The sequence below is a fragment of the Prionailurus viverrinus genome, chromosome B3, assembly GCF_022837055.1.
Source record: "Prionailurus viverrinus isolate Anna chromosome B3, UM_Priviv_1.0, whole genome shotgun sequence".
NCBI lineage: Eukaryota > Metazoa > Chordata > Mammalia > Carnivora > Felidae > Prionailurus > Prionailurus viverrinus.
The window spans coordinates 22,607,114-23,760,546 of NC_062566.1; the positions used below are offsets into that span (position 1 = coordinate 22,607,114).

At 39.3% G+C, this 1,153,433-nt stretch overlaps 5 protein-coding genes, 1 non-coding gene and 4 pseudogenes across 17 annotated transcripts; 6 read left to right on the forward strand and 4 right to left on the reverse strand.

Annotated features, from left to right (window-relative positions):
* Positions 1–1,724: 1,724 nt before the first annotated feature.
* Positions 1,725–493,761, reverse strand: OCA2 (OCA2 melanosomal transmembrane protein). The gene is made up of 23 exons (XM_047864593.1): positions 493,514–493,761; positions 421,335–421,433; positions 418,162–418,350; positions 411,162–411,219; positions 409,062–409,134; positions 400,529–400,689; positions 398,044–398,126; positions 396,619–396,772; positions 351,600–351,671; positions 349,634–349,699; positions 347,180–347,236; positions 345,962–346,086; positions 342,725–342,863; positions 334,605–334,737; positions 312,168–312,315; positions 310,155–310,212; positions 307,521–307,629; positions 257,053–257,180; positions 211,892–211,951; positions 211,173–211,277; positions 178,897–178,990; positions 165,832–165,925; positions 1,725–2,203 (listed from the first exon to the last, which is right to left on the reverse strand). Exons 1-23 carry the CDS (start codon positions 493,759–493,761, stop codon positions 2,119–2,121), a joined length of 2,538 nt encoding a protein of 845 aa, XP_047720549.1. The 3' UTR covers positions 1,725–2,118.
* On the forward strand, positions 146,436–146,542 carry LOC125169157 (U6 spliceosomal RNA). Its single transcript, XR_007153489.1, has one exon. It is a non-coding gene; the product is annotated as a U6 spliceosomal RNA (small nuclear RNA).
* On the forward strand, positions 365,220–367,699 carry LOC125169018 (aryl hydrocarbon receptor nuclear translocator-like; annotated as a pseudogene).
* On the forward strand, positions 412,680–413,791 carry LOC125169019 (high mobility group protein B1-like; annotated as a pseudogene).
* A 38,409-nt stretch (positions 493,762–532,170) lies between the features above and the next one.
* HERC2 (HECT and RLD domain containing E3 ubiquitin protein ligase 2) lies at positions 532,171–816,649 on the reverse strand. Of its 5 annotated transcripts, XM_047861967.1 has the most exons (94): positions 816,545–816,632; positions 816,312–816,351; positions 815,794–815,896; positions 804,080–804,194; positions 780,636–780,773; positions 750,346–750,565; positions 746,393–746,493; positions 745,727–745,883; positions 743,790–743,900; positions 742,841–743,012; positions 740,732–740,905; positions 738,959–739,147; positions 738,200–738,351; positions 736,026–736,183; positions 735,823–735,936; positions 728,529–728,780; positions 723,345–723,538; positions 717,353–717,553; positions 711,821–712,049; positions 711,600–711,724; positions 707,241–707,419; positions 700,529–700,713; positions 699,181–699,336; positions 698,104–698,289; positions 685,782–685,952; positions 685,290–685,393; positions 683,840–683,990; positions 681,483–681,697; positions 680,879–681,011; positions 680,652–680,779; positions 680,367–680,562; positions 677,841–677,974; positions 677,117–677,290; positions 676,902–677,038; positions 676,393–676,544; positions 675,255–675,446; positions 657,231–657,418; positions 655,945–656,137; positions 654,346–654,528; positions 651,976–652,157; positions 651,265–651,412; positions 650,990–651,186; positions 650,526–650,756; positions 649,520–649,658; positions 647,835–647,978; positions 644,653–644,795; positions 633,134–633,401; positions 632,852–632,988; positions 632,267–632,365; positions 629,733–629,901; positions 629,507–629,632; positions 625,645–625,753; positions 625,390–625,529; positions 617,148–617,338; positions 616,116–616,221; positions 615,935–616,026; positions 612,390–612,565; positions 604,306–604,417; positions 602,791–602,872; positions 602,544–602,687; positions 600,967–601,057; positions 600,490–600,667; positions 600,222–600,303; positions 599,967–600,138; positions 599,062–599,206; positions 598,119–598,344; positions 591,441–591,612; positions 590,380–590,569; positions 589,698–589,838; positions 585,206–585,397; positions 582,033–582,186; positions 569,563–569,670; positions 568,633–568,764; positions 568,036–568,194; positions 567,832–567,950; positions 566,888–567,013; positions 564,955–565,110; positions 564,442–564,557; positions 564,144–564,342; positions 559,802–560,016; positions 554,335–554,512; positions 553,554–553,715; positions 550,883–550,974; positions 550,539–550,678; positions 545,971–546,158; positions 545,250–545,447; positions 542,381–542,464; positions 538,085–538,226; positions 537,726–537,920; positions 536,725–536,837; positions 535,922–536,112; positions 534,906–535,011; positions 534,307–534,519; positions 532,171–533,209 (listed from the first exon to the last, which is right to left on the reverse strand). In XM_047861967.1, exons 3-94 carry the CDS (start codon positions 815,863–815,865, stop codon positions 532,937–532,939), a joined length of 14,514 nt encoding a protein of 4,837 aa, XP_047717923.1. In that variant the 5' UTR covers positions 815,866–815,896; positions 816,312–816,351; positions 816,545–816,632; the 3' UTR covers positions 532,171–532,936. The 5 variants fall into 5 exon arrangements, with proteins under 5 accessions (XP_047717923.1, XP_047717925.1, XP_047717922.1 ...); XM_047861969.1 differs by lacking the exon at positions 816,312–816,351 and having other exon boundaries at positions 654,346–654,525; positions 816,545–816,649; XM_047861966.1 differs by lacking the exon at positions 816,312–816,351 and having other exon boundaries at positions 816,545–816,649.
* A 34,456-nt stretch (positions 816,650–851,105) lies between these two features.
* On the forward strand, positions 851,106–945,054 carry NIPA1 (NIPA magnesium transporter 1). Its single transcript, XM_047862847.1, has 5 exons — positions 851,106–851,268; positions 889,864–889,911; positions 890,887–890,977; positions 936,317–936,477; positions 939,297–945,054. Exons 1-5 carry the CDS (start codon positions 851,106–851,108, stop codon positions 939,806–939,808), a joined length of 975 nt encoding a protein of 324 aa, XP_047718803.1. The 3' UTR covers positions 939,809–945,054.
* On the reverse strand, positions 916,455–917,054 carry LOC125167433 (teratocarcinoma-derived growth factor 1-like; annotated as a pseudogene).
* A 5,788-nt stretch (positions 945,055–950,842) lies between the features above and the next one.
* Positions 950,843–977,697, forward strand: NIPA2 (NIPA magnesium transporter 2). Of its 6 annotated transcripts, none has more exons than XM_047862841.1 (7): positions 950,843–951,102; positions 951,857–951,993; positions 960,227–960,454; positions 961,765–961,821; positions 970,932–971,022; positions 972,410–972,570; positions 976,200–977,697. In XM_047862841.1, exons 3-7 carry the CDS (start codon positions 960,316–960,318, stop codon positions 976,832–976,834), a joined length of 1,083 nt encoding a protein of 360 aa, XP_047718797.1. In that variant the 5' UTR covers positions 950,843–951,102; positions 951,857–951,993; positions 960,227–960,315; the 3' UTR covers positions 976,835–977,697. The 6 variants fall into 6 exon arrangements, with proteins under 6 accessions (XP_047718797.1, XP_047718796.1, XP_047718798.1 ...); XM_047862840.1 differs by having other exon boundaries at positions 950,843–951,067; XM_047862842.1 differs by having other exon boundaries at positions 950,843–951,053.
* Positions 977,698–990,991: 13,294 nt separating this feature from the next.
* Positions 990,992–1,124,555, reverse strand: CYFIP1 (cytoplasmic FMR1 interacting protein 1). 3 transcript variants are annotated; one of them, XM_047863282.1, is made up of 31 exons: positions 1,124,423–1,124,555; positions 1,077,458–1,077,580; positions 1,077,293–1,077,382; positions 1,075,607–1,075,684; positions 1,075,253–1,075,354; positions 1,074,190–1,074,371; positions 1,070,964–1,071,060; positions 1,070,724–1,070,852; positions 1,069,068–1,069,172; positions 1,066,394–1,066,482; positions 1,063,151–1,063,268; positions 1,058,062–1,058,184; positions 1,056,817–1,056,942; positions 1,048,885–1,049,051; positions 1,047,705–1,047,852; positions 1,046,317–1,046,470; positions 1,044,704–1,044,860; positions 1,043,449–1,043,545; positions 1,041,241–1,041,317; positions 1,041,034–1,041,142; positions 1,039,899–1,040,018; positions 1,037,696–1,037,895; positions 1,030,666–1,030,753; positions 1,019,098–1,019,241; positions 1,015,937–1,016,027; positions 1,014,694–1,014,824; positions 1,000,035–1,000,107; positions 999,383–999,477; positions 994,744–994,982; positions 994,118–994,265; positions 990,992–991,807 (listed from the first exon to the last, which is right to left on the reverse strand). In XM_047863282.1, the coding sequence occupies exons 2-31, from the start codon at positions 1,077,572–1,077,574 to the stop codon at positions 991,643–991,645; spliced, it is 3,759 nt and encodes a 1,252-aa protein (XP_047719238.1). In that variant the 5' UTR covers positions 1,077,575–1,077,580; positions 1,124,423–1,124,555; the 3' UTR covers positions 990,992–991,642. The 3 variants fall into 3 exon arrangements, with proteins under 3 accessions (XP_047719238.1, XP_047719235.1, XP_047719237.1); XM_047863279.1 differs by having other exon boundaries at positions 1,066,394–1,066,485; XM_047863281.1 differs by lacking the exon at positions 1,124,423–1,124,555 and adding an exon at positions 1,087,876–1,088,000 and having other exon boundaries at positions 1,066,394–1,066,485.
* A 9,533-nt stretch (positions 1,124,556–1,134,088) lies between these two features.
* LOC125168026 (glyceraldehyde-3-phosphate dehydrogenase-like) lies at positions 1,134,089–1,143,332 on the forward strand (annotated as a pseudogene).
* Positions 1,143,333–1,153,433: the final 10,101 nt, after the last annotated feature.

Below are 1,153,433 nucleotides of genomic sequence, written 5' to 3' on the forward strand. Positions count from 1 at the left end.
TGAGTTACCCAATTTGAGCACCCATGTGTTTCCAGCCAGGACTCTGACTGCTGTACTAGGGAAATACAATAAATGAACCAGGAAGCATTGAGTGCCCATTTGATGCTTGTGATCTCTATTTTAGGTAAAACCAGTAATCTTAACTGATTAATTACCTCAGCACTATTAGACACAGGGCCAGAAAAGGCAGAGGAGTGGCAGTTTATTTAAGAGCAGTTTTTAATTTAAGAGCAGAAGTAGAAAACTGAGCTAGGAGGGAACTGATGTGGGAAGTTAGAAAGGGGGAGAGGCTGATGCACTGAAAGCATCAATGGGGGGATATGTTTGGGTGGTGATCTGGAGCAGGTGACAAGAAGTGTCAGGGAGAGATATGTGAGATAAATAATTCAAGAGGCAGTTACCAGGGACCAAGTTCAGATGTAATGAAGCTTGAATGCCCAATAAGGAATTCTGAGAAGGTGAGGGAGTAAGGTGAAGAGGAAGAAATGAGTCAGGAGACAAAGGTATTTAAGAATGAGAAGGAGTGACTGAGGACTGAGGGTGGCATCAATGAGGAGAGGTGGGAGGTGGAGAGATGGATGCTGTGGCATCATGGGGGAGTAGATGCTGAAGGAGCAGAGAAGAGCCAGGAGTCAGAAGCAGCAGCTGGGCTCAAGGAAGTCACCACCACCACCACCAGGCATGGAAGTATGCAGGAGAAGAGAAGACAGTGACTTTTGGTGAAAGAATTTGGGGCCATCTAGGTGTCAGTAAGGCAATGTGGAAAGGGACCAAGAGCTAGAAGAGCTGTCAGGTCTCTTTCCCTGGAAAGTCAGGAGTGGAAGCTCCTCTGGAGCACTTAGGCAGGTGCCACACAGCATTTTCTGTGACAAAGATCAGATTTTAAAACAAACTGGGGCTTCATGTCACCTTTGCTGTCAAAGAATTAAAAGATGGCTTATGAATCCAAAGGGCATATTCTGAGAAACTCTCTCATGGAGGACACAGGTTGCCATTTAAAAATTGTAGATTCCAAACTGTAGAAAGGGTACATTCATTCTGAGGATGTGAGGGACAGAAATGCAACTATAAAGGTCTCTTACTTTCCAGTACTTAGTGCCCTGGGGATCTTAAGCCTTTTGAAATCAGACACTTCATACAACTACCACTTCTGAGAATCCCCAGTAAACATCTTCATCTCAAGCAATCAGATGCAGTAGACAAAAACTGAAGGAGAGATCAGTTGTCTGGGGTTTAGCCATGGTATTGCCTAAGCAGAGCATATGAGACCTCAGCTGAAGCATGCTGCCCTCTCTTGCTCTTTGTTATCACTAGCCTTGTCTCACATGTAACACTCCCCCCCACCCCCCACACACAAAAGCATTCCAGCATTTAATAAACATTGACTGAACCACTGGTGTCCTGTGGAGTGTGCACAGCTGGGTGTATTAACCACAGTTTTGTTATAATCGATGGAAATAGCTTGAACCACCTTCAAAACTCAAGTTTATTATTCTAGGCTGTTAAATTGTAAAATATTATTTTAAAAGCACTTATGACCATCTTACAAGTCAAATTTCTACACTTGTAATTGATGACTTAAAAACTCCAGAGAAAAAAATAAATGGATAAAATATAATTTTATATTATGTAAACTGCTAAAAAGCTAGGAGACTAATTAATTCTAAACCTTTTGTCAAGTTACAGTTTATTTTTTTAATACATAAAATGTTTCCTTACAAACTGTTTTCCTTTTCCCAGAAAGAGTACAGAGATGCAGACTATTTTAACATGGAAAATGATTACATAAAAAAACTCTTGATGACCTCAGGAAACTGAAAGTTAAACAGTACAAGCCACTTGGGGTCGAATATTGCATTTGTGTCTTTTCTTACAGAGCATAGCAAGACTTGTTTTGAAATATACATATTTTCTTGTACTGGAATCTTTAGTAAGTTATCTTGTATTTCCCATGATTTTCTAGCATTCACCTGAATGAGTGTGGATGCCAAAGATTTCCACTCCAGAGCACCCCCATGATGAGCACCTTTTCTTCTCCCAAGAGTGGTCTTGAGGCAGTTTTCTACTGATGTTAGTGATGGATCAAGTTTCCCTTAGTCTTCAAACGATGTATATCTGTTAATTCCATCCCATCACGACATGAGCAACAAGGAGGTAACACATCCCAACTGTGCAGGAGACAACCATCATTGGGAAGCCCAACCTAAAACATGAAGAGAAGTGGATTGTGGTGTCTGGTGTCTGGCAAGTAATGTGAGTTCTAAATTAATTATTACATATGTCATTACATCATTATACTTGTCATGACTTAGGAGGTTTGTGTATCCACAAAGTCAATTACTTCTTATTTCTAGAAATTGAAAAGTTGGTTTTAACCTAGATGATATGGATGCATGCCTACATTAGATATCTCCCAATGTATGACATTTTATTGAGAAATACTTACAATTTTTACAAATTTTAATTGACATTTTATAGCCTCAATTTAATCATCTACAACATTAGAGTGTTGGTCTTGATAATGACACTTAACAACTGTCAGTGTCATATAACTGGACCATTTTTTAAGTCTCTGCATCATCTTCCAATTGTCCTTCTGAGAAAACTGATTTCCTAGAAATGTCATATTCCTATAGACCCCTGAAGTTCCTAACACTTAATAGTGAAGAGAGCTTTAGAGGTAGGATTAGAAAATAACCTCTTGTCTCTAGGAAGGGAAGAGGAAAGAATGGAATTTCTTCTGTATTCAGTGAAGTGCAGGAGGTATAGGTATGCACAAATACAAAAGAAGTCATGAGAAGATGAAAGTTTCCCTCATTATATTCTTCCCACGATGTACTTGTGTTCCCACAAATTCCTATCCCAGCTAAAAAAATCACAATTGATTCCCATTTCACATTTGGAATTCATGCTTTGAAGCCATTACTTCGTGCTGCATTGCCATTGAGGGAAGTCACTGCAAAGACTAAAATTTTTGTCCCAAAAGGCTTAAAAATTCACTGGGAAGAGCCTAGTATGTTATAATGATAATGATTATAACATTCTTCCTTCCCCTGGCTGTGGGCATGGGGAGTGGCTACTCAGAGTCACAGTAAGGCTCTTTCTATGAAGCTATAATTTAAACACAGAAACTACAACCACAAGTGAAATAGCTCCTTAAATTCTAGACCAGAATTAGACATTTCAGTAAGGTGGTAGGTTCTATTCTAGGCACATTTCTTTTACAAAATGAAAAACTGAAACAACAGATTTCAGTAAAATAATCTAAATTTGAGATTAGTAAACTTTGTTGTTTTTTTTAATAGCTGAATATGTTAGCAATAGGTCAGTCCTAATAATTGAATTCTGGAAAAATGCACCCAGGAATAGTGTCTGTTCAACTCCAGGTGTCACAGACATCATCACAAGCGTTCACACAAATGCAAAACTTTTCCTTACACTGTGACAGATTGTATGGAATTGAGTCAGTGTCAAGTAAGATGCTGAATACTTCAACCTGGGTGATATGACACCTGACTGTGTTTCAGAAGAAAGTATGCTTTCCCAAAGGATGGAGTCCACAAAAAGAAGACCTTACTCTTGGGGAGTCCAAGCCCAAAGGAATTTCCTTGTAGATGGTTCTGCTGTGCTCCCAACATCGTAGATGGTTACTGGTGTCTCAGAGATGGCAACAATCCTGAGAAGGAGTATCATCTAGGGATTGATGCAAGCATTCAGACACCATCAAAAAAAAATTGTTCATGTAGTGTCTAGACACTGTGGAAATCCTCATAAAGTTTACCTCATCAACTTTTCATATCACCTTTTGAGATTGATATCATCACATCCACTGTGCAGATGGGGTTCGGAAAAGGAAGCAGACTTATCCAGGTTACTTGGCTAATCTCCTTTGGTGTGGACAGACATTCAAACCCCCTCAGTCTAACTCTAGAGTGCATGCTTTTAATCACTATACATTCTGCTTCCCTGTGGGTACAGGTAAACCATACAATGACAACATACAACTCAGAAATAAGTGACTTATTCACATCTACTATATGCTAAGGGCCTGATGTTGAGAATGCAGAAGTTGAAATTTCCCAAACACAATAAGGCAGGTCATACATATTATCCCTATTTCATAGAAGAAACTGAAGCTTAAATATATTAAGGAATTTGACAAAGTATGCCACCACTAAGATGCAGATGATGTTTTGGCATATTTTTCTGGCTTCAAAATCCACACGCATTCCCACCACAACACATTAGTTAAGGGTTCTGTTCTTATCCAGCTGCATGATCCTGGGAAAGTATTAAACATCTCCGTGACTGAATTTGTTCATCTTTAAAATGGAAGTAATAATAATACCTACTTACTAAGGTTGTTATGAGGATTATGCGTTCACCCCTATAAATCCCTTAGACAAGCATCTGGTCACATAATGAGCCACCAGAGCAAAGACTGACAAGAGACCCCTTAGTGTTCATTTAACATGACAGTGAATCTCAGACAAGATGTCCAGGACTACAAGAGAGACCTTTTAATATTCACTGAGCCTCGGGAGAATGGATCAACCTAAGCCTATCCTAATACCACCTACAGTCTCCTAACATCACAACATACAAACTCCAGCCTAACCAGTGGGAAGAGAGAGAGAGAGAGAAACAAAAGCAGAAACAGACAGAGATAGAGACAGAAAGAGAGGGATAAAAAGGGAAAGGGGGAAGGGAGGGAGGTAAAGAGAGGAGGCAGGGAGGGAGAAACAAAAAAAAGAGAAGGGAATTATATCAGATATCAGTTCTAATAAATTAGATTCAAGCTTCATCATCTGCTAGTTGGATTATAACATGCCAACAAAAAATAATACAAAGATATTTGCATGTACCATAAGATCCTTGAACCCATAAATGTGTATACAGTAAGGATTCTATGAATGAAAAATGTGCTTTTACAGTCCAAAGAGAATTGACCTAGGTAAATCAGTATTTTTTATAGATCAAGAAACAAGAAACTACAGCCCCCAGGCCAATACTAGCCCACTGACTGTTCTTGTAAATAAAGTTTGATTGTAACACATTCTCTCCCATTCATTTACTTATCATAAAATGGATGTTCTACCATCTAGGGTAGCTGAGGCTGCCACATCAAAGTACTGTTGAGTAGTTGCAACAGAGACCATGTGGCCCATGAAGCCTGAAAGATTTATATCTGACCCTTACAAAAAAAAATGTTTGACACTCCTTATCATAGAAAAAGACATTAAGTCCTGGGAAGGCGAAGAAACTTGTCATCTTCTTGTCAGCTCACTCAAAATGCAAGGTAATCCCAGACCACAAGCCAATAGAAATATACTGTGAGCCACTATGTAATTTCAAATTTCTAGTACCATGTATTTAAAAAAAAGTAAAAAAAAAGTGAAATTAAATTTAATAATATATTATTGAATCCAACATACCCAAAATATTATTTTAACATATAATCAACATAAAATTGAATAGTTTACATTAATTTTTATGCTAAATCTTTGAAATCCAGTGTGGGTTTTCCATTCACAGAACACCTTAATTTGACTTGCCACATTTCAAGGCTTAAATGTGCCAAACTGACTAGGGGTTGTGTGGTCCAATGCAGCTCTAGGTGGCTCACAATATCTGGATGAAAACATTTGAAAAGGCAGGTTTATGACCTTGAGTAGATGCAGGGGATTCTGGCTCTACATGGATCTTTCACAGAGGATATGCAAGAGTGAAGCATTTGCAGGAAAAAAAGAGGTTGAGACAGACTGGCAGGGGCTCTGCAACTATCTGTGTACATCTCCACCAGGCTAGCAAGCTCATCAGGGTGGCCTTTTCTTGTACATTTTGGAAGTCACACATACAGACAAAGAATTCTCTAATGTTAGAGTCAAGACAAATGATGAAGCTATTCATTGGCATTTGATGGCACTGACAGCAGTAGCTACACACCTGAGTATATGATGGGTAAAGACAAGGATGGGGCAGCTCTGTTGAAACTGCTAAAGTTGGCATCTTCCTTCTTGGGGTGAGTCCCTGTTGCTTTTTCCTGTGGGAGTACCGTTAGTTTGGTTGGTGTTTTAATGCTTCACTCCCTGTCCAGGCAAGAGTCCACTGAAAGGAGATTTATTTGAAGTGAGGGCACTAATGACTTCCTGTCACTGCCAGCCATTCTCTGAGTATACACATTTATGCTCCAAATTTACCAAGAGCAGTTCCACTTCCCAGAAGATACGTCTGTCTTCCTCCCCAAGCCTCTCAGAAAAGCAGTACCTTCTCCAAAAGGCTTAGGAAAAGCATATTTGTTCAAAACATAGCATCACATTATGTTTTCATTTCCCTCTGAGATTATTTTCAATCCATTCTGGCTCCAAACATCACATTCTGTTACAGAAGACAAAAACACTTGAATGTCAAAGCACAAATCCAGGGGTTTCGGGAGAAGATGGTGGCGTAGGAGGACGATGGGCTCACTGCGCATCCTGCTGATCACTTAGATTCCACCTACACCTGCCTAAATAACCCAGAAAACCACCAGAAGACTAGCAGAATGGAGTCTCCAGAGCCAAGCGCAGACGAGAGGCCCACGGAAGAGGGTAAGAAGGGCGGAGAGGCGGTGCGCGCTGCAAAGACTGGCAGGAGGGAGCCGGAGTGGAGGAGCAGCCTGCCGGCCAAGCAGAGCCCCCGAGTCTGGCTTGCAAAAGTGGAGGGGCCAGATGGAGTGTGTTCCAACAGCAAGCGTGACTTAGCATCTGGGAGGTCATAAGTTAACAGCTCTGCTCAGAAAGCGGGAAGGCTGGAGGACAAAGGGAGGGAGAGTTGCTGAGCCCTGGGATGACAGAGCTCAGTTAGGCGGGGAACAAAGGTGCTAGCCAGTGCCATCTCCCTCACCCATCCCCCAGCCAAAATCCCAAAGGGAACCAGTTCCCACCAGGGAACTTGTTTGCTCCTCACAAACACCCAACGCTGTGCTTCTGCGGAGCCACCCCTCCGGGAGTGGGTCTGACTCACTTCCACTGCCACAGGGCCCCTCCTGAAGTGGATCACCTAATGAGAAGTGAGCTAAGCCTGCCCCTCCTGCCCCCATGCACCTTGCCTACCCACCCCAGCTAATACGCCAGATCCCCAGCACCACAAGCCTGGCAGTGTGCAAGTACCCCAGACAGGCCATGCCACCCCACAGTGAAGAGAAGGCACACACCAATCTGACTGTGGCCCCAGCGGTGGGCTGGGGGCAGACATCAGGTCTGACTGCGGCCCCACCCACCAACTCCAGGTATACACCACAGCACAGGGGAAGTGCCCTGCAGGTCCGCACCACTCCAGGGACTACCCAAAGGACCAAACGGAAGATTCCCCTCAAAAGAATCACCAGGAAATAACAACAGCTAATGAACTGATCAAAAAGGATTTAAATAATATACCAGAAAGTGAATTTAGAATAATAGTCATAAAATTAATCACTGGGCTTGAAAACAGTATAGAGGACAGCAGAGAATCTCTTGCTACAGAGATCAAGGGACTAAGGGACAGTCAGGAGGAGCTGAAAAACGCTTTAAACAACATGCAAAATAAAATGGAAATGACCATGGCTCGGATTGAAGAGGCAGAGGAGAGAATAGGTGAACTAGAAGATAAAACTATGGGAAAAGAGGAAGCTGAGAAAAAGAGAGATAAAAAAATCCAGGAGTATGAGGGGAAAATTAGAGCACTAAGTGATACACTTAGAGAAGGAAGGAGAAGGAAGAGAGACAGAAAGGTGCCGAAGGTATACTTGAAGAAATAATAGCTGAGAACTTCCCTGAACTGGGGAAGGAAAAAGGCATTGAAATCCAAGAGGCACAGAGAACTCCCTTCTGACGTAACTTGAATCGATCTTCTGCACGATATATCATAGTGAAACTGGCAAAATACAAGGATAAAGAGAAAATCATGAAAGCAGCAAGGGATAAACGTGCCCTAACATATAAAGGGAGACCTATAAGACTCGTGACCGATCTCTCTTTTGAAATTTGGCAGGCCAGAAAGGATTGGCACGAGATCTTCAATGTGATGAACAGAAAAAATATGCAGCCGAGAATCCTTTATCCAGCAAGTCTGTCATTTAGAATAGAAGAAGAGATAAAGGTCTTCCCAAACAAACAAAATCTGAAGGAGTTTGTCACCACTAAACCTGCCCTACAAGAGATCCTAAGGGGGATCCTGTGAGACAAAGTACCAGAGAAATCACTACAAGCATAAAACATACAGACATCACATGACTCTAAACCCGTATCTTTCTATAATAACACTGAATTGATGGATTCAATGCAACAACCAAAAGACATAGGGTATCAGAATGGATAAAAAAACAAGACCCATCTATTTTCTGTCTACAAGAGACTCATTTTAGATCTGAGGACACCTTTAGATTGAGAGTGAGGGGATGGAGAATTATTTAGCATGCTACTGGAAGCCAAAAGACAGCTGGAGTAGCCATACTTATATCAGAAAAAAATAGACTTTAAATTAAAGTCTGTAACAAGAGATGAAGAAGGGTATTATATAATAATTACAGATTCTATCCATCAGGAAAAGCTAACAATTATAAATGTCTATGCACCGAATACCGGAGCCCCTAAATATATAAAACAATTACTCATAAACATAAGCAACCTTACTGATAAGAATGTGGTAATTGCAGGGGACTATAACACTCCACTTACAGAAATGGATAGATCATCTAGACACACAGTCAATAAAGAAACAAGGGCCCTGAATGATACATTGGATCAGATGGACTTGACAGACATATTTGGAACTCTGCATCCCAAAGCAACAGAATATACTTTCTTCTCGAGTGCACATGGAAGATTCTCCAAGATAGATCATATACTGGGTCACAAAACAGCCCTTCATAAGTATACAAGAGCTGAAATTATACCATGCATACTTTCAGACCACAATGCTATGAAGCTTGAAATCAACCACAGGAAAAAGTCTGGAAAACCTCCAAAAGCATGGAGGTTAAAGAACACTCTCCTAAGATTGAATGGCTCAACCAGGCAATTAGGGATGAAATTAAAAAATATATGGAAACAAACAAAAATGAAAATACAACAATCCAAACGCTTAGGAATGCAGGGAAGGCAGTCCTGAGAGGAAAATACATCGCAATCGAGGCCTATCTCAAGAAACAAGAAAAATTCCAAATACAAACTCTAAGAGCACACCTAAAGGAAATAGAAGCAGAACAGCAAAGGCAGCCTAAACCCAGCAGAAGAAGAGAAATAATAAAGATCAGAGCAGAAATAAACAATATAGAATCTAAAAAAAACTGTGGAGCAGATCAACAAAACCAAGAGTTGGTTTTTTGAAAAAATAAACAAAATTGACAAATCTCTAGCCAGGCTTCTCAAAAAGAAAAGGGAGATGACCCAAATAGATAAAATCATGAATGAAAATGGAATTATTACAATCAATCCCTCATAGATACAAACAACTATCAGGGAATACTATGAAAAATTATATGCCATCAAATTGGACAACCTAGAAGAAATGGACAAATTCCTGAACACCCACACTCTTCTAAAACTTAATCAGAAGGAAATAGAAAGTTTGAACAGACCCACAACCAGCGAAGAAATTGAATCGGTTATCAAAAATCTCCCAACAAATAAGAGTCCAGGACCAGATGGCTTCCCAGGGGAGTTCTACCAGACGTTTAAAGCAGAGATAATACCTATCCTTCTCAAGCTATTCCAAGAAATAGAAAGGGAAGGAAAACTTCCAGACTCCTTCTATGAAGCCAGTATTACTTTGATTCCTAAACCAGACAGAGACCCAGTAAAAAAAGAGAACTACAGGCCAATATCCCTGATGAGTATGGATGCAAGAATTCTCAACAAGATAATAGCAAATCGAATTCAACAGCATATAAAAAGAATTATTCACCATGATCAAGTGGGATTCATTCCTGGGATGCAGGGCTGGTTCAACATTCCCAAATCAATCGACATGATACATCACATTGATAAAAGAAAAGAAAAGAACCATATGATCCTGTCAATCGATGCAGAAAAAGCATTTGACAAAATTCAGCATCCTTTCTTAATAAAAAGCCTCGAGAAAGTCGGGATAGAAGGAATATACTTAAACATCATAAAAGCCATTTATGAAAAGCCCACAGCTAACATTATCCTCAATGGGGAAAAACTGAGAGCTTTTTCCCTGAGATCAGGAACATGACAGGGATGCCCACTCTCACCGCTGTTGTTTAACATAGAGTTGGAAGTTCTAGCATCAGCAATCAGACAACAAAAGGAAATCAAAGGCATCAAAATTGGCAAAGATGAAGTCAAGCTTCCACTTTTTGCAGATGACATGATACTATACATAAAAAACCTTATAGACTCCACCAAAAGTCTGCTAGAACTGATACATGAATTCAGCAAAGTCACAGGATACAAAATCCATGTACAGAAATCAGTTGCATTCTTATACACTAACAATGAAGCAACAGAAAGACAAATAAAGAAACTGATACCATTCACAATTGCACCAAGAATCATAAAATACCTAGGAATAAATCTAACCAAAGATGTAAAAGATCTGTATGCTGAAAACTATAGAAAGCTTATGAAGGTAATTGAAGAAGATATAAAGAAATGGAAAGACATTCCCTGCTCATGGATTGGAAGAATAAATATTGTCAAAATGTCAATACTACCCAAAGCTATCTACACATTCAATGCAATCCCAATCAAAATTGCACCAGCATTCTTCTTGAAACTAGAACAAGCAATCCTAAAATTCATATGGAACCACAAAAGTCCCCGAATAGCCAAAGGAATTTTGAAGAAGAAGACCAAAGCAGGAGGCATCACAATCCCAGACTTTAGCCTCTACTACAAAGCTGTCATCATCAAGACAGCATGGTATTGGCACAAAAACAGACACATAGACCAATGGAATAGAATAGAAACCCCAGAACTAGACCCACAAACGTATGGCCAACTCATCTTTGACAAAGCAGGAAAGAACATCCAATGGAAAAAAGACAGCCTCTTTAACAAATGGTGCTGGGAGAACTGGACAGCAACATGCAGAAGGTTGAAACTAGACCACTTTCTCACACCATTCACAAAAATAAACTCAAAATGGATAAAGGACCTGAATGTGAGACAGGAAACCATCAAAACCCTAGAGGAGAAAGCAGGAAAAGACCTCTCTGACCTCAGCCGTAGCAATCTCTTACTCGACACATCCCCAAAGGCAAGGGAATTAAAAGCAAAAGTGAATTACTGGGACCTTATGAAGATAAAAAGCTTCTGCACAGCAAAGGAAACAACCAACAAAACTAAAAGGCAACCAACGGAATGGGAAAAGATATTTGTAAATGACATATCGGACAAAGGGCTAGTATCCAAAATCTATAAAGAGCTCACCAAACTCCACACCCGGAAAACAAATAACCCAGTGAATAAATGGGCAGAAAACATGAATAGACACTTCTCTAAAGAAGACATCCGGATGGCCAACAGGCACATGAAAAGATGCTCAACGTCGCTCCTTATCAGGGAAATACAAATCAAAACCACACTCAGATATCACCTCACGCCAGTCAGAGTGGCCAAAATGAACAAATCAGGAGACTATAGATGCTGGCGAGGATGTGGAGAAATGGGAACCCTCTTGCATTGTTGGTGGGAATGCAAACTGGTGCAGCCACTCTGGAAAACAGTGTGGAGGTTCCTCAAAAAATTAAAAATAGACCTACCTTATGACCCAGCAATAGCACTGTTAGGAATTTACCCAAGGGATACAGGAGTACTGATGCATAGGGGCATTTGTACCCCAATGTTTATAGCAGCACTCTCAACAATAGCCAAATTATGGAAAGAGCCTAAATTTCCATCAACTGATGAATTCATAAAGAATTTGTGGTTTATATACACAATGGAGTACTACAGGGCAACGAGAAAGAATGAAATATGGCCCTTTGTAGCAACGTGGATGGAACTGGAGAATGTTATGCTAAGTGAAATAAGCCATACAGAGAAAGACAGATACCATATGTTTTCACTCTTATGTGGATCCTGAGAAACTTAACAGAAACCCATGGGGGAGGGGAAGGAAAAAAAAAGAGGTTAGAGTGGGAGAGAGCCAAAGCATAAGAGACTCTTAAAAACTGAGAACAAACTGAGGGTTGATGGGGGGTGGGAGGGAGGGGAGAGTGGGTGATGGGTATTGAGGAGGGCACCTTTTGGGATGAGCACTGGGTGTTGTATGGAAACCAATTTGACAATAAATGTCATATATTGAAAAAAAACATTCCACTGTCCTCTGGAGTGCATTGTTTCTAATAAAAAATAAAATAAAATAAAATAAAATAAAATAAAATAAAATAAAATAAAATGAAATAAAATAATTTGTTAGGTTGCAAAAAAAAAAAAGCACAAATCAAGATGCAAAATGTCAGATGGAGGCCCAGACAAACGCTGCATTTGATGTATTCAGTTTTAGGTTAAAAACGCAACTGTGATGACACACAGTACTCCAAGGAACCAAAACTTCCAGATTTCTGGGAAACAAGCTGCCCCAGAACTATGCAATTTCCAATGGAGGTCAGGCATTGCACTGAGAGCAAAGCTCCACACACTGAAGTGACCTGGTTTTCAAAAGGAAATGTTTGCTAATGAAGTCTCCTACTTGGGTTTTAGGCTGAAACCATTCTTCCTTTTTATTTTTCCTTTCCAAAAGCCTTTATAACACACCATGACTATAGGTCTTAATCAAAAGACATTTTTCTGTTTCCTTTCTACAAAGGTAATGAATGTTTCTCAGCAGAATGGCTTCTGTTTCTACAGAACTGGGAGCTTATCACGTGGGTACACAGCTGGCTCCACTTTCTGTAGACCATGGGTACCTTGAGAGCCATGGTCTTCAGCCCCTTAACCTGTCTTCAGCTAACTCAGGACCCAAGGACAGGAATTTCTTTCTCATCCTCAGCCCTCATTTTAAATTTGAACAGCTGCATGCCTCATCTCCTGGATCTCTCCAGGTGACAACTAGCTAATTCTCTTCATGAAGAAAGGCTGAAGGAGCTTCCTGCATCTTATAAATAAAGACCCATCATTGTATTTCCCAGAGAGAGAGGAGTTCATGGAGGGGTAGAAAGTGATGATCTGGAGGGAGAGCTACAGAAGAAAGAAGGCACATCCAAGGAAGGAGGAGGTCTCCTGGTGTCTTCAGAGTCCTCCCCATCACATTGCATTGGTGACTATCTGCCAGCAGTACAGTTCACATGGCTAAAGACTAGACAGGATGACAGAGGAACATTATAGGAATCATGGCAAGGAACAAAGCATTAAAGTGAAGAGGCAAAGCTTGGGAAGGAAAAGCCATACAAGGATGAAATTCTAATAGTTTGGTTTTTTCCCCCATCAGAATAGATTTTTTTGGGTGGTTTCTTTTTCATGCGTTCAAGCTTATGACATGTATCTACCATCTTTATAGCAAGCAAAAGAGAAAGAATTTGAGAAAATTATGTCTTGGCCTTTCTCCTCCTGAGAAAAGGCATTTTTGTTGCATACTTTGTGCCCACCTCTGCCATCTTCTTCTGTCTCTTGACCAGCATCAGTACTATTTGGCCATCTGTGGAGTTAGAACTCTCATCACTACCACCATGAGATCTGCAGTCAGCCAGCCTCTCACTTCCATGTTGGGAAGTCGCTTTACCAGCTGAGAATCTCCACTGAACATAAATAGAAAGTCAGACAACCTCCCAGACACCTGGCACCATGTGAAGACACTCTATTATGCTCTGTCCAATACCTATGTTAAGTTTCCTGGCTCCTTCTCCCATATTTAGAATGTAACCTTCTTTCTGATTTTTATTAATTTCAGTATACTTAACATAGAGTGTTAAATTAGTTTTAGGCATACAATATAGTGATTCAACAATCCCATATATTACTCAGTATTTTTTAATATGAAATTTATTGTCAAATTGGTTTCCATACAACACCCAGTGTTCATCCCAAGAGGTACCCTCCTCAATGCCCATCACCCACTCTCCCCACCACCCCCATCAACCCTCAGTTTATTCTCAGATTTTAAGAGTCTCTTATGATTTGGCTCTCTCCCTGTCTCTTTTTTTTCCTTCCCCTCCTTCTGTTAAGTTTCTCAGGATCCACATAAGAGTGAAAACATATGGTATCTGTCTTTCTCTGTATGAATTATTTCACTTAGCATAACACTCTCCAGTTCCATCCACGTTGCTACAAAAGGCCATATTTCATTCTTTCTCATTGTCACATAGTATTCCACTGTGTATATAAACCACAAATTCTTTATCCATTCATCAGTTGATGGACATTTAGGCTCTTCCCGTAATTTGGCTATTGTTGAAAGTGCTGCTATAAACATTGGGGTACAAGTGCCCCTATGCATCAGCACGCCTGTATCCTTTGGGTAAATTCCTAGCAGTGCTATTTCTGGGTCATAGAGTAGATCTATTTTTAATTTTCTGAAGAACCTCCACACTATTTTCCAGAGACGCTGCACCAGTTTGCATTCCCACCAACAATGCAAGAGGGTTCCCATTTCTCCACAACCTCGCCAGCATCTATAGTCTCTTGATTTGTTTATCTTAGCCATTCTGACTGGTGTGAGGTGGTATCTGAGTGTGGTTTTGATTTGTATTTCCCTGATGAGGAGCAACGTTGAGTATCTTTTCATGTGCCTGTTGGCCATCCGGATGTCTTCTTTAGAGAAGGGTCTATTCATGTTTTCTGCCCATTTATTCACTGGATTATTTGTTTTCCGGGTGTGGAGTTTGGTGAGCTCTTTATAGATTTTGGATACTAGCCCTTTGTCTGATATGTCATTTGAAAATATCTTTCCCCATTCCATCGGTTGCCTTTTAGTTGTGCTGATATTACTGAGTATTCTTCAAGACAAGTGTACTCTTAATCCCCTTCACCTATTTCAAATATCTCCCCTGTGTGTAACCATCAGCTTATTCTCTACATGGTTAAGAGTCTGGTTTTTCATTTGTATCTCTCTCTCTCTCTCTCTCTCTCTCTCTCATTTTTTCCCTTTGTTCATTTTTTCTGTTTCTCAAATTCCACATGAGTGAAATCATATGGTATTTGTCTTTCTCTGACTGGCTTATTTCACTTAGGATTATACTCTCTAGTCCATCCATGTCATTGCAAAAGGCAAGATTTCATTCTTTTTTATGGCTAAATAATATTCTATTATATATATATATATATATATATATATATATATAATTTATATATTATATCTTTATCCATTTATCTATTGATGGACACTTGGGATGCTTCCATAATGTAGCAAATGTAAATGATGTACAATAAACAGGGGTGCATGCATCCCTTCTGACTTTTTAAAGAATGTCACATTTATCTAGGTGAAATGGCAGCAACATTCCTCATCTCCACACAGAAGCCTTTATGTTTACCTTTCTTTTTTCCCTCTTTTGAGTGTTGGACTCACACTCTGGACTACATCTCTCTGGCTCTCCTCTAAGAAGTTTCTCTACCAAGTGCCCTATTCTCCCCTATCTTTAATGCCTCCTATTTACTGGCATCTTCTGGCCTATACACCCTGAAATTCTTCCTTTATTACAATTAATTGATCCTCTCTTAAATTACTTAATATCATTTATATTGAACTCTTTGTTGTCTAATATGTGGGCGATATAAAGAGAAATAACAGGCACTCCTTGCCTACAAGTAGCCCACAGTGAAAGGGAAAAACAGAAGATCAAATTTGTAAAACAATATAGTTAGTACTATCTAGAGGCCCCTACTCAGGATTCTGAAGGCAAGCACCAAAAGCAAGAAGCTCTTTCATTGGTGGTGCCCAACTGGGGTGGGGGGGCATGAGGGGCTGAGCAGAGCAGAGGAGGTTTGTAAGAAAAATGACTTTTGAGTTTCGTGTTCAACAGAAAATAGGAATTTAATAGGCAAAGAAGAGGAGAATGGGCATGAAAATTTCAAAGAGAGCATCTATTTGGTTCCACTGATTCTTAAAATAACTTTGATTATTTATATTTTTCCAGAAAAACATTTATTTTAGAAAAATTCTTTTTCATGTAATATTCTAATGTAACTTTAATACTTGCCTCTGTAGTTTTATTCCCTTTGTATTTATTTTTTAATGTTTTTATTTATTTTTGAGGGAGAGACATATTACTAGTGAGGGGTGGGCAGAGAGAGAGGGAGGCACAGAATCCAAAGCAGGCTCCAGGCTCCAAGCTGTCAGCACAGAGCCTGGCACAGGGCTCGAACTCACAAACTGTGAAATCATGACCTAAGCTGAAGGACACTCAACCAGCTGAGCCACCCAGGTGCCCTTTTTATTCCCTTTTAACACATAATTTTTACTTTTATTCTTTTTCTTTGTTGATGACAAAGTTTTATCTATAATATGAAAAATGTTGGGGTGCCTGGGTGGGTTTGACTGTTAAGTGTCCAACTCTTGATTTGGCTCAGGTCATGATCTCACAGTCATGAGATTGAGTGCCCCCCCACCCCCTTCAGAATTCACACTATGGAGTGTTTACAAAAAAATTTTTTTGACAAAAAAATCACCTCTTGACTTATCAATTCTACCATTTACAGTCTTGTTTGCATGTGTGTGTGTGTGTTTGGTTTTGTTTGTTTCTATTTAAATTCCAGTTAGTTGATATACAGTGAAATATTAGTTCCAGGTATAGATTTTAGTGATTCAACTCTTACATAAAATACCCGGTGCTCATCACAAATGTACTCCTTAATCCCCATCACCTATTTAACCCATCCCCCTACCCAAATCCACTCTGATAGCCATCAGTTTGTTCTCTATAGTTAAGAGTCTGTTTTTTGGTTTTCCTCTCTCTCTTTCTCTCCCCTATGATTTTTTTGTTTCTTAAATTCTGTATATGGGTGAAATCGTGGTATTTATCTTTCTCTAACTTATTTCACTTAGTATAATACTCTATAGCTTCATCCATGTCGTTGCATATGGCAAGTATTTATTCTTTTTGATGGCTGAATAATATTCCATTGTGTATATATACCACTTCTTCTTTACCCATTCATTAGTCAGTGGGCATTTGGACTCTTTCCATAACTTGACTATTGTTGATAATGCTGCTATAAATATTGGGGTGCACATGTTCTTTAAATCAGTTTTTTTTATTCTTTGGGTAAGTACCTAGTAGTGCAATTGCTGGATGGTAGGATAGTTAAATTTTTAATTTTTTGAGGAAATTCTATATTGTTTTCTAGAGTGGCTACACCAGTTTGCATTCCCACCAACAGTGCACAAGTGTTCCCCTTTCTCCACATTCTCACCAACACCTGTTGTTTACAGTATTGTTAATTTTAGCCATTCTGACAAGTGTAAGGTGATATCTCATTGTAATTTTAATTTGTACTTCCCTGATTATGAGTGATGTTGAGCTTTTTTTCATGTGTCTTTTGTCCATCTGTATGTCTTATTTGGAAAAATGTCTGTTCATGTTTTCTGAACATTTTTTTAATAAAGAGAGTTTTTTTAATGTTTATTTATTTTTGAGAGAGAAAGAGAGAGAGAGAGAGAGAGAGAGAGAATGAATGTGGAAGAAGCAGAGAGAGAGGGAGACACAGAATCTGAAGCAGGCTCCAGGTTCCAAGCTGTCAGCACAAATCTAGACATGGGGCTCAAACTCATGAACTATGATATGACCTGAACTGAAGTTGGAAGCTTAACTGACTGAGCCACCCAGGTGCCCCCCTTCTGCCAATTTTCAAACTGGATTATTTGTTTTTTTGGGTTTTGAGTTTTATAAGTTCTTTATATATTTTGGTGACTAACCCTTTATCATATGTCACTTGCAATTATCTTCTCTTATTCCATTTTTAGTCTTCTAATTCAGTAAGTTTGGTTTCCGTTGCTTGTTTTTTTCCTCCTTCTTTCTTGTTTTATTTCATTTGTGTATTACTTTTCCTCAATTGAAATTAATTAAAATAACCAAGGCTAGATTTGACTCCCATGTACGTCCCCAAGGCCTGCCCTGAACTTTACCATGTTACCTTCTTCTTTGGAGCCAAATCAGCTGCTGGTAAGTCATAGAAAGCAGGGCCCAAGCAAAATCTGGTAGTGTGACTTGAATTTGCTGCATACCTCAACAAATACCCACCTCCCTTAGGCTAATCTTCCTATCAAATAATATTTTCTGCAAAGAAATTTAAAATATAGTAAATAAAGCAATGACCAAGGTATAGTACTTTATGCTCTTGAAAATGCTCTTGAAATAGTGTATATTAATTATCAATGTTTTGAGGTCTTCTTTGGGAAAATGGCAGCATAGGAGGACGCTGGGCTCACTGCATCCTGCTGATCACTTATATTCCACCCACACCTACCTAAATAACCCAAAAAACCACCAGAAGACTAGCAGAACAGGCTTTCTGGAGCCAAGCATAGATAAGATGCCCACAGAAGAGGGTAGGAAGGGCAGAGAGGCAGTGTGCGCTACATGGACTGGCGGGAGGGAGCCGGCCTGGCAGAGGGGCAGCCTGCCCGGCAAAGCAGAGCCCCCAAAGTCTGGATTGCAAAACCAGAGGGGCCAGACTGCGTGAGTTCTGACAGCCAGTGGGACTTAACATCTGGAATGTTATAAGTCAACAGCTCTGCTTGGAGAGCAGGAGGGCAAGAGGACAACGGGAGGGAAAAGTGTTGAACCCTAGAAGACAAAGTTCAGCGAGGAACAAAGGCACTGGACTGCGCCAACTCTCTCACCCATCACCCAGCTGAAATCCCAAAGGGAACCAGTTTCTATCACCAAACTTGCTTGCACCACGCAAACACCCAACGCTGTGCTTCTGTGGATCCATCCCTCTGAAGGGTCTGCCTACCTCGTTCCTGGTGCTGCAGGACCCCTCCCACAGGGGACCACTGACAATGGCAAAGTGAGCTAAGCCTGCCCCTCCTGCCCCTGTGCACCTTGCAGATAGACCCTGGCTAATATGCCAGATCCCATAGAAGCAGCACCACAAACATGCCAGTGTGCAAGTAGCCCAGACAGGGGCTATGCCACTCCACAGTGAGTCCTGAACCTGGGAGAGGGGAAGATAAGGTACACACCAGTCTGACTGTGGCCCCAGCAGTGGGCTGGGGGCAGACATCGGGTCTGACTGCCACCCCGCCCACCAACACAAGTTATTCCAGACAGCACAGGGGAAGTGTCCTGCAGTTCTGCGCCACTCCAGGGACTATCCAAAATGACGAAATGGAAGAATTCTTCTCAAAAGAAACTCCAGGAAGTAGCAACAGCTAACAAATTGATCAAAAATGACTTAAGCAATATAATAGAACATGAATTTAAAATAATAGTCATAAAATTAATCACTGGGCTTGAAAAAAATATAGAGGACAGCAGAGCATCTATTGCTACAGAGATCAAGGGACTAAGAAACAGGAGGAGCTAAAAAATGCTATAAATGAGATGCAAAATAAAATAGAGGTGACCACAGCTCGGATTGAAGAGGCAGAGGAGAGAATAAGTGAATTAGAAGATAAAATTATGGAAAAACAGGAAGCTGAGAAAAAGAGAGATAAAAAAATCCAGGACTATGAGGGGGGAATTAGAGAACTAAGTGATGGAATGAAATGGAACAATATCCATATAATAGGGATTCCAGAGGAGGAAGAGAGAGAGAAAGGGGCTGAAGGTGTGTTTGAACAAATTGTAGCTGAGAACTTCCCTGATCTGGGGAAAGAAAAATGCATTGAAATCCAAAAGGCACAGAAAACTCCCTTCAGACGTAACTTGAAATGATCTTCTGCACGAGTATCATAGTGAAACTGGCAAAATGCAAGGATAAAGAGAAAATTCTGAAAGCAGCTAGGGATAAACGTGCTCTAACATATAAAGGGACACCGATAAGGCTAGTGACAGATCTATCTACTGAAACTTGTCAGGCCAGGAAGGAATGGCAGGAAATCTTCAATGTGATGAACAGGAAAAATATGCAGCCGAGAATCCTTTATCCAAGTCTGTCATTTAGAATAGAAGAGGAGATAAAGGTCTTCCCAAACAAACAAAAACTGAAGGAATTCGTCACCACTAAACCAGCCCTATGAGACATCCTAAGGGGGATTCTGTCAGTGAAATGTTTCAAGGACCACAAAGTACCAGAGACATCACTACAAGCATGAAACCTACAGACATCGCAATGACTCTAAACCCATATCTTTCAATAATAACACTGAATGTAAATGAACTAAATGCTCCAACAAAAAGACATAGGGTATCAGAATGGATAAAAAAACAAGACCCATCTAATTGCTGTCTACAAGAGACTCATTTTAGACCTAAAGACACCTTCAGATTGAAAGTGGAGAACTATCTATCATGCTACTGGAAGTCAAAAGAAAGCTGGAGTAGCCATACTTATATCAGACAAACTAGACTTTAAATTAAAGGCTGTAACAAGAAATGAAGAAGGGAAATATATCATAATTACAGGGCCCATCCATCAGGAAAAGCTAACAATTATAAATGTCTATGTGCCGAATGCGGGAGCCGCCAAATATATAAAACAATTAATCACAAACATAAGCAACCTTATTGATAAGAAGGTGGTAATTGCAGGAGACTTTAATACTCCACTTACAACAATGGATAGATCATCTAGACACAGGCTCAATCAAGAAACAAGGGCCCTGAATGATACATTGGATCAGAAGGACTTGACAGATATACTTAGAACCCTGCATCCCAAAGCAATAGAATATACCTTCTTCTCTAGTACACATGGAACATTCTCCAAAATAGATCACATATTGGGTCACAAAACAGCCCTTCATATATATAAAAGAATTGAGATCATACCATGCATATTTTCAGATCACAAGGCTATAAAGCTTGAAATTAACCACAGGAAAAGCCTGGAAAACCTCTGAAACCATGGCGGTTAAAGAACAGCCTAATAAAGAATGAATGGGTCAACCAGGCAATTAGGGAAGAAATTAAAAAATATATGCAAACAAATGAAAATGAAAATACAACAATCCAAATGGTTTGGAATGCAGGGAAGGCAGTAGAGGAAAATACATTGCAATCCAGCCTGTCTCAAGAAACAAAAAAAAATCCCAAATACAAAATCTAATAGCACACCTTAAGGAAATAGAAGCAGAACAGCAAAGATACCCCAAACCCAGCAGAAGAAGAAAAATAATAAAGATAGGAGCAGAAATAAACAATATAGAATCTAAAAAATTGTAGAGTAGATCAATTAAACCAATACTTTTTTTTGAAAAAAATAAACAAAATTGATAAACTTCTAGCTAGGCTTTTCAAAAAGAAAAGGGAGATGACCCAAATAGATAAAATCATGAATGAAAATGGAATTATTACATCCAATCCCTCAGAAATACAAGCAATTATCAGGGAATACTATGAAAAATTATATGCCAACAAACTGGACAACCTGGAAGAAATGGACACATTCCTAAGCACCCACACACTTCCAAAACTCAAACAGGAAGAAATAGAAAACTTGAACAGACCCATAACCAGCGAATAAATTGAATCAGTTATCAAAAATCTCCAACAAATAAGAGTGCAGGACCAGACGGCTTCCCAGCGGAGTTCTACCAGACATTTAAAGCAGAGATAATACCTATCCTTCTCAAGCTATTACAAAATATAGATAGGGAAGGAAAATTTCCAGACTCATTCTATGAAGCCAGTATTACTTTGATTCCTAAACCAGACAGATATCCAGCAAAAAAAGAGAACTACAGGCCAATATCCCTGATGAGTATGGATGCAAAAATTCTCAACAAGATACTAGCAAGTCGAATTCAACAGCATATAAAAAGAATGATTCACCATGATCAAGTGGGATTCCTTCCTGGGATGCAGGGCTGATTCAACATTCCCAAATCAATCGACATGATACATCACATTGATAAAAGAAAAGAAGAAAACCATATGATCCTGTCAATCGATGCAGAAAAAGCATTTGACAAAATTCAGCATCCTTTCTTAATAAAAAGCCTCGAGAAAGTCGGGATAGAAGGAATATACTTCAACATCATAGAAGCCATTTATGAAAAGCCCACAGCTAACATCATCCTCAATGGGGAAAAACTGAGAGCTTTTTCCCTGAGATCAGGAACACGACATGGATGTCCACTCTCACCACTGTTGTTTAACATAGTGTTGAAATTGTTAGCATCAGCAATTAAACAACAAAAGGAAACCAAAGGCATCAAAATTGGCAATGATGAAGTCAAGCTTTCACTTTTTGCAGATGACATGACATATACATGGAAAACTTGATAGACTCCACCAAAAGTCTTCTAGAACTGATACATGAATTCAGCAAAGTCACTGTGTACAGAATCCATGTACAGAAATTGGTTGCATTTTTATAAACCAATAATGACGCAACAGAAAGACAAATAAAGAAACTGATCCCATTCACAATTGCACTAAGAAGTATAAAATACCTCGGAATAAACCTAACCAAAGATGTAAAAGATCTGTATGCTGAAAACTATAGAAAGATTATGAAGGAAATTTAAGAAGCTACAAGGAAATGGAAACACATTCGTGCTCATGGATTGGAAGAATAAATATTGTTAAAATGTCAATACTACCCGAAGCTGTCTACACATTCAATGCAATCCCAATCAAAATTGCACCAGCATTCTTCTCAAAGCTATAACATGCAATCCTAAAATTTGTATGGAACCACAACTGACCCTGATTAGCCAAAGTAATTTTGAAGAAGACCAAATTAGGAGGCATCAGAATCCCAGACTTTAGCCTCTACTACAAAGCTGTCATCATCAAGACAGCATGGTATTGGCACAAAAACAGACACATAGACCAATGGAATAGAATAGAAACCCCAGAATTAGACCCACAAAAGTATGGCCAACTAATCCTTGACAAAGCAGGAAAGAACATCAGTGGAAAAAAGACAGTCTCTTTAACAAATGGTGCTGGGAGAACTGGACAGCAACATGCAGAAGAATGAAAATAGACAACTTTCTTACACCATTCACAAAAATAAACTCAAAATGGGTAAAGGACCTAAATGTGAGACAGGAAACCATCAAAACCCTAGAGGAGAAAGCAGGAAAAAACCTCTCTGACCTCAGCCGCAGCAACTTCTTACTTGACACATCCCCAAAGGCAAAGGAATTAAAAGCAAAAATGAACTATTGGGACCTCATGAAGATAACAAGCTTCTGCACAGCAAAGGAAACAATCAACAAAACTAAAAGGCAACCAACGGAATGGGAAAAGATATTTGCAATGACATATCAGACAAAGGGCTAGTATCCAAAATCTATAAAGAGCTCACCAAACTCCACACCCAAAAAACAAATAATCCAGTGAAGAAATGGGCAGAAAACATGAAGAGACATTTCTCTAAAGAAGACATCCGGATGGCCAACAGGCACATGAGAAGATGCTCAATGTCTCTCCTCATCAGGAAAATACAAATCAAAACCACACTCAGATACCACCTCACACCAGTCAGAATGGCTAAAATGAACAAATAAGGAGACTAAAGATGCTGGCGAGGATGTGGAGAAATGGGAACCCTCTTGCATTGTTGGTGGGAATGCAAACTGGTGCAGCCACTCTGGAAAACAGTGTGGAGGTTCATCAAAACGTTAAAAATAGAACTACACTATGACCCAGCAATAACACTGCTAAGAATTTACCCAAGGAATACAGGCGTGCTGATGCATAGGGGCACTTGTACCCCAATGTTTATAGCAGCACTTTCAACAATAGCCAAATTATGGAAAGAGCCTAAATGTCCGTCAACTGATGAATGGATAAAGTTGTGGTTTGTATACACAATGGAATTCTAGTTGGCAATGAGAAAGAATGAAATATGACCTTTTGTTGCAATGTGGATGGAACTGGAGAATGTTATGCTAAGTGAAATAATTCATACAGAGAAAGACGGATACCATATGTTTTCACTCTTATGTGGATCCTGAGAAACTTAACAGAAGACCACCAGGGAGGGGAAGAAAAAAAAAAGATGTTAGAGAGGGAGGGAGCCAAAACATAAGAGACTTTTAAAAACTGATAACAAACTGAGGGTTTAAGGGGGGTGGGAGGGAGGGGAGGGTGGGTGATGCGTATTGAGGAGGGCATCTGTTGGGATGAATACTGGGTGTTATGGAAACCAATTTGACAATAAATTTCATATTTAAAAAAATTATCAATGTTTTGTTACTACTACCAAAAATTCTATTAATACAATTACTCTTTATCAATATTATTATTATTATTATATTACTTCTTTTGATTTATCTTTTGTAAAATGGATCACCTTTTTCCTCTTATTTTAATTTACAATGCAATGCAAATATTTCATTGTGGTCAGAGATTATGGTTTGTAAGCATTCAGTTATTAAATCTTTGAGGTTGTTTTCATGGCTTAAAATACAATACATTTTTGTAGCTGTTTTATGGACACTTGAAAAGGAAGCATATTTTCCGTAGAAAATAAAGAGAACCATATACCTAATATTTCATTTCTTAGAAATGGATAGTATCACCTGAAAGTCTTACATTACCAATGAATTTTATGTTAATTTCTTCTTTTATTTCTGACTGAAGTTATTTTGTACATTTTGATGCTATAATTTTTGGCAGGTAAAACCTATTATATGACTCTATCCCACTGAAATTTTAAACAAGACTTGTATATTTTACGTTACACATGTTTCTATCTTTATTATCTTTTCAATTGTATTAGCCAGGCTTCCTTTATTCAGCTTTATTTTTATCTTTTCTATATTACCCTGATCTCTGTTTTTAAAGCAGAAGCCAGCTACAATATGATTTTATTCTCTATTTTTGATTCTTCACTTTTTTGAGAGAGAGAGAGAGAGAGAGAGAGAATGCATGAGTGAGTGTAGGGACAGAGGGAGACAGATAATCTTAAGTAGGCCCCATGCTCAGTGGAGAGCACATGGGGCTCAATATCACAACCATGAGATCATGACCTAATCAAGAGTCAAATGCTTAACAGATAGAGCCACCCAGGCACCCCTTGATTCTTCACTTTTAATGCTATATTTGGCTTTCTTTATATAATGTTGGTTTATGTTTCATGTTTTTAAATTTGTGTTTCCTTTCTTTTTTTATTATACTTTTCTGTATATAAATTTTGTTGATTTGTCTTTAGCAATATGCTGATTTAAAAATTAAATTCCAGGGTGCCTGGGTGGCTCAGTCAGTTAAGCTGACTCTTGATTTCAGCTCCAGTCATGATCTCACATTTCGTGGTGAGATCAAGCCCTGCCTGGGGTTCCATGTTGTCTGGAGCCTGCTCAAGATTCTCTCTCTCTCCCTCTCTTTCTGCCCCTCCACCACTCATTCTCTCTCCCTCTCTCTCTCTCAAAATAAACTTTAAAAAAAATTAAAAATTAAATTCCACTCATAATTACTTTTAAGTGTTTAATAATATAAAGATAAGTCCATATACCTTAAATAAAAAAGATAAATTAACCACTATCCTTTGACCCTCCTATGCAAGACAAAGAAAATTGAAAGTTCTAAAATCTTTCAATAACACCTCAACACATTCTGTTGTCTTCATTAATTCAATATGGGATTATATATTAAGGTTATATTTCTTAAATTCTTACTACTTATAATGTATATTTTCTGTTTAGATACATTTTAGTTATGTAATTCAGTTTGATTTAATAGTCTATTTATAAACATTAATTATCTTATTTCTATAAGTGTGTGTTTAATTTATCTTAATATTTATTATTAATCACTTTCTTACCACAAATTGCATAACTTAAGTGCTTCTTTATGGAATACATATTTCAATAATCACTTTCAGTAAATGTTAGCAGTGGTGTTGTTCCTGAATTGTGACTCACCTAATACACTGATGATGATGAAAAGGAGGAGGGCAATCTGACAATTATAACAGCAGATGATATCCATGAGTGATAACATATCAGGCATCAAGATTTATATGCATTAGCTCAGCTAATTCTCACAAAATACTGAGGTAGGTAGTACTATTCTCTACTTGTAAAGATAACAAGACTAAGGCACAGAGAGGTTAAGTAACTACCCAAGATCACACAGATGGTTAGGAACAGAGACACAGAAAGGTTTCTGTAACTTCAGTGGATAGATGGAACTTGATTGGACTTGATATTAAAACCCTTGGATCATAGCCATTTCATATCCAAACTTTGTTATGGGGCATTTAGTAATAGGAGTTGGAGGTCTCTTAATTTTGTTTCTATTTTTGTGCATAAGTTTCTTGTGTTCTTGTAGAAATATTATCTTTCTTTTTTTTCTGAGAGAGAGAGAGACAGAGAGAGAGAGAGAGAGAACGTGTGTGTGCGTGTTGGGGAAGGTCAGAGGGAGAGACAGAAAATTTTAAGCAGGCTCCATGCTGTTCACAAAGCCCTACACAGGGCTCAATCATAAGATCATGACCTGAGCCAAAATCAAGAGTCAGATGCTTAACTGATTGAGCCACGCAGGTGCTCCAAAGTGTTATCTTTCTTTATCCTGGTTATTAAAATTACTGACAGGCTGTGTCATAGTTAATTTTATCTGAGACATCGTGAGCATATTTTGATGTACATTCCAAAATCAGTTTCTGTGTGTGTGTGTGTGTGTGTTTTAATATCCAGGTATATTTTCTTCAATTATGTTTTGATTGTTGCTACCGTTTCCTTACTTTTTAATTTAATCACATTTATCTAAGCAAAGTCCCCCAAGAGCTTGTTTTCAATAAACATTGTAGGTTGTGATTTGATATTCATATACATTACACAATGGTCACCACAATAAGTCTAGTTACCATCTGTTCACTATACAAAGTTGCTATAATTCCCAATGCTATACATTATATTCTAGTGTCTTAATTTATTTTATAAGTAGGAGATTATACATCTTAATTCACTTCACCTAGTTTATTCATCCCCCCATGCCCCTCCGCTCTGGCAACCATCCATTTGTTCTCTATATCCATGAGTCTGTTTGTGCTTTGTTTTCTTTTTATATTCCACATATAAGTGAAATAATATAGTTTTTGTCTTTGTCTGACTTACTTCACTTAACATAATGACCTCTAGGTCCATCCATGTTGGTGCAAATGGCAATATTTCATTCTTTTTAATGGCTGAGTAATACTCCATGGAATATTTTATATATATAATATTTAATATAATATTGATATGATATATAATAATATATAAATAATATAATAATCATATCTCACATCTTCTTTATCCATTCATCTATCAACAGACATTTAGGCTGCTTCCATATCTTGACTATTTTAAATAATGCTGTGATGAATATAAGCATGCATAGGTCTTTTTGAATTAATGTTTTCATTGAGTTCAGATAAATAGCCAGAAGTGGAATTGCTAGATTATATGGTAGTTCTATTCATAATTTTTGGAGGAAACTTCATACTTTTCCCCAGTGACTGAAACATACTTCATACTTTTCCACAGTAGCTGCAACAAATTACATTCCCACCAACAGTGCACATCCTCACTGACACTGTTTCTTGCTTTTTTGATACCATCCTGACAGGTGTGAATTGATATCTCACTTTGGTTTTGATTTGCATTTCCCTGATAATTAGTGATGTTAAGCATCTTTTCATTTGTTAGCCATCTTTATGTCTTCACTGAAAAAATGTCTATTCAGGTCCTCAGCCAATTTTTTTAATCAGATTGTTTTATGTTGAGTTGTATGAATTCTTTTCATACTTTGGATGTTAACACCTTATTGGATAAATCATTTGTGAATATCTTCTCACATTCCCTAGATTGAGTTTTCATTTTGTTGATGGTTTCCTTCACTGTGCAAAAGCTTTTAGTTTGGTTTAGTCATATTTATTTATTTATTTTTCCTTGGTTGAGAAGACAGATCCAAAAAATATTGCTGAGATTGATATCCATTTTCTTACTATGTTTTCTTCTAGAAGTTTTGTGGCTTCAGGTCTTACATTTAAGTCTTTAATTAATTTTGAAGTTTTTTTAAGTAAATGGTATAAGAAAGGGTTTCATTATTTTGTATGTAGTTGTCCAGTTTTCCATGCACCATTTATTGAAAACACTGTCTTTCCCCCATTGTATATTTTTGCCTCCTTTGTTTTACGTTAACTGACCATATAAATGTTGTTTTATTTCTGGGCTATCTATTCTGTTCCATATATCTATGTGTCTGTTTTTGTGCCAGTACAACACCATTTTGAGGACTATAGCTTTGTAGTATAGTTTGAAATCCAGGAGTGTGATACCTTCAGCTTTGTTCTTTCTCAAAATTGCTTTGGATATTTGGGGTCTTTTGTGGTTCCATTCAAATTTTAGGGCTTTTTTTCTTTTTTTTCTTTCAGTAGAATTTTAGCCCAAACCCTAATAGGTTAAAACAAGTCAAACAACCACTCTACACAGATAAAATCTTCACAAAGGTCAACTGAAGTAATCCAGAACTAAAACTGAATCATGCAGATTTTCAATGAAGTCACGTAGCACAAACGAAAGTCAATTATTTACATACTAGGCAAGCCTTCTAAGAAATGTACCCCAAGAAACATTAACATTTTTCTGTGTGCCAGCCTGACAATTTGCACATTTTTTCAGATAATTTAACATTTTTAATAGAATGTGATCTGTACCATGTGGTAATGCTTTGGTAGTATTCATTTAGGATTGCTCATCCTAAAACTTGAAATTTCCCCAGAGGAGCTTTGATTCTTCTTTAGAAGTTTCAATATGGATTAAAATCTTTATCAAATATCAATATGGAGGGTGGTGACACAGGATGCAACATATATAGTAAAGTTACCTCTCTGTATATTTAGAAATTACTTCTTCAAGGTATTTGCACTGGAGAGCTTAGTCTGTTCTGCTTAATATTCAGTAGTACAGGTTTGAATCATCAGAACCTTGGTAAGACCTTGTTATTTCAAAATTAACAACTACCTCTAGGGGCAAGTCCATGTTACTGATTTATGACAAATTTATTGTCATGAAGGAAAACAAGTATAGCCAGCCATCTTAAAATGCCCCAACCACTGCTTCTCAATATAGAAAGACCAAAACTACATACATTTATCATACAACAAATCCCATTTCTGTCCCTTGATATTCCCCTTGTTTCATTCATTAGAAGGGGATTTAAAAAAAAGACTTAAAGAGCACTTTACAGCAACATTAATCTTTCCTATGAAATACTCGGCATCTTAAATATTATGTACACTTTTTTTTCTTTTAGTAAGCTAGACACTGGCTTCAGATTTTGTGGAACTGGAGGACAAATAACAATCCATACAAAACTATTCTAGAAATTGTCTTTTGGCAGAATAGCAGTTATCCAAGTTAAAAAGAAGAGGGTTTTGTTGCTTTCTTTTCTTTCCAAAATTTAAATCCTTTTTTGTTCCCCTTATACCTAAACCCCAATAACCACTCCTGAATGGAGATGGGCAAAGGCTCTGGCCTCTGCTCCTCCAGCTTATCAGGAGCTGCTTTCTTATTGCTGCAGCAAGACTTGAATAGATGTGTGTCAATGAGGACTTGCCCAAAACGGCCTTTATGGATAACCCCACAACATATTTTCTGTCTTTTCTAGTATGTGAGGTCTAAAAAGGAAAAAAAAACTGGCATTTGTTAAAGCCAGAGGCCATCTCTGTATCTGAGCTATCACCTGACTGGGTACTATAACAAGGAGAGTGAGCTGGGAAGGCACTTGAGGTGGTACTGTGAGCATCAGAATTGTAACATTTAAATTCCTTCTGTGGTTTACTGACCTGGGTGCTTTTTATCCTTTTCCAGATAGAGTTTTCACTTTCTTTGGTTTCAATGTGGTGTTTAGATTGGGTCCTGCCCTTGCATCTACTAGGATTCCAGGTTTGTTTGTTTGTTTGTTTGTTTTTATTTTGATCCTGCTGGCAATTTCTTCCATCTTTTCACAAGCAAGACAAAGGCATTACAGATGTGTCCTGAAGGAGGCTCATGTAACCCAAAACAATGCTGGAAGTCCTTTTCATAGCATTTACTGTCAGTGAATGAAGAACTAGAGGACTTAGCTCTGCAAATACTGCAGTCCTCTCTCTACTTTGGTACATCGTTGGCTTGTGAAAGCCATATATCTTTTCTTCTGGGCAATAGTCTTTTTTAAAAAAGTACACAAGATACTGGAAGCATCCTAAATGTCCATGGATTCTTAGACTGGTTGAAGTATGATGTCTTCATACTACAGAATACTGTTTCAGCCATTAAAAAGAATGCAGTTATATGTAAATGATGAATCGCTGGGTTCTACTCCTGAAACCAATACTACACGGTATGTTAACTAACTTGAATATAAATAAATAAATTTTAAAAAAAGAATGCAATAGATCTGTGACATGTGCAGCATGGGAAATATCCAAAATATCTTGTTCTTCCAAAAGCAGCCATTCCACATGCAATAATATTCCCAAGGTGTGGAGTGCATGCCAAGCCAACTCCCCCACTTCCAATCGCTCCCTCCTCCACAATTACCTTGTCTAGGGGGTTATTTTATCTAATATTGTGAGAAAAGCCATTGGTATTTTGATAGATCTACTGAATCTATAGATCTCTTTGGGTAGGACGGACATTTTTAACAGTATTAGTTCTTCTAATCCATGACCACAGTATATCTTTCCATTTATTTGTGTCATGTTCAATTTCTTTCATCAATGTCTTATACTTTTCAAAGTACAGGTCTTACCTACTTGGTTAATTTTATTCCAAGATATTTTATTTTTTGATGCAATTATTAATGGAGTTGTCTCTTAATTTCTCTTTCTGACAGTGCGTTATTAGTATATAGAAATACAACAGATTTCTGTGTATTGATTTTGTATCCTACAAATTTATTGATTTATTTTCTAGTTCTAAAACTTCTTTGGTAGAAACTGTAGGATTTTTTTACACATAACATCATGTTATCTTCAAATAGTAACAGTTTTACTTCTTCCTTACCAAGTTGTATGCCTTTATTTTCCTTGCCTAGTTACTGTGGCAAGAACTTCCAGTGTGATGTTGAATAAAGACGCTGAAGAGTGGGCATCCTTATCGTGTTTGTGATCTAAGAGGAAAAGTTTTAAGCCCTTCTCCATTCAACATGTTAGCTGTCAGTTTGTCATATATGGCCTTTATTATGTTGAGATACATTCCCTATACAACCACTTGGTTGATAGTTTTTATTATAAATGTATGTTGAATTTGGTCACATGCTTTTTCTGCATCTATTGAGATGATTATATGATTTTTATCCTTCATTTTGTTTATCCCTCATTTTGTTACTATGGTGTGTCATGTTGATTTGTGGATACTGAACCATCTTTGTATCCTTAGAATAAATTCCACTTGACCATTGTGAATGATTCTTTTAATCTCACATTTTGTTGAGGATTTCATCAGGGATATTGGTCAGTAATTTTCTTTTTTGGTAGCGTCTTTGTCTGGTTTAGGTATCAGGGTAATTTTTATCTCATAGAATGAGTCTAGAAGAATTCCTTCCCTTCCAATTTTTTGAAATCGTTGGAAAAGGATGTATGAACTCTTTAAATGTTTGGTATAATTTGCCTGTGAAGCCAACTGATCCTAGACTTTTGTTGAGAGTTTTATTATTGATTCAATTTCATTACAAGTAATCTTTTCAGATTTTCTATTTCTTTATGATTCAAAGAAATCACAGGAAGGCTATATGTTTCTAGAATCTGTCTATGTCTTCTAGGTTGTCCAATTTGTTGATGTATTCTATTTCATAGTAGTCTCTTGTAATCTCTTGTATTTAGGTGGTAGAAATTGTAACTTCTCTTTAACTTCTGAATTTACCACTTTGGTCTCTCTTTTCTTGATGAGTCCAGCTAAATAAAGGTTTATCATTTTTCAAAGAAAATGCTCTTTTCAAAGAACCAGCTCTTAGTTTCATTGATCTTTTCTACTGGTTTTTAATTCTCTATTTCATTTATTTCTGCTCTGATCTTTATTATTTCCTGTCTTCTACTAATTTGGGGCTTTCTTTGTTCTTTTTCTAGTTCCTATAGGTGGAAAGTTAGATTATTTATTTGGTGTTTTTCTTATGTCTTGATGTAGACTTATATCATTATAAATTTCCCTCATAGAACTGCTTTTACTGCATCCCTAAGACTTTGGAATATTGTGTTTTCATTTTCATTTGTCTCTAGGTATTATTTGAGTTCCAGTTTTATTTCTTCATTGATCCATTGGTTCTTTAGTAGCATGTCGCTATAGTCTACTTGTGTTTGTGTTTTTTCACTTTTCTTCTTATAATTGATTTCTAGTTTCATAGAAAAGTTGCTTAATAATATTATTTTATTTTTCTTAAATTTATCGATACTTGTGTTGTGGCCTAACACTTGATACATCCTGGAAAATGTTCCATGTGCACTTGCAAAGAACTTGTATTCTGCTATTTTTTGGATGGAATGTTCTCTATATATGTATTAACTCCATCGGACCCATCTAATATGTCATTCAAAGCAACTGATTTCTTATTAGTTTTCTGTTTTGATGATTTATCCATTTATGTAAATGGAGTACTAAAGGCCCCTATTAGTATTATATCCCTATCAAATTCTCCTTTTGTGTCTATTAATATTTGCTTTATATTTTAAGTTTGATCCTATTTTGGGTGCATAATTATTTACAAGTGTTCTATCTTCTAGTTGGATTGAACCACTTATCATTATGTAATGCCCTTCTTTGTCTCCTGTTGCAGCCTTTGTTTTAAAGTCTATTTTTTCTGATATAAGTATTGCTACCTCAGCTTTCTTTTCATTTATACTTGCATGGAATATCTTTCTATCCCCTCACTTTCAGACTGTGTTTGTCTTATTTCTGAAGTGAGTCTTTTGTAGGTGGCATATATATGGGTCTTTTTTTTTAATCCATTCAGAAATCCTATGTATTTTGATTGGAGAATTTAGTCCACTTACATTTAAAATAATTATTGATAGTTACGCACTTTTTGCCATTTTGTTAATTGTTTTCTGGTGGCTTTTGTGGCTCTCTTCTATGCACCATTCTTCTTTCTCTCTCTCTTCCCTATGATATGATGACTTTCTTTAGTGTTAAGTTTGTATTCTTTTCTGTTTATTTTTTGGGTATCTATTATACGTGTTTGCTTTGTGGTTATCATGAGCTTCATATATAATAACTTATGTATTTGGCAGTATATTTTTAGTTGGTGATTATTTAAGTTCAAATGAATTCTAAAAGTACCATAGTTTTACTTCCCCCCACATTTTGTTTTTATGTCATATTTTACATTTTTTTTTAATTTGTGTATTCCTTAATCAATTATTATAGATGTAGTTGATTTTACTACTTTTTTTCTTCTAACAAAATACTAGTTTTATAAGCTTTTATAAAAGTGTATTTGTTTATTTTGAGAGAGAGAGAGAAAAAGTGGGGGAGAAGGAGGGAGAGGGAGAGAGAGAATCCCAAGCAGGTTCCACACTGTCAGTGCAGAGCCTGACGTGAGGCTTGAACTCATGAACCATGAGATCATGACCTGAACTAAAACCAAGAGTCAGATACTTAGCCAACTGAGCCATCCAGATGCCCCTAGTTGTATAATTGTTTAATTCACTACCTCTAGTATATGTTTGCCTTTAACAGTACAGCACAAAATCATACATTTTCTTATTTCTATTTATGCCCTTTCTTTTTCTGCTTAAAGAAATCCCCTCAATATTTCTTGTAAATCTAGGTTAGTGGTGGTGAACTCCTTTGATTTTTGATTATCTGGGAAACTCTTTATCTCCCCTACAACTCTGAATGGGTAGAGTATTCCTGCTTGTAAGTTTTTTTTTTCCTTTCAGCACTTAGAAAATATGTCATTCCCTTTTCGCCTGTAAAACTTTTACTGAAAAATTAGCTCACCGTCTTAAGTGGTTCCTTTACATGTAACTAATTGTTTTTCTCTTGCTGTTTTTAACATTCTTTCTTTATGTTTAATTTTTGCAATTTTAATTATAATGTGTTTGGATTTCTTTGGGTACATCTTGTTCGTGACTCTGTGCTTCCTTGATATGGCTGACTCTTTCCTTCCCCAGGTTAGGTAAGTTTTCAGCTATTATTTCTTCAAATAAGTTTTTCTGTCCCTTTTACTCTCTCTTCTCTATCTGGGATCCCTATAATATGAATGATAGTCCATGACTGTTGCAGGTATACTAGTGGGCAGGGCTGGTCCCTGGCACAGTTGGTTGTAAGGCTCAGAAGCACATGTAGTGGGCATGTTGGTGGGTGGATTTATCTTCCTGTAAGCTATGAGGCCCTACTGAGGTACAGTGTTGTGTGGGGCTCCCATGGGTTCTGTCTCTTGACATGAGCAGTCTAGAGGCATGACTCCAATATGGATCCCTCTAGTGCTGAGATCAGCATAGCAGAACACATTAGGAAAAAGTGTCTGCTGTCAGTGTCATAGTCCCTGGGGTGAGGCCAAGCTGCTTCCTGCTTCTCTGGCAGGTGCTCCAATAAGTAGGTCCCCTTCACCTATGGTCTATGCACATTTCCATCTGGTGTCTTTATGCTGGTTTCTGGGTCAAGTGTGTTTGCATGTGAGCCTTTTAAGGCTGGGTTTTCCTTTCCCCACAGCTCTGTAGTTTTTCTGGATGTACTCTCTGTTGGTTTTCAAAGACAGGTATTTTGGGGACTCATCTCTCCTATGCAGGATCTAAGGGATGGGGTGCCTGATGTGTAGTTCATATCTTGCTCCTTGGGAAAGAAATTCATACTTTTGATATCTTTCCTGACCATGGAGTGCTCCTTAGTAAGACCAGATTTCTGCCTCTTCTACATGCTTCAGTGCTGTCCCTTGTTGTTTCTAGGTGCCCTTCAGAGGGAATTCTTCCAAATGTAGTTGGAGGTTTGTTGTGTCTATGGGAGAAAGTAAGTTCAGGATCTTTCTATGCCACTTCTATATGTTTGTTTTTCCTTTGAATTTATTAATAAGGAACTGAGCTTTATAATTAATAAGGTCAAGGTATTCTTAATGGTATCAATTTCTGTATCCAGGAATCGATACCTTGACCTTATGCTAACATGGAAGCTGACCTGCACTTGCTCTTTGGTTCACACAGGCAGGGTTAATTCCCTCCACATATGCAATATGTCAGCTTGAAAGTGGCCTGAAAGTCTCACAGTCAGGACCTTTTCTCTTCTTCACCTTCCACAGTTCCTTTGTTGAAGCTCTCCTTTTATTACATTCTCTCCTTTCTTATAATTTCAGGGGCTCTGCTGTCCTAGTTGCCCCAGTTCTTGGATGACTTCTCTATGTCATTGATTTCTTCACTAAAATATATGTCATCATCTATTAAAATACTAAACTATATATATTAATAATAAATTTAAATTTATTAAAATATATTTTTCAATAGTTATCTTTAAACTTTATTTTTTTTCTGTTCTTCATCCCTTAGAAACCTATATTGTTTCTCATACGGTTTTAATCTACCTCCTGAAGGTGGATTCCATTATGGCCCACAGTGATAGGCTCCATCCACACACTGTCTGGCATCACCTCTGGATGGTCCTTTGAAGTCAGTATGTCTATATTAATTTTCTAGGGCTTCCAAAACATAGTACCAAACTGGATAGCATAAACACCAGAAAATTATCCTCTCACAGTTCTAGAGGCTGGAAGTCAAGGTGTTGACAAAATTGGTTTCTTCTCCCTCCTTGCCTTCTTCTCCCTGTGTCCTCACATAGTCATCTCTGTGTATGTTCTGTATTCTAATCTCCTCTTTTTAGAAGGATGCAATTCATAGTAGATTATGGTCCACTTTAATGACCTCATGTTAACTTCATTGCCACTTTAAAGATCTTATATCCAAATATAGTCACGTTCTAAGGTTAAAGCTTCAATATATGAGCCAGTGGCCAGTGGCAGAAAATAACAATGGGTGTTATGTCAGTCTGTAACAATGTCTAGCACCAAAGCCCTCAGGCCTATCTTGAACCAGGGATATCTCCTTGTTTTTCTGCTTGGGCATGACTCTTGTTCCAGTATTTAATTTTAACTTTTGAAGTTATATTTTCTACCTAGCCTTTTTAATCTATTATGGAATCTTAATTTTTTAAAAATTGTTTACTGTTTATTTATATTTTGAGACAGGGAGAGACAGAGCTCAAGTGGGGGAGAGGCAGAGAGAGAGGGAGACACAGAATCTGAAGCAGGTTCCAGGATCTGGGCTGCCAGCACAGAGCCCAAGACAGGGCTTGAACTCATCCACCATGAGATCATGACCTGAGCTGAAGTTGGTTGGGTGCTTAACCGATTGAGCCACCCAGGTGCCCCTGAAATCCTAAATTTCTATTTCTATAAATATTTTATATCATTTTCCATTAAAAAACTTTATCTTCTATAACTATGGTTTTGGCCCATATTTCTGCTTACTTAGGCAATTTCATTGAAGTTTTAATGGTGTTTTCATCATCTGCCTTTTTCTTGTAGCCCAATCTACACATTGCTCCTCCCTTCCCTCCCTTCTATCTTCTCACTCTCCTTTCTTCTCCCTCCATTACACCCTCCCTGTGATAGTTATTGAGACTTTTCTGCACTGTGCTAAGTGACAATATTAATAAATTTTCCTCTGCTTCCTAACCCTCAAAGGCAACATAGGACTTATTGAATTAAGGAAACTATATAGCCTATGTCTTCTCCAATTATGCATTCCAAAGTAATCATCACTGTGCCTTTATATGACTAGTCCTTACCATCTTGTGTGGGCTACTCTCTCCCCAGAGCAGGGTGGGCCCAGGAGCAGGCTGATGGACATTTATCACCTGAGAGACATGTGCAGGTTACATGAGAGCAACTGAGATTCTCACTCCTATAGTTCCTTGGGGAAGGAGATATTCCCCCAAGTTGACCTCCAAAGATGTCTTATCAAACCTGCACTGAGAGTAAGCTCTGCACCACCTCTATCTGCTGAGGGCAGAGTCCCCAGCACACAGCTCCAAGCTGAGGGCTACACTGGTACCCACTTGCTCTGAGACAATTGTTGCAAGCAAACTCAGGGATGCAGGCCACCTCAACTGTTTTAAAACCTGTTTATTTAATCCACTATCATGCAGCATAGCTCAGGAAGCATACTAGACTTTTCTAGACAAAACAAATGCCCCAGTCTCTGAGTTCCTCCAAATCTTGGAGGACACAGGTGAAGTTTTCTCAAAAGATATCTCAATGGGGTCTATACTAGTAGCAGCAGGGAGCAGGTCCATATGCATGTGTGTCAGGGAGGAGGGTGTGCAAACCCCAGGAGAGCCCTTGTCCCTACCATGCCAGCCTTTCACCTCTCTTCCAAGGGAGCCTCATTCATGGACCACCTATCATGGGTGTGTGCCCAGCCTTTCTTCCACATGCCTGACTGGCCAAGGTTGTTGCTGGTGTTGTCCTTGACATGGTAAGTCCTATGCACATAGCTATAGTACCCCCTTCAAAAAGTGGGGTCCTTGTTCCTGACTTAGCTAAGTTCTAGGATCAAGGGAGAATTTAGAGAAGAATAGTCCTACTTAACACTCTGAAAACACTTCATACATGATAAATGCACAGAAGAGCTGGAGCACCAGAATCAAAGTGTTAGCAGGGGTTATTCTTAAGCATGGAAAGAGGTAACCAGCACTAACTGGAAAATACAGTGATCTTTGTTGCCCTTTCTCAGAGATGAAGAATCCAGAATAAGGAATGCAGAGAAGCTCTTTTTAACAAACCTATGATAAAACAAATTCCATATGATTTTGAGGCTTATAAAAATTGACTTTTCAAACTTACTGAAATGGAGGTAAATTAACCTGATAAAGTGTTCAAAATAATGAATCATAAAGATGCTGACTGAGCTTGAGAGAAGAATGGATGAACAAGATGAGAATTTCAATAAAGAGATAGAAAATATAAGAGAGTATTAAATAGAAGTAAAGCTGAAGAATAAACCAACTGCACTGAACAATAAAGTAGAAGGTCCAACAGCAGACTAGATGGAGCAGAAGAAAGGATCAGTAAACCTTAAAACAGGGCAGTGGAACTCACCCAATCAGAATGGTAAGGAAAAAAGAATGAAAAAAAAATCAAGATAGCTTAAGAAACTTATGAGAAAACATCATGCAGACCACCATTAACATTATAAGGCACCCAGAAAGAGGAGAGAAGGCATAAACCTTATTTGAAGAAATAATGGCTGAAACTTCCTTGCCTGGGGAAGGAAACAGACATGAAGATCCAGAAAGCCCAGAAAGTACCAGATAAGATGAACCCAAAGAGAACCACACCAAGAAACATTATAAAGTGTCAAAAGTTAAGGACAAGGACACAATCTTAAAAGCATCAAAGGAAAAACAACTTGTTCCATACAATAAAACCACCATAAGACTATAAGCATATTTTTCAGCATAAATTTTGCAGGCCAGAAGGCAGTGTCACAAAAACGCTAAAAGAAAGAAACTTCCAATGAAGAATACTCAACCCAGCAAAGCTGCCTTTCATAATTGAAGGAGATAACATTTCCCAGGTAAACACAAGCTAAAGAAGTTCATCACTGGGCCAGCCATAAGGAAATGTGACTTCTTTATGCTGTAATGAAAGCTATAATGAAGTGCTATTAATCTGTATCAGGAAAACATATAAAAGTATAAATCTCACTGGTAAAGGTAAGTATATAGTAAAATTCAGAATAATATAAGGTAAAGGTGGTGGGGTAATCACTTATAAAGCTAGTATGAAGGTTAGAAGACAAAGTAGTAAAAATAATTGTAGCTACAATAATCTCTTAATGGATGTACATTTTAAAAAGATGTAAATTGTGACATCCAAAACATAAAGCATGGCTGGGTGGACTAAAAGTGTAGAGCTTTAGAATGCATTTGAACTTAAGTTGTTACCGACTTAAAATAGACTGTTGCAAATATAGGTTGTTTTATGTAGGCTTCATGGTGGCTACAAAGCAAAAAAAGAAAAAAGAAAAAAAAAGCTATAGCAGATATACAAAAGATAAAGAGAAAAGAACCTAAACATATCACTAAGGAAAATAATCAAATCACAAAATAAAACAGCAATAGAAAAATAAAGGAAGAAAGGAATTACAAAACAACTAGAAATCAAGTAGAAATTGGCAATAAGTATATCCCTATCAATAATAATATTGATATATTATTAAATAATGTTAAAATAATAATTATTTTAAATGTAAATAAACTAGCAGTGCCTGGGTGACACAGTTGGTTAAGCATCTGATTCTTGATTTCAGCTCAGGTCATGATCTTGTAGTTCATGAGTTCAAGCCCCACGTCAGACTCTGCACTAATAGTGCAGAACCTGCTTGAAATTCTCTGTCTCCCTCTTTCTGTCTCTCTGCCCCTCCCCTGCTCACTCTCTCTCTCTCTCTCAAAATAAATAAATAAACATTAAAATATGTAAATGAACTAAATGCTCCAATCAAAAGGCAGAGTAGCTGAATGGACCAAAAAATAAGACCTATATATATTCTGCCTATAAGAGACTCACCTCAGATGTAAGAACACACATAAAATGAAAGTGGAGAGATGGAAAAAGATGTTTGGTGCAAATGAAAACCACAAGAAAGCTGGAGTAGCTATGCTCATATCATAACAAAGTAGACTTTAAGACAAAGAATATAATAAGATACAAAGAAGGGAATTATATAATGATAAAGGTATCAATCTAACAAGATGTGGTATATATATACAATGGAGTATTACTCAACAATCAAAAAAAGAATGAAATCTTTCCATTTGCAACTATGTGGATGGAACTAGAGAGTATTATGCTAAGCAAAATTAGTCAGTCAGAGGACCCAACATAGAAGCACCTAAGCATATAAAGCAAATATTAAATGACTTAAAGGGAGGAATAGACCATAATAAAATAACAGTAGGGGACTTGAATGTCCCATTTTCATCAATGGATAGATTACCCAGACAGAAAATTAACAAGGAAACACTGGCCTTAAAGGACATGTTACACCTTAAGATTGACTTAGAGATATACAGAATATTCCATTCAAATGCAACAGAATATACATTCTTCTAAAGCACACATGGAACATTCTGTGGGATAGATCACATATTATTCCACAAAACAAATCTTAATGACTTTAAGAAGACTGAAACCACATCAAGCATCTCTTCTGACTACAATGATGCGAAACTAGAAATCAATTAAAAAATAAAGCTAGAAAAATCACAAATACATGAAGATTAAACAACATCCTATGAAACAACCAATGGGTCAAAGAAGAAATCAAAAGAGAAATTTAAAAAAACCTTAAGACCAATGAAAATGTAAATAGAATATACCAAAACTTATGGGATACAACAAAAGCAATTCTAAGAGGGAGTTTCATAGTAATAATTGCCATACATTAAGAAAAAGAAAGATTTCAAATAAACAATCTAACTTTACACCTCAAGATACTAGAAAAAGAAGGGGCATCTGGCTAACTCATTCCATAGAGCATACAACTTCTGATCTCAGGGTTGTGAGTTCAAGCTCCACACTGTGAGTTCAAGCTCCACACTGGGAGCAAGTCAAGCTTACAGAAGAAGAAGGAGAAGGACAAGAGAGAATAGAAGGAGGAGAAAGAGGAGGAGAAAGAGGGAGAAGGAGGAGGAGAATAAGAAGGAGAGGGAGGAGGAGGAGGAGAAGGAGAGAAAGAAGGAGAGGGAGGAGGAGGAAGAGGAGAAGAAGAAGGAGAAGGATGAGAAGAATGAGGAGGAGAAGGAAGAGAGGGAGGGGGAGGAGGAGGATAGGGAAGAGGAGAAGAAGGAGTGGGAAGAGGAAGAGGAGAAAGAGGGGAAGAGGAGAGGAGGGGAGGAGGAGAAGAAGGAGGAGGAGAAGGAGGATGGGAAGGATAGGGAGAAGGAGGAGAGGAAGGAGGGGGAGAAGGAGGAGGAGGAAAGGGAAGAGGAGAAGAAGGATAGCAGGGAGGGAGGGGAGGAAGGGGAGGAGAAGGAGGAGAAGAAGGAGGGGGAGGAGGAGTAGGAGAAGGAGAAGGAGAAATTAAACTCAGAGTTAGCAGGAGGAAGGAAATAACAAAGATCATAACAGCAATAAATGAAATAGATACCAGAAAAAAAATAGAAAAAAAAACAATGAAACTAAAAGCTGGTTTTTTAAAGATAAAAGAAATCGACAAAACTTTAGGTAGACTCACTAATAAAAAAGAGAGAAGACTCAAATAAATAAAACCAGAAATGAAAGAGGATACATAATAACTGATAATACAGAAATACAGAGGCTCATCAGAGACTAGGAAGAACAATTATATGTCAACAGACTAGACAACTTAGAAGAAATGGATAAATTTTCAGAAACATATAACCTAGGAAGACTCAATCATGAAGAAATATAAAATCAGAACAGACCAGTAATGAGTAAGAAGATTGAAACAGTAATCAAAACTCCCAAAAAACAAAAGCCTAAGATCAGATGGCTTCACTGGAGAGTCTACCATTTAAAGAAGAGTTAATACCAATCCTTCTCAAACTCGATAGAAAGAAAGAAAGAAAGAAAGAAAGAAAGAAAAGAAAAGAAACACTTCTAACTCATTTTACAAGGCTAGCATTACCCTGATATTAAAGCCAGACAAGGACACCAAAGAAAAGAAAATTACAGGCTAAAATTTCTGATGAATATAGATGTAAAGTTCTTCAACAAAATATTAGCAAACTGAATTTAAAAATACATTAAAAGGATCATACACCATGATCAAGTGGGATTTAGTCCACAGATGCAAGAATGGCTCAACATCCATTAGCACATTAGTGCTATATCATATTAACAAGGATAAAAATCATACGATCATCTCAATAGATGGAGAAAAAGCATTTGATCAAATTTAACATACATTTATAATAAAAAAAATTCTCAAGCAAGTGGGTATAGAGGGAACATACTTCAACATAATGAATGCCATATATGACAAACCCACAGATACCATACTCAATGGTGAAAAACTGAAAAGTTTTTCTCTAAGATCAGAAACAAGACAAAGATGTCCTTTCTCTCTCCTTTTATTCAATATGGTTCTGAAAGTCGTAGCCAGAGCCATTAAGCAAGTAGAAATAAAAGGCACCCAAATTGGGAAGAAAGAAGTAAAACTGTCACTATTTGCAGATTACATAATATTATATACATAAAACCCCAAAGATTCCACCAAAAATACAAGCAATCTGTTAGAATAAATTAATTCAGTAAATTTGCAGGATACAAAGTCAATAGATAAAAACTGATTGCATTTCTATTCACTAAAAACAAACAGAAAGAGAAATAAAAATGTCTAGAAAAATGACTAGAAGAAAATGACTCAATACATGCCTCATTCACATTTGCATCAAAGAAATAAATACCTAGGAGTAAATTTAACCAAGGAAAGGAATGACTTGTACACTGAAAACTATAAGACATTGATGAAAGAAACTGAGAAAGACACAAATAAAAGGGAAGATAGTCTGTGCTCATGGATTAGAAGAATTAGTATTATTAAAATACCATACTACGAAAGCAATATACAGATTCAATGCAATCCCTATCAAAATTTCAATGGCATATTTCACAGAAATAGAACTAACAATCCTGAGATTTGTATGCAACCACAAAAGACCCCAAATATTCAAAAGCAATTTTGATAAAGAAGAATAAAACTGCATTGATCACACTTCCTGATCAAATTATATTACAAAGTGATAGTAATCAAAACAGTATTGGCATAAAAACAGACACAGAGGGCAATGAAACAGAATAGAGAGCCCAGAAATAAACCCATGTATATGTGGCCAATTAGTTTACTACCAAGGAACCAAGAATATACAATGGGGAAAGGAAAGTCTCTTCAAAAAATGGTATTGGAAAACTGTACAGCCAAATGCAAAAGAACAAACCTGTACTACATTCTTACACCATGCACAAAAAATAACTATAAATGAATTAAAGACTTGAACATATGAACCACAAAACTTCTAGAAGAAAACAGACAATAATCTCCTTGACAGTGGCCTTGGGTGTCTTTGTGAATTTGACAACAAAAGCAAAAATGAACAAGTGAGACTATATCAACCTAAGAAGCTTCTGCACAGCAAAGGAAAGCATGAACAAAATGAAAAGGCAACCTAACAAATGTGAGAAAATATTTGCAAATTATATATCTGATGAGATTAATATCAAAAATACATTAAAAACTTACACAACTCAAAGCAAATAAATACATTTTAAAAAGCAGAGGATCTGAACAGATACTTTCTCAAAGAAGACATACAGATGGCCAACGGATACAGGAAAATGTTGTGGGTGTTAACATCATTAATTATTGGGGAAATACAAATCAAAACCACAATAAGATATCACCTCATTCCTATCAGAATGGCTATTATCAAAAAGACAAGAGATAACTAGTGTTGGAGAGGATGTGGAGAAAAGGGAACTCTTATACACTGTTGGTGGAAATGTAAGTTGGTGCAGCCACTATGGAAAAGATTATGGAGGTTCCTAAAAAAATTATAAATAGAACTTCTATACAATTCAACAATTTCACTTTTGGGTGTTTATCCAAAGTAAATGAAGACATTAACTTGAGATTTATGTACCTCTATGTTCATTGCAGCTTTATTTCAATAGCCAAGATACAAAAAAACCAAGTGTCCATCCATGGATGAATGGATAAAGAAAGTGTGTGTGTGTGTGTGTGTGTGCCTTCACAACAGAATACTACTTAGCCATTAAAAAATAAAAATAATATCTTACCATTTGTGACATGAGTAGAACTTGAGGGCATTACACTAAGTGAAATGTCAGACAAAAAGGTAAATATGATCTTTGATCATAGGATCAAACTATGGTCTCACTTACATGTGGAATCTTAAAAAAAAATTTCACAGATACAGAGAACAGATTCCTGTTTACCAGAGCCAGGAGTGGGGGTGGGTAAAATGAGTTGAACAGGTCAAAAGATACAAACTTCCAGTTATAAAACAAATGAGTCATTAGATATAATGTAAAGTATGGTGGCTATGGTTAAAATACTATGTTGTGTGTTTGAATGTTGTTAATAGAATAATCTTAACAGTTCTTATCACAAGAATTTGTAACCATGTGTGGTAACAGATGTTAAGTAGACTTATTGTGGTGACCATTTCACCACATATACAAGTCTCATATCATTATGTTGTAAAACTGAAAGTAATATGATGTTATATGTCAATTATAACTCAATAAAATAAATGTTTTTAAGTGGACTTTCAAAGTAGAATATCAGGTAAGGAAAAACTTTAAGCATAATTAATCTTTATTAAGTTGACCCCGTTTTAGGAATTCAGATTTCAGTTTTAAAAAAATTCAAGCATACCAAGATTATAGAGGCATTGGAGATACATAATGTCATCAGTTAATGTCAGTTTTTAACATCAACCTTTTGCTGAAACTGAAACCCCTAAAGTCAATTAGGCATTTTAAAATCCAAATGGCTTTTCTTTATAGCTTTACAACACTGTGTTCAGTAGAGATCTTGCCAGGTAGTACAAATTTTTCTGCATTCTGAACTAACACATATGCACCAGAAGAATGCAACCATAAAAAGAATTGGGGGAAAAAAGGAAGAAAGACCCATGTGAGAGGCTTTGTTTTTCAAGAGGCATCCTGTGAGGATTTGGGCTGATTTCATATTAAATCAGTCACCATGTGCACCTTTCCTACAGCACTCTGCACAAAAGGAGAGCCCTAGCATATCTATTTTCAGAATTACAATGTTCTGCTTATATCTTTTTAAAATTGTATATCATGTAGAAAAAAAGATCTCACATCAGAAGTCATGGTGTGACACAAAAAGAGAAAACCTGCTGGAAATTTCCCAGGGTTCTCACCAAGACACTCTCACACAGCAAGCAGCAAGTAAACACTGGGGAAGACGAAAGCTAGAACAAGTCCAGAGGGAGAGCCTGCCCCCACCTGGGAAAGGCTGGTCACAGAGACTGAACTCAGAGTGCAGCAAAAGGGGATTCAAGAGTTTCTATGTTAATAGAAAGCTCTAAATTCAGCTCCTTGCAGGAAGAGAAAGGAAAGAAAACATGTAAGAATTTCACTTAAGTATTATATCCCAAGCAATGTTTTATGAGCTTTTTATGCTTCTTTAATTTTTATGAAAACCTGGATATTGTTGGATATCCATGGATCCAAGTATCCATGCTTACTTGATAGAGAAAAAAGAAAAAGACTGAGGCTCAAATAGATTACAGAGATAGAAAGAAAGCAGAGACAGAAATCAACTAGAACTAGGGTGCCTAGGTGGCTCAGTCGGTTAAGCATCTAACTTTGGCTCAGGTCATGTTCTCACTGTCCATAAGTCTGAACCCTGTGTCAGGCTCTGTGACAAAAGCTCAGGGCCTGGAGCCCACTTTGGATTCTGTGTTTCCCTCTCTCTCTGCCCCTTCCCCACTTGCACCCTGTCTCTCTCTCTCTCAAAAATAAAATAAAAACATAAAAACAATTTTTTAATTAAAAAAAATAAATCAACTAGAACTGTTATACCCTAAAGCTTTGGAAGTTTCCTTCAATACTTAAAGTGTCATAAAGTGATTCAGAAAGCATTAAGGTAGAATTAGAGAGACCATGGCTGAAAGCAGAGTCCTTATCTTAAAAGGACTTAAAAATGTTTCTGACTGCCTTCTCTACCCCAATTACATTCAAGGAAGTCCTATATCACAATGACCAGGCTCTCCATTCCCTGAAAAACAGGAGAAGGTGAACTGTGGCCTCTGCAATCCTTTCTTCCATCCCCCTCCCCACTTCCTGGTGCCCAAGCACAAGCCAGTCTGTTCTGGATGGTGAGCTTCCCCCAGAGGCTGCCACTGTTATGCCCCTTGTCTCCAAGCCACAGTTAGCTGCCTAAGCATCTTGTTCTGGATAGTGGGCTCTGGTTTCCTGCTAGGGAACTCTGTTACACATCAGAATAGCACATGCTACCTATGCAGCCTGTAAAAGGTCCCTGTGCAGGAGCTCCAAGACCCTCAGAGAGAGGTACCATATCTGACTACCCTGCTTCCAACATGGGTTCATTGGCATGTCTCCAAATGTTATTCAAAATGAAATTCCAGGGTCAAATACATTAGAGAAATTCTGGATAAAAAATAACATAGGTTACTGAAGTAATTAACTACAGGGTTCCTTGGAATTTGATATTCCAATGTGCACTGTCATTCTCCAAGGGTTTAATGTATTATGCAGTGTTTCCAAAATGACTTTACCTGGAAACCCTCTTTCTTGAGTTAATTCAAATGAGCAGTGTTCTGTGGGATATCCTTTAAAGAGAAATGGGGAGAATCAAAGTTGTAGTACTAAGAATTAGGTAACTATCAAGAACAAAAATCTATTTTAGCTACTTCAGGTACAAAACAATGAAAGACTAAGATGCCATGGTTCATATATATGTCTTCATACAAAAGTATGAGGAAAAGTACTTAGGCTCTAGTCTAATCTAGAATTATTCTATTGGGGGGGGCAACATTGCAGAGAAGTAGGGAGATCCATACTTCCCGTGTCTCTCAAAGAAGTGCTGAAGCCAAAGAACTTTGAACTCCAAGAGTCTGGGAGGAAAAGAGACTGAATCTAACAGGAAGAAAATTGGACAAATTGAGAGATAATAGGTGGGTGATTCCGAACTGGGGGAAATAAAATGGGCCACATAGGCACATAGAGGAGGGACCCCCTTCTGCAGAGAGACAAAGGGAAGAGAAAGAGCGGCTGGGGAAGTCTAGGACTGTATCTGGACAAGAGAAAAACCTCAGACTGGGACTGAGAGGGATCCCATCTCTAACTGTAGGGCTTCCTTTGGACTGGGGCTGGCTCCCTGTTTGAGCATCTGGGGAGGAGGGAAGCCAGACTTGGGTTCGGTGGTAGATCAGGGGCACAGTCCACCATAGGAGAAAGCAGTCCCCTTCCTGGAGTGCTGTGGGAAAGGACAAAGCCTGCCTGCGACCGCCACCCTGAGGCTCTGCAGCGAGGTCAGAGGCACAGTCTGCAGCAAGAAAAGGCAGTCCTCCCTGAAGTACTGTGACACAGACAAACCCAGCCAGGACCACATATCCGGTCGCACAGAGAGGTGCTTCCCGGTGCCAGAGCACACAGAGTGGGACATTGAATCTTAGCCAAGTGTAGGGTCAGGGAAGTTGGTGGAGTGAGAAGGACCACCTCATCTGTACACGCGGCACAGTGAGGACAACTCAAACGGAGTCCACCAGGTTTGTGGAGAAGAGACTGGGGGGATCCCGATTCCCCCCACCCACCACTAAGGTGGGGCTTCAGGACTCTGTCCGAGGGGCCCACAGTGGAGGCAGGACCAGCCTACACCAATCCATGCCCCTCCACACCAGATAACTGTGTATCTACTGGAGCTGGACAGACCCTGTGGAACCAGATAGACAGCTCCTACAGACAAGCGCCACAGCATTGGTGTTTCTTTACATTCCTTTCTCTGTCTGGGTAACTTTATATTCGTTCCTTTTTTCCCACCCCTTTCCTGGTTTTCTTTTCTCTCTCTCTGGATTAACCCTTTTTGTCTCTCTGCCTAATCAATGTTTCTTTTTTCTTTTTCCTTTCGTCTGTTATTTCTCTCTGTATATGTGCTTTTCCATCAGCACTGCCTCCACACTGTTCTTTACTTATACCCTGTGTTTCTGGTTTTTTGCTTTTGGATTCTTTTTAGATTTGTGTTTTTGTTTATTTGTTTGTTTGTTTGTTTTATTTGCTTGTGTGGTTTTCTCTCCTGTTTGTCTATCTGTTTATTTTCCTTTCCATGGCTAATTCAAGGAACAAATCAAGTCACACCTGGTGGAGCATCCGAAACATCACAATGGAAATAAAATTAATTAATTAAATAACAGGGAAATAAAATAATTAGGGAAATAAAATAGTAGGGAAACAAAATAATTAAAGTCACAACAACAGAAAACAGGTAACTATTTCAACAATAACACCTCCTGAAGAGCCAGGCCCTGGACAGTGTATGACCCCACTTTAATATAACAGTGCTCACAGGTGGAGAGCACACAACAAGCTTTTAAAATTCATAAGGGACAGAACACTTACCAAAATTATGAAACTGAAGAATTCTCCACAAAAGAAATTCCAGGAAGAAGTGACAGCTAAATAATTCATCAAAACAGACTTAAGCAATTTAACTAAACAAGAATTTAGAATAATAGTCATAAAATTAATTGCTGGGCTTGAAAAAAGCATAGGGGACAGCAGAGAATCTACTGCTACAGGGATCAAGGGACTAAAACATAGTCATGATGAATTAAAAAATGCTATAAATGAGGTGTAAAATAAAATGGAGGTGGTCACAGTGCAGACTGAAGAGGAAGAGGGGAGAATAGGTGAATTAGAAGGTAAAATTATGGAAAAAGAAAAGCTGAGAAAAAGAGATTTAAAAAATCCAGGATCAGGAAGGGAGAATTAGAGAACTAAGTGATTCAATCAAATGGAACAATAACTGTATCATAGGAATTCCAGAAGAAGAAGAGAGAGAGAAAGGGGATGAAGGTATACTTGAACAAATCATAGCTGAGAACTTCCCTGATCTGGGGAAGGAAACAGGCATTGAAATCCAGGAGGCCCAGAGAACTCCCTTTAGATATAACTTGAATCTATCTTCTGCACAACATATCATAGTGAAACTGGCAAAATACAAGGATAAAGAGAGAATTCTGAAAGCAGCTAGGGATAAACGGGCCTTAACATACAAAGGTAGACAAATAAGGGCAGTAGCAGACCTCTCTACAGAAACTTGGCAGGCCAGAAAGGAATGGCAGGAAATTGTCGATGTGATGAACAGGAAAAATATGCAGCCAAGAATCCTTTATCCAGAAAGCCTGTCGTTCAAAATAGAAAGAGAGATACAGGTTTTCCCAAACAAACAAAAACTGAAGGAATTCATCACCACTAAACCAGCCCTACAAGACATCCTAAGGGGGACTCTGTGAATGAAATGTTGTAAGGTCCACAAAGTACCAGAGACATCACTACAAGCATGAAACCTACAGACATCACAATGACTCTAAACCCATATCTTTCAATAATAACACTAAATGTAAGTGGACTAAATGCTCCAATCAAAAGACATAGGGTATCAGAATGGACAAAAAAAAACAAGACCTATCTATTTTCTGTCTACAGGAGACTCATTTTAGATCTGAGGACACCTTCAAATTGAAAGTGAGGGGAGGGAGAACTATCTATCATACTACTGGAAGTGAAGGGAAAGCTGGAGTAGCCATACTTATATCAGACAAACTAGATTTTAAATTAAAGTTTGTAACAAGAGATGAAGAAGGGCATTATATCATAATTACAGAGTCCATCCATCAGGAAGAGCTAACAATTATAAATGTCTATGCACAGAATTTGGAAGCACCCAAATATATAAAACAATTAATCACAAACATAAGCAACCTTATTGATAAGAATGTGGTGATTGCAGGGGATTTTAATACTCCACTTACAACAATGGATAGATCATCTAGACAGAGAATCAGTAAAGAAACAATGGCCCTGAAGGATACATTGGACCAGATGGACTTGACAGATATATTTAGAACTCTGCATCCCAAAGCAACAGAATATACTTTCTTCTCAAGTGTACATGGAACTTTCTCCAAGATAGATCACATACTGGGTCACAAAACAGCCCTAAATAAATGTAAAAGAATTGAGATCATACCATGCATATTTTCAGATCACAATGCTATGAACCTTGAAGTCAACCACAGGAAAGGTACTGGAAAACCTCCAAAAGCATGGAGGTTAAAGCACATCCTACTAAAGAATGAATGGGTCAACCAGTAATTAGGGGAGAAATTTAAAGATATACGGAAACAAATGAAAATGAAAATACAACAATCCAAACCCTTTGAGATGCAGCAAAGGCAGTCCTAAGAGGAAAATACATTGCAATTCAGGGTTATCTCAAGAAACAAGAAAAATTCCAAATATAAAATCTAACAGCACACCTAAACGAACTAGAAGCTTAACAACAAAGACTCCCCAAAGCCAGCAGAAGAGAAATAATAAAGATCAGAGCAGAAATAAACAATATAGAATCAAAAAAATAGTAGAGCATATCAATAAAACCAAGAGTTGGTTTTTTGAAAAGATAAACAAAATTGACAAACCTGTAGCCAGGCTTCTCAAAAAGAAAAGTGGCAGGACCCAAATAGATAAAATCACAAATGAAAATGGGTTTATTACAACCGATCCCTTTAGAAATACAAGCAATTATCAGGGAATACTATGAAAAATTATATGCCAGAAAACTGGAAAACCTGGAAGAAATGGACAAATTCCTAAACACCCACACACTACCGAAACTCAAACAGGAAGAATAGAAACTTTGAACAGACACATGAAGTGGAGAAATTGAATCAGTTATCAAAAATCTCCCAAGAAATAAGAGTCCTGAACCATATGGCTTCCCTGGGGAAATCTACTAGCCATTTAAAGCAGAGTTAATTCCTATCCTGTTCAAGCTATTCCAAAAAATAGAAAGGGAAGGAAAACTACTGGACTCATTCTATGAAGTCAGCATTACCTTGATTTCCAAACCATAGAGACCTAGCAAAAAAAAAGAGAACTACAAGCCAATGTCCCTGATGAATATGGATGCAAAAATTCTCAACAAGATACCAGCAAATAGAATTCAATAGCATATAAAAAGAATTATTCACCATGATCAAGTGGGATTCATTTCTGGGATGCAGGGCTGGTTCAACATTCACAAATCAATCAATGTGATACATCACATTAATAAAAGAAAAGATAAGAACCATATGATCCTGTCAATCGATGCAGAAAAAGCATTTGACAAAACACAAGATTCTTTCTTAACAAAAACCCTCAGGAAAGTTGCGATATAAGGAACATACTTAAACATCATAAAAGCCATTTATGAAAAGCCCACAGCTAATATCATCCTCAGTGGGGAAAAACTCAGATCTTTCCCCCTGAGATCAAGGACACCACAGGGATGTCCATTCTCACCACTTTTGTTTAACATAGTGTTGGAAGTCCTAGCATCATCAATAAGACAACAAAAGGAAATAAAAGGCATCAAAATTGGCAAAGATGAAGTCAAACTTTCATTTTTCACAGACTTCACAATACTCTACATGGAAAACCCAAAAGACTCCACAAAAAGTCTGCTAGACTGATACATGAATTCAGCAAAGTCGTAGGGTACAAAATTAATGTACAGAAATCAGTTGCAATAATTAAACAACATAAATAGAAATAAAGAAACTGATCCCATTCACAATTGCACCAAGAAGCATAAAATACCTAGGAATAAACCTAACCAAAGATGTAAAAGATCTGTATGCTGAAAACTATAGAAAGCTTATGAAGGAAACTGAAGAAGATACAAAGAAATGGAAAAACATTCCATGCTCATGGATTGGAAGAATAAATATTGTCAAAATGTCAATACTACCCAAAGCAATCTACACATTCAATGCAATCCCATTCAAAATTTCACCAGCATTCTTCTCGAAGCTAGAACAAGCAATCCTAAAATTTGTATGGAACCACAAAAGACCTCGAATAGCCAAAGTAATATTGAAGAAGAAGACTAAAGAGGGAGGCATCACAATTCCCAGTAGCCTCTACTACAAAGCTGTAATCATGAAGACAGTATGGTATTGACACAAAAACAGACACATAGACCAATGGAATAGAATAGAGACTCCAGGGTTGGACCCACAAAAGTATAGCCAACTAATCTTTGACAAAGCAGGAAAGAGCATCCAATTGAAAAAAAGTCTCTTTAGCAAATAGTGCTGGGAGAACTGGATAGCAACATGCAGAAAAATGAAACTAGACCACTTTCTTACACCATACACAAAAATAAACTCAAAATGGATTAAGGACCTGAATGTGAGAAGGAAACCATCAAAATCCTAAAGGAGACAGCAGGAAAAAACCACTTTGACCTCAGCTGCAGCAATTTCTTATGTGAAAAATCTCCTAAGGCAAGGGAATTGAAAGCAAAAAGAACTATTGGGACCTCATCAAGATAAAAATCTTCTGCACTGCAAAGGAAACAATAAACTAGAAGGCAACCTATGGAATGGGAGAAGATATTTGCAAATGACATCTCACATAAAGGGCTAGTATCCAAAGTCTATAAAGTACTCACCAAACTCCACACAGGATAAAAACAAATAATCCAGAGAAGAAATGGGCAGAGACATGAATAGACACTTCTCTAAAGAAGACATCCAGATGGCCAACAGACACATGAAAAGATGCTCAAAGTCACTCCTCATCAAGGAAACACAAATCAAAACCACACTGACATACCACTCACACCGGTCAGAGTGGCTAAAATGAACAACTTAAAAAACAACAGATGCTGGCGAGGATGTGGAGAAAAGAGAACACTCTTGCACTGTTGGTGGGAATGTAAACTGGTGCAGCCACTCTGGAAAATAGCGTGAAGTGTCCTCAAAAAGTTAAAAATATAACTACTCTATGACCCAGAAATAACACTGCTAGGAATTTACCCAAGGGATACAGGAGTGCTGATGCATAGGGGCACATGTACTCCAATGTTTATAGCAGCACTTTCAACAATAGCCAAATTATGGAAATAACTTAAATGTCCATCAACTGACAAATGGATAAAGATGTGGTTTATATATACAATGGAATACTACTTGGCAATGAGAAAGGATGAAATCTGGCCATTTGCAGCAACGTGGATGGAACTGGAGAGTATTATACTAAGTGAAATAAGTCAGGCCATAGAAAGACACATATGTTTTCAGTCATATGTGGAGCCTGAGAAACCTAACAGAAGACCATGGGGGAGGGGAAGGGGAAAAAATTACAGAGAGGGAGGGAGGAAAACCATAAGAGTCTCTTAAATACTGAGAACAAACTGAGGGTTGATGGTGTTGGGGGAGAGGGGAAAGAGGGTGATGAGCATTGAGGAGGGCACCTGTTGGGATAAGCACTGGGTATTGTATGGAAACCAATTTTACAATAAATTATATTTAAAAAATAATAATAAATTTAAAAATAATAATTTAGAATTATTCTGACATTGTATCAAAGTACTTTCTCTACACCATTTTAAGGTGAGTGTCTCCTCTCATAAATTTCACTCAAAAAATACCAGATTGTGGCCATCATACACATAACCATCATTTTGTCAATGCTCTAATCTCAAATTGAACATTTACAGGATTCTAGTGTTAGCTGCCTCATAAAGCATTCCATCCTGAGCTCTGATAAAATTCTTCCCTTTCATTGAGTCAAAAATCTCACTTGTACTCAGAGGTCCCATTTCTATTCCTTGTAGCAATATGGAAATATTTCTCTCAGCATCTACCAAGCCCCTTTCATAGTCTCTTTTCCAGCACTTACCATTCAACTCATTCTCAGATGAAAATATTTTAAATCCTTGACCATTCTTATTCTGTGGATGAGGGCTAGTTTTCAGTGTGCCTCCTACCTCAGATATTTAAAATAAACTGTCCCCAAACTACCTATGTAGAGCATCCACCACAGAGAGCTTTCTTTACTACTATTTTGTCACTCTAAGTTTACAATATTTTTTAAGTAGGCCCAACACCCAACGTGGGACTCAAACTCACAACCCCAAGAAAAAGAGTCAGATGCTCTACCAACTGAGCCACCCAAGCACTCCTATAATATCTTTTTTCTTTCATTTTGCCATTACTTAATACTTGCTTCCTGAGATCTTCAAAACTCAAGAGATTTAAACAGTGATCCTTAAGTCCATTCATTTATTTCGTGTAGCCTATCATCTTTAATAACTGCTTCATACTTCTTATATATCATATCAGAGATTAATACAATTTGTAAAACCTTAAAAATAACTTATTGATATCAAAATTATAATAAATTTCTAAAATTACTAAATTAAAAAATAACTTCGGAGGTAATTTTGTCTAAAACTTCATTTTACACATGAAAAAACCTACCAAAGCCTGAGTAGTAAAGGGATTTGCTGTAGTCTATTCTTATAATATATGCCTTTGAGCATTTACCTAATGTGCCAAACACTATTCTCTGTGCTAGAGATATACTACAGGAAAAAAAGTCTCTGTTCTATTATGACTTACATTACATTTGACAAAGAACTGAGAATTGAACCCATTCTTTCTCTTGCTCAGTCTTTCTGTCTCTCTCCTCTCTTTTTTAATATCAAGATAGCTCTATAAAATTTTCATATATATAATGTCCAAGACTAATGAAAGAAAATTTATATTTTAATTAAAGCTGAATTATTTCCAACAGGTCAAAAATACAAAGTTTACTATTCCTTTTTCCTCAGCCTTCCAAGTAACCCATTTTATGGTCATATAACCCTTGCCTTCAGGGTTTGTTAAGAATTATGATCTAATTAGGAAATGCCACTTCATCTGCAAGGATGAGCCACCTTCCACAGACTGCAGGCAAAAATACCACTCCCTGGCAGATAGCTGTGTTCGGGCACACTTTCCTCACAGGAGGGTGAGTTAGGGCCACAATTGGAAAGTCTTTGCCTGGCACTGATGAGGCAATTACAATGAGATGAAATAGAAGAAAAAAAGATAGTTTGATCTTCCTTATTACATACTTTGTAACAAAATATAGTTGGCTAAAGAAGAAAAAAATGTGGGAAGTATCCAATAGAACATAACTATGGGTATTTTCTAATGCAAGTTGAAAAGCAATCTATCACAAATTTAGCTATCAGCGACACACTACAACTTTTGTGTTTTGTTAGCAAAATTGAAAACCACAAAAAATATACCCATACATAAAAGCTGACATTTCTAAGAATAATAAATTATTTTTTTTAATTTACATCCAAGTTAGCATATAGTGCAATAATGATTTCAGGAGTAGATTCCAGTGATTCATCTCATATGTATAATACCCAGTGTTCATCCCAAGTGTCTTCCTTAATGCCCCTTACCCATTTAACACATCCCCCCTCCCACAACAACTCCAGTGACCCTGTTAGTTCTCTGTATTTAATAGTCTCTTAGGTTTTGTCCACCTCCTTGTTTTTATATTATTTTTGCTTCCCTTTCTTATGTTCATTCGTTTTGTATCTTAAATTCCACATATGAGTGAAATCATATGATATTTGTCTTTCTCTGACTAATTTTGCTTAGCATAATACCCTCTAGTTCTATCCATGTAGTTGCAAATGGCAGTTTCATTCTTTTTGATTGCCAAGTAATACTCCATTGTGTGTGTGTGTGTGTGTGTGTGTGTGTGTGTGTCACTTCTTTATTCATTCATTGGACAATGGACATTTGGGCTCTTTCCATATTTTGGCTATTGTCAATAGCATTGCTATAAACATGGGGGTGAATGTGTCCCTTCAAAACAGCATACCTGTATCCCTTGGATAAATGCCTAGTAGTGCAATTGCTGGGTCGTAGGATAGCTCTATTTTTAACTTTTCAGGTACCTCCATACTCTTTTCCAGAGTGGCTGCACCAGTTTGCATTCCCACCAGCAGTGCAAAAGAGATCCTCTTTCTCTGCATCCTTGCCCATATCTGTTCTTGCCTGAGTTGTTAACTTTAGCCATTCTGACTGGCGTGAGGTGGTATCTCATTGTGGTTTTAATTTGTATTTCCCTGACGATGAGTGATGTTGACCATTTTTTCGTGTTTCTGTTAGCCATCTGGATGTCTTCTTTGGAAAATTGTCTCTTCATGTCTTTTGCCCACTTTTTCACTGGATTATTTGTTTTTTGAGTGTTGAGTTTGATAAGTTCTTTATAGATTTGGGATACTAACCCTTTATCTGATATGTCATTTGCAAATATCTTCTCCCATTCCATTGGTTGCCTTTTAGTTTTGCCGATTTTTTCCTTTGCAGAAGCTTTTTATTTTGATGAGGTCCCAATAGTTCATTTTTGCTTTTGTTTCCCTTGCCTCCAGAGATGTGTTGAGTAAGAATTTGCTGCAGCCGAGGTTAAAGAAGTTTTTACCTGCTTAGTTTGTAGAATTTTTATGGCTTCCTGTCCTACATTTAGGTCTTTCATCCATTTTGAATTTATTTTTGTGTATGGTGTAAGAAAACGGTCCAGTTTCATTTTTCTGCATGTCACTGTCCAGTCTTCCCAATACCATTTGCTGAAGAGACTGTCTTTATCCATTAGATAGTCTTTCCTGAACTGTCAAAGAATAGTTGGCCATATGTTTGTGGCTCCATTTCTGGGTTGTCTATTCTGTTCCATTGATCTGAGTGTCTGTTTTTGTGCCAGTACCATACTGTCTTGATGATTACAGCTTTATAATCCTTCTTTAAGTCTCGAATTGTGATGTTTCCAGCTTTGTTTTTCATTTTCAGGGTTGCTTTGCCTATTCAGGGTCTTTCTCGTTCCATACAAATTTTAGGATTGTTTTCTAGCTCTGTGAAGAATGCTGGTGTTATTTTGAGAGGGATTGCATTGAATATGTAGATAGCTTTGGGTAGTATCGATATTTTAACAATATTTGTTCTTCCAATCCAGGAGTATGGAATAATTTTCTTTTTCTTGTCATTCTTCTTCAGTTTCTTTCATAAGCTTTCTATACTTTCAGTGTATAGATTTTCAACTCTTTGGTTAGGTTTATTCCTAGGTATTTTATGCATTTTGGTGTAATTATAAATGGGATTGATTCCTTGATTTCTCTTTTTGTTGATTCACTATTGGTGTATAGGAATGCAACAGATCTTTGTGCATTGATTTTTTATCCTGCGATTTTGCTGAATTCATGAATCAGTTATAGCGGTGTTTTGGTGGAATCTTTTGGGTTTTCCATATATAGTGTTGCGTTATCTGCATAGAGTGAAAGTTTGACTTCCTCCTTGAGGACGTGGATGCCTTTTATTCCTTTGTGTTGTCTGATTGCTGAGGTGATGACTTCCAATACTATGTTGAATAACAGTGGCGAGAAAGGACATCCCCGTCTTGTTCCTGACCTTAGTGGGAAAGCTCTCAGTTTTTCCCAACTGAGGATGATATTAGTAGTGGATCTTTCATATATGGCTTTTATGATCTTGAGGTATGATCCTTCTATCCCTACTTTCTTGAGGGTTTTTATCAAAAAAGAATGCTGTATTTTGTCAAATGCTTTCTCTGCATCTGTTGAGAGGATCATGTGGTTCTTGTCCTGTCTTTTACTGATGTGATGTATCACATTGATTTTTTTGCAGATATTGAAGCAGCCCTGCATCCCAAGCATAAGTCCCACTTGGTCGTGGTGAATAGTTCTTTTAAAGTATTGTTGAATCTGTTTGGCTAGAACATTGTTGAGGATTTTTGCATCCATGTTCATCATGGAAATTGGTCTATAGTTCTCCTTTTTAGTGGGGTCTTTGGTTTTGGAATCAAGGTAATGCTGGCTTCATCTAATGAGTTTGGAAGTTTTCATTCCATTTCTTTTCTCTTTTTTTTGGAACAATTTCAAAGAAATAGGTGTTAATTCTACTTTAAATGTTTGGTAGAATTCTGCTGGAAAGCCATCTGGCCCTACTCTTTTTTTGGGAGATTTTTGGGAGATTTTTTGATTACTACTTCTTTACTGATTGTGGGTCTGTTCAAATTTTCTATTTCTTCTTGTTTCAGTTTTGGTAGTTTATATTTGTCTAGGAATTTGTCAATTTCTTCTGGATTGCCCAATTTATTGGCATTTAATTGGTCATAATATTCTCTTATTATTATTTGTATTTCTGTTGTGTTGGTTGTGATCTTCCATCTTTTATTCTTGATTTATTTATTTGGGTCCTTTCCTTTCTCTCTTTCATCAAACTGGCTAGGGGTTTATCAATTTTGTTAATTCTTTCAAAGAACCAGCTCCTGGTTTTATTGATCTGTTCTACTGAGTTTTTTTGTTTGTTTAATTGTTTGTTTTGGTTTTGATAGTATTGATTTCTGCTCTAATCTTTATTATTACCCATATTCTGCTGGTTTAGGTTTTATTTGCTGTTCTTTTTCCAGCTCTTTAAGGTGTAAGTTTAGGTTGTGTATCTGAGACCTTTCTTCCTTCTTTAGGAAGGCCTGGATTGCTACAGACTTCCTTCTTATGACAGCCTTTGCTGCATCCCAGAGGTTTTGGGCTGTGATGTTATCATTTTCTTTGGCTTCCATATACTTTTTAATTTCCTCTTTAACTCCTTGGTTATCCCATTAATTCTTTAGTAGGATGTTATTTAATCTCCAAGTATGTGTTGTCTTTCCAAATTTTTTGTTGTGGTTGATTTCAAGTTTCATAGCATTATGGTCTGAAAATATGCATGGTATGATTTCATACTTTTTGTACTTGTTGAGGGCTGATTTGTGGCCCAGTAAGTGATCTATTCTGGAGAATGTTCCATGTGCACTTGAGAAGTATGTGTATTCTGCTGCTTTAGGATGAAATGTTCTGAATATATCGGTTAAGTCCATCTGGCCCAGTGTGTCATTCAGAGCCATTGTTTCCTTGTTGGTTTTCTGTTTCAATGATCTGTCTATTGCTCTAAGTGGGGTGTTGAAGTCCCCTACTATTATGGTAATATTATCAATGAGTTTCTGTATGTTTGTGATTAACTGATATATATTTTGGTGCTATCATGCTTGGAGCATAAATGTTTACAATTGTTACATCTTCTTGGTGGATAGACCTCTTAATTATGGTATAATGTGCTTCTTCATCTCTTATTACAGTCTTTGCTTTATAATCTAGATTGTCTGTTATAAGTATGCCTACTCCTGCTTTCCTTTGGCGACCGTTAGCATGAAAGATTGTTCTCCATCTCATTACTTTCAAACTGAAGGTGTCTTTAGGTCTAAAATGAGTCTCTTCCTCAGCCGAAGCAATTTCTTACTTGACACATCTCCAAAGGCAAGGGAATTAAAAGCAAAAATTAGCTATTTGGACCTCACGAAGATAAAAAGCTTCTACACAGCAAAGGAAACAATCAACAAAACTAAAAGGCAACCAACGGAATGGGAAAAGATATTTACAAATGACATATTGCATTAAGGGCTAGTATCCAAAATCTATAAAGAACTCACCAAACTCCACACCCAAAAAACAAATAATCTAGTGAAGAAATTGACAGAATACATGAATAGACACTTCTCTAAAGAAGACATCCGGATGGCCAACAGGCACATGAAAAGATGCTCAATGTAACTCCTCATCAGGGAAACACAAATCAAAACCACACTGAGATATTACCTTACGCCAGTCTGAATGGCTGAAATGAACAAACCAGGAGACTATAGATGCTGGAGAGGATGTGGAGAAATGGGAACCCTCTTGCACTGTTGGTGGGAATGCAAACTGGTGCAGCCGCTCTGGAAAACAGTGTGGAGGTTCCTCAAAAAGTTAAAAATAAATCTACCCTATCACCCAGCAATAGCACTGCTAGAAATTCACCCAAGGTATACAGGAGTGCTGATGCACAGGGGCACTTGTACCCCAATGTCTATAGCAGCACTTTCAACAATAGCTAAATTATGGAAAGAGCCTAAATGTCCATCAACTGATGAATGGATAAAGAAATTGTGGTTTATATACACAATCGGCACAATTGGAAATCAGAAAGAATGAAATATGGCCTTTTGTAGCCACGTGGATGGAACTGGAGAGTGTTATGCTAAGTGAAATAAGTCATACAGAGAAAGACAGATACCATATGTTTCACTCTTATGTGGATCCTGAGAAAACAGAAGACCATGAGGGAGGGAAAGGAAAAAAAATGTTGGAGAGGGAGGGAGCCAAACCATAAGAGACTCTTAAAATCTGAGAATAAACTGAGGGTTGATGGGGGGTTGGAGGGAGGGGTGGATGGGTGATGGTCATTAAAGAGGGCACCTGTTGGGCTGAGCACTAGGTGTTGTATGGAAACCAATTTGACAATAAATTTCATATTAATAAAATTTTTTTAAATAAAAAAATAAAATGGGTCTCTTGTAAACAGCATATAAATGGATCTTGTTTTCTTATCCATTCTGTTACCCTATGTCTTTTGATTGGAGTGTTTAGTCCATTGACATTTAGAGCGAGTACTGAAAGATATGAATTTATTGTCATGTTGTCTATAGAGTTGGCAGTTTCTGGTTGTGTTCTCTGGTGCTTTCTAGTCTTTGTTAATTTTGGTATTTTTGTTTGCTTTTTTTCCTGTCTTTTCTCCCCTCAGGGAGTCCTCCTTAAAATTTCTTGCAGGGCCAGTTTAGTGGTCACAATCTCCTTTAGTTTTTGTCTAGGAAAGTTTTTATCTCTCATTCTATTTTTAATGACAGCCTTGCTGCATAAAGAATTCTTGGCTGCATATTTTTTATGAGTCAGCACAGAGAATATATCCTGCCACTCCCTTATTGCCTGATGAGTTTCTGTGGATAGGACTGCTGTGAACCCTATCTGCCTTCCCTTGTATGGTAAAGACTTTTTTCCCTTGCTGTTTTCATGATTCTTTCCTTGCCTGAGTATTTTGTGAATTTGACTATGGTAATCCTTGTGATGGTTGGTTTTTGTTTAGTCTAATGGGAATCCTCTGTGCTTCCTGGATTTTGATATCTGTGTCTTTCTCCAGGTTTGGAAAGTTTTCCATTATGACTTGCTCATATAAGCCTTCTTCCCCTTTTTCTCTTCATCTTCTGGAACCCCTATGGTTTGGATGTTATTCCTTTTTAATGAGTCACTAAGTTCCTTAATTCTTATATTGTGCTCTTTGCCTTAGTTTCCCTATTTTTTTCTGCTTCATTGTTCTCCATAAGTTTGTCCTTTATGTCTCTGATTAACTTCTCTGCTTCATCCACCCTTGCCACTGTGGCATCCATTTGAGATTGCATTTGAGTTACAACATCTTTCATTTTGTCCTGACTAGATTTTACTTCTTTTATCTCCAGATAAAGGGATTCTATGCTTTTTTCAACCCCAGCTAGTATTCTTATTATTTTGATTCTAAATTTTGTTTCAGTCATCTTGCTTGTATCTGTTCTGTACCTGGCTGTCATTTCTTCCTGTTCTTTCTTTTTGGGTGAACTCCTTCATTTTGTCATTTTGAAGGAAGAAAACTAACAAAATTTTAAAAATTAAACTTAAAAATAACACAAAAATCAAATAAAGGATGCTAGATCCTAGGTGTGTTTTGGTCTGGTTGTTGAAAGAAGCTTCATACAATAGAGAAAAAGGGAAAGAAAAGAAAAGAAAAGAAAAGGAAAGGAAAAAATTTTTTGAAAATTTAAAAACTGAATACAACAAAATAAAAATGAAATGATGAAAGTAAAATAGAATTTTTCAAATTTACAAAAGAGTTAAAAATATAGTAGAAAAACTTAAAGGAAAATAAAAATAATTTTTTTCTCTTTCTGTATTCAAGAATAAGAAAAGAAAAACAAGAACTTGATAGATGGACCAGTGAACAGAAGGAAATATGATTGAAATTACATCCAGTTTCCTCTAGGAATCAAGCTATGAAGCATTTTGTAGTCCATAAACTAAGCAGGCAGAGAGTCATGTGGTGTTCCTCTAGAGTGCGGTTGGCCCAGTTGGGCGGGGCTTGGTGTAATGGCTCTGTTCTCCTCTAGATGGTGCTGCTTAGTTTACTGGGGTGGACCATTGTGGTGAGTGTAGGCAAGGATGTGTATGCACAGGAGGGGTGAAAATGGTGTCACCAAGCTACCTGGTCTCTAGTATCAAAACCCTGTGCTCTTCCTGACCATAATCAAGCACCCCTCCTAGTCTCCAGCTTCTGTCCACTCCTCGCTTCTACGCTGTCTGAGACCAAGCTGTCAGACTGCCAGGTGGTACCTCCCTTCTGAGTTTCATCTCAGATGGGGTTGTTATTACAAACCCCTCACTTCTGAGGTCCCTGTGGCTTTGACCTGCTCGGACTCTCTGGGGGAGTGTCTCCCCAAGCAATGGTCAGGTTCTTGGCTGCCCCCAGGAATGTTCACATGACCATACTGCTGCAGATGGCCAGAGACTGCAGCCAAGTGCCATCCCACCCAAGAAAAAGTTTGCCAAATCGTGCAGCAGCAGCATTTCAGGGATTATGATATATCACACCACACATCTGGCCCCAGGCTTCACCCTTAAAGTCCTTGTTCCACACCAGCAAATGTGGCTGTTATCTGGGAGCCACTGGGAACTTTGCCTGTGGGGAGGCTTCACAGCCTCTATCAAATGTCCTCTTAGCAGAGGAACCACCTTACCTGATGTTGCCCAAGGATCCTGAGGACTTTGCTGTCTGCTGCTGGGGATTCACCCTCCCCACCAGAGCTCCATCAGGTACTGAGCTGGGGAGTTTCAAACTCTGCATTCACTCTGTTTATAGAGTCTTAATAGAATTTAAACCCACTCCTTTCTCCTTTCTCCCTTTTTTGTTCTGTCCCTTGTGTCTTTTTCCATCTCTAGCTACTTTCAAGGGGTGGGTGCTTTTCCTGTACCCTCCAACCTATCTCCATCTTCTCTGCAAGCAAAAACAGCTCCCTACCCTCTGTGTCTTCTCTCGCCTCCAGTTCACCTTTCCATACCACATACCTATCAATTTATATGGTTCAAGTTGTGCAGATTGTTGTGTTAATCCTCAAATCAATTTTCTAAGTGTGAAAGATTTGGTGTTTGGTGTTGTTCTAACTGCATTTCAGGGAATAGAGAGGCAAAAAAATCTTCCATGCTGTTCTGCCATCTTGGCCCCTCCTCCAAGAATAACCAATTCTTTACACATATTTTGATTGTTGTATTGGTAGCTAGCCATTCCATACAATGTGTAAATAAAATCTCTCACAAACTGATTTGCAGATGCTGTGCTAAAGCATCATGACTTAGAATGGGGACTCAAAAATGGTTGAGCCTGGTAGTATTCATGGCACCTAACTGTGCATCTTTCTTCTCTCCTCACTTCATCATGCCCTTTTCTCCCTGTTTCCCCTGAGAGTGCCACTGAGTGCCCATCTTTGAAAGCTATTATTGTTTATTTAATAACATAAATCAAAAGCCTACTATCCCCATAGGGATTCTAAAGCAAATAAGACCAATTTTGTCTTCAGTATGTCATAAATTTGTAAAGAATACAGATCCATAGAAAACTACTATAACACAAGTTAATGTGTGAAATTATTCTTTTTTTTAAGTGTATTTATTTATTTTGAGAGGTAAAGAGCATGTGCACATGTATGCAAGTGGGGGAGGGACAGAGAAAGAGAATTCCAAGCAGGCTCTGCACTATTAGTGCAGAGCCTGACATGGGGCTCAATCTCACAAACCACTAGATCATGACCTCGAGCTGAAATCATGAGTCAAACACTCAACTGACTGAGCCATCCAGGTACCCCCATATGTGAAATTATTCTTAACTGGTTCTGACTAAGCCTCGTTCATTAAATAACTTTTCAGAGTTTTATTATGCTGGGCTCTGGACTATATTTATAGGAATGCAGGAAAATGTACACAGTGTTCTAGGTAGTATGAGACACAGCTAATCACGTCTTAAATGGGACCAGTTAGATTACATACCCTGCTATGATGACCTATGAATATTTTATTAAGAAGGTGTTCAAACTGGACCTTAATGATAAACTGTTACTGGAACTCAGGGATGATCTGGGTGAGCATCCCAGGTGAGAAGCACAGTGTGAACATGGGACCCAAAGCATAAAAGCCAAAGTCATTCTGGAAAATACATGTGAAGGTGAATTACTGGAATGTTATAAAGACAGGATTTGGTCAGTTTTTTAATTTTTTTCCCCACACTTCATACTTTGACTTAATGAATATATCAAAGTGACTCCCATCCTGGTAAGTTAATTCCATGCAAGACTTCAATTAGAAAAAAGCAAAAAGAGCATCATTCCCAATCTTGTAGCAAAAAAGATCCAGACAAACTGAAAATCAAAATCTTCTTAAAACCACCATAGAGCTGAGTTATTGGAGCAACTAACCTGAAATCTAAGGAAAGGCAGGTACCTGTAAGGAGAAATTGAGTGTGATTACTTGTAGACCCAGGCCAGCCACTATCACAAACAGCTTAACCAACATCTTTTTTAAAAAATGGCAAAATAAGAATGTGAAATAACAAGAGAATATAGAATTCTTAGGGACTTCAGATTAAAAAAAAAAGTCTCTATACTCATCTGCAGCTTCTTCACCATGGACCTCATTGAGTGCTCACAGAAAAGACTGGCCAGGTCCTGAGAAAGCATCCCTTGTGGTCCTGACCTGGTGGATGTGTCAGCACATGCTGCTGGAAGAAATGACACCAGGCTTGAATCTTTCTCCATGATCTCCTTATGTACCAAAGCCTAGAATTTCTGGGTGAAAGGCAACAAATACCATACTCCAGAGCACTGAGAAAAACCCATTTCAGCCAGGGGAAACAAACAAGACATAAAGCCATAAGCCCAGAAGGTTAGTCAAGAACAGTGAATAGATTGAAGCACAGCTTGGGAGGGGCATGAATCTAAAAGACCACACAGTCAAGACCTAGGGACACAGTGCCTACTTGAGAAAAAAAACTTAATGCAAATAACAAAGAAAACCCCCACCACACCTCTACCAGGTGAACAAGTGCTGAGCTACAAATAATAGTATTATATTTTAAGAGCCTGGAGAGACACTCTCTGTACTTCAACACAAAGGAAAGACTTAAAAATGAGGATGGAGAAGACATTGAGAAAAACCTTTTGACAAATATTTTCCCTCCTTAAACACAAGATAACACTAGAGGATTGAAGATTATGTATGGGACACTGAAAGTGATCAAGCAACAGCAAGACACACACCAAGTCAACTCCTGACTAGAGTGAATCAAATATCCACATGAAAGGCCTAACAGAAGGAAAGGTGCATTCATTTCCAGGCATAAATTAATATTTGCCTTATTTTCTGTCATCCACCTTTCAACAAAAAATTTGAGACATATGAATAAGCTAGAATAAAGACAACACACTCTCAAGAGGTAATACAATTAATGAAGCCAGACTCAGGCATGACAATTTCAGATTAGAAATTTTAAATAACTGACATTAATATGTTCAACAGCCTAATGGAAAATGCGAATAACATACAAAATCAATGGGTAATTTTAGCAGAGAGATGGAAATTATGAGAAAGAATCCAATGCAAATGCTAGAAATGAAAAAACATGTTAACAAAAATGAAATGCTGCTTCACGAGCAGACTTGACAATTTGAGAAAGTAATTAGTGAATCTGAAGACAGATCAATAAAAATTATCCAAACTGAAACATGAAGAGAAAAAAGAAGAGAAAAAAAAATAACAAGGCATCCAAGAATTGACAATATCAATTCATCTAATGTGTATAACTAGAATCCTAGAAGTAGGAAAAGAAAAAAAAATGGGCAGAAAAAATTAGTTTCCAAGGATATTCTCAAACTAATGATATCAAACCATAAATCTAAAAGCAAGAAACAAACAAACAAAACAAAACACCATGCTTTATAAATGCTAAAAAACAAACTAACCAAAATCAAACCTTAGATATATCATATTCAAATTACTGAAAACCAAAGAAGGAGAAATTGTTTAAGGTAGCCAGAGAAAACAACCATATTTTATACAGAAAGAGAAAACAAACAAACAAATTATGGCAGAAGTATTGGCAGACTCTGCAAGCTAGAAGATGATGGGGAGGCATCTTTAGAGTGCTGGAAAGAAAAACATGTAAACATAAAATTCTATATCCAGAAAAAAAAATACTTCAAAAATAAGGGAGACCCAGAAATTCTTCAACTAGGTTTATACACAAGAGAATTAAAAACAGGTATTCAAACAATCCCATGTATGTTTAAACATGATCACAGCAGCACTATTCACAGTAGAAAAAAGTAGAAACAGCCCAATGTCCAACAATACATGAATGGTATACCTACATAACAGAATGCCATTCCACCATTAAAAAAAAAGAGTGGAGCAGAACAAAATGGTGGACTAGGAAGCTCCTGGCCCTTGTTCCCCCTAAATATTTAGAAACACTAAATAAACTAGAAACTAATCAAAATAACTTATAGGAGTTTTGGAAATCAGTCAAAGATCTATAGCAATAAAGCAACCCACCAATCAAGAAAAAGCGACATTCAAAACAGTAATTTCAGGGCGTTTTTACTCACACTTGCCCCACACCCTCCCTGGTGTCACACATTTTGGAAGAAGCCATGGACTGATCCCCAGATCACTTCCATGAACCTGAGAGAGTAGAGAGGACCAAACTTGCAATGTTCTAATATTTCTGGCAGCTGCCTGTGGGATCAGTCTCTGTAACACCTGCCTTGAAATTCAAACAGTTAAGAATGGCACAGCTTGGGCCTCAGGCTTCTGAAAACTGCAGGAAATAGCTGCTTAGCTCCTGAAAGCCACAGGGGACTACAGAATCTAAAGACATAGGTTAAGAGATCACTGATAGAAAAATACAATTGAACAGCTAAGGATGCAAGAAAAAACAGGAGTGACACTCTTAGGGAATTAAAACATTTGTAAGTAGAATTTGGTGGGGGGTGGGGGTGGGGAATTTCCCAAAAGCGTATGCAGACCCAGGGTAGATGCATGCCCAGCAAAGGCCTTAGAAGACAGTAAGCCTTCAAATCAGGCTGATTAGTAAAGGTCTTTCCCTGCATGGAGCCAGTCAACAAAGACTGGAAGAGGTAGTTGTCTTTTCAATGCTCAATTTTCAATTTTCAGATCATAAGATATACAAAGAAACAGAATCCAGAAATAAACCCTCAAATATACAAATGATTTCAGTAAAAGTGCCAAGACCATTGAGTGAGAAAAGGAAAATCTTTTAATAACATGGTTTTGAGAAAACTGTATATTCACATGCAAAAGAATAAGGTTATACCTTTACACCATATGCTAAAATTAACTGAAAATGAATCAAAGACCTAAACATAAGAACTAATAATATAAGCCTATTAGAAGAAAATATTGGGAATACATTGGACTTGGCAATAATTTCTTGGATATCATACCAAAAGCACAGGCAAAATGATTAAAATCGAAATAGAATATATATATATATATATATATATATATATCAGACAATCAAAATATAAAATGTGCATCAAATGACATAATGAATAAAGTGAAAAGACAACGTGTGGAAATGGAAAAATATTTGTAAATCATATATCTGATAAGAGGTTAATAACCAAAATATATAAATATCCCTATAGCTCAACAAGAAAAAGATAAATACCCCTCCTAAAATATGGGCAAAGGACTTGAGTGAACACTTGGTCCAAGAAGATATACAAATGGCCAATGAGCACATGAAAAGAAACTACTCAATATCACTAATCATTAGGGAAGTGCAAATCAAAACGAGATACCACTTTACACTCATCATATACAACTGTCTTACATTTAAAAAAGGAAGAAGTATTGGAGAGGATGTAGAAAAATTGGAACACTTGTACACTACTAGAGGAAATGTAATAATGTACAGTCACTATAGAAAAAAAATGGCAGTTCCTCAAAAACTAAATATAGGACTACCAAATGATCCAGCAATTCTACGTCTGAATATGTACTCAAAGGACTTGAAAGCATGGACTTGAACAGGTATTTGTACACCAATATTTACAGCAGCAGTATTCATAATAGCAAAAAGATAGAAGCAACCCAAGTGCCCATACATAGATGAATAGATAAATAAATTGTATATATACATAAAATGGAATATCATTCTGCAATAAAAAAAGAAACGAAGTACTGATACATGCTACAATGTGGATGAACCTCAAACACATTATGCTAAGTGAAAGAAGCCAGACACAAAAGATCATATATTATATGACCCTGTTCATAGGAAATATCTAGAATAGGTAAGTCTATAGAGATAGAATGCAAATTAGTGGTTGCCAGGGGTTTGGACAACCAGCAAATGGGGAGCAAATGCTTAATGGGAATGAATTTTTATTTGGGGATGATGGAAATATTTTGGAATTAGATAGAGGTGGTACTTGTGCAACATCATGAATATACTTAAAGTTACTGAATTGTACACTTAAAATGGTGAACTTTTATTTCACTTTGACTTGAAAAATAATTTTATGCTTGAAAACTATTAAAACAGACAAATAAGAACATTATATAATGCTAAAAGATCAACTAACCAGAGATAGAACAATTATAAATATATATGCACTTAACAGCAGAGCACCCTAATACATGAAGCAAACATTGACAGAATTAAAGGGAGAAATAAAAAGTAACATAATAATAGTAGGATATTTCAATATACCACTTTCAATAATAGATCAACCAGACAGAAGAGTAATAAGGAAACAGAGGACTTGAACAACACTACAGACCAATTGTACCAAACAGACATATAAACACTTTGCCCAACAATAGCAGGATACATATCATTCTCAATTGCACATGGAACATTCTCCAAGGGAGATCACATGTTAAGGCACAACACAAGTCTTAAAAAATTTAAGACGACAGAGTATTATACCAAAGATTTTTTTTGTGATTGCAATAGAATGAAATTAGACATCAACAGCAAAAAGAAAACTAGATAATTCACAAGTATGTGAAAATTAAACAGCATACTCTGAACAACCAACAGGTTAAAGAAGAAATCACAGGGAAAATAAAGAAAATATGCTGAGACATTTTTAATCAAATTATTTGGGGTTTTTTTTGGTATTGAATTTAATAGTTCTTTATATATTTTTTATATTAACCCCTAATCAGATACATCATTCATTTGCAAATATCTCTCATTCAGTAAATTGGCTTTTTGTTTTGTTGATTACTTCCTTCACTATGCAGAAGCTTTTTATTTTGATGTAGTTTCTTCAACAAATGGTACTTGGAAAACTAGATATCTATATGCAAAAGAATGAATTTGGACCCTTCTTTCACACATATACAAAAACTAACTCAAATAACTTCTAGAAAAAGCAGGGCAAAACTTCATGACATTTGGTTTTGCAATGACTTCTTGACACCAAAAGCACAAGCAACAAAAGCAAAACTGGACAAATGGACTACATCAAATTTAAAGAGCTCTGTATGGCAAAAAAAATAAAATAAAAATAAAAACTAAAAACAAATAAACAAACAAGAAAACAATCCAGAGAGTGAAAATGGAACCTACAGAATACAAAATATTTTCAATGACCTAAAAGACAATTTTCCAAAGAAATATACAAATGGCCAACAAGCATATGAAAAGATGCCTAGCATCACTAATAATCACAGAAATGCAAATCAAACTCACAATGAGATAATCACCTCACACCAGTTAGGATGATGGCTATCAAAAAATAAATAACAGCAAAATAATAAGTGTTGGCAAGGATGTGAGGAAATTAGAACCTTTGTGCACTGTAGGTGGGAATGTAAAATGAACAGTGCATCTACTATGTTAAACAGTATGAAGATTCCTCAAAATATACATAGGAGCTTATCAAAGCCTACTCTGGCTATCATATTCCCTGGATCACTTATTAAGTGTATAGATAGTCTGCCTTTTCATTTGATTTTTGACAAAAGTGCCAAAGCAGCTTACTCAGCAGTAAGTGCCAAAGAAGCAAAATATAATGGTCTTTCCAATAAGTGATGCTGTATATGTTAACAAAAATAATTATTTAGTTATTCTTCATACCACACACAAAAATAAGCTCAAAATGGATCATATACCTAAAGGTAAAATGTATAACTTATTGAAGGAAATCTAAGAGAAAAAACCTGTGACCTTGTGCTAAAACAGAGATTTCTTAGATAGAACACAAAGAGCATGACCCACAAAAGAGTAAATTCATCAGTTGGACTTTATCAGAATTTAAAACTTTTGTCTGAGAAACATACTATTACAAAAATGGAAACACAGAAAATTTTGCAAATCACATGTGTGACAAAGAACTTGAACCTTAAGAATATAAAAACCTCTCAAAACCTAACAAGAAGAAAATAATCCAATTTTTAAAAGGCAAAAGTATCTTGATACTTCACCAAAGGACATAAACAGATAGAAACATGTTCAAAATCATTAGTCATTAGTGAAATGTAAATTAAAATCACCTACCACTACACACATGTTAGAATGACTAAAAATAAAATTTAACTGCAACTCTCATACATTAATGGTGAAATTCAAAATGATACAGCAACTCCATAAACTTAAACATACACAAATCACATGGCCATGCAATTCTATTAGTAAGTATTTTTCCAAGAGAAATAAAAACATATATCCACACAAAGACCCCTGGGCAAACTGTGATATATCCATATAATAGAATACTCCTCAGCAGTAAACAGACATTAACTACTGATAAGTGCAAGAACATGATTGAATCTCAAAAGCATTATGTTAAGTGAAGGATCTACATTCCATTTTTATGAGATTCTGAAAAAAGTGAAAGTATAGGGGTAATCTCACTAAAGAATATATATAGATAGCAAATAAATATATAAAAAGATGCTCCACATCATATGTCATCAGGCAAGTGCAAATTAAAACAAAACTGACATACCTCTACACATCTGTTATACTAAAATCCAAAACACTGATGATACCAAATGCTGGTGAGGGTGTGGAGCAACAGAAACTCTCACTCATTGCTGGTGACAATGCAAAATGGTGCAGCTACATTGAAAGTTTAACAATTCTTTTCTTTCCATTAAAAAAATAATTTATTGTCAAGTTAGCTAATATACAGTGTATGCAGTGTAGTCTTGGCTTTGGGAGTAGTTTCCCCTAATTCATCACTTACATACAAAACCTAGTGCTCATCCCAACAAGTGTCCTCCTCAATGCCAATCTCCCATTTCCCCCACCCTATCCCCTACTCCCATCAACCCTTAGTTTGTTCTCTGTATTTAAGAGTATCTTATAGTTTGACCTCCTTCTGTGTTTGTAACTTATTTTTCCTTCCCTTCCCCTATGGTTTTCTGTTAAGTTTCTCAAGTTCCACATATAAGTGAAAACATATGATATCTGTCTTTTTCTGACTGACTTATTTCACTTCTTAAAAAGCCAAACATACTGTTACCATATGATCTAGCCATTGTACTCCTTGGTATTTACCCAAAGCAACTGAAAACTTACATCCACAGAAAAATGTGCACATGAATGCTTATAGCAGTTTTATTCATACTTGCCAAAATTTGGAAGATGTCTCTCAGTAGGTGAATGGATAAACAAACTGTGGTACATCCAGACAATGCAATATTATTCAGTGTTAAAAAGAAATGAGCTATCAAGCCATGAAAAGACTCAGAGAAAGTCAAATGCATATTACTAAGTGAAAAAAAAGCCAAACTGAAAAGGCTGCATACTGAGTGATTCCAACTACAGCACATTCTGGGAAGGGAAAAACCAAGATGGCAGTAAAAAGATCAATAGTTGCCAGGGATTGGGATGGGACAAAGGTCAGAGGATATTTAGGGCAGTGAAGATACTATGTATGATACTATAATGATGGATATGTATCATAAAACTTTGTCTAAACTCACACAATGTACAATATCAAGAGTGACCCTTAAGGTAGACTAGGGACTTTGGGTGACACATTAATCAATAATGATGTGTCAATGTAGGTTCATCTGTTATAACAAATATACCACTCTAATGGGGGATGTCGATAATAGAGGAGGTTACGCCTGAGTGGGGACAGGTAAGAAATCTCTACACCTTCCTCTCAGTTTCGATGTGAACCTAAAACAGTAAAAACACCACCACCACCACCACCAACAACAACAACAACAACCTGTTAGAAATGATACATGAATTCAACAAAGTCACAAGATATAAAATCAATGTACAGAAAGTGGTTGAATTTCCATACACTAATAATGAAACAACAGAAAGAGATATCAAGGAATTGATCCCATTTACAACTGCACCAAAAAACATAAAATACCTAGGAATAAACCTAACCAAAGAGGTAAATGATCTTTATGCTGAAAACTACAGAAAGCTTATGAAAGAAACTGAAGACACAAAGAAATGGAGAAACATTCCATGGTCATGGATTGGAAGAACAAATATTGTTAAAATGTCTATACTACCCAAATCAATCTACACATTCAGTCCCTATCAAAATAACTCCAGGGGCATCTGGGTGGCTCAGTCGGTTGAGCATCCAACTTCAGCTCATGTCATGATCTTTCAGTCTGTGAGTTCGAGCCCCATGTCGGGCTCTGTGCTGACAGTTCAGAGCCTGGAACCTGCTTTGGATTTTGTGTCTCCCTCTCTCTCTGCCCCTCTCCCACTCATGTTCTGTTTCTCTCTGTCTGTCAAAAATAAATAACCATTAAAAAAATAATAACTCTGGTGTCTTCACAGAGCTAGAACAAACAATCCTAAAACTTGTATGGAACCATGAATGACCCCAAATAACCAAAGCAATGAAAAAGAAAACCAAAGTGGGAGACACCACAATCCCAAACGTTAATCTGTATTATAAGTGGTAATCACCAAGATAGTATGTATTGGCACAAAAACAGACACATAGAGCAGTGGAATAGAGAACCCAGAAATAGATCCACAAACATATGACCAACTTATCTTCAACAAAGTGGGAAACAGTATTCAATGGAAAAAAGACAATTTCTTGAGCAAATGGCGTTGGGAGAATTGAACAGCAACATGCAGAAGAATGACTCTGGACCACTTTATTACACTATACACAAAAACAAATTGAAAATGGATGAGAGACCTAAATATGAGACAGGAAACCATCATAATCCTACAGGAGAAAACAGGCAGCAACCTCTTTGACCTAGGCTGCAGCAAATTCTTACTTGACATGTCTCCAGAGGCAAGGGAAATAAAAGAAAAAATTAAATATTGGGACCTCGTCAAGATAAAAAGCTTCTGCACAGGAAAGGAAACAATCAACAAAACTAAAAGGCAACTAATCAAATAAGAATATATTTGCAAATGACACCTCGGATAAAGAGTCTCCAAAATCTATAAAGAACTTATCAACCTCAAGACCCAAAAAAACATAATCCAGTGAAGATATGGGCAGAAGAAATGAATAGATACTTTTCCAAAGAAGACATCCAGATGGCCAACAGACACATGAAAGATGCTCAACATCACTCATCAGGGAAATACAAATCAAAATCACAATGAGATACCACCTCACCCATGTCAACTCAGGAAACAACAGATGTTGGCAAGGATGTGGAGTAAGGGGAACCCTTTTGCACTGTTGGGAATGCAAACTGGAGCAGCCACTCTGGAAAACAGTATGGAGTGTCTTCAAAAAGTTAAAAATTGAATTACCCTACCATCCAGCAATTGCATTACTAGGAATTTATCCAAAGGATACAAAAATGTTGACTCAAAAGGGCACATGCATCCCAATGTTTATAGCAGTACTATAACCAATAGCCAAATTATGTAAACAGCCCAAATGTCCATCAACTGATGAATGGATTAAGAAGATGTGGGGGATTTTGGGAAGATGGTGGCATAGGAGGATGTTGGGCGCACTGCACGTCCTGCTGATCACTTAGATTCCACCTACACCTGCCTAAATAACCCAGAAAAACTCCAGAAGACTAGCAGAATGGAGTCTCTGGAGCCAAGCGCAGACAACAGGCCCACGGAAGAGGGGCCCCTCCTGAAGTGGATCACCTAAGGAGAAGCGAGCTAAGCCTGCCCCTCCTGCCCCCATGCACCTTGCTTACCCACCCCAGCTAATACGCCAGATCCCCAGCACCACAAGCCTGACAGAGTGCAAGTACCCCAGATGGGCCACACCACCCCACAGTGAATCCCGCCCCTAGGAGAGGGGAAGAGAAGGCACACACCAGTCTGACTGTGGCCCCAGCGGTGGGCTGGGGGTAGACATCAGGTCTGACTGCGGCCCCACCCACCAACTCCAGTTATACACCACAGCACAGGGGAAGTGCCCTGCAGGTCCGCAGCACTCCAGGGACTATCCAAAATGACCAAACGGAAGAATTCCCCTCAAAAGAATCTCCAGGAAATAACAACAGCTAATGAACTGATCAAAAAGGATTTAAATAATATAACAGAAAGTGAATTTAGAATAATAGTCATAAAATTAATCGCTGGGCTTGAAAACAGTATAGAGGACAGCAGAGAATCTCTTGCTACAGAGATAAAGGGACTAAGGAACAGTCAGGAGGAGCTGAAAAATGCTTTAAACGACCTGCAAAATAAAATGGAAACGACCACAGTTCGGATTGAAGAGGCAGAGGAGAGAATAGGTGAACTAGAAGATAAAGTTATGGAAAAAGAGGAACCTGAGAAAGAGAGATTAAAAAATCCAAAGTATGAGGGGAAAATTAGAGAACTAAGTGACACACTAAAAAGAAATAATATATGCATAATTGGTATCCCAGAGGAGGAAGAGAGACGGAAAGGTGCTGAAGGTATACTTGAAGAAATAATAGCTGAGAACTTCCCTAAAATGGGGAAGGAAAAAGGCATTGAAATCCAAGAGGCACAGAGAACTCCCTTCAGATGTAACTTGAATTGATCTTCTGCACAACATATCATAGTGAAACTGGCAAAATACAAGGATAAAGAGAAAATCCTGAAGGCAGCAAGGGATAAACATGCCCTAACATATAAAGGGAGACCTATAAGACTCGTGACTGATCTCTCTTTTGAAACTTGGCAGGCCAGAAAGGCATGGCAGGAGATCTTCAATGTGATGAACAGGAAAAATATGCAGCCGAGAATCCTTTATCCAACAAGTCTGTTATTCAGAATAGAAGGAGATATAAAGGTCTTCCCAACAAAAACTGAAGGAATTCGTCACCACTACACCAGCCCTACAAGAGATCCTAAGGGGGATCGTGTGAGACAAAGTACCAGAGACATTGCTACAAGCATAAAACATACAGACATCACAATGACTCTAAACCCGGATCTTTCTATAATAACACTGAATGTAAATGAACTAAATGCACCAACCAAAAGACATAGGGTATCAGAATGGATAAAAAAACAAGAACCATCTATTTGCTGTCTACAAGAGACTCATTTTAGACCTGAGGACACCGTTAGATTGAGAGTGAGGGGATGGAGAACTATTTATCATGCTACTGGAAGCCAAAAGAAAGCTGGAGTAGCCATACTTATATCAGACAAACTAGACTTTAAATTAAAGAGATGAAGAAGGGCATTATATAATAATTACAGGGTCTATCCATCAGGAAGAGCTAACAGTTATAAATGTCTATGCGCTGAATACGGGAGCCCTCAAATATATAAAACAATTACTCATAAACATAAACAACCTTACTGATAAGAATGTGGTAATTGCAGGGGACTTTAACACTCCACTAACAGAAATGGATAGATCATCTAAACACATGGTCAATAAAGAAACAAAGGCCCTGAATGATACATTGGATCAGATGGACTTGACAGATATATTTAGAACTCTGCATCCCAAAGCAACAGAATATACTTTCTTCTCGAGTGCACATGGAACATTCTCCAAGATAGATCATATACTGGGTCACAAAACAGCCCTTCATAAGTTTACAAGAATTGAAATTATACCATGCATACTTTCAGACCAAAATGCTATGAAGCTTGAAATCGACCACAGGAAAAAGTCTGGAAAACCTCCAAAAGCATGGAGGTTAAAGAACACTCTACTAAAGAATGAGTGGGTCAACCAGGCAATTAGAGAAGAAATCAAAAAATATATGGAAACAAACGAAAATGAAAATACAACACTCCAAATGCTTTGGGATGCAGCGAAGGCAGTCCTGAGAGGAAAATACATCACAATCCAGGCCTATCTCAAGAAACAAGAAAAATCCCAAATACAAAATCTAACAGCACACCTAAAGGAACTAGAAGCAGAACAGCAAAGGCAGCCTAAGCCCAGCAGAAGAGAAATAATAAAGATCAGAGCAGAAATAAACAATATAGAAACTAAAAAATCTGTAGAGCAGTTCAATGAAACCAAGAGTTGGTTTTATGAAAAAACAAACAAAATTGACAAACCTCTAGCCAGGCTTCTCAAAAAGAAAAGGGAGATGACACAAATAGATAAAATCATGAATGAAAATGGAATTATTACAACCAATCCCTCAGAGATACAAACAATTATCAGAGAATACTATGAAAAATTATATGCCAACATATTGGACATCGTGGAAGAAATGGACAAATTCCTAAACACCCACACTCTTCCAAAACTCAATCAGGAAAAATAGAAAGCTTGAACAGACCCATAACCAGTCTAGAAATTGAATCGGTTATCAAAAATCTCCCAACAAATAAGAGTCCAGGACCAGATGGCTTCCCAGGGGAGTTCTACCAGACGTTTAAAGCAGAAATAATACCTATCCTTCTCAAGCTATTCCAAGAAATAGAAAGGGAAGGAAAACTTCCAGACTCATTCTATGAAGCCAGTATTACTTTGATTCCTAAACCAGACAGAGACCCAGTAAAAAAAGAGAACTACAGGCCAATATCCCTGATGAATATGGATGCAAAAATTCTCAACAAGATACTAGCAAATAGAATTCAACAGCATATAAAAAGAATTATTCACCATGATCAAGTGGGATTCATTCCTGGGATGCAGGGCTGGTTCAACATTCACAAATCAATCAACGTGATACATCACATTAATAAAAGAAAAGAACCATATGATCCTGTCAATCGATGCAGAAAAGGCCTTTGATAAAATTCAGCACCCTTTCTTAATAAAAACCCTTGAGAAAGTCGGTTTAGAAGGAACATCCCTAAACATCATAAAAGCCATTTATGAAAAGCCCACAGCTAACATCATCCTCAACGGGGAAAAACTGAGAGCTTTTTCCCTGAGATCAGGAACACGACAGGGATGCCCACTCTCACCGCTGCTGTTTCACATAGTGTTGGAAGTTCTAGCATCAGCAATCAGACAACAAAAGGAAATCAAAGGCATCAAAATTGGCAAAGATGAAGTCAAGCTTTCACTTTTTGCAGATGACATGATACTATACATGGAAAATCCGATAGACTCCACCAAAAGTCTGCTAGAACTGATACATGAATTCAGCAAAGTCGCAGGATACAAAATCAATTTACAGAAATCAGTTGCATTCTTATACACTAACAATGAAGCGACAGAAAGACAAATAAAGAAACTGATCCCATTCACAATTGCACCAAGAAGCATAAAATACCTAGGAATAAACCTAACCAAACATGTAAATGATCTGTATGCTGAAAACTATGGAAAGTTTATGAAGGAAATTGAAAAAGATATAAAGAAATGGAAAGACATTCCCTGCTCATGGATTGGAAGAATAAATATTGTCAAAATGTCAATACTACCCAAAGCTATCTACACATTCAATGCAATCCCAATCAAAATTGCACCAGCATTCTTCTCGAAACTAGAACAAGCAATCCTAAAATTCATATGGAACCACAAAAGGCCCCGAATAGCCAAAGGAATTTTGAAGAAGAAGACCAAAGCAGGAGGCATCACAATCCCAGAATTTAGCCTCTACTACAAAGCTGTCATCATCAAGACAGCATGGTATTGGCAGAAAAACAGACACATAGACCAATGGAATAGAATAGAAACCCCAGAACTAGACCCACAAACGTATGGCCAACTCATCTTTGACAAAGCAGGAAAGAACATCCAATGGAAAAATGACAGTCTCTTTAACAAATGGTGCTGGGAGAACTGGACAGCAACATGCAGAAGGTTGAAACTAGACCACTTTCTCACACCATTCACAAAAATAAACTCAAAATGGATAAAGGACCTGAATGTGAGACAGGAAACCATCAAAACCCTAGAGTAGAAAGCAAGAAAAAGACCTCTCTGACCTCAGCCGTAGCAATCCCTTATTTGACGCATCCCCAAAGACAAGGGAATTAAAAGCAAAAATGAACTATTGGGACCTCATCAAGATAAAAAGCTTCTGCACAGCAAAGGAAACAACCAAAAACTGAAAAGGCAACCAACAGAATGGGAAAAGATATTTGCAAATGACATATCGGACAAAGGGCTAGTATCCAAAATCTATAAAGAGCTCACCAAATTCCACACCCAAAAAACAAATAACCCAGTGAAGAAATGGGCAGAAAACATGAATAGGCACTTCTCTAAAGAAGACATCCGGATGGCCAACAGGCACATGAAAAGATGCTCAATGTCGCTCCTTATCAGGGAAATACAAATCAAAACCACACTCAGATATCACCTCACGCCAGTCAGAGTGGTCAAAATGAACAAATCAGGAGACTATAGATGCTGGGGAGGATGTGGAGAACTGGGAACCCTCTTGCACTGTTGGTGGGAATGCAAATTGGTGCAGCCGCTATGGAAAGCAGTGTGGAGGTTCCTCAGAAAATTAAAAATAGACCTACCCTATGACCCAGCAGTAGCACTGCTAGGAATTTACCCAAGGGATACAGGAGTACTGATGTATAGGGGCACTTGTACCGCAATGTTTATAGCAGCACTCTCAACAATAGCCAAATTATGGAAAGAGCCTAAATGTCCATCAACTGATGAATGGATAAAGAAATTGTGGTTTTATACACAATGGAGTACTACAAGGCAATGAGAAAGAACAAAATATGGCCCTTTGTAGCAACGTGGATGGAACTGGAGAGTGTGATGCTAAGTGAGATAAGCCATACAGAGAAAGACAGATACCATATGGTTTCACTCTTATGTGGATCCTGAGAAACTTAACAGAAAACCATGGGGGAGGGGAAGGAAAAAAAAAGAGGTTAGAGTGGGAGAGAGCCAAAGCATAAGAGACTCTTAAAAACTGAGAACAAACTGAGGGTTGATGGGGGGTGGGAGGGAGGAGAGGGTGGGTGATGGGTATTGAGGAGGACACCTTTTGGGATGAGCACTGGGTGTTGTATGGAAACCAATTTGACAATAAATTTCATATATTGAAAAAAAAAGAAGATGTGGTATGTATATGTGTGTGTGTACACACACACACACACACACACACACACAGGAATACTACTTGGCAATGAGAAAGGAAATCTTGGCATTTTGCAACAATGTGGATGAAACTGGAGGGTATATGCTAAGCAAAATAAGTCAGTCAGAGAAAAACATGTATCATATGATTTCAGTCATATGTGGAATTTGAGAAACTAACAGAAGATCATAAGGGAAGGGAAGAAAAAATAAGATAAAAACAGAGAGGATGGCAAACCATAAGAGACTCTTAAATACAGAGAACAAACTGAGAGTTGCTGGAGTGGGGGTGGGTAGGGGGATGGATTAAATAGGTGACGGGCATCAAGGAGGGCACTTTTCAGGATGAGTACTGGGTGTCATGTGTAAGGGATGAATCAATGGGTTCTACTTCTGAAGCCAAAACTTCACTATGTGTTAACTAACTTGAAAATAAATATAAAAAACAATTAATACATAAATAAAATATTTAAAATAAAAATTTTTAAAGCCTCTAAACTAGACAAACAGACAAAAAACCCAAAGCCAAACAAACAAACAAAAAACCCAAAAACCCCAAAATAAGCTAAAACACTACAGGGACAGAAATCAGATGAGTTCTTACCAGGAGTGAGGAGAAGGAATTAAACATAAAGCAGTACCCAGAAACTTCTGGGAGAAATATTCTGTCTCAGTTGAGATGGTGGTTACATGACTGTATATATTGTCCAAACCCATTGAAATACACACCCAGAAAGAGTGAAATTTACCGTATGAAATTATACCCTAATTACTCTCATTTTTTTTTAATGAATTGAGATATGGAGTCCTTGTTACTAGACCCTCAAGTTACATGCAACCTGTTCCCAGACATGCCTGTAGAAAATTTAGTTCACATAAAAACATGTACATGAGTGTTCAGTACAGTTTTATTCCTCTTCATCCAAAATTTAAAAAAGGAAAAATGACTTTCAAGTGGTGAATAAACAACCTGCTGATCACCCATCAACGGAATTATCCACATAAATACAAACGAACAAACTATTGATACATGCAACATAGATGAAACTCAAGTGCATTCTGGTAAATGAATGAAGCAGAGTCAAAGGCTTAACAAGGTACAGAGATTTCCAAAATACCTCTTGCTCTCATTCATGCTTAGTCTTCCCCATTATTCTACTTATATGACATTCTGGTAAAGGCAAAACTTCAGGATAGAGACTAAATCAGAAGTTGTCAGGGGTTAGTGGTGGGGGAAGGGGTTATTTATAAAGGATCAGCATAAAGGAATTTTTTTTCCTGGTGATAGAATTGATCTGTTTCTTGATTGTGGTGCTAGATATCTGACAATATATTCCTAAAAATTCTTGGAACTCTACACCACAAGACTGAATTTTACTACATGTATATTGAAATATAAATTAAAATTTTTAATCTCTATGTAAAATTTGTAGAAAATGGATTCCCTGTAATTTTCATCAATTTCTTAGAATATGTATTTTGTTAGGGTCTCTGAATGCTATATCTTTGACATTTGTTTTCACTTTTGTAGGTTTTATTCTTATGAATTTCAATATTGAGTAAGATTCTCTAAGAAATATGAAAAATTTACATTCTAAAGTAAAGATTCTCCCATCCTTGGCAGAGCTCATTCAGGACCTAGAGGATGTGCTATTAGAGGTGGGTGGGAGTAGGGTTCTTATTTCGGCAGAACTTTTTAGCAGCCCCAACCTCTTAAGGCAAAGCTTCAAGAAGGTAACTGTGGGGCCTCTGCTTCATCTATGTCTGCCTAGCCTGGGGGATAGATCAGGAGCATATTATCCGATATCACTGGTAAAATGTAGAATAGTCACCAAGTTTGCATTACTGAATCTGCAATTCTCACTGTATTCTGTATCTATAGTTAAATGACGTTTTCATTATTCAATATTTTGCGATTGCTGAATACTTGGAACAGAGTTCAAATTACTTAATTTGTGATTTTTTCACTTAAATCTTTGACTCTTGAGACAGCCTTCTTTTTAGGAATAATTTCATTTTAAAAGCCTTCAAAAACAATACTATAATTGTACTCTTGTGTTCTTCTTTTGGAGTGGTTCTACTACAACCTGCACAACATTTTGTGGTAAACAACATGTCCACCATGTTGCAGAAGAGAAAAGAGCATGTGGTGACTGCTGAAGCTGGAGACTGAGCTCAGAGGCCCTGATATCAGGGTTCTCTTCATCTTGCCAAGATGACTTCAGTGCAAATATCTTCACATCTTAGAGAAAACTGGCCCACTATAAAGTTCTTTACTTCTCTATATAGGAAATGGGTCATTAACATGGAGACTGCCTAGGAATAAACTCTCTAAGTGTTGCTATCAGATAACCATGCTGATAAAACAGAAACCGAACATTTTCTGATGCTTGCTACATCTGCAAGTTAAAGTTTGCAAATAAATTTGAATACAAAGGAAAGAAGATATCTGCACTGAAGGAAAGAAAAGACGTGAAAATCCAAGAGTAGGTAAATTCAACAGGGAAGATATAGACGGTCAATCAGGAGATGGCCTCAGAAAGGGACTTTGAGCAGGGTATGAGGAATAACACAGGTTTATTTTAGACAACACAGAAAGGAGAAAGTTAGGAGTACCTCTGTATCTACATTTTTTCCCCAAAGGAGCAAACACCTACAAATGTTCCATGATGATGTGGAGTAAACTTTCTAATCTGAAAGTTTCTTGAGACCACTATGTCCCCTTTCCCTGTTGCTGTGCTATCATTCCATGTGACAGGGAGAGAGGATGACCCACATAAGCCCTGGGGTTGTACTGTGTCATCTTCTCATCTTCTCATTAGCTGAGGGTGAAAGTATACATGCTTAGTTCTTAATCTAGTCACCATGCTCTCAATGTTCATTATAGAGGCACAGAGCCAAATGTTGATAAGTAAGCACAATATACAGCCACACCTTCTGAGGGGTTGAAGTATAGGAGAGACTCACAGGAAATGTAAAGGAGGAATATATTTCAGTCAACTAATGTTTATCATGCACAGAAGTGGACCAGGCATTATGACATTTCAATGAACCACAGAAGAAGCCTCACTGTTGGTCTCCTTGTCCAATCTACCTTTCCTTTTCTGCTCCATCCTTTATGTAGCAGTGGATATCCAATTGAGATAAAACGTGTCAAGGAAAAGCCTAGTTAGGGTCATGGTCCATGGCAGGGCTATGCTTCTGAACTCAGTGGATTGTATTATTAACATTACAGCCTCAGAAAAAGCAACAGAAAGACTTGGCTTAAACTCCCAGAAATACATATAATATTGTACAACACACATCTATCCCCAAATAATGAGTTTGTCCCCAAACACACATCTGTCCTAAATAGAAAGGAGCCAGGTGAAAGTATCACCCAGTGTGTGCTTAGTACTTGTAATGGAATTTGGTTTTCTAGCAGAGCTGGCAAGGCCATGGGTGAGTGAGCTGAAGAGGCACCCTCAGTCTGGGGCTCCTACACACCTTCTGTGTCCATTTGCTTTCACTGGTTTGGTGGGGTGGAGAGTTCCTAGTAAAAGAATTCAGAAGTGGCCATAAAGGCTGGAGGTTATTCAGATACAAGCATATCAGGTGGATCTGGAGGATTCATCAGGAGCCAAATAAAGGAAAGGTTACTGGGAGTCAGGACTCTGACAGTTTCCTAGAGAAATTCCTCCCCAGGGAAGAAAGATCCTTATTAGGTCAGATCTTCAAAGAACCTGAATCTAGGAAGAGGAAAAACAGCTACATGTGCTGAAAGCTCAAAGATCTCATACACCCCTTTACACAGCAACCCTGCATTAAGACCCTTCTGAAAACCAGAGAGAAGCCAGTTGCCTGATCACCTTTTGGAGGCATGGCCAGGTGCCATCCTGAGTCCCACGGTGGACCACAGGCATCATGGGTGGGCAGGAGCCACTGCTGTGATGACAGCCTGCCTCAACATAGCTCCTGGGCAATTACCAAATCATAGAGCCCTAGAACAGAAGCTGAGGGTGCTGTGGGGGTGCCAGCTAATTCTCTCTGGGGCACATCCATCCTGCCCTACTCCTTCTTTACTACCTTAAATTCCTACAGAAGCTTAAACTTCTGTTACCTCCAATCTTTTTTTAATGTTTTAATTTATTTTTGAGAGAGACACAGAGTATGAGTGGGGGAGAGCCAGAGAGAGAGGGAGACACAGAATTTGAAGTAGGCTCCAGGCTCTGAGCTCTCAGCACAGAGACCTACACAGGGCTCGAATGCACGAACTGTGAGATCATGACCTGAGCAGAAGTCGGACACTTAACCAACTGAGCCACCCAGGCTCCAATCTTATGACATACAAACTGACTTATTTTATATTGGATATCATGGTCTCCAAACTACATTCTTCTTATGGAAAACCATCCACTTTGGAGAGCAGCTGGTTTAGAGACTATGTCTAGTGGTGTCTGGAAACCCCTTACTATGCTGACAACTAGATAGCTCGACCCAAAACACACACTGCCACTTTAGATTTGATGTTTGTGCACATCAACTTAACAGACAGGCTACATTTTTCTTTTAGTATTAATGAAAGTGGAGATAAATGGACAATACCTTCCATCACTGCATGCGAGTGTCAGCAGGTGCTGACTGACACCTCCATCAGCTCCCAGGAAAACACTCTTGCTCACAAACCAGTCTCTGCTGGCCAGCATTGGCCCACACTCTGGATCCTCCAGGCCTGCTACATTGGGACATCTGAATCCCACACCGAATAGCCTAACAGCCACTGCCACATTACATAGGATCCACAGAAAGTACTGTAGTTACACCCCACCCAGTCCCAAGTACCCATTTTGTGTTGAGAGGGAATCACATGTGGCTTTTTGTAGAGCAGTTTTACTCTAAACAGGCATTCTTTATGATCCAGGTACATTGAGAGCACCTTATCTTTTGTAGGTTAAGAAAACAATTTAGAATTCCATGCCGATTCAAGAATGAGGCTACTGCTGCCATGTTTAAATACCAAAAATATGGACAGAATATGGGCAATTCTTTGTCTGAAGTATTGATTTAGTAGCTTTACCCACCCTGTCCTGGAGATGGTGGGTTCCATGCCGACTTCAACGTACACAAAGGTTTGTCAAGGTCAGCTTCCCCTCAACCCTCACTGCAAAAGGCTGCATCCTCTGTCCTGCTGCTCATTTCTAAGCTGTTTTCTAAAGTTTCCACTGCCCCCTGGAGGAGCACAGCACCCTGTGACTGCAACATCAAAGGAGGTGCAGCAAGAGTCATGAGGCCACCACGATTTCCAGACATTTAGCTTTGTTGCATCTTTATAATTTTTTAATGTTTTATTTATTTTTGAGAGAGAGAGCATAACGAGGGAGGGGCAGAGCAAGAGGGGGACAGGATCTGAAGCAGGCTTTGTGCTGACAACAGCAAGCCCGATGTGGGGCTACAACTTGAAGCCATGAAATCATAACCTGAGCCAAAGTGGGAGACTCAACCAACTGAGCCACTCAGGAACCCCAGCTTTTTTGCATCTTAACATACGGATTGGGGGGTGCATCTGGGTGGCTCAGTCAGTTAAGTGTCCGACTTCAGCTCAGGTCACAATCTAAGGGTTCAGTTTGTGAGTTCGAGCCCCATGTTGGACTCTGTGCTGCCAGGTCAGAGCCTGGAGCCTGCTTTGGGTTCTGTGTCTCCCTCCCTCTCTGCCCATCCCCCACTCATGCCCTGTCTCTCTCTCTCTCTCTCTCAAAAATAAATAAACATTAAAAATTTTAACATACAGTTTGAAGGTTAAGCCTGAAAGAATGAAAGTTCTACAAAGGATTTTTACAGCAAGTAAATGTGTGGTAGGGAGATTTAATATCTAAACGAAGGGATCCAGGTTTCCATTCCAACTTAGGTAAAAGATGAGATTGATGCATATCAGTACCTGATACGAAGCCTGGAGAAAAGTAGGCACTCAAAAAATGGTAGATGTTTATAATATTAGAAATTATATTAGAAGTAATATAGCACTGCATTCTAAAATGACAAAGCATGATTTTTAGTGCATAAGAATTTATACACCAAGATTTTCAAGGGAGAAAAATTTCTCCTTATATACTAAGTGTGCTGGTAAAAATAAATGGTGTTAATACTCCCACCATGACTAATTTCAAGCACAAAAATGTGACACCATTAAACATGGAGCCAGTGAGTGATCACTGCAGCACACTGTTATATAACATTTCTACCACACAGATAAAACAAATGTAAATAACCTCAAGGGCATACATAATGGAAAAATGTAGCAAACTAATTAGGAAGAGATGCATTTTGAATATTTATTACTTTTGTTTTAATATACTTAATTGTAAGTTTACATAACTTAATTTTTAATAACAACTACATTTAACAACTGGGTGGCAAAAATCCTGAAAATTTAGCAATCAGCTCTTGCAAGCCAGCTCTTGCACACACATTAGGGCCAGGGTATCCAAGCTTCTGTGTTCCTCCAGAAAATTCCATAAACACGAGTTTAAAAGATTTGGGTAGTTCTGTCTGCTGGTGTTTGCACACGTCAGACATGTAAGTGTCAGATTAGAACCCTCTGCTCCACCATGTGGAAGGCAACACAGTTCATTTGCCCAAGAGGTGTGTGAGGAAACCACATTCAGGTTGGAGGAAACTATATGTAAATATTGCAGGAACAGTGAGTTCTGGAGCTGAAAATTTAGAGGTGAACTTTTACACACATTCTGTTCAGACAACACCTTCAAATGAGTTGGAGATATATCAATAAACAGCAGGAGTATAGCGATGAACACCCTTGACATTAATACTCCTGTTAGTCTTAAACCTAAGGAACCATGACTTAAGAAATTTCCCGTAAATAAATGTGTGCAAATGCTGAACAGTGCATCCATTACCATTATCACCCTGACTGTTACATAAAAGGAAGTGTGCTATAGAGCCAAGAACTTAAAAGGAAAGTATACGCAGGCACACATTTAAATATATATCCTCCAAGTGATGGTGTAGAAAATGCATTTATAAATAATATGCTCTTAAGACCATTCTTGTTGAAATGCCTACATCCTTCTTAAATGCCAATTTTGCCTTGAAGTTCCATATAAAAGGCCATATTTTGGAAGATCAATGAAAACATATATGTATTTTTTGTCCTCAGCACAAAGATAATATCTACTTTAGTAGTTTTGTCCTTTTAATTGCTAGTTCTTTTCAGATTATATAGCTTGAAAACAACTTTTTCATGCAGTTCATATATCATATTGAGAAAGAGAGCAGACCAGACCAGACCATTTCTATGGCATTGGGAAGCAGATGGGAAATATTTCACAGGGAGTTGATTTCTAGCTTTTTAATCATTGAGGTACTTCATTTCATTTTATTCTGTGGGTGACTTCACTTTAACCTAATGCAACATAATGTCACTGCCTATTGGATACCTGGTGCCTAGAAAAACCTTCATTTTGGTTAAAATTAGTTTAAATTAAGCACATTTCTATCACCTCAGACTGCTGTACTCCACATAGCACCAAGCCATTATCTGACATGGTATTTTATGTAATTTGCAGAGATGTTGGCATTGTTCAGAATGGACTGACTGGCCTTTAACAACAGTGTTTTGGACAAATTCTTGTGTCTTTATTTTTGGCTGAATTTTCGAAGAATTTGAAGTCATCCATATAGCATTAGCGCTCTCCTGTCTCAATGAATGATATTGCTGCTGACCCAGTTTCTCAAGCCACACTCAGGAGTCTCCTTGAACACTTTCTTTTTCCCCCTTCCTTGCCCACATCATTAATTCTTCACAAGCTAGTTGGCTCCTTATCTCTCATTATTGCTGTATCTCAGCTAATGCTACACTCCAGACCAGTCCCATCTCTTCAACAACTATCTCTCTGCTTCCCTCATGGCCTTCAAGATCTTTAAAACTTTGAAACTGGTCATGTCTCCCAGATCTGAGAGCAGGTGGTCACTGGAGGCAGAACTCCACCTGGAAGCACTATCTCACTGTTGGACTCTCCACAAGGCTCCAAAGCTGCATTCTCTGATAGCTGGTCTTGGCAGCAGCATCTCCATACACAACACTGTATTAGAAGAGGAACCTCACGAATGACAAGGTTATAGCCTTTGGAAATGTTTCACTTGTAAAACTTGTAACTGTAGAATGTACTTCCATTCACTTGAATTTTCCTATTTAAGAAAAATAAATCGATACTTGCCCTAGGCAATGTTTTTTGTACCTTCTCCAGTATCTTGAGTTCTTTAGTCTTTACTGCTTGTACACTAACCTTAGCCTGATTATACACTGACAGATAGGACAAAGATGCTCTGTGCCATCAATAGTTCCACAGGATCATGAGCTCTTCTGATGCACACATCTGTTCTCTGGGTTGAGGAATGGGCAACATTAGTTGTCATACTTATTGGAACACCACCAAGTCCTGAACATCCATGCTGATTATTTTCCACTAAGACATGTGCTTCCAAAATGTCTATGGGAAGAGGCAGAGTATGGAAAAAAAGAGCTTGGACTTGGGGCAGAGAAATCTGTGAAGAACCCAGCCCTACCACTTGCCTCTGAAAGGCCTTGAGCAAGTTCCCATCCACTGTGAGTACCAGAACCCTCATAGGACAATGGGCCATCGTGATGCCTGGGAATTTATGGAAATAGCACATGCTGGGCACTTACCATAGTGCCAGGTAGAGCAGGTCCTCATGAGTGTCAGTGTCCCCCAATATTTTTAATAAGGCTCAAAGCATTCATGTGAAAAGCATCATCATCAAGAGCATTCTTTTCAACTATTGAAAACATTTCCTAGTCCCATTTTGGAAGCAACTAGTAGTACCAAACTGTATGAAAAATTCCTCAGGAATCAAAGGCCAGGCAAGGCAGGCCTGCATCCCCATGCTTCTGTTTCTCAGTGAAGGTTTCCCATCTCTCTCTGTTTCTGCATGGCCTATATAATTTCAAGTCTTAGGGCCAGAGTGCTGGGCCCAGTGGCCCCACTGGTCAGAGCCCAAGGCCTGGACCACACAGCTTATCCTCTTGGGGTGTTTTCCTCCAGGGGATGGGAATGATTCTCCCACTTTAACAAGGAGGAGTAATGGGGAAAATCCATTTCATACTTAATAATTATTAGCTATATTATTATTTCTCTTAAATCATTCAACAAATATTTACTGAGACCCAGCTGTGTGCCAAACACCGTATGCCTCTTCTTTTTATCTCTTCACACTACCATGATGTAGAACAGCTTTGATATAAAGGGATGACTCTAAAGATGGAATTTCAGCCTTTAGTCAGTTCACATGGGTCAATAGCAATTCATAGCCATGGAATTTGGACATTAGAAGTCTCAAGATTCCCCTGAAATCATCCTGTCTCCTAGCTGGGCACCTAGGTTCTATTCTAGTGCATGAGTGTTATGTGCATTAAGAAACTCAAACCAGGCAGAGAAACCATTCACATTTATTAAGAATATTCTCACCCTTTGGAAGGAGTAAAATATAAATGCTCTGAATGATTAAGCTTTGGTTTAAGTTTCTAAAACAAAAATGAAATGGTATAAGTTTCATTTGTTATGTTTAATTTGTGAGTGGGTAATAATATTTAGAATAAGATTAATCTTCAGTGGAAAAAAATGATTTTCAGAATAAGAGGTAACCAGCCTCACTACACAGAACTGGTAAAAAGCAGTTGAAGAATGCAATGGAGGGACAGCAGTGACAGACTGAGGAATGATTAGAAAACAAGGGCACTCCTAGGAGTAGCCCAGATGTCGACTCGGGGGCCCTCAGTGGACAGACATGGTTCCCAAACTGGCTACCCTACGGTCCTTACTGACTCTCTGGTCCAGGCCTGACTGCAATGGCACTCTGCAGAGAGGCCAGCCAGGTGAGCTACCTGCCTGTGAGTTTCCCTGAGGATGGCAGCCTACTGCAGGACAGGAGGGCATGTTAGCCCTTCATGTTGCAGGAGGTTATGATTCTGAGAAGAAAATTCAGAAGTTTGAGATGTCCTCAGTGAGGGAGGAAAGACTGTAATTTCTTTTCAAGTTATAGAAGTCCTTCTGACCCTCTCTTACTGATTCAAAGAAAAAAATCTTTTGGCATCAAAATAAACACACAAAAAGCACCAGGCACATTTAAAATGACACTTCATTAATCACTACACAAATAGTACATTTGGGTCTGGATGTCAATTCCAACATTTAAAATAACATGATGGTTACAGGATTTTGTACTCTTCTTTAAAATTTATAAACCTTTGGATTTACAAAGCATTTAACAAAGTTAGGCCAGTAAGTACTGAGTCACAGTATAGCTGTGTTACAGCTTGATTTGAAAAAAAAGGGGAGGGGGCGCCTGGGTGGCCCAGTCGGTTAAGCATCCGACTTCAGCCAGGTCACGATCTCGCGGTCCCGGTCCGTGAGTTCGAGCCCCGCGTTGGGCTCTGGGCTGATGGCTCAGAGCCTGGAGCCTGTTTCCCATTCTGTGTCTCCCTCTCTCTCTGCCCCTCCCCCGTTCATGCTCTGTCTCTCTCTGTCCCAAAAATAAATAAACGTTGAAAAAAAAATTAAAAAAAAATAATAAAAAGAAAAAAAAGAAAAAAAAGGGGAGGGGGCTGCAACTTTAAAGAATTCCATTTAGAATATGGTTTTCTTGAGAAGAACCCAGATGGGCTTTTAGATAAAGAGAAAGACCAGCTGCATACATTGTCAAATCTGCATAACAATTGGATCTTAAGAAAACCAAACAATGTTTTTCATTGAACGAGAGAGTTCTTAGTAAGCAGCTTTAAAAAACATGACTATTTCTCATTATTCTACAAAGTGGAAGCCATTTTCTTTTCAGTTGTCAGAGAAACTCTATGGGTAAAGTAAAGGGGTGACAACAGCTTGTGCATTTACAGAGAAGGACCAGACTTAGCTAAAATCTGGAGCAGCCCTTGGGGCTTAGTGGACAGCATTCACTCCTTCACTCAATGCATATTAAACACCCACTGCAAGCAAGTACTGTGCCAGCCCTGGGCACCTAACAGCAAGCACTTCAGGACCCTGTTCTCTGTGGCCTTTTACTCTGGTTGGGGGAGAGAGACAACAGACAAATACATATGCACTCCATGAGGTGTTAAGTGTTATGGATAAAAATAGGGCAGAGAAGGTGTGGGAGCTCCCATTGTGGTTTTGAGTGGTAAATGGCCTCTCTGCTAAGGTGACATTGAGCACAAAACTGAAAAAAACTGAGGAGTCAGTCATGTGCCTGAATGGTGGACAAAAGTCCCAGAGAAAGGTAATGGTACAAAGACCTGGGGCAGCCATGGGCTTAGAATGTTCAAAACACAGTAAAAAGACTTGATTGAGAAAGGGGAGAATGGTACAATATATGGTCAGACAGGAGGGGCCAGAGCACATGAGACCTCACAGATCCATATAAGGGGATACAAAGTATATTTATCTGACCACATGAAATTAAATTAGATATCAATGACAGAAAAATCCTTAGAAGATGACTAAATAGTTAATAACTAAATAACTTGTGTAGTAAAGAAGAAATAAAAAGAGAAATAGAAAATACTGTACTCTGAACTGAATGAAAACAAAAACACAATATATCAGAATGTGTAGGACATTAAAGCAGTCCTAAGGAAATTTATAGCACTAAAACACTTAAATTAGAAAAGTTTCAAATCAATGACTACAGCTTCTACATTAAGAAACTAGAAGGGGCACCTGGCTCAGACAGTTTAGCATCCAACTCTTGGTTTCAGCTCAGGTCATGGGATCAAGCCCCACATGAGGCTCCACAATGAGCATGGAGTCTGCTTAAAATTCTGTCTCTCTCTTTCTCTCTCTCTCCCTCTGCACCTCTCCCCTGCTGCTGTGCTCTTTCTCTCTCTAAAAAAAAAAGAAAAAAGTAAAAGGAAGGAAGGAAGAAATAAAGAAACTAGAAAAATATGAAAAAAAAGTAAGACAAACTTGGCAGAAGAAAAAACAATAAAGATTAACACAAATTAGTGAACTAGAAGATGGAAAAAACAGTAATCAGTAAAATCAAAAGCAATTTCTTTCAAAATATCAATAAAATTGTTAAACTCCTAGCCAAAACTAATCAGGAAAAAAAGAGAGAAGACAGAAATTATCAGTGTCTTGAAGGACAGAGTGACAACACTACAGATTCTACAGGTATTAAAAGGATAATAAGAAAATAATATAAACTATTTTATGTAAATCAATATGACAATAGACAAAATGAACAAATTCCTTGAAGATAAAAATTATGAAAATTCACTCAAGAAGAAAAAGGTAAAACAAATAGCTCTGGTTCTATTAAAGAAATTGAAATCACAGTAAAAATTATTCCCATAAGGAAAATCCCGACCCAGATGGCTTTATTGGTAAGTTATATCAAACATATAAGAATGAAATCATAGTAATTTTACACAAACTGTTTCAAAAAATTGAATAAAAGGCAATACTTCCCTACTTATACAATGAGACCAGAATTACCCAGATACAAAAACCAGACAAAAACATTAAAAGAAAGCCACAAACAATATACTTTATAAACAGAGATATAAAATTTCTTAACAATTTTGAAAATCTAATCTAAAAATATATTCAAAGGAAAATACATCATGACCAAGTGGAATTTATCCAGGAATGTAAGAATAGTTTAACATTTGAAAACCAACCAGTATAATTCACTATATTAACAAACTTAAAATATGTATTTAATCATCTTAATCGACACAGAAGAAGCATTTGAAAAATTCAACGTCCCTTCTTAATAAAACCTCTCAGCAAACCAAAGTAGAAGGTAAATTCCTCAAACTGACAAACAGCTTCTAAACACACACACACACACACACACACACACACACACAGCCAACATCATACTTGATGAAATTCTAAGTGATTCCCTGTTAATATCAGGAAAAATACAAGATATCCTCTCCCACAACAGCTCTTCAGCATTTTACTGGAAATTATAGTCAATGTAATCAGCCAACAAAAAAAAAAGGGGGGGGGGAAGGAGTACAGATTGGGGAAAAAAGGAACTAAAATTGTGTTTATTTGCAGACTACATGATTATCTACATAATAAATTTGATGGAATCTACAAAAAGGCTACTAGAACTGATAAATACGTTTAGCAAGGCTGTAGGATCTGAGTCCAATATACTTAACTCTACTATATTTCTATATAATAGTAATAAACAGGAATTAAAATTTAAAGAAACATTTATAATAACATCAAAAATATGAAATACTTACAGGGCACCTGGGTGGCTCAGACTTCAGCTCAGGTCATGATCTCATGGTTCATAAGTTCGAGCTCCACATTGGGCTCTGTGCTGACAGCTCAGAGCCTGGAGCCTGCTTCAGATTCTGTGTCTCCCTCTCTCTCTGACTCTCCCCCATGGTCTCTCTCTCTCTCTCTCTCTCTCAAAAATAAACATTAAAAAAATGAAATACTTAGCAATAAACCTGAAAAAAGATACAAAACACTTGTACACTGAAATCTATACAATATTTATGAAAGCAATAAAAGGGACTAAATAAATGGAAAGATATATCTTGGCCAAGGTTGGAAGAACTAATAGTGTTAAGAAGTCAATTCTCTCAAAACCGTTCTACTGATTCAAAGCAATCACAATAAATGTCTCAGGCTTTTTGTAGAAGTTGACAAACTGATTCTAAAATTCATATGGAAATTCAAATAATGTAGAATAGTCAAAATAATGCTGAAAAATAACAACAAAGATGGAGATATAACACTACCTGCTTTCAATACTCATGATGAATCTATAGTAATCAAGACAATAGGGCACTGGTGTAAAGACAGACAAATCAGAGTTCAGACATAAACTCTCAAATATATGCACAACTGAATTTTGAAAAAATCACAAAGGAAATGCAGTGGGAAAGGATGCTTTTTCAACAAATGCTACTGGAATAATTGCATATCCATATGCAAAACAAACATAAATGAATAAACTTGGATCCATACCTCACAGCATACTCAAAAATTAACTCAAAATGGATCAAAGACATAAATGTAAAACATAAAGCTGTTAAATGTATAAAAGAAAACACAGGAGACAATCTTTGTGACCCTAATTAAGTAAAGACTTCTTAGATACAATACCAAGAGCATAATCCATAATATATAGTTAATTAAAATTTAAAACCTCGAAATTTGAAACCTCTCCTCTTCAAAAGGCACTCTTAGAATGAACAGACAAGGCACAAGTGGGAGAAAATATTTGCAAAGTGTATATCTCATAAAGAACTTGTGTCTAGACTATATAAAGAGCTCTGAAAATTCAGTAATATTAAGACAAAAAGCACACACAAAAATTTGCTAAATATTTGAACAGACACGTTTCAAAGAGGAAATGCAAATGGAAAATAGGCACATGAAAAGATGTCCAACACGATCAGTCAATAGAATGGTGCAAGTTAAAACCATAATGAGAATTTATAATCCAGCAATTCCACTTCTGGGTATATATCCAAAAGAGCTGAAAGTAGAGACTAGAACAGATATTTGTACACCCATGTTCATAATAGCATCACTCATAATAGCCAAAATTGGAAACAACCCATAGTGTCCATTGATGGATGAGTGGATAAGCAAAATGTAATATATAAATACAATGGAACTAAAAGGCAACTGACAGAATGGGAGAAGATATTTGCAAATGACATATCAGAGAAAGGGTTAGTATCCCAAATATATAAAGAACTTATCAAATTCAACACCCAAAAAACAAATATTCCAGTGAAGAAAGGGGCAAAAGACATGAATAGACACTTCTCCAAAGAAGATATCCAGATGGCCAACCGACACATGAAAAAAGTCTCAACGTCACTCATTATCAGGGAAATACAAATCAAAACCACAATGAGATATCACCTGACACCTGTCAGAATGGCTAATATTAACAACTCAGGCAACAACAGACGTTGGCAAAGATTTGGAGAAAGAGAATCTATTTTGCATTGTTGGTGGGAATGCAAGCTGGTGCAGCCACTCTGGAAAACAATAGGGAGGTTCCTCAAAAAACTAAAAATAGAACTGCCCTATGACCCAGCAACTGCACTACTAGGTATTTATCCACGGGATACAGGTGTGCTGTTTTGAAGGGACACATGCACCCCCCATGTTTATAGCAGCACTCAACAATAGCCAAAGTATGGAAAGAGCCCAAATGTCTATCGATGGATGAATGGATAAAGAATATGTGGTGTATATATATATATATATATATATATATATATACACACACACAATGGAGTATTACTCGGCAGTCAAAAAGAATGAAATCTTGCCATTTGCAACTATGTGGATGGAACTGGAGGGTATTATGCTAAGTGAAATTAGTCAGAGAAAAACAAAAATCATATGACTTCACTCAGGACTTTAAGAGACAAAACAGATGAACATAAGGGAAGGGAAACAAAAATAATAAAAAACAGGGAGGGGGACAAAACAGAAGAGATTCATAAATATGGAGAACAAACTGAGGGTTACTGGAAGGGTTGTGGGAGAGGGGAATGGGATAAATGGGTAAGTAGACTCCTTAATAGGAGTCTACTCCTGAAATCATTGTTGCACTATATGCTAACTAATTTGGATGTAAATTTTTAAAAAATAAAAAATAAAGTTAAAAATATTTTAAATAAATAAATAAATACAATGGAATATCATTCAACGTTAAAAAGGAAGGAAATTATGACACATGCTACAATACAGATTAACCTTGAGGACATTTTATATCATTGTCATAAAATGACAATCACAAAATGACAAATGTTATATGATTCCGCTTTTATGAGGTACCTAGAGTAGTCGAATCAATAGAGATAGAAAGTAGAGTGATAGTTGCCTGAGGTTGGGAGAGGGGAAAGAGGAGTTGGTGTTTAAGGAGTACAGAGTTTCAGTTTTGCAAGATGAAAGGAGTTCAGAAGATGGATGAGAGTGATGGTTGAAAAAAAATGTGAATGTACTTAATACCACTGAACTGTACAATTAAAAATGGTTAAACTGGTAAATTTTATGTTATGTGTACTTTATTGCAATTAAACACACACACACACACAAGCATTTATACCCACTCAATGACAGTAATAAAGAAGATAGGAAATAATGCATGTTGGTATGTGGAAAAGTGGAAATTCTCATACACTGCTGGTGGGAACTCAAAATGATAAGATCATTTTGGGAAACAGTGTGGTGATTACTTAACATCTCAAAAACATACCTACCATATGTTCCAATCATTCCACTCTTAGGTATTTACCCAAAAGACAGGTAAGTCCATACAAAATCTTGTATCTGAATATTCTTAGCAGCTTTATTTGTAATAGCCATATACAGGAAATAACCCAGATGTTCAAGAAATGAAAAAACAAACTGTGGAAAACCCTTACAATGGGATACTACTCAACAATTAAAGGGAATGAAGCATTGATCCACACAACGTATGTGAATCTCAAAAAAAAAAAATGTGCTTGGTGTAAGAAACAAGACAAGCTAATAATACACACTGGATAATTCCATTTATATAAAACTAGAAAGTGCAGGGAAGCCTGGGTGGCTCAGTCGCTTAAGCATCTGATTCTTGGTTTTGGTTCAGGTCATGATCTCATGGTTCATAAGTTCAAGCCCTGCATCAGGCTCTGTGATGACAGTGCAGAGCCTGCTTGGGATTCTCAAACATACCTACCATATGTTCCAATCATTCCACTCTTAGGTATTTACCCAAAAGACAGGTAAGTCCATACAAAATCTTGTATCTGAATATTCTTAGCAGCTTTATTTGTAATAGCCATATACAGGAAATAACCCAGATGTTCAAGAAATGAAAAAACAAACTGTGGAAAACCCTTACAATGGGATACTACTCAACAATTAAAGGGAATGAAGCATTGATCCACACAACGTATGTGAATCTCAAAAAAAAAAATGTGCTTGGTGTAAGAAACAAGACAAGCTAATAATACACACTGGATAATTCCATTTATATAAAACTAGAAAGTGCAGGGAAGCCTGGGTGGCTCAGTCGCTTAAGCATCTGATTCTTGGTTTTGGTTCAGGTCATGATCTCATGGTTCATAAGTTCAAGCCCTGCATCAGGCTCTGTGATGACAGTGCAGAGCCTGCTTGGGATTCTCTCTCTTCCTCTCTCTCTGCCCCCCTCCACTTGTTCTCTCTGTCTCTCTCTCTCTCTCAAAATAAATAAGTAAACTTTAAAAATAAAATAAAACTAGAAAGTGCAAACTAATCTTTAGTGACAGAACACATATTAGAAGTTCATTGGGTACGGGAGGAGGCAGGGGCAAGAAGAAGTGTCTGGGGGTAGTATGATGAGTATATTAACTATACTGGATTATGGGAAGTTTCACAGGTATATATATATATATATATATATATACACATATATATGTCAAAACTTATGTTTTATACTATAAACATTTGCAGTTTATTGTATATTAATCATACCTCAATAAAGATATTTTTAAAAAGTAAAAAGAGGGGCGCCTGGGTGGCGCAGTCGGTTGAGCGTCCGACTTCAGCCAGGTCACGATCTCGCAGTCTGGGAGTTCGAGCCCTGCGTCAGGCTCTGGGCTGATGGCTCGGAGCCTGGAGCCTGTTTCCGATTCTGTGTCTCCCTCTCTCTCTGCCCCTCCCCCGTTCATGCTCTGTCTCTCTCTGTCCCAAATATAAATAAACGTTGAAAAACAAATAAAAAAAATAAAAAGTAAAAAGAGACTATAGCAGAATATAGCAAAATGTTAAAAAAAACAAAAAAGTTTTTCTTATTCAGTCTTTATTTATTTTTTTAATGAAATTTATTGACAAATTGGTTTCCATACAACACCCAGTGCTCATCCCAAAAGGTGCCCTCCTCAATACCCATCACCCACCCTCTCCTCACTCCCACCCCCCATCAACCCTCAGTTTGTTCTCAGTTTTTAACAGTCTCTTATGCTTTGGCTCTCTCCTATTCTAACCTCTTTTTTTTTTTTCCTTCCCCTCCCCCATGGGTTCTTGTTAAGTTTCTCAGGATCCACATAAGAGTGAAACCATGTGGTATCTGTCTTTCTCTGTATGGCTTATTTCACTTAGCATCACACTCTCCAGTTCCATCCATGTTGCTACAAAAGGCCATATTTCATGTTTTCTCATTGCCACGTAATATTCCATTGTGTATATAAACCACAATTTCTTTATCCATTCATCAGTTGATGGACATTTAGGCTCTTTCCATAATTTGGCTATTGTTGAGAGTGCTGCTATGAACACTGGGGTACAAGTGGCCCTATGCATCAGTACTCCTGTATCCCTTGGATAAATTCCTAGCAGTGCTATTGCTGGGTCATAGGGTAGGTCTATTTTTAATTTTCTGAGGAACCTCGACACTGCTTTCCAGAGCGGCTGCACCAATTTGCATTCCCACCAACAGTGCAAGAGGGTTCCCGTTTCTCCACATCCTGTCCAGCATCTATAGTCTCCTGATTTGTTCATTTTGGCCACTCTGACTGGCGTGAGGTGATACCTGAGTGTGGTTTTGATTTGTATTTCCCTGATAAGGAGCGACGCTGAACATCTTTTCATGTGCCTGTTGGCCATCCGGATGTCTTCTTTAGAGAAGTGTCTATTCATGTTTTCTGCCCATTTCTTCACTGGGTTATTTGTTTTTCGGGTGTGGAGTTTGGTGAGCTCTGTATAGATTTTGGATACTAGCCCTTTGTCCGATATGTCATTTGCGAATATCTTTTCCCATTCCGTTGGTTGCCTTTTAGTTTTGTTGGTTGTTTCCTTTGCTGTGCAGAAGCTTTTTATCTTCATAAGGTCCCAGTAATTCACTTTTGCTTTTAATTCCCTTGCCTTTGGGGATGTGTCGAGTAAGAGATTGCTACGGCTGAGGTCAGAGAGGTCTTTTCCTGCTTTCTCCTCTAAGGTTTTGATGGTTTCCTGTCTCACATTTAGGTCCTTTATCCATTTTGAGTTTATTTTTGTGAATGGTGTGAAAAAGTGGTCTAGTTTCAACCTTCTGCATGTTGCTGTCCAGTTCTCCCAGCACCATTTGTTAAAGAGGCTGTCTTTTTTCCATTGGATGTTCTTTCCTGCTTTGTCAAAGATGAGTTGGCCATACGTTTGTGGGTCTAGTTCTGGGGTTTCTATTCTATTCCATTGGTCTATGTGTCTGTTTTTCTGACAATACCATGCTGTCTTGATGATGACAGCTTTGTAGTAGAGGCTAAAGTCTAGGATTGTGATGCCTCCTGCTTTGGTCTTCTTCTTCAAAATTCCTTTGGCTATTCGGGGACTTTTGTGGTTCCATATGAATTTTAGGATTGCTTGTTCTAGTTTCGAGAAGAATGCTGCTGCAATTTTGATTGGGATTGCATTGAATGTGTAGATAGCTTTGGGTAGGATTGACATTTTGACAATATTTATTTTTCCAATCCATGAGCAGGGAATGTCTTTCCATTTCTTTAAATCTTCTTCAATTTCCTTCATAAGCTTTCTATAGTTTTCAGCATACAGATCCTTTACATCTTTGGTTAGATTTATTCCTAGGTATTTTATGCTTCTTGGTGCAATTGTGAATGGGATCAGTTTTATTTGTCTTTCTGTTGCTTCATTGTTAGTGTATAAGAATGCAACTGATTTCTGTACATTGATTTTGTATCCTGCAACTTTGCTGAATTCATGTATCTGTTCTAGCAGACTTTTGGTGGAGTCTATCGGATTTTCCATGTATAATATCATGTCATCTGCAAAAAGCGAAAGCTTGACTTCATCTTTGCCAATTTTGATGCCTTTGATTTCCTTTTGTTGTCTGATTGCTGATGCTAGAACTTCCAGCACTATGTTAAACAGCAGCGATGAGAGTGGGCATCCCTGTCGTGTTCCTGATCTCAGGGAAAAAGCTCTCAGTTTTTCCCCGTTGAGGATGATGTTAGCTGTGAGCTTTTCATAAATGGCTTTTATTATCTTTAAGTATGTTCCCTCTATCCCGACTTTCTCAAGGGTTTTTATTAAGAAAGGGTGCTGGATTTTGTCGAAGGCCTTTTCTGCATCCATTGACAGGATCATATGGTTCTTCTCTCTTTTTTTGTTAATGTGATGTATCACGTTGATTGATTTGCGAATGTTGAACCAGCCCTGCATCCCAGGAATGAATCCCACTTGATCATGGTGAATAATTCTTTTTATATGCCGTTGAATTCGATTTGCTAGTATCTTATTGAGAATTTTTGCATCCATATTCATCAGGGATATTGGCCTGTCGTTCTCTTTTTTTACTGGGTCTCTGTCTGGTTTAGGAATCAAAGTAATACTGGCTTCATAGAACGAGTCTGGAAGTTTTCCTTCCCTTTCTATTTCTTGGAATAGCTTGAGAAGGATAGGTATTATCTCTGCTTTAAACGTCTGGTAGAACTCCCCTGGGAAGCCATCTGGTCCTGGACTCTTATTTGTTGGGAGATTTTTGATAACAGATTCAATTTCTTTGCTGGTTATGGGTCTGTTCAAGCTTTCTATGTCCTCCTGATTGAGTTTTGGAAGAGTGTGGGTGTTCAGGAATTTGTCCATTTCTTCCAGGTTGTCCAATTTGTTGGCATATAAGTTTTCATAGTATTCCCTGATAATTGTTTGTATCTCTGAGGGATTGGTTGTAATAATCCCATTTTCATTCATGATTTTATCTATTTGGGCCATCTCCCTTTTCTTTTTGAGAAGCCTGGCTAGAGGTTTGTCAATTTTGTTTATTTTTTCAAAAAACCAACTCTTGGTTTTGTTGATCTGCTCTACAGTTTTTTTAGATTCTATATTGTTTATTTCTGCTCTGATCTTTATTATTTCTCTTCTTCTGCTGGGTTTAGGCTGCCTTTGCTGTTCTGCTTCTAGTTCCTTTAGGTGTGCTGTTAGATTTTGTATTTGGGATTTTTCTTGTTTCTTGAGACAGGCCCGGATGGCAATGTATTTTCCTCTCAGGACTGCCTTTGCCGCGTCCCAAAGCATTTGGATTGTTGTATTTTCATTTTCGTTTGTTTCCATATATTTTTAAATTTCTTCTCTAATTGCCTGGTTGACCCACTCATTCGTTAGTAGGGTGTTCTTTAACCTCCATGCTTTTGGAGGTTTTCCAGACTTTTTTCTGTGGTTGATTTCAAGCTTCATAGCATTGTGGTCTGAAAGTAAGCATGGTATAATTTGAATTCTTGTAAACTTATGAAGGGCTGTCTTGTGACCCAGTATATGATCTATCTTGGAGAATGTTCCATGTGCACTCGAGAAGAAAGTATATTCTGTTGCTTTGGGATGCAGAGTTCTAAATATATCTGTCAAGTCCATCTGATCCAATGTATCATTCAGGGCCCTTGTTTCTTTATTGACCGTGTGTCTAGATGATCTATCCATTTCTGTAAGTGGGGTGTTAAAGTCCCCTGCAATTACCACATTCTTATCAGTAAGGTTGCTTATGTTTATGAGTAATTGTTTTATATATTTAGGGGCTCCGGTGTTCGGTGCATAGACATTTATAATTGTTAGCTCTTCCTGATGGATAGACCCTGTAACTATTATATAATGTCCTTCTTCATCTCTTGTTACAGCCTTTAATTTAAAGTCTAGTTTGTCTGATATAAGTATGGCTCCTCCAGCTTTCTTTTGGCTTCCAGTCGCATGATAAATAGTTCTCCATCCCCTCACTCTCAATCTAAAGGTGTCCTCAGGTCTAAAGTGAGTCTCTTGTAGACAGCAAATAGATGGGTCTTGTTTTTTTATCCATTCTGATACCCTATGTCTTTTGGTTGGTGCATTTAATCCATTTACATTCAGTGTTATTATAGAAAGATATGGGTTTAGAGTCATTGTGATGTCTGTATGTTTTATGCTTGTAGTGATGTCTCTGGGACTTTGTCTCACAGGGTCCCCCTTAGGATCTCTTGTAGGGCTGGTTTAGTGGTGACAAATTCCTTCAGTTTTTGTTTGTTTGGGAAGACCTTTATCTCTCCTTCTATTCTAAATGACAGACTTGCTGGATAAAGGATTCTCGGCTGCATATTTTTTCTGTCTAGCACCCTGAAAATCTCGTGCCAATTCTTTCTGGCCTGCCAAGTTTCAAAAGAGAGATCAGTCACGAGTCTTATAGGTCTCCCTTTATATGTGAGGGCACGTTTACCCCTTGCTGCTTTCAGAATTTTCTCTTTATCCTTGTATTTTGCCAGTTTCACTATGATATGTCGTGCAGAAGATTGATTCAAGTTACGTCTGAAGGGAGTTCTCTGTGCCTCTTGGCTTTCAATGCCTTTTTCCTTCCCCAGTTCAGGGAAGTTCTCAGCTATTATTTCTTCAAGTACCCCTTCAGCACCTTTCTCTCTCTCTTCCTCCTCTGGGATACCAATTATGCGTATATTATTTCTTTTTAGTGTATCACTTAGTTCTCTAATTTTCCCCTCATACTCCTGGATTTTTTTATCTCTCTTTTTCTCAGCTTCCTCTTTTTCCATAACTTTATCTTCTAGTTCACCTATTCTCTCCTCTGCCTCTTCAAGCCGAGCTGTGGTGGTTTCCATTTTGTTATGCATTTCGTTTAAAGCATTTTTCAGCTCCTCGTGACTGTTCCTTAGTCCCTTGATCTCTGTAGCAAGAGATTCTCTGCTGTCCTGTATACTATTTTCAAGCCCAGAGATTAATTTTATGACTATTATTCTAAATTCACTTTCTGTTATATTATTTAAATCCTTTTTGATCAGCTCATTAGCTGTTGTTATTTCCTGGAGATTCTTCTGAGGGGAATTCTTCCGCTTGGTCATTTTGGATAGTCCCTGGCATGGTGAGGACCTGCAGGGCACTTCCCCTGTGCTGTGGTGTATAACTGGAGTTGGTGGGCGGGGCCACAGTCAGACCTGATGTCTGCCCCCAGCCCACCGCTGGGGCCACAGTCAGACTGGTGTGTGCCTTCTCTTCCCCTCTCCTAGGGTCGGGATTCACTGTGGGGTGGTGTGGCTCGTCTGGGCTACTTGCACCCTGCCAGGCTTGTGATGCTGGGGATCTGGCGTGTTAGCTGGGGTGGGTAGGCAAGGTGCACGGGGGCAGGAGGGGCAGGCTTAGATCACTTCTCCTTAGGTGATCCACTTCAGGAAGGGCCCTGTGACAGTGGGAGGGAGTCAGATCCACTGCCAGAGGTTTGGCTCTGCAGAAGCGCAGAGTTGGGTGTTTGCGCGGAGCGAGCAAGTTCCCTGGCAGGAACCGGTTCTCTTTGGGATTTTGGCTGGGGGATGGGCGGGGGAGATGGCGCTGGCGAGCGCCTTTGTTCCCCACCAAACTGAGCTCTGTTGTCAGGGGGCTCAGCAGCTCTCCCTCCCTTTGTCCTCCAGCCTTCCCGCTTTCCGAGCAGAGCTGTTAACTTATGACCTCCCAGACGCTAAGTCGCGCTTGTTGTGGGAACACAGTCCGTCAGGCCCCTCCACTTTTGCAAGCCAGACTCGGGGGTTCGGCTTGGCCGGCGAGCCGCCCCTCCGCCCCGGCTCCCTCCCGCCAGTCCGTGGAGCGCGCACCGCCTCGCCGCCCTTCCTACCCTCTTCCGTGGGCCTCTCGTCTGCGTTTGGCTCCAGCGACTCTGTTCTGCTAATCCTCTGGCAGTTTTCTGGGTTATTTAGGCAGGTGTAGATGGAATCTAAGTGATCAGCAGGACGTGCGGTGAGCCCAGCGTCCTCCTAAGCCGCCATCTTGCCGAGACCTCCTCTTATTCAGTCTTTAAAAAAATTCACTAACAAACTCACAGATACAATTTTCACCCAGAAATTGTTCAAAGAATGGTAAATTGTCACCCTCTATCTTTGTCTACCATAAAGAGTTTAGAAAATTGAACATTGATATTTTTCTCACTGATTGTGAATTTTAGCCCCAAACTACACTTAAGCAACATTTACACACAAGAATGAAAAATTAACCATATCAGACTCCTTGTACTTAAATTGTCTTCTTGAAACTTAAAGGAAAAAAGTCACCCAGTTTGACTTTGTGAAACAGAAAGCCAGCATGGCCCAATTTCATGTGGATGGAAATAGCATCATTTCTTGGGAATATAAAAAAGGAATTGCCTACAGCACTTTCAAATAGAATGTTCTTTTTTATTTTTATTATTTACACTGCAGTTTTATTTCCTGAGGGGTTTGACAAAAATAGAATTATAAAATTCTAGCACCACAAAGGACTTCAAAAACCATCTGGTTCAACCTCTTCTTTATCAGGTGAGTAAACTGAAGCCCAGGGAAGATGGGAAGATGCCTGGGGAAGATGCCAGGGAGGAGGCCAGAAATGGGGGCCTTGGGGCTGCACTCCTCCTTCCCTTGGCTGAGAAAGACAACAAAATCACCAGTGGCCTTGGAATCACCAGCGTCCTGGAGCCCAACACCCCAATCATCAATGTAGAGCTAGTAGTTTCTCAAGCGAGTCACTCTTTCCTCTCCGCCTTTCCTTCCTTCCTTCCTTCCTTCCTTCCTTCCATCAATATTTACTTAGCATCCAGGGTATATAAAGCCCTGTGTTAGGCTCTCCTCCCACCATAATTATGACCCAAAAATTCACTGAGTTTGTATTCTAGCAAGACACACAGACATTAAACAACTCTCTGCACAATTAGTTATTTAACTTCACCTGCCATCAATGCAGTGAAGAAGCACCTGTCAGGAAGCCCTATGTTAGGAGTGTGGTCTAGATTGAGAAGAATTAGCAGAGCAGATATTTTAGAGTGGGGAGGGTGGGCCTGGGCTGAGGAGATGCCTGAGAAAGGTGAGGGCAGGAGCTCCACCTGGGAAGTATCAGCACCAGGGCACAGGTACATGAGGAGTGGCTGTGTCCACACAGGGCTAGGACAGGCTACCTACTTAGACATGACACTTAATGCAATGCAAAGTCATTTTGAAAATATTGTGTATACAGCGAGTAGAGGGAAGCAAGAATAGACTAGCAATTACTTCCACCAGTAAGGTAAAAACAGAGAAGCTATAAAGAAGACATGAGAGAAGTGGATGGGTGTTCTAGATACTTCACAGACAGAACCAGTAGGCAGTTGGCTACACCATGTGGGAGCCCAGTACAAAGTGAAAATACAGGACCCCTGGTTCAAAAATTACTAACAATTTCAAGATAGCTAAGAGCAGAGCACTGAACCTTGATCAGAGCCCTGGGAGATCTGAGATGTGGATGACACTGGCAGCATGTCCAGGGAGCTGCCCTGCCCAGGATTTGGCCATTGACTGCACATGAGAAAGGAGAGAAAGAAGGATGACACCAAGGTCCGGGGATCTTCCTCTGAATGGCAGAACTGGGCTGGAGTGGGCTGCTCAGCAGATGCTCTGGACCAGACTGGGAGCAGAGCCCAGGTCATCCACATGGAGGTGTGGAATAAGTAGGAAGTTGCCTGGTGACTATCTGGTTAGAGGGGATTCCTGTCTCCAACATCCAGATGGAACAGAAACCACAGGAGTGCACAGATGACCCAGAAGAGAGCAACAGAGAAGCAGCCCAAAGATATTTTTGGGTGGCCAGATGCAATGGTTCACCAGAGGCAAGTGAGATTGAGGTCCCAGAGGACCAGGAAGTCAGAGGGGTTCCAGAGCCTCTAGCATCATCTCTCCATGCCTGCGTCTTAGGCTGAATGGCAGAGCCTCATCCTCAAAGGGAAATTACAATGGAAGTTTTCTGAGACAGTGAGAAAATGGTTAAAAAAAAAAAAGAAACACGCTTAATAAGATGCCCAGTTTTATGTGCTGCCTGGCTAAAGTGGCATGGTGGTGTTCTGACTGCTCACATAGCTGGCAGGCTTTTTGACATCCTGATCTCCTGTTGGCCCTCCTTGGGGTGGGGATGATACAGCTGAGAACTGAGAGTAAAGGGCTCATTTCCAGTTTTTGTCTCCAAATTGAAGTTTTATAAAATCCTAGACTTCCACCAAAAAAAGGCTACAATTTCTAACAGACAAAAGACTTTGGTTTCAGTTTGTGCCTTGTTTGAAGTTTCCAAAGCTTAGGAGATTGAAAGAACATGACGCTTATATAATGATTCACAGATGTGTAAAGTGTGCACAAGTCATAAAACCTGGTTTTCCCACCCAGAAAGATAAAGTACTCTGAGGCAAGTAGGCCAAGTTTGAAGAGAAATCAGGGAGTCAAACGTGAATGGATCCACCTCCTTGGGCCATACCCTGTTGGAGAAGGGTCAGGACAGGATTTACCCTAGCAGTTTGGAAAGTCTGGGGGTGGTTAAGAGGCCAGATTCTTGCCAACTTTCCTTATCTCTTTCCCATAGGAAATAAGGTGTTTGCTACAAAAAAAAAAAAAAGTTTTCACTCCAGTGGTGGCCCATACTTTGGAGAAGACTTCTGGCAAGCTTAATAAAAGTTGGTAGGTAGCAAACAAGGTGTGTGTCACCAAGTCTGTCTGTTTCACCAGCCTCTTCACACTGTGCTTCCATCTATGTTCCTGCCCTCATCCAGAATGGCCCCAGCTATACCTGAAAATCATCCCTGATACTCATCCAGGCCTCAAACCCCACATCTGACACATATACAAATCCCCTCAGCTCTACCAGGAATGTATGTCCCACGTCATGCCCAGCCCATGCCTTCCCCAGTCCAAACCACCAGCACCCCTCTAGACAACTGGAATCACCCTAACTGGCTCTGGCTGCCACTCTGTCATCTGCAGCAGCCAAACTGATACTAGCAAATGAAAATCTAATCATACCACACCCTGCCTACACCCTTCTGATGGTTTCATGTAACACAGAAATGACATCTAAGTTCCTGACAGGGTCTTTAAGGCTATGTCTTGCCTGAGGTGACCCCCAGCCATCTATGATTCAGGGTTTTTCCACTGAGGGCTCCTTCACCAAGTTCCTGCTCCCCACTGTCTGATGACTTACCCTTATGTCTCTCAGAGCAAAGAGCATCTCAGAGAGTCTTTGCTGACCAATTCCTCAAAAGAAGCCCCACCTCAACCTTCACCTTGTACTTCCAAGCACCTCATTTTGTAACTTATTTTTCTCAATGTCACTTGTCACTACTTGGAAAGGTAGATGACTATGCACATACTTGTACATATATGTGCAAGCATACATATGAATTCATGCAGTGATAAATGCTGTCAATGCACATGCAGTGAGGAATAAGAAAACAGAGCCCTTCCCTCAGGGAACTCACAGACCAGCCTCCTGTGGACAGCAAATACTTCCCAGTACAAAGAGAAACTTGCTTCATGTCCTAGCACCCAGTTTATGTAACCATTTTAAAGGAACATTTGAAAAACTCTGCTCTAGAGTACTTCAGTAAGTTGGAGGCCATGAGTGATTTTCTTTCCTGAGAATTAATTTTTTTATATGAGAGATTATTGTTAAAGTCTATTTTCTTCAGGAAAATGAGAAAGACCAAGCAATAAATCCAAGCCCTGCCACTGATTTCAATGAAAGTCTCCAATCCATAGTACCCCTTCAGTCAAAAGAGTAGATTTAGACCTTGTCTTCCCAATAAAGGGAAGTGTGAGCTACCTGGGGATGAGATGAAGGAGGCTCCTCTGATGATGGAGGTAATAAGAAAGCAAAAGCAATTGTTTTTCTTAACTCACTTAGGTAATTGTTTCATGCCTGTCTGCTCTCTGCTGTGAAGACACTGTGAAAACAGTGGATACACAAGGCAAAGGGAATGGAATTCAATCACCCAGTCTTTTGCTCCAGTAGATATTCCTTTCTCCTCACTCCACATGGGGGTTAATGCAGAATCAGGCTTCACAAACAGAGGGATATAGTATAAAACAAGGGAGAAAATGGTTTCTTTCTGCTCTGGCAAGCCCACACTTTATAGAAGAAATGGAAGAACTCACACTGGCTCAGATAGAATGGGCAAGAATGTGACTATCACCAAAGGATTTTAGGTGGAGAAGGGAAAGCTCTGTGAGAACAGGCTATATGCTATCAGCTAATTGTTTGTGTCTCCCCAAATTCATACATTAAGTCATAACCGCCAATGTGAAGGTATTTGGGATGTGATTATGTCACAAAGGTAGGGGACCTAATGGATGAGATTAGTGCCCTTATAAAGGAGACCGCAGAGTATTCTCTTGCTCTCTCTTCACCATGTGAGGACACATTGAGAAGTCAGTAGGCTGAGACTTGAAAGAGAACCTGACCATGTTGGCACCCTAATCTCAGACTTGCAGCCTCCAGAACCATGAGAAATAAATGTCTGTTGTTCATAAGCCACCCAGTCTATGGTACTTTGTTATAGTAGTCTGAACTGACCAAGACACTGATCAGGGGAAGAAGTTAAAACCACCTTATCTTTGGGCTGAGAATATTGTGCTAGGACTAATGGGGTAGAGAGAAGGGGAGAAGACCACCATCGGCAGAATCCACTTACTCATGAATAAGGATTGTCCAACTGTATAACCAAACACCAAGTGGACATTCTTAGGAGTTGGAAGACACAAGAAATTGGGAAACAATGCATATTTCTGAGGGAGGGTTGGAGAATGATATGTACATTTCAGTACAGCACTGACGCTATATGACTCAGGTTTCTGGCCTGAATATTTAGGAAAATATACCAGATTGACAGAAAGGGGGAGGACGTGCCTGAAGGGAGGAGAGGGGATAAGGTGTGTATTCTGGTAAACAGGGCATCAAGGAGGATGGGCCTTAGAAAATTGGGTCTGGAGTCAGACCGAAAACTGGAGGTGGGATTGGTGGGAAGTCATAGGTGAGAAATTCACATGGAGTGTTATTCCAAACCCAGAATGTCCTATGCATCTGTCATGTCCCAGGATAATGGATATCCTGCTCCTGCCTCAGTATCTTCTAGATCTTTACTTTCCTGGACTGAATGGATCCCCTTCACCTCAGTGCTCTTGTCTCTCCAACTAGTTCTCACTGTAACCTCTGAGGGAAAAATCAGGTGTCTTCCATGCCATTTGCTTTCTCCAACCTCCTCTGGGATCCCCAACCTCACAGCTCCATCCTCTTTGCTCTCTTTCTGCCTCAACATAAACCTACTCTTGCCCATGCAGGCCTTTACTCATATCCTCCAATTTCTTATATTTCTTCAATTTCTTATCATTTCTATTTTGGATAATGCTGAATCTCACTGTTCTGAAATGTTTCACTCACTTTGAGAAGAATGACATTTTCCCCCGTCTCCTTGTTGCTCCCCATTCCAATAGAACTATTATAGTTCAAACAGTTATCAATTTTTGGAGCTTAGGAAACTCAGATATATTGGTTTTTTTAATTTATAAGTCAATCAAGAGAATAAAATGGCTTAGTGTTGTTTCAGGGTCTTATAAATACTGTGATGAAAGCTCATCTTTTCTCTGGATATAGGGAAATATGACTTTGTGTCTGGGGTGGACAGCACCCATGTCACTTGAGCAAGAGGATGATGTAGCTTTGTCATTATGATCAAGTCACAAGAACCATGTTGGTTACCTCACCTATAAAATGAAGCTAATAAGACCTGGCCATTTAGGTGACAGACATAGTGACCAAATAAGAAAGGGCACCAAATGCCAACCCCACACCAGGTGCAGGAGGCCTCAGCAGATGTAATCCCCTTGCTGCTGTACTGACCTTGTGGCCAAAGGTTTGAACAATGATTAAACAGGTCATGGATTGCTTCATTTTTACTTCAAACCACTTTATAAAAATGATCTTGGGTCACCTGAGTGGCTCAGTCCGTTAAGCGTCAGACTTTGGCTCAGGTCATGATCTCATGGTTTGTGAGTTCAAGCTCTGTGCTGACAGCTTGAAGCCTAGAGCCTCCTTCAGGTTCTTTGTGTCTCTCTATATCTCTCTTCTGTTCATTCTCTGTCTCTGTCTCTCTCAAAAATAAACATTTTTTAAATTTTTTTCAATATATGAAGTTTATTGTCAAATTGGTTTCCATACAACACCCAGTGCTCATCCCAAAAGGTGCCCTCCTCAATACCCATCACCCACTCTCCCCTCCCTCCCACCCCCATCAACCCTCAGTTTGTTCTCAGTTTTTAAGAGTCTCTTATACTTTGGCTCTCTTCCACTCTAACCTCTCTTTTTTTTTTCCTTCCCCTCCCCCATGGGTTCCTGTTAAGTTTCTCAGGATTCACATAAGAGTGAAACCATATGGTATCTGTCTTTCTCTGTATGGCTTATTTCACTTAGCATCATACTCTCCAGTTCCATCCATGTTGGTACAAAGGGCCATATTTCATTCTTTCTCATTGTCACGTAGTACTCCATTGTGTATATAAACCACAATTTCTTTATCCATTCATCAGTTGATGGACATTTAGGCTCTTTCCATAATTTGGCTATTGTTGAGAGTGCTGCTATAAACATTGGGGTACAAGCGCCCCTATGCATCAGTACTCCTATATCCCTTGGGTAAATTCCTAGCAGTGTTATTGCTGGGTCATAGGGTAGGTCTATTTTTAATTTTTTGAGGAACCTCCACACTGTTTTCCAGAGTGACTGCACCAATTTGCATTCCAACAGATAATCCAGTGAAGAAATGGGCAGAAAACATGAATAGACACTTCTCTAAAGAAGACATCCAGATGGCCAACAGGGACATGAAAAGATGCTCAACGTCACTCCTCATCAGGGAAACAAACATTTTTAAAAAATGATCTCAAAGTTGGATTTTGTCATTCCATAAATAATTCCAAAAATAATTTTCACAAAAAGTTGAACATTTTTATTAACTGATATTGCATGTATAATGAAGTTGATGACTCAACCATGAGATAGTTATTGGAGTGAAGACCCACCATAAATCATGTGAATTCTTGGATGAAAGTCTTCATTTATCAAAATCCATTACAACCTTCTGCCCATGGAAACACCCAAATTCATTTTACCAACCACATGTACAATAATATAATGTAGACTTTAAGTATTCAGTTACTATTCAATTATAAAATTATAAGGGTTTTCCAAAAGAAAAATTCTTGAGAGAAAATATTTTCCTCTGTTGAGTTCCCAGCAAAGAGAGGAGAATTCCAGCTATTATGTAATGTGAAGGTAGGAATATGCCCTATTTTCCCCTCATCAGTCTCAAACTTATCACCATATAATGTGACAGAGTGGTGGCACTTTTGGCTGGAAAGAAGTTCATGACAGGCTTTGGTACTGATAGGAAGAAGAATAAAACTTTTTAAAAACTCTTTCATTAAAAAAACATTAATTAAAGACAACTGTATGATAAATTGCATTTTTTCCCATGGCAGTGCCATTTTAGTGAAGTAACTATTCATTTCCTAGGTCAGGATATAAAACTGTCAGGTTGGTTTCTCTTTCTAAAGAACCCCCAAAAAAGATCCAATTCCAATAGCAACAAAAGCATAAACCCTCTCTTGCTTAGAAGAAGGAAGAAATGTATGATGTAAAGAATTTTCTAGGTATACATCATCCCCATGATAGAATATGTCTCTCCTACATTGGGGTATAAATCCCAGCCAAGAGCCAGGGAGGCATGAGAGTCAGCAGAGTGGGACAAGCCACCTCGTTCATGCCCATGGCACTGTGAGGGCAGCCTGAACAGAGTGGTTTGGGACACTGGTCCATGAAGGAGAGACTGGGGTGTCACCATTTTTCTCCCCATCACCAAGATGGGGCCTCAGGGAACTGACAGTGGGTCCACTGCAGATCCCAGACCCACCTACACCAAATCATATCCCTCTGCACCTGGTAACTGCATATCTACTGGAGCAGTATTGAGGCTGATAAACCAGACAGTGCCTCCCCCAGACCAGCACTGCCACAAGTTTCAAGGCACCCAGTGGATTTTCATTTTCTGATTTAAATCTTAGACAATTCTTATTTTATATATATATTTTTTTCTCTTAATTTTCTCATTTCTTTTCTCCTCTAGCCTGGTTATTCTGGTTGTTAGTTTGTTTAAAAAGACATATTTAATCTATTCTCTTTATACCTGTTCTATATCTCCTTCTTTATTTTCCCCCCTCTGGCTCTTTGGATTAAGGCATAGAGTTTCTATGCCTGGTCAATTTTCTTTTCTTTTCTTTTTCCCTGCCCTATATCATACCTCTCTTTGCAAGAGATAAAGCCTTTCCATCAAAAATGATACCATTCAATTGTTTGCTGCAGCTGGTGGGTTTTTTTTTCTGTTTTTGTTTGTTTGTTTGTTTGTTTGTTTTCTTTTCCAGGGCTACTTCAGCAAACAAAACTAAGCACACCTGGTGAAGTATCCAAAACATAACTATGAGTAGGGAGCTAAAGCAACAGTCAAAACAACAAAGAGCAAGTAACAGTCTCCAAAAAACACCTCCTGAAGATCCAGGCCCTGGACAGTGTATGATCCCACTTTAATAAGGTAGTGCTCCCAGGTGAAGGACACATAACAAGCACATAAGGAACAGCACATAACAAGCACATAAGGAACAGAAAACTAGCCAAAATGATGAAACAGAAGAATTCTCCAAAAAACAAATTCTAGGAAGAAATGACAGCTAAAGAATTGATCAGATCTAAACAATAAAACTGAAAGAGAATTTAAAATAAGAGTCATAAGATTAATCACTGGGCTTGAAAAAAACATAGAAGAGAGCAGAGACTCTATGCTGCAGAGATCAAGAACTAAAAAAAATGGACATGATGAATTTTTAAAATGCTGTAAATGAGGTGCAAAATACACTAGAGGTGGGTGGTGACAGTGAGGATTGAAAAGGCAAAGGGAAGAATAAGTGAAATATAAGATAAAATTATGGGAAAAGATGAAGCCGAGAAAAAGAAAGATAAAAAATTTCTGGACTATGACAGGAGAATTAGAGAACTAAGTGATTCAATGAAACGGAATAATATCCATATCAAAGGAGTTCCAGAGGAAGAAGGGAGGGCAGGGGACAAAAGGTGTACTTGAAAAAAATCATAGCTGAGAATTCCCCAATCTGAGAAGTAAACAGAAATTGAAATCCAGGAGAACACCCTTCAGATGTAACATGAATCCATCTTCTGCATGACATATCATAGTGAAACTGGCAAACTACAAGAATAAAGAGAATTCTGAAAGCAGTTAGGGATAAGCAGGCTTTAATCTACAAAGGTACACACATAAGGGTAGAAGCGGACATATCTGCTGAAACTTGGCAGGCCAGAAGGAGTGGCAGGAAATTTTCAATGTGATGAATAGGAAAAATATGCAGCCAAGAATTCTTTATCCAACAAGCCTGTCATTCAGAATATAAGGAGAGATAAAGGTTTTCCCAAACAAACAAAAACTAAAGGAATTCATCGCCACTAAACTAGCCCTACAGGTGTGTGTGTGGGGGGGGGGGGGACTGTGACTATTGCAAAGACCACACAGGACAAGAGACATCACTACAACCATGAAACCTACAGATAACACAATGACTCTAAACTTATATTTTTAAATAATAACACTGAATGTAAATGGACTAAATGCTCCAGTCAAAACACATAGGGTACCTGAATGGATAAAAAAACAAGACCCATCTATTGGCTGTGTACAAGACACCAATTTCAAACCTGAGGACACTTTCAGATTGAAAGTGAGGGGATGGAAAACCATCTATCATGCTACTGGACATCAAAAGAAAGCTGCAATAGCCATACTTATATCAGAAAAACTAGATTTTAAACTAAAGGCTGTTAACAAGAAATGAAGAAGGGCTTTATATCATAACTACAGGGTCTATCCATCAAGAAGAGTTAACAATTATAAATGTTTATGCACCCAATTTGACAGAACCCAAATATATAAAACAATGACAAACCTAAGCAATCTTGTTGGTAAGAATGTGGCAATTGCAAGGAACTTTAATACTCCACTTATAACAATGGACAGATCATACAGACAGAAAACCAATCAATAAATAATAAATAATAATAAGCAAAAAAACAAACAAACAATGGTCCTGAATGATACACTGGACCAGATAGACGTGACAGGTATATTTAGAACTTTTCATCCAAAAGCAGCAGAATAGAAATTCTTCTCAAGTGCACATGGAACATTCTCCAAGATAGATCGTATATTGGGTCACAAAACAGTCCTCAATAAATACAAAATAATTCAGATCATACCATGCAAACGTTCAAACACAATGCTATGAAACTTGAAATCAACCACAGGAAAAAGTCTGGAAAACCTCCAAAAGCATGGAGGTTAAAGAATATCCTACTAAAGAATGAATAGGTCGACCAGGCAATTAAAGAAGAAATTAAAAATTATATGTAAACAAATGAAAATGAAAACACAACAGTCCAAACCCTTTGGGATGCAGCAAAGGCAGTCCTAAGAGGAAAATACACTGCAATCCAGGCCTATCTCAAGAAACAAGAAAAACCCCAAATACAAAATCTAACAGCACACGTAAAGGAACTAGAAGCAGAACAACAAAGAGACCCCAAGGTCAGCAGAAGAAGAGAAATAATAAAGATCAGAGCAGAAAGAAACAAAACAGAATTCAAAAAAAAAAAAAACAAGTACAAAAAATCAATGAAACTAAGAGTTGTTTTTTTGAAAAAATTTTTAAAAAGTTGATAAACCCCTAGCCAGACTTCTCAAAGAAAAGAGAGAGGACCCAAATAGATAAAATCATGAATGAAAATAGATTTATTACGACCAATCCCTCAGAAATACAAGCAATTATCAGAGAACACTGTGAAAAATTATTTGTCAAAAAAAATGATAACTGGAAGAAATGAACAAACTCCTAGACACCCACACACTATCAAAATTCCAACAGAAAGAAATCAAAAATTTAAACAGACCCATAGCTAGTGAAAAATTGAATCAGTTATCAAAAATCTCTCAACAAATAAGAGTACTGGGCCAGATGGATTCCGAAGGAAATTCTACCAGACATCTAAAGCAGAGTTAATACCTATCCTTTTTAAGCTGTTCCAAAAAATAGAAATGGAAGGAAAACTTCCATACTCATTCTATGAAGCCAGCATTACCTTGATTCCCAAACCATACCTAGACCCTACAAAAAAAGGAGAATTTCAGGCCAATATACCTGATGAACATGGAAACAAAAATTCTCAACAAGATACCAGCAAATAGAATTCAACAGCCTTTACAAAGAACTATTCATCATGATCAAGTGGATTCATTCCTGGGCTGCAATATTCACGAATCAATCAATGTGATACTTCACATTAATAACAGAAAGGATAAGGACCATATGATCCTGTCAATAGATGCAGAAAAAGCATTTGACAAAATACAACATACTTTCTTATTAAAAACCCTCAAGAAAGTTGGGATCAAAGGAACGTACCTAAACATCATAAGAGCCATTTATGAAAAGCCCACAGCTAATATCTTCCTCAATGGAGAAAAACTGAGAGCTTTCCCCCCAAGATCAGGAACACGACAGGGATGTCCATTCTCACCACTGCTTTTAACATACTGTTGGAAGTCCTAGCATCAGCAAGTAGACAACAAAACAAAATAAAGTCACCAAAAATGGCAAAGAAGAAGTCAAACTTTCACTTTTCACAGATGACACAATACTCAACATGGAAAACCAAAAAGACTCCACCAAAAGACTCCTAGGACTGATACATGAATTCAGCAAAGTTGCAGGGCACAAAATCAATGTACTGAAATCAGTTGCATTTTTATACACCAATAATGAAGGAACGGAAAGAGAAATAAAAAGAAACTGATCCCATTCACAATTGCACCAAGAAGCATAAAATACCTAGGAATAAACCTAACCAAAGATGTAAAAGACCGCTATGATGAAAACTATAGAAAGCTTATGAACAAAATTGAAGGAGACACAAAGAAATGGAAAAACACTCCATGCTCATTAAAAGAATAAATATTGTTAAAATGACAATACTATCCAGAGCAATCTACACATTAAATGCAATCCCAATCAAAATTGCACCAGCATTCTTCTCAAAGCTGGAACAAACAATCCTAAAATGTGTATGGAACCACAAAAGACCCCAAATAGCCAAAGTAATATTGAAAAAGAAAACCAAAGCAGGAGGCATCACAATCTCAGAGTTTAACCTCTACTACAAAGCTGTAATCATTAAGACAGTATGGTATTGGCACAAACACACACACATAGACCAATAGAACAGAATAGCAACCCCAGAATTTGACCCACAAATGTATGGCCAACTAATATTTGACAAAGCAGGAAAGAGCATCCAATGGAAAAAAGACAGTCTGTTTAGCAAATTGTGCTGGGAGAACTGGACAGCAACATGCAGAAGGTTGAAGCTAGACCACTTTCTTACCCCATACACAAAAATAAACTCAAAATGGGTAAAGGACCTGAATGTGAGACAGGAAACCATCAAAACCCTAGAGGAGAAAGCAGGAAAAAACCTCTTTGACCTCAGCCACAGCAATTTCTTACTTGGCACATCTCCAAAGGCAAGGGAATTAAAAGCAAAAATGAACTATTAGGACCTCATGAAGATAAAAAGCTTCTGCACTGAAAAGGAAACAATCAACAAAACTAAAAGGCAACCAACAGAATGGGAGGAGATATTTGCAAATGATATCTCGGATAAAGGGCTAGTATCCAAAATCTACAAAGAACTCACCAAACTCCATACCAGAAAAAAACAAATAATCCAGTGAAGAAATGGGCAGAAGACATGAATAGACACTTTTCCAAAGAAGACATCCAGATGGGCAACAGACACATGAAAAGATGCTCAACGTCACTCCTCATCAGGGAAATACAAATCAAAACCACACTGAGATCCTATGTCACACTGGTCAGAGTGGCTAAAATGAACAACAACAGATGCTGGAGGAGATGCTAGGTGCTAGATGCTAGGAGATGCTAGGATGCTCAGGAAACAACAGATGCTGGAGAAGATGTGGAGAGAAGGGAACACTCTTGCATTGTTGGTGGGAATGCAAGCTGGTGTAGCCCCTCTGGAAAACAGTGTGGAAGTTCCTCAAAAAATTAAAAACATAGCTACCCTATGACACAGCAATAGCACTACCAGGAATTTGTCCAAAGATACAGCAACGCTGATTCATAGGAGCACATGTACCCCAATGTTTATCGCAGCACTTTCAACAATAGCCAAATTATGGAAAGAGCTTAAATATTCACCAACTGATGAATGGGTGAAGAAGATAGATTTATATATACAATGGAATACTACTGGCAATGAGAAAGAATGAAAACCTGCCTTTTTCAGCAACATGGATGGAACTGGAAGGTATTATGCTGAGTGAAATAAGCCAGTCAGAGAAAGACATATAGCATATGTCTTCACTCATATGTGGATCTTGAGAAACTGAACAGAAGACCATGGGGGAAGGGAAGGGGAAAAAATAGTTACAAACAGAGAGAAGGGAGGAAAATCATAAGAGACTCTTAAATACAGAGAACAATCTGAGGGTTGATGGAGGGGTGGGGGAGAGGGGAAAATGGCTGATGGGCGTTGAGGAGAGTACTTGTTGGGATGAGCACTGGGTGTGTATGTAAGGGATGAACCATGGGATTCTACCCCAAAAACTAAGAGCACACTTCACACATTGTATGTTACCCTATTTGACAAAAATTATATTAAAAACTAAAATTAAAAAATGTATAGTAACATATCCATAGGCAGAAGATAGAGATAAGAAAAAATTAAAATACTAATAATGTTTATTGCCTTGAAATGAAGAAGAAAAATAATCTGTCTCTCCTACTGTGACTTTATAACTGTAATTGTCTAGTTAACTAGAGGTAAAACACGCAAGGCCATCCCTGTTTGCATTTACTTTGCTAAGACTCTCATTAATACATGCCTCGTAGTCACCCCGGCCCTTCTTCAACTGCTTCTTTTTTTTTTTTTTATGAAATTTATTGACAAATTGGTTTCCATACAACACCCAGTGCTCATCCCAAAGGGTTCCCTCCTCAATACCCATCACCCACCCTCTCCTCCCTCCCACCCCCTATCAACCCTCAGTTTGTTCTCAGTTTTTAAGTCTCTTATGCTTTGGCTCTCTCCCATTCTAACCTCTTTTTTTTTTTCCTTCCCCTCCCCCATGGGTTCCTGTGAAGTTTCTCAGGATCCACATAAGAGTGAAACCATATGGTATCTGTCTTTCTCTGTATGGCTTATTTCACTTAGCATCACACTCTCCAGTTCCATCCACGTTGCTACAAAAGGCCATATTTCATTTTTTCTCATTGCCACGTAATATTCCATTGTGTATATAAACCACAATTTCTTTATCCATTCATCAGTTGATGGACATTTAGGCTCTTTCCATAATTTGGCTATTGTTGAGAGTGCTGCTATGAACATTGGGGTACAAGTGGCCCTATGCATCAGTGCTCCTGTATCCCTTGGATAAATTCCTAGCAGTGCTATTGCTGGGTCATAGGGTAGGTCTATTTTTAATTTTCTGAGGAACCTCGACACTGCTTTCCAGAGCGGCTGCACCAATTTGCATTCCCACCAACAGTGCAAGAGGGTTCCCGTTTCTCCACATCCTCTCCAGCATCTATAGTCTCCTGATTTGTTCATTTTGGCCACTCTGACTGGCGTGAGGTGATACCTGAGTGTGGTTTTGATTTGTATTTCCCTGATAAGGAGCGACGCTCAACTGCTTCTTATCATAAAACTACTTCTCTCCAAAACACCTTTTTCTCACATGCCCACTACAGATGCTCAGAGGCTCCCTACCCAGTCCCAGTCAGGGTTTCCAAGCCAGTGGTCTGGCCCCAAACATAACATGTATATGAACAAATAGGCTCTGAGGGGTCAGCAGTGGGGACTGCTGAGAACACAAATGTTTCTCAGAACGTGGGAACAAAGAGAAGGGACTGGCATTGCATCAGGAATGTGATAGCAGAGGACAGAGTCTGCCCAGCTCTCTCCTGCAAGAAGTGTGGGGCCAGCACCTTTCCAGGGTCCCAGCCAAATGGAAAGGGCCTCTCTCCTCCCCTGATCCCTCATTGCACCTTCAATATTCAGCAGGGGTCAACCCACTCCCATTGGCTTCTTTACCTGCCTTCCCATAGCCTCTACACAAACACTTACATGCACAAACAAAGGAGAGAGAGTGCTTCAGTCAGGCTCAAGTGACATAGAAATGGGATAAAATGTCCTTAGTCTTCCAGGTCCCAACAAATCTATATTGTAAGTATGGAAATAAAATAACAGAAATCATCAGATATGCAAGATAGTTGAGCTCATTAAAGGGAACCATTTCATTTTCATTCAAAGCTTTTCCACTAGGAGGATCTAACTATCAGATCAGTAAGATTTGCAATTATAGTGGTGCATAATAGTACACTGAACTTCATGATGTAGAAGAAAGAGACTTTTCACACATATTTCATGCTCAAAAGTCTGGAAATAACAAATCCTGGGCATCTTCAGAAAGCCCTGATAAAAAAATGATGAAGAAACCTCTTAAACCAGAGGTGAGGAAACAACAGTATTTGCATCTTTTAAAATCTATAGATAAAAGATGAACATAGGAGAAAATCAGTTTACTTTGAAAAGACAAAAAAAATTTTAAAGCAAAAAGGACGTAAGAAAAATCTTATCAGTGGAGAAGAATGGGATATTAAATAAGCATGAAAAAAGTGAATAAGACTGCAGAATATAATATATAAATGTATGGCAATAAAGAATGATTAAGAAATGTCTAAGACATATAATAATACCTATTGACAAAAGACAGAAGAAGCTGATGTAGAATATTTGACATATTTAGTATAGTAACACAATTAGTAAAATGTTGACAATTATCCATTGCCAATAGGACAAGGAAAAGCTGAAACACTAAAACAGATATTATTACTTTTAAAACATTAGTTAAGTTTGGTTCAATCCATCTTTAGGATCATTGTGTTATTATATTAAGTACAGATGTGTTCGTATTAAAACAAAAATGTGGAAGCAGCTGTGTGGTTCAGTCGGTTAAGCAGCTGACTCTGGATTTTGGTTCAGGTCATGATATCAGGGCTCTTGGGATCAAGCCCTGCAGCACTGAGCCAGCTTGGGATACTCTCTCTTCTCTTTCTACCCCTCCCCTACTCTCACGCATTCTCTCTCTCTCTCTCTCTCTCTCTCTCAAAATAAATAAGCTTTTTAAAAAGTGTGGATTTGCCCCACGGATAAATAAGGAAAGGGTTGTGGCCATCAAAGGAAGTGTCCAAGATGCCCACCTGGAGCAGGGCTTTTCTTGTGCCTTCTGATCACTGACATGGCAGGGAGAGATAGGAAAGACTGACCTCCAGCCAGCAATCCAAGTAAAGTATCACAGAAAAAATACTGAAATATTTGAGTAGATAATTTTAACTAAATGAATGGGGGAAAACTCTTTCAACTTGCTCAAATGCCTCAGCCCATAGTGAAATCTGTGAGCACTGTAGCTAGGAGACTCATCTACAGCAGGACTCTCCTGGCATGCATCAGGAACAAGGGACACAGCTCATAGAAAAGTCTTCATGATGTCTGTGCTCAGACAATACATGTACAACAGGAAATAAACTTCCCCAAAGCAGTGCTTAACTTAAGAGATTAGGTTAAGCAAGGAGATACCATTTTTTATATATTAAATTGGCAAAGATAAAAAGCGTACAGAATTGGTAAACGTTTACAGTAAAAGCATCCCCATACTTGTGGGATGAGGTAAATTAGTAGAACTTATTGAGAGAGCAATTTGGCAACACCCAGCAAATTATTAATAACTGAGAGTACTTACCCAGCACTTCAACTCATAAGATTGCATTCTAGAGACATGTACATGTCCCAAAGGCATCTATAACAGGCTACCAAAATCTGGAAAAACATGTCCACCAACACACAGCAGGCAAAGTAAAGAATGAGCTATCACATAATAGAATACAAAACAACATTTAAGAGCAGAAGAGTTATAGAATTCTAATGGGGACTGTCCTTTAAGTTTTCTTGTGAAGTTAAAAAAAATGAACAAATAAGATGCTGAAGAATAGTGTATACAGAATGCTATCATTTTAATCTTTTGAAAGGAATATATATGCAAAATGTACATATACACACATGTATATGCAAACACATATGTGTTTATGTGTCCATATACACTCATGTTTGCATAGTATGTACACTGGGAGTGAGGTCCCAGCCACGTTGGAAAGTTTGGCAAGGAAAAGCACCATTGGCCAGCTCTACTCTGCCTTTTTCTCCAAGTCCCCTAAATTTATTCCTCCCCTTCTGTTTGGTTCAAGAATAGTGATGCCTTCAAGCTCTGAATTCTTCCTTGTAAATATTTCTTGTAATAAATTCTCCTCAAATTCCCCACTTGAGGTGCCATCTGTTTCTTTCTTGGACATAAACTGTAGAAACAGGAGGCTTCTCTTTGCAAAATCTGCTGATGGTAACCTCTGAATGACATCAAAGCATGCCTACCCACCCTTCATGGAGGCTGTCAGAAAACACAGGCACAAGACTCTGGGGTTAGACACAAAGGACTTGCTACTCATGGCTCAGCAAGCAGTCTGAGCATTAGCCTGTCTACAGCCAGATCCCAGAGCTTCAGTTTCTACTGGGCAACTCAAAAGGGTCAGGCAACACTTGCACATGCACTGAGCCATGTCAGAAGAGGTATTCAGAGCATAGGGAACTCAAATCTATTATAGGGGACAGTGAGTATCCCTGCCTTTTTCTCCAAATGGAGAACACTCTGTATTTCAAGGCTAGTTGTTGTACCAAGATCCTTGTAAAGGTAGTCTGTACCAAGCTTCCACAACAGTAATCAACAGAGTGTATCCATCACCCAGCAGAGTTCAGACCTTCTGCCCCCAGTCTCTTCTCAGGTGAGGCTCTCACTTAGAAAGCCTTTCCCTTTTTTCACTATTATGTAACCATAGTTATTTTCCAAGCCCCTCCCAAAGTCAAACCTGTGAGTTCAGGCCACAGAGCTTCCACCAGGCTCACCATTCCTAGTGTCTCAGTCCCCTGATGATTAATTTCAAACCTATGTTAACCTGTCTATATTTTTAGCTTTCTTTGCTTGTGTATATGACACTCATCCAAGGTGTAAGCATCAAGAAAGAAGGGTCTATATGTGAATTTGGGAGATCTTTGTAAGTAGGGCACTGAACTTTTACATCCTTGATATAAGATACATATATGTATGTATACATATGAATAATTGATATTTTAACTCTGATAATTCCTAGGAACCTACCTGCTAATAAAATGACATATTAGGAAATATGATTCAGAAGTCACATTTCTAAAACCTAAAAACTATACATCTAATTTCTTAAGGAAGACTAAAAACATCAATTCAATATTTAATGAGACACCTACTATACTAAACATTAAAATATTTTTTAAATATGGTCTCCTCCCCCAAGAAGTTTACAATATAACAAGGGAAAAGTCATGTAAAAGAAGGTAAAATGTGATTAATGCCATAAAAGAGTTGTCATTCTCAACAAACTAAGAAAACCCAGAGAACCTTGGATACTTCTGAACATGGCAGTGACATAAGCAGATGTTTAAGTCTGACATAACAAGAGGTTGCTTTAGAGGTTACATTCATGTAACTGAATGTAAGTCTGCTGAAGACCAGGGAGAAAGCTGGTGTGAGGCAGCTCTTCACTGGTCACTTGCATTTCTGAATGTCTTATAAGCAGAATGGACTGTCTTTGGTACAGACTACCAGATAAGGATCAATCAGGTTAAATGAGGTTATAAGGGTGGGGCTCTAATCCAACAGGCCTGGTTCCTTGAAAGAAGAAAGACACCAGACACTCTCTCTCTCTTCCATGTGAGGACACAGCAAAAAGGAGGCCATCTGTAAGCCCTCCTGGTAAGAGAGCCCTCACCAGGAACTGAATTAACTGGTACCTTGGTCTTGAACTTCCCAGCCTCTAGAACTGTGAAACACAAATTTTGTTGTTTAAGCCAGCTACTCTATGGTATTTTGTTATAGCAGCCCAAGCTAAATAATATAATTGAGAAAAAAATATTTTTAAAATCTTTTCACATTTAGGCCATTTATTTCAGAAAGGTTTTTAACATTTCGTGAAAAAGTACAAAATAATAACATTAACATTAATATTCCTGTCTGTATATGAAAATTAATGTATGAGACTGTGATCCTTTAAGTTGATCATTCTACCTAACATGGAGGTCTTAGGTAAATTATAGCAAACATCCCATTGATAATATTAATGTTACTGACATAACCAAGATTCATAGCCAAGAAGGATAAGATAATTATTGGATCATGCTTCTCTTTAATTCTAAAATCTCATCTTTTAGTCTAAACAACTTATTCCTTATGCCCTGATCTCAGGTGATGACAAAACATAGATTCCCACCCTATAAATGACAAAAGTTAAGCATATTTTTAAATCAAGTTTCACAAAATTGTACAACCACTGTGGAAGACAGTTTTGCAAATTTTTACAAAGCTAAATGTAGTTTCATGATACAACTCAGCAATCATGCTCCTAAGTCTTTATTCAACTGATTTGAAAACTCATGCCCACAAAAAAAGCTGCATAATATAAATCTGCACATTTATAGCAGGTTATTTATAATTTATTCATAATTTCCAATAACTGGAAGCCAATTAAATGCCCTTCAGTGGGTGAATGGATGAACAATCCCTGTATATCCATACAGTGAGATAAAGTGATGCAGTGAAACAAGCTATCCAATTAGCTATCAAGCTAAGAAAAGACATGCATAAATCTTAAGTGCATACTGTTAAGTTGAGGGAAAACAGTCTGTCTTAAAAGGCTACAAACTATATGATTACATTTATATGACATTCCAAAAAGGCAAAGGTATAGAAATAGTATAAAGATCAGTGACTGCCTAGGATTGTGGGCGAGGGAAGGATAAACTAAACAGAGAAGCACAGGGATTTTTTTTATATGGTAAAATGGCACAAAAAATGAACCTTGATGTATGTAAATTTCCAAAAATCATTTACGATGTCAGGGGATCCTAGACTGTGACAAAATAATCTAATCGCACTATAAATGTATGAAACAGCCACACTGGCAGGTGGAGGGTTGCTGATCTAAATAACTAGAAATGAGTGTAGTTTATAAAACTAAAGGGAAAAGGAATTATACAAAAGCACTGGACTCTAGTAGATAAAGCTGTTGCCCATGGGGATACAGGTGAAGAAGTCTGATATTGCCATACATGTGTCCTGGAATTGAAAAATTAAGTAGCTAGATGGCAGATGGTGAGAGTTAAGGCTCATGGTGGAGTGAGAGGTTACAGATAAGCAAGCAGTAGGGCTAGAGTTAGCCATACGTTAATGAATTAGAGTTGGAGACATCAATGTGAACTCCTGTTTAGCTTAATACAGAAACAGACGGTTGTAAAGGCACCTGAGTGGTTCATTTGGTTAAGCGTTTGAGTCTTGATATGATCAAGTCATGATCTCGCAATTCATGAGACTGAGCTCTGTGTTGAGGTCCATGTTGACAGTTCGGAGCCTGCTCAGGATTCTCTCTCTCTCTCTGCCCCTCCCCTGCTTGCATGTGCACATGTGCACACACACACACACACACACACGCACTCTCTCTCTCTCTCTCGCTCTCTCTCAAAATAAATAAAAAGAAACATATGGTTGCATTAGAAATAGTTATAGACCTGTGTGTGTGTATATATATATAGAGAGAGATAGATAGATAGATAGATAGATATAGATTAGTATACATGCCTATATTTCCATGTTCTATCTGCTGAGAGGATCTAGAATCAATGACATCCCAGTATCAATGAAACCACTGAAGGCTCAGATCTCATTTTCTAATACCATTCTCCAATTTAAAAAAATCAAAATAGGTGCCCCTGGGTGGTACAGTCTGTTAAGCCGACTCTTGATCTCGGCTCATGTCATGGTCTCATGGTTCATGAGTTCAAGCCCCGCATCTGGCTCTGCACTGATATTGCAGATCCTGCTTGGGATTCTGTCTCTACTTCTCTCTGACCCTCCCCCACCTTTGCTTTCTCTCTTTTTCTCAGAATAAATAAATAAACTTAAAAAAATCAAAATAAAAAATAATAAAATAAAATAAAATAAAATAAAATAAAATAAAATCAGGGCTCATTGAAGAAATGGCTGATACTAGGACTGGAGCAGGATATACAAGATGACCCTGTGGCATATTGTAATGCTAGAAAATGAGGAAGAGCTCAAAGACACACACAATAAAACACAATGTTGGGATATGCCAGTGGGACACAGGAGCTAACAGAAAGAGCTCCCAGTGGCCAAAGCTGGAATAACCTGAGTAAAAAATAAAGTAATATTGCATCATCAAAGTATAAAATAAATATCCATGAGTCCATACTTATAAGAATAAAATGACTGAATAAGTGAATAATTCAGAGTGAATAAATAAATCTATGTAGAAGAATTCAGAATATGTTCTATAGATACTCCACCCTGTTCTTAATTTGTACTGTAACTCCACACCCTGTAAGTGTGGTCTGTATACAATAACTTTCTTCCAAAGAGGACAGTATGGGGATGGGGGAGGAACTTTGCAGTGGAGAAACTTGACACTCATTAACTACTTCAGCCCAGGGATCAAGTTAACATCAATGGTTGTAAGTCATGTTGATAGTGCATATCCTTGACATGAGGTGATGAAAATAACACTTTAAAGCTGTGGTCTTTCTCCACAAAACCCATAATCCCTGTATAGGCATGAGAATAATGTCAGATGAATCCAAGTTTCAGTTTTATCCTGCAAAATATCTGACCAACATACATCAAAAGTGCCATGGGCACTGAAAACAAGGAAACTCAAAATCTATCACAGCCACAAAGAGACTTAAGAGATAGGCTGATTGCAAGTATTGTGGTCTCCTGGATGGGATCCTGGAACAGAAAAAGACACTAGGGAAAAAATAAGGATATCTAAATAAAATGTGGACTGTAATTTTTTTAACTCAATTTCCTTTTTATTCAAAAATGGCCTCAAGTAAGGTCCATTAACTGAAAAAGTAAATAGATTGGATATATAAACTATACACAGAAGAATAATTTCTCAGTATTCTGGTTATTCTTCATTGTTACAGACTTTAAGTAGCAACATGCCTTTGGGATTAACTATCTACTAAAACATTTCAAGACACTCTAACATAAGTAATCAAAGTTGTATGGATATTTTGTCCTGGATTGCTGGGTCAGACAGCAAAAGAGAGAAATACAAGCTGACTTATAGGTAAATGCAGACTCTCTCCTCCTGCCAGAAAGAAAACAATAATCTCAAAACAATGTCTCAAATGATTTGTCTTTGATACTCCATAATTTTTTTAAATGCAAAATTCCTTTCAAATTCTATGCCATCCAAAACTCACAACAACATGGGAGAAGCAGTGGTTTATATTTACTTGTTTTGGGGGGTTTTGTGTGTGTGTGTGTGTGTTGGTTTTTTTTTTTTGGAGAATTTATGTACATTCTTGAGATGGCTATTTATTTTAACAAAGGTAAGCACGACTAATTAGTTCATTTTCTAGTAATGCTGCTACTGTCCCTGAAACATTAATTCAAGATAGTTGCACAAGGCAAGAGAGAAATTTAACTGACAATATTCAATTGGAACTACACACATTCTCTCTCTCACATGTAAACACAGGCACATAAATGGACATGAATACACACACATACACATGAGCATATGTTCAGGCAAACACATGGATGGATACATGCAAGAACACTTATGCACACACTCACACACAGTTGTACATGTGTGCACATCAAATCACAATGCAGTTCATGCATGTGTATACATACATACATGCACACCTACATATCTATACATGTGCATGCATACATGTGGGCCACAGGTATGTGTTTGTGATGTTTGTGCATGTGTACACACATGTGAAGAAATGCACACAGGCTCACATACATACATGCAATCACCCACACATGTACACACACAAATACCATAAAAGCACATTTACAAATGCACATATATAAACTCACATGCATACATACACATTTGTTTATGTATTCTCATGCACACTATACACACATAAGCAGACATGCACACTCTCATGCATATTTACACAGGTTTACAAACACATGCATACAAGTAGCCCCCACACACACACACATATTTGCAGCCCAGTATTTCCTGTATCTTAACAAAACCTATTTGCATATTTTGAAGTACTGTGGATCTGGCGACTTAACTCTCCACTATAGTGTGAAAGTAGCCATAGACAATATATCACTGAATGAGCATCTCTGTGTTCCAATAAAACTTTAGTTAAAAATAGGTGACCAGACCATGGTCCATCAATAGAGTATAAATGCAAAAGTAAGTATACATATATATAAATGGGATTATTACAAACTGAGCATGCACTGTCATAAAATATGACATTACTAGCACCCAAAGTCTCTTAATAATTTCCTCTAGTTATCTCACTCCCCAAGAGGAATCACTATTCTATTTTCTAACAGCGCAAATTAATTTTTCTCTTATTTGTACTTTATGTAACTGAAATGACATACACTCTTTCCTGTCTGACTTCTTTCACTCAAAATCATGTTTCTGAGATTCTTCAATATTGTTACACATTATATACCTAATTTGTACTGCTAGTATTACCATTCTAGTATGTTTTTAAATGGAAATAAAGTTGTGTTTCTGTTAGGAATATACCTAGGAGTGGGACTGAGAGTTTATAGGGTATGCAAATGCTCACCTTTAGTGGATACTATCAAGGTGCTTCCAAAGTAATGGCAGCAATCTACATTTCCACTAGCAGTGACTGTACATGAATTCCAGTTGCTTCATATCTTCACCAACATTTGCTACTTTTTGTCTTTTTCAATTTAGTCATTTAGATGAGTATGTGATAATATGGCAGTATGGTTTGTATTTGAATTTCCTGTATGACTAATGAGTTTCAGAATCATTTAATATGATTATTGGCTACTGGATATCTTCTTCCAGTGAAATGTCACTCAAATGTTTTGCCAATTTTTCTATTGGACTATGTGTATGGAGATTATGATTGAGTTTTAGGAGCTCTTTATATATTCTTAATACAAATTCTTTCTTGGATGTAAATATGTTCTCCCACTTTTTAGGTTGCTTTTCATTTCACTTTCTTAATAGTAAATTTTGATGATCAAAAGGTCTTCAATAGAGTTTGATTTCTCTTCTTTTTTCTTTTATGGTTAGTGTCTTTTGGGTCCTGTTTATTAAATGTACTATTGTAAGTTCACTAATATTTTTTGAATGTTTCCCTTTAAAAGATTTACATTGTGCCTTTCACATTTAGATCTGAAATACATATGGAAATGATTTTTGTGTATAATGTGGCTAGGAGTCAAGGTACATTTACTTTCCATATAGATAATCAATTGACAAAGCACCATCTATTGTAAATAAAGTCATTTCATTACTAAACTGCCATATAAACTTTGTGGTAAATCAAAGAATGATAATCAAGTTGGGTTTCTTCCCAGGCTTTCTATTCTTTTCCACTTAATGCCACTGAACTGTTTTTCTGTCTTTGCATCGATACCACACTGTTCTCTTTATTAGAGCTTATAATAGTTCTTGATATCTACTAGTATTGCTCAAGCATTGTTTTACTTATATGTTAATTCAAAAAAAGGAAGGAGAGGGGGAAGAGAGAGAGAGCAGAAACAAGGAGGAAGGGAGGCAGGAACACTGGCTGTAGATCTAATTGAATTAGTCATATACTGATAATATTGATGAATTTATTTGCTATTATAATGAATTACTTATTTTTCCTCAAAATAATAAATCTATCAGGGGCACCTGGGTGGCGCAGTCGGTTAAGCGTCCGACTTCAGCCAGGTCACGATCTTGCGGTCTGTGAGTTCAAGCCCCGCGTCGGGCTCTGGGCTGATGGCTCAGAGCCTGAAGCCTGTTTCCGATTCTGTGTCTCCCTCTCTCTCTGCCCCTCCCCCGTTCATGCTCTGTCTCTCTGTCCCCAAAATAAATAAACGTTGAAAAAAAAATTAAAAAAAAAATAATAAATCTATCAGAGATAAAAATTAATTAAGTCCATGTTTACCTACTGCTGAACAATGAGTCAACCCAGGGAAAATCTAACCATATAGCTAAAGATAAAAAAAAATTAACTAGAATTTTTTCACTTTTTAGTCAATTATCTTAGCATTTTGTGGATAACATCTCTATTATAACCACAGTTAATTTTTAAATGATTAATAAATTATTCAATTAAAAAATGAATGAACTGAAAAAACTTTTATTCAATTATAGAGTTAGCACTTTTTCTCCACCTATACACAAATCATCCCTAAATTCTATATTAGTTCATAATACTGCTAGTTATCTTTGAAACTTTTAATTAGTTCTATTGTTACAATGAAAATAAAATGTAATGTTGACTTATTTCCTAATCAAGATGCTCACTTAAAAAAGCATTTTGAGGCAACAAAATGATTCACACTGCAATATTAGACAGCCTGAAGTGTATATGAATTTGAATTAAATGGGATAATGAAACTCATCAATAGCTTTACGCTATAAATAGGAACCCAGGCACATTTCTTAAACCCATAAACTCAAATGGTAATCTGGCTGCTCCAGTATCAAAATAATCTTGAAACCACTTTTAAAAATGTGTTTGTACTTTTATTTGTTTTTATCCTTAAGATGCTGTAAAGTATGCAGTCTTCAATGTGATGCACAAAATAAAAGAAATTATTATCATGACATTGAGTTTAGGTTAGCACATAAAAATATGCTGATGTAAAATGAGGAAATAATTTAAATAGAATGATACACACTTATGTAAAATTAAATTGTCAAAACCTTAGTTTTTCTTGAATAAATAAAATTTCAGTATAAAATCTAGATTGTTAAAAGATCAGTTATTTGTTGGTTGGCAATTTCAGGTCTAAATATTATAACAATGAAGTGTCAAATACCTAGTCAACTCTCTCTTTGTATATAAAGTAAGCTATTGTCTGACTTTCCACTTGAAATACTTTAATTTTTGAAGCAAAAGTGTTAGATTGAATGGACCAAATAATTTCTCCTCTATAATTATCTGTACATCCAAATCTCATAAAAAATAACACAAACATGATGAGCTACAACTTCACACCTTTTAGGATGGCTATTATCAAAAACACAGTAAATAACAAGTGTTGGTGAGGATGTGGAGAAATTAAAACCCTTGTACATTGCTGGTAGGAATGTAAAATGGTGTGGCCACTGTGGAAAATAGTATGGCAATTTCCCAAAAAATTAAACATAGAATTACCATATGATACAATAATTCTATTTCTGGATATACACCCAAAAGAAGGTAAAGCAGAGACTAGGTCACACATATGTACACCCACGTTCACAGAAGCATTGTCCACAATAGCCAAAAAGTAGAAGCCACCCAAATGTCCATTGACGACTGAATAGATAAACAAAACATTAAATATTCACACAATGGAGTATTATTCAGCCTTAAAAAGAATGATAATTCTGATACATGCAACAGTGTGACTGAACCTTGAGGACATTATGCTAAGTGAAAGAAGCCAGACACAAAAGAACAAATACCGTATGAATGCACTCAAATGAGGTACCTAGAAGGGTCCAATTCAAAGAGACAGAAAGTAGAATGATGGTTGCCAGGGATAGAGGATAGGTGAGAAAGAGGAGTTATTATTTAACAGATACAATTTTAGTTTGACATCATAAAAATGGAAATGATGGTAGTAATGTTTGCACAATATGAATACACTTAATGTCACTTAATGTCACTCAGCTCACACTTAAAAACGCTTAAGATGGTAAATTTTATGATATATATATATATTTTGCCACAATAAAAAAGCAAATACACACACACACACACACACACACACCCCAATCAGAGGTAATCTCTGAAAGTATTGTTACTAACTCAAATATTTGAGACCCAAGCTGTCTCAAGTAGTTATGTGTCAGAGGTCCCCCAGACCACTTTTACGTTCAATGATTCACTAGGAGGACTCAGCATATAGTCATACTCAGGGCTACTATTTATTATGGAAAAACAAAATCAGCACGCTTCCAAGAGTCCGCTTTCAGTTGAGTCCCACAGAGCACACTTAATTCCCCCTGCAAAGAGTTGTGACAATATAAGTGAAGTGCTGTCTACCAGGGAAGCTCACTAGAGACTTAGCACCCAGAGTTTTCACTGAGGGAGTCACTTAGGCACCTCCACCTGACATGCATCCAAGTTTCAGAACCCTGGAAGGAAGCAGGTGTCAGCAGAGACCACATTGCTCAAACAGTTCAGGGACAGCAAGGCCTCTTGTCAGGGAATGATGAGAGCCCTCCCAAAACCCAGATTCCTAGAGGCCAGGTGATGGAAACCTTGCAACCAGGCCTTTCTAAGGACAGCAATAGGTTTTGTTCTATTAGCTCTTTTCTGCATGTAGCACACTCACCTAAAAAGCTACACAATTTTTCTAAAGACAACTTCACATATGAGTCAAGGTCTGTGCCATAATTGAGTTTTGCAAGAGGGTAATTCTCATAGCCTCTCTGTTGAGGTGGGAGCTCAGTGGACTATCAAAAGTATATCTGGTCATCTCACCTACATGTGGCATTAATCACAAGTGACATGCACAAAAAGTGAAGATAACAATTATTCTCTATATTCATGAGTGGCCCTTTTGGAGACAAATTAAGAATTTAAGAATTTGGGGGGCACCTGGGTGGCTCAGTCGGTTGGGCATCCGACTTCGGCTCAGGTCGTGATCTCACGGTTCATGGGTTCAAGCCCTGTGTTGGGCTCTGTTCTGACAGCTCAGAGCCTGGAGCCTGCTTCAGATTCTGTGTCTCCCTCTCTCTCTGTCCCTCCCCTGCTAGCACTCTCTCTCTGTCTCTCAAAACTGAACAAACATTAAAAATAATTTAAAAAAAGAATTTAAGAATTTTAATTAAGATCTAATCTGTGTCTTAAACAATCAGCAATAATTACATTGTCATTACATGACATAATCATCATTACATTAGACAAAATTGAAAACTGACTCTAGATGATTCTCCTAATTAAGAAATGACTGCTTGGTGACTTGATTCCTTGAAGAAGGCTAACATCCCTGCCCACCTGACCAGCACTGAAGAGGGCAGCCCCCACAGCACCAGCTGTGGGCATCTTCTTCCTTCCCCATACTTGCCTGAGGCCCAGGCCATTGTGTGTCTACTCTTCCCTGAGAACACATGTTAGGAGGCAAATGTAAATTCAGTTTCCATGTTGAAGGGTTTCCTCCTTCATGGGACAGGCTACTTCTACTCTGTGCTGTAAGAGACAACAGTTGTCAGCCCCAGGGGCTTCTTGGGGAGTATGAGCCTGCACCTGCTTCAAGGCTGAGTAGCAGTGAGGAGGCAGGGAAGAAGTCAAGATGTAGCAGTGGGTGGGGAGGGAACTCTACGCAGACAGGCAGATGAGTGTATGGGCACCTGAGGTGTCCCCAGGGGAAATGGAGGCAGAATGATGGAGTGGGCCACAGGCTTCTGTGGGCACAGGCTGCAGTGACAGAGCCCAGAGGGCCCAAGGGAATTCAGGCAGAGGAGGGTGGCTGCCGAGGCACTTTACAGAGATGGCCCTGGCTAGGACAGCAGAATATGAGCACCCATTTATACTCTAGCCATACAATGTGACAACTGAATGTGTATAATAGATTTGCCTTCTAAATTCTATTATATCTGGAGGGGCCAACATGGCAGAGAAATAAGGGGATCTGAAGCTCCCTCATCTCACAAACAAAGCAGTGTTGAAGCTAAAGGACTTTGAACTCCAAGAGTCCAGAAGGAAAAGAGACAGTCATGCTTCCAGAGACCCACCAGGACAGACTGATGGGCCATAGGTTCATGACTGCAAACTGGGAGAGACAAAATGAATGGAGGGGAGGGATCTCCTTCTGTGGAGAAATAAAGGGAAGAAAAGGAGAGGCTGGGGAAGCATAGGACTATATCTGGAAAAGAAAGAAACCACAGACCAGCAGGGAGAAAGATCCAATCTCTAACTGAGGGGCTTTCTCCAGACCAGGTATGGCTGCACAGATTGTGCACCTGGGGAGGAGGGGAGCCAGCCATGGGTTTGGTGGCTAGGTCAGGGGTGCATTATGCAGTACAAGAAAGTGATTGATCCCCTCCCTGGAGTGCTGTGGGATAGGACAAATCCCACCTGCACCTGCCAGCCTGGGACAGCATATCTGGCAGCATGGAGTGGCACTTCCCCAGTACTGGGGCACACGGAGCAGGAGTTTGAATCCCAGCCAAGTGCCAGGGCACAGGAGTCAGTAGAGTAGGACAAACCACCTTGTTTGCATCTACAGCACAGTGAGCATGGCTCGAACAAAGTGGTTTGGGACAGCTGATCGGTGGAGGAGAGACTGGGGTGTTGCCCATTTTTCTCCCCATCACCAACAAGGGGGGACTTCAGCAAATGACAGTGGGACCCACAGGCGAGGCGGTACCCACCTACACCAAACCACACCCCTCCGCTCCTGGTAATTGCCTATCTACTGGAGTGGGATTGACGCTGATGAACCAGATGGCCCCTCCTCCAGACCAGCACCATTGCATTGCCTGATTTAATTCTCAGGACAGTTTTTTTATATAGATATATACTTCCTTCCTTTTCTCCTTATCTCTTCCCTCCTTTAGTCTTGTTACTCTGGTTGTTGGTTTGTTTAGGCAGACATATTTAATCCATTCTCTTGATACATATTTCACACTTCCTTCTTTATTCTCCCTTCTCTCTCTGGATTAAGCCATACAATGTCTCTGTCTGGAAAACATTATTTTCTTTTTCATTTTCCCTGCCTCCTATTTTATTTTCCTTTCTTTCTCTCTCTGTATTAAGCCCATAGTTGTTCTGATCAATTTTTATTCTTTTTCCCTGCCCCTGTCATTTCCCTCTTTGAATGGGATAAGGCCTCTTTCATCAGCACCATCTCCACCTGTTGTTTACTTGTAGCTGGTGTTTCTGGGTTTTTTTTGTTCGTTTTTGTGTTTGTGTGTGTATGTGTGTGTGTGTGTGTGTGTTTGAGCGTCTTTGTTTTCTGTTTGTTATTTGTTTGCTTGCTTGTTTGTTTGTTTTCCTTTCCAAGGCTACTTCAACCAACAAATGAAAACACACCTAGTGGAGGGCTCAAAAATCACCACATGTAGGTAGATAAGGTAACCAAAGTCAAAACAACAGAGAGCAAGTAACATTCTCCAAAAAACACCTCCTGAAGAGCCAGGCCCTGGACGGTATATGAACCTTCTTTAATATAGTAGTATTCACGGGTGCAGGACAAACAACAACTTCAAAACACATAAGGGACAGAAAACTAGCCAAAATGACAAAACAGAAGAATTCCCCACAAAAGATATTCAGGAAGAAATTACAACTAAAGAATTGCTAAAAACAGATATAAATAATATAACTGAACAAGAATTTAGGATAATAGTTATAAGATTAATTGCTGGACTTGAAAAAAGCATAGACAACAGCAGAGAATCTATTGCTACAGAGATCAAGGAATGAAAAATAGTCATGATGAATTTAAAAATGCTGTAAATGAGGTACAAAGTACACTAGAGGCGATGACAGCCAGAATTGAAGAGGCAGAGGAGAGAATAGGTGAAATAGAAGATAAAATTATGAAAAAAGAAGAAGCTGAGAAAAAAAAAGATTAAAAAAATTCTGTACCATGAGGGGAGAATTAGAAACTAAGTGATTCATTCAGTATATCAGAGAAGTTCCAGAAGAAGAATAAAGGGGCAGAAGGTGTATTTGAACAAATCATAGCTGAAACTTCCCCAATCTGAGACGGAATCAGACATTGAAATCCAGGAGGCACAGAGAACTCCCTTCAGACATAACTTGAATTGATCTTCTGGATGACATATCATAGTGAAACTGGCAAAATACGAAGATAAAGAGAATTCTGAAAGCAGCTAAGGATAAACAGGACTTAACCCACAAGATAGACACATAAGGGTAGTAGCAGACCTATCTACTGAAACTTGGAAGGCCAGAAAGGAGTGGCAGGAAATTTTCAATGTGATGAATAGGAAAAATATGCAGCCAAGAATCCTTTATCCAACAAGCCTGTCATTCAGAATAGAAGGAGAGATAAAGGTTTTCCCAAACAAACAAAAAATGAAGGAATTCATCACCACTAAACCAGCCCTACAGGGCTGTGTGAGTATCACAAAGAGGGACCCTGTGAGTATTGCAAAACCACAAAGGACCAGAGACATCACTGCAAGCATGAAACCTACAGATAACACAATGACTATAAACCCATATCTTTCAATAATAACACTGAATGTAAATGGACTAAATGCTCCAATCAAAAGATATAAGCCATCTGAATGGATAAGAAAAACAAGACCCATCTATTTGCTGTGTACAAGAGACCCATTTTAAACCTGAGGAGACCTTCAGATTGAAAGTGAGGGGATGGAGAACCATCTATCATGCTACTGAAAGTCAAAAGAAAGCTGGAGTAGCCATACTTGTATCAGAAAAACTAGATTTTTTTAATGTTTATTCATTTTTGATAGAGATACACAGAGCATGAGCTGGGGAGGGGCAGAGAGAAAAAGAGTCACAGAATCCGAAGCAGGCTCCAGGCTCTGAGCTGTCAGCACAGAGCCAAATATGGGACTTGAACTTGTGAACCATGAGATTATAACCTGAGCCGAAGTCAGATGCTTAACTGACTGAGCCACCCAGGCACCCCCAGAAAAACTAGAGTTTAAACTAAAGGCTGTTAAGAAGAAATGAAGGGCATTATATCATAATTATGGGGCCTATCCATCATGAAGAGCTAACAATTATAAATATTTATACACCGAATTAGAGAGCACCCAAATATGTAAAACAATCACAAACCTAAGCAATCTTATTGGTAAGAATGTGGTAATTGCAGGGAACTTTAATATTCCACTTATCGCAATGGAAAGATCATCAGTAAAGAAACACAGAATCAGTAAAGAAACAATGGCCCTGAATGATACACTGGAACAGATGGACTTGACAGATATATTTAGAACTTTTCATCCAAAAGCAGCAGAATAGAAATTCTTCTCAAGTGCACATAGAACATTCTCTAAGATAGATCATATATTGGGTCACAAAACAGTCCTCAATAAATACTAAATAATTCAGATCATACCATGCAAACGTTCAGAACACAATTTTATGAAACTTGAAATCAAACATAGGAAAAAGTGTAGAAAATCTCCAAAAGCATGGAGGTTAAAGAATATCCTACTGAAGAATGAATAGGTTAACCAGTCAATTAAAGAAGAAATTAAAACTTATATGGAAACCAATGAAAATGAAAATACAACAGTCCAAAACCTTTGGAATGCAGCAAAGGCAGTCCTAAGAGGAAAATACATTGCAATCCTGGCCTATCTCAAGAAACAAGAAAAATCCCAAATACAAAATCTAACAGCACACATAAAGTAACTAGAAGCAGAGCAACAAAGAAACCCCAAGGCCAGCAGAAGAAGAGAAATAAAAAAGATCAGAGCAGAAATAAACAATATAGAATTTTAAAAAACGTAGAAAAGATCAATGAAATTAAGAGTTGGTTTTTTGAAAAAATAAAATTGATAAACCCTAGCCAGACTTCTCAAAAATAAGACCCAAATAGATAAAATCACAAATGAAAATGGATTTATCACAACAAATCCCTCAGAAATACAAGCAATTATAAGAGAATACTGTGAAAAATTTTATGTCAAAAAACAGGACAACCTGGAAGAAATGGAAAAATTCCTAAACACTCAGACACTGCCAAAACTCAAACAAGAAGAAATATAAATTTTGAACAGACCCATAGCTAGTGAAAAATTGAATCAGTTATCAAAAATCTCCCAACAAGTAAGAGTACTGGGCCATATGGTTTCCCAAGGAAATTCTACAAGACATTTAAAGCAGAGTTAATACCTATCCTTTTCAAGCTGTTCCAAAAAATAGAAATGGAAGAAATACTTCCATAGTTATTCTATGAAGCCAAGATTACCCTGATTCCTAAGACGGACAGAAACCCCACAAAAAAAAGGAGAATTACAGGCCACTATCCCTGATGAACATAGATGCAAAAATTCTCAACAAGATACTAGTAAATAGAATTTAACAGCATATAAAAGGAATTATTCACCATGATCAGGTGGGGTTCATTCCTAGGCTTCAGGGCTGGTTCAATATTCACAAATTAATCAGTGTGATACATCACATTAATAAAATAAAGGATAAGAACCATATGATCCTGTCAATAGATATAGAAAAAACATTTAACAAAATACAATATCCTTTCTTAATAAAAACCCTCAAGACAGTCAGGATAGAGGGAACATACTTAAACATCACAAAAGCCACTTATGAAAAGCCCACAGCTAATATCTTCCTCAATGGGGAAAAACTGAGAGCTTTCCTCCTGAGATCACGAACATGAGGGATGTCCACTTTGACCACTGCTGTTTAACATACTGTTGGAAGTCATAGTCTCAGCAATCAGACAACAAAATAAAATCAAAGGCATCAAAATTGGCAAAGAAGAAGTCAAACTTTCACTTTTTACAGATGACATGATACTCTACATGGAGAACCCAAAAGACTCTAGGACTGATACATGAATTCAGTAAATTTGCTGGGTACAAAATCAATGTACAAAAATTGGTTGCATTTTTTTGCATCAATAATGAATCAACAGAAAGAGAAATAAAGAAACTTATCCCATTTACAATTGCACCAGGAACCATAAAATACCTTGGAATAAACCTAGCCAAAGATGTAAAAGATCTGTATGCTCAAAACTATAGAAACCTTATGAAGAAAATTGAAAAAGATACAAAGAAATGGAAAAACATTCCATGCTCATGGACTGGAAGGATAAAAATTGCTAAAATGTCAATACTACCCAAAGCAATCTACACATTATATCCAGTCCCAATTAAAATTGCACCAGCATTCTTCTCAACGCTAGAACAAACAATTCTAAAAATTGTATGGAACCACAAAAGACCCCGAATAGCCAAAGTAATATTGAATGAGAAAACCAAAGCAGGAGGCATCACAATCCAAGGCGTTAGCCTCTACTACAAAGCTGTAATCATCAAGACAACATGGTATTGGCACAGAAACAGACAGATCAATGGAATAGAATAGCGACCCCAGAATTGGACCCACAAATGTATGGCCAACTAATATTTGACAAAGCAGGAAAGAGCATACAATGGAAAAAAATACAGTGTCTTTAGCAAATGGTGCTGGGAGAACTGGATAGCAACATGCAGAGAATGAAACTAGACCACTTTCTCATACCATACACAAAAATAAACTCAAAATGGGTGAAAGACCTAAATGTGAGACAGGAAATCATCAAAATCCGAGAGGAGAAAGCAGGCAACAACTTCTTTGACCTCAGCCACAGCAATTTCTTGCTCAATACATCTCCAAAGGCAAGGGAATTAAAAGCAAAAATGAACTAGTAGGACCCCATGAAGATAAAAAGCTTCTGCACTGCAAAAGAAACAATCAACAAAACTAAAAGGCAACTGACAGAATGGGAGAAGATACTTGCAAATGACATCTCAGATAAAAAGCTAGTATCCAAAATCTATAAAGAGCTCACCAAACTCCATACCCAGAAACAAATAACCCAGTGAAGAAATGGGCAGAATACATGAGTGACACTTTTCCGAAGAAGACATGAGATGGCCAACAGACAAATGAAAACATGCTCAGCATCACTCATCATCAGGGAAATACAAATCAAAGCCATACTGAGATACCACCTCACACCAGTCAGAGTGACTAAATGAACAGCTCAGGAAACAACAGATGCTGGTGAGGATGTGGAGAAACGGAAACCCTCTTGCACTGTTCGTGGGAATGCAAACTGGTGAAGCCCCTCTGGAAAACAGTGTGGAAGTTCCCCAAAAAATAAAAAATAGAGGGGCGCCTGGGTGGGTCAGTTGGTTGGGTAGCCTACTACAGCTCAGGTCATGATCTCGCGGTCTGTGAGTTTGAGCCCTGCATTGGGCTCTGTCTTGATAACTCAGAACCTGGAGCCTGCTTCTGATTCTGTGTCCCCCTCTCTTTCTGCCCTTTCCCTGCTTTCTCTCTCTCAAAATAATAAACGGTAAAAAAAATTTAAATTAAAAATAGAGCCAGCCTATGGCTCAGCAATAGCAATACTAGGAATTTACCCAAGTGATACAGGAGTGCCGATGCATAGGGGCATGTGTGCCCCAATGTTTATAACAGTGCTTTCAACAATAGCTAAATTATGGAAACAGCCTAACTGTCCATCAACTGATGAATGGATAAAGAAGATGTGGTTTATATACACAATGGAATACTACTTGGCAATGAGAAAGAATAAAATCATGCCATTTGCACCCACATGGATGGAATTGGAAGGTATTATGCTGAGTGAAATAAGTCAGTCAGAGAAGGACATATATCATATGTTTTCACTCATATGTGTATCTTGAGAAACTGAACAGTAGACCATGGGGGAAGGGAAGGGGAAAAAATAGTTACAGAGAGGGAAGGAGGCAAACCACAAGAGACTATTAAATACAGAGAAAAAACTAAGGGTGCATGGGGGAGTGAGGGAGAGGGAAAATGGGTGATGAGCACTGAGGAGGGCACTTGTTGGGACGAGGATTGGGTGCTGGATGTAAGCCTTTTGACAATAAATTATATTCATAAAAAATAAAATAAATAAATTATAATATATCTAAGGAAATAAAATTATTTTCTGCCTCTGAATCCTAGACAACAACTAGGTAGGAAAGCTAAGATTATTGTAGAGGAAGCCAGTTGTGACAGAGAATGGACACATAATCTGCAAAACTCATCATCTGGAGAATATTTTTTTTATATAGGCCTGTAAGAATTTGTGCCAATGTCCACCATAGATGTCAAGCAGTTACCTGCCCTTTATACTGCTTCTCAACTGGTGAGTCACAGTTCTCTGGAAGAAAGTAGAAAGTGTCTCCCCAAAAAAGCATTCTGGTTTCATAAGGTATGTCATAGGACCAGGTAGTTTTCTGAGTGTTCTTACCTAAACTAAAGAGTGATTATATTCCATGCTTGCAATAGCATGCTGAGACAGGAGTAGATCATAGTCTCGTTTTGCAAATGAGGAACTATAGCACAGATAAGTCAAGGAACCTCATCATTCACACAGAGTAGTAAATAGTAGGATAAGAGTTCAAGCCCAGGGACAAGGCTCTCAGCTATTAGACTGTGCCTCAGATAATTAGACTGTGCCTCAGTCTAAGCATGAAGTGGGGTAGTTAAGAGGGTAGTAGGGTATCCCATAGGTCAGGATGCATCTGACACTCAGTGCAGCCTGAAACATGGGCCTGAATACCATTGGGTGCTCCCTCTGCCTCTCCTCTCAGCCTCTCTCTGCACATTTCATTCTTCCTTTCTCAGCACATGAGAATACATGCATGACAAGCTCCTGCATTCATGCCTCTTCTGTGGCTCTCAGACTCAGGCCCAACATCACATTCCCAGGAAAGGAACTCAGGCCCAAATCCCCCCTCACCAGTTAAATGATGTCACCTTGCAAGTGGGGTTGGCTTGGACAGTTTCCAAGCTGGTGGAAGACAACTCTGTCAAGATGTATCCTGAGATATAAGTGGCCTAACACCTTGGGACATTCTGCATAGTTTAGTGTCCCCTTAAAGACTCACAAGACATATTAGCATATTAAGAGCTGAGACATTTTGCAGTAAGAATTTGCTTTGTTTACCCACATGAGTCCAAATCTCATTTCAACACAAACACTCACTTTGTGACCCTTCTGTTAACATCTTAGAGAATTCAGTATGATTCTCATTAGGAAGCCCTGTATGCGTGAGCTTCCCTGACAAGATTTCCGTGTCTTTTAGGAGAGAGGCCTACTGCATGTTGTTGGACAATCATACAGAACCCAACCAGCACAGCATAGTAAGGGGCCTCTCACAAATGTTTATCAGTATATTAGACTCAGCTCCATCTCTTTGGACATGGAAAAATATAATAAGACAATAAGCCCAGCACATCTGACAATTACACAAACCTAGAAATTTAAAGTAGCCAGCAATGAAGAAATAGGACAATGCTGAAGGAGCTGACCAGCCAAGAACTAGAAAATCAAAGTATGATTTAAATTTAAAAAAAAGAAAATTAAATCACAAGAGATCTTGTAATTAATTCTCAAAAGTTGTTATTGAGCTACATTTTGGAAGGAAGATCCTAATACTCAGGCAAATGTGAGTTTACTAGAGAAAAATGGAAATTCAGGAGGATACCACCTTCCAAAGAATGCTGACAGAGCTGGGGACTGTGATTAGTATACTAGTCAAATCCGACCTGGGTAGTAGTTGTACTACTTAATACTTAGTTTATTCCTTATGATTTAAGAAAAAAAAAAAACAAATTGAGAAAAACACAAAGGAAACCATTAAGATGCTGTAAATTTGTTCATAATACACAGCTGATTGGAAGGTAGAAAGAAAACCATTTAAATTCTGAAAAGGGAGAATAGTTTATTTTAAATTTTGTAGAAAACTCACAAAATACTTAAAAACTGTGGAAGAGATAAATATAGAGAAACTTAAAATATGTATAATCATTTTGTTTTAATCAAGAGAAAAGTAAATAATCTTTTTAAAAATGTAAATTCAGATTTCTGAAATTTGTTGTCCATTCATTCACTTTTTTGCCTTTTACACACTGATAGACTTTTCACAATCTTTTCTTTTCTTTTTTTTATTTTTGAGAGACAGAGCATGAGTGTTGAAGGAGAAGAGAGAGGGGGGACACAGAATCAGGAGGAGGCTCCAGGCTCTGAGCTGTCAGTACACAGCCAGGCGCGGGGCTCGGTCCCACAAGCCGTGAGATCATGACCTGAGCCAAAGTCGGAAGCTTAACCAACTAAGCCACCCAGGTTCCCCCAATCTTTTTTATATAGAGAAACAAAAACACTTGAAAGTGCGGTTGGTTGCTAGATAAGATGGTCTTATCTTAGTGCACAGGGCACTAAGGATTTATTGCCAATCGTTTAACTATAAAATAGACTTTGCTGGACTTGTGACTTGAACTTGATTTTTTTTCTTATGACTTTCATACTGCTGTGTGCAAGCAATGGGTAGAAACTTAAGCTGCATGTAGATAAAGTGAGGTTATAGCCAATGATAAATTCCAAACCTGGACTAACATCAGGGTCACTTCTGCACCCATCCCCTATCTCACTCTATGTCCACTCCTACTCCCTTCATGACCTTTCTCCACAGGCCAAGCACTGAAGTCCATCCTCCTGTGAAGGGCCACACCCTCAGCTAGCTGTCTCTGTTGGGGACTTCCATACCAACGTACCCAATGGGTTCTCTTCACTGGTCCTGAGGTACCTTCACACAGCCATTTTGGCCTGGCCTCTCCAAAAGCAGGCTCTCCCAGGGGCAGGACTTCACACCCTATGCATTTCTCACTTTTTTTACTTCAAGCTTCACAGACCATCTCAGAGCCAGAGGGAGGAATTTATAGAGAAAGGAAATTTCTGCATAAAACATTCAGCTATTTCTAGTAAGTTCTAGAAGTACTGCCAAGTATAGCTGGAAACTTGTATGGCCCAAATAATCACAGGTTGGAAAAATCACAGTGCTTTGAAGCTGAATGTAACATCACAAACCCCATGTTATCAAAAATATCCACCAAGATAGTAGAAAATAAGGCGATGATTTATCTGGAACAAACTGCTATTCCATGTCTGGAAAGATGGTTGCTTAGAATAAACTCATCATAAGCAGGAGAAGTTGGGAGTGCTTGGAAAGTTCTCTCTGAGGTTGCATACTTTAGGAAGGAGACATGCTTTAGGGTTCTCTGTAGCATTGGGTAATAGCAAAGAACCCCAATTGCTGGGGTTCTGCCACCCATTGAGGGTGCTAGAAGATCCTCTAAGATAGAGAAATTAGAGAAGGACTACTGGTCCGCTTTCTGAGTGTTATTCTGAAGACAAATCTGTCCTACTGACAGGATTACTAATGAAACACAGAGCTCGGCAATGCCCAAGAGAAAGAGCAGCTTACATCTGGGGAGGCAGCAATCTAGGGAGAACAATCAAGGTGGCATGTAAACAGGCAACTCCCACTGACTTAAAGTGAAGGAAGAGTAAGACAGATATGGAACAAAGGGGTCATTAGATAAATAAATTTATTAGATAAATAAATACATATATCAGGACAAATGAAAGATATTTTTTGGAATGCAAGGAATTAGAGGACATATCTGAGTACCTGGTTACCGCTTCTCACCTAGAACTTGGAGTACCAGATGCTCACTTCCCAAACTCCGTTGCAGCTAAAACAGAGTACATGGCCTAGGCCAAAGAAGACCTGTTCAAGGGGCTGGTCACAGCATTAACAGCAGCAGCAACATGGAGTGTCCAGGGGCAGATGGAATATGTGAACTACAGATATGGCCAACTTTGCCTTTGTACCTGTACCTATATCCTCAGCATCATCCCTATTGAAAGCAGGGAGCCAACTTCAATGGTAGCATCTTCTATTAGCATCCCTGATCTATAGATAATAGGCACTAAAAACACTTGCTTATCACATCCCCACTCAGCTTTCCATGTTGACTTGTGTAGAAGATAGATAGTTCCCAAAAGCAGTATGAGTATCTGAACCAGCTCTGTGCTGACAAGCTGGGCTCAGATCCTGGAGCCTCCTTCAGATTCTGTGTCTCCACTCTCTCTGTCCCTCCCCTGCTTGCTCTCTCTCTCTGTCTCTCTGTCTCTCTCTCTGTCTCTCTCTCTCTCTCAAAAACAAAAAACAAAAGACATAAGCATAACAAATAGATATTTGTCAATAAATCTTATACATGTGCAGGAAAAAAAGCTTTTGTGGGTGGGGCAGTCAGCATGAACAGTACCAGTGACTATACTTTACTTCCCTTCATTTTAAGAAGGCAGCACAACATTCGATATAGGGCATGTGGATTTGAAGGAAATATACACCATTTTGGGGTGGCTATGCTTACATACTTCTCATATGGCCCAAAAGGCTATCTCTGAGTTGGATAGTAGAGAGTCAGAACTTTTTTTAATCATATGAAACTAATTTGCACAACTATGTACAACTACATTTGAAAACATGGATGGAAATATAATTTAACAGAACTAAGGAAGAGATTGAAAGTCTAAGAGACTAATTTCCAAAGAAGATATGAGAAAATAAACTGTAAAACAGATACCTTCTCCCCCAAAATAGAAGTCTCAGGTCCAAATAATTTCATAGGGAAAATTGTACCAAATCTTTGAAAAACAGATAAGCCCAATGCAATTTAAATTGTCCCAGAGAATAACTAAAGAAAGAAAACTCTCAATATTATGAAATACAAGATTGACTCCAAAATCTGACAGAATATACAATAAATACTACATGTTGGGGTACCCGGCTGGCTTAGTTGGGAAAGCTTCTGACTCTTGATCTTAGGGTTTTGAGTTCAAGACCCAAATTGGGTGTGTAGCGTACTTAAACAAACAAACAATTTTTTTAAAAAGACTACATGTTAACTCAGTTATTAATGTCCATATAAAATTCCCACATAAAATATTAGCAGATTGAATCCAGATCACATTAAAAAATATACTATGACCAAATGATAAAGATATCCACTAACATCATTGCTATTTTAACCTTATACTAGAGCTATAAACCGATGCAATTAGAGGGAAGAAAAAAAGCAAAATATAAAAACTGGAAATAATAGGTGAAATTATCATTTAATGGTGATATGTGCTCCTAATATTTTATAATTTAATAAAATATTAGCATATAATATTAATAATAAAAAATCAATAGCTGTAAAATATGAAAACTGCAATCAGAAGATATAATGGAAAATACAATTCCACTTACAATTGATATTAGATGAGCAAATATACTATGGAATAAACATCATGACTGTGTAAATCAGATGTGGAAAAATTTTAAATATAAATTATAATTGAACAACAAAATGTTCTTTTAAAAGAAGAACTTGATATTAAAAAGATGTCAATTATCTGAAAGTTAATTCAAGCATTATTATAATCCTAATCAAATTAATAATTGTTTTTATTTTACTTATATTTATTTATTTATTTATTTATTCATTCATTTATTTATTTATTTGTTTATTTGTTTACTGATAGAGAAAAGTGCCTGCGAGTGCAAGTAGGGAAGAGGTAGAGGAAGAGGGAGGGAGAATCTTAAGTAGGCTCCATGTTCAGTGTGGAACTTGATTCCAGGCTTGAACTCACAACCAAGAGATCATGACCTGAGCCAGAATCAAGAGTCAGATGCTTAACTGACTGAGCCACCCAGGTGCTTCAAGGTTTTTTTTTAATTAATCTAAAGGAGCAATTCTATAACTCATCTGAAAAGACAAATAAGAATAGCCAGAAAAAAACATTGAAATGGAAAAGTATAAAGGGATATTTGCCCTGCCATATAGTAAAACATTCTATAAAGTCTCAACAAAGTAAACCTTGTGGTAATGCCACACTGAACTCATAAAACACAGTTGGATGTCCACAATATACCCCAAACCCCACAGGAGTTTTTTTCATCATAAAGGTGGTACATTAAAACAGTGAGGTGAAGATCAACATTTTAGTAAAGAATTTGGGGAGACCTGGGTACCCACCTTGCAAAAGATGAGTTAGATCTATTTCTCACACCATATACAAGAATTAATTCCAAATAGATCAATAACTTAAATATATAAAATGCAATCACAAACATCTTGAAGGAAACTAAGGGAAAATTGCTTTATAACATTAGAGTAGACAGGCCTTTTAAATTATGATTTAAAACAAAAGAGGTGCCTAGGTGGCTCAGTCACTTGAGTGTCTGACTCTTGATTTTGGCTCAGGTCATGATCCCAGGGTTGTGGGATCAAGCCCCACATCAGCCCTCAGCATCACATCAATGCTGAGCATGGAACCTGGTTAAGATTCTCCCTCCCTCTACTCCTCCCCCCGACTTTGCTCATGTTCTCTCTCTCTCAAAAAAAAAAAAAAAAAAAAAAAAATATATATATATATATATATATATATATAATAAAACACAAAAAGACTGATGAATTTAACAGAATAAAGAAACGTAAATGACTTTGCATGACAAATTTAAAAAGAGGAGGTGGTGATGGTAGGCAAAAGGCAAAAGAAAACTAGGAAAAGTATTTTTTTTAATTTTTTTTTTCAACGTTTATTTATTTTTGGGACAGAGAGAGACAGAGCATGAACGGGCGAGGGGCAGAGAGGGAGGGAGACACAGAAATGGAAACAGGCTCCAGGCTCTGAGCCATCAGCCCAGAGCCTGACGCGGGGCTCGAACTCACGGACCGCGAGATCGTGACCTGGCTGAAGTCGGACGCTTAACCGACTGCACCACCCAGGCGCCCCAGGAAAAGTATTTTTAACTCAAATCACAAAAGATTCATCTGACAGCACAGAGCCTGCTTGGAATTCTCTCTCCATCTCTCTCTGCCCCTATTCCACTCGTGTTCATTCACTCTCTCTCTCAAAATAAACTTAAAAAAAATACAAACTTCTAAGAAGTTTCATTAAAGAAAGAATACATATACATACATATATACATACATACATACATACATACATATACATATATATGTATAATGTCAGACTATTTTAAAATTATATGGGGTGTGTATTTCCACAGATAAGGAAGATATGACCATAAATTTAAAGACAGTAAAGAATTTAAAGTTATTTCCTAGCAAAATGTAAGACATCAGATCCAAATGGATTTACCATTTCATTTGTAAAAAGCTCCTTGCTTCATTTGATGAAACTAGAATAACTATAAAAACCTAATATAGTAAAAAAGAAAAGTTGTGACCATATTTACTTATGAACATAGATCTAAAAATTCTGATAAAAATCATTCAAAAGGAAAGGGAATATACCAAATAAGACTTATTCCAAAAATATAAGAATTACCTGATATTAGAAAATCTGAAATACGATTCATTACATAATGAATTAATGGGGAAAAATCATATAATTATATCAACAGATGCACAAAAAGTATATAATGAAATGCAGTGATAATTGACAAAAAAGTACAATATAACTAAAAACTACTTACAAACTAGCAAAAACCAGCAGTATATTTAACAGTAACATGCACAATTACCATTAAAAGCAGGAAAATAAGAATATTTGCAGTAACTACTATTTGGCACACTGTTTTGGAGATTCTGATACATAAAATATGAACAGAATGTTCTTTTTAAAAAGGTATAAATTCTGAGAAAGAAAGGAAAATTCTATTTACAGGTGATATAATTATGTTCCTAAGAAAATACAAGAAAATTTAATTTTTAAAAAACATGAGAGAATCATACTTGCTTCAGCAGTACATATACTAAAATTGTAATGCTATAGAGAAGATTAGCATGGCCACTGTGCAATGATGACATGCAGATTCATGAAGTGTTCCATATTTTATATAAATAAATAACATGAGAGAATCAAAAATATCAGCCGAATTCAAGATAAACAAAAAGCCATTAATCAGTTTTTCCAAGGCTGTGAATCAAGAGTAAAGAAAGACATAAATTAAAACAACTGAATTTACAACAGCTAAACAAAAGAATAAAACATCTAGGAAAAAGTCGAAAAGGTCCAAAATCTATATATGAAGAAAGAGTAAAACCTTATTAAAGCAAGATAGAATATCTTATTAAAATGAGAGGTGAATAAACAGAAATAAATCAAATTTCTAAAAGTAAAGATGTTCTTCAATTTTAATATAAATAACAGAAGTTACTTTGAAAAGTAAGTGATTCAGAATGAACAATTATTTTCAAAGTAGTAAGTTGTCTTACAATATTGTTAAATTATTTTTTGCACTTTTAAATCATTATACTATACTATTTTAAATATCATACTGTATGGGCAGCTTTATGATTTATATATATAAATATATAAAAATATATATAATTATATTAAATATATAAAATGTATTTAATATATAATTATATTAAATATATAAAATATATTTAATATATATAATATAATATAATATTATATATATATATATATATATATATATATATATCTCTATATATATATATATCTCTAGGACTGTCTGTCAGATCACCAAACTGGCAGTGGATCCAAATAAAGATTGGAACTTATTATATCAAAGGGTAGCATTGTGCCTCCATGGGAAAAGAAAGCTTGTTTATGGTAGAGTGCTCAGGGAAGTGGGCTGGCTCAAAGTGGAGGGTTTGCCCTTTTGGTAAGGTCAGGAAACACCAATTGAGAGCTGTGTTTCTGTAAGATTCTTTGAGGGAATGTTGAGAGTAAAAGCATCAGCAGTGTCAGTGCCTGGGGAGTTTGATGCTGAGAGGCAGACAGGGACTTCTCCAGTGTCCTCCTCATCCGCCACACACACATGGTGGATGCCTATTGTTTTGACTCTCCAAACAGCATCCACCCCCCTTTTCTGGGAGGCATACCTGTTCCCCCATGGTGAATGTATCACCTGGTGACTGGCCTCGACAAGAGGCCTGGATACACACTAAAACAGCTGGGACTAAGTGTCAAAGCCCCGGTCCAAGAGTGGCACCTAACCTAATTTAGACACCATTTAGAGCCCTTCGCTGGGAATTTTTAAAAGGATGCTAGAGGGAGCCTATTTCAGTTCATCTCTGCAGCTGTGGGTGGCCATTCCCTAAGAGCCCCACACTGAATGAGGCAGTGGTGAAAGATGGGGAGAGCAAGGTCTGGCTCCTATTGTCTCTGAAGCTCAAGACACTGCCCATCCAGAGTTGGTAGATTGCTGTTCCATTCTCCCTCTTGCCCAGGCTAATTTGATACAGGCTTCTGTTACCCACAACCAAGAATCCTGACTAAGAGTGCATCCTGTATTCTTTCTTCTCCTTCTCCTATATCATCCAGGGCTAATGTCAAATGTCTGCTCCCCAGGTTATTGCAACTCCTCCCCCCACCCCCCACGCTGCCCAAGTTACATGGCTTCTCTCCATCATTAAGCCCTGCTGATTCCATCTCCAAACTGTAGCTCGTTTTCCTCACCTGCTCTTCCCAAGGTGAATCCCTTGCCTCAGACCTCAGCCTCTAACTGGTCTCTGCTGCTACTCTTGACTCCTCCAATCTGCTCACTACACTGCACTGAAAGTGGTCTTTTCAAAATAAAAATAACATCACATTGTTTTCCTGCTTAAAGCCCTTCTGTGTGTTCCCATCACACCTGAAATAAACCCAGTCTCTCTCCATTGAGTTTATGAGGTGAAGTATGCAGCCTCTTTCAGGACTCCCCCAAAGCCTCCTGCACCAGAGTGATAGTAGTTGCTTTGTTTCCTGAGAGACTATACACAATTTGCCTCCTTGGGACTATTTCCTATCTCAGAAAATCAATATTTTTAGCATAGTAGCATTTGTTCACATTGTGGATAATTCATGTAGTATATTGTGTGTATTGCTCTTACTTGTGTGTATTGCTCTTCACCTGGCCAGACTCCAAGCTCAGCAGGACCATTGTCTGTCTGGTTTACCTATGCACTACTTGAGCTTACTTCTTGATAGTGACAAATATGTGTTGACAGAGCAGATGAACATAAATGAATGTTATTTACACAATGAATATTCATTAAACATTCGTTAAATATAAATATATAATTAAAATTCATTAAATTTAGTTGTTCATAAATGTATCATTTTGTAAGTAAAGAATGTAAATCTTTGTTAATGTAAATATCTAAATTCATAACTAAAAGTTTTTATTTCAGGGGCACCTCGGTGGCTCCGTCGGTTGAGCGTCCAACTTCGGCTCAGGTCATGAACTCACGGTTCGTGAGTTCAAGCCCCTCATCAGGCTCTGTGCTGACAGCTGGGGGCCTGGAGCCTGCTTCAGATTCCATATCTCCCTCTCTCTGCCCCTCCCCTTCTCATGCTTGTCTCTCTCTCTCTCCCTCTGTCCTTCCAAAATAAATAAATATTTTTTAAAAAGTTTTCATTTCATTACTTTTCAAAATAGCATATTCCAAGGGGGAAAGTTTAGACCAAGCTCCCTTTTCTTCAAAAATTTAACAATAGCCAAATTATGGAAAGAATCCAAATGTCCATCAACTGATGAATGGATAAAGAAGATGTGATATGTATATACATATATATATATATATATATATATATTTATGAAATACTACCTAGCAATTTAGAAGAATGAAATCTTGCCATTTGAAACATTGATGGAACTACATGGTATTATGCTAAGCTAAATAAGTCAGTCAGAGAAAGATAGATATCATATAATTTCACTCATATGTGGAATTTGAGAAACTCAACAGATAAACATAGGGGAAGGAAAGGAAAAATAAGATAAAAACAGAGAGGGAGGCAAACCATAAGAGATTCTTAAATACAGAGAATAAACTGAGGGTTGCTTGAGGGGATGGGTTATATGGGTAATGGGCATTAAGGAGGGCACTTTTTGGGATGAGCACTGGGTGTCATATGTAAGCCAAGACTACATTGTATGTTAACTAACTTGAATATATATTTTTTAAAAGCCAATAAACATGCTGTCTGCCATGAAAGATACATGAGGAATAGACAGCATTTCTGCCATCCATAAGCACTGAACTGCATTCCATTGTTGTTTCCAGGAAGTTACCAGATGTGCTTTTTGTTTGTGGAGACTGTAGAATATGACTAAAGCTGTCTTGGGACTAATCTGACCTCCACCTCACCATTTTCTACTCTACAAAGGCATTTACTTCTTCATCCTTTTAAGTCTATTAAGTCTCTTATGCCTTTTTTAGTCATTTTAAATTATCTTAATTTGCTCATTACTTCTGAATTCCGTAATGGTTGGAATTAAGAATTCTCTGCCATTCAGTCAATAATACATTGAAAACAATTTGCATAAAAACAATCACTTAGCAATGAGAAAGAATGAAATATGGCCTTTTGTAGCAACGTGGATGGAACTGGAGAGTGTTATGCTAAGTGAAATAAGTCATACAGAGAAAGACAGATACCATATATTTTCACTCTTATGTGGATCCTGAGAAACTTAACAGATCCATGGGGGAGGGGAAGAAAAAAAAAAGGTAAGAGAGGGAGAGAGCCAAAGCATAAGAGACTCTTAAAAACTGAGAACAGGGGCGCCTGGGTGGCTCAGTCGGTTGAGCTGCCGACTTCGGCTCAGGTCACGATCTCGCGGTCCGTGAGTTTGAGCCCTGCGTCGGGCTCTGTGCTGACAGCCTGGAGCCTGTTTCGGATTCTGTGTCTCCCTCTCTCTGACCCTCCCCGTTCATGCTCTGTCTCTCTCTGTCTCAAAAATAAATAAACGTTAAAAAATATTTTTTAAAAAAAACTGAGAACTGAGGGTTGATGGGGGGAGGGAGGGGAGGGTGGGTGATGGGTATAGAGGAGGGCACCTTTTGGTATGAGCACTGGGTGTTGTATGGAAAACAATCTGACAATAAATTTCACATTAAAAAATTATAAATAAATAAATAAATAAATACGATCACTTAGGCTACAAATGGTCCCACTGAATTTCTTTCCAGTTGTAGGAAACTTGATCAATGCAAAGACATAGGGAAATTTCCCATTAGACAACTTCATGATATTATCTTTTATATTTTAGAGAATAAAATGTTATATTTTAGAGAATAAAATGTTAGCATATAAAGAAATACTGATAGTGAATGGCTTTCTCAGCACACATTTCATCCCTGCTTTGGTGGATGGTCTCTATACAAAGCTGCGTTGTCCTCTGTGAACACCTAGTTGATGTACCATCACACACAGCAGGAACATTCCATGCCGTTTTCCTAGTGGTGAACAGTTAGAAAGATATTAGGTGTCTGTCCCCAGTTCCTGTCATACAGCTCCTAAATATCTTGGAATTCCATGACGGATAAAGGTGATAAGAGTGTCTTGGTTCTAATGAGGCATCTTATGGTAGGCATCTGGATAGTTTCAGGATGGTAACCAGTCACCAGAAAGACTAAGCCTTGATTAGAAACTTGGAAATTTCAGCCCCACTCTCCAGCCTTCAGGGAGAGGAGAGGGGCTGGATACTGAGTCAATCACCAATGGCCACAATCATGTCCACATAATAAAACTCCTATAAAACCCCCTAAACAACAGGGTCCTGGGAATTACTGGGTTGGTAAACACATCTACATACTAGGAGGATGACATACCCCTACTCCACAGGAAGAGAAGCACCTGTACTGGGGGACTCTTCAAGAGTTTTCCCTATGTACCTCTTCATTTGGCTATTCATTTGTACCCTTTAAAATAAACTGGCAATATAATTAAAGTGTTTCTTGAGTTCTGTGAGCTTTTGTAGCAAATTATTAAACCTGAAAAGGGGGGTTATGGAAACTTCCAACTTTGTAGAAGTGTGGGTAGCCTGGGGACCTGATACTTGCAACTGGCATCTGAAGTGGGGCAGCCTTGTGGATTGAGCCCTTAAACCTGCAAGTATGTGCTAACTCTAGATAGTTAGAATTGAATTGAATTATAGGATACACAGATGGTGTCAGAGAGTTGGAGAATTGATTGATGTGAGGACATAAAACATTTCCTGGTGATGGCAGAATTTTGCTGAAACAGCTTCTCTACCTGTCTTCCATAGCAACCAGTGGCTGCTGACAAGGAGTACAGCCACAGGAGAGACAAAGTATTTCACAGTACATTGTTGTGACAAATACTATCTCCTATATAACTTGGCCATGAGTTCCAGAGTGTGACCCATGCAATAAGCCAAAGTGGACAACACATTGTCACAAAATCTAGGAAGTTCAAATGAAGAAATGCCTGGCTCTTGAAAACCATCTTCAATAAAAACTTGGGCCTTCTAGATATAATGGAACACAGAAAATAAGGACCAATTTTGATCAAATCACTCACCTGATTAAGACAACTACATCAGTATGAGTTCTTGAAAAAGATCATAAAATGGTGACATTTCCTTGGGTCTCTGTATAACTAAGGACTCTTATAGTTACAAGTGACATAAAGTCCAATACAGAATGGTTAAGCAGAAGGCGAGTTATGAGATGATGTGAGCTACAAGTCTGGGGGTAGATAAAATGACCTGGCACCTTGTATTTTCCAAATTTGGATGCACCAATATGGTCTATCCCTCATGCTCTTCTTACCATGTGACATGGCTACTCTTCTATTTGGAGGTTCCTTCCTCTGAATTTGGGAGAGCCTGTGACATAGAGTTACAGACTGATGCCTAGGATGCCTCAGTCAATTCAACCTCTAAGTCTTTGAATCTCCACAGCCCAGCCATAAGACAAGTAAGTAAGCAAGCCTCACATGATTCTAGTCTCCAGCCTTTGAGTAGCCCTTCATGATTCTGAGTGGAACAGAAACAAACTGGTTCTTTCAAGTCCTGCAAAGATAGTACAATTAAAGAACAAAATAATTATTGCTGCTTCTTGAAGCCACTACATTTTGGTGTAACTTGTTATGCAGCCACAATAACAGGGATAGAGATAACAAGGATATCAAGATCCTTTCCCGGACTCTGGTTCCTCTAGGTTTAGAGCCCAGATTCAGGCTTCTTAGTAATGTCATACAACATCTTCAGGCTTTCTATATTACCCTTGTCTAGTGGAAGGAACTTTACGTCTCCAACAACTCAACAGTTTTTGGTGCTGGTCAAAAACTGTACCATCTTTCCTTTGAGTTATGTGCCATCCTTCAATTGTTCCTTAATTGCCTTGGGTCCCTCCCCCCATTCTGGGACATACCTTCCTGGAAAGTGCATTAGTGAGGAAAGGGGGATTACTCCAAATCAAAACAGGGTAATTGTTTCCATTAAAATGGAAAACAAAATCAATAAATACTTAGTAGAACATTCTTTGCATTACCTCTCATGGCATCCTCTGGCTGGGTATCTTGGGCTATTATGGCTCTCTTGGCCTTTTTGGAACTCTTTTACCTTCAAAAGTCTCAAATAGCTCTCCAGTGCTCTAAGCCTGCCCAACTCCTTCCCCCTTATAGTAGCAATGCTCAGGATTACTGCTTAGAAGTGTTCAAGAATATGCTAATCTACACAACTGGTTTAACTCTAAGGCTGAAGATTTTATGTCTCAGTGTAAACCAACAGAAGGTGTTCCTTATGTTTGAATAAGGGCAGGAGAATGAGGGGTGGGTGGGTTTGAGTATTCCTTCAGACACAAAACAGGCCTGTCTCCTCAGGGAAATCTGAGGACCGCTTCTGCTCTAACTAGGAAACAGTTACATGAAAATAACCCTTTCTTTCTTAAAAAACTTAGTGTATGGATGAGACTAACTTGTAATTTATATTCAGAAAATATTGATCTGATGTTCATGATTTTAACTCTCACAAGGAAAGAAATGATTTGACTTCTGGTTCAGTGAGTTTATAGCAGCACAATTAACATAGAGATGAACCTAAAAAAATATATTATGTTAGATCAGTTTTGACATTTGAGAAAATATAAGTGTCCACCAGTATATCCTTCAAAAAAGATCTAGAATGAACACTTCATAAAATCTAGTGGCCAAAGAACTTTATCTTAATTTAATGTTAATCAATGTTTGTGATCTTTCTGAGTCATACTGAACAAAGGCAAGACATTTTCAAATGTTGCTTTTAGAATACTAGTTTCTAAATAGTTTATTTTCTGGATATGTTTTCTCTTTAATTTAATTTACCAAATTGTTGGGGCACCTGGGTGGCTCAGTCGGTTAAGCGGACGACTTCGGCTCAGGTCATGATCTTGCGGTCCTTGAGTTCGAGTCCCACGTCAGGCTCTGTGCTGACAGCTCAGAGCCTGGAGCCTGTTTCAGATTCTGTGTCTCCCTCTTTCTGACCCTCCCCCATTATGCTCTCTCTGTCTCTCTCTGTCTCAAAAATAAATAAACGTTAAAAAAATTTTTAATTTACCAACTTGTTCATTTTTTTAAAGCCTCACAAGAGTTAGCTGTGTTCCAATAAATCTCAAAAGGAAACAAAAGAGCAAATGATAAAAACTATGTGGAGGTTAATTTACACAATAAAATTCATCTTGTTTTGTCTCTAAATTTAAAGAAATGGTAAAAATCTGCATCATTAATTGATGAAACAACTTTTATTTGACCCATGTGTCAAATAGCCCTATGTGACCCATGTGTCAAATGAAGGAATGCCCTGTAAAGTATGTTTTATGAAGGGTACCCCATGGAGGTGTGTCCCATGGAGGAGAATACCATGAAAACTATTTTCCTGTTCAGTGAGAGAATTCAACATGAGAATAATCTTCATTTAAAAAATAATCCACTCCAAAGAGAACAAGATAAAATTCTATTGTATCCCTACAGTCATCACAAAAGATCACAAGGGATAAATGAGTAATACCACTATTACTTCAGAAGGAGGGCAGAACTTCTGGCGGCCAAGGTGATGACAGCCACCAAAATCCAAAGCTCTCCACACAGCTCACAATAAGCTCTACAGATCAGTAAGAAGTACAAATAAAACCACATAGATACCACACCTTCAACATAACTAACTAGAAGACAGAGAGCACCATAAACTTTACATTACTTGTCAGCAAAGAAATAAACACCAATTCCCAGCATAACTGTCTCTCAAGCCCCTGCCCCAGGTCTTTACAAATTGCTAAAGGAATCAGAAAACTTCATGAAAAAGAAAAAAGGGAATTAAGTTTATAAGGATGAGTGAATAACAACAGCTATAAAAAGTAAGTCCAAGCTAAGTGTTAAAATGCTGAAAAATAATCCTGCTCAATCAGAGCAGAGACAATGGAGAAAGGATGCAAACATGCACAGAATAACAGGCAGTAGCCTTGACACATATCCTTTCTGGGAGAGAAGAAAGCAGAAAGGAAGGCAGGAATGCTCATTGGAGTTTGGGATGAGAAGGGAAAGGCAGCAAGAGGAGGAAATAATCTTATAAGACAAAAAGAACCAAAAATTGATAGATATTCCCTCACCTACAAAAAATAAATAAAATAAAATCATCTTTAAAAAACTGCAGTCTATGGCACTGACCACAGAGTGTGCTCTAGACTAGGAATCTTCAAATTCCTTTGACACCAAAGGCCAAACCCATCCATGAAAGCACGTGGATAAAAGCAGATTTCACCTACGCAAGGCTTTCATAAGAAAACAACAGAACATGAGAATCTAAATACTGAAACTGATAAAGATTTCTCTAAAAGGCTAAATATGAACTAGAAAATAAAACTGCATTAGATTCTATATGGAACCATATATCTTGAATAAGCACATGGAAATATGAAGAAAAAAAACAGCAACAAAAAGAACACCTTAAACCACAAACCCAAATGATAAAAACATAAATAGACAAAAACATGAAGAAATAAAATGATAAATCAAAAGACCAAATCATATCAGAAACAAAGATTAAATTATAAGGAATATAATTTAAAATATATAGTCATATATTATTATTATATTATAATTATAAGGAATATAATTTAGAATATATAGAAAAATATAGTCAAATGAAAAATTAGTAAGAGACATTGAAGAAAGAAGAAAGTAAACAAGGGTGTAAAAATAAATTAAGTTAATAACATCAGTCCAAGGGAAAGTGATTGAAATAGAAGACAAGCCAAGAAGATCCAAAATGAACAGACTCATGAAACAATGTATATTAACAGTTAAAAATGATCCAAGAAACCTTTCTGAAGCTAAAAAAAAAAAATGAAAAGGGAAGGAAAAAAATTGAGTCTACAAGTCTACAAGACAAGTCTACTAGAAGGGCACATTAAATACCTGAGAAAAATTGACACAACAATCAACTCCAGGGCATATCTCTGTAAAAATATTAAACTTCAAAGATAAATTAAAGGCACTCAGGCCTCAGCTCCTCACATGCTGCACTTGCAGCCCAGATTCCATACATTGGTGAGTCCTGGCAACAAGTGCCATCCGCTAGCTGAGGCAGCAACCTGAGGGGTTGCTGCAAGCACTGAGATCCCAGACTTATCTTTCATCCTGTTTTCCCAGAAGAGAAGGGGAAATTCCAGTAAAAAGTGACATGGCCAACTTACTGAGCTGGTCAGTACAGAAGCAAAGCTGGGAGGAGGAGTTCCTGACTGCCCACCTAGTGCTTTTCCTTCCAGCCACATTTCCTTTTCTCCACTGGAGTAAAAATAAAAATGCTTAGACTGAAAAATTGTACTATATCTCATCAAATCAAAGACTGTAAAACACTTATTTCATCTGCCATTAAGAATGAAAAATTTAGGAAAGGCTGAAAAGAAGATGGAGTAGGAAGATGCTAACCTCACCTCCTCCCATGGATAGAACTAGATATCACTCACACCGGTCAGAAAACCACCCAAAGACTGGCAGAACAAACCCTACAACAAAATATATAGAAAAGGCCACACTGAACAGGATTGGAAGGGCAGAGATGTGGTGGGAAGCCAAATGGACTGCAGGCCTTTCACCAGAGGGAGGACGCCCTGGGTGCGGACAAGGGAGAGATGCAGACTATCACACTGGGAAACCTGCATGGGGAAGATGAATCCCCATAACATTTGGCTTTGAAAAAAAGAGGGACTGAGTTTCATGACTTCTTACAACCAGTGGGACTCAAAATCTGGAATTTTAAAAATCAGCAAGCTGGACTCTGGAAGAGTCTAGATGGCATTAAGAAATTAAGTCCCTGCCATTAAACAGATAGTACAACAAAGAGCCCACAGAGATACAGCACTGAAGCATCAGTTTTAAAAAACACCTGGGGCATATGGGAGGGAGAGTTATTTACTCATTTCATAACTTATCCTGGAGAATCAGAGACCATTAGGAGAAACTCCTCCAGGAGAAAAATGCCATTTCCCTACCCCTTCAGCATAAACACAGGCCACCTGTGGGAACCAGTGCAGCACAAACATTCACTAACTAACTTGCTTACACCCCCCTCCCCATGCTTTAGCAAATCTGCCCCCGCCAGCCTCAATCCTGGCACTATGGGTCCCCTCCCCAAGGGGATCAGGCAAACCTTGCTAAAACTGCATGCTCTGCCCCTGCACATGTGACCTACCCCCTCCAAACTGGTAGGCTTTGGTCCCAGTGGCAGCAGCGGTAGCAGTTCTCCTCTCACAGAGGACCAGCAGGTAAACCTTGCTAACACTGCACACAACACGTGTGTGGATCTTCCCCCCCTCTAATAAACTCTTGCCTGGAGCCCATCCAAAGAAGTGCCACAAACCTAGCACTGTGCAAGCAGCCCCAACAGTGGCCAGAACCACTCCAAAGTAATGTCTGCCCCAGGGAAAGGGAAAGATAAACACACATAAGTCAGACTGCAGCCCCAGCAGTGTGGTGGGGGCAGACAGCTGGTCTTAATCCAGGCTCTGCCCACCAACAAAAACTTCTTGGGACAACATAGGAAAGGCACCAAGCAGTTTGGTGCTACTACATCTCTGGTGAACACGTGGGCTGACTCAACTTAAGCCCAAGGTGACCCCAGACTGGCTCATTAACACCACAGGAACCAAACACTGCCCACAACAGGCAAAAAGAGTAACTGAAGACAACAAGACTGAAGGAAAAAGCAGCTCAGTCACAACAGAAGGATGCACACAACACACATAGGAGATATCCCTGAAGCACCACGTTCCAGGAAACAGGGGACATTGCACTGCAGGTCACTACAGGACCTCTTCTTCATAAGGACAGCACTTTCAAGAGCAGGAGACATAGCTGACTTTCCTAACACAGAGAAAAAGACTCAAAGAGACAAAATGAGGAGACAAAGGAATATGTCTTAAATGAAATAACACAACAAAATCACTGCAAAAGACCTAAGAGAAATGGAAATAAGTAATATGCGTGATAGAGAAATTAAAATATTGATCATAAAGATATACACATAGGACTTGGAAAGCATGAAGACACCATTGAGACCTTAACAAAGAGATAAAAAGGAACCAGACATGAAGAACATAATGAATGAAATTAAAAATATACTAGATGTAATAAATAGCAGACTAAATGAAGCAGAATAACAAATCAGTGACCTGAAGGAAAGAGAATGGAAAGCAATCAAGCTGAGCAGGTGAAAGGGAAAAAAGTTGTGCAAAATGAGAATAGACTTAAAGAACTCAGCTACACCATCAGGAATAATAACATTTTTATTGCAGGGATCCCAGAGGATAAGAAAAAGAAAAGAGAGAAGACAATTTATTGGAAGAAATATTCACCAAAAACTTCCTGAATCTGGGGAAGGAAACAGAAATGCAGATCCAGGAGGCACAGAGAGCCCTCAACAAAATCAACCCAAGGAAGTCCACACCAAGACATATAGTAGGTAAAATGGCAAAAAGTAGTGATAAAGAGACAATTTTAAAAGCAGCAGGAGCAAAGAGAACAGATCACTACAAGGGAAACCCCACAAGGCAGTCAGCAGATTTCTCAGCAGAAAGTTTGCAGGCCGGAAGGAAGTGGCATGATATATTGAAATACTGAAAGGAAAAAATCTACCATAAATAATATTCTGTCCAGCAAGGCTATCATTCCTAGTAGATGGAGGATAAAGAGTTGCCCAGGCAAACAAAAGTTAAAGGAGTTCATGACCACTAAACCGGCCCTACAAGAAATTTTAAAAGGGACTGTTTGAGTTGAAAGGAAAGACCATAAGTAAGAGTAACAAAAGTAGAAAGCATCAAAGCAGGAAAATAAGTATATCTGTATAAAGCAGTGAAAGGACTCACAAAATGTGACACCATATACCTAAAATGTGCCAGGGTGATGAATAAAGAATGGCTTCAAACTTAAGCAACCATCAACTTAATATGGACTGCTATATGCAGAAGATATTATATACAAACCTAATAGTAACCACAAATCAAAAACCAGTAATAGATATGCCAAACATAAATACAGGGGAATCCAAGTATATCACTAAAGAAAGCCAACTTATTGTAAGAGAAGAGGATACGGAAAGAAAGGAACAGAGAAGAACTACAAAAACAGCAATAAAACAAGTAACAAAATTGCAATAAGTACATATCTATCAATAATTACCTTGAATGTAAATGGACTAAATGCTCCAATCAAAGACATAGGGTGATGGAAAAAATAAAAAAAGCAAGACCCATCTATATGCCTACAAGAGACTCATTTCAGACCTAAAGATACCTGCAGATTGAAAGTAAGGGGGTGGAGAAACATTTATCATGAAAATGGAAAACAAAGGAAAGTCAGAGTACCAATATTTATATTAGGCAAAATTAGACTTTAAAACAAAGACTGTAACAAGAGATAAAGAAGGACACTACATAATAATAAAGGATACAATCTAACAAGAAGATACAACAATTCTAAATATTTAGGCGCCCAAAATGAAAGTACCCAAATACATAAAGTAGTCAATAACAAATATAAAGGAAGTAATTGATAGTTATACAGTAAAAGTAAGGAACTTTAACACCTCACTTACATCAATGGATAAATCATCCACACAGAAAGTCAACAAGGAAATGGTAACTTTGAAAGACACATTGAGCCAGATGGATTTAACAGATATGTTCAGAACATTCCATCCTAAAACAGAAGAATACACATTCTTTTCAAGTGCACATTGAACATTATCCAGAATAGATAACATATATTAGGCCACAAAACAAGTCTCAACAAATTCAAAATGATCAAAGTCATACCATGCATCTTCTCTGATCACAATGCTTTGAGACTACAAATAAACCACAAGAAAATATATGAAAAGAGCACATATACATTGAGGTTAAATAACATGCTACTAAACAATGAATGGGTCAAAGAAGAAGCAAAGAGTAAATTTAAAAAATACATTGAGACAAATAAAAATGAAAATACAACAGTCCAAAATCTGTGGCATGCAGCAAAAGTAGGGGATTCTAAGAGGGTTCTGTGATGGTGGTTTATAGTCATACGGGGTTACCTCAAGAAGCAAGAAAATCTCAAGCAACCTAACATTACACCTAAAGGAGCTAGAAAAAAAAATCCTAAATCAGTAGAAAGAAGGAGACTATAATAAAGATTATAGTAGAAATAAATAAAACTAAAAATACAATAGAACAGATCAATGAAATCAGGAGCTGGTCATGAAAAAGATCAACAAAATTGATAAGTCAGGCTCATAAAAGAGATAAGGAGGGGAGGGAGGGAATGAGAGAGAGAGAGGGGGCTCAAATAAACAAAATCAGAAATGAAAGAAGAGAAATAACAACCAACACTACAGAAATACAAAGGACTGTAAGAGAATATTATGAAAAATTATACACCAACAAAATGGACAGCCTAGAAGAAATGGATAAATTCCTACAAACATATGACCTCCCAAAACTAAATCAGGAGGAAATAGAAATTTTGAACAGACCAATCACCAGCAATGAAATTAAGTCAGCAATCAAAAAACTCCCAAGAAACAGAAGTCCAGAACCAGAGATCTTCAAGATGAATTCTATCAAACATTTAAAGAAGTTAATACCTATTCTTCTCAAGCTATTCCAAAAAAAATAGAAGAGGAAGGAAAACTTCAAAATTCATTCTATGAAGCCAGCATTCCCCTGGTACCAAAAGCAGATAAAGACACTAGGAAGAAAGAGAACTATGGACTAATTTCTCTGATGAACATAAATGCAAAAAATCCTCAACAAAATATTAGGAAACTGAATCCAACAATACATGAAAAAAAATCATTCACGACAATTAAGTGGGAATTCTTCCTGGGTTGCCAGGGTGGTTCAATATTCTCATATCAATGTGATAAACCACATTAATAAAAGAAAGGATAAGAAACATATGGTCCTTTCAATAGATGCAGAAAAAGCATTTGACAAAGTACAACATCCATTCATGGAAAAAATCCTCAACAAAGTAGGTTTAGAGGGAACATACCTCAACATAATAAGGCCATACATAGAAAACCCAAGGTGAACATCATCTTCAATGGGGGAAAAACTGAGAGGTTTCCTCCTAAGTCAGGAACAAGACAAGGATGACCACTCTTACCACTTTTATTCAACATATTACTGGAAGTCCTAGTCACATCACTCAGACAAGAAAAAGTAATAGAAATCATTCAAATTGGTAGGAAAGAAGTAAAACTTTCACTATTTACAAATGACACAATACTCTAAATAGAAAACCATATAGACTGTACCAAAAAAACTGCTAGGATTGATAAATTCAGTGAAGTTACAGGATAAAAAATCGATGTATAGAAATCTGTTGCATTTCTATACATTAATAGGCTGCAGAAAGAGAAATTAAAGAAATAATCCCATTTATAATTGCACCAAAAAAATAAAAATACCAAGGAATGAACTTAACCAAGAGGTGAAAGACCTGTACTCTGAACACTATAAAACACTGATGAAAGAAATTGAAGAGGACACAAACAATTGGAAAGATATTCCATGCTCATGGATTGAAAGAACGTGTATTGCTAAAATGTCCATACTACCCAAAGCAATCTACAGATTTAATGCAACCCCTATCAAAATACCAAAAGTTTTAACAGCACTAGAGTAAACCAAAAAACACTAGAACAAACCAAAAAATTTAAATGGAACCACAAAAGACCCTGAACAGTCAAAGCAATCTTGAAAACAAACAAACAAACAAAGCTGGAAGTAACACACTTTCAAATTTCAAGTTGTAGTACAAAGCTGTAGTATCAAAAACAGTATGGTAACAGCAAAAAATAGATACAAAGATCAATGAAATATAATATAAAGTCAATACTATAAAGCTCCTTCAACAAAGGAGGCAAGAATATGCAATGGGGGAAAAGACAGTCTCTTGAACAATTGTTGTTGGGAAAACTGGACAGCTACATGAAAAAGAATGAAACTGAACCACTTTTTTATGCCATACACAAAAATAAACTCAAAATGTGTTTAGTCATAGATGTGAGAACTGAAAATAAAAATCCTACAAGAGAGCACAGGCAGTAATCTCTCTGACATTGGCCATAAGAACTTATTTCTACATATGTCTCCTAAGGCAAGGGAAGCAAAAGCAAACTATTGAGACTACATCAAAATAAAGTTTCTACACAGCAAAGGAAACAATCAACAAAACTAAAAGACAACCTACTGAGTGGCAAATGACTTATCCAGTGAAGCATTAGTATCCAAAATATATAAATAACTTGTAAACTCAATACTCCAAAAATTAACAATCCAATTAAAAAATGGGCAGAAGACATAAATAGACATTTTTCCAAAGAAAACATACAGATGGCCAACAGACACATGAAAAGATGCTCAACATTATCAGGGAAATGCAAATCAAAACCACAATGAGATATCACCTCACACTTATCCGAATAGCTAAAATTAAAAAATATAAGAAAAAATAACCACAAGAAACAAGTGTTTATGAGGATGTGGAGAATAGGGAACCTTTGTGCACTGTTGATGGGAATGAAAACTGGTGTAGTCACTGTGCAAGTCAGTATGCAGTTTCCTCAAAAAATTAAAAAATAGAACTAGCATACGATCTGGTAATGATACTACAGAGTATTTACCCAAATAATATGAGAACACTAATTCAAAAGGATATATGCACCCCAATGTTTATTGCAGCACTATTTACAATAGCCATAGTATGGAAGCAGCCCAAATGTCCATGGATAGATGAATGGATAAACAGTATGTGTTATATATATACAATGAAGTATTATTCAGCCATAAAAAAGAATGAAATCTTGCTATTTGCAACAACATGAATGGATATAGGAAGTATAATTCTTAGCAAAATAAGTCAGTCAGAGAAAGACAAATACATTTGATTTCACTCATATGTGGAATTTAAGAAATAAATGAACAAAGGGGGTAAAAAGAGACAAATCAAGAAACTATAGAGAACTAACTAATGGTTTAAGAGGGAAGGTGGGGGAGGGGAGGGGTGAAATAGGTGATGAGGTTAATGAGTGCACTTGTCATGATGAGCAGAGAGTGATGTAAGGAAGTGTTGAATCACTATATTGTATATCTGAAATCAATATAACAGTATATGTTAACTATAATGGAATTAAACAGAAAAACTTAATTAAAAAAACATTCACTTAGCCAGCAATTGTATGTCAAGAAGTTTATTTTCAACTAGCAATAATGAAACAAATTTTTATCTGTGAAGATATTCAACACAGCATTAATTATGATAACAAAGAATAGGAAGCAACCTATATGCCCAACAAAAGTAAAATAGTGATATATCCACATGTTGTAGGTATAAACATATCCTATTTTGAAAGAATAACTAATGACCTAATAAGATGTTCCAATATATGTTGAAAAATGAAAGGTAAGGCACAATGAGATTAAAATTTTTTTAACAAATATCTATGTATCAAGAGAGGAGGAGAAAATGGAAGAAAACACAAAATTTTGATTAGTTGTTATTTCTGGGTAGCAAAATTATGAGTTACTTTTATATTTTATTCCTTTACCTTTACATTTCCCTTTGGATATATATTCATATAGTCATTAAAAATGGGATTTTTTATTAAGAAAAATTTATATTTATTTATTTTGATAAAGAGAGACAGGGCACAAGTGGGGAGGGACAGAGAGAGAGGGAGACATAGAATCTGAAGCAGGCTCCAGGCTCAGAGCTGTCAGCACAGAGCCCGACGTAGGGCTCAAACTCACAAACCTCAAGATCATGAGCTGAGCCAAAGTCGGATGCTTAACTGCCTGAGCCACCTAGGCACCCCCCCAAAATAGTAATTTTTTTAATAAAGTGGGAAGTCAACATTTTGCACTGTGTATCATAGGTAGCCACCTTTTGTGAAAGAAATTTTGAAATTAGGTAGATAAAAGTCCATTTAATACATTTGTAACTTCAAACCAAGAATTTTATGCAAATATGGGCTGAACAATTAGATGACCATTTATGAGAAAACTGCTCTGATTTCTGAGCAGCAAGGACCTGACAAGAAGAATGATCAGAGGTGGAACCAGACAGAAATAAGATGTGGCTCTTGAACATTACTAACCAGAGAGATATTTTTTCTCCATCTAAGAAGGTGGATGCCATTGTTAAGACCACTAGCTAAAGAGGTTTTGGAAGAGAAACTGACAGTCTTGCCCTTGTCTTTCTGAGGCTCCCAAGCTACTAAATATTATCCTAGCTTTCACCACTGTAACTCTGCACACAAGGGGCACATATTGGAAAGTTCAGTGTGCAATACATCACCTGCTGGAGCTAAACCCTGGGCTCTATGCATGATCTGAGTGGCTGCACACCAACCTTTTAGTCAAGCAGATGTCCTTATTATTATTTCAAAATTACACTGGATAAAATATCAGACCAGGGTGTACTGTTGCCCTAAAAATCCTTTAATCTTTTATGATATTAATACCAGCCCTCTCAAGCCTACTTGTGAGACCAACCAGTGTTGTTAAATGGCCATGAGAGTCCCTATATTGATTCCAGCCATGGTTGTCAGCAGGTAGAGGGCCAAGGTATCACATGCCTGGCTCACAAAGGAGACCAGGGACATTTGAATGACAGCCTTGTTTAAGTGATAGGATTATTTCTTTTATGCTTAGCAGAGGAAGATGAACTTTAACAGGAAGATGGTGGTCAAGTGATAAGTTTCTGATCCCATCTCTTAGTAGTGGGGGCAACAATGTTCCAGAGTCCTCCTGAGAGTAGAGCACATTCGGTATCCCCACAGCTCATTGTCCAGCCTCGTCCCTCCATCCCATGCCCAAGTCTTCCAGGAGTTTTGATTAACTAATTTTAGTGTCTGAGTAAAACTGTCAAGAATTACTAGTCACTCAAACAGAAATGGCCAGTATAAGTCTGCCAAAAGTCAGCATTATGCACAGAAATTGATGTTGGTTCTTACCAAGGTATGACAGTGGAGTTTTATCCCAGGCCCAGCCCAGCCAAGTAGTGCCCTGTAGAAGCCCAAGGTCACAGTCTCCATAGGCTTCAGGTCACTCTGCCTCTCAGGCAGAGCTACGGTTTCAAATCTTAAGCAGGGCTGGTTCTGAGAACCTTCACTGTGCATACATGAGCTGTGAGCTTACAATCCAAGAACGTCAACAGAAATCTTGTTCAACACCAAATGTCAGTTCATTTTAGCAGCACCATTTTTTGGAGCTGCCAGTGGCAATTCTGCCCATTCACCTACTTTCAAAGTTCAGTGATGCCATATGAAAACAGGCATGCAGGGAGTTAGGACTCCAGCATGGGCCCTGCTCCTTTGGAGCAGCTTTTCCTTTGTAGGAGCAAGCATTGGCTGTTTTTCCTCACCCAGGGCTTCATCTCTGTGCTGCCCTCCTGATAGGTGTCCACACAAGAATGCATGTTGCCAGGCTGCCTCTGTCTGCAATATTCCTGGGTCCTTTCAAGTACAAGATTTTTCACTGGGCAATCTGGTAGGAGATCTACAGATTCTCATTATGCAGCCCATCATTGATAGTCAACACACAATTCCCAGTTGGAATTTTCAAGAGAACAACATAAAATAGCCAGGAATCCCACAACCATTTACTGACCCCTAGAGTCAATCTTATTCAGAATACCTGAATCATGCTCTGGGTTATGAAGCTAATCTCAGCAATAAATTTTTAATGTGTGTTTTCTTTTAGCTAAGCTCACCTAACACTAACATCTCTCTAATTGCTAAAAACATGTTTATCCTAGTGCTTAACAGTACATATTGCTATTTTTTTTAATTAAGTGAGCTTCGGGATCAAATAAACAGAAATTTAAAATGAGCTTTAAAGTACCTGAAAAATTCCATGAAAGAGAATCCATATCCATGCTGTTCAGCAATTCCTGCACAAACTACATTTGACGATGCTCCAATCAGTGTCCCATTACCTGGAATCAAAATTTTTAAAGTAAAATAAAATTTCAGTTTATCTTAGTAGTATGTTTCTATTACCTTTTGTTCTGCAATATTCAGATCATCTCACAGGCTTTGATTTGATGATTACTTTACAGGTACTATCAAAGTGATTGCTTTGCAAATATCTGCAGAAAACAAACAAAACACTGACAACCAGAAAATAAGTTTACTGCTTATAAATACTGAAATTTATTTACAGATAGGACTATGACAGTTCTATGTGTTAAGGAGAATTGGCAAATCACTGTGGGACGTGGTGGCATTTATTTACATTTTAAAGGAAAATGTAAGACAGGCTAACAACTCTAGGAGAGAACAGGTGTCTTCAGAGCAGTAGAATGAGATCTCAGATAAGAACCACCCTCCTAAATCCAAGAGGCACAGACAACTCCCTTCAGACATAACTTGAATCAATCTTCTGCACAACATATCATAGTGAAACTGGCAAAATACAAGGATAAAGAGAAAATTCTGAAAGCAGCTAGGGATAAACGTGCTCTACATATAAAGGGGGACTGATAAGACTCATGATGGATCTCTCTACTGAAACTTGGCAGGCCAGAAAGGAATGGCAGGAAATCTTCAACGTGATGAACAGAAAAAATATGCAGCCGAGAATCCTTTATCTAGCAAGTCTGTCATTCAGAATAGAAGGAGATATAAAGATCTTCCCAAACAAACAAAAACTGAAGGAATTCGTCACCACTAAACCAGCCCTAAAAGAGATCTTAAGGGGGATCCTGTGAGACAAAGTACCAGAGACATCGCTACAAGCATGAAACCTACAGACATCACAATGACTCGAAACCCATATCTTTCAATAATAACATTGAAGGTAAATGGACTAAATGCTCCAACCAAAAGACATAGGGTAACAGAATGGATAAAAAAAACAAGACACATCTATTTGCTGTCTACAAGAGACTCATTTTAGACCTGAGGACACCTTCAGATTGAAAGTGAGGGGATGCAGAACTATCTATCATGCTACTGGAAGTCAAAAGAAAGCTGGAGTAGCCATACTTATATCAGACAAACTAGACTTTAAATTAAAGTCTGTAACAAGAGATGAAGAAGGGCATTATATAATAATTACATGGTCTATCCATCAAGAAGAGCTAACAATTATAAATGTCTATGTGCTGAATATGTGAGCCCCCAAATATATAAAACAATTAATCACAAACATAAGCAACCTTACTGATAAGAATGTGGTAATTGCAGGGGAATTTACACTCCACTTACAGAAATGGATAGATCATCTAGACACATGGTCAATAAAGAAACAAGGGCCCTGAATGATACATTGGATCAGATGGACTTGACAGATATATTTAGAACTCTGCATCCCAAAGCAAAAGAATATACTTTCTTCTTGAGTACACATGGAACATTCTCCAAAATAGATCACATACTGGGTCACAAAACATCCATTAATAGGTATAAAAGACTTGAGATCATACCATGCACACTTTCAGAACACAATGCTATGAAACTTGAAATCAACCACAGGAAAAAGTCTGGAAAACCTCCAAAAGCATGGAGGTTAAAGAACACCCTACTAGAGAATGAATGGGTCAATCAGGCAATTAGAGAAGAAATTTTAAAATATAAGGAAACAAACGAAAATGAAAATACAACAATCGAAACACTTTGGGATGCAGCAAAGGCAGTCCTGAGAGGAAAATACATTGTAATCCAGGCCTATCTCAAAAAACAAGAAAAATCCCAAATACAAACTCTAAGAGCACACCTAATGGAAATAGAAGAAGAGCAGCAAAGGCAGCCTAAGCCCAGCAGAAGAAGAGAAATAATAAAGATCAGCGCAGAAATAAACAATATAGATTCTAAAAAAAGGTAGAGCAGATCAATGAAACCACGAGTTGTTTTTTTTTTTAAATAAACAAAATTGATAAACCTCTAGCCAGGCTTCTCAAAAAGAAAAGGGAGAGGACCCAAATAGATAAAATCATGAATGAAAATGGAATTGTTACAACCAATCCCTCAGAAATACAAGCAATTATCAGGGAATACAAGGAAAAATTATATGCCAACACACTGGACAACCTGGAAGAAATGGACAAATTCCTAAACACCCACACATGTCCAAAACTCAATCAGGAGGAAATAGAAAGCTTGAACAGACCAATAACCAGCGAAGAAATTGAATCGGTTGTCAAAAATCTCCCAACAAATAACAGTCCAGGACCAAATGGCTTCCCTGGGGAATTCTACCAGACATTGAAAGCGGAGATAATACCTATCCTTCTCAAGCTAGTCCAAAAAATAGACAGGGAAGCAAAACTTCCAGACTCATTCTATGAAGCCAGTTACTGTGATTCCTAAACCAGACAGAGACCCAGTAAAAAAAGAGAACCACAGGCCGATGTCCTTGATGAATATGCATGCAAAAATTCTCAATAAGATACTAGCAAATCGAATTCAACAGCTGATAAAATGAATTATTCACCATGATCAAGTGGGATTCATTCCTGGGATGCAGGGCTGGTTCAACATTCACAAATCAATCAACGTGATAATTCACATTAATAAAAGAAAAGATAAGAACCATATGATCCTGTCAATAGATGCAGAAAAAGCATTTGACAAAATTCAGGATCCTTTCTTAATAAAAACCCTTGAGAAAGTCGAGATAGACGGAACATACTTAAACATCATAAAAGCCATTTATGAAAAGCCCACAGCTAACATCATCTTCAATGGGGAAAAACTGAGAGCTTTTTCCCTGAGATCAGGAACACGACAGGGATGTCCACTCTCACCGCTGCTGTTTCACATAGTGTTGGAAGTTCTAGCATCAGCAATCAGACAACAAAAGGAAATCAAAGGCATCAAAATTGGCAAAGATGAAGTCAAGCTTTCGCTTTTTGCAGATGACATGCTATTATACATGGAAAATCCGATAGACTCCACCAAAAGTGTGCTAGAAGTGATACATGAATTCAGCAAAGTTGCAGGATACAAAATCAAAGTACAGAAATCAGTTGCATTCTTATACACTAACAATGAAGCAACAGAAAGACAAATAAAGAAACTGATCCCATTCACAATTGCACCAAGAAGCATAAAATACCTAGGAATAAACCTAACCAAACATGTAAAAGATCTGTATGCTGAAAACTATAGAAAGCTTATGAAGGAAATTGAAGAAGACATAAAGAAATGAAAAAACATTCCGTGCTCATGGATCAGAAGAATAAATATTGTTAAAATGTCAATACTACCCAAAGCAATCTACACATTCAATGCAATCCCAATCAAAATTGCACCAGCATTCTTCTTGAAGCTAGAACAAGCAATCCTAAAATTCATATGGAACCACAAAAGGCCCCGGATAGCCAAAGTAATTTTGAAGAAGACCAAAGCAGGAAGCATCACAATCCCAGACTTCAGCCTCTACTACAAAGCTGTAATCATCAAGACAGCATGGTATTGGCACAAAAACAGACACATAGACCAATGGAATAGAATAGAAACCCCAGAACTAGACCCACAAACGTATGGCCAACTCATCTTTGACAAAGCAGGAAAGAACATCCAATGGAAAAAAGACAGTCTCTTTAACAAACGGTGCTGGAAGAACTGGAGAGCAACATGCAGAAGGTTGAAACTAGACCACTTTCTCACACCATTCACAAAAATAAACTCAAAATGGATAAAGGACCTAAATGTGAGACAGGAAACCATCAAAACCCTAGAGGAGAAAGCAGGAAAAGACCTCTCTGACCTCAATCGTAGCAATTTCTTACTTGACACATCCCCAAAGGCAAGGGAATTAAAAGCAAAAATGAACTACTGGGACCTTATGAAGATAAAAAAAGCTTCCGCACTGAAAAGGAAACAATCAACAAAACTAAAGGCAACCAACGGAATGGGAAAAGATATTTGCAAATGACATATCAGACAAAGGGCTAGTATCCAAAATCTATAAAGAGCTCACCAAACTCCACACCCGAAAAACAAATAACCCAGTGAAGAAATGGGCAGAAAACATGAATAGACACTTCTCTAAAGAAGACATCCGGATGGCCATCAGGCACATGAAAAGATGCTCAACATCGCTCCTCATCAGGGAAATACAAATCAAAATCACACTCAGATATCACCTCACGCCAGTCAGAGTGGCCAAAATGAACAAATCAGGAGACTATAGATGCTGGAGAGGATGTGGAGAAACGGGAACCCTCTTGCACTGTTGGTGGGAATGCAAATTGGTGCAGCCACTCTGGAAAACAGTGTGGAGGTTCCTCAAAAAACTAAAAATAGACCTAACCTATGACCCAGTAGTAGCACTGCTAGGAATTTACCCAAGGGATATAGGAGTACTGATGCATAGGGGCGCTTGTACCCCAATGTTTATAGCAGCACTCTCAACAATAGCCAAATTATGGAAAGAGCCTAAATGTCCATCAACTGATGAACGGATAAAGAAATTGTGGTTTATATACACAATGGAGTACTACGTGGAAATTAGAAAGAATGAAATATGGCCCTTTGTAGCAACGTGGATGGAACTGGAGAGTGTGATGCTAAGTGAAATAAGCCATACAGAGAAAGACAGATACCATATGTTTTCACTCTTATGTGGATCCTGAGAAACTTAACAGAAACCCATGGGGGAGGGGAAGGAAAAAAAAAGAGGTTAGAGTGGGAGAGAGCCAAAGCATAAGAGACTCTTAAAAACTGAGAACAAACTGAGGGTTGATGGGGGTGGGAGGGAGGGGAGGGTGGGTGATGGGTATTGAGGAGGGCACCTTTTGGGATGAGCACTGGGTGTTGTATGGAAACCAATTTGACAATAAACTTCATATATTGAAATTAATTAATTAATTAATTAATTAAATCAAATAGAGATCAAGAGACAAAAAAAAAGAAAGAAAGAAAGAAAAAGAAAAAAAAGAACCACCTTCCTTAGCATTCCAGGCCCAGACACCCAACAGAAAATCCTGACTGTCTGTTGATGGAAGGATGGATGCAAACAAGTGGGACAATTAAATGCCTCTCTGGGTGAGCCTTTCTGATGGTGTACAAGATCTGTGTGGAGTCATAACCTACACACGCATACATACTGGTTAGGTCATGGAGAAGGATGTGGCCCAAGACGAGCCCCCCTTCATCACTACTGATTCAGGGAACAGTGAATTTGTTTGATGAAATTGATCAGCATCTTTTAACCCCTAATCTCAGAGGTCAGGGCTCAAGAATAGGCACATTACCCAGGCTCAGCCAGTTTTGTTCAGTTCTAACATTTGTGCATAAGCCACCAAGGAAAAGGCTGTGTTTCCTAAGGACTAGTGAAATTTGAGACACAAATCTGGAACTGCCTACTGCCTGTTGACACAAGGGAGCAGACTCTCTGAGACTTGACAACATAAGTAACAGCAGAGCAGGAGAAGGAGAACCAAGGGTTGAGTCTTGGCTGCAAAAGTTGAGCCCCTAAGTGCTCTCTTTTCTGAGAATCCAGTAACATATAATCTCTGCATTTTCCAGAGTGCTGAGTATGGAAAGAAGTACAGAATAAATAACCTCAGAGCAATGTGGCCTTCTGGATTTTTCCACTAGAGGAGGCGCACAGCCTGGGGCTCATTCTCCACAAGAGGCACTTGCAGATGAGGTGTCAGTGCAAATGACACTCAGCTGAATGCACATTCCTCCTCCCTCCTTCCTTGCAGTCCTATCCTCTCATTGAAACACACATACAGGCAACAAAACCACCTGTCAAACATGCAGCCTAGACTGCTTGTGCAAAGGCTAGTGAAGGCAAGCTCAAGCTTCATCTCACTCTCTCTGTTTTTCCTTTATAGACAACTTAGAAGGTTTTTTTTTCAGTGAAAACCTTTGACATCCATTTATATGCTTGCTCAAAAGATGAAGACTTTGGATCTTAAGAACACAATAAAATCCTTCAGGGTCTCCCCAGCACCCTGAAACCACCAAGCTCAAGCCTTGTGATGGCAAGGCCTCCTTGAGATTAGCCCCACTCTGCTTGTGGTCACTGTGTTTCTGATATCCCATTTTTGTGACAGCCCACTGGTTTCTCAGTGCATTCAGAATATATAGCACTACCAAGAGTAACAGGAAGGGCAGTGGTGGCTCTGCACATGACAGAGAAGGGCATTGCAGACTGACACCAGTCTGCTCTGCACAGAACAGACTTAGGGTGGTGACAGAGGAAGCAGGGAGCCTGGTTGGGGGACATGCCAGGCTACGGGTGATACTGGCTTGATCCAGGTGGTGTGGGAGGCAGACCAATGCTCCCCACACCCACTGCAAGGAAGCCCATGCCTTAATCCTCAGGACCTGTGGTTATGTCATCATGTTACCCTGTATGGCAAAGGTGACTTTGCAGAAGTAATTCAGGTTATGGACCCTAAGAAAGGGTGACTATCTAGGACCCTAGATTCTCTAGGTGGACCCATTGAATCACATGAGCCCTTAAAAACAGAAAATTTTCTCCAGCTGAAAGCAGAAAAGAAGCCTCAAAGGGAGGTCAGAGATATTCCAGGGGCTCAGAGAGAACCCGAGGAGGGGTGGGGGTGGTAGAATAAATGGGGTGGGTAGAGTCAGAGAGATCACAGTGGGGTCAGAAGGATCCCAGGCAAGATCTGAAAGGGGAGGGAGGTATTCCCACCATGAGCAGGATTCCACACATTGTTGCTAACTCTGAGATTTGGGCCCAAGTTCCAGAATGAAGAGGCCTTCTGGAGCTAAGGGCAGCCCAGCTTACAACCAGCAAGGGATGGGGACTCAGTCTTAGAGCTGCAAGGAACTGGATCCTGGCAACAATCTGAGTGAGCTCAGAAGCAGACCCATCCCAGAGCTACCAGAAGGGAGCACAGCCTGCAGACACCTTAATCTTGGCTTCATGAGACTCTAAGCAGAGATCCATCTGAGCCACCCTTACCTGGAAGATAAGAAATATGAGATAATAAATCCCCTAAGTTTTTCTGTGTGTTACAGTAGTGATAGAAAGCTCATTCAGGTGATTCCAGGATTCCAGGACCACTCTGAAGACCTCTTGTGTTTCAGACATCTGTTAGAACTGAGTCTATTTCCATGTCAATTCTGACATCTGTCTCTACTCCTCTCCCTGATTTCCATTAGCTTCTTGCTAATTTCCCAATCCTAGACAGCTCTCCCTTCCATCCCAGTAGGCCACTCTCTGTGGAAAAATCAGCTCATACCCTCTTGGGGCTCATGGAGTACATGTTCTTGGGGAGACAGGACAGACATACCACGTAGGAGATGCATAGCAGGCATGAGATCACAGAGGCCGAGAGAAATGTTCAGAGGGCCAAGTCCACCAGGCCGTGGCCAGATAGTAGTGCTGCCCTGAAGAAGAGGAGATTTAGGAGGCAGCAAGGAGAATGAGAAGGAAGAACCAGCTTCAACAAGACCTGGATGTGGGGTGAGTTGTACTGGAGAAGTATTTGAGAGGGACAAGACCAGATGTCTTCTCAGTGTCTACTCAGGATCAAAAGCATTTTAAAGGCTTGGAGTCTCATCTTCATCATGATCTCTGAGGTTCCCAGTGTCCCCATGAAGAAACAGGCACAGAAAAGCAACATGCTGAAATGTCGGGGCTGACAAGTGAAAAGCCCAGGACTAGAACCAGCTGTTTTGACTCCAGAGAAGGATCAGAGAAGGCAAGATTCAGTCTGCATGACCTATACCCGAGGCCTGTCTGTAGAAAGTCATGCAAAGCATCTGAAGGTCTTGAGCAGGTGGTGAAATACAAATTCCACATCAATTATGGCTTTAGACAGCCTCCTCTTGGTGTGTCACCCTGACATATCCCATCATCCTGACAGCCAGCTGGCTCCTGCTCTGGGTGAGGAGACCCACCAATGAGATTCCACACCCTGGCAAGCCATCCTGTCCTGCAAATGTTTCCATGTCTACCAAGGTTGTCCCCACAGGGAAGCCCATGATCCTCAGAAGACCCTGCCTACCAGTCTCTATTGCAGGGCACACACCTCAGTGCCAGGACGGTACCTGCCCTGCCATTCCCAAACACTGCTACTCCAGGACTTAACATGGAGAGCTCTGCTTCTGGATTTTATGGAGCTTAAACACGTGATCCAGGGGCACATTCAGCAACCTGTGTGAGCTCCAAAACTAAAAAGCAATACTTTTCTTCTCTCCTGTTAGGGATTCATAATTGAAAAAATACCCCTTTTTTCCAGTTAAGATGCATTCCCTAGATCAATAGCATCTCATCATACTGGAGTTGGTATGAATTCCTCAACTGCAATGTGCCACTTGCCAAAAAAATGAAAGTCCCTCATGTTGCCAAGGTGCACTGGCTCAGTAGGTAAATTTGTTCCTGAACAATTCCAGATTCAGGGAATGGAAGGGAAGGGAAAGGACAGCAGCTTGGTCTTCTGGCTGCATGACAACTTGGGCAGGAAGAGGAGGGCTGGGTGGGGACAGAGAGGTAAAGTGAAGAGCCCCATGACTCAAACTCTTTCCTTAGAGGGAAGATGAGACAGAGAAATGAGCAAGGGCTGGGCTGATTTCTCTCATGTATAGCAGTTGCTCAGCTTTTGTACATTTCACTCCTATCCACATTTTTAGGAATGTAGCACGGATGGCACAATGGGGATTGCTATTCCCCAAAAGCCCTTTTTGCACTGGGATATGTCTTCACACCCTGGCCTCATTCCCCCAGACCTGCCTTTCAGTCATCCCTTTGCATTCAGCCTCCTTAATGCCTTGTAAACTGGAAGGTGGTGCATTAATTTATTAAATTTCTTTTAAGAATGCTTTCAACTATGGGTAACAGAAAACCTAGCTAACACTGGTTTACATACAAAGGGAAATAATCTCCTCCCTTGTAACAAGAAGGCTTGGGGCAGAGGTCTGGAGAATCAGTTCAGTGTCTCTTAAGTAATGTCAGAGGCAGGTCTTCATAATTCTCTTGGCCTCTCCCTCCCATCACAGATGGTTTTATGGTTGTTATATCTAAGGTTGGAAGCATGAAGAGGAACTGATACCAACACATTTTTATCAGAAGTGCAAAATCTATGTCAACAGGCTCCAAAACAGGTTTCCCTCATGTCTTATTGGTCATCAAAATGAGACAAGCAGAGTAGACGAGCTACCAGAGCAACTATTACAGTAGAGGGACACAACAGAGAAGAGCGTGGGAGCAGTGTTGGGTCAGCCAGACCATAGGTCCTGCACAAACATTGGAAATAGAGTATATCAGTGGGCATAGTGGAAAGAATGCTAGATTTGGTTCTGAAGACCTCCATCGAAATCCAAATCTGCTAAGCTGTATAACCATGAGTAGTCACTGACCAGCTCTGTTATATTGATTAAAATGGTTTGGGTTGTAAGGAAAGGAAGATGCAAAACAGGAAGGTGTTGGTAATATAGGTGTTATGACAGGGAGTCAAAAGTGGAGCAAGTCAGGACTCATTGTTTGTTTCAGAGCTCAGTTGCATTGTCCAGGACCAGTTATCTCCACCTGTATGCTCTGCCACTCATCAACACTGTCTTGGCCCCACACTCAGGCTGGAAATGACTCCAGGTATCTCATTACCACATGACAGGGGACAGTATCCAGAGAAAGAAGTAGGACCAGTCTCTTGCCTAAGGTTTGTTCTCAGGATCAGGGAAATCATTACCAGGATCCCCTCTATACCCACAGAATAACTCCCTCATGTCTCCTTGACTCAAATGTCTTTGACACAGAGCAAGAATCCATCTGGCTGTCTCTGACTCACATTACTGGGTAAGAAATGTAGGGGAGACATGTGAATAAAATGAGGACAGTCACCACTTTTCCTGGGCATCTCATAGGATAGTTGGGGTTCACATAAGGTTAAGAATGTGAGGATACTATTCAGATGCCAATGGTTGTTGCAGCAATTTAATAAGATGCTAAAAAACTTTTGATGGTATTCCATGTATGGCATGGGTTCCATGTGGTAGAGAGAAAGAGGTCCTAGGTGTCACTACTGTGGATTCCAAGTTCTTAGATTTAGTAGTTGTATGACATTGGGCAAATTTCTAAGCCTCTTTGAGTTCTAAAATTTCACAAAGATGGCATTTGTATGTATACACTCATGTAATGCTTTTACTCTGGAAAATTTGCTTCTATTATTTCTTGGATAAATTCCTTCTTTCATTTCATTCTGTCCTTCCTGAGATTTTTTAGAAGTTAAATGTGGGATTTCCCATAATGAACTTTTATGTGTATTATTTTTCTTCTGTAATTTATTCTTTGACTTTTGCCTCTAGAATCTGGGCTATTTGTTGGATTTTCTTTCTGTCAGCCTACCTATGTTTATTTTGCTTAGTAATTATGGATTTAATCAATTTTTCCTCTGGCTTTTCCCTTTTTTTATTCTTGTAATTGAGGTTTTATTTTGAGGTAATTTTACCTTCATATGAAGTTGTAAGGAATAATATAAAGAGATCCCATGTACCATTTACCAGTTTTCCTCAATGGTAATAGAATTCAAAACCATAGTACTATGTCACAATCAGAATACTGACATTGATACACTCAATATACAGAAAATTTTCATCAACACAATGATCTCTCCTGTTACCCTTTTATAGCCATACCCACTTCCTTCCACCTTGCCCTGTACTTAACTCCTCACCACCACTAATCTATAACTTTAGATTCTTCATTCTATAACTTTATAATTTCAAGAATATCATATAAATGGAAACACGGAGTCTGTAACCTTTGAGATTTACTGTTTTCACTCTACATAATTCCCTGAAGATTCATCAAGGTTGCCATGTATGTCAATATTTAATTTCTTTTTATTGTTGAGTAGCATTCCATGGTAGGGATGTAACACAGTTTATTGAAGTACATCTGGTTTGTTTCTACTTTTTAGGTATCACAAACAAAGCTTCCATAAACTTCCATAAACTTCCAAGCTATAAATGTAGCTTCCTACATTTATATGTAGGTTTTGGGTGAATATACATTTTCATTTCTCTAGAATAAATGTCCAGGAGTGCAATTGCTGGGTTTTATGATAGTTTCAAGGTTCAGTTTTTTTAAGACATTGCCAAACTATTCTCCAGAGAGATGGTACCATTATATAGCCCCAATGATAATGTATAAGTGTTAAAGTTTCCCCACATACTTGTCAATATTTGGTGTTGTTACTATTTTTTATTTTATCCATTCTTATATAGGTATGTGATAATATCTTATTATAGTTTTAATTTACATTTCTCTAATGGCTGATAACATTACACATCCTTAAAAATAGTAAAAAATGTCAATTGTATGCCGTATACATTTTTCCACATTTTTCAAAAAAGTAATTCCAAACCCTGAGTCAATTAGAGAGGGCCCCTGACAGAGTAAGTGTAGAGTTAACACTCAGTACAACTGGGTATCTGCAATCGAGGAACAAGTATCATTCAATGACTAGAGCTACTAGGGTACAAAGATTCCAAGGCTTAATATATTTATGATTCATTACAGCTGTGTTCCTGCTTTAAGAGGGAGCTCATTCAACAAATGTTTATTGATATTTTAGGTTAATAGCCATATAAATGGTCCATGTTAAATTCTGTCCTTGATAATCCCATCCACATTCCTTCTACACGTTCTGGGGAATCAGCACTACCTAGAGTCTTCTCACTGCTTGAGACCTAGCTCAAAACTTTCTTCTCTGGAGAACCTTTTCTGACTTTCTCTCTAGTCTGTCTGTCTGTCTGTCTCTCTCTCTCTCCTCTCTCTCTCTCTCTCTCTCTCTCTCTCTCTCTTTCTCTCTCTCTCACTCTCTCTCTCTCTGATGCTCCCTCAGCACTCTATGCATGCTGCCATTAGAAGACATATCTGTTTAAGGTGTTACCTTAGCTTAGGTGACCATCTCCCCAGTCAAGAGCACAGTGTCAGGTTATAGCAGAGGCTCAGGAAGGTTTCATGAACAAATGCCCACAGAAAGGACACATTTCCAGGTTACTCTGGTTCTGTTTCTATCACTGATGTTAAATGTAGCTGTGAACACAATTATTGCTTTTCCTGGGGTTAATGCTTAAATGGGGGCATTTTAACAGGTGTGTAGTCTCATAAGAACTTGAGATCTCAGCTGCTGAATTAGGTGAATTGGCTGTCTCCAGAAATCACAGCACCTCATTGAATAACATTAATCCCCCTTTGTAAACAAAGAGATAAAATAAATTGAAAGTTATTGATTTAATAGTCACAGATCAATCAAAGAACAAAGCACACTGGATTATCTAAGCATGCTTGGATAAGAGAATAAAAAGTTAAAATGTATCTTGTGTGTTTATATAAGATTCTTCAAAATCCTCTTTTGTTCCCAAAGGTGATTAGGCCTCCTAAATACGAGAAGGACTCTAATACAGCTCCCTCAAAAGATTATCAAAGCCCTTCTGTTTGCTTATCAGAGGTCAGTCTCTACTGACACTTTCTCTAATTCACCTTTCAATTTCTCCAAAGGACAATACCCCTTTCCAAAAAAGAAAAATCTTTAATCTTTCTTCTTACTCTTAGGTTAGAGTCTCTAGTTCTTTGCTTACCCACTCATCACTTCTTCCCTAACCCCTTACAGAGGGAATAAGACTGCAACTGAAGATGACTTCTGATTCAAAATGTTTCTAAATATAAACCACATCTGTGTGGGTACAGTGTGGATGCAGCATGGGAGCACATTTACTTTGAGATGTCAATAATTATTGTCCTCAGGTTGCCAAGTAGGAATGTCAGGAGAAGTTCTGCAGAGAGTAGGAAGTGACAGGCCTTGTAGAGAAACAAAACAGTTCTAGAATTGGCTCAAAGCTGAAGATGGGTTTCCACTCTGTAAATCATCCAGACTCTCCTTAATATACTTTCAATTTGGCATGTACTAACCATCACTTCACACTCACTACAGCATTAGCAACCCCTTCCCTCCATGCATCAGTACGCCCTTACCTCCCAGGCAGGCTCCAAGGGCCAGGGCATACATGAGTGGTGGTGCAGGCAGGCTGACCTCGGGGTCTTGGCTGAGGTTCAGAAGTACAGGAATCTGTAGAGGAAAAGAACACTAAAATCATATCCATGGAAGCCCAGAAAAGCTTCCCATAGTGTGACTGACTTGCAAGATCCAAAGCATTTTTTTTCACAAACTATAAGAAGCATCAGATGTTCAAAAGGAAACCAAAGTAAACTTCAGAATCCACAAAACCTTGAGTTTGAGCCCACTGGTATGTTTTTGTTTACACCTATATGACCAGCTAACTGGTCCTCTTTTTCCTCAGCTACCCTGACTACTGTTGTGGATCTTAAATGGGGTACCATCCTATAGAACCTCCTACAGTGGCTGGGACCATAACTATAACCATCTAACTAGCATTTCTTAGCCCTGCAGTGGACCAAGTCCTATACTAACCCCATGCACATATAATTTTATTTAATCCTCAAACATCCTTCTGGTGTATTTGTTATTCCTTCAATTGATAGATGAGGAAATCAAGGCATGGAGAGACCCATATCTTATAAGTGGCCAAACTGGAACCTGAACACAGTTCTCTGATTCCAAACTGGTAAAGTTGTGCTAAACCACTTCACACCAGTGCCCTCTGGGCAGTATTCCCAATCCTGTTTATGTTAATTATATGATAACAGTTATCATAATCAACAATCAGAAAGTAGAATTCTCTAGTCAATCATGCACATTTTGACAAAGATAAATTTCACATTATTGTAATCAAAGAAACATGTAGTAGTTGTAAAGTTTCTGTAACGAATTTGTGTCCCAACAGCATGCCCTCTTGTGGCTCTTGTTGCTAATGTAGGAGAAGGAACTGGGAGTAGGGGGTGAGGTGGAATGTAGCCATGAGGTCTGCTTCCAGTTCACTTAGGGGGAATGTCTATGATGTCACTGCTAGGCATCTAAAGGCAGCCCACGAGATGTTACGGAGGGACCCTTGGACCTGTTGCCTCAGAGCAGTTGCCTTGTGTAAATGTCTTTAAAGAGTTGGAGGAGGAGGGTTCCATTGGTAAACCATTGAAAAAGCATTTCCCAAAGTCAGAAGCAGAAAGTTGAAACCAATGTGGAGACATATAAGTGACATGTGATTTCATCACAGTAGAGAATCAGGGGACGGCAGAACCATGCTCTGGTAGATAACAGGTCACCTGATATCATAAAAAGTAATGCCTCATTGTTTATCTAGGAAGAGTGGATCACTCCCTTGTCTTTATCCCTGCAGTGGGACTTCATGTGTATGCTTCTGCAGTGGCCCCCAGGGGGCAGATGGATCTACTTCCCCACCCCAACTGACACTGGGCTTGGCGCATGGCTTGCTTTACCAAAGATAGGTAAGTGGTCTAGAAAGAAGCATCTCACATTACTGCAAGCCTCTCCAGAGCTTCGGGTTCAGCCATGAGAAGAGCATGCATTAGGAAGTGCTACTGATCTATGGACTCGCCAGAAGGAAGACACATTTAGGGGGCCCCATGAGCCCCAGCAGAGCACTGACCAGAAGGCTGTAGTCAACCTGCAGACCTATTCACCTACTGTATACACTCCTCTCTGCTAGACTACTGCATACACTCCTACTGCACATGTTGCTCTGCCAGCCCTGCATATAGCTCTCCAGATTTGCCTTGTAGGTCTGAGAAATAGCACTTAGTGTTTGTTGGATCACAAGGGGCATTTTGAAAAGCTCACTTTTTCATTTTCAGTAGCCCCAAATATTTACTGGAAGAGAAATGAGTAACATCCTGGGAAATCTATCTGATGCAGAAACAGAAACTCCTGACACAGGGGGCCCCTGAGCAGTCTTCACAGCATGTTTCACTCTTTGATTTTGTTGTCTCATAATGAACCCAAATGTTACAGATGCAGTCTCTAACTTGAAGTTTTGGTTCTTTGGAGAAGCAAGCAAAGGGCAGCTTCTCACAGCACTTGGGCATCTCTCCTCTGGAACCTTCCCTTACTTTCCCAAAGTGACTGATTTTTTTATGACACATTATGCCCATAGCTTACTCCCATCATTACATATAACACACATCTTCTTCCTCCACCAGGTTGGGACCATATTCTCTTGTCCATATTCATTTCTGCCTTTTTTTCAGACATTTAAATTTTATTCTTTATTTTTTAAAACTTACATCCAAATTAGTTAGCAAATAGTGAAACAATGATTTCAGGAGTAGATTCCTTGATGCCCCTTACCCATTTAGCCCGTACCCCCTCCCACAACCCCTCCAGCAACCCTCAGTTTGTTCTCCATATTTATGAGTCTTTTTTGTTTTGTCCCCCTCCCTATTTTTATATTATTTTTGTTTCCCTTCCCTTATGTTCATATGTTTTGTCTCTTAAAGTCCTCATATGAGTGAAATCATATGATTTTTGTCTTTCTCTGACTGACTTCTTTCACTTAGCATAATAATACCCTCCAGTTCCATCCATGTAGTTGCAAATGGCAAGATTTCATTCCTTTTGATTTCTGAGTAATACCCGATTGTGTATATATACCACATCTTCTTTATCCATTCATCCATCGATGGACATTTGGGCTCTTTCCATACTTTGGCTATTGTTGATAGTGCTGCTATAAACATGGGGATGCATGTGTCCCTTTGAAACAGCACTCCTGTATCCCGTGGATAAATGCCTAGTAGTGCAATTGCTGGGTCGTAGTGTAGCTCTATTTTTCATTTTTTGAGGAAACTGCATACTGTTTTCCAGAGTGGCTGCACCAGCTTGCATTCCCACCAACAATGCAAAAGAGATCCTCTTTCTCTGAATCCTCGCCAACATCTGTTGTTGCCCGAGTTGTAAATGTTAGCCATTCTGACAGGTGTTAGGTGGTATCTCATTGTGGTTTTGATTTGTATTTCCCTGATGAGGAGTGATGTTGAACATTTTTTCATGTGTCGGTTGGCCATCTGGATGTCTTCTTTGGAGAAGTGTCTATTCATGTATTTTGCCCATTTCTTCACTGGATTATTTGTTTTTGGGTGTTGAGTTTCATAAGGTCTTTGTAGATTTTGGATACTAACCCTTTATCTGATATGTCATTTGCAAATATCTTTTCCCATTCCCTTGGTTGCCTTTTAGTTTTGCTGATTATTTCCTTCATTGTGCAGAAGCTTTTTATTTTGATGAGGTCCCAGTAGTTCATTTTTGCTTTTGTTTCCCTTGCCTCTGGAGACATGTTGAATAAGAAGTTGCTGTGGCCAAGATCAAAGAGGTTTTTGCGTGCTTTCTCCTCGAGGATTTTGTTGGCTTCCTGTCTCACATTAGGGTCTTTCATCCACTTTGAGTTTATTTTTGTGTATGGTGTAAGAAAGTGGTCCAGGTTCATTCTTCTGCATGTCGTTGTCCAGTTTTCCCAGCACCACTTGCAGAAGAGACTGTCTTTATTCCATTGGATATTCTTTCCTGCTTTGTCGAAGATTAGTTGCCCATGCGTTTGTGGGTCCATTTCTGGGTTTTCTATTCTGTTCCATTGATCTGAGTGTCTGTTCTTGTGCCAGTACCATACTGTCTTGATGATTACAGCTTTGTAGTATATAGCTTGAATTCTGGGATTGTGATGCCTCCTGCTTTGGTTTTCTTTTTCAAGATTGCTTTGGCTATTCAGGGTCTTTTCTGGTTCCTTAGAAATTTTAGGATTATTTGTTCTAGCTCTGTGAAGAATGCTGGTGTTATTTGATAGGGATCGTGTTAAATATGTAGATTGCTTTGGGTAGTATCAACATTTTAACAATATTTGTTCTTCCTATCCAGGAGCATGGAATCTTTTTCCATTTTTTCGTGTCTTCTTCAATTTATTTCATAAGCTTTCTATAGTTTTCAGTGTATAGATTTTTCACCTCTTTGGTTAGATTTATTCCTAGGTATTTTATGATTTTTGGTGCAATTGTAAATGGGATCGATTCCTTGATTTCTCTTTCTGTCACTTCATCATTGATGTATAGGAATGCAACTGATTTCTGTGCATTGATTTTATATCCTGAAAACTTTGCTGAATTCATGAATCAGTTTTTTGGTGGAATCTTTTGGGTTTTCCATATAGAGTATCATGTCATCAGCAAAGAGTGAAAGCTTGACCTCCTTCTGGCTGATTTGGATGCCTTTTATTTCTTTGTGTTGTCTGATTGTAGAGGCTAAGACTTCCAATACTATGTTTAATAATAGTGGCAAGAGTAGACATCACTGTCTTCTTCCTGACCTTAGAAAAACTGAAAGTTTTCCCCCATTGAGGATGATATTAGCTTTGGGTTGCTCGTATCTGGCTTGTATGATCTTGAGGTAGATCCTTCTATCCGTACTTTCTTGAGGGTTTTTATCAAGAAAAGATGCTGTAGCTTCTCAAATGCTTTTTTCGCATCTATTGAGAGGATCATATGGTTCTTGTCCTTTCTTTTATTGATGTGATGAATCACATTAATTGTTTTGTGGATATTGAACCAACCCTGCATCCCAGGTATAAATCCCACTTGGTCGTGGTGAATAATTTTTTTTAATGTATTGTTGGATCCGGTTGGCTAATATCTTGTGCAGGATTTTTGCATCCATGTTAATCAGGGAAATTGGTCTATAGTTCTCCTTTTTAGTGGGGTCTCTCTCTGGTTTTGGAAACAGGGTAATGCTGGATTCATAGAAAGAGTTTGGAAGTTTTCCTTCCATTTCTATTTTTTGGAACAGCTTCAAGAGAATAGGTGTTAAGTCTTCCTTAAATGTTTGGTAGAATTCCTCTGGAAAGCCATCTGGCCCTGGACTCTTGTTTTTTGGCAGCTTTTTGATTACTAATTCAATTTCCTTACTTGTTTTGGGTCTGCTCAAATTTTCTATTTCTTCATGTTTCAGTTTTGATAGAGTATATGTTTCTAGGAATTTGTTCATTTCTTCCAGATTGCCCATTTTGTTGGCATATATGATCATAATATTCTCTTATAATTGTTTTTATATCTGTTGTGTTGGTTGTGATTTCTCTTCTTTCATTCTTGATTTTACTTATTTGGGTCCTTTCCTTTTTCTTCTTGATCAAACTGGCTAGTGGGTTATCAACAATTGTTAATTCTTTCAAAGAACCAGCTTCTGTTTTCATTGATCTGTTCTACTGTTTTTTGGTTTCAATAGCATTAATTTCTGCTCTAATCTTTATTATTTCCTGTCTTCTGCTGGTTTGGAGTTTTATTTGGTGTTCTTTTTCCAGCTCTTTAAGGCGTAAGTTTAGGTTATGTATCTGAGATCTTTCTTCCTTCTTAGGAAGGCCTGGATTGCTATACACTTTGCTCTTATGACCGCCTTTGCTGCATCCCAGAGGTTTTGGGTTGTGGTGCTATCATTTTCATTGACTTCCATACACTTTTTAATTTCTTCTTTAACTGCTTGGTTAGCCCATTCATTCTTAGTAGGATGTTCTTCAGTCTCCATATATTTGTTACCTTTCCAAATTTTTTCTTGTGGTTGATTTCAAGTTTCATAGCATTATGGTCTGAAAATATGCACGGTATGATCTCGATCTTTTTGTACTTACTTAAGGCTGATTTGTGGACACCATCACTTCTAATTTCACTTTCTATCACTCTTTCTTTGCCCACTTAGCTCCAATCACACTGGCCTCCTTAGCTTTCCTTGGACACATCAAGCAAGCTTCTGCTTCTGAGTCTTTCTACTTTCTATTCCTTCTGCCAGAGACTCTTCACACAGATCATTAGGAGCTTGGTCTTGCTTCCTCACTTATATTCTTAAAATATTACCTTCTCCATAATAAATTGATTGCCAGCCATCTCCTTTTTACTTATTTTTTTCCCATAGCACTTAATACCTAACATTGTGTTATGTTACTTGTTTTGAACTGGTTAGTTGTTTAGTGTTTAATTTTAAATAAATGTACATGTTCATATAGTTTAAAGTGCTAAGTCAGTCTAGAATTCTTATTTAAAAACAGCACTTTTATATAACCTTAATTTCCTCTTTTTCTCATGGAAAAACTTTTTCATCATTTGATGCTTTCTAATTTTATTTTTTGTCTTCTGAGTGGTACTGTCTGTGTTTCTGCTCCTTCTCTGGCTGCGTCCTCTTTTGCCTGAGTTCTAGCGTCTTTCTATTTGTTTCCTCTTTGGAGAGGCAATGGCTTCCTTAAATTGACACATTTGGGTGCCGGATTTCATAAGGGATATCAGTCTATAGTTTTCTTGTAGTGTTTTTACCTGGTTTTAGTAATGCTGACTTCATAGAATAAGTAAGTATTGCATTCTCTTCAGGTTTGGGGATAGTTTGAGAAGGACTGGTGTTAATTTTTCTTTAAAAGTTTTTAATTTAAATCATAAAGCATTTATTAAATGTTTCACATGTTTTGTAAAACTCACCAGTTTGGAAGTGTTCCCTCCTTTTTAATATTTTGGAAGGCTTTGAGAAAGATTGACATTAATCATTCTTGACATTTTTGGTAGAATTCACCGGGGAAGCTATCTGGTATTGGGTTTTTATTTTTTGGAAGATTTTTCATTACTGATCCTATTTCCATACTAGTTATGGTTCTATTCAAGTTTTCTGTTTCTTTGTGATTCAGTCTTGGTAGCTTGCATGTTTCTAGGAATTTGTCCATATCTTCTCAGTTGCCTAATGTGTTGTAATATAACTGTTTGTAGTAGTCTCTTATGATCCTATGTACTTCTGTGGTATCAGTTGTAATGTTTCCTTTTTTGTTCCTGAGTCTTCTTTTTCTCTTAGTCTAGCTACAGATTTGTTAATTTTATTTATCTTTTCAAAAAACTAGCTCTTAGTTTCATTGATGTATTCTATTGCTTTTCTAGTCTATTTTTTTTATTTCTGCTCTAATCTTTTGTTATTCCCTCCTTTCTGCTAACTTTGGGCTTAGTTTGTTCTTTTAGTTCCTTGATGTGTAATGTTAGATTACTTATTTAAACTTATTTTTTCCTAATGTGGGCATTTATTGCTGTAAATTTCCCTCTTGGAACTGCTTTTTCTATCTCATAGGTTTTAGTATGCTATGTTTCCATTTGTGTCAAGATGCTTATTTCCCTTTTGATTTCTTCTTTGACTTATTGGTTCTTCAGGGGCATGTAGTTTCATTCCACATATTTGTGAATTTTTCAGCTTTTTGTTTGTTATTGTTTTTAGTTTTATACTACTGTGACTGGAAAAGATGTCTGATATGATATCAATCTTCTTAATTTGTTAAGACTTGTTTTGTGACTTAATGTATGACCTGCCTAGAGAACGTTCGATTAGTGTTTGAGAAAAATGTGCATTTTGCTATTGAATGGAATGTTCTGTATACGTGTGTTAGGCACATTTGTTCTAAATTATAGTTCAGATCCAATATTTCCTTTTTGATGCTCTGTCTGAATGATCTTTCCATTTTTGAAAGTGGGGTCGTGAAGTCCACTATTAATACTATATTGTTGTCTAATTCTACCTTCACACCTGTTAATACTTGCTTAATATATTTATGTACTCTGATGTAGGGTGCACATATATTTACAATTGTTATAATCTCTTGTTGAATCAACTCCTTTAGCATTATATAACGACCTTCGTGTGTCTTTACAGTTTTGATTTAAGGTATATTTTGTCTGATACAAATATAACTACGCCTGCTCTCTTTGGTTTGCATTTGTATGGAGTATATTTTCCCATCACTTTGTTTTGATGTATGTCCTTGATGTTGAAGTGAGTCTCTTGTGGCAGCATATAGTTGGTCTTTTTTTTAAATCCATTTAGCCACTGTGGGTCTTTTGATTGGGGAATTTAGTCCATTTACATTTAAAGTAATTATTGATAGGGGTGCCTAGGTAGCTCAGTTGGTTGAGCATCTGCTTGTTGACTTTGGCTTAGGTCATGATTTCATGGTTTGTGACTTTGAGTCCCATGTCAGCCTCCATGCTGAAGGTACAGAGCCTGCTTAAGATTCTCTCTCTCCTCTCTCTGCCTCTCCCTCAAAAATAAATAAATAAAATTTTAAAAATAAAGTAATTATTGAAATTGAATGACTTAATTTTGCCATCTTGTTAATTGTTTTCTCATTATTTTGTAGTTCCTTTTTCTCTCCCTTGTTGTCTGACTTTGTAAATTGATGGTTTTCTATAGTGTTCCGCCTTCATTCTCTTCTCTTTATCATATGTATATCTACTATGATATCTGCTATATGGTTTTTGTATTGTGGTTACCCTAAGGCTTTCATAAACATCTTATAGTCACAATAATCTATTTTAAGCTCATAACAACTTAGCTTCAATTGCATATAAAAAGTCTATGCTTTTGCTCTTTCTTTCTTTCTTTCTTTCTTTCAAAAGGGCACAAGTGAGTGAGGGGCAGAGAGAAAGAGAGAGAGAGAGAGAGAGAGAGAGAGAGAGAGAGAGAGAAGTGGGGCTCATCCTAGGCAGGGCTCATGTTTTACTAGAAGCGGGGTTTGTTTTCACCTAAAGCGGGTCTTGAGCTAACCCAAGGCAGGGCTCATGCTCACCTGATGTGGGACTCAAGCTCATGAACAGTGAGATCATGACCGGAGCCAAAGTCAGATGCTTAATGACTGAGCCACCCAGGTAGACCCTATTTTATGTTTTTGATGTCACAGTATACATCTTTTAATCTTGTGTATCCATTAACATATTGTTGTAGGTATATTTATTTTTAGTACTTTACCTTTTAACCTTTATACTAGAGTTAAGTGTTTCACATTCCACCATTATAGTATTAGAGTATTCTGAATTTGACTGTATACTTACATTTACCAGTCAGTTGTATACTTTAATTTGTATTTGTGTTATTAATAAGTATGTATGTTTTCATTTTAGCTTGAAGAACTTTGTTTAGCATTTCTCACAAGGCAAGTCTAATGGTGATGAATGTCTTTAGCATCTGTTTGTCTAGGGAAGTCTTTATTTTTCCTTAGTTTCTGAAGGACTGCTTTGCTGGGTAAAATATTCTTGGTTGGCAGTCTTTTTCCTTCAACACTTTGAATATTCTCTTGTGGACTACAAGGTTTCTGCTGAGAAATCCACTCATCACCTTATGGGTGTTCCTTTGTATGAGAGGAATTATTTTCTCCTGCTCATTTTACAATTCTTTGTCTTAATTTTAGGTACTTTAATAATACTGTGTCTAGAGAAGGGTTTTTTATTTCTTTGGTAGAGTCATGTTTTCCTGATTCTTCATGATCCCTCTAGTCTTGAATAAATAGTCACCTCTTCCAGATTTAATGGACTGACTTATGTAAGGAAAGACCTTTACCTTTAGGTGAGGGCATGCTGGAGTGTGTTGTGACCTAGGTAGAGTGGTTGAGGGTATGGAGTGTTGGGAAAATGTGACAGCTCTGTTCTGGGGTATATGGTAATGTTAGCTCAGCCTGCTGAAGTCCACAGCATTGACACTGTGTGGTCCTTGGTGACTGTCATGGGTGGTCCACAGAGGCTACAAAGGCTGTTGTGATCCCCAGGAGTGCTTCCAGGTTCTGTGGTTAGGGGCCAGAGTTAGCAGAAGTGGTGGTCAGAGCTGATGATGAGCACATAATTCATTGCAGGGGGAAGCTGCAAGTGCCTTCTGGTGGTAAGGACCATTTGCAAATATACACATAGTTGTGGGGGCCAGGAGAAGCATCAAGGGGTAGGGCCAAACGAGGTTACACTGCAGCTGCAGAGGCTCTGGTTGTCTGTGTGTACTACCATAGCTACTTGTTCTTGCCACAGGTGCATGATGGGAGGCTAGTTTTAGGAGATAGGCTAGGGGCATGCAGGTGTACAGCTGGAAGGGCTACCTGCAGGTGAGCCCAGTGGTGCAGACCACTGACAGGAGATAAGGCCAAATGTAGGCCCACAAGTTAGTATGGGGGCCTTGGCTACTGGTATGCACTCCTGTGACTACAGGATCTTGCCATGTGTGTGCATGTGGCAGTAGAAGTCAGTGACACATATCAGGCCAGCAATACGTGAGTAGACAGTTGGAGGGGCTAGCCCTGAGCATATGCACAGGGGTGGGAGTCAGCTGTAGGGGTCTAGGCTTGTGTCTTGCACTTGCACAGTTGCAGCAGCCTGGGCTGGCTACTGATGCAGGTCCTGGGCTATGGGTGGGGCTAGCAGAGAGGAAGTGAGGAGGGATTCAGGTGGCTGGTGTCAGGGAACACAAATACCTGTGGGGAACACAAATACCTGTGGTAAATCTTCAGGGGTCTGTGACAACCATTCTGGCCATTAGTGTCTTCAGGGGTCAAAGCTACCAGAGTCCTCTGCAGATCAGGTCACTATGAACTGCAGTCTGCCTTTCTGTGTAGCCGATACTGGTGGGTCCTGCTTTTCTTCCTTGTTCATAGCCATCTCTGTATGTCTCAGGTTTGCCAGGTTTCTGGGTGGGGTGAAATTCAAGTGGGTACTTTGTGTGGTGCCCTGAAAGGCTGGGTAAGTATGTTGCTCAATACACTTTCTTTCCTGGTGTGGGGACCTCATTCTAGCTAAGAAGTTACCTCTTGGAACTGAGCAGTGCTGGCTTGGCCAATGGATGACACAGGTAAAATTAAACTTTTTCCTTATCTTTCGTGTGGTTTACTCAGGTTTTCTCAGGTTCCACTAACATTTCTTAAGTGGACCATAGTCTCATCTCAGAGCTGCTTTTGTTTGTGGATTGCTGTCTAATTGTTCATCTTTGAAAGGATACAGAGGCTGGGTCTTATAGTCCACCATCTTGACAATGTGACTTTGATTATCTCTTTTATGAGATGAATTTTTCCTCTCTTGATGCTTCAAGTATTTTCTTTTTGTCTTTTGGATTTGATCATTTGACTATAAGCTGTCTTAGTGTAGGTCTCCTTGAGTTATCCTGCTAGTAGTTCATGGAGTTCCTTGGACATGTATATTCATGTATTTCCTCAGATTTGGAAAGTTTTTGGACAGTATTTCTTCAAATATTTTCTCTGCCTCTTTTTTTCTATCTTCTTCTGGGGCTCCTATAATACATATATTGCTATGTTTGATGGTTCTTACAGTTTCTTTTTTTTTTTCTGAAATTTATTGACAAATTGGTTTCCATACAACACCCAGTGCTCATCCCAAAAGGTGCCCTCCTCAATACCCATCACCCACCCTCTCCTCTCTCCCACCCCCCATCAACCCTCAGTTTGTTCTCAGTTTTTAACAGTCTCTTATGCTTTGGCTCTCTCCCATTCTAACCTCTTTTTTTTTTTCCTTCCCCTCCCCCATGGGTTCCTGTTAAGTTTTTCAGGATCCACATAAGAGTGAAACCATATGGTATCTGTCTTTCTCTGTATGGCTTATTTCACTTAGCATCACACTCTCCAGTTCCATCCACGTTGCTACAAAAGGCCATATTTCATTTTTTCTCATTGCCACGTAATATTCCATTGTGTATATAAACCACAATTTCTTTATCCATTCATCAGTTGATGGACATTTAGGCTCTTTCCATAATTTGGCTATTGTTGACAGTGCTGCTATGAACATTGGGGTACAAGTGGCCCTATGCATCAGTGCTCCTGTATCCCTTGGATAAATTCCTAGCAGTGCTATTGCTGGGTCATAGGGTAGGTCTATTTTTAATTTTCTGAGGAACCTCCACACTGCTTTCCAGAGCAGCTGCACCAATTTGCATTCCCACCAACAGTGCAAGAGGGTTCCCGTTTCTCCACATCCTCTCCAGCATCTATAGTCTCCTGATTTGTTCATTTTGGCCACTCTGACTGGCGTGAGGTGATACCTGAGTGTGGTTTTGATTTGTATTTCCCTGATAAGGAGCGACGCTGAACATCTTTTCATGTGCCTGTTGGCCATCTGGATGTCTTCTTTAGAGAAGTGTCTATTCATGTTTTCTGCCCATTTCTTCACTGGGTTGTTTGTTTTTTGGGTGTGGAGTTTGGTGAGCTCTTTATAGATTTTGGATACTAGCCCTTTCTCTGATATGTCATTTGCGAATATCTTTTCCCATTCCGTTGGTTGCCTTTTAGTTTTGTTGGTTGTTTCCTTTGCTGTGCAGAAGCTTTTTATCTTCATAAGGTCCCAGTAATTCACTTTTGCTTTTAATTCCCTTGCCTTTGGGGATGTGTCGAGTAAGAGATTGCTACGGCTGAGGTCAGAGAGGTCTTTTCCTGCTTTCTCCTCTAAGGTTTTGATGGTTTCCTGTCTCACATTTAGGTCCTTTATCCATTTTGAGTTTATTTTTGTGAATGGTGTGAGAAAGTGGTCTAGTTTCAACCTTCTGCATGCTGCTGTCCAGTTCTCCCAGCACCATTTGTTAAAGAGGCTGTCTTTTTTCCATTGGATGTTCTTTCCTGCTTTGTCAAAGATGAGTTGGCCATACGTTTGTGGGTCTAGTTCTGGGGTTTCTATTCTATTCCATTGGTCTATGTGTCTGTTTTTCTGCCAATACCATGCTGTCTTGATGATGACAGCTTTGTAGTAGAGGCTAAAGTCTGGGATTGTGATGCCTCCTGCTTTGGTCTTCTTCTTCAAAATTCCTTTGGCTATTCGGGGACTTTTGTGGTTCCATATGAATTTTAGGATTGCTTGTTCTAGTTTCGAGAAGAATGCTGGTGCAATTTTGATTGGGATTGCATTGAATGTGTAGATAGCTTTGGGTAGTATTGACATTTTGACAATATTTATTTTTCCAATCCATGAGCAGGGAATGTCTTTCCATTTCTTTAAATCTTCTTCAATTTCCTTCATAAGCTTTCTATAGTTTTCAGCATACAGATCCTTTACATCTTTGGTTAGATTTATTCCTAGGTATTTTATGCTTCTTGGTCCAATTGTGAATGGGATCAGTTTCTTTATTTGTCTTTCTGTTGCTTCATTGTTAGTGTATAAGAATGCAACTGATTTCTGTACATTGATTTTGTATCCTGCAACTTTGCTGAATTCCTGTATCAGTTCTAGCAGACTTTTGGTGGAGTCTATCGGATTTTCCATGTATAATATCATGTCATCTGCAAAAAGCGAAAGCTTGACTTCATCTTTGCCAATTTTGATGCCTTTGATTTCCTTTTGTTGTCTGATTGCTGATGCTAGAACTTCCAGCACTATGTTAAACAGCAGCGGTGAGAGTGGGCATCCTTGTCGTGTTCCTGATCTCAGGGAAAAAGCTTTCAGTTTTTCCCCGTTGAGGATGATGTTAGCTGTGGGCTTTTCATAAATGGCTTTTATGATCTTTAAGTATGTTCCTTCTATCCCGACTTTCTCAAGGGTTTTTATTAAGAAAGGGTGCTGGATTTTGTGGAAGGCCTTTTCTGCATCGATTGACAGGATCATATGGTTCTTCTCTCTTTTTTTGTTAATGTGATGTATCACGTTGATTGATTTGCGAATGTTGAACCAGCCCTGCATCCCAGGAATGAATCCCACTTGATCATGGTGAATAATTCTTTTTATATGCCGTTGAATTCGATTTGCTAGTATCTTGTTGAGAATTTTTGCATCCATATTCATCAGGGATATTGGCCTGTAGTTTTTTTTTACTGGGTCTCTGTCTGGTTTAGGAATCAAAGTAATACTGGCTTCATAGAATGAGTCTGGAAGTTTTCCTTCCCTTTCTATTTCTTGGAATAGCTTGAGAAGGATAGGTATTATCTCTGCTTTAAACGTCTGGTAGAACTCCCCTGGGAAGCCATCTTGTCCTGGACTCTTATTTGTTGGGAGATTTTTGATAACAGATTCAATGTCTTCGCTGGTTATGGGTCTGTTCAAGCTTTCTATTTCCTCCTGACTGAGTTTTGGAAGAGTGTGGGTGTTCAGGAATTTGTCCATTTCTTCCAGGTTGTCCAATTTGTTGGCATATAAGTTTTCATAGTATTCCCTGATAATTGTTTGTATCTCTGAGGGATTGGTTGTAATAATTCCATTTTCATTCATGATTTTATCTATTTGGGTCCTCTCCCTTTTCTTTTTGAGAAGCCTGGCTAGAGGTTTGTCAATTTTGTTTATTTTTTCAAAAAACCAACTCTTGGTTTCGTTGATCTGCTCTACAGTTTTTTTAGTTTCTATATTGTTTATTTCTGCTCTGATCTTTATTATTTCTCTTCTTCTGCTGGGCTTAGGCTGCCTTTGCTGTTCTGCTTCTAGTTCCTTTAGGTGTGCTGTTAGATTTTGTATTTGGGATTTTTCTTGTTTCTTGAGATAGGCCTGGATTGCAATGTATTTTCCTCTCAGGACTGCCTTTGCTGCGTCCCAAAGCGTTTGGATTGTTGTATTTTCATTTTCGTTTGTTTCCATATATTTTTTAATTTCTTCTCTAATTGCCTGGTTGACCCACTCATTCGTTAGTAGGGTGTTCTTTAACCTCCATGCTTTTGGAGGTTTTCCAGACTTTTTTCTGTGGTTGATTTCAAGCTTCATAGCATTGTGGTCTGAAAGTATGCATGGTATAATTTCAATTCTTGTAAACTTATGAAGGGCTGTTTTGTGACCCAGTATATGATCTATCTTGGAGAATGTTCCATGTGCACTCGAGAAGAAAGTATATTCTGTTGCTTTGGGATGCAGAGTTCTAAATATATCTGTCAAGTCCATCTGATCCAATGTCTCATTCAGGGCCCTTGTTTCTTTATTGACCGTGTGTCTAGATGATCTATCCATTTCTGTAAGTGGGGTGTTAAAGTCCCCTGCAATTACCACATTCTTATCAATAAGGTTGCTTATGTTTATGAGTAATTGTTTTATATATTTGGGGGCTCCGGTATTCGGTGCATAGACATTTATAATTGTTAGCTCTTCCTGATGTATAGACCCTGTAACTATTATATAATGTCCTTCTTCATCTCTTGTTACAGCCTTTAATTTAAAGTCTAGTTTGTCTGATATAAGTATGGCTACTCCAGCTTTCTTTTGGCTTCCAGTCGCATGATAGTTCTCCATCCCCTCACTCTCAATCTGAAGGTGTCCTCAGGTCTAAAATGAGTCTCTTGTAGAGGGCAAATAGATGGGTCTTGTTTTTTTATCCATTCTGATACCCTATGTCTTTTGGTTGGCGCATTTAATCCATTTACATTCAGTGTTATTATAGAAAGATACGGGTTTAGAGTCATTGTGATGTCTGTATGTTTTATGCTTATAGTGATGTCTCTGGGCCTTTGTCTCACAGGGTCCCCCTTAGGATCTCTTGTAGGGCTGGTTTAGTGGTGACAAATTCCTTCAGTTTTTGTTTGTTTGGGAAGACCTTTATCTCTCCTTCTATTCTAAATGACAGACTTGCTGGATAAAGGATTCTCGGCTGCATATTTTTTCTGTCTAGCACCCTGAAAATCTCGTGCCAATTCTTTCTGGCCTGCCAAGTTTCAAAAGAGAGATCAGTCACGAGTCTTATAGGTCTCCCTTTATATGTGAGGGCACGTTTACCCCTTGCTGCTTTCAGAATTTTCTCTTTATCCTTGTATTTTGCCAGTTTCACTATGATATGTCGTGCAGAAGATCGATTCAAGTTACGTCTGAAGGGACTTCTCTGTGCCTCTTGGATTTCAATGCCTTTTTCCTTCCCCAGTTCAGGGAAGTTCTCAGCTATTATTTCTTCAAGTACCCCTTCAGCCCCTTTCCCTCTCTCTTCCTCCTCTGGGATACCAATTATGCGTATATTATTTCTTTTTAGTGTATCACTTAATTCTCTAATTTTCCCCTCATACTCCTGGATTTTTTTATCTCTCTTTTTCTCAGCTTCCTCTTTTTCCATAACTTTATCTTCTAGTTCACCTATTCTCTCCTCTGCCTCTTCAAGCCGAGCTGTGGTGGTTTCCATTTTGTTATGCATTTCGTTTAAAGCGTTTTTCAGCTCCTCGTGACTGTTCCTTAGTCCCTTGATCTCTGTAGCAAGAGATTCTCTGCTGTCCTGTATACTGTTTTCAAGCCCAGCGATTAATTTTATGACTATTATTCTAAATTCACTTTCTGTTATATTATTTAAATCCTTTTTGATCAGCTCATTAGCTGTTGTTATTTCCTGGAGATTCTTCTGAGGGGAGTTCTTCCGCTTGGTCATTTTGGATAGTCCCTGGGGTGGTGAGGACCTGCAGGGCACTTCCCCTGTGCTGTGGTGTATAACTGGAGTTGGTGGGCGGGGCCACAGTCAGACCTGATGTCTGCCCCCAGCCCACCGCTGGGGCCACAGTCAGACTGGTGTGTGCCTTCTCTTCCCCTCTCCTAGGGGTGGGATTCACTGTGGGGCGGTGTGGCTCATCTGGGCTACTTGCACCCTGCCAGGCTTGTGATGCTGGGGATCTGGCTTATTAGCTGGGGTGGGTAGGCAAGGTGCTCGGGGGCAGGAGGGGCAGGCTTAGATCGCTTCTCCTTAGGTGATCCACTTCAGGAGGGGCCCTGTGTCAGCGGGAGGGAGTCAGATCCGCTGCCGGAGGTTTGGCTCCGCAGAAGCGCAGAGTTGGGTGTTTGTGCAGAGTGAGCAAGTTCCCTGGCAGGAACCGGTTCCCTTTGGGATTTCGGCTGGGGGATGGGCGGGGGAGATGGCGCTGGCGAGCGCCTTTGTTCCCCACCAAACTGAGCTCTGTTGTCAGGGGGCTCAGCAGCTCTCCCTCCCTTTGTCCTCCAGCCTTCCCGCTTTCCGAGCAGAGCTGTTAACTTATGACCTCCCAGACGCTAAGTCGCGCTTGCTGTCGGAACACAGTCCGCCCGGCCCCTCTGCTTTTGCAAGCCAGACTCGGGGGCTCTGCTTGGCCGGTGAGCCGCCCCTCCGCCCCGGCTCCCTCCTGCCAGTCCGTGGAGCGCGCACCGCCTCGCCGCCCTTCCTACCCTCTTCCGTGGGCCTCTCGTCTGCGTTTGGCTCCGGCGACTCTGTTCTGCTAATCCTCTGGCGGTTTTCTGGGTTATTTAGGCAGGTGTAGATGGAATCTAAGTGATCAGCAGGACGTGCGGTGAGCCCAGCGTCTTCCTAAGCCGCCATCTTGCCGCAACACGGTTCTTACAGTTTCATAGGCTCTCTTAATTTTTTTTCCTTCACTTTTCCTTCTTCTCCTCAGATTTGATAATTTTGAATGTCTTACCTTCAAGTTTGCTGACCCTTTCTTCTGCATGCTCAAATATGCTGTGAGTTCTTATGAGTTTTTATTTCAGTTATGGTAGTTTTCAGCTCCAGAATGTCTACTTCATTCCTTTTTATAATTTCATTTTTTAATAACTTTTATCTATTGATATTCTTATTTTATTTCTGCAACATTTTCTTGATTTCTTTTTGTCCTTTGCCTATGATTTCCTTTTGTTCATTGAACACGTTTAAGACAGGTGATTTAACATCTTTGACTAATAATTCTAATGTCTGGGTTTCTATCATTGTTTTTAATTTCTTCAGCTGTGAATGGGCCATATTTTCCTATTTATTTGTATGTTTTATAAGTTTTTTTGTTAAGAACTGGGAGTTTTGAGTATTATGTTGTAATAGCCCAGGAGATTTAACTCCCCCACTCCTCAGGGATTATTAAATGTCACTTATTGAGAAACTAGAACCATTAATTTCTGACTTTTCCAATATTTTTTTGCACAGTGTGCATTTCTTATTGTGTGTGGCCATTGATGTTTCTCTTCTATTATCTCTATGGTAAACCACTATTTTGAAAAACATTTTCTTAAGTGTTTTGCTCCCAAAAGTGTGGGGGAAACAAGTAGTTTCATTAAATCTGGAAACTGCCTCATCCCTCAGGGATTAAAACAGTGGCCAGCCTCTGTGCTAACCCCTTAGTGATCAAACACAGTGATCAGTAATCAACACACACACCAAATTTTTTGGAGGACAGGATCCACCTTGTCCACCTTGCTAGCAGGAATTTGCACTATAAAGGTAGATTGCTACCTCCATTGTTATCTGCCACAGGGATGGGAGAATGGAGAATAGTAACCAGTATAAAAAAAGCCAAAATTAATCAACCTCTTTATTAATCTCTTCCTTGGCTCCTGCAAGTGTTTTTCCACACTCCATATTTCCAAAATAGTTACAAGAATACTTCAGGGACATTTGTGGGTCTGATTCCAGACAACACAATAAAACAAATATTGCAATACAGTGTATCAATTGCCTTTTTGATTTTTCAGTGAATATAAAAGTTATATTTACACTATACTGTAGTCTATTAATTGTGCAATAGCCTTATACCTAGAAAATAATGCACATATCTTAATTTAAAAATTCTTTGTTGCTGATAATAATGCTAACCAGCATCTGAGCTTTCATCAAGTTATAATCTTGCTGGTGGAGGAAATTACCTCCATGTTGATGGCTGCTGACTGTTCAGGGTGGTAGTTGCTGAAGATTGGGGGTTGTTGTGGCAATTTTTTAAAACAAGAAAACAATGAAGCTTGCCACATCAATTGACTCTTTTCATGAATAATTTCTCTGTAGCATGTGATGTTCTTTGATAACATTTTACCCACACTAGAACTTCTTTCAAAATTTGAGTCAGTCCTCTCAAACCCTACTGCTCTTTTAACAACTAAGTTTATGTAATATTCTACATCCTTTGTTATCATTTCAGCAGTCTTCACAACCTTTTCACCAGGAGTAGATTCCATCTCGGGAAACCATTTTGTTTGCTCATCTATAAGAAGCAACTCCTCATCAGTTAAATTTTTATCATGAGATTGCAACAATTCAGTCACATCTTCAGGTTCCACTTCTAGTTCTCTTGATATTTCCACTACATCTGCAGTTACTTCCTCCTCTGATGTCTTGAACCTCTCAAAGTCATCCATGAGGGTTGGAATCAACTTCTTCCAAACTCCTGTTCATGTTAATATTTTGACCTCTTCCCACAAAACATGAATGTTCTCATTGGCATCTAGAATGGGGAATCCTTTCCATAATGTTTTCAATTGACTTTGCCCAGAGCCATCAGAGTGATCACTATCTGTGGAAGTTATAGTCTTAGAAAAACGTTTTTCTTAAATAGTAAGACTTGAGAGTTAAAATTATTTCTTGACCCATGGGTTGCAGAATGGATGTTAGCTAGTAGGCATAAAAACAATAATCTCATTGTAAATCTCCATCAGAGCTTTTGTGTGACCAGGTACATTATCAATGAGCAATAATATTTTGAAAAAAATCTTTTTTTTCCCCTAGCAGTAGGTCTTAACAGTGGGCTTAAAATATTCACTAAACCATTTTGAAAACAAATGCAGGGGCGCCTGGGTGGCTTGGTCGGTTAAGTGTCTGACTTCGGCTCAGGTCATGATCTCATGGTCCATGAGTTCGAGCCCCGCGTTGGGCTCTGTGCTGACAGCTCAGAGCCTGGAGCCTGTTTTGGATTCTGCGTCTCCCTCTCTCTCTTCCCCTCCCCTGTTCATGCTCTGTCTCTCTCTGTCTCAAAAATAAATAAATAAATAAATAAATAAATAAATAAATAGAAAGAAAACAAATGCACTGTCAGCAAGACTGCAATTCCATTTATAAAGCACAGGCAGATTAGATTTAGCATAATTCTGAAGGGCCTTAGGATTTTTCAAATAGTAAATGAACATTGGCTTCAACTTAAAGTTACCAGCTGTATTAGACCCTAGCAGGAGAGTCAGCCTCTTTGAAACTTCGAAGCTAGGCATTGACTTCTCCTCTCTAGCTAGGAAACTGCTAGATGGCATCTTCTTCCAATAGAAGGCTGTTTTGTCTACACTGAAAATGTATTATTTAGTATAGTAGTCACCTTCATTAATTATCTGAGCTAGATCTCCTGGATAACCTGTTGTGGCTTCTACATCAGCACATACTGTTTCACCTTGTACTTTCATGTTATGAAGACAGCTTCTTTACCTTAAGCCACATGAACCAACCTCTGCTAGCTTCAAACTTTTTTTCTGCAACTTCTTCACCTCTTTCAGCCTTCATAGAATTGAAGAGAGTCAGGGTCTTGCTTTGGATTAGACTTTATCTTAAGGGAATGTTGTTACTGGTTTGATCTATCCAGATGATTCAAACTTTCTCCATATCACCAATAAGGCTGTTTCACTTTCTTATCATTTTTGTGTTCACTGGAGTAGCACTTTTAATTTTATTCAAAAATTTTTCCTTTTCATTCATAGCTTGGCTGTTCAGTGCAAGAAGCCTAGATTTTAGCCTATCTTGGCTTTTGCCATACCTTCCTCACTAAGTTATAATTTCTAGCTTTTTGTTTAAAGTGAGAGATGTGAAATTCTTCCTTTCACTTTAACACTTAGAGACCACTGTGGTGTTATTATATGAACTAATTTCAATATTGTTATGTCTCAAATAATAGGAAGGCCTGAGGAAAGGGAGAGAGATGGGGGAATAGCTGGTCAGTGGAGCGATCAGAACACACACAACATTTATCAATTAATTGTACTATCTTATATAGGCGTGATTTGTGGTGTCCCAAAGAAATTACAATAGTAACATCAAAGATCACTGATCAAAGATTACCATAACAATAATAATAATAATGAAAAAGTTTGAAATATTGTAAAAATTACCAAAATGTAACACAGAGACCCAAAGTGAACAAATGCTGTTGGAGAAATGGCATGCCAATTGACTTGCTCCATTCAGGGTTGCCACAGACCTTAAATTTGTAAAAACTGCAATATCTATGAAGCACCATAAAACGAAGTGCAATAAAGAAGGTATGTATGATTGAATTGCATTTCTCCAAAAGATAGGTTAAAGTCCTTATCCCAAGTTCCTGAAATTGTGAATTTATTTGGACATAGGGTCTGTATACAGATCTTAAGTTAAAATTAGTTCATTAGGATGAGCCCTAATCCAATATGACTTGTGTTATAATAAAAGTGGGAATGTGGACATAGAAGCAGATATGCAAAGAAGGAAGAACATGTAAAGATACACAAAGCATAGTTAGCTCTGTCACTGGAGTGAGGCACCTATGAGCAAGAATTGTTGGCAATTACCAGAAACTAGATGAAGCAGCAAAGGATGGTCCTCTAGAGTTGTCAGGGAAAGCATGGCCTACTAACATGATTTCAGACTTCTAGTTTTCACCACTTTGAGACAATGTACTTCTGTTCTTTCGAGCTACTTGGTTATGATAGCCCTAGAAACTGTATGCAGTTAATTCAGATAGTTGCCAACAGTTCAGTAATTATTTAGGTGGAAGGATGGATTTCTGGAGCTACCTACTCTGCCATCTTCTATGACATCCTTATTTATTATTAAAATTTTTCTCTCTCTCTGCTTACTCTCATGTAAACTCGATGAGGGCAGGGAACTTTGTCTCTTATATTAACTGCTATGTGGACGTAGCATTAATAGAGTGCTGCAGCCACAGGTCATTTGTGAATAATTATTAAATGTTTTCAGACACAAATGACATAACCAGTAAGGAAATCGAATTAGTAATCAAAAAGCTGCCAAAAAACAAGAGTCCAGGGCCAGATGGCTTTCCAGAGGAATTCTACCAAACATTTAAGGAAGACTTAACACCTATTCTCTTGAAGCTGTTCCAAAAAATAGAAATGGAAGGAAAACTTCCAAACTCTTTCTATGAATCCAGCATTACCCTGTTTCCAAAACCAGAGAGAGACCCCACTAAAAAGGAGAACTATAGACCAATTTCCCTGATTAACATGGATGCAAAAATCCTGCACAAGATATTAGCCAACCGGATCCAACAATACATTAAAAAAAATTATTCACCACGACCAAGTGGGATTTATACCTGGGATGCAGGGTTGGTTCAATATCCACAAAACAATTAATGTGATTCATCACATCAATAAAAGAAAGGACAAGAACCATATGATCCTCTCAATAGATGCGAAAAAAGCATTTGAGAAGCTACAGCATCTTTTCTTGATAAAAACCCTCAAGAAAGTACGGATAGAAGGATCTACCTCAAGATCATACAAGCCAGATACGAGCAACCCAAAGCTAATATCATCCTCAATGGGGGAAAACTTTCAGTTTTTCTAAGGTCAGGAAGAAGACAGTGATGTCTACTCTTGCCACTATTATTAAACATAGTATTGGAAGTCTTAGCCTCTACAATCAGACAACACAAAGAAATAAAAGGCATCCAAATCAGCCAGAAGGAGGTCAAGCTTTCACTCTTTGCTGATGACATGATACTCTATATGGAAAACCCAAAAGATTCCACCAAAAAACTGATTCATGAATTCAGCAAAGTTTTCAGGATATAAAATCAATGCACAGAAATCAGTTGCATTCCTATACATCAATGATGAAGTGACAGAAAGAGAAATCAAGGAATCGATCCCATTTACAATTGCACCAAAAATCATAAAATACCTAGGAATAAATCTAACCAAAGAGGTGAAAAATCTATACACTGAAAACTATAGAAAGCTTATGAAATAAATTGAAGAAGACACGAAAAAATGGAAAAAGATTCCATGCTCCTGGATAGGAAGAACAAATATTGTTAAAATGTTGATACTACCCAAAGCAATCTACATATTTAACACGATCCCTATCAAATAACACCAGCATTCTTCACAGAGCTAGAACAAATAATCCTAAAATTTCTAAGGAACCAGAAAAGACCCTGAATAGCCAAAGCAATCTTGAAAAAGAAAACCAAAGCAGGAGGCATCACAATCCCAGAATTCAAGCTATATACTACAAAGCTGTAATCATCAAGACAGTATGGTACTGGCACAAGAACAGACACTCAGATCAATGGAACAGAATAGAAAACCCAGAAATGGACCCACAAACGCATGGGCAACTAATCTTCGACAAAGCAGGAAAGAATATCCAATGGAATAAAGACAGTCTCTTCTGCAAGTGGTGCTGGGAAAACTGGACAACGACATGCAGAAGAATGAACCTGGACCACTTTCTTACACCATACACAAAAATAAACTCAAAGTGGATGAAAGACCCTAATGTGAGACAGGAAGCCAACAAAATCCTCGAGGAGAAAGCACGCAAAAACCTCTTTGATCTTGGCCACAGCAACTTCTTATTCAACATGTCTCCAGAGGCAAGGGAAACAAAAGCAAAAATGAACTACTGGGACCTCATCAAAATAAAAAGCTTCTGCACAATGAAGGAAATAATCAGCAAAACTAAAAGGCAACCAAGGGAATGGGAAAAGATATTTGCAAATGACATATCAGATAAAGGGTTAGTATCCAAAATCTACAAAGACCTTATGAAACTCAACACCCAAAAAACAAATAATCCAGTGAAGAAATGGGCAAAATACATGAATAGACACTTCTCCAAAGAAGACATCCAGATGGCCAACCGACACATGAAAAAATGTTCAACATCACTCCTCATCAGGGAAATACAAATCAAAACCACAATGAGATACCACCTAACACCTGTCAGAATGGCTAACATTTACAACTCGGGCAACAACAGATGTTGGCGAGGATTCAGAGAAAGAGGATCTCTTTTGCATTGTTGGTGGGAATGCAAGCTGGTGCAGCCACTCTGGAAAACAGTATGCAGTTTCCTCAAAAAATGAAAAATAGAGCTACACTACGACCCAGCAATTGCACTACTAGGCATTTATCCACGGGATACAGGAGTGCTGTTTCAAAGGGACACATGCATCCCCATGTTTATAGCAGCACTATCAACAATAGCCAAAGTATGGAAAGAGCCCAAATGTCCATCGATGGATGAATGGATAAAGAAGATGTGGTATATATACACAATCGGGTATTACTCAGAAATCAAAAGGAATGAAATCTTGCCATTTGCAACTACATGGATGGAACTGGAGGGTATTATTATGCTAAGTGAAAGAAGTCAGTCAGAGAAAGACAAAAATCATATGATTTCACTCATATGAGGACTTTAAGAGACAAAACATATGAACATAAGGGAAGGGAAACAAAAATAATATAAAAATAGGGAGGGGGACAAAACAAAAAAGACTCATAAATATGGAGAACAAACTGAGGGTTGCTGGAGGGGTTGTGGGAGGGGGTACGGGCTAAATGGGTAAGGGGCATTAAGGAATCTACTGAAATCATTGCTTCACTATATACTAATTTGGATGTAAATTTTAAAAAATAAAAAATAGAGTTAAATAAAAAAAAGGAAGTAATGGTGTCCAAGTGGGTAAGGTATGCATGCAGGCACTGCAAGACTCTGAGTTGTGCTGAGCAAAGTGGGGATACTCAGTGGAGAATGGATGTTTGGGTCTGAGCAAGAGTGGAAACAGAACAGTTTGGAGGTAACTGCAATATACAGGTGGGAAATGTTGGCTAGGATTTGGGGGCAATGGTAAAGATTATGGAAACTGGCTGTATTTAGAAGTTCTGAAGGTCATCTGGCTGTGGGGTATAAGAAGAAGCAATGGATCAAGCTGGTTCTAAAATTTGGGACTCTGAGCATATGAAATTTTTATGGAAGTGAGAAAGATTGGGGAAGGATGTAATCAGAGTTTCTTTTGGGACATGTTAAGTTTGAGATACCTATTTTATCTCAGTGGAGAGGTGAGTAGGGCAACTGGATATGGGAGAAGCCCAGGAGCAGGTGGATGCAGGTGGAATTTAGAACATGAGCTTGGATGATACCACTAGCAAAGAGTCTAGAGAGTGAAGTGACCAGAACATCTTCCAGTGTTTAGGGGCTGGAAGATGAAGAGGGCCTGCAGAATGAGACCAAGGAAGAGTGGCTGTATGGATATGAGGAGAATTTTGAGGAGTCAAACAGGGAAAGAACCCAAGTAGGAGAGAGGTTACCTCTATCATGTGCTGCTGACAGTCCAGGTTAGAAGAGAACCAGGAACATCACTGGATTCTCACAAGGGTGGATACCATGAGATCATGCGGTGGAGTCAAGAGAAAAATGAAGAGGGGCTACAGCAAGATGAGTATGGCAAGGAAAGACCTTGCTTTCAAAGAGTTTGGCTTTTAAAGGAAGCAGAGAAAAGGGAAGGGAGCCACGGAGATATGTGGCTCACTGAGGGTCTTCATGAGAGGAGAGATAGCAGCATGTTAGATCCTGATAAGAACTATGTAGGGGAAAGTGAAAAATAAATTATGCAGGAGAGAACTTTGGCTGTGGCACCAGGTGGAGGGACTGGCCTCCACTGAGTGAGAATGTCCCCCATACAACTGGAAGGAAGGTAGGATGCACTAGGCAGCCACAGTGGTCATTGTTCATGAAAGCTCTCACATCACTGCTTATATCTCATCACAAAAGGAAAGCTAGGTCATCAACTGTGAGAAAGGAAAGAAAGGGTGCTTGAGGCTCAAAGAGAGATGAGAGGTGTGCAGGAGTCATCAAGAATCATGGGAAGATGAGGCCCAGGACGAAGCTGTGTGGAAGGCAGCACTGAGGGTCCATGATGGAAGGGCTGTGGCTGGGAGACAAGTCAGCAATCCTTGCTGCTCTGTTTCATTGTCTGTGCATGTGGATGGGGAGGCAGGGGGCAGGATTAACCTGGCGGTGGGTGTTGCTTGCCAAAGGAAGACTGTGAAGCCTAATAGTGGCAAGGGAGCTGAGGATTAATACACAAAGATAATCATAATAATAGTTATGAAAGGTAGGTGTTTAAGGAGGAAAGGGAGAATGTAAAGCAGTGTGGGTCATCAGGAAGGGCTATTGACTTGGGTCATAAAGTTATCAGCAACAATAAACTCTAGGGCAAGGTCCAGGACTGGGTTACATTTCTCTTTGGGGGTACACGAAGATTTTAAAGGAGCTAAAACAGATGGGTAGTATTAAGGGACTCAATTTCCAGATCTTTCATACATCATCAAAGTGAGCTGCTTCCTCCGCCCTAAGAAATGGATGTCCTAGTGCCCATGGGAAGAGACTAAGGAGGGTGGCTCCTGGATCATAGCCCCGAGGATGTTGAAAATCATGCAAGTGTTGGGAAAGGCTCTGTTTGCACTGATCCCAATTGAGCCCCAAGAAATCCCCAACAAAGGAGGAAGACAGGTGACGATGAATTGCTGCCTACCTCAGGGCCCATGGAGATACTTGCCAGGGCCACACACTGCCGGCATACCAAGCCCAGACCCTCTGTGTTCCCCTAACATCACTAGTTTGGCTTTGGGTCTGTACAAAACAACTTCTCTTCTTGATATTGTTACAGGGTCATCATACCACAGATGTCACCTCATCCCATGAAACGTTACTTGCATCAGCTCAGCATACAGCACTGTACAAGAGGACCAGCTGAGTGTCCACCCCTGGGCTGGTCACCTCAGCTATGGTCCCAAGGAATTCTGAAAAAAAATGTGACTGGTTCATACATTTAAGTTAATATGTAAAATTGCTCATCCTAAATTAAAATAGTTCCTAAGAATGTAATTGCTAGCATATGTTAACATTCTTAAAAGCGTTCCATCATTCCTTTAAATCATACATTTAGAATTAAATACTGTAATATCAATTTACCTAAAAATACATATAAAACTCCTTTTCAAATATCTTAGCAGGAGGACACATACTTTGCTGCCTGGCCTCTAACCCCTACAATGGGCATCTGATCCACGACCCTAGAAAGGATGGTTTCTGAGTGCAGGAGAATTAACAATTAAAGGGAGACTGGCTTGGCTATTCCTTATAGCAATGAAAGAGACACATGGAAGATACTCAGAAGAGGGCTGAGATGGCCCATGTAGGCAACAACAGAAAGCAGCAGTGGTTCTTAGGGCAAGGGTTGCCCTGGGCATGAGGCAAGGCCAAAGGGGCAGATACAGCACTTTCAGGTGGATAGCTGTCCTAAGATGACCCTGTAGCATTATCAGACAGTGAGCATCAAAAGGATGTTCTGTTCTGTGAAAGGGAATGTAAACAGAAGATGCCAGCAGGGTCAGTTTTGAAATTTGAATTTATTGTCACCATTTGAGAGCTGAAAGTTTTTCATAGAAAAATAGTGATACCTGGTTTTTGTTGTTATTGTTGTTGTTATTGTTGCTGTTTGGAAAAATCAGATAAGTGCACACACCATGCCTACTTCCCTGCAGGGGGAAGATGCATCACAGCTGTACAGGTATTTCCCTATCTCTGGCCCAGCACACCTGCCCTCTCTCTAAATCCACAATTCCTGCACTTCCTACACCCACCACCCTGCTCTCCCTGGGCTCAGAACACCTGCTCTCCCTCTACTCTACCACATCTAACCTCCCTGTACCTACCACCTGCCTTCCTTAAACCCACCACTACTGGGGTCAATGTGCACTTACCCCCAGCTAGCACTCTTGATGGTTGTCATTTTGCTGCTGATGTCTACCAAATGTCTCCAGGTGAGACATTTAAGTTTGGACACTTAATCTAGAGACTTGTCCCCGTCTCTTATACACAGGGGAGTGCTCCAGCCTCTGAGGAATTGCCCACTCTTTCCTTTTATGTGGGATTTAATGAGTGCCTCAGGCAAATACTAGGGTTAGCTTGCATCTTCACAGGGGATCCTGAGAATGGAGAGGGTGGGATTGTAGTTCTTCACTGGCAGGCATATTTGTAGTGGTAGGGAAATACTGCAGATGGGGCGCTGGCCCAGACCAGCACATCTCCAATGCATATGTGCAGGCAGTCACCCATCACCTAGTCCAGGTAAAGGTTCTGACTTGGCAGGTCTGGGTAGCCAATGCATACACTTGTACAAGCTCCAAGGCTGCTGACACCCAGACCCCACCTGAGATGGAGGGGCTGCATATTGTCAATGCAATGCATCTCTTTTCTTCTTCTTGGAACTCCTATCATTATCATTCTAGGGTTCCTGGGTCTCACCCAAATCTCTTACCTTTTTTCATGATTCTGCTCTTTTGTACTTTTGCTCTGTACTTTTAGTTAGCTCTTTCATTTGGTTTCAAACCCACTAACTCAGGCCTAACGCTGACTTTTTTTTCAATTCATTATTCAGTATTTTTTTAAGTTATGGGTTTTAGTTTCAGAAAGTACTTTTTATTCAATGCTTAAAATCTCCTGAATTGTACTTACAACTTATTGTTTATTTTCTTATGTCTCTCGGACATGCTGTGATGAATCTTGTCTGAGGCTGTTGGTCCTCCAAATGTGCTACTTGTTTTTTGTGGAGTGCCACAGAGCTAGAATCCGGCAAAGTGGCTAGTCCTCACACCTATGGAAGGTGACAGACCCTCAGCCTGGGCACTGCAGGGCCCTTCTGAGGCCACCAGAGGGGGGCGGGGGCCTCCCAAAGAGGTTGTGCACTGTCCCCAAGGGGCTGACTTGCAACCTGACAGCCTGCCAGTACCAGAGTGATCAAACTGCAGGAGCTCTCCCAACCTAATGGGGGAAACAGCATCTCTTTGCTGCTGTCATTTCTATTTTCTCTGACCTAATGCTTTCTCAGCTTGCACAATGATGGATCTGGGATTCAAGCCCAGACTCACCTTCTCTAGAACCTTAACTGTTAATTCCTACAAATGCTCATGTTATTAAACCTAACTACAATCTGCTAGACCAGGTTCAACCCTCCACATTATTTTGATCCTGGAAAAGGAAAAGGATGAATGAAAACAAAAATGAGATCATGTAGACAGAAAAGCAAATGTGAAATGCTTCTGACTTCTACCACCCTGAAAGAGCATTTTTCTTTGTCAGGGGTTACAGCAGTCTGTCCTCTGCCCAAGCACCTCCTGCAGGGCAAGTGGCAAGGAGAAGACTACAAAGACCTAGAAGAAGAAGATACATGAGAACAAGCCAGCCTTGAAAAACTGACTACCACACCAAGGCTGCAAGGTAATACAGATAATGATGAGTATCCAAGAAGTCAGAGAAAACACACAAAATCATGTGCATAAATTACCATTCTTTGAATTCAACATCCAAGACAAGAATAATCACATTTTAACTTGCAAATTGCCTGAGAATTCTTCCTGTTCAAGCAAATGAGGCTGAAAAGATAAGGTTTAAATGGAGAAAGTCTGTCAGGGAATTCTCAGTCATTAGCAATGTATTGCAAGTACATTTACTGGGGACACCTAAGAAAGCTGCCCACAAAAGCAGGTCTGGGCTCATGTGTGCTCCCACAGCTCCTTGTTAATTGCAGACAGGAAGCTGAAGGAAGGTGAGATGGGCGGACGGATGTTAATAGGATTACCCTGAATGGAAATATTTTTTAAGACAGGAAAACAGGGGCGCCTGGGTGGCTCAGTCGGTTAAGCGACCGACTTCAGCTCAGGTCATGATCTCACAGTCCATGATTTCAAGCCCTGCGTTGGGCTCTGTGCTGATAGCTCAGAGCCTAGAGCCTGCTTCAGATTCTGTGTCTCCCTCTCTCTCTGACCGTCCCTCATTCATGCTCTGTCTCTCTCTGTCTCAAAAATAAATAAACATTAAAAAAAATTTTTTTAATTAAAAAAAAGACAGGAAGACACATACCATATGATTTCTTTTTTATTTTTTTTATTTTTTTAATGTTTATTTAGTTTTAAGACAGAGAGAGAGAGAGAGAGAGAGAGAGAGAATGGGGGAAGAGCAGATAGAGAGGAAGACACAGAACCCAAAGCAGGCTCCAGACTCTGAGCTGTCAGCACCGAGCCCAACGCAGGGCTCAAACTCAGAACTGTGACATCATGACCTGAGCCAAAGTCGATGCCCAACCAACTGAACCACCCAGGTGCCCCCATATGATTTCACTCAAAAGTGGAATCTAAAAAACAACAACAAATGAATAAACAAACAAAAAGCAGAACCAGACACATAAATACAGAGAACAAACTGATGGTTGCCCAAGGAGACTGGGGTAGGTATTTGGGCAAAACAGGTAGAGGGGAAAGGGAGATCCTCGCTTTCAGTTATGGCATGAATAAATCACAGGAATAAAAGGCACACCATAAAGAATAGTCAATGATATAATAATAGTGATGTATCAGGACAAATGGTAGTTACACTTGTGAATACAGTATAATGTGTAAACTTGTCAAATTGCTATGTTGTACATATGAAACTAATGTAACATTGTCAACTTTAAAAATTCAAATTTAAATTTATATTCAAATTTAAAAAACAAACACTTAGGGGAACCTGAGTGGTTCAGTTGGTTAAACGTCTGACTTAGGCTCAGGTCATGATCTCACTGCTCATGTTTGAGCCCCGCTTTGAGTTTTGTGCTGACAGCTCAGAGCCTGGAGCCTGTTTCAGATTCTGTCTTAGTTTCTCTCTGCCCCTCCAGCCCCCTCTCTCAAATATAAATGAACATTTAAAAAAACACTTAAAGTGATGAGCACTGAGCAATGTTGTTGAATCATTATATTGTAGAAACTGGTATAAACACTGTATAAACTAATATAATTAATATGGCTGTATATTAATTATACTTCAATTAAAAAATAAAAATTAAAGACAAAACAAAAAGGAAATATTTCCAAACCAGTTGATAGAGACCCCCAGGACCTCCCACAGCCTCAGCCCTTTGGACCCTGTTATGCCCCAAGCAACTGAGTAATTAACAATGGCATGTTGGATAAGAGGAGAGAGGGGGCTTCAAGCTTCCTGTTTCAGAGGCTCCTTGTCTGTTCTGATTGCACTAAACAAAGCTGGAATGTCAATATTAAATTGAATTAATTTAATGTTAATTTTTTTTAATTTTTTTAATGTTTATTTATTTTTGAGAGAGAGAAAGAGAGACAGAGGATGAGCAGGGGAGGGGCAGAGAGAGAAAGAGAGAGGGAGACACAGAATCTGAAGCAGGCTCCAGGCTCTGAGCTGTTAGCACAGAGCCTGACATGGGGCTTGAACCCACAAACTGTGAGATCATGACCTGCACCAAAGTCTGGCACTTAACTGACTGAGCCACTCAGGTACCCCAATGTTAAATATTTTTTAATAGTGTTACCATTAAAGAGGTGCCAGGGTGGCTCCGTCAGTTAAGCATGCAACTTTAGCTCAGGTCATGATCTCATGGTTCGTGAGTTCAAGCCCCACATCTTGAACAGCACAGAACCTGGCAGCACAGAGCCTACTTTGGATCTCTCTCTCTCTCTCTCTCTCTCTCTCTCTCTCTCTCTGTCTCTCTCTCTCTCTCAAAAAGTAAACATTAAAAAATAGTGTTCCCATTAAAGATAAGCAAAAGTCAAAATCAAGGGGAGAGCCCAAGGAATAAGGAAAATTTAAAAGAGCAAATCTAATCCCAAAAAAGTTCTGGGGTGCTCTTCTAAAACCCAGCTGTGCACATGCTGGAATTTTAACTGAAGCCTTGTCCAGCCAAATTAGAGAGATAAGCCCATCTATGATCTAGTTCTTTCAACTTCGGACACTGTGAGACACATTCTGGAGAGAAGACACCACTCAGGAAGAGATGGGCTTTGCTGTGTCCCAAACTAGGGCATTCAACATCTGTACAACTTCTCTAACTCAGGACTTCATGAAAAAATAATAACAGTCATAGCATTAGCTCAGAATTACCAAACCCAGACCATGGAAGAATAATATAGCTATGTAACTAGAGAGTCAACCTGCAGACACTGATTCCTGCAGGCAATGAGTGAGGGACATAGAGTGCCAGGTCAGCCTAAGGTCTTGTGAGAGAGAGAAGCACTACCTTTCTCCTCACTGACAGGCTCTCTTCTCTAATTCCTTGGGTCTCAAGTGTTTCCCAGTGTGATATAAGGTGGTGGAATGTAATGGGAGCCCCCTTGCAAAGGCTGTTGGAAGGGGGATGGGTGGGCCCTCAAGGTCACAAGAACAGAGAAAATTACCCTGTCCAGAGTCCAACCATGAGGAGTGTTCACACCTGGGACTTCTGGTAATTGTGACAGGACCCCAGTTTCTTGTATGCAAGCCCCCATTCCTTCCTTTACTTTGTCATACCAGGGATTCACAGCTCTGCCATATACCAATCAGTGATGTCAGAAAACACAGCAAGAACAGGGCTCATCAGCCTTGTAAAAGACCTTTAATGTGTATCCCAATCTCAGCTGCAGTCAGGGCCACATAGAGAACTCAAAATTCTGCCCAAGCCAAGCACCAGAAGCCACACTGGCCAGTGTCTGCATTCACAAGGAATAAAGGATGATTGCCTTCAACCAGTCTATCTTTGGTGTCTTACAATTTTCTTTCAAAGAACAAATAAATAAATAGACTGTCTTTTCCATGAAGTGTGGCAGCTCTCAGTTGGGCTAACCCTGAAACAACTAGTTAATGATGCACTTCCCACTGCAGCTGCAGGCCCACGGATTCCAGCTTGTAGCGTGGACTCAGTATCTCTGGCCCAGCTGGCCCTAAGCTTTGCCACATCTTTCCTCCATAGCTACGAGTGCAGCAAACAGACATGGTTCATTCTCTGCTTCTTCTTGAAGGAAAGGTGAGCCCAGATTGTGTCCAGGCAAGTTGGGTCCATATCACATGGAAGAGCAGTGCAACTCACCATTGTAGCGGTAAATGGGATGTTGTCAATCAAGGATGATGCAATGGCTGAGACCCAGACCACCAGGATGATGGCAGTTGTGAGGCGCCGATCCTCTGGGACCATCTGGAAGGAAGCAGATAATAGCAGTGCTATATATCACAGTTGCCATTGATAAATCACACACACTGAGGATCTGATGGTAGGACATATGAGACTCAGAAGAGACCACAAGGCTGCCAGCCCTTCCTCTCACACAGAAGACAAAGGCAGACCCAGGTGTGCAAACAGGACCAGTATGGGCTTTCCTTGCTATTATCAGGAGCCTCTGCTGGGTCTACAAGAAACTAAGGAGAATGATTCCCAGCCACACCCAAGCCAACCAGTACCTAGGGAAGGGAGCAGGGTGGCTCCATTCTCAGTGGCAGCATATATTAGTTATACTGACCTGAGCTCCTGGCAGAGGACTGGAGCTGTGCATTTTTATTCACTTACTAAGACTGGTTTCTCAATTGTTCTCCTTCTTAGACAGATTTTAACTAAAGGCTCATAGCAAAATTGCAGGCCTCTATAATTATACATTCTTTGGAGAAAGTCTCCCTTCATCTCTAGGCTGCACAGGACAAAAAGGATTCTCTGCTATACTTGTTACATAGTCTGTGACCTATTCTTACCAGATTTTTTTTACAAAATCAAAGTAACAGAGGCTGTGACACATTCTATTATAATATTTAATGTACCTTTATTAGTAAAGCAGTCTGTTCTCCAACATATTCTATTAAGTGGAGATGTGCCAGTGCCTAGAAGAAATGGATATATGATGAAAATCAGTTTAAAACTAAGAATATATGCAAATTTTTTAAATATGCCTTTAAAATGAAAACAAGTGAACATAAGGCAGGTCCTAGCTCTCATTTCTTATAAAGGATTATACTCAAATACACAGTCTATAAATAATTTACTATCAGATACGCGCACTGATGATTCACTGAGAAGAATGCACCATACCACAGGCAGGAATTTTCATTGATTTGTGTTACTGTCCATATTAAATTTAAATTTGAATGGAATGGCATCTTTTTAGTATCAGTGTATAGGAGCACTGTTCAATTGTACACAATGAAATGCTGCTCATATAGAAGGTCTTTCAAGTAAGTTACATTTCAAATTTCTTTTTGAAGTTCAACATCACAGAAGAATCAAAGAAAATGCATGGTTTTTATAACTGTCAAAGAAAGGAAGAATAGATATATTTAACTGAAGCATGTAACTATTTTCTCAGTACTAGACAGATTGAGAAAATTGAGTCCAAGCAGGAAAGATTAGACGAAGGAGACGTAAGCTCAGGAGGCGTTCTGCTCAGGCTGTTGCCTTCACCACAGCCAGGGAAGGGATGTTCTGCTGACCACAATGGATCCCATACAGGAAGCACTTGTAAGGAACGAGATGTGGGTGTGACACAGCTGCCTTGCACTTCTCAAATGTGGCTTTTTCACTGTGATGTCACCATGCTGAATGACTATGAATATTGAAAACATCAGCTTGACCATGTTTAAATGCAAGTTTACAACTTCCCCATCCATATGTAGAGTTGTTTGTTAGCCTTCCTTTTAAAGTTGTGGAACCCAAGTGTTGGGTTTTCAATCACAATTTTAAGATAAGTGTGCTATTAAATCAACTAAATCATAAGGATAAATCTATTTAGATAAATCTGTTCATAAATCTAGTCAGCATTGTTGACATTAGGCACCAAATAATTCCTTGTCATAGGGCTGTACTGTGCATTGTGGAATGTTTACCATCCCTGGATTCCACTCCCCAATATGACAACCAAAACTGTCTCCATGCAGTGCCAGTGTTGTCACAAAATCACCCCCTGATAAGAATCACTGATTTATAATAATCCATAAATAAAACATTTTTTAATTTGAAAAACACAGTTAAATGTAGTCACATCCTTTATTTCATTCTATACTACTAACTAAAGGAAAAGTCAGAGGTCTAAACCAGATTAAAACTTCTTGCTAGATATCAAGTACAGATGGTTATTTATGTGTGTATACAGACATACACACACACATACATACACATACACAGTATTATGTGTACACCTTGATGTGTGCCTATAAACAACTATCTATTTATATATTTAGTGTCATATAATTATCCCAAATATCAAGGTCCATGGTATAGAGTGTAAGACAACATAAAGGGAAATCTTCAAAATACTTAAACATTATATCTAATAACTCAGTTAAAAGTAACTGATCTCTTGGCACAAAAACAGACACATAGACCAATGGAATAGAATAGAAACCCCAGAACTAGACCCACAAACGTATGGCCAACTCATCTTTGACAAAGCAGGAAAGAACATCCAATGGAAAAAAGACAGCCTCTTTAACAAATGGTGCTGGGAGAACTGGACAGCAACATGCAGAAGGTTGAAACTAGACCACTTTCTCACACCATTCACAAAAATAAACTCAAAATGGATAAAGGACCTAAATGTGAGACAGGAAACCATCAAAACCTTAGAGGAGAAAGCAGGAAAAGACCTCTCTGACCTCAGCCGTAGCAATCTCTTACTCGACACATCCCCAAAGGCAAGGGAATTAAAAGCAAAAGTGAATTACTGGGACCTTATGAAGATAAAAAGCTTCTGCACAGCAAAGGAAACAACCAACAAAACTAAAAGGCAACCAACGGAATGGGAAAGGATATTCGCAAATGACATATCGGACAAAGGGCTAGTATCCAAAATCTATAAAGAGCTCACCAAACTCCACACCCGAAAAACAAATAACCCAGTGAAGAAATGGGCAGAAAACATGAATAGACACTTCTCTAAAGAAGACATCCGGATGGCCAACAGGCACATGAAAAGATGTTCAGCATCGCTCCTTATCAGAGAAATACAAATCAAAACCACACTCAGGTATCACCTCACGCCAGTCAGAGTGGCCAAAATGAACAAATCAGGAGACTATAGATGCTGGAGAGGATGTGGAGAAACGGGAACCCTCTTGCACTGTTGGTGGGAATGCAAATTGGTGCAGCTGCTCTGGAAAGCAGTGTGGAGGTTCCTCAGAAAATTAAAAATAGACCTACCCTATGACCCAGCAATAGCACTGCTAGGAATTTATCCAAGGGATATAGGAGTACTGATGCATAGGGCCACTTGTACCCCAATGTTCATAGCAGCACTCTCAACAATAGCCAAATTATGGAAAGAGCCTAAATGTCCATCAACTGATGAATGGATAAAGAAATCGTGGTTTATATACACAATGGAATATTACGTGGCAATGAGAAAAAATGAAATATGGCCTTTTGTAGCAACGTGGATGGAACTGGAGAGTGTGATGCTAAGTGAAATAAGCCATACAGAGAAAGACAGATACCATATGGTTTCACTCTTATGTGGATCCTGAGAAACTTCACAGGAACCCATGGGGGAGGGGAAGGAAAAAAAAAAAAGAGGTTAGAATGGGAGAGAGCCAAAGCATAAGAGACTGTTAAAAACTGAGAACAAACTGAGGGTTGATGGGGGGTGGGAGGGAGGAGAGGGTGGGTGATGGGTATTGAGGAGGGCACCTTTTGGGATGAGCACTGGGTGTTGTATGGAAACCAATTTGTCAATAAATTTCATAAAAAAATAAAATAAAATAAAATAAAATAAAATACCCATTTAAAAAAACACAAAAAACAAAAAACAAAGTAACTTATCTCTTAATTGAAAAAATAAAGTCAAAATACAAATATCTAATAATAACTTTATAAATGGCAAATTAAATAAATATGTAATACTTAACTCTACCAAGCCCTTCAGACTGGATAATATATAGTGTTCTATTTTCAATTCACTGGCCTTTTCTTTGGTCATATTCATTCTTTTACTGAACCCAAAACTTTTTTTTAATGAAGTATTATATTTTTAAATTCTGACCTTTGTATTTGCTTCTATTTTATAATTTCTGTTACTCTTCTAATGATTCCTATCTTTTCATTCATTTCAAATTCATTTTTCTTTACCTCATTAAGCATGTTGTAATAGCTACTTCAAATTCTTTGGTCATTTCAACATCTGGATCATGTCTGGATTAAAATCTATTTATTGCCTTTTTCCCTGAGAATTTATTGCATTTTCCTCATTCTTTGTATTTTGAGTCCTTTAGCATCATCTCCTGTATATTGTCAAAGATAAGATATGCTGGGGCGCCTGGGTGGCGCAGTCGGTTAAACGTCCGACTTCAGCCAGGTCACGATCTCGCGGTCCGCGAGTTCGAGCCCCGCGTCGTCGGGCTCTGGGCTGATGGCTCAGAGCCTGGAGCCTGTTTCCAATTCTGTGTCTCCCTCTCTCTCTGCCCCCCCCCCCGTTCATGCTCTGTCTCTCTCTGTCCCAAAAATAAATAAACGTTGAAAAAAAATTAAAAAAAAAAAGATAAGATATGCAGATTCTGGGTCCTGCTATAATCTTCTGGACACCGTCCTTTTCTTTCTTGCCTTTTTTCTTTTCTGTTAGAAGTTAGGTTCAGAACACAATTTCTGTCTCACCTTCCAGGGGTAGTGGTTCAAATTCATATTTTCCATGATAATTTTGGTCTCTCTCACATATGCAGAGTTCAGCACTTGGAGACTCATGGAGATGGTTCAAGTTTCAGCTGAGTTCTTTAAACCTTGCTATGTTGATTTGTGCCTGTCCAGCATATATGTCATTGAAGAGTTAGAGACTTGTATGAATGGTTGTAATCTCAGATAGTCCTCTAGGCCTACACTAGGCTGGTTTGGGTCTGTATCACACATGCATTGTTCAGAACTGTACATGTTCATGCATGGAATTGGGGGTGTGGAATTCCCTGACTCTCTCTTCTGAGATTCCCTCATTCCCAGCCCACAGGTACTACTTTCCCTGGCTCCTCTGGGTGGAAAGATTAGGATAGTATGGCTAGGAATTTATGCCACCATGCCATGCCATGACTAAGGCCTTCCTGTCCTGGAGGGAAATCTAGGAGGCAGAAAAATAGGAAAATCACCCCAAGGGGGTCACTTTTCCAAGTATTAACTCCCTTCCACAATTCACCTGGTTTTGTTTATTGTTCAGAGTCCATCAATACTTGGCTTTTATATTTTTTCCAGAGTTTCAGTTGTAATCAGAGAGAGGAATAACCTTTAATAGGTTTGTACTCCCAAAGAACTAGAATACAATATTCTTTCTTATTATGTAACTCAGTTAAAATACTCTTCCTTCAGCTAACTTTTAGATTTAAAAATAGATTAAATGTGCTATTTCTCCTCTGCCAAATCCTCTCCAATTGATCTACATACCCATTATACCCTGGGACCTGGGCAGGGGCATAGCTAGACCCTGTGTCCACCCTGGAGCCCACTGCTGAGCTAGGAAGGACAGCATGAGTCACACAGCAACTCTGAATAAAGTGATAAGGATGCAAATCAACCTGAAACCTGCCAGAATTTGAAAGGAAATGTTTGAAAGTCCCATGATCATCAATTGTACCAAGGTGGAAGCACAAGTCTGTCAATATTCAAGAGGTCAAATAGAAAACCATGTGCTCTTTGGAGTCCTTTTCTCAGATGCCCTCTGATCTACCTTTCCCTGCTGGTTTTCCCATTTCATGATATCTCATCTTATTTTAAAATCATCTCCATCAAAATCTAACCTCATCAAAAAAAAGAAAAACAAACACCCTAAATTTGGAAACCTGTAAAATATATTTGAAAGTTCTGATATGTTTAACAGCTGACACATTCAGCTATTTTCACAAACATTTGGAATACATTAAATGGGAATTATTTTAACTGAACTTAAATTACAGCACTATTTTTAGAGAATGTCATAGCTAGGTTAGAAACAGATTACTGAAACCGAGAAAGAGCTCATTATAAATCCTTTTTGCTACAAATATCCAAAAATGAAAATGCCTGTATGTCCATTTTCCCCAGAATTATGTATGTATCCTCCAAGTGAGCTCACTAACAATTTTATTTATAAGATAGCACTTCTTTATAGACTCAGCTATAAGAGAAAGCACCACTTAAATGACCCTCCTGTTCAGGTGCCTAGCAGTAAAGCTAGGTGACCACTCTCATTATCTAAAAATAAACTTCTTCTGGGGAGCCTGGGTGGCTTAGTTAAGCATCTGACTCTTGATTTCAGCTTAGGTCATGATCTCATGGTTTGTGAGATCAAGCCCTACATAAGGCCCATGCCATTAGCATGGAGCCTGCTTAGAATTCTCTCTCCCCCTTTCTCTGCCCTTCTCCTGCTCGTTCTCTCTTTCTCCACTCTTCCCCTTACCTGCTCATATGTGCTCTCTCTCACAAAATAAATAAACATTTAAAAGTAAATAAATAAACAAACTTCTTATGTTGTTCCCTCACACTGGAATTAAAGATCCATTAAAGGCATTTATAATTTAAAAACTAATCTTATTTTTATATTCCATGGAAAAGACATATTAAAAGAGACTTGAATAATTATTGAAAAACACTAAATTAAAGGAATAAGATTAAATAAAAAAATTTTATTGAGTGTTTTAGGTAGTAATAGTGTTGTGTTTTCTTGTGTTTTCATTTGCTTAGTTTTATTTTTTAAGGGGGTGGTTTCTATATTTGTATTTTTCCCCAAGGCAAGAAGAATGAGCCATTGGTATTTTTGTTTTTTTTTTTTTTAATTTTTTTTCTTTAATGTTTATTTATTTTGGGGACAGAGAGAGACAGAGCATGAATGGGGGAGGGGCAGAGAGAGAGGGAGACACGGAATCGGAAGCAGGCTCCAGGCTCTGAGCCATCAGCCCAGAGCCTGATGCGGGGCTCTAACTCACGGACCGCGAGATCGTGACCCGAGCTGAAGTCGGACGCTTAACCGACTGAGCCACCCAGGCGCCTCAGCCATTGGTATTTTTGAACTTGTAATCTGAATATATTGGTAGTCACTCTCTGCCCCTTAGGTGTAAGCAACTGTGCTCTCTGCCAGCACCCCTCAAAATTAATTTTTCCAGTGAATGAAAATTCTTTTACTCATTCACATTACTTCTCATTTGATCTTAACATTTCTTAAGGCAGTTGAGAATATAAGGAACATATGATTTTTTTTAATTCTAAATTTATTTATTTAAATTCAAGCTAGTTGATATACAGTGTAGTATTGGTTTCAGGAGAAGGATCCAGTGATTTATCACTTACATATAACACCTAGTGCTCATCCCAACAAGTGCCCTCCTTAATGCCCATCATCCATTTAGCCCATCCCCCCACCCACCTCCCCTCCAGAAACTCCTACTTTGTTCTCTGTATTTAAGAGTCTCTTATGGTTTTCCTCCTTCTCTGTTTTTAAGGAATGTATGACTTTTATGTTATAAACTTCAGGGTTTATAAATAAAGGTAATTTATTTCAAAAAGTAGCTTATATACAAGAAAATGATGGATAGCCAAGGAGAACTTGGAATGCCTTGCAGTGAAGACTGATTTGGAACTTGGCATGAGTTATTAACTATTAACATAAAATTATTACATTAAACCTACAAATTAGAGCTTTTTTCCCACTTATTATTAGCACTATTATTATTTTCAGTGACAGAGTCTTGGCATAGCTAAAGATGTCCCATTGACAAAGACACAAATAAATGTAGATGCATGCGAAGACTTTCCAAACATCCTGTACATCCAAAGAAGGAAACGGACACAAAGCATAAATGTGCTTGCAAGGATAACTCATTGCTTAGGAACCAGGAAATCACCAAAGCTTTCTAATATGGCCTACAAATAGCAAATATTTTCTCTTTCTTCTCATTTTAAGATTCCAATAAAAATAGCCTCACAAGAAGCTTTCTTAGATGAATCCATCTGAGAACCACTCCACATAGCATAGCATAGCACCTGTGACAATTACTGTGAATGACTGTTATATCTACAGACATGTGGTTTGATTTATAAACATAAGTATTTTATAAATGCAAAATCCTCATAAAGCAATATTCCACATTGCCTAGTCTCATTCATTCCATTATTGGTTTGACAAATATTTATTGAGTGCTTGATATGTGCCAAGCACTCTTAGGCAGCTAGCAGCCTGCTTAGGAGGAGCACCCAGGTAGAAGTGACAAGTACAAATACACATTCACCTAACAAAAAGGCGATTGGGTCTGGGTTTAGTGAACAAGTGAATGTATGATGGAAAATAACGTGTAAGTGGCAGCTACAGCCTGACCATTCATGTTTAATAAGCTGTGGTGAGGCTCTGGATTATATTCCAAGTGCAACCAGGACAAAACACTGCTATGAAAACACCAAATATTATTGTTTTTGACAAACATTCTAAGAAAATGAATAGTGTTTGCAGCAGTACAGAAGGGTATATCCTGCTCAAAAGTGTTCCCAGAAAGATCCAAGAAGCACTTGAAGGCTAACTTTTCAATACCACAGGGCAAAAGTGGAAACAGTGTCTCCTTCAAGATTCTCAAACTAAAACCTACCACCTGAGAAGTCAATAAACCTACTTAATGTCTCTCAAATCCCTAAAACATCCACTTCTTGTTTTATTCTTATGATTATAAACATAGGTTTAATTATTTCTTTTTAATGTTTAAGCCAACAACTAAGAGAATACAAATATTGTCTATAGCTTCAAAACACTTGATAAAATAGATACAAAGAAATTTTAACAATATACTTCATCAATAGATGGGAAAAGGAAATACCAAGGAAATATAACAAATATCAAATACAGGACATAACAGTGAGTAGTTTAAAATTAGATCCAAATGTATGTTCTTTACTGGAAACCGACTAAAAACAAAATGACAGAGATTAAAAATAAATAAATGAGCAATTTCAGGAGACTTCCATACCAAACAGAATGATATTCTTCCTACCTGGTCATCTACTTTTTTCTAACTGCTCATCTCTATTAAGCACAACTATAAATCATGGAAATAAATCAAGAGACAACCAAAGGAGAATTCTTACAGGTGGTAATAGGAAAGCAAACTGCTTTGCTTTCAGGACAGGAAGAATGATCAGCACTAGGGTATCAGGACATGACAGGAAGAACAATCAGCACCAGGTTATCATCCATCTCCCAGAACCAACATTCTTTGACCCTCCCCCCTCAACATAGCAAGAAAAGGGAGTCAAGCGGGCTTGTTCCTCCCCTGGGTGGAACGGGATCCCTCTGACAATACCAGGTGATTATGGTTCCCCTGGCAAGGAAGATCAATAGAGCCTGCCAACAAAGGTGGCCAGGGAAGTTGTTCCTCCCCTGCTGAGAAATACCTGGTAGGCATGCAGATCCTGCAGAAAGATGCCACTACAACACAGACCGGGGATCTCAGTCCACTTTGATACCAGGCCTGAGACCCTCTTCCCTGCTAATAAATATCTAGGATAGCTATGGGACACTGGTAGAAGTATCCTATCACACTGCATGGCTCAAGAAATGTTCTGAGGCTCCCACAGGAAGGGGGATCCCATTATAATGAACACCCACTTGGGAGACCTCTTCATTCCTCTAGGCCCGAGATTCCTCTTCCCCAACAAAGAGAAACCCAGGCAGCCCAACCTGGGCAAATCCCTTCCACCCTCTCAGGCAACACCAGCAGGGACGAGGGGGAACCCCACTGCACCAAATAAATAGATCAAAGTAGCACTACAAGGTTTCTGAAAATTAAACTGTCATTGGAACCATAGACCACAGGCCAGAACCTGAGGGCTAAACTTAAAACAGGATGACTGCCTGCCGAAATAAAAGATTTAGGGTTGACTCAGAGTACCCTAAGATAATGGATACAATACCCAAGATACCCAAAATTTAGTTGTCGTATCAGAAACAAACAAATAAACATAGCTTGAATGACAAAGGACAATCAGTTGATCCCAACACGGAGATAAATCAGATGTTGGATTATCTAAAAAGGATTTTAAAGCAGTCAGTATATAATGTCCCAATAATCAATTACAAACTCTTTTGATTTTTTTTTTAATAGAAAACCAGAATGAAGAAATAGAGGGTTTTTTTTAAGGGACCAAATGGAAATTATAAAACTAAAAAAAAAAATACAGTAACATAAATATTTTTAAAAATTCTTAGTATGGGCTCAAGATAAAGTGGAGATGACAGAGGAAAGATTCAGGGAGTTCTAATATTCACGTCATTGGAGTGCAAGGAGAGAATGAGCATAGAGTGGAAAAGGTACTTTATGAAATAATGCTGAAATTTCCCAAAATTTGGCAAAGAGATCCACACCAAGACACATCATAAACTTCTAAAAACTAAAGACAAAAAAATACTGAAAGCACCCAGACAATTCTATATATTACCTATAAGGGAACATCAATTTTAATGGTAGAAAATTTTCAAGGGATTAAAGAAAATAACTGCCAATTATACATTCTATATCCAGTGAAACTATCCTTCAGGAATGAAAAGGAAATAGTGACACTTTCAAAGAGAAAAACTAAAAGAATTTACTAGACCTACCCTTAAATACTGCCTAAAAGAAGCTTTTCAAACACAAAGCAAATTATTTAAAAAATTACTCTGTGGTATCAGGAAAGAAAGAAAGCAACATAAAGAGTAGAAATATATGCGCATACAATAGACTACACTTTTCCTCATGAGTTTTATAAATCACATTTTATAATTAAAACAAAAATTATAATATTATCTGATACTCAAGATAATGATATTTAAACACGTGCAGTAGGTTAAAGGAATCTCAATGGAAATGAGGTTTTCACACTTTATTCAAAACGGTAAATGATAATACCAGCAAATTCCAATAAGTCACAAATGTATATTGAAATCCTCACAACAACCACTACAAAAACTATACAAAGAGATATACTCAAATATATTATAAATAAATCAAGATATAACCCAAAACAGTTTAAGGAAGTCAAAGAAAGAGAAACACAAAAACTAGAAACAGAAAATAAATAATCTAAGTGGCAGTTTTAAGTCTTGATTTAAGTAGATTTTAAAAATAACCCAACCACATACTACTTGCAAGAAACTCATTTCTAAGTAAATAAGATGGGAATATTTAAAGAATGACAGGAAAAGATATATCTCACACAAAAATTTAAGTAATTATATTAATAGCAACTAGACTTAAGAACAAAGAAAACTAGTAGAGACCAAGAAGTTCATTAAATAATGATAAATGTATCACTGCACTGGAAAGACATGGCAATCCTAAATGTGTACACAGATAACAATAAAACAGCAACAACAACAAAAAAAAAACTGGTAGAGCTAAAAGAAAAAAAAATAGACAAGTCCATGTGTATAGTTGGGAATTCAACAACCCCCTCTCTGCATATTATAGAACTATTAGATATAAAAACCATTGAAGGTATAGAAAAACTGAACAACACTAGACCAAAAAGATTTTATTCATATATATAGAACATTCCACCCAATAATATAAGACGTCTTTTTTTTTTCAAGTTCTCATAGAAGATTTGCCATGAGACTATATTCTAGGTCATAAAACAAATTTCAACAAATGTAAGAGAATGGAAATTATTCAGAGTATGTTCTCTAACCATCATGATGGAATAAAATAGAAATCAGTAACAGAAAGACAATAGAAAAATCTCTAAAACATATGAAGACTAAAGAACACACTTCTAAATAATTCATGGGTCAATCAAGAAGCCTCAAAGTTTAAAATACATAGAGACAAATGGTAATAAAAACACCACATATGAAAATACATAGGATACTGTGAAAGTAGAACTGAGAGGAAATCTTATAGCATTAAATGTTAACATTGGAAAGGAGGAAAACTTTAAAATAAATAATCTAAATTCCTACTCCAGAAAAACTAGCAAAAAGGAGCAAAAGACAGGCAATTGAAGCAGAAAGGAGGAAATAATAAAGATCAGAGCAAAAATCAATAAAATTTAATAGGAACACAACATAGAAAAACAATAGTAGGAGGGGGAAGTCTTTCTTCAGGAAAAAATCAATAAAATTGACAAACTTAAAACAAGACTGACAAATATATAAATAAATATATACAAATCACCTATATCAGGAGATAAATATAGAGTTTTGCTACAGATATTACACCCATTTAAAAAATAGTAAATGAATACTATCAACAACTTTACGTCCACAAATTCAATAACAAAGAAGAAATGAACCAATTCCTCATGAAACACAAAATATCAAAACTTAACTTAGATACAATATATAATCTTAATATCTCTTTAACCTTTAAAAAAGTCAACTTCATAATTTAAAATCTCAAAAAAAAAAAATCTCCAAGCTCAGATGGCTTCACTGGAGAATTCCACCACACCATAAGTCTTCTTAAGGAAGACTTAGCACCAATTCTATACAAGCTTTTCCAGAAAATAAAATAAGAAGAGAGCCTTGGGGCAGCTGGGCTCAGTCGATTAAACGTTAGATTTCAGCTCAGGTCATAAGCTAATGGTTCATGAGTTTAAGCTCCGCATTGGGCTCTGTGCTGACAGCTCAGAGCCTGGATCCAGCTTCAGATTCTGTGTCTCCCTCCCTCTCTGCCTTTCCCCCACTGGTGCTCTGTCTCTCTCTCTCTCAAAAGTAAATAAACATTAAAAAAAAAAAAGAGGAAAGCCTTCCCAACTCATTTTATGAAGCCCAAATGAGACAAAGATAGTATAAAAAATAAAACTACATATCAATGTATGTCATAAACTTAGACACAAAAATCCTCAACAAAATGTTGCCAAACTGAATTCACAAATGTGTGAAAAATTATACACCATAACTGAGTAGGATTTCTTCCAAGTATGCAAGACTGGTTTAAAATTTGAAAATATATCTAAAATCTAAAATGTAATCGTATTAATAAGTTAAGAAAAATCATATGATTTTCCTCTGAAGCCTCTAGAAGTAAAACCCTGAGTTTATACTTCCTCTGAAAACTCTTGCCGACACTGAGTTCAGACTTCTGGTGTCCACAACTGCAAGAGAATCAATCACTGCTCTTTAGCTTGTGATTAGCTTGAAAATCAATACAGATAAAAATTTCCTAAATAAATGAAAAAAAAAAAAAAAAAAAAAAAAAAAAAAAAAAAAAAAGGGGCGCCTGGGTGGCGCAGTCGGTTAAGCGTCCGACTTCAGCCAGGTCACGATCTCGCGGCCCGTGAGTTCGAGCCCCGCGTCACGCTCTGGGCTGATGGCTCAGAGCCTGGAGCCTGTTTCCGATTCTGTGTCTCCCTCTCTCTCTGCCCCTCCCCCGTTCATGCTCTGTCTCTCTCTGTCCCAAAAATAAATAAATGAAAAAAAAAAAAAAAAAAAAAAATTTCCCCTCCCTTCCTGCAAGGCTTCAACCAGCCCCATTATTTATTGACTACAGAATTTTCTCTCCAACGTTGGTTTCTCACCCAGTTCCTTTGATAAGTAACTCCTATTACAGCAAATGAAGAGTGTTATACCAGAATCCATTACTCAGGTACACTGGTCGTCTACTCAAGGTTTAGCTGCACTACCCTCTGCAACCCCAAACTCTGCAAAGTTGGGGTGACACCCTACATCATGCAGTATATGCTTTAAACAAATGAACAATATATATGTCCCTATATCCTGCATACCCACTAGAAAGCATGAGTGCAAGAACCAAAGGGTAGAGATGGGAGGGACCCTCTTGCTATCATACTCCATAACCTAGTCAATGAGTTCATTGTCTCTATAATATTGAGCTTAGCCAATGTAACTAACAGGGAGCATAATGAAGGTGCTGTTATGTTGGAAGTGGAGAGCGTCCCATGACCTTTTGGGCTCCTCATATTCTATAAGCATTAAGCAGACAAGAGTAGTCCCTCTACTATCCAGGATGACCAATCCCGATTATCAGAGGGAGCTGGGTTTCTGTTCCTTCATAGAGAACTGTCCAGAGGAGAACCGTCCAGAAATGGGGCATTCACCTACATGCTTCCTTGCATTCTGTCAATCCTAATCCATGGACACCCAGGCACTCCAGTGAAGACATGACCACCAAGGACTCAGATCCTATTGGAATGAAGGTTTGGGTCACCTCCAACAATGAATAAAATCCACGTAGCTGAAATGGTGGCAGGGTAAGGCAAAGATGTTTGAAAAGGAAGTTGATTAACAATCCAGACTTCAGGTTAGCTATAGAAGCTGGGACTGAAGCAGATATGTGTTATGGTATTTCACTGCTTCTTCTTCCACTCCTGCCCTTTATTCTCCATTGCCATATATGAAGAGCACTAGAGTAGCTAAAAATTAGGTTTCGGGTATAATTGAATCAACATTACACTCCATACTACACAGATGATGGGCTATTATGCAACTCTTGTATTGGGGTTGCGTGATTTTCTCCTGGAGTAGGATAAAAATAACAGGCACAAGTGGAGGATTGAACTGTGACAGCCCACATTTGCCCCCATCCTGCTTTCAGCCTTTTCCTTGGCTCTGTGCTCCTGGAAGCTGTGTGGCTCTGTGCTCCTAGAAGCTGTACTCAGTCAATCTCTCCTATCTTCTGGTGTTGTGTGGGTCTGGATAATGGAACACACTGGCAGAATTTGACAGGTGGGAGGAACAGGGTGAGGGTATTTAATCTCCTGGCTCTTCCTGGCCCACTGCAATCTGCTATAATCCAGGGTTCAGCAGTCCTCTCCAGAGCTGCAGCTCCCAGCTCTCCCCTTCCCCCTTTGGGCCATACAGTCATGACTTTTTTTCTTATCCAGTGCAGAACTTCAACACACCTGTTCTTTTCCCAAACCCTTGACCTTCAAGTACATAGTTTCGTGCTGAGACCCTGCCTAGTAAGAGGAGTCAAAGAGTCACCCAGTCCTCAAAAATGCTCTTTACAGAGCTGTTTCAGGCGGGAAAAAAAAAGTAGAAATAATCAAAATACCAACTTAACGGGGAATCTGAGTATAGTCTAGTCATACATTGTAACATTGTATATTCTTTAAATGATATAGCAATACATTTACCTTGTAAAGAGTTTAGAAGAAGGTTATACAAGAATATGTATAATTGCAATATGGGACTTTTTAAGTTATGCATAAAATGATTCTAAATTTAGGAGTGCCTGGGTGGCTCAGTCTGTTGAGCGTCCAAATTCGGCTCAGGTCATGATCTCACAGTTGGTGGGTTCAAGTCCCGCATCAGGCTCTGTGCTGACCACTTGCTCAGAGCCTGAAGCGTGCTTCGGATTCTGTGTCTCCTCTCTCTGCCCCTCCCCCACTCATACTTTGTCTCACTCTGTTTCTCAAAAATAAATAAATGTAAAAAAAATTTTTTTAATGATTCTCTATTTTTAAATGATTCTAATTTTGTTTTAAAACTAAACATAGATAAAATAGGCTATATATAGTAAAATACTGATGGTTCTCAATGGTGCTTAAGGCGTAGGTATTTTTTCTTTTTATCTAAATTTTCTAATTTTAATAAGTTTGAGCAGTACCCTTTTTGATAAAGTTAAAATTATGAAATTTGAGTTAAAAAAAACTACTGAGTGTTTTAAACACTTAAGGAAAGCATTTTCATAATCATATTTTTTGTTCTATGTATAGAAGTTAAGGCCCTAGCAAAGATGATTCCCCAAGAGAATCAAACACAGCAGGTAGATGAGGAAATAGGGAAAGTTTTATCTTGCTTGGCTGGGATTTCAACAGGCCACATACATGCTACTGTGAGAACAACATGTACAACTGAAAGTTAATAAATAATTTTTAAAAAATGAACAAGTAAACCTATATATTCAACATTAAGTAATCTTCTCAGGAGGTTTTAAAAGTTGCATTTTTCATTTTGAAATCATTTTAATGGCAATAATCTTAAAGTAATGTAAAATAGTTCACTGTCCACATAAGTATCTCATAATTTAACAAGATGCAAAAGAAAATCATAATTAGAGCATACATTTACAATCTATGTTACTTAACTGTCAACAATGTCTAAAACCAAATTTTAGTACACTTAATTCCTTCTGCAAACCCATGGTTGATAGCATACAGAAATTATTATAGGAGAAAGGAAAGCAATATAAGGCTAAGTAATTAAATTTTAAAAATCCAATCATTTATTTGGCAGAGAAACTCAGCTATAATGGATTGGGTCTATGACACACATATGTCTTGCTAACAGCAAAAATCAATAACCACTGCCTGATAGGATTTGGACCTTTGAAGATAAGGTCCTCTTGCAGGCTCACTAGAACTCAACTCCAAGTTTACATTCTGGGGTGATGACAAGTCCCTCTACTGGCTGCACCATTGAAAGGAGAGGGAGGCTAAGGAGAAACCATTTGGGCCCCACTCAATGCTGCAAAGAAAGTCTACTGCCTTGGCACCTTGTTTATACAGAGGAATACCAATCTAGCATTTGGCCAAGAGAAGAAGAGGAGTGCCCACAGAAAGCAGGGAGGTGGAAGGAACACTCACCTAGAGCTCAGCCAAGTGTGGGACAGCTTGGACACTGCATTTAGACCAAAGTCAGCACCACAACCACCAGACTCACCAGACTAGACAATACTTCAGATTTGGAGCAGTGGGAAGAATAGAATACTAGGACATGTTTCCCTCACCCAAAGGAAACTGGGGACTTGCTAAGTTAAGTTGGCTTTGGGACCAGAAAAGTTGTGCTCTGTAAACAGTCCCCTAAGAGAAGCTGCAGATGGTGGTACAGGTTCCTCCCAAATGAACATGCAAATCCTGGATATAAAACCCAGTGCAGTAGCAGAATGTGGCTGTTTAGTCCACTCAAACCTTCTACCTTGGAGTGGCACTGGCAGCCTCGTGGGGCTGAGGACACAAGACTTACAGTGAGTTCTGCCCAATGACTGAGGGGTATAGGAGGGGCAGGAATCTGTCTGGAGCTGCCCACTGAGAGCCACTGTGCCTGGAGGGGTCCCAGGGAGTGCTATTTGATGTGTCTGGTATCTAAATTTTATTCATAAAATGAAAAGATTCAATTAAGCTCTATGTTCCCTGCAATGGAAATTCTATGATCTGTGAGACCCAGTAGAGTCCTGGCAACACAGATGCACAACTTTGGTAGGCATGAGAACCCCTCTGAGTTCTTCAAGCTATATAACATTGGCAAACTTTGAAATCATGAAATAAAAATTCTTTTACTATTCTTTGACAAATAGGGACTTCCAAGGAAAATCAAAATAGATCAAATGCCTTCTTTTTATGAAGCTTAGATGATTTCATAACTCTAGGAACATTAAAATGCATCTATGACTTGATTTATGTAACAAATTAGCATACTTGGTATATTACACTTAAATGGAGCTTATTGAGGCCATAATTATAAATTGACTAAATTTACTTTTTTAAAAATTTTTTTAATGTTTATTTTATTTGTTGAGGCATAGAGAGGCAGAGCATGGATGGAAGAGGGTCAGAGAGAGAGGGAGACACAGAATCTGAAACAGGCTCCAGGCTCTGACCTGTCAGCACAGAGCCCGACGCAGGGCTCGAACTCACGGACCGCGAGATCATGACCTGAGCCGAAGTCGGACCCTCAACCGACTGAGCCACCCAGGCGCCCCTAAATTTACTTTTTTAATGCATTTCTTTTCCCTAAATTGAAGTATAAATTGCTGAGTTTAAGAAATCTAGTTCTTAGTTTGCCTCAGTGACATCAAAAATATCTAAGAAAAATCTGTGAACAGAAGAAACCACCAAGCTTAGAGTAAATCTTTCACTCCTCAAACATCCCTATGCACATACCGTGTCTGGGCTCCAAGGGCACATGGGCACACTCCTGGCATTTACCATCCATCCCTGTGGAGTCAGACCTCACACAAACAATAACTGGTATAAAGAGCCATCAAGAAAGTAGACTATGAATTTGGTGATTGAGGAAGGACCTGGAGAAGTGACCTTAAGCTGAAGTACAGGAAGGGCATCCTGTCAGTAGGAAAAGCCAGGATCCTGTGGGTAAGGTCTTAACACAGCAGTGTGGTGGACACACTGAGCAGGCACTGAGGCATCAAATCAGAATGTTTCTAGGTTGAATGTTTTTTGCCAGGCCAAGCTGACACACACACTCATACACATTCATTTTCAAAAAAGTCAGTTCCTCCCTTTGGAAGTCAGCCATCCTTGCTCCCTATAAACTGTGTACCTCCCACCACCTATCACAGACAGCCTCTTTCCCAGTGAATAGAACATCAAAGGCCTAGGAGGTGGATCACATACTGGGAGCAGTTGTCTCTTTCTGAGATATTAAACTATGGGCTGGGCTTCTCCAGACCATCCTGGGAAGAACGTGCTTGGAAATAAAGCTGAGCAGAGTCCCGGCATTGGGGGGAAGGACAATGCCACAGTCCTGGCAATATCTTTTGATCCCTTGATCCAATTGTACCTGGAGTTAGCATCCATCCATTAGACTTCCCAAGAGTTTCTGACATTTATTACTGAGTCTACTCAACAAGTGCAATAATTCCCTAGTCCCTGAAACATCACTGCTTCTTTGTAAGTGTATTTAATTTAAGTAACTTTTTCTAAGGACATTATCATTACTACCTTATGATTTCATCCCAGCATCCTTTATTCTTGTTTCTTGAAGGCAGCAGAAGTTATATGAGTAGCCATAGGTAAATATGCATAGTCGGTCTCTTCTTCTACCTATTGCAAAGATTACAGCCTAGACAACGATTTATGTTCCAAGAATGATATAAGCCCAAGCTGACACCATACCCAATACCCAGTGCTTTAAATGTGCTTAACCAACATAAGTGAGACATATCCCCTGAACCTAGGAGGGGCCCTAAAATGGGAGGCAACCACCTTGGATGACCAGAGAAGAGAAAGCCCTCTCCCTCAGGACTGGATGCTGCCCAAATGCACAATAAATTTCTACTAATTACTACTTTGGTGATTATTGGTTTTAGTTCTGCTATTTCTTAACTTTTCATAGGCCCTAATTTTCCTGAGATTCTGAGTCTTTGTGGGGGATACCTTCCTCCTACAGCCACATCAGGTAACAGCAGGTGTCAAGGTCATTGTGCATGTTCCCATAAGTCAATATCCACCTACCGGAACCCCAGGATACCAAGCACAGGGCCCACTGATGGAGAACAGGCAGGTGAGGCAAAGGCTCTGCCCACCAGGCAGGTGTGATCTTTCAGGGAGATACCAGGAAGTCAGAAATGGAGCACTGCTATGTGCCTGGAGCCTTGGGATCAGAGAGGAGGGATACTTCACTATATTGGAATTTAAAAGGTTGGGAAGACTTCCCAAAAGAGATACTTCAGATGTCCTTGAAATATGGAAAAACTTCACAATGCAGAGTCTGGAATTCATCTAAGACCTAGACGGTGATTTCAGAGGACTCTGTTGTGGATATCAGTGGGGACAAGGACAAGCTCCAGAAAATAATAGAATACATCAGTGAGACCCTTACCACAGATATAAATAGTTTAAAAAGAATAAATCAGAGATGGAGAGGGCAATAAATGAGATTGGAAACAGGCTTGATGCAATGAACATCAGACTGCAAGAAGCAGAGGAATTAATAATTAACCAGGAAGACAAAGTAATGGAGATTAATGAAGCTTAACAAAAGAGAGAACAAAGAATATGCAACATGAGAATAGACTTAGGGAACTCAATGATGCCATGAAACCTAATAATATTCATACTGTAGGAGTCCCAGAGAAAAAGAGAGAAAAGGGAGCAGAAAATTTATTTGAGGAAATCATAGCTAAAAATTTCCCTCATCTGGGAAACAAAACAGACATTCAGATCCAGAAGGCACAGAAAACACCCCAAAAAATTAATAAAAGCAAGCCAACACTAAGACACATTGTAATTAAATTTTCAAAATATAGTGATAAAGAAAAAAATCAGAAAAGCAGCAAGACAAAAGAAGTCCTTAAATTACAAGGGAAAACCATAATGCTACTTGGAGATTTCTCAAGAGAAATTTGGCAACCCATGTGGCATTATATATTCCATGTTCTTAATGGGAAAAATTTACACCAAGGAATACTCTGCCTAGTAAGGCTATCATTCAGAATACAAGGAGAGAGTTTTCCAGCCAAACAAAAACTAAAGGATTTTGTGACCACTGAATCAGCCCTGCAATAAATATTAAAGGGAATACTTTCAGTGGAAAGAAGACACCAAAAGTGACAAAGGAAAGAAAGTAACAGAGAAAACCTCCAGAAACGATGACAAAACAAGTAATGAAATGGCAATAAATACATATATATTGGGGCGCCTGGGTGGCTCAGTAGGTTGAGCGTCCGACTTCGGCTCAGGTCACGATCTCAATGTCTGTGAGTTCGAGCCCCGCGTCGGGCTCTGTGCTGACTGCTCAGAACCTGGAGCCTGTTTCAGATTCTGTGTCTCCCTCTCTCTCTCTGACTCTCCCCCGTTCATGCTCTGTCTCTCCCTGTCTCAAAAATAAATAAAACGTTAAAAAAAATTTAAATACATATATATCAATAATCACTTTGAATATAAATGGTCTAAGTGCTCCAATAAAAAATACATACGGTGTCAAAATGGACAAAAAATAAGACCTATCAATATGCTGCCTAAAAGAGACACATTTTAGACCTAAAGACACCTGCAGATTGAAAGTGAGGAGATGGAGAAATATTTTTCATGCAAATGGACATCAAAAGTAAGCCAGAGCAGCAATACAAATATTGGACTAACTAGATTTTCAACCAAAGACTGTAAAAAGAGAAAAAAAAAAGACAAAGAAGGGCACTATATATTCATAAATGGGATAATCCAAAAGAAGATATAACAATCCCAAAAATATTTATGCACCCAACATGAAGGAACCCAAATATATAAAACAATAAGTAAAAACAAAAAGGAATTAATTTATATTTATGCAATAATAGCAGAGTACCTTAACATTCCACTTACATCAATGAACAGATAGCCTAAACAGAAACTAAACAAGGAAATAATGACTTTGAATGACATACTGGACCAGATAGATTTAACAAATATATTCCAAACACTCCATCCTAAAACAGCAGAATACATATTCTTTTCAAGTGCACATGGAACATTCTCCAAAATAGATCACATATTAGGTCACAAATCAGGCCTCAAAAAAAGACAAAAAGATGGAAGTCATACCGTGCATCATTTCTAAACAAAACATTATGAAACTAGAAGTAAATCACAAGAAAAAAAATTGGAAACAGTACAAATACAGGGAGGTTAAATAACATGCTACTAAGCAATAAATGGGTCAATCAGGAAATTAAAGAAATTTTTAAAAATACCTAAAAACGTGAAAATGAAAACACAAAGGTCCAAAACCTTTGGAATGCAGCAAAAGCACTCCTTAGAGGGAAATATATAGCAATACAGGCCTACCTCAAAAAGAAAGAAAAATCTTACATATAAAACCTAACCTTAGGAGCCAAAGGAGATAAAACACCACAATGAATAAAGCATAAAGCCAGAAGAAGGAAGGAAATAATGAAGATGACAGCAGAAATAAATAATATAGAAACTAAAAAACAACAGAACAGATCGAGGAAACCAGGAGCTGGTACTTTGAAAAATTAATAACATTGATAAGCATCTAGGCAGATGTATCAAAAAGAAAAGAGAAAGAGACTACTTAAATAAAATCACAGGGGTGCCTGGGTGGCTCAGTCGATTGAGCATCCAACTTCAGCTCAGGTCATGATCTCGTGGTCCATGAGTTCAAGCCCCGCATCGGGCTCTGTGCTGACAGCTCAGAGCCTAGAGTCTTCTTCAAATTCTGTGTCTCCCTCTCTCTGCCCCTCCCCCACTCATGCTCTGTCTCTCTCTCTGTCTCTCTCTGTCAAAAATAAATAAACTTAAAAAAATAAAATAAATAAAATCACAAAAGAGAGAGCAGAAATAACAACCAACACCACAGAAATACAATTACAGGAGAATACTGTGAAAATCTATATACCAACAAATTGTACAACCTGGAAGAAAAGGATCAATTTCTAGAAACATATAAACTACCAAAAACAAAGCAGGAAGAAATAGAAAAATGGAATAAGTCGATAACCTGAAAAGAATGTGAATCAGTTATATAAATAATCGCCCAACAAACAAAAGTCCAGGACCAAATGGCTTTACTAGGGAACTCTACAAAAATTTAAACAAGACATTATACCTATTCTTCTCAAACTATTCCAAGAAATAGAAAAGGTAAGGAAATTTTCAAATTCATTCAATGAGGCCGGCATTACCCTGATGCAAAAATCAGATAAAGACACCACTAAAAAAGAGAAACTACAGGCCAAATCCCTGATAAACATAGATGTAAGAATTCTCAATAAAATACTAACCAACAGAATCCAACAATACATTACAAAAATCGCTCACCACAATCAAGAGAGATGTATTCCTGGGTTGCAAGGTCATTCAATATTCACAAATCAATCAATGTGATACACCACATTAATAAAAGAAAGCATAAGAATTATACAATCTTGTCAATAGATGCAGAAAAAATAATTTGACAAAATACAGAATCCATTGTTGATAAACACCCTCAAAAAAATAGCAATAGATGGAACATAATTCAATCATAATGGCCAGATATAAAAAAACCCACAGCTAATATTATCCTCAATGGGAAAAAACTGAGAGCCTTTCCACTATGGTCAGGAACAAGACAAGGATGCCCAGTTTCACCATTACTATTTAACACAGTACTGGAAGTCTTAGCTTCAGCAATCAGAAAAAAGAAAGTGTATACAAATGGGCAAGGAAGAACTCAAACTTTCACTATTTGCAGATGATATGATACATTATGTAGAAAACCCAAAAGACTCCACTAAAAAATCACTAGAACTAATACATAACTTCATCAAAGTCATGGGATATAAAATCAACATGCAGAAATCTGTTGCATTTCTATACACCAATAATAGAGCAGCAGAAAAAGAAAGAAATCAATCCCACTTACAGTTGCAACAAAAATAATATGATACCTAGGAATAAACCTAATGAAAGAGGTAAAATATCTGTACTCTGAAAACTATAGAATACTTGTGAAAGAAATTAAAGATGACACAAAGAAATGAAACAGCATTCCATGTTCATGGATTGGAAGAACAAACATTGTTCAAATGTCTATACTACCCAAAGCAATCTACACATTCCCTTTCAAAACACCACCAGTATTCTTTTCAGACCCATACCAAACAATCCTAAAATTTGTATGGAACCACCAAAGACTCTGAATAGCCAAAGCAATCCTGAAAAAGAAAAAAAAAACTGAAGGTGTCACGATTCTGGATTTCAAGTTATATTACAAAGCTCTAGTCGTCAAGACAGTATGGTACTGGCACAAAAACAGACACATAAGTCAATGGGACTGAATAAAAAACCCATAAATTGACCTAGAAAAATACAGTCAACTCATCATCAACAAAGGAGGAAAGAATATCCAATGGAAAAAAGATAGTCTCTTCAGCAAGTGGTGTTGAGAAAAGTGGACTGCAACATGTAGAAGAATGAACCTGGACCACTTTCTTACACCATGCACAAAAATAAATTCAAGATGGATGAAAGACCTAAATATGAGACAGGAAATCCTTCCAGAGAAAACAGGCAGTAACATCTTTGACCTCAACTGGAGCAACTTCTTACTAGACACATCACTGAGGGCAAGGAAAATGAAAGCAAACATGAACTACTAGGACTTCATCTAGATTAAAAGCTTCTGTACAGTGAAGGAAACAATCAACAAAACTAAAAGGCAACCTACAGAGTGGAAGAAGATATTTTCAAGTGACAAATAAGATAAAGGATTAGTATCAAAAATCTATAAAGTACTTATCAAACTCAAAACTCAATGACATGGATGGAACTAAGAGTATAATGCTAAGTAAAAGAAGTCTGTCAGAGAAAGACAAATACCATATGGTATCATTCATATGTGTAATTTAAGAAACAAAACAAACAAGCAAAAAGAAAAACATAAGAAAAAGAGAGACAAAGCAAGAAACAGACTCTTCATTTTAGAGAAAGTGATGGTTACCAGAGGGGAGGTGGATACGGGGATGGGTGAAATAGGTGATGGGGATTAAGGCATGCATTTGTCCTGATGAGCACAAGGAGATGTATAAAAGTGTTGAATCACTATATTGCATACCTGAAACTAATATAACACTGCATGTTAACTAACCAGAATTGAAATAAAAACTTAAATAAATGCCAAGTAAAAAAAATGATAGGAGAAAGCAATTTACGAGTATTAACTATGAGATGAAATGGATATTCAGTATTTTAAATATATGAGCTTATTGGTTCTTATTATTTTTTAATGTTTATTTATTTTTGAGAGAGACAGAGCACAAACAGGGGAGAGGCAGAGAGGGAGACACAGAATCCAAAGAAGGCTCCAGGCTCTGAGCTGTCAGCCCAGAGCCTGACGTGGGGCTAGAACTCACAAACTGTGAGATCATAAACTGAGCCAAAGTCGGATACTCAACTGACTGAGCCACCCTGGCTCCCTGCTTATTGGCTTTTCATAAGCAACATTCCAAGATTAATATTAATAAACCAATTCTAAAGATAAAGAAATTGAGACTAAGAGGTATTGAGTACCTTGCCTAAAATTTCATGAGGAAGCAGCAAGCTACGATCTGACCATGGATCTCTCTGATGTTAAAATCTCTCTTAAATATTATGCTAATGTCTTAAAACTAGCAATCTGAATTGTAAGAGTCACCCCTAGTCTTGAGTTTGGTACATAGACCTCCCTTAGTACACCCACTGGTGTGCTTTCATGGCCCTGTAGCCCTATGGCCCTGTCTTTCATGACATGAGAGAAAGATTCTAATCCATACACTTCCCCAACACTCCAGAGATGAGATGTAGCTGCATTGAGGTTCTGGCTTAGTCTAATAAAGTTGTTTAGACTGATCCTTGAGAGGAGGAACAAAGTGAAGCCCTGTTGAGTAAGAATGAATAGGAGAAAAATGGAAAGGGTAACTGAGTTTTCACTCATATGTGGATCTTGAGAAACTTAACAAAAGACCATGGCGGAAGAGAAGGGAAAAATAAGTTATAAGCAGAGAGGGAGGGAGGCAAACCATAAGAAACTCTTATGTGCTGGGAAAGAGGTGCATATGAACTAGCGCTGTTAAGGTTATACTTGGAGATTTGGTTGATCCTAAACTCCCCACACTTTAGATGACTCGAGTTGAAAAATCACTGAACTTACTGAAAAAAAAAAATCACAATTTTTACAGTGATTTGAACAAAATTTGAAATGCAATTAAGGTGGATCTGAGTGTCTCAGTCAGTTAAGCACCCAACTCTTAATTTCAGCTCAGGCCATAATCTCACAGTTCATGAAATCGAGCTCTGCATTGGGCTCTGCACTGACAGTGCAGAGCCTGCTTGAGAGTCTCTCTCTTTCTCTCTCTCTCTCTCTCTCTCTCTCTCTCTCTCTCTCTCTGTTCTTATCATGCTCTCACACACACTCTCTCTCTCAAAATAAATGAAAAAACTATTTTAAAATGCAGTAATAAAAATCTCAGTCCCCTGCTGACTTTCAAGATCAATGAAATGGTGTCAGGAAGATATAAGTAATTATGGTAAACATATCTGCTGAAGACTCAAGTGAAAATATGGAGGTAGAATGCTAAGGCAAGGATGCATCCCTTGGCTATAGTCAAAACCCTTCCTGTTGGATTCTGAACCAAAATTCTCTGTTGCATTAATGCCTAAACCAATATTTATTTCAGAATTCTCTTTATTAGAAAGCACCAAACTTTCTGGGATGGTTTTGTTGACATTAATTTCATGCACAAATTAATTCTCTATTTGTTTTTTCTAAGTGAAAACATATTATATCCCCATAGTTGCCAGAATTTTTTTTAAATCATGGAAGTAAATTTTATAAAATTATATTCTGACTTATTAAGATTATTATATAATCAATGTCTCATGAATTTGAATGATTGGGACACAGATCCCAAAAACTACTAGACAAATTTTTCCAATGCAGTACTCACATGCAAAAAATATTTGATTTTTCTCACTAGGATAATGCTGCAGAATGAATATAATGAGAAGAAATGGATATAATTGCCTTCCCCAGTATCAAGGTAATTAACAATATATCAGTTTTGTTCCCCTATTTGTCCAGAGAAAAACAAGAGGCAATTAGAAGGAATCAAGTAAGCTATAAAAATACATAAGAAAAAAATGAAAGGAGTATACAGTCCAAAATATCCAAGAAGATAAATATCATATAGCTCTTTTCAAAGAACCATTATTTCACTGACACCCACAATTACATGAATAGATGAAAGACATCAGGTAGCAAGAAAACCCAGGCATGGTCCCAATAGATGCAGCACAAGACGTAGGCCAGGAGAGGGGTGGTTCCCATCAGTTCCTAGAATGTATGCTGAGGATTTTACCAACTTAAGAGTGCCTTAGGTTATAATTATTACTGTGGACTCTAAGAAGTAATAAGAAAAGAAAATAAACACTAGGACATATTACCCAGCTAATGTACATAAACATACACACAGAAAAAAAAATACTTGAAACATCATTGCATTTGTGAAACATTCCAGGTCAATTTTAAAGACCATGCTAATTGGTTTTACTTTGCTTTAGACCATTCTGTTGTGTTAGAGTGAGATAAATAAACATTGAAATACCAGTCAAGGGAAACTCAGCTGCTAATGTATTCGTGTTGTTTCAGAATTATTACTAACTTTGGAAATCATTAATTATTGACCTCAGAAGGACAATAAATAAATAAATAAATAAACAAACAAACAAACTACCAACTAACTAACTAAAAAACAAACAAAGAAACAAGTAAAAAGGAATGTGGGGAAGTTTAATTTGGGGATGACCAGATAAGGAGCTCTGCAGGCCTACTTCCCAAGAGAACAACAAAAAGTGGTATAAAAAATTTTTAATGAAAGTCTCTGGAAATTGTCCTAAAGGCATGCAACCAGTGAAGACATATTTATTCAATAAAATCTTCATGAGAATAACAAGAACCAGTAGCACATCAAATATAACGCATTCCCCACCCTGGACTCAGCATAATGGAGACTCTGGGTATGTTCAAGAAGATATTGCTCTCTCTCCCTAACTCACAGCGAAAAACAACCATATCTCCCTAGGAGAAGCAAGCTACCAGCATTCCTTCCTCCTATCTCCATGTTGCAGAGCCTAATAACAGAAGAGTTTGGATAAGAAATTAGATCTCTTCCTGCACCAACACACCAAACAGAGTACTGAAGTACTACATAATGTGCGTCAAAAGAAGCATACTGGAAGCATGACTCTCCTCATGGACCCTGTGCAGGGTATAAGTTACAAACCAGAAAGGCAAGCCTAGAAGACCTGAGACTACCACCCCCACTCAGTGCCCTGATCATAAAGCAGAAGAATCAGTTCAAGAGAAACAGGCCACTCCCTGCCCCTAGGTATTCATCAGTGACTCAGACATCTTGGGCAGGAGGATAGTCAGGTCATAAGAAAAGAGTTCTGAAATTCTACCCAAATAATTTTATTTTATTTAAATCAGAGTGTGATGGGGATTAGAAAAGGAAGATGGCAACATAGGAGGATGCTGGGCTCACCTCAACCTGCTGATGGCTTAGGTTCCACCCACATCTGCCTAAATAACACAGAAAACTGCTGGAAGACTAGCAGAATGGACTCTCTGGAGCAAAGCATAGACAAGACGCCCATGGAAGAGGGTAGGAAGGGCAGAGAGGCTGTGCATGCTACACGGACTGCTCTGAGGGAGCCAGGGCGGTGGAGGGGCAGCCCACCCTGCAAGGCAGAGCCCACTCAGTCTGGCTTGCAAAAGCAGAGGAGCCAGATTCTGTGACTTCTGACAGCCAGCGGGAATTAATACCTGGAATGTTAAAACTCAACAGCTCTGCTCTCAGAGAGCTGGGAGGGTGAGAGGATGCCAGGAGGGAGAGTTGTTGAGCTCCAGACAGACAAAGTTTGGTGGGGGAACAAAGGCACTGGCAAGCGCCATTTCCCTCTCCCATCCGCCAGCCAAAATTCCAAAGGGACCCAGTTCCAGGCACCGACCTTGCTTGCACCGCCCAAACACCCAAAACTGTACTTCTTTGGATCCATCCCTCTGACTGGCCTCCCTCCCCCCTGGCTGCAGGGTACTTCCCTGTGCACCTTGTGGATCCACTGCTGCTAATATGCCCTTGGCCAGATCACATCATAGCAGCACCACAAACCTGGCATTGTGCAAGTAGCTCAGACAGAAGTCACAACAATCCACAGTGAGTCCTGCTGTGGGGGAGAAGAAAAAATAAGGTACACACCAGTCTGACTGTGGCCCCAGCGGTGGGCTGGGGGCAGACATTGGGTCTGACTGTGGCCCCACCACCAACACAAGTTTCTCTGGACAACACAGGGGAAGTGCCCTGCAGTTTGGAGGTAGCACAGGGACTAGCCAAAATGACGAAATAGAAGCATTCTCCTCAAAAGAAACTCCAGGACATAGTGACAGCTAATGAATTGATCAAAACCAATTTCAGCAATATAATGGAACAAAAATTGAGAATAATAGTCATAAAATTAACCGTTGGGCTTGAAAAGAGCATAGAGGACAGCAGATAATCTATTGCTACAGAGCTCAAGGGACTAAAAAATAGTAATGAGGAACTAAAAAATGCTATAAATGAGATGCAAAATAAAATGCAGGCAGCCACAGCAGAGATTGAAGAGGCAGAGGAGAGAATAGGTGAATTAGAAGATAAAATTATGGAAAAGGAGGAAACTGAGAAAAAGAGAGATAAAAAAAAATCCAGGAGTATGGGGGGAGAAATAGGGAACTAAGTGATGCAATCGAATGGAACAATACCCCCATCACAGGAATTCCAGAGGAGAGGACAGAGAGAAAGGGGCTGAAGGTGTACTTGAACAAATCATAGCTGAGAACTTTCCTCATTTGGGGAAGGAAAGTAGGCATTGAATCCAAGAGGCACAGACAACTCCCCTCAGACGTAACTTGAATTGATCTTCTGCATGACATATCATAGTGAAACTGGCAAAAAACAAAGATAAAGAGAGAATTATGAAAGCAGCTAGAGATAAACAGGCCCTAATTTACAAAAGTAGGCATATAAAGGTAGTAGCCGACCTATCTACTGAAATTTGGCAGGCCAGACAGGAATGGCAGGATATATTCAATGTGATGACAGAAAAAATATGCAGCCAAGAATCCTGTATCCACCAAGTCTGTCATTCAGAATAGGAGAGATAAAGGTTTTCCCAAACAAACAAAAACTGAAAGAATTCATCACCACTAAACCAGCCCTACAAGCAATCCTCAGGGGGACTCTGTGAATGAAATGTTGCAAGGACCACAAAGTACCAGAGACATCACTACGAGCATGAAACCTGCAGACATCACAATGACTCTAAACCCACATCTTTCAAGAATAACCCCAAATGTAAGTGGACTAAATGCTCCAACCAAAAGACATAGGGTATCAGAATGTATAAAAAAACAAGATTCATCTATTTTCTTCCTACAAGAGACTCAATTTTAAACATGAGGACACCTTCAGATTGAAAGTGAGGGGATGGAGAACTATCTATGATGCTACTGTCAAAAGAAAGCTGGAGTAGCCATACTTGAATCAGACAAACTAGACTGTAAATTAAAGGCTATAACAAGAGATGGAGAAGGATATTATATAAAATTAACAGGATCTACCCATCAGGAATAGCTAACAAATATAAATGTCTATGCACTGAATACAGAAGCCCCCAAATATATAAAACAATTATTCACAAGCATAAGCAACCTTATTGATAAGAATGTGGTAATTGCAGGGACTTTAATACTCCACTTACAACAATGGATAGATCATCGAGACACAGGATAATTCAAGAAACAAGGGGCCTGAATGATACATTGGACCAGATGGACTTGACAGATATATTTAGAACTCTGCATCCCAAAAGAACAGAATGTACTTTCTTCTCGAGTACACATGGAACATCCCCCAAGATAGATAACATACTGGGTCACAAAACATCCATTAATAGGTATAAAAGACTTGAGATCATACCATGCACATTTTCAGAACACAATGCTATGAAACTTGAAATCAACTACAGGAAAAAGTCTGGAAAACCTCCAAAAGCATGGAGGTTAAAGAACACCCTACTAAAGAATGAATGGGTCAACCAGGCAATTAGAGAAGAAATTTAAAAAATATATGGAAACAAATGAAAATGAAAATACAACAATCCAAACGCTTTGGGATCCAGCAAAGGCAGTACTGAGAGGAATCATACATTGAAATCCAGGCCTATCTCAAGAAATAAGAGAAATCCCAAATACAAAATGTTAACAGCACACACCTCAAGGAAATAGAAGCTGAAGAGCAAAGACACCCAAACCCAGCAGAAGAAGAGAAAAAATAAAGATCAAAGCAGAATTAAACAATGTAGAATCTAAAAAAAACTGTAGAGCAGATCAATGAAACCAAGAGTTGTTTTTTTTTTTTAATAAACAAAATTGATAAACCTCTAGCCAGACTTCTCACAAAGAAAAGGGAGAGGACCCAAATAGATAAAATCATGAATGAAAATGGAATTATTACAACCAATCCCTCAAAAATACAAGCAATTATCAGGGAATACAATGAAAAATCATATGCCAACAAACTGGACAACCTGGAAGAAATGGACAAATTCCTAAATACCCACACACTTCCAAAACTCAATCAGGAGGAAATAGAAAGCTTCAACAAACCCATAACCAGCGAAGAAATTGAATCAGTTGTCAAAAATCTCTCAACAAATAAGAGTCCAGGACCAGATGGCTTCCCTGGGGAATTCTACCAGACATTGAAAGCAGAGTTAATACCTACCCGTCTCAAGCTGTTCCAAAAAGAGAAAGGGAAGGAAAACCTCCAGACTCATTCTATGAAGCCAGCATTACTTTGATTCTTAAACTAGACAGAGACCCAGTAAAAGAAGACAACTACAGGCCAATATCCCTGATGAACATGGATGCAAAAATTCTCAACAAGATACTAGCAAATTGAAGTCAACAGCTTATAAAAAGAATTACTCACCATGATCAAGTGGGATTCATTCCTGGGATGCAGGGCTGGTTCAACATTCACAAATCAATCAACGTGATAATTCACATTAATAAAAGAAAAGATAAGAACCATATGATCCTGTCAATGCAGAAAAAGCATTTGACAAAATTCAGCATCCTTTCTTAATAAAAACCCTTGAGAAAGTCGGGATAGAAGGAACATCCTTAAACATCATAAAAGCCATTTATGAAAAACCCACAGCTAACATCATCCTCAATGGGGAAAAACTGAGAGCCTTCCCCCTGAGATCAAGAACATGACAGGGATGTCCACTCTCACCGCTGTTGTTTAACAGTGTTGGAAGTGATAGCATCAGCAATCAGACAACAAAAGGAAATCAAAGGCATCAAAATTCGCAATGATGAAGTCAAGCTTTCGCTTTTTGCAGATGACATGATATTATACATGGCAAACCGGACAGACTCCACCAAAAGTGTGCTAGAAGTGATACATGAATTCAGCAAAGTCGCAAGATACAAAATCAATGTACAGAAATCATTTGCATTCATCTACACTAATAATGAAGCAACAGAAAGACAAATAAAGAAACTGATCCCATTCGCAATTGCACCAAGAAGCATAAAATACCTAGGAATAAACCTAACCAAAGATGTAAAAGATCTGTAGGCTGAAAACTATAGAAGGCTTATGAAGGAAATTGAAGAAGCTACAAAGAAGTGGAAAAACATTCCGTGCTCATGGATTGGAAGAATAAATATTGCTAAAATGTCAATACTACCCAAAGCTATCTACACATTCAATGAAATCCCAATCAAAATTGCACCAGCATTCTTCTCAAAGCTAGAACAAGCAATCCTAAAATTTGTAGGGAACTACCAAAGACCCCAAATAGCCAAAGTAATTTTGAAGAAGAAGACCAAAGCAGGAGGCATCACAATCCCAGACTGTAGCCTCTACTACAAAGCTGCAGTCATCAAGACAACATGGTATTGGCACAAAAACAGACACATAGACCAATGGGATAGAACAAAAACCCCAGAATTAGACCCACAAAAATATGGCCAACTAATCTTTGACAAAGCAAGAAAGAACACCCAATGGAAAACAGTCTCTTTAACATTGGGTACTGGCTTTAACCTCTTTAACAGCAACATGCAGAAGAATGAAACTAGACCACTTTCTTACACCATTCACAAAAATAAACTCAAAATGGGTAAAGGATCTTAATGTGAGACAGGAAACCATCAAAACACTAGAGGAGAAAGCAGGAAAAAAAACCTCTCTGACCTCAGCCGTAGCAATTTCTTACTTGACACATCCCCAAAGGCAAGGGAATTAAAAGCAAAAATGAACTACTGGGACCTCATGAAGATAAAAAGCTTCTGCACAGCAAAGGAAACAATCAACAAAACTAAAAGGCAACCGATGGAATGGGAAAAGATATTTGCAAATGACATATCAGACAAAGGGCTAGTATCCAAAATCTATAAAGAGCTCACCAAACTCCACACCCAAAAAAGAAATAACCCAGTGAAGAAATGGGCAGAAAACATGAATAGACACTTCTCTAAAGAAGACACCCATATGGCCAACAGGCACATGAAAAGATGCTCAACGTCGCTCCTCATCAGAGAAATACAAATCAAAACCACAATGAGATATCATCTCGTGACAGTCAGAGTGGCCAAAATGAACAAATCAGGAGACTATAGATGCTGGCGAGGATGTGGAGAAAAGGGAACCCTCTTGCACTGTTGGTGGGAATGCAAACTGGTGCAGCCACTCTGGGAAACAGTGTGGAGGTTCCTCAAAAATTACAAATAGACCTACCCTATGACCCAGCAATAGCCCTGCTAGGAATTTACCCAAGGGATATAGGAGTGCTGATGCATAAGGACACTTGTACCCCAATGTCTATAGCAGCACTTTCAACAATAGCCAAATTACAGAAAGAGCCTAAATGTCTACCAACTGATGAATGGATAAAGAAATTGTGGTTTATATACACAATGGAATACTATTTGGCAATGAAAAAGAATGAAATCTGGCCTTTTGTAGCAACATGGATGGGACTGGAGAGTGTTATGCTAAGTGAAATAAGTCATACAGAGAACGACAGATACCATATGTTTTCACTCTTATGTGGATCCTGAGAAACTTACCAGAAGACCATGGGGGAGGGAAAGGGGTAAAAAAAAGGGAGGGAGCCAAAACATAAGAGACTCTTAAAAACTAAGAATAAACTGAGGGCTGATGGGGGGTGGGAAGGAGGGGAAATTGGCTGATGGGCATTGAAAAGGGCACCTGTTGGGATGAGCACTGGGTGTTATATGGAAACCAATTTGACTATAAATTTCATATTAAAAATAAATAAGTAAAAAATAAAACAGTGTAGTGAAGTTCAAGCTTCAGAGTTCTCTCAAAAACAATAAAGACATGATGGTAAGCAATTAAGAGGAGGCTGAAAACTCCATGAGAGTAACAAAACTAACTAGGCCACCTAGTTCACCAGAGGGAACTAGAGAAAGAGACAGTTAAGAAGAAGCCTATTACAGTCAGAAAAAAACAAACAAGAAACACAAAAAAACATTCTCAAAACTACCTCTTCAAAGGGAAGTAAATGTAACTGGATTATTCTAACTCAGGAATTGTCAGAAATTTATGACACAGGAATTGTCAAAAATAATAGAGCAATTATTTGAGAATTAGTGAAGCCTAACAGCTATATGTGGTATCAACAAACGCCTTAACAAGATCAGGAAAACAGACAAAAAGAGACATATGAAAAGTAATGTAAAATTTAAAAATTATACATAAATACTAACTTCTCAATATTTTTTTTAAAAATTTTTTTTTCAACGTTTATTTATTTTTGGGACAGAGAGAGACAGAGCATGAACGGGGGAGGGGCAGAGAGAGAGGGAGACACAGAATCGGAAACAGGCTCCAGGCTCTGAGCCATCAGCCCAGAGCCTGACGCGGGGCTCGAACTCACGGACCGCGAGATCGTGACCTGGCTGAAGTCGGACGCTTAACCGACTGCGCCACCCAGGCGCCCCCTAACTTCTCAATATTTACACTAAATATGAATGGAATAAACACATCAATTAAAAGGTGGGTTTGGGCCGAATGAATTTTTATTAAAAATATGTTCCAACTATATGATATATACAAGCAATTCAACTTAGATTCTAAGATCCAAATACAGTGAAATTAAAAGGATTGAAAAAGATATTCCATACAAACAATAATAAAAAAATGCTGATATACTATGCTAATATCAGACAAAATTGACTTTAAGATAAAAATTGTTTCTAAATACAAGGAAGAATATTTATAGTGGCTTAATATAAACAGAATTAGCAACAACCTTCCAGGGAAATTAATTAGTATCCAGAGTTGCTAAAATATATTATCTAAATTTTTCATTTTCCAACAACAAAGACAGGAAAGTATAATCCATACTTTATTGGGGAAAATAGTCAATACAAATTGTAAGAGGGGGCACAGGTGTTGGATTCAGAAAATACTTTAAAACAAATTTGAAATATGTTCAGAGAGCTAAAGGAAATCATGTTTAAAATTATGAAAATAATGCCTTAAGTAGAGAATCATAAAAAGATAAAAGTTATTTTTAAGAGAATACAATGGAAATTCTGGAATTGAAAATCATGAGTGAAATGAAAAATTGACCAGAGGACTCAACAAATTTAAGATGACATAAAAAGACTCAATGAATACTTAAGTTTATCAATAGAAATTATTGCTTTATAGAGCAGGAAAAAAATAATGAGGAAATGTGAAAAAATGAAGAACTTTAGGATACCATTAAGCAAACAAACATTACTATTATAGGAGTCCCAGAAAGAGAAGAAAATAATACAACTTAAAGAGGAAAAAGGAGGAATAATAATGTAATTGAAGGAATAGTAGTCAAAACTATTCAAATTATCAAAATTGATTTTTTTTAATAATCTACAGACCTGAAAAGCCAAAAAAACCAAAAAACTCATAAGTACAATAAACACCAGGAGATCCACACCTAGATGCATCACATCAAACTACTGAAAGTCAAAGACAAAATCTCAAAAGCTTCAATAGAAATATGAATCAATATGTGTAGAAGAAAAACAGTATGATTGACAGCTGACTTCCCATAAGAATTAATGGAGACCAGAGGGCAGTAGGATGACAGACTTGAAGTGTTGAAAGAAAAAAACAACTAGAAACCAAGAATCATATATTGATCCAGCAAAACCATTCTTTGAAAATGAAGGCAAAGTACAGGCATTCACATACAAAGATCAAGAGAATACACTGCCAGCTGACCTGCTTTACGAGATACATTAAAGGAATTTCTTTGGGCTGACACCAAAAGGCAACTTAAATCCATGCAAAGGAATAAAGAGCTATTGAAAAAGGTCTTATATATATATATATAAATGACATACATATATATATATATGACTATGAATATATTTTTATTTTCTTCATTTTATTTAAAATGCATTGCATAAAACAATAATGATAAAACTATGTTAGTCATATAACATACTTATAAATATATGCAAGAATAAAAACATAAAGAAGGGAGGAGAAATTGGAGCCATATTAGAGGAAGATTTATATATTTTACTAGAAGTAAGTTACTATTTATCCAAAGTAGACTGTAATAAATTAAGATCCATAGTTTAACTCCTACTGTAACCAATAAGAAAATAATTCAAGGGACACCTGGGTGGTTCAGTAGGTTAAACATCTTACTCTTGGTTCAGGTCATTATTTCACAGTTCATGAGTTCAAACCCCATGTTGGGCTCTGTGGTGACAGTGTGGAGTCTGCTTGGGATTCTCTCTCTCCCTCTCTCTCTGCCCTTCCCTTACTCACATCCTCTCTCAAAATAAATATAATCTTTAAAAAGAAAATTCAAAAATTCGGTGTAAAGAAAGAAACAAAGAAGAGAATGTAAATGGTACAGAAGAAAATATTTATTTACCCAAAGAAAGAAGCAAAGCAGAAGAGAGAATAAAAAATAAACATGACAGCAAAAACAAATAGCAAAATGGAAGACATAAACTCAAGTGTAATTTTATTACATGTGAATGGATTAAACATTTCCATCAAAAGAAAAATCATCAAACTTTATTTTCTTTAAGTGAAAGTCCATTTGAACAGTAAACAAAAGAGGGCTAAAGTGGCTATATCAATATCAGTCAAAACAGAATCTAGCACAAAAATATTACTAAAGAAAATGAAGGACACATAATAATGACAAAAACTCAATTAGTTTGGATGACATAATTATAAAACATATGTGCCTAACAACAGATTTTCAAAATACAAAGCAAAATGAACACATTTGAAAGAAAAAGTACACAATTCAAAAATAGTGAAGACTTCCATATCTAATTCTCAAAAGTTGACAGAACCACTACACAGAATATCTGTGATATGTAGACTTAAATTTGTTCACAAGGAAGACATAGCTGGCATTTATAGTACACTCCACCAAACAACAGGAAAGAACACAAACTTTTCAAGCACAAGTGGAATATTCTCCAGGAAAGACCAAATTTTATTGAGACCAAACAATAAAATTTTATTGAGACCAAACAATAAAATTAAGAGGACTGAAATGATGGAAAGCAAAACTTAATTAAATTAAAGATAAAAAACTAAGGAAATATGGGCAATCCTCAAATATTTGGAACTTAAAAAACATACTTCTAAATAATCTATGATTCAAAAAAGAAATTACAAGGAAAATTAGAAAATATTTTGTACTAAATGAAAATGAAATAAATACATGTACTTTAAGGAATTCAGAGGAGTGGTGCTTGGGAAAATGTATAGTTTGAAGAAAGACTTCAAGTCAATAACCAAAGGTTCCTCCTTAAAAACGTAGGAGGGAAAAGAGAACACTAAGTCAAGAGCAAGTATAAGAAATAAAATAATGAAGGTTAGAAATCAATGAAATACAAAACAAAAACTATGGACTGATTCAATGAAGTTAAAATTTGTTCTTCTTTTAAAAAGATCAACAAAATTGTGCAAATTTACCTATATTGATCAAGAAAAAGAGAGAGATAAATCACCAAAATCAGAAATGAAAGCGGGTCATCACTAATGCCATTACAGAAACAAAAAGTATTATAAGGAAATATTATAAACTTATGCCAGAAATAAACAATTTAAATGAAATAGACAAATTTATAAAAGACAAAAATTACTAAAATTTATGAAAGAAGAGAACATCTGAATGACCAAAGAAACTGAATTAGTAAAACAAACACAAAAATTTCCCACAAATTAAATTCCAGACCCAGGTGGCTCACTGAAAACCTCAACTGAATATTAAAGCCAATCCTTTACAATTACAATCCTATTATTATTATTATTATTATTATTATTAAAGACCAATATTTCTCATACAATCTGAACTCAACAATTTATTATACACCATGACCAAGTGAGATTTATTCTAGGAATTTAGAGTAGATTTAGCATCTGAAAATCCATTAATGTAGTATACCATATTAATAGATTCAAATTAATAGACCCAAGAATAAAAATCACATGGTCATCTCAGTAGATACAGAAAAACATTTTTCAAAATCCAATATATATTTCTGATAAAAATTCACAAGAAACTTGAGATATATTGGAACTTTCTCAACCTGATAAAAAGATTCTATTAAAAAAAAAAACTACAACAAACATTGCGCATAATAGTGAAAAACTGAATGTGTTTCCCCTAAGCTCAGGAACAAGATATGGAGGTCAATGTTCACTATTTCTATTCAACTGAACTGGAAGTTCTAGCCAACAAGACAAGAGGGAAAAAAAGAGAAGAAAAAAATGGGGAAAGGAGGGAGGGAGAGAAAATGAGCTAGTTAGAGGCATTTAGATCAGAAATGGAAGAAATTTAAATGTCTTTATTCACAAATGACATGACAGAAAATTCTAAGGAATCCAAAAATAACTACTAGACTAATAAATGAGCTCAGCAAGGTCACAGGATATATCAATATGAAAAATTAATTGTATTTCTATATAATGGCAATGTACATTCAGAATCAAACCATATTTGATGAAAGATTAATATACAGAATATACAAAGGACAATTATGACTCATGACAATGATGACTCAACAACAAAAAAATCCCAAGTGAAAAGAGTTGAATAGAAATCCATGAACATATACAAATGGCTAATAACATGATGTTGAATATCACAATGAGGTACCACTTCACATCTACTAGAATGTCTATAATCAAAAAGAAAGGCAGGGGCTTCTGGGAAGATGGTGGCATAGAAGGACGCTGGGCTCACCGCGTGTCCTGCTGATCACTTAGATTCCACCCACACCTGCCTAAATAGCCAGAAAATCGCCATAAGACTAGCAGAACAGATTCTCCGAAGCCAAGCATAGACAAGAGGCCCACGGAAGAGGGTAGGAAGGGTGGAGAGGTGGTGCGCACTACACGGACTGGCGCGAGGCAGCCAGGGCAGAAGGGCAGCCCGCCGACAAAGCAGAGGCCCCGAGTCTGGCTTGCAAAAGCAGAGGGGCGAGATGGAGTGTGTTCTGACAGCAAGCAGGACTTAACATCTGGAAGGTTATAAGTTAACAGCTCTGCTCGGGGAACAGGAGGGCTGGAGGACAACAGGAGGGAGAGTTGTTGAGCCCCAGACAACAGAGTGCAGCTTGGCGGGGAACAAAGGTGCTCGCCAGCACCATCTCTCTCGCCCACCCCACAGCCAAAATCCAAAAGGGAACCAGTTCCTGTCAGGAAACTTGCTTGTACCTTGCAAATACCCAACGCTGTGCTGCTGCGGATCCATCCCTCCAGTGGGTCTGACTCACTCCCGGTGCTGCAGGGCCCCTCCCGAAGCGGATCTCCAAAGGAAAAGCGAGCTGAGTCTGCCCCTCCCACCCCTGTGCACCTTGCAAATCCACCCCAGCTAATACGCCAGAACGTTAGCACCACAAGACTGGAAGTGTGCAAGTAGCCCAGAAGGGCCATGCCACCTCACAGTGAATCCCACCCCTAGGAGAGGGGAAGAGAAGGTACACACCAGTCTGACTGTAGACCCAGCGGTGGGCTGGGGGCAGACATCAGGTCTGACTGCCGCCCTGCCCACCAAGGCAAGTTACTCAAGACAGCACAGGGGAAGTGCCCTGCAGTTCTGCACCACTCCAGGGACTATCCAAAATGATGAAACGGAAGAATTCCCTTCAAAAAAACCTCCAGGAAATAACAATAGCTAACGAACTGATCAAAAATATTTTAACAATATAACAGAGAGTGAATTTAGAATAATAGTAATAAAATTAATCGCTGGGCTTGAAAACAGTATAAAGGACAGCAGAGAATCTCTTGCTACAGAGATCAAGGGACTAAGGAACAGCCAGGAGGAGCTAAAAAATGCTATTAATGAGCTGCAAAATAAAATGGAGATGACCACAGCTCGAATTGAAAAGGCAGAGGAGAGAATAGGTGAACTAGAAGATAAAATTATGGAAAGGAAGAAGCTGAGAAAAAGAGAGATAAAAAAATTCAGGAGTATGAGGGGAAAATTAGAGAACTAAGTGATGCACTAAAGAGAAATAATCTACGCATAATTGGTATCCCAGAGGAGGAAGAGAGAGGGAAAGGTGTTGAAGGTGTACTTGAAGAAATCATAGCTGAGAACTTCCCAGATCTGAGAAGGAAAAAGGAATTGAAATCCAAGAGGCACAGAGAACTCCCTTCAGACACAACTTGAATCGATCTTCTGCATGACATATCATAGTGAAACTGGCACAATACAAGGATAAAGAGAAAATTCTGAAAGCAGATAGGGAAAAACGTGCTCTAATATATAAAGGGAGACCCATAGGACTCGTGACGGATCTCTCTACTGAAACTTGGCAGGCCAAAAAAGAATGGCAGGAAATCTTCAATGTGATGAACATAAAAAAATATGCAGCTGAGAATCCTTTATCCAGCAAGTCTGTCATTTAGAATAGAAGGAGAGATAAAGGTCTTCCCAAACAAACAAAAACTGAAGGAATTCATCACCACTAAACCAGCCTTACAAGAGATCCTAAGGGGGATCCGTGAGACAAAGTACCAGAGACATCGCTACAAGCATGAAACCTATAGACATCACAATGACTCTAAACCCATATCTTTCTATAATAACACTGAAGGTAAATGGACTAAATGCTCCAACCAAAAGACATAGGGTATCAGAATGGATAAAAAAACAAGACCCATCTATTTGCCCTCTACAAGAGACTCATTTTACACCTGAGGACACTTTCAGGTTGAAAGTGAGGGGATGGAGAACTATTTATCATGCTACTGGAAGCCAAAAGAAATCTGGAGTAGCCATACTTATATCAGACAAACTAGACTTTAAATTAAAGGCTGTAACAAGAGATAAAGAAGGGCATTATATAATAATTACAGGGTCTATCCATCAGGAAGAACTAACGATTATAAATGTCTATGCGCCGAATACGGGAGCCCCCAAATATATAAAACAATTACAAACATAAGCAACCTTATTGACAAGAATGTGGTAATTGCAGGGGACTTTAACACCCCACTTACAACAATGGATAGATCATCTAGACACATGGTCAATAAAGAAACAAGGGCCCTGAATGATACATTGGATCAGATGGACTTGACAGATATATTTAGAACTCTGCATCCCAAAGCAACAGAATATGTTTTTCTCAAGTGCAAATGGAACATTCTCCAAGATAGATCACATACTGACTGGGTCACAAAACAGCCCTTCATAAGTATAAAAGAATTGAGATCATACCATGCATACTTTCAGACCACAATGTTATAAAGCTTGAAATCAACCACAGGAAAAAGTCTGGAAAACATCCAAAAGCATGGAGGTTAAAGAACACCCTACTAAAGAATGAACGAATGAATCAACCAGGCAATTAGAGAAGAAATTAAAACATATGGAAACAAATGAAAATGAAAATACGACATTCCAGATGCTTTGGGATGCAGCAAAGGCAGGACTGAGAGGAAAATACATTGCAATCCAGCCTATCTCAAGAAACAAGAAAAATCCCAAATACAAAATGTTAACAGGACACCTAAAGGAAATAGAAGCAGAGGAGCAAAGACACCCTAAACCCAGCAGAATAAGAGAAATAATAAAGATCAGAGCAGAAATAAACAATATAGAATCTAAAAAAAACTGTAGAGCAGATCAATGAAACCAAGAGTTGTTTTTTTGAAAAAATAAACAAAATTGATAAACCTCTAGCCAGGCTTCTTACAAAGAAAAGGGAGAGGGCCCAAATAGATAAAATCATGAATTAAAATGGAATTATTACAAACAATCCCTCAGAAATACAAGCAGTTATCAGGGAATATATGAAAAAATATATGCCAACACACTGGACAACCTGGAAGAAATGGACAAATTCCTAAACACCCACACACTTCCAAAACTCAATCAGGAGGAAATAGAAAGTTTGAACAGACCCATAACCAGTGAAGAAATTGCATCAGTTATCAAAAATCTCCCAACAAATAACAGTCCAGGACCAGATGGCTTCCCTGGGGAATTCTACCAGACATTGAAAGCAGAGATGACACCTATCCTTCTCAAGCTATTCCAAAAAATAGAAAGGGAAGGAAAACGTCCAGACTCATTCTATGAAGCAAGCGTTACTCTGATTCCTAAACCAGACAGAGACCCAGTAAAAAAAGAGAACAACAGGCCAATATCCCTGATGAATATGGATGCAAAATTTCTCAATAAGATACTAGCAAATTGAATTCAACAGCTTATAAAAAGAATTATTCACCATGATCAAGTGGGATTCCTTCCTGGGATGCAGGGCTGGTTCAACGTTTGCAAATCAATCAACATGATAGATCACATTAATAAAAGAAAAGATAAGAACCATATGATCCTGTCAATCGATGCAGAAAAAGCATTTGTCAAAATTCAGCATCCTTTCTTAATAAAAACCCTTGAGAAAGTCGGGATAGAAGGAACATCCTTAAACATCATAAAAGCCACTTATGAAAAACCCACAGCTAACATCATCCTCAATGGGGAAAAACTGACAGCTTTCCCCCTGAGATCAGGAACACGACAGGGATGTCCACTCTCACCACTGCTGTTTAACATAGTGTTGGAAGTGATAGCATCAGCAATCAGACAACAAAAGGAAATCAAAGGCATCAAAATTGGCAAAGATGAAGTCAAGCTTTCACTTTTTGCAGATGACATGATATTATACATGGAAAACTGGACAGACTCCACCAAAAGTGTGCTAGAAGTGATACATGAATTCAGCAAAGTCGCAAGATACAAAATCAATGTACAGAAATCATTTGCATTCATCTACACTAATAATGAAGCAACAGAAAGACAAATAAAGAAACTGATCCCATTTACAATTGCACCAAGAATCATAAAATAACTCGGAATAAACCTAACCAAAGATGTAAAAGATCTGCAGGCTGAAAACTATAGAAAGCTTATGAAGGAAATTGAAGAAGACATAAAAAAATGAAAAAACATCCCATGCTAATGGATTGGAAGAATAAATATTGTTAAGATGTCAATACTACCCAAAGCTATCTACACATTCAATGAAATCCCAATCAAAATTGCACCAGCATTCTTCTTGAAGCTAGAACAAGCAATCCTAAAATTCATATGGAACCACAAAAGGCCCCGAATAGCCAAAGGAATTTTGAAGAAGACCAAAGCAGGAAGCATCGCAATCCTAGACTGTAGCCTCTACTACAAAGCCGCAGTCATCCAGACAACGTGGTATTGGCACAAAAACAGACACACAGACCAATGGAATAGAACCCCCAGAATTGGACCCACAAAAGTATCGCCAACTAATCTTTGACGAAGCAGGAAAGAACATCCAATGGAAAAAAGACAGTCTCTTTAACAAATGGTGCTGGGAGAACTGGACAGCAACATGCAGAAGGTTGAAACTAGACCACTTTCTCACACCATTCACAAAAATAAACTCAAAATGGGTAAAGGACCTGAATGTGAGACAGGAAACCATCAAAACACTAGAGGAGAAAGCAGGAAAATACCTCTCTGACCTCAGCCACAGCAATTTCTTACTTGACACATCCCCAAAGGCAAGGGAATTAAAAGCAAAAATGAACTATTGGGACCTCATGAAGATAAAAAAGCTTCTGCACAGCAAAGGAAACAACCAACAAAACTAAAAGGCAACCAACGGAATGGGAAAAGATATTTACAAATGACATATCAGACAAAGGGCTAGTATCCAAAATCTATAAAGAGCTCACCAAACTCCACACCCAAAAAAGAAATAACCCAGTGAAGAAATGGGCAGAAAACATGAATAGACACTTCTCTAAAGAAGACATCCGGATGGCCAACAGGCACATGAAAAGATGCTCAACGTCGCTCCTCATCAGAGAAATACAAATCAAAACCACAATGAGATATCATCTCGTGACAGTCAGAGTGGCCAAAATGAACAAATCAGGAGACTATAGATGCTGGACAGGATGTGGAGAAACGGGAACCCTCTTGCACTGTTGGTGGGAATGCAAACTGGTGCAGCCACTCTGGAAAACAGTGTGGAGGTTCCTCAAAAAATTAAAAATAGACCTAACCTATGACCCAGCAGTAGCACTGCTAGGAATTTACCCAAGGGATACAGGAATACTGATGCATAGGGGCACTTTTACCCCAATGTTTATAGCAGCACTCTCAACAATAGCCAAATTGTGGAAAAAGACTAAATGTCCATCAACTGATGAATGGATAAAGAAATTGTGGTTTATATACACAATGGAGTACTATGTGGCAATGAGAAAGAATGAAATATGGCCCTTTGTAGCAATGTGGATGGAACTGGAGAGTGTGATGCTAAGTGAAATAATTCATACAGAGAAAGACATATACCATATGTTTTCACTCTTACGTGGATCCTGAGAAACTTAACAGAAACCCATGGGGGAGGGGAAGGAAAAAAAATGAGGATAGAGTGGGACAGAGCCAAAGCATAAGAGACTGTTAAAAACTGAGAAAAAACTGAGGGTTGGTGGGGTGGTGGGAGAGAGGGTAGGGTAGGTGATGGGCATTGAAGAGGGCATCTTTTGGGATGAACACTGGGTGTTGTACGGAAACCAATTTGACAATAAATTTCATATATTTAAAAAAAAAAGAAAGGCAAAGTGTGATAGTGAGATTGTAGAGAAACTGGAATACTATTACACTGCCAGTGAGAATGTAAAATGGTACAGTCACTGTGAAAAGCATTTTTACAGTTTCTTAAGAAGCTAAACTTATGATAAAACCTAGCATATATCTCAAAGACATGAAAATATATTCCACATGAAGTTACACACAAATTTACACAAATGTTTATGACAGTAATATTCATAATGTTCAAAATTTGAAAGAATACAAATATTCATCAAATGGTATCCACAAAGTAGAATGCTATTCAGCAATAAAACAAATGAGCTAAAATACATACAAAGACATGGATGAACAAACATTATTATCATTATTCTAATTAAAGAAAACAGACAGAAAAAACTATGATTTTTCCTTTATATGATTCTTTGGGATGAAATGTATAGGAAAGGCAAATCAATAGACAGAAAAAAATAGTGATTGCCTAAATCTGGAGTCAAGAGCTAGAATTAATCGTAAATGGACATGTGGGATCTTTTTTGGATGATGGAAATGTTCTAAACTTATTAAAAATCATTAAATTGTAAACTTATCATGTGAATATTATGATATGTAAATTATACCCCAATAAAGTTGTTTTTAAAATTCCATTGTTTACTACATCAACAAAATGAAGTATAAAATATGGAAAAATATGCCCAAAACCCAGATGAGATAGCAACTTATACCTGGAGTAAACATGTAATTGGGGCAGAGACTTTCAAAGTCCAATCATGAAAACAGTAACCAGAATTTTCCCCTCCATATTCTATGTGTTCAGTGTGGAAATAACACCCTGAAAAAAAAAGCTGAATGTTTTGAGTGTGAAACTGAGGATTTAGAATATAATTCACAACCCCCCACAGACTTGGAGGGACTGAGTCACTTGATTATATCTACACAACCCATTAGGAGCAAAGATTTAGATTACAAAACTTCAAAGGCCCTGTCTTAAAGACAAATGGTGGGGGGAGTATCAAAGTTTTATTACACAGAATAATAAAACCAAATGGGTCTACCATCAGTAAGTTAATTAATGTGAGATATTTGGTGTGCTTGAGATATCCTTTAGGGAGTAGTATTTTTCTATTTCAGCAAACCTTGTATTTGAGAAGGACACAAGTCCATAAATCAAGTCTGAAGATTGAATAATAATGTGAATAATTTTTTGAATACATTTCATAACAACTATTACCAAAATAATATTCACTCTTTTTATGTAGTCTTTTCCATGATAACATAGAATATTTAGTTAAACATTACACAAAATGAAATAGATCATCAAGATAATATCACCCTGTCAATTTTCTGTAACAAGTCACTCAGCTGTAAACACAACTTAGAGCAAATTCTACTTTATGGAAAATGAAATTAGAGCAAGTTTATAAATCACAAAGATAATTTTTAAAAACAACAACCAAATAAACAATTTATCAGAAAATATTTAGATGGCTGAAATAAAACCTGGTTTAACTTAAAATAGTCTATTATAACTTCCATCATTTCCCCCATGTTAAATAAGTGGAAAGACTATAGACTTAGGCTTTTTTCATTCGTACAATAAAGTATGAAACATAAAAGTCAGATAAAGGATTACTTTGCAAGAATTCTAAAGTCTTACCTCCATTAGAACAAAAAGTGCTGCAAAGAACAGAAGAGTTGCCCATTCCACTCGGTGTAGAATTATCTCAAAATCATGGATATCAGCTAAAATTAGCAACCAGATGGCACCCATAATAGCAATCCACCCTGGAAAACAAATAAGTGGACATATCGACATAGATGTAATTCAAATGCTAACACACTAAGATTTTATCTTCTGATCATTTTCTTTAATGAAGAAAATTTATATTCTGCAAACTAAACATATTTGAAATGTACAATTTAGGGGCGCCTGGGTGGCTCAGTGGGTTAGTCGTCCGACTTCGGCTCAGGTCACGATCTCACGGTCCGTGAGTTCAAGCCCCGCGTCAGGCTCTGGGCTGATGGCTCAGAGCCTGGAGCCTGCTTCTGATTCTGTGTCTTCCTCTCTCTCTGCCCCTCCCCCATTCATGCTCTGTCTCTCTCTGTCCCAAAAATAAATAAACGTTAAAAAAAATTAAAAAAAAATAAATAAAATGTACAATTTATATTTTGGCTAATATATGTACCCATAAAACCAATAATCAAGATAATGAACATATTCACTATCCCTAGCATTTTACTAATGTCCATGTTCTTGTGTCCCCTCTATCTCCCCCTGTTACCCTACTCTATGCCCAGGAATACATCTTTTCTTTCAATATAGATTAGTTTACATTTTCTATATTTTCTATAAATGTAATCATACAGCATACATTCTTTTGTCTGATTGCTTCCATTTCAGCAGAACTATTTTAAGATTCTTCAGGATTGGTGTGTGGCTCAATAGCTCATTATTTTGTATTATTTAGTAGTATGCTATAGCATGGCCATGCCACAGTGTACATATCTATTCACTGTTGGTGGGATGTTTGGATTGCTTCCATTATTTGACTATTACAAATGAATGTGCTATTAACTTTCATATACAATTATCTGTATGTACATATGTTTTCAGTTCCCTTGGGAAAATACCTAGGAATGGACTAGTTGATCACATGATAGATTAATATTATAGGATGTTTGTGTTTCACGAAACTATGAAACTGTTTTCCAAAATGGCTGTAACATTTTACACCACCAACAGTATATGAGAATTCCATTTCCTTCACATTTCAACACTGGGTCAGCCTTTTTTAATTTTAGACATTCCAATGAGTATGAAGGATATTTATTTTAGCTTCAAGTTGCATTTCTCTAATGACTAATGATGAACTTTTTTCTCATGTAGCTATTTGCCATCCATAGATCTTCTTTTGTGAAGTTTATGTTAAAATAGTCTGCACATATTTTAATGAGTAGAGCAAATAAAACCCAAAATAAGTAGAAGAAAATTAAGAATAAGGACTGGAGCAGGAATAATTGAAATAGAAAATAGAAAAATATTAGAGAAAATCAATGCCACAAAAAGTTGGCTCTTAGAGAAAATCAAGAAGACTGATAAACCTTAGCCAATCTGAATAAGATAAAACATGAGAAGACAAAATTTGCCAATATCAAGAATAAGGACAATGACATGTCTATAAATTCTGTAGACATAAAAAGAGTACTAGTTTTCTATACCTGCCATAACAAATTGCCATAAGCGTAGTGGCTTAAAATAAAACCTACTTCTAATATCACAGTGTTCATATATCAGAAGTATAGTGGGCTCAGCTACATTTCTCACTAGAGCCTCATCAAGACAAAATCAAGGTGTTGGCAGGGCTGAATTCCTTTCTGGAGGCTCTAGGAGAGAATCTGTTTTTTTATTCTTTCAAGTTGCCGACATTCAATCCCTTACAGCCTTGAGACTGAGGCCCTGGAGCATCTGGGTGGTGCAGTGGTTTAAGTGTCCAACTTTGGCTCAGTTCATGATCTCACAGCTCTTGAGTTCAAGCCCTGCATCGGGCTCTGTGCTGACAGCTCAGAGCCTGGAGCCTGCTTCAGATTCTGTGTCTCCTTCTCTGTCTGCCCCTCCCCAACTTGTGCTGTCTCTCTATGTCTCTCAAAAAATAAATACATGCAAAAAAATTATAAAAAACTAAAAATTAAAAAAAAAGACTGAGGTCCCAATTTCCTTGCTGTTGTCATCCAAGAGTTGTTCTTAGCTTCTAGAGGCCATTCAAACTTCCTGGCTCATGACCACGCCCCCCCAACTTCATCTATCATCAAAGCCAGCAATGGTAGGTAAAGTCCCTCTCAAACTTCAAAATGACTCTTCTGTCTTCACTCCTACTTTTAAGGGCCCATGTGATTACACCAGGCCCATCTACATAATCCAGGAAAATCTTCTGAACTGAAAGTGAGGAGATGGAGAAACATTTGTCATGCCAATGGATGTCAAAAGACAGCGAAAGTAACAATACCTATTTCAAACAAACTAGATTTTAAACCAAAGACTGTAACATGAGAGGAAGAAGGGCACTATAATAAAAGGAACTATCCAATAAGAAGGTCTAACAATTATAAATATTTGTGCCCCCAACTTTATAGAAAACAAATATATAAAACTAATAACAAACATAAAGGAACTTATTAAAAGTAATACAATAATAGTAAGGAATTTTAAAACCTTTCCTACATAAATGGACAGATTATCTAGGCAGAAAATCAACAAGGAAACAATGGCTATGAATGACACACTGGACCAGATAGACTTAACAGATATATCCAGGACATTTCATCCTAAAGCAGCAGGATACACATTTTTTTCAAGTGCACATGGGACATGGGACGTTCTCCAAAATATACCATATACTAGGACACACATCAGGCCTCAATAAGTACAAAAATACTCATGTCATATCATGCATATTTTCTGACCATGATGCTGTGAAACTTAAAGTCAACCACAAGAAAAAATTTGGAAAGACTACAAATACATGGAGGTTAAACAAAATGCTACTAACGAATGAATTGGTCAACAAGAAAATTAAAGAAGAAATAAAAATACGCCTGGAAACAAATTAAAATGAAAACACTATGGTCCAAAACCACTTGGGATGCAGCAAAAGAGATCATAAGAGATAACTATATAGCAATACAGGCTGTATCAAGAATCGAGAAAAATCTCAAATAAACAACTTACATTATACCTAAAGGAACTAGAAAAACAACAAACAAAGCCTAAAGCCAGCAGAAGAAGGCAAATAATAAAAATTAGAACAGAAATAAATGATATAGAAATGAAAAAGATAATAGAACAAATCAATGAAACCAGGAGCTGGTTCTCTGGAAAAAGTTAAGACAAATCCCTAGCAAGACTTATCAAAAGAAAAAAATAGAAAGGACCCAAATGAATAAAATCACAAATAGGAGAGGAGAAATAACAACCAACACCACAGAAATACAAATAACTATAAGAGAATATCATGAAAAAATATATGGCAACAAATTGTACAACCTGGAAGAAATGGATTAATTTCTAGAAACATGTGAACCATCAAAACTAAAACAAGAATAAATAGAAAACTTAAACAGACCAATAACCAGGAAATAAATTGAATCAGTAATCAAAAACCTCCCAACAAACAAATGTCCAGGACCAGATGGCTTCATAGGGATGTCCTATTCTACCAAACAGTTAAAGAAGACTTAATACCTATTATTCTCAAACTATTTCAAAAAATATAAATGGAAGGAAATTTTCCACTCATTCTATGGGTCCATCATTACCCTGATTCCAAAACCAGATGAAGACTCCACTAAAAAAGAGAACTATGGGCCAATATCCCTGAGGAACATGGATGTGAAAATTCTCAACACAATACTAGCAAACCAAATCCAACAGCACATTAAAAGAACCATTCACTACAATCAAGTGGGATTTATTCCTGGGCTGCAAGAGTGATTCAACATTCACAAATCAATCAATGTGATACATCATATTAATAAAAGAAAGTATAAGAACCATATGATCCTCTCAACAGATGCAGAAATAGCAAAGTACAACATCCATTCATAATAAAAACCCTCAACAAAGTAGGGTTAGAGGGAACATCCCTCAACATAATAAAGGTCATATGTGAAAAATCCATTTAGCAAAGTACAACATCCATTCATAATAAAAACCCTCAACAAAGTAGGGTTAGAGGGAACATCCCTCAACATAATAAAGGTCATATGTGAAAAATCCACAGCTAATATCTTCAATGGGGAAAAACTGAGAGCTTTACCTCTACAGTGAAGAAAATGACAGGGATGTCTACTCTCACATTTAACATAGTAGTGGAAGTCCTAGCCATAGCAATCAGAAAATAAAAAGAAATAAAAGGCATCCAAATTATCAAGGAAGAAGTCAAACTTTCACTATTTGTGGATATGATATTCTATACAGAAAACCCAAAAGACTCCACCAAAATATTTCTAGAACTGCTACGTGAATTCAGTAAAGTTGCAGTATACAAATCAATGTATAGAAATCTCTTCCATTTCTATACACCAATTATGAAAGCATCAGAGAGAGAAATCAAGAATCAATCCCATTTACAACTGCACCAAAAACATAGATACCTAGGAATAAACTTAAATAAGAGGTGAAAGACCTGTACTCTGAAAAGTATAAAACACTGAAGAACGAAATTAAAGATGACACAAAGAAATTAAAAAATTTCATGCTCTTGGATTGGAAGAACAAATATTTTTTAAATGCCTATACTACCTAAAGCAATCTACACATTTAATGCAATCCCTATCAAAATACCACCAGCATTTTTTACAGAGCTAGAACAAACAATCCTAAAATTTTTATGAAATTCAAAAGATCCCAAATAGCTGAAGCAATCTTGAAAAAGAAAATCAAAGCTGGAGGTATCACAATTCTGGACATCAAGTTATATTACAAAGCTGTAGTGATCAAAACAGTATGGTACTGACACAAAAACAGGCACATAGATTGATAGAACAAAACAGAAAACCCAACTATAATTAGGGATGAAAAACAGAAAATAACAAGCGTTGGAGAAGATGTGGAAAATCGAGACTCTCATACATTGTTGGTGGGAAAAAAATGATATAACTGCTGTGGAAAACAAATTAGTGGTTCCTCAAAAAGCTAAACATAGAACAACCATATGACCCAGCAATTCCACTCCCAGGCATATACCCAAAAGAACTGAAATTAGGAACTCAAACAGATACCTTTGTACCACGGTAATATTATTCACAACAGCAAAAAAGTAGAAACAACCCAAGTATCTATCAACAGATGAATGGGTAAGCAAAATGTGGTATATATACAGAAAATGTAATATTATTCAGTCACAAAAAGAAATGAAGTTCTGATACATGCTATGATGTGGATGAATCATGAAAACATTATTTTCATTGAAATAAGCCAGACACAAAAGGACAAATATTGTATGATTCCACTTATATGCAATATCTAGAATAGGTAATTTACCTAAATTTGGAATTTACCTAAATTCATAGAGATGGAAGGTAGATCATAGGTTACCAGGGGCTGAGGATACAGGGGAAGAGAATGAGGAATTAGTGTTTAATTTAATTCTATTAGGGTGATGAAAGTTTTTAGAAATAATTGTGGTAATGGTTATACAACACAGTGAATGTAATTAATATCACTGAATTATGCACTTTAAAATGTATAAAGTGACAAATTTTATGTGATATATTTTAACACAATAAAAATAACAGAAGAAAGATACATTGGGAAATGCATTGTAATTTAGCATTCATGAAGTAGACCAGAAGGCCTTATATAGGATGCAGAGGTATTGGAACCTCATTTGTAGACAGAGGGAAATCACTGAAGTTTTTGTAAGTGAAGGAGCTGGAGTGGCCTAATTTTTCCATGTGTATAGCTATCTTTGCCTGACTAGATTCCATTACCTTTCTCTGAATTCTTCATAGCACCTACCACAGTTCTTTTTTTTAAGAATGTATTGGTTTTTAAAATTAAAAAAATTTTTTTAATTTTACCAGTTTTGTAATTTGTTTCAGGAGGAGAATTTAGTGGTCCATCACTTACATATAACACCCAATGCACATCACAAGTGTCCTCCTTAATACCCAACACCCATTTAACCCATCCCACCACTACACCCCCTCCAGCTACCCTCAATGAGCACCTACCACAGTTCTAAAGACAATTATTGTTTACCTGTTCCATCATTTATGATGGCTGATTCTTTGATTGCTCTCTTAAAGATAAGATTTATTTAAATTCCCAGTAAAAAAAATTTCAGCAGTTGCACTTTCCCTGGATAACGTTTTTCTACAACCAGAAATGGCATCGCATTGCTTGCTCTGCCATATGGCAGTAAGAATATCTGAGTCAGTAAAAATACAAGTTATTGTTCCTGATCCTAAGAGAAACTTCAGTCAGGAAAGAAGATGGAAGCTCAACTAGGACTCTCTACATAGTTCTATTTTCACTTAACAATTTGTAGAGGCTTGAATTTTCCTCCAGCCCAAACTCCTGTCATAGCACTCATCAATCCAACTTCAGAACAGGTTCTATATTCACAGAGCCTTGCTGTGTCATAAAAATTCCCTGAAATAACCTCTAATTGAATGAGGTCTCACCTTGTCCCAGCAAAGCCTCAATTTCTCCCTTAATTTTAATCATATTGTCTGCGGAGCCAGCAGCACTAATCAAACTGCCTGTTCACAAGCATATCTGCGTGGTAATGCCTGGTTACTTTACTGAGGAGTTAAAGTGGCACCTCCTAACAGGTTTCCCTGGGTCACTATTAGAAACATTCCATTCTGTTCTCACTCAGCACTGGCTCCTCAGTGATAGCCAGCAAGCGATAAGTGATGAAGTGGTGGGTTCTTTTATAATGTGCTGGAAGAAAGAGCCAGAGATGAGAACATCACAATTTCAGGCTTTACATTCTATTACAAATACTAACAATGTGACATTGAGACTCTTCTAAAAATTAAAAATTCAGTTGACTGAAGATGGATAAGACTAAAAAGCAAAATTACCTAAGCTCTATTTATCTTATGGAGCTTCTATCCAACACCTTCCATGAATAAGCATTAATCTCTCACCAAGTGCTTTACCATTCCTCAAAATGAAACCTCTGATGAGGGGCTCTGTACTTTCTCATTCAAATCCCCCAACAGAGCCAAGTTTCAAAGCAGAACAAAGAACTAATGGGACTTTTCCCTCCAATTCCTAAGGCCCTGGTCAGAAAGATTCAAAGGAAAGTAGAACAAGGTTTCCACCACTCATTAAGCAAGCGTCCTTGACATAGGCATGTGCTGGTCACCTCACAGCAAACTAGCCTGTGGGAAAAACAAAAACTAAAACAAAAAGCTCAGGCTCCCAAAGATTAATGGGTTTTCTTCAGCCTGCTGGGGACAAAACCAGGATTCAATCCCCATTCCGTGAGAACTGCTTTCCATTCTACCTAGTTGGATTCATCTCATGTGCTCAGTCTTTAGAAGGAATGCTTTCACTACTTATAAATAAGCCTTGTAATTCCACTTATTAAACCTCTCCCCAAAAGGTGGCTTGTTTCATGTACTCAGAAATGTAACTCAATTTTGTTCTATCTGAAACCTTGCAATCTTTTATAAAGAACATATTGTCCATACAGAAGTGCTGATTCCTAGGGCCACATGTATCCCAATGTTTACAGCAGCACTTTCAACAATAGCCCAGTTATGGAAAGAGCCCAAATGTCCATCAACTGATGAATGGATAAAGAAGATGTGATTTATATATACAATGGAACACTACTTGGCAATGAGAAATAATGAAATCCTGACATTTGCAGTAATGTGGATGGAACTGGAGGGTGTTACGTGAAATAAGTCAGTCAGAGAAAGACAGATATCATATGTTTTCACTTATATGTGGAACTTGAGAAACTTAACAGAAGACCATGGGGAAAGGGAAGGGGAAAAAATAGTTTCAAACAGAGAGGGATGCAAACCATATGAGACTCTTAAATACAAAGAACAAACTGAGGGTTGATGGGTGTGGGGAGGAATGGGTGATGGGCATTGAGGATGGCACTTGTTGGGATGAGCACTGGGTGTTGTATGTAAGAGATGAATTACAGGAATCTACCCCCCAAACCAAAAGCACACTGTATACACTGTATGTTAGCTAATTTGACAATAAATTTTATATGAAAGAAAGAAAGAAAGAAAGAAAGAAAGAAACATAAAGAATATAAAATAAAAAAACATATTGTCTATGTTCCTTGCTCTGAACATTTTTCAAGAGCCTCTGATCAAAAGCAATACTGTTCTGATAAATCTATTACTTATAGTTAACATGAACTAACCTATATGTCTTAAGCCACACAGGATGCATCTCTAGAGAATATCTCAACAGTTATATGCCTCATAACCGCCCTTCAAACCAGGAAACCTCACAAAAGGACTCTGTGTACTGGATACAGTAAAAGCCACTCTGCCTGCCCTGCTTTGGTGAGGTATCTCATGTTTATTGGCCATGAACTACCTAAAATAGGCCACAAGAGATTTATCATAAATAATCAAGGCCTTTTGGGTTCAAAGAAACACTGTGGTTGTCTGTGGAGTAGTTTTAGACCTACTACTGATCCTGTCCTGAGTCTCCAGGGTGAAAACCCAATGCCTTCTCCTGGGGAGCTCATAGTTAACAGTTGGGTGAGAAGGTGGGACAAGCAGCATGGTATGAGTTGGATTACAAAGTTATAGAAACCTGAGTCACCAAGAGGTTAAGTTCTATTAACTATGCATAGGGCAACTGCCTGGGACCAAAAGGAGAGGGTAGCTCACTACTTGAAACTAATATATAGCCTGCATAGGTTTCCTCTCATGAGAAAAGTTCTCTTCTTTCTAGCTTCCCTTCAAAATCAAGGAAAAGCAAGACCATTTTTCATCAACCTACATTTTCCTGAGCTGCTTAGCAATCAGCCTAAACTGTTTTTTCACATCACACTCAATTGTGTACCAGGCCTTGTTTCTAAGATCTCTGTCCATATTAAGTGATTCAGTCCTCACAACAATCTCAGGGGTTAGGGGTACTTAGGCACAGCAGGTAACCACAGGCATCAAGTATTGGAGCTGTGTTTAAAGCCAGGGTGATCTGGCTCCAGATCTGCCCTCTCCCTACTCAATCCAGGGAAGTGGCTGTAAACAACCCAAGGTTCTTTCTGTGGCTGTGAAATCAAAGCTCAGAGTGAAGCTAATGACTTCTTTTCAACACCTGAAAGCTTCCATGTGACTTCTAATCAGGCTTAGGAAATACCATGATTGCATCAAGTCAATAGTTTAAACGAGCTGAAGTTGGGAAGAATAAAGGTGATTGAAATATAAGTGATTCTAGTTCTAAGCATTTTGATTCAAACAAAGTTTCCACCAATATTGACAGGTGAAAGTAGATCCAGGAAACCTTGCTGAGCTGCTCTTTCCTATCCATGGTCCACCGTCCCAACCAACTCTCTGCCCCAGAAGCTGACTTGTGTGGACCACATAAAAATTTTCTCATGTCCAGGATTCTAGCTGGCCTTTGCCAAAGGAGAGCCCCATAGGAGATAGCATTGGGGTGAGAGAGGATTCCACATATTCATTACTTTGGATCCCTCCCTACAGGGTCTTTCCACTAAAGGTCTCACAGCTGTTCTCAAGGTGGCCTTGTCATCACATCTTTCTAGTTACTAGGAATCTCCATCGTCTCTTCCTTTCTCTCTCTCTTTCACTTTCTTCCCACATCCCCCATCTCTCTCTCTTTGTCTCTCTCTCTCTCTCTCTCTCTGTGCCTCTCTGACTATCTCTCTGTCTCTGTTTGTCTCTCTTTTCCCCTCTCTGTGCCTATCTCTCTGTCTCTATTTGTCTCTCTTTTCCTCTCTCTCTCTCTCTCTCACGTGCGTGCACACACGCACACACACACACACACACACACACACTAGCTCTAGGACACCACACTACCCTTTGTGGATCCTTCCACATTGCCCACACCTTGGTAAATACCCGCATTATTAAATCCTCCAAATTAACAAGTTGGAGTAGACCATCTATTTTCTGGCAGGACCCTGACTGATACAGTGCATGCATCTATTAAACCATTTTATAAACATTTTAATTGAACTATAGCATACATGCAGAAAAAATACATTGATTTTAAATAAAAAATGTAGCTCAATTACAAAAGAAATACATGCATGTAACCTCCCAGGGCAAGAAACAGAACATTATCAATATTCCAAACCCCATTTAGATTTCCTCTATTCCTACACTCTCCCTTTCACTCCCTGACTCCTAGCACCATAGACTAGATTTGCCTGTTCCTGAATTTTTTATACATAGAATCATGTAGTATGTACTCTTTTCTATAAAACTTTTCTTTTGCTAAACATGTCTGTGAGTTTCAGCCATGTGGTTACAATTGCAGTAATATATTTATTTTTATTTCTTTTTTTAATGTTTATTTATTTTGATACAGAAAGACTGAGCACATGCGAGTGAGCAGAGGAGGGGAAGAAAGAGGAGGACAGAGAAAATCCTAAGCAGGCTCCACACTATCAGTGCCTGATGCAAGGCTTGATCTCACCAACCTTGATATCATGACCTGAGCCAAAATCAAGAGTTGGTTGCTTAGCTAACTGAGCTACCCAAGGCACCTCAGATTTATTTCTATTTTTAATAGTATTACCCTGTATGATTATCCCACAATTTAGTTATCTATTCTAGGATTGACAGATATGTGAATTGCATCTAGCTTGAGGCTATTATAAATAATGGTGTTATGAGCGTTTTCATATGTTTTTTGGTGTGCATATGTACCCATTTCTGTCAGTAATATAACTAAGAACAAACTTTACGGGCAACAAACTTTAAAGAACAAACTTTAGTAGATGCTGCCAAACTCTTTGTACAAATTTACAATCTTATCAGCAATATATGACATTTCTTGTTGCTCTACATTCTCTCAACACTTGCTAATGTCAATCTTTAAAATTTTAGCCACTTATGTGTGTATATATAATGGTATCTTTTTGTGGTTTAAAATCATATTTTACTGATGACTTATGAGAAAAAGCACCTTTTCATATGCTTTTGGTAATTTCAATCATTTCAATATATCCTCTTGTCTGTTCAGGATTCTTGTCCATTTTTCTATTGAGTGTCCTATCATTCTCTTACAAGTTTATAGGTATTCTTTATATATTCTACATACAATTTCCAAATGTAATGGAAAATATTTTTGCACATATTTTTTCTCTCTATGATATCTTTCTCACTAATTTCTCAAAAGAAATGGAAGTTTCTATTTTTAAGGTAATAGAGGTTATCAACCTTTAGTACTTCCTATATTCTCTTCAAGAAGCTGAGCTGCAAGGGAGGAGCCAAGATGGTGGAACAGTATGGAAGTTTTTTGTGTGTCTTCAGTCCATGAAATACAGTAAGACCAACATTAGAGCATCCTTCACACTTAGAAAACTGATCTGAGGATTAACACAACAATCTGCACAACCTGAACCACAGAATTCAGCATGTACGTGGACTGGAGAGGTGAAATTGGGGAAAGAGAAGACGCGGAGGGCAGGAAGCCTCTTTTGCATGAGGAGAGAGGATGGAGACGGTGGGGGAGCAGGGAAAATGGGAAAAGTACCCCTCCCCAAAAGCAGCTGGAGAGAAAGTGGAAAATTGGAAACAGCCACAGGGACTGAACTAAAAAGGGAGAAAGGAGAAAGGAGAAAGGAGAGGGTTTAAATTCCATTAAGACTGTAAACAGGGGAGCACAGACTCTAAAATTCTGCAGTTCGATACCTGGTGGTGCTCTGGTGGGAAGAGTGAATCCCCAGGACCAGAGTGGGGTCTAGGAGGTTCTTGGGCCACACAGGGAGAAGCGTTCCATTGCTGGAAGGACATTTGGTGGAGGCTGTGAGGCCACCTGGGCCCAGCAGACCCAGAGAGAATGGCCCTGAGAGAACGGCCACATTTGCTGGTGCTGGAACAAGGTCGTTAAGGGTGAAGCCTGGTGCCAGATGTGTGTTGTGATTTTACATAATCCCTGAGGTGTTGCTGCTACACTGACTCATGAACTTTTTCTAGGGAGGGCTGGCACCTGGCTGCAGTCTCTGGGCATCAGCAGCAACATGGTCCTGCAAGAGTTCCTGGTGTGGCCAGCACCCACCAATTGCTTGGTGAGACCCTTCACAAAGGGAAAGAGCGGGTAGAAGCCACAGTCCCTCAGAAGTGGGGGGCTGGGGAAGGTAGCCACATCTGAGACAAAACTTGAGAGGAAGGTGTTTCCTGGGGCTTGGTCATGGACAGTGTGGAAGTGGGGAGTGGGCAGAAGCCTAAGATGAATGACAGGTGCATGATTACTGACCGAGGAGAACAGAGTTCCAATACTAGAGACTGGGAAGCTGGGTGACACCATTTTCACCATGCCTGCACATGTGCATACAAACATACCAGCGCCACAACAATCCACCCCAGTAGGCTAACAGCACAATCTAGTGGAGAATGGAGCTATTACACTAAGCCCCACCCAAATGGGTCAACCTCACTTTTCAGGAACACAAGCCTTACTGCCTGCTTAGTTTATGGACTATAAAGCTCTTCATAGTTTGACTTCTAGGGGAAAAAAAAAGTAATTTCAGTTGTATTTCAGTCTTTAGCCAGTCCAACTATGCAATTTTCTTTCTTTCCTTTTTTTCCTTTCTCTTTTTCATTTCTTTTCTTTTTCTTCAAAACAGAAAGAGAAAAAATTCATTTTTATTTTCAATTTTTATTAAATATATTTTTAATTTTTTTCTACTAAATTTTTTACTGTTGTGTAATTTTTTTCAAATTCTATTTTACTTCCATCACTTCATTTTAGTCTACTTCAGTCTATTCATTTTGCAAATTTTCAAATTATTTCCTTTTTTTAATTTTTCCCCTTTTTTCTCTAATAAAACCACTTTCAAAACCCAGACCAAAGCACACCTAGGATATAGCATTATTTATTTGATTGTTTTGTGTGTGTGTTTGTTTTTAATTTTTTAATTTTAATATTTTTTCAATTTTAATTTTTTTATTTTAACTTTTTCTACCTCGTTAATTCTTTTTCTCCCTTAAAATGATGAAAAGAAGGAATTCACCCCAAGAGAAAGATTAGGAAGAAATGACAGCCAGGGAAGTAACCAACACAGACACAAGCAAAATGTCTGAACCAGAATTTAGAATCACTATAATAAGAATAATAGCTGGAGTCTAAAATAGATTAGAATTGCTTTCTGTGGACATAAAAGAGGTAAAAACTAGTCAGGATGAAATAAAAAATGCTATAACTGAGCTGCAATCTCGAATGGGTGCCGCGGCGGCAAGGATGGATGAAGCAGAACAGAGAGTCAGCGATATAGAAGACAAATATATGGAGAATAATGAAGCAGAAAAAAAGAGGGAGATTAAGACAAAAGAGCGTGATTTAAGAATTAGAGAAATGAGTAACTCCTTAAAAAGGAACATTAGAATCATAGGGGTCCCAGAAGAGGTAGAGAGAGAAATAGGGGTAGAAGGGTTATGTGAGCAAATCATAGCAGAAAACTTTCCTAACCTGGGGAAAGATACAGACATCAAAATCCAGGAAGTACAGAGGAACCCCATTAGATTAAAAAAAAATTGACCATAACAAGGCACATCATACTCAAATTCACAAAATACTCAGGCAAGGAGAGAATCATAAAAGCAGCAAGGGAAAAAAAGTCCCTAACCTACAAGGGAACACAAATCAGGTTTGCAACAGACCTATCCACAGAAACTTGGCAGGCCAGAAAGGAGTGGCAGGATATATTCAATGTGCTGAATCAGAAAAATATGCAGCCAAGAATTCTTTATCCAACAAGGCTGTCGTTCAAAATAGAAGGATATAAAAAGTTTCCCAGACAAACAAAAATCAAAGGATTGGGGACCACTAAACCAACCCTACAAGAAATTTTAAGGGGGACTCTCTGAGGGAAGAAAGATGAAAAAACTACATACATACATACATACATACACACATACATAAATAAATACCAAAAGCAACAAAACTTAGAAAGGACCAGAGAACACCATTAGAAACTCCAACTGTACAAGCAACATAATGGCAATAAATTAGTATCTTCCAGTACTCACTCTAAACATCAATAGACTCAATGCTCCAATCAAAAGACATAAGGTAACAGAATGGATAAGAAAACAAGATCCATCTATATGCTGTTTACAAGAGACCCACTTTAGACCTAGAGACACCTTCAGATTGAAAGTATGGGGATGGAGAACCATCTATCATGCTAATGGTAAACCAAAGAAAGCCGGAGTAGCCATACTTATATCAGAAAGACTAGACTTTAAAATAAAGACTGTATCAAGAGATGCAGAAGGGCATTATATCATAATCAAGGGGTCTATCCACCAAGAAGACCTAATAATTATAAACATTTATGAGCCAAATGTGGGAACACCCAAGTATATAAATCAATTAATCACAAACAAAAAGAAACTCATTGATAGTAATACCATAATACTAGGAGACTTCAACACCCCACTCACAGGAATGGACAGATCATCTAATCAAAAAATTAACAAGGAAACAATGGCTTTCAATGACACATTGGACCAGATGGACTTAAGATATATTCAGAACATTTCATCCTAAAGCAGCAGAATATACATTCTTCTCCAGTGCACATAGAACATTCCCTAGAATAGACCACATACTGGGACACAAATCAGCCCTCAGCAAGTACAAAAAGATCGAAATCATACCATGCATATATGTTCAGACCACAACGCTATGAAACTTGAAACCAAACACAAGAAAAAATTTGGAAAGGTAACAAATACTTGGAGACTGAAGAACATCCTACTAAAGAATAAATGGACCAACCAAGAAGTTAAACAGGAAACTACAAGATTATGGAAGCCAGTGAAAATGACATACCACAACCCAAAACTTCTGGGATACAGCAAAGGTGGTCATAAAAGGGAAGTATATAGCCATCCAGGCCTTCCTAAAGAAGGAAGAAAAATCTCAGGTACACAACCTAACCTTACACCTTAAAGAGCTGCTGGAAAAAGAAAAGCAAATAAAACCCCAAACCAGCAGAAGACAGGAAATAATAAAGTTTAGAGCAGAAATTAATGCTATCAAAACCAAACAAACAAACAAACAAACAAAAAAAACCAGTAGAACAGATCAATGAAACCAGAAGCTGGTTCTATGAAAGAATTAACAAAATTGATAAACCACTAGCCAGTTTTACCAAAAAGAAAAAGGAAAGGACCCAAATAAATAAAATCAAGAATGAAGGAAGAGAGATCACAACCAACACAGCAGAAATAAAAACAATAATAAGAAAATATTATGAACAACTATATGCCAATAAAATGGGCAATCTGGAAGAAATGGACAAATTCCTAGAAATATACACACTACTAAACCTGAAACAGAAGAAAAAGAAAATTTCAACAGACCCATAACCAATAAAGGAATCGAATTAGTAATCAAAAATCTCCCCAAAAACAAGAGTCCAGGGCCAGATGGCTTTCCAGGGGAATTCTACTAAACATTTAAGGAAGAGTTAACACCTATTCTCCTGAAGTTGTTCCAAAAAATAGAAATGAAGCCAGCTTACCTTGATTCCAAAACCAGACAGAGACGCCACTAAAAAAGAGAACTACAGACCAATTTCCATGATGAACATGGATGCAAAAATCCTCTACAAGACATTAGCCAACCGGATCAAACAATACCTTAAAAAAATTATTCACCACGACCAAGTGGGGATCTATACCTGGGATGCAGGGCTGGTTCAATATACACAAAACAATCAATGTGTTTCATCACATCTATAAAAGAAAGGACATGAACCACATGACCCTCTCAATAATTGCAGAGAAAGCATTTGAGAAACTACAGCATCCTTTCTTGATAAAAACCCTCAAGAAGGTAGGGATAGAAGGATCATACTCAAGATCATAAAAGCCATATATGAATGACCCAACGCTAATATCATTCTCAATGGGAAAAAACTGAGAGTTTCCCCCTAAGGTCAGGAACAAGACAGGGGTGTCTACTCTCGCCACTGTTATTCAACATAGTATTGGAAGTCTTAGCCTCTGCAATTAGAAAACACAAAGAAATAAAAGGCATTCAAATTGGCCAGGAGGAAGTCAAACTTTCACTCTTCACAGATGACATGATACTCTAAATGGAAAACCCAAAAGATTCCACCAAGATAGTGTGAGAACTGATTCATGAATTCAGCAAAGTTGCAGGATATAAAATCAATGCACAGAAATCGGTTGCATTCCTATACACCAACAATGAAGTGACATAAAGAGAAATCAAGGAATCGGTCCCATTTACAATTGCACCAAAAACCATAAAATACCTAGGAATAAATCTAACCAAAGGGGTGAAAAATCTATACACTGAAAACTACAGAAAACTCCTGAAGGAGATTGAAGAGGAAACAAAAAATGGGAAAATATTCCATGCTCCTGGATTGAGAACAAATACTGTTAAAATGTTGATACTACCCAAAGCAATCTGCATATTCAATGCAATCCTGATAAAATAACACCAGCATTCTTCACAGAGCTAGAACAAATAATCCTAAAATTTGTATGGAACCAGAAAAGACCTTGAACTTGAAAAATAAAACCAAAGCAGGGGGCATCAAAATCCCACACTTCAAGCTGTAATCATCAAGACAGTATGGTACTGGCACAAGAACAGACACTCAGATCAATGGAACAGAATAGAGAACCCAGTAATGGACCCACAAACATATGGCGAACTAATCTTTGACAAAGCAGGAAAAAATATCCCATAGAATAAAGACAGTCTCTTCTGCAAGTGGTGCTGGGAAAACTTGACAGCGACATGCAGAAGACTGAACCTGGACAATTTCTTACACCATCCACAAAAATAAACTCAAAATGGATGAAAGACCTAAATGTAAGACAGAAAGCCATCAAAATTCTTGAGGAGAAAACAGGCAAAATCTCTTTGATCTTGGCCGCAGCAACTTCTTACTCAACAAGTCTCTGGAGGCAAGGGAAACAAAAGCAAAATGAACTATTGGGACCTCATCAAAATAAAATGCTTCTGCACAGCAAAGGAAACAGTCAACAAAACTAAAAGACTACCAATGGAATTGGAAAATATATTTGTAAATGACATATAAGATAAAGGGTTAGTATCCAAAATCTATAAAGATCTTATCACACTCAACATCCAAAAAACAAAGAATCCAGTGAAGAAATGGGGAAAAGACATGAATAGACACTTCTCCAAAGAAAACATCCTGATGGCCAACCAACACATGAAAAATGCTTAACATCACTCATCATCAGGCAAATACAAATCAAAACCACAATGAGATACCACCTAACACCTGTCAGAATGGCTAACACTAATAACTCAGGAAACAATAGATGTTGGCGAGGATACAGAGAAAGAGGATCTCTTTTGCGCCGCTGGTGGGAATGCAAACTGGTGCAGCCACTCTGGAAAACAGTATGGAGTTTCCTCAAAAAATTAAAAATAGAACTACCCTATGACCCAGCAATTGCACTACTAGGTATTTTTCCAAGGGATACAGGTATGTTGTTTCGAGGGACACATGCACCCCCATGTTTATAGCAGCACTATCAACAATAGCCAAAGTATGGAAAGAGCCCAAATGTCCATCGATGGATGAATGGATAAAGAAAATGTAGCATATTAGAGTTGCGGCAAGATGGCGGCTTAGGAGGACGCTGGGCTCACCGCACGTCCTGCTGATCACTTAGATTCCATCTACACCTGCCTAAATAACCCAGAAAACCGCCAGAGGATTAGCAGAACGGAGTCGCCGGAGCCAAACGCAGACGAGAGGCCCACGGAAGAGGGTAGGAAGGGCGGCGAGGCGGTGCGCGCTCCACGGACTGGCAGGAGGGAGCCGGGGCGGAGGGGCGGCTCGCTGGCCAAGCAGAGCCCCCGAGTCTGGCTTGCAAAAGCGGAGGGGCCTGACGGACTGTGTTCCCACAACAAGCGCGACTTAGCGTCTGGGAGGTCATAAGTTACCAGCTCTGCTCGGAAAGCGGGAAGGCTGGATGACAAAGGGAGGGAGAGCTGCTGAGCCCCCTGACAACAGAGCTCAGTTTGGTGGGGAACAAAGGCGCTCGCCAGCGCCATCTCCCCCGCCCATCCCCCAGCCGAAATCCCAAAGGGAACTGGTTCCTGCCGGGGAACTTGCTCGCTCCGCTCCGTGCAAACACCCAACTCTGCGCTTCTGCGGAGCCAAACCTCCGGCAGCGGATCTGACTCCCTCCCACTGACACAGGGCCCCTCCTGAAGTGGATCACCTAAGGAGAAGCGATCTAAGCCTGCCCCTCCTGCCCCCGAGCACCTTGCCTACCCACCCAGCTAATACGCCAGATCCCCAGCATCACAAGCCTGGCAGGGTGCAAGTAGCCCAGACGAGCCTCACCACCCCACAGTGAATCCTGCCCCTAGGAGAGGGGAAGAGAAGGCACACACCAGTCTGACTGTGGCCCCAGTGGTGGGCTGGGGGCAGACATCAGGTCTGACTGCGGCCCCGCCCACCAACTCCAGTTATACACCACAGCACAGGGGAAGTGCCCTGCAGGTCCTCACCACGCCAGGGACTATCCAAAATGACCAAGCGGAAGAATTCCCCTCAGAAGAATCTCCAGGAAATAACAACAGCTAATGAGCTGATCAAAAAGGACTTAAATAACATAACAGAAAGTGAATTTAGAATAATAGTCATAAAATTAATCGCTGGGCTTGAAAACAGTATACAGGACAGCAGAGAATCTCTTGCTACAGAGATCAAGGGACTAAGGAACAGTCACGAGGAGCTGAAAAACGCTTTAAACGAAATGCATAACAAAATGGAAACCACCACAGCTCGGCTTGAAGAGGCAGAGGAGAGAATAGGTGAACTAGAAGATAAAGTTATGGAAAAAGAGGAAGCTGAGAAAAAGAGAGATAAAAAAATCCAGGAGTATGAGGGGAAAATTAGAGAACTAAGTGATACACTAAAAAGAAATAATATACGCATCATTGGTATCCCAGAGGAGGAAGAGAGAGGGAAAGGGGCTGAAGGGGTACTTGAAGAAATAATAGCTGAGAACTTCCCTGAACTGGGGAAGGAAAAAGGCATTGAAATCCAAGAGGCACAGAGAAGTCCCTTCAGACGTAACTTGAATCGATCTTCTGCACGACATATCATAGTGAAACTGGCAAAATACAAGGATAAAGAGAAAATTCTGAAAGCAGCAAGGGGTAAACGTGCCCTCACATATAAAGGGAGACCTATAAGACTCGTGACTGATCTCTCTTTTGAAACTTGGCAGGCCAGAAAGAATTGGCACGAGATTTTCAGGGTGCTAGACAGAAAAAATATGCAGCCGAGAATCCTTTATCCAGCAAGTCTGTCATTTAGAATAGAAGGAGAGATAAAGGTCTTCCCAAACAAACAAAAACTGAAGGAATTTGTCACCACTAAACCAGCCCTACAAGAGATCCTAAGGGGGACCCTGTGAGACAAAGGCCCAGAGACATCACTATAAGCATAAAACATACAGACATTCACAATGACTCTAAACCCGTATCTTTCTATAATAACACTGAATGTAAATGGATTAAATGCGCCAACCAAAAGACATAGGGTATCAGAGTGGATAAAAAAACAAGACCCATCTATTTGCCCTCTACAAGAGACTCATTTTAGACCTGAGGACACCTTCAGATTGAGAGTGAGGGGATGGAGAACTATTTATCATGCGACTGGAAGCCAAAAGAAAGCTGGAGTAGCCATACTTATATCAGACAAACTAGACTTTAAATTAAAGGCTGTAACAAGAGATGAAGAAGGACATTATATAATAGTTACAGGGTCTATCCATCAGGAAGAGCTAACAATTATAAATGTCTATGCACCGAATACCGGAGCCCCCAAATATATAAAACAATTACTCATAAACATAAGCAACCTTATTGATAAGAATGTGGTAATTGCAGGGGACTTTAACACCCCACTTACAGAAATGGATAGATCATCTAGACACACGGTCAATAAAGAAACAAGGGCCCTGAATGAGACATTGGATCAGATGGACTTGACAGATATATTTAGAACTCTGCATCCCAAAGCAACAGAATATACTTTCTTCTCGAGTGCACATGGAACATTCTCCAAGATAGATCATATACTGGGTCACAAAACAGCCCTTCATAAGTTTACAAGAATTGAAATTATACCATGCTTACTTTCAGACCACAATGCTATGAAGCTTGAAATCAACCACAGAAAAAAGTCTGGAAAACCTCCAAAAGCGTGGAGGTTAAAGAACACCCTACTAACGAATGAGTGGGTCAACCAGACAATTAGAGAAGAAATTAAAAAATATATGGAAACAAATGAAAATGAAAATACAACAATCCAAACGCTTTGGGACGCAGCAAAGGCAGTCCTGAGAGGAAAATACATTGCAATCCAGGCCTATCTCAAGAAACAAGAAAAATCCCAAATACAAAATCTAACAGCACACCTAAAGGAACTAGAAGCAGAACAGCAAAGGCAGCCTAAGCCAAGCAGAAGAAGAGAAATAATAAAGATCAGAGCAGAAATAAACAATATAGAAACTAAAAAAACTGTAGAGCAGATCAACGAAACCAAGAGTTGGTTTTTTGAAAAAATAAACAAAATTGACAAACCTCTAGCCAGGCTTCTCAAAAAGAAAAGGGAGATGACCCAAATAGATAAAATCATGAATGAAAATGGAATTATTACAACCAATCCCTCAGAGATACAAACAATTATCAGGGAATACTATGAAAAATTATATGCCAACAAATTGGACAACCTGGAAGAAATGGACAAATTCCTGAACAACCACACTCTTCCAAAACTCAATCAGGAGGAAATAGAAAGCTTGAACAGACCCATAACCAGTCTAGAAATTGAATCGGTTATCAAAAATCTCCCAACAAATAAGAGTCCAGGACCAGATGGCTTCCCAGGGGAGTTCTACCAGACGTTTAAAGCAGAGATAATACCTATCCTTCTCAAGCTATTCCAAGAAATAGAAAGGGAAGGAAAACTTCCAGACTCATTCTATGAAGCCAGTATTACTTTGATTCCTAAACCAGACAGAGACCCAGTAAAAAAAGAGAACTACAGGCCAATATCCCTGATGAATATGGATGCAAAAATTCTCAATAAGGTACTAGCAAATCGAATTCAACGGCATATAAAAAGAATTATTCACCATGATCAAGTGGGATTCATTCCTGGGATGCAGGGCTGGTTCAACATTCGCAAATCAATCAACGTGATACATCACATTAACAAAAAAAAAGAGAAGAACCATATGATCCTGTCAATCGATGCAGAAAAGGCCTTCGACAAAATCCAGCACCCTTTCTTAATAAAAACCCTTGAGAAAGTCGGGATAGAAGGAACATACTTAAAGATCATAAAAGCCATTTATGAAAAGCCCACAGCTAACATCATCCTCAATGGGGAAAAACTGAGAGCTTTTTCCCTGAGATCAGGAACACGACAAGGATGCCCACTCTCACCGCTGCTGTTTAACATAGGGCTGGAAGTGATAGCATCAGCAATCAGACAACAAAAGGAAATCAAAGGCATCAAAATTGGCAAAGATGAAGTCAAGCTTTCGCTTTTTGCAGATGACATGATATTATACATGGAAAATCCGATAGACTCCACCAAAAGTCTGCTAGAACTGATACAGGAATTCAGCAAAGTCACAGGATACAAAATCCATGTACAGAAATCAGTTGCATTCTTATACACTAACAATGAAGCAACAGAAAGACAAATAAAGAAACTGATCCCATTCACAATTGCACCAAGAAGCATAAAATACCTAGGAATAAATCTAACCAAAGATGTAAAGGATCTGTATGCTGAAAATTATAGAAAGCTTATGAAGGAAATTGAAGAAGATTTAAAGAAATGGAAAGACATTCCCTGCTCATGGATTGGAAAAATAAATATTGCCAAAATGTCAATACTACCCAAAGCTATCTACACATTCAATGCAATCCCAATCAAAATTGCACCAGCATTCTTCTCGAAACCAGAACAAGCAATCCTAAAATTCATATGGAACCACAAAAGGCCCTGAATAGCCAAAGGAATTTTGAAGAAGAAGACCAAAGCAGGAGGCATCACAATCCCAGACTTCAGCCTCTACTACAAAGCTGTCATCATCAAGACAGCATGGTATTGGCACCAAAACAGTCACATAGACCAATGGAATAGAATAGAAACCCCAGAACTAGACCCACAAACGTATGGCCAACTCATCTTTGACAAAGCAGGAAAGAACATCCAATGGAAAAAAGACAGCCTCTTTAACAAATGGTGCTGGGAGAACTGGACAGCAACATGCAGAAGGTTGAAACTAGACCACTTTCTCACACCATTCACAAAAATAAACTCAAAATGGATAAAGGACCTAAATGTGAGACAGGAAACCATCAAAACCTTAGAGGAGAAAGCAGGAAAAGACCTCTCTGACCTCAGCCGTAGCAATCTCTTACTCGACACATCCCCAAAGGCAAGGGAATTAAAAGCAAAAGTGAATTACTGGGACCTTATGAAGATAAAAAGCTTCTGCACAGCAAAGGAAACAACCAACAAAACTAAAAGGCAACCAACGGAATGGGAAAAGATATTCGCAAATGTATCAGACAAAGGGCTAGTATCCAAAATCTATAAAGAGCTCAGCAAACTCCACACCCAAAAAACAAATAACCCAGTGAAGAAATGGGCAGAAAACATGAATAGACACTTCTCTAAAGAAGACATCCGGATGGCCAACAGGCACATGAAAAGATGTTCAGCGTCGCTCCTTAGGGAAATACAAATCAAAACCACACTCAGGTATCACCTCACGCCAGTCAGAGTGGCCAAAATGAACAAATCAGGAGACTATAGATGCTGGAGAGGATGTGGAGAAACGGGAACCCTCTTGCACTGTTGGTGGGAATGCAAATTGGTGCAGCCGCTCTGGAAAGCAGTGTGGAGGTTCCTCAGAAAATTAAAAATAGACCTACCCTATGACCCAGCAATAGCACTGCTAGGAATTTATCCAAGGGATACAGGAGCACTGATGCATAGGGCCACTTGTACCCCAATGTTCATAGCAGCACTCTCAACAATAGCCAAATTATGGAAAGAGCCTAAATGTCCATCAACTGATGAATGGATAAAGAAATTGTGGTTTATATACACAATGGAATATTACGTGGCAATGAGAAAAAATGAAATATGGCCTTTTGTAGCAACGTGGATGGAACTGGAGAGTGTGATGCTAAGTGAAATAAGCCATACAGAGAAAGACAGATACCATATGGTTTCACTCTTATGTGGATCCTGAGAAACTTCACAGGAACCCATGGGGGAGGGGAAGGAAAAAAAAAAAAAGAGGTTAGAATGGGAGAGAGCCAAAGCATAAGAGACTTAAAAACTGAGAACAAACTGAGGGTTGATGAGGGGTGGGAGGGAGGAGAGGGTGGGTGATGGGTATTGAGGAGGGCACCTTTTGGGATGAGCACTGGGTGTTGTATGGAAACCAATTTGTCAATAAATTTCACACACACAAAAAAAAATAAGAATACACTGTATACTTCTAGGAGTGCCTGACTGGCTCAGTTGGTAGAGCATGTGACTCCTGATCTTGAGGTTGTGAATTCAAGCCTCATGTTGGGTGTAGAGATTACTTAAAAATAAAATCTCAAAAAACAAAAAAAAACAAAAAACAAAAAAAAAACAAAAAAAAAAAAGAAAATGTAGCATATTTATACAATGGAGTATTACTTGGCAATCAAAAAGAATGAAATCTTGCCCTTTGCAACTATGTGGTTGGAACTAGAGGGTATTAGGCTAAGCAAAATTAGTCAGAGAAGGGGCGCCTGGGTGGCTCAGCCAGTTAAGCGTCCAACTTCAGCTCAGGTCATGATCTCATGGTTCGTGGGTTCAAGCGCCACATCAGGCTCTGTGCTGACAGCTCGGAGACTGAAGGCTGCTTCGGATTCTGTGTCTCCCTCTCTCTCTGCCCCTCCCCTGCTTGACTCTGTTTGTCTTCTCTCTCTCAAAAATAAAAACATCAAAGAATTTTTTAAAAATTTAGTCCGAGAAAGACAAATATCATATGACTTCACTCATATGAGGACTTTAAGAGACAAAACAGATGAACATAAGGGAAGGAAAGCAAAAATAATATAAAATCAAGGAGGGGGACAAAACATAAGAGACTCTTATATATGGAGAACAAACAGAGGGTTACTGGAGGGGTTGTGGGAGAGGAGATGGGCTAAATGGGTAAGGGGCATTAAGGAATCCACTCCTGAAATCATTGTTGCACTATATGATAACTAACTTGAATGTAAATTTTAAAAAATAAATTAAAAATAAAGAAACAAATAAGTAAATAAAATAAAAACCAACTTCCCCATAATCACAATGAAAACCAGCATCCTAGCAGCCACTGAAGAGAAAGAATAGGATTTGAGTTTCCCAAAAGCCACATCCCAGAGAACTGTCACTATTTGACCTGTCTAGAAGTTCCTTGAAAACTCCCACTCCTTTAAGGTAGGACCTGAAAGATCACTTTCAGGACTACATGACCTAGAAGCACACTCACTGGTTACAGTTTTTCCCCCCAGGGTTAGGTTAAACATAATCAGTGGCAACTATTTAACATATCAGCTGTTTGTGGCAGCAATAACAATTGGGGCTTTGAAGCTGACCAAAAAATCTTAAAAGAAAAGCTGGAGTATAAGATTCCCGTAAGAGATTTTGAAAAGCTCTCATATGTTCCTGGGAATCTAGCTGCATTCATAGGATTGTGTATGTGCCCAAGAAAGACATGAGAAGGACCTAATCTCTCACTTCTGGGTGGCCCTAAGGCCTCATAGAAGCAGGAAGTGAAGGCATTGGAAAAGTTTTAAATTGCATGTTGGAACATTGAAGGCATGCCCAAACACACAGAGCCTCCTGGCAAATGCAGGGGAATGATTGGTTTAAAGCATATAAGGAAGTCTCTATCCAATCATTACCTTCCTACTACCAGGCACAGACTTCAGTGGTCACACGTGACAAAAAATACAGACTTTACAGAAGTAGTTCAGGAAATTTACTAAACGAACAAACAGCAACAACAACAAATGCTGAGAAGGGAAAATCTGATATCCAGAGCTGCCATATTATGTTATTTGAAATGTCCACTTTTCAACAATTACAAAGGAAACAGAAAAGAAAGTTAACAACACATACAAAGAAACAAGATAATATGGCTTATACACAGGGGAAAAGAGGTAGTCAATAGAAACTGTCCTTGAGGGGTGCCTGGGTGGCTCAGTTGGTTAAGTATCCAACTTGGGTTCAGGTCATGATCTCATAGTTCGTGAGTTCAAGCACTGCATCAGGCTCTCTGCTGATAGCTCAGAACCTGGATCATGCTTCCGATTCTGTGTCTCCCTCTCTCTCTGCCCCTCCCCTGTCTCTCTGCCCCTCAAGTTCTGTCTCTCTTTCAAAAATAAACATTTAAAAATTTTTAATAAAAAAAGAAACTATCCTTGAGATGAAATACAAATCAAAACCACAATGAGATACCACCTCACACCTGTCAGAATGGCTAACACTAACAACTCAGGAAACAACAGACATTGGTGAGGATGTGAAGAAAGAGAAACCCTTTTGCACTGCTGGTGGAAATGCAAACTGGTGCAGCACCTCTGGAAAACAGTATGGAGGTTCCTCAAAAAAATTAAAAATAGAACTACCCTACAACCCAGCAATTGTACTGCTAGCTACTTATCCAAAGGATACAAAAAATGCTGATTCGAAGGGGCACATGCACCCCAATGTTTATAGCAGCACTATAGACAATAGTCAAAGTATGGAAAGAGCCCAAATGTCCATCGTCTGATGAATGGATAAAAAAGATGCGATATGCACACACACACACACACACACACACACACACACACACACTAAAATATTACTCAGCGATCAAAAAGAATGAAATCTTGCCATTTGCAACAATGTGGATGAAACTAGAGTGTAGTATACTAAGCAAAATAAAAAATAAGTCAGTAAGATAAAGATAAATATTATATGATTTCACTCATATGTGGAATTTAGGAAACAAAAGAGATGAACACAGGGGAAGGGAAGCAAAAGTAAGATAAAAATAGTAAGGGAGACAAACCATAAGAGACTCTTAAATACAGAGAACAAATTGAGGGTTGGGGGTGGGGTGTTGGGTCAGGGGATGGACTAAATAGGTGATGAGCATTAAGAAGGGCACTTGATGGGATGAGCACTGGGTGTTATTCCTGAAGTCATTTTTACACTATATGTTAACTAACTTAGATTTAAATTAAGAAAGAAAGAAGGAAAGGAAGAAAGAAGGAAAGTGTCTTTGAGAGAGCCCAGACATTGGACTTACCTGACAAAGCCTTTAAATCAGTTATTTAAAATATATTCAGTGAACTAAAGTATGAGAACATCATCTCACCAAATAATTTTTAAAAGAAAGAGATACACAAAGAAGAAATAATTAAAATTTTATATTTTAAAAGTACAATAACTAAAATCTTTAAATGTATTACAGGGACTTAACAGCATATTTGAGCTGGAAGAAGAATGAACAAACTTCAAAATAGGTCATTTGAGATTATCTGGTCTCAGTAACAGAAAGAAAAAAAGAAAAAAGAAAAATGAAAAAATAAATAAATAGAGCCTCGGAAATCTGCAGGATACCATAAAGTGTACCAACATACACATAAAGGGGGTCCCCAAGGAGAAGAAAATGGGAAGGAAGCAAAAAGAGTATTTGAAAAATACAGGAGAGGGGCGCCTGGGTGGCGCAGTCGGTTAAGCGTCCGACTTTGGCCAGGTCACGATCTCGCGGTCCGTGGGTTCGAGCCCCGCGTCAGGCTCTGGGCTGATGGCTCAGAGCCTGGAGCCTGTTTCCGATTCTGTGTGTCTCTCTCTCTCTGCCCCTCCCCCGTTCATACTCTGTCTCTCTCTGTCCCAAAAATAAATAAACGTTGAAAAAAAATTAAAAAAAAAAAGAAAAATACAGGAGAAAAATGTCCCAAATGTAATGAAAACATCTAAAAAGTTCAACGAAATCGTATAGAATAAATTCAAAGAAATCCACACCTAGACCTATCAAAATCAAATAAAGCTGGAGTGGCTATTAGTACCACTAAAAACAGACTTTAACACAAAAAACCATTATAATGATTAAAAGGTCATTTTTTCCCAAGAAGACCTAACAATTATAAATATATATGCACCTAACAACAGAGGCACAAATACATGAAGTGAAACTGACAGAATTGAAAGGAACACTACACAATTCACCAAGAATAGTTTGAGAGTTTAGTACCCCCTTTTCAATAATGGATAAGCCAGAGAGAAGATCAACAAAGAAACAGAAGACTTGAACAACACTGTGAAACAACTAGACCTAATAGACATCTACAGAATGCTCCACTGAACAACAGAATACACATTTTTCTTAGATGATTATGGAAAACTCCTTAGAGTAGATCACATATTAGTCCATAAAACAAGTCTAAATAAATGTAAAAGGATTTTACATGTAAAATAATAAATGCAAAAGGAAATCATGCTAAGTATGGTCTCTGACCACAATTAAAATTCAATAACTAAAAAAAATTGGGGAAATAACACATATATGTGGAAATTGAACAAGACAATCTTTATTTTTTTATTGGAAAGGAATATGAGCAGTATTCAGGAAGCAAGCGACCTGGGGAGAAAGCGGACTCTTGTACAAAAGCTAACTCAGATTTCTGCCTGGCCCAGAGATTTTTTTTTCTTTTTGTTTTTCTAACTTTTTATTATTACTTTTTAGAGAGAGAGGGAAATAACAGAGGAGATGCACAGAGGGGGGGAGAGAGAGAGAATCTTAAGCAGGCTCCACACCCAGTGCAGAGCCTGACACAGGGCTCAATCCCACGACCCTGGGATCATGACCTGAGCCAAAATCAAGAGTCAGATGCTCAACAAATTGAGCCACCTAGGCACCCATAAGTTTTTATTTTAATTCCAGTTAGTTAACATACAGTGTTATATTAGTTTCAGGTGTGCAATGTAATTCAACACTTCTATACATCATTCCATCACCCTGTGCTCATCACTACAAACTCACTCCTTAATCTCCATCACCCATTTAGCCCATCCCCACCCACTTCCCCTCCATTAACCATCAGTTTGTTCTATATAATTAAGAGTCTGTTCCTTGATTTACCCTCTCTCTCTCTCTCTCTCTCTCTCTCCCTCCCATTTGTTTGTTTTCTTTCTTAAATTCAATTTATGAGTGAAATCATATAATTGTCTTTCTCTGACTTATTTCACTTAGCACTATACTCTCTACCTACAGCCAATGTTGTTGCAAAAGGCAAGATTTCATTCTGTTTTATGGCTGAATGATATACCATTGTATGTATCTGTGGGGGGGGAGGGAGTGTGGGTGTGCACGTACTCATGTGTATCATATGCCACTTCTTTATACATTCATCAATCAATGGACACTGGGCTGCTTCCATATCCTGCCTACTGTATATAATGCTGCTTATAAACATGGAGGTGAATGTATCCCTATGAATTAGTGTTCTTGTATTCTTTGGGTAAATATTCAGTAGTTCAATTTCTGGATTATATGGTAGTTCTATTTTTAACTTCCTGAGGAAACTCCATACTGATTTCCAGAGTAGCTGTACCACTTTGCATTCCCACCAAGAGTGCAAGAAGGTTCCTTTTTCCCCATGTCCTCACCAACACCTGTTGTTTCTTGTGCTTTTTATTTTAGCCATTCTGACATGTGTGAGGTGACATATCATTGTGGTTTTGATTTGCATTTCCCTGATGATTAGTGATAATGAACATCTTTTCATGTGTCTGTTGGCCATCTGTATGTCTTCTTTGGATAAGTGCCTGTTCATGTCCTCTGCCCATTTTTTAACTGGATTATTTGTTTTTGGCATATTGAATATTATAAGTTCTTCACATGCATTGGATACTAATCCTTTATGAAGTATGTCATTTGCAAATATCTTCTCCAATTCCATAGGTTGCTTTTTAGATTTGTTGATTGTTTCCTTTGATATGCAGAGGTTTTTATTTTGACATAACCTGAATACTTTACTATTCCTTTTGTTTCCCTTGCCTCAGGAGACATATCTAATAAGAAGTTGCTAAAACTAATGTCAAAGAAGTTACTGTCTGTGTTCTTTTCTAGGATTTTTATGGTTTCTGGTCTCACATTTAGGTCTTTAATCCATTGTGAATTTATTTTTGTGTATGGTGTAATAAAGTGGTACAGTTTCATTTTTTTGCATGTTGCTATCCAGTTTTCCCAACATCATTTGTTGAATAGATTGTCTTTCTCCCATTGGATATTCTTCTGTGCCTTCTCAAAGATTAATTAGCCATATAACTGTGGCTTTATTTCTAAGTTCTCTGCTATGTTCTATTGATCTATGCTCTATTTTTGTGCCAGTATCATAGTGTTTTAATCAGTACAGCTATACAATATAACTTTAAGTCTAGATCTGTGATATCTCCAGCTTTGCTTTTCTTTTTCAAGATTGCTTTGGCTATTGTAGGTCTTTTGTGATTCCTCACAAATTTTAGGATTCTTTGTTCTAGCTCTGTAAAAAATGCTGGTGGTATTTTGATATGGATTGCATTAAATCTATATATTTCTTTGGGTAGTATAGAAATTGTAACAACATTTGTTCTTCCAATCCATGTGCACAAACATCTTTCTGTTCCTTTCATCAGTGTTTTATCCTTTTCAGAGTACAGGTCTTTCACCTCTTTGGTCAGGTTTATTCCTAGTTATCTTATTTTTGGTGCAATTGTAAATGGGATAATTTTCTTAATTTCTCTTTCTGTTGTTTAATTATTAGCATATGTAAATACAGTAGACTTCTGTATATTGATTTTGTATCCTGCAACTTTACTGAATTTGTCAGGTCTAGCATTTTTTGGTGGAGTCTTTTGGGTTTTCTATAAACAGTATGATGTCATCTGCACATAGTGAAAGTTTTACTTTTCCTTATTGATTTGCATACCTTTTATTTCTTTCTGTTGTCTGATTGCTGTAGTCAGGACTCGTAATACTATGTTGAGTAAAAGTGGTGAGAATAGACAACTTTTCTTGTTCCTGATCACAGAGAAGATCTCAGTTTTTCCCCATGAAGGACTATGCTAACTGTGGATGTTTCATATATGGCCTTTATTATGTTGAGGTATGTTCCTTCTAACCCTACTTTGTTGAGGGTTTTTATAATCAATGGATGTTGTACTTTGTCAAATGCCTTCTCTGTGTCTATTGAAATTATCATATGGTTCTTTTCCTTTCTCATATCGAGGTGATGTATCACAATGATTGATTTGCGAATATTCAACCACACTTGCAACTCAGGAATAAATTCCACTTGATCATGGTGAATGATTTTTTTAAATATATTATTAAATTTGATTTGCTAGAATTTGGTTAGAGTTTTTTTGCATCTATGTTCATCAGGGATATTGGCATGTATTTCTCATTTTTAGTGGTGTCTTTATCTAGTTTTGGTACCAGGTTAATGCTGGCCTCATAGAAAGAATTTGAAATTTTTCCTTCCTTTTCTATTTTTTGGAATAGTTTAAGAAGAATAAGTATTAACTTCTTTAAATGTGTGGTAGAACTCACATGTAAAACCATCTGGCCCTGGACTTTCATTTATTGGGAGTTTTTGATTACTGACTCAATTTCCTTGCTGGTTATTGGTCTGTTCAAATTTTCTATTTCTTCCTGTTTCAGCTGTGGTAGTTTATATGTTTTAGGAATGTATACATTTCTTTAAGGCTAATTTGTTTACATATTGCTTTTCATAATATTCTCTTATGATTGTATTTCTGTGGTGTTGATAGTTTTTCTCTCTCATTTGTGATCTTATTTATTTGAGTCCTTTCTATTTTTTTTCTTGGTAAGTCTGGCTAGAGGTTTATCATTTTATTTGATATTTTTGAAGAACCAGATCCTGGTTGTATTGATCTGTTCTATTGTCTTTTTACTTTCTATATCATTTATTTCTGCTCTAATCTAATTTCCTTCTATCCACTGAATTTAGGTTTTGTTTGTTGTTCTTCTGGCTCTCTTAGGTGCAAGGTTAGATTATTTGATATTTTTCTTACTTATTGGTGTATACCAGTATTGCTGTAAATTTCCCTCTTAGAACCACTTTTGCTGTATCCCAGAGGTTTTGGACTGTTCTGTTTTCATTTTCATTTGTTTCCATGTACTTTTTTTTTCTTTTATTTACTGGTTCACTCATTAATTATTTAGTAGTATGGTATTTAACCTCCAGGTATTTGTGGTTTTTCCAGATAATTTTCTTGTGGTTGACTTCAAGTTTCATAGTGTTGTGGTCAGAAAAGATGCATGGTATTGTGAATTTGTTAAGGTTTGTTTCTTGGGCTAATATGTGATATATTCTAGAGAATGTTTCATGTGCACTTGAAAATAATATATACTCTACTTTTTTAGGATGGAATGTTCTGAAAATATCTGTTAAATCCATCTACTCCAGTGTGTCATTCAAAGCCATTGTTTTCTGGTTAATTTTCTGCTTGGATGATCTGTCCATTGATATAAGTAGGGTGTTAGGTCCTTACTATTATTGTATTACTATCAGTAAGTTCCTTTATATTTGTTATTAATTGTTTCTGTATATTTGGGTACTCCCAAGTTGGAGGCATAAATATTTAAAATTGTTATATCTTCTTCTTGGATTTTACCTTTTATTATTATATAGTGTCCTCCTTTGTCTCTGTTACAGCTTTTGTTTTAAAATCTACTCTGTCACGGGGCGCCTGGGTGGCACAGTCGGTTAAGTGTCTGGCTTCAACCAGGTCACGATCTCGCGGTCCGTGAGTTCGAGCCCCGCGTCAGGCTCTGGGCTGATGGCTCAGAGCCTGGAGCCTGTTTCCGATTCTGTGTCTCCCTCTCTCTCTCTGCCCCTCCCCCGTTCATGCTCTGTCTCTCTCTGTCCCAAAAATAAATAAATGTTAAAATCTACTCTGTCTGATATTAGTATTGCTACTCTGGCTTTCTTTTCACATCCATTTGCATGATAAATGTTTCTCTATCCTCTCACTTTCAAGCTGCGGGTGTCTTTGGGTCTAAAATGGTCTCTTGTAGGCAGCATATAGATGGATCTTGTTGGTCTTTTTCATCCATTTTGTCACCCTGTGTCTTTTGATTGGAACATTTAGTCCATTTACATTCAAAGTAATTATTGATAGATACATACTTAGTGCCATTTTATTACTTGTTTTGTGATTGTATCTGAAGAGTCTGTTTCTTTCTTGTCTTTCTTTTTTTCATGGTTTGCTGATTTTATTTAGTGATATATTGGATTTCTTTCTCCTTATTCTTCCATATTTATTAGTGACTTTTGATTTGTGCTTACCATTAGGTTTGCATATAACATTTTCTGCAAATAACAATGTATATTATGTTGATGGTCATTTAAGTTTGAACCAAATCCTTTCCCCTCTCTTCACATTTTAGGTATATTTTATTATATTCTATATTCTTTTCTATAAGTTCCTTGACTTATTTTTTACAGAAATATTCATGTGTACTGCTTTTGTGTTTCCTACCTCAATACTCTTATGGTCTCTCCTTTCCACACAAAGTGTCCCCTTTAAATATTTCTTGCAGAACTGGTTTAGTGGTCATGAACTCCTTTGGGTTTTTTTTGTCTCGGAAACTCCTTATCTTTCCTTCTATTCTGAATGATAGCCTTGCTGAATAGAGTATTACTGGCTGTAAATTTTTCCCATTCAACGCTTTGAATATATCATGCCACTCCCTTCTGGCTTGCAATGTTTCTGTTGAAAAAATCTCCTGCTAGTGTTATCAGTTTTCATCTGTATGTTAATGACTTCTTTTGTCCTGCTGCTTTTAAGATTTTTTTCTTTGCCATTATATTTTGCCAATTTAATTACAATATGTCTTGGTGTGGATCTGCTTTTTTAAATTTTGTTGGGGGTTCTCTTTGCCTCCTGCATCTGGGTATCTGTTTCCTTCCCCCAATGGGGGGGGGGGGTTGTCAACTATTATTTCTTCAAATACATTTTCTGCCCCATTTTCTGTCTCCTCTTCTTCTGGGACTCCTATAATACAAATGTCATTACATTTGAGGGAGTCACTTAATTCTCCTTCTATTCTCCTTTTGCGTAATTCTTATCTCTCTCTTCTGTTCCACTGACTTCTTTCCATTACTGTAGTCTTCTTGGTCATTAAATCGTTCCTCTGCTTCTTCCAGCTGGCCATTCCATTCCATCAAGTGAGTTTCTCATTTTGTTTATTATGCCATTTCTCTCTGCTATGTTATTCCTTATCTCTGTGTTAAGGGTCTCACTGATGTCTTCCATTTTTTTCTCACACCCAAGGAGTATCTTTATTATAATTGCTTTAAGTTCTCTATCATGCATGTTACTTAGATCTGTGGCCATGGCCTTGTCCTGTTCTTTTATTTCAGATAAACTCTATATCCTCATTTTGTCTGCCTCTGGGTTAAGGTCAGCTGTGTCTCTTCTGCTCTTGAAAATAGTAACTTTATAAAGAAGAAATCCTGGAGCCCCTGCAGCATGGTGTTCCCTGTTCACCAGAACCTGGCACTTCAGGAAAGTATCCTATGCGTGTTGCTTACCTCCTGCTATTGTGTCTAGAGTCATTTTTCCTTTCAGTGCAGTCATCTGCACTGACTCTCTGACTGTTGTGGGCTGTGCTTGCTCTCTGTGGTGTTAGTGGGACCCAGGCAGGCCAGCTCTAAGGGGGCAGCAGTATTAGCAAAATTCTCACTAGTCCACTAGTCCTATGCTATATCCCTCAAAGCACTATGACAGCTAAGGTATGCATGACAGGGCTGCTGGAGACTGGCACAGCCAGACCTAGCATGTGAAGGTGGCTGGGGTATGTGGTTGGGCATAGTATGGTGGCTGGGCAGGGGCAGCCATGCACCTGGCTGCTGGGTGTACCACACATATGTGGCTGAGCATGGTGTGCTGTGGTTGCTGGGGGCACTCAGCTGGGTGCTACAGGTAAGGTAGCCTTGGCATAGCATGAAATGGTGGCTGGGAGTACATGCCTGAGTGTGATATGCAAGGTGGTCGGAGGCACACAGCTAGGTGCAGTGTAGGGACAGTGGTGGACTGCACAGTGCCCTGCAGCAGCTGTGCACTGAGTGTCTGATCAGAAAGCATGTGCAGCTTTAACAAAACTTGCTCTGACCCAGAGCCAAAGCTAGCAGGCCTGGAATGGGCCAGTCCTCAGGTGAACTTGGGCACATGCTACATGGCTAATGGGTTAGGTAGCAAGGGTCTATACAGCCCTGCCTTTCACGGGCAACTCTGTGCTTGTGCTAGGGGGGTAGGGGAGGAAAATGGCACCTGCTAGTTCCCTCATTTTCAGAGAAGCCCCTAAACATGCTCCAAATTAGTAGGACAAGATCTGCCTCCTGTTTGCTCCCATCATTGTGTGAACTGCTATTTTTATGCTGCCTCTCCACACAAGTTGCAGTCTCTTTAAGGGCAGCAATCCAGCTATCACTCACCCAAGGCTCACTCAGTGCTGACTCAGCAGACTTTTAAAGCTCCAGGCTCCAAGTACCACTGGTTTTATAAATTCACAGAAATCAGCCTCTCTGGTTTTTAAACCAAATGTTATGGGGATTAATCTTCCCTGAGTGAACAACACACTCTTTAAACCAATGGGTCAAAGAAGAAATCAAAATGAAATTAGACAATACTTGAGATGAATGGAAACGGAAACACATAACAATAAATTTGGAATGCAGCAAAGTAGTACTAACAGGGAAATTTACAGTTGTAAACACCTTCATTCAAAAAAAGGAAAGATCTCAGGTGGATAATCTAATCTTTCATGGTAAGAACTAAAAAAAAAAAAAAAAAGCAGCAAACTAAACCTAAAGCAAGCAGAGGAAAGGAAATAATAAAGATGAGAATGGATATAATGAAACAAATAACAGAAAAAATAATAGAAAAAAACAACCAAAGTTGATTCTCAAAAAAGAGCAATAAAATTGATAAACCTTTAGCTAAACTGACCAAGAAAAGTAGGGACATTACTACTGACTTTACTGAATTTAAAAAGATTATAACATATAGGTAAACCTCATTTTATTGCATTTTACTTGATTGAATTTCTTTGATACTGCATTTTTTACAAATTGAAGGTTTGTGGAAACCCTGCATCGAGCAAGACTATCAGCACCATTTTTCCAACAGTATTTTCTCACTTCAGGTCTCTGTGTCACACCTTGGTAATTCTCACAATATTTCAAGCTTTTACATTAATGTTTATTATATTTGTTATAGTAATCTGTGATCAATGATTGTGACCTGCTGAAAGCTCAAATGATGGTGGCATTTTTTAGTAATATTTTTAAATTAAAGTATGTATACTTTTTTTAGACATAATGCTATTGCACACTTAATAGACTACAGCGTAGTATAAACATAATTTTCCATGCACTGGGAAACCAAAAAATGCATTTGACTTGCTTTATTATGATATTTGATTTATTGCAGTGATTTGGAACTGAACTTACAATATCTATAAGATATGCTTGTAATCCTTTGAAAAAAATCTTAATTAGATAACCTAAAACTGTCAAATTCCTAAAAAGACACAAACTACTGAAACTGACTGAAGAAATAAAAATCTGAATATATCTATTTGACTAAAGAGTTGAATTTTTCATTATAAGATAAAAAAAATCCTAGGGATATAATACACAATATGAAGGCTATAGCTAACACTGCTGTATGATATATACAAAAATTGTTAGAAGACTAAATTCTAAGAGTTCTCATCACAAGGAGGAAATTTTTCTTCCTTTATTAAACTTTTCTTCTTTCTTTTGTTTTTATTGTATCTATAAGAGAAAATAAATATTATCTGAACCTACTGTGGTAATCTTTTCACAATACATGTAAGTCAAACCATCATGCTGTATGCCCTAAACTTATACAGCAATGTGTCAATTATTTCTCAATAAAACTGAGGGAAAAGGTTTTTAAAAAAAAAAACAACAACAAAAGAAAGATTGTACTAGTAATTAAACCACTTCCTATATAGAAAAGACAACTCCTCATAACATACATAAAAATAATGGATCTTCCTAACTGGAAGAAATAAAATTATAAAACACTAAAAGAAAGCAGAGGTACATATCTTCATGACCTTGGATTAGGCAATGGTTTGTTAGATATAACCCTAAAAGCACAAGGAAAAAAAGAAACAAACAGATAAATTGGACTTCATCACAATAAAAACCTTTTGTGTTTCAAAGGACACCATCAAGAAAAGCAAAAAGAAAATCCACAGAATACAAGAAAATGTTTACTAATCACATATCTGATGAGAGACTAGTATCTGGACTATATGAAGAACTTTATAGTTCAACAAGACAAATAAGCCAGTTTAAAAAATAGGTAAAGTGTAGTGTATACCATTCTTAGGTATACATCCAAGAGAACTTAAAACATATGTCCACACAAAAACTCATATACAAATGTTCATAGGATCATTATTCATACAACCAAAAATTGGAAAAAACAAAATGTCCATCAGTCAATTAACAGATAAATTATGGTACAGCTTAGAAAATGGAATATTATTCAGCCATATATAAAATGTAATGAAGTATTAAAACATGCTGCCACATGGATGAATCTTTAAATCATTATGCTAAGACACAAAAGACCACATGTTGAATAATTCCATTTATACAAGATGTCCAGAATAGGCAAGTCCATACAGTCAGAAAGTAGGATTATCAGTTGCCAGGGATTGGAGGGAGGTGTAGGGTGCAATGTGAGGAGAAATGGTGACTGCTAATCGGTGTGAGGTTATCTGAGGGTAAGGAAAATGTCCTGGAATTTGATAGTGGCAGTGGTTGTACAACTTTGTGAATATATTAAAAAACACTGAATTATACACAAAGATGAAATTTATGGTAGTGATTTCCATATCTTAATTTAAAAAATCTAAGCCATTCTCTCTCTCTCCCTCTTCTTACCTCCTTCTTTTTCCTCCTCCTCTTCCTCTCTCTCTCTCTCTCTCTCTCTCTCTCATGATTTCATTTCTTCAGTGTAATGGAGAATGTAGTAATTTTACCCATGTTGAGATTAATAAGGAAAATAGGTGCTTTACTCTGATTTTTAAAAGCTAAGACTTATTTGTTCTATTTATCATCATTCCACATTATCACATTGATAATTAGTTTCATTTAAGATGAATACTTGATAAAAACTAGGAAGGATCTATCTAGGGACTTAAATGTTTTTATTATCAGGTTGACACAAAATGCATGTAACAATTTCCACTCATAGTGATGGATCAGGTTTCCTAAATTTCTCAGCCACTGGAGCTTTCCTCACTGTCTTCTCCATTTGTTTTCCCCCTTCTCCCACCTTACTGTGTCTGAGCCCAAACCATCCTTCCAACCCAGATGAGTGCCACAATTCACTTAGGTCTACTTTGAAGCCATAGGAAGAAAAAGCCTTTCTTTGAGGCAGCAGAGTCCTGAGAAGACCCTCAAAACTAGATTATCTCAGCCCTCACTGACAAGGTAACCATGTGACTTACTTAAAGCTTCAATTCCTCATATGTCACTCACAGGCATCACAGCATGATGCCATGAAACACTCAAATCTTTTGACTAACCCCAAGACCCAGATATACTGTCCCCTCAACAGGGGACACTAAACTAATACACTGGTATCCTTGTTATAATGTAAAATTTCACATTACCAGTCTAAGTTTATGGTTTGATAACATGTCGGCTAGTAGACAACCTGGTCAAATCCTCTCAGCCATAAAAAGAACAGATCCATCCTATGGACTCCTGAGTTTCTCAGCTCACTTAGAACAATGACATTTCTTAACCACCTGCTCAACATGAAGGTGCTGCTGAACTATTTCTTGCGACGCAATCATCCAGTTGCCAGGCATATACTATGGGTCACCGCGGGGCAACTGTTACCACTTTTGATTGGAATTTCTACAAGGATCACTTTCTTCCTTGTATTTGCTCAACTTGTTCCATCTGGATGAAATTTTTAATCTCATCCCCAACCTTTGGGATCATACTCTTTTGTCAAAGTCCGTGGCAAATGCTGCCTCCTCCAAGAGGCATTTCCCCTGCCTTTTCAATTGGATGTGATCTCTTCCACCTCTTCCTCTTCTTCCTCCTGTTCCTCCTCTTCCTCCTCCTTTTCTTCCATTTCCTTACCCCCTCCTACTTCTAGCTCTCTTTCATTTTGACATTGATAGCAGTTCATCTGTACCTTGATTATGGAAGTAATCATATTTGGCTTTATAACTTTGTAAACTTGCCTGCCTTTGCATCAGACTATAAGAGCTCTAAAGATCTGTGTCTAAATTAGCTGTGGAGTCCTCATTCCACCTCATGTAAATCAGTATAGACCCATCTCCCCTCCAGAATGAGAGACCAATGAGAGCAGTGACTTAGTATTTATGTTCACCACCTTATACCCAGCCCCTAAACCACTACCTGCATTTGTTGTACAAATGCCATAATGCATGACTTAATTAATACATGAATGATATAATTGAAATGAATTACTTCCTAGAAATCAGAGTACCTGGGAAACATATTAGGAAGTTTTGGAGATGTCTGTCCAGTTCACAATGACTCCATCCTTCCTCTAAGCACTATACCTCCAGCCACTCCAGTATAAAACATGTGGCCCCTGTCCTCTTGGTCATAATCTCTAGGTTAGAAAAGGAAGCTAAGCGAACCTGGGCCAATCAAACTCTTCATCAGGGAATCTGGAAATCAAAATAGCCTTTTCTCTCTGTGTTTCTGTAAGTGAGATTCTATAAATCAGATCATCTCTATTCTGCTGTGAACAGAAAAAAGATAAGAAAATGTTGTATGGAGAAGCATGAGGCTGTGAGTAGAGAATGAAGGGAGTGTGGAAAACAGGAACATGCCCTTTGTCAGGATGTCTTTCTTTTTCCTGAGTCTGCCCCCTGCCCAGGACCCATCATCCCCTGCAGTCTGCCAGTGAACTCAGTATGATTCTAATAATCCTTTATTTTGCTTAAGACTGAACAAGTAAGTTGCTTTATTGGTAGCTAAAAATACTTAAACAAAGACAATAAAATTGCTCAACAATAGGACACCAAGGGTCAGTGAGAACACTGGCAATTTCAAAATCATAATCAGGGAAATAATTATAGAAAAATTTCCAGAACTGAAACCTAATCAAACATATTGTGAGAGAGCTTAGGGAGACATCCTGAACTAATCATCAAAGGAGACCTAGAAAACTGCTAATGAAGTTATAAATTTTAAGTCCAAAGACAACATTTTGAAGCTGGCTCACTGACTCTTATAGTTTCCTCATCAATTACCACAATTATGAAGTCCTAAAGTTCAGAAGAGCAAAAATTTTTATTGTAAGTTTTATGCCAAAATTTAATAAAATCTGAGTTGAACTGAAATGAGGCAATTTGTGGTCTTAATTTATCCCACCTTGTATAAATATTCATGTTTCACTCCAGAAATACCAATTCTTAGATGACAAGGTACTGGCCCTGAATCTCTTGGGGGTGTTACATTATATATAATTAAGTATGTGCACTGAATTATATTTGTAACATACAAAGATATCAGAATTTTGAAACATATCTTGTACCAAGAATTTCCTGTAGGGACTGTAGACCTGTGTGTAACAAATGAGCAGACTAGAGTTAATTCTAGCATATGTTGTGAGATAAAGATCCTTGCACTTAGGGGAACTATCTATTTGCCAGATGCACATAAAAGGACAGGTACCTTTTCTTTCTTCATTATTGTAGCACTTCTTGCACCCTTGGGATACTCAAAGCTCTCCTGTCTCTCACTTGAAGCCTGTGGCAGTAGCCAGCTCTATGTGGATGTGCCCTCATACAGATGCACCCTGATTTAGTCTGTTTTGAACCCATGCACCTACTTCTCAACTGTCGCTTTTCTGTTGCTTGACCTTTGTGCATGTACCAGCTGTAAACATTTGCAAGATGGCATTCAATGGGGAGGAACCTGGACCAATGGGTTATGGGACCCAATAGGTAAATGCCCCCACTCTCCCACACAACCCCACAGACAGACCTGAGACATATTTCATACTTTTCCTCAGACAATCCCGAGATACAGCAACCAGTGGCCCACATTGGTAGACAGATGATGATGCAGCCTTGTTTGGGCTCACTCTCTTCACAACTCTGCTTCCATGTTTCCACAGTGTAGTGTTTTTCACATTTGCCTGACATTACTCTGTTTCCCTATCCTTCACTTCTCTTCCCAGGAATCATACTCCCCAGTGAAAATCTCACACACAACCCTTTGCTCCAGGCTTTGCTCTTTACAGAATCCAAGTTAAGTCAGCCACATTTAAATTCTTAAAATAATTATGTTGGAATCTATACTAATCAATAAGAAGTTTGTTCATACATTATGTAATCCTATATTTTATATCCATTAATGTGTCAGGCATTTATACAAGGCACTGAGGAGAGAAAAATTTAGCAGACATGGACCACGCCCTTGGGTCTAGCTTGGGCAAAGAGGATAACCTGGGGCCGGAGACACAAACAAATGATTAGAATAACATGTGAGTTATAGATCTAAGGCTTCTACAAGGCATTGTGGAACTCCAGGGGAGGGAGTATAACCATGTCAAACACTAGAGGATGTGGAAAAGTTGGAAATCCCATGTACTGCTGTGAGAGCACAAAGTGCTATAGCCAATCTAGAAAATGGTGCAGCAGTTTCTTTTAAAGCTGAATATACACTCACAATATGACCCAGCAGTCCCACACTTAGGTAATTTACCCAAGAGAAGTGAAAACTTAAGTGGACACAAGGTCATGTACATAAATATGTGGAGTAGTCTACTCACAATCACCACAATCACCAAAAACTGGAAATAATCCAAATGTCCTTCAATGGGTGAATGGATAAACAAACTATATCCATACCATGGAAGACTAGTCAGCAACAAAAAGAATGAACTACTGTACACACAGCAACTTGGATCAATTTGAAAGGCTTTATGCTGTGTGAGAGAAACAAATCTCAAAGGTTGCATATACTCTGACTACATATGTATGACATTCTCCAAAAGACAAAACTATAGTGATAGGAAACAGATCAGGAGTTGCTGGGATTAAGACAGGTGGTGACTACAAAAGGGTAACTTTGAAGTATTTTGGGGTGATGAAACTGTTCTGTATTCCAATTGTAGTGGTGGTTACATAAATATGCATCTTTGTTAAAATTCATAAAACTTCGTATCAAAAGGAAAAATCAGTCTTTCTTTGTGATAACTTAAAAAATAAAATGAGGGGCACGTGGATGGCTCAGTTGCTTAAGCATCCAACTTGATTTCAGCTTAGCTCATGGTCTCAATGGTTCCATGAGATCAAGCCCCGCATTGGGCTATGTGCTGACAGAACCAGCTTGGGATTCTCTCTCCACCTCTCTCTCTCTCTCTCTCTCTGCCCCCCCTTCTGTCTCTCTTTCTATCTCAAAATAATTAAATAAAAACTTTTTAAAAATTAAAATTAAAATAAAAAAATAAAATGAGAGTCAATGTTGTGTTTAGGATATGATGTTTAAATGAAGGAATATGTTATATGATGCTGTTTTATTACATGGCATGATCTGATATATGATACCACACTTTAATTATGTGATGTCACATCGTACACAGTGATATATGACACCACTTTATCAAATGACATCACACTGTTTTATATGATGTTTTTCATGATGCACATTGTGTGATATGACATCACTTCATGTTATATGACATAATATTTTATACTCAACTTACACAGCACATCACATTCAAAACAGTAATTCACTAAAAATAAATGGTCCCATCTCTACTGGCTGAAGCCCTGGGAAGGTCATGTATCAATTTTGCTCCTGTTCCCATGAGGGGAGTTACTCTAATTCTAAGGATACTGTACTCCATTTAAAATATACGCTAATCGAAATTTTCTCCTAGTCAACCTAAGTCTTCTATCGTGATGAATGCAAATATAGGAGTTATGTATTCCAGGATCCCCAGATAAAATCATTTGTTCAATCCTAACAAAACACAAGACTTAAAAGCAAAAAAGAAGCCCCTCAATCATAGATACAACAACCACACAAAAAGAGATGTGACATCTTAGTAAAAAGTATGGACTTCTCAGGCTAAAAGGTTTCATGGTAATCAAGATTTTTAAGTCCATACAGTTAAAGATGTGACTTTAAACTTTAAAAATATTGTTATTTATACAATGATCACTACCAAATGCTAACAAAATTGTATGCAAACTCCCATATATTTTTTAGTCTTTCAAATGCATGCTGTGTTCTTTTAAAGTATGATCCCAAGTAAAATTAGAAAAAATATTCTATAAACACCAAAGAATTAAAAAAAATTAAAAAAAAAACAAACACCCAAGAATTATTTAATGGAACTCCTCTGCCCACAAACACCAGTCTAATTGTATTTGCTTAATTGCCAGTGATGACCATCTCTTAATGTTAAAATTATATTATGTATGCAGTATAATTCAAAATAACTACATTACAACAATAATTTCTAAATGTAATACACCAAATACAATTAAAATTCATGACATTTTTACAAGTATAGCTTTGGCATTCTTCATTATTACATCAGGATTCTATGTGGATTGACTCTCAGGTGTGGACAAAGAACACTTGTCAACTTGGAACTTAGCCCAGGCTGCCTGGCAAATTGGTTTTGAAATTATTTAAGGAAATAAATTCTCAGAGGCTGTAAACACATGATATAAAGTTGAACATCCAGTCAAAAGCATGTACATCATGTTCTATGTGTAAGACTCTAGCAATGTGTCTTTCTACACATGACAGAAAAGGGAAATTAAGTTATAATCTAAAGATTTCTAGTGGTAGCCTAGAAGCAAAGGAGCAATGCCATGGTGTGAATAACTGAAGCTTGCTCACATTATCCAACCAATTTACAAAGTTAGAGGCTTTACTTTCTACAGAAGTTATCTTCTTCAAATGTTGCAGTAAATAAAATTTTTATGAAAAGATATTTAAAATATCTTAACAGAGCTTAATTTGAAGGAAATCCATAAATAAAGTTTTTGGTTAAAGAATACATTCCTTGATAGGACTTCAAATTTATCTTTCCCATAAATCTATAATTCATTTGAAGTACATTTTGCTTTTTGGTTTTTTTAAATATGAAATTTATTGTCAAATGGTTTCCATATAACACCCAGTATTCATCCCAATAGGTGCCCTCCTCAATACCCATCACCCCCCTCCCTCCCACACCCCATCAACCCTCAGTTTTTCCTCAGTTTTTTAATTTTTTTTTCAACGTTTATTTATTTTTGGGACAGAGAGAGACAGAGCATGAACGGGGGAGGGGCAGAGAGAGAGGGAGACACAGAATCGGAAACAGGCTCCAGGCTCCGAGCCATTAGCCCAGAGCCCGACGCGGGGCTCGAACTCACGGACCGCGAGATCATGACCTGGCTGAAGTCGGACGCTTAACCGACTGCACCACCCAGGCGCCCCTGTCCTCAGTTTTTAAGAGTCTCTTTGGCTCCCTCCCTCCTTAACCTTTTTTTTTTTCGTCCCCTCCCCCATGGTCTTCTGGTAAGTTTCTCAGGATCCACATAAAAGTGAAAACATATGTATCTGTTTTCTCTCTATGACTTATTTCACTTAGCATAACACTCTCCAGTTCCATCCACGTTGCTACAAAAGGTCAGATTTCATTCTTTCTCATTGCCAAGTAGTATTCCATTGTGTATATAAACCACAAATTCTTTATCCATTCATCAGTTGATGGACATTTAGGCGCTTTCCATAATTTGGCTATTATTGAAAGTGCTACTATAAACATTGGGGTACAAGTGCCCCTATGCTTCAGCATGCCTGTATCCCTTGGGTAAATTCCTAGCAGTGCTACTGCTGGGTCATAGGGTAGATCTATTTTTAATTTTTTGAGGAACCTCCACACTGTTTTCCAGAGTGGCTGCACCAGTTTGCATTCCCACCAACAGTGCAAGAGCGTTCCCGTTTCTCCACATCCTCGCCAGCATCTATAGTCTCCTGATTTGTTCATTTTAGCCACTCTGACTGGCATGAGGTGGTATCTGAGTGTGGTTTTGATTTGCATTTCCCTGATGAGGAGTGACATTGAGCATTTTTTCATGTGCATGTTTTCATTAGAGAAGTGTCTATTCATGTTTTCTGCCCATTTCTTCACTGGATTATTTGTTTTTCAGATGTGGATTTGGTGAGTTCTTTTTATGGATTTTGGATACTAGCCCTTTGTCTGATATGTCATTTGCAAATATCTTTTCCCATTCCATTGGTCGCCTTTTAGCTTTCTTGATTGTTTCCTTTGCAGTGCAGAAGATTTTTATCTTCATGAGGTCCCAATAGTTCATTTTTGCTTTTAATTCCCTTGCCTTTGGGGATGTGTCAAGTAAGAAATTCCTACTGCTGAGGTCAGAGAGCTCTTTTTGTGCTTTCTCCTCTAGGGTTTTGATGGTTTCCTGTCTCACATTCAAGTCCTTTACCCATTTTGAGTTTATTTTTGTGAATGGTGTAAGAAAGTAGTCTAGTTTCATCCTTTGGCATGTTGCTGTCCAGTTCTGCCAGTACCATTTGTTAGAGACTGTTATCTTTTCCATTGGATGTTATTTTCTGCTTTGTCAAAGATTAATTGGCCATACTTTTGTGGGTCCAATTCTTGGGTTTCTATTCTATTCCATTGGTCTATGTGTCTGTTTTTGTGCCAATACCATGATGTCTTGATGACTGCAGCTTTGTAGTAGAGGCTACAGTCTGGGATTGTGATGCCTCCCGCTTTGGTCTTCTTCAAAATTACTTTGGCTATTCGGGGGTCTTTTCTGGTTCCATACAAATTTTAGGATTGCTTGTTCTAGCTTCGAGAAGAATGCTGGTGCAATTTTGATTGGGATTGCATTGAACGTGTAGATAGCTTCGGGTAATATTGACATTTTAACAATATTTATTCTTCCAATCCATGAGCACGGAATGTTTTTCCATTTCTTTATACCTTCTTCAATTACCTTCATAAGCTTTCTATAGTTTTCAGCATACAGATGTTTTACATCTTTGGTTAGGTTTATTCCTAGGTATTTTATGATTCTTGGTGCAATTGTAAATGGGATCAGTTTCTTTATTTGTCTTTCTGTTGCTTCATTATTAGTGTATGAAAATGCAACTGATTTCTGTACATTGATTTTGTATCCTGCAACTTTGCTGAATTCCTGTATCAGTTCTAGCAGACTTTTGGTGGAGTCTATCGGATGTTCCATGTATAATATCATGCCATCTGCAAAAAGCGAAAGCTTGACTTCATCTTTGCCAATTTTGATGCCTTTGATTTCCTTTTGTTGTCTGATTGCTGATGCTAGAACTTCCAACACTATGTTAAACAACAGCGGTGAGAGTGGACATCCCTGTCGTGTTCCTGATCTCAGGGAAAAAGCGCTCAGTTTTTCCCCATTGAGGATAATGTTAGCTGTAGGCTTTTCATAAATGGCTTTATGATGTTTAAGTATGTTCCTTCTATCCCGACTTTCTCAAGGGTTTTTATTAAGAAAGGTGCTGAATTTTGTCAAATGCTTTTTCTGCATCGATTGACAGGATCAAATGGTTCTTATCTTTTCTTTTATTAATGTGAATTATCACGTTGATTGATTTGTGAATGTTGAACCAGCCCTGCATGCCAGGAATGAATCCCACTTGATCATGGTGAATAATTCTTTTTATAAGCTGTTGAATTCGATTTGTTAGTATCTTATTGAGAATTTTTGCATCCATATTCATCAGGGACATTGACCTGTAGTTCTCTTTTTTACTGGGTCTCTGTCTGGTTTAGGAATCAAAGTAACTCTGGCTTCATAGAATGAGTCTGGAAGTTTTGCTTCCTTTTCTATTTTTTTGGAATAGCTTGAGAAGGATAGGTATTATCTCTGCTTTCAATGTCTGGTAGAATTCCCCAGGGAAGCCATTTGGTCCTGGACTGTTATTTGTTGGGAGATTTTTGACAACTGATTCAATTTCTTCACTGGTTATTGGTCTGTTCAAGCTTTCTATTTCCTCCTGATTGAGTTTTGGAAGTGTGTGGGTGTTTAGGAATTTGTCCATTTCTTCCAGGTTGTCCAGTGTGTTGGCATATAATTTTTCCTTGTATTCCCTGATAATTGCTTGTCTTTCTGAGGGATTGGTTGTAACAATTCCTTTTCATTCATGATTTTATCTATTTGGGTCCTCTCCCTTTTCTTTTTGAGAAGCCTGGCTAGAGGTTTATCAATTTTGTTTATTAAAAAAAAAAAACTCTCGGTTTCATTGATCTGCTCTACCGTTTTTTTAGATTCTATATTGTTTATTTCTGCGCTGATCTTTATTATTTCTCTTCTTCTGCTGGGTTTAGGCTGTCTTTGCTGTTCTGCTTCTATTTCCTTTAGGTGTGCTCTTAGAGTTTGTATTTGGGATTTTTCTTGTTTCTTGAGATAGGCCTGGATTGCAATGTATCTTCCTCTCAGGACTGCTATTGCTGCATCCCAAAGCATTTGGATTGTTGTATTTTCATTTTCATTTGTTTCCATATTTTTTTAAAATTTCTTCTCTGATTGCCTGGTTGAGCCATTCATTCTTTAGTAGGGTGTTCTTTAACCTCCATGCTTTTGGAGGTTTTCCAGATTTTTCCTGTGGTTGATTTCAAGCTTCATAGCATTGTGGTCTGAAAGTGTGCATGGTATGATCTCAATATTTTTATACTTATGAAGGGCTGTTTTATGACCCAGTCAGTATGTGATCTTTCTTGGAGAATGTTCCACGTGCACTTGAGAAGAAAGTATATTCTGTTGCTTTGGGATGCAGAGTTCTAAATATATCTGTCAAGTCCATCTGATCCAATGTATCATTCAGGGCCCTTGTTTCTTTATTTATCCTGTGACTAAATGATCTATCCATTACTGTAAGTGGAGTATTAAAGTCCCCTGCAGGGGCGCCTGGGTGGCGCAGTCGGTTAAGCGTCCGACTTCAGCCAGGTCATGATCTCGTGGTCCGTGAGTTAGAGCCCCGCGTCGGGCTCTGGGCTGATGGCTCAGAGCCTGGAGCCTGTTTCTGATTCTGTGTCTCCCTCTCTCTCTGCCCCTCCCTCGTTCATGCTCTGTCTCTCTCTGTCCCAAAAATAAATAAACGTTGAAAAAAAAATTAAAAAAAAAAAAAAGTCCCCTGGAATTACCACATTCTTATCAATAAGTTTGATTATGTTTGTGATTGTTTTATATATTTGGGGGCTCCCGTATTTGGTACATAGATATTTATAATTGTTAGCTGTTCTTAATGAATAGACCCTGTAATTATTATATAATGCCCTTCTTCATCCCTTGTTAAAGCCTTTAATTTAAAGTCTAGTTTGTCTGATATAAGTATAGCTACTCCAGATTTCTTTTGACTTCCAGTAGCATGATAGATAGTTCTCCACTTTCAATCTGAAGGTGTCTTCAGGTCTAAAATGAGTCTCTTGTAGACAGCAAATAGATGGGTCTTGTTTTTTATCCATTCTGATACCCTGTGTGTTTTGATTGGAGCATTTAGTCCATTTACATTCAGTGTTATTATAGAAAGTTATGGGTTTAGAGTCATTGTGATATCTGCAGATTTCATGCTTGTAGTGATGCCTGTGGTACTTTGTGGTCCTTGCAACATTTCACTCAGAGAATCCCCCCTAGGATGTCTTGTAGGGCTGGTTTAGTGGTGATGAATTCCTTCAATTGTTGTTTGTTTGGGAAGACCTTTATCTCTCCTTCTATTCTAAATGACAGACTTGCTGCATAAAGGATTTTCGGCTGCATATTTTTCCTGTTCATCACATTGAAGCTTTCCTGCCATTCCTTTCTGGCCTGCCAAGTTTCAGTAGATAGGTCTGCCACTAGTCTTTTCAGTCTCCCTTTATATTTTAGAGCATGTTTATCCTTAGCTGCTTTCAGAATTTTCTCTTTATCCTTGTATTTTGCCAGTTTCCCTATGATATGTCGTGCAGAAGATTATTTCAGGTTATGTCTGAAGGGAGTTCTCTGTGCCTCTTGGATTTCAATGCCTTTTTCCTTCCCCAGATCAGGAGAGTTCTCAGCCATGATTTGTTCAAGTACACTAAGGGGCTTAAGAGCCCCTTTCTCTCTCTCTTCCTCTTCTGGAATTCCTATTATATGGATATTGTTGCATTTGATTGCACCACTTGGTTCCCTAATTCTCCCCCTCATACTCCTGGATTTTTTTATCTCTTTTTCTCAGCTTCCTCTTTTTCCATAATTTTATCTTCTAATTCACTTATTTTCTCCTCTGTCTCTTCAATCCGAGCTGTGGTCTCCTCCATTTTATTTTGCACCTCATTTATATTATTTTTTATGACACTATTTCTTAGTCCCTTGATCTCTGTAGCAAGAGATTCTCTGCTGTTCTATACCCTTTTTAAGTCCAGCGATTAATATTATGACTATTATTCTAAATTCTTGTTCCGTTATATTGCTTAAATCATTTTTGATCCATTTTTTAGCTGTCGCTACTTCCTGGAGTTTCTTTTGAGGAGAATTCTTCCATTTCATCATTGTGGATAGTCCCTGGTGTGGCACAAAACTGCAGGGTACTTCCCCTGTGCTGTCTGGAGTAACTTGTGTTGGTCGGTGGGGCCATAGTCACACCTGATGTCTGTCCCCAGCCCACTGCTGGGCCACAGTCAGACTGGTGTGTACCTTAACATCCCCTCTCTTAGGGGCAGGACTCACTGTGGAGTGGTGTGGCCCCTGTCTGGGCCTCTTGCACACTGCCAGCCTTGTGGTGTTGCTTTGAGGGGATCTGGCATATTAGCTGGGGTGGATCCACAAGGTGCACAGGGGTGGGAGGGGGAGGATCAGCTCGCTTTGCCTTTGGTGGTTCCCTGTGGGAGGGGCCCTGCAGCACCAGGAGAGAGGCCGACCCGTGCCCATTCGGTGAACAGGTTCCCTTTGGGTTTTTGGCTGGGGGAAGGGAGAGGGAGATGGCACTGGCTCACACCTTTGTTCCCCATTGAGCTGAGCTCTGTCTTCCAGGGTTCAACACCTCTCCCTCCCGGTGTCCTCTTGCCCTCCCACTCTCCAAGCAGAGCTGTTGACTTATAACATTCCAGATTTAAGTCCCTCTGGCTGTCAGAATTCACGCAGTCCAGACCCTCCACTTTTGCAAGCCAGACTTGGGGATTCCACCTTGCTGGGTGGGCTGCCCCTCCACCACCCCATCTCCCTCTTGTCAGTCCATGTAGCGCACACCACCTCTCTACCCTTCCTACCCTCTTCCGTGGGCCTCTTGTCTATGCTTGGCTCCATAGATCCATTCTGCTAGTCTTCTGGCAGTGTTCTGGGTTATTTAGGCAGGTGTGGGTGGAATCTAAGTGATCAGCAGGACAAGGTGAGCCCAGTGTCCTCCTATGCCACCTTCTTCTAAAGTTCCCTACCATGAAGTACATTTTTGAAGTGGTTTGGGTTTTGTTTTGTTTTGTTTTAATTAATAGCAACAATAGAGAGAACTGTTAAATCAGTAAAAAAAAAAAAAAAACCTAAGGAATGTGGAAAATATTGATGAAGAGTGGAAAGATGCCAGAGTTAACAAGATATCTGGTGAGCTCAATTTTCAAGACAGTCATATCTCAAGTGGGAACAGGCACTACAACTTTGACACAGGGCTTGAGAAATGGAAAGGGAGAGCCACAGCACTGTGAAAGCAAGCAACATATGGGAAAGGGTGGGAGAACAGGTTCTGCTGTGTGGGGAAAACGGAGGCACCATAGGGAACAGGGGGTTGTATAGACCTTTTACACTCCTCTGGCCCTTTCAGTGCTCATCTAATCCTCATGTCAAGTTGCACAAACTGTAGGACTCTGACCTTGTTGATGTGACCTCCCATCTCTTCTAAAGTGCTTCTCAAGCAACAGTTTAAAGATCTGGTTATCAAGTATGAGAAAGATGATAATATCTACTCCATATTTCTTCTAATGTTAAACCCTGGAGGGGCCGAGGACCCATGCACTAAGACACTAGGGGCTGGAGAGGAATCTCTCTCTCTTTCTCTCCCTCTTCCTCTCCCTCTCCCTCTCCCTCTCCCTTTCTTCCAGAAAACAAAAGGAACGGTAGTGGATAAAGGTTTCCTTTTTTCTATCAAAGATGGCCACCCTCCATCTCACCCTCATGACCAATGTCTGGGAACAAGCTTTGAAATCTTCCCTTCCAGACTGTGATAGCAATTGCAAAGCCTATAGACAAAAGGTAACAAAAAATTAGACTCACCAAGATCAAGATGAACACCAGGAACAAATGAATTGAGAAAGAACATGAAGATAACAAATCCCAACACCATCAGGCATTTGGTGAGCAGAATCCTGTCTGATATCCTGTGCTGTAAGAGAGAAAAACACAACTCATTTACTAGGTACAATCTTCTGTTTCCTGCAATGTGTCCATCATCCTACATGACTTGAATCACTACAACTTTCTCCTTAAGATGAAAAATACAACATCTTGAACTTCAAAGAAGATGATAAGGTGATGCATTATAAAGAAAACTACAGATTTGGAATTACAGCATTCAAAACCTTTATTAAAAAATAAACACAATAAAGTTAAAGCATAGGACAATCATTTTATAAAACACCTGACTAAATAGCTTATCAATATGATGCAGAAAGTGCTCCCAGATACACCACAAGAATTAGGTTAGACGTTGGCAAAACCACTGGGGAAACAACATGTAACTTCCAAGGACCTGGCCACACATTTCCACAGGTGCTACATGCTCACATCCTTTTAATGCAACTTTCCTCCTATTACACAAATCCCTGTTCATGGTGGCACTGAGGTTAACATATTAATGCAGTATATGACTCCTGCTGAAGGCTCCTACTATATCCTTTCATGTTCACAGGGACTCTGGAAGACACTTGGCAGTCTCATAGCCATCAAGATGACATCATTGGTAGCCTGTGGAGTCACTCAGGGGTGACGGGAGGTGCCAGAAAACTCTATAGTACCTTCATTAACCTTAAATGGTTAATGAAAGTACTATACCTCCTTTAAGTGGGCCTGAGTCAGAGAGTAAGATGGGGTGAGGTCCCCAGAGGGTGCTGTGCCCCAAAAGCCACACCTGTGTGGAGTTGGGGAAAGGGGAGAGATCCAGGAAAACTGGCACAGATGAGCCCTGGGTCATCATGCCCTACCCATACAGGCCCCTATGTGAATCATGCTCTACCATGTGAACTGACAACTATGCCATGTCCTTTCCTAAGTATGGTCCTTCCAGCACATCTGTCTATGTATATCTAGAATTAGATAGATATAGACATGGATGTGTATATATGGATAGAAAGGGAGAGACGGTGACAGATACTTATGGGTATACATATGGATAGAGATAGAAGTACAGAAATATGGTACAGGTATAGGTATAGAGATACGGAGATAGATGTGTGTATAGGTATAGATTTTCTCTCTGGATTTCTCTACTCATACAGTTAAAGCTGCTGTCATAAAAACTGCAAGCATATTCTTACATGTTACACTGGCTCTGTCTGCAGTCCCTAGCCCCCTGCTCACGAATCATGTGGGCCACCTCCTGATTATCTCTTCCTTCCCCACCCACTGCCAAAGCTTGTGGCTCAACTGGCCCCTACTCATCTTCTCCTTCCCACTTCCAAAGAAGGCCAGTTTGGTTATATGAGTCTATGATGGTGAATTAGGAGGAAAAGGGCATGGCCCCTCACTTGTTGTAAGGGGAGGCACTATAAACCCTCCATGCAGCCATGTTAATCATAGAACGTAGGTATTACCATGGGCAGTTCTAGGATTGGGAATGGAGGGAGCAGGAAGATCAAAGAACATTCCAGCATCACTTTGCTGGTGTAAGCGGAAATGATCCAAAATGTATTCCTATCTGTTATTTTTAGTGTCTGTCAAATTTTCTCCTTTTGCCTTTCTGGAGCTATCACAGTAAGAACTCTTTCATTTAATACAAGCTCCTTGTTTTTCCCTTCCACCTCTCTTCAATCCTCATCCACCTCGTACACAGAGAGATACACAATCTTTTCCCTAATTCACAGCCAGAACTACATGGTCTAGCAAAGCAAGCAGGATCTGCATAAACCTGGGCCCGGAAAACTGTCATAGCCACACCCTCCTTTCCTAACCCCAACCATCTCAGTGGTGCAGAGATTGGGAAGAGAGACCCAAAGGACACATTACCCATCAGGACCACCATACCTAAATTTCTTTATAAAGGGACAAAATGTTCCTATCATAATAAGAAAGTGGGTAATCAATCTCTTCCTAGGAAAGAAACTACCTGGATTTGAAATTTCACAAAGATATAAATGTCTCCCAGCAGATCTGGAGCAGAGTTTTCTCAGCTAGGAGAGGGGCACCGTGTTCTCAGATAGGCTAAAAAAAAGGTCTGTTAAAGCAGGAAAATTAGCAACAGAACTCAAAAGCTACAGCCCACTAGAAGTCAGAGCCATATGAGAGAATGTACACCACACACTCCATCTTTGTCCCTAAAGCTGTTCCATCTCACACTGAATGCTTCATCTGTTTCTGCCTCAATCTCCTCATCCACACAATGGGAACCATAAGACCTGCCTTTTAGGATCAGGAAGAGCTGCAAGAACCTCAGGCACCCAGCCAACTTTCTCCGCAGCTGCATTAACTATAGAAAGGGCCACTCTATCTCAAAGGGTATTTAAAATTTTTAACTTTTCCATTTCAGGACAAAATAGGCCTATCATGCCTGGAAAATGATTTTTCCCATTTATTCCTAGAAATAACTCATGTCTTGTGTACAACTATAGGAATAAAAAGAGAAATTACTTTCAGTCTTAATTTTTGTGAAGCAAGAGGTGATTCAGAAATCCCTGAGAGAATAAACCACGGTACCTTTTTCTGGAGTTCCTGGATATTGGTCTCCCAATTTTTATCTTCCTGTGAGATTTGTCTAAAAGAGAAAAAGGCAGTCTCATTATTTTCCTGGAGCTACTGAGCAGTGAGATCAGCAAGGCAGCAGTCAGCGCATGTTTAGCATGGACCTTTGGCCTAGATACCAGGCACTAAGTGATGCCTGATTTGGCCACATACTGGGCACACCTAGTCATTGAAGGTGACCAGTGAACTTGGGTTTATGGATTGGAAAATATATTTCTGTATTTCCGAAGAAAAGTAATACAGGAAATGAATTGAATGTTAAGGAAGCAAGTGTGCAAGCATGTGTATGTGTGAGCATGAGCACAAGGAATGTCAGAAGAATACTGACCAAAATGTGAATGAGGGGGATGACAGTAAGATACTTTTGTTTTTCTCTTTTTACTTTCTATTTTCCTATACTTTTTTTCAAAATGAAGTTATTTTATATTGACAACCAAACTTATTAAAGGAAAAAACATTAAAGAAATTCCACTTGCTTTAGTGGTGATTTTTATCAATGGAAATCAATTTTAAAGAACTTATGTGTGCTTCTCTCTCCTCTGGTCATGGGAACATCTGATCTGATTCAGTCACCCTCATTTGTTCCAACATGCCTTTCCCTTTTAACCTTTCCTAACAGTCCACAGTTTCTGCTTTATTTTCTTCCCTACTAACCAGGAAAAAGAGCTATACTGTGGAGAATTTAGTTTTATGAGCACTTATATGCCACAAGTATCAAAAGAGGCTGACTACACAGCCAGAACAGACCCTAAAGGAAATCACAGCAGACGCAGGCAAATCCTGGAGACAATGTTTTAAAATAATACATACAAACAAAATCTGCAGAGCCAGCATCTTTCTTTACAAAGTTTCTCCTTTTAAGATCTATGCCTGTGGTGGAAGCTGGTCCTCAGCCTGCAATTCAGGGCCCTCCTGGAGCCTCAGGACACGAGGTCCTGCTTCCCAAGCACCACCTGGTGGAGGTTGGTCCTAGGCTAGGATGGAGCTGAGACAGCACTTTGCTGGAGAGAGTAAAATTCCACACATTCCCTGTAGCCTTCCCCCTGCCCCCACTAAAATAACAGGCTTCAAGACCATACTGGATGACCCTCAAGGGTCAGCACAGTCACCACACCCAGATCCTGTCATCAGCCCAGGAATACAGGGCTGCTTTCAGCAAACTGCAACATGTAAGATCATTCACACTACATTCACAGGGATTTGCATTTCCTTGCCTTGACAGACCCCTCATTCTAGCCCAGCTCCCAGCTCTGTGGCAGTAATGATTCAATGTCTCTGAAGGGTAGATATGCTCCTGCTTCTTCTATCAGCTCTCCTAAATTGAAGACAGGTTGGAACTCAGCTCCTCATCAGAGTTGGAGGAAAAATTCATCCCTTCATTTTTACATATCAGCTTTGATTAAAAGCAAATGACAGGAAATGAATTGAGTAGGACTTAAGTACTTTGAGGTCCCTGAAAATCAACTACTGGGAGAGTATTTTGTTAATTTCTTTGTTATATTAATTGTTTTTGATTCTTGTTATAGAACAAGTGTTATGTGTGAAGGTGTGACAGGCAGTGCTTGAGTGTGCATTCAATCCCCAGTGTCACTCTTTCCTAGCTGTAGAACCCTGAACAAGTTGCTCAAATTCTCTGAGCCTCAGTTATCTCATCCTTAAACTGGGGCTGGTACCAGAACATATTCTAAGTGAGATCTAAGTGAGGCTAGACAAAATAATGTGCCACAAGAGACTTACACAGCTTCATTGGCATGAAGCTAGTGTTACTATTTTGTAGTACCATGAAGTACTCTGAAAAAGCATCATTTTAACTTACTTGACTTGTACATTGTATGACATTTAGACACCATGGGTGGGGGGTGGTAGTAAATAGGTTATTGATACAATTCAACCATTGAGCACAACTGGTAAAATTGAGAGCCACTGCTATAAACCAAGAGTAGCCCAAGCAGGGTCCTGGCTTGGTACCTGTGAAAGTTATGCAGCCTTCGGGCCAGCAGGTGCTCCAGTGCCTGCACCTTCCCCAGGAGCAGGCCCCGAACCGCTGTTTCCTCTCGGCTGGCTGGGCTGATGCGCTGCGCAGTCAGGCGCCAGACGTGGATCTCGTGCTTTAGTTCTGCAGGAAAGAAAAGCCAACGCTTGAGTGTCCCACCACTCAGACATCAGCAGGCACCTACTCCTCACAACCTTCCAAGACTATGAAACATATACCTGATGATACACAAATAACCAAGAACCAAACCAAAGCAGTGACTTAGCATTCGTGTTATTGTAATAGAACCAGGAGACAAAGCCCACATTAAAAAATTGCCATGGATGCAAAGTTATGTGATTTTGGTGAGAAATAAATTCTTGAATATACATATCAATGCTATCACCCAACAAACTTTTCCCCTCCCAGGGAATTATTTCTTACAGCCAGGAGTTTGGATCTCTCAGCCAAAATCCAGACACTGCCTAATCATTGAAGTAGATCTAGTGAACATGGAAGATACAAGTGTAGTTCTCAGCAGGAAGGCATCTGATAAGAGCAGGAGGTAGTGAATTCCCTGCCTCCTGACCAGGCCTCCAAGCTGAGCTTGCATCTGTGAAAGAACACAGGTGAGAGAAACTTAGACAAACTTATGTAATGCTCAAATTAATAGAATGAGGCAAATTTTACTCATCATTTCAGACATCTTCTGGTATAGAAAAGAGAAATGAATTGTCAATTCATTGGCTCCTAAAATATCAAAATCTTTTATGAAAATTTATACTTAACCTCTATTTTACAGTTAAAGGTGCTACAGAAATTTCTCCAAATATCCACCAAAAAATATAAGGAATAACAGTATTTTCATCAATCACCTCTTATGTGCAATGTAGTATACCTCATATCACAAGAATTCAAGATGAAAAAGACAGAACCCTTTGAAGCAGGACTAGAGCACTTGACAACTAGCTCAGAGCAGAGGCAAGGCAGGCCCATTATCTAAATACTGAGAAGTAGCATGTACTTGTGGTTTAGTGACTAGGAAAACACCACTGTTTAAGCCCCCTCTATTCAGTACACAAGAGTTGATTACCTACTATGTGACAGAGCTATTGCAAATTGCATCAAGATTCAGAAAAGAGAAGTAGGAGAGAATAGGGGCACTAAAACTATTTCAGTTAACACACGCTTTTCTCTAAAGACCTAGCCTTACAAAGATGACAACTCTTTGGAACTAAGCTGTGTAATGTGTTTTCATTCAGTTCATATTGACACTTTGTAGTTTGCCAAAATAAAAAATAAATAAACTTGGGTATAATTCAAAATCTTCTTCAGAGAAACATATCTGTAATTTCCTTTCAGAGAGCCTCACATCTCATTAAACAACCTATGAGGTTATGATAACATTAAAAGGAGGAACAGGAGGAGGAGGAGAAACTCGAATAAACTAGACTTCTGAACGACTGAGCACAAAAATATCACACAGGGACAGGAAAGGAGAGATGAGGTCATGCAGAGGCTTCAGTGAAGGTGTTTCATCCAATGGTGTGAACCACATTACACAGAAGATATCATTCAAAGCCCATCCATAAAGTACAGAGACTTTCCAGCCTGTCTTTCAAGGCATAGGTGATGGTCACTTTCCCAAGTGGATCAACTTTAAAGAGCAAAACAAGAGCATGGCTAGTCTCTGAGGCTAGTCCATGCAATGAAGGCTGGGAGGTCTCTCCCCATCGATGTGTGGAGAAGCAGAGCCTGGGAGTCACTGCTGCATCCGTGGAACTGGCCTTCCAGGTCCCCAGGGCTCCTTTCTGCAGGTGTCCTTTCCAGACGCAGCCTCAGCCCCTTTGTGTACACCTAGAGCCTAGCTGCCTTCCAATGTATCAAATCAAACAGGAGGAACTATTCTCCCCAGATAATCCCCATGCATGAATCCTTAGGTAGTGTACTTTTGTTTTCATCATTTTGGAATGAAATACTTCATCACTTATCAGGGAATTTAGTTGAGAGATTTTGCCCGGGGAAAGGAAGCTCACTGCCTGTACCCAGAACCCAAGTGCATTTGCTACTGAGTTCTCAGGCTTCCTCCACACCTCTTCTGCCATCTCCACACCCTCTCTTCTCTGCTAAGCTCTAAGACTATGGTTTCAATGGGCTACTTGAAATTGCCCTCTGCATCTTGTGCTGTCAGGTTCACAGGTAAACATTCCATCTTCCCTCCACAAAACTCTCTCCTCTCACTTTCTTAGTTTTTATATGACATCATTCATCTTCCAGGTATGTGAGCATGAAATGTCATTTTGGTCTTATCAGTGCCATTCTTCACTATTTCTACAATGACATTATTGAGCATGTCAGATACCATGCTAGATGCTAAAGGATAAAAATTAATAAGTTACAGGATTGGTCTCCAACAAGTTAGAAAGAGATATAAGATATGTCATAAGTAAACATGAACTAGGGCAGTACTGGGCCACAAAAACAGTTAAGGATATACTGGTATAATTCTTACAGGGTCCACTTGTTCCTGTCTCAGGTCATCAGTTTGTCCAGACCTCATCTCCTCACACTTACTGACTCTGATTCTTCCCAGTAACCTCTAACTGGAGTCACTTCCTACCAATCCACCCACGGTTAGTCATAAAACACTGCTTATTCTATCTATTTTATAGATAGATATATATAGACAGATACAGTTATAGAGACAGATATATAGAAAGAAGACACTTTATCTATCTTTATATTTACCTATCTTCTAGGAAGATAAATCTATCTAGGCTGATCTATCTAGAAAGATAGGGTAGCAGATATGCAGACAGACAGATAGATTCCTTCTTTCAAATTGGTTTACCATGGCTTGCAGAATAAAGCCAAAGGTCTACAGGAAAGACTCTAGATCCTCAAATGGCAAGTGCTTTTGTGAGCTCTGACCTGCTATATAAGCTCTTACCTTTTCCACACTGGCCCCTGACCAGGAGATATCATCAGATGTCTAATCTCCACCTCTCTGATTACCTCCTGTCCCTATCTTCCTGAGCTTTTCAACCAACCTCTTATAGCATTACTTGGGGTTACCATATACATGGTACAAAAAGGTGAAGACATTCCCATGTGGGATGTGCTCTCTCACAGGATCTGGGGACTGCCAGAATGCCTAGAGGAGGGTCATCCAGCTCCAAGTGATGAGTTTCAGGGGAAGATGCCAAGGCCAGGAGTTGAGAAATGGAATTATACTACTGTAATTTTCTTATAGTTTCTTATAGTTTATGTTAAGCAGTATCACTTGAAGTTAGTAGTATAACTATCACTAAATTCACAAAACACAACTATAGCCAAAAATGTAACAGCAAAAAGAAAAGATAAAATGAAATATTTTTAAATATTCAATCAATTCAAAATAAATCATAAAATGAAGGGGAAAGGATAAAGAAGAGAAGGCACAAATAGAAAATAACATGATGATATACTTTAATCATATTATTAATCATGTTAAATATAACCTAAACGTACCAATTAAAAGAGAGATTATCAGGAATTGGATTAAAAAATCAAGACCCAACTGTTAGCCACTTCCAAGAAATTCACTTTAAATATAGAGATAAAAGAATGGAAAAGATATACTACCCTACAACCAGCCAAGAGAAATCTGGAATTGCTACATTAACAACAAAATAGATGTCAGAGCAAGAATATGAATATAGATATGGAAGGTCACTTTATAACGATAAAGGTGCTAAACCTTCAAGAGGAAATAATCCCAAATGTTATGTACCCTAATAACAGAATTTTGAAATATATAAAGCAAAAATCATAACTGTAAAGAGAAATAGACAAATCCACAATCATAATTAGAGATTTCTATTTTCATCTCTCAGTAATTTATTGAATAAATGGATAGAAAATCAGCAAGAATAGGGGCACCTGTGTAGCTCACTTGGTTAAATGTCTGACTTTGGCTCCATTCATGATCTCACGGTTCATGAGTTCAAGTCCCAGGTCGGGCTCTGTGCTGACAGCTCAGAGTCTGGAGCCTGCTTTGGATTCTGTGTCTCCCTCTCTCTCTGTTCCTACCCCACTCACACTCTGTCTCTGTCTCTGTCCCTTTCTCTCTCTCTCTCTCTCTCTCTCTCTCTCTCTCTCAAAAATAAATAAAGGTTTAAAATACTTTAAAAAATAAAATCAGCAAGAATATAGACTTGAACAATTTTATCAGCCAACTTGACCTAATTGACCATATTGACAAAATTTCACCCAACAACAGCAGAATACATACTCTCTTCTGGTACATACAGAATATCTACAAGGCTAGACATTCTAGCCATAAAACCATCTTAATAATTTAAAAAGATTCAAGTTTTACCAAGTATATTCTCTGGTCACTCTTTTTTTTTTTAATTTTTTTTTCAACGTTTATTTATTTTTGGGACAGAGAGAGACAGAGCATGAACGGGGGAGGGGCAGAGAGAGAGGGAGACACAGAATTGGAAACAGGCTCAAGGCTCCGAGCCATCAGCCCAGAGCCTGACGCGGGGCTCGAACTCCCGGACCGCGAGATCATGACCTGGCTGAAGTCGGACGCTTAACCGACTGCGCCACCCAGGCGCCCCATGGTCACTCTTAAATTAAATTAGGTAATTGGAAATTCTCCAAATATGTGGTAAATAAGCACTTCTAAAATATCCAAGGATCAAATAAATCAAAAGGGAAATTAGAAAGTAATTTGAACTGGATGGAAATGAAACAAAACATACAAAAATTGGTAGGAGGTCACTAAAGTAGTACCTGGAAGGAAAGTTAGAGCACTGAACACCTATATTAGAAAAGAAGATATATATAAAATTAATAACTTCAACCTCTACTTTAAGAAACTAGAAAAAGAAGAGTAAATAATCTCAGAGTAAGAAGATAATAAATATCAGAGTATAAATCATTAAAAGAGAAAGATTTAGTGAAAAATCTATATAATCAGAACCTAGTTCCTGAGATCAATAAAATTAATAAAACTCTAACCAGACCCATCAGAGAAAAGCAGAGATAGGAGAGGATTTAAGATTGTGGCTCAATAGGGGGACCCTATGCTTGCCTTATCCTCAAAAAGCTAGACAGATATAAAATCATTCCAAACACCCAAGAAGTCAATCTGAATCCTGAGAGAATAAACTGTAGAACTAGAGTGAGAAAAGAAACCACATTGTGGAAGGTGGTAGGTGCAGAGACATGATTCTGGGGAGAAAAGAATCATGGGTGCTCTGAAGGGGAGGGAGCCTTGATCTTGGAGACAGAATAGAGGCAGATAAACAGAGAGAAAGCAGCACACAGGGGACTTCACAACAGAAACACTTCCCCAAAACCACTGCCTGGGAAAACGGGAACAGCTGATTATCACAAGTTTTTACAAGCAGCAGAGCTCAAAGTGTGAAGTTTTAGAAGTCCATGCCACTGCCAGATGGAGCCTGGCAGGCATAGCAGTTCTCCTGTTGGAAAGGAAGGCAGAGGCCTAGGAGCAGACAGTGGGGTCTGAGGATCCCCTGGGTCACACTAGGAAAGACAATTCCCCTTCTTGGAATGCATTTGGGAGAGGTGGCACAGCCTCTCAGGGGACAAAAGAGTTGGAGGGTGCCAACATGCTGCCTCATTCATTAGCATAGGAACAGAGACATCTGCTGAGGGCAGCAAGCCTTGGTGCCTTGTTTTTTGCTGCACTTTATCATAAATTCTGAGCCTCTGTGCGATCCTGCAACTGCTTTTCTGGGACAAGCCAGAACCAGCTGCAGCTTGGCAAGACCCTCCCCCAGAGGATCAGCATGGATCCATGCTGTACAAGTTCCCTAAAATTTGGACTTTTGAAAAACAGCCACATGTCTGAGATAAAACACAGGAGTACTGTGCCACCTGGCAGGCAGACAGCTTGGGCACAGACAAGGTGAAGGCAGGGCTCTAATGGAAGCCAAGGACACAAAAAGGGAGACTGCTCGCTTTTCTGTGAGGGCTTCTAGAACAGTGGGAGCAGATTCCCTGCTCCAGGATGAAAGTGTGGGGCAAAGCCATTTTTCCCAATCTGTCAGCACTAACAGACTTCAGTGAGCAACACAGTACCCCCAGTGGAGGCTGGAGCTGCTTACACCAAGCCCCACCCCACTACACCCTGCAGGTGCATCTTTACTAGGGCAAGTCAGCCTGTGAACCAGCACAGCAGGCCCTTCACCTAGAAGACCGACACAAAACCCTCACACACACCAAGTCTACTGATTGTAGAATGCTGCAAAGTTTCAGCTCTAGTGGAAATAGGATCAGGTTTATTTTGACAAGCAGACAAAAGCACACCTAGTTAAAACACCACACACCTAACAAAGTCAAACATGCCTAGACCCCTGCACCCCTCCACCAGCTGCAAGCAAGAAGAAACTCTTCAGAGAACTGACTGGAGGGGAAAAGCATCCTAAACATAACAGCAGAGTGCAAACTTTGAAACACTTCCTGAAGCACCAGGCCTTGGATGGTATAAGACCTCTTTTTAAAATAGCTATTACTCTCAGGAGCAGAAAATATAACAGGCTTTCCTAACACACACACACACACACACACACACACAGAGTGACCTAGAAAAACTGACAAGACAGAGGAATTCACTGCAAAAGAAAGAACAAGAACAGGTCGCAGCCAAGGATCTAATCAAAACAGATATAAGTAATATGCCTGAACCAGAATTTAAAACAACAATCACAAAGATACTAGCTGGGCCTGAGAAAAGCATAGAAGACACTAAACAATCCTTTATTACAGAGATAAAAGATCTCAGGCTAAAATTTTTAAAAATGCTATAACTGAAATGCAAAACCAACTGACTATAATGACAAGGAAGGATGATGCAAAAGAATGAAATAGTGATATAGAAGAGAAAAATATGAAAAATAATGAAGCTGAAAAAAAAAGGAAAGAAAGGTATTGGATCATGAATGTAGACTTAGAGAACTCAGTGACTCTAGAAAGCATAATAACATTCATATCATAGGAGTCCCAGAAGAAAAAGAGAAAAGAGGCAGAAGGTTTACTTGAGTAATTTATAGCTGAACACTTCCCTAATCTGGGGAAGGACTTAGATATCTAAATCCTGGAGGCACAGAGAACTCCTATCAAATTAAACAAAAGCCAGCCAAAGCCAAAATATATCATAGGACAATTTGCAAAACACAGAGACAAGAAAAGAATCCAGAAAGCAGCAAGGAAAAAGAAACCCCTCACCTACAAGAAAAGAAAATTCAGGTTAGCAGTAGATCTGTCCACAGAAACCTGGCAGGCCAGAAGAGAGTGGCAGGATATATTCAACATGCTGAATGGGAAAAATATGCAGCCAGAAATACTTTATCCAGCAAGGCTGTCATTCAGAATAGAAGGAAAGATCAAAGTTCCCCAGACAAACAAAAAATTAAAGGAGTTTGTGACCACCAAACCCGCTCTGCAAAAAATATTAAAGTGGACTCCTTGAGTGGGAAAGAAAGACCAAAAGCAACAAAGACTAGAAAGGAACGGAGAAAATCACCAGAAACACTAATCTTACAGGCAATACAATGGCACTAAATTCTTCTCTATCATTATTACTGTGAATGTAGATGCACTAAATGTTCGAATAAAAACAAATAGTGTATCAGAATGGGTTAAAAAAATAAGACACATGTATATGCTGCTTACAGGAGATTCATTCTAGACCTAAAGACACCTGCGGATTGAAAGTGAGGGGATAGAGAATCATCTATCATGCTAATAGACATTAAAAGAAAGCCAGAGTAGCTATACTTATATCAGACAATCTAGATAAAAAAATTTTTAATGTTTATTAATTTTTGAGAGAGAGAGACAGAGTGTGATTGGGGGAGGGGCAGAGAGAGAGGGAGACACAGAATCTGAAGTAGGCTCCAGGCTCTGAGTTGTCAGCACAGAGCCCAACACGGGGCTCGAATCCATGAGCTGTGAGATCATGACCTAAGCCAAAGTCAACCACCAAACTGACTGAGCCACCCTGGCACCCCCAGACAATCTAGATTTTGAAATAAAGACTGTAACCACAGATCAGCGAGGGCATTATATCTAATTAAGGGGTCCATCCATCAAGCAGATCTAACAATTGTAAATATTTATGCACCCAATTTGAAAGCACTCAAATATATATTCAGTTAATAACAAACAAAGAAATTCATTGATAATAACATAATAGTAGGGAACTTAACACCCCACTTATACCAATGGACAGGTCATCTAAGCAGAAAATAAACAAGGAAATAATGGCTTTGAATGACACACTCTACTAGATGGACTTCATAGATATATTCAGAACACTTCATCCTAAAGCAGCAGAATACACATCTTTCTCGAGTGCACATGGAACATTCTCCAGAATATATTACATACTTGATCACAAATCAGCCCTTAACAAATACAAAAACATTGAGAATGTAGCAAGCATCTTTTCTGACCACAACACTATAAAACTTTAAATCAACCACAAGAAAAAATTTGGAAAGCCCTCAAATACATGGAAGTTAAAGAACATTCTACCAAAAATGAATGGGTTAACCAAGAAATTAAAGAGCAAGTAAAAAAATATATGGAAGCCAATGAAAATGAAAACACAACAGTCCAAAACCTTTGGGATGTAGCAAACCTCAAGAAGCAAAAAAGTCTCAAATACACAACCTAACCTTACACCTAAAGGAGATAGAAAGGGAACAGCAAATAAAGTCTAAAGTCAACATAAGAAGGGAAATAATAAAGATTAAAGCAGAAATAAACAATATAGAAACAAACAAAAAAAACAGTAGAACAAATCAACAAAACTAAGAGCTGGTTCTTTGAAAGAATCAACAAAATTGATAAATTGATAAACTCCTAGCCATATTTACCAAAAGAAAGAGAGAGGAACCAAATAGATAAAATCACAAATGAGAGAAGAGATCACAACCAACACTACAGAAATACAAACAATTATAAGAGAATACTATAAAAAAATATATGCCTACAAACTGGGCAATCTGGAAGAAATGAACAAATTTCTGGAAACATAAAAACTATTAAAAATAAAACAGAAAAAAATAGAAAATTTGAACAGACTCATAACCAGCAAAGTAATTGAAACAGTAATCAAAAACCTCCCAACAAACAAAAGTCCAGGGCCAGAGAGCTTCCAAGGGTAATTCTACCAGACATTTAAAGAAGAGTTTATACCTATTCTTCTCAAACTGTTATAAAAACAGAAATTGAGGGAAAACTTCCAAACCCATTCTACAAGGCCAGAATTACCTTGACTCCAAAATCAAGGACCCCACTAAAAACGAGATTTACAGACCAGTATGCCTGATAAACACATATGAAAAAATTCTCAACAAGATTCTAGCAAATCAAATCCAATAGTATATTAAAATAATTATTCACCATGACCTAGTGGGATTTATTCCTGGACTTCAGGGATGGTTTAATATTTGTAAATTAATCAATGTGATGCACCACATTAATACAGAAAAGGATAAGAACCATATGATCCTCTCAGTAGATGCAAAAAAAGCATTTGACAAAATACAGCATCCATTCTTGAAAAAAAAAAAAACCTCAACACGGTAGGGATAGAGGGAACATACCTTAACATCATAAAAGCTATATACCGAAGACCTGAAATTAATATCATCCTTAATGGGGAAAAACTGAGAGCTTTTCCTCTACAGTTAGGAACAAGACAGGAATGTCCATGCTCACCACTGTTATTCAACACAGTACTGGAAGTTCTAGCCTTAGCAATCAGACAACAAAAATAAATAAAAGGCATCCAAATTAGCAAGGAAGAACTCAAACTTTCACTATTTGCAGTTGATATAATACTCTACACAGGAAACCTAAAAGACTCTACCAAAAAACGGTGATACACAAATGCTGGAGGGTCACAGGATATAAAATCAATGTAAAGAAATATGTTGCATTTCTATACATCAATGAATCAGTAGAAAGAGAAATAAAAGAATTTACCCCATTTACAATTGCACCAAAACCCATAAGATACCTAGGAATGTGGCGCCTGGGTGGCTCAGTCAGTTAAGCATCCAACACTTGATTTTGGCTCAGGTCATGATCTCATGGGAATGAGATTGAGTCCCACATCAGGCTCTGTGCTAGACATGGAGCCTGCTTAGGATTCTCTCTTCCTCTCCCTCTGCTCTTCATCCACTCTCACACTCAAAAAAAAAAAAAAAAAACCTAGGAATAAATCTAACCAAAGAGGTAAAAGATCTATACTCGAAAAATATAGAATGCCTATGAAAGAAATTGAAGAGGACATAAGAAATGGAAAAACATTCCAGGATCATGGATTGGAAAAACAAATATTGTTAAAATGTCTATATTACCCAAAGCAATCTACATAGCCAATGCAATCGTTATCCAAATACTACCAGTTTTTCAAAGAGCTAGAATAAACAATCCTAAAATTTGTAAGGAACCACAATGACTCTGAATGGCCAAAATAATCTCTAAAAAAAAAAACAATCCTTAAAAAAATGGAACAGAATAGAAAGCCCAGAAATGGACCCACAACTATATGGTCAATTCATCTTCGACAAAGCAGGAAGGAGCATCCAATGGAAAAACAGTCTCTTCAACAAATGGTGTCAGGAAAACTGGACAGAAACATGCAGAATAATGAACCTGAATCACTTTCTTACACCATACACAAAAATAAATTCAAAATGGATGAAAGACCTAAATGTGAGATAGGAAACCATCACACTCCTACAGGAGAAAACATGCAGCAATGTCTTTGACCTCAGCCAGAGCAACTTCTTACTAGATCAATCTCCAGAGGCATTAAAAACAAAATAAAAAATGAACTATTTTGGGACACCTGGGTGGCTCAGTCAGTTAACTTCTGCTCAGGTCATGATCTCATGGTTTGTGAGTTTGAGCCCTGCATTGGGGTCTGTGCTGACAGCTCAGCCTGGAGCCTGTTTCAGATTCTGTGTCTCCCTGTCTCTGCCCCTTACCTGCTCACAATCTGTCTCTCAGTCTCAAAAATAAATAAACATTACAAATTTTTTTAAATGAGCTATTGGGACTTCACTAAGATAACCTTCTTCACAGCAAAGGAAACAATCAACACAACTAAAACAACGTATGGAATGAGAGAAGATAATTGCAAATGACATATCTGATAAAGGGTTTGTATCCAAAATCTATAAAGAACTTATCAAATTCAACACCCCAAAAAATAAATAATTCAGTTAATAAATGGGTCAAAGACATGAACAGGTATTTTTCCAAAGACATCCAGATGACTAAGAGACACATGAAAAGATGCTCAGCATCACTCATCATCAGGGAAATACAAATCAAAACCATGATGAGATACCACCTCACACCTGTATGAATGGCTAAAATTAACATCACAGGAAATAACAGATGTTAGCAAGGATGCAGAGAAAGGGGAACCCTCTTACATTGTCAGTGGGGAATGCAAACTGGTGCAGCCTTCTAGAAAACACTATGGGCATTCTTCAAAAAGTTAAAAATAGAACTGCCCTACCACTCAGCAATTAAACTACTAGGTATTTACCCAAAGGATACTAAAATATGATTCGAAGGAATACATGCACCCTGATGTTTATAGCAGCATTATCAACAAGAGCCAAAGTATGGAAAGAGCCTAAATATCCATCAATGGATAAATGGATAAAGATGTGTTATACATAGGGGCACCTGGTTGGCTCAGTCAGTTGAGCATCCGACTTTGGCTTAGGTCATGATCTCACATCTTGTGAGTTCAAGCCCCACATTGGAATCTGTGTTGACAGCTCAGAGCCTGGAGCCTGCTTTGGATTCTGTCTCTATCTCTCTCTTCCCCTCCCCTGCTTATGCTCTGTCTTTCTCTATCTCTCTCAAATATAAATAAACATTAAAAAAATTTTTTTAAAGATGTGGTATATATATTGTGTATACACAATAGAATATTATATATGTGTATTGTATATGCGTATATATTATAAATGTGTAATATTATATATGTGTATATATACACAATAGAATATTACTCAGCCATCAAAAAGAATGATTATATATGTAATATTTTATATATTTATATATTATATATATTAAGTATATATGTAATATTATATATGTGTATATATACCAATAGAATATTATTCAGCCATCAAAAAGAATGAAATATTATATATAATATTATGTGTATATTATATGTATGTATATATTATACATGTATAAATACATGTATATACTATATACTACATATATACATGTGTATATACTATATACTATGTGTATATATATATATATATATATATATATATATATATGAAATCTTGTCATTTGCAAATGTATTATGCTAAACAAAATAAGTCAGTCAGAAAGACAAATACCATATGATTTCACTGATATGTGGAATTTAAGAAACAAAACAGATGAACATATGGGAAGGGAAAAAAGAAAGGAAGAAAGAGGGAAGCAAACCATAAGAGACTCTTAACTATAGAGAACAAACTGAAGGTTAATGGAGGGAGGTGGGTGGGCAATGGGCTTAATGGGTGATAGGTATTAAGGAGGGCACTTGTTGTGATGAGCCCTGGTTGTTATATGTAAGTGATAAATCACTAAATAGATAACTGTAATAGCCAGCTTTGTATCTAATCAGGAATTTGAATGTTTAGCTAAACCCCCAACACACACAAATCCAGGCCTGTAAATACCCTACCAAACATTTAAGGGAACAGTGTTAGCAATTCTATATCATCTCCTTCAAAAAAGTTGAAGAGGAGTGTATACTTCTGTACTCATCCTATGAGTACAGCAAAAAAAAAAAAAGACATTACAAGAAAGTAAACTGTACATCAATTTCCATAATGTACACAGACACAAACATTCTATACAAAATATTAACAAGAAGCCATTTGAGCTGATATCTGGTGAACAGGAGGGCAGATTGTGCTGGCTATTTGTGCATTTTACCAAGTAAGTCATGTTGTTTTCCAATCTGGGCACTTGTCAGACTGATACATCCTGGCCCCTGTGACTGGTGGGGCCTGGTGACAATCAGGATGACAAAATATGAACAGAGGCATCCTGTATCAGTCAATAAAGGGTAGAACAAGTGGTTCTGCTTTGATGACCAAAAGCTCAGGGCTTTGAGAACTGATGACAAGTAGGGTACTACCAGCCTTCAGTAGTAATGAAGTGAAAGGGAGCGGGGCGGGGGGGACAGGGCTTTGCAATTCATTTAGATTTTGGAGTTACTTCTTTACTTCAGCATAACCAAGCCTGTTCTGACAAATGCTCTGAATGCCGTCACAGACCTGCTGAACCCAAATCTCTACAATAGGGCTTGGGAATCTGTAGTAATAACAAGCATTCTAAGGGTACCTTGGTGTCTCAGTCAGTTAAGCGTCCAACTGTTGGTTTTATCTCAGGTCATGGTCTCACAGTTCATGAGATGAAGCCCTGCATTGGGCTCTGCACTGATACCCTGCTTGGGATTCTCTCTCTCCTCTCTCTCTGTCCCTCCCAACTCTCAAAAATAAATAAATAAACTGAAAAAATAAGCATTCTAAAATTGGAGAGCCCTATGCCCCATGGTGGCCCCAGAGCATTTGCTCTGACACTGCATAGCTCACTCTGTGCTGATTTACATATTGTCATGACATTGACATGGGGCTTTAGCATCACGCAGATCCCAATTATCCCCCACCCCTTCCCTCAAAGCTTTTCTTAACCCCTTACTCAGGAAGAGTGGAAGAGTTGATTATACAGATCTGTTTCCTATACTTCTAAATCCATGTATCCTAAGTTCATGTCAAGATAGTTTTCTCCAGAAGAGCTTACTAACAGCACCGAATTCCTGGGGGTGGGCCTGGTAATCTAAATATATAACAATTGTTCTCAGGTCATTCTGATCATCAGGATGGTTGGGAGAAATCTAGCATAACTGAATAAGATAACTGTCTGACTCTCCATTGAGGTACAGCTGTGCCCACACACTCATCCATTGGGATCACAGTTTCCTTAGCTCTCTCTTGGTGCAATCCTTTCCATCAGAAAACTAAAATTAATATCAAATTATCTCATTTTACATATACTAGTTGATGATAAAACATTCTAAACATCTCTAACTGGTCATTATATATTGAACTGTGTTTCCCCCAAAACCCACGTGTTGAAGTGTTAATCCCCAATACCTTAGAATGTGACCTTATTTGAAAATAGTGTTATTGCAGGTGTAATTAATTAAGGTGAGGTCATTAGTGTGGCCAAAAATCTAAGATGACTGGTATCCTTATTAATGGGGAAATATGGATATAGACACACACAGGGAGAATGCCACAGGAACGTGAATCTGGCCATCTAAAAGCCAAGGGGAGAGGCCTGGAACACATCCTTACTCAGAACCAACCAACCTTATAGGCACATTGATTTTGGACTTCCAGCCTCCAGAACTGTGAGGAAATAAGCCATCCTTTAGCTTACTAAATCGTCTTAGCATCTGTGGAAATAAATCATCTGTTGTTTAAGCCACTTGTCTATGGTACTTTGTTACATCAGTCCTAGAAAAACAATACATTGGTCAATGGCAAAAGTTGATCAAGGTATCCTAGTGCCAGAAATATCTTTTTTTTAAAGCCAATTTTGATTAATTTTTTTCAAAACAGGAAAGGAATGGGATCATATGTAGTTGTCCTCTCCATTATAAAGCTGTAAGAGGACAGAAGGATCTGGGATTCTTTTTTCTTAATAAAGGCACATGCCCTGCTCTGTAGACCACAAGAGATGAGGCATTATCAATGCTATCAAGAAAATACAGTCCTTGGAGCCAACATGGCAGAACAGCATGGAAGTTTTTTGTGTGTCTCACATCCATGAAATACAGCCACCAACGCTAAACCATTTTGCACACCTATAAAACTGATCAGAGGATTAACACAACAATCTACACAAGCTGAACCACACAATTCAGCAGAAAGAGAAAAAATTCATTTTTATTTTCAATTTCTATTAAAAATACTTTTCTTTATTTTTTTTACTATATTTTTTATTTTTGTGTAAATTTTTTCAAATTCTATTTTCTTCCATCATTTTATTTTAGTATTCTTCAGAGTATTCACTTTTTCAAATTTTCAAATGATTTCCTTTTTCGTTTTTGTCTTTTTTGTTTCTTTTCTTTTTCTTGAATACAGAAAGAGAAAGAAATCATTTTTATTTTTAATTTGTATTAAAAATATTTTTCTTTAATTTTTCTCTGCTCTATTTATTTTTGTGTAAATTTTTTTCATATTCTGTTTTACTCCCATCATTTCAATTTAGTCTACTTCAGTGTATTCATTTTTTCAAATTTTCAAACAATTTCCTTTTTTTTTCTTTTTCCCCCTTTTTTTCTCTAATCTATCAAGCCACTTTCAACATCCAGAACAAAACACACCTATCATCTAGCATCATTTATTCGATTTTTGTGTGTGTGTGTGTTTATTTTGTTAATTTTAATATTTTTTATTTTAATATTTTTATTTTAATTTTCTCTACCTCATTAATTCCTTTTCTCCCTTAAAAATGATGAAACTAAAGAATTCATACCAAAAGAAAGAGCAGGAAGAAACGACAGGGAATTAACCAACACAGATATAAGCAAGATGTCGGAACCAGAATTTAGAATCACGATAATAAGAAGGCTAGCTGGACTCGAAAATAGATTAGAATCCCTGTATGCAGAGATGAAAGAAGTAAAAACTAGTCAGGATGAAATAAAAAATGCTACAACTGAGCTGCAATCACAGATGGATGCCATGACGGCAAGGATGGATAAGGCAGAACAGAGAATCAGCAATATAGAGGAAAAACTTACAGAGAATAATGAAGCAAGAAAAAAAGAGGGAGATTATCGCAAAAGAGCATGATTTAAGAATTAGAGAAATCTGGGGCACCTGGGTGGCTCAATTGGCTAACCATTTGACTTCAGCACAGGTCATGATCTCACAGTTTGTGGGTTCAAGCCACGTGTCAGGCTCTGTGCTGACAGTTCAGAGCCTGGACCCTGCTTTGGATTCTCTGTCTCCCTCTCTCTCTGCTCCTCCCCCACTCACATTCTGTTTCTCTCTCTCAAAAATAAATATTTAAAAATTTGAAAAAAAGAATTAGAGAAATCAGTGACTCATTAAAAAGGAGCAATATCAGAATCATAGGGGTCCCAGAAGAAGAGACATAAATAGGGTAGAAGGGTTATGTGAGCAAATCATAGCAGAAAACTTTCCTAACCTGGGGAAAGACACAGACATCAAAATCCAGGAAGCACAGAGGACTCCCACTACATTCAACAAAAACCAACCAAAAACAAAAACCAACAAGGCATATCGTACTCAAATTCACAAAATACTCAGGCAAGAAGAGAATCATAAAATCAGCAAGGGGGAAAAAAAGTCCCTAACCTACAAGGGAACACAAATCAGGTTTGCAACAGACCTATCCACAGAAACTTGGCAGGCCAGAAAGGAGTGGCAGGATATATTCAATGTGCTGAATCAGAAAAATATGCAGCCAAGAATTCTTTATCCAGCAAGGCTGTTGTTCAAAATAGAAGGAGAGATAAAAAGTTTCCCAGACAAAACAAAATTAAAGGATTTTGGGACCACTAAACCAACCCTGCAAGAAATTTTAAGGGGGACTCTCTGAGGGAAGAAAAGATGAAAAAATACATACATATATACATACATACATACATACACACATACATAAATAAATACCAAAAGCAACAAAACTTACAAAGGACCAGGGAACATCACCAGAAACTCCAACTGTACAAGCAACATAATGGCAATAAATTCGTATCTTTCAGTACTCACTCTAAACAGCAATGGACTCAATGCTCCAATCAAAAGACATTGGGTAACAGAATGGAAAAGAAAACAGGATCCACCTATATGCTGTTTACAAGAGACACTTTAGGCCTAGAGACACCTTCAGATTGAAAGTACAGGGATGAAGAACCATCTATCATGCTAATGGCCAACAAAAGAAAGAGTAGCCATACTTACATCACAAAGTCTAGACTTTAAAATAAAGACTGTATCAAGAGATGCAGAAGGGCATTATATCATAATTAAGAGGTCTATCCACCAAGAAGACCTAACAATTGTAAACATTTATGTGACAAATGTGGGAGTACCCAAATATATAAATCAATTAATCACAAACATAAAGAAACTCATCGACGGTAACACCATAATAGTAGGAGACTTCAACACACCACTCACAGCAATGGACAGATCATCTAATCAAAAAATCAACAAGGAAACAATGGCTTTGAATGACACACTGGACCAGATGGACTTAACAGATATATTTAGAACATTTCATCCTAAAGCAGCAAAATATACATTCTTCTCTAGTGCACATGGAATGTTCTCCAGAAAGATCACACACTGGGACACAAATCAGCCCTCAGCAAGTACAAAAAGATCGAGATCATACCATGCATATGTTCAGACCACAATGCTATGAAACTTGAAACCAACCACAAGAAAAAATTTGGAATGGTAACAAATATTTGGAGACGAAACAACATCCTACTAAAGAATGAATGGGCTAACCAAGAAGTTAAAGAGGAAATTAAAAAGCATATGGGAACCAAAGAAAATGATAACACCACAACCCAAAACCTCTGGGACGCAGCAAAGACGGTCATAAGAGGAAAGTATATAGTAATCCAGGCCTTCCTAAAGAAGGAAGAAAGATCTCAGATACACAACCTAGCCTTACGCCTTAAAGAGCTGGAAAAAGAACAGCAAATAAAACCCAAGATCAGCAGAAGACAGGAAATAATAAAGATTAGAGCAGAAATTAATGCTATGGAAACAAAACAAACAGTAGGACAGATCAATGACCAAACGCTGGTTCTTTGAGAGAATAAAAAAATTAATAAACCACTAGCCAGTTTGATCAAAAAGAAAAAGGAAAGGACCTAAATAAATAAAATCAAGAATGAAAGAGGAGAGATCACAACCAACACAGAAGAAATTAAAAACAAGAAAAGGATAATAATAGAGCAATTATATGCCAACAAAATGGACAATCTGGAAGAAATGGACAAATTCCTAGAAATGTATACACTACCAAAACTTAAACAGGAAGAAATAGAAAATTTGTACAGACACATAACCAGTAAGGAAGTCAAATTAGTAATCAAAAATCTCCCAAAAAACAAGAGTTCATGGCCAGATGGCTTTCCAGGGGAATTCCACCAAACATTTAAGGAAGAGTTAACACCTATTCTCCTGAAGCTGTTCCAAAAAATAGAAATGGAAGGAAAACTTCCAAACTCTTTCTATGAAGCCAGCATTACCTTGATTCTAAAACCAGACAGAGACCCGACTAAATAGGAGAATTATAGACCAATTTCCCCAATGAATATGCATGCAAAAATCCTCTACAACATATTAGCCAACCGGATACAACAATACCTTCAAAAAATTATTCACCATGACCAAGTGGGATTTATACCTGGGATGCAGGGCTGGTTTAATATCCACAAAACAATTAAGGTGATTCATCACATCAATAAAAGAAAGGACAAGAACCATATGATCCTCTCAATAGATGCATAAAAAGCATTTGACAAAATACACTACCGTTTCTTGATTAAAAACCCTCAAGAAAGTATCGATAGAAGATCATAAAAGCCACATACAAATGACTCAACGCTAATGTCATCCTCTATAGGGAAAAACTGAGAGTTTCCCACTAAGGTCAGGAACAAGACAGGGATATCCACTCTCTCCATGGTTATTCAACATAGTACTGGAAGTCTTAGCCTCTGCAATTAGACAACACAAAGAAATAAAAGGCATCCAAATCGGCCAGGAGGAGGTCAAACTTTCAGTCTTCGCAGAAGACATGATACTCTATATGGAAAACCCAAAAGATTCTACCAAAAAACTGCTAGAACTGATTCATGAATTCAACAAAGCTGCAAGATATAAAATCAATGCACAGAAATCAGTTGCATTCCTATTCACCGACAATGAAGCAACAGAAAGAGAAATCAAGGAATCGATGCCATTTACCATTGCACCAAAACCCATAAAATACCTAGGAATAAATCTAACCAAAGAGGTGAAAAATCTATATACTGAAAACTATAGAAAGCTTATGAAAGAAATAGAAGAAGACACAAAGAATGGAAAAAGATTCCATGCTCCTGGATATGAAGGACAAATATTGTTAAAATGGCAAAGTAGCCAAGAAATCTACATGTTCAATGCAATCCCTATCAAAATAACACCAGCATTCTTTAAAGAGATAGAACAAATAATCCTAAAATTTGTATGGAACCAGAAAAGACCCCAAATAGCCAAAGCAATCTTGAAAAAGAAAACCAAAGCAGGAGGCATCACAATCCCAGAATTCAAGCTACACTACAAAGCTCTAATCATCAAGACATTATGGTACTGGCACAAGAACAGACACTCAGATCAATGGAACAAAATAGAGAACCCAGAAATGGAACCACAAATGTATGGCCAACTGATCTTTGACAAAGCAGGAAAGAATATGCAGTGGAATAAAGACAGTCTCTTCTGCAAGTGGTGCTGGGAAAACTGGACAGTGACATACAGAAGAATGAACCTGGACCATTTCTTACACCATACACAAAAATAAACTCAAAATGGATGAAAAACCTAAATGTAATACAGGAAGCCATCAAAACCCTTGAGGAGAAAGCAGGCAAAAACCTCTTTGATCTTGGCCGCAGCAAGTTCTTATTCAACACATCTCCAGAGGCAAGGGAAACAAAAGCAAAAATGAACTACTGGGACCTCACCAAAATAAAAATCTGCACAGCGAAGGAAACAATCAGCAAAACTCAAAGGCAGCCTACAGAATGGGAGAAGATATTTGCAAACGACATATCAGATAAAGGGTTAGTATCCAAAATCTATAAACAACTTACCAACTCAACACCCAAAAACCAAAGAACCCTGCAAAGAAATGGGCAAAATACATGAATAGTCACTTCTCCAAGGAAGACTTCCAGATGGCCAACCAACACATGAAAAAAAATGTTCAACATCACTCCTCATCAGGGAAATACAAATCAAAACCACAATGAGATACCACCTGACACCTGTTAGAATGGCTAACATTAACAACTCGGGCAACAATAGATGTTGGCAAGGATGCGGAGAAAGAGGATCTCTTTTGCATTGCTGGTGGGAATGCAAGCTGGTGCAGCCACTCCAGAAAACAGTATGAAGGTTCCTCAAAAACCTAAAACTTGAACTACCCTACGACCCTGCAATTGCACTACTAGGTATTTTTTCAAGGGATACAGGTGTGCTGTTTCAAAGGGACACATGCACCCCAATATTTATAGCAGCACTATCAACAACAGCCAAAGTATGGAAAGAGCCCAAATGTCCATTGATGGATAAATGGATAAATAAGATGTGGTATATATACACAATGGAGTATTACTCAGTAATCAAAAGGAATGAAATCTTGCCATTTGCAGCTACGTGGATGGAACTAGAGGGTATTATGCTAAGAGAAATTCATAAAAGAAAGACAAATATCAGATGATTTCACTCATATGAGGACTTTAAGAGACAAAATAGATGAACATAAGGGAAGGGAAACAAAAATAATATAAAAACAGGGAGGGGACAAAACAGAAGAGACTCTTAAATATAGAGAACAAACTGAGGGTTACTGGAGGGGTTGTAGGAGGCAGGACGGGCTAAATGGGTAAGGTAAATGGGTAAGGGGCACTAAGGAATCTACTCCTGAAATCGTTGATTTGGATGCAAATTTTTAAAAATAAAATTTAAATTTAAAAAAAAGGATTACATAAAAAGGACAGTTCTATTTAGCCCCCAACACCTGTGTTTGCACCCCCCTTATCTCCAGTCCCCCATCCTAGGCTCACCCCCTATAGTTCAGGTCCTGTTGGGTGGGGCCTATGCCAATCCTAGTGCCCCATGAGCATCTGAAGCACAGGAAATGTTCCCACTTGTCCTGCACTTACATCATCTTCAGTTGGAGTTAGGCGGAGGATCCACCCAGAATTTCTTACTGCTTGGTCATGTTTAAAGTACCATTTCTACATCCACAAGGACACTCCAATGTTTTGTGCATTTGGTCAATAAGCATTTCTTAAAATAGACATTTCTGTGTATCATTCCATTTCTCTGGAAGAGGTGGATGACTACATTTTACTAAGAACAAGATTGTTTTATATGGATGACTCTTGAGAGGGTATTTAAGATAATGTTTTCCAAACTAGAACAAAAATTGTCAAATTCTGAATACAAAAGTCATGAATGAAAGAAAGGCAAATCTGCCAAATACAGTCACATCTGATGAGCAGGAGGGCTGGTAACAAAACCTATAGATCCTTACCTATTCATACAAAAATGGTATTTTGTTATCTTACTAAAGATAAAACCTGAAGTCCTGTACAACACAAGGACAGAGTAATAACAGGATGAGAGAGGTAAATATACAATCTATGAGCTCTGTGACGACACCACACCATCTGAAACTACAGAGAAAGAAATGCACCTTTGTTAATGTACTCCTGTCACCCAGATGTGCTCTGCTACCCAGGCAACCTGCACAATGTCCTATATTGGTCTGGCTGAGGAGAGGATGGCTATTTCCCAAATAATCTCTTGCTTCTAACATATCCTCATCAGTAATGTTCTCAATAAAACATTTACCAAAATTTTAGGTGAGAAAAATGCAAAGCCATAAGATGGTCATGAGCCCTCTTCCTGCTGCCTGGTGCCTCGCCGATACATTCTTGACTGACATGGTACATCGTCCTCTGTGTTGGATTATGTTGTCACTTTTGTAATCACATTTTTTAAAATTTTTTTAACGTTTATTTATTTTTGAGGCAGAGAGAGACAGAGCATGAACGGGGGAGGGGCAGAGAGAGAGGGAGACACAGAATCGGAAGCAGGCTCCAGGCTCTGAGCCATCAGCCCAGAGCCTGATGTGGGGCTTGAACTCACGGACCGCGAGATCATGACCTGAGCTGAAGTCAGACGCTTAACCGACTGAGCCACCCAGGCGCCCCTGTAATCACATTTAATCACAAAGTATGACATATTTGAACACTAAAGTCTCTATACTATGCTACTTATGTTGTATACACGTGGTCTAATGATGTCATGGAATGCAAACTAGAAACAGAAGCCATTGCTTCCCACATTTCACTCTACAGAAAACTAAAGAGGTCCATGGATTTAAAGCCCCTGAAAGCACAGTGCATACCAGGAGGCAGATGGGAACATATCTCAGTATGTAAGAAAACTCCTGCCTTTCTGTGGCAATTTCTTCTGGAAAAAGATAATATTATAATAGTAAACTCTAAGGCTGTATGAGGAGGTGTTCATACTCACCAACAATCTCACTGGGCTCCCTGTTATAAAGCTTTTTGTTCCAGAAAAGGAGTCTGAGGAGTGGAAAGGAGAACAGTAGAATGAGGCAAATCCCAACGAACATGTGTGCAGTAAATCCTGCGAAGTCCAGGCCCTAGAAATAGAAAAGAGGAAATGAAATGACAGATAGGACTTTCCCCTGAAATAACAGATAGCACAGCTCCCTCTTCAGGGATCACCCCCCACATGAGGGATCCAGGGAGGTCATAACACCGAGACCCAGCAGGGATAGGCACATCAGTATGGTGGATGTTAGCACAAGGGCCACAAAGTCCAGCACAACACCCAAGGAAGAACAGGTACTCTTCTTTACAATATTGAAAATGCTTAAGGTTTGTTTCTTTCATACTGATAAACCAATTCAAACCCGAAAAACAATCAACCTTAGGAGAAAACAAAAACAGGCTATCACAGACACTCTTAATCTTAACTGGGTCTACCTTCACCACACAGGACTGACACATTCTCCCAGGACAAATAAAGACTGACAGGGGCAAAACATAAAACTATGTGGCAATATTTGCCCATTTCAAGATAAACTTGGGTTTTTTTTAATATTTCATTTAAATCCCTGGTATCTATGTGAAAGAGCATCCTTGGCTGGAGAGCACAGCCCTCTATAGGGAGACCAGTGGCCATCAGGACTGAGGTGGTTCAGAGTGTCCCTACTGTCCACAAGGGGTCCAGGAAAGAACTTCTCCAACTCTTCACACTTCCTTTGCCTGTCTGCAGAACTATCTGCCATGGTCAGCTGCTGAGGATATCTCTCTTTGGGGATAAAATCTCCACTCGGTTAATCTGTCAAGGAACAAGTCAGCAGCATCATTGGCTGGTTTTGTCTTTCTTTTACTCAGTGCTTATACCTCAACGGTATGGTGAAGGTGATCCCTGAGCCCCCAGCATGACAGATAAAGTTGTTGTCCCCATGAAGTTGTCCATGAGAACCAACTTCTCACTGGTGAGAACTCTAGGTTTTATCTGCAGTGTCTATGGACCACTGGTGCCACAAAGGAGGTTAGAAGCCCAGTGACAAAGCGCAGGTATGGGGGGCTACTCCAGGGCAGGAAGGACCACAGTAGTGTGGCAGATATATGTGCTCACACAGAATGTGGGCAAGTCTCTCCACCCCGGGGTGGGGGGGTACACTCAGGGGGCTAGAGGGGCAAGTCCCAGAGAATGTAAGTGAGTACCTTGAGAGACAGTGCCCAAGACAGGGGTCAGAAAGACCACCTTCAAAAGGTCTGCATTAGGAGGAGAAATATTTACTATATTGTTGCTTATTAAAATTTATTTGTCCTTTTCACTTCTAGAAAATATCTAAAACCACTTCTAAATTTACTAAAGGTATATTATAACTAGAAGCCATTATCGATAAGGTTGTGTCAGAGTTTAGGCTTGACACTTGTACAATAATCTGAAGTTCTTAATCTCTTACAGTTAGTTATCTGCACGTTCAGTAGTTACCCGGGAAAACAGCATTATGAACGATAGACGGAGCTGTATGAATTCATTCATACATAGACAGCAAGAAACATACAAAAGAGGTGGGACTCAAAGAATGTTTTTAATGGCCATATAAGATTTCACCATTTTTCTGGTAGTTCTTCAATAAGGATATTACCTTGGACTTGGTGTTCATCTATAGAACTCATGCCCCAAACATCTAGTTTTAAAAAGTCCACAAAACTTTCAGGGACACCTCAAAATCTTTTAATGTCTTCTAAAATTAAAAGCAAAAAGCGCTTCTGGAGGGGAGGTGGGCAGGGAGATGGGTTAAATGAATGATGGGTATTGATGAGGGCACTCATTGTGATGAGCACTGGGTGTTGTTTCTAAGTGATGAATCACTAAATTCTACTCCTGAAACTAATATTACACTGTATGTTAGCAAACTGGAATTTAAATAAAAACTGGGAAAAAAGCAAAAGAAGAACTTTTGAGTCAAAGAAAATGGCCTAAAATAATATATGAATATATTTGTCTTTATACCAACACAGTCATAGAATATAATTAATATTTTTTGAAGGAAGGTGACTACTAAGGCAGAGGTATTTGTATCCTGAGTAATTCTGGGTCCTTTTTTTTAACATATTAACTATAAATTTTTTGTCCTGTTAGAAACTATGGGGAAATTGAAAAAAAAAAGTGAGGGGTGGATTAAAGAAAGAAAAAGACTAAGGGGGTCCTAGGAGGCCTTCATAACAAAACAATACAACTTTCAGCGGAAGTATTTGGTTGCTACCAGAGTTGTAATGGGTGGATTTATCAAGTAAGAACAATGCAGAGTGGGAAAATCGCAGCTGAAAAATTTAAGAATAATACAGGCAGATGAAATATATCACGGGATGCAAATATTTTCACTAAGCTTATTAGGTGCATGTATCTGGCCCTACCTGCTGCTTTATGTGCCTCTGTAATTTCCTACACTCTTCTCCTTAATGTTCTCAGTAACAAAACCACCCACTATTACACTTCCATCAATACAATGCTTAAATGCAGCCCTGTCTTGCAAGGTGCTGGTTTTATTTTGTCCCCTTTAGTCTTGTTTTGTACTGTTTTGGTTTGGGATCCACTTAGCTATGTTCTTATTAATTTTCCACAAAGTCCTCATTTGACAGTGGAAGTGGTCAAAATTTGAGGCATGTAAAACTATGAAAAAAGGATCCCCCTCAGAATCATATTAGAACATCCATGGCTTCATAAACTATATATATTCAAAGGGGCTATATGTATCATCTGGCAGAGTAACTCTTGGCCCACCAATATCATTTTCTAGGGGTCATGCTTTCAGGCTAACTCTGGAACAAAGTCAAAACAGTCAATTGGGTTGGAGAATGGCTTAGCTGAATTTGCTGTATGTTTTCATAAATATCATAGTGTAATTTTAAGATTGAATCATATCTGGATACTCAATAAGTAGAAGACCCCAGCTCTATAGAGTGGGTGTGATGACAGGAGGGATCTGGTGTGGTACATCCTTAATATGAGGATACATGGAGTATGTGGAGCAGAGGTCATGATATACATGGATCTGAGGAAGGTAGAAACCTCTGGAAAAGGCATAGAAATGGGTCATCCCAACACACAGAAGACAAAGCAGACCATAGAGGGCATGAGGTCTACTACAGAATGTTGACCCAAGAGGAAAGATTGTAAAAAAAAAAAAAAAAATTTAAAAAAATGCAGAACTCCAAGGCCCACAGATATTGGAGAGCCATGTGGAATCAGAAAACCCACAAAGGAAACTAAGAGGCAGTGATAGGAAAGGCAGAGCAGGAAACAGCAGAGAATGACAGCATCAAAGTTGTCAGCTGATGGAGTGGAAGAAAATGGTGGTGGAAGAGCAGCAAAAGAACACCCCAGCATGCATACTGCATGGTGTGAAAGCCCTGAGGAATGTCCCAGTGTACACTTCTCTGGGACACCATGGAGAAAGCCTTCCTCTGACCTATGAGATGTCATTCAGAAGCACAGGGGACATGGCTCCCCTAAACAAATTTTTCAACTGTTATTTAAAAGATAGTTAAACAGTTGTGTTCAATACTGATAAGTCTCCCTAGAACAAGCATAAAGGAGTAAATGTAACAAGCAAAGGATTACATCCCTGTTAGTCCACTGGGAGATGAAGGAACAAGGCATTATTGAAAGTCCTACTACAGTGTAGAAGGACCCTGGAAGTTTTCCCCACCTACCTGTTCAGTACTGGAAATCCCACAAACAAAGAACCATCCTAAGAGATCTGGGAGGAGTGAACAGGGTATAGAAGGGTATGTTGGAAGAACTTTCTTCATAACTCCCTGTAACTTCTTCCTAATCCTCAGGAATGTGGAAGAATTTTCTTATGTGACTTCTTTTACTGTTCCAAAGTCCAGTACTGTTTTTTATAACTCCTCTGAATTACATATGGAGTATTAACTTTATTCATTACTATTTTAAAAATTAATTTCAAAATTAATTTTTATTTTATAATCTTTTTTCTTCCTAGTTCAGTTCATAAACAACCAAATAATGCAGAATAAACGTGCACACAAATGTGTGGCTGTGCTATGAGGCTATAATGAGGTTTAATAAATTAATCTCTGCTGAAGACACTATCCCTGGAGCAATAAGTTCATTTGTGTCTCTATACAAATAAGTATTCTCTTATCTCTGAGCTACTATAAAATAAATTAAAACCACACTTGGTTATCTACAAGAGAACATTCATTAGATACCTTTCCTATGATACACAGTTTAACCCAAAAATTCAAGTCATTAAGTAGAAGACAAGGAACTCCATCTTCCATAAAACAAGGATAGCCCTAAAGCCATTTCCCCAGAGGATGTCACTTGGGCACAAAGCTGTGTGAGAAGCCTAGGCTCAGCCTCAATGCAGAGAGGGTGCTCACCTCCACGGCCCTCTGTGAATTTTTATGAAAACCTGACATTTCTCACTTACTGTCATATTTAAACTCTGGATATTTATAACAGCATGCCAGCATGTCATGGAGGAATGTGGAACTAGTATAACAGACTGTCCCTTCAGCCTTCTATATGACTTGGTAGAGGCCCAGGACTCAGAGCCCATCTAGGGTCACATTCTACTGTTTAGTTCAGAGCATTCAGATTTAGGACTCTAAAAGAAGGCTTAAAATGATGCAGAGTTAACTCAGTTTGTGCCAAGAAAGACATCATGCTCAGGATTTTACATTAATACTAACGTGATGCTCGCCAGGGACAGCTAAGCTGTTGCATTAATTCATTAATATGTTGTCATAAGAAGAAGAAAAAAGGAGAGACAAATAAAAGAAACTGAAAGCCAAGTTCTAAAAACAATCTAATGAAATGGAGTAGCCATACTCTTACTTGAACTATTTCTATACCTATTTTACTATAGTTTTCTATTTGAACTTTTAAGGCTTTAGCTTTTACATTTATGTCTGTGATCCACTTATGAGTTAGTTTTTAGGTAAACTGGGAAGTGTGGATTGATGTTCATTTTTCTTGCATATGAATGTCCAATTTGTTCCAGAACCATTTGTGAAAAAAAAAAACCAAAACAATTCTTTCTCCACTGAACTGGCTTTCCACCTTTGTTTGTTAAAAATCATTTGTTCATCTATGTGGAGGTCTATATCCAGACTCTACTTTGTCCCATTTACCTATTTACTTTTAGTGATGCTAATACCACACTGTCTTGACTATTGTAGCTTTATAATAAATCTTGGAATTAGGTAGCACTAGCCCTCCCAATTTGTTCTTCCCATTAAGAGTTATTTTTGGACATTCTGGACACTTGAGTTTCCAAATAAATTTTAGAATCAATCTGTCAATTTCTACCAAAAACAACAAACCTGCTATGGTTTTGATAGGGATTGTATAAATCTGTAGATCAATCTGGGAAGGATTGATATGTTAACAATATTGGGTCTTCTGATCCACCAACAAAGTATCTCTTTCCATTTAATTAGATCTTTAATTACTCTATAATATTTTATAGTTTTCAGTATACAGGTGTTGCATATGTTTGGTCAGATTTACCCTAAAGTATTTTATATATCAATGCTAATTTCCAATTGTATACTGCTAGAATATAGAAAACCACTAATTTTTCTATATTGATCTTTTATTGCACACTTGTCAAATTTATTATTTCTAGAAGCTTTTTTACAGATTCTTTCAGACTGTCTACATGGACAGTCGTGTCATCTGTAAGTAAAGACTTTCAATTCTTCCTTTCTGATATGGATGGTTTGTATTTCTTTTCTTATCTTATTGTATCAGCTAGAGCCCCCACTAAAATGTTACATTGAAGTGGTGAGAATGGACATCTTTGTCGTGTTTCTGATCTAAGGAAGAGGCATTCACATCTAAGTATTATGCTATCTGTAGTGTTTTCAGAAATGCTCCTTATTGGACTTATAAAGTTCTCTTATTTTCTAGTTTATTGAGAGATTTTTAAGCAGTAATGGATGTTGGATTTTGCCAAATATTTTTCCGCATCTCAATAGATGAACTTTATTACTTAGTTTGTTATTATTTTAGTTTTTATATGAACTTTATCATTTAGTTTGTTAGTAAATTACACTGATTGGTTTTTCAAATATCATACCAATCTTCCATTCCTAGGATAAATTCTACTTGGTTATGATATATTATCCATTTTACATATTATTAAATTGGATATGATAATTTTTTTAAAATTATGTTTAAAAATTAAAAATCAAAAATCTATGTTCATAAAACATTTGTTAATACTTTTCTTATATTGGTTTTGTTCCCTTTAGGTGTCAGGGTCTCGTAGAATGAGTTGGAAAGTATTCTCTCCTCTTTAATTTACTGTGAAGCTTTATGTAGAATTGGTATTATAGCATTATCTCTTCCTTAAGTATTTGGAGAATTCACCAAAAAAGACATCTTAACCTTGGTCTCTCCAGACTCTCAGTTCTGTCTCCTGAACTCGGGCAGTCTGATGAGCTCCACATGGGTTTTTCCCTCTCTGTACTGCATCCTGGAAACTCTCTCAAGGCAGTGAACTGGGGCAATGATTGGGTTCACCTCATTTGCTTCCCAATTCTCAAAAAACACTGTAATTTTTTTGTCTGATGCCCTGTATCTTGATTACCATTATCTGGTTTTGCTTTGCTTGGGGTTTTGTTTTTTGAATTTTCATTAATTTTCTTTTTGGATATCTCAAGCTTCAGGGTAAATCCCTGTTACTCTATCTTGGCAGAGCAGAAGCTGTGTATCTTTTTTCATCCATGTGTATCTACATACAAACATTCTGGGAAACTAGATGCACCAAATCATTAAGAGGATTTATCTCTGAATGGTGAGATTATGACAATTTTTAAAACTTGTGTGTATGATATACATTTTCTACAATAAATGTATTACTGCAAAATAAAAATAAAACAGCATCTTTCTCTAAAAATAGTTCTGTTCAGGGGCACCTGGGTGGTTAAGTGATCAATTTCAGCTCAGGGCATGATCTCATGGTCCATGAGTTCAAGGCCTGAATCAGGGTGTATGCTGACAGCTCAGAGCCTGGAGCCTGCTTCAGATTCTGTGTCTCCCTCTCTCTTTGCCCTTCCCCCACTCATGCTCTGTCTCTCTCAAAAATGAACAAATGTTTTTAAAAAATTAAAAATACTTCTCTTCAAGGTGTATGATGCCTATCTTGGGTGATAGGTGCCCCTAGAACAGATCACAAGGCTCTGCCACCTTCTGATGTGTTCTGGGATAACATGATACTGGGCATACTGCTCAGTTCACACAGGAAGCCTGGTGAAGTATTGCCAGTTGGTTTCCCAGGGTAACTAGGGAGCATTAAAGTTTAGACAAAGCACCTAAGTCATACCCTGGATCTCAATACCTTAGAACTATGCTCAAAGGCTTAAATATTTTTATAGAAGACAGCACAAACACACACAAATATACTGGCACACTTCATAGACACACACATAAACATATCATCTAAAATAAATGATACCAATTTGGAAACATTTTTGCTGACACTTCACAGAAGAGCTACTGAGAAAATTCTAATGACCAAAGAATGATAAATGAAACCTATATAATTTCAAACTCTTTAAGATGTATAAAATACTGTTTTCACTCTCTAATACTTTAGCATACAAAGAAATTGTATGTTAATATTTATAAGAGCTTTCCAAAAATTCCTAAAGACCTTCATTTTATGGCCCTTTAAAAAATGTTTAAGTTCTTCATCAGTGAATTCATCCACCACAATTGAAAATGTGAGGGACAGATTATTTTATTTTTAACATTAGTTGGAAGAAACCTCAGTTCCCATTAATATAATGCAAACATCATCTCCTACACCTAAGTACATCATGTTATCCATCCTTTTCTTAATAATTTATCAGAATTGAAATGAATCAATTCAAACCACTTCACTCTACACTGGAGGATCAGTCACCTAATCTCCCCTCTCAAGATAACCAATAACACTTAATATGAAGAAGTGATATAGAAGAGCTTAATTTCTAATAAAGTCTTCCACATTGGGTAGAATGCCAAATGGGCAGGTAAGTTGGGACCTATATTTATTGAAAGCAACCCTATTACACTGTACATACCATCTTCCTCAACTCCTGGTTGGAAACAATAATGACGTTTGGTGGGTCCCCAATGGCAGTGGCAGCTCCTCCAATATTTGTGAAGATCACTTCTGCAATCAGGACTTGTCTTGGATCAAGGTTGAGCACCTCACACAATCTGTCACAAATGGAGGAAAATAAAAGTAGCCATGCTCTTCAATTGTACAATCTAAATATTTTTAATTCACTTGTTTGTATAAGGGAGGCACACTACACACACACACACACACACACACACACACACACACACACACACACACCTATAAGAAGTGCAATGCTGGAGGATGAACAAAGACAATGTTTACAGAGCTACAGTTGACCCTCAGAATTGCATTTCTTTGAAATTCAATCAACCAACCACCCACCTGTGGTTGGTTTCACATCAGTGTGAAAATGTACCCTCATCAACCCCCCACAGATCTGGAGGGAGCAGAGTCCCTCCACCAGACCCTTCTGAGTCAGGGGTGGGGCAGAGCAGACAGCACCACAACTCAGTAGCTCACACCAAGCCTACCAACGTAATTCATTACCCACCTTCCCTTTCTCAGATGCTATCTTCTTGCCCCTCCCTTCTAAATACTATCCATAGACTTCTTCCTTAGAGAAGGAGCACACACTCTACAGCTGTGGTTCCCTATCTTGACTGCACATAAGATTTGTCTGGGAACCTTTGAAAGTCCTGCTGCTCGGCCCATGACAGACTAATCCCTGGAAGTGGGCCTGGGCAGCAGAAGTCTACAGGCTCCCAATGTGGATACAACAAGCCCGAAGTTGAAAAATGTTGGGATTCCTGGGTGGCTCAGTCAGTTAAGTCTCTGACTCTTGATTTTGGCTCAGGTCATGATCTCTCACAGTCACAAGATGGAGCCCTGCTCCACTGAGTGTGAAGCCCACTTGAGATTCTGTCCCTCCCTCTCCCTCTGCCCCTCCCTCACTTGTGTGCTCTCTCACACATGCTCTCTCTCTCAAAAAAATTAGAAAGAGAGAAAGAAAGGAAGGAAGGAAGGAAGGAAGGAAGGAAGAAAGAAAGAAAGAAAGAAAGAAAGAAAGAAAGATGTTGCTCTAAAGAAGGTTTGGGAAACACATCATGTCCCACCACGCCTGCCAATCCATACTGTCTACTTCCATATAGAAACCGGGCCTTGGGTTACCAGGCTGCTGCACTCAAGGGTCCTTCCCTTCATCTCCCAGGTCAGAGAGAAACTAACAGTACATCTGAAGGGGATCAGCCTACAGAGCCATGTGGAAACTGAAGAGGGAATGGTGTCTGGGGATGAATGAATGAATGAATGAATGAATGAATCCAAGAATGAATCGAAAAACAGGATTTGACCCCAATCAGCAGCAGCAGTAGCGCTCAGCTGAGGAAGTTTCCAGGATATGCCTCAAGCAAGAAAATAATTAGTGTACGTTAATCAACAATGGCAGAGCAAGCACAGAGATGGCATCCTATCTAAATGGACCAAGCTGTTTACCGGTGAAGACTATGCTCCTCCAGACAAAGGCAGAAGAACATGATTAAGCTTATAAAATCATGAAGAATATGGTAATATATATAGTGAATATGAATACACTAACACTTAAATCTTGAAAGCTGTAACTTTTAGACTAAGAATTGCTACTCACAGAAAATTACAAAGCTGGTTTCTGTAGTAGTAAGGATATAAACAAATCCCAGCAAGGCTGAGAAAACCCTCAGCTTTCTAGACTGTCCAGGAATGCCAGGAATATGGGTACCCCATGGAAGCCTGCTCTCATTGGAACTGTCATCAGAGAGCACAATGATATTCTGGGACCTGGTGCATAGGTGATAGTATGGCTTTTAAACCAGTGACAGCAGCAGAGTCACCTTGGTTGAGGGGGGTGAAGGTGCCCTGCCTCTTGCCCTTGAGATATCCTAGAGGCAGAGTTTGGTGTCTGCCATTAGTAGCGCATGTTACAGTTTACAGCACCCTTGAGCCACATTTGTTCCAGCCTTCATTTGCCCTCAGGAGAACCCCACATACTAGGAAGTGCCACACACCCCTACACAGGAAGGCTAAATCCCTGTCTGCATGTGGGGCATGACAATGCAGCCAAGCTTGCAGGAGCTTGGGAAAGAGACCAACTCTCAACAGCCAACTCTCAACACTGCAGACTGCACTTGTGGGGACGCTGCCTGTTCTCTGCTCTTCTCCACCCTCATTTCTCCTCCCCTTATCCTCCACTCCAATTCGCTCCACCTCTGAGAGACACCATTCTTCAAATTCCAAAGGCATCACCTAGATTTACTCCTGAGCCTTGGAAGTAGCCCCTTTTTGGTCACACCAGCAAAGGGAACATGGGTACTAGATTAAGCAACCAGAACACACTTGAACTTGCTGTGTCTCATGCCTCATGTCTAAGAGGGTCTCCTATCTAACAGAATCCTTAAAACACTAGCTTAGGTTAGTCCTTTTGATGCTACCACCCAGATCAGTGGAGCTGAGGTGACTTGTCTGGCACCCTTCACTACCTACCTTGCTCCCATGAACACTCAGGGAGTATGTGTTTCCCTACGACCAAGTACCAGGACATGGTGGGTCCAAGCACGGAAGGGCCATGATATGCTGGGGAACTATCTTCAAAGTAAATAACATAAAGTCTAGATAAAAGTATAGTTCCATGGCCTTACAAGTGGCCTACATAATGACCAGGCCTGAAGCTCAAGTTTCAAGAGATTCAAGACAAATGGCGTCTGATGTTCAATAAATGTCTAATTAATGAAATGTCTAATTTAAAGAAACGAAATGGAATCAAATTGAATTTCTCTTTCCCAAAGTTACCCTGCAGAGCCTTGCCAGGCCAGGTCCCATAACCCTCCAAGCCTGAGGAGAGCAAGATGGCTGCTCCAACTTCCCCAGCACCTGGATACATATCCCTGACCATCTGGCAGGAGCTTCCACACTCCTCTGCTTCACCTGTGACCATCTCAATGGATAAGAACTCCTGGAACCCATCTTCCCCACACCCCTGGACAGCAAAGCCTACGTCTGGTGACTTCCATGTGTATTTCTATGGCCGCCACTGCTCCCGCCATAGCCATGGCCACAAGGAAAAGCCATAGCCATAGCCATGAGCACTGAGCACCACAGTCCTGGAGGATGCACGCGCTGGACCAAGGCACACCAGCAAAGGGAACATGGGGACTAGATTGAGCAACCAGAACACACCACCATACAGGACCACTCTACATACCTTATCGTCACAGGAGTAAAAAGCAGCAATGTGGTGACATTGTCTAGGAAGGCAGACAGGACAGCGGCAATGAGACACAACATGATGATCATGGCCCACACTCTTCCCCTAGAGAGCTGGTATGTCTGAGATGTACACACACAGAAAGGAACAAGCCAGGATCAGTGGGGTTGAAGAATAGATGTGACTTTTCATTACAGATTATAAGAGCCAGTGATCCAAATAGCCACAACATGGTGGGTTAAAACTTAGACCAATGAGTTCCTAAATTTGCTAAGATGAGGAAGTGATGGCCTGTACCTGGACATTCTGAATCCACCATGATTTACCCTCCTTCCCTCTGATTCTCCTTCTTCACAGTGCCCTTTGATGGTTCACTGGTCACAAGGTGATTGCCCTCTATCCCTTTAACATTATCCAGTATCTTACAATCTCCTTTTGGTTAGACAGCCTGGGCTATGACCCTCAAGCCTGCTGATTGTTGGTTATCTAAGGGACTTAGATCTTAAGGATTTTCAGTACCAAGACATTGAGAGGAAGAGACCAGATATTTGAAGATGCAAGATGGTACACAAAGACGGCAAAAATTCTGTCATTCAGAGAATGACAAAGCAAAGGGCTTTGATGAGTAAATAGTCTTTTAGAAGAACTTTCCAGTTCAAAAAAGAAAATCAAGCACAACACTAGCCTTTGCATTAGCAAAATATGGTAAGATCTCCTCTCACCAACCCTGAGTCATAGCACCAGTGCAGAGTCTGGCCGTCAGAACTTGCTGGCGGATTTCCCAGGATTTCAGTTATAAAAGTGAATGTTTATATGTTCAATAATTAGAAAGTCATCACTGAAATTATTTCAACACAAAGTAAAGTAATCAGAAGCTGATGACTTGAAATATTTAGATGCTCTAAAATGCAAAACAATTTTTGATATGAAGCTCTCAACTTGCCAATTTAACTAATGCTACACAAACATTCAACCCAAATACTCTTTTCCTTGATCTCCTTCAGTTTATTGAGAAGATCAAAGTGTTGCTCAGAGCCACCTAACTTAGGACAGCAATTGTACCCAGACTTACACCCATAATTTTGTAAAGGAAGATGGAATTTTAAAATATTTGCTTTAAGTGGTAGCTTTATTGACTGAATATGTAATGGTAAATAACAGTGAATTAATACATAAATATTAATACATAAATATTAAATCCCACATCAAACCTACCTTTACAGCACAATAATCAAAAAATCCAGTTTCTGAAAATATGGCTACTAAGATCATCTGTGGGGCAAACAGAAAAAGGAGACAAGAGGAATCTTTTAGAAGTGTAACATCCTGAAAGGACATCAGAGTGATCAGTTACAAGGCCTCTGCATGAAAGCTACCACTTCATCAAGCTTCATGCTTTTTTGCTGAGTGTAGTCCACTTAGTAACTTCTTGAATAGAGCCTCTTGCTATAAGGCTTGCACCTCTATTTTTGTCCAGGTAAATTATCATTCCACCTAATCTTCACAAAAGTCATCAGGTGTTACCATTACTCTCTGTTTTATAGATGAGGAAACCACAGGGCAGAGATGGGAGATGACTTGCTCACAGACACAAAGCTAGAAGCAGGAAGGTAAATGAGCCAGAATGTGGCCTTCTGCACCTAAATGTCGACACAAGCAACAATTAAATATTTTAAGATTTTTAAACTGAGTTAAATTTTGTTTCCTAAAATAATGGGACAGATTTTCATCACCAATTTGACCAAGAGACACAAATAAGATCAGTTACATTGAAATGATTATTCTCTGGGTTCACAGAACCCAAAGAAGATTCTGGAAGATTCTTTATTCCACCTCCTATGATGGCAATATACCATTTGTTGAATTTAGAGAGAAAAGCTACAGGTTCAAGTACTAATCCTTCCATTTAGAAGTAGTTTAACCTTATGCAAAAAAATTATTCAATCCTCTGTACTTTAGTTTCCTCACCTAACCTCTGAATGTTTTATTCCTTGTTAAGGCTGTTGTGAAAATTCGATAAAATTATGTAAATTAAAGTACTTAGAAAACAGTAGGCCCAATATTATCTTTCAAATATTCAGTACAAAACAAAAATTTCCAAAAGTCAGTTTAGACTCAATACAAATATCTACCTTGTCTATAATGACCATCGATGTTCATCCTAATCCAAATGGCCACCTGTTACTGTCTGTAGAATGTGGTGTTTCACTCACCAATAGAAACTTCACATGAACTGAATGGGTAGGTCCTATGTGGTCTTCCATCATTGTGGGGAAGCTGATCCACACATTTACTGCCAAAACTACCCAAAAGAGACTTAAATTCAGGGACCAGGGTTAAGTGGCCCCATGGGGTGGCTAACTGCCATGAAATAAAGAGGAAAAGGCAGGAACCTGGATACATAAACTATCTTTGCACCTCCAAAGTTCCAGAATCATAGGAGCTTGCTGAATGGTTTCAACTGAGAAAAAAAAAATTAAACCATGTGTTATGGGCTCAATTGTGCCACTTTCCTCCACAAATTCCTATGTTGAAATCCTAACCCCAGTACCTCAGGATAAGTTAAAGTGAGGCCTTAATCTAATATGACTGGTATCCTTATAAGAAGAGGAGATAAGCACACAGACACACACAGAGGGAAGATTATGTGAAGATACAGGGAGAAGATGATCATCTACAAGTCACGCAGAGAGGCATCAAAAGGAACAAGCACTGCTGACTTGGTCTCAGAAATCTGGCCTGCAGAAGTATGAGGAAATAAATTTCTGTTGTTGAAGGCACCAGTCTGTAGTACTTTATTATGGCAGAGCCAGCAAACTAATATATCATTCATTTAAGTTTTTTTTAACCTCTTTTATGAGACATCTGGTATGTCTTCCTTCTTCCTTCCAAATGCCCAGACTCTACTACATACTTTTCAAGACCAACAAGAATATGAACTTCTCTATAAAGGCTGAGTTCAGAGCACTGACCTGTCTCCTTACACTGCACTCAGAGAGGAAGCAGCTAGTTTGGGTCACATTGAAGCCTAGAGTAGCATGGCCCTCTCTTATGACTATCAGGGGGGATAAAATATTAGCAAGGAAAATGAAGATACATAATAATCTGCTTTACACAGAGTGGATCTTTTGTCCAGAAATGGAAAACCCTCCTTCAGACCACTTAGCCATTGTAGGGTCTGTTCAAGAACATGTGAGGCATTCCTACTGATATTCAGGATCTTATCAAATTTCACTTATTCTAGTTAAATTGGTTTATGACACACAAACTATTACTTAGGTTCAATTTCTTTCATTTTCCATGTATTTAATTACAGGTGTTTTTCCAATCACCAAAACTTATATGGTTCACTTATTTGGGATAATCCATTGTATATTTTAAGGGAAGCAACTCAAAAATGTTACAAAGTTATCTAAACAACAATATTATTTAACTATCAGACAGGACTAAGACTGCAATTCTCCAGCTAACTAACCAGAGCACCAATCATTTCATTCCTCCACAGGAGAAATTGGCTAGGCCTGCGCTAACACTTCTTAATCAAGCCCTAATTGTCAAGCAGTACAATGTCTTTAATATAATGAAGTATTATCAGCAGTGGCAGCAAAAGAGAAGGCCCCAGATTACAGCAGGCTTGGAGCCCTGTCCCACTGAGAGGATTGTAATTACCATGCCAAATAGCAGGGCCAAGGTCTCAAAATCAATCCACTCCACCACATGAGTCAGGCTGGGTCTCTGCAATCAAAGTACAAATTTCCCAATTAGTTTGAGGCATCATCCTTCTGGTGATAGCTGTAAAAAATGTGCCACTCTTTATAGCAAGCCCACTCATTTGACCACAGTCAAAAATCATACTATCCACTTGCTTTTAAAATTAGAGTATAACATCAATGAAAACGACTCGTGACCCAAGACATTATAATGTCAAGCTTATACATTTAGTAACAAGAAAAGCAAATTTCCTAAACCCTGTCCCTAGCAACTCCAACTCCAGAACTGCAACCTGAAATGCAGGACTGACCCTTGAGATCAGTGAAGTTCCCACATGCCTTCCTTGGTATTGGAGCATGAGGCCAGGATGGCAATAACTGAAAGATACACTTGTCCTACTCACCAGTTGTTCATCCACTCTCACTTCATCTTCTAACAACCCTGCAGAGTAGGGAAGGATGGGGTCATGGGGAATTGGGAGCACAGAGTATGAAGTGAGGGCACTTTGAGAGTCTCATTGTTGGGAAAGGACTGCATGGTGGCCCAAGGAGCTACCCGCAGCACAAGATGTGTGCCGCATTAATGTTTTCTAAAACAAAATAGCTACTACTATATTACTCCTCAACAGTTAATAAAAATAACAGTGGTTTATGTATAAGTTTTAGCATTCTGGGACATTTTACCCTTAGGGTTAGTATTTTTTTATGCCAACTCTAGCCAAAATGAATGAATGAATGAGTGAATGAATGAATGAATAACAACATAGCCCCACATAGTTTTTTAAACCAGTTATTATTCTTTGGCTAACTAAATGGCCTTTAGTAGTACTTTGAAGAAAAAATCCTTTAAATTCTATAGATTTATTTTTTTCTTTTCAAATTTCTATTTAAATTCGAGTTAGTTAACATACAGTGTAACATTGGTTTCAGGAGCAGAACCCAGTGATTCATCACTTACATACAACCCTCAGTGCCTATCCCAAAAGGTGCCCTCCTTAATGCCCATCACTCAACTATCCCCCACCTACCTGGTTCCATCAACTCTCAGTTTATTCTCTATTGTTAAGAGTCTCTTATGGTTTGTCCTCCCCCCTTTTTTTTCCACTTCCCCCATATGTTCATCTGTTTTGTTTCTTAAATTCCACATATGAATGAAATCATATGGCATTTGTCTTTATCTGACATTTATTTTGCTGTTGCTGGGAATGCAAACTGGTGCAGCCACTCTGTAAAACAGTATGGAGGTTCCTCAAAAAGTTAAAAATAGAACTAACTACCCTATAACCCAGCAATTGCACTACTAGGTATTTACCCAAAGGATACAAAAATATGGAGTTGTTTTCAAATCCAGCTCTGTGTGCTGCCACCTTCTTCAGTTCCAGCACTGTTCCTTCAACAATGGCAGGCCTCTATCTCCAGTGGACACTTGGGCTCTCTTGCTTTTGCTTCTCTACATTCACTCCTATGTTCCTGCCAGACAGGCCACATGCAGACCCTGATGTGGTGCCATCACCCCCAAATATGCATCTCCAGGGACCTCCTGATGACTGCAAGACAGAACTCCAACCTCACCATTTCTCACCTCTCTGCTCCAGGAAGGATGGCCCCCTCTAGTTCCCAAGGGCTGACAGCACCCAGAGCCAAATCTAACCACTCAGCTACACAGCCCTGAGCAACTGCATAGCGATGAGCCTTTCCTCAGCTAAAATGCAAAATAAGAAATGTGTGTGAAAGTCAAATGAAAAACAGTCATCAATGTTGATGAGGTTTGTTGGTTCATGCCTCCAGCATGGTTCCTGAGGAAGAAATGTGGAAATAGCATATAAAAGAATGAAAATCACTAGCTAATGCCTAATTGTTGGACTATCTTTGAATCTTATATTCTATACAGTGGTAAGCCATTGACTCAAAATGTTACAACTTACGTCTCCAATCACAGCCAGCGCTGCTAATGCTGCAAGGGAACCCAACATGGCTGCCAGTGTTCTGTGAACAATCTGTAAAGGAACATAGGAAATTATTGCATTCCAGTCCAAAAAGCCTATATTGCTATTAGCATCCATCAATGTTATTTCTATATGCCATTTTATACCATATCTATTAAAAATACATATAAATCATGGGTCCTTTTATTTCAGAATCTGGAAACCCCAAATACACACACAAACACCACCAGTCTGCCTTCTAATGAAAGCTAATTTCATTTCCTGAATAATTAGATGACCCAGGAATAGAAGCAGAAGGCTAACGTATATTCTATAAGGAAGCCTGCAGTAAATTGTCATTAATTATTTACCATATAATCCTGAGGAAAGTAGACCATTAGTTCTACAACATATATCAATTCTTCCCAATTAATGACACTGTTATTAAACCAAAGGTACATAATCAAATGCTTAATCTAATTGATGTTTCAGTGTTACCACTGAATCATGAAAGTATGTTTTCTATTTAATTATAATTCAAATGGACATGGAATTTCTGAGACAAAATATCTTCATAGAAAGGCAAGGATGCAGAGAAATTGGAACCCTCAAACACTGATGGTCGGAGGGGTGCCTGGGTGGCACAGTCAGTTAAGCATCCAACTTCAGCTCGGGTCATGATCTTGCAGTCTGTGGGTTCGAGTCCCACGTCCAGCTCCATACTGACAGCTCAGATCCTGGAGCCTGCTTTAGATTCTGTCTTCCTCTCTCTCTGCCGCTCCCCCGCTCATGTTCTGTCTTCCTCTCTCTCAAAAATAAACAAGCATTAAAAAATATAAAATAAAATATTGCTGGTGGGAATATAAAATGGTGCAGCCCTCATGAAAAAGTTTGGAAGTTTCTTAAAAAGTTAAATAATAAATTACCATATGACCAGAAATTCCTTTCTTAGGAATCTACCCAAGAGAAATGAAAATATATGTCCTATTAAATTAATTAAATGAGGCCATTAAATACAGAAGTGGTTCTAATGCCTTAGCAGCCTACATAAGCAAACCAAAATCTAAGCCTATAATAAATGCCTCAAGACTAAAAGATCAAAATCTATAGGGCATCTGGTGGCTCAGTTGATTAGCATCTGACTCTTGATTTCTGCTCAGATCATGATCTCACAGTTTATGAGATTGAGCCCTGTGTTGCTGGACTCTGCCATGTCAGCGCAGAGCCTGCTTGGAATTCTCTCTCTCCTCTTTCTCTGCCCCACCCCACCCCATGCCTCTCTCTCTCTCTCCAAATAAATAAACATTGAAAAAAAAAGAAATCAAAATCTAAGAACAACTGATCATAAACAGCTAACTAGGCTTCCCAAATAAGGCAGATGCTTCAGCTATAGCCAATCAAATCATTTTTTTACTTTGCTTTCCCCTTTTCTCTGTAAAAGTCTTTCCCATAGCTCCTGTTGATAGAGCACTTCAAAACACTTCCAGTTTGGCACTGCCCAATTCTAACTGATTTTTGGTCAAATAAACTCTTAAAAATGTACTATACCTCAGTTTATCTTTTTAACGCTTCACATAAAGCATAAATGTTCATAGCAACATTATTCAAAATAGGCAAAAAACTGGAAACATTCCAAATGTCTATCCATGATGAGTGGATAAACAAAATGTAGTATATGCTACAACATGGAGCTAATGATACATGCTATATTATGAATGAACCCAAAATGCATTATGCAAAGTGAAAAAGTGAAACACAAAAGACTACATTGTGTCATTCCATTTATATGAACTGTCCAGAAAAGGTTAATTTAGAGATACAGAAAGATCAGGGTTGCCTGTGGCTGGAGGTAACAGTAAGGACTGACTCCAAATGGGCCCTAGGGATCTTTACGGGATAAATTAATATTCTAAAATTGTATCATGATATTTCCATTTTTTGTGTCTTCTTCAATTTCTTTCATAAGCTTTCTAGGTTTTCAGCGTATAGATTTTTCACTTCTCCTGGATACGAAGAAAAAATATTGCTAAAATGTTGATACTACCCAAAGCAATCTACATATTCAATGCAATCCCTATCAAAATAACACCAGCATTCTTTAAAGAGATAGAACAAATAATCCTAAAATTTGTATGGAACCAGAAAAGACCACAAATAACCAAAGCAATCTTGAAAAAGAAAACCAAAGCAGGAGGCATCACAATCCCAGAATTCAAGCTATACTACAAAGCTGTAATCATCAAGACAGTATGGTACTGGCATAAGAACAGACACTCAGATCAATGGAACAGAATAGAGAACCCAGAAAGGGACCCACAAATGTATGGCCAACTGATCTTTGACAAAGCAGGAAAGAATATCCAATGGAATAAAGACAGTCTTTTCAGCAAGTGGTGCTGGGAAAACTGGACAGTGACATGCAGGAGAATGAACCTGGACCAGTTTCTTATACCATGGAAAATGGATGAAAGATCTCAGTGTAAGACAGGAAGCCATCAAAATCCTTGAGGAGAAAGCAGGCAAAAACCTCTTTGATCTTGGCCGCAACAACTTCTTACTCAACACGTCTCTGGAGGCAAGGGAAACAAAAGCAAAAATGAACTACTGGGACCTCATCAAAATAAAAAGCTTCTGCACAGCAAAGGAAACAATCAGCAAAACGAAAAAGCAACCAAGGGAATGGGAAAAGATATTTGCAAATGACATATCAGATAAAGGGTTAGTATCCAAAATCTATAAAGAACTTATCAAATTCAACACCCAAAAAAACAAAGAACCCTGTGAAGAAATGGGCAAAAGACATGAATAGACACTTCTCCAAAGAAGACATCCAGATGGCCAACCAACACATGAAAAAATGCTCAATACCACTTCTCATCAGGGAAATACAAATCAAAACCACAATGAGATACCACCTGACACTGTCAGAATGGCTAACATTAACAACTCGGGCAACAACAGATGTTGGCAAGGATGCAGAGAAAGAGGATCTCTTTTGCATTGGTGGTGGGAATGCAAGCTGGTGCAGCCACTCTGGAAACAGTACGGAGGTTCCTCAAAAAATTAAAAATAGAGCTACCCTACGACCCAGCAATTGCACTACTAGGCATTTATCCAAGGGATACAGGTATGTTGTTTTGAAGGGACACTGCACCCCCGTGTTTATAGCAGCACTCTCAACAATAGCCAAAGTATGGAAAGAGCCCAAATGTCCATCGATGGATGAATGGATAAAGAAAATGTGGTATATGTATACAATGGAGTATTACTCGGCAATCAGAATGAAATCTTGCCATTTGCAACTACGTGGATGGAACTGGAGGCTATTATGCTAAGTGAAATTAGTCAGAGAAAGACAAAAATCATCTGACTTCACTCATATGAGGACTTTAAGAGACAAAAGAGATGAAAATAAGGGAAGGGAAATAAAAATAATATAAAAACAGGGAGTGGGACAAAACAGAAGAGACTCATAAATATGGACAAAAAACAGGGTTACTGGAGGGGTTGTGGGAAGGGGGATGGGCTAAATGGGGAAGGGGCACTAAGGAATCTACTCCTGAAATCACTGTTGCACTATATGCTAACTAATTTGGATGTAAATTATAAAAATAAAAAGTTAAATTAAAAAAATAAAATTGTACCATGCTAATGGTTGATGCTATGGTCTAAATGATTGTGTCCTCCCAAAATTCATATACCTGAAGTGATAGTATTAGAGGGTGGGCTTTTGGGAGGTCATGAGGTCATGAGGGTGGAATCCTCAGAATGGGATTAGTGCCTTTATAAAAGAGGATACAGAGAGATCTCTTGACCCTTCCATCACATGATGATACAATGAGAAGTCTGAAACCTAAAAGAGGGCCCTCATCTGATCAGGCTGGCACTTGCACTTCCAGCCTCCAAATCTGTGAAATAAATGCCTGTCATTTATAAGCCACCCAGTTTGTTGCATTTTGTTATAGCATCCCTAAGAAACTGAGAAGTGAGGATGCTGCTATAATACCTAAAAATATGGAAGCAGCTTTGGAACTAGGTAATGGGTGGAGTGGAAGACTCTGAAGAGGCACACTAGGAAAAGCCTTAATTGCTGTGAATAGACCATTAAAAACAATTCTGGCAAGGGCTCAGAAGTAGGAGAGTCATCTGAAGAGAAGTCTCAGTCTTCAGAGAGAATACCTAAGTAGTTGAGAATAAAATGTTGGTGGAACTATTTATGGTAAAGGCCATTCTGAGGAAGTCTCAGACAGAATGAGGAACATGTTATTGGAAAATGAAGAAAAGGAAATTCTTGTTATAAACTGGCCAAGGACTTAGTTGAATTGTGTTTGTATCCTAGTTGTGAGAGGTAGAACCTGTAAGGGATGAAATTGGCTAACTGGTTGATGAGTCTTCTAAGCAAAGGGTTGCAGGAGCAGCTTTGAGTAAAATGGAGAAGTGAGAAGTGACTTAAAAATGGAACAGTTAATTAAAAAGGAAGCCAAACTTTAAAATGTGGGATTCTCAGCCTATCCAAACTAAAAGAAATGGAAAGCTTCAAGAGAATACACAAAGCATATGGCCAAATTTCATAAAGACATCAGTTTGGATCTGACATCACAATGGGAAGCTAGGAGTTATTCATCAAGACAGTGGGGAGATTAGTCAGCCATCTAAACAAAAGCCAAAACCTACTGTCCAACACAGTAGAAGAATAGCCCAGAAGACATTTCAGAAATCATCAGGGCTGCCCCTCCCATTCTAGGCCCAGAGTGCAAGAGCCTGCATGACAGAAATATTTCAAAGGGCAAGCCAGTGCTACTTGACACCACTTTGCAATGTGGGCTCCAGTGCACCTGGTATGCCCAGCAAAGCACAGTGGGTATGAATATCTTCACCTTGATTTTGAAGGATAGATCACCTGGAGCCTCAGGCTTTGGACCCAGTCATGGGACATGGCAGGCCCTTCTTCCCTCAGCACAGATGGATACTCAGGGCCCAGGACATGGCAGAGAGCCCCTCTGCCCACCCACCAGGGACTCTTGAAGTAAAAACCACCCCATCCCCTCACATGACCCCTTGAGGAGGCCAGTGCCTCCAAAATGTGAGCAAGCGTTTCCTATTCATGTAACAGTCAAGGCACAATGTCAAGGCAGTGACAGACAACTGTGCTCAGGGAATGGCCAGGAAACTAAAGCCAGAAGTGCCCCTCACAGAGTTCATAATCCACCTGTGGAGGAAAGAAACACAGCCATGGGTCTGTACCTCAGAACAAGTTGGAGGGAGAAAAAAGGGCAGGCAGATGTTTCTCCCACAGAGTCCTGAAGGGGCTTTAGGGCTAGAAACAATGAGACTTCCCAGCACACCTAGGAGAATGGTTAAAATAAAAAGTAGAAACAACACCAAATACTAGTGAAGATGCAGAGACTGGCTCATTCACACATTGCTGGTGGGAATGTAAAATGGTCCAAAAACCTAAACGTGCAACTACCCTACTACACACCAATTCCATCCTGGGCATTTTATTCCAGAGAAATGAGAACCTGTGTTCACACAAAATCAGTACATGAATAATCATCACAGCTTTATTTGTAACTGCCCCAAACTGGAAATAACCCAGATGTCCTTAAAGAGTTGAGTGGTTAAACAAACCATGGAACATCTACATTATGGAATCCTACTCAGCAATGAAAAGGTATAAACCACTGATACATGCAACAACCTGGATGAACCTCCAACAGAATTACACTGAGTACCCATTCTAAAATGTCACTCAATGTATGACTCAATTTGGACATTCTTGAAACGATAAAATTATAGAAATGGTGGGAAGATTAGTAATTGTCAGTAAGAAGGGGGGTATAAGAAATGGAAGGAATTGGGTGTGGGTACAAAAGGAAAACATAAGGCATCCTTGTGGGGATGGAAATGTTCTGTATCCTCAATGTGGCAATGTTAATGTCCTGGTTGTGATATTCTACTACAGTTTTGTAAAGAGGAGCCAAATATGTCAGACCCAAAATATGCCATTTTGGCATATTGATTATTTTGAATCAAAGTTACTTAATAAACAGCTGTTGCAAGAAAGATACTCTGAACCTTTTGTTGATCCCCTTAAAAGAAAAAATAAATCTCATATATGAAAGGTACTTTTCCTGTACTAGGATAGAAGCCATCCTCATCAGGAATTTAGGGCTGAAAAGGCTATGTAAACAAGACTTGTTACTTCACTAATTTACTATCCAAGTAGTAGACAAATCCCTTTGTCTTGTCAATTCTTCACAAAATTATTATTTTCTTGTCTAAAAGGTATAAAAGCTGCCTTATTTGGCCATATCTTTGAGTCTCATGTTTTTATGGGGCTCCTACATGTACAAAATTAGTTTGTTTTCTCCTATTAATCTATCTTCTGTCAACTTAATTATCAAACCACCTGCACAATGACATAGTGATATAATGACTAATTAAAAAAATATCTTTTGTCACTCAGATGACCAACATTTATTTCCCAGCTATATCTAGTCTTCATCTACAGTTCTTAAAAACATTTCAGACCTATGAAAGTCAAACTGGATTAAGGAGTGCACTTATGTTGATGAGCACCAGGTGTTCAATGGATGAGCTGAATCACTAAATTGTACACCTGAAACTAATATTACACTGTATGTTAAGTAACCAGAATTTAAATAAAAACTTAAAATAAAAAAGGAGTGCATTTGTTGTGATGAGCACCAGGTGTTGTATGGAAGTGTTGAATCACTATATTGTACACCTGAAATTAATATTACTCTGTATGTTAACTAACTGGAATTTAAACAAAAAAAATTAAATGGGAAGGAAGGAAAAAGGAAGGAAGGAAGGAAGGGAGGGAGGAAGGGAGGGAGGGAGGGAGGGAGGGATGAAATGGGTGTTGTGTCATTAATGAAGGTGACTTTTGGACCCCATCCAAGGGCAGTGGCTGGTTGCCAGGAGGACCAACCATGTGATTAGAGAATTAAAACTGTTAGCCCCACTCCCCAACCTCTAGAGAGGGGCTGAATCAGCCAATGGCCAATGACTTATTTAATCATGACTATGTAATGAAGCCTCGATAAAAACACAAAATGATAGCTTTTTGGTCCTTGTTTTCAGAGATCTTCCATGCTTGGGGAACCAAAACACTTCCACATGCCACCAAGCTGGGCCCCATGCTCCATAAGAACAGAAACTCTTTTGTTGGGTACCTTGCCCAATGTATCTCTTCACATTCTTTAATAAGCTAATAAAAATAAGTGTTTCCCTGAAATCTGTGAGCCACTCTAGCAAGTTAATCAAACCTAAGGAGGAGGTTTTTGGAATCTCTAATTTGTTGCAAGTTGGTCAGAAGCCAGGGGCTTATGACTGGTTTCTGAAGTTGGGGTTGGGCATGGAACACTTAACCTGTGGAATCTGATGTGCTAGCACTGAGTAGATACTGTCATAAATTGAGTTAAGTTCTCAGACACCCTGCTGGTATCTGAGAATTGCCTGATGCTAGGGGGAGACCATTTTGGAATTGGCTCTGGGAAACTTTAGGGTTCCCAGACCAGACAAAGCACATAGGCGGGAAGAAGGGAAATTTTTCCCACCCCCACAATTTGCAAAACATTACCCTTGAGAGAAAGTGGATAAAGAGTGCAGGAAATCACTGTATTTCTTTGTTTCAACTATATGTGAATATGTAGTTATGTCAAAATTAAAACTTTAATTTTAAAAAGTCATTGCTTTTCTCCTCCAAGTCATTGCAAAATTTAAATCGAGGATAGAACTTAGGATCCTATTCAGCATAGCACTTACAGTAAAAAAATAAATCAAGAATAAGAATATTTGGGGTCAAATCTGATGACCCCAAAGACCCTTCTCATTCCAGAATTCCATGGCAATATCTTCCTAAATCTGGAACGTTGAAATTAATGCCATCAAAATATAAGGAGCATTCACACGATGCTCATTTTAATTGAAAAATAGCACAGCAACAACAGTGCATTCACTGGTCACTGCTCCTGGCATTGAGGACTCAGTAAATACAGAGACTGGTATGCCCTGTCCCTGTAAACAAGAAATGAGTATTTAGTAAACAGAGTGATTGAGGTCCTGGGACAGAGAGGCCTGAAGGTATGACACAGTCAGAACACAAGACACCCAGAGAAAGAGGAAGATTCAGGCCTGAATAGGCGTCCAGGGCCAAAAGGCAACCCCTTTTGCAGTGTCAGAGGCAGAAGGAAAGGAGAGGATGTGCCAGCAGTCAGGGCCAGGCAATTGGGTCATGCTCAGGAGGGATCTGGGTTTAATCTCATCATTTTTCATTTAAAACAAACCAACTACTTGCCCAAAAAATGCACATCTTTTTTTTTTTTTTTTTTGCTTTGTATGTGTGTATGAGAAAGAGTAAAGAACAGCAAGAACGAATTAAAGGAAAATGTTGCAGATCAACAAACTTCAAAACAGCATGGAGCCTTAAGTAAGTTCTAAGCAGCCTATTTGGGTGTATGTTAATTTCCCTGACTCTTGTTTAATATAATGAGGCAGGTTGCCAAGATGCAAAGTTCTTTTCCTTCTCACTACCATTCCAAGGCAGGTTTCATTTGTCTTGTTTTTTTCTAGTTTTGGGAAAAGCAATACATAGAACATTTTTCTAATTGGTCAAAAATGGTTTTTAATGCACTTGACTTTAAAATCACTGAAATCTTCATGAAAGATAATAAATTAAAGCACTGTACATAATTTCATGAAGTCTGCACCTAAATGCATTCTGCTCAGAGATTGCAAATCACTTAGAAACAGCTCTCACAAGCAAGAATATATCTCTATATTTTGTCTGTTATGTGTGATGTATTACAGAAATCTAAAATTAAGCTCAAAATCCACATTGAAATGCAAGTTTTCTCAACAGTGCTCACAGAGATCACTTTTACATGATGCAATGCCTTTTTAACTATTATTTTTACAAATAATACAGGCAAAGTTGTTTCAAAATGTTTATAAACTATTCTGGGCAATGTAGGTTCCAACCACCTTGACAGGTGTCATGCCAATCACAGAACCTCTGTTAATGTGGGTAACCACTTTCAATGTCTTATGAAGTAGATTGCATGGGTGATGATAAAGTTCTACTTTAATTGCATTCCTTATGATATAGTTAAGGGCTTAAATCAATTATATTCAGTTATTCCAGTTATTTTGTTACATAAAAAAATACTACATATTCTGCTATTATGACAATGCAGCCTTACACTAATGCAAGAAGGAAGAAAAGAGGAAGAAGAATGAGAAGAAAAAGATAAGAGAGAGGGAGCAAAGAATAGAGAGAGACACACACAGAAAGTGAACACTATCAAATGACCCAGGTTTTCATTAGAACCAGTGCCTTGGAATCTAAACATTATCCTCACTTTGAATCAGTGTTCTCTGCCTTCAGCCTAACCCTATCCTCAGACTGACTACATTGGGCTTGAATGATCCTTAGGCACTTGGCACCAAAGCCACAACCTCTCACCCTACATGCCACCACCGGGCTCCCTTCTCACTAGCAGCACTTTCAGCCATTTCTCTACTGAGTCTCACATGACATGGAAAATGGATGCAATGTTAAGTGTGTTCCAAAGATCCTGAGTTCCTTGATGTGTTGATAATCCTAGCTCAACATAAAACCCTGTGACACAATAGGCATGGAAAATGCTGGTTAAACATACATACACATATACCTTTCTGCAATGTTTCCAAAACCTAATTGCTACTGGGCTTTCCCTCTCAAGAGGCAACCAGAAAGAACAGGCAAAAGAACATGTACCCTGGGGGTGGCTGCAGGTTATCTGGGAGCCAATGTCTAGTCCTGCTAGTCCACTGAGGCCACACAAGCAGGCATGTATTCCGTATAGAAGTTGTTTGTGTGATTTGTCATGCATTTCTGCCCAGAGCCACACATACACAATCATGGAGGGCTTAGTTGGTTTGTACTCCATATCTTGCCTTAGGATCAGAACTGGCCCTTCTGTTCCTGATGCCAAGAGGGATTAACATGCATCACCTCCTTGAGCCAGACCAGGCTGACCCCCTGGAATGGATCAGGGAGGGAAGAGAAATATGCAGATGTATAGACTCCAAAGATTGTGAGATATGATAAGAGAAACAGAGAAAAGTGTCCTAGCCCCAGCTCCCTTGGGTATGCACTAAGGCAAACTTAATGACTAACCATAAACAACACATGGGTAGTATACATATTGCCTTGGCAGGAATAGTTAGTTGGAAGTCTCACCTGAGGGGAGGATGCTCCACCCAGCACCCTCAATCAAGACTCCACCTGGGCTGTTCTTTGAGGGGCTTCCCCAGACAGAAGGTTGGATGTTGTGAGTACCCAATTTGATGTATGAGCCTTCTTTGCTCTTCTCTGTACTTCTCTCCCTCTTTATGTTTACCATAATTGTTTAATTCCTTATATTTGCTTTCCCTTATTATTAATAAGGTTTTCCTCCATGAAACCAAAAGTGTGCCTATCTAGAATTACTATTATTCAGAACAGAATAACAAATGCCAATCTGAGCAGAGCTTCAGAGGTTCTGTGCAGGCAACAGTCCTGTCATCAGATCCCAGCAGAGCAGAAAGCAACAGGCTAAGTCACTGGGATGTTTGGATGGCTGTGGACATAGAAAATGCTGACTAATTTGGAAATTGGCCCCAAAGTATGACACTCCAGATACAAAAACCTAAAACCTAAAATAGGTAGCAAGGCTTTATAGACTGGGCAGTAGTCCATAAAAAATACTAATATACAAGGTGAGGGAAAATCGCAACTCAACTGATATGATAGAAAATATTTAATAAGAGGGTCACCAAACAAGAAGCCAAAAATGTACCTAATGAGCTTGGAGGTTTGGACACAGGGGTGAGGCAGATACTAAAACATAGAAGCTGTGAGGGGAGAAATGAATTCTGGACATGGGACTGTGAGGTGAGATGAAGATTCTGGAACATGAGGCTGTGAGGTTAGAGGTGAATGTTGGAATATAGAGGCCTGGGAGGTGAGAGGTGAATGCTGGAACAAAGGCTGTTAGGTGAGAGGTGGATGCTGGAACATGGGGCTGTGAGGTGAGGAGTGGACACTGGAACACAGGGCTGTGAGGTGAGAGGTGGATGCTGGAACACTGGGCTGTGAGGCGAGAAACAGATGCTAGAACAGGGGCTGGTCAGGTGAGAGGTAGAAGCTGGAACATGGAGCTGTGAGGTGAGAAATGGAAGCTGGAACAGAGGGCTATGAGGTGAGAGGGAATACTGGTATAGGACGCTGTGTGGTGAGATGTGAATGCTAGAACAGGGACTGGCAGATGTGAGGTGGATCCTGTAACAGGGGGTTGTGAGGTAAGAGGTAGATGCCAGAACATGCGGGCTTGAGGTGTGAGGTGGATGCTGGAATGGGAGGCTATTAGTTGATGCCACCTGTGCAGGTTCCCTGTAAGCCTGTGTGCTTCCTCACAGTGCCCTCCCAGGGTGAGAAGTGGGTTGTATGGCATCCCCATCTTACACTGGCTCATAGTGTGAATGAGAGGCAGAGAATTCCTACTCAAAGGTTGTAGCTTTGGACCAGGATTGGACCAGGAGGCTGAATAGGGTGACAGCTTTAGTGCATCTTGTAGGGAGGTTGTATATTGGGTGCAGAGGCAACCATTGTGACCAGTGGATGGACTGGGGTGGATTGTGTTATATGCTCCCAAACATCACCTGACCCCAGGCCCTCACCCTGCTTTGGAAGATAGCATGTGAGCAGATGAAGCAATCTACTGTGCCCTAGTACCCTGCCTCCAATGCCCACTTTTTTTTTTTTGCCCTTATGTGTATTTTGTCAGTCCTGGCTGTTTGTTCTTGCTGATATTTTACCATTACTGGTTTTTATATGATATATTCCCTTTGAAAGGCCCCTCATGTACTGTGTGACCTAAGGAGAATGCATATGAACAAATCATATATTTTCCTTCTCGGTATTACCCACATAATACTGAGTTAATTTTCTGGCATGACTTATGTTACACAAAATTATAGATCCTGGAGCTTAAAGGTGTCATCTGCAGCAGTCCTCAATCATACAAAACATATCCAGTCACCAATTGATCCTCTGTTGCCTAGGAGGACAGATTAGGTTTCTCCTCAAAAAGGAAAATAAGAATAATTGTGTCACTGAATTTTCAGGGCTAAGTTCATAAGGTACAAATTCCTATTGCATACTACAAACATTTCTGCTAAGAAACTACAGAAGCTTAGCTACCACAGTAAAAGAAATATGCCAGGTGTTAACTCTTCTGGCTTTGGAGAATCACAATAGGTGGCTACAATTCCACAGATCCATTTAGGGAATTAGGATGTTACCAAACATTATTTTTTCATGTGACTATATCCTAAAAATTGAAATAGAGTTTAGAAAAACATGTTGTTTGAAGTTTCCCACAACTTCCTTTTAACATTCTTCCAAAATGACTGCTCTATGGTCACATATCATCAAATGGAAATTATTTTCACCACAGGATGAAAATACCACATTAGGTATGTCTGTTTCCTTCCAAATGAAATAAAAACAGGACTCAAAAAGATATTCACACCCACATGTTCATTGTAGCATTATTCACAATAGCCAAAATATTGAAACAACCTAATTGTGCATCAATGGATAAAGAAGATATGGTGTGTGTGTGTGTGTGTGTGCGTGTGCGCGCAATGGAATATTATCCAGCCATGAGAAAAAGGAAATCCTGCTATTTGTGACAATAGGATGGACCTTGAGGGCATTATGCTAATGAAATAAGTCAGATGGAGAAAGGCAAATTACTGTATGAACTTACCTATATGTAGAATCTAAAATAGCCAAACATAGAAACAGAGCAAAATGGTGGTTACCAGGGACGGGGGGGAGGTGGGGGGCGGGCAATTGGGGAGATGTTTGAGGGTACAAACTTGCAACCAGAGGGCAAGTAAGTTCTGGAGATCTAATTAATGTACAGCATAGTGATTATAGTCAACAGTACTGTATCATAAACTTCAAAGTTGCTAAGAGACTAGATTTAATTATTCTCACCACATAAAAGAATTGATAATTATGTAACTGTGATAGAAATGTTGGTTAAACTACAGTGGTAATCATACTGCAATATACAAATGTACAAGTCAAGATGTTGTACCCTTTAAATTTACACGATGTTATGTGTCAAGTTAGAAATTTTTAGAAATCTGTGCATTCCAGACCTCCAGTGCTCTAAAAGTGGCAGGCAGGCAGGCAGACAGGAAGGAAGGAGAAAGGAAGAAATGAGGAAAAGAGGGAAGGGTTCTGTATAATACCAAAAGAGAATCTTTTAAATAACACATTGTCGATCTTGGATTCCGTGGTAGCGAGGGTGGCTGTAGGGTACCGCGTTTGGGGAGTGGCTCTCCCCTCCCCCTTCCCCCAGTCCCATGGTGGTGGCTCCTCCCACTGGGGGGGGGTATGCGTAGGTAGTGGCATGTTCAGCCAAGGCAGCCGCTGCTGCTAACCCCAACTTCACAACCAGTGCAGAGCCCAACGTGGGGCTTGAACTCACAGCTGTGAGATCAAGACCTGAGCTGAGATCAAGAGTCGGATGCTTAACCAACTGAGCTACCCAGAAATGACATCAGATGTACCATCACTGGGTCCAGCCATTGCCTCAGGAAACCCTGGGGCTGGGATTCAAGGTGGAGGAGCCATTGTCCACAGGGCTATTAAGTGATGACCAGGGTTGGATTTTGATGATGATGGAGAAGGTAAATTTTTGAGGTGTGATGATGATCAGATGTCTGATGATAAGAAGTGACTTGCCAGGTTGGATGATGAGCAGAGCTCTGCAGATAAAGAGAGACTCACCAGGAAAAATCACAGTGAAATTGAACAGGGGCAACGGAACAAGATGACAGCCTACATCACAGAACTGTCGTAGTGCCCTGGCTCAAAAACCAGACAAGCTAACCATCTTACCCATGGCAGTCTCTCACATGAATTCCTTGTGAGGAACTGGGAATACATCCACTGATGGCACCTACAAGCCTTCGTTTCTCACTGATCAGGAACTCAAACCTTTGGTCTTGGAGGCAGCAGATGGCTTTCTGTTTATTGTCTCATGTGAGATAGGTCGGGTAGTTTACATCTCTGACTCAGTGACCCCTGTTTTGAACCAGTCTGAATGGTTTGGTAGCACACCCTATGATCAGGTGCATCCAGATGATGTGGACAAACTTCATGATCAGCTTTCCACTTCAGAAAATGACCTGACAGGGCGTATCCTTCCAGACCTGAAGACTGGAACAGTGAAAAAGGAAAGCCAACAGTCTTCCATGAAGATGTGTATGGGCTCAAGGAGATCATTTATTTGCCGTAGAAGGTGCAGCAATAGCTCTGTGGACCCAGTCTCCATGAATAGACTGAGCTTTGTGAGGAACAGATGCAGGAATGGACTTGGCTCTGTGAAGAATGGGGAACCTCATTTTGTGGTGGTCCACTGCACAGGCTATATCAAGGCCTGGCCCCCAGCAGGTGTCTCCCTCCAAGATGATGATCCAGAGGCTGGCCAGGGGAGCAAATTTTGCCTAGTGGCCATTGGCAGACTACAGGTAACCAGTTCTCCCAACTGTACAGACATGAGTAACATTTGTCAACCAACAGAGTTCATCTCACGGCACAACATTGAGGGGATATTCACTTTTGTGGAACACAGCTGTGTGGCTACTGTTGGCTACCAACCACAGGAACTCTTAGGAAAGAATATTGTAGAATTCTCTCATCCTGAAGACCAACAGCTTCTAAGAGACAGCTTGTAACAAGTGGTGAAGTTAAAAGGCCAAGTGCTGTCTGTCATGTTCCGGTTCTGGTCTAAGAACCGGGAATGGCTCTGGATGAGAACCAGCTCCTTTACTTTCCAGAACACTTACTCAGATGAAATTGAGTACATCATCTGTACCAACACCAATGTGAATAACTCCAGCCATCAACCAAGGCCTACACTGTCCAACACAATCCAGAGACCACAGGTAGGTCCCATGGCTAATTTACCCTTAGAGATGGGCTCAGGGCAGTTGGCATCCAGGAAGCATCAACAGCAAACAGAATTGGATGTGGTATCAGGAAGCAATGGACTGGCTGGCTACAATCATTCCCAGGTTTCTGCTCAGCCTGTAACAACCACAGGGCCAGAACACAGCAAGCCCCTTGAGAAGTCAGATGGTCTGTTTGCCAAGGATAGAGATCCAAGATTTTCAGAAATCTACTCCAACATCAGTGCAGATCAGAGTAAAGGCATCTCCTCCAGCACTGTCCCTGCCATCCAACAGCTATTCTCACAGGACAACACATTCCCTCCTACCCCCACCCCCGGCCGGCAGAGAATTTCAGAAATAGTGGTCTGGCCTCTCCTGTAACCATCGTCCAGCCATCAGCTTCTGCAGGGCAGATGTTGGCCCAGATTTCCCACCACTCCAACTCACCCCAAGGAGCCCCAACTTGGACCCTAGCACCCGCCCAGACTTCTCTGCCCAGCAGGTGGCTACTCAGGCTACAGCCAAGACTCGTTCTTCCCAGTTTGGTATGGGAAGCTTTCAGACTGCGTCCTCCTTCAGCCCCATGTCCCTCCCTGGTGCTTCAACTGCGTCACCTGGTGCTGCTGCCTCCCCTAGTCTCACCAATCATGGATCCAACTTTGCTCCTGAGACTGGACAGACTACAGGACAATTCCAGACACAGACAGCAGAGGGTGTAAGTCTGGCCACAGGAACAGGGCCAGCAGCCTCATCATCGCTCAAGTTCTAGAGAGCAACAGCTATCAGCATGGCAACCTGGCCCGCCTGAGGTCTTCCAGGAGATGCTGTCCATGCTGGAAGACCAGAGCAACAGCTACAACAACGAAGAATTTCCTGACCTAACTATGTTTCCCTCCTTTTCAGAATAGAACTATTGGGGTGAGGATAAGGGGTGGGGGAGGAAAGCCACGGTTTGTTTTTAAAAAGCAAATGTTTCTGTAAAGAAAATAAAAGTCCCTCTCCCATCATTTCCCTCACCCCTAATGTGTACCCCTTCCCCTTCTGGCCTTCCCTTGCCCTCCTGCCTCTGAGAAGAAATGGGGTGAATCCTGAAGGCTTTGGGGATCTTTGAAAAACTGAGGCTGGGTGAAGTTAAGAATGCCTTTCCTTACACCTCCTGACCAGAGATTTCTGCAGAAATGATTTTTGCTAGGGTCAATAGGCAGGTTAGAGAAACTAACATCCATTCATCCACTATTTGCCTTGGATACTGTGGCTTGTTTTGGGAAAGAAATTGTGAATAAGGTTGGGGAGAGGAGAAATGTCCTCCTATTTGAAGATCATGAAACATGGTAGGTTACATATACCTGTATGGCTTTAGGAAGTGAGCATAGGCTCTTTCTGCTGCCTAGTGAGTGAGGAAGTGAGAGAGGGAGAAGGAAAGAGTGTGTGTGTGTGTGTGTGTGTGTGTGTGTGTGTGTGTGTGTGTACGTGCATGCACATGTGTGTTTCTCTATCTTTTTCTCCCTATTAGGGAGTTATGCAGAATTTGTCTCAGATTTTATCTTTGTTTTTCCATGTAATTTTCAGAGTCCTAAGGAGTTAAATCTTCTATGTATTTTCCACTTAGTATTGCATCCAAAGAGTATTTAAACAAACATCTTTGCTGCACTTACATCTATCCCCAGCCAATATGCAACTCTAAGCAGATATATAAAGTCTTTTGGTATGGCTTGTCTCTCATCCAACATATTTAGTAGTAAAGCTGGGTCATTCCTGCTTTTGGTGCTCTCACCTTATAGAGAATATCTGCAAACATTACAGATGTTTAGGGTGTGAAGATAACCCCCTTTTAAAACCCCATACTTGGCCATACTTGCTGCATTTTTCTGTGAGAATCACAGATGATGTGTGTTCTGTACAGGTTATTTCTGCATGGAAACTCAACTTCTTGGATTAGCAGTCCCAGGGAAATCTTCACTGCTGGAGTTTAAACCAAGTCTTGCAAAGTAGCCTCCTTCATCCCATTCCCAGTTCAGTCTGACTAGAAACTGAGACTTGGGTCTGTTTTGGACCTATAGTTCTTCCTCTTGCTCCCTCCAATCTTAAGATTGGATTTTGCTTTATGATACAAGGGTATGAATCCATGTGATAGATGGGGCCTGGACTCCCATTCTAACAGGGTCACAGAGTTAACTATAGCCATATAAATGCAGATACAGGTTATTACTCTCTCTCTGTACATTTCTCAGGTAACAGTCATGTGTAGCAGCCATTTTTTTTAATTGGCTCAGGCCAGTATCTTAAGTGCAAGACTGAATTAATAAGGAGAAGACATATTAAACGTAGCCATAGGAGACTGAGGGGCATAGATGGCCTTAGAGAGGCTGAGAGAACATCATTACTGGGTTTCTCTCCCTTTTGTCTCCAGTCTGGTGCCAGGTAGTGGAGGTGAAAAGGAGATTTTTTTTTATTCTATGTGCACACATACTGTATACATATATATTTATATCACAGTTTAAGAATCCAAAAAGTTGAGCTTCCAATGGAATCCTTGTTTTTAATAATTGTTTTTAAATGTGATCAGGACTATAATATTGTACAGTTATTATAGGGCTTTTGGGGAAGGAGAGGGGAGGGAGACGAGGCTCTGGGGGTTTTGTTTCTGATTTTCCTTCAGGGTTTTATTTTTTTTTCTTGTTGGCCATTTCTGTACTGCTGGCATCTGTGCTGAGCTTTACAGTGACAAAAATAATGACATGTAGCAAAGATTTTAAAACAAAATATTTGTTTTCCATTTGTAAAAAAAAAAATAACACATTGTCAACAAATAAAATAACTTTCAAGAACAATGAAACTGTACTGTACTATCAAGAGACTTGCCCAAGCTAGACCATAGAAGCAAAACAGATGGGAGAAAGAAATATCCCACTGCTCCCATCACTCTCCCTGTCCCCAGTTGATGTGCCCTGATGCCACCTGCCCCTTGTGGTTCCCATCCCTCCCCAGTGCTAGATCAGGTCCACACCCTGGGAGGTCTCAAGTGGTAAAGGAAAGGATATAAGCCTATCCCTGTCCTCAGTGTGATGTGCCCTTGCTGAGGGGGCATGGCAGTGCCTCCTGCACCCTGATCCTGAGCCCCACCTCCTAAAGGAGATCATGTGGGGAGACATGCAAACTGAAGCTCAGGCCAGGACTTGGGTGTGGACACTCCCCTGTGGTCAGAACTTGTCTGCTTCTAATCCTGAGGGCACCCAGGCCTCCAGGGAATCAATTCTCCAAACTGCCAGGTGTGGGCAATAGGTCAGACTCTCCACTCCTGCCTCAGAGCAGCCCAATTGTGGTGCCAGAGGTAATCCAGTGACATGAAGACAAAGTAGCACTGGGATCTATCTTATGCATACATTCAACACATATTCAGTTTCATATTCATGCACATGCACACACACAATCACACTCACACTAACAAGCACACACAGACACACACAATCTTGCACTCACACATCCACTGAGTTTTACACTCACACACATCTATAATCTTGCACACTCATGCAGCATCAACCATCTCACACTTGCACACACACATTCTACACCCTCCTCACACTCTGACTCACACACACACACACACACACACACACACACACACTTGCCCCAAATGTCCTCCCAATTGATGCCTCCAGCTCATTGCAGCCAGGTCTTTTGATTAATCATAAAACTGGGAGAAAAGGCAAGCCCCCACCTATCAACTTCTGATTTCTTCTTGCATATACACAAGGGCAATCAGCTCCTTGCACCACCCACATGTTTGAGATGAGGCAGCTAAGCTGAGGCCCCGATTCTCAGTTATATAATGAAGCTCAGCAACCATGTGGCAACCTTTGATACTTCCACTCTCCCTCCTAAGAGGATGTAGGTGGTCATGGAAGAAGATGAGTTCAGTCCTGCCTTTCCCACTTACCACAGCTGAGATCTGTATCAAGTTGTCTTCTGCATGGTTTCTCCAGCTATAAAACAGGAATGTAACACCTCCCTCATGGGAACCTCCTATGTTAGTTACCTAGGGCTGCTGTCACAAAGTAGGTGGCTTAAAAAAGCACAGACTTATACTTTGATAAGTCAGAAACTCAACATACAGTCAGCAGGACAGCATTCCTTCTGAGGGCTCTAGGAAGAATCCATCTCCTCAGCTCTTCCAGTTTCTAGAGGCTATCCATATTCCAGAACCAATGCCCATCTTTTCAATTCTCAAAGCTATCAACAGTGGATAAAAAGTAATCACATCACCTTTCTATGACCCTTATTCCATAATTATGTCTCCTACCCACAGCTGGGAAAGGTTCTCCACTTTCAAGGAATTGGGCCCACCTGGATAATCCAATATACTCTCCCAAGGCCCTTAACTTAATCACATCTGCAAATTTCTTCTGCCTTATAAGGTCATATATTCACAGGTTCTGGACTACCACATGTTTTTGGAATTAAATAATATAACATTTGCAAACACAAAGCTGGACCATGGTATGCCATAACAGACATTTGTTCACTCTTTGTCTAGCTTTTGCAATTCTGGCTTCAGACATTTCCCTGCTCCTTGACAAGTGATGCAGCCTAGGTAGAAGCAAGGGTTGAGCCCTACTTCACCTTTACCAGTTCAGGGACTTTTAGCAAGCAATTTAACTTCCCTGAGCTTCAATTTACTCACCTATAAAGTGGGTATAATAATAAAGCCCATTTCATGAGATTATGGTGGAGGTCCTATTAACACAGAATTTTCAGAGCTGTGCTTGCCTTTTCACACATTAGCTCTGCTAGGTACCAATAGCATCACTATTTTCTTTGAAGTTAAAGCTCTCAGGTCCCACTGTGGCCCTTCTTTATGCACTATCATCCTTCCCACCCCCTGCCCACACACGCATACCTCTTAACTTGATCTAGCTTCAAAACAGATAATTCAGTTCACAGACTGCATGTCCAGGAACAGTCAAGGGCATGGGTAACAACCTTCAGGAGTGCTGAGACACTTCCTTCAAGACAAATCTACAAAATACCGGATATTTTTCTAATGAATTGCTTTGAAAACCCTTGAAATATCAAGTTGTGATCTTATCAGAAGAAATGTAGACAGCATGGCCAAGTATAGTTAGAAGATTCATGCTCCATCCAACTCTTTCAATTACAAAAGTGTATTTGAAATTCAGCATATTTTTCTGTTAAGTAAAGGAATTGTATTACATAATCCACCAGCTCTCTTGCAGTTCTGAAGTCTCTGACTTCAAAGAAGAAAAAGAAAGGCATCTCTGGAACAAGGTAATGGAGCCTGCTAGACAAAGTCTGCCAGATGCTACTAGAAGCAATATGTTCTGTGAATCACAATAGTAACATCTCAGCAATAAGAAAAGACTTGCAGACAAAGGGAAATGAATTAGGGGGCAGAGCCATTAGCCACAGCTATAATTTAAATTTCAGCCTTGCAAAATACAATAACAAAAATTAGGAAGGCTTGACTTGGAGGCTTCCACTGGAAAATGGCACTGGGGTATGTACATTGCATTGTGAAATATAGCATCTCACCTCTCTCCAAATGCACCTCCCATTTCTGGAGATTAAAGTAGAGGCCCCCTGGAAGACTAGAGGTGTTCTCTATTCATCTATTTTGAATTTCATTTCACAGTTAATTTTTAAACCAAATGCTTTATGAGCTTCTAAATTAAAGGACCCAGGGCAATGACACATGATCTCACACAAAGGCTACATCATTTTGCTTCAATTAGATAAAGTGAGTGAAAATGAAAGAAAAACCTCCTTGTTTCCAACAGAAAGGAACCCGTGGTGGCAATTCTTCCTAAAACATAATTCCAGATATTAAATGGGGGGCACATAGGGGAAAAGTATTATTTCCTTTATATTGTGAAATATTTGTCATTAAGACGGTGTCACACTGTTTCAATATGATTTCATATAGTATAAGGGCACAGAAGCCTTCACTGTGATAATGGAATTTTTAGAATGCTGCATTGGGAAATCTCCAGAAACCCTATTAAATATGCAAAGTTCAAGAATTAGAAAGATTGATCCAATTTTGTTCTTTGGAGCTTTACCAAGAACTACTTTACAAGGATGAGAAATACAACCCCAAATCTTCAGTTAAGAAAGTGCCAAACAGGATTATCTATAGGACAAGAAGTTTAAATAACCTAGAGAACTTCCTGAAATTATTTCATCTCATGAAGCTATTAAAAGGCCAAAGGGAACCCTGATGCTTCATTGCCAGACAGTCATTCACTCATGGGTCAGAGGTGGATGGTACTCCCACTCCCAAGAGCCAGGTTAGACTAGACACAGAGTAGGACCTCAGTACCTGGTCAAATATCTAAAGACACTCTGGGAACATTCTTGTTTCATAAATATTTATTGAGCACTTACTCTGTGCCAGGTTCTGTATGAGGCACCAGGAATCAGTACAGAACAAAATTGCAGATAACACACAACTCACATAATGAATGAACTAGATGGCACAATAGAAAGTGCAAAGTATGACACAGCTACAGTAGAGCAGGCCAAGAGGGGTCAAGGAGGGCATAATGCATAAGGAGAGTAGCTGGCAGCAGCAGAGAGGGAGGGCAGATGAGAAGATCTGCAGGTCACCCCAAGACCCACTCTCTCTTAGTGAGGAGGGGTGCAGATGGCAACAGCAGGACCCATCAGACCCCTAAGGTTCTGGGAAAACAGCTCTACCCCAGACTTAAATAACTTCTCAGTCCTCACCTAAGGCAAATTCTACCCCTAGAGAGGACTCCTACAGTAGATCCTAGGAATGCCACAATGTTGACTCTGCTTTTAGAAAACCCACAGGTCTAAGTATGCATCCAGATCTTCCCCTCATAATGTGGGAATGCTCCCAGGGGATTCTGGAAGCACAGGAGTTTCAGAACCACAAGGTCAAGCATACTATTTTCCTAAAACTTCTGCAACATCCTCCACCTTCTATATCAAATTACAAACACAAAAAAACAGCAGTATTTCAGTTTCACAAGTTATTGCTTGGCCTAAGTATAAACAATTTCTATTTGCAAGTAGCATTAGTGTTATAAAACAGTGGGAAAATCATATTACATTAAGCCATTGGAATATTCAACAAAATGGACCATAAACCTAGGGCATAAAAAATTTTTCAACAAATATTAAAGAACTGAAGTCATACAGAATAAGTTCTCTGACCTTAAGTAAATCAAACTATAATTCAGTAACAGAAAACAACAGGAAAATCTCTAAAAATCTGGAAATTAAAGAACATACTTTTAACTAATCTATGGGTCAAAGAGGGAGCTTCAAAGTAAGATTTAAAAGATAGAACTAGCGCTCTCCCCGGTATCTCACTGCTGCGTCAGTGCAGTTAGGCATCAGCAAATTAAGGAGAGGAGAGAGGAGGCCCCTGCTCTTGGACACCCGCAGGAACTTACTCTAGCTCCAGACACACCATAAACACTTTCATCTAACGGAAGATAAGCTGTGAAATCGGATTTCTTAACCACAAGACACTTGTGTAAAAACTGCATTCCATGCCAGGCCTGAAATGTTCCAAAGCTCAGTTCGCTATCAGCATCCCAGGTGGTGCAATTAATAAAGAGCTAGCGTGGGGCCACTGGCACAAACAAGGCAGCTCCTTAGAACCTGAACTTCCTATTTGTTCCATTTCTTGGGTAGATAACACCTGTTAATTACTCTGGAGGTTTTGTTAGAACATTCTATCTGGTCTCGCTGGATCAAGCTCTCCTCTCCAGATCGCCCTATATGGGGAACTGAAAATAATCCTCATTTCAATGGAATTATTTTGGCAAGGAGAGAGGGAAGATGGTGGCGTAGGAGGACGCTGGGCTCACTGTGCCTCCTGCTGATCACTTAGATTCCACCCACACCTGCCTAATAACCCAGAAAACCGCCAGAGGATTAGCAGAACGGAGTCTCCGGAGCCAAGCGCAGACGAGAGGCACACGGAAGAGGGTAGGAAGGACGGCGAGGTGGGTTCGCGCTCCACGGACTGGCGGGAGGGAGCCAGGGCGGAGGGGTGGCTCACCGGCCAAGCAGAGCCCCTGAGTCTGGATGACAAAAAGCAGAGGGGCCTGACGGACTGTGTTCCGACAGCAAGCGCGACTTAGCGTCTGGGAGGTCATAAGTTAACAGCTCTGCTCAGAAAGCAGGAAGGCTGGAGGACAAAGGGAGGGAGAGCTGCTGAGCCCCCGGACGACAGAGCTCAGTTTGGTGGGGAACAAAGGCACTTGCCAGCGCCATCTCCCCCGCCCATCCCCCAGCCAAAATCCCAAAGGGAATCAGTTCCTGCCAGGGAACTTGCTCGCTCCGTGCAAACACCCAACTCTGTGCTCCGCGCAAACACCCAACTATGTGCTTCTTCGGAGCCAAACCTCCAGCAGCGGATCTGACTCCCTCCCGCTGCCACAGGGCCCCTCCTGAAGTGGATCACCAAAGGAGAAGCGAGCTAAGCCTGCCCCTCCTGCCCCCGTGCACCTTGCCTACCCACCCCAGCTAATACGCCAGATCCCCAGCATCACAAGCCTGGCAGTGTGCAAGTAGCCCAGATGGGCCACGCCACCCACAGTGAATCCCGCCCCTAGGAGAGGGGAAGAGAAGGCACACACCAGTCTGACTGTGGCCCCAGCGGTGGGCTGGGGGCAGACATCAGGTCTGACTGCGGCCCCACCCACCAACTCCAGTTATACACCACAGCACAGGAGAAGTGCCCTGCAGGTCCTCACCACGCCAGGGACTATCCAAAATGACCAAACAGAAGAATTCCCCTCAGAAGAATCTACAGGAAATAACAACAGCTAATGAACTGATCAAAAAGGATTTAAATAATATAACAGAAAGTGAATTTAGAATAATAGTCATAAAAATAATCGCTGGGCTTGAAAACAGTATAGAGAACAGCAGAGAATCTCTTGCTACAGAGATCAAGGGACTAAGAAACAGTCACGAGGAGCTGAAAAGCGCTTTAAACGAAATGCAAAACAAAATGGAAATGACGACAGCTTGGATTGAAGAGGCAGAGGAGAGAATAGGTGAACTAGAAGATAAAGTTATTGAAAAAGAGGAAGCTGAGAGAAAGATAAAAATATCCAGGAGTATGAGGGGAAAATTAGAGAACTAAGTGATACACTAAAAAGAAATAATATACGCATAATCGGTATCCCAGAGGAGGAAGAGAGAGGGAAAGGTGCTGAAGGGGTACTTGAAGAAATTAGGGCTGAGAACTTCCCTGAACTGGGGAAGGAAAAAGGCATTGAAATCCAAGAAGCACAGAGAATTCCCTTCAGACGTAACTTGAATCGATTTTCTGCACGACATATCATAGTGAAACTGGCAAAATACAAGGATAAAGAGAAAATTGTGAAAGCAGCAAGGGATAAACGTGCCCTCACATATAAAGGGAGACCTATAAGACTCGTGACTGATCTCTCTTTTGAAACTTGGCAGGCCAGAAAGAATTGGCACGAGATCTTCAGTGTGCTAAACAGAAAAAATATGCAGCCAAGAATCCTTTATCCAGCAAGTCTGTCATTTAGAATAGAAGGAGAGATAAAGGTCTTCCCAAACAAACAAAAACTGAAGGAATTTGTCACCACTAAAACAGCCCTACAAGAGATCCTAAGGGGGACCCTGTGAGACAAAGTCCCAGAGACATCACTATAAGCATAAAACATACAGACATCACAATGACTCTAAACCCGTATCTTTCTATAATAACACTGAATGCAAATGGATTAAATGCGCCAACCAAAACACATAGGGCATCAGAATGGATAAAAAAAACAAGACCCATCTATTTGCTGTCTACAAGAGACTCATTTTAGACCTGAGGACACCTTTAGATTGAGAGTGAGGGGATGGAGAACTATTTATCATGCGACTGGAAGCCAAAAGGAAGCTGGAGTAGCCACACTTATATCAGACAAACTAGACTTTAAATTTAAGGCTGTAACAAGAGATGAAGAAGGGCATTATATAATAATTACAGGGTCTATCCATCAAAAAGAGCTAACAATTATAAATGTCTATGCACCGAATACCGGAGCCCCCAAATATATAAAACAATTACTCATAAACATAAGCAACCTTATTGATAAGAATGTGGTAATTGCAGGGGACTTTAACACCCCACTTACAGAAATGGATAGATCATCTAGACACACGGTCAATAAAGAAACAAGGGCCCTGAATGAGACATTGGATCAGATGGACTTGACAGATATATTTAGAACTCTGCATCCCAAAGCAACAGAATATACTTTCTTCTCGAGTGCACATGGAACATTCTCCAAGATAGATCATATACTGGGTCACAAAACAGCCCTTCATAAGTTTACAAGAATTGAAATGATACCATGCATACTTTCAGACCACAATGCTATGAAGCTTGAAATCAACCACAGAAAAAAGTCTGGAAAACCTCCAAAAGCGTGGAGGTTAAAGGACTCCCAACTAACAAATGAGTGGGTCAACCAGGCAATTAGAGAAGAAATTAAAAAATATATGGAAACAAACGAAAATGAAAATACAACAATCCAAACGCTTTGGGATGCAGTGAAGGCAGTCCTGACAGGAAAATACATTGCAATCCAGGCCTATCTCAAGAAACAAGAAAAATCCCAAATACAAAAATCTAACAGCACACCTAAAGGAAATAGAAGCAGAACAGCAAAGGCAGCCTAAACCCAGCAGAAGAAGAGAAATATTAAAGATCAGAGCAGAAATAAACAATATAGAATCTAAAAAAACTGTGGAGCAGATCAACGAAACCAAGAGTTGGTTTTTGAAAAAATAAACAAAATTGACAAACCTCTAGCCAGGCTTCTCAAAAAGAAAAGGGAGAGGACCCAAATAGATAAAATCATGAATGAAAATGGAATTATTACAACCAATCCCTCAGAAATACAAACAATTATCAGGGAATACTATGAAAAATTATATGCCAACAAATTGGACAACCTGGAAGAAATGGACAAATTCCTGAACACCCACACTCTTCCAAAACTCAATCAGGAGGAAATAGAAAGCTTGAACAGACCCATAACCAGCGAAGAAATTGAATCTGTTATCAAAGATCTCCCAACAAATAAGAGTCCAGGACCAGATGGCTTCCCAGGGGAGTTCTACCAGACGTTTAAAGCAGAGATAATACCTATCCTTCTCAAGCTATTCCAAGAAATAGAAAGGGAAGGAAAACTTCCAGACTCATTCTATGAAGCCAGTATTACTTTGATTCCTAAACCAGACAGAGACCCAGTAAAAAAAGAGAACTACAGGCCAATATCCCTGATGAATATGGATGCAAAAATTCTCAATAAGATACTAGCAAATCGAATTCAACGGCATATAAAAAGAATTATTCACCATGATCAAGTGGGATTCATTCCTGGGATGCAGGGCTGGTTCAACATTCACAAATCAATCAACGTGATACATCACATTAACAAAAAAAAAAAAAGATAAGAACCATATGATCCTGTCAATCGATGCAGAAAAGGCCTTTGACAAAATCCAGCACCGTTTCTTAATAAAAACCCTTGAGAAAGTCGGGATAGAAGGAACATACTTAAAGATCATAAAAGCCATTTATGAAAAGCCCACAGCTAACATCATCCTCAATGGGGAAAAACTGAGAGCTTTTTCCCTGAGATCAGGAACACGACAGGGATGCCCACTCTCATCGCTGCTGTTTAACATAGTGCTGGAAGTTCTAGCATCAGCAATCAGACAACAAAAGGAAATCAAAGGCATCAAAATTGGCAAAGATGAAGTCAAGCTTTCGCTTTTTGCAGATGACATGATATTATACATGGAAAATCCGATAGACTCCACCAAAAGTCTGCTAGAACTGATACAGGAATTCAGCAAAGTTGCAGGATACAAAATCAATGTACAGAAATCAGTTGCATTCTTATACACTAACAATGAAGCAACAGAAAGACAAATAAAGAAACTGATCCCATTCACAATTGCACCAAGAAGCATAAAATACCTAGGAATAAATCTAACCAAAGATGTAAAGGATCTGTATGCTGAAAACTATAGAAAACTTATGAAGGTAATTGAATAAGATATAAAGAAATGGAAAGACATTCCCTGCTCATGGATTGGAAGAATAAATATTGTCAAAATGTCAATACTACCCAAAGCTATCTACACATTCAATGCAATCCCAATCAAAATTGCACCAGCATTCTTCTCGAAACTAGAACAAGCAATCCTAAAATTCATATGGAACCACAAAAGGCCCCAAATACCCAAAGTAATTTTGAAGAAGACCAAAGCAGGAGGCATCACAGTCCCAGACTTTAGCCTCTACTACAAAGCTGTCATCATCAAGACAGCATGGTATTGGCACAAAAACAGACACATAGACCAATGGAATAGAATAGAAACCCCAGAACTAGACCCACAAACATATGGCCAACTCATCTTTGACAAAGCAGGAAAGAACATCCAATGGAAAAAAGACAGTCTCTTTAACAAATGGTGCTGGGAGAACTGGACAGCAACATGCAGAAGGATGAAACTAGACCACTTTCTCACACCATTCACAAAAATAAACTCAAAATGGATAAAGGACCTGAATGTGAGACAGGAAACCATCAAAACCTTAGAGGAGAAAGCAGGAAAAGACCTCTCTGACCTCAGCCGTAGCAATCTCTTACTCGACACATCCCCAAAGGCAAGGGAATTAAAAGCAAAAGTGAATTACTGGGACCTTATGAAGATAAAAAGCTTCTGCACAGCAAAGGAAACAACCAACAAAACTAAAAGGCAACCAACAGAATGGGAAAAGACATTTGCAAATGACATATCGGACAAAGGGCTAGTATCCAAAATCTATAAAGAGCTCACCAAACTCCACACCCGAAAAACAAATAATCCAGTGAAGAAATGGGCAGAAAACATGAATAGACACTTCTCTAAAGAAGACATCCGGATGGCCAACAGGCACATGAAAAGATGCTCAACGTCGCTCCTTATCAGGGAAATACAAATCAAAACCACACTCAGATATCACCTCACGCCAGTCACAGTGGCCAAAATGAACAAATCAGGAGACTATAGATGGTGGAGAGGATGTGGAGAAATGGGAACCCTCTTGCACTGTTGGTGGGAATGCAAATTGGTGCAGCCGCTCTGGAAAGCAGTGTGGAGGTTCCTCAGAAAATTAAAAATAGACCTACCCTATGACCCAGCAATAGCACTGCTAGGAATTTATCCAAGGGATACAGGAGTACTGATGCATAGGGGCACTTGTACCCCAATGTTCATAGCAGCACTCTCAACAATAGCCAAATTATGGAAAGAGCCTAAATGTCCATCAACTGATGAATGGATAAAGAAATTGTGGTTTATATACACAATGGAATACTACATGGCAATGAGAAAAAATGAAATATCGCCTTTTGTAGCAACGTGGATGGAACTGGAGAGTGTGATGCTAAGTGAAATAAGCCATACAGAGAAAGACAGATAACTTATGGTTTCACTCTTATGTGGATCCTGAGAAACTTAACAGAAACCCATGGGGGAGGGGAAGGAAAAAAAAAAGAGGTTAGAGTTGGAGAGAGCCAAAGCATAAGAGACTGTTAAAAACTGAGAACAAACTGAGGGTTGATGTGGGTGGGAGGGTGGGGAGGGTGGGTGATGGGTATTGAGGAGGGCACCTTTTGGGATGAGCACTGGGTGTTGTATGGAAACCAATTTGACAATAAATTTCATATATTAAAAAAAAAAAGAACTAGATGAAATTGAAAATACAACTTATCAGAATGTAGGATGCAGCTAAAGAAGTGCTAAGAGGGAGAAGGAGGAGCCAAGATGGCGGAAGAGCTGGAAGTTTTTTGTGTGTCTCAAGTCCATCAAATGTAGCCAGACCAATACTAAACCACTGCACACCTAGAAAACTGATTGAAGTATTAACACAACAATCTGCACAACCTGAACCACAGAATTCAGCAGGTACATGGTGTGGAGAGGTGAACTTGGGGAGCAAGAAGCCATGGGAAGGGAGGTACTTTTGCGGGTAGAGAGAAGATAGATATGGGGGGTGGGAAGAATATGGGAAAGCACCCCTCCCCAAAAGCAACTGGAGAGAAAGTGGAAAATTAGAAACAGCCAAAGGGTCTAAACTAAAAAGGGAGAGAGGAGAAAGGAGAAAGGAGAGGGTTTAAATTCCATTAAGACTATAAACAAGGAGAGTGCAAAGTCTGAAACTCCACAACTCAATACCTGGAGGTGCTCTGGTAGGAAGGGTGAATCCCCAAGAAAAGAGTGGAGTCCGGGAGCTTCTTGGGCCACACAGGGAAAAGTGGTTCCACTGCTGGAAGGACATTTGGTAGAGACTGCTGAAGCCACCTGGTCCCAGCAGACCCCAGAAAATGGCCACATTTGCTGGTGCTGGAACAAGGTCATTAAATTTGGAGGCTGGTGCCAGATGTGTGTTGTGATTTTCCATAATCCCTGAAACTCTGCTGCTACACTATCTCACAAACGTTTTCTGGGGTGGGCTGACACCTGGCTGCAGTCTCGGGGTACCAAAAGCAGCATGGTCCAGCAAGCATTCCTGGGTACAGCCGACATTCAGCCATTGACCATTTGGCCATTGCTCTGTGAGACCCTTCTGCAGAGGGGCAGAATGGGTTAAAGCCACAGTCCTTCAGAAGTAAGGGGCCAGGGAAAACAGCCACATCTGAGACAAAACTCAGGAGAGAGGTACTGACTGGGGCCTGGCCACAGACAGTGAAATACTATAGCATGGACGAAAGCTGAAGAGAGATGATGGGTGTGTGATGCTGATCAGGGAGGATACTAGAGACTGGGTAGCTGGGTGACGCCATTTTCACTGCTCCCACACATGCACATACCAACCTACAAGCGCCACAACTCTCCACCCTAGTATGTAAGCAGCGCCATCTAGTGGAGAATGGAGCTGTTATACTGAGCCCCACCCAAGTGGGCCAATCTCCCTTTCAAGAACACAGGTCTCACCACCTAATTAGTTTATGGGCTATAAAGCACATCATAGTCTGACTTCTAGGAAAATGAAGTAATTTCAGTCATATTTCAATCCGTTAGCATGTCCATCTATTCAATTTTTTTCCTCTTTTTTACTTCTTTTTCTTGAATACAGAAACAGAAAAAAATTCATATTTATTTTCAATTTTATTAAAAATATTTTTCTTTAATTTTTTACTATATTTTTCACTTTTGTGTAAATGTTCTCAAATTCTAATTTACTTCCATCATTTTATTTTAGTCTACTTCAGGGTATTCATTTTTTCAAATTCTCAAATGATTTCCTTTTTACCCCCCTTTTTTTTCTCTAATCTGTCAAACCACTTTCAACGCCCAGACCAAAACACACCTAGGATCTAGCATCATTTATTCGATTTTGTGTCTGTGTATTTTTAATTTTAATATTTTTTAAATTTTAATTATCTTTAATCTTAATTTTTCTACCTCATTAATTCCTTTTCTCCCTTCAAAATGACAAAACGAAGGACTTTACCCCAAAAGAAAACACAAAGAAATGACGGCCAGTGACTTAATCAACACAGATACAACCAAGATGTCTGAACCAGGATTTAGAATCACGATAATAAGAATACTAGCTGGAGTCAAAAAGAGATTAGAATCCCTTTCTGAAGAGATAAAAGAAGTAAAAACTAGTCATAATAAAATTAAAAATGCCCTACCTGAGCTGCAATCACAGATGAATGCTGCAGCAGCAAGGATGGATGAGACAGAACACAGAATCAGCAATATAGAGGACAAACTTATAGAGAAAAATGAAGCAGAAAAAAAGAGGGAGATTAAGACAAAAGAGCACGATTTAAGAATTAGAGAAATAAGTGACTCATTAAAAAGGAACAACATCAGAATCATAGGGATCCCAGAAGAGGAAGAGACAGAAATAAGGGTAGAAGGGTTATGTGAGCAAATCATAGCAGAAAACTTTCCTAACCTGGGGAAAGACACAGACATCAAAATCCAGGAAGCACAGAGGAACCCCATTAGATTCAACAAAAACTGACCATCAACAAGGCATATCATAGTCTAATTCACAAAATACTCAGGCAAGGAGAGAATCATAAAAGCAGCAAGGGAAAAAAAGTCCCTAACCTACAAGGGAACACAAATCAGGTTTGCAACAGACCTATCCACAGAAACTTGGCAGGCCAGAAAGGAGTGGCAGGATACATTCAATGTGCTGAATCAGAAAAATTTGCAGCCAAGAATTCTTTATCCAGCAAGGCTGTCATTCAAAATAGAAGGAGAGATAAAAAGTTTCCCAAACAAAACAAAAATTAAAGGAGTTTAGGACCAATAAACCAACCCTGCAAGAAATTTTAAGGGGATTCTCTGAGGGGAGAAAAGATGAAAAAATACATACATACATACATACATACATACATACATACATAAATACCAAAAGCAACAAAACTTAGAAAAGACCAGAGAACACCATCAGAAACTCCAACTGTACAAGCAACATAATGGCAACAAATTCGTATCTTTCAGTACTCGCTCTAAACATCAATAGACTCAATGCTCCAATCAAAAGACATAGGGTAACAGAATGGATAAGAAAACAAGATCCATCTATATGCTGTTTACAAGAGACCCACTTTAGACCTAAATACACCTTCAGATTGAAAGTACAGGGATGGAGAACCATCTATCATGCTAATGGTCAACAAAAGAAAGCCAGAGTAGCCATATATATCAGAAAATCTAGACTTTAAAATAAAGACTTTATCAAGAGATGCAGAAGGGCATTATATCATAATCAAGGGGTCTATCCACCAAGAAGACCTAACAATTGTAAACATTTATGTGCCAAATGTGGGAATACCCAAATATATAAATAAATTATCATAAACATAAAGAAACTCATCGACAGTAACACCATAATAGTAGGAGACTTCAACACACCACTCAAAGCAATGGACAGATCATCTACTCAAAAAATCAACAAGGAATCAATGGCTTTGAATGACACACTGGACCAGATGAACTTAACAGATATATTCAGAACATTTCATCCTAAAGCAGCAAAATATACATTCTTCTCCAGTGCACATGGAATGTTCTCCAGAAAGATCACACACTGGGACACAAATCAGCCCTCAGCAAGTACAAAAAGATCGAGATCATACCGTGCATATGTTCAGACCACAATGCTATGAAACTTGAAACCAACCACAATAAAAAATTTGGAATGGTAACAAATGTTTGGAGATGAAACAACATCCTACAAAAAAATGAATGGGGAAGTAAAAGAGGAAACCAAGAAGTAAAAGAGGAAATTAAAAAATATATGGAAGCCAATGAAAATGATAACACCACAACCCAAAACCTCTAGGATACAGCAAAGGCAGTCACAAGAGGAAAGTATATAGCAATCCAGGCCTTCCTAAAGAAGGAAGAAAGATCTCAGATACACAACGTAACCTTACGCCTTAAAGAGCTGGAAAAAGAACAGCAAGTAAAACACAAAACCAGCAGAATACAGGAAATAATAAAGATTAGAGCAGAAACTAATGCTATCAAAACCAAAAAAAAACCCAAAAACCCAGTAGAACAAATCAATGAAACCAGAAGCTGGTTCTATGAAAGAATTAACAAAATTGATAAACCACTAGCCAGTTTGATCAAAAAGAAAAAGGAAAGGACCTAAATAAATAAAAACAAGATGAAAGAGGAGAGATCACACCCAACACAGCAGAAATAAAAACAGGAAAATATTATGAGCAACTATATGCCAATAAAATGGGCAATCTGGAAGAAATGGACAAATTCCTAGAAATATATACACTACCAAAACTGAAACAGGAAGAAATAGAAAATTTGAACAGACCCATAACCAGTAAGGAAATCGAATTAGTAATCAAAAATCTCTCAAAAAACAAGAGTTCATTGCCAGATGGCTTTCCAGGGGAATTGTACCAAACATTTAAGGAAGAGTTAGCACCTATTCTCCTGAAGCTGTTCCAAAAAATAGAAACGGAAGGAAAACTTCCAAAGTCTTTATATGAAGCCAGCATTACCTTGACTCCAAAACCAGACAGAGACCCCACTAAAAAGGAGAACTATAGACAAATTTCCCTGATGAACATGCATGCAAAAACCCTCCACAAGATATTAGCCAAATGGATCCAACAATACATTTAAAAAAATTATTTACCACGACCAAGTGAGATTTATACCTGGGATGCAGGGCTGGATCAATATCCACAAAACAATTAATGTGATTAATCACATCAATAAAAGAAAGGACAAGAACCATATGATCCTCTCAACAGACACAGAGAAAACATTTGACAAAATGCACCATCCTTTCTTGATAAAAACCCTCAAGAAAGTAGGGATAGAAGGATCATACCTCAAGATAGTAAGAGTCATATATGAACGACCCAACACTAATATCATCCTCAGTGGGGAAAAACTGAGACCTTTCCCCCTAAGGTCAGGAACAAGACAGGGATGTCCATCTTGCCACTGTTATTCAACATAGTATTGGAAGTCTTAGCCTCTGCAATCAGACAACACAAAGAAATAAAAGGCATCCAAATCGGCCAGGAGGAGGTCAAACTTTCACTCTTCGCAGATGACATGATACTCTATATGGAAAACCCAAAAGATTCCACAAAAAAACTGCTAGAATTGATTCATGAATTTAGCAAAGTTGCAAGATATAAAATCAATGCACAAAATCGGTTGCATTCCTATACACCAACAATGAAGTGACAAAAAGATAAATCAAGGAATCAATCTCATCTACAGTTGTACAAAAAACCATAAAATACCTAGGAATAAATCTAACCAAAGAGGTGAAAAATCTGTACATTGAAAACTATAGAAAGCTTATGAAAGATATTGAATAAGACACAAAAAATGGAAAAAGATTCCATGCTCCTGGATAGGAAGAAGAAATATTGTTAAAATGTCGATACTACCCAAAGCAATCTACATACTCAAAGCAACCCCTATCAAAATAACACCAGCATTATTATTAACCCCTATCAAAATAACATCTAGCATTCTTCAAAGAGCTAGAACAAATAATCCTAAAATTTGTATGGAACCAGAAAAGACCCAGAATAGCCAAAGCAATCTTGAAAAAGAAAACCAAAGCAGGAGGCATCACAATCCCGGACTTCAAGCTATACTACAAAGCTTTAATCATCAAGGTAGTATGGTACTGGCACAAGAACAGACACTCAGATCAATGGAACAGAATACAGAACCCAGAAATGGACCCACAAACGTATGACCAACTAATCTTTGAAAAAGAAGGAAAGAATATCCAATGGAATAAAAACAGTCTCTTCAGCAGGTGGTGCTGGGAAAACTGGACAGCGACATGCAGAAGAATGAACCTGGACCACTTTCTTACACCAGACACAAAAATAAACTCAAAATGGATGAAAGACCTCAACGTAAGACAGGAAGCCATCAAAATCCTCGAGAAGAAAGCAGGCAGAAACCTCTTTGATCTTGGCCACAGCAACTTCTTACTCAACACGTCTCTGGAGGCTAGGAAAACAAAAGCAAAAATGAACTACTGGGACCTCATCAAAATAAAAAGCTTCTGCACAGCGAAGGAAACAATCAGCAAAACGAAAAAGCAACTGACAGAATGGGAGAAGATATTTGCAAACGACATATCAGATAAAGGGTTAGTATCCAAAATCTATAAAGAACTTATCAAATTCAACACCCAAAAAACAAAGAACCCTGTGAAGAAATGGGCAAAAGACATGAATAGACACTTCTCCAAAGAAGACATCCAGATGGCCAACTGACACCTGAAAAAATGTTCAACATCACTCCTCATCAGGGAAATACAAATCAAAACCACAATGAGATACCACCTGACACCTGTCAGAATGGCTAACATTAACAACTCGGGCAACAACAGATGTTGCCAAGGATGCAGAGAAAGAGGATCTCTTTTGCATTGCTGGTGGGAATGCAAGCTGGTACAGCCACTCTGGAAAACAGTATGGAGGTTCCTCAAAAAATTAAAAATAGAGCTACCCTATAACCCAGAAATTGCAATACTAGGCATTTGTCCAAGGGACACAGGTATGCTGTTTTGAAGGGACACATTCATCCCCATGTTTATAGCAGCACTATCAATAATAGCCAAAGTGTGGAAAGAGCCCAAATGTCCATCGATGGATGAACGGATAAGGAAAATGTGGTGTGTATATATATATATATATATATATATATATATATATATATATATACACACACACACACACACACACACACACACACACACACACACACAATGGAGTATTACTCACCAATCAAAAAGAATTAAATCTTGCCATTTGCAACTACATGGATGGAACTGGAGGCTATTATGCTAAGTAAAATTAGTCAGTCAGAGAAAGACAAAAATCATATGACTTCACTCATATGAGGACTTTAAGAGACAAAACAGATGAACATAAGGGAAGGGAAACAAAAATAATATAAAAACAGGGAGTGGGACAAAACAGAAGAGACTCATAAATATGGACAACAAACTGAGGGCTACTGGAGGGGTTGTGGGAGAGGGGGAGGTGCTAAATGGGTAAGGGGCATTAAGGAATCTACTCCTGAAATCATTGTTGCACTATATGCTAACTAATTTGGATGCAAATTTAAAAAAATGAAAAACAGAATTTAATAAAAAAAAGAAAAATAACTCAATATTAAAAAACTAAAAAAATTAAAATAAGTTGTAAGATATTAAGATTTAAAAAAAAGAAGTGCTAAGAGCAAAAGTGATACAAAAAAAAGTTACACCAACATATACATTAGAAAAGAAAGATTTGTTCGAGATATGCAAGGCTGGTCCAAAATTCTAGAATAAATCAGTGTACTCTTCCATATCAAACAGCTAATGAAGGAAATCAACTGACACAAAAGGACACTGCAAAAATTCCATACCCAATTATGGTAAAAACTCTCAGTATCCCAAGAAAAGAAAAGAATTTACTCAATCTTTTAAACAGCATCTACAATATCTAAACATAACATCATACTTAATGGTGAAAGACAGAATGCTTTCCCTTTAAGATCAGAAACAGATAAGGATATCCACTGTCACCACTCTTGTTTTCACCACTGCAATAAAGCATGAAAATTAAAGGCATATAGACTTGAAAAAATAAATAAATAATAGTGTTCTTATTGCAAATGGTATGATTATATATATAGAAAATCCCAGAGAACCTACAAAAAAACTTCCAAGAACTAATAAGTAAAAATATTGTTAGTGTTATTATTAACAATAAAGTAACAGGTTACAAGATCAACATACAAAAATCACATGCACTTGTATATACAGACAATGAAAAAATGGAAACTAAAATAAAAACACAATACCATAACAATTGCCCCAAAAATAGAGGAAACACTTAGGTATAAATTTACCAAAATATGTACACAATCTTTGTGATGAAAAATTATGAAATAAATCAAATACCTAAATAAATGAAGAGGCATATAACATTCATGGACTGGAAGTTCTTTCTAAAATATATATGGAAAGACAAAGACCATAGAATGGACAGTAAAATTCTGAAAAATAAAAGTGGAATGAATCACTCATCTCAGTGTCAGGATTTATGATATATCTGAAGTACGTAAGATATCGTGGTACTGGTGGAAGAATACACACATAGATCAATGAAACACAATAGAGAACTAAGAAATATATCCACACAATATGTCCAATTAATTTTTAACAAATGATCAAAAGCAATTCGAATGGGTTAGGCTTTTCAATAAATGGTGCTGGAGGTCCATAAGTTTAAATAATGCTCCATAGATTAAAAAGTTAGTCTCTCCCTAAACTTCACACTTTAAACAAAGGTGAACACAAAATGGATCATAGACTCAAATGTAAAAGTAAGACGACATAAAGTTCAGGAAAAAACATAGGAAAAGATCTTTGGGACCTAGGTGTAGGTTCTTTAACTTGACACCAACAGCACAATCTACGAAAGAAAACATTTATAAACTGAACTAAGAGAAAACATTTGCAAACTACACAACCAACAAAGTCCTTATGTCTAGAATAAAGTACATATAAAACAACATAAAACATCATTAATTTTTTAAAAATATTTTTAAGTATTCATAGAATCTTTATTTATGTAGTCCAATGATGAAAAAAATCATTTTAGCCTTTCAGAGGATAAATGCTTAAACACACTATTCCATCCATATCACAGAATGTTATTCAGTAATAAAAAAGAAATAAAATAGTGATTATGCAACACTTTGGATGAACCTCAAGGAAATCATGCTGACTGAAAAAAAAGCCAAGCTCAAAAGGACACACTCTACATTATTACACTACAAAGCATTGGTGAAGTAACTTAATAATAGAGAGGGAGACCAAATTAGTAGTTACCAGGCCTAAGAGATAATGAAGAAGGAGATGGGTGTGGCTATACAGAGCTATCACAGGGAGCTTGTGGTGATGGTACAGTTTAAGTATCCTTATTGTAGTTGTACTTACACAAAGCTATATATATAATTGTATACAGTCACACATGCAAACACATACATACACACACACACACAAAGTGTATGTATAACCACTGAAATCTGTTTCTAGAAATTTGTCCATTTCTTCCAGATAGCACAATTTGTTGGCATATAATTGCTCAAAATATTCTCTTATTATTGTGTGTATTTCTGCACACAGAGGTTGGTATCTCTCCTCTTTCATTTGTGATTTTGTGTCTTTTCTTTCTTCTTTTTGATCAATCTGACTAGTGGCTTATCAATTTTTTTAATTCTTTCAACAAGCCAGCTCCTGGGGCACCTGGGTGGCTCAGCCAGTTACGCCTCTAAATTCGGCTCATGTTGGGGCACCTGGGTGGCTCAGTCAGTTGGGCGTCCGACTTCGGCTCAGGTCACAATCTCACGGTCCATGAGTTCGAGCCCCGCGTCTGGCTCTGTGCTGACTGCTCAGAGCCTGGAGCCTGTTTCAGATTCTGTGTCTCCCTCTCTCTCTCTGACCCTCCCCCATTCATGCTCTGTCTCTCTCTGTCTCAAAAATAAATAAACGTTAAAAAAAAATTAAAAAAAAATAAATTCGGCTCATGTCATGATCTCAAGGTTTGTGGGTTTGAGCCCCGCATCAGGCTTTGTGCTGACAGCTCAGAGCCTGGAGCCTGCTTCAGATTCTGTGTCTCCCTCTCTCTCTCTCTGCCCCTCCCTAGCTCATGCTTTGTCTCCCTCTCTCTCTCAAAAATAAACATTTTTTTAAAAAGCCAGCTCCTACTTTCGTTGATGTGTTCTACTGCTTTTTTATTTTGATATCATTGATTTCCCTTCCAATCTTTATTATTTTCCTTCTTCTGCTGGTTTGGGGTTGTATTTGCTGTTCTTTTTCCAGATCCTTTAGGTGTCAGGTTAGCATGCATATTTGAGACATTTCTTCCTTCTTTAGGAAGGCCTGGATTTATATATACTTCCCTCTTATGACCACTCTTGCTGCATCCCAGAGGTTTTGGACTGTCATGTTGTCATTTTCATTGGCTTCCATGTACTTTTTAATTTCCTGTTTAATTTCTCGGTTAACCCATTCATTCTTTAGTAGGATGCTCTTTAATATCCAAGTATTCATTGTATTTCCAAATCTTTTCTTATGGTTGATTTCAAGTTTTATAGCATTGTGATCTGAAAATATGCATGGTACAATCTTGATCTTTTTGTACTTGTTAAGAGCTGATTTGTGACCCAGTATGTGATCTGTTTTTGAGAATGTTCCATATGCACCCAAGAGGAATTTCCATTCTGCAGCTTTAGGGTGAAATGTTCTGAATATATCTGTTAGGTCATCCAATCCAGTGTGTCATTCAAAGCCATTGCTTCCTTGTTGATTTTCTGCTTAGATAACCTGTCCATTGTTGTAAGTGGAGTGTTAAAGTCTCCTACCATTATGTTATTATTATCAATGAATTTCTTTATGTTTGTGATTAATTGATTTATATATTTGGGTTCTTTCAAGTTGGGGGCATAAATATTTACAATTGTTAGATCTTCTTGGTATACCCCTTAATTATGATAGAATGCCCTTCATCTCTTGTTACAGTCTTTGTTTTAAAATCTAGCTTGTCTGATATAAGTATGGCTAATTTGGCTTTACCTTGACATCCATTAGCATAAGATTGTTCTCCATGCCCTCCTTTCAATCTTCAGGTGTCTTTAGGTCTAGAATGAGTCTCTTGTAGGCAGCATATGGATGTGTCTTATTTTTTTATCCATCTGACACCCTATGTCTTTTCATTGGAGCATTTAGTCCATTTACATTTAGAGTGATTATTGAAAGATATGAATTTAGTGCCATAGTGTGGCCTGTAGAGTTGGTGGTGTTTCTGGGTGATGCTCTCTGATCCTTTCTAGTCTTCGTTGCTTTTGGTCTTGTTTTGTCTTGCCTTGTTTTGTTTTGTTTTGTTTTGTTTTGTTTTTCTCCATGAACCTGACCTGTCTTCCCCTTTAGGTTAAGGACAGTTTTTCCCTTCCTCCTTTCATAATTCTTTGTCTGTGTATTTTGTGAATTTGACTATGATATACCTTGGTGATGGTCAGTTTTTGTTGAACCTAATGGGAGTTCTCTGTGCTTATTGGATTTTGATGTCTGTGTCCTTCCCAGATCAGGAAAGTTTTCAGCTATAATTTGTTCACATAAACCTTCTGCCCCTTTCCCTCTCTCTATTTTCTGGGACTTCTATGATTCAAATGTTATTCATCTTTAATAAGTCATTGAGTTCTCTAAGTCTTGTATCATGACCTTTTGCCTTTATTTCCCTCTTTTTTTTCTGCTTCATTATTTTCCATACTTTTATCCCCTATATTACTTATTTTCTGCTCTGCTTCATTCATCCTTGCTGTCATGGCATCCATTTGAGATTGCATCTTGGATACAGCATTTTTAATTTTGGCCTAAGTAAATTTTAGTTCTTTTGTCTCCACAGAAAGGGATTCTCTGGTGTCTTCTATGCTTTTTCAACCCTAGCTAGGATTCTTAAAATTGTGGTTTTAAATTCTAATTCAGACATTTTACTCACATCTGTGTTGATTAAATCGATTATTTATTTCTATTCTTTCTTTTGGGGTGAATTTCTCTGTCTTGTCATTTTGGAGAAAGAAAAACAGTAAAATAAAAAATTAAAATTAAAAAATCAAAGCCAAAAAAAGATTCAAGTAAAGAAAGATAGATCTTAGGTGTGTTTCAACCTGCTTGTTGAAAAAAGCTTGACAGAATAGAGAAAAAAGAGAAAGGAAGGGGAAAAGTTTAATTTTTTAATTTTAAATAATAAAATAGAGTAAAATAAAATAAAGAAAATAAAATAGAATATTTTTAATTTACAAAACAAAAAACAATAAAAAAAGAATTTGCTCTTTCTGTATCCAAGAAATACAAAGAAAAGAAAGAAAAAAATGAAAACAATTTAAGCAAAAACAGAAGTAAAGAAAACGAACAAATAAATGAACCAGCAAGCAGAAGGAAACCTGACTGAAGTTACAACCAGTTTCCCCTCGAACTGAAACTTTGAAACATACTAGTCTGTAGACTAAGCAGGTGGGAAGGATTTGTTTTGATCTTCTGGGGGATGTGCCTGGAGGGTGCAGGTGTGTGGGGCTTGGTGTAATGGCTCCATTCTCCACTTGGTGGCACTGATTAGCTTACTGGGGTGGATCCCTGTATGTGCCAGAGGTGAAAATGGCTTCACCCAGCTCCCTAGTCTTTGGCACAGGAACTTTGCACTTCCCTGACCTATGATCAAGCACCCCTCCCTTGTCTCAGGTCTCCATCCACTCCCTGCCTCTACCTTGTCCATGTCTAAGCTGTCCACCTGCCAGGTAGTGCCTCCCTCCAGAGTTTTGTCTCAGATGAGGCTGTTTCAAAACTCCACACTTCAGAGACCCACACTAATTCTCTGGGGGTGGGTCTCACAGAGCAATGGCTGGTTGCCAGCTTGTTCTAGAAAACATTCCAGTGATCGTGCAGCAGGAGAGGCTCAGAGTTTATGGAAAAACAACACACAGCTGGTGCCAGGATTTTACCACACTCTGGCATCTTTGTCTCAATATCAGCAAACATGGCTGCTCTCCAGGGTCCATGAGGACTTTTGCCCACAGGGAGGCTGTATGTCCTCTACCAAATTGCACTCCAAGCAGGAGAACAGCTTCTCACCATGTGGCACACAGACCCCTCAGACCACACTGCCTGATCCTAGGGATTCACCCTACTTCCTCACCAGAGCACTCCCAGGCTCTGAGCTTCAGAACTTCAGACTCTGCACTCCATTGTTTATAGAATCCTGGTGGTATTGAAACACTCTCTGTTCTCTCAAATTTTGGGGTTTTGGGGAACAGATTTCTTGTCCAGTCCCCTGCAAGTGTTTTAATTCTTTCTCTCTCTCTCTTCCTTTCCAGGTACTTTCAGGGGTGAGTGCTTTTCTTGCACAATCCCAATGTGCTGCAATCATCCCTTTTCTCTTTCTCTTTCTGTCCTTTCTTTGTGAAAACAGCTCCCTACCCTCCATGGTTTTGCAGCTTTTCTCTCCCCCAATTCACCTCTCCATACCATATACCTGCCAAATTCTGTGGCTCAAATTATGCAGATTTTTTCATTAATCCTCAGGTCAGTTTCTTAGGTGTTCAAAGTGCTTTGATGCTGATCTAGCTGCATTTCAGGGGCAAGACAAGCTCAGAGTCTCCATACTTCTCTGCCACTTCTATAACCACTGAATCTGAATAAGCTCTATGGATTGTACCAATGTCAATTTCTTGGTCTTGATATTATTAAACCATAGTCATATAACACATTAATATTGAGGGAGGCTGGGGAAGTATAGATTGGACTTCCCTGTACATTTCTTTGCAATGCCCTGTGAATCTTTAATTATTTCAAAACAATAACAAAAAAGGTTTTTGATAGATAATGTGGCTGGTATATTATAATATGGAGCAGGAGAGGAGTGAGGCCTTATACTGAGGGGCAGCAGTTCACCTGACTGACTTATAAAGGGTGCCCTTAATGAGCCTTTCATTGAACTAATATATCTATTTTCTTCTAACCTCCTCACTTTTTGTTTCTGCCAGGGTAAAAGCCATGTTGAATTGGCCTCTTTACAGGACTTTTATTACTTCAACATGGCTGTTGGGAGGGAGGGAAAAGCATTTTCTGAATGGCTATTAATAACAGCCATTAATTAATGAAAGATTAATAAATATTTATAATTGTGTAATTTTGAAAGGTTGTAGAATTATACACACAAAAAAGTCAAATTCTAGAATAAAAAGAAGTCTTCTCAAAAATAAATTGGCATTAAACTGTATTTTTTAATTACTAATGACTGTAACTGATTAAAGTACATTGAATTTATTAAACCCATAAGTTCAAAATGATACTCAGTAAATGGGAGACAGACAAAAAATAAATTCAGTGGACACCACTGGAAGTTGCTAAGGCAACAAATCATTATTATGAAAATTGATAATTAAGGAAAAATAATTTATCTTGTGTTTCTGGCATTAAGTGTGTTTCACGTTAATGAAATTGGGTGGGAGAAAGTTCTTCAGTACAGAATGTGTCATTTATAAATGCAGATAGAATGACAGAATTAGAAAATTCATTGCAAATGCTAATGGTCCCTGGTGAATATTAAAACTATTAGGAGCAAAGGTCACAGGGAACTTGATAAACACTGGGCCAGGCTGCCACCACCTAAACTCACTAAGCAATCTCAGCATCCCTGCAAGAGGGACATCTAGACATTATACTTCTCCTTGGTGCAAGTCAAACTCCTAGAACACCTGTGAAGCAAAAGTGCCCCAAAATAAAACCTGAAGGCTTCAGATATAAATTGTAGTCCATAGGAAATAAAAGGAATAGAATAAGAATCCCATGAGGGGTCTATTAGCCCAATCCAGGATGCAAGATGTTCTACAGAACCACAGAAAAATATTTTTGAACTAGATGGTGGTACAGTAAAGAGCTAACCTGGAAGGCCTAAGGTTGCCATCATTAGAAGAGCCTTTAGAAGAGCCTGCTCTAGGGTTGGCCCTTGGCTGGAATCTGGTTACTTGGCTTTTGGAATATTCCTTATGATAGAAAGTGATAATGTTGTTATATAGGCTTAGAACATTGCATTCTGCTGTACTAGCATGTCTAAATTATTTTTATAAAATGTGATTTATGGTTAACACCTGCTTTCTTTCTGGGAGGCTAGGACTTTGGTGGGCTCAGGGAGCCTACATGACAAGCCTTCATCAATACCCTGGAGCTCTGAGTCTCAAGCAGGCTGCCCTGGGCATAAATGCCACTGCTGAAGGAAGGAGCATGTTCTATGTGGCCACTTCTGGGAAAGGAGACCTTTCAGAACCCTGCTTCTGGACTCATCCAGACTTCCTGATGAGGCTTCTTCCATTGCTGGTCATGATAATAAACCACAGCCCAGACAGGGCAGAGCTGCCTGTGAGTCTGTGAGCCCTTCTAGAAAAATCACAGTGTTTGGGTGACCAAGGGAACCCTGAAACATGATGATATTGGTTTAAAAAAAAGAAGAGAAAAATAATGGAGAGAATAGAGCTACTCTGGAATAAAGAAGACATAAGAGATATAACAACTAATGAGTGGACCTTGTTGGACAATTTGGGCTCAACTTACTGAGCCAACATTCCTCACCAGGCACACTAGACAACCACAGGCAAACTTCTGGAACTTTCCTGGCCATTTCTCCTGCAGGCCATTTTCTTGACAACTCCAAGGTATTTCTCATACCTATCCTACACTAAAGAAGAAATGCTTCTTTAGAAGTACATTCTCTACTGACCTTCCAGGCTCAACCTACTGGAGCCAAGATTCTCATCAATGTGTTGCAGTAAGTCTGGTTTCACAATTAAATTAACAATGTACCAGCCCACCCAGGCAGTGTCTGCACTTTGCTTCATGCTATTAAAGGTAGGGCCATGCTTAGCTCCCCCAAAACACATAATTTATAAGACATAAGATCATTTGTAAAAAGGCTCATACACTGAATTGATAAGCATAACAGATAATAATCCTTCCCCCCCATATAGCCCAAGGTCTCTCAAGTCTCTATAACATTCATATTCCTATGAAACAAATAGGGTACAGTCTAATGTACATCTCAGAGAGTTTCCACATTTGCCCCTTCAGGGTCACATTGCAAGTGAGCAGCAGAATGAGAGTAAGAAAATCATGCACATATTCAGTTTTCTCAGGTAAATTTTTGCTGGTACCTGATGCAGCTCATCTTGCATGTGTCAGTTGCCAACATTCAGCAAATATTCCAGTACAGATCAACTTTCTACATAGAATGGTGGAATCTTCCTTTTTAGGAAAGATGCCATGGCAGTTTGATTAGGAAGCAGAACTGAGTGAGGGGCACCTGGGTGATGCAGTCAGTTAAGTGTCTCTTGATTTCAGCTCAGGTCATGATCTCGTGGTTTGTGAGTTCAAGCCCCAAGTTGGGCTCCACACTGTCAGTGTGGAGCCCATTTGGGATTCTCTCTCTCCCTCTCTCTCTCTCTGCCCCTTGTGCGCTCTCTCTCTCTCTCTCTCTCTCTCTCTCTCAAAATAAATAAATAAACTTAAAAAAAAGAAACAGCAGAACTGAGGGACACCTGGTAGATCAGTTAGTTAAGCATCCCACCCTTGATTTCAGCTCAGGTCATGATCTAATTGTTTGTGAGATCGAGCCCCATGTCAGGCCCTCTCTATGCTAACAGCACAGAGTCTGCTTGGGATTCTCTCTCTCCCTCTCACTCTGCCCCACCCCTGCTCATGCTCTCTCTCAAAATAAAAAAAGAAACTTTTAAAAAGGAGAACTTAGCCCATCCAAACCATCCACACGTTGAAAGACACTTACTTGTGAGCCCAAATAAATCTGAGAGCTGACATGAAAGTTACCTCAAATATAATCAGCATATAGACCCCAGCAAGGATGACCACAGCAATGATCACTTGTGCTTCTATGCTTGCACGGAGATACTGATGAGCCATCAGAAGAGGAACAGCCTGGGTCTGCTGGACAGAGGCTCGAATGCTGATAGAAACAGTATCTCTGTAGAATGAAGCAAAGATATTACCATTAGTAAAGGAAACCAGACCCTATGTCAACAATTAGTGCTTGTTTCCTTGGTGTCCTTCCCAACACAAGTTATCTATGGCGATAATGAGAGCCCAAATTAATCTCAGAGTGATTTAGCCCAATTCCTGACCTGGAAGACAAGGAGCTCTGAGGGTATATATGAGTAGTGGGAGATGCAGACACAGCCTCCCTGTGGTCAGATCCATCTAATGTAGATCCCTCAGCCTCCACCTGGCAGCATCTGCTTCATGGCAGGTGCCACCCCAACAATTAACAAGGAGCAGGAACTTTCACATTGGTTCTAGCCATTTAAAATTAAAATTCTCTTTCTCTTTATCACACACTGACTGCTTTACCTGCTAACAAATAGCAAAGCCAACCATTCTCACATGACAGTGATTTGGAAAAGGGCCACATGTAACCTGAGAATATATAGATGGGTTGTCACAGATGATGGGGGAAAGTACCTGGAATAATAAGCATCCAAATAATTAACAGTATGTGGCATCGTGAAACTAAAGCATTTTTCTAAAAGTTCGGTCAGCAACTGTTGTGAGCCAAACTGTGTCCTCCCAAAATATAGATGTTGATACCCTAACCCTCAATACTTCATAATATGACTATATTTGGAGACGGAGTCTCTGTAGGAGTAATTAAGTTAAAATAAGGTCACGAGTGTGGTCCCTAATCCAGTATGACTGGTATCCTTATAAGAAGGGATAGGGACAGACACAAACACAGAAAAGACCATGTGAAAACACAGGAAGTAGAAGGCATTGTCAAACCAAGGAGAGGGGCCTCTGAAAAGACAAACTCTGCTGAACCCTTGAGGAAATAAATTTCTACTTTTTAATTTAAGCAGTCTGTGGTATTTGTTATGACAGGACTAGCACACTCCTACAGACATAATATGGAGTGGCATTAAAGAAAAAGAGAAAGAATCCAAAAATTTCCTGGAATTCTCCATTGTAGAGCTTCATAATATTAATGACTATAAAATCAACTATAAAATACCATTTGCTTCAAAATGGACCCTGAAATCAATCCTCATTTCCTGACACTTGTGGTTATGATGCCCTCCTACATCCCTCATGTTCACAGTCTCCCCAGTTAGAGCATCCCATCCAAGTCATATAATTGATCTGGCTATTCGTGCCAAAAATTTGAGTCTCACAGGTCAAACTTTTTAAGTGAGCATGTCTCAGAAGACCTTCCCTCAAGATCTTTGATCACCTGAGACCCACCTGCTCAGTATCTCAAAGGTCCTGCTCACCACCAAGCGCTCACTTCTTCTCGGATTTAAAAATACAGTCCAATTCTGAGTGACCTGTAAAAGTTGAAATGTAATATCACAGTAAGGCTTTGAACCATCACCTGGGATTCAGTGTTATTCAGTGTACGTGTTTGTTTATAATAAGGAGAAAAAGAGGAACAGCAAGGACTTTTTACACAACTCCCAAATCCCTGACACTAGAGCATATCCAAGTTGTATGGAACTGGAAATTTCTACCTTATGAAGGGCTTTAAGAAAAAAGAATACAAAAGTACACACATAGAATTAGTATAAAAGATACAAAGGTATAGATGTCAAAATGATTTATTATGAGCAAAATAAATCACTGCACTTTATGGGAGACTTGGAATCTTCTGAGCCCTCTGAGGCAACTCATGAAAATGCTTACTTACAACTGCCTCCTGCTTGCAAACTAGAGACAAGTCTCCACACCCATGTCACAGGAGCACATGAGAGGCAGGATCCAAGGATGAAGCTCCTTTGCTGTGGGCAAATCCACCCCACATCTTCCTGTCCCAAGCAGGGTAGTGGAGGAACCAGCTGAGGGGAGCCAGGTATGAGCAGAGAGTGGGGGCTGGCTGGGGCAGCTGAGGGGCCAGGGAAACTTCAGTGGGAGGACGGGAGTCTTGCTGCCCAAAAATCATGAAGTAAATGAAAATAGGAACTCTGAAATTAGTCAAAGCATGAATGAGAGTTCATATGTTCTCTTAAAACACTTCAATATTTGGAAAGAGTATATCAGAAAAAGCCTAGTAGTAAAGGACTTTTGTGTTCCTCGTGTTTCTGAGCTGGATTTTTATGCTGGCACTGGAGCAGAGAAGCTCAGTACAGCCCCATGGGCAGGCAGTTATGTCAGCAGGCTGCAAAGGGTCACATCTTCTTCCACACAAGACTCACAGACAGAGCAGACAGATGTGTGCCCACCTTGTCTTTACTGAGAAGCCGTTGCCATCAGGCTGTGCATTGCACACAAGGAAGCCAAGTTTATGTCCTAAGACCACGACCAAGGCAACACTTTTAGAACACTGGTGCTGCATAGACCACCACCCATGAAACTGCAGCTTAATTAATAATGATGCCTTTGGGGCGCCTGGGTGGCGCAGTCGGTTAAGCGTCCGACTTCAGCCAGGTCATGATCTCGCGGTCCGGGAGTTCGAGCCCTGCGTCAGGCTCTGGGCTGATGGCTCAGAGCCTGGAGCCTGTTTCCGATTCTGTGTCTCCCTCTCTCTCTGCCCCTCCCCCGTTCATGCTCTGTCTCTTTCTGTCCCCAAAATAAATAAACGTTGAAAAAAAAAATTAAAAAAAAAAAATAATGATGCCTTTGCTCTGTGGACCCTGCTCTGCATGGCAGGAAAATAAGAGGGTGCAGTAACCCATCAGACACTCTGTTTTGGATGACACAGCATTGTGCAACAGCAGGGTTTCCTTCTCTGGATTATAATAGGAAAAACCCATGAACTTCATACACAAGTCACCATAATAATCCCAGGGAGTTATCAGGACTTGGGATATAGGTCAGGATGCCCAGAGACGGGCCAGGCCTTGTCTGGGCTCTGGGCCATGGTGACAACACCACTGCTGACCTTCCTTGTCTTCAAAGTATGGGAGCTAAAGATGGTCTAGGAGACACTAAGTACAAGAGCCTATTGCTTTAGAAGCAGAAGGTTTAGAAATTATGCAAGTCTTAACTACTTGGTTAAGTGTCCACAAACCCAAAGGAACTGTGGTGTACCTTCTATACCATGAGGTAAGGCCCAAGTTTAATTGTGATTTAACAACAGAAAACTACGTTCAAATATATATTTCCCTAAATTGTCCAATAAAATCATCTGAATAAAAAACTCACAAGCCTGATTTTACTGAAATTGCAAGAGTTTTATAATTATCTTAGACAAAAGGAGAAAAAATAATTGCAAAGACAAAGCAAAAGACAGGGCTTGCCTAAGAATGGTGTCATCAAAAAGAATGAAATCTTGCCATTTGCAACTATGTGGATGGAACTGGAGACGATTATGCTAAGTGAAATTAGTCAGAGAAAGACAAAAATCATATGACTTTACTCATATGAGGACTTTAAGAAACAAAACAGATGAACATAAGGGAAGGGAAACAAAAATAATATAAAAACAGGGAGGGGGACAAAACAGAAGAGGCTCATAAGTATGGAGAACAAACTGAGGGTTACTGGAGGGGTTGTGGGAGGGGGGATGAGCTAAATGGGTAAGGGGCATTAAGGAATCTACTCCTGAAATCATTGTTTCACTATATGTCAACTAATTTGGATGTAAATTTTAAAAAATAAAAAATAAAATTACAAAAAAAAGAATGGTGTCATTGCCTTATGGCTTCCCATCAAATCCACTCAAAAGGAAATCAATTTATGAAGAGATGAAATGAGTTTTATCAATTCCTTTTAAGTAAAGTATAAGTGTAACCTGCTGTGGCCGCCGCCGCCTGGAGCCTGGAACATCGGCCTGGGTCACCTCCACCACAACATGTTCTTCTCTTCCAGTATGACTTGGGCCACTGGCCACCAGGGCCCCTTCCAGGTCCACCTGGAGCAGTGTGGAGTCCACATGGCTGGTGAGGTTTGAAGCTGAGGCAAAGTCAAGGTGAACCACAAAGCATGGAAGAGAGGGCTAAAGTGCCCCCACCACCCACTCAGTGAGTACCCTCCTCAGAAGGTGCACACAGAAATGCATATCCAGGATGTTTCCTCCAACTGTACTGCAGCCATTGACCACTCCTTATCTCCTCAGCACCTCACTCCTGACATACACATTGGCTTTATATTGTGTTTTGCCCTGCAGAAATTGCATTTCTGATTGTGTATGTTTCAGGTCCTCTGGTTTAACCTCTAAGTGGTGGTGTCTCCCCATTCTACCCTTATCTCTGCTTCTGCTTTTGCAGCCAGCATAAAACTCCTGCCCAAGTTCCTGGACCCATGGTGAGCCAGTATACAGGATGGCTGCATGACTGAACAGATACACAGATCAACATCCATGCCCAAATCCTCAGGTGCCAGGTCTCTATTTGTACAATGAGAAATCACAAAGAGAACTTAAAATAAGAATTCTGAAGTCAGCTAAATAAGTGAGAGGAGAGAAATTCCCTCAAAGTGTGTTAAGGGGTCTTGATCAGGGAATAATTATCAGGAAAAGAGGCTTTTTCCCCACACAAAATATAATTCCCATGGTACTTACTCCCCACTGCAGGCTCGTCCCTTAGCACTTACATCCTGCATTTGGGTGTTGCACAAACATAGGGGTCTGTGCAACTCAGCCCTTCCCTCTCTGTTCTGGGCCAACTCTTGCCTCTGCTGCAAGGTCCTGGGGGACATGACATGGATTTTACAAAGAGGCTGGCCCAGTCATTTTCATCCAGAAGAAAAAATTGTTGTAGGTGGAAAAATGAATCTCAAAATAATCTATGTTTTGTATAAGGCCTCAAAAGTCTTAGCAGCAGCTCACTAGTTGTAGGACGATTCAGAAACCCTAAGAGAAACAGGTGGTTTATGGAAGAGACTTAGGAAAAAGGTAGAACTTCACTGTTGCCACAGTGTATACAGGATTTGCATTGAGTGTTGAGTGCCAGTGAATGGTTAATCCTTTTTTATTATCCATTTCCTCCAGCAAAATATACTAGTTTAAAAAAATTATTATACAAACATCCTGGTAAAGAAAGCGCTTTATCAGCACTGTTGTCTATAAGACAGCCCAGAATGTGCAGCTGTCCCCAGCACTTGGCTGGAAAGCCTCTCCACATACCTATGCTGCTACTTGGGTTCCATCAAGGACAAATGGAAACAGAAGTCACACATGAGGCAGGATGTACCAACAAAAGGTCCAAAGAGACACTGATGCTTCTGCCATGCCAAAATTACTCCTGTCCTCGTCTTTCCCCTGATCAAACACAAGATACAGGGTGGGGAGAAATATTTTAGTTCAGAAAGGATTCTAGAGACCTTGCAGAAACCCAGGAGAATGAACAGCACCACCTAGAGGCTAACATTGGAAAATCAGTGGCTTCTCCCTCAGATTTAAGGAATGTTTGTGGAGCATCTATTGCATACCAAGAAATAAATGAATAAAAACCTGGGGGTTAAGGGGCATCTCATGACCTCTTGAGGAGACAACCATATAACAAATCACCCTGTTATTAACTAATCACATGGAGCGCACACAAAACCACATAGACACAGGACCACATTTACTTCCACCCTTTCTTTCCTCTGTCTTTCTACATGCCCACCATGTACTTAGGATTCAAAGCCCACTGAGATGCTCTGGCGTCATCTGTGACTTCCAGATCACAGAAAACAGGAGCCTCTAATCAAGCCTCATCCCTGCAGGCAGCTTTGATCCTTGACTTGCAGACATATTGAACTATCTGCCATTCTCCTAACACATAGTACCCTGCCTTTGCTTCAAATGCCTTCTCCAAATATGAAGAACTTCTGCCATCTTTTGAGATCTCACTCAAGCTCTCCACTCCTCTCTTAAAATCGTTGCTTGTCATCTACGACTCCAGTGGATCCTCTGTAGACTTGACTCATGCCATATTGCAGTTTGTTTAAGATTTTTCTTCCCAACTGGTCTCGCTCCTCAAGAAAAGTATCTGCATCTTATTCATTTCTCTACTTCTCTGGAGACTAATTTAGTTCTCACCACATTAGACGCCCCCCAAAATACTTATTTTACCAATAAATATTTGTTTACAGCATCATCCTTGAAGTCCTCCAAACATAGACCAGAGTCCCTGCTGGGGGCGGGCAATAGAGAAGTCAGAGAGAAATTGCATCCTTCCTCTGACTGCATCAAAGAAGTCTCCTGCCTTTCCCATTACCCAAATCAAAGCCATTTTTCATGACCTAACTTGACATGTCTTCCACGAACCTTCTTCCTACTCTGTGAGCCCCCTAGACCTCCCTCCACTGAGTTCCTGGTTAAGCATCTTCCTGTTGTTCTCTGAGTGTGACCATTGACTCTGCACTGGTTGTCCAAGTGTGGACAACTGTCCTAGAGGTGTATGTATGGTGGGGAGAAAGACACATAAAACACTTCTGAACAACAGGTAATGTGCTGTTGCTGGACATGGAACAAATCCACAACAGCCTGAAGAGAGGCCTTCATTTCTGCCTAAACTGTAGAGTCCCCTTGGATTTACCCTTAAGTTTGCTACAGTGCCTATCAAATGCCAGGCTCATTAACACTGGCCAGGACTTCCTCCTTGACCAAACTTGAGTCGGGCTCCTCTGAGCCCTCTTCTTGATTAGTCCTCAACTTTGGCCTGGTGAGCCCAGTTTATTGAGAATCCCTTCTCTCCTCATACACAACCAAGTTCCCCTTGGTAATTTTCCATCCTCACCCTCATCCTACTGTAGATTCCTAGCGTGCCCTGTTGTATTTGGAGTTGAGTTCAATCTCCACCCCCCCGCCATTGCCAATAGTCTTAAATAAAGTCTTTCTTACTGTTTAACTTATGCAATTTTTCTTTGACACAACTTTTGCTTAGTTGAACTGAGGTAAGAAAGTGGGGACCCTTTGGACCCATCTTCATGATGAAAATGGGAGCAATGTCATTTGATAAAGTATGAAACTTTTAAGATTGATCAATTCAATAAAAATAAATCTATCTAGTGCCAATGTATTTTCTCCAGTGTTTGGGACCAAATGGATGAATGATTGCCCTTAATTTCTAGACTGGTATTGACCAATCAAATTCTATGTGGTGATAGGAATGTTTTATATCTATGCTGCCTGATATGGTAGCCACAAATCACATTTGACTATTATGCATTTGAAATATGGCTGGTGTGAATGAGGTAGTGAAACTTTAATGTTATTTACTTCATTAACATAAATTTAAATTTAAAGAGCCACTAGTGGCTAGTGGCTAGTGGTTACCATATTGGAGAACATAATTATGAGGTAGTATAAGGAGCTTAGGATGTAAGAGAGGAAGAACAGGAGGGGACAAAATCCTTTAATGTGTATAGTGTTTCCTTTATGTACTTTGGGAGCCCAGATCTACTATGAAGGGTGTGATGGAAAATGGACCATATGTCAAGAAACAAAGAAAAATAATAGAAGGGAGGAGGGAGAGAAGAAAAGGAGGAAGGCCAGTGAACAAGCCTAATTAAGCTGCTTATATTTAACCTGGCTTGCTGACCATTATTCACCTAATGACCTGGGAGCCTTGAACATGTCTCCCCCATAATAAGCACAGAGAACAACTCAGGGAAAAAGAACCTCAGGTGCCTGCAATCACAGTCATTTCCTGTTTCACAAAGCTTCTAAAATAACCCCTACAATTACTGAGGTGACAAAGCCTGATTGTTACAAAGAAAACCTCATAGGAGAAAAGGTAGCTTTGTTATTCTCCAGTTAATGCATACGGGAGCTTTCTCCAAGATCACTTCCCACTAAAACACACACCCCTAGTGTCTGTCATCCAGGCCTCTTACTCAGCTCGGTCCATCCAGGGGTTTGGCCAGAAGTCAACAAGGAAGAACAATGGGGTTCTTCACTAATGAGAACAACAATGAGAACACCACTACTGACTTTCAAAACCAGGCCAGAATCACTGCCTGCCTCAGACCTGCACATTAACACCCCTTTGCTGAGAATCACCTTCAAAGGTCCAAACTCTGGTGCACAAGCTAGCTTTTCCCCAGTCTGCCCCCACCTTTTGTAGATACCATCAGCAGTTGGCTCTCTGGGGACATTTGAGGGAGACCTATGACCTCTGATCTCTCCTTTCACAACCCCCCTCAGGAAGTTCTCAGCCTAGGGTCCTTGAAGAAGGTCTGTGAGCTTCCAGAAACATATGGGAAATCTATTATGTTTTCTGAGGAACCCACAAGAAGCTTAAATCAGCCTTAATTAGGGTTAATGATTGACAGAGTGAGTCTCTTTTTGACCAAACTTTAGTCATGCACCTTTGAACTCTCTTCTCTAAGACTAAGCCGTGACTTTGGGGTTTCTGTGTTTATCTCTGCATTGTCCAGTTTTAGCAAGAATCCTGGGAGGTTAATTTAGTCAGAATCTGCATTCCCCATATCTGATCACACTCAATATCTGATCAGGTTCCTCATGCCCCACCATCCTTAATTGATGCCTGATCACTCTGGCCGGCCTACAGCAAGAATCCAGTGAGGTCAGCTTGGCCAGAGTCTCCTCTCACCCCTGATGCTTCCTCTTGGTAGTTTTTCATCCACTGCCCCCCACCCTGTTCCTTAGTTTTAAAGTCCCAGTTTTCAAGTTCAATCCCTCTCCCACACTGCAGTGGTCTCTACAACTATCACTAGGTTTCTGAATAAAGTCTGACTTGCCATCCTTCACAAATGTCACTAAACATATAAGAGCCACTCTGCAGCATCCCTACCATCTCACACAGCTCTCTCTACCCCTTCCACTTCTCTTCTGTCTTCACCCAAATATACACACTGCTCAGAGAACAGGAGAGAGACCTCCCCAGTTGCCCTTGCTGCCAGGAGAAACCATTTTTGCCTGCCAGCCACCAGGATGGGCCTAGGCTCATTCAAGTCCCAGGAAAGGCCTAGTGTACTTGGGCTGCTTTGGAAGGAAGACTGTGCACAATGCTGTAGAATAAAAGTGACAAGGTACATTTCTTGGTGGGATGAATATAGGACTCTTATTTGTTATTATCTGATTTTATCCTGTTATATCCTTACTTATGCTTACTTATGATTTCTACTAACTGCTAAGGTTCATACAGGAGTTGCCACAGTACAGTAATAACCCAGATTCTCCAAAATATTTCCCTATGCCTATCTGGTTGTCACTGAAGTCTGTTTCTGGACAGTATCCAGCCCTTCACTCCAAGCTCTTGGGTCAGCCTGGGCAGCAGGTTATGATCACCTACAGTGAAGTCCCATGAAGGGAAGGCAGCATCTATCTTATAGGGACATCATGAAGCCAGGCCTCCACACCTTTCTTTGAGAAGGCTCCAGGAGGAGCTGAGGAAAGCAGAAGGATATCTTAGTTTTGTTTAATGGAGATGATATAGAGGTAAGACATATGAATGAAAAACAAAGCTCATAAAAATCACAGAGTTTTCCAATTCTCTCACAGGGATATACATCTTTACCTAAAACTCAGACACATTTTTAAAGTGGTGAAGCAAACATCAAGACTTTAGCAAGCCTTAGATGGACAACAGAGCTACCCTGTCCTGAGAGCAGGTACAGATGAGTGCTCTCATTTATTAAAGGGCAGGGATGCACCATGCACTGCTCACCAGAGCCATCTCATGAGCCCACCTGAAGGCCTTAAGTGCCAGGTCTTTCTATAATGTTGCTGATACCCTGTGGGTGAAGAGTGGCTCAGCTGAGTGAGAGGATATTCTGGGGAACTCCCCAGAAGAACTAGAAGAAACAATAATATATGATAGCTTTTGGTGACTGCAAGGAAAATTATCCAATTTCCTAAAATTTCAGTGCACCCAGCTTATCAATTGAAGATACTAGAGAAAAAAATCTTTCCATGTAGCTCTATGCATGATTTAATTCCTTTTAAAAGGTAATAATCAGAAAATAAAAGGTAATTATCATAAATACTTGAAATGGACACATCTGCCTCCTCTTCTCCCTCCTCCTCCACCACCCTCCTCCTCCACCTGCTTCTTCTTCCTCCCCACTCCTTTCTCCTCCTTACCCTCTTCTCCTCCTTTGTTTGCTTTCCAAGATGTCCCTTCCTCAGGACCTACCACTAACCCTACTACTCTAAGCAGGACTGGGAACTTTAGGGGATTTCATGCTTCAATATCCTAATCCCAATGTCCATTCTAAGAGAGGGTGTGGGCTCTGGACTTCCAGTTTCATTTGGGATACATAAAGAGCTAGAAACACACCAATCCCACTCTCACAACCAGAAAACAGGGAACAAATGTTAAGTTAATGACTTATTCTATCAAGAATGAGGCTGCATCACAACACCTAACTTGAAATCTAGAGTAAGGCAGGTGAATGCGGGGAAGAACAGGGCCACAGGGCCAAGCATTGCTTCCCCGAGACAGGTGCTACCACCACATACAGAAGCAGGCAAGATTAAATCAGAAAATTTTTAAACAGCTCAAGGTCAAGTGTGGGCTAGCGTGAGACTTGGGAGGCCCTGGGAGCCACAAAATAGGGGTGTTAGCATCTTCTTGTACAGTTTTGCTCCAGGGACCCTAGCAGGTACTCACAGGGAAGATATGGAGAGATTGAGAAGACTGGTGGAGAAACCTTAATTTCCTGGGGAAGCACATCAAATCTGGTAGCCTAAGGGCACAATGTAACCCCAGCAGCCAGTAGTGGCAGGAAAGAGGGGAAAGTAACTCTACCCCTCGCAGAGGAGTAGGAACAGTGCACAGCCTAGCAGACAGCTGGACAGAAGCCAAGCAATTCCAAGTGTCTGGGATATTAGAGGTTACCATGGCAACCACACACTGCAACATAGCCGAACTCTGACTACATTTACACAGAACCCCAGCTAAAGCCCACAGTGTTATGGATTGAATGCTATGTCCCCCTGCCAAATTCATATGTTGAAGCCTTGACCCCCAGTGTAGCTATGTCTAGAGATGGGGCCTCTAAGGAAGTAACTGAGGTTCAGTGAAGTCATACAGTGGGGCCCTGATATGAAAGGATTGTGTCCTTATAAGAACAGCCACCAGAGAATGCTCTTTCTCTCCACATACACATGCACATACACACACACACACACACACACACACACACACACACACACTGAGGAAAGACCCTGTAGGACATAGGAGGAAGGCAGCCATCTGCCAGCCAGAAAGAGAGCCCTCACCAGAAATCAAATTGGTCAGCACCTTGACTTTGGACGTCCAGCCTCCAGAACTGTGAATGATAAATGTCTGTTACCCCCAGGCTGTGGTATTTTGTTAGGGCAGTCCAAGTTGACTAAAACACTCAATATCTATTATCCTATACAACACATCTGGCTTTTATTGACAAACTATGAGGCCTACAAAAAGACACGAGAGAACTTGATTTGAAGAAACCAAGCAGTCATCAAGCCCAGATGACACAGCCAAAGAAAAGAACCAATGAATTTAAAGAAAGGCCAGTAGAGGGGCACCTGTGTGGCTCAGTCAGTTGAGAGTCTGACTCCTGATTTCAGCTCAGATCATGATCTCACAGCCATGAGATCGAGCCCTGCATGGGGCTCCATGCTGAGTGTGGAGCTTGCTTAAGATTATCTCTCTCCCTCCGCCCCTCCCCTGCTCACACACTCTCTCTAAAAAAATTAAAAAGAAAAGAAAGAAGAGAAAAGAAAAGAAGAGGAAAGGAAAGGAAAGAAAAGAAAAGAAAAGAAAAGAAAAGAAAAGAAAAGAAAAAAGAAAAGAAAAATATAGGTCATTAGAAACCACCTAAGCTGAAATGCAAAAGGAAATGGGTAGGGGTACAAATCAGAGTATCCAAGAGCCCAGGGGAGCCAGGCCCTAACTGGAATGTGCCAGTTGGCTATCATCATCACCCCAGGAGGAACCTCACCACCAGCTATCCATCACAGTCTCACTAGTGCTTCTCTTGTCTTCTGTTCTGGCCTCATGTTTCATCACATGTCCTGCAGTAAGGGGTGCCTTGGTGGCTCAGTCAGTTAAGCAGCAGACTCTTGATTTTGGCTCCGGTCATGGTCTCACGGTTCATGAGATCGAGCCCCACATCAGGCTCCATGCTGACAGTGCACAGAGCCTGCTTCTGATTCTCCCTCTCTCTCTCTCTTTGCCTCTCCCCAGTATATGCGTGCTCTCTCTCAAAAATAAATAAGTGAACTTTAAAAGAAATTTTTTTAATGTCCTAGAGGAACACAATACTCATGAGAGGAACAGTGATCACCTATGCTGTGACCTTCAGTAACAGTTGTAATAGTTCTCTGGTGTCTCTGTGAATCTCAACCATGGACAACTATCCTTTGCAGTCTACAGACTGGATACAGTAGCTTTGCAGGGGTGACACAGCCAACAACTGCCAGAACTTTCCTTGATCTGGATACAGGCTGAATAAAATCTGTAACAATCAGAAACATTTAATGATAGATTTATAGCAGAAAAACAATAGGATTTAAATAATTTTGATAAAATTTGAAAATATGGGAATGATAATGGTGTTGACTGATGTATCCAATATTCACCAGCTCACTCTAAATAGTTTTTCTTAGATATTAAAATATAAAATTCTGATTCACTATATTATTCTCCACTATAATGGATCTTAACTATTGATATTTGTTGATTTTAAGGATTAACCACCCAGCCACAAAATTAAATCATCAGAGGTAGGTAAACGTGGTTTTCCCATACTGGAGGAAAGGGAACACAACCCATGTGATGGTTAAAGTATGTTTTGTGGAATTCGCAGAGCAGCTTATACCTGATCAGAAAGTACATTGAAGTGATCATAAGATGATTGTTACAGAAGTTCAAAACAAATTCCTCAAATCACCAAAACTTTATCTCCCAGAAGAAGGCTTAAGACTAAACAACATGCTCAGGTAATACCTCCGGAAATCAGTGGGGGAATTGGCCCACCCTTCCTTCTCCTTGAAAATCCCAGTCCCCACCCCACCACCAGCCTTGTTAAACAGCTGGAGCTTCAGAACCACACATTTATGTGAATAGGAAGTAAAGAGGTTAAACTGGTAGCCAAAAAAGTAAGCTCATGAAATTTTCAGAGTTCAATGTAATTGTTTCTTATTTCATGCATAGACTTCCTTTCTCTGGGCCACTGCTCCCCTCCCTATGGGTTTTTAAAGGGTTGCAGGTATTCAATTCAATTCAGCCAGTATTGACTTCATGCACCACCCTTGCTGCTCAAGATGCAACATTGCTCTCTATATGTCACACTTAGAAGAGGAGACTCTTCTCATGCACAATCTTGCACACATACACAGAGCCCCAATATTCATGTCCACAGATACAGATAATGAAAAATAAGTATTCACAGCCACATTTGGTCATGTGAAGTTTCCAGTCATGTAGCGTTCAGCATGAGCCATAACCACAGGCTGCCTACATAGAAGAGCCATGGCCACACACATCTTGGAATCTACATTGCACAGTCATGAAAACACCATTCACACACCCCATCCTTGCTCACAATCTCACATGCTGTCACAGCAGCATGCACCAACCACCCACTGGGGTCTTCAGCAATGGTGCACACAAACTATCTTATGTCAATGCTGAAAATTGATACACCCCCAGAATTAAGACCCCAAGCACAGATACAATCTTAAAATGATCACAGACCACAAATGACCCACATGTCCCACACAGGCATTCAGACACACAAACACACAGCCAGACACAGAGGACCTCACACCCACATATGCACACACAGCCAGGCATGTACACACACATGTGTACACATACAGATATGCACACCTGGCCACAAAGAATCTTACACTCATTTGGCAAAAAAATTTGAGCACCTGCAATGTGATTCCAGCGAGGACTACATCAGGATATAAACCACACAAATGCAGCAAGACACCTGACTCTTCCTGTCAGAGGGCATACTCAGGTCACCCCCAGAAACATGGCTCTGCAGTCCTCCCTTAGAATGCATGGGCAAGTGGAATTGGAGAAGCATCCAAGAAAAGGGCAAACAGGGAGCTTCATTCCCTCCCAAACAGGGCAGCCCAGTTAGATGGAGGCCTAGAGCACCATCTCAAAGGGACACTAAACATTCTTGGGGCCACCCATGATGCTGGACAAAACAAATAGTTTTATTGCATGTGGTTGAAAACAGAACTGGCAAGCCACTTTGAGGTGGAAAGTTAGACCCAGGGAGTAAGCTAACTGCTTCTATAAAGCAAAGCCAAGTCCCCAGGTCTTCTGTTGTGTCACATGTGGATCACAGCAGTTGAGCATTGCTAAGGGGATGCCTCCCTCACCAACCTCAGCCCACCATCCCACATGCCCTCAGTATCTCCTCCAAAAAAAGTGTGAGCGCCATATCTCAGGTGCCTTGCTACCCAGCCCATGGCACCCCATGGCTCTGCTGACCCATCAGCAGAGCTCTGTGGTACTCACAGAGCACACCACCACAAAGACAAACAGGCTTGCAACTTTCAGCCACCGTATACAGCACCTGTAAGAGAAAAAGTAGGCCCCAAGTCACACCAACAGCAGTCCTATTTGCATCTGTCTAGTCTGCCAAACCTCAGACACCTTTATGAAGCTTTGGGTAATATCAATCTCAAAGCACATGTTAGAAATTCTTTCCATAACATGGTATGAAGGAAAACACTGCTGACCTGTAAATGCATGGCATCATAAAAAGCAGCTTGGTGAAAGTTACAGAGGAGGGCAAAGTTAACGTTGAGTATTTGCATATGTTTCTTGCTGGAGATGCTAAAATTCAAATTTGGAGGATCTTCACTAGCATTTTTAAAGGCTGAGTTTCCTGGACACAAGCTTTATCTGGGCTATCAGGCTTGTATTTATCAATTATATTCCCCTAAGTTTTCTGGAAAGTAGGAATGTGGATTTGATCAAAAAACACACTGACTAAGATGTAACCAAACAATTCAAAAAAGAAATTGCAGTGCTGTTACTGGTTGTACCAACAGAGTCTTTTAAGAATTTATAATTTAACAATTATAATTTAACAATCAGGCCATGCTGTTGGCCCCCTCTGAGGTCTCCTGACAGTGTCCTGACACAGTCATCATTATTATATATTTCTTACCTGTGGTTCTCGGGGTCTAGGTGAATCTGAGTCTCCCCAAGCCTTTAGAGTCCTTTGAGTTCCACCTCTGCTCATATCATATCCCCAGGCCCACTGAATCTCATCTTCTAATGACACTATCACTGCCCAGCCCTGAGGTGTGCTCTCCCACTGGCCGGCCCTCAAGAGCAGGCTCTGGGGTGTTTGTACTCTGTCTCTGTTTGTGGAAGGGCGTTGGTACATGGTCTGTGCTTGACACATGTTTGTAGAATGCAGAAAGTCATGTTGAAACATCTTTTTCAATACCTTTCTGATATTTTCAGATATCAGAATGGCTAAGTCTTGTTTTGCATTCTCTTAGATTTAATTAATTTAATGAATAATCATTTCACACTTCCAAAATCTGATTCAACAACTCCCTTTTAAATGGAAATCAAAGCCGGAGATATCACAATCCCAGATTTCAAGATATACTACAAAGCTATAGTAATCAAAACAGCATGGTACTGGCACAAAAACAGATCAATGGAACAGAATGGAGACTCCAGAAATAAACCCACACTTTCATGGTCAATTAATCTATGACAACTAAGCAAGAATATACCATAAGGAAAAAACAGTCTTTTCAATAAATGGTTCTGGAAAACTGGACAGCTACATGGAAAAGAATGAAACTGGACTACTCTCTGACATTATACACAAAAATAAGCTCAAAATGGATTAAAGATCTAAATGTGAAACCTGAAACACTAAAACCCTAGGAGAGAATATAGGCAGTCATTTCTTTCACACTGGCAATAGCAACAGTTTTCTAGATGTGTCTCTTAAGGCAAGTGAAACAGAAGCAAAAATAAACTACTGGGGATAGAGACAGTGCCAGGGCAAGTGAGAGCCAGATGGGCACTGGGTGACTCTGTGGCTTGCTGAGGAAAATAATTAAACATGGGCAAAGGAGATCCTAAGGAGCCGAGAAGCAAAATGTCATCACATGTATTCTTTGTGCAAACTTGATGAGAGGAGCACAAGAAGAAAAACCCAGATGTTTCAGTCAACTTCTCAGAATTTTCTAAGAAGTGCTCAGAGAGGTGGAAGACCATGCCTGATAAAGATAAAGGAAAGTTTGAAGACATGGCAAAGGTGGACAAGGCCCGTTATGAAAAAGAAATGAAAACTTAATCCCCCCTAAAGGGGAAACAAGAAAGAAGTTCAAGAACCCCAATGCACCCAAGAGGCCTCCTTCGGCCTTTTTCTTGTTTTGTTCTGAGTATCACCCAAAAATCAAAGGAGAACATCCTGGCCTATCCATTGGTGATGTTGCAAAGAAACTGGGAGACATGTGGAATTAACACCACTGCAGAAGACAAGCAGCCTTATGAAAAGAAGGCTGCGAGGGGCGCCTGGGTGGCGCAGTCGGTTAAGCGTCCGGCTTCAGCCAGGTCACGATCTCGCGGTCCGGGAGTTCGAGCCCCGCGTCGGGCTCTGAGCTGATGGCTCAGAGCCTGGAGCCTGTTTCTGATTCTGTGTCTCCCTCTCTCTCTGCCCCTCCCCTGTTCATGCTCTGTCTCTCTCTGTCCCAAAAATAAATAAACGTTGAAAAAAAAAATTTTTATAAAAAAATAAAAATAAAAAAAAAAGAAGGCTGCGAAGCTGAAGGAAAAATATGAAAAGGATATTGCTGCATACTGAGCTAAAGGAAATCCTGATACAGCAAAAAAGGGAGTCATCAAGGCTGAAAAAAGCAAGAAAAAGAAGGAAGAGGAGGAGGACAAAGAAGATGAGGAGGAGGAAGAGGAGGAAGATGAAGAAGATGAAGATGAAGAAGATAATGATGATGAATAAGTTGGTTCTAGCACAGTTTTTTCTTTCTTGTCTATAAAGAATTTAAACCCCCTGTATACAACTCACTCCTTTTAAAGAAAAAAATTGAAATGTAAGGCTGTGTAGGATTTTTTTTAATCTGTAGAGTGTCTTTTTTTGTATAGTTAACACACTACCTAATGTGTCTTTAGATAGCCCTGTCCTGGTGGTATTTTCAATAGCCACTAACCTTGTCTGGTACAGTATGGGGGTTGTAAATTGGCATGGAAATGTAAAGCAGGTTCTTGTTTGTGCACAGCACAAATTAGTTATATATGGGAATGGTATTTTTTTCATCTTCAGTTGTCTCTGATGCAGCTTAGTTGTTATGTTAACTGAATACCACTCTGTAGTTGCAAAAAAAAAAGTTGCAGCTGTTTTGTTGACATTCTGAATGCTTCTAAATAAATATAATTTTTTTATTAGTATTGTTGTCCTTTTCATACGTCTGAAACTTTTCTTCTTGAGGGGAAGTTAGTCTTTTGCTTTTGCCCATTTTGGATCACATGGGTTATTACAGTGTTTATCTTTTCATATAGTTAGCTGATAAAAAGTTTTGTCTACACCCTGCATACTCATGATGAGGGTAATAAAGTTGAATTGACATAGTTTTCATCCATAACTGAAACTCCAGTCTTGATCAGTTGATACAGATTTCACATAGCCCAGTCACATATATAAAGTGAAGAGTAATCAGTCTATTCACAGCGTGGGATTAGTAGAATCAAACATTTTGAAAGTCTGTCCTTGAAGGACTAAGAGAAAAGTATGTTCTAATCTTTACATGAGGACTCTACATTCTTTAACACCCATTACCATGTAATGGCAGTTATATTTGCAGTTCCCACATTAAAGAAGACCTGAGAATGTATCCCCAAAAAGTGTGAGCTTAAAATACAAGACTGCCATATTAAATCTTTTGTTGACATTAGTCCCAGAAAAGGCTCTGGAAAAAAAAAGTGCTGGCTGTAAATGTCTTCTCCTATTTATCTAAATATGGATTTCTTAGGAAACTTGACTCTCCATTAAAGGTATTTTTAATTAATTGGACCAACTTCTAAAATGTATACCACACTTAAAATCTGGTATATTTTCCTATATTGTAGTTTGCTCCTTTATATAAATCAAATAGGCCTGAGGGAAGAAGACATTTAAAACTTTGTATTTCAGTAGGAGCTATTGGATTTGAATTTGATTTTTCTTTACGAAACCCAAACTCATTCATTAGAGTCATGTTTATCCACTTAGCAGTTTAGGGAACAATTTGGCAATTTTGTGGTTTTTGAGATTATAGTTCTCTTAAAGTGCCAGTGTTTTAAAATAGCATTCTTGTAATTGTACACAATTTTGTGATGGAGTGATGTTTTGTTATATAGTTTTGACTTGGATACTTTCCATTTGCATTTGTTTATGTAATTTCAGTAGGAATACTGAATATCTGAGTCCTGGATGACACTAATAAACTAATAATTGCAGAGGTTTTTAAAAAATCTAAAAAAATTAAAAATAAACTACTGGGACTACATCAAACTAAAAAGCTTCTGCACAGTGAAGGAAACCACCAACAAAACAGAAAGCAACATACTGAAAGGGAAAAAACCTTAGCAAATGATATATCTGATAAGGGGTTAATATCCAAAATATAGGAAGAACTTATATAACTCAACACACACATATGCGCGTGCACACACACACACACACACACACACACACAAACATACACACACACACACACACACACACACACACACAAATCCAATTAAAAAATGGACAGAGGACCTAAATAGACATTTCTCCAAAGAAGACATACAGATGGCCAACATATTCATGAAAAGGTTCTCAGTATCACTAAATCACTAATCATCAGGGAATTACAAATCAAAACCACTTTAAGATATCGAAGAAGATATCACTATATACCTGTCAGAATGGCAAAAATGAAAAAGACAAGAAATAAAAAGGTGTTGATAAGGATGTGGAGAAAAATGAACCCTCATGCACTATTGGTGGAAATGTAAATTAGTGCAGCCATTGTGGAAAACAGTACAGAGATTCCTCAAAAAAATTAAAAATAGAAATACCATATGATCCAATAATTCCACTGCTGGGTGTTTACCCAAAGAAAACAAAAACATTAATTCAAAAATATATATGCACCCTTATGTTTATTGTAGCATTATTTACAATAGCCAAGATATGGAAGCAGCCCAAGTGTCCTTCAATAAATGAAAGGATATAAAATATGTGGTGCATGTGTATGTGTATTTATATTTATATTTACATAGAATAGAATATTACTTAGCCATAAAAAAGGAAAAGATCTTGCCATCAGTGACAACATGGATGGACCTAGAAGATATTATGCTAAGTGAAATTAGTCAAAAAGAGAAAGACAAATACCATTTGATTTTACTCACATATGAAATCTAAAAAACAAAACAAATGAATAAACAAAAAGCAGACTCAGACCTATAAATACAGATGGTTGCCAGAGAGGAGGGAGGTTGAGGGATGGGCAAAAGGGGTGAAGGGGAGGAGGAAATACAGTCTTCCAGTTATAGAATGAACAAAACACAGGAATAAAAAAAGTACAGCATAGTACTGAATATAGTCAGTGGTATTTTAAGAGTGTTGCATGGTGACAGATGGTAGCTACACTTATGTTGAGAGTAGGATGACATAGACAGTTAATGAAACACTGTTCTGTATATCTAAAAATAAAATATTATATGTCAACTATACTCAAATTTAAAAAATAGTAATAAATGTGAATCAAAATGATAGTTTTTTAAAGAAAGAGGCATTATTCTAAAAACATTTTTCTACATAACTGACATATACAGCAGAGTTGACAAACCAAAATATGTTTTCAAAGTTTCTTTAATGATCATACATGGTACTTTTTAGACCTGTTAAAAAGAATAGCACTAAAATTTTTAGTTCAGTGGCAAGCTCAATGAAACTATTCTATGAATCCTAGAATATAGAGCAATTACAGAAAGTAAAGTTTAATTTTTCCATGGTACAGGACAGTTGAAGAACCTGGCATCCTCTGGAGCTGTGAACCAACCAGTTGAGGAAGGATGTCAGGGCTTACTGTCCTGGTAGCCCATGGGACCAGATCCCTATTCACACACTTTCACACTATTCACATAATTTCATAGCAGATTCTATGGCCAAATATTTATCATATCTATGCAGACAGCTGAGACCAGTCATCATGAAAAAAGCTATACATGGCTGGGGAGCATGCTGGGAAATGATATCTTCATAGTCAAGCACAAATGGGGAATGTGGGGTAACATCCCTGCATACCCACCTCAGCTTACAAGTTGCATGACCCTGGGCAAAATCCTTAACCTCCATGAAGTCCCTTTCTTCATCTATCTCTCAAGATTGCTAGGAATATCAATAGAATAATTGACAGTGGGCCTCTCTGGGAACAGTCAAGTGTACTTTGGGCATACAGATAAGTACACTTGTAATCAGCCCTTCAAATAGCTTCAGAAAAGACAGTTCCCCTAATGTAGACAAATAATAACACTAGTGTCTGATATCTACATAGTGTCTTCTCACCTATCAGTGAGGTTTCCCACAGACCATCTTAGCAGAAGCCCACACAGGCTTCTGCTGTAGTGAGGGAGACTCAAGGTGAAAAGGAGACAGTTGCACAGAGGTATCTGACTCTGCTGGTCCCTCAGCTACGTCAGAACATATCTGGAATGAGAACCTGATTACCAGGGTCCCCAAGCCTTATTCTGTCCCTGGAGATGCCACTTTCAAACATGTTGGTCTCAATATGAACTTTCCTTTAAATAAATGTACCTATGGAAGCCCAGAAAACAAAGCAGGGAGAGTAAAGGTGCTCCAGCAATAGATGGCCAGCTTGCATAGTCCTCTACAATGCTCTCAGCCCTCCCACATATATGCATGCCTAAGACCTCCTACACATGCATGAGCACAGCCTTTCCACCACTACTACCACCAACCCCTTTCCTCACATGTGCGCAGTCTCAGGCTCCCAACTCACACCCAGCCCAACAACACAGTTTCCTGAAAGATGCACCCAACCTTTTTAATAACATGCTTTATCACTAACTTCAAGGGATCATATCATCTTCTAAAACACCATGAAGACTGCTGAAGTGAACTGATTCCATCTGCAAACGTCAAGGTCATGAAGACCCCTGAATCACAAACAGGAAGGAGTGTAGGATGTTAGTCATTTAGGTTTGTAATTGGGCTGTCTTATAGCCTCCCAGATCCATGCCAATTAGCAGTGTCACCTTACATATCTTCCAGGAACTGGAGAAAAGGTTAAAAATCTTCCAGGAAAAGTGCAGCCTGGCCAAATATGAAAACCCTTCCTCCTCATCTTCATTCTGTCACTTGGGAAGGATGTAGTGAGGGTGAGACACCCCCCCCACCACAGTTCAGTCCCAGACAAATGGGATGCTCTGTACAACCATCACCCTGTTCCAGTGCTAGCACTTAAAGTCTCCCTACCTCAGTTTCAAAAGACGGGACCTGATGTGAGCACTGTCCAGAAGCTCCCCTTTCTCTTGGGAGGCAGATCCAGAGGAACCAGCCAAGTCTTTGCTCAGCAGAGATCCTCCATCCCACTCAGCTGAGCTGTTCCCCCAAGATTCTTCAGCAGTGATAAACTCTGGATGGCAAATAGGCATGCCCCATGACCTGGAAAGCAAGACTTTGTAGTTATTTTCACAGAAATAGTAGCATCTCCAAAACAAGATTTCATTTCAGTGGTGAGTGTGAAATGTGGAATTAATTCTAGTTTTTAAAAGGACCACAGACATTTTAGTGCTGTCCAACTAGTAGAAATATGTCTTTCTTGACATCATAGGACACTTATCTTAAGGAAAATCATTTGGGGTAACTCAAGTCTTCAAAATGAATTGTGGACTTCCAAGAAACATCAGTTTGTTCTGAATTTGGAACTTTACAATAAAGCTATTTCTGTCTCAGACCAGCTCCAGCTCATTTTGGTAATTGCTTTCTCTTTGATTATGTTGCAATTCTCAATACCTAGTTGTTATACTTGTCCTATTGCAGAGTGAGTGGTGTAAACCTTTCCTCTTCTATATAGTTATCTTTCTATAATAGAGCTATAGGGAAGATGATCTACCTGGCTTTTCCACCCAGCCTGTACATGAGCATGAGCAGGAGTGGAGAACATTAGTGTTGCACTAGATGATCCCAAGGATGGAACCTATATCTAGAAGGATGATTCAAGAGGAATCACAAACTTTTCTCAAAATTACATGTAGACATATCCATTGACTTTTAGTTGAATCTTTGGGCTTCTGAACAACCTGCTCAGTACAGATGTACTTGAGTCTAATGAGGTTGCATCAAAGCCCAGTGTTTTCATGTATTGCTTGGAATACTCATTGGATCACAATATTGACATAAAAGGCCATGAACTTAGAAACAAATGATGGCTCTCAAGCCCAGCTAGCTCTACAGGACATTGTGATTCTCCTGAATACCCATAATTGCCTTCAAACTGGTTCACAACAAGAAAAAAAGTAGTCTTATTCATACTGAGAAGCCCAAAGATGCAAATTAGGCTGTGTGAAACCAATATGTAACAATAATAAATGATGCTGACAGTGCTACAAACTAATCAATACTGAAAACATACAGTTTGTGACCAGGAAATACTCATGTGTAAGGAATAATATCACAACACCCCCACCCCCAGCTGGTGAACAAATACAACTGTAACCAAAATTGGAACTAAGGAAACTTCTTTTAGAAGCGGCAACAGGGCAGCTAACGTCAGTATTTCTAGAACAATGCTGTGCAATAGAACTTTCTATGGTGGATAGGAGTGTTCTCTGCCCTATCCAGTATAGTAGTCACACGTGTTCATTGGTCACTGAAAGTATGTAACTGAAGAACTGAATTTTTTATTTTATTTAATTTTAATTAATTTGACTTTGAATAACACCTTGATGTGTGGTAACTATGCTGGTCAGTGCAGATGCAGAGCATGCCTTGACCCTTGTACCATCAGCTGCACATACCTGCCTTCAAACCCCTGAAAAAAAGGGGAAAAAACCTGACTCATGTTATGCTCCTCTGAAGTGGTTTTGTGACATGAGGCACAGCTTGGCATCCCAGAGCATGTTTCTGCACTCCATATGCCCAGTACAAATGCTGCACATTATGCTTTTCCAATGAAACATGGGTTATAAAATAATGTTAATGGTTTACCAAGTAATTCAAAGGAAAACATTAAGGGAATCAATGTATGAAGTGTTTGTTTTCAAAGTTATTTATTAGGAGAAATGGAGAAAAAATAAGTTATCTTCCTGGTTTCAGGGACTGTGCTGGACACTGGGATGTAAGATGAAGACACAGGCTGGTAGGCATAACCATGGAACATATGGGCATATTCTGAAGTATAGGCATAAATGTGGTGTTGAGAGCTCAGAAGAGGCATTAACCCTTGAGGGAGTTGGTGGGGAGATGGGGGGGACCAATGTTTCATAAAAGAGGTGACATTTGAGCCCCTTTGAAGTTGAATGAGACTGCCCTGGAGAGCCAGAAGGGGAGGAGGATCCTCTAGTCAAAGGGCTCAGTGGGAACCTTTTAGAGAGACACAGCTTGTCATCAGGAATCTTCTGGAGGAAGCCAGATTGTCTCTGAACTTGGAGGTGATAAATCTACATTCCTACACCCTATCTAAATGGGGTGAGTCTTTGGCAAGTGAGACCAGGAATCCACATGGTATACAAGTACCCAAAAGAATTTTTATTTACTCTGTAAAATATGAAGCCCCACCCCCATGCAGACAGGCTGCAGATAAGGCTGGAGAGAGGGTGGGCAGCTCCTCAGAGTCTGGGAGGGAGATGAGTGCAAGTAACACAGCAGCCTGCCTGCTGATGCAAATGCATGGGGTCAGAGGGCAGGAAAGGAAGGGCCCATGACAATGCCACTAAGTTTGTAATGTATAGGGAATCATGGGATACTGAGCAGGTGGTTTGGGCTTCCAAAAGTTGTCCACAAAAGGAAGAAGAGATGAGCTTGGATACCTAGGCCAGGGCCCTTCATTCTAGGGGACAGAGTAAGTTATCCTCCAGATCAGCTCTGCTCAGAGATTTCAGAACCATCATGGTTTGTCCCCAGTAGGACCTTCAAACTTGAAGGAAGTAGAGTTTTCTCTTACATCATACATTTTTAACCTCATTGCTATTGTCATTTGAGCCAGGTAATTCTTGTTGTGGGGAAGTGTTCTGTGTATTGTAGGATGTTTAGCAGCATCCCTGGCCTTTACCCTTAAACGTCAATAGTACCCCTTCCCCAGCTGTGACAACAAAAGACATATCTCTGGACAGTATCTTCTTCACCCCCAGTTGACAGCCCTGGCCTGGTAAGATGGCCCATGAGAGCTGTGTACATCATGAATGTGCACATGTATTATTTAATCATTACAGGGTTATGCTCATGGTTATTTGGAAATTCATAAGCCACACAATACAACTACTAGAATCATGAATATTTACTACATTGAACTGACAAAGACCTGGCAGAGACCAAACAACATGTCAGACAAAAATTCATACCTTAGGAAGAAATTTTCTAGCATAAGTGACAAGGGAAATGCTCAGAGATTTCTTAATTTTAGAAGAAGAGAGTGGGGGAAAACTCACCCTTTCTCTTGTGAGGAATTTCCCAGCAAAGGGGTATTTTCTGTAAAGCAGGGGTCTTTTGACCTGGAGTTGGAGAACTGAGGTAAAGAAGAGTGAGACCTGAAAGACATAGTGAAGGAAAAGGCATCACCAATACAAAGACAATGGTAATTGGGGGCTACCTCCAAGAACATGCCTGTAATTCAGTAATCATACAGAAGTTATACCTGAATTGTAAAAAGCAGGAGTTTTAGGAGACACAATTAGAAACAACTCTTCTCCCCAGCATAAACCAGGTTGGAAATGCAAAGCAGAAACTCACATAGAAAACCAGATGCTGTGGGATTGATACTTTTAGGCGTACTTTAGCATTAACAGTAGATTCCAGCCACCTTTGCCATCCCATACAGAGCTTTTCATGGAGAAAACCATTCAGAGTCTGATGGGCCTTTCTATACTTAGAAAATTCTACTTCCTAAGATCACACATTTTAAATATCTTAATGGCTTCCCATAAAATTCCAAGAAGCAGAAGTCAGGGCCCATGGGGTCAAAATGAAATGATAAAATGGCAGGGAGGGGTCTCTCAGGGTTATGCAAGCCACAAATGAAGCAAAGCAAAGGTTCACACTGTGTGAGACCCCCTTCCACTGTTCTGGCCTATACTAGAGGAAAAGCCACCATAAACTTATCCAAATAGGAGCTTTTGATATGGAAAGAATTGCACAGGCACAACAGAGCCCACAAGCTGCAGAAATAATTTTCATTCCTAACTGTTGGTAATATGTCATTTTACACACTAGTGCATTTTCTTTCCTAAAGGAAACACAGAGAGCTGCTGTGGATGCCATGAAACACTCACCCAGGGAAATAATAGTACTTCAGATCATAAATGCAAAACAAAACCAAGAAAAATATTTCCACCCCCTTTCTCCCTCTCATTCAAGCATGCACTTGTGATACAGACAATAAGACTCAGTCTCTTGGATAAATAAGACCAAGGCCCCAAGCTGTGTCTAACAATACCTACCACTCCATGCCAAAGTCAGGAAAGGAGTCTGTCTTGGGCCACCAAGTGTTGTCTGAATGCCACTTCTGGGCAGCCCTGAGCACTTTTAATGGGAAACACAGATGACTGAGGACTCTGTCTGCAGGGGCTTTAACAGCCAGGGAGAAGAGCATGGCAGAGAACAAGGTATAGAATAGATGCCCCAACTAGCAGAGGAAATAAACAAGATAAAAGATTAATTCCATTTGAGGGATTTAATTAGTGCCCTTTAGCTATTCAAACTGGGTTACACTATTAGTTGGGCTTTTAAAATTTTCATGTCTCATAACTGTAAAAGAATAGGGCCTCAGGTACATTTACAGAAATGCTTCAATGAGTCAACTAATATCCAGTGTTTTCTGTTACTCTCTGGGGTGGTTTGTTACATAGCACTTCTGGGAGAGGTGACCATTACAATGACCTCACTCACACTATTTAACCACTCTGAGCTTCCATTTTCTCAGATGTATAATGCGGATAAAAGAAAAAAAACTCACTAAATAAGCCACACTAAATTAGGACACATAAATGGAAAGCATGGGGCTTAGCTATTGATTCAATGATTTCTATTACACTTAGCCTCTTATGAATGGCTGCCATGTCATTTCCATCTTGTTTTATCCGGTACCTTAAGTGGCACCCAGTTCAATGGAAGTACCTAAATACTTAATAATGAATTACTTAAATCCCATTAGTTGTGGCTTATTTGCATGAGATGGCTTTTTGACTCCGTGAAACAGTTTTCTAAAGCATTAAATCAGTAATGAGCTCAGAATCACCACTGACCCTCTGAAGAGCAGAGAATGCTCAAAAGGGTGATGTGCTATTGCTCCTTGGAAAGTACTACCCACAGGCTCTCAGCACAGCTCACAGTAGAACCACAGTGTGCAATGCTGAGAATTCACCTTGTGGCCATGAAGGAAGAAAATCAAAGTAGGGAAAAGTCAGAAATATATTTGTATTTTCTCTGGTTGGCACATCTGGCTGATTTCATTATTTAACATTTCTAGTGCACTTTGTGTACACATAGTATCTTATAATTGTAGTTAAACATACAGAGAGTAGTTTCTAGGCTTTTGATTATTGAGTTATGATTCTAAAGAGCCAAAAATAAAATGTTTCACTAGTAAATTTCCCATAAATATTTCAGTATATTTCAGAAATTTAAAACTTAATTTCACACTGTCGACACATTATTTTCCATTGTTCCAAGTAAATTTCTTTTTGCAAAGAGGGGAAGCACAGAGAGGCCTTCAGACCCTGTTATTGCAAAGGACCCCTGACCTGCTGTCCTGGAGGATAGAAAACTCACAAACCACACATAAAAAAGATTCAGGATTTCCCAAGAAACACAAATTCCAGGGTCATTTTGGCTTAATTAAGGTAGAAAATATTGATGAAATATTGATGAAATATTCCTGACCTTTTCTCCTTCTGATAAAAGAAATCTCACTGACATTTTTATGACTTCACATCTAAACCAGGGTGCTTTTAAAATTCACAAAATTCAACAGTATCCATTTTCCCTAGTGACTCAACAACTGTGGATATAAATTTGCAAAATTCATATATGCTTGTAAATTTAAGTGGCCAATACTTATTTAAATAACTTAGAAACTAAAGAAGAGGATAACAGATAAAATGAGTGTATACAGTTCTGTAATTCAGAGATGCCAGTTGTGAACATTTAAAGACTCTTAACTATAGAGAACAAACTGATGGTTACAAGAGGTGGGGGAGGGGGTGGGTGAACTAGGTTATGGGGATTGAGGAGTGCACCTTTTGTAAGGAGTACCAGATGATGTGTGGAAGTGTTGAATCACTATCATATACCTGTAACTAATATTACACTGTATGTTAACTATACTGGAATTTATTTTTTTAAGTTTGTTTTTATTTATTTTGAGAGAGATCGAGAGCAAGCAGGGGAGGAACAGAGAGAGAGGGAGACAGAATCCCAAGCAGGCTCCACACCATCAGCGCAGAGCCTGATGTGGGGCTCAAACTCACAAACCATGAGATCATGACCTGAGCCAAAATTAAGAGTCAGACACTTAACTGACTGAGCTACCAGGCGCCCCAACAATACTGGAATTTAAATAAAAACTTTAAAAAATTAAAAATAAAAAACTTCCTTTCAGTTTTTTGCTACATATACATGAATATTTTTAAAGTCAGCTTCAAATATGCATGTGTTCAGACATATATTCAAATATATAAATTGCTTTGTCCTCTCTTCTAATTGTTTAACTTAGCTATGTCACTAGCATTTCTGTTATTAAATATTCTTCTGTAATGTGATTTAAATGTTGGCATCATATTCTATCACATGGATCACCACATAAGGTTTAACGTGATGGAAATGTTGGAAATTTAGGGAATTTCTACTTTTTTACTAATATAAGTAACAAGCATTATGAGAGTCCTAGTAGATTTTAGTGTGTGCCTCCAAAAGTTCCTAGAAGTGGAGTCACTGGGTCAAGAAGAGTCTTGGTGCCTATGGTCCATAGAGAGCCTGCCCCCTTTACTATGCCTTCCAGTTATAGAAGGGAACAAATCCCTGTCCCCAAAGCCCTGGGTATTAGCCACATTTTAGATCCTTAAGCAGTAAATTTTAAACAGCCAGAATTAATTCAGGTCCACCATTGTCAAGAAACCTTGCTGCATTATTGTTAAGATCTATTTGTGCCAACCTACAAGATGGACAGTGTTGGTAATACGTTCTAGCCCTCCTCCATCTATAATAGTTTCCATAGGCCCAGACACCCTAGTTCTTTATAGATCCAAACATTTGGCATTCCTACAGTGCTTATGTCATTTTATTGAGAAAAAAGTATTGAAGAATGTTAAAAATATTGAGGGCCTGATATATTAACACTTCTGAGAAGAGTCACACTTCTAAAGGCCAGACAAGAGACAATGATTAGTACAAAGGACACACTGGAGAGGTAATGGTTTGGTTATCAGTGGTAGAGGAAGAGGTTTTCTCTCAGTCTTTCACAAGCCCTATATCATGTAGACATCATCAATGCAGGCACAGAAGCTAGCTCTACCTGACAGGGAACCCAGAGCCAGTAACAAGGAATACAAAATTCTGCTACTGCCTTCATCTATCTCTCCCTCTCTTTCTGACTCTTGTTTCTGTCCTGTTTTCATCCTGGATTCACTGGTCCAAACTACATTTCAAGAAGGTAAAAAGCAAATGAGCAGGCTGGGAAAAGCTGGGTTTGCCACAAAAGTGATCACACAGAAAACAGACAAGTGTGTTCATTGACAAAAAGCAGACCTGAGGAAGGAAAGTGAGCAGGGAAGCTGCCACGTACTCATGTGCCATTTTTCAGAAGGGTTGGGAGGATTCAATAATTCCTCACCTAAATATAGTCAGAGCTTCAGAGAGTCTATCATTGTTCTGCCCAAACAGGGCCAGGCTGCTAAGTTTAATTAACGGCAGAAAGGAGAGCCTATAGCCCAGGCTGCTCAAAAGCAATGTTTGTAATCAGCTGTGAATGAAGAAGCAGGAAACATGAGAGCAGTTTCCCACTTCTTCAGCCTAACACTCCACTAGTTATTTTCTGCAGGATTTAAAAAATAAGTTCATAAAAATAATTATAAATCTATGTTACTAGGTACACGATGTATAAAAATGTAATTTGTGATATCAATAACAAACAGGGGCATAACTATATAGAAGTAGAGTTTTTGTATGTAGTTAAGTTGGTATCAATTAAAATTAGGTTGTTACAATTTTAGAACATCATATCTAGTTGTCATGGTAAGCAGAAAGAAAATATTATTAAAATATACACCCAAAACATGAGAATGGAATCAAAACATGTCACTATAAAAAAACAACTAAACACAAAGTAAGGCAGTAATGAGGGAAATAAGACATAAAAAGCTATAATGCATACAGAAAACATAAAACAAAAGGCCAAAAGTAATTCTTCTTGTATGAGTGATCCTTAAATATCAACATATTAAACTCATTAATCAAAAGGCATAGGCTGGCAGAGGGATAAAAACAAAACAAAAAACATGATTCAACTATATGCTGTCAATAACAATTACAAATAATATGCACCAAACATCAATCTCCAAAAGATATGAGGAAAACACTGACATAATTGAATGGATAGATATCTCTACAATAATGGTTAGAGACTTCAATGTCCCACTCTTAATGATGGTTAGAAATCAAATAAAAGATACATATAGTACTGGAGGCCTTATACAACACTATAAACAAATTGAACCTAAAATACATACACAGAACACTCTACCCAAAACAGAAGAATTACACATTTTTCTCAAGTGCACGTGGAACATTCTCTGAGATAGACGATATATTATGCCATAAAATAAGTTTTAATAAATTTTAAAACATTGAGATCATACAAAGTATCTTTTCCAATCACAATGGAATTCACTAGAAACTAATAACAAAAAGGAAAAATAAAAATGCACAAATAGGGGCGCCTGGGTGGCGCAGTCGGTTAAGCGCCCGACTTCGGCCAGGTCACGATCTTGCAGTCCGTGGGTTCGAGCCCCGCGTCAGGCTCTGGGCTGATGGCTCAGAGCCTGGAGCCAGTTTCCGATTCTGTGTCTCCCTCTCTCTCTGCCCCTCCCCCGTTCATGCTCTGTCACTCTCTGTCCCAAAAATAAAATAAAGGCTGAAAAAAAAAAAAATTTTAAAATAAAAAAAAAAAAAATGCACAAATATGTGGAAATTAAACAAAACAACCAACCAATGGCTCAAAGAAGAATTCAGAAGATAAATTAGAAAATCTCTGCTGTGAGCTGAATTGTGTCTCCCCTTCACAATAAAAAAAAAAAACTCATATGTTGAAGCCCTAACCCCCAATACCTTAAAATATGATTATTTTTGGAGATATCTTTAGTAGGCAATTTAGTTAAATGAGGCCATTTGGGTGGATCCTAATCCAGTTTGACTGGTGTCCTTATAAGAAGAGGACATTTGACACACAGAGAGACACCAAAGGTGCATGTGCACTAAAGGACAACAGTGTGAAGAGGTAGTAGGAAGGCAGCCATCTGCAAGCCAAGGAGAAAGGCATCAGAGATAACTAACCCTGCCAGCACCTTGATCTTGGACTTACAGCCTCCAGAACTATGAGAAAATAAATTTCTGTTGTTTAAAGCATCCCATGTGTGCCATTTTGTTATGGTAGCCCTAGCAAACTAATATAATTGGAGACAAATGCCCTGAGACAAATGACAATGAAAACACAATATATGAAATTTATGGGATGAACCAAAAGCAGTACTAAAAGGGAAATTTATAGCTGTAAATGTTTATATTTAAACAAAAGAAAGACCTCAAATCAACAACCTAACTTTACACCTTAACAAACTAGGAAAAGAAGAAAAATTAAACCCAAAAGCTAACAGAAGTAAGAAAACAAAGATTCGAGAGGTGACTAATAAAATAGAGATGAGAAACACAATAGAGAAAAGCAATTAAACCAAAAGTTGTTTCTTTACAAAGATCAATAAAGTTTACACATCTTTAGCTAGATTGACTAAGAAAAAGGAGAGAAACTCAAATTACTAAAATAAGAATTGAAAGCAGGAACATTACTACCAATTTTACAGAAATAAAAAGGATCACAAGAGTATACCATGAATGACTGTGTGCTAACAAATTGGATTATGCAGATAAAATGGGCAAATTCCTAGCTATACACAACCTACTAACACTAGAAGTGAAGAAAAATAAAATCTGAATAGACCACAACTATTAAAGAAATTGAATCAGTAATCAAAAACCTCACAACAAAAAAAGGCCTGAACCAGATTGCTTTGCTGATGCACTCTACCATATGTTTAAAGAAGAATTAACACTAATCCTTCTCAAACTCTTTAAGAAAACTGAAGAGGAGGGAATGCTCATTCAATGAGGTCAGTATTACCTTAACACTAAAGATACTACAAGAGCAGAAAACTATAGACCAATATCCCTGACAAGTACTGATGCAAAAAAAATCTTCAACAAAACACTAGCAAGTCAGTTCATCAGCTTATGTTTTAGAGACTTTTTGTTTATTTATTTATTTTGAGAGACAAAGAGCATGTGCATACAGGGGAGGGGCAGAGAAAAATTCTACACTGACAGTGCAGAGCCGAATGTAGGGCTCAATCTCACGAACCACGAGATCATGACCTGAGCCAAAACCTGAGCCAAAACACTTAACTGACTGAGCCACCCAGGTGCCCCAGATCAGCATCATATTAAGAAGTTTTACACTATGATCAAGTGGAATTTATCCCTGGAATTCAAAGATGGTTCAAAACATGGAAATCCATGAAACACACCACATTAACACTGAAGGTAAAAAACACACAATCATCTATTAATGCAGAAAGGTATATGAAAAAGTTCAACACACTTTCATGATAAAAATATTTAGCAATTAAGAATAAAAGGAAACTGCAACGTAATAAAGGCCATATGAAAAACTCACAGCTAACATCATAATCAATAGTGAAAGACTGAAGGCTTTTCCTTTAAGATGAAGAACAATTTGAGGATATCTGTTTTGCTACTTCTACTCAATATAGTATTGGAGATGGGAGGAGTTAAGATGGAGGAGAAGTAGAGGAACTCTGGGCTTCCCTCATCCCTCAAACACAGCTGTATTAGGATCAGATTACTTGGAACACCCAGGAAATCCATCTGCAGGATGGCAGAAGGATCTCCACAGTTGGAGGGAGAGACCTTAGCAAGTGAGAGGTGCATGGATGTGAATTAGGGAGAGAAAAATGGTGGTACCATGGAGAGGAGAAAACCCTTTCTGTGGAGAGACAAAAGGGAGAGAAAGAGAGAGGGGTTGAGATAGTGCAGCATTGAGTTAGCACAAGAGGAAAACCTCTCTGGGGAGTGAGAAGTACTAAATATTCCCATTCTTTTTTTTTTTTTTTTTTTGCAAACATCTTTTGGAGCTCAAATACTGAGGTTTTGGAAGTGCACAACTTTCTCCAGAGTGGAGCTGTGGCATGTGCTCCTAGGGAGGACAGAGCTGGCCTCAGAGTGCATAGGGTGGTGTAGAGATCTCCGGAGTATACTGGGAGAGAATAGTCCCCTTCCTGGAGTACTTTTGGAAAAGGGTTTATTGCCTCCCCAAGGTCAAAAGACCCTGTAGGTTCTAGTCAAAGACCTTTCATCAGCATGGTGGAGTGGCTCTATGTTGGAGAAGGGGAATGGATACATGTGGTGCTGAGTACTTTAAGACTCTGGGTTTTGAATCCCATATGTGCACTAAAGAAAAAACACAGGAGAGTTATGGAGCAGGGCAAGTTGACTTCCCTCCCTATTCTGTGAGGGCTTCCTGAACAGCAGGAGTTGAGATCACCAACTGGGAATGAGAGACTGAGGTGGTGCCATCCCCCCCCCCAACACCAACACATTGGGACTTCAGAGAACAACACAGTGGCCCCCAGTGGAGGCAGGACCCACTTACAACAAGCCCTGCCCCTCTGTGCCTGGTAACTGCTTATTTACTGGGGCAAGATTGACTCCGAGCCAAAGCAGCCAGTCTCTCCTCCAGAAGATGAGCACAGTCAGCATCCCCCAGACACGAACAGAAAATTCTTTTTTTCCCTTTTGCCTCCTTCTTCTTTTTTTCTTTTGTAATCAGGCTCATAGTTTCTTATTTGTTTTTTATCGCTTCCTTTTCTCTTTTTTTTTTTAGATCAGGCTTTTTTATTCCTTTCATTTTCCTTCTTCTGCTTTTTTTCCTTTTTTTCCCTTTTTTTTTTTTTTTTTGGAATCAGCCTTATAGTTTTTTGATTCTCTGTTTTTCTGTTCCCTTTCCTATTCCCTTTTTATGTAATCAGGCTTCCCCCCACCACTTTTTTCTAGGGTTACTTCAATAAACAAGTGTAAACACACTGGTTAAAGGTCCAAACACTCCACTACTGCAAGGAAGGAAAAGCTCTGCAGAGGATTCACCAGTGAGAAATAGCAGCCAAATGCAACAACAGAGTATACACAGCATACATCAGAAACACTTTCTAAAGTGCCAGGCTGTGGACAGTGTATGACCCCTTTTTAATATAGAAGTACTCTCAGGTGCATGAAACATAACAAGCTTTTAAAACACACACACAAAAAACAGAAACTTAGCCCAAATGACAAGACATATGAATTCTCCCCAAAAGAAAGATCAAGAAGAAATCATAGCCAGGAACTTGCCCAAAATAGATATAAGCAAATCTGAACAAGAATTTAGAACAACAGTCATAAGTCTCCTAGTTGGGCTTGAAAAAGAAGAGGACACCAGAGAAACCCTTGCTGCTGAGATCAAAGACCTACGAACTAGTCAGGATGAATTAAAAAATTAAAAATGCTATAACTGAGATGCAAAATAAACTGTATACAGTGACAGAAAGGACTGAAGAAGCATAGGAAAGGGGCACCCAGGAGGCTCAGGCGATTAAGCATCTCACTTAGGCTCAAGTCATGATCTCACAGCTCATGAGTTCAAGCTCCACATGGGGCTCTGTGCTGACAGGTCAGAGCCTAGAGGCTGCTTCAGATTCTGTGTCTCTGCTTTCTTTGTCCCTCCCCTGCTAATTCTCTCACTCTCTCTCAAAAGTAGATAAAACCATTTTAAGTTTTTTTTAAAAAGAAAAAGAAGCCAAGGAGAGAACAGGTGAAATATAAGATAAAATTATGGAAAATAATGAAGTTGAAAAAAGAGGGAAAGGAAATTACTAGAGCACAAGAGAAGACTTGGAGGACTAAGTTATTCCATGAAACAAAACAATATCCGTATCATAGGAGTTCCAGAAGAAGAAGAGTGAGAAAAAGGGCCAAAAGGTTTATTTGAACAAAGTATAGCTGAGAACATCCCTAATTTTGGGAAGGAAACAAGCATCCAAGTCCGAGAGGCACAGAGAACTCCCTTCAAAATCAACAGAAACAGGTAACACCATGACATATCATAGTGAACCTTGCAAAATACAAAGATTAAACGAGAATTATGAAAGCAGGTAGGGACAAAAGGCCCTTAATCTACAAGAGTAAACACATAAGGGTAGTAGGAGACCTGTCCACTTAAAATTGGCAGGACAGAAGAGAGTGACAGAAAATATTCAATATGCTGAACAGGAAAAATATGCAGCCAGGAATTCTTTATTTAGCAAGGATGTAATTCAAAAGAGAAGGAGAGAGACTTTTCCAGACAAACAAAAACTAAAGGACTTCATGACCACTAAGTGAGCCCTGCAAGAAATATTAAGGGGGAATCTCTGAGTGGAGGAAAAAGAGGGACAAAGCAGCAAAGACTACAAAAGACCAGAGAACATCACCAGAAACACTTACTGTACATGTAACACAGTGGCACTAAATGTAAGTGGACTAAATGCTTCAATCAAAAGACACAGGGTATCAGAATGGGTAAAAAACCAAGACCCATCTATATTCTGCCCACAAGAGACTCATTTGAGACTTAAGGACACCTGCACATTGAGAACCATCTTATCATGCTAATGGATATCAAAAGAAAGACGGAATAGCCATACTTACGCCAGACAAGCTAGATTTTAAAATAAAGACTGTAGCAAGAGATGAAGAAGGGCATTATGTCATAATTAAGGGGTTTATCATCAACAAAAGCTAACAATTGTAAATATTATGCCCCCAACTTGAAGAACCTAAATATATAAACCAATTCATCACAAACACAAACTCATCAATAATAATACCATAATACTAAGAGACTTTAAAATCAGTAAGGAAACAATGGCTTTGAATGACACACTGGGCTGGATGGATTTAACAGATATATTCAAAGCACTTCATCCTAAAGCAGAATACACATTCTTCTCAAGTGCACATGGAACATTCTCCAGAATAGATAACATACTGGGTTACAGATCAACACTCAACAGGTACAAACATATTGATATCATACCATGCATATGTTCATATCACAACACTATGAAACAAAATCAACCACAAGACAAATGAAAGCCCTCAAATACATGGAGATTAAAGAACACCCTACTAAGAAATGAATGGGTTAACCAGGAAAATAAAGAAGAAATTTAAAAATACATGGAAGCAAATGAAAATGAAAACATAACAGTCCAAACACTTTGGGATGCAGCAAAGGCAGCCCTAAAAGGAAAGCACATTTGCAATTTAGGCCTATATAAAGAAGCAAGACAGGTGCCAAATACACAACCTAACCTTACACCTAAAGGAGCTAGAAAAGTAGCAACAAATAAAGCCCAGACCCAGAATACATAGGTAAATAATAAAGATTCAAACAGAAATAAGCATATAGAAACAAACCAAAAAAAACCCAGCAGAACAGATCAATAAAACTAAAAGTTGGCTTTTTGAAAGAATAAACAAAATTGATAAACCACTACCTAGATTTCTCAAAAAGAGAGAGGACACAAAGAGACAAAATCACAAATGAAAGAGATCACAACAAACACCACCAAAATACAAACAATTAAAGAGGATACTGTGAAAAATTATATGCCAACAAACTGGGCAATCTGGAAGAAATTGACAAATTCCTAGAAACACACTACCAAAACTCAAACAGGAAAAAATAAAAGAATTGAACAGGTCCGTAACCATAGCAAAGAAATTGAATCAGTTATCAAAAATCTCCCAACAAATAAGAGTCCTGGGCAGATGGCTTCCCAGGGGAATTCTACCAAACATTTAGAGAAAAGTTAATGCCTATTCTTCTCAAACTGTTCCAAAAAATAGAAATGGGAGGAAAGTTTCCAAACTCATTATATGAAGCCAGCATTACCTTGATTCAAAAACCAGAAAAAGACCCCACTGAAAAGAAGATTATAGGTCAATATGCTTGTTGAACATGGATACAAAAATTCTCAACAAGATACTAGAAAACCAAATTCAACAGTATATTAAAAGAATTATTCACCATGACCAAGTGGGATTCACACCTTGGCTTAGAAGTAGCTTAATATTCACAAATCAATCAACGTAATACACCACATTAGTAGAAGAAAGAATAAGAACTACACGATCCTATCAATATATGCAGAAAAAGCATTTGATAAAATACAGCATCCTTTCTTGATAAAAACCCTCAAGAAAGTAGGGATATAAGAAACATGCCTTAACATCACAAAAGCCATATATGAAAGGCCTACAGATAATATCATTCTCAATTGGGAACAACTGAGAGGTTTCCCCTATTTTTTTAAATTGTTTATGCTTACTTATTTTGAGAGAGAGAAAGAGTGTGAGCAGGGGAGGAGCCGAAATAGAGGGAGGCACAGAATCCAAAGCAGGTTCGAGGCTGTGAGTTGTCAGCACAAAGCCCAAAGCGGGGCTCAAACTTATGAACTGTGAGATCATGACCTGAGCTAAAATTGGATGTTCAACTGACTGAGCCAGCCAGGTGCTGAGGTTTCCCCTTTTTTAAAAAAATGTTTATTTACTTTTCAGAGAGAAAGAGAGAGAGAAACGCAACTGGGAGAGGGGTAGAGAGAGAGGGAGAGAATCCCAAGCAGGCTCCACGCTGTCAGCACAGAGCCCAACACGGGTCTTGAACTCACCAACCGTGACATCATGACCTCAGCTGAAATCAAGAGTTGGTTACTTAACTGACTGAGCCACCCAGGGACTCTGAGAGCTTTCCAGTTAAGGTCAGGAACATGACAAGGATGTCCACTCTCACCACTTTTGTTCGACATAGTACCAGAAGTCCTAGCCTCAGCAATCAGACAACAAAAACAAATAAAAGGGATCTAAATCAACAAGGAAGAAGTCAAGTTTTCACTCTTTTCAGATGACATGATAGTCTACATGGAAAACCTGAAAGAGTCCAACAAAAAATTGCTAGAACTGATACATAAATTCAGCAAAGTTGCAGGATATAAAAATCAATGTACAGTAATCAGTTGCATTGCTATACACCAATAATGAAGCAGCAGAAAAAGATATCAAGGAATTGATCCCATTTATAATTGCACCAAACACCATAAGATACCCAGGAATAAATTAACAGAAGAGGTGAAATATCTACACACTGAAAATTATAGAAAGCTTATGACAGAAAGAAAGAAGATACAAAGAAATATAAAAACATCCCAGGCTCACTGATTAAAAGAACAAATATTGTTAAAATGTCAATCATACCCAAAGCAATCTACATGTCCAATGCAATCCCTATCAAAATAACACTAGCATACTTCACAGAGCTAGAACAAAAAATCCTAAAATTTGTATGAAACCATAAAAGACCCCAAATAGCCAAAGTAGTGCTGAAACAGAAAATCAAAGGGGCACCTGGCTGGCTCAGTCAGTTAAGCGTTCGACTTCAGCTCAGGTCATGATCACACAGTTTGTGGGTTCGAGCCCTGTGTTGGGCTCTGTGCTGACAGCTCAGAGCCTGGAGCCTGCTTTGGATTCTAAGTCTCCCTCTCTCTCTGCCCCTACCCTGCTCACTCTCTGTCTCTCTCTCTCTGTCTCTCTCTCTGTCTCTCTCTCAAAAATAAATAAACATTAAAAAAGAAAAGAAAAGAAAAAGAAAACCAAAGCTGAAGGCATCACAATTCTGGACTTTAAGCTGTATTACATAGCTGTAATCATCAAGACAGTATGGTACTCACACAAAAACAGACACGTAGATCAATGGAATAGACTAGAGAACCCAGAAAGGAACACACATATGTATGGCCAGCTAATATTTGACAAAGCAGGAAAGCATATCCAATGGGAAAAAAAAGATAGTGTCTTCAGCAAATAGTGCTGGGAAAACTGGACAGCAACATGCAGAAGAATGAACCTGGATCACTTTCTTAGACCATATATAAAAATAAACTGAGGGGCACCTGGGTGGCTCAGTTGGTTAAGCATCCGACTTCGGCTCAGGTCACGATCTCACTGTCCATGAGTTTGAGCCCCGCGTTGGGCTCTGTGCTGACTGCTCAGAGCCTGGAGCCTGTTTCAGATTCTGTGTCTCCCTCTCTCTCTGACCCTCCCCCATTCATGCTCTGTCTCTCTCTGTCTCAAAAATAAACATTAAAAAAAATTTTTTTAATAAAAATAAATTGAAAATTGATAAAAGACTTAAACGTGAGACAGGAAACCATCAAAATTATATAGGAGAAAACAGGCAGAAACCTCTCTGACCTCAGCCACAGCAATTTCTGAAGTTCGATTCTGAAGACAAGGGAAATAAAAGCAACAATGAACTACTGGCACCTCATCAAGATAAAAAGCTTCTACACAGTGAAGGAAACAATCAACAAAACTAAAGGCAACTGACAGAATAGTATGAGATATTTGCAATTGACATATCAGAAAAAGGGCTAGTGTCAAAATCTATAAACAACGTACCAAACTCAACACCCAAAAAACAAATAAGCCAGTGAGGAAGTGGCAGAAGACATGAATAGACACTTTTCCAAAGAAGACATCCAGATGGCCAACAGACACATGAAAAGATGCTCAACATCACTCATCATCAGGGAAACATAAATCAAAACCACAATGAGATACCACTTACTCCTGTCGGAGTGGCTAAAATTAGCAACTCAGGAAACAAAAGATGTTGGCTGAAATGCAGAGAAAGGGGAACGCTCTTGCACTGTTGGTGGGAATGCAAACTGATGTAGCCATTCTGGAAAACAGTATGGAGGCTCCCCAAAAAATTTAAAATAGTACTACCCTACAACCCAGCCATTGCACTACTAGCTATTTATCCAAAGGATACAAAAATGCTGATTTTAAAGGGCACATGCATCCCAATATTTATAGCAGCTCTATCAACAATAGCCAAACTAGGGAAAGTGTCCAAATATCTATCGACTGATGAATGGATAAAGAAGAGGTGGTATATATTTATACAACGGAATACTATTTGGTGTTCAAAAAGAATGAAATCTTGCCACTTGCAACAACATGGATGTAACTAGAGTGTATTATGCTAAGTGAAATAACTGAGTCAGGAAAAGGAAAATATCATATGATTTCACTCATATGTGGAATTTAAGAAATACAACAGATAAAAACATAGGGGGAGGGAAGGAAAATGAGATAAAAATAGAGAGGAAGGCAAACCATAATAAACTCTCAAATACAAAGAACAAATTGAGGGTTGTTGGAATGGAGGTGGTGGGGGGATGGGCTAAAAGAGTGATGGGAATTAAGGAGGGCACTTGTTGGGATGAGCACTTGGTGTTATATGTAAGCGATGAATCACTGGGTTCTACTCCTCAAACAAATACTACCCTTTATTATTTAAATAAAAAATTAAATATATACCTATATATCTATATATAATTTTTACTTAGATTTATAGGAACAACTTTAGGATTTACTTGAACATAAAATCAATCATATTGATTGGTTCATATTGATTAAGGTTCAATTTGAATTACTTCCCATAAAGAAAAGAGTTTAAGTAGCTAGTGACCTAGTAGTGTAATTTTTGAAGTTTACAGTTCAGGTTTTTAATTCAAAAAGATGGGCTTAGAGCAGTCAGGTGGTGATTGGGCCCAGTGAGGCATATGAAGTAGACATATCAGTAATAAGGCCAAATATGCATGCCTGTCCTTAGCCAGCTTGCTGTAGAAGCTGGTGATTGCTCAGTATACGTCCCCCCAAAAAATCACAATACAAAAGATTGGTGTCCATTTTTTCCAGGGCTACCACAAAGGTAGTAAGCTAGAAGTGTCGGTCCTTAGGCTAAGTAATACTGCAGATGTAAAAGATGCAATCCTTTCTTTTAAAGCAGATGATTAGAATGGGAAGACCTCCTGTATGGAAAAATCACTGCACTGTAATAAACAAGTTTAAAAACTCTCAACCAAATAAGCAATAAAATCAGTATTGGAAAGATTATTTTCAATCAGAAAAAAACCTGTGGGAGGAAATCAGACCAACATTCACTCCAATTAGTTGGAAAACCCAGAAAATTATTAACTTTGGATAAGCTTATGACAGGGCTGGTTATTGAAGAGATAAATCATTTCTATTGCACAAAAAAATCCCACAAAAGTATACTCATCCCAAAACAAACCAGATAGACTTATGTGTTTTCAAGGAAGATGATAGAATACTTTCCACGTTAATGAAAGATATATGGGCCCTGAGCAAAAAGCTAGATTTTTCTATACTCATTCTCTCCCAGACAGACAAATGAATGCATGAGTCCAAGGGTGAAAAACATTCAGCACTGTTAATAGGAATACAGATGAGTTGAAAGTGCCTTAGTATATTATTGTATGAAACCTAAGATCATTATTATTCTGATGGGGTACACAGCTCTCTGGAAGACCATTTTACACTTTTTTGTTAATATTTTTCATACCGTGTATGTGTGTATATACCACGTGCTCAGCAGTGATATCCCATTAAGAAACAGGAAGTCTAATTTTAAATAGAATATTTATTTTTAAATAAAATATTCAAGTGGGCATGGGCTGATGGCAGATTCAGTCTCTATCTCATGTTCCTAGATAGACCCTGCTGGTGACACATTTGGGGGTTTCTAAGCTCTTCTTAGAAACATGCCTGGATAGAGGAGATACTTTTCCTGGTGGTCTGGAGAAGACACATGAATTGGAGACACCACAGAAAATGACGAATGTTGTGAAATTTCTCTGTAAACCACAATTCTCTCCCCTGTATATGATATGCATTTGAATAAGTCCAGGCTTTGAGGGTTCTGTCAGTTAATGACAAAGGGTCCTGAAATCTCCAACTACGGTTTTGGGTTTGTCTATTTCTTCTTGTGTTCTATCACTTTTTTTCATTTTATTGTTTTTAATTTACATCCAAATTAGTTAGCATATATATAGTGAACAATGATTTCAGGAGTAGATTCCTTAATGCCCCTTACCCATTTACCCATCTCCCCTCCCACAACCCCTCCAGTAACCCTGTTTGTTCTCCATATTTAAGAGTCTCTTATGTTTTGTCCCCCTCCCTGTTTTTATATTATTTTTGTTTCCCTTCCCTTATGTTCATCTGTTTTGTCTCTTAAAGTCCTCATATGAGTGAAGTCATATGATTTTTGTCTTTCTCTGACTAATTTCGTTTAGCATAATACCCTTCAGTTCCATCCACGTAGTTGCAAATGGCAAGATTTCATTCTTTTTTGATTGCCGAGTAATACTCCATTGTGTGTGTGTGTGTGTGTGTGTGTGTGTGTGTGTGTGTGTATCACATCTTCTTTATCCATTCATCCATCGATGGACATTTGAGCTCTTTCCATACTTTGGCTATTGTGATAGTGCTTCTATAAACATTGGGGTGCATGTGTCCCTTCAAAACAGCATACCTGTATCCCTTGGATAAATACCTAGTAGTGGAATTGCTGGGTCGTAGGGTAGTTCTATTTTTAATTTTTTTGAGGAAACTCCATACTGTTTTCCAGAGTGGCTGCACCACTGTTGCATTCCCACCAACAATGCAAAGGAGATCCTCTTCTCCGCATCCTCGCCAACATCTGTTGTTGCCTGAGTTGTTAATGTTAGCCGTTCTGACACGTGTAAGGCGGTATGTCATTGTGGTTTTGATTTGTATTTCCCTGATGATGAGTGATGTAGAGCATCTTTTCATGTGTCGGTTAGCCATCTGGATGTCTTCTTTGGAGAAGTGTCTATTCATGTATTTTGCTGATTTCTTCACTGGGTTCTCTGGTTTTTGGGTGTTGAGTTTGATAGGTTCTTCATAGATTTTGGATACTAACCCTTTATCTGATATGTCGTTTGCAAATATCTTCTCCCATTCTGTCGGTTGCTTTGTAGTTTTGCTGATTGTTTCCTTCGCTGTGCAGAAGGTTTTTATTTTGATGAGGTCCCAGTAGTTCATTTTTGCTTCTGTTTTCCTTGCCTCCAGAGACGTGTTGAGTAAGAAGTTGCTGTGGCCAAGATCAAAGAGGTTTCTGCCTGCTTTCTTCTCGAGGATTTTGATGGCTTCCTGTCTTACATTGAGGTCTTTCATCCATTTTGAGTTTATTTTTGTGTCTGGTGTAAGAAAGTGGTCCAGGTTCATTCTTCTGCATGTCGCTGTCCAGTTTTCCCAGCACCACCTGCTGAAGAGACTGTTTTTATTCCATTGGATATTCTTTCCTTCTTTTTCAAAGATTAGTTGGTCATACGTTTGTGGGTCCATTTCTGGATTCTCTATTCTGTTCCATTGATCTGAGTGTCTGTTCTTGTGCCAGTACCATACTATCTTGATGATTACAGCTTTGTAGTATAGCTTGAAGTCCGGGATTGTGACGCCTCCTGCTTTGGTTTTCTTTTTCAAGATTGCTTTGGCTATTCTGGGTCTTTCCTGGTTCCATACAAATTTTAGGATTAGTTGTTAGAACAAATAATCTGTGAAGAATGCTGGTGTCATATTGATAGAGATTGCATTGAATATGTAGATTGCTTTGGGAAGTATCGACATTTTGACAATATTTGTTCTTCCTATCCAGGAGCATGGAATCTTTTTCCATTGTTTTTTTTTTTTTTTTTGCATCTTCTTCAATTTCTTTCATAAGCTTTCTATAGTTTTCAATGTATAGATTTTTCACCTCTTTGGTTAGATTTATTCCTAGGTATTTTATGGGTTTTGGTGCAATTGTAAATGGCATCGATTCCTTGATTTCTCTTTCTGTTGTTTCATTGTCGGTGAATAGGAATGCAACCGATTTCTGTGCATTGATTTTGTATCCTGCAACTTTGATGAATTCATGAATCAGTTCTAGCAGTTTTTTGGTGGAATCTTTTGGGTTTTCCATATAGAGTATCATGTCATCTGCGAAGAGTGAAAGTTTGACCTCCTCCTGGCCGATTTGGATGCCTTTTATTTCTTTGTGTTGTCTAATTGCAGAGGCTAAGACTTCCAGTACTATGTTGAATAACAGTGGTGAGAGTGGACATCCCTGTCTTGTTCCTGACCTTAGGGGGAAAACTCTCAGTTTTTCCCCACTGAGGATGATATTAGCGTTGGGTCATTTTTATGCGGCTTTTATGATCTTGAGGTACGATCCTTCTATCCCTACTTTCTTGAGGGTTTTTAATCAAGAAAGGATGGTGTATTTTGTCAAATGCTTTTTCTGCATCTATTGAGAGGATCATATGGCTCTTGTCCTTTCTTTTATTAATGTGATGAATCACCTTAATTGTTTTGTGGATATTGAACCAGCCCTGCATCCCAGGTTTAAATCCCACTTGGTCGTGGTGAATAATTTTTTGAAGGTATTGTTGTATCCGGTTGGCTAATATGTTGTAGAGGATTTTTGCATGCATATTCATTGGGGAAATTGGTCTATAATTCTCCTATTTAGTCGGGTCTCTGTCTGGTTTTAGAATCGGGGTAATGCTGGCTTCATAGAAAGAGTTTGGAAGTTTTCCTTCCATTTCTACTTTTTGGAACAGCTTCACGAGAATAGGTGTTAACTCTTCCTTAAATGTTTGATAGAATTCCCCTGGAAGGCCATCTGGCTCTGGACTCTTGTTTTTTGGCAGATTTTTGATTACTAATTCAATTTCTTTACTGGTTATGGGTCTGTTCAAATTTTCTATTTCTTCCTTGGTTTCAGTTTTGGTAGTGTATATGTTTCTGGAATTTGTCCATTTTTTTCCAGATTGCCCATTTTATTGGCATATAATTGCTTATAATGTTCTCTTATTGTTGTTTTTATTTCTTCTGTGTTGGTTGTGGTCTCTCCTCTTTCATTCTTGATTTTATTTATTTAGGTCCTTTCCTTTTTCTTTTTGATAAAACTGGCTAGTGGTTTATCAATTTTGTTATTCTTTCAAAGAACCAGCTTCTGGTTTCATTGATCTGTTCTACTGTTTGTTTTGTTTCGATAGCATTAATTTCTGCTCTAATCTTTATTATTTCCTGTCTTCTGCTGGTTTTGTGTTTTATTTGCTGTTCTTTTTCCAGCTCTTTAAGGCGTAAGGTTACGTTGTGTATCTGAGATCTTCCTTCCTTCTTTAGGAAGGCCTGGATTACTATATACTTTCCTCTTATGACCGCCTTTGCTGTGTCCCAGAGGTTTTGGGTTGTGGTGTTATCATTTTCATTGGCTTCCATATATTTTTTAATTTCCTCTTTTACTATCACTTTTTGCTTCATGTATTTTTCAGATCTTCTTAAGTTCATGAACTGACCCCTTTATGACATGGCCATTTTAGTCCTAACAATATTCTTTGCTCTATAATCCACTTGTTCTGATATTAATGTATCCACCCCACTCTTCCTGTGTCCATTTTAGCATTGTACGTCTTTTTCAATCTTTTTACTTTTCATCTATCTTTGCTTAAAGTGAATTCCTTTATACATAAGGTATTAATTCAGTCCATTCACATATAACGTGATTATTGATCTATTTAGGTTTACATCTACCAACTTGCTACTTATTTTCTATTTGTCTATCTGTTCCTTACTCCCTCTTTCCTCTTTTTCTGCCTTATTTTGCAGTGAGTGAGTATTTTGTATGATTCTATTTTATCCCCTTTGTGACTGGCTTATCAGCTACAATATTTTGTTAGTTTAGTTGTTGCTTTGGGGTTTACAGTATACATCTTTAGCTTAAAATCTAACTTAAAATTATATTATACTTGTTCCTATATAACATACAATAGTAATATATACATATATACATACATATACATGTATGTAACTGTATACATCTATAGTGCACAATGGCACACTTAAAATAATGTGTATCTATTTCTCTCTTCCCAACATTTGTGCTATTACTGTAATATTTTGCATGTTATAAAACCCATACTACATTTTTATTATTTTTATTTTAATTATCAATTATCTTTGAAAGACAATAAGAAGAAATGTGTATATTGACTAAGGCCATTTGCATTCCTGGTACTCTTCATTCTTTTAGGTGGATCCATTTTATTCCAAGAGAGTTGGAGCTCACCCTCCCTCTGCCCTTGCTGTACCTTGCACTCACCTCTGTTGTGTCATTTATTGCATACTTTGCAGCTACTTATTTATATATCTACCCCTTAAACTATATCATGAGCTCAACTCCCAGCACAGCACCTGGCAATAGCAAGCTTAAGATGTAAGGATGAGATTAACTAACAGTTCACATGATTAAGGCCAGGGAAAGCCATCAATTCCATGGGGTGAGAGAAGCTAGCATGTATTAGCATCTCCCATACATCAGACACAATAGATCGGACTCTGCCATGGCTGTGTCCCTACCCAGGAGAGAGAGCTATAGCACAGCTCTGCTCACACTTCAAATCAACATGCCTAAAAATGAATTCGTGTTATCCTAAAATTCATCTGCTCAAGAGTTCCCTCTTGTAACCCTCTTTTTAAGCTTTGGTGTCCTGGAATTATCAGGTGTGTAGACCTGGAACAATTCCAAGGGTGTTAGATTCCCCCTCCCAAGTTTGCCAAAACATCCTCCTCCTGCCATTCTCATTTCATTTTCTCCTTCCATGGCTTACAGCAGTGGTTTCCAATGTAAGCATACAATCAAATCATCTGGGAGTCTGCTTCAAGACAATTTCCCAGGAACCTATCCTATAGATTCTGATTCAGAGAAGTGTATGGCTCAGGAAGCTATATGTTTACAACACCTAAGGAATTTTTAAATAGTACCACACTGTGAGAAACACTGGCATAGAAGATGAATCTTAGACTCTCCAGCCTGGTATCAGCATCTGTTCACAGCATCAACCTTGGATCTTTCCAACTTCGTCTCCTTTTAGCTTTAGCTGACTGCAGGAAATAATACATCTAGGCTACTGTCCCCCAGTGGTTATGTCTTCCTATCATCTTTCATCTTAAGCCCAAGTTCTCTGGAAGAAGGGTGAAAAACACTCAGAAAACTAGGTATAGAAGATAAATTCTTCAATATGATAAAGGTAACTTGTGGAAAACACACAGCTAACATATATTCAATGGTGAAAGACTGAAAGCTTTCCTGCTAATATCAGAAACAAATAAAGAATGTCCGCTTTCACCACTGTTATTCAACATTGTACTGGAAGTTCTAGCCAGAGCAATTAGGCAAGAATTAAAAGCATCCAAACTGGAAAGGAGGAAGTACAACTATCCCCATTTGCAAACATGATCTCATGATCCTATATATAGAAAATCCAAAAATTTTTTCAAGAAAGCTACTATAAAAAATGAATCAAGCAAATTGCAGGTACAATATCAACATAAAAATCTGTTATATTTCTCTACACCAGCAATGAACAGTTTGAAAAGCAAATTAAGATGATTCCATTTATAATATCATCCAAAAGAATAAAATATTTAGCCAAAATTTAACCAAGAAGCTGCAATATCTGTATGCTGAAAACTAGAAAACATTGCTGAAAGAGATTAAAGAAGAGTTAAATAAATGGAAAGATATCCCACGTTCATGGATAGAAATAATTAATAATGTTAAAATGTCAATGCCACCTAAAGCAATATACATATTCAATGCAATCTCTATCAAAATTCTGTTGGTCATTTTTGCAGAAATTGTAAAAGCCAATTCTCAAATTCATATGTGACTTTAAGGGGCCCCAAGTAATCAAAACATCCTGAGAAAGAACAAGGTTTCATCACTCACATTTCCTGATTTCAAAACTTGCTACAAAGGTACAGTAATCTGAACAGTGTGACACTGTCATAAGGATAGACATATAAACTAGTGGGAAAAAATTAAGAGTCCAGAAATAAACCCATACATTTATTGCCAGTTGACGTCTGACAACAGTGCCAAGACTACTGAGTAGAGAATGAACAGTCTCTTCAACAAATGGAGCTGGGACAACTAGATTCCCTAGTTGGCAAAAGAATAAAGTTGAATCCTTAACACCTTAGAAAATAATTAACTCAAAATTGATCATTTATTTAAAACATAAAACCATAAAATTCTTAGAAAAAAATCGAAGCAAATCTGTATGACCTCGGATTTGGCAATGGATTCTGAGATATGACACCAAAGGCATGAACAACAGAAAAAAATAAACACAGATAACTGGACTTCATCAAAATTAAATTCTATGTCAGCTATATCTCAATACACCTTAAAAAAAATAAGCTAAAAAATGAAAATCACTTTGTCCAAGAAAGTGAGAAGACAACCTATTAAATGGGATAGTTTAGAAATCATACATATCTGATAAGGGTTTAATACCCAGAATATATAAAGAACTCCTACAATTCAACAACAAAAGATAATCCAATTTTTAAATTGGTAAAGGACTTGAATGGACATTTCTCCAAAGAAGATAGAAGCACAGGAAAAGATTCTCAACATCATTAGAGAAATGCAAATCAAAACCACTATATCACTTCACACCCATTAGGACGGCTAGAATCAAAAGAACAGAAAATAACCAACACTGGGAGGTGATGGAGAAATTGAAGCCCAAATACACTGCAAGTGGTACTATAAAGTGTGGGAATATTTGTGAAAAGTATTTTGGTGGGTCTTCAAAAAGTCAAACATAGAGTTACCATATAGTTATGGTAACCATAAAGTTACCATTTGCTGGTCATATAACCCAGCAAATTCCACTGGTGGGATATCCAAAATAACTGAAAACAGGGATGTAAGCAGATAGTTGTATGTCAACATTCATTGCAGCAGTTCATTATTCACAATAGCCAAAATGTGGAAAGAACCCAAGTGTCCATCAATAGATGAATGGATAAACAAAATTCATATATTCAGTATATTCATACAATGGAATATTAATTACCCATAAAAAGGAATGAAATTCTAATACAGCTACAACATGAATATATATATATATATGCAGCATATATAGCATATACATGTAGCATACATATATATGTGTGTGTATATATGTATATGTGTGTATATATATACATATGTATGTGTGTATATATACACATATATATGTATATGTGTGTGTATAGATAGATAGATAGATAGATAGATGCATACATACATACATACATTCTGGGTAAATAATCCAGACACAAAAGGACAAATATTGCATGATTTCACTAATATGAAATATCTAGACTAGGTAAATTTGTTAGAGACAGAAGGTAGATTAGAAATTACTGGGGGCTGGGAAGGGGGAAAGGAGAGTTACTCCTTACCAGATACAGAGCTCCTGTGTAGAGTGATGAAAAAAGTCTTAGAATTAGATACTGATGATGGTTTCACAATATTAGGAATATAATTAGTACCACTGAATTGTATACTTTAAGATGGTTAAAATGTCAACTTTTATGTTATATATTATACCACAAGGAAAGCAATTTCAAAAACTAGTTTAGAAGTCATAACTTATATAAGCTGGCATTTTTATACCCATCTCATAGATAAGCAGAGGACAAAGAGGTTAAGTAGCTCGCATAAAACTGAGTAGCTAAAAAGGGGTGAGCCTGAAAAATAAAGCAATGTGCTAAGAACTAAGATCCACACTCAACACACAAATATGTTGTAGATATCTGCAATGTAAATAAACATCTTGGTCAGGAGCAGACCCTTGGGAAGTAAGAGCTCCTCTCCGGCAGTGCTGGAGGTGGAATGCAACTGGTGCTCGCCCTGATCCTGACCTCGTCTAGTCCCATCAAGCTCCATCCCTCTCCTATTCCACCCCCATATCCAGCCCCATCTCTGCCACATCCCACCACATCTAGACAGGACAGGTCCTCATTGGTGTCAATCCTGCAGAGCCTAGGCTGGTGCAGGTGCAGCCCTACACATGGCATGGTGACCCGGGCTCTGCCAGGCTCATACCCACAGAGGAAAGGACCTGATGTGGGGGGGGGGGGCACAATCAGCCAGGGCCTCTCCCAAAAGGGTCAATGTCCCCAGGAGGCACCTACCACTTGAGGCAGGACAGTGTGTGGTCTGTGGTCCTGTGCAGGGTTTTCTCAGAAGGGATGTGAGGTGACCAAGCAGGTCTCACAAACAAAGTCATGGTGGCACCGACATCCAGAGGAAAGGAAGAACAGCTTAGATATCCTAGCTCCCTGTCTGCCAGCACAATCACTTTTCAGTATGCTAATCTTTCTAGGCAAGCATCAAATGTGGTTGAAAAATCTGCAAAATCATTTGCCCATCCTTTTATTTGTTTTTTTGGCTCTAGGAAGAAGGCTGCACCTGGATCTTATCCTATTCTTAATCGATGAAGGTGGTCTCAGAAACAAATGTGTTCTGGGACCTTCCCAGGGGGCAGGAGGCCAAGCCCCAGAATAGCCTCTGAAGGATGGACAGACAAGTTGGGGCTCTTTAAGCATGTGATGGTGGAGGGCAGGCAGGGTCTGCTCATATGAGGATTGTGTGGTTTCTGTCAGCTCTGGTGCACACGTCCCCAGGTGTGACCCACATTACCTTTCCCACAATCATGTACCCTCTAGCAGGCCATTCTTCAGAATGTTCCAGAATGCACTTGGTGAAGAAAAGCCAGAATTTTGTATATGTAACTACCTCTCTACTTCGTTGAGATGGAGAGAAACCTCTAACCTAATGCAGGTCACTGCCCAGTAGCCCACCGGCATGGGTACTGCTCTCAGCAACCAGATCTCAAATGCTGGCCCAGATGATGAGTGATCCTGCCCATTTACACTCTGCTCCTCACTGCAAGCCCTGAGATTATGCTTCCTGCAGCACAGTTCCTACAAAGCAGTCTCCTGCCCAGCTCAGCGTCACCCTTCCTGTACTTCACTAAATTTCTTCTTTGAACTCAGGCACCAAAACCCTCCTTGTGAACCCAGAGCCTAAGTTTGCTACATGCTTATAAAACCACAGATATCAGAGATACTGTGGATTATACAACAGATGGACCCAATTAACTCCCCAACTAATGTGATTGGGGAAGGAAATAGCGCATTAGACACTTGTAAACTAACAACTCACACAGCTGTGTTCTAATTACAGTACATTCACATAGAAAAATAATTAGGCCTTTGCTGATAGGCTGTTCATGACCCTTTGAAACTTGGAATCACACAGTGCCCAACTTCAGTCTAACTATGAGCACTATTGGCCTTGGGGCTAATTGACCAAATTTTAATTTGCCAGCTAAAGATGGCAATCAGTAAGAGTTGATTGGAGAACATGAAAATAAAACCATAAACCCCCAAAATAATTCCACCCCATCATGGAGTATATACTTCATAAACTATGAATACGTGTAAGGCAAATAATAATACTATAAAATGCCATAATACTATTTCTCCATTTTTCACAGATGTCTAATGCCTCAAATCAAGAAAGCTCACAAGCATAGACAAAATTCCAATATGAGAAATGTTAATTTTTTGGAATTATGTATTTCATAATAGACTATAGCTCCTCTGTAGGAGGAGTACTATAGGAATACCAACTATAGGAGTACTAACCCAGCACTGCTTTAGAAAGGGTGAAAATGGAAAGTGAATTGGCTGACCCATCCCCTAATCAAGCAGGTAAGACTCAGTCATAAACAAGCATAACACAAAGTAAAAATTGTGAAAAAGCATACAGAGGTATGATAGAGGACTGCCCACAGGAGTTGCTAGGTGAAGCTTCACACAAAGAATTCAAAGTTCGTCTTCAATATAGAGTCAAATTTTAACATGTAGGTAGGAATGAAAATTTTAAATGGAACTCCATTTTCAAAAATCATATCCAAAGGTAATTCTAATATAGCCTAAATTAACATGCATATGAAAGTATATTAATGTCATAAAATCACCAAGGAGTGCTGGTTTGAGAGGCTTGTAGCCACAGCTGCTTCATTATCAGAATGCCTGCTATTATCACTGGTATCATTCATCCTTGTGGTAAGGAGTGTCCTCATCTTGTAAGGAAGTCACAGGCAGTACCCACATGGGTGAGCCAGGGAAAGCCTGCCATGGCTTCCAGCTCACCTTCACAATCCTGGGAAGGAGAATGCCTTGGGAGATGTGGGAGGTCAGAGATATAAGAAAGTACTGGCAGTACTTCAGCAGCCTGACCTAGAGGAAGGCAAGCTTCTTTCATCCCCAAGTAGTCTAACACAATGCTCTCCCAGCCCAAGTGCCAGAAATTAGACCCCTCAAAATACCCTAGCTATTTCCAGGTATTTCTCATGGAGGCCATTGACAGGATATGGGGTAGTCACTGACTAGGAGGTAGTCACTCTGCTGGACAGAGCTGCTTTGCTCAGGGCTGTTATAGCTACCTCCCTTCAAGCTCCCAAAATAAGTCTGGGCTCTTGTTAGTGAGGTCTCCAGAGTCCAAACACATCACCTGCAGCCCATGATGATCCCCCCAAGAAAGAGGGGTCCCCCTCAGGACATGATCATACTCAAAGCTCTTGCAATGAGCCAGGCCCATCCTGAGCCCTTTGCTTGTGTCTCATAATGCTTATGGTAACCACCACTGTTACATCCACCTTGAAATAAGGAGAGGGAGTCTGAGATATGGTGTAAACAGCAGCCTTGGATTTGATCCCAGATTGTAGGGTACTGAGGTCTGTTCTCAATGATCCCTCAGACAAGCAGACCATTCCTGGTCCATCCTCTTCTAAACTCCCAATGGTCCAGGCTAATAGAAATAACTTGTTCATGTGTGCATATATATAAATAACTGTATATATATATATATATATATATATATATATATATATATACACACACACACACACACACACATATATGTATATATATACATATATATGTATAAATATGTATATACATGCATGTGTGAGTGTGTATGTGTGTAAATATGTATATAGGTGTATGTATTTTACATGTGTAAATGTGCATGTATATACTGCATATAAATGTGTATATATGTGAGTATATGTATGTAAATGTGTATTATGCATGTATATGTGTAAATGTATATGTGTATATATAAATGTGTTCATGTGTGTATATATCTACATGTATAAAATGTATATATGTATATGTATACATGTATAAATATGTATCTGTATATGGATGCATGCAAGTGAATGTGTCTATATGTGTATACATGTGTATGTATGCAGACATCCCTGTGTATATGGTGGCCCTCCAAAGGCGGCTACCGTGGTCCCTGGGGGCTGAGCAGCATATCTGTGGCCAAGAAGGGAATGTGCCCCTCTGTGTTTTCTGATGCCTATAGCACCTCCCGCACCCATTTTGATTGACCCGAACTCTCATGACAGAACTAAGGACATGCACTGACCCTCAGAGAAGATTCTTGCCCATATCCTGTCAATGGCCAAATGGCTACTGATCCATGACAGACTCCCAGTGTGCCTCAAAGATACCACAGGCCTCACTTCTCATCCCAGGACTGCTGGGATGGCCTGAGGGTGGGTAGAGCATCAGGGGCACTTGACTAGTGGGCAATCTGTCACTGGGACCTGTACTCTACCTGAACTCATGTCCCTCCACAGCCTTATACATGTGGGTCATTCCTGGTGGAAAGTGAACTAACCCCTGGTTTATGGGATTGTCATCCACCATGACATTTTCCTAAGAGGAGGATAGCTTCTATCACAAACAAAGCATGCATCCTATCATGAGAACATCTCTCATCAACACCCAATACAAACTCTGAGTAAAGTCAGGACAGTGGTTTTCAGGTGGGAGCTTGAGAGAGGACACTACCAGACCACCAAACCACTCACGTTCAGCCTGCCTGCATCACCCAGTACTGTCCCCATAAGGAATGCAAGACTGAAAGAGCCCTTCAAGGTACTCTCTGCTTTCTCAGCACCTCTCAGACTGTCACACGCCCAGGTTCTGCAGAAATCTGTAGACTGCCTGCTCTAAGCTCAAAATAAATGGAGGACAGGACAGAGGAAGTGTGGCTGCCCCAGCATGGCTGTCTGTCCCATGGTAGTGGGGGACACCTCCCTCCTATCCCAGTTCTTGGTTCCACCTCACTCCCTACTTCACCTAGATGGAGTCGAGGGTGTGAAGGCAGTCCAAACCCCTCCTCCTTGAGTGAAATACCAGAAGGAAAAACAGCTCCAACTCCCCAGGACCTTCTTGCTGGAGGTTGGGGCAGTCAGCAGCCTGCACAGGGCCATGATCTCAGACTTCCAGCCTCCAGAACTGTAAGAAATAAACATCTGATGTTTAGGCCATCCAGCCTGTGGAATTTTGCTATAGCAACGCAATCTAACTAAAATAGAGGCTAAGATTAGGGTCACATTGCCAAGAGGCCAGCAAGGCAGTGAAGGCCTCATGATCACAGTCATGCTGAACTATGACAATGAAGCTCTGCTACTTGGTGGCTCTACAGTCGATCAGTGTCTGCCCTGGCTCTAGGCCCAGATGTGGAGCCCTCAAGACACTCAGTTTCATAGTTACAGACATCCCAACACAAAATTACATAAAAATTTATTCAGAGATACTTTTTCTATTACTTATGTTATTATTCTTTCTGCTTAAATCTGAATTTTATTTTGGCGTAGGACTGAATAACTTTTTATTTCTCTTCAAATGTGTATCCACTTTCAGGGCACCTGGGTGGCTCAGTCAATTGAGCGTTCAACTTCAGCTCAGGGAATGGTCTCACAGTTTGTGGGTTCAAGCCCCACGTTGGGCTCTGTGCTAACAGCTCAGAGCCTAGAGTCTGTTTCAGATTCTGTGTCTCCCTCTCTCTCTACCCTTCCCCCACTCATACTCTGTCTCTGTCTCTCAAAAATGAATAAACATTAGAAATATATATATTAATAAAAAATGTGTGTCCACTTTCATAACATGAATGATCCATACTTTATACAATCACATGAAATATTAGGTCTATCAAATTAATTTTCACAACTTCTCCTTGTTCGTTCTTTTTTTGTGTATTTCTCTTCACATGTTTTTCCAGATGTCTTGCCTTGCACTTGGATTTTTTTCACATTTTTATCTGGATAAAAAGTTTTTATCAGGTTGTAAAATGATTGTGTTGAGACTTTTTTCAGTATTGCTTTTATTTTTTCATTCATGTCAGCATGATTGACATCCTAACTGCTCAGTCCTTCTCCTGAGAACCACCAACTGCAGAAGTTCAGAAGTTTCTAAAGCTTCCTAAAGTCTCTTTCAGTCTGCCTTTTGTGTAGGTCTTGACTAGTCACAGGAAGTTCATTCCTACACAGTTCATTTGGAGTAGTATCCTGAATAGGAATATTCCTGTATGTTTCCCAAGTGTGCATTATGGAGATACTGTTCCTCCAAAGGCTTCCTCCACTCATAGTCAGAAGTCTGGAAACAAGGCCTCAGAGGCTGGGAGCAGGAGCACAGTGTGTGCCTGGAGAGTATCCACAGAATCCAAGGCATGGGAAATCCAGCACCACCAAGAAGCACTATCCCAGAGCACTTAGTCCTGCACAGTCCTTCCTCTCCCTTGAAATCCCATTTAGCATTTTACTTCCCGAATCTGGGTTTCCTAAATTATACCCAGAACACCAACAAGGTGCTTGCTGCTGTATAAAGACTAGGGTACTTGACCAACAATAAATTCAAAGATGGCTAGTGCCTCACTCTGAGCCAGGCATGGGGAGAGGATGGGGGTGCTGTAGCCTCCTGCTATCTGCATGCCACAGGTGCTCATGTGAGCTTGGCCAGTCCAATGTCCTCTTGGACTCCCTTCTCTCATGAGAAGTGATCAATTCAGACAAGGTGGTCACTGCACTTCTATAATGGAAGAGCCTGTGGAAATACATGATTTGTGCCTTTATTGCTTTTTTGAACACACTTCCTCTGTTACAAAGTGAATGACTGATGGTACAATGGAACACATGTTGCAAAAAGATAGGATTTGGACACAAAAAGTCTGATATATAAGAATTTCAAACAGGGAAGGTATTTAGACTTTTATTTTACCAATACTTTGAAAAAGAAGTCATTTTGAAACTACTCAATTCTTTAGTGCTCATAGCTCTCATTATTTTTAATCCACACGAACACCTACAGGCGATACAATCCAATGCTTGTGGAAACCATCTCTTAAAGGCAACAATTCAACTCCATGGAACTTAAAGACATTGCCTTATTACACTGCCTTGGCCCTCAACATAACAACAACCCTTCTCTGTGGTGTCCTCCATTGAGAAGCTTGCCCCATCTTTGTCAGGACCCACTTGGCAGCTTGTCCCTCCCAAGACATCCTAGATACCAGTGGGCCCCTCTTGCTGCCCAACTATCATCATCACTGAGTGTGCTCTCAGCACATACAAAGACCCCATGGATAACACTTCCTGCACTTTCAGAATACTTCAGAGTACATTGTGCTGCCTGACAGTGGCCTTGCTGTACACTCCACCCCCCAAAACAACTGGCTCAGAAATACATATACACATCTCTTCTATTCAAACATTTATCAAGCATTTACTATGCCAAGTGAGTGGAGGGGCAGAGATGAATAAGACATGGCCCCTGCTATGAGAGAGAGGAGACCTTCCCTGGAGTATAAATGATCTGACAACAAGACAGAGGGTATGAATGGCCACTGCCATAAGAGCATAGGTAAGAAAGAAAACCATCATCCCAAGAGAGTAGTGGAATTTGTTCTCAAGAAACTCAGAAGTAAAGTCAGAGGGGAAAGTAAATTGTCCAACAAAATGACCCCTCCCCAGATGAATCTAGCTGGCATCTCCAGGGTGGGTCTTGAGCCACAAATCTATAAATATCTGCCATACATGGAGAGGCAATGTGCCTCATTCTGGGTTGACAGGGGGTAAGGGGTATCATGTGGGGCCCTACCCAGAGCTGGGGGTGCTGCAGCAAAATGCCTGACCCACAAAAGTCACACCTGATGCCCTTTACTGGACCAGCAGACATTTTCCTGGGGACTTACAAGGGCCAGAAGAACAGGGAAATCCTGATCCTCTAAGCTTGAGGGTCTTCCCAATGGTGAAAAAGTGATATTGTGGAAATGTGGTTCACATGTGTATCCATTTGTAAGCCAAACACAAACTTGCATTGTTAAGAGGTTTACCCTGTCTCTCCATTGATGAAAGGCAGAACTCCAGAGCTCATCCACCACAGCCCACCAGGATGGGTTAGAAACCAGGGACCAAGTCTGGCTAGCTGCTGTCCTCACCTCTTTTGCATTTGTATTTCTTTTGAAAAACTTCCTTCTTCTGTGGTAAAATCTTTATGACCTGTTTTCTGAGCTTACTCTGTTTTATTTGTCTCTTACACAGAGAAGAGCAGTGATGCTGGGATGGGGTTGCTTCCTCTGCATCTTCAGGCAGTGCTCTCCAAAGACACAGGAAGTACCCACAAGAGGCAAACTGGCCTCCATAACCCCACCCCTACAAGCTGTCCCCAGGTCTGGCACACTTATGCCTCTGCATTGTTCTGGGTCTGGACTCACGTTACCCCTTAGAGAGCAAACTGAGTATTTGTTCAGTGAAACAAGGCCAACTGCAGGGCTTTTCCCTGCATAGAAGGCCCATAGTGGTTGCCCTGGTTAAATAAAGCTATGCCAATTCTCTCTCTTTTTTTTAAAGATCAGTGCTTGCAATTTTATTTTGGTTGCTCTTATGGATATATAGTAATAATCCTGGTGATCCAAATACTGCTGTCAAAAGCACACAGAAAAAAAAATTAAAAGGTTGAAGTTTAAAAACTGCTCCTTACCATGAAATTTTGAAGCCAACTTTTTTTAATTGGTTTGTCTTTTCCAGACAAGATTTAATGAGGCTTGCAAGGCTATTGAAAACTATAATAAGACTGCAAATTTAAAACTGAATATTATTCAGGCCTTAAAAAGGAAGGAAATTCTGCAATGCTACAATATAGATGAAGTTTGAGAAATCATGCCAAGTGAAATAAGCCAATCACAAAAGACAAATACCATATTATTCCACTTATATATTGTATCTAGGGGAATTAAATTCACAGAGATAGAAAATAGAATGGTAGTTGCCAGTGACTGAGGGGAAAAGGGAATAGGGAGTTGTTTAGTGGGTACAGAGTTTCAGTTTCACAAGATAAAAAGACGATAGTGGTGATGGCTATATAACAATGTGAATGCATTTAATACTACACACTTAAAAATGGTTACAGTGATAAATCTTCTGTTATGGGTACTCCCTTCCTTGCTTTTATTCCTGCTCTTGTGTTTTAAATTCACCAATAAAGAGAGAATCCATATAACCCTAAACACCCTACCCTTGACCCTAGCAAAGGCAGAGCCCCAGGTCCACACTTCCTCCCTCTCTGTCTACCTACAACCTTGCTTTTTGGCTCCAGGCATGCAGCATACCCTCCAGGATTTGTAAGGAATAAACCTTGCTTTTTCAAAGTTCCCCGAAGATTGTTGCAGAGGTATGTCTTTCAAGACCAGTCTCAATACTGGCTGCAGTCAGGGAAATGTCTGTGGGGGCTGCCACAAGTAATATGGAGCCATGTGAGTGCCTCAAGACAGTCTGACACAAAGCAGCATACTAACACAAGAAAAAAGAGGAAAAAACTTTTAAAAATGGGAACAAGTATAATAAAGGTAGAGATATAAGATGAGGACACCTTAAAAACAAGAATGAGGGATGCCAAAGCTTGGCATGCAGGTCACCTGTTGGGACCTAGCTCTCCCACCCCAGGATTCCCCCTGACCTTACTTGAGACTGCATGCCCCCTGGTGGTCCTGGTGAGCAGGTGCATCTCCAGCCTTGCACACCCAGCTCCCAACTATGGCCACTCAATCTACAGAAAGTCCACATCTCTCCCAGACCTACCTTAAACCTGAGTTCCCAGCACAGCTCTTCCTCATTCTGCACAGCCTCACACCCTGAAACTTTTCTGCCATAATTCAGAAGCGTCCCTCCAGGGGCACCTGGGTGGCTTAGTCAGTTAAGCATCAGACTCTTGATTTGAGCTCAGGTCATGATCTCATAGTTCATGGGATTGAGCCCCACATTGGGCCCTGCACTGATACATGGAGCCTTCTTGGGATTCTCTCTCTCCCTCTCTGCCCCTCCCCCTTCTCACTCTCTCTCTGTAATAATACATAAAATAAATAAAGATTAAAAAAAGAAAAGAGGTATCCCTCCAGTTACCCCAGAAGGTCCTCCTGGCACAGGATCCTCAGAGTCTCACCCCTGGCTCATAATTTCCATGGCCTTGGTCCCTAGAGGTGTGGGTAAGATCAGATGCTGCTGGCATCTCTCTATTCATGCCCTGCCCTAGGTGGCTGTGTTTTTCCCCTTGGGACCTCCAACAAACCCCAAGAGTGAATGGGATTTCAAAGCCTTTTACAATTGAATTACTATTCAACAAATAGTACAGCAATAGGCAACAAACTTGTATATTTAGGAGCTTCAGGCATGCTCTCTAAATCCACCCCTGCCAGTACCCAAAAGTGTTAGGGAGTGCTCAGCCAGGAAGGTGAGGAGCCAATAGCTCCTCTCTCCTGTGAGGCCAGTAAAATATGCCCTTGGGAAGCTGAACAGGACCCAGGTGAGGCCCAGGATAAAGGAGTCCACCCAATATGCAAGCCCACCCTCTGCAGTCCCCCCAGAATCACAGCTGAGGAACAGGCTTTTCCACCTGCCCTTATTGCTTAGTGTGGTCTAGCTGAGTCCTGAGGGTTGATGGCCAGGGGCATGAACAAGTTCACCAGCCTTTACATAGAGTCCAGGCTCAGGCAGGTACCAGAGCCTCAGGAAGGCTCCCAAGGGCCATGTGTATGAGAGGCTTGGTGAGGAGGAGTTGAGTACCCAGCCAGGACACAGGCACTCAGGACAGTGGGGAAGTGTGGTCACCCTCTAACAAGAAGGAAAAGTCCTGGATTCACCCCTTAGGAGCAACATCAAACACACAAGCCCAGGACAAAAGGGGCACAGTTTTTTGACTGCCCAAGTGATGTGGACACAGAGCACCAGTTCCCACCATTGACAGGACTCAGGCAGAGCATGCAACACTTCAGAAGTGAATGAAGCTTAGAGATGACCTATACCCCATGGGCAGGTGAAACAGAGTGGCAAAGGTGAGGGAGATGAAGGGCCCTACCACTGGACCCTTGGCCATGATGAGAGGAGAAAGCACAGCAATGCCACTCACTGCACAATGGACAGTGTATTCCTTGAAAACAGGGGAACAGTTCAGAGTCAAACATTCTTAGAGAGACCAGAAAGGAGGACACTGACCTCTATGCCCCCAAAATGGCAATGAATAGCACCCCTCTTACAGGCCAGTGGGACTAGAAGAGGTAATAAATGTCATATGCCAAAGCCTAGCCTAGCCCGGGCAGGTGTTCAGCAGAGTCTGGCCTGTGGTAACAAACCCCTGAGGGACCAGCATCTGAGGACAACTCTATGGGTACTGGATGAAAAGGCACATTCCTATAGGGTGAAGATAAAACGCCATGATGGCTGCCCTCCACCAGGAAAGGGGAACATGCAGGATGTTAGAAGATCACATATCTGTACAAAATGCACCTCCTTGTTTAGAAGTTGAAAAAACTGACCTCTCTGAAGATGTGTGAAAGGCTACATGAAAGGTCCATTTGAGCCCAGGTTCCTTTCTGTTCCCACAGAGTGCAGGAGAGCAGAGGTGAAAGGCTGGTCCCCAGGGAACCCCAAGGACACTGTTTCCAGGGTGACAAGGGCCACATAGAACTAGGGCAGTAGAGAGACACAGTCAATCTGCATTTGGAGAATATTCAGGCAGCTCCAGGGACGGTGGGATCATGTCCAGAAGCCTTTTTTATAGGTCAGGTCAGGAACCAAGTGACATTTCTCAGTGGAAGACCTCCTGACCCAGGAGTCATTTCCTGCTTATACACTAGAAATGATGCTAAAACCATTAACTTGACTCCTTAAGTTAACAGAAAAGTACAAAATTGAATTGTCCAAATTTACACAGCCTTAATTTCTGTGAGTAGAGACAGGAGCAAGCTTAAAGGCCAGCACTGGTTTCCATCCTCTACTGATGGCATTTCCCCTCACAAACCTCCACTAAAGCCACTCAGCAAATCACAGCCAGGGAGCAGCAATCTTGCTATTCTTGTTGCCATCACAGACATCCCTGGGTACTTCACACCATGATCCCCACATGTGTAATTGATAGCACAAAAAAAGACAGGTCAAGTCCAGATAGCCCCTGGGTGATGGGGCAGCCCTGCCACAGAGAGGAGGGTGGGAGCTGTGGTTGATAAGCTCAGAGTTGGAGGTGTAACCCCAACTCTTCAGAGTCCAACCCCTCAATAGAGTCAGAGAAATGACAAGATTCACCAGATTCATCCACAGAATCAGAAGACACTTTTGTGCACATAACTGAGACACAGAGTTGAGAGTGTTCAAGAGTGGCGGTCCAAATTCACTCTCTGCAATAGGAGGTAGGGCCATTTACTAGAAGAGAGGAAGACTGGAAAAAGTGGGGAAGTTGTAGGATAGCTTCCATGGGCCATAAAATTGAGAGTACAGAATCAACTCATGAAAAAAGGGTTCCTCCTAGAAACTCTGTGAGGTGGAAGCTTGCAAGGGTAAGGACTTTGTAGTGGCCATTCAGACTTTGTAATGGCCATTCTCTGCCAGTGCACTCAGTACCCTGAGAGCCAGAGTGGGAGAACCAAAGCTTAGATACAGCTGGGTGAGAAGGCACAAGGTGCCAAGAGAGACAAAGTGACACAGTCCCTGGAAACATGCTGGAAGAGGAGAAAAACACACCCTGGGGGCTAGTAGGAAGAAGCAGTGTGTGCATGAGAGAAGGCTGAGAAACTTAATGAGCTCAAGGAAATGTTGGGAATAAAGGATAAGAAAGCCAGAAGGACAAGATATAAAACTGCTCTGGGGCAGACATGGGCAAAGACAGTCATGAATGTGAGCCAGTGACATTGAATGTAGAGAAAGTGCAAGGAGGTTGAGGGAACTTCAGAGTTGGAATTGCTCATGAAAGAGTGCCTTATGAGAATGACTATTAATGGAGAAAAAAGGAAAACAAAGACTCGAGTGTCAAAATCCTCACAGGTATGCAGTGAGTGAGCAGAACACCAATGATGCCAGCAAAGAAGATGCTAATGAGCACTTAGATAATCCAGTACCACCATAGTAAAGTTAATTCAAACAAGAAACATCAAAAGACACTAAAACTATTGAGTAAAACTATTGAGTAAAAAACTATTGACTAAAAAAACTACTGAGTAAAAAACTCAATTTTTGAGTAAAACTATTGAGTAAAAAACTATTAGTTTTTTTAAACTAAAAACTATTGAGTAAAAAAACTAAAACTATTGAGTAAAAAAAAATCAGATGAGGAATGAGATATTGACATTTCCACAAAATATTAATTACAGAAGAGAAAAGAGCAACTTCACAGTGGGGAAGACTAGTGAACATCACCTTAACTAAGTGATCAAAGTGTACAGCAAAAGTAATGGGACAAAATGAAATCAAGCACCACCTAACAGGATGAAATGAAAAGGGCACAGCATTGCTTCTCTGATGTGGCTGCTAAAAATGCATAACCTGAATCAAATCAGAAGGACATATCAGGAAAATGAAAATGAGGGAACCTTTTATAAAATAACTATACCCTAATCTTCAAAAGGTTCAACATCCTGAAAGTCAAGAGGAGATTCAAAAAAGTGTCCCAGACTGAAGGAGATTTAAAAAAATCACAATAAAATGCAATATGTGCTTCTGAATTGGGTTCTTTGCTATAAATGAATATCACTATTCCTAAAGATGGCAAAACTTGACTGGAGTTTTTAGATGAAGAGTATATGGGAGTTTCTCAAAGTACACTGTAACTTTTCTATAAGATTATTTCAAAATAAAATAATAATTTGTGAAAGTCTAGAAATAAGCCTAAAGTGAGCAAAATAATAAGCTAAAACTACTGATCAATCTAAATAACTAATGAGATTGAATGATATTCTACATAAAACTATGTGAAAAGGAGACTAATTTTTAAAGACTTCCCAATGTTTTTTGATTCCCAGTAATAGTCTTTTGCAGATTATCCATCATATTGACCCAAAGGAGGAAAGGGCAAACACCAGCTGAGAAGGAAGATTATTTGAGCATTGTTGGAATAGCCACCATATCACTTCCACGTGTAATTAATTAACTCATGTTCTATAAGTTGGCCCCTAGTGCCTTTTTATAAATGGAAGAATGGGATGCTAGTTTAGTAGTTGCTCAGTCTCCTATTTTAAACAGACTATTTTTAATGCATACATTAATTCAATTGAAGTTTTAAATTCCTGATCAGGACGGTTGCTCCCCTTCCAAGAAATGCCATGCACACACAATTGCACATCCCATGATGGAAAGGTTATGGGAACAATCACAGACAGACATGCCCCTCATCACAACTGTGCTGCTTCCACCAAGCCCTAAGGACATTATGGAAGCTTCTACCACTGTCATTGTTATCTCTCCTTCAAAATCCTTATATTTTGTCTCTGTCAGACTCCCCAGGAGTGCTGGCAAGTGGGAGTTGTAGGTCCTCAGCATGTCTGCCCAGAATTGAAGACCAGGGATCTGTCATAGACCACTGATGTGGGCACTTCCTCAAGCAATGCTGACATACCCCTCAGTGGAGCACTGCAAGCAGTGATGTGCCCAGCCAGACCAGCACTTCCCTGCCAGCCTCACAAAGATATCACCCTGATATTGTTGATTTTTTTTTAATCCTAGCTTGAAATACAAAAGTGAGCCATGACTGGCTTGTTCTAAGACAAATCCAAACTTCCTGTACCCTTGCAGGTACAGAAATGTACTTCCACTTAGTATCTCAGAAATAATATCTTTATGAGATTTTCTTTCAAATAAAATCAATAGGATGTAACAGCTGGAATGGCAGAATAAGAACCAGTAAAACTTTTCTCCACAAAAGCAATAAAAACACAGAAAAAAATTGCCAGAGTAATACTTTCGGGGGGGGGGGGCTAAATATTTTTTCTCTTTTTTTAGCATAATTGACACGCACTATTATATTAGCTTCAGGTGTACAACATTAGTGATTCAGCAAGCTTATACATTATGCTATGTTCATCACAAGCATAGTACCATCTGTTACCATATAATGCTATGACAATATCACTGACTATATTTCTTATGCTGTGCCTTTTATTCCCATGACTTATTCATTCCATAACTAGAAGCCTGTAATTCCCACTGTACCCATTTTTCCCTTCCTCCACTCCCTTCCCCTCTGGCAACTATCAGTTTGTAACAGGTATGACTCTGCTTTTTGTTTGTTTATTCATTTGTTGTTTTTTTAGATTCCATATATGAATGAAATTATATAAGATTTCTCTTGCTCAGTCTAATTTATTTCACATAGCATAATACCCTCTAGGCCCATCCATGTTGTCATAAATGACATAATCTCAATTTTTGGAGGGATATGAGTGTGTGTGTGTGTGTGTGTGTGTGTGTATACACATTCTTTCTTGTGGATGTATATATATGTATATATGGATGTGTATATATAGAAAGATGTGTATAGAGATATAGACATAGAGATACGTGTATAGAGATATAGATAGATGTGTATAGAGATATAGATATATAGATATAGATATATAGATATAGATATATAGATATATAGATATAGATATATAGATATATAGATATAGATATATAGATATAGATATATAGATATAGATATAGATATAGATATATAGATATAGATAGATATAGACATCTTCCTTATCCATTCACCTATCAATGGACATTTAGATTGCTTCCATATATTGGCTATTGCAAATAATGTTGCAATACACATAGGGATACATATATATTTTTCAATTAGTATTTCTGTTTTCTTTGAGTAAATACCCAGTAGTGGAATTATGGAACCATATGATATTTCTATTTTTAATTTTCTGAGGAATCTCCATACTGTTTTTGACAGTTGTTCCCACCAACAGTGTACAAGGGTTTCTTTCTCTCACATCCTCCCCAAATGTGGGGGATAGGCTTAGGAATCCCCCGGGCTTACACCAATGGGTTAACAAGGCATAAAGAAATACAAAACCATAGAATGCTCACACTTGAGTTTGGGTAAACCAGATTGGCACTCCAAGAATATGGGCATGCAAAGGCACCCCAAGAATAGGGAGGTGAAAAGGCACCAGGAATAGGGAGGCTCAAAGACACACCAAAATAGAAAGGGGGTGCAGAGCCCCCAGAAGAGAGAGGGAGGGGCAAAGGCCCAAAATAGAAATGGGCACAAAGGCTCCCAATACAAAGGTATATGAGGTAAACAAGACTAGGCATGCAGGGCAAAAATGCCCCCAATTTACTACTATAGCAGAAAAGCTGCTTTGACAGAAGAAAAGGGCCAAGTTAAGTAAATTGGTGAATTGGACTATAGAGCGCTTCGCAAAGCAGCCAGAGTGGAGATGGTTAACAAAAGAAAAGATGCCTTATTAACCCTGAGGTTATTTCCCCTATCTGTCTCATCCCCTAGGCTAGCTAAGATAAACAGAGGTGCTGCCTCATGTCCGCAATAAACAACCTCCTCCCGACTGCCCAGTTCCCGGATTTTGTTTTGTATTAACCCAAACCCCTAATCCCGAATATCTTCAAGACCCCCTTTCCCTCATATCCACAGTTAATGTTCACAGATTCATTGTCTCTTTGTGCACATCCATCACCATGTTTGTAAGTGTTCTGATCCTAATAAAAATGGGGCAAGGACCTTTATTCAGGGTTCTTGTCTTTCCCTGGACATTAGCCATCTCTCGTTTTTCATCCTGCATCCTGCTGTCTTGCTACACAAGAGAGAAGTTTAGACCCAGAGTCTACAACACCCAACACTTGCTATTTAGTGTCTTTTTGATAGCCATCCTGACAGGTTTCAGGTGATATCTCATTGTGGTTTTGATTTGCATTTCCCTGATGATTAGTGATGTTGAGCATACTTTCATGTGTCTATTGGCGATCTGTATGTCTTCTCTGGGAAAATGTCTACTTAGGTCCTCTGCCCATTTTTTAGTTGAGTTGTTTGCAGTTTTTTGGTGTTGAGTTTCATAAGTTCTTTATATATTTTGGATATTAACTCCTTATGGATATATCATTTGCAAATATCTTCTCTCATTCAGTAGGTTGCTTTTTTTGTTATTGATAATTTGGCAGAGTTCTAGAGTTGGCTCTTTTATATGCTAGTTGTATTGTGGATTTTGAAAAGTTCCAACACATTTTGGGAATCCAGAAGCCACATGCATGTGCATAGTCTGGGCCTGGGCTTCCAGGGCTAAGCACAGGCTCAGGAAATACCTGAGAAGGCCCTAATGTGTCATGTCTGGCTGACCTTGAGACTTTGCACAAGCAAGAAGTGAAGAATAAGGCAGAGTGCCTGACTGAATGTTAAAGGTTTATCCCAACATGCACATATAGCCCCTTGGCAAAAAGGGAGACTTAGGAGTTCTAGACATTTAAGAATATCTCTATTAAGCACCTGGGTGGCTCAGTCGGTTAAGCATCCAACTTTGGCATAGGTCATGAGCTCACGTTTCATGAGTTCAAAACTTGCTTTGGGTGAGCTCAGGTCCTGCTTCAGGTGAGCATGAGCCCTGCTCTGGGCTCCATTCTCTCAATCTCTCTCTCTCCCTCCCTCTCTCTCTGTCTCTCCCAACATCTCTCCCTCTCTCTCTACACCTTGTGGGATTTTCTCTCTCTCTCTCTCTCTCTCTCTCTCTCTCTCTCTCTCTCTCTATGCTTCTCTCTCTCACTTGCTCTCTCTCTAAATATATAAAATAAAATTTAAAAAAATATTTGCCATCAAATCACTATGCTAAGATAATTCCATGGCAACACACAGTAAATAATACAGACTTAACAAAATTCACTCAGGAAAGTCACTAAAGAACAGCAACAACAACAAACCATAGGAAAGGGGAAGAATTTCTCCCTTAGGAAAGGACCTTAGGAAGAAACTGATTTCCAGAGTTTCCACTCTATATCATTTAAAACTTCCAATTTCAACAAAAACTTATGAGACATACAAAGGCATGTATGGCCCATACACAAGGAGCATGGTTAATAGGCACCCTCCCTGAAGAAGGTCACACATTGGACTTCCTAAACAAAAACTTTAAATCAGTGATTTTAAACATGTTTAAAAAACCAAAGGAACCCATATTTAAAGAACTATATGCAAGCATGAGACTAGTGTCTGATAAAATAGAGAATATCAGTAAAGAAAAAGTATTAAAAAGAACAAATAGAAGTTCTTGTAAACTTTTCACTTGTAAAGTACAAGTGAAATAAAAATTTCAATATGGTGGCTCAACAGTATGTTCAGAAATAAAGCCCGTCAACTAATAATTCCATGGACTGTAAAATGACTCTTCAAAATAAAGGAGAGAGGAAAATGGAAACCTGGGAAGTTCTAAGCCCTCTTTCCCTCACAGAAACTGAAAGAAGGAAGGAAGGAAGGAAGGAAGGAAGGAAGGAAGGAAGGAAGAAGAGAAGGAGGAGGAGAGAGGAAAGAAGGAAGGAAGGACCAGAAATTTTTTGAACCAACTTTGTAGGAGCTCTGGAAAACAGTCAAAGGTTTACAGCAATCAACCAAAAGCCCAAACATTAACAAGCCATCTTCAAAAGGGTAGGAAAGTTTGGAGGCATTTCACATGCCTTTGACCCACACACTCCCTGATGTGGAAGTTATCTGACTCTTGAACAGGTGGAAGTCTGGTTCTCAGTTCATCCCAACCTTTTAAAGTAGAAAAGGCAAAAAAGACTTCATTTGAAATGTATTGAGCATCTCTATCCTAAGCTGTCTGGGGGCTACGTGAAAGATTCCTACATGATGAAATGTCATTATCTCTGTTTCACATAACTTAGTGCAGGTGGGAAAATCAGCAGTCATCTGCTAACAAAACCTTCAAGGTGGACTACAAACCCACAAACATCTTGGGCAAGATATTATAGGTGGAGATATACAATAGATCATCTAAGGCCATAAAAGAAACTGGGGTATGAATCTTTGAGAAATTAGGACATTCAAAAGCAGCCATGAATACAAGGGAATCTAAAAGGCCACACACATACCCAGGCCAGACAAATGACCAGAAAATTCCTGAGAAAAACTTAAACTTTACCTCAAGTTGATCCCTAACTCAGAGGAAGTCTAGCTCAGTGGAAAGAAAGAGAAGGACTGAAGATTGAATCCAATCACCAACTGTCAATGATTTAATCAATGGTGCCTACATAATGGTGCCATTTAAAACATAATATCTGTTTTAAAAAAAATGGGGGGGAGGAGCTAAGATGGTAGAACAGCATGAAGTTTTTTGTGTGTCTCATGTCCATGAAATACAGCCAGACCAACACTAAACCATCCTGCACACCTAGAAAACTGATCTGAAGATTAACACAACAATCTGCACAACCTGAACCACAGAAATCAGCAGGTACATGGCACAGAGAGGTGAACTGGGGGAAAGAGAAGCCATGGAGGGCAGGGAGCCACTTTTGCATGCAGAGAGAGGACAGAGATGGGGAGGGGAGAATATGGGAAAAGCACTTCCCACCAAATGCAGCCGGAGAAAAAGTGGAAAAGTGGAAATAGCCACAAGACTGAACTAAAAAGGGAGAAAGGAGAAAGGAGAGGGTTTAAATACCATTCAGACTATGAACAGGGGAAGCTCAGAGTCTGAAACTCCACAGCTCAATACCTGGCAGTCCTCTGGTGGAAGGGCAAATCCCCAGGAGCAGAGTGGAGTCCGGGTTCTTCAGACCACATGGGGAGAGGCAGTTCCCCTCCTAGAAGGACACCTGATAGAGGCTGTGTGGGTCCTCCAAAGGCAAGGCCCCAGTGGACCTGGGAGAACAACCACATTCGCTGGTGCTGGAACAATGTCATTAGGGTGAAGCCTGGTGCCAGATGTGTGCTGTGATTTTCCATAATAACTGAAAGGCTGCTGCTACACTATCTCATGAACTTTTTCTGGGGCGGGCTGGCAACTGGCCACAGTCTCTGGGCATCAGCAGCAACCCAGTCCCACAAACGTTCCTGGGGATGACCAGCACCTGGCCATTGCTCGGTGAGACCCTTCTGCAGAAGGGCAGAACCAGTCAAAGCCACAGTCCATCAGAAGTAAGGGGTCGGGAGAAACAACTGCATCTGAGACAAAACTCAGGAGAAAGGTGCTATCTGGGACTTGGTCACAGACTGTGTAAAAGCAGGGAGTGGATGGAAGCTGAAGATAAAGGACAGGTGCATGATTGCTGACCACGGAGAACAGATACTAGAGACTGAGTAGCTGGGTGACGCCATTTTCACTGCTCCCACGCATGCACATATGCACCTACAAGCACCACAACAATCCACCCCAGTAAGATAAGCAGTGCCATCTAGTGGAGAACAGAGCCATTACACTAAGCCCCACCTAACTGGGCCAACCTCACTCTTCAGGAGCACAAGTCTCTCCACCTACTTAGTTTATGGACTATAAAAGAGATTCAGCGGCACCTGGGTGGCGCAGTCGGTTAAGCATCCGACTTCAGCCAGGTCACGATCTCGCGGTCCGTGAGTTCGAGCCCCACGTCGGGCTCTGGGCTGATGGCTCAGAGCCTGGAGCCTGTTTCTGATTCTGTGTCTCCCTCTCTCTCTGCCCCTCCCCCGTTCATGCTCTGTCTCTCTGTCCCCAAAATAAATAAACGTTGAAAAAAAAAAAGAGATTCATAGTTTGACTTCTAGGGGAAAACGAAGTAATTTTAATCGTATTTCAGTCTGTTTCCTGGTCCATCTATTCAATTTCTTTTTTTGTTTCTTTTTTCTACTTTCTCTTTTTCGTTTCTTTTCTTTTCCTTGAATAAAGAGAAAAAAATCATTTTTATTTTCAATTTTTTTAATGTTTTCTTTAATATTTTCTACAATATTTTTCACTTTTGTGTAAATTTTTTCGAATTCTATTTTAATTACATAATTTCACTTTAGTCTACATCAGTGTATTCTTTTTTTCAAATTGTCAACTAATTTCCTTCTTTTTCTTTCACCTTTTTTCACTAATCTGTCAAGCCCCTTTCAACACCCAGACCAAAACACACCTAGAATCTAGCATCATTTATTCGATTTTATGTGTGTTTGTTTGTAATTTTTTTAATTTTAATATTTTTTCATTTTATTTTTTTAAATTTTTTTTACCCCATTAATTCCTTTTCTCCCTTCAAAATGACAAAATGAAGGAATTCACCCTAAAATAAAGAACAGAAAGAAATGACCATCAGGGACTCAACAAACACAGATACAAGCAAGTTGTCTGAACCAGAATTTAGAATCACGATAACAAGAATGCTAGCTGGAGTCAAAATAGATTAAAATCCCTTTCTGCAGACATAAAAGAAGTAAAAGCTAGTCAGGATGACATAAAAATGCTGTAACTGAGATGCAATATAGAATGGATGCCACAGCAGCAAGGATAGATAAGGCAGAACAGATAATCAGTGATATAGAGGACAAACTTATGGAGAATAATGCAGAAAAAAAGAGGGTGATTAAGGCAAAATAGAACAATTTAAGAATTAGAGAAATCAGTGACTCATTAAAAAGGAACAACATCAGAACCATAGGTGTCCCAGAAAAGGTAGAAAGAAGTGGGGATAGAAGGGTTACAGGAGCAAATCATACCAGAAAACTTCCCTAACCTGGGTAAAACACAGACACCAAATCCAGGAAGCACAGAGGACTCCCATTATATTCAAGAAAAACCGACCATCAACAAGGCATATCATACTCATATTCACAAAATACTCAGGCAAGGAGAGAATCTTGGAAGAAGCAAGGGAAAAAAAGTCCTTAACCTACAAGGGAAGACAGATAAGGTTTGCAGCAGGCATATCCACAGAAACTTGGCAGCCCAGAAAGGAGTGGCAGGATACATTCAATGTGCTGAAGTGGAAAAATATGCAGCCAAGAATTCTGTATCCAACAAGGCTGTCATTCAAAATAGAAGGAGAGATAAAAAGTTTCCCAGACAAACAAAAATTAAAGGAGTGTGTGACCACTAAACCAGCCCTGCAAGAAATTTTAAGGGGGACTCTCTGAGAGGAGAAAAGATGAAAAAATACATACATATATACATACATACACACACACATACATAAATAGCAAAAGCAACAAAACTTAGAAAGGACCAGAGAACACCACCAGAAACTTCAACTGTACAAGCAACATAATGGCAATAAATTTGTATCTTTCAGTACTCACTCTAAACATCAATAGACTCAATGCTCCAATCAAAAGACATAGGATAACAGAATGGATAAGAAAACAAGATCCATCTATATGCTATTTACAAGATACCAACTTTAGACCTAAAGACACCTTCAGATTGAAAGTACAGGGATGGAGAACCATCTACCATGTTAATGGTAAACAAAAGAAAGCCAGAGTAGCCATACTTACATCACAAAGTCTAGACTTTAAAATAAAGACTGTATCACGAGATGCAGAAGGGCATTATATCATAATTAAGTGGTCTATCCACCAAGAAGACCTAACAATTTGTAAACACTTAAGCACCAAATGTGAAAGCACCAAAAGGTATAAATCAATTAATCACAACATAAAGAATCTCATTGATAGTAAAACTATAATAGTAGGGAACTTCAAACATCCCACTCACAGCAATGGACAGATCATCTAGTCAAAAAATCAACAAGGAAACAATGGATTTGAATGATACACTGGACCAGATGGACTTAACAGATATATTCAGAATATTTCATCCCAAAGCACCAGAATATACATTCTTTTTCAGTGCACATGGAACATTCTCTAGAACAGACCAAATACCGGCACACAAATCAGCGCTCAACAAATACAAAAAGATTGAGATCATACCATGCGTATTTTCAGACTACAAGGCTATGAAACTCAAAACCAACCACAAGAAAAAATTTGAAACAGTAACAAATACTTGGAGATGAAACAACATCCTACTAAAGAATGAATGGGCAAACCAAGAAGTTAAAGAGGAAATTAAAAAGTTCATGGAAGCCAATGAAAATGATAACACCACAACCCAAAACCTCTGGGACACAGCAAAGGCGGTCATAAGAGGAAAGTATATAGTAATCCAGGCCTTCCTAAAGAAGGAAGGAAGATCTCAGATACACAACGTAACCTTACGCCTTAAAGAGCTGGAAAAAGAACAGCAAATAAAACACAAAACCAGCAGAAGACAGGAAATAATAAAGATTAGAGCAGAAATTAATGCTATCGAAACAAAACAAACAGTAGAACAGATCAATGAAACCAGAAGCTGGTTCTTTGAAAGAATAACAAAATTGATAAACCACTAGCCAGTTTTATCAAAAAGAAAAAGGAAAGGACCTAAATAAATAAAATCAAGAATGAAAGAGGAGAGACCACAACCAACACAGAAGAAATAAAAACAACAATAAGAGAACATTATAAGCAATTATATGCCAATAAAATGGGCAATCTGGAAAAAAATGGACAAATTCCAGAAACATATACACTACCAAAACTGAAACCAAGGAAGAAATAGAAAATTTGAACAGACCCATAACCAGTAAAGAAATTGAATTAGTAATCAAAAATCTGCCAAAAAACAAGAGTCCAGAGCCAGATGGCCTTCCAGGGGAATTCTATCAAACATCTAAGGAAGAGTTAACACCTATTCTCGTGAAGCTGTTCCAAAAAGTAGAAATGGAAGGAAAACTTCCAAACTCTTTCTATGAAGCCAGCATTACCCCGATTCTAAAACCAGACAGAGACCCGACTAAATAGGAGAATTATAGACCAATTTCCCCAATGAATATGCATGCAAAAATCCTCTACAACATATTAGCCAACCGGATACAACAATACCTTCAAAAAATTATTCACCACGACCAAGTGGGATTTAAACCTGGGATGCAGGGCTGGTTCAATATCCACAAAACAATTAAGGTGATTCATCACATTAATAAAAGAAAGGACAAGAGCCATATGATCCTCTCAATAGATGCAGAAAAAGCATTTGACAAAATACACCATCCTTTCTTGATTAAAAACCCTCAAGAAAGTAGGGATAGAAGGATCGTACCTCAAGATCATAAAAGCCGCATAAAAATGACCCAACGCTAATATCATCCTCAGTGGGGAAAAACTGAGAGTTTTCCCCCTAAGGTCAGGAACAAGACAGGGATGTCCACTCTCACCACTGTTATTCAACATAGTACTGGAAGTCTTAGCCTCTGCAATTAGACAACACAAAGAAATAAAAGGCATCCAAATCGGCCAGGAGGAGGTCAAACTTTCACTCTTCGCAGATGACATGATACTCTATATGGAAAACCCAAAAGATTCCACCAAAAAACTGCTAGAACTGATTCATGAATTCATCAAAGTTGCAGGATACAAAATCAATGCACAGAAATCGGTTGCATTCCTATTCACCGACAATGAAACAACAGAAAGAGAAATCAAGGAATCGATGCCATTTACAATTGCACCAAAACCCATAAAATACCTAGGAATAAATCTAACCAAAGAGGTGAAAAATCTATACATTGAAAACTATAGAAAGCTTATGAAAGAAATTGAAGAAGATGCAAAAAAAAAAAAAAACAATGGAAAAAGATTCCATGCTCCTGGATAGGAAGAACAAATATTGTCAGAATGTCGATACTTCCCAAAGCAATCTACATATTCAATGCAATCTCTATCAATATGACACCAGCATTCTTCACAGATTATTTGTTCTAACAACTAATCCTAAAATTTGTATGGAACCAGGAAAGACCCAGAATAGCCAAAGCAATCTTGAAAAAGAAAACCAAAGCAGGAGGCGTCACAATCCCGGACTTCAAGCTATACTACAAAGCTGTAATCATCAAGATAGTATGGTACTGGCACAAGAACAGACACTCAGATCAATGGAACAGAATAGAGAATCCAGAAATGGACCCACAAACGTATGACCAACTAATCTTTGAAAAAGAAGGAAAGAATATCCAATGGAATAAAAACAGTCTCTTCAGCAGGTGGTGCTGGGAAAACTGGACAGCGACATGCAGAAGAATGAACCTGGACCACTTTCTTACACCAGACACAAAAATAAACTCAAAATGGATGAAAGACCTCAATGTAAGACAGGAAGCCATCAAAATCCTCGAGAAGAAAGCAGGCAGAAACCTCTTTGATCTTGGCCACAGCAACTTCTTACTCAACACGTCTCTGGAGGCAAGGAAAACAGAAGCAAAAATGAACTACTGGGACCTCATCAAAATAAAAACCTTCTGCACAGCGAAGGAAACAATCAGCAAAACTACAAAGCAACCGACAGAATGGGAGAAGATATTTGCAAACGACATATCAGATAAAGGGTTAGTATCCAAAATCTATGAAGAACCTATCAAACTCAACACCCAAAAACCAGAGAACCCAGTGAAGAAATCAGCAAAATACATGAATAGACACTTCTCCAAAGAAGACATCCAGATGGCTAACCGACACATGAAAAGATGCTCTACATCACTCATCATCAGGGAAATACAAATCAAAACCACAATGACATACCGCCTTACACGTGTCAGAACGGCTAACATTAACAACTCAGGCAACAACAGATGTTGGCGAGGATGCGGAGAAGAGGATCTCCTTTGCATTGTTGGTGGGAATGCAACAGTGGTGCAGCCACTCTGGAAAACAGTATGGAGTTTCCTCAAAAAATTAAAAATAGAACTACCCTACGACCCAGCAATTCCACTACTAGGTATTTATCCAAGGGATACAGGTATGCTGTTTTGAAGGGACACATGCACCCCAATGTTTATAGCAGCACTATCAGCAACAGTCAAAGTATGGGAAGAGCCTAAAATGTCCAATGATGGATGAATGGATAAAGAAGATGTGGTATATATATACAATGGAGTATTACTCGGCAATCAAAAAGAATGAAATCTTGCCATTTGCAACTACATGGATGGAACTAGAGGGTATTTTGCTAAGCGAAATTAGCCAGAGAAAGACAAATATCATATGACTCCACTCATATGAGGACTTTAAGACACAGAACAGATGAACATAAATCAAGGGAAGCAAAAATAATATTAAAAAAAGGAGGGGGACAAAACATTAGAGACTCTTAAATATAGAGGACAGAGGGTTACTGGAGGGGTTGTGGGAGGGGAGATGGGCTAAATGGATAAGGGGCATTAAGGAATCTACTCCTGAAATCATTGTTCACTACATGCTAACTAATCAGATGTAAATTAAAAAACTAAAATTTAAAAAAATTTCTAAAAGACGGATTGGGAGAACTTCCGAGTTGGTAAATGCATCAAGATACTGGGAAATTGGTGCATGTGGAAAGAGCATGGAAACACTATGCCACCCCTAACCCCACATCTTGCTTCATCCATATCTTCCACTCAGCCTTTCCTGAGTTGCATCCTTTACAGTAAACCAGTAAGCATAAGTAAAGTCTGTTCCTAAGTTCTAGGAGTCATTCTCGCAAATTATCAAGCCTAAGGAGGGGGTCATGAGAACCCACAATTAATAGCCAATCAGATAGAAGTGCAGGATACCTAGTACTTACAATTGGCATCTAAAGTGGGGACAGTTTTGTGGAACTGAGCCCTTAACTTGTGGGATCTAACACTAACTCCAGGTAGATAGTATCATAATTCAATTGAGTTGTTAGACTCAGTTAGCCCAGTTGGTGTTTGCAGAGAATCAGAGAATTGATTGGTGTCAGAAAGAAAAAAAATCTTTCATTTGGTGTCGGCAGTGTTATGAGTAAAATAGTGCACTTAATACCATTTCAAATTAAATTGTTATAGGGGTTCCTGGGTGGCTCAGTTTGTTAAGTGTCCAATTCCTGATTTTGGATCAGGTCATTATCTCACAGTTTGTGGGTTTGAACTCTACATCAGGCTCTGTGCTGGCAGTGTGGAGCCTGATTGGGATATTCTCTCTCCCTCTCTCTGCCCCACCCTCACTTACACTCTCTCTTTCAAAACATAAATAAATACAATTTTAAAAATTAGATTGTTATAACTGGAGGATGTTAGGCATAATTCTGATGGAACCACAAAGAAAATATCTACAAAAAAATGGAAATGAAAAGGAAATCAAAATGTATCACTATATAAAAATCAATTAAACACAGAAAAAGCAGTAATGGAGAAAATAAGGGACAAAAATATTACATAAGATATACAGAAAACAAATAGCAAATTGGCTGATATCTTTCCTTATCTGTAAAAAAGGCAGAGTCTGACAGAATAAATTAAAAAACAAGAACCAACTATATGCTATATACAAGGGACTCACTTTAGATCTAAACACACAAGTATGTTGAAAATAAAAAGGTAGAAAATAATATTCCATGAAAACAGTAACCAAAAGAGAACTAGGATGGCTATATTAATATCAGACAAAATAAGGGGAGAGGAGTTAAGATGGTGGAGTAGTAGGGGAACTTTATGATTGCCTTGTCCTTAAAACACAGCTATATTAATATCAAATCCTTCTGAACACCAAAGAAATTAATCAGAGAACTGAAAGAACAAACCACACAGCTATAAGGAGAAAATAGGCCACATCATGGAAGGTAGGAGCTGCAGAGATGTGATTTGGAGGAAAAAAGAATCACAGGTGCTGTGAAGTGGAAGAAGCCCTGATCAGAGAGAAAGAGAGAGAATAAAAAGAAGGAGGAGGAAGAGGAGGAGGATGACGATGACGATGACGACTATGAGAGGAGGAGGAGAAGGAAGAGAGGAAGAGAGAGAGAGAAGGAGGGAGAGAGAGAGAAAGCAGCATGCAGAAAATTGCATTCCCCAAAACCATTAACTAAGAAAATGAGAGGGGCTGATTATTGCAAGTTTTTACAAAGAGTGGAGCTCAAAGTCTGAAGCTTAAAAAGTGTGCACCATCACAGGGGTCCATCCTGGCAGGTGTAGTGGTGGAGAAGGAAACAGAGGCCCATGAGTGGACAGTGTACTTGTGGGATCCCCTGTGATATGCTGGGAGAGACAGTTCCCCTTCTTGGGAGTGCATTTGGGAGAGGTAGCATTACCTTTCAGGGGACAAAAGAACCTAGAGTAACCACTGAGCACCCCCATTCATTACTATAGTAGCAAAGGAACCTGTTAAGGACAGATAACCCAGACACAGGTTTTTTGCTGTGCTTTACCATAAACTACAAGCCACTGTGCAGTCGTATGGCTGCTTTCTGGACAAACTGACAGCATCCAGAGCATGGCGAGACCCTTTCCCAGAAGACCAGTGCAGGTCTATGTTTAGCCTGGTCCCTAAAACTTGGAGTTTTAAAACCCAGCTGTACACCTAAGGTAAAACACAGGACTACTGCACTGTCAGGCAGGCACATGGCACAGACACAGACTGGGTGATGGCAGGGACCTGACAGAAGCCTGGGACATGAGAAGGAAGATTGCTCATCTGGAGGGCTTCCTGAACAGCAGGGGGGTGGGGGGCGAACATCCCCCTCCTGGGAAGAGAGTGGCCCAATGCTATTTTTTACCCCACCCATTACCAAGGACAGACTTCAGCAAGTAGCAAAGGACCCACGGTTTAGGTTTGAGTCACAACAAGCCCTGCCCTCATGTGTTCTGCAGGTATATCTTTATTAGTGCAAGTGTACCTGAGGGCCAGAGAAGCAGCAGGTCCCTTCTCCAGAAGACCAACACAAACCACACACACACACACACACACACACACACAAACACACACACCCACACACACACACCAGGTCTACTGATTGTAGAGTGCTGCAAAGCTTCAGTTATAATGAAAATAGGATGAGGCTTATTTTAACAAGCAGACCAAAGCACACCTAGTTAAAACTCACCACATTCTGGACAAAGTCCAAACACTCCCTGCTATAGGTAAGGAGAAACTCTGCAAGGGACTGACCTGAGGAAATAGCAGCCAAAACACAATGATATAATGAACATATCATACACCAGAAACACTTTGCATAGCTCCAAGCTCTGGACGGTATAAGACCTCTTTTTAATATAGCCATTACTCTCAGGAGAAGGAAATATAACAGACTTGCCTAACACAAACACAAAAAATAGAGTGGCCTGGACAAAATGACAAGAAGACGAATTCATCCCAAAAGAGAGAACAAAAAGAGATCATGGCCAGGGATCTAATTAAAGCAGATATAAGTAATATGCCTTAACCATAATTTAAAAACAACAATGATAAGGATACTAACTGGGCTGAGAAAAGCATAGAAGATACTAGAGAATCACCTACTTTAAAGATAAAAGAACTAAAACCTAGTCAGTCTGCAATTTAAAAATGCTATAATGGAGATGCAAAACTGACTGTGTGCAATGACAAGGATGGATAAAGCAGAGGAACAAATCAGTGATAGAGAGGATAAAATTATGGGAATGAATGAAGCTGAAAAGAAGAGGGAAAGAAAAATATTGGATCACAAATGTAGACTTAAAGAAATCAAAGACTCATAAAGCATAATAACTTTCATATCTAAAAGTCCCAGGAGAAGAGAGGCAAACGGGGAAGAATGTTTGTTTGAGCAAATTATAACTAAAACCTTCCCTAATCTGGGGGAAATCCAGGAGGTACAGAGAACTCCAATCAAAATCAACAAAAGCAGGCTAGCCTAACCAAGACGTATTGTAGTAAAATTTGCAAATTACACAGATAAGAATCCTGAGAGCAGCAAGGGAAAATAAATACTTAATCTACAAGGAAGGATAAATCAAGTTATCAGCAGATCTGTCCACAGAAACCTGGCAGGCCAGAGGGGAGTGGCAGGATATACCACAAAGCAACAAAGACTAGAAAGGAAGAGAGAAAATCTCCAGAAACAATGACTTTATAGGTAATGTGATGGCACTAAATTCATATCTTTCAATAATCATTCTAAATGTAAATGGACTAAATGCCCCAATCAAAAGACATAGGGTATCAGAATGGATTAAAAAAAAAAAAAGACACATATATATGCTGCCTACAAGAGACTCATTTTAGACCTAAAGACACTGGCAGATTGAAAGTGAGGGGTTGGACAACAATCTCTCATGCTAATGGACATCAAAAGAAAGTTGGAGTACCCATATTTATATCAGACAAACTAGATTTTAAACCAAAGACTGTAACAAGAGATGAAGAAGGGCACTATATCATAATTAAGGGGTCTATCCATGAATTTACAATAGCAATTGTAAATGTTTATGCCCCCAACTGGAAGCACCCAAATATATAAACCAATTAATACAGAAACTCATTGATAACAATAATATTGGGAGACTTTAATACCTCAATTATAGCAATTGACAGATTATTTAAGCAGAAAATCAACAAGTAAACAATGGCTTGGAATGACACACTGGACCAGATGGACTTAACAGATATATTCAGAACATTTCATCCTAAAGCAGCAGAATACACATTCTTTCTGAGTGCACATGGAACACTCCCCCAAAATAGATCACATACTTGGTCACGAATCAGCCCTCAACAAGTACAATAAGGTTGAATTCACACTATACATATTTTCACATCACAATACTATGAACTTGAAGTTAACCATAAGAAAAAATTTGGAAATAGCAGGAATAAATGGTGGTTCATTCTACTTAAGAATGAATGGGTTAACCAGGAAATTAAAGAATAAATTTTAAAAATACATGAAAGCAAATGAAAATGAAAACATGACAGTCCAAAACTTTTGGATGCAGCAAAAATGGTCATAAGAGGGAAGTATATAACAAGAAGAAAGGTCTCAAATACATAGCCTAATTTTACACCTAACTTAGAAATGAAACAGCAAATAAAGCCTAAGCCAGCAAAAGAAGGGAAATAATAAAGACTAGAGCAGAAATAATGATATATTTTTTTAAAAAACAGTAAAACAGATCAATAAAACTAGGAGCTGCTTCTTTGAAAGAATTACTAAATTTGAAAATCCCTAGCCAGACTTATCAAAAACAAAAGAAAAAGGACCAAATAGATAAAATCATGAATAAAGAGGAAAGACCACAATCAATACCACAGAAATACAAACATTCATAAGAGAATATTATGAAAAATTTTAAGCTTACAAATTGGGCAATCTGGAAGAAAAGAATAAATTCCTAGAAACTCACAAACTACCAGAACTGAAATAGGAAGAAATAGAAAATCTGAATAGACCCATAACCAGCAAAGAAATTGAATCAGTAATCAAAAATCTCCCAACAGGGGCGCCTGGGTGGCGCAGTCGGTTAAGCATCCAACTTCAGCCAGGTCACGATCTCGCGGTCCGTGAGTTCGAGCCCCGCGTCGGGCTCTGGGCTGATGGCTCAGAGCCTGGAGCCTGTTTCCGATTCTGTGTCTCCCTCTCTCTCTGCCCCTCCCCAGTTCATGCTCTGTCTCTCTCTGTCCCAAAAATAAAAATAAACGTTGAAAAAAAAAAATCTCCCAACAAACAAAAGTCCAGGACCAGATGACTTCTCAAAGGAATTCTACGAGACGTTTAAAGAAGAATTAATGCCTACTCTTTTCAAACTGTTCCAAAAAATAGAAATTGAAAGGGCGCCTGGAAAGCTCAGTCGGTTGAGCATCAGACTTCGGCTCAGGTCATGATCTCACAGTTGGTGGGTTCGAGCCTTCCATCAGGCTCTGTGCTGACAGCTCAGAACCTGGAGCCTATTTTGGATTCTGTGTCTCCCTCTCTCTCTGTCCCTCCCCTGCTCACCCTCTCTCTCTCTCAAAAGTAAACATTAAAAATTTTTTAATAAAAAAATAGCAATTAAAAGAAAAGGTCAAAACTCCTTCTACAAGACCAGCATTACCTTGATTCCAAAACCAGACAAAGACCCCACTAAACAGGAGAATTACAGACAAATATCTCTGATGAACCTGGATGCATAAATTCTCAGCAAGATACTAGTAAATTGAACCCAACAGTACATTAAAAGAATTAACACAATCAAGTGGGGATTTTTCCTGGGCTGCAAGAGTGGTTGAATATTTGCAAATTAATCAACATGATACACCACATTAATAAAGAATAAGAACCAAATGATCCTTTCAATAGATGCAAAAAAAGCATTTGAAAAAATACAGCATCCATTCTTGATTTAAAAAAAAAAAATCCTCAAGAAAGTAGAGACAGAGGGAACATACCTCAACATCCTAAAGGCCATATACAAAAGACCCACAGCTAATTTCATCCTCGATTGGGAAAAGCTGTGAGCTTTTCCTCTATGGTCAGTAAGAACACAAGGATGTCAACTCTCAACCCTGTTATTTAATATACTACTGGAGGTCGTAGCCTCAGCAATCAGACAACAAAAAAAAATCAAAGACAATAATATTGACAAGGAAGAAGTCAAACTCACTATTTGCAGATAACATGATACTATATGTAGAAAACCTGAAAGACTTCATCAAAAAGTGCTAGAAATGATACATGAATTCAGCAAAGTCATAGTATATAAAATCACACAGAAATCTGTTGAATTTCTATACACCAGTAATGAAGCAGCAGAAAAAGGAATAAATACCATTTACAATTATACCAAAAATCTTAAGATACCTAGAAATAAACTTAACCAAAGAGGTAAAAGATCTGTACTCTTAAAACTTTAGAACATTTACGAAAGAAATTGAAGAAGATACAAAGAAATGGGAAAACATTCCATGCTCATAGAATAAAAGAACAAACATTGTGAAAGTGTTTATACTATTCAAAGGAATCTACACATTTAATGCAATTTCTATCAAAATATGAACAGCATTTTTCACAGAGCTAGAATAAATAATCCTAAAATTTGTATGGAACCACAAAAGACCCTGAATAACCAAAGCAATCCTGAAAAACAAAAAGCAAAGCTGGAGGCATCACAAATTCCAAGCTACAAGCTATATTACAAAGCTGTAGTCATCAAGACAGTATGGTACTGGCACAAGAACAGACACATAGATCAATGAAACAGAACAGAAAATACAGAAATGGATCCACATCTATATGGTCAAATAATTTTCAACAAAGTAAGATAGAATATCCAATGGAAAAAAAAGACAGTCTCTTCAACAAATGGTATGGGAAAAACTGGACAACGACATGCAGAAGAATGAAACTGGACCACTTTCTTACATCACATAGTAAAATAAGTTCAAAAAGGTGAAACATCTAAATGTGAGACAAAGACTACCATAATCCTAGAGAAGAATACAGGCAGCAACTTCTTTGACCTTGGCCACAGCAACTTCTTACCAGACACGTTGCCAGAGGTAAGGGAAACAAAAGCAAACATGAACTATTGAGACCTCATCAAGATAATCTTCTTTTTTTTTTAATTTTTTATTTTTGAGAGAGAGACAGGGACAGAGTGTGAGTGGGGGAGGTGCAGAAGGGAGACACAGAATCCGAAGCAGGCTCTGAGCTGTCAGCACAGAGCCCGAAAGGGCTCAAACTCACAGACTGTGAGATCATGACCTGAGCTGAGGTTGGCCACTTAACTGACTGAGCCACCCAGGCACCTGAAGATAATCTTCTGCATAGCAAAGGAAACAATCAACACAACTAAAAGGCAACCTATAGAATGGGAGAAGATATTTACAAGTGGCATATTGGATAAAGGGTTAGTATCAAAAATCTATAAAGAACTTATCAAACTCAACACCTGAAAAACAAATAATCCAGTTAAGAAATGGGAAGAATACATGGATAGATATTTTTCCAAAGAAGACATACAGATGGCTAAGAGACACATGAAAAGATGCTCAACATCACTCATCATCAGGGAATTACAAATCAGAAACACAATGAGATACCACCTCACACCTGTCAAAATGGCTAAAATTAATAACTCAGGAAACAACAGATGTCAGCAAGATTGCAGAGAAAGGGGAACACTTTCACTGTTGGTAAGAATGCAAATTGATGAAGCCACTCTGGAAAACAGTATGGAGTTTCCTCAAAAAGTTAAAAATAGAGCAATTGCACTACTAGGTATTTACCCAAAGGATACAGAATACTGACTTGAAGGGGTACGTGTACCCCAATGTTTACAGTAGCCTTATCGACAATGCCAAACTATGGACAGAGCCCAAATGTCCATCAACTGATGAATGGATACAGATCTGTATCCACATATATCTGTATATACATATCCATTTATATGCATGTATATGTGTGTGTGTATACACACACACACACACACACACACACACACAATGGAATATTACTCATCCATCAAAAAGAATAAAATCTTGCCATTTGCAACGATGTGAATGGAGCTAGAGTGTATTTTACTAAGTGAAATAAGCCAGTCAGATAAAGCCAAATATCTTATAATTTCATTCATATGTGGACTTTAAGAAACAAAACAGATGAATGTAGAGGAAAGTGAAAAAAAGGAGAGACAGTGAAGCAAACCATAGAGATCCTCAACATAGAGAACTGAGGGTTGATGGAAGGAGGTGCATGGGGGATGGGCAAAATGGGGGATGGGAATTAAGGAGACTACTTGTTATGATGAGCACTGGGTGTAAGTGATGAATCACTAAATTCTACTCCTGAAATCAATATTATACTATATGTTAATTAGCTACAATTTAAATAAATTTTGAAAAAGCAAAATTTTTACATTTAATTTTATATTAGTTTTTCCAAAGACTGTATTTCTACTTGTGTGTGATCACTAACATCTGTATTCCTTCAGTTCATGTTGAGTTAATGTTTTGACAAAGATATCCTTGAATGCCAGGAATTTAAGAAAACAAGCCAAAAAAGAAAAGAAAAAGAAAGAAAAAAATACACATATAAAAAACGCAAACACTTTTCTCAGTCTTTACGGATTGACTCTGTTCTGGGGTATTCCATCAACATTTAGTTAGTCTTCCACCAGAACAAGGGCTATGCTTGAGGTGAAAGTTGAGGGTCTTCTCCAGTCTTTTCTGGCCATGGATCTTGCCCTTACCATATATAGCTTTCTAAATTGCCCCTACAAATGGGTATTGTTTATTATCCTACTTTTCCAAAGAATCTCCCCAAGTTTTGCACCTGGGGCTTAGGCACTCTGTGATACATCTCAACAAGTAATTTCTGTCCCTGATATCTGCAATTTGTTAAATCCCCTTACAGTGTTTCAAGCAACACCCACCACTTTTACTATCTGTTCCAGGTTAGGCAAAAGAGAGATGAGAGTCTCCTTCAGCTGGCCCTCAAATAGGTTAGAAGAGACACACACAATAATTTACAAGTAAGGTCTGCTCTTCTCTGTCTGTAACCAAGGGTCAGGTTTTAAAATTGGTCTGTCATGGCTAATACTGCCAACCATTATTGGGAAGGAGCAGGGCAAGGGCAAGTAAAAATGCCACAAAACTTTCCTACCACTTTCAAATTGCCTTTTACTTGGTTCAGCATTTGCTTGGTAGCTTTAATTATTTTTTACTGATTTCTAGAGTTCTGACAATGTTTGTTCTGAGCATTTCTGCTTATTTTTCCATGTCTATGTGGGGAACAAGAGGTAGAAACTTCCGACTCTGCCATTTTACTGATATTATTCTTCTGAAGCAAGTTTCAAAATTTAGAAGAAAAAGTCCCATGAATTCATTTTCTTTTTCAAGATCATTTTTCCTATTTTGGATTCTTTACCTTTCCATGTAAATTTTAGAATCAGCTCAATAATTTCTGCTCCCCCCCCCCAAAAAAAAAAAAAAAACTCCTGAGATTGTTTTAGGGATTGTGCTAAATCTATAGATCTAGGAAAAATTATCATCTTAACAACACTGGTTTCCAATCACAGTGAACACTGAATGTCTTTCCATTTATCTAAATCTCCTTTAATTTCTCTCAGCAAAATTATTCAATGTTCATTTATAAGAGTCTTGCACTCCTTTTGTTAAATATAATCCTAAGGATTTTATTCTTTTTAAAGTTTTTGTGAATGGAAATGTTTTAATTTTATTTTCAGATTATTCATTACTCATGTATACAAAGACAATTGATTTTTATGTTGATTTGTAGAACTGTGTTTATTCACAGACACGATTATCTATTTATAAAATCCAAACAAAAATTTGCAAACAAAAATATTACTCGAATTAATAAGTGAGTTTAGGAAGGATAAAAGATCAATGCACAAAATGAACTATGTTTTATATATTTACAATGAACAAATGTAAATTAATGTTGAAAACACCATTTTAAAAATATCAAAAATGAGCTATTTATAGATAAATTTAACAAAATATGTCCAGGACCTGCTCACTAAAAACTATAAAACATTACTGAGATAAATTATATAAGAACAAAATAAATGAGAGATATACTAAGTTCCTGGATCAGAAAACTCAATATTAAAATATCAATCCCCCCTAAATTCATATGGGTTCAGTGAAGCTCCAATCAACATGCCAGCAGAATTTTTTTTAATTGACATATTGATGATAGAATTATATGAAAAGGCTAATGGCATAGAATAGCCAAAACAATTTTGAGATTTCATTTCAGAAAATGGCTTTCTATAAAGCCACAGGATACAATAAAAGGTGTTATGAAAGACATGATAGTCACATTATCTATACCCTGCGTTGTTTCACAAAGATTTTAATAGTTTTAAGAAAACACTTACTAACCAGTTTGTACACAGGTGGTACAACTGATTTGAGAAACTGCCCCTAGACTTGCTGGAAGTCAAAGGACAAAAGGGGTGCAACACTCTGCAAACATCTGCCTGCTTCCCTTCTATTAAGAATTAACAGAAAATGAACAGGTTGCAAGAGGACTGTTCTCAGAGAGTTAAAAAATATGAAATCCCAAATTACCTTTTCAACACAATATTAAGCAATGTATTTGTAACTTATCATAGCATTCTTTAGTTTCATTCTCTTCACAAACCTATAACAGTTAATAAGTTTTCAATTCTCTGAGGTAAAGAGATGGTTTGTGTTTTTTTTGTTTGTTTGTTTGTTTGTTTGCATATCCAGTGATTTCCATCCTGCCTTACCTATATTAGGTTTGAAAGACCTCTGTGTTTTATTACCCACATGAACACATCTCTTCATTTTATACTTATTCTCATGAAACAAGAATTGCAAAATGTAATGAAGCCCTTGAATAACCTTTAAAAAGAGATGCATCTGGGGCAACCAGTCAACACCAGCACATCCCTGCCCAGGAAGAGCATGCTGTTTGAGGAACTCACCTAAGTGCACAAGTGAGGATGGACTACACCCTCCATACTTACACCAAGCTGATCCTTGTCCTAAAGGCTCACACCACAGGAGGACTAGCCAACAGCCATTCTCCTGGGTCTTTTGTGAGCTGCCCCTATAGGTTTCCTAGTTGCTGTTGCTCCCTCTCCTAGAAGCTCTACAGGGGAAGTTATGGCTCATGAGTGCTCATCTCTACCATCCCTGGGACCTGTCCTCATCTATGGCTGTTGTCTCCTGGCTTCCACCTACTCTCACCTCCCTTACCCTAAATCTATGGACCATCCCTGCATCCCTGAGGTCTGGCCCTTTGCCCTGATGAAGAGGTCCCCAGACTATCTCCATAGACACTTCCTTCTGTTTGTCCCCCTGTTGAGGAGGGTAGAAATTTCTGGGCTCTATCCTTACCATGTGGGGACAGAAGGGTTGAGAGAGCTGCACAGAGGCCTTTTGTCCCCCAAGTTTTCTCCAATCCTCAGGCAGCTGCTGGTACATTCCTGAGCCCTCAGCACACCCTCCTCATGCTCTCCATCCTACTGTACCTGGAATCAGGTCCCAAGGGACAAGACCTCCTGCCTGTGAAGCCCATAATGGGTGTCTCCAGATTGCCTCCTGGTACACTGAAGGTAAAAGAATTTGTAAAAATACTCTCCTAGTTGTGCAGACTGTTACCCACTTCAATGTCTTACTCTGTAAATTAAAAGCTCATTAGCTTTTCATCCCCTTTACATACTGGCTGGAACCATCCTAATGCCCCAACCAGCTGATACATGTACCCCTGGGTCCCTTCCAGTGCTTTTGACCAGTCTCTTCCTAAATGAGTTTTGTCTGTTACTGGCCTCTTTCATTCTCAGCCCTTGTCATTTCTTACTTATCCTGACTTTCAAGATTATAAGTATTAATACTCAGTTTATTGAACAGCTGAACTTACATGCATAAAGCGAAGTGCCTCCATTTTCTTTCCTGTCACAGCCTCTAAATAAGTTACAGGCACACCTTGTTTTATTGTGCTTCCTTTTACTGGGCATTGCAAATATTGCATTATTTACAGATTGAAAATTTGTGGCAACCCTGTGAGGAGAAGGTCTATTGGTACCATTTTCCCAACAGTGTTTGCTCACTTCATGTCTTCCACATTATGGTAATTCTTGCAATATTTAAATTTTTTCCTTTTAAAAAATGCTTGTTTATTTTGACAGTGAGAGAAAGCAAGCTGGAGGAGGGGCAGAGAGAGGAGAGAGAATCCCAAGCAGTCTCCACGCTATCAGCAAGGAGCCTGACATGGGGCTAGATCCCACAAACCATGGATCAGGACTTGACCCAAAATCAGGAACAGGACACTCAACTGACTGAGCCACCCAGGTGTCCCTGCAATATTTCAAATTTTCCACTACTATGATATTTGTTATGGTGATTTGTAATTGGCTATTAGAACTTGTAAAAGCTCAGATGATGGTAAGCATTTTTAAAAATTTATTCTCAAGTTAGTTAACATTCAGTGTAGTCTGCTATTTTTGATTCTTTGAGGAACCTCCACACTGTTTTCCAGAGTGGCTGCACCACACTGCATTCCCACCAGCAGTGCATGAGGGTTACCCTTTCTCCACATCCTCTCCAACATCTCTTGTTTCCTGAGTTGTTAATTTTAGCCACTCTGACTGGTGTGAGGCGGTATCTCAGTGTGGTTTTTATTTGTGTTTCCTTGATGATGAGCGATGTTGAGCATCTTTTCATGTGTCTGTTGGCCATCTGGATGTCTTCTTTGGAAAAGTGTCTATTCGTCTTCTGCCAACTTCCTCACTGGATTATTTGTTTTTCAGGTGTTGAGTTTGGTAAGTTCTTTATAGATTTTTGGTACTAACACTTTTTCCTATATGTCAATTGCAAATATCTTCTCCTATTCCATCAGTTGACTTTGAGTTTTGTTGATTGTTTCCTTCACTGTTAAGAAGTTTTTTTTTTATCTTTATGAGGTCCCAATAGTTCATTTTTACTTTTATTTCCCTTGCCTTCAGAGACATGTCAAGTAAGAAGTTGCTGCAGCCAAGGTCAAAGAGGTTGCTGCCTGTTTTCTCCTGTAGGATTTTGATGGTTTCCTGTCTCACATTTAGGTCTTTCATCCATTTTCAATTTGTTTTTGTGTATGGTGTAAGAAAGTAGTTCCAGTTTCATTCTTCTGCATGTTGCTGTCCAGTTTTCCAAGCACCATTTGCTAAAGAGATTATCTTTTTACCATTGGATACTCTTTCCTGCTTTATTGAAGACTAGTTGGTCATACATTTGTAGGTCCATTTCTGGGTTCTCTATTCTATTCCACACAGATACATAGATTCCATTCCAATAGATCCACAGATCTATTCCATTGATCTATGTGTCTGTTTTTGTGCCAATACCATACTGTCTTGATGATTCCATCTTTGTAATAAAGGCTAAAGCCTGGGATAGTGATGCATCCAGCTTTGGTTTTTGTTTTCAACATTACTTTGGCTATTTGGGGTATTTTGTGTTTCCATACAAATTTTAGGATTGTTCTAGCTCTATGAAGAATGCTGGTGTTATTTTCATAGGGATTGCATTGAGTGTGTAGATTGCTTTGGGTAGTATCAACATTTTAACAATATTTGTTCTTCCAATCTAAGAGCATGGACTGTTTTTCCTTTTCTTTGCGTCTTCTTCAATTTCTTTCACAAGATTTCTATAGTCTCCAGTGTACAGATATTTTACATCTTTGGTTAGGTTTATTCCTAGGTACTTTATGGTTTTTTGATGCAATTGTAAACGGATCAATTCCCTGATATCTCTTTCTGTTGCTTCACTATTGGTGTATATAAATGCAACTGATTTCTGTAGATTGATTTTATATCCTACACCTGTACTGAATTCTTGTATCAGCTCTAGCAGTTTTTTGGTGGAGCCTTTTGGGTTTTCCATGCAGAGTATCATGTCATCTGTGAAGAGTGACAGTTTGACTTCTTCTTTGCCAATTTGGATGCCTTTTATTTTGTTTTGTTGTCTGATTGTTGAGGCTAGGACTTCCAACACTATGTTAAATAACAGTGGTGAGAGTGGACTCCCTGTTATGTTTCTGATCTAGAGAAAGCTCTCAGGTTTTCCTCATTGAGGATGATATCAATGGTGGGCCTTTAATATATGGCTTTTATGATATTAAGGTATATTCCTTCTATACCAACTTTCTTGAGGGTTTTTATTAAGAATTCATTCTTGGATACCGTATTCTGTCAAATGCTTTTTCTTTTTTTAGTGTTTATTTATTCTTGAGAGACAGAAAGCATGAGTGGGGATGGGACCAGAGACAGAAGGGGACAGAGGATCCAAAGCTGGCTCCACACTGGCAGTGGTGACTCTGATACAGGGCTCCAACTCACGATCCATGATATCATGACCTGAAGTTGGACGTTCAACCAGCTGAGCCACTCAGGCACCCCTCAAATGCTTTTTCTGCATCTATTGACAGGATCATATGGTTCTTATTCCTTCTTCTATTAATGTGATCTATAATGTTGGTTGATTTGTGAATATTGAACCAGTCCTGCAGCCCAGGAAAGAATCCCACTTGATCATAGTGAATAATTCTTTTAATGTACTGTTTAATTCGATTTGCTAGTATCTTGTTTAGAATTTCTGCCCAATTCCATCAGAGATATTGGGCTTTTATTATCCTTTTTAGTGGGGTCTTGTCTGGTTTTGGAATCAAGGTAATTCTCGCTTCATAGAATGAGTCTTGAAGCTTTCCTTCCATTTCCACTTTCTGGAACAGCTTGAGAAGAATAGGTATTAACTCTGCTTTAAATGTCTGGTAGAATTCAATCTGGTCCAGGAATCTTATTTTGGGGGACAATTTTTGATTACCAATTCAATTTCTTCACTGGTTATGAGTCTGTTCAAATGTTCAATTTCTTTCTGTTTGAGGTTTGATGGTGTGTGACTATCTAGGAATTTGTCTGTTCTTCAATATTGTCCAGTTTTTTTGGCATATAATTTTTCATAGTATTCTATCATAATTGTTTGTATTTCTGTGGCATTGTTTGTGATCTCTCCTATTTCATTCATGACTTTACCTATTTGGGTCCTTTACTTTTCTTTTGGAAAAGTCTGGCTAGGGGTGTGCCTGGGTGACTCACTCAGTTAAGCATCCAACTTTGGCTCAGGTCATGATCTCATGGTTCATGGGTTTAAGCCCTGCATTGGGCTCTCTGCTGATAGATCAGATCCTGGAGCCTGCTTCAGATTCTGTGTCTCTCTCTCTCTGCTCTCGCTGTCTCTCTCTGTTTCTCAAAAATAAATAAACATTAAATTGTTTTTAATTAAAAAAAGTCTGGCTAGGGGTTTATCAATTTTGTTTATTCTTTCCATAAAACAACTCTTAGATTCATTGATCTGTTGTACTAATTTTTTTATTATATACTGTTTATTTCTGCTCTAATCTTTGTTATGTGTCTTATTCTACTGACTTTGGGGTTTCTTTGCTGCTGACTTTCTAGCTCCTTTAGGTGGAAGATTAGGTTGTGTATTCGGGACATTTCTTGCCTCTTGAGATAGGCCTCAGTTGCAATGTATTTTCCTCTTAGGACTGCCTTTGTTGCAGCCCAAAGGGTTTGGACTGTTGTTTTTTCATTTTCATTTGTCTCTATATATTTTTAAATTTCTTCTTTAATTTCCTGGTTGACCCATTCATTCTTTAGTAGGATGTTCTTTAACATCTGTGTATTTTGGGGCTTGTCAAATTTTTTCTTGTGGTTGATTTCAAGTTTCATAGCATTGTGACTGATAATATGCATGGTATGATCTCAAGCTTTTTATATTTGTTGAGGATTGTTTTGTGAACCAGTATGTGATCTATGTTGGAGAATGTTCCATGTGCACTCACAAAGAGTATGTATTCTGCTGATTTAGGATGAAAAGTCTGAATATATCTGTTACATTCCTCTGGTCCAATGTGTCATTCAGAGCTATTGTTTCCTTATTGATTTTGTGCCTAGACAATATGTCCATTGTGAAAGTAGAGTATTAAAATCCCCTACAATTACAGTATTATTATCTATGCATTTGTTTATATTTATGATTAATTGATTTATAAACTTGTGTGTTCCACATTGGGAGCACAAACATTTACAATTGTTAGCTCTTTATGATGGGTAGACTCCTTACTTATGATATAATTCCCTTCTTCATCTCTTATTACAGTCTTTGTTTTAAAATCTAGTTTGTCGGCTTTAGCCTCTACTACAAAGCTGTAATCATCATTGACACAAAAACAAATACATTAATCAATGAAATAGAATAGAGAACCCAGAATTGGACCCACAAATATATGGCCAAGTAATCTTCAATAAAGCAGGAAAGAGTATCCAATGGGAAAAAGACAATCTCTTTAGCAAATGGTGCTTGGAAAACTGGACAGCAACATGCAGAAGGATGAAACTGGACCACTTTCTTATACAATACATAAAAATAAATTGAAAGTAGATGAAAGACCTAAATGTGAGACAGGAAACCATCAAAATCCTACAGGAGAAAACAGGCAACAACCTCTTTGAACTCAGACACAGCAATTTCTTGCTCAACATGTCTCCAAGGCAAAGGAATTAAAAGCAAAAATGAACTATTGGGACATCATCAACATAAAAAAGCTTCTTCACAGTAAAGGAAACAATCAACAAAACTAAAGGCAACTGATAGAATGGGAAAAGATATTTGCAAATGACATACTGGATAAAGAGTTAGTATCCAAAATCTATAAGGAATTTACCAAACTCAACACCCGAAAAACAAATAATCCAGTGAAGAAATGGGAAGACATGAATAGACAGACACTTTTCCAAAGAAGACATCTAGATGACCAACAGACACATGAAAAGATGCTCAACATCATTCATCATCAGGGAAATACAAATCAAAACCACACTGAGATACCACCTCACACTGGTCAGAGTGGCTAAAATTAATAACTCAGGAAACAACAGATGCTGGGGAGGATGTGGAGAAACAGGAAACCTCTTGCACTGTTGGAGGGAATGCAAACTGGTGCAGCTGCTCTGGAAAGCAGTGTGCAGGTTCCTCAAAAAAATTAAAAATAGAACTACCCTATAAACCAGCAACAGCACTACTAGGAATTTATCCAAAGGATACAGGAGTGCTGATTCATAGGGGCACATGTGCCCCAATGCTTATAGCAGTGTTATCAACAACAGCTAAATTATGGAAAAAGCCTAAATGTCCATCAACTGATGAATGGATAAAGAATATATGGTATATATATATATATATATATATATATACACAATGGAATACTATTTGGCAATGAGAAAGAATGAAATCCTTCCATATGCAGCAACGTGGATGGAACTGGAGCATATTATGCTAAGTGAAATAAGTCAGTCAAAGAAAAACAGATATGATATATTTTCACTCATATGTGGAACTTGAGAAATTTAACAGAAGACCATGGGGGAAGGGAAGGATAAAAAATAGTTACAAACAGAGAGGGAGGGATGCAAACCATAAGAGATTCTTAAATACAGAGAACAAACTGAGGTTTGATGGCGGGAGATGGAAAAATGAGTGATGGGCATTGAGGAGAAGACTTCTTGGGATGAGTGCTAGGTGTTGTATGTAAGCGATGAATCACAGAAATCTACCCCCAAAAACAAAAGCACACTGTATACACTGTACATTAGCTAATTTGTCAATAAATTACATTTAAAAAATAGTAATAAATAAATAAATAAATAAATAAATAAATAAATAAATAAAACCTAGTTTGTCTAATATAAGTATGGCTACTCCAGCTTTCTTTTGACATCCAGTAGCATGATAGATGGGTCTCACTTTCAATCTGCAGGTGTCCTTAGGTCTCAAATGAGTCTCTTGTAGGCAGAATATAGATGGATTTTGTTTTTTTTCAATCCATTCTGATACTCCATGTCTTTTTATTGGGACATTTAGTCCACTTACATTCAGAGTGATGATTGAAAGATATGGATTTATTGCCATTGTATTATCTGTAAGTTTCATATTTTGGTGATGTCTCTGGTCCTTTGTAGTCTTTGCTGCTACTTCCCATTCAGAGTCCTCCTTAGGATTTTCTGCAGGGCTGGTTTAGTGGTCATGAACTCCTTTAGTTTTTGTCTGGAAAAGCCTTTATCTCTCCTTTTATTCTGGACAGACTTTCTGGATAAAGGATTCTTGGCTGAATATTTTTCCTATTCAGCACATTGAATATTTCCAGCCACTTCCTTCTGACCTGCCAAGTTTCAGTGGACAGGTCTGCTACTAACATTATGTGTCTACCCTTGTAGTAGACACATAAAGTACACAAAAAAACCTTTTGTGTCTAGCTGTTTTCAGAACTCTCCTTCAAATCTTTGTATTTTGTAAGTTTCACTATGATATGTCATGGCGTTGACCTGGTTTGTTAGTTTGAAGGGAGTTCTCTGTGCCTCTTGAATTTGTATGCCTGTTTCCTTCCCCAGATTAGGGAAGTTCTCAGCTATACTTTGCTCAAAAAAACCTTCTGCCCCTTTTTCTCACTCTTCTTCTCCTGAGACTCCTATGATTTGGATATTTTTTAGTTTCTTGGAATCACTTAATTCTCCTAGTCTCCCCTCATGTTCTAGTAATTTCCTTTCCTTCTTTTTTTCAGCTTAATTTTTTTTCTGTAAGTTTATCTTCTACTTAACCTATTCTCTCCTCCACTTCTTCCATCTTCGCAGTCACTGTTTATCATTTGTTTTGCATCTCAGTTATAGCATTTTTAAATTTATCCTGACTAGTTCCTAGGTCTTTGGTGTCTGCAGAAAGGTTTTCTCTGGTGTCTTGTGTGCTTTTTTCAAGCCCAGCTAGTAGTCTTATGACTGTTATTCTAAATTGTTGTCAGATATATTGTTTATATCTGTTTTGAGCAAATCTCTGGCTGTCATTTCTTCCTGAATTTTCTTTTGAGAAGAGTTCTTCTGTTTCATTATTTTGGCTAGGTTTCTGTCTTTTACATGTTTTAATAGCTTGTTATATGTCCCATACCTGCAAGTACTACTATATTAAGTAGGGGTCATACACTATCCAGGGCCTGGCACTTCAGGAATTTTTTGGTGTGTTGCATACACTCTATTGTGGCATTTTGGCTGCTCTATCCCACTGGTCAGTCCTCTTCAAAGCTCCTCCTTTCTTGTAGTGGTGGAGTGTTTGGACCTTCAACCAGTTGTGCTTTGATTTGTTCATTGAAGTAGCCCTATAAAAAAAGGAAAGGGGGGGGAGCCTGATCCCACACAAAGAGAAAAATGAAAAGGGAGAAAAGAAGACTAAGCAGAGAGTATAAGTCTTAATCCAGAGAGAGAGAAAATAAAATAAAGAAAAAGAAGATATTGGAAAGGTGTAAAAAGAGTAAAAATGCCTGACTAAACAGCAAAAAAAGCAGAAAAAAATTATATATATATATACATATATATATATATATATATATATATATATATATGAATTGACCAAAAACAAATCAGAAACTATGAGCCTGATTCCAAAAGAAAAAAAAGAAGAAGATAGAGAGAATAGAAGAACAGACAAACCAACAGACAGAGAGACAAACAGACAAAAACAAAGAACAGTTGTCTGGTTGTGCCTTGGACCAGTGGCTATGCTGACCTGGAGGAGAGGTTGGCTGCGTTGGCTCAGTCAGTCTAGCTCCAGTAGAAAAGCAGTTGCCAGGCATGGAGGAGCGGGGTTTGGTGTAAGCCCACCTCCACTGGGGGACTGCTGTGCTGCTTCCCTGAGGTCCCTCCATGTTGGTGTTTGGGAGAAAAATGGCCAACACTCCAAACTCTCTCCCAACCGGGGGTCTCAAACCCTGCTATTTAGGCAGCCATCACAGAATAGCACAGTTAGCTTGCCCTGCTCCACAGTTCTCCTGCGCCTTCTAGCCATTCGACTGGGATTCAAACCCTGATGTCTTAAACGGTCCTGCACTGTGGGGACCCTGTCCAGCTGTAGGGCCCCTCAGCCCTGCTGATAAAAGGCCTTTGGCTGCCACCAAAGGGTCTTTTGTCCCGGGGAGGCAATAAATCCTCTTCCCACAGTACTGGAAGAAAGGGACTATTCTCTCCCAGTGAGCCCCTGAGATTGCTACAGCACCCTGGGCTGGCTCCTTCTCCCGCCAGGCGTGCACACACAGCCGGCTCCAGTCCAGAGAAAGTCGGGCACTTTCATACCTCTAAGTTTCAGCTCCTAAGGCTGTTTGCAAAATGGAAACCAGCACTCTCCATATTTCTCATTCCCCAGTCCATGGTCTGGAGAGGTTTTCCTCTAATGCTAAGTAGATACTGAATCCCTCTCTCTTTCTCTCCCTTTTGTCTGTTCACAAAAGGGGTTCCCTCCCCACCTTGCCTATGCCATTTTATCTCCCCCAATTCATATACACATACCTCAATCCCTCCAATGTCTCCCTCCACCTGCAGAGATCCTTCTGCCACTCCGCAGGTTGATTTCTGGGTGTTCCAAGTGATCTGACCTCAATACAGCCGTGTTTGAGGGACAAGGGAAATCCAGGTTCCCCTACTTCTCAGCCATCTTTGATGGTTACCATTTTTAAGCAATAAAGTATTTGTTAATTAAGATATACACATTGTTTTTGTAGACATAATACTATTGCACACTTTATTAGACTACAGTATAGTGTAGTCATAACTTTTATTTTCACTGTGATACAAAAAACTCATTTGAGTTGCTTTATTGAGATATCTGCTTTCTTGTGGTGGTCTGGAACCTAATCAGAAAATCTCTGAGATATGGTTGTATATAGATTTGTCCTTTTACTCTGACTCAGGTGGAGCCCATAGCTCTCTCCTATATCCAGGTGTAAATCTACATACAGTCAATCGAGGATGTGAGAAAGCCAGCCTCACACCCAGCCTCAGCCAACCTGAGGCAGTGGGTGGTGGTGGAGGGGCCCTTCTCCTTTGCCTGCTCCTAGCTGCCTGCACAGTTGGGGTAGTGGAGTGTGGCTTGGAGCCATGGCCACTGATTTTATCTCTCTAGGGCCTCCCAGGTAAGGAGCTGCCCCACCCCCACAGTTCCAGGTGTGGGACACAAACAGGAAATGGCCTCCTCTAGCCCTTTACAAAATAAAGCTGGCCCTCACAGATGGGAGCTGCCCACCCACCCCAGCCCAGTGGGAAGCTCTCCCATGGGCTAGGTAGCCCTGTGCGCATGCCTTGCCAAGTGGACCCAGCCCCACCATACCTGCAGCCCTTTACTGGTTCAGGTGGGCCAGGCACCGACAATCCCCTACTCAGCTCCAGAGGCACACTCATGGGCAGGTACCTCTCCCCATCCCCACACACCTACTGTGCCAACGTTCTATATTCACAGGAACACAGCAGCGGAGCAGCTTGAGCCAAAGATGCTGATGACAGCAAACTCCCAAGCATCAAAGCAGATGCCATGCAGAGCTAGGACCTGAGAAGGCAGTCTCAGACAAGTGGCAGGGCTATATACCACACTTGTATGTATTTCTGTGATCTTTGCCTTTTTCAACATTAGACCACTGGTACTGCATGGGTTCTGGCTAAGCAACTGCCCCAAGCAGGACTTCTTGCCTGTAGGGACCAGGATACCCAGATCTGCAGGGTAACCAGTATGTCCCTACATGGGTATGAATAGACACTTATAGCACACTTTTATACCTATTTATTATTTTACTTTGGTAAATATTTAAGGATTTATCAAAAGTTTTTTTAATGTAAATCAAGATTTTTCTAACGTGAAAAACAATATTGAAATGATTCACTTGACATTTATAGGAATAAAGCATATTTCAAGATACATATATATAAGCATATAAGGATACAGGATGTGCTTTTTAAAATCATGGAATACTTTTAACGCCTTAAAATAATATAATAAATTCCAAGTTCATGCTAAAAACTCTTTTCTATTTTTATAATCTTTTGGAGTTATGTTAGCTACATTTTAGAAAGAGCATTCATTTGAAACAGGCCAGGAAAGTGATCTAATGATAGAAAGATTCTTGCATTCCTTGTATAATATCTGAAAATTTCCCACAAAAAATAGGGGAACTACACTCATAAAACACAATATTTGTGACTTCCACATTTACCAGATAAAACTATTATAAACTCACCTCTGCTCTGTGAGGAATGAACCAAAATCCTGGTCCACAGAAGCCAAGCAGCTCTGCCCAGTTGCCCTGCTGGAGTAGGGGGATGTGGGGTCTACCCTGTTGACTCCCTGCAGTAGCCTGCGGTTGCTGGTGGCAGGTACCGCCAGCCCTGGCCTTCCCAGGCCAGCACACATAGGAGCAGATGACTGATGTAGCTCCATCTCCAACACACCAGAGGTCAGCCCACCATCTTTGTTCTCTAGATGCATGTTCCGTTGTCACTCTTCTCACCAGGTCAGCCAGAAAGAAACCACTGTTGATGAAAAGCAAACTGGAAATATTGTTTGCACTTTGGGGAATCCATATGGAATCCATGCAGTCTCTCTCTGAAGCATTTAAGTTGTAATATGTGGGCAGTATGAAATGCTATTCAACTAAAATGCTCTATAAGGATATTGATTGATATGGGGGAAAATTAAGGATACAGAAAAAACATTGATAAACTATGATATTTTTCTTGATATAAATATATACATAGCATTTTCATAGAACAGAAGGCCAAAAAGACTCAGCCTCTGAAACATGAGTACCTGTGGATGGTGGGTGCTTTCTCCTTTGTTCCTGTCTATGCTATGGTTTTATGGGTTTTGCATCTAACAAATTAATACCTTTGTAATGAGAAAATAATACCTACTATGAAAATGAAAACTGCTTATTGAAAGTAAAATTAAAAGGTTATGATGTCCTATTCTTGGATTATATTTCTAACCATTACAATTTTATTCTTTTACATTTGCTAGCATCCCATAACCCCAGCAATAACCTTTGATTTGCAGCAGAATGGTTTGCTTTCAATGGTTGCTTTGAACCCAACACTCGTTGTGAGCTTTGGTTGAGCAGGATTTGCAACACTGAGAAGCAATGTACATGACTATGGGTTCAATGGGTACAATACATGGATTCACCACTCCTTGTGACTCACTCATCAGTAAGAAGAAGGTGGAGTGTTGGTAGAATATGTCTGTATCAAAAAGTAAAGTAAATACATTTACATTAGTTTAGTGCAATGCTTCCATTGTCTGGTAAGAACAAAGTCCACATGCATGTATGAACTGCAAAATACAAACTGTACAACTTTCCTGATTCCACCTACAAGTTAAATGCTCTCATATTTGCATTTAAAATTATACTTCAAAATAAAGATCAGGGATGACATTCATGCTAATAATTTAGATTTTTAACGTTTCCTTCCTTAGAATAATGACATTTTAAAATACTGTGACAAGTCAAGAAAAAGAGTGTGGAAGAAAGGAAAAAGCTTTACATTTTAATACTCTTAACATCACACTTTTCCTGTTTTTTGAAAAAGGAGCCCTACATTTTCATTTGCATGGGGCTCCAGAAATTATGTAGTTTGGAAAGGTATCCTCCTTGCTCTCCACTGCAAACTTCTCCCATCCCTAAAGTATTCCAGCTGCTTTAGAACATGTCATTGGAATGCCCCACCAACCCCTTACTGAAACAACTGATATCTTCCTGGTCATATCTCTTCATTCTTTGAAGATCTGAATCATAGCTTGTGGTCTTGTTTTACCTTTGTCATATTTTGGTTTCAACATCTACAGAGATGATGCTTCCCACCCCCTGGACTCTCAGTTATGTGATTACCTCAATGGCAGGGAGCTTCTCTGCTTCTTCATCAGCCAAACACCCCCTGTCCCCACTCCTCTTCCCAGCAAACCCTCTCCTCCTACTTGCCCCAACTCATTCTGTCAAGCTCACCTGATGTGTGAGTTTTCTATTGCTGCATAACAAATTAATACAAAATTGGTAAGCTTAAAACAACACATGTTTATAAGCTCAGGGTTTCTGTGGGTCAGGTGTTGGGGCAGGCTTAGCTGGGTCATTTTCTAAGGATCTCAAGGTGTCATCAGGCTTTTTTTCTTATCTAGAGGCTCAACGAGGGAAAAATCTGCTTCCAAGATGACTCAATGTTGGCAGAATTCACTTCCTGGTCCTATAGGACTGGAGCTCTGGCTTCTTGCTAGCTGTGGACTAGAGACCACACACTAAGCTCTCAGAAGCCACCCTCACCTTCTACAGGTTCCTGCAGTTCCTTACCATGTGGACTCCTCCAACATGTCTGCTCACTTCATCAAGCAACCATGAGTCTCCAGAGTGAATCCACTGGCAAGGCAAAATTTTACATAATGTAACACAACAACAGGAGCGACATCCCATCAACTGCCTTTGCCATATCCTACTGGTTGGAAGCCAGGCACAAGGCCTACCTTTAACTCAGGGGAGGGAATCACACAAGGACATGACCACCAGGCAGTAGGGATCATGGGGGCTACCCTGGGGTCTGTCTGCCACCCATGGCAAAACCCCCAACATTGGCTTTCCTTCCCTGTGCCAGCATCTAAGCAGCTGAATGTAGCCATAGAGAACCCTCTGTGGTCCTGACAGTTTTACATGACTTCTGTGTGCAGTGTTCCCACTGGGTCCTAAAACTGCCCAACAATTTTAACACATCACCCAAGGCAATTTTCATTCCTGTTCTCCTCCATCTCCCTCCTTAAAATCCCATACACCCTCCCTCCTTTTCAACCTCAGCTGCTGCCTTTGCCTCTTCCTTCCTTCACTGACTGAATCAACCAGGGTCCAAGAAGGAAATAGAAGCTGAAGACCTAACCATGGAAACTGGTTACACAAGAGGTGGACATGCTGTGACACTCACCAAAGGCTAGCAATTAGCAACAGTGGGGAAATTTCCACCCCACCATAGCTGAGGAGCAGAGGAAGAAGGTGAGTGCAGAAACCATGGTGGGCCTTTCTGAAAGAAGGTGGAGTGCCAGAAGAGATGCCTCCCAAAGCAGAGTGGAGTGGTAAGAAGTACCAGCTTACCTCTCCCCATCCCTCAATCTCCCAGAAGAGCTTCCTATTGGCCAAACTCAGCAGGAAGATGCTGACCTGGGAGCCCAAGCAGGAGCCAGACACTGAGATTCAAAGCAGAGAACAGTGAAGGTGATGAATGTCTCCGACAGCAAAAGTCCCAGAATTGGCACACTGACAAAACTAGTAGGAATGAGAATAAAATGTCCAGCCTCCCAAGTACACAACAGTTTGCAACCCTACTGGGTACACTGGAGCCCACCCCCTCTCACCTACTCAGTTGTATTGTTGCAATTCTCTTCTCGTGAAGAATTCAGGCCAGCATGGAAACATACTGTGATATCTGCCAACACTATAAAGATACATCTCAGGACTACTGCTCCCAGGAAGACAGAGTAGACCTACTTTTCCCTCTTTCTCTTGATAAATACAATGAAAAACCTGACTTTTTGTATAAAGCAACCATAAGAAGACTCTGAAAGGTAGAGAGAAGAAAGAAAACTGGTTAGGGACCCAAGAAATGACAGAGCAGTGAGGCCCCTGAATTTTTATTTTGCCTCATATATCCCAGAAAGGGTGCTGAAGAAGTTGGCAACCTGGAAAGACCAACAAGCACAGACCAAAAAAGTCCCAAGAAAAGCATGGTTTTTTTTTAAACATTTATTCATTTTTGAGAGACACAGAGAGAGAGACACAGCATGAGCAGGAAAGGGGCAGAGAGAGGGAGACACAGAATCCGAAGCAGGCTCCAGGCTCTGAGCTGTCAGCAGAGCCCGATGTGGGGCTCAAACTCACGAACTATGAGATCATGACCTGATGCCAAAGTCGGACGCTCAACAGACTGAGCCACCCAGGCTCCCCTAAAGCCTACTTTTTCTAACCAAAGGAGTAGTTAAGGTGCAGCTTAGCAGGACAGAAAACTTTTAGGCAATAACTGCTTTACTGGAGCCAAACACTGCAAACCCATATCCACCCAAGACAGCAAAGCCCAAGTGGGGAGTCTAAACCTCCACCCTCCCCAAGCTGAAATAAAGGACCCAGGCCCCCATCCCTATTGGTGTCAGAGAAGACTTATGGGGATCTGGGATGTTCACCTCTACTGGGTGCTAGGTAGTCCCACCTGCTCCCTACACACCTCTCAACCCCTGTGTAGGCAGAAACCACACACTGGGAGCCTAAACTTCACCCCTCCCTGCAATAAAAAGAACCCCTCCCCATCTTTGCTAAGATGTCAGAGGAGGCCAAGAGGAAAGTCAAGACTTTAACCACTGCTTGGCAGTAATGAGGGCACCCCCAATGGTGTCACTAGAAGCCACATAAGAAGTAATATGGTGCTTTACCCCCTTCCAGCCAGGATGGTATCAGCAGAGGCCCAGTGGGGAGCCAGAGCCCCATCCTCACCCAGAAATAGAGAATCCTTCCTCATCCAGATGTAAACTGAAGCCAAGTGAAGAACTTGAACATCTAACCCCATCTGGAAGCAATGGCACAGTACCAGGCCTTTCTGCTGGTGTGGTGTCAGAGGAAGTCAGCTAAAAGAAACTTTAAATAGGAATACAGAGTTTCATAATACCCAAAATGTTCAATGAAACTCAAAAGATTTTAATTAAAAAAAAATCAACTGTCACAGTGATAACCAGGAAAACCTCAACTTGAAAAAAATAGAAGAAAACAATTAAAAGATATTAGAATTATCTGACTGAAATTTTTAAAGCAGCCAAAATAAAAACTCTTCAACAAGCAATAACAGACACTTGAAGCAAATGGGGGGAAAAGAGAAAATCCCACATAGAAACAGTCTCAGAAAAGAAGAGCCAAATAGAAGTGAAAAAAAAAAACAATAGCAAAATTAACACTCAAAGATGAGCTTAACAACAAAATGGAGGGGGGTGGTGAGAAAAGAACTGATGAACTGGAAGACAGAACAACAGAAATACAATCTGATAGTTTTTAAAAAATTAACAGAATCTCAGAAACATGTGGGACAATAATAAGATATTTAACATTCATGTAATCAGAATCCCAGAAGCAGAGAAAGACTGTGTAGATGAAAAATCATTTAAAGAAATAAGGGCTGAAAACTCCCCAAATTTGGCAAAACACATAAACCTTACAGATCCAAGACACTTAACGATATTAAAAAATGATAAATTCAAAGAAATCCACATCAAGACATAAAATAGACAAACTTCTGAAGACTAAAGAAAGACAAAGAAAAAATCTTGAAACCAGTAGCAAATGACAATATACCTAGACAGTAAAAACAATTCAAATGACAGAAGAACTGGAATATTTTTTCAAGTAATGAAAAAATAAAAACTATTAACCTAGAATCTTCTATCCAGTGAAAATATCCTTCAAGAATGAAGATGAAATCAGACCTTCTTAGATGGACAAAACTAAAAGAACTATCCTAAAAGAATGGCTAAGGGAAGTTATTGAAACATAAAAGGACAGCTAAAGGAAGGAATTCTGGAGCATCAGGAAGGTAAAAAAGAAAAAATGGAAACAAGAAATGGGTAAATATAACATTTTCCTCTCCTCTTGGATCTTCTAAATTATGTTTTATTTTGAAGCAAAAATTGTAACACTCTTTGATGTAGTTATAAATCTATGTAGAGGAAATATTTAAGACAAATTTATCACAAATGGAGGAAGTAAAGGATATAGAGAGGGGTAAGGTTTTTCTAAATTTAACTCAAACTGATAAAATGATAACACTATGACAAGTATTGTATATATAATTTTACACCTAGAGAAACGACTTGAAAAAGCTACAAAAGAGATATATTCAAAAATACAGGAGATAAATCAAAATGGAATTACAAAATAAGACAATTAACCCACATTCCTAACGTTAAACTTCCATTGAATACAAATGGTATAAATATAATTAAAATACAGAGACTGGTAGAGTGGATTATAAAACATGATTCAGCTATATACAGTCTACAAAAAAATTACTTCAAAAATAATAATATAAGTAGGCTAAAATGTGAAAGAATGGAAAAAGATATTCAAGCATTAATCCAAAGAAAGCACAACTGGCTGTATTGATATAAAATAGACTTCAAAAAAATCATTAGGTACAAAGAGAGACATTATATAAGAGTCAATTTACTAAAAAGACATAGAAATCTTAAATATGTATGTACCAAACAACAGAACTGCAAAATATGTGTTGCAAAAAACTAATGGAACTGAAAGAAGAAAGACACATGTACAGTTCTATAGTTGGAAATTTCCTTTCCCTCTCAGCAATTAATAGAACAACCACACAGAAAATCAGCAAGGATATAGACGCAATGAATAACACCATCAACCAATAGGATCTAATTGACACATATGGAATACTCCACCCAACAACAGCAGAACATACTTTTTAAGTGCCCATAGAACATATACCAAGATATACTACACCTTGTACCATAAAACAAACCTCAGAAAATTTATTTTTTTAATATGATTTATTGCCAAATTGGATAACATACAGTGTGTACAGTGTGCTCTTGGTTTTGGGGGTAGATTCCCATGATTCATTGCTTACATACAACACCCAGTGCTCATGCCAACAAGTGCCCTTCTCAATGCCCATCAGCCATTTTCCCCTCTCCCCCCACCATCAACATGCAGTTTGTTCTCTGTATTTAAGAGTCTCTTACGGTTTGCCTCCCTCCCTCTTTGTTTTTCCCCTTCCCTTCCCCCATGGTCTTATGTTAAGTTTCTCGAGTTCCACATATGAGTGAACACATATAATATCTGTCTTTCTCTGACTGACTTATTTCACTTAGCATAATACCCTCCAATTCCATCCACGTGGCTGCAAATGGCAGGATTTCATTCTTCCTCATTGACAAGTAGTATTCCATTGTATATATTAACCACATCTTCTTTACCCATTCATCAGTTGATGGACATTTAGGTTTTTTCCATAATTTGGTTATTGTTGATAGCGCTGCTGTAAACATTGGGGTACATGTGCCCCTATGAATCAGCACTCCTGTATCCTTTGGATAAATTCCTAGTAGTTCTATTGCTGGGTCATAGGGTAGCTCTATTTTTAATTTTTTGAGGAACCTCCACACTATTTTCAGAGTGGTTGCACCAGTTTGCATTCCCGCCAACAGTGCAATTGTTCTTTTTAGCCACTCTGACCAGTGTGAGGTGGTATCTCAGTGTGGTTTTGATTTGTATTTCCCTGATGATAAGTGACATTGAGCATCTTTTCATGTGTCTGTTGGCCATCTGGATGTCTTCTTTGGAAAAGTGTCTATTCATGTCTTCTGCCCATTTCTTCACTGGATTATTTGTTTTTGGGTATTGACTTCGGTAAATTCCTTACAGATTTTGGATACTAATCCTTTATCTAATATGTCATTTGCAAATATCTTTTCCCATTCTATCAGTTGCCTTTTAGTTTTGTTTATTGTTTCCTTTGTAGTGCAGAAGTTTTTATCTTCATGAAGTCCCAATAGTTCATTTCTGCTTTTAATTCCCTTGCCTTTGGAGATGTGTCAAGCAAGAATTGCTGCGGCTGAGGTCAAATATGTTGTTGCCTGTTTTCTCCTCTAGAGTTTTGATGTTTTCCTGTCTCACATTTAGGTCTTTCATCCATTTTGAGTTTATTTTTGTGTATGGTGTAAGAAAGTGGTCTAGTTTAATTCTTCTGCATGTTGCTCTCCAGTTCACCCAGCACCAATGCTAAACAGACTGTCTTTTTACCACTGGATACTCTTTGCTGCTTTGTCAAAGATTAGTTGGCTATACATTTATGGGTCCAATTCTGGGTTCTCTATTCTATTTCATTGGTGTATGTGTCTGTGTTTGTGCCAATATCATACTGTCTTGATGATTACATCTTTGTAATACAGGCTAAAGCCCAGTACTGTGATGCCTCCCACTTTAGTTTTCTTTTTCAATATTACTTTGGTTATTCAGGGTCTTTTGTGGTTCCATATAAATTTTGGGATTGTTTGTTCTAGCTTTGAGAAGAACGCCTGTGCAATTTTATTGGAATTGCATTGAATGTGTAGATAGCTTTGGGTAGTATTGACATTTTAACAATATTTATTCTTCCAATCCATGAGCATGGAATGTTTTTCCGTTTCTTTGTCTTCTTCAATTTCCTTCATAAGTTTTCTATAGTTTTCAGCATACAGATCTTTTACATCTTTGGTTAGATTTATTCCTAGGTATTTTATGTTCTTGGTGCAATTGTAAATGGGATAAGTTCCTTGATTTCTCTTTCAGGTGCTTCATTATTAGTGTAGAGAAATGCAACCGATTTCTGTACATTGATATTGTACCCTGAGACTTTGCTGAATTCATGTATCAGTTCTAGTAGCCTTTTGGCCTTCCATGTAGTGTATCGTGTTGTCTGTGAAAAGTGAAAGTTTGACATCTTCTTTGCCAATTTTGATGCCTTTTATTTCATTTTGTTGTCTAATTGCTGATGCTAGGACTTCCAACACTATGTTAAACAACAGTTGTGAGAGTGGACATCCCTGTCATGTTCCTGATCTCAGGGGGAAAGCTCTCAGTTTTTCCCCATTGAGGATGATATTAGCTGTGGGCTTTTATGATGTTTAGGTATGTTCCTTCTATCCAGAATTTCTTGAGGGTTTTATTAAGAAAGGATGCTGTGGGGTACCTGGGTGGCTCAGTCGGTTAAGCGTCTGACTTCGGCTCAGGTCATGATATCGTGGTTTGTGGGTTTGGGCCCCGCATCAGCCTCTGTGCTGACAGCTCAGAGCCTGGGGCCTGCTTCAGATTCTGTGTCTCCCTCTCTCTTTGCCCTTCCCCCACTCACACTCTATGTCTCTGAAAAATAAATGTTAAAAAAAGTTGAAAAGAAAGGGTGCTGTATTTTGTCAAATTCTTTTTCTGCATCTATTGACAGGATCATATTGTACTTACCCTTTCTTTTATCAATGTGATGTATCACATTGATTGATTTGTGAATACTGAACCAGCCCTGCAGCCCAGAAATGAATCCCATTTGATTATGGTGGATAATTCTCCTTATATGCTGTTGAATTCAATTTGTAAGTATCTTGTTGAGAACTTTTGCATCCATGTTCATCAGGGACAGTGGCCTGTAACTCTCCTTTTTTGTGGGGTCTCTGTCTGGTTTTGGAATCAAGGTAATGCTGGCTTCATAGAATGAGCCAAAGCTTTCCTTCCATTTCAATTTTTTGGAACATCTTCAGATGGATAATTATTAACTTTGCTGTAAATGTCTGGTAGAATTCCCTTGGGAAGCCATCTGGCCCAGGACTCTTATTTGCTGGGAAATTGTTGATAACTGATTCAATCTCTTCACTAGTTATGGGTCTGTTCAAATTTTCTATTTCTTCCCGTTTGAGTTTCGGCAATGTGTGGGTGTCTAGGAATTTGTCCATTTCTTCCAGATTGTCCAGTTTGTTGACATATAATTTTTCATAGTATTCTCTGATAACTGTATTTCTGAGGGATTGGTTGTGTTAAGTCCATTTTCATTCATGATTTTATCTATTTGTGTTCTCTCTCTTTTCTTTTTGAGAAGTCTGGCTAGGGGTTTATCAATTTTGTTTATTTTTTCAAAAAACAAGCTCTTAGTTTCATTGATCTGTTCTATGGTTTTTTTGGATTCTATATTGTTTATTTCTGCTCTTTATTATTTCTCTTCTTCTGCTGGCCTTGGGGTGTCTTTGCTGTTCTGCTCCTAGTTCCTTTAAGTGTGCTGTTAGATTTTGTATTTGGGATTTTTCTTATTTCTTCAGATAGGCCCGGATTGCAATGTATTTTCCTCTTAGGACTGCCTTTGCTCCACCCCAAAGGTTTTTGACTGTTGTATTTTCATTTCCATTTTTTTCCATATATTTTTTGAATCTCTTCTTTAATTGCCTGGTTGACTGTTCATTCCTTAGTAGGATGTTCTTTAACCTCCATGCATGTGGAGGTTTTCCAAACTTTTTCCTGTTGTTGATTTGAAGTTTCATAGCATTGTGATCTAAAAATGTGCATGGTATGATCACAATTCTTTTATATTTATTGAGGGCTGTTTTGTGACCCAGTATGTGATCTATCTTGGAGAATATTCCATGTGCACTTGAGAAGAATGTGTATTCTGCTGCTTTAGGGTGAAAAGTTCTGAATATATCTGTCAAGTCCATCTGGTTCAGTGTGTCATTCAGAATCATTGTTTCTTTATTGATTTTCTGCCTAGATGATCTTTCCATTGTTATAAGTATAGTATTAAAATCCCTGCAATTACCACATTCTTACCAATAAGATTGCTTAGGTTTGTGATTGTTTTATATATTGGGGTTCCTCTGAATTGGGTGCATAAACATTTATAATTGTTAGCTCTTCTTGATGAATAGACCCATAATTATGATATAATGCCCTTTATCTCTGTTACAACTTTTAGTTTAAAATCTAGTTTTTCTGATATAAGTATGGCTACTCTAGCTTTCTTTTGACTTACAAGCATCATGACAGATGATTTTCCATCCCCTCACTTTCTATCTAAAAGTGTCCTCAGGTCTAAAATGGGTCTTTCATAGACAGCAAATAGATGGGTCTTGTTTTTTTATCCATTCTTATAACCTATGTCTTTTGATAGGAGCATTTAGTCCACTTACATTCAGTGTTATTATTCAAAGATATGGATTTAGAGTCATTGTGTTATCCTGTTGGTTTCATGCTTGCTTGTAGTGGTGTCTCTGGTACTTTTTGATCTTTGCAACATTCCAGTCACAGAGCCCCCCCTTAGGGTCTGGTTTAGTGGTGATGAACTCCTTCAGTTCTTGTTTGTCTGGGAAAACCTTTATCTCTCCTTCTATTCTGAATGACAGTGTTGCTTGATAAAGGATTCCTGGCTACATATTTTTCCTATTCAGCACATTGAGTATTTCCTGCCACTCCCTTCTGGCCTGCCAAGTTTCAGTAGATACGTCTGCTACTACCTTTATGTATCTACCCTTGTAGGTTAAGGCCTGTTTGTCCCTAGCTGCTTTCAGAATTCTCTCTTTATCTTTCTATTTTGCCAGTTTCACTATGATATGTCATGCAGAAGATCAATTCAAGTTACCGCTGAAGGGAGTTCTCTGTGCCTCCTGGATTTCAATGTCTGTTTCCTTCCCTAAACTGGGGAAGTTCTTGGCTATGATTTGTTCAAGTACACTTTCCGCCCCTTTCTCTCTTCTTCTGGAACTCCTATGATAACAGATATTATGTTTCATTGAATCACTTAGTTATCTAATTCTCCCCTTGTGGTGTATAATTTTTTTCTCTCTCTCAGCTTTCTCAGTATCATCTTTTTCCATAATTTTATTTTCTACTTCACTTTTTCTCTCCTCTGCCTCTTCAATCCTCACTGTCACTATGTCTAGTTTATTTTACACCTCATTTACAGCATTTTTATTCATCATAACTATTTTTTAGTTCCTTGATCTCTGCAGCAATAGATTCTCTGCTGTCTTCTATCCTTTTTTCAAGCCTAGTAATTAATTTTATGACTATCATTCTAAATTATTGTTCAGTTAGATTGTTTATGTCTGTTTTCATCAATTCTTTAGTTGTCATTTCTTCCTGGAATTTCTTTTGAGGAGAATTCTTCTGTTTCATCATTTTGGCTAGTTTTCTGTCCCTTATGTGTTTTAAAAGCTTGTTATGTGTCCTGCACCTGTGAGCACTACTATATTAAAGAGGGGTCATATACTGTCCAGGGCCTGGCCCTTCAGGAGGTGCTTTTTTGGAGTGTGTTCCTTGCTCTCTGTTGTTGTGACTTTGGTTGCTTTATCTCCCTCCCCATAGTGATGTTTTGGACCCTCCATCAGGTGTGCTTTGATTTGTTCATTGAAGTAGCCCTAGAAAAGAAAACAAACAAAACAAAAAACAACAAAAAACAAAAAACAACAAAAAACAAATAAACAAAAAACAAACAAGCAAAAAACAAAAACAAAAAACAAAACAACCAAAAATACCAGCTACAACAAACCAATTGGGGGGGGGGGGGGAGTTGAAATAAAAGAAAATTGACCAAGCAGATAAACTATATGGCTTAATCCAGAGAGGGGAGGGGAATAAATAAGGAGATATAGAACAGGTATAAAGAGAATAGATTAAATATGTCTGCTTAAACAAACCAACAACCAGAATAACCAGACTAGAGGGAAGAAATAAGGATAAAAGGAAGAAAAAAACATATATATACTATGACTTTTCCAAGAATTAAATAAAAAAATGCAAAACTGCTGGGTGCCTTGGAACTGGTGGCAGTGCTGGTCTGGAGGAGGGGCTGTCTGGTTCATCAGCATCAATACTGCTTCAGTAGATATGCAGTTACCTGGCATGGAGGGGCATGGTTTGGTGTGCACCAGTCCTACCTCCACTGTGGGCCCACTGTCCGTTCCCTGAAGCCCCACCTTGTTGGTGATAGGGAGAAAAATGGCAACACCCATGGACTGGGTGTCCCAGACCACTCTGTTCAGGCCGTCCTCACAGTGCCACAGGTGCAAATGAAGCAGTTTGTCCCACTCCACCAACTGCTGTGCCTCCCTGGCTCTTGGCTGGGATTTAAACCCCAATGTCTTAAAGGGTCCCCCTGTGTACCCCAGTTTCGGGGAAGTGCCACTCCATCCATCAATGTATGGCCTCTGGCTGGTGGGTGCAGGCAGTCTTTGTCCCTTGAACAGTTATATTCCTTCTTCCTACAGCACTCCAGGGAGGGTATTGCTTTCTCCCACTGTGGACTGCACCTCTGAACTAGTTACTGAACCAGGGGCTGGCTCCCCTCCTCCCCAGGTGCACAAACGGAGCAGAGAAAGCCCCACAGTTAGCAACTGGCTCTTTCTCCGTCCCACTCTGTGGTTTTTCTCTTGTCCAGATATTGTCCTTCCACAGCCTCTATTTCTCTTCCCTTTGTCTCTCTGCAAAGGAGGAATCCCTCCCATCAGTGCCTATGCCATCCATTTTATCTCTCCCAGTTCACAATCATGCACCTATGGCCTGCCAGGTTGTCCCTGTGGGTCCCTGGAGACATCTCTGTCACTCTGCAGCCTGGACTCTTGGAATTCAGAGTCCTTTGGCCTCCACATTGCTGTGTTTGAGGGATGAGGTAAATTCAGATCCCCCTACTTCTCTGCCATGTTGGATCTCTCAACCCAAACCTCAGAAAATTTAAAAGAATTGAAAACACACAGTGTGTTCTGTAGCCGTGATCAAATCAGAGATTAATAACAGAAAGACAAGCAGAAAATCTGCATACCTGAAAATTAAACAACACACTTCTAAATAACCCAGAAGTCAAAGAGGAAGTTTCAAGGGAAATCAAAATTGTACTGAACTAAACAAAATTAAAATATAACATTTCAAAATCTGTGGAATAAAGCTAAGCAGTGATGAGAGGGAAGTTTACAGCATTAAATGTTCATTCTAGAAAGAAGAAAAGGTCTCAAATCAATAATCTAAACTCTCATCAAATTAACTAATTCTCATCTTAGTAACCTAGAAAAAGAAGAGCAAAATAAACCAAAGAAAGCAGAAGTAAGAAAATAATAAATATAAGAGTAAAAATCAATGAACTAGAAAACAGAAAAACAACAGAGAAAATAAATGAAACAAAGAACCTGTTCTTTTAAAACATCAATAGAGGGGTGTCTGGGTGGCTCAGTTGGTTAAGCATCCGACTTCAGCTCAGGTCATGATCTCATAGTCTGTGAGTTCAAGCCCTGCATCAGGCTCTGTGCTGACAGCTCAGAGCCTGAAGACTGCTTCAGATTCTGTGTCTCCCTCTCTCTCTGCCTCTCTCCCATGTGCATTTTCTCTCTCTCTCTCTCTCTCTCAAAAATAAACATTAAAAAATTTTTAAACATCCATAGAATTGACAAACACCTCTACTATGACTGACAAAGAAAAAAAGAATAGAAATTACCAATGTCTGGAATTAAATGGGGAACATCACTACAGACATTACAGACATGAAAAGGACAATAATGGAACATTATGAACAACTCTGCACACATAAATTTGGCATCTTAGATGAAAGGGACCAATTTATCAAAAAGCACAAATGAGTACAATTCACCCAATATAAAATAGATAATTTGAATAATCCTACAACTACTAAGTAGATTGATTTTGAATTTTTGAATTCCCAAAATACAAATCTCTAGGCCCAGATGATTTCACTGCAAACTTCTAACAAACATTCAAAGAAGAATAACACCAATTCTACCCAATCTCTTCTAGAAAATAGAAGATGAGGTTGGGAATAGGGAAGAGTTCCCAATTAATTTTATGAAGTTACTGTTGCCCTTATACCAAAATCATACAGATGCAAGAAGATGAGGTACACTTCCCAATTAATTTTATGAGGTTAGTGTTATCCTTATACCAAAATCAGAGGCAGTATCAGAAAGAAAAGAAAAGAAAAGAAAAGAAAAGAAAAGAAAAGAAAAGAAAGAAGCAAAGAAGGAAAGAAAGAAAGAGGAAGGAAGGAAGGAAGGAAGGAAGGAAGGAAGGAACAAACAAACAGTGAGAGAGGGTGGGAGGGGAGGGAAGGAAGGAGGGAAGGAAGGAAGGAGAAAGAAAGAAAGAAAGAAAGAAAGAAAGAAAGAAAGAAAGAAGAGAAAGGAGGGAGAGAGGGAGGGAGAAGAGAGGGAGGGAGGGAGTGAATGTGGCACAAAAATAATTAAATATTAGCAAAGGAAATTCAACAATATATAATATACACCATGACCAAGTAGAATTTATTCCAGAGATGCAAAACTAGTTAAGGATTCACAAATTGATCAATGTTAACTATACACTTACCATATGAATCAATAATTCTACTTCTAGGTAGATAACCAAGAGAAATGGGGCACATGCCCACAAAAAAACATGTACATGTTTATAGGAGCATTATTCATAACCCTCAAAAAGTAAAAACAACCCAAATGTCCATTATTAATGAATAAATAAAATGTGGTATATCCATATGATAGAATACTATTCAACAATGAAAATGAATAATATACTGATCATACTATGACATGGATGAACTTTTAAAACACGTTAAGTGAAAGAAGCCAGTCACAAAAGAGCACATATTGCCTCATTCCATTTATACATGAAGTCTTCTGAATAGACAAACCTACCAAGACAGAAAGTAGATTAGTGGTTGCCATTAGGAGAGGAGTGAAAGATACAAGGAAAATGAGGACTGACCATACATATGGGGCTTTATTTTGGGTTAGTGAAAGTGCCCCAAAATAGATTGTGGCTATCACCATCCAATTCAGTGGATATAGTGAAAATCACTGAATTGTACCTTTTAAATGGACATATTATATGATAACTATATATCAATAAAGCTAATAAAAACATCAATCAATATAATCTACCATGTTAACAGGCAAAAGAAGAAAAACCATATCAATTGCTATAATCGTATCAATTTGACAAAATTCAATACCCATTCATGCTAAAAATTTGAAGAAAACTGGAATAGTGGGGAACTTCCTCAACTTGATAAAGAATATCTACAAAAAACCTATAGTTAACAACATACTTAATACAAAGAAACTTGAAGATTTCCTGCTATGATCAAGAACAAGGCAAGGATTTCCACTCTTATCACTGATATTCAATATAGTACAAGAATATCTAGCCAGTGCAATAGGGCAAAAAAAAGGGGGGAGGAGGGGTTGGTAGAGAGAGTAGAAAGGAAGAAATAAAACTGCCCCAATTTGCAGACGATATGATTTTCTACATAATAAAATTCCAAGTAATCGACAAAAATATCCTCATGGAACTAAGTGAGTTCATCAAGGTCACAGGATACAAGATAATATTTTAAAAATCTATACTTCCACATACTATCAATGAACATGTTGACACCAAAATTGAAAATACAATTTACAGTTGCTAAAAAATTAAATATTTAGATGTACATCCAAAAAGACATGTACTGACTCATATGCTAGAAACCATAAAACACTGATGAAAGGAATCAAACTAAATAAATTAAAAGATAAATTATGTTTATGGATTGGAAGACTCAACATAGTAAACATGTCAATTCTCTCCAAATTTATATACAGATTTAATGCAATTCCTATCAAATTCCAGAAAGATATTTTATAGATATAAAATTCAAAATATCATATGGGAAGACAAATAATCTAGAATACCTAATGTAATTTGGGGGAAAAAAAAGATTAAAATGGGAGGAACCAATCTATCAAAATGCAAGACTTACACTATACAGTTACTGTTACTCTTAGTTACAGTAACTAAGAGTGTGTGGTGTGAGCAGACTCATACATACATACATGGATCAACAGAACAGAACAGAGGACCTCGATATAGACTCATGAAAATATGCCCAGTTGATTCTGACAAAGGTGCAAAGGCAATTTAACATAAGAAAGACAACCTGTTCAACAAATTGTGCTGGGGCAACTGGATATCCATGGGCAAAAGAAAAAGAACCTTTAGTTTATTTCCCATAACTTATATAAAAGTTAACTCAAAACACAACACACACTGGGGCACCTGGGTGGCTCAGTCAGTTAAGTGTCCAACTTCAGCTCAGGTCATGATTTCGCAGTCCATGGGTTCGAGCCCTGCATCGGGCTCTGTGCTGACAGCTCAGAGCCTAGAGCCTGCTTCAGATTCTCTCTCTCTCTCTCTCTCTCTCAAAAATAAATAAACATTAAAAAATTTTTTAAAAACGCAACACACATTTAAATGTAAAACGTAAAACTATAAAAGTTTTACAAATAAACATAGGGGAAAATCTTTAGATATAGGGCTAGGCAAAAACAAAAACAAAACAAACAAAAAAACAACCTTAAACTTGACACCAAAACACGATCCATAAAAAGAAAAAAAATGATAAATTGGACTTAACCAATATTATAATTTTTTTCTCTGTGAAAGACTGTTAGGAGGATGAAAAGACAAACCACAAACTTGGAGAAAATACTTGCCAATCACATATCCAGGAAAGGATATGAATACATAAAGAACTCTCAGGAAGAGAAGATGGTGGCAGAGTAGGAGGATCCTAGGCTCAGCTCAGCTCATGAATACAACTAGATAACCATTAAATCATCCTAAATACCTCAGAAATGAACCTGACTTCTCCATAACTACACTCCAAAACTAAAGGTAGAGAACAGGCCATATCGAAGAAGGTGGGAAGTGCAGAGACACAGTTTGAGAGAGAAATGGATCATGGTTGCTGCAGTGGGGAGGGAGCCATGGTCCCAGAGAAGGGCAAAGACAGATTAAAGCACAAGGGAGTCCACACAAGGAAGACAAATTGCCAAAGCAACTGGCTTGGAAAGCAAGAGGAGCCAAATTTTGTGAGTTCTTCCAACCAGCAGGGCTTAAAGCCTTGAGCTTTAAAGGTCAGAAGCTTTGGCTCAGGGAATGCCTGAAGAGCATTGAGGCTGCTCTTGGAGAGAGGGCAGGGGAAATAGCATGTGGACCTACAGTGTGGAAACAGCGATCTGAAAACACCTGGGGCCCACAGAAGGGAGGTCATTTGCTCATCTCAGAGCATATCCCAGAGAGGCAGCATTCACCGACAGATTCCTCTAGGAACAAAGGAACTAGCAGTTGCCATTCTCCGCCCCCCCCCTCCCCATCTCTCAGCATAAACACAGGGCTACCTGCAGAAACCAGTGCAGTACTGACACTAGGCTATCTAACTTGCTTCACCAGCACCTGTCCCCCAGGCTATGGTGGAACCTCCCTTCCTAGTCATGCTTACCCCAGTCCCAGTGAAGTAGCCTCCTCCCCCAGAAGACCAACCAAAACCCCTGCCCACACCACATTTCCCAGCCTGGGAGTTTTGTGGGGCCTTGGTTTCAGCAGTGCTGGCAACAGGTCTCATTTCTTTTCTTTCTTTCTTTCTTTCTTTCTTTCTTTCTTTCTTTTTCTTTCTTTTTAATGTTTATTTATTTTTGACAGAGAGAGACCACAAGCAAGGGAGAGGCAGAGAGAGAGGGAGACACAGAATCTGAAGCAAGGTCCAGGCTCTGAGCTGTCAGCACAAAGCCCGATGCGGGGCTCAAACCCACAAACCGTGAGATCATGACCTGAGCCAAGTCAGATGCTTAACTGACTGAGCCACCCAGGTGCCCCTCAACAGGTCTCATTTCAAAAGCAGACCAGCACACGCCTAATTAAAACTCAGCATATTCAGGCCAGGGACAAAACACTGCCCATAACAGGCAAAATGAGCCTCTGCAGATGACTGGCCTAAAGGATAAAGTGGCCAGGAAACAACAGCAGAGTTCATGCAGCACATATTGGAGATACTCCCAGAAGCAACAGGCCCTGGGAACAGGTGACACTATACTGCAAGGGCACTACAGGACCTCTTCTTCATAAGGCCATTACCCTCAAGAACAGAGACAGAGATGACTTTCCTAACTAAGAGAAACAGGCACAGAGACTTAAACAAAATGAGAAAACAGAGGAATTTGAAAAAATGAAACATGACAGGGCCATAGTCAGAGATCTAAGCAAAACAGATATAAGTAATATGCCTCATAAAGAATTAAAGGACTGATCATAAAGCTACTTGTTGACCTTGAGAAAAAAGTGGAAGACATCAGTAAAACCTTTAACACAGAGATAAGGAATAGTACAGTAGAGATGAATAGTTCAATAAACAAAATGAGAGACATGCTGGATGGAATGAACACCAGGCTGGAAGTGAGAGACTAAGAGAAAAATTACCAGGTGTACTCACAGCTGCAAAGAAAAGGCCTCCCCACCCCCCCACCCCCCCCACCCCCCCACCCCCCCCACCCCCCCACCCCCCCCCACCCCTGCCCCCACCCCCACCCCCGCCCCCGCCCCCACCCCCACCCCTGCCCCCGCCATTCCCGAAACCAGCCAGGGCGTGCCCCGTTGTGGTCTGACCTAAAGGCGGGAACCAATCAAGTTCTGCTGAGTTGTTTGAAAAAAAGGCGGGAACCAATCAAGTTCTGGTGAGTGTTCAAATTTAAATATCAACCAATAACAGCTCTGTAACCTCGAAAAATCCCTAACTTGTTTGTGCCTGTCTATAACAGAAGCTGTAAGATCCTCGCTAGGGGCCTCTTAGCGTCACCGGCAACGAGTGCGCGGAGGACCCGGTTAGAACCTGCAATAAACGACCCTTGCCGCTTGGCTTTGACTCTGGACTCTGGTGGTTTGTTTTTGGGGAGTCTCTCGAATCGGGGCATATCAGAAGAAGCAGAAAAAATGAATTAATGACCTAGAAGACAGAGTAATAGAAAGTAATCAGGCTGAACAAATGAAAAACAAATGGCAATAGACTTAGGGAACTCAGTGACTCCGTTTGAACTCAGTATCATACATAACATTCATATTATAAGAGTCCCAGAAGAAGATGAGAGAGAAAGGGGGCAGAAAATTATTTTTTATTATTGAAATTTATTTGAAGAAATAATAGCTGAAAATTTCCCTTAGCTGGGTAAGGAAACAGATACCCACATCCAGAAGGCACAGAGAACCCCCAACAAAATCAACAAAAGCAGATCCACAAAAACATTTTGCAATGGCAAAATGTAGTGATAAAGAAAAATATTTAAAAGCAGCAAGACAAAAGAAGACAGTTCTATACCCCATATGGCAATGAGTGGACTTTTCAGCAGAAACTTTGCAAGCCAGAAGGAATGACATGATATATTCAAAACGCTGAGTGGGAAAAATATGCAGCCAATCGAACCAGAGATGAAGAGTTTCCCAAACAAAAACTAAAGGAGTTCATGACCACTAAACTGGCCCTGAAAGAAATATTAAAGGGGACTCTTTGAGTGGAAAGGGAAAACCAAAAGTAACAATATGAAAGTAGCAAACACAAAAACAAAAAACAAAAAATGAATATTTCTGTTAAAAAACTGGTCAAGGAACTCACAAAATAAAAGGAGGTGAAATATGACACCATATACCTAAAACATGGGAAGGAGAGGAGTAAAGAAATGGGTTCAAACTTAAGTGAAATCAACTTAATATAGACTGCCATATGCATAATATCTTATATATGAACCTAATGATAATCATAAATCAAAAAACACTAATAGATATGCAAAGAATAAAGAAAAAGAAATTCAAATATATCATTAATGAAAACCAGGAAACCATAAAAGAAACAAGAAAGGATCATTAAAAAACTTCACAAATAAGCACAAAACAAGTAAGAAAATGGCAATAAATACATATCCAGGAATAATCACTTTATTTTTTTTAGTTTTTTTTTAAACTTTTTTAACATTTATTCATTTTTGAGAGACAGAGAGACAAAGCATAAGCAGGAGAGGAGCAGAGAGAGAGGGAGACACAGAATCCGAAGCAGGCTCCAGGCTCCGAGCTGTTGGCACAGAGCCCAACATGGGGCTTGAACCCATGAACCATGAGATCATGACCTGAGCCGAAGTCGGACGCTCAACCGACTGAGCCACCCAGGTGCCCCCAGGAATAATCACTTTAAATGTAAGTGGACTAAACACTCTAATCAAAAGACATAAGGTGACAGGGGTGCCTGGGTGGCTAGTTGGGTAAGCATCTGACTGTTGATTTCAGATCAGATCATGATTTCATGGTTCGTGGGTTTGAGCCCCACATCGGGCTCTGCACGGACAGTGCAGACTGCTTGGGATTCTCCCTCTCTCCCTCTCTTGGTCCCTCTTCCCCCACCTCTCTCTCTCTCAAAATAAATAAATAAACTTTAAAAAAAAGACATAGAGTGACAGAATGGATAAAAATACAAGACTTATCTATATGCTGCCTACAAAAGAATCATTTTAGACCTAAAGACACCTGCAGATTAAAAGTGAGGGGATGAAGAAACTTTCATTATGCAAATAGATGTAAAAAGAAAGCCAGATTTAAAAACAAAAACAAAAGAAAAAGAAAGCCAGATTAGCAATACTTACATCAGACAAAATATTTAAAATAAAGACTATAAAAACAAAGAAGGACACCATATAGTAATACAATAATAGTAGGAGACTTTAACACCGCACTTACATCAATGAACAGATCATCTGAAGATAAAATCAACAAGAAAACAATGGCTCTGAATGACACACTGGAGAAGATGGGTTTAACAGATATATTCAGAACATTCCATCCTAAAACAGCGGAATATACATTCTTTTCAAGTGCACATGAAACATTCTCCAGAATAGATCACATATTAGGCCACAAAACAAGCCTAAACAAATACAAGAAGACTGAAGTCATACCATGCACCTTTTCTGACCACAGTGCTATGAAACTAGAAGTCAACCACAAGAAAAAACCTGAAAAGACCACAAATACATGGAATTTAAATAACATGGGTTAACTAAGAAATCAAAGAAGAAATCAAAAAGTAAACAGAAAAAAATAAAAACACAACAGTCCAAAACCTCTGGGATGCAGCAAAAGCAGTTCTAAAAAGGGAAGTTTATAGTAATACAGGGCACCTCAAGAAGCAAGAATAATCTCAAATAAACAACCTAAGCTTATACCTAAAGAAGCTAGAGAAAGAACTTGTTTGCTAAACCCAAAAACAGCAGAAAGAAGGACATAATAAAGATCAGAGCAGAAATAAATGATACAGAAACTAAAAAAAAATTTTTTTGAACAAATAAATGAAACCAGGAGATGGTTCTTTCAAAAGCTAAAGAAAATTCATAAACTTCTAGCCAGACTCATCAAAAAACAGAAGGACACAAATAAATAAAATTACAAATGAAATAGGAGAAATAAAAACCAACACCACAGAAATACAATTGTAAGGGAATGTTATTAAAAACCATATGCCAAAAAATTAGACAATCTAGAAAAAATGGATAAATTCCTACAAACATATTACCCACCAAACCTGAAACAGGAAGAAATAGAAAATTTGAATAGACCAATTACCAGCAAGGAGACTGAATCAGTAATCAAAAAACTCCCAACAAATTCCAGACCCAGACAGCTTCACAGGTGAACTCTACTAAACATTAAAAGAACAGTTAACACTTATTCTTCTCAAACTATTCCAAAATATAGAAGAGGAAAGAAAACTAAACACAGAAATAAATTCAAAATGGATGAAAGACCTAAACATAAGATAAAATCCTAGAGAAGAAAACAGGCAACAACCTCTTTGACCTTGGCCACAGCAACTTCTTACTAGATATGTCTCCAGAGGCAAGGGAAATAAAAGTGAAAATAAACTATATCAAAATAAAAAGCCTCTGCACAGCAAAGGAAACAATCAACAAAACCAAAAGGCAATCTACAGAATTGGAACTTTGCAAAAGACATATATGATAAAGGGTTAGTATTCAAAGTGTATTAATAATTTATAAAACTGAACACCCAAAAACAAATTATCCAATTTAAAATAGGCAGAAGACATGAGCAGAAATTTCTCCAAAGAAGACATACAGACAGCCAACAGACACATGAAAAGATGCTCAACATCACTCACTATCAGGGAAACACAAATCAAAACTAAAATAAGATGTCACCTCACACCTGTCATAATGGTTAAAATCAATAACATAAGAAACAGCAAGAGTTGGTGAGGCTGTGGACAAAGGAGAACCCTCTTGCATGTTGGTGGGAATGCAAACTGAAAACTCCACTCTGGAAAACAGCATGGAGTTTCCTCAAAAAGTTAAAAATACAATAAACCTATGATCCAGGGATCACATTACTTGTTATTTAACAAAACAAATACAAAAACACTAATGCAAAGGAATACATGAACTCTGATGTTTATAGCAGTATTATTTAAAATAGACAAATTATAGCCCAAGTGATGAATGGATAGATGAATGGATAAAGAAAAAATAGTATATATACAACAGAATGTTATTCAACCATTAAAAAGAATGAAATTTTCCCTTTGCAACAACATGGATGGAGCTAGAGAGTATATGCTAAGTGAAATAAGTCAGTCAGAGAAAGACAAATACTATGATTTCACTCATATGTAGAATTTAAGAAACAAAACAAGGGAACAAAGGGGGGGGGGAATGAGGGACAGAAACAAACCAAGAAACAGAATCTTAACTATTGAGAACAAACTGATGGTTACCAGAAGGGAGAGGCGTGAGGGATGGGTGAAACAGGTGATGGAGATTAAGGAGTGCACTTGTCCCGATGAGCACTGGGTGATGTATGGAATTGTTGAATCACTGTATTGTACATCTGAAACTAATATAACACTATATGTTAACTATACTGGTATTTTTAAAAAATATTTCTAAATAATAATAATAACAATAAAGAATTCTCAAAACTCAACAGAAAGGAAAATTAAAAATTAAAAAATATCAAGTAAGTGCAGACATTAAGAGTCACTTCACTTAGGAGGATATACAGATAGTACATGAGCACATGAGAAAATGTTCAACATCATTAGCCATTAGGGAAATGCAAACTAAAACTATGATATATCACTACACACCTATGAGAATAGCTAAGATGAACAAAATAGAGACAACAGCAAATGCTGGCAGAGGATGCAGAGACCCCTCATACACTTCTGGTGGGAATATAAAACTGCACAGACCCTCTAGAAAGCAGTTTGACAGTTTCTTAAAAAACCACCATACAACCTAGCGATTGCCCTCCTGGACGTTTATCCCAGCAGATAAATGAAACTTATATATTCACACAAAAACCTGTACATGAATGCTCACAGCAGCTCTATCCATAATAATCCAAAACTGGAAACAACCCAAATGTCTGTCCACGGATGAGTGGTTAACCAAATTGTGGTACATCTATACCATGGAATCCTACTCATCAGTAGAAAGGCACAACTAGTGATATATACAACAACTAGCATGAAACTACAGTGAAAGTAATGAGTTAAAAAAAAAACAAAAGCAAATCCCAAAAGGTTATACATTGTATGATTCTGTATGTTTGGCATTCTTGAAATAACAAAGTTATAGAGATGGAGAACAGATTAGTGGTTGCCACGTGTAAAGCAAGTGATACAGGCAAAAGGGATGTGGGTGTGGTTATAAAAGGGCTACATGAGGAGTCCTCACAATAATGGAATATCTGTATCTTGACTGTGTCAATGTGAATATTCTGGTTGTGATATTGTATCATAATTTTGCAAGATGTTACCATTGGATGAAAATGGGTAAAAGGTACATGTAAATCTATAATTACCTCAAAATAAAAACTTTAATCTCTCTGTCTTCACAGAGGTTTCTAGCCACTGCCCAATTTCTCTCCTGTCCTTTAGAGCAAACTTCTCAAGACCACTGTATTCATTTCTCCTTTCTTTCCTGAACCCACTTCAACCAACCTCATGTCCCCCCAACCTGATGGAAAACAATCTAGTCAGGGTTACCTCCAATAACATCCAAGCTCTGGCCCTTTCTCAGATTCTCAGCAGCCTTCCCTTTTAGTCTCAGGGTTAACTGAGGCTCTTGCTCTTCCTCATTCTCCTTTGCTGGCTCTTTCCACTATTCCCAGCCTTCACCTGAGGCCTGCCCTCCCTAGGAGATCTTAGTCTCAGCTTTAAACACTGGCCATTCTCTAGAGAGGTCTATCTCTTGACCCAACTAGCTCTCTGCTGAGTCTCCCACCCACACCTTCCTCTGTACCCTGGCTCAGCAACTGCCCAGTGCCTCTGCTCTTGTTCAGCTCACTTTCTGGATACCTTCTGGGATCACAAAGGCTTCTGCTCACCCAGAGGTCCCTCTCTTTCTCTTACGTTTCTCATCCAGGTCTTCTAAACACATCCCAAACCCTCCTGCTTGCACCTGGTCATAAATTTTCATTTAGATGGCTGGAGCATTCCAGTCCTACAGACTGTCCTCTGGGAGGGACCCCAACACCTTAGCCCATGGCCCACTCTCAATTTCCCAACACCTTCCAACTCCCCAGCTCACAATCTGTACTATGAGGACCCCAACCCCCAATTCCACTATCCATCCTCTAGGAATGCCCACCTCCACTATCTCAACCCACAGCCCATCCTCTGAGGGGGCCCTCCCAACATGCTAGCCCATGGACTAACCTCTGGAAAAACCCTCTCCAGCACCCTAGCCTGTGGCTGCTCTTCTCTTGAACCCACAGTTTCAGCCTAGCCTCTCCCCATATGCCTGACATGCAAAGAGATGTCTGGGACTCACCCCTTAAGACTCCACAGAGAAGGGCCCACCCTGAGCACTGAGCTAAGCTCAGACTACAATAGACATCTGCAGTCAATAGGGGAAGAGCTACACCCCTGAGCCCCTGGGTGCAGCTGTGTCCTGAGCAGGGGTAGAGGACACAGCAGGCTCCTGCTGGGGTGGGAGAGCTACTACGTGAGGTCTGAGTGGTAACAGAGGGGCTATGGCCCTCTGCCAGACAGCCCTCCACCATGGCTGAGCCCAGGCCTTTCCTTCTAAGCAAGATTCATACGAAATTGACCAAACTGCCACCAACTTCTGTAAAAAAGTAGATACTGTGGCTGACATTTCAAACCCCATGGAATGTTCCTATCTTCACACCTGGATCTTGCAGCTCCTGGGTCTGCCCTCTGGCTCTGCTCCCTTCCCCAGCAGCCTTGTAGCAGTACTTCCCCATCCCTCCAGGTCCTACAAGGACCCTGCCCACCTAGGCCCTCCTCCTGTTGGGGTGTCCTGCCACAGACTTGACACTCTGCCCACGCCTTGCCTGGAGACATAGCTGAAATTCACCAACCCTGCTTCAGGTTGTGCTATTTGGCCTTGCTGCTCCTCCCACAGATGTGCCTGTGATGTGGTGGAGGGGCTCATTGGGAGGATAGCTCTGGGTCAAGAGTGGCTGGAGGCCAAGGCTCAGTGCACAGGGGCAGGGCATAGGACACAGGTTCCAATACCTGCCAATGTTGAGGAGAGAACAGAATTCTGCCTTTGGGCCTTTCTCAACTTGGTCCAGCAGTTGTTGTTGGTTGCTGGGCCTGAGACGATGATCAGACAATTGAGATGTAAGAAAGGCGGGGATCTGCGGAGCTGTGTTCCCAGATGCTAGAGCCAGGCCAGGGCACCCCCAATGGCTCTTAATAGAACTTGGCTGGGCTTTTGTGGGCATGGCAGGGTTTGTTGGCATTTATGGAGCACAGCTCAAGTTTGGTGCAAATGGCCTGACAGAGCATGAGGGGCAGGAAGCAACAGGAGAACAGGGGTCCCAGGAACCTGCCCTCCGTGCACCCCAGTCCAACAACTATCTTTTTGACACCCTGTGCACCTCCCGTTCTGAGGATCTGGTGCCTTCCCCTGCACAGGCATGCCAATTAAACTAATTAAATTACTGAAGGACGATCCTCATGTTGGTTTTACAGTAAATCAGTAGCAGCAATATACATCATTTGGAATATAGTACCTTTGTGAATTTTAAGAACACTTTTCTTCAAGTTCTTTAATCACTTGACATAATACAATAATGAAAAAAGAAAAAGAAAAAAGTATACTGGCTGCTGTGAAAACTTTGTTATTGAAAATAACCCGCTCAGCCGCTAATCTCCTCTTGTGCAAGGTCCTAAAAAAACACTTGAATCTTCCAATGTTCCTTTCCATGGTAAGCACTACTGAGGCCCAAAGCTCCGCAGTCAGTGTGGAGCTGTCCACATGGCTGTGTCTCCAGGGGTGTGTGGCTGCCTCTGAAGGGTAAATGCTGTATTTGCATTTGCTTGGCTGAGGCCTCCAGGTGTGACTGTAGGAGGATCTGCGTCCATAGGGGCGTGGCTGTCTGTGGGGACGAGGCTGGGGCAGTTTGAGCCCAGTGCACCTTTCTAATTGATGAAGCCTGGAAAGAGGCACAGCCCCTAGGGCGAGGAGGCTGGTGCAGGCCAGCTCCCCGGTCAGACTACTTCTCAGTCCACTCTGAGAAAAGGCAGATATGTCTGTGGTGGGTAGCGCAGAGTGGCATGTTGCCTCCACCCGCACAACAGGCTAGGGCACAAGAGTCTGACCCTGTATCTCTTCAGATGGGGTTTGCAACATGTGAATTTGGGTAGAAGTTTCTAGAACATTCAACCCAACAGGATAGTTTGTAATCGCTTTTATGCTCTCCCCGTGCTGTGCCCAGGGAAGGTTAGGGTTAGGTAACTAGTGGGCACGCTTCTGAGTGCCTCCAGGAGCAGCGCTATCCCCGCTGCAGTCTGGAACTGGGCCGCTGTGCTCAGCCTCCTGCCCTTGCCTGCCTGCCTGGGCAGGACACCCTCTCACGCCAGGCCTTGCCACCAGCCCCCAGGCGAAGGAGTATCCATCTCTTCTACCTGCACTCCAGGCTCTTTCGCTTATTCCTGCGGCGCTGTGTTGTTGACTTTTCGCGCATCCTGCAAACAAGTTTGAAACTGTCCTTTGCCCGTCAAAAAAAAAAAAAAAAAAAAAAAAGAGAGAGAGAGAGAGACCCGTGCTGGGGCGAGTCCTCGCTCCCTTCTCTCTCAGAGCGCACCTCCTGCTGCACAGGGCACAGCAGGTTGGGGCGCGGCCAGAGCACAGACCTCATCGCAGAGTGAGTGGCCTCACAGGCCACCAAGTCAGGCCCCACCTCACGAGGGCCTGGGCCACTAGGATAGTGCCCCGTGTGTGGGCAACTGGCCGAGAGGAGACTGCTTTCAAGCACAGGAAAGTGCTTCTGTGAAGTGGTAGGGCTGCCCCCAGGAGCTAACCAGAGACACCTGGTGTGTGGGGTCTCTTCTCCTATTTTCCAATATATAGGAAAGATTGAAAACTCCCCGAAAGGCTCTCCCCTTCCTGTGTACACAGGCCGCCTCTTCTGGGCCTCCAGCCTCTAGGTTGTCCTCCCCCTTTTCGGGCCTTTCATGTTTCCATTGTAAGCCACATCCTCCCCACCCTATCCCCACCATTCCCCAACTAACCCCAGAGTTAAAAGGCCCTACTCCTCTCCCTCTCCCAAAAGGCTTAGATCTCACTAGTGGACAGGCAATGCTCCCAAGCTCCCCTCTGCAGCCTAGATCACTGTGTGCAGCTGCCTTCTTGTCTCCCCTGATGTCCAGCATCCTTCTAGATGCACCCATCACAAACCCAGAGCCTGAGAACTGTCCTCACCCTGTAGACCCTTTACCTATGAAGTGTCCCCTACCACTGCCCTGGTTGTGCAGCTACCTCTCAGTGGGCAAGACTCAGTTACCTACCACCCAACCACAGTGATCTTTCCAAAATACACATCAGACTACGTGTCCTCTGGCTTAAAACCTTTCCCAGGTGTCCCAGGTGTGGGTACTGCTAAATCTCCAGACAGGGCTTTTCTTTCCTCTGTAATTCCTGATGTTCCTCAGACCTCAGCTAACTTCAAAGGGGCCATGACCTTTTTCAAGAATAAAAACAGTATCAGTATTTGCTTTTCATCAGTATAATAAAACTTATGTTCCTAAATCACTTGCACTTTACATCTGATATGAACAACTGCACTCAAATGTTTGTAAACTAAATTGCAATAACAAGCAGTTTTTGTTCAGTCCTTCATGGTTTACCTAGAGCTTTCACCTCTGTTGTTTTTAATGAGATTTAATCTTCATTAGCAATTATGTGAGTTGGTAGCACCAGAAGCAGTGAAGCTCCCAGCCCCCACAAGTCCTACTCCAAGGACCTGGATAGCAGGCACTGCCCCAGATGCCTGGACAGCAGACTCCATGCCAACCCCTATAAGCAAATTCAGGAACTGTATTTCCTAGGTGGTTTAGGTAACAGTGGACTGCCTTGTATTCAAGAGATAATTGCTCACAACTGACAACAGCCTCCTGTTTGCTTTCCCTCAGAATCACTGCATATTGTGGAGTTGTCACATCCCCGAAGTGATCAAAGGATCACCTGCGGAACTTCAGGAGCAGCCAGTTCTGTGGTGGAAGGCTAGGCACCTGGCCGAGGCAGGCCTGGGTCTGTAACCCCAAGAATATCCACACAGGGAAGCTTGTGCTTACTATCCATATCCTTGGAATGAGCTAGCGACATCCAATCCATTTATTCCGCTGTGTGTGGTCAGAGTGAAAAGAAGAGGCTCTGGGGGATTTAATGCTTTCCCCTACCCCCACCCCACCCCACCCCCCCCCCCCCCCCGCCGGCGCATTCCACAGAAACGCCTGACTAGCGCTCACGTGTGTGAAGCCAGCAGAGGGAGCAGATGCCGCCCTGCAGTTCAAGCAGAACATTCGCTGTCTGAACACGTCCAAACGCCCCTCAGTATCCCCATGGGCCACCCCGGGGTGAGGGGCCCGGTTTGTCCTGGGAACTTGCCTCTCAGTGAGCGGCTCCCGTTAAATCTAGAAAATGCCTGGTGTGGTAATGAGCGCCCTGTGCTCACACCAGCTACTCATTTTCACCTCCATAAAGCAACGACTCAACACAGGCTTTTTAAAACCCTACCTGCTTCCCAGAACAGACAGGTTAGCTCCTCACGTCCTCTCTCCCCACTGGCCTGACGACTTGATCTTTCTCCAAAAGTGAAGTTGTAAGATACAAACTGATAGCTCCCGAACAGTGAGTGTGGAGCTAAGGAAAACTCTGCTGGGACTGGATGCGGGCGTGGGCACCGCGGGGGCGGGGCGAGCCCTCCTCCGCACCTCCCGGTCTGGCCACTCCCACAGACGGCACCTCTGGAAGACTCCCCCAGACCCAGGGCAGCCTGCCACGGAGAGGATGAGAGGGCTCCCTCGCCCCAAGAGCTATGGAAGACCCATCGGGAATGGAGGGGGAAAAAATGCAGAAAATGTAGAAGGCCGGACCCTCTCTGAAAGCGGACAGTCTGCTTGCTGTGCCTATCCCAGGGTCTAGTTTATAGAAGGTAGCCAAGTACTTGTAACAGGTTTTTTTCCTGTGAACGAGATTTGGGAAAAACATAAACTGAGTGCATATTTTGCTTCCTTTTTTTTCTCCTGCATTTTAAGAGTTCTCAGCTAGAACTGATAAACCTGACCAGATTCCTCTTATTTTCTCATTGCCTGTTCCCCCTCAAGCCTTGGGCTGTGGTCAATGTTACATTTGTAGAAGGCTCACCCTTTCTCCCATACAACACACACAAAGAAACATAAACAGAGACACACCAACTCATGCATGATGCATCAGACATACAAATAGAACACACAGGCACATAAAGCTAAACACAGATACAGATAAGTATACACATGGCCACCAGCCCACCACACAAACACTACACACACATAGACACATAAACTACATACTGACACAAACACACAAGGAAATACAGGCACACATATAGACACACGCACATACAGAACACAAACTACAAAGACACACACACAGAGACACACATATCACAAGCATACACTATACACACATTAACCACACACAGAAACAGGGACACACACAGAAATACAGAAATATAAATAGACACACAGAGAGCCACATAACTACACACACCAACACCCATGCACAGACACACTCAAGACACATAGAGCCACGCACAAACACATAAACTACACAGACACAGACACCCAGGCCTGCAGTGGGCCAGGCAGCTCGAGTGGGATCTTAGCCCCACTTCACCCCACCCCAAGCACTGCCCAAGGATTGGCAGGAAGTTAGAGGCTCTTGGGTCCTCCACCATGTAACAGGCAAAACCCAAAAGTTCTCTTTCTGGAAAATGTCTCTTTAAACCTCTCTGGGAGAATTGTTTCTTCATGGAGTCTGGCTATGCTAGGTATTTGGGAGGCACAGACTTTATAACAAGCATGTTGCATAGGACATAGTGTGGTCAGACTACCCAGGAGCAGACACCAGGGATCCAAAGAGCCTCTGGGTCTCCTAGAGCATGGTGGGCACTGTCACACTGCAGTCCCCAAGCTGGCCACAACCACCAGAGAGCCCAAGTTCTCTACAGTAAGGTCCAGTACGGCATTTCAGACACTTCAGATCATATCACTGCACACGTTGGGTGTGGACACAGTTCATATATGCTGTGCCTGGTGACTCCATCCACATGGGGCAGGGCACTACAGAGCCTGTGAACACAGCAGAAATGCTGGCTCATCCATGCTCATCCCTGAGCCTGCACATTCTCCTCCAATGCCTCAAGAAACACCAATACAGGATAGAAAGTATCAAGGGGGGGAGCCCAGAGCATGAATGTGCAGGCACTCTGAATGTTTGGAAGGTTCTGGGTTGTTCCCACCCTTACAGAATGGTATCCACACCCGAGGAACCTTGATGTGCAGGCCAGTAGGTCCAAAGGAGGATCATGAAGCATTAGGAGGACAACCATGGCCAAACACATGGTGCCTAGTGCCTGTGTTACTAATGTCCACCTGCTGACTCTAAGCCTGGAGAGCAGGGCTGACTGCATGCTTCCTTCTCACTCCCTCATCATAAGCCCCTAATGTCTGTGGTGGGATCAACTACCCCTGCTCCAGGAGTGGGTGCATGTGGCCTAAATTATGGAGGAAATCCCACCCCTGATAGAGATTGGCATCTACATGTCCCATCCCACATGGCAACAAAGCCCCCACAGTACAGGTTTCCACACTGGAACAGGAGTCAAGCTTTCTATCTCTGGGCTCCTCAGTTATTGCCAGCCCATCCTCTTGGTTGTTGAAGCCAGGTCCAATTCAGTGTTCCTTTCAGGCAGTTAAGAATGAGGATTGGATGCAGATAATGTTACTGGAAACCTGCAGCATAATTCATGGTGCCAGTGCTGTACCGTGCAGAGGTTCTGATTTCTTCAGTCAGAAGTGATTGGGGACAATGTCAGAAATGATGTGATTCCTGAGCTGGGCAAGAAGATTTCACCAAGGGAAATTCCAAAATAGGGACTTTCTAAATATTCTTAGCAAAGAGCAGTATCATTGGAATCTGACTTGCTATTTTCAAGTATACACAGTACTTGAGGGGCGCCTGGGTGACTCAGTCAGTTAAGTGTCCGACTTTGGCTCAGGGCATGATCTCAGGGGTTGTGAGTTCGAGCCCCGCATTAGACTCTGTGCTGACAGCTCAGAGCCTGGATCCTGCTTCAGATTATGTCTCCATCTCTCTCTGCCCCTCCCCTGCTTGCACATGCTCTCTCTCTCTCTCTTTAAAATAAATAAAAATTTTAAAAAATAGTATGCAGTACTTGAATGTATAAATTCTGATATACCTGTAATAAAATCCCTTTGCTTACATTATATAAGTAGTGGTGAGTTTTATATGGATGTGCAGATGTACATATTTTCTGCCTTTGTGGGTGATCCAGTGAAGTGCCCCTGGCTTCTCACCCTCAACAGATAGGTGTGACTCAGAGTGATCTCCATCCCAGTCCTCCAGCCCCACTTCACATGGAAACCTGTCTGCAACTCCCCTTTGGAAATCCCACCTTCTCTCAGGGGTCCCTGTGACCACCCACTGTGCAGGCCTCTCTGGCCACCAGCCTTTGCCTGCTCTGACTGCATAGGCTACACATCCTGTTTCTCCACTGCTGCCCACAGGTAGTTCAATTTTCCCAGCCTGTGCACTGACTCCTAAAAGATGTAGGAGAGAGGGGACACTGGAAAGACAGCCAGGGCAATTTCCTTTTCTGTCTCTTAGCCCAGCCCAGAGAGTGACCTGAGAAAGAAGAAAAATCAAATGCAGACTCACATGGGTTCTCTTTATCTACTGCTGTGTAACAAACCACCCCAAGTTTAGTGGTAAAAAATAGCAACCATTTATCATGCTCCCAGATGCCATGGGTCTTGGAACTCAGAAAGGCACAGTGGAAATAGTTCATCTGGGCTCCAGTACAGTCAAGGTGGCACAAAGGCAGGAAGCAACTTGAGACTGGGGAATGGAAGCATCTGGAGGTGCCCTCACTCACTTCTGTTGTGAAACTGCCTGCCCTGCCATGTGGCTTCTGCCCTGACTCTTGGACTTGCTCACAGCATGGTGGCTGGGGCCTAAGGGACGGGAATTGGAAGCTGCCAGTTCCTTCAGCCTTGAACCCTGGACTGGCCAGTGTCACTTCCATCAAACTCCATTGGTAAAGCAGTCATGAGGCCAGATTCAAGGAAAAGGACACAGTCTCCAGTTCTTGATGGGAAAAATGTCAAAGAACATTAGAGCCATGTTTAAATTGCCACAGACTGCATCCTAGCCAAGGATGTAGCAAGGAAACAATGAAGTCATGATGCAAGCAATGGGAGGAATCTTGGGATTCAAGTCTGTACTTTATTCTTTTACTTAGAGGCATGGCGGGGGGGTGGGGGGGGATAAGTGGGGGAGGGGAAGAGAGAGGGAGAGAGACAATCCCAAGCAGGGTCCACACTATCAGCTCAGAGCCTGGCATTGGGGCTTAATCTCATAAACCAGGAGATCATGACCTGAGTCAAAATCAAGAGCTAATTGACCGAACCACTCAGGAACCCCTTCAAGTCTGCACTTTAAAGGCATTTTAATATGTAATGAGCTGTAGAGCAACCGGAACTCTCACTGCTGGTGGGAATGCAAAATGGCACAGCCACTTTGGAAAGCAATCTGGCAGCTTCTTACAAAACTAAACATACTCTTACCAGATGATCCAGCAGTTGCATTCCTTGCTACTTACCCAAGGGAGTTCAAAACTTACATTTACACAGAAACCTGCACACAGATATTTACAGCAGCTTTATTCATAGTTGTCAAAACTTAGAAGCAACCAAGATGTTCTTCAGTGGATGAATGCATAAATAAACTGGTACATTCAGACAATGGAATATTATTCAGCACTAAAAAGAAAGGAGCTATCAAGCCATGAAAAAACATGAAGGAATCTTAAATTCATTGCTAAGTGAAAGACACCAATCTAAAAAGATTCTACTCTGGAAAAGACAAAACTATGGAGACAATGAAAAGATCAGGGGTTTGGGGGAGGGAGAGATAAGTAAGTAGACAGAGCACAAAAGATCTTTCTATGTGATACCGCAATGGTAAATTCATTGGTTGCAACAAATGTACCACTCTGGTGGGGGCAATGCATGTGTGAGAATAAGGGGTATATGGGAAATCTCTGCACCTTCTGCTCAATTTTGCTTTAAATATAAAATTGCTCTAATAAAAGTCTATTTTATAATGTAATGATCTAGAGGAAAATTCATTGTGCAGATCCCATTGTATACAGGGGAAAAAAACCTTTGAAAAGTGGCTGGGATGAGGCTCACCAGGTAGAGCTCCCTGCAGCAGAGAAGGGCCTGCTCCTCACACCTGCTCACCCATGAGGACGGTGTCCTTGAGACTCACTGCCAGCAGTAGGTCTAGCCTACTCCAGCCCTGGTGAGGCAGAAAGGAAATGCCCAGAGTCCTGCATTTGTGCCCTCTTCACTAGGACCAATGTGTCAACTACAGGTTTTTCTGTACCCTGCACTGAGACTGGGATGTTACTGCTTTGAGAAATAATGGTCCCTCCCTCTAAGGGCCTCTTTCCATCCAAGCCAACTAAAGGAGGAGTGATAGTAAGGGGCCCTGGGCATGGGTGCCTCCACTGGGCATGCACATACACAACAGGGTGCAAAGCTGAGGCTGAGGTAACAGCAATGACACAAAAAGAATTTTGTAAGGACAAGAGAGACACCAAATGCCTGTGACCACCATGACATGCCAACAAGAGCAAGTGCAGGAGGCCAGGGACTATTCTCAGCCTGATGGCAGCATTTATAGTATGTGGCATGTGTTGCATACAGTAGAGCTCACCTATCCACAGGCCAAAAGACCGCACAGTATAGCAGGGTTGGTAGAACCAGTTCTCAAATCTCCTGTGCTCCCTGCATGTCCCTGAACTCAGCAGACAGACGGCTCAGGGACTCACCTCATGCAGCCTGCACCCAGGACAGAGTGGTACCACAGGAACATTACCTGTGCCTCCTGAGAGCAATGTTAGACTGCCCAGCCAGTGTGGGGTGGTGGGGTAACCAGGTAACCCTGGACACTGCCATGGCCACGTTAGTCTCAGATGCGCCCCTCAAGGAGTAGAAGTCCCATGGTCATGGACTCCCTTTTTGATTCACAAAGAGGCAGAGGTTCACTGTAGGCAGCCCTGTGGTTGGAAGGACCTAGGGCTAGTACAGGGCAGGAGTGGGTAACCCTCATGGCCTATTCCTGCAGTCTTGGGCATGAGCCCTGGCCAGCCTGCCTGGCACCCTTGAGCTCTGACAGAACAGAGCCTAGGCTCCCAGGGCAGATGGACCCACAAAAGGAGCTGTATCCCCAGCCCATCCACACCCAAGATTCACGATACATGGCCTTCTTATTAAGCCCATTGGGATTTCCAAGAGACATACCCTATCAGAGACACTTGCTATAAAGTATTTACCTACAAAAAAAGGAGTGATTAATCAGCTGTGTCAGTGCTAAAGCCTGAGTTGTACTGAGACTGAGAGATAGGAAGGATCAGAAGACCCTAATCCACAGAGGAGACTGAAACCCCAGGGGTGTCACACTCCATGTTCCCTAGTTGCTCCAGCCATCAGACCCAGCCTGGAGAAGGCCTCAACCCTAGTGCCTGGTACATATGTGAACAGCTAGCATATGAAAGACCAGGCTAGGTCACCTATACCTCAGACTTCTCCCTTCTCTTCCACTGTTCCCAAAAGAAAGTATCTGGCTAGTTTTGCAAGTCAAGACAATTCACATGTACATGGACTTAGGAAGCTCTCTCTGGTATGCCGATTTCTAGTCAACCCAGATGTTTCTAACAACCTCAGAAACCAGTGGTCACCCTGATGCTGGACAGTAGTATTCTATGCTGGTGAAAATTAATCACCTTCCTTAGCGTTCATTGTTGAACACCTGTCAGCCAGGTACTGTCTCTACGTTCTCTAGCGTTCAAACAGCCACTAGTGCAAGGGCTGCCATTTATAGATGGTAAGATGTGTCTTCCAGAAGTGGACCTATCAGACTTGGGCCCAGTGTCCAGCAACAACACAGAGCCAGCAGCCACTTCTGAGGTCATAGATCAAGTGGCAGAGCAGAGGCTACCCACTCCACACCACCCTGCACTGCTCTTCACTCAGGCCTGGTCCCAGCGCTGGGACATGCTAAAGGAAACTGATCCCAGCTCCTGGAGCTTGTACTTGGGCTTTAAAAGATGGGGTGTACCAAGTGAAAAACTGCAGAGTAAGGCAGCTGGTCATGTGGCTGTGTGGAGGGTACATAAGTTCAAACAAAGGCACAAGAGGCTGACAGCCCCTTGAGCAAGCACTAGGGAAGGGAAGGCTATCAGGCCCTGGGGGACAATACTGGAGATGCTCTATGCTTAGAAAACCAAAAAGAATTTGTCACGGATTTTAAGGGTGAAAATTACTGTCAGGCATCATATTAAGTTTTTATAAATCTAAGCAGATGTAGCTTCATATGCATTGTAAATGCACATCCATTACCATTTCTATTGGTAGAAAAACAAACATGATGTATCACACCAACTTAATGCCTCAGAAAGGATTAATCCACAATTCAAAATGTTGATGGAATCTGCCAATAAAATTAAGTAGTCTTTATCAGTGACTGAGGATTTTCACTCCTAGCATGGATGGGTCTGTCTTTCCTACAGTTTATCCTTCCATAGGTTCTGCTGTACTAATTTCAGTCTGCCAAAATGAATTATAACTTTATGGGACACTTGTGTCGCTCAGTCGGTGGAGTGTCCGGCTCTTGATCTCAAGGTTTATGGGTTTGAGCCCTGCATCAGGCGCTGTGCTGACAGTGCACAGTCTGCCTGGGATTCTCTCTCTCTGCCTCTCCCCTGAACATTTGCACGTGCACACACACTCACATTCTCTCTCACAAAATTATTTATTTATTTTAGTGTTTATCATTAAAAAAATGAACTATAACTTTAGGCTTCATAAATAAGAGAAAGAGATTAAATTGAAGAGGATCTGTAACTGTCTTAGAGATTTGTCTTGGACAAAAATGAAACTCTTCCTAAAAAAATCAAAGTCCCTATTTTTTTTTTTTTAGTGGAATAGTACAAAAATAGGAAATAGATAATCCTCCACTATTTCCTAAGTTAAAGAAAAAGAGCTCATAACAAGTAGGTCTTAAACAAGTGCTTCTGAACAGTGCAAACCCAGCAAAGACAAAGCCAGTGTGATAGAAGGTATGGCTACCCAATCTGTTTGCACATCTCTGGACCACACTTCTGGTCATGACTTTGCAGTTCCCTCCTCTGCAGCAGTTTGACTCAGAACCCTTTTTCATTCACTAATTTTTATCCAGGTTCTATCTATCAATTGTTACCATGTTGGCAATTAAAACTAAAAAGTTTTAAAATATTCATTCATTTTAAAAGAAAACAAACCCGGAACTGGAGAGTGTTATGCTAAGTGAAATAAGCCATACAGAGAAAGATACCATATGTTTTAATTCTTATGTGGATCCTGAGAAATTTAACAGAAACCCATGGGGGAGGGGAAGGGAAAAAAAAAAAAGAGGTTAGAGTGGGAGAGAGCCAAAGCATAATAGACTCTTAAAAACTGAGAACTGAGGGTTGATGGAGGGTGGGAGGGAGGGGAGGATGGGTGATGGGTATTGAGGAGGGCACCTTTTGGGATGAGCACTGGGTGTTGTATGGAAACCAATTTGACAATAAATTTCACATATTGAAAAAAAAAACCCACTACTTATTAACATGAATACTATTCTGAAAAATTATTTTCCAAAACTACAAAATTTAGTGGGACGAATGGTATTAAACATGTTAATCTGTTTTACTATCTGGCTTATGAGAAGATACCTGGAATCCCATTTCTGCTTCTGCCATCCATATATTATAATATAGTTTCGGTTGAAGGATATAAAGAAAATTTGGCCTCATGCAGATATATAGCTGGAAAAGGGAAGACCTCCTGGGACACCATGAAAGGGAACCCAAGGGATCCTCAAACAAGACTTTTCTGAGAACTGCTATTCTACAGGCAAAAGACATTTGTCAGCCCACTGGTTTTGGGTTTGGCCACATAGTTGGTTGGCTTTGGCCCACAGAATGTGGGTGGAGGTGAAAGTTCAGTTCTGAGCATAGGCCTCACCTGTTCTCACTTGTTCTCTTGCCCTGGACAGTCACAAAGATCTGTGAAGCAGAGCCCTACCTTACCTGTTGTCTAGAGCCATTCAGCCAAGACTAGCCAACCCAGATGCATGAGAGAAATAAATGCTGCATCTTGTATGCCACTGACTTTGGGGGTAGTTTGTTAAGCAGCAAAAGCTGACTGACAACAAAAGGGTTGGTGATTTAAAAAATACCTTGCAGATTATGGAGATTTTGAGCTGAGTTAAAAATAAAAGACTAATCTGGGCATTCATCAATTTGATCATGGATAAATTCCTGGAAAAACTTCCTCTTTGGATTTTCTAATGCAAAATGTTGTATCCCAGAATAAAGAAATCATCTCCCAACACACAATACCTCCTTTTGCCTACATCTAGTTTACCTCAAGTTCTAGTGCACCAGACCCGTCGGCCAACTTTCATACCCTATTCTGTCCTTCCCTTTGCAGGGAACCTGCCATACACACAACCCTAGACCAAGCACCTCAAATAGTACCCCATGGCTGGCTAGACCAGAAACACACCCCTGACCCCAGGCAGATGGGAATGGGAACCAGGACAGGTGGGGTGCAGGACAGGGGAATGGATCCTGAAGGCTCCTGGTCCCCAGCTCCCAATGCCAGCCACTCCTCTTGAAACTTTCCTTTCTCCTAATACCCATTCCTCCTTTATCATCAGAGTGACTTTGGTTTTTGTAAGCAAAAAAGTCTAACCTAGATTGGAATGGCTTTAACTAATGCTATATCAAAGACTACTTTTTGGTTGTAGCACACCACCAAGTGCTAGTCTAACCAGGTAAGAAAGTTCAGCTTATAATTTTGTGACAGATGTTTTATTCATAGGGAATTAAAATTTAGGGATATACAAGACACAAACATTATATATAGTATACCTTCTATCATAGATACTGCTCACAGAAAGGCCTCAATTCAAGTTACATACCGCATATGCTAAAATGTGCACCTGGGGAGAAGAGGGAGATCAATGGCCTTTTTATTTTGGTTTTGATTTAAATAATCTCTGGATGCATTCAAGTAATACTGATCATTTAATGTTCAAAAAACTTTTAATAAACAAATTCAGGGTAATATTAATTGAAGTATTTATAATACGATTTAATCATTACACAGTATTTCCAATGTACAATCAAGACAACGCACAACACTTGAAAAGAAAAAAAAAGAAAAAAAAGAAAAAAACACAGTCTATTGCACCCACAAGTAAAAAGGCTTTTTATTCATTTTTGGGATGCTGCAATTCAGTATTTATATAACATTTACACACTGTAGTAAACACAGAAGTCCTACATGTAATGCAGCATTATGGGTGAGAAGACCCTTTTAAGTCTCAAAAATAAATGTTAGTGTCCACATAGTGCCCCTCGTGCAAGGGCTGATTTCCCAATCATTATTCCATTCATTGTTCAATCACCAGCGATCAGTCTCCCTGCCCACCCCCATGCATTTTAGAGACCTAATATTTCTCATCAAATACATTATACCTCCAGCACTCTAAACTGTAGTGCTCTGCCTTCTTGCTCAGTCTCTTGGTGTCTTGCGATGAATGGCATTTCTCTATCTCAGTGTCCTGTTAAATAATCCTGTGTAGAGTCTGAAGCAAATGAATCCACATCCTCGTTCTCCGAGTCGTCACTACTGTCATCGGCAGCCGGCTCTCCCGTAAGGGCTATGCGAGCGTAATCATCTGTGTCTATTGATTTGCAAAAGTGGATGGCATATTTCAGCTTCTCCTCCAGCACCTGCTTACAGGAATACCTAGGCAACTTCAGCAAAAAGAAGCAGGTGTAGGACTCAGGAAGGAAGTGGTCAGGAGGGTTGTATTTATCCAATACCTATTGATGAAAAAATGTTAAATAATCAGAGATGGTGTGCAAGGACAGATAAAACTGCAAATGTATTTTATTATGTTCATTAGATTCTTGACTCTCACAAAAATCATAACATTTTTGGCTAAGAGTAACAAAATATCAGAAAACATATACTCTATAGTCAATTTTAGAAATTAAAAGGAACAGCTCAATAATTCCTAGGACTTATGGTCAAAAATAGCAATTGGTTACTGTGAGGACTACTTTTGACAAATCAGTGCTGTAAAAAGGGCCTGGCACAAGGCAGGCAGAAGGCACGTCCTCAGCACCCACTTACATGGGGAATTCTCCTTGAACCATTAGCCCCCTTTCAATTACTACAGATATGATATTATGAAGCCAGCAAGACATGTGGATGAAATCCAGTAATTACCCACCTTAGGAGAGAAAAACTACATGTGTTCTCAAAGATCTCCAACTATTTTTGCAACCCTGGCCAGAGACTGGAGTCAGGCTATGCTCAGGAAGGAACCCATCCCCAAATCCTTCCAAGCATGCAGAGAGAATAGACCCTCCACCCCAATCTGCCCTCTGAGGAAGCTCCCCACTCCCATGGTATTGCTACCTGGAAAGTCATACTCAGTGCCTCAGGATGGAGGAGGGAGAGAGAGGGCAGCTGAGTCCCCATGACCTGGAAGATAAATGGAGCCTATTTCCGGCCATCAGATCACCGAGTTAGAAATCAAAGCAAAACTCCTTCTCTCAGTCTGATGGTGCTCTTATTTTTCTCAGTAAGAAACATTACTTAATTTACCTAATTCAAGCAGAGAATCAGACATATGCTTTAAATGACATGTGTGCTCAAAATCTCAAATATGCTAACATAATAGCAGTATCTTCTTGTGGTGGCCAGATAAATTTTCCAGAAGTAGAAAGTGAGACCTAAATCCTGTAGTCATAAAATTCTGAGTGATCAAATCAAAGAAGTTTGGTGTGCTTTTCATTATTGTTCCCAGGAAGAAAGAAAAACCATATGAGAGTCCCATTTCTAATCTGCTGTACAATCGTGTGCAAGGAGCATACCCCCACAGCTGACACCACAAGATGTGGAGGAACCGCACCTGGATGACAAAGTCTCTGCCCCGGAAGTCTGCGATGGTCCTGGGCAGTCTCGTCCGGCCCCACACAAAGCGAAGGAAGAGGGAACGCTCTGTGTTGGAGAAGGACTCCATCACCTCCCAGAACCACTGGATCAGGGATGCAGAAGGCTCAATCCCTTTGTATGTTGCCACCGACTTTAAAAGATGCAGAGGGATATCTGGGCTGCCACACACCTGCAGAAGGACACACTGTCAGGGATGGTTGACACTTTTGACTCTTCACTTCAGTACAGAGTCAATCATTCTTTCTTTCTACCAAGGCTCGTTTGGGGCAGGATGGGTGTGAGAGCTGGAGGCTGGGAGGATAGGTCCTGTGTGTTCAGATGGATGTGCACTTGACCCTGTGCTCCACCCTGGTGTGGGGTGATAGCTGCGAGGGAGGGAAAGAGGCAGGCAGGGAATACCAGCTTCCTGAACATGTTTTCACTTCATTCAACAGGCATGAGCTACTTCAGATGTAAATTATAGGCAAGATTTAATCAAGACATTAACTAGTGGCACTGATTTGGTGGCTCAATATGCAAAAGGCAGTTCCAGGGCAGTAGCACTTAGGGGCATACCATTGTCTCCAATTCATATCCAGTGAACAGAGAAAGAAGGGGGACAGGCACAACTCGGGCCATTCCCTCCCGAACAGCAGCCACCTGCTCATCAAATTCATGGAGTCTGAAAGAGAAAAATCACTTTGCATTTCTATCTTTGGTAATACAGATCTTGTCCTGCTTATACCAAGACTTACCACACAGATGACCAAGGTGTGCATCTTATAGAAATGGCATCACATTCTGAGTGCAGCTACACTGGCACATAGAAGATAATTTTAAAAACTACCTACAGCTTCCAAGACACAATTCTTAATATTTATTGCACACCCAGGAAGGAGCCAGAATTAGATATGGATAATCAGAGAACCAGGCTCCAGAGCACCAACAGTAAGAACCCTCTGGAAGCAGATACTGTGGCCCTCATGACTGGTGAGTTAGGGCACAAGGCAGAAATGAACACAGAGAGACAGCACAGCACAGTTGCCAGGACCACTCACAAGCAGAACTCAGAAAGTAAAGTCCACCCAATATGCAGTCTCACCACAACACCTGGCCAGGTGCTTCTGGAGAATGAGGTCCCCAAGGACCACACTGTATGGACTTGTAATGTCAGGTGGAAGCAGCAATGGGCAAAAGCTATATGGGGAGGGCAGGTGTTGCGGACCTGCCACACAGCAACCATGCTGGTGTTATGGCCAGGCAGGGGCCAGGCACAGTCCTGCCCAGGAGTGTTGACAGATCACACAGATGGGCACCCAAAGGCCCTGTGATCTCTGTTCGGACAGCTCCCAAAACAGGGCAATTCTATCCACCTTGGTATTCTAGTCAGAGCCAGGAATCTCAGGCAATAATGAATACTCGGACTCGGATTACAAAACAAGTTTTGATGACTACAGATCAGCAGCAGTTGGAACCAAGTCCATTAGCATTTTACTGTATGATATTTCTGAAAAATGCAGCCATCCAAGCAAACCATTTTCTATTTTTGCTATTTACTGAATCAAAACAATGGAGGATAGATGACCACACACCTGTAGTTTATTGCCAGCCGAACATACTCTGCACGGTTGTCCAGGGTGATGTGTGTGTACTTGGAGCTCAGTTGGATGTCCTGACCACTTGCACTTGGCACAGTGAAGGGCAGGCTCATGGCCTCAAACTCCTCTGAGGTGGCTTCATTGTCACGGATGTACATCAGCCCAGGGATAAAATCTTTATCAACCTTTTAAGGGAAAAAAGGGAGCCGACATGTTAAGTCTGGGTCTTTCCTACACCTCTGACTGTAGTTCACACCTGAGACACTCAGCCACAAGGGGGCCTCAGTCTGCACTGGGCATACCTCAAGCTGTTGGTGCACTGTACACACCAGGAAATAACAGAGACCAGCAGTGAGAAAGTACTTCACCCAGGGAGCTGAGGAAAGAACTTGTAATTCAAGGAAGTCCTTAAAATTAACAGCTAAGAGAGCAACAGCCACTGGATGGAGATGAAGCTCACCCTACAGTCATGGTACCAAGGGAAGGATGGCCAATGGGAGGATGCTGGCTGTGGTTGGTCAGTCATGTTTCCCCCACTGAAAGCCAGAGCCACCACCCAGACACTCACAAGCTCCCCTCCTCCACAGGAAAAATGGTGAACATTATTATCTGACAAGATTTCAAGTTGCAAAGCACCACAAAACAGATGGTCTACCAAGTTATGGCAGCAAACTGGCCTCATATCCATAGACCTTCTTTGCTACCAGAAGGTAGTCTGCAGCCTGAGGCACCCCCTGTACTCTGTATCAGGTACACAAAGTGTCATATTTCCCCATCCCCACCTTCCTGGTGGTTACCTCGCTGAGGTCTGCAATGGTGAGGCTCATCCCAGCCAGCTGCTTCCAAACAGGCTCAGCCAGGTTGAGGCTCAAGGGACTCCCAGTCCGGATAGCAATGCCTAGTAACACACCTGCTCATTCAAAGCACAAGTGACAGTAGATACTTGAAATCAATGATGAAACAGCTAGTTCAATCAACAACACAGTAGAGACTAGCTCTACACTGGGGCCTCACTGCCTTCTAAACCAGTGCTACCCAAATTCATGGAGACTTAGGTCCATCCCTTTTTTTTTTTTTAATGTTTGTTTATTTTTGAGAAAGAAAAAGAGAGAGAGAGAGGCAAAGAGAGAAGGGAACAGAGGATCTGAAGCAGGCTCTGTGCTGACAGCAGCAAGCCCGATGTGGGACTCAAACTCATGAACCATGAGATCATGACCTCAGCCAAAGTTAGACACTCAACCAAATGAGCTACCCAGGCACCCCAAGTTAGGTCCATTCTTAAAACATTTTGTCCTATTCTAAATTCATTACTTCCTTTGTTCCTTTTATTCCTATGGGAGAGTTTCTAATTCTCCTCCTCTTTCCACCAACGGATATAAACCACACAGAGGCCAATCCCCGTTCCTTTGATGACAAAACAAAAGCTGCAGTTTCTCAAGGAAGGTAGGTGCAATGGCTGGAGAAGTACAGGCAGCAACAGGAGCACTCAGCACAAATACTTAATGCAACAGGAGGAAGGGACTGGCCAACCACCAAAATCCCCTCAGATCTGATTCCAAGTTTCAGATACATTTAAACTACAGAAATATGAAATTTCAGATCTTCTGAGTGCCAAAGACACTTTCTGCCCCTCAGCACCCAGCAAATGATGGCTGGGTTCTGCATGTCCCTGCAGGTACACATCAAAAAAGCTAAGACCGAATACAGTACTCAAAATATCTGTGATTCCCAAGACACAGTAGATATTAAGCTAACTAAGGCACACACAGTCACACGATGCCTGTGTGAGTAGGCTCACCCAGAAAGCGGAACATGTTGGTGTGCACGGGCGCCCTAGCAGCCGGGCTGAACAGGTAGCAGTCACGGTTGGCACCTGACTCATCTCTACCATTGGGCGTCACAATCAGAAGGGGGGTGAGTCCATTCTGCAGTTCTTCACAGATCTCAGCTATGGACTCACTGTAGCCACCACCACAGTCATCCACAGATTCACCTTGAAAGAAAAGAGAATCAGTAATTCATAGTCACCCCAGCAAACCCCACAGGGTGCAGCCAGCTGGCCTTCTCAGCTCTCCTTGTAATGCCCATTGCACTAATGCCTGTGTTCAGACTGACAACCCTCAGGACCACAGGTCTGCAGTGCATGCAAGTTCTTACCCACAAACTTGACTTTCCAGACACGGTGGGGGAGGAGGAGGCTGTCAGGACTAAACGAGCTCATCTTAGCACACATCTGCCCAAAGACAGACTTGGTCCCATCGGGGCCTGCTAGGCCACCTTTACTCCTTGAACGTTTGACCTACAGAGGAGAAAGAAACAAATATGAAACAGCTGCAGCAGCAGAAAGGACACAGCTTCTATCCTCCACAGCCAACCAGCCCTGGGCAATAATGAGCCCTATAGCCACTTACCCCTCCTGTTACCCTTTTTTTTTCCTCTTCCTTGGTCACCAGAGTAGAAGTCCAGCCAGCACTCTGCTGCCAGACCTAAAGAGCTGTCATGAATGGAGTCCACAGCCAGCAGCACTCAGATGCTGCTGTGATCACCCAACAAAACAAAGCAAAGTCCACAAAACACTTCTGTACAAGGTGGAAGAGCTTCTAAACTAAGCCATACCTCATTTCTCTATGATTCTCCCTCCTCCCCCCAAGATGGACCTCATGTCTCTTCCTGCACACAAACCCTCTGAGGACCTCAAAGACTGGTTTCACACTCCTTTCCCCTCACTCGACACCACATGTTTACCTGCTCAGGCCTCATGCACAGGATGCCTGCTGGACAGCTGTGCCAATAGAAGCTCTGCTATAATCATGGGAGGCATGGCCTCTGGTCACCCAAATGCCTGCAGCACATTGCCACAGCCCAGCACCCTCAGGACTGGTGGTGTCTAAGTAAACATTCCTTCAAGAAATCACAAACCTCATTGGTCATTCACACAGAGTGGTGGCACCTGGTGTGGTTAGTAACTACAATCTGATTCATCCACACATTTCATTAACTTAACTATGGCCAACCACTTTACCGCTCTGCTTTGGCCTCCATGAATAAGACGCCAGGAGCTCCAAAAGCAGCTCTCCTTAGCAGACTATCAGCACTACGAACCCAAACCTGGAGCCACTATCTCAGCCAGAACAGAACCCTGCTCCCCTCCCTTACTCACCTGCACATATCCTACTCCAACCCTTGGGTCACTGCATTTCCCCCAATCACTTTTCCTATCTTTATTTCTCATCCTAATCTAAGATTTTCTTTTTTTTTTAAATTTTTTTAATGTTTATTTATTTTTGATACAGAGGGAGACAGAGCGTGAGTGGGGGAGGGGCACAGAGAGAGGGAGACACAGAATCTGAAACAGGCTCCAGGCTCTGAGCTGTCAGCACAGAGCCCGATGCAGGGCTAGAACCCACAAACCATGAGATCATGACCTGAGCCAAAGTCGGACGCTTAACCGACTGAGCCACCCAGGTGCCCCTAATCTAAGATTTTCAAACAGATCAGACCAAGAGCCCTTAAGGCCCTCACCTGGTATGGACTCAGTAACCCTATAGCTTTGCTGGCTATGCTGTGCTTCAGAATCACCTGAGAAGCTCAGTCTGAAATAATTGCAAAATGAAAAGTTAAGGAAAAAATGATCTTGAAAATGCACTTTTCTGTTGCCTCCTCCAGCTAAACTCTTACAATCCTTAACTTCTTAATGAGTTCTAAGGTGAGTTTAAATAGCTAATTCTTGGAGCACCTGGGTGGCTCAGTCGGTTAGGTGTCCAACTTCAGCTCGGGTCATGATCTCACGGTTTGTGAGTTTGAGCCCCGCGTCAGCTCTGTGCTGACAGCTCAGAGCCTTGGAGCCTGCTTCGGATTCTATGTCTCCCTCTCTCTCTGCCCCTCCCCCACTCATGCTCTGTCTCCCTCCATCTCTCAAAAATGAACAAACGTTAAAAAATTTTTTTTAAATAAATAGCTAATTCTCGCACACAAATAACTATAAACAAGACTTATAAATAACGACAATAATGATAACAGACTCCTAAGGAATGAAATTTTCTGTGTGCCACACATTTGGCTCTATGTTCACAGATGTGATTTTATTTAAACCTCACAGCAGTTCTTTAAGGTACCCAAATCCCTGATGGAAACTGCACTAAAGAAAAGAAGAGGGGTGTGTCTGTTCATAAGGAACAAGCCACAGACCCAGCTCCCATTGTGAATGTCACATCACCTCCATTTATAATACCAGTTAACAGAGGCAGATGCTTTTGGCTCCTCTGAAGGAAATGGCTATGATAAGATAGCTAGGACTCTGCATGGATGCACCTGTGTACCAGTGGCTACTTCTGGACAGTAGAAATATAGGTCATTTTAACTGCCTTTAATCTGAATTTTCTAAATTTTCAGAAATGAGTATGCATTAATTCTGTAATAAATTTTAAATTAAAAATTTTTATGCATGCTGATTTTCAGATTCTGTTATAAAACTAAATCAAATTCAAACAAAGAAAACCCTCCAGGAACACGCCTATGTTTTAGTGTCTCCAGAACACTTTGCACAGACAGTATGAGAATATCTACAGTGGCATCCCCATGGGAGGAGGCTGATGCCAGGAGCATCCTGTGGCCACAGGATGGTTGATACCACCTTTCTGGATCAACTGGTATCTTGAGTTCAACTTGGATTCATGGAATACCTCCCACTCTCATCCTGTACTCTATTTTTGATCAGAAGAACAATTCTATGTCTATCTTTGTGGAAGATCTTTCCAGCTTCAGGATGGAAGTATGAACTCTGAATTGAAAAAGATCTGGCTCTGGTACCAGAAGGCCACTGGGTATAACTGGAGTAACCATGGCATGCTGCATTGAAAGTTGTTTATGTGTCTTTTAAAAATGCTAATATTAATTTGCCCTTTATCCATTCTGTTTTTTTCAAACATGTACTGAACATTTTCATAACACAAGGCATTGTGCTAGAATATAAAGACTAGAAGGAAAGAGGCATCCAAACATGATGAGTGCAAAATCTGAGGTAAGGGAAAGACAGAAAAGGCACACCTAACTTGGGTTCCAGGTGAGCAAGTTTCAATGATGCCAAAAGCCCCAGATTTAACCACCTGTATCAGGTCACTGACCCTGATCAGGCACCTATATGTGGCTAGGGCATGCATATGATCTAGGAATGCCCAACAATCTGTTAGGTGAGCTTTCCTCACTTATGAACTTTAGTGTTTAAGACCTAATAATGTAGAGCAAACCAAAATGATCCTCCAAGGTGCAGAAATAAAACCTTTTTCATGAACCTAATTAAACAGCCCATTTGTTTGTAGAGTAGGCTGACTGACCTAGAGCTTAGCATTAAACAGTCTGACGTCAGTGAAGGGACCGCATCCATCAGTGTGGTCACATGTGTTCTCCAACAAACGATAAGAGTTTGTGTCTTAATTCAAAATGCCCCCAAGTACAACTCTGGAGAAATGTCTAGTCATATAACCAACACCAGGGTAGAAATCATGTGTTAATATAAAGGAACAAAGAATTTGTTCTTCATAACTCTCTGTTTCTGTTCCAAGAGGTGGGGCCCAATTCATTTGCATGTTAAATGTCAAGTACCACACAATATCATAATCAGTACTGGAGCTCCTCTGGTTTCCAGTTAATTTTTTAAATTGTAAGCTTATCTATACTTGGCAGCAATATTAATTCAGAGATGGTCTACTTTTCATTTATTCATTACTAGAGAACAGTATTAGTGATTCTGGTCTATTAAGTGGGCAAAGAAAGCTATCAGAGCCAGGAAGGGTGTGAGGCTGTTGGGAATGGGAACTGTCCCCACATACAATTTGATGCATGGAGGGCCCCTGACCTAACCTCCTTCTCAGAACCTAACCCAAGGAGGGCAACTGAAGATACACTTGTAGTTGGGGCTGTGACGAGTAGCACAGCTGTATTCCAGAAAAGTGGGCATGGTTTTCTAGCCTCCTGCACAGAAAAACCAAGAGAACATGGGGTAGCTGGTCAGCAAAAATAATCCCACACTCCCACTGTATTGCAAGGAGAGGTGCTTACAATGTTTTCAGGGGGAAAAAAATAGCAAGTTACAAAAGAGAGGCACCCAGTTTCAGTTATAACAAACATACAAACACACCTCCAACTGTCAGCAGTAATTATCGCCATGTGGTGGAAATATGAGTCATTTTTACTTTTCCCTCTTTGCTTATCTGTATGCATGCTTCTGGATTATCTGAAATAAATCTTTCTTACTTCTGTTACAAACAAAACAATTTACATTCCCAACTAAAAGGCTCAGCAGCACAGGACACCATAGACAGGTAATACCTTGCTCTCTAAGGCAAGGGCACAAGAGAAAGTTTGCTGTTCCCCCAGGCTGTGGAGCCCCAACTCCCAACCACAAAACCATCTTATCTGAGAAGTGTCAGACTCAGAACAATTTCCACTTGTTACCTGAATTCGGTTCAACTCTACCACGGGCCCATGCTGGCGATCTCGCACCATAGTTGCTTGTACTACTTTACGGAAAGCTGCCTCCTAAAATATGACAGATAGACAAAATTTAGAATCCGACACAGGAAATATTATTATCCATAGATAAATCATGTCATAGTTTTGTTTTAAATATTCTCTCCTAAAAGTCAAATTTTCTTAAGAACAGTAACTACAAACTCTTCTTTTTCAAATTGTGAGGTGGTGCCAGAGGCACAGCCTATGCAGAGGCCCACCTGTGCTCTCTGCCCCCCATCTGGAGGCAAGAGAAGCCCACCATGCTCTGGGCAGAGAGTGGGGAGGGCCAGAGTCTGGCACATATCTTCTCTGACTTGGGACTCAGGCCAGGCCCTGAGAATTAACTAGAAAAGCCAAGGTCTCCCAGACAGACCACAAGTCCACTCGCAGCAGGACTGACATTAAACACTATGCCTCAGTGTCACTGTTGTGACAAAACCACAAACCAGCAGCAGGGCCAGGGAGTCCTGTATGTTGATCCAGGGTTGGGGTGAGAATGGGAGACCAGTGAAGGAGGAAACATATAGGTACCATACACTGACAGAAACCTGAATACTGGGGCCCAATGACACCCACGTACAGGTAGGCCTGCCATACTCATATGGACCAGGGCACCGGTAGCACCAGTGAGGACAGGGGTAGGGAAGCAGACTCAAGAGACACAAACGAGACAGGATCGATGGGAGTCCCAGGTCTTTGCCAAGTGGATAACTCTGCCGTTGTCCAGAGATAGCATGGTTGGGGGAGCACAAGGTACCTACAAGAGTATCCAGGGGCACCTGGGTGGCGCAGTCGGTTAAGCGTCCGACTTCAGCCAGGTCACGATCTCGCGGTCTGTGAGTTCGAGCCCCGCGTCAGGCTCTGGACTGATGGCTCAGAGCCTGGAGCTTGTTTCCGATTCTGTGTCTCCCTCTCTCTCTGCCCCTCCCCCATTCATGCTCTGTCTCTCTCTGTCCCAAAAATAAATAAATGTTGAAAAAAAAAATTAAAAAAAAAAAAAAAAAAAAAAAGAGTATCCAGGTCCCTCTCCCAGGTCAGAACTCCAACCTCTGAAAGCAGGAAGGGCAAGAGCCCTAAGCAGCCCAAGGATGAGGCCTCAGAGGTAGAGAAAGTCAAGTAAGGGTGTCATAGAGGCAACCAGCCCACAGAGACAGACCCATCACACCTCACAGCGGTCCACCCATTACCAAAAAGGGACTTTCACAGGGCACCCTACGCCACACAGGGGCTCGCATAGGTGCACCTATCACCATGCACCCTTGTACAACACCTACCAGCTACTTTTGTCCTCCATCCCACCTGACTGCTCTGCCCAGAGCCAAGGACAGCTCCTCCTCCACAGGAACATGCATTTCCCTTCTCTGAATGGCCTGATCCAGCAGGGGTCTCCTATGATGCTCTCTCTTCTGTGCTCTGAATTGCATACTGGTAATAATGTTCCATGGTCACCACCAACACCCATTTCCCAAATTTTCCAGCAGATGTGATCCTTTCTCACCCAGGACCAAAACAGAGGCTGATTACACATTCTCTGCCACTGAAGTTGCCTGCCAGACTCCTTCAGTGCTCCTGCTGTCCTGCCCCTGTGCTCACAGCCTGCAGAACACTCATGCAATCCATGTGGGATCCATCCTGCCTCTCACTTGGTTGTCTCCCTATGAGGAAAGGATTTTTCTTAGCTGCCTATTATCATCTCCACTCTGACAGATTTTTAAAAAATGGTAAAAGGGATCAATTTGCTACTTTTTATTATTAAAAAATGGTTGAAGTTAAGTTTCTTATCAATGTTAACTGCATACAACTTTTTCCTCTTCCCCATCATCAGAGAGATCTTACCATTACTACAATCTTTATCAATGTCCACTTGTCTCTAAGCCACACGTGAAAATAAAATGTGTGGACCAGTCCCCTCCAGCTAAGTGCAAACAAAGCCATTCTTAAAAAAGAATAAATCTGTTTGGATAGGACTCCAAATAATCCAGATTTTATTATTAAAAAAAAAAAGGGAACGTAATCTTTGATAACAAAATAAGTCACAAAATAGGTCTCAGAATCATAGACTTTTCAAAATTAGGAGTTCTCAATCTGACCTCTATGCTTTTTTCTACACAAATATTACCCCTACCACACAATGGTTCTTTTAGAACATCCTGCCAACCTACTTGCCAGAAACGATGATGTCCAGTAATGGGAAACTCTTAACTCCTGAATCAGGCATCCTATTTCTAAAAAGCTCAAATTATTACGAATGTCAATGGGTCAAAATATGTCCAGTGATTTTTAGATGCCCTCCTTCATGATTCTATTCACAGCCTGTTAAATTATCCTTTGACTAGGAATCTCTACATACCCTAATATTGAATTTCTATCTAAATGATGTATAATATCTGGCACCCTCTGCTGGACATCCCTGGGGAAGAAATTATCTCATTTATCCTTCCTGCTGCCAGTGGAGATTTGCCATAATGCCTCATGGCTAGGTAAGCAGAGAACATGGGCAAGAACGAGGCTTAGTTTTGCAAACCACCCCACCCCTTAAAGGGGGGAGGTAGGAAGCAGAGATTACAACAGGGAAATAACGCACCACACTATTAATTTTTAATGTAAGCTCCAAAAGAGAAGAAATTTTTGTCTGCTTTTCACTGATATATTCTAAGCACCCAGAACAGAGCCTGGCATATAGCAGGTACTCAACAATGAGTCCCTGCGGAATACACTGTATTCTGTCTACTCCCAGTTTGGGAATTTTTGTTGGATTAAATTTTACTGAAAATACCAGTTTTGCCTATAGCAAAGATTGCTACAAGAGTACCTTTCCCTGGGATATCAGAATTCCTCGTAGAGTGTCAAACCCCACAGAAGGCCCATGTCCAGTTTCATCAAGAGAGCCCTCCAGGTCGAACATGGGGATACAGGGGCAGAAGAGCTCTGAGATGTGATGCAGAAGCAGCAGTCGGTTCCGCAGTGCTATTATGGGGATTTCCTGCAAGTGATTGTATTCCATGGGAACCTGAAATGTTGAAACTACATTAAATCAACTTAGGTGTCAAATGCACAGATAAGTCACAGTTTGTAGATGAATTCTGAAAAAGTTTGGTTTGGTTTTTTTTTGTTTTTTTTTCTTTTCAAAAACAAGGAATCCCTGAGACTTCTGAGTCTGATGTGAAAAACTTCATTGGTTTTAGAATAATATTCTGGCCAGTTTGACTGCTTGAGCCAAGTAATGTGAACCAAGGAAAATGCTAAAAATTAGTCTATAGAAATACATTTACTAAGGAAAGTGTGCAGCCTGTACTATCAGAATGGTTTTGTACAGTTTATAAGATTTAGAATGAAGGTGACACATGGATATGTGGACAATGTTGGTTAATGTGAATATTAACCTGAATTATTTTCAGTGGAACACCTGTGTAAATATACAATGGAAAATGAAATGTGAGTGTGGCTTACTTACATGCATAATTCAATATACAGATAGTAACTCTGTCACTACTTGTACACCTCCTAGCCCACCCAGCCCAACCAGTACGAACCTGGGCAGGCAGCTTCCCAGCACTGGCAGGCTTGCTGGTTGACCAGGCAAGGGTGTGTGCTGAGCCGCAGGCCACCCGGTTGACCTTCTTACCCTGAAGGGCAGCTACCAACCGAGGCCTCTGGATAGCATTTGTGGTTCCATCTCCCAGTTGTCCCTCATCATTGTCGCCCCACGTATAAACTTCACCTAAATGAAGTGGATTTAGAACAAGAACTTGTATACTAGGACCAGTGAATGCACAACCTCTACCATCTTCCCATCACAATCATCTCCCCCTTCAAATGGTGCTGGTGGTCAGCTGTCTGAATGTCAACTTCATGTGTGACCTAGATGTCTCTAATTGCAACATCCAAAGAGGGAGCACGCTTCTCAGAACTCTTGAGAGCCCCTGCTGGCCAACATGCCTTTTCTAAGAGGCACAAGACTCTGGTCTTAAAAATACAATAGCATTTGTTCACAGGAGTAAGCACATAACTGTAACAGTTCTTTATCAGAACAAGTAATAGTAAAACAGATGGTAATATCCTTAACTGCCCAAATTAATTTTTTATGTTAAATGGAGAGAAAAAAATCAGTTTTTTTTAAAAAACACAACCTGTTTTTATTTATTTATTTTTTTTTCAACGTTTATTTATTTTTGGGACAGAGAGAGACAGAGCATGAACAGGGGAGGGGCAGAGAGAGAGGGAGACACAGAATCAGAAACAGGCTCCAGGCTCTGAGCCATCAGCCCAGAGCCTGACGCAGGGCTCGAACTCACGGACCGTGAGATCGTGACCTGGCTGAAGTCGGACGCTTAACCGACTGCGCCACCCAGGCGCCCCGAAACCCAATCTGTTTTTAAAGGAACACATAGTTCTTCCTATAGTTTTTCATATCCCAAACATGAGATTCATCATAATGAGAATCATATTTTTCAGTGTACCATACTAGATCCCAACCATGAAACACCACCAGAAAACTATTCCTAGGGTAAGGTCACTTGGTGACTAAAATAGAAATGAGGTTAGTTTTCTAGAGATTAGCCTTGGCATATTCCACAAAGATTCCGAAGAGAGCCATGCAGCCATAAGCAGCACTCTGTAAAGTGCAGTGCCTACATGATCAACGGCAGTGTGCTTGCTGGCCCATTCCCACCCTAGACAATTCAGTCCTAAAGCCACTGGGTCAGTGTTACAGCACAAGTAAGGAGAGGAGGACTTCTCTGCAGAGGTACAACTGGATGCAGAGAATCAGAATCCATACATGACAAAAACTTCCATACAGGGGGTCGCTCAGTGTGGGGAGTTGGCCCAAGCAGAGTGGCCCATGTGTGGGGGTGGCCCAGAATGGGCAGTCACAGCCCGAGTCAGGTAAGGATCCTTGCAGGGGAGAGAGCAAAGGTAATGATGGGGCACTGGTCACATTCAGGCAGAGTGAGTGGATCCTTATATTAGAGATAATGAAATCCAGACTTCTCACCAAAAGAGAAAGGAGTTGTAAGTGTGGAAAGAAAACTAGAATGAATCACCCTGTGGTATAGAACTAGAATCTGGGCTCCTGGTGTGAATGTGTAGAATTTGTATATATATATACAAAAATAAACATAGATGTGGGGCGCCTGGGTGGCGCAGTCGGTTAAGCATCCGACTTCAGCCAGGTCACGATCTCGCGGTCCGTGAGTTCGAGCCCCGCGTCGGGCTCTGGGCTGATGGCTCAGAGCCTGGAGCCTGTTTCTGATTCTGTGTCTCCCTCTCTCTCTGCCCCTCCCCCGTTCATGCTCTGTCTCTCTCTGTCCCAAAAATAAATAAACGTTGAAAAAAAAAATTAAAAAAAAAAAAAAAGAAACATAGATGCAAATTTGTATATTATTTACATATATATATAATGAGCACATCACATCCTTGGCCATTGTTCTCCTTTTAGTTACCATATTAACCTCTCTAGTGTGTTGTAGACTATCAAGGATTTTAATCTTTTTTTTAATGTTTATTTATTTTTGAGCCAGAGAGAGCAATGAGCAATGAGCACATCTATCGACCTGATCTTGTCTTCTAAACACCATTGTCCTCTAAAGACACCAAGACTCCTTGTGGAAATGGTCAATGCTAGGCTTGGGCCTTGGAGGGTCAAGAAGATAGGGTGTCTTATTGTGCCAGAAAGCAAGGAAGTACCCAGTGAATGATGGGCACACATCAGGAAATAAAGGGGCGCCTGGGTGGCTCAGTCGGTTAAGCGTCTGACTTCGGCTCAGGTCATGATCTCACAGTCTGTGAGTTCGAGCCCCGCTTCAGGCTCTGTGCTGACACCTCAGAGCCTGGAGCCTGTTTCAGATTCTGTGTCTCCCTCTCCCCTGTTCATGCTCTCTGTCTGTCTCAAAAATAAATAAATGTTAAAAAAAATTAAAAAAAAAAAAGGAAATAAAGCTAGCCTAACAGGGCCAATTTCAGCATCAAAATTATTAACAGTAACAGATTATGTACAATCCAATGAATAAATTAGGAAACCATGAGTCCCACATAGATATAAATTAAAAACAAATATCAAATATTTGATGAAAATAAAATATACAATGAGAAAAGGGATATTTAAATAGCTTCAAATACCCTCCCAAATACTTACTAGTTACAAAAGATATTCAGAATGGAAAATCCTAGCAGCCACCACCTTAATCAAGTTAACACCACTGGGACAAAGAGAAACTATATGACACCTGATGAATTTAGAATGAATTAAGAACACAGACTGAATTAAGATCACAGATGTGCAACCTGAATCTACTGAGGAGATACCTGACAAACTCAAATTGAGGGATGTTCTACAAAATAAACAGCCTGTAATCTTTAAATGTGTCACAGTCCAAAAAGCTCAGGAAGACTGAAGAAGTGTCAAAGAATCACACTCAGGGACAACTGAGGATTGTCTCAGAGAAGATGAGACATTAAAATGACAGCTAAGTATAACCCGTGCTATAACATGAATGGGAGTGAAGATTAGGTGGAGTAATAACCAGTGTGAATTTCCCAAATGAACAGCCATGTTGGGATTGTTTAGTAGTGTTCCTATTTGTAAAATATACACTCAAATGTTCAGGGTGATGGAGCATCAGGGCAGCACCTCTCAAACGGATCAAAAAAAAAAAAAAGTTCTTTGTACTGCACTTCCAACTATTCTCTAAGTGTGTGATTTGCTTCAAAAATTTAAAGAATTAAAGCAAATAAAAAAATGTATTGTAAGTTCTTGGTTAAGAACTATAATGCCAGTCCCATGATAAGCCATAAAAATTGCTTATTCATATAGGAAACTTTTCCATCAATAAAACAATTAAAGGGCACATGTTCATATAATTTATCAAAGGCTTTAAAAGGAGACAAAACTGGGGGGAAATGGCTCTTTTAATGAAAGATGATACACTAGTTTTCTATTACTGCCATAACAAATTACCACAACTTACTGGCTTAAACAGTTCTTTCAGTTCTGTAGGTCAGAAGACCAACAGGAGTCTGACTAGGCTAAAGTCTAGATATCAGCAGGCTCATCCTTTCCGGATGCTCTAGGGGAGAGCTCATTGCCTTGTTTATGCAGACTGTTGGAAGAATTCAGTTCTTGGGAAGACCAAGGTCTTGTTTCCTTGTGGGCTATCAGCTGATGGCTGATCCCAGCTTCCCAAGGCCACCAATATTCCCCGGTCCCTTTCCTCCATCTTCAAAGCCAACAATGGTGGATCAAGATTCTCTCACACTTTGAAAACTCTCTCCTGCCTCTTCTCTGTCACATCTGACTGACTCTTTGGCCTCCTTTTCTGTTGTGAAGGGTCTATTTAATTACACTAGCCCATCAAATAATCTAGAATAACTTCAATATTGTAAAGTCAGCTAATGATCAACCTTAATTCTATCTACAAAGTCCCTTTTACCATTGTACTGGGGTCCCCAAGACCACCTTCAGGTTTGCTGATTCATTGGGTGAACGCCCAGGCCTCAGCATATAGTCATACTCAGCTATGATTACAGTGAAAAAACATGAAATAAAATCAGCAAAGGGAAAAGGCACATGGGTGAAGTCCAGAGAAAACCAGATGCAAGCTTCCAAGGACCCTATGCCAGTGGAGTTACACAGCACAAGTTTAATTCCTCTAGCAAAGAGTTGTGACAACACATGCAAAGTGCCTTCTACCAGGGAAGCTCATTAGAGCCCCTAGTTTTCACTAGGGCTGTCACATGGGCACCTCCACCTGGCACATACCCATGTTCCAGGAAACAGGTTTCAGCAGAGACCACATTGTGCAGTTTTAGGCAAAGCAAGGCCTCTTATCAATTAGGGAAGGGAGAGAGCCCTCCCCAAATTCGTTTCCCAGCGGCCAGCTGAGGCTCACCTTGTAAGCAGCCCTTCCTAAGGACAACAGTATCAGGTATGCTCTGGTTGCTCTTTTCTGCACAGCCATGAAATTTAACATATTCAGAGGTGTTAACACCAGGCCCTGCTCACCACAGAAATTCTCAGATAATATATATGCATATATTATCCCTGACCAGACTTCTTAGATTTAAAGGCCTCTGTGCTGCAACACCGGGCCTCCCCACTTACCGTCCTCAGTGCAGCACACACAATGCAGGGAGCCAGTGGCAATGGCAATGACTTTCTTCCCCTGCAACCCCTGAACCTGCCGAGGTCTTCTAACATGGTCGTCAGATCCATGGCCCAGCCTGTGATAGTCACCTTTGCCCCTGCACAAAATGAAACATCAAATTATGAGTGTAAGACCCTGTCATTTACCACCCCGTCCCACCCTCCTGGCATAAGCACCATATTTCAGGACACAAATCACAGCCTGCTATAGAAGTTACATCTCAGTCTATGAGATGTCAGTTAATATAACTTCAAATTAACAAACTGGTTTTGTGAGATTAAACAAACAGAATCTTGCATACCATGTATAAACAGCGCCAGATTTGGTAAGGGCAACAGAAAACTGGGATCCACATTCTACTTTAACCACTCCAAGGCCTGTAAGAGAATCAATCTGGAAGGGAAAAAGGTTCAATCAGACTGAATCAAGGTTTTTTCTGACTGCTGTAACCACACAGAGACTGAACTAAATCTAATAAAGAACTCTGAAAATCCTTACTCAGGTCAAATATTTCACACAACTTAAAGTCCTACTCCACTTAACCAAGTAAGTATTCTCAGGAGGATGCCTGACTCTAAAGGCACACCTGCTGACACTAGACCACGAGCCCATGCTATTGCACAATGACACTCAGCATGTGTCACTAAAAATGGACATGTCACAGTTGAAGTTCTACGATCATTTTCCCCCAGAATCTATTCTCCCAACTCTATTTCTCTTTCTGGTGTGGCAGCCCCATTCTCCAGTAAGCCCTGCAATGCTCCTCTGCCCTCCAACCCTCTCAGACCCCACAGGCCCCCAAGAAAGGAGCAGCAAAAAGGGGGAGAAGGATTGGCCAAGAGGACCAGGTTGTGGCCTTTAGAACTTATCCATCTATCCAGGTTAATCAAATCAAACATGACCTTGGTCAAGCTAGTATGAGAAGTCATTTCCACCTGTGTACATCGGGGGTCCAGGCCCTTCACAACCAACACCCAGAAGTTTCACTGGGGCTCACTAACCTAGTCATCACTTTTTCTCACCCAGCAAGCTATGCTCCTTGTTACCTGTGACTGTTCTCAGACTTAAGTTCTCATATCTGATTTTTTTAAAAAAAAATTTTAATGTTTATTTTTGAGAGACAGAGAGAGATCAAATGTGAGCAGGGGAGGGAAAGAAAGAGGGAGAGAGGCACAGAATCCCAAGCAGGCTCCAGGCTCTGAGCTGTCAGCACAGAGCCCGATGTGGGGCTTGAACCCACAAACCACGAGATCATGACCTGAGCTGAGTCAGATGTTCGTTCAACTGAGCCACCCAGGCACCCCTGATTTTTTAACGTTTATTCATTTTTCAGAGACAGAGAGAGACAGAGTGTGAGCAGGGGAGGGGCAGAAAGAGATAGGGAGACACAGAATCCAAAGCAGGCTCTAGGCTCTGAGCTGTCAGCACAGAGCCTGACATGGGGCTTGAACTCAAGAACTGCGAGATCATGTCCTGAACTGAAACCAGATGCTCAATCAACCAAGCCACTCAGGCGCCCCTCATATTTGATTTTAAATTTAAATTAATTAAAAACAATTCTCTCCGTTCTCTCCTCACCCTCACCTCTGTCACAATCATATCAAGTAATAACTTCCATTCCCCCAATGCTCAACATCCTAATCCCTGAAGGTGCAAAGCCTGTGTCTAAAGCTTTCCTAAGCATAAGAAAGTCTACAACACACAATTTTTTCATAAATTTGGAAACCTTAAGTAACTTGTAATGTGGTTAAAATACTGTATACCTGCAAGAGAAAAGGAATAAGAAATGATAAGAATGAAGAGGAAGCACTGAGCTTCTGGTTCTCCAGCAATGCTCACCAGCATGCAGGGATGTCTCCAGGAACATCTCCACCAGGCTTTGGCTCTAAGCACTGCCTTCCAAAACCACTCTCTGCAGTAATGGAAATGTTCTGTGTCCACATTGCCCAATATGGAAGTCACCAGACACATGCTCACACTGAGCACATGAAATGCGGCCAGTATGAGCAAGGAAGTGAATTTTAATTGAGTTACATTTAAACTTAAAAAGCCATGTGTGGCCAACAGCTCCTATACTGGGCTGCACAGCTCTGGGAAGAAAAGCTATGCAGTTTTGGCCAGGCTCTTGTTCCATCTGAGGGGGCCCTAGTAGAATGCTGCCCCCCTCCCCCACAGAGCTGCCTGTGCACTGTGAGGGTCTCTACTCCTCACATGCAGTCCCAGATCCCCAACAAGACCAAACACCAAGCAGAGAACAATTTCTAGTTTTCTTTCACAGCACACACACTCCCAAATCCACAGCAAAGCACCTCAGCTAAATGGCTCCATCATGTTCATGCACTGTAGGCAGCACAGCAGTCAGCACATGATCTAAACACATCAATGAATTTAATCTCTGCCAACTACCCATTCACAAGGGCAAGAGAGTCTCACAAAGTTAAGAAATTGCTCAGAGTCATGCAGATCACATGGAGAAAAGCAATCTGACCCCCAACCCAGGCCTACAGTCTCTTCTCTTAGTGTGTCACAGGATGTCTATTTAACACAGCTTCTGGCTAAGCCAGCTGCAACCCTTTCAGCAAGTACTATTACAATCATAGCTACAGAACTCTGAATTGAAAAGACCGTGAACAATTTGTTATCCCTTTCTTCAAACAGGTCTATATACTACATAAAACCACAGGTTGTGCTAACTTACATAAATTTCCCAAGACAGCACAAATAGCACTTAATATATCTTAATACCTTTGGGCCTTTCACTTTTTACTCAACTACCCATTATATTTTCTGCAAAGAAGGTAAAGATGAGGTTAAAAGACTCCTAAGAAGCATGCAGAGGGGGATGGGGTGGTAAGCCTAGGAGGGCCTGGGGTGGGGAGGGGCGGGCTCTAAGAGCTCCACAAAGACGTGGAACCCTCAAGTCCCAGGTAATCGGGAAAGGTGCCTTTCTCCCACTGTGCAGACACAAATACCTTCATGGGTACTTTACAGCCATCACTGCCTCCTCTGCCAAGCTTGCCGTAGTCCCCATCCCCCCAGGACCAGACAGTGTCATCATCAGTGAGACAGAGGGTCTGGGCATCTCCACTACCACAGGCAACATCAACCACGTGGTGGCCCTGCAGTGCTTCCACCTTCAAAAAAAAGAAATCAAGATTATGCAATCACAGCAGAAAGAAGGTTTACCTAAGGAAAGGCTTTAAAATACTGTGATGCTCTTGGGTTGGGAGAGTGGGGGCGGTACTGTTTTAAGCCTTTACAAAGAATGTGTAATTTTAATAATCATATAAGATAAGACCAAAAACACCTTCATCAGTTTGAACCAAATCAATCTAAATGATGGGAGGCAGGTTATCAGTGTCTCTAGTGAGCCAGTCCTACCACACCAGGAAGTCTTATTCACTGCCTCACCCAAAATACAGTGGGCCTTCTAGAAGCCAAAGCATTTAGCTAGATGCCAGGTAATATTTATTTATATATATTTATATGTGTAAAATATAAATAAAATAATAAAAGGAGATTTCAAATACTATTCTGTTTAAATGACACATGGAATATAAACCTCCTTGTAAATAATGAGGCTAAGACCATCAACTCTAAAACTAAAAAGAAACCATAACAGGAAATACTTTTGACTTTTAAAAATCAAAATGGCATAATGACAATGAGAAGCTGCCTCCCCACCACCTTCAAAAGTGAGGGTGTGAGGAGACACCCCAGGCCTCTGAGCACCTTCTCAAGGCGCCTTCTCACCAGCTTTGGCTTTAACTGATCCTCACTGTCGCTGTGCCCCAGGCGGCCATACCGGCCTTTGCCCCATGTGTAGAGGTCCCCTGCTGCGGTGACACAGGCACTGTGGGCTCCACCGGCAGCAACATCAACCACTTCAATTCCTCTCAGAGACTCAATGACGCGAGGGCGGTCACATGGACTGCAAAAAAGGTCACCAAATATAACTGAAATAGTTTTATTCTTAAATATTTTAAAAGTATTAAATATTAGGCTTTTGGTTTGTTATATACTTATTCAATGTACACTTCTCAAATGAATTGTTTTTTATGTTTATTTTTTATTTTTAAATTTACATCCAACTTAGCATATAGTGCAATGATTTCAGGAATAGATTTCAGTGACTCATCCCCTATGTGTAACACCCAGTGTTCATCCCAACAAGTGTCTTCCTTAAGGCCCCTTACCCATTTAGCCCATCTTCCCACCCACAACCCCTCCAGCAACCCTCAGTTTGCTCTCTATATTTAAGAGTCGCTTATGTTTTGTCCCCCTCCCTGTATTTATATTATTTTTGTTTCCCTTCCCTCACGTTCATCTGTTTTGTATCTTAAATTCCACATGAGTGAAGTCATATGATATGTCTTCCTCTAATTTCACTTACCATAATACACTCTAGTCCCACTCATGCTGTTGCAAATGGCAAGATTTCATTCTTTTTGATTGTCAAATAATACTCCATTATATATATATATATATATATATATATATCTTATGTATATATATATATATACACCTTATCATATATGTGTATCATACATACATATGTATATATATCTTATCATTATATCTTATCATTACTATATATATATATATATATATATATAATAGAGTATGTGTATGTATGTGTGTGTGTGTATACACACATACATATCTCACATCTTCTTTATCCATTCAGGACATTTGGGCTCTTTCTACACTTTGGTTATTGTCATAAAATCAATTGTTAATTAAGAAGAATCATTCAGACCTGAACTCAAAATATTATAATTTCCTAAATGTTTTCCTTTATACCAGTTGCCCTAATGCCACTAAGCAGGAGACTTGCTAAATCAGAGGCCAGGAGACTAGTGCCCAAATGTGGGCCAAGTCTGGCCCATGGCCTGTTTTTGAAAAGCCAATGAGCCTAGAGTGAATTTTACATTTTTAAAGGTTGTTAAAAAAAAAAAAAAAAAAGGAAAGAAGCATATATTACAAAGACTAAAATATGTAGGCTACCTGGCTCTTTACCAAAACAATTCATCCACCCTTGCTATAAATCAACATTTCATTTATAGAGTTTTATCATATGAATGTCAACTAGCCTACAATGTGCCAAGCACTGACAATAAGTTTGTTTTCTTCTTACTGAGTTTTGAAAGCTCTTTATAATAATTTTGAAAGTAAGACCTAAGCCAGATGTATGATTGCAAATAATGCTTTCACAGTCTGTAGCATGTCTTTTCAAACACCTGGAGTTCACATTTTTATGAAGTCCAATTTATCCTATTTTTATTTACTGGATCATGCTTTTGGAGTTCTTTCTAAAACTCCTTGTCTGACCTAAAGTCACAAAGGTTTTCTCTCATGTTTTCTTCTGTAAGCTTTTGGACTTAGGTTTCACATTTATGACTATGATTCATTTTGAGTTAATTTTGGATACAGTGCAAGTCAAAAAGTTCACTGCTTGCTATATGGTTATCCAATTGTTCAAGACCATTTGTTGAAAAAGCTCTGTTCTCCAATAAACTGCACTTTTGTAAATTGTGCATTGGAAGTTATAAGGCAGAAATCAAACTTCATTTTTCCACACTCATTATTCAGTATTTGTGGTACATTTTGAGACTCCATTCTGTTCCACTAATACATTTCTCTCTCTTTACAACAGTACTACACTGTTTTGATTACTGTAGCTTTAAAATCAGGCTTGAAATAAGGTAGCGTCTTCCAACTTTGCTCCTGATTTTCAAAGTTGCTTTGATTATTCTAGGTGCTCTGTATTTCTCTATGAATTTTACAATCAGCTTGTCAATTTCTACAGAAATTTTGTTTGAGAAGGGGTTGAATCTATAGGTTAATTTGAGGAAAACTAATAAATCAACAATATTGAGTCTTTTAATCCATGAACACAGTATACTCATTCATTGATTTTTAAGTCTTCTAAAATCTTCCCTAGCAATATTTTATAGTTTTCTCTAAGTCATCCATGGTTTTTTTTTTTTTGGTCAAATTTATCCCTTACTATTTCAATGGGGGGGGGTGGTAATATAAATGGTATTTTTAAATTTCAATTTCTGATTACATTTGCATAGTATAAAGACAAACAATTGCTTTTTATTTATTGATCTATCCTGCAACCCTGCTAACCTCACTTATTGATTCTAGTAGCTTTTTCGTAGGTACCATAGATTTTCTATATAAGCAATTATACTACGTGTAAAGAAGCAGCTTTAATTCTCTTTCCCTTTTGAATGCCTTTTATATCTTTATACTGCTGAACTTCACTTGACAATCTTGAAGTACAATGCTGAATCTTGATAGCAGATGTCCTTGGTCTTGGTTCCTATAGTTAGGGGAAGTTCAGTATGTCATATTAAGTCACTATTAGCTCTATATTTAACAGAGATGCCCTTTATCAAGTTACAGAAGTTCTCTTTTATTCCTAGATCTAATTTGGACATTTTTCAGCCATCATTTCTCAAAATCCCCTATCCTCCTCTCCTTTGGTGACTTTACTTATATAATAGGCCACTTGAGGCTGTTGTCCACAATTCACTGATGTGATATTCATTTTATATGTTTGTGTGTTTCATTTGTTTCAGTTTCTATTGTTACGTCATCAAGCTCACTGATCTTTTCCTCTACTATGTTTAATCTATATTAAACACATGCACTGTATTCTTCATCCCAGACTTTGATTAGGGCATTTAAAATACCTTTCAATCTCTAACATGCTTAAGTTTTCCCTCAAGTTTCTTAAAGATATAGGCATGTGGTTAAAATACTGTTTTAATATTTTTATCTAGTAATTCTACTACTTATGTCATTTCTGGGTCAGTTTTAATTGAATGATTTTTCTCTTTATATGGGCTATATTTTCCTACTCTTTTGCATGCCTGATAAATTTTTTACAGCTTTGAGATATAATTGACATAAAACATTGTATAAATTTAAGGTGTACAATATGATGAGTTGATACATATATACTGCAAAACGATTACCACAATAAGGTTAACACAGCCATCATCTCACATAATAATTTTTGTGTGGTGTGAACACTGAAGATCTACTCCCTCTGAGCAGCTTTCAAGGATACAATAAAGTATTAACTACAGTCACCATGCTGTACATTATGTCCCCAGAATTTATTCATCTTATAACTGGAAGTTAGTACCCTTTGTCGACATCTCCCAATCCCCCAATCCCCAGCCCCTGGAAACCACCAGTCTACTCTAATTCTAGGAGTTCAGTTTTTTTAGATTCCAAATATAAGTGAAATCATAGTGTTTTGTCTTTCTCTGACTGATTTCACTTAGCATAATGTCCTCTAGGTTAATCCAAATTGTTACAAATGCCATGATTTCTTTTTCTATGGCTGAATAATATTCTAACACACACCACCACCACTACCCCACCCCACCCCACATCTTCTTCACCCATTCACCTGTGGATGAACATTTAGGTTGTTTCCACGTCTTGGCTATTGTGAACAATGCCACACTGAACATGGGAGTATAGATCCTTTCAAGAAAATTATTTCATTTTCATCAGATATACACCCAGAAGAGGGACTGCTGGATCACATGGTAGTTCTATTTTTTACTTTTTTCTATGTTTTCCTATAGTGGCTGCATAATTTATATGCAGTGTATAAAGTTTCCCTTTTCTCCACAACCTCAGCAGCACTTATATCTTGTCTTTTTAATAAAAGCCATTCTAACAGGTGTAAGGTAATATCTCACGGCTTTGATTTGCATTTCCCTGAAAATCAGTAATGCTAAGCAACTTTTCATGTACCTGTGGGTCATCTGTATGTCTTCTCTGGAAAAATGTCTATTCAGGTTCTTTGCCCATTCGTTAATTGGGTTTTTTTTTTTTTATTATTTGCTACTGAGTTATACAAGTTCCTTACACATTTTCGACATTAATCCCTTACCAGTTATATGGTTTGCAAATATTTTCTGTTATTCTATAGGCTGCCTTTTATTTTGTTGATTGTTTCACTTGCTGTACAGAAGCTTTTTAGTTTAATGTAGTCCCACTTTATTTTTGCTTCTGGTGCTTGTGCTTTTAGTGTCATATCCAAAATAACATTGCAAAGACCAAGGTCAAGGAGCTTTCTCCCTATGTTTTCTTAGAGGACTCTTATAGTTTCAGAACTTATATTTAGGTTTTTAATCCATTTTGAGTTAATTTTTGTAAGTGGTATAATTCAAGGATCTAATTTCATTCTTTTGCATTTGAATATCCAATTTTCCCAATACTATTTATTGAAGAGACACATGCCTGGTAATGTCTGAATGGATATAGAACATTGTGACGTTTATCTTGCTGAGCGCTTGATATGTCTGTATTGATAAAGATATTCCTGAGCTTATGGTTCCTTGTGAACAATTTAATCCTTTCAGGTTTTGCTTTTAAGCATTATTGATGGGATCAGAGCAACAGTCTACCTTTAATTTTTTTTACCCACTTTTGTGCAACATCATTCTTAGTCCTCTAACCAATGTTCTGGGAATTATCAGGTTTTGGAAGCAAGCTGTATTGTCTGCCCTCTGTGAGCTCTGTGGACCATTCCTTCTAGTCCTTTTGGGTGGTTTGTTCCTTGGCCTCTGAGTTCCTTGGCCACTGACACATGTGACTGTCAGTATTCACCTCTGTAGATCACTGTATGTAACTTTACTACCTGTTATCCATTGTCTTTAGGGCAGCTGTTTCATATATTTAGTCTGGTACTTTAAGTTATTTCAGAGATGAAGGTCTTTGTTACTCCAACTGGGCAGGTAATTCCCATTAATTTTTAAAAACTAGAAAGTTTGGTTACTTTGTTTAAAAAATATTGTCATTTGTGTGTCCCCTTACCCTCACTCCTTCCATTTCCTCTGTATTTACAGCTTTAGTATCACACATGTTACCAAAATGCCAACTGTTGATTCAGTGAATTACTCGGGATCGGAGGAAGAAAACTTGGGGAGAAGGACTAAGAGAAACTCAATGTACTTAGTACTTAAAAATCGAAAATTCAGAATTGATTTTCCCCTCAAATAGAAGGGTAGTGGAGGCAAGCCCACATATTGGAACATGAACTTATTTCTGCCAAATAAGTCATTAACATTTAACTTGAGTAGATTATTATAAATGTTGTCCTGAAAAACAAAGTGCCAATATGTTATACAAGAGATAAAAGAAACAAGGAAAGCATAACATCAAAAATAATGTTTTCACATAATACCTTCTGTTGCCATGCCCCAACTTCCCATCTTCTGCCTCACCCCAAGAGTAAACTTCTCCTTCTGAAGAGAGGGCAAGACAGTGTTTTCCTCCTGAGTTCACAGCTACTTTCTTAATAAACACGTGTTGAATGGATTCAAGTAATGTTGGGGTAGATACCGACTCTGTCCCTCCAATTCCTAGTCTGCCGCCTGCACCATATCCAGTGGCATACAGCTAAGACAAGAAGAATATAAATATCAGATTTTTATCTAAATATCCCTATATTCTAGTAATTAACAAACTCAATCAGTGTGCTAGATATTTTTACCACAGAGAAATGAATTTTAAAGTTAAAAATCACAGGAATGGGGGCATCTGGGTGGCTCAGTCAGGGTCGTGGGATTGAGCCCTGCACTGGGCTCTGCACTGAGCATGGAGTCTGCTTAAGATTCTCTCTCTCCCTTTCCCTCTGCCCCTCCCTGGCTCACACACATGTGCGCTCGCTCACTCTCAAAAAAAAAAAAAAAAAAAGTTACAAGAATAAGAATGTTTAAGACTTTTCTGTGCTTTATCAAACACTAAAAATGAAATAGTTATGACTATTTAAAATCCCAAGTTCACAAAATGTATTTTAAAAAGAAGATCTTTTCCCTGGAAGCAAATCTCTGATAGTAACACTGATAGAAACACTCATAGAAAAACTATAAATAGATGTAGTATTTCAGCAAGGCTGCATATAAGTCACACAGTAGAATACACTATTTTTCTTTCGTTCTAAGTGAGTAATTATTTCAGGGCACAAGGTTTATCATTAATTTAAAAAAGAATCAGACTGCCTTTTCCAAATGCATGTCAAACATCCCTCCTATAAAAATTTAAATATTGTTTCATACTGTTTCAAATGCATTGCTGCAATGACACAATAGTAAGGAAAACCTCAAGGACTAAAACAGAAAGTGAAACCAAGAACTCAGACTGATAAAAGAGCCCTAAAGCCAGTGTCCCCTGAAAAGGTTTTGAGAATCTTCAGCACACGGGGTGTCGAGGGTAAAGTACCAAGCTTAAAAGGAGTCTCCTTTTAGAAAGATGATCCTCCAGTGGGCCAACTGTGAGGAATAAAAAGAAAACAACAAAGCAAGTTCCCTTTCTCAATCTCAGCACTAAATTATATGGAGAAAAAGCTCTCCTGAGAATTCACAACCATGAAAGGTGATCATTAGGTTGGTTTTCAGTCTAAATTTATACTATGTATGGTCTAAATTCCTTTGAGAATTTAATTTACAATGACTTAGATTTGTAGTACCCCAGGGTTATAAATTCTCTTTTGATGAGTGATTTCCAACTAAGCCTCAAAGAATTTCTACATAAAATTTTCTAAGGAAAAGGGTCAGCTCATAGTTGAGAAAAGATGCCATGAGGGAGTCAGAACAACAGTCCAATATTATCTTTAAAGAAATAAAAGCTTGAAAGTATCCCTAAGGAATAAGGAATTACAAAATTACCCAAAGCAGAACTTCCAGGGATTAAAAAAACAATAATTGAAATTAAATACCCAGATACATTTAATAGCAGATTATAAATAGGTAACGAGACTAGAAGATGAATCTGAAGACATTCTTTAGCATATAGCATAGAAACACAAAGAGAAGAGGAAACATGGAAAGAAGGAGTTAGAGATATAAAGCACTCAACAATCAGAACACATTTTCAGGCAGAGATCACACGGAGAATATGGTAGAAGCAATATCTGAGGCAAAAAAACAGTCTAGGAATTTACCAGAGTTGTTTAAAGACCACTTCTCAAGAGCCAGAAAGCCCCCCTCTCCCATCCCTTACCACCTGGCAAAAACAAAGTAAAACAAAAAAGGGCAATAAAAATATATCACAGCAAAATGCAGATCACTAAAGAAATATCTTAAAAGCAGCCATAGAGAAAAGATTTATTACCTCCATTTGGGTAAAAGTTAGTCTGACTGCTGACATCTCATTAGCAACAATGAAGTCCAAAATCCAAAAGAATAAAACGTTTAACAGGCTGACTGAAAATAACAGTCAACTTAAAATTTCATACTCTAGAACAGGGGTTGGCAAATTATGGCCCATGAGTCAAATCAGGCCCACCATGTACTTTTGTAAATAAAGCTTTATTGGACATACCCAGACACATTCATTTACATATCATTCATAGGCTTGTTTTCATAGTTGCCAACAGAGGCCACATGACCCATAGAGCCAAAAATACTATCACGACCTTTACAGAAAATGTTTGCAACTCTTACTTAGGATAAAGGATAAAATAAAGACATATTCAAATAAACAAAAACAATCTGAGGATAAACCAACAAAAGACTCACTAAAGAAAAATGAAAATATAAAGTAGAAGCAAAATGAAGTAGAAGAAACTGTTTAAAGATATAAGGTCTGAGACATAAGAAATAATGTGAGCAAAGACATGTGCAACATTTGGGTAAATCTGGAAAAATAACAACAAAAATAATAATGCCTATCATTCCCTAATGGGTTTGTGCCAGAACACAGGATAACAAAGTATCAGCTATTTGTATTACTTGGGAGGAGGACAGAAGTAGTAATTCACTTCAGATTTTACATATGCATGTTATAATAACCAGGAAACAATAAAAGACATAGAATTCTCCAGAGAATAGAAAAAGGAAAGGAAACAAAACAAAACAAAACAAAACAAAACACTTCAACCCTTTTTTATGAGACTAGCACAATCTTGATATTCTTGGCAGGCAGTCTCTGATGTGGTCCCCAAGAGTCCCTAATTCACACCCTGTGTAATCCCTTCTCCTTGAACATGGGCTAGACCTAGTGACTCAATTCTAATGGACAGAATATGGCAACAAGGATGGACTGTCACTTTTGGATTAGGTCACACAAGACTGTAACTTGTGTCTTGCTACACCTCCCTTGCTTGCTCTGAGGAAGCCAGCTGCTACAGTGTGATGTGGCAAAGAACTGAGGGTAGCCTCAACCAACAGCTCATGAGGAACTGAATGCTCAGTATAGCCCTGAGGCAACTGCAGCCTGGGGAGAGATCCTAGGTGGGAGGACCAAGCTAAGCCACCTTCCAGAGTCCTGACCCAGAGAAACTGCAAGATAATAAACATGCATTTTTAAGTTAATTGTTGTAAGTTAAATAGATATATAATAATAGAGTACCAAAATCAGACAAGGAATATATAAGACAGAAACATTATTATAATCGCACTTTAAGATCTTGGAGCTCCCAAAAATCCCAAAGAAAATATTCACAAACACAAACCAAAAAAATATAAAACATCCTGACCAAGGTGGGTGTCTCCACAGAATGCAAGTGGGTTTAATATAAGAAAACCAATTAATCCAATTCACGACATAAATCCACTAAAGGAGAAAACATCCATAGGAATAGTTTTTTTATTGTAGAAAGGGAAGGAAATTTCCTTAATCTCATAAAGATCATCCACCAAAACCTTACAGTAAGTTTGTGAAATGTTCAATCACAGTGTTTACTTTGCAAACTGGATTAAGACAAGAACAAGCCCACAACTACCACCCCTGCTCAATATTATATCAAAACAACCCAATACAATGAGCTTCCTTTCTTCCACACAAAAAGGAAAAAATAAGAGTGGTGAACTGAAAAGGAACAAAACTGATTTACAGATTATGACTCTATTAAGAAGATACAAGAGGGGCGCCTGGGTGGCGCAGTCGGTTGGGCGTCCGACTTCAGCCAGGTCACGATCTCACGGTCCGTGAGTTCGGGCCCCGCGTCAGGCTCTGGGCTGATGGCTCGGAGCCTGGAGCCTGTTTCCGATTCTGTGTCTCCCTCTCTCTCTGCCCCTCCCCTGTTCATGCTCTGTCTCTCTCTGTCCCAAGGATAAATAAACGTTGAAAAAAAAAAAAAAATTAAAAAAAAAAAAAAAAAAAAAAAAAAAGAAGATACAAGAAATCCTGAGATATACAAAAGAAAGAAAATAGCTGAATAAGGTCACCAAACATAAAGACAATATGTAAGTATCAACCATTTCATCATACTAGAAGCAATTAATTTTTTAAAAAGCATTACACTAGCAAATAAAAAAAAGGAATACTCTAATGTATTATTGATATGCAAACAGTACACTTTTCTACGTACGCTGTATTTCAAAATAAAACACTGTAAAGTTATAGAACACATCAAAGATCATACAGAAATATTTTAGAATGATAACTGCTTCCAACAATAAGTACTATTAACCTTGAGATAACGTTTTAATACAGAGTCCTTACACATACCATGGACCAGTAACGCACTCTAGCCATAGCTGTCTCTTAGTTTTTAACGTATGACACAGAAAAGGCACCCTTACCTTTCCATCAGCTGTCACTGCAAACAGAGTCTGTTCTCCTCCAATTAACTGCACGGGTCTGAGAGTTGCAAGAGCTTCACATGGAGTGGGAACTTTAACTTTTGCACCTTCGATGCCCCCAAGCTGTCCCCTATGATTATGCCCCCATCCATAAATTGTTCCACTGCCACCCGCAGAAAGAGTCCAGTCATCTGGTCGCCTACAACAAACATTAAGTGAACAATTAACATGCGAAAGAACTGCACATACAACACCTTTCCCCAGTGTACAGCATTATTCTTGGTTCTGATATAATAACCTGTTCATCCACTGCACAAGTTGTTCATCTTGCTCTCTTTTAAAAATGTCGTGGCTCTCGTGGAGAACATCCATGTGTTCACTGTCTGCCATTAACTCACGAATTTTCTTAGCCACCTAGACAACATTATTATGAGATTATCAATAAACACTCACCTCTCAAAAATGAAACACATAATATTAAGGTAACAACACAGGAGTAATCCCGATTGCATAATCTGAGGGAATGCCAACATCAATACTGTGATTTTATAGTTAATAAGCAAAATCAATACAATTATAATCAAGTCTAAGATATTGAAATGTCTGGGCAGTACTAGTATATCTTTAGTTTACTAAAAATAAACTTTAACTGAAATTCACAGTATGCATTTATTCATTTTCACCTATGTGATTTTTTCTTTATGGTATCCCTTTGTAAGAGAAATGTTGCTGTGTCTCAGAATATTGGCATCTGTTTACACCATGACTGAATAAGGAAAATGTTTTTACATTCCAAAATAACATGCTATACCTCATCAAGAAAAAGACGTGGCAAGGGTGTTCTTTTGTCCAGGGCCACAGCAACGCGGGAGGCCATGCAGTACCTTCGGAACCAAGCCCACTTGTGCGTCTCAGCACAGCAAGGGAGAGTGTCTAGCTCCAGGTCACAAGCAAGAGCTACCAGTACCTGTAGCAACCAAAAATTAACAAAACAAGGAAGCTCAGAAATGCAGCTAAGAATCTATTTCTCCAACACTGCATGCTAAAGACAGACACCATTACAGGGTTTCTGTGAGTTCTCATTCAGGAGCTCCTTATTCCAGGCTGACTGCTATGTGTCTGCAAGTGTTTTACCATTACCAGTGGTGTGGATTATTCCCACCCAGCTCCTAGTGATGCACCTTATACACAAGACCTCAGATCTGACAACTGCCACAACACTTACTGCCTAAGTCAAGCATCTCAAAGTACACTAATACTTGGCCAAAGTATTAAGGGCTTATTAGGTCATAGTCATTTCTGGAAATTTTTCATATTCAACTTCAGCAATACTTACCCATGTCCTCAAGGAGGCCTGAAATGTGGTGCACTACGCACGACCACTCTCTGTGTCTCTCCTAGCCAACCAGCTCTCTCATCACTTTATTTATTTATTTTTAATATGAAATTTATTGTCAAATTGGTTTCCATACAACACCCAGTGCTACTCCCAACAGGTGCCCTTCTCAATGCGCATCACCCGCTTTCCCCTCCCTCCCACCCCCCATCAACCCTCAGTTTATTCTCAGTTTTTAAGAGCCTCTTATGGTTTGCCTCCTTCCCTCTCTGTAACTTTTTTTTCCCCTTCCTCTCCCCCATGGTCTTCTGTTAAGTTTCTCAGGATCCACATAAGAGTGAAAACATACGGCATCTTTCTCTATATGACTTATTTCACTTAGCATAACACTCTCCAGTTTCATCCATGTTGCTACAAAAGGCCAGATTTCATTCTTTCTCATTGCCAAGTAGTATTCCACTGTGTATATAAACCACAACTTCTTTATCCATTTACCAGTTGATGGACATTTTGGCTCTTTCCATAATGTGGCTATTGTTGAAAGTGCTGCTATAAACATTGGGGTACACGTGTGCCTATGCATCAGCACTCCTGTATCCCTTGGGTAAATTCCTAGCAGTGCTATTGCTGATAGGGTAGATCTATTTTTAACTTTTTGAGGAACCTCCACACTGTTTTCCAGGGCGGCTGCACCAGTTTGCATTCCCACCAACACCTATAGTCTCCTGATTTGTTTGTTTTAGCCACTCTGACTGGCATGAGGTGGTATCTCAGTGTGGTTTTGATTTGTATTTCCTTGATGAGGAGTGATGTTGAGCATCTTTTCATGTGCCTGTTGGCCATCTGGATGTCTTCTTTAGAAAAGTGTCTACTCATGTCTCCTGCCCACTTCTTCACTGGATTATTTGTTTTCCGGGTGTGGAGTTTGGTGAGTTATTTATAGATTTTGGATACTAGACCTTTGTCTGATATGTCATTTGCAAATGTCTTTTCCCATTCCATCGGCTGCCTTTTAGTTTTATTGATTGTTTCCTTTGCAGTGCAGAAGCTTTTTATCTTCATAAGGTCCCAATAATTCATTTTTGCTTTTAATTTCCTTGCCTTTGGAGATGTGTCAAGTAAGAAATTGCTGCAGCTGAGGTCAGAGAGGTTTTTTCCTGCTTTCTCCTCTAGGGTTTTGATGGTTTCCTGTCTCACATTCAGGTCCTTCATCCATGTTGAGTTTATTTTGTGAATGGTGTAAGAAAGTGGTCTAGTTTTATTCTTCTGCATGTTGCTGTCCAGTTCTCCCAGCACCACTTGTTAAAGACACTGTATTTTTTCCATTGGATATTCTTTCCTACTTTGTCAAAGATTAGTTGGCCATACTTTTGTGGGTCTCATCACTTTAAAACAACTCAAACATTACCTTAAAGAACGGGCTGTGGAGCAGTTGCTTGCCACCTCTTACAATAGGATCTTCATATTCAAATTGCCTTTGCAAAGCTTCTGGAAGGCCTTTTACCAAAGCAGCAAGAGCACTACCTGTAAAACTCTAAGAAAACAACAAGATTATATCCTAGTAAAGCAATCCAAAATGTAGGGAAAGTAACCATTTTATTTCTGTGAGTCAAAAGTTTTGTTATATTGATACTATTCTCCCTAAAAAAATGTGTATTGATTATTTTCAAATAGGTTTGATGAACACTAAAATTTAAAAGAAGAGCTTGAAAATTTACCTCAGAATGCTTCGTCTAGATTTCAATATAGCCACTTGCAGGGAACCAGGCCCTTTTTGGCCTACAAAGTCCCAACTCCCAAGATCGTTAGGATCAAGCATCCTTTTAACAGTAACTACCTCATCCAACAAAATAAGGGGATGTGGTGAGCCAGACTTGTTGCAAAGTCTAACAGATACAATCCTATGCTCACAGCCATTGACACATCTTTGTTTCCAAAAATCACAGGCCAGCCTGTACTCAGTATATGGAGTAACATAAAGGAGTCTGGATGGGACAAAAGCAGGCTTATTGTTATGTAGAATTTCCCAACTCTTCTCAGTGACTTAAATTTTTCAAGCAATATTTTTTTTAATTTTTTTTTAACATTTATTCATTTTTGAGAGACAGAGATAGAGTGTGAGTGGAGGAGGGGCAGAGAGAGAGGGAGATACAGAATCTGAAGCAGGCTCCAGGCTCTGAGCTGTCAGCACAGGGCCTGATGTGGGGCTCGAACTCACAGACTGCGAGATCATGACCTGAGCCGAAGTCAGACACTCAACTGACTGAGCCACCCAGACGCCCCTTAAATTATTCAAGCAACATTTTATTCCCAAAGTCAAACATCTAGAAACTGTGAAGTAATGTTCCGTACCAAAGCTCTTGCTTCTCCATCATTATCTCCAAGTAGCCTGTTTATGTTAATTGATTGCCCAAATTCAGTTGTAAGCAGCTTCCTCAGTCTCTGAAGGGCCCACATTCTGTGACTGGCAGCTTAAATGAGCAGACAGAAAATATCAGAAGCTTGACCATTTTTCCCATCAAGTACAACAGACGTGATAATAAAGGTGCTATTTACCTAAGGCACTCAGCTGTGCACAGGCTGCCAACGAGGCTGCAAGGCGAGGGACAATGCTTCTGTTTGAGGTGAGATTGAGCCGGAAGTCTAACAGACATGTCACCAAGTCCATGGACGGACAGGAGAGGACACAGCGATCAGAAAGGAGGTCTTTAGGGCCTGCGAAATGAGCATTGTAAATGTTTCCATGTTGGACAGGATAAGGGCTACCCCACAAGGAGACCTGTACAATCTGACCAATGAGTGGGCCTCATCTACTCGGATGCCATGCTTAGAGGGTGCCCATGGTACCGCCACTGTCTATGTCACACAACTATGCACTGTATTAGACATTTTATCTGAAAATCAAACAGCTTAAGAAGTTCATTCAACAATAATAACTCCTTTCCCATTAGGTAATGGAGTCCTAACATCCCAACAACTGGGCTACTAAGGTTGCTCTTTGGCAGTTATGATCCCCACTGTGGTGGGGCCTTGGGCAGTGCTGGCTCCCAACACAACAGGAGAAGGCAGAGTACAATGTACTAAATGAAAACAATTTATGTGTCCACCTTGCTTGAGTCATCAAGATTTGGACATCGCAAGCCCCCTACTTACCTGCAGCTGGCATGATGGGATAGACTGTGAAGCGCCAGCCCCATCCATTCACAGACCCATCACTGATGAACTTCCACTTCAACTCATCCCCTGGGATGCGTAGCTCACTGGACCAGTCAGACCATTCTCGGCCTAGTGGGGAAAATTATGCCCCAGGGTTGGGTTCACTATGTCATGTGATAAACACAAACTTTTTTAAAAACAAAGCAAAATCATTCACACTATGTCTCAAGAACAGCTGGCTCCTCCAACCCAAGTTCTCCAAAATCTGAGTTCCCTCTACTCCTAGTGAATGATATTTAATACATACTGCCCTTCCATACACATTACATCAAGTACTAGGGAAAATGAAGACAGGTGGGCACTGCCCTGACACATAGCTACCACACTGCAGAGCCAGCAGCACACAAGCCCAGGTCAAGGGCTACAGAGAGTTTCCTGGGGAAGGTCTTATGTGATGGCAGTTACCCAGGAAACAGGAGAAAGAGCCCCAGATTTCCTCACAGAGCATACAATCTTACCAAAACCTGAGCCTAGCCCTTACTGCAGTCAATTATAAACCAAGTCCCTTTAGGAAGATTTTTCATACATCAAATTTTAGTTTGCACAAGCCTCGTACTCCCATATGTCTTACAGCACCATCTCTAGCTATCTGGGTGAAACTGGGCCTCCAAGATGGCCAATGTCCTGACAAGGACCTACCAGGAACCCAGTAATTCACTGGTGAGGTGCAGATACCATTCTCATAACTATCTTACTCAAAGTACTGTGAACAGGCAGACAAAACCTTCTATACTTTGCAGCAAAATAGCTTACTATCCCTTCCTTTAGTCTCACACAGGAATGAAGCAGTAGCATTCTGTTTAGTAAGTTACTAGTTCTGATCTATGAAGGTGGGCAGATAGTGTCCTGTTCAACCTCCCTTCACACCTGACCGCACGGAGACAATCCTGTTGACACCATCCATGACTGTGAGAGGGTCGTGGCGCCTCTCTGTAGAGCACTGCCGGTCAAACTCCACCCTGAGTCCTTCTGCACCTGGAGGTCAAGTGAGCACAAAACACACAGTGATCACTCCCAAATGACATACCACAGACAAGGCCATAAGCTGCAATAGACACATAGAAACAGTGAGACTAATATGATGTTTAACAGCTAATGAAAAGCAGAAAGTCAGGAGGAACTGACCTCATAGACAAGAATCTAAGATTGACTGCCTCTTTCCCCCCACTTTATCTCCCACAGAAGACTTCACCTGTGATGGAAACCCCAAGAATACATTTCTGCTTGGCAAATTCATTTTGTGCTCTCATTTCTGGGCAAATTTTCAGGCTGCAACCTCAGTTGCCAGACCAAACTTTATTATCCCCCCACCCCACACACATTTAAAATGCCACATGAAACCATATTCATCAACATTTAGTATTAGATCTAGAGTCTTCTGTGGGAAAAGTTAGCTTACAAAATAATTAATGAAGAGCAGGACCTAGGTTATGGTGGAGGGAAGAGGTTAACAAATCCCCTCCTTCAAAGCAGCTATAAAACCATTCAAAATTATAAAAGATGATGATCTCAGGGCTCTGCAAATAAATTAAAGGCAAACAACAAGTTGAGAAGTGTTTATTCATGAAAAAAACTGCCAAACTTGGATAGAGATGGGAGTACCTATGATGTTCTTGCCTGGGTATGTTTCCATCCAAGCTGGAGGACAGTTCTACCAAGATGGGACTCTGCCTCCAGGGGAAGCTGACTGGTGCAGAGCAGGGAGCAGAAAATGCATGCCAGGGGCACTGCTAATAAAAAGACCAACAAGAAAGCCTCCATCTCCACTGGCCTGAGAACATGGTTTGGCGAGTGAGTATCAAATCTGAGAGGTTAAGTATTAAATCTGAGAACTATCCAGAAATTTAACAAGGAGATCATAAAATTCAGAGAGCACAGAAGGGCCAATGAGGGCATCATGGAGGCCTGGACAAACTGGGATGCGTGCACACAGGAAAACTGCCAAAACAGAGTTCTATGCCCTCCCTGCTCCCACCTGCATGTAGATCCACCAACAGAAGGGGAGATCAACAGGCTTGAGCATAAGCCAAGAGGATACAGAACAAACCCTAGAAGTCAGGCTAGAGAACAAAAATGAGAACAAAAGAATGAAACCGGGACATCAGAGGCCACATGCTGTGAGGGAACCAGATTTCAGAGAGAATTACAGGCATGTTACAAAACAAGTACAGAACACAATGAAAATAACCCATCAACCAATACAAATCTTGAAAAAGAATATCAGAATCCAGATGATACTACATACTACTACCTAAAATGTTCGCTTTTCAAAAAAATTATGAGACAAGCAAAAACACTGAAAAATGTGAGCCATACTCAAAAGTAAAATCAGTCAATAAAAATGAACTCTGATGCCCAAATGCTAGATCTAGCAAACAATAAAGCAACTGAAATGTTCGAAAAATCCAAGAAAACCAGAGAAAATAAGGTAACACAGAAAACATGGTAACAAATGATAAGACTGACTTAACAAATATAGAATCTCAATAAAGAGGGAGAAACTATGAAAAAAGTACTAAAAGGAAATTTTGGAGTTGGAAAATAGAATGACCCAAATGAAAAATTCATTAGATGGGCAAAATGGCAGGAAAAAGGGAGTCAAATTGAAGACTGTATCATTTCTCTCTTACTCCTAGAAAATAAGAGAAAAAAGACAGGAAAAATGAGAAAGTCTCAAACACCTAGGAGACAACATTAAGGAATACAAACATATGCATCTGGGAATTTCCCCCCAAAAAACAGAAGAGAAAAAAAGGGCACAGAAAGAGTAATTAAAAAATACAGCCCAAACCTTATTTGATAAAAAACATTAATCTACAGTTCCCAAAATTAATAAATCCCAAGTAGGATAAAACAAAGAGATCCACACCTAGACATATTATACTGAAACTACTGAAAACCAAAGACAAAAAGAGAAAATCATGAAAGCAGCAAGATTAAAAAAAAAGTCACAAAACATCTAGGGGTACAAAATACCATTAATGGCTGCCTTCAATGGACGTCAGAAACCAGTGGGATGACATGTTTAAAATAATAAAAGGGAAAAACTCTAAGATTTCTAAACTAAGAAATCTATATCTAGCAAAACTATCCTTCAAAAAGTGAAGGCAAAATTAAAACATTCCCAAATAAACACATAGTGAGAGAACTGCTAGCAGATATGCTTTAGAAAAAGCATTTACAGTATTCCAGGTTGAAATACAATGATATCAAACAGAAACCTGAATCCCTGGGAAGAAATAAAAAGCACTGGAAAAGGGAAATATGTGGGTTAAGATACAGCATAAGTATTTTTTTCCTTTTCCTTTTCTTAATACTTTTAAAAGACAAAATATTACATGGAGCAGAGCTTAGGAAACTATAGTCCATGGGCCATATTTGTCTCACCCCCCCATTTTTGCATAGCCTGTGAGCAAAGAACGATTTGTGTATTTTCAAATGGTTAGAAAAAAAATCAAAATAATATTTTGTGACACACGGAAGTTTGCTAATCCTTGACATAATGCAATGATTATCATACCATATACATGTATGTATAACAGATATAGTTACAAGTATGTGGCACAGATTTCTAACATACGTAAATGTAACATATATGACAATAACAGCAAAAAGGAGACAAAAGGAAATAGAACTACACTGGAGCAAAGTTGCTACATTTTACCAGAATTAAGATATTAACCATGAAGTGGATGGTGATATATTCAAATGCTTATTTTAGACCCTAGAGCAAACACTAAAAAAAGTGGCTGAAAATCAACAGAGGAATTAAAATGTTACACACGAAAAAATTTTAACACAAAAGAAAGCACTAAAGGAAGAACAAAAGAAGACACAGGCATTAGAGAAAATATAGCAAAATGCTGGATGTAAATCCAACCAAAGCCATAATTACATTAGATATGAATGGCCTAAGCATCTCAATCAAAAAGCAGAGATTGCTGGATGAAAAAAGCAAGATGCAACTAAAAGGCGCATAACCAGAGACAAAACCAGGCTCAAAGACAAAAAAAGTTCGAAGTAAAAAGATGGAAAAAAATCTAGTATGGAAACAATCACCATAAAAGAAATGGAGTCGCTATACTAATATTACACAAAACAGACTTTAAGGCAAGAAATGTTAATAGAAACAAAAAGGGACATTTCACACTGAAAAAAGAGTCAAACATCAGATATAAATAACAATTACAAAGGTATGCACACCTAACAACAAAGCTCCAAAATATATGAATGGAAAGCTGATAGAAATGAAAGAAGTAGACAAGTCCACAATTATAGCTGAAGATTTCAATATCCAAGTCTCCAGAACTGACAGAATGAATGAAAGAAAATCAGTAAGACTACACATTTCAACAGGACTACCAATCATCTTAACCTTACAGATAATAATTACAGAACACTCCCCCAACAAAGGAAGAAAGTACATTCCTATTAACAGACATGAAACATTCTCTATGATAGACCACATTCTATAAAACAAGTTTCAATAAATTTAAAAGATGTGAAATCATTCAATGTATGACTGAACAACTACAACCATAATTGTGTAACTACAGTGGAATTGAATCAGAAATCAACAAAAGAAGGAAATTTGGGAAACCTCCAATACTTAAACGGCACTTCTAAATAATCCATGGTTCAAACAAGAGATCTCAAAAAAGAAATTAGGAAATATTTAGGCTGAACAAAACTTGAAAACACAGCATTATCATAATTTATGTGGCATAGCCAAAGCAGTGTTTAGAAGGAAATCTAACACTTCAAACTCTATTAGAAAAGAGGTCTCGGGGCGCCTGGGTGGCGCAGTCGGTTAAGCGTCCGACTTCAGCCAGGTCATGATCTCGCGGTCCGGGAGTTCCAGCCCCACGTCAGGCTCTGGGCTGATGGCGCAGAGCCTGGAGCCTGTTTCCGATTCTGTGTCTCCCTCTCTCTCTGCCCCTCCCCCGTTCATGCTCTGTCTCTCTCTGTCCCAAAAATAAATAAACGTTGAAAAAAAAAAAATTAAAAAAAAAAAAAGAAAAGAGGTCTCAATAATCTATGGTTCTACCTTAAAAAAAACTAAAAACAAAAAGCAAAAACATATTGTACCTGAAGCAGAAGGAAGAAAATTATAAAGATCAGAATAGAAATCAGTAAAAGAGAAAACAGAAAAACAACTGAAGAAAGAAACAAGTCAATGAAACCAGAAATTAGTTCTTTGAAAAGATCAACAAAATAAACTTTCAAGATGACTGATTGGGGGGGCAGAAATGTAGAAGATACAAATGATCAAAACCAGGAAAAAAAGAAGGAATATCACTATTGTGTTATAATAAAATATGTATTTTATTATACATATCTTATATCTCATCATTGGCACAAAGCTCCTAAGACCCTAGAAATTTTCTGTTAGGAGTGTCTTTTGTCATTCATAAGGAGCCTTTTTGAGCCCACCTAAATTTATGCTAATGAGGTAATTTAGGGTGGGGTCTCTAGATTACCTCAGAATGGGGCTGGTCACCAGAAAGACCAAATGATTAGAGAGCTGGCTCTTTTATTACCACCAAGAGATCTCTGGGAAGGGGAGGTAAGGTGGAGGGGGTATTGTAGATTAAGATACATAAAAACTCCTGAATAGCAAGATTTGATAAGACACCAAGCTGGGAGGATGATATACCCCAGTTTCATAGCAACAGAAGCCCCCGTATCAGGTTTTTTCCTGACCTCATCCTATGTACCTGTTCATCTCACTATTCATCTGCACCCTTTATAATATCCTTTATAATAAACTGGTAAACCTATGTGTGAAGCTGAATAAAGGAAACCTCATTTCAAATGAAGTCAGGAGGCTAGAATGGGGAGCTCTCATGCCCTACCATTCTTCATCAGTTGCAGACCCCAACAGGAAGAGAGGTATCTTGCGTTCCCAACAGGAAGAATGTCAATCCTACACAAATTCTTTCAGAGAAAAGAGGAGGAAGGAACATGTATTAAGGCCAGTATTATCCTGACACCAAAACCAGACAAAGCTATCACAAGAAAGAAAAGCTATATGAATAAATGAATAAATTTTAAAATACAAACCTAAAAGAAAGCTATAGGGCAATACTATTCATGAAAATAGATGCAAAAATTCTTAACAAAATATTAGCAAACCAAATCCTGTAACATATAATAAAGATTATACATTATGAACAACTGTGATTTGTTTAAGATTAGAGTGAGTTTAATATCCAAAAACTGATTTCTGCAATATGCATTACTGAGTAACAAAACACACAAAAAGCATTTGCCAAATCCAACACTCATTCATAAAATGTACCTACTACCCCCCACTAAGTAGGAATAGAAACTTCCCCAAGTTGATAAGGGCGTTTATGAAAAATCTATAGTTAATGAATTTAATGCTGAGAGACTGAATATATTCACCCTACTGGAACAAGGAAAAGGATTTCCACTCTCCCCCTATGTATACAACACTGATTGTAGTCAGTCTCTGCTCTAGATTAAGGAATAGATGATGCCCTTTAAACTGCTATAAAGAAAGACATGTGTGAAATGAGATTGGGGAAAGGCTGTTTCTGCATATGATGGTTAGGAAAAAATTCTCTGAACAAGAGAATGGTCAGAACTCTATAACTAATTGCCTAGGGGAAGAATATTTCAGGCAGATGGCAAATATGAAGTGAGACAAATATCCTGAGCCTGGAATATATTTCAGGACTAGGAAAGAAGATGACGAGGAGGCGCCAGGAGGGAGAGACAACGAGGGAGAAAGAAATACATTGAAGAGGTGATCAGGGTTCATACAAAGTTGTATAGGCCATGGTTAGAGAAGTTCAGCTCCTATTTTAAGGTTATAGGGATATACTGGTGGGTTTTAAGCAGAGGACCAGCATGTTCTGACTGGGGTGGTTCACAGGGTGGTTTTAAGAGAGCATCTCTGGATGTCCTGTAGGGAGATGATTCTGGAGGACACAGAAGGTTAGGTGTAGAAGTGGGAACATGAGCAGCCCACTAATATATGGTGCTCATATAATAAACTGGATGTGACTAGGTGGTTGGACCCAGAATGGCCTGGAGTTAGAGAGAAATGGCTAAGTTCATAATATATATATTTTAAAAGTAGAAATGATAAGCACTTCTGGGGAAGAAGGCAGATAGGAAAACCCTAAATTCACTTTACCCCACAGATACAACTAGGTAACACTCACATCAGAGCAAACAACACAGAAAGAGGCCCAAAGATTAGGGGAACAAAATGACACAACTAAAATCAGTCAAGGTATTCACAATATAAACAGATGTAAAATATGACACCATATACTAAAACATTGGGGGAGAGAGGAGAAAAAAATGGGTTCAAACTTACACAACCATCAACTTAATATAGATTGCTTATATGCAGAAGATGTTATATGCAAACCTAATGGTAACCACAAATCAAAACCTACTAATAGATATGCAAAGAATAAAGAGAAAGAAATTCAAATATATCATTAATGAAAACCAGCAAACCATGAAAGAAAGAAAAAAGGATCAGAGAAAAACCTCAGAAACAACTGCAAAACAACAATCAATTTATGGCAATAAATAGGTATCTATCAATAATCACTTTGAATGTAAATGGACTAAATGCTCCAATCAAAAGACACAAGGTGTCAGAATGGATAAAAAACAAAACAAACAAACAAAAAACCAGGACCTATCTATATGCTGCCTACAAGAGACTCATTTCAGACCTAAAGACACCTGCACACTGGCGGGGGGGGGGGGGGGGGGTGAAGAAACACTTATCACATAAATGGATGTCAAAAGAAAGCCAAAGTGGCAATACTTATATCAGATAAAGTAGATTTTAAAACAAAGACTGTAACAACATACCAAGAAAGACACATTACAATAATAAAGAGGACACTCCAACAAAAAGATATAACAACTGTAAATATTTATGCACTCAATACAGGAATACTGAAATACATAAAATAGTTAATAACAAACATAAAGAAACTAATTGAAAGTAACATACTAATAGTAGGAGATTTTAACACTCCACTTACACTGATGGACAGATCATCCAAACAGAAAATCAACAAGGAAACAGTGGCTTTGAATGACACACTGGACCAGATGAATTTAACACACATATTCAGAACATTCCATTCAAAAACAGCAGAATACATGTTCTTTTCAGGAGGGCACAGAACATCCTCCAAAATAGATCACGGAGTAGTCCACAAAACAAGCCTTGACAAATTCAAGAAAATCAAAGCCATATGCATGCATCTTTTCTGATCACAACATTATGAAACTAGAAATCAATTATAGGAAAAGTCTGGAAAACCACAAATACACGGAGGGTAAATAACATGCTACTGAAAAACAAATGGGTTAACCAAGAAATCAAAGAAGAAATCAAAAAGTACATGGAATCAGGGGCGCCTGGGTGGCTTAGCTGGTTAAGTATCCGACTCTGGATTTCAGCTCAGGTCATGAACTCACAGTTTGTGGGTTCAAGCCCCACATCTGACTCTGTGCTTACAGCATGGAGCCTGCTTGGGACTCTCTCTCTCTCTCTCTCTCTCTCTCTCTCTCTCTCTCTCTGTGTCTCTCTTTCTCTCTCTCTCTCTGTCTCCCTCTGTCTCTGCCCCTCCCTGCTCATGCTCACTCTCTCTCTCAAAATGAGTAAATAAACTTTGGGGGAAAAAAAGTACATGGAATCAAACAAAATGGTCCAAAACTTTTGGAATGCAGCAAAAATGTTCTAAGAGGTAAGTTTATAGCAATACAGGCCTACATGAAGAAAACAGAAAAATTCACATAAACAACCTAACTTTACATTTAAAAGAGCTAGAAAAAGAACAACAAATGAAATGTAAAACCAGCAGAAGAAAGAAAATAATAAATATTGGAACAGAAATAAATGATATAGAAACTAAAAAAAACAATAGAATAGATCAATAAAACCAGGAGCTAGTTCTTTGAAAAGATCAACAAAATTGATAAACCTCTAGCCAGATTCATCAAAGAAAAAAAAAAAAAAGGAACTCCAATAAAAAAAAGTGACAAATGAAAGAGGAGAAATAACAACCAACACCACAAAAATATATAAAATTGTAAGGGAGGGGCGCCTGGATGGCTCAGTCAGTTAAGCGTCCAACTTCAGCTCAGGTCATGATCTCAGGGTTCATGGGTTGGAGCCCCGCATCAGGCTCTGTGCTGACAACTCAGCCTGGAGCCTGTTTCAGATTCTGTGTCTCCCTTTCTCTCTGCCCCTCCCCCACTCGTGCTCTGTCTCCCTCTGTCTCAAAAATAAACAGTAAAAAAATTTTTTTTTAATTGTAAGGGAATGTTATTAAAAACCATATGCCAAAAAATTAGACAACCTAGAAAAAAATGGATAAATTCCTACAAACATATTACCAACCAAACCCGAAACAGGAAGAAATAGAAAATTTGAATAGCCCAATTACCAGCAAGGAGACTGAATCAGTAATCAAAAAACTCCCAACAAATATAAGTCCAGGACTAGACAGTTTCACAGGTGAACTCTACCGAACATTTAAAAAAGAGTTAATACCTGTTCTTCTCAAACTATTCCAAAAAACAGAAGAGGAAGGAAAACTTCTAAGCTCATTCTATGGTGTCAGTATCACCCTGATACCAAAACCAGATAAAGACACCACATAAAAAAAGAGAACTACAGGTCAATATCTCTGATAAACATAGACGCAAAAATCCTCAAAAAAATAGCAAAACCAAATTAGCAAAAAATTAGCAAACCAAATTCAACATTACATTAAAAAAACCATTCACCACAAAAAATGGGTTTTATTCTGAGGATGCAAGCATGGTTCCACATTCACAAATTCATCAACATGATATATAAACCATATGATCATTTCAACAGACTCAGAAAAAACAACTGAAAAAGTACAACATCCATCCATGCTAAAAGCTCTCAAAAAAGTAGGTTTAGAGGGAACATACCTCAGCATAACTAAGATCATATACGAAAAACCCACAGCGAACATCATACTCAATGAGGAAATACTCAGAGCTTTTCCCCTAAAGTTAGGAATAAGACAAGAATGTCCACTTTCACCACTTTTATTCAACATAGTACTGGAAGTCCTAGCCACAGCATTCAGAAAACAAAAAGACATAAAAGGTATTCAAATGGGCAAGAAAAAAAAGCAAAACTTTCTGATTTGCAGATGACATGATATTTCACATAGAAAACTCTAAAGACTCCACCAAAAAAACTACTAGAACTAATAAATAAGTTCAGTAAAATCACAAGATACAAAATTAATGTGCAGAAATCCGTTGCATTTCTATACAATAATAATGAAGCAAAAGAAAGAGAAATTTAAAACAAAATCCCATTTACAATTGCACCCAAAATAATAAGATACCTAGCAATAAACCTAAGCAAAAAGGTGAAAGACCTGTACTGTGAAAACTATAAAACACTGACAAAAGAAACTGAAGACACAAAGAAATGGAAAGATGTTCCATGCTCATGAATTGGAAGAACAAATATTGTTAAAATATTTATACTACCCAAAGCAATCTACACGTTTAATGCAATCCCTATCCAAAGACCAATAGCATTTTTCACAGAGCTAGAACAATCCTAAAATTTATATGGAACCACAAAAGACTTTGAATAGCCAAAGCAACCTTGAAAAAGAAAGGCAAAAACGGAGGCATCACAATTCCGGACTTCAAGTTTTATTACCAAGCTGGAGTGGGACACCTGGGTGGCTCAGTCAGTTAAGCATCCAACTTCAGCTCAGGTCATGATTTCACAGCTCATGAGTTCAAGTCCTTCATTGGACTCTGTGCTGACAGCTCAGAGCCTGGAGCCTGCTTCATATTCTGTGTCTCCCTCTCTCTGTGACCCTCCCCACTCACACGTGGTCTCTTTCAAAAACAAACATTAAAAAAAAATTTTAAATACAGACTAAATTAGAAAGGGCATAAGAGTAAATGAACACAAATAGATGATGCTTTAAAACAAACAGAAGGAGGAAAAGAAGAAAAAGAGAAAGGTAGGAAGTATTTGAGAGGCAATAGTTAACATGGAGTCTAAAAGGTATCTAATACACGATGATGATCAAGGGTTCTTTCATGGAAAGTACAGTACAAACTGTAACACAACAGGTCTGCACTGCAGGTCTGAAACTGCATTTTAAAGGAACATACCACCTATCTGTGAATACCGCCTATAATAACCATTTGAAAACATATTCTAGTAAAATTACTGAAACAAAGCACAACACATAAGTGGAAAAACAGATTACCACCATCACACTTTCACAGAGGAAGAATAGGTGATCCAAAAATTTACTACCAAGAAAACCTAACTTTCAAGTTTGAGCACAAACTGTCATGGACAAGCCGATCCCAGGGCTGCTATCCTGAGCCCACTGAAGAATTGACTAAAGTGTGAGCTTCAGTCAATCATAATGAAAAAAGAGATAGGGCCCCTGGATGGCTCAGTCAGTTGAGCGACCGACTTTTGATTTAAGCTCAGGTCATGGCATGGTTCATGAGATTTAGCCCCATGACGTGCTCTAAGCTGACAGCACAGAGCCTGCTTGGGATTCTCTCTCTCCCTCTCTCTCTGCCCCTCCCTTGCTTACACACTCTCTCTCTCCCTCTCAAAATGCATAAATATTTTTTAAAAAGAGAGAGAGACAAAGGACTAGAAGTGAGCATTAACAGAGTAAAAATAAAACTAAATGAAGATTGAATAGAAGTACGGTATGTAATGGTTATTATGCTCTGGTAGATACAGTATAATCACATTTTAATAAAGTTGGGAGAAGGAAGAGAGAATAAGCCAAATTTTTTTTTTGCTATTTCAGGAACTGTATTCATGTTTGCTTATATTAGATTTGAATCCTTAGTCTCTTGTTTCTGAAATGTGAAATAAAGCAAATGAATAATTTTGAGATATTATAATTCTGTCATCCCCTATCTAATCAAGATTTTCAGTATAGAAGAAAACACAGAAGTAACGTTAGAGGTTAACAGAAACCTTGCAGTTCTGAATTTGAATCCAATGTATCAGTATGAACTCAAAGGGGACTGGCCAACCATTCATCCTACCTCTGTCTATTGAAAAGGTCTAGAAACAATGACAGCCCAGTAATCTAAAATGCCTTCTCCACTGAAAGACACCAAGGAAGATTCCAGGTAGGGGGCAGAAACTACATGACAAGCCCAAAGCATCTTGTTATACCAGACTGCATGGAGGTTATCAATGGATCACCAATGTCATTTCCAGAACAAATTGAAGGAGGTTCCTGATATCTAGAGATGGGATAATTTGAGCTTCAACAGAATAATAGTCACAAGGGATTAAAGCCCATCATAGATGTTTAAATCCATAAGTTCATAACAACATAAAAGAAAAAAAAATTCTGGTCACCTTCAAAGAATGATAGGGAATCAATTCATCCTCTTAAAAATATAAATAGAAGAAAGCTTTTAATCCTCTCTTGCTTATGCAAACAGCACCCCTAGATAACTAACTAAAGGATGAGGGGAAATATCTCTTTATAAAGTATTCCAGCTAATAAACAGGAAAAGAATGGAACAATTAGAATAGCATCATTTTGCAACCCCCAATGGATTAATGGCCTCAGGCTCTGAGTATCAGTAGCTGCTGACATCACATAAGGAAAGACAAGCAGGCACAGGGACACAACCACCAATGGTCTTGCCAAAGGTCTGAACTACTTGGAACTCTGAATCAGGAGAAATTTGCAGAAAGACAAGGATCAAGAATAGGCTGAAGTGCAGCAGGAGTATGTAAATCCAGGCTGCAGGGAAGACCAATGGGTTAAAGGCTGAGGTTCCTCAACACATAGATTGTTGAAAAAAAGGAAAAAGAAAATCCAGGAAAGAACTCAAGTTACAATAAGAAACTTAAAAGATAGAAACTATTAATTAGAAAGAGACTTAGAAGAGGGTACATACCTGGGTAACAGAAACTGCCCAGAAATACAAGTCAGCATTATCTCTAAGGGCGGGCAGCAATCACTTTAGTGGGGACACAAGAAGAGTTTCTGGAAACTGGCACAGGACTTCTTCTAGATCTGAGTTTTGGTGACTATGGCAACCACACCTGATAATCGTTAAGCTAAACATTCATTCTGCATGGTTTTCTGTATCATGTTTATTTTGAGAAAAAAAGTATTTTTAAAAAGTTGGGGAATAATTCTAAAGCAATTCTGTAGCTTCTTTTCTATAAAATGGTGTACTTCTGATACAATTATAGAAATGAAGCTATTCTATAGGCAGAGATTCTTCCCCCCTCCTCCCCCTAGGCCAGCGCTGAGTACCTGGTATCTTCACTGTTCCACTGGAGGAAGTGTCGTCTGTGTAGGGATGGCTACTCTCCACCACCACAGGCTGAGAGGACAAGCGACCACTCTGCGAGTCTGTGGCCACATCCTCCAACTCAGTGACACAGAGCTCCAGCAACATATCTGCCACCTGGGGGAGGAAGCAGGGACACGATCAGGGCACCAGGATAGGACTTCAGAATTTGATAAATCTAGTTTAAATCAGGGCTTGGTTCCCTCATCTATAAAATCAAGATAGCACAGACCTCAGAGGTGCTGTGAAGCTTGTAAGTAGCTGGGAGCTGCCTCACATACACAAGACACTCAATATATGCCAACCAATGAAAGTGTGATCACAACAGTTTTTTATACCAAGACAAGATTACTTCCTAGTGAGGAAAAATCTGCCTCAGGAACAAAAATATCCAGGGCAGGAGCAGAAAGGTGATAAAAATGACCAAGATCCTAGAAGTCACTGGGGGTCAAACAGGAGGGGGCAGGAATAGATAGGAACAATCAAGCCACCCAGATCAAACAGCAGCATAATACCTGAAACAAACAGCTACAAGCACAAACATAAGTGGGATTTCCCTTGACCCAGGACATTAAGGGTCAGCCCCAATGCCATCTTCTCTGAACAATCCATAATGTCCTTATGTCATTTTTTTTAAGTTTATTTATTTTGAGAGAGAAAACACACACAGGGGAGGGGCAGAGAGAGAGGGTGGGAGAGAGAATCCCAAGCAGGCTTGCACTGTTAGCACAGAGCCCGATGCAGTTGTCAAACTTGTGAATAATGAGATTGTGACCTGAGCCAATATCAAGAGTCAGACGCTTAACCAACTGAGCCACCCAGGCTCCCCAATACTTATTTCATTTTAAAATTTTACTGATTCACACCATTGAAGTGGTAAATACTGGTGATTATACACTCTTTGATTTCTATTTTTAAAAACAAATAAGAATATGTTATTGTAGCAGTTAAGAGCCTGAAAATTTTTGAAATTTAGAGAAAAAAACTATTGTGTATTCCATACTTTCCTGGAATAAATGATTTTTCTCCTCTATTTTTCCTCACATTTAGATAACAAATAGATTAGCTTAGTAAATAGTTTTGTTAATGACAAACTAATATCACTGCTATCTAGGTAACAGGACTATAAATTCAGACATCTCTAAGAGTCCCAAATATTAGGTTGGGGTGACACAGGACCAGCATCTTGCCCCTGACCAGGATAGTCTGAAGACACTCCTATCTTTGCTTCTGTTTCCCCTTAAACCTAGTGTGCATCACTGGGACACACATGTTGGGAGCATCAAACACCTACCACACAGTCCACCAGGAGTTTTCTGGGCTTCACAATCCTCCTCTGAAAATCCCATCACTCCCCCAGGAGAGGTCAACAAGAAGAGGGTGACACAGGCATCACAGATGTGGCTTTTCCCTCAGAGCACTCAGGGTCCAGTCCCATTTCTCCCACCCACCAGCAACCTGAGTGTCCACAGCCAGTGGACAACGTCTCAGAGCCTCAGTTTCCTCATCTGTAAACAGAGAACATCTACCATCTATACTGAGAATGCACTTACAACTGGGCCTGGCAGATATGTGTGTACTAAATATTGGGCATTATTACTTTATTTTTTTTTATTTTTTATTTTTAAAAAATTTTTTTAACGTTTATTTATTTTTGAGACAGAGAGAGACACAGCATGAACGGGGGAGGGGCAGAGAGAGAGGGAGACACAGAATCGTAAACAGGCTCCAGGCTCTGAGCCATCAGCCCAGAGCCTGACGCGGGGCTTGAACACGTGGACCACGAGATCGTGACCTGAGCTGAAGTCGGACGCTTAACTGACTGAGCCACCCAGGCGCCCCTGGGCATTATTACTTTAAATCCATGTCCTCATTCATATCCTTTCCTCTCACAAATGCAATAAACTTGTGAAAAAAACAAAAACACAAAAAAACAAAAAACAAAAAGCTTTTGCTTATGGCAATTCATCTTGATTCAATCTCTCAGAATTGTGCCAAGTACCTTGCCTTAAAAAAACTAGAAAATAGGAAACCTACCTCTTGTTTTTCCTGAATACGATTAAGAAATAACAAGCCCCAAACCATTTAATTTACTAACTACCAAATCATTTACTATGTTTTCAAGACCACTCAACCACACTTAAGTATTTTCTCATTTGGGCGGCAGTGATATAAGGTCTAGAAAAACACAGGTTACATTTCTGTACAGAGTTCATGGCATCAGACTCCCTGATGTGGCCAGTTCTAAAAAGGCAGAAGGCCATTGATAAATAAAAGAGTCGTTAGGAAGCCAAAAAGTTTTAGGACTGATCAATCCAATTTCTAAGATGTACTGATATGATGCTGACTTTATACCCTAAACTAGCCACATGTAGCTATACACATTTAAATTAAAGCTAAATAAAATGAAAACTTCAGTTCCTCAGGTGCACTAGTCATCAAGTGGTCAACAGGTACATGTGACTGGAAGCCACTATACCGGATGGCTCAGCTAGCCACCACAGTAGAAAATCCTGATGGACCCCATGTTACCAAATATTAAAACTATTTTAAAGCATAATAGGTTAATGTACAGAAGAGTCCATAAATGGACCCAAATATACACATGAATTTAAAATATGATTAAAATGTTTTCAAATCATTGGGAAAAGGATGGATTTTTATTATTATTCAATAAATGGTTGTCAGACAACAAGTTTGCCATCTAGGAAAAAATAAAGTTGGATCCCTACATTATCCCTTATATCAAGATAAATCCCAGAATGGCTCAAAAATGTAAATATAATAAATGAAATCATAAAAATAATTGGAAGAAACTTGGGAAATTTTCTTTAAATAATGTCACATAGGCAAGCAGTTTTTCTGCATAATACAAAATTCAGAAGCCATCAATGAAAAAAACTGGCAGATCCAACTTCATAAAAATCAGAAATTTCTAAATGGCAAAAAATACCAAAATGATGTCAGAAGGCACAGTGAGGACAACCACAGCACACAGGACAGAGAAAGGGCTTGTTTACAAGGAGTCCTTCTGAACTGCTATCTCCTAGAATAAAATCAAGCACTAGAGAAGGTGTGATGTCAACAGTAGCATATCCCTCAGAGAGGAACCCACGACACCCATCACATGGCTCACCTGTGGGTATGCGGTACCCATGCCAGACAGCACAGCTGACAGCACATCCCTGCCCTTGTCCCCTGCCCGGCTGCACACGGACAACTTCAGCAAGTCCACCATGACACGAGTGTCATCCGCAACGAGCAGACTAGTGAATTCATCCAAGGACTGAGGTTCTGGGCCTGTTGCTTTATTTTGGCTTTCAACATCCTAAAAAGTCCAACAATTAAAATGAGGAATGATACATTATGAAATAGTCACCAGTTTACCCATAACCTCAAAGAATACATGACTACTACTGATGAATAAGGGACTTTCTGAGGCCGTTAGCCTTTAAGAGCATGAAATGCCAGGTTAAGAAAGGACAGACCTCTAAAATTTCCACCACCATGTACTATGCTTTCAAGACAAATTAACTATTTTACAAAATACTGATAATATCTATGAAAAGGCATGCATAAACTATAAAAAAATGACAATTTATACTGTGACCAAATTCGAATCATAGGTGGACGGCCGGGAATGAAGTCACAACATATACAATTTACCCCTCCCTGATTCATAAGATATGCTTGGGGATTTTCTATCAACTAAATTTGTACTTTTACATGTTTTGCCTACATTCTCTACATAACTCTTTCCTAGAATCTCTAAATCGCTTTAAAGTGACTTGTTGGCTGGCATGTAACACAGTATCCATTATCTCTTGTTCCTTGGGTACTTTGAAAATGAAAATAGATATTCTCCTCTTACTTCTCATTCACAGTATGTCAGTTAGAACATACCACACCTGTCATCATTTACCTCTCCCTCCTCTGTAGCAGGTGAAATGAGCCCCTTACTTGCCTGTGGCAGCCTCAGACCTTGTGAGGATGTCCCATCCAGGACTGCTGCCTCACAGCCTGCTATCCAACACCTAAGAGCCTCTTGGGGGTTGTAGTGGGGTGTGACTTATAGAAAGGAACAAGGAGCCATCAGAGGTGGGAAATCCCAGAGCTTTTGAACGTAGAGGGAATGGGAATCACTGAGACCCTGTGCTGAATGGGGGACAACACAGGACCTTCTAGTTCCCCAGGCAGAGTCTGGATCATTAGGGGAAGAACAAGATCCCAGATGTGCCTCTCCTTTTCTCTTCTGCTTTCTGGATCTCAGCAAAACTAGTGCCAACCTTTCCAGAAAAAGAAACGAGATAAAGGAAGCACAAGCCCCACATAGGAAACTTAAGGGAAATGTGACATACCTAATGTGCAAATTCCACAGACTTAGGCCCTGGACACCATACTTCTCTGTGCTAGGAACACAGTTCTTCCCTTTAAAGAAATGGACCCTGCTCCTACCTCTGCATGGAGACCCAGAGAATCGTTAAGTGTAGTTCATCAGAAATGATGCCATTACAGAATCTCACTCACTGAAGAGCAGCAAAAGCATTCAGTGGAATATATTAACACGTGATTAATACTAACCTAATACTAATATGAAAATTATTTATTTACATTTATATTTTATGTTATTTATTTATTTATGACTCAAACCAAAACTGAAATGATAGGAATTTAGGGGTATAATCTGGTTAGTGCCTATGTCTCTTAAATAAACTGGTAGGAAAGAAATCCCTCTTCTACCTAAAAGCAAAAATTTTATATAATTCAGGATAATTTCTGCATTAAACCTTCACCATAGGAGATCATGAAGTATGAGAAGCTGGGTCTAGCCACCTAATTTATAAATGGCAATCTTTTTATTACCACAGATGGTTAAGAATAATTTCCATAGGACATATTTTTGCCAGTAGTAATAGAATAATAAATCAAGAGTTCCAAATGTAATTGAAAATAATGCATGTTAAGTAGGTGATGGGGATTAAGGAGTACACTTGTTTGATGAGCACTATCATTTATACCTGAAACTAATATTACACTGTTAACTAACTGGAATTTAAGTAAAAACTTAAATAAAAAAAAAAAAAAAGAACGCATGTTTGTCCCCAAAGAAGAAGGGAGAGAGTGTGAGCAGGGTGAGATAGCCAAGCATAGGGAGCACCTAAGTGGGGGTGGGGAGGGTGTCCACATGTGGGGGTGGCTGGTGTGACAGAATGGGTCCCTGCTTTGGCAAGCAGGCTTGGGAGGTGAGGGAGAGGTCACAAATCAAGCAGTTGAGCAGAAGTCACACTGGTTTTGAGTATCAGAACCTGTGCAGAGAAAAGGGGGTATCCATTGGGGATGACTTCTGGTTTTGAGTGTCAGGAGTGTGGAGAAAAGGGGGTATCCATGTGGGGCAAGGTGTGGCAGCCAACATGGGAGGCTGGCTACCTAAGAGGAAATAAATAAACTGCCAATAATAAGAATCAGGTTTCTCACTTTCAGAGAAGAGAGTTATAAATACAGAGGGGGAGAAAAGAAGAATGAATCCTGTGTTGGTATTAGAATTGATTGTACTGTTGTGAACCAGTGGTTTTCAAGATATGTAGGTATATAGTTAAATAAATATAAGAATACATATCTATTGTGTGTATATACATACACATTTATTCCCTAGCTCTGTCCACTAGGAATGCTTGAGAACATCAACACCCCAACTTAAATGAGGACATGAAGGCCCAGATCTTGCCTTCTAAATGCGATTCTCCACTGAAAAGAACCAAGACTTCCTAGAGAAACATTTGATTTCTGGGCTGGAGGATAAATCATTTTGTTGAGACTAGAACTGTGTGTTGTGCCAGAAAGCAAAGAAACACGCAAAAAATGATGAGAACAGGTTAAAGGGACACATAAAATTCTACAAAATAGTTAAAGAAGAAGTAACACTAACCCTTCAAACTATTCTAAAAAAGAAACAGTAAAAAAGAACACTGTCCCAACTCATTCCACTAAGGACAGTATTACTCAAATACACAAACCAGGCAGACATCATAAGAAAACTATAGATTAGTAGTATCCTTTATGAATACCAGCTATAAAAACCCTCAACAAAAGAGCAAATCAATCCAGCAACAAATAAAAGGATTATACACTTTAAATACAGAAAGGGAGAGAGCAAAGATAAATCCTGTGGTTGTTGGACTAAAACTGAAAATGTTTTTTGGTTTTTATTCTAAGCTGAAATAGTGGTTTGAACTACTCATGGTTTTGCTGGGGGTTTTCTCATTTACTTATTTTGAGAGAGAGAGAGAGAGAGAGAGTGTACAAGCACATGCACAAGTGGGGGAGGGGTAGAGAGAGGGAGAGACAGAATCCTAAGCAGGCTCCAAGGTGCAATCACAGAGCCTGACATGGGGATCGATCTCATGAACTGCAAGACCATGACCTGAGCTGAAATCAAGAGTGGAACGCTTAACTGACTGAGCCACCCACGTACCCCTCATGGTGTTTATTATAAAGATAAGATGCTAAATGAGAAAAAAAAAATGCTCAGATGCATGCATGTTTGCTGAGAAGGTGTAAACCAAGAACATCCGATAGCAGTCAACTTACCAAGTTTCCAGATCTTGTTTCTAAATTCTATGATCTACTAAAAGGAATCAGGGATCGTTAGAGAAATGGGTGATTCCAGAGCAGGGACAGGGCAAATGAAAGATAAGTCCAGAACACACTGTTGTACCAAAAAGTAAGGAAGTGCTCAAAAATTATGGGGACATGTCAGGACAAATGAACCAGCCAAAAAGGTCTCCCAAGGGCCAAGTCTAGGATAATTGGGGTGTCAAATGAGGAAAGTAATGTATGATTAAGTAGGATCCCATCCTACTTTATATCATCGTAGATAGACAGACAGACAAAGATGAGAAGGGAGCTTCTCACAGAAGAACAGTAACAATTATATTCCAAAAGGAATGATGAAATCTGAAAAATCATCATGTGACAACACAGTTATAATGAATTCAGCTAGAATCATCAACAGATACTAGAAACTAGTGGGTAAAAATATGATGAGGAACAAGGTACTTACAGGTATTTACAGTCTCAAAGTATCTCCTCATGAATAATTACTAATACACTCTTATTAACTTCTGGTAGAGAAACCTGGCAGATACTCTTAAGTGATAAGAATTAGTATCACTAGTAATGCAGCAAATCAACAATGCACATACCCCAGAGGGGTGCAATGAAAAGAACTCTACATCCTTCGTATGGTGTTTCAGCCAAAAGGAAGGACTAAAGAATGTCTCATATTGAGTACTAAAGAGACAACACACAACCCTGAGATGGGTTCTAAACCCATAAATGACACTATTGGAACAATGAGCAAAGACCTGATTAAGTCTATGGATTAGAAAGTAATCCTGGATCAATGTAATGCCCTGACACTCAGGAAATACACACTAAAGCCTTGAGGATGAAAGGGGATTGTGCCCTACAGCTCCCCCACAATGGTTCAGAAATGCCAACAACTGGAGAACCTAGGTGAACGGTATATGGTAGTATAATGTGTTGTATTTCTATGTACTATTTCTCCAACTTTTGTGTACATTTAAGATTATTTCCAAATAAAATGTTAAAAAAGAAATCCCTTTGACCTCTTTGGTTTTTGTCATAGTTTCTGCAATGATGCTGGCAGCTCCTGGGTCATCCGTCACTGGGATAAATGGTCTAGAAGAAGCTGAGGAAGCAGATGGGGTCACTGCAGAGGGGGTCATAGCATCTTCAGAAGAGATCATCTAGTTTAAAAAGTATACAAGGAAAGGAAAAACTCAGCAACATGGCACACTTCCCACACAATTTCAAAAAGCCTGATCTCAAACCCCTTGGGTCATCTGGAATGTCACAGATGTTATAGATGTTAGCAAGGAGCATACACCACCAGCTCCAGTGGGGTACAGGGCAACCCTGCAAAGTCAAGCACATTCATATTCCCATGAAAACTTATTAATATTCACAATGGTTACATGAAGATTAAAATGAGCTCACAACTCTTCAAGTTGGGTTTTTCCCCAAAATAGCTTTAAGGTGTCAGAACTGCAGATAAAGGACTATGGATTTGCATTTAGCAACTTTTTAAATGAATGAATCTATTTCTACTTAAGCACTAAAAAGATCCTTTTAAATAAAATATTTTCTAATCCAAGCCAAAAATCACAGAAGTAGGCACAAAAGCACTCTGAATTAGTGGAAGAATGACTTATACTTCTCTAGATACAAAGTAGCTACCATTTCCTTTTTGATCTAATGTTGCTTTATTGCTTTTCTATTTATTTTTACCTCTCCTCTCTTTTCTTGCCATGGATTTGGACTCAGTCTGTCTTCAATATCAATAGCCAGTACACATTCCTCTGCATTCACAGGACTGGCCATAGCAGACACATCAGAAGGAGGTGCCGAGGAGGAGAATGAGGGACACTCCACTGGGGCGATCATGCCAGCCGGCATGAGGGCCCCGACCACCGCATCTCTGTCAGGAGAGAAAGCCAGGCCTGTGGTGAACTGCCCTTTACCACTGTAGGACAGAAGAGTCAGGAGCAGGGACAAGCCCTTACTGAATGATGCCTTCATTTTTATAGGATACACATAAAGGAGTTTTGGGAAACTAATGAGCTAATATTCATCAACTAAAAGCTAAAATGTTTACTTAAGATTTATTTATCTGAATGACCACAGTGATGACAGGTGAAAAAATATCAAACATAAAAATCAGACAAGAATAAACCCCTGGATTTCCCTGAGAAATCTTCTAGGCTTATTGTTAGAGGCTGAGGATAATTTTTTATTTACTGAGAGCTGTGTACCAAGGGTGCTTCACACAAAGTTGCAAAGACTAAACATCTTCTCAATGACAGAGTTGGACTTTGGTCTGAAATTAATTTTCCTATGTAATTTATTTCTACTCATCAAGTCCATAACCATGACAGATGGGCAACTTATTCAGACTGAGAAAATAGCAGCAAAATGTTGGAAAGATAGTATTATCAAAACTCTGCCTTATCAAGTGTTTGAGTGAAGCAGATGACCAGTGGTCTTAAACATTACTGCATATTTGTATCAATACATATCAATATCATTCCTCAAACAGTAATGCTTAGAGTTTACTCACCATAAAGAATAACAAAATGTTTTTAAGTTTGGATTTCTGATTCCTATTTCATTCCCCATTAAAGAAAGCACGAAGATACCATCATTCACTATCTAAGGGTATATGAACTAAAACTCAACAGCATTTAAAGATAACACCACAACACTCTCCTAGACATATGATAAAAAACAAAAATATAGAAACTCAAAGTTCACATAACTACAGGATTTCAAAAGTTAGCCAACAAGCCTACCTGGCATACATGATTTGCAATGCTGTAAGTATATGAGACAAGGCCTGCTGTTTGGCCAGATTCCCATCCAATGACAGAAGAATCTTGGCAAGAGAAGGGCGATTTGGCTTAGAATTATTTGCACCACTGATTTTATTACTGGCAGCAGAAGAATCAGCATCTGAAGGCACACCTGAAAAAGGAAAATAAAGTGTGGGTTCAACTTTAAAGATCAGAGTTTGCTCTATTCCTATTTGACCTTTCAGTTTAGTTATAAAACACACTGTAATCTGCATCTTGCTATTTCAGAGATCAGGTATTAGGTTCATTAATGGTCTCCCAGAGTAAAAACAAAAACAAAAACAACAAACAACCTATTTATCTATAGTTCTAAAAACAAGCCATTTTCATCAAAGCTTTGCTGTAACTGCAAAAAAAAAATGCAGATTTTTGCTAAATGCATTTATAACATATATATGTGCTATGAAAATACAATAACTGCCTGTATTTACTTACCATTGAAATGCAAAACAAAAAATAATACAAAACAATGGAGAGAAGACAAGATGTTCACTAATAAATAGTCTTACTAGACACATGTTCCAACTCTTCACTGCCCAAAGAGCTCACAGGCCTCAGCCAAGGGAAGGGAACCAGGTGGAGTACAGTGGTCTATGTGCGTAAAGAGGGCAGACCTCAGAGTCAGGGAGGCCAATATAGTCAGAGTTCATAGAACAGAAGCAGAGAGGAGAGAGTTGCCCTGATATTGCTCTGGAGTTGTGTAGGTAACCTCACTCACCCCAGCTGAGGATGCAGCAAAAGGTGATGCATGCCTACATGACAGGAAACTTCCCAAAGTCAAAGAAAGAACTACATGAAAGGACTGGAGGCCCAGTGCACCATCTTGAAGAATACAGAGGGACAAGCATAGCACTTGCTCCTGTCAGCCACACAGGAAGACCCCATGATTCACTGGGCACTAAGTATTCAGAAGGATCTTGTCTCAGTGGTGGAGAATAACCAGCCCCAGACTAATAAGAGGTCTGAAGCCACCAAACAAATCCAAAACCAAGACCCAAAAGGAACAAAATGTTTCAGAGTAACCTAACTGTATCTAAGCTCAAGAAGACTTACAGACATACAAAAATCTCTAGCAACATCCAAAGTAAAGTTCACAATGTACAGTATCTAACTAAAAGTTACCAGGTAGGCAGGAAGACAGGAAAATACTACCCAACTCATAAATATTAAGAAAAATCAATGGATCTAAATAACCCAGAACTGACACAAATGTCAGAGCCAGCAGACATGGAAATTAAAACACTTATTATACCTATATTATGTATGTTCAAAGGGGGAAATGGAAATATGAAAGATATAAAAACACTCAAATCAAATTTCTAGAAAGGAAACTACAATGTCTGAGATTAAAATAGTTTGGTGACATAATCAGCACATTAGAAAATGAAAACTAGTGAATTTGAAGACATAGCAATGGAAGCTATGCAAAATGAAACTGAGGAGAAAAGAAAGCAAAAAATGAACAGAGCATCAATTACCTATGGGACAATTTCAAGAGACCTAATACATAGAGAACCAGAGTTCCCAAAAGAGGAGAAAGAGAAAGGTACAGAAAAAACAATTTTTTGAAGAAAAAAAAATCTGAAAAATTTCCAGATTTGATGAAAATTATAAACCCAAAAATCCAAGAAGTACAAGCACAAGATCCATGAAGATAACTGTACCAAGACACATTGTAGTCAAATTGCTCAAAACCAGGGGGATAAAGACAAAGTCTCAAAACTGTGTGAGAAGAAAGATACATTATGTACAGAACAACAAAGATAAGAATAACAGCAAATTCCCAATGAAAACAATGCAAGCTAGAAGACACTGGGTCTTCTTTAAAGAACTAAAAGAAAAAACTGTCAACCTATAATTCTATACCCAGCTAAAATAAATTGCAAAAATGAAGCAAAATAATGACTAGTTCAGACATTAAGAGCTGACAGGAAAAATCCCCAGCACATCTACACCATAAAACATAAAAAAGTCCTTCAAGTAGAAGGAAAATAATGCCAGATGGAAACGGTTTTCCACAAAGGGATGAAGAACCTTGAAAATGGCAACTACATGAGTAAATATAGAGGCATTCTTCTCTTATTATTTAAAACATTTGAATTGATAACCTAATGTTTAAAGTAAATTAATTTTAGGGCCACCTGGGTGGCTCAGTCAGTTAAGCGTACAACTTTGGCTCAGGTCATGATCTTGTGGTTAGTGAGTTCAAGTCCTGCTTGACTGTCAAGCTGTGCTGACAGCTCGGAGCCTGGAGCCTGCTTCAGATTCTGTGTCTCCCTCTATCTCTGCCCCTCCCCTGCTCATGCTCTTGTCCCTCTCTCTCTCTCTCTCTTAAAAATAAAATAAGCATAAGATTTTTTTAATAAAGAAAATTAATTTTAGATGCTGTGATGTTTACAACCTACACAGAAATATGACAACAATAGCACAAAGTCTGGGAGGGAAGCAATAGAATATACTGTTATATAACTCATATACTATATGTGAAATAGTGTAACATCTAAAGATAGACTATAATAAGTTAAAGGTGTATAATATACACTCTAAAACAATAAGTAAAATAGCATAGTATGTTAGCACTCCTAGAAAACAAAGGAGAAAAAATATAAAAAATAATTTAATGGAAGGCAAAAAGAAAACAATGAACAGTGAAGACTGATTAAAAAAAATAGGATGATAGATTTAAAACAAATACATTAATCATATTAAATGTAATTGGACTAAACACCCCCAGTTAGAGGTTGTCAGCACAAATTTTAAAAAGCAAAATTCAACTATATGTTGCCTAAAGGGAAGTTTCTTTTATTTTTTTTAAATATTTTGTAATGTTTATTTATTTTGAGAGAGAGAGAAACAGAGCATGAGTGGGGGAGGGGCAGAGAGGGAGACAAAGAATCTGAAGCAGGCTCCAGACTCTAAGCTGTCAGTACAGGGCCCAACATGGGGCTCAAACCCATGAACCATGAGATCATGACCTTAGCCAAAATTGGATGCTTAACTGACTGAGCCACCCAAGCACCCCAAGGAAACTTCTTTTAATATAAAGACACAATACGTTAAAAGGAAAAGGATGAAAAAGATATAGTATGTCACAGTGCATGGAATAGCATGGTTATATACTATACAGCACTGATCAAAGAAAGCTGGAGTGGCTATATTAATATGGGACAAATTAGATTTTAAAAACAAAAAACTTCAAAGCAAAGGGATAAAAAGGATAACTGACAGAATGATTACAAAGTCAAATAATTAAGGAGAGAAACGTAAATGGTTCCATATGAAAAGCAGGAAGATCCTAAATCAATGACCTAAGCTTCTAATATAAGAAATTAGAACAAATTAAATCAAAAGAAAAAGAAACAAATTAACAAGATTAGAGCACACATCACTAAAACAGAAAACAGAAAAACAATAGAGAAAAATCAAGGAAACTATAAATTTGTTATTTGAAAAAAATTAGTAAAATTGACAAACCTCTAGACAAACTGGAAAGAGAAGATACAGTCACCAATATAAGGAATGAAAGAAATGGCATTACTACAGATTCCACAAATATTAAAAGGAAAATAAGCCAATACTGCCAATAAATTCAACAACTTACATGAAAGGACAACTTCCATCAAAGACATAAATCTTACTAGAAAAGAAAGAGATAACCTTGTATCCCTTAAGGGAATTAAATTTGTGGTTAAAAGAAAGAAACCCCACAAAGAAAACATTAGGCCCATATGGCTTCACTAATGAATTCTATTGCAAGAGTACCAATTATACACAAATTTAAAAGGAAAATGAAAAGCAGGGAACATTTACCACTTCATTCTATGAGGTCAGCATTACCCTGACCCTGATACCAAAACCAGACAGAGACATTATTTGAGAAGTACAGACCACTATCTACCACGAACAAAGAGGAAAAGGTTCTTAAAAAAATTTTTTAGCAAACTGAATTTAACAAAGAATAACCCATAAGTCAAAACAAAGTCTAAAAGGGAATTTTTAAAATACATAAAAGTGAATAAGAAAAAACAACATATCAAAATTTGTGAGCTATAGCTAAAAAGCAGTGCTGAAAGGAAAATTTATACTATTAAAAGTTTACATTAGGAAAAATAAAAGGTCTCAAATCAATGAGATGATCAAGAAACTAGACAAAAAATAAACATAAAGCAAGCATAAAGAAAGAACTAATGAAGATGAGAACAGACAGCTAAAAGCAGATAAACAACAGAGAAAAAATTTAAAAACCAAAAAGCTGCAAAACCAAGAGGGGTTTATCCCAGATATGGAAGACAGACTCAAACAACTGTATGTGAATATTCATGCAGGTTTTATTTGTAATAGCCTAAAACTAGAAATAATCCAAATGTCCTTCAGTGTGTGAATAGTTAAAACATAGAAGAGTACTCAGTGATAAAAAGGAATGGATTACTGAAACATGCAACAACATGGATGACTCTCCAGAGTACTGTGCTGGTGGGAAAGGGCAATGTCAAAATGTAACAACATAATGTGACATGAAAAGAGCTGTAAGTTAAACAGACCCACATGGAACCCCTGATTAATATAAATTGGAAAAGATAAGACTACAGTCAAGCCCCAGTTTCATCTATGTCAGAAAAGGAAACAGCACACAGGAAGGCTCAGGATCTTGCCCCAGTTTATACAGCTAATAAATGGTGAAGCCAGAAGACCACATTTCAGATAATTATAAAAGCCAATGATGCTGGAGACTGAATGTCCCCTCATGAGTGACAGAGGAGAAAAAAATACATTTCTATTAGAATAAAGAAAGATAAAGTTGCCTTAAAAAAAATCAATTGTATTTCTATATATTAGAAAGTGCCAACTTGAGTATTTCTAGATAATACACAAGGAACAAAAATAATTTTCAAATGTCACTTATAACAGTATGAACAATATAAAATACTCCGGGATAAATATGACAAAGACTTATAAAGTAAAACTATAAAATATTGCTGAGAAAAATTAAAGACCTCAAAAAATGCAAAGAAATGCTACATCCATGGATTGGAAGATTCAATATTACGAAGATGTCTGAACTGATCCATAGTCAATGCAATCAAAATTCCAAGAAGGCTATTTCATAAAAACTGACAAGCTGATTCTAATACTCAAAACAGCATCTGAGAAAGAACAAAGCTAAAGAATTACCACAGCCCGAATGTGGGTCTTTTATAAAGTTATAGTAATCAAAACAATGTGGTATTAGCATCAAGACACAAAAATAAGTCAATAAAACTGAGCATCCAGAAATAGATCCACACATACACAAATGATTTTTGACAAAGGTGCAAAAGACAATTCAATGGAGAAAGAATAGTTTTTCCAATATATGCAACTGAAACAACTGGGTATTCACACACATGCCTCCAAAACAGAATTTCAATGCACATCTCATACAATATATAAAATTTAACTCAAGATCAAGCATAGACCTAAATATCTACAACTAAAGATCTTACATAACACAGGAAATAAATCTTATGACCTTGAGTACACAAAGGTTTTTTTAGATATAACACCCAGAGTATGAACCATTTAAAAAAATTGGATCAAATAGATTTTATCAAAATTAATAATTTCTGCTCTTTAAAATTGACCTGAAGAGAATGAGAAGATAAGCCATATTTCAAGAAAATATGTGCGAGTCACGTATCTGACAAAAGACTTGGATCCAGAATATATAAAGAACATTCAAAACTCAATCATAAGAAAACAACCTAGTTTTAACTACAGTAAAGATAGGAATAGACACTACAACAAAACATATATTTGGATAGTAAATAAACATGATGCTTAACATCATTAGTCATCAGTGAAACGCAAAGTAAAACCACAATGAGATACCACTACATATCTACACAAATCTAGGCTAAAATTATAAAGACTGACCAAACCAAGTGTAGACAAAAATATGGAGGTGGTATTATTATCACCACAGGTGATAAATAACTAATTACAGTATATCCATAAGTGAAATATTACTCAACAATAAAAAGGAAATAATTACTGATACATGCAACATGGAAGAATCTCAAAATAATTATGCTGAGTGAAAAAAGTGAGATTTGAAAAGTATATACTGTACGATTCCATTTATATAAAACTAAAAAATGCAAATCTATATATAGTGTCAGAAGACAAGTCAGGAGTTGTGGGAGGAAGGGAACTTGAGAAGGGGCACAAAAGATATATCTGTGTTCACTTATCTTGACTCAGTGATGCTTTCACAGGCACAAACATGTCAAAGCTCGCAGCAATTACACTTTAAATATGTACAGTTTGTTGATTATACCTGAATAGAGCTGTTGAAAATACCAAGTAGCCCAGCACAGTGCTTACATATGTCAAGCAGTTATTATACAGCACTGTCAGAGTGGACCTGATCATAATATAAGAATCAGCATCAGTACTTCCTTTTAAAATTTTCATTCCAGCATGCAAAAATCAGAGTACCGTGATTATTTTGTGATCTTGGTTCAGAATGCAGTTAACACAGTGCTACAACCTCTAATCTGGTGGTCTTATTAAATATTCTATCTAGAATGTTGCTGTACCATACAGAAGGATCTCATACTAAAAACAATTCTGTGTTACCTAAATATGAAGCACCTAAAGGGTCTCTTGCAGTCTGAAAGAGAACAGGCTCGTGGACAGAGGGTGTTGCCACATCAACAGTAGTCCATGCCACACTGTGTGAAGACCCACAAGCCACTCGTGTGATCTTCTGGCCTTCTAAGCCTTGCACAAGTGTGGGCTTTCTATTAACCGTGGTCGTACCATTGCCCTGTTGGCCATGGTCATTATCCCCCCAAGCATAAACCTGTTACAGGGAACAAAAACAGAATTTTTCAACATTTCGAACATTTTCTCTAAAATTACTTCAAAATTCTTTCTAATGACTATCAATAAATATCTACTTAATATCAATCCAATGAATTCATCTATTTGGCTTTGTTTTAGGAAGCAGGGAGATTCTCCTCTTCAATAAGGTTCAATACTTATTTTTTTTTCCTTTATTTTGCAAAGAAAAATGATCAAAAACAATATTTTCACTTTTCCAGTAATTCACTTCTTGGCTTTACAGAACTAGAAGGAATAATTAATTTTAAGTCATTTTGTTTTAAAACAGTGTGCTAATTTGTTGTCATAAATGAATTTTTAAAATATAACATTCATGAGCCTGTCATGGAGGAGTAATACTTGTCATGAATGACTTTATTTCTAAAATGATGTACGTATATCTCTCCATCAGCTATCAAGTTCTAAAGTGAAACACTGCTAACACCTTAGCAGTAGGAGCACCTTCCATGACAATAATCTTTTCTCATTTACAGGTGGATTTTAGAGCAGGAAAACCCACTACTTTGTAATACATGTTAGTCAACAACACTTTACTGGGTGCCCTGCCCATGCTTACAACTGGACAGATACACACAGGAACAAAATGGGCACAGCCCACCCTCCTAGTTCTTCATCATTTCATTTCATTTCATCGTAAGTTACACTTTTGATACAAGGATTTGTCACCTCAGCTTACCTGCCCTGCGTCTGTGACGGCTAGGCAGTGCAGGGCCCCGACGGCCACATGCACAATCTTCTTCCCTCTCAGCCCTTCCACCACCTGCGGCTTCCGCACATGCACATCAGAGCCATGGCCCAACCTGAAGTAATCCCCCTTCCCCCTGCAAGAAAGTCAACAGTGTGCATTTTAATATATGGTTATCATCAGGTAATGTTCCACAGGAAAACACCCATTAAAGCCAACATGTTAACATCAGACTAAGTGCCTAGGGTCTCCGAAATTATGTTATAAAATAGTATATCATTAATTCAAATTAATTCACTAATTCTATAGTAAGATCCTTAACATATATTGTACAACACTTAAGTTACTGATGTAGATTTTATATAAAGAGTTTGAACACATGACAATTTCAAATGCTTCTTAAAAGTCCTCTCAGGTCTAATTCTTCCTCAAGCTGCTGCTGAGTCATAACACTCAAGCAAAGGCCCATCACACTGTCACAAGGTCAGCTGGGTGCCCTACTCCTTTTAAATTTAATAAAATAAGCTTTCACAAGACAGACGTGAACTTTTTCAGGATCAAAGAAATAAAAAATCTGCTTTCTGTCCATTTGATCACTAGGCTTCTGGCATGGTAAGGAAGAAGAAACCCTCTATATAAACTTCATCTAAACAGAAAAGACAAGCTGGGCTAAAAATTCTCTACTGTTCTTTCCCAAATGACCGAGTTACAATGAGAAATTTATTATTATAATATTGTCACTAATCCTAAGTCAAAATAAATAAAAGAACAAAGATGCCTGGATAAGTAAGAAAATGAAGAGTTAACCATCCCTCCAGGGTAGGCATGGGGTACAGGGTCCCACCACTGTCTACATGGACACGGACACATTGATGGGTGACAGGGAGTTTACGTACCAAGTCCATACCACTCCTGACTTGGTGAGAGCCAAGGAGAACTGAGCTCCACACTCAATCTGGCACACACCCTGTCCATTCAGTCTCTCAATGTTCTGGGGAATGTTACAGCCTTCACTTCCTCCTCGGCCCAATTTTCCAAAGTCACCATCACCCCAGGAAAATACCAAACCTAGGTTCAAAAAATATGTACTTCAGGCCAGCATTCATGATGTTCCTACCCACCCAGAAACATAGAGTCTGGCAGCAGCTCACCTTCATCAGTCAGAGCCAGGGTCTGTGCATCTCTACTTCCACATGCAACCTGGATTACTCTGTGACCAAGAAGGACTTTGACCTACTCAATTACAAATTTAAAAACAGAATCAAGCACAGGCACTGAAAAAACAAGGGAAATTTTTTCCACAGACTGAAAGCCAATAATGCACATGTCTTTATGAACTTTCCTAGACTCGAAGCTTATCTTCTCTTGAAATCAGCAGATGGTAAGTTTTCTGTAAGCAACAAAAATGTGTATAATCACCATTTTGGGCTTCAGCTGTGTTGTATTATCCCCATGTCCCAACCGGCCATACTCTCCAAGGCCCCAGGTGTACAGCTCCCCACTGGATGTGAGGGCTGCGCTGTGCGAGCTGCCACAGGCAATATCTCGGATACGCTTGGTTTTCAGGGCCTCTATAAGCCGTGGCTTGTCACAGTTCCTAAAGCAAGATAAAATAATATTCCCCATAATTGATCAAGTCATTTTAAAGAAGAAAAAAAGGACATCAACACTGATCCACATTTAGTCAAACATCTGTAGATCAACTATCAAACATTAAAACAGATCATGTGAGGCCAAATCACATGCACAGATATTTTTAACAAATAGATATTTTAAGTTCCATTTTCAAAAATGACCTATCCTATTTAATTTTCTGCAAAATAACTACCAAAAGATGTTCACTATTATTATCAGTAACAGTTTCTTACTAGCAAGTAATGAAGAAAATATTCTTACATTCTGCTGAAGTGTCCAAGTTTGCCATCGTCACCTTCACCCCAGGAAAACACCTTCCCATCAACCGTTAAAGCCGTAGCATGCCGGCCACCTGCAACATCCACACAGATATGGGCTGCCAAAGTTGCATTACAAAAAGTTCACAGTGTAATTACTTACTCTGCCTGGCATAGAGTATGTGTTCAATGAATATGTGCTGAATAAATGAGTAGATAGGATCAACATTTCAGGGTGACAAATACATAAAGTAAGTGAACTTTTATTAAACTACAAAGTTGAAATCCTAGAAAGAATTTTACTTGCAATGAAGAAAAAAACAGTGCCATTTAATAATGGGGTTCCTGTTATGTTAAATATACAAAAGATCAAAATTCAGATGGAAAAAAGTAGAAATAAGTACATTTGTGATTAGGCAAATTATCAAATGTACTGGCAATTAAGCTTTAGAAAAATGCACACCAACAGTGAAGTTATTTAAGCAAAAACAGTATCATTTACAATTAAGGCACTGTATTCAATCTTCATGCTCATGCTCTTCCCCAGTGTGGACCACTGTCCCAGTCCATCCACTCTGCCCCATGATTGAACAGCACTATCTTTATTGGCATTTTCTGTCACCTGTGTACCTGCCAACTCCTGAGATCCCAGTCTCCCACAACATTCATTCTGCCCTATTCTTTACCAACAGAACCCACAGCAAGGAGAGTAACAATACACTCAGCTAAAAAGTATACTTCCCAGACTCCCTTGTCCAGAGAAGATGGTGACAGAGACATGACAGAAGTGAGCAAGGCTTCCTGAAAACTGCTTCGAGGGAATGAGTGGGCTGGAGGAAACACCTGTCTGTGCTCACCTAGGAGAGCTGCATGGCCATCTATCAAGGATGGACAGAAAGAGCGAGCCTGTGCTTATGCTCCTCGTGGGCACTCAGCTACCATACTGGCCCTGGACCCCGGCTCCAGACTTTTACAGAGGAGAAAGTAAAATTCTATCCTGCTCATGCCACTACTGTTTGGACTTGCTTTTATATGGGGCTAAACCCAAACCTATTCAGTGCAGGCATGAACTGAGTTTTGTATCTAATTTAGTTCCATTCCTCAGAGGCCTCACACAGTGCTTTGGAATAATTCTCAGTAAAGGTTCTAAATTGAGGGAGTGGGATTTTTTCAGAGGATCTTTCTTATCACTAGGGTTCACAGACACTTTGAAAATCTGAGGAAAGTTATAGGCTCTTTCCTCACAAAGATATTCAAGCTTATATTTAAGCACAGAACATGACGATTTCAAAGATGTCATGAACCAGTGACCACTGCTTCTAGACTGAAAATGCATACCGTGGAGGGTTAGTCCCCACACGCCTGGAATGCCTACAACTACTGGTCTCTAAAAACCCTTGTGTACCAACAATAAATTCTAGACCACCTGGAGATTTATATTATCCAATTTTTATTCTTAACAAGTAAAACTTGAAAAGGAATGCAAGGACGCCCTCAGAAAAAATATTTAAGGGCCATAGTTATTTACAGAGCATGAGCAAAAGGCTTATCTGCATACAAGTGCCAACTCTGGCCTGGTACCTGAATGAACGGCCACCTTCTTGACCACGTAACTGCTAAGAGCTGTAATCTGCCGAGGGATGGGCACAGTCCCACTAGAGATGCCCAGCCCCAGCCGGCCATTTGTGGCTTCTCCACAGGCATATACCTTCCCTTCCACAGTCACTGCAAAGAACAAGGAGGATAGGACTCACTTTTCACAACATAACAACTATGTTTTTAGTGCTAAGCATAATTTAAAAATTTTTTAGTGTAAGAATAATCATACCTGCAAACAAACTTTTAGAACCACCAGCCACCTGTACTACATTCAAAGCAGATAATGTCTCCGAGAACGAAGGAACTTTTATCTAGAACAGGATTTGTTGTTAAGCAAAAGAAGGAAAAAAACAATTTTATTTACACGTTTGAAATTACATGTAAACTTTGTAATTTGGATGGTTATATTAACCAAAGATGTTCTTTTCTCTAAGAGATTCAGTACAGTATTCTAAAGATGAAATGATATGCTGAGATCTACTTTAAACAGGGGTGGAGGTGTAAAATAAATAAAGACAAAAACCATGACCCTCTACTGTTAACGGTTGAAGCTGGACAGGAACATGAGGGCTCAGGTCCCTATTCTTTCTACCTGCTATGTCTGAACAGCTCCACAATAAAAGGTGAAAAATAAAATATATATGATGTAAAGATGTAACCCAGCATCTGGTAAACATTTTATTTCATGTCACTTCCTGCTCATTCTTATTGATTCTGACATCTCTCAGAAATTATGTGCTTCAATTTCCCATTGGTATGGGTATGACTTAATTTAAAATTCTTAAAGACTTTATCTTTATAATTCCCCAAAATTATCAGATAATCACTACTCCAGCACCAGAAAGAATCTTCATCATAACCATGGAATGCCAAATCTATGCTTCACGTGCAAACTCCAACAAATCCTCTATACAGCCCCACACCATTACAACTGAGACTCCCAGAGCTTACTGCCCCCTGCCCACCTCCAAATGGAGCCTTGGGGCTTTAAAACACAAACTGATTCAAGGATGTTCAAATAAAGATGAAAATTTGTTGTATTTGAAAGGGGAGATTTAAAATGAGTTCTAACTTTATCAGCTTCTCAACAATGCAAGTTAATAAGGGATCTTATGATGGGTGAAGTCTCACAGAATACTGAAAGGCAGAGACACTCATCGGAAGGGAAACTATTTCCAGGCACTAAATTTCGAGTAATTTGTTTTGTGGCTCCTTGGGTAAGAGACACTAAGTAACATAACAGATGCTGAATTCAACCCTAGTTCAAATGCATCATTTGTTGTACCTAGTCTTTAAATGACGTCTTGCTCATCTTTATGCCACTATGGCATTTTTTACACATTATTTTGTTCATGGTTAGCGAAAATGTTTATTGTACTGAAGGCAAAATATAATTACAGTCTATAATTTTCATCTGTTTGTCAAATCTTTCCAAAAGTATATTTTCTAGTTTATAAAACAGCAATAATACCACTACATCTGAAGTGCACTATTTTCTAAGGACAGAGGCTTTAATAGAAACTAAATCTGATAATGTCTGCAAGTTCATATCAAGAATTTCTTTAGAAAAGCCAATTTACACAACAACTTATAGAAGGTAAACCATCATAAAAACCTCCAAAGAGGTCTGATTATTTTTGAGCCTCTCTGGGACAAAGGCACCAGCAAAGATCCTCCTCGATCATGTAATGACAGGTGATGACAGGTGAGTGTCAGGTGAGGAACTTCAGGCAGAGAGGGATACCTTAGAGCCCTTCAGGCCGCCCAGCTGGTCCTTGTCATTCAGTCCCCACACAAACACTTTGGTTCTTATTGTAGCCGCTGATTCCAGCCCTGCAGCCTTCTTTCTAATAAGGCTAACCAAACAAAAAAGACAGAAATAGAAGTCATTTAATATAAAAAAAAAATTTTTTTTTCAACGTTTATTTATTTTTGGGACAGAGAGAGACAGAGCATGAATCGGGGAGGGTCAGAGAGAGAGGGAGACACAGAACCGGAAACAGGCTCCCCGACGCGGGGCTCGAACTCACGGACCGCGAGATCGTGACCTGGCTGAAGTCGGACGCTTAACCGACTGCGCCACACAGGTGCCCCTAAAAAAATTTTTTAAACAAAAAGGAAAGCAACCTCAAGCAAGCAAAGTTTGCTGGTTATTATCAGAAACTCTTAAAAGTTTTGTTTTAATACAACAAAACCTCAAGTAAATACACAAGTTAGCATTCCAGAGGGTCAAAATTTCTAGATGCCATCATAATACCTTTCAATAGTGTAATTTAACTCTAGCCTTGTTTTTGGCAGAGACCTTTCTATGACACACTATGACGCTCTCTTTCTTCTTACACATCAAGTTGAACAAAACAACTGTTTTACTGTCTCACAGATATACCCGCCCAATGCCTCAATACACAACTACTACAGATGTTAAATTCAGAGAACACTTAATGATTAAATGGCCTCAGGAATCACCACTGGGCCTGGCATTGTGGCAATGTCCGTAAATCTAAATAAACAACTGGTTTATTAAACAATAAACATTTTTCCCCTCAAAGAAGTAATAAAATAGATTTAGCCATATGACTTTTGAGGTACTCTAACACAGATACATGTCCCAAAGCAAAATGTAATTTTTATCCTTCACACCCTCTGCCCTCCACATAGGGCAGCTGGGCTAGAGATCCCCCACCTCCTTGCTCTCCTGAGGGGCCTGCTCTGTACCCCAAGGCTCCTGAAGCAAAGCTCTGGCTACTGGCTCCCACCACCTTGCTCATTAAATCTCCTGACCTGCCCTCAATGGGTTGGAAGTTGAATCAATAAAGTACTCCAGTTCTTGAACTCGAGACCACCAAGTAAATGGGACAGTGTTAGATTTTCTTCGTTGTCAGGTAATGCCAGCTACTAAGGAACTGCTTCTTCTGTGTTTAAGGTGTTTGCCTTTTTGTTTGCTTTTGTTCTATTTTTATAAGTGAGGATGGAAAAGTGAAGGCTCGAGACTAGATTCCAGATAAGTAAGATTTTTTTAATACATTATATACTAATGAATATTTACTTTCAGGGATCAAAATATTATGGGTTGGGAATAAAAATGTAGGAAAATTCTTTCATCTGATACCAGGCAAAAGAGAACAAGTAATGTATATTGTAAGTACAGATCTTCCTCCACTTACAATGGTGTTATACCCCAAAAAATTAATCATAAATAGAAAACACCATAAGTTGAAATGCATTTTAAAACTGCACCTAACCTATTCAAAAATCATAGCTTAGCCTACCCTACCTTGAACATGCAGAGAACACTTAGTCTATAGTTGGACAAAATAGACAAAGCCTATTTTATAATAAAGTGTTGAGTATCTCATGTAATTTCTTGAATACTGTACTGAAAATGAAAAACAGAATGGTATAGGAACAGAATGGCTATAATAAGTATATTGGTTATTTACCCTTGTGATCACATGGCTGGGAGCTAAGGCTTGCTGCTGCCATCCAGTATTAAAAGAGAGGATTGTACCACATATTACTAACTTGGGAAAAGATCAAAATTCAAAATTCGAATATGGCTTCTACTGAATGTGTATCACTTTTGCACTATCGTACAGTTGAAAACTTACAAGTTAAACTACTGTAAACCAGGGACCATGTATCTTTGACATACTTACAACACATTTTAGTCAAAAATATGTATGGGACACCAAGAGTGATATGTAAGATATGAAACAACTGGTACCATGTAATTATCAACCAGCAGGAATGGAGGTCAGTGGGTAGTTAGTGTGGGCAAGGGGAGACTGTCTGGACTACTCATTCACCCTGAAATCGTTAGCTAATTAAGATCTGACAGGAAAAAACATTACATTCAAATACCTAGAATTATTTTGTTAATGTATTCAATTATGTAAAAATTTCATCAATGAGTATAGCTCAAACATTTTTGGTTATCTCATATATATAGTACATGTATTTACATATTTGCCCAATTCATTTTCATAGCTACTGAATAAGAATATGCAAATCTATAGATCTTCCTCTTAAAAATCTCAATGATTCATTCAAGGAAACTGGAATTTTCCTTCCTTAATTAACGTATATAGATACCACCAGTTTGAACCATAACATACAATATGATATATATTCTAGATGAGGTAGTATCATATATACTATTTTCTTTTCAGTTTCAGTGCAAAGGTTCCAAAATAATACATGACAGAATCCAAAACCAAGATCACAGAACCCCAGAATAACCTGATTTATTGCCACAGTTGCCACCCATTCACGACTAAGAGAATGTGTTTTAATAACAGTGAGAGGCAGAGCTCCTCTGTTTCTAAAAGACAGACAGCTTACATTGTCTAAAAAACTAAAAAACACTTAGTGAAAAGGGCAGTGCAGAAGAACTCAGCCAGCACTAGGGTACCTGCCTCCTTCTAGTATCCGCAAGGAACAGGTTACACTAGCAGGACAACAGTAACACGTATCAACTGACTTTGTATATCATTTGATTTAGCAATGTACTTTTAGCAATTTCTCTAGGGAAATACAACTTATCTGAGGAAAGTGATTTATCTCTGTTGTTTTCTACTGGGACGTGAACAGAGCTCAAACATCTGCCTACACACTCCAGTCCTCCATAAACATCTTAGAATTAAAAAAGCGATGGGAATGCAAGCAGTTGCAGCCACTCTGGAAAACAGTATGGAGGTTCCTCAAAAAACTAAAAATAGAACTACCCTACAACCCAGCAATTGCACTACTAGGAATTTATCCATGGGATACAGGTGTGCTGTTTCAAAGGGACACATGTACCCCCATGTTTATAGCAGCACTATCAACAATAGCCAAAGTATGGAAAGAGCCCAAATGTTCATCGATGGATGAATGGATAAAGAAGATGTGGTATATATATACAATGGAGTATTACTTGGCAATCGAAAACAATGAAATCTTGCCATCTGCAACTACGTGGATGGAACTGGAGGGTATTATACTAAGTGAAATTAGTCAGTCAGAGAAAGACAAAAATCATATGACTTCACTCATATAAGGACTAAGAGACAAAAACAGATGAACATAAGGGAAGGGAAACAAAAATAATATAAAAACAGGGAGGGGGACAAAACAGAAGAGACTTATAAATATGGAGAACTGAGGTTACTAGAGGGGTTGTGGGAGGGGGGATGGGCTAAATGGGTAAGGGGCATTAAGGAATCTACTCCTGAAATCATTGTTTCACTATATGCTAATTTGGATGTAAATTTTAAAAAATAAAAAATAAACTTAAAAAAGAAAGACAGAAAGAAAGAACCTATAATCTAGATATATTTCAGAAGTAGTTAGATTACAGTCTAAAAGCCATCTTGGATTTTTATATATATTTAAATTTTTTTCTGTACAAGATAGATACTGGTTTTACTATTTGTATGAATTTTTGTATTTTATGAAAATTTCTTACTTATGCCTTAAGAAACAAAGCCATTTGAATATAACCCACACACAACACTTGAAAATCCACTGTTTTCTGGGGCACCTGGGTGGCTCAGTCGGTTAAGCGTCCAAGTTCAGCTCAGGTCATGATCTCACAGTTTGTGAGTTCGAGCCCCACATTGGGCTCTGTGCTGACAGCTAAGAGCCTGGAGCCTGCTTCAGATTCTGTGTCTCCTTCTCTCTCTGCCCCTCCTTAACTTGTGTTCTGTCTCTCTAGGTCATTAAATAAATAAATAAATAAATAAATAAATAAATAAATAAATAAATAAATGTAAGGGGGAAAAAAAGAATTAAAAAAGTGAATGTGCAGAAACCTGGCAGATGTCTTTCTTAACCCTTGGTATATGTTATTCCCCTGCCCGAAACACCTTTTTCTGCCCACTTTGTTTTGAAAACTCTGACATTTCCTGAAAGTATGCCTTTGGAGAGAGTTTTTCTTGTTCTCCTGACAGATCAATGCTCTTTTGTAGATCAACAGTCTTTTGTTTGACTCTCAAAGCACCATGCATTTCTCCTTCATGCACTTTCCACAGCCGTAAGGCCACTCTGATGATGAATTCTAATGTGTGTGTTTGTCTTAATTTGCATATTCACCACAGCATTCACAGGACAGAAACAGGATTTAGCTAATAACAGGTATTCAATAGATGTATGGTGAATGAGTACACTAATATTCATCACTATAATATTCATGCAAAATATCTAATTGAGTAAGCAAATGAGAACATTGTCATAAGATGAAATACTGCACTCAATAAAATTACATGACAGAAGACTATTTTTTTGTTAATTTTTTTTTGGTTTTGATTTTATTTTTGAGAGAGACAGAGTGTGAGCAGGGGAGGGGCAGAGACAGAGGGAGACACAGAATCTGAAGCCGGCTCTAGACTCCAAGTTGTCACCAAGAGCCCGATGTGGGGCTCAAACCCACAGACTTTGAGATCATGACCTGAGCTGAAGGCGGTCACTTAACCGACTGAGCCACCCAGGCGTCCTAACAAAAGGCTATTTAATGGTATGGATATTTGAGGGATAAATACTGCCCATAATTACACAATAATATGAATGTACTTAATGCCAAGGAACTACATACATTTAAAAAGGTTTTTTTTAATATGAAATTTATTGTCAAACTGGTTTCCATACAACACCCTGTGCTCATCCCAACAGGTGCCCTCCTCAATACTCATCACCCACCCTCCCCTCCCTCCCACCCCCATCAACCCTCAGTTTATTCTCAGTTTTTAAGAGTCTCCTACGGTTTGGCTCCCTCCCTAACTTTTTTTTTCCTTCCCCTCCCCCATGGTCTTCTGTTAAGTTTCTCAGGATCCACATAAGAGTGAAAACATATGGTATCTGTCTTTCTCTATGTGACTTGTTTCACTTAGAATAACACTCTCCAGTTCCATCCACGTTGCTACAAATGGCCAGATTTCATTCTTCCTCATTGCCACGTAGTATTCCTTGTATATATAAACCACAATTTCTTTATCCATTCATTAGTTGATGGACATTTAGGCTCTTTCCATAATTTGGCTACTGTTGAAAGTGCTGCTATAAACATCGGGGTACAAGTGCCCCGAGGCATCAGCACTCCCGTATCCCTTGGGTAAATTCCTAGCAGTGCTATTGCTGGGTCACAGGGTAGATCTATTTTTAACTTTTTGAGGAACCTCCACACTGTTTTCCAGAGCAGCTGCACCAGTTTGCATTCCCACCAACAGTGCAAGAGGGTTCCCATTTCTCCACATCCTCGCCAGCATCTATAGTCTCCTGATTTGTTCCTTTTAGCCACTCTGACTGGCATGAGGCGGTATATGAGTGTGGTTTTGATTTGTATTTCCCTGATAAGGAGCGACGTTGAGCATCTTTTCATGTGCCTGTTGGCTATCCAGATGTCTTCTTTAGAGAAGCGTCTATTCATGTTTTCTGCCCATTTCTTCACAGGGTTATTTGTTTTTCGGGTGTGGAGTTTGGTGAGTTCTTTACAGATTTTGGATACTAGCCCTTTGTCTGATATGTCATTTGAAAATATCTTTTCCCATTCCGTCAGTTGCCTTTTAGTTTTGTTGATTGTTTCCTTTGCAGTGCAGAAGCTTTTTATCTACATGAGGTCCCAATAGTTCATTTTTGCTTTTAATTCCCTTGCCTTTGGAGATGTGTCAAGTAAGAAATTGCTATGGCTGAGGTTGGAGAGGTTTTTTTCCTGCTTTCTCCTCTAGGGTTTTGATGGTTTCCTGTCTCACATGCAGGTCCTTCATCTATTTTGAGTTTATTTTTGAGAATGGTGTAAGAAAGTGGTCTGGTTTCATTCTTTGGCATGTTGCTGTCCAGTTCTCCCAGCCCCATTTGTTAAAGAGACTGTCTTTTTTCCATTGGATGTTCTTTCCTGCTTTGTCAAAGATTAGTTGGCCATACTTTTGTGGGTCCAATTCTGGAGTCTCTATTCTATTCCATTGGTCTGTGTGTCTGTTTTTGTGCCAATACCATGCTGTCTTGATGATGACAGCTTTGTAGTAGAGGCTAAAGTCTGGGATTGTGATGCCTCCTGCTTTGGTCTTCTTCAAAATTACTTTGGCTATTCGGGGCCTTTTGTGGTACCATACAAATTTTAGGATTGCTTGTTCTAGCTTCGAGAAGAATGCTGGTGTAATTCTAATTGGGATTGCATTGAATGTGTAGATTGCTTTGGGTAGTATTGACATTTTAACAATATTTATTCTTCCATGAGCACGGAATGTTTTTCCATTTCTTTATATCTTCAATTTCCTTCGTAAGCTTTCTATAGTTCAGCATACAGACCTTTTACATCTTTGGTTACATTTATCCCTGGGTATTTTATGCTTCTTGGTGCAATTGTGAATGGGATCAGTTTCTTTATTTGTCTTTCTGTTGCTTCATTATTAGTGTATAAGAATGCAACTGATTTCTGTACATTGATTTTGTATCCTGCAACTTTGCTAAATTCATGTATCAGTTCTAGCAGACTTTTGGTGGAGTCTGTCATATTTTCCATGTATAATATCATGTCATCTGCAAAAAGTGAAAGCTTGACTTCATCTTTGCCAATTTTGATGCCTTTGATTTCCTTTTGTTGTCTGATTGCTGATGCTAGGACTTCCAACACTATGTGAAACAGCAGTGGTGAGAGTGGACATCCCTGTCATGTTCCTGATCTCAGGGAGAAAGCTCTCAGTTTTTCCCCATTGAGGATGATATTAGCTGTGGGCTTTTCATAAATGGCTTTTATTAGGTTTAAGTATGTTCCTTCTATCCTGACTTTCTCGAGGGTTTTTATTAAGAAAGGATGCTGAATTTTGTCAAATGCTTTTTCTGCATCGATTGACAGGATCATATGGTTCTTATCTTTTCTTTTATTAACGTGATGTATCACGTTGATTGATTTGCGAGTGTTGAACCAGCCATGAAGCCCAGGAATGAATCCCACTTGATCAAAAAATAAAAACAGTTAAGAGGCTGGGGCGCCTGGGTGGCTCAGTCAGTTAAGCCTCTGACTTCAGCTCAGGTCATGATCTTGCACTCTGTGAGTTCGAGCCCCACATCGGGCTCTGTGGTGACAGCTCAGAGCCTGGAGCCTGCTTCAGATTCTGTGTCTCCCCCTCTCTCTGCCCCTCTGCCTCTCATGCTCTGTCTGTCTGTCTGTCTGTCTCCCTCTCTCTCTCTCTCTCAAAAATAAATAAACATTAAAAAATTTTTTTACTAAAAAAATAAAAATAGTTGAGGATAGATTTTATTATATATATTTTACACAATATTTTAATTTAAAAGTTAACAAAATATTTAGCAAAAAGTTTATAAAATGTATATCATATCACACCATCTCTTGGAAAAACACAATTAGGGACAGATAAAAAAGAAAACTAAAAGGATATATATCAAAACATTAATTGTGATATTTCAGGTAGAAATATTAAACATTTTTATTTCTTCTTTTTAATGATATTTAATATTTATTTTTGAGAGACAGAAGTACACACATGTGTGTGCATGGGGGAGGGGCAGAGAGAGGGAGACACAGAATCTGAAGCAGGCTCCAGGCTCTGAGCTGCCAGCACAGAGCCCAACGCAGGGCTCGAACTCTCGAACCATGAGATCATGACCTGAGCTGAAGTCAGACGCTCAACCAACTGAGCCACCCAGGCACCCCAATGTGTTTCTACATTAAACATTTTTCAAAAATTAGGTTAAAATTTTTTAAAACAACTAAAATTTTCCAAACATTCCTGAGTGCATAAAATTACTCTCATTATTAAATACACTCCAATTAAATACTTGCTTTTAAGGGTGAGAATTTTGGAATGAGCACCACCAGTAACAAATGGCTCTCACCTCCCACTGTTTCCTTTTTCATCTTCTTCCTCTTCATTATCAGAGGCTAAGAAAGGAACTGCAGCTAAATCTTCCTCCTCTGCACGGATCCGCCCCAGCAGGATGAGACCATGAATTTTACAATCAATTCCTGAGCTCCTGCACTGCTTTATTGCAATTTCAATATACCTGTGATACTGGACACAAAAACAGTAAGCTACAGACTTTTTAAACTCAAATACATGAGATACTTAAACTGGACAGCAACACATTTGAGACATGGAATGTGTGGAAAGTTACAGCTCTTTCACTTTAGTTCTGGAAATTTCAAGCAAGTTAGGCAATATTAATACAGCTACATTTGAGTACAGTTTTAAAAAGTCATTAATCACCACGTATGTATATCCAAGGCATGGGACTCATACTCATTTTCTTACTAAAATGAAGCAGTATAATAGCCTTACTGAATGACTACAAGCTTTTCTGTCTTAAAGCATTATAGAACCAAGAATTATTTGGAAAGAGATTAAACGTCAGGTAGTTCAGAGCATTCTTAATTTTTAGTATAAAGAATACTTGAATATATATAAATTAGAGAAAATCACACAAAAAGCCCCACAACCCTATCACCTAGTTCCAAGTTATCAACATTATGAGCAATTTTGTTCATATATGGATTATCATAAGAAAATTCCAGGGACCATGTTGTTTCAAACTTCAGTGTGTCACTGAAGTACAGGCATTTAAAAAATGCATCCACATTACTATGGTCATACCTAAAACAATAATTCTTTCTATCATCTAATACGCTACCAGTAATCAACATTTCTGATCATCTCATAAACATTTTTCTATTCTTGGCTTGTTCAAATCAGGATCCAAACAGGATGCAACCTCTCTCTGTTATGCCTTTGACATCCATTTGTTAAAGTTGGTTCTTTGTCGTGCAGAGTGCCCCACATCCTGTATCTGGCATCTACAGTATTCCTCTATGCCTATATTTCCTGTGAACAAAGAGTGATGAGGCAGCATGAAGCACACACACTTCCACTGACTTCTTATTGCCCCAAATGGACCTGATCAAACCACAAGATCTACTACCTAAGATGTCTCAGGAAACACAGATGGAACAAAACCACTGGAATGCAAAAAAACAAATGAAAAAATGAAAAATTCTACAGGAAATGAAAACCAATTTCTTTCTTTGGCAAAACAAAACCAAGAGAATCAAGACTTAAATGAAGTGCAAAGTAAAGGCACACAAACCAACTGCAAAAAGATATTTATGGGATAACTCCAAAAAATGTAAACACTGACTGGATATTGTATGATATTAAAGAATAACTATTAGGTGTGATCATGGCATTGTGATTACGTTTTTAAAGTCCTTGTTGGAGGTTTCTTTATTTATTTACAGAGAGAGAGAAAGAGAGCAAGCGAGCAGAGAGAGGGCAGAGTGAGAAAGGGAGAGAGAGAATCCTAAGCAGGCTCCACGCTGGGCGTAGATCTTGGGGCTCGATCTCACAACCATGAGATCATCACCTGAGCCAAAATCAAAAGTTAGACGTATAACTGACTGAGCTACCCAGGCATCCCTTTTATATTTCTTATTTATTCGTTTTTTTAATTTAATTTTTTATGTTTATTTTTTAGCGGTTAATATTGAAGTACATAATGTGGAATAAGGTCATATCTAGGACTTGCTTTTAAACACTCTAGGAATTTAAAAAAAGGGGGAAGATATAGGAGACAGTGAAACATGAATGGCAAAAATGTTGATAATTGTTGAAGATGTGTCAAAAGTTTGTGGGGGAATCAGTACACTTTTTATTTTTGGTTATGTTAGAAAATTACCACAACAAGTCATTTTTATAGGAAAGGCAATGCTAGAATGTCCAATGGCTTCCCAGGAATGATAATATTCTCGTTCTTAAGCTGGTTGGAGGAATAGAGAGTGGGTCATGAGTTTTCCAACTACTCACAATGCTTCATATTTCTCACATGTCATGTACACTACTCTATACTTACCAAATATTATGTAATAAATTGTTCTAAGTTGAAAATTTATTGTATTACAATTAATACACCTTTTATAAATCATCTGTTAGTTACTGATTTAATTAACTCTACTTGATTTAAAGTACAACAATATTGAGAAGTGTAATTAAGACATTAGACAAGCTGCTTTCAGTTATCTAGCAATGAGTTAACAGTAAAATGTACTAAAACTCAGTATTACCTTTTTTCAGAAAAATTCAGTATTATCTTTCCTTTCAATAATTTATGACTTTATTCACTTATTACCACCACTGGTACTAATTATCAATTAATTAATTGGTATATCCCAAAATAATGACATTCAGGAATGAATGGTTTCCCATAATTCTATTTATTGAAGTTTGAAAATAAAGGCCGGATCATCACCTCTTAGACCTGGGAAAAGAAGCTGGTACATTCCCATAGACTAGATACAAGTTACCAACTTTTCACCCATGAACAAATTAACTTGATGGCTATGTATCAGCTTCTTTTAAATAACACACTAGGACCACCTTGAACTTGTCTGCTCTTATGTGGGTAGACCAATGACAATAATAGTAATAATAAATGCTGAACTGAATTTAATAATTTAAAAATAAACTCACTTATGGGGCACCTGGATGGCTCAGTGGGTTAAGTATCCAACTTCGGTTCAGGTCAGGATCTCATGGTTTTTGAGTTCAAAAATTCTGTGCTGCAGATGGGAGCCTTGAGTCTGCTTCAGATTCTGTGCCTCCCTCTATGCCCCTCCCCTGTTCACTTTGTCTCTTTCTCGCTCTCAAAAATAAATAAACATTAAAAAAACTTTTTTTTTATTTTTTGAACTCACTTATAAATTTTAGATGAATAAATGTCAATTATTTGATATCTTTACCTACTATCATTGTACCAATTAAATAAGTCCTCATGAAATAATAATATATAGGTGGTATTAAAAACTATCTTATTTTGTATTATTTTTAATACATTTAATTTATTAAAATTGTATTGACACCTGTGTGAAAAGATTTACTGAAAGATATGAGACAGTCTCACTGCTCTGTAATAGAGGAACTATGTAAAAGAAACTTGACAGCATTTTCAATATTTATAATAAACTTGTATTCATTTTAAAAATTACTTTATAACCAAGCAAATCAATAGCTCAGTATTTCAGGACATGTTCCATACTTGATGCCACAGGAATGAAAACAAAAAAGCAATTTAGGTGTCACATGTGCAGGTAGAAAAAAACCCATCACATCTTAATAGATACTTAATAAAAACAATCCTGTGCTGCATACAAAAACCAGTATGATGTGCCCGGTAACAACTTATGCTAGGAGCTTTACCCTCACTTCTTACTTAAGATAGTGAGAATGAAATTTATTTTGTTTCCTTTTCAAGCTGATCTGATAAGCAGCAAATTCAAATTATATACCTGTTTAATCTAATTCAGGGGGGAAAGCAGGCTCAATGTTAGTTTAAAGACAATCAAAAAAGTCACCTCCACTGTCCTTTGCAAACCATCAAAAACGATATCATACCTCTGTGCAGTCATTCAGAAGGGACACTGTGGTGTCAGTGGGATTAATGTTGATTGTCTTTAGTTCAATTAGGTTATTTAGGGAATTTCCACCTAGTGGGGAAAAAGAGAGTAAAGGAATCAGACAAAGGAGTTTTTATCCTATGAGAGAAGATATTCTTTGAGTAAACTAATTCAATTACCTGACACCACAACGAGGGAAGGCATGTAGCTACTGTCAGCAGGATCAACTATCATTTTTAATCTATGAACAAGAACATCTGGGAAAATCTCCAAACGAATCCAATGCTTAAAAAAAAATGTACTCTCAATTAGTAAAACTCAGCCATATTTTAGCTATTAAAATAGTATCACTGAAGACTGAATCTACATGAGATTTTCTAAATATATGATATGACCTGAGAGAGAGGACTATTCTACTCTACTACTTAATTGTTCATTACAAGAAAGTCTCACTCTGAACCCCAGAAACTATGTGTTTAGAGACTCCTGATCTTCAGTGGCCTCTTTATACCCATCAAGGAGTAGACTATAAAAAATACTAGGATCAAGATAGGAAAAAAAAAAAAAACCCTTTTCTCCAAGACTGACCATGAGTTCAAAAGATGTACACCCACACGTGAGCGCAATCATGATAACATTCCAAAGAGCAACACATATTTGTTCAGACATATTAGAAAAAGTGCTCACCAGAAGCAGAATCTGAACTCATACATTTTATGTGGGAGAGTTAACAAAAACAACAGCAATTACCCCCTTCTATCAATTGGTCAGTTAGATAATATGGTACATATATTGCTTAAAATCCCTGACAATTGGGGCACCTGAGTGGCTCAGTCGGTTAAGCATCTCACTTTGACTCAGGTCATGCTCTCATAGTTCATGTATTTGGGCCCTACATCGAGCTCTGTGCTGACAGCCTGGAGCCTGTTTCAGATTCTGTGTCTCCTTCTTTCTGCCCCTCCCTGCTCATGCTTAGTCTCTGTCTCTCAAAAACAAATAAAAAATGGTAAAAGGAAAAAAAATCTGATAATACATATTGGATGGTGTATTACTCATAGCTTTAAAAATAATTTTGAACTAAAATATAAAATCAGTACTGGCAGGTATCAACACAGTATAACTTAGCAGGTTTTTCAAAGTTCATTTTGAAGTTTAAAATGGTAAAGCCATCTAAATAAAAGCATTTCTAGAAGTGCCACATGGCACACTACCTTTCCTTGTGAGCCAGATGACTGCCAGCAGGGCTCACTGCCATCAATAAGACGAGAAGCCTGGTTCACAGAGGATGACACATTTAGGCTCTTTACCATCCGGGACCAGCTGTCCAGCAGCATTCCTGGCTGACTGCTGTGACAACGCTTCAGCTGTTTTCCAGAACGGCCACAAAATATTGCAGACTGTCCTATTTAATGGTGGTCAAACAGTGTTAAGATGTGTATGGAAGAACCTTCACAACCAAGAAATAAAGAATACTACACAGTGAGAAGTTCTTACTTCAAGAAAATAGTAAGTTTTCAACTTAAAAGGACGGAATACCTAAAATAGCTTCAAAAGCTTAGTCAGTGTATTTTATACCAATTTATGAAATGAAGTTTATATAATGCTATGGCTTATTCTACTTGACTGTCAAGTAACAACAGAGTGACATATTTCCAGATGAAAGAATACATAGAAGCTGGGGGAGGGAGGGAGTTCAGCAACAGTTCTAACAAAAGCCATTCTGATTAAAAATGCTGTTACAAATGCAAAGCAAAACCAAACCTGTAAAGAGTCTCTACATCCATGAATGGCACATCTGGAAATTCATCTAGCCTCCCCCCCCCCCAATTGAGGACAACTAGAAAAGGCAGATAAAACATTTAAAGATGAAAAAATCTTAAAAGTATCAGAAATAACAAGATGGGTAAAGAATTATGGGACCAGAATCTAAGAAAAGCTGAGATGAAAAGAGATGTCCAGATGAGCAACACCATGGATCAGAAGCTACTTGTCCCTGATCATAATTGTCAGTAGGAGAGCCTCCAAAAAAACCACACTACTTTGGACAGCCTTGGGCAGGGGAGAGGTGGGGACCAAGAACTGGAGTCCAGAGCCCACCAGGAGAGAAGATAGCCACAGAAAAACCCACACTTTGGGTTGGGATCTCAACAGGAAAAATCCCAAGAGGAAGAGTGAACTGTGCAGTGCTGTTTATTTTATTAAAGCTCAGCATGAAATCATCTCAGTCGCTGAAACTGGACTGAGGTGAACTCAGATAGTTACTTACCCCAATTACCTGGAAGACCAACCCTCTTTCCCCTCAGTCTCTGAAGAATGATATCTTGGGCCTCAAACTGATTCAAGAAACATTTTTTTTTAATATAATGTCCAGTACATAATGGCATATGAGGAGACTAGACTAAGACATGACTAAAAAAACTATCAGAAATAACAGACAATAAAAACAGACCCACAGAGTCTCTAGATATTGGAGTTATAAGACAGTTTTTAAAATAACCATACTTACTTATGTCTGAAAAGATAAGAACATTGAATATTTCAGCAGAGAATTGAAAACTATATTAAAAAACAGAAAAATTAAAGTTGTTAGGGGCACCTGGGTGGCTCAGTCAGTTGAGTGGCCAACTCTTGATTTTGGCTCAGGTCATGGTCTCATGAGTTTGTGAGTTCAGGCCCCACATTGGGCTCTGCACTGACAGCAAGAAGCCTGCTTGGGATCCTCTGTCTCCCTCTTTCTGCCCCTCCCCCACTAGTACACACGCTCTCACTCTCAAAAATAAACGTTAAAAAAAATTATTAAATGTAGTAATTGAAATTAAGAACTCAATGAATAGGTTTACTAGCACACAAGACTCAGGTGAAAAGAGAATTACTAAACAATATCTAGAAAGAAGTCCTGAGGAGCAAAAGCTTAGAAAACATAAAAGAGCAGGTGAAAGAGAATAGAAAGAAGCTCTGACACTGATGAAATAGGAATCCCAAAAACAGAAGAGACAATAGGACACAGACAATATTTGAAGATATTACTGACTGAAAAATCTCTAGAACTGACAAAAGATATCAAGCTAGAGATTTAAAAAGCCCTGCTTTGAAAGTTGCTGAGGAAGATCTTAAGTGTTCTTACCCTCACCACACAAACACAAAGGTAATTATGTGAAGTGATGGATTTGTCAACTAACTAACTAACCCCACTGTGGTAATCATTTTGCAATACATACATGTACCAAATCGTCACACTGTACATCTTAAACTTACACAATGTTATATGTCAATTTATTTCCTAAATACAGCTAAGGGGAAAAAAAGAAAATAAAAATAAAGAATCCTGCTAACCCCAAAGAATATAAATAAAAAGAAATACATTTCTATGGGCATATAAAATATGTGCAATGGCACAAAAACAGACACTCAGATCAGTGGAACAGAATAGAGAACCCAGAAATGGACCCACAAACGTATGGCCAACTAATCTTTGACAAAGCAGGAAAAAAGACAGTCTCTTCAGCAACTGGTGCTAGGAAAACTGGACAGCAACATGCAGAACAATGAACCTGGACCACTTTCCTACACCATACACAAAAATAAACTCAAAATGGATGAAAGACCTAAACGTAAGACAGAAAGCCATCAAAATCCTCAAGGAGAAAGCACGCAAAAAACTCTCTGACCTTGGCCGCAACAACTTCTTACTCAACAAGTCTCCGGAGACAAGGGAAACAAAAGCAAAAATGAACTATTGGGACCTCACCAAAATAAAAAGCTTCTGCACAGCAAAGGAAACAATCAGCAAAACTAAAAGCAACTGACAATGGGAGAAGATATTTGCAAACAACGTATCAGATAAAGGGTTAGTATCCAAAATCTATAAAAGAACTTACCAAACTCAACACCCAGAAAACAATCCAGTGAAGAAATGGGCAAAAGGCATGAATAGACACTTCTCCAAAGAAGACATCCAGATGGCCAAATGACACATGAAAAAATGCTCAACATCACTCATCATCAGGGAAATACAAATCAAAACCACAATGAGATACCACCTCACACCTGTCAGAATGGCTAACATTAACAACTCAGGCAACAACAGATGTTGGCAAGGATGTGGAGAAGGAGGATCTCTTTTGCACTGCTGGTGGGAATGCAAACTGGTGCAGCCACTCTGGGAAACAGTATGGAGGTTCCTCAAAAAGTTAAAAATAGAACTACCTTACAACCCAGCAATTGCACTACTAGGTATTTATCCAAGGGATAGAGGTATGCTGTTTCAAAGGGGCGCATGCACCCCAATATTTATAGCAGCACTATCAACAACAGCCAAAGTGTGGAAAGAGCCCAAATGACCAACGATGGATAAGATGTGGTATATATATACAATGGAGCATTACTTGGCAATCAAAAAGAATGAAATCTTGCCATCTGCAACTACGTGGATGGAACTAGAGGGTATTATGCTAAGCAAAATTAGTCAGAGAAAGACAAATATATGACTTCACTCATATGAGGACTTTAAGACACAGAACAGATGAACACAAGGGAAGGGAAGCAAAAATAATATAAAAACAGGGAGGGGGACAAAACATAAGAAACTCTTAAATATGGAGAACAGAGGGTTACTGGAGAGGCTGTGGGAGGGGTGATGGGCTAAATGGGTAAGGGGCATTAAAGAATCTACTCCTGAAATCACTGCTGCACTACATGCTAACTAACTTGGATTCAAATTAAAACAATTAAAAAAATTTTAAAAATTTGTGCAAGATAAAAACAAAAAAGTAACTCAAAAACAGACTAAGAGGAAATACAAAGATGATCAGCTTTAATAGAAGTGACTTCAAGAAATAATATAAACCAAATTACAAACGAAAAGCATTTTTTAATTATTTTTTATTTTTTTGATATTTATTTATTTTGAGAAAGAGAGAAAGAGAGAGACAGAGAATGAGCATGGGAGGGGCAGAGAGAGAGAGGGAGACACAGAATACGAAGCAAGCTCCAGGCTCTGAGCTGTCAGCACAGAGCCTGAGGCAGGGCTGGAACTCACAAACCATGAGATCATGACCTGAGCCAAAGTTAGAGGCTTAACCGACTGAGCCACCCAGGCGCCCCAAAGGAGTAGTATTTTTTTTTTTTAGGAATAGTATTTTAAAGGAAATTCTTTAAAAAATATGTTTCTAAAATGAAGGAGAAATAAGGTATTTTCAGAAACACAAAAAGTAATTCATTAGCATTACAGCAGGAGACCCATTAAGGAAAATTAAGGGCTATTCCTCAGGTGGAAGAATAATGACAGAAAAAAGGCAAGATATAGAGAACAGAGGGGGTCCTGGGTGGCTCAGTTAGTTGGGTGTCTGGCTGTTCATCTCTACTCAGGTCATGATCTTACAGTTCATGGGATCCAGCTCCATGTTGCGCTCTGTGCTGACAGTGTGGAGACTGCTTGGGATTCTCTCTCTCCCTTTGCCTCTCTCCTACTCACGCACACATGTGTGCTCTCTCTTTCTCAAAATAAATACTTAAAAAAATTTTTTTAATGTTAAGTATGTGAAAAAATCTAAATAAATAATGGCTATATACAATACCAATAATATGTCTTATATGGTTGAAAATGTGTGTAAAATTGTAAAACACAATAAAAACATGATAATTTAAATCAAAATAAGAGTAAATAAAGTTAAAGGGACCTAAGATCTCTGCATTGCTTAGAAGAGAGTAAAAATACTAAATAATAATTAGATTTTGATAAGTCAAAGATGAACGTTTTACTATCTTAATGACTTATACTAAAAATGTGTATAACATACACACTACCCATATAATATATAAATATACACTAAAATGTATGTAACTTCTTAGCCACTAAGGGGGGGGGGGGGCAGGGTGTGGGGGCTTCGGTGTTAAATAATAAAAAACATTATCAGACCAAACACAGATGTAATGCAGAAAGGGGAACAGAGAACAGGAGGGACAAATAAAAACCACTGAGAATTTGATCACTTTAAATAAAAATACATCATAAACTGCCTTGTAAATACCTAAAGGATCCAAATAATCATATTGGAATTTAAAAAAACTACTTACAACTTATAAGAAATATATTGAAAATATAAGAATACAGAAAGACTGAGGGTAAAAGGTTAAAAAAGATACACTAAGCAAACACTAACTTTACCGCAGAACTGCAGGAGACATTCTTTTAGGCATATATTAAACATTTATAAAATCCAATCATATACTAAGTCATATAATCACATGCAAGTTTCAGAAAATGTCAAAGATCAATCAGAATACACACTCTGAATGCAATGCAGAAACAAGTAAAAATGTTGATGTGTTTGAAAATTTAAAAACCAATGAATACAAAAAAATAACCCTAAATGGAATTTTAAAAATACTACTACTACACAGCAGTATTGCAGAAAACAGCTTAAGCCTTGCTTAAAGATAAATTAAAATTTTTAAGTTCATATATTAAAAAAGACAGAGTGAGAAAATGAGATAAACATTAACCTCAAGATGGGGGGGGGGAGGGTGGGGGGGAATCAACCTAAATCTAAATTCCATAGGAAAAAGAAAGAAAAAGATATGAAAAACAACAAACCAAGCCAAAATTTGTCTCTCTGAAAAAACTTTAAAAAAAGAAGCGAGACAGAGAGAGAATAATTAAATTGACAAACCTATGGCAGGCTGAATAAGAAAAAGTATTCTAAGTTAGCCTTGAAAAGGAGATAACTCTACATTTTACAAATCTACATAAAGATAAGAAAATAATAAAAGTTAGAATTAGACAACAATTTCCTCAACACGATAAAGGCTATTTATGAAAAACCCACAGCTAACATGCTCAATGTTAACACACTGAAAGCTTTCCCCCTAAGATCAGGAGTAGGAAAAGGATGCCCAACTTTGCCACTTCCATTCAACTTAGTACTGGAAGAACTAGCTAAAGCAGGAAAAAGAAATATAAGGCATTCAAATCAGAAAGGAAGAAGTAAAATGATCTTGGTGCATAGATACTATGCTTACATGTAGAAAAAAATTTTTTAAAAACCAAAAAAAAAAAAAACTGTAGGAGACAATAAATAAATTCAGCAAAGATGTTGGATACTAACTCAACACACAAAATGTGTTGAAAGTGTAGTGTATATTTCTATATACTAACAAAAAATATTCCAAAAAGGAAATTAAGAATTCCATTTAATATGGCATAAAAATACTTAGGAATAAATTTAATCAAGAAGGCACAGACTTGTAAACTGAAATATCACAAAATATTGCTGAAAGAAAAACTGCTGAAAGAAGGTCTAGTAAATAAATGGAAAAGATATCCCTCGTTCATAGGTTGGAAGACTTAATATGATTAAAATGACAATTCTGCCCAAAGCAATAAGGAAATTCAATGCAATTCCTATACAAATAATGCTTATAAAAACAGAAATATTCATCCCCAAATTCATATTGAATTTTAAGGGATACCAAATAGTCAAAACAATCTTGAAAAAGAACAACTTTGGAGGATTCACACTTCCCAATTTCAAAAACTTACTACAAAGTTACCATCATCACAATGTATGGTTTGCTACTGGCATAAGGATAAGCAAATAAACAATAAAACAGAACTGGGAGCCCAAAAATAAACTCTCACATCTATGTTCAATTGATTTTCAAAAAGGGTACCAAGACCATTCAATGGTGAAAAGATAGTCTTTTCAACAGTTTCGGGAAACTAGACTGCACACATGTTCAGTGAATGAAACTGAACTCTTACACTATACCACGTACAAAAATTAACTCAAAATGGATCAAACCCTAAGTTTAAGAGCTAAAACTATATAACCTATTAGAAAGAAAAATAGGTATTAATCTTCATTCATGACTTTGGATTTATTGACACCGAAAGCAAATATGACACCAAATACACAGACAACTAAAGAAATAATAGATAAAATGGATTTCATTAACATTAAAAACTTATGTATCACAGAAGCCTATCAAGAAAGTGAAAAGACAACCCAAAGAAGGAGATGAAATATTTGCAAATCACCTATCTCCTAGAGTTTGATGTGCAGAATATTTTAAGAATTTCTATAACTCAACATCAAAAGTTTAAAAAGGGGTAAAACAAAAAATAAATAAACATTAAAAAAATTAAAAAGGGGCGTCTGGTGGCTCAGTCAGTTAAGCATCCGACTTCGGCTCAGGTCATGATCTCGCAGTTCATGAGTTTGAGTCCGGCCTCAGGCTCTGTGCTGACAACTCAGAGCCTGCTTTGGAATCTGTCTCCCTCTCTGTTCATCTCCCATTTGCACTCTGTCTGTCTCTCTCAAAAATAAAAATTAAAAAAAAATGTTTTTTAATGCACAAAGGACTTAAATAGATATATTCCAAAAAAAGATATGGCCAAAATGACAAGGAAAGAGGCTCAATGTCATTTGTCATTAGGGAAACTTAAAATCAGATGGCTATAATTAAAAAAAATAATAATAATAAATAACAAATTTTGGTAAGGAGATGGAGAAATTAGAACCCTTATACATTACTAGTGAGAATATAAAATGGTGCAGCCAATTTTGGCATTTTCTCAAAAAGTTAAAGAACTACCATATGACCCTGCAATTCCACTACCGATTTAAAAAACAAGGACTCAAACAGATTTGTACACCAATATTCACAGTAACATTATTCACAATAGCTGAAAGGCAGAAACAACCCAAATGTTCATTAATGGATGAATGTATAAACAACATGTAGTATGTACGTACAATGACATATTATTCAGCTATAAAAAGAAGTATCCACATGCTACAACATGGATAAACCTTGGAAAAATAATCCTAAGTAAAATAAGCCAGACACAAAAAGGCAAATTTTGGTTCCACGTATATGAGGTACATGCTGTAATCAAATTTATGGAGACAGAAAGCAGACTAAAGGTTGCCAGGGGCTGGGGGAGAGGAGAATGGAGAATTATTGCTTAATGGTACAGAGTTTCTTTTTGGAGCAGTGAAAAAGTTTCGGAAGTAAATAGAGGTGATAGTTGTACAACATTCTCTGAACTGTTACACTTCAAAGTGATTAATATGGCAAATTTTATGTTGTATTCTGCCACAACAAAAAATTATAATAAAAGATACACAAATAAAAAGTCTCACTCTCCATCTATCCAATTCCACACCCCATCGAATAAAACACTTCTTAGTTTCTTAAGATCTTTTTAATGTTCTTTATGAAAATACAAGCAAAGAAATCCTGTTATTCAATTCTCACAGTGCCTCACTGCTTGAAAAAAAAAGATACCAAGTTACCAAGTGTGTAAGATCATGTTTCCTGTTTTACTGTGTACACTATTCAGTGCTCACCATATAAACATGACCTTTAAAGAATAAACTAAATACATATGTGTGCACAATTATTTCATTAATAATATTTTATTAAAAAAAAACAACCATTCTATCATACCTGGTTCATTTATTCTGCCAAATGTATGCCTGGTGTTGTGTTTTCTGGTCTTAAAACATGTTTCACAAAAATCAAAGTCATCACAGTTTCTGCATTTGAATCTAGATCCATTGATAGGAAACATCTGACAGCCATCACACCTATTTTTTAAAAAACCATTGAGTTTATAAGAAAAAGATAAGGCCGTTTATTAAATTTAATTACAAAGAAAAACATTCCCCCAAAACAAATCTAGTGATATAAAAATTAACTCACGTAACCCCAGGATGAACACTAGGCACCAACTCCATTTCTGATAACAGCCCGGTCCAGTGAGACTGCTGAGGGAAGTCGACAATGACATCTTTTCCATTTGCACTGAAAGCTAGGACAAAATAGAAATTGCTGAAACATCTCAGTCACCAATAAAAACCTAAAATTAAAATTAAAACTATACCTAACTACTCATGTGATAATTACATTATAGTTATTTATGTTTTACCAAGAGTATTTCTCTTTTAGAGAGACATACTAAGATACTTATGGACGAACTAACACATGGTGTCAATAGGGATTAGCTTTAAAATAACCAAGGGCGGGATCATGGATGAAACAACTTTGACCAGGGGCTGACAACTGTTGAAGCCAAGTGATGGGCACACGGAGGCTCATTACACTATATTCTCTACTTGTATATGTTTGAAATTTTCCACAATATGGTTACTTTGTTTTTAATTACATCAAGTCAAAAACTCCATTTAGTATCTTAGGAAATAAAACTAATAATGTTAAGAGATCTCTTGACCTTGGGTGAGAGCACTCTGCTACAAAACATTAACTTCTGAACCAAGTTCTTATTTTCAAAATTTATCATGAGGAGCACCTGGATGACTTAGCCAGTTAAGCGTCCAACTTTGGCTCAGGTCATGATATCACAGTTTGTGAGTTAGAGCCCCTCATCAGGCTCTGTGCTGACAGCTCAGAGCATGGAGCCTGCTTCTGATTCTGTCTGTCTGTCTGTCTGTCTGTCTCTCTCTCTCTGCTCCTTGCCCACTCACGTTCTGTCTCTCTCTCAAAAATAAACATTAAAATTATATGATTTCATTCATATGTGGAATTTAAGAAACAAAACAGATGAACATAAGGGAAGGGAAGCAAAAATAAGATAAAAACAGAAAGGAGGCAAGTCATAAGAGACTCTTAAATACAGAGAACAAACTGAGAGTTGCTGGAGAGGTACTGGGTGGGGAGGATGGAGTAAATGGGTGATGGGCATTAAGGTACTTGTTGCCATGAGCAATGAGTGCTATATGTAAGTGATGAATCACTAAATTCTACTACTAAAATCATTATTACATTATTATGTTAGAATTTGGATTTCAATAAAATTTTAAAAAATAAAAATAAATTTTAAAAAAGAAGTACATGGCACAAGAACAGACACTCAGATCAGTGGAACAGAATAGAGAACCCAGAAATGGACCCACAAACGTATGGCCAACTAATCTTTGACAAAGCAGGAAAAAAGACAGTCTCTTCAGCAACTGGTGCTGGGAAAACTGGACAGCAACATGCAGAACAATGAACCTGGACCACTTTCCTACACCATACACAAAAATAAACTCAAAATGGATGAAAGACCTAAACGTAAGACAGAAAGCCATCAAAATCCTCAAGGAGAAAGCACGCAAAAAACTCTCTGACCTTGGCCGCAACAACTTCTTACTCAACAAGTCTCCGGAGACAAGGGAAACAAAAGCAAAAATGAACTATTGGAAGTCTATTGGGAACTATTGGGAACTACTGGGAACTATTCTGATGAGTCAAAATAAAAAGCTTCTGCACAGCAAAGGAAACAATCAGCAAAACTAAAAGCAACTGACAATGGGAGAAGATATTTGCAAACAACGTATCAGATAAAGGGTTAGTATCCAAAATCTATAAAAGAACTTACCAAACTCAACACCCAGAAAACAATCCAGTGAAGAAATGGGCAAAAGGCATGAATAGACACTTCTCCAAAGAAGACATCCAGATGGCCAAATGACACATGAAAAAATGCTCAACATCACTCATCATCAGGGAAATACAAATCAAAACCACAATGAGATACCACCTCACACCTGTCAGAATGGCTAACATTAACAACTCAGGCAACAACAGATGTTGGCAAGGATGTGGAGAAGGAGGATCTCTTTTGCACTGCTGGTGGGAATGCAAACTGGTGCAGCCACTCTGGGAAACAGTATGGAGGTTCCTCAAAAAGTTAAAAATAGAACTACCTTACAACCCAGCAATTGCACTACTAGGTATTTATCCAAGGGATAGAGGTATGCTGTTTCAAAGGGGCGCATGCACCCCAATATTTATAGCAGCACTATCAACAACAGCCAAAGTGTGGAAAGAGCCCAAATGACCAACGATGGATAAGATGTGGTATATATATACAATGGAGCATTACTTGGCAATCAAAAAGAATGAAATCTTGCCATCTGCAACTACGTGGATGGAACTAGAGGGTATTATGCTAAGCAAAATTAGTCAGAGAAAGACAAATATATGACTTCACTCATATGAGGACTTTAAGACACAGAACAGATGAACACAAGGGAAGGGAAGCAAAAATAATATAAAAACAGGGAGGGGGACAAAAACATAAGAGACTCTTAAATATGGAGAACAAACAGAGGGTTACTGGAAGGATTGTGGGAGGGGTGATGGGCTAAATGGGTAAGGGGCATTAAGGAATCTACTCCTGAAATCATTGCTGCACTACATGCTAACTAACTTGGATATAAATTTAAAACATAAATTAAATTAAAATAGAAGTACAGATCTCCACTTACAAAATAAAAAAGTTACAGAGATGAAACATAGGGAATATAGTCAGTAATATTGTGATAACATTGTATGGTGATAGGTGGTAACTACATTCATTGTGATGAGCACTGTATAATATAATGAATTGTTGAATCACTATGTTGTGCACCTGAAACTAATATAACATCATATGTCAAATATGCTGTAATAATAAAAACTTATGTTAATAAATCTGTTTTGATTCATAAAGCTTTTAAGAACCTGTTAACTGAAGAAAAATGTTAAACTAAAGTAAAATGTTAAATAAACCATTTGTTCTCATGTAACCTGAAACATTCTAACACTCCCACTAGACAAGCACCACCATTATGGCCATTTCTAATCTAAGGTATTTGACAGTGAGTATTATAGAAGGTTCAAACAAAACAAAACAGGATCTCTTTATGCCATTAAAAGAGTTTAAAGATAAAATAAAACCACATGCATTTTTAATTACTTCTCATGTAATTGTTCAAATGGACATAGTATACCTTTTAAAGTACACTGATTAGTTTGAAATCTCTATAATATCACATTTAAACATAAACTGAAAAGAATTTTGTATTTCCAGTTCCTAAATCCCATCATTTGCACTTTTCCTTTTCTTAAATTTAGTCCTAAATTTTTATATAGCAGAGAGAGAGAGAGACAGAAACAGTCCCCAATTGAGGGGGTTGGCCAAACATTCACATATAGGCCATTTGGCAGAATGATAGAACAAGTTTACAGAACACCAACATCAAATAAGATTACCCTGTGACTGTAATGAATCAAGACAAAACCAAAACTGCTCTTTAATCATGTCTGATCAAGTTCAAATCTAACCCAAACCACAAACACAACCAGACACCCTCCCCTAACCTCCAATCCTGGTTAATATGAACAACTGCTTCCTTGCCAATCATTAACTTTATCATAGCTCCATTCTTTCTGACATATAGATAATAATTATTAAGACACCCATTCTTAGAATAACTCTACTCCTTTAAACTTTTCCCAAAGTATCCAACACAAACCCCATTAATCCTTTGCTATACCCACCTATGGAGACACCCCATTTTCTGGGGTATGCATCCTCACAAGTGGCAATGAGTTAATAAACCTGACTCTGTTCAACTATATGTGAGTTCCTGGTCTAGAGAACACTGACAAGCAAAAAAACACTATAAGCTATCTTCATACTTGTTTTTCTTGCCCCTGAATGAAAAAAAAAAATGACTTTATCATATTAGTTGATGAAAAGCTAACATCTGGACTTTTGTTGCCTGGATAATATTACCTTTTACAACCCCCACACTTTGATGAGTCACAGATCCCCACTTGTATTTTGGTGTGGTGACTGAGGCTTTGACACGAACTTTATCACCAATCTTTATGTGAGAAGGAGAACTTGGTGGAGGATAGCCTAGAAATTACAATAAGTGAACTATAATTAGTATTCATTCCTGGGAACTCTGTCACTAATTAAGAAAAAAGTGTAACAACTCACTTAAAAATGTGCTCACCTATAAGTTCCACATGAATATACCTAACCCAGTAAGTGCCTCCTTTCTGCTGCCAATCACACTGCACATTAAGGTCATGTAATCCATCTCTATCCAATTTGATAACTTTGCCCACGTCTCCTTCACACACTTCTTCATATGTTCGACAGCATCTAACCATCATTCCCACCTAAGATTAAAATTAAATTAAAAATTCAGTCCAATGTATAGATGAACAATTATATGTAGCATTATCTAAGAAAGGATTTCTTCTAGCACTGAGTATACTCTCAAAATCATTTTACACTAAGTGGAACCAGGGCTCTTTAGAAAACTTGCTGGCTCAATGTCTGGAGCAGGAAATACACAAGATGAGCATGGATCAACTTGTGCCATAAAGCAAGGGAGTGCTCAAAGATTAATGTGTTCACTCAAAAGAACAATTTAATCAATAGGAATAATGGTTGAAACACATCAAATCCATATTAGTCAATAAATTTATCACAATGATAATAAGCAAAGGTTCTTTTGGTCACCTGTGTAAGTTCCATGGCACCAATTCACCATTCTGAAAATTGATAAAGCAAAAACAAAAACAAAAAACTAAAAACAAAAAAAAAAAGCAAGCACTTATTCTTACTTTCCTATATAACTGTATTATAAAGAGTAACTAGAGTTGATTTAAAAAGCATTCTTCAAAGAATAAACTCCAGCTAATAAATTTGAAAGGCATGACACAGTTAGAAAATCACTATTATGCAACCCCTCATAAAAAGTCTAGGTGGTAACACAAATGGATATCAAAGTGCAAAAGTGAACAATAGAGAACTTCTTAGCAGATGGAATAGACTAACAAGACCTAACCAGCAACACTGCATTTTGGTCCAGATGATGCATTCGTGCCTAAGACACTTCCTGAGTCCAACAGCTCCCCGACCCCACCAGCCCTTATTCTGATTTAACAGGAGATGCAGAAGAGGGAGGAAGAAGCCACAAATAAATGACATGGAAAGGAGAAAAAGAAATGGGAGGGGAAAACTGTTCCAGGTTAAAAGACACTTCAGAGAGACATCATCCAAATGTCAGGTGTATGACCCTGTTTGTATCCAAATTCAAAAATGTTACTGTTTTCAAAAAGCAATTTCTGGGGCGCCTGGGTGGCGCAGTCGGTTAAGCGTCCGACTTCAGCCAGGTCACGATCTCGCGGCCCGTGAGTTCGAGCCCCGCGTCAGGCTCTGGGCTGATGGCTCAGAGCCTGGAGCCTGTTTCCGATTCTGTGTCTCCCTCTCTCTCTGCCCCTCCCCCGTTCATGCTCTGTCTCTCTCTGTCCCAAAAATAAATAAAAAACGTTGAAAAAAAAAAAAATTTATAAAAAAAAAAAAAAGCAATTTCTGAGAAAAGTGGGAAAATCTGAGTAAGCACTGGAGATGAGATGATATTATAGAATTATTGCTTATTTTCTTAGCTAATGTTAGGTAACAGTAATGTTGTTATAAACAAATCCTTTATCGGGACACCTGGCTGGCTCAGTTAGTAGAGCATGGAATTCTTTATCTCAGGGTCGTGAGTTCAAGCCCCATGCTGGGTGTAGAGCTCACCAAAACAAAAACAAAAACAAAAACAAAAACAAAAACAAAAACAAAACCTTTTTTGTGTTAGGAATGTATATTAACAGATTTACAGATTAAATGAGATGATTTCTGGGATTTTCTCTAAAGTATACTAACTAGAACAAAAGAATTAAAACAACTAAAGAAAAGATTTAAGATACATAAAGGACTACATAAAAAGCCTAACTAGGGGCACCTGGGTGGCTCAGTCGGTTAAGCGGCCGACTTCGGCTCAGGTCATGATCTCACGGTCCGTGAGTTCGAGCCCTGCATCGGGCTCTGTGCTGACGGCTCAGGGCCTAGAGCCTGTTTCGGATTCTGTGTCTCCCTCTCTCTGACCCTCCCCCGTTCATGCTTTGTCTCTCTCTGTCTCAAAAATAAGTAAACGTTGAAAAAAAATTTTTTTAAATAAATAAATAAATAAATAAATAAATAAATAAGCCTAACTAGATTTTAAAAATTAGGGGGCGCCTGGGGGGTGGCGCAGTCGGTTAAGCGTCCGACTTCAGCCAGGTCACGATCTCGCGGTCCGTGAGTTCGAGCCCCGCGTCAGGCTCTGGGCTGATGGCTCAGAGCCTGGAGCCTGTTTCCGATTCTGTGTCTCCCTCTCTCTCTGCCCCTCCCCTGTTCATGCTCTGTCTCTCTCTGTCCCAAAAATAAATAAACGTTGAAAAAAAAAAATTTTTTTTTAAATTAGATGGGAGTAAGAATGATATAAGAAAAACAAGCAGAAATAGGTTTTTTAAAATGTCCAAAATGGGAATAATTGAGAAGCACAGGTCTTTGTGCCATGGCTCTCTAGCTTTGGCACCCCTTGCTCATCTTCTCTTCCTCTGTCCTCTGCTCCAGTCACAACAGCCTCCCTGCTGGGTTCTGTGCCCTCCTTCGCCAGGCCTCTGCTCACTGAAAACCTGAACAAGGTTCCAGCCTAAGACATTTACTCACCTGAATATTCTCTCTCACATAGACAGCATAATCATCATTACTCAAGAAATCAGCTCGTTTTTTGTACGTCTGGCTCTCTGTTACAACAGCACCAGTAGACTACAAAAGATAAATACATTTTTTAAAAACTGTGAGCCAGATAAGCCTACTTGAAGTATGTGAAATCTTTAATATCAAAAAATAAAATATGAAATATTATACGTATTTTCACTATAAAATTCTTCATTCTAAAAGACACAATATGGTAAACAGAATGAATATCAAAAGCTAAAAGTATAGAAAATTTCTGAGACATTTCCAAATTAATCTCATGAAACAATTTACTGAAATCAGAAGTCACTGTGTCATATAAAACATGCTTTTTATATGACACAAAAATGGGTGTTGGCTACCCAATACCATTAGATGTTGAACAAGGGTCTGTTTTACAGCTCAAGTAATTAAGGCACAAAAAAACAATTAGCACTTAGCTTTACTGTGTGCCTGGCAAAACTGCAGAGAGACCTCATGGAACAGCATACAGGAATCCCAAAGCACAGGACAGGTAGATACAGGCAGATGGGCAACCACACAGGAGGCACTAACCACAGCATAGGCTGCGTCGTCCATATCCTCCACCACCTCCTCATCTGAACACTCCTCAGACCCTGTGTCTGCATCCGAAAGATCTGTGACCTGCACATCAGCATGGTCCAGCAGCCACCCAACCAAGGCCTCCACACCTACAAGCAAGTACACACAGTGCACCCTGAGTGAGGATACACAGCACCCACCTGCCCATAGGCATCTGATGTTAGCATCTCAAGATAAACCCACAAACAAATGTGTGGGCAAATTAAGTGAAACACCCACAGGAAAACAAAATACCTGGCAAGCCAGCAGCATTCCCTGAGGCACCAGTGAGTGACTTCAGTGCAAACTCTATGTTCCTTCTAGGAAATCCCATTTCCATGAGTTGAACCACAATAGGCAGAGCAGGAGCAGGTGACTGTTTGCGCTTCTTTGCTCTGACAGGGCGAACATGCTGTACAGGGACAGGTGTTGTGGCCTCACTGGAGCTGCAGTCTTCAAACACAGGGCTTGACGGGTGAGTGGACTCCACAGCCAAACACTGACATACGGCCAGTGCTGCAGCCTGGACAAATGAGAGTGAAGCTGGGAGGTTTAGAAAAGTCAAAAGACTTAAGCAGTCTATGAAAATGGAAATTACAAACTTCTACTATGAAATGCAGTACAGAAGAACAGAAAATTCAGATTTACATGTGTTATTTTTAAATGAATGGATAAAACATGTTAACAACAAACAACAAAGACAACTTTCATAGTTTAATGCAGAGGAAAGATGTGATGGTCAAACAACTCCTGCTGCAACACACACAGAGCCCAGGAAATTAGCCAGTTATCAGTGCCCATTAAAGAAAACTTCATAGCCGCTCTGAGTAGGAAACAAGTTGAGCAAGTTAAATGCAGACTGAGAGGGGACAGATGAGAAAGAAGGAGTCCCTCACCCCCTCCCCATGCCCCAGGAGGCAGGGTCCGGTCTCCTGCTCTCTTCTGTAAAACAAGTCAGAGACGACATGGAATTCTCTCATGTACCATCAAATCAACTCTCAGTGATTCAAGGGCAAAAGAACCACTCTGCGAGTTAAATATGGTATAAAAAAAATAAAGGAAATAAAAAATATTGGGAAATAAATTACAATCAATGAATATATGCATTATTGAGGTTATCATTAGGAATCCCTACTCCCAGTACACACAATCCTTTCACTGTTTTTGAACTGAGCATCTGAGGAAGGAATAAGAAGAAACAGGGTGGAAGAAATAAAGAGGACTCCATTAAGCCTTCCAGTGCCTACGTAGTGTCAAAAACCTAGGGTTTTGCTGTGAAGTGTGAATAACTCACAAGTGATGGTCTTCATCCTAAAAGCTTACAATTCAGAACCAGACTGAGTTTAGAGTTCTGGTTCTGATAATGAGGAGTTAGGGTGAACTGGGCTAAACCTCTACTGATAATAACTATGAACCCTGAACAAAATATTTTTAAAAACAGTTTGAAGGTTCTGGAGAACAGCCAAAGCAATCAAAACTGAAACAAATACAACGCTTGACCACAAGGGAAGCCAGAAGGCAAGCTGACCAGGCAGTGTTATTAGACTGCAGTCAGAAACTGGAATTCAGTCCTGCCAAAGCAGTCAGAAGTGAGGGAGAAATCACAAAATGTGCATACAAACTATCCCAAATTCTTGCCTGATTCCAAAACTGAGCATTTGTGAGACTCTGAAGAACCCAGCATAAAGGAACTGCTGGAAGGCTAGAGGGATTCTATACCTATGCAATATTAGGGAGACAGTCTGAGGTCCCAGTCCAACCAAGTTAGATGGAGTTGGTCAAGCTGTAAAGGTTTCCACTGAAGCCTCGGAAATGATTCTAAATCCTGCAGAATTAGAATACAGAAACCAAGACTAAGAGCAAAACAAAAATCAACCACCACTGGTGGTTGACCATTAGCCACCAGATGGGCGGCCAACATGGTGGAGAAGTAGGGGGAATCCATACGTCCTGCATCTCTCAAACAAAGAAGTGTAGAAGCCAAAGACTTTGAACACCAGAGCCTGGCAGGAAAAGAGACTGAATCTACTAGGAAGAAAATGGGAAAACTGGAAAAAAGGTGGACTGGGAGACATAAAAAAGGCCACATGGGCATGGAGGGAAGACACTCCCTTCTGCGAGAGACAAAGGGAAGAGAAAGAGTGGCAAGGGAAGTGCAGGACTGTATCTGGACAAGAGAAAGACCTTGGAATGAGACTGAGAGGCATCTGATCTCTAACTGGGGGGCTTTCTTTGGACTGGGCCAGCTCCCTGTTCGCACACCTGGGGAGGAGAGGAGCCAGGCCTGGGTGCGGTGGTAGGTCAGAGACTCAGTCTGCAGCTGGAGAAAGAGGTTCCCTCCTTGGAGGGCTGCGCAATAGCACAGAACCTGCCTGTGTCCACCACCTCCGGGTACGGTGGCTGGGTGGAGGGCTCAGTCTACAGAAGGGTAAGGCCACTGTTCCCCTGGAGTGCTGTGGGAAAAAACAAAGCCTACCTTCGTGTGGCACCCCAGGAGCTCCTCTGTAGGAGAAGGAGATCCTCCCTGAAGTGCTGCAGCACAGACAAAGCCAGCTGGGACCACATATCCTGCACTGAAAGGCGCTTCCCCAGCGTCAGAACCACGGAGCGAGACTTTGAATCCTAGCCAAGCGCAGGGTCAGGGGAGTTGGCAGAGAGAGAAGGCCTGCCCCATCTGTGCCCACGGCACAGTGAGGATGACTCAAACTGAGTCCACCAGCTCTAGCTCCAGCTCTGTGAAGAAGAGACTGGGGAATCATCATTCCCCCCCCACCCCACCCTCTGCCCCCCGCCCCTCCATCCCACCACCACCACCACCACCACTGCCACCACCAAGGTGGCGCCTCAAGGGATCACTCCCAGGCCCATAGTGGAAGTTGGTCCAGAAAACGCCAAACCATGCCCCCTTGCACTGGGTGACTGCATATCCACCGGAGTGGCATAGACCCTGAAGATAACTACTACCTACAAGCGATGCAGCATTGCCAGGATTAACTATAGGTCAATTCTGGATATGTAATATATCGTGCCCCTGCCCCATTTCTCCTCCTTATCTCTTCCTTCCCCTAGGCTGGTTACTCTGGTTATTGGTCTGTCTAAAAAGACATATTGAATCCATTGTCTTAATACATGTTCTACAGCTCCTTCTTTACACTCCTTTCTCTCTCCCTGGAATAATCAAGCCATATAGTTTCTCTGTCTGGGTAATTTTATCTTCATTTATTTTCTCTGCCGCCTTCTTTATTTCCTTTCTCTCTCTCTGGATTAGGCCTTTTAGTTTCTCTGCCTATCAATGTTTATTTTTTCTCTGCCCTCCTTCCCAGCTCCTGTCATTTCTCTCTTTGTATGTGCTCTTCCATCATCACCGCTTTCACCTTCTTCTTTACTTGTGGCAGGTGTTTTGGGGTTTTTTGTTTTTAGACTTTAGGTTTTTGCTTTTATTTGTTTGTGTGTTTGCATGTTTTTGTCTCCAGTTTGTCTGTTTTCCTTTACAGGGTTACTCCAAGGAAAAATTCAAAGCACACCTGGTGGAAAGTTTTTTTACTCGTAAATATTTACTCATAGTAAAATACTACTACAAGTACAGTAATAATATAACCAAAGTCACAACAACACAGAGCAAGTAACAATCTCCAAAAGAGCACCTCCTGAAGGGCCAGACCCTGGACAGTGTATGACCCTCCTTTAATACAGCAGGGCTGGCAGGTGCAGAACACACAAGCTTTAAAATACATAAGGGACAGAAAACTACCAAAAATGACAAAACAGAAGAATTTTCCTCAAAAGAAATTCCAGGAAGTAGCGACAAATAATGAATTGATCAAAACGAATTTAAGCAACATAAGTGAACAAAAATTTAGAATAATAGTCATAAAATTACTCACAGGACTTGAAAAAAAAACCATACAGGACAGCAGAGAATCTATTGCTACAGAGATCAAGGGACTAAGAAATAGTCATGAGGAACTAAAAAATGCTATAAATGAGATGCAAAATAAAACGGAGGCGGCCAGAGCACAGATTCAAGAGGCAGAGGAGAGAATAGGTATATTAGAAGATAAAATTACGGAAAAAGAGGAGGCTGAGAAAAAGAGATAAAAAAAATCCAGGAGTATGAGGGCAGAATTAGAGAACTAAGTGATGCAATCAAAAAGAACAATATCCGTATCATAGGAATTCTAGAAGAAGAAGAGAGAGAGAAGGGGGCTAAAGGTATACTTGAGCAAATCGTAGCTGAGAACTTCCCTGATCTGGGGAAGGAAAAAGGCATTGAAATCCAAGAGGCACAGAGAACTCCCTTCAGACGTGACTTGAATCGATCTTCTGCACGACATATCATAGTGAAACTGGCAAAATACAAGGATAAAGAGAGAATTCTGAAAGCAGGTAGGGATAAACAGGCCCTAAGACAAAGGTAAACAGATAAGGGTAGTAGCAGACCTATCTACTGAAACTTGGCAGGCCAGAAAGGAATGGCAGGAAGTCTTCAATGTGATGAACAGAAAAAATATGCAGCCAAGAATCCTTTATCCAGCAAGTCTGTCATTCAGAATAGAAGGACAGATAAAGGTTTTCCCAAACAAACAAAAACTGAAGGAATTCATCACCACTAAACCAGCCCTACAAGAGATCCTAAGGGAGATTCTGTGAGTGAAATGTTGCAAGGACCGCAAAGTACCAGAGACATCACTGCAAGCATGAAACCCACACACATCATGTTGACTCTAAACCCATATCTTTCAATAACAACACTGAATGTAAATGGACTAAATGCTCCAACCAAAAGACATAGGGTATCAGAATGGATAATGAAACAAGACCCATCTATTTTCTGTCTACAAGAGACTCATTTTAGACCTGAGGACACCGTTAGATTGAGAGTGAGGGGATGGAGAACTATCTATCATGCTACTGGAAGTCAAAAGAAAGCTGGAGTAGCCATACTTATATCAGACAAACTAGACTTTAAATTAAAGGCTGTAACAAGAGATGAAGAAGGGCATTATATAATAATTACAGGGTCTATCCATCAGAAGAGCTAATGATTATAAATGTTTATGCACCCAATACGGAGCCCCCAAATATATAAAACAGTTAATCACAAACATAAGCAACTTTATTGATAAGAATCTGGTAATTGCAGGGGACTTTAATACCCCACTTACAGGAATGGAGAGATCATGTAGACACAGGATCAATAAAGAAACAAGGGCCCTGAATGATACATTGGATCAGATGGACTTGACAGATATATTTAGAACTCTGCATCCCAAAGCAACAGAATATACTTTCTTCTCGAGTGCACATGGAACATTCTCCAAGATAGATCACATACTGACTGGGTCACAAAACAGCCCTTCATAAGTATACAAGAAGTGAGATCATACCATGCACACTTTCAGACCACAGTGCTATGAAAGTTGAAATCAACCACAGGAAAAAGCCTGGAAAACCTCCAAAAGCATGGAGGTTAAAGAACACCCGACTAAAGAATGAATGGGTCAACCAGGCACTTAGAGAAGAAATTTAAAAATATATGGAAACAAATCAAAATGAAAATACAACAGTCCAAACGCTTTGGGATGCAGCAAAGGCAGTCCTGAGAGGAAGATACATTGCAATCCAGGCCTATCTCAAGAAACAAGAAAAATCCCAAATACAAAATCTAACAGCACACCTAAAGGAAATAGAAGCAGAACAGCAAAGACACCCCAAACCCAGCAGAAGAAGAGAAATAATAAAGATCAGAGCAGAAATAAACAATATAGAATCTAAAAAAAAACTGTAGAGCAGATCAATGAAACCACGAGTTGTTTTTTTGAAAAATAAACAAAATTGATAAACCTCTAGCCAGGCTTCTCACAAAGAAAAGGGAGAGGACCCAAATAGATAAAGTCATGAATGCAAATGGAATTAGTACAACCAATCCCTCAGAAATGCAAGCAATTATCAGGGAATACTATGAAAAATTATATGCCAACAAACTGGACAACCTGGAAGAAATGGACACATTCCTAAGCACCCACACACTTCCAAAACTCAAACAGGAAGAAATAGAAAACTTGAACAGACCCATAACCAGCGAAAAAATTGAATCAGTTATCAAAAACCTCCCAACAAATAAGAGCCCAGGACCAGATGGCTTCCCAGGGGAATTCTACCAAACATTTACAGCAGAGGTAATACCTATCCTTCTCAAGCTGTTCCAAAAAATAGAAAGGGAAGGAAAACTTCCAGACTCATTCTATGAAGCCAGCATTACTTTGATTCCCAAACCAGACAGAGACCCAGTAAAAAAAGAGAACTACAGGCCAATAACCCTGATGAATATGGACGCAAAAATTCTCAATCAGATACTAGCAAATCCAATTCAACAGCATATAAAAAGAATTACATACCATGATCAAGTGGGATTCATTCTTGGGCTTCAGGACTGGTTCAACACTCATAAATCAATCAACGTGATACATCACGTTAATAAAAGAAAAAATAAGAACCATAAGATCCTGTCAATCGATGCAGAAAAAGCATTTGACCAAATTCAGCATTCTTTCTTAATAAAAACCCTCGAGAAAGTCGGGATAGAAGGAACATACTTAAACCTAATAAAAGCCATTTATGAAAAGCCCACAGCTAATATCATCCTCAATGGGGAAAAACTGACAGCTTTCCCCCTGAGATCAGGAACACGACAGGGATGTCCACTCTCACCGCTGCTGTTTCACATAGTGTTGGAAGTCCTAGCATCAGCAATCAGACAACAAAAGGAAATCAAAGGCATTAAAATTGGCAAAGATGAAGTCAAGCTTTCACTTTTTGCAGATGACATGATATTATACATGGAAAACCCAACAGACCCCACCAAAAGTCTACCAGAACTGATACATGAATTCAGCAAAGTCACAGGATGCAAAATTAATGTACAGAAATCAGCTGCATTCTTATACACTAATAATGAAGCAACAGAAAGACAAATAAAGAAACTGACCCCATTCACAATTGCACCAAGAGTCATAAAATACCTAGAAATAAGCCTAACCAAAGATGTGAAAGATCTGTATGCTGACAACTATAGAAAGCTTATGAAGGAAATTGAAGAAGATACAAAGAAATGAAAAAACATTCCGTGCTCATGGATTAGAAGAATAAATATTGTTAAAATGTCAATACTACCCAAAGCAATCTACACATTCAATGCAATCCCAATCAAAATTGCACCAGCATTCTTCTCGAAGCTGGAACAAGCAATCCTAAAATTTGTATGGAACCACAAAAGACCCCGAATAGCCAAAGTAATTTTGAAGAAGAAGACCAAAGCAGGAGGCATCACAATCCCAGACTTTCTACTACAAAGCTGCAGTCATCAAGACAGCATGGTATTGGCACACAGACCAATGGAATAGAATAGAGACTCCAGAATTGGACCCACAAAAGTATGGCCAACTAATCTTTGACAAAGCAGGAAAGAATATCCAATTGAAAAAAGACAGTCTCTTTAACAAATGGGCTGGGAGAACTGGACAGCAACATGCCGAAGAATGAAACCAGACCACTTTCTTACACCATTCTCAAAAATAAACTCAAAATAGATGGAGGACCTGAATGTGAGACAGGAAACCATCAAAACCCTAGAGGAGAAAGCAGGAAAATACCTCTCTGACCTCAGCCACAGCAATTCCTTACTTGACACATCTCCAAAGGCAAGGGAATTAAAAGCAAATATGAACTATTGGGACCTCATGAAGATAAAAAGCTTCTGCACTGCAAAGGAAATAATCAACAAAACTAAAAGGCAACCGACGGAATGGGAAAAGATATTTGCAAATGATGTATCAGACAAAGGGCTAGTATCCAAAATCTATAAAGAATTCACCAAACTCCACACCCAAAAAACAAATAATCCAGTGAAGAAATGGGCAGAAGACATGAAGAGACACTTTTCTGAAGAAGACATCCAGATAGCCAACTGATACATGAAAAGATGCTCAACATCACTCCTCATCAGGGAAATGCAAATCAAAACCACACTCAGATACCACCTCACGCCAGTCAGAGTGGCTAAAAGGAACAAATCAGGAGACTATAGATGCTGGCGAGGATGTGGAGAAACGGGAACCCTCTTGCACTGTTGGTGGGAAGGCAAACTGGTGCAGCCGCTCTGGAAAACAGTGTGGAGGTTTAATTTATTAAATAAAATAAATTTTTAATAAAATGAAAAATAGATCTACCCTATGACCCAGCAACAGCACTGCTAGGAATTTACCCAAGGGATACAGGAGTGCTGAAACAGCGGGGCACCTGTACCCCAATAGCAGCACTATCTAATACCCCAATAGCAGCAGTATCTAATAGCAGCACTTTCAATAATAGCCAAATTATGGAAAGAGCCTAAATGTCCATCAACCGATGAATGGATACAGAACTTGTGGTTTACATATACAGCGTACTACTCGGCAATGAGAAAGAGTGAAATCTGGCCATTTGTAGCAACATGGATGGAACTGGAGAGTGTTATGCTAAGTGAAATTAGCCATACAGAGAAAGACAGATAACATATGTTTTCACTCTTATGTGGATCCTTAGAAACTTAACAGAAGACCATGGGGGAGGGGAAGGGGAAAAAAAAAGTTAGAGAGGGAGGGAGCCAAACCATAAGAGACTCTTAAAAACTGAAAATAAACTGAGAGTTGATGGAGGTTGGGAGGGAGGGGAACGTGGGTGATGGGCATTGAGGAGGGCACCTGTTGGGATGAGCACTGGGTGCTTTATGGAAACCAATGTGACAATAAATTTCATATTAAAAATAAATAAAATACATAAATAAATAAAAAGTCTAGAACCAAGCCTCCACAGGCTTGGGGAGAACTGCCAGGTACTAAACCATCTATGAGAATAAAATTCACATTCTCCAGAAGATGTTGACAGAACACCGAGCGGATACAGTGTAATATCTAAAACATACAGGGTGCCTGGGTGGCTCAGTTGGTTAAGATGCCAACTTCGGCTAATGTCATGATCTCACAGTTCATGAGTCTGAGCCCCACATCGGGCTCTCTGTTGTCAATGTGGAGCCAACTTCAATCTTCTGTCCCCCCCTCTTTCTCTGCCCCTCCCCCACTCACATGCATGCATTCTCTCTCTAAAATAAGTAAACATTTAAAAAAGAACTAAAACATCCAGAATATACTAACAACTACATATAGGTGAAGAAGCAGAACCAGTAACTGATTATAATCAAGAGAAAAAAAACTGCCAATAGTAGCAGACTGACAGCTGGCCCACGTGTTAAAAAGAAATTTAACACAACTATCAGGAATATGTTTTACATACATATACAGTAAAGAAATAGAGAGTGAAGAGATAAGAACTGTCAGAACTATAGAGCTATAAAATAAGAACCAAATGGAAACGTGAGATCTGAAAATATAAAGACTCTCTTAGATGGCTTACAGCAGATTTAGACCCAACAAAGCAGAACAGCCTGAACCTAAAAACAGATCCAGAAAATTAGCCAAGTTTATTAATGAAGAGAAAAAGACCTACAAAATACACAGAAACAAATTAATAATCTCACAGATGTGTAACGGTAGTCTTAGCAAAGAACAGGACAGGAAAATATAGTTAACAAGTTTCCAAATTTGGTGCGGGGGGGTGGGGGGGGGGGATATCAAGCCAGAGATGCAAGTAACTTGAGCATATCCCAAGAGGATGGGGGAGAAAAAATACATACATACATTGGCATGCCTTAGTCAAACTGTAGAAAACAAAACAAAAAACAAACAAATCACAAAATATTAAATGCAGCCAGAATGGGAGAAAAAAGGTGTGAGGAAAAAGCTTAGAAATTCCCTGGGCTTGCACCAATGAGTTAACAAGCATAAAGAATTACAAAGCCATAGGATGCTCACACCCAAGTTTGGGTAAACAAGATTAGGTGAATAAGGATAGAGAAGGGAGGCTAAGGCCCCCAGAATAGAGAGGGGGTGCAAACGCCCGCAATACAAAGGTATATGAGGTAAACAAGACTAGAGATTCAGGGCAAAAGTTCCCCCCTATTTAGTATTATAGCAGAAAGCTGCTTTCACAGGAAGGAAGGACCAAATTAGGTAAACAAGTAAATAGGGCTACAGACCACCGGGCTGGCAGGTAAAGCTGCCCAGAGGAGAACTGATTAGCAAAAGAAAAGGTGCCTTGTTAACCTTGAGGTTACTTGCTCCATCAGTCTAATACCCTAGGCTAGCTAAAATAAACAGAGTTGGTGCCTCATGTCTGCTGTAAACAACCTTTGGCCGCCTCCAGAGCCAGGATTTTGTTTTGTATTAACCCAAACCCCTAATATCTTCAAGACCCCCTTTCCCTCACATCCATGAGTTAATGTTCATAATTTCATTGTCTCTTTGTGCACATCCATCACCATGTTTGTAAGCCTTCTGATCCTAATAAAAACAGGGCAAGGACCCTTATTCAGGGCTCTTGTCTTTTCCTGGACATTAACCATCTCTCGAATTTAATCCTGAGTCCTGCTTTCTTGCTAGACAAGAAAGAACTTTAGACCCAGAGTCTATGACAAAAAGGCACTTCAAACAGAATAACAATGATGGTTGAATTTTCATCTAAATCAATGGAGATAAAACAATGAAAGATCTCTCTTTGGTAGTCCTTCCCAATTCTTAAAGGATAACTCTAGTTTCCTTGTCTCCTTACACATCTTTCCTCTTAACACTGGGTACTCCCGGTGTGATTCCAGGTTGCATTCTGCCCAATTTGCTCTTCAACTGCTTTCAATGCCCTCTTTTTATCTTTAGAAGTGACTAGAAACCCTGCTGTTCTATGGCCACTTCAACCTGACCCTCATCTTAGCGGTTTTTAGACCTAGCAAGTAGTTGGCATTCAGGCCAGTTCAAAGAAGGCACTGTACTGCTCCCTATTCTCATGCTCAATACTTCTTGCCTTCTCCCTTTGCACCCCACCTTCTTCCTACCTCAGTTCTTACTTTCTTGCTACCTACTTCTTCCTACCTCACTCTTGGACTACTGTCAGCCCTCCCATCAACCTGATACAGCTGCTTCCTCACTTCGGATCCAACTCCCTGCAGTCCTGGTCTCAAAGAATTTCTATTAGGGTATATTCTGCCTGGCAACTTGAGTACTCTAGGTTTGGTTTTTGTCTTTGATATTTTATCCAGAGTTTTTTACATATTACATAGAAAGAAGGATTTTTAGAAACATCTAGTCCCTCATGTTGCAGGCCATGAAAGTCCCCATAACTTTTAGACCTGATCACATGTTGTCTTTTCTATGGGAACATGCCCACAGCCTGATCCCTAAGCTACACTGTGCAGCACAGGTGCTCTGCGACAGGGCAAGGACCAAGAGCCTGGCAGCAACAGTGCATGCCCAAAAAAGCCTTTGCAGTGAGTGGAACAAACATGCCAGTGCAATATTCCAAGGTCTAATGGGCTCCTTCAATAACAATTATTTCCTAGAAAAAGATCATGCCATGAATATTTGAGCATCTGACCCATGTTGAATCTCATTAACTTTTTCAAAGAATTCACATATATTCAAAATAAGGTTAAACTTCAACTCATTCCCCCTCCAACTAGTATTATAATGCTCTATGACAAACATGGTTAAAGCCTAACTAGTCATAAGAATTATTTTAGCATATTATTTAAAATTCAGAATATATCCTTAAGAAAAATACACATCTAGGAAAAAAAATTGTTCCAAATTTAGTGTACCAAATTAAAATTGCAGAGGCTGCTACCGTACCTCTAGCTCCTGTTTGTCAAATATGGCCTTCACTGGAGATGGCTGGGTGGCCGAGGCCAGTAACTGCTGCAAGAGGATCATTGGAGGCTGTGGCCCTTCAGGAGACATGTCCCCAAGGTCAGGGGATGCAGCTGCTCCATCATCTGAATATAAAAAAAAAATATGCACGACATCACATTTTCAACTCCTAATATCTCTTTACTATTAAAGATGTTGCACTGAACATGTTAAAGTGAGTATGATCTCTACCTCTTCAAGCACTAGACGATCAAAATCTTCAAGGCTCAGATATCAAAAATTAGTCTAAAAATTTTTCCACTCCCTGCTTTTTGGCATCTGTCCTTTATTGGTTCATCTATCTCCTCAGAGCCAAAAAAAAAAAAAAGCTACCTCCCAGATTTCTGCCTTTTGTCCAGTTCTTATACCTTCTCTTTCTTGGTGCACACTCATTGCTTCAGAAACCTCTTCTATGAACACTCCCTTTTTATTTTTAGCCTTGGCCTTTCCTGCTAACCCTTGTTCAGACCATAAACTGACACCAATTCCAGATATGTTGTGTGGTCAGGGTAACATCTTTTTGTCTGTTTTAATCTCTGAGCAGCTTTGAGTGAGGCATTTAGCACTTCCTGTTTGCTACAGGCCCACTGAGTCCCACTGCCTGGAGCCCACTCACCATTTGAGTTCGCTGGTTGGTTTGGTGACAACTTCAACTAATTCTCTAGACCAGGGGTTGGAAAATCATTGTCTTGAAGTGACAGAGAGTAAACAGTTCAAGCTTATCAGCTGCATGGTCTGTCACAGCTACTCAATTCTGCCACTGCAGAGTAAAAGCCGCCTAAGATGATGTGTAAACAAGTAGGTGCGGCTGTGTTCCCATAAACTTTACAAAAACAGGTAACCATGATAATTTGTCAAGCCCTACTCTACAGAGCTATCTGGAGCCCCTACTCTGTCCCAACCGTGAGATAGTAACCCTGATTCAGTTCCTACAGAGCTACTCATCAGGGTGACCAGAGAGCAGTCAGTCCAATTCCCTGGTCTCTGGTTTCCTGATCTTCTATAATTATGGATAGTTTCCAAGGTCCCTACTGTCTAATACAGAATAAATCTGCACTTTCATTAGATTTACCTTATACTCAGCACATTAAAATTAAATTCACAATACCCTCTTAAGATTAAGAAACAAAAAACCGCACACTACACTAGGCTTTCTAATCTTCATCAGAGGCACTCCCTCCTGTCCTCCTGGTAGCTCAAGCTTGAAACATCAGCCATCTTTGACTTTTCACTGGTTTCCCATGAGGTTATTATCAAAACCACCAGGTTATGATCTACTGGAACCACCTTTCCATCTTTTATGTCTTCCCCCAGAAAACACCTTATCACTTGACACAAAAGCAATTCTCTCACCTCCATGGCCTTCCTTTTTCAAATACACTTATACCTCACTAGTAGACTTATCATCCTGAATATCAGTCCTTACCATACAGGTCCCTGCCACAGCTCTAAGTCAGTCTTATGTTTCACCCTGGTATTCAAGGCATTCTATCACATGAATTCAGCTGACCTCTCCAGCTTTTGCCCCACATTCATCAATAAATCCTGAGCTCCTTGCAAAGTGAAGCACTTCAACATTCTCCTATATACTCACTGATACATCTGTGCTCCTATTGTCTCTTCCACCAAAATAGAGCTTCTTCATCATGCTGCACCTCAAGTCTGCCACACCCCTCAGAAGCTGCTCTCCCCAGCCCTCAGCCACCTGTATCCCCAAGACACTTGTGGAACTACAATTACACATTTCACAGTGCACTGGCATCATAACCTGTACAGAGCCATCTGCATTCATTTTCTCTTTTCACTATGACCCCAGAGAGTTTGGGGTCATAAACAAGGACTATCTTGTTCCCTATAATACTTTAGCACATCTTTTTTAAGAGTAGATAATCAAAAAATATTTTATAGCTTTTTTTTTCTATTCAAAGTAATATAAGTTTATTCCAGAAAATTGAAGAAATATAGAAAAGTCTAAAGAAAATAAAGTCAGCTGGTATTCCAGTGTATGGATACACCACCTAATAATGGGCATAAAAGTGTCTCCAGTTTTCAACCTAAAAACCATACCAACAAAGAAGCCATAATGGGCATCCGTAAACACATATCTTCATGCCTTTTCATGTGATAAATTCCCACAAGATGACTCCCAGGTCAATGGAGAGATACAGAGCTAGATACAGAGATGCAGATATAGATGTGTGTGCGTGTGTACACACGTATTTAAAATTTTTTTTTTAAGTTTATTCATTTTGAGAGACACAGTATGAGCAGGGAAGGGGCAGAGAGAGAGGGAGACACAGAATCTGAAGCAGGCTCCAGGCTCTGAGCTGTCAGCACAGGAGCCCAACGCGGGGCTCGAACTCACGAACCGCAAGATCATGACCTGAGCTGACGTCAGACACTCAACCGACTGAGCCACCCAAGCACCCCTAATACACATGTATTTTAAAGTGTAACATTTCTTCAATGTTTGTTGTACCAACTTAAATTCCCACAAGCAATGTGTTAAAGCAGTGCTACTTTAGATATGTATGAACCACTTTGGGGCCTTATTAAAATGCAAACTCTGATTTCTTAGGTCTGGGGTGTAGCCTGAGAATCTACGTGTCTAACATGCTCCTACATGCCACCAGTGCTACTGGTCCATGAGCCACACTTTAACAAAGCAGAACACCACTGTTTTACTGTTTTCCCTCCCTTCCCATCAGATCCTTGAATGTGATAGAATGCCTTGAATACCAGGGTGAAACATAAGACTGACTTAGAGCTGTGGCAGGGACCTGTATGGTAAGGTCTGATATTCAGGATGATAAGTCTACTAGAGAGGTATAAGTGTATTTGAAAAAGGAAGGCCATGGAGGTGAGAGAATTGCTTTTGTGTCAAGTGATAAGGTGTCTTCTGGGGGTAGGCATAAAAGATGGAATGATGGATCTTTTGTCTTATAAGATTATGACACTGTCATTTGCACTTCATCAATTTCTGGCCAGGTTACACATCTTTCTCATGCATTTAAAAACCATCTCTATTTCCCTTTTTATGGACTACTTGCTCATGTCTTTTGCCTGTTTTCTATGGGAGTACCTGCATTCCTTACATATCTATAACAGCTTCCTTAAAAAGATACCTGTATGAGCAGCTGTGACCTCCTGAACAGCCGGCTGAGACAAGATCTGCCTAAGCTGGTCCTGGTGTGAAAGCAGCGCACGGCCCGCCTTCAGGATGTACAGTTTTAACTGCTGGCACCTCAGCAGCTCCAGGTCTACTTGTCCTGTGGGAGAAAAGGACTCAGGAACGGCACACCTTGCTTGGGCTCTTCTCCTCACCAGCTGTGTGGCCTTAGGGAAAGTGCTCTGCCTCCTGCACCACAGTGCCATGCCTGTAAAGTGGCACAAACAATGCCCTGCCCTGTAGGAATTAGCTGGACATGCCAAATACTGTCAATAATGAAGGACTTGCCTTTCTGGATAAGTATCCTCTACCTCCCCTGGGTCTTCCCCTTTTCCTGCTATCCACGCAGCTACCTTGATGGATTAGGGTGAGAATTAAATGGTTTAACAAAGTTAGATCCATGTCAGTTATTATTAGTATAATCAATGTTTCCCATATTGCTAAAATTTCAACCAGATATCTATGTCACAAACAAAATATCTTCACCTTTTCTTGCCAACACTCCTCCAGGATGATTTTGTCTGATAGTCACAACATACAGTTCTCTAACTCAACAAGATCATGGCACTCCCTGGAGTCTTATCTAAACAAATGACTGCAGTGGTGCCTGACAGCCAACTGAGGAGGAAACTAAGCTGCCACAAAATGCAGGCAGACCACAAGTACAGCCGGATTATAGTTGTGGCAACAGTGTTCCAGCAGGGCATGTCAGAGGCCACAGAAGGCAACACAGCCAACAGCAACATAGGATGGAAGGGGATGGAGGATCACAGGTGCCTCTCAGGCATAAAGCCTGACTGCCTGGCAGCCAGGTTTATTCACTGTGAAGAGAAAGAGTGACTAAGGGATAAGGTTAGCGGACTTCTGAACATGCTGTGGTATACATGCACATGGCCCTCCAGCCAGAAATGTGAACTGGATATTCAGAGTTAAAGGTGATCACTATCATAAATGTTGCAGCAGCAATCACAGGAATGGGGAGAAATGGGTGAAAAAGCTCAGTAAGAGTGGACACAATGAGCCAAAAGTTATGGAGAAACTCACAAGGATTTCCAATGTGCAAAGAATAGTCAAGGAGAAGAACTCTTCAAAGAACATGCAAGTGGCAACGTAAGGAAAATTAAGGGAGCAGTATTCCAGACCAAAGGAAGGAAGGCTTAAGCACAGGTGACCTTTGTTTTAGCCCAATGTCTATAGATATGAAGCAAGGCAGGTCTAAACATGCAGGCCTTACTGGGTCTGGCATTGATGAGGCCAGAAGCAAAGCTCCTAAAAGGCAACTGAACTAAAGAGCCATGGCTGGAGGGTTAACAGGCGGGGGGGGGAGAGAAAACACAGATTCTTCTTCAAAAGGTTTGTTCAGAATAAATGCTGGCACTGGAAAGTCAGGGAGCATGGGGCAGGGGTAGGGGGGAACCTAGGGATTCTTCAGACGCCACTCTCCCCATGGTGTCATTCTTGGTACTACACACTCTTATCACCACATTCAAGCTTTCATGTCCACTATAACTCAACAAATAGTCAATCCATTGAAACCCAAAGACTTTGACAGTCACAGGAACTTGCTCTCACAAAATGACATTGTCCAAGCAATACCAGTTAAGATTGTAGTTGTTTCACCAAGAAGTACCATGTACTGACCTGCAAAACCCGGTTTAGGTGACTTCTTTACTTTGTGTTTTTCCAGTTTGCTTCCAGCAAGGTTTACCAATTGAGCCCAGACAGATAGCATAGGCTCTGTGAAGGGGAGGTTGGTGACACTGAATGCCACAGCAGGGAGCTAAAGCAAGAAGATAGAAACCTTCAAAGTCCATCCAATGAAATGAGCAAATGAAACGTTCTAAAAATTATCAAACCATGAATCTTAATTCTAAAATATACATATCGTAAGTCTTTTTATATCTGAAAATAATTTTAAAATATTCCATTAAAGATAAAATAGAGATTTATATGTATAGTAAACATAACCTAAATTAATTTTTTAACAACTTATCAATAATAATTATGTCAGGCTGGTGATGATTATCTCTTTAGGCATTTTCTATGCATTACAAATTTTCTACAACATGCATGTATTCATTTATAAATAAAAAACAGTATTTTATAGAAATATAGTCAGGTTATACTTAGATTACATCAAAATAATATAAAAGACTCTCTTTCCCTATACATCCTTAATTCACAGATTTAAGATGACAGCAGCTGCTACATAAGTCATGTCACTCAACACAATAAATAAGCATTTACGAAGAAAGGTCTTTTTTTAAGGAATCACTTTTAGGTTTCTTTAAAAGTTGAGTTGTTCAATAAAAGTCAGATTTCATAAATTTACATTTTAAGATAATTAAAACTAACAAACATAATTACCAGTACCTTCTATGTTGCTAACACCCTTTTATGTCTTTGTGGGCTAAAATAAGACATGAACTAGTAATTTGTTTAACACCATGAGACCAGGCCCTATTTATCACAGACACAAAGCAAACAAGGGAAGATAGACATATGGCTTTCCTCAGGTTGCATAGTTTCCTAGACAGCATGCATGAACTACAAGAATCAAGTTCATTCTAGCACTAATGTTAGCACTCAGTTCCAGCATAAAACTCCTCTGCCTTATTACCAAGTAACTGAATACAAGTTCACCTACTGGTTTGAGCTGATTCAATGGGCAAACGCGACACATCCGCATGTCTGAGAACTGTACAGTGATCCTGCCCTTTGGGGTGATGCGAGTCACCGTGCCTTCTCCAAACTCATCATGCATGACTTGTCCCCCCAGGCGCAGGCGACCATCGATGCCTCCGATCACAGCTAGGACTGCCATGAGGCCCCCCACCTCTGGGTTTTCGGAGTCAGGAAAGTAATCCTCTAACAGGGCCTAATGCAGACAGACAGCTAGTTTGAAGAAGACAGCCAAGGGTGCTGCCTGTTTCTTACACATTTATAACTAAGCCAAGTTCATTTTTATACTAGTTTCTTCAATAGTTATTTCCACTACAATATGGTTTAAAATATCTTTAAACAAAATACATGTCATTTCAAAAGATAATTTAAAAGTGAAATCAACATTCTACAAAGAAAAACTAACAGATATGAAAACGCGGCACCCACCCCCTCTGGTGGCTTTCCTGTGCAGCTGCGGGTGACAGAGTGGAGCTGAGAGTTGATGTACTTGTTTATGAGGCCGTTCCACTGACCCAAGGAGTGGAGTGTGCGGAGCAGTGCCACCACCTCTTCTGCCAATGTGCTGCTATGAGTGGCAGTCAGAGAGGCCTGTGGGCGTGCCCTCCGCCGCCTCAGAGTAGATTCTGAAAGAGACATGTGAGAGAGGAGCTACATGGTGCCCTGCTCACTGAACCAGAACACAAGTAAGGAGAGAGGCCCACCTCTGAGGAACGGGATATCTGAAGAACAGGTGGTGAGCAAGCTGCCCAAGAAACCAAACAGCTTTTCCACAAGGCATTTCATGTCCCTTGCCCTTTCGATCTTGTCCCATGATGGAAGCACTGCTTGCAGTAAATGCACAGCTAAGATCTGACAAAAGGCAATTTAAAACGGCAAACATTAAAGAAAACCATAATCTGTGGTTTTATGTTAAGAGGTAACAGATTTTTCTTTTTTTTTTGTCCCTCTAATGCAATTAATCATGTGAAAATTCAGATATCCATTATTTTACAACCAGATAATTACACCCAAGTTGATTAATAATATAGATTCTCAGGAGTTGGAAAAAGCTACACTACAGATGCAGATATTCACTTAATTAAAAAATAATTCTTTTCAGCTTAATTCTTCTGAAGACAATTATACTACAACTCCTATGAAGCAGATAAGAGAAGCTGGTAGGATTTATCACTTCAAAGAAAAGCAAGTCAACTACAGTTTAGCAACTTAAAATCAATTTAAAATAATCAAGGACTTCAGCCCCTTGCACTAGAAAATCTACTTTGGGTTAGTTCCAGTTCTTTTCTGCACTCATTGAGTACAGGCACCTAATTATGATGACTGGGAGAATTGGTATCTTGATGCCACCTCTTAAGGGGATTGCACAGTTTCAAAATTCACACTGAACACCATCAGCCCAGCAGCACAATTACCTGTCGCTGCAGTGAGGCAGCAGTGAAAGGTGCATGTCCCTCCACAACCTTCATGAGCAGGGCAATCCACTGTGGGGAGCTGAGGGCAGCACACATGTGTGGCGTGAGTGCAATGCTCCGCACAAAGCCCAACGTGCACCAGCTCCGGTGCTGCTCCCGGCAGACCAGCCTGTTTGGGGAAGCTGCCACAGTGAAACAAACCAGCTTGGCACCAAATTTCTAGAAATAAATACTCAGCACAATCTACACTTTTAATGTACTTACCGTGTTATGTTTGATAATAGCCTACTTTACAAATATACTACAATTTCACTAATTCAAAATGAGAGGAGTGAGAGAAAACCCTACTAAAGGAACATTTTACAACACTTTTAAAACCTTCAAAGTACATGAGTAGCTCAAACCAATTAAGGAGTTTCATGTACTTATTATTTATAGGCAGTAAGAAAATGATTCACAATTCAAACAGCAGTTATTAGAGTGCATCTTGTATATTTTAAAACCTCATGTGTTATATATCATCAGGGCACTTGGGTGGCTCAGTGGATGAAGTGTTTGACTCCTGATTTCAGCTCAGGTCATGATTTCACAATTCATGAGTTTGAGCCCACAAAGGGCTCTTTGCTGACAGCACGGAGCCTGCTTGGGATTCTCTCTCTGCCCCTCCCTGCTTCACGCGCACACATGTGCGCACACATGTGCTCTCTCTCTCTCAAAAATAAATACACTTTAAAAATAATAATAATAAATATCTCCCATGATCTTGTTTATACTTAATCTGCACCATAAATTTCCAATCCAAGTTTAATAAGTCTGCAGTAATAGAACAAGACTAGGAGGCTTTCATGAGGTTTATCCAATTTGACGGACGCAACTGACCCTTTCTGCTCCTCCTGGCTTCCAGGTCTCCACTCATGGGTACCCAGGGGCTTCCACTCTTTCCTGCCAGAGGCCCGCCTGCCAGGGCCCAGCCCTCCTGCTCTCTAGGCTTCTAGAGGCACCGCCATCAGACACAAGTTCATGCCTGCACTCAGTTACACTCACACACACTCTCACACACACACACACACACACACACACACACACACACACACACATCAACTTTCACAGTCACACCCTACCACAATCCCACATACTCATTTTCATAGTCACTGATATACTGACACACAATCACTCATAATTACCACACACACTCACAAACACACCCAGCTACTCACATACATTCCCTTCCCCACTTCACACTCACACCTGTAGCCACTCACATACTCAGTCTCACTCAGAGACAAACTCTCCCATACTCACAAGCACTCTCACACATACACACACACTCACTCCTCCCATTCCATCAACTCCTTCTGTCCACACTTAGACATATTCACATTTTCATGCAAACATTTCAGTGGGTTGAACTGTATCCCCCAAAATTCATGTTCATCCTAAACCTCAGAATGTGGCCTTATTTGAAAATAAACTCTTTGCAGATGTACTTCCTTAAAGTAAGGATTGATATAATACTGTATTGGATCAGAGTGGACCTTAAATCCAATGAAAGTCCTTATAAAGAAGCAGAAAAGGACATAAAGAGACACAGGGCAGTCCTTTGTGTGAAAATGAGGCAGAACCTGGAGTGCTGTGGCCTCAAGCTAAGATACCCTGGAGGTACCAGAGCTGGAAGAGACAGAAAGGATCCTCTTCTAAAGTCTTTGCAGGGAACACAGCCCTGCTGACACCTTGATGTTAGACTTCTGGTCTCCAAAAATCCTTGATGTTGGAAAATGTGGTCTTCATAACTCCATTATGGGGTGAACTGTGTCCTACCTGCCTCCCAAAATCAGTATGTTGAAGTCCTAACCCCTAGTACCTTAGAATGTGACCTTATTTGGAAATGGGTCCAGGGGAGATATAATTTGTTTGGAAGAACTTAAACTAGGTTAAGGTGGGTCCCTAATCCAATTATGACTGGTAACCTTATAAAAAGGTGAGATTTGGAGACAAACACACACAGGTAAATATGAGGTCAGTAATCTACAAACTAAAGAATGTCAAAGATTGCCAGCAAACTATAGGAGGTAGGGGAGAGGCCTAGAACAGATCCTTCCCTCACAGCCCTCAGAAAGAACCAGCTCTGCTGACACCTTGAACTTCTACCCTCTAGAACACGGAGAAAAAAATTTCTATTATTTAGGCCACCCAAGTGTATGGTACTTTGATGTGGCAGCCCAAACAAACTAACCAAGTTTGCAGTAAATTGTTACAGCGGCCCTAGGACACTAATACACACGCACACTCACCCACATGCTCACACTCACTGACACACACACCAAATTCATAGCCCCAATACTCTGTAGGCCAAAACTATTCATTGCATACATGTCTTGTCCGTCGTTCCACTTTCCACTAACATGCGCAGCAGTCCACACAGGGTCTTGGTGGCTTCACTCTGCATGATTTCAGCATGGACTCCAGCAGACAGACAAAGAGTTTGTAGTAAATTAACAGTACTGGTAAGCATCATTGCAGTGGGATGAATGTTCCTTTCAATTTGTTCAGCTTCTGGAAAAAAAGTATCAAAATAAGAAGCTATATTCTCAAATAGAACTGGAAAATATCCCTGCATGTAACTTAAGGGATTTCATAACACAGTTTTTTAGGGAATTTAATATCACAATTTTTACTGTGGAAAGGGAAGTAGCTCTTTACAAGAAAAGAATTCAAAATACACTAAACACCGTAATCATCTCTGTCCCCACCTTCCTCAAAGAAAATAAGCCTTCCAAATTACAGTTTAATTTTTTAAAGCTATCTCCACATATGGCTCAGAAGCACTAAAACAATTACCAGGATTTATTCTTTTAGAAAGACAACTTATCAAATGTCAAAAACTGCTTGCTGATGAGCTAGCTATGCCCTGGATGAAGATAGAAGTGCCTGCTCCATGGAGGGGAAGCAGAGGCTCATGTGTCAAAGTCACTGACTTTCTGACAAGGGGGCACATGACAGCCAAGCTATAGTTCTGTCACTTAGCCAGCTCTGCTCAGGTTCTGACTTGTCTGAGTGAAGACCCCAGACAGAGAATTGCGAGGAGGGACAAGTGGCCTAGACATCGTGTGCTCAGACACAGTGAGAACAAAACCAGCCCTGACCAACTAAGCACGACTCCAAATTTCACATATGTTACTCCCAACAGCTCCACAAGGCATCATCTGTTTACATCTGAGGGGGCGTGGGCCCCCACAAGTGACATGGATGGAGCAGAGCCTTTTCCACTCTCCATACCACCCATCTTCTACTGAGCTCAGCCTCTTAGGTTTCCTCTCCTGACCATACAAGTGACTTCCAAAGCCTGACCATGCAGTGCATACAGCTAGCACCTGAGCCCCAGGAATCAGCCCAGGCCTCCTGGACAGTCTCACCAAGACCAGCCATGGGAAGTTTCATTCATACATCCCAAAGTCTTTTGGACACATTGGAGAATGTCATGAAGTCCTCCTCCCACAACCTTGGATTTACTTAGATAGGATTTAACTTTCTGGGTTCACTCCAAATTTTCATTTCTGGTTTCCTTAAGGTAATACTGTACTGACTAATTCCACATTATTCCTAGTCCACCAGGCACTGACTCACTACCTCACACAGGAGACTCAGAGCCAAATGAGAAGGTCCACTAGAGGTAAAGACATAGCAAGCAAGCCCTACAGTGCCAAACTTTACTGGACTGTCCCCAAAGGGAGCAAGGGAGTCAAATCCAGCTAGGCTGCCAGTTACCAGAGCCATGCTTTTAACTCCTACATCAGAATTACCTGGGGCTTATTTAAACTGAACCTTTAGGGGCAAGTCCAAAACTACAGAGCACTGTCTGCAGATGACTTCTGACACACTGTTCTCACTTCCAGATGAAAAGGACAGCCAGCTAGCATTAGCACACAGCTTGCCAAGCTGCCCCAGACTAAACAGCCCCAAGGCACCCACCAGAGTCATCCTCTGTGTCCGAGTCCTCTGCTGAGGGCTGTGTTGAGGCTGGCAGCTCCGCCAACTTGAGGTCATACTTCCCTTCTTTCCCCATCCTGTAGGAGTTGGTGCTGCCTGTGTCCCACTGGACCCTGATCCATCCGTCCTCTCCAAGTTCACCAATCACACGCCCAAGACCAGGAGGAGGTCCGTCCTGAGGAAGCCAAAACAAAGATCAGTTAAGAGGGCCCACGCCTGTTCTGTCACACAAAGCCTATAAGGACTGCTGTGTCACTGTGCCCACAGACTGCTCCAAACCCACCTGCACCATGCACAGCTCACATCATCACCTTAAATCAAACATCAGGAAATAACTGGCTTATGCTCCTTTACCAAAGAGGTAAGTGGGAAAAGGATTGCATCAATCAGCATCCTCCCTAAACCAATTAGAGATGAGGCTTTCTAGCCTAGTCCTGATGCCCTATTCCTTGGCTCGATCCCTCCACTGGGCTTCAAAATACCAGAAACCTGAAACAAGCACCAGCATCTCCTGTTTTCCTCTTGTTCTTCAGTTTTCTCTCTGGAACCTAGAGTGGAGACTCCGTCTCTCATGTCTATGAGTGAAAGCTGTTTTTAGGATGCTGCTACCTGTTCTAGGACACTTCTGAAATGATTCTGGTAAGACCCATGCTTAACAGTGAGGTTGAGAAAACCTAGAGGTGCCAAGAATGCTACCACACTGTAGGAAGGTGAGCACTATCCTTAGCTAGTGACTACGGTAATAACACAGACACCAGTCCCCACAATCTCTCCTTGTGAGACCTCACAGAAGCTTGGGAGTGATATGCCACAAGGAGAAACAGAGAGGTGGCCACCACCCAGCTGGCACACCTGAAACTGCTAGGTTGGGGCACTTAATTGGGCACATGGCCACCACCTCTCAGCACCTGGGTTTTTCTGCCTCACAGCTTTTAGAACACTATTAATAAGATGAAGTCTACTCTTTCCTGCTTACTCCTGCTCCTACTCTAGGCTCCCCCTCAAATTGAGCCCATGCCAGTAAGTTTTCTAAAAACAGCCATGACTCCTTAAATACATGATCCTGCTTGAGGTGCCCCTACAGCCACTGATACTCTCTACTTGTTTTGACTCTATTCACCTGCCCAGGAATCCACAACTACGTCATCTGTCAATTGCATAGGCCCTGAGTTAACATAGTTATATATTCCAATTCCACCCACTAAGAGCAAGCAAGTAAGGATGGTGACTAATGTGTGGTTAATGTGTTTAAAATCAAATCTGAGTACCTGATCACCCCATTTCCAATCAACGCCTCTCATGACCCTGGTTCCAATCTTCATCATGGCAGCCAGTTCTGGCCCTGAAACTGGCAGCTGTACAGGAGCCGTTTCCTTTCTTGTCTCTTCCAAAACTGTAGCAGAAGCTCCTCGGGCAGAAGCATTCATATCCTCTTCAACATTATCACAACTAGGACCTATCAGAGCATCAAAAACAGCATGTGAGCCAACAAGTAGTTACAATATCCTAATCTTAATACACTTTTTAAATTTTTTTTAATGTTTATTTATTTTTGAGAGAGAGAAACAGAGTATGGGGGAGGGGCAGAGAGAGAGGGAGACACAGAAACTGAAGAGGCTCCAGGCTCTGAGCTGTCAACATAGAGCCCGATGCAGGGCTCAAACCCATGAACCATGAGATCATGACGTGAGCTGAAGTCAGGTGCTTAACCCACTGAACCACCCAGGCACCCCTTAATACACTTTTTTCAAAAATTAGTAAGGACTGATGAAAATAATTTTAAAGAATCTATAGTGTATAGTGTATTATCAATATAATAAGTACCATGAAAGATTTATTGATGAGAATTTAAAAAGATAAAAGGAGAACCAAATATATAAATATATATCAGAAGAGGGGCACCTGGGTGGTTCAGCTGGTTAAGAAGTCAACTCCTGTTTTCGGCTGAGGTCATGGTCTCATAGTTCGTGAGTTCAAGCCCCACATCCGGGCTCTGCACTGACAGTGTGGAGCCTGCTTGGATTCTCTCTTTCTCCCTCTCTGCCCTTCCCTGCCCCTCCCTCTCTCTCTCTCTCTCAAAATAAATAAACTTAAAAAAAATGTTTAATTAAAGAAAAGTATCAGAAGATATAAAAGATACAGAATGATCAACAGAGACATTTACTCTACTTCTAGGAATTATGCCCCCTCTTCCAAAAAAAGCAAATGATTAAGTTAGAAAAATACTCATCACATGTTTTATTAGAATAGTAAAGCAAAGGATAACCACCTAAATGTCTAACAATGAGAAATTAACAAACTTTAATTATGATACTATGCAGAAAAGAGCTAAGAACAGCAGGCCTGATACCACTGTCCTTAGAAAGGGCTGGCTTGCAAGGTAGCCCTCAGCTGGCCTCTGGGAACCTGGATCTCAGGAGGGCTCCCACCCCTCCCTGATAAGAGGCCTCACAGTGCCTAAACTATTTGTACAATGTGGTCTCTGCTTAAACCTGCTTCCTTCTAGGGGTCTAGAAATTGGGTATATGCCAGGAGGTGCCTACATGACCTGCCCCTGTGCAAATCCTAGGTGCTGAGTCTCTCATGAGCTTCCCAGGTAGACAACATTTCACATGTACAATCAACAACTCTTTGCTGAGAATGAACTTCATCCTGTGTGACTCCACTAGGACAGGACTCGTGTCAGTTTCTCCTGGACTTTTCCCATGTGCCTCTTCCCTTCACTGATTTTCCTTCCTAGTCTTTCACTGTAGTAAATCTTAGCCCTCAGTGTGACTATACCCGGAGTCTGATAAGGTCTTCTCACAAAGCACTGAATCTGGGCGTGGTCTTAGGGACTCTGACACAGGGATGGCAGCAGTAGGAATCTCTAGAACAACCTTGACTAGCTGAAATACTGCGTAAGTATTGTTTGGTAAAAGGAAGAATGAAGGGGTGGAGTATGATGAATATTTGGTCCTTGATGGCAATGAAATCATCCATAATATAAAACAGAAGCGGGGCGCCTGGGTGGCTCAGTAGGTTAAGCAGCCGACTTTGGCTCAGGTCATGATCTCGCGGTCCGTGAGGTCGAGCCCCGCGTCGGGCTCTGTGCTGACAGCTCAGAGCCCAGAGCCTGTTTCGGATTCTGTGTCTCCCTCTCTCTGACCCTCCCCCGTTCATGCTCTGTCTCTCTCTGTCTCAAAAATAAATAAACATTTAAAAAAATTTAAAAAAAAAACAGAAGCTGAACCATCAGCTACAAGAAGTAAAATTTACAAATGGATTTTAAAATAGTGAATTTAACCCCAGGAATCAGTGTGCTGGATCCCCTGGCTGCTTTTGGTCTTGTTGGCTAACTTGAGGTGGGGGGAAAGTACAGTCCTGTTAACTCCTTCAGTCTTTGTTCTCTCCTCCAAGTGGGAGGAAAAGGTGCCCAAACATTCCCAAAGGTGGGCTTGGGTGGGTCAAAAATGTACATAGTCTGTGATCCTCTCTCCTCCAAAAGGGATTTAAAAAAAAAACGGTTATTCAATTCTTAGAGCTGGAGTAAAGCTTTAGATAAAGTAAAGCTTTTCCCCAGTTTTACTAGGAAAAAAAATATTCTTTTCTTCAGCCCAGCTCAATGGTGCCTCAGTGAGACCTCAAAAAGGGCATCTGTTACATTCCAGCTAGGAGCTCCCCTGGCAGATATAATGCTAACCCTATAAATGCCAAATTTACTGCAAAGGATTTGAATACATTTGCAATAAGAAAAAAAGGGGAACCTTTTTTAAGTGCTTTTGTATTTTGTGGCTGTCATATCTGATGCATAAAGTTAATATAAAGTATTACATGCTTATAATTTTTTTCTTAATGTTTTTATTTATTTTTGAGGGAGAGGGAGAGATAGAGCATGAGCAGGAGAAGGGCAGAGAGAGAGGAAGACAAAGAATCCGAAGCAGGTTCCAGGCTCTGAGCTGTCAGCACACAGCCTGTTGCAGGGCTTGAACCCATGAACCATGAGATCATGACCTGAGCTGAAGTCGGACACTCAACTGACTGAGCCACCCAAGTACCCTGCTTATAATATCTTATATTAAAGAAAAATAATCCTGATCAAGGAAAGCGGTAAATATAGATATGTATTCATGGGACACAATTCCCTTGCTTTCTGTAGCCAGGAGGAAGGTTGAAATTTAAACTCCTAACAAAGGCCCCCATAATTAATAATTTGTGCTATGACTTTTACCTATTTGGATCCGCTGGAAAAAAGGGAGATGATATAAAAAGAGAGGCAATTTCTAGATGGAAATACAAGTTTGAGACTTTTTAAAAGCATTTTTTAATTACTCATGAGGTCTTACGAAATCAGATGCATGACTCATAGAGGCTGACTGTTTTCTAGACTGATGCATATTTTTGAATGGGTCATGCGGACACAAAGATTGAGAAGACCAAAGAGCTTAAGAAAGCCTTGCTTTTTCACTTGGACTTAGAAGACTGACGCTGCAGTATTTCAAAGTTCACACAAAAAACATTAGAAACCAATCAGATCTAATAGACACACATATATACAGAACTGAAAAAAAGCAGGATACACAATCTTCTCAAGGGTACATGGAACATTCTCCGGGATAGCCCGTATACTAGACCACAAGTCTCAATAAACTGAAATATACTATAATCATACCAATTACCTTCTCCAAAAACTACAGAATGAAACTGGAAATAACAAAAGAATACTACAAATTTTACAAGTATATGGAAATTAAATTACAAACACTTAACCACCCAAAGTAAAAAAAAAATCATGAGAGAAATTTTGTTAGTACCCAAAATCTATAAAGAATTTATCAAACTCAACACACAAAACACAAATAATCCAGTTAAGAAATGGACAGAAGACGTGAATAGACACTTTTCCAAAAACATCCAGATGGCTAACAGACACATGAAAAAAATGCTCACCATTACTCATCATCAGGGAAATACAAATCAAAAAATGAGATACCACTTCACACCTATCAGAATGGCTAAACAAGAGGCGTGGGTAAGGATGCGGAGAAAAGGGAACCCTCCTACACTACTGGTGGGAATGTAAACTTGTGCAGCCACTCTGGAGAACAGTATGGAGGTTCCTCAAAAAGCTAAAAATAGAAGTACCCTACTAATCCAGCAATTGCACCGTTATTTACCCAAAGAATACAAAAATACAGATTTGAAGGGGTACATGCACCCCAATGTTTACAGCATTATCAACAATAGCCAAACTATGGAGAGAGCCCAAATGTCCATCAACTGATGAATGGATAAAGAAGCTGTGGTATACACACACACAAAAACACACTCTCTCTCTCTCTCACTCTCTCTCTCTCTCTCTCTCTCTCTCTCACACACACACACACAGACACACACACACTGAAATATTACTCAGCCATCAAAAAGAATGAAATCTTGCCATTTGCAGCAATGTGATACAGCTAAAATATATTACGCTAAGCAAAATAAGTCTACGAGAGAGAAACAAATACCATATGATTTCACTCATATGTGGAATTTAAGACACAAAACAGATGAACATATGGGAAGGGAGGGAAAGAAGAAAGAGAGAAACAAACCACAAGAGACTCTTAATGATAGGGAACAAACTAAGAGTTAATGGAGGGAGGTGGGTCAGAGATGGGTTAGACAGGTGATGGGTATTAAGGAAGGCACTTGTGATGAGCACTAGGTGTTGTACATAAGTAATGATCACTGAATTCTACTCTTGAAACCAATATTGCACTGTATGTTAATTAACTAAAATTTAAATTAAAAAAAAAATACTTTGAGACGAATGAAAACAAAAACACAACATACCAAAACTTATAGGATGCAAAAAAAAGCAGTGCTATTGGGGAAATTGTTATCTACAAAGGCATACATTGAAAAAAGAAGAGGGTGCCTGGGTGGCTCAGTGGGTTAAAAGTCCAACTCTTGATTTCAGCTCCAGTCATAATTTCATGGTTCGTGAGTTTGACCCCCACGCTGGGCTCTGCGCTGACAGTGCACAGCCTGCTTAGAATTCTCTCTCTCTCTCTCTCTCTCTCTCTCTCTCTCTGCCTCTCCCCTACTTGCATACACACACTCTCTCTCTCAAAATAAATAAACTTAACAAAAATGAAGAAGAATCTCAAATCAGTAACTTAACTCTACACCTGGAGGAACTAGAAAAATAAGAACACAATAATATACCCATAGTAGAAAGAAAGAAAGAATAAAAACTAGAGCAGAGATAATTAAAAAACAATAGAATCAATAAAAGTCAGTTTTTTGGAAAATATCAAAAAAATGACAAACGTTTAGGTAGATTAAGAAAAAAGAGACAAGATGCAAATAACTAAAACCAGAAATGAAAGTGAGGACATTACTACTGATTCTACAGAAATAAAAAGAACAGTAAGAGACTATATGAACAACTATACTACAACAAATTAGCTAACCTAGATGAAATGGATAAATTCCTAGAAACACCTAAATGATCTGAACTGAGTTAAGAAGAAATAGAAAATGTGAGTAGACCTAGAATAAGTAAAGAGACTGAATCAGTAGGGGCGCCTGGGTGGCGCAGTCGGTTAAGCATCCGACTTCAGCCAGGTCACGATCTCGCGGTCCGTGACTTTGAGCCCCGCGTCAGGCTCTGGGCTGATGGCTCAGAGCCTGGAGCCTGTTTCCGATTCTGTGTCTCCCTCTCTCTCTGCCCCTCCCCCGTTCATGCTCTGTCTCTCTCTGTTCCAAAAATAAATAAACGTTGAAAGAGACTGAATCAGTAATCAAAACCTCTCAACAAAGAAAAACCCAGAGCCAGATGGCATAACTGGTGAATTCTACCAAACTTTTAAAGAAGACTTAATACCAATTCTCTAACTCTCCAAAAATAGAATACAATGCAACAAATCCTAACTCACTCTGAGCCCAGCATTACCCTATAACAATACAACTATAAAATACAGTTCAAAGAAATGAAAGAAGACCTAAATAAATATAAAGCCATCCCATGATCATGGAAAGAAAGACTTAATATTTGTTAAGATACCAATACTCCCTAACACAATCTACAGATTCAATACAACCTCTAAAAAATCTCAATAGCTATTTTTTTCCAGACATGGAAAAGCCAGCCCTGAAATTCCTATGGACCTGAATTCCTGAAATGCTAAGGACCCAAAATAGCCAAAATAATCTTGAGAAAGAAAAATAAACTTGGAAAACTACTTTTTTTTATTTCAAAACTTACCACAAAGCTAGTGTTCACAACAATGTGGTACTGACATAATGACAGACATACAGACCAACAAAACAGAGAGTCTAGAAATAAACTGTAATAACTATAGTCAAATGATTTCACAAGGGGGCCAAGACCTTGGGAAAAGAAGTCTTTTCAACAAACAGTACTAGGACAACTGGATAACAAAAAGAAGTAAAAGGAGTTCTTACCTCACACCGTAGTAAGAATTGCCTACAAATGGACTAAAGACTTAACTATAAAAACTAAAACTATAAACTTAAAAAAAGAAAACACAGTGAGCCATCCCCATTAACTGGGATTTGGCAATGGTTTATTGAACATGACATCAAAAGCACAAGAAACAAAAGAAAAACAGACAAATTAGACTTCACCAAAATTTAAAATTTCTGTGCATCAGCGTAAAACACAACCCACAGAGTGGGAGGAAATATCTTCATATCATATAACTGATAATGGTCTAGCATCCAAACTATGTAAAGGACTCCTACAACTCAACAATACAAAGACAAATGCCTCAATTTAAAACTGGGCAAAAGTTTTCAATAGCAAGTTCTCCAAGAAAGAGAAGAGAGGCCAAGATGGCAGAGCAGCTGAAAGTTTTCTGCTTCTCTCCTTCCGGAAATGTAGCTAGATAAGCACCAAACCATTTTGTACACCCAGAAAACTGATATGAGGATCAACACAACAATCTGCATAACGTAAGCCACAGAACTTAGCAGGGATGCAGCATGGAGAGGAGAACTGGGAAAGAGAAAAGCCACAGAGGGTAGGGAGCTATTTTTGCTTGCAGAGAGAGGACAGAGACAGAGGGAAGAGTAGGGGAAAAGCACTCCAACTGAAAGTAACTGAGAGAAAGAGAGTGGGAACACCCATAAGGGACTGAACAAGAAAGGGAGGAAGGAGAAAGGGGAAGGTTGTAAATACCATCAGGACTCTATAAAGGGAGATACAGAGTTGAAACTCTCGATATGTGGCAGAGCTCTGGTGAGATGGGCGAATCCCCAGGAGCAAACAGCAAGGTCTGAGGGGGTCCTCTGGCCACATAAGGAGAGGAAGCTCACCTGATGAGAGGACATTTGGTAGAGGCTATGCAGCCTCCCCACAGGCAAAGGTCCCAGTGGAACCCATAGAACAGCCATATTTGCTGGTGTTGGAACATGATGTTAGGGGCTGTGAAGCCTGGCACCAGATATGTATTGTGATTTACCATAATCCCTGAAACACTGCTGCTACACAATCACACCAACTTTTTCTGGGGCTGGTTGGCACCCACAGATATCTAGGCCACAGTATCTAGGCATCTGCAACAGTACCATCAGGCGAACATTCCTGAGGGCAGGCTGGCAACTGGCCATTGCTCAGTGAGACCCTCCCCAAGAGGATCTGAGCAGGTCAAAGGCACAGGGCCCTCAGAAGGGATTTGGAAACACAGCCTCATCTGAAATGAAATTCAAGAGGGAGGTGCAACCTTGCACACTGACAGTGTGGTCCCACACAGTATAAAAGCAGGGAGTGGATGGAGCCTGAGACAAAAAAAGGGTACTTGATTGCTGGTACATGAGAGCACGGAGTTCTGATACTAGAGACTGGGTACCTGGGTGACACCATTTTCACCTATCATACGCATGTGCATACACATGTTCATGCACAACGATCCACCCCAGTAAGCTAAGAAGCACCATCCAGTGGAGAATGGAGCCATTACACAAAACCATGTCCAACAGTGCCAGCCAAGCTCTAGATGACCACCACAAGGCTCTCTGCCTGCTTAGTTGAAGGACTATAAAGTGCTTCATAGTTTGACTGCTAGAGGAAACAGGATGTAATTTCATTCATATTTGATTCTGTTACCTGGTCCATCTATTCATTTTTTTTTTCTTTTCTTATTTGTGAAAACAGAAATTATGTTTTTTGAAACCAAGAGTTGGTTTTTTGAAAAAATAAACAAAATTGATAAACCTCTAGCCACGCTTCTCAAAAAGAAAAGGGAGATGACCCAAATCGATAAAATCATGAATGAAAATGGAATTAGTACAACCAATCCCTCAGAGATACAAACAATTATCAGGGAATACTATGAAAAATTATATGCCAACAAATTGGACAACCTGGAAGAAATGGACAAATTCCTAAACACCCACACTCTTCCAAAACTCAATCAGGAGGAAATAGAAAGCTTGAACAGACCCATAACCAGCGAAGACATTGAATCGGTTATCAAAAATCTCCCAACAAATAAGAGTCCAGGACCAGATGGCTTCCCAGGAGAGTTCTACCAGACGTTTAAAGCAGACATAATACCTATCCTTCTCAAGCTATTCCAAGAAATAGAAAGGAAAGGAAAACTTCCAGACTCATTCTATGAAGCCAGTATTACCTTGATTCCTAAACCAGAGACCAAGTAAAAAAAGAGAACTACAGGCCAATATCCCTGATGAATATGGATACAAAAATCCTCAATAAGATACTAGCAAATCGAATTCAACACATTTTAAAAAGAATTATTCACCATGATCAAGTGGGATTCATTCCTGGGATGCAGGGCTGGTTCAACATTCGCAAATCAATCAACGTGATACATCACACTAATAAAAGAAAAGAGAAGAACCATATGATCCTGTAAATCGATCCAGAAAAGGCCTTTGACAAAATCCAGCACCGTTTCTTAATAAAAACCCTTGAGAAAGTCGGGATAGAAGGACCATACTTAAACATCATAAAAGCCATCTATGAAAAGCCCACAGCTAACATCATCCTCAATGGGGAAAAAATGAGAGCTTTTTCCCTGAGATCAGGAACACGACAGGGATGCCCACTCTCACCGCTGTTGTTTAACATAGTGTTGGAAGTTCTAGCATCAGCAATCAGACAACAAAAGGAAATCAAAGGCATTAAAATTGGCAAAGATGAAGTCAAGCTTTCGCTTTTTGCAGATGACATGATATTATACATGGAAAATCCGATAGACTCCACCAAAAGTCTGCTAGAACTGATACATGAATTCAGCAAAGTTGCAGGATACAAAATCAATGTACAGAAATCAGTTGCATTCTTATACACTAACAATGAAGCAACAGAAAGACAAATAAAGAAACTGATCCCATTCACAATTGCACCAAGAAGCATAAAATACCCAGGAATAAATCTAACCAAAGATGTAAAAGATCTGTATGCTGAAAACTATACAAAGCTTATGAAGGTAATTGAAGAAGATATAAAGAAATGGAGAGACATTTCCTGCTCATGGATTGGAAGAATAAATATTGTCAAAATGTCAATACTACCCAAAGCTATCTACACATTCAATGCAATCCCAATCAAAATTGCACCAGAATTCTTCTCGAAACTAGAACAAACAATTCTAAAATTCATATGGAACCACAAAAGGCCCCGAATAGCCAAAGTAATTTTGAAGAAGAACACCAAAGTAGGAGGCATCACAATCCCAGACTTTAGCCTCTACTACAAAGCTGTAGTCATCAAGACAGCATGGTATTGGCACAAAAACAGACACATAGACCAGTGGAACAGAATAGAAACCCCAGAACTAGACCCACAAACGTATGGCCAACTCATCTTTGAAAAGCAGGAAAGAACATCCAATGGAAAAGACAGTCTCTTTAACAAATGGTGCTAGGAGAACTGGACAGCAACATGCAGAAGGTTGAAACTAGACCACTTTCTCACACCATTCACAAAAATAAACTCAAAATGGATAAAGGACCTGAATGTGAGACAGAAAACCATCAAAACCCTAGAGGAGAAAGCAGGAAAAGACCTCTCTGACCTCAGCCACAGCAATCTCTTACTCAACACTTCCCCAAAGGCAAGGTAATTAAAAGCAAAAATGAATTACTGGGACCTTATGAAGATAAAAAGCTTCTGCACAGCAAACAACCAACAAAACTAAAAGGCAACCAACAGAATGGGAAAAGATATTTGCAAATGACATATCGGACAAAGGGCTAGTATCCAAAATCTATAAAGAGCTCACCAAACTCCACACCCGAAAAACAAATAACCCAGTGAAGAAATGGGCAGAAAACATGAATAGACACTTCTCTAAAGAACACATCCGGATGGCCAACGGGCACATGAAAAGATGCTCAACATCGCTCCTTATCAGGGAAATACAAAGCAAAACCACACTCAGATATCACCTCACGCCAGTCAGAGTGGCTAAAATGAACAAATCAGGAGACTATAGATGCTGGAGAGGATGTGGAGAAACGGGAACCCTCTTGCACTGTTGGTGGGAATGCAAAGTGGTGCAGCCACTCTGGAAAACAGTGTGGAGGTTCCTCAGAAAATTAAAAATAGATCTACCCTATGACCCAGCAATAGCACTGCTAGGAATTTACCCAAGGGATACAGGAGTACTGATGCATAGGGCCACTTGTACCCCAATGTTTATAGCAGCACTCTCAACAATAGCCAAATTATGGAAAGAGCCTAAATGTCCATCAACTGATGAATGGATAAAGAAATTGTGATTTATATACAGAATGGAGTACTACATGGCAATGAGAAAGAACGAAATATGGCCCTTTGTAGCAACGTGGATGGAACTGGAGAGTGTGATGCTAAGTGAAATAAGCCATACAGAGAAAGACAGATACCGTATGTTTTCACTCTTATGTGGATCGTGAGAAACTTAACAGAAACCCATGGGGGAGGGGAAGGAAAAAAAAAAAAAAGAGGTTAGAGTGTGAGAGAGCCAAAGCATAAGAGACTGTTAAAAACTGAGAACAAACTGAGGGCTGATGGGTGGTGGGAGGGAGGGGAGGGTGGGTGATGGGTATTGAGGAGGGCACCTTTTGGGATGAGCACTGGGTGTTGTATGGAAACCAATTTAACAATAAATTTCATGTATTAAAAAAAAGATTTTTAATTTTTTCCTACTGTAATTTTTTGTAATTTTTTATTCCATTTACTTTCATCCTTTCATTTTATTCTATTTTATTGTATTTTTTTTAATTTCCAAACGTTTTCCTATTTTTTTCCCTTTTTCTTTCCCTTTTTTCTCTATTCTATCATGCTTCTTTCAACAACCAGACCAAAACGCACTTAGGATCTAACATCCTTTATTTGATTTTTTTGTGTTGTTGGTAATTTTTTCAATTTTTACTTTTTATTTTATTAAATCTTTTTCTTCCTCCAAAATGATGAAACTAAGGAATTCACCCCAAAAGAACAGACAGGAAGAACAGACACAAGCTGGATGTCTAAACCAGAATTTAGAATCACAATAATAAGAATACCAGCTGGGGTTGAAAAAAGCATAGAATCCATTTCAGCAGAGGTAAACGATATAAAATCTAGTCAGGGCAAAGTTAAAGATGCTATAGTTGAGATGCAATCTCAAATGGCTGCCACGACGGCAAGCAGGGATGAAGCAGAGCAGCAAATAAGCGAGCCTAACACAGCACCAGTAATAATAATCATTTATAAGTTATTCGATTTTCTTAAAATAAAAACAAAAACAGCTTCAAACTTACACAACTAAATATTTAAACCCACAACAAGAAACTTTAAGAGGTGACAACATGGCCTCAGAATCCATGGAGGCGATGGCCAGGTGGTGAGGGCATCATTGTTCCTCAAGCTGAGATGGTGGTCTCCTAAGCCTGTGTCTCTACTATGAATTTCCTCACTACCTAGGTTAGGTTAGGGGATCTCAGAAGCATTCCTACCATGATTTCCTGATTCAGAGCATCTCTAGGATTCAGGCAAATTGTTGTGGTTAAGAGTTTTCTCAAGAACAATCAATTCAGGATGGCTTCTAACACAAAGTTAGTCTTTTATGACATCATTGTTCATAATGTCCACCAAAAACTCAGTAAATAATAGTTTAATAAGCTTATCTGTGAATAAATTGGTATAATTCATAAGAATATAATCAGAAATTTCTGCAAAACGTGTTTATAATCACAATTAACCAAATTCCAAAGTATTTCATGTACTTGTACTCAAATTTTGCTCATTTAATATAAAAATTCTCCACATCCCTAAACAGTTGCTTCCTGAAAATATTAGTCAATGGACTAAATGCTCCAATCAAAAGACACTGGGTAACAGAATGGATCAGAAAACACGTTCCATCTACATGCTGTTTACCAGAGACCCATTTTAGACCTAAAGGCACCTTCAGATTGAAAATAAGGGGATAGAGAACCATCTATCATGCTAATGGTCAACAAAAGAAAGCCAGAGTAGCCATACTTATATCATACAAACTAGATTTTAAAATAAAGACTGTATCAAGAGATGAAGAAGGGCATCATATAATAATTAAGTGGTCTATCTACAAAGAGGACCTAACAACTGTAAACATTTATGCGCCAAACGTGAGAGCACCCAAATATATAAATCAATTAATCACAAACATACAGAAACTCATTGACAATAATACCATAAAAACTCATTGACAATAATACCATAATAGTAGGGAACTTCAATATCCCATTTACAACAATGGACAGATCATCTAAACAGAAAATCAACCAGCAAACAATGGCTTTGAATGACACACTGGACCAGATGGACTTAACACATATATTCAGAACATTTCATCCTAAAGCAGTAGAATACACATTCTCCTCAAGTGCACATGGATCTCCATGGATCTCTGCACATCTCCAGAACAGATAACATACCAGGACACAAATCAGCCCTCAACAAGTACAAAAAATTGAGATCATACCATGCATACTTTCAGACCACAACACCATGAAGCTTGAAATCAACCACAAGAAGAAATTTGGAAAGACAACAAATACTTGGACTAAAGAATATCCTGCTAAAGAATGAACGGGTTAACCAACAAGTTAAAGAGGAAATTAAAAAGTACATGAAGTCGATGCAAATGATAACACCACAGAGCAAAACCTCTGGAACACAGCAAAGACAGTCATAAGAGGGAAGTAAATAGCAATGCAGACCTTCTAAAGAAGGAAGAAAGATCTGATACACAACGTACATTATACCTTAAAGATCTGGAAAAAGAACAGCAGATAAAACCCAAAACCAGCAGAAGACAGGAAATAATAAAGATGAGGGCAGAAATCAATGCTATTGGAAAAAAAACAAAAAAAACAAAAACAAAAACAGAACAAATCAATGAAACCAGGAACTGATTCTTTGAAAGAATTAACAAAGTTGATACACCCCTAGCCAGTTTGATCAAAAAGAAACAGGAAAGGACCCAAATAAAATCAAGAATGAAAGAGGAGATATCACAACCAACACTGCAGAAATACAAACAATAATAAAAGAATATTATGAACAATTATATGCCAATAAACGGGGCAATCTGAAGAATTGGACAAATTCCTAGAAAGATATACACTACCAAACTGAAACAAGAATAAATAGAAAATTTGAACAGACCCATAACCAGTAAATAAATCAAATTAGTAATCAAAAATATCCCCAAGAAACAAGAGCCCAGAGCCGGATGGCTTTCCAGGGGAATTCTACCAAAAGTTTAAAGAAGAGTTAACACCTATTCTTTTGAAGCTATTCCAAAAAATAGAAATGTAAGGAAAGCTTCCATTCCAAACCCAAAGCCTGACTAAAAAGAAGAACTACAGACCAATTTCCCTGATGACCATGGGTGCAAAAATTCTCAACAAGATAGTAGTCAACTGGATCCAACAATACACTAAAAGAATTATTTACCACGACAAAGTGGGATTTATACCTGAGATGCAGGACTACTTCAATATCTGCAAAATAATCAATGTAATACATTACATCAATAAAAGACAGGACGAGAACCACGTGATCCTCTCATTAGATGCAGAGAAAGCATTTGACAAAATATAGCATGTTTTCTTGGTAACAACCCTCAAGAAAGTAGGGATAGAAGGATCACACCTCAAGATCATAAAAGCCATATATGAAAGACCCACCACTAATATCCTCAATGGGGAAAAACTTAGAGCCTTTCCCCTAAGGTCAGGAATATGACAAGGATGTCTACTCTCGACAGAATTATTCAACATAGTATTGGATGTCCTAGCCTCAGTAATCAGACAACACAAAGGAATAAAAGGCATCCAAATCAGCAAGGAGGAAGTCAGACTTTCACTCTTCACAGACAACATGATACTCTATATGGAAAACCCAAAAGATTCCACCAAAAAACTACTAGAACCGATCCATGAGTTCAGCAAAGTCATAGGATATAAAGTCAATGCACAGAAATTGGCTGCATTTCTATACACCAATAACGAAGCAACAGAAAAAGAAATCAAGGAATCAATCCCATTTATAATTGCACCAAACAACATTAAATACCTAGGAATAAACCTAAACAAAAAGGTGAAAAATCTATACACTGAAAACTATAGAAAGCTTATGAAAGAAATAGAAGACGACACACAAAAAAAGGAAAAATATTCCATGCTCCTGGATTGGAAGAAAAAATATTAAAATGTCAATACTACGCAAAGCAATCAACATATTCAATGCAGTCCCTATCAAAATAACACCAGCATTCTTGACAGAGCTAGAACAAACAATCCTAAAATTTGGATGGAACCAAAAAAGGCCCCAAATAGCCAAAATGGTCCTGAAAAAGAAAACCAAAGCTGGAGGTGTCACAATCCCAGACTTCAAGATGTACTATAAAGCTGTAATCATCAAGACAGTATGGTAGTGACAGAAAAAAAGACACTCAGATCAATGGAACAGAATAAAGAACCCAGAAATGGATCCACAAACGTATGGCCAACTAATCTTTGACAAAGCAGGAAAGACTATCCAATGGAATAAAGACAGTCTCTTCAGCAACTGGTGCTGGGAAAACTGGATAGCGACATGCAGAAAAATGAACCTGGACCACTTTCTTACATCATACACAAAAATAAACTCAAAATGGATGGAAGACCTAAATGTGAGACAGAAAGCCATCAAAATCCTCGAGGAGAAAGCAGGCAAAAACCTCTTTGATCTTGGCCACAGCAACTTCTTAACACGTCTCCGGAGGCAAGGGAAACAGAAGCAAAAATGTACTATTGGGACCTCATCAAGATAAAAATCTTCTGCAGGGCAAAGAAAACAATCAACAAAACTAAAAGGCAACCAACGGAATGGGAGTAGGTATCTGCAAATGACATATCAAATAAAGGGTTAGTATCCAAAATCTATAAAGGAACTTATCAAACTCAACACACAAAAAAACAAAGAACCCAGTGAAGAAATGGGCAAAAGACATGAATAGACACTTCTCCAAAGAAGACATCCAGATGGCTAATAGACACATGAAAAAATGCTCAACATCACTCATCATCAGGGAAATACATATCAAAACCACTATGAGATACCACCTCACAACTGTCAGAATGGTTAACATTAACAACTCAGGCCAGAACAGATGTTTGTGAGGATGCAGAGAAAGAGATCTCTTTCACGCTGCTGGTGGGAATGCAAATTGGTGCAGCCACTCTGGAAAACAGTATGGAGGTTCCTCAAAAAATCACAAAAGGGGGGCGCCTGGGTGGCGCAGTCGGTTAGGCGTCCGACTTCAGCCAGGTCACGATCTCGCGGTCCGTGAGTTCGAGCCCCGCGTCGGGCTCCGGGCTGATGGCTCAGAGCCTGGAGCCTGTTTCCAATTCTGTGTCTCCCTCTCTCTCTGCCCCTCCCCCGTTCATGCTCTGTCTCTCTCTGTCCCAAAAATAAATAAATGTTGAAAAAAAAATTAAAAAAAAAAAAATTTAAATTAAAAAAAAAAAAAAAAATTAAAAAAAAAAAAATCACAAAAGGACTACCCTACCTACAATCCAGCAATTGCACTACTAGGTATTTATCCAAGGGATACAGGCGTGCTGTTTTGAAGGGGCACATGCACCCCAATGTTTATAGCAGCACTATTGACAATAGCCAACGTATCGAAATGTACACACACACACACACACACACACACACACACACACACAAAATGGAGTATTACTCACCAATCAAAAAGAATGAAATACTGCTATTTGCAACTACGTGGATGGACCTAGAATGTATTATGCTAAGTGAAATTAGTCAGAGAAAGACAAATATCATATGACTTCACTCATATGTGGAATTTAAGATACAAAACAGATGAACATAAAGGAAAGGAAGCAAAAATAATATAAAAACAAGGAGAGGGACAAAACATAAGAGACCCTTAAATACAGAGAACAAACTGAGGGTTGCTGGAGAGGTTGTGGGTGGGGGGAATGGGCTAAATAAGGGGCATTAAGGAAGACACTTGGGATGAGCACTGGGTGTTATATACATAGGGGATGAATCAATCACTGGATTCTACTCCTGAAACCATAATTGCAATATATGCCAACTAACTTGGATGTAAATTAAAATACAAAAAAAAATTTTTTTTAATTAAAAAAAAGCCACCCAGGCGCCTGGGTGGCTCAGTTGGTTAAGCGTCTAACTTTAGCTCAGGTCATGATCTCGCAGTTTGCGAGTTCAAGTCCCACATCAGGCTCTGTGAAAACAGTTCAGAGCCTGGAGTCTGTTTAGGAGCCTGGAGCCTGCTCAGACCCTCCCCTGCTCACACTCTGTCTCTCTCTCTCTAAAAAATAAATAAACATTAAAAAAAATTTTTTTAATTAAAAAAAAAGTAAAGCAGAACTGACACACCAGAAAAAAAAAGAAATTTCTCCAAGAAGATATACAAATGACCAACAAACATGTGTAACGATGCTCAATGTCCTTACATTAGCAAAATGTAAATCAAACCACAATGAGATACCACTTCATAGCAACTGGGATGGCCTTGATCCATCCAGAGAAAAACTACTGTTGGTGAAGATGTGGAGAAACTAGAAGCCAGTCCATTGCTGAGGGGGAATGGAAAATGGTGCAGTGCTAGGGAAAAGACTGGAGGTTCCTTAGCATGTTAAACATAGGATAACCTTATGACCCTGCACTTCCACTCCTTGGTATATAACAGAAGAAATGGAAACAGGTGTTCAAACAAAAACTTGTACACAAATGTTCCTAGCAGCATTACTCACAATGGCCAAAAAGTAGAAACAAGCCAAATGTCCAACCATGGATAAAAGGATAAATAAAATGTAGTATATTCATATATTTTAACCATAAAAAGAGATGAAGTACTGAAACATGCTAAGTGAAATAAGCCATATACAGAAGGCTAAAAATTATATGAAATATAAAAATTATATTTATATGAAATATTCAGAATAGGAAAATCTACAGAGCTTAAAACAGATTTGTTGTTGCCAAAAGCTGGGGGAGTGGGAAATAAGGAGCTGCCACTAAATGGGTATGGCTTTGCATGAGGGTACAAAAAAGTTATGTAACTAGATACTGGTAATGCTTGTACAACACTGTGGATATGCTTAATGCTAATCAATTATAAAGTTGTTTAAAATAATACGTTTTACTACCAAGGGATACAGGAGTAAAATGTATCATTTTAAACAACTTTATAATTGATTAGCATTAAGCATATCCACAGTGTTGTACAAGCATTACCAGTATCTAGTTACATAACTTTTTTGTACCCTCATGAGAAAGAATGAAATATGGCCCTTTGTAGCAACGTGGATGGAACTGGAGAATGTTATGCTAAGTGAAATAAGCCATACAGAGAAAGACAGATACCATATGGTTTCACTCTTAGATGGATTCTGAGAAACTTAACAGCAACCCATGGGGGAGGGGAAGGAAAAAAAAAAAAGAGGTTAGAGTGGGAGACAGCCAAAGCATAAGAGACTCTTAAAAACTGAGAACAAACTGAGGGTTGATGGGGGGTGGGAGGGAGGGGGGTGGTGATAGGTATAGAGGAGGGTACCTTTTGGGATGAGCACAGGGTGTTGTATGGAAACCAATCTGACAGTAAATTTCATATATTGAAAAATAAATAAAATAAATAAAATAAAAATAAAATAAAATAATTGTAAAAAAATGATACATTTTATGTTATTTTCATTTTACCACAATAAAAAAAATTTATAAAGAGAAAGAAAAGATGAAGAAAAAACCTTGGCATTTTCATAAATGACTAGTGTCAACCTACCAATCAGCCGAAGTGCTGTCTGTGTCAGGGCAAGCATGCCAGAGTTCAGCAGGAGGTTCAGGTTGTTTGCACCATGTTGCAGGGTGAGCATGCTGAGCATCACCAGGAGAAAGCGAGCTTGTGGGGTCGTCCCCAGGCTTGGTCCTGAGGGGTTCTCATTGGTAATGGTTTGTAGAGGGACAGGCTGGATACCTAAATGGCATTAGCACCCACATAAATTTCTTGCATGTGGATATAAGAACATACAGATGAGGAAAACAATAGCAATTTTTTAAAAACTATGTTTTTCAATGGGTTTCCAAAGAGTGTGGACATCAGGCAGCTGTTCATTGCTTTGCAATAATCCTACCACCATCAATCCACATATACCTATTTCCATTTGTCTGCAAAACTTAACATGCAGCTCCTCTAAATATCCCTGGTGGCTTACTCATTTTATTTCATATACAAGAGTCATATTTCACTTCTCTTCCACAAAACCAATCCTAGCATTTCTCTGCAGGTGCTCAAACTATTCAATAAATTAAGTATTAATAAAGGATATACACTTTAGGGTATATGGTGTTAGTGATACACATGAAAATGTTAAAATGTAAAAGCTTACTATTAGGACACTACAAAATTGTGTCTTCTGCTGAATTTTGAAAGTTCCGTTTAAAATTTGAGAAACCTTAAAGCAGCTTAGAGTATCAGTCTACGGGCACCTGGGTGGCACAGTCAGTTAAGTGTCCAACTCTTGATTTCAGCTCAGATCATGATCTCACAGTCATGAGATCAAACCCTGAGTTGGGGCTCCACACTAGGCATGGGAGCCTGCTTAAGATTCTCTCTCTCCCTCTCCCTCTGCCCCTAACCCCACACATAGGAACGTGTGTGCACACTTTCAAAAAATAAAAATAAAATATAAATATATTTATATATCTATAAATATAAAAATAAAAAATTTTTAAAAGATTATCATTCTAATGTACAAAGTTATTAAAGTCTTCTCAAAGAGCAAAAAATTAGCATTTGTAAGTTTCCACAACATATAATTAAGAGCCAAACTATAAGATAATGCTAACATGATTACGGGCAATACTTTAACAGCAATCTTAATACAGCCTTTTAAACATCAATTTTTTTTTTTTTAACTTACCAAGCTCTTTAAATTTTGCATTTGCATCTATCAAAACATTTCGAATATTCTGAACAGCCCAAGCATATAGCTTGCCAAAAGTTACTTCCAGCAGCATCCGATTAAAAGGTGGGATCAAATCAACATCCTTTAGGCAATCCGTAAGAGGTTCCCTTTCAAACAAAGATAAAGAATTTTACGTGGCACATTGCCGGAAAGGGGGCGCCTGAGTGGCTTAGTCAGTTGAGCGTCCGACTTTGGCTCAGGTCATGATTTCACAGTCCATGAGTTCAAGCCCCATGTCGAGCTCTGTGCTGATAGCTCAGAGCCTGGAGCCTGCTTCAGATTCTGTCTGTCTCTCTCTCTCTCTGCCCACTCCCCCCACCCCCCACCACCCCACTTGCGCTCTCTCTCTCAAAAATAAACATTAAAAAAAAATCAGAATATTGCCAGACTTTTAATTTCAATAAAATAATTTCTTGTTGCCAGAATTTCCCTTATTAAGAAAAAATGTTATAATAAAGTTTTACCCTATATCAATCCCCTCAGGAATAAGTCTTTGCCATCCACAGAACATAGCATACTGCACAGATGGAAGTAAGAAATTTTTGGTTGCCAGTTTTAAAATTGTATCTATCCCTTCCAGACGAACTTCTGCTCTCTCCAACTGCAAAATATGAATGCATACAGTTAAATGTTGTGTATATTATCCCGTGCAGAGAAGAATGTTTTTAGCAAATTTTACCTGTTTTAGTAGGCACTTTCTCATTTTTTCCACATCCACTGGCTCTTCCTTAAGGGCAAATTCAGCAATTGTACTGAGGAGCGCAGACTGTGGATAGAGACCCTGAACATTCTGCTTCAACCACTTGTATTTGTGAACACCTGTAACGGTACTCAACAGTGGTTGCCATTTATCCTGACAAAAGAAAGCCATTTTCACCATTAGTTTACCTTATTAACATGGGCTCTGAAACAGTTACTCAAATAAATTATAAATAAATGCAAGTACGTTTAAATTGGTAAAATACTTTAAATTAAGTACCTAATTTATGGCAAAAATAACTATGCCATAAATAGGCTTATAAATGAATTTATAATCTCTATACTTACATACTTTGGAACAGACTAACATGGTATACAAAGTTAAATTATCATAGGTTTCAACAGCCTATGTGACCAGGACAGTTTCTAGAGCAAAGTATACATTCAGTGAATGAATGGCAAATGAATAATGATATAATGTACTACTAAAAGTAAAAGGGAACACTTTTCCAGCTATCGATCTAACCAGGACACCATAAATCAAGTGTGTCAGGCATGACTGGGGCGGTCACCCATATGTATAATAACCCACTACACTCTCTATCCTATAGACGCTCAAGGACAAAGTGACAATACTTATGGGTTCCCTTGCTATGTGCTGTGTTTCTATTCAGCCAGCCTCAGAATCACAGAAAATACTTCACCTTAGGTGATTTAATTGTAATGGGTCTTTTATCCACATTTATAGGACTATGTGGCAAAATGCAAGCTTCTTCTAAATCACTCTCTTCATTTCCAATTTTTTCTTCATCATCTGTAGATTCTGGCTTCTTAGGAACTATGATTAAAAACATCTTTCATTATAAAATTCATTTACTTATATACAATTTTAAATTAAGAAGTATTAAATATGCATGAAGGTAAAGGACCTATTTTACTCAAACATGTAAATACCACTGTCAACTGAAATGCTCAAACTACAAAAGTAAAAACTATCATGATTATTCTCACATGACATTCAATAATAACACTCTGCTACTCCACATCATGTACAGAAAGATGGGGAAGGTGCTATGATGGTCATACAGAAAGAGAAGCCCAGCAGTCAGCAAACTTTTTCTTAAAGGGCCAGATAGATGGTGAGTATTTTAGTCTTTGCAGGCCAGTCTATTGCAAATACTGGATTCTGCTGTTGCAAGCTGAAAAGCAGCTAACTTTATTTACAGATGCTTGAATTTAAACTTCATATAATTTCCATGTGTCAAACATATTATTCTTCTTTTGGTTTTTTAAAAAGTAACTTTAAAATTCAAAACCCAATCTTAGCTCATGAGCAACATACAGCAAGCAGCAGGCTGCATTTGTCCCCAGCTTGCCCACTCTGGACCAATGCAATGAATCTGTCACCACTATGCAACTGAACTGAATTAACTGGATACCTTTTACTATGTTAGTCTCTTTAATTTGGGAAATTTCTATTGAATTTTCAATATGATATGTGGTGTTGCTTTCATATTTTTGCTCCCTTTCAAGACTTTTAGTTTATTTCTTCTCAGCAAGTAATATAATAAGGAATATAATTAATAATACACATGAGCAGTAAACACTAACACAGCAGGTCTGGGTTGCCCAAACTCTGCAAATTCCCAAGAAACACTGTCCTTTCAGCACTTGGCCATCTCCTGTGAACTGAGATCCAAGTCCTTGACATGTTCTGCCTGAGAAAATTGTTTCTGTATGCCTGAGGTCTAAGGCCATGTTTTCCAGTTTGAACAGACAGTTTATGCTAAGAATGTGACTTACAGTTATCACCTGTTTCTACTGTAGAAGCTAGAGTCTAAATAACTGAGAGTAACCATGCAGGCCCCATATGTCTATGTGACTGACCCACAATAATAATCTTGGATGCCAAGGCTCAGGTGAGCATCCTTGCTGACATCCCTTCACACATGCTGTCACACATCACTGCTGAGAGAACTAAGCACGGCCCTATGCAGCTCCACTGGGAGGGAACTGGAAGCTTAGGCCTAGTTTTCTTTGGATTTCCCTCAATGTGCCTTTCCTTTTGCTGATTTTAATCTGTATCCTTTCACAGTAATAAACTGTAACTGTGAGTATAACAGCTCTTCTGAGTCCAGTGAATCATCAAATTTAAGGGTGCTTTTGGTGAGCCTAACACAGCACCAGTAATAATCATTTATAAGTTATTTGATTTTCTTAAAATAAAAACAAAAACAGCTTCAAACTTACACAACTAAATATTTAAACCCACAACAAGAAACTTTAAGAGGTGACAACATGGCCTCAGAATCCATGGAGGCGATGGCCAGGTGGTGAGGGCATCATTGTTCCTCAAGCTGAGATGGTGGTCTCCTAGGCCTGTGCCTCTACTATGAATTTCCTCACTACCTAGGTTAAAGGGATCTCAGAAGCATTCCTACCATGATTTCCTGATTCAGAGCATCTCTAGGATTCAGGCAAATTGTTGTGGTTAAGAGTTTTCTCAAGAACAATCAATTCAGGATGGCTTCTAACACAAAGTTAGTCTTTTATGACATCATTGTTCATAATGTCCACCAAAAACTCAGTAAATAATAGTTTAATAAGCTTATCTGTGAATAAATTGGTATAATTCATAAGAATATAATCAGAAATTTCTGCAAAATGTGTTTATAATCACAATTAACCAAATTCCAAAGTATTTCATGTACTTGTACTCAAATTTTGCTCATTTAATATAAAAATTCTCCACATCCCGAAACAGTTGCTTCCTGAAAATATTAGTAATTCTTTTAGTTCCTTTTATAACAATTCTCCATGTATCAGAATACTCAATATTTCCAAAGGAAAACATTTCCTTACAATAATGGCAAGATTAACTAAAAGAATAAACATTCTCATATATCTCATTTACCAGGACAAGTGATTAAAAAAAAAAAAACACTTCCTCTTCCCCATCAATTTAATAAAGTTTATAGTATTTACCTTGTACAGCATCAATTTAGTAATTACCAAATCATAACATACTCAATAGCAAAGTTGTATCATTATCTGATGTCTAGGAAAAATAAGCAGGATTTGTCTATTTAATCATAAATACACACAACAAATATCATGGCAGTTGTGGAAATCCACATGTACTAAGCAGTAGCAAACAGCTTCACTCAAATCACAGACTCAAATATACTGGGGAAAAGCACACACTTTGACAGCATCTTCCCATCTTTTACCTCTCTTTTTCCTTCGTTCTCGAATTATCTTCTGAACTATCCTCCTCCAACGGGGCAAAGAACTTAACAGTTTAAACTTGGACATTATAGAGAGATCATTACAAACTGCAGGTCTTAGTTCATTAAAGAGGAATCTCAAACGTTCAATGACTGGAGCGCAGACTTCCTTGTAAGAACGACCCTGTTCTTGATGCGTCTACAAAGTTAAATATGAAAAGACAACTTAACAAATATTTTACCAACTATCTGCAAAACACACAAAAAAAAGAATAAAAATGTATTCACCTTAATGAGTGAGCATTTTGCTTGGTAAACAACTCTACAAACATCCACTACTGATTTAGGCAATGTTCTGTGCTTTACTTGCTCAATACCAAGGGTTCCTGCGTGAACTAAAGATAATGCCACGTGACCTGTAAAAGACATTTTTAAAAAGGGGCAGCATAAGAATGAATACACATTGCATGTCAGTTGAAAAACGTATAGTATAGCTAAAATGTCAAGATTCATACCTAAATCTTCATGCTTTAAAAGGCAACATAATAGTAAGCGGCCAACCTCTTCCACAGGGTGCTCAGGAGGAAAAGTGATTGGTGTGGTCAAATGGCACTGCCTACAGTACCTTTCTATTTGACACAGAAAGTCCTGTAACAGAAACAGCTGGAGGGTAACTTCAGAGCCACCTAACACGCCCTCATAAATTCCAAACTACATGCCACAATTTCTAATGTACTTGCAATCAGCAATGCTTCTAAAACATTACTGACATATTGAATTGAATCAGCCTTTTTTTCTTTTTCTTTCTTTTTTTCTTTTTTTAAAGACAGCGCGCATGCACACAGGGGAGGAAGCAAAGGGAGAGAGAGAACCTTAAGCGGGCTTCATGCCCAGTGCACAGCCTAACACAGGGCTCTATCTCATGACCTTGAGATCATGACCTGACCTGAAGTCAAGAGTCAGGCACCCAGAACTGAACCAGCCTCTTACCTCAAAACCAGACCTACAAATAATATGTAACTAAAGTCTGTGCTAAGCAAATCAGAGAACATGAAAGTGTTCACATATCAAAGTTTTACGGTAAACCAAGGACACTAAGTGTGGGAAGGCCTCGCTCACCTTCACATTGTGATCCTGTATGTTATTGTCAGCAATGGCTTGCAGGAATGCCTGAGAATGGTCTCCTAAGGCCCGTCTGTGGGAGCAGAGTCGGGACTTGCTAGCAGGAGTGCCTCCAGGAGAGCTACAATGGTCCTCGTCTTTCTCCTCATTGTAGCTATAGTGGATCTGGCTGGTCTGTAGGCCTCCAGAGAAGATGGATGACTGAAGCCACTCTAGAAAGTGCATATGCAAACATTAAAGAGAAACGTGAGTGTACTATTCAGAAATAAACATTGATATAAAAGATAAGAAGTGAATATTTGATTTAAGAGGAAAAATTCAGCATCATTCATATTAAAGAGTCACATCTAACATTTATATAGACTGGCTTATAATTCCTATGTCTGCATGAAAATAGGTTAACACTTCTGGCTATTCACTACATCTTAAGCATGGTATCAGAACTCAGTATAATAGTTCCAGTACAACTTTTCTAGATACCCAGTAAAACATGGAGCTGACTGATTCTACTGATATTGTGGGAACACTGGGGCATTGCATTTTACTAGGGAGAGCAGCATGGAGGCAACACTTACACAAGCAATCACTCAATTTCAATTAGGATAACTGTATGCTACAAAGTACTACAGTTGGTACAAGAGTATATAGACCTCCACTACTGCAAGAGTCGGTAAAGGATTTTCTGTGGAAGTGACAACTGAGCAGAGATCTGGATAAAGATAAAAACACTGAGCATCCAGGTAGGAAAGCAGCACATGAGAAGGGGACTACAAAGAAAAAACATACTTAGGGCAGGACATATTTCCCTAGAGCATTAATCTAATAATAAAAATGAGAGACTACTAATCATATAACATGGGACCTTAGTAAGAGACAGATCCTTGGAGACTGGAGACCCAGTAGACTATGTGTGTCTCACAAAGGAGACCTGCGTGAGGCATGGCTAGACACACAAGAATATGCATCAGTGCCAATGTGGATGCTCATTCTAATTGCTAAGATAACTGGAGTGAAATTCACCCAAAAAAATGAAGAATCAGTTTGTTCATTGCTACAAATTTTTTTCAATGACTTCTGTTATCAAAATAGTCCTCCAAAACCCAAGCAATCAAATTTGGGATGTACTCCATGTTCTCTTACTGAAAATTTAGATTTTAGAAGATCCAGGAGCATTCTCCTAAGTGCTACATTAATTCTAAAACACAAATATGATCATGACCTTCCCTAGGTCTCTATATTTAGAACTCCCTCTAATCTCTCAAAGATACTGCTCTAAAGGTGGTTTCTGATGGCTTAGGCCCCACCCACCAGGGCCCATAGTACTTTCTGATCAATTCTACTCTGACTCTTCTCATTTCCCACCCTCTTTGCTGATTTAGAAGAAATGTATCTTCCCCATACTACAAATATTTGAGGGAAAGGATGAGTCCATCCCCCTGAGAGGCTCTGCAGGCAGCAAAATGCCCAGCATGCACACCAAAGGCTTGTTCCAGAAGGCTGGGCTGACCAAGTACATTGACCATCCTTGCCCACTAGCATTCTCTCCTGACAGTACACATACACAAGCAACAGGAAGCCCTACTTTTCTTAACAAATTCTCCTCACACACCTGTATTTCTGCCCAGAAGATTCACACACTCACTTTTCTGGGACTCCAATGTCCTTACTCCACCTCTGATGGGGTTTCTTCCCCATCAGAACAAATTACAAATGTCTCCATTTCATGCTCTTCTACCCTGTGTACTACTCTATTATAATGTCTGGCTCATCATCACACAAAAAGCACCTAAAAGCAGAAAAGTGTCTAAGGCACACTTAATGCATTGAGCACCTAGCATGGTAACTCATACTGAGTATTTACTCAGTAAATGCTTGCTGGATGGTTGGCAGACAGAGAAATGTAGGAATATGTAAACAAAACTTTAAATCCACCTTATGGAATATAGTGAAATTTTATTACTTTAGGTCATTAAAAAGGTCGCAATCCCAAAAGGTATTTGGGTCTAGTAAAAACACAATCCTCAAAAAGAATATTATCCCCAATAGGAACAGCCAATCCATGTCACATGGAGACGACAGCCAAGTTGAACCCATCTGTTACAGGAAGCAAAAGTGAGAGCACGCATAGGACTGATATTTCCATGCACCTGTTAGCTTCCTCTGCTGCCACAGGTCATGAGAGCAAATGAAAGCCATTCACAACTATTTCTATTTCATTGGTTTAGTGTCATAATCCCACGATCCTTATTTTTACTCACCAACAACTGTGTTGATTCTTCTCCTATTCTAAATAGCACGTAAGACTCAGCTAAAATAACCTTCTAATCTGTTAGCAGAAAGCAAATTTTTCTTACTGGCACATTCGATCTCAACCGGAGACAGTGGTGTGCTCATAGCTAAATAGGAAGCATGTAATCCGAGAAGTAGGCCCAGATTCCTTTCTGTGTCTATCAGAGGTGAAGAGAGACTTCCCAGATCTGGTATGGTAACAACTTCTTGGTCAGGCTTGGAAAGATAAATTTCATCATCAGTCTGAGAAAACAGGGTTAATTGAAAACATAAAAACCAAAAGAGCAACAGCTTATATCCCTAAACAAGACAAAGTTCCATGAGGAAGAGAAGCAGATGCTCTGGATACCCTTTTCCTACATCCTATTATGCTGCTATACATGCTGTGTGCTGTAGGCACACCCTACAAAGCAAACAGATCTACTGGTGGTAAAACCAAAGCTCAGATAAACAGGTAAACTAGAGGGGCTCTTGGGTAGCTCAATCAGTTGAGTGTCCAACTCTTGATTCGGCTTGGGTCAAGATCTCGCGGTTTGTGAGTTCGAGCCCTACCTGGGTCTCTGCACAGACAGTGCAGAGCCTGTTTGGGATCCTCTCTCTCCCTTTCTCTCTGTTCCTCCCTTGTTTCTCTCTCTCTCTCTCTCTCCCCCTTCCTCTCTCACACACACACACACACACACACACACACACACACACTAAATTTTTTAAAAATTTAAAAATCAACAGGTAAACTAGATAATTCCTTAAAGAATCAAATAGAAGTTTACAGATTGACTGTATACTTCAGAAAATATACTGAATTGTTACATGCATAAATAACACCCCCAAAAACCCAAAAATATGAAAGGACTGCTGTGAGTAGTGAACTAGGACCACAATATGTGGAGGTATAAATTTATGTTAACAAAAAGAAACCAGTTAGAAAAGAGATCAAATGAAAAAAAACTTTGCCAGTCTTATTAGATAATTTACAAGCAAAGTCAATCTCTCCCTATGCAATGCTTTAAGTCTTACCTATGTGGCATTTAATAAATTTTATTACTTATGGATCTATACCTGGAAAACCAATCCCAACATATAAATTCCAAAGCTCATGCATAGGTAGGACATACTTCTATTCTAAAGAATTATGCTACTAGATAATTCTTCCCCCAAAAATATATATCTCAAGATAGTAAGCCACTTCAAATTTCTACATAAGCTTACAATAAAACTGTAAAGGCCAAAGGTTAACCCCTTTTTGTGTGTGGAAAAGTGTCTACATGTGTTACAAATTAACAACTTTTACAATAATTTTTCAAGACCAATACTTCATAAATCTTAACACGAATAAGTGTAAATAAATTCATTTATGAAAAAACTTCTAAAGGATCTTTATATGTATCACTTAATGACACGCACCTCCACCGAAAGGCCCCATTATCAATAATACTTCAAGGTAAAAACCACCTATCACAAATATACAGAGGAGGTCTCCCCTGAAGTTCACCATGATGCCCACGCACACAGTCTCACCTCCAGATACTGGCCAACACAGAAGGCATGCATTGATTCCCGGGTGTCTTCAAACTGCAAAGCAGCTTCCAAAGCTACCACTGGGTCTTCCCCTGCAAACTGAGCTAAAACAAAAAAAACAAAAGCAACATTATTTCAATACAATTTGCTTAGACACCAATAGTAGAAATGTCAAGTAGGAAATAGATCAGGCAGGTGACTCCAGTGTGAGGGTTACCAAAGTATAATAATGATCTTTCATCCCCTCCCAGAGCTGCCTGCGCCAACTCAGGATTTGAAACAAGTTTCAACAGGTGTTGAAACAAATACAAAATGATAAGGAATTCTTCAAACCTGTTTGAATTTGCTGATAGGCCGCACACCAAAGTCACCAGTAGATTAAAACATGGGGGGTGGAGCAATATACTCAACTGATCGCTTAAAAGCCAAATACTCTGCTCAAAATGGCACATGCTGTAACTTTTAACCATGAAGTAGAAAGTGAGGCCTTACCAAGAATACTATTTCCTGTTAATGACTGTGTCTGGAAGTCCTTTATATCATATACTTTCCCATCAATCACAGTCCAGAAGCCTCCATCTTTATTGTGGTTCTCCAAATCAGCTTTGCGTATCTGTGTCACCTCCTCATTATTTCTACAGTTCTGACCTGTAAAAAATGATTCTGCATATACAGAAACCAAAATTAATCAATCAATAGATCAAGAGATAAAGCAAAAGAACAAATCATGCAAAAAAACTATAAAGGGAAATAGACAAATCCATAATCACAATAGGAGATTAACATATCTCTCGCTGTAACTAATACCACAAACAAAAATTCACTAAGAATATGCAATGATTTGGGGCGCCTGGCTGGCACAGTTGGTTGAGCGTCCGACTTCACCTCAGGTCATGATCTCACAGTCTGTGAGTTCGACCCCCGCGTCAGGCTCTGAGCTGACAGCACAGAGCCTGCAGCCTGCTTCAGATTCTGTGTCTCCCTCTCTCTCTGCCCCTCCCCTGCTCATGCTCTGTCTCTCTCTGTCTCAAAAATAAATAGGAGTTGCGGCAAGATGGCGGCTTAGGAGGACGCTGGGCTCACCGCACGTCCTGCTGATCACTTAGATTCCATCTACACCTGCCTAAATAACCCAGAAAACAGCCAGAGGATTAGCAGAACGGAGTCGCCGGAGCCAAACGCAGACGAGAGGCCCACGGAAGAGGGTAGGAAGGGCGGCGAGGCGGTGCGCGTTCCACGGACTGGCGGGAGGGAGCCGGGGCGGAGGGGCGGCTCGCCGGCCAAGCAGAGCCCCCGAGTCTGGCTTGCAAAAGCGGAGGGGCCTGACGGACTGTGTTCCCACAACAAGCGCGACTTAGCGTCTGGGAGGTCATAAGTTACCAGCTCTGCTCGGAAAGCGGGAAGGCTGGAGGACAAAGGGAGGGAGAGCTGCTGAGCCCCCTGACAACAGAGCTCAGTTTGGTGGGGAACAAAGGCGCTAGCCAGCGCCATCTCCCCCGCCCATCCCCCAGCCGAAATCCCAAAGGGAACCAGTTCCTGCCAGGGAACTTGCTCACTCCGCGCAAACACCCAACTCTGCGCTTCGGCGGAGCCAAACCTCCAGCAGCGGATCTGACTCTCTCCCGCTGCCATAGAGCCCCTCCTGAAGTGGATCACCTAAGGAGAAGCGATCTAAGCCTGCCCCTCCTGCCCCCGAGCACCTTGCCTACCCACCACAGCTAATACGCCAGATCCCCAGCATCACAAGCCTGGCAGGGTGCAAGTAGCCCAGACGAGCCACACCACCCCACAGTGAATCCCGCCCCTAGGAGAGGGGGAGAGAAGGCACACACCAGTCTGACTGTGGCCCCAGCGGTGGGCTGGGGGCAGACATCAGGTTTGACTGCGGCCCCGCCCACCAACTCCAGGGGAATTGCCCTGCAGGGCACAGGGGAAGTGCCCTGCAGGTCCTCACCACGCCAGGGACTATCCAAAATGACCAAGCGGAAGAATTCCCCTCAGAAGAATCTCCAGGAAATAACAACAGCTAATGAGCTGATCAAAAAGGACTTAAATAACATAACAGAAAGTGAATTTAGAATAATAGTCATAAAATTAATCGCTGGGCTTGAAAACAGTATACAGGACAGCAGAGAATCTCTTGCTACAGAGATCAAGGGACTAAGGAACAGTCACGAGGAGCTGAAAAACGCTTTAAACGAAATGCATAACAAAATGGAAACCACCACAGCTCGGCTTGAAGAGGCAGAGGAGAGAATAGGTGAACTAGAAGATAAAGTTATGGAAAAAGAGGAAGCTGAGAAAAAGAGAGATAAAAAAATCCAGGAGTATGAGGGGAAAATTAGAGAATTAAGTGATACACTAAAAAGAAATAATATACGCATAATTGGTATCCCAGAGGAGGAAGAGAGAGGGAAAGGTGCTGAAGGGGTACTTGAAGAAATAATAGCTGAGAACTTCCCTGAACTGGGGAAGGAAAAAGGCATTGAAATCCAAGAGGCACAGAGAAGTCCCTTCAGACGTAACTTGAATCGATCTTCTGCACGACATATCATAGTGAAACTGGCAAAATACAAGGATAAAGAGAAAATTCTGAAAGCAGCAAGGGGTAAACGTGCCCTCACATATAAAGGGAGACCTATAAGACTCGTGACTGATCTCTCTTTTGAAACTTGGCAGGCCAGAAAGAATTGGCACGAGATTTTCAGGGTGCTAGACAGAAAAAATATGCAGCCGAGAATCCTTTATCCAGCAAGTCTGTCATTTAGAATAGAAGGAGAGATAAAGGTCTTCCCAAACAAACAAAAACTGAAGGAATTTGTCACCACTAAACCAGCCCTACAAGAGATCCTAAGGGGGACCCTGTGAGACAAAGTCCCAGAGACATCACTACAAGCATAAAACATACAGACATCACAATGACTCTAAACCCGTATCTTTCTATAATAACACTGAATGTAAATGGATTAAATGCGCCAACCAAAAGACATAGGGTATCAGAATGGATAAAAAAACAAGACCCATCTATTTGCTGTCTACAAGAGACTCATTTTAGACCTGAGGACACCTTTAGATTGAGAGTGAGGGGATGGAGAACTATTTATCATGCGACTGGAAGCCAAAAGACAGCTGGAGTAGCCATACTTATATCAGACAAACTAGACTTTAAATTAAAGGCTGTAACAAGAGATGAAGAAGGACATTATATAATAGTTACAGGGTCTATCCATCAGGAAGAGCTAACAATTATAAATGTCTATGCACCGAATACCGGAGCCCCCAAATATATAAAACAATTACTCATAAACATAAGCAACCTTATTGATAAGAATGTGGTAATTGCAGGGGACTTTAATACACCACTTACAGAAATGGATAGATCATCTAGACACACGGTCAATAAAGAAACAAGGGCCCTGAATGATACATTGGATCAGATGGACTTGACAGATATATTTAGAACTCTGCATCCCAAAGCAACAGAATATACTTTCTTCTCGAGTGCACATGGAACATTCTCCAAGATAGATCATATACTGGGTCACAAAACAGCCCTTCATAAGTTTACAAGAATTGAAATTATACCATGCTTACTTTCAGACCACAATGCTATGAAGCTTGAAATCAACCACAGAAAAAAGTCTGGAAAACCTCCAAAAGCATGGAGGTTAAAGAACACCCTACTAACGAATGAGTGGGTCAACCAGACAATTAGAGAAGAAATTAAAAAATATATGGAAACAAACGAAAATGAAAATACAACAATCCAAACGCTTTGGGACGCAGCAAAGGCAGTCCTGAGAGGAAAATACATTGCAATCCAGGCCTATCTCAAGAAACAAGAAAAATCCCAAATACAAAATCTAACAGCACACCTAAAGGAACTAGAAGCAGAACAGCAAAGGCAGCCTAAGCCCAGCAGAAGAAGAGAAATAATAAAGATCAGAGCAGAAATAAACAATATAGAAACTAAAAAAACTGTAGAGCAGATCAATGAAACCAAGAGTTGGTTTTTTGAAAAAATAAACAAAATTGACAAACCTCTAGCCAGGCTTCTCAAAAAGAAAAGGGAGATGACCCAAATAGATAAAATCATGAATGAAAATGGAATTATTACAACCAATCCCTCAGAGATACAAACAATTATCAGGGAATACTATGAAAAATTATATGCCAACAAATTGGGACAACCTGGAAGAAATGGACAAATTCCTAAACACCCACACTCTTCCAAAACTCAATCAGGAGGACATAGAAAGCTTGAACAGACCCATAACCAGCGAAGAAATTGAATCGGTTATCAAAAATCTCCCAACAAATAAGAGTCCAGGACCAGATGGCTTCCCAGGGGAGTTCTACCAGACGTTTAAAGCAGACATAATACCTATCCTTCTCAAGCTATTCCAAGAAATAGAAAGGGAAGGAAAACTTCCAGACTCGTTCTATGAAGCCAGTATTACTTTGATTCCTAAACCAGACAGAGACCCAGTAAAAAAAGAGAACGACAGGCCAATATCCCTGATGAATATGGATGCAAAAATTCTCAATAAGGTACTAGCAAATCGAATTCAACGGCATATAAAAAGAATTATTCACCATGATCAAGTGGGATTCATTCCTGGGATGCAGGGCTGGTTCAACATTCGCAAATCAATCAACGTGATACATCACATTAACAAAAAAAAAGAGAAGAACCATATGATCCTGTCAATCGATGCAGAAAAGGCCTTTGACAAAATCCAGCACCCTTTCTTAATAAAAACCCTTGAGAAAGTCGGGATAGAAGGAACATCCTTAAAGATCATAAAAGCCATTTATGAAAAGCCCACAGCTAACATCATCCTCAACGGGGAAAAACTGAGAGCTTTTTCCCTGAGATCAGGAACACGACAAGGATGCCCACTCTCACCGCTGCTGTTTAACATAGTGCTGGAAGTTCTAGCATCAGCAATCAGACAACAAAAGGAAATCAAAGGCATCAAAATTGGCAAAGATGAAGTCAAGCTTTCGCTTTTTGCAGATGACATGATATTATACATGGAAAATCCGATAGACTCCACCAAAAGTCTGCTAGAACTGATACATGAATTCAGCAAAGTTGCAGGATACAAAATCAATGTACAGAAATCAGTTGCATTCTTATACACTAACAATGAAGCAACAGAAAGACAAATAAAGAAACTGATCCCATTCACAATTGCACCAAGAAGCATAAAATACCTAGGAATAAATCTAACCAAAGATGTAAAGGATCTGTATGCTGAAAACTATAGAAAGCTTATGAAGGAAATTGAAGAAGATTTAAAGAAATGGAAAGACATTCCCTGCTCATGGATTGGAAAAATAAATATTGTCAAAATGTCAATACTACCCAAAGCTATCTACACATTCAATGCAATCCCAATCAAAATTGCACCAGCACTCTTCTCGAAACTAGAACAAGCAATCCTAAAATTCATATGGAACCACAAAAGGCCCCGAATAGCCAAAGGAATTTTGAAGAAGAAGACCAAAGCAGGAGGCATCACAATCCCAGACTTTAGCCTCTACTACAAAGCTGTCATCATCAAGACAGCATGGTATTGGCACAAAAACAGACACATAGACCAATGGAATAGAATAGAAACCCCAGAACTAGACCCACAAACGTATGGCCAACTCATCTTTGACAAAGCAGGAAAGAACATCCAATGGAAAAAAGACAGCCTCTTTAACAAATGGTGCTGGGAGAACTGGACAGCAACATGCAGAAGGTTGAAACTAGACCACTTTCTCACACCATTCACAAAAATAAACTCAAAATGGATAAAGGACCTAAATGTGAGACAGGAAACCATCAAAACCTTAGAGGAGAAAGCAGGAAAAGACTTCTCTGACCTCAGCCGTAGCAATCTCTTACTCGACACATCCCCAAAGGCAAGGGAATTAAAAGCAAAAGTGAATTACTGGGACCTCATGAAGATAAAAAGCTTCTGCACAGCAAAGGAAACAACCAACAAAACTAAAAGGCAACCAACGGAATGGGAAAAGATATTCACAAATGACATATCGGACAAAGGGCTAGTATCCAAAATCTATAAAGAGCTCACCAAACTCCACACCCGAAAAACAAATAACCCAGTGAAGAAATGGGCAGAAAACATGAATAGACACTTCTCTAAAGAAGACATCCGGATGGCCAACAGGCACATGAAAAGATGTTCAGCGTCGCTCCTTATCAGGGAAATACAAATCAAAACCACACTCAGGTATCACCTCACGCCAGTCAGAGTGGCCAAAATGAACAAATCAGGAGACTATAGATGCTGGAGAGGATGTGGAGAAATGGGAACCCTCTTGCACTGTTGGTGGGAATGCAAACTGGTGCAGCCGCTCTGGAAAGCAGTGTGGAGGTTCCTCAGAAAATTAAAAATAGACCTACCCTATGACCCAGCAATAGCACTGCTAGGAATTTATCCAAGGGATACAGGAGCACTGATGCATAGGGCCACTTGTACCCCAATGTTCATAGCAGCACTCTCAACAATAGCCAAATTATGGAAAGAGCCTAAATGTCCATCAACTGATGAGTGGATAAAGAAATTGTGGTTTATATACACAATGGAATATTATGTGGCAATGAGAAAAAATGAAATATGGCCTTTTGTAGCAACGTGGATGGAACTGGAGAGTGTGATGCTAAGTGAAATAAGCCATACAGAGAAAGACAGATACCATATGGTTTCACTCTTATGTGGATCCTGAGAAACTTAACAGGAACCCATGGGGGAGGGGAAGGAAAAAAAAAAAAAAGGTCAGAATGGGAGAGAGCCAAAGCATAAGAGACTGTTAAAAACTGAGAACAAACTGAGGGTTGATGGGGGGTGGGAGGGAGGAGAGGGTGGGTGATGGGTATTGAGGAGGGCACCTTTTGGGATGAGCACTGGGTGTTGTATGGAAACCAATTTGTCAATAAATTTTATAAAAAATAAGTAAATAAATAAATAAATAAATAAATAAATAAATAAATAAAAACATTTAAAAATAAATGCAAAAATAACATGCAATGATTATAAAACAAAACAAAAACAATATCACATGAGCAGCATGAATAGCAAATCTGACTATGTATAAGGCAATAAAGCAAATCCCAAAAATTTCAAAGAAATAAAGTTACAGAGCATATGCACTGACTACAATGCAGTTAAATTACAAATAGGTAACAAAAATAAAATAAAAATTCATATTTGACTTCCCAGAAAAAAATGTCTATAGAAAAAATACAATGAATGATAATGAAAATACTATAGATCCACACTTCTAGAGCTAAATATGTGTTTAAGGGCATTTATACCTTTAAATATATATAGTAGAGGGAAAAAAAGCAAAAAAGTAAATAAGTTAATAAACATTAAATCAATAAAATTCTAAGAGTTCACGATAGTCAAAAATTTTAAAAAGGGGCACCTAGGTGGCTCAGTCAGTTAAGTGTCCAACTCTTGATTTCGGCTCAGCTCATGATCTCACAATCAGGAAATTGAGCCCTGAGTCAGGGTCTGTGTTGGGCATGAAGCCTGCTTAATTTCTCACTCTCCATCTACTTCTGCCCCTCCCAGGCTCACTCTCTCTCAAAAACAATAAGTAAATAAAAAATAAATAAATAAAATAAAAACAGAGGAGGAGGGGAGGAATGAAGGGGAAGATGAAGGAAGAATGCCTCACTGGTCACCTTTCAAAGTGCTAGGACATTAACTCAGTATCACTGAAAAATGATATAGGGAGGTGATTGAAGAGGGGAGTCAAGCTAGGATCATGTCCTTACCTGTACAAATTGTACTTTGTACTACCCAAACAAATGAAGGCAAGGTTGCTAGGGGATTTTATAGAAGACAGACTGTATATGAACTCCCTGGTCCATCTGAACAGAACTGAAGGTGGGTGTCACACAGAATCACAGGCCTCAGAGCCAATGAGACAAGAAACACACAGCATGACCTCAGACACACTCTATCAAAAACTGAATCCAAATCTGCATCCAAACCTCATCACCCCTATACATATAACCAACTGTTTAGAGAAAGTGTAACTGAGAGATATTAGACTAAAAGAGAGGGCAATCAACCAAATTCAGAAAATATGAAATTCTCCAGAACAAGTTCCCTGCTTCTTTGACAAATAAAGAGTATGACCACAGAGACAAAGAGGAGGGCCTAGAGATACACTGTTAAATGAAAAAGAGACTGGAAGCATATCAACCAACTATAACATGCAAAACGTATTTAGATGCTGATTCAAAATAACCACTAATAAAAAGACCTTTTTAGATAATCAGGAAAATGGAACATAGACTGCATGTAACATTAAGGAATCACTATTAATCTTAGACAGAATAATGATACTAAGGTTTTATTACCAAAAAAGTTCTAATCATTAACAGGTAATGTGTGTCAAAATGTCTTAAAGAGATCTGCTTTAAAATGATTCAATCATTCAATCACTAAGTTGAGGAGAAACTGAAATGTGAATACTTGTAAATCCAGGTTCATTATCCTATTCTCCCCTACTTTTATCTGTGTTTTCACAATGAACAAACATCATTTCTCTAAAAGCTAGAAAAATATCAGATTAACCCTAAGAAAGAAGAAAAGAAATGATAAAGACCAGAGTAGCACCAGCATAAAGACAGACAACTGGATCAATGGAATAGAATCTAGTACTCAGAAATAAATCCTCATATATATGGTCAAATGTTTTGGACAGAGTGTCACAACCATTCAATGGGGGAAGGACAATCTTTTCCACAAGTGGTGCTAGGAAAACTGAATATCCAATCACAAACAAATCAAGTTGGACCCTTACCTTATACACCATATACAAAACTTAAAACAGATCAAAGATTTGAAGAGCTAAAACTATAAAATATCAAACTCTTAGAAAAGAACAGGAGGAATCCTTCATGACATATAATATGGCAATGATTTCTTGAACAGGACACCAAAAGCATAGGAAACAAAAGAAAAACTAGGTTAAGTTGGACTTAATCAAAATTAAACATCACTGGACACTACCAACAAAATGAAAAGGCAATCCACACATAAGGAGAAAATATAACTAAATCATATACATCCAGAATACATAACAAATTCCTACAATTCAACAATAGCAACAATAACAAAACCTGATTCAAAAATAGGAAAAACACTTGAATAGACACTTCTCCAAAGATATGCAAATGGCCAATAAGCACAAGAACAGACATACATTATCACTAACCATTAAGGAAAACCAAATCAAAACTACATTATAATACCACTCTGTCCCATTAGGATGGCTGTTATCAATAAAACAGAAAAAAACAAGTGTTGGCAAGGATGTGAAAAAATAGAGCCCTTCCTTGTACTCTGCCTGTGGGAATGTAAAATGGAACAGCCACTATGGAAAACATTATGGTGGGAAGTTAAACACAGAATTACCATATGACTCAGCAATCCCACTTTTAGCCTCTAACCCAAAGGAAGTGAAAGCAGGGCTTCAAACAGACATTTGCACACCCATGTTCATGACAGCGTTAGTCACATCAGCCAAAAGATGGAAACCACCAAAGTGTATATCAAGAGATGACTGGATAAACCATTTTGTTTGCAATATTATTAAACATTATTCAGCCTTAAAAAGGAAGGAAATTCTGACACATTCTGACACATTTGTTCTTACCAAAGAACAAATACTGTATGCTTCCACTTACATGACCTACCTAGAGTAGTCAAATTCACAGAAACAGAAAGTTGAATGGTGGTTGTCAAGGGTGAGAGGGAGTGGAGAATGGAGAGTTAATGTTTAATGGGTACAGGGTTTCAATTCAGGAGAGATGAAAGGTTTTGAAACTGGATGGTGGTGTTGAATAACGTGAATGTACTTAATGCCACAGAATGGAAAACTTAAATATGGTTAAAATGACAAATTTTATGTTATGTATACTTCTTCATAGTTAAAAAAAAAAAGTTGGGTTTCCACTCTATCTTACCACCCCCAAAACCAAAAAAAAAAAAAACTGTTCACAACACAACACAATCAAGATGATTATATGGCAAATTCTACCAATCTTATACATACCCTTCTGGGGAGGAAAAAAAAAAAGAAGAGGAAAGAACATTCTCTAAGTAACTCTAAGAGACTAGCACAGCCTGTCTTACTAAAACTTTAAATGCCTTGTTATGTTTTTGTACTACTGGATCCCTCAGATAGTTTCTACCAACAAGCTAATATTCTCAGCTGACAGACTGTAAAAAGAAATTTAACAGAGATTGCATGGGAAGCTGTCATGTTCCTAAATTACAGCCTCTTTGTTAGTGGAGGGGTGATTATCAGCAACTTATAGGGCATTAAAAGAAAACTACAATTCACAAGCACAGATGCAAAATTGTTGGAAAAAAGCAAAACACATCAAGACCAGCAACACATATTAATATGACCAATATAATACGATCAAGATAGTTTTATTCCAGATGCAGAAGGCTGATTTAACTTTTGAAAAATCAATAATTAACATTAATAGAAAAAAGAAAAATTTTATGATCACTGAGATTAATTAAAACTTAATTGCAAAGCAGAATAGAAGGAAACTTCCTTAATATGTAAAGGCTTCTACAAAGAGGGCGCCTGGGTGGCTCAGTTGGTTAAGCGTCCAACTTTGGCTCAGGTCATGATCTCACGGTTCACGAGTTCCAGCCCCACGTCGGGCTCTGTGCTGCCAGGTTAGAGCCTGGAGCCTGCTTCAGATTCTGTGACTCCCCTCTCTCTGCCCCTCCCCCGCTCATGCTCTGTCTCTCTCTGTCTCTCAAAAAATAAATAAACTTAAAAAAAAATTTTTTTAAAAGGTTTCTACAAAGAAATCCCTTAACAAACCTCGTATTTCATGTGTGAAATTTGGAAAGCTTTTCTTTTCCTCCTAAACAAGACAAGGCTGCCCAGTATCACCATTTGTATTCAACAATGCACCAGAGGGTGCTAACAAGTGCAGAAGTCACAAAGGGAAGCTGCAAGATGAGAAATAGACACAGGCAGAGACAGTCAACTGATTTTGACAAAAGTGGTACTCTTGAAGAGTGGCCAAGGACACTCCTTTCACCCAAGAGTGCTGGTACAATGATCCTATGGACAAAATGCCTAGGGAAAAAATGACATATGACCTCTTGGCACAGGGGTGGAATGGTGAGAACTCTCACACTCTATGGAGATGAAAATCAGCACAATCACTATGGAAACCTGGCATTCTGTACTAAAGCATACCCTACAAACCAACAAGAAATAGACATAATTAATTCCAGCAAGAAACAGACATAAGAGGAGCATCTGGGTGGCACAGTTGGTTAAGCACACAACTCCTGGTTTTGACTCAGGTCATGATCTCACAACTCATGAGACTGAGCCCATCTTGGGGCTCTGTGCTGACAGCACAGAGCCTACTTGGGATTCTTGGTCTCCCTCTTTCTCTACTCCTCCCTCACCCTTGCTCTCTCTCAAAATAAATTTTAAAAAAAATTTAAAAAAAGAAACAGACATAAGAATATTTAAACAAACTATTAAGGAGCACAAGCCTGTGAGAAGTAGAGGAGCAGCAACCACACAAGACCAGAGAGAGGTATCTTTCAGGAGACAAGAAGCAGTGTTTAGGATGTTCCTGCCACCATTCCATTTCTTAATCTGGATGGATGTTATTTTCTTTTTTTTTTTTTTAATTTTTTTAATGTTTATTTATTTTTGAGAGAGAGTGGTGGAGGGGCAGAGAGAGAGGGAGACACAGTATCTGAAGCAGACTCCAGGCTCTGAGCTGTCAGCACAGAGCCCGACGCGGAGCTTGAACTCACGGACCGTGAAATCATGACCTGAGGCGAAGTCGGACGCTTAACCAACGGAGCCAGCCAGGCGCCCCAAATGATTTTCTCTATGATCAGTCACAGAGCTGTTTTCTGTACTTTTGAGTATGTGCTATATTTCATAATAAAAAAAGATTTTTAAATGAGTAAGTTTGAACTGCTTAATCAGATTAAATGCCTTCAACCATACTAACTATAGAGACAAAAATAACATTTAACTTCATAAATACAAATGAATGGTGCTAAAAATACTAGTGATATAAAAAAATTAAAAACTATGCTCCATATCCTATTGTTATTTTCTTCAGGATAGTTGTTACTTCTTATTTGAAACTCCTGTGTTAGAAGATGACAGTCTACAATGGAAGGGGAAAAAAGCCCAGCTTGCCTGAGCTTTCCTACAAAATACAAATGAACCACAATTTCAATTTAATTCTGAGTCCAGGAAGTCAGAACCATACACAGTATGGTAACATACACTTAAAAAATGTCAAAGCTGAAAACTTTGAGAAGACAAGTTCCATCCCAATTTGGTAAGCACTATAGACAGTACATATAGGGAAGTGCTCAGCTAAATATCGGAATTCCACAACTTAGTAACATCAGTTAGAAATGAGTTTAAAAAGTCATCCCATATTGATGTCAGCCTCCAAAGCTGGACTATATCTAATTGCCGCAACAGTACCTTCTGGAGACAACACCCAAGAAAGGGTTCTACAGAACTTTCTAAAATAGTCCAATTCAGAAAGTAACAACAATTAACAGAAAAATCATTTCTTATATATAATCTAAATCTCTTCTGATTTGGATTATCTTGATTTTCCACTTATACTCCCATCAGTGAAAATGGCAAATACTGGTTTCTCTTTGTGAAGTATCCTTTCGGATAAAAAGGCAAGAATAGGTTAGATCAGGATAAACTTTCCTCAGCAGAAGTTCTAGAAGTTAAGATGTCATACCCATGATGCCAGGCCAGGCTAACTCTTCGTTATCATCCCTTTCCTTTCCCGGTGCAAGGTGATTGAACCGATCCAGGTGTTCTAACAGGCCACCCAGCAGAGGGACAGCTCCAGCCTCCTGCATGAGACCAGCATTTTTACTGAGCAGAAGCACTATAGAAACTACTAGTTCTGGAAGGAGAACACCTAAATTTTAAAAGAAAAAAAACAGCATTAAGATTTAAATAAAACCATATATCCTATAAAACTACTTTCTAAGCTTGTTCTATGTTCAAATTCTGATAAATCACAAAATAAGGAAAGCATATTTCTACAGGATTATTTTATCTTTCATTTTGAAAGAGACAAAGGTATCAGACAGAACCCTCTGAGTTACAAGAATACTTTTCAAAACCACTGTTTTTTTTTTTTTCAACGTTTATTTATTTTTGGGACAGAGAGAGACAGAGCATGAACGGGGGAGGGGCAGAGAGAGAGGGAGACACAGAATCGGAAACAGGCTCCAGGCTCTGAGCCATCAGCCCAGAGCCTGACGCGGGGCTCGAACTCAGGGACCGCGAGATCGTGACCTGGCTGAAGTCGGACGCTTAACCGACTGCGCCACCCAGGCGCCCCAAAACCACTGTGTTTCAACACTTCTGTGAACTTGTCTTTTATTCAGAAAACTTACGTGTTTACAACTAAGTTTACTTTCAGTAAAAAAGCACTTAATAAGAATGCTCTAGTGTCACAGAACTAACTTGAAAACATATTAAGAAATACTGGAAATTATTAAGGTCCTGAAAGGCGCAATTAATTTTTATGGGGCTGAAATAAAATTAGACAATTCCCAATGACCTCATTATTGAAATGTTAATAATGGCTGTATGACTCTAAATCACTAATTACATTTACAGTGACACAACTCCTACACCAACAGAATTGTCAAGCAAGTAAAAAAAGAAAAGGAGAAAAGCCAACATGACTAGAAAATGTATGGGGCAAAGGCATGCAGGTTTATCAGGAAGTGATAAATTTTAAGTCTTATCTATCTCTGAAAATAAATAAATGTCTGAAGGTAGGATATAAAAAAGGTACCAGTGAAGTCCCCTTCCACAATGCAGGCCACCTCTGCAAAGTGCCGCCAGCTGGTGGAAGCAATGCTGGCTGCCACAGGCAGTATATCTCCAATGTGTGTGCACAAAAGGGCTGTGTACTTCTTCAGCAAGGAACCAACACCCATAAGCTCAGGACCTTGAAGAAAGATTTAGAAAATTTCATTTTTACCATTAAAATTTACTTCGTAAATAAATCGCATTGATTCCACCCTCATCTATACATCTTTTATGTATAACAATTTTCTCAAAGGAGAAAATTAACCCATATTCCCTGGCTGTTTTTATGTCACAGTATTTGAGAAACAGTGAATTTGGTTATGTAAATTTTCATACACTGCACTATATAATACCTAGAAAATTTTTTTAATGTAAATACTAAAGTCATAATTTATAGAGTTTTAAAACCTTACACCTAATACACACAAATGTTATCAAATTTCAAGTCTTAACACTTGCAAATTACTTCCAATAAACAAAGTTAGGCATTCTTCAATCTCCTAACATCTTTAACTTTTCTTCCTACAAGGCTCTTAATAGCTTTTCAGTCCTCATGATTTTGTCTTTGAGATGTCTCTTTCGAACTGTAAGTTCACCTATTTCAACCTGAAATTTTCTATCTACAAATGCCTAATTTTTTCAGCAACTAAGATATTTTAGAATATAACATCTATAAAAATATTAACAGCAGCAGATGTTTCCATCCTTGACAGAGAAAGCCAATTTACACAGAGCCACCTTTTGAGCTTGTGGAAAGTACTCTAATCTATGTCATGCACAGAACTAAGTGCTTAAATATCATCTTATTTTAATCCTCATAGGCACCCTCAGATGTTATCCCAGCCCCGCAGGTGAGCAACATACAGCCCCCTGGTAAATCTCAGACTTAGTCCCATGTCTAGCGGCTAATAAACCAGTGCTATAACTGAGACCCAGCCTTCCTCCAATGATGATTCATTCCTTGCATTACTCCCCACCTGGTTTTCCAGTGCGATCAACAAATGCTATGTCACTACTTTGTTCCCACATTATGTTAGTATCCAACACTCCATAACAGACACGTAGAGTAAGTCTGATAAATTGTCTGTTAAGACTAACTTGAACATAAAGGAAACTATTTTTGATGTCTTCTTTGGACTTAAATATTAAGACGAGGAAACAAAAAATATTGATGAGTCTAATATTTGTCCCCAAAAAAAGTGGATACAAAATGAAGTCCCCCCAAATTGGCACATTTAATAATATAAGAACAACTCATCTGGGAGTGTAGAATAGGCCTAAATTAAAAAGCCCAAAATACACATAAGACATTTTAATTTTAAGCAACTTACTAGATATATCTGAGGTCTGACCAATACTTTCTCCTGGATAAAGTTTACTGATAAGTAGGCGCTGAAAGCGCAGCAACAAATCCAATGAAGCAGTTCTTTCACGACTATGTTGCTCGAAGTCTAGACATGATGAAATCCGACGGGCAACATCTTTCAATCTGGCTACTGTCTGAGAAGCAATGTTTCTATGCAGAGGAAAGAAGATTGCAAAATTTAACAAGCTATGTCTATTAAAAAAAAAAAAAGTATTAAGAAAGCACGTCAAAAACTAAACTCAGAAATATAATCATGCATCCAGGTGACCTGTAGCGGGCTTCCTTCCCCAAATATGAGTCAGGTGTGTCGGCAGTAAACACAACCTCAGTCAAAACTGAGAAAAGAAGCACAGAAGTTGTAAAAGATATAATGATGCCCTTTGCTTTACAAATGTGCTCTAAAGAGCTGTGTGGAATGGTCCAAAATGATAGAAAACAGACCTTTGGGGAAAAAAACAACTGTGTCGTTATTTTTGTCCAAAGCTGTATTTCAAATATAGATGTGACACTATTCTTAAATACAAGATTTACTCGCCTTTCTGCATCTGCCTCACAAATCTGCCTTGAGACCTACTCAAGTTAAGTACCTAGGTGGGCAATGCAGGGGGCACACAGGGCTCAGAAAGCACAGGAAGGAAGACCAAAGCGGGTGCAAACAGACCAGGTCAGAGTAACAGGTGCTCAAACAACACAGCAGCAAAGAAAGGAGCAGTGGGATCTAACTTGAGCCACAAACCATCAGTTAATAGGGTGAAAAAGGAAAAAAAAACATGGGTCCCAAAAGTAAAATTAGAACAGTAGTAAAATGTTCTGGCTCCACAAGAAACTTGCAAAAGAACAAGGGCAGGGAGTCAAGTCAAGACAAGAGAATGAAGAGGAATGGACACTGTAGGTGATAGAGTGCCCAGCTGCTGGTACTAGATTCTGTAATGCTGAGTCAGCCCCTGAAGCTTCAAAAGGAGAGTATGTTCTGTTTATGTTTGAGGAAATTAAGTTCGGTATGAGTGTGAACGTAGATTAGAGGAGACATAGACTACCAGATAAGACCCTGCCACCCAGGGACAGTCCCACCACCAGTCAAACAAGGCCTGATCCCCGTACTAAGAACAGAGGAATGAATCAGGGGAAGAAAAGAGCTAAAACAGAGCCTTGCTCTGGGCTGCTGTCAAAGTAGCTCCATCTCAGGGCGGGTGAGGGCCAGCCAGCCAACACCTGGCATTGCCACTGAGCAGGTAAGTCTGGGAACTCTGCATAACACCAGGCCACAGACAGGAATTCTATTCCACTCCTTTGATTTCTAACGTTGACAGTAGGTTTGTGGAAAACCTGTCAGTTGCACTTGCCCCCATGATTCATTCCTGGAACTAACAGCACTGTGAGGAAGAAGTGGAGCAGGAAACATTTGAGGAGTTCCAGCACAACTCCAACACACATCCAAAAGTTGCTAAGAAAGAACAGCAAGAAGCCCTTGGCTACTGCACAGGGATACTCCATCCACACAAAATGAAGGTAGGTGCTCACAGGGTCTTGCCTCTAGTCAACCTCACCTTTCTATTCTACTACCTGATACCCTGCCTTGACAGTAGAAAAAATCTGGGTTTCATGCTATACAAGAAGGAGCAAAGGACACTAATATAAATGTTAACTTATTTCCTTAATAAAAAATCCTGAACCATAATCAAAATGTATAATTCTGGTAGAGTTCACTAATTAAAAAATCTTCATAGTTCTTGATTTTATATAAATATTTTTCAGGGGCTTCTTGCCAGTGTAAGACTAAAGCATTACTCTGAAATCTGTTTCACAACTTATTCTTGGCAAACTGCAATTTCTTTAACCTATTTTCCAAGGAATAAAGTATACAAAACATCCCTACAATCTCTTCCATCTTTAGACTATTTTTCAACAACTGTATCAGCTAAGTCAACACATTGAGCTACCTTCAATCACACTTAAGGTAAGAAAATTAAATATCAAAGTCTCTCTCTACATGAGAGAAGTACACTTTCTACATTTATGAAGAGTCTGGATCATAGGCACTCTGTTAGTGAGAAAGGTGTTGATACATTTTCCTTTCTCTATATTCTAAAACTTTTGTGAAGTGTTGTTTACTTCCAGGGTTGTGGGGTTTTTTTTCTTTTTTTTTTTTAATTTTTTTTTTTCCAACGTTTATTTATTTTTGGGACAGAGAGAGACAGAGCACGAACGGGGGAGGGGCAGGGAGAGAGGGAGACACAGAATCGGAAACAGGCTCCAGGCTCTGAGCCATCAGCCCAGAGCCTGACGCGGGGCTCGAACTCACGGACTGCGAGATCGTGACCTGGCTGAAGTCGGACGCTTAACCGACTGCACCACCCAGGCGCCCACAGGGTTGTGTTTTTTAAGCAGGTATATAATTATTATAAAACTTCTGTGGAGACAGCTCCTCCCTGTGTTACCAAAGGTTCAGAAGACAACCTATGAGATGGTCTAAAAAGTGCTGTCCAATAGTAACATAATGCCAGGAAGCCACATATGTCATTTAAAATGTTCTGCCAGTCACTGGGGCACCTGGCTAGCTCAGTCAGTTAAGCACTGAACCCTTGATTTCAACTCAGGTCATGATCTCACAGTTTGTGAGACTGAGCCCCGCATTGGGCTCTATGCTGACAGTGAGGAGCCTGCTTGGTATCCTCTCTCTCCCTCTCTCTCTGCCCCTTGCCTGATTGTGCTCTTTTTCACTCTGTCAAAATAAACAAATAAACTTAAAAAAATGTTTAATGTTCTGCCAGTCACATTAATAAAGAAAAAAAGAAATGTAAAACCAGTATTAATAAAATATCCCAATATATTGAAAATACTATTTCAACATAAAACTTTCTAACAACTGAACATAAAACTTTCTAAAGTTTTCAACATAAAACTTTCTAACAACTGAATCAAGTCCAAGGTTTTAAATATGAATTTTAATAATTAATAATTCAATTAAAATAACTGAATTTTAATTAATAAAAAATAAAACTTCAGTGTCTCAGCTACACTGGACACATTCCAAGTGCTAATCAGTCAAACATGGCAAGAGACTTCCAGACTGTACAGTAACAGGCATTGATGGGTAAAACAGACAAGTCTCTCCACACCAAGGGAATAAACAGGCCGGGCAACCTACCATAGGCCGAGATCAGGGAACACACACTCACTCTCTGACAAACACCAGGAGTCCTGACACAGCCTCCTCAGCAAAGGGTAGGGCATTCAAGAAGAACTCAATATTGTTTCAGAAAATACATGCTTTATGCTTTAAAACTTCTGCATAGAACTTCATTTTTTAATTACAAAGCACTCAGCATCCATTTTCTCATTTGATCCTTAACTCTATAAACACTGCTCCTGTTATTACTCTTCCAGTTACCACACTGGGGAGAGTTTCACTTGCCAATTTTATACAAGCAGTCACAAGTGAAATCTTCTAGGAATAAATCCCAGCGTCTTTCCACTACCACCAACTACACTGAGTTAATTCACTTTCAATCTGTTGTACTAAAGATCAGAATGTATGAGATACTGATCAAAAGAAACAATCATCAGATTAAAAAAAAAAAATAGGAAAATTTTTTTAATTAGCATTTACTATAATCTATTTAAAGAACTAGCTCTAAAACTTCCTCTTCAAAGTTCCCAATGTGTCCAGTAAATTCTGGTGCTTCAGGTATGGACAGCAGGCTGCCCCCACACCAGCAGCATACTACCCACCACTCTTCTGGACATACATGCAGAGCCCCCTGTTCTCTGAACTTGGCTACTACCTGAGCCAACACTCTAGAATACTTTCTCTATGTATAGAAAATGAAACAAAACAGGAGCCAAGTTTACACAGGAAAGAATTTTGTTAAATAGAAGAGCCAAGGGGCGCCTGGGTGGCGCAGTCGGTTAAGCGTCCAACTTCAGCCAGGTCACGATCTCGCGGTCCGGGAGTTCGAGCCCCGCGTCAGGCTCTGGGCTGATGGCTCAGAGCCTGGAGCCTGTTTCCGATTCTGTGTCTCCCTCTCTCTCTGCCCCTCCTCCGTTCATGCTCTGTCTCTCTCTGTCCCAAAAATAAATAAACGTTGAAAAAAAAAAAATTTTTTTTTTTTTTTTAAATAAAAAAATAAATAAATAAATAGAAGAGCCAAGAGTTTTCCATTGTCTAACAAATACCTTTCAAAAATCACCTTGCTTTTTTGGTCTTTTTGAATGACAATGAAATGTTGGCTGACATTTTTCAGGAACAGTGTCTGATCACTTCAGCCCAAGGTTCCTGTTTATATTCTGACTCTGACTGATTCTTACCTCCTCCAGATAGGGCCTTCAGAAATAATGCTCACCATTCTTTTATTTACTTCAGCATTTAAATTAACAGTTGTCGGGGCGCCTAGGCGGCTTAGTCGGTTGAGAATCCAACTTCGGCTCAGGTCATGATCTCGTGGTTGACGAGTTCGAGCCCCATGTCAGGCTCTGTACTGACAGCTCAGAGCCTGGAGCCTGCTTTGGATTCTGTGTCTCCCTCTCTCTCTGTCCCTCCCCCACTCATGCTCTGTCTCTCTCTGTCTCAAAAATAAATAAAAAGATTAAAAAAAAAATTTTAATTAAAAGTTGTCTTAGGCATCCAGATGACCAACAGACACATGAAAAGATGCTCAACATCGCTCATCATCAGGGAAATACAAATCAAAACCACATCAAGATACCACTTCACACCAGTCAGAATGATTAAAATTAACTCAGGTGGGGCGCCTGGGTGGTGCAGTCGGTTAAGCGTCCGACTTCAGCCAGGTCACGATCTCACGGTCCGTGAGTTCGAGCCCTGCGTCAGGCTCTGGGCTGATGGCTCAGAGCCTGAAGCCTGCTTCCAGTTCTGTGTCTCCCTCTCTCTCTGCCCCTCCCCCTTCATGCTCTGTCTCTCTCTGTCCCAAAAATAAATAAACGTTGAAAGAAAAAAAATCATTATATAAAATTAACTCAGGAAACAACAGATGCTGAGAAAAGGGAACCCTCTTGCAATTGTTGGTAAGAATGCAAACTAGTGCAGCCACTCTGGAAAACAGTGTGGAGGTTCCTCAAAAAATTAAAAACAGAATTACCCTACTACCCAGAAATAGCACTACTAGGAATTTATCCAAAGGATACAGGAGGGCTGATTCATAGGGGCACAGGTACCCCAACGTTTATAGCAGCACTATCAACAATAGCCAAATTATGGATAGAGCCCAAATGTCCATCAACAGATGAATGGATAAGGAAGATGTGGTTTATATATATAATGGAATACTACTTGGCAATGAGAAACAATGAAATCTTGCCATTTGTAACAATGTGGATGGAACTGCAAGGGTATTATGCTAAGTGAAATAAATCAGTCAGAGAAAGACAGATATCATATGTTCTCACTCACATGGAATTTGAGAAACTTAACAGAAGACCATGGGAGAAGGAAGGGGAAAAAAATTGTTTCAAACAGAAAGGAAGGCAAACCATAAGAGACTCTTAAATACAGAAAACTGAGGGTTGATGGGGGGTGGGGGGAGAAGGGAAAATGGGTGATGGGCACTAAGGAAGGCACTTGTTGGGATGAGCACTGGGTGTTGTATGTAACCTATGAATCATGGGAATCTACTCCTGAAGCCAAGAGCACAGTGTACATACTGTATGTTAGCTAACTTGACAATAAATTATATTAAATAATTAATTAAAAAGATAAAAAAATAAAAGTTGTCTTAGTAATACATAGAATTCTATGACATATGCAATGAGGCAATGATACAACCAATTTAAAAAAAAAAAGTTCTACCAAAATGATTTTCATTTGCATCTACTGCTTACTAATGAGGCTAAGAATCTTTTCCTGTTTATCGTACATTCCAATTTTCTCTTGTTTGAAAATCTTTAGAATCTCCAGTTCTACCTCACACACTCCAAACTCTCCCCTCATCTATATTTAATGTCTGCTCTTAAAACAGTGTGGAGGTTCCTCAAAGTTAAAAACAGAACTACCTTATGATCCGGGAATCATCCTACTGGGTATTACCCAAATACAAAAACACTCATTCAAAGGGAAGCTGCCCGAGTGTCCCTCAATAGATGAATGGATAAAGAAGATGTGGTGTGTATACACAATGAAATATGATTCATCCATAAAAAATGAAACCCTGTCATTTGCAATGACATGGATAGAGCTAGAAAGTATAATACTAAGTACTTAAGTCAGCAGAGAAAGACAAATACCATATGATGTCACTCATATGTGGAATTTAAGAAATAAAACAAATGAGTAAAGGGGGGAAAAAGACAGACAAACCAAGAAACAGACTCTTAATTACAGAGAACAAACTGATGGTTACCAGATGGGAGGGGGGTGGGAGGATGGCTTAACTAGGCGACAGAAATTAAGGAGTGCACTTAAAATGAGCACAGGATGATACATGAAACTGTTCAATTACTATATTGTATACCTAAAGCTAATATAACACTGTGTGTTTACTAACTAGATTTAAAATAAAAACTTAAAAGAGTCTGCTCTTTACCCCAAAACCTATTCTACATAATTTTCAGAGTATACCTCAACAGCCAAAACATTTTCAGACCCTAGTGCTAGCTAGATCTCACTATCTTACTATGAAAACCAATAATCCTCCTGTTAAAATATATCTAATACTATTTACCTAAGAAGCTGTTGTATGAGCTGAACCAGAGGCAAACACTGTTTTCCAGAAGATTCATAGATCCCAGTATTAATAAGATCTTTATCCAATGGAGTCCTACTTCTATGAAATGTCGAGGCACTGGCTTCCTGTTCATCAATTTCTTTTTCCTTCTGTGCTTCTTTTTTGGCTTCCATATCCTGTAATTCATAAAACAGAAACTGGTTACCAGTTATCTTAGTACCAAGTGTGAATGCACCCTGAGCTGAGCCCTGATCTCACAGCCTAGATGTCCCAGCTTCTGTGCACTAACTCACAAAACCACCTGGTGACACTGGCCCACATCCACTGTCAGAAACCCCACTGCTCAGGTGCTCAGTTTCTAAACAGACTATTTGTCCTATAAATCCATTACCCAGGCTGCCATTGCTGATGTTCTCCAGGTTCCTTCTGTAAAGTCCCTAAAATCTTTTCTCCTGCTACTGGATCTAAGAAATACTTAATGTGATCTGCCCCATACACACACAGTCTATTTTGCAAATATGAAGCAAGAACTCAAGAATAAGAGGATATATTCCCAAGTCATGTATCTGATAAGAAACATGTGTTCAGAATACAGAAAGAATTCTTACAACTCAACAATTAAAAAATAACCAACTTAAAAATAAGCAAAGGATTTGAATAGAAGTATCTTCAAAGATGATATATAAGTGGCTCATAAGCACATGAAAAGATGTTAGACATCATTAGTCATCAGGGAAATTCACATCTGTTAGGATAGCTACAAAAGAAAAGTTGGACAGTAGCAAGCATTGACAAGGATGTAGAGAAATCAGAACCCTCATACATTGCTACTGGGAATATAAAGTGGCACAGCCACTTAAGAAAAAAATCTGGCCATTCTTCAAAACATAAACACAGAGATACTATAAAACAAAACAAATCCACTCCTAGGCATACACCCATAAGAAAAAAAAAGCCTGTCCAAACAAAAACCTATACACAAATGTTCGTAACAGCATTATTCATAACTTAAAAATAGAAACAACTAAATGTCCATTGGCTGATGAATGTATAAACAAAATGTGCTATGCCATACAATGGAATATTATTTAGCAATTTTAAAAAATTAAGTATGACATGAATAAACTCTGAAAACACTAGGCTAAGTGAAAAGCCAGACACAAAAGGTCACGTATTGTATAAATCCATTTATATGAAATGTCCAGAGCTAAAAATTCTTCAGGAGACAGAAAGTAGATTAGCAGTTGTCAATGGTTGAGACAAGTAGGGAATAGGGGGTGTGACTGTTAAGGGACACAGAGTTTCTTTTTGAAGTAATGAAAAGGTTCTGAAATCACTGGTGATGATGGTTGCGCAACTCTGTGAGTATACCACTGAATTATACACTGTAAAAGAGTGAATTTTATAGTATGTGAATTAGATCGCAATAAAGCTATTATTTAAAAAAAAAAGAAACATGGGGCGCCTGGGTAGCGCAGTCGGTTAAGCGTCCGACTTCGGCCAGGTCAAGATCTCGCGGTCCGGGAGTTCGAGCCCCGCGTCGGGCTCTGGGCTGATGGCTCAGAGCCTGGAGCCTGCTTCCGATTCTGTGTCTCCCTCTCTCTCTGCCCCTCCCCCATTCATGCTCTGTCTCTCTCTGTCCCAAAAATAAAATAAAACGTTGAAAAAAAAATTAAAAAAAAGAAACAAAAAGGCAAAAAACAAAAATAGAAGGTATCTTTGCCAAACACAACCAATATTCCTGAGGACTTACTATATACCAAGCATTGTTCTAGTAACCAAATTTATGGTGAAAAAGCAAGAAATTTCTTTCCTTCTGAGCATTTTCTAATGGCAAAAACCAGAACAGTCTAAACACCAACAACAATCCACCCCAATCCTTGAGGGGTATAGGGATGAAGACTCAGCCTCAGTGGCTACCCACTGTTAAGGATAAGAGAGCAACATAAATCAGAAAAATGAATAATGTGCATCCTTTTAACCCAGCACAATTTCATTTCTAAAACTCATTCCTAATAATCATTCTTATACTCTATTCAATGACTTATAATCCATAAGAATATACTTAGAGGCGCCCGGGTGGCTTAGTCAGTTAACCATCCAACTTCTGATTTTGGCTCAGGTCATGATCTCACAGTTCATGGAATCAAGCCCAGCACTGGGTTCTGCACTAACAACTTGAAGCCTGCTCGGGATTTTCTCTCTCCTCTCTCTCTGCCCTTTCCCCCACTCATGCACACTATCAAAATAAATTACATTTTTAAAAAGAATATAATTAATAATTGTAGTAAAAATATCTAAAACCTAAATGGTAAATAGATTATTTATAAAAAATAAAAAGGAATATGAAGGGACTCCCTTTTCATATGACAGACTTCTCCAAAACAACAGAACAAATGGACAGTAAAATATACAACAGAAAACATGGCAACCTGATGAGTAAAAAAGATGCAAATTAACACACCACTGAAATTAATCCTAGCCTCATAATCACATCATTAGTAAACATTTGCATCCTCAAAAGTCAGACAATAAAACAAAAATATTAACAATATTGGCATACTAATAATTCTTAAATATGAGGTTTTTGTTTATGTCTTTCTGTAGCTTTATAACAATTTTGTTTTAAAATGAATGGCCTTTTAGTTATCTTTTAGGCTTAATGATTATATAGATCACAATCTATGTATCTCGGTAGCCTCTCTACCTCTGCAATACCCTGCCTCCAATACCTCCTTAAAGGTCCCTCCCTCTGTCCAGCAGGAAGTGAGGAATAAACATTTGCTAACTAAATTAATAGGTTCTAAAAATACTGCTTGGGTCATATCTGGCCCACTCGTGGACTTCCTCTGTCTGTTCTCTGTCACGGCTCCCATCAGGTAAGCTGTCACACAGAGCTGTGTGGGGAAGAGGAAGAAAAGGAAGAGGCTTGGAATCAGCAAACCTACCACTCACTAGTCCTAACACCTTAGCAAATCACTACACTTTTGTGGTACATATGTCCACATCTATAAAATGGAATTTTAAACCACTTTTTCCACTCAACACCGTTGACAAAGTTAAAAGAGAAAATCAAAATAAAGTACACAGCATAGTACCTGGAAAATAATAGCTATACAAAGAACTGTAGTTGTTCCTAATGTTATTTATACGATTTCTTCTATTTTTGTCAATTTAAATTTTTTTTTAATGTTTTTATTTATTTTTGAGAGACAAAGCGTGAACAGTGGAGGGACAGTGAGAGAGGGAGAAGTAGAATTAGAAGTAGGCTCCAGGCTCTGAGCTGTCAGCACAGAGCCTGGCACGGGACTTGAACTCACGAACCATGAGATCGTGACCTGAGCTAAAGTCGGACACGTAACCGACTGAGCCACCCAGGCGCCCCTATTTTTTTTTTTTTCAATTTAATCAAAGTACTTCTTAAGTACACTTTCAAAGATATTTTCAATGTATTTACTTCATCTAATTTTGTCAGTGTTAGTTTTTAGATAAAAAACTATTGCAACAATAAAAGCAACAAAAGAAGCTATGAATGACCAATAAGTACATACAAATGCAAATTAAAACCACACTTCCCTCACCCAGAATAGCTAAATTTATGAAGAATGACATGCCTCATGTCGGTGAGGTCAAGAAGAGCTAGAACTAGAACTCTCATATTGGCTGGTTCAAATTAAATGCCACAGCCACTTTGGGAAACTGTAAAAACACAGTCACCAAAAGACCTAGCAAATTCTACTTCCAAGTATTTACGCAAGAGAAAAACACATGTTCACTAAAGGACTTGTATACAGCATGATCAAAGCAGCTTTACAGAATCAAAAATTTTAATCAAATGTCTATCAACAGGACAATGAATAAACAAACAGTGCCATAATCATACAATGAAATACTCAATGGTAAAAACAACAGATGAGTCTGAAAATTATCAATGTAAAATAAAGCAGACATAAAATAGTACATACTATATGATTCCATTTATGTGGCAATCAGAACTGGCAACACTAATTTAATCTGAGGGAAGATGGGAGTCCTGGAGTGCAAAGAGGCACAATGACACTTTCTAGGGTGAAGGAAATGATTCATAATATGATCAGGGTATCTGTCATATTCATTTAAGTAGATAAAAGTGGGTATATTTTATCATACTTAATATCTCAAGTTTTTTTAACTAGTTAGATAAAAAAGCTTTAATTACAGAAAATATTTGGATGTTACTAACCATTTTATGTTTGTTTTTCAATAATTCTTTCAAAATGTTGTTATTTCTCCACCTGAGTACAGTGTTTCAATCTCAGCTCACTGACAGGTAAAACTTGCCTCTGTCAGCTCACATACATACTCCTAGAACCATACCTGGATTTCTGCAGTAATGGCTGCATTTAAGGCCGACTCTAAGCCTCCATCAGCCATCAAGCTGCCCACCAGAAGATCAATCATGAATCGACGACCTGGACTTATGTTTACTTCATTGCCTGAAACTGGAAAGGAAAGTGTTTTTGACAATGTGAGGTAAGTGCCAATGCCCCTTGGCACCCTCTTGTGCACCCACCACTCCACCCCATCCCCAAACCCACCTGCACAGGGCAGGAGAGCAGAGAGCGCCCGGGCCCTTTCCTCAGCAGTGGGCAGAAGCACGGACCACCCACTCTGCAGCACAGCCTGAGCAGCTGCCTGCACGGTGCTCAGCACACCTGCACTGCTGGCCAGAGACACCACAGTCTGTTTCAGGCTGTTGAGGAGGACGCTGCCCAGACCTAAACCAAGGAATTCTGGGTCAACCTGGTGACTAATGGCAGCATGCAACTGAAAGGAGAAAAAGAATTTTAATTTAGAAGTCCTAAAAACAAGTGTATTTCAAATCTTGTTAAAGATTAAATAATACCTCAAACTGAGTTTTATTCAAATAATAAAGAAAAAAGCTCTGCTATATGAATTTTTTTAACTAGACTAAAAACTTTTACTCATACTAGGTGAGAGTCCACAGTCCAGAATTTTTTAAACCCACTATAAATACATATATGGAAGAGCTCAAGACCAATGGAGAGGTTAAATCATGTGGAAACAGGGGCACCTGGGTGGCTCAGTCGGTTACACACTCGACTGGCTCAGGTCATGATCTCACGATTTGTGAGTTCGAGCTCCACATCGGGCTCTGTGCTGACAGCTCAGAGTCTGGAGCCTGCTTCGGATTCTGTGTATCCCTCTCTCTCTGCCCCTCTCCCACTTATGTTCTATCTCTCTCTCTCTTTCAAAAATAAATAAACATTAAAAGAAATAAAATCAAGTGGAAACAGCAACCTCCACCCCACCACCAGTCATCTGCACCAAACACAGAGAAATAGCGAATATAATACAACCCGAAAGCTGTTAAAAAAATATAGGGGCGCCTGGGTGGCTCAGTCAGTTGAGCATCTGACTTCAGCTCAGGTCATGGTATTGCAGCTTGTGAGCTCAAGCCCCACATTGGGCTCACTGCTGTCAATGCAGAGCCTGCTTTATATCCTCTGTTCCCTTCTCTCTCTGCCCCTCTCATGCTCTCTTTCAAAAATAAATAAACATTTAAAAAATGTTTTAAAAAAAAAAGATTATATAGCCAAGCTGAGAGTATACAAGGAAGTTCCTCAAGGGCCAAACCAGAACTCAGAGAGATACACACAGCAGGAGCCAAGAGGTTCTGGACTCTAAGAACAGATCAAGGCCTTGGGGCATGAGATTCCAGCTGCCCCTGACAGCCCACTGAACCTGAGTTTCCTGCAGAAGTTTGGGAGCCACTGAAGATCACCCATCTATTGCCAGCCAGGGCCTGAAAACAACACTGTCCATAAAAGCTTTTGGTAGAAAGAGACCCCACAATAAATCAGAGACCTGACAGATGTAAAATCTGTCCTGTGAACAGATGTAAAATCAAGTTTACACCAACCATCTAGGTACACATATCACAAGTCAAGAACTGAAAACCAAAACTCATCTGGAGCCTGAGAAACTCATGACACTTAAGAGACACAAATACAAAACTGTCGTCTGGGGACATCATCATAGCCAAAGGCAAGGGGATACCCCTAGCAAACCCTCCCCTGAAAGTGGTGTTGCAGTCAGAAAGGACAAGCCATACTAGGTCACCACAAGGTAGAATCAAAAAACAGAGCTCTTATAAGAGGCAAAACTCACACCCCAAGGCAGCAATAAAAACAATGGAATGACTCCATAAAAAAAGAAAATGTTCTTAGAGATCAAGGAAGGAACAGAACCCAGAAGAATATAATGAACAAAATGAAAGCTTTGAAAAAGACCCAAATATAAATTCTAAAAATGAAAAAAACAGCTACAAGAATAAAAACCTCAAGGCAGAAGTGTGAAAAGCCTGGGCCCAGGTTCCAGCCCTAAACCTTGAGGCCATGGGTACCTGATCTGGGCCACATTCCTAAACCTCTCTCTGTGTCCTCATTTATGCAATATACATCACAGGTCCTAACTCTCAGATGGGTGGCACACTGATTTAATGAGTTAATGCATGGAATGCAATGATCATACAAGTATTTATTTTATAATGGACAATTCAAAAATATGGAACATTCATCTAAAGAAAGGATTTGGGAACTGAAAGAGAGCACTGAATGAAAAACCAGAAGGCAGAATGGAAAAGACAGAAAATGAACATCATAAAAGATAAAAAAGATTTTTAAAATATCAAAGAAGTTGTGATACTTAGGAAGACAAGAGAAGTTCAACATACACTGAGAAGTAGATAAAAAAAAAGGAGATAAAAAAAGAGTTAATTTCAATGGTAAATGGTGACTATTTTTCAAAACTTAACAAAACATGAGAATGAGAATCATAACCTCAAGTTATATATACAAAAATAAATCCTCACCTAGACATAATGTATTAAAATTACAAAACAAAAGAACATCTGAAAGGCTACCAAAAAGAAAGACACCTTAACTACAAAGAAACAATTACATCAATAAAACAATTTTCATCAGCAAAAATAAAGATGGGAAGACAAAACATCTTCAAACTGTTGATAAAATAACATGTAACCTAGAAAGCTAAGCCCTGTTAAACTACCTTAAGAAACATTCAAGCAAACAGTTTTCAGACTTTACAACTCACAGACCTTGATGAAGAAACTTACTGAAGGAGGTACTCAGGAGGGAGAAGATATAAGCAACAATGACAAAACAAATTGGTTAAAAAAAAAAAAAAAGAAAAAAAGGCTACATCAAAGTAAGCATGGTCTCTTTAAAAATGACGATTATAATGGGGCGCCTGGGTGGCACAGTCCGTTAAGTTCCTTGATTCTTGATTTTAGTTCAGGTCATGATCTCACAGTTTCATGGGTTCAAGCCCCACATCATGCTCTGTGTTGACAGCATGGAGGCTACTTGGGATTCTCTCTCTCCCTCTCTCTCTGCTGGCAGTCTCCCCCATTTTGTGCTGTTTCTGTCTCTCTCAAAATAAATAAACTTAAAAAGAATTTTAATAAAAAAAATGACAGTTATGACTATAATAATTCAAAGAAAAGCAAAAAATGATTATTATTTTTGTAACAATATAAAAATAATTATTTCACCAATCCTAACAGGCATTTCTTTTCATGTCTTAAATCAGAAATGTATCTTACACATCACAATTGGGAGCATTTTTCTTTTAGGGGCACATTTCTTTTAGAGGCACATACACAAAAAAGTGTGCATTGGATCCAATGTAATAATAGACTACCTGACAATTAAAACACAAAAGGTAGAACGGGGAGCTTAGGGTAATGCATCCTATAGCCCCTATATTTTTCAGGAAGAGAAGGACTAGTTACTTAACATTTTGTGGAATTAACAAATATTTAATTTTTTTGTGACATGATTAATGTCCAGAAATCAGATTTAAAAATTTAGGAACAATTAAAGGTATCATGAAAGAAAAAACTGTTTTGGAGGGGTGCCTGGATGGCTCAGTCAGTTGAGCATCCAACTCTTGGTTTCGGCTCAGGTCATGATCTCATAGTTTGTGGGTTCAATCCCTGTATGGGTCTCCACACTGACAGCAAAGAGCCTGCTTGGGATTCTCTCTCCCTCTCTCTCTGCCTCTTCCCCTCTTGCTCTTGCTCTCAAAATAAATAAATAAACTTAAAAAAATTGTTTTCGAAACTTGATCAAGAGATAAATAATAGGGGCGCCCGGGTGGCTCAGTTAAGTGTCTGACTTTGGCTCAGGTCATGACCATGCGGCTTGTGAGTTCAAACCCCACATCGGGCTCTGTGCTGGCAGCTCAGAGCCTAGAGCCTACATTGGATTCTGTGTCTCCCTCTCTCTCTGTCCCCTCCCCTGCTCACATTCTGTCTCTCTCAAAAATACACAAACATTTAAAAGAAGAGAGAAATAATAAAATGAAGAATAAACTTACATAAAACTTATCAGAAGACCTAAATTCAAATACATTAGCAATCACAAAAACTATAAAAAAATTAAATTCGCCTAATGAATAAAGATCCTCAAATTGGATTCTTTTTAAGAATCAAGCTTTGGGGCGCCTGGGTGGCTCAGCCGGTTAAGCGGCCGACTTCAGAACCTGGAGCCTGTTTCATATTGTGTCTCCCTTTCTCTGACCCTCCCCCGTTCATGCTCTGTCTCTCTCTGTCTCAAAAATAAATAAATGTTAAAAAAATAAAATAAAATAAAAAATTTTTAAAGTAAAAAAAATAAGAATCAAGCTTTGTAAGTGAATTTTTTAAATGATGCAATTAAAACATAAGGACCTACAAAAATAGAATAAAGCAACAGAAAAACATATGTCACCAGGTAAATGTAGGCCAAAAGGAACTGAACCTAAAACAACATGAGGTCTTTCTCCATAGCAATGACCAGAATAGCAACATTGCTACAAACCATGGGAAGCAACAACTGGGTGGAATCATGGAAGGGAACCACAGAGGCCCTAATAAATGAGCTCCTCTAGAAGATTTTTGGGAAAGAGAAGTACTCTCCAAACTTCTGCTAATTTGATTAATGCAACTAAACACTAAATTCAGCTGTGTGCTTTTTATTTTTTATTTTATTTTTTTAAATAATTTATTGTCAAGTTAGCTAACATACAGTGTATACAGTGTACTCTTGGCTTCGGGACTAGATTCCCGTGATTCATCACTTACCATAAGCTGTGTGCCTTTTAGAACCAAGGCAAAAAGGGGACAGAAGAAGAGGGAGACATGATGGGTTACATAGAAATCCTTGTATTATAAAGGGAAAAATTATTTTGTTGAGAAAAACTACTTTCTTGACATTCAGTCATAGGATTTTATTGCCAAGAGAAATATGATGACCAAAGATTTCAGCTACAGTTTTTCTTTAAAAAAGAAACAAAGAAGCAAACAAACAAAAAAAGAAAAAAAAAAAAGGAAGAAAAATATGTTTGTAGGTTTTCATATTTTGACCTTTCACCTTAACCTTCCCTGTGACAAAATGGAGGGAGACAAGCTTACAGAGTTGAGCTTTCATACTCCAGAGGAGAGACTGGCTAACACATCCACTGGTCTCTCAGTTATCCACTATCTCACTCAGTTGTTTCTCCACATACAACAGTAAATTCAAGATTGATTCCATGATGAATGCAAACAAGCTGATTATTGCAGAAATAAAACAATCCATATATACTCTCACCCTGCATGCCAAGACTGACTTCCAGAACAAATATAACTAGACTGATTTTTTTTTCTAATTTTTTTCTAACGTTTATTTATTTTTGAAACAGAGAGAGACACAGCATGAACGGGGAAGGAGCAGAGAGAGAGGGAGACACAGAATCGGAAACAAGCTCCAGGCTCTGAGCCATCAACCCAGAGCCCGACGCGGGGCTTGAACTCGCAGACCGCGAGATCGTGACCTGAGCTGAAGTCGGACGCTTAACCGACTGAGCCACCCAGGCGCCCCTAGACTGATTTTTTTAAGCCTAAATAATCTAATCTAAATAATCTAAACACTTTAAATACTTTACATTTTTCATTAGCAGTTCAATTAACAGGCTAAAATGCATACCCTTCAATATACATAAACATTATTACAAATACCTAAGACACTTACGAAGGGAGGGAGAGGAAAGGAAATCATTAATACCTGAAGTCGTAGAAGATTCAGTGTTGCCACAGCCATACATTCTTTCTCTTGAGGTGGAGGCCAGTCAGCAGTGCCGTCCATCCCCTCACTCACTTGCCGTAGTAGGAGGTCCAGCTGCTCAAAAGTCATTGAGCAGATATCTACCACAAAAGGGACACGGAGGCCAATGGACCACTCAGAACAAGACGACCAAGCAAAACTCTATTGAAGAAACAAAAGAACCTAAAATGAATTCACACATTCAGTTCTTGGACTGTTTCACAGAAAAAATTCACCATTATGAATTATGAAGATGCCTTAAATTATTACTTATTCATACCTCTAATTGTCCCCAATACAAATGTACTTTCATGGTTGTCTAGCTTATACACTATCAGCTTCCAATCTTCTCTCTCATTTTAGGACCCAATCTCATTGTGCCACAAATAAAAAGATACAACGTTTATAATCTTTTCACTCTCAAAATTATTAATGCACACTAATAGATAACAGTGAGGATCATAATCTACTTGAACAGTTACAAATAACTGTAAGTAAATAATGAAAGGTTAGGTATATTTAATCTCTAAAGCAACCACTAAAAAACTACACAAAGAGACAACTCAGTAAGTTAAAATGGAGTACTAAAAATTATTCAAACAACCCAAAAGAAGTCAGGAAAAGATAAAGGAATAAAAAAAGAGAGCAAACAAAACCTCACAATGGTAGAAATAAATCTAACTTATAAATAATTAAATTAAATGTAAATGGTCTAAACATACTAACAAAAAGTAGAAACTGTCAGGAGGTATGAAAACCAAAATCTAACTATATGGTATCAACAAGAAATCTACCTTAAATATAAAGATTAAAAAAGTTTAAGTAAAGGAATAGAAAATGGCTATATTAATATCAAACAAAGCAAACTTCAGAGGCAGGAAATTACCAGGGCTAAACAGAGACATTATACAATGATAAAAGGGTCAATTCACAAGAAGACAGGACAATGTTGAATGGTATGTACCTAACAACAGAACCAGAAAACACACGGCAGTAAAAACTGGCAGAAATGAAAGAAATAGATAAATCCATATATATAGTTGAAGACAGCAAAATTATCCTCCTAATAACATAGAACAAAGAGATATTAAAAAAAGTAAAACTTTAAAAGAAACTAATAAAACCATCAATGAACTAGATCAAACTGACACTTACTAGAAAACCACAACAGAATACAGTCATATTTAAAATATTTAATCATAAAATATTTCTTACCTATATAAAAGAATTGAAATCATAGAATATGTTCTCTGAACATAATCAAATTAAGCTTCTTAGAAACCAACAGAAACTAGAAGCCAATAAGAATAACCTAGATGTAAATAACTAGAAAAATCTCTTAAGCATTTGAAAACTAAACAACAGGTTTCTACATTCCAATTAAAAATGGTTACATTTTGATTCTAAAGTAGCCTGCAAAGAATTAAGTATGTTTATGGTAAAACCTACAGCAGCCACTAAAAAGAAATTATATAAAGAAATAAAGTCAAATTCAAAATAAATAAAGTTAAGTGGAATATTAAAAAAATGTTCATATACTCCCAAAAAAGGCAGGAAAAAGCACAATAGAGGAATAATAGAACAAACAAAAGCCAACAAGAAAATGGAAGACTCAAATCTATGTACGTCAAAAATTGGAGGAAACATAAATGATCTAAATATATCAATTAAAAGACAGATTGACTCAAGCATTTTTTTTTAAAATGCACCTATACACGGTACCCAAGAAACTCACTATACACATAATGAGACATGTGGGTTAAAAGTAAAAGATATAAATCTAACAAAACATGTCAAAGACTTATATACTGAAAATGCTAATAAATGAAATCAAAGAAAATGTAAATAAATATCTAGACATACCATTTTCATTGATTGGAAGACTAAATATAGCAAAACTGCCAATTCTCCAAAAATTGATGACAGGTTGAATACAATTTCTATTAAAGTCCAAGCAAGATGTTTTTGCTGACATAGACAAGACTATTCTAAACTTTATATGGCAAGGGAAAGGAACTAGAATATTGACTTCTTATATAACCTCAATAAACAAAACCCATGACATTGGCAAATTCCTACAATAATTATTTCAATTTTTAATTTTTTTTTCAATTAAAAGAATGGAAAAGTTACAGTATGCAAACACTATTAAATAAAAAGCAAGAAGCCCCTGGGTGCCTCAGTCAGTACTTAACACTTAGTCTGACTCTTGATTTTGGCTCTTGAGTCTGAATTCAAAGTTCATGGAATCAAGCCCCGCATTGGGCTCTGTGCTAGGCACGGAGTCTGCATAAGATACTCTCTCTCCCTCTCTCTCTGCCCTTCCCCCCATTCACATGCATGCTCTCCCAAAATAAATCTAATAAAATTTTTACAAAATAAATGAAAAATGAAGCACCTACATTAAAATCAGACAAAACAGACTTCAGAGCAAAGAAAAAGAAGGATAAAGGGGGCATACTGTATAATGCCCTTGGCCAATTCATCAAGATGACAAAGCAAACCTAAATGTGCACATATCTTAAAAAAAAAGAAAAAAAAAGAGCTTCAAAATCTATAAAACAAGAACTGACAAACCCATCCTAAAATGTATATGGAATCTCAAGTGACCCCAAATAAACAAAATAATCTTGAAACAGAGAACAAAACTGGAAAACTCACAATTCCTAATTCAAAGCCTACTACACTACAAAGTTACAGTAATCACAACAGCATGGTCCTGGCATAAAGTACCAATGAAATACTGGCATACAGACCAATGAAACAGAATGGAGAGCCCAAAAATAAGCCATTACCTATACAGTAAAATGATTTTTGATAAGTGCCAACACCATTCAATGGGGAAAGAACAATCTTTTCTACAAATGGTGCTGGGAAAACTGCAAAGCAATCAAATTGGATCATTACCTTATACCATATACAAAAATTAACTTAGAGTGGATCAAAGACCAAAACATAAAAGCTAAAACTATAAAACTTTCAGAAGAAAACACTGGGTGGAATCTACATAACAACAGATTTCTTGGATATATATAACACCAAAAGCATAGGCAACATAAGAAAAAATAGATAAAGTAGACTTACTCAAAATTAAAAACTTGTGTGCATCAAAGGACACTATCAACAAAATGAAAAGACAAGCACAGAATGGGGAAAAAAATAGCTGTAAATCATATACCTGATAAGGGATTAATATCCACAATACATCAAGAACTCCTACAATTCAAGAAAAAATTCAAAAAGGGGCAAAGGACTTAATCAACATTTCCTCAAAGAAGATATACAAATGGTCAATACACACATAAAAAAATGTTCAACATCTTTTCTATCAGGGAAGTGCAAATCAAAACCACAGTGTGATACCACTTCATACACACAAGGATGGCTTCAAACAATCAAAGAAAGAAAACCAGAAAATAACCAGGGTTGGCCAAAAAAAAGTGGAGAAACTGAAACCCTTGTGCATATCTGGTGGGAATGTAAAAATCATGCAGCTGCTGTGGAAAACAGTTTGACAGTTCCTCAAATTCCTCATAATTACCATATGATCCAGCAATTCCACTCCTAGATATATACTCAAACAAACAAAAACAAAAACAAAAAAATGAAAGCGTGGACCCAAATGAAAGCGTTGGGTATTGAGCAACACAACCACAATAGCCAAAGGTACAAAAAAGGAGAAATAAATGAACAAAATGTGGGATATACATATAATGGAATATTATTAAGCCTTTAAAAGGAATAAAATCTTGAAACATCCTCCAACATGGAACAAACTTAAAAACCTTATGCTTAAAAAAATTTTAATTAAAAATTAAAAAACTTATGCTAAGTGGAATAAGCCAGACACAAAAGGTCAAATATTATATGATTATACTTATATGAAGTATCTTGAATAGGCAAATTCACAGAAACAGAAAGTAAATTGAGGTTACTAAGGGCCAAAGGGAAGAGAAAAGGAGACTAATGTTTAATGGGTACAGAATTTTTGTTTAGGATGACAAAGTTCTGGAGATGGATAACAATGATGGTTACACAGTCTCATGAATATACTTAATGCCACTGTATAGTCAACCATAATTTTTTTAATGACCAAAAGCACTGATATTAAAAAAAAAAACTGATAGAGCCAAAAGAAATGGAGAAATCCATAATTATACTTGGAAATACCAACACTATCCTCCTAGAAAGAGATAGAAGCAGACAGAAAATCAGCAAGGATATACAACAATTGAATACCATCAATGAACTGGATTTAATGGACATTTACAGAACACTTCACCCAACAACAGCAAAATATATGTGAAACAAAATACATAACCCTTTTTAAGCACACACACAGAACATTCACTTAAGAGAACATATCCTGAGACACAAATCTTAAGAAACCTAGAAGAATTGAATCATATAGTTTGTTCCCTAACCACAATAAAATTAAACTAGGAACAGTAAGAGAATGATAATAGTACAATCTCCAAACACTTTAAAATTAAATGACACAATAATACATAGGTCACAGAGCAATTCTCAAAAGAAATTAGAGAGTATTTTGAACTGAACAAAAACAAAATACATCAAAATGTATGAGTGCAAATTCGCACTACTTAGAGGGAAATTACAGCATCAACTGCTTAAATATTACAAAAGAAGAAAGGTCTAAAATTAACCTAGGCTTTTTCTTGAAGAAACTAAAAATAGAAAAGTGTGAACCCAAAGCAAGCTGAAGGGGAAAAAAAAATAACAAAGAGAAGAAGCCAATGAAATTGAAAGCAAAAAACAAAGGGAAGTTTTTTGAAACTAAAAGTTCTTTAAAAAGGTCAATAAAATGGATAAATATCTAGGGAAAACTGACAAAGAAACACACACACACAAATTACTAATATCTGTAATGAAAGAGAATATATTACTACAGACCCCAAAGACTTCAAAAGGTTAGTAAAAGAATACTAAGGAAATCTTTACACACAAAACTCAGACATCTTAGATGAAATGGAACAACTCCTTGAGTGCCACAAATCAGTTAAACCTACTCAAGAAGAAACACTCTGACTAGTTCTGTATCTATTAAAGAAACAATTTTTACATAAAAATCTTTTGAGAAAGAAATTTCCTGGCTCAGATGGATTCACCAAAGAAAAAAAAATTTAAAAAAGAAATAACACTAACTCTACACAATCCCTTCTAGAAAACAGAAGAGAAAGGAACACTTTCCAACACTTTTTATGAGACCAGTTTTACCCTGATAAAAAGACACACAGTATAAAACCACAAACCAATTATCTCTGATGACCATCAGCAGAAAAATCCTCAACAATACATTAGCAAATCAAATAAAGCAATATATAAGAAAAAATAATACACCATAACCAAGTGGGGTTTATCTCAGAAATGCAAGGTTTGCTTAATATTTGAAAATCAATTAACATAGTCTACCATATAAACAGACTAAAGAAGGAAAACTACATGATCATATCATTTGAGAATAAAAATCTATCTGACAAAATTCAGCATCTATTCAGTATTAAAAAAAAAAAAACTCTCAAAAAAGTAGGAGTTAAAGGAAATTTCCTTAATCTGACACAAGGCATCTACTAAAAAAAAAAATCCTACAGTTAACATCCTAGCTAATAGTGAAAGACTAAATGCTTTCCCGCTACAAACAGGAACAAGGATGTGCCCTCTTACCACTCTTCAACATCATATTGGAAGTCTTGGCCAGTGCAATAAGGCAAGGGAAAGAAATACAGAAAAAAGATGAAATAAAACTGTGTCTATGTTTCTGAAGAAAACTCCAGGGAATTGACACAAAACTCCTAGAACTAATAAGTGAGTTTAGTACAACTACAGGATATAAGAACAACACACACAAGTCAATGGTATTTCAATATCCTAGCAATGAGGGATGGGCAACCAAAATTCTACAAAATATCTAACCAAACTATCTACTCAGTACCTGAGCAGGTCCACAGGCAATTCCAACTATGTGTTTGGTATCCAGTCCTGGCAGTGCAGCAGGTTCTGGTTTGGTCACACGCAAGGTGTCAAAGTGCTGACACTGGTCGTTGCTGCCCCAGCTATGGACCTCACTGTCCTCAGTCAGAGCCAGGCAGTGGGTGGAGCCTGCAGCCACATCAATTACCTTCTTCCCTAAGAGGAAAGATACAACACAGCTTCACACCTGACTTCTGTTGTAGATCATTCAGGTCAGAAGGTATTTAATGTCAACTTCTAAAGGCTAATTCATTGCTTTAATACTATGCATAATTCATCTGCTTCATGTATGTTATTAAAACCCCTGTTATGGTTTACTAACTACAATTTATTAAGACCTGCAGCCTGAAAATTAAACAATGTTAAGGTATGAAAAGGATCTGTTACCTTTTTTTTTTTTTTTAATGTTTATTCATTTTTGAGAGAGAAAGGGCCTGAGTGGGAGAGGGGCAGAGAGAGGGAGACACAGAATCCAAAGCAGGCTCTAGGCTCTGAGCTATCAGCACAGAGCCCAACACAGGGCTCAAACACACAAACTGCGAGATCCTGACCTGAGCCACAGTCGGACACTCAACTGACTGAGCCACCCAGGCACCCCAGAGCTGTTATTTTTTTCCTCCATATTCAGTTTTTCATTCAGAAAGAGATAAGTGTATTTTTAATTAATCATTAAATCGTATTCTCCTGTCCCAAGATATAATCATGCAAAGTATATCTTTTTTCCTTTCTATTTTTAGAACATTTTAGGATCACAGCAAAATTGAGGAAAAATGCAGAGATTTCCCATATACTCTCCACCCCATGTATAGCCTCCCCTATTATCAAGTATTCACTTTTATTTGCATGTGAATGTTTAATTGTTCCAACACCATTTGTTGAAAAACTCACCTTTGCTTCATTGTATTGCCCTGGCTCCCTTCTCAAAGATCAATTAACTATATTTATGTGGGTCTATTTCTGAGCTCTCTACTTTGTTTCAATGATCAATTTGTCTATACTGTAATCAGTGTCATACTGTCCTGATTACTGTAGCTTTATATTAAGTTTTGAAGCTGCATAGTGTCAGTCCTCCAACCTGTTCTTGTCCTTCAATACTGTGTTAGCTATTCTAGATCTGTTGCCTCTCCACATAAAACTTAGAATCAGTCTGTCAATACCAATACAATAACTTGCTCAGATTTTGATGGAGATTGCATTAAATCTATAGATCAAGCTGTAAAGAACTGACAATATTCAGTCTTCCTATCCATGAACAAAGAATATCTCTCAATTTATTAGTTCTCCTTTGATTTCATTCATCAGTTACATAGTTTTCCTCATATGGCTCTTGTACTTACTTTGTCAGAGTTATACCTATTTATTTCATTTCCTTACTACTAATGTGAATGATATTATGTATTTATTTCAAATTCCACTTCTTAATTGTTGACATATAAAAAAACAAGACTTTGGTATATTAACTTTGTATCCTACAACTCTGCTATAACCATTTATTACTTCCAGCTTTTTTGTTAATTCTTTCAGATATTCTACATAGACTTTTATGTCATCTGTGAACAAACAGTTTTATTTCTTCCTTCTCAATCTGCATTCCTTTACTATCCTTTCATTGTCTTACTGCATTAGCTAGAACTTCCAGCATGGTTCTGAAAAGAGATGATGGTGAGATGAGACATCTTTTCCTTGTACCTGATCTTAGTGGGAAGGATTCAAGTTTCTTACCATTAGGTATAATGTTAGCTGTAGGATTTTTATAGATATTCTTTATCAAGTTAAGGAAGTTCTCTCCATTCCTGGTTTGTTGAGAGTTTTTAGTAGGAATAGGCATTGAATTTTATCAAATGTTTTTTTCTGCATCTATTGATATGATCATGTGATTTTTCTTATCCCTCTCTTCATTTGATGGATTACATTGATTTTTGGATGCTGAATTAGCCAATCTTGCATATGCAGAATAAACTCAACTTAGTGGTGATATATAATTCTTTCTATATATTGTTGAATTTGATTCGTTAATATTTCATTGAAGATTTTTGCATCTATATTCATGAGAGATGTTGGTCTGTAATTTTTTTATACATGTCTTTGGCTTTGATATTAGGGTGGTGCTGGCCTCACAGAATGAGTTAATAAGTATTCCCTTTGCTTCTCTCCTCTGAAACAGAGATTATAGAGAATTGGTATAATTTCTCCCTTCTTCCTTAAATGTTTGGTAGAATTCACCAGTAAATGCATCTGGGCCTCACGCTTTCTGAAAGTTATCAATTATTGACTCAATTTAATAGATATAGGCCGATTCAGTTTGTCTATTTCTTCTTGTATGAGTTTTGGCAAATTGTGTCTTTTAAAGAATTGGTTCATTTCATCTACATTACAAAATATGGGGGCATAGAGTTGTTCTTAGTATTCCTTTATCATCTTTATAAAGTTCAAAGGATCTGTAGTATGTCTTCTCTCTCATTTCTCATCATACAGTGTTTGCCTTTCTCTGTCTAACCTATTTACTTAGCATAATGCCCTCAAGGTCCATCCATGTTAACACAAATTGAAGAATTACCTTCTTTTCCGTGGCTGAATAATATTCCATTATACTGCATTTTCTTTATCCACTCATCTATCAATGGACACTTAGGTTGTTTCCATATCTTGGTTACTATGAATAATGCTGCAATGAACAGGAGGATGCAGGTACCTTTTTGAGTTAGCATATTTATTTCCTTCAGATAAATACTCAGAAGTGGAACAGGTGGATCACATGGTAGTTGGTTTTTTTGTTTGTTTGTTTAATTTTTGAAAAGCCTCCTTACTGTTTTCCACAGTGGCTGTACCAATTTACATTCCCATCAACAGTGCACAAGAGTTTCTTTTCCTCCACATCCTCACCAACACTAGTTATTTCTTATCTTTTTGATAATAGCCGTTCAAACAGGTATGAGGTGATATCTCACTGTGGTTTTGATCTGCATTTACCCTGAAGATTACTGACATTGAGTACTTTTTCATATACCTGATGGCTATCTATAAGCCACCTTTGGAAAAATGTCTACTCAGATCCTCTGCCCAATTTTTCAACAAATTGGTTTTGGAGCAGGTTTTGTTTTGTTTTGTTGCTATTGAATTGTATGAGTCCTTTATATATTTTGGATATTAATCCTTTATCCCATATATGATTTACAAATATTTCCCCCATTCTGTAGGTTGCCTTTTCATTTTGTTGATGGTTTCCTCTCCTGAACACAAAGATTACTAACTTTAGATCTTTCTTCTTTTATAATACATGAATTCAGTGCTATAAATATCTTTCTAAGCACTGCTTTCACAGCATCCCACAAATTTTGGTAAGTTGTTTTCATTTTCATTTAGTTCAAAATATTTTAAAATTTCTCTTGAGAGTTTTTTGTTTGACCATGTGTTATTTGGAAGTTTAGTGTTTATTTTTTAATATTTTTTTAATGTTTATCTATTTTTGAGAGAAACAGTGTGTGAGTATGCACAAGCAGGAGAGAGAGAGGAAGACAGAGAATCCCAAGTGGGCTCTGAGCTGACAGCAGACAGCCCAATGTGGGGCTGGAGCCCACAAACCGTGAGATCATGACCTGAGCCAGTCAGATGCTTAACTGACTTAGCAACCCCGGCACCCTGGAAGTTTATCTCCATGTACTTGGGGACATTTCAGCTATCTTTTATTTTTAGTTTAATTATATTGTAGTCTGACAGCAGACATTGTTTGATCTCCCTTCTTTTAAATATGTTAAGGGGTGTTTTATAGCCTACATTGTGGGCTATCCTGATGAATATCAAAGTACCCTCTTCATTAAGGAAGTTTTCTAAGACAAAAATCTCTTTTTTCTAAAGTCAAATAATACATTTTTCCTATTTAAACAGTGTTATGCAAGTATTATATTTTTGCTTAATAGTAAGTCTAACATGACCAGCACAAGGAATGTCTTCAGAAATGTCAAGAGAAAAAATAATTCAGCTGCAAAATTCTACTAGAGTAAGGAGAACAATTCTAAGAGCCTATGATAAGTTAACAACCAAAATGTACCAAAAATTATTTAAATATTTTCATGATAAGCTCTCTCTGTATCTAATAAATGTTGCTGAGGAAGCATATTTCTTTAGCTAAATGAAAAAAATATAAACAAGAAAGGCTAACAAAATTTAAACATAGCTCCATAATATAAACCAACTGTATTACCCTACAACTTATCTCAGAAACTTAGAAAATAATAGACACCATAAAACCTTGTCATCAGGAAAGAAACTAGCAAGTCCTATGTAAAAGTCTCCCTTTAAACTCCCTTGACAAAAAAGCAAAAACATAAAGTAGGATCCAGCACAGAGATCCAACAAACTTCATCCCTCATGCCAAACACAGGCCAAGGGTTGTTTCTATGAATAAAGCCGTTAACATAGCCAGGACCATTTGTTTACATATTGTCCATGGCTACTTTTGGGGTACAAAAGCAGAAAAAGAGTAGTTGAGACATACAGTGTATGGTACTCAAAGCTAAAATACTTATGGTCTAGGTCCTTTAGGAAAACAGTCTGCTCACCCCTTAGATAAAGCACTACAAGCCCCACCTGATAAACCTATCACCAACCTCTCCCACACTTCAGAAGGCACCTGCCAAAGCACACCTACATGCCTGGGCTCCCATTCTATCTAGAATGCATGCTAGATGCCCTTGAAACCAAATAAGCAGGATTCACCTATCAAGGATAATTTCAAATGAGACCACTCTAGGCACACCAATCCTATCTCCTCCCACTGTGCTCCCACAGCACTATATACACCCGTCATCTTAGCAATGTCTACAGTATAACTACAGGTGACCTCACCAACAGAAGTTAATCTCACTAAGGCCAGCTTACATAGTGATGAATAGATGCCTGGCACCAATATTTGTAAAACTGAACGAATTTCAAAATAAATCTGGTGAGAATAATTCTACACCATTTTTAAATAGAAACAAAACCATTTTCCATTTATAATCTATACCTATAAAAATGTGGGTAAAAGCCTTCTAATGATGAGTTAATTCGTGAAATAGTAGGTAAATAAAGGAAAGACCTACAAACTTTAAAAGATTACTAAAGAAAAAGCTTCAAAAGGTTTTAAAAGTTTTCATTTTGCACTTACCTTGCAAGCCTTCCAAGAGTTTGGGATAACGAACATGTTCCTCTGTTCCATGCCCGAGTCTCTGATTGTCACCTTTTCCCCATGAATAAACCTGGCCATCTTTCGTCAAAGCGATAGAAAACTGACTTCCACATCGGACTTTCACAACATCCAAGTCTTGAAGCTTTTCAATAAGCTTTGGTGTTTTGCAGCCGTCACTACCACCTCTGCCCAATTTTCCATAGTCACCATCTCCCCAAGACCACACCTGACCTAAAAAATACAAATATATTTAAGTAAAAATAACTGTACATCTTAATGCAACTTCTAAGTGGCTGAAAATACTCAATATAACCAATAACATAAATCTAGACTTATATATATAGTATATTAACTATAATAACAATAACCAGGTGACCGCTTACCAAATGAAATCTAGTTTATACTTCAGGTTGATATAGAAGCAATAGGAAAAGGAAAGCTGGGTGTGGTTTTTTGTTTTTGTTTTTAGCTAAAAGAATAAAGTCCTGACTCTTCCTAGTTTGTGCTCAATGACTGGGTTCAGTTCAACCAAGTAGTGAAAACAGAACAAAAGACCCACTGCCTCTATAAAATACTATAACTGGACCCATTGAACACAGCTGTAGTTTCCTGACCACTCTCTCTCAAGTCTGCCTGCACACTGTTCCTGTCATGCTGACCACAAGTCAACTGCAGGACGGCATTTCTTTCTAATAATGTTTGTGAGTATAATCTAATTAAATATTATATAAAGCAATAAATTACAAAAATGTGTTTGTTTTATATTTACTCTGATAATTTGCAAAAAGTCAATAAATATGAATTATTAAAAAAGAAACCTGCTAAATTAGGTGCAGGTGAAAACTGTAGAAAAGAAATGAGAAGAAATATAAAAGAAGAAATTACATCGCTCCATAAGTGACTAAGTTTTTTTTTCTTTTTTTTTTTAAAGAGAGAGCACACGAGCAGGGAAGAGAGGTAGTAGAGGATGAGGGGAAGAGAGACACAGAGAGAGAGAGAGACACAGAATCTTAAGCAGGCTCCACACTCAGTGCAGAGCTCAATTTCACAACCATGAGATTGTGACCTGAACCAAAATCAAGAGTTGGACAATCAACCGACTGAGCCACCCAGACACTCCTCCATTCTGTTTTAAATAATCTAAAGATCAGCAAATTTTTAAAAATATTTTTTAATGTTTATTTATTTATTTTGAGAGAGACAGCAGGGGAGGGGCAGAGAGAGGGAGAGAGAGAATCCCAAGCAGACTCCACACTGCCAGCAAAGAGCTCGATGCAGGGCTCAATCCCACAAACGATGAAATCATGACCTAAGCCAAAATCAAGAGTCGAATGCTTAACTAGCTGAACAACCTAGGCGCCCCAGCAAACTTTCTGTTAGGGCTCAGAAGGTAAGTATTTTTAGGCTTTGTGGGCAATGTGGTCTCTGTTACAATTATCTAATTGTTCCCCTGTCATAGGAAAGCAGCCACAGATAATACATAAGCAAGGTGGCATTACAATATCAGTCTATTTGCAAAAACAGTCAATCCCTGATCTAAAACTGTATATGATACACTAGCAGGTGGTCAGTGAAAGAAACATAGCAATGTTCAACTCAGCAGACCCATACACAATTATCAAAGAATGTGCATATACTACATGCCTTGCAAAATGCCTGTTGTTCACATAGCCCAGCCCACAATTCCCACTTTCTCCAATTTTTTTCAGTGAGCCTGTCATCCAGGACCAGACCGAACAGAGAAGCAGGCTTCTACTAAACCAGTCTTCTCAAAGAATAGTAATATACCAGGGACATTTCCCTTTATAACACCCGCACCAAAGAAACACCAGTGGGAGGTAAACAGCATGCACAGTTTCCAATCAAGGCAATTTAGTCAACACTTTACACAGTTTTATTTATGTAGCAGTTTCACACTAAGAATTCAAGAACAAGCCCTAATAAAGCTTACTTAAGAAAAAACTTCCTTGTTAAGAGTTTTATAACATATTATCAATCACTCAACAATGGACACTTAAAACCAAGACGTCAAACTGAAAGCTTCATGCCAGAAGAGAACTTTCAGATGACTGATGAGACCATTTTTCTCTAAGACTCATAGAAGCAGAAGAAAGATGACTCTATGCCTATCCTTTAGTGGGAATAGGTGTGGGGCGAGGAGGGGCCCTATGTGGACATGAAGATGACTGAAATTATTTTTGTCCTCTTACTAAAGAAATTCCCAGAAGTAAGTCAATTCCCAATCTGCCATTCAACTTCTGCAGGAGAGGGGAGACAGGCTCCCCAGCTGATTTTGACAGATCACCATGATTCTGAGGACAGACCCTCACAACATTAACAAATAACAGTTTAAAATATCAATCTAATTCTAACCGTTAAACCTAATAAATATATGCTCAAAAAAAGCAAAATGAGTACAGTCTCACTAATGAAGACAAATACAAAAGTAAAATCAAAAACAAGCCAACAATGTACCTTTGTACTCTGAATCCACACAGACAAAAGCAGGATTCACCATAGGGAATCAAAGATAGCTAGACATTAAGAAACATAATAACCAGAAACAATTCATAATGTCAATTATTCTACTGTAACTCTCATTTTATATTAAAAAATAAAATCCCTAGGGGTGCCTGGGTACCTTAGCCAGTTGAGCATACGACTTCACCTTAGGTCACAGTCTCCCATTTCGTGAGTTTGAACCCCGCATCAGGCTCTGGGCTAACAGCTCAGAGCCTGGAGCCTGCTTGGGATTCTGTATCTCTCTCTTTCTCTCTCTATCCCCCGCCTCTACTCATGGTCTGCCTTTCTCTGTCTCTCAGAAATAAATAAGGTTTTCCCAAACAAACAAAAACTGAAGGAATTCATCACCACTAAACCAGCCCTACAAGAGATCCTAAGGGGGATTCTGTGAGTGAAATGTTGCAAAGACCACAAAGTACCAGAGACATCACTGCAAGCATGAAACCCACACACATCACAATGACTCTAAACCCGTATCTTTCAATAACAACACTGAATGTAAATGGACTAAATGCTCCAACCAAAAGACACAGGGTATCAGAATGGACAATGAAACAAGACCCATCTATTCTCTGTCTATAAGAGACTCATTTTAGACCTGAGGACACCTTCAGATTGAAAGTGAGGGGATGGAGAACTATCTATCATGCTACTGGAAGTCAAAAGAAAGCTGGAGTGGCCATACTTATATCAGACAAACTAGACTTTAAATTTAAGGCTGTAACAAGAGATGAAGAAGGGCATTATATAATTACAGGGTCTATCCATCAGGAAGAACTAACGATTATAAATGTCTACGCGCCGAATACGGGAGCCCCCAAATATATAAAACAGTTAATCACAAACATAAGCAACCTTATTGATAAGAATGTGGTAATTGCAGGGGACTTTAATACCCCACTTACAGGAATGGAGAGATCATGTAGACACAGGATCAATAAAGAAACAAGGGTCCTGAATGATACATTGGATCAGATGGACTTGACAGATATATTTAGAACTCTGCATCCCAAAGCAACAGAATATACTTTCTTCTCGAGTGCGCATGGAACATTCTCCAAGATAGATCACATACTGACTGGGTCACAAAACAGCCCTTCATAAGTATACAAGAAGTGAGATCATACCATGCACACTTTCAGACCACAGTGCTATGAAAGTTGAAATCAACCACAGGAAAAAGCCTGGAAAACCTCCAAAAGCATGGAGGTTAAAGAACACCCGACTAAAGAATGAATGGGTCAACCAGGCACTTAGAGAAGAAATTTAAAAATATATGGAAACAAATCAAAATGAAAATACAACAGTCCAAACGCTTTGGGATGCAGCAAAGGCAGTCCTGAGAGGAAGATACATTGCAATCCAGGCCTATCTCAAGAAACAAAATCCCAAATACAAAATCTAACAGCACACCTAAAGGAAATAGAAGCAGAACAGCAAAGACACCCCAAACCCAGCAGAAGAAGAGAAATAATAAAGATCAGAGCAGAAATAAACAATATAGAATCTAAAAAAAAACTGTAGAGCAGATCAATGAAACCACGAGTTGTTTTTTTTTGAAAAAATAAACAAAATTGATAAACCTCTAGCCAGGCTTCTCACAAAGAAAAGGGAGAGGACCCAAATAGATAAAGTCATGAATGCAAATGGAATTAGTACAACCAATCCCTCAGAAATGCAAGCAATTATCAGGGAATACTATGAAAAATTATATGCCAACAAACTGGACAACCTGGAAGAAATGGACACATTCCTAAGCACCCACACACTTCCAAAACTCAAACAGGAAGAAATAGAAAACTTGAACAGACCCATAACCAGCGAAAAAATTGAATCAGTTATCAAAAACCTCCCAACAAATAAGAGCCCAGGACCAGATGGCTTCCCAGGGGAATTCTACCAAACATTTACAGCAGAGGTAATACCTATCCTTCTCAAGCTGTTCCAAAAAATAGAAAGGGAAGGAAAACTTCCAGACTCATTCTATGAAGCCAGCATTACTTTGATTCCCAAACCAGACAGAGACCCAGCAAAAAAAGAGAACTACAGGCCAATATCCCTGATGAATATGGACGCAAAAATTCTCAATCAGATACTAGCAAATCGAATTCAACAGCATATAAAAAGAATTATTCACCATGATCAAGTGGGATTCATTCCTGGGCTGCAGGACTGGTTCAACACTCACAAATCAATCAACGTGATACATCACATTAATAAAAGAAAAGATAAGAACCATATGATCCTGTCAATCGATGCAGAAAAAGCATTTGACCAAGTTCAGCATCCTTTCTTAATAAAAACCCTCAAGAAAGTCGGCATAGAAGGAATATACTTAAACATCATAAAAGCCATTTATGAAAAGCCCACAGCTAACATCATCCTCAATGGGGAAAAACTGACAGCTTTCCCCCCGAGACCAGGAACACGACAGGGATGTCCACTCTCACCGCTGCTGTTTCACATAGTGTTGGAAGTGCTAGCATCAGCAATCAGACAACAAAAGGAAATCAAAGGCATCAAAATTGGCAAAGATGAAGTCAAGCTTTTGCTTTTTGCAGATGACATGATATTATACATGGAAAACCCGACAGACTCCACCAAAAGTCTTCTAGAACTGATACATGAATTCAGCAAAGTCACAGGATGCAAAATTAATGTACAGAAATCAGCTGCATTCTTATACACTAATAATGAAGCAACAGAAAGCCAAAGAAACTGACCCCATTCACAATTGCACCAAGAATCATAAAATACCTAGGAATAAACCTAACCAAAGATGTAAAAGATCTGTGTGCTGAAAACTATAGAAAGCCTTATGAAGGAAATCGAAGAAGATACAAGGAAATGGAAAAACATTCCGTGCTCATGGATTGGAAGAATAAATATTGCTAAAATGTCAATACTACCCAAAGCTATCTACACATTCAATGCAATCCCAATCAAAATTGCACCAGCATTCTTCCTGAAGCTAGAACAAGCAATCCTAAAATTTGTGTGGAACCACAAAAGACCCCGAATAGCCAAAGTAATATTGAAGAAGACGACGACCAAAGCGGGAGGCATCACAATCCCAAACTGTAGCCTCTACTACAAAGCTGCAGTCATCAGGACAGCATGGTATTGGCACAAAAACAGACACACAGACCAATGGAATAGAATAGAGACTCCAGAACTGGATCCACAAAAGTATGGCCAACTAATCTTTGACAAAGCAGGGAAGAACATCCAATCAAAAAAAGACAGTCTCTTTAACAAATGGTGCTGGGAGAACTGGACAGCAACATGCCGAAGAATGAAACCAGACCACTTTCTTACACCATTCTCAAAAATAAACTCAAAATAGATGAAGGACCTGAATGTGAGACAGGAAACCATCAAAACCCTAGAGGAGAAAGCAGGAAAATACCTCTCTGACCTCAGCCACAGCAATTTCTTACTTGACACATCTCCAAAGGCAAGGGAATTAAAAGCAAATATGAACTATTGGGACCTCATGAAGATAAAAAGCTTCTGCACTGCAAAGGAAACAATCAACAAAACTAAAAGGCAACTGACGGAATGGGAAAAGATATTTGCAGAGGACATATGGGACAAAGGGCTAGTATCCAAAATCTGTAAAGAACTCACTAAACTCCACACCCAAAAAACAAATAATCCAGTGAAGAAATGGGCAGAAAACATGAAGAGACACTTTTCTGAAGAAGACATCCAGATGGCCAACAGGCACATGAAAAGATGCTCAATGTCACTCCTCATCAGGGAAATGCAAATCAAAACCGCACTCAGATACCGCCTCATGCCAGTCAGAGTAGCTATAAGGAACAAATCAGGAGACTATAGATGCTGGCGAGGATGTGGAGAAACAGGAACCCTCTTGCACTGTTGGTGGGAATGCAAACTGGTGCAGCCGCTCTGGAAAACAGTGTGGAGGTTCCTCAAAAAATTAAAAATAGATCTACCCTATGACCCAGAAACAGCACTGCTAGGAATTTACCCACGGGATACAGGAGTGCTGATGCGTGGGGGCACTTGTATCCCAATGTTTATAGCAGCACTTTCAATAATAGCCAAATTATGGAAAGAGCCTAAATGTCCATCAACTGATGAATGGATAAAGAATTTGTGGTTTATATACACAATGGAATACCACTTGGCAATGAGAAAGAATGAAATCTGGCCTTTTGTAGCAACATGGATGGAACTGGAGAGTGTTATGCTAAGTGAAATAAGTCATACAGAAAGACAGATACCGTATGTTTTCACTCTTGTGGATCCTGAGAAACTTAACAGAAGACTATGGGGGAAGGGAAGGAAAAAAAACAGAGAGGGAAGGAGGCAAACCATAAGACTCTTAAAAACTGAGAATAAACTGAGGGTTGATGGGGGGTGGGAGGGAGGGGAAAGTGGTATGGGCATTGAGGAGGGCACCTGTTGGGATGAGCACTGGGTGTTGTTTGGAAACCAATTTGACAATAAATTTCATATTTAAAAAAAATTTTTTTTAATAAAAAAATAAATAAAATGCCCAAATAGTTAGGATGTATCTGCTAATTAGCAGTTTTGGGCCACAGAAATTAAAAGTCTTATAACTTCTGGACCTCTGCCAAGGACCCAGAGGTGCACACCACTTAAAAATGGACAAAGGGGCAACCATATGAGGTGCACTCTATTCCAAAGCTTACTCCCTCTAGGAAAGCGGCACTCCTCATCCTGAGAACCTGCCCAGGGCAGCATGAGTACTGCATACCATTCTCTGTCACGGCCAGGGTTTGAGCGTCCCCGCTCCCGCATGCCACATCAATGACCTTCAATCCTTTAAGCCCAGCTACCAGCACTGGGATGGCCTCGTCTTCACTGGAGCCTTCAAACAGATAGGAATATCATTAATGTAAGTCCCTCCAAAGAGAAAACCTCCCACCACATGCTCGAGCCAGCTCACAGCAAATGTACCATGGCCTAGTCGGCCGTAGTTCCCTCGGCCCCAGGTGTACAGCTCCCCCTCGGCAGTGATGGCTGCACTATATGTGCTTCCACATGCGATGTGCACCACATGCTTCCCAGCCTGCTTTCCAGAGAAAGCAGAGATCACCTTAGGCTCTTCCAAAGGCCTGTGGAGAGAATGGGAACAAATATGAATGTCCTTCTAAGCATGTCCTATTAGTGTTAGCAAAGAAAATAACTATCAGAATAAACTATCAGAGTGCCAAGACAGTTTGGCCTTTCAACTGTCTTATGAAATAATTAAGGAACACAGAATTCAAACACGTAACATTTCCATGATTGTGTGTTAATTGGGTACCCAATGCCAAGCATGACATCCAGCAGTAATATCAAAACAGTGTTAAAGACTCATACAATCAAGTCCAGAGCAGCTTTGTTCACAATGGTCCAAAACAGTGGCCCATCCATAAACAGATCACTCAGCAACAGGGACAAAGCAAGTACTGACACGCCCAACAACTTGGCTGAAGCTTAGGAACTCTGCTAAGTGAAGGGGCCAGAAACAAAATACCATATAGTGACAGAGGGCAGACAAGTGGTTGACAGGAACTGGAGGTAGAGAGCAGGAGTTGACTGCAAAGGATCCAAAGAAAATAGCAGGGGCAATGGAAATAATTTGTGTCTCAGTTATGGTGCATTTGCTGAAATTCATTAAACTGTTCTCTTAAAATTGATGGATTTGTAAACCTCATACAGATGGCTAAAATTTACACATTTGTTAAATAAATGAGGAGGGAATGAAGGAGCAAGGTTTACTAATCACACTCCAAATTATATTTTACAACTGAAAAATAGGAGGCAGTAAGAATTCAGCAGGTAGAGGCCTTACTAGTTGGCTCTTCACTTTCAAAACTAGAAAAATACCTTATGCTTTCAATCCATAACATGTTCACTGTGATTGTTAACACCTACTCTAGCCTCTCCAAAAACATGGTATACTAACTTTGTGACCCACTATTCTGCAAAATAAATAAATACACACAGAGGCAGGGGCACATACAGGCACAGGGAGAGCTGAACAACCCTATTCTGATACCATTTCTCCCTCCTGTTCAGCTCAAGTTTCAATCTCCCAAAGTTTCTCTCCAACTCCTAGCATCTAGCACTTAACCTCAACTGAGTATTATTTTATTACAAGGTAGCTTTTTTTTTTTTTGTAATTTAGTCCAAATTACAACTAGCATACTGGAAGTAAAAACTAATGCCTCCACCCTGTATCTCCATCCTTTCAACCTATGAGCCCTGCCCATCTCATCCCTTTCAGTCTGAGAATAACAATTCTAAATTCTGTAGTTATCATTCCTTTGTTTCTCACCATCGTTTTACCACACTTTTCTGAATCCTGACAATACTGCCAAGTTTGGAATATTTCTGCTGAATGCTAACACTCAATACACATTGCTCAGCTTTTTTCATGGCTTGGGATTCTACCCAGGGATGTCCAACTCCATCCCATTGCAGTGAGAACAGGCCAGACTCCTCTCAACAGTGCTGTTCATGCCTCTGACCCCCTTCAAGTGCATCTTCAATTTTAATCAAATGCCCAAGTTTTGCTTCACTAGGCTCCACTCAAACCAGCAATATATAAAAGTGTTCCCACCACTCTGTGGCAGCTATGGGTACTCTCCATTTTCACAACAATGCATTTAGAACAATCATTTTGTTTTATTCCTGGTCTCTCACAATAATCAAAAGCTTCTACAAAATAGGACATTAAGAAATATTTTTGTACCTATGAAAATGAAATGGCTCAAGGAAAGGAGGATCTTATTTGATAGACACATGTTGAAGTGTTTGTGAATGAAGAAACAAGTAGCGTGGGATTTGCTTTAGAAAATTCCACAGTGTGAGGTGTGCCATGTATAGTTAAAACAGGAGTGACAAAAGCTGGAAGCATTCCATCTGAGAGAGAAGAACACGAAGGCCAATTGATGTCATCTTCTGTGCTGTGGGCAGAACTCCCATAGCATCACCCAGGGGCTGACACATCTTGATTGCTTTCTCCACCCTAGCCCTAAATGTCAGAGCAACTGGAACACCCATTCACACTCCTTTTCCACCCTATTTTGGATACAGTAACTCAAAAGAAGAGCAAGTCAATTACAAGAATGGGCCATACATACACAGTGTCCCCATGGCCCAACCGTCCTCCATCCCCACAGCCCCAGGAGTACACCTCTCCGGTGGCTGCCAGAGCCAGGTAGTGGTGACCATCAGAATGGGCAGCAATCTTTACAATGTTTCTGGAGGCAAGACCCTGGACCAGCTGTGGGGCCTAAAAGGGTAAAAATAGGAAGAAAATTAGTAAGCAGTCCAAGGACAATGAAAACAGCATGACTCTTCTCACGCATCTTATTTTAACAAACACTCCTGGAACTGAAAGAACATGAGCCTATGGAGACTGCCAGCCAACTGTCTAGATGCCCTGCCCACTACCAACAGAAGAGTGGGCAGCCTCTAAGAGCTCTGTGACATTACTAGGCCACCTCCACACAATGAAAACTCAACAACCCCAGGTAAAGAGCACCTTTCTTTAATAGGAACATGTACTATCTGACAAGGCCCAATTTCCTCAGATTATCTGATACTGCCTCACCCCCAAAGTCAATTGAGTTTACACATAGAAAGTTAGTTTAAAAATGGGATTCATAATGGGCAATAAGTGTTACTATAAGGAGCTCCTGATCTTAACAATTAAGAAATTCTGCCCCAAGATTTTGGCAACAATTATGATTGAGATTATTAAATAAAACTAATAAAATACACTGAACAGAGGTTTCCAAATCTTCAGAAATCAAATGACTTAAAGACTAGACACCTCTGTAGCTCCTGTAGTAGAAAACCACCCACCAAGGAAAGCAATCTGGGCCCAGAACACCCACCAGTGTGTCACTGTTGTAGGCCTGCGTGTACACACGGCCATTCCTTGACAAGATCAGGAAGCGCTTCTCAGCACAGGCAATTTGCGTGACTCCCAGATTGGCAAGTCCTTCACACTGAATTGGACCAATCACATTGGCATAGTATTTCCATCCTATTAACCCCCATCCTATGACCTCTTGCAATGATCCCTGTAAGATAACAAAGTAAACATTTTGTTTAGAGTGGCAAGAAAATTTCTTTCTTAGTCAAAAAAAGAATAATTTATGCTAAGAGTAACACAGAGATACTGTGGGATAAAAACAAAGCAAGTAAAGAAAGGAGATGATCCAAAACATCAAAATAACTCAAAACATCCATATTACCTCAGTTACAGGTAAGATCAAGCATGATTTTCCACAGCACTTCATCTTAACAGAGCCCATTAAAAAGTAATACAAGTAAAAAAAAAAAAAAAACAGTAATACAAGTAAACCTTAAACAAATGCTCAAAACATATCAGGTTACCATTTTTACCATAACAGGCAGAAACCTAAAAGCCTAAGCACAAGGCTGGCAGACAAGTATCCAACTGTTGGTGGGGATGAGAAGGATCAAGCTGTGTGTGAACAATTTTGTGATAATCGGCTAGTGTCCACCCACATCAGGTACATCACCACCGGTGCATGCATTTGCACGAACAAGAACAAATGTATGAGGTTGGTCATTGCAGCACTACTGGAATAGTACACTTCTGACCACACAGATTCCAACAAAAAAATCATGATACAACCATACATGGAATACTGAGTTGCATTAAAATAAAGAGAGAGGCTTTGTTTATTGATAAACTCCTTGGTACAAACTGTGTAGTGACAAAAATAAGCTACAACATGCTACCACTAATATATTCATTTCAGAGAATACTGAAGGATATATAAGAGACTAGAAAAATGAAAAGTAGCAGGTGCAAAACCAGGTGGGTGGGGGGACAGGGAAATAACATCGTCTCTGCATTTAATTTTGATTTTTGAACCATGTGAATATAATTATTTGGAAAAAAACAAATGACTATAAAATGAGATAAATACACATCCTGCTAAAAATAAAAGTTAGAAAAAACTGGATTCAAATCCAGGATTATTCTGTGTGACCCTGCCAAAATTCACTGCCACTCCAAATGGCAGTTTTCTCATCAATACAGTGGGGTAGTGTTGTGATGGTCAGATGCAACTGTGAATGTGAAGTCCTCAGGTGGCCTGCAGTGGCAGGCTCTACACACATGTAGATTAGTGTCATCAGTGCTCTGAGCAGCATCACAGACAGCCCATGTTCTGAGCTCCTAGTGTACAAAAAAATACGCTGGAATCTCCCTGAGGAAGGCAGGACAGCATGTGGTTGTTTGGATAAAGGAGAGTTCTCTGGAGCTATACCTCCTGAATCTGGAACCTGCAACACTGAATTGGGTCCTCAACCCATGTACACCTCAGCTTGCTAACCACTCACTCTGACCACTGACAATACCTTAAAATGTATACATGTTTACACTTGTACACCAGCAGAGTGTCTGGCTGGCTCAGTTAGTGGAGCATCCAACTCTTGATCCCAGGGTTGTGAGTTAAAGATCCACACTGGACGTGGACCCTACTTCCAAAAAAAAAAAAAAAAAAAAAAAAAGGCTGTAAGCCAGCTCCACCCCCAATACCAGAGAAAGTGGCACAGAATGAGAACCTACAGGTGCTAATGACTGTAGTACACACAAAGATACAAAGAATAAACACTGCTAGCGCAGGTACCTTATGAGATGTTGGCGAGCTACACAGAGGTGGCATACAGGGAGTAGCCAGGCGGTCTAAATGGGCCATGACAACAACTGCAGTTTGTTGTAAGTCAATGGCGAGCTCATTATCTTGTGGAAGAGTAAGGTATCTCAGAAAACTCTCGTTAGGGCTCAGAGGACCAGACAAAAGCTAGAGAAGAAAAGTAAACAAGCATCTTCAAAACGCTGGAAAAAATTCAAGTAACACAATTAGCCATTAACAACTCTTTATATTTTGGTATTCACAGTTGTGCATCATCTACTCCTTTTAGCCATCAGATGAGAAGTACTGCTGATGCACTGACCCTACACATCTACATATATACACACCTGCTGTAAAACTGCACACAGCAGTGCCTGCACATTTGCACATCCATCACGCATGTGCATACTCTACACAGGTCAATGACATGGTCCAGACATCCTGCAGGCTCCCCACCCCACTCCCCCCCCCCCCCCACCTGGCCCGGCCAATAGCCCTCAGAATGCAGAGGAAGCTTCCTAGGAACACAGCACTACACCTCAACCTGGCTTTACAAACTGAAAACCAAAACCTAATGCCACCCACTCTGAAGGAAACCTAATGTTACTCGGACATTAACATTAAGTAAATCTAATTCTTCTTTTTTAAAAATTGTTTATTTATTTATTTTGAGAAAAAGAGAGAATGAGAGGGGAAGAAGGGCAGAGGGAGAGGGGGAGGGGGAGAAAGTGAGGGGGGGGGAGGGAGGGAGGGAGGGAGAGGGAGAGGGAGAGGGAGAGGGAGAGAGAGAGAGAGAGAGAGAGAGAGAAAATCCCAAGCAGGCCTCAGCTGTCAGCGCAGAGCCCAAAACAGGGCTCAATCCCATGAACTGTGAGATCATGACCTGAGCCAAAATCAAGAGTCAGGACACTTAACCAACTGAGTCACTCAAGCACCCCAAATCTAATTCTTCTAAAGGCAGAAAGCCTTATTACAATTAAAGACTGCCAAGTGATAGAAAATTAACTTTATAATGGAATGGCTGTCTTCCCCCCCAAAAAAAGACCTACAAGATCAAACTTGTACTTCTAAAAAGAAGCAGTCCCAGGGGTTCAGACCCAGGACCCAGACAGGCCCTCCTCTGCTACCAGCCTTGTTTTCCTAGGACAAACACAGTGATGACTTAGGTGACACACTCCATGCAGTGCCCTGCACAAAGAAAGGGCCAAAAAGTAAGCCACTATTTTCAATGCTCTTTTTATAATATGTATTTAAAAGTGGGTATGTCAGACTTAGCTCTGTGCTGCAGTACAGCTGGTGCTCGTTGAACTGTCTTCTCCATAAACAGTATATGGAGTAACATGGAAGAGAAGGACTACCAGACTTCTCAAGGCAGGTCAAAACAAATAAACATTAACCACTAGGCAACTACACGACCTCACGGTGGAGCACATCCTCAGAACCAAACACACACTCCATCCCACACCAGCTCAGCTTCAGCAACTTGTGCCGCCTCCCCATGTTATTACTGCAAGTGCCCATAAGGACCTGCTTGACTCTCTCACTTTGTTCTTGAAATACTGTCAGAATTTTTACCCATTTTCATGCCTCTACTAACTAATTCTTTCATGGAAGTGAGCATGCCTTCTTTATATCTTCCACAGCATCTTAAACTCACTCTCCATCACAGCCAAAGCACAACATGACTGGTTACTGGGAACACACAGGTAATAATAAACCCACAAACACAAAGGGCTAAATGGCTCTAATCCAGCAGAAAGAAAACTACATGGTCAAAAAGCAGTAGAGGAATCTCTCTAAAAGTACAAGTTGATACATGTCAAGAAATACATTCTCCCTACTAAGTATACACAATCCAGAACACACACACACAGATGCCATATGCTCAAGTGATATTCCACCGCATCGAATGAAACTCACCCCATGATATCCCACACCTGTCCTACATCTGACTCACTATTGTCATCACCAAATACACACTTTCCCCTAGAGACAACTACTGCCACAGACATGCACTCTGGTTTTGTTTATAAAAGTCTAACTCTTTTAGGATAACTGAATTAAGAAAGCTACTTAAAGGCAGAGTTTTTTTATGGTACTTACGTGAGCGTCACCTTCTGTATGAGGGGCATCTTTACTGCAGATGATACTCTGGAATCTTTGCAGTAAAGGGAGAAGAGGAGCACTGGTACCCTGGGCAGACCGCTCATTGTCAGTTTCCTGCGTCCCACTGTCCCACAATTGAAGCAACAACAGGATGGCAGATAACATTTGGCTGAAAGAGAAAATATCTTTATTATCTAGTAAAACCATATTAGCTTTTATTGCCATGGACTGTCAAAAATAAAAGCAGACAGCTAAATAAAATAGAAAAAATACTTTAGATTGAAAAGGAAACTAAAATAACGCCATGAAAACAATTCTTGGCAGTAAAATCACTTAATCAATGCCAAGATTTTAGCACAACATATCCACCTTCTGAGGATAAGAAACATAAAACCAGTTAAGAAGTTCAAACAGCACTTTCTAAAGAGAATTTCTAGGACCTTAAACTAATGGAATAAAAATCATTTGAAGAAAATTAAAAAAAAAAAAAAAGGAACAGGCCTTAGACTACAAAAGTTGAACATAAAACAAAGTGAAGAGGAGCGCCTGGGTGGCTCAGTCAGTTAAGGTGCCAACTCTTGATTTTTGGCTCAGGTCACGATCTCACAATTTATGGGTTTGAGCACTACATCGGGCTCTGGACTAACGGTGCAGAGCTTGCTTGAAATTCTCTCTCCCCCTCTCTCTCTACCCTTCTCCTGCTTGCTCTCTAAAAAAATAAATAAACAAACTTTAAAAAAAAAAAAAAAAAAAAAAAAGGGAAGTGAAGAAAACCTAAGTGTACCCAGGCTTGAAAGAAGAGAAAGTCCTGGGATACAGTTCTTTGATTATAGAACACCACACATTTTTATAAACACAAATGATTCAATGAAATGCCATAAAGTGAAACAGATGTTCAGATACAGAGGTGTTCCATGAAATGCTCCCAGCCTGCAGCACCCCTTACCTCAGTGTGCCTCTCTGCACAGCCAGCTCTAACAGAATGGCCAGGGCCAGGTGCTGGTCCTGCAGGGGGATGCTTCCTGGCCCTTTGGTACCAGGCGTTCCATGAACATCTCTGAAATGACAGCAGTGGATGCAAGAACAAAGTAACATGAGAACTTAAAGACAGCATGTATATTTTTAATATTTAGAATCAAGTTTCTAAGACTTACTACTCAAATTTAATCAGAGATTTTAAAGTATACAATTAACGAGGTGCCTGAGTTAAGCATCTGACTTCAGCTCAGGTCATGATCTCCTGGCTTGTGAGTTCAAACCCCGCATCAGGCTCTGTGCTGACAGCTCAGAGCCTGGAGCCTGCTTCAGCTTCTGTCTCTGTCTCCCTCTGCCCTCCCCGACTCATGCAGTCTCTCTCTCTCTTAAATATAAATAGACATTAAAAAAATTTTAATAAAAAATATACAATTAACTTAAAAAGATATGTTTTTATTAAAAGACTTCAGATACAAAAGATGACTACATTAGAAAACACATATTCCAGTTTCCACAGCATAAAATTATTTATATCATTATTCAAATCATGAGTAGAAACATGTTTAGATATGTTTCCACTTTCAGTGAAATCTAAGGCTATTAGAGTATCAACATCCCTCTATGAAAATGGAGAAAAATCAACTTCTAAAAGCACCTGAGACTCTAGACAAAATGTCTATGCTTATTTTTATCTTTTATCAAATAAATATTTTAACTTTTCCCCAATAATAAATGACAATTCTTCTGAACCCAAGATGGAGAACTGAGGGCTTTCTGACATCAACATTATAGCTGAATATTTGAAATTACAGTTGAACCCTGAACAACACGAGTTTGAACTGCACAAATTCACTTATATGCAGATTTTTTTTCAATACAGATATTGGAAAATTTTTTGGAGATTTGCAACAATTTGAAAAAACTCACAGATGAACCATGTAGCTTAGAAATACCAAAAAATTTAAGAAAAGGGTATTATAAAAATACAGTAAATAATACATACAACATAAAATATGCATTGATCCACTGTTCATGTTATCGGTCAGGCTTCTAGTCAATATGCTATTAGTTTAGTTTGGGGAAGTAAAATGTTATATGTGGATTTTTAACTGCGTGAATGGCTGGCACCTCTACCCCCTACATTGTTCAAGGATCAACTGTAATTCAAAGCCTATTTTCAGGGCCCCCAGCCCAAAACCTTGTCACAATGCCTATATCAGCTCTCTAGGGAGCCAAACTCACAGTCTGTTAGCACAGAGACCACAGGTGTCCTTGCACATTGGAAGGGGCAGAGCAGTGACCTCTTTTGACAAAGCAAATGAGAAAAGACTCACTTCTCCTCTAATTATGTCTTTGGTGTTGAATTACGTATTAAGTATATATACTTTTTCTTTTTAAAAACCTAAAAATTTAAAGTTAACAAAAATATATAACACCCAAGACCAGAGTTCAGGGTTTTCTTTATAGAAAATGATTCACATTCAAAAATTTTTTACACTAAAAAGAATAGATTGAGGTTTAAACATTTTGATCTTGAGTAGCTGTTTAGTACCATGTTGTCTATTAAGACAACACCCATCACTCAGAATGGTAGCATCCATATTCTCACTGAAAGGCACCCAATAGATGCTCACTTAATGAATGACTGATACCCAAATCATAAATACCTGAAAAAAAATACATTACAAAAATATTTTTCATTTTTCCATCTGATTCAATATGATAGCTTCCAGGGTCTAATCAGAATATTAAAAGCAAACATGTGAAAAGCTGAAAACCAAGATCCAGAATAACAGAGCTGAGGGCAGGCTGGAGACATACACACACACCTGCTCTAAAGAGAAGGTGAGACAAGACTGAAACATGTTAGAACCATTCAGAGTTAAGATGTGAAAAGAAAGAACTCACCCTGTCACGACGGATCTAAGGAACTTGGCTGCTCTCTCTACCACCTCCAGCCACACAGAGGACACTGTGCTCTCATCAAAGAGCGAGGCCTCAGGCAGGGCTCTCAGGGCATCCAGGGACTCCTGCAATAGCTCGCTGCATAGATCCGCATCTTCACCTGGGCACACATGCATCAGAGGAGGCCATCCACTCCTCAGGCAGCACTGACAAGTAAAGCCCTCCCCACTCTCCCAGATGGTCCTCCAACCCCTCTGTGTGAGAAGATACCACTGTCACATTTTCAATCCCTCACTTTCCTCTCAATGAGTTACTCCAAGAACTCAAGAAATTAAAACTTAATACAGGTGCCCCAAAGTCAGTTCTTTATGTTATGACTCTCTCATGAGCAATTCTAACTTCTTGTTCTCCTAGAAAATAAATCAGCACTGATGTACTAACAGTGGTTTACCTGCGATATAAACACATACACACTTTTTTATTTTTTATTTTTTTAAATAACAGACCTGAAAAGTCAAATAGACTGAAGCCTCTCATTCTACAAACAAGAAAAATGAGGCACACAGACTATATGGGATCAGCCCAAGGGCATGTGGTGGCAGAACTGAGAAGAGAACCCAAGTCTCCTGATGTGGTGAGGAAACCGAACGACACTCTGGGCCCACATACCTGATCGCCACGCCCTGCGTAAAAAGGCAAAGGCAAAGGAGAGAGCTGCTCGGGATCCGACTCTCGCAAGTCCTTCCACTCCTTTGCCTGTTGGTCGGGAACTGCGGACAACACACATGGGAGTTGTGATAACTGGTCAGAGGACTGTGCAAATACTAAAATAAAATAAATAATATGGAAGGATTTGTACCAAAATGTGATCACTGAATTTCTTTAGACAGCAGGATCACAAGTGACTTTTAGTTTCATATTTAAAAACTTTTACCAAATGTCCTTTGTAAAGGAAGTTCCCTCTTTAAGGAAGAAAAAAAAAAGGCATTTACAGAGAATTTTAAATGACTTGCAGAAATTCTCACAAAATAATCTCAGAGAGCTGATATTATTAGTCAGGGAGACACACATGGTAAACAGAAAATAAACATATAAATACATAAATGGAGAGATTAAAGCTCAATCTTTCTTTGCTACAAGCAAAGAAAAGGCAGGTGAGGGCGTTGAGAGAACAATACGACAAAGTCCTGGGACTGCACCTAGGGCTATGGAATCTGTATTTGCTTTGGCCCCTTTTAGGTCTATGTGCTGACCAGGAGTAGAGACTCTATGTACCTGTCCTATTCTCTTTCACCCTCATCTTGCTGAGTTTATCCTCTCCTGAATTTAGTGCTTATCATTCTCACATGTCTTTTTTAAGCTTTTTACTACTTCTGTATGTAAATTTAACAAGATATGCATATTTTTTAAAGTTATACAAATAGTATACCATGATATTCTAAAAAAAAAAAACTAGAATACAAAAAAAGTGTACAATATAAACTCAATCATGCAACTTTATACGGCTGAATATTTCTACTATGTGTTATATTTTTCAAACTTACTATAATATTCTTTCACAATCAGGGGGAAATGCTATGAAAAATAGGTAATGATATGGAATGACCTTCCCAAGATACAATGTCAAGTAAAATTAGCAGTGAAGAACGTGTGGATCCCAGAGAGGCAGCTAGTATGCACATTCTGTGAATCCTGAGCTCTATAAGGGAAACTCATGAGGAGACACAAGAAACTGTAATTAGTGGCTGCCTCTAATGAGGGGACTGGGTGCCTAGGAGACAGGATTAAGGAGATTTAAACTTTATTTCTGAATGAGAAATATAAATATTACAAGATACATATGTATAATAATACACGTGGTCTTTAAAACGGGAAGTACACATGCTAAGTCTATTCTCCCTCTGGGAGAAAATTGCTCCAGGAAAAGCATGAAACTGGGGCTCCCCTCAGGTAATCATAATGGCCCCTGAGAAAGTGCCCAACAGTCCTCAATCTGCACAGTTTAAAAACTGCTAAATCTTCAATAAGTCACTCTCTATTTTACAGATACTCAAGGAAAAAAAAAAGCAAATAGCTTAGACCCACTCCCATCCACACCAGTCAAAAATCCAACCCATTGCTAATTCCACAAAAAAAGGTAAAATCCACCACTATTCAGTAAATTGAGAAATGAGGAAATCTACAAAAATTTAGAAGATATCATGACACATCTAACAGACTGGCTAAAACAAAGCAGCAACAAATTCAAACGCTGACAAGGCTATGGAGAAACTAAATCATTCATACATAGTTGATGAGACTATACAATTACACAGCTATTTTGGAAAGAGCGCAGCAATGACCTACAAACCTAAACATAAGACCCAACAATTGAACTCCAGGGCATTTATTCCAAAAAAATGAAACTGAGGTTCACACAAAAACCTGTCCACAAATATTCACAGCAGCTTTAATTCATAAAACTCAAAAACTGTAAATAACTTATGTCCTTCACTGGATGGTTAAACCAAATGAGGCACATCCATGTCACAGAATTTTACTATGCAATGATGATACATACAATTACTTGAAAGAATCTCAACGAGGTAACCCTGATTGAAAAAAGCCAAGGTTACATAATAGACATGAAGAACACATTAGTGGCTGAAAGAGGATAAGGCAAAGGGGAGGGAAAAGGAAGTGAATGTGGCTATAAAAAGCTCCTTGTCCTGTACTCTAACTGTGGCAATAGTGAGAGAAATCCAAACCTGTGATAAAATTGTATGGAAACACAATGGACACATGCATGCACTGAGAACATGTAAAGAACTGAGTTGAAAACATGTAAAACTGAGGAAATATGAGTAAGAGAAGTAAACTGTATCAAAGTCAATATCCTCATTGTGATAGTATACCGCAGTTTTGCAAGTAGCTACCACTGGGGGGAAGTAGATGAAGGGTATAAGGAATCTGTACTATTTCTTACAACTCCATGTGAACCCATAATTATCTCAAAATATGTATTTTTTTTAATTTTAGGAATTTGCTTGCTTCAGTGAAAGACAGATTTCAATTAACCCACCAACTCTTATGTCACCACAAAGGAAAAAGCACAAAGAAAAATCAGTTGGGGTCTAAGACACTTCTGCATCTTAGAGAATTCATTTTCATTCAACAAACACACAGGAACACTTAAAAGGCTTAGAATCTATCATCCCCATATGCAGAACCCCTCCCTGATCAATGATCACTACAAAGACCACTCACTCTCCAGCCAAGAAAGAAAGAACTGTGCTGCTGGTTATCATCACATGGGCAGGAATCCTCCTCTGTCACTTGGTTTAATTTATCTTAAAACTACTATCAAATATAGGACATGTAATGTGGTTTCAACTAGATTTAAAAGGAAAAATACATGAAACATGATACATTTAGCAATTCTTGTCTCCCGGTAGCAAAATAAGGTTTCCCCCCGTTTCTTTCTGCCCCTGTACATTCCATGTGCTCTCTAGGGAATAAAAATCAGTATTACAATCAAATAAAACCAATTCTTTTTACTACATAAAATATGAGTTAAATCTGGAAATCTTTTAGTCGATGCTTCTGAGAACAAAAGTGTGGTAGAAAGCTACATTTTGGGAAAAGAAAACTCTACACAAGCCTTAAGCATTCTAGTTACATCTGAGAACAATCTGCTGATGTACACCAGTATATTAAAAATCATATATCTGAAACATCTCTTATAATAAAAGAATAAGATGGGGCACCTGGGTGGTTCAGTCAGTTAAGCAACCGACTTTGGCTCAGGTCATGATCTCATGTTTCACAAGTTGGAGCCCTGCGTCGGGTTCTGTGGTGACAGCTCAGAGCCTGGAGCCTGCTTCGGATTCTGGGTCTCCCCCTCTCTCTGCCCCTCCCTGCTTGTGCTCACTCTCTCTCTCTCTCTCCCTCTCTCAAAAATAAATAAACATTAAAAAAAATTTTTGAAGAGTTAAAGAATAAGAAAATCACATTAGGAAGAAAAAACTGAAGCATCTAAACTAGCTAGGCACTAAATATTATGATCTGAGTATTCCCTATCCAAAAGCAAAATAAAACAAAACAAAAACAATATAATGTTCAGGCCCCATTTTCAAAAATCTAGATATGCTTATCTACACCTACACTGGCTTCCACAGTTACTGACAGAAAAGCATTTTAAAATAATGGCACAGGGGCTCCTGGGTGGCTCAGCCGGTTAAATGCCCAACTTTGGTTCAGGTCATGATCTCACAGTTCACAAGTTCAAGCCACTCATTGGCCTCTGTGCTGACAGCCCAGAGCCTGGAGCCTGCTTCAAATTCTGCGTCTCTCTCTCTCTCTGCTCCTCCCCCGCTCATGCTCTGTCTCTCTCTCTCTCAAAACAAATAAACATTAAAAAAATTTTTTTAATAAATAAATTAAATAATGGCACAGATTAAGAAGCATAGTCTGTTACTCTCAGCAAATTAGCAAAGCCATTCTCCAGATTATATGAAACATACAAAAAGGGAAAGCAAGAATGGAAGGGACTATATTGAAACTTGTACTTAAACTTCCTCAACCAAACAGCCTACATTTTATATTTAGCTGGTATCAGGATTCCTTCTTCATTATATTATTACCTTTTTTTGTCCACAGGAGGCAAAGAAATACTGCTGCTTTTCCACTTAACTTTGACATTCTCTTGGAAAACAGTTCTATTCAAGGCAATGAAATATCGTTCCAAGATGACCAGCCTCTGCTTGAGTCTCAGGGCTGAAAGGGTGGTAGTGGCTGACTGGATGGCCAGAGCTTGCTGCTCTTTAACCAACACAGAAAGACATTCCTTCAATTCATTCACATCTAGAAAACAAGAAGAAAATACCCAGCCTCTCAATATCTTGCTCATAGTTTGTTATAAAGATGATAAAGTGAATGGTAACAATAATATATAACACTTGAATACTTAGTATGTGCCAAAATGGTTTTAAGCACCTTACACCTATTAAGTACCTCTCAGTCACCATCAAGAGGTAGTATTGTACATGTATTTTGAGGAGGAAACTGAGGTACAGAGAATTTGTGCAAGGTGACCCAAAGGATTACAGCATATGAGACAGACCATTCTTAGCCACCATGGTATGCTGCCTCTCTGAAACACTAAATAAAAGTTTTTAACATAAAATTATAAAGTCAGTACTTAGCAGCATATTTCCTACAGAGAAAAAATCTATCCATTATATTCATGCTGTATAACCAAATTCAAAGTATACATGTTTCAATAAAATTGCCCAGCATAGAGGCACCTGGGTGGCTCAGCCAGTTAACCATCTGACTCTTATTTTTTTTTAACTTTTATTTATTTTTGAGAGACAGAGAGAGAGCATGAATGGGAGAGGAGCAGAGAGAGAGGGAGACACAGAATCCAAAGCAGGCACTAGGCTCTGAGCTGTCAGCACAGAGCCCCACATGGGGCTTGAACCCACGAACTGTGAAATCATGACCTAGGATGCTTAACCGACTGACCCACCCAGGTGCCCCAGTGTCTAACTCATCATTTCGGCTCAGGTCATGATATCACCATCATGAGCTTGAGCCCTGCACAAGGCTCTGCACTGGGCATGAAGCCTGCTTAAGATTCTCTCTCTCCCTCTTCTTCTTCCCTCCTCCACTCATGCTCTCACTCTCTCAAAGAAAAAAAGAAAAGAAAAGAAAAGAACAGAAAAGGAAAGGAAAGGAAAGGAAAGGAAAGGAAAGGAAAGGAAGGAAGAAAACTGCACAGCATATATGACTCATGAAAGGTAATATATTTATTGGAATATTTCAGGGAAAAATAAAGTAATTACAGTTGACCCTTACAGAACACAGTTTTAAACTACATGGGTCCACTTATACCCACATTTTTTTCAATAAATATATTGGAAAATTTTATGGAGATTTGCAACAATTTTTTTTAAAACTTACAGACAAATCACAAATAGGAAAAATCTCAATTAATATTCAAATTTCAAATATGAAAAAATTAATGTTAGATTTGTCATGAATGCATAAAATGTATGTAGCTACTAGTTTATTTTATCATTTTTTACTATAAAATATAAACAAATCTATTATAAAGTTAAAATTTATCAACACTTACACACAAAAATACAGTCCCTACATGGTGCCATTCACAGTCGAAAGAAATGTAAACAAATCTAAAGATTCAGTATTAAATCATAACAGCATAAAATTAACAACAGTACAGACTTACTGTAATGTCTACTGTAATAATTTCATAACCACCTCCTGTTGCTACTGCAGTGAGCTCAAGTGTTCCGAATATCCACTTAAAATGCCAAAAAGATGTTAATCATCTCCACATGAGCAGTTCATCTCTCTACTAAATTGCATACTGCAGTAAAAAGTGATCTCTAGTAGTTCTCTTGCATACTTTCAATGTGTTTAGTGCAATACCGTAAACCTTGAATAACACCATGGGACCCATAAATAGTGTCACTTATGATGCTGGAAGTGCTCCCAAGAAGCAGAGAAAAGTCATGACATTACTAGAAAAGGTTGAACTGTTTGATATGGACCATAGGTTGAGGTCTGCAGCTGTGGCTGCCTGCCATTTCAAGATAAATGAATCAAGTATAAAAACCAATGTGAAAAAAAGAAAAGGAAATTCATAAAGCTGACACAGCAGCTACACTACTAGCAAACACAAAAACATTGCACTTTATCGAAATACCTTTTATCTAGTACTAAAAAGACAGCTTTTATATGGGTGCAGGATTGCTATAGAAAGGCATACCTATAGAGACATTAAAGTGATTTGAGAAAAAGCGAAGTCATTATATGACAACTTAAAGCAAAAAGAAGGTAAAGATCAACATCTGGAGAATTTAATGCCAGTAAATGACAGTTTGGGAATTTTAGAAAGAAGTTTAGCTTAAAAAACGTCAAGATAACAGGAGAAGCAGCTTCTGCTAACCAAGAGGAAGCATACAAGTTTCCAGATGCCATTCAGAGTGTCACTGAAGAGAAGAAAATCTGCCTGAACACGTTTTTTATTGCAGATGCAAGTGCTCTATTCTGGAAAAAAAGAAAATACCACAAACAGCATTTATTACTAAAGAAGAGAACTGAGCACCAGGATTTAAGGCAGGCAGGGATAGACAAATACAGTCAGGCTTATGATCAGGACTGCCCTTAACTATAAAACTGCTAATACCCAAGCCTTGAAACGCAAATATAAACACCAGCTGCCAGTCTTCTGGTTGTCCAACAAGAAGGGCTGGACAAGAACCCTTTTTCTGGATGGGTTCCATCAATGCTTTGTCCCTGATGTCAGGAAGTACCTTATCAAACAGGGACTACCCTTTAAAGTTCTTTTATATATATATATATATATAAAATTTATTGTCAACCTGCTTTCCATACAACACCCAGTGCTCATCCCAACAGGTGCCCTCCTCAATGCCCATACCACTTTCCCCTCCCTCCCACCCCCCATCAACCCTCAGTTTATTCTCAGTTTTTAAGAGTCTTATGGTTTGCCTCCTTCCCTCTCTGTTTTTTTTCCTTCCCTTCCCCCATAGTCTTCTGTTAAGTTTCTCAGGATCCACAAAAGAGTGAAAACATACGGTATCTGTCTTTCTGTATGACTTATTTCACTTAGCATAACACTCTCCAGTTCCATCCATGTTGCTACAAAAGGCCAGATTTTCATTCTTTCTCATTGCCAAGTGGTATTCCATTGTGTATATAAACCACAAATTCTTTATCCATTCATCAGTTGATGGACATTTAGGCTCTTTCCATAATTTGGCTATTATTGAAAGTGCTGCTATAAACATTGGGATACAAGTGCCCCCACGCATCAGCACTCTTGTATCCCGTGGGTAAATTCCTAGCAGTGCTGTTTCTGGGTCATAGGGTAGATCTATTTTTAATTTTTTGAGGAACCTCCACACTGTTTTCCAGAGCGGCTGCACCAGTTTGCATTCCCACCAACAGTGCAAGAGGGTTCCTGTTTCTCCACATCCTCGCCAGCATCTATAGTCTCCTGATTTGTTCCTTATAGCTACTCTGACTGGCATGAGGCGGTATCTGAGTGCGGTTTTGATTTGCATTTCCCTGATGAGGAGTGACATTGAGCATCTTTTCATGTGCCTGTTGGCCATCTGGATGTCTTCTTCAGAAAAGTGTCTCTTCATGTTTTCTGCCCATTTCTTCACTGGATTATTTGTTTTTTGGGTGTGGAGTTTAGTGAGTTCTTTACAGATTTTGGATACTAGCCCTTTGTCCCATATGTCCTCTGCAAATATCTTTTCCCATTCCGTCAGTTGCCTTTTAGTTTTGTTGATTGTTTCCTTTGCAGTGCAGAAGCTTTTTATCTTCATGAGGTCCCAATAGTTCATATTTGCTTTTAATTCCCTTGCCTTTGGAGATGTGTCAAGTAAGAAATTGCTGTGGCTGAGGTCAGAGAGGTATTTTCCTGCTTTCTCCTCTAGGGTTTTGATGGTTTCCTGTCTCACATTCAGGTCCTTCATCTATTTTGAGTTTATTTTTGAGAATGGTGTAAGAAAGTGGTCTGGTTTCATTCTTCGGCATGTTGCTGTCCAGTTCTCCCAGCACCATTTGTTAAAGAGACTGTCTTTTTTTGATTGGATGTTCTTCCCTGCTTTGTCAAAGATTAGTTGGCCATACTTTTGTGGATCCAGTTCTGGAGTCTCTATTCTATTCCATTGGTCTGTGTGTCTGTTTTTGTGCCAATACCATGCTGTCCTGATGACTGCAGCTTTGTAGTAGAGGCTACAGTTTGGGATTGTGATGCCTCCCGCTTTGGTCGTCGTCTTCTTCAATATTACTTTGGCTATTCGGGGTCTTTTGTGGTTCCACACAAATTTTAGGATTGCTTGTTCTAGCTTCAGGAAGAATGCTGGTGCAATTTTGATTGGGATTGCATTGAATGTGTAGATAGCTTTGGGTAGTATTGACATTTTAGCAATATTTATTCTTCCAATCCATGAGCATGGAATGTTTTTCCATTTCCTTGTATCTTCTTCGATTTCCTTCATAAGGCTTTCTATAGTTTTCAGCACACAGATCTTTTACATCTTTGGTTAGGTTTATTCCTAGGTATTTTATGATTCTTGGTGCAATTGTGAATGGGGTCAGTTTCTTTGGCTTTCTGTTGCTTCATTATTAGTGTATAAGAATGCAGCTGATTTCTGTACATTAATTTTGCATCCTGTGACTTTGCTGAATTCATGTATCAGTTCTAGAAGACTTTTGGTGGAGTCTGTCGGGTTTTCCATGTATAATATCATGTCATCTGCAAAAAGCAAAAGCTTGACTTCATCTTTGCCAATTTTGATGCCTTTGATTTCCTTTTGTTGTCTGATTGCTGATGCTAGCACTTCCAACACTATGTGAAACAGCAGCGGTGAGAGTGGACATCCCTGTCGTGTTCCTGGTCTCGGGGGGAAAGCTGTCAGTTTTTCCCCATTGAGGATGATGTTAGCTGTGGGCTTTTCATAAATGGCTTTTATGATGTTTAAGTATATTCCTTCTATGCCGACTTTCTTGAGGGTTTTTATTAAGAAAGGATGCTGAACTTGGTCAAATGCTTTTTCTGCATCGATTGACAGGATCATATGGTTCTTATCTTTTCTTTTATTAATGTGATGTATCACGTTGATTGATTTGTGAGTGTTGAACCAGTCCTGCAGCCCAGGAATGAATCCCACTTGATCATGGTGAATAATTCTTTTTATATGCTGTTGAATTCGATTTGCTAGTATCTGATTGAGAATTTTTGCGTCCATATTCATCAGGGATATTGGCCTGTAGTTCTCTTTTTTTGCTGGGTCTCTGTCTGGTTTGGGAATCAAAGTAATGCTGGCTTCATAGAATGAGTCTGGAAGTTTTCCTTCCCTTTCTATTTTTTGGAACAGCTTGAGAAGGATAGGTATTACCTCTGCTGTAAATGTTTGGTAGAATTCCCCTGGGAAGCCATCTGGTCCTGGGCTCTTATTTGTTGGGAGGTTTTTGATAACTGATTCAATTTTTTCGCTGGTTATGGGTCTGTTCAAGTTTTCTATTTCTTCCTGTTTGAGTTTTGGAAGTGTGTGGGTGCTTAGGAATGTGTCCATTTCTTCCAGGTTGTCCAGTTTGTTGGCATATAATTTTTCATAGTATTCCCTGATAATTGCTTGCATTTCTGAGGGATTGGTTGTACTAATTCCATTTGCATTCATGACTTTATCTATTTGGGTCCTCTCCCTTTTCTTTGTGAGAAGCCTGGCTAGAGGTTTATCAATTTTGTTTATTTTTTCAAAAAAAAACAACTCGTGGTTTCATTGATCTGCTCTACAGTTTTTTTTTAGATTCTATATTGTTTATTTCTGCTCTGATCTTTATTATTTCTCTTCTTCTGCTGGGTTTGGGGTGTCTTTGCTGTTCTGCTTCTATTTCCTTTAGGTGTGCTGTTAGATTTTGTATTTGGGATTTTGTTTCTTGAGATAGGCCTGGATTGCAATGTATCTTCCTCTCAGGACTGCCTTTGCTGCATCCCAAAGCGTTTGGACTGTTGTATTTTCATTTTGATTTGTTTCCATATATTTTTAAATTTCTTCTCTAAGTGCCTGGTTGACCCATTCATTCTTTAGTCGGGTGTTCTTTAACCTCCATGCTTTTGGAGGTTTTCCAGGCTTTTTCCTGTGGTTGATTTCAACTTTCATAGCACTGTGGTCTGAAAGTGTGCATGGTATGATCTCACTTCTTGTATACTTATGAAGGGCTGTTTTGTGACCCAGTCAGTATGTGATCTATCTTGGAGAATGTTCCATGCGCACTCGAGAAGAAAGTATATTCTGTTGCTTTGGGATGCAGAGTTCTAAATATATCTGTCAAGTCCATCTGATCCAATGTATCATTCAGGACCCTTGTTTCTTTATTGATCCTGTGTCTACATGATCTCTCCATTCCTGTAAGTGGGGTATTAAAGTCCCCTGCAATTACCACATTCTTATCAATAAGGTTGCTTATGTTTGTGATTAACTGTTTTATATATTTGGGGGCTCCCGTATTCGGCGCGTAGACATTTATAATCGTTAGTTCTTCCTGATGGATAGACCCTGTAATTATATAATGCCCTTCTTCATCTCTTGTTACAGCCTTAAATTTAAAGTCTAGTTTGTCTGATATAAGTATGGCCACTCCAGCTTTCTTTTGACTTCCAGTAGCATGATAGATAGTTCTCCATCCCCTCACTTTCAATCTGAAGGTGTCCTCAGGTCTAAAATGAGTCTCTTGTAGACAGAGAATAGATGGGTCTTGTTTCATTGTCCATTCTGATACCCTGTGTCTTTTGGTTGGAGCATTTAGTCCATTTACATTCAGTGTTGTTATTGAAAGATACGGGTTTAGAGTCATTGTGATGTGTGTGGGTTTCATGCTTGCAGTGATGTCTCTGGTACTTTGTGGTCTTTGCAACATTTCACTCACAGAATCCCCCTTAGGATCTCTTGTAGGGCTGGTTTAGTGGTGATGAATTCCTTCAGTTTTTGTTTGTTTGGGAATACCTTTATCTGTCCTTCTATTCTGAATGACAGACTTGCTGGATAAAGGATTCTTGGCTGCATATTTTTTTCTGTTCTTCACATAGAAGACTTCCTGCCATTCCTTTCTGGCCTGCCAAGTTTCAGTAGATAGGTCTGCTACTACCCTTATCTGTCTACCTTTGTCTTAGGGCCTGTTTATCCCTACCTGCTTTCAGAATTTTCTCTTTATCCTTGTATTGTGCCAGTTTCACTATGATATGTTGTGTAGAAGATCGATTCAAATCACGTCTGAAGGGAGTTCTCTGTGCCTCTTGGATTTCAATGCCTTTTTCCTTCCCCAGATCAGGGAAGTTCTCAGCTACGATTTGCTCAAGCACACCTTCAGCCCCCTTCTCTCTCTCTTCTTCTTCTAGAATTCCTATGATACAGATATTGTTCCATTTGACTGCATCACTTGGTTCTCTAATTCTGCCCTCATACTCCTGGATTTTTTTTATCTTTTTCTCAGCTTCCTCTTTTTCCATAATTTTATCTTCTAATTCACCTATTCTCTCCTCTGCCTCTTCAATCTGAGCTGTGGTCACCTCCATTTTATTTTGCACCTCATTTATAACATTTTTTAGTTCCTCATGACTATTTCTTAGTCCCTTGATCTCTGTAGCAATAGATTCTCTGCTGTCCTCTATGCTTTTTCCAAGCCCAGCGAGTAATTTTATGACCATTATTCTAAATTCTTGTTCAGTTATATTGCTTAAATCAGTTTGATCAATTCGTTAGCTGTCACTACTTCCTGGAGTTTCCTTTGAGGAGAATTCCATTTCATCATTTTGGGTAGTCCCAGTGGTAGCTCCGAACTGCAGGGCACTTCCCCTGTGCTGTCTGGAGAAACGTGTGTTGGTGGGCAGGGTCGCAGTCAGACCTGATGTCTGCCCCCAGCCCACCGCTGGGGCCACAGTCAGACTGGTGTGTACCTTATCTTCCCTTCTCCCAGGGGCAGGACTCACTGTGGAGTGGTGTGGCTCCTGTCTGGGCTGCTTCCACACTGCCAGGCTTGTGGTGCTGCTTCGATGGGATCTGGCCAAGGGCATATTAGCAAGGGTGCATCCGCAAGGTGCACAGAGGTGGGAGGGGCAGACTTAGCTAGCTTTGTCCTTGGTGGTCCCCTGAGCCCTGCAGCACTGGGAGGGAGGCAGGCCCACTGGAGGGATGGATCCACAGAAGCACAGCTTTGGGCATTTGCACAGTGCCAGCAAGTTCAGCGACGGGAATGGGTTCCCATTGGAATTTTGGCTGGGGGATGGGAGAGAGAAATGGCGTGTGCCAGCGCCTTTTCTCCCCCACGGAACTCTGTCCCTCCAGCGCTCAACAACCCTCCCTCCCGGCGTCCTCTCACCCTCCCAGCTCTCAGAGAGCAGAGCTGTTGACTTTTAACATTCCAGATGTTAAGTCCCGCTGGTTGCCAGAACTCAGAGAGTCTGGCCCCTCCGCTTCTGCAAGCCAGACTTCAGGGGCTCTGCCTTGTCTGGCGGGCTGCCCCTCCACTGCCCGGCTCCCACCACCTCTCTGTCCTTCCTACCCTCTTCCGTGGGCCTCTTGTCTACGCTTGGCTCTGTACAGTCCATTCTGCTAGTCTCCCGGTGGTTTTCTTGGTTATTTAGGCAGATGTGGGTGGATTCTAAGTGATCAGCAGGACGAGGTGAGCCCAACATCCTCCTACACCACCATCTTCCTGTTCCCCTCTAAAGTTCTTTTGATATTGAACAATGCCCCTGGCCATGTAGAACCCCTTGAGTTTAACACTGAAGGTGTCCTCAAAGTGGTGTTCTTGCCTCCAAACACAATGTCTCTAATTCAGCCTCTAGATCAGGGAGTCATAAGGACCTTTAAGGCTCATTACACACAGTACTCTGTGGAAGGGATCACTAACACTGTGGAAGAGAATCCTGATAGGACATCATGAAAGTCTGGAAGGATTACACCACTGAAGATGCCATTGCTGTTATAGAAAAAGCTATAAACACCATCAAGCCTGAAACAAATCTCCTGTTGGAGAAAACTGTGTCCAGATTTTGTGCATGACTTCATGGGATTTATGACAGAGACAATCAAAGAAATCAAGAAAGAGGCTGTGGATAAGGCAAAAGGGTGAGGAGTAAAGGGTTTCAAGATATGGATCCTGGAGAAATTCAAGAGGTAACAGACACCACACCAGAGGAATTAACAGATGATAATGTAATGAAGATAAGTGATTCCCAATCAGTGCAAGCAAGACAATGAAGAAGATGTAGAAGCAATGCCAGAAAAAAAGTGACATTACACAACTTTGCAGAAGGGTTCCAATTATTCAAAAACAGTTTTGACTTCTTTTATAATGTGGACCCTTTTATGATATGGGCAATGAAACTAAAGCAAACAGTAGAAGAAGGGTTGGTACATATAGAAACATTTTCAGAGAAATGAAAAGGCAAAAAAGTCTGAAATTACAATGTATTCCCATAAAGTTACATTGAATGTGCCTGCCTCTCCTGCCTCCCCTTCTACCTCCTCCAATTCTTCTGCCTCCACCACCCCTGAGGCAGACAGACCAACCCCTCCTCTTCTTCCTCCTCCTCAGCCTACACAACATTAGGACAATAATGAATACCTTTATGATAATTCACCTCCAATTAATGAATAATCATGCCATAAAGTTAATAAAGTTATCTGATGTATATGTGTGAGTGCCGTTGTGTGAAAATCTAATAACTGTACAGCAAGAACTGTAGAAGACATTTTTATGTTGTCATCATCACCATCAACATCATCATCATAAGTATTCAACATTTAGAACGTCGTGTGCAACTTATATGGAAGTAGATAGCCTACCCTTATAGAGGCATAAAGTGATATTTAATATAAAATTAATAATGTGTTAGTTTCCTTGCTGTTTTATAACTTTCCTTTCAAAGAATTACATTACTGTACAGTATGCACCCCTCTGTCTCTCACTCTCATAATTGGAGAAAATGTATATCAGCCTATCATCACAGGTAAGTGGTTTTCTAAAAACTTTTAACAATGTTTCCAATATTGCATTACAAATATGACTGTAATAGAGTATGCTATAAAAATCTTATAACAATCCATTCATTAGCGTATAGGTGAGGCTACCATGAAGCAATTGTATCAATTACACTAGGCTACCATAAAGCAATCACATTGCTGCTTCTTTGTTATGGATTCATGAATCATTATACCTGTAAATAAATAGGAATTTCTTTTTCACAGTATCTTTTCATTTTTACTATCCAGCATTTATAATATGTATATCTAGTGCATATCATATAAGACAATATCGAAATATTATTGACAATTCATCTTGAAAACAGACCATGTAAACTTACTGCATCAATACACTACAGTCCTATAAATGTTTTTTTCTTTTTCTTATGATCTTCATAACATTCTCTTTTCCCTACCTTACTTTACCATAAAAATACAGTATATGATACATATAAAAAAAATACACGTTAATTGACTGCTTATGTTTCCAGTTCCAGTCCACAATAGGCTATTAATAGTGAAGTTTGGGGGAAATCAAAAGCTATATGAAGATTTCTGACTGGATGGGGATTAGTGCTCCAATCCTCACATTGTTCAAAGACCAACTATAGTAAAATGTGTGATAGGTAAGTGGTATTTCCATTATACTGCTCTATTATATTATGTATGTCTGAATTTTCCACAATTAAGGAGCTTTTTTTTAAGTACCTAGAAGACAACTGCATGAATGAAAATAATTCAAAGGATTCTGATCTCCCAACTAAACATAACACTGCCTTAAGCTGAGCAGTAAATTAAATTCCCTTCTGCAAATTCCCTACACCAGTAAAGCTTCCAGTGTTGGCAAGAGCAGGAGTATCCTGTGTATGTTGTCTCTAATGATTATTAGCCATGAGGCCACTACCTTCATCAGCCTGGCAGCTTCAGATCCTGGGAGCCAACAGCCACATTCCTACTAAATTTCTCTGTTGGCCTCTGGGACAACATCCAGTAAACTAACATTGACAATATAGGAGTTCCAGAAGAAAGAGAAAGAGAAGGGGACAGAAAACTTCTTTGAAAAAATAACATCCGAATACTTCCCTAATCTAACAAAGGAAAAGACATCAAGATCCAGGAAGCCCAGAGAGTTCCAAATAAGACAACTCAAAGAAACCCACACTAAAATCACATTGTAACTAAATTAAAATGCCTAAATTAAAAACAAAAAGAATCTTAAAAGCAGCAAGAAAAAAACAACTTGTTGCATAGAAGGAACCCTCAGAAGATATTCCAGCAGAAATTTTGCAGGCCAGAAAAGACTGGCATGATATATTCAAAGTGCTGAAAGAAAATAACTTCCAACCAAGAATACTGTACCCAACAAAGTTATACAGAACTGAAAAAGAGATAATTTTCTAGACAAGCAAAAGCTAAAGGAATTCAGCACTACTAACCCCTTACAAAAAACGTTAAAGGGACTTCTTAAGATGAAAAGAAAGGTAACCAATTAGTAACAAGAAAATATATGAAAGTATAACTCTCACAGGAAAGAGAAATATATAGTAAAGGTAGAAGATTAATCACTTATAAACACGGTATAAAGGTTAAAAGACAAAATTAGTAAAAATACATTATATACTACAATAATTAAGAGATACACAATACAAAAAGATATAAATTATGACATAAAAATATAAAGCATGGGGGTGAGAGTAAAAAGTTTGAGCTTTAGAATGTTTTCAAACTTATGCTGTTACCAACTTAAAACAGACTTATAAATATGCAAACCTCATGCTAACCATAATACAAAAACCTACAGCAGGTACACAAAAGATAATGAGAAAGAAATCTAAGCATAACAATAAAGAAAGCCATCAAACCACAAAGAAAACAAAAGAACAGAGGAACTACAAATCAGCCAGAAAACAATTAACAAAATGGCAGTAAGCACATACTTACCAATAATCAGTTTACATGTAAGTACAGAAAGTTCTCCAATCAAAAGATATGGAGTGGCTGAATGGATAAAAGAACAAGATCTATCTATATGCTGCCTACAAGAGATTCACCTTCAGACATAAGGACACAAAGAGAAAGTGAAGAGATTAAAAAAGATATTCTGTGCAAATGACAACCAAAGCAGAGTGGGCATAGATACACTTATATCAGACAAAACAGACTTTAAAATAAAGACTGTATAAGAACCAAAGAAAAGCATTACATAATGATTTAAAAAAGCCAATGCAGGGGCACCTGGGTGGCTCACTCAGTTGAGCACCTGACTCTTGATTTCAGCTCAGGTCATCATCTCACAGTTGGTGGGACTGAGCCCCATGCTGGGCTCCACACCTTCAGCACAGATTCTCTTTCGCCCCTCTCTGACCTCCCCCACCAAAATAAATCAATAAACATTTTTTTAAAAAGTCAATCCAACAGGAGGATATAACATTTACAAATATTTATGCACCCAACAGAAGACCATATAAATATTTAAAGCAAATCTCAATAAACCAGCATGGGACTTTGATATTCTCCTTTCATCAATGGATAGATTATCCAGTCATAAAATCAGTAAGGAAATATCACCTTAATTTACACATTAGACCAGATGGACATAGCAAATATATACGGCAAAACAACTGAATATACAGTCTTCTCAAGTCAACATGGAAATTCTCCAGGATATTAAACCAACAAGAAAAGTCTTAATAAATTTAAGAATACTGAAATCACATCAAGCATCTTTTCCAACCACAATGGTATGAAACTAGAAAATCAATTAATTACAAAAAGAAAATTGGAAAATTCACAAATATGTGGAGATTCAGCAGCACACTACTTGGCAACCAACGCTTCAACCAAGAAATCAAAAGAAATCAAAAAATGCCTGGAGACAAATGAAAATAAAAATAGAGCATACCAAAACTCATGGGATGCAGCAAAAGCAGTTCTAAAAGAGATAGGCAATAAACGCCTACATCAAGAAACAAGATACATCTCAAATAAACAATCTAATTTTACACCTCAAGGAACTACCAAAAGAAGAACAAATGAAGGACAAAGTTGATAGACGTAAGGAAAAAACAAAGATCAGAGATGAAATAAAGAAATAAGTAATAAAAATCAAAAGAAAACATCAATGAAACCAAGAACTGGTTCTTTGATAATTTAAATAAAATTGACAAACATTTAGCTAAAGTCACCAAGAAAAAAAGAGAGGACTCAAAATCAGAAATGAAAGAGATGTTAGACTGACAATACAGAAATACAAAAGTTCATAAGAAACTACTATGTACTTACTACTATGTAAGAAAATTTAATCAATAATCAAAAACCTCCCAACAAAAAAATGTCCAGAACCTGATGGCTTCACTGGTAAATTCTGTCAAACATTCAAAAAAGAATTAACACCAACCCTTCTCTTAACTCTTCCAAAAAAATTGAAGAGGAGACAACACTTCCTGTATCGTTCCAATTTTAGTATATGTGCTGCCGAAGCGAGCACACCACTTCCTAACTCATTTTATAAGGCCAGAATTATAAATACCAAGGCCAGATGTGGACATCACAAGAAAAAAAAAAAATACAGGCCAATTTCCCTAATGAACATACACGCCAAAATCCATAACAAAATATTACCACACTGAATTCATAAATACATTAAAAGGACAATACATACACCATGAACATATGGGATTTATTCCCAGAGATGCAAGGATGATAAACATCCACAAATCAATCAATGTGGTGTATACATTAACAAAATGAAAAATAAAAATCATATGATAATCTCAATAGATACAGAAAAAGCATTTGAAAAAATTCACGATCCAGTTAAGATAAAAGCTCTCAACAAAGCAGGTATAGACAGAATGTAACTCAAGATAATAAAAGCCATGTATGACAAGCCTACAGCTAACAATGACTTAACAGTGAAAACCTGGAAGCTTTTCTTCAAAAATCAGGAACAAGACAAGGATGCCACTTCATTCAACATAGTATAAGAAATCCTAGCTAGAGCATTCAGGCAAGAAAAAGAAATACAGGCATCCAAATTGGAGAGGAAAAAATAAAACTGTCACTATTTGTAGATGACATGGTATTCTACAGAGAAAACTCTGAAGACCACCAAAAAAAAAAAACAAAAAACAAAAAACTGTCAGAGCTAATAAGCAAATTTAGTACAGTAAAATACAAAACTCAATACACAAAAATCTGACTCATTTCTATAAATAATGAACTATCGGAGAAATAAAGAAAACAATCCCACTTATAACTGCATCAAGACAAATAAAATACCGAAATAACCCAGAAAACCGCCAGAGGATTAGCAGAACGGAGTCTCCGGAGCCAAGCGCAGACGAGAGGCCCACAGGCCCACGGAAGAGGGTAGGAAGGACAGCGAGGCGGTGCACACTCCACGGACTGGTGGGAGGGAGCGGGGCGGAGGGGCAGCTCGCTGGCCAAGCAGAGCCCCCGAGTCTGTGACAAAAAGCGGAGGGGCCTGACGGACTATGTTCCGACAGCAAGCGCGACTTAGCGTCTGGGAGGTCGTAAGTTACCAGCTCTGCTCGGAAAGCGGGAAGGCTGGAGGACAAAGGGAGGGAGAGCTGCTGAGCCCCCGGACGACAGAGCTCAGTTTGGTGGGGAACAAAGGCGCTCGCCAGCGCCATCTCCCCCGCCCATCCCCCAGCCAAAATCCCAAAGGGAACCAGTTCCTGCCAGGGAACTTGCTCGCTCTGTGCAAACACCCAACACTGTGCTCCGCGCAAACACCCAACTCTGTGCTTCTGCGGAGCCAAACCTCCAGCAGCGGATCTGACTCCCTCCCACTGCCACAGGGCCCCTCCTGAAGTGGATCACCTAAGGAGAAGCGAGCTAAGCCTGCCCCTCCTGCCCCCGTGCACCTTGCCTACCCACCCCAGCTAATACGCCAGATCCCCAGCATCACAAGCCTGGCAGGGTGCAAGTAGCCCAGACGGGCCACGCCACCCCACAGTGAATCCCACCCCTAGGAGAGGGGAAGAGAAGGCACACACCAGTCTGACTGTGGCCCCAGCGGTGGGCTGGGGGCAGACATCAGGTCTGACTGCGGCCCCGCCCACCAACTCCAATTATACACCACAGCACAAGGGAAGCGCCCTGCAGGTCCTCACCACTCCAGGGACTATCCAAAATGACCAAGCGGAAGAATTCCCCTCAGAAGAATCTCCAGGAAATAACAACAGCTAATGAACTGATCAAAAAGGATTTAAATAATATAACAGAAAGTGAATTTAGAATAATAGTCATAAAATTAATCGCTGGGCTTGAAAATAGTATGGAGGACAGCAGAGAATCTCTTGCTACAGAGATCAAGGGACTAAGGAACAGTCACGAGGAGCTGAAAAGTGCTTTAAATGAAATGCAAAACAAAATGGAAACGATGACAGCTCGGATTGAAGAGGCAGAGGAGAGAATAGGTGAACTAGAAGATAAAGTTATTGAAAAAGAGGACACTGAGAGAAAGAGAGATAAAAATATCCAGGAGTATGAGGGGAAAATTAGAGAACTAAGCGATACACTAAAAAGAAAAAATATACGCATAATTGGTATCCCAGAGGAGGAAGAGAGGGAAAGGTGCTGAAGGGGTACTTGAAGAAATAATAGCTGGGAACTTCCCTGAACTGGGGAAGGGAAAAGGCACTGAAATCCAAGAGGCACAGAGAACTCCCTTCAGACGTAACTTGAATCGATCTTCTGCATGACATATCATAGTGAAACTGGCAAAATACAAGGATAAAGAGAAAATTATGAAAGCAGCAAGGGATAAACGTGCCCTCACATATAAAGGGAGACCTATAAGACTCGTGACCGATCTCTCTTTTGAAACTTGGCAGGCCAGAAAGAATTGGCACGAGATCTTCAGTGTGCTAAACAGAAAAAAAATGCAGCCGAGAATCCTTTATCCAGCAAGTCTGTCATTCAGAATAGAAGGACAGACAAAGGTCTTCCCAAACAAACAAAAACTGAAGGAATTTGTCACCACTAAACCAGCCCTACAAGAGATCCTAAGGGGGACCCTGTGAGACAAAGTACCAGAGACATCACTACAAGCATAAAACATACAGACATCACAATGACTCTAAACCCGTATCTTTCTATAATAACACTGAATGCAAATGGATTAAATGCGCCAACCAAAACACATAGGGCATCAGAATGGATAAAAAAACAAGACCAATCTATTTGCTGTCTACAAGAGACTCATTTTAGACCTGAGGACACCGTTAGATTGAGAGTGAGGGGATGGAGAAATATTTATCATGCTACTGGAAGCCAAAAGAAAGCTGGAGTAGCCATATTTATATCAGACAAACTAGACTTTAAATTAAAGGCTGTAACAAGAGATGAAGAAGGGCATTATATAATAATTACAGGGTCTATCCATCAGGAAGAGCTAACAATTATAAATGTCTATGCGCCAAATACCGGAGCCCCCAAATATATAAAACAATTACTCATAAACATAAGCAACCTTATTGATAAGAATGTGGTAATTGCAGGGGACTTTAACACCCCACTTACAGAAATGGATAGATCATCTAGACACATGGTCAATAAAGAAACAAGGGCCCTGAATGATACATTGGATCAGATGGACTTGACAGATATATTTAGAACTCTGCATCCCAAAGCAACAGAATATACTTTCTTCTCGAGTGCACATGGAACATTCTCCAAGATAGATCATATACTGGGTCACAAAACAGCCCTTCATAAGTTTACAAGAATTGAAATTATACCATGCATACTTTCAAACCACAATGCTATGAAGCTTGAAATCAACCACAGGAAAAAGTCTGGAAAACCTCCAAAAGCATGGAGGTTAAAGAACACCCTACTAACGAATGAGTGGGTCAACCAGGCAATTAGAGAAGAAATTTAAAAATATATGGAAACAAACGAAAATGAAAATACAACAATCCAAACGCTTTGGGAGGCAGCAAAGGCAGTCCTGACAGGACAATACATTGCAATCCAGGCCTATCTCAAGAAACAAGAAAAATCCCAAATACAAAAATCTAACAGCACACCTAAAGGAACTAGAAGCAGAACAGCAAAGGCAGCCTAAGCCCAGCAGAAGAAGAGAAATAATAAAGATCAGAGCAGAAATAAACAATATAGAAACTAAAAAAACTGTAGAGCAGATCAATGAAACCAAGAGTTGGTTTTTTGAAAAAATAAACAAAATTGACAAACCTCTAGCCAGGCTTCTCAAAAAGAAAAGGGAGATGACCCAAGTAGATAAAATCATGAATGAAAATGGAATTATTACAACCAATCCCTCAGAGATACAAACAATTATCAGGGAATACTATGAAAAATTATATGCCAACAAATTGGGACAACCTGGAAGAAATGGACAAATTCCTAAACACCCACACTCTTCCAAAACTCAATCAGGAGGACATAGAAAGCTTGAACAGACCCATAACCAGCGAAGAAATTGAATCGGTTATCAAAAATCTCCCAACAAATAAGAGTCCAGGACCAGATGGCTCCCCGGGGGAGTTCTACCAGACGTTTAAAGCAGAGATAATACCTATCCTTCTCAAGCTATTCCAAGAAATAGAAGGGGAAGGAAAACTTCCAGACTCATTCTATGAAGCCAGTATTACTTTGATTCCTAAACCAGACAGAGACCCAGTCAAAAAAGAGAACTACAGGCCAATATCCCTGATGAATATGGATGCAAAAATTCTCAATAAGATACTAGCAAATCGAATTCAACGGCATATAAAAAGAATCATTCACCATGACCAAGTGGGATTCATTCCTGGATGCAGGGCTGGTTCAACATTCGCAAATCAATCAACGTGATACATCACATTAACAAAAAAAAAGAGAAGAACCCTATGATCCTGTCAATCGATGCAGAAAAGGCCTTTGACAAAATCCAGCACCCTTTCTTAATAAAAACCCTTGAGAAAGTTGGTATAGAAGGAACATACTTAGGGGCACCTGGGTGGCGCAGTCGGTTAAGCGTCCGACTTCAGCCAGGTCACGATCTCGCGGTCCGTGAGTTCGAGCCCCGCGTCAGGCTCTGGGCTGACGGCTCAGAGCCTGGAGCCTGTTTCCGATTCTGTGTCTCCCTCTCTCTCTGCCCCTCCCCCGTTCATGCTCTGTCTCTCTCTGTCCCAAAAATAAATAAATGTTGAAAAAAAAAAATTTAAAAAAAAAAAAAAAAAGAAGGAACATACTTAAAGATCATAAAAGCCATTTATGAAAAGCCCACAGCTAACATCATCCTCAATGGGGAAAAACTGAGAGCTTATTCCCTGAGATCAGGAACACGACAGGAATGCCCACTCTCACCGCTGCTATTTAACATAGTGCTGGAAGTTCTAGCATCAGCAATCAGACAACAAAAGGAAATCAAAGGCATCAAAATTGACAATGAGGAAGTCAAGCTTTCGCTTTTTGCAGATATCATGGTTTTATACATGGAAAATCCGACAGACTCCACCAACAGTCTGCTAGAACTGATACATGAATTCAGCAAAGTTGCAGGACACAAAATCAATGTACAGAAATCAATTGCATTCTTACACACTAACAATGAAGCAACAGAAAGACAAATAAAGAAACTGATCCCATTCACAACTGCACCAAGAAGCATAAAATACCTAGGAATAAATCTAACCAAAGATGTAAAGGATCTGTATGCTGAAAACTATAGAAAGCTTATGAAGGAAATTGAAGATTTAAAGAAATGGAAAGACATGCCCTGCTCATGGATTGGAAAAATAAATATTGTCAAAATGTCAATACTACCCAAAGCTATCTCCACATTCAATGCAATCCCAATCAAAATTGCACCAGCATTCTTCTCGAAACTAGAACAAGCAATCCTAAAATTCATATGGAACCACAAAAGGCCCCGAATAGCCAAAGTAATTCTGAAGAAGAAGACCAAAGCAGGAGGCATCACAATCCCAGACTTTAGCCTCTACTACAAAGCTGTCATCATCAAGACAGCATGGTATTGGCACAAAAACAGACACATAGACCAATGGAATAGAATAGCAAGCTGAGAACTAGACCCACAAACATATGGCCAACTCATATTTGACAAAGCAGGAAAGAACATCCAATGGAAAAAAGACAGTCTCTTTAACAAATGGTGCTGGGAGAACTGGACAGCAACATGCAGAAGAATGAAACTAGACCACTTTCTCACACCATTCACAAAAATAAACTCAAAATGGATAAAGGACCTGAATGTGAGACAGGAAACCATCAAAACCTTAGAGGAGAAAGCAGGAAAAGACCTCTCTGACCTCAGCCGTAGCAATCTCTTACTCGACACGTCCCCAAAGGCAAGGGAATTCAAAGCAAAAGTGAATTACTGACACCTCATGAAGATAAAAAGCTTCTGCACAGCAAAGGAAACAACCAACAAAACTAAAAGGCAACCAACGGAATGGGAAAAGATATTTGCAAATGACATATCGGACAAAGGGCTAGTATCCAAAATCTATAAAGAGCTCACCAAACTCCACACCCGAAAAACAAATAACCCAGTGAAGAAATGGGTAGAAAACATGAATAGACACTTCTCTAAAGAAGACATCCGGATGGCCAACAGGCACATGAAAAGATGTTCAGCGTCGCTCCTTATCAGGGAAATACAAATCAAAACCACACTCAGATACCACCTCACGCCAGTCAGAGTGGCCAAAATGAACAAATCAGGAGACTATATAGATGCTGGCGAGGATGTGGAGAACCGGGAACCCTCTTGCACTGTTGGTGGGAATGCAAATTGGTGCAGCCACTCTGGAAAGCAGTGTGGAGGTTCCTCAGAAAATTAAAAATAGACCTACCCTATGACCCAGCAATAGCACTGCTAGGAATTTATCCAAGGGATACAGGAGTACTGATGCATAGGGGCACTTGTACCCCAATGTTTATAGCAGCACTCTCAACAATAGCCAAATTATGGAAAGAGCCTAAATGTCCATCAACTGATGAATGGATAAAGAAATTGTGGTTTATATACACAATGGAATACTACGTGGCAATGAGAAAAAATGAAATATGGCCTTTTGTAGCAACGTGGATGGAACTGGAGAGTGTGATGCTAAGTGAAATAAGCCATACAGAGAAAGACAGATACCATATGGTTTCACTCTTATGTGGATCCTGAGAAACTTAACAGAAACCCATGGGGGAGGGGAAGGAAAATAAATAAATAAATAAAAAGAGGTTAGAGTGGGAGAGAGCCAAAGCATAAGAGACTGTTAAAAACTGAGAACAAACTGAGGGTTGATGGGGGGTGGGAGGGAGAGGAGGGTGGGTGATGGGTATTGAGGAGGGCACCTGTTGGGATGAGCACTGGGTGTTGTATGGAAACCAATTTGACAATAAATTTCATATATTAAAAAAAAATAAATAAATAAATAAATAAATAAATAAATAAATAAAAATTAAAAAGTGCTTAACAGTTAAAAAAAAAAAAAAAGAAGAATAAAATACCTAAGAATAACTTTTTTTTTTTAATTTTTTTTTTTTTTCAACGTTTATTTATTTTTGGGACAGAGAGAGACAGAGCATGAACGGGGGAGGGGCAGAGAGAGAGGGAGACACAGAATCGGAAACAGGCTCCAGGCTCCGAGCCATCAGCCCAGAGCCTGACGCGGGGCTCGAACTCACGGACCGCGAGATCGTGACCTGGCTGAAGTCGGACGCTTAACCGACTGCGCCACCCAGGCGCCCCTAATACCTAAGAATAACTTTAACAAAGGAGGCCAAAGACCTGTACACTGAAAAATAGAAGATACAGATGAAAGAAACTGAAGATGACACAAATAAATGGAAAGATAATACGGGGCGCCTGGGTGGCGCAGTCGGTTAAGCGTCCGACTTCAGCCAGGTCACGATCTCGCGGTCTGTGAGTTCGAGCCCCGCGTCGGGCTCTGGGCTGATGGCTCAGAGCCTGGAGCCTGTTTCTGATTCTGTGTCTCCCTCTCTCTCTGCCCCTCCCCCGTTCATGCTCTGTCTCTCTCTGTCCCAAAAATAAATTTAGAAAAAAAAAAAAAAAAGTTGATAAATGGAAAGATAATACATATTCATGAACTGGAAGAATTAATATTGTTAAAATGTCCATAGTACTTAAAGCAATCTACAGATTTAAAATCCCTGTCAAAATTTCAATGGCATTTTTCATAGAAACAGAATGATCCTAATAGTTGTATGGAACCACAAAAGACCAGATAGTCAAAGCAATCTTGAGACAAAGAACAAAGCCAGAGGCACCACACTCCCTAATTTCAAACTACATTACTATGTCATACTAATCAAAACAATATGGTATCGACATAAAAACAGACACACAGGGGCGCCTGGGTGGCGCAGTCGGTTGAGCGTCCGACTTCGGCCAGGTCGCGATCTCGCGGTCCGTGAGTTCGAGCCCCACGTCGGGCTCTGGGCTGATGGCTCAGAGCCTGGAGCCTGTTTCTGATTCTGTGTCTCCCTCTCTCTCTGCCTCTCCCCCATTCATGCTCTGTCTCTCTCTGTCCCAAAAATAAATAAACGTTAAAAAAAAAAAACAAAAAAAACAGACACACAGATCAATGGAACAGATTGGAGCCCAGAAATAAATGGTCAATTAATTTACAACAAAGGAGCCAAGAATATTCAATGGAGAAAGGACAGTTTCTTCAATAAATGGTGTTGGGTAAACTGGACAGGCACACACAAAAGAATGAAACTGGACCACTATGTTACACCACACACAAAAATTCACTCAAAATGGATAAAAAACTTGGATGTAAGACCTGAAACCATAAAAATCCTAGAATTCAACATTTGTGATAAGCTCCCTGACACAGACCTTGGCAATGATTTTTTCAATCTGACACCAAAAGCAAAAATAATCAAATGGGACTATAGCAAACTAAAAAGCTTCTGCATAGCAAAGGAAACTATCAACAAAATGAAAAGGCAACCTACCAACTGGGTGAAAATATTTGCAAATGATGTATCTGATAAGGGATAAGGTGTTACTATCCAAAATATATTTTAAAAAACTCATACAACTCAATTGCAAAAAAAAAATGTAATTAAAAATGAGAAGAGGATTTGAATATACAGCTTTCCAAAGAAGACATACAGGTGGACAACAGCTATATGAAAAGGTACTCAACAACATTTATCAAGTAAATGTAAATAACAACTATAAATCAATATAACCTCACCTCTATTAGAATGGCTAGAATATAAAAAAAAAAAAAAAAAAAAAAGAAAGAATGAGTCCTGGTTAAGATGTAGAAAAAAGGCAACACTCTTACACTATTTTTGGGAATGTAAATTGGTGCAGCTACTATGGAAAACAGTAAGGAGGTTTCTCAAAAAAATCAAAAACAGAATTACCATGATTCAGTAATTCCACTTCTTGGTATTCATGTGAAGAAAACAAAAACGCTAATTTGAAAAGATATATGTACCCCCATTTTCAGCATTATTTACAATAGCCAAGAAATAGGAACAAACTAAATGTCCACTGATGGATAGATGAGTAAAGAAAATATGGTGTATATACACATTGTAATATTATTCAGACATAAAAAAGGAAATACTGCCATTTGTAACAACATAGATGGACTATGAAAGTATTATGCTAAGTGAAGTAAGTCCGACGTAAAAAGATGGATTTTGAAGGCACTATGCTAAGTGAAATAAATCAGATATAAAAAGATAAATACTAGATTATCTCACTTGTATGTGGAATGTAAAAACAAAACAAAACAAAATCAAACAAACAAAACCAAGCTCAAGGATACAGAGAACAGATTAGTAGTTGTTTGAGTCACTGGGGTAGGGTGGTTGAGGGAGCAGGCAAAACAGATAAGGGGATCTAAAGATACACATTTTCAGTTATAACATGAGTAAGTCATGTGGGTGTAGTGTTCAACAGTGACTATAGCTAATACTGTACTGCATGTTTGTAAGTTGCTAGGAGAGTGGATCTTAAAGGTTCTCATCACAGAAATTTTTTTTAATTATATATGGTGACTATGGTAACTGGACTACTATGGTGATCATTCTTATATATGTAAATACCAAATCAAGATACTATACACCTGAAACTAACATATTACATATATCATTATATCTCATACTTATTATATATCTCATACATATTATACCTCATCTTAAAAAAAGAAAAAAAAAATGAGCAGCCACAGGACCTATGGGAATATAATAAAAGATCTAACACTTTTCTCATTGAACTTCGGGTGGTTAAAGAAGGGGGTGGGATTGAAAAAGTATTCTAAGAAGTAAAGCTGAAAACTTCCCATATCAGCAAGATGTATATCTACAAATCTAAGAAGGTGAGCAAATTCCAAACAGGATGTACCCAAAGAAATCCACACTAAGACACATTAAAGGCAAAGAAAATATTGTAAAAGCAGCCAAAGAAAAACACCTTAACTATGGTGGAATAACAATTCGTGTAACAGCAAATTTTTCATCAGAAACCACAGAGGCCAGCTGAAAGCAACAAAATATTTTTAAAGTGATGGGGGAAAAAAAGGAATCATTAACACAGAATCCTAAATACAACAAAAACCTCCTTCAGGAATGAAAGGAAAATAAAACATTCTCAGATGAAGGAAAACTAAGAATATATGTCATCAGCAGACCCACACTAAAAGAATGGCTAACGGAAGTTCTCTAAACAGAATGGAAACAATAAAAGGAAAACCTTGGCACTCAGGAAGGAAGAACACTGTAAGTAATACATGGGTAAATACAATAGTATTTTCTTCATCTCTTGACTTTTCTAACATGTCTGAACCTTCACCCAAAAATTATAGTATTACCAAATGTGGTTATAAATACAAGCAACAAAATATTTAAGGCAATCATATAAACAGAAAAGGATAAAGGGAAGGTTTCTGTACATCAATCAAACTGGTTAAATGACACAACCAGGAAACTGTCCTTAGTTATATAATGTATTAACCACACAAACTACTAAAAAGGATACACAAAAAAATCAACTCAAAAACACTATAGATAAATCAAAATGAAATTCTAAAAATGGTCAAGAGAGGCAGTATGAACAAAACAAAAATGAATAAAACAGAGCAAAGAGAAAATGTAAAACAGAAGTCTTAATTTAAGCTACAATTTATCAATAATTACATGAAATTCAATGCAGTCTAAATGAAGACACCAATTAAAAGACAGATATTGGCAAAGTAGACTAAATAACAGAACCCAACTATAAGCCATATACAAGAAAGTAACTTCAAATGGGCAAAAGTAAATGGACAGAAAAAACAAAAAGCATGCAAACAGAAAGCAAGAACGGGTATATTAGTGTCAAATAAACGTCAGAGCAAAGATAATTACTAGAAACACAGAGCAACATTAAAAAATGAGAAAAGGTGCCTGGGTGGCTCAGTCAGTAAAGTGTTTGACTTAGGCTCAGGTCATGAACTCACAGTTCATGACTTCAAGCCCCCAATCAGACTCTGTGTTGACAACTCAGAGCCTGGAGCCTGCTTTGGATTCTGTGTCTCCCTCTCTCTCTGTTCCTCCCCACTTGTACTCTGTCTCCCTCTCCCTCAAAAATAAGATTAAAAAACAAAATTTTTTTTTCAATATATGAAATTTATTGTCAAATTGGTTTCCATACAACACCCAGTGCTCATCCCAAAAGGTGCCCTCCTCAATACCCATCACCCACCCTCCTCTCCCTCCCACCCCCCATCAACCCTAAGTTTGTTCTCAGTTTTTAAGAGTCTCTTATGCTTTGACTCTCTCTCCCACCCTAACCTCTTTTTTTCTTTTTTTTCTTCCCCTCACCCATGGTCTTCTGTTAAGTTTCTCAGGATCCACATAAGAGTGAAAACATATGGTATCTGTCTTTCTCTGTATGGCTTATTTCACTTAGCATAACACTCTCCAGTTCCATCCACGTTGCTACAAAGGGCCATATTTCATTCTTTCTCATTGCTGTTGACTGCCACAATTTCTTTATCCATTCATCATTTGGTGGACATTTAGGCTCTTTCCATAATTTGGCTATTGTTGAGAGTGCTGCTATAAACATTGGGGTACAAGTGCCCCTATGCATCAGTACTCCTGTATCCCTTGGGTAAATTCCTAGCAGTGCTATTGCTGGGTCATAGGGTAGATCTTAAAAAAAAAAATTTTAATGAGATAATTGTCAATCCACCATTAAAACATAATAATTCTAAATGTGTATGCACCAAACCACAAAATATGTGAACAACAACAACAAAAAAAAAAAAAAACTGAAAAGAGAAAAGGACATTTACATACCCTTACAGTTGAAGACCTCAACATTTCTCTCAACAACTGACACAACAAGACACAAAAGAATGCAACAACACCACTGGATCTACCCACAGGATCTTGGATTGGAACAACCAACACAATCTAATCAACATGTTTCAAACACTCCAGCAAATAGTAGAATACACAATCATTAACAACAAATATCAAAACAGTTATATCCTGAGCCACAAAACAAACCTCAACAAATTTAAAAGAAGTGAAATCACAGAGTATGTTCTCCAAAACAATGGAAACAAACTAGAAACAGAAAAATTCAGTTACAGAAAAATAATGGGAAAATCGCCATACTCCTGGGAACAAAACAACACACTCTTAAATAATCCATGGGTCAAAGAGGAAGGGATATCAAAAATATACTGACTTGGGGCACCTGGGTGGCTCAGTCGGTTGAGCATCCGACTTCGGCTCGGGTCACGATCTCGCGGTGTGTGAGTTTGAGCCCCGCGTTGGGCTCTGTGCTGACTGCTCAGAGCCTGGAGCCTGTTTCGGATTCTGTGTCTCCCTCTCTCTCTGACCCTCCCCCGTTCATGCTCTGTCTCTCTCTGTCTCAAAAATAAATACATGTTAAAAAAAAAAAAAAAAATATATATATATATATATATATATATTGACTTGAATTAAGTTGTAAATAGAACACAGCAAAATGCAGGGCATGGGGGGAGTTAAAGCAGTCATGAGAGAAATGTACAGTACTGGCGCGCCTGGTGGTTCAGTTGCTTGAGTGTCCCACTCTTGATTTCAGCTCAGGTCATGATCTGATGGGTCATGAGATCAAGCCCCGCATCAGGCTATGCACTGACACTGCAGAGCCTGCTTGGGATTCGCTCTATCCCTTCTCTCTATACCACTTCCTTGCTTGTGTTTGCTTGCTTCTCAAAATAAATAAATAAACTTTAAAAAACAAAAAGAAATGTACAGTACTAAATACATCATCTGAAAAGTGGGAAACTTTCAAATCAATAAATATAAGCTCCCATCTCAGCAACTTAGGAAAAAAATAGCAAGATAAATCAAAAAGTAAGCAAAAAAAAATGGAAATAACTAAGAGCAAAAACAGTAAGATTGAAAATGGAAAAAACAGTAGAGAAAAATCAATAAAACAGAGAACTGGTTCTTTCAAAAGATCACAAAAACTGACACACCCATAAACAGGACTGACAAAAAACAAAAAGAGAACAGACATGAATTACAAATATCAAGAAAGAAACTGGCTCAGGGCTCCTGGGTGGCTCAGTCGGTTAAGCGTCCAACTCTTGATTTCGGCTCAGGTCATTATCTCAGTGTTCATGAGATCAAGCCCCATGTCGGGCTCTACAATGACAGCACGGAGCCTGCTTGAGATTCTCTCTTGCGCTCCCTCTTTCTCTGATCCTCCCCCATTCACACTCCTACTCTCCCAAAATAAACTTAAAAAAAAGAAAGAAAGAAATGGGCTCTACAGATAATTAGGAGCTATTAGGGAACAATTCTACACATATAAATTAGACAACTTAGACAAAATGGGCAGATTCCTCAAAAAATACAAACTACCCCAACTCAGCAAATATAAAACAGATCATTTAAATTGCCATACAACTGGGGCACCTGGGCGGGTCAGTTGGTTTGACTTTGGCTCAGGTCATGATCTCACAGTTCATGGGCTCAAGCCCCACGTTGGGCTCTGTGCTGACAGCTCAGAGCCTGGAGCCTGCTTTGGATTCTGTGTCTCCCTCTCCTTCTGCTGCTCCCCAACTCATGCTCACTCTCTCTCTCTCTCTCTCTCAAAAATGAATAAACATTAAAAAAAAAAAAACTTTTTAGGGGCGCCTGGGTGGCTGTCAGTTGAGCATCCGACTTCAGCTCAGGTCATGATCTCACAGTTCATGAGTTTGGGCCCCACACTGGGTTCTGTGCTGACAGCTCAGAGCCTGGAGCCTGCTTCAGATTCTGTGTCTCCCTCTCTCTCTGCCCCTCTCCCACACACACTCTGTCTCTCTCTGCCTCTCAAAAATAAATAAACATTAAAAAAATAATAAAAAAATAAATTAAATTAAAATTAAAAATTAAAAAAAATTTTAAAAAGAAAAAAAACTGCCATACAACTATTAAGAAAACTGAATTCATAATTTAAGAATCTCAAAAAGGAAATCACAAGATTCAGATTGCTTCACTGAAGAATGTTACCAAATATTAAAACATAATTGACAGATTCTAAACAATCTCTTCTGTAATACAGAAAAGGGAATACTCCCAATACATTTTAAGAAGCTAGTATTAGCATGATATCAAAACCCAAAACAGTACCAAAAAAAAAAAAATTACAGAATATTGTTCTCGTGAATTTGGGCACAAAAATCTTTAACAAAATATTAGTAAGTAAAATTAACTTAATTCTAGAATTAATAAAAAGAACATCATCACCAAGTGGTGTTTATTCCAAGAATGCAAAGCTGGTTCAATAGTCAAAAATCAGATCCTTCCTATTAACAAACTAAAGGGGGGAAAAAAATCACATGACAAATCAAGCAATGTAGAAAAAGCATTGGATAAAATTCGACACTCATTCACAATAAAAACTTTCAGGAAACTGGAATAGACAGGAACTTCTTCACCTTTATAAAAAGCATCTATAAAACTTATGCTAACATTATAGTTAACAATGAAAAGACTAAATGTTTTCCCCTAAGATCAGGAATAAAGTAAGGCTGCTCTCACCACTTTTATAAAACATAGTAAAGAAGTTCTAGCCAGAACAATAAGGCAAAAAAATGTAATAGAAAACACATAGATTGGAAAGGGAGAAATAAAACTGATTGTCTACATAGAAAATTCAAGAAAGCCTCCTAGAGTAATAAGGTTGCAGGATACAAGATAAACATATAGAAATAAATTGTATTTCTATATACTAGCAATGAATACATGGATATTAAATTATCCACTAGCAATGAACACATGGATATTAAATTATCCAAAAGTTATTTAACAATTTGTAAGGAAAGGCAAAGGAACCAGAACAGCTAGAACAATATGAAAAAATAATAATAAAGTGGGAAGAACCAGTCTATCTGATTTTAAAACTTACTCTTAGTTATAGTAATGAAGAGCATGCTGTGGGCAGAGAGATACACATATGGATTAGAACAGAATAGAGAAACCAGAAATAGACCACACAAGGATACCCAAATAATTCTTGACAAACGTGCAAAACCAATTCAATGGAAAAAAGGTAGCCTTTTCAAAAAATGGTGGAGCAATTATTTATAAGCAAAATAATAATAATAAAATAAAAAATAAAAAAAAAACCACTTGACTTAAACCTCACATTGCACACAAAATTTAACTCAAATGAAACAGGAGCATACATGAAAAACATAAAACTACAAAACTTTTAGAGAAAAAACAGAGGAAAATCTTCAGGCTCAAGGTCTAGGCAAAGAAGAGAAGGAAGAGGAGGAGGAGGAAGAAAAAGAAAGCAAAATCTATACTGAACTTTATCAAAATTTTGAAACTTTTGCTGCGCTAAAGACACTGTTGAGAGGGTGAAAAGATAAGCTATGAACTGAGAGAAATTATTTGCAAACCATATATAAGACAAAGGACTAGTATCTGGAATATATACAGAAGTGTAAAAACACCATGATAGAAAGAAAAAGAAAAATCTAACATGAATAGGTATTCTACTGACGAAGATACACAGATGGTAAACAGCCACAGGATTCTGCAAGTTAAAACCATAATGAGATACCACACCACACACCTAATAATAAAAAAAAGTGACAACACCAAAAGATGGTGAGGACACAGAGAAACAGGATCACTCATACGCTGCTGGAAATGAAATGGTGTAGCCACTGTGGAAAAGTTTGCCAGGTCCTCAAAAAATTAAACACAGAATTACTACATGATGCAGCAATTCCATTCCTGGGTATATACACAAATAACTGAAAGCAGAACTTATGTATACTTACACTCATAGCAGCATTATTCACAACAGCTAAAAGATAGCAGCAACATACATGCCCATCCATGGATGAAAGGATAAACAAAATGTGATCTATACATATAATGGACTATTATTCAACCTTTAAAAGGAAGGAAATTCTCACACATACTACAACATAGATGAACCTTGAAGACATTATGCTAAATAATGAAATAAGCCAGACATAAAAGGACAAATACTTTATGATTCCACTTACACAAGGTAACCAACTAGTCAAAATCCTAAAGACAGAAAGTAGAATTGTGTTTCCAGGGGCTGAGGGTAGGGAAGAAACATGAGTTACCATTTAATAAGTATAAAGTTTCCTTCAGTTTGGGAATATGAAAAGGTTCTGTAAATGGATGGTGGTGATGATTACAAAACATTGTGAGTATGTTTAATGTCACTGAATTGTATACTTAAAAGTGGTTGAACCAGTCAATTGTATGTTATGTAGAATTTACCATAATATAAAAAAAATTGTTAAGTTAAATTTTTAAGAGTTCCATAACTGGGGGTGCCTGAGTGGCTCAGTCAGTTAAGTGTCTGACTTTGGTTCAGGTCATGATCTTGCAGTCCATGAGTTCAAGCCCCATATCGGGCTCTGTGCTAACAGCTCAGAGCCCGGAGCCTGCTTCAGATTCTGTGTCTCCCTCTCTTTCCTCCCCTTCCCCACTTGCGCCCTGTCTCTCTCTCAAAAATAAAGAAACATTAAAAAAATTTTTTTAAAGAATTCCATAACTGTGACATCTGGATGGCTCAGTCGGCTTAGCATCCAACTCTTGATTCCGACTCAGGCCATGATCCCAGGGTCATGGGTTCAAGCCCCACGTTGGGCTGTGTGCTGAGCATGAAACCAGCTTAAGATTCTCTCTCGCTTCCCCTCTGCTCCTCTCCCTCACACTCTCTCTCTAAAATAAATTTTAAAAAAAGAATTCCACTACCAAAAAACAAATGTTCATCTGGTCCATCTGATACTTTCCAAAGTACCAGAATCTCAGAAGTTCAGAATACATACCTGGTTGTTTGCCCCATACCCAGCTCTCTAGGATTGATCTGGCCCTACATGCAGGTGCAGGAGTTTCTTCTTCATCTCTTTTCTCTTTGTCATTCAGATCTTCTTTCTTTGTTCCACTTTGAGTATCAACTCCATCATCTAAAAAATTAAAAATCAAAAAAATATCTACAAATTCCTTTTCAAAATGTAGCATCCACTTGTCAGTCTCTTTGCAAATGTCCCTCCCAAAAATGGAAAGTTCATTACAATACTCAACATTAGCTGAAAATTTGAGGATTAAAAGAAAATTATATGAATCATCACCACACATACAGTGTGATTTATGAAGTAATGAATGGCCCAGTAACCTTTTAATAAAGAAATCAATATATCATTCAAACTCTTCTTTGAAGCATGTCTTCTAAAATATTCCATCAATTCCTTACTACATTTCACAACTAAGAAACTTAGTCTTTTTTTTTTAATTTCCTTAAATAATCTCAACACCCAACTTGGGGCTCAAACTCATGACCCCAAGATCAACAGTCATGTGTTCTACCCACTGAGCCAGCCAGGTGCCCCCCAGAAACTTAGCTTTGATATCACCTAATTGAATTTCATGTGAACTGCTTTTATCCAGTGACCCTCAAGTGCATCCAAAAGAAGGGAGGATGTGTAATGGGAGCATGATTCAATAATCATTTTTAACTCTATATATTGCCCTACTCCACCGAGAACCACTGCTACACAGGACCACCACCATTGACAGAGTATAATTCAGGAGTTTTGGGACCCAAAAGTTGAAAACCATGACTTTAGACCACTGACAATTTAGGTTTCAGTCAAGAACAAATGTCATGAAACTCCTTACAGAGCAAATAAAGACACAGCTCACCTAAACCTTGATGTCCTATCCTAGAAGGCCAATACTAAATGAATTATTTTCTACATAATTAGAAATACACATATAAATCTGCAAAAGAGATATCATATTACAAACAGGAGTATCTAAAAATAACTAAAACCAACAAGTGACAAGTACTCAGGAAACTCCCGTATTCTATAAGAAAATTATCAGATATCAAACAGGAGAAATCCCAAACGACTAATGCTATGAAGAGTTACTCAAACTCATGTTTATAAAAATATAAACTAAAACAATAAAATACTACATTGCATTCACCAAATTGGCAATCATTTGTAAACTAAAATATAAGCTCCAAGACAGGATTTTTTCCCCCTCTTCATCTGGTACTTGGTTATCCCAAGTACCTAGAACAACGCATGCCAAGAAGTAAGCCTTCAATGATCTGTTGGATAATTAAGTAACGTGAAGTGTCAGTGGAAATGTGGGGCTAGAGGCACAGGTGGCCAAAGGGTAGACAGATGTTTTTTGAAATATGTACATTTTTATACATTGCAAATATAAAATCACATAGCATCTCTAATGCTTGCTTAAGTCATAGAAAAAGACCTGGAATGAGGTTCTCAGCCCTCAGAAGCACTGGGTGAGGGGTATGCATATACACACTTCTATACACATGCGCACACATATCTTTGATACCACGCCTGAGTTCTGTTACCTGAGATTCTGGTTGAGTTGCTCTGGGACAGGACCTGGGCACTACCTTTTTTAAGTTGCTAAGTATTTCTAATATTCAGCCAGTATTAAGGATCACTAGCACAGAAGATATAATTTTACTAATAACTCAGTGTAAATGCAACTGACCAAACAACATGGTAGATTTTTTTGGTTTTTTTTTAATACAATTTATTGTCAAATTGGCTAACATACAGTATGTACAGTGTGTTCTTGGTTTGGGGGGTAGATTCCCATGGCTCATCGCTTACATACAACACCCAGTGCTCATCCCAACAAGGGCCCTCCTCAATGCCCATCAGCCATCTTTCCCTCTCCTCCACCCCATCATCAACCCTCAGTTTGTTCTCTGTATTTAAGAGTCTCTTATTGTTTGCCTCCCTCCCTCTCTGTAACTGTTTTTTCCCCTTCCCTTCCCCCATGGTCTTCTGTTCAGTTTCTCAAGATTCACATGAGTGAAAACATGATATCTGTCTTTCTCTGACTGACTTATTTCACTCAGCATAATACCTTCCAGTTCCATCCACACTGCTGCAAATGGCATGATTTCATTCTTTCTCATTGCCAAGTAGTATTCCATTGTATATATTAACCATATCTTCTTTATCCATTCATCAGTTGATAGGCATTTAGGCTTTTTCCATAATCTGGCTATTGTTGAAAGCACTGCTATAAACATTGGGGTACATGTGCCCCTATGAATCAGTACTCCTGTATCCTTTGATAAATTCCTAGTAGTGCTATTGCTGGGTTGTAGGGTAGTTCTATTTTTAATTTTTTGAGGAACCTCCATACTGTTTTCCAGAGCGGCTGCACCAGTTTGCATTCCCACAAACAGTGCAAGAAGGTTTCCATTTCTCCACATCCTCATCAGTATCTGTTGTTTCTTGAGTTGTTCATTTTAGCGACTCTGACCAGTGTGAGGTGGTATCTCGGTGTGGTTTTGATTTGTATTTCCCTGATGATGAGTGACACTGAGCATCTTTTCATGTGTCTCTGGCCATCTGGATGTCTTCTTTGGAAAAGTGTCTATTCATGTCTTCTGCCCATTTCTTCACTGGATTATTTGTTTTTCAAGTAACAATGGTAGTGTTTTAGATACCACAACCTCTCTTAATGTAACAAACTAAGGCCACACAAAATAAAACTTTTTTTTTAAAGTAAGACAAGTGAGAGGAGAGGCCAAATAACTATGGCACTTGTGTTTTTAACAAGTTACTGTCTTTTTGCTAAAAACTAAATAATGAAAGAATTGTTACAGAGTTTTTTAATTAAGAACAGGGGTTTGCAAAATTTTGGGGTTTTTGCATAAGTGTGAGAGAAGTGTCCAAGTGTCCTGGAATGAAAACCCGATTCTCCAAATTCAATCTTTTACACGCAGTTAGGCATAAGATCAGTCAACATCTCTAACCTTCAGTTCTGCCATCAGTGAAAGCTCAGAAGCCCACCTCCAACCTGCTATATGACAGAGGAACACCAGCATCTGCATGGAGGACTTGGACCCAGCTCGCATGTGTCATCCCATTTGCTCCTCACCAGACACAAATAACCTTACTAGATATCTAGACCCCAACCTCCTGGAGACTGACTGGCATTCTGTAGAGGAAGAGGCAGGTCACCAGAACCCCAAATCTTTCCTGTAACTCAGAAGATCATCACTATGAGTTACTGCACAAAACAGAAAATGCCAGAATACTGAGAAAATTTGGAGAGGGAGAGAGGGAAGGGAGAAGGGGAGGAAAGAGAGACAAAGACAGAGAATCAAAGGCTAGCACAGAAAGAAAAGGCAAGGTTAAAGCAGAGAATGGTTTCAAAGCATTACCCTCTGGGTTGTGGGCCCTGTACTGGTCCACTGCACCCATCACTCCATTGTCCACGCCTCTGTCACAACAAAGATCCTGATCCCCAAGTCTGTAGAGAAAACATCCACGGCAGCAGTGGGCACAGCAAAGGGGTTAATTCAAGGCCAGTGTACACTAGGGTCCTTAAATCCTATAAAGCAACCAGTGCCATAAGGGAGGCTCCTAGCCCTGACAATACTGACTTGAAGCTCTTAGGAGGAAAAAAAAAATTAAACTGAAACAAAGGTCCACAATTTGACCCAACTGGAACCCCAAAGTTTACTGAAAGAACTTATACGACAAAAAGATAAATGAGCTTTCATGACTCTATAATACAGGGTTCTTTTTATTCATACTCGGCTGTGTTGATTAAACTTGTTTACAATGAACATTATCATTCCATTAATTTAAAAATGTTTAGGGGCACCTGTGTACCTCAGTCAGTTAAGCATCTGACTCTTGATCTCAGCTCAGGCAATGATCTCACAATCATGAGGTCGAGCCCCATGTCCGCCTCTGCAGGGACAGCATGAAGTCTGCTTGGAATTCTCTCTCTCCTCTCTCTCTGCCTCTCCCCTGCTTGTGCGCACACACTCTCTCTCTCAAATAAAACTTTTTAAAAAATTATTAAAAATATGTAAACCTACTTTTCATGTTTTTAATTTAAATTTTAGTTAACATACAATGCAATATTGGTTTCAGGAGAATTCAGTGATTTATCACTTACATACAACACCCAGTGCTCATCACAACAAGGGCTCTCTTTTAACACACATCACCCATCAAGCACATCTCCCACCCACTTCCCTCCAACAACCCTAAGTTTGTTTCTATCGCTAAGATTCTCTGTGGTTTGTTTCCCTCTCTTCTCTTTTTCCCACCACTTCCCATGTGTTCATGTTTCGTTTCTTAAATTCCACATGAATGAAATCATATGGTATTTGTCTTTCTCTAATTAACTTATTTCACTTAGCATAATACATTCTAGCTCCATCCACATCGTTTCAAATAGCAAGATTTCATTCTCTTGATGAAACACACTCCATCTTCCCTATCCATTCATCAGTCAACGTACATTTGGGCTCTTTCCACAGTTTGGCTATTGTTGATAATGCTGCTATAAACAATGGGATGCATGTACCCTTTCGAATCTTTATTTTTGTATCCTTTGGGTAAATACCAAATATTCAATTGCTAGATTGTAGGGCAGTTCTATTTTTAGTTTCATGAAGAACCTCCATACTGTTCTCCAAAGTAGCTGCACCAGTTTGCATTCCCACCAACAGTGCAAGAGGGCTCCCCTTTCTCTGTATCCTTGCCAACACCTGTTGTTTCTTGTGTTGGTAATTTTAGCCATTCTGAGAGATGTGAGGTTATATCTCATCATGGTTTTGATTTGTATTTCCCTGAACATGAGTGATGTTGAGCATCTTTTCATGCATCTGTTAGCCATCAGGATGTCTTCTTTGGAAAAGTGTCTATTCATTCTTCTGCCCATTTCTTAACTGAGTTGTTTTTTGGGTGCTGAGTTTGATAAATTCTGTATAGATTTTGGGTACTAACCCATTATCAGATATGTCATTTGCAAATATCTTCTCACATTCTGTTAGGCTGCCTTTTAATTTTGTTGATTACTTCCTTCACTGTGCAGAAGCTTTTTATCTTGATGAAGTCCCAGTAGTTCACGTTTGCTTCTGTTTCCCTTGACTCTGGTGACATATCTAGTAAGAAGTTGCTCTGGTCAAGCTCAAAGAGGTTGCTGACTGTGTTCTCCTCTAGGATTTTGATGATTTCCTGTCTCACATTTAGGTCTTTCATCCCTTTTGAGTTTATTTTTGTGTAAGGTGTAAGAAAGTGGTCCAGGTTCATTCTTCTGCATTTCACCATCCAGTTTTCCCAACACCCATTGCTGAAGAGACGGTCTTTTTTCCATCAGCTATTCTTTCCTGTTTTGTCGAAGATGAGTTGACCAATATAGTTGTGGGTCCATTTCTGGGTTTTCTATTCTGTTCCACTGATCTATGTGTCTGTGTTTGTGCTGGTACCATACTGTCTTGATGACTACAGCTTTATAATATAGCTTGAAATCCAGAATCATGATGCCGCCAGTTTTTTCTTTTTCAGAACTGCTTTGGCTATTCCAGTCTTCTGTGGTTCCACACAAATTTTTGGGGGTTGTTTGTTTTAGCTCTGTGAAGAATGCTGGTGGTATTTTCATGGGGACTGCATTAAATGCGCAGACTGTTTTGGGTAGTATGGATATTTTAAGAATGTTTGTTCTTCCAATCCATGAGCATGGAATGCTTTTCCATTTCTTTGCATCTTCTTCAATTCTTTCATAAGTCTTCTATAGTTTTCAGAGCACAGATCTTTTACCTCTTTAGTTAGGTTTATTCCTAGGTATCTTATTGGTTTTGGTGCAATTATAAATGGGACTGATTCCTTAATTTCTTTTTCTACTGCTTCATTATCGGTGTACAGAAATGCAACAGATTTCTGCACGTTGATTTTATATCCTACAACTTTGCTGAATTCAAGGATTAGCTCTAGCAATTGTTTGGTGGAGTCTTTCAGGTTTTCTACATAGAGTATCATGTTGTCCGCAAATAGTGAAAGTTTGACTTCTTACTTGCTGATCTGTATGCCCTTTATTTCCTTTTGTTGTCTGATTGCTTGGTCTTTCAATACTATGTTAAATAGTAAAGGTGAGAGTGGGCATCCTTGTCTTGTTCTTGACCGTAGGGGAAAGGCTCTCACTTTCTCCCTACTGAGGATGATATTAGCTGTGGGTCTTTCACATATGGCCTTTATGATGTTGAGGTTGTTTTATCTATCCCTACTTTGTTGAGTTTTTATCCAGAATGTATTTCATCAAATGCTTTTTCTGCATCTACTGAGAGGATCATATGGTTCTTATCCTTTATTTTAGGAATGTGGTGTAGAAATAACCAGCCTTGCATCCCAGGAATAAATCCCACTTAATCATAATAAATAATTCTTTTCATGTACTGTTGAATTCTATTTGCTAGTATATTGTTGAGAATTTTTATATATGTTACAGGTTCTGAATTAACTTTAGTATCCGCTAAAATGCACCAATTGGCAAACCCCCAGGGATTTTAATCAATAGTGGGGCTCAGATTACATTTATGCCTGGAGATCCCACTAAATGTAAACAAAGTACCCCCTATAATCTTAGGAAAATTACTACATATAATCTATAGGACAACAGGTATGCCTTATTTTAACCATCAGAACTATTGTCTTGCCTAAATTTCCCCTGGTCATAGCAACTACTGCCCTAAAATATCCCATCGTAGGCCTAGATGCTCTGACACAATGAATAATTAATTAAAATTAAGTATTTAGCAATTATAAATTGGCTTAACAAATATGGGACCTGTTATACAATGAACTTTGTCCTCCAAAAAGATGTTTAAGTTCTTATCTCCAGTACCTATGAATGTGACCTTATTTGCAAAAACGGTCTTTGCAGATGACCAAGTTAAGATGAAGCCATCAGGAGGGCACCTGGGTGGCTCAGTTGTCTGTGTGTATGCCTCTTGATTTAGGCTGAGGTCATGATCTCACTGTTTGTGGGTTCAAGCCCCACAGCAGGCTCTTCACTGGCAGTGCAGAGTCTTTTAGGATTCTCTCTCTCCCCCTCTCTCTGCCCCTTCCTTGCTCTCTCTCTTTCTCTCTCTCTCTCTCTCTCTCTCTCTCTCAAAATAAACAAATGAACATTAAAAAAAAAAAATGTTTTAATGATGAAATCATTAGGGTGGGCCCTAATCCAGTATAACTAGTATCCTCACAAAAAGAGGAAATTTGAACACAGAACACAGATATACACAGAAGAAAGACAATGTGAAAACACAGGGAGACAATGTCATCTAGAAGCCAATGAGAGAGGCTTGGAAGACCCTTCTCTCTTAGTCCTCAAAAGGATACAACCCTGTTGACACCTTGATTTCAGACCTGTAGACTGAAGAACTGTGAGACAATACGTTTCTGTTGTTTAAGCTTCCTAATTTGTAGTATTCTGTTACAGCAGGCCTAGGAAATTAATAACAAATATTCCTTTTCACACCCTCAGAGACTTTTTCACTAAAGAGGCTTCAGGAACTTACTTCCTAAACTTACTTCCTTACTTGCAGGCCCCCTGGAGTCTCCAAACCACCTGTAATGACAACATATTGCCCGGGGGCTTCAGATGTAAGGGCTCTTACCAGCCCTACACTATGCATCATTGGAGTGGAAACTGCTGGCCATATACTGAGTTTTCCTGGAAACAGAGGCTCCCAAAGAACCTGAGCCTATGACCGCCCACACTCAGCTCCCCACTATGCTTTGGGTCATGGAAGCAACCTCCCTACAAGCCTGACACAGCTATAACATGGAACCAAACCTGGGCCCCTTTGCCCACTTGTACAAGGGGGTGGACTCCCCTGTTCTCAGTCCCTTTTCTAATGCCACAATGCTGAAAGTCACCCCTCTCCATGGCTACTGGGGGAGCCCCTTAGATCAACTGAATGAACAGAACTTGGAGTTCACACACTTTATGGACAGCATCTCTACCATCATATGTGATGGAGCTCAATGGAATGCTGCTGCTTTCATCCCCTTGTGAGGGTGTCCCTAAGAAAGGATGGGACCCAAAGGCCAGTACAATTAACAAAACCTCTGACAGCTGTTTTAGCACTGGACTTTCTAACCAACAAATGTCCCCATATGCACATTTTTACAAACCTTTGAGCCATAGCCTTAGTGTTGATCTTTTGGGGGTAAAGAACTCCAAGAATCTCTTGCCTCACAGACATCGAAACTATAAATCAAGGTGGGGCACCTGGGTGGCTCAGTCAGTTAAGTGTCCAACTTTGGCTCAGGTCATGAACTCAAGGTTAGTGAGTTCGAGCCCTGCATTGGGCTCTGTGCTGACAGCTCAGAGCCTGGAGCCTGCTTCGGATTCTGTGTCTCCCTCTCTCTTCCTCCTCCGCTTGCACTCCGTCTCTCTCTGTCTCTCAAAAATAAAGATTAAAAAAGAAAGAAAACTTGAAAATATAAATCAAGGTGATACATCCCTATGTATACTAAGGCCCCAATATGAGGCCTCACTTGTCTTATCCTTGTAAGGACAAGGACCATTACTCCTTACACCCCTCTGGAGTTGACCAAAGAATTCATTCCACTTCTCAGAATACACTATGCTGGGCTCTTTAGGAAAGCATTCAATGACACTTCCACCTCCCCTAGAAGAGGAGTCATCGAGTTTACTTGAGAAGCACAATAGACTCCTCAGAGAACTTCTATTTAAATTACTCACAATTGGCAAATGGAATTTTTGTCACCATTGCCACAGGTAATGATTAACCTTAAATGAACGCCCCCTGGGGGCACATACTCCCCACACCAATACCACAAGGGTCACTTGATGAACTATATTTCCATAACAAAGGATACTTGTAAAGTTCACGTTTTTGATGTCCACCTCACCATATGGTCCTCTCCTTCCCAGTCAAGTACCAACTCACTTCCTAGGAAGCACTTTTCCCCCTAAAAGTCTCAGTCATCACCAAGGTTTAAACTGATGTCATGGCATCAAAAGGCCAATTATGGTATAAGGACTAAAATTAGGGTTCTACGTGTTAAAGTGCTGAAACAAAACAACTATTAACTAGAATTCTACATGTAGCAAATAGATCTATCATTCTCAAATGAAGAAAAACTAAGAGAACTTGTCATCAGCACCTATTTTAATAGAATTGCTAAAAAGATCTTAAGAACAAAGGAAACAATAGTAGAGGAGAATTTGGAACATCTGGAATAAAAAATGAGCAATAGCAGTGATATATATAACAGTAAATAAATTATTCTTCTCTTAGGTTTCTTTACGTTCACTTGAAGACTGAAAGCAAAAATTTCAACATTGTCTAATAAGATTTTCAAAGCATGTGGAAGTAATATATAAATAATACAATTATAACATAAAGGGAGAAGAGTAAAGATACCTATAGGTGGTAAAGTTTCTACATTCAATTAAAGTGGTAAATTACTGATTTAAATAAACCGAAATGTTTAAGTACACATTTTGTAATCCCTTATAGCAACCATTAAAAAAACTATAAACAAATACACTCAAAAATCACAATAAATAAATTGAAATGGAATACTAAAAAAATGTTCAAATACCCTAAAAGAGGCAGGTAAGGTAAACAGGAAAAAAAAAAAGCAGAAAACAAGTAAAAAAACAAACAATAAAATGATATTCTTAAACCAAAACATATCATTAATTATACTACATATAAATAGTCTAAACACAAATTAAAAGACAAAGTGTCAGAATGGATTTTTTTAAATGACTCAATTATATGCCATCTCTAAAAATTCATTTAATATGTAATGATACAAGGCAACTAAAAGTAAATGAGTGGAGGGGTGCCTGCATGGCTCAGTCACTTAAGCGTCCATCTCTTGATTTCCACTTGGATCATGATCTCGTGGTTCATGAGTTCGAGTCCTGCATCAGGCTCTGTTCTGACAGCATGGAGCCTGCTTGGGATTCTCTCTCTCCTTTCTCTGCCCCTCCTCTGCTTGCATGCTTGCATGTTTGCACGTGCGCTCTCTCTCTCTCTCTCTCAAAATAAATAAATAAACTTAAAAAAAAAAAAAGTAAATGGGTGGAAAAAATATATACCAAGAAACACTAATCAAAAGAAAGGTGAAATGACTTTATTTATATGAGACAAAACAGATTCCACAGCAAAGAAAATTACCAGAGATGAAGAGCAATAATAATAAAGGGGTAAATTTTCAAGAAAACATAACAATCTTACATGCATATGAAGTTAACAATAAGCCATCAAAACACAAAATGAGAACCGCAAGGTAAAATGGACCAACTTACAATTATATTAGAGATATCTAAACTACCCTCTCAGTAATAGAACTAGTAGAAAGAAAACCAGCAATAATAAAGTACTGAAGATCATGACCTCAACCAAAAGTACGAAATCAACATTTTACACATTGATCACCAAACTACAGCAGAAGTCATTCTTTTTAAAGTATACATTGAATAGTCACCAAGATAGACCACATCTTGGGTCATAAAACAAATCTTAACAAATTTAAATGAGCTGAAATCAATTATACTAAGTATATATGGCCTGTCTATATGGCATAAAATCAGAAATCAATTAACAGAAAGATAACAAGACAATGTCAAAAGACTGGGAAATTAACACATTTCAAAGTAATGCACAGGTTAAAATAGTCTCCAGGGAAATTTAAAAATAGTTTGAATCAAATGAAAACACATCGAAATTTGTGGGGTACATTTAAAACAGTCCTTACAGGGAAATTTATAATATTAAATGCTTATGTTTACAAAAAAAAAAAAAAAAACAAGGTCTGAAGTCAACAATCTAAACTTCCACCTTAAGAAACTAGAAAGAGGGGCGCCTGGGTGGCGCAGTCGGTTAAGCGTCCGACTTCAGCCAGGTCACGATCTCGCAGTCCGTGAGTTCGAGCCCCGCGTCAGGCTCTGGGCTGATGGCTCAGACAGAGCCTGGAGCCTGTTTCCGATTCTGGGTCTCCCTCTCTCTCTACCCCTCCCCTGTTCATGCTCTGTCTCTCTCTGTCCCAAAAATAAATAAACGTTGAAAAAAAAAAAAGAAACTAGAAAGAGAAAAGCAAAATAAACCCAAGGCAAGCAGAAAGAGGTGAATAATGAAGAGCAGAAATCAATAAAACTGAAAAGAGAAAAACAGAAAAATAAATCAATGAAACTAAGAGTTGATTTGTTGAAAAGATAAATAAAATTGATAAACTATGCACAAGACTGTTGGGAAAAGAAAAACAGAGAAAAGACAGTAATTACAAGTATCAGGAATGAAAGAAGGGTATCTCTAGAGCCAGTACAGATATTAAAAGGATAAGGGAATACTACATCTACTCTAAATACACAAATTCAACAACTTAGAGGATATACACCAGTTCCTCAAAGACGACAAACTACCAAAATTCACCCAAGAAGAACTGGGTAAGCTAAATAGTGTGATAACTATTCAAGAAATTTAGTTCAGAGTTTAAAGCCTTCCAAACTAGAAATGTCAAGACCTAGAAGGTTTCGACGGAGAATTCAACTAAATATTTACAGAAGAAATTTATACCAATTCTACAATCTCTTCCAAAAAATGGGAGGAGGAATATTTCCCAGCTCATTTACCAAAACCGGACAAACAAAAGTACAGTTGACCCTTGAACAACACGGGGGGCAGGGGTGCCAACTCCCTGCCAGTTGAAAATTTGCATATAACTTTTTGACTCCTCAAAAAAATTATCTACTAATAACTTTTATTAGTAGATAGCCTACTGTTGACCAGAAGCTTTACTGATAATATAGTCAATTAACACATGTTTTGTATATGTATTATATACTACATCCTTACAATAAAGTAAGCTACAGAAAAAAAAATATTAGGAAAATGATAAGGAAGAGAAAATGCATTTACAGTACAATGCTATAAACTATCTGCATAGAAGCAGACTCACACAGTTCAAACCCATGTTGTTCAAGGGTCAATCATACAAAAAATAACAGCTATAAATGAATATCCCTCATGAACATAGATGTAAAATTCTCAATAGAATATTAGTAAACTGAATCCAGCAATACATATAAAGAATAATACACCAAAACCAAGAGGAGTTTATCCCAGGAATACAATGCTGGTTCAATATTTGTAAATCAATGTAACCCCCCAACAGAAATAAAAATCACTTGATACTATCAATTGATGTATAGGCAATGATATCCACTCTCTTCACCCGTATTTGATACTGTACTAGAAGTCCTAGTTAATGCAATAAGGCAAGAAATATTGGGAAAAAAAAAAAAACTGTTCCTATTCAAAAACAACATGACTGCCTTCATGAAAATCCCAAGAAATATTCTACAAGCACTGCCTAGTGAATTTAGCAAGGTCACAGGAGACAAAGCCAACATGCAAAAATGTAATATATAGTATCATCTACATATTTTCTACATAACAGACATAATGTAGAAGACATACTATATAATATCAACATACAGTTGGAAAGCAAAAAAAATTTAAAACATTTACAATAGCTCCAGAAGTAAATACTTAGGTACAAACTAACAAAATATGTATAGGAAATGTATGCAGAAAAGTACACAATCCTGATGAAAGAAATAAAACACTACCTAAATAAATGGAGATATACTACATTCATGAATTGAAAGACAAAATATAGTAATGACGTTAATTCTCCCCAAACTGATCTACAGATTTAACAGAATACCAATCAAAAGCCCAGCAAGTTTTTTGTAGATATTAGAGAAGCTGATTCTAAAATTTACATATAAAGCAAAAAAACTAGAATAAATAAAACAATTATGAAAAGGAACAATAAAGTTGGAAGAGTCAATTTTAATACTCAGTACTTAGCCACAGTCTTAAAACCAATTCTAATACTATAAAGCCACAGTAAGCAAACAGTGCGGCATTAGCAAAGGGATAGACACATATCAATGCAACGACTGGAAAGTCCAGGAATAATCACATACAAATTAAGTCAATTCATTTTTTACAAAGTACAAAAGCAATTCAATAGGAAAAAACAGTATTAGAAAAACTGGATATCCATGTGCAAAAATAAAAAATAACTTCAACCCAAACCTTGTACTTTATACAAAAATTTACTCAAAATGGACTAATGGTCTAATAATACAATGAAAAACTATAAAGCTCTTAGAAGAAAACATAGGAGAAAATCTTCATTACCAGACAACAGGCAAAAAAAATTCTTAGACATGAGATCAAAAGCACAATCCATAAAAGAAAAAATTATAAAATACACTATTAAAAGAATAAAAAACCAAGGTACAGACTGAGAGAAAATATTTACAAATCATGTATCTGAGAAAGGACCCGTAATGAGAATACAAACCATAAAAAAATTCTCAAAACTAAACAAAAAGAAAACAACCTAATTAACCAATTAACAAAAATTATAAACAGAAACTTCATCAAACAGGATGTAAGGATGACATGAAAGGGTATGTAACATTACGTGCCATTAAGGAAATGCAAAATAAAACCAAGATGAGCTCCTACTACATAATTATAAGAATAGTTAAAATTAAAAGTTCTGGTAATACCAAGTGCTGACAAGGATACAGAACAACAGGCACTAACACACAGTGCTGGAGGGAAGGCAAAATAATAAAGCCACTGTGAAAAAAAGTTCGGCAGTTTTGCATGAAGTGAAACATACACTTAGTATATAGCCCAACAGTCATACATCTCTAGGTATTTATCCTAGAGAAATGGAAACTATATTCATGCAAAATTTGTACAGAAATGTTCATAGCAGATTATAATTACCAAAAAAAAAAAAAAAATAGAAACAACCAAAATGAATAAACACTGTGGTACAAACCATGGAATATTACTCTAATACAAAGAACTACTGGCACACACTTTGGATGAATCTTAAAGATATAACTAGTGAGTAGATAAAGCCAATTTCAAAATGTTATATTACATATAATTCCATTTATATGACAATTCTCAAAAAGGCAAAACTACAGTGATGGACAACAGATGAGTGGTTGCCAGGGATTAGGGGTTGGGGAAATGTGTGACACAAGGGAACAACACAAGGGAGTTTTTCTAAGGACAATGAAACTGTTCTGAATCATAATCACAATGATGGTTACATGAATCTATATATGTCTTTAAAACTTATTGAACTGAACATCTAAAAGGAATAAATTGCACCATAGTACTTTTAAAAATAAAAATTGTTTAAATGGTTTTCCCTAAAATTACAGTAAAATTTCAATTAAGTTCAACAAACATGTATTTACCACCCAGCACATCAAAGTACCATGGTAAACACTTTTATACAAAAGTAAAAGATACCTTCTATAGCCCTAAAAACTTCTAGAAAATATATATCACATACATAACTAATCAACACAAATCAGGCTTTGGCAAGGTCCTGAGTGACTTATCAAGGACCAGGGAAGACAGCTGGAAGAGAGTCTGGAAGAAGCATTTTCAGGCAATGAGCTAGGTCCTGAAAGCTGGAGCAGGACATGGCCTTGGGCCAGTTAAGACATGAGGAAATGTATTAAGGATAGGGGGAAAACAGTTTGCATCTGCAGTAGATAACCCTCTATCTTGACCTGAGAAACTAAACACTAATTTAAATAAGTGATTTATTTAGCCCCTTATTTTAACCTAATAACACGGGAAGTATGAGAACAAAGTAGTATCTTAAGAAACAAGATACATTTAATTTTAGAAATGATACCCCAAAAAGCAGGATATTAAGGGGGGGGGGGGGACAGCTAACGAAAAATGAAAATAAACCAATGTATTTGGCATCTAGCCAAACAATATTATCCTTTTTAAGCTTTACAAACGACCTTTCACGGAGACAGGCCTTGTTGTCTCTCATTCACATATGTAGAAACTGTGCTTCCCAGAGTAGGTCCTAGCCAGGGAAACAGAGCTGGGGCTAGAACACAGTGTTGGCTCTAACTGCTAGGCCCTGGGTTTCCACTGTGGGGTCCACTGACAGAGCCAGGGGCCAACTCTAGCCCAAGTCCAATTTGTGTTTGACCCAAAGGCTAAGAAAAGATTTTACTTTTTGTTTTTAGAGAAAGAAAGAGGGTAGGGGAGAGGGCCAGAGGTCAGAGAGAGAGAGAGAGAGAGAGAGAGAGAATCTCAAGCAGGCTCCATGCTCAGGGTAACACAGGGCTCGATCCCATGACCCTGGAATCATGATCTGAGCCAAAACCAAGAGTCAGACACTCAACTGACTGAGCCACCTAGGCACCCCATGATTTTATGTTTTTAAATGACTGAAAAATAATCAAAAGAATAATAATATTTTGTGATATTAACATTATATGAACTTCACATTTTGGTCTGTTAATAAAGTTTTATTGGCACATAGCCACATCCATTTGCTTAGTTTTGCCTTTGGCTGCTTTGGTACAACAGCTGCAAGGTCTCATACTTACCTCATAGTTATGGTCCACAAGGCTTAAAATATTTACTATCTGACCCTTTACAGAAAATTTGCCAACGTGTGACCTATACCATTCTACAAATTTTACAAATAAGAATGCAAAATGATCATTTTAAACTGGGTATACTGGTCATATAATCTCTTGTCCAGGATGAAAAGCTTTGACAGTCACCAGGAAGCAGACAAGAAGTATCACTAAGCATACCTCAAGTTTTATTCTCAGGGGCATAAATGAGAACATTTACAACAGCAAAGGCAGAATGAAGTCACTAGAGGTTAAGAAAACAACAGAGAAGAATAATTGAAACAATAAGAATTAGCATGACCAGTTCAGAGACAACATCACATTAGCTTCAGTATTTGTCTGCTCTCCTTTTTATGGATGCAGGGTTAAAAGTTTACAGAGAGAAAATAAACAGAACACAAACTGCCCAAACACATCACAAATCATGGAAAGCTGGGAAGAAGGAGAAATTGGAGAAGCTGACTTTCCAAGACCATATACCTGAGAGGCCACTGACGGGGGAGACCTCTGCCACCTGGTCCCTGAAAATGGAATTAGGGGAGTGCCTGGGTGGCTCAGTTGGTTAAGCGTCTGACTTCAGCTCAGGTCATGATCTCATGGTCAGTGGGGTCAGCTATGTGCTGACCACTCAGAGCCTTGAGACTTCTGTGGATTCTGTGTCTCCCTCTCTCTCTGCCCCTCCCCTGCTCACGTGTGTGCTCTCTCTCTCAAAAAAAAAAAAAAGGATTTTTTTAAAAGAGTTAAAAAAAAAAAAAAAAAAAAAGAAAGTGGAACTAGGACTGGATGACCTTAGGACTTTAAGACATTCCTGTCCAGTTACAGTGAGGAAGTTTTTACAAACCATCCAAAGTGATTTCCATTCAAGTTGCTATATCCAGGACCTACAGAAGGATGAGTGCCAAGGTGTGAAGGCTTGGCACCCAGGGGCAGCAGCAGCCTAGAGTCAGAAAGCACTTCTGTGGGGGACACAGCAGGAGGGGTATACCTGTAACAGTCTTGGGCCACCATCAGGAAAATCAGCATTTCACCATCCGAGAAGGTTCACTTGGGTTTTGTTTTTACCTTCATCACTAACTTTAAGAAATCTTGTTCACTATCAATTGCTTCTGAAAAAGAGATTGCAGGAGGGGCGCCTGGGTGGCTCAGTCAGTTAAGCATCCGACTCTTGATTTCCACACAGGTAATGAGATCTCATGGTTCATGAGAACAAGCCCCACAACAGTCTCTGCGCTGACAGACTGGTGCCTGCTTGGGATTCTGTTTCCGTCTGTCTCTGCCCCTCTCCCGTTCTCTCTCTCTCAAAAAATAAACTATAGATAGATAGATAGATAGATAGATAGATAGATAGATAGACAGACTGATTGACTGTAGGAGAAAACTATGGGTAACTAAGCACATTAGTGAGGGTTCTCCACAGAAAGAGAACCAAAAGAATGTATAGGAGAGGGAGAGAAAGGGAAAGAGGGAGGCAGAAGCTATTTATTTTAAGGAACTGGCTCATACAATCATAGAAGTGCAAGCCCCAAATCTGCAGGGCAGGCAGGCAGACTGGAGACACAGGAACCAGTTATGTTAGTTTGTATCCAAAGGAAATGTGGAGGCAGAATTCATTCTTGCTGAAGGTCAGTCTCTTTTCTATTCATGCTCTTCAACTGCTTGGGATAAAGCCCACCCACATTATAGGGTAATCTGCTTTACTCAAAGTCCATCAATTTACATGTGAATCTCATCCAAAAAACACCTTCACAGAAATATCCAGAATAGTATTTGACCAAACATCTGGGCAACATGGCCCAGCAAGGTTGATACATAATTTAACCATCATACTAAGGGTCCCAACTAATCAAATACTAGTTAAAAAAAGATACTGTATTATGTATTTGTATGACACTGAAATTTTTTTCTACTTACAAAGAAGTACAGTTTTAAGAGAGATTAGACGTGACAACTTTCTAATAGAACCTAAACACATGGAGGGGCTCTGGGTGGGGGGAATGGGCTAAATGGGTAAGGGGCATTAAGGAAGACACTTGTTGGGATGAGCATTGGATGTTATACACAGGGGATGAATCACTGGAATCTACTCCTGAAATCATTACAGCACTGTATGCTAACTAACTTGGATGTAAATTAAAAATTAAATAAATAAATAAATAAATAAATAAATAAATAGGACACAAACACAGAAGTGGTCATTCAAATTTTCCTTGATATTCTTTTGCATTATTAAAAAAAAAATTTTAATGTTTATTTATTTTTGAGAGAGAGAGACAAGACATGAGCGGGGGAGGAGCAGAGAGTGAGGGAGACACAGAATCTGAAACAGGCTCCAGGCTCTGAGCTGTCAGCACAGAGCCCGACAAGGGGCTCGAACGCACAAACCATGAGATCATGACCCAAGCCGAAGCCAGACACTCAACTGACTGACCCACCCAGGTGCCCCAATATTCTTTTGCATTATAAAGATACAGTGCAACTATCTCTTATGTCTAGCTCATTATTAGTAATGTAATACATGTAACATAGCACCCTTACAATTTAAAGAGTTCAGAATAAATAAAAAGATACCTATGTTCATTTAACAGGAAAATTTCATTCTCCAGTAAAAAAAATGATCAAACCAATAACTGGATTTTAAAAGATGGAGAAATAAAATTAAGGAAGAATACTCAGAAGGATGGATAGCAGAGTAAAAAAGCTCAAAGCATTCACTTGAATGATACATAAAAGGTCACTTATCTTCTGTGTCCCATCCTTCTTAGGGGAATTTGTACACCCCTCTTCGGCCTGAAGCTGAAAGTACTCACTAATTCACAACACAGATTACTTATTTATGGGATCCCTCCTGTGTGCCAGCACTCTGCTTGGTGGTGGGGGTACATACCATGGTGAAAAAACAGAGCTTGTCCCCACGGGTCATAGCCATTATAGAGTTGTTACAGGCAGGGTGAGGAATGTAAATGTGAAGGCATAGCAGGGTGAGGGGATGTGAACAAGGCATAAGGCCTTGGCACCTGATCTCAGGGACCTTCCCTGGAAGCTTCTTGAACCACCCTATTACGTTTTCTTCATATGTTTGCTTTCTGCTACCCCTTTGTTTTGTATTGGTTGTCCCAAAGAAAAAAATCTCTACTACTAAATAAGTAGCACTTTTCCACATAGAATTCAAATTCACATATTATCTGCCTTGGTTTACAAAATCTGTAAAAATGTGTCAGAATTTACCAAGTTAATCAAGAAACAAAAGTGTGAGCCCTTTACTACTAGACTGGGTTTCCTCTCTGTAACCACTTCTCCATGCCAGCTGGGAAAAGTCAGAGCATAGACATTCCCCTCTAAAGCCCAGGTCAGATTCCTGTGGAAACTGTTTGATACCATCTTCGCAGGATCAGACTCAAAATTCTGAACTAAAAATTGTCAAGGTGTTTTTACATCCCAATGGTCTTTGGCACTTTCCAGATGACCAGAATAACAAACATGGGCTCCCACATCACAGAATTCATGATGAACTGCTCACAAGCAAAAGGAAGGCCGAACATAAAATTAAGTAGAGTTGGGATGTTCCTTATTTCTTTATTAGCTCACTACTATCATTAGAGTTTCCCTGTGCTCTAGGCCCACAATATGGGAAGAGCTAGCAAATCAAAAAGAGAAAATTAAGGTGCCTAATTTCATACAAGTAGCATGTTATATGAACAAACACTCTGTAGTTCCCAGGACAGTGAGAGACCCTACAGATGCATCCATGCCTCGCTGCCCTTGCTATGTTCTAACCCCCAGGGTGGACAACAAACAAATCCTCACACACAGCCACGAAGCCCATCACGCCAAGAATTTTACTCCTGTCCATTCTGATACTGTTGCTAAGTATAATCAATTAACCAGAGCTTTATGTCTTATCTGCTTCCTTCCAAAGGTGAAGGCCAGAAATGGTTCTTCAATAAACAAGAACACAGAGCCTCAGTGGAACTACTAATCCTGTAGGGAACAGACTCCAGCAGAAGCTGACATCACCCCTGCCAGTAGACACCAGGCAGACTCCCAGAGGTGGGTTACGCTTTCCATAAAGGACTCAAGATCCAAAGCAACAAGAACTAATTATGGAGAACAGAATAAGTTTATGAGGGAAATCTAATTGTGGTCATTTGCTTTGGAATATGGTTGGTTTTCTTTAATATTCTTATTTCCTAAGCAGCACATGAGGAGGTTCTTTTCCTTTCCTCTGCGTCTCTAACTCCCAAAGCAATAGACTGTGCCTTAAAAGCAAACATGACATACTCTTTGAAAAGCAAGCATCATCCTTGGGACTTTGGAAACATGTTAGCAATGCAAATTCCCAGGCCCCATCCCAACTCTAAGAAATTCGAGACTCTGGAGGAAGGGCCAGCCATGGGTGTCTAACCAAGCCCTCCAGGTTATTCTAATGAGCAACAGAGGTTGAGACTCCTTGGGCTAGGGAATCAGGATTTAATTCTTTGAGTTCCCACCGCAGGAGGACAGAGTCTTCTTTAATTTTCCTAATATTCATGGCCCTCTGTGCAGTGGCTTTCAAACTTCAAAGTATAAACATGTCACCCAGGGAATGTGTCCACTGCATCAACAAGCATACTTCCCAGGATTTAGATGCAGCAGGGCACCCTGAAAGAGTACATTTCACTACAGTCTGGCACAACACACTTCTGCTGCTTCCTGCTCACTGCTCCCTGTCACCCCTGCACATCCACTGCCAGTCCTGCTTTCCACAGTCCTCCACCTGGAGGCCAGTGCCCACTTCTCCTACATAACCTCACATACCACCATCCCTCAAACCCAGACCAGGTCTCCATAACTGTTGCTCAAGCTTCAGCCAACACTACCCCTGAACAGCTCACACCCTTTTTTTGCCCAAATGATCATGAATTCTTGTGGGAGAAAGCCCACATTTAATGTTTTACAACTCCAAAGAAAAGTTATAAAACAGCAGGAAAGCTGCCAATCAGCATAGGATATAATGGAAACATTCATGTTCAAGTAAATAATCTCTGAGCTCTTAAAAACACATAAAGAGTACTGACTAGACACCCACATACACACACTCAAAACAATTATCACACTTATACACAACATGAACTCATCAGCTCCATGGAACTACAAGAAGTTGATCCTGGTGTCAATAAATAATATCTGCAGTATAAAAGAAATAGCGAAACTTTCTCAAGAGGCCTCGCTTCAATTTCCAGCTCTTCCCCTGTTATTTGTGCAAACTGTGGCTTCCGTTTGTTGGTAAAGTTGAAGATAAAAGGAAATAATGAGAAAATACTTTCAAGAAAAAATATAGCAGCTAAGCAAAGTACTGGTTAATATTTCTACTACCTGCATAGACTAAAAAGGTTTACAATAAATTAAAGAGCTCATGCTTAAATTCTTCATACAAGGCCAGCCCTAAGCAAATATAAAAAATAAGCTTAGCATATCTTTTAGTAGCCTCTTAACTTTCTTGTTTTAATATCCTATTCCCTCCTCTACTTTCCCTCAAAATAATAAATACAAACAACCCCACATAGGGTGTTAATTAGAAACATTCACTTGAAAAAGTATGAGACCATAATCCAGCCTGTCTTTTGTGGGGGAATATCCCCCAAAATTAACAAAAAATTGTACTATATGGGAGGCAGCTTTCTTTCCTCAACAGTAGGACTAGCAAGTTCTACATCTGATTGCAAAAGAAAGTAATAAAGTTTATTCCAGGGGAAATAGAAATTATTAGAAGCCACTATTTCCCAGAAATAAGCCATGAAAGAATCAAACTTGACAACAATAAAAACCTATCCTAGCATGGCTGTTTGTGGAAGAAAGAAACTGATCCTTTCCCAAAGAAAGTAATCTTTGAAAATACAACAAGGAATACTGTGTATCTAAAGAACTTCTACTCTAATCTGTATTTTCCTCATAATCAGCTACAATACCATCAACATAGTCTTTTATTTTTTTTTTTTCAATTTTTTTAACGTTTATTTATTTTTGACAGAGAAAGAGACAGAGCATGAGCAGGGGAGGGGTAGAGAGAGAGGGAGACACAGAATCGAAAGCAGGCTCCAGGCTCTGAGCTGCCAGCACAGAGCCCGATGTGGGGCTCGAACCCACAGACCGCGAGATCATGACCTGAGCCGAAGTCAGACACTCAACCGACTGAGCCACCCAGGTGCCCCATACATAGTCTTCTAAATGGAATTTGGTATAGATATAAACCTATCCGTGAAAAAAGTATTTTCTAACAATAAAAAGCACACATCAGGCCACACCTAAAATAGAAACTTTTACTGAATACCAAAAAAATGATCCCCCAAAAAATTATTCAATTGGGACCTACATTAAAAAAAAATTATGCTTTGCTTTCTAACCATATGACTTTCAAAAGAAGAAAACATATTCATCAAATATAATCAGAAATTACTTTGAATATAGTACTCTCAATTCAATACTTTGAATTTTTCCAAGTAAATAGTTTTTCTCAGAGCATCTTTTAGAATGAGTGTTTCATAAAAAAAAAATTGGGGGAAATATTGTTTAATTCATTAACAAATACTGGAGGGGCGGGAAGAAGAGATGGGAAACTTTTTTTTAAACGTAATGAACCACTGAAACTATTAATAAATTACAGAGTAAAAGAGGCCAGACACAAAAGAACAAACTACTACATCATTCCATTTACATGAAGTTCTAGAACAGGCAAAACTAATCAACAGAAAGAAAGATCAGACCCATGTCTGCATCTAGAAAGTGGGGTCTGGGAGGGGCCAGGAAGGGGCACAAGGGAATTTTCTAAGTGGGAAGTAATGTTGAGAGAGGTTTAGGTTACACAAGTTACATTTGTCAAAACTTGTGGAATAATAAAACATATGCATTTCATTATGCATATATTTTACTGAAAGAAAAAGCTAAACTGAACTCAATCAAGTAAATGATATGCATGAAGTAAGGGAGCCAGGTAAGATGCACCAATGGACAGAAGAATGGAGATCCACGGACCCCTGAGATAAACAAGTGAAGAGAAACACTTGTGGTAGGATCCGTGGGGTTTGCAACTGCTCACTATGTAGATATGTCAGTTGTTCTGGGTGTATGGAAATTTTCACAATGAAATGCCAGGAAAAAAAGAAAATTCTAGCTGTTGTAACCAAAAAAATATACCAATGTTTTCCAGTGTATTTTCAAATGGACACTATCTCAATTCATTCTACAAAGAGGGTAAGAACTACTTTCCAAAGTAATATTTTTATCCACCTTGATGGCTTTCAAATAGTGGGACTAACAAACTTCAGCAACTTCAGCAGTAGATCTCAAGTGGGTTTTTGAGATTCTACAGGTCTGGGGTGGGTACAGGCATCCATTTCTTTTTAAAGACTCAAAAGTTTCTGAGCCATAGCCAAGGTCGAGAACAACTAAATGACGGAGTCTTGTTGACTTTTCATAACAACAGGCCTAAACAAGAGTGTTTGCTGGTATTTCTCTGCAAAAAACACAAGATACAATGAAATAAGGGGCCAAGACCAGTCCACAGGCCAAAGGCTTACAAAAAGTATTTTATATATTCCCATAGAAGAGTCAGGTAGGAAAAATTTCAGGAGTAATTGTATCTCCTCACTCTTATAATAATTACTATTTATAGTTTGACAAGGCAAGATATATTGTAAAACTTAAAAGAAGAAATATTAACTGGGGAAGGACACCAGAGCAAGGTAGCTTTGCAATGAAAAGACCTTCATTTACAATGAACAATGAAATCCAGGTAGCTCATAATTAACTGTAATTTAGACAACAATCACCAAAGAGAAAACAAAATTTCAGAGTTATGTTCAGGTACTCATATTCCCATTGCACATTCCAAAATTTCTATAAACTACGATTTATAAAGGTCTTTACAAAATGAAAACTACTAGTGAAAGGTCCTTACCTTTTCTAGAAGGAAGCTCTCCATTCTGGTTTAATTCTGTCCCAGTATATACAATTTCTCCATCTTTAACCATTTCATTCCACAGGCCACAGAGCCCATCTCGTGTGAAAGCAAGCTGGTAACGATAAATAATAAACTTACAGAATGATCATACTCACAATGCAATTCTTAAAGAATTAGATGATTTTTTTAAAAATTTTCATTTCCTCTTTTTTATTCAATCATCAACATTTAATAAAAATCATCCCAAAAAATATAGTTAAGTGAAAAAGGCACAGTGCATAACAGTATACATACCATGCTAACTTTTGCATAAGACACAAGAAAAAAGACACATACATACGCACTCTGGAAAGATAAACCAGAAACAAATAATAATAATTATCTACAGGGAGACAAGGAGAGGAACATGGGCAGTAGAGATGAATGAAAGATTTTGAATAAACTTTATATATTTTTACTTCTAAAACAGAGCAATGATTTTGATCTTCAAAAATTAAAATTCAACATAAAAAGGCAAAATCTACAACTGGTAACAAGCAAATTAACCTACGTTTATCACAAAGAAAAGCATCTCAGGGGCCTTTTCAATTATACATCATTAGTCAAATATACTCTAAGGGAAAAAATATCTTAAACTTTACTCATTGGTCTTATCAATAATCATAATATTGACTTTAATTAAAATCTTAAAACTACCTCATATATATTGTATGATAGAGCAGTGTTAACATAATAAAACGTGTTTACAGCAGTTATGTTAGTGTTACTAGATATGAATGTTTTAAGTATAAAAGATAAAATCAAGGACATTTTTAAGAACAAACTGAACTGGAAATCTCAATATGAATTCATATTTGAATATATGTGCTTCGTTTTGGAAAGGACCTAGAATCAATGATACTCTGGGAGCAATAAGTACTCCCAGCACCCACGTATCAGTTTTTAAATCTCACTTCCCACTCAACAAAATCTGGGCTCTTAGGAAAAAAGGCTGATTTAAGGCTCAGGGCAACAAGATGAGCCTGGAATATTTTGTGTTTGCACCAAAAAAGCTGGTTAAGGACTTATGGGGAATCCACTGACCAAATTTAAAACAATTTTGAGCATCAAAATACATAACTGCAGTGGACTGCAAAAGTAAATAAAAACACATGAGTCCATGGTAATATTCAAAGAAAAAAAAACAAAAATAACTCTCACTTGTCAGTACTTAGGAGTCAGAAAAGGCTTCCCAGAGCAAGCAGCCAATGAGGCACAGGGGTGGACACCCAGAGAAGGCACCCATTGAAAACAGAAGCCCATACACACAAGACACTTTACACTAAAACAGACACATCTGTTTGGCCATCTTTTTTTATTATTATTATTTTTAATGTTTATTTATTTTTTGAGAGAGAGAGACAGTGTGAGCAGGGTAGGGGCAGAGAGAGAGAGAGAGGGAGACACAGACTCTGAAGCAGGCCCCAAGCTCCAAGCTGTCAGCACAGAGACTGATGCAGGGCTCCAATTCACAAGCTGTGAGATCAGGACCTGAGCCGAAGTCAGATGCTTAACTGACTGAGCCACCCAGGCGTCCCTGTTTGGCCATCTTTTAAAGAAAAGCCAGGGCCTTTTTTTTTTTTTTTTTTTACAAGTCCACTAACTCATTCCTTGTCATCATTCCAGCATGCACCACCCTCATGAAGCATCCACTATTTCCAGTCTCCAATTCTTTAAATGGAGCAAGAATTAAAGGGCACTTTGTGAGCAATCTCAGATTAGAATTCTTCCAGATTTTCAAGACCTTTTCCCCAATCCTTTAGAGTTCTCTTTTACCTAACCTGTACAAATAATATTTTCAGCATCTCACTTTTACCCAAAGCATGTGTGGTAAGCAAAAGTCTAAGCCCTCAAGATCCTCTTCCCCTAGTACATACATACCCTGTGTAATCCCCTCTGAGTTTGGGTGGGTACCCATGAATAAGATGGACATCACACCTGTGACCAGGTTTTGTTTCCATCTATGGCAAACATGAAGGAACTTCTCACATATAATTAAAGTCCCACATCTGTTGATTTCTAGTTAATAAAAAAGAAGATTACCCTAGAGGCCCTACTTGATCAGGTGTAAGCCCTGAAGAGTGTGGGGCCATCCAGAAGAGACATTCTCTACAGCCATGAAGAGGCAAACTGCCATGAGCTGCCATGCAGACGGGCAGCATCTAGGAGCCCATGACTCAGTCCCCCAGCTGCAACGAACTAAATTCTGACAAAGAGGACACCAATGAGAGCACACCATGGCCCACACCCTGATTTCATGCAGCCTATTAGACCCAAAGCAGAGGGCCCAGCTAAGCTGTGGCCAGACTCCTAACCCACAGAAACTCAGAGAGAGAATAAACATGAGTTGTTTTAAGGTGCTAAATTTGTGGCCAGTGACTTGTTATACAGCAAGAGAAAACCAATTCAGCATCCAACTTAGTTTTCATAGAAGCAACAGCTTTCTTTCAGCCCTCATATTTTATTTGTTCACCTCACTAACAAGATAACTGCCATAAACACACTTAGAATGAAAATATATGACTCTTGGGACACCTGGATGGCTTAGTCGGTTAAGCTTCCAACTTCCACTCAGGTCATGATCTCGCGGTGAGTTCGAGCCCTGAATCAGGCTCTGTGCTGACAGTCCAGAGCCTGGAGCTGCTTCACATTCTGTGTCTCCCTCTCTCTCTGCTCCTCCCCTGCTCACACTGTATCTCTCTCTCAAAAAAAATAAATAAACATTTACAAAAATTAAAAGAAGAAAAAAAGATAAAAGTATCAACTGGCAAGGAGAAAAGGAAACTCCTTCCTAAAGAGTGAGCCACAAACACTCAGCGCCCCTGTTGTTTTAATAAGGGAAGGGAAAAGCCTGGCCCATCTACTCGTTTAGGTAAGAGGAGGGCAGCTAACACTGCCGGGGTTCAGTCCAGCTTCCACACAGCCACATAAGCCTGGGACGCAAACAGGAGCCAGATTAACCAGCCTCATGTGTGCCTCCAGCAGTTACACGGCATCTTTAGGTGGTCCAGGGAATAAATGATCATCATTTAAGGCGTAACTCACTATCAGTGCAATGGATAGAGACAGAAGAAGAAACTAGAAACAAAGAAAATAACTTTGGAGCCTTTTGCCAAGAGTCACCCCAAAAAAGGATGACAGCCTAAGCCAAGACAAGGAAAGTAAAGTACTTAAGACATTTCAGATCAAATGAGACAGATGAGACAAATGGAAAAAAGGGAGGGATAGAATCAGAACGAGAGAGAACTAACTCAGTGTTAACCACTGAGATTTGCACTAACTATGAACATGAACACCGAGATCCTCTCTCCACGCACACATGCATATACTTATATGCACACTCACAGACACACAGACACACACACACACACACACACACATACATACATACACACTGCAAATACAAATCCAGATGTTAACAGAGCGTTCAGGACTAGAGATCCAAATTTGAGAGTCATCGGCAAGTGGGATATAGGATCAGGACCTGGAGGAAATGCCAACACCCAAGGAGAGAGAGTAACCAACATCCTCAACCCCAACTGCACACTGGGATTACCCACAAGGTGACTGCATCAATGTCTTTGGATGCAGTCCCAGTTGAATAACATTGGTGTTTAGAGCTTAGAGATACCAAGAAAAAAAAAAGACAGACAGAGAGACAGAGAGAGAATGCACTTAAAAAGTAAGCCAAGGAAGGTCAGATAGAAACATGAAGTACATCTGTTTTAAGACATCAGGCAGCCAGGAATAGGAGGCCTGAGACCCAAGAGAGAAGTACAGCCCAAAGAACCTAAGTCTGCTTCCCCAAAAGGCACTTGCCAATTCTGTGAGCAGGACTAAGCCAATAGCTGAGCAGAGCTGCTGGGGGACAGGCTGCAGCCAGGGTCCTCATGGGGTAAAGGCCTAGTAAATAAACCTTGCTCTGAGCAAAACCTCGAAGGCCCACACACACGAGAAGCAGGGGTGAAGTGGGAGCAGATGGCATTCCTAGGGAAGAAGCCCAGTTTTGATTCATCTCAGTTCTCAACTTCTCTGCAGTGACCTGGGACTGCTAGTGCAACTGGACTGATAGATTCCCCTCCAGAGGAGGAAACTGTCACCCAGAGCCAGAGCCTCAAATCACCACAATAGTTTTTCATACACAGTTATCTGGAACTCAAACAAAAATAATAATGGATAAGGCAAGATAATGTGACAGAAAAATGGAAAAAAAATGTATAGAAGACAATAGAAACAGACCAAGAGCAGATACAAAAGATAGAAATATAGACACAGACTGTCCTAAAAAGGAGAGCCTGAGCAATAGATTAAAGTCCTGACACTTTACTTGGCAAATGTCAGCCCAGGGCAGTGAGAGGCAGGGGAAAGGGGGACAAGGGAATACATGAAGCATAAGACACAGCACGTTACCACAGGGGTAAGCAAACTAAGGCCTAACCCACAGGCCAAATCTGGCCCACTACCTGATTTCATATGGCCCACAAACCAAAAATGGTTCTTACATTTTTCAATGGCTGAAAAATAGTCAAGGAAAATATTTTGTGACACATGAAAATTATGACAAACTTCAGTATCAATAAAGCTTTAATGGAACCCAGACATACTTGTTATATATTATGTGTGGCATGACAATGGCAGAGGTAAGTAGTTGTTACAAAGAACACACGGCTCACAGAAATATTTGCCATCTAGCCCTTTACAGAAAAAGGCCCTACTCCACAGTGAATAGCAGATACAGCAGGTTGTTGACTAGGCACATTCACTAGGCATGTGGGGCTCTTCTACTAGGTTTGCAAAAAGAAACCATCAACAATCCAAGGAGGGAAGAAAAAAGAAATAAATTAAAATACTAGTTCCTTTATCTCTCCTTGTCAAGAGATGAATGTTCAGTCCATGGGGAGCTAGATCCTGCTCTCCCACCACCTTGTAGGCTGTGTCACTGGCTCCATGGTAGGCAGTTGGGAAGCCATAACCCACATGCTATTGGTGACATTATATCCAAGACTGCAGGGGAAGGGCAGCCCATGGGTATACTGGGGTGCCAGCCCAGAGGGAAGGGAAGACGCAAAGAAACTATAAAGGAAGGAAAAAAAATGCCAAAACACTTGAAACTAAACATTTAAAATAGATGTACCTTACTAAATATAACTGCACTCAATAAAATCCATTTAAACAAAAACATGGAAATTCTAGAATCAAAAAAATACATTATCGATAATTAAGAACTCTGAATGAGATTAAAAGCAGATTAGGAAGGCCTATGCTGCTTCTGCCGGTGAAGGATTAACTTGTTTAGGAATTACCTCTCTGCTGTAATCAACTACAAAACCAGACAAAATACATCAAACAGCTGTTTTCAAACACTGGACAACAACAGCCCAGGGCTATGACCCCTGAGAAGGGCAACAAATGAAGCCCTACAAGTGCCCAAGCTTACTGCCTAGAAGTAGCTTCCAGGATGCAGCACAGGAAAGGGGAATCCAAATAGAGCCCAGAGGTCTTGCTGAATTGAAGAGACAGTTCAGCTATAAGTAGGTTAAAATGACAAGAATACAGGTGAAGGGGGAGCTGCAGAGAATGATCCCTAGAGATGGGCAGAGGGGACACTTTGAGTCTTGGGCTGAATGCCGATAGTTGAAAAAATTATCAAGGCTAAGGAACGAAGCTCTAGAAAGAAGTGGGCAGAATTCCCATGATTTCCAGTCTGAGAAAAGCCTATGTTTCTACCAAACAGAATGAAAAAAACACCCAACACACCGAGCATTAGGAAGAGTCCTAAGGAGGGTATTGCCTTAGTAAGGCAGATAAATTAGCACATGACTAGAGGCTGTGCTACATCAGCCTGAACAAACCTGAGAATCAAGCTTTAAAAAAGTTAAGTTGATCCCAACTAACCTACATGCATGCCAGACAAACTAATGCTCTTAAAAAAAAAAAAAAAAAAAATCCAGCACAGAATAATACAATATTTATAATGTCCAGCATTCAATAAAAAAAATAAATAAAACAAAAGCCAGCACAGAATAACATAATACTTATAATGTCCTGGCATACAAAATGCTCCATAATCAAAGCAATCAATCAATGGAAACAACAGAAGCAATCAATAGAAATAAAGCTAGATGTGACAGAGATAATAGAATTAGCAGACAAGAACGTTAAAAGCATTATTATATAGATATGTCCATAGGCTCACAAATATGAAAATATGAACCTGATGACAAGTGAAATGGAAGATATAAAAAGGACCTGAATGGAACCCCAGATGAAATACAACACCTAAAGTGAAATTTTCGATGCGTATCATTAATAGATTAGATACTGGCAGAACAGTTATACTATAATGTACCATGTCTAAGCTTACAGCAATTACATAATATGCTCTCTCCCTTTTAAAACTCATTTATTCCAGGCTCCACACATAACCAAGAGTCTTCATGCCCGTCTACAGTCATTAAGTCATCTAAAGATCCTTCTCTACTAGCTTCCTCAGGAAGAGCTCATGGGAACAATATTCATTCATTGATAAAGTTGTGCCTTTTTTACCTGAAAAGTCAGTTTTACTAGAACGTAACATCCTTGGCTCACATTTTCTTTTCTTAGAGGGTGCCATAAATGTGTTACTCAATCTTCTTCTGCAAAAAAGTCTTGTGGTCAATGTGTGATGGTAACCTTATTATATTCTCCTTATAAACATTATTAGTCTTTTCTAAGAACAGTTATTTTTTTTTAAAAAGACTAACAATATGTATAAAGCTCTGATAAAATTAATCCAAAATACAGAGAAAAAGACAACCAAATTCATCAATAAAAAAAAGTGAGGTACGCTACCTATCCTATAGACAAGAAATTAATCAAAAGATACCATTATGAATATTAAGTTACCTGTATTTACAAAATTCTTTTATTCCTACATCTCATCTGTCAACTGGAAAACCTGAGAATAGAATTTACCAAGATGATCACTTTTATGTTCTTTAAGGTACTGATATTTCCAAGCATAAAGTGACAGTATATACATGTAATAATTTTATGTTTAATATTTAACTTATCTTTACTCATTTTAAATTGATGATTAAAAGGGACAAATGATTCGAGTTTAGTTATTAATATACTCAACAACTTTGATGGACCTCAAGGGCATTACACCATGAACAAAACCAATCTCAAAAGGTCACATTACCATATGACATTCTCAAAATGACAAAATTAAAAAGATGGAAAATGGACTAGTGATTGCCAGGGGTCAGAGATGGTGGGGTAAGGAGGGTGTGACTATACAGGAGCAAGAGGCAGATCTTTGTGGTATAATTACATGATTGGCAGAGAACTATATACACATTGTACCAATGTCAATTTCCTGGTTTTGATACTGTACTATAGTTATATAAGATGTAACCACTGGGGGAGTCTGGGTGAAGAGTATACAGTGACGTCTCCACTTTCTTTGCAACTTCCTATGAGTCTATAATTGCTTCAAAATAAAAAGTTAAAAAAAAATTGCATCATACATATCTAATTTCATGCTCTACTTCAAAGAACCCAAAAATAGAAACTGTAAGGAGATTAATCTGAGTACAGATTATGCAAGAAAAGGATAATACCATTCTTGGACCATGCTCAAAGACATACCCTTAGCCTTACATCAAGACTAGCAAATAAATGTGCATATATGACTTAAGAATAAAAAGCTCTTGGAGCACCTGGGTGTCTCAGTCAGTTAGGCATCCAACTCTTGATATCAGCTCAGGTCATCATCTCCGGGTTCATAGCATGGAGCCCTGCATAGGGCTCTGCACTGACAGTGTAGAGCCTGCTTGAGATTCTCTCTCTCCCTCTTGCTTTCTCTACCCCTCCCCCTTTTGCTATCTCTTGAATCAAATTTAAGAAAAAAAAAAAAAAGAATAAAAAGGTTTTAAGGTATCATATACCTTTAAAAAAAACTATTTTTTATAGTTCCTTTGCTTAATTGACTTTTCAGTTCACTGAGAAACTACCAATCACATCAAACAGGACTTTTACTTTAAATATAAAAAATGGTAACAGTAGTGATTATGTAGATAACATCTCTTAGCTCTGTATTTTATTGACTCTTCAAGAGAGTTGTGAAGAACTGCCGATTCAAAGTACTCCACACAACAATCAGAAAAGAGTATTGAAGGGGCACCTGGCTAGCTCAGTTGGTTAAGCATCCAACTTCAGCTCAGGTCATGATCTCGTGGTTTGTGGGTTCAAGCTCTGCATCAGGCTCTGTACTGACAGCTTAGAGCCTGGAGCCTGCTTCAGATTTTGTGTGTGTCTCTCTCTCTGCCCCTCCCCTACTTGGGCTCTGTCTCTCAAAAATAAATAAAATGTTAAAAAAATTTTTTTTTTAATTCTAAAAGAAAAAAAAAGAAGAGTATCAAAAACATAAAAAGCAGGAGTGCCTGGTGGCTCAGTCAGTTAAGCATCTGACTTCGGCTCAGGTCATGATCTCGTGGTTAGTGAGTTCGGGCCTATGTCCGGCTCTGTGCTGACAGCTCAGAGCCTGGAGCCTGCTTCACATTCTATGTCTCCCTCTCTCTCTGCCCCTCCCCTGCTCACACTCTGTGTGTGTCTCTCTCTCAAAAATAAATAAACATTAAAAAAAAATTTTTAAAGAAAACGCAAAAAGCATTATATATGTAAAAGTCAGATATACGCCTGCCACCTGCCATACAATTGTCACTCCATTAGGGGCAGCTCGTTGCAACATCTTAGGCCTGACACATTTAACAAGAAAGTCTAGGATCAGTGTCCATGCTTTTCATAATATACACATATTAAAAGTTTTCATAGCCTTTAAAAATTTTTCTCTTCTAAAGTTGCTAAAAACCTCAAGGACATTTCAAACAAAAATAGCTGTAGAAAACAGATTTGCTAAATCCTATGGTTAAGAAACATGTTTCTACCCCACATAATATTAATTAACCAGTTATCAATTTTGTTCCCAATACAAAAGCTCTGCCTAAGAAATGGGGCACTTCCCACTCCAGTTGGTAGAGAGGGTAAAACCTATCGGTACAAGGCTTGCATCTGCAATGTGTGTCTGCGGGAAGGATTCCAAAGAGTGAAACTATGTCTAAGTCATTTCTTAGGGTAAAACGACATTTATTCCTCACATATAATAAGCAATGCTTGAGAAACTATATATAACCAAGGTCCATGATCACCTTTTTCATGACATTAAGTGGCTTCAATACCTAAAACACATTTTCCCTCTGGTACACTCTCCAAAACATAGATCTCTTCACTTACTCCTGGGATAAGTTTGGATGACTTTGACTAATATTTGAAATGTCTATGAAGGGCCAAGCACCGTATGTCACATTAAATCAAAAGGAAAATAGTAAGCACTCTAAAGCACAAGCAGTGTTTCTTTTTAAGCATATCTGCCTGAATCATCATAGGAACTAAACTCAGCATTAAACTGGTTTTAGATCAAGATGTTAAAACTCACATTAAGCAGTTATTCAATAGTGATTAAAAAGAAAAGAAGAACTTCATGAGATAAAGTTCTTTACTTCAACAAGTTTTGCAAAATACAAAAACACTAATTTAAAAAACAAGCCTTAAAATCAGTTTCCCTGAATCTCAAGATTTCAGAAATAAGAAATTACTCATCTTACCTCCCACAACCCCACTTTTTAAAAAAATAACAAAAGAAAATGAACAGTAATTGCCAAATAAAAGGCAACGTTTAAACAATAACAAACCAAAAGAGTCACTACTATGCCAATTCATAACCCAATTCTTTGTACTTTAATCTAACATTATACCATTAATAACAATCCCAAAATCCACAACATAGTTCTAAGCACCTGGCTCTCATACCTACTAGGCCTCAACACTTTTTTTTAATGTGTATTTATTTATTTTTGAGAGAGAAGAGAGCACGTGCATACGTGAGCGGGAGAAGGGCAGAGAGAGAGGGAAAGAAGAACCCCAAGCAGCCTCTGTGCTGCCAGCGCAGAGCCCAACACAAGGCTCAATCCCACAAACTATGAGATCATGACTTGAGACTCAACACTTAAGAAAAAAAAAAATTAAGAAAGGGCAATAACTGTTGGTGGGAATGCAAACTGGTGCAGCCACTCTGGAAAATAGCATGGAGATTTCTCAAAATGTTAAAAATAGAACTATCCTACAATCCAGCATCTGCACTAATAGGTATTTACCCAAAGTATACAAAAACAGATTCAAAGGGGTACATGCACCCCACTGTTTATAGCAGCATTATCAACAATAGTCACATTATGGAGACAACCCTAATGTCCCTGACTGATGAATACAGAATAAAGAAAATGTGGTAGTGTATATATATGTATGTATACATCTATGTTATATGTGTGTGTGTGTGTATATATACACACACACAAATACATAATACACAATGGAATATTACTAAGCCATCATAAAGAAAGAAATCTTGCACAGTGACGTGAATCGAGGTAGAGTGTTATTATGTTAAGCAAAATAAGTCAGAGAAAAACAAATACCATATGATTTCACTCATGTGGAGTTTAAAAAACAAAACAGATGAACATATGGGAAGGGGGAATAAAGAGAGAAAAAGAGAAACAAACCATTAAAGACTGTTAAAGATAGAGAACTGAGGGGAGGGAGGTCGGTGGGGGATGGGCTAGATGGGTGATGGGTACTAAGGAAGACATTTGTTATGATGAGCACTGGATGTTGTATGTAAGTGATGAATCACTGAATTCTACTCCTAAAACCTATGCTGCACTGTATGTTAACTAACTAGAATTTAAATAAAAATTTTAAAAGAAAAAAAAAAAAGGAAGGGCAATAATACTTCAAGTATCTATGATCAAGTGCTTACAGAATATATGACTCTTGATAAACTGTGCAAGATCATACTGAAAAAGGTAGATTACTTGATAAATAGTTAAAACAGTTAACCTCAGGAAAGAGAAAGAAAACCCATATATATTACAAAATATTTCAGACACTTCTTTTTCCTGTTAATATGGAGTTAACAAAAGTAGTTTTTACAAACCATTTACAAAGAAAACTAACTTGTGGCAAAAAAAAAAAAAGTCTACAGAAACATTACTGCTATTATTTATTTGACAATGTCTGGACAAGCTTGCAATTACATTATTAAATCAAAACATTAGAAAGTCTAAGGCCAACATTTTGTTTCCACACATTCTTTATGTGAAAACCTGAGCACTTCCTATTAATACGACCAGTCACAAATACTAAACAAACAGCTCAAATGAACTCTTGTCTCTCCAGGAACACAAACACAGGGTCCTGTGAGTCTCTGCAGGACATAATAAATTACTACATGTCACTTCCCCTCCTATCTGAACATCTCAAAAACTATCATTAAATATCACCAAGGTATACTTAATAACACAGACCTCTTAAAAATAGTAATAGGAAAAATGTTTGCATAATCAGATCTCAAGTTTCTTGCACTTACACATAATTTCAATTAAAATGTAGCCACAGTCTATAAAAACTGATACAATAAAGGTACATTTTAAATTATAGGAAATAAACCTGCTTCTCTACCATGGCGAGATCTGATCTGCATCCTCTTACTTATCCCATATAAAGCTTTAAACAGAAAATTAAATATGGAGGCAGAAACACACTAAGAAAAAGGCATGTGGAACCCCCACCTGTATATCTGTTTTCAACCATTTGGAGTCAAGTCGAGTCTGGGCAGCCAAACAGAAAGAATCAGAGGGCATCTTTCCTCCAGCTTCCTCCCAGTTGTTAGTCCTGCAAGTAAAATAAAAATGTTGGAACACCTAAAGCTTTTCAGAATTGTACAAAGACCCTCCCACAAGGTTTAATGCGGGAAAAAAAAAAAAAAAAAAAAAAAAACACAGAAAGATGGGAGAAGAGAACCGTTGGGGGAGGGGAAGGAAAGGAAGAGAAAGGAAGAGAAAGATGGAGAGACAGGAAGGAGGAGGAGGAACGAAAAAGCCTACTTCCAATATAGGTAAAAGCCACACACGGAATTCGCCTGGTTTCTGTACTACGTCGTCAAGACATTGAGAATGGACGGTCACAGGAGACCAAATCACAATGTCATCCCCTTCCCTTAAATCCAAAAGGTAAACACAGGAAAGACAGGAAGCCCACATTTCAACGACAAATGACAGTAGCATGCATCTGCCTCTTTATTCCGTACCAGTAAGTGGTGCGTGAAACAAATTAATCAAAAGTCACGTCTGCAGAAAAATCCAAAAGAATAATCACTTTGAAATGGAAAGACAGCCCAAGACGCGCGCCGCGGGCGGTCCGCGCAGGCCCAGGTCCGACAGCCGCGCCAACGCCCGCCGCGCCCTAGCTCGACCGTGCCCTGGGTCCCGACCCGCGCCGCCCCAGCGGCTCGCCGCCCTCTCCGCCCCCGGGGACAAGGACCTGACGCGCTAAGGCCCTGCCGCCACACTTCGGCGGCGTGCGGACACAGCCTCCAAGAAGCCTCTGGCTCCGCCGGCGCTGGTGATCCCTATGCCTCTTTCGACCGGAGGGGCGGGCCGACACGGGACTACCGCCCCCGCGCCCAGCCAATCACAGAGAGTCTACGAGGCAGGCCCAGCCAATGGAAAACAGGAGCCCACTCGCCCTTCCTCCCATCTCTCCCGCTTCCTTCAACCCTGTTCATCTTCCTCCTAGGGGTTCACCCCTTGCGGTCAGGGCCAACCGCAAGCGCCGGGGGGCGGGATTTCCGCTGCAAGCACACACTCCTGTCCCCGGCTCAGCACTGCGTTCCGAACCACCTGTGGGCGGGGTAGGACTTACGGAGATTGGGTTGCACCGAGCTACAAGGGTGTGTGCCGTGGGCACCTGTACAGGTGAGAACACAGCGCGGGAGGCTGTCTTGAATCTGTAAGAGCCTCCTGCTGTCCCACTGAAAGCAACTAAAATCCTAGGCAGAATTCAAGGAGCAGGGGAATCGGAGAAGGGAATCAGTACCACTGAACCAGTGGCCAAAAAACATATCTTTAAACTTTTTTTAAATAATTGAATTCCTACAAAGTATGTTCTCTAACCATAATAGAATTAAACTACAAGTCGGTGAAAGATAACATGAAGATCTCCAAACACTTGGGAATTAAACAATATACTTCTAAGTTATCCACAGGTCAAAGAAGAAATCTCAAGGGAAATAGAACTGTTTGAATTGAATAAAAATTAAAATATAACGTCACAATTTGTGGGATGTAGCTAAAACAGTGATGAATGTGAAATTTATAACATTAGCTGCTTTTCTTAGAAAAGAAGAAAGGTCTAAAATTAAGGATCTAAACTTACACTTCAAGAAACTAGGAAAAGAAAAGCAATATACATCCAAAACAGGAGGAAGGAGGAAATAATACAGGAGTAGAAATAAATTAAATTGAAAATAGAAAAACAACAGAGAAAGTAATTGAAACTAAAAGTTGTTCCTTTGAAAAGATAAAAGATAAATATCTATAAGACTGCCAATAAAAGAGAGAGAGAGAGAGAGAGAGAGAAAACATACAGGTTACCAATATCAGGAATACAAGAGAAGATACCAGTAAAGACCCCACAGACTTCAACAGGATAGTAAGGTAGGGGTACCTAGTTGGCTCAGTCAGTAGAACATGTGACTCTTGATCTTGGAGTTGTAAGTTTGAGCCCCATGCTGAGTGTAGAGATTACTTAAAAATAAAATCTTCAAAAATGAAAGTAAGAAAATACTAGGAAAATTCTATACATACAAATTTGACAATTTATATGAAATGGACTAATTCCACGAAAGTTATACGCTGCCAAAACAAAATAGATAACCTGAACAGGACTATACCTATTTTCAACATTGAATTCACAGTTTAAAAACCTTCCAAAATAGAAATCTCCAGGCCCCGATTGTTTCATTGATAGATTCTGCTTCTACTAGATATTTAATAAAGAAGTAGAAACAGTTCTACATAAACTCTCCCAAAAAATTGAAGAGGAGGAAAAATTTTCATTCGATACCCACAGTATTACCCTGATAACAAAACCAGAAAAAGACATTGGAAGAAAACTTAAAACCAAAATCCTTCATGAACATTAGGTATAATAATTCTTAGCCAAGGTTTTTGTAAATGGATTCCAGCAACATTAGAAAGGATAATACAGCATAACTGGGATTTATCCCATGAATTCAAGGTTGGTTTAACATTCAGAGCTAAGTCCAATTCATCATGAGATCATCCCAATAGATGCAGAAAATGCTTTTGACAAAAATTAACATCTCATAAAAACTCTGAGCAAACTAGGAAGAGAAGGGAACTCCTCAACCTGCTAATGAACACCTATGAAAACCTATATACAAACCAAAACAATCTTGAAAAGAACAAAGTTGGAGGACTCATATTTCCTGATAACAAAACTTACTACAAAACTACAGTAAACAAAATAGTGTGGTACTTCCACAAGGATAGACACGTAAATCAATGGAATAAAACACAGAACCCAGAAATAAACACTCACATATCTGGTTAATTGATTTCTAACAAGGGTGCTAAGATGATTCGATGGTGAAAGGTTGGTCTTTTCAATAAACGGTGCTGGGGAAACTGGATTTCCACATGCAAAAGAATGAAGTTGGACCCTTACCTTACACCATATATAAAAATTGGCTCAAAATGAATCAAACTTAAATGTAAGACCTACAAGTATAAAACTCTTAGAAGAATACATAGAGGGAAAGTTTTATGACATTGAATTTAGCAATGATTTCTTAATTATGGCACCAAAAGCACAGATGACAACCCAAAAAAAAGATGAGTAAATTTAAAGCTTTGTATATTCCTAATCTCATTTCTTTCCATAGTCTTATCTTTAGGTACCTATTTCTCATCTATTCCCACAACCCTACCCATGAACCCTGTGGAACTTACAGGCATATTCTCATCATAGTCCTGTTCTAATGAAAAACCTATAGTCCTTGTGGAAAACAGTGGCTTTTTATTCTTCCACATTCATACATCTTAGGGCAAGAAGTAGATCCCTGACACTTTTAGACCATTATTCCTCCTGCTTCACTTAAAAACAAGACAAAACTGAACTTCTTTGAAACACTTGATACCGGATTATACCACCCTCCTGATTGCAACAATCCATGGTACTATCCATCACTTTTCATGTTCATTGAAGATTTAAACCACTCCACTCATGACCTTTTTACCACTGCTATCACTGGCTCCATTGTCAGGGCTTTTCCTAGCACAGGAGTCACCCACTCAGTGTTCCTGCCTCTATTTCCTCATGGCCTTACTTTTAACCATCCTGTTTCCTGCTGTTCCTGAGCTACTCACCACCATGATCTGTTCCATTCATGAAATCATTTAGAAGATCACAGTTGTGAGCCTCTGACTCTTTGATCACTGCATCTTATCTTTCCAGGTCACTTCCTCTAGTAATTATGCAAACAATCTTCAACCCCTCTAGTAGTCTTGACTCACATCCTCACTTTTCTTTTTTGCCAAGTTCAGTTTTGCAGTCCATGATATTGCTTGTCCATAATTTCTAATCATTTATTCCTTTTTCTCTCCATTGTACTTGCCTGGCAAACCTGAATGCTAGGTGAATCCGCTTCATGTAGTTACTATGTGCCTGAACTCCTGAGGCACACAATTGAATATCTACTCCACAGACCTTTCCCTTTCCCTAGTGCCACACAACCATCTGGTACCAATCATACAACAGGCCTAAGGAAGAAAATCCAGCCAGCTGGGGACAACAGAGTGGAAGGATAAAAGGAGGTCCTGGAAATCATATATGCACCATTGATTGACCCAGTCTTGTGTCCATCCACCTCCAGACTTATTAAAATTAGAAATAATTAACAAGCAGATATTATTAAAGCCAGAAGCACCCTGAGAAAACTGTTCTCATCATGAAAATTTTCACCATAACTATGTAGTTTTTCCTTTTCATTCTATTACTGTGGATAAAGCTTCCATATCTTGTGGGTACACAATCCCCCTACTAGTACTCTTGGTCCACCCCCTCACATATCAGTGACTCCACTCAGGTATTAGTTGCTGCCTCACCTCACCTTCACTCTTCCCTGAATGTCTCCTTCACTGCTGCATCTGTCCTATCAACTGATAAATATGCATGGGATCCTAGCTTTAAAGACCTTCCTTTGTGGGTGCCTGGGTGGCTCAGTTAAGCATCCAACTCTTGATTTCAGCTCAGGTCATGATCTCAGAGTCGTGAGGTAGAGCCCCATGTTGGACTTCACATTGGGTATGGAGCCTGCTTAAGATTCTCTCCCTCTCCCCGTTCTCCTCCTCTCATCTCAAAAAATAAAGACCTTCCTTTCAATTCCACATATCCTTCCAGAATATATCTCCTTTTTCTGTTGTTTTTTTTAATAGCAAAATTCCTTTTCAAATGGTCCCTACTTTATACTTCTACTTCACCTCACTCTTACTTAAACCACAACAGTCAGGCTTTGTTCCTACCACTCCACCAGAATATTCTTACAGAGGTTACCAATGATATTCACTTGGCTAAATCTCATGTAATCAATCCTCACCATATGTAAGCTCCTAGTAGTTTGCTCACATTTGCTCATGACTTCATAATTGATATATCTTTTCTTCACATTTTCCCAGTTTCCTCTATGTGACTGGAAATCCATCATCGGGCTCCTTATTTTCCTGACTTTGCTATAATGGAATGACCCAAGCTTATTCCTCAGCTCTCTTTTTTATCAACACTTCCTGAATAGTGTCAGCTAATCTCATGGCTTTCAATACACCAATACCCCCAGGTTTGACATCTTTCATTAAATCAAAGATGTATTGATGCCGTTATTTTCTTGATCTTACTAACAGGTGTCAAAAGAAGATGTCATAGCTAAATCACAAATGCCACTTGTCTGACAGCCAATGATAATGGGATGTATCCTGGTTTCAGAGACAATAATATACAGAAAATGTGTATCTCAGAGTTGAGGACATAAAATATATAGATTTCCAGTTCTAAATTCCATAGTCTCACATCCAATTTGGAAGAATAATATGTACCTCAAATTTGACATGTCCAGAGCTGAATGTAGGATCTCCCTTCCACATACCCTATTCCTCTCCATAAATAGATCACCATGCACCCAATTACTCAGGCCAAAACCTTCGCAATCATCCTTGACTCCTTTCTTTCTCTTACATCCAGCATCCAATCCAAGAACAAACTCTATGGCTCTATCTTGTATTAGACCACTTCCCATCACCTCTACAATAATGTGAACCAAAACACCTTCATCTCTCAACTGCATCTATGTAAGAGCCTTCTAACTGCACCCCCTGATTCCATTATTGTGCTCTATCATCCATTCTTCACCCAGTAACAATATGATACTTTTCAAATATGTTTCAGATTATCTCTCTCCATGACCAAAATTCTCTAATGTCTTCTCATCATATGTTAAATAATATCCAAGGCCATTACTACAGGTTTTGCCTGATCTATTCCTGGCTCCTTCTCTGTTCTTAGTTACTTCCGCTTCCCTCTTCACCCACTTCATTCCAAATACATTGGTCTTCTTGCTACTTCTCCAACATGCCTAACATGTTTCTGTCTCAGGACCTTTGCACTTGCCATTCTCTCTACTTAAAATGATATTTCCTCAGAAATCTGTCTGGCTTTCATTTGTTTGTACATGGCTCAAAGTCCCACCACTATCTACATGACTCCATGCCCCAACTCCTGATTCCCAAGAGAAAAAAATATCCTTGGCTATTGCCAGGCTATGGAGGGTCCCTCTTTCTTGAGGAAAGTCTCCATCCTTAGTGTCAGTCACCAGAGCTAGGAGGTGAGTCATGTAGTGAAAAATACCTACTTGGACCCAGTCCTTTTGCAGAAGCTATAGGATTGATACACTTTCAAATAAAATGTACGAACTGGGTAAGCACTTATAACACAGCTGTCAAAATTTCTTTATCTCTCTTAATAAAGTCTAAGGCAAGACCAGGCCTGACTGATTAGGTTTGTAGTCATCAAGAGGAAAAACTTCACAGTCAGATTGCCTGTGTCAAGTCTCACTTCTGCTACTTACTAGCTATGTGAGTTTTGGCAAGTTATTTAGCCTCATTCTAAAATGAAGATAATAAAAGTATTTACCTCATAGAGCTACTTCGAAGATTGAAGTTCTTGATGCAACACACTTAATAAATGCCTGGTAACATCTCAATATATGTCATAATCATCATCACCATCATCATCATCACCATCATTGTCATCATCTTCATCATCATTTTCCTTGGCCTCACCCTAACTCCAGTTATCCTTAGGGTCAACCAGAGCCTAAGAAGACCCCAAACTCGAAGACAAAAGAAATGAAGAATACTTTCATCCCACTACCCCAACAAAAGATCCCTCCATGAGCTGTAGAGTCACAAAGACCTAGATTTGAATTATGACTTTGATACTTTCTAGACCTTGTAGAAATCTTTAACCTCACTTTCTTTGTCTGTGGAGTAGGGATATAACTACTTATCTCCTGGAATGTACAGCCAGTTGGAGACAATGTATACTAGGTGGCAGGCAAAGAGTAAGTGTTCAATAACCAGTGTTAGTGCCAGCAGTAGTCCCCCTTTTTCCAAGAACATCAGAAGATTGTATTTCTCCTTGAAGTGAGGTAGTGCCAGTGGATCATGGATAGAAGTAACGTGTGTCACTTCCAGCCTGGAGCAGTAAGTTGCTAATGTGAGACATTCTAGCATTCTCTTCGTCATGACAATAATGGGAGCAGGTGTTGAATTTGAGCCTCCATCAACCTGAGTCCCTCAGTGATTGTGAAAGCAGAGGTCTCACTACTAAACAATATTTGGCATATAGCTTGACCAAGAAGAAAACATTTTTTTTAGTCATCAGGATTCAACAGTTGTTTGCTCCTGCAGCATATCCCCATCTATTGTTATTATATACTTCCCAGAATAAGCCAGGTAATAAATGTAGAAGTAATGGCATACTTAAGGAATCAGTGTTTTATAAATCCTAATTACATTGACTCAGGCAACTCCTGCTAAACCATTTTGTGAATGGTTAATGAGGAACAGGGCATTCCTACTGACATCATCCTAATTCAGTGGCCACTCTTAGCACCACTTATGAAGGGTCAACTAGATATTTTGAGTCTTCTGACACAATATTAAATGCACAATATCACTATGATACATTATAATTTTTTTTTAAGTTTTCATTAAACCACATCTTTGGGATCTTATAACCTTTGAGCTATCAGAAACACAGGAAATAGAGAAACTTGCTAAAGGCATCAAAAGAAAATAATTTGAATTAGTCTCATCTACAAGTCAATGGTGTGAAGAAATGGTTAGATGAAAAGAGAATTAAGAGCTAGTTAAGCAATTTAAGAGACCAAATATAAAAGCAGAGTCTTGGCTTGGGATATTTTTGACAATTTGTATGACAAGGCTGTTTGAAGGACAATGGGAGAAATCTGAATAAAATCTGGATTTTAAATTATATGAGGGGCACCTGGGTGGCTCAGTTGGTTAGGCCTCTGACTCTTGATTTGGGCTCAGGTCATATCTCACTGTTCTTGAGTTTGAGCCTCCCATCAGGCTATGCACTGGGAGCTCAGAGGCTGCTTAGGATTCTCTGTCTCCCTGTCTCTCTGCCCCTCCCCATCTCGTGCCCTCTCTCTCTCTCTCTCTCTCTCTCTCAAAATTAAAAAAAACATTCTTTAAAGTATAATAAATAAATAAATAAATAAATAAAGTGAATAAATACTGACATTGAATAGGTGGATATCACTGATGCAGAAAAAACAAGTTGCAAAATAATGTATAGGATGGAAACATTTTAGCAAAAGAGTATCTGTATATGTGTGTGCATGCATAGGAAAAGATCTGGAAATGTAATTCTCAGGGATTAATAATGATAAACTTTGCACAGTGGAAAATGATGTTATTATTCCCTTAGTTATGCTTGTCTGTATTTTCTAATTTTCTAAACATACAAACATAAAATTATATTCTTAAAAATTAATAAAACTTCAGAACAAAAATTGGAGTGTAAGCATTTATTTTAGTTAACTAGCAAAATTGATTACTGAAAATATGATGGAATAGATTTTCTGAGGAAAAAAAAACCCTACCATTAAAAACACCTAGACATAATGGAAATGATATTACATTTTAAATATAGCCAAGTTGAGGGGCACCTGGGTGGCTCAGTTGGTTAAGCACCCAACTTCGGCTCAGGTCATGATCTCGCGGCTCATGAGTTCAAGCCCCGCGTCAGGCTCTGTGCTGACAGCTCAGAGCCTGGAGCCTGTTTCAGATTCTGTGTCTCCCTCTCTCTCTCTCTGACCCTCCCCCGTTCATGCTGTCTCTCTCTGTCTCAAAAATAAATAAACGTTAAAAAAATTTTTTTTAATATAGCCAAGTTGAGAAATCTCAAGAATATTTAGAAATGAGAGCTAAAGCAATGATAGAGTGACAAAGTGTTTATGACATGAAAGTAGTTGCCCATATTTGAAATTTAGACACCTGGGAATCCAAATCTGAGAGACAAGACTTGGAGCACAGAGAATTGTGGAAGATGCAGGAGAGAAGCATCAAAGGAAAAGACTTCAAAAGGGAAGGGCTGGAGAAGGTGCAAGGCCTTAGGACATGTTTACAAGCTGAACGTGGCTGCAGCTAGCAGGAACGCCTAGAGCCATTAACATTGTCCAGGGCTGGATCCTCCTTCACACCTGACCCTTCCTAGTGTTATAGAAACCAATTAATTCAAAATTCAACCTTGAAAATCTAAACCATTAGATTAAGACGCTTGCTTAGCTGACTTTATGCACATAGTCTTTAGCAATTATCCTAATTAAAAGAAGCTTCATTCTGGTTTTGGGGCCTCATTCTGACTTGAGTATGAGGACCTTCACTTAACTGCACTTTGTTTGCAGACTCATCTTTGCGACTCCGGCCATACTCCCTGCAACAGAGAATAATTGCTTATGCTGGGAGCCTAAGTCTAGCCCAACAAGCAGAAGTCAGCCATACTCAGCACCTAGATGTCTGAGATCTACCAAGAAACGTGGCCTTGTTGCCCATGGAGTAGAGACTCATTGCCAGAACATAGAGGCCAAGGATGCAACAAACAGAAGAGACAGGACCTTGACACCCTGGGGGTAGTTAACCCTATGTGGAACACATGGGATTCTCATCATCTGAAGCTGAATAACTAGATTCAGACAAGTAGTTTAGACAGCTTTAATGACCTGGTAATCATTATCCCTACTTGGAACAGGAACCTGAGATCCAACCAAGATAGGAGACATGGCCTTTGTGCCTAGAGATAGTAGACCATACTCAGAACCTGCAGACTGATTTCCAACAACCAGAGGAGACAAGGTCTCAGTGCCCTGAAAATAGGTGCCTATATTTGGAAACTCAGCTCATAAAATCAAACAGTGGAGACAATGATTCAGAGCCCTAAGAGTAGTGGTCAAGCCCCAGAATATATACTGGGAATCCAAAAGTCAGAGGGGTCTATACCTCTGCCAGGATATTTTCCCATGATCAGAACCTAAGATCTAACAAGCAGAGAACTTTGTGCCCTAAGTGTACTTACCAACTCTCAGATTCTAGAGACCTTGAATCCACGAAACAGAATATATGAGACTTTCTTGCTTGGGGAAGAAATATTGAAAATGTACAAACCTGGAACACAACAAGGGGCGGACACAAGACCTTGGTACCCTGGTAATTGTTGTCCATGCTCAGCTCAGAGATCCACAATGTGACAAAAAAAGGAGACCACTTGATGCCCTTGCAAGAGTTTTCTGAATCATAGAAGTGAGATCCATCAAGGAGACGAGACAAGGCTTTGATACCCTAGGAGTAGGTTCTCATTCTTAGAAGAAATTAGAGAACACATAGAGGATACAGTCTTTGGTGCCCTCAGAATCATTGCTCATAATCTGAACCTGAAGGCCTGAATTCCTTCAAGCAGAGTAGCCAGGGGCTTTGTGCCCTGGAAACAGTTGCTTATGCTCAGATCTCTGAGATTGAAAGTCTATTAAGGAAAAAAGACAAAGTCATGGGTGCCCTTGGTGTTATTGCTCATTCTAAGATCCTGGAGACTTAGACCCCAATAAGCAAAGTAACCTATGCCTCTGTGCCTGGAGATTATTTGCCCATAATCAGAATTTAAAGATATGATACCCAACAAGCAGAGGAAAATCGATCTAGTGCCCTGAAAGCATGTAACAATTTTTGGAATCTAGAGACCTGGAGTCCCAAAAGGAAAATATGTGATACCTTTTTCCTGGGAAGAAGTTGCCCCAACCCAAAACATAGATACCTAGAATCCAATAAGTGGGGGACACAAGACTTTTGTGCCTTGGGAGTAGTTCCTTGGCCGCTTCCTGGAAAACTAGGAACCATCAAGCAAGGAGACAAGGTTCTCTGCCTTAGAAGGTATATGTACTCAAGACTTAGAGACCTGGAAAACAAATAGCAAAGGAAACACCTTTCTGGTGCTCTGGGAATAGTTCTTCAAAATCTGAACTTAGAGACCAGGATTCCAACAAGCAGAGGAGATGTGGTAACCTGAGAATATAAGCCCATACTCCGAACATAAATATCCAGAATCCATCAAGAAAGGAGATGAGTTCCTAATGTCCTGAGTGTAGTTGTCCAGATTCAAGATGTAGTTACCTGGGATCCAATAAACTGAAGAGAATAGGCATGATGTCCTCAAAGTCACTGCCTATACCCAGAACCTAGAGACCTGAGATCCAGCAAGGAGAATAAAACACACTTTCATGCCTTGGACATGGTTTCTCTTACTCAAACTCTGGAGACTTTGCATCCAATAAGCAGATTTTTTTAAGTTTTAATGTTTGGAGATTAGTGGCTCATACTCAGAAACTAGGGGCTCATTTTTACTAAAGAAATTTGACCAGGTCTTGGTTTTCTGGGAGTATTTTCTCAAACTTGAATAGAGACCTGGGATACAACGCAAAGGACACAAGGCCTTGTTGCTCAAATTGGTTCCTAGACATTAGATATCCAACAAGCAAAACAGAATAGGCCTTGTTAAGCTGAGAGTAGTAGCCCACATTAGGAACCTAAAGTCTTGCTAAACAAAAACACACAAGGCCTTAGAGTCAAATTATGGCCAATATTTGTAACCCAGAAGCCTAAGATCCAACAAGCAGAAGAGACCAGGTCTTTGCACACTGGGGTTTGTACCTCTACTGTGAACCTAGATTTTGGTACCAACAAGAGAGGAGGTCAGCCCAGCCCTGGATAACCTGTGAATAGTTCTCTATACTTTGAACCTAGAGACTTTGGATCCAACAAGTATATAGTACAAGGTCTAGGTGCCTAGAAAGTATGCACTCACACTTGAATCCTAGACATTTTGTTTTGTGTTGGTCTCAGCCTATGTATAGTAATACTGTCAGTTAGGAATACTTGGGGCTCTCACCCATGCCCATATTACTTGTGGTAGCCCCCACAGACATTTCTCCAACTGCAGCCAATGTTGTAGCTGGATAGACCCTTGTGGTGTTTATTGTGATTGCAAAACATGCTTCAGCAACAACAATCAGGTAACTTTGTTAAAAAAAAAAAAGTTATGTTATTATTCATAGGTCCTAGAGGGTACACTACATGCCCAGGGCTTTACAGTGAGTTCACAGGTAGAGAGAGAGAGAGAGTGAGTGTGTGTATGCATAGACCTGGGGTTCTGACTTTATAGGGATCAAGGGTAGGGTGCCTAGCGTTTCACAAGTTCATTCTTTGCTGGTGAATTTAAAACAAAGAGCAGGAATTAAAGCATGGGAAAGGAAAAGCAGGGTCACTTAGTCAGTTATCTAGGTCACCATGAGCTTTTTAAAAGGGGGAACTTCATGAATAGAGCAGCCTAGCTCTTGATCTAGTTGTGTAGCTCGTACTATATCACACAGCTAGCAATATGTTTTGAAATGGATGCCTCAGCAGTCAAAATCTTAATGTCAGGCACTTACAGTTAAAAAAAGAAAGTTATTTGTCAGGCACTTACACTACACATCTTGGACCTAACAAGCAGTGGGAACAAGTTTTAAAGCCCAGGAAATAGAGGCTTGGAAACCTAGAGGTGTTTGATCCAACAAGCAGTGGCCTTGCTGACCTGGAAGTCATTTCCCATATTTGGAACCAAGACCTGGGATCCAACAAGCAGAGGAGACAAGAAGTTGGACATACTTGTGATACAAATAATGTTGTATAACAAGCAGAAGGGACAAAGCCTTGTTGCCCTGAAAGTAGTTAGCCTCCCTTGTATCTAACAGTTATAGGAAATGAGGTCTTAGTGCCCTGAAGTATTAGTACCCATAAATCAAATCCTACCAATTTGGGATCTAACAAACTGAAGACATGGCTTTGGAACTCTTGAAACAGGTGCACATATTCATCTTTTAAAATTTTGTTTAATATTTATTTATTTTTGAGAGAGAGACAGAGTGTGAACAGGGGAGGGGCAGAGAGAGAGGGAGACACAGAATCCGAAGCAGGCTCCAGGCTCTGAGCTGTCAGCACAGAGCCTGATGCAGGGCTCAAACCAAGAACCATGAGATCATGACCTGAGCCAAAGTCAGATGCTCAACCGACTGAGCCATCCAGGTGCCCCCAGGTGCACATATTCAGAACCTAGAGATGTATGAGCCAACAAAGGGAGAACAACGCCTAATTGTAGTGGGAGTTGTTGCTCATGCTTGGAACCTAGGGATCTGAGATATAAAAAGTAAAGAGGGTAAGGCCTATTGCCCCCAAGAGTAGTTCCACTTATTCGTGTTCTGGGGATCTTTGAGTGAGGAAGCAGTGAGGAAAAGGCCAGAAGAAGTAGTTGTCCATTATCACAATATAAATACTGTATTTGTTTTCTACCAAACAGAGGATTTAATGACTGGATGTCCTGGGTATAGTTGCCCAACCTCAGAACCTAGAAATTCTGAATCTAACACAAAGAGGAGATAAGGCTTTCTTGCCTAAAGAATACATGTCCAGAATTAGATCCTAGATGCAGAGATTTGCAAGAAGAGTGAAAGAGTAAAAGAAGCCATCCATGTTAAGTATAGACTAAATGTTGATGTCCCCTCAAAATCCATATGTTGAAATTAATTCAATCTCTAGGTTTTTGGTAAGAGCAATTACTCCCAGAATATAAAGGCCCTGTTTTCTCTGTGTGCTGAGTCAAGTTACAGGTTCTGAGTATGAGCCAAGTATTCCCACTACCAAATGTGATGGTATTGGGACATGGGACCTTTGGGAGTTTCTTAGACTGTAAGGTTGGAGCCCTCATGAATGGGATTAGTACTCTAATAAAAGAGACCACAAAGAGCTCCCTAGCCCCTTCCACCATGTGAGGACACAGTGAAAAGGCAGCCAACCATGAGGAAATGGGCCCTCACCAGACATTGAATCTGACAGTACCTTGGTCTTCAACTTCTAGCTTCTAGACTATGAGAAATAAATTTCCGTTGTCTATAAGCCATACAGTTTATACAAGCAGAGAATTTTTGTTACAACAACCCAAACAAACTAAGACACTGTTGTTTCTCATATTCAGAACCTACAGATTTTTGATCCAAGAAGCAAAGGCAACAAGGCCATGCTGCTATGACAGATTGCTTTTCCTTAGAACCTTAGAAACATTGAATCTAACAAAAAAGTTGACAAGGACTTATTTTCCAGTGAAGAGTTGCCAATAGTCAGATCCCAGACACCAGAGAAATAACAAGCAAAGGAGACAACACTTGGTACCCTAGGAATACTTGTTTATACTCAGAACCTATAACTTGAAATTCAACAGAGGAAACAAGGCCTTTATGTCATGGGAGTAATTGCCCTTACTGAAATCTAGAGGGTTGAAATAGCACAAGCTTAACTGTGACCCTCAAGAATCAACTAAAAATTAACTGAAAATTATATGGTGAAAGAAATGACAAAGAAATTATAATGGCACACTAGAAAATATTTATTTAACACAAAATGACAATAATTGAGGAATATAATAACAAAAAGGACATAAGACATGTCAAAAATAGCAAAATCAAAGACATAACTCCTACCTTATCAATAATTACACTAACTATAAACCAATTAAACTCTTCAATTTAAAGTTAAACACTGGCTTAATGGATTTAAAAGGGGGAAAAAAGCCCACATGATCCAGCAATATACTATCTGTAAGAGACCCACTTTAGATTCAAAAACAAAAAGGTTGAAAGTAAAAAGAAGTAAAAAGATATACCATGCAAATAGGAACCAAAAAGAGCTGAAGTGACTGTACAATAAACTTTAAATCAAAAAGTTTCTTGGGGCATGTGGGTGGCTCAGTTGATTAAGCATCTGACTCTTCATCTTGGCTCAGGTCACAATTTCGCGGTTTCATGGGTTCAAGCCCCACATTGGACTCTGCGCTAACAGCACAGAGTCTTCTTGAAATTCTCTCTCCCTCTTTCTGCCCCTCCCCCCCTTTGCTCATGTGCTCTCCCTCTCTCTCTCTCTCAAAATAAATAAACATTAAAAATATTTTTTAAAAAAGTTTCTAAGAGATAAAGAACCTTACATACTAATAAAATGTTCAATATGGTAAAAAGATATAACATAGTTATAAACATTATGTACCTAATAACAGATTATCAAAATATATGAAGCAAAAATGAACAGAATTGAAGGGAAAAATAGACAATTCAAAATAATTGTTGGAGACTTCAATACACCCTTTAAATAATGGTTAAAACAACTAGGCAGAAGATCAACAAGGAAATAGGAGACTTGACAGCACTATAAACAAATAGACTTAAAAAAAACAAATAGACTTAATAGTCATCTATTGAACATTCCATCCAACAACAAGAGCAACACAAATATTCTTCCGTGGTGTACATGACACATTCCTCTGGATACACCATATGTTAGGTCATTAAACAAGCACCAATAAAGTGAGAAGGATTGAAATTAAACAAAGTAATTTCAATTCTAATGAAATTATAAAATAATAAAAGGAAATTTGGTAAGGCAAAAATAGGTGGAAATTTAAAACACACTCTAAATAAACGAGTCAAAGAAGAAATTAGAAGGAAAATTATAAAATATTTTAGATGAAAATGAAAACACAAAATACCAAAATTTATGGCACTCAGAAAAGGCAATGATTATAGGGAAATTTACTGCTGTGAACGCCTACATTTAAAAAAGAAGAGGGACACATGGTGGCTCAGTCAGTTAAGCGCCTGACTTTGGCTTAGGTCATGATCTCACTGTTCGTGAGTTCGAGCCACACATTGGGCTCTGTGCTGACAGCTCAGAGCCTGGAGCCTGCAGCCTGCTTCAAATTCTGTGGCTCTCCCTCTTTCTCTGCCCCTCCCCACTTGAATTTTGTCTCTCTCTCAAAAATAAACATAAATAAATAAATAAATAAATAAATAAATAAATAAGAAGAAAGACCTCAAATAATGTAAACTTTCAACTTAAAAACTAGAAACAGAACAAACTAAAGGAGACTAAACTAAACCCAAAGCAAGCAGAAGGAATGAATAATAAAGATTAGTGTGGAAATAAGTTAAATAGAGGATAAAAAATCAAAAGAAAAAAATCACAAAACTAAAAGTTTGGTCTTTGAAAGGATTAACAAAATTGGCAAGCCTTTTGTTAGACCAACAAAAGAAGAGATAGGACTCAACCTACTAAAATCAGGAATATATCTGGAGATGTTAATTTGCCAACCTTACAGAAATAAAAGGGATTATATGGGAATACTATGAATAATTACTTATCAACAAATTAGATAAACTAGATGGAATGGAGAAATTCCTAGAAAGACAAAAATATCAAAACTGACTCAAGAGGAAATAGAAAATCTGAATAAGTCTGTAAAAAGTAAAGAAGATTGATCAATATTCAAAAACCTTCCCACAGAGATAAGATCCAAACCAGATGGCTTCATTGGTGAATGCTACCAAATATTTGAAAAATTAACACCAACTCTTCACAAATTCTTTCACAAAATAGAAGAGAACATTTCCAAACTCATTCTATGAGTTCAATATTACTCGAATACCAAAACCAGACAAAGACATCATAAGAAAACTATAAACCAGTATCTGTTATCAATATAGACGCAAAAATTCTCAGCAAAATACCAGCAAACCAAATGCAGCTATACAAAAAGGACTATACATTGTGACCAAGTGGGATTTATCCCAGCTATTCAAGGTTGTTTCAACATATGATATTCAATCCACGTAAAAATCATATTAATAGGAAAAGAAGGAAATGCATATCATCTCAGTAGTCAGAAAAATAATTTGATAAAACCTAACACCCATTCATGATTTTTTTAAATCTCCCAACAAGTTAGAAATATAAGGGAACTTCCTCAATCTGACATATGGCATCTACAAAAAAATTCACCACATAGTTAATTGGAAGACTGAAAGCTTTCCACCTAGGATCAAGAATAAGATAAGAATGTCTGCTCTTGCTATAACTGTTCAAAAAATTCAACATGAGGTTCTAGGTAGGGCAATTAGGCATGAAAAAGGAATGAAAGGCAACTTGATGAAAAAGGAAGAAGTAAAACTTTTTTGTAGATGACATGAGCTTTATGTAGAAAACCTTAAGGAGTCTACTAAAAATTTATTAGAGGTAAGAAACAAGTTCACTGAGGTTGCAGGACACAAGACCAATATTGGTAACCATTTGCATTTCTATAAATTAGTTATAAAGAATTCAAAAGTGAAATTAAAAGACAATTACATTTATAATATCAGTTGACTGAGGGTTGCACCAAGACACACTCTGGCCTGGTTTCCTCCCCAGAACTGCCAGAAGTAGGCAGTTGTGCAGCCAATCCTCCCAACAGCTGTGGGAAATTGGTAGCGCCTTCACTACACCAGGGGGCAGCAAACTACAAGTTTGGTAAATCATACAATACACCTGGAAGCACCAAATTTTTTCTGAAGAGTCAAGAAATATTTTAGACTTAGCTGGCCATCTGGGTCTCTACAACAACTACTCAACTCTGCTCTTGTAGCCTGAAAGTAGTTGTAAACAGTATAGTACATAAAGTAATGGGTGTGATTATATTCCATCAAAACTTTATTTGAAAACAGAGTGGGTGCCAGATTTGGCTTGTAGGCTGTAGTTTTCCAATGCTTTCACTACCCCTGGGATATAAAACTCTAAAGAAAAGCAAGAAAGCAAAAGAGTAGTTCCACTAGTGTGGGAGGAGGTGGCTGTGAGACAGGAGCAGGCAGGTTCTTGTGGGCTTTTGCCAACCATGGAGGTAGGTCTTGAACTGGTTTGTGTTTACCTGGGAATTGACTTTATAACATGTTGTTCCACTGTGCATTTGTTTTATGTACTTTTCCAAATGTGTTGTATTTCACAATAAACAAAATATAAAAACAAAACAAAAAACCCTGATAGCTATGCACAAAGACATTTAAATTTCATTCCCCACAAAGAATTCTTTCTTCTTCTCACTTAGTTACCTCTGTAGAAATGCTGATAATTTTGGAGGTGAGAGATTTTTCTGAAAAAAAATTTTAATGGTTCTAACTTAAAACCTCATTTTCAATTTACCCATTTCACTCAAAATATATTTCTTTCTGTTCCTAAAACCTTAAAGCCCATCCCCCATCACTCACATTGCATTTAAAATCTAATCTGCTTGCCGTGACCTCCAAACAGGCAGTTGCTAGCATTTATGGAGCCTCCAGTTTGTATAAAATGCATAATGCATGTGCTGATTTAGAATAGGTATTCCTAAGGCCCTTTTTTAGCTCTAGAAATCTATTATTCACTAGTTGGTTTCTGCGCCAGTATTTCTGAGTGTGGTTGGAAATTATAGAGTAGGTGCCCAAGACTGACTAGACCTGCACCTGGAAAGGCTTTATTTCTTTCAAGGTCAGACCTGCTGGGTCTCCCTCTGCTCCACTGAGTCCTGCTCATAATTAGTTGACTCAGCCCGGAGTTGCACACCCCCAAGCCCTCCTATCAAATGGGCATGAGTGTTCTTTAGGATGGGGACAAATACTGCCTTCTCAAAGCCATTTGGCTCTACCACATGCCTGGAAGGCTTTTTCTGGGGAGTCTCACCGTAATTACAAGACCTGGAGGTCCGAAGACTCTAACCAGAGTGCTGCCTTCAAAAAAGGACCTTCAGGGCGCTTGGGTGGCTCAGTTGTTTGAATGTCTGACTTTGGCTCAAGTCATGATCTTACAGTTCCTGAGTTCAAGCCCCGCGTCAGGCTCTGTGCTGACAGCCTGGAGCCTGCTTCAGATTCTGTGTCTCCATCTCTCTTTGCCCCTCCCCCCACTCTTTCTCTCTCTTTCTCTGTCTCTCAAAAATAAATAAACATTTAAAATTTAAAAAAAAAGAAAAGGACCTTTAGGAAAGGACCCCTCGTTGGCCCTCACTCCCCTCATGGGGACCCATCCAACAGAGCTGGGAGACTTTGCTTTAAAACATGTTTAATAGGGGCGTCTGGGTGGCTCAGTCGGTTAAGTGTCCGACTTCCGGTCAGGTCATGATCTCACATCTGTGGGTTCAAGTCCCATATCAGTCTCTGCACTGACAACTCAGAGCCTGGAGCCTGCTTCAGATTCTGTGTCTCCCTCTCTCTCTGCCCCTCCCTGGCTGGCTCTCTCTCTCTCTCTCTCTCTCTCTCTCAAAAATAAACAGACATTAAAAAAATTTTTTTAAAAACCATGTTTAATAGTTCCTCGAAAAGTTAAAAATAGGGGCACCTCAGTCAGTTAAGCATCCAGCTTCAGTTCAGGTTGTGATCTTGTGGTTCATGGGTTCAAGCCCCACATTGGGCTCTCTGCTGTAAGCACAGAGCCTACTCCGGCTCCTCTCTTCCCCCCTTCTCTATGTCCCTCCCCCACTGGTTCTCTAAATAAATAAATAAATAAATAAATAAATAAGCTTTTAAAAATTAAGGATAGAACTACCCTATGACCCAGCATTGCACTACTAGGTATTTATCCAAAGGATAAAAAAATGCTGATTGTAAGGGATACATGCACCCCACTGTTTAGAGCAGCACTATCAACAATAGCCAAAGTATGGAAAGAGCCCAAATGTCCATCAACTGATGAATGGATAAAGAAGAGGTGGTATATATATATACAATGGACTTGGCATCCATATATATACAATGGATTACCTGGCAATCAAAAAGAATGAAATCTTACCATTTGCAACAACATGGATGGAACTAGAGGGTATTATGCTAAGTGAAATAAGTCAGTCAGGGAAAGACAAATATCATATAATTTCAGTCATTTGTGGAATTTAAGAAAAAAACAGATGAACATAAGGGAAGGGAAGCAAAAATAAGATAAAAACAGAGAGGAAGACAACCCATAAGAGACTCTTAAATACAGAGAACAAACTGAGGGTTGCTGGTGGGGTGTTGGGTAGGGGAATGGGCTAAATGGGTGATGGGCATTAAGGAGGGCCCTTGTTGGGATGAGCACTGGGTGTTACAAGGAAGTAATGAATCACTAGATTCTAATCCTGAAATGATTATTACGCTATATGTTAACTAACTTGGATTTAAATTTTTCATAATGAAAAACAATAAATCATGTTTAATAAATGAGCATACCAAGGAACTATGGATTTCAGAATTCCTGAAAGAGGAGCCAAGAGGCTGGCCTCTCATGTAGAGTGAGGCAGGAGACACTACTCTCTGACACTGTCAGAGCTCTCTCTCTCTCTCTCACTTGTGTTCTCTCTCTCTCTCTCATTCTGTTGTAGAGACCCAAGGGTGAAAAAGTCCAGAAGAGATTAGCATGCCCAGAAGGAACCTTCTTTATCTCTTCTCTTCCTCCTGGGACTTGAGTATATGGGATACATAGCTCACCGAAGGGACATGCACTTCACCCAGAGGGTTCTGCCAGGCTTCTTTCTTCAGTCTGGCCACATCATAGTTTTAATTACCAGAATTGGGTGAACAATGATTTACTGAGTGTTCTTAGGAACATGCCTATTTACTTTGGGTCTTTCCATTATTTTATCTCTGCTAAAAGTTAACAGATTAAATGTGAGTATCAGAAAGGTGTGGTGGTACCTGAACTGTCAAACAATTCTGATGGGAGTACAGAATGGTATAATCACATTGGAAAACTGTTTGGTGTTTTCTGTTAAGGCTTAACTTATGCCTACCTTCTCAAATTCCACTCCTAGGTACGTACACAAAAGAAATGAGTGCATATGTCCACAGAGAGACTTGTATAAGAATGTTCAGAGCCATTTTTATTCACGATAGTCTCCAACTGGATACAACCTAAATGTCTATCAAAAAGAGAAAGGATAAATTGTGTTATATTTACCTAATGGAATACTACTAACCACCCACCCCCCACACACACACACAAAGAATGAAGTACTGGAACATTCAACAACATGGGTGAATTCACATAATGTTGAGTGAAAGAAACCAGCTACAAACAAAAACAGACACATAGACCAATGGAATAGAATAGAAACCCCAGAACTAGACCCAAAAACGTATGGCCAACTCATCTTTGACAAAGCAGGAAAGAATATCCAATGTAAAAAAGACAGTCTCTTTAACAAATGGTGCTGGGAGAACTGGACAGCAACATGCAGAAGGTTGAAACTAGACCACTTTCTCACACCATTCACAAAAATAAACTCAAAATGGATAAAGGACCTGAATGTGAGACAGGAAACCATCAAAACCCTAGAGAAGAAAGCAGGAAAAGACCTCTCTGACCTCAGCCACAGCAATTTCTTACTTGACACATCCCCAAAGGCAAGGGAATTAAAACAAAAATGAACTACTGGGACCTTATGAAGATAAAAAGCTTCTGCACAGCAAAGGAAACAACCAACAAAACTAAAAGGCAACCAACGGAATGGGAAAAGATATTTCCAAATGACATATCAGACAAAGGGCTAGTATCCAAAATCTATAAAGAGCTCACCAAACTCCACACCCGAAAAACAAATAACCCAGTGAAGAAATGGGCAGAAAACATGAATAGACACTTCTCTAAAGAAGACATCCGGATGGCCAACAGGCCCCTGAAAAGATGCTCAATGTCGCTCCTCATCAGGGAAATACAAATCAAAACCACACTCAGATATCACCTCACGCCAGTCAGAGTGGCCAAAATGAACAAATCAGGAGACTATAGATGCTGGCGAGGATGTGGAGAAATGGGAACCCTCTTGCACTGTTGGTGGGAATGCAAACTGGTGCAGCCGCTCTGGAAAACAGTGTGGACGTTCCTCAGAAAATTAAAAATAGACCTACCCTATGACCCAGCAATAGCACTGCTAGGAATTTACCCAAGGGATACAGGAGTACTGATGCATAGGGGCACTTGTACCCCAATGTTTATAGCAGCACTCTCAACAATAGCCAAATTATGGAAAGAGCCTAAATGTCCATCAACTGATGAACGGATAAAGAAATTGTGGTTTATATACACAATGGAGTACTACGTGGCAATGAGAAAGAATGAAATATGGCCCTTTGTAGTAACATGGATGGAACTGGAGAGTGTGATGCTAAGTGAAATAAGCCAAACAGAGAAAGACAGATACCATATGTTCACTCTTATGTGGATCCTGAGAAACTTAACAGAAACCCATGGGGGAGGGGAAGGAAAAAAAAAAGAGGTTAGAGTGGGAGAGAGCCAAAGCATAAGAGACTGTTAAAAACTGAGAACAAACTGAGGGTTGATGGGGGGTGAGAGGGAGGGGAGGGTGGGTGATGGGTATTGAGGAGGGCTACTTTTGGGATGAGCACTGGGTGTTGTATGGAAACCAATTTGACAATACACTTCATATATTGGAAAAAAAAACAAATTTAGAGAAACGATTATCTGATTATGGAGTTGGCCTCAGACTAGTTCCTTTAAAGAGTAAAAGAAAAGAGAGAAGAATAGATAAAAAAAATTAATGATGTTTTCTTGTCTCTTCCAAGATAATACACAGGTAACAAAATAAATTATTATAATTTTTAATGTTTACTTATTTTTGAGAGAGACAGAGTGTGAGCGGGGGGGGGGGGGGGGGGGCGGGGGGCAGAGAGACAGAGGGAGACACAGAATCTGAAGCAGGCTCCAGGCCCTGAGCTGTCAGCACAGAGACTGATGTGGGGCTGAAACCCATGAGCCATGAGTTCATGACCTGAGCCGAAGTCAGCCACTTAACAGACTGAGCCACCCAGGTTCCTCAAATTACTATACATTGATTGCATGGTGGAATAAGAGCTAGGCAAGGAACTTGTAGATAATGAGACCAACATGAGAAATCATGAGTATACATGAGGAACAGCAAGAGAGCCATGGCTAGAATCAATGGAAAATAACACTGGAAACTTTGGGAAGGGACATTAAAAAATAAAAAAGAAAGAAAGAAACCAGCTACAAGAGAGAATGTGCTGTATTTCATTTATATGAACTTCAAGAAGACAAAACAAAATGATAATGATTGAAGTCAGAATAGTGATTTTCTTGAGGGAAGGTATAGATCCAGAAGGAACCTCTAGAGTCCTAGAAATCCTCTATATTTTGATCTGGGTAGGGGGGATGATAGGTATATAGATATAGATACAGATATATAGATAGATATAGATATAGATAGACCAAGCTGCACACTTAAGAAAGATTCCAATTAGTAAGTAAAAAAATGATTGAATTTTAAACATCATTATTTTGGCATTTAATCTAATTTATTTAATCAGGCAAAGATCATCAGGCAAAGTTTCATGGATGAAACTTTTAGCTGGAAGGATGATAGGGAAGTTTACAGAAGAAAGAACAGGTTCTCACTACCTGAACCCACTGACCTTATCAGGCATTAGGTACCTCCAGATTTGATGCAGTAGAAATCACTAGCACCATCTATGTCATATTTTTAAAATTAAAAGGTACAACTGTAATCTAATCAAACATCTAGAAGTGACATCTAGTTTATAGAAAATATGGATGATAGAGGTACACATTAAATTATGCTACAAAAAAACTAGCAACTGCATTAGTTACCTATGGCTACATAGCAAATTACCACAAACTTTAAGTTTTAAAGAATTTTTGTTTTCTCACAGTTTCTGGGGGTAGAGAGTAAGGCTTAGCTCGATCCTTTGCTTGGAGTCTTAAAAGGCTGCAATCATGATGTTGACTGGCACTCTTTTAAATTAATTTTTTATTTTTTAAAATTTAAGTATATTTAAATTTAAATTATACTTAAATTTAAGTATACTTTTTTTTTACTTTTATTATAATTGACACACAATGTTACATTAGTTTCAGGTGTACAACATAGTGATTTGAGAAGTTTATATGCAGTTATGCTCACAAGTGTAGCTACCATCCATCAACCATATAATGCTATTACAAGCCATTGACTATCTTCCCTATGTTGTACCTTTTATCTCCATGACTTATTTCATTCCATAAATGAAAGCCTGTATCTCTCACTCCCCTTTGCCTATTTTGCCCTATTCCCCATTGCCTCCCCTCTGGCAATCAGTTTGTTCTCTGTATTTATGGGTCTGTTTCTGCTTTTTCTTTGTGTTTTTTAAAAAATTTTTTAAGTTTATTTTTTGAGAGAGAGAGGTGGGGAGGAGCAGAGAGAGAGAGAGAGAGAGAGAGAGAGAGAGAGAGAGAGAATCCCAAGCAGGCTCTGCACTGGCAGCAGGAGCCCAGTGTGGGGCTCAAACTCATGAACAATGAGATCAAGACCCTAGCCAAAATCAAGAGTCAATTACTTAACCCACTGAGCCACCCAGGTGCCCCTGATTTTTCTTTGTTTTGGCCAATAGAATAGATGAAAAGTTGCTCAACATCACTAATCATCAGGGAAAGGGAAATTAAAACCATAATGAGATATCACCTAACACCTGTCAGAATGGCTAGAAAAAAAAGATAAGAAATAACAAGTGTTGATGAGGATGTGTCTACATCCTCATCCATTTTTGGTAAGAATGTAAATTGGTGCAGCTACTGTGGAAAACAGTATGGAGGTTCCCCAAAAACCTAAAAAAGGAAATACCAAAATACATACATACATACATTCATACATACATACCATATGATCCAATAATTTCACTACTGGGTATTTACCTTAAGGAAACAAAACACTAATTCAACAGGATATATGCACCTCTATGTTCATTGTAACATTATTTACAACAGCCAACATATGGAAGCAATCCAAGTGTCCATCAATAGATAAGTGAATAAAGAATACACACACACACACACACACACACACATATATACATATACATATACATATAATGGAATATTACTCAGCTATAAAAAGGGATGAGATCTTGACATTTGTGACAACATGGATGGACCTATGGACCTAGAGAGTATTATGCTCAGTGAAATAAGGCAGCAAAAGACAAATACAACATGATTTTGCTTATGTGCAGAATCTAAAAAAAACAAAAGAAAACAAATGAGGCTCTTTTTACCATTGAAAAAAGTCACCTACTTGGAATTTGTCTTTCTTTAAGTTATAATGAATAGATCCAATTTAATTTTTTTATATGGTTACCCAGTTGTCCACAGCCTATCAACATTTTTCACCAGATAATAGTTTAGGAAGTCCTAATAAAATTTAAATCTTACTAGTTTTGTGTGTAACATAAGAGGAAATAGCTTTTCTGAGTGAGACTTCAGAGTTTCACCTGCTTTTAAAATTAATAGAATCAATCTGTTGGCTTTATGGTATTTAGTTTATCTACTCAAATAACTTTTTCAGGCATACTTTCTTGGCTTTAATTGACTTCTGTATTGGAGAGGCTATTAATACAAACATAAAATAGCAAAAAGAAAGAAAGAATTACAGAAAGATAGAAAGGAAGAAAGAAAGACAAGACAGAGTGGCCAAAATGAACAAATCAGGAGACTATAGATGCTGGAGAGGATGTGGAGAAACGGGAACCCTCTTGCACTGTTGGTGGGAATGCAAAGTGGTGCAGCCACTCTGGAAAACAGTGTGGAGGTTCCTCAAAAAATTAAAAATAGACCTACCCTATGACCCAGCAATAGAACTGCTAGGAATTTACCCAAGGCATACAGGAGTACTGATGCATAGGGGCACTTGTACCCCAATGTTTATAGCAGTGCTCTCAACAATAGCCAAATTGTGGAAAGAGCCTAAATGTCCATCAACTGATGAACGGATAAAGAAATTGTGGTTTATATACACAATGGAGTACTACATGGCAATGAGAAAGAATGAAATATGGCCCTTTGTAGCAACGTGGATGGAGAGTGTGATGCTAAGTGAAATAAGCCAAACAGAGAAAGACAGATACCATATGTTCACTCTTATGTGGATCCTGAGAAACTTAACAGAAACCCATGGGGGAGGGGAAGGAAAAAAAAAAAGAGGTTAGAGTGGGAGAGAGCCAAAGCATAAGAGACTCTTAAAAACTGAGAACAAACTGAGGGTTGATGGGGGTGGGAGGGAGGGGAGGGTGGGTGATGGGTATTGAGGAGGGCACCTTTTGGGATGAGCACTGGGTGTTGTATGGAAACCAATTTGACAATAAATTTCATATATGGAAAAAAATAAAAAATTTTAAATAATGAAAAAAAAAGAAAAAAAAGACAAGAAAAGAAAAAGCAAGACATGCAGATAGATACATAGATATACATAAATAGATGAAGAAAACAGTCTGGAAGACAACATTACCCAAGGAATAAGAGTAAACTCCATGATAAGAATTTTACTCCAGGATGCTGTTCTGAAGAGAGCATAGCATATGTGAGACTATGTCTTTAGGCCTGCTTTCAAAGTTTGCCTTGGGCTGGTATCTGGGAATCTGAATTTGGAGAGTCCTCTTACCACTAAATTATTATCCATTTCCCTAACTGATTAGAGTGGCTCACTGTGCCTACATTGTTTGTACAAGCAATATGGTTTATGCTGAACAACTGCTTTCCTTTAGAGACTCTTGGATTGATAAAATCCCTGCACTCCTAGGCAAGTTTACCTGGTAGATAGTGTTTCAGACATATCATCATAACCTGTTGGGGGAATTAAGCACATGTGTGTTACTTCTTTTGAAGAGAACTCTTGGAAGCTCCTTGTTTCTTCCAGACCTCATCGCATGGACTTTTTCCCTTTGCTGATTTTTCTTTGCATCCTTTCATTGTAATCATAGTCATTCATATGACTATAAGCTAAGTCCTGTGAGTCTACCTAAGTGAATCATCTACCTTCTGGGTGGTCCCGGGAAGTCCTGACACAGATACTTAATAAGAACATAAAATAAGTAAAAGAAGAACTCAAGGACTATATAACAAACAACAGATTTGAAGAAAACAAAATTTCAGAGCTAATGAAGTAAATAGGATATCACCATTATCCTATTGTGGTTGTATACATAGAGGATAAATATCAAGATAATTCAGAAGAAAAAAAACCATAACATAATAAAAGAATATCCAACATAAGAATAATTGGTGTCCTTAAAATAGAGAACTCACCTGATAGAACGTAAGATGGGGAGGGGTAGCTTGGGGATGTTTAAAAACACAGTGGCGGGAACCTGGGTAGCTCAGTTGGTTAAGTGTCTGACTCTTGATCTCTGCTCAGGTCATGATCAGTTTGGTTCGTGAGATCCAGCCCCATGTTGGGCTCTGCGATGACAGCACAGAGTCTGCTTGGGATTCTCTCTCTCTCTCTCTCTCTCTCTCTCTCCCCCTTCCCTGTTCACTCTCTCTCTCTCAAAATAAACTTGAAAAAAAAGATACAAAATAAAAACACAGTGATATAAATTTGCTGAAAGAAGGAAAAACAATTTACAAAAGAAAGAATATGCTATGTACTAGGAGAAATGGTATAGATTGATCAGTACTGTTATATCCTGATTGAGTTATTGAGCTTCAAGGAGAATAATCCTGCAGATTCAGGGCAGAAGTAAGAGAGATGGAATAAAAGAGGACTTTGCTATTGTATTATAATAAAAGAGGACTTTGCATAATCTGTCTATTATGATTAGACAGATTTGGAGGGATGGGTACATGGATTTTTAAAAATGTTCTCTGCACTTCCATATATATTTGAAATATTTTATAATAAAGTAAAAAAAAAGATTTTTCAATCTTTCCTGATTACTTGTTTGTATTTAAACTCTTCTCAAGTGTAGAAATAAAAATATATATATTTTTAAAAATCAGGCAGTCTTCAGAGTAAAAAAAAAAAAACCATAAATACTTTTATTAAGAATGGTTTCAGGGCACCTGGGTGGCTCAGTCAGTTAAGCATCTGACTCTTGATTTCAGCTCAGGTCATGATCTCCGTTTGTGGGATCAAGCCCTGTGTTGGGCTGTGCAGTGACAGCATGGAGCCTGCTTGGGATTCTCTCTCTCCCTCTCTCACTGCCCCTCCCTTGCTTGCATGCGCTCTCTCTCTCTCTCTCTCTCTCTCTCTTAAAATAAATAAATAAACTTTAAAAAGAGAATGTTTTCAAACACATAGAGAATAGCATGAAATCCTCATATACGTTACACATTACCCAAGCAGAGATTCCCAAGCAGGCTCCACATGGGTTTGAACTCACGAATCGTGAGATCATGACCTGAGCCGAAATCAAGAGTCATACACTTAACTGACTGAGCCACACAGGTGCCCCTGTTTTTACTTTTTTAAATTTGGTGGGAAAGGCAATCACTTGTGTGCAGTCTTCTGATCCCTACCTGGTTGCATGAGAATGTGTGTAGGGCACAGAATACTTCTTTATCAAGAAGTAAAGAGCCTTGGCAGCCTGTTCTGGGTTTATCACCTTGAGTGACAATCTCTTTCCCTGTTTCAGATTCTGTGTACTCCTTTGTTCTGCTTAAGCAGGCGCATCATATGGCCCTTAGCCAACCCCACTACTATATCCATTCCCAGAGGGGTGGGAATGGGGTCCTTTGCTTGCAGCAAAAGAGGGGTGCATGCAGGCCATTGCCCACATTGGCTGCAGGCTGCAACCTGTTGACCACGAGAGACTGAAACCTACTGTTGAAGCTGGTCTTATTCTGTCTCTTCTGTGTGAGAGTAAAGGTTTGTGCTATCCAGTGCCTATGTGAGTCTTGTCTCTCTTGGTGACCCTGACATTTATATACCATGGAATGAGTAGAAATCCTGTGACTGCTGCTCTTGGTGGCAGGTATCCATTCCCTACTGTGCTATCTTCCATGCAGTAGGACTTTTCCTTGCCTGGAGACGGTAACAGGTGTCGCTTGATAAATCCATTTACACATATGCTTACACACTCATCTTATTTACTTATGAAATTTTATTTTAATTTTTTTTAAAGTTTACTTATTTATTTATTTTGAAAGAGCAAGAAAGAGAAACCATGTGCTCCTGAGCCAGGGAGGGGCAGAGATAGAGGGAGAGAAAGAATCCCAAGCAGGCTCCGGAGTGTCACTGCAAAGCCCAACACAAGGGTCAATCTCATGACCCATGAGATCATGACCTGAGCTGAAATCAAGAGTTGGACGCTTGGGGCGCCTGGGTGGCTCAGTCGGTTAAGCGGCCGGCATCGGCTCAGGTCATGATCTCGCGGTCTGTGAGTTCGAGCCCCGCGTCGGGCTCTGTGCTGACAGCTCAGAGCCTGGAGCCTGTTTCAGATTCTGTGTCTCCCTCTCTCTGACCCTCCCCCGTTCATGCTCTTTCTCTCTCTGTCTCAAAAATAAATAAACGTTAAAAAAATAATAAAAATAAAAAAAGAAACAAAAAAAATAGTTTGATGCTTAACCAACCGAGCCATCCAGGCACCCCAACCTTATAACATTTTAAAAAGCAAATTTCCGGGGGCGCCTGGGTGGCTCAGTCGGTTAAGCGGCCAACTTCGGCTCAGGTCATGATCTTGCGGTCTGTGAGTTCAAGCCCCGTGTCGGGCTCTGTGCTGACAGCTCAGAGCCTGGAGCCTGTTTCAGATTGTGTCTCCCTCTCTCTCTGCCCCTCCCCTGTTCATGCTCTGTCTCTGTCTCAAAAATAAATAAACATTAAAAATAAATAAATAAATAAATCTGTCCATTTTGTGGTTCATGTAAACATTCCATAACATTTAAAAATCTCAAAGATTATAGCACCTATGGTTTATTTTCAGTGTCAGTTCATTGAAAATTTTCTAGTGAACTGAAATATAGAAAAAAAATTGGTAAAAGAGTGATGTGAATAATGAACCCAGTAAAATATATATTTAAGATTATACAAGTATAGAATTATGAATACATGGTAGTTTCTAAATGTTATAAGCCTTGGCAAATACAAAAAAAAATTGCAAGGATTTGGAAAGTGAGCTGATTTCCTCATTTGTTATTGCAAGGAGTCAATTTATACTGTCTAAAAGTTAAGAGATAAATGAAACATAGTTACTCCCACCTCTTAATGTTTTTCACTGACTTTAATTTTAGAAGCGTCTTTTAGGAACTAGTATCTCTTGTGGTAGAATAGCATTTTACCTCAGCTTCAGTAGTCACTCCATTTTTATTTCAGCTTTTTAAATGTTAAATCCATGTAATATAGTTTTAGCTTTGAATTAAAATACCATATGTGCCTTCCCATGTGATAAATGTCTATCCTTTTACCCATTTACTCATCTGGAAAAATGTTTGTAGTGGAGTTCTTAATGGTAATAATAGTTACTTTAGGGTGATGGAATTTGGGGTGAGGCTTTATATTCTCTGGCATTTACTGAATTCACTGAGTTTTTTTTTTTAATGAGCATTACTCTTTTTGCCAAAAGCACTGAAGGCATGTGTGTGTGTTTATGTATATGTTTACATACATATTTATATATTTACATATACATACTGGCATTATTAGAGAAGTAAATGATTATGACTATTTTGGCAATGCTGCTGCTGCTGCTACTGCTTTCATTTGCCTCTAAGAGTTATAATGGGACTTATTGCTTATTTCAGGAAATACCACTGATGTTCACAAGTATATTTAAAAAGAATAAGCAACCACTTCACACTTACTACAATGGCTATTAAAGAAAAGACAACTGGAAAATTACAAGTATTGGTGAGAATGTAAAGAAATTGGAATCCTTGTGTATTGCTGGTGGGAATGTAAAATGGTGCAGAGACTATGGAAAAGTTTGGCAGTTCTTCAAAAAACTAAACATAGAATTACCATGACTCAGCAATTCCATTCTTAGGTACAGTGTATCCAAAACATTTTTAAGTCAGGGACTGAAACAGATACTTTCATGTGGTGATCATTGCAACATTATTCACAAAAGCCAAAAGGCAGAAACACCCAAGTGTGCATAAACAGATGAACAGATAAATAAAATGTTGTGTGTATATATATATATATATATATATATACACACACACACACACACACACACACACACACACACACACAATGGAATATTACTCAGCTATAAAAAGGAATCAATCCCAACAAATAAGAGTCCAGGACCAGATGGCTTCCCAGGGGAGTTCTACCAGACGTTTAAAGGAGAGATAATACCTATCCTTCTCAAGCTATTCCAAGAAATAGAAGGGGAAGGAAAACTTCCAGACTCATTCTATGAAGCCAGTATTACTTTGATTCCTAAACCAGACAGAGACCCAGTCAAAAAAGAGAACTACAGGCCAATATCCCTGATGAATATGGATGCAAAAATTCTCAATAAGATACTAGCAAATCGAATTCAATGGCATATAAAAAGAATTATTCACCATGATCAAGTGGGATTCATTCCTGGGATGCAGGGCTGGTTCAACATTCGCAAATCAATCAACGTGATACATCACATTAACAAAAAAAAAAAGATAAGAACCATATGATCCTGTCAATCGATGCAGAAAAGGCCTTCGACAAAATCCAGCACCCTTTCTTAATAAAAACCCTTGAGAAAGTCGGGATAGAAGGAACATCCTTAAAGATCATAAAAGCCATTTATGAAAAGCCCACAGCTAACATCATCCTCAATGGGGAAAAACTGAGAGCTTTTTCCCTGAGATCAGGAACACGACAAGGATGCCCACTCTCACCGCTGCTGTTTAACATAGTGCTGGAAGTTCTAGCATCAGCAATCAGACAACAAAAGGAAATCAAAGGCATCAAAATTGGCAAAGATGAAGTCAAGCTTTTGCTTTTTGCAGATGACATGATATTATACATGGAAAATCCGATAGACTCCACCAAAAGTCTGCTAGAACTGATACATGAATTCAGCAAAGTTGCAGGATACAAAATCAATGTACAGAAATCAGTTGCATTCTTATACACTAACAATGAAGCAACAGAAAGACAAATAAAGAAACTGATCCCATTCACAATTGCACCAAGAAGCATAAAATACCTAGGAATAAATCTAACCAAAGATGTAAAGGATCTGTATGCTGAAAACTATAGAAAGCTTATGAAGGAAATTGAAGAAGATTTAAAGAAATGGAAAGACATTCCCTGCTCATGGATTGGAAAAATAAATATTGTCAAAATGTCAATACTACCCAAAGCTATCTACACATTCAATGCAATCCCAATCAAAATTGCACCAGCATTCTTCTCGAAACTAGAACAAGCAATCCTAAAATTCATATTGAACCACAAAAGGCCCCGAATAGCCAAAGTAATTCTGAAGAAGAAGACCAAAGCAGGAGGCATCACAATCCCAGACTTTAGCCTCTACTACAAAGCTGTCATCATCAAGACAGCATGGTATTGGCACAAAAACAGACACATAGACCAATGGAATAGAATAGAAACCCCAGAACTAGACCCACAAACGTATGGCCAACTCATCTTTGACAAAGCAGGAAAGAACATCCAATGGAAAAAAGACAGCCTCTTTAACAAATGGTGCTGGGAGAACTGGACAGCAACATGCAGAAGGTTGAAACTAGACCACTTTCTCACACCATTCACAAAAATAAACTCAAAATGGATAAAGGACCTAAATGTGAGACAGGAAACCATCAAAACCTTAGAGGAGAAAGCAGGAAAAGACCTCTCTGACCTCAGCCGTAGCAATCTCTTACTCGACACGTCCCCAAAGGCAAGGGAATTAAAAGCAAAAGTGAATTACTGGGACCTTATGAAGATAAAAAGCTTCTGCACAGCAAAGGAAACAACCAACAAAACTAAAAGGCAACCAACGGAATGGGAAAAGATATTCGCAAATGACATATCGGACAAAGGGCTAGTATCCAAAATCTATAAAGAGCTCACCAAACTCCACACCCGAAAAACAAATAACCCAGTGAAGAAATGGGCAGAAAACATGAATAGACACTTCTCTAAAGAAGACATCCGGATGGCCAACAGGCACATGAAAAGATGTTCAGCGTCGCTCCTTATCAGGGAAATACAAATCAAAACCACACTCAGGTATCACCTCACGCCAGTCAGAGTGGCCAAAATGAACAAATCAGGAGACTATAGATGCTGGAGAGGATGTGGAGAAATGGGAACCCTCTTGCACTGTTGGTGGGAATGCAAATTGGTGCAGCCGCTCTGGAAAGCAGTGTGAAGGTTCCTCAGAAAATTAAAAATAGACCTACCCTATGACCCAGCAATAGCACTGCTAGGAATTTATCCAAGGGATACAGGAGTACTGATGCATAGGGCCACTTGTACCCCAATGTTCATAGCAGCACTCTCAACAATAGCCAAATTATGGAAAGAGCCTAAATGTCCATCAACTGATGAATGGATAAAGAAATTGTGGTTTATATACACAATGGAATATTACGTGGCAATGAGAAAAAATGAAATATGGCCTTTTGTAGCAACGTGGATGGAACTGGAGAGTGTGATGCTAAGTGAAATAAGCCATACAGAGAAAGACAGATACCATATGGTTTCACTCTTATGTGGATCCTGAGAAACTTAACAGGAACCCATGGGGGAGGGGAAGGAAAAAAAAAAAAAGGTCAGAATGGGAGAGAGCCAAAGCATAAGAGACTGTTAAAAACTGAGAACAAACTGAGGGTTGATGGGGGGTGGGAGGGAGGAGAGGGTGGGTGATGGGTATTGAGGAGGGCACCTTTTGGGATGAGCACTGGGTGTTGTATGGAAACCAATTTGTCAATAAATTTCATAAAAAAAATAAAAAAAATAAAAAGGAATCAAGTTCTGATACATGCTACAACATGGATGAACCTTAAAACCAAATGAAAACCAAGCTAAGTGAAATAAGCCAGTCACAGAAGGACAGATATTATATAATTCCATTTACATGAAATATCTAGAATAGGTGAATTCACAGAGACTGCAAGTAGATTAGAAGATTGGAAGTAGGGGGAAGAAGAAATGGGGATGACTGCTTAATGGCTACAGAGTTTCTGTTTCAGATGATGGAAAATTTTTAGAAATAAATAGTAGAGAGGGTTGCAACATTGTCAACATAATTAATATCAATAGTACATTTAAAAATGGTTAAAATGACAAGTTTTATGTTATATACAACTGACCCTTGAACAATCTGGGGTTTAGGGGCATTGACCACCCCCCCCCCACCCCCGCACAGAAAAATCCACAAATAACTTTCGATTCCCTAAAAACTTAACTACTACTACTACTACTACTACTACTACTAACCTACTGTTGACCTAAACCTTACCAATAACATAAAGAGTAGATTAAAACACGTTTTACATATGTATTATATACTGTAGTCTTACAATAAAGTAAGCTACAGAAAAGAGAACATCAAGAAAATCATAAAGAAGAAAAAACACATTCACAGTACTATATTGTAAAAAAAATCCAAGTGTGAGTGGACCCAAGCAGTTCAAACCCCTGTTGTTCAAGGGTCAACTGTATGTTACCACAATACAAAAGAATAAATAATGGGCTAGATTCATTCAGTATTAAAGTTTTCGTTCAGAATAGTATATTATTTCATACTGCTCCACAAACTAGTAATGTTGTCGGCATAGGTTTTATACTCAACCTAGTATTTTCAAAATTTATGAAGATGTTTATTACAGCATCATTTATAATAGAAAAAAACTGGTAGTCAAAACTACCATACAACCAACAACTGCTAAATGGTTGGACAAACTATGGTAATTAACTTTATGGGAAATTATACTGTCATTAAAATAATCATAATTATGTAGCAACAAAGAAACTGATTATAACTTTAAATAAAAAAGATATTTTGTATATTGTAACTGGAAATACGTAAAATAATGTATACTAAGGGAAAATAAATAATAATTAGGCTATAGTGTTTTGGGATTGTGGAATTTCAAAGTAACTATTTCCTGTTTTCCATGCTTTCCATAATTTTGATATATTTTATTGAAAATAAATTAGGAAATTAGACGGTATGGTTACAGGCTCCCTGCTCCACTGTGGAGGCAGCTTGACTTCACCCGATTCAGCAGTCCCATTTGAGTGTCTACAGCTGAGTCGTCCAGGTTTTAGGACCCACTTGAGATTCCCTGACGGCCTCCGACTAGAAGCTTTGGGATCGTGATCCCAGCAAAGGCGGTGTCGTGCCGACCTCCTTCTGGTCCCAAATAATGCATGGGACACTAAAAAATTATTTATCTCGAATAAAAACTTAAGTGGGCTTCCGGTATTTTCATTTACCAAATCTGGGAACCCTACCTCCACCCACCCATCTACCACTTTATCCCTTTCACACCGCCCCCTCTTACCTCTCCTCACTCTCCTTCCTCATTGTCACTCCCCTCCTCTCTACTCCATCACCCGGCTCCGCGGAACCAGGGCTCCACCCCCACTGGACGAGCCCCAGGGTCCCCCCCTGCAACCTCTTCACGGAGACCAAGTTCTACTCCTCCCCTTTCCCGCCTCCGCGGAACTCGGAATTCTCCCCACACCCACACCCGGTCCGAACCCAACCCTCCACTCCGTCCAGGCCCAGCAGATCCCCGGGTCCACCCCCTCCAGCCCCAGCGCGCGCGGCGCGCAGGCGCAGGCGCGGAGGGCGGGCGCGGGCGGAATGGGGACTGCAGCGGCGGCAGCGGCGGCGGCCGGGGAGGGGGCGCGCAGCCCGAGCCCCGCCGCGGTGTCGCTTGGCCTGGGCGTGGCCGTCGTGTCGAGCCTGGTGAATGGGTCCACGTTCGTGCTGCAAAAAAAGGGCATCGTGCGCGCCAAGCGACGAGGTAGGGCGGGCCGCAGGGGCTGCGCTTTGGGTTAAGGGGGTGAGGATGGAGGGAGCAGCCGCCGGGAGATGAGCAGGGGAGCGGCCGCAAGTTGGGGGTGTTTGGGTCGCTGCTTAGACCCGGCCTAGGGCCAAGGCGGAGCATCTCGGAGGGCAAGCTGCTCGGGCGGGAGTCTACTCGCCCACCTGAAGCGCAGGCACTGCCGCGGCCCTGCGCCCTAGAAGCGTAACAGCCGCTGCCGCGTTTTGTCCTCTCGCAGTTCCCGAAGCTGTCCGAGAATCAACCGATGCACCCTGAGCCGTGGTAGTTGTGTCTCCCCCACCCTTTTTCTCTTTTCCTAGCGTCTAGAGAGGCTTTGTTCAATTTTACAGGGTTTCACCAGCTGACTTCTTTCTTCCTTCCCAGACCCTCCCACTCCCTCTGCAGCCGCGCAGCCTACCAACCTGCCCTCCAGTTGGAGCCCAGGCGACCCTGTCACCCGCACCCATTCGCTGCTAGGGAAACCTTCCGGTTTATAGTATCCCAAAATGGTCGGAGTGCAGTGCTTGCCCAGAAGGAGCAACCTCTCGCCTAGACTGTGGCCTCGGCCTAGGGGAGAGCAAGACCCGCTAATTTGCCTCCCCTAACCCTCTGCAGTGACCACGCCAGTGCAGAAGAAAGAACTAGGCAGGGCCGCGGGGGGTGGAGCGGGGAACAGGTGGGCCAAGAAGGCTCTCACTCGCAGGGTCAAGCAAGAGGTCTGTGCTTCTTTGTAGCTTCTGTTCCTGGGGTCCTTGATTGAGATACTCTGGTTTAGACTTGAGCCATCTGGCTACAAGTGATCTTCAGTGTGGAGAAAACTGAAGGCAGATTTTTCTGAAAAAGCAAAAAATGGGTCAACTGAGTATTCCCCTGGTGGATAAGCCACCAGACCCCACTCCTTAGTAATGTGGAAAGTGAGAGATGTAGCACAGTTCGTTGACAGCGTCTGTGTTAAGAGAACCCTGGGACGATTTACTGAATGCAAAATGCAGCATGCTGTGAGACACAAGAAATGCTGCTCTCAGGAGGACAAAGAATCTTGTGGGTTGTTAGCTGTTATTTTCACAAGAATAGTATTAAGAGTTCTCAGGAAAATGGGACCACCAGGTCAAGGGTTTGAGAATAAGTAAACTTATTTAATAGTGCTGATTCCAGAACACAGGTGAAACTTTCTCAGAGTTTCCTGGATGGAGAGCCAAAAATCCCTCTCAGACTGATGTGAGGTGGTATCTCAGTGTAGTTTTGATTTGTATTTCCCTGATGATGAGCGATGTTGAGCATCTTTTCATGTGTCTGTTGGCCATCTGTTGTCGTCTTTGGAAGTGTCTATCCAAAATCTATAAAGAACTTACCAAACTCAACACCCAGAAAACAATCCAGTGAAGAAATGGGCAGTTTCAACTTTAAACAAAGTGCCACATGAGAGCATTGAGTTTTAGCTTCAGGAGAAGCAAGTTTTGGTCACAGCCCTTCTACTGGGGGTTTTGGGGCCAAGTTTCCTCTGTTACAGGCTTTCACTCACTCTTGAAGGGACCTTCCCAATAAACAGAGTACCCGGATAGTCCAGGAGCACTTTCCATAACACAAGCTCATGGTGGACTACCTGACTCCTGGGACACCTCTGAAGGACTCTGTATGAGAAGAGGGCAGGGGGCACAAGGGGCCACAGATCATTTATAGTATGTCTAGTGTCAGAGTCCAGTTAAAGAAAGTTTAAGTGAGAAAAACAAGGTAATTGTGGGGTGTGAAAGCATTTGTGGAAAGCCAGTTACAACTTCAGAATTCTGGCACACGTAGGCAATGATGGCTAGGGAGGTTGATAGCCTGGGGTGGTATCCTGCCCTGGGACAGGCTTTGTGGAAACAGTCTCAGGAAAGTCATGTGGTTGAATTTGCTGGAAGCTTTGGAAAATTGCATAGTAAGTTACTTTATATAGAACGCCCTAGACCAGGATGAACCAGCAGATCTTTTTAAAATCCCTTTCTTCAAAACCAGGAGATACCACCTTACACACATTAGGATGGCTATTATAAAAATAAAAGAAACAAAAAACAAGACATAAAATAACAGGTATTGGTGAAGGTGTGGAGAAATTGGAACTCTTGTGCATTTTTGATGGGAATGTAAAATGATGCACCTGCTTTGAAAAACAGTATGGCGAGTCTTCAAAAAATTAAACACAGACTTAACCATATGACCCATCAATTCCACTTCTGGGTATATACCCAAAAGAAGCGAAAGAAGGGTCTCAAACAAATATTTGTACACCCATGTTTATAGCAAGAACAAAAGGACATAGCATAAACAAAAGGTGGGAGCAATCCAAATATCCATTGACAGATGAACAGATAAGCAAATTGTGGTATATACATTTAATGGAATGTTATTTAGCCTTTTTAGCCTCTTATGATGGTAATTCTACCACATGCTACAACATGGATGAACCTTGAGAACAGTATGCTAAGTAAAATAAGCCTGTTAAAAAAAAGATGAACACTATAATTTCACTCATATGCGGTACTTCGTCAAATTCACAGACACGGAAAGTAGGATGGTGGTTGCAGGGACTGCAAGAAGCAGGGAATGGAGAGTTAGTGTTTAATGAGTACAGTGTTTCTGTTTGAGAAGATGAAAAGGTTCTGGAGATCAGTGGTGGTAATAGTTGTACAACAATGTGAATGTACTTAATGTCATAGAGTTGTACACTTAAAAGTGTTTAAAATGATAAATTTTATGTTTATTTTACCATAATAAAAATCCTTTCCAGGTTTCATAGTCTCTTTCCTGAGGAGTATAGTCTAAAACTGTAGTCATACTGTTAAGACACTGGAAAGGTGAGTGAGTTGTGTTGTGAGCATGGAATCTGGGATTCAGGCATTCTGCCTGCTGTCCCAAGCCTTCTGTACATTGTTTCTGAAGCACGTGCATTCCCTGGCTATGGGATGTATGTGTTCTTTCTCGTTGCTTCTCCTGCCATCTCCAGGCACACTTAGGTGCATGTGCCTCCACATCCACAGAGAAGACAGACACACATTGTCTTCATCCCTGCAGTGGTCTGCGATTAGTTTCTGCTGCTTCTGTGAACCCTCCAGACCCTGACAGATGGGGTCAGTTTCCTCCCCCATGCATTTCCTTGGCGCTGGTCCTCAACCCCCTTCTGCCTCTGAAACCCATGGGATGATGGCCTGTTTACTTGTCTGTTCCCCTGGATCTCGGCTTATCAAGGCAGGGCACAGCTCCTGTCCACTTGGGAGGCATGTGATGGATACTCAGTAATGCTAACTGGCCATGTATAACTTGAGTGAAGAAGGTAAAACTGGACCTTATATTTTATGAAAAGACTTCAGAGCTTTCTTCAAGGTACTTAAAGCTGACGTCATTTACCTGTGGCCTCTACTAAGTAAATGAAGCCAGAGTTACTGCTACATCTGAACATCTACACCTATCTGATCTCTGTCTAGTCCTGAAGAGAGATCATTGTTGATAAGGAACATGGTGAGAATAGCTCTGAAGCCTGTACCTGGTTTAACTGATACTGTTTCCATAAGAAGAGAAGATAAAGGAGGCTACTAATAGAAAACCCATGGTGTCCCAGACTCATGTATCTATCAGCTTGCTGAGCCCCCCCTCTTCTTTCTGTCTTTTCCTCCCTCCTTTTCTGCTTTCCTCCTTCCCTCCCTTTCTCCATCTCTCCATATAGTCTCTTCACATGTGGCTACCTTGGGCTTCCTTACTCCATGGTCTCATGGGGAAGTCAGATCCCTTACATGGTGGGTAGCTTCCCTTAGACCAGATCTTCCAAGGATGATGGTGGGAGCTGTGTGGATATTTGTGGCCTGATCTCAGAAGTTTTGCAGTGCCACTTCTGCCACATTTTATTGGCTTACTCAGGGCCAACCCAGGTTCAGTGTGGGAGGGGAATGTATAAGGGCATAGATCCCCTGAGGCATGCACCTGATGTGGAACTGCTGGTATCAGGATTTTAACCCAGCTCATGCTCATTATGAAGATCATCTATTTTGCCCTGGTCCCTGTAGGGAAGGTAAGAGGGAAGATAGATTTACCTACAGATAAGACTTAAGTGTGCAATTTACTTTGTAATCTGATACTGTGTTATTATAACTGTGAATAATACCCAAAGACTTTAAGGCAAATAAAAATTTATTCTCATTTTCATACAATGTAAGTGAAATAACCCTTGGTCTTATTGGATTGCTGTTGAACAGAATATATTTTTTCCTCAAAAATATTTGTATAGTATAAAATGTTATTTATATTTTCAGTCCAATTAAGTCCGTAATGAGTACAGTCATTTAAAAAATTTTGGGGGTGCGTGAGTGGCTCAGTCAGTTAAGCATCTGACTCTTGATTTCAGCTCAGGTCATGATCTCACGGTTCATGCTAACTGTGCAGAACCTGCTTGGGATTCTTTTTCTCTCCCTCTCTCTCTGCTCCTCCCCTGCTTGCTCTTGCGCATGCTCTCTCTCTCTCTCTCTCAAAATAAATAAACTTTAAAAAAAATTGGGGAGAGGGTGCCTGGATGGCTCAGTCATTTGAGCATCTTACTCTTGATTTTGCCTCAGGCCATGATCTCACAGTTCATGAGATTGAGCCCCATATCTGCCTCCATGCTGACAGCACAAACCCTGCTTGGGATTCTCTCTCTCCCTTTCCCTCTGCCCCTGACCTGCTTGCACGTATGTGTGAGGTCTCAAAATAAATAAGTAAACATTAAAAAAAAACCTTTTTTAACCATGATGGACTAGAAAAGATCACTTTTCACATTAAATAGGTAATGGGGATTAAGGAGTACACTTGTTGTGATGAGCACTGGGTGATGTATGAAATCATGACCTGAGCCAAAATCAAGAGTTGGTCACTTAACTGACTGAGCCACCCAGGTGCCCCTAAAAGTGATGTTTTTATAAACTGTATACATACATATATATGTAGCCAAAAAGATTTCCAGGAATATCATATCTATTTCCATGCTCATATTTAAATGTAGAGGAAATATAAACATGTATTCCCAAAATTTGTTTTCCACAATTTTGGCTTCTCTCTGCTATAGTTGCATTCTACTAGTCATGACTGAGAGCTCATTATCATAGATTGTTCTGTTCACATAAACAGAGCACACTAGTACAGCTATAAATATCTGACATCTACCTGTCATGAAAGCAAGAATCAGTCACCTTGGCTTCTCTGCCCTCAGGGTGGGTTGGGGGCAGCCTCCATCTCTGTGAGGAAAAAAATGGGAGAGAAAGCTCTGCAGTTACAGCAAGGAGGAAGTGGATGCTCTTTCAGGGCAGAAACCATCCCTTGGGAGACTTTTTAAGTCTTCGTATTCACTAAGGATTCTGTACATGGTGATTCTAGTAAATACTTGATAGATGGACACAGTAAGAAAATAGAATACAAGTATTGCATTGAGCTTTCTGGGGGAGTATGATGAGGAAGAAGAATGTGTTAATATATACCAGATTCATTTTCCTCTTGAAACACAATGTCATTTCCTGAAGAAACTGAGAAACTACCATAGCAGTTATTGCATAATGGTCACCATTGTGTGGGCTAACCTAGAAGTTTATGTACTGCTTATAAACTGTTTCTTTTTTAAAAACATTAGAGTATAATTACATAGAATAAGCTGCACAAATCTTAAAGGTACAGTTTGATGAGTTTAGGGTTAGGGTTAGGGTTATTTGACAAATAAATATACGTGTGTATCTAACACCCTAGTAAAGAAATTGATTATTGCTGTAGCCCTAGAATGTTCCCTCATGTCTTTTTTATATTCTGTGCTCCCCACACCACAGCAGAGTACCCAATCTTCTGATACCTATCTGCATAGAATGAATTAGTTTTGCCTATTTTTGAACTTCATGTAAGTGGAATTATATAGTATGTACTTTCTTACGTCTATTTTTTTTTTTTTTGGCTCAGCATGGTTGAAGATTCATTATGCTATTATCAATAGTACATTTATTATATTGCTGAATAGTTTTCCATTGTTTGAATATACCATAATTTGCTCATTCATTCTCTTGTTGATGAACATTTTGGTTGTTTCCAAAGTTTTGCAGTTTGAATAAAGGTGCAATGACAAGTCTCATATAATTCTTTTTAAAACATAATGTTTTCATTTCTTTCGTATAAATACCTTGGAATAATAGTGCTGGATCATATAGTAGGTATATAAGTAAATTTAAGACATTACTAAACATTTTTCCCACTCTAATTGTACCATTTTACATTCTCATTAGCAATATATGAGGGTTTTAGGTGTTCCATATCCTCTTCAACATTTAGTGTTGTCATATATTTAAATTTTAACCTTTCTGGTAAGTGTACAGTGGTATCCTGTGATTTTCATTCTCTTTTTCTTGATACCTTATGGTAGTTTCATTTAATGAGTTTATTGTCCATTTGTATATGTTTTTTTTTTAATTTTTTTTTTCAACGTTTATTTATTTTTGGGACAGAGAGAGACACAGCATGAACGGGGGAGGGGCAGAGAGAGAGGGAGACACAGAATCGGAAACAGGCTCCAGTCTCTGAGCCATCAGCCCAGAGCCTGACGCGGGGCTCAAACTCATGGACCGTGAGATCGTGACCTGGCTGAAGTCGGACGCTTAACCGACTGCACCACCCAGGCGCCCCTGTATATGTTTTTTAATGAGGTGTCTTTTAAAGAGCTTTGCCTATGTTTTATTGGATTGTGCCTTTTTGTTATTGATTGTTAGTTTGTACGTATATTCTGGATACAAGTCCTTTGTCAGATAAAGGAATTGCAAATCTTTCTCTGTGGCTTGCCTTTTCATTTTCTTAAGGGTGCCTTTGGAAGGACAGAAAATTTTAGTTTTGATGAAGTTTAATTTTGTGTGTGTGTGTGTGTGTTCTGTTTTAATTTTAATTTCAGTAACTGAACCTACACTGTTATATTAGTTTCAGGTGTACAGTACAGTAATTCAACGATTTCATACATCACTTGGTACTCATCACAAGTGGATTCTTCAATCCCCATCAACTATTCACCCATCCCCCACCTGCCTCCTCTCCAATAAGCATCAGTATGTTCTCTATAATTAAGAGTCTATTTCTTGGGGCACCTGGATAGTTCAGTTGGTTATGCGTCCGACTTGATCTCATGGTTTGTGAGTTCAAGCCCTGGGTCGGTCTCTGTGCTGACAGCTCAGAGCCTGGAGCCTGCTTTGGATTCTGTGTCTCCCTCTTTCTCTGCCCCTACCCTGCTTGTGCTCTGCCTCTCTTAAAAACAAACATCAAAAAATTTTTTTTTAAAAGGAGTCTGTTTCTTGTTTTGTCTTTCTCTTTTTTTTCCACTTTGCTTGTTTGTTTTGTTTCTTTAATTCCACGTCTGAGTGAAATCGTATGGTATTTGTCTTTCTCTGACTGGCTTATTTCACTTAGCATTATACTCTTTTGCTCCATTCATGTTGTTGCAAATGGCAAGATTTCATTCCTTTTGATGGCTGAATAAGACTCCATTGTATATGTGTGTGTATATATATATATATATATATATATGACATCTTCTTTATCCATTCATCTATTGACTGACACATGGGCTTCTTCCATATATTGGCTATTGTAAATAGTGCTGCTATAAACATAGGGGTGCATATACCCCTTTGAATTAGTGTTTTTTGTATTCTTTGGGTAAATACCTGGTAGTGTGATTGCTGGATCATAGAGCAGTTCTGACTTTTTGAGGAACCTTCATACTGTTTTCTACAGTAGCTGCACTTGTTTGCATTGTTACCAATAGTGCACAAGTGTTCCTTTTTCTCCACATCCTCACCAAACCCTGTTGTTTCTTGTGTTGTTGATTTTAGCCATCCGATGGGTGTAAGGTAATATCTTATTATGGATTTGACTTGCATTTCCCTGATGGTAGGTAAATGATGATTAACATCTTTTCATGTGTCTGTTGGCAATCTGTATGTCTTTGGAGAAATGTCTGTTCATGTCTTCTGCCAATTTTTAAATTGGATTGTTTGCTTTCTGGGTGTTGAGTTTTATAAGTACTTTTTTAAAAAAGATTTTATTTCTGGGGCGCCTGGGTGGCTCAGTCGGTTAAGCGGCCAACTTCGGCTCAGGTCATGATCTTATGGTCCATGAGTTCGAGCCCCGCATCGGGCTCTGTGCTGACAGCTCAGAGCCTGGAGCCTGTTTCGGATTCTGTGTCTCCCTCTCTCTCTGACCTTCCCCCATTCATGCTCTGTCTCTCTCTGTCTCAAAAATGAATAAACGTTAAAAAAAAAAAAAAAGAAAAAGAAAAAAGATTTTATTTTTAAGTAATCTCTACACCCAATATGGGGCTCAAACCCAAAACCCCAAAATCGAGAGTCGCATGGTCTGACTGAGCCAGCCAGGTGCCCAGAGTTTTATAAGTTCTTTATATATTTTGGATAACCCTTTATCAGATATGTCATTTGCAAATATCTTTTCCCATTCCATAGATTGCCTTTTAGTTTTGTTGATTGGTTCCTTTGCTGTGTGGAAACTTTATTTTGATGTAGTTCCAATAGTTTATTTTTGCTTTTGCTTCCCTTTCCACAGAAGTCATGTCTAGAAAGAAGTTACGATGGCCCATGTCAAAGAGGATACTTCAATCCAAGGTTCTCTTCTCAGATTTTTATGTTCTCTACTAGGATTTTTATGGTTTCAGGTCTCACATTTAGATCTTTAATACATTTTGAATTTGTTTTTGTGTATGGTGTAAGAAAATGGTCTAGTTTCTTTTGCATGAAGTGTCCAGTTTTCCCATCATCATTTGTTGATAAGACTGTCTTTTTGTTAGATATTCCTTCATGCTTTAAGATTAATTGACCATAGGGGCACCTGGGTGGCTCAGGTAAGCCTCTGACTTTGGCTCAGGTCATGATCTCACAGTTTGTGAGTTCGAGCCCCGTGTTGGGCTCTGTGCTGACATCTCAGAGCCTGGAGCCTGCTTTGGATTCTGTGTCTACCTCTCTCTCTGCCCCACCCCTGTTTGCACTCTGTCTCTCTCTGTCTCTCAAAAATGAATAAACGTTAAAAAAATTTTTTTTAAGATTAAGTGACCATATATTTGTAGGTTTATTTCTGGGTTTTCTATTCTGTTCTCTTGACCTATGTGTCTATCTTACTTCCAGTACGACTAATTGACCATACATTTGTGGGTTCATTTCTGGGTTTTCTATAATATTCTCTTGATCTATATGTCTGTCTTACTGCCAGTACCATACTGTTTTGATTATATTACAGCTTTGTAATGTAACTTGAAATCTGGAATTGTGATACCTCTCAATTTGCTTTTCCTTTTCAAGATTGCTTTGGCTGTTTGGGGTCTTTTGTGGTTCCATACAAATTTTAGGATTGTTTCTTCCAGCTCTGTGAAAAATGCTAGTGATATTTTGATAGGGATTGCATGAAATGTGTAGATTGCTTTGGGTAGTATAGACATTTTAACAATATTTCTTCTAATCCATGAGCATGGAATGTCTTTCCATTTCTTTGTGTCGTCTTTAATTTCTTTCATCAGTATTTTATAGTTTTCACAATACAAGTCTGTAACCTCTTTCATTAGGTTTATGCCTAGGTATCTTCTGTTTTTGGTGCAGTTGTAAATGGGATTGTTCCTTAATTTCTCTTTCTGCTACTTCATTATTGCTATATAGAAATGCAACAGATTTCTGTATGTTGATTTTGTATTCCACAACTTTACTGAATTTGTGTGTCATTACTAACAATTTTTTGGTGGAGTCTTTCAGGTTTTCTATATAGAGTATCATGTCATCTTCAAATAGTGCAAGTTTCACTTCTTCCTTGATAATTTGGATCTCTTTATTTCCTTCTCTTATTGCTATGGCTAGGACTTCCAATACTATGTTAAATAATAGTGGTGAGAGTGGACATCCCCTCTTATTCTGACCGTAGAGGGAAAACTCTCAATTTTTCCCCATTAAGGATGATATTAGCTGTTGGTTTTTCATAGATGGCCTTTATTATGTTGAGGTGTGTTCCCTCTAAACCTACTTTGTTGAGAGTTTTTTTCATGAATGGATGTTATGCTTTGTCAAATGCTTTTCTTCATCTTCTGAAAGGATCATATGGTTCTTATCCTTTCTTTTATTAATGTGATGTATCACATTGATTGATTTTTTTTTGAAGGATTAACATTTAATGTGTTGGATTAACATTTAATCCAACAACATTTAATGTGTTGTTGGATTTGGTTTGCTAGAATTTTGTTGGGGATTTTTGCATCATGTGAACATCCAGGATGTGGGTCTCTTTTTCAGTGGTGCCTTTATTTGGTATTAGGGTAATGCTGGACTCATAGAATGAGTTTGGAAGTTTTCCTTCCTTTTTTTTTTTTTTTTTTTCTTGGAATAGTTTGAGAAGAATTGGTATTAACTTTTCTTTCAATGTTTGGTAGAATTTGCCTGTGAAGCTTTCTGGTCTAGGACTTTTGTTTGTTGAGAGTTTTTTGATTACTGATTCAGTTTCTTTGCTGGTTATCAGTCTGCTCAAATTTTCTGTTCCTGTTTTAGTTGGTAGTTTAATAATGTTTCTCACAGTTTATCCATTTCTTCCAGGCTGTCCAATATGTTGGCATATAGTTTTTTGTAACATTCTCTTATAATTGCTGGTATATATGTGGTGTATCTGTTCAAAAAGAATGTGTATTCTGCTGCTTTAGGATGAAATGCTCTGTATGTATCTGTTAAGGCCATCTGCTTTAGTATGTCATTTAAAGCCATTGTTTCCTTGTTGATCTTTTGCTTAGATGGTCTGTCCATTGCTGTAGGTGTGGTGTTAAAGCCCCCTACTATTATTATATTATCAATGAGTTTTTTTATGGTTGTGATTAATTGATTTATATATTTGGATTATCTAAGTTGAGGGCATAAATACTTATTGTTAAATCTTTTTTGATAGACCCTTTTATTTTGCAGTACCCTTCATCTCTCATTACATTCTTTGTTTTAAAATCTAGTTTGTCTGATATAAGTATGGCTGTTCCAGTTTTATTTTAATGTCTGTTAGCATGATTAATCATTCTCCATCCCCTCACTTTCAATCTGGAGGTTTCTTTGGGTCTAAAATATGTCTCTTGTAAGAAGCACATTGATGGAGCTTTTTTTTAAATCCATTCTGATGCCCATTATCTTTTTGTTGGAGCATTTAGTCCATTTACATTCAGAATAATTATTGATAAATATGAATATAGTATTACCTGTAAAGTCAATGTTCCTGTAGATTGTCTCTGTTTTTTTCTAGTGTTTGTTGTTTTTGGTTTCTCTTTCCCATTGGAAGGGTCTCCTTTAATATTTCTTGCAGAGCTAGTTTAGTATTCCTGAACTCCTTTTTTGTTTATCTTGGCAACTCTTTATCTCTCCTATTCTGAATGACAGCCTTGCTGGATAAAGGATTCCTGGGTGCATATTTTTCCCATTTAGCACATTGAATACCTCTTGGACTTGAATGCCTGTTTCCTTTCCCAGGTTAGGGAAGTTCTCAGCTATAATTTGTTCAAATAAACCTTCTGTTCCTTTTTCCTGCTCTTCTTCTTTTGGAACTCCTAAGATACTGATATTATTGCACTTTATTTTGTCATTGAGTTCCCTAAATCTACCTTCATGATCTGATAGTTTTCTTCTTTTTTCTTTTCAGCTTCATTATTTTCCATAATTTTCTATTTATTCATTCATTTTTTTTTCCTATGGTCCAAATGGTTGATTTTTATTTTTTATTTTTATTTTTTATTTTTATTTTTTATAAAATTTATTGACAAATTGGTTTCCATACAACACCCAGTGCTCATCCCAAAAGGTGCCCTCCTCAATACCCATCACCCACCCTCTCCTCCCTCCCACCCCCCATCAACCCTCAGTTTGTTCTCAGTTTTTAACAGTCTCTTATGCTTTGGCTCTCTCCCATTCTAACCTCTTTTTTTTTTTTTTCCTTTCCCTCCCCCATGGGTTTCTGTTAAGTTTCTCAGGATCCACATAAGAGTGAAACCATATGGTATCTGTCTTTCTCTGTATGGCTTATTTCACTTAGCATCACACTCTCCAGTTCCATCCACGTTGCTACAAAAGGCCATATTTCATTTTTTCTCATTGCCACGTAATATTCCATTGTGTATATAAACCACAATTTCTTTATCCATTCATCAGTTGATGGACATTTAGGCTCTTTCCATAATTTGGCTATTGTTGAGAGTGCTGCTATGAATATTGGAGTACAAGTGGCCCTATGCATCAGTACTCCTGTATCCCTTGGATAAATTCCTAGCAGTGCTATTGCTGGGTCATAGGGTAGGTCTATTTTTAATTTTCTGAGGAACCTTCACACTGCTTTCCAGAGCGGCTGCACCAATTTGCATTCCCACCAACAGTGCAAGAGGGTTCCCATTTCTCCACATCCTCTCCAGCATCTATAGTCTCCTGATTTGTTCATTTTGGCCACTCTGACTGGCGTGAGGTGATACCTGAGTGTGGTTTTGATTTGTATTTCCCTGATAAGGAGCGACGCTGAACATCTTTTCATGTGCCTGTTGGCCATCCGGATGTCTTCTTTAGAGAAGTGTCTATTCATGTTTTCTGCCCATTTCTTCACTGGGTTATTTGTTTTTCGGGTGTGGAGTTTGGTGAGCTCTTTATAGATTTTGGATACTAGCCCTTTGTCCGATATGTCATTTGCGAATATCTTTTCCCATTCCGTTGGTTGCCTTTTAGTTTTGTTGGTTGTTTCCTTTGCTGTGCAGAAGCTTTTTATCTTCATAAGGTCCCAGTAATCACTTTTGCTTTTAATTTTTTTTTCAACGTTTTTTATTTATTTTTGGGACAGAGAGAGACACAGCATGAATGGGGGAGGGGCAGAGAGAGAGGGAGACACAGAATCGGAAACAGGCTCCAGGCTCTGAGCCATCAGCCCAGAGCCCGACGCGGGGCTCGAACCCACGGACCACGGGATCGTGACCTGGCTGAAGTCGGATGCTTAACCGACTGTGCCACCCAGGCGCCCCCACTTTTGCTTTTAATTCCCTTGCCTTTGGGGATGTGTCGAGTAAGAGATTGCTACAGCTGAGGTCAGAGAGGTCTTTTCCTGCTTTCTCCTCTAAGGTTTTGATGGTTTCCTGTCTCACATTTAGGTCCTTTATCCATTTTGAGTTTATTTTTGTGAATGGTGTGAGAAAGTGGTCTAGTTTCAACCTTCTTCATGTTGCTGTCCAGTTCTCCCAGCACCATTTGTTAAAGAGGCTGTCTTTTTTCCATTGGATGTTCTTTCCTGCTTTGTCAAAGATGAGTTGGCCATACGTTTGTGGGTCTAGTTCTGGGGTTTCTATTCTATTCCATTGGTCTATGTGTCTGTTTTTGTGCCATCATTCATTCATTTTTTAATACTCATTTGCTTTTGAGAGAGAAAGAGAGAGAGCATGAGCAGAGAGGGGAAGAGAGAGGGAGACAGAAAATCCCAAGCAGGCTCCATCCACACTGTGCACTGAACCTGATGCAGGGCTCAAGCACAAACTGTGAGATTATGACCTGAGCTGAAATCAATAGTTGGATGCTTACCTGACTGAGCCACCCAGGTACCCCTTTAATTTTTATCTTCTATGTCATTTACTCTCTCCTCTGCTTCTTCAGTCCTTATTGTGACTGTATCCAGTTGCGTCTCAGTTATAACATTTTTAATTTCAGCCTAATTAGTTTTTCAGTCTTTGATCTGCAGGAAGGGTTTCTCTGGTTTCTACTACCCAGCTGGTATTCTTATGACTGTTGTTCTAAATTCTTGTTCAGACATCTTGCTTATATCAGTTTTGAGTAAATCCCTGGCTGTGACTTCTTCTTGGTATTTCTTTTGGGGAGAATTCTTCCATCTTGTCATTTTGGCTATGTTTCTGTCTTTTACATATTATGAAAGCTTGTTATGTTTCCTGCTCCTGAGAGTAATGCTATATTAAGAAGAGGTCATGCACTGTCCAGGGCCAGGTACTTCAGAAGTGTTTCTGGTGTATGCTGTGTGCACTTTGCTGTTGTGTTTTGGCTGCTCTTTCCCACAGGTCAGTCCTCTGGAGAGTTTCTCCTTGCTTGCAGTGGGGAGTGTTTGGACCTTTAATTAGGTGTGCTTTGTTTGTTTGTTAAAATAAACCTGAATAATAATAATAAGTCTGAATGAGAAAAAGAGAAAAGAAAAAAAAAAAGCAAACCACCCCATAAGCCTGATTTCAAAGAAACAGAAAAAACAAAAAGCCTGGGCCAAAAAAAGAGAAAAGGAAATGAAAAAAACAAACAACTATAAGCCTAATTCCAAAGCGGGGAGGAAAAAAAGCCTAGTCCTATTTCCACCTGATCTGACGCTGACATTTTGGAGCACTCTGTGATCAATAGAGTTGTGACTGCAGGTAGCCTGTGATGGTTGGTCCCCTGGGGGAGAGGCCCACTACACTGGGTCACAGTCACACCTGCCCTAGTAAAGATGTATCTGCAGGGCATGGGTGGGGGGGGGCAGTGTGGAGTGGCAGGGTAAGGGTTTGGGGTAAGTGGCTCCAGCCTCCACTGTGGGTGCTGTGTTGCTCACTGAAGTCTGTCCATGCTGGTTTGTAGTGAGAAAGTGGCATCACCCTGCTCTCTGGTCTCCGGAGTGGAGACCTGGCACCTCCTAACAGGAACCTCTCACAGATTGAAGAATTTCCCTCTTGTGTTCCTGGCTTCTGTCAGATTCCTGCTCTCACTCTGTCTGTGACAAGGCTGTTGGCATGCCTAGGGCCACCGTTCTCTTGTATTTTGTCTCTGGCCTGTGACTGGGATTCAGAAATCCAAATCTTAAAGGACCCTTGCAGGGTGTGGAACTGCTTCCCTCCCACAGAGGAGAGACTTGCCATGGTGCATCTGGTGCTGTTTTGTCCCAGCAAAGCAGTTGTATGGCTACACTCGTGCTTAGAGTTTATTGTGAAACAGTGAAAAGCAGCAACCAGGTTATCTACTCTCTGTGTGAGCTTCTGTCCCTTGCTGTTGAACAGTTACTCAATGGCAACCATCAGTCTTTTGTCCTTGGAGAGGCAGTATACCCTGTTCCAAATGTACTCCAGGAAGGGGAATGTTCTCTCCCAGTGCAGCCCAGGGATTCCCTACACCATGCTCTTTGCTCCAAGGCCTCTGCCCTCCTTCTCCCCAGGAACTCCACTGCACTCACCAGCTCAACTCTGTTGAATGGTGTAGACTTCTAAAAGCTCAGAATTTGAGCTCTGCTGCTTGTAAAAACTTGTGATCCATCCTCCTGATCCCCAGTCAGTGGTTTTGGGGAAGTGTTTTTCTTACACAAACCCAACACACTGCTATCTCTCCCCCTCTCTCTTTCTCTCTCTCTCATCTCTTTGCAAAAAGGCTCTCTTTCCTCTGTGGCGGCTTTTCTCTCCCCTAATTTATGTCTCTGCACCTTGTACCTACCACAGTCTCTCCCTCTAATTGTGCATATTGTTCTTTTCACCCTCAGATCGATTTCCTAGGTGTTCAGAATGATTTGTTGTTAATCTAGCTGTGTTTGAGGGACGAGGCAAGCCCAGGATCCCCCTCCTACTCCACCATCTTAACTCTCTCCTCAGCTGTCTTCTTTGTTATTATATAGTGTCCTTTCTTGTCTCTTGTTACACTTTTTGTTTTTAAGTCTATTTTGTCTGATAATAGTATTGCTTCACACTTTCTTTTGACATCCATTTGCATGACAGATGATTCTCCATTCCTTCACTTTTTTTTTTAAGTTTATTTATTTATTTTTTGAGAGAGACAGAGACAGCATAAGCAAGGGAGAGGCAGGGAGAGGCAGAGAGAGGCATATATATATATATGAAGAGGCATATATATATATATATATATATATATATATGTATATGTATATATATGACATATACCATATTAAGTTGATTGTCGTTTAAGTTTGAACCCATTCTTTACTCTTCTCTCCTCACATTTTAGCTATGTGTTATTGTATTTTATATACTTTTTTGTGTGTGAGTTCCTTGACTGATTTTTTATAGAAATAGTCATTTTTAATGCATTTGTGTTTCCTACCTCTATACTCACTTTTGGTCTCTCCTTTCCAAAGTGCCCCCTTTAATATTTCTTGTAGAGTTGGCTTAGTGGTCACAAGCTCCTTTAGTTTTTGTTCGTCTGGGAAACTCTACGTCTCTCCTTACTGTGAATGATAGCCTGGCTGGATAGAATATTCTTGGCTGTAGACTTTTCGTATTCAGTACTTTGAATGTATCATGCTGCTCTCTTCTGCTTTGCAAAGTTTCTGCTGAAAATCCCCTGCTAGCCTTATGTGTTTTCCCATGTAAGTTATTATCTTTTTTTTACTTTACACTTTAAAATTTTATATTTTTCAGTATGGTTTGTCAACTTAAACCAGTATTTCTTGGTGTGGTTCTGCTTTTGTTGATTTTGTTGGGGTTTCTCTCTGCCTCCTGGATCTGGATATCTGTTTCTTCTCCCCAGATTTTTTCTTCAATTACATTTTCTTCCTCCCTTTTCTCTTCTTCTGGGATTCACATAATATGAATGTTGTTACATTTGATGGAGTCACTGATTTCCCTAAGTCTGTTCTCATCATGCATAATTCCTTTATCTCTCTTTTCTTAAATTTAATGACTTTCCATTACTCTATCTTCTAGGTCATTAATTTGTTCCTCTGCTTCTTCCCGCGTGCTGATCATTCCATCAAGCTTGTTTCTCATTTTATTTATTGAACCCTTTGTCTCTACTATTCCTTATTTCTGTGTTAAGGGTCTCACTCATGTCTCCCATTCCTTTCTCAAGTCCAATGAGTATCCTTGTGGTCATTATTTTATATTCTCTATCAGGCATATTACTTGTATCTGTTTTGCTTAGATCACTGGCCATGACCTTGTCCTGCTCTTTCATTTGGAATAAATTTCTCTGTCTTCTCATTTTGTCTAAGTCTGTGCCTCTTTCTCTGTGTTAGGAACACCAGCTGTGTCTCCTGTTCTTAAGGGTATTGGCCTTATGAAGAATAGGTCACGTAGTGCACTGCAGTATAGTATCCTTCAGTGCCCAGGGACTGGGACTTCCAGGTGTATCTCCACTGTGTGCTGCATGTGCTCTTCTCTTTTCTCCGGGCTGCTTTATCCCTCAGGCCAGTTGTCTGCAAAGGCTCACTTTGTCTGTTGTGGGCAGTTTTGGATTCCTAGCCTGAATGTGACATATTTTACTAGGTGTACTCTGGTCTCTTTGTGAAATGAGACCTGTCACCACCACCACCTGAATCCAGGCTCTGCAAAACCCTTGGGGAAGTGCAGTGTGAGCAGGTCTTCTAGGGGTGGGGCCTACTGCATGTGGACAGAGGCAAGGATGAATTGGAGGAGTAGTTCCACCCGAGTGTGTGTGGGATGGGGTAGGGTTTGGTATAATTAAGTAGTGCCACCTGCAGGTGGTCCTGTGGTTTTGAGAGATAGGGGAAGGTAATGGTACTATCCAGTTCCTTTGTTCTTGGAGGGGTTTTCTGTGAACACTGTCTCTCTAGAATGCACTCTGAAATGAATGAATAGCCTTCCCATTGTGTATCCCTGGCGCTCTTCAGATTGCTGTTTCCACATTGTATGTCTGTGAGTTGTTGCCTGCCTCTGTTCCAAGAGCAGCATGATACCCTCCAGTCTCTATCCCATCCTAGCCCACTGACCTTTAAAAGTCCAGGCTTTAAGTCTGGCTCATTGCCAGAACTCATGAAATTCAACCCCTCTCACCTTCTAAGGCAATTGCTATAGGGATTTGTTTTCCCTGCATATTCTCCTGTGTGCTAGTCTGTCTTTCATCCATCTCTGCAGCCACAGCTCCCTTCCCATCACAATGGCCACAACCTATTTCCCTTCTGAACCACAGCTCTGCACTAATTACCCTCTTTGATGTGACCTCTCCTCTACTGTTAGCTGTGCAGTTGTTCTGCCAGTCTTTAGGTCAATTTATGGGGGGTATTTAGAATGATGTGATAGTTATTTAGTTGTATTCATGGGACAAGGGGAACTTATGGTCCTCCTACTCTGCCACCATCTTCCAACCTCTGTAACTTCTTTTGTTCTATATGATTGGTGCTTTTTTATTTGATTTCTGCCTAAGAAATCTTCGTTTCTCCTCAGGTCATGATGCCTTTGTCCTGTGTTTTCCTCTAGTAGTTTGTAGATTTAGCTTTTACCTTTAGGTCTGTAAGCTATTGAGTTAACTTTGGGTATAGCTGAGGCATGAATCAAGGTTCAATATTTTCCCTACTGATATCTAGTTGATGCAGCACCATTTATTAAAGTGACTTCCTCATTGAATTATACTGCCACTTCAGCCCATGATTTGACTGTACATGTATGGTTCTATTTCTGAACTGTGTTGTGTTTCATTGTATATGTCTATCCTTATGCCAGTGCCACACTGTCTTGATTATGTAGTTTTATAGTAAAATTTACAATCAGATAGTATAAGCCCTACAACTTTGTTCCTCTTTTTCAAGACTGCCAAACTATTTCTATAGGAAAGTAAGTTCCACATATTTAATAATTGATGTACAAAAGAACTTCAAATGCTAAATCGATTTATAAGTTGGTGAATACCAGTGCTCAAATTGATTCTAATTAATACCCCCATCTAGCTACGTTGGTGTTTGGAAATAAAATTTCTTATTAGTCCTTTTTAAAGAACTCTGAAAACTGTAGCATCATTTTGCACATTTTTTTTAAGTTGAAGCATTAATTAATTAGTAAAGGACATAGTGATGCACTCTATTTTTGCTGTTTGCAGCAACTTCTATTGTTGCTCTAGGAGCATGCATGAAAGGAAGCCATTTTTCCATGGTATAATCCAAAAGGTAAATAAACTAGATGACTATTTTTGTGCTAGAAAGTCATATTTAAGGATATTTCTGATGCACTTACATAACTTAATGGAAGATTTCAAAAGCTACAAGTCCATGGTTGGACAGCATCACTGCCAATTGATGTTATCATCCTGACAAATCTTTTTTGTATTCGCACAACATTTCTTTGTTTTATAGTTCTGCTGTTATAAACAGTCATTCAACTCTCAGCACCCAGGGGTTCCAATGTGAGACAAATACCCCTACAACTTAACTATTAGGATCACTGCAGCCCATACGTAGGAGTGGAGGAGAGGACATGTGAGCGTAGCCAAACAAACAAAAAATCCTCAGTGTTCTACAATTCTGTGGCTCTCTGTTCTTGCTAATCCCAGAGGACTTGAAGTGTCTTGGGAAGCAGCTGGGAAACGGAGTGTGGGCATAAGCTTGAATGAGTGCCTCCTGATGTAAGGTGAGTGGCTTTAAAATCTTTAGGTACAGTGATGTTTGAAGATGAAACTGTGAAGAAACCAACTGGTTTTAGAATAAGAGAAAAATTTCTATTTATGACAGAGGCTGAGAGCTGTTATGGAATGCAGGCATCCGGGAGCTCATGGCTATAAAAAGAGGAAGGAACCTGACGCAGCCAGCTCAGCGAGGAGGCTGTGCACAGGTGGATGGGCAAGCCATCCTATCCATGCTTAGGCAGAGCACTTGTTTGAGGGACACTACTCATTTGAAGCCCTTGGGGACCACCTGCAGGAGCTTCACTTTGGTTTCTAGTAAAGGGTGTGGGACAGGTATACAGACAGAAAGTCTGACTTATTAAATGTCCATGGAAGCAGAGAAGTTTTGCCTGATATTGCCCTAAAATGTGAGGGTTATCTAAAAAGCTTTTGGATTTCAGCAAATGCAAGCTCCTCCTGGTGCATATAAGTGGAAGAGTCTGAGACACTTGGAGCTGATTTGTATCCTTTGACAAAAGGGAGACCAAAAGCCTATTTCCCCATCCCTGGGTATCTTGTATCCCAGGTTTTTCCCCATTTTAGTTAACACTTTTTTTCCTAAACCTCCAAATGCATGTCCTATATGGTGGTAAATGGTGTTGGGTAATGTAGCAGTGAAAGAGGAGAACCCATGGGTCTCATTGCATTGGCTCCTGGCATCCTTGGACCAGTTTCTGCCCCAGGAGGGTCACCCATATTCCAGATACTGCTGCGGCAGCAATCCCTGACTCCATAAGCACTGATGACCAAACTATATTCATTGCAATAAAAGGAGTTGACCATTCTCTGCCGCCAACATTCTGTTTTCCCACAATTGTGACTGATTCCTCAATTTTAAAGTCCCTCAAATCTTGTTATATCTAATACAGAACTTTTTAAAAAGTTGAGTAGATTATTGTGCGCATCTGCCATACAAATGAGCTTCAAGATATTGTAGGATGATGTACATTTACAATTATTTAAATTAGAATATTTATTTATACACAAAAGAGAAGTGGAGTGATTATACTAATATGAAACAAAGTAGATTTTTAACACAAAATTGTTATTAGAAACAAAGGACAGGGGCGCCTGGGTGGCTCAGTCGGTTGAGCATCCGACTTCGGCTCAGGTCGCGATCTCGCGGTCTCTGTGTTCGAGCCCCCCGCGTCGGGCTCTGGGCTGATGGCTCAGAGCCTGGAGCCTGCTTCCGCTTCTGTGTCTCCCTCTCTCTCTGCCCCTCCCCCGTTCATGCTGTGTCTCTCTGTGTCTCAAAAATAAATAAACGTTAAAAAAAATTTATAAAAAAAAAAAGAAACAAAGGACATTTTATAACAATGAAATGGTCCATCTATGAGGATGATGTAGCAATTCTAAATCAGTATGTACCTGACAGCAGTCTCAAAATACATTAAAATTGACATAGAAAAGAAATAGAAAATTCAGTAATAATAGTTGGAGACTTTAGTATGCTACTTTCAAAAATTTATTTAATAAAGTTTTTATAGAAAACTAGACAGAAGATCAACAATAGAAGACTTGAATGATACTATAAACCAACTGACATTAAATATTGTAATTATTACAGTTGGATTTATGTATGCCATTTACTCTTTGTTGTATATGCTTCATATACTTTGTTTCTATACTCATTTTATTTGCATAAAGTGAATTTTTCTAGTGTAATATTTTATTCCTTTAGTGATTTTTCACTATGTATATATGTTTTTTGAAGTACAGTTGACATACAACATTATATTAGTTTCAGGTGTACAATGTAGTGATTTGACATTGCCATACATTACAAAATGATCACCATGACAAGTCTAGTTACCATCTGTCACCACATGTAGTTATTAAGGTATAACTGACTATATTCCCTTTACTTTCTTTGTATCCCCATGCCTTATTTTATAACTGGAAGTTTGTACTTCTTAATCCTCTTCACCTATTTTGCCCATCTTTCCCCTGCCCCCTCTTCACCCCTCTGGCAACAGTTTGTTCTTTGTTTTTATGAGTCTGTTTCTATTTTGTTTTCTTTGTTCATTTTTTTGTTTGTTTTTTAGATTCCACTTGTGAGTGATATCACACCAAATATGTCTTTCTTTGTCTGACTTCATTTCGCATAATACTGTCTGGTTCACCCATGTTGTCACAAATGGCAAGATTTCATTCTTTTTTATGACTAATATTCCACTCTATGTATATGTATATATATATGTATATATATATATATATGTATATATATGTATATATATATATATTTATATCTCTATCTATCTATCTATCTATACACACACATACCCCACATCTTTATCCATTCATCTGTCAGTGGGTACTTAGGTTGCTTCCATAATTTGGCTATTGTAAATAATATTGCAATAAACATAGGGTGCATATACCTTTTCCAATTAGTATTTTTGTTGTCTTTAGGTAGATACCTAGGGATAGAGTTACTAAATCATATGGTAGTTTTGTTTTTAATTTTTTGAGGAAACTTTATATAGTTTTTCTTAGCTGTTACACCAATTTATGTCCCACCCCAACAGTGCATAGGGGTTTAATGCATGAGGGTTTATCCATATCCTTACCAACATGTTATTTCTTGTCTTTTTGATGAGTGATGTTGAGCATCTTCTCATGTGTGTGTTGGCCATCTGTATGTCCTCTGTGGAGAAATATCTATTCAGTTCCTCTGTCCATTTATTAATCAGATTATTTGGGGTTTTTTGGTATTGGGTTGTATGGATTCTTTATATAATTTGGATGTTAATTGCTTATCAGGTATGTGATTTGCAGATATTGTCTCCCATTCATCATGTTGCCTTTTTGTTTTGTTGATGGTTTCCTTGGCTGTGCTAAAGGTTTTTAGTTTCATATAGTCCTAATAGTTTATTTTTGCTTATGTTTCCCTTGCCTGAGGAGATAATTCAGAAAAATATTGTGGAGGCTGATGTCCAAGAAATTACTGCATATGTTTTCTTTTAGGAGTTTAATGTTTTCAGGTCTCACATTTAAGTGGTTAGCCCATTTTAGTTAACTTTGATATATGGTGGAAGAAAGTGATCTAGTTTCATTCTTTCACATGTAAATGAGCAGTTTTCTCAACACCATTTATTGGAAAGACTTTTCCCCCCATTGTATATTCTTGCCTCCTTTGTTGTTGTAGATTGCCCATGTAAGCATGTGTTTATAACTGGGCTCTATTGTCTGCTCTGTTGATCTATGTGTGTGTGTGTGTGTGTGTGTGTGTGTGTGTGTGTGTGCACGTGCACCAATAATGTACTGTTTTGATTACTAGAGCTTTGTAGTGTAGTTTGAAATCAAAGAGCATGATACCTCCAGCTTAGCTCTTTCTCAAGAATATTTTGGTTATTTTTGGATCTTTTGTGGTTCTATACAAATTTTAGGATTATCTGTAATATTTCTGTGAAAAAAATGCCATTGATAATTTTGATAGAGATTGTATTGAATCTGTAGATTGCTTTGAGTATACACATTTTAACAATATTAATTCTTCTAATCCATGAGCAGGGTTTATCTTTCCATTTGTATGTGTCGTCTTCAGTTTCTTTCATGAGTGGCTTACAGTTTTCACTATAAGGTCTTTCACCTCCTTGGTTAAATGCTTAGGTATTTTATCTTTCTGATGCAGTTGTAAATGGGATTATTTTTTTAACTTCTCTTTCTGCTAGGTCATTATAAGTGTATATACACTTACATATAATGTGTATACATTATAAGTGTACACAACAGATTTTTGTATGTCCGTTTTGTATCCTGAAAATTTACTTAATTCATCTATTGTAATCATTTTTTAGAGGAGTCTTTAGGGTTTTCTATATATATAGTTTTATGTCATCTGCAAATAGTGACAGTTTTCCTTTTTTAGCAATTTGGATGCCTTTTCTTTCTTTTTTTCTTTTTATAGTTTTGAGTGTTTTTTGTTTTGTTTTTGTTTTGCTTTTCTGCTTTTTTGCTTTTTCTTTTTTTGCTTTGCTGTGGCTAGAATATCCAGTACTATGTTGAATAAAAGTGGTGAGAGTGAGCATCTTTGTCTTATTCCTGATTTTAAAAGCTTTTCCTTGTTGTGTATGATGTTAGCTGAGGGTTTGTCGTATGTGGTAATGTCATGTATGGTATGTATGTATGTATGTGCGTATTTAAGTTTTATTTATTTTTTTAAGTAATCTCTATACCTAATGTGGGGCTTGAATGCATGACCCCAAAGTCAAGAGTCACATGTTCTTCAGACTGAGCCAGCCGGGCACCCCTATGTGGTTTATTTAATGTTGAAGTTTATTCCCTCTCTACCCACTCTGTGAAGTTTTTATTTGTAAATGGATGTTGAATTTTGTCTAATACATTTTTTGCAACTATTGAGATGATCATATGATTTTTCTCGTTTACTTTGTGAATATAGTGTACCAGGTTGGTTGATTTGTGGATATTGAACCATTTGCATCCCTGGAATAAATCTCACTTTATTGTGGTAATGGTCCTTTTAATGTATTGTTGAACTCAGTTTGCTAATATTTTCTTGAGGATTTTTGCACCTATATTCATTCATTAAGAATATTGACTTGTAATTTTTATTTTTTTGTAGTCTCTTTGTCTGGCTTTGGTATCAGGGTAATGCATGTCTAGTAGAATGAATCTGGAAACATTTCTTCCTATTCAAATTTTTTGGAGTAGTTGGGGAAGGATAGGTATTAACTCTTCATGAAATGTTTGGTAGAATTTACCTGTGAAGTGTCTATTCCTAGGCTTTTGTTTGTTGGGAATTTATTATTATTTTTTTTAATTTAAATTTTAGTTAACATATAGTACAGTATTGGTTTCAGGAGTAGAATTCAGCAATTCATCACTTACATACAACACGCAGTACTCACTACAAGTGCCCTCCTTAATACCCATCATTCATCTAGCCCATCTCCCAGCCATCTCCCTCCAGCAACCCTCAGTTTGTTCTCTATCATTAAGAGTCTCTTGTGCTTTGTTTCCTTCTCTCTTCTCCCCCCCTCCATCTGTTCATCTGTTTTGTATCTTAAATTATACATATGAATGAAATCATATGGTATTTATCTTTCTCTGATTTTGCTTAATTCCATCCACATCATTGCAAATGGCAAGTTTTCATTCTTTTTGATGGCTGAGTAACATTCCTATATAAATATATCACATCTTCTTTATTCATCAGTCGATGGACATTTGGCTCTATCCATAGCTTGGCCGTTGTTAATAATGCTGCTTTAAGGGGCGCCTGGGAGGCTTAGTCGGTTAAGCGTCCGACTTCAGCTCAGGTCACGATCTCGCGGTCCGTGAGTTCGAGCCCCGCGTCAGGCTCTGGGCTGATGGCTCAGAGCCTGGAGCCTGCTTCCGATTCAGTGTCTCCCTCTCTCTCTGCCCCTCCCCCGTTCATGGTCTGTCTCTCTCTGTCTCAAAAATAATTAAACGTTAAAAAAAAATGCTGCTTTAAACATTGGGGGCATGTCCTCCTTCAAATCTGTAGTTTTGTATCCTTTAGGTGAATGACTTGTACAATTGCTAGATGGTAGGGTAGGTCTATTTTGGACTTTTTGAGGAGGCTTCATGTTGTTCTCCAGAGTGGCGCACCAGTTTTCATTACCACATCCTTGCCAACACCTGTTTTTTTTTTTTTTCTGTTGTTAATTTTAGGGATTCAGACAGGTGTGAGGTGGTATCTCATCATGGTTTTGATTTGTAGTTCCCTGATCATGAGTGATGTAGAGCATTTTTTCATGTGTCTGTTAGCCATCTGGATGTCTTCTTTGGACAAGTGTCTATTCATATCTTCTGCTTATTTCTTAACTGGATTATTTGTTTTTTGGGTGTTGAGTTTGCTAACTTCATAGATTTTGGATAGTAACCCTTTATCAGATATGTCATTTGCAAATATCTGGTCCCTTCCCTAAGCTACCTTTTAGTTTTGTTGATTCTTTCATTCAGTGTGCAGAAGCTTTTAATTTTGATGAAGTCCCAAAGTTTTTTTTTTTTTTGCTTTTGTTTCCCTTGCCTCTGATGATGTATATGCAAGAAGTTGTTGTGGCTGATGTCGAAGAGGTTGCTGCCTGTGTTCTCCTCTAGGATTTTGATGGTTTCCTGTCTCACATTTAGGTCTTTCATCCATTTTGAGTTTATTTTTGTGTATGGTTTAAGAAAGTGGTCCAGTTTCATTCTTCTGCATGTTGCTATCCAGTTTTCCCAACATCATTTGTTGAAGAAACTTTTTCCATTGGATAGTCTTTCCTGCTCTGTCAAAGATAAATTGGCCATACACTTGTGGGTCCGTTTCTGGATTTTCTCTGCTGTTCCATTGATTTATTGTTTTTGTGCCAGTACCATACTATTTTGACTACAGCTTTATAATACAGCTGAATTCTGGAATTATGATGCCTCCAGTTTTGTTTTTCTTTTTCAGGATTGTTTTGCCTATTCAGGGTCTTTTGTGGTTCCGTACAAATTTTAGGATTGTTTGTTCTAGCTCTGTGAAAAATGCTTGTGGTGTTTTGATGGGGATTGCACTAAATGTGTAGATTGCTTTGAGTAGTATAGACATTATAACAACAGTCTTCCAATCCATTAGCATGGAATGTTTTTCTGTTTCTTTGTGTCCTCTTCAATTTCTTTCTTAAGTTTTCTATAATTTTCAGAGTACAGATCTTTTACCTCTTTGGTTTGGTTTATTCCTAGGTATCTAATTGTTTTTGATGCAATTGCAGATGGGATCTATTCCTTGATTTCTCTTTCTGCTGCTTCATTATTGGTGTATACGAATACAACTGATATCTGTACATTGATTTTATATTCTGTGTCTTAGTTGAATTCATGTATTAGTTGTAGTAATTTTTTGGTGAAATCTTTCTGGTTTTCTATATAGAGTGTCATGTTATCTGCAGAGTGTAAGTTTGACTTCCTCCTTGCTGATTTGGATGCCTTTTATTTCTTTTTGTTACCTAATTGCTGAGGCTAAGACTTCCGGTACAATGTTAAATAGTACCAGCATCCTTGTCTTGTTCCTGACAGTAGGGGAAAGGCTCTCAGCTTTTCCCCATTGAAGATGACATTAGCCATGGGTCTTTTATATATAGCCTTTATGATTTTGAGGTATGTTCCTTCTATCCCTCCTTTCTTGAGGATTTTTAATCAAGAAAGGATGCTGTATTTTGTAGATGCTTTTTCTACATTGATTGACAGGATTGTATGGTTCTTATTATTTTATTTCTTTTATTAACATAGTGTATCACATTTTTTGTGAATATTGAATCAGTCTGCAGCCCAGGAGTAAGTCACACTTGATCATGGTGAATAATTCTTTAATGTATTGTTGAGTTTGATTTGCTAGTATCCTTTGAGCATTTTTGCATCCGGGCTCATCAGGGATATTGGACTGTAATTATCCTTTTTAGTGGGGTCTTTGTCTGGTTTTGGAATCAAAGGTAATTCTGGCTTCATAGAATGAGTTTGGATTTTTTTTTTAAATTATTGATTCAGTTTCATTACTAGTAGTAGATTTGTTCAAATTTTTATTTTTTTCTGATTCAGCCTGGGAAGATTGTGTGCTTATATGAATTTATCCATTTTTCTAGGTGGTCCTATTTATTTGCATATAATTGTTCATAGAAGTCATTTGTATTTCTGCGCTATCAGTTGTAATTGTCTTCTTTATTTTTGGTTTTATTTATTTTGGGTCACTCTCTTTTTCTTGATGAGTGTGGCTAAGGGCTTATCAATTTTGTTTATATTTTCAAAGAACCAGCTTTTGGTTTCATTGATGTTTTCTGTTGTTTCTTTTAGTCTCTGATCTTTACTATTTTCTTCCTTCTATTAATTTGGGGGTTTTTTGTTCTTTTTCCACTTCCTTTATGTGTAAAGATAGGTGGTTTGAGATAGTTCCTGTTTCTTGAGGTAACCCTGTATTGACATAAACATCTCTCTTAGAAACTGCTTTTGCTGCATCCCATAGATTTTGGAGTATTGTGTTTGTTTTTGTTTTGTCTTAAGGTATTTTATTTTTATTTTTATTTTTTTAATGTTTATTTTTGAGAAGGAGAGATCATGAATAAGGGACGTTCGGGCGGGGGGGGGGGGGGGGGCGGACAGAGGATCCGAAGTGGGCTCCACATTGACAGCAGAGAGCCCAATGCAGGGCTCAAACTCACAAACTGTGAGATCATGACCTAAGCCAAAGTCAGATACTTAACCAACTGAGCCACCCAGGTGCACCTGTCTTAAGGTATTTTTTTTATTTTCAATTTTTTTTTCAACGTTTATTTATTTTTTGGGGGACAGAGAGAGACAGAGCATGAACGGGGGAGGGGCAGAGAGAGAGGGAGACACAGAATCGGAAACAGGCTCCAGGCTCTGAGCCATCAGCCCAGAGCCTGACGCGGGGCTCGAACTCACGAACCGCGAGATCGTGACCTGGCTGAAGTCGGACGCTTAACCGACTGCGCCACCCAGGCGCCCCAAGGTATTTTTAAATTTCCTGTTTGATTTTTACATTGGCCCCTTAGTTGTTTAGTAGTATGCTGTTTTTAGCCTCCACTTGTTTGTGGGTTGTTTTTTTTTTTTTTCAGTTTTTTTCTTGCAGTTGATTTCTAGTTTCATACTGTAATTGTCAAAAGATGCTTGATATGATTTCAGCATTCTTGAATTTGTGACTTGTTTTGTGGTTCAGTATGTGATCTATCCTGGAGAATGTTCATGTGCACTTGAAAAGAATGTGTATTTTGCTGTTTTTGGTTGGAAGGTTTTGTGTACATCTGTTAAGTCCATGTGGTCCATCTGGTCTAATGTGTCATTTATGTCCACTGTTTCTTTGTCCACTGTCTATCTGGATGACCTATCTGTTGATGTAAGTTGGGTATTAAAACCATTTACTCTTAATACATTACTATAAATTTCTTTCTTAAATCTGTTAATATTTGCTTTATATACATAGATGCTCCTATATTGGGTGCATAGATACCTAAAATCCCTATATCTTCTTGTGGATTTATCCCTTTATCATTATATAATACCTTTCTTTGTCTGTTGTTGTAGTCTATTTTAAAGTCTATTTTGTCTGATATAAGTATTGCTATGCCAGTTTTCTTTTTATTTCTATTTGCATGGGTTATTGTTTTTCATCCTTTCATTTTCAATATGTACATGTCTTTTGGTCTGAAGTGAGTCTCTTGTAAGCAGCATATGGTTGGATCTTGGTGGTTTGTTTTTTGTTTTTTGTTTTTTAATCCATTAAGCCACCCTATGTCTTTTGACTGGAGCATTCATCCAATTATGTTTCAAGTAATTATTGATAGACATGTACACATTGTCATTTTGTTCAGTGTTTTCTGTTTGTTCTTGTAGTTCTCTGTTCCTTTTTTTTTTCTCTTGCTCTCTTTCTTTGTGAATCAATGATTTTATCTAGTGTTACTGTTGGATTCCTTTTTATTTTTTGTATATTATAGTTTTATGGTTTGAGGTTACTCTGAGGTTCATATATAACATTCTGTACATATAGCAGTCTACTTTAAGTTGATGGTTACTTAAGTTCAAACACTATGTAAAAATGCTACACTTTTACTTCCCCTTCACATTTTAATTTTTTGATGTCATATTTTACATTTTTAAATTTTGTGGATCTCTTACTAATTATTTTAGACATAGTTGATTTTACTAATGTTGACTTTTAACCTTGATAATAGCTTTATAAGTGGTTGATCTACCACTTTTACTATATGTTTCCTTTTCTTAGTGAAATTTTTTCATTCATAATTTTCTTCTAGTTTTGGCCTTTTCTTTCTCACTTAAAGAATTTACTTCAACATTTCTTATAAGGCTGATTTAGTGGTAATGAACTTCTTTAACTTTTGATTCCAAAACTCTGTATTTCTCCCTCAATTCTGAATGATAACCTTGCCAGGTAGGGTATTCTCAATAGTTTTTTTTTTTTTAAGCACTTTGAATATTTCATTGTACTCCTTTATGGTCTGCAATGTTTCTGCTGAAAATCAGCTGACAGACTTACAGTGGTTCCCTTGCATGTAACTAATTGCTTTTTCCTTGCTGCTTTTAAGAGTTTGTCTTTAATTTCTTATATTCTAATTATTATGTGTCTTTATATGAACATCTTTGGGCTCATCTTTTTTGGGACTCTCCTTACTTCCTCGACCTGGATGTTTGTTTCTTTTCCCAGATTAGGAATGTTTTCAGCTATGTTTTCATTCAAATAACTTCTTTGCCTTTTTTTCTCTCTCTTCTCCTTCTTGGACCTTTGTAATGCAATTGTTAGTGTGTTTGATGCTTTCCCAGGGGTTCCCTAAAGTATCTTTTAAAATCCATCCTTCCTTCCTTTTTGCTGTTCTGCTTGGCTGAATTCCTCTACCCTCTCTTCCAGATTCCTGATTTGTTCTTCTGTATTATGTAATCTGGTGTTGATTCTGTTTAGTATGTCTTTTATTTGTTATTGTATTCTTTAGCTCTGATTGAACTTTTTAATATTTTCTCTTTTGTTGAAGTTGTCCCTGAGATCATTCACTTTTCTCCCAAATTTGGTGAGCATCTTTATGACTATTATTTTGAACCATTTGTCAGGTAGCTTGCTTATCTACATTTCATTTAGTTCTTTTTTGAGGTTTTGTCTTATTCTTTCATTTGGACCATGTTCCTCTGTCTCCTCATTTTGTCTAACTCTCTGTGTTTATTTCTTTGCATTAAGTAGATCAACTATGTCTTCTGTTCTTGAAAGAGGGGCCTTATATACAGGGTCTCCTTTGGGGCCCAGAAGCACCATCCCCCCTGGTTATCAGAACTACATGCTCCAGGGATGTCGCCTCTGTGGGTTTCATATGTCCTCCTATCATGGCTGAGCCGTGACTGCTGTGGGCACACTGGTGGGCTTGACTGGCCCCTGGTGTGGTTGACTGTGAAACCAGGCCACTACTGTTGTGAGTGTGCTGGTGGACAAGGATGCTCCTCCTTCCCTTCTGCCCTGTGGGAGTCCCTAGAGGAGGGTGTGGTTTCAGCTGATGCTTCCCACCAGGTGCTGTGGGGATGGGAGTTAGGTGGAAGCCACTTGGGAAGTGTGCCTGCTTGGGTGGGCAGGGTAGGTGGGGTGAGTCCCCAGGGTGGGGAGAGTGGTGCTAGCAAGGTGCATGGAAGTTACCAGAAATGGTACCCACCAGCACCAGGTCAGCTAGTTAGAAGGAGAATAATAAAAATTGTACCACCACTTCCGTTCCTGGAGAAAGTTCTTATAGATCCCAGCCCCTCTAGCAGATACCCTAAAATTAGTCAAATAATCTCCTTCATGCATGGTCCAATTACTTTTCAAACTTCTGGCTCTATGCTGAGTCATGGAGTGAGTGGTATAGTGCTCTGGCTCTTTAAGATTGGAGTCTTAATATCCTGTAGCCCTTTGGTTCTTCTCGAGTTAAGCTGGACTGATTTTCAAAGTCAGATTTTATATGGGCTCATCTACTCAGTGCAGGTCCTCAGAGTAGGGATGCCGGATGTGGGGCTTGATCCCCTTGCTCCCGAGAGATAACCTCCATTTTGTGATATCCCTCTGCTTTTGGTTTGTTACTCTGGGGGCATGAGTTCCTACTAGACTCTCTGCCCCTCTTACCCATCTCTATATGGCTTTTTCATTATATTTTTAGTTGCAGAATAACTATTCTGTTAGTCTTAAGGTAGTTCTCCTAGAGAGTTGTTCTATAGGTAGCTGTAGTTTTGGTGTGCATGGAAGGAGGGGAGCTCAGGATCCTCCTGTTATACCACTTGAATCTCACCCTCCTGATATTTTCCCTGTCAATGTATTTTTGCATTATTTTTTTAGTGGTTGCTCTAAACTTACCATATACATCTTAACTTAGAAAATCTACTTTAGGGGCACCTGGGTGGCTCAGTCAGTTAAGTGGCTGACTTTGGCTCGGGTTATGGTCTCATGGTTTGTGAGTTTCAGCCCTGAGTTGGGCTCTGTGCTGACAGCTCAGAGCCAAGAGCCTGCTTCTGATTCTGTGTCTCCCTCTCTCTCTGTCCCTCCCGCTCACGCTTTGTCTCTCTCTCTCAAAAATAAATGAACATTAGAAAAAAAATTTTTAAAGAAATGTACTTTAGACTTATGCTAATTTAATTCTAATTAGATATAGAAGCCTTGCTTGTATATTGCTGCTTCTTTTATTTGTGTTATTGTTTTTATGTTACAAACCCAACAATATATTGTTGCAATACATAATTAAAGTAATGCAAGCTTTATATAATTTTATGTCCTTAAAGAAGTTTCTAAAATAAAGAAAAGCAAATATAGATTTATAGAGTTTAATATGTTAACCATATAAAAATTTTTTAAATTATTTTTATTTTTATTATTAAAGAGAGAGAGAGAGCGAGAGCGAGCTGGGGGAGAGGGAAAGAGGGAGACAGAGAATCTTAAGCTCCAAGCTCATGACCTGTGCTGAAATCAAGAGTCAGACACTCAACCAACTGAGCCACCGAGGCACCCCATCGATATGTTAACCTTTTTATTTACCATTCTTTGTTCTCTTTATTTGTTCTTACGGCATTCAAGTTATTAAGTTACCGTGTCCTTACTCAGTAAAATTTTGATCACACCCACATCCTTTATGCTGTTATTGTTAAATATATTACAATTCTATGCATTATAAATCCAACAACAGTTCTGTGCACATATGTCCCATAGCTTTTCAAATCAGTTAAGGTGAGAAAGGGAAACAAATTTGTGTTTTGTAATTAAACATTTTTTAAAAATTGTAATTAAAATTTGCTAAGAAATCAGTTGTTAATTTACTGAGATTGTCTTGCGTATTATCATTCATTTTTCTATTGCTTCTCTTAAAATTTTTCTTTATCTTTGAGCATTTTTACCAATGTGACTTGTGTGTGGAACTCTTGGAGTTTGTTGAGCTTCTTGAATTTTCATCATGTTTCGTAAATTTCAGCCTTTTTTTTCCTTGAATGTTTTTTCTTCTACTTCCTCTCTTCTCTCCTTCTGGTAGTAACATTATGACTGTGTTGATGTACTTAATGTTGTTTCACATTTTTCTAAGGTTCTGTTTATTTTTCTTTATGCATTTCCCCCCTTCAGAATGTACAGTCTTTATCAATCTATGTTCAAATTCACTAAATCTTTCTTTTGCCAAGAATATTCAAATTTGCTATTGATTTCTTTTTTCATTCCAGTATTGTACTTTTTAATTCCAGAATTTCAGTTTGGGTTTGTTTTTTTTTTTTAAGTCATTTCTATCTCTTCATTAATACTCTCTATTTGATGAGAAGTTGTATTTACACATACCTTCTTTACTTCTTTAAGCATGGTTTCTTTACTTATTTGAACATATTTTTTTGTTTTTATCTTTTTTTTAAAAATTTTTTTTTCAACGTTTATTTATTTTTGGGACAGAGAGAGACAGAGCATGAATGGGGGAGGGGCAGAGAGAGAGGGAGACACAGAATCGGAAACAGGCTCCAGGCTCTGAGCCATCAGCCCAGAGCCTGACGAGAGGCTCGAACTCACGGACCGCGAGATCATGACCTGGCTGAAGTCGGACGCTTAACCGACTGCGCCACCCAGGCGCCCCTTTAAGTTTTTATCTTAATTCCAGTTAGTGACTTGAACATATTTTTAATGGATGGTTTGAGATTTTTGTGAAGTCTGAAATTAGGCCCTCTTACAGGCGGTTTTAGTTGCCTGCATTTTCCCTGTTTGTATAGTGTATGTAATGTAGGTCACATTCTCCTGGCTTTTTTGCATGTTTTGTATTTAGGGAGCGGGGGTTCTTATTTTTATTATTACATGATCATGCCATCACACAGCATTTTTTTTCTTTGAACTTTTACACCTAATAGAAACCAACATCATTCAAGCACTTAATTATAGTTTACCTTGTGTTCTTTGCTTCTGTTTCATGTGTAACAAATGGAGCAAGAATATTTTATCTTTAATTATAATACAAATATACAATAAGTTATTCATGAACCTAAAATGTTCCTCATTCCCAGCATGCATAATAAACAGGAAAAGTTTGCCTTGCTTCCTCTTGATACTACTTAACCCCTAAGAGACCTACAAGGAAAAAGATGAAGACAAACTATCAAGAGCAAAAAGGCACAGAATCTCTGTAGAATGGTCCCTATACCCATCTTCTTAGTACCTTTGAACACCAAAAAAAAAAAAAAAAAAAAAGACAGAAATAACAGTTTTCCCATCAAGAAGCACTGCCTGGAGAGTAACTTGACCCAGCATCTCCTCCTGAAGTTGAATAGCACCTAGGTTACAGGAGACCCCAAAGGTCTAGGGCTCAAGGACCACTAGATGGCAATAGTGTCATTGTAGGATGGACTGCAGATATTGTGGAGGCTTCAGGCACTCCTACCATGTGCCTTCTGGTTTATGATTCATAATGCTGGAAGCTCTTGACTTAGTTTATATCTCAAGATGATAGGGAGTCATGGGCTTAACATTTTCAGGCCTCTGTTGCTCCAGTTATTTTTTTTATTGTTGTAAAATATGCATGCCATAAAATTTACTATTTTAACCATTTTTAATTGTATAGTTTGGCTGTGTTAAAGGCATTCATGTTGTGTTAGACATCACCAATATTCATCTCTAGAACTTTTTCATAATCTCCTTCGGAAACACTGTACCCATTTAACAGGAACCCCCCGTTCTCACTCCCAGCCCCTATCACATTCTGTTTCGATGGAAGTGACTACTCTCAGTACCTCATGTTAAGTTCACTTATAAAATATTTGTTATTTTTTGACTGGCTGTTTCACTTAACATACTGTCTCTTAGGTTCATCTGTGCTGTAGCATGTATCAGAATTTCATTCCTGTTTAAGGTTGAATAACAATCTTTCTTGTACCGTTTGCTGCTTTTTCGTGTATAGCAAAAAGACCATGTCCGTTGTATTTTGTCTGTCCATTTGTTCATTCATCTGCTGTAGAATACTTGTTGTTTCCACCTTTTGTCTATTGTGAATAATGCTGGTATGAACATGATGTACAAATAAATATGTGTTTAAGTCCCCACTTTCAGTTCTTTTGGGTATATACCCTGAAGGGGAATTGCTGGATCATATGGTGATCCTATATGTAACCTCTTGAGGAACTGCCATTCCCTTTTCCACTGTGGCTGCACCGTTTTCCATTTTCACCAGCAGTGCATATGGTTTCCAGTTTATCCACATCCTTACCAACACTTGTTTTGTTTTTGTGAATAGTAGTCACTTTAGTGGATGTGAAGTGATATGGGTTTGATTTGTGTTTCCCTAATGTTTAGCAATGTTGAGCATCTGTTCATGTGCTTATTAGCCATTTGTGTATCTTTTTGGAGAAATGTCTATTCAAGTCTTTTGGCCATTTTTGAATTGGGTTGTTTTGTTGTTGTTTTGTCATGAATTTTGTTGATATCTGGACATTTTAGGTAATGTATGATAGCAACTCTGGAATTGATTGACCTCCTTGTCTCGGTGGATTGTTTGCTTGTTTATTTGTTTAGTGACCTAAATTTGTTTAGTGGAGTATTTTGGTAAAGTCTGTTTCCCCTGTGAAGCCTGTAATGACACACACCTCAGAGGTTATAGTCTTGGGTATGTGCACCTTTACTTGAGATGACTAGCTGGGCTTTGACTGTTTCTTTACCTAATTTTTCTCTTGTCTGCCTCATTGGGTATCACATCTAGCTTTTAGTTGCTTCATAGTCTTGTCCAGTTAATTTAAGGCAGGTATATTTGTTGAGACTAGTTATTGGGAGTAGTTGGTAGCCTCTGATCTCTGCTTGCCTCTCTAAGCATGAGACTTGCACCCTACCTTCAGGCTTAAAACAGGATAGGATGATCAGGGCCTGTTGTACCAGGGATAGAGTCTCTGGGTAGGAACTGGGTTGGGGAAAGAAGTCCCTAAACTCTTGGATACACTGATCAGATATTTAGCCTATTCAACTTGAAGGGGATAAGAAATGCTGAAGAACTGCTCTTCTTGGTGATGGAGAGCTAAAGGGAGAGGGGACCTCATTTTCTTGGTTACCAGCCTGGAGTGGAGCTTCTGTGAAGCTGAATTGCAGTGAGGGAGAGAACAAATAGGTCTTAGCTCATGTGCTAAGGGCTTACACTGTTCTCACTGTGATTTAGTAGATTTTTCTTGAGTACACGTTTCTTTATTTGCTATATGCTTTTAGGGCAATTTCAGAGACTTGAAAAACAATTTTAATACTTTATTTGGCAGTTATTGTTGTTTCAGTGGGAAACTGGTCCACAGGGTTCCTCACACCAGCATTCTGGAAGTGGACTTCATGAACTTTCATTCTTTAAATTCAGCATGCAGGGGTGCCTGGCTGGCTTAGTTGGTAGAGCAAGTGACTCTTGATTGTCATGAGTCAAGCCCCACATTGGGCATGGAGCCTACTTAAAATAAAAACTAAAACAATTTTTTTCTTAAATATAGCATGTATTTGGGGGGTACTGGGGCATTCTTTTAAGTAGACACAGTGTGATTAACACATTCAGGAAATTCAACATGGATTTTGCACTAATATCTGGTAACTAGTCTACAGTGCTTACTAGGAGGGGCTTTCTTGGGCTCAGCTGTACGGTCCACATTTGCCTCAGACACACTCAGGGACACAGGACAGGAGCCATAGCTAGTGCTGTGCCCTCTCCTGCTGAAGGTTGGCAGCAGAGGCAAAGCATGGCTCAGGGGCCTGGAGGCAGAGCTGCAGTAGGCAATGCCACAGCAGCCCTGCCTTATGAGCCTTGTGCCCCCTAGGGTAAAGTCACAGAGGCAGAGCTCCCAAGCCCCACAGGAGACATACTTGTTCCCAGAGGCATTGCACTCGGGAGTCCAAGTAATAGGATCTCTACCAGGTGTTCACCAACCTCTAGTCAGGTGCTATTTGTCCATCAGAGGTCATTTCTAAGTGTTATCCTCTGGCCACATGGCTGTCAGCTTCCTAGAACCAGAAAGTGAACCTTGAGTCACATTCTCATGTAGAAAGAAAATGAGTTTTATAAGTCTTTTCTTGACAATGGTCCATATTTAGATTTTGCCAATTGCCCTAATACTGTCCTTTATAGCAACGTTTTTTTTTTTCATTTAGCGTCTTATGTGTTGAGTTACCATGTCTTAGTTTTCTTTTATCTGCAACAGTTCTTTAGCCTTTCTTTGTCTTTAGAACCTTGTCTTTTAAAACATTTTTTTAATGCTTATTTATTTTTTGAGAGAGACAGAGACAGAGAGACAGAGCACAAGCAGGGGAGAGTCAAGAAAGAGGGAGACACAGAATCTGAAGCAGGCTGTCAGCCTGAGCTGTCAGCACAGAGCCCGACGTGGGGCTTGAACTCACTAACTGTGAGATCATGACCTGAGCCGAAGTCGGACTCTTAACTGACTGAGCCAACCAGGTGCCCACTTTTTTAGAGTGCAAACCAGCAAATTCATAGTCTATTTCACAGTTTCCTCATATTTAAATTCAAGTGATGCACTTTGGCAGGAATACCAGATATAATGTTGTATCCTTCTCAGTGCATCCGCTCAGGAAGCATGTAATATTGATTTGTCCCATTGCTGATGATAACTTGAGCCACTTGGTTAGGTGATATCTGTCAGGGTCTATAGAGTACTGTAAAGGTAAGCTTTTCTCTTAATAATTAATGAAAAACTGATGGAGGTGATTAAGGGAGACTATGTGGCAATCTTATATTCCTCAACAAACTTTTATCCACTTGCTTTAGTATCCATTAATGATTCTTGCTAAATTGGTTTTTATTGTGATGTTGCCAAATGATGATATTTTAACTCATCCATTCTTCCTACTCTGTCATTACTTATTAGCCCCATTTCACTGTTTTCAAGTACATATTGTAATACCTGTAATTCTGTTCCTCCATGAATCACTGACTTCCTGTGTTCATTATACTAAATTATTATGAATTAGAACGTCCAGTTAGAATTAGGTACTTTATTTTTTAAAAAGTAATTTCCCTATAAAGGTAACTACAGAGTTACTTTTAAATGAGTATAGCTGATAACATGTTACATTCGTTTCAGATGTGCAACTTAGTGATTTGACAAGTTTATACATTATGCTGTGTTCACTGTAAGTATAGCTACCATCTGTCCCATTACATCCCTATTGTAACATCATTTACTACTGAATGAGAGAATATATTTGCAAATGATATATCTGATAAGGGTTAATATCCAAAATATTAAGATATAAGTTATCTTTATAGAACTTACACAACTCAACACCAAAAAAAACCCCAATATAGTTAAAAAATGGACACAAGATCTGAATAGACATTTTTCCTAAGAAGACATACAAGTGGCCAACAGACACATGGAAAGATGCTCACTCATCAGGGAAATGCAAATCAAAACGACAATAAGATATTATCTCACACCTATTAGAATGGCTAAACTCTAGAATTAGGTACTTTAACCTGAAGTGAAGAAACCTGTCAGACAAACATTTTGACATATCTGAAGTGGGACAAATCTGTGTCTCAATGGTTGGGAGACCATCTTGCTGCAGGTTCCTCATACAGGAAGGAGGGACCCATGTGATGGAGACGCCTGGGCACCTGCTCATGGTTCTGTCTGACTATACATGGCTATGACTATACCCTCATATAGAGGGTCTGACTATACCCTCATATAGAGGGTAACCTAAGAGAGTACAAGAAACTGTGTAAAATGTCAAATCACTGAGTGAGAGAAAAGGTCTGCTGCCCAAATGGTTGAAAAGAGAGCCATATGAGAAAGATAAATTTTGAAAATTGACTAACCTGTTTAAGCACCAAGTCATTGAAGCCTATACTAATAAAATTATCATATAAATGGCTTACAGTAAATGCATGAGAGAACTGGACTTCAACATAAAACTTCATGCCAAAGGATATTTGTGACTCTGGGTCACATGATGAGCTCAAAAATGTTTCTTTAATAAAGGCTTGACTTGTTTGGGTCAGCTTGTGTTCATTGCAAAAAAATACCTGTATTTGCCACTTTTAGTGGTTTTTCATGCTGCTATTTATAGACTAACTTAAAGATTCTTAAAATGGTGACAAGCAGTATGGCATTCAATATTCTTTTCAATTTTATTTTCAAGTAAAAGTTCCTTTTTAAAGTATATAGTTTGTAAACCTCTTGCTTTGTACTTTTCTGACCTTTTTATCTCACTCTTTCATAGGTACTTCCTATTTAACAGACATTGTGTGGTGGGCAGGCACAATTGCAAGTAAGTACCCAGTGTGGTGAACAGTTTGATGTGCTTTCTTTCTAAAGATCAGTCATTCCTCTAGCAGGACTGCAGAGGTTGGAATGAGTGTGGCTGCATTCTTTGGACTGTGGACCAGGGTGGGAGTCACGGTTGGGAGGAGGTAGAGGGTCCTACTTCCTGCAATAAGCCCTGAATTTAGTCCAGGTCAGACTGTCCTGGTTCCAAAGAAATTAAAATAGCTCCTGCTTACTCATCTGTAGTCAGGCTGTTGGCACTTGGTGAAATTTCTTGTTTTGTCGAACGTAATTGGTTTTACAAAGGAGAGTTTCTTCAATCAGACTGATAAAAGAGGTCGCATGCAGAGGTTATGTGCTATCATATAAAAATTAATAGGATTAGAGTTCAGAACCCTAAATATATAAAGAAAAATTATACTATAAAATTCAACAATATTATGAGGTTTGTCACACATTGCCTTTCAGGCAAGATGTTACCTAGCAGATATTATTTCCTTTTATTGAGGAGCTCATCTTTAAGCTCTCTTAGTATAGCCCTGAATGCAGTCCTATGCAGGCAGTTGTGTTTCTACCTGGTATATCAGCAGTGTGTCACTGTGGCCCAGTGGTCTATACTGGAGTTAAGTCCCAGGCCATTGAAGGGGCTCAAGAAATTCTACGCAATTAGTTGTAAAACAAGGATGTGTTAAGGGGAAAGTGGAAATATACTCTGTTGCGCCTACTGTCAATCATTGCCATTTAGTTTGGGAAATTCCACAGAGGAAACTAGTCTTCCAGTTTGGGTCAGTGACACTCTGGGGCCTGCTCTCCCCTGCCTTCAGGACCCTTAATTATGCAATAATGTTCCACATTTGCTTCCTTACAAGTAATAGAGAAGAAATAGCCCTTTCAGAACAGCTCCTTGCCCAATTAAACTCTGATCATTGCTGAAAGAGAGCTGTAATTGCAAGTGGTATCCTTGTGATTCTCTTGACAGTGGCTGTTGGCCAGATTGGAAACTTCCTGGCTTACACGGCGGTCCCCACAGTCCTGGTGACTCCACTGGGTGCCCTTGGAGTGCCGTTTGGGTGAGAGCTGGGAGTCTGTGTTTTTGTTTTTAACATGTAGTTTAAAAAAAAAACTTTCCATTTTAATTGTCTCTATAATAGTAAAAGCAAAATTGTAACTAATTGTAACTTTAGTATTCTACTCTGTATGGTTTAATTTTATCCTTTCAATTTTGTTTTGTGAATTATTAACCTTTCTCATAGAAATTTGCTTTGGTATATTTGAGACCCTAACTTATGTGTGGACATCAGTAAGTATGATCCTATCATTCTTCTGGTCTTTGCCCTGGAAGACTTAGAGACTAGAGTCTTCCTGCTGCCTTGACAAGTGATTCTGAGAAATCATTAAGCAAAACTAGTCAGTTACTGTTTTATCTGGGTAGCTAGAATCCTCTACCAGACACTGGACAATTCTCCCACTCCACCCTGGAAAATTATGGAGTTGGGACAAATGACACATGGGCACCAACGGGTGTAAAATAGAGTTCATGACTCATAACAATCTATAGCACATGGATCCCCACACCTAGGAGAAGGGTTTCTCTTTGGTCCAGAGGGAAATGAGGGAGGTGGGACTTTGGGTTTTTATTGTTAGAAAGTGAGTGGGATGGAGGTTCCCACACTCAGGTGGGGCTTGTGTGGTTTGAAATTTCTGCCAGTGCCAGAGACTGAGGACACCAAAGGTCTAAGGGTATGAGCAGGCTTTCTTATCAGGTTGCCCAGATGTGGGGCAAAGGGAAAAAGGTAGGACTGGGGGCTCGAAGGCTGCCAGCCAGCATGCATTACAAGTAGAGTCTTTTTATTCCATTTGGCATACCTAAAAAAATGATTTTATGAAACATTTATTAAATAGCTTAATACATATCCTCCTGTGAACCTATTTATATTCTGTTTTACCTTTGGAGAAGTTATTAATAAACAGAGATATAATAGAAGAGAAATAAAATCCAAGTTTCTAACTCATTTATTTATTGGTATTCTGCTGCATTCCAGACAGACTCAGAGAAGGGTGTCTTATGATTACATTTAAATTGTACTTTAAAGTTAATTAGGCTTTAAAATTCTGTAGGCTGAAAGCACAAACGTGTTTTCTAGAGGTTAACTTTGGAAATGTGTTTGTAGGATGTTGCTCTTATCCCAAAAGGCTAATATCGCATGTGGCTTGATGTTGCTTTGTGTCTGGATGGCCCTTAAGAGCTTGGATTGCATGAGTGGTGCTCACTTTGGGGAATCACTGCTCCAACTTCCTAGAGCCCAACCTCACTCTGATTTGTTCTCCTGAAAAAAAAAAATCAGGCAAATAATCTGACCCTGGAATCTTTGCACATTGCACATTTAATATGCATATATTAAAATACCTTGCTTAGTTAAGACCCAAAGAACTGTTTCTGTGGACTTTAGCAGTTATTAAGTCACCTCCCCAGAAATGTTCACTTCTCCAAATCTTCAGGAGATAGACTAGAAATAGAATACAGAGCCCCAAAATAGGTCCACTTTTCTCTGTAATGACTAAGTGTATGATAATCATAACAACATAGTACTTTTTTTTTTTTCAACGTTTATTTATTTTGGGGACAGAGAGAGACAGAGCATGAACGGGGGAGGGGCAGAGAGAGAGGGAGACACAGAATCAGAAACAGGCTCCAGGCTCTGAGCCATCAGCCCAGAGCCCGAGATCGTGACCTGGCCGAAGTCGGACGCCCAACCGACTGCCGCCACCCAGGCGCCCCGACAACATAGTACTTTTAAAAGAAGTTTAGGGTGCCTGGGGCTCTCAGTCAGTTAAGAGTTCAACTTGGGCTCAGGTCATGATCTCACAGCTTGTGAGTTCAAGCTCTGTGTCAGGCTCTGTGCTGACAGCTCAGAGCCTGGAGCCTGCTTCAGATTCTCTGTCTCCCTCTCTCTGTGCCCCTCCCCGACTCATGTGTGCATGCTCTCTCTCTCTCTCTTTCTCTCTCTCTCAAAATAAATAAACATTAAAAAAATTATAAAAGAAGTTTAGAAACACTTTTTATTTGGAAATAATTTCCAAATTACATAAAAGCTACAAGATTAAGAATAATTAAAATTCAGGGTAGGGGGGGTGTCTGGTTGGCTGAGTGTCTGACTCTTGATCTAAGCTCAGGTCTTTATCTCAAGGTTGTGAGTCTAAGCCCTGCCCTGGGCTCCATGCTGGGCTCCACGCTGGGTGTGGAGCCTACTTAAGAAAAAAAAAAAGAATAATCAAAACAGGTGATGGGTTAAATAAGTGATGGGGATTAAAGTGTGCCCTTTTGATGAGCACCAGGTGGAGTCTGTAAGTGGTTGAGACACTGTATTGTACACCTGAAACTAATACTACACTGTATGTTAACTGGAATTTAAATAAAAACTTTAAAACAAAAGAATAATCAAAACAACACTCATAACGCTCACCTAGACACAGCTATTGTTGCTATTTTATCCCTTTTGCTCTACCAGTTGCTTTCTCTGCATCAAGGTTTCTCAACCTCAATATTGTTGGCATTTGAGACCAGATCATTCGTTGTGAGGGCTGATTTGTACATTGTAGGCGCTTATTAGTAGCACTGTGGACTCCACTGATCAGATGCCAGTAGTACCCCTCCCCCCCCCCCAAATATATCCAGACACTGCAAATGTCCTTGGGGAGGAAGCAGATCATCCCTAGTTGAGAACCATTGTTCTATATGAATGTGGTGTTTCTTTGGTTTTTTATTTGTTTGTTTTGTGAAGTCTTTTTGATCCGCTAGAATACTATGTATTCTATCATGATTCTTCACCTTTAAACACATCAGTTTGTATTTCTTAACATGACAAATATTCTTTCCTAACATGACAAGTAACTTTATTTATTTATTTTGAGAGAGACAGAGACAGTGTGAGTGGATGAGGGGCAGGTAGGGAGACAGAGAATCCCAAGCAGGCTCTACACTGTGAGCATGGAGCCCAATGTGGGGCTTGAACTCATGAAACCATGAGATCATGACCTGAGCCAAAACCAAGAGTCAGAACCTTAACTGACTGAGCCACCCAGGCGCCCCACAAATATTCCTTAATAACTATAGTACAATGATCAATTTCAATAAATTTAACATTGTAATACATGTGTCTAATCTGCCTTCCATATTCCAATTTTGTTAATTGTCCCCTTATACCCTTATTTTATACTATTATTCTTTATACCTTTATTTTTACCATTTATACCATTATTTTTATACCATTGTGTTTCATTTGTACCATCATTTTTCCTCCTAGCACAGGATCTAGTCTAGTATTGGAAACTGCATTTAACAATCATGTCTCTAGTCTAAAAGAGAGAGGGGTTTTTTTTCCTTTAAATTATATTGGGAAAACTGGTAAGCAATTTGTAGGAACATCAATTTAAATCATAGAACCATCAAAATAAGTGAATAAAGCATTATATACTGGATGGCCATCAAGTGTGGAAATAGAGGCAAATACAACATTGAATGGTTTGTTGATACTATTGCAGTGCATGACTCATGTGAATTATGTGATATATTGAAGTATGTCATCCTGCTCAGTAGTGCAGAGTTCAGCGTTCGGTGTAAAGCTGTGGCAAATGCAATGAGTTAATGTACCCAGTAATCCATTACATATAGCTGTAGACATTTTCTGCCTCTGATTTTTACTGAATAAGTTTGCATCTTTACTTTAGCACAACCCATAGTATGTGTGATGGAGGTTTAATCTGTAAAAGAGGAGGGGGAAAAAAGTTAGCTATATTTCCATAGTTTATGGCCCATGGATAAGAAAAATTTTATTTTTACAACTTGAAAAAAAGAGTATCTTTCAGATGTTGAAAGGATAAGAAGTGTCTAAAGTTTGAAGTAATAAAAATGAAAAGTTTAACTTACTACAATAAAAAATAAAATGGAAAAAGATTTAAGTTAAATATGTCTGTAATTAAAGCTATGATATAAGGGATTTTTTGAAAAAAATTTTAATGTTTATTTTTGAGAGAGAGAGAGAGAGTGTGAGTGGGGGAAGGGCAGAGAGAACAGTCCACCCAACAGTAGAATTCACATTTTCCCAAGTATATATGGAACATTTTCTGGCATAGACCATATGCTAGGCAATAAAAATAATCATCAATAAATATGAAAGTATTGAAACCATACAAAATACTTTCTCTGATTGCAATAGAATGAAATCAGAAAGCAAAATCACCGAAATAAATGAAATAGAGAACAGAAATACAACAGTGAAAAGCAGCAAAACCCAAAGGTTGTTCTTTAAAAAGATCAACAAATTGATAACCCTTCAGCTAGATTGACAAAGACTGAAATTACTAAAGTCAGAAACAAAAGAGGGATATTGCCACCAGCTCTACAGAAATAGAAAAATTATAAGCAAATAAACAACAGTATGTCAACAAATTAGATAACTTAGATGAATTGGTCACATTTCTAGAAAGACTCAAACTACTGAAAATGTTTTAAGAATAGAAAATCTGAATAGACTTACAACAAGTAAAGAGATTGAATTAGTAATATAAAAACTTCCAACAAAGAAAAATTCAAGTAGCGGTGGTTTCACTTGAGGTGAGTACTTTCAAGCATTTAGAGAAGAATTAATAGAATTCTTTACAAACTTTTCCCAAAAATAGGAGAGATGGGAACCCTTCCCAACTCAGTCTATAAGGCAATATTACCCTGGTAAGAAAACCAAAGAAATCAGCAGAAAAGAAAACTGTAAACTATTCTCTTATTAACGTATATGCAGATATCCTCAACAAAACACTAGCTAATTTAAATTCAGCAATATATAAAAAGGATTATACAGTATGACCAAGTGGGATTTATCTCAAGAATGCAAGATAGATTTAGCATCAGTGTAAATTAGTTAATACACCTCATCAATAGAATAAATACATGTCAATAGACAGAGCAAAATCCTTTTATAAAATTCAGTACCCCTTCATGATGAAAACAATCAATATGCTAGAAATAGAGGGTAACTTCCTAACCTGGCAAAGGACCTCTGTGAATCCCCCTCCCCCACCCCCCACCCTCAGCTAACATCATATTTAATGGTTAAAGACTGGATGATTTCCCCCTTAGATCAGGAAAAAGCCATCTACTTTTGCCACTTATATTCAGCATTGTACTAAAGGTTCTAGCCACTGTAGCTGGGCAAGCAAATTGAATGAACAAAAATGAATTAAAAGACACCTGGATTGGAAAGGAAGGTGTCAAACTATCTCTGTTAGCAGAGGACATGATCTTATGTATGGAAAATCCTAAGGACCTGCTAAGAAACTGTTAGAACTAATAAACAAGTTCAGCAAGTTTGCTATATATATACTCAATATAAAAAATTAATTGTATCTGTATATAGTAGCAGTGGGCAAGCCAAAAATGAAAATTAAGGAAACAATTCAGTTATAAAATAGTACCAAAACAAACAAATACTTAAGAATACATTTTTATTTTTATTAAAAAAAATTTTTTAGCTTTTTTTTTTGAGAGAAAGAGAGACAGAGTGCAAGTAGGAGAGGGCAGAGAGAGAGGGAGAATCTGAGCTATTAGCACAGAGCCTGATGCACAGGGCCCAGACCCACTGCTTGTGAGATCATGACCTGAACTGAAGTCAGACGCTTAACCAACTGAGCCACCCAGGTGCCCCCATCCATTTTTCTTTCAAGTCCATTGAGCATCATCATGACCACCACTTTGAATTCCTTATCAGGTAGATTGTTTATCTCCATTTCATTTAATTATTTTCATGAGGTTTTTCTTATTCCTTTGTTTGGAGCGTATTTATATGTCTCCTCATTTTGTTTGGCTTTCTGTGTTTGTTTCTATGAATTAGGTGAAACAGTATGTCTCCTGGTCGTTATTTATTTGTTTATATTTTTTAAAATTTATTTATCCTCAAGTTAGTTAACATACAGTGTAGGACAGTTAGTGCAGAAGTGGGCACAGGCCTGGCTGTCCTGGGGTGTTGATGCAGGGTGTGCCTTTGTGGGTCAGCTTGAGTTGATGTGGCTGATGGTTGGTGATCCAGGGGGTTCCGCATCAGGGCTACCTAGAGCTGAAGTAGATGCATGCTGGGGGTTTTCTGGGAGCTTTGTACCTGTGCTGCCTTGGTGAGATGGCTAGAGTTGTAGTGGGAGCACTTCAGGGGAGTCCCAGTGTCCACCATACTGGGGCGGTGTTAGTGGGATGGCTGGAGCTTGAGCAGGAATCAGTATGGGGGCCTCCTTGTGGAGACAGAGCCCTTATAGGCATCATCCTAGGGACTGCCTTGGGGCATATGCTGGGGTTGGTGTGAGCTAGAGGCTCATTGAGGTGACATGCCAGCTCAGGCACCTGCACCCTACTCCGATCTGTGGTTTCAAGGTGGAAGGTGAACATAAACAGTGGTGCTGACAAGTACCTCTGAACCTGGAGAGAGTTCCAGCAGTTTCTCTACTACTTGGCAAGTGCTACAGGCTTATTTCACTTCAATTCTAGTTTCTCTTTAAGCCATAGCTTTTTTTTCTGTGTCCTAGACACAGAAAAATTCACACAGGTGAATATGCATGCAGGTAGGTCCCCTAGTGCTATTCCTTCCCACTATAGTTGTAGCATCAGGGGTGGGGTTTCCACGTTTACCATGCCTCTGTCTCTTTTGCCAGTTGCTGTGTGGTCCCTCTATCCTTTGTTGTGCAGAAGCTATTCAGTCAACCCTCAGTTCTTCAGCAGGAATTGCTTTGTATATAGGTGTAGATTTGCTGTGTCCCTGGAAGGATGTGAGTTCAGGGTCTTTCTATGTTACCATCTTGAACCCTCTGAAAACTACAAGATTTTGATGAAAGAAATTGAAGACATGTACAAATGGAAAGAAATCTCATATTCATGGGCTGGAATAATTAATATTGTTTAAATGTTGATACTATGCAAAACCATCTATAGATTAAGTGCAGTCCTTATCAGAATTTTAATGGCTTTTTTCCCAGATACAGAAATATAATCCTAAAATGTATATGGAACTACAAAGGTCTGCAAAAGCCAAAGCAACCTTGAGAATGAAAGAAAAATTTGGAGGCATCACACTTTCAGACTGCAAACTAGAATCTAAAGCTAGTAATCACAACAGTATGTTATTGGCATGAAAATAGTAATCATGACAGTATGGTATTGGCCATTCCACAGACCAGTTGAACAGCAATGAGAGCCCCCAAATAAGCCCTTACATATATGGTCAACTAACATTGACAAGGGAACCAAGTGGAGAGGGAAAAGGATAGTTCTTCCATTAATCGTGTTCAGAAAATAGGATAACCACATGCACAAGTGTGAAATTGGACCGCTTTCTTACACCACTCACAAAATTTAAAACATATTCAGGACTTAAACATAAGACCTGAAACCATAAAATTTCTAGAAGTAAACATAGGGGGGAAGCTCCTTGACATTGGTCTTAGCAATGATTTTTTGGATACAAACTAAAACACAACAAAAGCAAAAATTAATAAGTGGGACTACATGAAACTAAAAAGCTTCTGCACAGCAAAAGAAACAAAATGAAAAGACAGCCAACAGAATGGGAGAATATATATTGCAAATTGTGTATCTAATAAGGGGTTAATATCCAAAAAGTATAAAGAACTATAACTCAATAGCAAACACAAACAATATGATTTAAAAATTTGCAGAGAATATGAATAGACATTTTTCCAAGGAATATGTACAAATGGCCAACAGTTACAAGAAAGTGCTTGACAGAACTAACACTAGGGAAATGTAAATCAAATCAATAGTAAGATATCCCCTCCCTCCTGTTAGAAATACTATTATCAAAAACAAACAAACAAACAAAAAACTACGAGGTAACAAGTATTAGGAAGGGCATTAAAAAAAGGGAACACTGGTGTTTTATTGGCGGTAATGTCAATTGGTATTGCCACTATGGAAAACAGTGTGGAGGTTCCTCAAAAAACTAGCAATAGAACTAGCACATGATGCAGCAGCCCCACTGCTGGGTATATATCCAAAGGAAATGAAAACAAGATCTCAAAGAGCTGTCTGCACTGCCATGTTCATTGCAGCATTGTTCACAATAGTTAGGTATGCAAACAAACTAAATGTCCATCAATGAATGAATGGATAAAAAAAAGACGTGATATATTATTGAAAAAGACAGAAAAATCACTATAAGGAAAATTCTGCTATTTATAAAAACATGAATATACTTCAGGGCATTATGCTAAGTGAAATAAGTTAGTGGAAGACTAATACTATAGATATCATTGATATGTGGAATCTAAAAAAACTGAACTCATGGAAACAGAAGGTAGATAAACAATCAATGGGTCAACCAGGAAATCAAGGAAGAAATAAAACAGTACTACATGGAAACAAATGAAAGTTACAACACAATGGCCCGAAACTTTTGGGATGCAGCAAAAGTGGTCCTAAGAGGTAGGTAGGTAGCAATACAGGCCAACTTCAAGAAGCAAAAAAAAAAAAAATCCCAAATAAAAAACCTAACCTTACACCTAAAGGAGCTAGAAAAAGAACAACAAATTAGGCCTAAAGCCATCAGAAGGAAGGAAATAATAAAGATAGAGCAGAAATAAATGATATAAAAACTAAAAAACGAGGGGTGCCTGGGTGGCGCAGTCGGTTAAGCGTCCGACTTCAGCCAGGTCACGATCTCGCAGTCCGTGAGTTCGAGCCCCGTGTCAGGCTCTGGGCTGATGGCTCAGAGCCTGGAGCCTGTTTCCGATTCTGTGTCTCCCTCTCTCTCTGCCCCTCCCCCATTCATGCTCTGTCTCTCTCTGTCCCAAAAATAAATAAATGTTGAAAAAAAAAAAAACGAGCAGAACAGATCAGTGAAACCAGCTTTTTCTTTGAAAAAATTACACACCAAAACCATAAAATACCTAGGAATAAACCTAACCAAAGAGGTGAAAGATCTGTCCACTGAAAACTATAGAAAGCTTATGAAAGAAATTGAAGAAGACACAAAGAAATGGAAAAATATTCCATGCTCCTTGATAGGAAGAACAAATATTGCTAAAATGTCAATACTACCCAAAGCAATCTACATATTCAATGCAATACCTATCAAAATAACACCAGCATTCTTCACAGAGCTAGAACAAATAATCCTAAAATTTGTATGGAACCAGAAAAGACCCTGAATAGCCAAAGCCATCTTGAAAAAGAAACCAAAACGGGAGGCATCACAATCCTGGACTTCGAGCTGTATTACAAAGCTGTAATCATCAAGACAGTATGGTACTGGCAGAAAAACAGAAGCTCAGATCAATGGAACAGAATAGAGAACCCAGAAATAGACCCACAAATGTATGGCCAACTAATTTTTGACAAAGCAGGAAAGAATATCCGATGGAATAAAGACAGTCTGTTCAGCAAGTGGTGCTGGTAATACTGGTCAGTGACATCCAGAAGAATGAACCTGGACCACTTTCTTACACCATACACACAAATAAACTCAAAATGGATGAAAGACCGAAACGTAAGACAGGAAGCCATCAAAATCCTCAAGGAGAAAGCAGGCAAAAACCTCTTTGATCTTGGCCGCAGCAACTTCTTACTCAACACGTCTCCAGAAGCAAGGGAAACAAAAGCAAAAATGAACTACTATAGGGACCTTATCAAGATATAAAGCTTCTGCACAGCGAAGGAAACAATCAGCAAAACTGAAGGGCAACTGACAGAATGGGAGAAGATATTTGCAAACAACATATCAGATAAAGGGTTAGTATCCAAGATCTATAAAGAATTTATAAAACTCAACACCCAAAAAACAAACAATCCAGTGAAGAAAAGGGCAAAAGACATGAATAGACACTTCTCCAAAGAAGACATCCAGATGGTTAACTGACACATGAAAAATGCTCATCACTCATCATCAGGGAAATACAAATCAAAACCACAATGAGATACCACATCACACCTGTCAGAATGGATAACATTAACAATCCCAACAACAACAGATGTTGGCAAGGATGCAGAGAAAGAGGATCTCTTTACACTGCTGGTGGGAATGCAAGCTGGTGCAGTCACTCCAGAAAACATTATGGAGGTTCCTCAAAAAATTAAAAATAGAACTACCTTATGACCCAGCAGTTGCACTGCTAGGTATTTATCCAAGGGGTACAGGTATGCTGTTTCGAAGGGACACATGCACCCCCTTTATAGCAGCACTATAAACATAGGCAAAGTATGGAAAGAGCCCAAATGTCCATCAATGGATGAATGGATAAAGAAGATGTAGTATATATATACAATGGAGTATTACTTTGCAATAAAAATGAATGAAATCTTGCCATTTGCAACTATGTGGATGGAACTAGAGGGTATTATGCTAAGCGAAATTAGAGAAAGACAAATATCACTTCACTCATATAACAACTTTAAGATACAAAACAGAAAGGAAGGGAAGGGAAACAAAAACAATATAAAAACAGGGATTGGGATGAAACATAAGAGATTCATAAATATGGAGAACAAACAGAGGGTTACTGGAGGTGGTGTGGGAGGGGGGGATGGGCTAAATGGGTAAGGGGCATTAAGGAATCTACTCCTGAAATCATTGTTGCACCATATACTATCTAACTTGGATGTAAATTTAAAAAATAAATTAAATAAAAAATAATTTTAAAAATTACAATTGGTAAGCCCCTAGCCAGTCATCAAAGAGTAAAGAGAAAGGACCCAAATAAAGAAAATCACAAATGGGAGAGGAGAAACAACCAACACCACAGAAATACAAACAATCATAAGAGAATATTATGAAAAACTATATGCTGGTTAAGATGGCAGAGGAGTAGGGCAGACTTATGCTTGCTTCCTCCTGCAAACAGCTAGATAAATATCAAATCATTCTGAACATCCAAGAAATCAGTCAGAAGTCTTAGAAAACAAAGCTTCTCATCTACAAGCAGAACAAACAACCCATGGAGGTAGGAACTGCAGAGAGTTGACTTTTGGGAGAAAAGAGGCTCTGCTGATGCAGGGAGGGAGCCCTGATTGCAGAGAGGTAAGTTTGGGGGGGGGGACATAAAAATGTGCAGGGGATTGCAAATGAAACTGTTCCCCAAAACCGTTGACACGGAAAAAGAAGAGGGTTTCCATACCACCAGGTTTTTATAAATGGCAGAGTGCAAGGACACCTGGGTGGCTCAGTCAGTTGAGCATCTGACCATTGATTTCGGCTCAGATCATATTCCCAGGGTTGTGGGATTAAGCCCCATGTTGGCTGTGCACTTAGAGTGGAGCCTGCTTAAGATTCTTTCTCTCTCTCTCTCTGCTCCTCTCCCTGGCTTGTGTGTGTGTGCTCTCTCTTTCTAAAAATTAAAAATAATTTAAAAATAAATAAGCAGCACAGAATCTGAAACTTTGGAATTCAGTGCCTGGTGGTGCTCTGGTAAGGAAGCAGGGCAGAGCCCAAGGCGCAGGCAGCATGGTCTGAGGATCCCCTTCATTGCACGGGGAGAAGTGGCTCCCCTGCTTGGAGTGCATTTGCAAGTGGTGATAGGGCCTCTTCATGCACAAAAGACCTTGTGGGGTGGCCCTGTTCACCACTATAGGAACAAAGGTGTCAGCTGAGGGCAGCATACCCTAGTGCCCCTTGTGTTTTGTGGTTTACCATAAACTTCAGGCCACTTCTGCTGCACAGTTCTGTTTTCTGTAAAAAGCTGGCACCAGCCACGGTGTGTCAAGAACCTCCCTCAGGATCAGGCAGTGGGTTCAAGCAGTGCATTGTCTGAAGTGTGAGGTTTTGAAACACAGCTGCACCTGAGGTATAAAACACAAGATTGCCGCGCCTAGGCAAGCGGATAGCCTGGTCAAGGACACCAGGGACAGAGCAGAGGGGATCATTTGTGTGTCTGTGAGGGCTGGAACTTTCTGCTTCAGAGACTAGAGAAGGGGATGAAACCATTTTTACCCATAGCCCACTACCACTAATCAACCTCAGTGAGCTAAACAGCACCACCAAGCAGAGAACAGACACATTACACCAAGCTCCACCCCCCCCCCCCCCCCCCCCCGGATCCTCCAGGCACATCTCCACTAGGGCAAATATACCTCAGAATGAGAGCAGCAGGCCACTCTCCCAGAAGACCAACACAACCCCCTCTCATGCACTAAGTCTGCTGATCACAGAGTGCTGCAAAGTGTCAGCTCTAGGGGAAACCGGATCTGGCTTTTTGTTTTTTCTTTTTTTTTTTTTTTTTTTTCTTGAATATAGAAAAGGCAGATTTTTTAAAAAAAATTTACTTTTTTTCTCTCAAGCTTCTCTTAACAAGCAGACCAAAACACACCTAGGATCTAGCATCCTTTTTTTTTTCTAATTTTTATTTTATTTTATTATTATGTTTTTTCCTCCAAAATGACAAGACAGAGGAATTTGCCCCAAAAGAAACAACATGAAGAAATGACAGCCAGGGATTCAATTAATACAGATATAAGTAAGATATCTGAGGTAGGATTTAAAAAATCATAGAAGACTAGAGAATCCCTTACTGCAGAGATAAGAGATTAAATTTAGGCCAAAAATAAAAACGCTATAACTAAGATGCAGACCCAAATGGATTGCATAACAGCAAGGACGCATGAAGCAGAGAAAGGAATTAGTGATATAAAAGATAAAATTATGGAAAATAATGATTCTGAAAAGAAGATGGAAACAAAGGTAATGGATCACGAAGACAGACTTACGGAACTCTGTGACTTTTGTATCATAAGAGTCTCAGAAGATGAAGAGAGAAAAAAGGGCAGAAGGTTTATGTGAGCAAATTATAGCTGAAAACTTCCCTAATCTGGGGAAGAGCATAGACATCAAAATCCAAGAAATGCAGAGACCTCCCATTAAATTCAACAAAAACTGGCCATCGCCAAAGTATATCATGGACAAATTCACAAAATACATCAAGGAAAGAATCCTGAAAGCATCAACAGAAAAAAAAATCCTTAACCTACAAGGGAAGACAGATCAGGTTCACAGCAGATATGTCCACAGAAACTTGGCTGGCCAAGAAGGAGTGGCAGGATATATTCAACATGCTGAAAAGGCAAAATATGCAATCAAGAATACTTTATCCAGACGAAACTCCTTGGGTGGCAGCAATGGCGGCTGCATTGGATTCAATTCGGTTGCAGTGTTGCATGGTGTTGCCAGCACACAGCGCCTTGCTGATCTTCCTGCATGGCTAAGGTGATTCTCGGCAAGGATTGAGAACATGGAACAAGCAGGGTTTAAATCAAGATTTAACATTCCAACACATAAAAATTATTTATCCAACAGCTCCTCCCTGTTTATTTATTTTGAGAGAGAGCGAGCAAGCATGAGCGAGGTGGAGCAGAGAGGAAGAGAGAGAATCACAGGCAGTCCCCAGTGCAGGGCTGTATATCATGAACCATGTGATCATGAGCTGAGCTGAAATCAAGAATCAGAGGCTCAATCAACTGAGCCACCCAGGTGCCCCCACTCAAAATTCTTTAAATATTTTTTCTTGATCACAAAATTACTGTCTTTACGATGATACCTACTTTATAATTTAACAGCCTCTTAAGATAGCAGACTAAAAAGAAAAATATATTCAACTATCAAAACAGGAATAGAGTACTAATCTGTTGATTAATTCTGAGGTTCTTTAATGGATATAAACTTTGGAAATATATGTATAGTCACATTTATGTTTTATTCATTTTTTGTGCCATTTATATTTAAGTATTACATATTAATAAAAGTAATGGTTACGTGGTATCTATCAAGTGACAAATACAGTAATAAGTAAATAATAAATTCGCTTGTTATTCCTTTTGATAAAAAAAAATAATACTTTATGGGGCGCCTGGGTGGCTCAGTCAGTTAAGCGTCTGACATCAGCTCGGGTCATGATCTCGCGGTCCGTGAGTTCGGGCCCCACGTCGGGCTCTGTGCTGCCAGTTCAGAGTCTGGACCCTGCTTCAGATTCTGTGTCTCCCCCTCTCTCTGCCCCTCCCCTGCTCATGCTCTGTCTCTCTCTGTCTCAAAAATAAATAAAAGCATTAAAAAAATTAAAAAAAAAAAGAATATCCAGCAAGGCTGTCATTGAGAATAGAAGGAGAGATAAAGAGTTCCCAGACAAGTAAAAACTAAAGGAGTTTGTGACCACTAAACCAATCAGGGAAGAAATTTTAAAGGGGACTCTTTGAGTGGGGCAGGGGGCAAGAGGGGGAGACCAAAAGCAACAAAGACTAGAAAGGAACAGAGGACATCAATAGAACACCAACTTTACAGGTAACCCAATGGCAAAACTTCTATCTTTCAGTAATCATCCTGAATGTAAATGGACTAAATGCTCCAATAAAAAGACATAGGGTATCAGAATGGATTAAAAAAACAAAACAAACAAAAAAACAAGACCCATCTACACGATGCCTATAGAAGACTCATTTTATTTTTTTTTAATATATGAAATTTATTGTCAAATTGGTTTCCATTCAACACCCAGTGCTCATCCCAAAAGATGCCCTCTTCAATGCCCATCACCTACCCTCCCCGCCCTCCCACCCCCCATCAACCCTAAGTTTGTTCTCAGTTTTATTTAAGAGTCCTTATGCTTTGGCTCTCTCCCACTCTAACCTCTTTTTTTTTCCTTCCCCTCCCCCATAGGTTTCTGTTAAGTTTCTCAGGATCCACATAAGAGTGAAAACATATGGTAGCTGTCTTTCTCTGTAGGCTTATTTCACTTAGCAGCACACTCTCCAATTCCATCCACGTTGCTACAAAGGGCCATATTTCATTCTTTCTCATTGCCATGTAGTACTCCATTGTGTATATAAACCACAATTTCTTTATCCATTCATCAGTTGATGGACACTTAGTCTTTTTCCACAATTTGGCTATTGTTGAGAGTGCTGCTATAAACATTGGGGTACAAGTGCCCCATGCATCAGTACTCCTGTATCCTTTGGGTAAATTCCTAACAGTGCTACTGCTGGGTCATAGGGTAGGTCTATTTTTAATTTTTTGAGGAACCTCCACACTGTTTTCCAGAGTGTCTGCACCACTTTGCATTCCCACCAACAGTGCAAGAGGGTTCCCGTTTCTCCACATCCTCTCCAGCATCTATAGTCTCCTGATTTGTTCATTTTGGCCACACTGACTGGCGTGAGGTGATATCTGAGTGTGGTTTTGATTTGTATTTCCCTGATGAGTGATGCTGAGCATCTTTTCATGTGCCTGTTGGCCATCTGGATGTCTTCTTTAGAGAAGTGTCTCTTCATGTTTTCTGCCCATTTCTTCACTGGGTTATTTGTTTTTCGGGTGTGGAGTTTGGTGAGCTCTTTATAGATTTTGGATACTAGCCCTTTGTCCGATATGTCATTTGCAAATATCTTTTCCCATCCCGTTGGTTGCCTTTTAGTTTTGTTCATTATTTCCTTTACTGTGCAGACGCTTTTTATTTTCATGAGGCCCCAATAGTTCATTTTTGCTTTTTTAAAAAAAATTTTTAACGTTTATTTTTGAGACAGAGAGAGACAGAGTATGAATGGGGGAAGGTCAGAGAGAGAGGGAGACACAGAATCTGTAATAGGCTCCAGGCTCTGAGCTGTTAGCACAGAGCCTGACACAGGCCTTGAACTCACGGACTGCGAGATCATGACCTGAGCTGAAGTCGGACGCCCAACCGACTGAGCCACCCAGGCACCCCTCATTTTTGTTTTTAATTCCCTTGCCTTTGGGGATGTGTCAAGTAAGAAATTGCTGTGGCTGAGGTCAGAGAGGTCTTTTCCTGCTTTCTTCTCTAGGGTTTTGATAGTTTCCTGTCTAACATTCAGGTCCTTTATCCATTTTGAGTTTATTTTTGTGAATGGTGTAAGAAAGTGGTCTAGTTTCATTCTTCTGCATGTTGCTGTCCAGTTCTCCCAGCGCCATTTGTTAAAGAGACTGTCTTTTTTCCACTGATGTTCTTTCCTGCTTTGTCAAAGATTAGTTGGCCATACTTTTGTGGGTCTAGTTCTCAGCTTGCTATTCTATTCCATTGGTCTATGTGTCTGTTTTTGTGCCAATACCATGCTGTCTTGATGATTACAGCTTTGTAGTAGAGGCCTAAGTCTGAGATTGTGATGCCTCCTGCCTTGGTCTTCTTCAAAATTACTTTGGCTATTTGGGGCCTTTTATGGTTTCGTATGAATTTTAGGATTGCTTGTTCTAGCTTCGAGAAGAATGCTGGTGCAATTTGGATTGGGATTGCATTGAATGTGTAGATAGCTTTGGGTAGTATTGACATTTTGACAATATTTATTCTTCCAATCCATGAGCACGGAATGTTTTTCCATTTCTTTGTAGCTTCTTCAATTTCCTTCTTAAGCTTTCTATAGTTTTCAGCACACAGATCTTTTACATCTTTGGTTAGATTTATCCCTGGGTATTTTGTGCTTCTTGGTGCAATTGTGAATGGGATCAGTTTCTTTATTTGTCTTTCTTTTGCTTCATTATTAGTGTATAAGAATGCAGCTGATTTCTGTACATTGATTTTGTATCCTGCAACTTTGCTGAATTCATGTATCAGTTCTAGCAGACTGTTGATGGAGTCTGTCGGATTTTCCATGTATAATATCATGTCATCTGCAAAGAGTGAAAGCTTGACTTCATCTTTGCCAATTTTGATGCCTTTGATTTCCTTTTGTTGTCTGATTGCTGATGCTAGCACTTCCAACACTATGTGAAACAGCAGCGGTGAGAGTGGACATCCCTGTCGTGTTCCTGATCTCAGGGGGAAAGCTGTCAGTTTTTCCCCATTGAGGATGATAGTAGCTGTGGGCTTTTCATAAATGGTTTTTATGATGTTTAAGTATATTCCTTCTATCCCGACTTTCTCAAGGGTTTTTATTAAGAAGAGATGCTGAATTTGGTCAAATGCTTTTTCTGCATCGATTGACAGGATCATATGGTTCTTATCTTTTTTTTATTAATGTGATGTATCACGTTGATTGATTTGCGAATGTTGATCCAGCCCTGCATCCCAGGAATGAATCCCACTTGATCATGGTGAAAAATTATTTTTATAAGCTGTTGAATTCAATTTGCCAGTATCTTATTGAGAATTTTTGCATCCATATTCGTCAGGGATATTGGCCTGTAGTTCTCTTTTTCTATTGGGTCTCTGTCTGGTTTAGGAATCAAAGTAATACTGGCTTCATAGACTGAGTCTGGAAGTTTCCTTCCTTTTCTATTTTTTGGAATAGCTTGAGAAGGATAGGTATTATCTCTGCTTTAAACGTCTGGTAGAACTCCGCTGGGAAGCCATCTGGTCCTGGACTCTTATTTGTTGGGAGATTTTTGATAACTGATTCAATTTCTTCACTGGGTATGGGTCTGTTCAAGTTTTCTATTTCCTCCTGTTTGAGTTTTGGAAGTGTGTGGGTGTTTATGAATTTGTCCATTTCTTCCAGGTTGTCCATTTTGTTGGCATATAATTTTTCATAGTATTCCCTGATAATTGTTTGTATCTCTGAGGGATTGGTTGTAATAATCCCATTTTCATTCATGATTTTATCTATTTGGATCATCTCCCTTTTCTTTGTGAGAAGCCTGGCTTCAATTTTGTTTATTTTTTCAAAAAACCAGCTCTTGGTTTCGTTGATCTGCTCTACAGTTTTTTTAGATTCTATATTGTTTATGTCTGCTCTGATCTTTATTATTTCTCTTCTTCTGCTGGGTTTGGGGTGTCTTTGCTGTTCTGCTTCTATTTCTTTTAGGTGTGCTGTTAGATTTTGTATTTGGGATTTTTCTTGTTTCTTGAGATAGGCCTGGATTGCAATGTATCTTCCTCTCAGGACTGCCTTTGCTGCATCCCAAAGCGTTTGGACTGTTGTATTTTCATTTTGATTTGTTTCCATATATTTTTAAATTTCTTCTCTAATTGTCTGGTTGACCCATTCATTTTTTAGTAGGCTGTTTTTTAACCTCCATGCTTTTGGAGGTTTTCCAGACTTTTTCCTGTGGTTGATTTCGAGCTTCATAGCATTGTGGTCTGAAAGTATGCATGGTATGATCTCAATTCTTGTATACTTATGAAGGACTGTTTTGTGACCCAGTATGTGATCTATCTTGGAGAATGTTCCATGCGCACTCGAGAAGAAAGTATATTCCGTTGCTTTGGGATGCAGAGTTCTAAATATATCTGTCAAGTCAATCTGATCCAATGTATCATTCAGGGCCCTTGTTTCTTTATTGACCGTGTGTCTAGATGATCTATCCATTGTGTAAGTGGGGCATTAAAGTCCCCTGCAATTACCACATTCTTGTCAATAAGGTTGCTTATGTTTGCGAGTAATTGTTTTATATATTTGGGGGCTCCCATATTCAGTGCATAGACATTTATAATCGTTAGTTCTTCTTGATGGATAGACCCTGTAATTATTATATAATGTCCTTCTTCATCTCTTGTTACAGCCTTTAATTTAAAGTCTAGTTTGTCTGATATAAGTATGGCTACTCCAGATTTCTTTTGACTTCCAGTAGCGTGAAAGATAGTTCTCCATCCCCTCACTTTCAGTCTGAAAGTGTCCTCAGTTCTAAAATGAGTCTCTTGTAGATAGCAAATAGATGGGTCTTGTTTTTTTATCCATTCTGATACCCTATGTCTTTTGGTTGGAGCATTTAGTCCATTTATATTCAGTGTTATTATAGAAAGATATGGGTTTAGAGTCATTGTGATGTCTGTAGGTTTCATGCTTGTAGTGATGTCTCTGGGACTTTGTCTCACAGGATCCCCCTTAGGATCTCTTGTAGGGCTGGTTTCGTGGTGATGAATTCCTTCAGTTTTTGTTTGTTTGTAAAGTCCTTTATCTCTCCTTCTATTCTAAATGACAGATTTGCTGGATAAAGGATTCTCGGCTGCATATTTTTTCTGTTCATCACATTGAAGATTTCCTCCCATTCCTTTCTGGCCTGCCAAGTTTCATAGAGAGATCTGTCACTAGTCTTATCGGTCTCCCTTTATATGTTAGAGCACGTTTATCCCTAACTGCTTTTAGATTTTCTCTTTATCCTTGTATTGTGCCAGTTTCACTATGATATGTCATGCAGAAGATCGATTCAAGTCACATCTGAAGGGAGTTCTCTGTGCCTCTTGGATTTCAGTGCCTTTTTCCTTCCTCAGTTCAGGGAAGTTCTCAGGTATTATTTCTTCAAGTACCCCTTCAGCACCTTTCCCTCTCTCTTCCTCCTCTGGAATACCAATTATGCATAGATTATTTCTCTTTAGTGCATCACTTAGTTCTCTAATTTTCCCCTCATACTCCTGGGTTTTTTTTGTCTCTCTTTTTCTCAGCTTCCTCTTTTTCCATAACTTTATCTTCCAGTTCACCTATTCTCTCCTCTGCCTCTTCAATCTGAGCTGTGGTCATCTCCATTTTATTTTGCAGCTTATTTATAGCATTTTTTAGCTCCTCTTGGCTGTTCCTTAGTCCCTTGATCTCTATAGCAATAGATTCTCTGCTCTCCTCTATACTGTTTTCAAGCCCAGCGATTAATTTTATGACTATTATTCTAAATTCACTCTGTTACATTGTTTAAATCCTTTTTGATCACTTCGTTAGCTGTCGTTATTTCTTGGAGATTCTTTTGAGGGGAATTCTTCCATTTCATTATTTTGGATAGTCTCTGGAGTGGTGTGGAACTTCGGGGCACTTCCCCCGTGCTGTCTTGAATAACTTGCATTGGTGGGCGGGGCCGCAGTCAGACCTGATGTCTGCCCCCAGCCCACCGCTAGGGCCACAGTCAGACTGGTGTGTACCTTCTCTTCCCCACTTCTAGGGGCGGGATTCCTGTGGGGTGGCATGGCCCGTCTTTGCTACTTGCACACTGCCAGGATGGTGGTGCTGGGAATCTGGCGTATTAGCTGGGGTGGATCGGCAAGGTGCACAGGGCAGGAGGGGTAGGCTCAGCTCGCTTTTCCTTCAGAAATCCGCTTCTGGAGGAGCCCTGCAGCACCAGGAGAGAGTCAAACCTGCCAGAGGGATGGATCCCAGAAGCACAGCATTGGGTGTTTATGTGGTGCAAGCAAGTTCCCTGACAGGAACTGGTTCCCTTTGGTATTTTGGCTGGGGGATGAGCGAGGGAGATGGCGCTGGCCAGCGCCTTTGTTCCCCGCCAAGCTGCGCTCTGTTGTCCGGGGCTCAACAACTCCTCCTCCCGTTGTCCTCCAGCCCTCCCGTTCTCTGAGCAGATCTGTTAACTTATAACCTTCCGGATGTTAAGTCCCACTTGCTAACAGAACGCACTCCATCCGGCCCCTCCATTTTTGCAAGCCAGACTCGGGCTCTGCTTTGCCGGGGGGCTGCCCCTCCGCCCCGGCTCCCTCCCACCAGTCCGTGTAGCACTCACCGCCTCTCCGCCCTTCCTACCCTCTTCCTTGGGCCTCTCGTCTACACTTGGCTCTGGAGAATCCGTTCTGCTAGTCTTCTGGTGGTTTTCTGGGTTATTTAGGCTGGTGTGGGTGGAATATAAGTGATCTGCAGGACGCGGTGAACCCAGCGTCCTCCTATGCCACCATCTTCACAGAAACCTAGAAGACTCATTTTAGACCTAAAAACACCTGCAGATTGAAAGGGAGGGGATGGAGCACCATCTATCATGCTTATGTATGGCAAAAGAAAGCCAGAGTAGCCATACTTATACCCAATTTTAACTAGATTTTAAACCAAAGACTCAACTTGAGACTAGGAAGGGCATTATATCATAATTAAGGGGGTCTGTCCTTCAAGAACACCTAACAATTGTAAATATTTATTCCCCCAACTTGAAAGAACCCAAATATATAAATCAATTAATAACAAAAAATTCACTGGTGATGACACAATAATAGTAAGGGACTTTAACATCCCACTTACAGCAATGGACAGATCATCTAAGCAGAAAATCAGCAAGGAAACAATGGCTTTCAATGATCCATTGGACCAGATGGACTCAACAAATATATTCAGAACAGTCCATCCTTAAGCAGCAGAATACACATTCTCTGAGTACACATGGAACAATATCCAGAATAGATCACATACTGGTTCATAAATCAACCCTCCACATGGGGATCCTGGGTGGTTTATTCAGTTAAGCATCCAATCTTGATCTCAGCTCAGGTCTTGATCTCAGTGTTGTGGGTTCAAGCCCTGCATTGAGCATGAAGCCTACTTTTTAAAAAAGATAAAATCAACCCCCCACAAGTACAAAAGGACTGAGATCATACTGTGCATATATGCAGACCACAACGCTATGAAATTTGGAGTCACCCACAAGAAAAAATTCAGAAAGACCACAAATACATGGAAGTTAAAGAAAATCCTACTAATGAATGAATGGGTTAACCAGGAAATTAAAGATCTAATAAAAAATTACATGGAAGCAAATGAAATCATGACAGTCAAAAACTTTTGGGATTGCAGCAAAGGTGGTCATAAGAGGGAAGTATATTGCAATACAGTCCTACCTCAAGAAGAAAGAAAGGTCTCAAATACACAACTTAACCTTACACTTAAAGGAGCTAGAAAAGGAACAGAAAATAAGGCTAAAGGCAGCAGAAGAAGGGTAATAATAAAGACTAGAGTAGAAATAAACACTGTAGAAACAAGAAATAAAACCAGAACAGATCAATGAAAGTAAGATCTGGGTCTTCAAATGAATTAATAAAATTGACAAACCTCTAGCCAGACTTATCAAAAAGAAAAGAGATAGGACCCCAAGAAATTAAAATCACAAATAAAAAAGGAGAGATCACAACCAATACCTCAGAACTGCAAACAATTAGAATATTATGAAAAATTATATGCCAACAACCTGGAATAAATGGATAAATTGCTAGAAACATACAAACTCCCAAAACTGAAACAAGAAAAAATAGAAAATTGGAACACCCATAACCAGCAAAGAAATTGAAACACTAATCAGAAATCTCCCAAGAGGGGTGCCTTGGTGACTCAGTTGGTTAAGCTTCTGACTTTGGCTCAGGTCATGATCTTATGGTTCATGAGTTTGAGCCCCACGTAAGGCTCTCTGCTGTCAACTCAGAGCCTGGGGCCTGCTTCAGATTCTGTGTCTCCCTCTCTATCTGCCCTTCCCTGCTCATGTTCTGTCTCTCTCTCAAAAATGAATAAACATTAAAAAAAAATTTTTTTTTTAATCTGCCAAGAAACAAAAACCCAGGACTTGATGGCTTCCCAGGGGAATTCTACCAGACACTTAACGGAGAGTTACTACCTGTTCTTCTCAAAATGTTCCAAAAGATAGAAATGGAAGGAAAACTTTGAGACTCATTCTATAATGAGTCTATAATCATCACCTTGATTTCAAAACCAGAAAGACCCCACTGAAGAACATGGATGTAAAAATTCTCAACAAGATACTAGCAAACTGAATCCACTAGTACATTAAAAGAATTATTCATCATGATCAAGTGGGATTTATTCCAGGGCTGCAGAGCTGGTTCAATATTCTCAAATCAATCAACATGATTGATTTACCACATTAATAAAGCGAAGAATAAAAACCATATGATCAAGTCAGTAGATGCAGAAGAAAGCATTTCACAAAATACAACATCCATTCTTTTTTTTATGTGTATTTATTTGAGAGAGAGTGTGTGTGTGAGTGGGGAGAGGCAGAGAAAGAGGGAGGGAGAGAATCTCAAGCAGGCTTGGGGCTGTCCATGAAGTATCTGATGTGGGGCCTAATCCCACAAACCAACCATGAGACCATGATCTGAGTTGAACCAACAGTTAGATGGTCAACTTTGCCACCCAGGCACCATGTCACAGCATCCATTCTTGATAAAAACCCTCAACAAATAGAGATATATAGAACATATCTCAATATTATAAAGGCCATGTGTGAAAGACCCATAGCTAATATTCTCAATGGGGAAGAACTGAGATCCTGTCCCCTATGGTCAGGAACAAGACAAGGATGTCTACTCTCACCATTACTATTTAACATAGTACTGGAAGTCTTACCCTCAGCAATCAGACAATAAAAATAAATGAATCCAAATCAGCAAGGAAGAAGTCAAAGTTTCACTATTTGCAGGTGACATGATATTCTATGTAAAAAACCCAAAAGACTCTACCAAAAAATTGCAAACACTAATGCATGAATTTAGCTAAGTCTCATGATATATAAAGTCAACATACAGAAATTGGTTGCATTTCTGTATACTAATTACAAGGCAGGAGAAAGAGAAATCAAGGAATCGATCCTATCTGCAATTACACCAAAAACAATTAGATACCTAGGAATAAACCTAACAAAAGAGGTAAAAGATCTGTACTCTGAAAACTGTAGAAAACTTATGAAATAAGTTAAGGAGGACACAAATAAATGGAAAAACATTCCATGTTCATGGATTGAAAGAGCAAACTTTTTTTTTTTTTTGGTCCATAGATTTCCCATTTTTACTGAGCATGCTCATACACACAATGTATTTTAAAAATGAGTTTTACGGTACATAGTTTTATCACCTGGTTTACAACTAAATGCATATATTGTGAACATTTTCTTTTTTACAACAGTTAAAATACTTGTATGGAGAAAGCAGTTTATTATTTTTAAATGTTTATTTTTGAGAGAGAGAGAGAGAGAGAGAACGTGGGTGGGGGAGGGGCAGAGAGAAAGGGTGACACAGAATCTGAAGCAGGCTCCAGGCTCTGAGCTGTCAGCACAGAACCTGACATGGGGTTCGAACTCACAAGCCCTGAGATCATGACCTGAGCCGAAGTTGGACGCCTAGCTGACTGAACTACCCAGGTGCCCCATGTTGGGGAAATTTAGGTAGAATTTTTTTCCAAGGAGACTTCAATCTCTTTACAATGCATTGAGAAAAAAGGGCTGCCCTTGTCTTCTCTAGCATTTACGGAGGCTTCCTTTCCTTTTAAAAATGAGGTCTTTTTTACATTCTTTTTTTTTAATTAAAAAAATGTTTATTTTTGAGAGAGAGAGAGAGAGAGACAGAGCATGAGCAAGGAAGGGACAGAGAGAAAGGGAGACACAGAATCTGAAGCAGGCTCCGGGCTCTGAGCTATACAACAAAGAGCCTGATGGAGGTCTCAAACCCATGAACTATGAGATGATGACCTGAGCTGAAGTTGCATGCTCAGTCGACTGAGCCACCCAGACGCCCCTAAAGATGAGGTCTTTATTGATTTTGATCAACTCTACTCCAAGCTTTAGCCTCAGTTCCACATTAGGAGTAGTCTTTAATAATATGAAGATAGAATTCAATTGTTTAAAGGGAAATAATAAGAAAGACTTGGAACTTGGCCACAATGTAAATATGGCTGGCTTTTTTTAAACAAGATTTTTGGAGAGGAGAGGGCAGAGGAAAGTAGTTGGGACTTTAAGAAAATGTTAGGGACCACACAGCAAAGGAAACAGTCAGCAAAACTAAAAGGCAACTGAAAGAATGGGAGAAGATATTTGCAAATGACATATCAGATAAAGGGTTAGTAGCCAAAATCTATAAAGAACTTATCAAGCTCAATACCCAAAAAACAAATAATCCAGTGAAGAAATGGGCAAAAGACATGAATAGACACTCCTCCAAAGAAGACATCCAGATGGCCAACCGACACATGAAAAAATGTTCAACATCACTCCTCATCAGGGAAATACAAATCAAAACCACAATGAGATACCACCTTATACCTGTCAGAATGGCTAACATTAACAACTCAGGCAACAACAGATGTTGGCAAGGATGCAGAGAAAGAGGATCTTATGCATTGTTGGTGGGAGTGCAAGCTGGTGTAGCCACTCTGAAAAACAGAAAAGAGGTTCCTCAAAAAATTAAAAATAGAACTACCCTATGACCCAGCAATTGCACTACTAGGCATTTATCCAAGGGATACAGGTGTGCTGTTTCGAAGGGACACATGCACCTCCATGTTTATAGCAGCACTACCAACAATAGTGAAAGTATGGAAAGAGCCCAAATGTCCATTGATGGATGAATGGATAAAGAAGATGTGGTATATATATACAATGGAGTATTAGTAATCAAAAAGAATGAAATCTTGCCATTTGCAACTATGTGGATGGAACTGGAGGGTATTATGCTAAGTGAAATTAGAGAAAGACAAAAATCATGACTTGATTCATATGAGGACTTTAAGAGACAAAACAGATGAACATAAGGGAAGGGAAACAAAAATAATATAAAAACAGGGAGGGGGACAAAACAGAAGAGACTCATAAATAAGGAGAACAAACTGAGGGTTACTGGAGGGGTTGTGGGAGGGGGGTGGGCTAAATGGGTAAGGGGCATTAAGGAATCTACTCCTGAAATCATTGTTCCACTATATGCTAACTAATTTGGATGTAAATTAAAATTAAAATTAAAATTAAAAAAACAATAAATAAATTATCACATACTTAAAAAAAGAAAAGAAGAAAATGTTTGGAACCATGATGAAAATCTGTCCACTATTTCAAAGCAAATGATCACCTTCCAGTTAGGACATTAGAGTAACAGTCTTTACAGGTTACAGAATTTGCATAGCAAATATTGCATATGCAAGTGTCCATTAACAGTATCTTGTATAGCAAGGCAGATACCAGCTAGCAAAAAATGGTGCCTAAACACAGTGTTAATTCTGGAGTCCTGGAAACCAGGAAGTGCTCATCCATCACATGGCCATCACACCTCGGTAGAAATGTTGGAGGAAAGAAGTGAAACCTGGCAGTGCCAGCATTTATACATGGACCATCTCTTGGGCAGCCAGGTGCCGTGGGGCACCAGACTCACAGTTCTCTTAGTGTGAATCATGCTCACAGTTCCAGCCATAGAAGGAGGGGGGCAGGCACAGAAGGACCCCAGCATGCAGGTTCACCCATTCAGACAGCAGGTTTCATTTAGCTCTTTACAGTTCTGGATTCCTAGGGACGGCACCAACTGCAAGTGATGACTAATTGCAGGCTCCTCCCAGGACTGAATGCTGTCATCTCCTGAGGCCAGGTCTCCCTGAGAGGGATGTGCAAGTTCACATGGGTGGTGCAACCCGGTGGTAATGAATTCCAGTTCAAACACTTTGGAAATGGCCATGATCAAAATCCGAAGAGCAAACATTCTTAAAATGTCTATACTACTCTTGAGGAGGGCACCTTTTGGGATGAGCACTGGGTGTTGTATGGAAACCAATTTGACAATAAATTTCATATATTGAAAAAAAATGTCTATACTACTCTAAACAATCTACACGATCCCCATCAAAATACTACTAGCACTTTTCACAGAGCTGGAGCACACAATCCTAAAATTTGTATGGAACCACAGAAGACCCCAAATAGGCAAAGCAATCCTGAAAAAACCAAAGCTGGAGGCATCACAATTCCAGACTTCAAGCTGTATTACAAAGCTGTAGTCATCAAGACAGCATGGTACTGGCACAAAAACAGACACATCGATCAGAAGAAAAGAATAGAAAACCCAAAATGGACCCACAACTACATGGTCAACTGTTCAACAAAGCAGGAAGGAATATCCAATGGAAAAAAGACAGTCTCTTCAACAAATGGTGTTGGGAAAACTGGACAGCAATATGCAGAAGAATGAACCTGGACCACTTTCTTACACCATACACAAATATAAATTCAAAATGGATGAAAGACCTAAATGTGAGACAAGAAGCCATCAAAATCCTAGAGGAGAACACAGGCAGCATCCTCTTTGACCTTGGCCAGAGCAACTTCTTACTAGACACATTACCAGAGGCCAGGGAAACAAAAGCAAAAATAAATTATTGGGACTTCATTAAGATAACAAGCTTCTACATAGTGAAGGAAACAATCAACAAAACTAGAAGGCAGCCTACCGAATGGGAGAAGATATTTGCAAATGACAGATCTGATAAAGGGTTAGTATACAAAATCTATAAAAAACTTAGCAAACTCAACACCCCAAAACGAAACAACTCAGTTAAGAAATGGGCAAAAGACATGAATAGACACTTTTCCAAAGTAGACATCCAGATGGCTAACAGACACATGAAAAGATGCTCCACATCACTCATCACCTGGGAAATACAAATCAAAACAACAATGAGATACCACCTCATACCTGAAAGAATCACTAAAATTAACAACACAAGAAACAACAGGTGTTGGCTAGGATATGAAAAAAGGAGAATACTTTTGCACTGTTGGTTGGAATGCAAACTGGTGAAGCCACTCTGGAGAACTGTATGGAGGTTCCTCAGAAAGGTAAATAAGAACTACTCTATGATCCCACAATTGCACTGTTAGGTACATACCCAGAGTATACAAAAATACAGATTTGAAGGGGTACGTGCACCCCAATATTTATAACAGCATTATCAACCATAGCCAAACTATGGAGAGAGCCCAAATGTCCTTTGACTGATGAATGGATAAAGAAGAAGTGGTGTTTATGTATATATATGCATATATACATATATATATGTATATATATATATATACACACACACACACACACACACACACAAACATACATGCTCACACATACAATTTTGTATTACTTAGCCATTAAAAAGAATGAAATCTTTACATGTGCAATGATGTGGATGGAGCTAGAGTGTATTTTGCTAGGGGAAATAAGTCAGCCAAAGAAAGACAAATATATGATTTCACTTGTGTAATTGAAGAAATACAATAGATGAGCATATGGGAGGGGCAAAAATAGAGAGGGAACAAACGATGTTTTATTTTTATTTCTTAAAAATAGAAAACAAACTGAGTGTTGATGTAGGGATTTGGGTGGGAGATGGGTATTAAAAATGGCACTTGTGATGAGTACTGGGTGTTGTAAGTGATGAATCACAGTGTTACTACTGAAATCAGTATTGCACTCTATGTTAACTAACTGGAATTTAAAAATTGAAAAAAATTAATATTCCAACAAATTGGATAAACTAAAAGAAATGGTTAAATTCCTGGAAACACATAAACTACCAAAACTGAAACAGGAAGAAATAGAAAACTTGAATAGACTACTAATCAGCAAAGAAATTGAATCAGTAACCAGAAAACTCCCAACAAACAGAACTCCAGGGCCTGATGGCTTCACAGGAGAATTCTACCAAACATTTAAAGAGTTAATACCTATTCTTCTCAAACTATTTCAAAACATAGAAATGGAAGGAAAACTTCCACACTCATTCTATGAGTCCAACATTACCCTGATACCAAAACCAGATAAAGATTCCACTAAAAAAGATAACTATAGGCTAGTATTCCTAATGAACAGGTTTGTAAAATTTCTGCATAAAATACTAGCAAACCAAATCCAACCATACATTAAAAGAATCACTGAACACGATTAAGTGGGATTTATGACTAGGCTGCACGTTTGGTTCAATATTTGCAGATCAATCAATGTGACACACCTCACTAATAAAAGAAAGAATAAGAACCATATGATCCTCTCAATAGATGCAGAAAAAGCATTTGACAAAGTACAACATCCATTTATGAGAAAAACCTTCAATAAAGTAGGTATAAAGGGAATGTACCTCAGCATAATAAGGGCCATCTATGAAAAACCAACAGTTAATATCATTTTCAATGGAGAAAAACTGAGAGGTTTCCTTTATTGCGTGGAACAAGACAGGTATGTCCGCTCTCACCACTTTATTTAATATAGTACTGGAAGTCCGAGCCACAGCCATCAGTCAACAAAAACAAATAAAAGGCATCCAAATCAGCAAGGAAGAAGTCAAACTTGCACTATTTGAAGATGACATGGTACTGTATATAGAAAACTTGAAGCACCATCAAAAAGTTGCTACAACCAATACACAAATTCAGTAAGGTTGCAGAATAAAAAATCAACATACAGAAATCTCATGTGTTTCTGTGCAATTATAATGAAAGAGCAGAAAAAGCAATTAAGGAATCATTCCCGTTTACAATTGTACCAAAAACCATAAGATACCTACAAATAAATCTAACCAAAGAGGTGAAAGACATGTTCTCTGAAAACTGTGAAACACTGATGAATGAAATTGAAGGTGACACAAAGAAATGGAAAACATTCCATGCTCATGCACTAGAAGAATAGTGTTGAAATGTCTATACTACTTAAAGCAATCTACACATTCAGTGCAATCCCCATCAAAATACCACCAGCATTTTTCACAGATCTAGAACAGACAATCCTGAAATTTGTATGGAACCACAAGAGATCCTGAATAGCCAAAGAAATCTTGAAAAAGAAAAAGCAAAGCTGGAGACATCACAATTCCAGACTTCACATTACAATACAAAGCTTGTAGTAACCAAAATAGTATGTTACTGGCACAAAAACAGACACATAGATCAATAGAACAGAATAGAATACCCAGAATAGAGAACCCAGGACCCATAACTAGTCAACTAATTGTTGTCAATTAGTCTTTGAGAAAGCAGGAAATCTTTGGCAAAACAGGAAAGAATAGCCAGTGGGGAAAAGACAGTCTCTTAATGAAATAGTGTTGGGAAAACTGGACATCATGATGCAAAAGAATGAAACTCGACCACTTTCTTATTCCATACACAAATAAATTCAAAATGGAATTCTGAATAAAGACCTAAATGTGAAACATGAAACCATAAAAATACTAGAAGAAAACACAGGCAGTAACCTGTTTGCCATCAACTGTAGCAGTTTCTTCCTAGATATGTCTCCTGAGGCAAGGGAAACAAAACCAAAAATAAACTATTGGGACTTCATTAAAATAAAATGCTTCTGCACAGTGAAGGAAACAATCCACAAATCTAAAAGGCAACCTATGGGATCAAAGAAGATATCTACAAATTATATATCTGATAAAGGGTTAGAATCCAAAATATATAAACAACTTATAAAACTCAACACTCAAAAAACAAATAACCCAGTTAAGAAATATATCTGATAAAGGGTTAGAATCCAAAATATATAAACAACTTATAAAACTCAACACTCAAAAAACAAATAACCCAGTTAAGAAATAGGCAGATGACATGAATAGACATTTTTTAAAGAAGATATACAGCTGGCCAGCCAACTAGTGAAAAAGATGCTCAACATCATTCATCATCAGGGAAATACAAATCAAAACTACAATGAGACCTCACACCTGTCAGAATGGCTAAAATTAACAACACAAGAAATAACACATGGCGAAGTTGTGAAGAAAAAGGAACACTTGTGCACTATTGGTGGGGATGCAAACTGGTGCAACCACTATGGAAAATAGTATGGAGGTTCCTCAGAAAGTTGAAAATAGAACTAGCCTATAATCCAGCAATTGCTCTACTAGGTATTTACCCAAAGGATACAAAGGGATGCATGCACCCCAATGTTTATAACAAGATTATCTACAATAGCCAAATTATGGAAACAGCCCATGTGTCTATTGACTGATCAATGGATGAAGAAGATGTGGTATATATGTATACAATGGTATATGTACCACTTAGCCATAAAAAGAATGAAATCTTGCCATTTGCAAGATGTGGATGGAGCAGCCACATCTTATTATGCCAAGCAAAATAAGTAAATCAGAGAAAGTCAAATACCATATGACTTTCACTCATATATGGAACTTAAGAAACAAAACAAATGAGGGGCACCTGGGTGGCTCAGTCGGGTGAGCATCCAACTTCGGCCCAGGTCATGATCTCATAGCTCGTGAGTTTGAGCCCTGCGTAGGGCTCTGTGCTGACAGCTCAGAGCCTGGAGCCTGCTTTGGATTCTGTGTCTCCCTCTCTCTCTGCCCCTAACCCACTCACATTCTGTCTCTGTCTCTCTCAAAAATAAATAAACATTAAAAAAAAGAAAACAAATGAGCAACAGGGGGGAAAGAGATAGAGAGGCTTTTAACTGCAGAGAACAAACATGGTTACCAGAGGGGAGGTAGGTAGGGGGATGTATTAAATAGGTGATGGGGATTAAGGAGTGCACTTGTTGTGATGAGCAAGTGGTGTTGTATGGAAGTGTGGAATCAGTACACTGTACACATGAAACTAATATTACACTGTATGTTAACTAACTGGATTTTAACTTAAAAAAAAAAAGAAAAAATAGACTGGTGGGTATGAGAGGTGGGATGTGGGGGAAATGGGATGTGTTGGTCAAAGTATACTAACTTCTAGTTAGAAAATGAAAAATTCTGGGATTCAGTGTACAGCATGGTCATTATAGTTAATACTGTATTATATACTTGAATGTTACTAAGAGAAGAGTTCTTAGATGCTCTCACACATACAGATAAAAAAAGTGGAAATTATGTGACATGATGGAGGTATTAGCTAACACTGGTGGCAATCATTTTGCAATGTATAAGTGTATTGAATCAACACATTGTATGTTGTAAACTTACATACTGTTGTCAATTGTATATAAATAAAGCTGGAAAAGAAAGAAAGTGAAAAGTCAACTGACAGAATATTAGAAAAGTTTTGAAGTTATATATCTAATAGGGAACTCGTATTTAGACTACAAAGCAAGTCATTGATAAAAAGACAAATAACTCAAATTAAAAATGGGCAGAAGATCTGAGTGTACCTTTCTCCAAAGATCTAGAAATGGCTCATAAACCTATTAAGTAATACACATCATTAGCCAACAGGGAAATGCAGATCAACCATAATGAGATATTACCTCTGCTAGGATGGCTGTATTCATAAAGAAGGATATTAACAAGTGTTGGCTAGAACTTGTAGTAAATGGAAACCTTTTACAATGCTGGTGGGAATGCAAACTGTTGCAGCTACTTAGGAAAATTGCCTGGCAATTCCTCAAACAGTTAAACATAGAGTTACCATATGATCTAGCAAATCCACAGCTAAGTAAATTCCCAAGAGAAATGAAAATATATGTCTATAGAAATATTTGTATGCAAATGTCCATAGTAGAATTATTCATTACAGACAAAGAGTGGAACCAACTCAAATGTCCATCAAGTGACAAAGGATATATAATAGGGGTGCCTGGGTGGCTCAGTTGGTTAAGCATCCAACTTCACCTCAGGTCATGATCTCGCTGTCTGTGAGCTTGAGCCCCACATCAGGCTCTGTGCTGACAGGTTGGAGTCTACACCCTGCTTCGGATTTTGTATCTCCCTGTCTGCCCCTCCCCTGCTCACGTGTGCTCTCTCTCAAAAATAAGTAAACATTCAAAAAAATTTAAAGGATATATAATAGATGGTGTGTTCACACAATGGGATATTATTATAAAATACATGAATTGCTTATATACATTATAACATAGATAAACCTTGAAAGCTTTATTCTAGGTGAAATAAGCCATTTATACATTATGTGATTTCATGTATATGAAATGTCCTGAATTGGGAAATATATATAAACAAAAAGTAGATTTGTGGTTGCTTAGGGATGTATGCATGAGGGAGCATGGTGAGTTATGGCTAAGGAGTCCTAAAGAGTTGCTTTTGGCATACGAAAGTTTGTTCTAAAATTGATTTTGGTGATCGATGTGTAATTCTATTCCATATACTTTACATATACACTTTAAATGGGTGGATTTTGTATTATGTTAATTGTATCTCAGTAAAACTGTGAAAAAGAAAGAAAATAGACAAACTGTCTATCCAATTTAAACTAATATAGACTTTCAGAAGGCATAATGGCAGTGGATATCCAGAGTCATCCAAGTGTTTTTGATCTTTAAGCAAGAGTCCAGTTTTGAGGAACAGAATCTTAGAAAATGATTAGGGGGAAATATTTGATATATGTATATGTACCAATATAAATGTCAAATGATATTGAATATTCAAAGACAATTTCAGTTTTATAACATACGTAAATGGTTTTATAAATGAAAGAGAACCACATTTATTGTGCTTCATGTTCCATAAACTGTCCTAAGTATTTTCACAAGTAAATTTCCTAGAGAAGCAGTGGATTAGGGGGAACAAACAGCATGATGGAGCCCATTGTGAGTTCAAGGAAAAATATGTGGATATGGATAGAACTGAGGAGAATGTTAGAAAGTAGTGTTTGACAGCATGGAGAGATTTTGTCATTTTTAAATTTTTAAATTGCCTTTTATGTTGTAACATTGTTTATAATAAAATTGGGGCAAATAATTTGGTACTCATTTCAGTATGACACAAGATACTGTTAGAAGAGGAAAGACAAATCATTTGAAAAAGTTAATGTTCATTTTTTTTAGCAACCTCCTAATAACATATCCACTAAGTGTTTATTAATGCTGTCATTTGAAAAATGTTTGTAGCTACCACTGTCTTAGAAATGCAGCATCAATTTCTTCCGACATTTGTTTTAGAAAATACTATTTGAATCATATAGATACATAGATTCATTTCTTGCCCCAAGTAAATAAGTAAGTAGGGGCTCCTGGGTGGCTTAGTAGGTTAAGCGTCTGACTGGATTTCGGCTCAAGTCATGATCTTGCAGTTTCATGGTTCAAGCCCCGCATCAGGCCCTGTGCTGGCAGCATGTAGCCTGCTTGAGATTCTCTGTCTCCCTCTCTTTCTGCTCGTCTCCCACTTGTGCTATCTCTGTCTCTCTCAAACTTAAAATTTTTTTCAGTAGGTAAGTAAAAAGAGAACATACTCTGAAAAGGTTGTTGTCTATATCACTAATAATATATTTACATGCACTCTCAAGTGAAAAAAAAGTCTGACTTTTATCTACTTTGCCAAATAAACTTGTCATAAGTTGCTCTCTTAAAAAGCTCATTTGATTTTATTTTAATAATATAGATAGGTAGATTATAGTAAATATAATAAGTAATAAAATATCTAGTCAATCTAGTAAATCCCTGAGTTTTCCTAAACTCATACTCCTAATTCCACAGCATTTTTATGTGTGTGTAAGTGATTCTTCCCATGGTATATGTTTCCTTCTCATAACCTAAATTTTCTCTGAATGGCCACCCTCATGGGAACATGAGCACTCTCCTGCTCTCTGAACACTTAAAGAAATTTTTTTTTATTGTGGCAGAATAGACATAAAATTTACCATCTTGCCCATTTTTATTTTTTTTATTTTTTATTTTAAAAATTTTTAATGTTTATTTACTTGTGAGAGAGACAGACAGACAGAGTGTGAGTGGGGGAGGGGCAGAGAGAGAGGGAGACACAGAATCTGAAGCAGGCTCCAGGCTCTGAGCTGTCAGCACAGAGCCCAATGCGGGGCTCAAACTCACAAACCATGAGATTATGACCTGAGCTGAAGTCAGACACTTCCCCGACTGAGCCACCCAGGTGCCCCAATATAGACAACATTTTGCCTATCCTTTCATCCATCAGTGGACACTTGGTTGCTTCCATGTTTTAGCTATTGTGAATAGCACATTTTGTTTGTTTCCTATTGCTATATGTTTAGAGATAATTTATTGACTCTTGGCATTAAGTTTCTTTCTTCCTCTTTCTCTTGCCTTTTCTTTATCACACTGTTCCCCACTTCACCTTCCCACCCCCACCCTCACCAGTGCAGACACTGCTTCTCTGTGTTGTGGCCCTGATGCCAACATGTAACTTGTAGCTACATCTCAGACCAGCTCTCCAGGTAGCTATGCCATCAGTTTCACTGACCATTTAACCATTTAACTTAGAGGGTGGCAGACGTTTTCTCTCAAGGGCTAGATGGCAAATATCTTATGCTTTGTGGGCCGTATGGGCTCTGTTGCAACTGCTCAACTCTAGTGTTGTAGTGGAAGGTAGCCATGGACCAGACAAAACACGTGGACATGACTGTGGTACAGTAAGACATTAATTACAAAAGCAGATAGTAGTCTGGGTTGGGCCTATGGGACAATTTGTTGATTCGTGATTGCCTTTCATCTAATCTCAGCTCAGAAGCCAATAGGCTCTAATGATTGCAGCCCAGGGAAAGCAATAAGAGAAAGGTTTTGAATTGAATAGTTGGTGATTTCGTGCTGGGGAGGCCTGTTAGGTAGATACTCCGCCTCCATCGCAGCCACCATGGGGTTGTTCATTCCTAGCCACAGAGGGGAGGGCAAGGACTAATTCTTAATGAGGAATAGACTCAGAGGTAAGTAGTTGCCCAAATCCTTTCTTCGTGTGTCCTTAAATGACACAGTACTATACTATGTTTCTAACTTCTCTAAACTTGATGTTTTAACATCTGCCCTACATGCATGTGCTAAACACACCTAGTTCTGGACAATCCAATAATAAGCCCAAGTCACCTTGCCTTGGCCTTCTCCCCCATTTATCACCCCTTAGGTGGGGGAGGCATTCTTTTCAAATGTAAACCAACTAATCCAGAGCCTAATCTCCCCAGGGCCAGGTATGAGACAACTAGGGAGAGCGCCTATGCCCCAGAGTCTTGAAATTAATCACATTAGCCAATTCTAAACCTGGGCTTACTCTTCCTCCCCATTCCTTCTCACAGAAACCACGATAGGTTCTTCCTTTCCCCCATCTCATGACCAACCCTGGTGGTTCCCTTTGTGGCTCCGCATAGTGTATTGTATAGTGGTTGCTATGACCCCTCATCTTGGAAACTGAGTAATAAACTATTTTGCAGTACTATTTAATTTGTACTCTGGTATTTTACAGTGGACTAAGAGATGAGTTGGCCTTGTGGTTCAGGCTCATAGCTGCCTCTCTGCTTTCATGCATGGGAGCCACCTTCCACTGTGGCATAGCCTGCTTATCATCCCAGGCTCATCTCTTGCACTGAGAGCTTCCCAGTCCTCTGGTTTCCACTTCTGTGTGCAGCTATGAGGAGCCCCTCAATTTAACACCCAGTTGTGTATTCTAACATCATTTGTTCGTTCTTTTAGTGATGTTATTTATTTCCCCAAGTACATTGCCAAGGTTTCCTTGAGGACCAGGCTGTGTAGGGGTAAAGACACAAAGTGGTATATGGAAAAAGTTGGAGCTTTGGCTTTATGTGTATGTCATCACCATGATTTCACCTCTTGTTAGCTTTCTATGGCCTTGGGTTCAGTAATAATCCTTTCTGAGGCTCAGCTTTTTTATCTGTAAACAAGGATTAAAAAGGAAATAATCCAGTATATCTGGGTCTGGTGTGCCTTCCTCATGGATATTCATGTTCTCTGAGTGCATTTGGCATAGACAACAACAAAGTGACAATTACTAGTCCCATGATAACTAAAAGTCTTGGTTTTCCAATTCAAAGTGTATACTGATGTTATACAGAGAAATAAGAAATATATTATCCAACAAAACCCATAAAATACCTAGGAATAAACCTAATCAAAGAGGTGAAAAACCTATACACTGAAAACTATAGAAAGCTTATGAAAGAAATTGAAGAAGACACAAGAAAATGGAAAAATATTCCACTGCTCATGGGTTGGAAGAACAAATATTCTTAAAATGTCAATACTACCCAAGGCAATCTACATATTCAGTGAATTCGTATCAAAGTAATACCAGCATTCTTCCCAGAGCTAGAACAAATGATCCTAAACTTTGTATGGAACCAGAAAAGGCCTCGAATAGCCAAAGCAATCTTGAAAAAGAAAACCAAAGCTGGAGGTATCACAATTCCAGACTTCAAGATGTACTACAAAGCTGTAATCATCAAGACAGTATCGTACTGGCACAAGAACAGACACTCAGATCAATGGAACAGAATAGAGATCCCAGAAATGGACCCACAAACGTGTGGCCAACTAATCTTTGACAAAGCAGGAAAGAGTATCCAATGGAAAAAAAGACAGTCTCTTCAGCAAATGGTGTTGGGAAAACTGGACAGCAACATGCAGAAGAATGAATCTGGACTACTTTCTTACACCATACACAAAAATAAAATCAAAATGGATGAAAGACCTAAGCTTAAGACAGGAAGCCATCAAAATCCTTGAGGAGAAAGCAGGCAAAAACCTCTTTGATCTTGGCCACAGCAACTTCTTACTCAATACGTCTCCAGAGGCAAGGGAAACAAAAGCAAAAATGAACTACTTTTGGTACCTAATCAAGATATAAAGCTTCTGCACAGCGAAGGAAACAATCAGCAAAACTAAAAGGCAACCGACTGAATGGGAGAAGATATTTGCAAATGACATATCAAATAAAGGGCTAGTATCCAAAATCTATTAAAAAAACTGATCAAACTCAACACCCAAAAACCATAATCCAGTGAAAAAAAGGGCAAAAGACATGAATAGACACTTTTAAAAAAATATTTATTTATATTTGAGAGAGACAGGGTGTGAGTGGGGGAGGGGCAGAGAGAGAGGGAGACACAGAATCTGAAGCAGGCTCCAGGCCCCAAGCTGTTAGTGCAGAGCCCGATGCGGGGCTCCAACTCACGAACCTCAAGATCATGACCTGAGCCGAAGTCCAACACTCCACTGACTGAACCACCCAGGTGCCCCTGTGAATAGACACTTTTCTAAAGATAGCCATCTAGAAATAATTCTAGAAGATGGCGGCGTAGGAGGACGCTGGGCTCACCGCGCGTCCTGCTGGTCACTTAGATTCCATCTACACCTGCCTAAATAACCCAGAAAACCGCCAGAGGCTTAGCAGAACGGAGTCTCCGAGTCTCCGGAGCCAAGCGCAGACGAGAGGACCACGGAAGAGGGTAGGAAGGGCGGCGAGGCGGTGCGCGCTCCACGGACTGGCAGGAGGGAGCCGGGGCGGAGTGGCGGCCTGCCGGCCAAGCAGAGCCCCGAGTCTGGCTGACAAAAGCGGAGGGGCCGGAGGGACTGTGTTCCGACAGCAAGCGCAACTTAGCGTCTGGGAGGTCATAAGTTAACAGCTCTGCTCGGAAAGCGGGAAGGCTGGAGGACAAAGGGAGGGAGAGCTTCTGAGCCCCCAGACGACAGAGCGCAGTTTGGTGGGGAAGAAAGGCGCTCGCCAGCGCCATCTCCCTCGCCCATCCCCCAGCCAAAATCCCAAAGGGAACAAGTTCCTGCCAGGGAACTTGCTCGCTCCGCGCAAACACCCAACTCTGTGCTTCTGTGGAGCCAAACCTCTGGCAGTGGATCTGACTCCCTCCCACTGCCACAGGGCCCCTCCCGAAGTGGATCACCTAAGGAGAAGCGAGCTAAGCCTGCCCCTCCTGCCCCCGTGCACCTTGCCTACCCACCCCAGCTAATATGCCAGATCCCCAGCACCACAAGCCTGGCAGTGTGCAAGTAGCCTAGATGGGCCACGACACCCCACAGTGAATCCCACCCCTAGGAGAGGGGAAGAGAAGGCACACACCAGTCTGACTGTGGCCCCAGTGGTGGGCTGGGGGCAGACATCAGGTCTGACTGCGGCCCCGCCCACCAACTCCAGTTATACACCACAGCACAGGGGAAGCGCCCTGCAGGTCCTCACCACTCCAAGGACTATCCAAAATGACCAAGCGGAAGAATTCCCCTCAGAAGAATCTCCAGGAAATAACAACAGCTAATGAAATGATCAAAAAGGATTTAAATAATATAACAGAAAGTGAATTTAGAATAATAGTCATAAAATTAATCGCTGGGCTTGAAAACAGTATAGAGGACAGCAGAGAATCTCTTTTTACAGAGATCAAGGGACTAAGGAACAGTCACGAGGAGCTGAATAACGCTTTAAACGAAATGCAAAACAAAATGGAAACCACGACGGCTCGGATTGAAGAGGCAGAGGAGAGAATAGGTGAACTGGAAGATAAAGTTATGGAAAAACAGGAAGCTGAGAGAAAGAGAGACAAAAAAATCGAGGAGTATAAGGGGAAAATTAGAAAACTAAGTGATACACTAAAAAGAAATAATATACACATAATCGGTATCCCAGAGGAGGAAGAGAGGGAAAGGTGCTGAAGGGGTACTTGAAGAAATAATACCTGAGAACTTCCCTGAACTGGGGAAGGAAAAAGGCATTGAAATCCAAGAGGCACAGAGAACTCCCTTCAGACGTGACTTGAATCGATCTTCTGCACGACATATCATAGTGAAACTGGCACAATACAAGGTTAAAGAGAAAATTCTGAAAGCAGCAAGGGATAAACAAGCCCTCACATATAAAGGGAGACCTATAAGACTCGTGACTGATCTCTCTTTTAAAACTTGGCAGGCCAAAAAGAATTGGCACGATATCTTCAGTGTGCTAAACAAAAAATTTGCAGCCAGGAATCCTTTATCCAGCAAGTCTGTCATTCAGAATAGAAGGACAGATAAAGGTCTTCCCAAACAAACAAAAACTGAAGGAATTTGTCACCACTAAACCAGCCCTACAAGAGATCCTAAGGGGGATCCTGTGAGACAAAGTACCAGAGACATCAGTACAAGCATAAAACATACAGACATCACAATGACTCTAAACCCGTATCTTTCTATAATAACACTGAATGTAAATGGATTAAATGCACCAACCAAAAGACATAGGGTATCAGAATGGATAAAAAAACAAGACCCATCTATTTGCTGTCTACAAGAGACTCATTTTAGATCTGAGGACACCGTTAGATTGAGAGTGAGGGGATGGAGAATTATTTAGCATGCTAATGGAAGCCAAAAGAAAGCTGGAGTAGCCATACTTATATCAGACAAACTAGACTTTAAATTCAAGGCTGTAACAAGAGATGAAGAAGGGCATTATATAATAATTACAGGGTCTATCCATCAGGAAGAGCTAACAATTATAAATGTCTATGCACCGAATACCGGAGCCCCCAAATATATAAAACAATTACTCATAAACATAAGCAACCTTATTGATAAGAATGTGGTAATTGCAGGGGACTTTAACACTCCACTAACAGAAATGGATAGATCATCTAGACACACGGTCAATAAAGAAACAAGGGCCCTGAATGATACATTGGATCAGATGGACTTGACAGATACATTTAGAACCGTGCATCCCAAAGCAACAGAATATACTTTCTTCTTGAGTGCACATGGAACATTCTCCAAGATAGATCATATACTGGGTCACAAAACAGCCCTTCATAAGTTCACAAGAAATGAAATTATACCATGCATACTTTCAGACCACAATGCTATGAAGCTTGAAATCAACCACAGGAAAAAGTCTGGAAAACCTCCAAAAGCATGGAGGTTAAAGAACACCTTACTAAAGAATGAGTGGGTCAACCAGGCAATTAGAGAAGAAATTAAAAAATATATGGAAACAAACGAAAATGAAAATACAACAATCCAAACGCTTTGGGACGCAGCAAAGGCAGTCCTGACAGGAAAATACATTGCAATCCAGGCCTATCTCAAGAAACAAGAAAAATCCCAAATACAAATTCTAAGAGCACACCTAAAGGAAATAGAAGCAGAACAGCAAAGGCAGCCTAAACCCAGCAGAAGAAGAGAAATAATAAAGATCAGAGCAGAAATAAACAATATAGAATCTAAAAAAAAACTGTAGAGCAGATCAACGAAACCAAGAGCTGGTTTTTTGAAAAAATAAACAAAATTGACAAACCTCTAGCCAGGCTTCTCAAAAAGAAAAGGGAGATGATCCAAATAGAGAAAATCATGAATGAAAATGGGATTATTACAACCAATCCCTCAGAGATACAAACAATTATCAGGGAATACTATGAAAAATTATATGCCAACAAATTGGACAACCTGGAAGAAATGGACAAATTCCTAAACACCCACACTCTTCCAAAACTCAATCAGGAGGAAATAGAAAGCTTGAACAGACCCATAACCAGTGAAGAAATTGAATTGGTTATCAAAAATCTCCCAACAAATAAGAGTCCAGGACCAGATGGCTTCCCAGGGGAGTTCTACCAGACGTTTAAAGCAGAGATAATACCTATCCTTCTCAAGCTATTCCAAGAAATAGAAAGGGAAGGAAAACTTCCAGACTCATTCAATGAAGCCAGTATTACTTTGATTCCTAAACCAGACAGAGACCCAGTAAAAAAAGAGAACTACAGGCCAATATCCCTGATGAATATGGATGCAAAAATTCTCAATAAGATACTAGCAAATCGAATTCAACAGCATATAAAAAGAATTATTCACCATGATCAAGTGGGATTCATTCCTGGGATGCAGGGCTGGTTCAACATTCGCAAATCAACCAACGTGATACATCACATTAATAAAAGAAAAGATAAGTATCATATGATTCTGTCAATCGATGCAGAAAAGGCCTTTGACAAAATCCAGCACCCTTTCTTAATAAAAACGCTTGAGAAAGTCAGGATAGAAGGAACATACTTAAACATCACAAAAACCATTTATGAAAAGCCCACAGCTAACATCATCCTTAATGGGGAAAAACTGAGAGCTTTTTCCCTGAGATCAGGAACACGACAGGGATGCCCACTCTCACCGCTGTTGTTTATATAGTGTTGGAAGTTCTAGCATCAGCAATCAGACAACAAAAGGAAATCAAAGGCATCAAAATTGGCAAAGATGAAGTCAAGCTTTGGCTTTTTGCAGATGACATGATATTATACATGGAAAATCCGATAGACTCCACCAAAAGTCTGCTAGAACTGATACATGAATTCAGAAAAGTCGCAGGATACAAAATCAATGTGCAGAAATCAGTTGCATTCTTATACACTAACAGTGAAGCAACAGAAAGACAAATAAAGAAACTGATCCCATTCACAATTGCACCAAGAAGCGTAAAATACCTAGGAATAAATCTAACCAAAGATGTAAAAGATCTGTATGCTGAAAACCATAGAAAGCTTATGAAGGTAATTGAAGAAGATATAAAGAATGGAAAGACATTCCCTGCTCATGGATTGGAAAAATAAATATTGTCAAAATGTCAATACTACCCAAAGCTATCTACACATTCAATGCAATCCCAATCAAAATTGCACCAGCGTTCTTCTCGAAACTAGAACAAGCAATCCTAAAATTCATATGGAACCACAAAAGGCCCCGAATAGTCAAAGTAATTCTGAAGAAGAAGACCAAAGCAGGAGGCATCACAATCCCAGACTGTAGCCTCTACTACAAAGCTGTCATCATCAAGACACCATGGTATTGGCACAAAAACAGACACATAGACCAATGGAATAGAATAGAAACCCCAGAACTAGACCCACAAACGTATGGCCAACTCATCTTTGACAAAGCAGGAAAGAACATCCAATGGAAAAAAGACAGCCTCTTTAACAAATGGTGCTGGGAGAACTGGACAGCAACATGCAGAAGGTTGAAACTAGACCACTTTCTCACACCATTCACAAAAATAAACTCAAAATGGATAAAGGACCTGAATGTGAGACAGGAAACCATCAAAACCCTAGAGGAGAAAGCAGGAAAAGACCTCTCTGACCTCAGCCGTAGCAATCTCTTACTCGACACATCCCCAAAGGCAAGGGAATAAAAGCAAAAATGAATTACTGGGACCTTATGAAGATAAAAAGCTTCTGCACAGCAAAGGAAACAACCAACAAAACTAAAAGGCAACCAACGGGATGGGAAAAGATATTTGCAAATGACATATCGGACAAAGGGCTAGTATCCAAAATCTATAAAGAGCTCACCAAACTCCACACCCGAAAAACAAATAACCCAGTGAAGAAATGGGCAGAAAACATGAATAGACACTTCTCTAAAGAAGACATCCGGATGGCCAACGGGCACATGAAAAGATGGTCAACGTCGCTCCTTATCAGGGAAATACAAATCAAAACCACACTCAGATATCACCTCACGCCAGTCAGAGTGGCCAAAATGAACAAATCAGGAGACTGTAGATGCTGGAGAGGATGTGGAGAAACAGGAACCCTCTTGCACTGTTGGTGGGAATGCAAAGTGGTGCAACCGCTCTGGAAAGCAGTGTGGAGGTTCCTCAGAAAATTAAAAATAGACCTACCCTATGACCCAGCAATAGCACTGCTAGGAATTTACCCAAGGGATACAGGAGTACTGATGCATGGGGCACTTGTACCCCAATGTTTATAGCAGCACTCTCAACAATAGCCAAATTGTGGAAAGAGCCTAAATGTCCATCAACTGATGAATGGATAAAGAAATTGTGGTTTATATACACAATGGAGTACTACATGGCAATGAGAAAGAATGAAATATGGCCTTTTGTAGCAACGTGGATGGAACTGGAGAGTGTTATGCTAAGTGAAATAAGTCAGGCAGAGAAAGACAGATACGATATGTTTTCACTCTTATGTGGATCCTGAGAAACTTAACAGAAACCCATGGAGGAGGGGAAGGAAAAAGAAAAAAAAAAAAAAAAGAGGTTAGAGTGGGAGAGAGCCAAAGCATAAGAGACTCTTAAAAACTGAGAACAAACTGAGGGTTGATGGGGGGTGGGAGGGAGGGGAGGGTGGGTGATGGGTATTGAGGAGGGCACCTTTTGGGATGAGCACTGGGTGTTGTATGGAAACCAACTTGACAATAAATTTCATATATTGAAAAATAAATAAATAAAAAAAATAAAGATAGCCATCTATAGCCAGATGGCTAACAGACATGGAAAAAATGGTCAACATCAGAGAAATACAAATCCAATCTACAATGAGATACCACTTCCAACCTGTCAGAATGGCTAAAATTAACAACTCAGGCAACAACAAATGCTGGCGAGGATGCAGAGAAAGAGGAATGTTTTGCATTGCTGGTCGGAATGCAAACTGGTGCAGCCACTCTGGAAAACAGTATGGAGGTTCCTCACAAAATTAAAAATAGAACTATCCTACGACCGAGCAATTGCACTACTAGGTATTTATCCAAGGGATACAGGTACGTGGTTTCAAAGGGGCACATGCATCCCAAAGTTTATAGCAGCACTATCAACAATAGCCAAAGTATGGAAAGAGTTCAAATGTCCATCAACCGGTGAATAAAGAAGATTTGTTGTGTGTGTGTATATATATACACAATGGAGTATTACTCAGCAACCAAAAAGAGTGAAATCCTGCCATTTGCAGCAATGTGGATGAAACTAGAGGGTATTCTGCTAAGCGAAATTAGTCAGTCAGAGAAAGGCAAATATCATAGGACTTCACTCCTGTGGAATTTAAGATACAAAACAGATTAACATAAGGGAAGGGAAGCAAAAATAGTATAAAAACAGGGAGGGAGACAAAACATAAGAGACTTAAATATGGAGAAATATAGGGATGGGATAAATGGGCAAGGGGCATTAAGGAAGACACTTATTGGGATGAGCACTGGGTGTTATATGTAGGGGATGAATCACTGGATTCTACTCCTGAAATCATTATTGTACTATATGCTAACTAACTTGGATGTAAATTAAAAAAAAAAAAAAAAAGGAAACATATTACCAACCTTAAGATTATAGAGATTTTGGGGTGCCTGGCTGGATCAATCAGTAGGTAGAGCATGTGACTCTTGATCTCTGGGTCATGAGTTCAAACCCCATGTTGGACGTGGAGCCTATTTAATTAAAAAACAAAACAAAACAAAAACTTTTTTTTTTAATTTTTTTTTTAACGTTTATTTATTTTTGAGACAGAGCATGAACGGGGGAGGGGCAGAGAGAGGGGGAGACACAGAATCGGAAGCAGGCTCCAGGCTCTGAGCCATCAGCCCAGAGCCCAACACGGGGCTCGAACTCACGGACCGCGAGATCGTGACCTGAGCTGAAGTCGGACACTTAACCGACTGCGCCACCCAGGCGCCCCAAAACAAAAACTTCTTAAAAAAATTATAGATGTTTTAAGATGATTTTCTTTGCATTAAAAAATAATGTGACCACATTTTAAATATTTGAGGTATTATAGACGAGAAAAATAACCAATCACCCATACTCCTACCATAATGTAATTACTATTAGTATTTTGGTTTTTTTCTGTTTGTGCATTTTCTTAATTTATTTTAACTGACGTGTTTTGATCGTGAATGACTTATAATTATTTTAACAGTTTTCATATCCTACTTTCCCACTTAACATAGTTTCTTTGATTGTTTGCTTTTAAAAATAAGGAAACAGGGCACCTGGGTGGCTCAGTCAGTTAGGCATCCGACTCTTGGTTTCGGTTCAGGTCATGATCTTGCAGTTTGTGTGATTGAGTCCCACATCAGGCTCTGCACTGTCAGCGAGGATTCTCTCTCCCTTTCTCTCTGCCCCTTTACACGTACTCTTTCTCTCTCTCTCAAAATAAATAAATAAACAAAAATAAAGAAATAAGGAAAGAATATATTTAACCATAAAACCTCATTTTATGAATGATGACTTATTTTTCTATTCTGATCTATTTCATATCTACTGAAATAATGTATAGCAGTATGAGTTAAGAGTCATTAACTATGTATTGACTGCATGGTATTGGTATGAAAATCCTTTGTATTTAATAATTTCAATAAATTCCTAATCTTTTCTACTCTTAAAAACTAAGTTAAAAATGAATATGGCTATCAAGAAAATATGGCTTTTCTAAAATAACTACAGTTAGTAGAAACAGGTCAGATAGTATTAAATTTTAACGATTTCTCTCTCTCTCTTTTTTTAAACAAAGGTCCATTTTAGCTTCTTATCTTCTGAAGGAAAAGCTCAACATCTTGGGCAAGTTGGGATGTCTGCTAAGCTGTGCAGGTTCTGTTGTACTGATTATCCACTCCCCGAAATCTGAGAGTGTGACCACTCAGGCTGAGCTGGAAGAGAAGCTGACTAACCCAGGTAACTCCTTTCTAGCAAAGGTGCCAGAGAGCTTGCCTGTCTCCAGTGTGATCCAGGCCTGGGCTTGGGTTGGCCTATCTATGGTCTGTTTTCACAGACCCTGTGTTTGACTTTGCATATGAGTGGCCATTGCTGTGCCCTACACTTTATAGCATCCCCTGCTCTCCTGCTGCCCCAGGAGTGGGAGGAGGTCTGGTGGTTCTGGACCTTGCATTCCTGCTCCCTGGAGTTCAGTACCGCTTCTGCTTTCTTCCGGACCTCTGGGATCTTGCACATGGGTGCCTTTATCACCTGGCCCCCTCAACGCGGCCTCATCCCCTCAGGCCTCAATCCCATGAGCACCCACCTCCCACTTACCATGGCCTTCCCATTCCCCTGCCTCCTATGACCACCCCCCACACGCCTCCTCCTGTCACCTCTTGCCACCTCCCAGTACTCCCACCCTACCTCCTTTCCTGCATTCCTACTATCTCTTCTCTTTTGTGTCAGTCCTCCTGGGATCTGCTGTGGACCATGTTCCCCTCAGGACCACTGTTGTGCCCAAGCCTCTCACTTCCCTGTAACGTGAAACTGAGAGCTGAGACCCAATTTGATTTATCTTTGGATTTCCCATAGAGATCTCTGTATAGTTTTTCTACATGTTTTTGACATGACAAATGCTATAAAAAACAACAGTCTACATAATTGTACTGGCCTAAAGTATAGATTCTTCTAAATTACTCCCAGCAGACCATCTTATATTGCTTACCAATTTGTGCCAGCACAAAACTGCATCCACACCAATATCCCAAATACAGACATCTCTAAGCCACAAATACCTCACCACTCTTTTATAGCTTTTAATTGGCAGTGAATGACATTGCAGTGGAAATATCTGTAAAATTTCAAAAGGGATTCATAATGAAATTAACCAAGACTGTATTTTCCTGTAATTTTTTATCCCTAAACATTTAGCATTGTTATATTTACTTCCTCCTGTAAAAGCCAAAATATTTCCAAAACTGTGAGAAATGAAAGTACAAAAACATGAAAAAAATCAGAAAAATGGATATGAATATCCTGAAGAATTTACTTTATGTAATTTTCAGAAAAGTATATCCAAAGGCCTTTTACTTTCTGATAAATGTGGATACCAGTATATTCAGGTCTTAACTTTTACAAAAAACATATCTAATTTGAATACTGCCATAATAATTTGGTATGAAAATATGATGGTAGCAAAAAGATTCTTCTTTTTTTTAAATTATAGTTTATTTATTTATTTTGAGAGAGAAAGAGCCACGTGCTCAAGCAGGGAGGGGCAGAGAGAGGGGGAGAGAGAGAATCCCAGGCAGGCTCTGCACTGTCAGCACAGATCCCGATGCAGTGCTCAATCTCACTACTGTGAGATGATGACCTGTGCTGAAATCAAGAGTTGGACACTTAGCTGACTGAGCCACCCAGGTGCCCCTAAAAGATTTTTCTTTTTAACATGAATAACGTGTTTTAACCTGGAATATAAAATGATGTTATTCTAGCCACTTATAAATTTTTTTTAATGTTTATTTTATTTTTGAGAGACAAAGTGCAAGTAGGGGAGGAACAGAGAGAGGGAGACACAGAGTCTGAAGCAGGCTCCAGGCTCTGAGCTGTCAGCACAGAACCTGTCGTGGGGCTTGAACCCACGGACCGCGAGATCATGACCTGAACTGAAATCAGACGCTTAACTGACTGAGCCACCCAGGTGCCCCTATTCTAGCCACTTATAAATTAAAGAGGTTTCTAAGGTTTTTTTAATGTTTATTTATTTTGAGAGAGAGAGCTCACGTGCTTACATGCTCAGGACAAAGAGAATCTCAATCAAGCTCCATGCTGCCAGTGCAGAGCCCAATGTGGAGCTTGATCTCACGAATTGTGAGATTATGACCTGAGCTGAAATTAAGAGTTGAATTGTTAACCAACTGGGTCACCTAGGCACCCCAAGAGGCTTCTAAGTTTTAAAATTTTTTTTCTAAAGGTTAAAAAAACATTATGAATTTTTTTGTCAAAGAATTGCCTCAGAAGAAATTTTAAGGTCATCTTCCTGAATCTTCCCTCAGAACAGGGCTCCGTAGTTCTTTTTTCTTCTTACGTTTGAGGAAGAGTCACAGCCTGCCTAGTGCATGTCCTGTTCCTAGCCCTGTCAGGCCCAGCTTCTAACACCTCCTTTATAATCTCAGATTGAATTAGAAATTACAACCTCCTTTTGTACACATAACTTCAAAGCAAATAAAGCCTTAAATGTCATATGAAGGAGAAATAGCCCGATAGTACTTTATAATAAAATAGAATGCTCAGGTACAATTATAGAAGACATACCAGTAGACCCCATGCCTTGTGGAGTTGCTGAGAGCCTGGGAGCTGTAAATAAAGACTCATGTGGAGTGTCGTGCTATTAACTCAAACATTCAGGGGATATTGTTGTCAGCAATGGGATGAAGTTCTTAATGAAGTTCTGAAAAATTCAGTGCATATTAAATATATGCAAAAATTACTTTGTTTTATATATAACTGGGTTCTAGGCTCTGATAATTATAAGCACATTTGTCACTTACAAGTCCAAGGAGACCCTCAGAAGTTGTGAGAAGAATGAGATTTTTGTGTGGTACTGTCTCCACATCTCAGGGCCCCTGGCCTTGGCCCACTATATGTAGCCCTTAAATCACTGCAACAGAACAACTACCCCACAGCTTTCTCACATGTTCCTGAAGAACCCTCCCACTCTGGCCACACACACAGGACCACATTCTGCCTAGGGTTTGTGAATTGACTCTAAAGTAAGAAAATTGTCTGTTTTCCAGTGTTTGTGGGCTATTTGTGTATCGTGCTCCTTATGCTGCTACTGCTCATCTTTTGGATTGCACCAGCCCATGGGCCTACCAACATCATGGTCTACATTAGTATCTGCTCTTTGCTGGGGAGTTTCACCGTGCCTTCCACCAAGGGCATCGGGCTGGCAGCCCAAGACATCTTCCACAACAACCCATCCAGTCAACGGGCACTCTGCCTGTGCCTGGTGCTCCTCGCCGTGCTTGGTTGCAGCATCATTGTCCAGTTCAGATACATCAACAAGGCACTTGAGTGCTTCGACTCCTCTGTGTTCGGGGCCATCTATTACGTCGTATTCACCACCCTCGTCCTGTTAGCCTCGGCCATCCTCTTTCGGGAATGGAGCAACGTGGGCCTGGTGGACTTCTTGGGTATGGCCTGTGGGTTCACTACTGTCTCTGTTGGGATTGTCCTTATACAGGTGTTCAAAGAGTTCAATTTCAACCTTGGGGAGATGAACAAATCTAATATGAAAACAGACTAGGATGCAACAGGGGGGTGGGTGGCTCAAGGAATAGGAAATGGATGTGGTTTCTGGTCCTAATTTGATGTGAAGTAGAAGAGACCCTAATCACTGGTATTAAAGTTGCTTGCATATTAATGGGTGGTCTGGTGGACAGTAGGGAGCATCGCTCAGCATCCAAGTAGGGGCCCAGCCCTCTGCAGTCTAAAGTTGCTAAATGGTTGTCTGGGCATCATCTCTCTCTGATGAGAGGAATCTCATGTTCATTGCCATTAACCTGGAAGCTTTCATGAATACTATTTCCTTTAACAATATTTTAACATTATTTAATAGAAGATAAAGTTGGGCTCTTTCCGGTTAGTCTTTGCAGGGGAGCAGATATTGTTACTTAGAAAATTACTTTGGAAATGGGGGAAATTGTTGTCTTACAGTCTGACTATACACTAAATGTGTCTGTAGTTGTGTTATTTTGCATTAAGCATGTATAACATTCAGGTACCTCATCCAAATAAGAAGTATATACATTTAATTGTTTTTAATCTGCTAATGAGCTGACTCTCCCACCTCCTACTCCAAGACATTTTAATTGAACATAGAGAGAGAATGAGTGGACATGATGCAGAGTTCCATTTATAGGATGACTTTCAATAGCTCAAATCAATTTCAGTGCCTTTATCACTTGAACTCTTCACTTAATTTGACTATTACTATGTGTATGTTCTCTTAGAATAACTCTTTGATTATACTTTAATATTTCACTATTCAAAATATAAATGTATAGAGCAGTTAGAAATAACAGTATATTCATTTGTTGGAAGAAAGTCACAGTGAAAGACACATAAGAGCAAATTGACCTTTTTAGCATGTATTTATTGTCCAATTAAAGACAGTTGACTTAAGTAGCATAAGGTATTTTATTTGTATTTAATCTATGTAACTGGGACCCAGTATCAAATATATCCACATTCTCTTTCAGTGACCATTGTGGCCATTCCAAAGAAATAAATTATTCAACTTGATAATAAGGTTGTTAGATGAGAGAGTAACTGTTCAATAGCACATATATCAGGTTCCCTATAATACAGGAACAGGTTAAAAGACACAGTCAAGCTCAGGCAAGTTTCTGAAAATTGGAACATACAAAGTAAGTTTTCAAAAGAATTTCTACTAAAATGAAAACAATTAATTTAGCCATATCCCTGTTGTTTGAGATGACAGAGCACCCTACAATTCCTCACCCAACCTCTCATTAATCTTCTGAAATGCAAAATAGCCACTAAATATGCCAATATTTGGATCAAAGAGATCATTTGTCTGTTTATAGTAACCTCCTATGTATAGTAAGTGGGAGCAAAGCACAAAGTGATGCAAGTTGTTTCATCAAGATATCATGTACTTCATATGCAATGTTTTATCTAATAGGGAACTGTGCCAAGTTGGAAAATGGGATTGGGCAAGGCAGAATTAGTGAACTAGAATATCACATTTAATAATACCCAATTAAAGTTACTCACTAAGGAAAAAAATATTTTTTCAGGCAAAAAGAGCATTTCTAAATACCAAAGAAATTGTTCCCTAAAGTGTGGGGAGGCTAAATAAAAGGCTAAATAAAAGAGGCTAAATAAAATGAGGATAGTTTAACATACAGTGAAGAACACCTTTATGAATTAAAAGTACATGTGATGGCATGAGTTGTCAGTGATTAGTGAACTAAGAGCAGCAACAAAATTGTTTAAAAAATTTTTAATCTTACATTAACTGACAGTTAATAAATACTCAAAAAGTCCCTCACTTTTTTTTTATCAGCTCCTAAAGATTTGGTTTTTTTTTATTATCAGGTATTTTTAGGAATGCAAGCCTTAATTTATTGAACTGAACTTTCTGAAAATATCATGTAGCAGTGTCAGTATAATAGTTTCCTACATAAGGAGTTTGAGACATTAAAAGAATACATGTGGTGAACAAAAGTATACTGAGAAAGTTCATGTGTCTTAAGGAAATTATCTTGTTTATTTTGTTACAGCTTACAGTTGAAGCTTAGTTTAAATTCATCTATTAGTGTTCCTCATTATATTTTAGTTCACGGTTACACCATGGATACTCAGCAGTGGTATTTTCTGGATGATCATCCCTGTTTTGTTTTGTTTATAGCAAAACAAAATCTGAAAGTAGTAATAGCTGATCTCCTCTTAAGGATGACTTGTTCTAGAACAGTTGGACTCTCCCAGGTTTAGCAGATTACTTTGGTGGGATACACAGCTTTCCTTCCAGTGGGACAAAGTTCTCAGGATTGTATTTCAAGTGTGTGACTCTAGCCTCAAATGGACATGACCAGCAGTCTAAAGAGCCCAATTTTCAAGTTTGACATAGAGCATATAACTTCTGATTTAATAATATATATGTATTTTTTATACATTCATGTTTTCATAATTCATTTGGAATTGCAAAGAAAAAAAAGGCCTCAAAGTGAGAGTTTGGGAGGAGCTAGAATGGGAATGGGTCTCATTGGTCTCTCCAAAAATAAATACATATGAAACATTTTCATGATTATACTATTCCTTGGGCTTTATCTCTGATAAACTAAGAAGAAATTTACCTACCGCCTACTTGTTTTCAAGCCTCTCTAAAATCTTATATTTCTGATCACAATTTGCAAATTTACTCTGGATACTTAAATAAGCCGTTTCTCTCCTCTACTACTTGGACAATGCTTTGTTTTTTCATCTGAATCTTTGCATTTGAAAAGATTGCTTTCTGTTTTGCTAATTGATCAAGTGTAGGGCCTATTAAGGATTCTGAGACCACCCTGGGCATTTTGTTCTTCTAGAGGACTATTCCATCTCTGTAGAGAAGGTCCTCGAGAGGAAGGGCGGTCTGCTTCTTGCCACACATGGAATAAGAACTGCTCATAACTCGTTCTTCAGTCAGATGTCACTATAGTATTTTCACATTAGAATGTTAGTGAAATACACTTTGCTGCTCTTGGTTCAGCAATAAGAAATATTCTTTCAATTCCTACTTTTCAAGCAAGTTTGTTATACTCAATATTATTTCCAAAAGTTCATTCCAGCTGTAGTAGGTTGGTCTTTGTTCTTTTTCTTTGGGTTTCATGTCTGTCAGAACACTATTAACGTGTACAGTCACCCCTCATCTTCCTTCTTCCTTGACAGCTTCACTCTTTGTAAATACTGTGCTCACTTCTAGAAGCTAGTTCCTAGACATTTGTAAAGCACTGATATGCAGTGTCTTCCAGGTGTAGACAAGCACTTTGGTCCATGGAGACCAAAGGTATTGATGGCTGCATAGTTCTTATTGCGAGATGGTACCTCTCTTTTCCAAGCTGCTCAACTAATCTAGAATAGTGGAGAAAGTGCTCCAATTGTCTACAGAGCCATGGCCATTGCTCTTTTTTGATGCCTACTTGATCCTGACTTAGACCTCTTATGACCGAGTAGGAAACTGGAAAGAGAAAAATGCTTCAATTTAGATCTGTTCATGACTGTCTGATTGGTTCCAGTGGTCTGAAGGAGTTATCCTTCTCACTGTGTTTGAAACCAAGGAAGTAGTTCACCCATCAAGCAGGATTAGATGGAATCTTGGTGTTCCGCCTTCTCAGGGACCAAAAATGTAACATTAACAACTTAGTATTGACCTTCTTCCCAAGGACATGTCCATGTTAGTTTTTCATATGTTTTACTCATAGTCATAGCTAGAAGCCTGTTAACTTGAGTTGGAAAGAGAAAAGATCAAGTTGCACACCAGTCACACCATAAAACAGTTTATCATATAAAATACCTCAATTTTCTGTATTCCTCACTTCCACCTCACAGTTGTACTGGTGATGAATTTTAAGGGTCTGTCCTTTAGTTTATTGGTGATTTTTCACATCTGGCCAGATTCTTATACCTCCACCATATACTTGAAAAGATTAAGAATTATAGGAATGAGAATGAGAATTTGGCTCAGTATCACTACTTGTTTATTTTCATATACATTTCTCACATGCTGTGAAATGCAACAAGAGAATTATATTTTAAGAAATGTAACTTTATGTTACATCAAAAATTATTGTGTAGTAAAAAGTTGATACTCAGTAGAACAATGATCATGTAAATAAATCTATTTCAGATGTACCCAATGTGATAAAAAGCATTGTCTAGGACCCCAGAGCATGAGCCAGGGAGAAAGATTTATTTGTTCTTTTCTCTATTTTTCCTTGAATTGTGCAACTATAGGTGAGTCACTTAACCTTTCTGTGCCTCAGTTTCTCTACCTCTAAAGGGGTGAGATGGTTCTCCAAATCACCTGTTTTAGAGCACTCACACTTTTAGCGTGTGCTGGTAGCCTCAGACAAGAGTGTTATGTGTAAGATTGCTCTGGAGTGGTGAAGTGGAAACTCAGCTTGCACTGGGCATCCTGTATGCTCAGGACTGTGCTTTAGACATGCAGCTTCAAGCACTGAGTAAGCAAAGGAAGTGCTGGGTGTAAAGTTTGCACGATTCCATGAAGCTTTAATTTTTCTTTTTTCTTTTTTTTTTTTAAGGAAGGCTTTTATATATTCTATTATAAAACGTGAAGGTTAAACAGGGACTTTTAAAAGCTGCACTGAAAGATCACATTCTGATGATGTGATAAGATTTTCTGACATTCTGCATATGTTTATGTTCTGCAGAAGATTCAATGACCTGTGAACGAGATTGATTCTGTTGTGTTAAATTTGTTAGGAATGATGCTGAACTTCCTGCTTCCAAGCAGCTCAACCCTGACCATGAATTACCTGACACCAGGTAAATGTCAGGAGCTCCCAAACCACTAGTGCCAAAAGGTCACGTTGAAAAGTTTCTTTTCTTTGTCAGAATGTACTAATTCCCTCCCCCCACCTCTATGTCAGTGTTTTTGCACTTTGGAATAATTTAAAGGTACTGTTTTCCAGTAGCATTCCTGAGTGTTGTTGCCTTTTTAAATGACAACTATTACTTTCTTGTAAAATGGATTATAATCGTGAAAGAGAAGAAGACTAGATAAAAAATGTAAAATGTTGATTGACTGCATAAGTTTTTTCCTGTAAATGTATCAGGGGAGCTTCCAATTAGCATACATACACACATTTGTCAATGGCTAAGACTTGCTTATCTTTTGCTTTATAGAAATAGTCATAGCATGTTGTAATTGCCTTATGTAAATAAAAAAGGCTATTTATTAAGTTTTCCAATAATATTTATTAATCTGTATGTGTTTTAAAATAAAATAACTTATTTCTAGCTGAACATTTGTTGCTTTTTTTTTTACCCACTACTTGAAACACCCATGTAGTCCCAGGTTCCATATCATCCTAATTCCTCAATTAAATGTTTCCCATGTTCTTTACAGAAACAAATAGCCCAGTTCCCATCATGATATAAAAAATATGTGCCTGTGAATATCTTAGGGAGCAAAACCAGGATGTGTGAAGGAATTTACCATCTAGTGATTACCTTCTGACACAATTAAAGAAAACCAGGTATATTTTAATATATTAATATCTTTTACATGTTTGGGGAGTATATAACATAACATTTTATTATATTTTAAGCACATAAAAATTTAGAGAATTATAACACATCTTAAAACTACAAGTATCATCAGAAATCTTATTATTAATCTTTTTAGTGTCCTGTAAGTCACTTTGTTAAACAGAAAAATATTTTATTTGAGAAAAAAATATGTATTTTTTAGGCTCTGTCCAAAAGGATTTAATTACATTTTTAAAAAGATTTTTAAAATCACTTTTAAAAAGATTACTTGTAAGCAATCTCTACACTCAAAGTGGGTCTTGAACTTACAACCCCCAAATCAAGAATCACATGCTCCACTGACTGAGCCAGCCAGGTGCCCCTAATTACTCACATTTTGATCAAACTATATCTATTTAGAAATCAGGAACAGACATTTCTAAAAACCACCAAATGTTTCTATGGATACCCCTTTCCACATAGGTTTTTGAGGTTGTGAAGCGTGTAAGTGCCAAATTCTACAAAAACTTGTCCTGGTTGGTTACTAGTATAGAACTGTAAGTTTCAGCTTCTAGCCAAGCACAGTAGTAGCTAGTAGTACTGCACCTAGTTCTGAGGGTTGTATAAAATCAGGCATGCCCCCTGCCCTCCAAAGAGCTTATGCTCTGTTTTCTCTGTTCCTGAGTCATGTGCCTCTCTGATGACTCATGGCATTGTTGGCATCTTTGTTTTAATGTTTATCACCTGGTACACCATATTTCAAACCTCACATGGTCGTTTCAAAAAGTTTTTTTGAGTTTGAGAGCTAAGGCAGTCAGGAAACAAAAACAAAGATACTTCTATCTGTACTAGCAGTTCACAAGAGAAAGATTCCAGCTGAGGAAATTTGAAAGTTGGGATTTGAATTGCACCATGGCAAGCAGGGTAGGAGGGATGCTAATCAAGTAACAAACACAACAAATCCATATAAAATAACTGAAATAAAGGGATGGAAGATGGAGAAGTCAAAGTGTGGTTGCCTGTCTATAAAATGGAATCCTTTTACTTTTGGTGATGATGTTAGGGGGATCTTAGTGTCCTCCTTACCCTAATTTGGTGTGCTTATTGCTGCTCTAACAAATTACTACAAACTTTTTGGCTTAAAACAACACAAATTTATTATCTTACAGTTCTGGAGGACAGAAATCCAACATGAATTTAACTGGGCTAAAATCAAGGTGTTATCAGGATTATATTCTTCCTGGAGGCTCTAGGTGAGAATCTGTTCCCTGCCTTTTTCAGCAGAGGCCTTGCACATTTTTTGGCTTATTCCCCTTTCTGCAACTTTAAAGCTAGCAATGTTGCATCTCCCTGATCCTTCTTCCGTTGTCATATCTCATTCTCTGTCTCTGACACTTATGCCTTTGTTTTGTTTTTTGTTTTTTATTTTTATTTTATTTTATTTATTTATTTTAACGTTTATTTATTTTTGGGACAGAGAGAGACAGAGCATGAATGGGGGAGGGGCAGAGAGAGAGGGAGACACAGAATTGGAAACAGGCTCCAGGCTCTGAGCCATCAGCCCAGAGCCTGACGCGGGGCTCGAACTCACGGACCGCAAGATCGTGACCTGGCTGAAGCCAGACGCTTAACCGACTGCGCCACCCAGGCGCCCCTGTTTTTTGTTTTTTAAGAGGGAGAACATGTGTGCATGGGGGAGAGGCAGAGAAACGGGGAGGGGTGGGGGCGGGGAGAGAGAATCCCAAGCAGGCTCCATGCTCAGTGTGGAGCCTGACGCAGGGCTTAATCCCATGAACCAGGAGATCGTGACCTGAGCTGAAATCAAGTCAGACACTTAACTGACTGAGCCTGCAGGCGCCCCTGCCTTCTTACAAAAACCCGTGTAATTATTTTGTACCCACTTGGACAATCCAGGATTATCTCCCCATCTCAAGACCCTTAATTCAATCACAGGTGCAAAGTCCCTTTTGCCTCTAACATAACATAGTAACAGGTTCTATGGGTTAGAACTGTGGAAATCTTTGGGGAAGGGGGCTTTATTCTGCCTACCATATCCACTCCCCATTTCATCAAATGAGGTAATTATTAAAAGCCAATTCCTGGCTTTTAATGAACATCCTAGTGTTCTACCTAAATTTACTTCAAGTTATTACTATCTTTTCCAGACAGCTCTCCTCTCTCCCTCCAACAAATGTTTTTAGAATATGCCCTACTACATTTTTAAGTCTATGGTCTTGGGTAAACTTAATAATATTAATTGGAAAACATTTATATAATACCTTTAAAATGCTAGAGATACCAGAGGAGAGATGGGTGGGGGGGATGGTTTAAATAAGTGATGGGGATTAGGGTTAAATAGGTGATGCACTTGTTGAGATGAGCACACGGTGTTGTATGCAAGTGATGAATCACTATATTGTACACCTGAAATGCTGTTCTTGGGCTCTTGGCTGGCCTCTGTGGTAACAAAACCAAAACACAGAAGAGCAACTTAAGAACAATTTAGACATGAGAAAACTATTTGATTTACTAATACATGATTTTCAAAAATACTGTTTAGTAGAGAAGTCTTGCTTATATAACTTGTTTCTATAACTGACAAAAAATTTTACAGCTTTATTGAGGTATAATTGACATACTGTAAACTGCACATATATAAAATATACATTTGGTAGGTTTTGATGTATGCGATATGATGTTATAGATTGATCGCATCACCATGAGCAAAACAGCAAACATATACATCACCCCAAAGTTTCTTTTTGCCCCACCCACTATGATCCCTCTCTGCCTTTCTTGTTCCCTCCACTCCCAGTCAACCACCCACTTTGTTGCTATGTATTACAATTTTTTATTACATACTCCTTTGGTCTGGCTTCTTTCACTTACCAAACTTATTTTGAGAATTAGCCATGTTATAACATGTATCAGTAGTTCATTCCCTTTTATTGTTCAGTGGTATTCTATTATATGGATACACCACACTTGCTCATCCACAGTTGCTTTGTTGTTGGACATTTGAGTTGTTTACATTTTTTTGGCCATTACAAATAAAGCTGCTATTGAATGTTCAATTACAAGTCTTTTAGTGGATATATGCTTTCATTTCTTTTGGATAAATACCTAGGAATAGAACATCTGGGTCATATGGTTGATATATGTTTAACTCTCTAAGGAACTGCCAAACTGTTTTCGGAGGAAGTTGCACTATTTTATAATCCCACCAGCAGTGTTTGAAAAGGAAGTGGATTTTTAAAAATTTAAAAATGTCTTATGATCAATGCTTGAGCATTCACATTATATATAGAAATGCTGGGGCGCCTGGGTGGCTCAGTCGGTTAAGCTTCCGACTTCGGCTCAGGTCACGATCTTGTGGTCCGTGGGTTTGAGCCCCGCATCAGGCTCTGTGCTGACAGCTCAGAGCCTGGAGCCTGTTTCGGATTCTGTGTCTCCCTCTTTCTCTGACCCTCCCCTGTTCATGCTCTCTCTCTGTCTCAAAAATAAATAAATGTTAAAAAAAAATTAAAAGAAATGCAACATCACGTGCTAGAGAGTGATCTGGGCATTTAAGAAGCCTGCATAATGTTAGCAAGTTATGTTATGTACACTTATGAAACAATGCATTGTATAATGTGACTGTTAAGTGTCAGATGGGAGGACCAGATAAATGTGAGAGGAGTCTGTGGACTACAACAAAGAGAGAAAGCTGAATAGATGAAGCAGGGCTTTGCTGGAATGATTAGAATACTGGCAGAGAAGACCTTCAAACAAATTCCTTAAGTTAAATTAACATAATTTCTAAGTATTCATGCAAACCACTACTTTCATTATAATCATCTGTCTCCTATAGGTATCTGTTGGCATTTGTTAGTTATTGCTACATACCAATCCACATCAAAATTGGTGGCTTAAAGCAACAATCATTTAGTCTTTTTCATAGGTCTGTGGATCAACAGTGCATTCAACCAATTGGATCTGAGTCTGTTGGCTCAGTCTCTGGAGTCTGGACATAGTATGGTTCATCTGGGTAGCTTTGCAAGTTGCTCTGTTCTACATGGTCTCCTTCTCCAGCAAGCTAGTCCAGTTTCTTAGCAAAATTTAGGCTGGGAACCACCACATTTTCTTGGCCGAAAACTATCCCCAGTCCCAAGGCCAAGGCAGAATCAGGGGATGGGGTGGAGCTGCAAAGTCACTCTGCAAAATGTTTGGGTACATTTATAAGCAGAGAATTGCCGCCATTTTTCATCAATCTATCACATCATCAGAGACGAACATGCCAACCATCTTTCAATATGTAATGTAATTCCTTATTTGGCTATGTAATCCAGCTAGAATTTGGCTGAGACCAAAGAAATAAGCAAAAAAGGCCCTCTGAGTCAGTTCTAAAATGGCACAATTAGCTGGTTACCAAGCTCACAAAAGATTAAAAACTTTTAAATTAGTGGCTGCATAGTCACTTATAACAAAACCAGAGTGTAGGGGCTGTGTAGTCCAATTAGACTAGTCTGAAAAGAGCAAATTATATTTGGCATTTTCTGGTTCAACAAGCACTCACTTAAAAAACATCCCCCCCCCCCCCCCCCCCCCCCGCCTCCACCTGGGTGGGTCAGTTGGTGGTCATGGGACCCTTGATTTCAGCTCAGGTCTTGATCCCATGGTTCATGGGTTCAAGTCCACCTCAGGCTCTGCACTGACAGTGCAGAGCCTGCTTGAGATCGATCTCTCTCTCTCTCTCTTCCCACCCCTCCACAGCTCGTGATCTCTCTTTCAAAATAAACTTAAAGAAAAAAATCCCATTCTACATGATTAACATTTCAAATACTAGTTTGTTTGTTTTTTTTTAATCTATTCAGAAACAGGAACAACATACCCAGAGGACCTTGGCACCTATAACCCGACCTGGCTAGTCGCACCCCATCCCGCCCCCTCCTCTTATAAATGAGCCCTCTGTCTTTGTCCATTTTATAGAAAACCATGATTGTGGGTTCTAAGAAAGCCAAGGCGGGATAGTCTAACAGTGGGTTGCCTATGTATCTCATGAGAAATACATCTCTGCTCCAAGAGTCTCAAAAGGCGCTTTTACCAAACCACTAAAAAGAACGCCATCTCTACGGGTTTCGATTAGGTCACCCTCGGGAAGAAAGAACCCCACTTGGAGCCCAATCCCGCCCCCACCACTTGGTTTCGCACCTCCGCGTTCCGGGACCCGCCTCCAGCCTCCTGGCCCAGCCCTAGCTCCGCCCCTTGCCCTCTCGGAGCACCATTTCCCTAGGGATTGCTAGGCAGTCTGCTTAAAATGCAGCTTTACACGGTAACCGCGTAAGGGAATTCGCATTTTAAGCAAGCAGCACACAGTTCTTTGACTTCAATCACTTGCTCGTCGAACCTACTTTGCAAAATATTGCATCCACTCCTTCCTTCATCCCGCCCCGCTCTCTTTGCTCTCCACAGCCCAAGGCCAGCTAAAGAAACCGGAAATCCACAGTAAGGTGGGCCGGGGCGGGCCTTTGCTGCGTTGCACTGCGCGTGCGCGCGCCTCCTTTTGCGTCACTCGACCGCGCCCAGGCTCTCCTCGGCTACTTACAGCTCTAGGTCCCGGCGGCGGTCGCGGGTCATCTGGGGCAGGCTCCCCTCGGCGCTCCCCCATGGAGGAGGCGGCGCGCACGGCTGCAGCCCTGGATGCTCTCACCTCCTACTGGACAGCGTCTAAGGCACTGGCCGCGCGAGCTCAAGAAGGGGCGGCCCGTGCGGCCTGTGTGGGCGTGTGAGCGGAGGTGACCAGGGCCAGGTAGTGGAGGGGACCATGGGCGGCCTCCAGTTGGGGTGAGGTCGCCAGTTTTTAATTTTTTCTTTCAAGCAAGGGCGAAGGGGCTGTGGTCGAATCTGCTGGTCTTGGGTTGGCAGGGGCCCTTCAGGGGCGCCTTTCTCTTCCCTGGGAACACGTGTGTTGTGAAATGGAAGGGCTTTTCCTCTTATCCTGCCTCAAGGAATCCCACTGCGAATTGGGTTGCTATTAAATTCTATGGAAATCTGGCTTGACCCTGTCGGGGCACCAGTTCATTCAGCTCATTCACATAGTTTTCGTTTTGTTGTGAGTTTTAGATTGTTTCAGCTGCTGCGGAGATATTAACTGACCGTTGAACAAGTTTTAGAAGTCAGCCGTTGAACATGACTTTTAATTTCCTAACTTTTATAAAGTCATTTAATCCCTCCTTCCTTTTCATAAAAACTCTATATACGTTTAGTTTTGTTTTTGTGTCTCTTTAATTTGTTCACTAGGTTTTTCAATTCGTTTAATACAGGACTACGTTTTCTGTTTTTAGAAATTCTCTATAAACCATATACCTAGGTAGTACTTTTTTTTTTTTTTTTTTTTAGTAGTAAAAGTAAGATGGGAGAGTAGAGATCTTTGTTTCATTGCAGTAAGCTATCTGTTGAAGTACTATGTTGTTTATGCTTGGTTGAGTAGGTTTCATGTTGGTAAGAAAAAAGAGTATGGAGGCTAGTAGCCAAATTTTTGAAACTGTTTGGTAACTGTTCAGTCCTTTTGCTTACTTATGTATTTTCTTCTTTCCAGGCCGGAGCTACTCTACCAGGGTTTAAAACTTTAAATGAGAATAAAGAGTATTATTTACAAGGAAATGAGAGTGAATAAGTCATCTCTGACCTCTTCCAGCCTTTTTTTTCGTAAGAGAGACCATATTAAACTTACATGTAAGTTAAAATTTTAATTTATAACTGATGTTGCTAAATTTGGATTGGAGATTTAGGTTCTGCAGTATTTATAAATACCGTTTTTAAAAATAATTAGCGGGAAGCCGGGTTGCTTAGTCAGTTAAGTTGGCTGACTTTGCTCAGGTCGTGATCTCACCGTTGGAGAGTTTGAGCCCTGCATCGGGCTCTGTCCTGACAGCTCAGAACCTGGAGCCTGCTTCAGATTCTGTCTCTTGCTCTCTCTGCTCTTCCCCCGCTCGCTCTCACTCTCTTAAAAATAAACATTAAAGAAAACTTTTTAAAAATAATTAGCAAAGTAAGAGATTGGAAAAAGTTAAATCAGTGGAAACCAAACAGAAGTAAAGATTAAAAACTCTAATATTAGTTTTCATTCAGTGTGGGCAGCCCATATAGAAGTAGAGTCTAGTAGACACTTAGGTTCCATTTCAGACTGTATAATTTTCTGTGTGGTCCTCTGCATGTGATTTAACCCCTTGGAGGTTTGGTTTCTTTAGTTGTAAGGTGGGGATAAAGATACCTTCTTCTCATTGTATGTATTAGAAATAATGTGTATCAGTTACCTGGAACAGTGCTTCATAGGTGTTCAGTAAGTAGTAGCTATTACTATTTAGAGGGAAATGATAAAAAAGAATTACACTTGTTTTCAGGGTATTTCTTTTATATAAAAATACCCTGCTGTGGTATCCTGCCTACCCTTGTTCACTCAGTGTCAGCCACAGTGGCCTTTCTTTTCCTGGAAAGCTGCATAACAGTTCATACCTCCATGCCTTTGCATTTTTTCTCAGCTTTGTTCTTTTCCTGTCTCTTTCAGGGCTTTACTCAGTGTTATCTTCTCCACTGGGCCTCTTAACCAAACTAGTTCAAATAGAATCCCCTCAACCCAACTCCTCAATGCCCTTAACCATAGTATTTACCACCTTCCAATATAATATTATTTATTATTATTTTTTTTAATTGTCTTGCCCTACCTCCAACACAAGGTAAATTCCATGAGGGCAGAGTTTTGGTCTGTTTTATTCACTGCTATATTCCCATTCCTAGAACATAGTATATATTCATGTCAATGTTTGTTGGTTGAGTAAATGAGATAAGCACCTGCCCACAAGAAGCCACCATGAAGGGGATGTAAGTCGTATACATAAGTAACCATAATATAGGCTAGAAAAGTGTCCAAAGAGAAGTATAGGTTTAAAGGCCAAGGAATTCAGAAAAGATTGATTTCTCTGGTTTGTGGAATTCAAGCAGGGCTTCATTGTGGAGGTGCATTTTGAGTTTGCACCTTAAAAGACGAAAGGGAAGGGGCGCCTGGGTGGCTCAGTAGGTTAAGCGTCCAACCTCGGCTCAGGTCATGATCTCACAGTTTGTGAGTTCGAGCTCTGCATCAGGCTCTGTGCTGACAGCTCAGAGCCTGGAGCCTGCTTCAGATTCTGTGTCTCCCTCTCTGCCCCTCCCCTGCTCATGCTCTCTCTCTTTCTCAAAAATAAAATAAACATTAAAAATAATTTTTTTTTTAAGATGAAGGGAGAATATAACAATGGTATGGAGGAGGAGAAGGAGTAGGTAAGAATGACAGCAGTATATTGACCTCTGGTGTATCATAGGGTATGTGAATTATAGTATAGGGAAATAAGATTTAAAAGTTAGGTTGGGAACAAATGGTGAAAGGTGTTAGAGGATTACAAAATTTGAACTTCTTTTTGTAAACATTGGGTAGCCATTCTAAGGTTTTAAGCAGGAGAATGAGATAGCACAGATGTGTTTTATAATTTTTTTTTTTTCAACGTTTATTTATTTTTGGGACAGAGAGAGACAGAGCATGAACGGGGGAGGGGCAGAGAGAGAGGGAGACAGAATCGGAAACAGGCTCCAGGCTCTGAGCCATCAGCCCAGAGCCTGACGCGGGGCTCGAACTCCCGGACCGCGAGATCGTGACCTGGCTGAAGTCGGACGCTTAACCGACTGCGCCACCCAGAAGCCCCCAGATGTGTTTTATAGAGCAGTGTGATAGCATCATTGTTGAAGCTGAATGAGGATTGGGAGAGCCATGGAGATATGAGGCTGTATTTCACAAAGGTATACTCCATATGGTACTCTTGGCCCTTGTATCCAGTTTGGGTAATGAGGATGGTGAAGCCATGGTCAGAATACAAGGAGGAGCAGATTGGGCAGATGATGATTTACACTGACAGCCTGGTTGGAGCTGTTACTTCCTTGTGTTCCACCTCTGGGTCTAAATGGAGACTCCAGTGGGAAAGGCAAAAGGCTGGATTCTAGCACTGGTTCTGCTACCTACCCACTTCTTGAGAAGTTGCTTGACATCTCTGTACCTGTTTTCTCTTCATGGGGCCCTCACCACATACCTTTCAAGGTTTTGTGAAAATGAAATGTCAAAAATGTTGTGACAAGTTTAAAGCTGTAAATGTACTTCTGTTGGTATATTTTTAAAAAGTATATGACTTTGGTAATTGTGTTGCCTACTGTTAGTCATTTTGCAAAGCAAATCTTAGTATCAGCTTATCTTATAGATGGTAGAATACTAGTCCCATCTTTTCCTGTTACATGTTCTCCATATTTTAGAAGAAGGTGGACCAATTTCAAAACTTTATTTTCTTTAAGATATATTTATTTCATTTTTAACATAACTTGTATTTAATGAAAGTTAATGTTATAACTATTCGGAAAAGTAAAATCACCTTTGAAAATTAAACTTCAGAAAGAACAATTTGGAAATTCTAAGAGCCTTTAAAAGTGTGCTTAAAATTAAAATGGGTCACTTCAGATCATTTTACTCAGCTGTGGAATCCTTGAGGTCAGGGACTTGTGATCAAATCATCTTTATAACCCCAACATCTGGCATATTAGAGCTGCTCCGCATATGTTTACTGAACAGATGACCACACTATAAATAATATAACAGCTAGAGGAGAGGAGAATGGGATGGGACCTTCTACCTGGTCCCTGTCAGAGGTAGGATGGGCACATTATCACCTGAAGCTTGTCATCTCTGATTTGAGAACATAGTTGAAGTGAAACATACGAAGTTTTCTTGTTTAGCTATCTTTAAACCTGGCCCTACTTCATAGTATACTCAAGAATAAAACAATCCATTTCAGGGGCACCTGGGTGGCTTAGTCAGTTAAGCGTCTGACCTCGGCTTAGGTCATGATCTCGCAGGTTCGTGAATTCGAGCTCCACGCCAGGCTCTGCATTGAGCATGGAGCCTGCTTAAGGTGTACTCTCTCTCTCTCCCCCTCTTCCCCTCTCCCCTTCTCCCCCCCCCCCTTTCTCTTTGTCCCTCTCACCTGCTTGTGAGTGTGCCTGCAGTCTCTCTCTAAAATAAAAAAATTAAAAAATGAGCTTTATGTAAGTGAAGTCTGAATTTGGATTTGTGAAGCGATTGGATTGGAACTGTAGCTAAACCTGACTTGTTTATGGGTATCATCTATGTAGGTAACAGTTATATTTTATAGATTTCAGAATATTCAAACTATAAATCAGCTTGTTCAGACTTTTAAAAGGGAGGTTTGTGGACCAGAGAACTTTAGGTAGTCACTTCCTCAGTAGAATTTGAATGATAATTAAGAACAGTGCTTCATGATGATAATGGTTAAAGGAGCTGATTTTAAGTTAGTGGGTGCTTTGATGACTATTAGGTGATCCTTGTTCATTGGAATGCAGAGTGGGGTGAAGTGTGTTTGGTAGCTAGGTTTCTTTACTCCCATCTTCCCAGACTTTTTACTGTTACCTTTGCATTTTCACTTACATATAACACTATCACTTCCCAGCATACTTTGACAACTTTTTACAGTTCGTAAGTTTATACACTGTAAAAACAGTTGTTACATTTTAGGAAGCTGATCTAAATGATACAGCTTTATTTTTAGGACCAATTATAATTATTCCATTCATCTATATTCACTGAGAAAACCGATATTAAGACATATTTTGAAGCTGTAGGAGCCCAGCATCTGGCAGTCTAGTGAGGAAGACTGGATCATAAACATGGTTAAGTGAGTCATTTAGAGTGTGCTGGGAATACCATTAAGCACACTTTTTTTGTTGTCATAATCTTTTTATAGTCTCTCTCTATATATTTTAATGTTTATTTTCAAGAGAGACAGAGCATGAGCTAGGGAGAGACAGAGAGAGAGAGAGACAGAATCTGAAGCGGGCTCCAGGTTCTGAGCTGTCAGCACAGAGCCCAGCGTGGGGCTCAGACTCATGAACTGCGAGATCATGACCTGAGCCAAAGATGACGCTTAACCCACTGAGCCACCGAGGCGCCCTTACAGTCTATAGAAGTAATTCTTTCTGCTAACCATTTTATTCCCAAATTTGCTGCCTCCCCCCTCCCTGCATATGTTTATGTCTCTGTACATAACTGATTGTCACAGTCCAGAATTATTCCAAAGGCAAGCTGAAGTTAAGTTGAAGTTTGGGGCTACCACATAAAGAGACCAATAGTTTATTTGAAATTTGGAAATCAATAACTTTACAGATTCTTTAGCTTCTTTCTTTTCTTATGTGTCTCTGTTAAGGTGGCGACTCAACCAAGGTCATGCACCCAGCTAGAGGCAGGACTGAATCTTCCAAATTCCCTGCCTTGGACCTTTCTCAATGCATTTTCTTCCCTTAGGAGTGGCATTCAGAGGACTAGGGATACTTCTCCAAATCCTTATGAGAACAGTTCTGGAAAGGTTTCAATTAGACAGCTAATCTCATCCATATTGTATGTGACTGATACTTATAAAACTCGGAGCACCTCCCTGACTTGAGTGTCTTATGTTCTTTCCATGTTTCAGTATTATCTTATCCTAGATTGTGGGGTGACTTTGCTTTTGGGACTTGTTAGTTGTTTCTCTCCTGACATCTTTGCAGCTCTTGAGCACTGCAACATGTGTTTTAAAAAACCTTAATAGGGGCGCCTGGGTGGCGCAGTCGGTTAAGCATCCGACTTCAGCCAGGTCACGATCTCGCGGTCCGTGAGTTCGAGCCCCGCGTCAGGCTCTGGGCTGATGGCTCGGAGCCTGGAGCCTGTTTCCGATTCTGTGTCTCCCTCTCTCTCTGCCCCTCCCCCGTTCATGCTCTGTCTCTCTCTGTCCCAAAAATAAATAAAAAACGTTGAAAAAAAAGAAAAAAAAACACCTTAATATGGAAACGTCCAAACATACATAGTACATAGAGTAGAATAATACAATGAACCCCTGTCTGCCTGCCACCCATCTTTACCACTGATCCCCATTTCTGCAGACAAGTTTTGGTTTTTCAAAAATCTGATGGGAATTTTATATTTATCTGTAGTAAGTCTGTTTAGGTGTGTAAGTTAGTTATCCCAGTGGCATGTAGCATTTATTTATGATCATACTCATGGTTCATTAAGTCAGCAGGGATGACTCTGTGTTTGGCTGTGCACAGGGTGATGGCAGGGTGCAAAGGGGCAAGCAGAAATATAAAGGTCCTCTTTAGGTCTAGACTTGGAACTGGCACTCCTGTCACTTACACCTTCCCCCCATTGGCCAGCATAAGCCACGGAGCCAAGCCCCAAATCAATGGGTTGGGAAGGACTGTTCTTATGAAGGGTTCTGGGAACCATAATGTGACTCAACAGGCAAATCTAAACACTGGCCCCTTTGGCCCCTTTTTACCATTATTACAGAACATTATCACCCTTTATTTAACTGTCTTTTGTTTGTCTCCCATGGAAGACTAAAATTTAGCTATCACCATTATATGCATAGAGCTTAGCATAATGCTTAATGCTTATGTTTGGTAAATACTGTTTGAGTGAATGGATAAAGCAATTGAGGGGTTAGGTGGTTAGAGTTATGATGCTTTTGCTAAAAGCCAGAATCTCATAACCTGAACAATGGAAAAAGTTGGCTAGTGGGCAAGGGTTAATGAGTGAGGATCCTGACTGAATTGTAGATTAGTTCTGGAACTCAGTAGTTAATTTGTGGGACAGAAAATCTCAGGACCTACCAGAAAGTTGGGCTGGCAGTAAGTTATAACTAATCATAAACCTTCTTGCTGAGTAATATCTTTCCCTCTACTTTCTGCACTTAACTTTAGTTCATTTGTTAGCAGAGATCATGAGTGACATTTGAAATGTCTTTGATAAGCCTCTGCTCCCTGTCTGGTCTTAGGGTTTGAGCCCTCTAGGTCCATGGCCCTCATGTTCTCCAAAAAGTCCATCAGTATCACACTTGCACTATGGCAAACATCTGTCTGTTAGAATGATCATCCTCTGCTAACAAAATAATGTGGAAGCTGTTTTCTTTCTACACACCCCCAAATAGGCTAAATAACAAATAACCATCTGTTTATATCTACATAGATTTCAAAGAAGAAAGTGTATGGGTGAGAAAATTTTGAGTTTCTCTGTGTAGATTATTTAAAAAGGACATGTTGTGAAACTGGTAAATGTATTTATGAACTAAATTTGTATATTTTTATGATTTATTTTCATTCTGTAGAATATTTTTTCTTAACAGCAAAGTTTTGTTACTTTGGACTGTCAACTAAGACTGGAACCATTATTTAAATATGAAACTAGAGTTTATAAAATTAATTTAAAAAAATAAATAAATAAATAAATAAAATTTTAAAAAAGGGGCGCCTGGGTGGCGCAGTCGGTTAAGCATCCGACTTCAGCCAGGTCACGATCTCGCAGTCCGGGAGTTCGAGCCCCGCGTCAGGCTCTGGGCTGATGGCTCGGAGCCTGGAGCCTGTTTCCGATTCTGTGTCTCCCTCTCTCTCTGCCCCTCCCCCGTTCATGCTCTGTCTCTCTCTGTCCCAAAAATAAATAAAAAACGTTGAAAAAAAAATTAATTTAAATTTTTAAATTTAGTGTATTGTTTTTCTTTTTTTTTTTTTTCTTACTGCTTCAACAGTATTTATTTAACCTACAGATATTCCTCTACCATATTTTGCATAGATAGTACCATGCACATGGTATACAATCTCTGGCTGTTTTGCCTGTTCAGATGAGGTCTGGTTTTTTTGTTTTTTTATTTTTTAAAATTTACATCCAAACTAGTTAGCATATACTGCAACAATGATTTTAGGAATAGAGTCCTTAGTGCCCCTTAGCCATTTAGCCCATCCCCCCTCCCACAACCCCTCCAGTAACCCTCAGTTTGTTCTCCATATTTATGAGTCTCTTCTGTTTTGTACCCCCCCCATTTTTATATTATTTTTGTTTTCCTTCCCTTATGTTCATCTGTTTTGTCTCTTAAAGTCCTCAAATGAGTGAAGTCATACGATTTTTGTCTTTCTCTGACTAATTTCACTTAGCATAATATCCAGTTCTATCCACGTAGTTGCAAATGGCAAGATTTCATTCTTTTTGATTGCCAAGTAATACTCCATTGTGTGTGTGTGTGTGTGTGTGTGTGTGTGTGTGTGTATACATACATGTGGTAGATAAATATATATATATACACCACATCTTTATCCATTCATCCATTGATGGACATTTGGGCTCTTTCCATACTTTAGCTATTGTTGATAGTGCTGCTATAAACATTGGGGTGCATGTGTCCCTTCAAGGCAGCACACCTGTATCTCATGGATAAATATCTAGTAGTGCAATTGCTGGGTTGTAGGGTAATTCTGTTTTTAGTTTTTTGAGGAACCTCCATACTGTTTTCCAGAGTGGCTGCACCAGCTTGCATTCCCATAATTTTTTTCAGTTTTATTGAGTTATCCCTGACATATAACATTATATTAGCTTAAGGTATACAACATAATGATTACATATATGTATATAAAATGATCACAATAAATTCAGTTAACATTTATCACTTCACACTATTATAAATTTTTTCTTGTGATGAGAACTTTTAAGATCTTAGTTACTTTCAAATGTACAACACAGTATTTTTAACTGTAGTCACCATGCTGTACATTATACCCCCAGACTTCTTTATGTTATACCCATATCTGTCACTCCTCTATCCCTGGCTCTGGTAGCCACCAGTCTGTTCCCTGATTCCATGAGTTTGATTTTTTAGTATGGCTTTATATCATGATCCTATCTTTTGCCATAACTGGAAGAGAGATAATTACATTAGTGGTAAATTATAAATAGTAAATATCAATAGTAGTAATGAAAATATTCCTTTATGAGAAGAGAAATGGAGTAAATTTTTGAGTTGCATTTGGACTATCACTATCATTCTCTGAAAATCTTGTCTTGTTTTACATTGTTTAGATTTGAAGACTGCATAACCCTGCCTCTAGCACCAGCGGTTTCTCTGTTTTGTAATCAGTGTGATTTAAAGAACTTCAGTAACAAACGAAATGATCCAGGGGCGTGGAAAATATGACTTTTACATTGGTTTGGGATTGGCTATGAGCTCCAGCATTTTCATTGGCGGGAGTTTCATTTTGAAAAAAAAAGGTCTTCTGCGCCTTGCCAGGAAAGGCTCCATGAGAGCAGGTAGGCTATGCCCTATGTGACTGTGAAATGATATCTGTCTATGCTTGTTTACTCAGGTTCTTGATGGTAGAGGACCACATCTTAATTCCTAGTTAGTATATTTGAAACTTTGAACTATGCAAGCCTTGTAAATGTTTATAGAGAATCAAACATCAGTTACTTTGTAATGAGAAAAATAAAAGTGAGACAATGTCATTAATAAGCTAGCTGTTCACTCCTATAGTTACTTTCAAAGTGGAAATAAGGACCAGTGCCCTATTAGCATCCAGTCTTATCTTAAAATTTTGATATTTCTGCAGAGAAGGAAATAAGGGTTTATGAATAGAATCAGAATCTTACTGAAGGCAAGATCTTGGGGGATACTCGTTATGATTGAACCCCACTCTGACTTTGGCGCATTCACAACAGCATTATGTTGCATCCTGGCCGTGTTTCATCACTCAGTCTCTGCTTTAGTTCTAGGTCTGGTTCTGACCTCACAGGAAGACCTGCTTTGGTAGTAAACAAAACAAAACAAAACACCTTCTCCCTCTTTCCTGTGCCATCTTTATGGCCAGAGCTAGTCAAACCATCTTAAAATAGTAGCCTCTATTAGAGGTTAGTGGGCAAAGGAGAGAGTATTGGCATATACTGCGTGAACAAGTATATTCCTCATTCTTGTCCTAAGACAGGTACTTGCATTGTCCATGATGGATATGTTTATCAAAGAGTTCATTTGCATTGGCTTTTTCTTTTGGACAATGGCTTAAGTACCAGTTGCTTCCTGGTTTTATTATTTTTATTGGGAAGAAAGTCAAGTAGAAAAGGAGAGTGAATATCCTAGCAGCCCCAGACTGTGATTAATGCTTAACTTTTTATGTATGGTCAATATAAGACCCCTTTCTCCAAGGTAACTGCCTCATAAATGGGGCTAACCCACACCTGTATGGCTTATCCACTTTCAGACTAATTCATTTGAAGCTGGACTACTACTTACTGGTTCATTTTCTTTACTTGGTTTATTGAAGCTGAGTTCACGAAACAAAAGAATGAAGTATGGACTGAATATAAGGATTAATTTAATTACTTCACTCAAGGAATGAGGTTTGTAGTATAGTGCAAACCTAAAAATTGTAACATTTTCATTATCCTCATCCTCTTTTCTAAGAGAATCATAAAAATATTATCTAAGAAATCATGATGGAACCTTTATTCAAAGTAATAATCATCAACAAATAAGATGTTTTAAAATCTGTCATAGCTAATAGTTGTCATAAATTTATAAGAGTCTGATAATCTTCCCAAAAAGTGAAATATTTTTTCATTCACAGGTCAAGGTGGCCATGCATATCTTAAAGAATGGTTGTGGTGGGCTGGATTGCTATCAAGTATGTATAGAGAACATTTCAAGAAAATATAATTGTATATTAAAATATTTGCATATACTAGTACAGCTTCATATTACTAGCACATTTTAAAACTAATTAAATTCTTCATTTTTATTTTAAAAAATTTTTAGTGTTTTTTGGGGGTTTTTTTGAGACAGAGAGTGAGTGGGGGAGGGGCAGAGAGAGACGGAGACACAGAATCTGAAGCAGACTCCAGATTCCAAGCTGTCAGCACAGAGCCCAATGCGGGACTCGAACTCACAAACCACAAGATCGTGACCTGAGCCAAAGTTGAATGCTTAACTGACCGAGCCACCCAGGCACCCCTTAAGTTCTTGTTTTTTAATGAACAGTACTCAAAATATGTAAAACTTAAGCCAGTAAAAGTCATTTAGCAAGCAGTTTAATAGTTTAATTTGAATGAGAAGACTTTCTTTTACCTGTCTGATTAAAACATGTTTAATATACCTGTGTTTTTTTTAATTCTCAGTTTAAGAAGATAAATTTGGTAGTAAAAGATCATAGAGGGGCACATGGGTGGCTCAGTTGGCTAAGCATCTGACTCTTGTTTTCAGCTCAGGTTGTAATCTCATAGTTGGTGGGATTGTTGACTCTGCTCCAACAGTGTGGAGCCTGCTTGGAATTCTCTCTGCCCCACTCCTCCTTGCGCACTCTTTCTCTCTCTCAAAATAAATAAACAAACTTAAAAAAAAAAAAAAGATTGTAGAAAACATCCCATTTTTAATTCCTCCCCCTTCATTGACTTTCATTCCAAATTGGAAAACAGGTATCCATTTGATAAGAGTGTCCATGCTTATTTTGATGATTACCTTTAAAAAAGTGCATAGAGGGGCGCCTGGGTGGCTCAGTCGGTTAAGCATCTGACTTTGGCTCAGGTCATGATCTCCTGGCCCGTTGAGTTCAAGCCCTGCCTCAGGCTCTATGCTGACAGCTCAGAGCCTGGAACCTGCTTCAGATTCTGTCTCCCTCTCTGCCCCTCTTCTGCTTGCTCTCTCTCTCTCTCTCTCTCTCTCTCTCTCTCAAAAATAAACATTTTTAAAAAGTACATAAAAAATGATAATTCACTGAGCCTTCAAAGTATTCAGGATTAAATTATGTAAATGTTCTTATAAGTTTAAGAGCAGTTGAAATAACAAAGAGACTGATTTGACTATTCATTCAACAAATACTGATTGTTTCTTGTATGCCAGGTGTTGTAGGCGCTGGAGATAAACTGTTGAAACAAACAGAAAAATCCTTATGCACATAAGACTTAACATTCTAGATGGAAGACAAATAATAATAAACAAGATAAAGAAATTAAAATGTGTGTGTTAGTGACAAATGCTAACATTTGCTAGGAGTAAGATAGGGAAGGGATGTGAAGGATAGATGGATAAAAGATGTAAAGGAAATGAGGGGGCTAGCCATATGGATATTTGGGGGAGGAATGTTTTAAGCAGGAGGAAACAGTAAATATTAAGGCTATGAGGTGAAGCAAATCTGACCTTTTGAAGTGTGATAGCTCAGAATGATTTTTGCCCCCTGGTATTTACACTTTTGTATAATCCTCTCACACTGAATTAGTGCTGGCCCAGTGTGGTGATAGGATGCAAAAGAAGTTGTAATGTGTGGCTTCTGAGGCCAAGTCACCAAAAGCCTGTGGCTTTGCCTTGATTGCTTGGGTTGCTTACTGAGGGAAATCCAGCCTTCAGATGACTGCAGCCCCAGCTTATATCTTTGACTATAAACTTCTTGAAAAACCCTGAGTGAGAAGTACCTGTTGATCCCTTTCTGAAGTCTTGACCAATAGAAGTTATGAGAAACCATGAGATCTTGACTAATAGAAAATATGGCTTGTCTTTTAAACTGCCACATTTTGGAGTGCTTTATTAATGCAGCACTGGATTATTAAAGCCTCAGGTAACATTAAAGAGGCAAGAACAGCAAGAGAGTGAATGTGGGGGAAGTAGCAGGGGATAAGTTCAGGGAAGTAATGAGGGTGGGTCTTGTACATCACAGAAATGACTCTGACTTTAATGTGTGGGAAGTCACTGGAGACTTTTGAGCAAAGGGGTGACATGATATGCTTTAGGTTTTAATAAGGTCTCTCAGGCTGCTGTGTTGAGGAATAGACCACATAGGGGAAGAAGCAAGAAAACCGGGTGGGAGGTTATTGAAATAATCAGGTAAGAGGTGGTGATGGCATGGACCCAAAGGAGTTGCAGTGAGCGTGTTAAGAAGTGGTAGAATACTGGATTTTGTTTTGAAGATGAACTGATAAGATTTGCTGAAAACAAGTTAAAAGGTTGGATAGAATATAAACTCTTAAAAACATGAAAGATCCAACATGTAATGAATTACCTAGCCAAGATCAGAGAAAGGCATAAAGCTCAGAATGATAAGCTGAAGACACTTCTGCTCTAGATGTAATTGCAGACTTCAGAGCAGGTAGGTAGGAGAGAGAGTGAACTTTTGAATTGGGCTAATAAGGGTCAGAGTCAGGTGCTGCTAAGAATGGAAACTAGGACAAGATTATTGTATTGGAATTATAAAAACAAATAAAAATTAACTACATGTCTTTTACAAGATGCACTTGTAAAACAAGGATATAGAATGGCTGAAAGAGAAAGATGGAAAAACACCTGAAGAAAGTTGAGATTGAAGAGTAGGCTAGGTAAAATATAATTCAAAGCATAAAGATAAAAGGTTCAACTTCTCAGGAAGCTTTAACAGTTCTAACTTTATTTAATAATATAACCTTGAAATATTAAAAGCAGAAGTTGACACAGGAACAGGGGAAATAGACAAATCCAACACCATATGGTGAAATATTAATATAACACTCTCATAGGGTAGGCAGAGTAAAATTGTTAAGTCTATAGAACATTTGAAGAGCAAATTTAACAAACTTTTTGGACATGTCATTGATCTACATTGTTTTCAAAGGCATATGGAAAGAATATTTATACAAATGGACTATTTGCTAGACCATAAAGCCAGTCTTAAAGTTTTCAAAGGATTTAATGGAGTGTTTTCATAGATCATTATAATTACCTTAGAAATCAGTAACAAAAAGAATACATAAAAATCCCTATGTATGGAAGTTTAGAAATACACTTATGTACTCCATGGTTTAAAGAAGTCAGAATGAAAATAGAAAATATGTTCAAATTAGAAAATAGTATGTTGGTGCCCAATGCAAAATATCATAACTTGTGGACTATTACTGAAGTTATTAAAATTTACAGTTTTGGGGCGCCTGGGTGGCGCAGTCGGTTAAGCGTCCGACTTCAGCCAGGTCACGATCTCATGGTCCGTGAGTTCGAGCCCTGCGTCAGGCTCTGGGCTGATGGCTCAGAGCCTGGAGCCTGTTTCCGATTCTGTGTCTCCCTCTCTCTCTGCCCCTCCCCCGTTCATGCTCTGTCTCTCTCTGTCCCAAAAATAAAATAAAAACGTTGAAAAAAAAAATTTTTTTTTAATTTACAGTTTTAAATAAATATAATTAAAAATAAGAAAGGTGAGGCATCTAGTTCAAGAAAAAAGAAAATGTAGAAGGAAGTAAAGAGAAGAGCTAAAATTAAATAGAAAACAAAAGGTATTAAAACCAACATTTGGGTTTATGATCTAAATGAAATTGATAAACCTTTTGTTGAAACTGATGGAGAAATAGAGAAGGCAGAATAGCTGGTAATGTAACTAGAGTTTTGTAGATACCAACAGGATGTTTGAACAGTTTTATCTCAGTAAATATAAGAACTTGGATAAAATAGGCAGATTTCTACTAACTTAGTACAATTGGGTCTATAGTTTTAAAACCTTTGCATACATTAAGCCCTGGGCCCAGATGGTTTCATTGGCAAGTTCTGTGGTCATTTTTATTTATTTATTTATTTATTTATTTATTTATTTAAATTTTTTTAATGTTTATTTTTGAGAGAGACAGAGTGCAAGCAGGGGAGGGGCAGAGAGAGGAAGACACAGAATCTGAAGCAGGCTCCAGGCTCTGAGCTGTCTGCACAGATCCCGACGTGGGGCTTGAACTCAGGGACTGCAAGATTATGACTTGAGCGGAAGTCAGATGCTTAACCAACTGAGCCACCCAGGTGCCCCTATTTTTAAAAGAAATAATTGCAATTGAGTAATTTCCTAATAATAGAAAAAACGGTATACATTCCCCTACTCTTCTTAAAAATCTAGTATAATCCTAATACCAAAACTTGACTCTGTATAAGAAAGGAAAAATAGTCTAGTCTCATTTGTGAACATATATGCAAAAATCCTAAATAAATTTATCTTAGGGGGGTAAAGTTGGCATAACTTTGGAAAACCAATCACTGTAATTAATGATGTTAATAAATTCAGAAAAAGCATCATTTCAGTTTACCGAATTTTTATTCAGCAACTATTCATAACTAAAAAACCATTTCAAATAAGTCATTTCAAGACAAGTGAAACCAGAACAATCAAAATAAGCACCAAAATGAAATACTGAAGGCTTTCTTTTTGAAACTGGAAACAAACAAATGACTTCTCGTTACTCCTTCAATATCCTGAAAGAATTTCATAATAAATGCAGTAAGGCAAAGGGGTGGAAATAGAAAGAAATATATAAACTTATTATTTACTGATTGTATGATTGTGGGTATAAAAATTCCAAATTATATACAGATAAATTATAAAATTAAGATTTAGCAAAGTGGTGTTGGGTTACGAAGTCAACATACAAAACTTAGCTGTGTTTCTGTATTATCAGCAACAATTAGAAAATGAAATGTTAAAATGGTGTCATTTGCATATAATTCTTAAAAACAAGAATTATTTAATTCTAAATCTAACAAAAGATGAGAACGATACTGATGGAAAAAATGAAATCTTATTGAGAAAAAGACAAATACAAGGATATATTATTTTCATGGATTGAAGGATTCCTTATTGGAAAGTCAACATTCCTCTCCATAGTGACAGGTTAAGTGCTATTCCTTTTAAAACCTATGTGCTTATGTGCTACATGGTAAGTTGATTTAAAAATTTGAGGGGCGCCTGGGTGGCTCAGTCGGTTAAGCGTCTGACTTCAGCTCAGGTCATGATCTCACAGTCTGTGAGTTCAAGCCCCGCGTCGGGCTTGGTGCTGACAGCTCAGAGCCTGGAGCCTGTTTCAGATTCTGTGTCTCACTCTCTCTCTGACCCTCCCCCGTTCATGCTCTCTCTCTGTCTCAAAAATAAATAAACGTTAGAAAAAAAAAATTTTTTTTTTAATTTGAATGGTAATACAGAAGTCCAAGTAAAGCAGAAATACTTTTTTTTTTTTAATGTTTATTTTTGCGAGACAGAATGTGAGCGGGGGAGGGGCAGAGAGAGAGGGAGAGACAGAATCTAAAGCAGGCTCCAGGCTCCGAGCTGTCAGCACAGAGCCCGGTGCAGGGATCAAACTTAGGAACTATGAGATGATGACCTGAGCCGAAGGCTGTTTAACCGACTGAGCTACCCAGGTGCCCCTAAAGCAAAGATATTCTTAAGAAAAGGTGAAAGGATTTACTCTACTAGGTATTAAGATTTAATTATGAAGCTACACTGAGTATGGTACTGTGCCAAAATACACAATAGACCAATAGAAAAGAATGGCGAACCCTAAAACCCAGAAACAGTATATTTATTGCAAAGATGATATTGAAATAGAGAAATATGCTTTTCAGTATATATTATTGTAACAATCCATATGGAAAAAAATAAGATTTGATTTCTACCTCCATACATAAAAACTTTAGGTGGTTTATAAACTTAAATGTGAAAGAGAACACTAAAGAATTTGAAGGATAAAGAATTTAAAGAAAGATCTCCCATATAAGAGATGGGTGAAATAGGTGAAGGGTATTCAGAGTACAGTTAAGGGGTGCCTGGGTGGTTTAGTCTGTTGAGCGTCCTGGTCTTGATTTCGGCTCAGGTCATGGTCCTGGAGTTGTGGGATCAAGCTCTGTGGCTCTCTTCTCTCTCCCTCTGCCCCTCTCCCCCACTCTTGCACTCTTTCTAAAAAATAAAATAATTTTTGTAAGGTACACTTAAAGATGAGCAGTGAATAATGTATAGAATTGTCAAATCAGTATATTGAACACCTGAAACTAACAACACTGTATGTTAACTATACTGGAATTAAAATTAAAAAATAACATTTCTCAAGCAAGTTGTAGGAAGCACTATCAAGAGTTTAAAAGAATGACAAGGCAAATTACAGAATGTGGCAAAAAAATGGTTGTAATATTTTGCTGATTTAACTCAAAATATTACTAAATATTAAGTTGATATCTCATGGATATCAAATTGTCAACACTGTGGAAAAAAGGGTTGATATAAAACAATACAAAAGTATTCCAAACAATAGCTTATCAATATTTGTTCCTTTGATGGGGCTTTCTCATGTAACTTTGATTCGTGAAATGATTTCATTTACAAAGCTATTCTTTGATACTGCCTCAGCTTTTAGCTGTTGTAACTTTATTGTGATGTTTTCTTCTGGCACTTGATTTACCTTGGATAAAAACTCTTAATTTTTTCACATTCCTCTTTTTCCAGATAGCACCTCTTTGCCACTAGTTCCATTTCATCATGTCCTTGTGACTTTCCAATATTCTGAAACTCCTCCAGTTTCCAGGGCTTTTTTTTTTAGCACACTCTATTACATGCCTAGGGAAATTTTTATTTTTATTTTTTTTCTGGTTGTTGTTTAGTTAACCTAGAGCAGTTTTAGGTTTAAAGCAGTATTGAGGAGAAGGGACAGAGATTTCCCATATGCTCCCAGCCCATACACATTTATAGCCTCTCCCATTATCAGTACCCCTCATCAGAGTGGTGCACTTTCTACGGTTGATGAACCTACGCTGACACATAACAATCACCCGAAGTCCATAATTTACATTAGGGTTCACTCTTGATGTACATTCTGTGGGTTTGGAGAAACGTATAATGACATACATCAACTGTTACGGTGTCATGCAGCGTAGTTTCAATTGCCCTAAAAATCAGTGAGTCTTGGGGGAGAGGGGGGTTGCAAATACATATACATTAAGAAATAAAATAAGGAGCACTTGGCTGGCTCAGTTGGTTAAGCATCTGACTCTTGATTTTGGCTCAGGTCATTATCTCACAGTTCCCCCCGTTGAGCTCTGTGTTGACAGCACAGAGCCTGCTTGGGAGTGTCTGTCTGTCTGTCTGTCTCTCTCAAAATAAATAAATAAACTTAAAAAGAAATATCAGTGAGTCTGTTTTAAACTTTCTATTTTCCTCTTCCAACTCCACTGGCTTCCACACTCTCAAATAGTGGTAGGCCTTCTACTTCAGAGAGATCATAAAAGCCATTAAGAACTCCCTCCATTTCCCACACCAAATCTGAAATCTTACCTTCTTTCTCATCCCTTTTTCTCGTTACAAAAAAAAACGTCCTCCTCCTGCTTAGGCTAGCCCCTCCATCTGTGTTCTGGATTCACTCCCCTCCACCTTGTCAAAGACTCTCCTGCCTAGGGCAATTTTTAACCCACAGAAGATTTACATTCAAAATATATAAAAACTTACCTCAAATCAGTAAGAGAAAACAAATAGATTTACTGGCAGACAGGAAAAAAAAGTTGACCAGCTTCTCCATTAAAAGATTTCCTTTGTCAAACACATGAAAAGGGGAAATGCAAATTGGAAGAATAATAAAATAATCCCATTCCCCATTAACAGATTAGCAAACTTCTAAATCTGACAGTACCACCAAGTGGGACAAAGGGAGCTCTGTTACTCTACTAAGTGAAATTTGGTATAACCATTTTGGAAAACAGTAGCCATGAGTGATCTTTTTCTTTAAGATCACATCCTTCCCTTGCATAAGATTCCCCAGTGGCCTTTCAATTTAGATGAAATCCTTGTCAGGACTCACAAAGGACTTGTGCCATATGGCCCTGGCTACCTCTGACTCCTGGGCTACTTTCCCCTTGCTCATTCTATTGGAGCTGTCCTGCCTTCCTTGCTGTTCAGACATGCCAGACATTGCCTTGAGTCAGAGGTTTTTTTTTTGCTGTACTCCCTGACTGGGAGATTCTCCCCCCCAGATAGCTGCAGGTAAATATTTCACTTCAGACCAGACTGTCTAAAAGTTTCCTATCAGAGTGCCCATGTTTGGCACCACGATCCTGCCCTCAGCAGCACTCCATTCCTTTCTGTCACTTTGTTTTTCTACACTGCGTGGCTAATCACTTGACCTTTATTTTGCCTGTTTTCCCTCACAAAATGTAAATTTTAGGAGAACAGTATCTTTGTTTTGCTCACTGCTGCATTTCCTGATCCTACAACAGCATCTGGAACATTGTAGCTACCTAAGGATGTCCTTCGGATATAAGAGTTGGGTTTTAAAAAAAGAAAAAGCTAGTGAAAAAGACTTGGGAGAAGTGCTTTTACACCAGTTTTAGCTGCTTTTAATTGATTTGTGTTTGTTGTCATAGGATATAGATATCTATTAAAATTTTATTTTAAAAAATCTGTAAGCATAAATTAGGTCTCTTTCAGTTAAAATTACAGATTTGTTTCTAATTAGTTGGAACTTTAGTGTTGATAATTTACAGAAGAACCTTTATGAATAGCTGGGAGAAAATAAATTGCTAAATACAATTGAAATCGTACATAATATATATACATATATATATTTTATATATAGTACATAATATATAAATAGTACATTATTATGTGTGTGTGTGTGTGTGTGTGTGTACATATGACCCTTCAACAACATGGGAGTTAGTGGCACCAACCCCCTGTGCAGTTGACAGTTTACAAATAACTTTTGACTCCCTAAAAACTTTACTATTAGTGTGCTATTGACCAGAAGTCTTAACCAACAACATAGTTAATTAGCATATATTTTGTATGTGATATGTATCATACGTTGTATTCTTAATAAACTAGAGAAAATATTAAGATCATACAGAATACATCTATAGTGGTTAAAATGTACATGTAAGTGGACAAAGTTTAAACTCCTGTTCAGTTCATGGGTCAACTCTAAATGAAAATAAAATGCAGGCATTTCCATTTTGAGTGATTTGTTCCTGAGTTTCTTTTGTTGTCTATCTCCCAAGTGGGAGCAGGTGAGGTGGTCAACTTTGCTGCATATGCCTTTGCACCAGCCACCCTAGTGACTCCGTTAGGAGCTCTCAGCGTCCTAGTAAGGTAAGGACACTACATTTCATATGTAGAAACAGCAGTCGGTATTTTAGTCCATGAAGTATTCAGTACCATCTAATTATACATGTTCAGAATAATTTATATTTAAACAGTCTTGAGAACTTTTTTTAAGCTGTGTATTAATTTGCTTTTAAAGGGTTATCTTTTGTGCATAGGCATGCTGTCGATTTGGGAGAGTAAATGCATCTATGCTTTTCTTGCTTGTATTCAGAGCCAATGATAGTTCTACTTTTATTACAATTTTTTAAAATTTCAAGTTGGACTTGTTGGAACATTTATCATTTGAGACATGTACACTTTGATAGATGATGGTTGATGATAAATCAGTTTTTATACCTACTACAGAAAATCAGTGATTTGGTGCAAGATTATGTGCCTCTGAAGCCTGATTCGGGGTACTCATTTGGAGCAGTCCAAGATTTGTCCTTTTTGTTATCTTAATGCTTAGCCCCAATAGCTAATTAGCTTAGCCCCTAATAGTTGAAGTTGGATTTGGGCTACTATTCTCAAAGTTGATTAATAAGTTTTCTTTTAATTTTTCTCCCCCAAGATAGTCTGTATATATATATATATAAATTGATATTATATGTAAATTACATAATTTTTCAAGATACTATGTAATATATAATGATATATTATGGTACATTGTCTTTTACCCTGAATTTTCTGTATATTATACCATTATATTTATAGGTTTACATTATATATATTTTTAGATTTGGATTAAACTGGCTATAATGTATTAAAATTTGATAACTTAGGGGTACCTGGGTGGCTCAGTGGGTTAAGCATCCGACTTTGGCTCAGGTCTTGATCTCACAGCTCATGGATTTGAGCCCCGTCTTGGGCTCTGCTGACAGCTCAGAACCTGGAGCCTGCTTCGGATTCTGTGTCTCCCTCACTTTCTGCCCTTCCCCATTCATGCTCTGTCTCTTTATCAAATAAACATCAAAAAAATTTTTAAACTTGATGATTTAATTAATAGACAAATTATTACACGAACACATAGGAAGTATGCATCAACCAGTATGGATAAATAAAGTTGAGCCAATTTTAAGTATAAAATTTGGGTTTGGACTTATATTCTTAGGCTATAAATGCTATAAAAATGCTATAAATTTGTGCCACAGCTCCATTTATTGTAAGTTTCATATTTTCTACAGTAGAAATACGGTAACTATGCTGGTTTAGTGTATGATGAAACCAGTGTTTCTCTGGAAACTTTCATTTTAGCTTTTTCTGAAAGCCAGAATCTTTACAAGTTCACAGTGTTTTAGTTTTTTAATAACTTAAAATTCTGAGTTGTGTTGATATTTAAATATGAGAAAAGTGTGATTATTTTAATGTTCCACACTCCTCTCCACCATTTTAGTGCCATTCTTTCTTCATACTTTCTAAATGAAAGACTTAATCTTCATGGGAAAATTGGATGGTTGCTAAGTATTCTAGGATCTACAGTTATGGTCATTCATGCTCCAAAAGAAGAGGAGATCGAGACTCTAAATGAAATGTCTCACAAGCTAGGAGATCCAGGTAAGAAATAATAAAATCTGTATCAGTCTTACTAGTTTGCTTTTTTATTTAGTTTTTATTTTAACTAAAATTTTATGTGCATGTAAAGAGACAAATTGTTCTACATAGCTTATTATGAAAAATAGTGGTCATTTTCTTCCCCTATCAGCCCCTAAACCCTTGTTTATTTTGTTCTTTTAACTCTTTGTCTATAAATAACATGCTTATATTGCTGCTAGTCTCTTTGGCTTTAGGCATCATCTGTTATATCTACTACCTGTTGAATGTACTTAGTTCCGTGTAAGTGATTTATTTATAATCACTACATAACTTTTATTCCCAGTTTAGACATATGTTATGTTGTGATTTCTTCTCCTTTACTAATAAGGATATTGTTTGATAACTTTTCTGTGAATATACCAGTCCATCTTGAAGCTTTTCTCCGGTGGTCTTAATTCTCCCCTCAGAAATTTCAAACACATTAGGTATTCTGCAGTTTCATCTCTTCTGGAAATCTCTGCCAGAGACTCTTTTGGCCTTAGTCTAGACTGGTATCTTGAGGATGCTAGCACATTTGTCATTCTAGATTTTCCTTCATTAGCATTGTAGAGGATCCCCTCCACTTTCTATTTTTTCTTGGCTCTGAATCCTGGTTTTACTCCTTCATTTTGGTTGGAGCCACTGTTGTAGGAGAGAAGAAAGGCACAGAAGAGATGAGACTTTTTGAGACTTTGTATATATAAAAATTCCTTTAATCTATGTGACCTCATTGTCTTCTCACTTCTAGTGTTGCTGCTAAGAAATCAAACACAGTTGATTCTTTATCTTTAATATGTGACCCATCTTTTATCTTTAGAAACCTTCAGGATGTCGTCTTTGCTCTTGTCATCTGAAATTTTCCACTGATGTACCTAGCTGTGGGCCAGTTTTATCCATTGTTCCAGATACTTGATGGATTTTTTTAAATGTGGAAATGTGTATCTCACTCTAGGAAATCAGTTTGTCCTTTAATTTTCTTTGTTTTCTCTTTGTGAAATTCTTATTCTTCTGTTGATTGGACTTCCTTGATTGTACCATGACTTTTCTTATATATATTTTCCCTGTTTTTACCATTTTTCCTTTTAGCTCTGTGTCCGGGGAGATATCCTCAGTTTTGTCTTACAGCTCTTTGACTTTTTATTTCTGCTATTTCATGTTTAATTTCCAAGAGCTTGCTTTTATTCTTTGGTGTGTGTGTGTGCCAAAAAAACACAACACAAAATTCACCCTCTCAACATTTCACATATATGTATGGTCAACTACATGCATGGTGGTAAGCAGCAAGTCCTCAGAGAGTCCTGGTTATTTTAAAGTTTTTCTGCAAACTTCAACGTCAAGATTATTTGTGGGCTCCATTTTTTCTTTTGTTTTCAGTCATTTAGTTTTGTCTTTTGGCAGTTCCAGTTAAATGCTGGACATACAATATTAAAAAGTGTAAAGGCTCTAAATGATGTTTTATTCCTTCAGAGAGAACCTAAATTTCTTCTGTCAGGCAGATACAAGTACAGATTACTTTTAACTTAAAGTGTTGCTTCTATCTTTCTAGGGGCTGGTGTCTTTCCATTTTGCTTATATTCTTGATCAAAGTCCTTTTCTCTCAGCTGATAGCCTGGGATGTTTACTTGGACCTTCCACCTTGGTGAACTTTGAATGGCAGTGTCTGTGTTAGCATTCCAAGATTGCAGGCCTCTTCACTCAGCTTTCTTGCTTTTTCACCAGGCTGTCCACTTGGCTTCTCTAACCTAGGCACGTGCAGCTTCTGTGCCTACAAATGCCTTAAGGGGAGTTGCACATAGAAATTTGGGCTCACTTGTCTTCAGTTCCTTCCTTTCTGGAATCTTGGTCCATTGTGTCCTAGCTGCTTAGGCAGCCCAAAATTCCAAGGTTTATTTTTGCCTAGTCTACTGAAACTTCCACATGCCTCAAGTCACCACTTTCTGCTGGCCTTTATGCCCATCCTTACTCCCTACTCTAGAACTGGCAATCATTGCAAAGGAGAAAGCAGAGAGATGAGTGTGGACCTTACCTTTTTCTCCAATTTTGCCCCTTCAAGTTCTGGTTGCTTCTCTTGTTTCTCACCATTGTTTTTTTCTGTTTGTTTTGGTGCCTCTCCTGGTGATCCTTGGCTGCCTTCTGAATGTCGGGCTTGTCAAATCCCCAGCAAAGTCTCCTCCTTGGCTGCCTGAGTCCTGGGAGTTGAGTGGGACAGGGGGAGTCAATGGCATAGACATTTACCTTACCCTAAAGTTCTGTGTTAGTGTGGTACCTTCATACTCAACTGGCCCAGAGTCCTCCAGTTCACTGTGGAAGGAAGAACAGTCACTCAGATGTTCAGAACTGAGCAGGGATTCTGGGATCATAATTTAATAGACTTTCAGCCAGGCCTCCTGTTTCTCAGTCTCCCCTTAACCCCACTTCCAGAGATACATTGTATCTTTGGAAAGTTCTGTGCTGCAAACTGAGTTACATTCTAGTCTTTGATCACTGCTGATGTGGGATTCAGCTTTCGTAGATATGCTTTATCAGTTATGAGTTATCTTCTGCTTTTTGGCTTCCATAATGTTACTGTCATCTCCTTTACCTGTTCTTGTTTTTGTACATTTGCTTCTTTAAGAATCCTATTACTATTTATTTATTAGCAGAGTTTAAGGAGTGACTGCTCAATTTCCTCATCCTAAAATGCAGATGATAGTATTGATATTATTGGGTAGTTGTGAGGATTAAATGAATTAATCAGTGCAAATTTCGGAGAAAAGTGCCTGGCCCATGGTGCTACACAGTTGTTTGCTAAGTTCAGTTCTCCATATTCAATGAGAACCCTGACAATACTTTTCAGATTCTCTTATTGATTTGCTGTTTACCCCAGTGTTTGTCTCTAAATATTGTCTCTAAATATTTAAAAAATTTACTCCTTTTAGGATGAACTTTATAACTGCTGTTCTTTTCAGCATCTATAAATTGTTGAGTGTTCAAGATCATCTCATAATTTCTCTCCACTAGTTTCTGATTATTTCCATTCTTGAAATTAGAGCATTCCAGTGGGTAGGAAGTAGTAAGATCTTCTAGAATAGGTGGCTGTGAATCATTCTGATGTTTCCTATGGTCTAATTATCATGGGGCCTGAGATACTATGTTAAAAATGTTAGTGGTATAACAATTTGTGAATATGAAGCACGTTATGGTGCTTCCAGTGTATACATTTTTTTTTTTTTTTTTTTTAATTTTTTTTTTCAACGTTTATTTATTTTTGGGACAGAGAGAGACAGAGCATGAACGGGGGAGGGGCAGAGAGAGAGGGAGACACAGAATCGGAAACAGGCTCCAGGCTCTGAGCCATCAGCCCAGAGCCTGACGCGGGGCTCGAACCCACGGACCGCGAGATCGTGACCTGGCTGAAGTCGGACGCTTAACCGACTGCGCCACCCAGGCGCCCCTCCAGTGTATACATTTAACTAAATTTTTATGAGTGTGCTTTTGCTAGGGTAGCAAAAGAAATCTAATACTTATTTTAGGGACACACCTTTTCTCCTTTGTATTGAGTTTTGGATTCTCAGGGGTTTCTTTTAATACTTACACCATTACTAAAATAAGCCTTTTCTTGCCTCCTCCAGGTTTTGTGGTCTTTGCAACACTTGTGGTCATTGTGTCATTGATCTTAATCTTCGTGGTGGGACCTCGCCATGGACGGACAAACATTCTTGTGTACATAACAATCTGCTCTGTAATTGGAGCATTTTCAGTCTCCTGTGTTAAGGGCCTGGGCATTGCTATCAAAGAGCTGTTTGCTGGAAAGCCTGTGCTGCGACATCCCCTGGCCTGGATTCTGCTGCTGAGCCTTATAGTCTGTGTAAGCACACAGATTAATTACCTGAACAGGGCTCTGGATATATTCAACACTTCCATTGTGACTCCAATATATTATGTATTCTTTACAGCATCAGTTTTAACTTGTTCAGCTATTCTTTTTAAGGAGTGGCAAGATATGCCTGTTGATGATGTCATTGGTACTTTGAGTGGCTTCTTTACAATCATTGTGGGAATATTCTTGTTGCATGCCTTTAAAGATGTCAGCTTTACTCTAGCAAGTCTCCCTGTGTCTTTTCGACAAGATGAAAAAGCAATGAATGGCAATCTGTCTAACATGTATGAAGTTCTTAGTAATAATGAAGAAAACTTAACCTGTGGAATTGAACAACACAGTGGTGAAAATGTCTCCCGAAGAAATGGAAATCTCACAGCTTTTTAAGAAAAATGTAATTAAAAGGTTAATCTATAATTGTGTTATAAAGTTAATTTGAGTATCAGAATGTGTCTGAAAAAACATTGTTCTCAAAAAATGTTCTCTAGAGACAATCTTTTTTAAAGTTTCACTGATTTGGACCAAGAAATTACTTTTCTTATATTTACATGATGGTAGCTCACTAAAATGACCTCAGTACATGGCCAATTTCTATTAACATTGTATTATTATAGAGGTATTTTAAATTTTCCTTCACCAAAATCTAAATGCACTGACAGTTTTAAGTCTATAAAAATGCTGTATTTTTTCATTGGTGATGAAAATCTGAAATGTACATTTGTCATCCCCACTCCATCAATCCCTGACCATCTGAAGGCTTTTTGATTTAAAAAGGAACAAAATTTTCCTAATACATTATCCTGTGATTTACCTTACCTGTAAAAATGACTCCTGTTTGATGACTTAATTTTAAAATGTTAAAAGAGAAACCTAAGTTACTAAATGAAGAAAAACTAATTTACAAAAAAAAAAAAAAAAAAAAAAAGAGGGTAGGAAGTTGCCCGAGGCAATGTTTCTCACACTGTGACTTACCACCACACATTTGATGGTCTTCCTATTCCTTGATGGCACCATGCTAAACCAGTGCATCCTGTGTCTGTCAGACTACAGCCTGACCAGTTTCATTCTTCACTTACTCTAATCCCTTGATACCTGGAACCTTGATTACCATTTTACATCAGCTCTTGTACTTTTCAGTATATTTTCATAATGAGTTACATTGTCATTTAGATCTAACAACTCTGGGAAATAAAGTCAAAAGACTAATTTCTTAAATTTAGTTCATGTTATAATAAAAAGAAAAATTGAAACAGTTCTCATCTAAGTCTGAATGCTTAGAACACACTTAAGATGTTTGTAAAATATGGTTTCTTTGTACCAGATATTTTACTTAAGAGTTTGTGTAGACCACTATATATTTTGACCTTTTAAAAACATCCATGAAAAAGTGTTTATGGAAAATTTCAAATGTATGCAAAAAGGTAGAATACTATATAATGAACTCCATCCAGCTTCAAAACAGATTATAGCAATTGGCTGTATAAAAGTGACAGTTGACACTATCCACTGGGTAATAGGAAGAACACAGGCTTGCTCCCACTCTGCTGCTCCTACCCCAGGTCACACAGCTTGACCTCCACTGTGTAACCAGTCACCACAGGTGCCTCACTGTCCTTGCCTGGAGGTCGCCAGAGCCTCACTATGGTAATGGCACCAACGTCCCACACAGCTCTGCACTGGCTTTATCAGGACCGAGTTAGTCTCCCAAATTTCATGAAATAAATTTCCTTTTCGTCACCATTTTCTTATTAATCCTGTAAAGAGCCTTTGTAGACATTTTTTTTCCTAACTGCCTCTCCCATGTAATCTCAATATCACAGATACACTGTGAGAAATAGGCTCACTGACCCAATCGAAGGAGGGACATGGAGACTTGGAGCATCTGAAGCAAGGCTTTAATCGACGTCCTTTCAAGAGCAAGTGTCTGACCGAAAGGCACACTGAGGGCACTTACAGCAGACGATTTATGAAAATAAATTGCCTAAGGAGTTGCAGACACTTTCAGTCCCTCCTCCCTTTGTTCTTTGGCACATGCAGCCTGTGAAACAGGGGAAGAACCAGGAAGTGAAGCGTCTAAAGGTTTGGGACTCCATTGTGGTGGGTGGAGGGGGTGTGGGTTGTAAATATCCAATAGGTTGTACCTGCAACTATACATAAAGCACAGCTCTTATTTGTTATTTCTGAAGATGAATCCTCTCCCTTGTCACAATCCCTCTTCTAAGTTGATTCCATTTTCATTTATATTTCCTTTATGTTTGAAGTCACAAACATACTCAGCAAGTGTTGGCTCTCCTCACAGGTTTATCTTCCAATAATAACAGGTTATTTTAGCCATAACGCACAGAAATTTGTAAGATTCTGGTCAGCCCCCCTATCTTTCCTCCTGTTCCTTCCAACTTACTGGCTTGATAGCTCTAGGAGCTGGATTGTCCAATTCCTGAGGGAAACCTGAAGTGGAGTAGTTAGTGTCTGTTACATTCTTAAAAGGAACCTTACGCCTGAGGAGGTTTGCTGTGGTCAGATGCTCCCAGCATTGTTCCAAAGTATGTTTTCCCCTACCCAGGCACCTTGGGTCCTAACCTTTCCCTCTCTGTTTACTGAATCCTTTTTTTTCCTATCATATTCCCCCTTTGAACATGTGACTCCACACTGCCATTAGGAATTGGGACAATAATCTTAACTGCTTCCTGCTGAGGAGGTGGTAATAATGGAATGGCAGGGCAAGTTCAGAGGTCAAGCCAGAGGTCTGATACAATGAGAAATTATTTGGAATGTCTCAGCAAAATTTTGTCCTATTTTTCTGGCATATGCAATGGCATCTATGAATGACATATAAAAAGAATACCATACCAACAAGCATTAATATTCTAAATGCAATGCCTCCTAGGGAGTGTTGGGAAAATGAATAAAGTTTTACGCCACAAGATGGCCGATGGAACTAAAACAAGCTCTGGTCTCTAGCTTGGAGACCCCTCTTCTGGGTTCTTCTTGCCCTGCCATGCACGCAAAAAACCCCACAGATATGGAAGCTGACAAGTATAAATTACCATTCCCACTTGGCATTCGGCGCTCAGATCTTTGGAGAAACGGTCTCCTCTGAGCCAACTGGTGTTAAATCTCTGATCCACCAAGATCTCCAAGTGCTGCTTGGTTTTTCTGCCAGCATTCCAGCCTGGTTCTGTAACAGGAGGAGATCACACCATGGGAAGGAAAGACATATTGTAGCCATTCAAAACAATCCCTGACATGTCTGGTCATATATATATGTTTAAATCAATTTAACTATAGTTTTTCCTCCCTCTTCCATACTTATTTGGATCTTGTGATACTGAATAGAATAATTAAGCTTCTGAAAGAGTTCATGGTCCTCAATCCTCAATTCCTTCTTTGGCCATCCAGTTTCCATAAGCATTCCATGAGGTGTAATTTACCTCAAGGAAAGATTGATATTTGATATTTAAATTACTATAAGTTTAGGCAAATGTTTATTCATCCTGGAGCTAGCAGCACTATAGCCTGTAATTCATGATGGGGTTTTGGAGTTGAACCATAAGGCAGGCTGAAGGCAAAGGATAAGGTACCACATCCCCCACCCCCAGGTGGGATATGTGATATTCCTCAGTCACTCCTGGCTGCCCAAGAACAAAGGAAAGGACAGAAAACAAATGGTTAAACTGAAAAAGTCTGCATCAGTTTACGAATATCTTAGTAATATTACAAGAAAAGGGCAATCATCAATAGCTTAATCTCCAGGAACTCCCTACTGTCTTATGGATAATGCTTTGCTAAAGGAAAAAACAACCTTAGCTTGACAATAGCTAGGCCTCCAGTAATGTCTTCTTTAGCATATGGCAATTCCTTTAAGAAACTTCCTCTTTACTTTCCCCAACTCCATAGCATATAACCACTCTTCACAACCCCAGTGCAGCCCACATGCTACGGGCAGAAAGAGCTGCACTGGGGTTGTGAAGAGTGGTTATATACCTTCAGGTTGGGAAGGAGTTACAGTGTAAGTCTCTAAGGAATTTTGGAAGGAAGGTTTCCAGTACCTTGAGGGGCTAGTTAAAACATTGCTGCTTAGTAAAACCTCAGTCATGAGACCCTTCAGATGTATATTAAGAGCCATATGCTTGGAGTATAATTGCCAACATATTCTTAGGAATTAAAGATAAAGGAGGTTTGCAAAGGAATTTTAATATGTTTAAGGAGACTCACAGGATCCTGGGGGGGGGGGGGGGGGTCAAGATGATAAGCCAAGATTCCCTTTTGCCCTTAAAGTGTCATCATCGAGGCAGCTGAACTCATAGAGGAAGGTCACTCTGCCTGTTTCCAGAACTTGTCAGTTGGACTGTAAGCAGTAAGGGAATTTTTCATTTGTCTTTGTTTCCCACATCACCATAGTGATAAGTACTTGCCCTGAAAACCCCTTACATCTTGATGAGGGTGATATTAGGGCTCCAGGAAATGGAGTCTATAGATTTTTATTAGGCTATGGATAAGATTGCTTTTTTCTTGCAGTTTACTAAGTTATCCATAAACTGAAGAAGACTTCTGTCCTGCATGATTGTGATCTCTATCAACCATTTGTTTCCTTTCCTTTGTTTTTGGGCAGCCAGGAGTGTCCGAGGAACATCACACATATTCCACCTGGGGGTGGTGGGGGCTGTTAGCTTATACTTTGCCTTCAGCTTGCCTTATGCTCCCTCATCAGTCATAATGTTTCTTCCTAGCAAGGGCGTGGAGCTCCCTGGCATTATCAAAAAAGAATGTGGGAGTGCCTGGGTGGCTCAGTCCATTAAGTGTCCAGCTCCAGCTCAGGTCTGATCTCACAGTTCGTGGGTTCAAGTCCCACATCAGGCTCTGTTCTGACAGCTCAGAGCCTGGATCTGCATTGGATTCTGTGTGTCTCTCTCTCTGCCCCTCCCCTGCTCATGCTCTCTCTCTCTCTGAAAAATAAATTTTTAATGTGAAAAAAATTATGTCTCCCCATATGCATCCCAGAGGCTGAGAGAAAAATTTAGTCATAAGTTTTCCAGAGATGCTTCCAATCATTATGCTGCATTAGAATAGTTGGCTAGAAGTGGAAAGAAGGACAGAAAATGTGACTCTGATGTCAGGAAGGAAATCAGTTGGTTTTCCTTCTATATCCAGAGGTATGTGAGACTCTGGGTTTCCAATATATAGTTGGTTTGGGGGAGCCACTGTAAAGAGCCCCAGGCCCCATCTGTCCCTTTCAGGGACACTGGTTATCTGAGCCCTGGCAGATTGAGATCCCCGAGGGCATTAAGATCTCCAGCAATTGTCTCCACACAAGGGGCATTGCATACTGGGTTTTGATTTCAGTTGTCCCCTCTGAGAACATTCTCGTTTCCAGTGCCTTGAATGGCCACATAAATGGCACTTAGTGCCAGGACCTCGGAAAGTCTGGTCTGAAATAATACCTAAGCCTGCAACTAGGCCTCAGATTTTTTTCTTAGGCTTCCTTTCCTGTCCCTTATTCTCCTCTTGATCTTGGTTGTAATATACTCATAAGTGCTCATAAGAGCACCTCTAGAGTCCCTTCTGGGCCAACAGCCAAATTTTTGCAGCTTTCTCCAAATATCTTGGGCCAACTGAATGTCAAATTTGTCCTTTAGCATCATCTCAGCCTCAGAGGGTATCAGAGGAGATAGCCGTCTAATGAGAGCCTCCTTTAACCTTTCCAGGAAAGTCACCAGGCTCTCATTCTGTGTCTGTAGAATACTGGCTAATTTAGCATTAAGGGCTTAAACTTAGACCTCCTTAGTTTCTCCAAAACACAGGCTTGGAAGTGGCAGCGATACCATTACCCAATGGGATTATTATAGTCCCAATTAGGATCTTGGGATGGAACTGCCTGAGCTCCAGTAGGGAACTGGAAGTCCCCTATAGGACCTCCAGTCCCATCTCTAGATCTCTCAGCTGCTGCAGAACACCATGCTTCTCATTGAGTCTGATTCAACAAAAGCATTATATCTTTCCATGTTAAAACATACATGAATATTCTGAAAAGCCTCTATATACTTACCTGGATCATCAGAAAATTTACCTAGACATCCTTTTATCCAACTTAAATCTTGTAATGAAAAAGGTACTTGTAATCTTATAGTGGTACCTCCTTGAGTTTCTCCTTCCAGCACCCTAGCTTCTTGTAGAGGAAACATGCCTGTTACACTATGGGGAGGGCCTGGATAAGGTGGGCAGCAGGGAGCAGAAGTGCTCATTTTTAAGTCTGGATATATGGATCAAGGACCCAAGGAGGAGGAGGTTGAGGTGGAAGACTTCCCTTCCTTCTTCGCTAAGGTCGGCTTTGGGTACAGGCCCTTGTTTCCCCTCCTGATTGCTAGACTTTGGAAAAGGTTACCAGTAAGGATTGACCTTACACTGCTTACAAGTATCTTGATTTTTTTAAGGCCCCAAAACAATGTGTATAAGGGATTCCTCCCACCCCCCATTTCCCCTCATGTTTGCAAAACAAGTCCAATTGTAAGATAGTATTATTGATATTTCCCTGTGGCTGCCAGGCCAATTTGTATTGGGGCCACACCTTGGTACAAAAGAAAAGGAGTCCCTTTTTCTTTAGGGTTTGTAGATCAAAATCATCTCAATTTTTTATTGGTCTTGGTTGGGGAATTGTCCATTTCTAAGAAAAAGAGGAAAAGACAACCCTTATCTCAATTTCTTATAGTGGGCCAGAAGCCTCATCTCCTGACCCTGCATTTTGGTTGGCTATGCGACTGGCAGCCAAAAAGTCCTGTTAGTCTCGCAAGGTGCTGGGAGTAGTCACTTTTATCCAGGCTTGACCCTACCTCTGAAAGCTGACCTTGTCTTCCCCAATTTCTCACCCCTCTCTGCTGCCTATGGGACTTTGGGGGTGACTACAATCAAGCAAGACTCCCCTGGTTGTAGAGGATGGAATAATTTTATCTTGGCCCAACAGGGATTTGAAAACCTTTTCTTTGTAAGGATAATATCGGCCACTGAATGGGGCTAAAAGGGCCACATCAAGGTCTATTCCCTTGCCTTTTTCAGCAATGCCCACATAAATATATTCTAGCCACATGGGTGTCCATTTAAAAAAATTTTTTGGCGGGGGGAATGCAAGCTGGTGTAGCCACTCTGGAAAACAGTATGGAGGTTCCTCAAAAAACTAAAAATAGAACTACCTACGACCTAGCAATTGCACTACTAGGCATTTATCCCCGGGATACAGGTGTGTTGTTTCGAAGGGACACATGCACCCCCGTGTTTATAGCAGCACTATCAACAATAGCCAAAGTATGGAAAGAGCTCAAATGTTCATCAATGGATGAATGGATAATGAAAATGTGGTATATATATACAATGGAGCATTACTCAGCAATCAAAAAGAATACAATCTTACCATTTGCAACTACATGGATGGAACTAGAGGGTATTATGCTAAGTGAAATTGGTCAAAGACAAAAATCATATGACCTCACTCATATGAGGACTTTAAGAGACAAAACCGATGAACATAAAGGAAGGGAAACATAATATAAAAACAGGGAGGGGGACAAAACAGAAAGGACTCATAAATATGAAGAACAGAGGGTTACTGGAGGGGTGTGGGAGGGGGGATGGGCTAAATGGGTAGGGGTTCTAAGGAATTTACCTCTGAAATCATTGTTGCACTATATGCTAATTTGGATATAAATTTTTAAAAATAAAAAAATTTTTTTTTAATGTTTATTTTTGAGAGAGAGAGAAAGAGAGCATGAGCAGGGGAGGAGCAGAGAGAGAGGGAGACACAGAATCCAAAGTGGGTTCCAGGTTCTGAGCTGTCAGCACACAGCCCGATGCAGTGCTCAAATTCATGGACTGTGACATGACCTGAGCTGAAGTCAGATGCTCAACCGACTAAGCCACCCAGGCGCCCCGCAAAAATTCTTGAATGTTTATTTTTGAGAGAGAGCGTGAGTAGGGTAGGGTCAGAGAGAGAGGGAGACACAGAACCCGATGCAGGCTCCAGGATCTGAACTGTCAGCACAGAGCCTGATGTGAGGCTCGAACCCACAAACTGCAAGATCATGATGCTCAACCAAGACACCAAGTCACCCCTACTTTATCTAGATTTATACAAGTCAGCATACACTTTGCTAAGTGTAGCAAAATGGCTCCCATGTATCTCGGTAAAATCCCTATATATCATAGTCATCCATTCCTCTGCCTTGCAGAAGCAACACAAATGCCAGCAGCGAGGGTATCATCACCATTTTCCCAGCCTTTGGATGAAAGGATGAGCAATTTTAATCTTATACCAGTGTACCTTTAAAATCCATTCATTTATGGGGCACCTGGGTGGTTCAGTTGGTTGGGCGGCCAACTTCAGCTCAGGTTATGATCTCACGGTTCGTGAGTTCAAGCCTCGCATCGGGCTCTGTGCTGACAGCTTGGAGCCTGGAGCCTGCTTTGGATTCTGTGTCTCCCTCTCTGCTCCTTCCCTGCTCACTCTCTCAAAAATAAAGATTAAAAAAAATAAAAATAAATAAAATCCACTCATTTTAACCTTAGTCTATCCTAATCACACATAAAATTCCTTTCCAAAGATTTCCCTTCATCAACCTTCTACAATGTTCCTTTGTATTCAGATTTTGTCCCAAGCCATTTCTCTCCATTCAGGACAAAATTATTTTTTTTTTTTTTTTTACCTTCAACAAAAATATATTTCCATTTCTTATATCTTTCTTACACATCTACTTCTCTACAGAGTTGCTTTACTTATTTCCATCAGTCTTAACTACAGTTAGCAGAATTTTTTTTTTTAATTTTTTTTTTCAACGTTTATTTTTGGGACAGAGAGAGACAGAGCATGAATGGGGGAGGGGCAGAGAGAGAGGGAGACACAGAATCGGAAACAGGCTCCAGGCTCCGAGCCATCAGCCCAGAGCCTGACGCGGGGCTCGAACTCACGGACCGCGAGATCGTGACCTGGCTGAAGTCGGACGCTTAACTGACTGCGCCACCCAGGCGCCCCAGTTAGCAGAATTTTAACTCTTAAAAACTTCAGTCTCCATGTGAAAACTAAGTAGTTACCAGTTGTGAACCATTTGTCAGAATTCTTTAGATGGCAAATTTAGGAATCTATTAAGCACAAAGCATGTTTACAAACAGACCCAAATAGCCTTAGTTTCTCTGCAATAAGAAGTTAGAAGCATAAACTGAGGTTTAGTAATCAGTGCTTTAGCATTTTATCTCATTAGATATCCAACAATATCTAATTTGACCTTCAGTAAACCTAGGTAGTAAAACAAATATATTAAGGCATTAAGGTAACCATATGTTCCTCAAGGAAGGTCATGCTCTGCATGTTTCAGATGTCTATCAGTGGGCTGCAAGCTGTAAGATTTATTGAAGCTATATTTCTCTTGCCCTTGTTTTCCTCATCATCCCCCACTCCAGGGGGTTCTCTATTTCCTCTTTCCTTTCATTTTCTCCATAGTACCATAATCTTTGCCTTCTATTTTTTTCTCTCCTCATCCCTCTTTACAAATCTTTCGAATCTCCCTGAGCAATTCTATCTGCTCTTCATTCCATGTATCCATCTTTTTTAACCTTCTGGCAATATGAGGCCAACTTCTAGGTACAAAATTAACCTTCAAGAGACCTTGCCCCACTAGGTCCTCCAGATATAGGCCTGAATACTTCCTCATTTGATCCCTAAGCTTCTGTAAGAAAGCAGTTGGGGTTTCCTCTTTCTCTTGCTGTATCTTTTTTTTTTTTCAATATATGAAATTTATTGTCAAATTGGTTTCCATACAACACCCAGTGCTCATCCCAAAAGGTGCCCTCCTCAATACCCATCATGCACCGTCCCCTCCCTCCCACCCCCCATCAACCCTCAGTTTGTTCTCAGTTTTTAAGAGTCTCTTATGCTTTGGCTCTCTCCCACTCTAACCTCTTTTTTTTTTTTCCTTCCCCTCATGCATGGGTTTCTATGAAGTTTCTCAGGATCCACATAAGAGTGAAAACATATGGTATCTGTCTTTGTATGGCTTATTTCACTTAGCATCACACTCTCCAGTTCCATCCACGTTGCTACAAAGGGCCATATTTCGTTCTTTCTCATTGCCATGTAGTACTCCTCTCTTGCTGTATCTCAAAAGCCTCGGCAACATTCTGATATCTTGGAGTAGATTTGATCCTTTTGATTATTCCTGATCCTTTTGATTATTAGCTCTCTTAAATCCTGCATCCTAACCCTGTCCCCAGGATCAATGTCCCAATCAACCCTGTCCCATTGTCTACGTTGGGAAACTTTTGTTCAGCTGGCTGAACACTCTGGCTGAGAAAACAAGCTTCATATTTAATGCTGACTCAATACATGAGTTATGTTCCACCTGTGTCCACTTAAAAGTCAGTCAATTGTCAGCTTTTACTGGTGGGGGAATCTGAAGTGGGAGGTCCAAGTGAGTGCTCTTAACTCCTTGACATCAAGGGTGGGAGGAGGAGCCAATGGTGCCAGAGACAGAGAGGAAGGTATAGAATCAGTTATGCAGGCTGCACCGTAGGTGTGCAGAAACAGGAGGAGGAGGAGGGGAAGGCAGAAGAGATGAGGTGCTAGCAGAAGGCAGAGAAAGAAGATTCCTGGTTCTAAACCTCGTCAGCTCAAACAGAGGAGCAGGTGCCAATGTTTTTTTCCACCTAAGTGGAAATATGGAGTCTGTATCAGGCTGGAGAAGATAGGGAATTTCCCTGAAACAAAAGGAAGGAGTTTCAGCAGCTGCTTGGGAATATTCCTTAAAGTCTCTCCCCTGAGGTAGTCTAACCAATTAGCTCTAATTATCATAGTCATTAACCCAGGAAATGAATGAGGAAGAAACCCCCACATACAGCTAGAGTCTATTAGGAAGGAAGAACAGTGAGAGTGTCAGAGTCCCCTTCATTAGGAATGGCCTGTTTCCTCTGGCAACCTGGGTTTATTTGGAGGAGGCCTATTTAGACAATCATCCAATATATCAGGAGGGAGTTTACTAGCCAAACACATTTGGGTAAACACATTCTGCAAGAGGCCCTCAATTCTGGATCCTTATTTAGGGTCATGAAAGCCTGGACACAGGGTACCTCCATTTGTCCTGTTTGTCCATTTGTCCTATTTCTTGCAGAGGAGATCTGATGGATTGTATTAAAATTTAATGTCCCATTAATGGGCCATTTTTCCTCATCTCCTAATGAGTATCGAGGCCAGGCAGTAATATAAAAGATCCTTTTTTTTTTTCCTTAGATCTTGCAATCTGAATTGATTCCAGGGGGGATAAAAGGCATCCCAAGGGAGAGAGAGTCCTTGGGGACTGAAGAAGAAGATCCCATGTTTCCTCAGTCTCAGTCCTTACAGTCATGGTTTTGAAATAGAAACCTGAGATCTCTCTCATTTTACTCTTGAAAACATAGGGAGAGCTCTTGATAACCAGCAGAGAGCATAGTGAGTCCCTTTCCTCCCTTGTACTGGAACTTTTGTCATTCACATGAAGTACCACAGCCATAGACCCAGTCTTCCGCTGAGCCAAATGGGCCAAAAAACAGATAGTCATTGAATTGGGTCTTTAGTCCAAGCAATGCAGTAGAGTTTGATTATTTTAGGTTTGTCCTTGTTCCTTGTACAAGGAGCATCCTCCCAGTACTCTGGGGACTATGTGGAGGAATCTGACGAGACCCCACCTCTTTCTGGGTGTCTCTTCCCTTATCCCTAGGCCTAGAATTTTTGTTCCCCATCCTCAACCAGGTTAGTTCTTGCTTCTGAGTTTCCCTGGGGTGCTCAACCACTCTCAATGGAGGTTTCTTGCACTCTCCAGGACTCGCTTTGTCTCCAGCCGTTTCCCTCCATTCCCCTCTTGGGAGAACGAAACTGCAGATGGAGACTACATTCACTTCGTATGTAGGATAGATGTCAGTCACAAATAGCCTCCAAAGATTTCCTGACCCCCAAGCAGTACTTAGTCTAATTTTCCTATCTTGGACCATGCACGGAATTACCAGGTCGCTGTGGTACCTGTCTTTTACCCTTCCCCCAGCATCACTTCTTCTGTCTCCAAAGGTAAAAAGTCTCGAGCTCCATGGATCCTGCAGAGGCCAGGGGTCCTCCCATGGAAAGGCCACCCAAACCAGGGTGGGACGTGTCTCCCCTTTCTCAGAACTTGGACCCTGCAGGTTGAGGTGAATACTGGACAAGCCCCCAAATTGTGAGAAATAGGCCCACCAACCCAATCAAAGGAGGGATGCGGAGACTTGGAGCACAGTTAAGTGAGGCTTTAATCAACATTCTTGAGAAAGTTAGTGTCTGACTGGAAGGCACACTCAGGGCAGTTATAGCAATTTATCTCCTAACATGCAAGTCCCTTCTCTGGCTCCTCATTGGCTGAGTACTACAGAGGTTATAGCCTTACCTAGACATCCCCTACACCCTTAAGGCAAGAAGTAGTCTGATTGGAACAAATGTACATTCCCTGAGGTGTCACAGAGACTTTTAGTCTCTCTTCCCTTTGTTCTTTGGCACATGCAACCTGTGAAAATAAGCTCACAAAATGGAAAGGGGGAAAAAAAACAGGAAGTGAAGTGTCTAAAGGTTTGGGACTCCATTGTGGTGGTGGTGGGGAGGTATTCATACATTTTTCCTAACAAGACAGCACAGCTTTTATTTGGTATTTCTGAAAATGAATTATTTCCCTTACTTCTCACATATTCTATATGTTTATGTACTGTGTATCTGTACTTTGTACATAATAGAGTAAGAATCAATTTTCACTTCCGTTGGGTGTGATACTGCATTCACTGAGAATGCATAGTTTAATGAATTCTTATTTCAACATCTTATAACACTTGAAATTGTCTTGTACATAAATGTTTACTACATATGATTTAGTTTATAATAGAATCTTACAGAACTTATTAAATGAATTACTTAAATTTAGCCATTAATCGTAATTCCTCAACATATTCTATACTTTCAGTATAGAGTGAGCACAGATACTACCTCAATCTGCCATTAGTTCACATTATCAAAAGCAACATTTTTAGGCAACTTTTTGTAAAGAATAGTTTCATTTCATAATAAGTCAAGGTTAAAGAGTAGAATGGAATAGTTCACAGACTTTATTTTTTTTTTTTTAATTTTTTTTTTTTCAACGTTTATTTTTGGGACAGAGAGAGACAGAGCATGAACGGGAGAGGGGCAGAGAGAGAGGGAGACACAGAATCGGAGACAGGCTCCAGGCTCTGAGCCGTCAGCCCAGAGCCTGACGCGGGGCTCGAACTCACGGACCGCGAGATCGTGACCTGGCTGAAGTCGGACGCTTAACCGACTGCGCCACCCAGGCGCCCCCAGACTTTATTTTTAGTAGCATGTATGATGCTGCTGGATTTGGTTTTAGTGGTGTGTTTCCAAAGCCATACGGCAGTTACTCCCTATCATGGTCTTGTCCCTTCCTGCAAGGTTGCAGGTGACCTAGACTCAGACCTACTGAGCCTACTGTGTGCACTGGGATAAGTAAAGTACCTTGCCCAAACAAGGGCATAGGGTCACAAAATGAGAGAGCATAAGGTAAGCTGACACCCCACAAACACCCCCCCCCCCACCATATGTGTGATATTTCTCAGGCACTCCTGGCTGCCCAAGATCAAAGGAAAGTAAAGAAAACAAATGGTTAACTGATAGAGATCAGAGTCATACAGGACATGAGTCTCCATCAGTTTACAAATATCTTAGTAAATTATAAGAAAAAGGCAATCTTATCAATAGCTTTATCTCCAGAAACCTGTAGACTCAAGTTACCTGGAGCCCCAACATCACCCTCTCCTCCATAGTGATATGGGGAACAAAGGCAGGAAAGAAATGGCAGGTAAAATTAAATTTCCTTAGAACCTGCAGCCCATTGACAAATACTTGAGGTAAATACAGAGTACAACATTTCTCTAGGAACCCCCTACTGTCTTAGTGTTAACGCTTTGCTAGAGGGAAAAATATCCTTAGCCTGACAATAGCTAGGCCTCCAGTATCCTGTGATTCTTTTTTAGCATATGAAAATCTCTTTGGAAACTTCCCCTTGCCTTTACCTCCCCCAACTCCCAGGTATATAATCAGTCTCTCCTCACTGTCCCGGGGCAGCTCTTTCTGCCCATGGGTCCTGTCCTCATGCTTTAATAAAATCATGTTTAAAAAAAATTTTTTTTAAGTTTATTTATTTATTTTGAGAGAGACAGAGACAAGGTGAGTAGGGGAGGGGCAGAGAGAAAAAGGAGAGAGAGAATCTCACGCAGGCTCTGGGCTGCTAGCGTGGAGCCTGATGAAACCAGCAAGATCATAACTCATGAAACTCATGAAACTCATCATAACTCATGAAACCAGCAAGATCATAACCTGACCCCAAACCAAGAGTTGGACGCTTAACCAATGGACCCACCAGGCACCCCAACAGAATCACTTTTTTGCACCAAAGATGTCTCAAGAATTCTTTCTTGGCCATTGGCTCCAGACCCCCATCACTCCAAAACCTTATCAACAACACTAAATGAATGAACACAATTAAGTTTTATTAGTTTGATTTCTGTAACCTTTAAATCATACCTTACAAATTAGACTGTCACAACTGGATTTAGTAGAAGCAGAGGAATCAAGTTCACTATTTTCTGAAACACTGACACAAAAAAAGGAACAATGACTTAGAAAAGGTTATTCATAAAAGACCATCAGAAAAATCCCTAAACAAAAGCTAAATAAGCATTAAGTTTAATTCTAATTGGTAGTGGATTTTATTACAATGAGCTGGTATTAAGTTTCTTAAGTCCATAAATCTTTCCCCAAACATTACTGATCCTTTGCTAAGGAATATATGGATGAACTCAGCAGCATTTTGACATAGCTAGTTGTTGGAACATTCCATAGAAAAATGCAAAATAATTCTGTAAGAACATGATGGCAACAATTAGCAGCTAATATTCTCAGACTTTCTAATTACCAAAGGCATATACAATTTTAGTCTAGAAAAATAATTTTATAAAATTAAGCTTTTAAATTGAAAAGTACCCCTTTAACAGGCACAGAGATACTGAAAAATAGTCACTAAAAATCTTACTAAATAGTTTATGGAAAGAAAAACATGCCCTTATAGTTATTAAATGCAGTCAGTACTGGGACTCTTCAAAAACATGATGTACATGTCCTCAGCTGCTGGCCAGGGACTGGTGGATAGGTGGCTGAAAACAGCGAACATGCTCCACAGGTGTGCTTTCTCCATCACCAGACTTCAAGTACTTGTCCAAGATAGTAATTATCTCATCATTTAGGATCTGGAACTTGCGAATTCTCTCCACCATTTTCTTCAATGGCTGCAACAGTTAAAATTAGGATGTTTTGTTATTAAAACATGTACATTTATTCTTCATGTTTCAAAATGTCAGAATTTTCACATTTTCTCAAAAATTATAGCAAACTACTAGCACACATCTCTGTAATGTACCTATTGGACAATGAATGTATTTTGCATTTAAATACATTTCTCTATTGGTTTCATACTACTGATGGTAGATTTACTTTTACAACTTAGACCTATTCATTCAACACACAGGTATTAAGAACCTGCTGTGTGCTAAAAATTGGTGATGTAAAGATGAAGATAATATGGTCAGTGGGGAAAGACCAGTAATCTAATACAAGTTTTAGATTTCCAGTTATTATAGACAGGATACTTTGATAGATCCTCCTGGTTTAATAATAAAAGACACACACACACACACACACACACACACACACAGAGAGACACACAGACAGACAGACACACATGCACACACACACACACACAGGAAAAAACTTTAAAAAGCACTGCAGGTTTTGTCTATGCAGGAAGTAAAGCAGAAGCCAGGACCTCCTCAGGGACAGATGCCACCAGCAGCAGTGAGATGAGGAGATGGCTTGGGCTGTAAGCAAGCTGGGCTACACCTGAAGACTCCCCATGAAGCCAGGACCCTCTAATTAGGCTAATGTGGCCCCAAGTTGGTAACAGCCTGTGGAGATGAGAAGCAAATAAATATCTTGGGAAAAAAGCAATCCAAATTAAGTTCAATTGGACAAGAGCTGGCAAATAAAAAACCTAACACACAAAACATTTCAGAATTTGAGATAACCTTTGAGGCCTCACATACTAGAATTAAAAAATATAATACATCAAATGTGTAAAAAAAAAAAGGGAAAAATTCGGTGAAGAAGATAAAATGATCAATTACCACCAAGATTTGAACTAAATCAAACTTGTACGTATGTATGTATGTATGTGTGTATATATGTAGGCATCACACATGTATGTATGTATATATGTACGTACATAGGATTCACACTCAGTGTGGAGCCCAATGCTGCGCTTGAACTCATGACCCTGAGATCAAGTCAGGTGCTTAACCGATTGAACCACCCAGGCATCCTCCGAATCAAAAATTTAAAAATAAACTACTATTTCTCAAAACTAAAAACAGCAGATTAGACACAGCTGAATGAATTAGATAACTGAATAAAGTACTCTGGGAACAGCCCAGAGAGACAAGAAAATGGGAGATACGGAAGGTAGAGTAGCCCCTCAAAGACGTCCATGCCTGAATCCCCAGAACCTATGAAAATGTTACCTTTCATGGCAAAAGAGACTGCAAATGTAGTTAAGATTAGACTTTAAAATGGGGAAACTACCCTGGATTTTCTAGGTGAATCCAACCTAATCATATGAGCAGAGAACTTCCTTCAGGTAGAGGCAGGAAATACAGCAGAAAGGAAAGTTGATAGATTGGAAGCATGGGAGGGACTTGACCCGCCTTGGCTGGAGGGGTTCATGTGGAAAGTAGAAGGATGTAGGCCAATGGGCAGTAAAGAAATGGGGACCTTGGGCCTCTAACTGCAAGGGACTGCAACCAGCCAACCACCTGAATGAGCCTGGAAGCAGATTCATCCCCAGAGGCTCCAGAAAGGAACACAGTGCTACAGACACACTAATTTTGGCCTTGAGATGATAAATAAAGTCAGTTGAGTCATTCTGTACCCAGACTTCTGACCTACAGAACTGTGAGAGAATGGGTGTTGTTTTAAACCACTAAGCCTGTGGAAATCTGTTGTGGATTTGGAACCTAATTAGAAAACTAACAGGATAAGGGATATGGAAACCAGAAGAATATCTAACAAGTAAGTAACTGCAGTCCTAAAAGAAAATAGAATGGAAGAAAACTAAAATATTTGAAAAGATAATGGCTGAGTATTTTCTAGAATTACAAAGAATCCATAAAATGACAAAGGGAAAAAGGCCTAAAGAGCAGTCAAAACAAAGAAATCAAACAAAACAAAACAAACCACACACATTTTGACTATAACAAAGGAAGCCAGAAACTGGAATAATACGCCAATAATCTAAAAATGCAGATTCTATAAGGCTGTATAATATGAAGCAGATCTAAGTACCCTAAAAAGAGAAAGAAAATGGAATAATTACTATTTGAATTGCCTGACTGCTTTACTTAGCAAGTATATTTAGATTCATTTTGGAAAAGAAAGCTTCAGTTGGTGTCACCTTATGTATTGGGATGAAAAACATTCCCAGAAAAATAACTTTTAGTAAATATTTTGTGAAACTTCCACATAGTGGAAGATTCTCTTCCACATACCACATTTTTGATAATCTCATCTTTGCCATCATGTTTCTGGACTTTAAGTAGATGGTAGCAGAAATCCAGGACAGCGAAGCGCCGCTGTTGCCCAAGAAGTACAATGATCATACAGCCAGCCCAGTGGAGCCCGTCGCCAAAGCACTGCCTATAAATAAGAAGCAACAAGGACAACAAGCAATCAACAAACAATTATAAAGTCTTTTACAACTCTGTGTCCAGAATTCAATGACCAAGGGATCTACTGGGAACAGGCCAGGAAGGGAACGCCAAGCAGCAGATGACGTGTCCTTTTTGGTAAAAGTCTCTTTTGAGTTCCTTTGGCACGCTGTTTCCTAACCTTCTTTCAGATCACAGACCCTCCAAGAACAATGATTCTATGAAGCTGTGGACACCCCCATCTAGAAAATGCACAGTTAAGAAAACTTAACTTACCTAAGTTTCCATGGGTTCAGAGAACACCTAGAAACTTCACCCCGAGTCACCTCCTGAGCATTAAGAACTTCCACTTAAATAGCTTTAAAGCAACTTGAAAAACTTCTAGTCCACTTCCAGAGGAATGTAGTCTTCTATGTGAGCCTAACACCAGCTTGTTCCCACTTTCCCCATCCACTGAGTACACTTACTCGACTGTAAACTCGTGTGTTCCCACAGGAATGCAGTAGACAAACTGCATGGCACTCCAAAGTCTGTGAAACTCAACACACTCATCCACATGCATGACTCCATTGCTGGGCAAAGGCCCACGCCAGATAGGGTCGTCCAGAAAGGTCCGGATCCGAGTCAGGATGACTTCAAACATAGATAGGCCACAGCAGAGACGTTCCTTTGTCAGCAAGTCCCCCTCTCTCGCTATTGCAATTTGCTGCAGAAAGGATGGAATGTTATAAGCCATGGCAGGCTCACTGCTGAAACCAAACTACCCAGATTTATTTCTGACTTACTTGAAAACTATCCTAATTTGCAGAAGAGGACTTCTAGAAATAAGCATCAGCAACATAAATATGTCAGCTATTACATATATGTCTTATTAGATTAAATATACTTCAGTCTAGGAGAACTGTCTACTATAGCCATTCTTAACTGGGAGTGATTTTGCCTTCAGAAGACATGTGGCAATGTGTGGAGACATTTTTGATTGTCACAGCTTGGGGTGAGGTGAATGGCATCTAGTCAGCAGAGGTCAGTGATACTGTGTTCTAAAAAAATTTTTCTTAAATTTTATTCCAATGTAGTTAACAGACAGTGTCATATTAGTTTCAGGTATACAATATAGTGATTCAACTATTCCACTCAGTGCTCATCAAGAAAATTATTTTTTTTAAGTCTATTTATTTATTTTTGAGAGAGAAAGCGGGAGAGACAGAGAGAGAGCACGAATGGGGAGCAGGGGAGGGGCAGAGACAGACAAGGAGACACAGAATCTGAAACAGGCTCCAGGCTCCCAGCTGTCAGCACAGAGCCTAATGAGGGGTTCAGATTCACAAGGCTCAGCCTAAGTAAGGTGCTCAACTGACTGAGCCATCCAGGTGTCCTCAGAAAAGTGTTTTATTCTTAATCCCCTTCACCTATTTCACCCACCTTCCCTCTAACAACCATCAGTTTGTTCTCTGCAGTTGGGTTTTGTAAATTCTACCTATGAGTGAAATCACATTGTATTTGCCTTTCTCTGACTAGCTTATTTCACTTACATTATACTCTAGCTCCATCCATATTGTTGCAAATGGCAAGATTTCATTTCTTGATGGTTGAATGACATTCCACTGTGTATATATATATATATATATATACACACATACATATACATATATATGTATATGTATATATGTATACATGCACACATACACACCCCATATCTTCTTTATCCATTCATTTATCAATGGACATGTGGGCTGTTTCCATAACTTGCTTAAGTAATATCGCAATAAAAATGGGTGCGTTTAACTTTTCAAATTAGTGTTTTTGTATTCCTTAGGTAAATACCCAGTAGTGCAATTACTGGATCCTAGATATAGTTCTATCTATCTATCTATCTATCTATCTATTTAATTTAATGAGGAACCTCCATACTGTTTTCCAAAGTGGACCGACCCACCAGTTTGCATTGCCACCAACAGTGCAAGAAAGTTCCTTTTTCTCAACATCCTCGCCACACTTATTGTTTCTTGTGTTTAGGCTTTCAGCTATTATGAGAGGTGTGAGATGATATCTCATTGTAGTTTTGATTTGCATTTCCTGATGATGAATGAGTGATGTTATCTCCTCATGTGTCTATTGGCCATCTGGATGTCTACTTTGGAGAAATATCTGTTTAAGTCTTCTGCTCATTTTTAATTGGATTTGGTTTTTTAGTGTCAGTTGTATAAGTTCTTTATATATATTGGATACTAACCCATTATCGGATGTCACTGGCAAATATCCCCTACCATTCAGCAGTTTGCCTTTTAGTTTTGTTGGTTGTATCCTTTGTTATGCAAAAACTTTTTACTCTGATGAAATCCCAATAGTTTATTTTTATAGTTTTGTTTTCCATGCCTCAAGACACATATCTAGAAAGATGTTGTTATGGCCAATGTCAGAAAAATTACTTCCTTTGTTCTCCTCTAGGACTTTCATGGTTTGAGGTCTCACATTTAGGTCTTTAAACAATTTTGAATTTATTTTTGTATATGGCATAAGAAAGTGATCTAGTTTCATTCTTTTGCATGTAGTTGTCAAGTTTTCCCAACACCATTTGTTGAAAAGACTATCTTTTTCCCATTTCGTATTTTTCCCCCTTTGTCAAAGATGAATTGACTATATAATTGAAGCATTGTTTCTGGACTTTCTATCCTATTCCATTGATCTCTATTTTTGTGCCAGTGCCATACTGTTTGATTTCTACAGCTCTGGAATATAACTTTAAATCTGGAATTATGATACTTTCAGCTTTTTTGTTTGTTTGTTTTGTTTTTTTTCTCTCAAGATTGCTGTGGCTACTTGGGATTTCTTTGTGGTTCCACACAAATTTTACCATTCTTTGTTCTAGTTCTGTGAAAATGCTGTTGGTATTTTGATAGGGATTGCATTATATCTGTAGGTTGCTTTGGCTAATATGGATAGTTAATAATATTTATTCTCCCAATCCATGAACATGAAATATCTATCCATTTGTTTTTATCATCTTCACTTTCTTTCAGCAATATTTTATCATTTTCAGAGTACAGGTCTTTTACCTCCTTGGTTAAGTTTACTCTTAAATATCTTATTATTTTTGGTGCAATTATAAATGGGATTGTCTAAATATTTCTTTCTGCTGCTTCATTAGTGTACAGATTAGTACAATGGATTTCTGTACATTGATTTTGTATCCTGGGAATATACTGAATTCATTTATTAGTTCTAGTAGTTTTATGATGGAGTCTTTAGGGTTTTCTATATATAGTATCATGTTATCTGCAAATAATGAAAGTTTTACTTCTTCCTTACCAATTTGGATGCTTTTTATTTCTTTTTGTTGCCTGAGTGCTATGGGTAGGCCTTCCAGTACTAAGTTGAATAAAACTGGTGAGAGTGGACATCCTGTCTTGTTCCTGATCTTAGGGGAAAAGTTCTGTTTTTCACCATTGAGTATGATGTTCACTGTGGGTTTTTTATATAAAGTCTGCATTATGTTGAGGTATGTTCTCTCTAAACCTACTTTGTTGAAGGTTTTTATCAGGAATGGATATTGTACTTTGCTAAATCCTTTTTCTAAGTCTATTGGAGATGATCATATGGTTGTTATCCTTTCTCTTACTGATGTATCACACTGATTGATCAGTGGTGAGTGAACCACCCTTGCATCCCAGGAATGAACTCTCTGTGTCTCTTTCTATGTGTTAGGAAAATCAGCTATGTCTCCTGTTCTCGAAAGAAGTAGCGTTTATGAAGAGGTCCTGTAGTGCCACTTAAGGTGTGTCTCCTATATATGTTATGCATGTCCTGCTGTTGTGGCTGAGCTTTTCCTTCAGATGTCTGCAGTGGCTCTTTGCCTATTGTGGGTACTTGCTTGGTCCCTGTGGTGTTAATGGGCCAGTCTCATGCTGCCTAGGGCTTGAGTTGAGTCAGACTAGGTGTTTGCTAGAGATGCAGTAGCACCAAACTACAGCTGCTTTCCCTGTACTGTCCCTGAGCTTTCGTTGGTGGGCAGGGCCTGCAGCCAGACTGGTTGTCTGCCCCCAGCCAACTGCTGGGCCCACCATTTGACTTGTGTGTGTGATTATCTTTCCCTCTGTCCAGGGTAAGAGTCATTCTGGACTGGCACTGACCCTTGTCAAGGTACTTGCACACTGCCAGGCCTGTGGCACTGCCCTGGATGGGCTCTGGCCAAGAGCATATTGGAGGGGAGGAGCTGTAATGGTGAGGGGCAGGGAAGCCTGGTATTTGGTGGTATTAGCAAAGTTTGTGCAGCACCAGTCCTCTGTAGGGGGTTCCTGCTATACTGGGACTGAAGTGAGCCTGTCTAGAGGGCGTGGATCTGCTGCAGCACAGCGGGGAGTGGGGTAGCAATGTTAGCAAGTTAGGCAGTAAGTGTCAACATGGTGCTGGCTATACTGAAGGTGGCCATGAGTTTATGCTGGGGGCAGAGGATGGAAATGGTGCCTGCCAGCTCCTTTGTTCCTGGAGAAATCTTCCAAGGATCTCAATCCCTCCAAGATGAGCTCTGAGATGAGTAAACTACTCTCCTTTTCATTTGCCTCAGGTGTTTTTCACACTGCTGCTTCTATGCTATATTTCCATGAGGCTGTTGTGCCAGGGATACTGTTCAACATCCTACAATTCATAAGACAGCCCCCACAACAAAAAATTATCTGATCCAAACTGGGGACAGTGCCACAACTATGAAACCCAGCTCTAGCTTAAGCTGATATAAAATCATGGAACTCTACCCTGACACCTTGCCTCCTATAGGAGACTCCCACTTTCTGTTATTAAAAACCTATGAAAAAAGCCTTCTTCATGAAAGGACAGACCACACAAAAAAGTAACATTTACTGTGTACATCTTACATGCTAGGTGATGTCCTAAGCCCTTTGCACATGTTAGCTCACTTCCCAATCATCCTGGGACAAGGTCCAGTTACAAACCCCACTGGAAACACTGAGGCCTGAGAGGGCCCATCCAACCTCATTACACCTTCCAGGGTGGGTCATCCAGAACCTGTGTTCTGAAGCCCCAGCCATGCCAGTGGTTTGATGTGGATACCAAACCTGCTACAGTGACAGCTGTCACAGTATGCATTACCTGAGGGGTCCCCAGTCTTTCAATCAGAGGGACAAGATGCAGTGGGGCGTACTTTGATTCTAGTCTTTTCATTTTGGCATCAAGTCTCTCTCCCTCTGCAGTAGAAAAAAATATTTTAATTTTTTTTTAACTTTCTGTTCCTTTGCATGGAAAATGATTGCTGAAGTTTAATTTTGTCAAAGAAACACATGAAGATTTCTTAAAATTATACACATAGATTCTCTGAACATTGTTTTAGAAAACTGGTTCATTTGATATTTTAACTCAAAATGACAGAACTGATTTTCTGTTCAACATTCATTTTTTTAAACACTAAAAATTATAAATGTAATCAAAATCAAAGAATAGTACAAAAACTCTCTGTACCCATTTGCTATAATGAGGATCAACTCGTGCCACTCTTGTTTCATAGATACTCAACGTCCCCTGCTATTCTGAAGCATATCCAAGATATACCGCTTTAGTCTTAAATATTTCAATTATTCAATATTAATTTAACTATGTTACATTTCCAGTTACCTTCAGTTATGACTGAACAGGGACCAAACTCAAACAAAACTAGCACTGAGTTCTCTGGTCACAAAGACCATGTGTCACCACTCAACACTGCATAGGCAATCAGGACTCCCTGGTCAGAGGCACAGAAACTCACCTTTCACGTGGACTCTTGGCAAGATGTTCTGAAATGGGGCTGCATGCAATAGGTCACACACTTCTTCTAAAGACTACAGCAAAGGAACAGAAGGTTGCATTAGGAAGTTTACCTCACTGCAAAGACAGACAGAAGTCTGGTGCTGAAAACAAGATCTATATCTTTGCCATTTTAGTGTAAAATAAATAGTCTAAGCAGCACTGTGCAGTAGAACTCTCTGGAATGATGGAAATGTATTGTTTGTGCTATACATTTAGTTACTAGCCACATGCGGCTAGTACACCTGAATAACTGAATTTCAATTTTTATTTACTTTTGCTACCTGCCTCTTAAGTTTGTAACTGAGTTATAAGACTTTATAACAAGACACCACTGCATAGACAGGAGGAAGGTGCTTCCTCTGTGAGCAGCACTAGAGGCAGAAAGAAAGGCAGCATCATTCTTGCACCCAAACCAAGTTCTGAGTAGTCATCTTGAACCTGCTTTTGGAACACAACTCTTTTAAAGAGGTAATAAAAAGAAGACCCATTCTCCAGAATATTGCAGTGTAGAGGTAGAGTTTACTTCTAATATCACAAGAGTTGCAGAACTAAAAACCCACCACGAATCTAAAGGTGGTCAAGAACAGGGCTTATTTCCAGAGACTGAAGGCTCTTAAACCACAAAAAAGGGTCCCTAAGATTGGTGTGTTCACCATGGGGCAGGCAGAAGAGGTGAGTAAGCTCTCTCTCAATCTACATCAGGCTCTCCACAGAACCTTCTCCTGTATACCCATCTTAAAATCTTATAATTCTACAATAATTAAAAAAAATTATTAAACAAAAGAACTATTAACAGAAGATCAAGACATATACCAACTGATGCTATTTTCCCTTCCAAGGACCTCCCCAGATGATGGCAAAGGTAAGACCAAGAAAAGGAAGATAAGACTTTCTGTACTTATAAGTGAGTGTCCTATGGTCACCTAACATAAATCTAGTGCAGCAGCCAGTTAGCTGTGACCTGTTCAACCAGGAGACTGACCCCTCCACACTCTGCCTTCTATTCCTGAGGCCAGCACCAAAGCATGAGCTCTTCATGCAGAATATATGTAGTAGAAGCCACCTCTGGGCCAGTGCACCCAAGACCTGTTCGCTTGGGCCTTCTATTCTAGGCGAAGAAGGTGTGGAGGAGAGAAGAACAAGATAAAAAAAAAAGGGACATGATCAGATGATGATTGCATGGTACGCAAACACATAAAGGAGTGTGATGTCAATGGAATAATGTGCAGCTCAAAAAAGATAAGAAATGTAGAGTGATCTCCAGGATATATTTACTGTCGAGTGAAAACAATAATGAGGAGATGAGTGAATGGTCAGAGTGTAAGGGGGTCAGTTGGAAGCTGATTGACTGCAAGAAAAGTACTCAGGGAAATGGATGGAGGATGGGAAACTTTGACAAGGGACCATAGCTACCAGGTAGGATGCTGGAGGCAGAGCCACACACAAGGAGAGCTGTGCAGGCAGTAAAGTAGCCTACAGGCCAGCAATACCATTCAAGACAGGTGGTTCATCCAGCTGTGCTGCTTCCAGGTGTTATTGCCAATGAGCTCAAATTTTTGCCCCCAAATCAAAGCAAACAAACAAACAAACAAACAAAGTAAGAACAGCTATAAAAACAATAAAAAATAAAGACTATAAATATAAAAACTATTGTTAAAAACTATAAAAACTACCATTAAAAACAAATAAGCAATGAAAACTATTCTAAAATCAAAACTATTCTAAAATTAAAAAAAAAAACTAATCTAAAATAAAAAGTTTAATGGAGGCACAGCTAAGATGGCAGAGTAGCAGGGGTCCCTAGGCTTGTCTCGTACTTTGAACATAGCTAGATAAATATCAAATCATTCTGAATACCCAAGACATCGATCTAAGGACTGAAAGAACAAACTGCACAACTAGAGGGAGAGAAGAGTCCACCTCAAGGGAGGTAGGAGGTGCAGAGACATGGTTTGGGGAAGAAACAGATCATGGGTGCTGCAGAGAGGAGGGAGCCCTGGTCGTTGAGAGGCAAGAGAGAGGCATACACAAGGTATACACAGGCCTTGAGGCATACACAAGGAAAACACTTCCTCAAAGCCACTGACTAGGAAAAAAAGAGAGGCTGATTTCCTTTTTTTTTTTTTTTTAATTTTTTTTTAACGTTTTACTTTTGAAACAGAGAGAGACACAGCATGAACGGGGGAGGGTCAGAGAGACAGAGAGGGAGACACAGAATCTGAAACAGGCTCCAGGTTCTGAGCTGTCAGCACAGAGCCCGACGCGGGGCTTGAACTCACGAACCGCGAGATCATGACCTGAGCCGAAGTCGGACACTTAACCGACTGAGCCACCCAGGCGCCCCGAGAGGCTGATTTTCTTGAGTTTCTGCAACCAGTGGGGCTCAAAGACTGGAGTGTTGGTCCATTGTGTGGCTAGTATAAAGCTCTGAGGGTGCTGCAGTGCTCCTGTAGAGAAGACAGGAGGCAGAAGGCATGATCTGAGGATCCCGTGGACCAAGCTGGGAGAGACCGTTCCTCCTTCTTGGAGTGCATCTGAGAGAGGTGGCATTGCCTCTCTAGGGACAAAGGAGTGGAGGGCATCATTTCCCTCCCCCACACCTCAGCATAGGCCCGGGGATACTTGCTGAGGGTGGCTAACCTGTACACTGGCTCTTTAGTGTACTTTACTTGAAACCCCATCCTCCTGCACTTTGTACAACTATCCTTCTGGAACAAACCTGCATCAGTCCTGGTGTGGCAAGACCCTCCTCAAGGGGATGAGTGCAGATCTCCGCCATGCTAGGTCCCTAAAGTTTGGAGTTTTAAAACTCAGTTGGCCTGGCTGGGATAGAGCTCAAAGTACACTGCACTGCTCCAGGCAGGCAAGCAACTTGGACCCAGACAGTGTGAAAGCAGCGATCTGAAGGATGCTTGGGACGCACAAGGAGAAACTGCTTCCTCCTCTGGGAGGGCTTCTTGAACAGAAGCAAGCATGAACTCCCCTCTCTGGACAAAGGAGCTGGCTGGAGCCATTTCCTCCCCTGCCCCTCAGCATAAACTAACTTCAGTAAATACCACAGCGTCAATACTGGCTGCCTAAACTGCTTACACCAAGCTCCACCTTCCTGTGCTATGCTGGTAGTGCTTTTCTTGGGCAAGTATGCCTAAGGACCAGCGCCGTTGGCCTATTCTCCAGAAGACCAGCACAAATTCCCACACACACTATGTCTAAGGGCCATGGAGTTCTACAAAGCTTTAGCTCTAGTGGAAATAGAATCCAGTCTCTTTTAACAAGCAGACAAGAGCACACCTAGTTAAAAGTTGCTATATTCTGGCAATGGCCCAGACTTTCCCCATCGCAGGCAAGGAGAAACTGCAGAGAACTGACCTGAAGGAAAGAGCAGCCGTAACACAGCAGCACAGTGCATAAAATATGCACCAGAGACACTTCTTGAAACACTAGGCCCTGGACATTATATGACCTCTTCTTCATAAAGCCATTAACTCTCAGGAGCAGGAAACGTAACGGCTTTCCTAACACACAGAAGAAGACAGAGAACTAGAAAAAATGCAAGACAGAGGAATTCATCCCAAAAGAAAGAACAAGAAAAGGTCACAGCCAGGGATCTAATCGAAACAGATATAAGTAATATGCCTGATCCAGAACTTAAAGCAACAATCATAACTAACTGAGCTTGAAAAAAGCATTGAATACACCAGGGAGTCCCTTACCACAGAGATAAAAGAGCTAAAAACTAATCAGACCAAAATGAAAAAATGCAGTAACTAATTATCAAAACTGCCTGGATGTAATGACGAGGATGGAAGAAGCAGAGGAATGAATAGGTAACATAAAAAAATACAATTATGGGAAATAATGAAGAACAAAAGAGGGAAAGAAGTATCATGGATCACATAGAGAATTCAGTGACTCCATAAAATGTAATAACATTGACATCATAGGAGTCTCAGAGGAAAAGGGAGAGAAGGGGGCAGAAGGTTCATTTGAGGAAATTATAGCCAAAAACCTCCCTAATCTGACAAATGAAACAGACCTCCAAATCCAGGAGGCACAAAGAATTCCCATCAAAATCAACAAAAGCAGGCCAGCACCAAGACATATTGTAGTTAAATTTGCAAATAATAGAGACAAAGACAGATCCTAAAAGAAGCAAGACAAAAGAAGTCCTTAATTTACAAGGGAAGACAAATAAGGTTAGCAATAGATCTGTCCACAGAAACTTGGCAGACAAGAAAAAGGCATGATATATTCAATGTGCTGAATGGGAAAAATCTGCAGCCAAGAATACTCTATCTAGCCAGCAAGGCTATCATTCAGAATAGAAGGAGAGATAAAGAGTTTCTCAGACAAACAAAAACTAAAGGAGTTTGTAACCACTAAACACTCCCCGCAAGAAATATTAAAGGGGATTCTTCAAGTGGAATGAAGGAAGAAAAGTGACAAAGACTAAAAAGGAACACAGACAAAAGAAATTAATAAAATGGCACTAACTTCATATCTATCAATAATTATCCTGAAAGTAAATAGACTAAATGCTCCAATCAAAAGACAAAGGATGTCAGAACTGATTAAAAAAACAACAAAAAAACCCCGACCCATCTATACAACTGCCTTTCATAGCTCATTGTAGATCTAAAGACATCTGCAGATTGAAAGTAAGGAGATGGAGAGACACTTACCATGCAAATGGATGTCAAAAGAAAGCCAGAGTAGCCATACTGCTATCAGACAAACTAGATTTAAAAAAAGATTTTTTTAAAGTTTATTTTTGAGACAGACAGAGCAAGCAGGGGAGGGGCAGAGAGAGAAGGAGAGAGAGAATCCCAAGCAGGCTCTGCACTGTCAACATGGAGCCTGATGAGGGGCTTGAACCCACAAAATGCAAGATCATGACCTGAACCGAAACCAAGAGTTGCACGTTTAACCAACTGAGCCACACAGGCGCCCCAAGACAAACTAGATTTTAAACGACTGACTGCAAAGAGATGAATAAGGGCACTACATCATAATAAAGGGGTCTATCCAACAAGAAGTACTAATTGTAAATATTTATGGCCCCAACTTGGGAGAAGCTAAATATATAAAACAATTAATAACAAACATAAAGAAACTCACTAACAGTAATACAAGAATAGTAGGGGACTTCAACACCCCACTTATAACAACGGACAAATCATCTAAGCAGAAAATCAACAAGGAAACAATGGCTTTGATGACACACTGAACCAAATGAACTTAACAAACCTATTCAGAACATTCCATCCTAAAGCAGTAAAAAACACGTTCTATTCAAGTGCAACGGGACATTCTCTAGAATAGATCACATACTGAGTCACAAGTCAGGTCTCAACAAGTACCAAGAGTGAGATCATACCATGCCTATTTTCAAACCACAGTACTTTGAAATTTGAAGTCAACCACATGAAAAAATTTGGAAAGACCACATACATGGGGGCTAAAGAACATCCTACTAAGGAATGAATGGGTCAACCAGGAAATAAAAAAAATAATAAATGAGGGGCATCTAGGTAGCTCAGTTAAGCACCGACTCTTGATTTCAGCTCAGGTCATAACCTCATGGTTTGTGAAATCAAGCCCCACAGTGGGCTCTGCGCTGATGGCGTAGAGCCTGCTTGGGACTCTCTTTCTCTCTCTCCCTCTGTCCCTCCCCAACTCACGCACTCTTTCTCTCTCTCTCTCTCTCTCTGAAAATAAATTAAAAAACATTAAAAAAATATTTTTAAAAAAACTGAAAATTAAACAAATACCTGGAAACAAATGAAAATTAAAACACAATGGTTCAAAACCTTTGTGATGCAGGAAAAGCAGTCCTGAGTGAGGTATATAGCGATAGAGGTTTACCTCAAGAAGCCAGAAAAATCTCAAATAGACAACCTAAACTTATACGTAAAGGAGCTAGAAAAAAAAAAAAAAAATGAAGCCTGGGGTGCCTGGGTTGGTTAAGCAGTTGGTTAAGCAGCTGACTTCAGCTCAGGTCATGATCTCGCAGTCCGTGAGTTCAAGCCCCGTGTCAGGCTCTGTGCTGACAGCTCAGAGCCTGGACCCTACTTTGGATTCTGTGTCTCCCTCTCTCTCTGCTCCTCCCCTGCTTGTGCTCTATCTCTCTCTGTCTCTCAAAAATAAATAAATGTTAAAAAAAAATTAAAAAAAAAAAAAAAGAAGCCTAAAGCCAGCAGAAGGAAAATAATAAAGATTAGAGCAGAAATCAATGATATAGAAACTAAAAAACCCCCAACAGAATAGATGAATGAAACCAGGAGCTGCTTCTTTTAAAAAATTAATAAAATTGGTAACCCCCTAGCCAGGCTTACCAAAGAGAAAAGAAAAACGACCCAAGTAAATTAAATCACTAATGAGAGGAGAAATCACAACCAACACCATATGTATACAAAAAATTATGGGAGTATTATGAAAAATCATATGCCCCCAAATTGGGCAATCTTGAAGAAATAGATAAATTCCTAGAAACTACAACAACTAAAACAGGAAGAAGTAGAAAACTTGAGCAAAGAATATCCAGCAAAGAAATTGAATCAGTAAGCAAAAATCTCCCAACAAACAAAAGTCCAGAGCCAGATGGCTTCCCAGGGGAATTCTACCAAATACTTAAAGAAGAGCTAACCTTTTCTTTTCAAACTATCCAAAAAAATAGAAACGGAAGGAAAACTTCCAAACTCATTCTATGACTCCAGCATTACCCTAATTCCAAAACAAGACAAAGACTCCACTTAAAAAGAGAACTACAGACCAATATCCCTGATGAACATTGATGCAAAAATTCTCAATAAAATACTAGCAAATCGAATCCAACAGTACATTAAAAGTATCATTCACTACAATCAAGTGGGATTTATTCCAGGGTTGAAAGGGGAGCTCAATATTCTCAGGTCAATTGATGTGATCCACCACGTTAATAAAAGAAAGGATGGGAAACATATGATCCTCTCAATAGATGCAGAAAAAGCATTTGACAAAGTACTGCATCCATTCTTGCTGAAAACCCTCAACAAAGTAGGTTTAGAGGGAACTTAACATAATAGAGACTGGCCATCTATGAAAAAAATCACAGCTAATATTATCCTTAATGGGGAATAACTGAGAGCTTTTTCCTCTACGGTCAGGAACAAGATAGAGATGTCAACACTCAAGACAGTTACTTAACATAATACTGGAAGTCCTAGCCACAGGAACCAGATAACACAAAGAAATAAAAGGTATCCAAATTGGCAAGGAAGAAGTCAAACTTTCACTATTTGCAGACAACATGATACTCTATGTAGAAAACCCAAAAGACTCTACCAAAAATTTGCTAGAACTGATATATGAATTAAGTAAAGTTGCAGGATACAATATCAATGTACAGAAATCTACTGCATCTCTCTACACCAATAATGAGGCAGTAGAGAGAGGAATCAAGGAATCGATCCCATTTATAATTGCTCCAAAAGGAATTAGATACCTAATAAACCTAACCAAAAAATTAAAAGATTTGTACTCTGAAAACTATAAACCAATGATGAAAGAAATTGAAGATGACACAAAGAAATGGAAAAACATTCCATGGTCATGGATTGGAAGAACACACATTATTAAAATATCTATACTACTGGGGTGCCCGGATGACTCAATTGGTTAAGCATCTGACTTTGGCTCAGGTCATGATCTCGCGGTTGATGAGTTCGAGCCCCGAGTTGGGCTCTGTGCTGACAGCTCAGAGCCTGGAGCCTGCTTTGGATTCTGTGTCTCCCTCTCTCTCTGACCCTCCCTCACTCAGGCCCCATCTGTCTCTGTCTCAAAAATAAATAAACATTAAAAAAATTAAAAAAAAAAAATCTATACTACCCAAAGCAATGTACATGGAATGCAGTCCCTATCAAAATACCACCAGCATGTTTCACAGTGCTAGAACAAGCAATCCTAAAATTTTTATGGAACCACAGAAGATTTTGAATAGCCAATGCAATCCTGGAAAAGAAAACCAAAGCTGGAGGCATTACAATTCCAGATTTCAAGCTATATTACAAAGCTGTAGTCATCAAAACAGTATGGTGCTGGCACAAAACAGACACACAGATTGAAGGAACAAAACAGAAAACCCAGAAACAGACCCACAACTATATGGTCAACTAATCTTCAACAAAGCAGGAAAGAGTATCTAATGGAAAAAAAAAACAGTCTCTTCAACAAATGGTATTGGGAAAACTGGACAGCAATATGGAAAAGAATGAAACTGGACCACTTCCTTATAACATATACAAAAATAAATCCAAAATGGATGAAAGACCCAAATATGAGACAGGAAACCATCAAAATCCTGGAGAACACAGGCAGTAACCTCTCTGACATCTGCCAGAGCAACTTCTAACTAAAGGCAAGGGAAAAATTATGGGGAATTTATCAATATAAAAATCTTTGCACAGCAAAGGAAACAATCAACAAAACTAAAAGGCAACCAACAGAATGGGAGAAGATATTTGCAAATGACATACCTGATAAAGGGTTAGTATCCAAAATATATAAAGAACTTATAAAATTCAACACCCAGAAAACAAATAATCCAGTAAAAAAATGGAAAGACCTGAACACACATTTTTCCAGAGAAAACATCCAGATAGCTAATAGACACATGAAAAGACGCTCAACATCATTCATCATCTGAGAAATAAAAATCAAAGCTACAATGAGATACCACCTCACACACCTGTCAGAATGGCTAAAATTAACAACACAGGTGGGAATGCAAGCTGGTGCAGCCACTCTGGAAAACAGTATGGAGGTTCCCCAAAAAACTTAAAAATAGAACTACCCTACGACCAGCAATTGCACTACTAGGCATTTACCCAAGGGATACAGGTGTGCTGTTTCGAAGGGACACATGCACCTCCATGTTTATAGAAGCACTATCAACAATAGCCAAAGTATGGAAAGAGCCCAAATGTCCATCGATGGATGAATGGATAAAGAAGATGTGGCATGTATATATATATACAATGGAGTATTAGCAGTCAAAAAGAATGAAATTTTGCCATTTGCAACTACGTGCATGGAGCTAGAGGGTATTATGGTAAATGAAATTAGTCAAAGACAAAAATCATATGACTTCACTCATATGAGGACTTTAAGAGACAAAACAGATGAACATAAGGGAAGGGAAACAAAAATAATATAAAAACAGGGAGGGGGACAAAACAGAAGAGACTCATAAATATGGAGAACAAACTGAGGGTTACTGGACGGGTTGTGGGAGGGGGGATGGGCTAAACGGGTAAGGGGCACTAAGGAATCTACTCCTAAAATCATTGTTGCACTATATGCTAACTAATTTGGATGTAAATTTTAAAGAATAAAAAATAAAATAAAAAAAATCCTATTAAAGGAGCAGAAAAAAAAAGAAAAAAAAGGAATGTATATCCTTTCCTATATATATATATATATATATATATATATATATATATATTCCCCTGTAGCTAACAAGCTTCAAAGTTCTTCAGAGCAATCTAAAAGGCCATTTCTCAGGCTATAGTCTTCAGTAAAACAAAGAATAAAGCATTTGCAAACTTAAAAAAAAAATTAACAACACAGGAAAGAAAAGATGTTGGTGAAGATGCGGAGAAATGGGAACCCTCTTGTACTGTTGGTGGGAATGCAAACTGGTGCTGCCACTCTGGAAAACAGAACGGAGGTTCCTCAAAAAGCTAAAAATAGAACTGATCTATTAGAATTGCCTATGATTTGGCAATTGTACTCATAGGTATTTATCCAAAAGATACAAAAATAGTGATTTGAAGGGATACATGCACCCTGATGTTTATAGTAGCAATACCAACAAGAGCCAAACTATGGAAAGAGCCTAAATGTTCATTGTATACATGTCTGTATATAGAACAAACTGAGGGCTGCTGGAGGGGAGGTGGGCAGGGGGATGGGCCAAATGGGTGATGGGTATTAAGAAAGCACTTAATGATGACTGATGAGCACGAGTGTTGTATTTAAGTGATGAATCAGTAAATTCTACATATGAAACAAAAAAAAGAAAAAGGAAAAGGGAAAGGAAAAGAAAAAGAAAAAGAAAAAGAAATAAAAAGGAAAAAAGTTTATTAGACACACATGCATAAACTAAAAAACACCAAAACAATACTACCCAGGTTGGGTTTAAGGAGCAGAATTTGAAAATAGAATGAAACAAACAAACTTCAGGAAGCTACATGTATCTACCCAATGCATGAATTCAGAATAAAAAAGATCAACATTTTTGGTTACTGAATCAAATCCTGGTGCCAACTGGGACAACTACTGCATGGCCACATATGGACAGGCCCTGGAGGCCCCCACCCAAATACTTGTTGCCTTGGCAGTTGGGTCACAGTTACCCCACTTTTCTAATGTGACAATCTGATTCACCCTTAATACCTCCATTTATAATAGTGAGAACCTACACAAATACCAAAACTTATTTTTTACCACCTTTCTTGGAGAGACCACTAAGAAGAGATCAGTGTCTAGCGTCTTCAAACCTGCCCCTGGGTTTGATGGGACTTGGGCATAATCATCTGAGATAGATTGAGAACAACAGCCATACCTCCTTCCACCATGGGAAATTCTCCCCTAGTGGACATACTGCAAAATATAACCTCCTACTTCCAACAGGACAAAAGCCAACACCACAAAATTCCTATCTGGGACTGAACCTGGGAGCAGACGTGCCCAACACAGAACATGTGGCTTCTCACCACTTCCACAAGGTGCACTGACAAGGGGATCTGGAGAAGGGAGAAGTGAAGGGGTGACAGTAAGCAAAGGGCCTAAGGAAGGGTGGTGACAGGCATTTTTATAGGGAAGGGCTACCACGTCCAGAAGAGAGCCATGCATGGTGTTCACTATGCCTCAGGCATGGGTCACAGAATCTGCCATGAAAAACAAAACTGCGGGGCACCTGGGTGTCTCAGTTGGTTAAGGTACCAACTTCGGCTCGGGTCATGATCTCACAGTTTGTGAGTACTAGCCCCACATAGGGCTCTGTGCTGACAGCTCAGAGCCTGGAGCCTGCTTCGGATTCTGTGTCTCCCCCTCTCTCTGTGCCTCCCCTGCTCATACTCTGTGTCTCTGTCTCTCAATAATAAATAAACATTAAAAAAAATTAAAAAAAAAAAAAAGAAAAACAAAACTGCACATGATTAAACTGTAGATGATTGTCTTTTTATTCATTGTTTCAGAAATATTCATACATTCATAAGCCAAAGTTGCTTTCAAGTCAACTGACAACTACTAATTAACATCTTTTCTCAGTGTCCAATACTATGCTTGTCACTCAAAGGAACTAAGCACAAGAGTATACACTTGAGATACAGGCCTAGTCTCAAAAGGGAGAGAACGAAGGGGAGCTGTGTCAACTGGCTGCTAGAGACCCAGCACTCACCAGGCACCTGAAGCCCAGGGGATTCTTCCACTGCTGAGGCACCAATCCCCACTGGATTGTGGTGAGGTCTTTAAGAGTGCTGAACAAGTCTCAGAAGGGATTTGCTAGTCTTGAGAGATTTGCAACAGGCATAATTTAGGGATCTAGGCAGCAAAGATCACATGGGTTTCCAATTTCTCTGTTTAAGTTTCTAATACAGCATCACACTCTCACACTCCAACCAAAAGCCAACAAATGTCCAACTGTTGCCCTAAAAATGGGTATGGCCTGTTCCTTTTAGTAGATGAGTTCTGTCCTTCCAGCATCAAACACCAGTGGTTCTATAATTCTTTTATGTCCGTATAAGGCCTCCTGGACATGTTCTATTTTGTAGGTGAAGAAAAGGTTTTGACCATTTATCGTATTTCCTAAAAGCACAGCTAGATCAGGAGAAAAATCAGCCTTCTAATGGTTCTCTGCCAGTAACTAATGTCAATTCTCTAAGGCAGTCCTCCCTCAGTAAAACCTGGGGCTCCCTGCCATAACTCAACGCCAGTGACTAAAACGCACCTTCAGGTTTAGATACATATGGATGAGAGAGATGGCACTTTATACTGTGTGGCACTATGTGTTCAGGAAAAGTCACACATGAAGGGAATCTTCCTATATTAAATATTTAAACTTCGTGATAGATTATGATTTAAAATAATTCTTTTTTTTTTTTTTTTTTCAATGTTTTTTTTTTTAAATTTTTTTTTTCAACGTTTATTTATTTTTGGGACAGAGAGAGACAGAGCATGAACAGGGGAGGGGCAGAGAGAGAGGGAGACACAGAATCGGAAACAGGCTCCAGGCTCTGAGCCATCAGCCCAGAGCCTGATGCGGGGCTTGAACTCACGGACCGCGAGATCGTGACCTGGCTGAAGTCGGACGCTTAACCGACTGCGCCACCCAGGCGCCCCTAAAATAATTCTTTTTAGCTTATCTGGTTGTCAAAAATTCACAAAATATTGTAGTATAAGATTCAGTTCTCCCTAATATGTTCCTGGAGTGAGGCTGCCCTGGACATCAGCTGCTTGCTCCCTCTACAGGCAGCCTACCTGCTCTTTGCAGAATTGCCCAGCCCACCAAGTGACTCTGGTGGGTCCTCCACCTCATGCTGTCACTCCTGCTGTGGAAGAGGATAGCACATGAGGGGCTGCTCACTCAGAGTCCATGCTGACCTGCAGATGGCCTGGGGTTCCCCCTCTGTGTCACACACATGGAAAGGGTCTACCCAGGAATACAGTAACAGAGGGTAAAGTCAAAAGATGCAGGTCCTAATGGGAGGCCATCAGCTCCTGGAGGTATCCACATCCAACCCTGGACTCTCTGACAATGTTTTTTCTTTTTCTTTTTTTTTTAAATTTAGGTGTAAAGTGGCCAATCCAGTGGCTCAGTCCTTAGAGTATGGTAGTCTGGCTGCCATGGCCTGAAATGTATATAGGCACCCTGGTCCCGGTCACTCTAAAGCATGACCCTGCCTCTGTCAAGCTCCCAAGGTCCTGAAGACAAGAGACTCCTTTAAGAAGCAACACAGCAAAAAATCTCCCCAAATAGGTATAGAGATGCAACACAATTAACACTGAAATGTCATGCTTTTTCAGTACATTTGGCAAACCGATACTTTAAGCAAAGCAAAAATGTATGAAGAGGCAACATACCCTTGAAGAAGAATATGGTAAGGAAATATGTCCTGTCAGGTAGCAAGACTTAAGTGAGAGCTATCAGGAATAAGACAATGTGTTGTTATGCCATGGACATAAACATGACCAATGCATGAAGGCCTGCAGAAAGGACATTGCAAAAGCCTGGACACTGACCAGTGCATCCACAGAAATATGGCAGATGACAGTGACATTGCAGATCATAAAGGAAAGGAGGGGTTCTTCAGCCACTGGAGGAGAGACAACTGATTAGCTCCACAGAGAAAAAAGAAACTTCATCCACTCTTATCACACACAAAAACCAATTCCAGGATTATAAACTTAAATCTAGAAAACAAAACTTAAAATCTTCAGTTGAAAATATAAGGGAGTATTTTATGATTCCCTAGCTAGGAAAGAACTTTGTCAAAAAGATATGAAAAGGGGGTTGCCTGGGTGTCTCAGTTGGTTGAGCGTCCAACTCTGATTTCTCACAGTTTGTGAATTTGAACCTTGCGTTGGGCTTCACGCTGTCAGTTTGGGATTCTCTTCCCCTCTGTCTACCCCTCCCCCACTTGCACATGTTCTCTCTCAAAATAAATAAACTTAAAAAAAAAAAAACAAATTAAGAGTACCAGTATATTAAAAAAAAATCACCACTATCAGAGTGAAAAGACACCACAAACAGGGAGAAGTATTTGCAATGCATGTAAAACACAAAGGATATACAAGGAGCTTCTATAAAGCTAGAGAAGAATGGGCAAAAGACACAATGAGGATTTAACAGAATAGGAAAAACAAGCAACAAACGAAGATGCCCACCTCCTTAGTCACAACAGAGAGAAAACCAGAGTAAGGCCACAAGAGTGTGTATGTTACAGTCACTAGGTTTTCCAATTCAGAATGGTCAGTTGTCATGAGGGGACTGAGAGACAGGCTAAACGACACCACAAGGAGGCAACCAGTGGAGAGAACAGGTGTCCCCCTGTGCAATTTGTCAGTAATAGTAAGCTTCCAGAATTTGCTCTATTATGCTATCCACCACAATAGTCATGGGACATTAATGTAGCTTTTTAAACATAAAGTAATTAAAATTCAACCAAACTTAAAAATCAGTTCTTCAGTCACACTAAGCCACACTTCAAGTGCTCAACAGCCTCAGATATAGAATTTTCCGTCATGCAAACAGCTCTCCTGGGCAGTAGTGCTTTATATCCTTACATGTTTGTTTAGGTATAGCAAATACTACATATTAAAATATTTCCACAGTGCTCACATAGTAGAACATTCTTAAATGATGAACTACACTGCATTTTTGTTTTTCAGTTGCAGGAAACAAATTCAAATTAAAGTCTAAATAGTCACACACAAAAAAATGGTGCTTTGTAACACTTACTCCCTTTTTACCCCCATTAAATAACCCCAATAAATCAAGCCTCTAAAAAATTCTTTTTTCTGTCACCTACGGGGAATAACTCTACATGGCCTGGGGGTTGGCTAGGCTGAGCACTCACCAGACTCTGCTCAATGAGCAGGCAGAAGAGGACAGCATTGCCCACCTCCCGCAGATTCTGGAAGCACACGGTCTTCAGCTCCGCATACTCAACAATATCCTTCAGCTGGTGGTGGAAGAACTCCAGGATGCCTGTAGTAGCAGAGAGTGAGTAAGGGGACTGGGGAGGTTGGAGGCACTGCCTGGGCTCTACGGCTGGGAGCATCTGTGCTGGTCATGAAACATCCTCTCACACTGCCATCGTGCCTGCTATGGAGATGGCCATGTGTCCCCTGACCCCAACATCTTCCTTGCAACAGTAGCCTGTCCATCACCTGGGCCTTGGGACTCAGCTCCAAAGCCTCTTTCTCTGTCAACCCTGTATCTTCTGAGGAGGCACATTACAAGAATAAAGGAGAAAGACCACATCATCATCTCCAGCAGAGGCAGAAAAGGTCTTTATAAAATTCATTATCCCTTCTCAGGCATAGGTAGAAAGGGATGTACTTAATCTACTAAAGTACATCTACAAAAGCCCTGCAGCTAATGTCATGAGTCTCAGTGGTGGAACCTGCATTCTCTCTCTCTGAGCCCTAGAGCAAGACCACACATTTTCATCACTGTCCTGGAGATCCTGCACATTGTGATAAGGCACAAAAAGACACCAGGCATAAACACTGGAAAGAAAGCTAATATTCCCTAATTTGATCTATACATTCAAATGCTGACCCAGTCAAAAGTCCACAAGCTGACTCCAAAATTCACGTGGTTACGCAGAAGACCTAGAATAGCCAAAACAACTCTACGAAGAACAAAGTTGGAGACTTAACAGTTTTCAAACCCCTCATCCCAACTGTCAGGTACCAACTGCCATTTTGCAAGGATCCCCAGGGCAGTTGGACCTGGAAGCTGAGTTCCCTGTCCTTCCCTGGTTGGTGATCTTCAAGGTCCCAGTGCTGTGCAAGAGTCAGGGGTTCAGAGTTCAGAGCCCCATCACCCATCAGTGATTAGGCGGCATTGCCCCTCTCCCCCATATCTTCCTCACCCAAGTGTGATGATTCCAACACACCTGCTCCCAAAAGAAAGGCTGGTTTGTTTGTTCCATTGGAAACAACCAGGCTTTGATTAGGTTCGTGGCCTCCTCCCACCTGGGGAAAGGAGATCCTACCCTTATCAGTAATTTCTGACTTGATATCCTGCACTGAGGTCTGAATGTTTATGCTGTCCCTTCTGTACTGCACTCCTGGGGAGGTGCCCATACTCACCAGGAGAGCCATATTCATGACGGGGCAGGCGGCAGATCTTGGGCATCACCTCCATCAGAGTCTTCACGTACTGCAGGATTGTGCCCTGCAGCTGTAGGAGAAATAGGCTGCATCAGCCACTGGCTGCCACTGTCTCAAAGGTTGTGAGTGGTGCGTGGGGCTTCTAAAAGGGAGTCTGTTAGTAAAACACATGGTAATGACCAGGACTGAGAATCACTTTGGCTAGGAAAGGAAATCCTATCCACAGAAAGAAAACAACCTCCACCAGAGTGACTTTACAGGAGTAACTAAATGCATCTTCTAAAACACAATTCTTCTTTCAGGAGACAAGTGGCCTGAGGTATGACAGTGGGAGGGCAAGGAGCTCTAGTTGTATCCATCTGTGGTGAGTGTGGTGGCTCTGAAGAAGTGACATCCTCATGGGGCAGTTTCTGTATTACTCTGACGGATTTGGTGTAGCTGCGACACTGGACCATGTCACCTCATGTGCCTAACACATTACAAGTTATGTGTTTTGGGGCAGAGGTTCTAGCTGGGGGTCCCAGCAGTGACTGCGTGGGTCATGGGCTCATGTCTGTGCCAAAAGACCCAACTTTTATATATTCTTAATTGATTTCTGATTCAAACAGGTTGTATATTTTGTCAACCTCTTAGTATTCTGTCAGGTTTTGCTTTGTGTTAATGATCATATCACCTCCTTGATGGACTGCTACTTTAATTATGTGGCCATTAATTCAGCTTTAAGCATGGGAAATACCTGAAAGTCTCTATTTCGTGATAAAAAATTTTAAAGAAATGGGCCTAATCACAGGTAGTTTATTAAAATAATGGAAAAAGATTAAAGATTAAGATTTTATAAAGTTCTTTCTCAATTAACAGAAATAGAACATAGAAAACTAAATCCATGTTAGTCTACATGTATCATTCTCTCACTTCCTCTTTGCAAAAAGACTTAAATAAAATACTTCTGCATAGAACTTCTGACCTCAATCTGAAGTTACACAGATGAGTGTCTGAATCCTTTATTCACAGTTTAACCCTTAGCACCCAGGACAGGGGCGCACATCATCAGCCTTGCAGGTACAACCAGCTATCACTGGGCAACAGAAGTCTGAACAGCAGCGAGACCCTGCCCACACCACTGCCTCAGCTGAGCCCATCTGCCTCTTGCTCAGGCCTACCCCACAGACAGCTCTGAACTCCTCGTGGCCAAGAGACTCTCCTCCATATTCCCCAGTATAAATGTTTCCTGGAGATCTGTGTTTTAAGAAAACTCCTACTTCACAATCAGAAATGGGCCTCTCCATACAACTGTCCCTACCCAGATGCTTGCCAACTAAAATATGGTCTCTCCATAATGCCTTTATGGTTCCCTTGGGCAACAGCAGTGGTCCTTTATAAGAAAGCTATATTTTGGTACGTAACTTCTTTAAAAAAAATTTTTTTTAATGTTTATTTATTTTTGAGAGAGACAGAGAGTAAGCAAGGGAGGGGCAGAAAGAGAGAGGGAGACACAGAATCTGAAGCAGGCTCTATGTTTTGAGCTGTCAGCACAGAGCCCAACGCTGGGCTCCAACCCACAAACTATGAGATCATGACCTGAGCTGAAGTCGGAGGCTTAACCGACTGAGCCACCCAGACACCCCTTAACTTTTTCTACGAATTAGTTAAAATAACATGGACCTATTCTCTTGAATTAAGAAAGTTGGGGGAGAAATTAAAATAAAAATTTTAAATATAAAAAAAAGAAACTAAAAAAAAAAAAAAAGAAAAAAGGAAGATAGATGGGAGAGAAATCAAACTACATATAGTCAAAAGTGGTGCTAAACACCACAGAGGAAGGACCCCTGGCTTTTCCACCCCAGAAAATTTAAGGTTATGTGTGATACTGTGATTTATAATAAATATATATTTGGTCTTGTATCTATTCCTGACAAAGAGCTCCTAAAACCTTCAAATTATCCTGAGAGCCTTAAAAGCATCTTTTATGGGGCGCCTGGGTGGCCCAGTCGGTTGAGCATCCGACTGTGGCTCAGGTCACGATCTCACATTCTGTGAGTTTGAGCCCCGCGTCGGGCCCTGTGCTGACAGCTCGGAGCCTGGAGCCTGCTTCGGATTCTGTGTCCCCCTCTCTCTCTGCCCCTCCCCCACTCTCATTTTGTCTCACTCTGTCTCTCAAAAATAAATAAATATGAAAAAGATTTAAAAAAAAAAAAAAGCATCTCTTATTACGTTATTAAGGTCACTTTTGGAGGCCCACCCACCAATGGGGGCTGGCTGTGAGAAACAACCCCATGGTTGGATTTGGGACTTTTAGTGCCACCCCCAGACCTCTGGGGAGAAGGGGCTGGAGGTCAATTTAGTCACCAAAGGCTAGAGATTTAATCAATTGTGGCTATATACTGAAACCCCCATAAAACCCCAACAGGGTAGGGTCTGGGGAGCTTACAGATTTGGGAACCAGAACAGGTCCACAAGCCACTATGAGGGGCTGCAAAGTCCACAAGGAGAGGAGCTCCTGTCTTCAGGATCTCTCCCTATGTTATCTTTTCATTGGCTGTGGATTGTATCCTTTGTAATTAACTGGTAATCTAGAGAGTAAACCAGCTTCCTGAGTTTTGTGAGCTGCTCTAGCAAATTAATTGAACTCAAGGAGGGGGCTATAGAAACCTCTGATTTACAGCCAGTGGGTCAGAGGCACAGGTGACAAATTAGACTTGAAACTAGTGGGGGTGAGGGTAGGGCAGTCTTGTGGGTCAGAGCCCTTAATCTGTAGGAACTCATGCGATTTCAAGGTAGACAGTGCTATAATTGAGTTGAATTATAGGACACCCAGTTGGTATACGAGAATTGCTCAGTGGAGTGGAAAACCCCCCTCCCCACATTAGAATTGGGTGCAGGGGCACCTGGGTGGCTCAGTCAGTTGAGCATCTGACCATGGCTCAGTTCATGATCTCTCGTTTTTTGAATTCGAGCTCCACATCAGGCTTGCTGCTATCAGCCTGTCAGTGCAAAGCCTATTTCAAATCCTCTGTCCCCCTCTCTCTGTCCCTCCCCTACTTGCACTGTCCCCAAAAAAAATGAAAAAAAAAAAAAAAAAAAAAAAGAATTGGGTGCAGAACACTGCACTGTGAAAAGAAAGCAGACTGAGGAAAACATACCAGGCTCTTCACGACCTTCAGCAGCTCCTCCATGACCACTGCAATGCCCTGGTAGCCAAGCAGCCGGCAGATGACCTCAAAGTGCGGAGGCCCCACAAAGTTTCGGTAGCTGCCATAAATGCTAGAGTAGGCCAAGTTCAAAGCCTGAGGGACAAAGAATATAAGGGCTTGATGAAATCTCCAGAATTTTCAATGTGGTCACTATGAAGCCAAGATGAAAAAATTGCTGCACCAAAGATGCATTCAATACACCATGCCCTTAAGATGGAGAATTCCAGAGAATTTATTTGACTGCCCTTACTGGTATTTATATCTTCAACATAAAAACATGACAAGCAAGCTTGCTAAAACAGAAAAAAGAAAACAAAGCCATTTGGTTTCAAAGATTTATCAAAGTGCCAGTTTAAGGTCCTGGAATGAGAAACAAATACATCCTCATTGCTGTCTCCTTGGAGCTGTTTCCAGTCTCCTGGTGGAGACATCTGGGGCAAACACTGATCTCAGGGACACATGGGGAGCTGGGACAGCAGCCCTTTCAGGGAGAATGGGTGAGAAAGGAAATCAGGGTGGTTTCTTATAGGAGGAGACCTCCAAGCTTGTCTAAGAACACAGATTGAACTCTCAGCCAGGAGACCCCTAATAAACATTCAGTGCTGTGTATTTCCCTCTCAGCACTTTTCAGGTGCATCCCACAAATTTTGATATATTTGCATTTCATTTAGTTTGGTTGTCTTTTTAAAACAACTCTTTTAAAATTTTCTTGAGGTTTGTTTGATGGCCCAGAATATGGTCTATCTGGGGGGAAGCCCCAGAGGCACTTGAAAAGCATGTATGTTCTGCCCTTGTTGGGTAGAGTGTTCTACACATGTCAATAATTTACTGCTGCTTGATGGTGTTTACTTCTTTGTTGTTGCTGATTTTCTGTCTACTGATGACTAAGAGAGAAATGTTGAATTCCCCAACTATAATTGTGGAGTTGTTCATTTCTTCTTTCACCCATGTTAGTATAGTATTTGCCTCAAGTATTTTGAAGTTCTATTGTTTGGTACACAAACATTTAGGACTGCCTTATTTTCTTGGTGGTTTGACCCTATTATGTAATGTTCCTCTTGGTCCCGGATTAATATTCTCTGCTTTGAACTCTATTTTATCTTATATTAATAGAATCACTCCTTTCTTCTGATTAATGTTTGCATGGTATATCTTAATCCATCTTTTTACTTTCAACCTACCTGTATCATTAATTTGAAGTGCATGTCTTGCTTAACCAACTTTTTAACTCCACTTTGCCTATCTCTCAGTATTTTAATTGTATTTAGATGTCTCACTTACATTTGGGACATTTACACATAATGTAATTATTGATATCTAAGTAGGGTCTGTTTCATTCTTCCTGACTTCCTCTGAGTCACTTAAACATTTTTTAGAGGGGCGCCTGGGTGGCGCAGTCGGTTGAGCGTCCGACTTCAACCAGGTCACGATCTCGCGGTCCATGAGTTCGAGCCCCGCGTCAGGCTCTGGGCTGATGGCTCAGAGCCTGGAGCCTGTTTCCGATTCTGTGTCTCCCTCTCTCTCTGCCCCTCCCCCACTCATGCTCTCTCTCTGTCCCAAAAAAAAATAAATAAACATTGAAAAAAAAAAATTAAAAAAAAAAAAACACTTTTTAGAATTCCACTGCAATTGACCTATAGTAGTTTCAAGAGTATCTCTTCACACGGATGTTTTAGTGGTTGTTCTAGGTCTTATACATTGTATAAGTTAATCATAATCCACTGTTACCAACATTTTACCACCTTGATTGAAGTGTACCAATCTCACTTCCATTCAGGTTCCCTGTATCCTCCTCCTGCCCCCTTAATCATTGTCTTAAATATTTCCTCTACATATACTGAAAACCACATCAGAAAAGTGAGGATTCTGAAGAACAAGCACAGCAGGCCTGCTTGTAATTCCTGGGAATTCATCCTTTGGATTGTTACCAACTAATAAGGGTTTTGTTTTGTTTTGTTTTGTTTTGTTTTAAATATACATCCAAGTTAGTTAGCGTATAGTGCAATAATGATTTCAGAGTAGAATCCAGTGATTCATCCCCTACATATAATACCCAGTGTTCATCCCAAGTGTCCTCGTTAATGCCCCTTGCCTGTTTAGCCCTTCCCCACACCCATAACTCCTACAGCAACCCTCAGTTTGTTCTCTATATTTAAGAGTCTCTTATGTTTTGTCCCCCTCCCTGTTTTTATATTATTTTTGCTTCCCTTCCCTTATGTTCATCTATTTTGTATCTTAAATTCCACATATGAGTGAAGTCCTATGATATCTGCCTTTCTCTGACTAATTTCGCTTAGCACAATACCCTGTAGTTCCATCCACGTTGTTGCAAATGGCAGGATTTCATTCTTTTTGATTGCCACATAATACTCCAGTGAGTGTCTGTGTGTCTGTGTACATTTATCCATTCATCTATCGATGGATATTTGGGCTCTTTCCATACTTTGGCTATTGTTGACAGCGCTGCTATAAACATTGGGGTGCCTGTGCACAATAAGGTTGTTTTCTACCACTAGGGCCCTTAACCATGATATATAAACTTGTTTAGGTTATATGTACAAACAGTGATTTATGATGGGCTCTTTTCCTTCTGGGGGTTCTGGGGTTTCAGTAACTATGAACGGTCAACATAGGTGGCATATTCCTATGTACCTAGCCCTAGTGAAAGCCTTGGACCTGAGGATCTGAGTGGACCTCTCTTTGCTGGGCAGAAAAACTACACATCCCAAGCAACCCCCATGAAGGACAACTTTGGTAGCCTGTGCCCAGTTCAATCACACCTGATGCATCTTTTTCCCTTACCGATCCTGTTTTGCATCCGTTTGCTATAATGAACTATAGCTGTTAGTACAAGTGAGTCTGTGAGTTCTTCCGGAGAATCAAAATGTGTGGGTGTCCTAGGACCCCAAAACAGAAAGTATGAAAACTGAAAACAATTTTCAAATAAAACACTGACCAGGTTGGAAGCACTGCCAAGTGCCTGTCCTGTGCCCACCCTTACAACCCCAATCACACTTGAAAGGGGCATATTTTGATCATCAGACCAGATATATCCTCTTCCTAACTCCTCCTCAAATTTGCATTTAAGTGCTGGGATTCCATGTTAGGTTTTTTCTTGATAAGTTCTACTGTTTCAAAAGAAAAACATGCAAATTGTTAGTGAAATCTAAAGGTTTCAGGAGCTAGGAAAGATGGTGGAGGAGGAGGACCCTGAGCTTACCCCATCTCATGTTTTCAATGAGATATGACCCACTTCCAAGTCAGTAAGATGGAGAGCTAACCAAAGACTGTGGGAACAAACTCCACATTGAAATACAGAGAAGAAGCTACATCTGAAATGTTACAATGGTCAGAAAGGCAGAAGGAGGCTGCCCACAGAAAAGAGGGAACTGAGTGTGCAAAATGGACAGAGAAAAAGACCTCTGCACCAGGGAGCTCACATAAGAGGACTAATATTCATAAATTTTGGCTTTAAAAACCAGAGAGCTCCATCAAAAATCAACAAAAGTAGGCCAACACCAAAACATAGCATAATTAAATTTGTGAAATATAATGCTAAAGAAAAAAATCTTAAAAGCAGCAAGACAAAGGAAGTCCCTAACTTACAAGGGAAGACAAATAAGGTTAGCAGCAGATCACTCCACAGAAACTTGGCAGGCCAGAAGGGAGTGGCAGGATATATTAAAGTGCTGAATGGGAAAAATCTGCAGCCAAGAATACTCTATTCAGCAAGGCTATCATCGGAATAGAAGGAGAGATAGAGTTTCCCAAACAAAAACTAAAAAGAGTTCGAAACCACTAAACAAGCCCTAAAAGAAATATTGGAGACTCTCTGAGTGGGAAGGAAAGACCAAAAGTGATAAGGACTAGAAAGGAACAGAGAAAATCCCCAGGAACAATGAAAAAATGAGTAAAAAAAAAAAAAAAAAGGCTGTAAATACATATCCATCATTTACTCTGAGTGTAAATGGACTAAACACTCCAATCAAAAGACAAAGCATGTTAGAATGGATAAAGAAACAAGACCTCTCTATACGCTGCCTCCAAGAGACTCAAAGAAATGGAAAGACATCCCATGCTTATGGATTGGAAGAACATTGTTAAAAATGTCTATACTACCCAAAGCAATCTACACTTTCAATGTGATCCCTATCAAAATAGCAACAGCCTTTTCACAGAGCTGAAACAAACAATCCTAATATTTGTATGGAACCACAAAAGACCTCAAATAGCCAACTCAATCTGGAAAGAGAAAGGCAAAGCTGGAGGCATCACAATTCCAGATTTCAAGCTATATTACAAAGCTGTAATGATCAAGACAGATGGTATTGGCACAAAAATGAACACACAGATCAATGGAACAAAATAGAAAATCCAGAAATATACCCACAATTATATGATCAACTAATCTTCAACAAAGCAGGAAGGAATATCCAATGAGAAAAAGACAGTCTCTTCAACAAACAGTGTTGAGAAAACTGGACAGCTACATGCAAAAAGAATGAAATTGGACCACTTTCTTACACCATACACAAAAAGAAATTCGAAATGGTTTAAAGACCTACATGTGAGACCTGAAATCATAAAAATCCTAGAGGAAAATATAGGCCATAAGCTCTTTGACATTGGCTTAACAACTTCTTTCTAGGTATATCTCTTGAGGCAAGGAAAACAAAAGCGAAAGTAAAATACTGGGACTACATCAAAATAAAAAGTTTCTTCACAGTGAAGGAAACAATCAACAAAAAACCACAAGGTGACCTACAGAATGGGAGAAGATATTTGCAAATGACCTATCTGATACAGGGCCAGTATCTAAAGTATATAAATAACTTCTAAAACTCAAAGGCCTGAGAGCAAATAATCCAATTAAAAATGGGCAGAAATCACAAACAGATATTTCTCCAAAGAAGACAAACAGATGGCCAACAGACACATGAAAAGATGTACAATATCACTTACTATCAGGGAAATGCAAATCAAAACTACAATGAGATACCACCTCACACTTGTCAGAATGGATAAAATCAACAACACAAGAAACAACAGGTGTTGGTGAGGATGTGGAGAAAGGGGAACCCTCTCGCACTGTTGATGGGAATGCAAACTGGTGCGGCCACTCTGAAAAACAGTATGGAGGTCCCTCAAAAAGTTAAAACTACCATGTGATCCAGCAATTGCACTACTGGGTATTTACCCAAAGAATACAAAAACACTAATACAAAGGGATACATGCACCCCTATGTTTACAGCAGCATTATTTACAATAAACAAACTATGGAAACAGCTGAGTGTCCACTGATTGATGAATGGATAAAGAAGATGTGGGGTGTGTGTGTGTACACACAACATACACACACACACACACACACACACACACACACACACACACATAAGAAGTCACTCAGAGAAAGACAAATACCATACGATTTCACTCATATGTGGAATTTATGAAACAAAACAAATGAATAAAGGGGGAAAAAGGAAAGAGGAGTAAACCTAGAGTGAGACTCTTAATTACAGAGAACAAACTGATGGTTACAGGAGGGGTGGATGGGTGAAATAGGTGATGGGGATTAAGGAGTGCACTTGTCATGATGGGCACTGGGTGATGTATGGAATTGTTGAAGGAGTATATTGTACACCTAAACTTATGTAACACTGTATGTTAACCAACTGGAATTAAAATAAAACTTAAAAACAAAAATAAATCTGAGGGCCTCATATTACAAATGAGAAAATTCACTTTCAAAGTTGCCCTGAATTGCGTAGGGACTGTGGCTTAATAATACCTGGTCCCAGGGGCTCCTGGGTGGCTCAATAGTTAAGCATCCAACTTCAAATCAGGTCATAATCTTGTGGTTTGTGGGTTTGAGACTCACATCGGGCTCTGTGCTGACAGCTCAGAGCCTGAAGCCTGCTTCAGATTCTGTGTCTCCCTCTCTCTCTGCCCCTACCCCACTCATGCTCTGTCTCTCTCTCAAAAATAAACATTAAAAAAATACTCCCCCACCCCCCAGCTAATGTCCAGCTTCCCTATGGACTACACTCACCCCAAATAGGGCACATCCCAGGGGCACTACAACTAAAGTGGTGTAACTACTCAGAGGAAGAAGAGAAGGCACTACCTCTGAAAAGGGCAAAGTTACAAATACTTTATTGTAAAATAAATACTTACAGCTCAATTCAAGAAACACTCTGCCAGCCACACCTGACACAAAGACTTGGGTCTCACCTTGAAACCAGAGGACACAGAGCTAGACTCACTAGCGGTGTGTCTTGGGTTCTCTAACACCCTTGAAGGTATGAGTCTTCAACTGTAAGTCAGGGACAATATTACTTATCTTACAGAAAGAGAGCATCAGTGACATACTCAAGAGCATGTTCACTTAGAGTGGTGATATTCCAAGAACCAAACAGCACCATAAATGAGCCACTCATCTAAGTCAATATTATTCTCACAAGACACTTATCCTAGTTCATCATTCATTAAAATAAAAAAAAAAAAAAACCACATTAGATTTTTGAACTGGATTCATGGTATTCCATAATCTCACAGGTACAAACACTATAAACTGCATTGCAACAAAATGAAGTAAAATGATGTTTCTGAATACAATATTCAACTCTGGTATCATGATATATTGTCATTCTGCTTTTTTTGGTCCTCAAAAAAGTATCATATAAGATGAACAGTCAACACCGATGTCACTCACCCAAATTTTTGGCAGACTTTTTGTTAGAATCCAAACAATTTAACAAAAATTACTAGTTTAGGGCATAAGAATAAAAATGACACAAACGTAATTTGACAAACTGAGGCTGAAATCTGCAGTTTGGTCGCAGCTGATCACTTTTAAAAGAATAATCAAGTCCAATTCATCTAATCTTTCTTTTCCTCCAAATGTGTACAGCAGATGACCCTAGACTTGCTCACGCCCCTGAGGACACATGAGGTGTGAACACAGACCCCACGCCCCTCAGGATCTTTGCTGTACAAGAAGCAGTAACACTGCTGCCTGAATTCCTGGAGGAAAATCAGTATAAAACCAAAACCTGCAGTATAAAACCAAATCCTGAGCCATTAACACCAGGATGGATGCACACTGTGTTTGGGCAGCAGGATGGACACAATAGTGCTGGTGAGGAACCGCTCTCTCAGAACCAACACCACAAGCCTTCTTCCCAGGAATCCATCCCTCCAACGACTATGCGGGAGGCTGGTCTGACACCCCATGGCCAGACGCTGTGCAAATGTGTGGTAAATCACAAGCATCTACCTTTCCTCAAAGGGCCAAACCTCCCTTACGCCTTGTCATCCTCTCCAAATGCTGGGGCAGGGGAGGAAATGGAGGAGAGAATGGAAAAATCACTTCATTTCTTGGTTCCTCCTTCCCACAGGCTCTTCTCTTTTTATCTTAGCATTATAAGGACATATTTTGTGGTCATGCCTAAGACAGGGATTAAACTTCAGAATCAAGCCTAGTTCATAGCAAATCTTTTAGTTAACACAGACCCAAAAATTTCTATCTTACTTGCCAAAATTTCTAGTCCTATCTTCTAAAACTATATAAAACTTCTTTTAGCTCCAAGAAGGTAAAATACTACACTTTATTTATTTATTTGTTTTTAAATGATTGAATTTTACTAAACATAACTATGATATATTCTGAGTAAAATGGCATCAGTGTAGTGGCATCAGTATAGAATGTGAATTCTATACCTGTACACTGTATTCTGGTTGTTTTAAGTTCTCTCTGATAATTGCTTTCTTTTGTTCCCCTAAATAAGACTTTTCACTCGTTTTTGATACACACTTCAGGTGGTCAGCTTCGGGATAGGTTTCAACACTGATTACATTTTAATTTCAGAAAGGGGGCATAGAGTACTTATTCTAATCCTTCTAAAAATCCTCACGCCTTTCTGGAGGGGCAGAGGAGGTGGGCAGCCTGCACCAATACACCAGCCAGAATCACAGTGTTTGTCCACTTCCAAAGGCATAGTCCTAGCACAATCAAGTTCAAGTTACCATCTGTAGTGACAGCAATGAAGGCAAACAAGAAGACAGAAATGAAAGGTTCACACTCTAAAGAATAGATTAGGAAAGAATGGGTTAGAAGCATCTTTTCTACTTCTCAGATCAGCTGGCATCTAAAAGGATGTCCTAGTGTAGGTGATATGGGGTAGCAGCCCCTCAGCTCCTGACCTGTGTCCTAGCCTCGACTTCCCTGAGATTCAACACATGTACACAGGTCTACACCTGTTGCCAGCTACACTCGACCAGCAGCTCAGAGCATGAGAACAGCCTTCTCTCAGGGTCCACAGAGTGTGGGTGTCTCCTGGGCATGGGACAGGAGCAGAGTCTGTTAATTGCTTGGGCCTCGTGTCCCATCATAAGCATCACCTGTCTGACCAGTGGGGTTTCCCAGAGGCAGCACTGAGTCAGGTGCTTTATCTTCCACCTCCCTTCTCTGAGGCAGTGCTGCTGAGGACTCCTCTGCAGGCGAGAAATCTTTGGCCAAGTGGGAGGAAGGGAGAGAACAGGGACATGTGGCCCCCTGCTTGTATCTCAACAGCTTCAGTCTCCTTTCCACCCTCCCTGCCTCACTGGCCATGCTCCCAAAACTGCTGGGGTGCCCTTCCCTTGCCCAGGCTCTTGGTACCTGCTTGCACACCAGGGCCCAGTCCACACCTTCAGGCCTCTGTGGAACAAGGCCTGCACTCACCTGCTGAGCCAAGAACTCTGCTCCCTGGCTCAGGCCAGGTGCAGCCTGGGTCACAGCGCATGCCCAGGAAACACTTGCTGAGTGAGCCCTGAGACTATGACTGCAACTTGGTATAGGTAGAAAAAAAACATTACTTAATATTTTTAAAAATGACACTCAGTCCCAGAACACAGCAGAAAGAACAATGACATCTGGCCTTCTTCACTCCTGGTCATCATCACTAGGCTTAACACAGCAGCCAAAATCCTGACCCTAACAAACGGGGCAATATGATCCTCCAACCCAGCCCACCAACTCCTACAACCTCTGCCTCAGCTGAGTGAGCCATGAAACCTGCCTGATGTGTCCAAAACAGATACCCAGCAGGGCAGCATCTTCCCCCGCTCACAGTAAGGTCTATGACGTGCAGAGCAGACAGACCTAGGAAGAGGAGTGGACACAGGCCCCAGGGATAAAGGCCTCTTCCCTTTAACCCTCCTAAATCTAGCCCTGTCTGACTTCAAAAATGGACACCTCCACCCACCAACTGCCAGAAACCTAGGAAACAACTTTGGGCCTTCCGTTTCTCTCCCCTTCAATCTTTGGGTTATGAGCCAAAGTCCAGTCACATCCACTTCCAAAATACCCCTTGAGTCTAGCTACTTCTATCTCTGTCAATGCCACCTGGTCCAAGGCACCACCTCCTGCCAGGACTAGGATAACATCTTCCCACCTGGCAACATTCTCCATCTGCTCCTGGTCCCTCCCTCAGACCCCGGCCCAAGCTGCCTGTCATACACCACCCCTCCCCACCCCCATCTTGTGACAGAGACTCGGGACCACGGGGTCCTGTGCAGGGCTGGTTCCTTCTCAGCATCCAGATCTTGTTAGAGCAAGGCCTCTCTAAAAACCAGCCAAGGTTCTATCACAACAGTTCCTTTCACAGCATCCTAGGAACGCTGCTTCTCAAGTGGACATGCCCTTCCCACACACAATGCAGAGTACATGGCACCACCCAAATGTGGAAAACAGAGACAGCATCCATTTCAGCTTGAAGTTCCACATATCCTTGCAAAACACAGGCAGTTTCTAGTTCTCTCAACACTGGTTTCCCCTTCCTCCCAAATATATCCTCTACTTAACCCTCTGGCTTATCCCACTAAGACATCTACCATTTCCTTCTTTGCTGACAGGTTGAAAACTTTCAATGGCCACATTAATTTGTAAAGTGTTATGATGCTCTGATTAAGACAGAAGTGGCCAAAGGGAGATGATATCACAAGCCTGGAGAAGTTGAAGGGAGAGAAGGAGGGTGAGCCAAGGACTTGTCTCTTCAAAGACTAGTCAGAAGGGAAGGCTGAAATTCTGACACCCTCCTGAGAGCCAGCACTAGGGATGTGAAGAGTGGTCCTTTTATGTCATTATTAATAGACTCACTTCTGCACCTGTGAGAAGAATGTGCAGAAAATATGGAGATGGTACTGCCCAAACTTCAGCCCCTTAGAGCTTTAGAGCCGAATGAAGCAGCAGCTGCTCAGAGCTTTAGGTTCTAAGGCCATAGACGCTGGTGTCCATGACCAGGCAGGGGCCATGGTCCACTTCCCCACACAGCCCACAGGCTGTGTGGAGACCGAGGCTGACACCAACATCAGAGGAAACAGCTTAAAATAACTAGTGAGAATGATGCACACACATCATAAACTGAGTTCAGAAAAGGAAAACGTTTCTCAGACTCAGCCCTCCCAGAGACAGCCACTTTTTAGCATCCACTAATCTTTTCTCTGGGTTTACCTTTTTGTAATAAGGAATATTCTGTTTGGAGTGTGATCTTTTTTTTTTTTTTTTCAACTTAATACAATACAGCCCCCACAACCTATCACAAAATCTATGTAATTATCTGTGATGACTGTATTCCAGTGGACAGTAAGTTATTGGAGTGTTACGTGATGGTCAGTTAGGTTGCTTCCGTATTTTTTATGACAATGTTGTTATGACCACCCCCATAGCAGACCTTACTTTATACTTGTCTGATTTATTCCCTTAGCTGTCCAGCTTCCTACAAGTGAGAACATTTAAATATTGATAAACATTTCAGCTGGCTCCCTAGAATCATACAGTCCCATGTGCACTCATTTATTTTTCTTTAATTACTGGTGAGGCCAGTTACCTATTCCTATTTTTTTTACTACATTTTTTGGAAATATCTGCTCATTAAATCTATCTCATTTTTACTATAAAGGGTTTGTCTTTTTTTTTTTATGAAACCCTAAGAGTGCTTTAATTATTAACAAAACTAACCTTTAATAATACTCTTAACTTGTTACAAATTCAGCCACCCTTAGCCTGGACACTTGTCTTACCTTACTAGACAGCAGTGGTTCTGTGGTTTTTGCCAGTTTGCCTGCTTGCCTGTGGTTTCTGGATGTCAACCCTTTTCTCCACGCCCCCTCCCACCTCAGCCCCTCCCTTCATGGCATCACACCTGGACAAGATATCCTGCCCTCTCTGTCACAGATATGGCCCTGAGCCTATTCCGCACTTTCCTGGTTTGATATTTTTAAACCATTAAATCTGATGACAACCTCACTTACTGTAGTGCCAGGAGTGAGGCCAGGCCTAGTTGGACACCTACGACAGCCAGAGGGCTGTCCTAACACTACTATTACTTTTTAGGAAGATGCTAATGGAAGAAAACAATAACATTTCACACATGGCATGATACATCTAAATCACTGCAACTAACATGAATTAAACTAGAAAATATGCTTCATTGCGAACTTAAAATTTTTAACACAAACACAAAAGGACCTACCTTTGATCCATGTAAATACTGGGGTTGTGCATTAGGCTGTTTATCTCTTTGAAATTCCTGAGAAAATGGTAATACTGTCCGAACAAATCTAAACAAAAAGGATAAAAAGAAAAGAAAAAAAGAAAAAGAAAACAAAAAAATTTAATGGCACTTCTTTAAAATTCAGAACTTTTCCATTACCCATCAGTTAAATCTTCTTCACAGTTAACTGATACAATCATCACATAGGAAAATTCTAAGAAATCAAAAACCATAGTACAGATGATATAAACACTCTGAAATATGATATACATGTATCCAGAATTCACAGAGTGAGAACACCCAGGTCCTACCACTGCATAAGCAGTCTCCAAACTCTGGAAGACAGTCTGGTCTGTTGGCACCAGGACCATTTCATGCCTAATGCAGTCCATTGACAAGTGGTAATGACCTAGTACTCAGGTCTTGCTGGGTCTCTGGACATGGTGATGACCTCGGGGATAGGAGTGGGAAGGAAGATACAGGCACTGATATCCAGTTACTCAAATCACTAGTTACAAGCTAATGGGAAGAAAGAGCAAACTAAGTACTTATAACCACATTCATTTAGCCAACATACTGGCTTGATAATGGATTAGGAGACCTTGAAAATCAAATGCTTGGATTTTAAAGTGGACATGAAAAGCTTGGCTAATACTTTCATATCAGAAGAGTTCATTTAAACATATAAAACTTTTGGGGCTCCTGGGTGGCTCAGTTGGTTCAATGTCTGGCTCTTGATATCGGCTCAGGTCACGATCTCACAGTTCATGGGTCTGAGCCCCGTGTTGGGCTCTGTGTTGTGCTGATAGCACAGAGGAGCCTGCTTGGGATTCTCTCTCTCCCTCTCTCTCTCTGCCCCTCCCCTGCTTGCTTGCTCTCTCTCTCTCTCTCTCTCTCTCTCTCTCTCTGAAGAAAGAAAGAAAGAAAGAAAGAAAGAAAGAAAGAAAGAAAACCAAAAACCTTATAAAACTTTTATAAAGAAGCATCATTACTACATGGATTTGCTAACTATTAAACATGAAGCACTTGATTAACACATATTACACTTTAATAAATAAAAAAGGATGTACTTGGCATAATACCACCAGTGCATGAAATGAACATGCATATCTGAGGGGAGTACATTTACACAGAAATGTCATGCTTTTGAGTGTCTGGATTTTGTTGTTACCCTTTAAAGACTGTTGAGTTATACTGGGCAGAATGTTAAAACTGCTTGCAAGTCAGCTGGAACCTTTCATAATTAGGGTGGCATGGTATTGTAAACAGCTTAGGGCTAGTACTAAGGCAGGCCCTTCTGGCAATTCTACTGAATGCATAGGTATTTGGTGAGGTCTCCCCATTCTTGCTGGCAGGGCCTCAGATGGCTCCTAGCTCTGTGTCAGCTCCGGGAATTCTTCAGCTTAGAGCCCCCAAAAAGTTGTTCTTTGCCCATCTTTGTGGAGATCCACAAAGATGGATCTCCACAATCCACAATGCACACACAGTTTAATATTCAAGCAAAGATTAAAGGGACCCTAAGTTGGTCTCAGGAGCTATTCCTCTATGCAGCTCTCTCTTCTCTCATACTGCAAATCTGCCCTGCAAATTCCAGCTGTCTCAGCATCCTCTGTTTCCAATCTGTCCCTTCTACCAAATAAGACTTTGAAGCTGTACTTGGGATACATCCTTCCACACTGAAGCCCAGAAAGTGCTTCCAAGCAGAAACCCAGGGAAGTCATAGGGCTTACCTCCTTTGTTTCCTTTCCCCTAGAGAAATAGGCAATGTCTGAAACAGTGGTTTCATAAATTTTTCACTTGTTTAAGGCAAAAGATATATCCAAACCCTGTTACTTCATTATCCCAAATAACTTTTAAGCACTGTATTTTGACTATATATTTATATACATATGTAATATATACATATAGTCAAATATATTCAGTATATATACACTCAATGTAAAGATAAAAAAAAATAGAATTCCAGTTAGTAGGCTTGTGTTCATGGTGGAAAGGATTAGTAATTTTGAATTTTCTGCATTTTCTAGAATTAAGCAAGTGAGTAAATATACTAATAACGAAACAGGATTCTCACTGTAGAAAGGAGTTATAAAAATGGAAAGGGAGGGAGAAAACGAGAATGAGAACTGCAGTGCTGAACTGGAATTGAAGATATTAGTGTGAATTCAGGGTTAGAACATGTAGACCGCTACAGAGAAGCAACCCCCACCCCCCACCACATAAACATTTTATGGGGTTGTGTCCTCTAAAAAGATAATTTGAAGTCCTAATTACCAGTACCTCATAATGTGATCTTATTTAGAAATGGGGCTACTGCAAATGTAATTAGTCAAGATGAAGTTATACTGAAGCAGAGCAGGCCCTTGGTCCAATATGACTCATGTCCTTGTAGGAAGAAGGGAAAACAGCATGTGTCTAAGGAGGCAGAGACTGGAATGATACAGCTGCATGCTAAGAAGGCCAAGAATTGCTGACCACCCACCTGAAGCTGGGGAAAAGCAAGAAAAGTCTCTACCCAGAGTCTCAGAAGAAGCACAGCCCCGCTGACACCTTGGTTTTGGATATCTAGCCTCCATAACTGTGAGAAAATAAATTTTTGTTGTTTTAAGCCCCAAGGTTTGTGGTAATACAGGGACTTAATACAGTACATAGTCAGGTACTCCCTAGCTCTGAACATCAAAAGAGTCTAGAAACAATGACATTCCAGTAGCAATGAACATATCTAACACCCAGACTTACTTTGTAAACATTAAGCCTAGATGTAAAATATTCTCCACTAAAAGGAATCCTTGTAGAAATAACAAATTGCAAAGATAGAGCAGGAGAAGTACAAGATGAACCTGGAACTTTTTGTGGTGCAGAAAGTAGGGCAGTGCCTCAAAATGATGTGGACAGCTAATAGGACACCAAAACCAGGTGGAAGGGGCTCCCACTGGCCAAAATGGGGTCAATTTAAGCCACAAAAACCATATCATGATAATAACAGATTACAATGCTGAGTTAGAATCTGCAAGTCTTTACTTATAATAAACAAATAAATATATGCCAACGTATATAGCTGAAGGCTGACTAATATATATACATGGAATGATGACATTTGAAAATCACCATTGTCAACCACCATAATGATAACTGAGTTGGGTCAGAATCATCAACAGATGATAAAACTAGTAGGCCAAATTTTAATGAGGAACAGTTTATTTATGAAGTCTCAACTATCTCTCTATAAATTACTTATAAATTCTAAGCAGAAAAATGATAACATGTCAGCGGAGAAACCAGGCAGCCACCATCCTAACCAAAAGATAGAAGTTAACATCACCAGTAATGGACAAAGTAATGCCCTTTGCTTCATTGTACACTGCACTGAGGACACACCCATTCCTCTGTGGCCTTCCTCCCTCTGAGGCCTGACTTTGATCCCAATCATTGCCTATTTCCAGAGCTATAGCATTTTCACACAATTATCAGCTGTATAGGTTAAATTTAAGTCATAGGCTACCCTAAACCACTTCCTAGAGCCATCAGGCAAAATCACTAATCAAAAATAAGCAACCAGTGAAGTTCTGGTTTCCCTTGAACAGTTCTTAGGAAACCCTCAGGGATGGAATTAAAATACTGGGTGACACAATTCTGTCTTCTCAGGATTCCAGTTCAGTTCTCAGGAGCCTTGGTGGGCAGAGCAGCCTCCTTACAACACAGGTGGGGCCCATTCACAGCCTCCATGGGCTCTGTGCTCACTCTGCAAACAGGGGTATTCACATCTCATGGGCCAATGGAAGAAATATGCCACAAGAGATGAAGGCACCCAAAGCTGCCCCTTCTGCTCACTGTCATTTACATCAGACATTGTGTGGTCTCAGGTAGCTGAGGGCTGAGGTGTGACCTGACACCACTCCTCAGTTACATATTGGATGCCTCAATGTTCCTCACACAGTTCTACCAGGGTCCTATAACCGACACTGGCCTGGAGGTTTTCTACCCTTCATAGTACCAACTTCCTAACCTGAGCCCTGTCAATTCTGTCTTTGACAATAAGACCCCTACTGCCAGCAGGCCAGGCAGCCTTGAAGGGGGGATGTTCTCCATCATCAGTCCCAAACAGGGCATCCCAAGGGCCTATCTTGGTGGGCAGGGACTCAGAATTTGATCCATTTCCCTAACTCCACTCTTCCTCACCAAACTTGTGTTCATATGTCTAAAGTATCTTTCAGAAAACATAGCAGTTCAACACAAGAGTTTACGGCAAATGCTGGCTTTTCATCATCATGTAATCCTGATCCTCCTCTGCAGATCTTCTACACAGCTCACATCAATTCTGAGGACTTGACCCATTGAACCATCACCAAGGAGACCAGGGCAGTCCAACAGGCATAAAGGAGGCTCAGGGAACACCTTTCATTATTCCTTTTGCAAGATCTCTGAGAAATCCCTTAAAGGAAGACCAAATGCTAGATAATTTTTAAAAAGCCTGGGTAGCTCAGTTGGTTAAGCAACTGACTCTTGGTTTTGGCTCAGGTCATGATCTCAGAGTTTGTGAGTTTGAGCCCCAAGTCAGGCTGGGCTCTGTGCTTTCAGCATGGAGCCTGCTTAGGATTCCCTGTCTCTCTCTCTCTCCCTCTACCCCTCCCCTACACACACACACACACACACACACACACACACTCTCTCTCTCTCTCTCTCTCTCTCTCTCTCTCAATATAAATAAACATTTAAAAAATACAATCTAAAATAATACCAAAAAAACCCCACAACTTCCTGTGTTGCCCAATTCCAACCTCACCATAACACCTTTTTTCAGCCTACTGATGGTGGAGTTCTGTTGCATGTAACCTTCAGAGACACCTGACAAGGCAAAAACAATTTAAGGAAAGGTAACAGAAATTAATTCCAAAGGTTCCAAATGGATCAACCAAAACAACTCTTTGGTCCTGCAAACATCAGCCATGACTTAAACAGATTTTCAGAAGCAGAAAAGCATATTTATAGTCTAATACAGAATGACCCTCCTTGTGATATATCATGTGGAATAAAAATGTGTATATAATAGCATGCCTAATAGCACTCATTTCTGCAAAATAAAAAAATATATATGTATATCTGACTGTATGACAAAAACTGTAGAAGAAATACACATTTTTAAAAATGTTTATTCATTTATTTTGAGAAAGAGAGAGTAGGGAAGGGGCAGAGAGAGAGGGAGAGAGAGAATCATAAGCAGGATCCATGCCCAGCGCAGAGCCCGAACACAGGGCTTAATCTCATGACCATGAGATCATGAACTGAGCCCGAGTCAGTAAATTAACCAACTGAGCCACCCAAAGAGCCCCAAAACATTTTTTTAAGTGTTTATTTATTTAGAGAGAGAAAGAGAGAGCACAAGCAGGGGATGGGCAGAGAGAGAAAGAGACACAGAATGCGAAACAAGCTGATGTGGGGCTTGAACTCACGAACCGTAAGATCATGACCTGAACCTCAGTAACCAACTTGAGCCACCCAGATGCCCCCCCCATCGATATATTTTTTAATGCGAGCAATCTCTAGGGATTTATTTTCCTCCTCATATATGTATATATGATTTCTAACTTTTCTACAATTATGATGCATTATTTATGTAATAAAAATATTTTTTCAGTTAATCTAGACTCTAACAATTTGAAAGATATCTGTTTCAGGAGACTAGACACCTTCAAAGAAGTTAAACAATGATGAGTAGTGTGTAAAGTCTGGTTCTGGTATATGCCCAGCCAGGTCCAGAAGCCCCCTAATCTGAGGAGACTGACTGGGACTCCTCCCCCGGTGGCTCTGGAAGTTATGGTCACGTTCCCACTACTGCTGCCTGGCAAGTGTCAGCCACCTGGGGCTGGTGTGATGGCACAGCCCCATGCACCTTGGGCCAAGCCTGTGTCCCTATAAGGAAATCCAACCTTGAGGTCCTAAATAGAAAATGGCAATAGCATGGGGCGCCTGGGTGGCGCAGTCGGTTAAGCGTCCGACTTCAGCCAGGTCACGATCTCGCGGTCCGTGAGTTCGAGCCCCGCGTCGGGCTCTGGGCTGATGGCTCGGAGCCTGGAGCCTGTTTCCGATTCTGTGTCTCCCTCTCTCTCTGCCCCTCCCCCGTTCATGCTCTGTCTCTCTCTGTCCCAAAAATAAATAAAAAACGTTGAAAAAAAAATTAAAAAAAAAAAGAAAATGGCAATAGCAGACATGACCAGACCAGGAGGGCCTCCCTTCTGTCCTTAGTATGTCCTTTGAGACATAAAACTGGGCTTGAAAGTCAGTAACAATTCAGCTAATACATGGTGGGATGTTCAGATCTAGCAGAAAAGCCAAAGACAGTGATTTTTAAAAAGTGGTCATAATACACATACATACACACACACACACACGTCTTTGGCACATGCTGACACAGAGCAGAAGGTCAGCTTAGAGTAGAGCACAGAGAACAAACCTGGACAGGTGGCTTCCCAGTGCACAGAGGCCAAGGCAGGGCTGTCCCAGGATTTGGGCCACATCAGGAGGCTAAACCACTAATCAACCGTGCCACCCACATAACTGGCCACTTTTATGTCGTTCAACATAGTAGTAAATGGTAGGTTGGTGAGAGTGTGGCTCACGAACTGATCTTCATACACCCCAACATCCCAGAATGGAAGAAAAATAGAAAGTCACCCACTATATTCCAACATCAGGTAGACTGACAACGGTGGAGGTGGTGCAGACCCTGCAGCTACTGTCCACGTGCACCATGAGATCCTGCCCTGACCTACAAGCAAGTGCCCCAGTGGAGTCTCTACATGCAAAGCCATAAAACATGCCCAGGGGCTGGCCTAAGGCTATACTTGCAAAAAGAGGAAACTGGGAGGGCCTGAGTACCCTGGACGTGACAAATGATAGGGAACAGGGAAAAAGACAGCAACTTAATGGACAATGTGGAGGCCCAGAGATATCCTGTTTAGGAACCCTTTGGCAAGGGCATCCAAAACTATCCATGAGGTTACATGCTCACCGGTTGGTAGAGCCATTATAGCAGTAGTTGGGCAGGAAGTCGTAATTGAGTTCCCAGAAGACATGGAGGGTGATTCTCCCGTATGGCGCTGATACATTGTGGTTGGCCTCCCGGAACATGGCGTCAAAGCTGTCCAGTGTCAGGTACCTGTTTAGCAGCTTGTGGGTCATGCGGTTGATTTCCAAGAGGCCATCCAACTCCTATAGTACCACAAAGACAGGGGTGTGAGGACAGAATTGAGCCCAGCTCATTGGCCCCCATTCCTTACATGGGCAGTGCCATGGTGCTAGGGTGGGCTGGGTAGGAGAGAATAGGATACACAGAGGTAAGGCTGGTGAGCTAGGCCAAGAATATACACAGTGGGGGTCTAGTAGGCCACAGAAGCTTGCTTCTTACACCTAAATTCATTATGTCCTCTCCACTCTTTTGGAAACACCCCTCCTAACCGTGGTCACACCTCCAGGGCAATCATCCTTTTTCCACTAAGGAAACCTCCGCACTGCCCCCTCACTGGCTTCCAACCACCCCTAGGGCAGAGACCACTAGGATGCATCCACCCCTGCCCTGCTGGCACGCTATGTGTCCTCAGGCATCAGCCTGAGTCAGCCTCTCTTACTGTGCACAGCGACAAAGCACAGTCAGCAAGTGCATTCACAGATAGATTTCCAAACTTCTAATTTGCTCATAAATATGCCTAGGTCTGTGTTATCCACTGTAGTAGCCAATGGCCACATAATGGCAATGAGAACATGGCTGGTCCAAACTGAGGTGCACTGTACATGTGAGTTACACACCAGCTTTAAAAGACCAAGTATGAAGACAAAGAATATAAGATATCTATATCAGTCATTCTGATTCTGTGGAAGAATATGAGGAGCACTGCTCACCCTATGTGGAGATGCTTGAACCAAAGTTGCTGAAGCCCAGTGCTCACTGACGCCTCTCTTGTTCTAGTCAAAACTGCGTCTTTAGTAATGAACAACCTTCCTTGTGTTCTTACATGTTCACTAACAATGTCTGAAGCCTTCATTCTTGGAAGATCTATTTGGTTTGGCATAAAATCCTTAATTCTCATTTCCTTTCCTTGGCTTCTGGCATGAATAGCTGTAGACAAAGCTCTGAAGACAAATTTTCTTTCTCTTATCACTCTGCTCAGATATCCAGAGAATTTTTTCTTTTCCTTTAAAATCTAATACTTCTACAGGGGCACCTGGGTGGCTCAGTTGGTTGAGCGTCCGACTTCCAACTTAGGTCATGATTTTGCATCTCATGAGTTGGAGCTCCACATCTGGCTCTGTGCTGACAGCCTGGAAACTGCATTGGATTCTGTACCTCCCTCTCTCTCTGCCTCTTCCCCACTCATGCTCTGTCTCTCTCAAAAATATAAACATTAAAAAAAAAAAAATCTAATACTTCCACTGAAATATTCCTTGGTATTGGCCACTTTGGGTCAGTTTTCCCAGGCACATGCCACAGGCTTTTAATATATATTTATAGCATGTACTAAATTTTATCCATGTTTCCTGGAAACACAATTTTCAGGTCACACTGCTTTGGTTTTTCTCTTCGGAGACCCTTGTGATATGTATTGTATGTTGGATCTTCATTGTTAATCTTCTATATGATTTTCTTTCAAATCCTTTTTCTCTGTGTTCATTTCTTTTTGATTTTTAAAATTTTCCTTTTTTAAAAAAATTATTTATTTAGAAAGAGAGAGGAGCTGGGGAGGGAGGGGGGAGGGAGAGGGACAGGGAGAGGGGGAGAGAGAAAGAGAGAGAGAGAGAGAGAGAGAGAGAGAGAATGAATATCTCATGCAGGCTTTGTGCTGTCAGCACAGAGCCCAACATGGGGCTCGAACTCACGAACTGTGAGATCATGACCTGAGCCAAAACCAAGAGTCAAATGCTTAACTGAGCCACCCAGAGGCCCCAAATTTTTCTTCTTTTATTCTCTTGCCATAGTTAGGTATAATTTATTCAAGGTTAGGATTATTTGTTCTTTGAAGTCATCTTAGAATTGCAGCCAATAAGAACAGACACTAAAAAACGATAGGATAGGCCAAGCTCGAGTAGTGCAAAGCTTTTGATTTCTATGCAAAAACTGAACCTACTATTGGTTCAGTTTATCATAAGGACAAAATTAAAATTAGCTCCAATCCTTGTGACCAGTTTCTGCTGAGCTTGACAAAGGGGAGAGCACTTACAACTATTGATGTCAGGTCTTCACTTTCAAATCGTCCAATGGCCAGTTCCAGAGACTTATACATGGCTGCTGAGACACGCTGAGTAATCAGGCGATTAAGGTCTATGGATCTGCCCAGGAGCTGGAAGATGGAGAAAGGAAAAAAGAATGAACAATAAAAAACAAATGTATATATGCATATGTATATATGTATATGTATATCTATATACTTATACACCTATACAGATATTAAATATATCTGTTCCAGAATCCAATTCCAAAAGATAAAACAAATAATACACAAAATGTAAACATTTTAGATCAAATTATATATATAGGTGTCATGATCAAATACTCTACTTTCCTAGAGCTAAAATTCCTTCAGGTCAAAACCATAAAGGACTTTTGTAGCATCCTTTGCTGAATTTATACTTAACATCATGGAGAGAAACTCTAAGTTTCACCACACACCTTGAAAATCTGGGTCTGTCAGTTAGGACCCCTCACAATGGTGTTCAGGACCAACCCCCACTACAGAGCAGCCTGCACATGCCTAACTTTCACAGTATTACAAGAATGAATAAGAGAAAATTATTCCCTCTCTACATCAGAATCCTAAAAACATATGTGTTTCTCAATATCATTTCAATAACATAAACACATAGATACAATCCTGGTAGAAAATGTCTCAAAATGTGAATGGTAATTATCTGTAGAATTATATGCATTTTTTCCTACAGTTTTCTGTATTTTACTCATTTTTCTGACATATTGTTTTTAAGGAAACAAAAGTAAACACTGTATTTTTTATTCTTTGTGCTGGCCAAGAGAGAGCTCCTCTGTAACACTCAGCTGACAAGTGTTTCTCACCTTCATTCCTTCCAAGTTCTGAATTTTGGGCTCTTAGGACCCAAGCCCTCTGGAGCCATGCCTTTCCCCAGAGGTAGAACAGGACAGGGTGCAGAGTGCTACAAATCTTCCTCTGTATTTCAGGGTATCCAAAAGAAACTGTCTTTAAAATCTCAACACTTTACAAGGATGTCTCCACAGTAACACAACATACTGACATCTATTAATACCCAGTCAGCTCAAAGAAAACCACACTATTTCCAGTGCTGGCTCCATGCCTCACCATGCCCAGGAGAGGTCTGGCTCACCTGCACATGCCTCTGCTTAAGCAGTGTCTCATAGCGGTTAGATGGCGGGAGATGGATCGTGGCCCCTTGATTCTTGCATTCTGATCGTAAACGTTTATCAAGAAGCAAACTAGTACAGAGGAAGAGAAGACATTTCTCATATGCTGTGAATTTTAATGGAAATGTCAAGTAACCCAAGATTTCATGTCCAAATCATAAACCACATACCTTCCTGCCATAACCTTATAATATGCAAATATCTGGTCTGCCAGTTTATAAACAAATTGGTCAAAGCATAGATTCACCTGAAGAAAAAGAAAGCATATATTAGATTTTTATTCCCTAAAGATCAAATAACCCAACTTCAAAATAAAAAAATCTTTTGATCCAGCAAATTCCACTTTTGGGTATTTATCCAAAAAAACTAAAAACACGAACTTGAAAAGATATCTGCACTCCCATGATCACTGAAGCATTATTTACAATAACCAAGACATGGAAGCAACCTAAGTGTCCACTGATGGATGAACATATAAAGAAATTTTGGTATACACACACACACACATATATATATATATATACATATATGTGTATATATATATATGTGTATATATATATACATATATATACATATATATATATATGTATATATATATATACAACGGAATACTATTCAGCCATAAAAAAAGAAATCCTACCATTTGCAACTATATGGATGGACCCTAAGGGCATTATGTTAACTGAAGTAAGTCAAACAAAGAAAGACAAATACAGTACAATCTCATGTGTGAAATCTTAAAAAAAAAAAAAAAAAGAGGGGGGAGGGGTGCCTTGGCGGCTCAGCCGGTTGAGCTGACTCTTGATTTAGCTCTGGTCATAATCTCATGGTTCATGGGCTCTGTACTGACAGTACAAAGCCTGCTTGGGCTCTGTACTGACAGTACAAAGCCTGCTTGGGATTCTCTCTCTCCCTCTCTCTCTCTGCCCCTCCCCCACTAGCACTCACACCCTCTTGCAAAAATAAATAAACTTAAAAAAAAAAAGAATGCACAGAAAACAGACTGGTGGTTTCCAGAGGCAGGGTTAAGGGTAGGCAAAATGGGTGAAAGTGGTCAAAAGGTACAAACTTTCAGTTATAAAATGAGTAAGTTCTGGGAATATAAAATTAAAAGAAAATCTTTTGTTAAGGCAAACAAAGGCAATTATTAGCAAAGAGAGACAAAAAACAACCTCAATTTTTTTTTTAAGATTATTTGTTTTGAGAGAGCAAGCATGAGCAAGTGGGGAAGGGGCAGACAGAGAGGGGAGGGAGAGAATCCCAAGCAGGCTCTGTGCTGACGCAGGGCTCAATTCCACAAACCATGAATGAGATCATGACCTGAGCCGAAACCAAGGGTCTGACGCTCAATTGACTGAGCCACCCTGGCACCCCAAGAAATAAACTCACTGTCTAACACCAGCAGATTAAATATATTATGGTGTGGCCAGGAGTGACCACTACACAGCCACTGGAATTATGTCAGAACCTTTCTCACTGATGGAGAAAAACGCTTCATGTCTCTTAAAGGCAAAGGAGTATGAAAAAGTCTCTCTTTATCAAGTGTTCCCAGTGGTTTAATTGTATTTGGGTTCTGCTCTGCCACCAGGCTGTGTGTCCCAGGAACTACTATGTGTGGTGGCATCCTCTGGAGCATGGCTGGCTGCTCTAAGCACTGAGGTTGGTGAAGACACATAGGATGGATAAACCCCTATGACTCCACCCCTAAAACTGTATTCTCCCTTGCAAATAGGGTTAGCCTCCCCACCCCACATGGTGCTCACAGGACACCATGTGCTCAAAGGGGAACCACTACAGGACCTGCAGGTGTCTGCCCTTAAGAAGCGTTTTCTAGTTTTTTCGAGGAGGCAGAGAAGGAAATCCAGATGCACAATGTAATTTGTTGAGCTTTAAACTGTCTTATATCTTAAACTAGAAAATTTTTAAATTTTCTCCTTAGATTTATCTCCTTAGCTACATGTAGAAAAACTTAATAATTCCACTTATAGGAATTTGTACTCAAAAAATAATTGAACACAGTTAAAAAATTAGGTGCAAGGAAGTTCATCAAAGCATTACTTACAATATGCAAAACTAAGAAACCAAAATGAAAGAAATAAAATAGGGGTTGGTTCAGTGCATCTACTATGTAGATGCACCTGCTTTAAACTGTGTTTTTAACAGAAGACAGGTGAGGAAACAGGTGCTTATGACATGCTGTCAATCATCACATGTGTAGATGCAGAGAGAAAACTACAGATAGGAAGGTTTACTACAAAATGTTTATTTCAAAGTTCATTCTATTGTTTAAACCTCCTGTACTACTAAAGAAAATCTGCTTCCTGTAACACTCAGAGAAAAAGGAAATTAAAGTTTGTTAAAGGTGCCTGGGCCCTCACCTCTGCTTCAATTTCGTCGTAGAGAAACTGCTTGTTGAACCTGGTGAGGGCATAGTGTGCGCTGTCATTGTACAGGTCCAGGGAGTAGAGGACGTACCTGCAGAGGGGGCGAGTGGTCAGCCCAGCCTTCCACAAAGAGCTTTTCGGCTCTCACATCCCGTACTCCAAGTGAAATTTAACATTCATTGCTGACCTCTCACATGAAGAAAAACAGTTCTTACTTCAAACACCAAACTAGGTTTTTGTCCAGGATCCTAATGGACTAATAAGCCAGACAATCCCACAGATGGGACACACTTATGGAGGTCATGCCCAGGGCCCGTTGGGTCCACAAGGGCCTCCTGTAGCTGCATCTTCTCATTTATGTTTAAAGTTTCTCACCACAGAATACAGTATTTTTTATAACCACAAAAACAAGTTATTTTCTTATTTCTAAGAATGAACTGTCTGACTTAACAAGAAAAACATAAAGGTCCTGGGTCCTACAGCTGACCATGACCATGACCAGCATAGCTTTTGAAAGCCTCTTTCCCTCTGCCCCATGTCTGGACAGAAGGCAGCAGCCAGAGGTCTCCAGTAATAAGGATCCTCTGAGGTACAAGGCCACTCCCACCTCACAGCAGGGAGGCTGTGTGAGCAGTGGGGTCAAGTTCAACTCCAAAGATGCGACAAAGAGGCATGCCAAGGCCTCTGCATTAGATTTCCAGTGTTGTAGAACAGAGGATATGGCCACTCCAGAGAAAGTGGAAGGCCATCCTCCTGACCACCACATAAGAACTGATGTGCATAGGCAAAGACAAAGACATTTGCTCTGTGTATCGAAGAACCTGCTGGGTCAGTTCCCAAGAATACCTTCATGGACCTCATATTTTCAAAATCTCTGATCCCCTCCGTTGGCCCTGAGTCCTGACCACAAAACAAAGCTGTTCAATTAATACTTTCTCTCCCAAATTCATCTGGCTCAGAGGCTGTGCCACACGAAAGGCCAGGCCACATCTCCTTTTGCTGATCTTAGCTGAGTCCCAGGGCCTTACTTAGACATGGTGGGACTTAGTGACTTCTGCTATGTTCCAGCTGGAGTCTAAAGCCAAGAAATCCATTGCTTGTATTAATCTCTGAAGTCTTACCCCAAGTATGACAACTTCAAATAAAGTGCTGAAAACAGTCCAGCCCCTTCCTCCCTCTCCCAGCTCCCAAATGCCACCACGGTCCCTGGTTACCACAAATAACTAAAACAGGCCCACAGGGCACTCACTCCATCATGGATGCCTCCTTGGTCTCTAGGATGTGGTCCGTCAGGATCCAGGGCATGGACATCTCAATGGGGAACTGGATCCTCCTGCCCATTGTCAGCTCCAGGAAGAACTCTCGGAACCACAACTGTGAAAGGTCACAGCACTGCTGCAGCGTTTCTTGAAGGATTCAAACGACATCATGTTAATCTTCTGCAAGCAGAAAAGACTCAGCAGGACAATCTCAGGTGGGAGGGGGGCATGTGTGAGATGCTGACTCTTTCAATCTCAGCCGTGAGCCATGCAGGAGCAGATATGAGCAGGGAGGGGTCACACGGCACTTCACACTAGGGATGAGACAACCACAAAGTGGCTGCAAGCAAAGCCACCCTAGACATTGCACATTCCTGCTCACAAAAAGAGAAGATTCAGCATCTGGCCCCTGCTGGTCTGGTATACCACCACCTGCCAATGGGACCTTGTCAACCCTGTGAGCTTCTTTGAGGGACTGGGAAGGGGGAAAATGGCCTTTTTAAAAGGAGAAATAGGGGCACCTGGGTGGCTCAGTTGGTTAAGTATCTGACTTTGTCTCAGGTCATCTCACGGTTTGTGAGTTTGAGCCCTACGTTGGGCTCTGTGTTGACAGCTCAGAGCCTGGAGCCTGCTTCGGATTCTGTGTCTCCATCTCTCTCTGCCCCTCCCCCACTCACACTGTCTCTCTCACTCTCTCAAAAATAAGTAAACCTTAAGTAAGTAAATAAATAATAAAAGGATAAATAAACCGTGTTACTTTATTTTAGGATAAAGATGCAGCATTACATGCATATTCAATACAAATCTATCTAATGCAAAACAGAAATTTTTTTTTAAAACAATGTTTCCAGGTGCCTGGGTGGCTTAGTTAGGCATCCGACTTCTTGGTTTTGGCTCAGGTCATGATCTCGCAGTTCATGAGTTTGGGCCCCGCATCGGGCTCTGCACTGACAGTGCAGAGCATGCTTGGGATTCTTTCTTTCTCCCTCTCTCTCTGCCCCTCCCCACTCCTCTCTCTCTCTCTCTCTCTCTCTCAAAATAAATAAATAAACTTTAAAAAAAGTTTCCATCATTTGACGAGTGAAAAACAAAAGCCTTACTATTTACTCCAAACCCACTATACTCCCAGCCAAGATAGAGGCTTCCTGCTCTGAGGAAGCTGCTGCAGCACTGGAGTAAACACAGACTCCACATTGACAAAGGGTAGCCACCCAATGCCCTGGTCAAGGTGATCTGCCACCTTCCACACATCAGTGCTCATGGAGGTTGTTTCTCATATTCATCACTATCTTGTTCTCGAGCCAGGTGACAGATGACATTTGTCTGTGTTTCTAACCTTGTATGGGTTACAAAGGCTTTGCATTCAGGTCACAGAGCCAGCTGCAGGCCCACGGCCCTCATCTTTCTAAGGGCCACGCCACATGGAAGGAGCCCTGCCAGCCGTGCATTTAAAGCGACAGGCAAGGAAATACCACGAAGGTTACAACATGGATCATCGTCTGGGTGTGTGAGGGACCACAGCAGGGATGGTCAGCAGAAGCATTCTAGACAGTGTTAGTGTTAGAACATGCTGGGCCAGACGCTGGTCAGCAGTAGCTCTTACCACTGAAATTAATCAAGTGAGTGTAGAAGAATGACTCTCGATGAAATTTTTCTATGTCCAATATGGTGGGCCCCTCAAGGCTACTTCTCAAGGTTTTCTTGGAACCACTTTTGTCTGCAATGAGGGACTCTAGCATGGTTCTCACCATGTAAAGCTGCATTATCCAAGGAAACATTTGTGGGGGAGAAAATATACATGGCACATTAGTTATACCAAACTCAGATAAACCACAAGAGAAAGACTACTGTGCTATGCCCTGACCAGAGCCAGGCTGCAGCAGTAAGCCTACCACTATGCCAGCTCCTCAAAGTGGGTCTGGGCGCCCATCTAAGTAGCCAAGTTGGTGCTGCCTGTGAGAAAGGACTTGTAACGGAGCAATTCACCTCCGTGCCATAATGTCAACAAGAAAAACAAATGATGTCTTACCACCAAAGGTTAAAAGAGGCGGATAGGTGTAGGACTGCCTCAGAAACGCGTTTACCACATGCAAGAGTCTTTCCATGCCCAAAGACTTGAGCTGCCTCAGCAGCTCGGCAGAGCTCAAGGACTCCGCCATGGTGCGCACCAGGTAGAGCTAGACATGGACAGATGGGGGGAGAGGTGGGAGAGAGCCGTTAGTCACAGGACACACACATCATAGGGTGGGGAGACACACATGGGAACAGAGGGTGGGAAGGGTGCATGCACACTGGACAGAATCAGGACAAGCATCTTCCTTGGGTGGGCCAAATGCTTTCCTCCCAGATATTTGAGAGGTTTCATTTACAGCCAACAATGTGTTTTGCTGGTAGTTCTCTGAAAGACTGGCAAGAAGGGATTATAAAAGCCCTCAACAGAAGAATGATGAGTTAAGAAGTACTACATCCCAAAATGGGAAGAGAAAAGCAGAAGGACATACTAAATCAGATATGAGAGTCAGAATAAGGCTGCTTTTGGGGAGCAGGGGGCTGAGCATGGCAGGAGAGAGAAGAGCAGTGGTGGCTTAAGACCAGGGATACAAAAAAGGTATATTCTTAAATTTCTAAAAGTTTTATCTTCAGAAACAATCATTATTAGGCCCAATGTAAAAATTATAACCATACATTTAAACACCTATCAGGAAACACAGCATAAATACGGACACATAGACTTTCATCCACATTTTTGTGATAGGAGTTGATGCAGTCAAATTAAGTTCTGCATGCAAATGATCAAATCCGAGAATCACAAGAATGCTCCAGATTCACTTGGGCAGGAAACCAAGGAGCAGAAAAGGCACAGGCAATACTTGATCATCTTGAGCAGAAGTGGTGATGTCATTTTACTCCCGGTCTTGCTTACCAACCCTCAGCTTTGGGTTAGCCCACTCAGGGGAACAGATAGAGCAGGGGAGCAGGGAGGATGAAAACCTGCGTGCTGGAGGGTCCCACGGCACGCCGGGGTACTTTGATGTCGAAGCCACTCTTGGGGTCCTTCTCGCCCCGCAGGGCTGGGTCATTGAAGGGCTCGTGCCCCGTCTCCCAGTCACACACGGTCTTCCTGATGGCCTGCAGAACACTAAACAGCCCCATCAAGTCATCAGTGAGGCATGGAGCACTTATAGCTTCAGGACTTTTACAATCACTGCATCTCCTCACCTAACACAGCTGGAAAACCAATTTTCACACCTGATTTCCTTTGGGGACAGTGTGGGATATGATAATGGACCAGTTCAAAGTGAAATTATCTTTGGATAGACTGTTTTCTCTGAGACATTAGTAGCCCCAGAAGATCTGACTTAGCTGCAGTTTGCATCAATTAGCCTGGCAGTGGTGTTTTATTTCCTGAACACTGTCATGCAAAGGGCAACAAGAGGACAGACCACAAACATCCACCTAGGGAGCTGAAACTCGACCTCCCTTGGCTGATTCCCTGATTTCTAAAGGAACATGTCACCAACACAACTGTGGGGACTGGGTCTATGTCTCGGACACATTTGAAACATGCTCCCATCCCACCATGTGGAGACCCCCCATAGGCACCACACTTGGCAGATGTACCTATCCTATCTCGTGGTGAAAATTCTAGTTAAAACCCAAGTTACTCTTAGACTATACATTTCCCATGTGGTTAGCTTCCTACTACAGCAAGCATGAGCAAAATGGGAAGACTCACAGTATAAAATTTTATTAATGCTAAAAATCATACCAAGCCAGGTGATAAACACATCAATTATAAAGCAAGAAAATGAAATCAATACACTTGTGAGCCCTTGTAAGCTTCATTGTACATAAATGTCTCTGAAAGACAACTTTAAAAGGCTAATATTAAGAGAAAACTAGCTCAGGATCGCTACAAGATGTCTGCAATATCTATGTATTTTTTGGCCAATTTGTAGGACAGGCCAAAAAGAACAGAAGCAAAAATACTTAAAGACAACACATTTTGAGATGGAAAATCTTAGAGGACATTTACCAGAAGGGATTTTGAAGGTTGAATATAAATGCATTGAGCATATTTATGAAAATGTAACTATACAGTTGTTTAAACTAAACTAATTCTACAGTTTTGGACTCCAAGCTCACAGGGAGGTATTACACTGAGGCTGACCTCTGGATGACATTCTTCTTCTTCTTGATGGCCTGCCTCAGTGGTTCCCGGAGGGTAACCTGGGAGAAGTCCTGAAGCGCAGCATAGACGGTGTGCCGGATGGCGTGGTTGAACACACTCTCCATCCTGCCCATTAGCACCTGCAGGCCTTTGATCATGGCAATCACCTGCAGGCGGACACATGAGTTTCAGTATGGTGGAGGATGATGGCTCCTTCTCAGGTGATGCCAAGTTGCACCTGGAAGCTGCCTCCCTCTCATGCATAGTACCTTTCCCTGGCCTCCTATGTTTCTGCTCTGAAGCTGCTACCCTGTAACTCTTCTCAGGAGCTCTGGCTCAGTAGCTGTCCCTATGCCTGGGTCTGACTCCATTAGACCATGAGTGCCTTGAGGGCAGGGATGGATCTGCTTCGCTTGACATGGAGCTAACAGAGAATTTGGTGACTGACTCAAAGCACTCCCAAATGCATAAAGGCACATGCCCTGTGAAGGACTTTAAAGGAAAAAGAACAAAAAAGATTCAGGAAAGCAAATATGTTATTAGCTGGAAAAGAAAAAAGAAGTTATAAGAGTTTATAGCCCAAATTCCACTTGTTAAACAGTAACAGCATGCTAAATTAATATGCATAAAAAGGCCTGGAAGAAACTACACTAAAATGCTTAAAGTTCATCTCTGTGGCAGCATCATATACTGCGCTTACTACATACTCTAGTGTTCTATTTGTTTGCTTTAGGGATCTATTTGATGGTTCTGTGTTGCTTTTCTAATGGTGGGGGGGATTTCTGCCAAAAAAAAGGCAAATGCCCCAATTCAAATTAAAACTGATTTCAAGGGGTGCCTGGGTGGCTCAGTTGGTTGAGCATCAGACTGGCTCAGGTTATCATCTTCTGCATAGGGCTCTGTGCTGATGGCTCAGAGCCCGGAGACTGCTTCGGATTCTGTGCGTCTTTCTCTCTCTGCCCCTCCCCTGCTCGCACTCTATCTCTCTCTGTCTCTCAAAAAATAAATAAAATATTAAAAAAATTTTTTTTAACTGAAATAAAATTCAAACCACTTTGAATGAAAATGAAAACACTACATATTAAAAATTTATGGTATGTGGGAAAAGTATGCTAAAAAGTAAAATTTTGAGCTTTAGAGGCATACATTAGAAAACAAAAATGTGTGAAAATAATAATAATCTAATATTCATCATAAATCTACAAAAAGAATAGCAAAATAACCCCCCCCAGAGCTAGAGGTAAATAAAAGAAAAAATTAACAAAACAGAAAACAAGCATATCACAGAAGGTGATCAATGAAGATAAAGCGGTTTAAAAAAATAAGTAAACAAATAATAGAATTGACAAATGTCCAGCCAAGACTAATCAAGAAAAATAGACAAGCCACAATTACCAGCATTAAGAAAGAAAAGGGGATGATTACTGATGGGGGAAACAAAGGCAAGAAGGAAATGGCAAATAAAATTAAAATTCCTTATAACCTGCAGCCATTGACAAATATAGAGTAAAATGTTTCTCTAGGAACTCCCTACAGTCTTAATGTTCATGCTTTGCTAAAGGGAAAAAACAACCTTAGCTTGATAAGAGCTAGGCCTCCAGGATCTTATGAGTCTTCTTTAGCACAGGAAAATCCTACTGGAAACTTCCTCTAGACTTTACATCCCCCCAACTCCCAAGTATGTAACTATTCTATCCTCAGGGTCCGGGACAGCTCTTCCTGCCCATGGGTCCTGTCCCGTGCTTTAATAAAATTACCTTTTTTGCATCAAGGATGATGCAAGAATTCTTTCTTGGCCATCAGCTCCGAACTCTACCATCACCCCAAAACACCTTATCAACTGTCACACAGTTTATAGGTATTAAGAGATTATGTGACTATATGACTATATCAACATAAGATAAACATACACATCAATGGAATAGAAATAGAAGTTCAGAAATTTACACATTTCTATCAATTTGCAGTCAACTGATTTTCTTTTTTTTTTTAAATTTTTTTTTTTCAACGTTTATTTATTTTGGGGACAGAAAGAGACAGAGCATGAACGGGGGAGAGGCAGACAGAGAGGGAGACACAGAATCGGAAACAGGCTCCAGGCTCCGAGCCATCAGCCCAGAGCCTGATGCGGGGCTCGAACTCACGGACCGCGAGATCGTGACCTGGCTGAAGTCGGACGCTTAACCGACTGCGCCACCCAGGCGCCCCTCAACTGATTTTCAATAAGAGTGTGGAAACAATTCAACAGGGAAATATTCCATTTTCAACAGTAGTGGGATAATTAGATATCCACATGCAAAACACTCCTACGCAGGAAAGGATAAACTCTGAGGACTGAGATAATCAAACCCTGCATATTCCCAAGAAAGCCCTGTTTTTAGGACTGGCCCTTCCTTGGCTAACTCCTAGGAACTGAGCTCTGAGCCTCCGAATATTCTGAAAAGAGTATTTGTGGCTACCTAAGGCTCTGGGCCACTGCAGTACCAGTGTGACTAGATAGTTTATACCAACAATGTAATTTATGGTAAACACCTATTTTTGCACTGGAGTCTGGAGTCTGAGCAGCTGAGGTCAATCATGCAGGCATGCTGCATGCCTACACTACTGACCTACATTATTGACATTATTAACCCCCTTTATTGAGGTTTTTTATTAAACCTGGACACTAAGATCTTGGGTAAGGTTCCCTAGCTGGCAACATTTTTCTCATGCTGCCATTCATCTTTGCTGGGAAAATAAAGTACATCCTGCACAACTGCACTAGTAGGGGATACCTAGAAGTTTGCATCTGGTTTCTCCTAGACTATGCCCAGGTGCCTTTTGCTGATTTAAATCTGTGTTGTTTTGATGAGGGATCATAAGGCAAGCTGAAGGCAAAGTACAGGCTAACAGCGGCCCCTGGACCCACCCAGGTGGAATATGTGTAATATTCCTCAGACACTCCTGGCTACCCAAGAACAAAGGAAAGGGGTTTAAGTGCTTGCCATGGTGATACGGGAAACAAAGGCAAATAAAAAATTAAATTCCCTTACTGCCTATAGCCCGTTGACGAGTCCTTGAAACTGGCAGAGTGACCTCCTTCTAGGAGCTCAGCTGCCTCAATGATGACACTTTGCTAGAGGCAAAAGAGAATCTTGGCTTAACATTATCCTGACCACCACCAGCCCACCCCCCATCCCCCCTCCCCCCGAACCTTTAAGTCTACTTTAACATATAAAAATTCCTTTGGAAACTTCCTTTATCTCAACTTCCCCAAGATATACACTGGTAATCAGACTCCAAGCCATGACCCCTGATATATATCGGAAGGGTCTCATGACTGAGGTTTTACTAAACAGTAATAAATGGTGTTTTCCTAACAGCAGCTAGCCCCTCAAGGTCCTGGAAACCTTGCTTCTAAAATTCCTTAGAGACTTACACTGTCCCTGCCCCCTTGCCAACCTGAGGGTATATAATCAGTTACCTGTCACAATCCCAATTCACCTCTTTCTGCCCAGGGGTCCTGTCCCTGTGCTTTAATAAAATCACCTTTTTACACCAAAGACATCTTGAAGAATTCTTTCTTGGCCATCAGCTCCGAACCCCCATCATCACCCCAAAACTTCATCACTTTCACTGTAATAAATTATAACTTTGAGTAGAACAGCTACTCAGTCCTGTGAGTCCTAGCAAATCAAGCCCAAGGGCAATTTTGGGAACCTCTAACACAGCCCCTACCTCACCATATTAAAAAACTAACTCAAAACGCATCACACATTTAAATGTAAGAAACAAGACTACAAAATTCTTATAAGAAAAATAGGAGTAAATCTTCATGACTTGGGTTGGGAAATGGTTTTGTAAATATAAAACCAAAAGCATAAGCAGCAAAAGAAAAAATAAGTAAACTGAACCTAATTGAAATTAAAGACTTTATGCTTCCCAAGACCCCATTAAGAAAGTCAAGGACAACCAAAGAACGGAAGAAAATGCAAATCATGTCTGATAAGGAACTCTTTAAAATATATAAAAAACTCAATAAGAAGATAAAAATCTAATTAAAAAATGGACAAAGGATCTGAATAGACATTTCTCCAAAGAAGATTTATAAACTGCCAACAAGCACATGAAAATATGCTCAGCATCATTAGTTGTTAGGAAAATGCAAATCAAAATCATAATGATAATGAGATATGCTTCTCATCCAGTAGGGTGGCCAGAACCAAAAAGACAGACAATTAACAAGTGTTAATAAGGATTCTAAGAAAGTAGAACCCTCATACACTATTTATAGGAGTATACAATAGTGGTGCCACTTGGGAAAACCATCTGGTAGTTTCTGAAAACGTTAAACACAGAGTTACCATATGACCCATCAATTCTACTCCTAGGTGTATCAAAATGAAAACATGAGTCCATACAAAAGCTAGTCCAGAAAAGCTAATAGCATTAATCGCAATAGTGAAAAAATAGAAACAACCAAAATATCCATCAGCTAATAAATAAATAAAATGTGATACATCCATACAATGGGATATTATTCAGCAATGAAAAGAATGAAATACTGATACATGTGTGAACCTTAAACACATTATGTTAAGTGACAGAAGTCAATCATAGTCAGCCACATATTGTATGATTTCATTTATATGAACTGTTCAGAATGAGCAAATCTACAGAGTCACAAAGCAGACTGGCTGCCTAAGGCAAAAGGGAGGGGAGAATTGGGTGACTGCTAATGGGTACAAAGTTTCTTTCTGACATAACAGAAATGTTCTAAATTTGATTGTGATTGCACAACTCTGTGAATATCTAAAAAAAAGCACTGAATGTTTATACTTCAAAACAGATGAATTGCATATGATGTAGAAAAAAAAAGTTGTTAACAAAATAAGAGGAGAATTTATTATGAAAAACTTTACGACAAATAGAAAATTTTAGGGGCAACTAGGTAGCTCAGTCAGTTAAGCGCCAACTTCGGCTCAGGTCATGATCTCACAGTTCAGGAGTTCGAGCCCCATGTCGGGCTCCATGTTGACAGCTCAGAGCCTGGAGCCTGCTTCGGTTTCTGTGACTCCCCCTCTCTCTGCCCTCCCCTGCTAGTATCCTGTCCCCCTGCCTCCTCTCAAAAATGAATAAATGTTAAAAATAACTTTAAAAAATATTTACAAAAAAATTAGAAAAATTTAAAAGATTCTTTGAAAACTCCCTGAAAATACGACTTACCATCCCTGAAAATACAACTTTCCAAAACTGATATAAAAAGAAATAGAAAATGTACATGGTAAAGAAACTGATCACCAAAAACCATCACATAAATGCTAGCAAACATTTAAGGAAGAATATGAACCTTACACAAACGACTACAGACAATACAGAAAGAAAGGAGCCCTCAATGAATTGTTTTATGAAGACAGCATCCAGAAAACTAGAATGGATGGTTATAAAGAAGTAATGTTACCCATTCCACAGGTGTGAGCTGAGCACAGACTTCCTTCCCTAAAGTACACCATAAAAAGGGGAGAACAGGGGTAAGAGGAAGGTGTAGGTAACTTCATAATAGAGAAACCTGATAATACTTCCTTGGCCAGGTGATCAAGGTCAACACCAACAGTGATGAGTTTGTTGACCACATGTACCTTTGATGTGATATGACTGAAATGGTGCTTTACCTCTGTGATCCTCTTTCCCCAAACCTATAACCCCAGGTTAATCAGATAATACCAATGGAGAAACATTCTACAAAATACCTGACCGGTCATTCAAAACAAAGGCAGTCTGAAAAACAACCCAGAGGAGCCTAAGGAGATATGACAACTGAATGTAATGTGGGATCTTAGACCAGAATTAAGACATTATGGAAAGACTAAGGAAATCTGAATAAAATATGGACTTTAGTTAATAATCATGTATCAATATGGGTTTATTAATTATAACAATACTAATATAAAATGTGAAAAATGGGTGTGGGGTATACAGGAACTTACTGTATAATCTTTGCAATTTTTCTGCAAAAATATTTTAAAAATATTTTAAAATAAAAGGTTTATTTTAAAAGGGATAGTAAAAGACAGTTTCACTCATCAAGTTTGATATAAAAATCCTAAGCCAAATATTAGCAAACTGTATCTAACAATATATAAAGAGGATAATCTATTATGACTGAGTTGAGTTTATACCAGGAATGCAAGGCTACATTAAACCTGGTCAAAACAAAACAAAAAAAACAAAAAGACAAACCAACCAGTGGGGGGGGGGGGGGGAGACCCTCACAATCAATATAAATTAACCACATTAACATATTAATGGAATGAAAGAGAAAAGTCACAGGAGTACCTCAGTGGATGCCAAGTGTTTAATAGAAGTAATATCAACTCATAATAAAATCTCTTAGCAAATAAGGAATTGAGCACAAGTTCCTTAAACTGATGATTGTTGGCATTAAGAAACCTGTAGCAAACACATTATACAGTGAAATGTTGAAAGCTTTCCCTTGGAGATGAGGAATGAGACAAAGCCTAGTGCCTCCTTTTTAACAAGTAGGGATCCTACCCAGTGTGACTTAAAAAACAAATAAAAATGGAAAATTGGGATAAATAAAACTGTCATCATTTTCAGATGATTATATAGGTAGAAAATCTAATGGATAATTTATTACAATTAATAAATGAGTTTAGACAAGTTAGTAGATATAAAGAAAAATACAAAAAATAATTTACATGTTAAATAGCAGTGACAAACATTTAGAAAAAATTTAAAATATACCATCTCATATCAAACACCTAGAAATAAAGCTAACAAAAGATGTGGAAGAGTTTTACAGATTATAAAAGAGAATCTAAATAAATGGAGGGATATATATCATGTTCATAAAAGACTCAATATTCTAAATTTATCAATTCTCCCCTAAAATGATCTATAGGTTTATTCATATATGCATAAAAAATTCCAACAGGTTTCACTGTGAGATATGAAAAAATGATTCTAAAATTTGTATGAAAATACAAAAGGCAAGAATAACCAAGGAACTCTTGAAGACAGAAAAGCTTGCTTTACCTGACACAGAATCAACTTACAGTAATTAAGAAGGAGGTGGTGTTAGAACAAGGATAGACCAATTAAAACAATGGATTAGGAAAGTGACCAGAATCACATCAATATCACACCCATATCGCTTGACTGACAACAAAGGTGGCAAGATGGAGCAATGGGGGCAGAAATGTTTTAAAAACTAATCTGGGGTGCGGGGGGAGGAGAGGGATGCCTGGCTGGCTCAGTTAGAAGAGGATGTACATGACTCTTGATCTCGGGGTTGTGAGTTTGAGCCCCACGTTGCGTGTAGAGATTACTTAAATAAATAAACTTAAAAATAAACTAACTTGGGGTGAACTTCAGATCTAAATGTGAAAGTCAGAATTATAAAACATCCAGAAGGCAGTAGAAGAGAATATCTTATGACCTTAGGGAATGCAAAGTTTTCTTAAACAAGACAAAAAACAGTCCAATTACAAAAGAAAAGAAACTCGATGGCACTGAAATTAAGAACTTCTGTTCATCAAAAGGCTCATGAAGACACTGCAGAGCTGAGGGAACACAGCCAACATATGTGAGAGCAAAGAACTTGGTGACAACATCTGGAAACACAGGGGGTCCTCTCAGACCACCAGGGTCCACATTTTGTTCCTCTTCTGCCCCCTCCCCCAAGATGTGTCCTACTCCCAGATACTTGTGAACAAACCCCTGATCTTCACAGGGAGCTATCAATACAGAAACCAGAAACTCACATCCTATTTTATTGTTCTGCTGACAACTACAACAGATACAAAGGGCTGTCCTATACAGAAGCAACAACATGAAACTATTCATTGAATTTTACTCAAGATTTTGCCTCTGCTTTGAATGGGAAGACAGTCTGAGGCCAGAGTCAAAGGAGGAAAAAAAAGCAAACCTCACCTCCACCAGGGCGAACTTCTCCTCACTAGTGTAGTTGTAGCGGGTGGCGCGCTCATACTCCTCAGCATTGTCTGGGCAGTCCTTGTTGGAGTACTTGTCCGTTGGGTGCACAAGTTTCCATGAATACTGGTGTGGTCAGAAAAGGGGGAGACATCCACACTGAATGTAAAATGCTTACCTTCTGGTCTGACTGACATGGCCATCACCAAAGTAACCAAAGGTTAGTCTTTTAATATTAGCTGCATCTGAAAATCACACACATGCATGCATGCTCACACATACACTATGCACACATACACATACACACGCACACACACGCACACACGCACACACACACACACACCAGAGTTCATCTCCATAAAACTGCAAAACATTCTAGCCATGTGACTTCAGGTTTAAGAAATATATCAGGTAAAATGTCCAGGATATTTTGTGTTGAATATCTAAAACTAGCCATTTCATCACCACTTCTTTTTAAAATCAGCTCTTAAAATGATCATGTGCTCATCTGATTTAATAATTTTCATCTAATCAAAGTAAACAAGAGGAGGGAAAATCTTCCAAAACTTACAGGTATCCAAATCTTCATATCACATCAGAAACTATTTTAGTAATGCTAAACAAAAGAAACCAATGGCTGGAACTCCACAGAGAAAGCGTTTTAAAAAAATGAGAATTAGGGGCACCTGGGTGGCTCAGTCAATTAAGACTGGCAATTAAGAATGGCTACCTAAATCTGACTCTTGATTGCTTAGGTCATGATCTCACAGTTCGTGAGATTGAGCCCTGCATTGGGCTCCACGCTGGGCATGGAACCTGCTTGGGATCCTCTTTCTCTCTCTCTTTCTCTCTCTCTCACTCTCTCCCCCTCTCTCTGCCCCTCCCTACCCTCTCTAAATAAATAAATAAATAAATAAATAAATAAATAATAAATTGCATGAGAATTAAAAATCATAATGGTACAAATTCTATCTAAATGTTTTAAAAGATAAAACTTTTTTTATAAACAGACAAAACATATTCTAAGCCATCTTAGAAACATTTAGACTGATATACATTTTTATTTCTAGGGTTAGAAATAAAAAGCCAATTCATTCTCGAACAAAGACTAAAGTTAATGCAGAAAAAATATCATTTAGTTAATTTCTTGATGGCCTTGGGAAGAAAAGCACTTGTAACCAACCAGGGGTAGATGTTCTTTCAGGTCTCTGCATTTCCAAATAGAAGCAAGCATAGAGTGCCTACCACTTCCATCACGTGAGCACTCCACTGAGACAGCAGCTGCAGGCCCTGAAGCGCCAGGTCAAAGAGTTTCCGGTACTCGGTATCTGTTTTCTGAGTCTCCTGGCGGCCCGACCCTGTGACAACCTAGAGCAGCACAGGAACATCAAGAAGTTGCCTTACATCTAGAAAAGTCACTTATGCATTTACCCCATGACCTATCAGACCCACTGGGAATCTACATTAAGGTGCATTTGCAAAACTACAAAATGATGTAGGCATATGAGCCTTTACCATGACAAAAGGCTGGCAACAGTAGAGCCCTGATAATGGACATTCTGCAGCTCTCAAAGAAGAGAATGTCTCTGCAGACTGTGCTGGAGGGATCTCTAGGACATGGTGTTAAGAGAACCATGTGCATAGTTATGCTTCTACTTAGCTAATAAAGGAAAACATGCACATTGTGTGTATTTGCTTATATAAAAAATGAAAACCTAGGGGCGCCTGGGTGGCGCAGTCGGTTAAGCGTCTGACTTCAGCCAGGTCACGATCTCGCGGTCCGTGAGTTCGAGCCCCGCGTCAGGCTCTGGGCTGATGGCTCGGAGCCTGGAGCCTGTTTCCGATTCTGTGTCTCCCTCTCTCTCTGCCCCTCCCCCGTTCATGCTCTGTCTCTCTCTGTCCCCAAAAAAATAAATAAAAACGTTGAAAAAAAAAAATTAAAAAAAAAAAAAAATGAAAACCTAAATTTCTTTTTTCTACTTTTTTAAAAGAGTTAAAAAAAATTTTTTTTAATGTTTTACTTTTGAAAGAGAGAGAGAGACAGAGCGTGAGCAGGGGAGGGGCAGACAGAGAGGGAGGCACAGAATCTGAAGCAGGCTCCAGGCTGTCAGCACAGAGCCTGGAACAGGGCTCAAACCCACGGACTGTGAGATCATGACCTGAGCCGAAGTCTAATGCTTAACTGACTGAGCCACCCAGGTGCTTCTGAAAACTCGTATTTAACAGTGGCTACCTAGGGGCGCCTGGGTGGTTCAGTTGGTTAAGCGTCGGACTTCAGCTCAGGTCCTGATCTCTCAATTTGTAAATTCGAACCCCGCATTGGGCTCTGTGCTGACAGCTCAAAGCCTGGAGCCTGCTTCTGACTCTGTGTCTCATTCTCCCTGCCCCTCCCCCACTTGTGCTCTCTGTCTCTCAAAAATAAATAAATGTAGAAAAAAAATTTAAGAATGGCTACCTAAAAGACAGGAAAGTGCAGGGTGGAGAGGAATATACCTTCTTTTGTACCTCTGACTTTGGAACCACATAAATATTTTATATAATTATGATATAAAATTAAATTAGGGGACAAAAGCAATCCTTAAAACTCAAAAGCAAAATGAAACAATGAATTAAAGTGCGTACTTGAATTGGGTGCATGACTGCACAGAGGAACTAGGTAGTGCAGGTATCTGACAATGAGCTTTTTTATTATAGTGTAAGTGCCTGGCATTAAGCTTTTGATTGCTGAGGCATCTATTTCAAAAACATCCATCTAGAATAAACACAGTACCAGCTACATAAGTAGATAAAGAGCCAGGTAGCCCAATCTATGAAGTTCCCCTTCTAGAAAGCTCTTGGTGACCTACATAACTCATCACTTGAGTGACCCACTTTACTGCCCTCATTCCTGCTCTTATGTTTGAAATTTGCCAATAAAGAGTAAACCAATGAAATCCTAGGTACCCTACACCCTGGTCTCTTAATAAAGACAGAGCTCGAGGTCCACACTCCGTTATCATTTCACTTTGTGGCCCCAGGCATGCCATGTGCCTTCCAGAACTCTGAGTACATATGCCTTTTTCCCCCAAAGTTCCCTGATGGTTGTTGCTGAGGTACATCTTGCAGTTGTAGTAAGAACCACAGGGCCTGTGCAGCCACAGTATTGGCTCTGCTGGGGGACATGTCTATGGAGACTGCCAAAGATAGGTGAGTCCCTCAGGTATCACTATCAGGAGGTTGAGACCAACAAAAACCACTTCAAGTGACTTTGAAAAACAATGAGAAAGAAAGAAAGAAAGAAAGAAAGAAAGAAAGAAAGAAAGAAAGAAAGAAAGAAGAAAGAAAGAAAGAAAGAAAGAAAGAAGTAAAACAATGATTTGTTCTCTAACCCTAGAGGGAGAAAATCTAAGGACAAAATTAACTACAAAAGAAATCTTAAAATACTTTTTAGTAATTATATTGTCATAATATATTATAACATTGCATATGACAATATACAATTATATTGTTTCTAGTAATTATATTGTTATTAGCAGTGCTGGTATTGCTATTTTAAGACTGGTAAGTGTATACTAAGATAAGACATCAAGTCAAAAAATGCTGTAGTCAAATTAAGAACCAGGATTTTCAGCATGAAAGGGAAAAAAAAAAAGAATCTGAAGTAGATTTACTTCAAAAGAGTATTCAAAAAAGCTTATTACCTTAGATGATGCTAGAGAATCAGTTATTTGAAAATGTGATATGCATAGTAAAGGAATCTAGCTCTGACCTGTCTCTCCTGAAGGAATCATACATGCAGAGCAAGAAGGAGTGAATAGAGTAGAGTACCATCAGGTTGCAGCCCTAATGAATTCATACATTTGGCAGTGAACAGTGGTTGTCTACAACCCAGGTGACACAGCCAGCACTCTAGCAGACTGCAGCGCAGCAAATTATGGGCCAGGTGGCCAGATGAAAGAGGAGTCTAATCAGGCTCCTGAATCTAAGAACCAACGCAGTGGAAGCACAGGGGACATGATGATGAAGGAGCAAAAGGCAAGCTGAAGGCAAAGCACAAGCTCACACCCCAGTGGGACATGTGTGACATTCTTCAGGCACTCCTAGCTGCCCAAGAACAAAGGAAGGGAAAAACAAAGGGTTAACTGATAGAGATCACAGTCATGTAGGACGAGTCTCCGTGAGTTTGCAACTGTCTCAATGATTTATAAGAAAAAAGGTAATCTCCGGAAACCTACAGACTGTTTCCTGGAGCCTTAACATTACCCTGCCCTCCAAAGGATAGAAAATCTTATGTAGGAGGATCAGCGTAGCTCAGTCAGTTAAACGTCCAACTCCTGATTTCAGTTCTGATCATGATTTTGTGGTTCATGAGATCAAGACCTGCGCCAGGCCCTACTCTGACAGCATAGAGCCTGCTTGGGCTTCTTTTTCTCTCTCTGCCCCTCCCCTGCTTGCATGTGCACACAACCTCTCTCTCTCTCTCTCTCTCTCTCTCTCTCTCTCTCTCTCTCTTTCTGCACCTACCCTGCTCACACACACACATACGTGTGCAATCTCTCAAAATAAATAAACTTAAAAAAAACCCAAAACATCTTATATAATTAGTCACTCCTCACAACCCTAGTGCAGCTCTTGCTGCCCATGGTTCCTGTCCCTGGGCTTTAATAAAACCACTTTTATGCACCAAAGACATTTCAAAAATTCATTCCTGGCTGTTGGCTCTGAACCCCAACACTTCAAACCATATCAATGGCAAATGACACCACAGGGAGTAAGAGACACACCAACCAACTATGGTGCACAAAACTTATTTGGATACTGAGGCAAACAAACTTGGAAAAATAAACCATCTGTGAGTCGATAGAAGACACTAAACAATGATTTTAATATTAAGGAATACTTGATTTTTTTTTAAGGTATGATAATGGTACTATAGCCATGTTTAAAAAGAGCCCTTATCTCTGTAAGACACATGGAAACCCAAAGGAGAGGGTGGTTGGAACCTCTGATCTATATACAGAGCAGAAGCACACGGGTATGGAGTTGCTTTGGGGGCAATAAATGTTCGAATATGGACTATCATGGTAGTTACACAATTCAGTGAATAAACTAAAAACTTTTGAATTGTACACTCTAAATGGGTGAATTGTATGGTATGTGGATTAAATATCCATAAATCTGTTTAAAAATAAACTGTGCAGGGGCACCTCGGTGGCACTCGGTAAGTGTCCAACTCTTGATCTCGGTTCAGGTCATGATCTCACAGTTCGTGGGTTCGAGCCCTGCATTGGGCTCTGTGCTGATGGTGTGAAGCCTGCTTGGATTCTGTCTCTCCATCTCTCTGCTCCTCCTTCGCTTGTGCTCTCTCTCTCTCTCTCTCTCAAAATAAATAAACTTTATTTAAAAAAAACAACAACTGTGCAGCATTCAAAGACAGATCTCTTTTTTCTTATTCAAACCGTTACTGTAATTATAAAGGTATGACAGCAGAAATCAGAGGAAAAATAGACAGGAACCATACATGCTATCAATTGCACCTATTTTTAGGGTAGAAATCAACTCTATATGTTGTCTGAGAGCTTTCCAAGAGTTTGGTTTACAATTCTATCAGCACAGCCTTCTTGAACACCCACCCCATCTCTATCCTGTGGGTTGTGCTGGTGGCTGCGAAGGAGTGAGATACTACCTTCTCTCTGGGGAGTTGGCCACCAGGAGTCTGCTTGGAATAAGCATGTGCTCTGAGCCATTTGGACTATCTTCTAGTCATTCTGGTTACATGATGGCTAGTGTTTGCTGGGTGAGAAACAGGGGAGCTCATTGCCCTGCAGTAGGTGGGGTCAACACAGAGTTACTCCCTCCAAATGTTAATGGTCCTCCTGAGAACCCTGAAGTACCACAGTCTCAAAAACCAGACCGGTGTATGTGGTCTCAAGTCCCCAAAGGGGACTCATAGGGTCTCATAGTCCCTCAAAGACTATGTGTAACACCCATACCACTGACTACTGCTTGTCCCTGACCTCGCTGCCCTGCCTGCTCAGATGTGAAAAATGACATTCCCACTGCTCCTCTGGACTCAGACCTCTCCACTCCTATCCACCCCACATACAGGCAGGGCTGGCCTGGAGGTATGCTTGGCAGATGGGAAAAATGTGACCAGCCCAAATAAGGACACAGAAAACCCAGCTGCAAAGCTGGAAGGAATTAAAAAGACCTATAGGTGAGACAGTGCTTCCTTCTACCCCCAACTCCAGGCCCTCCTCTGAGTGCACAGGACATGTCCTCCTATCCAGCCAGAGGCTCCTGCACAGCTGTGGCCTTAGGTACCAGCACAGGCAGGCATGGAAGATCCACTTACCTCACTATTGCTGTAGCGCGCCAACTCTGAGATAAAGCGCATGTGGTCCTCCCGGATCTGGATCATCTGCTCACAGATATTATACTGCGGGCTGCTGCTGGATGATGTGCATGTCCATCTGGCAGTGAAGGGAAAATGTATTACCTGAAAGGGTACCTGCATAAGACTTATACATCATAATGCTGGGTGGCCAGGGACATATGCACAGCAGGCACACAGGATGGCCTACTGGTCCTGCATGCTGCCAAGGAGAAAGAGGCTCAGAGAGAATATGAATTCTCAGCAAAGAAGTAGCCAGCCAGCCCCATCTCCCTGTGTTAGGGTCACTGTCCTATCTTCCAATACCTGCGTTTTGGAAAAGGAATCATAATTTCTCTTTAATCAGCCAACTACTTTCAAAAAGCTGAGAGGTGTTGCTGGATTTAGGATACTGCATCACCGTGCAAGGACCCTTGACACATACTGCAGATTTGGTGGGAACTAAGAATTCTTTATTACTCACTTGTGAAAACATAAGCTATAGTAGAAAACAAGTCAGCCAAAGACTCTGAAACAAAAGTTATCCTTATAGGGAGTTGAAAACTGACATTACTTGGAAGTTAGACAGTTGACTTATGTGCACAATACACCATTTTAGCAGCAAACAATTTAATGGGAAAGAAGTTTATTAAGAATTAAAAGTTGTTGGAGCTCTTAGGCAGAAAGTATGGGCCCTAGAGCTCTGACCTCTGCTCCCTCACACTCAGCACAGACACTCTCGCCATGTTTTTAACAAGCTGGTCCTCTTTGCTTGAAGGAAGGAATTCAGATTACCACTTTTCAAAATAATGGGGACACTGTCTCAAGCAGCAGTCCTTTCTTACTTTCTGATTCCACTATAAGATGATGCAATGATTATGTTCGCATCATCCAAGGTGGCTCCCTGAGTCTGCAATGAGTACATGAGGCCCAGGCCCTAGACCAGGCTCCACCCTCAATAAACCTGCCTCCCCTGCAGGCCCCAAAAAGCATATCCACCTAAAGCAAGGCCCTAGAGCCCAGAACCTGACTGCTGACATCACACACTCTGGCCACCCTTTCTGGACCCAGATGTCGGTGCAGGGCTAGTGGGTTGGGCTCTCAAAGCTCACTGCTACTTGCTCAGGCACCTCCCAAGGTGGCTGTTAAATGCCCACTAACACCAATTATATGCTATTGACTTATAATAAATCATATTAAAAAAATAGAAATAAGGGGCGCCTGGGTGGCTCAGTCGGTTAAGCGTCCGACTTCAGCTCAGGTCACGATCTTGCAGTCCGTGAGTTCGAGCCCCGCGTCGGCTCTGGGCTGATGGCTCAGAGCCTGGAGTCTGCTTCTGATTCTGTGTCTCCCTCTCTCTCTGCCCCTCCCCCATTCATGCTCTGTCTCTCTCTGTCTCAAAAATAAATAAAAACATTAAAAAAATTAAAAAAAAAATAGAAATAAGCGTGCAAAACTCATTGTTTCCTGATTGTCTTACTGGTTTTACCATTACCTCTCATCTAGAGCTCATCTGTGTGTGTTAGGGTAGAAGCACTGTGTAATGGCATGCTACTAGAGCTGAAACAAGTTGTTAGCCTCAAGTCAGTCATGGCGGGAGTATTTACACCATGTAAATCAGCACATGCTCCAGATCAGAGCTTGAATTAGTGCTGAAGCAGAAAGAGGTTTCAGTTTAATGAACGTAACTTAGAGAAGAATGAGAAGTCACCTAACTGGATGGTATATCAAATTTAATGGTAAATTTTATTAGGAAATAAGCTAGCACAGACCTCAACGAACTACAGTACAGACCAAACACAACCTGTGTTTATACGGCCCTAGAGCCATACAAAATGGTACTCACATTTCTATTATTTAAAAAAAGCAACAATAACAGAAAAGAAGAATATATGCCAGATACCACATGTGGCCTGCAAAGCCTTAAAGTATTTATAATTCAGCCTTTACAAAAAAAGATTGCCAACCTCTGAATAAGCAGATTGAGATGTAATTGATTTTTCAAAATCATGGCTATTTGCAATTGTGGGTTGGCTATGGATACACCTGTTTGGCAAGAGTCAACAAAGCATCCCGTGAAGACTCAACCAGCTATGTGGAATCTACAAAAAAAAAAAAAAAAGAGCATGGTGTGTTTTTTTTCTCATCTGTAATTGTGAGCTACAGACCCTTTCTTTATGCCAGGGGCTGGCCAACTCTCTCTGTACAAGGTCAGAAAGTAAATACTTCAGAATTTGTGAGCTACACTGTCACACAGCCATTGTCTTCTTTAAAAAAAAACAAAAACAAAAACAAAAACAAAAACCAGCCCTTTAAAAATGTAAAGGCCAGAGTGGCTCAGTCAGTTAAGCTTCAGACTTCTGCTCAGGTCATGATCTCGGGTCGTGAGTTCAAGCCTTGTCCACAAGCCCTGTCCCTGTCAAGCTCTCTGCTATCAGCGCAGAGCCCATCAGATCCTGTCTCCCTCTCTCTCTCTCAAAAATAAATAAACATTAAAAAAAAAAAATGTAAAGGCCATTCACAGCAACAGAGATCTTACAAAAATAGCCCTGGGCTGGATTTGGCTCTTCAGTGACAGTTTTATAAGCTCTGTAATATAAATGCAAACATCCCACTGCCCATCAGGGCTAGTTGTTAAGCATTTACCAGTGTGCAGCTTGTTTACACTTGGACATTCTCCGTGAGTTCTATCCAAAAGAACTCTCTGTGATGATGGAAAAGTTCTACACTTGATCTTAACCAAAAGGCCGAGAAGCGATTGATGATGGAAAAGTTCTATAGCTGTGCTAACATAGTAGCCACTACTAACATTTGAAACACAGATGTTCGATGGGGGATGGGAGGGAGGGGAGGGTGGGTGATGGGTATTGAGAAGGGCACCTGTTGGGATGAGCACCGGGTGTTGTATGGAAACCAATTTGACAATAAATTTCACATATTTAAAAAAAAATGAAATACAGATGTTCTAACCAAGAAAATAACCAAGAAAAAAAATTTCTTGGTTAAATTTCTTGGTTAAATTTCTCTAACGAAGAAAATAAATTGCATGTTTTAATAAATTTAAAAGTAGGCAGTCACAAGTGACAGGGCCTACCAGATGGGTTTTTGGTTTTGGTTCCAGATGATTAAAACTGTCAAAGGTGTTCTCTCTAGATAAATAAGTGTTATAAAACCACAATGAGAACACTGCAGAATGTTCTACTGGACAACTCACTCTCCTCCTACCGAGATTTATTCTCCTCATAGTGGGCACTGGTCTTGACGTATCTTGCCAGTTCTATTTGCATGTCCCCAAACAGTGGAACAACCTGGAGCTGCTATATTCAAAGAACAAAAAAAATAAGGTCATTATGTATGTTTACTCACCAAATACAATCAATGAATAATGGTAGTAATTACTATGGGCTGAATACTATCTCTGCACAAAATACAATTTAAGAACCAATATTCATAAAACCAATTCAAATATTACAATTAACCTACCTTGTTGCTAGATCCATGCTCATAAAAAAATATCAATTTGCATTTCTATCTATTAGTAACAAACAGAAAATTAAAATCTAAAGGGAAACAACTTGCAATAGCATCAAAAAAACTAAAATGTATATGAATAAATCTAACAAAATATGTTCAAGACCTCTAAACAAAAACACTACTAAAAATTCTAGAGAAAGTTTTAAAGTTCTAAGTAACTGGCGAAATATATCAAGTTAACGTTTTGGAAGACTTGGTACTTTTTACTCCCTAAACTGATCTATAAATTCAATGGAATCCCAAACAATATTCCAAGAAGAGGGCGCCTGGGTAGCTCAGTCAGTTGAGCACCGGACTTTGGCTCAGGTCATGATCTCATGGTCCGTGAGTTCAAGCTCTGCTTTGGGCTCCATGCTGACAGCTCAGAGCCTGGAGCCTGCTTGAGATTCTGTGTCTCCCTCTCTCTCTACCTTTCCCGTACCCATGCTCTCTCAAAAATAAATAAACATCAAAACAAAACAATATTCCAAGAAGAAAAATGGTTCATGGATAGTGCATATATGTGTTTGTGTATATGGAAATCAACAAGCCAATTCTAAAATTTATTTTGAAAGGTAAAGGGACAATATCCAAGATAATCTTGAAGAACGTAACTTGAAGTCTTCTTGATAAGCAGGTCTGTTCTACGGAAAACTATAGCAACTAAGACAGTGTTGCCCTGGAGCATGGAGAGCAGTGGAGGAGGACAGGAAACCTAAGACAGTATCACATATATATATAGACACCTGCTTTATGACCCAGGCAACAATGCACAGCAATGGGGGAAAAGATGGCCTTTACAGTAAATGGACGGAATCAACTGGATACCCATAAGGGGAAAAAAGAAAATCAAAAAATGTCAACACCCTTCTTCACACCATACACAGAGGCCAGATCCAGGAGGATTATAGATCTAGATGGAAAAAGAAATAGTGCTATTTCTAGAAGGTAACAAGAAGAAAATTCTCATAAGCCCGCTCTATATAAAGATTTCTTTTTTTTTTAATGTTTGTTTATTTAAAGAGACAGAGAGTAAGAAAACAAGTGGGCGGGGGGAGAGAGAGAGAGAGAGAGGGACAGAGAGAGGGAGAGAGAGGGAGTCCGAAGCAGGCTCCACACTGTCAGTGCAGAACTTGACATGGGGCCCGATCCCATGAGCTGTGAGACTATGACCTGAGCCAAAACCAAGAGTCAGATGCTTAATCAACTGAGCCACCCAGGCACCCCTACAAAGATTTCTTAAAGTAGATATTAAAGATTGATACATTAGATTACATTAAAATTAAAAACTGCTGTCCACCAAATGACACCTTTAAGAAAGTGAAAAGGAGTGGGGCGCCTGGGTGGCGCAGTCGGTTAAGCGTCCAACTTCAGCCAGGTCACGATCTTGTGGTCCGTGAGTTCGAGCCCCGTGTTAGGCTCTGGGCTGATGGCTCAGAGCCTGGAGCCTGTTTCTGATTCTGTGTCTCCCTCTCTCTCTGCCCCTCCCCCGTTCATGCTCTGTCTCTCTCTGTCCCAAAAAAATAAATAAATAAATAAATAAACGTTGGAAGAAAGTGAAAAGGAGAGCCACAAGCACAGAATGCATGTATTTTATAACACATGTATTCAACAAAGAACATGTACCCAGAATATATAAAGAACTATAAATCAAGGGGGGTGGGGGAGCGGGATAGGGAGCAAGAAACTTGAAGTGACACTTCACAAGAGAACACACAAAAGATGAAGAGTGTGAAGTTATCAGAGAAATATGAACTAAACCACAAGGAAATGTCAGCCAAAAATATCACAATGATGTACACCCTTTAGGATGCACTTCCTCAAAAAAGTGAGTGTCAAGTGTTGGCAAAGGATGTGGAGCAACAGGAAGGCTCATTCATAGCTGATGGGAATGCAAATCAGCATAGCCATGTGGGAAGTTGTTAGCCTACATCTAACACTGAAAATGTATATGCCTGTGGCCCCCAATTCTAGCCCTGAGCAAACACAAACATGCGCAGATGTGCACTAAATCAAAGGAGCACTGTTCGTACCAGCCAAAACTCATGTCCATCACAGCAGAATGGATAAATAAGTTGAGGTATAATAATAAAATGGGCTGTGATACCACAATGAAAACCTAAGGACTACAGCTTCAGGATCTCACAGAGATGAATCTAATAAGTGAGTGAAAGCAGCTAGATACAAAAGAGTACACCTGGCATGATGCCCTTTATACAAGGTTCAAACCCAGACAAAACTGCTGCCTTTGCAGATGGGAGCCAGTGATTTCCCCCCGCCCCACTGCCCACACCCATGTTTCCAAATATGGGGCACAGAGGTTTAACTCCCAAAATTAAGTGTATACACTTGATAAGAAAGGCTTATCTAAAAAAATGTAACTCACCTTGAAATACTTATCAATTTTGGATAAGTTTATTCTTTTCTTGGCATCAAGTTTATAGATGTTGCTGACACTCCCATCCATCAAGTATAGACCAAATCCCATGACCTGAAAATCACAAAATGGCACATAAAACTCAGACCTAAAAGTTTAATTACCCATAAAAACTTCTAATGCTACAGTTCATATATTTGAAGTGGGAGTTCATTCTTCTTTCAAAAAACACTTTTAGGGGTACCTGGGTGGCTTAGTCGGTTGGCATCCAACTTTGGCTCAGGTCATGATCTCGCGGTTTCATGGGTTTGAGCCCCATGTCGGGCTCTGTGCTGACAGCTCAGAGCCTCGAGCCTGCTTCAGATTCTGTAACTCCCTTTCTCTCTGCCCCTCCCCTGCTCATGCTCTGTCTGTCTCTCTCTCAAAAATAAATAAACATTAAAAAAAAAATTCAAAAAGCACTTTTAAAAGCTCCTCATAGGGGCGCCTGGGTGGCGCAGTCGGTTAATCGTCCGACTTCAGCCAGGTCACGATCTCGCAGTCCGTGAGTTCGAGCCCCGCGTCGGGCTCTGGGCAGATGGCTCAGAGCCTGGAGCCTGTTTCCGAGTCTGTGTCTCCCTCTCTCTCTGCCCCTCGCCCATTCATGCTCTGTCTCTCTCTGTCCCAAAAATAAATAAACGTTGAAAAAAAAAAAAGTTTAAATGCCTTAAAAAAAAAAAAAAAAAAAAAAAAAAAAAAAAAAAAAAAAAAAAAAAAATAAAAGCTCCTCATAAATAGCTATCCCTTCATAAGAAGCTCTTCTTTTATCTGTGTCATTTCTTGTGTGTATTTTACTGTCCTCTCCAGGCACAAACACCCACCTCCCATTAAGCCCAATGAAATACTAAGTATGTATTTCCATAAGTATCCATGGCCAGGGACTCCCACCCCAGATGGCACAAACAGAGTATTTCCACTGTCATAAAGTGCTCCACTAGAGAGGGCACCAACTCGCCCATGCTCTCCTGTGGGGAAGAGATCTTGGGGCTGGGCCCACTCTTATAGGGAAGGGTTTGTGCTGACAGGACACTCAGCACAGTGTTCTTCAGGGCCATCCTTCCCAAAGGTGGAAAGCAGAGCAAATGCAATGGCAGAACTGACTTCTCCTCATCCCAGTAAGAAATGTCACTGAAAACACTCCCCAATTTAAAACTGAGTAATAAAGAAAAGTATGGTAAAAGGCCATGCTCTTGACCAAGAAAAATCTACTACAATCATGGAGACACAGTAGTGTTAATTCTTAGGAATCACATCCTTACCAAGTAGAATCTGATGATAACTTTGCTACAAGAAGCTAATGCTGACAGAAGCCCTTGACCAGGACTCCTCAGTCATGAGCACGTTCTCCAGGGGTAGGCATGTCATATACCTGACAATGGGATCAAGCCTGGGACACATTCAAAGGAATGTGTCTGGAGAGCCTATAGTGCAGGCTGTGAGCAGGGTGGAGGGTGCTGTGTACACAAACACACGTACGTGTATACACACACACACACACACACACACACGGTAAGCGTGAGAATAAGAAAAGGTTGGCAAGAGCATCACAGTAAAAGCACAGCCTCTTCTTGAGAGCAAGGCTGTCTCTCTGCACAGTTATGTGAGCAGTCATGCCCATACACGTACTTTGAGAAGCATGTGTTTCTCACTGGGTGTCAGGTACATCCTATTCTCGTAGTAATCCACACACAGATTCACAATATCAGCGAGGAGCTCTTCGTAGCCAGAAATCACTTCAAGCTGCTGCTGTAAAGACTGAAACACAAAGTGGGAAATCCATGCCATTTACTGCTCCTAGCTCCCTGGCCCTCAGACCCCAGCAGTGCATGCCATCAGCCAAAGTGGGGAGGGTGGGGGAAGCCTTACTTGGGTGATCTTATTGTGGTTGGCCAGGAACATGGACAGATTCTGTGATTCCTGGATGGACTGTGGGTCCGCCATTTTACGTAAAAACTGAGCAGCCCTTTGAAAGCAAAAAAAAAAAAAAAAAAAAAGTCATATAACCAACGGACTTAATGATTAAAAAAAAAAAAAAGCATAGAAAATCAGGATTACTTTATCTGGCTACAGTTATCTGTGATAATGTAGGTCTTAGAAGCAAGTTATAATTTCAGCCTCCTCAAACTTCTCTACCCTGGACTCCAGGTCACTCTTCTGCCAACCTGGACAGCTCACGACCTCACTGTCCAACAGCTAATGGACTTTTTCAGAGACGTGGCAGCACCAACCACAGGCCTTCCTGGGGATTTCCTGCACACTGGCCTCTCCCTTGGGCTACCTGTTCCTAAGTCTGAGAAAGACTGCCTCCCCCTCTGTGACTCCCAGAGTATGGTAATGAAGATGGCCGGCACTGTCCATGTTCTCCACCAAGAATCCTCTAGGCCACCATGTCTCCCACACGTCAGGGACCACACACAGTTCTGGTGCCAAAGGTCAGAGACAGAATCCTGGTTCCACCACCAAAACACTGCTCAATCTTGGATTGACCTCCTGAACTCTCCTGAACCTCAATTATCACATCTATAACAAACAACTGTCCACCTGACCTACCCACAGAGAAAATGTGAGGAGAGAGGAAACAGCATACACAGAATTACCTGTACACTTAGGTCCAATAAGACTGGAAGGCACACACTGAGTCTCTGAGTCTTGCAAAGCAGCATAAAGCAGTGAATGTGAGCATTCTGCACATCTAGGGCTGTCCCCCAAAAAGTTTAGCATAAACTGGCCACCTAAGGGCATGTCTGTGCAACCTAAAAACTTTGGGGTTTTACTGAAAAAATTCCCATGGTAAAGGCTGATAACCTATCCCAACAGTCATTTCCTCCATACCTCCTTAGGAATAAATCCTGAATTTCCATGTTACAGCAATGTGCTTCATCTTCACATGACCAATGGTTGAGCAATGAGATATAATGAAAAGCACTGCAAAGTACTTGGAAGTATATGGATAATAAACAGTATGATCCCTTCTATGCTACTGTCTCCCTGTTGACTGGAATGCAGACATGATAGCTGGAGCTCAAGCAACCATCTTGGACCGTGAGACAACACATGAAGATGGCAGAGCAGCAGGACAGCAGGAGCCCTGGTATGAGCACTGTGGAATCCCCTCATCAGTTGCAGATCACCTACTTTGGGACTTTTCAGATGAGAGAGAAATGAGAGATAATCTGCAATCTTGTTTAAGCCACTATTATTTCTCTGGGTTTTAAAAAATTATATAGTTAGGGACACCTGGGTGGCTCAGTTGGTTGAGCGTCTGACTTCGGTTCAGGTCATGATCTTGCACTCTGTGAGTTCGAGCCCCGCGTCGGGCTCTGTGCTGACAGCTCAGAGCCTGGAGCCTGTTTCCGATTCTGTGTCTCCCTCCCTCTCTCTGCCCCTCCCCCACTCATGCTCTGTCTCTCTCTCTCTCTCTCTCTCTGTCAAAAATAAACATTAAAAACTAAAAAATAAATAAATAAATTATATAGTTAAACCTAATATGAACCCTGATATGATAGCACTTTTTTGGAGCACCTGGGTGGCTTAGTCGATTAAGAGTTCGACTCTTGATTTTGGCTGAGGTCATGATTTCACAGTTCATGAGACTGAGTCCCCAATCGGGCTATGTGCTGAGAGATGCCCCCTCTCCCGCACACACACAGGCACATGCTGTCTCACTCTCTCAAAATAAATAAACTTAAAATCAAAGATGCTGTTTGCTATTTTCCTCAAGCCTCACCATATAGGTTATCCTGGCATTTATACTCAGAAGCATTTGTACTGTTAGCTATTTCCAGGTGCAAATAAAAAGTGTGAGTGTAAGTGTGTGAGGGCTGGGGAGAAATGGGGGTTACTATCTGGGAAGATGATAAGGGATCCCAAACAGAGGTCAAAGGAAGAAGCCAATGGCAGCTGGGGGGTGCCCCAGGCCCACTCTGTGCTCAGGAGAGCTTGGGTGGCTCCTAGAGGGGGTGCGGACTGCCTGCAAGCACATCAAACAAGGTCAACTCCAGACTTTCCTATTCAAGCAAGGTTAATAGGTCAACTCCAAGGATTCTCTAGTTCTGGAGATCCAGGCTTCTGTATAGAGCTAATTCTAGGTGATGAATGCCTACACTTAACTTCACATGGACCAAGCTTAAAACCCTAGATGATCCAGCTTAACTCCTACTGCTGCCTCAATCTTAGATCTGTTTAGCACTATATCCCATGTTGATTTTATTTTAAAGACCCGACAACGGTTGTGTGATTTCAGATACAACACAACTAAAGCCTATTCCAATGCAAAATAAAATCTCATCAAATTTAATTTCACAGCAAAGATTCTTTGTCTAGCAGAAGAAACAGTAGTCAGCATCTCATTCCAGCCAACCATGCCTTCAACAGTACCAAGCACAGACTTTCTAAAGAAAGTTTATTAGAAGACAGCTCGCTTTGCTCTAAACAAACACCCTTCTTCCTCTTCCTGCCATCAACTGCTCCCTCACAGTATTCCATGGCACACCCACCTTTTCCAATTCTCTTCTCCAGAAGTTCTCCACATTCTCCCTGGAGGAGAGCTGGTTTTGGGGACCTGGAAGCTCAGTGTGACCCCAAGACAGTCCACAGGCCAGCTCTGCCCACTGCTGTGATGGTGTGTACCTTCCCAAAATGTACAACCAGGAAGTGAGGTGCTGTTCATCAAGATGCTTATGGAGCCAAAAGCCTTACAGTGACCCTAACCCTCTGTAACAGGGATTGATCTTGTGCACATCTTCCTTCTCACATGTGCTGAACACCCAGAGGTCATCAACAAACATTTGAGGATGACCAGGGTGTCCATATTCCGCTCTAGCTTCATAAAACCACAATGTACACATACTCTATGAGAAGACACCTCACTCAATACATCGCCACACACATAATCCGCCAGCTACCCCTGCATCTTATACGTAGGAGTGTGTATTCAAATAGTCCTGAGCCTGCCAAACAACCAAACAGTTGTGGTTATTTCAGCACATATGGGATGTGCACCTACTAGGTGCAGAGCATGTGGCTAATCAAGAACCACTCTGCCTGCCTAAGCACTCTCTGCAAGGTCCTAGGGCACAAGGTCAAAGCTCACCTCTTATATGCCGAGTGGTCATTCTTCACACTGCACTTCATGTTCTTTAACTCATCCAGCACAGCAAACATGTTGATGAACTTTCCCAGCGTGATCAAATAGGCTTCAGAAACAAAATCCTTCCTTCTCTCCGCGTGGCACAGGCGCCTCACCTCCCCACAGAAACGCTCAATGGCATTTCTCTGAAAAGAGGAAGGGAGGGCAAAAAAACTGCTGTCACTGATGGGCCAACTCCATGCCCACCTTCAAGCACAGTCACTGTTACTCTTTGATGAAATACCCACCCAAATGAGTGGACATTTACAGCTCAGGTAATGAGACTTGTTTCTATAAAGTAATTTCCACATGCCTTTGCTCTGTGATAATCACCATTAATTTTCCACTTTACCAACTATCCCTAAAATAAAAGAATTTTGTTGATTATTCAAGCAAAGTTACTGAGGAAATGCTCCAATAGAATGTCTACAAACAGATGTTTTCACTTTCAGAGGTGAAAATGGGGGCAGGGAAATTTTTCCTCTTAATAACCTTTAAGATAAAACAAAAATTCATCTCCTAATAAGTTCTATCTTCTCCTTTTGCTGAAGGAATCTATAATAAAAACCTTCATACAATTCCAAAGTATATCCTTAAAAAGCCAGCAAGTCCCCTCCCTGTGGCTACTCCACCCAACCAATGGGCCAAAGGAGCCAAGGCAGGCCAAGGACCACTAAGTGGACAGTCAGCAGAGGCTGAGAGAAAAACATCTGAAAAACCAGATGAATCAAAAGTACAAACTGGCAGAAAGACAAACATATTTGGAACTGACAGAAAGCAGTCTTCATGAAGGAAATATTCATTCACTCTTAAAGAAATAAGAGAAGTGAAACACAAAAGACGTATTTATTCTGGAAGGGCCAATAAAGCTGTAGACTGACAAAGGTCTGGTGCCCTTTTGTCTCAGAGGCCATGATGGCTGCTTTAATTCACATACACTTTGTTTAGTAAGTCATGGTGATGGGTGAGAGTGGGCCAGATTCCTACTCCTCTGCATTAAACCCCTAGGATTATTTTACCGTTTTACCTGGAAGTACATAAAATTCATCAGTTTTGTGACTTCAGGCTCAAGGACCTCTACGGTTTTCTCGTAAATTTCCACTCTATTAGGCTGCTCGTTACATTTCACCTAGGAATAAACAAGTATGATATAGAGGCTTCAAATTAGCTAGATAGGAGAGCAGGCAGTCCCAGCAGGCTGTGGGGTAGGGTGCAGGAGGGGGAAAGTACTGGTGGGATAGAGGCAGGGCTGGTGGCATGGGGGTGTGGTCTGGCTGAGATGAGGGAACCATAAGGGTAGGAGTGAGGTCTGTGGTAGGGGCGTGGCCAGCAGGGATGGAATCACGGGAATGACAGCGTGGCCTGGCTGGGATGGCTTCACCTGTGGGATGGCCCGAGAGCAGCTCCTCCAGGTGTATAGCATGACCGCATACTCTTGGCCCTCCTCCAGCATTTCATTCTGCAAGGGTACAAAGAGCAAATCAAAGACAAGTAGGAAAATGATCATAAAAAAGGAAATGCCATGTTGCTAAAACCCAGATACTTCATAGTATCCTCTCACTTTGAGAATAGACAAGTACGAGGACCTGCACGCCACAAGACAGCTGCTAAGAGGCTGGTGACGTTCAGTGCAGTAGTGTGGCCACAATGACCGCCCAAACATTCTCACGGCTTCTGTTGGCTGGAGAGGAGCCAGCACAGCCCAAGGCACCTGCCACAGCCACTATTCCTCAGCTCCATTCAACCCTAAACAACCTGCTGCCAGTGCAGACCTGAAGTAGCACAGATGCGCACAGGGTCTTCAAGGCTCTTAAGACTGAGGCAGCTCTGCCATCCCCAGTGCAGGGGAGGAAAAGCTGTATTTCTGCAACACTTAAAATCCAGAGAGAGTATCCATGCAAAGAGGACTGCCATCATTTTTAAACTGCTTTAGTGTCTACTCCTTTCACATTGTTTCCTTTGATAAAAATGGTAAGAAAGAAGTTCAGAGATGTTCTAAAAACATCAACTACAATTTCATCATATTCTTAAGATGCTTTAAAATGTTTACAACCTTGAATCCAGTAACTTCACTTCTACAAATCTACCAATGGGAATAATGATGGATTTGGAAGGATATTCATCACTGCATTTTCTATTACAAAGAAAAAAAGGGAAACTAAGTAAACATGCAAAAGTAATTCAACTGTGGACATTTACAAAATGAACTATACAGTTATGAAAAATCACCTTATCTGGCACATTTAAAAATTTTTTTTTCAACGTTTATTTATTTTTGGGACAGAGAGAGACAGAGCATGAACGGGGGAGGGGCAGAGAGAGAGGGAGACACAGAATCGGAAACAGGCTCCAGGCTCTGAGCCATCAGCCCAGAGCCCGACGCGGGGCTCGAACTCACGGACCGCGAGATTGTGACCTGGCTGAAGTCGGACGCTTAACCGACTGCGCCACCCAGGCGCCCTTATCTGGCACATTTTAAAGACAAGTGAAAAGTTCATGAAATCATTAAAATACATAATAACACTGCAATTCATTCATGCAATCAAAGTCATATCTTACTGTATAACTGTGTTCGTGAATACAAGTGTAAATAAAAAGGAGACGGGGTGCCTGGGTGGCTCGGTTAAGCATCTGACTCTTGATTTCAGTTCAGGTAGTGATCTCACAGTTCACGAGTTCGAGCCCCACACTGGGCTCTGCACTGACAGTGCAGAGCCTGGTTGGGATTCTCTCTCTCTCTGCCCCTTCCCCAACTGTGCACTCTCTTTCTCAAAATCAATAAATAAACATTAAAAAAATAATAAAAATATAAAGAGGAGAGAGAATGGTACTCCCTCAAAATGCTGACAAAGGTTTTCTCTGGGCTATAAATGCTAAATTTTCAGAAAGAATATGTATTATGTTTATAATAAACACAAAGGTCTTTTTAAAAACATAAGGCATTTTCATCCACTTTCTTCTTTTTTTCCTTACCACAGATCATATCAGGATAATACCAAAAAGGCGTACATTTGTCAGTACAGGTACTATTCCCCCAAGGAAAACAAAGACATACAGAAGGAATTACCATGCTAGAATGGACAGTTGCTTGTTCAATGTATCTTGCAATCCCAGTGACAAATGCATTTCTGTCTTCAAAATTAGTGTTGAAATTTGGCTGAAAGGAAGAGAAAAACCATCATGTGGAGGTCAGTGTTGCAGACAATGCACCCCACTTCCACTCGGCACACACCTGGTACAGCAGTGAGGATGGTGGGGGCTCAATGCAGGGCTGCTGGTCAGGCAAAGGCAGCTCTTCCAGGAGATCCACATTGGACAGTGCATCCTCCAGTGTCACCTGGGCTGCCATCCTGGCCTAGAACAAAACACAGAGCCACCTGTACTGTGAGGAAGGGTAGTAATACTCTGACAACCATTCCAAGGTGTGGCAATCAGACCCCCTTCCCCTGACCCCTCACTTGAGGGAACTGGGGGTGGATGAGGTGTCAGGACCAATCCCCCAGAGTCTGGTGTCTCTTCTAGGGCTTGCTGGCAATGGAGGCATGATGTAGCCTCTTCTAGCTTCCAGGAGTGTCATAGAGCAGGGCACATGCTTCCTGTCACCCTTTCCACCTTAAGGCCATCGTCTCTAGAGGGCTCCCAGAGGGGCTCTTACAGGGCCAGAGTAGGGAATATCATCTTCAACACCATGTCTGCCCTCAAGAAAGCCAGCACATCCTCTAAGGGGGCAACAGTGCTTCCCAGCATGCAGACCTTCCCAGGTGGGTCCTCTAAGCAACGTTACACACTAAGGATGAAAATGGAAAAGGCCAGAGCCCTTTCTCCATGGTCAGCCTGTAGAGGCTAAGCTGAGGGCCAAGGGCCAACATGAAACAGGGAGGTGTTAGCAAAGGACTGAGAGCATAAACTCGAAGGCTAGTACAGAGAAGCACAGAAATGAAGGTGGATGTCATCTAACACATCTGTGCCAGCTCCAGGAGAGGAGACCGCACACTCCAGCCTGCTTCCAGCTGAATGCTGGTCTGAACCTGGATAGGCCACAGGGAGTATAAGCAGTTGCAACCCTAGATGTGACACACCAAGCAGCTCTGATCCCAGATAGGACATGTGGGGCAGCTCTGACCCCAGATGGGACACATGAGGCAGCTACATGTATTGTGAGAAGGAAACACCAGCAGACAGGCTGGATGAGAACACTCAACGGAAGAAGCTCCTCCCAACACTAGGCCCCAGAGAAAGTGTGGGTATAGAAGTACATGGTAGGGCAAGTTACCAAACCCCCAAGCTGCTGGCTTAAGAACCAAAAAAGGAACCCAAAGGTACTGGACAGCCCCAGGGACAATGTGGAGAGGAAGAATCTCAGAAGAGCAAGCCCATAAAGTTGCTCATGAACTTTGGGCCCATGCCCAAGAGACAAATGCATGGATCTGATCCTCTCACACCCCAATCCCTGAGACCACAGAAAACTCCCAGATGGCCAGAGGCAGCACTCATAGGACAGATCCAAATGGCACCGGAGGGGCTCTGAGAACAGAACTGACACTGAATCACACGCCAGAGAAAGCAGGTCAAAACCACACCCTAAATTGAACCAGGTTGTTTGACTCTAAAATAAAAAGTCAGCATTGGCCTAGGACTTAAGACCCAGAGTCTCATTTCATAATATACAAAACGTCCAGTTGCAGTCCAAACGACTCAGCACACAAAGAACCAGAAATGTCTTAATTCTTATAGGAAAAGATGACTAACATACCAACAATGAAATAATACAGATATTACAATCATGCATCAGAGTTTAAAGCAACTACTAAAAAAATGCTCTAACAATGACAACACTTCCAAACTGAAAGAAAAAATCGAATGTCAGAGGAAAAAAAAAACCTTTATATAAAGAACTAAAGAAAATCCTTAAACTTTTAGAACTAAAAATACTGTGTGAAAAATTTTAAAGCCCCTACATGAGCTCAAGAGCAAAACAAAGATTCGGTGAACAATAGAAATTATCTAATCTGAACAACTGAAAAAAGGTTGGGAAAAAAGTGAAAATCCTCAGGGGAACTCTGGGATGAGAAAAGTGGTCTAACATTTGTGTTATGAGTGCAAGGAGTGCTGAAAGTGGGTAAAAAAATAGCTGAAAACAATGACTGAAAACTTCCCACATTTGGCAGAACACTCATATGAATTCAAGAAGCTTAATAGATCCCAAACAGGATAAACCTAAAGAAATCCTTACTGGACAGATCATAATCAAACTGTTATAAACTAAAGCAAAGGAAAAAAAAAGATATCTTGAATGAATAAGTCATGGGAATACAAGGCACAACATAATGAATACAATGGTATTGTAACAGGGCTGTATCAGGATAGATGGTAGTTGCACTTGTGGTGAACACAGCATAATGTATAAACTTGTCAAATCACTATGTTGTATGCCTGAAACTAATGTGACATATTGGGTGTCAACTATATTTAAAAAAAAAATTAACTGATGAAAATAATGTATCTTTAAAACAGAGAAAAAAATGCATTACCTACAGAACAACAATTTGAATGCCTGTTGATTTCTCCTCAGAAACCAAGGAGGCCTTAGGAAGTAGAATGACACTTTTTAAAGTCTGGAAGAAAAGAACTGTCAACACAGATTCCTGTATCAAGTGAAATAGTCTTCAAGAATGAAGGTGAAGGGGTGCCTGGGTGGCTCAGTCGGTTTAGTGTCAAACTTCGGCTCAAGTCATGATCTCACTGTGAGTTCAAGCCCCGCAACAGACTTGCTGTTGTCAATGCACAGCCTGCTTTAGATCCTCTGTCCCCCTCACTCTCTGCTCCTCCCCTGCTCATGCTCATGCGCTCTCTCTCAAAAATAAAATACACACTGGAAAAAATTAAAAACAAAAAAGAATGAAGGTGAAATAACATTCTCAGATAAAGGAAAAGTAAGAGGATTCATAGACAACAGGCTAATCAAAGTTCTTTAGATAAAAGGGAAGTGATACCAGAAGGAAACCTGGGACACATAGAACAAAGCAAAAGCGATCCAGAGGTTAAACTGAACAAGAGAATAGACTGTTTCTTCTGGAGCTCTTTAAAAGATATTTTGTGGTTGAAAGTAAGAAATTAAAGCACTAATAGGATTTCGGTGACTATAAACATAATATATAAGAGAACTATGACATAAGGGGGGGAAGGGAAAGGTGTAAGATTTCTACAATCCATTTGAAGTAGTGAAATATTGATTCCCAGTAAACTGAAATGTTAAGCGTGTGCTTTACAATCCCTAGAACAACCAATAAAAAAGTTATGAAAAGTAACATAACTTATAAAAAGATCATATATAATGAATTAATATGGAATACTAAAAATGTTCAGATAACCAATAGAAGGCAGGAAAAGGAAGCAGAGCAATGGAAAAAATAGGGATCCTCTTTCTGCTATTTGAGGACACAATGAGAAGCTGGGGATTGCAACCTGGAAAAGGGTCCTCTGATTCTGTGACCAATTCCAAAGCATGGGTTTTTTTCCCCCTACACCACCAACCAATTCTTAGACACCAGCTGGGTGTCCTATGATTCAATTCTGACACTATCTAGCTGCAGATAGCATCAGATCCCACAGGTTAAGAACTCAATCCTACAAGACTGCCCCCTGTGCCACTTCAGACCCCAATCAAAAGTCCAGGTTGTCACTTGTGCTTCTGACAGAAATCAGAGATTCCCAAAACCCCCTTCCTGGGTTCAATTAATTTGCCAGAATGGCACACAGAACTGAGCAAAGTATTTTATTTACTAGATTACCAGTTTATTATGAAGGATATAACTCTGGAACAACCAGATGGAAGAGAGGCATAGGGCAAGTTATGGAAAAGGGTGCTGAACTTCTATGCCCTCTCTGAGTGCTCCATACTCTTCCCAAATGTTCACATATTTCATTAATCCAGAAATTCTCAGAATCCTGTCCTTGTGGGCTTCCTTACATAGGCATGACTGATTAAATAACTGGCTATTGGCAAAGGATTCAACCTCCAAGGTCAGGGAGGTGGGATTAAAAGTTCCAACCCCCCCAATCCTGGCAAATGGCTCCCATTTTTAAGGAGTTTTCCAAAAGTTACCTCATTAACATAAACTCAGATGTGGTTGAAAGGGGTTTGTTGGGGCGCCTGGGTGGCTCAGTCGGTTGAGCGGCCGACTTCCGCTCAGGTCGTGATCTCACGGTCCGTGAGTTCGAGCCCCGCGTCAGACTCTGTGCTGACAGCTCAGAGCCTGGAGCCTGTTTCAGATTCTGTATCTCCCTCTCTCTGACCTTCCCCCATTCATGCTCTGTCCCTCTCTGTCTCAAAAATAAATAAACGTTAAAAAAATTTTTTTTGAAAGGGGTTTGTTAATGAATATCAAGACACCTTTATATTCTTTTCCACTTAGGGAACTACAAGGATTTTAGGAGCTCTCTGTCAGAAACACATGAAGACCAAATATATATATATATATATATATATATATATATATATATATTTCTTTTTTAAATTCATGTTGAGAGAGAGAGTGCACATGAGCATGAGCAGGGGAGGGGCAGAAAGAGGGAGACATAAAATCCCAAGCACTGTCAGGGCAGAGCTCAATGTAGGGCTCGAACCCATGAACTGTGAGATCATAACCTGAACCAAAGTCAAAGCCAGGTGCTTAACTGATTGAGCTACCCAGGTGTCCCCAAATACGTATTTCTTATTAAAAATCAGATCCTTACCAGACAAGACCATGCTGGGACCCTGAAACCCTGATCTTAGACTTTTAAGCCTCTAGAACTGTGAGAAATAAATTTCTATTGTTTATAAGCCACACATATATACACACAAAAATATGTAAGTGTATGTGGGTGGGAATATAAAAAGTATGAAATAATAAAATGGTAGACCTATATCCAAACATACCAATAATTACATTGATCACAAACAGTCTAAACACCCTAAAGACCAGAGACTGTCAGGATGAAAAACATCCTGACTCAACTATATGCCAGCTACAAGAAGCTCACCTCAAATATAATGACATAAGTTGAAAGTAAAAGAGGAAAAGATAAACCATGCAAGCACCAGTCCCAAGGAAGCTGGAATGGCTATGTGAGAGGTAAACTTCAGAGCAAGGAAATTCCCAGGGCTCAAGAGGTGCACTGCGTGACGACAGAAGGTCATTCACCAAGGAGACAGAACAATGCTCAATGTGGATGCATCTAAGGAGAGAGCTTCAAACAACAAGCCAACACCAACAGGACTGAAAGGAGAAGTAAATACACAAATGCACTGACAGCAACAATTCTGTCCTTGACAGAAAATCAGCCAGAACACAGAGGAACTGAATACTAGGACCTACTGGGACTAATTAGCATTTACACAAAAGCCCCTTCAACAACATATCTATTCTGCATGTTTCTAACCATAAATTTAAAATGTAGCAGATAATTTTTCAAAATATCTGGTCCTTTGTAAACAAGGAAGATGGCCTTTTAACTTCCATCATCAACTTCCTTCTATCATCATGACTTCCTCTTCTGCGTACTTATGAAAGAAGAAGTCCAGGATAGCAAAGCACCAAGTAGTGAAGGCTGGTTCTCGCACTGGCCACTGCCCTAAAGAGCCAGAGTAGGGAGTCCCAGTAACATCTTCCAAGGCACCATGTCTCCTATGGATCCAGCCCTGAGTCCTGCTTTTGGCCCTTTGCATGACCCAAGCCCAATCTGTGCCAGGAGAGGCTTGGGGGCTCCTGTAGTGCCTCCATGCTCCCATGCCACCTGTGCAATTGGTCAGTGAGAAAACAGGTCAGGCTAACTACCCTGGGACAGCCATACTGCCCATGTGACCAGTCATCTTGGCCTTCTGCCCAGCGCCCACAGGACCCTTCTTCCTCCTCCACCTCTGCCCAAGAGAGCCCAAGACCACCTTTGATGGGAGAAGAGGTGGTACAAGAGGGCTGCAGACAGACTCAGTGACACACTTAGGTCACATTCAAGGAAAAACATAAATGCTCTATTCAAATCACTATTAAAGAATACTTTTCTCATATAAACACAGCAATATTTGTATGGTGCACACACACCTCTATTCAGCCTTAATGAGGAGGGAAATTCTCACACATTCTACAAGATGGATGAACCTTGAGGACTTCATACTGAGTGAAATAAACCAGCCACAAAAGGACAAAGAATGTGTGATTATACTTATGTTAGGTACCTAGAGTAGTCAAAGTCATAGAGAGAAAGTAGAACAATGGTTGTCAGGGGTTGGAAGGAGGTGGGAATGGGGAGTTAGTGTTTAATAGGTATAAGAGTTCCCATCTGGGAAGATGGGAAAAGTTCTGGAAAGGTTGGTGGTGGTGACTGCACAATAGTGTGAATGCACTCAATGCCACTGACTATACACTTAAAAATGGTCAAAATGGTAAATTTGATGTTACAACAACAACAACAAAAATCAGGAGCAAAAAAAAAAAAGGCAATATTTACCATACATAAATCAGAAAATATGGAAAAGAGAAAAAAGTCCATAATGCCTCCATCCCCCACAGAAAGAAGAGAATATGATACAAGCTGTTTTGTAAGCTGCTTCTTTCTTCCAACTTCCATAAAAATGTTCAAAATAAAAATTTTCAAACTATTGAACATTTTCCCACAGCACCCATTTAGCTTTGTGTGGACCATTGGCCAAGGCCCTTTTGTGCCTCACTACTGTTCTTTCCTATTTGTCACATTTTCATCTTTTTCACAGCCATAAACACCCCTCAACAAACACTCTGCCATGAATACACATACAGCTGCCATGAATACACATACACAATCCCAGGGCCCCAGAAACATTCCCACGTCTCTCCATCCTGTGCATCTTCCACAAATGTGTATCTGCATGGCCTCTGCCTCAACCACATTAAGGAAACTTGGAATAGTCAGTTTTGGGTCCAAGTCTCCAAAGTCTCTGTCCTGATTTATTCTTTGACACCTCACAGTTCCACCTCCAAGATTTCTTTTACTATTATTTTTTTTAACGTTTGTTTATTTTTGAGAGAGAGAGACAGAGCATAAGCAGGGCAGGGAAAGAAAGAAAGGAAGACACAGAATCCCAAGCAGGCTCCAGGCTCTGAGCTATCAGCACAGAGCCCGATGCAGGGCTCGAACCCACAACCTGCAGGATCACGACCTGAGCCAAAGTCAGAGGCTTAACCGACTGAGCCACCCCCAAGATTTCTTTTAAATCTATTTACTTTTCTCCATCTCTAACTGCCACCAACAAATCCTGTGCTCATTATGGGCATCACACCACTCTAGAAATGAAGTCCATGCTCTCTGTAACCACTCTAGCTGCCCCAAGCCACAGGAATTTGCCTCTTCCTGCCTCATTCCCTCAGGTCCATGCTACTGCCCATGTTACTGTCAGCCCCCATAAAGCCTGGGTATCCCAAGGACAAGTGTGCGTCATCTGCTTGGCTACCACAAGGCCTGTGGGACAGAGCACTGGAAGGAGTGATAAGACTTTGTAACCAGCTTCCACAATGCCAATGCCCAAAAGCATAATGAAAAGGACATATGTGGAACAGTGCTCAAACCCAACAGTGCTGCCTGGTGGGAGTTTACAGTTTAATAACTCAATCCCATTTCTGTCTCCACCAGTTCAGCTCACATACAGCTTCATGTACAGAGATGCACACCAGCTGGGGCTTGGTCACAGCAGGGTGGCCTGTGACCACAAGCACCGAGGGAAAATCACATGGGAACACAAGACAGAAGGTGGCCGTCCACAAGCCTAGGAGAGAGACCTTGGAAGACACCTTGATCTCAAACTTTCAGCCTCTAGAACTGTAAGACAATATATTTCTGTTCCTTAAACCACCTGGTCTGCGGTATTTGTTGTAGCAGCCTAAGAAAACTAACACAGAGCTAGAATGAGTTGAGCAGAATTGCCCAGACAGGGTCCCTATGCCCTTACACCAACTGGCTGTTAAAATCCGCCATGCGCTGCTGTTTTTTGATCATGAAATAATACATGCTCAATGCAGAAAAAGCAGATGGCTGGGAATAAAAACAAGCTTGAGCATGACCCTGGTATGTGGACCACATGCTTGTGAGCTTGAGCTGGAGGAACAGGGCAGAGGAAGGAAGGCTGTGCTGTGACACACTATAACACTCCCAGCCCAGCTAGGCTACTTCCTCCTTCTATGCCCCAAGTTCCTTGCCCTTGAGTGAGGCACTCCCAGGATGCAGGTCACCTCAGGTGGTTGTCAAACAACTGCAGGTTGCTCAAGGCCAGGAGCAGACTCATGCCAAATGAAGGCTCAGGTCTGTGCAGGGCAGGGTCTTCAAAATCCTGCTGGCATCTGCCTCCATAAGAGGTATCTAAATGCAGACTCCCCTCTCCCGCTGTGATACAGACCATACTGGCATGCATAAATCCCCTCACACAGGGCCAGCAGCCTGGACAACGCTGCCAGTGCAGCTCCTGAACAGAGGGAACTAGGGGCACCTCTTCCTTTCATCTCCCACTTGGACTTAGAGCCCAAGGATGATGTCCCATGCATCTCAGGTGGCCATCACAGGTGGGTATCAGAGGACCCTAGGCAGAGGTCAAGCAATCACAAGTAGTCAGAAGGCTGGAGTTCCCAGCACTGGGCAGGAGTTCCTCACAGCTGCCCACTAGAAGGGCAGTACCCACCTGACATGCTGAAGGCCCACGGCTTCTGACCTTCTTCTTTCTCCTTCACCTGGCAATGTTTGGCCCTCAGGCTCAGATTTATCCTGACATCCTCTCAATAAGTTGTCCTCTCACCCACCCTCAAGGTGGGGCCATCACACTCTGACAGATGAGCAGAGCAAGGCTCAGAGGCCCCACAGAGCAGGGACAGAGCTACCCACCCCAGCACCAGGCACTGTGTCCACTTGGGTAAAGGCCAGAGGCAAACAGAGAAGTCAATAAAATGAGTTTCACAAGGGTGAGTGTTGTGTGTTAGAAAGCAGCTTAGGCCTGAGGGGCAAGAGAGAAGCAAGCAAGAGCCAAAACCCCCAAAAGAGCTGCCCAGGGGCAGGTGGGAAGCATGGGAACAGGGGACAGAGCCACAGTAAGCAGCCAAGCGAAAAGGCAAGATTTCTATAAAGTGTAATAGTTACCACACTCTTTTGAAGCAAAGAACAGTGAATAAGAGAACATTTTGTAAAAATAAATATGACTTAATAGTCTTCCCTGTTTCTGGGTAGCATGGGGGTAGGTGGGAGGGAAGAAAGGGAAGCCCCCGTCTGCTGGCAGTTCCATTAAAAGGTAACAATACACAATGAGTCCTTATACAACTCAATGGTCTTCGAAAAAAAGAATACTTAGGAAAAAAAAAAAAAGAATACTTAGGCTGCAAAGAATTCACAAAAATTAAAGCAGTGAGACTGATTTTCAACTGGCAGCTGGTGCCAAGAGATAAAAACAAAGAAAAAAAAGTGGTGTGTGTGTGTGTGTGTGTGTGTGTGTGTGACACGTACCAGTATGAGTGTGTCTGCAATAAGCCAGTATCCCTAGGAAATGGGATACTGTCAGGAAAGGTGTGGCAGAGACAAAACAAAACAAAGGTGTAAGATAAGACCGTTGCCTTCAGACATGGACATGGCAGGTGAAGCAAAAGGACTGGCAGGTGGCTGGGGGCTGCTGACAAGGGGTGCCTAAGAGGATCCACAGTCCAGACATCCCTGCCAAGGTCCCCTGAGAGCACAGCATGGAGGCATCTCTTCCTGAAGGGTCCAGCCCCGGTTCAGACCCCCAACAGCACCTCAGGGTGACCACAGGGCTCCTGGGGCAGTATTACAGAGCTGACTTGAAGTCTCCACACGAGGCCTCCTCTGAGCCTGGACAACTTCAGTCTGCACTGCCTGCTGGGGCCAGCCCAGGCCAGCCCAGAGCAGGACTCAGGCCAGGGAGGCGGCGGGGGGTGGGGGGGTGGGGGGGGCCTTATGTTTTAGCAGATTAGAGGATAAACTTCTGTCACCACAGAGATGTATTTCTGTTTTATCACCATTCCTCTAACACTGTTCTAGAAACAGAAAATATCTGAAAACACTTTTGGGTGAAATCATTTGCATGTATTTGGAGGAAGGACAGTCATCTACCAGTGTAAAAGAATAAAAATGAAGAGCAAGAGAAAATAAATGCCAATAAAGGTTGAACCTAGGGACGATGGACATCAGCTTAAGGTGGCTTCTTTAGAAGGCTGGTTTAAAACACTAAGAGAGGGGCGCCTGGGTGGCGCAGTCGGTTGAGCGTCCGACTTCAGCCAGGTCACGATCTCGCGGTCCGTGAGTTCGAGCCCCGCGTCAGGCTCTGGGCTGATGGCTTGGAGCCTGGAGCCTGTTTCCAATTCTGTGTCTCCCTCTCTCTCTGCCCCTCCCCCGTTCATGCTCTGTCTCTCTCTGTCCCCAAAATAAATAAAAATGTTGAAAAAAAAAAAAAAACACTAAGAGAGACAGCTCAAAACATAAACAGTAAGCAAACTGGTTCTGGTTACTTCTGTTCCTACTACAGCCTCTAAATTTAAATCTTTAGTAAATCAAACACTTAACTCCAGTAGGTCTCACATACTCACAAAGGAACTCAACAAATAACTTCACAGATCTGTAACTTTTATTAAGGTAAGGTCTTACCTAGATAAATTACTGTCCACCACAAAAATATAAATGAAAGTAGAGGTGTCTGTCTGGGTAGCTCAGTTGTTTAAGCATCCAACTTCAGTTCAGGTCATGATCTCATGGTTTGTGGGTTTGAGCCTGGAGCCTGCTTCAGTTTCTGTGTCTCCCTCTCTCTCTGCCCCTCCCCTGCTAGTGCTCTCTTTCTGTCTCTCTCTCAAAAATAAATAAACATTAAAAAAAAAAAGAAATGAAAGTAAAACCATTATGCTGGGGGAGGGGGTGCCTGGGTGGCTCAGATGGTTGAGCATCTGGCTCTTGATTTCAGCTCAGGTCATGATCTCACAGTTTGTGAGCTTGAGCCCTGAGTCAGGCTCCACACTGACAGTGTGGAGCCTGCTTAGGACTCTGTCTCTCTCCTTCTCTCTCTACCCTCTTCCGCTCTTGTTCTCTGTCAATTGCTCTCAAAATAAATAAATAAACTTTAGGGAAAAAAAACTATTGTTAGGTACATGCCTATTAATAAATAGTAAGCATCCAAGGGCCAGGAACCAGATTAGGTTGGGTTCTCACTGTCAGTAAGATAGGGTGGCAGCTAACCCAGCTCACAAAGAGGTCAAAAATTGACCTGAAGCTCTGGAAGGGTAGGCAGCAGTATGTACAGCAATAGCTAGCACCTGGATGCTCTAAGGAAGGAATGAGGCATGGGGACACCAATTCAGAGGCCAGAAGCTGGGGACCCAGGGGTATGTTGCAGGGGAGGCACTACCACCATGCACACATGGAGACAGAGTCTAGCACAGACTGAGATCCAGAGCCTCCCTCTGGGGACATCTGCAAGGAGTGTGGCCCACTGTCAGACAAGCCAAGTGAAGGTGTGTCCTATCCAAGAGCCAGCAAGTGTTAGCTCTACACAGGCACTGAGAGGACTAATCTTTGTTTAAAATAGAAACTGCCAAAGCAGCTCAACACCAAGGTTACAAAACATGGTGAAACCACAGGCAGGAAAATGCAGAACTGATCACTTTGGTGCCCACTCAAGAGTCCTGCTTGTGGCACCCACAGTGAGAGTGCCATGCACGTGTTGATTCCACCCTGAGTCAACATGACCACTAAGAGGAGTCTTCCCAGTATTTCTAAATTTTTATTTTACAAATTGAAAGTATTTTGCTTGCCAAACTCCACAGCATAACCAAAGAAGAAACTGAAATGATTCTGCTAACATATGAACACTGATTTTCTTCCTCTTCTATATGCAAATAAAGGTACTTCCCAGAAAAGTAGAAATGTCCAATATTTTTATGCAATCTGTTCACATGTAAAATAATAAATCATGTAAAGAAAAGAAGCCTACTTTACTGAACCTTGCCTTTCTCTCCCACATTTTAAAACAATGTGCCTTACTATAAATACTTTGGGTATTTACCCAAAGGATACAAAAATACTTAATTTGAAGGAATACATGCACCCCAGTGTTTACAGCAGCATTATCAACAATAGCCAAACTATAGAAAGAGCCCAAGTGTCCATTTACTCAGGCATCAAAAACAATGAAGCCTTGCCCTTTGCAACAGCTTATATGGAGCTAGAATTATGCTAAGCGAAATAAGTCAGAGAAAGAAAAATACCATGATTTCACTCAAATATGGAATTCAAGGAAAAAACACAAAGAAACACAGCAGTGTGGGGGAAGAGAGGCAAACCAGGAAATAGACTCAACTATAGAGAACAAACTCATGGTTGCCCAGCGGAGGTGGGTGGGGGGTGGCTGAAATAGGTGACACGATTAAGGAGGGCACTTGTGATGAGCACCCAAGTGTTGTATGTAAGTGTTGAATCACTAAAATTCTATACCTGAAACTAAATTTACACTATATGTTAACTGGCTTGAATTTAAATTAAAACTTTCAAAGATAAAAAATTAAAAATAAAACAATGGGTTTTTCTATATCACCAACTAGCATGGACTCTTATTTCTCCAGATTAAGGGCAGATACGGAAGGGCGGGGAAGGGGCTGCTGTGATCACCAAGCAAAAAGTTCATAATTAAAAACTAAACATCATTTTCTAGCCAAGCTTGAATGCTGAAGAAACTCAACTGTTTTAATGAACAAAAACTTCAAATTCCATTCTCAAATGCAGCACTAGTCTCTTTCACTATCACTTCAAAAGAACTGCTGCATCAACAGAGAAACAAAATCAAGTCTGCTTGAAAATCACAATAAGGTGAAGTCCTGAGATGGAGTCGGGTTGGGAATCTTGACTCTCTGGACCCCTCCCTCCAAGACACTGCTCTCCATCCCCCTGGGGGTCAGGTTGCCCCTAGGTGTGGTCTTCCCAAGACTGAGGTATCAGCCTCCTGAAAGGGTCCCTGCCCCCACTGCAGGTTTCCTGCTACTGCCCCACTGTCTGTCCAGCCCCTCCCTAACACGGAGCACTCCAAACCTGCACTCATGTCTGCCACCCTCCTTTTTAACTTCTTTTAACTGTGCAAAGCACAACTCTGATCATGTTACTTTCCTGCTTTACATTTGTACTGGCTACTGCTACCTATAGCTGTGGTTTTCAGACCATGTTCTGTGAGACCCTGGGGTACCCCATAATGGCAAGGGAAAGTAGCTCTGCTTTTAGCATTTAATATACTGGTATACTTCCTGAGATTTGTATGAAGAAACTACTCTGATGCTAAAATAATCAATAACAGGCAGAATGGGCCCAGTATTCCAGAGTAAAGTCTCAATCCCTGAGGTAAAGTTAAGGGCCCTCCCCACAGCCTGCAGCTGCCCTTCCTCAGCTCCCTAACACCCAGGCCCCGCCTGACATGCCTGTATGGTGCTCTCCCTCCCATGGCCCCCTGTGGGTCCCTTGGGGAAGTGGAAACACTAGAAACAGTCCTGCAGGGGCATCTGGGTGGCTCAGTTGGTTAAGCATCCAACTCTTGATTTCAGCTCAGGTCAGGTCATGATCCCATGGTTCATGAGGCTCAGGTCATGATCTCATCATTTATGAGTTTGAGCCCCACGTCAGGCTCCATGCCGACACTGAGGAGAGGATTCTCTATCTCCCTGTCTTTCTTTCTCTCCCCCAATCCCCTGCATGCACATATGCACGCTCTCTCGCTCTCTCTCTCCAAATAAATAAATACTTAAAAAAAGAAAGAAATGGCCCCCTAGCTGAATGCAAGGCACACAGGTAAGCACCACAGAACCTGATATACTGCCATCTGACAGACATTCAGATTAAGCAGGACTCTCCTTGCTGGGCTGGTTGTTTTCCTCCATGGTCTGGGATCCAGAGAGACAGCATGTTGTATTAATTACTAAATGTTTCTTCATGTTAATGTGGCAGTCCTTCATCTTTCACACAGAATCCAGTACATGTTTAAGAGACATCAAAGGAAGTCAAGAATACATCCAGGTGGGTAGTAGAATACACCCCATGGTGGCAGTCTCTGGTAAGTGTCTGGGTGTCAATCCATAAGAGAGGGCACTACCTGTGCTATTTGTATACAATGGAATGTTACTCAGTCATAAAAAAAAGAATAGAATCTTGCCATTTGCAACAAAATGGATGGAGCTAGAGAGGATAATACTAAGTGAAATAAGTCAGAGAATGACAAATACCATATGACTTCACTCATGTGGAATTTAAGAAACAAAACATATGAACAAAGAAAAAAGGAGATAAAAACCAAACTGTTAACAATAGAGAACTGGTAGCTGCAGGGGAGGGGGGGAAGATGGTAGGTGGGAAGATGGGTGAAATAGGTGAAGGGGATTAAGAGCACCCTTATCATGATAAGCACTGAGTAATATATACAACTGTTGAATCATTACATTGTACACCTGAAACTAGTGTAACACTGTTATATTATATTCCTCAGTGACAGCATGAAGCCCTGGAAGATGAGACAGACTAACCCAAACATGGGCTTACACCCACCACGCAAGCCCATCAACAAACCTTGAGACCTGCCCTGTGCAAGGGATGATGACCCTCTTCACTTCACAGTGGGGGAAGCTGAAGCTGGAGGGTCCACTGTACTCCCCTGGAGCAGCTCAGCTTCTCCCCACCCCCCACCCCCCCCACCCGCCCCCCCCCCCCCCCCGCTCCACAAGTTGGCCTATGCTGTCCCTGCAACCCCAGCTCAGTGGTGCTGCCGCCTTCACCTAAGCAGTTGTGTGTGAAAAGAGTGATGCAGAGTGCTACATCCAAGGGCCAAGCATCACAATGAGCACTGGGCACTGTCTTAAGCATTTGGTGAGGAATACCACTGTTCATCATTTGGCTGGGCATTCTTAGCCTTCTCAATTCGACTCGTTCCCCTTATCATGTGTTGTGCTCTGAAGGACCAGATCCTATGGGCAGCTGAGGAACAGGTCTCATAAGGTTCAAGGCTGTGAGGCCTGCTTCTCCCTGGCCTTACCTACAAGTGCTAGGCCAGCTTCCTAAGTTCTCCTCTAAGGGTAAAGAAAGCTGCAGGACTATGATGAAAAGGCACAGAAGTTGCAGGGTCAACTTTCACCAGGCACTTTACACTACCTGAATGTGCCTCCTTGTCCTTCTTTTGACCCAGAAAGGACCCTAGCCTTCCACATCCCCATCTAACTGTCTGGGTATAGCAGGGTGCCAACCGGGGTTCTAAAAAGTCCCCAGTGGTTCTGGAGCAGCCCGCTAGCAGCCCAAGTTCCTCCCACTCCAGGAGTATCCCTTGAGGGGCACCAGACTGACGGTGGCCCTGGGCCAGACTCCACCTAGTATCCTCTAGCCTGAGGCCATGACCCTGACCTTAGCCACCACCTTACCTATACCACACTACTCCCTAATTCCTACCCAGGATGTTGCTGTTCAAGCCATTCAGCCTGAAAATATCCACATCAGACTTGCTGTCTTCCTCTGTGCCCTATGACCCACTGTTCCCATGGAGTGGGTGTCCTGAGAGGTCCTGGTACAGGCAGGAGGCTTTCCCACAAAGATGCCAACTCTGTAAGTGGGGCAGGAACTCAGAGGAGGAGATCTTAGCTTCATAGAAACCAAAATCCTGATTCTTAGAGCCAGATACCCCCCAGTTCTCTCCAGAACAACAGTGAATCTGTCCAGACCAGTGAAGCCATCAGCTGGCACTTAGTCTCAACTGAACAAAAGCAGACAGCAGTTCTTTCACCGAGCTCATGCAGATCTTCTCCACCATCATAGAAACACCTGCACAGCACAAAAACTTAGAAAGGAAACACACTGGTCTTCAGTCCCCAGGAGTGCACAAGAAGAGGCCTACCCTCCTAGCCTGTCCCAAGCCCAGTCCCCATAAGTGTGGACCTAGATGCTTCCTGCCCAGGTTGCATCACCAAGAACACTCCATACTGGACGGCAGCCTCATCCTTACTTACACAGCCTCATAAATGCTCTCCAAACACTCGGACCCTTCGTATTAACCATTTAAGTTAATACATTTTTCTCTTCTAGAGAAAAGCCTAAGATTACCATCTTTAACCAGAAAAGTCAGTATGTTTTCAGATGACCTTCCTGGCTGAGCATCCCAGGAGGAGATTCTTAAATCAAACTACTGTCTTTAAAGCTGCAAGTGATGATCCAGCAATCCCACTCCTGGGTATTTATCTGAAGGAAACAAAGTTACTAACTCCAAAAGATATCTAAACCCCATCTTTACTGAGTCATCCTTCATAATAGCCAAGACACAAAAGCCACCTAAGTGTTCGTCGGTGGATAAATGAAGATGTGGTATGTGTGTGTGTGTTTGTGTGTACACATGCACACATTATGGAATGTTACTCAGTCATACAAAAGAAAGAAATCCTGCCATTTTCAACAGCATGGATGAATCTTGAAGGCATTATGCTGAGAGAAATAAGCCAAGGAAAGACAAATACTGTACAATCTCATTTAGAATCTGAAAACAAACAAACAAACAAACAAAAAACACACACAAAAAAACCAAAAACCCAAGTTCAAAAATATGGAGAACAGATTGGTAGCTGTCAGAAGCATGGGGTACAGGATGCATCAATCAGGTAAAGGTGGTCAACTGGTACTAACTTCGTTATAAAATAAATAAATCCTGGGGATGTAATACACAGCATGGTGACTACAGTTAATAATTATATTGTATTGCATATATGAAGGTTCATAAGACAGTAAGCCTTAAAAGTTCTCATCACAGGAAAAAAGGTTTTCTGTAACTATGTGAAGTGATGGATGTTACCTAGACTTATTGTCGTAAGTAATCATTTCACTGTATGTATATATTAAATCATTATGTTGTACAGTGTAAACTAATACAATGTTATACGTCAATTATATCTCAATTTTTAAAAATTGCAGGTGGATTCAGGCGAAAAAAAGTTGCAGGTGGATTCAGGCAAGGTGTCCTACCACAGGGGCCCAGAGATGATAGCATGGAGCCTCAGCACAGCACCCAGGGATCACTTTCATTTTTATAATCTAGTAAGCGGAACTGTATCTCAATGTTCTTTTAATATGCATTCCTGTTATTCTTACTAAGGCTGAACACATTCCTATACAATAACCTAGTGGGATTTTTTTCTTTTCCCTTGCCAGTTTGATTTATTTTCCTGTTACTTCATCCTTTAAAATATTGGTATTTTCCTCATCAATGTTTACAGGCAGGTCACTACAGCACTGATATTAAGACATTAAAACCATGTGAAAGCTACTGCAACATTTTTCCCAGATCAGGTTACTTGGCTTTCTATGCCTTTCTTGCCACTTTTTTCTTTGAAACTTCAGTTTAAAATTTGTATCATATCAAAACAGATGAACAAAGGGGAAAAAAAAAAGACAGAGAGGAAAGCAAACCATAAGAGACTCTTAACAACAGAGAACAAACTGAGGATTGATGGAGGGAGGTAGAGACGGCGTAGACAGGTGATGAGATCTAAGGTGGGCACTTGTGAATGAGCACTGGGTGTTGTATGTAAGTGATGAATCACTGAATTCTACACCTGATACCAATTTTATCATATATGTTAACTAACTAGAATTTAAATAAAAATTAAAATTAATAAATACGTAAAATTTTTATATCAACCTTTTCAGCCTTTTCCCATTGGAATTTCCTCTTTTACTTCTAAATTTACCCAGAAGAACTCTGCGAGCCCCACCCAGGGAAGGAAGCAGTTTCTAATCCATAGCTCCCATCTCAGCAAACTGCTGACCCACTTCCATAAGTCAAACACTGCCCATCTGAGAAACAGTTTTGAGACAACAGTTAATCCCCAAGAGTTAACTTCAAAGTAATGTTGAGGTCCACAGAAAGTTGGACCTCAGATGCACAATTGTTCTTAGATCCTGACATCTTTCAACTTAATTATGTTTAATAATGCCATAACAGGAGAGGAACTCCTATCCACAATGAAAGCTGGGGACCTACATGTGATCCACAGGAGAAACAGGAGGCACTGATCCCCCACTTTCTTTTATATAAGTTGCATCTCATCTATACATATTCTTAAAAGACACTTTTTTAATCATTAAAAAAGGGAAAACATGCTATATATAATTGTCTTATTTTTTTCACTGCTATATTATCACTAAGATGCATCCACAACCACAGGTTGCTTTGAAGAGTGGTTTTGACAGGTGTATACTATTCCACTGAACAAATGGGAGTAGTCTATGGGCCCAATCTCATGAGGCTGGTTACAGGGTCTTTGTTATCATGAATTATGAGGAAAATTCTTGCACATTAATACATGTGCAATGAATTCTGTAAGGCAGGGGTCAGTAAACTTCTTATAAAAAGGCCAGAAGTTAGTAGCTGTCCTATGGATACATACATTATGCTTAGGAAATATACACTGATGTGTTTCAGAGTAAAGGGCTTCAAATTAGTGGGAAAAAGTTTTCTCTGCGTGCACGCTCTTTGTACTGTTTTTATTTTTGCAATATTTTGTCAGTTTGAAATTATTTAAAAAGGGTAAAAATGGAATACTCCCCTGAAAACTTTTTATGAACATAAGGGAAAAGGAATTAAAAATGTTCAAAGGGCACCTGGGAGGCTCAGTCAGTTGAGTGTCTGACTTTAGCTCAGGTCTTGATCTCACAGTTTATGGGCTCAAGCCCTACAAAGGGCTCACTGCTCTCAGCGTAGAGCCTGCTTTGGATCCTGTGTCCCCCTTTCTCTCTGCCCCTCCCCTGCTCGTGCTCTCTCTCTCAAAAAAGAATTTTTTTTTTAATGTTCAAACAGATGTGTCCTAAGTCCTTGAATGGAGGTGTGTTTCAGTAGCTCCTTACTGCTATGACCCATGGCAAGTTTACACACCTGCATCCACTTCAAAGTAAAATGCATCTTTCCAACCACAGTACCTACCTTGGAAATCCCTATGTCTGTCTGCCCAGAGGAAGGTTTTGCCCAGAGTCCTACACTCCTGGAAGAAAACTTCTAAAAGACCTCATGGAGAGGTGGCCTGGAAAGCACACAGCCTCAGGCAGGGCTTTTAAAAGGTGACTTAGCCCCCAGAAATGATCATTTTAGTACTTCAACTAGAACACTTCAGACTACTACAAATTGCTGGGCTTTGTTTAGAAAATATATAGTATCCCAAATTTTTAGCTTCAATTACTTAATTTTGTACTTCCCAGATATTTAGGATCGGAAAGAAAACAGCTTACAGAAAATAGTGAAAGACCTTGAAAGTGCAAAACCATTTCCACTTCTGGCCCAGAAAAAAAAGAAACAAAATTCCAACACTGTTTATGTTCTTAAAAAGAACTCCTATCTCTTGGAATACACACGGAAGCATTTGTGAATGAGATGAAATGCTACATCTGGGATTTGCTTCACAACAGTGCATGTGTGGTGGTGGTTACAGACAAACCAAGATCACTGTTGGGGGATCATAATCCTATTTTCAGTATCTCTGTACATTTTGGAATTGCTCACAATGAACAGTTTAATACACATAGATATGAGATTTCAAATCCCTTGTCCCTGTGGGTGATGAGGCAGCAGGTAGTGGCTCTGCCTGCAGACACAAAGGGTTCCAGCCACTCCCACCTATTTAAAACCCTGAAGTTCCTTCCAGCTTAGTTTTAATTGTCTACATCTTTTTTCCCTGTGGTAATTAAAACTCCTCAAGAGATAACAGTTTTTGCAACCATTTTCAGGCTGCTACAAAGCTCATAAGATGAATACTTTATTCAGAAAACCATAAAATTCTGAGTGGGACCCTCCCACTCAATGCCCTAATGGTCCTCATACCCAGCTGGGGTATGAGCTGGCTGTGACTAAATACTGCAGAAGACCACCAGGGAGGCTTTTTTTTTGAAATTTTACTTATATTACTTATAAATTTTACTTATTTATTAATTTTAATTTTTATTTAAATTCTAGGTAACATATATGATAAAATTGGTATCAGGTGTAGAATTCAGTGATTCATCACTTACATACAATGCCAAATGCCAAATCTCAGGCCTTTCCCAGATTCTTTAGAGGTAGGGTGGTTCTGCACACCTGCATTTTTAGAGCTCCACCCCCTAACCTCCTGCATTGATTCTAAGGTAGGAGTCTCTGGCCCATTCTGTAAGAAACTGTTTCAGGACACTGGTCTCCCATACGGGGTGTACCATATAATCCTTTGCAATGATATAAGAAAACAGGGGGCAACTGTATTTTTACCTAACAAGGACAAGGAATTAAGCTGCCCTAACAGCTACTCACCTGACCCAGTCCTCCCTTAACCAGTGGTAGCCCACAGGTCTGAGGACTCACAGGTGCCCCATCACTGAGGGTCTGGCCCAGGGAACTGAAGAGTGCCACTGTTAACACCAAGTTTTAACTACATGCACTACTATGGGCTGAAATGTTCCCCCTACCCCAAATCAATATGCTGAAGCCCTAATCCCCTGCCCCTTAGGTATCATGGGAGTGGGTCTTTACAGAGCTCATTAAGGTAAAATGAGGTCATAGTGTGGCCCTAATGCAATATGGCTGGTGTCCTTATAAGAAGAGATTAGGAGACAGACAGGCATAGAGGGAAGGCCATGTGAGGACACAGAGGAAAGATGTCCATCTACAAGCCAAAGAAAGAGGCTTTGTTCAGAGAAACCACCCTGCCGACACCTTGTTGTTAGACTTCCAGCCTCCAGAACTGTGAGGAAATAAATTTCTGTTAAGACACCCAATCTGTGGTACTTGGTTAGAAGAGCCTTAACAGACTAACACACAAACCCTTTGAAAGGTCCATTCCTGCAAAGATCCTGGAGATGGAGGAAATCAGGAGTACCAGCAGCCCAGGCACCCACTACAGTTCACAGTCAGCCTCACTCCAACTTGCAAGCATGGGAAGTTCTAAGACAGCCAGCACAAGGCCACCACAACTACAACATCGTACAACATTGTCTCCTACACCTCAATCACTTAGTTTTCAAACTATTATCTATTATCAACTATGCATACTTTATGACTGACCCACCAAACTGGGACAGAGATACTGTTTACATTTATAAATCACCAACTGGAGCTCATGTTCAGAGTCATGTTAGGGATGGAGCAAGCAGATGAAAATGATAGGGATGTGAAATGCTGTGCTTTCCAAAAACACTTTTCTTTGCTTCTCTTTTCTTTCTTTTTTCTTTTCTTTCTTTCTTTCTTTCTTTTTCTTTCTTTCTTTCTTTTTCAGGAGGAGCTAATAAAGCAGAAAAAAGATGAAAGGAGAAATACTGAGTAAATGTGTATAATTTATTTAAACTGAATTTTCAAGCAACGTGAGGTACTTAGAAGTACCAACTTGGGCATGTGGATGGAGATGTGGGATGAGGAAATGGCACAACTCCATCACTCCCTCCTGGGAGCAGCCAGCTGAATAGGCAAAAGGCTATGAACCATCGTGGGGCTACAATCATCAGAAACCAACCAGTTCTTTTTGTTTTGTTTTGTTTTTTATTTTACTTTATTTTTTTAATTTACAGCCAAGTTAGTTAGCATATAGTGCAACAATGATTTCAGAAGTAGATTCCTTAATGCCCCTTACCCATTTAGCCCATCCCCCCTCCTACAACGCCTCCAGTAACCCTCAGTTTGTTCTCCATATTTATGAATCTCTTCTGTTTTGTCCTCTCCCCTCTTTTTATATTATTTTTGCTTCCCTTCCCTTGTGTTTATCTGTTCTGTGTCTTAAAGTCCTCAAATGAGTGAAGTCATATGACTTTTGTCTTTCTCTGGCTGGCTAATTTCACTTAGCATAATACCCTCCAGTTCCATCCACGTAGTTGCAAATGCCAAGATTTCATTCTTTTTGATTGCCAAGTCATACTCCATTGTGTGTGTGTGTGTGTGTGTGTGTGTAATATATATACATACATCTTCTTTATCCATTCATCCATCGATGGACATTTGGGCTCTTTCCACACTTTGGCTATTGTTGACAGCGTTGCTATAAACATTAGGGTGCATGTGCCCCTTTGAAACAGTATACCTGTATCCCTTGGATAAATACCTAGTAGTGCAATTGCTGGGTCGTAGGGTAATTCTATTTTTAACTTTTTGAGGAACCTCCACACTGTTTGTGGGGGTTAGGCTTAGGAATCCTCCAGGCTTACACCAATGGGTTAACAAGGCATAAAGAAATACAAAGCCATAGAATACTCACATCCGAGTTTGGGTAAACCAGATTGGCACCCCAAGAATAGGGGGCACAAAGACACCCCCAAATAGAAAGGGGGTGCAGATCCCCCAGAATAGAGAGGGAGGGGCAAAGGCCCAAAATAGGAATGGGTACAAAGACTCCCAATACAAAGGTATATGAGATAAGCAAGATCAGGCATGCACGGCAAAAATGCCCCCCAATTTAGTACTATACCAGAAAAGCTGCTTTCACAGCAGGAAAGGGCCAAGTTAGGTAAACTGGTGAATTGGACTATGGACCACTGCGGTGCAGGCAAAGCAGCCCAGGGAGGAGATGGTTAACAAAAGAAAAAGTGCCTTATTAATCCTGAGGTTATTCCCTCTAGTTGTCTCATCCCCTAGGCTAGCTAAGTTAAACAGACGCAGTGCCTCGCACCTCCTGTCTGCCGTTAACAACCATCTGCCCATCTGCCCAATGCCAGGATTTGGTTTTATATTGACCCTAACCCCAAACACTGTATATCTTCAACCCCCCCCCCCCTTTTCCCTCACATCCCTAAGTTAATGTTCACAGTTTCTTTGTCTCTTTGTGCACACCCATCGCCATGTTTGTAAGCCTTCTGATCTTAATAAACATGGGGCAGGTACCCTTATCCAGGGCTCTTGTCTTTTCCCGGACATTAGCCATCTCTCGCTCTAATCCTACGTCCACTCTTTTGCTGGTCAAAAGAGAACTTTAGACTTAGAGTCTACAACACTGTTTTCCAGACTGGCTGTACCAGTTTGCATTCCCACCAGCAGTGCAAAAGAGATCCTCTTTCTCTGCATCCTCGCCAACATCTATTGTTGCCTGAGTTGTTAATGTTATCCATTCTGACAGGTGTGACGTGGTATCTCATTGTGGTTTTGATTTGTATTTTCCTGATGACGAGCGATGTTGAGCATTTTTTCATGTGTCGGTTGGCCATCTGGATGTCTTCTTTGGAGAAGTGTCTATTCATGTCTTGTGCCCATTTATTCACTGTATTCTTTGTTTTTTGGGTGTTGAGTTTGATAAATTCTTTATAGATTTTGGATATTAACCCTTTATCTGATATGTCGTTTGCAAATATCTTCTCCCATTCTGTCGGTTGCCTTTTAGTTTTGCTGATTGTTTCCTTCACTGTCCAGAAGCTTTTTATTTTGATGAGGTCCCAATAGTTCATTTTTGCTTGTTTCCCTTGCCTCTGGAGATGTGCTGAGTAAGGAGTTGCTACGGTCAAGATCAAAGAGGTTTTTGCCTGCTTTCTCCTCCGAGGATTTTGATGGCTTTCTCTCTTGCACTTAGATCTTCCATCCATTTTGAGCTTATTCCTGTGTATGGTGTAAGAAAGTGGTCCAGGTTCATTTTTCTGCATGTTACTGTCCAGTTTTCCCAGCACCACTTGCTGAAGAGACTGTCTTTATTTCATTGGATAGTCTTTCCTGCTTTGTCAAAGATTATTGGCCATATGTTTGTGGGTCCATTCCTGGGTTCTCTATTCTGTTCCATTGATCTGAGTGTCTGTTTTTGTGCCAAGGAACCAACTAGTTCTTAAGCTTGGCCTGGACAGACCTTGGCTGAGTTGGCCAGCTAAGGAATTTGCTGGAGATGACTTGGTCTTCAGGCATGCATGTCCCCTCCTCATGTAGTTGATAACAGGACCTTCTGGGAAAGCTGGCAGGGCTGTCTAGTGGGGACATGCTCCCCAATTACTCTAAATGAAATCAAGAAGCTCCTGATGCAGAATTCTTTTTTTTTTTTTAAGTGTATTTTATTTTTGTAAGAGAAAGAGAGAAAGCATGAACCAGGGGAAGGGCAGAGAGGAAAAGATAGAATCTCAAGCAGGCTCCACACCACCAGCACAAAGCCTGATGTGGGGCTCAAACTCACAAAGTGAGATCATAAACTGAGTCAAAATCAAGAGTCAGACGCTTAACCCACTGAGCCACCCAGGCGCCCCTCCTGAGGCAGAGTTCTAAGCATACTCTCAAAAACATCATCTCAGGTAACTGTAGGAATGCACATGACTTATATAAGAAGGGAGAATTCAGAGGGACCTTGAGACTTTCACACTCATAGTCTGCAGGAAGGGTGTGCATGGCCACAGTGCCCAGGGCCACCCCTACCCCAGTCTGTCGGGAGGCCCCCAAGACTGAGTCACACCCTAGAGATCAGACAATACAGCATATCTCCTTTCCTGCCTTGACCTGGGGCAGAATTGGGGCAACAGAGAGTTCCAAAAGCTTCTCAAAAGCCCTTCCAGAATCACAACTAATTCTACAGAACTCTATGGTGTAAGCCCAAAATGTGTGACTAGAATACAAATGATACATAGGGAACTCAGCACAGGGTCACAGAGAGGAGAAAGGAAGCCACATCCCCCGTGGCAACTGGCAAATACCCCAATCCTCAGCCACCCTGGCAGAGGCATCCACAAGTAGGCTCACCCCATTCTGGGCAATCCTGGTGTGTGTTGGGGGGTGCTATATATGGACATGAAGAGGGTTACAGCCTCCCACAGCTCATGTGCAAGGTCTAAAAGTGACACGTGAAAGGATGTGCTCCCCTTTCCTGGTAGAGGGCAGGTGGGAAGTGTTGACTCTCCCTTCACACAGCTGGCAGTTCCAGAAGTCAAGGACCTCCCTGTACCCATGACCACCCCTTGCATGGACTTACCCTTCAGTACGTACTCAGCCAATCTTTGTTGGAAGAGGCAATTATCTAAACTTCAAGTTATTAAAACACAAAATAAAAACTAAATGAAAATTAGTTTTTAAAAATTAATATAATTAATTAATTAAATGGAAAAAATGTGATGGTTAACTTCATGTGATAAATTGGCTATTCTATGGTATTACCTAGTTTGGGTTCAAATGCAACCTAGATGTTACTATCAAGGTTTTTTTTTTTTTTAATATGAAATTTACTGTCAAGTTGGTTTCCATACAACACCCAGTGCTCATCCCAAAAGGTGCCCTCCTCAATACCCATCACCCACCCTCCCCTCCCTCCCACCCCCCCATCAACCCTCAGTTTGTTCTCAGTTTTTAAGAGTCTCTTATGGGGGCGCCTGGGTGGCGCAGTCGGTTAAGCGTCCGACTTCAGCCAGGTCACGATCTCGCGGTCCGTGAGTTCGAGCCCCGCGTCGGGCTCTGGGCTGATGGCTCAGAGCCTGGAGCCTGTTTCCGATTCTGTGTCTCCCTCTCTCTCTGCCCCTCCCCCGTTCATGCTCTGTCTCTCTCTGTCCCAAAAATAAATAAACGTTGAAAAAAAAATTTAAAAAAAAAAAAAAAAAAAGAGTCTCTTATGCTTTGGCTCCCTCCCTCTCTAACCTCTTTTTTTTTTCTTCCCCTCCCCCACGGTCTTCTGTTAAGTTTCTCAGGATCCACATAAGAGTGAAAACATATGGTATCTGTCTTTCTCTCTATGACTTATTTCACTTAGCATCACACTCTCCAGTTCCATCCACATTGCTACAAAAGGCCATATTTCATTCTTTCTCATTGCCATGTAGTATTCCATTGTGTATATAAATCACAATTTCTTTATCCATTCATCAGTTGATGGGCATTTAGGCTCTTTCTATAATTTGGCTATTGTTGAAAGTGCTGCTATAAACATTGGGGTACAAGTGCCCTATGTATCAGCACTCCTGTATCCCTTGGATAAATTCCTAGCAGTGCTATTGCTGGGTCATAGGGTAGATCTATTTTTAATTTTTTGAGGAACCTCCACACTGTTTTCCAGAGCGGCTGCACCAGTTTGCATTCCCACCAACAGTGCAAGAGGGTTCTTATTTCTCCACATCCTCGCCAGCATCTATAGTCTCCTGATTTGTTCATTTTAGCCACTCTGACTGGTGTGAGGTGATATCTGAGTGTGGTTTTGATTTGTATTTCCCTGTCAAGGTATTTTTTAGATGTGATTAACATTTACATCAGCAGACTTTGAGTAAAGCACATTACCCTCCACCCTGTAGGTGAACATCATCTAATCAGTTGATAGCTGTAAGAGAAAACATAAGAGGACTGAGGTCCTCCAAAGAGTAAGGAATTCTGCCTCCAGACTGCCTTTGGACTCATGCTGCCAAATCACCTCTTCCCTGCATCTCCAGCCAGCCTACTGCAAATTCAGACTTGCCAGCCTCCATAATCCTGTGAAACAATTCCTTAAGATAAATTCCTCTCCTTCTCTCTATTGGCTCTGTTTATCTGGAGAATCCTAAGACCCGCACCCCTATGCCCATCAAAACAAAGGAAAAACTACAACTGTGTGTACAAAAACCTTATGAGTGTGGTCTCCAGAGCAGCAGCAAGACTGACTTTCCAGAGTCAATGATTATCACACACATGCGTAAGTCTGCTTGATTTAACACACTTAAGTTATTCAGTGATCTCTGGGGACAGCTTACCCCAAGGAATCAAGAGTCCATGTCGTTTTAGAGCTCACTGGTTTTGCGAAGCCTGGTCCTTCTAGGCAGGATTTGTGGAAAAAGAAGAAAATTATTTAAAGTAAACAGCTTGAGAGGGTCAGGGATTTAAATACAATGCAAATACTCATCACCACTTCTGACTTGAGGCCAGAAGGTTCTTCAGAGCAAAGCGTACCTTCTTTTGACAAGTATCTTGAAAGATGAATAAACACCCATCCCCACTGCCCTGGCCAAGACAACATGGGCACCAGGAATGACCATGCTAGCTCTGGGCACAAAATTCTGGTTATGGAATCAGAATCCAAGATGGAACTCACTGCTCTATAAGCATTGGTTCTTCTCCCAGGTGGAGTAAAATGAACCCAAGGGAGAGCAAAGAACTGGGCTTAACAAGTTTGGCTAGTGGAATACCTGAGATATAAATACAAATCACAAATATGCTGTTTCTAGGTCACAGTAGTAATTACTGTCCATATGTCATACTCACAACTAAAAATTCTGAAAGCCACATTTAAGGTCCATCATTTCTATCCCCACAGCCAGGCACAGAAGATGAGGCAGTCATGATAATGTTGGGTAGGGACCAACCAGTTAAATGAATGCTCAATAAGCTTCTGCTAACAGTACAAATGCACACCAGAGACAAAAAGCACATCCCTATTTCCTTGAGGCCATGTTCTAAGAGGCTTTCAACGCAGAAAATTCATACAAATGCAAATCTTATCACTGAAATGTTCTGAAATCCTATTAGATAACCTGAAATTAGGCCAGAGCTGACATGTTTATGCCCCACTCACGGCCCTAGGTTCTCCACAATCTCCTGCAGAGTTCCTGTGCTTAAGGCCCCAACTTGTGACCAGATATTCTCCAGATATAAGATATAAGGAAGACAAACAACAAAATGACAGATATAAACCCTCCCATATAAGTACTTACATTAAATGTAAATGGACTAAGCAATCCTAAGGCAGACACTGACCTAATAAATTTTTTTAAATGAACCAATTATATGCTATGAGAGACACATTTTAATCCAAAGATAAAAATAGGTGGAACTCAATGAATAGAGAAAGACACACTATGTAAAGAGAAACCAAAAGTAGGCAAAAAGTAGCTTTACTAATATTAAATATGAAACAAAATACACTTGATAAAAATTGATACTAAACACATGATGAAAGGGCCAATCTCTCAGCAAGATTTAACAATCATGAACACATACGCACCCAACAACACAGCTTTATAATACATGAAACTTCAGAGAATATAATTTTATATGCAGTACATCCTCAATATTAAAAAAAAAAACATTAAGGGGCGCCTGGGTGGCTCAGTCGGTTGAGCTTCCAACTTTGGCTCAGGTCATGATCTCACGGTCTTGAGTTCGAGCCCCGCGTCGGGCTCTGTGTTGACAGTTCAGAGCCTGGAGCCTGCTTCAGACTCTGTGTCTCCCTCTCTCTCTCTGACCCTCCCCCATTCATGCTCTGTCTCTGTCTCAAAAATAAATAAATATTTTAAAAAAATTAGAAAAATAAATAAAAATAAAAAAACGTTAGAGCTAATAAATGATTTAGCAAAACTGCAAGATACTAAAGCAACACATTAAAATCAGCTGTATTTCTTTACGTCGCAATTAACAACCAAAAAGAGATATAAAGAAAACATTCTATTTATTCTATTTACAATAGCATCAACATTTTAAAAAGGGACTTCTAGGGAAGATGGTGAAGTAGGAAGAACCCAAACTTACCTTGTCCAGTGGGTACAACTAGATAACACCCACATCAGTGTAAATGACCCAAAAAACAACCTGAAAACTGGCAGAATAGACCCTCTACAGCTAAATGTAGAGAAGAGGCCACAGAAAAGAAAGTAGGAAGGGGGGAGACATGGTCGGGAGCCAAATGGACCCACAGAACTGTCCTCAGGACAGAGGTACACCATGAGTATGGAAAGGTGAAAGGAGCAGAACCCCACACAAGGCTCCCACACAGGATATATGAATCCCCATAACATTCAGTTTCAAAACCAGAGGCGCCTAATTCTCCAAGTTCTTACAATCACACCAGAAACCTTAAAAACCAGTGAGCTCAGTCAGCTCTGGGAGAGCCTGAGGGCAATAGAAAACTGAGTCCCCACCCTTCAAGCAATGCACAACAAACAGTCCCCCTGAGATACAAGAGAGAAGCAACATTTTGAAAAATGCCTGGGGAATACAGGAAGATTTATTTACTAACATTGGAACATAACCTGGAAGGGCAGGGATCTTTGGGAGACTTCTCTAGGAACAAAGGAGTTGGTGGGTGCCATTCTCCACCCTCCCAACTCACCAGCATAGATATAATACAAGCACACCTTTGAGAACCAGTGCTCTCCCACACTCTCCACCTACCTTGCTAACAGTATGCCCCACCCCTACCCCCAAGCACTTCTGTGGACCCACCATCACCAAACCCACCAGCCTAGTTTTCCCAAGGAGCAGCAGGTGCCTTCCTACAATGGACCAGCATGGACCTTGTAGGCACTGTGAGCCCAACCTACACATTCTCCTGGGGACTGCCCTATCCACTACACTCTTGGTTGGAGCTCACCCAAAGAGGTGTCACAAGTCTAACAGTATGCAAGCAGCCCCAACACAGGCCAATATCACTTCAAAGTGCCTCTGCCTAGGCACACAACCAGTCAGACAGTGGCCCCAGCAGTAGGCTAGGAGAAGACATCTGGTCTGACTGCAGGCCCTACCTACTAATGAAAGATCTTCAGGAGACAGTACAGGGAAAGCAACCTTTAGTTCAGTGCTACTGCAGCTCTGGCAAATGCCTGAACTGACTCAAGACCAAGACAGCCCTGGAGTGACTGCGTGGCGCAATCGGTTAAGTGTCCAAGTCTTGGTTTTGGCTCAGGTCATGATCTCATGGTTCTTGAGTTTGAGCCCCTTGTCAGGCTCTGTGCTGGGAGTGCAGAGCCTGCTTAGGATTCTCTTTCTCTCTCCTCTCTCTGCCCCTCCCCTGCACTCTCTCTCTCTCTCAAAATAAACAAATAAACTTAAAAAAAAAAAAAAAAAAAAAAAAGACCAAGACAGCCCCAGAATAACACACTAACAACAAAGGAACCAAATCTTGACCACAACAGGCAAAGAAAGCCACTGCACATGACTGGATTGAAGGCAAATCAGCTCAGCCACAACAGTAGGGCACATGCAACACAAAGAGGATACCCCTGAAATGTGACATTCTGATGAACAGGGGATACTGCCCTGTAGGGCACTTCAGAACCTCTTCTTCATAAGACTACTATTTTCAGGAGCAGGAGACAGAGCTGACTTTCCTAACACATAGAAATAGACACAGAAAGTTAGACAAAATGAGGAGACAAAGAAATATGTCCCAAATGAAAGAACAGGAAAAATCACAGCAAGAGACCCAAACAAAATGGAGATAAGTAATATGCCTTATAAAGAATTTAAAACAATGGTGACTGGGGCACCTGGGTGCCTCAGTCAGTTGAGCATCCAGCTTTGGCTCAGGTCATGATCTCACAGTTTGTGAGTTCGAGCCCCACGTCGGGCTCTGTGTTGACAGCTCAGAGCCTGGAGCCTGCTTGGGATTCTGTGTCTCCATCTTGCTCTCTGCCCCTCCCCCACTCATGTTCTCTCTCTCTCTCTCTCTCTCTCAAATATTAAAAAAATTAAATAATGGTCATAAAGATACCTACTAGACTTGAGTAAAGAATGGAGGACTTCAAGGAGGTCCTCAAAAAAACAGAAAACAAAAAAGAACCAATTAGAGATGAAGAACTCAATAAATGAAATTAAAAATACACTAAAGGGAACAAACAGTATATGAGAGCAAACAGAACTATGGATCACTGACCTGTAGGACACAGTAATGAAAAGCAATCATGCTGAACAGGAGAGAGAAAAACAATAAAAAATAAGAACAGACTAAGGGAATTCAGTGACATCATCAAGTGTAATAGCATTCTCATCATAGGGATCCCAGAAGGAAAAGAGAAAGAATAGAAAAATTTATGTCAAGAAATAATAGCTGAAAACTTCCTAAATCTGGTGAAGAAAACAGAAATCTAGATCTAGGAGGCACAGACAGCTACCAACAAAATCAACCCAAGGGAATCTACCCTAAGACATACAGTAATTTAAATGACAAACAGTAGTTATAAAGAAAAAACTTAAAAGCAGCAAAAGAAAAGAAGATAGTTACCATAAAGCTATCAGTGGACTTTTCAGGAGAAACTTTGCAGGCCAGAAGGGAGTAGCATGATATATTTAAATGCTGGAAGAAAAAGCCCACAATCAAGAATACTCTATCCAGTCAGACTATCATTCAGAACAGAAGGACAGATAGTTTCCCAGACAAACAAAAGTTAAAGGAATTCATCACCACTAAACCAGCCCTACAAAAAATGTTCCACTCTTGAGTGGAAAGAAAAGACCATAAGTAGGAGTAAGAAAAGTAGGAAGCACAAAAGCAGTAAAATTTAGTATACCTATACAACTCAGTCAAGAGACTCACAAACTAAAAGGATGTGAAGTATATACCATACACCTAAAATGTTGGGGGAAAAGGCACAAATAGTGAGTTCTGACATAAGCAACCATCAACTTAATATAGACTACTATATACATAAGATATTACATATAAACCTAATGATAACCACATATCAAAAACCAGTAATGGATATGCAAAAGATAAAGAGAAAAGAATCCAAGTATATAACTAAAGAAAGCCAGCAAACCATGAAAGAAAGCAAGAGAAGAAAGGAACAAAGAACTACAAGAACAAGCACAAAACAAGTAACAAAATGGCAATAAATACATACTTATCGATAATTATTTTGAATGCAAATGGACTAAACACTTCAATCAAAAGATACAAATGAATAAAACAAAAAAGCAAAACCCATCTATATGCTTCCTTGACCTAAAGACATATGCAGACTAAAAGGGAAGAGATGGAGAAGCATTATCATGCAAAAAAAGTGAAAAGCAAACCAGGATAACAATACTTATATCAAACAAAACAGACTTTAAACAAAGACTGTAGGGGTGCTTGGGTGGCTCAATCAGTGGAGCAGCTGACTCTGGTATCAGCTCGGGTTGCTGATCTCACAGTTGTGGGATCGAGCCCTACATCAGGCTCCAAGCTCCAGGAGCTTGCTTGGGATTCTCTCACTCTCTCTCTCTGTCCTTCCCCTGTTCGCACAAGCACCTGCAAACTCTCTCAAAATGAACATTAAAATAAAAAACAAAAATAAATAAAACAAAGATTGTGACAAGAGACAAGGAAGGACACTATATGGTAATAAAGTGGACAATCCAACAAGAAGATAGAACAATTATAATACTTATGCAATCAACAGGAAAGCACTCAAATACAGAAAACAGTTAATAATAAACATAAAGGAACTAATCGGTAGCAATTCACTAATAGTGAGGGACTTTAATGCCCCACTTACATCAACAGACACATTACTGAAACAGAAAATCAACAAGGAAACAGTGTCTTTGACTGACACAATGGACCAGATGGATTTAACAGATATATTCAGAACATTCCATCCTAAAACACCAGGTCACACATTCTTTTCAAGTACACACAGAACATTCTCCAGAACAGATCATATATTAGATCACAAAACAAATCTCAACAAATTCATAAAGATCAGTCATACCATACCTCTTTTCTGACCACAATGCTATCAACCACAAGAAAAAATCTGGAGAGCACAAATATATTGAGGTTGAAAGCATGGTACTAAACAATGAATGGGTCAACCTGGAAATCAAAGAGGAAATAAAAAAAAATACCTGGAGACAAATGAAAATGAAAACTCAATGATCCAAAATCTTTGGGATGCTGAAAAAGTAGCTCTAAGAGGGAAGTTTACAGCAATACAGGTATGCCTCAAGAAGCAAGAAGAATCTCAAACAATGCAACCTTATACATAAAAGAGCTAGAAAAAGAACAATAAACAAACCCCCAAACCAGCAGAAGGGAGGAAATAATAGATCAGAGCAGAAATAAATGGTGTAGAAACTAAAAAAGCAGTAGAACACATCAATGAAACCAGGAGCTGATTCTTTGAAAAAAACCAACAAAATTGATAAACCTCCAACCAGATTCATAAAACAGAGAGAGAGGGAGAACTCAAACAAAATCACCAATGAAAAAGGAGAAATAACAACTGACATCATAGAAATACAAATGACTCTAAGACAGTATTATGAAAAACTACAGGCCAATAAACTGGACAACCTACAAGTAATGGATAAATTCCTAGAAACATATAACCTCCAAAAACTGAAGCAAGAGAAACAGAAAATTTGAACAGACTGATTATCAGCAATGAAACTGAATCATTAATCAAAAACTTGCAACAAATGAAAATCCAGGACCAGAAAGCTTCACAGGAGAATTCTACCAAACATTTAAAAAGTTAATACTGGGGCGCCTGGGTGACTCGGTCGGTTAAGCGTCCGACTTCGGCTCAGGTCATGATCTCACGGTCCGTGAGTTTGAGCCCCGCTTCAGGCTCTGTGCTGACAGCTCAGAGCCTGGAGCCTGTTTCAGATTCTGTGTCTCCCTCTCTCTCTGCCCCTCCCCTGTTCATGCTCTGTCTCTCTCTGTCTCAAAAATAAATAAACTTTAAAAAAAAAAAAAAAAGTTAATACCTATTCTTCTCAAGCTATTCCAAAATATAGAAGAGAAAGAAAAACTTCCAAATTCATTCTATGAGGCCAGCAATACCCAGATACCAAAACCAGATAGCACTAAAAAAAAAAGAGAATTACGGGCCAGTATCTCTGGAACATAGATGCAAAAATCCTCAACAAAATACTAGCAAATTGAATCTAGCAATAGATTAAAAAAATCATTCACCATTATCAAGTGGGATTTATTCCCAGGATGCAAGGGTAGTTCAATATTTGCAAATCAATCAATGTGATACTTCACATCAACAGGAGGAAGGATAAAAAAACCATATGATCTTTTCAAAAGATGAAGGAACAAAACAAACAAAACAAAACAAAACAAAAAACAACAAAAAAACCACCTCTCAACAAAGTAGAGTTAGGAGGAACATACCTCAACTTAATAAAAGCCTTACATGAAAAACTGAGAGTTCAATGGGAAAAAACTGAGAGCTTTTCCCCTAAGGCCATGAAAAAGACAAGGATGTCCACTCTCATCACTTTTATTCAATACAGTACTAGAAGTCCTAGCCATAGCAATTAGACAACAAAAAGAAATAAAAGGCATCCAAACTGGTAAGGAAGAAGTAAAACTTTCACTATTTGCAGATGACATGATACTGTATTTAGAAAACCTGGACAACTCTACCAAAAAGCTACTAGAACTCATAAAGGTATTTGGTAAAGTTGCAGGATACAAGTAATCAATGTGCAGAAATCTGTTGCATTTCTATACATTAAAAAAAAAGGGAAATTAAAGAAACAATCCCATTTACAAATGCACCAAAAATAATAAGATACCTGGGAATAAACCTAACCAAGGAGGTGAAAGACCTGTACTCTGAAAACTATAAAACACTGATCAAAGAAAGGAAGATGACACAAAGAAATGGAGAGACATTCAGTGCTCATGTATTGGAAGAATAAAAATTGTATCAATGCCTATACTACCCAAAGCAATCTACAGATTTAATGGAATTCCTATCCAAATACCAACCACATTTTTCACAGAACTAGAACAAAAAACCCTAAAATTTGTATGGAACCACAAAAGACCCTAAAGTTTGAAAAAGAAAAGCAATGCTGAAGTATCACAGTTCCAGGCTTCAAGTTATACATATTACAAAGCTGTAGTGATCAAAACAGTATGGTACTGGCACAAAAACAGACACAGAACAATGAAACAGAAGAGACAACCTAGAAGTAAACCCGCAACTACATGGTCAACTAATCTTTGATAAAGCAGAAAAGAAAATGCAATGGAAAAAAGACAGTCTTTTCAACAAATGGTGTTAGGAAAACTGGTCAGCCACAAGCAGAAGAATGAAACTGGAACACTTGTACCATATACAAAATTAAACTCAAAAAGGATTAAAGAATTAAATGTGAGACATGAAACCAAAAAAATCCTAGAAAAGAGCATGGCAGTAATTTCTCTGACATTGGCCACATCAACATTTTTCTAGAAATGTCTCCTGACGCAAGGTAACTTAAAGCAAAAATCAGCTATTGGGACTACATCAAAATAAAAAGCTTCTGACAGCAAAGGAAACAATTAACATAGCTGAAGGCAACCCATGGAATGGGAGAAGCTATCTGCAAATGACATACTCAGTACAGGATTGGTATCCAAAATATATAAAGAACTGATACAACTCAACACCCAAAAACTAAATAATCCAATTAAGAAATGAGCCTGGGTTGTGGGAGATGCAGGAGAGAAGCATCAAAAGAAAAGACTTCAAAAGGGAAGGCCTGGAGAAGGTGCAAGGCCTTAGGACATATTTACACAGCTGAATGCAGCTGCAGTTAGGCTTATAAGGAACGCCTAGAGCCATTAACATTGTCCAGGGCCGGATCCTCCTTAACACTGGACCCTTCCTAGTGTTATAGAAACCAATTAACTCGAAATTCAACCTTGAAAAGCTTAACCATTAGATTGATTAACACACTTGCTTAGCTGACTTTATGCACATAGTCTTTAGCAATTATCCTAATAAAAAGAAGCTTCATTCTGGATTCGGGGCCTCAATCCGACTTGAGTATGAGGACCTTCACTTAACTGCACTTTGCGGACTCATCTTTTGCGACTCCGGCCATACTCCCTGCAACACTGGGTAGGCTCAGTTGGTTGAGCGCCTGACTCTTGATTTCAACTCAGGTCATGATCCCAGGGTTGTGTGACTGAGCTTAAGCTTTTCTCTCTCTCCCTTACCCCTCTCCCCTGTTTACATGCTCTCTCTTTCAAAAAAAAAAAGGAAAAAAAGAAAGAAAGAAAGAAAGAAAGAAAAGAAATGAGAAGACATGAACAGACATTTCTCCAAAGACATCCAGATGGCCAACAGACACATCACTCACCAATAGGGAAATGCAAATCGAAACTATAATGAGATATCACCTCACACCCATCCAAATGGCTAAAATAAAAAAACACAAGAAACAAGTGTTGGTTAGGATGTGGAGAAAGAGGAACCCTTGGGTACTGTTGCTGGAAGGCAAACTGGTGCAACCACTCTGGAAAACAATATGGAGGTTCTTTAAAACTAAAAATAGTATTATTCTATCCTCCAGTAATCCCATACTGGGTATTTATCCAAAGAATAGGAAAACGCTAATTCGAAAAGATATATGCAACCCTATGTTTATTGCAAACATTATTTACACCTCCAAATTATGGAAGCCACTCATGAATAGATGAATAGATAAAGAAGATGTGATATATACATAGAATGCAATAGTACTCAGCCATAAAAAAAGAATGAAATCTTGCCATTTGCAACAACATGGATGGATCTAGAGGATATAATGTTAAGTGAAATCGGTCAGGCAGAGAAAGACAAATACCATACAATTTCTTGTGTGGAATTTAAGAAACAAAACAAATGATCAAGGAAAAGATAGACAAACCATTTAACAGACACTTAACTATATAGAACAAACTGATGATTACCGGAGGGGAGGTGGGTGAAACACATGAAAGGATTAATAACAGTACACTTACCATGATGAGCACTGAGTAATGTAGAAATTTGTTGAATCACTATATGTACACCTGAAACTAATATTACACTATGTTAATTATATTGTATGCTATCTACAGTGGAATTAAAATAAAATTTAAAAAAGGAAAGAAAAATACATATTTAAGAATAAGGAGGTGAAAGATTCATACAACACAAAACAGTGCTGAAAGTAATAAGTATATTCCATGTTCATGGATACAAATAAATACATTCTATGTTCATGGTTTAGAAAACCTCATATTGCTAAGATGACAATATAACCCAAAGCCATCTACAGGTTTGATGTAATCTCTTTCAAAATACCACCAGCATTTTTTGCAAAAATAGAAAATCACACCCCCAAATTAATATAGAGTTACAAGGTACCCAGAGGAGCCAAATGATTTTGAACAAGAACAGCAAAGTCAGAGGTATCACACTTACTGAATTCAAAACTTACTATGAAGCAACAATAATAAAACAATGTGGCACTGGCATAAAGACTGACACACTGACCAGTGAAACAGAATAGTACTAGAAATAAACCCTTGCATATACAGTCAAATGATTTTCAACAAGGGTGTCCAGACCATTCCATGGGAAAAGGGCAGTCTTTTTTTTTTTTTAATGTTTATGTATTTTTGAAGGAAGGAGAGACAGAGCATGAGTGGGGGAAGGGCAGAGAGAGAGAGAGAGAGAGAGAGAAACAAAGAATCTGAAGCAGGTTTCAGGCTCTGAGCTATTAGCACAGAGCCTGACGTGGGGCTTGAACTCACAAACCGCAAGATCATGACCTGAGTTGAAGTTGGTCACTTAACCGACTGAGCCACCCAGGCACCCCGAAAAGGACAGTCTTTTTAACAAATGGTGCTGGGGGAACTGGATATTTACATGCAAAAGAATTAACCTGGGCCATTACCTTACACTATATATAAAGCTAACTCAAATAAATAAAAAACCTAAACATAAAAGTTAAAACTAAAAAAAACTCTTAAGAAGGAAATATATTAGGAAAAGCTTCATAACACTGGATTTGGCAAGGATTTCTTAGATATGTACCAAAAGACTGACCACAAGGAAAATATAGATAAATTAGACATGAAAGTTAAAAACTAGTATATGCACCCAAGGATTCTGTCAGTGGTGAAAAGACAACCCACAGGATGGGAGAAAATATTTGCAAATGATTATTTGATGAGAGATTCACATCTAAAATATATAAAGAATTACCACAACTCAACAGCAGAAAGACAAACAACGTAATTTAAAAATGTACAAATGACTTGAACAGACATTTCTCCAAAGATATATAAATGACAAATAACTACATGAAAAGATGCTCAACATTACTAATCACTAGAGAAATACAAATCCAAATCAGAATGTGATGCACTTTCACACCCATTAGGATGGTTATCAAAACAAACAAACCAACATGGGGCGCCTGGATGGCGCAGTCGGTTAAGCATTATGACTTCAGCTCGGGTCATGATCTCACGGTTCAAGAGTTTGAGCCCCACGTCGGGCCCTGTGCTGACAGCTCAGAGCCTGGAGCCTGCTTCAGATTCTGTGTCTCCCTCTCCGTCTGCCTCTCCCCGACTTCTGCTCTGTCTCTCTCTCTCTCAAAAATAAATAAAATGTAAAACATACAAAAAATATTTGTTTAAAAACAAACCAACAAACCAGAAAATAACAAGTGTTAGTGTGGTTGTGAAGAAACTGGAACCCTTGTACATTGCTGATGGGAATGCTGGTGCAGCTGCTGTGTTAAACAGTATAGCAATTCCTAAAAAAAACTAAACATTGAATTACCATATAATCCAGCAATTCTATTTCTGGGGATATACCCAAAAGAATTGAAAACAGGATCTCAAAGAGGTATCTGTATATCCATGTTCATAGCAGCATTCTACAACAGACAAAGGTGGAAACAACCTAAATGTTCATCAACAGATGAATGGACAAAGAAAATATGGTATATACATACAAGGAAATATTATTCAACCTTAAAAAGGAATTAAATTCTAATACATGATAAAAGTGGATGGCCTTACTAAGTAAAGTAAGCCAGAAAAAAAAGGACAAATATTATATTATCGCACTTATATAGATATCTGGAATAGTCAAGTTCACAGACAGATAGTAGAATGGTGGTTGCCAGGTGCTAGGGAAATGTAGGAATGAGGAGTTTTTGTTTAATGGGCACAGAGTTTCCGTTTGAGATGATGAAAAAGTTCTGGAGATGAATAGTGGTGATGGTTACATAACAATATAAATGTACTAAAAAGGAATGAAATACTGATACATGCTACAACAGAAATGAACTTCCAAAAACAGTATTTTAAGTGAAAGAAGCCACACATAAAAACTACAAACTGTATACTTCCATTTATGTTAAATGATCAGAAAAAGCAACTCTATAGAAGACAAAGTAAATTAGCAATTAGCTAGAGCTGGGTTAGAAATGGGGATTATAAAAGATTACGTGGAATCTTACTGGAGTGAAAAGTATGTTTTAAAACCGGATTATGGTGATGGCTACACAACCCTGTAAATCTACTATAAATCACTGTATGCTTAAAGTAAATAAATTGTGTACATTATACCTCAATAACTTGTTTAAAATATTTTTTCGCTGAGATATCTTACTGGACTTGTGTTAAACTTATGCATCAATTTGAAGAGAACTGACATCTTTACCATGTTGAGTGTTCCAACTCAGGACCATAGTATGCTCCTCCATTTATTTACATCATCTTTGTTTCACTCATCAGCATTTTGTCGTTTTCAGGATACAGTTCCTCTGTTTTTAGATTTATATCTAAGTATTTGATTTTTTTTAAACTATTGAAAATGGTATTTTATTTTATTTTTTATGTTTAATTTTAGAGAGAGAGAATACAAGGTGGGGAGAGAGAGAATCTCGAGCAGCCTCCACGTTCAGCACAGAGCCCAGAAGGGCTCAATCCCACAACCCTGGAATTATGACCTTAGCTGAACCAAGAGTCGGTTGCTCAACCAACTGAGCCACTCAGGTGCCCCTGAATATGGTATTTTAAAATGTCACTTTCTAATCGTATGTTGCTAGTATACAGAATGATTGACTTACATGTATTGACTTGCATTTTGTGACCTTGCTAATCTCACTTACTAGTCCTAAGAGTTTTCTCATAGATGCCTTGGATTTTCTGTACAGATCATCATGTCATCTGCAAATAAGGGACAGTTTCATTTTCCCTGCCAACTTCTATGCCTTTTTTTTCTTTTTCTGTCCTTACTGAAATGCCTAAATTAAAGTTCTTACATTATGTAGATGTAATTAATCCATACTATACCTGGGGCTGCTAAGAGCTGGCTAAATTTTGGTTGCAAAAACAATAAAAGTAGAGGAGACAGGTTACTTAAAACTTCACACTTTTATAAAATAAATTTTTTTCTAATATAAAAGCTTTAGAAAACATAGCACTAATAGTAGCTGTCCTTTACAGAATTTTTCCTGTACTATCTCATTTGATCTTCGTAACAATCTAATAGGTACTTTCCCCATGACTCCAAAGAAGGAAAATGAGTCAAGGCAGGCCAACCAATGTGCCCACCTGGGCTCATGTAATGATATTGGAGCAGACATCAACAATTCAAAGCAGCAGACTTGCCAGGACCCAGCTTGATCTCACCTGCTCAAGTCTGTCTTTCCTACCACTGGGTAGCTGGGTGGTCCCAGACACGGAGCTGACCTCTCTATAAGGTGATGCTAGTGAAACACAAATCAAAAGCCAGGACACAGTCACACAGTGAGAGGGACAAAGGGAACACTGGCCCATCTGAGGAGTGGGAAGGCAAGTGCTCCTGGAGTGCTGAGTAAGCATATTGCCTTAAAAGAATCATAAGCGAGTGATTCAGTAAGTGTGTGTGAGGGTCAGGTCCTAGGATGTAACATTTTGGGGAAGGTATTTGGGGCAGCTTCTTTCTCATTTTCAACTTGATGTATGCAGTCAGATGCTGGCTCTGCTACTTACCAGGCACATAACCTTGGACACATACTTCATTTTTCTTTGTCAATTTTCTCATCCATAAAGTGGGCCTAATAACTGCACCTACATTTGAGGGCTGCAAGGATACGTAGTATGTAAAGTACCCAGAACTAGAGTTAGCCACACTGGTGTTTCTGTAATTAAACTTTTATTGAAACACAGCCACACTCTCATTATATATTGTCTATGCCGCTTTGATGTTACAACAGTGGAATGAGGTAGTTGTGATTAATATTCACTCTCTGGGGGCACCTGGGTGGCTCAGTCGTTTAAGCGCCCGACTTCGGCTCAGGTCACGATCTCACGGTCCGCGGGTTCGTGCCCCGCGTCGGCTCTGGGCTGATGGCTCAGAGCCTGGAGTTTCCTTCCGATTCTGTGTCTCCCTCTCTCTCTGCCCCTCCCCCGTTCATGCTGTGTCTCTCTCTGTCTCAAAAATAAATAAATGTTAAAAAAAATATATAAAAAAAAATATTCACTCTCTGGACCTTTATAGGAAAAATAACCCTGGCTTAGAACATTGCTGGAGCATAGGTACTCAAGGTATTATTTAAACCCAAACTCACTTCCAGAATGATAAGCCTGAGTATGTGCACAAAGATAGAAACAAAAGTATTGACTATGGTGGTGACAAATGTGAAACAACAATGTCAATTAATAAGCTGATTATATAAATTATAATATGTCCATGTTATGGAACACTATACAGATATTAAAAAGGAATGAAGGAAAATTTGTGTATATACACTGTGTATGCCAACATATAAATATCTCCAAGATCTTTAAATGAGCCAAAATCATCAAATGGATAGGTACAGTGATATATGCAATATAATCTCATTATGTTACCAAAAGAACACACACAAAAAAACAAAAACTATGTGTATGCACAGAAAAGGCTATATAGTACCACAGAAGTACTGAGGAAATTTCACTTTTAATATACATAGTTCTGGGGGTGCCTGGGTCGCTCAGTCAGTTAAGTGTCCAACTCTTGGTTTTGGCTTAGGTCATGAACTCATGGTTCATGGGATCAAGCCCCGCATTGGGCTCTGCACTGATAGCACAAAGCCTGCTTAGGATTCTCTGTCTCCCTCTCTCTCTGCCCCTTCCCTGCTTGCACACTCTCTCTCTCAAAATAAATAAGTAAACTTAAAATATATGTATTATATATGTTATGTATAATATATATATTTATATATACACACACACACACAGAATTCTGTATGGTTTCAATTTTTTAATAACTGGAAGTTTTATCATTCATGACTTAAAAATATTACTCAAGATTATACCGTGCATATTTTCAGACCACAACGTTATGAAACTCGAAATCAACCACAAGAAACAATTTGGAAAGGTAACAAATACTTGGAGACTAAAGATCACCCTACTGAAGAATGAATGGGCCAACCAAGAAGTTAAAGAGGAAATTAAAAAGTTCATGGAAGCCAATGAAAATGATAACACCACAACCCAAAACCTCTGGAACGCAGCAAAGGCGGTCATAAGAGGAAAGTATATAGCAATCCAGGCTCTCCTAAAGAAGGAAGAAAGATCTCAGATACATGACCTAACCTTATGCCTTAAAGAGCTGGAAAAAGAACAGCAAATAAAACCCAAGATCAGCAGAAGACAGGAAATAATAAAGATTAGAGCAGAAATTAATGCTATTGAAACCAAAAAAAACAGTAGAACAGATCAATGAAACCAGAAGCTGGTTCTTTGAAAGAATTAGCAATATTGATAAACCACTAGCCAGTTTGGTCAAAAAAAAAAAAAAGGAAGGGACCCAAATAAATAAAATGAAGAATGAAAGGAGAGATCACAACCAACACAACAGAAATAAAAACAATGAGAGAATATTATGAGCAATTATATGCCAACAAAATGGGCAATCTGGAAGAAATGGACAAATTCGTAGAAACATATACACTACCAAAACTGAAACAGGAAGAAATAGAAAATTTGAAAAGACCCATAACCAGTAAGGAAATCGAATTAGTAATAAAAAATCTGCCAAAAAACAAGACTCCAGGGCCAGATGGCTTTCCAGGGGAATTCTACCAAACATTTAAGGAAGAGTTAACACCTATTCTCTTGAAACTTCTCCAAAAAATAGAAATGGAAGGAAAACTTCCAAACTCTGTCTCTGAAGCCAGCATTACCCTGATTCCAAAACCAGACAGAGACCCCACTAAAAAGGAGAACTATAGACAAATTTCCCTGGTGAACATGGATGCAAAAATCCTCCACAAGATATTAGCCAACCGGATCCAACAATACATTAAAAATATTATTCACCACGACCAAGTGGGATTTATACCTGGGATGCAAGGCTGGCTCAATATCCACAAAACAACATGATTCATCACATCAATAAAAGAAAGACAAGAACCGTATGATCTTCTCAACAGATGCAGAGAAAGCATTTGACAAAATACAGCATTCTTTCTTGATAAAAACCCTCAAGAAAGTAGGGATAGAAGGATCATACCTCAAGATCATAAAAGCCATATTTGAACAACCCAATGCTAATATCATCCTCAATGGGGAAAAACTGAGAGCTTTCCCCCTAAGGTCAGGAACAAGACAGGGATGTCCACTCTCGCCACTGTTATTCAACACAGTACTGGAAGTCTTAGTCTCTGCAATCAGACAACACAAAGAAATAAAAGGCATCCAAATCAGCCAGGAGGAAGTCAAACTTTCACTCTTCACAGATGAAACCCAAAATATTCCACCAAAAAACTGCTAGAACTGATTCATGAATTCAGCAAAGCTGCAGGATATAAAATCAATGCACAGAAACTGGTTGCATTCCTATACACCAACAATGAAGCGACAGAAAGAGAAATCAAGGAATCGATCCCATTTACAATTGCACCAAAACCCATAAAATACCTAGGAATAAATCTAACCAAAGAGGTGAAAAATCTATACACTGAAACTATAGAAAGCTTATGAAAGAAATTGAAGAACACACACACACACACACACACACACACACACAAAGGAAAAAGATTTCAGGCTCCTGGATAGGAAGAACAAATATTATTAAAATATCGATACTACCCAAAGCAATCTACATATTCAATGCAATCTCTATCAAAATAACACCAGCGTTCTTCAAAGAGCTAGAACAAATAATCCTAAAATTTGTATGAAACCAGAAAAGACCCCGAATAGCCAACGCAATCTTGAAAATGAAAACCAAAGCAGGAGGTATCACAATCCCGGACTTCAAGCTATACTACAAGCTATAATCATCAAGAGACAGTATGATACTGGCACAAGAACAGACATTCAGATCAATGGAACAGAATAGAGAACCCAGGAATGGACCCACAAACATATGGGCAACTAATCTTTGACAAAGCAAGAAAGAATATCCAATGGAATAAAGACGGTCTCTTCAGCAAGTGGTGCTGGGAAAACTGGACAGCGACATGCAGAATGAACCTGGACCACTTTCTTACACCATACACAAAAATAAACTCAAAATGGATGAAAGACCTCAATGTAAGACAGGAAGCCATCAAAATCCTTGAGGAGAAAGCAGGCAAAAACCTCTTTGATCTTGGCCACAGCAACTTCTTACTCAACATGTCTCCAGAGGCAAGGGAAACAAAAGCAAAAATGAACGACTGAGATCTTATCAAACTAAAAAGCTTCTGCACAGCAAAGGAAACCATTAGCCAAACTAAAAGGCAACTGACAGAATGGGAGAAGATATTGCAAATGACATATCAGATAAAGGGTTAGTATCCAAAATCTATAAAGAACTAATCAAACTCAACACCCAAAAAACAAAGAATCCAGCGAAGAAATGGGCAAAAGACATGAATAGACACTTCTCCAGAGAAGACATCCAAGTGGCCAACTGACACATGAAAAAATGCTCAACATCACTCATCATCAGGGAAATACAAATCAAAACCACAGTGAGACACCACCTTACACCTACCTGTCAGCATGGCTAACATTAACAACTCAGGCAACAACAGATGTTGGCGAGGATGCAGATAAGGAGGATCTCTTTTGCATTGTTGGTGGGAATGCAAGCTGGTGCAGCCACTCTGGAAAAGTGTGGAGGTTCCTCAAAAGACTAAAAATAGAACTACCTTATGACCCAGCAATTGCACTACTGGGTATTTATCCAAGGGATACAGGTGTGCTGTTCAAAGGGACATATACACCCCAATGTTTATAGCAGCATCATCACCATAGCCAAGGTATGGAAAGAGCCCAAATGCCCATCAATGGATGAATGGATAAAGAAGATGTGGTTGTGTGTGTGTGCACACACACACACACACACACAACACACGTATACATACAATGTAGTATTGCTCAGCAATCAAAAAGAATGAAAGCTTGCCATTTGCGACTACGTGGATGGAACTGGAGGGTATTATGCTAAGTGAAATTAGTCAGTCAGAGAAAGACAAATATCATATGACTTCACTCATATGAGGACTTTAAGACACAGAACAGATGAACACAAGGGAAGGGAAGCAAAAATAATATAAAAACAGGGAGGGGGACAAAACATAAGAGACTCTTAAATATGGAGAACAGAGGGTTACTGGAGGGGTTGTTGGAGGGGGGATGGGCTAAATGAGTAATGGGCATTAAGGAATCTACTCCTGAAATCATTGTTGCACTATATGCCAACTAATTTGGATGTAAATTAAAAAAAATAAAATTAATTAAAAATATATATTACTTGAGGCCGCCTGGGTGGCTCAGTCAGTTGAGCATCTGACTTCAGCTCAGGTCATGATCTCGCTGTCTATGAGTTTGAGTGCCGCATCAGGCTCCATGCTGACAGCTCAGAGCCTAGAACCTGCTTCGGATTCTGTTTCTCCCTCTCTCTCTCTGCCCCTTCCCTGCTCGAGCTCGGTCTCTCTCTCTCTCTCAAAAATAAATAAGCATTAAAGAAAATTTTTTTAAATACTGCTTGAATCTCTCAGGCTGTATCCTAAACGTACACTTTTCAAACCTTCATGTCTTTACCCCTTGGGGATAAACTAGCAAATGGATTAATCTCAAATTCATCGTGCTAAGTGAACTAATAAGCCAGACTCAAAGACCGTATACGACATTCTGGAAAAAGCAAAACTGTAACAATGGACAACAACTCAGTGGTTGCCGGGAGTTGAAAATGGGAGGAAGGGCTGCCTACAAAAAGACAGTTGAAGGAATTTGGCGGGTGACAGAACTGCTCTGTATCTTGATTGTGATGGGAGTCATATGACTATGCATTTGTCAAAACTCATTGAACCATACACCAAAAAGATAACTTTACTGCATGTAAATTTAAAAATAAATCCAAATAAACACACATACCAAAATAAAGGAAAATTTTCTTTGAGCGACGTATCAGCACACAAACACATGTATATCTGTATTAACACAGGAAATGTATTCCACCACAATTATATTTGCCTCTGTCACAGAGATGATGCTCTAGGGGGGAAAAGGCAGCAGAGAATGAAACAGCACCAAATTCCTATTGAATTCCTACAAATGCATACTTGCTGTGTCCCCCGTTTATTTAAAATGTGATTTCTTTTCAGCTCTGTGCCTGCACATCTACATTTCACACGGAAAACCACTAACAACCTGCAGGGATAAGGGACAGCAGGGGTGGGACCCTCAATGGTTCAGGCATTCCAGCACACAGCATCAGAAACTGCCACCTCTGGCTGATGAACCTGGACAGGATTTTCTGGCACAATCACCAAGAGTTGGTGACGAGGGGTCAAGCACAGAATTCTGATCTACAGTACCAGGTATCAATGCTACTTCAATCACTAATCATTGAAGAAATAATATTAGAAAAAGGCCAAGAAATACCACTGGGCTCACAAAGCAGTAAAAACCGTCCAATGTGGCACACAGTACCCTCTACTACTAGAAAAGAAACACTACAAAGTCTCAGTCGCCCACAGAAGCACAGATCATCCAACACTAGGTTTAATAGCAATTGCTATCTGTACTGTTTAGACATAACACTAAAGTGGACATGGTCTGGACGCCTCTCAGCTTAAAAAACGCTCCTTAAACCCCATTCCCAAATTACCCTCTCACCCTTTTTCTCACACCCACAATGTGCTGCAAACTAAGCGCACGTATTTCATCCTTAAAATACACTCAGTATGGCTGTAGGAACAGCGCAGCCCACGTAACAATCCCCGCGCCTTAACAAAGCCTAAAACTCGTCTCCAAGATTCTGCAAAATGGTTTCGCTTGGCCAGTGTCTCCTCCTTCCCTCAGATAGGGGCACAAAATGAGCAAAAACTGGTTCAGGTCTCGCCGCACGATCTCACTGCAAGCTGTCTGCGCCTTACTTTCCAACAATAACTACAAAACACCAATATACCCTCTCCACTGAGCTCTGCCACGTGCGGGGGGGGGGGGGGGGTCGGGATCCGGAATGCCGGGGCGCAGGGGCCGGGGGCCCTGGATGAGGAGTCAGGGGCCGGAGAGCGCTGGGGCCGGGAATGAAAGGGTTTCGAAGGGCGCATAGACCGGGATGCGCTGGAACTGGGGGTTCGAAGGCACGGAAACAGGCGTCCGTGGGCCAAAGCGATCCCGGGAGGCCGCGCCGCCGGGGAGGCCGCGCCGCGGAGAACCAAGTCCTGGCCGCCCACGGGGCCCCGGCCGGGCACCGCCGCCGCAATGCCCGACTCGGTTCCGAGGGCCGCCTGGACCTCACAGGGTTTATGGAGCTGGGCGGGGGCAGCAGCCTTCCTCACCTGGGTCAGCGGCGGCGGCGGCTCGGGGGTCCCGGACGGGCCCTGGGAGTTTCCAGGCTGAGTGAGTCACTCGGGCGGGCCGGGAATGCGCCAGGAAACACCCGGCCTCCTCCCCTTCCTCCCGGGGCGGGGGCTCTCCCGGCTCGGCCTCTTCCTCCTGGCGCTCCTCCCTCCGCGCTCGGGCCGCAGCTCTGGCAGCTCTCTCCTCTGCGCGGTGCACCCCCCCACCACCCACCGCCCACCGCCCCTGCTCGCTCCCCCTCCGCCCCCCACCCCGATCCAGCCGGCCCGCCCACGCCCGACGCCAATGGACAGGAAGGAGGCAACCGAAAAACCCTGGCTGCACTCCCCTCCGGCCGCCTAAGGTGCTTCCTAGGGACAGCCCCGAGGGCCACCTGCCTCAGCTCTGCGTGGGACAGCTGGGGAGTACTGCTGTGAAGCTTCCCCGTGGGAGCCTCCGGGCTCGTGGAGGAAAAGGAGCGGGGCCCGCATCCTGCTCCGGGGCTCAATCGGATCAGGGCGGTCGGTGGATGAGCTGCAGAAAAGACTAAAAGGCGGGACACTCAGGGCGCGTCGTTCCGTCGCCACTGCCATGTAGAAGGTGCGCACACCTGTACTCCGCAGGCCAGAGCATGGCGGGCGGCCAGGTACAGGGTGCAACAGGTATACACCGCCAGAGCCCAGCCAACTAGGGGAGAATGACCCCAACAGACCCTGCAGTGATCATATCTGTTCAACCCCATCTCTCTCTGAGCCAGGGGCAAACGCAAGTGCAGACTTGGGGGAATGGCTGGGGCGGGGGGGGGGGGGGGGGGGGTGCGGATGGCTGGCCCAAGAAAACTTGAACAATTCCCAAAAGACAATCTTGACAGAGGCCAATTTAGTAACAAATCATGTGGAAACAGTAAATGGAGTGAGCGTATCACAAGCATGCTTAGGAGAAAAAACGGCCCTAAACACCCCACGCACCCCACCTACCCACTTCCCCTTCACCCACCCACGACATTGTGGTTCTAGTGGATGCCCAATAATGATGGGCATCAAGTATTCTAAATCTGGCCACTTAACTATGAAAACCACAAAAGATTTACTTACGGGGCGCCTGGGTGGCGCAGTCGGTTAAGCGTCCGACTTCAGCCAGGTCACGATCTCGCGGTCGGGGAGTTCGAGCCCCGCGTCAGGCTCTGGGCTGATGGCTCAGAGCCTGGAGCCAGTTTCCGATTCTGTGTCTCCCTCTCTCTCTGCCCCTCCCCCGTTCATGCTCTGTCTCTCTCTGTCCCAAAAATAAATAAACGTTGAAAAAAAAAAAAAAAGATTTACTTTCAGCTGTTGTCTGGATAATGCAAAAAGTCACAGCAAATGGATCCTGACTAGACCAGAATCTACCGGTTGTTTAAATATTGAGAACATTTTTCATAGAAGTTCCTGGAGTTCCCTAACACTCCTATAAAACATGGGCTTTAAGTAAGCTTCTGGTTCTCAGCCACACATTTTCAATCAGAGTACTACTTCACTCTGTCCAGGGCTGAGTCTCAAAGTTAGATTCCAAAGGGTTTTGTTTTGTTTTGTTTTACACTGTAGATGAAGTGATAGAATACAAATTCAAGGTGTATTGGGCATATATAAAAAGCCAAGAGAGGAAATAAAATAGAATGCTAAAATATGCTCAATCCAAAGAAGGCAGCAAAAAAGCAAAAAGCGTATAAGATAAGCAGTTACAAAGAGCAAGCTGTTAGGCTTAAATCCAACCATATTATCAATTACACTAAGTGTAAATGGACTAAACACTCCAATTAAATTGTTACACTGAATAAAAACAAATCCCAAATATATGCTATTTAAAATAGACAAAGAGGTTGAAATTAAAAAGATGGAAAACAATCTACCATTTATATAACAATCATAAAAAAGTTTTCATCACTATGTTAATATCAAAGACTTAAAGACAGAGTCACCTGAAATAAAAAGGGACATTTGATAAAGATAAAGAGATCAATTCATTAAGAAAAAAACTTTTTTTTAGTATGTATGCACCAAATAAGTTTTAGAATGCTTGGGAAAATTGATAGAATCAGAAGAAGAAACATGAACATATACAGTCATAATTAGAGATCCTAATTCTCTCCTCATAACTGACAGAACAGGGAGACACAAAAATAAATAATGATACAGAAAAATTTTTTAAACAATTAGTGAAGGTGCCTGGCTGGCTCTGTTGGAAGAGCATGTGACTCTTGGTCTTGGGGGCATGAGTTCAAGTCCCACATTGGGGATAGAGATTACTTAAGCAAACAAATATTTAAATAAATAAATAAATAAATAAATAAAGCAACTAACCTATTTGACCTAAATATTACCTTCACAATACAGAATACAGAATACATTGCATTCAATAAAAGATGCTCAAAACCTTTATACTGAACGCTCCTGGTACTACTGAGAATAATGAAAGTTTTCAAATACTTAATATTCGCAAAACATACCCTATGCTAGGAAGTAAAACAAATCTCAACAGATTTCAAAGGGTTGAAATCATATAGTACCTTCTCTGACCACCATGGAATTAAACTAAAAAGGAATAACAAAATTATAACTTTAAATGCTCAACTATTAGAGAATGAAATAATACACCTGTAAATATCCCTTTGATTATATAAGAAATCACATGGAAATTTTAAATATGCAGGACTAATAATGAAAAACAACATTAAAATTTGCAAGATGCAGCTAAATGAATTCTCAGAGGTAAAGTTTATATATGAAATACATATATTATAAAACAAGAAAGGTTTAAAATCAATTATCTAAATGTCTACCTCAAAAAAGTTAGGGGGAAGAAAAGCAAATGAAATCCAAGGAAAATAGGGGCGCCTGGGTGGCGCAGTTGGTTAAGCGTCCGACTTCAGCCAGGTCACGATCTCGCGGTCCGTGAGTTCGAGCTCCGCGTCAGGCTCTGGGCTGATGGCTCAGAGCCTGGAGCCTGTTTCCGATTCTGTGTCTCCTCTCTCTCTGCCCCTCGCCCGTTCATGCTCTGTCTCTCTCTGTCCCAAAAATAAATAAACGTTGAAGAAACTTAAAAAAAAAAAAAAAGAAATCCAAGGAAAATAAAAATTAAAGAAATAATAAAGATAAGGGCAGAGGTCAATGAGCTAGAAGAGAGATGACCAAGCAAAAAAGCTTACTTTTAAAAAACTTTTAGAGGGGCACCTGGCTGACTCAGTCAGTGGAATGTGCAAATCTTGATCTCAGGGTTGTGCATTCAAGTCCCACATTGGGCATAGAGCTTGCTTGAAAGAAAAAAAAATTAATAGAATTGTTACAGCCTAGCAAAATTGATTTTAGAAAAACATAAATTACCAACTTCAAAAATAAAAAGGGAAACACCAATAGTTTCTGATAAAAAAATAAAAAGGTATTAAAAAGAAGTATATGAAAAACTTCAAGGAAATAATTTAATAATACAGAAGAAACACAAATTTCTTGGAAACATGGTTTTCCAAAACTGACACACACAAAAAAATAGAAAATATAAGTGACTCCATATTGGTAGAAGAAACATAATTGAACCGGTAATTTAAAACCTTCCCTCAAAGAAAATCTCCAAGTCTATATAGCTTCAGGAGTGAATTCTATAAAACATGCAAGGAAGAAACAATACCAATTGTATAAAATCCCAGTATTTAAAAGTATGGTCTTGGCTCAACAATAGCCAAAGTATGAATGCAAAGAGCCCAAATGTCCATTGACAGATGAATGAAGAATACACACACACACATACACACATATACACACAATGGAGTGTTACTTGGCAATCAAAAAGAATGAAAACCTGCCATTTACAACTATGTGGGTGGAACTAGAGGCTATTATGCTAAGCAAAATTAGAGAAAGACAAATATCATATGACTTCACTCATATGAGGACTTTAAGATATAAAACAGAGGAACATATGGGAAATGAAGCAAAAATAATATAGAAACAAGGAGGGGGAAAAGTATAAGAGACTTAAATACAGAGAACAAACTGAAGGTTGCTGGAAGGGTTGTGGATGGGGAGATGGGCTAAATGAGTAAGAGGCATTAAGGAAGACACTTGTTGAGATGAGCACTGGGTGTTATACACAGGGGATATATCACCGAAATCTACTCCTGAAATCATAATTGCACTATATGCTAACTTGGATGTAAATTAAAAATTTATTAATTAATTAAAGAAAGAAAGAAAGATAAAGAAAAACCAGTGGGAAATCTGGGTGAGGAAATCATTGGGAAAAAACAAAAACAAACTGTAAGTGCCCAGTTTATATAATTTTGAATTATAATCCAAGATTTTATATGTATATATAGTATGTATATAATTAACACGGCCATAGTAAAGATGATCAGCAATTGATTACTAGAAAAAAATACAAAGATTTGAAATGTCATTCAAATGATAGTTTCCATTATATTGGTAATACACAGCATAACTCACATAGTCTGAAATAGCTGGGTCATCCTAATTATAAAATAATGTCTCGTGGTGAGAAATTTATTTCTTACCTATATTTCTAATTTTACAATGAATCATTTGTGATATTTGGTATATAGTCATAAATGCCAAGACTGCAACAAAACAAAGCAAAACAAAAAACAAGTAAAAAAACAAACAAAACCCACAAGAAATCAAGAAATTAATCAAGAAAAAAAATAAGCCAAGAGAAATAGATCTCAGCATGACTGAGATACTGGAGTTAGTAGGGAAGGACTTTAATACAACTACTGTAACATATTTATGCTACTCTTTCTTTGTCAAAAAGAAAAAAGAAAAAGTATGGTCTTGGCATGAGGATATACAAATAGATCAATGAAACAGAATAGTGAGAAATAAGTCCTGCTGTAGACTGAATATTTGTGTCCCTCCAAAATTCATATGTTGAAACCAAATCCCCAATGTGTTGGGATTTAGAAGTGGGGCTTTTGGAAGGTGATTAGGCCATCAGGGTAGAGCCCTCATGAATAGGATTTGTGTCCTTAGAAAAAAGACTCCAGAGAGTTCTTCATCCCTTCCACTATGTGAGGTTACAGGTCTATGATCAAGGTGCAGACACTGAATCTGTCAGCACCTTGATCTTGAGCTTCCCAGCCTCCAGAACTTTGAGAATTAAAATCCTGTTGTTTATAAGCCACCCAGTTTATGGTATTCTGTTATAGCAGTCCAAATGGACTAAGACAAGCCCACAACGGTATGGTCAGTTGATATTCAGTAAAGGTGCCAAAGTAATTCAATGAGATGAGAAATTGGATTTTTTAAGGTGCTAAATAACTGCATAACCATGTGGGGGGAACACTGAACCTTCCCCTTGCACACACCATATGCAAAAATTAACTCAATATGGATCATAGATCTAAATGTGAAATCTAAAAGATAGATACAATGCTTCTAGATGAAAACATAAAAGAATAATTTCAAAATCTTATGGTAGACATGGTAGACATAGGCAAAAACTTCTTAGAACAGGTAAGGTTCTTTCATCAATATCTTTAGGGAAAAAATGATAAATTGATTGGATCAAAATTGTATAACTTCCCATCAAAAGGCAATGTTAAGAGAATGAAATGCCAAGGCACAGACTAGAAGACAATATTGCTATACATGTAATTTACAAAGGAGTTATATCCAGAGTATACAAAGAACTCCTACAAATCAACAGTAAAATGACAACCCAATAAAAACAGGACACTTCAAAAAAGAAATCATATTGAATATCTCTTATAAAAACATACATGTACACCATGGTACAATAATTCTACTTCTATGTATTTACCCAAGAGATATGAAAATGTATCTCTACACAAAAACTTGTACGTGAAAATTCTTTGTTTTTAAAGTTTATTTATTTATTTTTGAGATGAGGGAGGGAGGGGGCAGAGAGAGAGGAAGAGAGAGAATCCTGAGCAGGTTTCACATCAGCGCAGAGCCCAATGTGGGGCTCGAACCCATGAAACATGAGATCACTATCTGAGTCAAAACCAAGAGTTGGATGCTTAACTGACTAACCCACCCAGGTGCCCCTGTACATGAACATTCTTATGAGTTTTATTCATAATAGCAAAAACTAGAAACAACTCAAAGTGCATAACTAGGAAAAATGGATAAATCGTGCTATATTCATACAATGGAATAACACTAATAAAAAGGAAAGAATGATGGAAGCATTATCACAAAATGGATGAATCTCAAGATTATTACATAATTTTACCACATAGAAAAGATAATGTGTTGGTTGGTGTGAGCAAAATGACAGAGTAGGAAACCCTAAACCCTTGTTCTCCCAGAAAAACATCAAGTTGTTTATAAGCCACCCAGTAGCTTACCAAAGTAGCTTTGTGAGTACTCTAGAAACCAGTTAGTAATCTGCAGCAACTAAACAAATGCACAAAGAAAAAGTTATACTGAAAATATTCCAAACAAAAATTTCATGGCATTTTTGATCACCCTTGCCTACTACCCTTCCTCCCCCCCCACCACCCGGTCTGATTTAGGAGGAAGCCACTCAATTTCTGGTCCCTCCCTTAGGATGAAAGGAAAAAAGTGGGAGTTGTCTGCAATGTTCTGACTTGTCTGGGGGTTTTTAGAGAGATTGTTTTTTGTCTTGCTTGGCTCACAGTGATGACAGGAATGGTGGATTAATTTGAATATCAGGTTGGAGGCTGATGAAAGCAGTGGTGGATGTCAGAGCATGGTGGAGAGCTGTAGGGAATTTCAGACCTAGAGATTAATTATGCATAGAGGAATACAATAGAAAATCTAAAACCCTGAGGTTGAGACTCTTAGGGAAACAAGACATTTTAAAAGCAGCTGTGTATACAGGGTATGGGGGGGGGGGGGAAAGCATTCACTCACCCCAAGAATGAAGAATGATACATGCCTTAAGTCTTCACTTGCAATGATTAGTGAATGTCTTCCACTGCATGGAGTCAGTCTGCAAAGAATGAGAGAGGTACCTGTTTTTTCAATGCTGAATTTTCAACAGAATATCACAAGGCATACAAAGAAGCAGGGAAACATGACCCATCCAAAGGAACAAAATTAATCTCCAGAAACTGACTCTAAAGAAACACAGGTTTCAGACTTACTTGACAAAGACTTTGAAACAACTACCTCAAATATGCTTGATGAGCTAAATTAGAACACATACAGAGAACTAAAGGAAATCAGGAAAACACAATATAAGCATACATTGATATATTGTTATATGAACAAAATGAGAATATTGACAAAGAGAAATTCTGGAGATCCAGTTTCTGGTCTAGCATATCTGGAGCTTGAAAGTTGTCACTGTGTCCTAACAAGTAAAAAGCTACAAGAACTGAAAATCAACAGTTCTTAGATCCATTAAAGAAGTGAGGTCACAGGACAAATTGCTAACTCATAAGTCAGAGAGATAAAACAGGTGGATACAAAGAATCAGAACTTACCAAAAGAGAAAGCCATGAACAGAAACTTTTAAGGACCTAGTACTAGGGTAGGGAAACCTAAGCTGAAACTAATGAACTGCCAGAGCCTCAGTGTAGATAAGCTTAAGACTTAAAAATTCCAGGAGGGATCCTGTCTTATATCCACAATTTTGCAATTTTTATCTCCAGGAGTCTTACTATGTTCTCACAGTGAAGACTGGAGAAAAATCACCTTGTGCTTCCAGCAAGAGGAGAAAAAGGAACTGTTTTGAAATATTCCAGAGTAGTATGTTCTTAACAAAGCCTGTTCTCAAGAGGACCATTTCAACAAACCCTAACTCATGGCGGGGGGCGGGCGGTGGGGAGGGTTGTGGGGTATCAAAGCATAACCAACCTGAGTGAAGGGAAATACTCAATGCAGCCCTTTCTAGCCATCCTGTCCCACCTAAAGGGGAGAAAACTGAGAAACACTTGTGAAGTTCACAGCCCGGGGGCATAGGCTTACTAGAAAATGGAGAACTAATTGATATAGTTTGAAAGGGGGTTTAGGAGGATTGGTCAAAAAAAATTCTTAAGACATTTTTAGTGCAAAAAAGATTATTGCACAGGGACAGGTCCTGCGGGCAGAAAGAGCTGGACTGGGGTTATGAAGACTATGTCAGATTTTCTATCCTATGGACAGGAGGGTGATGTTAGGGGTCCAGGAAATTGAGTCTATAGGTTTCTGGAGCTTGCTTTTTCTTCTAAAGCATTAAGACAGTTGCAGACTGATGAAGACTCACAACCTATCAGTTGACCATTTGTTTTTCCTCTTTCCTTTATTCTTGGGCAGCCAGGAGTGCCTAACAAATGTCACATACATCTTACCTGGGTGGGAGGGTAGTTGCAGGGTGTTAGCTTGTGCTTTGCTCTCAGCTTACCTTTTGCTTCTTCATCATAATCATAATTTCATGAACTATGGAATTCTTCCCACCCCACTACATCTTAATGTCATATCAATAAAAGTCTATTTACCACAGATCCTTTTACCCAGTAAGATAGAGAAACTGAAAGACTCCATAAAAATCTGCTTTTTCTCCTTTTCCTGCTTCTATTCTTGCTAAGACTTGTACCTCCACCCCACATGACACATGCCTTGTAATGCAAATAGCATTGTAAGGGACAAGGAGTTCACGATTTCTCTAGAACTGATAACATCTAAGGAAGGACCAGATGAGAATGATCAGATGAAGTTATCATATATGTATTCCAGATCACCAGAGCTAGACATCTCAATGCCAAGACCCCTGACTCCAAGGAATAACATCTGTGATCTCATCTTTGTTCTAACCAGTTCCTGGATGCCTAAGAGGACACGGACACCAGACCACTGTCCACAGTAAAAATCCCCAGACCCCAAATAAAGACAAGACCCCCTCCTTTCCTTTCTGAGTCTCCCAGACATTCGTTCTGTATGTGCACTCCCTCTATACCTTCAATAAACTCTGCTTTTACTGCCTGCTGACTTGAGTTTGATTTCCATCCTATACACAGCCAATGACCCTCTTGGCTGGTCCTGCAGGACTCTCTCTGGATCTCTGGAGCCAGCCTGCCAGCATCACCAGTACATAATATATGTGTTTCAACAAACATTTTAAGTACAATAACAGGCAAAAAAAAAAAAAACAGTTTAAAGAGACAGAGCAAGCATCAGAACCATACTCAGGTATGGGAGGGATGTTGGAATTATCAGAATAAGATTTTTCAAAACTATTATTAATAAGCTAAGGACATATTGTTCAAGTATTCTATTTCCTTATTTGCTCAAAAATAATTTGACCATATATGTGAGGGTTTCTTTATGGCTTTCTATTCTATTTCATTGGTCTGTATGTCTGTCTTTATGCCAGTACTACATTGTTATGATTACTGTATGTTATGATTACTATAGCTTTATAGTAATTTTTTTAAATCAATTTGACCTAAAAGACATATACAGAACACTCCAATCAACATCAGAATAAACATTTTTCTAAGGTGTATAAGGAACATTCTCTAGAATAGACCATATGTTAGGCAACAAAACAAGTCTTCAGGAATTTAAAGAGATTTAAATCATACAAAACATCTTTTTTGATTACAGTGGAATAAAACTAGAAATCACTAGCAGAAGGAGCTCTTTGCTCCTCCTTGTTCAACATATGTGGCATCTTCTGGTGCAGTCTTGCCATGTCTTACATCCCAAGACATGGTGGTGAAGGTTGGAGTAAGCAGGTTTGGCTGTATTGGGCACCTAGTCACCAGGGCTGATTTTCACTCTGGCAAAATAGATATTGTCACCATCAATAACCCCTTCATTGACCTAAACATGGTCTACATGTTCCAGTATGATTCTGCCCAATGCAAATTCAATGGCACAGTCAAGGCTGAGAATGGGAAACCTGTCATTAATGGAAAGCCCATATCCGTCTTCCAGGAATGAGATCCTGCCAACATCAAATGGGGATAATGCTGATGCTGAGTATGTTGTGGAGTCCACTGGTATCTTCACCACCAGACCCTTCTGCTGATGCCCCCATGTTTGTGACAGGCAGGAACCATGAGAAGTATGACAACTTCCCCTAGATTGTCAGCAATGCCTTCTGCACTACCAATTGCTTGGCACCTCTGGCCAAGGTCATCCATGACAACTTTGGCATCATAGAGAGACTCATGACCACAGTCCATGCCATCACTGCCAGCCAGAAAACTGTGAATGGCCCCCCCTGGGAAGCTGTAGCATAATGACTGAGGGCCTTTCCAGAACATCATCCCTGCTTCTACTGACACTGCCAAGGCTATAGGCAAAATAATCCCTGAGCTGAATGGAAAGCTCACTGGCATGCCCTTCTGTGTCCCCACACCCCAGTGTGTCAGTTGTTGATCTGGCTTGCTGCCTGGAGAAAGCTGCCAAATACAGTGAAGTGCTATGGTAGTGAAGCAGGCTTCAGAGGGACCCCCAAGGGCATCCAATTGGGAAAGGATTGTCTTTTTAATAAATGGTACTGTAAAAATTGGATATCCATATGCAAAAGAGTGAATTTGGATAATCACTTTAACCCACATACAAAAATATACTCAAAATAGGTCAAAGACATAAATGTTAGAGCAAAAACTATAAAACTCTAAAGAAAAACATAAGAGAAGTGTTTCATGACAGTAAATTTGGCAATGATATCTTGGATATGTTGCCAAAAGTACAGATAACAAAAAGAAAAAATAGGCAAATGGGACTAACAACAAATCTAAAAACTTCTGTGCATCAAAGGACACAACAAGTAAAGTGAAAGGCAACTCCTGGAATAGAAGATATTTCCAGTCATATATCTGATAAGGGGCTAAAATACAAAATATATAAAGAACTTACACAACTCCACAACAGCAAAAAACAAGCAACTCAATTCAAGACTGGGCAAAGGGGGGAGGAGTTAAAGTGGCAGAGGAGTAGGGTGACCCTAAGCTTGCCTCCTACCTTGAACATAGCTATATAAATATTGATCATTCTGAACACCCAAGAAATAGATCAGAAATCTTTGAGAATAAGGCTGCACAACTACAAACAGCTTCTCATAACAAGCAAACCAAAACACATCTAGGATCTAGCTTCCTTTATTCATTTTTTTAATTTAAAAATTTTTTGAAGCTTTATTCCTTTTTGACAGACAGAGAAAGAAAGAGCACAAGTGGGGGAGGGGCAGAGAGAGAGGGAGACACAGAATCTGAAGCAGGCTCCAGGCTCCAAGCTGTCAGCACAGAACCTGACATGGGGCTTGAACTCACAAGCTGTGAGATCATGACCTGAGCTGAAGTCAGATGCTTAACCAACTGAGCCATCCAGGTGCCCTTCATTTTTTTTATTTTAAATTTAAATTTAATTTTATCTTTTTTCCCCTTTTTTTCTCCAAAATGACAAGATGGAAGTATTCACCCCAAAGTAAGAACAGGAACAAGTGAAGGCCAGGGATTTAATCAACACAGATATAAGTAAGATGCCTGAACTAGAATTTAAAATAACACTTATAAGGACACTAACTAGGCTTCAAAAAAGCATAGAAGACACTATAGAATCCCTTATTGCAGAGATAAAAGAGATAAAATCTAGTCTGGTGAAAATTAAAATGCTAAAACAGAAGCAATCCTGAATGGATGTCATAGCAAGGAGGATGGATGAAGCAGAGGGATGAATCAGTGATATAGAAGATAAAATTATGGAAAATAAAGAAGCTGAGAAGAAAAGGGGGAGAAAAGGCAATAGATCACAACAGTAGACTTAGAGAACTCAGTGACTTATTAAAACAAAATAGCATTCATATCATAGGAGTCCCAGAAGATGCAGAGAGGGAAAAAACAGGCAGAAGCTTCATGTAGCAAATTATAGCTGAAGACTTCTCTAATCAGGGGAAGAATACAGAAATCAAAATCCAAAAAGCACAGAGAACTTTAACTAAATTCAATAAAAACTGGCCATTGCTAAGACATATCATAGTCAAATTCACAAAATACACAGGCAAGGAAAGAATTATGAAAGCAGCAAGGGAAAAGTCCTTAACCTACAAGGGAAGACACATCAGGTTTGAAGCAGATCTGTCCACAGAAACTTGGCAAACCAGAAGGGAGTGGCAGGATATAATCAACATACTAAATCAGAAAACTATCCAGCCAGGAATTCTTTATCCAACAAGGCTGTCACTCAGAATAGAAGAGGTAAAGAATTTCCCCCCAAAAACTAAAGGAGTTCATGACCACTAAACAAGCCCTCGCACAGAGAACCATCTATCATGTTAAAGTCAAAAGAAAGCTGGAGTAGCTATGCTTATATCAGAAAAACTAGATTTAAAAACAAAGAGTGTGACAAGAGATGAAGAAGGGTATTATATCATAACGAAGGGGTCTATCCATCAAGAAGAACTAACATATATATTTATGCCCCCAAATTAGAACATCCAAATATCTAAATCAATTAATAACAAACTTATAGAAATTCACTGATAACAATACAATAATATTAGGGGACTTTAACACCACATTTACACCAATAGATGGATCATCTAAGGAGAAAATCATTAATGGCTTTGAATAACACACTGGACCAGATGGCCTTAACACATATATTCAGAACATTTTATCCTAAAGCAGCAGAATACACATTCTTCTCAAATGCACATGGAATATTCTCCAGAATAAATCATATACTGGGTCACAAATCAGACCTCAACAGGTAAAAAAACATCGAGATCATACTATGCATATTTTCAGACCACAATGTTATGAAACTTGAAATCAACCACAAGAAAAAATTGGAAAGACCACAATGCATGGAGGTTAAAGAACATCCTATTAAATAATGGATGGGTTAACCAGAAAAGTAAAGAAGAAGTTAAAAAAACACATGGAAGCTAATGAAAATGAAAACATGACACTGCAAAACTTTTGGGATGCAACAAAGGTAGTAGTAAGAGGGAAGTATATTGCAATACAGGTCTGCCTCAAGAAGCAAAAAAGGTCCCAAGTACACAACCTAACATTACACCTAAAGGACCTAAAAAGGAACAGCAAATAAAACTTAAAGCCAGCAGAAGAAGGGAAATAATAAAGATTAGAGCAGAAATAAATGATACAGAAACAAAATTAAACTAGTAGAACAGAGCAATGAAACTAAGAGCTGATTTTTTGGAAGAATTAATAAATTGATAACTCCCTAGCTAGGCTTATCAAAAACAAAAGAGAGAGGACCCAAATAAATAAAAACAAAAATGAAAGGGGAGGAATCACAACCAACACCACAAAAATACAAACAATTATAAAAGAATATTATGAAAACTTGTATACCAACAAGCTGGGCAATCTGGAAGAAATGAACAAATTCCTAGAAACTCACACACTACCAAAACTCGAACAGGAAGAAATAGAAAATTTAAACAGGACCATAACCAGCAAAGAAATTGAATCAGTTATCAAAAATCTCCCAACAAACAAGAATCCTGGGCCAAAAGGCTTCCCAGAGGACTTCTACCATACTTTAATAAAGTAGAGTTAATACCTATTCTTCTCAAACCATTCCAAAAATAGAAATGGAAGGAAAAGTTCCAAATGCATTTTATGAGGCCAGCATTACCTTGATTACAAAGCCAATGACCCCACTAAAAAGGAAAATTACAGGCCAATATCCCTGATGAACATGGATGTAAAAATTCTCAACAAGGTACTAGGAATTCAAATTCAAAAGTACATTAAAATAATTATTCATTATGATCAAGTGTGATCTATTCATATGGTGCAGGTCTGGTTCAATATTTGCAAATCAGTGTGATATACCACATTAATAAAAGATAAGAACCTTTTGATGCTTTCAATAGATGCAGAAAAAGCATTTGACAAAATACAGCATCCATTCTTGATAACTGCTGCACACACAAAATAGGAATAGATGGAACATACCTCAACATCATAAAGGCCATATATGAAAGACCCACAGCTAATATCCTCAATGGGGAAAACCGAGAGCCTTTCCCCTACAGTCAGGAATGAGACAAGGATATCCACTTTACCCATTAGTATTTAACATAGTACTGGAAGTCTTAGCCTCAGCAGTCAGACAACAAAAAGAAATAAAAGGTATCCAAATTGTCAAGGAAGCAATCAAAATTTCACTACTTACAGATGACATGATACTCTATACAGAAAGCCCAAAAGACTACACCAAAAGCATTGCTAGAACTAATACATGAATTCAACAAAGTCACAGGGTATAAAATCAACATGAAGAAATCTGTTGTATATTCTATATATCAATAATGAAGCAGAAGTAAAAGAAATCAAGAAATCAATCCCATTTGCAATTGCACCAAAAACAATGAGATACCTAGAAATAAACCTAACTAAAGAGGTAAAAGATCTAGACTCTAAAAACTATAAAATGCTTATGAAAGAAATTGAAACAGACACCAAGATATGGAAAAGCATTCCATGCTCAATGGATTGGAAGAACAAGTATTGTTAAAATGCCTATACTACTCAAAGCAATCTATACATTTAATGCAATCCCTCTATCAAAATACCATGAGCATTTTTTCACAGAGCTGGAACAAACAATCCTAAAATTTGTATGGAATCACAGAAGACCCGAATAGCCAACAGAATTCTGAAAAAGAAAAGCAAAGCTGGAGGCATCGCGATTCCAGACTTCAAGCTATATTACAAAGCTGCGGTCATCAAGACCGCACACAGAAACATATTGTGTATTGGCACAAACACAGAAACATAGATCAATGGAGCAGAATAGAAAACCCAGAATTGGATCCACAACTATATGGTCAACTCATCTTTGAAAAAACAGGAAAGATATTCAATAGAACAAGTCTCTTCAACAAATGGTGTGCACAAAACTGGACAGTGACATGCATAAGACTGAAATTGGACCACTCTCTTACACTATACACAAAAATAAATTCAAAATGGATGAAAGACCTAAGTGTGAGACAGGAAAGCATCAAATTCCTAGAGAACACAGGCAGCATCCTCTTTGACCTTTGAGCAACTTCTTACTAGACATATCCTGAAAGGCAAGGCAAGCAAAAGAAAAAATGAATTATTGGAACTTCATCAAGATAAAAACCTTCTGGGGTCACCTGGGTGGCTCAGTTGGTTGAGCGTCTGACTTTGGCTCAGGTCATGATCTCATGGTTCATGAGTACGAGCCCTGCATCTGGCTCTGTGCTGACAGGTTGGAGCCTGGAGCCTGCTTTGGATTCTGTGTCTCCCTCTGTCTCTACCCCTGCCCTGCTTGCACTCTGTCTCTGTCTCTCAAAAAGTGAATACATGTCAAAAAAAAAAAAAAAAAAAAAAAAAAGAGGGGCGCCTGGGTGGCTCAGTCGGTTGAGCGTCCGACTTCAGCTCAGGTCACCATCTCCCGGTCCGTGAGTTCGAGCCCCGCGTCAGGCTCTGGGCTGATGGCTCAGAGCCTGGAGCCTGCTTCCGATTCGGTGTCTCCCTCTCTCTCTGCCCCTCCCCCGTTCATGCTCTGTCTCTCTCTGTCTCAAAAATAAATAAATGTTAAAAAAATTAAAAAAAAAGATAAAAACCTTCTGCATAGCAAAGGAAACAATCAACACAACTAAAAGGCAGACTATGGAATGGGAGAAGATATTTTCAAATGACATGTCTGACAAAGAATTATTATCCAAAATCCTTATCAAACTCAACACCCCTAAAACAAATAATTCAGGTAAGAAATGGGCAGAAGACATGAATAGACACTTTTCCAAAGAAGACTTCCAGGTGACTAATAGACACATGGAAAAATGCTCAACATCACTTATCATCAGGAAAATACAAATCAAAACCATGATGAGATACCATCTCACACCTGTCAGAATGGCTAAAATTAACAATACAAGAAACAACGTGTTGGTGAATTTGCAGAGAAAGGAGAACACTTTTGCACTGTTGGTGGAAATGTAAACTGGTGTAGCCACTCTGGAATTTGGAGTTTTCTCAAAAAGCTAATAATGGAACTACCCTATGATCCAGCAATTGCACTACTGGGTATTTACCCAAAGGATACAAAAATACAGATTTGAAGTGATACATGCACCCTGATGTTTATAGTAGTGTTATGAATGATAACCAAACTATGGAGACAGCCCAAATATTCATTGACTGATGAATGGATAAAGAAGATGCAGTATATATTCACAATGGAATATTGCTCAGCCATCAAAAAGAATGAAATCTTGCCATTTGCAATGACATAGATGGAGCTAGATTGTATTATGCTAAGTGAAATAAGTCAGCTAGAGAAAGATAAATACCATATAATTTCACTCATATGTGGAATTTAAGAAAAAAAAACAGATAAACATATGGGAGGGGGAAAAAGAGAGAGGGAAACAAACCATATGGTACTCTTAAAGATAAAGAACAAACTCAGGGTCGATGGAAGGAAGTGGATGGGGGATGGGCTATATGGGTGATGGGTACAAAGAAGGGCACTTGTTATGATGAGTACTGGGTGTTGCATATAAGTGATGAATCATTGAATTCTACTGAAACCTACATTGCATTGTATGTTAACTAACTATAATTTAAATTAAAATTAAAAAAACAGAATGGGCAAAGGACTTGAACAGATATTCTCCCATGAAGATATGCAAATGCATAATAAGCACATGAAAAGATATTCAACATCACTAATCATTAGGGAAACACAAGTCAAAGCAACAATGAAATTCTACCGCACACCCATTAGTATGGCTACTTAAAAAAAAAAAAAAACAACACTAAAAACAGAAAATAACCAGTGTTGATGATGTGAAGAAATTGGAACCATTATGCACTATAGGTGGGAATGTAAAATGGTGCAGATGCTATAAAAATGAAAAATAGAATCATCACATGATCTAGCAATTTCATTTCTGGGTATAAATGCAAAACAATGGTCTCAAAGGGATATTTGTATAACTATGTTTATATTAACATTTTTCACTATAGCCAAATGGTGGAAATAACCCAACTATCTATTGACATGTGAATGGAGAAACAAAATGTGGAATATACATACAATGGAATATTATTCAACCTGAAAAAGAAATGAAATTCTGACACATGCTATGTGGATGAACACTGAAGACATTATTCTATGTGAAATAAGCTAGTCACAAAGGACAAATGCTATATGATTCCACTTTTATGAGGTATCTAGAGTACTGAAATTGATAGAGGTAGGAAATATAAGGGTGGTTTCCAATGGCTGTAAGGAAGGCGGAATGGGTATTTATTATTTAATGGGTACAAACCTTTAGTTTTACAAGATGAAAAGAGTTCTGAGGATGGATGGTGATGGTAGCACAACAATGTTAATGTACTTAATATCACTGAACTATGCACTTAAAAATGGTTAAGATGTGGGATGCCTGGGTGGCTCAGTCAGTTAAGCATCCAACTTTGGCTCAGATCATGATCTCACAGTTTGTGAGTTCAAGCCCTGTGTTGGGCTCTGAGCTGACAGCTCTGCCCCTCTCCTGCTCACACTGTTTCTTTCTCTCTCTCAAAAATAAATAAGCATTTTAAAAAAATGGTTAATATGATAAATTTTCTTATGTGTAATTTATCATAGTTTTTAAAAATCACATAAACATTCAACAAAACACTAGCAAATGGGATGCAACAAGATATTTAAAAAATTGTACACCATAACCAAATGGGATTTATCCTAGGAATATAAAGTTATTTGAACATACAAAAATCAATTAACATCATTATCAATAGAATAAATAATAATCACACAATGAACTCAATGATACAAAAAAAGCATTTGATCAAGCCCAATAGCCTTTCATAATAAAAACATTTAACAAGGTATGAATAGAAATAAACTTCCTCAACATGATGAAAGGCATTTATAGACACCCCTCACACTTAATGGTGAAAAATTGGACTCTTTACCCCTAAGATCACTTCTACTCAGCATTGTATTTAAATTCTACCTAGGGCAACTAGAAGAAGAAAAAGAAAGAAAAGATACCTATATTGGAAAGGAAAAAGGAAAAACTATTAGCAAATGACAAAATCTTATATGTAGAAAATCTTAGAGTCCACTAAAAACCCACTAGAACTAGTAAAAGAGTTTTAGTAAGGTTGCAAGATACAAGATCAGTATATAGAAATTAATTGCTTTTGTATATACTTGCACTGAACAATCGGGAAAGGAAGAACATAGTTCCATTCACAACAGCATCAAAAAGAATAAAATACTTAGAAAAAAATGTAGCCAAGGAGGTTAAAGACATACACTGAAAACTAGAAAATGTTGAAAGAAATTAAAAATAATCTAAGTAAATTCTTTCAAGGCAGCTGCTCCAGGATGATGGGCAACATGATAGAACCAGTTAAATCCGTGAGCATGGGCCCATTGCTACATTTTATTTGTTCTGAAGTGAGTTCCTTGATTAGAAGAAATGCTGTGTGGAATACCGTAATGGTAAATAAGATGTGTTTATTGTGGAAAACTTTGGAAAAAGACAATCTGTATCCAGAAAACATTTTCGTTATTGAAATGTTTTCACAACGTTCTGCATCCTTTCCTTCTATTTCTCTTGGCCAGACCTCTGTCAAACTGACTCTTGGATATTTCTATCTTGCAGGAATTCAACTTGAGCATTCTTTAAAACTGTTTTCCCCTCTGCCTCCCAAGCTCCAAATCTGCTCAGCCACCTTTATCACCATCTCATGGAAGAGTACTACTCTTCATTCCAGTTGCTGAAGCCATAAAATGAGGACTCATCCTCGATTCCTCTCCCTCATCCTCCATTTGTAATCAAATTGTTATTTTCCTTATTAATCAATTAATACGTTAACAATTATTATTGATTGTTGTTATAAAACATTGAATATATCTTATACACACAGCTGCTCCCGGGTTCAGCATTGCCATCCTGTGCCTGTTTGTCAAATGAGACTATAAAAATGTTCCAAGAACCCCTCTGGAGGCTTAGCTCTGCCCATGTGAGCTTGGAAATCCCAAGGAAGATGTTTTTGGCCTCCCTGAGACTGAATATGATCTAAGTCTGTAAAGGGCCGGGGAACTGCTAATGCCTGCTTAGTTGGCCTGTGCCGTTTGTAAGTTCTTTGGGAGCTAAAAGCCATTCTTCCTTGCCAGTGCCACCTCTGCCAGCGGGGAGCACTGAAGGGACACCCTCCGAATGCTTTAGGCAGGAACCAGAGGGGGCAGGTAGAACAAATACCAGAAGGGCAGCGGAAAGTGATTTCAGAGAGGGTACTGCCTTCAGAGCTTGTACCAAAAGTTTGATGCGGACGGGCTTGGGGCTAAAGGCGGAGCTTGGACTCTGTCTCCTTGCTGATCTGATCTCTAGGGAAGCCCAAGGCCCTGCTGCAGGGCAGGTCCCTGACCAAGGTACCTCTCTCACACCCCCACAGCCACTGCAGGCCTCTCCTCTAAGAATGCAAACAGGAGTCCCAGCCTTAGCCATGCCCTCTGCATGGGGGGGGGGGGGGGGGTACTTTTTTCCCCTCTCATTTTGCTCCTCCTTGGCCTTCATGGAACACATTTCTTGGTCCAAATTTAGGACTCTGATTTCAAACCACTGCCAGTGACCTCATGTGGATAGGTGGTTATTCATTCAGAGGGTCTGAACTTTATCTTCTCTCCCCCTTTGCATCTCTTGTTCCTCCCCACCACCTCCTACTTCTTATTGTGGTCATCATCATTATCATTGTTGTTACTCATCATTATTGTTACTTTTACATTATTATTTATTATTGTTTTTATACAACATTGTATAAATTTATCTATAATAAAAGGTGTCCAATGTAGTGATGATGAGGATGGAGAGTTCTTCCAATTTCTATACCTGGTGCTGCCTGGAGCCCTTCTTAGAATGGAACCTTGTAAATACTCCAAGTACTTCCTGGAGGTAGGGACTATCCCATCTGGGGTGAGGGGTTTGGGGGATAGGCAAGCAGAAGGTTCCTTGGCCCTATGGAAGCTGTCTTATCTGCCTCAATCTGGCAGCCTGGAAGGCCTGGTGAGGGCAGCCCTGGCCACCTGAGCCTGTGCAGAATATTCTAATTCCTAGGAGACTAGGAACTGCTTGTTCTGGTCAGTGTCACCCCTACCACCCAGGGAATCACTGAGGGTGATGACCTGGTTGCCCTCCAGCAGCCCCTGGACCTGGAAAGCAGACTGAGATCTCCAGATTTGCAGAATGCAGGCTCCAACAGATGACAGAAGGGCAGCCAGGCAGTCAGTGCTAAGGTTATTTCCCCTTCCCCAGCTCACAGTCACTCTGGTGATGGGGACTCTTCATCATTGGCTGATGCTTTCTCTTCTCCTTGGTATGCTGTAATTTTTACACTGCGATATAAAGTTACTATTAATAATATATCTTATGTTAGATGATGAGAATGAGAGAAGGAAGAAAACAAAAATATATGGTTAACATATACAAATATCCATGTCAATATTGGGAGAGGTGGCAGGGGAGAAAGGAGGTGGAAGGATAAGAACTAATTCTAAGGGTCTTTTGAAACCATTGTCCCTTTCCCTCAAAACAGTGAATTCTACTCTTCCAAGCTGGCCTAGACCACTGTTACATTACCATTCATATGGGTCCAAAGGACCTCAGGTGAATATAAGAAATTTTTTTTGTCTTAAAACCAGAATTTTAAATGATGGTAATATTCTGGGTCACAGTTTGCACTTCATCCTCTGAAGCCTGCTGGGATTGCAGTGTGCTTTATATGTCTAGATGGAAAAAGAGGTTGTGGGGTAAGTTCTAAGAAAGATCATTGGTGCCTCTCAAGGCAACTGCCACAGGGAGACTATTACAGATTATTTAAACAAAAGAGGGCTAACATCCTCAGGCTATGGTGGAAGGGCTGTTTTGTCTGGCAAAGACCACTCAGTAGAATTTAAGGGTTTGATATCCCCAACTTCATTGGGATCACCCGGTATGGCCCCATTCCAATTTTTAGGATCCCATTCCTTCCCAATCAATTCCCTGACTTTAACAAAAAAGACCTTGTGAAGTTAGGAATTCAATTTGTATTGTAATTCAGCTGTTCACTAAAGGTGGTGGGTTTGATTTTTGGAAATCTTGGGCTTGCAGCTATAGGAGATAAGATTTTTTTCAGGGCAAGTATAGAAGCTTTTGGCCCTTTATTAGAACTTAAGCTGGGAGTGTGAGGCTTTCAACTCATTCTGTTTTTTCTTTTTTTAATTCCAGTATAGTCAACATACAGTGTTATTATTAGTTTCATATATACAATATAGTGATTCAACAATTCTATACATCTATCCAGTACTCATCATGATAAGTGTACTCTTCATCTATTTTGCCCATCCCCACCCCCTACCTCCCCTCTGTCAACCATCAGTTTTTTCTCTATAGTTAAGAGTGTGGTTTTTGGTTTGTCTCTTTTCTTAATTTATTTTGTTTCTTAAATTCTACATATGAGTGAAATCATATTGTATTTGTGTTTCTCTGACTGACATATTTCACTTAGCATTATACCCTCCAGATCCATCTGTGTTGTTGCAAATAACAAGATTTCATTCTTATTTTATGGCTGAGTAATATTACAGCATATACATACCACTTCTTCTTTATCCATTCATTTTTCTGGATATTTGGGCTGCTTCCATAATTTGACTATTGTAAATAATGCTGCAGTTAACACAGAGGTGCATATATCTTTTCAAATTAGTGTTTTCATATTCTTTGGGTAAATATCCAGTAGTGGAATTACTGGATGATATGGTAATTCTATTTTTAATTTTTTTTTTGAGAGAGAGCATGAGCAGTTCAGGGGTAGAGAGAATCTTAAGCAGACTTCACACCCAGGGTGGAGCCCAACATGGGGCTCGATCTCACAAACAGTGAGATCATTACCTGAGCTGAAATCAGGAGTCAGCCGCTTAACCGACTGAGCCACCCAGGGGCCCTCTATTTTTAATTTTATGAGAAACCTCCATACTGTTTTCCACAGTGACTACATTTAGCTGTGGAGAATCTGTTCTGCCAATCTTTGGGCTGTTTTCTGCATTATTTACACTGATATGAGTGTTACCTGGCTATATTCATGCGAAAAGGTGAGCTTGGGGTCCTCCTACTCCACCATCTTCCCCAGAAGTCCCTTTGGCTCATTCTTAACTTTCCTTAATTTCTCTGTGTATTTAGAAGCAACCACTCAACTCCATTCTCTATCTTATTTTTACTGAAATATTCTAACAAATACTTGGGCACCTAGAACCTCCCCTCCCACCATCATTCAGTTGTAGATATCCAACAGTGAAATTTGAGTAACTCTTATGCCATGTGATGCTATGAACTTACAGTGTCTTCATTATCACCAGTAACAGGGTCATTAGTGCCTTAAATCTAACCAGAGAGCCAATTCCAGAAAACCCAGAAACAATTCAGAGAATTTATTCTTTGTTTTTAACCTTTTCAATGTTTTAAAAAATTATTTTATTATTATTTTTTTTTTGAGAGAGAGAGAGAGACAGAGTTTGAACAGAGTAGGGGCAGAGAGAGAGAAAGACACAGAATCCAAAGCAGGCTCCAGGCTCTGAACTGTCAGCGTGGATCCCGATGCAGGGCTTGAACTCACAAACTGTGAGATCATGACCTGAGCTGAAGTCAGATGCTTAACCGACTTAGCCACTCAGGCACTCCTCAGAGAATTTCTTCTTCTTCTTCTTCTTCTTCTAAGAATTTATTCTTAAGATTCTGTTGTTCTGGAGCCATATTTAGTATAAAATATCAAAATGTATATCAATCAGACTTCAACCAGAGAGGTAGAAACACTGGGAAATATATATGTGCATATATAATCCATATTAAAATTTATTACAAGGAATTTGCTTACCTAATTGTTCAGGCTGGAGCTAAGCAGGTCCAAAATGTGTTGGATAGGCCATCAGGAGGGGAAGTTAGTGGGCAGCCAGGAATTCATGGGCATGGGCTAATGCTGTTGTCACATAGTATCAGAAAGGGATGATCACAAGCAGGATGGAACCCCACCAACACAAGCTGAATTTGGTGTTTATGGGTAATCAGGAAGGAAGAGCCAGCTAAAGAAGAACAACTGTAGACCCAGCTACTGTTAAGAGTCTAGTTCAGAGAATGTCTAAGCCTTCTTTTACAGGGCTTCCACTGATTAAATAAGGCCCACCAAGATACTCTCCTTCGTTTAAAGTCAACTAATTAGGAACTTTATTACATATACAAAATTACTTTCACACATCAAAAACCCATCATACTACTCTTACCAGACTTGGGTCCTTGGGCCCAGAAACTATAGAAATGGGCTGGACCAAAATTTAAACCACAGGCAAGGCTTTACTGGGGCAAAAGCTATGGTAAGGGGAGACACAATCACCACAAAGGTGTCAAACTAGCTCCCCAAACAATAGCCAGAGAAAGTTTTATAGAGGCTGAGGTGGGAAAGGAGTGATGGTTAAGCATGTAGGGGCAGGGAATCCCAGGAAAGTAGGCATGCAGGTACAGTTGATAGAACATGTTTCATTTGCATGCTAAGTGTCTATCTCTGGGTGTGATTGTTAACATTATTTTTTTTCTTTTTTTTCAACGTTTTTTTTTTTGTTTTTTTGTTTTTATTTTATTTATTTTTTTTTATTTTTGGGACAGAGAGAGACAGAGCATGAACGGGGGAGGGGCAGAGAGAGAGGGAGACACAGAATCGGAAACAGGCTCCAGGCTCTGAGCCATCAGTCCAGAGCCTGACGTGGGGCTCGAACTCACGGACCGCGAGATCGTGACCTGGCTGAAGTCGGACGCTTAACCGACTGCGCCACCCAGGAGCCCCTGTGATTGTTAACATTGAAACGAGGGAAAAAGTCAATGAAAGTTCAAATTTGGTGACCATCCTGTCTTGGATCAGTTTGAACCGGTCTGGGTTTGCTTCTTGGTTCTAGTTCTGCTCTGAAAGAAAAGCAACACCAGGCAGGGAGTGCCCTGGGTATATAGGGGCTTGTTCTCAAGGTTTCTGACTATCTCACTCCTGTTGTCAAAGTGTTTATTTCTACATTCCAGTCTCCATAACTGGAATAATCACCTACTTGAAGTTTCTGTCTCTCTTTCCTCTTCATTAATTCTGCATACCACTCCCAGATTAACCTTTCCAAAATGTTGCATTTCTGTGACTGTGGTTACAGGTCAAATTTCAATTTAATGCAAAGACTATGAATAATGGGAGTCAAAATGGCAGAGTAGTATGAAGAACCTGAGCTTGTCTTGTCCCTGAAACACAGCTAGATCAGCATCGAGCCATTTTGAACACCTAGGAAATTGATCTGAGAATGCAACAATCTGCATAATTTGAGTGAGAGATCTTGGCAGGTATGTGGTTCAAATAGGTGAAATAGCTGAGTAGGGGAGAGAAAAGCGGCAGTGCTGTGGAGGGTAGGGACCCATATTCATAGAGAAAGGATAGAGAGAGAAAGAGAAAGGGGGAAAGAGTGCAGTGTGTTGGTATTGTGCAAGAAAAACACTCCCCCTGGAAGTAGCTGGAGAGAAAGATAGAAAGAATGAAAATACAGGGCACTGGACAAGAAATCTGTTCCCCCAAACCATTGACAGGGAAAAAGGAGAGGGTTTCAATACTGCCAGTTTTCCATAACAGTGGAGTGAAGAGTCTGTAGTTTTGGAGCTCAGTGCCTGGCGGTGTTCTGGTAAGGAAGTGGGATGAATCCCCAGGAGTAGGCAGCATGGTCTGAGGGGCCTATGTGCCACATCGGAAGAAGCAGTTCCCCTGGTTGGAGTGCATTTGGTAGAGGTGGCAGGGCTTATCCACAGGCAAAAGTCCCGGCAGATCCCAGAGAGCTCCACGTTTACTGATGTTGGAATAAAGATGCCAACTGAGTGTAGCAAAATCTGGCATGAGTTGTGTATTGCAGTTTACCATAAACTTTGAGCCTTGCCACTGTGCAGTCATGCTAACATTTTCTGGGACAAGTTGGTACCCAGCCATTGCTCTGCGAGACCCTCCCCCAGAGATGATCAGCGCAGGTCCAAGCCACAGGAGTCTCTGAAGTGGGGGGTTTGACACCCCAGGGATAAGACTCTGGAGGGAGGCACCACTGACAGGCAGAAAGCTTGGACACAGACTGGGTAAAGGTGGGGAGCATACGGGCCATACATTTGAGAGTCCAATGTGTCTCAGTGTGGATCTCTTTGTGTTTATCCTTTTTGAATTCATTGAACTTCTTTCATTCTTTTTATTTGGGGGGGGGCAGAGAAGGAGAGATGAAACAGGGTGCTGTCGATAAAAACCACCAGACGCCAAATAGAAGGGAGGCAAGATTTTATTCATGGCTGGGCCAAACCTGATCTCCTGATCTTAAGGAGAAAAGTGCAGAGAATGGCCCCAAACAAAGGTAGCAGTGAACTTATATGGATTTTAGCAAGTCAGAGAATGTCATTATTTAGTTAACCAATTACAATTTACAGCATTTCATGGTAGCCAATTATATTGTGACACACAGATGTTAGTTTTGACAGGAACCTATCAATTTAAAGTTCTTTGTCCTAAGAGGGTTTAAAATGACCATAGTTAGAAACCTAAGATACCGTGGAGCAGTGAGTTTGTGACTTTTTACATGTTGGTCTTGCCTAGGCCAGATCTTGGTAGAAGGGGTGGGGGAGCATTTTGCAACCTACATTATTTAGCAAGCAGGCGAAGTCACAGAAGCAAGATAGGGTGGTTAGTAATTTCCAATAACCCTAATAGGGAACTACATAAGCTTTTATCTCAATTATTCATGAAAGGTGAGTTTAAGCCGAATTTATATACAATAAACTTTGTGATATTTTATAAGTTGACCTATTACAAGAGAGAGAGAGAATCTTAAACAAGTTCTATGCTCAGTGTGGAGCCTAATATGGCACTTAATCTTATGACCCTGAGATCATGACCTGAGCTGAAATCAAGAGTTGGAGGCTTAACTGACTAAGCAGCTGGTACCCCAACACTGAACTTCTTCAATGTGTAGATTCATTTCTTTCATCAAACTTTGGAAGTTTTTGGCCGTTATTTTTTCCAAAATTATTTTTGCTCCCTTTTCTCCTTCCCTTCTAGGATTCTCATTACCTGTATGTTGGTACACTTGCTCGCTGTACATTAGGCTCTTGAACTTTTTTTCATTCTTGTCACACCTGTCAATTTCAACCCACCTATCTTCAAGCTTACTGATTCTTTCTTCTGGCTACTCAAATCTCTATTGAAATTCTCTAGGGAAATTTTCACTTCAGTTATTGTGTTTTTCAGCTCCAGAATTTTTTGGTTCCTTTTTATAATGCTATCACTTTATAGATATTCTTTGGTTTTTTTTAATTTTTTTTAATGTTTATTTATTTCTGAGACAGAGAGAGACAGAGGGGAGGGGCAGAAAGAGAGGGAGACACAGAATCAGAAGCAAGCTCCAGGCTCCGAGCTGTCACCACAGAGCCCGACACGGGGCTCGAACTCACAGACTGCGAGATCGTGACCCGGGCTGAAGTTGGACGTTCAACCGACTGAGCCACCCAGGCGCCCCAAGATATTCTTTATTTGTTGAGACATTCTTTTCCTGCTTTGCTTTATCTCTTTATCCATGATTTCCTTTAACTCCTTGAGCATATTTAACACAGCTGACTTAAAACCTTTGTCCAGTAAGTCTGATGTCTATGTTTCCTCAGGGAGAGTTGCTTTTAATTTTACCTGGGAATGGGCCATACTTCTTCCTTCTTTGCATGCTTCATAATTTTTTTATTGAAACCTGGACATTTTGTTTATTATAATGTGGTAACTCTAGAAATCAGATTTTCCCCCTTTATCAGGGTTTATTTCTTGCTTGTGTTATGTCCAGAATTCGTGATCCCCAAAGACCAGCAGGGAGCCAAGTCCGATGCAAAAGCAAAGAGCCTTTATTCGAGCTAGCTCGAGCTCAATCCCCTACCTGCACCAACACAGCAGTGAGATGCTGGGGAGAGAGAGTTTTAAAAGCACAAAGGTTTTATTGGGGTCTAGGGGCTGTTGGTGAGGTAATGGCTGTGGCCTCAGCTGATTGGCTGGGGAAGGGTCGTGGCCTCGGCCAACTGGCTGGGGAAGTGTCGGAGTCCTGTTAGCAGGTCGTGTTTTGATCGCAAGTTTGAACGGGTGAGCGGGAGGTTACTCAAGGGGGGAGGCCTGGTCTGAGGTTTCTGCGATTTTCCTGGAAAGGGGGCATGTCGGGGACATAGTCACTCAAGGTGTAGGACACAGAACAAGATGGAGTCAGCCAGTGTAGGTCCTCCCTTTCATTTGCTATGATTTGTAGGTGTTCATGTGCTTACTGTCTTTTCTAAAGTGTAAGGTCTGTATTCTTTGTCACATGTGGACTCTGAAGTCTATATTCTCTTAGCTTGTGTTTAGCTAGTGTTTTGACAAAGATTTCCTTAATGACAGGAGAAAGAGAGAAAGGGAGGGACGGTAGGAGGGAGAGAAGAGACAACTCTCTTCCCATATTTTCAGATTGGTTCTGTGCTGGGGTGCTCCTTCAATGCTTAGCCAGGCCTTAATCTACACTTCCTGCTTGCACTGAGCCTGTAGATCAGTTAGAGGTAAAAGCTTAAGATACTCTCATATCTTTTCTGAGCCTGCATCCTGCCCTCAGCATGTGTGTGGTTTTCAAAATCCCCAGTACATATAGGACTTTTGAATGCCCTCATTTCCTCAAGAAACTCTCTACCCTTGGTTTTCCTCCCAGAATTCAGGTGCTCTACTGTTTTCCTCAACAACAATCTTTTGCCTGAGGCAGCTGTAGGTTGCTTTTTAACTTACAGTGTTTTTGTAGAATACCTACTTCCTTTCTTCCCTAAATGAGCTCTGAATTTGGCAAAACAAAGGCAAACACCATGTATCAGTCTTGCCAGTAGCCCTATATAAACAGGTAAACATAATCTTTGCAAATAAGGTGTGTCCTGTTCCCTCTGAGACCAAATGTCCTGCACTGAGAAAATAGGCTCCTGTCCTCAAGGCCACAAGCAAGATGGGGAGGGGATGGGAGAAGGGCAAATAAAAACATACAAATCTTTCTTATTGTTTTTAAGTTGCTCACTTTTATTGGTGTTCTCATTGCTGTTAACCTTTGACTGTTCCAGAGTTCTGGCAAAGTTAATTCTAACAGTTTCTGTTTGGTTTTTGCATGTTTTTGTTGAGGTCAGACACTTTGAGCTGTCTACTTGGTATTTGTACCAGAAAAAGTTTTTAAAAATATTAAAAACCCAAACTAAACCAAAGCAAGAAGTACAGTGCTGATCATTTCTCTCTTATTCTTACTGTGTTAGAAAATGCTAGTGACCCATAAGTAAGTAGCTGCTTCCCCTGTTTCTTTGTTAGTGGATGGATCACATCCATGACCACCTTTACCATTTTAGCTGGGTGCACATTTCCCTGCCTTGCTTACAATTAGGTGTAGTTATGATGAGGGAGCATAAGGCAAGCTGACAGGCCGCCATCCCCCCCCTGCCCCCCCATCCCCGCCATCCCCCCCCCCGCCCCCCCATCCCCAGGTGGGGCATGTGTGATATTCCTCGGGCACCGCTGGCTGCCCAAAAACAAAGGAAGGGGAAAAACAAATGGCTAACTGATAGAGATTATTGTCCTGCAGGACCTGAGTCTCCATCTATTTACAAATATCTTAGTAAATTACAAGAAAAAGGCAATCTTATCAACAGTCTAATCTCTAGAAACCTATAGACTCCATTTCCTGGAGCCCCAACATCTCCCCTCCATAGTGATGTGTGGAACAAAGGCAGAAGGAAACGTCAGATAGAACTAAATTTCCTTATAACCTGCAGCCCATTGGTAAATACTTGAAGCAGGCAGAGTAAAAGTTTCTCCAGGAAACTCCCTACTGTCTTAATACTAATGCTTTGTTAGAGGGAAAAACTTCAGCTTGACAATAACTAGGACTTCAGTTTCCTGTGAGTCTCTTTAGCGTATGAAAATCTCTTTGGAAACTTCCCCTGGACTTTACCTCTCCCAACTCTATA

Excerpts from the sequence above, each read along its gene's own strand:
- OCA2 (XM_047864593.1), bottom strand. The coding sequence starts at position 493,761 with ATGCATCTAGAGAACAAAGATGGTGGGCTGACCTCTGGTGTGTTGGAG. Across the intron at positions 411,220-418,161 it reads TCCCGTCTTTTGAAACTGAG|GTGCTGTATACGGTGGCTGA; the intron begins GTAGGGAGACTT and ends TTTCTCTTACAG. Across the intron at positions 398,127-400,528 it reads GGCGGCGGCGGCCACAGCAG|GTCACTCAGAATTGGACTGT; the intron begins GTTACACTTATA and ends CAACTTTTACAG.
- NIPA1 (XM_047862847.1), top strand. The coding sequence starts at position 851,106 with ATGGGGACTGCAGCGGCGGCAGCGGCGGCGGCCGGGGAGGGGGCGCGC. Across the intron at positions 851,269-889,863 it reads CGTGCGCGCCAAGCGACGAG|GTACTTCCTATTTAACAGAC; the intron begins GTAGGGCGGGCC and ends ACTCTTTCATAG. Across the intron at positions 890,978-936,316 it reads GCCCTTGGAGTGCCGTTTGG|GTCCATTTTAGCTTCTTATC; the intron begins GTGAGAGCTGGG and ends TTTTAAACAAAG.
- HERC2 (XM_047861966.1), bottom strand. The coding sequence starts at position 815,865 with ATGCCCTCTGATTCTTTCTGTTTGGCTGCCCAGACTCGACTTGACTCC. Across the intron at positions 598,345-599,061 it reads CCGTCACAGACGCAGGGCAG|GTTTATGCTTGGGGGGATAA; the intron begins GTAAGCTGAGGT and ends TCCCTGTAACAG. Across the intron at positions 567,951-568,035 it reads TGCACAGCTGAGTGCCTTAG|CTGCCAGTCACAGAATGTGG; the intron begins GTAAATAGCACC and ends TGCTCATTTAAG.
- CYFIP1 (XM_047863279.1), bottom strand. The coding sequence starts at position 1,077,574 with ATGGCAGCCCAGGTGACACTGGAGGATGCACTGTCCAATGTGGATCTC. Across the intron at positions 1,041,143-1,041,240 it reads TATAAGGTTATGGCAGGAAG|TTTGCTTCTTGATAAACGTT; the intron begins GTATGTGGTTTA and ends CCTCTGTACTAG. Across the intron at positions 1,019,242-1,030,665 it reads AGTATTTACATGGATCAAAG|GCTTTGAACTTGGCCTACTC; the intron begins GTAGGTCCTTTT and ends TTTGTCCCTCAG.
- NIPA2 (XM_047862841.1), top strand. The coding sequence starts at position 960,316 with ATGATCCAGGGGCGTGGAAAATATGACTTTTACATTGGTTTGGGATTG. Across the intron at positions 961,822-970,931 it reads GTGGGCTGGATTGCTATCAA|TGGGAGCAGGTGAGGTGGTC; the intron begins GTATGTATAGAG and ends CTATCTCCCAAG. Across the intron at positions 971,023-972,409 it reads GCTCTCAGCGTCCTAGTAAG|TGCCATTCTTTCTTCATACT; the intron begins GTAAGGACACTA and ends CCACCATTTTAG.